The sequence below is a fragment of the Eupeodes corollae genome, chromosome 3, assembly GCF_945859685.1.
Source record: "Eupeodes corollae chromosome 3, idEupCoro1.1, whole genome shotgun sequence".
NCBI classification, from domain to species: domain Eukaryota; kingdom Metazoa; phylum Arthropoda; class Insecta; order Diptera; family Syrphidae; genus Eupeodes; species Eupeodes corollae.
The window spans coordinates 104,182,184-105,322,983 of NC_079149.1; the positions used below are offsets into that span (position 1 = coordinate 104,182,184).

The 1,140,800-nt window shown below is 31.6% G+C and overlaps 36 protein-coding genes and 7 long non-coding RNA genes across 63 annotated transcripts; 19 read left to right on the forward strand and 24 right to left on the reverse strand.

The window, feature by feature from the left end:
- Positions 1-207: 207 nt before the first annotated feature.
- Positions 208-24,273, reverse strand: LOC129949364 (protein decapentaplegic). Its single transcript, XM_056060767.1, has 3 exons — positions 22,266-24,273; positions 10,535-11,371; positions 208-3,447 (listed from the first exon to the last, which is right to left on the reverse strand). Exons 2-3 carry the CDS (start codon positions 11,355-11,357, stop codon positions 2,579-2,581), a joined length of 1,692 nt encoding a protein of 563 aa, XP_055916742.1. The 5' UTR covers positions 11,358-11,371; positions 22,266-24,273; the 3' UTR covers positions 208-2,578.
- A 7-nt stretch (positions 24,274-24,280) lies between these two features.
- On the forward strand, positions 24,281-40,196 carry LOC129949365 (uncharacterized). The gene is made up of 3 exons (XR_008782032.1): positions 24,281-24,421; positions 39,314-39,554; positions 39,616-40,196. It is a non-coding gene; the product is annotated as an uncharacterized LOC129949365 (long non-coding RNA).
- A 29,496-nt stretch (positions 40,197-69,692) lies between these two features.
- LOC129951910 (glycerate kinase) lies at positions 69,693-71,283 on the reverse strand. The gene has a single exon (XM_056064268.1). The coding sequence runs from the start codon at positions 71,230-71,232 to the stop codon at positions 69,745-69,747; it is 1,488 nt and encodes a 495-aa protein (XP_055920243.1). The 5' UTR covers positions 71,233-71,283; the 3' UTR covers positions 69,693-69,744.
- Positions 71,284-79,926: 8,643 nt separating this feature from the next.
- On the forward strand, positions 79,927-88,494 carry LOC129950180 (pancreatic lipase-related protein 2). The gene is made up of 4 exons (XM_056062028.1): positions 79,927-80,490; positions 87,040-87,747; positions 87,823-87,991; positions 88,059-88,494. The coding sequence occupies exons 1-4, from the start codon at positions 80,424-80,426 to the stop codon at positions 88,168-88,170; spliced, it is 1,056 nt and encodes a 351-aa protein (XP_055918003.1). The 5' UTR covers positions 79,927-80,423; the 3' UTR covers positions 88,171-88,494.
- An 8,425-nt stretch (positions 88,495-96,919) lies between these two features.
- Positions 96,920-141,857, reverse strand: LOC129950963 (vesicular glutamate transporter 1). Its single transcript, XM_056062936.1, has 9 exons — positions 141,672-141,857; positions 133,714-134,279; positions 106,286-106,598; positions 100,303-100,539; positions 99,711-99,904; positions 99,188-99,647; positions 97,952-98,137; positions 97,710-97,898; positions 96,920-97,617 (listed from the first exon to the last, which is right to left on the reverse strand). The coding sequence occupies exons 2-9, from the start codon at positions 133,761-133,763 to the stop codon at positions 97,459-97,461; spliced, it is 1,788 nt and encodes a 595-aa protein (XP_055918911.1). The 5' UTR covers positions 133,764-134,279; positions 141,672-141,857; the 3' UTR covers positions 96,920-97,458.
- A 57,773-nt stretch (positions 141,858-199,630) lies between these two features.
- Positions 199,631-200,573, forward strand: LOC129952492 (uncharacterized). The gene is made up of 2 exons (XM_056065089.1): positions 199,631-200,092; positions 200,154-200,573. The coding sequence occupies exons 1-2, from the start codon at positions 199,876-199,878 to the stop codon at positions 200,546-200,548; spliced, it is 612 nt and encodes a 203-aa protein (XP_055921064.1). The 5' UTR covers positions 199,631-199,875; the 3' UTR covers positions 200,549-200,573.
- A 3,202-nt stretch (positions 200,574-203,775) lies between these two features.
- LOC129951205 (protein farnesyltransferase/geranylgeranyltransferase type-1 subunit alpha) lies at positions 203,776-207,703 on the forward strand. The gene is made up of 4 exons (XM_056063247.1): positions 203,776-204,054; positions 204,145-204,268; positions 206,666-206,896; positions 206,985-207,703. The coding sequence occupies exons 1-4, from the start codon at positions 203,919-203,921 to the stop codon at positions 207,472-207,474; spliced, it is 981 nt and encodes a 326-aa protein (XP_055919222.1). The 5' UTR covers positions 203,776-203,918; the 3' UTR covers positions 207,475-207,703.
- A 1,229-nt stretch (positions 207,704-208,932) lies between these two features.
- LOC129950722 (uncharacterized) lies at positions 208,933-218,861 on the reverse strand. Its single transcript, XM_056062645.1, has 10 exons — positions 218,500-218,861; positions 217,610-218,266; positions 217,367-217,544; positions 213,218-213,431; positions 211,831-212,034; positions 210,626-210,677; positions 210,241-210,567; positions 209,943-210,185; positions 209,686-209,860; positions 208,933-209,150 (listed from the first exon to the last, which is right to left on the reverse strand). The coding sequence occupies exons 2-10, from the start codon at positions 218,252-218,254 to the stop codon at positions 208,933-208,935; spliced, it is 2,256 nt and encodes a 751-aa protein (XP_055918620.1). The 5' UTR covers positions 218,255-218,266; positions 218,500-218,861.
- On the reverse strand, positions 210,000-210,966 carry LOC129951206 (uncharacterized). The gene is made up of 2 exons (XM_056063248.1): positions 210,835-210,966; positions 210,000-210,567 (listed from the first exon to the last, which is right to left on the reverse strand). Exons 1-2 carry the CDS (start codon positions 210,835-210,837, stop codon positions 210,097-210,099), a joined length of 474 nt encoding a protein of 157 aa, XP_055919223.1. The 5' UTR covers positions 210,838-210,966; the 3' UTR covers positions 210,000-210,096.
- Positions 218,862-222,678: 3,817 nt separating the features above from the next.
- On the reverse strand, positions 222,679-230,897 carry LOC129951204 (uncharacterized). Of its 4 annotated transcripts, XM_056063244.1 has the most exons (7): positions 230,768-230,867; positions 224,652-224,761; positions 224,445-224,499; positions 223,636-224,317; positions 223,406-223,583; positions 223,023-223,236; positions 222,679-222,965 (listed from the first exon to the last, which is right to left on the reverse strand). In XM_056063244.1, the coding sequence occupies exons 2-7, from the start codon at positions 224,674-224,676 to the stop codon at positions 222,758-222,760; spliced, it is 1,362 nt and encodes a 453-aa protein (XP_055919219.1). In that variant the 5' UTR covers positions 224,677-224,761; positions 230,768-230,867; the 3' UTR covers positions 222,679-222,757. The 4 variants fall into 4 exon arrangements, with proteins under 4 accessions (XP_055919219.1, XP_055919220.1, XP_055919218.1 ...); XM_056063245.1 differs by lacking the exon at positions 224,652-224,761 and having other exon boundaries at positions 230,768-230,869; XM_056063243.1 differs by lacking the exon at positions 230,768-230,867 and having other exon boundaries at positions 224,652-224,778.
- Positions 230,898-231,024: 127 nt separating this feature from the next.
- Positions 231,025-232,944, forward strand: LOC129951207 (uncharacterized). 2 transcript variants are annotated; one of them, XR_008782146.1, is made up of 3 exons: positions 231,025-231,293; positions 231,354-231,415; positions 231,857-232,944. It is a non-coding gene; the product is annotated as an uncharacterized LOC129951207 (long non-coding RNA). The 2 variants fall into 2 exon arrangements; XR_008782147.1 differs by having other exon boundaries at positions 231,293-231,415.
- A 516-nt stretch (positions 232,945-233,460) lies between these two features.
- On the reverse strand, positions 233,461-273,652 carry LOC129951208 (uncharacterized). The gene is made up of 7 exons (XM_056063249.1): positions 271,868-273,652; positions 265,382-265,432; positions 249,996-250,099; positions 237,763-237,879; positions 237,437-237,678; positions 237,137-237,373; positions 233,461-237,033 (listed from the first exon to the last, which is right to left on the reverse strand). Exons 2-7 carry the CDS (start codon positions 265,395-265,397, stop codon positions 236,724-236,726), a joined length of 1,026 nt encoding a protein of 341 aa, XP_055919224.1. The 5' UTR covers positions 265,398-265,432; positions 271,868-273,652; the 3' UTR covers positions 233,461-236,723.
- A 43,545-nt stretch (positions 273,653-317,197) lies between these two features.
- On the forward strand, positions 317,198-390,803 carry LOC129949708 (ATP-binding cassette sub-family G member 1). 7 transcript variants are annotated; one of them, XM_056061332.1, is made up of 8 exons: positions 317,198-317,350; positions 321,897-322,200; positions 349,231-349,919; positions 378,919-379,221; positions 382,550-383,820; positions 383,892-383,992; positions 384,082-384,370; positions 384,435-390,803. In XM_056061332.1, the coding sequence occupies exons 3-8, from the start codon at positions 349,720-349,722 to the stop codon at positions 384,644-384,646; spliced, it is 2,376 nt and encodes a 791-aa protein (XP_055917307.1). In that variant the 5' UTR covers positions 317,198-317,350; positions 321,897-322,200; positions 349,231-349,719; the 3' UTR covers positions 384,647-390,803. The 7 variants fall into 7 exon arrangements, with proteins under 7 accessions (XP_055917307.1, XP_055917309.1, XP_055917308.1 ...); XM_056061333.1 differs by having other exon boundaries at positions 317,205-317,444; XM_056061331.1 differs by having other exon boundaries at positions 317,205-317,406.
- Positions 390,804-396,359: 5,556 nt separating this feature from the next.
- On the forward strand, positions 396,360-465,631 carry LOC129949715 (ATP-binding cassette subfamily G member 4). The gene is made up of 8 exons (XM_056061344.1): positions 396,360-397,173; positions 419,870-420,003; positions 447,502-447,619; positions 459,012-459,201; positions 459,857-460,702; positions 460,766-460,934; positions 464,282-464,382; positions 464,454-465,631. The coding sequence occupies exons 1-8, from the start codon at positions 397,127-397,129 to the stop codon at positions 464,952-464,954; spliced, it is 2,106 nt and encodes a 701-aa protein (XP_055917319.1). The 5' UTR covers positions 396,360-397,126; the 3' UTR covers positions 464,955-465,631.
- Positions 419,787-420,599, reverse strand: LOC129949735 (uncharacterized). Its single transcript, XR_008782055.1, has 2 exons — positions 420,105-420,599; positions 419,787-420,039 (listed from the first exon to the last, which is right to left on the reverse strand). It is a non-coding gene; the product is annotated as an uncharacterized LOC129949735 (long non-coding RNA).
- Positions 436,137-436,467, reverse strand: LOC129949734 (uncharacterized). Its single transcript, XR_008782054.1, has 2 exons — positions 436,338-436,467; positions 436,137-436,279 (listed from the first exon to the last, which is right to left on the reverse strand). It is a non-coding gene; the product is annotated as an uncharacterized LOC129949734 (long non-coding RNA).
- Positions 436,844-437,435, forward strand: LOC129949733 (uncharacterized). The gene is made up of 2 exons (XR_008782053.1): positions 436,844-436,998; positions 437,066-437,435. It is a non-coding gene; the product is annotated as an uncharacterized LOC129949733 (long non-coding RNA).
- Positions 440,538-440,894, reverse strand: LOC129949732 (uncharacterized). Its single transcript, XR_008782052.1, has 2 exons — positions 440,741-440,894; positions 440,538-440,679 (listed from the first exon to the last, which is right to left on the reverse strand). It is a non-coding gene; the product is annotated as an uncharacterized LOC129949732 (long non-coding RNA).
- LOC129949731 (uncharacterized) lies at positions 441,312-441,776 on the forward strand. The gene is made up of 2 exons (XR_008782051.1): positions 441,312-441,450; positions 441,507-441,776. It is a non-coding gene; the product is annotated as an uncharacterized LOC129949731 (long non-coding RNA).
- Positions 452,250-784,909, reverse strand: LOC129949726 (tetraspanin-6-like). 3 transcript variants are annotated; one of them, XM_056061358.1, is made up of 7 exons: positions 652,514-652,647; positions 652,194-652,292; positions 643,172-643,360; positions 642,930-643,103; positions 642,611-642,739; positions 642,375-642,539; positions 452,250-452,259 (listed from the first exon to the last, which is right to left on the reverse strand). In XM_056061358.1, exons 2-6 carry the CDS (start codon positions 652,266-652,268, stop codon positions 642,381-642,383), a joined length of 726 nt encoding a protein of 241 aa, XP_055917333.1. In that variant the 5' UTR covers positions 652,269-652,292; positions 652,514-652,647; the 3' UTR covers positions 452,250-452,259; positions 642,375-642,380. The 3 variants fall into 3 exon arrangements, with proteins under 3 accessions (XP_055917333.1, XP_055917334.1, XP_055917332.1); XM_056061359.1 differs by lacking the exons at positions 452,250-452,259; positions 652,514-652,647 and adding an exon at positions 784,904-784,909 and having other exon boundaries at positions 642,200-642,539; XM_056061357.1 differs by lacking the exon at positions 452,250-452,259 and having other exon boundaries at positions 642,200-642,539.
- Positions 473,566-515,464, forward strand: LOC129949716 (ATP-binding cassette sub-family G member 1). Of its 2 annotated transcripts, none has more exons than XM_056061345.1 (10): positions 473,566-474,335; positions 502,341-502,636; positions 510,242-510,359; positions 510,413-510,602; positions 510,703-510,848; positions 510,924-511,162; positions 513,788-514,047; positions 514,115-514,283; positions 514,486-514,742; positions 514,803-515,464. In XM_056061345.1, exons 2-10 carry the CDS (start codon positions 502,432-502,434, stop codon positions 515,232-515,234), a joined length of 2,016 nt encoding a protein of 671 aa, XP_055917320.1. In that variant the 5' UTR covers positions 473,566-474,335; positions 502,341-502,431; the 3' UTR covers positions 515,235-515,464. The 2 variants fall into 2 exon arrangements, with proteins under 2 accessions (XP_055917320.1, XP_055917321.1); XM_056061346.1 differs by lacking the exon at positions 473,566-474,335 and adding an exon at positions 490,264-490,410.
- LOC129949707 (poly [ADP-ribose] polymerase) lies at positions 521,174-529,196 on the reverse strand. The gene is made up of 8 exons (XM_056061327.1): positions 528,959-529,196; positions 528,530-528,795; positions 528,305-528,446; positions 523,829-524,180; positions 523,237-523,770; positions 522,603-523,172; positions 522,389-522,545; positions 521,174-522,324 (listed from the first exon to the last, which is right to left on the reverse strand). The coding sequence occupies exons 2-8, from the start codon at positions 528,644-528,646 to the stop codon at positions 521,191-521,193; spliced, it is 3,006 nt and encodes a 1,001-aa protein (XP_055917302.1). The 5' UTR covers positions 528,647-528,795; positions 528,959-529,196; the 3' UTR covers positions 521,174-521,190.
- On the forward strand, positions 533,159-540,113 carry LOC129949711 (microsomal triacylglycerol transfer protein). Of its 2 annotated transcripts, none has more exons than XM_056061336.1 (7): positions 533,159-533,476; positions 537,088-537,594; positions 537,653-537,954; positions 538,008-539,090; positions 539,149-539,528; positions 539,604-539,771; positions 539,837-540,113. In XM_056061336.1, exons 1-7 carry the CDS (start codon positions 533,410-533,412, stop codon positions 539,982-539,984), a joined length of 2,655 nt encoding a protein of 884 aa, XP_055917311.1. In that variant the 5' UTR covers positions 533,159-533,409; the 3' UTR covers positions 539,985-540,113. The 2 variants fall into 2 exon arrangements, with proteins under 2 accessions (XP_055917311.1, XP_055917312.1); XM_056061337.1 differs by having other exon boundaries at positions 533,161-533,476; positions 537,671-537,954.
- LOC129949712 (uncharacterized) lies at positions 547,907-564,425 on the forward strand. Of its 2 annotated transcripts, none has more exons than XM_056061338.1 (5): positions 547,907-548,602; positions 557,751-558,010; positions 558,184-558,381; positions 558,476-558,628; positions 562,098-564,425. In XM_056061338.1, the coding sequence occupies exons 2-5, from the start codon at positions 557,762-557,764 to the stop codon at positions 563,778-563,780; spliced, it is 2,283 nt and encodes a 760-aa protein (XP_055917313.1). In that variant the 5' UTR covers positions 547,907-548,602; positions 557,751-557,761; the 3' UTR covers positions 563,781-564,425. The 2 variants fall into 2 exon arrangements, with proteins under 2 accessions (XP_055917313.1, XP_055917315.1); XM_056061340.1 differs by having other exon boundaries at positions 547,907-548,584.
- LOC129949722 (RING finger and SPRY domain-containing protein 1-like) lies at positions 571,362-588,941 on the forward strand. The gene is made up of 8 exons (XM_056061352.1): positions 571,362-572,336; positions 581,041-581,464; positions 581,531-581,648; positions 581,714-581,877; positions 581,972-582,282; positions 582,344-582,485; positions 582,559-582,677; positions 587,520-588,941. The coding sequence occupies exons 1-8, from the start codon at positions 572,134-572,136 to the stop codon at positions 587,635-587,637; spliced, it is 1,599 nt and encodes a 532-aa protein (XP_055917327.1). The 5' UTR covers positions 571,362-572,133; the 3' UTR covers positions 587,638-588,941.
- LOC129949717 (sodium/hydrogen exchanger 8) lies at positions 592,484-594,879 on the forward strand. Its single transcript, XM_056061347.1, has one exon. It carries the CDS (start codon positions 592,644-592,646, stop codon positions 594,624-594,626), a length of 1,983 nt encoding a protein of 660 aa, XP_055917322.1. The 5' UTR covers positions 592,484-592,643; the 3' UTR covers positions 594,627-594,879.
- LOC129949713 (ATP-dependent RNA helicase DHX33) lies at positions 601,658-604,734 on the reverse strand. Its single transcript, XM_056061341.1, has 5 exons — positions 603,564-604,734; positions 603,422-603,497; positions 602,957-603,343; positions 602,482-602,877; positions 601,658-602,421 (listed from the first exon to the last, which is right to left on the reverse strand). Exons 1-5 carry the CDS (start codon positions 604,556-604,558, stop codon positions 602,020-602,022), a joined length of 2,256 nt encoding a protein of 751 aa, XP_055917316.1. The 5' UTR covers positions 604,559-604,734; the 3' UTR covers positions 601,658-602,019.
- LOC129949714 (G-protein coupled receptor Mth2) lies at positions 612,024-642,297 on the forward strand. 2 transcript variants are annotated; one of them, XM_056061342.1, is made up of 7 exons: positions 612,024-613,201; positions 623,487-623,674; positions 623,750-623,996; positions 624,100-624,178; positions 640,927-641,105; positions 641,174-641,557; positions 641,617-642,297. In XM_056061342.1, exons 1-7 carry the CDS (start codon positions 612,232-612,234, stop codon positions 641,766-641,768), a joined length of 2,199 nt encoding a protein of 732 aa, XP_055917317.1. In that variant the 5' UTR covers positions 612,024-612,231; the 3' UTR covers positions 641,769-642,297. The 2 variants fall into 2 exon arrangements, with proteins under 2 accessions (XP_055917317.1, XP_055917318.1); XM_056061343.1 differs by having other exon boundaries at positions 640,930-641,105.
- LOC129949725 (phenoloxidase-activating factor 2-like) lies at positions 624,228-630,353 on the reverse strand. The gene is made up of 2 exons (XM_056061356.1): positions 629,902-630,353; positions 624,228-625,405 (listed from the first exon to the last, which is right to left on the reverse strand). The coding sequence occupies exons 1-2, from the start codon at positions 630,094-630,096 to the stop codon at positions 624,548-624,550; spliced, it is 1,053 nt and encodes a 350-aa protein (XP_055917331.1). The 5' UTR covers positions 630,097-630,353; the 3' UTR covers positions 624,228-624,547.
- LOC129949706 (probable serine/threonine-protein kinase DDB_G0282963) lies at positions 660,058-739,155 on the reverse strand. Of its 4 annotated transcripts, XM_056061326.1 has the most exons (11): positions 738,874-739,155; positions 695,879-696,586; positions 691,620-692,073; positions 690,516-691,543; positions 687,881-688,088; positions 687,200-687,820; positions 686,987-687,084; positions 667,305-667,434; positions 661,415-661,779; positions 661,073-661,347; positions 660,058-661,003 (listed from the first exon to the last, which is right to left on the reverse strand). In XM_056061326.1, the coding sequence occupies exons 2-11, from the start codon at positions 696,575-696,577 to the stop codon at positions 660,973-660,975; spliced, it is 3,909 nt and encodes a 1,302-aa protein (XP_055917301.1). In that variant the 5' UTR covers positions 696,578-696,586; positions 738,874-739,155; the 3' UTR covers positions 660,058-660,972. The 4 variants fall into 4 exon arrangements, with proteins under 4 accessions (XP_055917301.1, XP_055917297.1, XP_055917299.1 ...); XM_056061322.1 differs by having other exon boundaries at positions 687,200-688,088; XM_056061324.1 differs by having other exon boundaries at positions 687,206-688,088; positions 738,874-739,154.
- LOC129949729 (uncharacterized) lies at positions 744,606-745,451 on the reverse strand. The gene is made up of 4 exons (XM_056061361.1): positions 745,283-745,451; positions 745,150-745,227; positions 744,962-745,086; positions 744,606-744,908 (listed from the first exon to the last, which is right to left on the reverse strand). The coding sequence occupies exons 1-4, from the start codon at positions 745,353-745,355 to the stop codon at positions 744,783-744,785; spliced, it is 402 nt and encodes a 133-aa protein (XP_055917336.1). The 5' UTR covers positions 745,356-745,451; the 3' UTR covers positions 744,606-744,782.
- LOC129949721 (serine/threonine-protein kinase hippo) lies at positions 746,218-749,101 on the forward strand. Its single transcript, XM_056061350.1, has one exon. It carries the CDS (start codon positions 747,046-747,048, stop codon positions 748,834-748,836), a length of 1,791 nt encoding a protein of 596 aa, XP_055917325.1. The 5' UTR covers positions 746,218-747,045; the 3' UTR covers positions 748,837-749,101.
- LOC129949720 (protein daughterless) lies at positions 756,370-780,133 on the reverse strand. The gene is made up of 2 exons (XM_056061349.1): positions 779,184-780,133; positions 756,370-764,729 (listed from the first exon to the last, which is right to left on the reverse strand). Exon 2 carries the CDS (start codon positions 764,610-764,612, stop codon positions 762,765-762,767), a length of 1,848 nt encoding a protein of 615 aa, XP_055917324.1. The 5' UTR covers positions 764,613-764,729; positions 779,184-780,133; the 3' UTR covers positions 756,370-762,764.
- A 153-nt stretch (positions 784,910-785,062) lies between the features above and the next one.
- Positions 785,063-788,642, reverse strand: LOC129949710 (coiled-coil domain-containing protein 40). Its single transcript, XM_056061335.1, has 6 exons — positions 787,699-788,642; positions 787,498-787,640; positions 786,446-787,005; positions 786,248-786,392; positions 785,974-786,182; positions 785,063-785,917 (listed from the first exon to the last, which is right to left on the reverse strand). Exons 1-6 carry the CDS (start codon positions 788,529-788,531, stop codon positions 785,123-785,125), a joined length of 2,685 nt encoding a protein of 894 aa, XP_055917310.1. The 5' UTR covers positions 788,532-788,642; the 3' UTR covers positions 785,063-785,122.
- Positions 788,643-806,970: 18,328 nt separating this feature from the next.
- LOC129949719 (4F2 cell-surface antigen heavy chain-like) lies at positions 806,971-813,532 on the forward strand. The gene is made up of 3 exons (XM_056061348.1): positions 806,971-807,904; positions 811,923-812,110; positions 812,180-813,532. Exons 1-3 carry the CDS (start codon positions 807,557-807,559, stop codon positions 813,498-813,500), a joined length of 1,857 nt encoding a protein of 618 aa, XP_055917323.1. The 5' UTR covers positions 806,971-807,556; the 3' UTR covers positions 813,501-813,532.
- A 1,065-nt stretch (positions 813,533-814,597) lies between these two features.
- LOC129949724 (phenoloxidase-activating factor 2-like) lies at positions 814,598-817,291 on the reverse strand. Its single transcript, XM_056061355.1, has 3 exons — positions 817,152-817,291; positions 815,627-815,995; positions 814,598-815,562 (listed from the first exon to the last, which is right to left on the reverse strand). Exons 2-3 carry the CDS (start codon positions 815,978-815,980, stop codon positions 814,684-814,686), a joined length of 1,233 nt encoding a protein of 410 aa, XP_055917330.1. The 5' UTR covers positions 815,981-815,995; positions 817,152-817,291; the 3' UTR covers positions 814,598-814,683.
- Positions 817,292-825,260: 7,969 nt separating this feature from the next.
- Positions 825,261-832,350, reverse strand: LOC129949723 (phenoloxidase-activating factor 2-like). 2 transcript variants are annotated; one of them, XM_056061354.1, is made up of 3 exons: positions 832,195-832,350; positions 826,265-826,642; positions 825,261-826,197 (listed from the first exon to the last, which is right to left on the reverse strand). In XM_056061354.1, exons 2-3 carry the CDS (start codon positions 826,634-826,636, stop codon positions 825,328-825,330), a joined length of 1,242 nt encoding a protein of 413 aa, XP_055917329.1. In that variant the 5' UTR covers positions 826,637-826,642; positions 832,195-832,350; the 3' UTR covers positions 825,261-825,327. The 2 variants fall into 2 exon arrangements, with proteins under 2 accessions (XP_055917329.1, XP_055917328.1); XM_056061353.1 differs by having other exon boundaries at positions 832,114-832,268.
- Positions 832,351-843,035: 10,685 nt separating this feature from the next.
- Positions 843,036-843,844, reverse strand: LOC129949730 (uncharacterized). The gene has a single exon (XM_056061362.1). It carries the CDS (start codon positions 843,608-843,610, stop codon positions 843,278-843,280), a length of 333 nt encoding a protein of 110 aa, XP_055917337.1. The 5' UTR covers positions 843,611-843,844; the 3' UTR covers positions 843,036-843,277.
- Positions 843,845-855,579: 11,735 nt separating this feature from the next.
- On the forward strand, positions 855,580-857,147 carry LOC129949728 (uncharacterized). The gene is made up of 4 exons (XM_056061360.1): positions 855,580-855,657; positions 855,795-855,910; positions 855,988-856,164; positions 856,539-857,147. Exons 2-4 carry the CDS (start codon positions 855,856-855,858, stop codon positions 856,736-856,738), a joined length of 432 nt encoding a protein of 143 aa, XP_055917335.1. The 5' UTR covers positions 855,580-855,657; positions 855,795-855,855; the 3' UTR covers positions 856,739-857,147.
- Positions 857,148-861,965: 4,818 nt separating this feature from the next.
- LOC129949981 (uncharacterized) lies at positions 861,966-863,097 on the reverse strand. The gene is made up of 3 exons (XM_056061735.1): positions 862,906-863,097; positions 862,685-862,846; positions 861,966-862,622 (listed from the first exon to the last, which is right to left on the reverse strand). Exons 1-3 carry the CDS (start codon positions 862,964-862,966, stop codon positions 862,390-862,392), a joined length of 456 nt encoding a protein of 151 aa, XP_055917710.1. The 5' UTR covers positions 862,967-863,097; the 3' UTR covers positions 861,966-862,389.
- Positions 863,098-866,672: 3,575 nt separating this feature from the next.
- On the forward strand, positions 866,673-867,677 carry LOC129950171 (uncharacterized). Its single transcript, XM_056062016.1, has 3 exons — positions 866,673-866,868; positions 866,993-867,175; positions 867,250-867,677. The coding sequence occupies exons 1-3, from the start codon at positions 866,808-866,810 to the stop codon at positions 867,453-867,455; spliced, it is 450 nt and encodes a 149-aa protein (XP_055917991.1). The 5' UTR covers positions 866,673-866,807; the 3' UTR covers positions 867,456-867,677.
- LOC129950172 (uncharacterized) lies at positions 867,677-868,444 on the reverse strand. Its single transcript, XM_056062017.1, has 3 exons — positions 868,256-868,444; positions 868,022-868,173; positions 867,677-867,871 (listed from the first exon to the last, which is right to left on the reverse strand). The coding sequence occupies exons 1-3, from the start codon at positions 868,362-868,364 to the stop codon at positions 867,692-867,694; spliced, it is 441 nt and encodes a 146-aa protein (XP_055917992.1). The 5' UTR covers positions 868,365-868,444; the 3' UTR covers positions 867,677-867,691.
- Positions 868,445-898,308: 29,864 nt separating this feature from the next.
- LOC129952292 (probable G-protein coupled receptor CG31760) lies at positions 898,309-1,063,741 on the reverse strand. The gene is made up of 13 exons (XM_056064806.1): positions 1,062,924-1,063,741; positions 1,002,161-1,002,356; positions 1,001,805-1,001,991; positions 993,908-994,109; positions 965,868-966,234; positions 965,456-965,742; positions 965,180-965,333; positions 946,653-946,762; positions 946,360-946,504; positions 927,724-927,932; positions 906,730-906,979; positions 906,243-906,562; positions 898,309-898,600 (listed from the first exon to the last, which is right to left on the reverse strand). The coding sequence occupies exons 2-13, from the start codon at positions 1,002,329-1,002,331 to the stop codon at positions 898,540-898,542; spliced, it is 2,463 nt and encodes an 820-aa protein (XP_055920781.1). The 5' UTR covers positions 1,002,332-1,002,356; positions 1,062,924-1,063,741; the 3' UTR covers positions 898,309-898,539.
- Between the last annotated feature and the right edge of the window lie 77,059 nt (positions 1,063,742-1,140,800).

Here is a 1,140,800-nt window from a genome sequence, read left to right on the forward strand (position 1 = left end):
CTCCAATAAAAATATCAAACTTAACTTAAAAGTCATATTTTTAGGATGTTGAGACATACTGGCTGAGCATATCTTTCAATATTTGAAAAAATATTTTTAATATTTTTGAATAACATCTCTTTTCAAAAGTTCATCTTCTACAACAATTATTTTCTTCAATAGGTGATTGAAAGCTTTTTCTCATTTTAAAAATAAAACAAAATTGAATATATTTTTTTCATATTTTTTGGAAAACATTTGATCCTTCGTTTCTTTTTTATTTAATTCTCCTTCGATTTCGCTTAACATTTAAAAATAATAATAATATATTAATAATTATAATTATAAAAATGCCTTAAAAGTATATTTTCAATATTTACAATTCCAGTTGGCAGTTGGCACTGCATTAATACATTTCTCAAAACAAACAAAAAATTACACATATTGTATTTAAAATATTGTTTTTTCTATAAATTAATTTTCACAAAATTTTTTAAAAATTTTATTCAATTTGGTTTTTAAATATTTTTTAAAAGATAATTTTAATTTTACTTTTATTCTTATTTTGTTTTTGCTTCACTTTATTATTGTTAAAATTATTTTAACAAATAACTTATATAACTTAAGAAAATTGCAAAAATACGTACAAATAAAAAAAAATAATAACAAATACAACAATCAAACAAAAAAATGCATATGAACTATAAACAAAATGTATGATGGAACATTATAGTATAATTAATTCTTTTTTTTTTTCTTTTTAATTTTAAATATATATTATTAACCTTCTTTTTGCTACTGCCAACTTTTTTATTTTTTGTTTTAAATATTTTAATTTATTTACTTTTCTGTATTACATATTTTTGTTTAAACATTATTTATTTTATGTATATAATAATATATTAAGTCTTAAAATTTATATATAATTTAACTAAATCACATTTTTTTAAATTTATAAACAATACACAAAGTTGATTACTCAATCAGGTTTTTCTTTTCTTGTTAATTTTTTTTTGTGAAGAGGAAAATTTACATATTTTTGAAAACACATTTAATTTTGATTTCTTATACATTTTATCGATATTGTTTTTTCGTTGTTTTTTTTTTATATTTTTTCTACTCAGGTAATTGGCAATGCATGAATTTGAAACTTGACAGAAGTCTAGTGTGGTATAAAATTTAAGAATTTCGTTTTTTAAATTACATGTAAACTTCATATATTGCCTGCGTAATAGGCGGTCAAAAATTAATATTTAAAAATTGCGAAATAATGTTTCCATATAATTTCATAGTCACGTAGCATATTTTTTTAAGGACTTTCGAGTCGAAATTACATTTTTCTGTACATATTGCACTTGTGTTTAATATAGCATACGGACAATATTCCGAAATGTTTAAAGGTTGTAATTTCTAAAATTCAAATTCGATTTGATTTATGGATCGATTTCGAACTAACAGACAAAGAATTTTTGACAGCTGATCAGTGGCAAATAAAATTGGCAGCACTTTTTATTCGTTTCTATATAAGGCTGGTGGCACACTACGAAAAATTTGTTTGTAATTATTGAAAGTGAAAATGAACATCTTTATTTTATGGAATAATGCATGTATTTTAATCATACAACATCCGGAAGATTTAAGGCATCAAGGAAGAAAGTTTATTTTGTTTGTATGTCAATTACTTCTACATATAACGCGCAAAGTGCGGGCAGCTTTATAACATACAATTAATATTTCAGATTAAGGGACAAGTTTAAATGACATATTTAAACTTGCTCTGATCTCAGAATCTGAAATAATATAATATATGTTGTAAATTATGAAGTTTCGACTTTTGAATTTTAAAAATTCAACTATGGAAAGTTTACATGAACAAATTTTAATTGATTACAAAGAAAAAACATTATCTTTTTAATTAGAAATTTTGAAATATACATTTTTATTTGTACATACATTATGTATGTATTTTAATATTTAACAAAACATTTATTTTTTAATCTAACACTGGTCAAGTTCAACGAAAGCTTCAGAAATTTGACATTACATAAGCATTTCTTCAATTGCTCCTGGTTGAACAACTATACAGAATCTTAGTTGACAGCCAGCCAATCAGAAGTAATCTAATGGTTACAGCAAAAATGGATAACTTGCGTTGACCAGGCTTTAAACTGATTTCAATTTGTTCGCAAACTGTATTGTATACAAAAATGATGCTTTTTACGACCCAGAGCTACATGCTGCTGGCCTTTTGACATAATACTTAAAGGTGAGTCGTCCGCCAAATGACCTCTCGCAATGTCAGTCCAGATCCAGACGTTACCAAAAAACGCGGCACCCGAAAGCTGCATCATCTGAATTTGATGTGTAAACATCCACATGTATTTTTCCCTCGATCACCATTTAGTTAGATTTATAGAACGTAATGGCACAGATGGAGAGTAGATTTACATTGTTACATAAAACATAAAACTATCTATCTCTTTTTATTTCGTGTCTGTAGGTAGGTATAGTTAGTTTTATTCTATCTCTATCTCCTTTTGTTGTTTTGTTGATTTTAGCAGTAGTTGGTGATGTGTAGTCAGTATTTTTCAGCTTACAATCATCGACATCCGCAACCAACAACTGTCATATCCTGATAACTTTTCAGGACAACAGATTTCTCGTCGTTAAGATACAGCATCGAAATGCTTGTCAATTGTGTTGGCACACAGCATGGCTTTGGTACTTTACCTGGATGGATATTATTGACTAACGTTTGTATCACCGCATGGTTGGTTGTGTTCAAATGCTCGGCCAGCGGAAACGGACACTTTCCATGACAATAGTAGGCGTCATAGCCAGGCGGCGCCACAATCCAATCGGCCCACCCCACATCAGCAAAGTCCACATACAACGAATGCCGTCGGCAAATTTCATCGTTGTTTTTCCTTCGATGTGATTTTCGCGGGTGATGCGCCCGTTTCGGTCGACTCATCTCACGTGCCGATCGCGATTTATGCCGACCATCGTCGGTGTAGGTGAAAAGCAATGGCTGTTTGTGAGACCATTCTTCAGGTGTTTCATTGGCACTGCGACGCAGGCGTACATGATTGTGTGGCGCCGGCTTAAGATGCTTTGCTGTCCGGACCTCAACTAATAGGCCGTAGTTATTTTTTGGTGTTGCTAGCCATCTATCGACAGCTGGTTGTACATCAAAACTGACAATTTCTGTGCTATTGAGGCGTATTTGTTTGCTATCGAGTAGCAAGTAGCTTGGTTCACGTTTGCCTTTTATGCCAACTTTTAAAATGTCATAAACTAGAACTTGATATGAACTTCGATGGGCTGCCGTTCGTCCAAGGCTGCTTATTAGATCTCGGTTTAGACTGAGTTCGGCAGCTTTAAGTTTTTCTTCGGCGGGTATTGTCCTCACGTCGAAGTGTAATCTAAATCGATGATGATGTGGAAATCGTTCGTCGATTTTACTGTCTGAAATTATATAAATAAAAAAAATATTGTTAAAAAAATTGTGTATATAATTAGAAAAATATCTTAAAATTAAACTTTAGATTAAATAAATGTTAATATTTAAACAAAAATAGTCATTAAGTCGCTCCTAAAACAATATCAATATAAATTTATTGAGAAAACTCTACGAAAAATTCTACTTTCAATAATTTCAAACCTTTCTATCAAATTAAAAAATAGTCAATCAATTTAAGATGGTCTATAATTTTCTAACGAAATCTAAAGCAAAAATTAAAATGGAGGAAGAAGTTTGTGTCGTTGAACGGGTATTTGTCATTAAACGATATTTTCAAGCCTAGCAAAGCTTTACAAAACAAGTAAAATGAACGTCACCATTAACGTGTCACTTATCAATAAGAAAGCTTAAAAGTCTGCTAAATGTTTCCATACATTTTCTCCAATTTCAAATCGTAGTTTTATTTTTTTTGTTCTAACCAAATTAAAAATTATGCATAGAAACAAAGTTATCAACATCATAAAAATTAATATTCTCAACCGAAACAGGTGTGGTTTTAAAAATGTTGAAAATAAAATAAAAAGTGACTCACATTATTCACATAAACCAAAGGAGGCCAAATTTTAAAATTTGTGTTACTCAAATGATATCACATAAAATGTGTGAATATATATTTTTTTTTTAAATTTTAATCTTAACTAATAATACTTTATTATTTTCTTTAATCAGATCGTATTGTGGTTAGAGTGCGGTTAAGTTATAACAATTAAGAAAGACTTTGATGGCTTCAAATCGGAACAATATATCTTTTGAATGATATTTTTATTAGACATCTTGTACCTCAACTTATAATAATTTAAAAATGTAGCTACTTCCGAATTTGGAGATGTTTTTTTTTTTTAAATAATTTTATTGTACTTATGCGTATATATATATGAAAATATCTATTTTGTGTGTTTCTAATCAACTGAATTACAAATTACTCACTTGACCGGATTTTTAATGAAGACTAAAACTACTTATTTTAATTTGATTTTGTTAGTCATTCTATTTTTTTTTGTTGTATTTAAGTACCACTCCCTGCCCTTCACAAAAAATATGTATTTTCTAAAATCTTGATAAGAGATAGTTAAATAATATTCCAAAATATACACAAATCAATACTTATTCAAATTATATTTATACTAGTATCTTGTTTTTTTTTTTTAACTTTAATGTTATTTTAAGCCGGTGAATAAACAACATATGGACAGAAAAGCAAAAACTGGAAAATAAAATTTATTCAAAATATAAATTTTGACTCAATATCTTTGAAATATGATTTTTTTGTTCGTATATTTTGTTTATTAATTACAAAAAAATAAGCGCGTGATATTTTGGATAGATTAATATGCCACAAAGGAGCTTCTGTATTTTAATGTCCTACTTTTTGTTTTTAATGAACATGACAAATCTTATGCATTCGCAACTTAATATAAGCTTTAAAGAATATAAATCTTTCGACTTTAACGTTTTTAAATTAAATAGAAATATTTTTGTTTTTTTAATTTATGACAGATTTTAAAAGTGTTATAAAAAAAGAAATGTCTTCTAATCCCATACATAATTCCCCAAAAAATATGATGATTGAGTTAAATTTTGAAAAGCTTTAAAGATTCGAATGTACAAATCTAATCGTTTCCAAAATGTTGTTTTTAAAATATTAAAAAGAATCAAACTTGTTTAAAATATTTGATTATTCGTAGAGACTTATGTGGAACTTTGTTCCAGATTTTCAGTATGAGGTTTAAGTTAAAACTCAGTTAACTCATCAATGTTTTTGGGCAGAATCCAAGTTTTTTGGGCTAAGACAGAATTTGTTAAATATAATAATTGATATTAATTTGATTTATTTGTAAACATAACGAATTCTGACTAAACTTACAACTCAAAAACTTTTCCTTAAAAACACTGTTATTGTTAACTTTGATGATATTTTGCAGCTGATACAAGTTCTTGTTTTAAACTTCAAAAAGAAGAATTCAAAATTTGATTATGGAATTCAATGAAAGATATAACCGGTCCCTAAAATGTCACAAAGTTTTTTTATGAATTAACAAAAATATTTAAAATTTTACGATCTTTGATCAGCCATCAAAGTCATAAGCAATAACAATCAATTAAGCATCATCACCCGCTTTAAATTTCTACTTCAATGAATTTTAATTTTATTTTTTTTGTTCATACATTTATTATCTGATATGCTTTATAAAATCTCAACCTATTTTTAAGGGATCTTTTCTTAATATTTGAGGCACAAGCCAAGCGAAAATGAGATTTGATCCTTTAAAAATCGATGTCACTCAGATTATTATTTGTCAAATCATGTGGAAATAATTATTAGTTGAAAACATCCGTTGAGTGCTTTGAAGTTGTGTAAAAAAACAAACACTTTTATTCAAAAAATGAAACACAAACTTAGAGTATTTACCTTCTCGCACTTCCAAGCGGAATTTTCTATTTTTGATTTGTCAGGTGGAAAAATGTGGAAAAAAAATAAAAATCAAAAAAATTTCCAATATTTTTGATAGTTTTATGTCGAAATTGTCATAATTGGGGCTTAAAGTCACAAATTGAATTCGAAATGGAAAAAATATAGTTCAACGTATCAGCAGAAGTTTAGAAATGTCAATTTTTTAAATTCAAATTTCTTCTGTTTTGTGCAACAATATTTTGAAACTCAAGATAAAACGTTTCACAATGGTACAATTTTATGTATAAACATCTTGTCGAAAAACGTGTCTGTCTATAGAAGCTAAGCCTCAAAAACGTATTTAGGTATTCTAAGTTTGGTGGAAAAAAGACATTATTTTGTTCGAACACAATCTCAGAAATGAAAATAAATAAAATTAAGTATTTGTTAATGCATTGCAAAATAAATTAATAAAGTAGTCTTAACCCTTCTTAGAATGAAAATCAATTCAAATAAAATATATCATCTGCTTAGACTAAAAACGCATTTTCCAACCAAGAAACTACAATTTTCAGGAAAACAAAATTTTAGATAAAATTCCGAATTTCGACGGCAACTTTCGGGTTAAAATCTAGCAAAACGTAATTTATTGGATAAATAAAATGCAATCTTCGAAATTAAACTATAAAATTTACCCAAATTTATTCATTGGAAAATTTTCAACCGTCTTTTCTTAAAAATTATCAATAATTTCTATCGTTTCTAACGTGCTCTTTAGCACGTATACACTAAAAACATTTTCAAATACACCAAAAAAGAAAAAAAACTGAACGAAAAACAAAATCAATTGATAAAGACAGCTTGCCGAAATGTGCTAATTTCATTATTACCATCCTAATTTGCACATCTTTATTATAACCCACCAAGTGAAGATAGATAAATTAAAACGAGTAAAAATAATAAACCAACCAAAGAAAAAAAAATAAATAATTAGATACAATAATTATTGTATACCTATCCAGCAGAGTAGCGCGCACTAGCACACACCTTACTTAAGTATATAATCATCTGTTATATTTCTCTCACAATTTTTGAATTTTTCTATTTCATATGAAAATCTAAGATTTCGTAGAATAATTTTATTTTTCAAAGAGGTATATTTATTTCAAAGAATGCCAGTATCGCATTTACTCGTAATTCACCTCGCTAAGGGCCCATAATCAGATAAATCATGTTAACTGAAAAAAACTCAAATATTTATTTTTCATTTAAAAAATAAACAATCAAAGTTTAAAAATAAAGATTTATGATGAACATTTTTTAGTTTTTCAACATAAGGCCCCGTGAATGAAGTTAATTTAGGCATCAAAGGAACTAAATCCGGTAATGTGTGTTTAGAGCAATCTAAACTGCAAAAATGTATAATGTACTTGTACAATGTAGAAGTACTTATATTTTCATCTTAAACATAAGCAAGATAGCAAACTGTGTTCTTCTTTTAAATTTTTTGTTTATTTAAAATTTAAGTGAGGTTTTTCTTTATAATTTTTTTGTGCAATTAAAATTTCTGCGCCACGCTTTCACAAAAACATAAATTAATTTACACAAAAAAAAAACAACATAATATTGTTTACATTAGATTGTTTAAATAAATGTCTATATTTGTGAAGCAAAGTATTTCTTTTTTTGTTTCTTAATTGCTTTTAAAGTTTTCTCACAATTAGTTTTCTAAATATTTTCTTAACGCACCTTTTAAACAATTTTTTTATTCCAATTTTGAAAATGAAATTAAAAAAAATTAAAATTCATCCTTGAGAGAGAACTTTTCTTAGGAAGATTTTTTTACCAATTCTATTAATTAGATATAAACAAATCTAAACCTAGACTGAATTGCAGACACGCTTTAGTTAGGTTTTTGAAAATGTGTTTTTTTCGATAATTAATTTAAATGTGTGAAAATGGTGCTTATTGTATATATTGAATTTCAATTTTCAAAATACGTATAATAAGAAGATACAAATTTTTGTTTGAAAATTTTAAGTAATTCGTGTGCAAAAATGTTATTTCAGCAATGTTCTTAAAATTTGTATTAAAAGCATTTAAAAACTGAATTTTTTGACATTTTTAGTTTTGTGAGAAATTGGTCTATAGTTTTGCAAACTAGCCTATTCGAAATATCAAGAAAACGTGAATTAGGGATATCTTTAGAAAGGAATGGAACAATACATAAAGCATATGTTTTAATTTTTAGGATTGGACTTCTGTATAATATTTTGGAAGAAACTTTACAATCACCAATATTAAACATCTGCCTCCTTGGTGAACATTCGCGTCAACCGCGTAGTTATCTCTTAATACTACAAAGCATTTGCTCTGCATTTTAAGTATATACTAGCTCGCATGTGTTACCTGCAAAAAATTAACCGGCTTAGCTTGTGCATTTTGATCGAGAGATTTGAGAAAAAACTGCATTACCGACGCAAATTATTTATTCCCTATTGAAAGTTAGTATGAAAATATTTGTCGATAACATTCTTCAAAAACAACCTGTTAAAGTTTAAATAATTAAAACATAACTACAATGTTATAGAAAAATTTAAATGCGTGGTATTTAAAAGAAAAAAACTAATAGGGATGCTGAAAATTAGTTTCTACAAAATGTATTGATTTAAAGTGTCGATAGCGCAGTTATCAAATGTTGGTGTTGCTAAGCTATAACATCGTCGTTTTTCAACTTATTTCATAATTGAATTTTCAATTTCAATTTAATTGAAACACTTTTTCTTAAATATTGGTTGCTGTTACTTTTCTGGTTAGTGAAATTTTAAAATTGGTAAACATTTTGCTATCTTGCCCAACTCCATTTTGCAATTAGCAACGTTCAAACTTTTAGTAAAGAAAATAAGAGAGTAACGATTGAGTCCCTAATTACCCGGGGCACTAAAAATGTATTTCATAAGAAAAGTTAAGACAGAGTATTTTAATGTAATTGCTCCAAAAGACGCAAGAACTTAACAAAAGTCATTAAGATCTGTTTATTTCACAATTGTCAAAGTGTGAAATTGACGTTTACTAAATTATACCATCTTGTAAATACGTAAAAAATTTTATGAAAGATGAGAAGTCTTGCGTCAACTTGTACTTTCAATTTTAGATACAATTTTTTAACAAAGTTGTACAACTAAATTTTCGTAGATCTGTTTATTTTACAAATGTCAAAATAGAATTGACGTTTGCTAAATGATACCATCTTGCGAACATGTGATGACTTTTACGCTAGATGAGAAGTCTTGCGTCATATTTTTACTTTCAATTTTAGACACAATCTTCTAACAAATTTATTCAGCTAAATTCTTGCAGATCTATTTATTCTACAAATGTCAAAGTGGAATTGACGTTTGCTAAATTATACCAACTTGCGAATGCATGACGACTTTAACGCCAGATGGGAAGTCTTGCGTCATCTTTTACTTTCAATTTTAGATACAATTTTCGTACAAAGTTATTCAGCTTAATCTTGTAGATCTGTTTATTTTACAAATGTCAAAATGGAATTGATATAAGCATTATTATCGATTCAAAAAATAGCTGGCAACCATAATTTTATTAATTTGTAACACTCCTTTCCATAAATTTTTTTCATAACCTTAATGAAAAATAATATACTTATATGATTATTATTATTATTAGTATGAATATGAATTACTTGGAATTACCCAAAACTTATTTCTTTGATTATTAAACAAAAAATTATTTTCATATTCTCAGAGTATAGAGTAGGTAACCCTAAAAGGGATGGATGGCGCCTTAATTTTTGTTTCCGAAAAATTCTCTTAATCCTAATCGGTATCTATAAAAAAGGTACACTTCAAAACTCAAGTGGGTATTATCTTTGAGTAACACCTTCAAAAATAAAAGAAGAAATAGTAATTTTTACAATCTTTATACAATTCTCATTATTTTTGTGGGAACCCTAACAATAATTCAAAACTATTTTCAAGGTCATTTTGGAAAAGGAAAAAGAAACCTAGCTCTACCAGGTAGAGCCAGTTCTTATGATTTTTTTTTTGCTTTCAAATGTTGTATAGAGGTTAACTCTCATATTATTAAATGTGTATGTAGTAGTAAAAGTGGTGTAAGTTCGTTTAAATTTATGTGACAGTTGTTCAATCATTATTTTTGATAGTATTAAGGTTAAATTCTGATAATTGAAACTAATGAAAACGTACACTATGAATCTATGAGATAGACTCCCCGGGAATTTAAGAAAGAATAACTAATATTAACTTGTCAACAAATGGAGAAAATTACAAGTAGCCATTACTAAAACTTCTTCGTATTTTTCGATTGACTCATAATTCGATTCACTCTAATTATATTCTTTGATCTTCTATTTGTCGATGAATTATAACTACGACGTCATTTGAAATTAGCAGCTGTTGCCTAGTTTCCGTCATTTTTATATTCTTTTCAATTAGACGTCATTTCAATAATTATTATTTCTACCCGACATGACATGACGATCGACATCGACGACAACAGATATCAGAATTCTTCGATTCACTTATAAAATGTAAATAACAAATACTACGCTTACATATACAAAATTAAATAATTAAATAAAAAGAAAAGAAACTCACCTTGATGTGTAAAACTTCTCACTGTATTCGCTGATTTCGTTAATAAGCCAGGCTTAGGAATATTTACAGAATCAAATTCTTCACCCATTATTTGTGCGTAAAGTTTTTTCATTGCTTCAGGTATTATAATTTTTGTTCGATCAATTTTCGGTGGCTTCTTCATGTTGAACAATGATAGAAGGCTATTTTCAATTTCGACTAGAGTATCAGGATCAGGCTTTTTAGCAATCACTTTGCTTTCTGTTGTTGTTGTTGTATCACTTAAACTATTATCATCCATCACATGATTTAATTTGTCAATATCATCACTATTATCACTGATATCATTATTTTCACTATTTTCATGATTTTCATCAATGATTGTTGATTGTTGATTTTCCAATGTTGTTTTTGATGAAGTTAAAAATGACGATGATGTTGATGACAATGATTCGATGACTTGTTCTGTTGTTTTTGTTGTTGAATCCATTTCGAGAATTATTGTCTTTTCTTTAACTAATTCGCTGCTGCTGCTTCTACTGCTGCTATTGTCTGAAAGACCACTTCGACTACTATCACTATCACTTAATTTATTATTAGAATTAATATTATCAATCACTGGAAATGGTAATGATGGAGATGACGACGAGGACGACGACGACGTTGATAACGTTGACGACGACGACGATAGCGATTTTGATGTTGATGTTGATGACGATAACGAATACGACAACGACAACGATGATGATGTTGATGTTAATGTTAATGCTTCCTCGGTGCTAGCAACTTGAACGATGGGTTTTATAGTCGCCAGCACTATAAGGAATAGAAGCCATGCGCCCATGGTCGCTTGCAACTCTGCAAAGGTAAAAAAGAAATTGGATTCAAATTTTATTTGCAATTATTTAGAAGGGAATTGTGTACAAAAATGTGTTCTGTGTGTCCTTTTAAGAGAACGAGACAGATATATTAACAAATAAAGATAGTTATATTAAAGGATTGCTAACCGCACACATCTAACCCACACACACTCTCAACAATCACGTAATATAGCAGCCCTACTCAGCCCATTATATATGGATGGTATAATCAAGCATCATCCTTAGGCCTCCTTTAGGAAAGGAAGATTTTACTTTTGACAATATTAGTTGTTGTTGTTGTCTTAGTCCTTTCGAGTATAGTCCTTTACATGAGAAAAAGATAGTATATGCCCTTTCTAAGTTCCCAGAATTGTTCACACAATTTAAATCATAACGAGTAACTCACTCACTCACTCACTGCGGATTCGGCTTCAGGTTCAATTTCAGTTTCGGCTTCATAAGCGGCTGGTTGGTGTGTAAGCGTATTAAAGTCATAAAATATCTTACAGGTAGGTAAGTGGTATAAGAGAGCGATGCGCTGCAGTGTATTCATACACTACCTGTTTGGAAATCCCGCAGTTTTCTCAAGTGCGGTGCTCTTATGCGCCTTTAGCCTTTTACCTGATAATTTTTCTATTTTATGTTTTTTTTTTATTATTATTTGTAAGGATAGTGCATACATTGTTATTATTACAATTTTGAACAATGAGCCCGTTTTGTCTACCTACAAAAGGAATGCGAAATTATATCTTTTATTGCTATTACTTATGTTTCAAGTGGGTATTTAAAGCATGTGCCAATAAATATACCAGAGGGTCGGTCTTTCTTGGTCTTGGTCTTGGTCCTCAATTCAACTCAACTTAAACTCAACTACTGAACGTTCAAAGTTGTTTTGGTTGTTTTTCAATACATTCCTCTTCTTTTGGTTTTTATTTTTCTCTTTATAAAAGATACACCATGCATATAGTATGTAGAAGAACGCACGTTCAAGTTTTCTAGTTCAACCTAGCTCTATGCATGTATATTTTTAAGAGGTTTGGAATGGAGACGGACGACGACGCATGGATAAGAAGAAAACTGCGGTAAATTAATTGCACCTGTTTTACAAGAGAGTGCATTTTCATTTATGGTGGTTCACTTTGGAACTAGTTTAATATTATTATTATTTTTTTTTGTATCTTTTTCTTTTCTGTTCACAAACTACTATGTATCTAATAAAAATAATAATAATATTTTATTTGCATTTCTGTTCTTAACAGACTGTTCTGGTTCTTGCACACGAAAAAGTTGTTTTTCTTTTTTTTCAAACGAAAGCCTTTAAATTTAATAAAATAACACTAATTTGTCTATTTTGAGAATTTTAAATATTTGGGAATCTCCTTGATTTAGATAAAGGAAATAAAAATGTCCAATAAAAACAGAAGCATTATGATCTAGTTGTGTCTTCTAGTTTGGAAATGAAAACCAGAAGCATATTTCCTTCTGCCAATAGAAAAAGCGATTTATACTTTTACTTATTATTTATAGCACAAAGATTTTTTGATTTTTTAAAAATTAACCTTAAACGAAGTTAGCTTAAGAAAAAAAACTTGTAAATTTTGTTATACAAGATGTACAAATTAGGAAATGAACAAATCTTGAACACTTTTCAATATCAGTCAACAAAAATTGTATAAATAAAAATTAATAACTTCAAAATCAAATAATAAAAATCAAAAGAAGATTTCAAACAATTCAAATAAATTATTATTTCACTTACTTTTACGAAAAAGAAATAATTATAAGAGAAACGAAACTAAAACTTGATGAGGAACTGAAAAATTACTTCTCAGTAGTGAAAAGGATGGCACAATACTAGTAACGAATTTTAAAAATTTTCGGATCTACAATTTTCTTCTTCTACTCTGGGAAAATCCTGAAGGTGTTTTCAATGAAAAGAAAAAACTTAACTTATTCGTGGGATTTTCCTATATTGTTTATGAAACATGGACTTTTGTTATAAATTGAAAGATTAGGAAACACCATCTAGGAAAGTGATTAAGTTCCTTTAGAAAATATTGAACATATGAATGTTTGCAACTGAAACCGTTGGAAAAACCCTTAAACATTGAATCAAACATTAAAAGTAGATTCTTTTCTACTTTGCAAGTTTATATTTTAAAAAAGTATTTGTGTTAACCTGGACATAAATTCAAAAGAGTATCGAAAGAACATTTTTAGAAGCAAATAAAAAACAGAAAATAATGAATGATTTTTAGACAAAGTTTAAAAATCATTTTATATTTTTTGTTTTAAGCTCTCGGTTTATGGAGCTTTGAAAATTGGAAATTCAATCATAATGTACTCTTTAACCGAGTCTTGTGTCTAGAATTCTGCTAAATCCGAAAGACTGTTTCTTTAATTACCGAAAAGTAATACCATATATCAATTTCATATTTTTTCAGTCTTACAAACAGTTTTGAGAATATAATGAATTATGGATATGCTAAAGAACATATCCATAATTTATCATTTCATTTCCTTATGAAATTCCTGAATTTGTATTTCTTGGGATGCTCATTTACTTGTACTTAGAAAAACCCACATAAAAGATCAATGCCTTCAAATATTTATTTATTTCACTTCCGTCGGAAAAGCCCATTTTTATTCAATGTTTTTGAATTTATTTAGCTCGTATAGCGGAAAATCCAAGTCATTGAAATGAAGGTCCTTTTTGATCACGGTAGCCAAATAATATTTAGGTAGGTTTATGCGCTTCCTTTGGGGGAAAACCAAATTAATGCTTAAGATCATTACTCAATGAAAAAGGAAGTGGAATTTCTTTTTTCATTTTTGCTTTTGTTGGGGAAAACCTAATCGAAGTGTTTATTTAGTAAAATACGTAATAAAGAAGACAATAAGTGATTTAAGATTTTGAAAAAAAGATTAAGGATAGGGGAGTGACTTTTGAAAATCGAATAAACAAATCTTAAGTTAAAAAAAAGAAATGAAAATAATAAAAAGCGTAAGACATAATTCTTTGGGGTTAGGAAAAAGGTCTTAAGTAAAAAAAATTGCATTTTAGGTTTTTGATTTGATGTCTTCGTTTAATACTAACAACTTAAGTCTAAAACAATTGCTAAATATCGTATTAATCTACTCTTTAGATAAAGAAACAGAAATATTCATATTTGTTTTGAGTTCAATGGATTGTTTTTTGTCTTTTTCGTTTTATTCTAACAACTTGAGTCGAGAACAATTGCTAAATAGGGCATTAATCTACTCTTTAGGCAAAGAAACAGAAATATTCATATTTATCTTCAGTTCATTGAGTCTTTGTGACCAGCTTCTGACTGCAGACCTATTTGCCTAACGCCAAAGAAATGCTTGTTGAGGGCTTTCGTATACTAACCTTAGCAAAAAACTTTAAGTTTGGAATCTTGTTAAGGTTAAAATTTCAAGATGGTTCTTCATTGTTTGATTTGACATTTAAAGAAAATGGTAGAAAATGTTTCATATGTCATGTAAATTCACAATATCTTAGTAAAAATCTTTCAAATTAGCAAATTGATATTTTTAGTATAGGTAACGCGAATTTCTTAAAATCCGTCAGTTGAAAATCTTTTATTAAAGTTTGTTTCGGCGCTTCTTCGGGGCATCAAACCTAAGCGTACTTTAATTTTTTTTTCAATGTTAATTGTCATCATGCGATATGACATTGATATTTGGTAGAATTCCACCCAAGATCGTGATGAGTGTAAAGGGGTTAAAAATTACATAAAAAGAATATTTCATAAGAACACATTCTTTAATGTGCTATTTCGGGAGCTACGCATTTATAGCGTACAAATCTCATAAATTCGTAAAATTTTGACTACGTTAAGGGGGATGAAGCATTTAGATATACTTTCTTGATAATTGCACTAGCTTTTAACTAATTTCACTAGCAATGTCTTCATCCACACAAAAGTCCTAGAATAACTTACATAGATATATAATGTGGGTCACACCTAACACATCTTGCATATTATAACAAATGTATATCAACTCAAACACCTGTCAAATAATCTACTAACATAACATTTATGTGAACAAGTCAAGAGTAACTTAGTAACTGACAAGTCTAAGAATTTAAATTGTGTAACATTAGCATTAATTTTGTATCTGACAAGCCTTGTTTTACAAGATACAATTTGACATTTTTTTGATAAGTCACGTTGTGTGTGTTGTTCATATTTTACATAAGATGATTTTTTTTTTAGATTCTTAATGCTTGTCACGTTTTGTTATAAAAAGATCAAAACCTAAGGATTTTTTAAACTTTCAATTTTTGTTTGGTGTTTTAGATTTGTGTCGCTCTGTGTCACAGAATTTTAGACAAACCTTCGCTATTTCTAACTTTTGTGACAAGTAATTGATTGTGAGTAAGAAAATTAGAGAATTAGGATTTAAAGTAAATGTCATCTTTCAAATTTGATTTGTCAAACTAAAGAGCTGTCAAAAAGTCCAAACACTTTAGATCAAGTAAGAAAAGTGAATAATTTGTTTGTTTTTCGGTTGAATTGACAATTTGCGAATTTACGGAAAAGTTTTAAATTTATTTATATTTTGTTTAAACAATTATTTCAAATAAAAAACTATTCTAGTAATCAACCGAACAATTTCTTCAATGGATAAAAAAATACAACTTTTACTTTTAGTTTTGCAATTTATGTTTTGTTTTTTTAATTTATTCGAAAATATTACTAATATTTATTTTTAAAAAAGAATTTAATCTACTAAAGTTCAGAAAGTTGTTCAGCCAAATTATACAAAACACTCAGAAAGTAGATAGAAAAACACATGTTGGTCATATTTCTCATTCAAAATTAAAATTCTAGTTTTATTTTATTCAATGTTATACATTTTAATTATAGAGCAAAAGGTTTAATTACTATTAAGCGTTGTTAAATCTTGTTTTATATTTAAAAAACGAAATAATCTAAAAATAAAAAAGCGGTTAGGTATGGATGTTGCTATTTTCTGTTTTTAATTAATTAATGTATTTATTAAAAGCTATACAAAAATAAACTCATGTCTATATTTATTGAATTAAAATCATGTGTGTTTTTTTTTTAAATTATTTGTTTAAAGGGAAAACAAATTATGCACATTATACATATTTTGTTTTAACTTAAAATATACTTAAAACCCTGATTATACTATGTGAATACGAGTTTCAATGGGTCAATGACATTTGAATATATAGGTATTTCTAGTATTTGCCCGTGTTACAAACAAGGTGTCAAAAGCCTATCAATCATAACGTCTGTCGTTGTTGGTTGGTTTTCGTTATACATTAGTTGGTTAGTCAAATTGAATACGCACTTTCAATTTGGGTTATTTAACTACATACATTTAATTACCAATGAACATTCTCGTCGTCGTCGTTACAATTTCATGGTTTGATTTTTTATTTAATTTTGACAGCGGAAAATTTTTTAAATGTTAATACTTTTATGTCTTTCGTTATGTTGCAGTTATTTACTTTAAGTCAATTGGAATGTAAGAAATTACAAAGTAGCATTTTGATATCTATACAATCTATAAACTATTTATTGAAAAAGTGAAAGAAACAAGTTAGCGAAACAAATTATCAAAAACATAATACAAAACTTTTGAATTCATACATTGCATGAAATTCGTAATTTAAAAAAACGGTATCATAATATAATGTGATTTGTCAATTAGAAAGGCTAAAAAATTGTTGTTTTAAAAGAATTGGAAACGGTGAGTAATTTTTATTTATGAAGATCAAAATGGAGTCTCATAAGCCATAAAGATTTAACAAAAATCTGAACAAATTGTATGAAGGAAAGGAAATAACAATTTCAGGTACTTAGTAAAATATTAACAAAATTAACACCAATGGTCAATTGCTAGCCTTTTAATTTTGAATGCAAAAAATTTTGTTCTGCTCTACAAATTGAATCAAAAGAATGATTCTAAATATCTAAATAATTCCCGTCGGCAGCTTCGTATTTTTTTTCATAAATTTAAACAAAATTTAAGATTCAATTTTTGAAATTCGTTAATTTAGTTCCTTTTTTTAGTTTTGATTAAAAAAACATTTACCTAATTTTGAATTTCTTTTAAAATTTTTATATGTGTCTTATTGTGAATTAAATTAATTAAAATTCTACTATTTCTGTTTTTTTTGTCCAATCAATTGTTTTCCAATTCTAAATCAATTCGAAAACTTAGATCATAAATCAATGACGAAAATAATTTTTTAAAAGATCTAGAATCTCATTAGCCTCAAAAAGTATTAAGTTTTGTACAAAAATAAGGCTTTTGTTTTGTTTCATTGAAACAATTAGGTTAAGTGTCTTCGAAAACCATAAATCTATTACTAATTACTTTCAAACTGGAAAACAATTGTCATTTTTGGGATAAGATTTTACCTAAATTGCGTACATAAAATTGGTTCCTAATTGGCACAACTTTTACGGTATCATAAGGATCGATGTAATTAGTTCTGTCTGGAGCAAGATGTAATTAATTATATATCGTTTTATCGTTCTTCTTTAACCTAGATCTGATTTTTTTAAGATAAACGACTACAAAAATAGTTAAGAATAAAGTAGATGCAAGTCAAATTTTCAAGTGTCATCAATTTTTGTTTGTTCAAAAAAAAAGTATATTGTGTTAAAAATATAAATCAACAAATTGCACAGATGTGATCAAAATTGGATAAATAGATATACAAAAAATACAAATGATGTGAAACGCTAGGTTTTTTAAGTATTCATCATGTTAAAAGATCAATTATTAATTTATGAATCTCAATTATTGTAGCAAAATCTTACTTATATTTGTTGAAATAAAATAAATTGAGAATCATTTTTAAGTTTGTAAAAAAACTAAGTTTTCATTTTTGATCAAACAAGATACGATGCAAATTCAAGGATTATAGAAATGGATTCCTATATAACATTTTAAATAAATTTGGTGTGTGAATAAAATAAAGAATTGGTTTTCTATTTAACAAAATAAATTGATTTGTTCACTTGAATTCCCGACGGGCAATGTCAGCATATAAAAAAGTGACCAATTATTTAATAACAATCTGATGAGAAGATAAGTCTCTACTGTTTGACTTAAACATATCCAAAAATTACAATAACTTTTAGTAAAAAGTTTAAAGAAAACAATGACAACATAAAAAAAATCTATAAAATTACGGAGGTTCTTCTGTGTCAATTTTTCCAGTAATTTTAATTGCTAGAAACTAAGTTCTAGTTAACGGCCACAGTTAGAATGGTTAGTTAATGGTGAAGTTGTTCTCATTTGCTAACCAATGAGATTTACATTTAAGGAACTTAATCTTAAGAAATGGCGAAAAGTTCAACTCTTATATATAAAGTTAAAAGGTTTAATTTAACTTCTTTCTGCAACATACAGAAAATGGTGGTAGTTTTAGCGTACAAAACCTTTAAGTTAGTAGGATTAAAGTTTCTCACTATTTGTTGTAAAGAGCTAATTTTAATTTGTATGTCCGATTTCATAACCAAACACTAAAAACACTTTTATCTAAAAGCTTTTTAAATTTTATCAGGCCTTTAAATTTTGTCAGTTTTACCAAGCTTAAAATGGGAATTTTCATGGATATTTTTGGTAAAAATAAAACCCCTTTTTTCTTTCTTTTAAGTGAATCGTGTGAGATAAAATAAGAAAGCATTATATCTTTAAATAAATGACAAGAATTGCAAAATACAATAATCTAGAAATCTAGCCAAGCCGTTGAATTTGTTTTGAACGTGTAATAATTTTCGGTTTCATTAATGGTAGGTTATTTTTCGTACGATTGATTTTTTTTAAATATATCCCCGACGCAGATTTGAAAAGATCCTGTGGCATGAAATCGTAAAGAAATAAACACTTGATTTCATGACGAGTTTATTTCGGTTAGTTTTATGCTCCAAATGATGACCAAACAATATCAACAGTTGAACTACAGATGCTTTGAAAAGTAGAAACCTCATTTTGAAGTCAATATCATCATAGTCTGAAAATGGATTCTTGTGAACGCGGAAAACTCTATAACAGCAAATAACTATATGGAGTTCTTCTTCGTCACATGAAGATGACCAATTTAATATTCTAATTAAGAACTAAAATAATAAAACCGATGTTACAAATAGTAATGTAATGTTGAATTTGTTTACCTATTCATTCGATATGTCCAAATATTGAGAATACAAATTTAAAAAAACAAAAGATTAGCTGTCAATCTGTTATATTCTTTTTTTAATGACACTTTTAAAATTTAATGAGCCAATAAAAGGCATTTAGTTTTAAAAGGTGTTTAAAAGCTTGTTTACTTTAAAAACGGTTAGTGAAACCAAAATATTCCATTTTACAGTTTAAAATCCTGTTAAATGTATAAAAGTTGTATATGAAATTGGGCATTAAAACACTCTTTTAACTTATATACCTATTTACACATCTTACTCAAGCGGTTAGTGAAACCAAAATATCCCATTTTACAGTTTAAAATCCTGTTAAATGTATAAAAGTTGTATATGAAATTGGGCATTAAAACACTCTTTTAACTTATATACCTATTTACACATCTTACTCAAAACGATGTTTTTGCGGGACTATATTAGAAAGGTCTTAAAAACATTTATAATACAATATCCATCTAAAACTTTAGTATAAAACCTTCTTGGCACTCAGTTTTTAGTTCAATTTTTATAATTGCATATACATAAAACATAAAAATAATGAAAATCAGTACTAAAAACTCTAAAGCAATGCCAAGAGCTTATGTAAAATTCTAGAAGAAAAATTCCAATTGAGTTCTTTCATAGAAAAATTTAAATAACGTTTTGCTATTATGCGTAACTTGAATTTAAGTGTCTTAGGAAACGAAATGGTCTCTCTCTCCCATAGAAGAATTTCAAAATGTTTCATAACAATGTTTAAGTATTTTAGAAAATTTCATTTTTCCCCATAACCATGCTCTCCTCAAACATAAGATTTTATTCCAATATATATCTTATCATTAACTTCAATTAATGTTACTACTATGTACACTCTTTTTTTAAAATATTTTTTACTTAAGAAAGTACTCTCAACTCATCATCATCATCATCATTATTAAACAAACAAAGCAACACTGACCCTTAACCATTGGGTCAAGTTTTATGTAAATTCATTTAAACTTCACCAAAGAAATTCCTACATTGTACAATGTTCAGTAAAAAAGACCAACAAAATCTTATGAATGATAAATGTCAGTATATGTATGTCTGACTAAAAGACTGAAACAAGCAAAAATAAAACAAAATCAATTGAAATATTGTATGTAATTGAAAATTATCTCATCTTTCAAACGAAATAAATATATCTCGATAATTATATTGTATCTCATCGGAGGAGTCTAGAAATAAATTTTAAACCACAAACTTAACTTAACCACTGACCGAATGGCGCCCAAAATATGTTATAACAAAAAAACATATATTATACGAGAAATTAATATCTATACGAGAACATATTGGGAAATCATTGTATTTTCTCTTTATAAACAACAAAAACAACAACTGAAAAAGAAAGAGATGGAAAAATATTGACATTTTTATTTATAATATTGATTTTATAATAATTTTATTTGTGTTGTTGTATTTTTTTATTTATTTTAAAAGAAAACAAAATATCTACCAAATGACTGATCTACGAGTGTCGGTCGAGTTGAGTGTGTATAAAAAAAAAACTATCTAAGGTATGAAGGTTTTTCTCAAGGCATCGATCGCTTATTGACAGATAGATAGAGTTTGGTATGTGTATATAGAGATTTATACATCATGAAACTTCTGTATACCTTAACAAAAAAATAATTAACATATCTCTCATAAGGAAAATGAGTTTTCTTAATTAATAATAATACCTACAAAAATAACAACAAATATAGGAATTTATAAGAACTGTAGTATTTAACGCTCGTGATTAAACCCCAACTTTACAACAACGACGACTTTATCGACATCAAACTTGAGGTAAAAATAGAATTTTTAATGCCCTATCATGTAATAACAATAATACTAATAGTATGTTCAGTTCAATAGAAAATATATAGATGAATCTATAGGTAAAAATATTTATTTATAATTAAAGCCACATTTAGAGCTTGTTTTGAGAGAAAAAAAAATAATACCTAGACGATAAAACAACAACAAACAAAACTAAGTCCACATTCTGGAAATATTCTGTAATAGTTCAACATCTGAAACAGCAACAGCAGCAGCAAAAATAACAACAATTTAACAATAAATAATAATAAATAAATATAAAAGAAAAAAAGAAGAAATATTGTAAACGAACAAAGCGCAAAAAGATATAGGTATCTCTCCTACTAACAACAATCTAGCCGAAACCAGTCTAAGGCTTCTTATTTTGCTGTTCTTATATTTTTCTTTTAGTTTATAGCCTTTTTTATTTTTTGTGGAATGAAGAAAAGAGCTCATTGCAACTTAAATACTTAAATAGAGGTTGGATTGCAACTCTTTCCTCTCCATCATCATATCACATCACAGAACACTCAGAATCACTCTACTCTAGACGATAGATATATAAATACAGATAGATAGATACACTATCTATCTATCTATTTGTCTATAAAATAAAGTAGCTAAGCTATATAGTTTTTACCCACATCAAGTTTGCATTTACCTATACTATATCGTGCAATTGGGTTTTTCTTTTATAATAATTTAAACAAAATAAATACAAACAAAAATATTAACATGAAAGTTGATAAAGTGCGTGTGTAAAATAAATAAACATTTGATATAGAAAAAGAATTAAACAAAAAAAAAGTATCTAAAGGCTAAGGAAAAATTAAATGACTTTAATCAAAACACACTCACCTCAGTCTTATGTTTTCTTGTTTTGTCCGCGTGCGCGTGTTAATTGTATATACTTGTAGATTTATATATATATTAAAAAATATACTAACAATTATAATATTAGTAAAAATAACAACAACTTCTTGTAATAGTTTTACACTTCATTTACACACAAAACTTGTTCTTTTATCCATTTAAATTATTTTTATTTTTGTTTTTATTTCTTTTTTTTTGAACTACTTTTTTAATTAAACTTTTTATTATATTAAAATATTTTACACTTTTTATTTAAAATATTTTTTAAATTACGTTTTCCGACGATAGTGATATATAAAAAATATATAGTTTTTAAAAACTTTTTTTTGACGTTGTATTATTACAAGAATAATTGTCACAAAAATGCCAAACAGCATCTATGAAATAATTATGATCACTAATTACTGTTACAATCATGTCAGTTATAGATACTTTTTTGTATTCGTTGTTGTTTGTGTTTTTATTGTTGATGGTGTTACTGTTACTGTTGTTGTTTTTGTTTTGTTTGAATTTTCTTTTCACTTTGATGATGGATGAAACTCTGCAATAATAATAATAATGCAGCAACAACCAAAGTGGCAAGAGCAACAGCAGGTGCATTAAAATATGTGACAGCCAGATAGAAAAGTTGTTTAGTTAATTGTATATTTTTTGTTTTTTTTTTTTAAATTCAAAAGAAGTTTTGTTTTTAATTTATTGTTAAAAACCTAAAATATCAGTTATTTCGTTTAAAATTTTCCACAGTTAAAAAATTTAGTTTATTTTTTCCGTTTTACGGTTAAATTTTAACACTTTCCTTTTATTATACACGGCGAAGATTGCGATGGTGATGATGACAAGAAAACAAAAACAAAATAACGAGAAAACAAAAAAATCAATAACTATAAAAATATTTTTCTTTTTTAATTCATGTGCTTATTTTGATTTCGTTTAACTTTTTCTTCTTCACAGTTGTTGTTGTATCTGATATGAGAGATGTTTTTTGTTGCATTTGTAGTTGTAGTAGACATTTAATATACAACACAAAAATGTAGAAATTTTCACTTTATACTGTTTTTGTTTTTGAAATTTAATTTAATTATATTTTATAATATTTAAAAGTGCACTTTTGAAGTTTAAATATTTGAAACAATTGATTCATTAAATTTAACGAAATAGTCATAAACATGGTTTCGATTTTCGTAGGATGATGATTGAATTTGTAGATGATGATGGATGCAAAAGTTATACAAATTGCGATGATAAACAATATGGCTTAAGCCTTATACGAAGAAGGCTCCTTTATAATAATCCAATTGTTGTAGTTGAATGTGCGAGAGATCGGAATTACACGGGTTATAGTAGATTAATTTGATAGTTTTGATATACGAAAAAATTAAAATAATTATCGTACGTATTTTTGCTTTCATTGGTGCGACTACTTGTTTTCCATATTACTTCTTGTCTTGTTTTTTATTTTCATCAATATTTCTGGTTATATGTACATAACGTATGTAGAGGAGATGCAAACACGATTATTAATCTTTTTTAACTTGCGCAACTTTTTTTTTGTTTTTTCTTTTCGTTTTTAAATGACACAGTAATTAATTTATATAAAAAATTGTTAAGACAGACGAACAAAATTAAAAGTTTTGTGTAGATACTTTTTGCGCTAGCAATGTATCTCTAAGCTGACTTTTCGGATTTTGGAAGGTTTTTTTTCTTGTTTTTAAAACTTTTTTTGTATTTCTTTTAATTTGTAGGTATAAGAGTATCTTTGAGTTCAGCTCAGAGTTTAGTTCGAAGAGTGTGTAGATAGTATTGGTGTATCTGTTTTGTATTTTAAAAACGAAAAAGTATCTCTCAACGGAATAGATTTAAACTCGATCAGGGCTGTAGAACGACTAACGCCTATCTGTCTACCTGATTCAATAATCCAAAGTGTATAGTCTCGTTTGGACGTTGTTGGTTGTCGTCGTTTTCGTCTTCGTCGTCGTCTATACAGACATCAGCGGCCAGCAGCCAGTGTACACAGCTACTGCTGCTGGATGATCACTTGTTCATGTTGTTTAACTTGCTGCTGGTGCTCTGGGGCTGCTTGATCGTTGGTTGGAGTGGAGTTCCGTGACTCCTGTTACTTATTTGTATAGATGCGACTAAGTGTATGTTTGTGTGTATCTATGTATCTATCTATGTGTTTTCTTTTTTTTTTGTGATGGTGTTTGGTGTGTGTGAAATATTTTCTCACAGTTCCTCAAGCTATTTGGAGGAATTTTTTCCATTTTTTGCTTTTCGATCTATATTAATAAGGTAGTATTAGTGAGCGAGTTGTTTTTGAGAATGTAGTTGTAGGGAGAGAGAGAGAGTGAGTGAGTAAGAGAGAGAAATCAATCGTGAGAGAAAACTAAATTTTCTCACTGATACAGATGAAAAAATATCAAAAAAGATACATTTTGTGCGATGTGATGTTGATGTTGATCGTGATGGTGATGATGATCATCATCAACATCAAGAGATGGTATTGTAGTGTGTTTTTTTTGTCTTCATTTCATTTGATGGTGATCTCGGCTCTGAGCTGAGACTGAGGCTAAGACTGAGACTGAGACCCATAAGATACTTTTTTTTCTGTGTTTTTTAATTTCCTTCAACTTCATCTTCTTGAGATATTTTGTTGTGTTGCTTTTTTTCTCATTTTTGTGCATGAGCAACAAGTAAACACATTCCATTGAGATGTGTTTCCTCTAAGAAGATATCTCTCGTGCAATATATAAATCATCAATCCTAAAGTTTATAAGTGGATGTGGTTGGATGATACAAAAAAAAGTTAAAGGTTTTGAGTGTCCTTTTTTTGTTTGTCTTAATGTATCAAAATGATTTTAATCGATGATGAGTTGTGTTTTTTTTACTTTGAAATTTAAAAAAAAATGAAATGCTTAGAAAGCTATATATTATTGGTTAAGAAAATCTTATTGATCAGGGACAATAATTTGAATTTGACAAAAAGGATACTAGTATAATTAAAATAATAATTTTGTTATATTATATTTAGTTTTGAAAATAAATATAATTATGTGAGAAAAATTTTAGTCAAAGGGCAATTCGGACTTAAAACTCACTTGAGATAGAAATTGCTAACATAATTAAATGTTTTGGATAAAATTTTAATAATTGCTCAAAGGAACGTCTTATTTTTAATTATAAGATTATGGAATTTCAATTTATGGAGGAACAAGAAATTAACTATTATTTTCATAACTCTCAAAAATCTGTTGTAAGAAATAATTTAAAATTAAAGTTAAAAAGGAGGCTCGGATACGACCTACACTAATAGCTTCCCATTCCGTCTGCCGATTTGTCTTGCTTTGAAGGCTTAGTCGAAAACCAATTTTAATAATATTTGCGTATATTTAAAAAAGAATAAATGACTTTTGGATTTTTATAAACAAATTTCTGAATGTAGAAAACAATATTTTCTGTGAGAAAAAATTAGTTTAATTTTTGAAAAGATATTTGAGTAAATTTTTACCAAGTAATATTGTTTTTTAGTTTGTATTTATTGTAAAAAAAACTATCGATTCTATTTTTCTCAAATTTTAACTGAATGTTGACAACAATATTCCTATAAAAATAATCTTAAATTTTTTTTAAATTTTTACCAACTTTTATTAATTTTTTGTTGAGTTTTTGTTTTTTGTAAAAAAAACTCATAATTTGATTTTTCTCAAAATTTTACCAGATGTCAAAAACGTTATTCTTCGTTGCATACAGTTATTTCGGAGAAAAAAAACATTTTTTGTTCCAAAAATAAATTAATTGACAATTATTTTTTTTTTTGATTTATAAAAAAACGTTTAATTGGATTTTTCCAAAAATATACTTCTTTGGTGTCACGTTACAATATATAATGTACAATTTTATTTAAGTCGCTAGCGCTATTGGTTCGTGAGATATTCTTTTATTAAGACCATAGAGACCTTGAAAAATTGATAAATGTCAACATTTTCAATTCAATAAATTGGACCGATTACAATAACTTCCTATGGGAAGTTAATAATGAATGAATCCAAATAATACAAAAATTCTGAAAACTCTGAACCTGACTTGAATTCAATGTCTACATGGATGATCAGGCTTTAATTTTTGTTTTATTAAATAAGATTGATAAGAGTAGTTTTCAACAAATATCCTAAAAGTTTTCAAAGCTAATTAATTTTAATAGTGATCAGATTACTTACTGTCGTATATTTCGACTTGAAAAATTTAGCTCGTCAAAATCTCGTTGAAATCATTACTAAACAAAAATTAAAATATACCATTTTTGTTTTCACTTTTTACGTGATAAAATAAAATAACAAAGAAAGTATAATAACTATATTTAAATACTTAAATGGTTTTTAGGTGTTATTACATTTTTTAAATATAAAAAAGTTCTTAAAAAAGGGTTTCCTTCATGTTCCTATAAGTGAAAAATCTTTTGAGTGACTTATTTTCTTTAAAAAAAACTTGATATTTTTTTTCAAATGTAGGTATTTTTTGAAGTTTTATTTTAAAATGTACTGTACTTCTTTATATCCACGTAGTCGTTTACCTAAGTCCTAAACTGCTGAATTCTATGATCGTATTTGGCATACTTCTCCGACCTCATGCTCAAAAATTTATTTTTTTTGCTGAGTTTTTTTTTAACGTTATATTGATAATTGTTTGCTGTCATTTCGTTGAAATATCGACTAAAACCATTTTTTTTGTATTCTTGTAGAAAAATTCATTGTTGACTTTCACTTTGTGTTGTTCTCGAAAACATTACATTTGATAGTAATAAAAAGAACAGTAAAAACTTCCATTTAGTAAATTTTTTTGTACAATTTAAATTTCCTTAGATTTAGAATTAATCTATTGATTTATAACTATCAATATATTTATGTTTTCTCTATAAAACTCTAAAATGCCTTAAGGTAGTAAGTAGATTAAACAACTTTTAGTTTTAATCAATAAAAAACACAAGCAAAACATAAAATTAATCTTAGTAGGTAATAAAATTTAAATTTACCATAGTAATATTTTTATTATTTTAGGCATTTTTAGCTTAATTACTTATTTATAAATATTTATTAAAAAGATAAGTAAGCTCTGTATTATCTTGAGTTATAAAACTTTTTGAATTGAAAGAAAAAATGTTTTGTGAAAAGAATAATAACTCCTTAATGTTTTATCAAATACTTTTGTTTCAACTTTCAATGTTTATTGGAAACTGTAACACCTAATTGTCGCATAATTTTACAATTAATTATATTTGAAAAATAATGAAAGTATGTACATATTTGAACTAACAAAATTTTGAAATATTAAAGTCAAAACCTTTCAAAAACATCCAGTAATTGGTTTCAATTAATTTTATAGTTTTATTCTAATCCAAATTTAATTTGCTGTTAAATGTATTGATTTCTAGAAGTAACATTGATTCAATAACAAATAGCTATGACACGTTAATAATAAAATATTTAATTCAGCTTTTATTTGTTTAATTAAATTGTTTTTGTAACGAAAAGAAAAAATCCTTTATCTATACAAATTATGGAATGAGCAACAAATTGTTTCGAATAAAACAATTTATTACAATACTTTGTCTAACCATCCGTATTGAAAGAGGCTAATAAAACATAAGAAATAATTTGTGTTTGGTTGATTTATTTAACAAATTTAATGAAACAGTTCTATCATTTTTACTCGATTGTTTTTTTTAAATAGTACTGAAACGAAAACATATTTTAAATTCAAGATTTATTTTGCAATAAATATGTGATCATCATTATTTATTTTCAAAGTTCAATTCAATTTTTATGATTTTGTATACTATGTCGTATACTTACTATTTTTGTCGGTAATTGTTTATGCATTAAATGCAAAATAATAATTGGACATTATTTTCTGGAACGCATGAATAAATTAGTACATATACAAAAATAGTCAAAATTAACCACTTAACATTCAGACTAGAAATTTTAGCAATGCTACATAACTCTGTAATGAATATGGTTTCATTTTCTACTTTTGCCAAATTATTGACCGACGCACGGCGACAGAAGGTCTGACCCATTATTTTGTACAACTTAATTTTTTACTGTTACTTTCAAAATTGTATGTTATGAAGTGGCAAACCAAATATTTATATTAAAAAAATTTTCGAGTTTAATTTAAAAAGAAGAACAGTTTATTTATCTGTTACAAACACAATATTTATTTAAATTATACAACAAATTTACCAAATAATAATCACATCAAGTAAGATTTTTATTAATATCAATTTACATTTACATCCCTCCTCAACCCCTTCCCGTTTGCTCTATCAACATAATATCAATATTGCTTATTTATTCTTTTTTTTATTTTTAGTTTATTTTTCAAAAACTATAGTATATAGTATAGTTTTGTAGTCAGAAAGTCTAGCATTGACGACTATCTAATATAAACGGTATACCGTATACGTGTACTACGTGCGTAGCAAAAATATATAAATTATAATTCAAATGAAACTTAAATAATTATGCAAAACAGATGATAAGTTGAATTATTGCTAATATTTTATAGCTTTTATATCTGTATTTCTTTAGTCGAAGCCATACCTTGTTTTTATGTGTTCTCTATAAAGTAGATAGATATATACCATATTTGTATAACTTAAATATAGTTAACCAGTTTGATTATAAATTTACTATTTTATTGCTAATTTTGGCAAAACAGACTTTTAGAGTTTTTTGGGCTTGTTGCTTGAGATGCAATTTATCTATCTAATGAAAAAGAGATATACATATGTTTATAAATATTAATCAAAAGCATGGGTTGGTTTTTTTAATGTTTTTATTTTTTTTGTTAACGAAATTGTTTATTTAATGTTTTTTTTTAAGCTTTATAAGTCATAATTTTTTAAGGTGTGTTTTAATTTGTGTGTTTAAAATAAAATTTCAAATAAGTATAGAATTGATTTGTTTAGAATTTAGAAAAAAAACACAAATATTTACTAACGTCATAACATAACATGCAAACCTTTCATTCAAGAACTTCCACTTTAAACTACGTTTTATTGACAAAACAATAAATTCATCTAACTGAACATTTATTTTACGTTTCTACATATTTCGTAGAAACTTAAGAAAGATAATAAATAAAGATTTTTCACATGTATCTATAATAAAGTGAATTATGTTTATTTTGAGCGTACTTTATTATTTACATTCTAAATATTTTGCGTGTTTTATTTATTTGTTTAACTTTATTAGCAAAAAGAGTGTTAACGTAATTGAAATTACAAAAAATTAAATAAATATATTAAGATAAGTCTTGAAAGCAAATACTTTTCTGTATTGTTGTATTGTTTTGTACAATTAACAGGTTCTTAAAAAGCAGTGATCTAAAAAAAATACTGATGAGGAAAAATTGTTGAAATTTTCCACGTAGCCTTAGAAAAATTCTAAAGATTTTAAATTACAAGATCTCTTGCACCAATTTTTTTTTTCCTCTTCGAGAAATAACATGGTAAAAATTGCAATAGTTATATTATGTATTACGTCCAGTCCTGTTACAAATTAATGGTAAGCGCGCGGCGTCGATATCAATATCTTCCAATTTCGGACATAAATCGTTGTTTAGTAGGGATTCATTCACCTCATCAGTTATATGTACATGCGGGAGGTGATTTGCATTATTATAAAAAAAAATTAAAGTCCTTATAGTCAAAATTGAATTTTTACCCAGTGGTGATAATTTTATGTCTGATCTTATTTTGAAAAAATATATTTTAAAATGCAGTTTTTAGTTGACAAACTGAAAGTTTGTAATTCTGTTGATACTGGGACTTCAAATATCTAATAATTTGATATGAAACAGATTGAATTTGAGATTTTATACAATTATTTGAAGTCACTGTTAAAGGCAATGAGGCAATATAAATACAAGTGATTTTTAATGAATGTAAAGACTTCAAAAGAATAGATGACGTTTGGCGGTGGGAGGTTATTTTTTAACCAAAGTTACTTAATAACGCCACTTAATTTATTAACTTCCCATACGGCATTTCTCGACGTTTCAAGGTCCTTAGAATCTAAATAAATTTAGTTTTAGAGGGATGCCTATGGGTGCGTACGTAAGTTCGGGAAGCTTTTTCTGCTTCCATATCTTAAGAAACAGAAATGATATAGACTTCAAATAAATTGTATTATACAGATAAAAATGCAGAAAGGACTCTCAAACAAATTAAGTGGGTGTTTTTTACCATAGAAATTTAAAAAAATAAGTGAAAATGTTGGGTAACCCAAAATATCTCACGAACTAGCAACGCTAGCGATTTGAATTAAATTTAATATTACATATTGTGACGGGATACCAAACTAAAAAAAAAATTTAACACAAATACATTTTACGGTTTTTTTATAAATAAAAAAACTGAACAACAATTGTCACCTCGAATGTTTTACACACAAAAACGATTTGTAGGTTTATGCCACGAAAATTAAAATTTTTGACATCTGGTAACAATTTCTGTGACAAAATCAGGAAATAAAATATTTTTAGAAAGTTGTCTGTGCGTGCGTGTGTACGTACGTTAGTACGTCCGTACGTTCGCTACGTTTTTTGTCGTCCATAACTCAAGAACCAGAAGAGATATCGACTTCAAATAAATTTTGCTATGCAGATAATAGAGCAGGAAAATGCAGAAAGGGCTCTCAAGAAAATTGCGTGGTTGGTTTTTATACCATAGCAGTTTCAAAAAATGTGAAAATGTTGGTTAACCCTAAATATCTCACGACCAATGACGTTACAGACTTGAATTAAATGTTATATTATATATTGTAACGCGATATCAAACCAGTATATTTTTGTTTTTTTTTTTCATATTAAAAAAACTGAAAAAAATTGTCACCTCGAAAATTCTACATATAAAATATGGTTTTATCTCCAAAACAATTTTATGCAAAGAAAAATAACGTTGTTAACATGTGGTAAAATTTTCAGAAAAATCAAATTGACAATTTTGTTTATAAAAATAGAACCCATAAAAAAATTACTCAAAGTTGGTAAAAATTGCTTTTCGACTTAAATATCTTTTCAAAAATTTGAAATTATGGGTTTATTTTGATGACAGTTTGTTTACAAAAAATAAAAACTTAAAAGAAAAAACTTAAAACTTCAAAGTTGATAAAAATTGATTTTCGACTCAAATACCTTTTCAAAACTTTGAGATATTGGCTTTAAACTACTTTTGTCTTTTGAAAAATATTATTGTCAACATTCAGTAAAATTTTAAGATAAATAGAATTGACAGTTTTCTTTATAAAAAATAAAATCCTAACAAAAAAACGTTACTCAAAGTTGGTAAAAATGTAATTTCGACTCTAATGTCTTTTCAAAAACTTGAGATTATGACTTGAAACTTATTTTATCTTATATAAAATATTATTTTTTACATTAGATACAATTTTGTGAAAAATCGAATTGACATCTTTTTTACAAAAAATAAAAACTTAAAAGAAAATTTAACTAAGTTTTTTAAAAATTGATTTTCGACACAAATATCTTTTAAAATTGACCGTTTTTTTTTACAAAAAATAAAAATCTTAACAAAAATATAATAAAATTGATTTTTGACTCAAATATCTTTTTAAAACTTTTAAATATTGGATTTAAACTACTTTAAATAAAAACCTAAACAAGAAACAATGCTAAAACTTAGTCAAAATTTACTTTCGACTCAACTATCTTTTCAAATATTTAAAATATTGGCTTCAAACTTATTTTTTTTCACTGAAAATATCGTTTTCGATATTCAGTAATTTTTTTTATTAAAACCCAACAGTCAGTTTTTTTCATAAGAAAACAAAATCAACAAAAATAAGACACAAATTTGGTAAAAATTGATGTTCGGTTCTTTATATCTCTCAAATTAATTTCATTCATCCAATTTGTACAAATTTAAGAAATGCCCCTAAAATTGGTAAAGATTTGTTTTCAACTAAATATCTATTTAACAAAACTAGATTTTTAAACTAAACTATTTCCCTAGATATGCACAGTTCTATCCGTCACATACTTAGTTTTTCATGTATGTATGTTCCTCTTATAAAAAACATATCTTATATCTTTTACAACTTCATTCACGTTGACAAAACATCCAAACATAACTTGAGTTAACGCCTTATAATAAAAATGTGTTCAATCTATTAATCTTCGATTACCAGTGTTAAATTTTTCTTGGAAAGAGTTTTTGTTGTCAGTATGAAGTGTCCCTTAGTACGATTTATCTCCTGGCTAAGCTCATCCTAAGACCGCACATGCCTTAAGAAAGAACATGTCTAAAAAAGTATGACCTACCGAAAAACTAACGTATCCAAAGAAATCGTTTGTTCATTCGATTAGTTCGTTGAAACATACAAACCAATTCTTTTGATATATGTACATATTTCTGTATTACTATTTTATATTTTTATTATTATAAAAAGTTAAATTTTTTAACAAAATAAAAATATAAAGTTTGTGAGAGCCGGATTAGGAAGACTTACTAGCAAAAAATGTAAATTTTGAAATGTCTATGCAGACGAAATTAGTTATGGAAACGAATTGTTTCATAATGTGTTTCAAAAGTTTTTCAGTCCCTTCAAATTGGACTTTTTTATGAACACGTGTTGAATATCTGCTTAAATTGACATTGATTTAAAAACCATTAAACCATAATGTAAAAATATGTCAAACAAATTAATTTCGTGTGACATTTGCACAATGTGACATATTGAAATATGTTTTCTAAGTCATGTTTGATAAAATTCATAAGTTCTTAAATTCCAGTGTCAAAAGCTTAACGCTTCATAAATTTATCAGTTCAATCAGCTCTAGGCTGTCCTCTTCAGCCTTCTTCTTCATTTCTAGAATCTTTAACTTAATAAATATCAAACACATTCTCTTTGACCTCAAAAATCAAATACAAAATTTCACACATATGTCATTTCCATTTGACTGCTGTTGGATAGAACCATGTTTTTTTTTGTCTACATATGATCCGATATGCCATGCTTTCAATTAAACTTGTCCTTCTTTATCTGACATCTGAGCATCAATTCATTTCATCTGTTTTTCTAGTTCAGAGCGTCAAAAAGTTTAAAAATATTCTTCCATATCAAATGACTAATCTGAACTTATCATATAAATGGAAAAAATGTTTCCGAAGAAGAGCATGAGTTTTGTTGTCTGCGATGCCACACGCCAGTATAGTATACAAATTTTAATTAATATTAATTTTTTCTTATTTTGGAAATGCTTAGGGATATGTGATTAAACCGTTAGCATTTTGCTGGTGATGTCATTCATACTATTATCATACATATGTATACTCATAGATACAATCTTATAGTGTATCTTTTAGTCTATTTTGTCTGTCAGTTTGTCTGTTTCTGTTTCAGTTTTAGTTTGAAAGATATTAGTTTAGGTCAGTTCCTATAATGTTGTCTAAAGAATTTCTATCGTACATTATATTGAGGTTTTTAATTAATTACGACGGATGAGGAAGACGATATATGATGTGATATGTCTTGTCGGATGTCAGTAAATTGATGTGTATGCCAAAGTGAAATTCCTTGCGTTGAACGACACTTAAATCGATATAAGAAGACCTTAAGATAAAAATCTGGCGATGGTAATTATTTTTTCTTGGTACTTTTTGTGATATTGTGTGATTATTATCAAATACAAAGTATGTATGAACAACAAAGAATGTTACTCAAGATATTATTTAATGTTATGATTTTAATTAATTAACGGCCAGCGACTGCTAATCAGATAAGTATCATTTCTTCGAAAACGTTTAAACTGTTGCTATGTGGTAAATTACAATTTATGAATAGTTTGGTTGATATTATTAAGGAAGTTATGAAATCTTAAGTAAGGAATACTGAAAAAGGAGCAAAATGTTTATAGGATTCCGATTGACTGCAAACTTAATTTTTCCAAGCTTTTAGGCGCTTGAAAGTAGATGAATCAATTTTATGAAAATTGGTACTCGAAATTGTTTTAAAGACTGTTTATAAGGATTTTGGAGTTCTATATAAAGAGATAAAAGAAGTCTCAAGAACTCCACAGACCACGACCAATGATACTAAATTGTAACTGATATTTTTTAGACGTATGGATATCAATCTGGTAATACATTTTTCAGAGTTGGTCTTTTTGACAGCTGTGACTAGTTTACTCTTGGACTCTATTTATTTGACGAGGATTACAATCTTTTAGGGAAATTTAATGAGGCCAAAATTATTTCAGTTAACTTATTTGCAAGGCAGTTCGCAGAAAATTCCACCTTATCTGATAGTGTCATGGCTCCCTAGTTCTTGAACGTGTTAATGATTCTATGGGAGTATTCTTTTTTCGTAGTCGAACTGTGGCGAGCGTCCTTTAAGATCTCAACATTCATAAATCCGCTGGCCCAGATAGTATTAACACTATTATTATTCAAAACCACTGCGCAAGCTTTTCCATCTATTCTAATCTTCTGAGCTCGTTCCGAGTAGTTGGAAAACTTCATTTTTTCTGCCAATCCCAAAAAAGTCTAATCTTTTTCTCCCACAAATTATCGACCAATAGCACTAACGTCCATTCTTTCCAAGGTCATGGAAACGCTGGTTTATTATCAGCTCTTTTGATCTTTTATCGAAAATGCGTGCTTTTGATATCTTCTTCTTTTGAATCTCTTCTTCGTTGGATTAGTAATTTTCTTTCGAACCGTTCAATACAAGTTGTTTTAGACGGATTCAAGTCTGAAGCCCATAATATAAATGCTGGTGTGCCTCAGGGCTCCGTTTTGTTTCCGACCCTTTTTGCTCATTTTTATAAATGATCTCCTGTCTGCTACTTCTAATCCATTACTTTCTTTCGTTGACGATAGCACTCTCAGCTTTTCATATTCGTTTCCAGACTCACAACCCTCCTCTTCGGATATGGAACTGCAACGGCAAAATACGATAAGTTCATTAAATCCTGATCTAAACAGAATTGTAGTACCCGTGGCATGTTGGTTAGTGAATTGGACTACCATGCAAGGGGTCTTGGGTTAAATCCTTGCCTGTGCTACCTTAATTTAAAAAAAAAATAATTTTCGCGGGTACTGCCTCTTGCGAGGAATTGACACCTTCAAGAGTAATTCTTGTCGTGAAAAAGTGCTTTCTCAAAAGCCGTTCGGATTCAGCCTAGAATTGTAGGTCCCTTCCATTATTGACAACAGTACTCGCACACAGAAATGGTTGAAAATTGTAAGTCACTAGGCCCTGGTTCACAACGGACTGTTGCGCCACCCAATTTAATTTTTAAACAGCATTGTACAATGGGGAATAAAAAACCGCGTGCAGTTTAATGCTTCGAAAACCTAATGTATCGTTAAAGCAGGATATACTCTCTTTGCCGCTATAAATGAGTCGCACTTGCATCAACAAAACGGAATGTGCATCAGCAACCACCTTTTGCAGAGCGATCACATACGCGATGTCGCCAAAAATGCCGCAAGATGTCTAGATTTTCTGAGAAGATGGAAGAAATTTTTCTCACCCTCTGATCTGGATACAATCTATAAAAACTATATAAGTGCAAAACTTGAATATAACTCCCATCTTTGGACTGGTGCTCCAGTAACTAATTTAAGCTCTTGGACAGTATTTAAAGAAGAGCTTCTAAAATGATTGGTGACATTAACATCATCAACTCGTTTACTTATTTCTTGTCTCACCCTTTCTTAGCGTTACTTTAATGGACCATGATCTAGTAAAGTAGCTAGTTGCATTCATCCCCTCAAACAATTTAACCGTAGTATCCGTGATTCTAGGAATGCTCATCAGTTTACCCTTGAGCCCAACTTCGGCCGTAATATTAAGTGCAGAGATTCATTTTTGAGCCGTACTACACGATGTGGAACGCCTTGCCGCGCTCTATCTTTACCTGTCATTGCAATGTTCAAGAATTAAAAATCAATGTACACCGACACCCCCTATCTAACCCTTCCCTCTTTTTTTCTAATGCTCAAACTGTGTCTTTGGCAAATTAAAGAAATACACCCTTTAAGTGTTGGCTAATTATAAAAAAAAGTTGGATTTCTGTTCTTTTTAGTATTTCAATTTTAATATCCCGAATTCTATTCCTATCGGAGACATAAATTGATGTAATTAACTTTTGTAATTAAAAAATAACTAGACAATGTGTTCTTAAATCTCATTCAAAACAATGAGACCTTAATAAAAGTGTTAATATTGAATTATGTCAAAAAATATTAAAATAAAGATATAAATTATTACTCTTTCATATAAATTTTCTTATATCTCTTCAATAAAAAAGATCAAGTGGTATTCTATGGATCAACTAAATTGGATTCAAAAAAATTACAATTGGTTTGCAAAAAAAAATTGACTTTTCAAAACTTCAGAGTGTTATATAGAATCCCAGTAAGAGTATACTAGAAATAAAATGATATCTCGAAAAAATTTAAATTTAAAAAAATAGTCCCAATGTAACTATCTTCAGAGAAAATACAAATGGAATAAATCACCAAGAAATGTATTTGCCAAAATACCTAGATTCCAGGTGCATCTACTGACACAGTCATTTCTTAACCATGATGACGATGAAATTGATGAACAAGGTCTTACAAGCGTCAGTTAAATCGTTAGTTTATTTCAAAACTACTTTATTATCTTAGTTTTTTTTATACTTAAAATTTTAAGCTTGGAAGAAAACAATTATATTAGTCTTCGATAATCCCTTTTTCAAATATTTAGATCAAATATTATACATATAAAATTATCATATATCAAGTCTTGAATATATGTTTCGGAAATTTGTTTGTGTGAGTTTATCTAGAAGATTAAGTCTCCTGATTCCTCTGAACTTATAGAATTATTGAATAACAAATTCCTTAATTTTTTTTAATTACAAATATTGTGTTTTTTTTTAATTTTCTAGTTGAACTCTTTTGAAGAATATAAATAATTCTACTACCAAATAAATGTTCCACATACGCCACAGTGAATATTGTTAATAAATGACTGTACACGTTACACTGCATAACCTTCATTTAAATTTTCAATTTCGACTTTCTTAGTGAATGGAGAAAAACAGAAGTAACAAAAAACTAGATACTAAAATGGAAAGTTTTTCATTTTTGTTTTTTTTTTGAGCTAGGAAAAAAGGTTAAAATTTTTTGAACATATTCAAATATTAAAATTAATAAAAAATACTGCTAAAAAATATAAAGCAAATTTCTCATGAAATTTGAAATAAAATTTAAAAAACAAATCTCACACGAGTTATTAAGGGGGTTATCCCATGTGATGGCTTCAAAAAATCGATTTTTTTTCATATATTGCTAGAATACGGTAGTAAAGGGATTTTTAAAATTTCGAAGTCGTTTTAAAGATACGACTTCGGCCTGTCAAAACAAATAAACGAATCGGTGGAAAAGGACCAGGTAAACTTACTGATAAAGTTATTCAGGAAATCTTTAATGAAGGTTTCAAAGGTAATTTGAAAGTAATGTCGGTTATGGGATGCCCTATAGGCCGCGAAGCCCATACTTATGTTGAGAAACGTGATGAAAAGCGAATCTCACTTTTTAAGCGGCGCGTAAGTGATGCCGTTAAACAACCCAGAATTGATTCAAGAGCTGAACAATCTATTTTGAAAGAGTTTCAAGAAAAAGAGGAAGGAATACTCTATGGACCAGTCATCGCCGATTAAGGTAAGTCGATATTTTCATAGTAAAGAGGACTTGAAACTTTAAACGAGTTTTTCTCAAAACTGTGCTTTTCAAACTTGCCTCCATCGTATCTCAGAAACAGCTGGACCAAGTGACTTGAAATTTGATGGGTTGGATTCAGCACATGTAAACGCATAATTCCAAAAATTTCGATTTTTTATAGCAAAAAACAAAAAGAAAAACGAACAATTCGCGATTTTTTTTTTAAATGCCTCCATGCATTTAGGTTCACAGATAAAAACGACGTTTACTTTTTTTGTCAGTCGGAATCGTGGAGGAAGTGCGAGCCATTTTTTCAAGGTTGAGTTGTTCACACCGATGTTACTCGTATTCCTTACAATATTTTTAATCAAAATTTTATATTTATACTTTCGAACTATGTAAATAAATAATAATAAACTTAATAAAGTTGTATCTTTTTACTGGTCGTAAAAAAAATCCTAAAAATTCCTTTAAATACAGGCCGTCACATGGGATGACCCCTTAACATAAACAGGTGCTTATTGAACAATTCAACAAATAGAAGAGGTCTTAAAACTTAACCTTGTGGAATAGCTCCATTCAAAATCATGTAATTTCATTACTTTGATTACATTTTGAGAAATAATTAAAATCTGTATTTAGAAATGTCATTACTTAGCTACTTAAGGTTTTTGAACTTAAAGTTATTAATAATTACATGCATTTCAGACTAACTAACTATAATACCAGAAGTACGAGTTATGATTCATAATCACAGAAGAAGGTTTATGTAATATTCGAAACCAAAAGTAGTTAACCTCCAATATTCTAATTTTTTTATTGTAGAACATTTTTAAAAATTCTGAAAACTTCTCGAATTCAATTTAAATTCAAAATCTATAAACATTATTATTTTTGAGAATAAAAATGCGTCCTTCGATTAGCACATTTCGACACACTAGCTTAGCTATAGCCAGCTCGTAAAATTGATTCAAAGCAATATACGAGACTCCGTTATGAATTTATTTAATTTGTTGTTTTTATTAATGTTTTTTTTTGGTAGTAATTATGACTTCTCATTCACTCACTCACTATAAACAGCTGCGTTTCTTCACATCTTCATATAGGATTAATTTTTAATACACAAAACCTGTGTATAGATAGCTACTAAACTCTTATACTTACATACCTATCTATACTAACACAAGAAAGTATCTACAGAAATACTTAATTATCTTTTTATTGAATTTAAATAGGATGCTAAGATGTTCACATTCCAATTTCCATTTCGTGAAATAAATAATAATTTTATGTGCAGGCACGGCCGGCAGAGGAACGTGGTGAGGTGGTGTGGTGGTGGTGTGACGACTGGCGCGGCGGCAGCGGCGCGGTGGAGCAGAGCGAAGATCGAGGTGAATGGTGGTACTGCTGTTATAGGTAGTAATGGTGATACTGGTGATGGTGGTGGTTGACGAGGAGCAAACATTGAGAGTACCTCTCTACCTACTACTTCATCCAGTTCTTCAGCATTGTGAAAGATTTATAAATTCGAGATTCAAGTAAGCAAAAGATCGATCGATCAGTGCGATTAATCTAATCAAAAGCACGGTGGTTATTTAGTATAGAGTTGCTGGTTAGGAGCATCAGCATCAGCATCATCATCATAAGAGATACAACACACATATCGGAGCTACTCAGGCTTTTTTTTTTATGTATGTAGGTATTTGTGTATAAAAGCAAATACCAACTAATTAAAAAAAATATACTCGGGTTCAAACTTAACTGACCACTTCAGATATTTTTCAGAGCTGCTTTAAGACGTTGAAAGCTGAAGAAGAAATACTTATTATATTTTAGACCTTTGAGTTCCAAGTGAGCTGTCATTGGTGCTCTTTGACTTAAGATGAAATGAGATAAATCATGATGAAAATATATTTGGAGAAAAAAAAACAAGTATACGCCACAGTGCTCCATTTTTATTTAAGGATCATTATGTCACCAAAATGGCAAAATGTTCTAAAATCCTTTTTGTTTGTTAATTAAATAATTTCATGAAATCATTTTTGATTCATTAGTCAAAGCTGTCGGAGGAAAATTATTGGATTTTTCAATTAAGTACTTGACCAAGCTTTAGCCAAAAATGGTTTATAATATAATATAATTACTTTTAGCCTCTCCTCGTTTCTAAACTCCTCTAAGATGAAAACGTTGTGTAGACTAAATATTTTGATAAAATAATATTATTTTCAATTGTTTAAGGGTTCGTTCACAGTGAAATTTCAAAGTTTTTAACTCTCAATAGTAAAAAATGAAGTTATAAGTTCACGTGACTGGTGATGGACAAGAACTGACATATTTATATCATTTTGACATTTAAAAACCGTTTTGACAGTCAAAAAATTTGGATTAATTATTCAAGGAAATAATGTATTGATCAGTATTTTATGCACTTTAGTATTTATAAAGATGAACAACTTGATGAACGTAACGACTACAACAAAAACAACAACGACGACAAAGATAAAAACGAATGCTCTCGTATAAAGTCGTATAGTTCGTATAACATGTTCCACGCTTTGCTGAATTTCTTTCAAAAGAATACAATTTTTTTTCAAAGAAGGAACCTGTTCCCCAGATGAAGGCGATTGCCATCTGTGCCGATAGTCAGAATGTCTGGCATTGCTAAAATGCGCCGAAGAGTATACAAATAACATGTAGCTGTAGCCTGCAATCCCGCCAAACCGAACGTCACCGCTCACCTCCAATCTGAAGACTGAACTGACAGAGCTTGTGTATAAAAGATACACTGTATAGTATTACTATAGCTTGAATTCGATATAAGACTACGACCAATAGTAGGTACATATGTACATATATATGTATATCTGCGAGATCAGAGAAATGTGTGAAAAAATATAAACGTGTATTTATTTATTTTGATTCGTGAGAGCGTGCTGATTTTCATTGTTAGTGTGGAAAAGTTGAAAAGTGGAAAAAATAATAAAGCAAATAAATCTACGACGACAACGAATACGACGACGAACTATGAAGACGACGAACGACAACAACTTTAAAACGGCTCTAAACTAAACTTATATACAGGAACGTAACGTGAACTAATTCAAAGTGGGGTCATTTTAGCACACTATAAGATCTTCAGATTAAGATCTTTAACTTCCATTTTGTTTTATTTCCTTGAACAGCTGTCACTTTTATAGCTGTCATCTTTTGACAGTTGGCAATTGAAATAAGCATTCTTTTATGAAATAATAGAAATTCACAAAAAAAAAGGAGAACATTTTGCTGGTTTTTCAAAACCAAATCACTTGTGGGTCGTCTTGGTTGCTAGTATTGATCTGTTGGTACAAGTAAGTGATATGTAGAAGCGATAGGATGTGAGTCGTAAAAAAACAACTGAGATAACCGTACCGCTAGGAATGCCCATCAGTTTACCCATAAGCCCAATTTCGGACCTAATGTTAAGTACAGAGATTCTTCCTTTAGCCGCATTACGCGAATGTGGAATAATTTACCTGACTTAATATTTTCCACTCATTACAATGTGCAGACATTCAAAACCAATGAACATCGGTTTTACCTTTCTAATCCTATCCTCCTTTCCTAATTGCTCATACTATGTTTAATCATTATAAGGGTATTCATAACCCCTTTAGTGCAAATATTTGTATGCAGCCAACGGATGTGACACAACCCAGGGGCCATACTTTATAATAAATTTCGAAACCCAATCCGATTTGAATCCGATATTCGATTCTTATGAATTCATACTCTGTAAAATGTTCGAATCGAACAAAACAATCGTCTAGTACTTTTTTAACTTCCCATAGGAAGTTATTGTAATGGGTCCGATTTGTCAAATTGAAAATTTTGACATTTCTCGACGTTTTAAGGTCCCTAGAGTCGAAATAAAAAATTTTTAGAAAGATGTCTGTGCGTGCGTGTGTACGTAAATATTTTGCAACAATGTTTTTCAACATTCTGAAAAATGGTGAGCAAAATCGAATTGACAGTTTTCTTACAAAAAATAAAAAACCTACAAAAAAAATTAACAAAAGGTGGTAAAAATTGGTTTTCGACTCAAATATCTTTTCAAAACTTTGAGATATTGGCTTTAATTTACTTTTATCTTTCAAAAAATATTGTTGTCAACATTCAGTAAAATTTGGAAAAAAATCGAATTGACAGTTTTTTTTACAAAAAATTAAAAACCGAAATAAATTAACAATAGTTGGTAAAAACTGATTTTCGACTCAAATATCTTTTCAAAAATTTATGATAATAGCTTTTAACTAATTTTTACTTATAAGAAATATTGTTTTTAACAGTAGAACAAATTTTGAGAAAAATGGAATTGACAGTTTTTTACAAAAAATAAAACTCTAAAAAAAAATTTACTTTCGACTCAAATATGCTTTTCAAAAATTAAAAATATTGGCTTCAAACTTATTTTATTTTACAGAAAATATTGTTTTCGATATTCAATAATTTTATATAAAAATCTAACAGTCCGTTTTTTTCATAAAAAATAATATCTACAAAAAATAGTACGCAAATTTGGTAAAAATTGATACGAGTACATATATACAAACTTTTAAGCAAGAAAAATCGACAGACGGGATGGGAAGTTATCAGTGTAGGTCGCATCCCAGCCTCTTTTTTATTTATAGAATAGATTTGCGAGTCTCGAAGTATTTCTATGAGATGTGTCAAAGCAAAAATAAAAAAAAAATAAAAACAATTGCAAACAAGACGAGGAAGTTGAAATTAATTTTTACAGAGAAATTATAAAATTCAATAAAAAGTTAATAAAATGGTTTAGGTTGCGCTGTGGATATATGAAGAAAATAGAGAAGAACGAGTTGAACGCAGAACAATGCGCTATAAATCAAATATGAGAACACATGAAGATTGGTATGCACATTTTTCGCTTATGATTCGGATTCCCTGTAATGAAATTTATATGCTTACATTTTGAATAAAATTATGATTCCCTTACTTACATTTTATCTTTTTCACACAACTTAACACAAATTTTCTTTTGTGTCCTTTAAAAACAACCTTAGAATTGCAATCCGTTACCTCTCTTTGTATAGAAGTAAAATTTCCGTTTTCGAACGCCAATGACGTTCGGAAACGCATAGAAATAGAGAGTGCAAAATATCCGTTTTCGCAAATATTTGCTTTCGAAACGCATTACAGAGTAGGGCCCAGGGCCTTTTATAATCCTCTGCGTTGTCGATTATTGGAATTTCTACAAATGACATAGCACTGTGTTTTGTGTAAGGACTTGGATCTTAAGTATTTTAAATTTTAGTTAACATATCAAATGAAGAGGGTCGATCACCCAGAAAAGTCGTATTTTCACTGATTCGGTCCTTTAAATATATCAAACTGAAGATTTCTTGATAGGGTTATGGTGCTTTAGTCGGAGCTGTGGTGGCCATGTTTTTTTTTTATTATTTCTGATTGTTAATGGGGTTCTTTTTTATTTAAAATGAAATACAAATATGTATTGTTTTATCATTTTTGGAATACTCGTTTTTATCAAAATTAAACCTCTTATTGAAAATTTGTCTTTGTTTTCCTACTCAAAATAATGAGCTGGGATCATATATTGCAAAGGAACACAAATCAATTTGAAAATATTGTAGGTTGAAATCAAAATTATAAAGAAGCAATTGACGACGATTTATCGAGGAATTATTCACCATGAATATTGTTTTGTTATCTTAACACTCAAAATGATCTTAATCAATATTGATACAAAACATGAATTAAAGCCTTGAAACATGTAATCGATGATTTTTAATTACTCGTATCTTATTTTTGATTATCAATTAAATTATTTAAATGAATTGTTGCAGAAACAACATAATTACATAATAATGTGAATGCAGCAAATAAAATAAAGCATTATTGACGATTTGCACCTTAAATCAAAATAAAAACCACAAAAACGTTTTCGTTTTGATTTTAATAGACAAACTTGCTTTACATGATTTGTTTCATTTATTTACTGTGGCAATATCCTTAAAGTCACTTAGTAATTCAAGCTAAGGCTTTTCCAAATTTTCTTTCCAATTCTTACTCAAGGTACGGACCTGTCACAAGACATATGTATGAGTATAGTTAAAACAGAAGTTACGGATATCTATATACTAAGTTAAAGCGAGCGTTTGTTCCTTGTGCTTTGGAACAAGTACGACGACGTGTACCAAGTTTTATTCTGTATCTGTTTCTGTTCTTAACTGAACTGAATCCAAATCTATATCTGGCGCTGGATGTTGTTTCTCTTGTACTTTGCTCTTTTGTGTGTGGAGTGGAATTAAAGTTTTCCACGATCATATAATTTGAAGCAGGTGAAAAAAAAGAAAACCTACAAAGATAGAGGAGGAGGCAAGACAGTGGTCTTTGACTGATGATCGTGGGGACCGAGAAAGAGACCGTACACGAAAAAAAAAATCAATATACACAGAATTTTTGTGAGAGGTGCTCTGGATGGTCGGTCTGGTGGATGATGGGTACCGATACCAAGTACCGACCGACAACGATGGACATACCGGGCACCAGGGTCTGGCGCTGCTGCTGACTCTGTCTCTGGGTTTGGTCTTTGGTGATGGTGATGTTGATGGTGATGGCGATGTTGCGTTGCGGTAGTGCGCCCTGCTCTTGTTCTTGCTTTTGCTCTGCGCCATCCAAGGAATTTCGGTTTTTGTGTATTTTGTTTGTGTTTTTTATACCAACCAATAGAATTATACTAATTCACCTTAATGGATGGCAAAGGATGGTTGCGGGTGGTCATTTTCTTGCTGGCGCTGCTGCTGATGCAAGCTTATGTCTTTCATATAGGTAAGGTACCTACCTATATTCCTCCTTCTTTTAAGAACCAGACATACCTACTTCCATACCCATACCCATATGCATACATACGTAGGAGCGAGGAACAGGGCCACAATCTTATGCAGAAATTCCTTCGGACATCCGAGATTTTAAGTAAAGATTGACGGAGGAAGAAAAGAAGAACAAGATGAAGAAGAAGACGAAGAATTATAAAGTGGGGTTAATCATCTCGTTACATACCTTGCATACCTGCATAAGAGCTTGACTTTGATTACTTTGTTGTTGTTGTTTTTTATTTTTGTAGAGTAAAATGAAAGTGGGGATATTTTTTCTTGACTTAAAATATATCGAAGATGTTAACTTATAACTGTGACACGTTTGTATAGTTACAAAGATATTTCTCTTAATAGATACTTTAACTAGATAGGTACTCGTACGTTATGTATACGAGTAGGTTGTATAGAGCTATTTTACTGATGCGAGAGTGCATCAGTGAATGTCAGTCGTCAATGTTGACTTTTACGATTTTACATTTTTATTTGCGTATCAATTACTTTTGTTGCGATATAGATAGGGTAAATACATTTTTGTGGATAGGGTAAATTGAAAGGAATTTTTTAACAGAAAAAGTCATTATTTTTAAAAGAAGTGCAAATATAGGTAAGGACAAATTTTTACAGGGAATATTCCACAGTTAATCATACAACTGGATATTGAGCATCGAAGTCTTTTAAAAAAAAATCAAAAACTTTATTTAATCGTTTGTATTGGTTTATGGTTTAGTCATTTGACTAAAAATAAAAATGTATTTAAGATTCAATTGAATTTAATTGACTATTAAAAAATACGATTGTTGTGTTTATTGGAAAACTTAGACACTGTACAAAAATCTAAAATTTTACAAACAAATATTCAAATTTAACTAAGGAGTTTATTACTATGAACTATCTCAATTAAAGCTTTAGCTCATTGTTATATAATATTTAAAAATTAAAAAAAAACAATGTTTTCCTTAATATGTTATGAGATGCCGTCAAATAAAACCAATTTAGGAAGGGCCAACTTTCAATAATTGGCCTCATTTCACTTTTTGAAATTTGTTGTCAGCAGTTGTTCTTATAACACTCAAATAAGATGTAATAAGGCTTAATTAGTTTTATTTCAATATTTTTGATTAGCGCAAAAAAAACTTTGCATACATTCAACCTCGCTCAACTCAACTTCAAGTCCTAAAATGTATACACTTGTTATACTCATCTTAAAAATAAGTTGATCTTATTTCTCAACATAATTTGGCCATATTTCATTTTATAAAAATGCAATAAGATAAACTGCTGAAAATTGTTCTTATTTCACTTTTGTAAAGTGTAATAATGCAGATTTTTAAATGTCTTGAATTTTACAACATACTAAGCTCGTTTAAGCAAGTCAGTCACATTCTTAGTTTTCAGTATTTTCGAATGGATATTTTAATGAGGAAACTGAAAACTAAGCTTTTAACTGATCGAGTTTAGATTCATTTCAGTACGTGTTTTAATTAGCACCACGAAACTGAAATTTTTCGTTTAAGAGGGATCTAGAAAATGAACTAATAATAACGAAAGGGACTGTTTTTCAATAAAAAAAAAATTTTTGATATTGAAAAAATTGTGAGAAATGAAAGAATGTTTATGCTGATGTAAATAAGAAGATTTGCAATTAACAGTGGCACCGACGAACTTTTACAGCAACAAACTGCTATTGTTTGCAGCACCACAATTTACGACCAAATCAGAGGCTGTATGGCTCAGTCAATAGCGCAGCGTACGCCAACGATCTAATTGCGTACAGAACGGCCCCAAAAATTGAGGTTATCAAGACACTTTTTCAGAGTGACTTTGACAAAATTCAGCAATATTGCGATTACTGGAAGTTGAAAATCAACATTCAGAAATGCGAATCTATTCTGTTCAGGACTCCGCTGTATGGAGCCTCAAGGGATACGAGAAAGAACGTTGGACCAAATCGAAAGCCACTGGCGAATAAAAGTTTAGTAAAGTACCTTGGCATGTGGTTCGATCAGTACAGACATATGAGTCTCTGCCCAGAGCTAGGGGAGCCTTTGCCCTGACAAAAATGTTGTTTTTTAGCAGCCAGCTTGACATCAGGGTGAAGGTGATTTGCTACATGGCCTTTATCCGGCCGATGATTGCCTATGGGTCCCGGTATGGTTCAACGTTGCCCCATCTCAAATTTAAAAGATTCGGGTATTTGAGAGACAATGTCTGTGACGTTGCATTGGACTACAAAGAACACCAGGGTCGGAGCACAAACATTACTATTCCAACCAGGTTCTATTCAACAGAGCCATCATAAACAGAATAGATAATTTCTTGCTAAAGCTTGGTAGGGGTAACATTGCGAGAACCATGTCGTCGGCTAACTGCTTAATTTTTGGGGCTTACTACCCCAACAAAGAGTACTACGAAAGTGCACGTTTAAGTGGCAACATTCCCAAGTTTTTCTCTATTTAGACAGGCGAGGGCTGATACATGATATGGAGGCGGTTCGGCTAATCTACCACGTTAGCCGTAAAACTGTAGATAGGCGACTTCCTTACAGTCGAGATGTCCTCGCAATGGAAGGAGCTTAGTACCTACCTTTGATTCAGTAGGACTGTTTCCGATAGGGACCGAAGAGATAAGAGATAATTCTTGTTATTTACTATTAAAATTGTTCTTAGTCAGAAAGGGAGTAGTTATAAGATAAAGGACTTTGAACACCAGCATAGGGCCAGTAAATCTTTTATCAGTTCAAAAACATAACCTCTCAAAACCAAAATGCGGTTCTCTAGTAAAAATACTGCAAGAGATTTTTCATTTAGAAATTACAATATTTCGTTGTTAAAATCGATGTATTTTAAATTTTTCCATTTGAAACTATTCGTTATTAAAATTTTTTCAATTGTCAAAAGATTACAGCATCAAAAATGACAGTCGCCCAAATACTTACTAATTACTCAAATAAAACTTATTATTGAAAAACTTTCTAATCTGACCTTTTTTCAATTATATTTCGATACAATTTATTTCTTCATAATTTTACAATTTTTTTAAGAACACCGTTAGACTTGCAACTGCCTCATTTATCATGTGAGGCATTATTTACAAAGATTATCATTATTACTGAAATATTGGTCAATTATTAAAGACACGTTGTTGACGTGTGTAGTAATTCAATTTTATTAATCCTAACATATCAGCTGTCAAATAGTGTTTTTTTTACAGTTTCTAATTCATATAAAGTGAAATGTTGACAACTGTTAAACAAATTAATTTTTCTCTGCCTTTTTAAACCCTTCATTTTGTTTTTCAAAAATACAACGATCACCACCAAGAGATTGTGAAGAAATATGTGTTTGTATTTGAAATAAATATTTTAATTTAGAAAACCAAGAAAAATGCGTATACGCCATAGTGCGCACTTTTTGAAATAAAATGAAAAAAGAAAATATTAAAATGTCTAATATCTAATGTATCCCATTTTTAAGTTAGCCAATTTTTACGGTCATTTTTTTTATGCATATTTTCATATTTAAAAATAATTTTCAACATTTCGTCTGTGAGTACAAACTTAACTTGTATTCTAGTGAGGTTTACTGACCCACAAAATATTTTCAAATTTAAATGATTTGATGAAGTTTAAATTGGTTTTTATTCGAAATCCGAAATACCAACGGTTTTTTGAAAATATTTTTATAAATTACGCTCAGAACTTCATTTTAGAATCTGGAAAAAAATATGATAATATTGGTGGAAAAATTGAGCAGAAAATCTTTCTGTCGAAATAAATTATTATAGTCCCCCTCACACATTTGACCTTTCGAAAATTCTATACAGAACTTTCAAAAGAATTGATCTTAAATTGACACAAATTGTATCATTTGATTGCATAAATCCAATATTTTTCTGTCCTGATTTCGTACAGTTCAAATAAATAGTTACAACTTATGGTATGTGTTTCAAGTTGAATCCACTTTTGCTCTTGGTTTCGTAAAAAGTCCAAAAGATACATTATACCAAATATACCTTACCTATATAAATACCTGGCTACCTATTGAATTTGAGAGTGGATCATTAAAAAAGAAAGAACACAAAATCAACAAAAAGAACTGAACAAAAATTCGCAGAAAACTTTTAAGTTTTATGTTCTTTAAATTCGGTCGGTAAATAAAGAAGTTATAAAGCAAATAAGGTCGTCCAGAGTCCAGAGAGTCCCAGAACCAGACAGCTCTCGTTATGAATGAATGCCACAGCGAATCTGAACCGAACCAAAATCCGAATGCATTGTGTTGTGTGCACCTAATCACCGAAAAACAATCCGTGGGGAATTCTTAAGTATCTGTTCGTGAGGCCCCCGGTGGTCTACTCGCTCTGCGGCATGCAGCGTGTGGGTTTGTAAGCCGTGCCGCACCGCACCGCACAACACCGGCCACACGGCCGTAGCCGCTCTATGTTGGTTGACTGTTGAGTGTTCGCACGACAACGTTGCTGATGCTGATGTTGAAGCTGAAGCTGATGTGATGATGCTGTATATATTTGCTCTTGGGTTTTTTGGTTTAGTTCGACGAAGCGCGTATCGTGCGCCCCACAGGTATTGAATTTGTTTTATTCTTTTTTTTATTTTAAAATTTTATTCGTTATACTTTCGGCCTTCGGGAAAGGAATTTTTATTTTCCAATTAATTTATACAATTTATGTTTAGTTTTGTATGTTATTTTGTATATAGATATATTGCTGTTTTTTTTTTTTTTTTTTTAAATAAGCATTAGGTCAATAATTTGGTTGAGATAGATAAGGTTGAGAGTATTCTGGTGATGGTATTCGAGCGGTTGATGATGTGTTTTTAAAATGGAATGAAATGCTTTCATCGTTTGCATACACAATAAATAACCTTTTTATTCACATACCTACCAGAGATAAGACAAAAATGTTTTGGAAATGAAAACGATGTTTTACGTTTTGACACTCATTAATACTAAAGGTTAAGGCCAAAAACGGTACTACATATGTTGGTACATATACCCTACCGATACATTTAACTATATGTGTTTAAAACAACAAAGAAACAAAATAAGTAATTTAGATACAAAATGTTTGAAGTTTTTTTTATATTGGAACTTCCATTTGAAAAATTAAGTGTTCCAGATTTAAAATAATAATATCTTAGTAAAAAAAAAGAACTTCTTAATGTTTTCTCCCAAACGTGTTTTTGTAAGGAATGTTTAAAAAATTTAATATTTTTTAAAAACTGGTGTCAAATTTGCGAACATAGATTGATAATCAGGAGGGCTTTTACATACTCACCCTTATAACAGAATTCAGTTAATAAACCAAAGTGAAATTTTTAATTTGTTTTCCAAACTTTTGCTATTACAAAATCCGACAAAAAAAGAAAGTTGAACGAATTTCGGTAACATATCTTGAACCACCGACATAATCTGTTATTTCCTCAAAATTTAAGACTAATCTGAAGTGATTTTTCTTTTAACTAAAACAAAACAAAAATAAATTAACGAAAAGTTTAATTAAGATTTAAGTCAAAAGTTTAAGTTTTTTTTCTTCAAAAATCAATAAAATCGAAAAAGGATATTAAGTGGCTCTGGTCAACTACAGAAATGTATGAAACCCTTCTGAAATCCCAGCTAAATGTTGTTAAATTTAGCATTAAAAAAAAATCTATGTTCCAATATGTGATTCAAAAAAATTGTTTTTAAAGCATCATTGACTGATTTTAAAAAGTTATATGACAATTCGAAACGATTTACCATTGGCATTTCTTCATGAAGGTAAAATTGATGAGATCCCAAAAAGGTATTTGTATCCATAAAACCGTTAATGTATACAAGTATAAGGATTCTTTACTTTCGATTCCTTGAATTGTATCTTAAAGGTCACAATAGAGTCATGGTTATAGCAACAGAATAAAGAAACAATTATTTATAGAGCATCTGAAATGTCGTAGGTGCTTTAGAGGCACATACGTCAGAAAATGAAAGCGTCGGTATGGAAGTTCAGAAATGATAATGTAATCTTCATAAATGTAATTTATCTAGCAAATTTAATAATTAAGTTTTACAACGAAATGTTAAAATTCAGAGGATCAATTTGACTTTCCATGTTTGACTTTTTTGTTTTATATTATTTTATCAGGTTTTGTAATAAAACGTGTCAATCGAATTTTTTCCAAAAAATCAAATAAACGTCAACAATATAACAATATTTTGCAGGATCAAATAATTTTGATGTAAATACTTTTATTTTTTCTCGAGATAATTGAGTTGAAAATCATTTTTTACCAAGCGTTATTAATATTTGTGAAAATCTTCTCTGAGTCTGTTTTAAGAAGTTCCTTGTGTTTTTTTTAATCGGAGTTAGAACTACAGAGATGCAGCAGTTCACCTTGGATTTGAATTTTTAAACTGTTTAAATATTTAGTCCCGAGAACAGAAATCTGTTTTGCATATAAAGTTAAAGGATTTTAATTCTTTTTTTTTTAATGTTTAAATCTTCCGTTTATCAGCTATAGTTTTGAACAATTTAAGGACTTTGCTTATCAAACTTAATGGGACTGTAAACTCTACAAGACAACAACAGTTTAAAATTCATTAAAAGACAATTTTTTGTAAAATCTTATTTTAAAAATCGGGATTGTTCCTTCCTCCTTCTTTAATATTGGGAACAAAATGGATACTTTTTGAGTTGTCTAGATAAGTCCATTATGTCATGTTACGTGATTTTTTAGCTACTTTTTTTTTGGCAACACTGGTTTAAACAGCTGACGCCAGGCTCGTGTTTTGTTTCACTGTCAAACATCTTCAGTTTGGTCCATAATTTAACCATTAATCGCCTTACAAATTAACAAGGCTTTCAAATTATTGAATTTTATTATCAAAATGCATGTTCTGCTAAGAAAGTTCATTGAGCGCTTCTTCCAGCGAGCGACGAAGTTCAGTTTTGACTCAATGGGTACGTTAATAGGCAGAATGGTCGATTTTGGAGTGAATATCAGGCAGAAACATTGCAAGAGCTACTAATGCATCCAGAAAAAGTCACAGTCTGGTGCGGTTTATGGGCTGGTGGCATTATTAGGCCGTACTTGTTCAAAGATGATGCGAATCGAAACGTAACTGTGAAGCGCTACCGTATACAACTTTGTTTTGCCCAAATTGCAAGAGGTTGACTTGCATGACATGTGGTTTCAACAAAACCGTGCCAGATACCACACAGCACGTGCAACAATGGACTTATTGAGAGGCGAGTTCGGTGAATATTTTATTTCACGTTCGGGACCGGTCAATTGGCCACCTAGATCGTGCGATTTAACGCCCTTAGACTTTTTTTATGGGGCTATGTTAAAGCTCATGCTAAAGAGACAAGCCCGCTTTAATTGACGCATTGGAAGACAAAATTGAAGCATTTATTCTTGAGATACCAACCAAATGTTGGAAAGAGTATGCCAAAATTTTACTAAACGGATGGACCATTTGAGGCGCAATCAAGGTCAACATTTGCATGAAATAACCGTCAAACATTAAATTAGATGGACCGTACTATCGATTTCAATAAGGAAGGATTTTATGCATTTTTTTTTGATTGAAAGTGATTTTTTTAAAAAAAACTTTCCGACAGCTTTTAAAAAATCACCTTTTTTAAGTATATTTAAAAATATAAAACTATGTTGAAAACGGGTATTTTTAAAGCTTTAGAAAATTGTTCCAATTAAAGTTTGGATTTTAAATAATTCCAAAGTGTATTTTTCAAAACTATTAAAGTAATAAGTTTAAGGTTTACTCAAAGCTTCATATAGAGTCAAGTAATAAATCATAACTAATGGGCATTTAAAAAACTAAGTTAGATAATAAAATGATTTAGTTTGTGCCTTGCAAAATAAAAACCTCATTTTTGGATGTTTTAAGTATGTTTAAAAAGGCATATTTTAATAACCTGATATGATAGACAAATTAAGAAGGCCAGATTCAAATTAAGGACATCTTAATCCTTAAAATAAGTGTTTTTTTGTTTGTGGGACAGAAAAAAGTGTAGTTTTGTTAACCAGTGTAGTCAAGGAAAGTAATTATTTCTTGGCAAAACCAAAAAGTCAAGATGTAAAAAACGATATTTTTCAACGTAAATATCTATTTTTTCTGGACTGAAGTGTCATTTGGGCATTCATTTTTTTTAAAGCATGCAAACTAATCTACAAAAATTGACTCTGAATTAAAAATTAAACTCGGTAGATTACAAGATAAGATAAGGTGGCGCTACAGTCCTGTGTGAACTAGAGCCTCGCCCAACAAACTTCTTCATCTAGCTCGGTTGGGTGAGGCCACTTTCCACTTATGCGCCACCTGATTCACGGTCTTCCTCTACTGCGCAGTCCTGTGGGTATGGATTCGAAGACTTTCCGGGCCGGAGCATTGGTTTCCATGCGCTCTACGTGACCCAGCCATCTTATTCGTTGGACTTTTTCCCTTCTGGCTAAGTCTATGTCGCTGTACAGCCCGTACAGCTCATCGTTCTATCTTCTCCTCTGCGACAAAGGTAGACGAAGTCCTTGACTACCTCAAAGTTACGTCTGTCGATGCTGACTATGTGACCAAGACGTCGGTGTTGCATGTCCTTAATTGTATTTTGTTTTGCAGTCACTAACCGTTAAACCCATTTTTGCCGCCTATGCGGTGGGTTTCGATTTGGTGTTCTTGGGTTTTTTCCAGGATCTGCCCTAATCTGAATATTTGATCAAAATTCAGTAAATACTTATTAGTTGGAAAGCTGTAAAAAACGAATTCTTAGCACTAGGTATAGTAACTTTTGACCAGTAGTTCTTACATTTCAAACTATCTCTCTCCATATAAAATTCTCCTTTTCCACACTCATCTGAATTTATACATCTTTCTATTTAAAGAAAAAAAATTGTTTAAATTTAAATAAAAGAGTTGCACCATAACAAAACACTTCCTTTTCTTGGATCTATACAAATAAGTATTATTGTAAAGTGTACATAAATGAAGAAACCTAATAAAAGTTAATTGCTATAATTATCATTAAATGAAACTAAAATCGGTGATCAAACAATAATAAATTTCTACCGAATTGAGTGTGAATTGCATTGAATTGTTAGTGTTAATTGAAATCACTTTGAAGAAATGAAATAACAACATCATAACATCACACAAAACAAATCCATGAAACTACATAATGTACATATTTATAAGCAACAACAAAATTTAATCCTGATTGATATTAATTGATTTCCTTTCAAAAACTCTTTCAATTCTTTTTTTTTTCTTTTTCAAAATGCAACCGCGCATCACTTCCAAACCAAATGCCTGATGTCTACTTCAATTCAAAACCGATGCCATGTTATATGCTATGCTCCCTTTAGGAACTGAGTTAAGAGTGTTTCTGATGTTTAGGAACAACAACGATCTCTATAAATGATGATGGGTTAAATAATGACCATGACGAAAGATTTACCAAATTTTATGATTTCATAAATACACACAAATTCGATTCGTCACAAATAAGGATCCAGAAATGCGTTGCTGGAATAATTGTTATGTAAACAATCCATAGCGCCCTGCGCCTGCATAAATACTCGAAGTTACTTTCGGTGAGCCTCAAAGTGATCTGATGGCATAAGTTATGCATTCTGAGGACGAAAATAATTAGACTTTCTTGTGTAACTTAAAGGTGATATTTAAATTTGTGATAATGTTGTGACGAAAAAATAGATGTGTGAAAATTGTTTCACTCCTCTACTCGTACGTTTGATTATCAAAATTGAATTCTTCTCATGTTTGTTTTTTTTTTTCTTTAATTCAACAATCAACAAATTTAAATCCAAACAAGAAATCAAAATATTTTTAACCTTTTTCTCGGCAGGAATCTTCATCCATTTAAGTTACGTATATTTACAAGAAAAATATAAATATTATTATTGATCAAAATCATCTCAGATTTCATCTGTGTGATAAACCGTTGATTTTGATTTGTCATAAGAATTATTATTATTATTAAAACCAAAGAACAAAAAGAATGTTGGTAATGAAGTTTTATTGTGGAACTATAGCATCTTGCCACATGCGGAGTGAGATAAAAGTTATATTAAAAATTATTAGGAATATGATCACGTGTATTTTATTTGATCTCAAAGTCATGAATTAAATGTTTTAGTAGGGCAAAAATGTAAAATGAGCCTTGATCAAACATAAATTTTGAAAACTGATTTTGAGTTATGAGATGTTAGGTTTTATTAACAAATTAATACCGATGGCAAAGTGTCATTATTAATTTTGTTTTGTAAGTAATACTTTTAGGAGATCTCTTCCGTTGAAGTTGTTAAATGTGATAGATATGGGGTTTTTTCAAAAAATGGATAGTTAAGAACAGAGGAGATTCAAGTAATATTTTTTGAAAGTCCATTTTTAGATTTTTCTATCATAAATTTAATTTTTGAAATTCAAGTGATAAGGAACCTTTTAAGAATAAAATCCTATTTTTGAAGAATTTAGTTTTGTGTTAAAAATGACAATGTTTTGAAATTTGATGTATAAAAATAAGAATCAGATGAATCAAATATACAAAATAGAACAATTTTGATTGATTGGGGTTTTCAAACAAAGAATACACGTTTTGTTTATTTGCGCTAGTTGCAGAAGTGACGTTTTTATAAGAATAAGCTGTTTTTTTAAAACGTAAAATCAATTTAATATTGTCTTCGTTTAATCTCAGATAGATAAAATATCCGGATAACTTTTCAATAGTGCTTATTTAAAATATAAAAGTTGTTAGTTGAAATTATATTTGAAGGAGTTTGATTAACTTTCCATAGGAAGTAAATGCAGTCGTACCGAATTCCCGAAACTAAAAAGAGAGATGTATGTGTGCGAATGTGTTTGTAAGTTTGTACGTCTAAATGAGGGGGACGTCTTTTTTCGTCGGCCATATTTCAAGACTACTAAAAAATATCGACTTCAAATAATTGTTTTTTTCTATATTATAACACCAAAAGATGCAAAAAAGGACTCATAATGAAATGGAGAGAATGAAAAAAAAGCTGGGATGCGACCCACACTGATAACTTCCCATTCCGTCTATAGATAAATCTTGTTTGAAAGGTTTGTAGGTTTTCGTGTTTTGTAAAAAAAGAATTATTCTAAAAAATTACCTAAAAATTTCCAACCATATTATGCATATGATGAAATGGTTTGATTTCAAATTCAATTTTTGCTAACGAGATTTTTAGTCGAAAACCAATTTTTACCAATTTTAGAAGCATTTCTTAAAAGTTTGTATTTATTTTATAAACAAATTAAGCTGGGATTTTTCTAAAAAAAGGATCACAGAATAGATCACTTTGAAGTCAATACCTTCAGTTTGTACTAATTTTACATATTTTAATTTTTATGAAAAAACAGACAGTCGGATTTTTATAAAAAAACTGACTTAATTTTGAAAATAATATTTTCTAATGATAAAAGTTTGAAGGTTTTGATTTTTAAAAGAGTAGAGTTAGAGAAAAGTTGTCTTTTATTTAGGCTCTAGAGACCTTGAAATGTCAACAGTTTTAATTTAAGAAGTTGGACAGATTAAAATAACTTCCTATGGGAAGATTAATACAATGAAAAAGTTGGTTCAATACTCTAAAACCAAAAACGCTTGAACGACTTTAATTTACATAATTTTAAATTATAACTATAACAAAAAACTTTATTGTATAAATCAAAAAACTGAAAGAAAAATGGTCACAAAGATTTTGAATTAAATATTTTGAGGAACAATATGACTGAGAATAACGTTTTTAACATCTGATTAAATTGTAAGAAAAACCGAAGTGACAATGTTCATTTTAGAAAACCTACAAAGTTACTGAGGAAACTTGTCAAAAATTGATGTTTGATTCGAAAATATTGGCTACATTTTGTTTTCAATACTTAAAACATTTTAAGAAAAGTATAATTTTCTGTTTTAAACTGAATATCTCGAGCATAAATGACAATTAGTTAATTTTATGCAAAAATGTTCTTAAAAAAATCTAATATATAAGTGTAGTTATCGACTACAAGTCTTGGAAAGAAAAATACAAACACGCTTTTTTTATCATATGCAACATTTTTTTGTTACAATTTATTTATTGTAAAAAAAAATTACATTTTTTCATCAAAACACTAAAACGTACAAAACCAACAAAAATCTTATAAGAAATAGTTTTCGACTCAAGTTTTATAAGAACAAAAAGATACTGACTTCAAACTTTTTGTTACCTGACACAAAATGTTTTTTGAAAATATTATGTTAAGCTTTAAGAAATATTGACACAAGGCCACGAATGGGTAGCTATCAATGTGGGTCGCATTCCAGCATATTTTTTAAATATGCACATTTTTGACAGTGAAAAATAAATCTGTCCCACAACATGAAAGAGAGTTTTAAACGTTTATATTTTGTGTAGCTCCACAACTATAGTTATGAGTTAGAAAATGTTCCAAAATTTTTGAAAGAGTTATCACCAAATAGATAACTTAAGCAATCTTTATTTCTCTAATTTGTAATGATTTTACCATATTTCTATTTCTTAAAATTGTGTTAAAGTCAAGTATTATAGTTGCTAGTAGTATATGACACTTCCACATTTTTGAATGGCGTAAAGGTAAATTTTGAATTGATGCTCATTATTAGAAAAATTGTTTTAGTTTGATTTTAACATATATATATATGTATAAGTAGGTATATTTTTTATAAATTAAGATAATTTTAGTAAATAAAGTTCTTTTGAAATAGAACATGTTTAAAATTATGTGTCAACTACGCTTTAAAAATGTACAGCAAAATGTAGTAGTATGATGTTTCTATTATTTTTATTTTTGAGTGATTCTACAATTTCTAACAGTTTTCAGAAAAAATCAGAATTTTCGGAAAAAATAACTTCGAGCTTGAGAATTAACAATTTTGTAAGAAATATTTTGAATTTTTATTTATCATGAATTTTAATTTTCTTTCTGTGCTGAATAAATTTAGTGTACGATCTTATTTAAGAACGAAATGAGAGTGAAATTGTTTCATATTTCTAGTGATACAATTTAAAAAATCTGATTATAATTATAGGCGGTTGTAGGATTTTTCTGACGGTTTTAGGATTTTTCTGAGGGGTAGGGCAGATGTTAAGAATTGATTTTATTTTCTACTCACTGGCAACTTTTGGAGTTTGACAAAATTTTTTCTTAAAATTCAGATTTTGGCCAAATATTATCTCTAAATAATATTTTTGTTTAATGACGATATAGACAGGAAATGTGCATAAGTATACATATTTAAAAAGTTTCTTTGAAGTTCCAATGTGAATGTTTGCAACTTCGAAAATTACAGCTAGGGCCCACTCTGTAATGCGTTTCGAAAGCCATTCCGATTCGAATCTGATATTCGATTTGTTAATGAATCGTACTCTGTAAACTATTCGAATAGAACAAAACAATCATCTAGTACTATTTCTATTTATAGAATAGATTTGCCGAGTCTCGAAGTATTTCTCATGAGAAGTGTCAAAGCAAAAATACAAAAAAAAAAATCAAAGTAAATCACAAACAAGACGAGGAAGTTGAAATTAATTTTTACAGAGAAATTATAAGATTCAATAAAAAGTTAATAACATGGATTCGATTGCGCTGTGGATGGATGAAGAAAATAGAGAAGAACGAGTTGAACGCAGAACAATACGCGATAAATCAAATATGAGCTCACCATAATTTTAAATTGCTTTTTCGCTGATCATTTAATGTAATGAAATTTATTTGCTTAAATTTTGAATACAATTATTATTTCCTTTCTTACATTTTATCTATTTCACACAACTTAACGCAATTTTCCTTTTGTGTCCTTTAAAAACAACCTTGGCATTGCAATCCGTTACCTCTTAGTGTAGAAACAAAATTTCAGTTTACGAATGCTAATGACGTTCGGAAACGCATTTTCAGGTACGAACATCCGAATGCGGAAAGATTTCTTATCCGCATTAGAAAAAGAGAGTACAAATATTTGTTTTCGAAAATATTTTCTTTCGAAACGCATTACAGAGTAGGGCCTCTGATCTGCTTTCATTAAACCATCTTTTAAAGAAAGTGTTTAATGGTAATGAGATCAAGCTTTCAGAATGATTGAATGGTGTATTTAATTTTTTAATTTAGCGTTATATTATCGGTGATAACAGGAGAGAAACCCACTTAATTTAAAGTTCAAACCGTTATCGTAATGTTAAAATTAATTGTTAAATAGTTTCAAAGACAAGCATCGATGGTTTTGCTTTGTTCTTTCCACCAACGAACAAGAAAACACTTAATTCGTGAAGCATGAGTCACCATCAAATAAACTCCGAATAAATAATTATGAATTTATAATTATATAGTTAAGTATACAAAATGAAAATCAAAGAAAAAAGAAACTAATTTCAATTCATAATTTCAAAAAACTATGCCTGATGTTGTGGTTGCATACGTATGTATGTAGGTACCTACGACGACCTCGCCTCCTTTCATCTTCTTTCAAACATTATTACGTTACGAGTATACGGATATATGTACAACAAGAACACAGATGGCAATATAATTTACTATAAGAACTCATTTCCTTCGGAACCATTTATAATACGATATACATTATGTATCTATATGCACATAGTTTAAGACACAAAATATAAATACAACACGTATGTTAAGAATAGTACCTGCTAGCAGCCATATCAAACAAAAGGATTTTCGGCTCCTCCCACGCAGCAGGTTTTAAGCCAATAGTCATTCAAAAACACACAAAAATTCCTTTCCCCTTTTTTTCCTTTTTTCTTTTTTTGAAGATGTATTTTTAAGTGTTTTGTTTGTTTGTTGGTTTTTTGTGTTCATTTGTGTGTAGTATGCTTCATCAGATTCGAAAAGACTTCAAATACCTTCACAGTCATAGCCACAATTATTCGGACAGCGAACGGAGTCATTAAGAAAGTCTTATATAAAATATGGAGGGAATTATAAGGCTACCATCGAATACAGGAAGAAAATTAAGTTCTCCTTTTAAGATCTACAGATCAATGTGAGTATTTTTATTTCCCTTTTTGAATCTTCTTAAACTTATTTCATACTTAGCAGATCATGAGGCGTATGAAATCTCCAACAAAACTTAATAGAAAACTAATTAGAAGAAATATCACAAAAATAAATTATAATTGCAATTAAAAAAGCAGTTCTTCGTGCACTTATCTCCAAAGAGAAAATCTACATGAAATAAATTTCCAATGAATCAATTTTTATAGCCAATATCCCGAACAAATCTCAAAACCCCAAATACTCAGATAAATCTACCGTTTCTATGGTGGAAATTACATGATATTTTTAATCCGTGATAACAATTACACTGGTAAACAAAATTTTTTGAGTAAGAGCCAAATTAAGATAAGATTTTGCGAAATGTTTATATGAAATATTTTAAGTTTATTGTTTGCTTTTCAAATTATTTTGAATTGAAATCTCATACTTGGTACAACCTTAACTTAATAAAACATTAACTACATCCACGGTAAATTTGGTCAAGGGCAAGAAATCAGATAAATTAATCACTACATGACAAAATTTTTTTGCAGATTTTGGAAATAGAAGTCACTTTGAAAGTTTTAGGTTTGGGGATTTGATTGGAGAAAATTACAGCAATACAAACATCAAAATTTGAATAGAATATACTTTCTTGAACTAAAATATAAACTTTTGCTGTAGCAGGTCATACAAGAAACCTGAGAAATTCATTGGTACATATTCTGTTACGTTCAAATTGGGACGCAAAAAAACAAAAAGCTTTAGATCGAACGAGAATTTTCGTGGGAATTTATTATTTTCGAAATATTTTCTGGTATCGTAAATCTGTCCAAAAATTGTACTTTGAACGAAAATGGCGAAAATTAATGAAAACCGAAGCTTTGTAAACAGTTTCATAGAAAACAAACTAACACTTAAGTTTGAGATGCTACTTTAACTCAAAAATAGATAATTATAATTTGATGTATGAAAATAGTATCATAAAACTATGCCTTGGTTTTTTTACCAAGTGATGTAATGGTTCACCCTAGCGTATACGCATTTTTTATAATAATAAATATCCATTGTTCTTCCAAGTTTTTTTTTGTTGAAAAAATCCTTGAAACTTTATAGAAAACGTATGAGAACTAAGAATTGATCGAGGTCAAACTTAATTGGTCCTTAGAAGTTGGGGAACATGTTGTCTTTTATTCCTGAAAACAAATTATTCAACTTCCTTTGGAAGGTATTGTAATTGGTATGTTTTGCTTGTTTGTTTATAAGTACGGAATAACACCTTTTTCGTCGGTAATATCTCAAGAACCAGTAAAGATATAAACTTTAAAGCAATTTGGTTTTACAGATAACAAGATCAAAATATGAAAAAGGACTCTTGAAAAATTGAATGGGAATTTTTTTTAAATCTATAGAAATTTAAAAAAAAAACGATGTCTAATAAAGCAGTTGAAGCTGGTGACATCACTGCGAATTATTTAAAGAAGCAGGTTAAAACTTTGTTGGGAGCATGCACCAACTCATTTTCAAAATATGGTGGGGAGAAAGTATGCCCGATGAGTGGAATCTCAGAATAGTTTGCCCAATACACAAGAAAAGAGACCCTTTGAATCGCACCAACTACAGAGACATCATTTTCCTGAACATCGCACATAAGACCCTTTCTGCCCTATTATGTGAAGATCTGATACGTCCATATCAGTGTGGTTTCAGGCTAGGAAAGTGCACTATCGATTAAATATTCACATTACGGCAGATCTTGGAAAAAAAACCCATGAACCTCAAAAATGTATACCCACTATCTCTTTATCGATTTGAAAGCCGCGCATGACAGCATCTTTGCGGAAGAGCTTTATAGAGCAATGCCTAGTTTTGGCATGCCTGTCACTCTTTTCCGTTTTGGAGAATGCACTCTGTTCTATCAAGGTCGGAAAAGATCTCACCGATGCATTTCATGTCAAAAAAGGTTTTAGAAAAGGCTATCATGCGACTTCTTAAAATCGGTTTGAAAAGAAATGTGCAAAACTCAACCCTCAACACAACAGGCACAGTCTTCCAAAGGTCCTACTAATCTGGATTACGCCAATGATATTGACAAAATTGGAAGATGAAAACGTGATGGCAGTGGAACGTTTTTGAGCATTGCGACAGAAGCGGAGACGATGAGTTTAGTGATCAATGAGGACAAGACCAACTATAGGGCTTTTTGGCGCGGGTAGATTTTGGCGCCCCGGCCATTTTGTTTTGTTGACATCTGTCAAACCTTTTTTTTATTATTCAGTTGTTTAAACCGAATCATTATGGAAAGTTACACAGTGGAATCGCATGTATAAATGATAAAACTTTATCATCAAAATGAGTGTTCTTTAACGCAAACATTTTACGGTAAACGTGGTGGCCCTTCACAGTCGACTCTTGAACGTTTAGTGGCCAAATTTTATACGACCGGTTAAGTAAATAATCAGCCTACACCCGTACAAGATTTAACTGACACAGGAGCTCAAAGTTCATGTCCTTATAGACAACGCCGTTTATTCGCTGACTGGGCTTCGATTCGTTTGGAAGAGCACCCCAATTTTGGACGAATAATCATCTTTAGTGACGGGGCGACCTAGACAACATTTAGTTCCAACAAAACGACGCTACGTGCCACACAGCAAACGTCACGACATCTACTCACATACATCTAACCGCCTTTATTGAAAAACCCTATATGCTGTCATCAAAAAAAAATCGCTGAAATCCAACAAAGAATAACTCTTGCAAATCCCTGCATCTTTGGACTTAGAAACAAATCTATAAGACACTCATCATCCCGGTTCTCGTTCATGGCATCGAAACCTATACCCTGCCATGATGAGAGTGTCTTACGATGCTTCGAGAAAAAAATTCATTGGATGATTTTTGGTCCCATCTGCATAGGTGGAGAGTGAAGGAGAAGATACAACGAAGAACTAAGCAGGCTATACAGCGACACTGCTCTGGTTTAAAAAATAAAAGTCCAACGCCTACGATGGCTGGGTCATGTAAAGCGAGTGCATATCAACGATCCACCCCGGAAGGTCTTCAAATAGAATCCCCAAGGGACGGTGCAGCAGAGAAAGACCGCTACTCAGGTTCCCCACGCAAGTGGGAGAGGACGTCAACCAACTTGGCGTGCGTAACCAGAGACAGCTAGCTAGGGACCGAGCTGGCTGGAGACGTATGTTGGTTGAGTCCCAAGTCCGTCAGGACTTTAGCGGTACCTTAAGTAAGTAAATAATTTTTAAAAAATTGTGAAAATGTGGTTGACAACAAATTTATCTCAAACCAATAACCCTAAGGACTTCAATTAAATTTTCTATTTTAACTGTGACGTGATACCAAATTGGTTTAAATTGAAGAAAATAATCAACAAAGGCTTTTGTCGAAAAACTGAAAACAGAAGTGTTTCTCATATCAAATATTTTAAGAAAAATAAACCTCTTAAAAAAATGTATGCAACAAAAAATAACATTTTTGAAATCCGGTATGATTTTAACAAAAATCGAAGTAATGTTTTTTTTTTCTAAAAATAAAAACCTACAAAATACTATTAAAAGTTGGTTAATATTTCAAACTCGAATATTATTGTAATACTTAAAAATATTGTCTTTAAACTTTTTTTTAAGTAAAATTTATGAAAAATCCTGTCACTTTTTTATATCAAATATAAATCTCCAAAAAATTGGTAAAACTTATGTTGGGCTCGAATACCTCGAAAATTATTGAGGGAATTTGCTTCAAAAAAACTGAAAACTGATAAGAAATGGTTTTTAACTCAAGTATTATGAGAACAAAAAAGAATATTGATATGTTCTTTTATCTTTTATTATTGTTAAGTTTTTAGAGTGTGGGTAGCCTCTTTTTTGACTGATTTTTATATAGTTATTGACAATATTTTCTCTGCTTTAAATCAATGTTCATCGCTGAATTGATCAAAAATTTAGGTTTTTATGTAATCGTTATTTTTCTTTTCAAGAACATATCGGAAATTTTATTCATTAAACCAACTCTAAACTTGGCTATGTAACACGCTTTGTCTAATGAATTTTCTAATCACTATGTGGTTATTTCTTTCTATAAATATAACCTTTTTTAAGTCTTTACCTGGATAAGATACTTTAATCCTTCCTCCATTAGAAAGGTTACGCCAAATATGTATTGAATTTTGAAACTAAAAATCCACCAAAATAGAATTAACATTTCATGTAGGCACGAGTAATTCAGTGAATGTTCATTTATTGCATCACCTCGATGTTTTTGTGTAAAACTGCAATTTAAAAACACAAAACTATTAACTTATGAAATGAGCAAAATAAACCAAATTTTTAAAGTCAATTCTAGGCACACACTTCAGAGAAGTGAAAGTTGTTGTTATTTCATCGTTAAAGGGTGCATATTTGTTTAACCTTTTTAAAACCTCAATCTTAAGATATTTTTAAACTCTTAACAAATTTAAGTTTCATTTTAAGACGTTAGATGATTTATTTAATAAAATTTAAAATAAGAAAATATTTTACTACAGACACCAACTTACGGTTTTGTTAGATTTTTTTTTTCATTATTTTTATCCTTAAAAATAGTTATTCCTTTTTTGTTACTATTTCTTAATAAACCTAAGTGACGGACGCATAATTTTATTAATATTCCAATTGGTATTTTTACACGATCTTACATCTATAAATTACTAATTTTTATTGTTTCTAATTTCTTAGAAGACGAAGAACGATATCATTGAGTTTATAGTTTGAAAAAAATAAAAATAAAAATGAAAAGGTAATGTCATGAATTGAACGCAACTAAAACAGAAGAAAGGTAAGAAGCAAACAAATACTTAAAGAAAAAAGGTCCATCCGTGCGTATATCGACAAAGAGATGTATCTTAAAGATAAGATTTTCGAAAAATGTTTGATTTGTTTCACTGTTGATAACATCTGATTAACCACGCCAAATACACTAAAATTATACACGCTGGCTGCTTATGGTCTACAACGATGAACGAAATCCTACTTGTTGCTGGACATATATGTAAGGCATAAGGCATAAAATATCTTTCGTTAAACTAACTTGTTATAATATCTTGTGCCATGAAAAGTTGGAAAGAAAAAAGAAGAAAAACAACGTATTTAGGGAAAATTCAGATATATGTTGTGTATTGGTAGCACCTCGAGCACATGATGGGAAAACAAAAGGCTCGAGCTCGTGTATACCTTTTTTTTGTATCGGAAAACCTATACTGATGGTCTGATAAGAGAGATGAAGAGATATCACGATGTAAATCATTTTTTAATTACTGTTAGAACATCGGTAGATCGGTATATCTAGCGCATTCTTTTGGAAAATTATGGAAGCTTGTTAGTTTAAGGTAATATCAAACATAACAAGAGCTGTAGATGTAGAGTGGATATCAATGAAACAGGAAATGCCACAGACAATTTGAAGGTTACTGGTTTTTCGATATAAATTAGAGAACTAGGTAGTTTTTTTTTTTAAAATAAATGGTAAATAATTGATGATTTAAATGAAAATCATAAACCTACAAAGAAATTGTCTGTCTTATTTTTGCTTTGAAGACATTTAAATAATATTTTAATTGTTTAAATTTGTATTTGCATTTTCTTTAATTTTTGCGATTTTTTTTCCAATCTTATTGTGAATTTTTTACCTATAAGAGTGCATTGTTGGAGCGTTTTTCGTTCGTTTTTAGGGCATAGTTTTCTATGTCACATATCAAAAGATGACAGTTTCAAAAGCCACAGGTGGTGTTGAAATTTAAGTTGGCAAGACTTACTTTTTTAACTTGTGGCTGACTGTCAGTTCTCAGTACTCAATACAAAGTTGGCTATTTTTTTTAGCGATGAAGCTAACTTTTCGTTCAATGGATAAGTCACTTAACAAAATTACGGTATTTTGATTGATTTAACCCTCAAGTGTATGTTGAGACACCGTAACACATCCACAAAAGTGATTGTTTGATGTGCATTTTACGTTTGGTGAAATAATTTTAATATTTTACTAATTTTTCCCGGAAATTAAACTCTTTAACCTGATAACCAATTGAAAAAAGTTTCTTGATTTTAACAAAGCCAGTGCTTAAGTAAAGACAAGAAAAGCTCAAAAATTTGTACACCACCATCAGCTTATAAAATGGATAGGCCTGATCGTCCTAAACAAATATAACTTAAACCTGAAAGACCTAAATAATATGTTCTAAGATGTAAAGAAACTTATCATACAAAAATAAACAACAAAATAATTGAAAAGAAAATATAGCAAAAAAACTGTTTGGGGTGGGGCTTGTAAATGTTAGATGAAACAGCTTTAATGACATTATTTGAATTTGCGAATTTTCGGAATTAAATAAACGAGATAGTTCTCTAAAATAGTAGTTGCACATGTTTTTTGAGAAATCATAAAATATTAAGCTTTGAATTTCGAAATAGCGTAATATGTGTATGCACACTTAGTCCAAAAAGTCTATATACACGATCAGCTGTTTTTTGTTATTATATTTATTATTCATACAGTATCAAAGTTCTAGTTACCCTTTTAACTTTAAAATCTTTCCGCGAATTTGTAAAATTTTTGACGAGATTGAATTCGTTTTTCCGGATCTTCTGTGAACGGTGCTTGAAGAAAGTTCTGGATTCAGTTACCGTTTCAAGGTTATTCTAAAATTGTTCTTATTATTAATAATTTATTAATTTTTTGGAAAAGTGGTTTTGGTTAACCCTAAAAAAAATGTTATATAATAAACTGTAATGTGATACCAAACAAGTATATTTTTTGGAAAAATTCCATTTAACGTTTTTTTTTATAAATCTGAATAAAAATTTGTCACCCCCAAAATTTTAAGACTAAAATATGATTTCATCTCCAAAACAATTTTGTGCAATGAAGAATAATGTTTTTGACATCTGATACACTTTTGAGAAAAATCGAAAAGATAGTTTTTTTTATAAAAAATAAAACTAAAAAAAAAACATTACTCAAAATTGGTAAAAATTGAATATCGATTCAAATATCTTATCAAAAACTTGAAATTTGGGCTTCAATCTTATTTTATTTTATATGAAATATTGTTTTTAACATTCAGTAAAATTTTGAGAAAAATCGAATTGACAGCTTTTTTACAAAAAATTAAAAACCTAAACAAAAATTAATAAAAGTTGGTAAACATTTTTTTCGACTCAAATATCTTTTCAAAACTTTGAGATATTAGCTTTAATTTACTTTTATCTTTCAAAAAATATAGTTGTCAACATTCAGTAACATTTTGAAAAAAATCGAATTGACAGTTTTTTTACAAAAAATAAGACTCCAAAAAAAACAATACTAAAACTTGGTAAAAATTTCCTTTCGTCTCAAATAGCTTTTCAAAAATTAAAAATATTGGCTTCAAACTTATTTTATTTCACAGAAAATATTGTTTTCGATACTCAGTAATTTTTATATAAAAATCCAACCGTCAAATCTACAAAAAATAGTACGCAAATTTGTTAAAAACTAATTCGAGTACTTATAGACAAACTTTTAAGCAAGATAAATCGACAGACGGGATGGGAAGTTATCAGTGTAGGTCGCATCCCAGCCTCTTTTTTGTATGCAAATTCGTAAGAAATGAGAGGGAGAGTACGATAACTCACGCGTCAAAGTTTAATGACGGATTTGTATAGAATAGTTAAAAACAAGCATTTTTTACTATAGCAGGGGGTCAATCCCCCCCTGTTTAAGCGGTAGGGGCAATTTAAAAAATATGTACGTTAAATATTAAAAAATAACGGTAATACTTGTTATTAGCTTGTTTTTAAATCAAGTCAAAACTATGTTCAGTTTTTGAAAAAATTGTTTTAAGCTCAAAATTTGGACAAAAAAAGTTAAAAATAAGGTTTAGAGTGTAATTTGTCAATCAAGATATACCTAGGATAAATTAATTTGTCTTAAATCCAGGTTATTTAAATGAAAAAAACTTTGCATGCACTCCATCTTGCACCAATTGCAAATTTCTCCCTCCCCTCCTTGCACCCACTCCACCTTGCATCCACCCCAAATCATCTAGTTTTCAGTTTTTGAACAAAAACAAATAAGAGCAATAAATTCTAAAATAGAAACAATAGTAGATAATCTTGAAGTATTGAAAAATTATACTTTAAACCTTTTTTACTCATATTTTGAGTATAAAATTAAATTTTTCAAAAACTATACATAGTCTTCACTTAATTTGAAAACTGACTAATAGAACAGAATGTTGGCTTAAAAAAAATGTATAAATACTTAGTTGTAAGTATTACCGTTATTTTTTAGATATTTTTTTTCATTTTATGTAATTTTTTTAAATTGCCCCTTCTGCCTAAACAGGGAGATAGACCCCCCTGCCATAGTAAAAATGCTTGTTTTTAACTCTTCTTAAAAAATCCGTTATGATATCTTGTCGCCTGAGTTATCGTACTCTTGCCGAAATGAGTATATTGCAAAGTTTTTTAGTAAATAAGATTTAAAAGTTAAACTTATAAATGAGGTAGCTAGGGCGGAGAGTTTAACATTTTCTTACAACACTGTTTTGAGATAGAAATACTTTTAATTTCAATTTAATTTAGCACTAATCGGTGCACAACATATATATAAATATTATATATGTATATAATTTTGGTTAACCTGTATTTCTCTAACACAAATAGTTTCTACGGTTTTCCTACACGTGAACATTCAACATATAGCTGTATATGCAAACTTGGAGTTGCCAAATCTAAACCACAAATTCACTTTTTTTGGCTTTGAGACTTATTTAATATTTATAGACATGGTAAAAGCGTAACGAATTGGAAACTGTAACCTTCTGAAGAATACAATACAATCTGAAGGTACAATTAGAATACGTGGTAACAGGACCAATTTTTCTTTTACTTGCCAGTTAAAATAGTTATTTCAAGTACTTGTGACCTTTTTGATGAAAACCTCTAAATTCTACAAACTACTGATAAGAAAAAGTTTTCGACTCAAGTGTTATGAAAACAAAGTAAGATATTGACCTCATTTTTTTTTATTTCACACAAAATGTTATTATTAATATTTTGTTAAAGTGTAAGACGGGCACCGATGGGAAGTAATCAGTGTGGGTCGCATCCCAGGCTCTTTTCATCAATAGGTATTCGCCCATCACTTCCAAAAAATTCATTGGTCTTTAAGAATCCATATACAATAATATACATTATGTACCTCCCTTGGCGCTCATATCTAAATACGTATATAATAATGTATAACACATACATACACGTTGATGATTGTTTAGTCCAATTGAATTTTGAAGTGCGCCTGCAACAGTTTGTTTTTTAAACAAATACACAAAAAAAAATACAAAAATTGAATCCTCACAGCATCAATATTGATAAAAAAAAAAACATAAGTTAGATGCATATCATTCATTGCTCTAATTTTTAAGGGCGGCACATCAATTGAACGTACAAAAGCAAAAACAAGCCAACATTAGGAAGGGTACAAAGAAATTGAATTAGACAATTTCAATATAAAAATAAAAACTGAATTGGTTTTAGAGGTAAGTGCTTTCGAAAATTTCTTCATAAGGTATTACTTTTCTATCATGCAGACACCTTCTTAGGCAAACATTGTTAATACAGAGAACATGTTAAGCCTACCTCGTCTTCACTGTTGACACCATTTCTATGAAACAAAAATATTACAAAATCATTAATAAAATGTTTCCATACAAATATTCCTTTATTGACTCTTAACACTGCTAAAAATTATGGAATTAAAATAAAATGCAAATCCATAACATTTGTCCCCGTATGGCCAGTTACCACATGGAACCCTCCACCGCAAAGATCCTTGTAAAAATTATATGAATCATTTTGTCCCAAGTAACTCTCGAAAGCCTGCATCTCTTTCGTCTTAAGGAACTCTTCCACAACTAAACTACAACCTAATGCCCCTGCTGCAGGACACGGACCATCTATTCCATCTGTCCCTGCACTGAGGAAACAAACATCGCGAAGAAGAGGGTTTGTGAAAAATTCCAGCGACATTCTCATGGCTAGTTCCTGATTTCGACCGCCCACTCCGGAGCCAGTCACATGAACTGTTGGTTCGCCAGCGAGGATCAACAACAAAGGCTTACCTGCTTTCATGCTCATCTGAACTGTTTTGATGAAATGTTTGAATATTCTACAATCGAAAGGAAAGAGCTCCTGGAAATCGTCTTCTGTTATTTCTTCTTTTTGGTATTTTCTAAGGGATTCTAGCAGAAGTTTGTAGAGTGCGATAACTTCTTCAATGGAACCCTGAATGGATGTACTCAGAATGAACGGATTATAGCCGAGTGACACACTCTCACTGACACTTTTCTCTGTCGCCACTTTGTTGTCGCCAACAATGTAGATTGTGTTGTTCAACCCAGGCGCCTCTGGATTCTCTTCGTTTTGAAGCAGATCTTGCACCTCATTGGGTACATCCTGCCAGAGGTGGTATTTCATGAGGATTTCATAGGCTCTGAACTTTCTAGTACGAATAGGGCTGGTGGGTCCACTGGCTATTAAGTCAACTGGATCATTGACAATGTCACTGATTACAAATGATATCACAGCGAAAGCGTTCTTGGCAGCTACAGCCAGGCGACCTCCTTTCACCTCCGAGAGCGCTATTCGCACGATATTCATCTCATCGATGGAAGCACCTTGTAGCGACAACCTTTTTATCAATGTTTGCTTTTGTTCCAGTTCAATGGGAGCCTTTGGCAACGGCAGGAGGGCTGATCCACCTCCAGATATGAGAACAAATAGAATGTCATTCTCACCCATTCGATGAGCCAGTTCTTTGATACTCTTAGCTGCCTCCAGAGCCACCTGGTCTGGCTGATTGTTCGGGGCTCCTTCGAAGACTTGTATCTTCGATTCACTTGCTAGCTGCATATTGGGGTCTTCTTTGAATTGCTCTTGTGTCCCAATGGGAATGCTCAATATTCCCGACACCAATCGTTTGTCCAGAGACTTCTCCAGTTGAACTGCCATCCCTAGGACTGCCTTGCCAAAGCCAACGACATGACATCGCTTCCGGGTTATATCGAATGTTTTGCTTTGGATTCGGATAACCACTCGTTTGTTGTCATCGAGTTTCGGCTGCAGAGCATATTTATTTCGATCGAAAAGATTAGCTGGACGCACAGATTCTACGGATTTAAAGAAAATTCTTTTTAGATTTTGTAAGTGCAGTGGAAGAGACTTTACAAGGTCCATTTGATAAGATAGTAAAAACAAAACAAATTAAATAAAAGAAAATAAGAAGACAAAAAAAAACAAACCTATTTACGTCAAGACTCAAAGGTCAGAGAATAAAAAGTCATATAGAAGAAAAATAAACTCACTTGGGAGGAAGGAATGTCAGTGTCAAAATGAAAACAGTCGAGTTTATCTTCTTGGCTACTTTTTAATTTGCTGCGTTTACACTTTGTGTTTGTTGTTCAGCATCGGTTTGAAATCAGTTTGGTTTGAATCGAAACAATACGAAGAACTGAGTCGAATTGCAATTGGATTGAATTGAAGTTTGTAGTTTGTTTTGCATGGAATGGATTTTGACACTATTGTATTCTATTTTTTATTGCAACACAATAGAATATACCGTTGTAATTCGATCCCTTGATAGATTTTTGAAATGGTGTAATATATTGTTCCACTTATATTATATTCACAACGAATATTTTTCAATAACTAAATTTGTCAGAAGAAGAGCAAGAAACAAACAGACATTTGACTAGTTTTAAAGCCATGCAGTTAAGATAACCGCGTTTAGAGGCTGCTGCTTTGATTTATTTTGTTGGAATATAAATTAAGAGAGCATTATCAAAGCTTTTAAACTAAGCAAATATTCTCTGGTTGTTTAATTTTTTTAAATTGATATTTAGTACAAAACAACTAATAGCCTTTTCACACCAAAGATGTTATGATGGGCTGCAAATTCTCCATGACTATCTCTTTGGCTTCTTCTTTTGAGGACTCGCCTGGTTTGTCCAATGCATTGAGGATCTTCTTGATGTTGGGAGGATGTTCACAAAGTTTCGATAACCCACTGTTATGGTTTTATTCACTGGAACAATGATTCTCACATTGTGGATTGTTTTGGCGCACCACCTCCACCAGAATTTTTGTTCCATATTTATTCTTCTCCACAAATGAACTTATCGCCTTTCTTATATTTCACAAATTCTTGTGATTGAATGGAGTTTCCGAAAAGTCTTTCTCCAGGTAGTAAGCGAAAGCGTCAAACATATTTGTGGTGGCGAGTTCGAAGACGCATCCCTTAGAAACGTCATTACAAACTATGAGCAAGTCTTCGTCATCCTTGGGGTCGTCACGCCAGTAGCCATAGTGAATTTTAGTTAATTACTTAACAAAGAGCGTTTGAAACTCTGAAGAACCGCCAGTGCCGCAAATAGTTACCAAATTTTCCAGCAAGTTTTTCTGTTGCCACGCAGCTGCCCCAAAGTTTCCTTTTTTCTCTTCAGAATAATACAGAATATGCTGTAAAGAAATAATTCTTATTTTGTAAGTAAATTGTATAAATAATATTACTTACCACGACCAAATTTATTTCAAAATGAAATATTTGTTTTGACAACAGCATCAGCTGTTTTTTTTACAATAATTTGAGCGCTGAATGCTTCGAAAGGTTTGTTTGTTTAGTTCAACTTTGAATTACTACTAGTTTTCGAAAGGTTTTATATAAAACCTGTGGTTTACCAAAAATTTTTGGAAAAACTTAAGTTAGGTTTTCGGCGAAAACCGATAATTTCACGAAAACCGGGTTTTGGACTTGGTGTGAAAAGCCTATAAGCAAATAAGAAAGGATCTCCTGAAGAAAGGACATTTCAAATAATTTGATGTCCCAATTAAGTTTTGTCTAATTGATTTTACTGTGGTTCAATTAAGGTAAAAATATGTGATTGTATAAACATTTATAACTTAATTGTGACAAAAATTTGAAATCTCATCTAATTTGACGAAACAGTTAATCGCTAAATACTTGTCTAAAATTAGTCATTTAACAAAGCTTTTGTTTGGTTTTGAAGGGATACGATAATTTATGCAGCCTTAGTGCCTCTTAAAACAGGAAGTAAGAGCGGATGAAGTAAACTTTTAATCAAATTATTAAAAAGGTAAAGTTTTTTTTTTTTTTAAATGAATACAGTTTGTATTTCATGTAGAATTAAACATTTAGTCCATTAAAACTATGCCAAAGAATGGAGTCAACCTCAGAATTTAAAACAAAAAACTGGAACTTTGGTTTTACTTTATTTTGACGTTTTTAACATTGTGTAGAATACTCATAATACCTCGTGTCTGAATTGCTAGTTATGGAACGATACAGTTAACAAAGACTTTTACAAAAATGTAAAGCATTACATTTGCTACAATTTTCGTTCGGTACATTTTCTTATACGCTCAACCGTTTCAGATTCAGAGTTAGTACCCGTGGCATGATGTTTAGTGCGTTGGACTGTCATACGAAAGGTTTTGGTTCGATCCCTGCCTGTGCCTGTGAAAAGTTTCATTTACGGATACTGCCTCTTGTGAGCAATTGACAAATTCTCTAAGAGTAATTCTTGTCATGAAAAAGTGTTTCTCAAATAAGACGTTCGGATTCGGCATATAAACTATAGATCCCCTCCATCCCTGCAATTAATCGGACACAGGAATGGTTGAGATTTGTAAGTCACTAGGCCCTGGTTCTGTACGGACTTTTGCGCCAACTTATTTATTTATTTAGTTATATCGGGTGATTTTTTTGAGGTTAGGATTTTCATGCATTAGTATTTGACAGATCACGCGGGATTTCAGACATGGTGTCAAAGAGAAAGATGCTCAGTATGCTTTGACATTTCATCATGAATAGACTTACTAACGAGCAACGCTTGCAAATCATTGAATTTTATTACCAAAATCAGTGTTCGGTTCGGTTTTATCGACAAATTTTGTTCAGTGATGAGATTCATTTCTGGTTGAATGGCTACGTAAATAAGCAAAATTGCCGCATTTGGAGTGAAGAGCAACCAGAAGCCGTTCAAGAACTGCCCATGCATCCCGAAAAATGCACTGTTTGGTGTGGTTTGTACGCTGGTGGAATCATTGGACCGTATTTTTTCAAAGATGCTGTTGGACGCAACGTTACGGTGAATGGCGATCGCTATCGTTCAATGCTAACAAACTTTTTGTTGCCAAAAATGGAAGAACTGAACTTGGTTGACATGTGGTTTCAACAAGATGGCGCTACATGCCACACAGCTCGCGATTCTATGGCCATTTTGAGGGAAAACTTCGGAGAACAATTCATCTCAAGGAATGGACCGGTAAGTTGGCCACCAAGATCATGCGATTTGACGCCTTTAGACTATTTTTTGTGGGGCTACGTCAAGTTTAAAGTCTACACAAATAAGCCAGCAACTATTCCAGCTTTGGAAGACAACATTTCCGAAGAAATTCGGGCTATTCCGGCCGAAATGCTCGAAAAAGTTACCCAAAATTGGACTTTCCGAATGGACCACGCAGCCGCGGTCATTGGTTTTCATCAATGAAAACTATCATAGGAATTTTTTGACAGGTCAATTATAGCTATAATTAAAAATTTTTGTCATTGCTAAAAGTTTCATTAAATTGTGTGAAATTGGAACAAAAATTAGTGGAACGTTTCGTTTCACTTTTGATCTTTGTGTGATTTCCGATAGATCAGTTTATAATTTTCATTCAATCAAAGGGAAACACCGTCCAATATTGATTCAAAAAATGTTCCAGATCGATTTCAATGATAGCTATAACTGTTCCCTTACTTAACTAATTTAATGGATTTTGATTAATCGGGAAACTTAGCGATACATTGTCCGATATTCATTGTAAAAATTCAGCTAGTATTTGAAAAAAAAAAAAAAACAAATAAAAAAATCATAAAAATTGATCGAAGTTACTAAGTGAGCAATAGAAGGCAAATGTATGAGCCTCTTTTGGTTGCCTGCAACTTAGGCCCATTTGCTGAAACAAAACTTAAATATTGATGATCAATCTACTTTTTTACTCTACGGGCTCATGGCTCATACTTAAGCTATTTAGGTTTTGGCAACTTTTGGGATGTTTTTGTAAATAGGGATACGAAACCACTCTTTTTGATATCAATTAAGAGTAATATAAAGCTCAATGAGCCCAATGTGAACCCCTTAAAAAATTAAAATAAATACAAATTATGTTATATCTAAATTAGGTGATTTATTTCTATTTAACAAATCATTCGCACTAATGAATTAAAAAAATTACATAATTACTGACGATTAAAGGTGCAAATAAAAAAGTATGCAGAAATTAAGAAGTCAGATAGGCAAACACATTGGCCTTGCCATAAATGACATCAAGAATGAGTTAACTATACCTTCACTAAGTTCAACTGCGATGAATGGATGAATAAAGAAAAAAAAACATAACAATGAAACAAATTATGAGATGTTAATTGTCAATTTGAACTTTAAGATCATTAACATTAAAATAACATAAAACTATTTTCTCAAGTTTAAAATTATTATGAAAGACATAATGAATTACTATCTAAAAAAATAGTTATCATCACTTGCTATAATTATTTGGACACATTTAGGTATTTTAAGTTTTAGTTTTTGGCAATAAACAAAAAAACCAAAGAGTTTATTTATTGAGGAATGTTAATTTAGCATAGGTATGATTGTAAAAATTAAATAAGGTCAGTGGTTATATAAGTGTTGACTACTTTTTCTTCAAAGATTCAATTGTTAAATGTTTGTTTTTTGTTTGATTTTATATTTTGAGTTAAAATTTCTTAAAATCTTTTCATCAGTTGAAGCTACAAAGTTAAAAACCCTTAATACGATAACAACTTCTGTACAATGTGAAAATTCGTTACATTGCCTACTGACTCACAAAAGACAGCCTGTCATACGATTTAAAGTGGACCAGGGTTTAAACCATAGGACTTACATACATTATCAACAGCAATCAAAATTCAATACCAACCTTTTCCGATTTCCTGGGTCGAAAAAATGACATAGAGTAGATTGTTATGTAATAATCAAAAACACGGAAATCAAAATGTTTGACCAGGTCTTCTATAATATTTCTTTCTTACTAAAATGTACTTTAAGTTTATATCTATAATTTATTTAATGTTAAGTTACATATAAAATGTATGTACAAATGTACATGTATCGCAAAATAAAAACATAAAATTGTTGCTCTCTGGGTAAGTAGGTAGGTATTGAAATATTAAATCACAAAATCACGTAATGATGTACCTATGATATGATATGACATTAGGTTAGGGTAGGACAGTAACACTAATGTCTGCGCTATGCTTCAATAACTTTGGGTCAATAAAACATAACATTTCTTTGGAATCTAAGATTTCATTTTAAAGGTTGAGTAATGATTCCTAAAAAAATCTATATTTAAGAAAATGTTTTGTACTCGAATATTTATACTAGAATCATTTGTATCGTTATTTCAAAAATATAAGCATTCTGCGTAGATATGGCATATAACTTATTTTTATCCAAAAAATATCTAAGAATAATTTTGATGCGTAAGATTCTACATAGACAATAAAGGCGTTTTTATTTTCAAGTTCAAGGCACTGAGCAGAGTTTGATCACATCGAGTACACTCTGAGCAGAATTTTATCAGAGCTCTCTGAACTGAATTGAAGTGTTAAAAGTTTTAGAATTTGCCATCTATGTCTTTCGTACCACACAATTCCAACCGCTTTTTTACTCCATTTGCTCGGTAATATTATTCAGAACTCATAGGCTGCGTTCAATCTCGTGTTGGATAGGGTATCTTGGATAGGTGGATTTTTAGATGCCTTGTTGAACGAGTGGGATAGCTGTATTAAGATAGCTGTCAAAAAATAAAAACAACTTTCAGCTGTTCACAAAAAGTAGAGGAACATTTAAGGTTGGAAGTCAAAATTGTTGTTAGATAAAACATTTAATATAATTCAACTGATTTGTCGGTCGATGATGAATTGATATTTTGGTGCGTAACAATTTAATAAATAAGAGATAAGATTAATCTGTAATCTATGTTAAATTTCCTCTTAGCTTAATTAGAATTCTATACGAACTTTAACTTACATTTAGTATCTTTTTGTTTACCAACAAATACAAAAAGCTGAAATAAATTTTCAAGTTTCTTGAAATTCAACCATATGTTGAATCAGCTGTTCTGTCAGATACCTACATACCCCAGAAATTCTTGGAAACCTTTGGATTCCTTTTTTGACATTTCAGCTGTTTTTGAAGAACTGTTAATTTACACGTAAAACACTAACAAAAAGGTATCCGGATACGCTATCTATCTGAGATTGAACGCACCCATAGAGAGCGCTCAGAACTAGCTCTGTTTAAAAAAAAAACACACCCCGAGTGCTCTGATATGCCTGAGCTAAAAAGAAACAAAGATCAATTATTCAAAGCTCGAAAAAACGACTTAGGAAAAACTGTCAAAGTCTAAGCACTTTTGAAAAAAGAATTAAGTTAGTTAATATAATTTGTACTAAATTAGCCAAAACATGGAACATAAAATGTCTTTTCAGATTGAGAGAAGAAATTTAAAAAAAAAATTAACTCTCAAATAAAAGAAGTCGCGGATTGAAGTTCACCTCTTAAAATAATTTGAGTTTGTTGTTGCTCAAGCTGTCACAAAATTTTGGTTAACCCTAAATATCTTACGAACCAAAAACGCTAGAGACTTGAATTAAATTTTATATAATATATTGTAACGTGATATCAAAGAAGTGTTTTTATAAAAAACAACTGTTATATGTTTTTTTTTAAAATACACTTCTTTGATATCACGTTACAGTTTTTTTTATAAATAAAAAAAAACTGAAAACAAAATTTATCACCTCCAAAATTTTACGACTGAAATATGATTTAATCTCCAAAACAATTTTGTGCAACGAATAACAATGTTTTTGATATCTGATAAAATTTTGAGAAAAATCGAATTGACAGCTTTTTGTATAAAAAATAAAAATCTAAAAAAAACATTACTCAAAGTTGGTAAAAATTTAATATCGATTCAAAAATCTTTTCAAGAACTTGAAATTTAGGCTTCAAACTTATTTTATCTTATAAGAAATATTGTTTTCAATATTCTGAAAAATGTTGAGAAAAATCAAATTTACAGTTTTTTTTACAAAAAATAAAAACCTAAAAACAAATTAATAAAAGTTGGTAAAAATTAATTTTTGGGCTCAAATATCTTTTCAAAACTCTGAGATATTGGCTTTAATTTACTTTTATCTTTCAAAAAATATTGTTGTCAATATTCAGTAAGAGATTGACAAAAATCGAATTGACAGTTTTCTTACAAAAAATTAAAAACCGAATAAAAAATTAACAAAAGTTGGAAAAAAATGATTTTCGACTCAAATATCTTTTCAAAACTTTGAGATATTTTCTTTAATTTACTTTTATCTTTCAAAAAATATTGGTGTTAACATTCAGTAAGATTTTGATAAAAATCGAATAGACAGTTTTTGTACAAAAAATTAAAAACCTAAAAAAAAATTTAACAAAAGTTGGTAAAAATTGATTTTCGACTCAAATACCTTTTCAAAATTTTGAAATATTGTCTTCAAACTAATTTTTTCTTTTAAACAGTCGATACAATTTTGAAAAAAAATCGAATTGACAGTTTTAAAAAAAAATAAAACTCTAAAAAACAAGACTAAAACTTGGTAAAAATTTACTTTCGGCTCAAATAGCTTTTCAAAAATTAAAAATATTGGCTTCAAACTTATTTTATTTCACAGAAAATATTGTTTTCGATATTCAGTAATTTTTATATAAAAATCCAACAGTCTGTTTTTTCATAAAAATAAAATCTACCAAAAATAGTACTCAAATTTGGTAAAAATTGATACGAGTACATACATATAGACAAACTTTTAAGCAAGACAAATCGACAGACGGGATGGGAAGTTATCAGTGTCGGTCGCATCCCAGCCTCTTTTTTATTTTTTTTAACTTCAAATGATGCGAATTAAAATTGATAATTTTCCTAACTTAAATTTTAACATTTCTGACACATTACAAATGTCGAAAATTCATTCCAAATCAATCCGCGAACTCTTCATCAGGTTTTGTAATTGGAATCAATAAGACGTAAAAAGAACTCACTATAAAAAAATTCAATGTTTTAAGTTTGAAACTATCATTGTAATAATGTATAATATTTTTGTAAAGTTTTTCAAAATCGAACAATTCTAAAATTATAAAGGTTAAATTAACAAATACATTTTGTATTAGTGGTAATGAAAGTAGAGCTTAATCTTAAAAATTTTCAATCTTCAATCTTGATATTTAAAATTAATAAATTTTGCTAGCCCAAAGGAACAAGAGTTTTGGAAAGAGAGGTTAAAAAGTTTGTATTTTTTTTAAGAGCAACTGTGTAAAACTCACAATTGAGAATTTTAATTATTTACGGTCTGTTGATGGTTGAGCCCATGGGCATCAACTTTATAATGCATATATCACAATCTTCTCTACAATCAAGAAAAAAGATTAGTTCTTTGAATTGAGTGATTGATATAAATGATGGTTAGGCCAGATACTAGGTACAACTTTGCTGTCATAACAAAATATAAATGTAATACTCATCATAAGTTTATTAAAATCGATCCAAAACACTTGAATCTTCGGAAATCCCAAACTTAAAAATAACATGCAACATAAATTTTCTTGGTTGATACAAGTTAAATATCTCAACAAGCTCTCATGAGAGTTATACAAATATAATTTGGTTTAAATATATTAAAATCCAAAAAGTGGGGATCCACTGACGATGACTACTCTCACTTTCGGCTAAAACCACTTGTGGCTATGGAATCTTGCAGTTTTTCATCGTCGCTGTGCCGCTGTTGTCGTCGTTTTGTCGTCGTCGTTGCCGTACTACGAACGAGTGTAGTGTGGATAGATACAAAATTTAATTTAAACCATCAAGACAGTACAGATCGATTTGTGTTAGATCTTAGAGTGGTTTGTAAAAAGGTAGTACCGTGAACGGAAATAAATTTGGATTTTTTTCATCAAAAAAATAAATAACAATAGATACCAATTAAATAAAGTGAATTAAAACAAACAATACAAAGAATAAGATTAACAATTCCTTGACCCTACACAATTTTCAATAAATGCGAACATTTGTTGGGCGCCATTTAATAGTTTGTTTATGATTACTCAATAAAAAGTGAAACGGTTTCCAATAATAGATATACAAGCTTAACTCTAAATGAGTGCTATTTGAAATAAAAATAAGAAAAGAGCGGTTAAAGAAGTTATGTAAGTTTTTGGGTGGAAAAACACATACTCGACTTGTCGCAGTTATAAATCGGAGTTTTGGAATGTTTCACGAATATGTTGCAAGCTTTGGCGAAATTTGGATTATTAACCATCTTCATCAGCGTTTATCTAAGATATGCAGGTTAGTAATAATTAATTTACATATGTATGTATAATTTAGTATCATCGTCATCTTCTGTGTTTACCCAAGAGATTTAAATTTAGTATATTTAGCAACAATGAAATTTATTAATTTAAACTTAACTTTGAAATAAAAACAAAACTAGACAACAAAAGTGAGAGGACTTTTGGGTTACGATATATGTATGAATTAAATAGCAAATATCTTGCCTACCCACGGATGCACACATAATACCGTACCGCGTCTTAGTCCGCTTGCCACCGCTATCAATCCATAGGTAGGTACCTAACGACTATATACGGATAGGTAATCGGATATGGAAAAAAACCGCCATAGATACAAATTATATAATGCAGCTCTTGGACTTAGTATTAGCAACGAACTTTAAAGAGTTCGTTACTTTATAGTATTTTGTTTTTTATTTTTATTTTTTAATTAAAAAACAAGTAAAACACCTGCATTTTTACAAGTAGGTACTTCATGTTATGTTCATGTGGATATGTTGATGCAGATTGCAGATACTTTTTCGACAAGAGTTTTTGTTGTTGTTAACTTATTCACCTTCCTTCCGCAATAATATTATCTTTCTGGGTTGGGTATAAAGTTTATATAGCTACAGTATGGTTTAACGTAAGAAAGGGGAAACCAAAACTCGTTCAAGGTGCAATAATAATAAGCTTGGTCTTTTTGTTAAGTGTTTTTATTTGTTGTTGTAATTATACTTAAGTCCTCTGATGGATGAATTTACAATTTTTTAAAGTGGTATTTATTTTTAATTCCTGAAATCCTGTGAAAATTAAATGAGGAGAAAATACTAAATGGGATGCAGCACTTACAATTAAACGTGTTTTTGTTGTCATTGTTGTAAAGTGTTATCGTTTAACCTCTTTTTTTTTCACAACAATATTATGGGCTTGGTTTGTGGTTTTGGTGACAACTTACCTTAGCAATATTCATTGTTGTTTTATATTTCATCTTTATGGTGACATAGTTAAAGTTGTGTTTCGGAGAGTTACATCAAATTAATGAGCTTTTGATGTATGATGCAAATTAAGTTCATAAGTTTTTCAGGTGTAATTCTGCAGAATTAAATTTAAATTTAGGGACTGGATATTATCGGATTTGTTCCTAGTTTTGAACGTTGAAGTTTCTCCACATAGGATAATATATATACTAAAAAAGGGCCCTAAGCAGAAATAATTTTGTTAAAATCAGGAATTAAGCTCTTAAGGAACTGTTCCGATATTAGTGTTTTCCACACACAAGTATACTTGATAGTTTTTTTTGTTAAAGCCTTTAAGCTAATATGTCGAAAATGTTATCACTGTCTTTCGTTTGGTATTGGTCTAGAGCTTCTAAATAGCATCGGTCATAACGATTGGCAGCTCCAAGCAGCATTTTATTAAAAAGATAACTTTGTAAAAGTACGTTACAACCTTGTAGTTAATTTTGTATAACCTGGTTTATTTTTACTACCTTAGTTTGATCATTAAAAGAAAATGTATGTAAATAACCCTGGTTGAGAAAAAACCATAGATACAAAAATGAACTAGCTTATAAGAATAACCCAGGGTAAAAAAGTGACCAGGTCACAAAAATTAACAAGTCTATAAAAATAACCCAGGTTTTTAAATTAACCCAAGTATCATGATGGTTAGTGCGTTGGATTCGGCTTAAAGCTATAAGTCCCCTGCATCCCTGAAAAAATTACTTGTACATAGAAATAGTTGAGAGTTGTAAATCATAGGGTCCGGGTTTCTTATGGAACCTAAACCTAACTCTTAGTTATAAAATAATGGATTAGAAATTTAATATTATACCGTTCGATAATAATAGTATTGGATAGATTGAAGTCTGAGAAACAAAAAAGGACTTCTGGTGTACTTCAGGGCTCTGTACTATCTCCGACACTCTTTCTCATTTTTATTAATAATCTCCAGTTTACCTGTTTTCCTAAAGATTCACAACCCTGCTTTCGAATGTGAATTTTTAACGGGAATATATGATAAGGTATTTAATTTTGTCCTAGGCAGTATTGAAATTGGAAATAAAAAATCTAATAGAATTTAGTGCGTTGGAAACTCAATGGAACGTACTATTTTTAAAACAAAACTTACTACTTTTGTCACTATTAATGAGTAAAAACTTCGAAATACTCGGGCTGTGTGTCTCCAATACCTCTTGTAAAAGGATCACATACGCAATGTCAATAAAAATGCCGGTGGATGTCTCTGATGTGACTATTACCTTTAAGACTTCTTTAGAAGTCCAAAACTTGAGTATAATTTTCACTACTGTTTTTAAAACACAATTTAATACCTTTGCCACTATACATGAGTAAAAACTTCGAAATACTCGGACTGTGTGTCTCCAATACCTCTTGTAAAAGGATCACATACGCAATGTCACCTAAAATGCCGGTGGATGTCTCTGATGTGGTTATTACCTTTAAGACTGTTATCTATAAGGCTTTTTTAAACGTCCAAAGCTTGAATATAATTTTCATTTCTCGGCTGGTGCTCCTGCATCTTACTTAAGTATCTTGGATATATCGTCAAAATTATTTACGTCGCTTGAACACTATCATAAAGTTTCTTTCCTCACACTTTTTAACGTTATTTTAAGGAATTATGCTCTAGTGAAATAGCCAGTTGCTCATCAGCATACCCTCGAGCTCAACTTCGGTCGTACTGTCAATTATAGAGATTTGTTCTTTAGCCGTACTTCGAGAATGTGGAATGCCTTACCACCTTTCAAATTTGACTGCAACATTTAAGAATTAAACCGCAGTGACACTTCTCTCCCTTTCCTAATGCTCACACATAAAAAGCGTAGTAATATCCCTTTCAGTGTGGGCTTATTATAAAAAGAAGTTATAAAATAACTGAAAACACGACGTTTTAAAAGTTTATAAAATGTGAAAAATTCCTCAGAATGTATTCCCGATTTTCAAAATGTTTATACAAGTTTCAATTGACTCAAAAACAGAATTAGTGTCAAAAGCATTTAATGATCTACTTAGTTCAATAATCATGGATCAATGTTAACCCCTAGTAAGAAATATTGACGCTAAATGTAGTAACCACCGACTTTTTTCCATGAACTTTCTTTCGTTTGTTAACTTCTGCACATATGTTTTCATTAAATGTTTTGACATTGACAGTATGGTTATAAAAGGTCCGTTCATAGTGGAAGTTCAAAGTTGTGTTGTTCCAATTAAACCCTTTAGATGAGTCAGAAAGTTATTGTAAACAAATGAAAAGAAAAAAAAAAAACAATTTCACTGTTAAAAAATTATTTATTAATTTGTTGAAGACCCAAAAACTATTTCTGATCCTATATGTTAGCTCTATTCTAACAACAACTTTAATTATTGTTATTTTTAATTCAATAACTCACTATAGCTTTTGTGAATCATATACATATTATTTTATTTAACACTCTTTGAATACTAATTTATATTTTAATGGTCTTGGGGTCTTCCAAATGGTTGCGATCTTCTACATTGAATGATAATAATAAAAAGTTTGTTGAATTTCTACGAAATGAGCCAATATTTTTGATCATACAATTGTTTATACCTTTATATATTCTTATAAAACAAATCGAAGGATGTACCACCACAAAACTAAACGTAAATATTTTATAATAATGAACACCTACCGCTACAATTTGAAGGTTATTGTAGGCCTTTGCTTGAACCAGTGGCCGGTGGCGGCCGGCGAGCGACGCTGCGCATTGAAATTTTTCAGTTTGACATGAGTTGAGTTTGTACTTGGTGTCGTGTTTATAAAAATTTATGAAATTTACTTATCCATCAATTATTTTAAGTATTTGGCCTGAGTGACTCTATAATTATTTTTATTCGATTTTTAATTTCAGTATTGCACTGTACATATTGGATGTACGGAGCTAATTAGTAGCTTTAATGGCAATGTTCTTTATTTGAGCCAAGGTAGATTTGGCTGGGCTTGAAAAAGACAATGAACTTGGAATACCTAAACCTTGGTATTTCTTACCAATTCATAGCAATTTATTCGAACTTTTTTCTTTAATACACGTCATCACGTAACAATAACCGACAAAATAAATAGTTTTAGGGAACACCATTATTTATTTCTTGGGTTTGAAGGTTTTTAAGTTTAACAGAATTACAAAGTCACAAATTACCACAAGATTTAAATGGCTAAAGAGAATGACTCAATTTGAGCTCGTTGAATAGTTTTGCTTGAAAAAAGAGATAAGTTGAAATAATTAAACCAAGATTTATATTTTTTAGGGTTATTCGGAGTGCCTTATAAAAAATACACATCCTATAATTAAAATAAATTTTTAATCAGTTTAAATTAAAAAATTATCTAGTTTAATATTTTGTAAGTGGATGGCAAAACTATTCTCTGAAAATTATCAATATAAATTAACGTTCCACTAAATTTGAACACATTGCACAAATGAAATGAAAGAAAATTTTCAATTCGTGCGATTAAGTAGTTTTTTAAATGTCATTATTTCTGATTATAAAACCTTTCTTCGAACACTTTTAATTAAATTTGAAGTTTGATTTGATTTGAGGTTTGATTTTTGAATTGTTAGCTTTTCGGGAAGCTATATCTTGTTAATCTATACTATATTGAAATCTGAAAAAAACTATGCTATTACTAAAAATAGAAGGATACTTCTATGCTTCAACAACAAATAAAAGTTGTTAAATTTCGTTCCAAAAATGACGAATATTTTGCAGTCACCTTAACGATTGCTCAAGAAGGGTTTTATGACTGTATTATTACTTCCAAAGGTCATAACAATTAGGCGCCACATTTATTTTATATAATAAAAATAAAATTTAAAAAAATAACTGTTTGTTTCTAAAATTAACGTCTAGGTTCTTAAACCATAATAAAATTAATTTGTATTTATTTTTAAAGTTTATTTAATTTATGCTAGATAATTGCAATTATGGTTTATAGTCCGGTCAATTTAGACATTTGACCCACCACAAATTCAGGGGAAGCGGAAAATTCTTAAAATTGTTTAAATTATAATTATAAACATTGTCTTAAAAGTCCCAACCGATCCCATGTAAGGAAAAAATTTTAGCGGGGTAATAAGGTCCAAAAAATGAGTTTTTGGCGATTTTCTTGAAAACGGTAAGTTTTATCGCAAAATTACCCCAGACATAATTTGTAGATCAGGGAATTTCCTATAAAAAAGGTATCAATAATTTTTTCCCTAAAAGCCACCGCTTCTGAGATATAACGATGCAAAAAGAAAATCGCGAAAAACTCATTTTTTGGACCTTATTACCCCGCTAAAATTTTTTCCTTACATGGGATCGGTTGGGACTTTTAAGACAATGTTTATAATTATAATTTAAACAATTTTAAGAATTTTCAGCTTCCCCTGAATTTGTCGTGGGTTTACTGATTTTTTGGTCTAATTTGACCGGACTATTAGTGTTTTTAGTTTTAATTTTCGTAAATTGTGTTAAGGCTAAAATAACTAATAAACTTTTAGCAGAAATAATTCTAAAGCCCTTTTTGGTGGAATATCTGACTAAATACATGAAAGTTCATAACTGAAACTAGTGGAGTGTTTCCGATTTTCAAAAGAAATAAGGAATTACTTTTGGATTTGGATTAGTTCAATGAAGGGTTATGAACTTCTTCTAGTGAAAAAATCGAATTGAAATTTTGCTACAGCTTCCATTAATATTATAGCTGAAACACAAACACACTTCAGCTTCATCTTCGCCTGACGTTTACGAGTTCAGCCATTGGAATTCAATGCGTGCTATCACAATGAAGCTTTGACGTTTCGTTTGACATTCGTAAGGAAAAGAACGTAATGTTATGTAATGCGACTACAAACTGAAGCTCTAGTTCACATTTGCTAAACATTAGCTTTGTCTGACAGCTCAACAGTTATAAAAAAGTCTACAAACAAAATACATTTGCAATTCGACGGATAATCATTTTTTTTAAGAAAAAGTTGAAAGGTATGTAAGTTATTCAAATATTTATAGCGTTTTATTTTTGTTGAACAGAAAATGAGTTTCGAAGAACTCCTCATAGATTGAAGAACTCCCGGAGATTGAGATTGGTCTCCCGGGCCCACCAAGGTCTCCTTGTCTGCGTTTCTTCTTGCTCTATGAGCTGAACATACTCACGATAGGCTGTATTCAATTTTTTCGATTAAAACATTTTTTCTCGAAAAATCAGAACAAACTTTTGAGAAAAAATAACAGCTGCTAAGGACAGAAGTGTCGTCTTAGAAATGTCATATTAGAAATGTCATTCAAAGCAACCTCGAAGCAGGCCCATCGTAACGCAGATGAAGCCGAAGCTGAAGCATGTTTGTGTTTCAGCCTTTATTCAATCTCCACGTATCTTTTTAACTTTATTGGAGGTTGAATAAATTTCCCCTTGATTAGTTATAAACATTTTGTTAAAATTTGTCGAAACTTTTTTGAAGATTCCAATAAACACTGCACTATTATCATAGAACAAAAAAGAAATTAATGTCAATTTTGTATTTTTTGAACTTTTCCAGCTGCTGCAGATGAAAATGATAAAAAACAAGTCTATGTCACTAGTTCTTGTTTAGAAAAACCATTTCGCTGTCCACATCCAAAGATCCAATTTTATCTCTATACCAGACGAACTCAAGACAATCCAGATCTTCTAAATGTCTTGGACGAAGAATCTTTGTTCTACAGTCATTTTAATCCGAAACATCCGACAAAAATCATCATTCATGGATTTGGTGGCGGGAGAAATAACTCACCCAGCCCTGATCTGCGTGAGGCGTACTTTAGCATTGGAGACTACAATATAATTATCGTAGACTATGGAAATGCCGTTAAAGAACCTTGTCTTAGCCAAATGGAATGGGCACCTCGCTTCGGAAGCTTATGCATTGCTCAGTTGGTCAAGTATTTAGCTCGACATCCGAGAGGCGTGCGTCCGGATGATCTGCATTTCATTGGCTATAGTGTGGGAGCACATATGGCAGGTCTTGTTGCCAATTATATAACTCCGGATGAGGGAAAACTTGGGCGTATCACTGGATTAGATCCGACTATCTTCTTTTATGCCGGAACGAATAATTCTCGAGATCTCGATCCGAGTGATGCTAATTTTGTTGATGTCTTACATACTGGAGCTGGAATTCTAGGCCAATGGCATAGCAGTGGACATGCTGATTTCTATGTGAATGGAGGAACCAGTCAGCCGGGATGTGCTTCGTCCACAATTTTTCGTAAGAATCCTTATTTTTTGTTCTCATTGAAAAATTATGCATTCTAAAGAACATTTTTCTTTTATAAATTTCTAGAAACTCTTGCATGTGACCACACAAAAGTGACGCCATATTTTATAGAATCAATAACATCGAAACGTGGTTTCTATGCCGGCCCATGCCCGAATTTACTAACATACCTAATTGGCTGGTGTGAACCGAAGGATGCTGACTTTGTCCTCATGGGTGAACATGTCTCACAAGAGTATGAATAAGTTTTTCTTCAAATAATTTATCTTGTAAAATTAATTTTGGTTATTTTATTATTTTAGAGCGAGGGGTGTATATTATGTGACGACAAACCCTAATCCACCTTATGCTCGTGGTTTTCCTAAAAAGGGAAGATCCTTATTTGGTCGCGACTATCACGGTGTAAGAAGATGAACAAAGTCTTGGATCAACATGAAAAACATATTTATAACTTATCTATTAAAATAATCATCCTTTGAAACTGAGATTAATGTTCATACCGAAAAATTCATCATTTTAAATTGATATAACCTTTAAAAATGATTTATACAAATAAGTTGGAGTCAATTTTTAATTTTTTGTATAGAAAAATGTTTTCCTTTATTTCAAGATCATGGATATTTTGGTTACCTGCATCTTAACAAAATTTGTCATTAAAAATTTTAAGTTAAGAAAATTATAATTCTCACTTTCATTTAAATCAAAATGGTCGTGAGTTGATGATTATCTTTATTTTCATTGTGTGAAAAAAATGTGTAGATATTTTATGTACAAAATTAACTATGTTATGTTAAAGTTTAAGAGTAGGTAGTATAAATATTTTATTCATATTCGTAAATTCATTATTAAAGAATAAAAGCAATGTTCTGAGTTAAAAAACAAAGAAACACATTATTAAATATTCTTATTATGGAAAAGGATCAATTATCTGTATATTTATTTCTCTTAAGTTTATTGGTTTAAATAAAAAAAACTACAGTCATGAAAATGAAGTGTTTTTATATATTCAAAATGTTTGTCCTTTAGGGCGGCTTGTGTTATATCAAAAATAATTGTATTTTTAAGACAAATCAATGGGTTTCATTGTTAAAACACAATCAGCTTTAATGGCCATCATTGGTTTTTACAATGAAATCGATAGATTTACTATAATATCACTTCCATGGAATTTTCCATGATCAATCTGCATAATGTCCGTTGTTTATCGTCGATAATTTCAAAAATTTCAAGTTGAAGGTATTAAATCTATGGTGACGCACTAGTCTTATCTTTTACGTGTGTCCTAAATAAAACGGTTAAATGAAAGCATATCCTCGGGTAATTAGTATTAAGAAGAATTGCTATTGTTTCGTTGTCTGTTAGGCTTTTAAAGACAACGATATCTTGCAAATTCCACAATACAAAGATACCGTACCCCAATACACCTTTTCAAATGATTAAGGTCCAATCACACAACCAACCGAAAAATCGCACAAAACATTGGCATATTGAGGACTGAGAGGCTATTTAATAACGATTCTTAAATTTTTTCTCGTAGCCTCGAGCTGAAAATCCTAAACTATAGATGGTTTTTCGATGACAAACTCAGTCATATTCGACGCATTTCGAAGAATTCATCTGAATTGATACGAAGTTGCTGGCGGTCGATGGCTCGAGTTTTACCTTTAAAGCGTAAGGCCCTAAGTCTTTCTGAAAGATACCGTTAAATAAATTGTATTGATTGTCTTATTGAAATAATTTATGAACAATTAACACAACACTATATATTGTTCTTGAGCGTTCCATACGCACGCGTTTCTGATTCTTCAAACTACTAACTTGTCCCAAAAGTTCAAATTTGCTAACAGTTTTGGATTTAGGATTCAATGTTTCAATTATTTTATATCTCAATGAAATAAAAAGTGCATTTGACTAAAAGGTAAGGAATTCTGTTTAAATTTTAGTATTTTGCTTTGTCAAACTGACCAAATCTTAAATCTGGATTTTTTTTTATTTTTTATAAGGAAATCTTTTTTGTAGATGATATTTTACCTTTACAAACTGAATGAACAATTTAACAATAGAAGATACCCATATTTCTCCAGCTTTCTGTTTAATTTTACTTGACTTTCCTAAAGCTTACAAAATAGTTTTTTAATTTTTTTGTCAAAAATTATCTTAATTATCTTAAACTTACCGTTCTTGCGATTTTCAATTTCACTATAGTGGTTTTCTAACAAACAAATTTTTTCACTCTGTAAGTGTCTACATACCGACCACATTGTGGAATTCTAACGCAAATTTCCAAAAAATTAAGATCTGCTTCACCTTAATTCACGTTGACGAAACATTTAAAAATAATTTGAATTAACCCCAAACAGAAGTCTGGAAGATAAAAAGGTGTTCGATTATGAGGGGTCTCTGAGTATGTGTTCAAATCGCCCAAAAAAAGATGATGTTCATCTTTTGGCTAAGGTCATTCCAAAATCATTGATAATGTTAGAAAGATTACTTGGAAGAAAAATTAAACACTGGGAAACAAACTTATCGAACGCCATGGTTTGTGCATTCGATTGGTTCTTTCAAATACACAAACCATTTCTTTCAGTATTTTGTGTTTGTATTAAAATAACGATTTATTTTTTTCAACAAATTATAAATGCGTATTCAATTAATATACAATTCACAATTTTTTTCTTTTTTTTGGCAGCTTATTTAAAAAAATTGTTTAGTGTCAGAGTGTCAGAGCCGAAAAAGAGAGACTTAGTAATAAAATAGAATATGATTGATTGTGTTAAGACAATAACACCCTAATAACAGTCTCTGTCTAGTCTTAAATGCTCTTAAGAGAATATAATTTGTTTCAATTTGTAATGAACAGTCATAATGAAGTTTGCTATTGAATATTTAGACAAGTGGCCCTAAAGCTTTGAAAATTAAAGTCGATAAAACTATAACCTAAACATTTACATCACTCGATAACTATAACTTTAACTATATTTTTAAAATCCAAACAATTCAGCCATAATAATTTTACTTTCTGGAATGCTCTTCAGTGTACCCTTAAACTTGATTTCAGACGTTCTGTCAAGTACAGAAATTCTTTTTATAACCGCTCATCGAGAATTGGAAGTGCTTTACCGAACTCTGTTTTCCCTCTCATTTTTATTTTCAAAACTCTAAGGCCAATGTTTACCTATTTTTCTAAAGCTCGCACTGTATTTAAGCTTTAAGCTATTAAGAGCATTAATAACATTTTGTGTGCCTGTAAATTAAAAAATGGAACTTAAAACACTTAAACCTGAAGTCCTTATACAAAATATAGTGTAATATCGGTTGTAAAATTCGGTTTAAAAAACGATGAAGAATCGACAAACCTGAGGTTTCGTCAACACTTTGGGCTATACTATAGTAGTAATATTATCTGTTGTTTTTAACGAGGCATACTCGTATGCACACTTGTCTCAACAGCTCAAATTTATTTGATTTAATAATTCAATTCTTCCATCTCCCAATTCAGAAAAGAAGAGAATTCTGTTTATATTTTAGTATCCTCCCTTTTAATTTTTTTTTTCAAAATTACCCGTGTTTTGTTGAAAAACCTATCAATAACAAAAACAATATCCATAATATGAATACTACGGATGGGTTTTTGACATTTATATGAGTCTCGAATAGATCTTATGTGATTTCGTTCTCTAAAGTTGGTACGATTGATATGGCATTTGTATCTCGATGGTTGTGTTCGTTGAGTAGTTGTGCATTTGGAACCATGTGTTTTTCATTGGGAAAAAAAATCAATCTGTTTTTGTTGATTTAGTTTTGTTAATGGAAATGGACTAACTGGGCTTATTTTGCAAGAAAAAACAATAGAAACATTAATTAAGTTTTGCTATGTTTCCACCAAAGGTTTATTTCAGTTTATATTAAATAAATCTTGTTGGTGTTTCCGCCGCAGAAGAAGATTTAAAATTGATTAAGTTTGACAGTACCTTCTAAAATGCAAATGGCGTTTCAATGTTTCTTATGAAGTGCAAGTGAGATTGTTTAATTCGTGTTTAACAATGAAAAAACACAAAAATGCAAATAAACAGGCCATAATGCATTATCTGTAAAACCAACTCCTCCATAGAGATTTTTCTTCGCCTATTTTGACTTGACTCCGATCCCGACCGTAATCGAGTAAAATCGAGCTCATTTCAACACAATTCAAGCTCGCTTCATCACCGCATGTTTAGGTATTGTCTATGAACAAACTCCCTTCTTGAACGGATGATTTTCCTTCTTTTGGCCTGTTCTTATCCTCATGTATAAATATTTCAAATTTTTAAATTAAAATAATTGTGCTCACCGGGCAAAAACATTTAAATCATCACTTCTGAACTTTGAACTGTCATAATGAAGTTTGCACCTCAGCTCTTTCATATTCATTATTTTTAGACAAAATAAAGATAAAAGTAATAAAACAATTATTGTAATTTTATTATTATTATCAATTTTGAACATATCATATTTTACTTTGTTGGTTTATTTTGCTATATTAAATTCATGTTACATTATTATATTTTATTTATTGTATAATATAATTATTGTATTTCCAGATGAAAACATTTTTTTTTTCATTTAAAACGAACACGCCCGGTCAAATAAATAAATACTTTATTATTCTTTTGTCTTTTTGTTTTGTAATTACTGACCTAACCAAAGAAGCAAGAATACTAAAATAAATTTTATAGTATTAATTGTTTTTTTGTTGATAAAACAAAACCTTTTAGGTTTGAACAGTCACGATATTAATTGTTATGATTTTTAATTTATAAATGAATGCCTATTAGAATACATTTAATACTATTATAATTTTATTTTTTTATATCATTATGTTTTTATTTAAACTAAGATGATTTTATATATTTGTGATAAATTTACACATAATTACTTAAATTTATACAAAATCCAAAATAATTTTAGTGAAAATTTGCACAGAGTTAAATTTTTTTGTTTTGCAAAGATTTTATTTAATTTAATTTCTGTTTGTGCTCTATTTTTGGTTGTTGTTCTATTTATTAACCCTGTTGGCTCTGGTTTGTTTTGATTTATTATTTTTTGAATGAATACTTTGTTAGTTTATGATTTTTCATTTATGAAATTTATAAATTTAATAAGATTTTAGGTATGATATCTATACTAGATGTTTTTGAAAATGAATAAATATGTTTTGTTGATTTTTAACTAAATTACTTTCGAAAATATATTTGGAAAAAAAAAATTAAGAAAATTATAATTTTTGTGAGTAAAATAAAAAATCGAATACAACTTTCTTTTTTAATTTTAATTTTAATTTTTATAAATTGATATTTTTAGATACAGTGCATAGTTATTATTTTTGTTTTGTTTATAAAAAAATCATGGGGACATATATAATATTTGTTTAAGCTATACACTACATACATCGAAAAAAAAAATATAATTTTTGTAAATGTCACATTTAAGATTTTTCTTTTTAAATACATCAGGAGGGGGTTAATAAGGGATATCTATATAATATGTTGGTATTTATTTAATTTTTTTTATAAACAACTTAAATATACATATAATGCAAAACAAGACAAAATTTAGCTTCATAATTAAGTTTGAATTAATTCATAATTCAGCAAAAAAGCTCTTACTTTTTGATAAAATACATTTAAATAGTTTCAAAATATTATTTTAAATTTTTAGGAGTATAATGATTGAAAAACATTTATACTCAACATATAGAAACTATTTGTATGTACATTCGAATAGCTTATAAATGCATTTGCTGTAGACGAAAAATATGAAATAATATTACAATAATTAAATTAGCAGCAGCTTTTGTAAAGAAAAAGTAAATATTTTGTTTAATTTTTTGTATTTAATATTTATTATTATTTGAAATATCTAGTACATAATATTGCTTTTATATTCTTATATAATTTTGAAACACAAAGTTTTCATATTCTATGTTTTAATTTTATTATCATTTTACCCTAAAATTATTCTTTTTAGCTTTTGGTACAAAATTAAAATTTAAGAATAGTAAAAAGAAAAATATAATTGATAAGTTAATAAAATGCAAATATTTATTTATGTATGTACAAAATATTTGCATATATTTATAATTTTAATAATTTTTTAACATTTTTTATTGAATATCTAACACTTAAATCTAGTTTTTTTTTATTATTCTAATATTGTCGCTCACAGCGTGGTTTTATTATTATTTATTATAACAATTTTTATTTAATATAGTAAACTTATTTAATAATTTTATACTGTAATGAAACTAAAACAAAAATTTATTATCAATTTATTACTAATTATTTACATCTTCAAAAACAAAATAAGCATTTAATTAATTAACTGTACTTAAAGTTATTATATTATTCATCCTATAATTATTTAATTTATACCTTTTCTTCTTAAATTATTATTATAAATTTATTATTGTCAACACAGCCTTGAGAGTGAGAACTCTCAATATTTTTTCTCTATAAATTTTAATATATTTTTTTATTTTTTTTTGTTTATACTAATTTAATATACATAATTTATTCAATAAAATAATTGTTTAAAAAAAAGAAAAATCTAGAAAATATATTATTTTTGGCTCTTATTTACATATATTCATATTAAGTACAAAAGTATGTTTTATTAATTAAAAATATACAATAAATAATTATAAGTAATTATTTTGAATAGTTATAAGCAATATTATGTACTACATCTTTTCCATTTTGTTTAAATAAATATTTTATAGAAACAAAATTTTAATATATTATTTAAGCTAAAATATTTTAACAAATATTTAACATATACTAATAAATACAGTTAAGTAAACATATTTATATATTTATGTTTTTAAGAATAATAATTATTATTAAGGGGAAATTGTTTAAAAACTACAATAATTCTATTTGTTTTATATGAGTATATTTATATTATATAAACACTTTAGAAATTTTCGAATATTTCACATTTACACTGTATATTTTTGTTTGTATTATACAAATTTTTCAATTTCTCTACATTTATAGAATAAGAATTGACTCTTTTAGTTTAGAAATTGCGTACATTTTTGAATGTAAACTTTTTATTTTTCGTTTATATATGAATATATTATTTATTAAATACATACATTTTTTTAATTTACTTTAGAAAACGAAAGAAATTTAAGCTGAGAATATGAATAATAATTGAGTATTGAATGTTAATGTCTGAAGATATATCATATGGATAACATTTTGAAAGAGAAAGTTGAAATGTAATTTGGGTAAGAAACTAAAATTTAATTTTTAAATTGAAAAAAAAAAAATGAAAAATAGGGCAGGCCTTTAAATAACTTCAGAACAAAGTGTTTTCGAATTTATTTTTTTTCTCTTAAAAGATTATAAATTTTGTTAAATATAAGTGAAATTAATAAACGTATTTAGCCTTACCCTGAATAGTTATAAAGTTAAAACAACTACATAATATTTTTTATATAAAATTCTAAACTTTACTTTAAAATAACTAAAAAATTGATTTACAATAAGTTATGCACAATAATAATAATTTATTAATTCTTATATCTAAAATCTAAGTTATGATATTTATTTAAATGCGTGAAGTGCGAATTTTAACAAATGCTTATTTTAATAATTAGTTTTATAATAATACGATATAGATACATAATATACAGCTCAATAATAACAGGGATAACAATTTGTATAATTTATTTTTTTCTATTTTTGTTTTGTTTTTTATTTAAATAAATTAATATATATTTTGTATTTCTTTGTAAGAATGTGAATTATTTTATTATACTTATTATTTTAAGCTATTTGCTGCTGAGTTTTATCAAATCTTTTGTAAAAAATAGAAATTAAAATTAAGAATAAATAAATATTTAAAATTAAAAAATAGAAAAAAATGGTGCAAAGACATTAATATAAAGAATAAATAAATATTTAAAATTAAAAAAATACACAAATAAGAACAGGAATAAAGGACAAATCTATTATGAATTCAAATCTTCTTGACAGACAAATTAGTTAAATAAAGAACTTACAATTCTGTGTTTTCTTAGCGTGAACTTTTATATCATAAACGTCACTAAAAACACTCTTCGTCATTGTATTTTTTTTTTTAAATATCTATCAAGAATTTTCAGGACACAAGAATATTCTGTAATAACTAAATTAGGCTTGTATTTATTGAAGCCAAACAAACTGGAACGAATTGATTCCAACCCTTAAAGGACTGAAATTAACAAAAGTCAACGACAAAAATTAACAATAAGTTATCGTTAAAACAAACAGTAACATACAATTATTGTTGTTAGTATAATTATTAAATATAAAACACAACAAACTCTTGATTTAAGGTATACAAAAAAATTAAATTAAATTTACCAATGGACCAAATTGGTAACTTCATAAAGTTCCTCTTTATTTAAAGAGAATGAAACTTAATTTAAATTTTGTTATTTTGTGAAACAAGAACTCAAGAACAGAATTATTAGATTTAGGGTTATTTTTTCGAAGACTATATTCTAAAAACCTACGAAATTAAAAAAAAATAATTTGTTTAAAATTATTGCAGAAAACAGAAACGAAAAATCAAAGAAGTGTATAATACAATTAAAATGTTAAAGTATTAATTTAAAAGCTTCATGCTAATTATTGTGTTATTTCAATGTAGTTATATTTTTAAATACTTTTTTTCACATTGTTATCTTAAGGTTTGTTATTATTGCTATACATCGTTATTATGTACAAAATTTAATTAAAATATTATTTTATTTTGATTGTATGACTAGATATATGTATGGGTTTATTTTATTTTTGTATAACATCTTAAATTAAACATATAGAGATATATGCAAGGTATATGTACGATGAAATTACATTAAAATTTATAATAATATAAATAAATATTTGTATTTGTTGAGTTTTTGTTTGTGTCATAATAATACAACATATATTTTATAATAATTAATTTAATATATATATTTTATATATAAATCTTTGAAAAATAACATATATATATATAATAATTATATAAGATATTAGTTAAAAATTGTCTTATTTTGCAATCTAGATAGGTACCATTTTTTTATTTCACTAAACAATATTATTCTATAGTATTTTTTATTTTAATTTTTTTCGTTTAATAAATGAATAACAATAAGTTTTTTTTAAAATAACATATTTTTCTTTTTAGTTCACCGAGTTTTTTAAATTATATTAGTTTTCATACATATAGAAGATAGGTGTATTCAATTTTGTTTGTTTAGTATTGTTTTTGATTTTTATAGTTTTTGTGTGATTTTTTTTATATTGAAATAAAATATTTAAAATTTATTTTTGTATAGTAATAGCTTTATTCGTCATTTAATTAACTTACACATGTTTTTTGTTAGGTACTTTATTATTTTTTTATCGATCGCTTTAACATCCGTATATTTTTATATCGTTACATTTTTGAACTCATATAATTATTTTTTTTTTAACTTTTAACTTATTTTACTGTAAATAAATTGTAAAACAATCCCATTTTTTGATATAGATAATATAAAATAAATAAATAAAATATTAATTATGAAAATATTTAAACTAGCTAAATTATAACTACGTGTTTTGATATTTCGATGGTAGAGGTAATGTATGGGAAATATTTTTGTTTGTTCTTTTAATAGTTTGTAGTATCACATTATTATTTATCTTATTGGGTATAGTCATATCCACCTGGTGTATCAGGTTGTACAGGTTCCTCTGCTATTGTGCTTGGAACAGCAAATGGATTATTGGGCACATGTCCTGTTGCACCATAATTTATTGGATTTGACTGTTGCATTTGTGTGTGTTCATTGTCTTCGTCACCCTGTTGATAAAAAAATGATTTTTTTTAATAAAAAATGATTACAAAAAATCAATAAATTTGCTTCTTATATTATTTGTGGTACATATACTCACGAAAGAGGTTTCACGAACATATCCGCCACCAGCTATCGCTCCTTGTGGTTCGGTCCAGACTTTTTGTTCTTCAACAACCGGTTCTGCCCATGGTTGTAATTCCCCAGATGCAAAACATCCATAAAATGAACATCCTATTAAATGTACAGTTGCTGCTATTGTGAAAACAGTTGTCCAACATCCCCGGGGCTAAAAATTAATTATAGAATCAATTTTAATCAAATTAATTCATCTCTTCTTACGTCTTGTTTGATTAATCCTTCAATTGCATAAGGGACAATGACACCAGCTAACGTTCCAATACCGTTGGAAAGACCCATCAGAATACTTGCATATCTTGGAGCAATATCCAAATGGTTAACATTGTATCCTGAAATAGCAAATCCACTGAAGGCTACACCACAAGTTAACGCAAACATTGCACCAGTCTGTCAAAAAAAGAAACATTCAAATTATTGTTTGCCTCATCAATATTTCTCGAATTTTTCTCCCAATACTATGGAAACACATTTTTGGATCATTCCGCTTTAAACTTTAGAATTTTTTATTTATTTCAAGGCCTTATTAATTGGGTTTTCCATTGCCGATGTAAATCAATTTATTTTTGATCTAGATCTGTCAAAAAACATTTTTCCCTGTTTTGCATTCCATTCCGAAAAATAAATTGATTTAATTTGAAATAAGATAAAATATTAAGATCTTGATTTTTCGGCAAATTACACCAATACTAACACAATATTTTAAAAAAATATTTAGCTGGGAGTTTGACAGCTCTACAGCACTTATTAATACGTACTCGAATAATAATACAATGACTAAAAAAGTCAATTCCAATCGGGTACTGTTAATTTTTGAAGGAAATCTGTATTTACCCATGGAAAACCACAAAAAAGAATATTAATAGTAAACTTTACAAATCAATAATGTGACAAGCTATAGTTCTAAGAACTGTCAGATAAAGCAAACAACATCAAGAATTCATAATTTGTCAATCTTTTAATTACTCTTTGATATACCACAATTATTTCTTTTACCAAGAAAACATTTACACAAGAGCTCTGATTCTTTACTTTTTAACCATGAATTCGTGATATCATTTGAATTCTGAAGAACTTATCTACTGTCAAGAAATGTCAAACATGGAAAAATGCAGCAACTTTTATAACTTTGAATGCTTTCCCGTAAATGCTTTTCTTTGTGAAAAAAGAAGTGTCAAAGATGTGTTCACAATTACAACTATAAATGTCATATTTGATTTATTGATTTTTATGTGTTTAAGAAAAAGAGACGGGTATACTTTTATTTAAAAGACGCGTTTTATATACTAAAAGTATTTTTTCTTACTGTTATATATGTACATAATAATATAAATGTCAAAGAAAAATACATCTTCCACCTTACACAAATTTTAAAGTCTCTTTAAAATTTTGTGACATTGTGACGCACCTGAAACAAAAGGAAAACAAAATCAAACTTACCGCGCTGTCAGAATGTGCCACGAACAAGAAGAACAATCCTTCCATTCCAAATCCACCGCAATTAAATAATTTCCTCACATTCGTCGTTGACATTATTCCATTTTTCCGTAAATAATCAGCCAACATTCCGCCAAAAGGTACAATTGTTGTCATAATCAAATGTGGCAATGAACCCACTAGACCAGCTTCTTCGATCTTAAAGTCAAATTTATGTTTTAAAAATGAACTCTGATACAAAACCAGCAAATAGAAATTCCACGATCGACAGAAGTTGGCAACTATAATTGCATAAACTGGCATCGAACGCATTATGTCATGCCAAGGTGTTGTTTTTAACGAAGGCATCGAAGGCTGGACAGAACTCTCGCCGAGAGACTTTTCAATGTACTTCAATTCTGGTATACTTATCGCCGGATGCTTCCGAGGATTCTCGAAACACAGCCAGAGCCAAAAAACGTACCTGAAAAAAAAGAAAAACATATAAAAAAAATTCCTCGACATCAACTCTTGTGACAAAAATTACCATGTTATCCCGAATATACCATACGCATAGAATGGCGCCTGATAGCCCACAACATCCGCCAATATGCCTGACAGCGGTAGACCAAACACGACTCCAGCATACGAACCACTGAACGCTAGAGTTGCTAAGCGTGAACGCTCCATTGGCGGTGCCCAAAATCTCCAGATTCCATGGCAGGCAGGATATGTTACACCCTAAAGTCAAAAACGGAACAAAATTGCTGATGTATGTGATGGAAGCTTATATGAGTTTTACAGAGGGATTATGTATTCCGCATATTGTGTTGTGTTGAGTTAAATCTTGATTCTTTTTTCTCAATCGAAAAAAAAGGTTTTCTAAAGATTAAGTCATGTTTTTGTATCTCACCACAGGGGAATTCATTTCAAATCCTTTGTGCAAAAATACGTTCTTTTTCGCTTCAATAATTTTTTGACTTCATCTTATGATAGAGCAAAATCGGAAAAGCTCCAGAGCCCTTGTATCTTATTACAGAGATGAATCCTTTTTTGCACAAACATAATGGTCCCTTTTTACACAAACGATGAAAGGGTGCGGGCAGGGGATTAAAGTATATTATTCTTCGTTTTCTTACCTCAAAAAGTCCTTGCAATACTCGAACACATATTACAACTTTTCCACGCATCAATGTCATCGCAAACGGTACAAATAAATGTAAAGATGCCGAACTGGCTATGGCCAGTCCAAATATTTTATTTGCCGGAAATTTTGAGGCAATGAAGCCACCAGGAATCTGTGTCACCAAATAGCCCCAGAAAAATGATGAATCGACATGACTCTCAATAGCCACTGTCCAGTTAAGAAAGGCAGTCTGTATAAAGAGAAAAACAAAATACATAAACAAGGGAAGGAGATGAGTTATTTAAACACAAAGATTTTGATAAATGGATTCAATCTAAATGATTACAATGATTTTTTTTTCGTTATGGATTTTCTTTAGAATGAGGGTTATTTAGAAAACTTCCACTCGAATAGAGTTCTGATTTATGGTTATGGTCCGTTTGAAGAAACTGTTAAGATAAAATCTAAAAATGGTTCAAATATAAACCGGAAATGAGTAAAAATTACTTTATATGGAGTGTTACTATCCAATACCTGCGAAAAAATTGCGTCATTATAAAAGATTATTATATAGTACCTACTTTTTTGGTAATTAAATGAATAAATGATAAAGTGTCTTATAAAAGGATACATATTTTCTATGATCTTTTTACTGAATTTCTGTTGAATTCTAAGGAATAGTTATTCATTTTTATAAACCCATCATCTGACGAACTTTATTGATCAAGTAATAATAATTAGGAAAAAATGAAAGATAAACATTACTTCGTAAGAATTATGTTATATTTAATTAAAGTTAAAGGTTAATGAATTAATAATCCTGAAATTCTATAATATTTGACATTCTCTACATCCAAATGATGATTTTTTATCCTGCACCACTTAACCAATGCCGTCAGGTCTTCTAGAAAAAATATATGCAGGACATCCTATGGTAGATCTTGAGATCGTAAGCAAAACTTTGACAATCAAAATTTTTCATTAATTTTAGAAAAAGTAAAGGTCCTCAATGGCTACCTTGTGGATCGCCCGATTGTTGCAATAAAAGTTTTTAATTTTGACAATTTGTACACTTCCAGTTAAGTAAGACTCAAACCATTTCAAAAGAGACGAACTTTGCGAAAAATTTGTGGATTAGAGTTTTTTTTAGATTGACTATGTCAAAAGCTTTTGCAATGTGGGCCACATTTATCTCAATATTCACCAAAACAGTTAAGTCAGTTACAATACTATAAAACTGTGTTGGAAAACTGATGTCTCAAAATTTTATTATACACTACTCTTAATATTATTTTTTTTTAAAATTTGGAATACATATAAAGGGTGATTTTTTAACATCTATAGGAAAGTTTTCCAAAAAAACACATACAGGTCAGAAAAATGCATAAGATCTTTATTTATTATTTACGCTCTACATAATTTAATGTTTGAAGATTATTTCATGCAAATATTGACCTTGACTGCGCCTCAAATGATCCAACCGCTTAGTCCAATTTTGACATAGTCTTTCTAACATAGCGGCCAGTATCTCACGAATAAATGCTTCAATGTTGTCTTCCAATACGTCAATTGAAGTGGGCTTATCTGTATAGACATGAGCTTTAACATAGCCCCACAAAAAATAGTCTAAAGGCGTTAAATCGCACGATCTAGCCAGTCAATTGACCGGTCCTGAACTCGCCTCTCAATATGTCCTTTGTTGCGCGTGCTGTGTGGCATGTGGCACTGTATTGTTGAAACCACATGTCATGAAAGTCAAGCTCTTGCATTTTGGGCAACCAAAAGTTGGATATTATCTCATCATTTCCGGTAACTTTAGGCTTTGCATCATTTTTGAAAAATTAGGGTCCAATGATGCCACCAGCCTATAAATCGCACCAAACTGTGACTTTTTCTGGATGCATCAGTAGCTCTTGCAATGTTTTTGGCTGATATTCGTTCTAAAATCGATATTTCAGCTTGTTTACGTACTCTTTGAACTTAAAATGAGCTTCGTCGGTGACCACAATTTTTCGATAAAAAGTGTATCTACAGATACGATATTTTCTGCATTCTACGTAAGCGGGTTGGTGGTTTTTTGTCAAACAATGTAAATTTGGTGCGAAATTTAGTTACAATAGTCCGAATAGCCGCTTTAGTGGGTCGATTAAACTGACCATCAAATGGAAGAAGCGCTCGATGAACTTTCTTAATAGGACACATTTTGATATTGCAATTCAATAATTTGCAAGCCTTGTTCGTTTGCAAGACGGTTCATGGTTAAGCTATAGACCAAACTAAAGATGTTTGACAGTGAAACAAAACACGAAACGTGCGTTAACTGTTTAAACTAGTGTTGCAGAAAAGTTAATAGCTATAAAAAGACGCTTTACAATCGGTTTAATTCCGCAGGTTTCTTTTCGTAAATATTGAAGTTCATACCAGACATAAGATGCAAGGAACCAATTTTTTCGGTTACTAATTTAAGAATAAACAGAAAATATTAACAAGAACTTCTGCTATCAAGATTCGACATAGCAATATGTTTTAGTCTGTGGTGATAAGGTGGAAGATCGTAGGAAATAGACCATCTCCACCCGCTCAGCGTAAATCTCATGCCCCTTTTTGCATCACTTCTAGTGTGAATTTTTGAGAGGTATGCTTTGGTACCCAGACCTGACAACCGTATTTGAGAATTGGCCTAACAAATACTTTGACAAGCGTCTTTATACCATTATAACACTGTTCCGATTCCTTCTTAATCCAAACATAAATTGAATTAGCCTTATTAGTTATTGATAAAATGTGTTGTAAATTTTTCAATTTTAATTCGATTTACAACTCAAGGGTAACCCTTTTATCAACACGAGAAAGTAATATTTCGTCAAACATAAAATAAAAAGAAATTACAGAAAGCTTTCAAGTAAAGCTCATAGTTTTTCATTTATCAAAGCGAAGAAGCAGTCAGTTATGAAGACACCATTCAAAAAACAATGTGCACTTTTTCACAATTACTAGCAATTTTGAAAATTTTAACATCATTTATAAATAAAATAAAAAGAATAGGGCCTAAATGACTACCTTGTGGAATTACAGAGTAAACTTTGAACTTGATTGGTTTGATACGTCTTCTTTTTTATGTAAGGGGATAATAAACGAACTTTTCTGAATAGAAGGCAACACACAAGAAAATATTGAGAAATTGAAAAAATGGATAAAGAAATGTATGAATGAACTGTGCATTTTTATAAAAGTTAAAACTTATTTAAAACTTACATAAGTCAAATAGGGACAAGAAAATCGTGCAGATGACATCGTTAAGCAGAATATATAAATCAACCAAAAGTAATTTTGTAGACAAAATTTATGGAAACACATGCAACTTAAGAGATTCGTATTTATAAAAAAATTTAATTTTAAAACTTAAGTCATATCAAATATTTTTTTTTAAACTAAAATAGGTCCAGTGGTGATCTCATGGTTTATCTCACCGAACAGTGGAACAAATCTTTACATCGTTTAGGAGAAAGTAAGATTATTACACTTGATATTTCAAAGGCATTTAAAAGAGCTTTGCACCAAGCTCTCTTATCAAAAATGCGTGCATTTGGTATTGATAAATCCCTTCTTCGTTGGGTTAGAAATTACCTTTTGGACCGTTTAAGTCAAGTGGTATTGAGCGGGTTCAAATCTGATATCCACAAAATAAACGGTGGTGTGCCCCAGGGCTCAGTTTTGTCTCTGACGGTCTTTCTTATTTTAAAAAATGATCTTTTGTCTGCGAAACCCATTAAATTGTTTCGCTGATGACAGTACCCTCAGCTTTTCATAATCGTTTTTGGATTCTCATCCTTGTTATTTGAATGTGGACTACCAACGGCAGCGTATGATAAGCTCATTAAATTTTGATCTTGACAGCATTGTACAATCGGGAATCAAAAACCGTGTAGAATTTAATGCTTCGAAAACTCAATATTGTCGCAAAAGCGATGCCCTCCCCAAATGCCACTAACCATGAGGAGTACTTGCATCGAGGACACTGGACAGCTTTCAGTGTTAGGTATGTGCATTACAAACCACTTGTTAAGTGATCACATATTTGATATCACCAAAAATGCTGTTAAGGTTTTCTCCGAAGATGCAAGAATTTTTTTACCCCTTCTGATGTGGCTACAATTTTTAAAGCCTAAAGCCTATATTCGTCCCAAACTTGAGTACAATTCCCATATTTGGGCAGATGCTTCTATAACCCGCTTAAGTCTGATGGACAGAATTCAAAAGAGAACTTTAAAAATAATATGTGAACGTTGTCTAACTGAAAATTTTGCATCTCTCGAGCACCGTCGTCGTAAGGTTTCATACCTCTCATTATTTTATCGCTGCTTCCATAAGCAATGCTCTAATGAAATAGCCAGTTTCAGTCCTAACCTCAAACAATTCAACCGTAATACTCGTTCTTTTAGGAATCCATATCAGTTTACCCTTGAGCCCGATTTCGGTCCTATTGTAAAGTACAGAGATTCATTTTTTAGTCGTACTACACGATTATGGAATAATTTACCAGACTCAATATTTCCCACTTATTACAATGTGCAAGCATTCAAAACCAATGAGCATAGGTATCGTCTTTCAAATCCTATTCTCCCTTTCTAATTACTCGCACTGTGTATAATCATTATAAGGGTATTCATATCTCCTTGAATGCGCGTACAATGAATAAAAAAAGAAATGTTTCTTCCAATTTAAATTTATTGGTAGAAATTTTGACACTGGTTATAGTCAAACTTTATTATCGAGCGAAACAGATATTTTTTCAACTCTGATTTAAATGGTAACAGAAAAACCAGTCTTATTAATGGGAAACAGATAAAACGTATTAAAAAATGAGAAAAACCATTGATAAGTATGTTTCTATGTTAATGTCATTAAGAAAAGTCCTCTATGCTAAAATGAGTCCAACAACTATTACTTCAAATTAAGGACTAAGGGCTTAGTCTTTGTGAAAAAGTTTAAGAACAAAGTAATCTCAAGTCCAAACCTACTTGTATTTTTATAGAGCAATACCTTCCATATGCAAGTATTTGCCAAACATACACATATGTACATAGTTATATCATAAGGATTCTTTCCTTTTAAAATATTTTTTTAACGCAGCTACTCCTTTTTTACTTTCCTCTTACACATTCGCAAACAATATGCATTATTATAGAGAGTACTCACTCAGTTTAATGCATTCCCATCCCAATCCTATTCCGCTTTAACAAAAATACTAACGAAACCCAAATCTATCCTACTTGCTGACGAGGACAACGATGACGATGAATGGATATAATACACATTTACGAAAAATAAAAAAAAAACTGTTTCTATTTTTGAGAAATAAGTTTATACGCCCGCCACATGCTTTTCAATTCATTTATTCAAAGGACGAGAAGGACTCGTTCTCTCGAGTTGTTGCATAAAAAGTCGGGTTTGTTTCAGCTTTCAGAATCACCCTAAACAAATTCATTGTAAAACATTTCAATGGTTTTGTGGGTTGATGATGGAAATGGAAATAAAAATGGAATGAGATTTGTGTTCACAGAACGATAAAAGGGCGGTCTAGAAAGAAGCCATCAGAGGAGAGTATTTTACAGCCACCCACGAGCACAAAACAGCGCCAGCACGAGCACCGAAAAGGAAAAGGAATCTATAGCGAGTTAGAGTGCCGGAATTAAAGGTTTTTCCATTCAATTCTGCATGGCTTTACACTCCCTCAGGGTATTATTAACGAGCGTGACACAACTCGAAACAAATATGATCTCTAATTTTATTTTATGAGACCAAAAAGTTGCTTCAGATTTATTCTATGATATTATTTCGTAGAGATGGGGTAGTAAGTCATTTCAAATTTAATTGACACAGACACGCTTATAATTTGATCAGATCAATGTTATAATGTATTGTATACATACATACATGGGTATATACGTAAAATATAAAATTAACAGAATTAAGCTTTCAAACATCAAACTTACCCCGTTGTGTTCTAGTTTCAATTTCGCTGCTGACATATTACAACGCATGCCAAAGGATATCATAAATCCAAAGCATGCCATCATTGCTATGGTATAACGTGCTGGTAGACATGGACATTCTGCTCTGCAATATTTGTCGACTTTTCGTAATGGCGGTCGTTCGATTTCTTCAAAGGAAGCCGGTGATTCAGGATAATCACCGCCGTCGAAGGATTTTCCTGGTAGACCGTCCCCTCCTCCTCCGCCCTCACCTCCGTCCATTTGTTCGTAGCCATGTTTGGAAATCTCGAAGTTTTCAAACTGGGGTTTCATCCTGAAATTTAAAAAAACATTGTTGTACATACGTTTATTCTTTAGGAAAAGAAGTCTTTCTTAAAAGACTCGATTATTTTAAACTTTTCAAACTGCTCGTGACAAAAGTTCTTTTTTTTTTTATTTACAAAGTTTTCGAGCATCGCATATATTTTCAAGAATTCATACAATTTTAACGATTTTAAGTATTGAAAACTTCCCTTCTTTAAACTTTAATGTCTTCAAATTTGTATCGAACTCTGAAAATCGTCTCCAAAATGCCCAAGACCAAACCTGCTCAACGTTTATTGATATACCTCCCATTTTTATTCCACCTAATAAGTCTGATTTATGAGCTTGTGTTATTATACCACCCTTAGACAAAGTTATTTTTTCTCTGTATTATTTTCGTCTCGCTAATAAGTCTAAAGCGTCTTGTCTTTCGAGTATATTTTATGTTACCAAATGGAATAAAATCATAATTTTTCAATATAAAATGCCATAATTTATTTTGATGTTTTTGTATATTTTCGATGTCGCTATGTGACGCCTTCTTTCTTTCTTTAAGAAAATTGATAAAGGATGTTAATTTTAGCGAACCAACTTATGTACAAAGAAGAAGACAATTAAATTGTAATGTTCCACCCGATATGGCTGAGATTGAGGATGACAACCCAAAAAGATTGTGGTGATGCTTGAGCAGCTGCACGCGACTTGAAGAGTACTCTATATGCTTGTGTCACAGTTATACTGAAAGAGGGTGAGAAAATTGTCGTTTAGAGAAGTTTCGAGTATAATTTCAATTCTTAAACTAATTAACGCGGGTTTTTGACGACGTATATTATAGCTTCTTCCTCTTCTTTTGGGGTTTTACGGAAATCATTTGCAATATTGTTTGATTAGAATACTTGAAGAAATGAGATCTTTAGTTGAATGGCAGATGTTTTTGCCGAAAATTCGAATGAGTTAAAATTCAAAAAGGTTTTTCTTTGACAAATTTAGTTCAGAAGTCTTTTGAGGGCTCTTGTAGTAACTTAAGTTTCAGAATGCGCGAGAAAATTAAAGTATCGTAGTTATATGGTATTGGTGGACGTACGTTCTAGTCTTGTCATGGCGATTGCTAGAAAAGAAAGTCTCCTCGTCAGCGTGAAAGAATGTTTTGATCTGTGAAATAGAAAGTAACGGAGAGCTTATTGGGGGAACGGAAAGTGTGCTTCCAGCTATCTAATCAGATTTTAACAATCTGGCAGACGTTAAATTATGTCTTGAATTCAACAGTCTATCTTATAATGTATTTATAGACTTAAATATACCGTTAAACAGGATGGAACGATATAGAGTCATAATAAAATTCGGAACCCCGAAATATTGCTCAGGACTTTGTAGGCCCCAAAACCATAGTTGGATTATTATCCATGCAACTCATCAACTTAAATATGGACTCTTTATGATGGCGTCTCGTTACTACTTTAACGTTAAATTTTTAGAATACAATACGTACCTTTGGTATCGGAACGTTCAACTGGTTCAGCCAGATACTAAATATCTTGGTAGGAACAGGTAGGGAACCTGTGCCACCTTAAGTTTTTTTTTCACGTGTACTACCTCTTGCGAGGAATTGATAAATCCTCCAAGAGCAATTCTTGAGAAGTGCTTTCTTCATATAGTTCCTGACACTCGCAGGTTTAGAGTAAGTCACTAGGCCCTAGTTCCCAATGGACTCTTGTTCTACCTAGTTAACTTCCCATAGGAAGTTATTGTAATGGGTCCGATTTGTCAAATCGAAAATTTTTACATTTCTCGACGTTTCAAGGCCCCTAGAGTCGAAATAACAAATTTTTAGAAAGATGTCTGTGCATGCGTGTGTACGGACGTTCGTAAGTCCGTACGTTCGTGACGTTTTTTCATCATCAATAGCTCAAGAACCAAAAAAGATATAGATTCAATTAAATTTTAATATAGAGATGATAAGGCAGAAAGATGCCGAAAGGACTCTCAACAAAATTGAGTGGGCGGTTTTTTACCATAGCAGCTTAAAAAAAAAGTTGAAAATGTTGGTTAACCCAAAATATCTTACAAACCAAAAACGGTAGAAACTTAAATTAAATTTAATATAATATATTGTAACGTGATACCAAACAAGTATATTTTTTGAAAAAAAAAACAATTAACGGGTTTTTTTTCTAAATCAAAAAAACTGAAACAAAAAAATTTGACACCTCGAAAATTTTAAGAATACGAAATAATTTTATCTCCAAAACAATTTTGTGCAACGAAAAATAACGTTTTTAACACTTGGGAAATGTTTGAGAAAAATCAAATTGACAATTTTTTTTATAAAAAAATTAAACCTAAAAAACATTACTCAAAGTTAGTAAAAATTGAATTTCGACTGAAATATCTTTTCAAAAATTTGTGATTCGAACTAATTTTAATTTATAAGAATTATCGTTTTCAACATATGAACAAATTTTGAGAAAAATCGAATTGCCTTTTTTTTATAAAAAATAAAAACCTAAACAAAAAATTAATAAAAATTGATTTTTGACTGAAATATCTTTTCAAAACCTTGTGATATTGGCTTAAAACTACTTTTAAAATATTGTTGTCAACATTCATTGATATTTTGAGAAAAATCGTATTGACCCTCAAGGCTTTTAAACTCTACTTTACTTTACTATTACACTCATATTGATTAGAAACATCATGCATCACTCAAGAAATAGGGACAACCATCAGGACATTTGGATAATTTAACTGAACTATGAATTGGATAACTTGGCTGATTTTTGGCTTTGCTTGATTGCGTAAATAGATTTGACAATTCCTAAGTCCAATATTTTAGAAGACAATAATGTACACATTTATGTTTTTGTGCTCCAAATCTTACTTGTTGATTTATTGGTTCCCAGAAAAAACATATTCCTACACCTACTTATGAGAAATAAATTAAATTTTGAAAACATCGTCTAAGGAGGCTATTTCAGTGTGACTAAATGCCCACAACTTTTACTCTATTGCTTCATCCCACCCTTTCAGCAACACTTCTTATTAATATTCATTTCACGTTTATTATGAAAGCTAAAACTCTCCCACAACAGACTCCATTGCGCCACACTTCAGCACAAAACATTTCTTCATTTCAAACTCATCAAGTGATGAAATGAAATTTTATATAAAGGAAGAGGAAACGATGCAGGCATGTCAATGTGATGCTGGCTGATGATGGGGCGCCAAACAGAAGTCAGTGAATGTGAATTGTACACTCGTATACAGTTATATGAACTTCTGTAGATGATATAGCACTTATCACGTTACGCCACAGTGGGTTTTTGAGGTGGTTTCATGAATGAAATGAAATTCTGCCATTTAAGTTACGACACCCACCCCTTTTCAAGCAAACAACTCTGACACCATCATTCGGTACGACGGCGGCGGCGGCGGCAGCGGTGGTTGTGGGCGCACCACACAGACTTTTCCACTCAGAACCGCTCGAGCGAAATCGATTAGGGTTAGAATGATGATGAATACTGATGATGAAAACACGAAAAGCATTCCGTCAAAAAAGGTGGAATCTTGACGTGTCGTAACCATCGCATCGCCTTTCCAGATGAGCAGTATTTCTTTTCAATCAATAGAATCTCAGAGATTCGTATTTCATACCTTATTTATTTCGATGGGTTGGAGTTAGTTCAAGTTGGTGGCAAAATTTCATTTCCATTAAATGATTCCTATTCATAAAAGTTAAAAGGCTTTGTTTTTTTGGAGAAGTGGTGGCAGAAGTTGAAGACAAAATTCAACTTACTAAAAAAAAGAAGAAAATAAATAAAATGAATTTCCAATTATCCTTAAGGAATTCCAGAGCACTAAAATCGAGAGTGTGATTTTTTGTTCTTCTACCACTACCGCCGTTAAGGGTGTGTTTTTCACACAATATGATCCCGAGGGACATATACGGGTTTTCGTAACACTTGTAATTCAAAGTTAACAAGCAGAGTCGATGACGATGACGGTGCATATGGAATGGATAGACCTGTTGATTTGATTTCCCTTATATACACCTTTAACACAGACCTTACCTATAAAATCATGCCCATATCGTAGACTAGAAGGCAAAGAATTCCCACGGGGGTAGTTTTTGGTAAAGCACCATCACATCTCCATCATCATGAGGTGGTAACGAAATACAAATAAAATTCAATTGGATTAAGTAGTAGTCGGATAGAGAGACCTGAGAGCCGTATAAAATTGTATATTTTTATTCGCCTATTGACACTGATTACACTGAATGAGATTTATTCTCACTGATTTCCTTTTATATTGATAGGAAGTATATTGAATTGATAGATGGTAGTTGATTTAGATGAAAAAGATATATTAAGAAGCATTTTCTTTTCAATGGGAATGAAAAAAAAGAGATTGAAGTAAATTCAATTTTTCAAATAGGAAAAGGTTAAACCCACTTTTTTTCTCGAATTTATCATCTTGTCTTAGAAAAAAAAAAAACATTTTTTGAGAAATAGGTCAACAAGGAAAAGAGGTGACATACTTCAAGGCTTTGCAAAGTTTGATTTATTAAAAAACTTGATAAAGGCAACCAGTAGTTCCTTAAGTTCTTTCAAAACAAGATATCAACATAAAAATGAATTGGCGCCCAACGTGAGACAAAATTATTGTTTATACCAAAAGGAATAGGAAAAATATAAATGAGTCTTAGTTTAAAACAAAATTTAAAACTTAGTGCGCTCAAAGTGATATTCCGTCAGTATAATAATTATGTGTAGAAGATTTCGGCAGAGATATAGAAGAACGTAGCAGCCGCTTTTAATAAACAAGTCAATGACATGGACTTTTCTAGATTTATTCTTAAAATCCTGTTTTGAGGAACAAGAGTTCCAAAATTGCAAATAAAAAACTACCATCAAAAGCGTGAATTATTTCGTAGGATTAGAAAATTTTGGACAAAATTAAAAGCTTGAAGTTCACAAGTGGGTCGCACAAACTTACTTTTGTACCCAAAGATTTGAAAAAACGCTGATAATTTCCCATCATAATTTAAGAGATATCGAGAACTGAACATCAATTTTTAACAAATGTGGGTACTATTTTTTGTAGGCTTTATTTTTTTTTTTAATAAAAAAAGATAATATTTTCTGTGAAATAAAAAAAGTGAAAACAATTTTTAATTTTTAAAAAGCTATTTGAGTCGAAAGTAAATTTTTATCAACTTTTAGTGTTGGTTTTTAGGTTTCTAAGAAAACTGTTAGTTAGATTTTTCTCAATATTTTACTAAATTTTGAAAACAATATTTTTTAAAACATAAAATTAGTTTAAAGCCAATATCGCAAAGTTTTGAAAAAATATATATATTTGAGTCAAAAATCAGTTTTTACCAAATTTTATTAATTTTTTTGTTTAGGTATATTTTGTAAAAAAACTGTCAATTTGATTTTTTTCAAAATTTTTCCGAATGTTGAAAACAATATTTCTTATAAGTTAAAATTAGCTGGAAACCATAATCTTAAGGTTTTGAAAAGATATTTGAATCGAAAATCAATTTTTACCAGCTTTTGTCAAATTTTCTTTTAAGATTTAATTTTTTGTAAAAAAAACTGTCAATTCGATTTTTCTTAAAATTTTACTGAATTATGACAACAACATATTTAAAAAGATAAAAGTAGTTTAAAGCCAATATCTCAAAGTTTTGAAAAGATATTTGAGTAGAAAATACATTTTTAACAACTTTGATTTTTCTCAAAATTTACCAGGTGTTAAAAACGTTATTCTTCGTCGCACAAAATTGTTTTGGAGAAGAAATCATTTCTTATTCGTAAAACTTTCGAGGTGGCAATTTGTTTTTCCAGTTTTTTTTTATTTATAAAAAAACCGTTCATTGTCTTTCAAAATATATTTGTTTATTATCACGTTATAATGTATAATATTAAATTTAATTCAAGTCTCTAGCGTTATTGGGTCGAGAGATATTTAGGGTTAACCAAAATGTCGACCTTTTTACTTGCGACATATAGGAACTATATGGCAAGTTTTGCATTCGTGCAATTTTTCGAACTCGAGATTTTAATCAAACATGATATTACGATAGTAGAGAAGTCGAAAAAAGTGGGTCCCGCGATTCTGTCCGGTCGGTTATGTCTGTCTGTCCACGCTTCTACAGCCTAAACCATTGGGTCGATTGAGTTCAAACTTGGAAGTTAAGGTTTTGAGCATATTCGCGTTAGGCGTTTTTTTTCATTTTTATTTAAGATCAAAACTAACAGTGGCTCCAATACAATTTATTTGGCCTAAAAACGAAAATTTGAATTTTCTCAAAAACAAACCGATAGATTTTCCTTAAATTTTCTCTAAAATTTTATTTTTTAAATTGGCTTATTCTACTAAGAAAAACAAGTTTTTGTATTGCTCAGGAAAGGTACCGCTCATAGAACCGTTATTTTGTATTTTTCTATTTTTTTTTAATTTTCTCAGCAACTTATTAGCTGATTTCAATAATTTTTTTTGTCTGAATAAGCTCTTATATTTCCTTTACAATATTTGATTATCAAAAATGAAAATTTTTAATTTTTTGGGTTTTTAAAAAATATTGATTTCGATATCTCAAAAACGCGTCAACATTTTTTTACAAAACTAAATATGTAGCGTATATTTTTTATTTCTAAGCAACTGCATACCAAAAATATTTTTAGAACAAAATTGAAAAATTTTACTTATAAAAAATTAATTAAAAAAAAACCGCTCTAACGATTTTCAAAAAAATATTTTTTAAATTATTTTAACTGTATTTAAAGTAAATTATTTTGACAAAATTTTAATTACATTTCTATCTTTTATCCAAATTAATGCATTTGGTACATATTTATTATAAATACCAACTATGGCCGTATAGCGCCACTGCATCGGATTAACGAATATGATATGTTCAATCAACAATCTATTTTAAAGTGTTTATCAAGAATTAATATCTTGGTACTTTTGTATATATGATTTTAAAATATTATTCTTTAAGAAGAGCACAAAAACCTTACTGTAACCAACACATGAATAGCAATTTCTTGTACTTTAACGAAAAAAAAAGAATAAACTGAACGTAAAACTCCATGTTTGCGTTGTAAACTTGTAGGAAAGAAGAAATATGATTGGATTGTATTAGGAACTTTCTACCTCTCAATAACTTTCCCTTACTATCATCATAAAAATGTCTTGATCTATCTATCTGAATGAAGCTGAGCACGCCAAGAGAACTATTCTATGTTCGTTTTAGACACCTACCTAACTACACAACCAATAGGCGATCGCTTTACAATTTAAACATACATATTCTTTCTCTCTCTTATCTTCAGATAATTTACTTTCCATCTTGGTTCTTCTAATATGAAATTAAAATAAGGCTATTCAAAGGAAAAAGCTTTGAACTAAATAGTTGAATACATAAATCATTGTTTTCGGTAAGTACGCTTACAGGTATGTATATTTCACTTCCGGGATGAAATGTCCTAGGATGAGTTGTGTCTTGGGATGAATTGCTAATTTTTTTTTTTGAAAAATCAAATGGCATTTATATCTTTGAAGATAAACTTATTTTACAGGTATATTTTAAAATCTTCTATAGGTACTTTTTTAAACAGAGCAAGTTCGTGCGACCCAGTCGTGCATTTTATTTTAAACTGCTATGGTAAAAAAACCACCCGCTCAATTTTATTGAGAGCCCTTTCTCTGTATAACGGAATTTATTAAGAGCTTATAAATATACGGTTTACATTTGATTTTGGTGAAAAACTAATCACCGGTTTTCGAGATATCGAATTCTGAAAAAAAAATTATATTTCTTAACAATCCAAAATATTTTTGATTTACAATAAAACATAAGTTTGTGAAAAAAACAAAAAATATTTTTTTTATTGAAAATTCTACCAAAATCCATGTGCTCGTTTTTAAGAAAATTCGAATGTTATGTTAATTAAAGAAAAAATGGAAAGAAACGCCTTAAGTGAATCAGCTAAGATCTTACTTTTCCAAGTTTGACTTCAATCGACTCAATGCTTTGGGTTCTCGGGGCGTGGACAGACAGAAGGATTTTGTGTGATTATAATCTCGAGTTCAAATTTTTTTTTGAATGCAATACTTGCCACATTGTTCTTATATATCGATGCAAAAATATGCTATTTTCCATTTTATAAACTTGTTGGCCTTTCACATTTTTACAATAATACTTTTTTTTTTATTTGAGGACTATAAAGTGTTTCTTTAATTAGCGATTATAATTTTGTATAAAATGTTGACTTTATTCTTCTTACTTCGCTTTATTAAAAAGCATATCACACTTTAAAAATGTTTGAACTAGCCAAAAAATTGTCTAGCACATATTTTTATATAGACTTATCTCAAGGTTGCTTCGCTTCCAATAGTAAAAATGTTCACAAAACCTTTATTATTTTTTTTCAAGTATATGGATGAAATACATTTGAAATGGGAAACAAAATTAAAATTAAGAACTTTATCGCTAACGGAGTTCTCAAGGTAGGCTGTCCTCTTAGTACAACAATATAAAATCTAAAAATGTGTCCAAAACTAAAGAAATTAAAGCCATAATAATTTGAAGACAACATTCTCACTCGAAACACCATCAAATAAATTGGAATCTAAAAACTTTATTTTTAAGTCCACAATAAATAAATTCACATCGAATAGCCATACAGATAGAACTCCGCCAAAAAAATAATAAAACGATGTCTCATTTTGACGATTGGATTGGCGCCACCGGCATAGATATAATGCCCATTTGTCGCCGCCACAAAGTCTATGAAAAAGCAAACTTAAGAGATAGAAAAAAACAACCCTAAATTACCCTGTTTGTATATTGTTTGCCAAAAACTTTTTTTGGGGGGGTTCTCATTTTCTTAAAGATGAGATAAAATCTATCGATTTATCTCTGAACTTTTAAAAATACATTTTTAAGAAAACTATTTAGGTCAATGTGAATTGAAAAACTGCGTCTATATATGAATTAAAGGCCTTGAAAAATAAGATCAAAAAATTAATGCTCTTACATGGTTTGCTATTATCTAATGCTCTTATATGACAAATTGTTCAAGCGTGTATATTGTATCCATGGATCCAGATTCACATCTCCCCCTTTTTCTAACAGAGTCATTGTTATCCTTGGCATATCGTCGTCACAGATGAACGCCAAGAAAGGAAGTTGAAAAATAACGTTCCGCAATTTTTTTTTTGTTTCTTTGTCTGCGATTTATAGTCAAAGAATCGCGACGCCCGACGAAGCCGCAATTTTATACAAAAACCTTTAGCCAATATTTTTTTATTCGGATGCGGATGCTGATGTTTTGTTTGATAGAGAGGGGTTGTTGATTCGGGATCTAGGAATTCATTTGAAAATGTTGTTATTGAGAGTATTTTTTTTTATTGAGATGGCTTCGTCGTCGTATTGTTGCTATAGACCAAGAACACAATATCGATAAAATCACTTACCCACTGATTTTCTTAAAACGATATTTTTACAAGGGTTGGAGCTCGAATACAAAAAAAGAGGAAACAGAATAAACCTATACGAGTTACATACCCTCAAAATTTAATCATTTCGATTTTGATTCTGGGCAGCTACCATAGCAACAACAACAACTCTCCCGTCACGTCGTTTAAGCTAATGGCTTTCTCTATTCACTGAGTGGGTTTCAATTCAATTTATAAGGACACAATTGTCAGGTAAACATGTGATGAATAGCACCAAAGGTTTGGCCGTTTTCGTTTTTGTATATAGTGTGTAGCTATGCTCTTAGAAGATATGTTGCTATCGATACGTCCTCTTCAATTTATCCACTTTATATAATCGAGAAACGGGAAGCACTTGAAATGTTTAACAATTTCTGTCATAATTAGGAAGCAAAATGGTCAGATGGAACAGGAGTTTATTTTTTGAAAGAGCAAATAAACTTTGGAAAACAAAATAATAAGGGAGGTATATTTATTACAAGGATGTGCCTTATAGGTTGAGGAATAATTCGTCCGTACTTTACAAAAATAAACTATGTTGATCCGAACTTCAGCAGTGCTTACTAACTTTTTTGTTTATAAATCGAAAAACCAAGTTTTCCAGGTGCTTTGGTTTCAACAAGACGGCCCGCAGCTACAAATTACCAACAATATTTTGCATATGATGAAATAGTTTGATTTTAAAATCTATTTTTGTAAACAAGATTTTTAGTCGAAACCCAATTTTTACCAATTATAGTAACATTTCTTAAAAGTTTTTATTTGCTATATAAACAAATAAAAATTAAAGCCTATACCTCAACTTTTTGACGAGATATTTGAGTCGAAAATCAATTTTTACGAACTTTAGGAATGCTTTTTTATGTTTTTATTTTTTGCTAAGAAACTGATGTTAAAATGGTAGACATGTGCTGTGCACTCAAGAGTACACAAGCGTCCACAGGTTTTTCTCAAAACTCACCTCTGTCTATGAACTCCTACTCTCACCTCCCCGTGGTGAACATCGGGTGCCTAGTACCTCAACTGGAGATTGGGTTCCAACCCCAGTGAGAGGGGGAAGAGGTGTTTCCACTAAGGCACCTCTCCTTATACAGATGGCAGCGGGGGAATTCCAGAGATGGAATCAACGATGGCGTCTACAGTTCCAGTAAGGTTGAACTACTTAGTGAAAACCTTATAGGGCTTCTACGACTTATTCGGAGCCCAGGCCTATAAGGATACCTCCAAACCTACGCAAACGAAATAAGGACAATGAACTTCGAAACATTTACAGTGGTGACTGCTACCGCGAAAACCAACAGCGGCTTTGTCATTGGATCCAGACTTAGGCAAAAAGTCTTGAATATTGGATATTGGATATATAATTGTCCTGGGCGATTTTAATGCCAAGCTAGGAAGGGTAGACATCTTTGGTGGAAAAACAGACTGCAACAGTGACAACACTTTCGACAACGGATTCAGTCTCATAGATTTTTCTGCCGTTCGAAACGTCATGGTAGACAGTAGGCGTTTTGCAGCCTTCAACATTCTAGAAGAAGGTACAACGTCTAATGGCTACAATCGACAAAGGTCGCCAAATCCTTTTCCGACAGAGTTACAAGTAACCTCTCTTGAAGTGCTCACCCGCCAACACAATGTATCGAAAATCAGTGTCAACATTGCCAAGATGCGATCAGAGAAGCCGCATCTGATGTGCTGGGTTTCAAGCAGCCACCAAAAAGAAACCCCTGGTTTGATGAGGAATGTCGGCAGGCAAATTCAGCCAAACAACAGGAACGCAAAGCAGTGCTGCACGAAAGCCAACAATCCCGTCCTCCCGAATTAGACGAAGTAAATATTGCCATATCTAAGCTGAAGTCTAAAAAGCCCCTGGAGCGGATGGCTTGAATGCCGAGCTCTTTAAAGCAGCTGGAGATAAATTGGTTAGGATCATGCACCAACTTATCTGTAAGATATGGTCGGAAGAAAGCATGCCCGATGAATTGAACCTCAGTATTGTTTGCACGATCCTGAAAAAAAGACCCTCTTAACAGCACCAACTATAGAGGAATCAGTCTTCTTAACAACTTATAAAATCTTCTCTGCCGTAATATGTGAACCTGATAGGTCCTTATCAAAGTGGTTTTAGACTAGGAAAGTCCACAGTCGATCAAATATTCACATTACCACAGATCCTGGAAAAAACCTAAAAACCCCAATCGACACCCACCATCTTTTCATCGATTTCAAGGCCGCATATGACAGCATCTACAGGGACGAGCTGTATAGAATCATGTCTAGTTTTGTCATCAATGGCAAACTCGTCCGTTTGTGCAGGATGACCATGGAGAAACAACTTAACAGAACCATCCGATGTCAAAAAAGGTTATAGACAAGAATAGTGCAGATCTCACACGTTAATACTAGAGGCACTATCTTTCAAAAGTCTGTCCAATTACTAGCATATGCTGATGACATTGACATAATCGGAAGAACTCAGTGTGATGTCAATGGGACTTTTGTGAGTATTGAGGCAGATGCGGAAAAAATGGGTGTAACGGTTAATGAGGGCAAAACAAAGTACATGCTGTCGTCAAGAAAAGACATACAACACCGACGTCTTGGTCAAAACGTCACCATCGACAGACGTAAGTCAAGGACTTCGTCTACCTAGAGAAAAATTGCGGATCAGTGGCGCGCATAAGTGGAAAGTGACATCAACCAAATTGGAGCGCGAAACTGGAGCCATCCAGCTAGGGACCGAGCTAGATGGAGAAGTTTGGTGGGTGAGGCCCTAAGTAAGTTTAGAAAAAAAAACCACTCACGCAATTTTTTTGAGAGTCTTTTGTGTATCTTTCTGTATTATTATCTGTATAACAACATTTATTTGAAGTAGATAGGTATCTAAACTGATTCTTGGATCTTAAAATCTTATATTTCGACTCTAGGTGCCCTGAAACGTTGAGAAATTTCAACATTTTCAATATGACAAATCGTACCCATTACAATGACTTCCTATGGGAATTTAATAATTTTTAAATTAAAAAATAATTGTCATCATAATTATGGATAATTGAGATCTCGCTTTAAACTTAAGGAAAAAGTTGCATCAACTTTAAAGTTAAATAAATAAAAGATTAAAATTAAGTTTTGTTGATGAACAAAAATATAAGAACAAAAAAATGCATGAAGATTTATTGGCCGCCCATCAATCATGTGAACACATGATTTTTGTATTAAAACAAATACAATACAAAACTCTTCCAGTGCATATTGCCATCTGAACAATTCCTTAGAGTAGCAGTAATTCTAATTCTAACACATTTAAAGTGCTCCACTTGAAACACTACTGTGTGTATATATATATATATTGATCCCTCCATTTCTCATCATTTCTCCCATCTCCCACATCACACTCGCACTGAGAAACGATTTGTTATCTTATCTCCCAACTCCCACCCAGCTCATACCTGTAAAAAATTCTCAACAGAGAGAGAGAGAGAAACAAGTGGATTAGCTTTAAGCTATCAGCAGTTTAACAAATGGAGTGATCGAAACAGGTTGATTTGTTCTAACAAGATTAAACAAGTTTCATATCAGTATTCATTCAGTTCAGTCTCTCGTTAGTTTGTTTCGTGATCGGTTGGTTTGCAGATAAATATTTTTTTTTTAATATTAATTTTTAATAATTCGGATAAAACTAAATTAATAATTTAAAAAAAAGTCATATAGTGTACAAATTATTATTTTTCTTATAAACTATTTGATTTAAAGTGCATTTTATAGTATTTTTGAGTAAGTGAAATTCTCATAATTTAATTCTTAGAGCATCGCTGGTCGTCGTCATAGTGAAGGTATTATAGCGGTAAAAAAATCGACAGAAATTATCAGCATACTTTTTGGAGGTAAGATTTAAACAGTTATTTTTGAGAGGGTGGTTAGTTTAGTTACTATATTATCAAATAATTTGTGCATTCGAAATTCAAACGCAAATCATAATTGTTTTTCATTTCAGTTTTATAATCACTCATCATAATTTAATTATTCAATTTGATGAAAAAAGATCTTTGGAATGAGCAAACAAAATACTGCTAATCGAGTACACGAACCACAGGGCACAAAGGTATGTACATACATATTGTAACTTTTTTGGCGGGAATTTTTGAAAATTATTTTCAGTATTTCGATTTATAAAATTTTCAGTTAAAATTTCGTGATTTTGTTTTTTAACTATTGTTTAAGTAGTGAAGGAAAATAAATGTTTAGTGAAATGTATTTTAAGTTTAGTTCTAGATAAGTTGAGTGATAACTTTGCCACACCAATTACAAAATTTTTTTGATGCAGCTATTAATTTTTGTAAACTTGTGTTATTATAATTAAAATTATTATTGCTATGTGCCGTAAAAGCTTACAACACATTATTTTTGTTGTTAATTGACGTTTTTGATTAGGCGGGCTAAGCTAAATTTTATACGACATGTCTAGCTAAAGATAAAGCTAGGCTAGAGGGCTGAAGATATTGTGTGTTATTTGTTTGTAAATTAATACAATTGAATTATTTTAAACCTTCAGTTCTAATTTCATTGATAAGCCTTTTGTAATTTGTATTCTTCGTCAGAAAACGGCAATTTGATTTAAGTTTTCAACAACTGTTCAAAAACATAATTTTGTTCGGGTGTATAATGATTTTTTTACTTCCGACATATAGGAACTATATGGCAAGTTTGAACTCGAGATTTTAATCAAACATGATATTACGATGGTAGAGAAGTCAAAAAAAGTGGGTCCCGCGATTCCATTCGGTCTGTTTTGTCTGTCTGTCCACCGTCCTACAGCCTAAGCCATTGGATCGATTGAGTTCAAACTTAGAAGTTAAGGTTTTGAGCAGATTCGCGTTAGGCGTTTTTTCATTTTTTTTAAGTTGAAAACTAACAGTGGCCCCACACAATTTTTTGGCCTAAGAACGAAAATAAGAATTTTCTCAAAAACAACCAATAGATTTTTTTAATTTTCTCTAAAATTTTATTTTTTAACTTGGCTTCTTTTGATAAGAAAAACATATTTTTGTATTGCTAAGGAAAGGTACCACTCATAGAACCGTTATTTTTTTCTTTAATTTTCTCATCAACTTGTGAACCGATTTCATTAATTCTTTTTTAATAAGCTTTTACATGCCTTAACAATATTTGATTATTAAAAGTGCAATTTTGTATTGTTTGGATTTTTAAGATCATATTGAATTTTTTTTTTTCAAAATTCAATTTCTCAAAACGGGTCAACATTTTTTTTACGAAATTCAAATGTAGAACGTATATTTACAATCACTAAACAACTGTATACCAGAAATATTTTTAGAACAAAATTAACAAATTTTAAATATAAAAAAAAAATTAAAAAGCGCTCAAACGATTTTCAACTTTTTTTGAAAAATAAATTAAAAAAACGCTCAAACTATTTTCAATTTTTTTTTTGAAAAATCAAGGTTTTTGATCTATAAAATGGATTTTTTGAAGACAAACTTATTTTTTAGGTGAAATTTTTAATCACTAAAAAGTTTTTTTTTGCAATTATTTTATTTGTGCATGAGCCCGAAATAGCGCATTATTTTGACAAAAGTTTACTTAAATTCCTATCTTTTATCCAAGTTAATGCATTTGGTACATATTTATGTATTTTTATAACAATAATTATTGTAAAAATCAACGATGGCCGTCCGTGTAGTGCCACTGTATCGGATTAACAAATATGATATATTTAATCAGCAATCTATTTTAAAGTGACTATTAAGATGTATTATCTTAGTACCTTTGTATATATGATTTTAAAATATTATTCTTTACGAATAAGGTTGTTTTCACACATATTCTACTTGCCTTCGCCTATAAAAGAATAAATACTAAGTACAAGGCTAAGAAAGGGGCCAGAAAGAGTATATGTATTTTCTATTAGAATCACTTTTCCAACGTATGGATAAACATTATATCTGTATAGGTGTTACGTACAACCTCTACAACTATTACTTACGTGTCACTTTAACGAACAAAAATAAACTGAACGTAATAACTCCATGTTTGCGTTGAAAACTTTGTAGGAAAGAATGAATGTGATTGGATTGTAGTAAGCACCTTCTACCACCAATAACGTTTCCTTATTATCATCATATACATCTCTTTATCTTTCTATCTGCATAAAGCTGAGAACGCCAATAAACTATTCTTTATCCGTTTAAGACACCTTCCTAACTACACAACTAATATGCGATCGCCTAACAATTTAAACATACATGTTCTAGCTCCTTTTTATCTTCAGATAATTTATTTTCCATTCTGGTTCTTCTCATATGAAATTAAAAAAAGAGGCTGGGATACGACCCACACTGATAACTTTCCATCCCGTCCGTCGATTTGTCTTGCTTAAAAGTTTTTCTATATGTACTCGTATCAATTTTTACCAAATTTGCGTACTATTTCTTGTAGATTTTATTTTTTATGAAAAAACTGATATTTTCTGTGAAATAAAATATGTTTGAAGCCAATATTTTTAATTTTTGAAAAGCTATTTGATTCGAAAGTAAATTTTTACCAAGTTTTAGTATTGTTTTTTTTTTTAGAGTTTTATTTTTTGTTCAATTCGATTTTTTTCAAAATTTTATAGAATGTTGAAAACAATATTTCTTATAAGATAAAATTAGTTTGAAGCCAATATTTCAAATTTTTGAAAAGATATTTGAATCGAAAATCATTTTTTACCAACTTTTGTTAATTTTTGTTTAGGTTTTTAATTTTTTGTCCAAAAACTGGCAGTTCGATTTTTTTCAAAAATTTACAGAATGTTATCAACAATATTTTTTGAAAGATAAAAGTAGTTTTAAGCCAATATCTACAATTTTTGAAAAGATATTTGAGTCGAAAATCAATTTTTACTTATTTTTATACCTTACCAACTTTTATTTTATCAGATGTCAAAAACATTATTCTCCGTTGCACAAAATTGTTTTGGAGATGAAATCATATTTAAGTCGTAAAATTTTAGAGGTGACACATTTTTGTTACACATTTTAAATGGATTTTTTAAAAATTACACTTCTTTGATATCACGTTACAATATAGTATATACAATTTAATTCAAGTCTCTAGCGTTTTTGGTTCGTAAGATATTTAGGCTTAACCAACATTTTCACCTTTTTTTTAAACTGCTATGGTAAAAAAGCCACCCACGCAATTGTCATGAGAGAGAGAACTATTTCCCTCCTATAAATCAGAATTTTATTAACAAATTTTAAATTATGTAATTTTTGCATTGATTAAAAAAACATTCACGAGTACTGACTAGTATAGTACAAATTTACAAAAGTACAGACATATACAAAAAAAGTAAGACCTAAATAATAAATATATTATACTAATTTTATAAATCAAATCACATATTCAACTGATAATAAGGCCATATTTCTTAGTTCCCTGAATTTAAATCATTGCTGGACAATCGCCTACTGTGCTCATAGTCCCTGCATCCTTCTTACGAAGCATCCTACACTCCCTGTGCTCAGCGCCTTTGATCCCAATGTTCCCTTAATTCAAAGCTGTCTCTTTTCATACAAATTTTATCAATTTTTATATTAAAAGACACTTTTTTCAAGTATTTGTCTTGCAATTTCTCTTGAGGTTCTTACCTCCGTTTTGATAAAATTAATACAGACAAAACTAACTAACTTTAAAACATTGAATGATAAATTGTAAATGCATGATTTGGCTTTCAACATAGTTTACTACTCTAAATCCACTTTCAATGATAAGATCCTCCCATGATCAAGGCAAGGATAACCATTCAAAAGGATAATAAGCTCGTTAACAAATTAAAAGAATTCGTTAAGGATTCTTCAGAAATAAGTTACACAATTAACAAACTCGTTCAGAGTTTCGATGAAAGGGGAAAATAATTCGTTAAGAATTTGCTACTAATGGGATCCTAAAACTTATACGAGCCTGGAAGATAACAGTTTCTAAGAAGCAAAAATAACAAAAAGCATTCGTTAAGAACTCGGCATCAGTCTGTGACATAATAAACTCGTTCAGAGTTTCGAGTTGTTCGGAACAAATAAAAATTAAAAACAAATTAAGAGTAGTAATTTTGTTGAAAGTTAATTTATGTTAAGCAATGCATCATTCCAATAAACCCGTTTCCTTAGAAGGCCATTTATAATATTTTCATTTTTATATTTGTTTCACTATTTCTGAAAACCAAGATTAAATAACAACGAAATCTACCTTCAAGGACTTTCCTTAATTTATATTCCCTACTAAGAGAAGTTTTAAAAATAAAGCCACATTCAATTTGTTATACACTATACAAAATCATTAAAAACTGACTTTTTGACAATAAATTGAACTGTTTACTGACTGAGGGAACAAACCAACATTGCAAGGGTTGCAACTTTTTAAAATAACTTAATTTAAAAAAGTCCATATTGTGCAAAAACATATAAAAATACTGCATTATAGAGGCTTCCCCGTCGAAAATTGGTTCTGGTTTCATATACATCCTTTTAACTCCAATACATCCAAAATGTTTCCATGTGTTTCCATATCGATTAGTTTTGAGAAAAATCTAAAACTTGATTTGCAGTATAGTTTGCAGGTTTAATTTAAAGATCAAAAAGATCGATCAATCTAAGGGTAGATACCTCTTCTTCTGAGTTTGTTTCCCTAACGAATTAGCCTTAAAATTAAAGAAATTAATTTTAATTGATATACAGTTGCTGCAAACATTTAAACAAAAATCAATGACAAGTACGAAATACTAACTTCTGAGTACATATACAGAAAGAAGACTTTTTTCAATAACGTTTTTTGATTTTATAAATCAAATCAGATATTCAAGTGATAATAAGGCCAGATTTTGTAAAGTTCCCTGAATTTAAATCATTGCTGGACAATCGCCTACTGTGCTCATAGTCCCTGCATCCTTCTTACGAAGCATCCTACACTCCCTGTGCTCAGCGCCTTTGATCCCAATGTTCCCTAAATTCAAAGCTGTCTCTTTTCATACAAATTTTATCAATTTTTATATTAAAAGACAACTTTTCAAGTATTTGTCTTGCAATTCCTCTTGAGGTTCTTACCTCCGTTTTGATAAAATCAATACAGACAAAACTTACTAACTTTAAAACATTGAATGATAAATTGTAAATGCATAGTTTGGCTTTCAACATAGTTTACTACTCTAAATCCACTTTCAATGATAAGATCCTCGCATGATCAAGGCAAGGATAACCATTCAAAAGAATAATAAGCTCGTTAACAAATTAAAAGAATTCGTTAAGGATTCTTCAAAAATATACAATATACAAACTCGTTCAGAGTTTTGATGAAAGGGGAACACAAATTCGTTAAGAATTTTCTATTGATGAGATCCTAATATTAATACGAGCCTGTCAGGAAGATAAAAGTCTTTAAGAAGCAAAATACAAGCCCGTTTAAAAATAACAAAAAAGCATTCGTTAAGAATCCTGCTGCAGTCTGTGACATACAATAAACTCATTCAGAGTTTAGAAATATTTGGAACAAATAAAAATTAAATACAAGTTATGAGTAGTAATTTTGTTGAAAGTTAATTTATGTTAAGCAATGCATCATTCCAATAAACCCGTTTCCCTAGAAGGCCATTTATAATATTTTCATTTTTATATTTTTTACACTTTTTCTGAAAACCAAGATTAAATAACAACGAAATCTACCTTTTTTCAAGGACTTTCCTTTGTTAGTATTCCCTACTAAGAGAAGTTTTAAAACTTAAGCCACATTCAATTTGTTCCACACTATACAAAATCATTAAAAACTGACTTTTTTGACAGAACACTGTACAGTTTACTGACTGGGCAGACAAGCCAACATTGCAAAGGTTGCAGCTTTTTAAAATAATTTACATTAAAAAAATCTATGTTGTGCCAAAAATCATAACACAATATTGCATTATAGAGGCTTTTCGTCGAAAATTGGTTTTGGTTTCATATCTATCCCTTTTACTCCAATGTATCCAAAATGTTTCTATGTGTTTCCATATCGATTAGTTTTGAGAGAAATCTAAAACTTGATTTGTAGTATAGTTTGCAGCTTAATTTAAAGAGCAAAAATAGCGATCAATCTATGATAGATACCTCTTCTTCTGAGTTTGTTTCGATAACGAATTAGCCTTAAAATTACAGACTGCAATAATTTGAAAAAAAAAAACTCTGACAAGTATACGAACTACTGACTTCTGAGTAAATGTACAGAAAGAAAACTTTTTTCAATAAATTCTATTGATTTTATAAATCAAATCATTTATTCAACTGAAAATAAGGCCTTCTTAAAGTTCCCTGAATTTAAATCATTGCTGGACAATCGCCTACTGTGCTCATAGTCCCTGCATCCTTCTTACGAAGCATCCTACACTCCCTGTGCTCAGCGCCTTTGATCCCAATGTTCCCTAAATTCAAAGCTGTCTCTTTTCATACAAATTTTATCAATTTTTATATTAAAATGCACCTTTTCAAGTATTTGTCTTGCAATTCCTCTTGAGGTCCTTACCTGCTTTTTGATAAAATTAATTCAGACAAAACTAACTAACTTTAAAACATTGAATGATAAATTGTAAATGCATGACTTGGCTTTCAACATATTTTACTACTCTAAATCCACTTTCAATGATAAGATCCTCGCATGATCAAGGCAAGGATAACCATTTAAAAGAATAATAAGCTCGTTAACAAATTAAAAGAATTCGTTAAGGATTCTTCAGAAATAAGTTACACAATTAACAAACTCGTTCAGAGTTTCGATGAAAGGGGAACAAAAATTCGTTAAGAATTTGCTACTAATAGGATCTTAGTACTTATACGAGCCTGGAAGATAACAGTTTCTAAGAAGCAAAACATAAATAAATTCGTTAAAAAATAACAAAAAGCATTCGTTAAGAACTCGGCATCAGTCTGTGACATATAATAAACTCGTTCAGAGTTTCGAGTTGTTCGGAACAAATAAAAATTCAAAACAAATTATGAGTAGTAATTTTGTTGAAAGTTAATTATGTTAAGCAATACATCATTCCAAAACCCGTTTCCTTGAAAGGCCATTTATAATTTTTTGATTTTTATATTTGTTACACTTTTTCTGAAAACCAAGATTAAATAACAACGATATTTACCTTTTTTCAAGGACTTTCCTTTGTTAGTATTCCCTACTAAGAGAAGTTTTAAAACTTAAGCAACATTCAATTTGTTCCACACTATACGAAATCATTAAAAACTGACTTTTTGGACAGAACACTGTACAGTTTACTGACTGGACAGACAAGCCAACATTGCAAAGGTTGCAGCTTTTTAAAATAATTTACATTAAAAAAATCTATGTTGTGCCAAAAATCATAACACAATATTGCATTATAGAGGCTTTTCGTCGAAAATTGGTTTTGGTTTCATATCTATCCCTTTTACTCCAATACATCCAAAATGTTTCTATGTGTTTCCATATCGATTAGTTTTGAGAGAAAACTAAAACTTGATTTGTAGTATAGTTTGCAGGTTAATTTAAAGAGCAAAAATAGCGATCAATCTATGATAGATACCTCTTCTTCTGAGTTTGTTTCGATAACGAATTAGCCTTAAAATTACAGACTGCAATAATTTGAAAAAAAAACACTGACAAGTATACGAACTACTGACTTCTGAGTAAATGTACAGAAAGAAAACTTTTTTCAATAAATTCTATTGATTTTATAAATCAAATCATATATTCAAGTGATAATAAGGCCTTCTTAAAGTTCCCTGAATTTAAATCATTGCTGGACAATCGCCTACTGTGCTCATAGTCCCTGCATCCTTCTTACGAAGCATCCTACACTCCCTGTGCTCAGCGCCTTTGATCCCAATGTTCCCTAAATTCAAAGCTGTCTCTTTTCATACAAATTTTATCAATTTTTATATTAAAATGCACCTTTTCAAGTATTTGTCTTGCAATTCCTCTTGAGGTCCTTACCTGCTTTTTGATAAAATTAATTCAGACAAAACTAACTAACTTTAAAACATTGAATGATAAATTGTAAATGCATGACTTGGCTTTCAACATATTTTACTACTCTAAATCCACTTTCAATGATAAGATCCTCGCATGATCAAGGCAAGGATAACCATTTAAAAGAATAATAAGCTCGTTAACAAATTAAAAGAATTCGTTAAGGATTCTTCAGAAATAAGTTACACAATTAACAAACTCGTTCAGGGTTTCTATGAAAAGGGAACAAAAATTCGTTAAGAATTTGCTACTAATAGGATCTTAGCACTTATACGAGCCTGGAAGATAACAGTTTCTAAGAAGCAAAACATAAATAAATTCGTTAAAAAATAACAAAAAGCATTCGTTAAGAACTCGGCATCAGTCTGTGACATATAATAAACTCGTTCAGAGTTTCGAGTTGTTCGGAACAAATAAAAATTCAAAACAAATTATGAGTAGTAATTTTGTTGAAAGTTAATTATGTTAAGCAATACATCATTCCGAAACCCGTTTCCTTGAAAGGCCATTTATAATTTTTTGATTTTTATATTTGTTACACTTTTTCTGAAAAACAAGATTAAATAACAACGAAATCTACCTTTTTTCAAGGACTTTCCTTTGTTAGTATTCCCTACTAAGAGAAGTTTTAAAAATAAAGCCACATTCAATTTGTTCCACACTATACAAAATCATTAAAAACTGACTTTTTGACAATAAATTGAACTGTTTACTGACTGAGGGAACAAACCAACATTGCATTAAAATAATTTACATTAAAAAAATCTATGTTGTGCAAAAACAAATAAAAATACTGCATTATAGAGGCTTCCCCGTCAAAAATTGGTTTTGGTTTCATATCTATCCTTTTTACTCCAATACATCCAAAATGTTTCCATGTGTTTCCATATCGATTAGTTTTGAGAGAAATCTAAAACTTGATTTGTAGTATAGTTTGCAGGTTAATTTAAAGAGCAAAAATAGCGATCAATCTATGATAGATACCTCTTCTTCTGAGTTTGTTTCGATAACGAATTAGCCTTAAAATTACAGACTGCAATAATTTGAAAAAAAACACTGACAAGTATACGAACTACTGACTTCTGAGTAAATGTACAGAAAGAAAACTTTTTTCAATAAATTCTATTGATTTTATAAATCAAATCATATATTCAAGTGATAATAAGGCCTTCTTAAAGTTCCCTGAATTTAAATCATTGCTGGACAATCGCCTACTGTGCTCATAGTCCCTGCATCCTTCTTACGAAGCATCCTACACTCCCTGTGCTCAGCGCCTTTGATCCCAATGTTCCCTAAATTCAAAGCTGTCTCTTTTCATACAAATTTTATCAATTTTTATATTAAAATGCACCTTTTCAAGTATTTGTCTTGCAATTCCTCTTGAGGTCCTTACCTGCTTTTTGATAAAATTAATTCAGACAAAACTAACTAACTTTAAAACATTGAATGATAAATTGTAAATGCATGACTTGGCTTTCAACATATTTTACTACTCTAAATCCACTTTCAATGATAAGATCCTCGCATGATCAAGGCAAGGATAACCATTTAAAAGAATAATAAGCTCGTTAACAAATTAAAAGAATTCGTTAAGGATTCTTCAGAAATAAGTTACACAATTAACAAACTCGTTCAGGGTTTCTATGAAAAGGGAACAAAAATTCGTTAAGAATTTGCTACTAATAGGATCTTAGTACTTATACGAGCCTGGAAGATAACAGTTTCTAAGAAGCAAAACATAAATAAATTCGTTAAAAAATAACAAAAAGCATTCGTTAAGAACTCGGCATCAGTCTGTGACATATAATAAACTCGTTCAGAGTTTCGAGTTGTTCGGAACAAATAAAAATTCAAAACAAATTATGAGTAGTAATTTTGTTGAAAGTTAATTATGTTAAGCAATACATCATTCCGAAACCCGTTTCCTTGAAAGGCCATTTATAATTTTTTGATTTTTATATTTGTTACACTTTTTCTGAAAAACAAGATTAAATAACAACGAAATCTACCTTTTTTCAAGGACTTTCCTTTGTTAGTATTCCCTACTAAGAGAAGTTTTAAAAATAAAGCCACATTCAATTTGTTCCACACTATACAAAATCATTAAAAACTGACTTTTTGACAATAAATTGAACTGTTTACTGACTGAGGGAACAAACCAACATTGCATTAAAATAATTTACATTAAAAAAATCTATGTTGTGCAAAAACAAATAAAAATACTGCATTATAGAGGCTTCCCCGTCAAAAATTGGTTTTGGTTTCATATCTATCCTTTTTACTCCAATACATCCAAAATGTTTCCATGTGTTTCCATATCGATTAGTTTTGAGAGAAATCTAAAACTTGATTTGTAGTATAGTTTGCAGGTTAATTTAAAGAGCAAAAATAGCGATCAATCTATGATAGATACCTCTTCTTCTGAGTTTGTTTCGATAACGAATTAGCCTTAAAATTACAGACTGCAATAATTTGAAAAAAAACACTGACAAGTATACGAACTACTGACTTCTGAGTAAATGTACAGAAAGAAAACTTTTTTCAATAAATTCTATTGATTTTATAAATCAAATCATATATTCAAGTGATAATAAGGCCTTCTTAAAGTTCCCTGAATTTAAATCATTGCTGGACAATCGCCTACTGTGCTCATAGTCCCTGCATCCTTCTTACGAAGCATCCTACACTCCCTGTGCTCAGCGCCTTTGATCCCAATGTTCCCTAAATTCAAAGCTGTGTCTTTTCATACAAATTTTATCAAATTTTATATTAAAAGGCACCTTTTCAAGTATTTGTCTTGCAACTCCTCTTGAGGTTCTTACCTCCGTTTTGATAAAATTAACACAGACAAAACTAACTAACTGTACAACATTGAATGATAAATTGTTAATGCATAACTTGGCTTTCAATTTGGTTAACTACTCTAAATCTACTTTCAATGATGAGATCTTCGCATGATCAAGGCAAGGACATTTTAAAGGAACATAAGCTAATGAACAAATTAAAAGAATTCGTTAAGGATTCTTCAGAAATTAGTTACACAATTTACAAACTCGTTCAGAGTTTCGATGAAAGGGGAACAAAAATTCGTTAAGAAATTCTATTGATGACATCCTAATATTAATATGAGCCTGTCAGGAAGATAAAAGTCTTTAAGAAGCAAAATTTAAGCCCGTTTAAAAATAACAAAAAGCATTCGTTAAGAATCCTGCTGCAGTCTGTGACATACAATAAACTCGTTCAGAGTTTCGAAATATTCGGAACAAATAAAAATTAAATACAAATTATGAGTAGTAATTTTGTTGAAAGTTACATTTGTTACATTTTTTTCTGAAAACCAAGATTAAATAATTATCAACAATATTTTGTTCAAGGATTTTCCTTAATTAATATTCCCTACTTAGAGAAGTTTTATAAATTAAGCCACATTCAATTTGTTATACACTATACAAAATCATTAAAAACTGAATTTTTTGACAAAAAAAACTGTACGGTTTACCTAACACTGCAACTTTTTAAAATAACTTAAATAAAAAAAATATCGATCTGCTGTATGTCACGCTTGGCCTCACGGATGTCAGACCGCTTAGTTGGGCGAATTTTGTACATTTAATTGCATTTTAATTTATACAAGATGATGGTTATCCCAGAATTGCAGAAAAACGACTATGACAGCAGGATAAGGCTTGCAGAAGCAGTATTGTAAATCTTGACGGATGGCCCTGTATTGATTATGATCAACTAAACCCAATTTCCTTTATCAGGAGTGGTTAATAAACAAAACATCCGTTAGTGGGCTTCTGAAAACCCAAAAGAGCTCCATTAACAACCTCTCCACAGTCCCAAGGTTTGGTGACATCAGGGGAAACTTCATTATTTTCCCGTACTAATTTCGTGAAAATGGTCAGACTATCACTGTCAACACAGATCGCTAGTTAAAGATGGTGCTTGATTTTGTTTGCTGAGTAAATTGTAATGGAAACATCTTAAGAACAAATTCATACATAAGTTTAAGTTTTTGTGAAAAAATGATTTTTTTAAATTGTCCATACCACGTTGCCGGACTCTGTACAGTTGCTCCGGAATAGCTCTTCGAAGTGAAGAATAAGGACATTTTTGGTTTTCGATTGTAATGGTGTTGATTTCCACAATTTTACTTTGTTTAATGTGTTGCGTAAAATAATTCTATAGCATATTTAAATAAGGTTTTACTATTGTCATTATTTTGCTGTCATTTAGTTTCCAGCGATTAACTTAAACTTAACTGTTAACTTTAAATTAAATCCAAAAATAACTTACAACTAGTTCCATAGTTGTATTAAGCGCAAACACTTAAAATGTTTAAATTTTCAACAACGTTCTCTCAGAAAAGAGAATTTAATCAAAATTTACAATCCGCACAATTTTCTGTCTCGGAGTGTGCCTGTATAGTTCTTCCTACAAAGAGTAAACAAAAGAAACGGTGTTCTATCAAGGTGCAAATCATCAATGGAATTTTCGGAATTTTCTTCTATATCTCACCTCAGACATTTTTATGAGCACCAAGGTCGTCCTACTTTGAATATAGATTCTATAGTAAAATACAAAACCCGCTGCCTATTATTCTCGTTTACATAAATTAAGTCCTTTCCTTGATGCATTCCATCCACCAAACGAGGAAGAAAGTTCATTGAAGCTGCCTTAACGCAACTTTATTATGATATCTAGAATTAAGTGAAAGTTGTGTACTATCGCTAGTATCTCTGACTGCATCCTGAATTCACTATTTGCACAGTATATAACTGACTGACTTTACGAGGTATTTAAGGAAAGCTTTTCACACATCTCCTAACGATTTATGCGTCTATCGCACTATTGGCACGTCCTTAGGACGTGCATAGCATCTTCAAGATAAAATAAATTCCTACAGAACCAAACTGAGTTGTATATATGTTCTTTTTCTGCATTTGCCTGCGTGAAGAGAAACGGGAAAGGAGAAGCGGAGTATACATTTTCCCTATACCTAACCTATACTTCGATTACAATTATTATCAAGGAGTTGAGAGTAAATAATATAAAAGAGGACGAACATAAAGCAATGAAAATTCTTCAAGAAGGAGCTCATTAAAGGCACTTCTGACACAAGATATGCGTTACTCATCTTATATATATTTATGTTCATCTACATATATGACAACTGGAAGAAATACCACAAGAAAAGGACTCTTGAAGAGTGTTCTCAATCTTGAATCTTCCAGATCGATATCTTCTATTGTATTTGTGTGGACTCAGGATTGAGGAGTGTTTTTTCGTTCAGGGTAAATGACTTTTGCAATTTTCAAAACCTATTTCACGATGATGACGACGACAACGTTAGGAGCGCGAACGTCCAGAATTTTCATAATTTTTTTTCCTATGTCAGCATTGAAACAAAAAGTCGATAAATCATAACGAATTTGTTGAGTGTAATGCGAAGCAGGAGAAAAGGATGCGCGCCAGTTGCCAGTCAGTCGCCCGTTAAATTAAATTTTCATTCACAATAATGCGGTTATATGATTTGATATGCTTTTCAGGAATGGAATCAGACACAAACAGAGACTTACCCTCCGAAAACTCCGGATGCCTTCTCTTTGAATGTTTGTAATCCCTTCATTTTGTTGCCGATAAGTTGGCGTGTCTATCTAGGGAAGTTACAAATTACGATGAAAGTGATACTGGACTTGATGGAGGATGAGTTTCTGCTCTGGCCCTCCGCAAGCTTCTGAGATGCGGTGTTATTTTGTTTGTGGAGTGATGGGAGTTGGTTTCCACTGAAGCTGATTACTGGTGTACAATTTTGTTTGCAGTGCTTTTCGATGATAACGTTTTAAGAGGGGATAATGCACAGGCTTCTGATGGCGGCATGGGGTCCTTTACAATCTCGTTTTGTATAAATATGACAGCTCTGCAGGCTTTAGCTTGATGCTATACGGTGTGGGTATACTTGTCTTGTCGTGTTGTTGGGTTGATAAACACCTTTTACCGATTAAATGCTCTATTATATAGGTATAGCACCACCTTTCAGCAATTTATAAGGATTTACAGTTTTTTATGATGATTATTGTTTTACTGAAATCCATTTTTATTTGGGGATTTGTTTCTGATGCGAGGGGTTAATGATGTGAGTTTTCTGAAATAAATAAAAGTATGTTTATTCGAGATAAGGAAATCACTATATTTTGGTTTCATACTTTTTTACAATTAAATTTAAGGTGTCAAGTTTGAATATAAAAGATCAATTTTAATTTATTATTTTCAGCACATTAATTACTAAGACGGAGGAAATGCAAACGCAATTTTTTTTGTTGGTTAAATGAAATCTATAAAATGTCCAGAAAATATATAAGAAATATTGCCAAATGTAGTTTTATTTCTTTTTTTTTTCAAAAAATATGGGGTAATTTCTCCAGATTCTATGTAATAAATACCTTTCAAAGATTTTAATGTAAATTTGAAAAGAAATATAAAATCTATATTTTAAGATTTAAAAATATACCTGCAAAATAAGTTTTTTTTCAAAACCTATGCCATTTGATTTCTCATAAATCAGAATTTTGTTTTTCAAAATCGTTGGATGATGGTTGTTTGTTTCTTTAAAAATATTTTTGGTATGCAGTTATTTAAAATGTATTAATATACATTTTGTATTTGATTTTTGTAAAAAAAAATGTTGACGAGCTTCGGAGATATCGTATTTTGAATAATCGAAACCAAAATTTACAATTTTCATCATTAAATTTTTTTAGTACAATACGCAGTGGTGGATACGAATTTCACACATTGAAAAGAGTACAAGTATTTTTCTACTTTCAATTATTTATTACTTGCAAAAACGGTTCATTTTTTTGTTGTTACTATGGCTACCTTATATGGTAATAAAAATGTGTAAATGATTGGAAACTAAAATACAGTTTGGCGAAAAATTAAGACTGTTTGTGGTTTGCGTTGTTCTTAGCTGGTCATAAATTTAGCCCATTTTGCAATCAAAGAGTGTATTTGTTAAAAGAAAATAATAATTTTTGAGGTAATTAAATATTCTGATCTATATTAAAAAATAAAAAAAAAATTAATTAGTCATGGCAAAAGGAAAATGGTGATCAAAGGAAAAAAGAAGTCTGATCTTGAAAATGAAGTCGAAAGTGCGGACGGTAACAGACATTTCTAAGTTGTTAGAATGCTACAGGAAGCTGTTTTCGTCATTTCAAAAAGTTTGGAGTGATTGAAAACGTTAAACAAAACCCCCGAGTCTGAAAAACAACAAAAAATGAAGATAGAATTATTTATAAGTTATCGACCAAGGATCCGTTTAAACCTCCAGTGCCATTCAAAGCGAACTTTCAACGAACTATGGAGTAAATGTTTCCTCAAGGACCATAAGACGCCGATTAAATGAAAACAATCTACGTGGGTGCGTTGCTCAGAGAAAACCGCTTATTTGAAAAAAAATCTGAAATCTAGGTTACAGTTTGCCAAAGCTCACCTGGACAAATCAATTAGATTTTGAATCGGATCGGATGGGAAAAAATATGTATGGCGTCCAAAAAATAGGGAATACGATCCAAGGTACACCATTAAGACGGTAAAACACTTCGGAGGCAACCATATGGTCTGGGCTGCTTTTTCATGGCACGGCAGCGGGCGTTGGCCCCATCGTAAAAATTGAGACCAAAATGGACCAGAACGTGTACAGAGGTATTCTGTTGGATCATATTATACTCTACGCAGAAGACAATTTACCGTTATTATGGCGCTTCATGCACGACAACGACCCTAAACACACTTCAAAGTTAGTGAAGTGTGCTTAGAGGTGAATAAACGTTTTGAAATGGCCAGAATAATCACCCCATCTTAACCCGATTGAGAATTTGTGGAATAATGTTGAACATCACATTGAGCAAAAAAACAACCAATTTAACACAATTGTGGCAATAAGAAAAAAAATTAAAATTTTTATTTTCTTTAACAAAGTGTGATAAATTCTTGTCCACCACTGTATGATCTTTTGATAAAAAAAATATTGAAATAAGTTTGTTAGTTCTTGAGATAACTTAAAAATAAATTAACGGTCCTTTTGGGGTACCCTACTGGAGCAATACAAACATTTGTTTTTTATTGAACAAAAGTTTAGAGAAAATTAAATAAAAATCTTTTTTTGAGGTTTTTTGCCAAATATTTGTCTATAGTTTACGGTTGTGTTTGATCTGCTGAAATCTTTAATTTCTAAGTTTGAACTCAAACCACCCAAAGGCTGTAAGAGCAAGGGCACACAGACAGACGGATGGCATCGGGGGACCCATTTTTTTCGAATTTTCTACAATCGTAATGTCATGTTTTATTATAATATCTAGTTTGGTTTTTTTACGAATGCAATACTTGCTATATACATAGTTCCTATATGTCACAAGTATAAAAATATGGGATCTGATCCGGATAACTTTTCATCAGTGCCATTTTATATTAAAGTATAAGTATTTTTCTCCAATTAACCACAAAGGACTTCAATTTTCATTCCATCTGAAGATTTTCGAGTCGAAAACCAATTTTAAGTAGTGTTTTTCAAAAGCTTTTTATTTTGGTTAAAAAAAAAAACTTTTAATCGGGTTTTTTTCTAAAACTTTATTCAGTGTTAAAAACAATGTTTATTATTAGATGAAATAATATTATTTGATGAAATAAATTTTGAGTCAATAGCTCAATGCACTTTCAAGATATTCAAATTGAAAATTAATTTAAATATCTTAAAAATGTTCAGTGCTAAACCTGAAAAAAGTTTTTATTTTTTCTTAGAGAAAGTGTTTTTTCTTTATAAAAAAATGTTTATTGATTATTTTCAAATTCATTCCAATTTTGGCATCAGAAAGCAAAGAATTTAATTGAAATTGATAGTAGTTATTTTATTCTTGAGCTTTCAAACCAACTACTAGATTCTCTACATTTTGATGTTATTACCTGTATACAAAAATATATGCTTAGTTTTGTTCTTGACCTATGACCGAAGAAATAAGGTATGCCTAACGCACAATTAAAAAAAAAAACTATTCTTGTCCAAAGTCTTAAACTTTTCTTCTGGTTTTACTAAATAGTTGATTGCTAATTGCCTTTTATCAAAAAGAATGAGCGCAAAAGGATTTAGCAAATTGTTCAAAGTTAAAGAACACATTCCGTGATTTTTGCCATTTTTGATTTATGAGAACTTAAAATGTCGAGAAATATTAACATAATAAATTTGACTATGCATACTTATTAAAATAGCTTTATATGTAATGTTTATATATTTTAAAACAACATTAAATTTAATTTAAAAAAATGTATACTTGTTCCTCGATAAATTAGGCATAAGGTAAGTTAAAGTAAAATGATCTTTGTAATTTTAATAATTACTAAAAAATCTTAGAATATGCGCTTAAGGAGAACATGACAATATTTTAACATTTTAAATAAATTTGTCAAGGTATTGTGTGTCAAAATGTTTGTTTTGATATAAAAATATATAGTTTTTCTCAGGTCTGTTAGAATATTTATGTACTTTTTTAATAAATATGTAACTCAAAACTATTCCCAAGTAATATTTCAGAAAAAACATACAATTTTCTATTAATTTAAAAGTTTTGGAAATATGATTTATATTGACGTCAAAAAAGAAGTACTACAAATTACGTTCCTTAAGAAAATATGTCCGAATATTTTAAAATCTCTTTAACGCAGGAGAATAATTAAACCTGTCGTTATTTGAAAGTAAAGAAGAATTTATTCGTTACGAAAACTATTTTGGTATCTTTTTTCGAAAATATTGCAGTCATATTACATTTGAAACCCAAATATTTCATTAAAGTCGTTTTCAAGGGTCCACAGTAAATTGTATATCCCCTTTTTGTTTAAAAGTTATATGCATAAAAATCATATTATTGACTCAAACTGATCCGTCAAAAGATTTAAGATCAGTTGAAAGTTTTGAACTCAAAAGTATAACTTCATTTATTTGACTTCATTGAAAGAGATATAGGAGAAGTTGTTTAAGTATTAATACACATAAACTTAACACATTTTCAGTTCTTCAAAAGATAGATGTTGAAAACATCAGCATTATCAACTCAGATACTCTTTGAGCATAATATTTGTATTTGCTTCCAAAAGAGACCTCAAATTGACTTTTCTTTTATTGAAATGTAACTTTTTTTTAAAATTTATTAGACAAACAACAGCTACTGGTTTATCTGTTTTTCTAGATTGTTCCTGGTTCCATGTCTCAAAATTATGTTATCACCTCTTTATCAATATCTAAAGGCCGTTGCTTTTATGAAATACGAAAATGGCTATTACTAAATCTTAAACGCGTTCCCTTTTGTATTTCTCAAATGGTTAAGCATTTGTGGTGGATCGTATACTTCACAAGTTTGATACTTCTTTTGGAAAAGTATTTAAAACAACATGTAGAGCCTGTTTTGATAATATTCTATATTTAACACAAAGCTTATACATAGAAACAAGACTTTTTCCATTTTAAAAATTTCACTTAACTTATTTTTTATTTGATGTTGAACTGTTATTATATAAGCCGGGTATTCGTGCTTAGTGAACAAATTTCCGACTTCACACGATTCGGAGTGTTTTGTTAGTAGGTTTTCTTACCAATGGTGATGGGAAAATTTAAGCAAGTAATACTAAGAAAATATTTATTTGAGTATTTTTATTTTTTGAATAAATCCTGAATTTATGTGCCAATTTAATTTAATTGCAAAAAAAACGAGTACTCAAAACTGCACCAAAAGGACACCAGAAGCCAACGGAATTTGTGTAGAATTGTTATTTCCTCGAATTTGTATGCAACTCGAACCTCCGACGGGCAGTGCGTTGCGAAAAATATTCATCTCCGGATGGATAAACTTTTAATCAACGATGACGGGACCATTATTTAGATGCATACAAAACATCCAACTAGGAATGGTTATTAGCAGATTGCACTATTAACTGAGATAACTTAGAATACTAAAAAGTAGTTATCGCAATTTTGAAATTCTATCCATGCTGAATTTAAGAATATTAACCCCTTAAACAAATTTTTTGAAAGCTCTGGTCTTTGGGTTTGAAAATGATACCGGTAGTAATCAAAAATACCTGTGAAGTTTTGAAAACTAAAATCTTGTGTTTTGAAAAAGAATGTTTGTTATTTAATTCACCCTCACCATCAAACATTCATTAAGTGCGTTTTTTTGGTATTCCATAAATAGTAGATTGCCAACAAAACGTAGCCAGATTTTTGTATTTAAAAATTGGTACAGCTGAAAGAAGATTTGTCGGAATAGTAATAAAAAAACACACAAATAAGAGAAAGTTTTGTGAAAACAAAGTTAAAATTAACTTAGCAAGAAAAAACTAACAAAAACCAATAAAAGGGACAATTTTCAAGAAGAAATGGGATTAAAACATCTGAAAATTGAGATTTTATAAACAAGTTCATTTAACAATTGCTTCAAGGAGGGGGTTTGTTCGTAGACTACTACATTAATATTTGGTGTTGAAGCTCATTACAATTCTTTATATACTTGAATCGAGTGCAAATGAGCTTGATTTGACTCGATTCTCATCGGAGATCGGAGTCGGGTCAAAATTTGAGAAGAAAAACCTGAGTTGAGGAGTTGGTTTAGAAGATTATTCATTATGGTCTCTTTATTTGCATGTTTGTGTACAAGATATACAGTTTTGTTTTAATCAAACAAAAAAAATGCACGTGAAGTAGGTAGCATATTCTTTTATGGTGCTGAACTATTTAGTTCTTCATTGTTTAACACGAATCAAACTATCTCACTTGCACTACATTAATTAAATAAAATAAAACTTTATTATTTCATATCAGCTTAAGGAAGTTTCTTACCAGAAAAATTCTTCAGTGCTTAGTTGTACATTATGTAGAAAAAAAAGCACTTTTTATACTTGTCGATATTCCAGAAACAATGATTTAAATATTGTATGTTATTATCATATTATTACACACACATTTTTTGAATTTGTAAAAGATCGATATTATGAAATTAATGAGCTCTTATTTTGATCCCTTTGACAACACACATTTGATTAAATCATCGATCCATTTTAAAACAACGCCGGCATTTTTTCGTTTTAATTATTATCATTGTGTTCAAATTTGAAAAGTAAAAACTAATTCGTTTGATTATAGTTGTATAAGAATACAATTGTATAAGAATACAATTGGAAATCTGCGAACTCTTCATTTCAGCAGGTCAATTTAGAAGGGAAGTTTTTTAAGGGGTGTTATACGAAAACTGAATGATGGTATAAATTAAATATATGTGAAAATAATAATATAATTTTCAAGAAATGTTTCAATATCTGCTATACTTTCGTATACATACAAAGAATTGTCTCCAACTTTCTTAAATATGAAAGCACCTATTTCCCTACTCAAGGAGATTGATAAATTTTGGTCTAGGGAACAACAAAAGTGTGTGGTCCGTACTAAAAATTAGATGTATTGTAAAGTCAAAGAAAGGAGCTAAAACACCAACACACAGACGAACCAAAGCTCAGACGAAACAACACGAACGCACAGGCAAGCCTGCGTTAAGGCAAATCAATACACAAACCAAGCTGCCCAGACCAACTACCAGTATAAGATAAAATTAATATTGTTACAATTTTGAAAAAAGTAGTGCCTAAACCGAATAAATCAAAAAAATGCTGAATTGGGAGAAATAGTCCGAAAACTACGCTTCAATAAGCCCCAGATTTTGTTGGTATAAAGAGCTTAAATCAGGAATGTACCTATAGTAAATTATTGGTACAAAGCTTTTTGTATCCAAGCATATAGATTTAAAGCTTTTAGGTGGTTTCGAAATACTAAGCTGGAATACAAAAACCCTATTTAAGTACATAAAGATCATACAAACAAAGAAATAATGTTTTCAATTTTACATATTTCTTAAAAAACAATCAAATACACTGAACTAAAATAACATAAATTAAAAAATAAAATAAAAAATAAATAAAATATAATAAAGTAAAATGGAATAAAATAAAATAAAATAAAATGAAATAAAACAAAATAATAAACTAGAATGAACAATTATTTATAAGATTATGTTGTTTTTTTTCTAGAATTGTATTGTGAAAAACATAACCAGTGGTGTAAGGTTAAATGTTACGTTTACTATATTTTAAAAAAGCTCATTTATGATTATCGACCAAACCCACATAAACGTCACAATTCTTGCTCAAAACCATAAGTTAGGTTTTTATTCATTAATGTATATTTCTCTTCAAATTATTCATCCTCAAAAACAATTATGTAAGACACCCTGTTGTGTGTTGTAACGGTTACGCAACGTTGCGTAACTGTTACCATCTACTGATATAATACCTTATACCTATTATAAATGACGAATTGTGTAGAAAATAATTTTGATTTATCTTAAATCTTAAAAGTAAGTATCACAACTTAAATCTGTAAGAATTTACTACCATAACTATTATTATCTTATATAAATGCAAAGTGAGTAAAATTTACCATGATAAGTTATAATCCAATAATTGTTATTCCAAAAATGTTAAGGGATGTGATGCGATGTTTCACAACAGTGTTATCCAATTATTCATACTTTTTTGTTTTAAATTTTTATTCAAATCAATTTTTTATCCATTTTTCACTTTTCATTTTCACAAACAGTCATTTTTACGGAATGTCATTTTTTTGTACGATCTAAAATATGATAGGAAATTTGTTTAAATTTATAACCCCGAAAATAGTAAATTTATTTAAAATTGAAACAAAAATAAATACATTTTTTATTTTAATTTTAATTACATTTTTATTAAAGTTCACTTTTGTAAAGTCAAATTTTTCCCGTTTCTCTATATTTAAATCTTTTGGTTTTGAGATAAAATAAAATACAAAAATAAAACAAATAATTTTTTGTTAAAATTATTAAAAATAAAAACTTAACATTTGTACAAATTCAACAAAAAAATTATCCACCGCTAACTCCATGCAGACAGAGTTTTGTTCCTTGTTCTAGTCGAACTCTGTCTGAGAGCTATAAGCGATGTTGCATTTTGCTTCAGCCAAAAAAAAATCCCGAAGTATATTATGTATTGTTAATTAATTTATATATACACGAGAGCTCAAGGCCCAAAAAGGAGCACACACAAGGAGTACAATTTCACTAATTTAAAAAACCCGGGTTTTCATAGATTTTTTCCCACAAACAAATAAAAAAAACAACAACAGCAACAACAAAAAAGAAGTTACATTACACGACACGAAGCACGAAGAGCTCCAGGACGACGGCACTCACTCACTCACTCATCCAGGACTAATCACAGAACAGAACACAAAACACAGGTACTAGAGTTACTGTAACATTTTCCATCTATCTATGTACAACACGTTTTCGGAACAATTTGAGGTACCTACTCATATATCTGTACACGAAGGATGTTGCGTTTCACTCCAACTCCCTTGAAGTGGGTCTTTCAAGGATATGAGCGGAATTGCCTAATATTCCATAGAGTGCACCACACTGGATGGCTAGGATCGAAGGACTAGGTAAAGTCCGTATATAGCAGCCTCAACGGAGAGGCGACTGCGAGCAGTTAAGCTTACAAGAAAAAAATCAACACTATCAGCAAGGAAATTTTCATCTATCGCAAGGACTAACGTTGTGGTGAAAAGCACCCGCATCATCGCGTTCCGGAATCCTGCGCACTCAAGGGGTATAGTAAAAAGCTTGTACGGCTGCATAAAACAAAATTCTTATACATAACGGGGGCCCCGAGATAGATACTTGTAACTGTATCCATCCATTGGACGTACGTATTGGTATGATGGGGGTTGAACGCCCGGCCAATCTCAGGCATGCTATAGGTGGAGCTCTAAATATTTACTTCAGGTTTGGAATGCTGCTATTTCACTTGCTCCAGCTGTGATTTCTGATATTTGGGGCGAGGATTTTAGCCGCCTGCTTGCACTGATTTTGGGAGCATTCTATGAAAATGTTAACGTTGCCATATTTGTATATATGTATTGAAGGAAGCAGCCATTTTGATTTTGCGAAATTATAAGAAGACCCAACATAACTAAAATGACGACGAGCTACCCACCGACGAACATATATAAGCTCCAGCTCCATTGAAAAGTTTTTCTATTGTTTTTTTGATTTTTCATCGTTTTGAATATAAATAACCGGATGTGTGGTTGCTTGGATACTTAGAGTCAGAGCAGAGCAGAGGAAGATCTTATCGCATTTATTTGAGTTATAAGCTTACTTGCAGCTTCAAGGATTCCTCGTTCTTTTTCCACGAAAAGAATTTTTCTATGGAATGAAATGTAAGAAAGTCTGGCAAATTAAAATGGAGGATGAGCTATTTCATTTGAATACAAATATTATTGCTTTCAGTTTGCTCATAGAATAAAAATTCAAATTGAAACCTTCGGAAAAAATTAAAAACTTGTGTTCAATTATAATTTGCTTAAATGGAAAATTATATGTTAACATAAGTCTAATGAGTTTTCCGGTACCCATCATTCAAAACAGAATAATTTGCATTCCATCATATCATTTTCGAGATTATTTAATCTAATTAACATATGCACGAAATATTTAAACAATTTTATTTCGTATACATTTCAATTAAGTGGAATTTACACTAAAAATCTTAATTAAAACGAAACACAATTAGTAAAGTAAAGTAAATTAAATTTCAGTTTCAGTCGTGCAAGTTTAAGGCGACAGCAACCTATTATTCAAATATTTAGCAGATCAAACTATGGTGTATGTAGCCCTCTCAATCAGTTAATAACAATTTATAACGAATTTCATTTTTGTTTAGAATCTGTAAATGATAATATAAAATGTAAACAATTTAAACTTATGTTTTTCAACGATATTGTATAATTAATATAAATTATGATATTAGATATTATTAGATTATAAGAATTTTTTTTTAAATATTGTTAACGTTAGATTTTAACGAATTAAATTAAATAAAATAAATAAAATTAAAGCTGTTAAATATGGCTTTAACGTTATACATTTGATGTAAATATATTTTTTGAAAAGGATTGATTTTTAAACCTCTACGTTAAAAAAAATATTTTTTAAGTTGATGCATCAGTTAAAACACAAAATGTTGATAGAAATATTTTGACTTTTGATAGAAATATTTTGACTTTTGATAGAGGCGAACACGATGGTAGAATTGAAAATTCAGACAAATTTAAAATACTAAATTTGACTACTTTAGGTTTTTACGACGGAATCAGTTTTATGAATAGGTTTATTTTTAAAAAATGATACTTTTTCACTTAAAATTCAAAGGAAATATTTATTGATCTTAAAAATAACTCAAATAAAACATTTAAATTGCATACAGAATTAATAGACATAACAATATAAATTGGCCGATAGGTCTTAAATCAAAAAGCTACACATTTTATTTTTTAACTCTAATATTTAATATTCATTTCACTAATTTACAATTGTTTGTGTTAAAAACTTGTCTAATTTTAAGAAACAATGTCCTGGTGATTTTGTTTTTTCAGAAAAATCACTGAAAACTATCAACAACTGATTGAAAGTTATTTGAATTCGAAAAGATTTTATTTTGAGATTCGATCGGTTTGAAAGTTTGCTGATTCAATCGAAAGTTCAATAAAAAAAAAAACATTCCAATGATTCGAAGCAAATGTCATTTTTGTGTCTTTCAGATATCTTTTGCTGAATAGCTAAAGAAACATGTAAGTTTTAACAATTTTTATACGATAATTAAACGAAATCCTTTATTTTGACGATTTTTTTTCAAGTTTATTTAAAACTATTTTAATACACTTGGATACCGATGATTGGGACAACTTAAGTGTCGCATCTTTTCCAACTGCAAATTGGTAGCCTCCTTGGGCAAAAAAGCGCAAGGTTGTAGCTAGCATTTAATATGCGGTATGGACAAAGAAGTTCCTCCTGTATCTCGATGGAAAGCTTATCCATGACATATTTAAATGCCCGTTTATTGAGAAAGAAACAGAACTATTGACATTGTTTACTTTGTCCAAAATTAAAAAAAGTGTGAACATGTGTGACGAATATACATAACATTTTGAACGGTATAAACACAACTTCGAAATTTAAACCAAAATGGTTACTTTAGTTGAACAGATGTTTAATTTCATGTCTTGAATGTTTTCTTTAAAATTTATTAAGTTCAATTAATTTTTCAATTCAGACACTGTTAAACTGTGACAAACTCTGAATTAAAAATAAGATTCTTCGACAAATAAAAATTTAGTGTGGTTACACTAAATCAAATCAAAATATCATATCATTTAGAACAGCTTATCTTCAAAATAAGGTATATTTCGGTTCATTTTCTGCAATGAATATGTTTCATTCGAATCTCAAAATTAACAAAATTCATTCGAACGAATAGACCTAGTCACTCGAATCAACGTTTCGTTCGAGACCCAAAATAAGCATGAGTATTATGCCTGACAACTTTTGAATAAAAAAAGCAAAGCCTAGATAAAAAGCTCTCACGAGTATTTAATTCTTTTTATTTTCTTACTAAGTACTATTTAAATTATTATCTGAAGGAAATGAAAATATGGTATCGTCCTTTAACTTTATATATTACTGCCTAGTTTTTGTAATTTGGCACCGATTATTCCTGCTAGATTTTATGTTTGAATTAGTTGAAAATGTAACAAAATGAGTTTCTGGAAAATCTCACTAATTTTATGAGTCTTTATTTCACTCTATATGCAGTTTTGAGAAAACCTTGAGTTTGATCTGATTTTTAATCCAAAATTTAATTTTTAAATTCCTGTTTTCAATATTATATTTTAATTTTTTAATGTATTTCAAAAACCTTCATTTAACCTAATACAATGAAGCATTGAGGATCTTTGCGTTATCATTGCCAACTAACCATTCAGCCTTTTCGGTATACATTCACCGAATGGAAATGCATCTGATTTAATAGACACTGATTTGATTCGTGGACTACAATACAATATTGTAGAAATGGAAGCGATTGTTGCTTGCAATGTCTCAATAATGAATGGAGAACAAAGAACCATTTATAACCACATCATGCTCGCAGTTCCGGCGGGACAAGATGGATGCTTTTTTGTTCAGGTTCAGGTGGAACTGACAAAACATTCCTTATTTCGATAATTCTTGCTAAAATACGATCAAATTATGGTATCGTATTGGCTGTAGCATCTTCTGGGATTGCGGAAACTTTATTGAATGGAGGCAGAACAGCTCATTCAGTACTTAAACTGCCACAAAATATTCCAAATAGCCAAGATGCGGTGTGCAATATAGAAAAACAGTCATCCATTGTCACAGTGCAGAAACAGTATTAAATTATCAAATGGGATGAATGTACTATGGCCCACAATCATTCGCTTCAGGCGTTGAACAGGACATTGAAAGGTGATTTCAGACAAAGACTTCCCGGATGTCAACGAATTAAATTTCAAGATGCAACATTTGTTATCAGGAGACTTTGTGTCATACAAATCTATTGATACAATTTGTGATGCTACCGAAGTTGTAAATTATTCAAATGAGTTTTTGAACTTAATGCCACCAACTGAAAGTTGGATCTTCAGCAATTTTGTTTCGTAATTTGAACCCACCACGGTTGTGCAAAGGCACGCGATTATTAATTAAAAAATTAATGAAAAATCTACTCCATGATTTAAAATAGCAATTTCCGAGGTGAAAATATATTACTATCCCGAATCCCTATTTTACCCACAGATGAGCCAATTCAATTCAAATGCCTCCAATGTTCAATAACATTGGTATTTGTAATGATTATCAATAAGTCTCAACGCCAAACGATGTATTTCAGCGGCTTAGATTTGAGCAGTTCATATTTTCACACGGATAATTAGTTTGTATTGGCGAAAGATGGAATCACCAAAAATATTGTTCACTCTGTAGTGTTAAGGGATTGATATTATATGATATATTGCGATATGGATATAATTTTAAAGTACTAATTTTAATAAATTAAAAAAAATTTTGTGGTTTTCGTTATTTTAATATTTTGTTTGTATTAAATTATTTATTACTAGCAAAATATTCTTTAGAAATTTTTTATATGACGAAGCAACGTTTGTCGGGTCAGCTAGTAAAATTATATAGACAAACCGTTTTTCCTTTTTATGTTGAAAACTGTTTTAGCACAAAAAGCTAAGCGTTTCTTTCAGATTTTTAAAAGACAGTTCAAATCTAACAACTTTTGAAGACTTTTTGAATGTCTTTTCAATATACGAGTACATATGTAAGTGATGGGAATCTTTAAATAAAACGGCGTTTTTATCTGTCTGTCGAAACTTCCCTTAGTGTCGCACATCCAAAATGTCAACAATTTAATAAATAAAGCACATAAATCACCCTGGCCTTAAACGAAGACAAGTGTTTTTAGGCTTCAGTGCTACTGTTTCTAGCCTCAACACAGACTCCTGATTTTTAAAATGCAAACTAGAAAAATTCTTATTGACTTAAACCGTGCGATATTAGTTTCCAGACCACATCACCTTCATAAGATTTCGAATTTATGTGCTATGTATGTTGTCCCGTTTAAACCTAGAATCGTTGGATGTCTTATTCAATCAAATAAGGTAGAAATTAGTTAAGATAGTAAATGTCGATGATGGTTTAACCAACATAACTTTGAAAGAAATATAGACAGCCCAAAAGTCATACAAAAAATATGATTAGATCCTAGTTTTAGATTAATAATATCATTCTTAATTTTTGTTGTATTGATTGTGGTAAATATAGTGGCTTAATGATAAAATTTAATTTTATACTAAAATATTTGCAGAGTTTAATTTGATCTTTAAAAAATCTTTCAAGAAAATGTCTACTAAGAATTCAGCTATGGCTATCATTCCTTTTTATCGGGTTGTGTACCCAAGCCCCAAAGCAAAAATCCCCAAAATAAAATCCTCAGAACAAAATCCCAAAATCTAAAATCTTAAAAACCAAAATCCCCAAAACCAAAATCTAAAAAATCAAAATCCTTGAGTACAGATCCGCCATGTTCGAGTTCTAAAAAATTAAGTTTGGTGCCAAACGTCATTTATTAGATAAATTCGAAATATGGTGAATCCGTCTTTAAGACTTATGATGAGTAGAACTATGACCAGGGTTCAGACTTCTGATTAAAAATTTAAAAAAAAAACTAAACAGATCATTTTAGAAAAAGTAGGTTTATAAGAAAATGTTTTTTAGCTTAAATAAGTTTTTCCAAAAGGAGCAAATCATTATTCAATTATTTACTTAAAAACGAAAAAAAGTTTGTTGGAAACAATAGTGCTATCTTTTACTCATACGCTGTAGTTTGACTGTTGTATTTAAATGTATTGATTGACTATTTTGTTCAATACAAGAATTAGACCTTGAAAAGTGAAGTAGATTCTATACAGAAGTAAAGTTACTTCCTTAAAATTAAATTTTTTTAGGAAAATTCACCACACAATATCAAGGCCTTCACACAAATGATGAAAACCAACAGTTATGACGGCGGCGGTTGAAAATTTTAGATTTGGGGATTTTTTCTGTGGAATATGTGCATGAGGATTTAGATCCTGAGGATTTTGTTTTTGGGGATTTTACCCTTGGGGATAACGGATTCGTGGATTTCTTAAAGTATGGGGATTTTGGTTTTGGAAATTTTGAACTTGGGTATTATGTCGGTATCCCGTTTTTATCATTGAAACCAATCATTGTTTTTCTTCCTGATTAAAATCAAGTGTTTCCTGATTTGTATATTTTTTATTAGAACAAATCTACAAATGATCAGCTACATTTTGACAATATAACAAATTTTAATCTTGAAACAAAATGTTCAATGATAAAAACCAATGATATCTATAACTATTACCTGTGTGATACGTTTGCATTCGGATATACATAAACATAAATTAAAATAAAGGCATATGAAAATTATGGTCATTTCTGTAACATATTCTTAGTTTTAAAAAGGCGGACAAATTCAGCTTCTTCGGTGTTAACGTGGAAAATATGAGCTTTTCTTCCGTGCTATTATGTTTCATTCACGACATGTTGCATTTGTTCAGGAATTTATGTATTATTTTATGAACTATTAAAATAAAATTTATCGATTTTAATGCATGTAAAATGGACGAAGAACACCGAACCTTTCCCGAACAAAATGAAAAATTTTGATTGAATTAAAGACCGTAAGTTTGAGTCAGAAGTCCAATAAATATGTCCATTGTCTTCTAATTGTATGCATGTATAATTTATATTAATAATTCTTTCGTTATTAATTATTGTTAAATTGAAATAAGGCCAACTTTCTAGAGATAAGGCCAACTTTTGAGAATTGGCCTTGTTTCGCTTTTGTTAAGTGCAAAAGGCCAATTGGTCTAATCCCTCAAGTATCTCACAGTTTATCAAAGGGCAATACTACCATCTGCTGAAATTTGTACTTATTGCTTTGTCAAGTGCAATAAGGCCAGTTTTTGAAAGCTGGTCTTGTTTCACATGGCTTTATTTCACGGCACCCTCTATATCTTGACAGATTGATTTGTCAAAACAGTCCGAATGAATCCATTATCAAAGTTCTGAAGTTAGTTCTTATTTTGAAGCTAAATATTTTCTTAAATATTTTAACATTATTTTAATATTCTGTATGTTTAATTTAAAAATTGTAAAACTAATATTTTTATAAGTACTAATTAAAAACAAACAAATATAAAAAAATGTCAAGCAAAATCACTATTATATTTTGTCTTTTCAAATTATATCTACATTCAATTAATAATCTATCAATTTTTAAACCATTCCATTATAATAAGAAACTTAAAATAAAATGAGACCGAAATAAATATAACTTTGTTTGCATCCCATTTACTAAACCTTAGCAAATGTAATTATTTTTTGATCTTAAAATATTCTAAAATTATTACAATGGAATTTTGTTTGAAGCTTCATGAAATAATGATCTTTGTTTCATTCAGTGAAATGACATATATCTGCTTAGGTTCGTCATAATTTAACACTGCCAAGGCAAGCTTAGAATACATTTTGAAGCTCTTCTGTATTTTTCAAATTTTGCATATCAGCTTCTCAAATTCGTATGCAATAATAAAGTTAACAATTTAATTACACAATGTTCATATTTCATTTTTCAAATGATAATTCTTCTTATTCTTGTCAAAACTGAGTTATTAAATTTAGCCTTATCAAAATTGGTCATCGATATCTAGAAAATCTAGACAAATATTCTCAATAGTTTATAAAAATTGTTCCTCAATTTGCACATTCTTGTTCTCTTAATGTACATAATTCCGAAAAACTCCCAAAAATGTTATCCTTTTTCATATACCTACCTATGCTTTCGAACCCTTTTGTAATTTTGACAATAAACTTATTATTAGTCATAAAGAAATCCTCATATCTATTCTAGCAGCAGCATAGGTAAATATGACCATGAGCTATCCTCCCCTACAAATATTGTATATTTCAAGAACTTTAAGGATCTCATTTAGATTCCATAGAAATTCTGATAAGCATTGTGAACAGCCTTGTGCCGAAGGAGGAACGATGGTTATAGTCGCCCTACGCAACCAAAAAGTCAAAAGCATATCTCTTCTCATTCGATTTAATTTCAGGAATTGAAATTCATTTGTGCTGACTCAAGATAAAAATCAAGGGCATTACATTAACGCTGTCCTTAAACGATTCTATTAGATGATATAACGGGGATGATACAGAAATACAACAACAACAAAAAAACAGAAAACACTTTCTAAAGGGTGCGTTTGGCAATATCCTTAAATTCAAATGAGAAAATATCTCGGAGTTAATTTAGCGCTACGAAGTTGAAGATAATATTTAGTATAGTTAACTTGGCAACAGTTACCAAAGTGATTTTCAATGAATTCCGAAATCAAATGGAATTTATTGTGTGGAGACGTTGATATGTCAAAATTCCAACTTAAGTGAAAGCAATTGAGACTAGTCTATTTAGTAACGGTTCTGTAAATGCTTAATTGGACGTTTTCAACATCAATTGTATTGGTTTTTGATGAAGATATTGCTACCGTCAAATACAAAATTCTTTTGTTTCCAGAAATCTGCTTTACCAAATTATTGCATTTTCTTCGCTAGTGACGACTTCGAAAATATCCATATTTCCAAGTTTTTGAACTTGTCTCCATTTGTCAATTAATTGTCAGGAATAAAGTACATTTTCCAATATTGTGTACCCAAAAATTGTCACAAATCAAATTCGGCAAACCCTTAAAAAAATGTAAGGTATCGTATAGTCCCCGTTAGAAATCAACAGCCTTTTTATCATAATGGACTCTTCAATAACCAGACGAAAAAAATGACGAAAAGTACGTAAGTGGTGTTCTTTTTCGCAATTGCAGAATTATAAATTGAGCCTCGTTATCATTGGTCACACAGCAAAGAGAACCATTCCTTTGGCATAATATGAACATCAAGGGTTGATTTATGAATGTCCATTTGATAAGAACTGATGGGGATGTGTTTTAGATGTTAAGTGGAAATATCCAGAGCTACTTGTACAATAATAAATTTAAAACTGAGAATGTGACACTTTGCCCTTTCTTAAAAAAAAAATTGTCATTAATCTCCAGATGTGAACTTAAGGACAAGTGAAGTGAAATCTCACATCTCACCCGTACTCTCGATAAGAAAATTGATTTGAAGATAATAAATTTCCCTTAACAATGCGTTCCTTGTAAATTTCAAAGACGATAATGCTATGACGATGACAATATGGGGTTGGGGATATATAGGGACATTTAGTAAAGCCAAATGAAAAACAGAAAGCACTGTAATTAATTCCATTTACATAATTATAAGCGATTACCGTGATTCGTTTAATGGACTCCGTTAAAAAAAGGAAAAGACTACAACAACTATATGACGTTGTTACATAAAGACACAATGACAACGGACGAACGCCTGCTACAAGCAGCGCCAGCGGCGGCAATGCTGATGATATGATGGAAAGATAGACAATGCTATTGTCGAAATCCATAAAATGTTTAAAGGCTTCAATTAATACATATGGTGATGGTGGTGCGCTAGGACGACGACCATAGACCAACGACGACGCTGACGACGATGGCAATGTTCCATCAACATCAACCCTTTTAGTGTTTGAATCCATTATCACTCAGCCTACGTTACGCCTCAAACCTTTGCCGCAACAGAAGTCTATACTCTATATACATTCTAAGCATAAACGCTTTGTTCAGTTTTGTAAAACGAAAATGTGCACATCTAAATCAACCACCCACCACAACACCCTAGTAATTTCAGTATCCTCGCCGTTGCACAAGACTCTACAATGCTAGTTGTATAGAACATACATTTATGGGACTTAAAGATTCCACACTCAAATATCCTCACCTCACCTCGAAAAGATGTCCTTGGTATTTATTTTGTCATCAAGAAAAAAAAAACATCCCTGTGTTTTGTAATATGAGAAAACTCATGCAACATGCTAATAATTGAACTCAACAAAAATACCCAAAAAGGGGCTAGTGGTTTTCTCTATGGTTGCGGATGGTTAAGGGGTTTGAGATTTTTTCATATTTGGGAATTGAAGTAATATGCCGCAATAATAGTCTGGTGTATGAGAGTTAAGAATTTTTTAGAAGGGGACTATACATAATTCGTATTCGTTGTCGAGCGTCTTCATGTATGAAGGATTTTATAGAATTTCATACCTGGCGGGTGTTATTGATATTGTGTTTTTGAAAGTGGTTTTGGAATACTTTTAGCAAATAGAATTACTTAGTCGATTTATTGCATTTCTTTGAGGTATACATTGAACAATATTCCTAGGAACTTTTGATTATTGTTATGTCCATATTGAGATTCTTCAAAATTAGTTTTCAGTAAAAAGTTTTTCCGAAATTTGATTTAAATTTCAAACAAATTATGAGTATTCAAACACTTAATAGTATGCACGGAACGAAAAAAATCATCCTATTGCCTATTTTAGTAGTCAATATGACTATTTGGTAGTCAATCTTCAGCTGATAACCGCGATAGTCAATAGAACAATTTTCGCTTATCAATTTTGGGATCCGAAATTTGTTTACAATTTGGTAGTCAATATGACAACTTTGGTTAAAAGAAATTGAAAATACGGTTGTTGTTTTGACTAATGTAGATCAATATGACAATCGCGGTAGTCAACAGGACAATTGCCTAAGTCAATATGACAATTTGTTATTAAATCCGTAATGCGACCCACACTGATAACTTCCCATCCCGTCTGTGGATTTTTCCTGCTTAAAAGTTTGTAGTTTTTCACGTTGGGTTGAAAAATAGAAACAATATTTTTTCTTTCTAAAAATCAGCATCTCCTCTAATACTCCTTCTATAATCTAGTGCACTTTTTGTGTATCTGTATAGAACATCCCAACCACGGTCGACATTCAGCACACCCATCAAATCCTCTTTTTCAAGCGTCCTTTCCAAAAAGTACGATATACTCGTACGAATCGCATTTAAAACTGGCCACTTAACAATAAAATGGTAAACGTCCTCCCTCTCCTTACGGTTGCATAGATCGCACAATATATGCAGCTCATGACGGTGTGGCATGTAGTTAAGATTTGTAAGTTCACCTCTTACCATAAATATAGTTCTTATCAAAGTGTTTCCTTGTAAATAATATTTAACGCTGCTTTAATGAAGCCTGTGTAATGAAGACTGAGCTTTTTGGGATTCTAATTGTTTGTTTCTGTCTTGAATTTGCGAAACTTCAGCTGAAATTTCTGCATGTTTTGTTTTCAATGCTGTTATTTCTGTGAAAAGATGCTAGAAGTCGTTTTTGGTGGGAATTTCCCTGACAAGATCGGTGTCATTTTCACGGAGGAAATCTTTAAGTAAATCCCTATGAAAAACAATATTGTCATTTGCTTTGTTGTGGTAATAGCTCGATCCTCGTTTTTCTGTTACTATTTTTTCTGGAGAAGTGTTTGACAATCCCCTTTTATTCATTTGTTGAGGTTAGAGCTTAGGCTTTGATGCAGTTGTTTTCTTTTGCAAATTTAGTGTCTTATTCTCTAAAACTAACTCAGATTTTTGACGTTTTCGCTGAGCAGAGGTTTTAAACATTCAATTTCAGTGTAAAAATGTAAAAAGAAATTTAAATACTGAACTAATTTCACTTTCTATTACTTTTTCTGAGAACTCTTATTTTCACAACTTACTTGACAACAACAAATGTCGATGATTTTGTGTACATTTGTAGATTTTATTTTTTTATGAAAAAAAAACGGACTGTTGGATTTGTATAAAAAAAACTACTTAATATCGAAAATTTTTACATATTGAAAAGCTATTTAAGTCGTTAGTAAATTGTTACCAACTTTTATTAATTTTAGTGTTTAGGTTTTTATTTTTTGTAAGAAAACTGTCAATACGATTTTTCTCAAAACTGTTCAGAATGTTGACAACAATATTTTCTATGAGATGAAATTAGTTGGAAGCCATAATCTCAAATTTTTAAAAAGATATTTGAGTCGAAATTCAATTTTAACCAACTTTGAGTAATGTTTTTTTTAGGTTTTTATTTTTTATAAAAAAAACTGTCAATTCGATTTTTCTCAAAATTTTACCAGATGTTAAAAAAGTTATGTTTTGTTGCACACAATTGTTTGGGAGATAAAATCATTTTATTTTGTATTCGCAAAATTTTCGAGGTGACAATTTTTTTCAGTTTATTTCGTTTATATATATACTTGTTTGCTATTACGTTACAATATATTATAGAAAATTGTTTTCAAGTCTCTAGCGTTTATGTTTCGTAAGATATTTAGGGTTAACCAAAATTTTCTTGGGAGCCCTTTCTACATCTTTCTGCCTTATTATCTGTATAACAAAATTTATTTTAAGTCGATATCTCTTTTGGCTCTTGAGCTATGAAGGACGAAAAAAACGTCGCAAAAGTACGTACACACGCAAGTACATACATCTTTCTAAAAATCTTTTATTTTGACACAAGGGACCTTGAAACGTCCAGAAATGTAAAAAATTTATTTTGAAAAATCGGACCGATTACAATAACTTCCTGTGGGAAGTAAAACTGTCAATTTCATTTCTTTCACAATTTCACCAAAAACGTTATTTTTCGTTTGTATTGGAGATGAAATAGTTTTCGATTTTTTTATTTATAAAAGATTCAAAAAAATCTTTCTTCCTGTTCTGGGAATAGGGCAACCGAAATAAAAGACCGTTTTTATATTTAGTTAAAACACTTTATTATTCAAGCGTCAGATCCCTTACCGTTGGTTGGGGGAAATCATCGTAGTATGATAATCGAGAACTGAAACTACTGAGACTAGAAAGAGATCTGGAGATCCCCTTTATATTATTAATATGTTTACACAGCAAACCGTTGTTTGACTGCGGATGATGCAATGATTCAATATTGTGAAACACTTTTGATATCCATTTGATACTCTTGCACAAGGCTGAAGGTTAAGAATTTCTGATAAGCAATTTATGTCTATAATCGTTGTAGCATCTTTGAAGAATTATTACAAAGTATTTAATTGAATTTAAAGTCAAAATTTCGCGTGGGTTTATCTTTGTTTGTTGGGGCGCACAAGTGTGCTTGGATATAGCATATGTATGTTTAATATACAATTTAATTCAAGTCTGTAGCGTCATTAGTTTGTGAGATATTTAGGGTTAACCAAAATGTCTACCTTTTTTTAAAATGCTATGGTAAAAATACCACCCATGCAATTTTCTTGAGAGCCCTTTCTGCATCAACAAAATTTATTTGAAGTCGATATCTCTACTGGTTCTTGAGCTATCAACGATGAAAAAAAACTCGCGAACGTACGGGAGTACAAACGTATGTACACACACGCACAGACATCTTTTTAAAAATCTTTTATTTCTACTCTAGGGACCTTGAAACGTTGAGAAATGTCAAAATTTTCAATTCGTCAAATCGGACCCATTACAACAACTTCCTATGGGAAGTTAAAAATCTACCTGCAAAAAAAGATTTGTGTTTAAAAAATTAAACTCCACATGATATATCAAAAAAACCTTAATTTTTCAGTATTTGCATTTGAAAATCGTTAGTGTTTTTTTTTTTAAATTAATTTTGTGTATAAGACATTTTTATATTTTGGTTTAAAAACATTTTTGGTATGCAGTTGTTTAGAACTTATTACAATACGTTTTAAATTTAAATTTTGTAAAAAAAATGATGACTCATTTTAGAGATATAGAAATAAATTATTTAAAAATCAAAAATAAAAACAATGACATTTTTGAACAACAAATATTATTAAAACAGTGCAGTGAAAAAAATATATAAATCGGTTTTTTAGTTCTTTGGAAAACCTAGAAACAAAATAACGGTTCTGGAATAATACACAAATATTTTGTTTATATTAAAAGGAGCCAAATTAACACGCGAATTAGCACAAAACGTTAAATTAGTTTGGTCTTTAAGGGAGAGGACCGACAGACAAACGGACGGAATCGGGGTACCCACTCGAGAAATCTCGAGACTACTAGAGAAACATATCATATAATTCCTATATGTAACAAGTAAAAAAGTTAAAATTGGAAGAGTTAAACATATAGCATATTTAGTTTAAAAAAAAAATGGTTTGTATCCAACATATGCTTTTTTATGTTTTTAATTTTCAGTCTATAAGATTTCTATAGTTTGAATCTATAAACTTTACGGTCTTATTTTATATATTTTTGTAATTTCACGACTTAAGACAATATTAACTATCTCCTTGGTTAAAAAAATTACACATACGATACAGTCTATCTACAAAAAACTGGGTTTCAAAACAATTAATCAATTGTTTCGGGTTTCTTGACTAATACTTAAAATTTAAAAATTAAAGTTTATTATTCCTTATGTAGTTTTACTATTCTGAGGACGAAAATTAAGAAATAGTTTTTAAACAATATAAATGAGAAAATTATCATGGCAAAGTAATTTTTTAATTTATTTCCTGTTAGTTTCTCATTTTTCTTTTTCAAGAAATAATTAAATTTATTTTAATACAAAAATAATGATTACTTTAAAAATTCAAAATGAAAAATTAAATAAATAATTTACAGCAAAACGCATAAAAAACATTTAATCTGTAAAACTTTATTTCGTTTGAAATTTAAACAATAATAGCTGTTACTGTTCTCCGCTAGAAAAAGATTTTATTTTTTTTTTCAAAAATTTGAATTGAGATTTCAGGATCCAAAAAAAGTCGTAGCTCATTTCCTCCATTTTAAAAATAAGAATTTATATTATAAAATCATTGTATTTGCAAAACTGGGACATTCAAACTGTTTGCATTTAATTTGTTTTCGAAACACTACTAATAAAGAAAAGAGTAGAAATACCTAAAAATCAATTTATGCGCTCTCCATCTTGGAAAAAAGCAATATAACCTTCGGAAAAGTCTCCCATTTTCATCATTTACAAAAAGGGCACTTGCCTTTATGTTACATGGTTAATAACGCACATATAGATATAATGTATCCTTATTCAACAATAATTTTATAGATATGCATAAATATAACGATAGATACAAATATAAATTAAAATAAAAAAACAAGACTTTGTAAAAAGCTTTTTCATGCGCAAGCTTACATTAGAGCAATTAAAAAGCCAAATCCACCCTACAAAGACGTATACATTCTCACCACAGTGCACACACAAACATACACTATACTATTTCCATGAAAATCGGGGTCGTGTCCTATATATAAAGATCAGTTACAAATGTATCTTATACCTACCTACATATTTACCTGAAAATTGGATGTATGTAAAGTTGAATGTTGTTTGCGCAAATGGTAAAAATAGGATACCAAAAAAACAGGGCTTTCGAAGACTTTTCCATATAGGAGGAGTTTCCAGAATCAGAATCCAGGATAAATATTTTCGTAAGAATTTTTTTTTGTTAACTTTTTGCTATTGTTGTTATTTTGTAAGGGTTAAGAAAATTAATGTTTAAGTAGGAGTAGGTGTATGTGTGTGTACAGAATCCCTACAAAATTATGTAATATTTGAACGGAAAACATAAAGATTTTCCAAGAGCAATGATGTGATGATGATGGTGATGGTGGCGTTTGAAACGTGCGATAATAAAATAGGTACATATAAGCTACTTTGTATAGATTTTTATAACCTTTGAAAAAAATGTATTATGTAGGTGTTGCTTCATATGGATTTTATATTTGTGCAAGCTTTTTCCTTTTTTTACTGCACGATAGAACATAGTTTTTGAACTTTGGCATTAATTAACCTTTATGTTTACTTCCTATAAAAGAAATGTTTGCAAATGTTCGTAATTTTATTGACATTTAGCGTGTTAAAATTTTACACGAAAAATGTTGGTGTTAAATACTTGTGTTTATTGTAAAAAACAAGCTGCAAAATAATGTTATAGAGTTATTTTTAACAAAAAGATCTAAAAGTTTGAGGATATCGCCGATTTTGATATAAACAAAATTCTGTACTGTTTTAAAGTTAAATTATATATTTAACATCATAAGGAAGTTGACCAAATAATTTTAATAAACTGTATGAATTGCACAATAATCTTTCCTTTTCATATACATATATACAGAAAATACTAAATATTTATTCATAGAAGACCTTTAAATTAAATAATATTCAAAGAGCCCTTCAAATGTGTTGCTTTAAATTAAAAAATATAGGAAATATATGTATGTACCTGCTGTCCAAATTTTATTTTGAATTTTAAAATATTTTTAAAAACTTAAATCAGCTTCTTTTTTTTTTCAATACCGCAATTTTGATTAATTTAATTAGAATATATTTTAAGCCTTTCTGGAAAATAGGAATGCATTTTGATAAATTTTTTGTTTGGGTTATGTATAGGAAACAGTTTAGAGTGGCGCCGGAAAAGAAATATCACCTATTAAACAAAATTCTTGTCATCTGAATTTGAGCCGTAATACATGTACTTCTAGGAATTATTTTAAATTTAAACCTCAGCCAAGTTTCGGATTATTGTCGATTGTGAAATGCTTTTCCCGGGTCAATTTTTGCCATTCACTAATTTTTTTTTCAAAAGATCAGATATATGCTGATTTGTTGGCCTTAAAATACTTTTTGGCAGATTTGGATGTGTACTTAGGGTCGTTGTCCAAATTGGTATTAACTTTTTGTTGAATTAAAAAAAATAGTTGATTGTTGTTTTACACAAAAAGTAAAATTCTTCTGAAAATAGTACTAAATTGTCCTTATGCAGCTCAATCCTCAATCATTAAGGCATACTTTTCGAAGTTCCTTAAATTACATAATCATTTTTAAGGCACCCCATGGGAAGGTTAAAGTGTGGATCGCATTCTAACTCATATTTTTATTTTTATTTTAAAAACAAATGTCTTAAAAAGGTTTTTATTTGTATATGTTCCTTTATTTAAAGAAACGACTAAAGAGATTACTCATAATCAAAAGTTTCATATTATTTTTGGAAAAAGATGACCAAATTTAATAACACAATTGTTTGAAATTATAACAAGTTACTTAAATATTGAAACTGTTACTCACAGAATCTATCCGTTAAACCGTTTTCTTAACGTAGATGTTGAGATCTTTATTCTTACTTACTTACTTAAGGTGGCGCTAAAATCCGGGGTGGACCTGGGCCTCAACAAACATGCGTCTCCAGCGTCGCTGTACAGCCCGTACAGTTCGTCGTTATATATTCTCTCCATTCCATAAGCTTCTCTTCAACGATTTTTTTTTTTTTTTTAAATTTATAAATAAGTTCGATATTTTTGTTTTTCTTTTTGAAACTTTTATTGATAAGGGTATGGATAGATTCGAAAACTTCTTTATTAATCACAAACTATTATGGATACCAGCAACTAGGACGTCCTCACAAGGAAGAGCTAGCGGAGGAAGTCTTTTTGGAATAAAAAAGGATATAGGCATTGATTGTAGTTATGTCCAAATACTTCAAAGAGATTTGATAGAAATAACTGTCGAACAGACGAAAATATATATAATACCAGTCTATATAAACTGCAACAAATGGGCGCAAGACTTTAGCAGCTTATACAATTTTCTCTTAGAATTCGAAAAAGAAGACCTAATGATCATTGGCGATTTTAACGGGAGAGTTGGTAATTCACAAATACTGAATGAAGAGCCGGAATTTTTGCCTGATTCAATAAAAAATGTAAGAAGTGCAACAGATGAAGTTTTGGATGGCAATGGAAAGAAACTAGTTGAAATGTGTGAATCCATCGGCTTAACCTTACTAAATGGACGAACAAACGGCGATACAAATGGTAATTTCACATTTATCAGGGGTACTGCTTGCTCAACGATAGATTATTGTCTTGCAAAGGGAATATGGCTAAAATATATTGCTGACTTCATAGTGAATGAGCTTACCTACTCAGACCATTTACCCATATCTGTTCAAGTTGATATTAAGCTTCAGCAGGATTCTCAGCCTAAACAGCAGTATTTATTACCTAAACTACGGTGGTATGAAAGAGATTTACAGAAGTATACAGCGAATCTAAACCTCAATGTTAGCCTTATAAACGAAACTGACCTTCAGTCTATATGGGGCTCAGATATTCTTACTTCATGTATTATGGTATCAGCGAAGCCTTTGCAGAAAAAAACAGTTAAAATAGGCAAGCAACCATGGTATGATTGGGAATGCGAATCTGCAAAGAAAAAATCTTTTGCCTTTCTCCTCCTGTTAAGAAGATGCAATTCCAATTACGCTAAAATCATGTATCGCGAGGCTAACAAAAACTACAAAATTTTATGCGCTCAAAAACAAAAGCGTTATTCACAAAATTTATCTTCAGCCCTGGTTAACATCAAAGACAGTCGTTCCTTCTGGAAAACTGCCAAAGTGCTAAATGGAGCCCTGTTCTCGCAAAATATCAAAGTGGAAGCTGGAGAGTTAGCTACACATTTCAAAAAACTCCTAAATCCACCACCAAATCCAAACCCCATGGAATATGCACTCCCATATCAACAGGACATTTTCTTAGACCGATCTATACTGCTCGAAGAGGTTACAAGTGTCATACACCGATGTGGATTGAACAAAGCCCCTGGTGAAGATCGCATATCGTATGAGTTCTTCAAGAACGCTTCAACAGATTTTTTAGTAAAACTAACATCGACATTCAGTTTTATTTGGTCCACGGGAGAAGTCCCTGACAGTTTTAAGAAAAGTGTAACACTACCGATTTTAAAAAAAGGAGATCCAAGAAATCCCAGTAACTACAGAGGTATATCGTTTTTAAACACTGTCATGAAAATCTTCACAGGCATCTTAATTCAACGTTTAACAGACTGGATAAACGAAAATGACCGGTTAAGCGAATTTCAAGCCGGCTTCCGCAAGGGGTACTCAACAGTAGATAATATCTTCTCTCTAACAAGTATTGCTCGTATGTATGTGGAAAAAGGAAAAAAAATGTATGCGTTCTTCGTAGACTTCAAGGCAGCTTTCGATTGCATAGACAGAAGATCTCTATTTCTCAAACTAAGCAACCTTGGAGTTTCAACAAAAATGTTAAGAATCTTTCAAAAGCTCTACGAAGAAAATAAGTCGGCTGTTTGGGATGGAAATAGTCTTTCAAATTGGTTCGAACCAACAACTGGTGTAAAGCAGGGATGTCTCTTGAGTCCACTCCTCTTCTCAATTTATTTAGACGATCTAGTTACGGTTCTTCCGGGTGGAGTTCTTTTTGATGGAATGTCCTTAAAAATATTGCTCTACGCTGATGACATTGTAGTTCTCTCCGAATCTCCCAACGTGCTCCAGATCATGATAAATAAACTGTATTGTTACTGCAAACTGTGGAACCTAAAAATAAATACAGCTAAATCAAAAGTAATGGTGTTTCGAAACGGGGCGGGTCGTCTTGCAAGGAATGAAAGTTGGACTTGGGGAAATGAAAAACTGGAAACTGTTAAGGAATATAAATACCTCGGTGTTTGGATTACTCAAACGCTATCATTCAAAAAGCATTTACAAGAAAAACTTAAAGAATCCAAACGCGCGATAAACTGTAATTGGAAAACAGTATTCTGCAATCGAAATATAGCTTCAAGTGCAAAATACAGAATTTTTGAGGCAGTAGTCAGATCAATTATGTGTTATGCGGCACAAGTTTGGGGTATTCTCGAGTTTGAAGAAGTAGAAAAACTCTTACGTTTTTTCTAAAAAAGAATATTCAGACTTCCAGAAAATTCACCAACGTACATGTTGCACCTCGAAACTGGTCTACCTCCACTGTATTTGTACACTCTTGATTTACACTTTTCATATATAATAAAGACCTTGAAACACCCTAACCATCGCCTCACAAATAAAATTGCTTTGCATCTCAAAAACAGAAATGAACAATTTTTTTCGGAATGGAGAAGACTGAGCCTAGAGCATGATGTTCCACTCCAACTAGAAAATGAAGATTATTTAAGAATAAACCTGCAAACCCTTTTAAGTAAAATTGAAGACTCAGCTAGAAATGCTTTCATCGAACATTGCCATCAAAGTCAAACAAGAAGCTCGTATAAGCTTTTAAACCACTTCCTGGGAGAAAATAATTACTTTAATGACCAGAATAGTCTAGATGTTATAAGTACTATCTTTAAAGCGAGAGGCGAACTCCTTAGACTAAATTACGTACCCTACATAAGCGAGCAAAATACGGAATGCACCTTGTGCAATATGAGAACTAGAGAAGACATATGTCATTTCATTGGCATATGTCCTATTTTAAACTCAATCAGAAGATCAATCTGGAGAAAAAATACTCTAAATGAAGATGAAATTCAGGGTATTCTTAATGGCGAAAATTGGACACTTCTTTACTGCTACATAAAAACTGCCTATAAATATCGAAATCAAATCATAAACGAATCTTTTTGATCCTGCTTTTAATTTTATAATCAAAATATTAATTTTTATATTTATTGTATTAGTTTATCTATTTGTTATTAATGTAAACTTTGCGTTAAATTAACTCTTACTTTGTATTAAGAAATATTATTGCTCTCTTTTCGGCTGACGGCACATGCCAATGCTCTTTTGTGATAACTACCAAACTATGTAATTACTTCTTATAAATGTAAATAAAAATCACACTTACTACTACTACTACTACTATTCTCTCCATTCTCCATCCAATCAAACGGGACCAAAAACACCCGAAGAATTTTTCTCTCGAAGCATCCTAAGACGCTCTCATCTTTTTTGACAGGCTCCAGGTCTCAGCGCCATAAATGAGAACCGGGATAGTGAGTGTCTTATAGATGGTGATGTTAGATGCTCGAGACTAGACTTTACTATTCAATTGTCTTCTAAGTCCAAAGAAGAAACGATTTGCAAGAGTTATTCTTCGTTTGATTTCAGCGCTGGTGTCGTTGTCTTTGTTTGTAACGGTGCCTAAGCAGACAAAGTCCTTAGCTACGTCTAAGTCCAAGCTGTCCATGGTGAAGTTTTGTCCAAGACGTCGTTGTCCAATGTCCTTTTTAGATGACAGCATATATCCCATCTTCTTCGCTTTCGTAGCAATGCTCAATAACGCTCCACTGACATCAGGCTTTGATATTCCAATTCTTTCTTTTTTGCGTTAAATGCATCTTTGAGATCTTTTCTGACCCTGATAGAGTAGCGATCATTCTCCATCGCCATTCTGCACAAACGGACAAGTTTGACAGGGATGCCAAAACCAAACATTGCTCTGTAGAGCTCTTCCCTATAGATACTGTCATACGCGGCTTTAAAATCGATAAAGAGATGGTGGGTATCGATTTGAAATTCCTGGTTTCGTTTAAGGTCGTAAAGATGGTTTGGGCATTTGATACCATTCTTGCTGGCCCTTAAGTAGTGATTAGGGTATGCACCTCCAAATATGAACTTAAACGAAAGTCTGCATTTAATTTTATCTTATTTTTAAATTAAATGTGAGTTTGGATAAAATGTTTTTTTGGTTTATGTTTTTTTGATTTATTTCTACCGAATCGGTATTAGTGTAAATGTGAGTCGTTTTCAATTTGAAATCGAAAAAAGAGACTGGCATGCGACCCACACTGATAACTTCTCATTCCGTCTGTCGATTTATCTTGCTTAAAAGTTTGTAGGTTTTCGTGTTGGGTTAAAAAAGTTGTCAATTGAATGATTTTTAGAAATTTTAAAATTACCAACAATATTATTCATATCAAGTAATTATTTTAGTTTGAAAATCTAGTTTTTTTAAATACATTTTTTAATCGAAAACAAATTTTTACCAATTTTAGTAGTATTTCTTGAATTTTAACAAATTGGATGAATAAATTCAATTCGCGAGATATCAAGAACCGACATTAATTTTTACCAAATTTGCGTATTTATGAAAAAGCGGACTGTTGGATTTTTATACAAGAAACTACTGAATATCAAAAACAATATTTTCTGTGAAATAAAAAGTTTGAAAACAATATTTTCAATTTTTAAAAGCTTTTTGAGTCGTAAGTAAATTTTTCCCAATTTTTAGTATTGTTTTTTGTTTTTCTTTTTGTAAAAAAAAACTGTCAAATCGATTTTTCTCAAAATTTTACTGAGTGTCGACAATAGTATTTTAAAGGTAAAAGTAGTTTAAAGTCAATATCTTAAAGTTTTGAAAAGATATTTGAGTCGAAAATCAATTTGTACCAACTTTTATTAATATTTTTGTTTAGGTTTTTATTATTTTTTTTTTTTCAAAAAACTGTCAATTCGTTTTTTTTTCAAAATTTTTCAGAATATTGAAAACAATATTTCTTATAAGATTAAATTAGTTGGAAGCTTTAATCTCAAATTTTTGAAAAGATATTTGAGTCGAAATTTAATTTTTACTAACTTTGAGTATTGTTTTGTTAGGTTTTTATTTTTATAAAAATACTGTTAATTCCATTTTTCTCAAAATTTTACCAATTGTTAAAAACGTTACTCTTCGTTGCACAACATTGCTTTGGAGATAAAATCATTTTGTATTCGTAGAATTTTCGAGGTGACAAATTTTTTGTTATGTATAAAAAACCGTTATATTGATTTTTTTCAAAAAAAATATATTTTTTGGTATCACGTAACAATTGCTCGGGGGTTTTTTTACCATAACAGTTTAAAAAAAAGGTGAAAATTTTGGTTAACCCTAAATGTCTTACGAACCAAAAACGCTAGAGACTTGAATTAAATTTTATATAATATATTGTAACGTGATATCAAGGAAGTATATTATTTGAAAAAAAAAACATCGAACAGTTTTTTTTATAAATCAAAAAAACTGACAAAAAAAATTTGTCACCTCCAAAATTTTACGACTAAAATATGATTTCATCTCCAAACCAATTTTGGGCAATGAAGAATAATGTTTTTGAAATCTGATAAAATTTTGAGAAAAATCGAATTGACAGTTTTTTTTATAAAAAATAAAAATCTAAAAAACATTACTCAAAGTTGGTAAAAATTGATTTTCGACTCAAATATCTTTTCAAAACTTTGAGATATTCGCTTTAATTTAATTTTTTCTTTCAAAAAATATTGTTGTCAACATTTAGTAAAATTTTGAACAAAATGAAATTGACAGTTTTAAAAAAAAAAAAACGAAAATTAATTAACAAAAGTTGGTAAAAATTGAATATCGATTCAAATATCTTTTCAAAAAGTTGAAATTCAGACTTCAAACTTATTTTATCTCATAAGGAATATTGTTTTCAACATTCTGAAAAATGTTAAAAAAATCGAATTGACAGTTTCTTTACAAAAAATAAAACTCTAAAAAAAAACAATACTAAAACTTGGTAAAAATTTACTTTTGACTCAAATAACTTTTTAAAAATTAAAAATATTGCCTTCAAACTTATTTTATTTCACAGAAAATATTGTTTTCGATATTCAGTAATTTTTATATAAAAACCCAACAGTCCGTTTTTTCATACAAAATAAAATCTACAAAAAATAGTACGCCAATTTGGTAAAAATTGATACGAGTACATATAGACAAACTTTTAAGCAAGACAAATCGACAGACGGGTGGGAAGTTATCAGTGTGGGTCGCATCCCAGCCTCTTTTTGTTCTTATTTTTAAACCATTCTATCATAACGAAAGCAATTTGCTTAACTCGAAAGATACTGTTTAAATCCCAAATGATTTACAAAATATGTACACTGCTGGATGCAGAAAACTGAACGAAATGCTGTTCCAAAAAAAACGAAATCATCCGTTCTTCAACCCGTATATCCGTATCCAATTTTATCAATGATTTTCTTCTCTAAATTTTATACAATTTATCATTGTTTACTCCTGTGACTCGTGCTTTAGTTTATTTAACAATTCATTTGCATATTATTGAGATTCGAAATGTACCTAGTTCAAACATGTATTTTAAGTATTATTCCCATCAAGCTGAGATTCACTTGTTTGTTTGCCCAAACAAAAAAAAACTCAAATTGAAATGTTAATTACTCTTAGTGAACCGCATATTTTAGAGATATATATTTTATCCGCTTGCAATAGTATGTACTTAGAAGTATCTTTTGACAGCGAGTAATAGATACAAAACTGTAAATCCACGTTCTCCCTTCTTACCGGTAGTCCACTTTGAACTAGTGTCTGTGCGTGTTGGCAAACAAATTTTGAAATGTTTTTCCTTACGAACGCAATAATCCTAGTCGAAGTGGTGTGTATGGTCTGGAGGGGGGAAACGCTACTACGCTAAATTGCTGTTGAATTGTTTGCTGATCTCTTGATCGAAAAATTATATGCCTGGAAGATATTGGAAAACATCCCGAAGATAAACAAAAGGGGTGAAAGTGAACGTATACTTCTCGCTCATAGTATAAGCGCGGAGACGACAAGGACGACGATGACGAAGTCGGCGATAGAAGACACAAGGGTGTGCGCCGCAACCAACAAATGAAGTTATAACTTTTTTACGGGTCTTCGTCATCCTGATTCACTTCGACTTCGATTTTTTTTGTCCTCATCGTGTCGTAGCTAAAGGGGATGCTTTCTACTCGATATGAATCCTTGTGTTCTGCTTTCAACCAAAGAGCCAGAACCAGGACCAAGAATTATTTTCTATCGTCCTTGTCAACGTCCTTTTATTCCTGTAATTTGGTTTATCACTTGGTTTTTGTTGATGTTGTTGTTGTGTGCATCCCCTTTAAACGGCAGGTTAATAATGATGATGATGATATTCGTCCTGACGTGAGGGTGGTAAAGGTATATTGGCATGGGCGATAAAGTCGTTTTCAACCTCTAAAGAGGTCTACATAACATAGGTACATTATGTTTTACATATAGAAGGTACAGCAGTGTGGCATCTCCTTAAGGATTTCGACTCTCTCCGTCATAATATTCGAATCATCGTCGTTAATTGAATTTGAACCGAAACCAGCTACCGCGCTTACCTAGACTTACTACTTTACCTACTTTTATAGGTATAAAAAGATTTTATAAACTTAATAGGTACAAAGTCGAATTTTGTGATAAATTGGTTTCGACTTAATTAAATAAAAAAATTGTTCGTTTGAAAATGTATATACGTTAAAGAAGTTTTTTACGGTGGAGAATTAAAAGAGAGAGAGAGAGAGATTGAGAAGTTTTCAATTAGTTTTAAACAAAAGGTCGGCTTTTAACTCTTTATAAATATCAATTTGAAGGCGTTTGAATAGGTGATATGCCGTTGAAGGATTCAAGAACTCTAGCCAAGCATTAACAGAGCATACAAAGTCTGAATGTTTTCTTTTAAAAAAATTTAAATTAAAGCCTTTAAGTGGCTCCTATAGGAGTTTTAAGGGAATCATTTAGGAAAAGACCACAAAACTATGGACATTTTATTTTTTATACTCAATAAAAATATGTAGCTTTTCTTTGGGGACCATTTCTATTGATTGGCCTTAATAGTTTTTTTTCTATTTATTGCTAAAAAGTTTTAACTGCTTCGACTCGAAAGCATGCCAAAAGCTTAATCAATGTGTTCAATACAAAGCTACAAAATAATTTAATATAGCTCCTAAAATGTCATTTAGTATATCCCACACATACATATAAATTATATATGCATATAAAAATAGATAAATGTCCTTGATGTAGGGAAGCTTGAGTGCGTTATTTTTTTCTATCACAAGAGTGTTAACATAATATAATTCAGTGGCATTGTCCTAAAAATAGAAACTTTATTTGCATACATTTTGCAGCATCATGCATACGAGTATATAGCCATCAACCAACGTACAAAACTTAACCCACTTAGTTTCTTGGTGGAACATTTTGTAGACCACTTAATCATGAATAAACTTATAACTTTATTAAATGTAAAGTGGATTATATTAACTTGATATTAAAAAACAGCTAGACACATTTCGTTTTATCTTATTTTTTTTTTTTGAAATACGTGATGCACATTTTGAACCAGTTTTATGTCATCAGTTACCATTATGCGAAAAGTTTTTGAAAAATATATGTGATGCAATATTTTTATAACCAAAATGTCTTGGATAGGATTTATTTTCGAAAACTTCAAAAAAATGTATGTTTAAATTGACTTTAATCCACCCATCGATTGTGTTAAAACTAGAACGTGTATGAAATGATATTTCGTAAGAAAAACATGAATCAAAAGGATTTACGAGTATTTCAGAAAAATCGAAATCGAAAAAAAAGAGTAAATAATCGGAATTGAATATGGAATTATTTTTCAGCAAATAAACGGAGAATAAAGTATAACACATGAAAAAGCAATACATTTTGAAGAAAATCCTTTTCAAGGGTTTTATTTTTGTTTTGCTAAGCTTCATTTAAAAAAAAAGGTTCGATATTGGAATATGGCAGGGTATTTATAACAACGTAGATATTTTTGTTCAATATTTGGTTACCCTCTAGAGGTTATAGTACTACTAAAAAAAATGTTTTCCATTTTATTAAAGAAATCGCAGGCTTTATGCAGTATGTAGATATTTAATGGTAAAAATACACTAAATCTTGTTTTTTTAATTTTCACAGGAATTCCCTTGAAATTCAATCGTAACATAAAAATGTTGAAAGTGCTACTTTAAACTGGGGACTTAACGCAATAAAACAATGCCTATTCCAATAACGCAGTACAAATTGATCAACTTTTAACCAATTACCATCTTATTTTTGAAACACTTTTAAAAGTTTAAGGCTTTCTTAAAGTGTTTCTTTCTTTCAGAATTAATAAATCTATTAAATACAGAAACTTATAAGATCTTAATAAATAGAAAAAATTTCCAATTTGAAGCGAATTTGTTTTTGATTCTTTACTATTGAAGCATGAATTTCAAGAATATACGGGAATGTTCCAAAAACAGCAAAAATGACACTTTATTTAAAATTATGTACCTGAATTCACTTATTTCTTTAAATTCAATAAACACAACTTTTTCTCCAATATTTAAATTTTGTATTGTGTATATTTTCAAAAGGCTAACGCAAAATAGTACTTTTTTAAAATTGGTCTTCTAGCATGAAGCTAAGAGTAAAAAAAATAGGATAGTAATAGATTCCAGAAAATTGCTTCACAAGAAAATATGCCAAAAAAAAGCCAGAAATTCTTCACATTGAATTCTGTTTTATTTTCCTATTAAAAAGGATTAAATTATTCTGGCAAACTTTTTCATTTTCTGACGTTTTGTATCTTTTTTTGTCTGTGGTGTATTTATAGAAATATTAGCAAGAACAGAATAAATTATTTTCAGAAAAAGATTCAACAAATTTTCTAAATGCACCCCAAAACCTTTCTAAACTATTTTATATTAGCTTTTAAATAGAAAAGTTTTGGAATCTTGCAATACTTTTACAGATAGACCATCCCTTGCTGGGAGACAGTGTTGAGTGACGAAGTTGTCACTTTTGCTCTTGAAATGTGAGCACGTTGTGCTCCGCGAATAATATCCAATTTTCTGGAGTCTATTACTATCCTGCCCTTTTTATCCAAGTGCTCCGTGGAAATTATTATAAAGTAAAAATATTCTAAGATGGACTAGTAACTAGTTAATTTTAAGCTTCAGATTTTGTAATTTAGATAATTGATAAAATGATAAATTGACATACAATACCACGAAGGATAGTGAGAGTGCCGATTGAAATAGAAACAGTTTTTTTTTTTCAATTCATGAAAACTTTGAACGAATCCGATCTGGATCATTGAAAAAGCAAGTGAATGCTCCACAAAAACCCGAAGCTACCGAAGAATCTCTAACTGACCTGTATGTCCAAACAAAATCATAATTTACGTAAAATAGTAATGCATTTAACCGCACAAAATGATGTTAATGATTAAAAGACGCAACAGAGACAGCAGTGGCGTAAGTGATTTCTGCAGGTTTTGAGTTTAGTAGTTTGTCTAGTATCCTACTAGTGCCATGGTGATCGATGCTATAGAAAAAAGATCAGTTAAAAAGATGTACCGCGAATCATTTATGAATTTTGGATTTGCTTAGACAAGTGGCAACAAACCTCAATGCGTAGTTTGCAGCAAAAATCAAACGTCACTTTGCAGGGATTCATCAAGATCACAAAAGCAAACTGACTGATTTCTTCAAAAGAAAGAATGCTAAACTTACTAAATCTCAAACCATTATTACTTATCACTCAAAATCAGTGAACGAAAATGTGTTGATGGCATTCTACTTGTTAAGTTAAGCGGATACCAATACTGAAAACTTAAAAAAGACATGTGTTAAAGAACATTGTTGAATGTTTGCCAAAAAATGTGTTGACACTATTCCTTTGCCGAATAACACAATATCAACACGAATCGGAGACTTAGCGGAGAATGTAAAAGTTACTTTACTTTTATGAATAAGTCACAAAATGTGCGTTGCAAATGTATAAGTCAAGGGATGTTGCAGGATTGGTTATTTTAATACCAATATCTACAATCCTTTTAAGAAGATCTGCGCTTCTGCAAGCCGCGCGCCGTTGCCAACTACTACAACTGGTGCTGACATTTTTAATTTGATTGGACATTTTTTGTATTGCAGATGACATACGTAACATGTGTTAACTGTGTGGATGTATGCACGGATTATGTCAAGGTCATGACTGGAATAACGTCCGGTGCCATCGCAAGAATAAGCAAATTGTTAAAGGATGCACTTGTAGCCATTGCGTTCTACACCGACATGCCTTCGCAATGAATAAAATTCCGATCTCCCTTAAAGACATGTTGGACGAAAGCGTGAAAATAATTAACTTTATTAAATCACGTCCAAAGAATACAAGGCTTTTACTTCTTCACGAAGAAGTAAGATGGCTTTTTTCGCGGAAAAACACTGACGCGGCTTTTCGAAAAGAGAGCTGAAGTTAGAACCTTCTTCATTGAAGACAACTTTGTTTTGGGGGACATGTTGTGTAATGAGCGTTGGTTATTGAAATTGGCGCATCTGTCAGATATATTTAAAAAAAAAGAGGCTGGGATGCGACCCACACTGATAACTTCCCATCCCGTCTGTCGATTTGTCTTGCTTAAAAGTTTGTCTATATGTACTAGTATCAATTTTACCAAATTTGCGTACTATTTTTTGTAGATTTTATTTTTTATGAAAAAACGGACTGTTGGATTTTTATATAAAAATCATTGAATATTGAAAACAATATTTTCTGTAAAATAAATAAGTTTGAAGCCAATATCTAAAATTTTTGAAAAGATATCTGAGTCGAAAATCAATTTTTACCAACTTTTGTTAAATTTTTTTAGGTTTTTAATTTTTTGTCATCAATTCGATTTTTTTCAAAATCTTACTGCACGTTGAAAACAATAGTTTTTAAAAGATAAAAGTAATTCAAGCCAATATGTTAAAGTTTTGAAAAGATATTTGAGTCGAAAAGGAATTTTTACCAACTTTTATTATTTTTTCTTTAGGTTTTTATTTTTTGTAAAAAAACTGTCAATTCGATTTTTTTCAAAACTTTATCGAGTGTTGAAAACAATATTTGTTATAAGATAAAATAAGTTTAAGGCCTAAATTAGATATTTGAATATTATATATTATAGATATTTGAATCGATATTCAATTTTTACCAACTTTGAGTAATGTTTTTTTTTTAAATTTTAATTTTTTATAAAAAAAAACTGTCAATTCGATTTTTCTCAAAATTTTATCAGATTTCAAAAACATTGTTCTCCGTTGCTCAAAATTGTTTTGGAGATGAAATTATATTTTAGTCGTTAAATATTGGAGGTGACAAATTTTTTTTTCAGTTTTTTTAATTTATAAAAAAAACCGTTAGATAGATTTTTTTCAAAAAATATACTTCTTTGAGATCACGTTACAATTTATTATATAAAATTTAATTCAAGTCTCTAGCGTTTTTTGTTCGTAAGATATTTAGGGTTAACCAAAATGTTCACCTTTTTTTTAAACTGCTATGGTAAAAAAACCACCCACGCAAATTTCTTGAGAGCCCTTTCTGCATCTTTCTGCCTCATTATCTGTATAACAAAATTTAGTTGGAGTCGATATCTCTTCTGGTTCTTGAGCTATAGACAACGAAAAAAACGTTGCGAACGTACGAACGTACGTACACACGCACGCACAGACATCTTTCTAAAAATCTTTTATTTCGACTCTATTGACCTTGAAACGTTGAGAAATGTCAAAATTTTCAATTTGACAAATCGGACCCATTACAATAACTTCCTATGGGAAGTTAACAAATTATTTGAGTGTATCACTCCAGGGACTGCGTGATATACATGAAACTGCGAAAAATGGCGTGTGCGCAACGATGTGCTCTGCGTGAAATTTCTGACGCAAAAAGTATTCCGCGACTAAAAAAGATTGTGAACCGCTTGTTGTATTCTATAAAACAGAGCATTTTTTCAAAACTACTTAGATTTGTTAGACATATTTTTTTTTGCAATAATCTAAAATCAGAAAATACCTGCCTTTTTCTAGGATTTTTTTATTTCAATAAGATATACAACCGAGTAAGCTTTTTAGTTTCCATACATTTTTAGTGGCTGTAATTTCAAAAAATTTGTATGGCCCTAAAAGTATCCGTGGTACTTACGTACACAATTATCAATAGCGTGTTCATCGATTTTTGTTCAGAGAGAATCTTTAATGTTTTGTATAAAAAATATGAAACATTATTATTATTCTAACATAAGTTTTATTTAAAACTATTTTACAAAGTATACAATTAAAAAAAAAATACTTTGAAGGTGCCATTTTTTCTGAAACTATCTCTGCAAAATTTTGTTTAGTCGAAAACTAATCTTTGCCAATTTTTAAAAGGTTTTTATTTCTTATAAAAGAATACAAATTTTTAGCAAATTACGTAATGTTAACAAAATATTTATTATTAAATAAAATAACTTTAAAGTTAATGCCTCCATTTTTTCTAGAGAAATTAGAATTGATCTTTAAATGTTGCGTCGAAAATCATTTTTTAACAACTTTCAGAAGTATTTTAACACCATTTTTTCTTCGCAATATATATTTATATTGTATTAATATCTTATTATAATAATATTCTCTAGGAAGTTAACGTCAATTTGAAAAGTTTTGAATGCAATTTTGTGTTAAATTACATAAAAAAGAGGTGTCAAAGTTGGCTTTTTTTAAATTTGAATATCAAACTATATTTGTGAGAGAATAATAATGTTTGAATCAATCATATTTTTTACCAATCTTACTTCTTACAATGTATGTTTCAGAGTTAAATTAGCAGCATTAGCAATATGAAATTAAATTTGTTCACAAACATAATTGCCAACATAATTTGCAAACCTTTAACTTTCTCATACAAGAATGAAACACAAATAAAATTTAATCGTAGCAAAATGTATCTCCATACATACATACATACTTAACCCATAAAACTTACGAAAACAAATTTCCATTAATATCCATCCACAATCTTAATCCTCTGCAAGCATCTTTACTCGCAACTCCATTGAGAATCCTAATAATCCCTTTTGGGGCAGAGACGTGCCAAACAAATTCACATTCAGCTTACAATAAAAGGACGATAAACACAAGAAAAAAAATGTAATAATATTTATTTTTTTCCCTTGTGATATGTCTCATGGATCTGAAGTAGGTAGTATTTGCTTACACCAAAATATTTAATTGAATTTCTCTTTTTACTTTTTATCAATTGTTTTGGTTTTATTTTTTCTGAAAGGGAGACAAAATTAAGATACCTTCACATTTATTTGTTTTAAAAAATTTTTAAGGTTACCAAAGACCTATAAAATTATCAAAATGAAAGTTGTATGTAAATAAAAATAAGTCTCAGTCTACATTTGGTTTTACGAGTGGACAATAACCCCAAAGTAGCTTCTCTACCAAACCAACAATTGAACAAGTAATAAAAAGATATGTTTTGAATCAAGACTCAGTAGAAGATATATGTAAGTGTGTGTCGTAATGGGATGACATTTTTCCCAAGTGCTATTCCCATGGCGATCATTTCAATTAGCTAAATGCATGTGCACTCCATTTCGATGATTATTTTCTGTGTTTTCTACTCTTACTAAAAGTCCATTGACCTAAGTAGGTTTTTATTTCTCAATGAAAAAAAAAGAAAACAAGTACTTTAACTGGAGTGAAAAATTCAATCCCATGTTGCATGCGGATTCGTTAACAGGGTGTTTTTTCAAATCAAAATTCTCCTCTTAAGGTTTTTGAACGTAAAAGGGTGTTCAAAAACTAAAACTATTCATGACAAATTTGACAGATGAAACTTCAAGGCAAACACAAATTTCCAAATGATAATTGAATTTTTTGTAGGGCCACCAACATTTTGTTGTACAATTAACATAAAGTTATATTTTGTATTTTAGCACCCTTTATAATTTATCTAACATATACATTTTATTTAAAGTAAGTGAAAAAAAATTCAACCTATAAAGTTGTTGACTTTCCTTTAAGTTTGTCTCTAAATAAAGTCCGAAAACAACCCAATATTTTACCTAAATTAAAAACTAAAGGGTTTATACAATTTGTTTGTTTCATTTTAATTTAAGGTCTTATTTTACAATCTCATTTAAGTAAAAAACTGTCCTCTCGTAAGTTATTCCTTAAAATCACATAAATATTATTGGGACATAAATAACAACCGAACAGCATGAAATCCGCCCACCGCATGTAGCGCTCCTGAATGTGGGTATAGAATATCAAAACGAGGAGAGAAAATGAAAAGTGCCATCTATAGTCTTCCTGGTGGGCCACCCTTAGCCTCTTCATCATCATCATAGACAACAAACAACAACAACAACAAACAAAAAAATATAAAACCAGAAAAAAAAACCTTCAGTAGAATGTTGAAATGTACAAATCGCTCTCCAGGGGTTCGTTGGCCGTTTCGGTTTTCAATGAGGAGATGCGAGATGCTGTTTCTGGATTAAGAATCAATAAACAGCGAAGTTGTCATCGGTTTTTCTCTGGTTGGTAGGTATTTTGCTAGATATCTTGAAATGTAAATGTAGAAATGTGTAGATTTATGCGAAATTTGCACTCCACCATCATAGAGCTATCTAGAAAGTCCCCTTGGAGCTTATCAAAGTATTATAAAGGGGACGACAACGACGACGACATAAAAGCCCAATAATCCAGTTCAAGTTAAAGACACGGTTTGAGTTCTTCGAAATGTTGTAAAACAATACAATATTTAAGTTGAGAACATTAATAGAGATTATACTGGGAATAAGTCCCCGCGAAAAAGGTATAGCAATAAAAATGTTTTAAGAAGGAAAAAAAAGCTTAGCAAGGATTTTTGGGGACTGTTTGGTTTATATAGAATACCTCAGCAAACTAAATCTGTTAAAAAAGGGTTTTCTTTTGAAATATTAGGTGAAATTTAGCTTAGGGGATCTTGATATATTTTGGAAGGTGTAATTTTCAATGCTTGCAGTAGTAAGATAAAACTCACAACAATATTGACAGCGAGAACGTTTAAAGACTTTCGAAAGATAAAAGCTCAATGTTAATACTTCTAATTCGTAACTTTGTTGCTTGGCTCTACTGAAAAAGTTGCACTAAATACATTTAGGTATTCGAGTTGATAAAAAATTCAAAAATATTTGTATGTTAAAATACGTTGAATATCTTAAGAATCATTTAAAGTCTGAAACAAATGTTCGATTGCTTTCACTGTCGACTCTCTGGAATATAGTGATAACTGAGAGTATTTTATAAGATTATGTCATGTCACCATTCCTGTAATATTACAATTTTTCAAAACTGAAAACTTTAAAATTGCCACCTATTTAGTAGCTATTCTACACCTAAAATCAAAACCTGGTTTTAATTATTTTAAATAAGTTAACTTGAATGTTTATAAAACGATGCTCCATAGTGCCTTAAAGAATATCAACGAGATTAAAGATGTCAGAAACGTCTTTTTCAAAAACTTCTTAAGACTTGGTCTCCTCATGAACAAATTCTCTTTTTTCTTCCCAAGGTCAGATATATTTTAGCCAATGGTATTTTAAAAATTAAATTATTAGTCTTAAAACTAGAAAATTAAAAAAAAGTTTGAAGCCAATATTTTTAAATTTTGAAGTTGAGCCAAAAGTAAATTGTTACCAAGTTTAAGTATTGTTTTTTTTTAGGTTTTTAATTTTTGTAAAATAAACTGTCAATTCGTTTTTCTGAAAATTTAAAACAATGTTGAAAACAATATTTGTTATAAGACAAAATTTGTTTGAAGCAATAATCTTTAATTTTTGAAAAGATATGCATTTGATTCGAAATTCAATTTTTACAAACTTTTCCTCAAAGTTTTACCAGATGTCAAAAACGTTATTCTTCGTTGCACAATATTGTTTTGGAGATAAAATCATTTTTTGTTCCTAAAATATGACAAATATTTTTTTTCAGGTTCTTTTTTGATTTGTAAAAAAAAAACGTTAATAAAATTTTTTTTTTCAAAAATATACTTGTTTGATATCACCTTACAATGTGTGTATAATATAAAATTTAATTAAAGTCGATAGTGTTATTGGTTCGTAAGATATTTTGGGTTAACCAAAATGATCGTTTTTTTTGAGAGTCCTTTTTGCATTATTATCTGCATAACAAAATTTTTTTTCAAATCGATATCTTTACTGGTTCTTGAGCTATGGACGATGGAAATAACTTAGTAACTTACGGAGGTAAGGACGTACGTACGTGGACCTTGAAACGTCGAGAAATGTCAACATTTTCCGTTCGACAAATCGGACCCATTACAAAAACTAAATATGAGAAGTTGAAAATCAAAATACTAAATAGACAATTTCGTTGACCTCAATATTATAATGAGGAAGTTTCTGCGATGCTTTTGAATCTATCAAAGTTCCATAAAATAAGTTGTTGGGAAAGTCAGACATGTGACCTACAATGATTTCCTTCCAATTGCAGCTTTTATATTTGTGTCTTTTTGTTTATTCGAAAAATTATTAATTAAATAACTTTAAACAATTCGAGACATTAAATTTTAAACTGTTTTCGAGAATTTATTCGTATTTTTTCGACCAAACTAAGAAAGCCTGACCCTATCTTTGGACTTCTTAACTCCGTTTCTATGTAGCCTAGCGGTATAATAGTCCACGAATTTGAAAATAAGAATATCTGAATAGTCAATAAACATATTTCTTAGCGTATTGTATACTACCAAGTCATTATCACAAGAATATCATCTTCTATCCATTTTCTCAATATCCAGACAATGCCACATCATCAAAGAAGCAGCTTTAAAAAATTCAAATCTATTATCAAAATGTCAAAGGACTACGCACAAAGATCAATTAGGTCTACAAAAATATAACCATTCTACCACACGACATAATCATTTTGACTTAAACTTGGCTAAATAATACATTCTTGGATACGGAACTCTTCCATTCGAATTATCAAGTGTACAGACGTAGAGACGTAATTGTTTAGATTCGTTTGCAAAAACGGAAACAAGTTGACTGTGTGTTCATAGACTTCAGTAAGGCCTTTGATAAATTGTGCCATAAAATATTAACTTCAATACTTAAATCCCATGGCTTAAACGATAAATTTGTTAGTTGGGTTTCATCGTACTTATATAATAGATCATGCAGCGAAGTTTTTAGGAATGAGTGGTCATCATATTTTTATACCAACTTTGGCGTACCACAAGGTAGCCACTTAGGACCTTTACTGTTTATTTTGTACGTTAACGACTTACCTTATATTATAAAATAATCATCTGTTTTAATTTACGCTGATTACTTTAAAATTTTCAAACGTATTGACTCACTTGACGACTGTTTACTTCTACAAGATGAACTAAATAGTTTTCGCGAATGGTGTTTTATAAATAAGCTTTTACTAAACATAGACAAATGTAAACTCTGTACTTTCTCTGGCCTAGGTATTATTCTTGACTCAAAATTAATTTTTACAAATAATTATGAACATATCGGATTTATAAAACGGTTTTTACATGATTTTCGCGATCCTTATATTCTTAAACTTATTGCATTTGTAAGACCAATATTGGAATATGGCTGCATAATATGGGCTCCCTAATTCAGTCCATATAAACAGAATAGAAGGAATACAAAGAAGATTCATGCGCTTCTGCCTCCGTTTCATCTCATGGTCCAAAAGGTTCGAACTTACACCTTATAACCATAGGCTCATGGTGATAAATCTTCCATCGCCTTCTAAGTACAGAGAGTACATTCAGCTGTGCTTTATTATAAAATTTATCAATGGCTCAATCATATCACAATCAATTTTGGAACAATTAAACTTTATTTATAGCCGTTCAAGTATTAGAAGAAAAGTTCCTTTACGTACAATATCAAGCAGATCGAACTATGGTAAAAACAGTCCCCTCAACCAATTGATTTTAGTTTTCAACAAGTATTACTTTTTGGTATATTTCGTAAGCGATGATTTTAGAAGTTAAACATTTAAAGCAAGTTTTTTCAATTCTACAGTTTTCTTGCAAATTGCTTAAAGCATTGTAAATCTATAAATCTAAGAATAAATGTAATGTAAGTCTTAAGTTATAACGTTAGTTTTTTTAACGAATTCAATAAATAAGTAATACTATATTTAAATAAAATAATATAACGTTAAACTTTAATGGTTTTCGTTTAAGCAATAAGGTCAAATCTAGTTAAAACTTTTTTATTAAAAAAATCTTGTTTAATTTTGTCCTAACTTTAAAATTTTTGAGTAAATAAAGTTTTTAAAGTGACTTATCGGATTTGTATGTATTTTTAGGGCTGCGGTAGAGCTTTAACTTGCAGATCGAGAGGTCCCCTTTGAAAATTCAACTGTTTCGAAATTCTTTGTATGGACTTTTTTATCCTTTTAGGCAATTCACATTTCTTAAAATGGCGAAAGATTTTGTGAGCAGAAAATGATTAACTTTGTTTAATGTTTATATTTTTAAGCGGAAAACTATTTTCTAAAAAAATGTTTGGAAAGTTCTTTCTTTTTTGTAAACAGTTTTTGTAAATGTTATTATTAATAAATTAATATGCTGATTCTTAGGACATGGGGAATAAAAATATCCCTTTTTGAGATATCTCGCTACGAATAATGGACTTTGATCCTAAGGACGTTAAGACGTGTTGTAATCTAAAATTCTAGCCAACAAAACTTTCTGAATGAAGTACTGAACAATGAACTTCATCTTACAGTCAAAATAGTTAAGTGGTAATATGCGGCATAAGATGACCTACATGACAACATTTTTTCTCGGATAGTCTCCAATTTTCGCGATTTCGCTTTGCTCATCGTTTTATTCATATCTATGACTACACTACAACTCATAGCAAAATAAAAGGACAAATTCATTTTGAGTATAGTGTGTTCTGAATAATTCATGAGTGAAGATATTTATATGTATAGTACATACGAATATAATGTTTATTACCCAGCAAAGAATAGAAAAGGATGTCACAAACACAAATACATAAACAATTAGGAATAAGTTTTCTCACACTTTAACCTCGATTTCCGATCTTATGACATCCTTGTTGTGTTGAGGAACATGAAGATAGTCGTTATATACAATTCTTAGAGGACAAGCAATACACATATAATATAATTTTGTTTTATTTCTTAAATCAGTTACACCCTTGTTAATTTTTTGAAATAAAAGGGGCTTTATTTATACATTTACATAATATATACAAATCAATAACTTTTTAAAACCTTACAAATTGAGTATTATATTTGTCTACGCTATCAAATCCTTTTATAATCCTTAAAGCTTTTTTGTGCGTGCTAATTAATATAATCTGATTTTAATTACTTCCGCTTGAGTGCATCAATTATGTACTGCCATTGAAAAAGACAACAAAAGCGTCCGTCCATCAAAAATTGTATAATATTTCATTGTCTAACATCATTTTTGACGTTGTACTCTAAAGTCTATATAGACAAAGATACTTAAATATGCACACAAAGATTCTCCTTTAAAACCAAACTCATGCGAGATGTGGTGGTGATTTTCATGGAACCGCATACAAAATTGTGGCTAAATAATTTTCTATACAACAAAGTCTCCCTTTCGAATTAATATTATGATGTCTAAAAGTCTGAGCTGACGAGTCGAGTCGAGTCGAGTACCTTCTCCAGCTTTCTAACTGATGTCTTTGTATCATAAAAGTGAAAATCTCTCTGTTCTTTCTGAAAATGAACACAAATGGGCAACTGATTGTAATCGATATACTGAAAAAGTCTACTTACACCGCACTTCATCATTTTTATCACCACATCACTTTCCATTCAAAAGATTTTATCTCAGCAGCAGGCATTTAAATATCCTTGAAGAAGATGAGACAAACACAACACAAAATCTATTCATTTATCTGGTATATAGGTAGAAAGCTGACTGTTGTTGGACTTGGAATTCATTAACTTTACATGATTTTCACTTTGTTGCTGTTGTTTATTGTTGGTGTATTTTGCAAGCTGCGTTGTAATGCTTGCCACGAGTCAAAGTATAATATGAGCTTAGCATAAAATCGGCAAAATTAAGGATATTTCCTCAGATGGCAACGACTGTAAAAATGTTGGGTTGTATTATTATGGTGATGAGTCAAACAGTAAAAATGCTTGTATCAGCAGATTAATTTTGAAAATAACAATTTTAATACTTCTTGACTTCAAAGGATACTTTAATACTATTTGAATATACCTGGGCCCCAAAAAAATACAGAGGTAAACAGAAACTGATGATTGAAAAAAAGAATTTACATTTTGTATTTCGCTTACAACAGCGCCCAAAGTTAAAAGTTTTTTTTTCGCTGGTCTTCTAAAAATTGAGTAAAGATGTTATGTTTAATAATAATTTACGGTAAAACATTCCCTAATTGCTAGTAGTAATTGTTTACTTTTGTCATGGAAAATTGTCGACATTTGTTTTGTTTCGGTACATCAGATTAATTTAGTTTGCGATATGTTTCGACATTTTTTAATAAATCCGTGATAAGTTTGCTAACCTCTTAAAAACTGTACTTTCACTATTAAAAACCTTTCATCTACATCATCATCTTATTGTAGTTTCTAAATCGATTTTGTTAGTTTTAAATCAAATCCGACTTCAAAATTATGTCATGAAGTAGCTTTTTTCATAATTTGTTTTATTTTACGTTTTTGAATCGAATATTTCTTGTAACAAATCTGTCGTCTAAACGTTTCTATAACAACAAGTTATTGAAATATATTTAAAAATGTATAAAAATAATGTTAGAACGGGTATAATATAAACTTGAGCCGAAAATTAAAGTTAAAGTTCGAAATCAAAATCAGCTCTAAAAATCAAAACTATGAAAGTATTAAATTCAAGACTTGTTAAAACTTTCTTCTCATATAAGTCAAATAAAGAAATAGAAAAATTTTAGAAAAAAAAGAAAAATGCTTTCTCAGATGAATTAAAAAAAAAAGGCTGGGATGCGACCCGCACTGATAACTTCCCATCCCGTCTGTCGATGTCTTGCTTAAAAGTTTGTCTAGATTTTATTTTCTATGAAAAAACGGACGGTTGGATTTGTATATAAAAATTACTGAATATCAAAAACAATATTTTCTGTGAAACAAAATAAGTTTGAAGCCAATATTTTTAGTTTTAGAAAACCTATTTGAGTCGAAAGTAAATTTTTAGAAAGTTTTAGTATTGTTTTTTTTTTTAGAGTTTTATTTTTTGTAAAAAAAACTGCCAATTCTATTTTTTAAAGAATTTTCTGTGAAATAAAATAAGTTTGAAGCCAATATTTCAAAGTTTTGAAAAGATATTTGAGTCGAAAATCAATTTTTACCAACTTTTGTTAAATTTTTTTTTAGGTATTTAATTTTTTGTACAAAAACTGTCAATTTGATTTTTTTCCAAATTTTACTGAATGTTAACAACAATATTTTTTGAAAGATTAAAGTAAATTAAAACCAATATCTCAAAGTTTTGAAAAGATATTTGAGTCGAAAATCAATTTTTACCAACTTTTATTAATTTTTCTTTAGGTTTTCATTTTTTATAAAAAAAAAACTGTCAATTCGATTTTTTAAAAATTTAATCAGATGTCAAAAACATTATTCTTCGTTGCAAAAAATTGGTTTGGAGATGAAATCATATTTTAGTCGTAAGATTTTTTAGGTGACAAATTTTTTTTCAGTTTTTTTGATTTATAAAAAAACCGTTAAATGGATTTTTTTCAAAAAAATATACTTCTTTGATATCACGTTACAATATATTACACACAATTTAATTGAAGTCTCTAGCAGTTTTGGTTCGTAAGATATTTAGGGTTAGCTAAAATGTTCACCTTTTTTCAAACTGCTATGGTAAAAAAAACCACCCACGCAATTTTCTTGAGAGCCCTTTCTGCATCTTTCTGCCTTATTATCTGTATAACAAAATTTATTTGAAATCTATATCTCTTCTGGTTCTTGAGCTATGGACCACGAAAAAAACGTCGCGAACGTATGTACACACACACGCACAGACAGTGATATCCTCTTCGATTCCTTCTTCGGGCAGAGACCATACTGAGGTGTCTAAGAGGTTCAAAGGCTGAACATCTTAGTTTGTCCTGTATTGATTTTCAGCCCCAGAAATTCTGCTTCCCTCTCTACCCTCGATCGATGATCCTATAGAAAGGAAGGATCATGGACATCTGCGTAGTCTTAATGTGTCAGATAAGTTAAGGCCACCTACAGGATAACACTGATATAATTTTACTCTCAAATTGCTATGACAAGCTCAGAATTGTTTAAATAAATTTAAAAATTTTGTAAAATGTCCTGTGAAATGTACTTTATGCATACATTTTACTACTAAGAAGAAAATGATGCTCAAGTCAAAGTTTTGTACATCCATAACTTGGTTATTGGGTTCACAATGAAAGTTCATATTTGTCAACACGTTGTAATTAAAAAGCTCCTTATTTTTCTTTAATCTTTATTTTGACTTTTTTAGCAAACGTCTTACTGTTACAGAATGTTTTTTTCTTGAACTCAATCTAACTTTATCTTCATATAACAGTCAACCCCACTCATTCCCCATAGAACGCAAAACCAATAAAAGAAATAAAATTCAAATAAATTGAAATGCAATTATTTGAAATTGAATATTTGCGGCTCGAGTTACTCTTGAACAAAATAAAACTTAAACGCCTTTGAAGAAAAAAAGGAGAAAATAAAATTAAAGAAACCAACTGGCAGCGCAACGCGGGCGTGACATGGCGTGGAGTGTCCTATCGCCTAAGATATTCATCTTAATTTTTATAGATACGTGATCTTCTAACATGAAACCTACCCAAAAAATAAAATCGATATCAAGGACATTTTTTTTTGTCTTTTGTTGTCCTTGTTGTTGTTCTTTTAATTTAAAGATACATTACGATGAGAATGTTCTTTGAATTCCAAAACGTTCAGCCTTCAAATATTATTATTTGAATATATTACATCATCGGTATACAATTTACAGACATACTGACAAAAAAATGACAAGGAACTTAATTCCATTCCCCTTCAACTTTCAGCCTCCCTTTCCATTATTTAAGGATTTGTTCGAAAAGAAGTTGGTGTTGTAGAAGGCAGAAGCTCAGCATCAGCATTCTTTTTTCAATTAACTTCAACGAGAGCTCTCAATGAACATCCTATTAACGGTATCATGATGCTTCTGATGTTTGTTAGCTTTTTTTTCATCTTCTTTTTAGCAAATATGAATGTTAAATAAAACAACAAAAACTAAAAATAAAGCGAGTATATTGATGGGTAAGGATGATTTTAATCGATTCAGATTTGGAATTCGACCATCGATTTTTAATAATAGAAGGATTAAAGTTGAGATAGAACCTTCGATAGTGATTAAATATTGTATAATCTTGATAAAAACACTTAGGATACCTCCCTATAGATCAAGTAAACCGCAGTATATTTTTTTGCATGTTGAGGGAAAATGATACTTTTGTTTTTTAAATGAAATTATCGCAGTCTGCGTAATTTCATGTAAGAGCTCAATATACATCGTGTTTTTTAGCTGCATCAGAAGCTTCGCTGGTTATTGTCTATGGTTGGGCATTTTCCGTTCTATAAGGTTTTACTGAATCTCAGAAATTTCTGCGTGCGAGTAATTTCAGAGATAGAGGGGACCTATAGTTTTTACGCCGAATCCGAACGGCTTGTTTGAGAAAGAACTTTTTATGACAAGAATTACTCTTGGAAGATTTGTCAATTCCTCGTCAGAGTCAAAACTCGTGATATTAAATCCAAGACTTCTTGGCAATTCCTTATAAATCGTTTAACAAGGGAACAACGCTTCTTTATTGGTTAAATGCTGTCGCCAATAATCACAATCAAGTCAATCCAAAAGCAACTATAACCGAACTAATATTACATCCATCAAAATTGACTGTTTGTTGTGGTTTATATCCTGTCGGAATCATTGGTCTCTATTTCTTAAGAAATTAAAAAAAAAAAGCGGCTACGACATATGTCAAGCTCGTCGAGCCATTCTGGCAGATTTATGTTTGTAATTAATCAGCTAATGTTTTCAACTTGTCACGCAGCGCACTAAACTATAACTCTGTTGCAAAATCAATTTAGTGACAATCTTATTCAATTTTATACCGATAAACCACCATTGGCGTAATATGAATAAAAATATTGGAGAAAGTAGTCTACCGGACTATAATAATCAATAGTTAATCTCAATAATATTTCTGTCTGGTATTATTACTCAAAGTTTTTAAGCTCTTAACAAATTTGAAATGCTATAATAATTAGTATTTTTCAACAAAGTCTCCCAAATAAAAGACCAAGTCTTCAATTTACGTTGAAAATAAATTTTGAATACTTTTCATTTTTATTTATATCCATTCATTTCAACTTTAAGAACACTTGAACTTTTATTTATTCTCATTTCAAAATCTTAAATTCTGCAAAATCATTTCCGTAGTTTTTGATATTAGCCCTCAAGAAAAATATAGGAAATCCAATACCATTTTGATGTTTGCAAAAGCTGCCTGAGCAAACACCGAACGTTCGCCGCCGCCGTCGCTCTTTCAGTTCGAAAACGGAAGGCGCCGTTCTTTTCCTTCTTACTTATATCGCTCAAAGTTTGATCTATTACTTTTGTTTATTTACGCTCCATGAGAATATATACAATACAATATATGCTTGCCTCCATACATACGTATCCATCCGTACGTTCCTGCTGTCTTATTGTATCAAAGTTTTTATCTGTCATTCATTCCCTGAAATGGGAAGAATGAGAAGCAATAATAAGAACTCACCCCCCTTATAACATATATAAACAGTGATGAACTGTGAACACTTCGTAACGAGGAATATCTGACAATTCGAAGATTTTCACTTTGATTTTGACCTAAGGGCATCTTAGTGAACTCAACAATAACAAAAACAACAACAAGCAAAAACGAAACATTTTCAGTATTAAATTGTATAAAATAAATATTATAGTCTGGGATGAAAAGTTTTGAAGAAAAAGAATTTGTAGCGACGATGAGAAATGCTTCATTTTCGCTTTGTGGAAGGCTTAGATTTCTCTACTCTCTTATTATTATAAACAGATTTTAATTAAGAGTTCATTTTGGGATACCTTTTAAAAAGTGGAAGTTTTCTTTAAACTTAAATACTGTTTTCAGTCAAATCAAAATAGAAATAATTCAAAATCGATGAAAATGTGTACAAAAACACTGAAGACATCATTTTACTAAAAGTGTCTAAACATCCCAAATGAATATAAAATGTTATAAAGTTTTTAGACCAATGTTTTTTTTTAACCTTAAATCATAAAATACTCTATGGCAAGTTTTGCATGAGCACACAATTTTCAATTTTTTATTTTAATCAAACATGAAGTCGAAAAAAGTGGGTCTCCCGATTTCGTCCATCTGCCAATCTATCTGTCCTCACTCCTAAGGCCCGAACCATTGAGTCGATTGAGTTGAAACTTGCAAATTAAGGTTTTAAGCAAAAATGTTTGTATTGCTTCAGAAGTACTGTTATTTTTTTAAGTTCTCTCAAGAACAAATTAACCGATTTCAATACGTAATGTTTTCTTTACACAAGCACTTATATTGTGCAAATAGTATTTGATGATCAAAAAAATCAACATTTTTGTTTTAGATTTTTAAATAAATATTTTTTTTTTTTTGAAAATTCGATATCTCCAAAACATTCCAAAACAACATTTTTTCACTAAAATCAGATATAAAATATATATTCTTAATAACTGTACACCAAAAATATTTTCAAACAAAAATTTCTCAGCAATTGGTACTGTCTTACAGCACATTATGGCGTATTTTGAATTTGGATATACACCTACAATCTATAAAGTCCAGCTCAAACAACAACTTTAGCCAGCTGAACATTCACAGCGTTGTTGATACGTCGAATGGGTGATTGACAACAGGCGGTGGACGCCGATTTTTAGAACAAAATTTTCTTCAGCGACGAAGCACATTTCTCCCTCGGTGGGTTTGTTCATAAACATAATTGAAAAGTGGCCTTTAAATCCATAAATGTCACTTTTTGGGGCGCTTCGGTCCGGAGGTGTTATTGGACCTTACTTCTTCGAAAAGGACAATGGAACGACTGTCACCGTCAATTCAGAGCGTTATTATCATATGATAACTTGCTATTAAAGAATACGACTAGGAGAATATGTCAACATGACGGTGATACATGCTACACAACTCGAGCGGATATGACTTCGTAATTTCTCGTCTCGTCGTCGTGACGATATAAACTAGCCAATAAGATAAGCGATTTGATATCGCTAGACATGTTTATGCAGATAAACATTTAACTCTTGAGTATTTAAAAACTCACATTCCTTAAGCTATGGCTGAGATACCAAATCGATGCTTGCAACAATGAGCGTGGTATTTATTTAAATGATATAGTATTTCACACATAATGTCAACATTCAAACTTTATAATAAATAAGGTTTAATTTTGTAAATTTCACTCTGTACATAAAAAATGAATTAAAAAAAACATGCTCTAACGATTTTCAAAAAAAAAAAGAAAATTAAGTTTTTTGGAGAAATCTATTGGCATTTTTGAAGATAAACTCATTTTGCAGATATATTTTTTTATCTTAAATTATAGAAATTATTTTATATATATTCTAGTCCGACATTTTATTTCCTACGCGAGAGCGTTCAGAAGTTACGGTTGTTTCAAGAAATATCAAATTTGATAATTTCGTATATTGCTCCAAAAGTCTTATCGTTTCTCTTTCGTAAAACATACATTTTTGTAATTGTTTTTTTTTTTTAAGGTTTGTATTTTTTCATAAAATGGGAGATCTCAAATGGCAATGCTGTTTAAAAACATTTTATAGTTTCGGTTATATAGCCGAAAATGATTCTGTAATTTATAATTTTGAACTTACATTTTTAGGCATTTTGGTATCATGATACCTTACATTTTTATTTTTGAAAAAAAAATTCATACAAGCTCTTGGAATAATTTTAAAATATCGCCTTTGATACGAAAATTTGTCGCTTTAGTTTTTCGACCTTGTGTGGTGACTTCAATGTCAGGTTCTTAGAATATAGGGCAGAAAAGCAACCCCACTTTATAGACTATTTATATAAGAAAGTATACAGAATGGTTGTTAATAGAATGGTTTGTGTTTTTCTCAAAATTAAAATTTTCTACTTTTTAAATCCAAGACTATAGAATAAGCAAAAACAAAATCATTCATTAAAATATCCTATGATAAAAATAATTGCTTTTTTAATTTCACAAGTATACAGCTGCTAATAAACAAATTTTACGTTGAAAATAAACAGCTCCCATTCTTCAGCTTAATTCCTTTTCTGTTTCATTGTGGTCATTATAAAAGACTTGCATAGAGTTTTGAAAACTGATGACATAAAACCACAAAAAAAATATCACATGGGCATTATCCTATACATATATATTTTTTTCTATATTGTGATTATTTTTTGTTGTGTTGTTGTTGTTGCGTACAATAATTCCTTTCATTATAAACGGCTTAGCATATTTCCCCAGGGACATCAAAGCTCTCTCTTCCTCATTTCCATGACATATGTTTGTCGTCATAGTCATCATCATAGAAGCATCAAAACGAGATATGTGCGTTCGTATATGATGATGGTTTTTGCAAATCCTTTATTTTGTATTTTTGTTCGTTATCCTTTTGCAGATTGAAATCTCTCAATCGATTACGATTTGGTGTATTACAAAAACACAAAGGTTGGAGCCCCACAGATTGAGGATCGAAATCCGATTGAAAAGAGGCTCAATTTTATCAAAGAGTTTTAATTAAGATTTTTAACAAGTTTGGATTCTAAATCTTATTGCGTGAAACATCATCATCAGGACTCGAGAACTTGAGACTAAAGCAATATCTACATTTAAAAACCATTAAAGTGACGCAAAGATACACAACTGAGGGAGATAAAGTTAAATGAAAAAAATTACACGATTCTCTTGAGAATCTTTCCTTTCCTCAGGAAACTTATTTTTCTGTCCATGAAGAGTATTATTGTCCTTTCTTTTTATAAATATATATATTTTCTTATGTCAGTTGATTTATATAGGACAATGGGCGAGCGACGAAGTAATTTTCCTTCATTTCCTTAATAGAATTTCTTATCTGTGATTATCACCTTAACGGCTTAAGCTGTCTTCATTGGCACTTCATTCTTTGAATTTCATTGTTTAGTCAAAGAAATTGGAGGGTAGAAGATTGGGAGAAGGTCCTGGTGAGGGAGACATTAAGGTGATTACCGGATAGGATGTATTTTTTGTCATCTCACCTTTTTCTTTATTTCAACAGTTTGACCCTCATTTTACTTACTTTTTACTTACCGTTATTGCAAAATATTTACTTTTTTCTGCTAAATGATTGTTAAATAGTGCCTCAAGCGATTTTTTTGTTGGAAAAGATTAAATGGTTTAACTTTTGGTTTTAAAACAATGTGGAGACAATTCAAACAACAGATTTTTACATTAATACTATAATATGAATTTTATTTATTCCAAATAACTATTCAACAAGTACAAGTGTTCGAAAAATATAACACATACGCCAGGAGTAAATATTGGAACTCTAGTTTTGAGACCGGTTTTTAATACTGTTTGAACAGATTAAAAAAAAAATGAGTTATAGATTTTAAAGAAGGAGGAATCAAGTCAAATTTAAACCAAAGGAATGAATGTAGTACCCGTGGCATGATGGTTAGTGCGTTGGACTGTCTATGTCATCTAAAGTCTTTTCACGGGTACTGCCTCTTGCGAGGAATTGATAAACTCTCCAAGAGCAACTTTTGTCATGAAAAAGTGCTTTCTCAAATTATTCGTTCGGATTCGGCATATAAAACTGTAGGTCCCCTCCATTCCTGACAACATTACTCGCACACAGGAATGGTTGAGAGTTGTAAGTCACTAGGCCCTAGTTCTCAAACTGACATTGAAACAGTCACTTTTTGAGAATTGAAAAGTAAAACCTACTTCATTTCTATAATATGGATATCGCGATGTTGGCAAGGACGTGTAACCGCAATGTGGGAATCCATCATGGAGAACTTTATGTTGAGGATTTATGGCTGAAACACAAACACGCTTCAGCTTCTGCTTCGCCTGACGTTTACGAGTTCAGCCATAGGAATTCAATGCATGCTATCACAATGGAGCTTCGACCTCACGTTTCGTTTGACAATCGTAAGGAAAAGAACGTAATGTAACGTAATGTGACTCCAAACGGAAGCTCTAGTTCAATTATCTGAACATTTGCTTTGTCTGACAGCTCATCAGCTGTAAAAAAATGTCAACAAACAAAATATTTGATCTTTGGAGGGATGAAATAATAGAAATTTCATTCAAAGCAACCTCGAAACAGGCCTAACGTAAGGCAGACGAAGCCGAAGCTGAAGCGTGTATGTGTTTTAGCCATTAATGCTGAACCGTAGCCGAGGTGGCCATTTGGCTGGTATTGATTTTTGTTGTTCTTTTTCTTATCAAAAAATACTCGATTCTTAACACAAAAACGAAACCTCTTATTGAAAAACCCTGAATATTAGCAAAACATGCTAAAAAAAAACCAAAAGGTATAAAAACACACAATTTAATTGGTGAAACCACATAAGAGTTTATCGTTTATAAATCGGTTGTTCAACCTGCTGTATGGGCTTCTGGCTGCGGCATAACCTTGCAGCATGTCTCATTAGTGATTTCCGTTTACGTGACTGTAACTTCCAGAAAAACCATAATACATATTTATTTTGTATTAATTTAGTTGTGTTTCTTGTGATGCTTTAAAAAAGTTTTCATGTGCTCTGATAACCCGCGTTTTATTTGTTAAATAAGTTTTTAACCAAAAACTGCATTTAATACAAATTTGCTCTTGGATCGGAATTTTATCGGCCATATTTTTAAAGGTGCATAATGTCAAGTTAGCTGTCATTTATATCTATTTTGCCAAAATTTCAATATACGATAAGATTGGTTGCATTCATAAAGCTAGTGACTACGTAGTTAAAATTCAACAAGCTTTGTGAATGTAAATATATAAAATAAGAATCAATTTTGATTTGATAACTTTAACATATCTTTTGTGTTTTTAAATTCAATAACATCAAATTTAAGATACTATTGAAATGATTTATTTTTGTATTTTAATACTGAACGATTTATAAACTTCCCATAGGAAGTTATTGTAATGGGTCCGATTTGTCAATCGGATGGGCACCTCTTTAAAAGAGAATCCTAAAAAATTTTGGAATTTTGTAAACTCAAAGAAAAAATCAGATGGCTTTCCAGTTATCTTCAATTACAAGAACCTTTCGTAAGATAAAACTTTTGATATCTGTAACGCTTTCGCGACGAATTTCCGTGAGTCATTTGTTAATAGCCCTCAAGAAGTTGATGAAGTATATTTTCATAATAATCAAACTTTTTCGCAAACTAGCTGTAGCCACATACCTGTGCTACAGAGTACGGTCCTTGATCTTTTATCTACGTTGAATGATGACTGCTCAGCCGGTCCTGATGGTATTCCCCCGATAGTACTAAAAAAGTGTAGTAATGTTTTAGTTGAACCCCTTACGTTTTTATTCAAACTTTCCCTAAAAACAGGCAAATTTCCCAGTATATGGAAGAAGTCATTTCTTAAACCAATTTTCAAGAAAGGTAACAAGTCAGATATAAGCAACTACAGGCCCATTGCAAAGCTTTCTTGCATTCCTAAAGTATTTGAACAAGTTGTTTGTGAAAGCGTAGCATATTTTAGTAAAAATATCATTTGCGAACAGCAACATGGTTTTGTGAAAAAAAGATCAACCGTTACTAATCTCCTCACATTCTCAAACATATGTTCAAACGCTTTAGAACAAGGTTATGAAGTTGATTGTGTATACACCGACTTTTCTAAAGCTTTTGACCAACTAAGCCACGAAATTATTTTATTTAAATTTAAGGCTCTTGGTTTTCCACCATTTTTCTTAGCTTGGATTAAGTCATACCTTGAAAACAGATCCTACGAGGTAAAATTTAGAAATTGTCATTCTGAACCTTTTGTTGCTCAATCTGGTGTTCCCCAGGGAAGCCATCTTGGCCCTTTTCTGTTCATCCTGTCTATTAACGATGCATCATCATGTCTACGCTCAAGTGAACTTCTTATTTTTGCTGACGATATGAAGATTTTCAAAATAATAAAGTCAAACCATGATCGTATTCTTTTACAAACCGACATTGATAGTTTCACATTTTGGTGTGGGAAAAATAGCCTTTTACTCAACCCTTTAAAATGCCAGACTATAACTTTCACTAAAAAACTAATCAGTAACGTATTTGACTACTGTATATCACAGCAAAAACTCTGTCGTGTCTCCACATTTAAAGATTTAGGTGTACATTTCTGTTTCAACTTAGAGTTTACACATCACATTAATGTTATTGTAAGGCAAGTTCTATGCTTGGTTTTATAAAACGCTGGGCAAAGGAGTTCAATGATCCCTATGTTACCCTTTCTTTGTATAATTGCCATGTTCGTCCTCATCTTGAATATGCTTCGCAGGTATGGACTCCCTATTACGAAATTCATAGAAAACGTATTGAATCAATTCAACATAATTTCATTCGCTTTGCTCTAAAAGGTCTTCCTTGGGAAGATCCCTATGATCTGCCTCCCTATGAACATCGTATTCTACTTCTTCAAATGCAATCTCTCCATCAAAGGCGTGTTAATAATGACTTAGTATTTTTTCATCAACTCATTAATGGTGAAATTGATGCACCTTATTTGCTATCTTGTGTACATTTGAATTACCGGGGCGGAACTCATCACCTGCGCACGTTTGATTTTATACATATTGACTTCCATAGAACTAACTATGGCAAGAATGAAGCTTTAAGTCGAATGAGCATTTTATATAACTTAAACTGTTCATCGATAGATTTAAATTTAAATAAGGTGGGATTAAGATCATTGTTTAGAACCAGTGCTCCACTATCGTAAACGTTCTCATTTTATTTTTTGTTCTGTAATAGTTAAATGCTAATTTTGTTTTGTATTTTGTGCGTGTGTTAGGCTATATTTGTATTATTTTTTACTAACAACTAACACATGCACTTATGATGAGCCTCTGATCGTAGTTTGACGCTTGCTATATAAGCTTACTACTTTCTGAAATTCTGAAGTGTAAGATACTATTGAAATGATTTATTTTTGTATTTTAATACTGAACGATTTATTAACTTCCCATAGGAAGTTATTGTAATGGGTCCGATTTGTCAAATTGAAAATTTTGACATTTCTTAACGTTTCAAGGTCCCTAGAGTCAAAATAAAATTTTTTTTAGAAAGATGACTGTGCGTGCGTGTGTACGTACGTTCGTACGTCCGTACGTCCGTACGTTCGCGACGTTTTTTTCGTCGTCCACAGCTCAAGAACCAGAAGAGATATCGACTTTAAATAAATTTTGTTATACAGATAATAAGGCAGAAAGATGCAGAAAGGGCTCTCAAGAAAATTGCGTAGGTGTTTTTTTTATCATAACAATTTAAAAAATAGGTGAACATATTGGTTAACCCTAAATATCTTACGAACCAAAAACGCTAGAGACTTGAATTAAATTTTATATAATATATTAGAACGTGATATCAAAGAAATATATATTTTTTTTAAATCCATTTAACAGTTTTTTTACAAATCAAAAAAACTGAAAAAAAATTTGTCACCTCCAAAATTTTATGACTAAAATATGATTTTATCTCCAAAACAATTTTGTGTAACGAAGAATAACAACTCATACAATTTTGAGAAAAATCCAATTGACAGGGTTTTTTTTATAAAAAATAAAAATCTAATAAAAGCATTACTCAAAGTTGGTAAAAATTGAATATCTATTCAAAAACTTTAAATTTAGGCTTAAATTTTATTTTATCTTGTAAGAAATACTGTTTTCAACATTCTGAAAAATGTTGAGAAAAATCAAATTACAGTTTTTTTACAAAAAATAAAAACCTAAAAAAAAAATTAATAAGGTAAAAATTTATTTTCGACTCAAATATCTTTTCCAAACTTTGAGATATTGGCTTTAATTTACTTTTATCTTACAAAAAATATTTTTGTCAACATTCAGTAAAATTTTTAAAAAAATCGAATTGGCATTTTTTTTTTACAAAAAATTAAAAATCAAAAAAAATTAACAAAAGTTGGTAAAAAATGATTTTCGATTCAAATATCTTTTCAAAAATTTGAGATAATAGCTTTTAACTAATATTTACTTATAAGAAATATTGTTTTCCACATACAAAAAATTTTGAGAAAAATAGAAGTTACAGTTTTCTTACAAAAAATAAAAACCTAAAAAAAATGTATAAAAGTTGGTAAAAATTGATTTTCGACTCAAATATCTTTTCAAAAATTGTAGATATTGGCTTTAAACTAATTTCATCTTATAGAAAATATTGTTGTTAACATTCAGTAAAATTTTTAAAAAAATCGCATTGACAGTTTTTTTACAAAAAATAAAAACCTAAAAAAAATGTATAATAGTTGTTAAAAATTGATTTTCGACTCAAATATCTTTTCAAAAATTAAAAATATTGGCTTCAAACTTATTTTATTTCACAGAAAATATTGTTTTCAATATTCAGTAATTTTTATATAAAAATCCAACAGTCCGTTTCTTCATAAAAAATAAAATCTACAAAAAATAGTACGCAAATTTGGTAAAAATTGATACGAGTACATATAGACAAACTTTTAAGCAGTGTTGGTCGCATCCTAGCCTCATTTTTCATTTTGAAATCGTGTGTCTTTACCGAGCAGCTGATTGTAAAACTTCAAAATCATTCTCCACTAACTTTGTAGCCGAATTTTTGACACTAGGTCGGAGTCGAAATTTATACTACTTTTATAGTTAGATTTAGCCAACAATCAAAATCCCTTGACTACGTAGCCACTAGCTTTGTGAATGCGACCATTGTCACGATTTTTAACTCATTCTTTATCGATGCACAACTCAGCTGGGAAGTTGAATGAAAAGTCTTGCACTGTCAAAGTGAATGATTTGTTTTCAAACAAATAGTAATTGTTATGGTAATTTAACTGTTAAAAAATGTCTACTAATGGTCGTTCCTAAATGATTCAAACAAATTTCAAAAATTCGTAACAATAACACTTGACCATTTTTATTTTGTACTTATAAGGGACTTGAAAGTAAGGCATCAAATTACCTTCCCATAAAGGTAACTTAAATGGAATGCTGACTTGAAAGTTATTAAAAAAAAAAATTACCTTACTATCACGTCAAGTCTACTTCTGTCAAAATGACAGTTGATCATGTTTTATTATTCAACTGTATGCTGAACTGGATTACTTTTTAATTTTTTTATTTTCTGTACAACTTCGTTTAATGTTTTCTGTAAAAGGGGTTCCTGGTCAATTTGGAAAAGAAATAGGTAATATTTCTTTAAAATACGAAATACAAATCGTGATGGTCTTGTAGCTTACCTGAGAAGTGTTTTGTAGACAATAATGTTTTTGGTACTTTACTATGAAGTCAAAGTCGAGGTTTGTGGAGTAAAGTTCTGAATTTAAAATTCACGCAAACTCACTAGTTGCCTCGGTAAAAACTTATGTTCAAAGAATGAAGTTCACAGCAAATGAAGTCCCTTATGTTGCCTGAACCTACTCAATAGTTTAAAAAAGAACAGACCGCAAGGAAGGCTGACACCATATTGGAAATTCTATACGAACGATTTGAGAGGAAGATCAGATCACCTCACGTCAATGTGATAGATTCTGGGCATCAAGATTGTGATTTGATACAGTTTTTCTTTTGAGGCTATTCGAACTCGCAAAATTATACGAATATGTTTAAAACCACAGTTTGGTATTGACAACTAGTTTGAAATAGTGTTCATATAGTTTAAGTTCAACACATGCAAACAATTGTTTAAAAATGGAAAATCATTAATTTTCGAAGGATTTTCATGCATTTTCGTTGCCAAGAGCAAGATTCCGCTTTGTTTTCATCATTAATCTAAATGCAGTTTGCGTTCAAAAATGTTTGCAGGGAAATTGCATAGAAACATCAGATTTTTTTCACAATAGACTTCATCATCTGATAATCACTGATGAAAATAAAGATGCCATATCTCTGCAGAAGGGGAAACTCCATCGAATTTTTTTATTGTCCTCAACAAGATTATGAGGATGACGATGATGATGATTATGATTGTGTATCGTGTGTCTCCATGGTTATAATGTCAGGGCAACATAATCATATCGCCTTCCACACGATTTAACATTAAAAGCTTTTAACTTGTTTCTTGATGTTCCGATTTATGAGTTTTGTTGGGTTCAGTTTTTCTTACTTTTTTTGTTGTTGTCTACCCCTAACTTAACGTTAAAGAGGGTATAAATCGACTACGAAGAAGATTTAGTTATAAGGAAGATAATAATAATCTCTTGTCTAAGTTTGGTAATATTTTTTTTTACGTTGAGACCGAATTATTTTTTAAGAAATTCGTTAACACGAATTTAAGGTAATTTTAATTTAAGGATTTTCTTAGAGTAGTCTTTGTTTTCTATGTTTTAAATCAAGATATAAAAACACCCCAACAAATCTCTTAAACATCTTATATTGAGTGACTTACTGTTTAATTTTGACGCTAGTAAGTCGTGGATAAGTAGTTATAAGTCCAAATTCATCATGCAATGTTTTCTATGTTTTTTAATATTCTTCCTACATTTATGCCAACTTAACATCCTGCATGAAAATATGTAAAGGCTTTTATCTCGAAACAGTTGGTTATGTTTTTCGTATATGCTGTTAACTAACTGTGATATTTTCTATGCATTTTCTCGGCTTCAAAAGGGTACTTCGATCATGCTCTAAATATCCTCTAAAAAAGTGTGTTTTCAGCACTGATAATTATTTTTGAGGCACAACTGAACAATAAGCTGCCACTACTTGGCATTTGTCAATTTGCTTGTCACTTTATTCTATTGAAACAAGAAGTAAGACTTAAAACATAAATTAAAATAGAAAAACGAATTATAATGAAACAAGCATTCAATTTATTTTTTGAAGGAATTTAGGATGAAGATTCTGAAGTTGTGCTCAGTATCAACTCGACGTGCTCAATAACTTAATTTTTAGCGCGCTCTGTACAAGTTCAGAACTAAAAAAGAAACACAATTGTTTCACAGTTCGGCTCTGTTCTGAACAAAAAAGAAAACCTGCCTTATGTAGCCCACACACTATTAAATACTCACTTTAGTGTAGACTGCGGATAAGCTGCGGCATCAGATGCACCTTTGATCTAATTATTATAGCTCTCTGTAAAGAGTGTATTTAATTGATTTCCAGCTGTCATTGTCATTCGCTTACGTCAGTGCAAAGCATGTAACGGATTCTACTAATGGTTTAATGTTCCCTTTAAACCTGAAAACCAGAACATTAGATAAGGATGTCAATCATCACTACTGATAAATCACTTAACAAAAAGTAAAGTCGTGAGACAAAACTAATGTTGATAGCAAAAGGCAGTTCCTTACTTAGTAGTAAAAGATTTTTCCACTTTTTGATTGACAATAATGAAGAATAATCGAGTGTATCTTCTGGTTAAAAGTTCTCCAAATTTCCGTGAAAACAATAAGTGTGTGGCGTCTTTTACCACACAAACCCCATCACCCACCATTATTTGATTTTCTACTTCTTCTTCGTTAACACAGCATAAAGTAATTAGTGAATTACTACCCCTACCATCACCAAACCTTTAATTTTTCGGCACTTTGTGCTGCAAACACAAAATAATATGAAGCTAAATTGTGAATCCATAAAAGGGACACTTTTCCGCCACTAATTACATTTCAACAAAACTCTGGATTAATGATGGTTTCATGTTTCAGTATTTAATTTCATAAAATATGATGACAAAGCTTAAAGCCAGAGATAGACGAAGAAGTTGGGTAATGATTTGACAGATCTGAAGATGAAATTAGAAAGTTTTTTTTTTAACTTTGTTGATGGATAAGAAAAGTTATGAAACATCTAGCAAATATAGGTATGTATATAGGTTTACTTTTTGTAAAGGGAAATGCAGGTATTATTTTTTTTTAGATAGTGAGGGAATCCTGTGAAAAGAACTGATTGACGTCATGGTGATGCATTTTTATATGCTCTACTGCATCTTATGATTTTCATTCTCAATTTTTTCACCCTTATATTTATAACAAAGTGCGAAACTGCTAAAATCAAAATTTCATCCCCTCTGAAGCTTTTAAAATATTATAGCTATATCCCTTAAGTGCATGTGTATTGACGCGAATTACAAATTAGAAATGACAAAATTTAACTTCAGAATTAAAGAGGGTGGAATAAAAAAAAAATCCAGAAATGAGTACAATATTTTGTACATTGTAGATGATAATAATAAATGTGGCTGGACGCATCATTTAACTTAAAAAAAAACACATTAAATTCTGAAGTCAATAAACAACCACATTGTTAACAACAAGGAGAATGATATTTACGCCAAGCATAGAAAAGACGCGAATTAAGCCAGCGTTAAATTGGTTTTTTAACGTCATTTAGGCAAATGAGCGAAACCAGTGAAAACTCCAATTGGAAATACTCTAAAAAAATCCGTTGGACAAACTGTCAAACTGTCATTTCTTCATTTTAAGGTACTTTAGCCATATTCAGTTTATTAAAAAAAATTGTTAGATCACTGAATGATCCGACAATCGCATAATCATTTTTATGATTTATTACCAAGAAACAAAGACCGGAAGATGCTCTCCCTTAAGCCTGAGGTTATACGAGCAAGTTATTGCCCGAAAGCTACTAGCCCTTTAAAACTTTCTATTTCCTTAGTCTTATTTGCAGCAGGGATTCATTTAATATTTTACAAGTATAAGTCTCATTTTCGGTCAAATAACAGCAACCAGTAGCTTCTTAGAAAGTAATGACGATCATTTAAGTTCTAGGAAAATTCAGTTTCTGTTAAAAGTCACTTTTTATTTAACACCTCAAAGAAAATGTGGTTGTAAGTTCAATTACTACGCTCTTCAAAATAACTTCATCTTTTTAATTTTAAAAATGTATCCGAGTTTTGAAAAAGAAACATGTGTTTCTTATTTTGTTCTGATACTTGCATTGCATGTTAAGAGTTTTCCAATCAGAGGTTGTTTGGGCGCTGTAACTTTAAAAACTGCCGGCTTCTGACATTTGACAAGTTAAAACTATGTATGTCATAACAAAAAGTTGAACAATAGTCATTCAAATGTTGGAATTCGCTACAAAAATGGTGATATTTGTTTTAATATACTTCACTGTTTGTTAGAATTGAAAATGCAAAAAAATAGAAAATGACAGTTGACAAAAATCAATAAATATACAACGCTCCTCGTATATTTAGAGCACTCTCGGAATATTCAAGGTTTAAATAGGAACTTAAAAAAAGCTTTTCAAAAATATTTGTAAGAAATTATTAATTAACTGTGTCCTATTGTACTTAAGAAGTAAGAGCTGAGAACGAACAATAATGCCCTTTTTATTTAGACCCATATATAAACCCAATTTACTGACATCATGTATTGTATACACATATGTATGTATTTAATTTTGTAAAACTCGTTACCAAAATTTCAAAATTCAAGATCAAGTAAAAAAAAAATTATATTATGTCAAAAATTTCTTTAACTTCATCATCTGAAAAACAAAAAAGTCAACGTTCCAACTCTCAAAATGAACAAAATATAAACATGGGTCTAACATACGCACTTGGTCCATTTCCTGATGAACCTCTTCTTTCAATTATTGACAAAACTCTTCTTCTATCATCAAGATTTAGAAGAAATTCAACTTACACAAAACCTTTGAGTTTGTCATTTGAGATAGGTTTGTTAAAACAAAAATTATGTTTTAAACTTTTTACCCTATGTTAAAATTTTGTTTGCAGATCGTCCTAAGCCAAGCCTTACAAAACTAAAAAATCGTTCAACATCCTGTCCCAATTTGGAAATTCTTCCATGTAAACCAATTTTGAAGGAAACAATTAATTCTCCTTCTAAATGTTCAAGTTATAGTCATATAGGAAAACAATCCTTGGACACCAGTCAGACTGACTCAGTAAAAAAATGCCTCAGGTCAAGTAATCTCATCAATAACATACTAAAACAATGTCCAGTGTCGGTGAGCAATCACAGTTTAAAAAGAACGAGGGTCGATACTCAAAATGGTATCAAAAGTTACGAAATATGGTGTGGAGATGTTTGTAATGATTCACCATCAATGGTTTTTATTCTCTCTCCGAGAGGAGATGTTATCCCTTTTGAGTATTTAAACAAAGAATAAAATTTTACATAAGGATTTTTTAAAACCTGCATTTCCATGTATGTAAATTCCAATCTTTTTAGGCGACTTTAGTAACTTCTGCAATCGTGAAGAAAAAAGCACAAGCCCCACGAAACGTCAATTGTACCTTAACGAGTTACTAAAAGTAGGAACTTAAAATAGAAACATTTGCGATCTATTAAGGATAGCAGTCAATTGGTCGGCAAGGTGACCACCAACTTCGAAATTTGAAAAATAGATTTGATGTTATAAATTCCGAAAAGTTCCGTAGCTTTTATAAATTGTTCTCTTCGATTAATTCCCAAAAATGTCAAATTCTAACAATAATTTGATCGTAGTTGTTATTCAAAAGTACACTTTATCACTTTAATATTTATTTAACAGTGCAAATTAAAATACTATAATGCAACACAGGTTGTCAAAATTGAATGTGTCGGAAATTATGACTGGCAGCTCCTTTAATTTCGAATTGACAGCTGAACAAAAACAAATTATTTTCATTTTGAATAGTTTTTCTTAATATTTGTAAGTGTCATCTAATGAAATTTGACACTTAAGAACTAAGCCATTACTTAAAATTGAACATACATGGTTCATACACACATTGAAATTGCGAAAATTCATTAAAAAAATTTAACATTCTGGGCCAAAAATAGTGAAAGTGGTAGATAAATTTAAGTTAGTGATTTGAACCGGGTTTGTTGATTTTGTGACGTGACCCATGTTACACAGTATTTTGCATAAGGACATAGGTTTTAAGGCTTTAAAAATGTAGTTAAAACAAGGAGCATAAGCTGTTTTATCTATGAACGTCGTTTCTTCGCTTATAAAGTCTTTGACATGCATCAAAACAATACGGGTTTTCATGTATTGTGGCCAAGAACTTAGCTTTATATTAAAAATAAGGGTTATTTCAAAATTTTAAAAACTATTTCGGACAAGTAGCCTAGCCACCGCAAATAAATTGGTAATTGGGGTAGTATGCTATCAATTACTTTTTTAAGGCACCAATCGGCTTGGGCTTATCTACGTCAACAAGCTTCTTTACATAGGTATTAAATGGCAAGATATTTGCGGTATCTTCCCATGCAGGCCCACGACGCGAGATAATGCGCTCATCAACAATTTCCTTCAATAAAGTGATTGTTTCGTTTGCCTTGGCCTGCATAGAAGATCGTTTGTTCGGGTTTTATTATAGGTGGGCCATATCTTCCTAGATATAATGCAGTTGGGTAAATTGCTCCACCTTCGGTTTGATTCAGTTTGGTAGATAGAACAGATTTTACCCTTCATAGCACAAGCAGGCAAGAGGAATGTTAACCATTTCCGCAAGTGAGCTATGAAGGGCCGATCCTTGCCTGGATAGCTTGTCAGCCCGTTCATTTCCCACGATACCACAATGGCCCGGAACCCAGATTAGGGTGATACCGAGGTTAATATTAAGGCTCGAAAGCTCATCACGACATTGCTGGACCGATTTAGATGAGGATATGGCCGAGTTAATGGCTTTGACAGCTGCCTGACTGTCTGTAAAGATAGCCGCATTTCGGTTTTGGTTTGGGCTTTGTTTAAGTATCTTACATGTCTCCCTTATTGCCAGCAGTTCAGCCTGAAAAACGCTAGCAAAGTCAGGAAGCCTAAAGGATTTAGCTACATTTAGCAACTCCACACTCCATCGGTCAGTAAAGGTGGTTGTGTCGAAACCTATCGACACGATGTCATCCTCTTCTCTGGATGAGAAAATTACCTTAAAACCCTTACTAAGGCTTAACTTCATCATAACTCCCTTCCGTTCCGTTAAAGTCATACTTTCTTAAATTTTGTTTTGACTTTGAAAATCCTGAAATATAAGTTTTTTGTTTGCATACGAAAATATACCTATAGCAACTGAATTAAACATCGCCAATAAAAAGTAATTTTTAAAATAAAATGCATACAATCGCTGTTTCTTTATATTTATAGTTTTTTCTTTGAAGAAAATGAAAACAACGTACCTTTTATAATTAGGTATTATTCTAAATTAAAAAGTATCTGAGACGTATCAAACAAGAATTTTTGGTTGATATGAAAATTGATGTGTATTTATTGTTTTTTTTTTTTTTTTTTTGATATCCGTAATACCAACTATATCAAAAAATCATTCACAATAATGATAAAATTCACAGTTCGTCAACAAAGTTGATAGCCATAATACCAATGCATCAAAAATATTGTTATGTATCAAGTAGCTAGTTGATAATTGATAGCTAAAATAGAGCTATACATTTATTATGAAATGACTAGCTTAACTGAACATAAATCAAGTGACAGCTGTCAAAAAACTTCCGATAAAAGTATTGCCAGATTGAAAATTAGTATGTGGTTTTGAATTTTAGCATGTTGGGGCTTAAAAAATTTAACAATAATTGTTTAAAAGCCTTTTCATCCTTAGCGTATCCCTTCATGGTACGATTTTTGGGACGACGATGTAATTCGGCCTTACTTATTTGAAATACAGCTCAAACAGAACGTTTTCAGAAAGCAAAGCTACCCTCCGGTCAGCTTTCGGCGTACTATTAACCCAGTTCTATAAGTGAAGGCAACTCTTTTTTTAAGCAACTTTCAACAAAATGAGCAGTAGCAGTGGATGGCGTTAATAAAAACAGCTTTGTTTGTTTATTTTCTATTCTGTTTTGACGTTTGGCCGTCGAGTTCCTTGTACAAATCTACAACTTAAATTTGACAGTCACGTTCTATTTTTACAACTGGCATTAATCGCTTCCTGTTTGAACTACAACGCATAATTATATAGAACCCAGAGAACGTGAATTGCAAAATTGTTACCAGGCCTTTAATAATGATTGCTTCTTATTGCATTGTGGATAGCATTTATTTCAAAAGCAATGAAAACATAACAATGGGTGTAAATACCATATAATAATCAATTGCAGTCGTTTGGAATTTTTATGTCAGAGTAGATTTCTACTATTTATTTTTACTAATAATTCGATTAACATACATTCAGTAACTTAAAATTTCAACTCTAGAAAAATTATTGTTCAATTAATGTTTGATCGTATTATTCCGAATTCAATTTAAAACCTAACGCCACCGTCTATCACATTGTACATTCGCCTTAATAAATTAACATTTGCGAACACATCCCTCAATGGAACTTCCATTTTCCAATGAATAAAACATCAAAATCAGCTGTTGTGTCGTGCGTCAAATTTGACACATCCAATTGTGAAGGTTTTCTTCTTGGTTCTCGCACTCCCTGCTTCCGAAACCGAAACGAACAAGAAAAGAAATCACAAGTTCAAAATCAAGATTAAAAGTTGTTTTTAGAGAATCATCTTTTTCCATTAATAAAATATAATAAATATTAAAAATGAGTGATAGCTCAGATGATGATCTTTATCCCGAATGGGTTCCATATAGCAAAAGAAAAGAATGGGCCGATGTAACACCACTCGCCCAAGACGATGGAGACTATCCTGTCGTTGCCATTGCCTACAGTCCAAAATGTAACTTTTAGCTTTTTATTTTTCTCTATGTTTCTTCATTTAATTGAATTCAATTAATAAAAACATTCATATTTTTGTGTTTGTTTTCAGTTCGAGAAGTTTATGATTATTTCCGTGCCATTCTTGCTAAAAAAGAGAAATCACTGAGGGCTCTCGGACTCATAAAAGATGCCCTTCGACTCAATCCGGCTAATTACACAGTTTGGCAGTACAGGTACATAAATAATTTGCATTTCTTTCTCTTTATTAAGTCTTAATTTATGATAACGTCGTGGTTTTATTTATTAACAAACAAAATAAGACTTGGCAAAGATTGTGATATATTTTGTTCATTTAAATTTGCTGGCACCGCACCGAACCACAACGCAATGCTTCATCAGGTGTTTTAGATTGATTTAAAATTTAAATAAGAAAACTTGTTTTGCAGCACCCAAAACGCAAGTGGTGCGGAAGAGATGACTAAGAAAGGGAAACAAAATAAACATTATTTTCTGCGGCATTCCATTTGATTCTTAAGCAAATATAGGTTTATGCTCTAAATTTCATATTACAGGGGCTCTAGTTGTTTTGTTTTTTTTTTTTTTTTTGTAGTTCAGTAGCTTGGTTAATGGTTTTCTTAAAAACTCATGAAATATGATGAGAGTGAGTCATGTTTACTTTATCTGCTTTCAGTTATAAAAATTCAATTGTTATCAAAATGGTTCCAAAATTAAACTGACTCAAAACAGATAAAATTGTTCAAACTTAAATTAAAGAAATTAAAGGATTTTGATGTTTTGCAAAGATTTGATACATACCCAATTCTTTAAATCTTGAAATCCTTATAACATCTTAAAAACAAAATCATTTGCTTAGAGTTTCAGACTTTACATCAAAGCACGTGAAAGTCCGTTTTTAAATTAAAAAACCAACACAAATTCTTGGTTGGTTATATTTGGTATTAATTTAATTTTAATATTCTAGTCTCGTGGTAAATAATTGTATATGATGATATGAATATTATAGTCTCATGGTAAATAATTTTATATGATGCTCAATTTAAACAATTTAATAACTTTGAAGATTTTATTCAATCTTTTTTTTAATATATCTGAGAAAAACCCGCATGTACATGTTTTTAAAGAGGTAGCATTATCTCGAATCTCGATGCAAGATTCAATTAAAGACGAATAACATAGCAAAGACCTCATTTAAACCACTGGTTGTAAATGTTTATTGTGGAATTAGGGTGTCGATAACAATACAATTTAAAACAAGCAAGATTATTAGAAATAATTTGAGCGCGAAAACAATTTGTTTATTTGATTTAATAGATTCCAGCTGTTGAGCTGTTGAGAACATAAATCTACCAATTAAATATTAAGTTTTCTCAAAAAGAATTTGTTTACAAATTTTATATTTGTACTATTTTAGTTAGTATTGTTGCAATATTAGATAAGGTCACTGATATATGTGTTTACCTGCACAAACAGTCTTTTGAACCACTACAGAACCTACAAAAGGCACTGATCACAATCAAAAGGCTATTGAGGTATCTTTTTCACCTTACAGTGGGCACTTAAGAGATCTAAACATTTCTTAAGAAGGATATGATGATCCATTCCATCAACTGTAGATTGACAATGAAGGCCCTTTTTACCGACTAGCACGAAGTTACAATTGCTATATCGAAGGGAAAGTACTTTGGTTAGTAGCATACACAAACTTATATGAAAAATATGGTCAAAAGAAAGCATAACCGATTAATGGAAACCCAGTGCTGTTTGCCCGATACTTAAAAAAGGAGACAAACTGCACAAACAATTAAGTATACAAAATCTTCTCTGCAGTAATATGAGAACTTCTTTAGCGGATCCTCAACAACCTGCTAGGTCCTTATCACAGTGGCTTAGACCAAAAAATCCGCAGTGGGTAAAATATTCAGATTACGACAAATCTTGGAAAAACTCGTCTGTATGTTTGTGCAGAATGATCAGGGAAAATTTGCGCTACTCTGTAAAGTTTGGAAATAATTTACTGAACTTTTCCATGTCAAAAAATGCTTTAGCCAAGGTTATGTGTTTTCCTTATCATCGTCCTTTAAAAAGTCTGTCCAATTGGTTTTAAATTCTATTGACATTGAAATAATCGGAGGAACTCAGCGTCGGAGGAAACGTCTCAGGTGTAACTTTGAGGTAAAGACTTTAAAGATTTTGTCTGCTTGGTCTAAATGGCGTTCTAGCTAGTTCAAGTCTAATAAAAAGAAGAAGTAAGTTGTAAAATTTTAAGATGATCGGCTTGGTTCTTGTTTTGTCTCCGTATTTTCCTCGTACATTCAGACCATTTCAAGGTTGATACCATGTTATTTTCGCTGATTTTAGAATGCAGACTGTTTTAGACCACTCCCGAAACATTTCTACACATTTACAGTTTACAATTTAGATTTCTTTTTCTTCTGCCATTGTAATGTTTCTCCTGCTTTGCAATTTATTTAAAATTTTAACCAATGATTTTTTTTGATAATATCATTAAAAATATTTAATTTTGTACTATTTTTAAATGAAATAAAAATATGATCTTGTGAATAAAATACAAATTCTCACTTTAATAAATCTCTTCTTTTTTTTGGCAGAAGAGAATGCCTAAAAGATTTAAATATAAATCTGTACGATGAACTGGATTACATTGAGTTTGTGATTCGCGACAACCCTAAAAACTATCAAGTATGGCATCATCGTCGAGTAATCGTTGAGATTCTCATGGACCCCTCCAATGAACTCGGTCTTACCGAGGCTGTTCTTAATATGGATGCAAAGAACTACCATGCATGGCAACATCGTCAATGGGTTATCCGAACATATGAGTAAGTACTAACATCCTTTTGTATTTTTAATAAGTACCTATTCCTTACTTTTTATTCCATATCTAAAACTTAATTTTTCTATTCATAGCTTATATGAAAATGAACTCACCTACGTTGATAAGCTTATTGCTGAAGATATTCGCAACAATTCCGCCTGGAACCAACGATTCTTCGTTCTCCGTCATTTCGGATTTACTCCCGAAGTTATTCAACGTGAATTACAATACACTATGAATCGCATAAGAGTCGTTAAAAATAACGAAAGTGCATGGAACTTTTTGCGTGGCCTCTTAAAACAGAGCGATGGAACTTTAGGTCAACACTCAGAAGTTGTTGATTTTATTGTTGAACTCTATGCCAATGGTTCAAGATCTCCATATTTGGTTGCCTTCCTAATTGAGTTGTACGAAGAAAAATGCCTTCAAAGTGTCGATGATACTAGCGAACAAGAAACCTATGCAAAGAAAGTTTATTCTTTGTGTGACGATATGTCGAAGAAACACGATATCATACGTCGAAAATACTGGCAATACATTGCAGAGAGACTACATGCTAAATTAGAAGGAAGGACGCCTTAAAAGTCATTCGATTTGTATTCAGAGAGAAAAGAAAATTGCTTGTCTTTTTTGTCTTCATTTTTTTTATTAAATTTTTGAATGGATTAAATAGCATTTAAGATTACAAATAATATTAATATCTATATACACAGTTATTTCTACAAAAATAAAGATGTTTTTTTTAGTTTTAAACAAACAGAAAAACTAATGGACTAAATAAAAATCTTGTTGTCATTTAGTAAATAATTAATTGAATTTGGTTTTGTATTCAAGATTAAAGATAACAGGAGTTGAATTTTTTCAATATGCTGGCAACTCAAATTTTGTATAGATGTTGTCCGTTAAAGATGTTTTAAGAGTTTATTGATTTAAAGTTGTACGTAGGATGGTTCTTTGGATGGACAAAGTTATTATACGACTAAATTAGGCGATTAAAAAAGGTTATTAAGGACGATTTCGGCCTTTAAATTTTACGGTTTTAATAAACTTCAAAATTTTAATATTTGAATACAGTTTTTCAGTTGTAAGCTTAACTTCATTAAAAAATCAATCATCACACTTGGTCATTTAACATAAAGTTAAACTTTTAACCTAAATCGAACAAATTATTTTTTTTTCATCGTTTGATTATTTAACTTTACAAAAATCCAAACTTTTGAGATAATCTTATTATATCCCGTATTCTTGTCAGCAACCTTGGTGATGAAGGAAAATGCAGAGCTTTTATATCCATTTCATCAGATAAATTTGTATCTTCGATAAAAATTACTTTCGATATAAATATTGCACGAGGAATTTGTACTAGAGCAGCATTTTTAACTTCTTCAAGAAATCTGAGAAAAATAAAGAATTACAAACATACATAATTGCAATAGACCAGAAGTGCGAAGTATAACTTGTAAACCGAATTTTGTACATAAATGTCATATAGAAAACAATAATATTCAAGTACACCGGCACTTTTATGAGACGTGTTAATAATAAAGTTCCAAAAGAGTTAAATCCCACTGGACAAAATGTTCTAATCCACATTACATTTTTAAGTGGGATTTAGTTCGAAGATAAGGAGTTAAATAAGTCGGTTATTGGTACATTCAACGAAATCCCAGCTTAAATTCTACAATGAAATATTGGGAGTTCATTTTTGTTTCACTTTATATTATTTATGTTTCCAGTTTTCGAACGTGAACACAATTTTAAAGGAAATTTTACTCAAGATCAATCGTTTTGGAATTTATTCATAACGAATTGAAATCCAGCCTATTTTACCTTTTACGTTTTTATTTTGAGATTTTTGTACATACATGGTTCGGATTGGCACTGAGTAACGTAAAATTATGGATTTAAGTTTATGTACAAACAATTTTTTTAATGTTTTTGGGAGCAAGTTAACTGAGAGTTAAGTCTTTTGGAAGTTGGTTTTTATGACCATTTAATAAGTTGGTGGTTTATAAATCAATTATAAAAACACCTTTATACTTACTTCTCATAAGAATATTCTTTGATGTCACACGACATATTTTCCAAACACGTAATAAATTTATCGTAGTAATACTTTAGAAGTGAGTGAAAGTTTTCTTCCAGAATATTGGTTTTTACACTGCTTAGTAATAGAAAAACCACATCGTGTGCCAGCGATGCGTACTGGCTTGTTTGGAAATCGATTATTTTTAACTTGTCCGGAGTTCCAGTGCTATCTAGAAACGAAATTTAAAACAAAAGCTTAAAGAGGCTGACGATTTACAGTGATGGAATACATATTTTATCAATGAAATACAAATCAAGATTCATTTATCCAACCCTTACCCCAAAACCAAAGGTGTTTCCAGCTTGAAGTCAAGCAGTAGTTTTGGAGTGAAGACTGGAGAAAGTAGTTTTTGGCAACATTTTTAATTCGATAAATCAGAACGATTACAATAACTTTCTTTTGGAAGTTGAAAATATTTTGAAAGACTGAATTTATGGCTAACAAAATATGTTTGGGCCAAATGTTGTTAACACTTACTTCTGCATTTAATATTTTTCACTTTTCCATTGTTTGATAATGAAATAAAATAAAATGTAACTGATCTTCATCAATATTTTCATTTTTTAAATTTAAAGCAGAATCCAATACATAAAAATTCTTATCCAATCGTTTTCTACCGAACTACGAAAACGTTTATCAAAATAGGTACATTTTGTGCATCAATTTAATAAATTATCAAGGTTAAGTGAGTTCTTTTTACATACCATAACGTATCATTATGTTATTGATCCACAAGTCAAAATGAGCAATTGTTGTAAAAAGATTCCTTTCTTTTCCTACACTAGAAATATGGTCATGAAAAGATTTGTCCAACTTTTCATATTGTGTTATTGCTTCTAAATCTTTATCTAAGGCCAATTTCACTTCTTTACACATTTGCTATAGATTTGTAAGGAAAGAAAGTTTTCAAAAATACTCATTAATTCATAATTGGTCAACATTTTTATGTTATCATTCTTACTCTTATTTCATATTGAACTTCTTCAAACAACAGAGACGATTCAAATTTTGGTAAAATATCTTTTTCAAAACCTTCCGGTTGCTTATTCCTTAGCGCTATGGGATAAGCATGATAACTTGCAAGATATTCCAACACAAGTCTTATGTGATCCAAATCAAATATATTCTTCCTGTTTCCAGTGGTTATAAGCACTGCATCGGAGATCCTCCAGCACCAAAACAGCATTACGATCGAGTTTTGTAGCTATTGGGTCCAATGATATTCGACAACCATAGAACTTGGCATATAGATCAATAACTTCATTTTCAGCTATTCCAGAATCGATTTGAAGTTGACGTATACTTGGTGATAAATCCAAATAAATTGCATTTTCTCTCAAAGATGTAACTTCCGGTTTAAATAAATTCCAAAGTTCCTTACTCGATAAAGGAGGTAATTTTGCTATCAGAGGTAATTTTTTGTATGAGCCATCAGAATTCTGAAGTTTAGCGCAAATTGCCAACATTATACTGCCGTAGTTTTCACCGGGTTTTGTAAGATATTTACTTGTAAACGATATCAATTTCTGGCCTCTTAAAAAAGGCTCAACAACTTGAGCCAGATTTAAAATTTCCGGTATTTTATCCTAAAAAAGCAAAAATATGTCAAAGGGGATCGTGAATTCACTCTATTTTTCCACCAACTGCAACTGATAATTTCTTTTTTTTTTTTAAAACCCGGCAATGAAGTGTATGGCTTTAATAAATATTTTTTTGTTTCAATTTTTAATTTTTAATGACTTAGAAATATGGAATCATGTCGTTTTCTAACTTCCTTTGCACAAATTTCAAAAAGAGTTAGGAACAAAGAGTAAGCATTTTTTATAGGAAATAAGTTTATTTTTTCAATTTACCATATTGGATTGAAATTAAGTTTTTATCATAGGAATGGAAAAACAAAAGTGCTTCCTTAAGAAATTACTAAATACTTATGAACCACTCGTAGCTAACTGAAATTGCTATTTTCAACAACAAACATTTTATTAATTTTTTATAACCTCTATTCACATATTAAAGTTTAAAAATAATAGACATACAAAACAAAGTATATCAATTGAACCTTAACATGCAATATTTATAATATTAGGAATTTTAATTGATTATGGAGGTAAATTGTTATTTTTTATTAGAAAAATGTGTTAAAACGATTTAATATTACAATAATAATAAGACCACGTAAATACTTCAGCAATAAAATGTAATTTATTTAAAACATTTTTTTTTTGGTAATTTTCAATTTTCTCAAGAACTAGAAGTTATAAAATCATCTAGTTTTCAGTTTTTGATCATAAACAAATAAGAGCAATAAATTTTAAATCAAAAACAATAGTAGAAAATCTTGAAGTATTGAAAAATTACACTTTAAACCTTTTTAACTTTTTTTACTTAAATTTTGAGTTTAAAATTATTTTTCTTTAAAAACTACACATAGTTTTGACTTGATTTAAGAACTGGCTAATAGAACAGAATGTTGGCTTTAAACTATTTTTTTTTAAATTTTAAGTAATAATTTTTTTAAATTGCTCCTCCCTCCTAAACGGGAGGAGATATGCTTATTTTAACTGTTCTAAAAAATTCCGTTATAATATCTTGTCGCCTAAGTTATCGTATTCTTGCCAGACTTCAAATTTTAAATTTATTATTCAAGCCGTTTACAAGTTTTATTTAAAATTTCTTATTGGTTCCTGAATGGGTGGTTTTTGGATTTTTAGCTCCCAAAAGTTAAAAATAATGCACACGGAGAATGGAAAATAGTTTTTTTTATTTTATGATTGTAAAAATATTAACATTTAGTTTTTGTAAAATAAATAGGTTTAAGTTATTGTTTATGTTGGTACAGAAAAAACTACCAAAAAAAGCCAAACTTTTGTGAAATCTTCACGATGTCTCGTAGTTTTTGTAGCAAGGCTTCAGATGCTGGTGAATTAAATGTATCCGTGTCACAATCCTTTATATCTGATGGAAGATTTTTGTCGTCAGCAAGTAATACTCTTGACATATGCAATGCATGAGGGATTTGTATTGGAGCAATTTGATGCAGTTCTTCTATGAATCTGTAAAAGTTTAAATTCATAAGTGTATGTTAATAAAAGGTAGAACGTAGATATTTTTCATGATTCGTATAAAAATAATATAATTTTGAAATTCTGATAATATTTTTGCCCATAATTTATTTTTTCGTTTGCTTCGAAGTTGAATTAACAATTGTGAATTTCAATAAAACTGAATATGATTTTTCGGTCAAAATTCAACAATTTCCGAACGAATTTTAGTGCCGAATTGGAATTATATGTTGCTGAAACTTTGAGTTACTACATAGTATCCAATTGGCCAGCTGTCAAGTTATTGGAAATTTTCTGGAAAGTCGATCAAGTCTTGGACCTTCTACACGTATAGTATAGTGAAATAAAGTTACCAAGAATTCAGTCAAATTTGAACCTGTCCAATATCAATATTAATTGACAGTTGTATACATTAAAATGACAGCCTAAGGTTAAATAGTATTGGGCAGTTTTAGCCAGCATAAGAGACTTCAGTTGCAATCAACTGCATTTGAATGTTCGTTTTTAAGTACACTTCATTTGAGAGTTAGGTAGATTTTGTATGCCTATAGCTTTCCAGGCTTCTTTCCAATAAAGTTGCCTTAATTGGAAGCCAATTTTTTGACAGCTGGCCACTCTGATAATAGAAACTTGACTTGCTTACAACTTTCTTATTGGGCAGGTTCAGACAACATAAGGGACTTTATTTGCAGTAAACTGCATTCTTTGAGCGTACATTTTGACCAAGTCAACTAGTTAGAAACCCTTTTACACAAAATATTAAAATAATATTATTATTATTATTACAAAACATGATCGATTGTCAATCTGACATAAGTTGACTTGACTTGATAGTTACGAGTAGGGAGATTTTTCTTGACTAACTTTCCAGTCAAGTTTCCAATAAAGTTGCCTTAATTGGAAGGCAATTAGTTTTTGGCAGCTGGGCAATCAGATGCTTAAAACTTGCATTTCTTTCAAGTCCCTTATGTTATCTGAATTCTGAATTTATAAGTATGTTTTTTTTTTTCATTTTCTATTGGTATTCATAATAATTTTGATGTTTCTACTCATAGGAAAACTGTAATCCATAATGCAAAATTTTAAACTGTCAAATAGGTTATTTTAATTCATATCAGAAACGGCCTTAATGTAATAAGAAGCTAAGGCTATATTTATTGAGTAAGATACTTACTTGCAATAACTGTAGTCTTCTGTGTTCACCGATAGTTTTTCTAGACATTCAATAAATTCAGCATAGTAATATTTTAGTAAATTATCAAAATGTTCAAATATAACATTCGTTTCAACACTAGTTAATAACAAAAATACTATATCATGCATCAATGATTCATACTGTGCTATTTGGAAGTCAACAATTTTCAATTTGCTCGGTTTACCATCTTCATCTATAAAGAAATCAATATACAAATTTTTAGTATTTTGGAAATCACAAAACAAGAATGATACAAAAATTTAGAAACATTTCTACTAAAGATTTTATTCCAACTATTCTTAAAATGTTGGTACCTTCCGAAAAAGTCACTAAGCCAAAAATGTAAGTTAATAATGTTTTTGAACGAAAAACAATTCTTAAAACCTTAATGAGAATTAAAGTAAAAAAGTTGTCTTTAAAAATAAAATATAAAAAATACTTACTTACTTACTTACTTAAGGTGGCGCTACAGTCCTGTGTGAACTAGGGCCTCACCGAACAAACTTCTCCATCTAGCTCGGTCCCTAGCTAGATGTCTCCAGTTTCGCGCTCCAAGTTGGGTGAGGTCACCTTCCACTTGTGCGCGCCACCTGATTCGCGGTCTTCCTCTACTGCGCTGTCCTGTGGGTGCGGATTCGAAGACTTTCCGGGCCGGAGCATTGGTTTCCATGCGCTCTACGTGACCCAGCCATCTTAGTCGTTGGACTTTTACTCTTCTTGCTAAGTCTACGTCGCTGTACAGCCCGTACAGTTCGTCGTTCCATCTTCTCCTCCACTCCCCTTCGATGCATACGGGACCGTAGATCACACGAAGAACTTTTCTCTCGAAGCGACCCAAGGTGCTTTCATCCGCTTTTGTCATGGTCCATGCTTCTGCACCGTATAGCAGGACGGGGATGATAAGGGTCTTATATAGCAACACTTTGGTCCCTCGAGAGAGGACATTACTACTCAATTGCTTTCTTAGTCCAAAGAAACAGCGGTTAGCAAGAGTTATTCTGCGTTTGATCTCAGCGCTGGTGTTGTTTTCTGCGTTTATAGCGGAGCCTAGGTAGACGAAGTCCTTGACTACCTCAAAGGTACGTCTGTCGATTGTGACGTTTTGACGAAAACGTCGGTGTTGTATGTCCTTTCTAGACGACAGCATGTACTTTGTTTTGCCCTCATTAACCGTTAAACCCATTTTTGCCGCCTCTGCCTCAATACTCACAAAAGCCCCATTGACATCACGCTGAGTTCTTCCGATTATGTCAATGTCATCAGCATATGCCAGTAATTGGACAGACTTTTGAAAGATAGTGCCTCTAGTGTTGACGTGTGAGCTCTGCACTATTCTTTCAAGCACGATGTTAAAAAAATCGCATGACAGCGCATCACCTTGTCTAAAACCTTTTTTGACATCAAAAGGTTCTGTTAAGTTGTTTCCAACCTTTATGGAGCAGCGTGAATTCTCCATGGTCATCCTGCACAAACGGACGAGTTTGGCAGGGATGCCAAAACTAGACATGGCTCTATACAGCTCGTCCCTGTAGATGCTGTCATATGCGGCCTTGAAATCGATGAAAAGATGGTGGGTGTCGATTTGGTGCTCTTGAGTTTTTTCCAGGATCTGCCGTAATGTGAATATTTGATCAACTGTGGACTTTCCTGGTCTAAAACCACACTGATAAGGACCTATCAGGTTGTTGACGATGGGCTTTAGACGTTCACATATTATGGCAGAGAAGATTTTATAGGCGATGTTAAGTAGACTTATTCCTCTATAGTTGGTGCAGTTTAGAGGGTCTCCTTTTTTCAGGATCGGGCAAACAATACTGAGGTTCCATTCATCGGGCATGTTTTCTTCCGACCATATCTTACAGATAAGTTGGTGCATGCTCCTAACCAACTTATCTCCAGCTGCTTTAAAGAGCTCGGCATTCAAGCCATCTGCTCCAGCGGCTTTATTAGACTTCAACTTAGATATGGCAATCTTTACTTCGTCTAAGTCGGGAGGACGGGATTGTTGGCTTTCGTCGTCTATATCGAATGGGTCATCCTGCCTGACAGCGGGATTCAGTTCTTCGTCTCCGTTATACAGTCTGCAGAAGTGGTCCTTCCATATCCTCAGCATTGACTGCGGTTCCACTATGATGTTTCCACTTTCGTCTTTGCAGCCTTCGGTTCTAGGTTTATGTACCTGTGAATTTCGTTTCACCTGTTCATAAAACTTTCGAACCTCATTCCTGCTTTTATACCTCTCAACATCTTCGACCGCACGCTTTTCATGCCCTCTCTTTTTCCTTCTGAAAAGTCGGCGTTCCTCTCGCCTCTTCTGCTCATAGAGCTCACGAGCAGCTCTCGTCCTTCTATGCAGCGCCGCTTTGCGTGCCTGTTGTTTGGCTGCATTTGCCTGCCGACATTCCTCATCAAACCAGGGGTTCCTTGTTGGTGGCTGTTTGAAACCCAGCACATCAGAGGCGGCTTCTCTGATTGCATCTTGGCAATGTTGCCACTGGTTTTCGATACATTGTGTTGGCGGCAGAGAACTTCGAGAGAGGTTACTTGTCACTCGGTCGGAAAAGGATTTGGCGATCTCTGGCGATTGTAGCCGTTCGACGTTGTATCTTCTCCCAGCACCTCCCTGTTTTGCCTTGGGTCTGGAAATCCGAAGTGCTACCTTGGCTACAACGAGGTAGTGGTCCGAGTCGATGTTAGCTCCTCGGAAAGTTCGTACATCCATAATGCTGGAAGCGTGTCTGGCGTCGATCGCAATATGGTCAATCTGGTTGACGGTAGATTGATCTGGAGAAGTCCAAGTTCCTTTGTGGATGTTGAGGTGTGGAAAACGCGTACTGGCTACCATGACGTTTCGCCCCGCAGCAAAATCTATGAGCCTGAATCCATTATCGGAAGTGTTGTCGTGCAGGCTGTTCTTCCCTATTATTCCACCAAAGATGTCTTCCCTTCCTAGCTTGGCATTAAAATCGCCCAGGACTATTTTAATATCGTAGCTAGGGCACTGCTCATATGTTTTGTCTAAGAGCTCGAAGAACATATCTTTGGTGTTGTCGTCTTTCTCTTCTGTGGGGGCGTGCGCGCATATCAGGCTAATGTTGCCGAATTTAGCCTTGATGCGTATGGTCATGAGGCGCTCATTGATGCACCTATAGCTCAAGACTTCTTGCCTAAGTCTGGCTCCAATGACGAATCCGCATCCAAATAAGCGCTGTTGGTTTTCGTGGTAGCAGTCACCATAGTAAATATCGCAGTTTTTCATCCTCTTTTTGCCCGGCCCATCCCATCGTATTTCCTGGATGGCGGTGATATCTGCTTTATATCGTTCTAGGGCCTCCGCTAATTCTTCGGCCGCACGTGGTCTGTTAAGGGACCTAACATTCCACGTGCATATCCGAAGTTCGTTGTCCTTTATTCGTTTGCGTTGGTTGTCAACAGTAAATCCGTCCGTATCCGAGGCTTGTTGGTGCTTCGCAACTTTGAAAGCTTTTACGTGGCCAGGAAGTCACCCCGACGCACAACCTCCAACCTGGAGGGCCAGATCCTAAGTATAACTCCAAGGATGGGGAGCCGGATAAAACCGCTCCTTACAGGCCTGGGCTCCGAATAAGTCGAAGAAGCCCTATAAGGTGTTCACTAAGTAGTTCAACCTTACTGGAACTGTAGACGCCACCGTTGATTCCATCTCGGGAATTCCTCCGCTGCCGTCTGGATAAGGAGAGGTGCCTTAGTGGAAACACCTCTCCCCACCTCTCTCGTTTGCTGCCCCCAACAACTTTCCACTGGGGTTGGAACCCAATCTCCAGTTGAGGTACTAGGCACCCGATGTTCACCACGTGGAGGTGAGAGTAGGAGTTGATAGACAGAGGTTGGTTTTAAGAAAAAACCTATGGACGCTTGTGTCCTCTTGAATGCACATGTCTACCATTTGAACATCAAAAAAAATACATATTAAAAAAATACAATTAAAAATATTGCTTAAGGTCGTCGAAAAGTTCAATGTCGCAGTTTGTGTGTTTAAAAACATTTCTTTCTAACCAAAATAAAGTCTTTTAAATCGATCTATTTCCAATAACCTTGATGAATCAATATATGTAAATATCAACTTTAAGCATGTACTCGGATACGTACCATATAAAATCATGACGTTGTTAATCCACAAATCGTAATGAGCTATTGTTGTAAAGAGACCATCTTCACATGCCTCAGACTGACTCATATATTTTCGATAAAGTAAATCTAGTTCATTAACTTGGTCAAACGCTTTTACATCACCATTTAATGCAATACCAACTTCTTCCATCATTTGCTAAAAAAAATGTTCAATATAGTAAAACATTTAATTGGCAAACAATACTGAAGTGCAAATCTTACCTTTTTGAAAATATCACAAATTTGTGGATCCATATGTCCATTGATATCGTAACGAGCAAATTTATGTCGTATGATATCATCAAATTCACCAGGTCGTAATTTTCTCAGAGCAATTGGTAAAGCATGATATTTTGCGACATATTTCAAAACCATCCTAATACGATTATAATCAAACATAACTTGCCGTTTTCCTGCCCGATATCCATTGTTCTGAAGATTTTCCAACACCAAGACTGCATCACGATCGAGAGTGGTTGCATTTGGATTCAACGATATTCGACACCCATAAGATTTAGCGAAAATATCAACTATTTCGGATTCTGGAATTCCTTTATCGAACTGAAGTTGCAGCAAACTTTGTGATACATTTTCGTAAATTGCATTCTCTCTCAATGATGTTACTTCGGGATTGAAAATATTCCAAAAAATCTCACTCGTGAGTGGTGGCAATTTTGCCACCAGAGGGAGTTCTTCGATGGTTCCATCGATTCGGCGGATATTTGCTGAAATTGATAGCATCAAACTTCCATAATTATCCCCAGGCTTGGTGAGATAGCGGCTTGAATAGGATATCAATTGTCCACCATTCAAATGTGGATCAACCACTTTGGCAAGATTCTTGATTTCTGGCGGAGGATCACCCATGATATCTGATTTCTGGAACGAAAATCTTACTAGTTATAAAATTTAATTGATCAGGAAAATAAATGTCATCATTTTGTCTAAAATAATCGTAGATTTTGCTCATCATAATTATCATAACATACAAAACCGCTTAATGGCACGCAATGTCTTTTAATTACAAGTTTGATATACATGTGTGAAAAAATCTATTTAAAGATTTTAAATATTTTTGTTTGGCGAAATAAAGTATTATTACGGGTACTTACATAATTATTATATCTAAGCGTAAACAAATAATAACATCAAAATATACACGGCAAGTATCATAATATTGTATACAATCATAAACAACAACTAATAACATTATCCCGGAAACAAAAAATTAACAATAACCTAATACTTAATTAATTTCTATACTATTTTCTTTTCTAGCTATGTGAATGATATTTTAAGTACGAATTAAATTTCGGAAAAAAATTGATTGATGTCTGTCTTTTTATTTTTTAAATGTTCGTGTTACTCCAAAACAAATTAGATTTTGATGCCGTGACATCTCTACCAACATGTGCTGTTCATAAAACAATAATTATATCATTATTCTTTCATCATCAACGCAAATAATAAATTGGAATCGTAATATTTCTTTTGGTATAGTTTTCATTTATATTGAAGTGGGTTTGAGTTAAGTAAATAAAATATAATGTTTTGTATAAATAATTCCATATTTTATTACACTTTGTAACAAATTATATAATAAAAATAGTAAATACAAAAATTTGGTAGAGCAAATAAAAGTAATTCTATCTTTAGGAATATCAGGAAATACATGACCGAATCAAATGAAAATACTTTTAAATGTACTTATTTATATTAAAATTAAATTACAAATGAATTACTGAAATTCAGAAACTAGTTTTCTTTAAGTAATTTTAGGTTGAGAACCGTACCAATTATTATATACATAGTTAAAAAATTCCTACTTTAAATGACCCAAAGACTGATTTTACATTTTATTAAACTATGGCAATCTATAATTATGTTGTTTAAAGACAAATGACACACATCATCCAATGAAACGTATTTAATTGTATTGTATGGCCAAGAACTTAGCTTTATTATAAATTTAGGGTTTTCTATTATGTTTTACAATGGATAGCCTGCGCGGCTGGTTCCATTAAATTACAGCCGAGAGGCCCAATTTTGGACCACTTCTTGCAGAAATTGGGGCCGTAAGACAGCAATAACGCTCTGCGCCGAGCCGTCTCAAGGCGACAATCGTCTTGGACTTATCTGCATAAAACAAATGACTTCATTTAACCCCACAAAAAATAGCGGTGTTAAATAGCCACAGGCCCTCGACGCGAGATAATACGATCACCAAAAGATTCCTTCAAAACATTGATTGTTTTGTTATAAATTTACACGATTTGAAAACATTGTTTAAAAGTTTGTCTGTTAATTATAATAGTGCGAACCACAGTTACAGCCTATTAAAAAGACCAACTACGAAAAAAGTTTTACCGGTTCGAAAAGCACACGCTTAGAAAAAAAAAATAAAAGTCATGTCGCCTATGAATTCGAGGTTAAAAACAAAGCTTATTTATAAGACCAACATCATAACGCTACGGAAAAAATTCATCAGCCATATTTAAATCCCTTTTTTTCCAAAGACACAGCTGTTTGGCTTTTAAGTAGTGAACATTGAAAGTACTTCGCTGTGTACCATTAAACAAATGTTTGATTCTTTTACTAAAGTTTACTCAATAGCATCATTGAAAGAAAAGAATTGTTTGCATCTTATTTGGTTGGATGATATATTTTGTTTTAATTAATGAAAACTATTAGGTTCAGCAAAATTTAGACTTTCCTGTTGTTTTTTTAAATTTTTATAGTTTACCTTAGACAAACTTTCAATTTTCTTATTTTCAATCTCTAGTTCTAAATATTTATTCAGAACTATTACACAGGCCAACATCATCATTTAAAATTTAAGCACAAAGTTACTGTATACTTTCAGTTACTTTAAAAAGTTTACGTATATGCATATTTCCTGTTTAATTTGTATCTTTCAACATTAATGTAAAAATAATAAGCAAATTAACGGCATAAAGAAAAAAATTAATTCTCCATTTATTAAATCCAAAATCAAAATGCCTGGGCTTAGTTCTAAGCACATTGTAGAACCCGTTTATGTACTCTTGGCTGTCGGCATTGAATTATAAATAAGCGCACAGACTCACAAATGCACCGGCAAAAGTCGACGATGACGAAAAAGCGACTATTTTCTTACAAGAAAACTAAGAACAAGTCATTGCATGATGGTGAAATATATATGAAAAACTTACCAATTTTAGCTAGTTTTCCTTATATTTACACTAAATACTGAACGGTACAAAATAGTTATATAAATCCACTCATTCAAATCACACAGATAAATGAAACTGATTCATTATATTTCACACAATTTGGCTTTGATTAAATTGCAACAATACCGTATAATCTAATGCTTAAATGGAAAATTATCTGCCTAATCAAAGTCTTCATATCAATTTATTTATATTCAAATAAAATAGTATTTGCACATACGTCTACACTTTATCACTAACGTCGAGTCGTCGTCGATGAGAACCAAAATTCAATATGTATGTCAGCAATGCCAAATTTCATGGACACCTAATCTACATATAACTTTGCATTAAATCATAACATGGAGATTAAGAAATAAACTTTTAGAGACATGAACAGATAAATTCAATTATTTTCATTGTTCTTTTATTTGTATTCAATCAATCTTATTATGTTAAAATTTTTTGTCAATTTCCATTTTGTTCCAAAACTTAAATTGAATATCACAATCGGATTTTGTTTCTTGTAAAATACACTACTCACTTACTTAATTTAGCTAAAGTTAAACACTCCGATCGGTTTGATCTTTTCGCCTCAACTAAATAGGTAGCTATTAAATTTTCATATTCACAAAAGATTGAAACAGATGTTGGTTTGGTATGTTAAAGTCTCCCTATGCATTTTTATTTGATTTATTCATCTATGTACGTACCAACAACAACTACTCGTGCTAAATTCAATTGATTGTTATTATTATGGTGTAGCTTAAATGTTTAAACAAATAAAATGTGTCAAAGCATTTGGTTTAAGGAATTTTAATATACAATACAAAAAAATGCAAATTTTTTTTCATTTGAAGTTTTTGCAATGTCATTTCTTACGTACCCAGTTGCTATTTTCTTTTTACGATCTTACAAGAGCAAACATTTTAAACTGATAGTAAAGTTGTTTCAAGAGATAATAAAGTATAGTTGATTAAATTCAAAACACACAACAACAAAATTAGTTATTTAATGAGAGACTCGGTGGTAGCGTTGCAAAATTTGCACATTTAAAATTCTATCACATACTATCAGGACCGGGTTCACAAAGGGTTCAATAACAAGTTCAAAAATAAATAAATTGACTTGGGCAACAGTCCATTGAGAACTAGGGCCTAGTGACTTACAACTCACAACCATTCCTGTGAGTGAGTACTGTTGTCAGAGATGGAAGGGACCTACAGTTTTAAGCCAAAGTTAATTTGAGAAAGTACTTTTCATGGCAAGAGTTACTCTTAGAGAATTGGTCAATTCCTCCCAAGAAGCAGTACCCGTGAAAAAAATTTTAGATGGCACAGGCAGGGATCGAACCCAAGACCTCTGGCATGACAATCCAACGCACTTACCATCATGCCACGGGAACAAATTAACTTATGAGATTTAAATAAATTGTTTTAAAATTTAAAATGTGAAAACCCTTAACTCCATTTAACTAATTTATTTAAAATTTCAGTCCAAAGATATGAGTTAAGCTTTAATACATCAACAAAGCGCCATTTATAAATAAGATCTTGATTAAAATGGTCTAAACGTAAGATTGATTGATTAAATGAAGAAAATAGTAGATAAGGTATTTCAGTGTAGTGAATTCAGCATTTTTCAAAAACAGGCTCACTTTAAATTTTTATTATTATTATTTCTTTGCAACTAATCACCGCAAACTATTGAATGATAAACATATTCTATTATGTAGGTCGTTCATTGCACTCCTCAATATCTCTCTTGAACACATTTGTTAACATACACTTACAAGGTACGTATATTGTTTTCCTTATACACAATTTTGAATAGGTATAAATTAATCAAAAATAATCCAACAATCTACACTTTGTTGTTATTAATATCTCATGTATAATAATTTGCATAACATCTAAGGCTTTGACATGAGTTATGACAATAAGCTAAAATAGTTTCACTTTGGAAAAAAATATTGTTGACTGAGATTTCGGGAAAAAATATTAAATTTAACTTCACTTTGTTCTTCAATTAAAAACTATACTCTTTCAATCGTTCAGAATAATTATTAAACCAAATTTGTTATAGAAGAAAAAATCACTATTATGTGTTAGACACAATTCAATTTTTATTTGCTATTCATCTTAATGTTAATATCACATATATCATTATTAATACTGTTCTACCAAAAGAATTCAAATTTTTGGGCCAATCTCACTATATCACGTAATTTTTGCAAAAGAGCTGTAGATGGAGGTTTTTTAAGCATTGCCAAGTCGATATCTTTGAAATCTTCAGGTAAACTTGTTTCCTCTGCTAATAGAACTCTTGCCATAAAAACTGCATGATGTATTTGCACAGGAGCAATACGTTCCATTTCTGCCAAAAACCTATAAAATATCAATTTTTTTTGTTGATAATTTATATGATTCATTGATGCAACTTACTTCTCAAAACTATATTCATCTGTTTTACATTTGGTTCTTTCAAGACATTTTATAAACTCAGAATAGTAACAACTCAGCAGAACGTAAAAGTGATCTTCGACAAGTGATGTCTCAACGCTCGTTAGAAGGAAGAATATTAGATCGTGCATTAAGGACTCGTATTGTGTTATTTGAAAATCAACAATTTTCAACTTGTCTGGTGCTCCAAATTGATCTGAAATAATAATAAATATGTTGTTAACATTGAAAGTAAATGAAAAAAAGACCCGTAGGTGAATGAGAATCAACAAGAACGAACATTTAGATACAAACAATTGAATGATTGAATTGATTGTAGTTTAACATATATGCATTACTAATTTAAAACTGACAACTTAACTTACCGTACTTTATCATAATGTTGTTAGTCCATAGATCGTAGTGCGCAATAGTTGTAAACAACCCATCTTCACATTCTTCAGGATTACCCATAAATTCATGATACATCTTAACCAACTCTAAGTACCTGAAATAAGCTTTTATATCATCTCCTAACGCTTGCCGGACTTCTTCAAAAACTTGCTAAAATGAAGAAATATAGTATTAGGAATTTTTTGTGTAATGTGAATCAAACCTCCTTAAAATCCGTCTCCACTTCTGGCGTCATTTCCTTGCTTATGTCGTATCGTCGAAAATTCGAGAAAATATCATTGTGAAATTTTGTCGGTTGTTTTTGTCGTAGTGCAATTGGTAAGGCATGAAAGTTAGCAAGGTATTTCAAAACCAACATTGTATGATCGTAATCAAACATTATTCGTCGATTTCCAGGTCGATAGCCACTTATTTGTAAATTCTCCAAGACCAGTACTGCATTTCGATCGAGAATTGTTGCATTTTCATCTAGAGATATTCGACAACCATAATGCTTGGCAAAAACATCAATAATCTCAGATTCTGGTATTTCACTATCAAGCTGAAGTTGACGAAGACTAGGTGAAACTTTTTCATAAATTGCATTCTCTCTCAGCGCTGTTACTACGGGATTGAAAAGAGTCCAAAACATTTCATTGGTAAGTGGTGGTAGTTTGGCAACTAATGGTAGTTTTTCGGTATGTCCATCGTTGGTGTGTTTGATTTCTGCAGTGATGGAAAGCATAACACTGCCATAGTTATCACCAGGTTTGGTTAAGTAGCGACTTGAATAAGATATCAGCTTTCCATCGTTTTCAAGGTGGGGTTCAACAATTTTGGCTAGATCGATTATTTCTGGTGGCTTATCCATGATGGGGTCTAAGCACAAGTTTGTAAACACAAAGCTGAAAGTTTCATTTTATTTATTCCTTTTATATTGAACCGATTAATACACATAAACAGAATACAATAAGAAGATATTGGCTAAATATTAAAAAAAAAGAACTGAAGGCGAAAAAAACTAATACTTACTGTGGAAATAGAAAGGTAATTTCTAATCTCATAAACGGGTTGAATTTCATAAAATCTTAATAAAAGGTACCCAAATTTATTTTAGCTCTCACTTTTCTAATCAACAGTAATGTTGATATAAGACTTTTTGTATATTTTTTAAACAAAGGTTTTTAAATTTTTGGTTTTCACAAAAATAATCAAAATGAAGCTAATCTGTGTACTCACCTTGAACTTTGTTTTTATTTTGCATACATTTTGCATGAAATAAGTGTAACCAATAAGCTTTACAAATAATGGAATTATAAAAATAATTCTCTGAGATATTTTTGGGACATCTGTTAAATACATAATAGAGGACCTAGCAAAATTCTTTGTGTGGATAAATAGTTTACTATATTACATTAAAAAAAATCACTTAATAAAATCTTAAAATAATTTATGAAAAACAATTTAGCGCACCACAATTTATGAAACTCAAAGTAAAAGTTCCAAACTAAAAAAATTATTCAAAAACAAAAGTATGACCAGTAATTTTAACCATTATATTTTAGTTTTTTAACTAACGACTTCTTCCATTAAAGCGTTGTCAAAAATTATTGTTCGTAATTAAATTTTTATAAAAATGTTTTTTGCATATTTTTTTTTAAATAATTGATTAATATTCTGTTTCAAATTCAGTGCTCCATTTGTAGTAAATTTAATTGACAGAAATGATAAATAGTTTTTTATTTAAATACAAAGTCATTAATTTCTTTAACGAGTTAACTAATTCAAATAAACATTATAACTAGAAAATCAGGCCTTAGGGTCCAAGGATAAATACATTTTAAGATTCTACAGCTACTGAATCATAAAAAGGAAATTAATTGATGCTTGTTCATTAATAACAAAACAAATGACAATACAAAATACTGTTTCAGTCATACTGTGACTTACTTAATTTGATAGATATTTGCATTAATATTAATAAGAGTAGTAGTACCCGTGGCATGATGGTTAGTGCGTTGGACTGCCAATGCCAACTGCAATATGCAGTTGCGTTGTGTGAGGTGCGGAGAAACCCACAAAGAAGGAGAGTGCAAGCTGGGGAATGAGCGGGTTGAGGATTTGACCCTGCTCAAGTGTGTCCTTTGTGGAAACCAAGGGCACCCGGCTAACTATAGGGGTTGCCCTAAGGTCCAACAAATGAAGCAAAAACAGGCCAGTCTAAAAGCCGAAAAAAGTCGAACAGTTCGACAGGCTCCAACACAAAAATTCGTGGATCCCAAATTCTCTTACGCCCAAATGGTGTCAGGGAGTGGAAACACGAGACAGGCTCCACCAACGGTTGCCCCAAAGGCCCCTATGCCTAAGGCACCAGAGGTGCAGCCTGACATTGTAGCCTTGGACTGCAAAGTCAGATAAAGGAGCAAGGCAAAAGGGTAGATCATCTCTACTCTTTGTTGCCTGGCCTGGCGCAACTAAGACCATAATGGGCGCGCTGCCGGAGACGCGCCTAAAAGTCCTAGCTGTGAATGTAAATTCACTGATTAGGATTGAACGAAGAGCCAATATGTTCCAATTGTTGAAAGACTACAGTCCCGATGTGTTTATGGCTAGCGAAACTAAGCTAAACCACAACCACAAATTGACTCATAAAAATTACAATATCGTAAGAAGAGACCGGCCCGACTCCACTCAAGGGGGCGGTGTCGCTCTCTTTATACGAAAAGGCATTAATTATAAAGTCATATACAACAATGAATTGCGAAAGCTCAAGACGCTAGAAGTTTGCGTCGTATGCATCTCTCTCTCTCAAGGGAAGCGGATGTATATGATTGCGGCTTATGCGGCTGGAGCTCCGCAGGTTACTTACTTTGCTTCAGAACTCGAGATTCTTTTTAGGGAACTTAAACTGAGCTTGGAAGAAAACTATTTTATCTTGGCCGGTGATTTGAACGCAAAACATGAAGATTGGGGAAATCAACATAGTAATCCGAGAGGTAATCATCTTTTTAATTTGATGAATCTTTACAGCGTTGAATATGGCGTCGACCTGCTGGCTACCGAAAAGCCATCGTATCCAAGAAGCGGCTCCTTTCTGGATCTTTTGCTATACGACACTAGACTGACAGTAACAGACAAAGTGGGTAATCACCCTCGAAACTGCTTACGGACAGTCGAGTACGACAGTGATCACTGCGGACTGGCTGCTGTAATGCAGATTCCGAACGAACGCGTAGAGTTGGAGGAATACGTTGCAACGCACTCTTACAATTACAGTAAGATGCGTTGTCCTCGTTTCACTAACGCCTTAGCGAGAGAACTTCGTTCGAGTGACATAGCCCCACCAAACAACAGAAACCTGACAAATACAGAGATTGACCAACATTTACAACAGATGGACGAAACAATAAAACGAACGATGGAACGGACAATTCTAAAGTACAGAGAACGGGACCAAATGGACGCTTACAGAAACGCGACAATTGACGCACTGCGAAAGCACAAGAGTGGCTTACTGACAAGACTCAAAAACTTGTACAGACGACTTACAGACCCACACGACTTGGAGGTTAGGACACTGAAGTCGTCAATAAAAAATGTCAATCTGTTGATTAAGGAGAACTACAGGCTATCAATTAACAAGTACTGGGACTGCAAGATCCGGGCAGTTAATTCGAGCGACCCTAGTATGTTCCCTAAAATCAACAAGATATTCAGAAAAAAGAACGACAATGACCTTCCGAGTCTGAAACTCCAAAGAACCGAAGAAAACAGAGACGTACTCATGACAGCGCAAATAGATCCAGAGGAAGCCATCCTTGACGATGACTTTTATATAATTGAAGATCCGAAGGAAAAAGTGGAGGCGGTGGGAGCTGCTTTTCAGCAAGTGTACAAGGTGAATGTTAGCATTCGCCCCAACCACGACCTGGAAAACAGAGCCCTACTTAATCACTTTTACCTCCGTAATGATATCACACATTGGCGATCTGAGAACCGCGGTTTTATGCGGTTCAATGACGATTCCTTGGCAAATGCCATAATCGCCGATCAAATGGGACCAAGTCCCTTGTTAGTGACGAAGGTTGAGCTTCAGCTCATCTTCAACTCAATAAAAAATAAAAAGTCAGCAGGTGTCGATGGTATATCCAACGTTGTACTAAGACATTTACCGACGGAAGCAATTGACATTTACACCACACTCTTCAACAATGCACTGAATAATGCATATTATCCAGTGCATTGGAAGACCGCTGTGGTTCATCCTCTCCCGAAAAAGGGAAAGGACAACTCCAACCCGTCAAATCTTCGGTCGATAAGTCTTCTTCCGAGCATCAGCAAAGTTTTCGAAAAGATCATTAATAGGGCTCTGACTAAGTGGGCTGCGGACAACAAAATAATTCCGGATAAACAGTTCGGGTTCAAGGCGGGTCATGACACAATTCATGCTGCGTCTAAACTCGTTTCTGATATCCAATGGAATAAATCAAAACAACAATGCACAGGTGCTGTCCTGGTTGATTTGGAAAAGGCCTTTGACACCGTATGGTTAGAGGGTCTTTACCTAAAATTGAGCAGGTTTGGCATTAGCAAGCCATTGTTGTATATACTTTATGATATGCTTAACGGTAGAAAGTTTGTTGTCAAAAGTGGCAATGTAACTTCTACCACAACGTTCTCAATTAAAAATGGTCTTCAACAGGGAGCGGTGAATTCGCCGATTCTCTTCAACATTTACACCAGCGATCTGATAGGTAGTCTTACAAAGGCAATTGCGTACGCCGACGATCTAATTGCGTACAGAACGGCCCGAAAGGTTGAGGTTATTAGAATTCTCTTGCAGCGTGATTTCGACAAGATTCAGCGATATTGCGACGACTGGAAACTGAAAATAAATGTCCAGAAGTCGGAGACAATTCTGTTCCGGACTCCGTTGGCTGGGGCCACGAGGGATACGTGTAAGAATTGGCGCAAGATGGTCATCGTTGATCTTCACGGGCAGCCATTGGCGAGCAAAAGTGTAGTGAAGTACCTCGGTATCTGGTTAGATCAGTATTTATATTTCGACAGACATATAAATGCTGCTCTGACCAGGGCCAGAGGAGCCTTCGCTCTGACGAAACGACTGTTTTTTAGCAGTCGGCTTGACCCCAGAGTGAAGGTAATTTGCTACATGGCCCTCATACGGCCAATGATCGTTTATGGTTGTCCTGTGTGGTTCAACGTTGCCCATTCCCAGATGGAGAAGTTTCGGGTGTTCGAGCGGCAGTGTTTACGACGCTGTACCGGCTTATATCGAACAGCCGAATCTTCTTATGTGCATTACTATTCCAACGAGGTCCTATACAACGGGGCTCGAATCAACAGAATTGACAATTTCGTGATAAAACTCGTTCGAGGTCACATTGCAAGAGCTATGTCTTCGACCAACAATTTAATTTTCGGGGCGTTCTATCCGAACGACGAGTATTTTGAAAGTGCACGCTTGAGCGGGTTCATTCCACCAGAGGCATTCCTCTTTTTAGACAAATGCGGTCTGATACAGGATAGATTGGCAGTTCCGTTAATCTACCACGTCAGACGAAGAACCGTGGATAGGCGACTCCTGTACAATCGGGACGTCATGGCACAAGGTGGAGCAGAGCTCCTTCGGTTCAGTAGGGCTGTGTCCGAACGGGACCGAACTGATAGGGTGAAGCAGGAGAACCAGTTCTGGTGGCTTCAATCGGCACTTGATAACGGGTAGTCGGGATGGGGTTTAAGCCTTGGCCGGCTTACATACTTGTTTTATAGTTTTAGGGTATAGTTTTAAGTAGAATAGGCATGGTGGCACAAAAAAAAATACAAAAAAAAATTAAAAAATAAAAAAAAAAACAAAACAAAAAAAAAAAAAAATATTAAAAAAAAAAAAAACAAAAAAAAATACATGGAATATAAAAAAAAGAACAAAAAAAAAAAATAAAAAAAAACATACAAAAAAAGACAGTAAAATATAAAAACAAAACACGTTAGATTTGCTGCTGTGGTTGTTCTAGTTTTAAGTAGTTTATAGGTAGAATAGGTAGTTTAAGTTAGCTTTAAGTTTTATTTAAGGACCTAATTTTAAGTAGTTTTTTAAGTAAAAATAAAAAAAGACCTTGATATTAGTTTTTCCTCATAATTTTCTAATAAATACAAAATAAATAAAATTAAAATGAAGTAAAATAGATCTTAGGGCCGAAAGGCATTAGTAGTTAGTGTTATAGTTTAACTTAGAGTGTCCGTATGGGACCATTAAGTTAGTTGTAAGTTATGGATAATTAGGCTAGTTTTATGAATTTTTGTCTAGCTTTAAGATAGGTTTAAGATTGAACTAATAAAAATGAATTTAAAAAAAAAAAAAAAAAAAAAAAAGTGCGTTGGACTGTCATGCAAGGGGCTTGGGTTCAATCCCTGCCTGTGCCACCTTAATTTAAAAAATTAATTTTCGCGGGTACTGCCTCTTGCGAGGAATTGACAATTTCTTCAAGAGTAATTCTTGTCATGAAAAAGTGCTTTCTCAAATTAGCCGTTCGGATTCGGCCTTAAATTGTAGGTCCCTTCCATTCCTGACAACAGTACTCGCACACAGGAATGGTTGAGAGTTGTAAGTCACTAGGCCCTGGTTCACAACGGACTGTTGCGCCACCCCATTTGATTATTTTGATTAATAAGAGTAGTAACAAGGACTATATGTATTTTTAAAATGTCCTAACTGATCGCAAATTTGTTTAGTTAAGATTTTTTTTTAGCTAATTTGAGACTTTTTACAGCGGGTTTTCACTAAAAATGTCTGTTTAATTCGCTTTATATTTTGCGACAATATTTTTTTGATCTGATACCAAGAAGAAAATTTAATATGGATTTAAGGTTGTGCAAGGAATTTCTATTTCAAATATTCCAAATTTAAATAATTTCGAAAGAAGTTTGCTATTTACCAATTTTTTTCTGTGCGAAATAAACAAAACAAAGTGGTCTTGGTTGCCTTGACTTGGTCTTTTTCATTTTTGAACAAAAATTTAAGATATTATGTTTTTTTTTTTGCAGCAGGTATTTAGTAAAATTCCATTGAATAGAACATTTTCTATTAAAAAAATAATTTGAACTGATCATATCGATTTGAAATTTATTCAGGACATATGTTGTTCAATATTAAGGAACTCAACATTAAATTCATGGTCAAACAAATCACTAAACTGTAGACGAAAAACATCTTTTTCTATAACAGCTTCAACAGATAAACTGTGTTGTTTATATAACAAATTGATTAAATAATTTAATAAAAACACGTTCAGAAATGTACTTGTTAAAAGTTACAAGTCTTACTTGTAACTTACTTTAGTATTCAAGTGCACAATTATTGAAACCGAAACAAGCAATGAGCTAGAATAGCAATCTACTAACTACTACGTCCGACTGTTATTGCGAAACTGTTTCTCCTATGCCATTTCAATCAGCAAAGACAAAAATTTAGTTTAAGTTTAACATCTGTAGATATAAATCTATATTTATTATGTACATCTTTTTCTACCTATTTGTAGGTACACACGTTTAACTATTTGTCTGAATTGTAATTAATGTTCAAGTCAATTAAATAATAGGTGACTGACTGTGAAACAAATATGTACTCAAATATTTTTTTTTGTTCTTGTGATGAGTTATTAGCAGTTATTGTGGTAGAAGGTTTTACCCGAAAGAAAATTAAGACAAAAATGATGTATTATTAATTTTTGAATGTAGGATCATTTCTAATGACACAAGGTAAGCCACCACTATTGGCTGGGTTATTGGAATTTGTATGACGATACAAATATCTGTGCAAATTGAGTCACTTTCTAATAAAAATATCAATTATAAACACATGTAAGTGCAAGTCACTTATAGAATTATTTTATTTTTCTAAATATTAATATTCTTTATTAGATAACTGTTTTTTTAATTTAACACTCCTATTAACATGGATTTTAAAAATTTCATTGACCTAGGTATGTTTATTATTTAATAAGCTACCCTAAGAGGAAAAACAGATATGTTATAATTGTATTCTCTTAATAGTCAATAACTTATAGTTTAATTATTGTAAACTAATTGCTAAGAGCAGTTTAATAATGACTGCTTAGTAAACTTTTATTTAAAAATAAGTAGGAATTATAAAATAAAACAAAAGATCTTATTCATTTGCTGCAAATAAAGAGAATAATTTCGGTTTTAAATATGTAAATAAAAAAGCTGTTATGGAAACCTTAAAAACTTGCGTCTTATATTTATATTTATACATGTATTGACAAATTGATAATTAAGAAATGTTTGACGTTTCAAAGTCCAAAGAATATAAGTCCATGGCTTTTTAAGAAATGTCTGCGTTTCCGTGCTAACGAGCTTTCGTTCATCAGAAATCTTAATTTTAAATAAACTTTGTTTTACAGATTCATGCCTATTACCGATGTCGTCTCGTTATTTCGACGATTCTTCTCTGTCGTGCTCGTGTCGTTTTTTAGTTAACATTCCACAAGTTCTTTGACGAGACGAATTTGCAGCAGATTTTTTAACGATGCAAAAGTAACAAACATCTGTCAAAATGAAACTAAAGCTAAATAAAAATCATTGTTCAATGTTTAACAAATGCCGCTTTATAAATAAATAAGTAATTAAAATAATAAGTTTAGAAATGTATTACAACACGAAAAGCTATAGTCATGATGATGAAAAAGGTGGAATGCGAAGTTTTGAAAAAGCACAATTAATAATAAAAAGAAAGCAGATAAGACAAACTTCAAATCCATTTGATTTGCCTGATTCAAAGTGATTTCACTTTTTATATTAAATTTAAGTGAAACTTTTGTACCCTTTAACAGATTCAAGCAGTGCTTTAGATTGTCCAAGGAAGCATTTAGATATGCGTTGGATGAAATAAATAACAAGGTACCGATTCGGCAACGTTCATCATCGATTCTAATAATATTGAGGCTCGCAGTCACCTTAGGAATTCTTTGACCCAAATGGATTCGATTTCAAATGACAGATGTAGAAAAATCTGAAGCTAAGCTTTGCTTCTTTAATAATACAGGATTTCCTGGTGTTGTTGGATGTGTAGTTCAAACAAAGAGACCAATAGAACCCATCTGCTCAACGATGTCCTTAAACTGATTCTGATTTGTTAATTTCAACTGCAAATGTGAATAAATATTTTGTTTTTATTTATCGCAAATAAAGTACTAATAAATTCCAAAAAATAAATTATTTAACAAGGAAACTTACAGTTTTTCGAACTTCCATTTCTTCGTCGTGAGAAAATTTTCAAACGAGAGATACTGTCTCCTTTTTTTTCATTGTCATCGTTTCCTTTCGTCTTACAAAATGCTGAATGAAGGCTTTCAACACACTTGACGTTTACACACGACAACAAAACGAGTGACAAAAGTTGAAAACGACTTATGGAATGCAGATTGTGTCGTGTAGTATATTTTGGTTTCGTTTACAACTTCGGTAATAGGGGTAATTATAACATCAAGATGAGATAAGCCTCCTAAGAACATCCTATAACCGGAAACTTATAAAAATTACTGAACGCGAGTTTTTTACTCAACCAGATTCGAAAAAGGTTAGCTAGTGACATATCCGCTTGACCCCAAATTATCAGATGAGCCGAAAATGCTATCGAACCAAAAAATTCAATAAATAAAAACTCATTTCGAAAGTAAGTGCTTTTTATCCGAAACAGTGAATTAAAAAAATAGTATTGTAGTCCAAGGGAAATACGTTTAAATTTGCTAGGGGACAACACTCAAGGTTTCCTTACAAAAACAAATTACCTTAACAATTCAAGGCACGCAACCATCAACTTTTCTTTCGATATTTATAGTTTCTTTGACTTTTTTTTTGAGAAACTGGATGGGGCCGATGTTGTGCCAGTAATCCGGTCGTAAGTAATTTAAATCCAATAAGTAGACCATAAAGTGTGTTCAGACCAAAGAAATCTTTTTTACACATTTCAGACAGATGAACTATATTATCAGACCCATTAAAACACTTTTTAATATTTTTTTGTTGTCAGAAGAAAATCTACAATGTTTTGTTTGTTTATTTGACAGTTTTTCAAAAATTTGTTTAATTCTAGCTAAATTAATTTCAACTTAATTTAAAAGCCAGTGATTTATTTATAGTTTATTTCCATTTGTTTGTCTTTTTCTTTTGAGTTTCTTCATTATACGACACGTTTTTTTTCTCTTTCTTTTACATATTTTTTTGTGTTAATCTGTAGTTTTGCTTACATTTTTTTGTATCCTTTTCTTTTTTTTTCTTTTTAATAAGTACATACATTATTATAAATGTTTCCATTTTGTTTTTGTTTTTCTTTTACATTTCCATTGTAAGTATATATAATATATAAATATATGTGATAGAAGTACATTGTAATTATTCTTATTTTTTGTTTTTTTTTTAATAATTTAATGATTACAATTTATGATGAAAAATAAAATAAAAATTTAGAATTGAAATAAAAATAAGTTCATATATATAAAACAAAATTTGTAATAATTAAAATAAAATCGACCTACTTGTATTTTCTTCTCAACATTGTTTTTGATTTTCAGTATAACTTTTTTTTATCTTCTTTGGTTAAAAAGAAATTGTGTTTCGTAAAGTAAAATTAATATTTTTTTCTTCTTCATGGTTTTTGGTTTAAATATATAATGTGCTACAAAAATAAAGTTTTTTGTTTTATTTGTATGTTTTCTTTTATAGTTTTATTTTATTTTTTGTTTGTTTTATTTTCTTCTCGATTTTTTGTTTGTCTTGTATTTTGCTATCCTTTCTTTTTGAGTACTAATTGTTTTTATTTTTTAGTTTTTAATCTTATTGTTTTGTTTTAATATTTAATTTTGTTTACAAAATGTTTGGTTAGATGGATAGAATCCATTCCAACACGTTTTCAGCAATTGATATTTCGATCAAGTTTATTTTTAATTAAACATATATACGTACATATTGGATTTAATTTGTTGAGTGAGTGACTGTTTTGAAATTGATTGTTATATTATATTAATATTATTTTTAAGTACTGTGCTGCAATTACTTTTATTTATTTTTTTCAACCGACTTGTTTAAATTGTTGTTTAACTTTTATTTTAATTGAATAAAACTTTATTTTTGAATATACTTTCCGTTTTTAAAATATTATTTGTATTGTGTTTTGTTAAAACAAAACTACAAATGTTGCACAAAACGCTATTGCACTTTTATAGAAAAAGCATAAGTCTTTGGAAAATGTTGTTAATACTTTGACAGACAGTCAAATTAGTTTATACTTATCTTTTAAACGTTTTTAAAGAGCTCACAAGTTATTTAAAAAATAGATCTAAGCAATGTATGCAAAAGTGATTTCAGTTTTTGGATGGTGTTAAAGAAATTTAAGTTTTCTTTGACACGATTTTGAAAGTACCCTTTCGAATCAAAAGATAGTGTTTCAACTAGAAACCGAAAAGATCGAAAAGCAAATTGCATAAGTATTAGCGCAAAAATTAAGGCTTTTCAAATGTGGAGTTATTACCCTCACAGACACATATTTGAGTGAACAAAATCTGATCTTTTTTCAGGAATGGGGAATTAGAAGCTTTTCGAATTTAATTATGTTGCTAGAAATATGAACTTTGGGCAGGGAATTTAGTCCATTTAACACAAAAGTGCCATTATTCTGTCCATCTTTTTTTTTTGAGGTGGAATAAAAAGCCTTGTTCATATTCTTTTGTCGATCTTTTAAATTATTCTTATTTCAGAATATCTTATAAATTTCTCCGAAACATTAATTTTTCAATAGCATTCATTTTTAATAATAGAAATTACCTCCAAATAATGCTAATCAATTAAAATCAAACTGAATTGAACAACTATATTTATTTTAAAAGTTAGCTAATTTTCGGCCAGCCGAAATAGCTATTGAATTGAGATTTTACCAAAAAAATACGTAATAAATCAATTTAACTGAAAAAAATAAAATTTATAAGGTATACTTTTGTAGATAAAGAGCTCAAACAGGTCGTTTGAAATAGTTGCATATGTGTTTGTAATAATAATTTAAAAAAATGTCGCCTTGCCAAGTTTTAAACAGTATCCAGTTAAGACACCAGAGATGTTTTAAGTTCGACAAATCCAAAAACATGATATTGTAAGTTAGACGGCAGACTAAATTTTATAAATACCACTCTTAGATTTAAGCTGGATTAAAATTTAAACTCTCTATATGCAAATCATGCCTAGTATTGCCATTTATACCATTTACAAGCTTTTCAATTTCATACAATTATCAATGTTAAATGTTAAACACTTGGTTTAAAAACTTTAAAAGCAGATTGAATAAAAAATAGCATTACAACAATTTTCTATATAAAACAGAATTGCACTGGTTTATCGAATTTTCCTCCCAAAAACTACAAATAAATAAGCAAAACACAAATAGATTAAAAAAGTTAAAGATAAATTAAGATGAATGTGAAGATTAAATAAGTATTTATGTATGACTGTAGTTTAGTTTAAACAAAGTACAAACTTAAATTAAAATCTAATATTAACTTTATATTAAATATCTAGAGAAAACAAAATGTATGAAGATTTTTGAATGTATAAAATTATAAAGCGAATGTCTGAGTGTTTACAGTAACTTCTATATACTTTTGTTTTTTTTTGGTTTGTTAAATTTTATAATTAATCTTAAAACTTTTAGAAAAAACTGGTTTAAATTTATTTTTGTTTTATGTTGTATTATTTATTTTTTTGGTTTTTCATGGCTGTAAGTGAGCCGCTTAAATTTTGATGGAAAGATTTTCTTTGTGCTCGTTGATTTTTTTATATAATTCAAAACTTAAGCGATATTTTTGTTTTTGTTGTTGTTCAACATTTTCTTATTTGGTTTTTGTTTTTCTTGTATTTAAGTAATTGTTTTTTTCTGTATATAAGTATGTATGTAAATTTATCTGGAAGGATTCACAAAAAAAGGTAGAGAAGATATTTTTTTTGTTTTTTTTTTTTCGTTTTCTTGTTGTTGTTTGGTTTTTGTAAAAGCAATTTTTAGCATATTAAAATATATATTTTCTTTTTTTTTTGGTTGTTTAAATAATCAAAAAAAGTGTTTTTTTGTTTTATTATTTTTTTTGTTCGAAAAGAGTTTTTTTTTGTTTATTAATTTATATTTGTCTTTTTGATAGCTTAAACAGTTTTTTTTATTTTTATTTATTTTATTTTTTTTATGAAAAAAAATCAAAAATAGAAAAAAAGAAAAATAAATAATAAAACAATTTATTTATCTTCTTCAATTCCTTCGTCAGTAACTTTCTCCTTTGATCCCTTTTCGTTGCTGATATCACACTTTTCAGCTAGCATATCTTCGATACCTTCGTCATCAACTTGATTTTCATCAGAGTCCAGGGCTTTGCCATTGGTTTCGTATGGTGTCATTTTGACACGGCACGTTTCGAAGGCTTTGACAAAACCAAGCTTTGTATAGAGATTGCGGGAAGCATCGTTTTCTGGACGAATGACTACAAAGGGTGTGTAGCCACGTTCGATGACAAGTTTTGTAAGAGTTCTAGCAAGACGGATGCCATAACTAAAAAAAAGGAATGGTATTAATAAATTGTAAGCAAATGTAGGCAATATTTATGAAAGAGAAGATTTATTTAATTGTTTGTTAATTTAAAATAAAATCTTACCCCTTCCGTCGATAATCTGGACGTGTCTGCATTGAAAACATTGCACCATAATAAGAATGAACCATCCAAGCAGCTAATTCATTTGTATCTTTTCTAAATATTCCTAATCCGGGTAGCACTCGCACTAATATCTCAAACACTTCAACACATTCAATCTCACTGGCCGGATATAGGTCATGTATACCTTTAACATCGTCCACTGTAAGTGGACGCATTTCAGCCTCATCAGACGGTAAGCTATAATTTTAAATAAAATACATTTGATAATTTTTTTTTTAAATTTTAAATAAAAAAACTTACTCTTCCAACTCCAAATCAGTATTTAATTCTTTACAAACATATATATCGCCTTCCAGTCGTTCCATTAAGCCAAATTTTGAATAAAAATCATCCAGGCGGTTCATAATAGCTATGTGCGTAAAATTCAGGTACAATGGCATTTGCCAATCTATTAGCACATCTTCGGTGCGCATCAAATCTACACATTCTATGTGGCTCGATGGACAAAAGATTCCAAAACTTTGATAAATATTGTTGTTGGGCTATTTTTGTTTAAATGAAAAAGAGAACAATATAAAATTTAATTTACAACACAAACAATATTAAAAATAGATTTTTAGACTTACCGTTAGCGTGCATCCTGGGAAATGTAAAATTATTGGTTTTTCTGGCCATTCTTTGGAAACGTAAAATTGGAAATCCCAAACTCGATCATTCAGGTACGTTTTAATTGTTTGATGAAACTGCAATGGAAAAAAATACATACAAAAGTTTAATAATTGTAGCTTTCTGGTATACAAATATAAAACTAGAGCCCATTCATGAATTCCAAAGCTTATAAGAAGAATGAGACAAAACGAAACAGGGTTTGCATTTGAGGCAATGGCGATCGGTAGTTTTCATAATGAAGAAATGAAAAAACTTTCTTCTCAAGAAAAATCTTAATCATGTGTTTACATGCATTTAAAAACTTTAATTTCAAGCAGTTCACAGAATCCTTCTCTACTTTTTGGATATTTTAATAAAAAAACGTTTAGTTCTGTACCTTATCATTTGAAGCCCGGCTTCACATACAAATGTCATACATATTTCAACATTGAAGCACAAGTTTGTTTTTCAAATAAAATTGATACAATTTTAAGCCCTTAGAATTTTATTATTTTGGTTTTGTTTTATATGATTTACAGTCAATCAAGGGGTTATTAGAGCCCCGAACAAGTTACAACCTTAAACACAGTACGAATCTTAGGAAAAAAAGAAAGGATTTAAGAGGATATCAAAGAAAGGAAAAAACAGAGCTGGATAAAATACACCATATTTACGATGCCGATGTGCGGTTAATAAAAGAATATCTTAACGTGCCAGTAGATCCGGAATGTAGATCAATTATAACTTGATGAGCATTTCTGGAAGTGCAAACATAACGGCTGAATTGTTTCAGGGGAGAATGCAGACAGAGCCTCGAAAAATTATAAAGTACCATTTCTACGACATGACGTTTTAAAAATTTGCCAACAATTGGTAGTGCCATAAACAATTTAATAACAAATAAAAAACTACCCTTTATAGCAAATGATTTAGAGGATAAGACGCCTAAAGGCAGTTGTCAATTTTTGCAATTGATAATACCTCCCTTACCAATAAAAAAAATATTTATTTGATAGTTGTAATCTCAAAGGAAGCAAGAGAGAACACACAAATCTAACTGAAGTGTCCTCCTCTGAGAAATAATTTGTATATAAGTATGTATACAAGGATATGCAATCCTTAAGGCTCCACTGGGTAATTGAGTTTCTTATTAGAGGTCTGTTATTGGCAATTCACACGCAAGCATTAATATTGAAATAGAGAGCACTAGAATAAATTAATAGCTATGAACTATACTATACAGCAGCAAGCTACATAGAAGAAGATAACCTCATATGGATAATTGGCCATAGTTGTTCCGTTTTTCCGGTAAAATATTCAAGTCGAGTAGTAGTTGTACTATATACTCGTAGCAATGATTTATCTGAACTTAGAGATTTTCTATCATGAATTAAAAAGTAAGTCAAAAAGTTTTTCTTTTTATTTGTTGTTGTTTTTGTTTTCTGAGCAATTAGGTCACGTGTTTATTCATTCATCCATAAATACAGAAATCGATCTAATCTAATTGATGAAGAAAATCAAAGACTTAAGTATTTAAGGATTTTAGTAACAGTTTTATTGGTTAGAAAATGAGTTCTTAGTTACGTTTCCTTTTTTCTATGATGCTCCATTATGAAATTGGGGACATTAAGTAGATAATTTATATTTGGCTGCTCCGTGATAATTTTGCTTAATTGCATTAAAGATACTACATATATGTATATATGAACAAAAGTTAAGTTTTGGAAGAAAACAATAAATTTTAGTAGGCCTTAACTTTAAGTTGATAAAGACTACGAAAAAGAAAGTGACACATTTTTTCTATTGACACAGTTTTCATTCCATTCCAATATTTTAAATCTAAGGCAGTTCTAAGGGACTGGTAATAAGATGTAATTTAAAAAAAGAGGCTGGGATGCGACCCACACTGATAACTTCCCGCCTGTCAAATTGTCTTGCTTAAAAGTTTGTAGGTTTTTGTGTTGGGTGAAAAAAGATGTCAGTTAAATTATTCTTAAAAGAACCAACAATATTTTTCATATCAAGAAAGTTTAAAAATCTAGTTTTGTTAAATAGATCTAAAGTCGAAAACAATTTTTTCACTTTTTTAGTAGCATTTCCTAAATTTTTACAAATTGGATGAATTTAATTAATTTGTAAGATATTAAGAAGCGATCATCAATTTTTATCGAATTTGCTTACTATTTTTGTATATTTCATTTTTTTTTATGAAAAAACGGACTGTTAGATTTTTATAAAAATAACTACTGAACATCGAAACCAATACATTCTGTAAATTAAAAAGAATTTAAAGAAAATATTTTTAATTTTTGAAAAGCTATTTGAGTCGTAAGTAAATTTTTACCAAGTTTTTGTATTGTTTTTTGTTAAGTTATTATTTTTTGTAAAAAACCTGTCAATTACGTTTTTCTCAAAATTTAAGTCAATGTATACAACAATATCTACTATACGATAAAAGTTGTTTAAAGCCAATATCTTAGAGTTTTAAAAAGATATTTGAGTCGAAAATTAATTTTTACGAGATGTTGTTAATTTTTTTGTTAAGGTTTTTATTTTTTGTTAGAAAACTGTCAATTAGATTTTTCTCAAAATTTCACCGGATGCTGACAACAATATTTTTTTAAGATAAAAGTTGTTTAAAGCGAGTATATCAAATTTTTGAAAAGATATTTGAGTCGAAAATCAATTTTTACGCACTTTTGTTAAATTTTCTTTTAAGATTTTATTTTTTATAAGAAAACTGTTAAATCGATTTTTCTCAAAACTTTACCAGGTGTTAAAAACGTTATTTTTTTTGCAAAAAATTGTTTTGGTGATAAAATCATTTTGTATTCGTAAAATTTTCGAGGTGACATTTTTTTTTGCATTTATAATAGGAAGTTTCATATAGGAAGTTATTGTAATGGGTCCAATTAATCAAATTGAAAATTGTGATATTTATCGACGTTTTAAGATCCCTAGAGTCGAAATACAAGATTTTTAGACAGATTGGTGATATTTTTTTTGATTTATAATAGGAAGTTTCATATAAGAAGTTTTTGTAATGGGTCCGATTAATCAAATTGAAAATTTTGATATTTCTCGAGTCGAAATACAAGATTTTTAGAAAGATGTCTGTGCGTGTGGTTTTTTTAAAATAGCAGTTTAAAAAAAAGGTGAAAATTTTAACTCTTCATATCTTACGAACCAAAAACGCTAAAAACTTGAATAAAATTTTACAGAAAAATTTAGTTTCGACGTTCTATAGTTTTTTTTTTATAAAAATCCAACAGTCTGTATTTTCATAAGAAAAAATTAAATCTACAAAAAATAGTACTCAAATTTGGTAAAAATTGATGTTCTTTCAAATTAATTCTATTCATCCAATTTGTAAACATTTAAGATATGCTACTAAAATTGGTAAACATTTGTTTTTCACTAAAAATCTGTTTTACAAAACTAGATTTTCAAACTAAACTATTTCTTTATATGAAAAACATTATTGGTAATTTTAATTTTTTTAAGAATAATTCAATAACAGATCGAAGTTATCAGTGTGGATCGCATCCCAAACAAAGAAAAACACGGCCAATATTTCCAATACTGTTCAAGCGTAAAGCGACTCTTTGACTTTCTGTCAAGATTTTACGTGAAAAAAGCTGTCAATTTCAAAATTACGTATGATCTTAATAGAAACCACTATATGACCTACCCTGTAAATGTTAGATTTGGTTTGTTATTTTATCTTGATTTTAGGATTGATTTATAGCAATTTTCCTACAACTTAAAAAAGTCTCATCATCATCATCATATTAGAGTCATCTTGGAGGTTAGGTTTAACCTCATACTTAGGATTAAATGTTAAAAAATAAATCTATCAAATATCGATAAACGTACAAAATATTAAACGTCATTGAATCGACGATGTTCTCACATTTTAAAGTACTGCTGCTGCTAAATTTATGGTTTTTGCTAGTTTATTGCATCATTTGAAAATCAGCAACACAAAAATGTGCAGATGGTTCAAAACATACGTTTTACCAGCAGTAACATTGAAAATTGCCAACCGATTTTACTATTTTTTTTTTTTGTTGGATTAAGCAAAGCTTATTGTGTGTGTATGTGTGTAAGATATGAATGTGTGTAATTTTATTGATTTTCCAATTAGTGACAACATCCACTTAAGCGGCAAACTTGATGACGAGGATTTATTATTTGTTGCTGTTGCTTTTGTTTTTAGAAAACTCTTCTAATTGTTTTTGTCTATCATTGGTATTATGAGCACTGGTCCGAACAAATTTAATTAAGAAACTGGATGTGTTTTAGTCGTATAGGCGTTTTCCGGATATATGTACATATAATTGAATTTGTAAATCGATGTTAGCTAAAAATTGATGGGTTTGGTTGGTCAGAATGTGAGCAGCAAGTCAATGGAAGTTTTTTGTTTGGTATTTGACTTTAGGAATGTTTTCTTAACTTTCCTCTATAGTCTTAAATGCTCGTGGTTCTTAAAATAGTTAAGTAATTTTAAGTATCTTCTTATCATAATTATTAAACTTTTATTAATCTGACAGTTTCTGGATACCTTAATTTGTTAATTATGAACTTTGACAATTATTTGTAGGAGAATTCTTAAAATAAAAGTTATAGAAAATACGAAAACAAAGTTCAATCATTTTGTAAAGTAAATTAATCAATCAAGCTTTATGCCACACAGATCTTAATCTTTCTATTTCTACATTAATCTGTATTTTACTAAACATTTTTTAGAGTACAATCTTTAACTCATATCATGTTTTTAAATACTTAAATAATAGTAAAATATCTTCGAAATCACAATTACATACTTATAGAAATATATAACTATTGGATAGTTACTAGAAAAACTGTACAAAACTTCAACATTTTTTTTGTTTTCAAACTACAAAACATAAATCTGAGTTCCTTTTTTTATTTTAAAAACTTTAAAAATAAGGTGTTTTCAAAATTCAATTTTATTTTATTACCTTAAATAAACTTCAATTAAATATAATCAGTTTTTTATTCAAGCCAAAAATAAAGAAGAAATCTTGGAGAAAAGCCTTTTTAATTTCCATAAAAATCCAATAAGCTTAAAAGGTATTGTGTGATTTAAGAACCAGATTTTGATACTAAAACTTTCCATTGTATCCCATATAATACTCTGTACCTACAAATATATATGTCATGAATTTTCTTGTATAAATTTATTCCCATGAAAAAGACACGCACAAGTTGAAAACTCATGTTGAATTGTTTTAATCCCAGCAGTTAAAATTTATATTTATATATATATAAAAAAAAACTTTATACTAAGAGGGCACACATTTATTCAAGTACCTACTATGTTTGTATACAGACACACTCAAACTCAATGAAATATCTGATTTGCATTTTCAGTGTTATCCTTAAATTACATTAATATTATATTAAAATGGATTTTATATTGCTTTTCATTTTGAGCATATAATAAAGTTTGTTTTAATTATTTTCTTCATTTAATTTTCATACTTAGGTATAATAAATTTCAAAAACAAAAAAAAATTAAAACGAAATTGCCTTAAAAATGCCATTCTTTAAATTTTAACACAGGAAAATAAGTAGTTGAGTCTGTTTTTTTATAGCATATCTGAAGTTTATGTCTTATAAAATACAACAAGAAGTCATACAATTTGTAACATCAAATGTTAGTGAAGAATTAACTAATATAAGTTAAAGGTAACTAACAAAGTACACTTGTTTTAAATTTTAGATTGAAACTAATATTTTAAAACTTTCAAGTCTTATTTTTACAATGTTCAGATTTAGTAAAAAGGTATGTATGGTATTTCAATACCTATACATGTCTTACAAAAAGCTACTTCTTGATACAAATGTATGAAAGTATTTTTGGCAACATTTAAAACAAAGCATATTTCAGGGCTTATCATTTTACAACTTATCAATTTTCTAAATGTTTAGAAATTCATTGCTATTTTTTTTAAATAAGTACACTTAAGGGGACTTTTGCTTTGCCCAACAGGGTTTGAAGGGGGTGTAGCAGCGCATTCTTGAATAAAGCAATAGCTGGTAAAGACACAGTATGATAAAGCATTTCACATTCGTACAGTACGGCTAAAGAACAATATCTGTACTTCATATTGCGACCGAAGTTGGGCTCGAGGGTATACTGATGGGAATTCCAATTGAAAGGAATACAACTGTCTATTTCTCTAGATTGTCATCCGCTATCAGTCAATCAGTTTTACTACTCTGCACTTAATACTGTAAGTTGTAGAAGCTACTGCCCAGAGATGGGAGCTATACTCAAACAATGGACTAATTCAGCATTACCAATCTTGATTTAAATATCGAAAATTCAAAAAATTGATTTAGAAAATTATTATAGCAGATATTTTAATGTTAACTTTAGTAAAATGAAATTGTAATTTGCCTAAATCAAAAAATATTAGCAAAGTTATCTATGTAATTTTGTACTTTTCTTAAATGGCTTTTACATTTTAACTTAACCGTTTAAAATTGTTGGACATGTTGTTAAGCGATTTCGATTTTGAAATTAAAATTTAAGTCGATTTTTATTTTGTTCATTTGCGGTTTGGACATACAAGTAAATGCAAAATAAAATCGACATTGTTTTTTTGAACAAGTATCTTTTAAATAACGTAGATGTTTTGATCAAAATTAGCTGGGCTGCGATCCCAACCGATAACTAATTCCCTTAAAAATGATTAAGCAACATTTTTATAATAGCTGAATTGCCTATTAAATTCAATACAAATCTGAAAAGTAAACTTTTTTCTGTCGAGAACAATTTTTTAGTATTTTTGGAAGCATTTTTTTTTGACATTTTGAAGGTAAAATCCTAAATCTTAAAATATTCGGACTGATAAATATTGTTTCAGCTGCTTATCTATGGAATACATATAAGTCAATGATTTTATTTTTTAATTTGCACATATTTTGTATGGCGTCAAATAAATATTTAATTGAGGTTTCCGACTTTCAAACGTCTAGAAATGTCAACATATGAAATTCGACAAATTCTACCGCATACAATTTTTTTCTAATGGGAATATGTTAAAATTACAAATGTTATTGCATGATCAATATGCAAGATTAAAATATTTACAGATTTCAAAAATTTAGTTTTAAGGAAACAGGTTGGGGTCAAAATACTGTATGGATCATAATAATATATTTAAAATACTGTATCTCAAAATAATGTATTTCAAAATACATTATGTACAAAATACTGTATGATCTTAATACTGCATTTTAAAATTCTGTATTTCAAAATTCTGTATATCAAAGTCCTGTATTTCAAAATGCCGTAAATAAGGCTTAAAAATAAAAATCATTTTGTCAACACGATTTTTATTTTTTAACCTTATTAACAACATTTTGAAATACTGAATTTTGAAAAAAGAAATACTTTTTTTAAAGAAAACATCATAATAATTTTTCATTAACATACCGATCTAATATACTATAAAAAATATATGGTATCTTCTTTTTATTTTCTCATTTTATTCTTCTTAGTTATTTGTATCTCTCTCACATTTTTACATGAATTGTTCCTATCATAATAAACAATTGCACTAAACTAATTGATCTAAGGTTGAAACTTTAGTAATTAAAATACTTTAGTTTCTTTGACAGCTACAACAAAACTATAGGACGTAGTTAAATATCTGAGGATATGGGGTATTTACATCAACATATGACAGTGATTAAATACATATTTTATTGATTCCATAAAACACTCCGGAAAAAAAGCAAAAGTCTTGAGTTAAACTAAAATATTTCTTATGCATTAACAATAATTATTATTTAAAGAGGTCTATGTTAATGCACCATATATTAAAGTTTAATGCTTTCAATAACCCTACTAGTTGGTTCAACATGCAACCGATATAGAGATTTTATATTTGATAGTGTTTCTAGATGTATGTCTAGTTAAATATTATGTGCATATGTACATTATATTAAAAGGAAAAAAGTATATTTAAATTTTTGTATATACACAAACATTCAGACAACTATTTCAATGTGAAATTATTGTTGGCGTGTCAAGGTTGACCAAATTGCTTCCATAATAATTATTACGGAAATCACTAAGTAGAATTTATGCATGTGCTGTACTATATGTACAGTACATCTATACTCTACGTAAATATATTTTATTTAATAAAACAATATACATTCTATAATGTTAGTATTTTAATTTTGGAAAGTACATAGTAGTTAGTTAGGTTATATGCTTTTGGGTTTGTATTTAAACAATATATTTTTTTTATTGAATAAATAAATAAAATTTGCATTCAAATGAAACTTTAAACGCAACAAGGTTTTCTAAGGTTTAAGGATATTTTTGTTTGTAAATTTCATGCAATGTTATTCAAGGCTATAAACTTCCCTACAACTATCCAATGCACGTGTTGGAAAACATTAAATTCAAAACGGAAGTAGTTGCTAATACCTAGTCCAGTAAAATTACCAGTTTATATTTTAAACATAGGAGGTGGAATTTTCATTTCTTTTACATAAAATCATCTTCAGAGAGAAGTTTAAATTTTGAAAGATTTGACAAATTTTGTATTAATTAAAAAAAACAAAGTTTGATAAAATTAATATAAAATTAATTTTGTATGCACACTTAAGGTGTATATACCTATCTAGCTCTTACATTTTCATAAGACTTTTGTCAATAACAGAAATCTAATATCAAAAAAAAAGATATCTTTGTCTATTTTTATTTGAAGCAGAAATGGAATACTTTTTTTAAGTTACAGTTAGTTAGTAAGTTAGTTGTATTTGACTTACATTTCGTGTCTCAAATATTAAAATAATTAAATTTCAATTAATTTTAGATCTCAGATTATTCCTAAAACACAGCGAAGCAACGATTTAGTATTTTGTTCTAAGATCTATCAATAGTATAGTAGGATTTTACACAAATAACAAAAACAATATCCGTAGTATGAATACTACCGATAAAAGTTAAAGTAGACTCTTACTTCGGATGGGTTTTTGACATTTATACTAGTGTCGGATGGATCTTATGTGATTTCGTTCTCAAATATTGGTACGATTGATATTGCATTTGTATCTCGATGGCTGTGTTCATTTTGAGTACTTGTGCATTTGGAATCATATGTTTTCAATTGTTATTGAAAATGTTCAAACTGGGCTTATTTTTCAAGAGAAAACAATTAAAAAGGCAATTAAGTTTTGTTTTATTTAAACCAAAAGCTTATCTCAGTTTAGATTAAATAAATCTTTTTGGTGTTTCCACCGCACAAGGAGATTTAAAAATGATTTAATTTGACAGCACTTTCTAATATGCAAATTATGTTTCGATGTTTCTTATGAAGTGCAAGTGAGATATTATATTGTTGAAAAATGAAGAACTGAATATAAGAATATGCTACCTATTCCATGTGCATTTTTTTTAATTTGATTAAAGTAAAACTATATTTTTTGTACACAATTTTGCAAACAGACCATAATACATTATCTGTAAAGCCAACTTCTCCACACAGGTTTTTTTTTCAAAAATTTTGCCTCAACACCGATCACCGACCGGAATCGAGTCAAATCGAGCTCATTTCAACTCGATTCAGGTATATAAAGAATTGAGGCTCGTTCAAGCTCGCTTTAACACCACATGCTGATGTAGTAGTCAACGAACAAACCCGCTTTTTGAAGTTTTTATTTTATATCAAAGCTGCAATTGTTAAATGAATTTTTTTCTTGAAAATTGTCTTTTTATTAGTTTTTTTTTGCTGGAGTTAATTTTAAACAATTTCACAAACATTTCTTCTATTTGTGTTTTTTCTTTAAATATTATACTGACAGGTCTTCTTTTAGTTGTACCAATTTTTAAATACAAAAATCTGGTTACTGCCGATGGGTTTTCTTGGGTATTTTCTACTTTACTATTTATAGAATGCCAAAAAAACACGGGTAATGATTTTAAAACTACTAAGCTTAAAAGATTATTTTTGTTGTTTGTAATTATTATATAAGTACATCGTATTATCTATTTTAAATTTCCCATAGGAAGATATTGTAATGGGTCCGATTTGTCAAATTGAAAATTTTGACAAGAAAATTGAGTGGGTGGTTTTTTTACCATAGCAGTTTGAAAAAAAGGTGAAAATTTTGGTTAACCCTAAATATCTTACGAACTAAAAACGCTAGAGGCTTGAATTAAATTTTATATAATATATTGTAACGTGATATCAAATAAGTATATTTTTTGAAAAAAAAATCAATATAACGGTTTTTTTTATAAATCAAAAAAACTGAACAAAAAAATGTTTCACCTCCAAAATTTTGCGACTAAAATATGATTTCATCTCCAAAACAATTTTGTGCAACGAAGAATAATGTTTTTGACATCTCATAAAATTTTAAGAAAAATCGAATTGACAGTTTTTTTTTACAAAAAATAAAAACCTAAAGAAAATGAATAAAAGTTGATAAAAATTGATTGTCGACTCAAATATTTTTTTAAAACTTTGAGACATTGGCTTCAAACTAATTTCATCTTTCAAAAAGTATTGTTGTCAACATTCAGTAACATTTTGAAAAAAATCGAATTGACAGTTTTTTTTACTAAAAAATGAAAATCGAAAAAAAACTAACAAAAGTTGGTAAAAAATGATTTTCGACTCAAATATCTTTTCAAAACTTTGGGATATTAGCTTTAATTTACTTTTATTTTTCAAAAGCTTCTTACTATTTTTTAATTATAAGAAATAATATTTTCAACATTAGGGCAAATTTTGAGAAAAATCGAATTGACAGTTTTTTTTACAAAAAATAAAAAAAAAAAATAAAAATTAACAAAAGTTGGTAAAAATTGATTTTCGACTCAAATATCTTTTTAAAAATTTGAAATATTGGCTTTAAACTTATTTTATTTCACAGAAATTATTGTTTTCGATTTTTAGTAATTTTTATATAAAAAATCAACAGTCCGCTTTTTCATCAAAAATAAAATCTACAAAAAATAGTACGCAATTTTGGTAAAAATTAATAGGAGTACATATAGACAAACTTTTAAGCAAGACAAATCAACAGACGGGATGGGAAGTTATCAGTGTGGGTCGCATCCCAGCCTCTTTTTTTTTGATTTCATATGAAATCCAAATTTTTAGCTCTATTTGTTTTCATAAACATTGTCACCGTTTAAATGTGGTGAAAAGCAACCTTTTTAATTAAGTTGGTTTCAAAAAAGAAATCATAAAATGTAAATTAAATAATTTACTGGGTGTGAAAAATTATGAGCTACAAAACTGTGTTTTTGAATTTTTTGCAATTATGGAACTTTTACTTCTAATTTAGCAGAAAAGCGAGATTATATTTTTATATTTCTAGAAATCATTTAAGTGGACTTAACCAAATTTTCATATAGACCCTGTTCAGGAATAGTTATTTTTGTTTTTGTTTGATATTATAATGTTAACATATTATTATTTTTCATTTAAAATCTTAATATCATAATTCCATCATTGTTAATTTCTTGTATAATGTTAAGTATTCAACTACCAAACATATCATACAATACCCTATAGTTTTATGATCTTGTTTTTCCCAAAAGTTAATCCCCTGTACCGGAGCATAATTGTTGTATCTTTTTTATCATGCAATGTACCTTTGTAATATGCAAATTAATACAATATTGTGAGCATTTTGTTAATTGTTAATCGACCACCAAGCTGAACACATCGTCCAGTTACACAATTTGTCTTGATCATTGCAATAGAGAATTAATAGTACTTGTAATAAAATTAATTATTATAACGTGTTGAAAGTACGTTTTTTAATTCATGTTTTCTTTTGCTATTGTTCTTGATCAGACCCTTTATTTAAAAAATTGCTAACTAGTAATATGTTAAGCCATTATCAAGGAATTATTTTTAATTTTCTATCAGTAATTCTTTTAATACACAGACGATTAAAATACAAATATTTCGTTCACAAAACTTTCTGCCCCTGCTTAAATCGCTCAAGTATTTCATAGGTCTAGAGACATTTTTAAAAATTAATTAGTTTAATTGTTTTAAATGAAAAGTACTCAACTACACTCATCAAATCAATGTAAAAAATAAAAAATCATTACACAAATTATTTTCATGTATAATTTTATTAAACATAATTAAGAAATGTTAATTAAAAAATTTTAAATAATAAAAGAATGTTGTACCTTTAATGATTCCGGTAGGAATCTTTCCAAATACTCCAAAATTTCTGGAAGCTCTGATTCTTGCACCAATCGGAAGTGTTTACCTTCAGGAATGATTTCCATTTCTGAAACAAAACAACAAAATTGATATGATTAAAAATACAAAATAAATTAATTTAAATCAAGTATTTTGGGCATCAGGACAACAATAGTTTTTATAGAATTTTAACTGTTTTGTTGATTTTTGTAACTACTTTTTGGTCTTTTTTGATCTTTTTGTCACGTTAAGGACTACAATTTTGAAAATTTACAACAGTTACCACTATTGTCAAAAATATGCTACATAGCTTATAATTTCTTGTCCAAAAAAAATCTTTTACCGAGTATATTGCAAATGGACACATGTGTGTTCTTCTCTTGGTTCCTACATCATTGGAAGTGATCTAGTCTATGCTAATTGAGCTACCATAATGAGTTTCACAAAAAATTGAAACTGCCAAAAAACATTACGATAGAAATAAACTATCGACTCCATTCGTATGTGCCATTCACTGTGTATGAAAGAAACAAAAATATCTTGTGTATAGAAAATAAACAGAGACAAGGAAACATCTGCAATATTTGTCCATAAAAAAGTACGTATATGACCTAGTGCTCTCCTATTTTTTCTCGTTATCTTTATAGAAAAAATGGAACTACGTCCCATTTAAAGTGTATTTATGACATAAAAAAGGAGGTTTAACTTTACATAAAGTAAGCTGCAAGACCATCGTTGGAAAAATTTTGCCTTCTAGGGCGATATTCGTTTTGTTTTTATTACAAAACCTCCTCCAAGCAATAATAAAGGAACTACTTCTCAGATAGATACTTACAAGATTTAGTATACCAGTAAAATAAATGTTTTAGGTGAATCGGACCTCATATTCAATACCAAAGAAAGCCACGGGCTTCTTCAAAGTTTGAAACATAAAGCTTTATTATTATTTATGTTTAACGACTTCAATTTGGAGGAGAACTCACCTTGAAAATATAAGCAAATAGAATTTTTGTTTTTGTCCATCTCTCGATTGCATTTCGATTTGTATATGATTTGTGCAAAATTGACCTTGACATTGGTATTGACATGGACACGGAAACGGACACGGTCCGCAGTGTTGAAGCTACCATCATTTATATTTGTCTATTCCATCCCCATAGGATACATATCGCAATATCACCAATGGCATAGAATATATACCGTCAGTCATTTTCGATGTTCTATATTGAAGAGAGGCTACTTGGGAATAATAAATGCAGTATCCAACACCATCATCATTTGTGTTTTTCTTTCTTTTTAGTTGAGCTCTCGAAGAAGCAATATTGGAAAACAAAAGTTATAGGACTTAAGGGTATCTACATGAGCGCAATGCAGTACCTATAGATATTGAATAAACATCTTTAGGAATTAAATACCACCATCTTTTTGTCTAATACCACCATTACGAAGTGAAGAACATAAAAGTTTTGTTTTCTTCTTTCAAATTACGAGAACATATTTGCGTGAAGTCCTTTGGTTTTATTTTTGCAAATTATTTGGAATTGTAAAAATAGGGGAGATTTTCTAAATAGATAGTTGCAAAAACCTTTGCATCTTCTTCTTAAACATATTGACTGTCATATTTAATGCATAGTTAAATGTATAGGGAAGGTTTATAATATATATATTTATAAATAAACTGAGAATCATGCATAATATAGAAGGTCAAGCGGACAATGAATTGATTCTTGTTGCTTCCCTGGATCGGATGACCTGATGCAAGAAGATACAGAAAATGGCCCTGAGGTATTATATAATCAATAGTTTCAACTACAAAATGCATACATAAATATATATTTAAGTATATATACTCGTGCTTTGATGTATCAAGGAGAAACCCAATCGAAAGATGGAGATGAGTTTTTGATTCAATAAAATATCATGGCCGTGTCGGGAAAATATTTCCATGAAAACTTTATGGCAAGGTACCTATAAGGAGTTTCTATTTCAGACATTCCCAAAAGTATTATTTTCATTGAATATCAATTAAGAAGTGATAGTTTTTAAAATGATATTAAGAAGACACTATTGATCACTGATTAAGTAAATCACTAATTCAAATTAAAACTCAGTAATAATTGTCGAAGAAATTGTTCCTCAAATTATATGAAAACACATTTTTTTAATTCAAAAAGTTTTGTTTTTTAAGACAGTCGTGTGGGTTTTGAAAAAAATATTCTAACTTTTTTTAAATCAGTTATTTTAAGGATTAAAAATGATTTTTTTGATATACGCTCCTAAACAAAGTTTTTTTTTAAATTCATTGTGAGCTTTAATTACGAACCGATTGAAACTACCCCTAGCTTCGAATTTCGGGCTACGGCCCAGAATTCCTTTACCTATTGTGTATATATTAAAGGGGTAGCCTTCAAATGATTAAGAGATTACATTCTTTCAATTAACTTGCCTTTGTTCTTATAATTTGAAATTTTTTGAAAGTTCCCCCAGAGCAAAGCAATAAGTAAATGAGTCAAGGTTTGTTAAAAAAAAGAAAAGGAAACCAATAATATTTTGTTAAATATAAATTAAGCTAAATAAAAGGTTTTTGAATAAGACTTTTCATTTTAAAGCTGCCATCTTTTAACATTTGAGAAGCAAATAAATAAATTAATAAGGTCGCGCGACAGTCCATGTAGAACCAGGGGCTAGTGACTTACAACTCTCAACCATCCCTGTGTGCGAGTACTGTTGGCAGACCTACAGTTTATATACCGAATCCAAACTGCTAATTTGAGAAAGCACTTTTTCATGACAAGAATTACCCTTGGAGGATTTGTCAATTCCTAGCAAGAGGCAGGTACCCGTGAAAAAAAAAAACATTTGACAAGTAAAAACTGAATTATTAATACAAATTAAATCGTGCACGCTTGAACAAAGCGTTGACATTTTATTAATTTACTACGAAAATAGCAAACATTTTGCAGGAACAGTTCGCAAAACTAAAGCACTTTTGGGATGTTAAACATTTTATCGGCTGGCAATAGAGAATTAAGTGTTAAACTTCAGCTATTTTTAAGGGAGTATATTCCCTTGACAGCTGAGAATATTCATCTTATAGTCTGTAGTTTCGATAAAAATATAGATTTATTGATTCTTGGTTGATCTTAGAAGTTTGCCACTCAACATACGACGTTAAACCGTATTTTGAATATTTACAAGATCTTAAGAATATGTAAATGGTCTGATGAATGTGAATTGAATACAAGAACTCACGCCCTACTAATTATGTTCTATAAATGCACAAAACTGAAGACGTTTCATTGAACCTCGGACTGTACGGTAATAAGGTATTTGTTGCTCGGAAAATAATGCAAAAAATGAACTTTGCAACACAAGTTTCCTTAGCCCTTTGATATCTTTTGACTTAATAAATTCAGTATTTTCTTTGAAGCCAGGTGAAGTATAAGTTCAATACGAGTACTTCAATCAATTAATGACCAAAAAAATAGAATTGATGTAGTTATCGCGGACATAAAAAGGATATGGTGCTGCAACCATAGCAGGAGCGACCATTTGTCTGATATTGATTTCCATTGTTAATAGCTATTCTTCCCCCTTTATGATTTTTTTAAAACATCAATTGATTCTTTAAAAATTCCTTATATTTTAATAACCAATTGAAAATCTCTGTACAAAAGTAATGACCAGACAACCAAATAAAACCCCAACGGTTTGCAAACAAAAATTATATGTTTGCTTTTTCCACCACCTTAACGTTAGTCTCGATTTAAGTTTTATACATGTTAATTTCATTCATTCATTTGAAAAATTTGTATTTCCTTTTTTATTTCTCTTAATTATTAAGTATCTTTTGGTTTCATAACAACCTTTCAGCATTCATACCAAAATCCAGACCAGACATAATAAAACTTTATAAACTCGGTAATGAGGCCAAATTAAATTGAGAAGGACTTTACTCTGCAATGCAAAATCTACCCCTACATTTTCAATTAACCCTGCATTCATAATTGATAACCATCATCTCCAATCATCATCGTTTTATTAATACTTACTCATACAGAAATATTAAAATTGAAGAAATATAAAACCTCAATTACAACAAAGCACTTAACAATTAGTCGACACACAAATAGAAATCAATTTCTATTCAATTTCTTTTCATTCATTTATTATAACCTTCAATGATGTATTATATAGGCAATAGGTAGGTCTAGGTAGAAGCTACATACCTAGGCATAAAAATAGTTACAGTACAAATGGCAATCTTTTAAATGGATGGATGTACATTGTATACATATCAAGTACTGGATGAAGTCCTTTTAAGTTCTATATAAGTATAGCCAACTAAGTATTCAGACGGTAATGCTTTTAATTGGCAACTGGTAAGTAATGGAATTCTGCAGCTGAAAAATTAACAATGCAGTTTTATGATAAAACATAATAATATTCATCACATTTAAACCATTATGTGTTAAAATTAAAATGGAGCATTAAAAGTGGAAGAAGCTTAATATTTTTAAGCTGATTAAATGCAACATCTAAGATGCAAATTATCAAAATTTTCAGCCATAAATTTTACTTTGGTGAGAGAAATATAACGAAATAATTATACCCTACTTCAATTATCACTCATAAATAGCATTTATTCTGATAGCGGAAATTTAAAGGATTTCTGAAACATGTAGTTGGAATTTAGGAACTGTGTATGTTTGTCATGTGTTACGTAGGTAGGTGTGAATAGAAATTCTTTGATACACAAAGCTATAGAATGCGCTTTTCACAATTTTATAATTCTTAACCAATCCCGCGATGTTAGAAAACTTTATTTTAATTGACATATAATTATCTAAAAAAAGCACCAATATTTACATTGAAACTTCTTAAGGTTCAACCCAATCCTTTAAGTTTCGTTAAAGTGTCAAAGCAATATTTATGATTATTGAGAAATGTTCGATGGAAATATTTTATTATTATAGAAAGTATGCGGTATAGTTAAATCAATAACTCCGAAACTGTGTATTTATTCTAATAGCCCAATTGAATACGTTCATAATATACATAAAGGTGTTGTCAAGCAGTAGAATACTAAACAAATTTTACATCGACACATGAATTTCGCACCACGAATTTAGAAATAAGATGGTGTCCTAAAAGACTTGAACAATACAATAGTCAGAAAGATTTTTGTGTTGGTAATAAAATTGCACTTTTCCAGTGATTTTTGTGGCCTTCAAAATTAATATGTCGCGTCAGGGTTTTGAGTTATTGCTTTAAGGTATTTTGAAACCATTTAAATTTATGAAGTAGTTTTTTTTGTTAGTAAATTCCGTCCCTTTCTTCAATATTCAGCATAAATGTTCAAATGATTTGATATTCGAAAATTTTTTATAAGTTATTAAATCTCACCTGCCTTACGAAAATCCGAAAGAAACGCTAAACCATTTATGCCAATATCATTTTGAACAAAAAAAGTCAAAACGGTTTAAAAACAAGAGGCTGGGATGCGACCCACACTCATAACTTCCCATCCCGTCGTTCTTTTTGTCTTCCTTTAAAGTTTGTAGGTTTAAGTTGTTAGGTTAAAAAAGTTTTCAGTTAAATTATTCTTAAAAATTTTAAAATTAACAACAATATTTTTCATATAAAAAAATAGTTTAGTTTGAAAATCTAGTTTTGTTAAATAGATTTTTAGTCGAAAACTAATTTTTAACAAGTTTAGTAGAATTTCTTAACTTTTTACAAAATGGATGAATGAAATTAATTTGAGAGATATCAAGGACCGAACATCAATGTTTACCAAATTAGCGTACTATTTCTTGTAGATTTAATTTTTTATAAAAAAAAACTGAATGTCGAAAACAATATTTTCTGTGAAATACAAAAAAAATTTAATACAATATTTTAAATTTTTCAAAAGCTATTTGAGTCGAAAGTAAATTTTTAAAAAGTTTTAGTATTGTTTTTTTTTAGGTTTTTATTTTTTGTAAAAAACTGTCAATTAGATTTTTTTTTAAATTTTGCTGAATGATGAAAACAATACTATCGATAAAATTAGTTTAAAGATAATAGCTCAAAGTTTTGAAAAAATATTTGTGTAGGAATTAAATTTTTACCAACTTTTCTTAATTTTTTTGTTTAGGTTTTTTTTTTGTAAAAAAGCTGTCTCTTAGATTTTTCTCAAAACATTTCCAAATGGTGCAAACAATATTCCTTACAAGTGAAAATCTGTTTTAAGCCATTATCTCAAAATTTTAAAGTGATATTTGTGTGGAAATTCAATTTTTACAAACTTATTTTAAATTTTATTTTAAATTTTTATTTTTTATAAAAAAAACTATCCATTCAATTTTTCTAAAAATTGTACAGTATGTTGAAAACAATATTTCTTATAAGATACAATATATTTAAAGCCAAAATCTCAAGTTTTTGAAAAAATATTTGAGTCGAAATTCCCTTTTACCAACTGTGACAACTTTTTTTCTTTTCGTTGTACAAAATTATTTTGGAGATGAAATCATTTTTTATTCGTAACATTTTCGAGGTGACAAATTTTTTTTACAGTTTTTCGATTTATAAAAAAAGCGTTAATTGGATTTTTTTTTAAATATGTTATTTTAGTTTCACGTTACAATATATAATATAAAATTTAATTCAAGTTTTTACCGTCATTGGTTCGTAAGATATTTAGAGTTAACCAAAATGTTCACCTTATGAACTGCTATGGTAAAAAAAACAACCACGCAATGTTCTTAAGAGCCCTTTCTGCATCTTTCCACATTGTTACCTGTATAACAGAATTTATTTGAAGTCGATATTTACACTGGTTCTTGAAATATGAACGACGAAAAAAGTCTCCCAAACGTACGGATGTGCGAACGTACGTACACACGAAGGAGCAGATATATCTCTAAGATTTTTTTATTTAGATTCTAGGCACCTTCAGAACCGTGGGGCAATGTCAAAAGTTTCATTTCGAAAAATCGGACTATCTTACTATGTGAAGGTAAAAGTTAAGTCAAAAACGTAAACAATTAAAGTAAGTTGAAGGTTTTATCAAAACTCCATAGCGAATCAAATAAAGACTAATAACTAATAAGAATTTTCAGTAACTAAGTAAGATAATTAAATGATTTAAATTGTATCTAAAAGATAAAGATTTTAAGTTTCATCTAACAAATAAAAATACCGTTTTTGGTTGTTTTTACCATTTTTAAAGGGGTATGTTTTGAAAACCTGATGTGATAGACAAATTTAAAATCAAGATTCGAATTAAGGACATCTTAATTATTAAAAAAAAAAAGTATTGTTTTGTTTGCGAGACCGAAAAAAATAACATAATTTTGTCGACCATTGTAATATGTCGATGCAATTTTTTTAACATTTTTCATTGAATTTGTAAAAGATAAAATTCATTAAAAACACTTTGTGGTTTTGAATTTGTTGTCTATTTAATTGATATTGATTTTGAGCATTGATGTACTCTTTGGAATTTTCTTCTTTCTTTTTTGAGTCTTTGCTTTATTTTTATTAAATATTTCCATTCTATTGTTGTCAACTTTTTTTCTGAATGCACCAAAAGCTTGTGAAGGTCAAAAGAATAAAAAAAAAATATTTTTAAGAATATATCAATTCCCAAAAGAAAAATGTATTCAGTTCTTTGGTTTAAAAAGTAAAGGTGATAATGATGACACAAGGATTCAATGAAATTTTAACAGATTGTTTTACAAAAAGAAATACTTAAAGTGAATTAAATTAATATCTACAATCTTTTGATTGGAGTCATTAAATGTTGAAATCAAAGCAAAATGCTGACATCTCTTAAGACTCTGTTAAATTCACTCGTTTGTGTAAGGTTACTATGCCAAATGTTTGATGTAAAGACTTTTGGGTGGCCGTGAGGCTCCATATTGGTGAAAGGTGTTAAAAATTTAAATCATGTGCAGGAATAACTAAAAATAATGCTACTGTAACCCTGGTATTGACAAACCGTCAGATTTGTATATTTCTCTTCGATTTTTGCAGTTATGCAGTTAAGAAAGAAAGTTAAACTGTATTTTGCATATTTGCATACACACTTAGGCCTTAACGCTTTTAAGGAATAGATAAATCAAGAAATCAAGTCAGTGGATCAACTACCGAAGTATGAAAAATTGTTGCGGGAATGTGCTATAAAGGAACGAAACAATAAGAACTTTGAAAGAAAATTTTCCTTTCCGTGTTAGAATTTAAAAAGGTGATCACAGTTGGCCACATAGATCTTTTGACTTAAAAGAGCTGGTCTTTTTTCTTTGGGGCCATTTGAAATTTAAGACGCTGTGTGGTCGTTCGAGCAGATTTCCCTGGGTTGAGATTGTGGTCAAGGTAAGGGTTGCTGGCTTATAAGGAGTTGGATAAGTTTTTTCTCTAAAAGCCAATGAGACATAATTATGCATTTCATGAGAAATAATTATGCATTGTAAGATCAAAGTCAATGCTTCATATTTATTTACGTATTCACTTTCTAGGTTTAAATTAAGAGCTATAGACTTCGTCCGCTAAGAACTATCTAAAGATTTTGGAAGAGGTTTTAATATTGTAAATTGTTTTTAATTTATAAAAAGAATAACGAAACATGACTTATAAGAATTATAAAAGCCTGATAGTTACTAGATTGTCAAAGTTATGATTTACTCTACGAATACAAAAGTATCTAGTAAAAACTACATTACGAAAGATTATAGAATATAAGGTCATCTCAGTCTGCACTTCTTAATAATCAAGCTCAAGATTCTGGTTTTATTTTTTTATTTGTTTCATACATCAATGAATCCGAAACGATTTCATTAGCATGATTAGGTAGGTATATGTATTTACGGTATACAAATGCTAAATGAAAAACTTGTGACCCGAAAGAAAAATAACAAACAGAAAAAAAATCAATTTCCTTCTTCTAAGAGTACCTATATACAATTGCACTAGTACCACATTGCAGCTCCTCCATCATCATAGAATCCTCAAGCTCACTCTGATTTTTTCTGTCTTTGGGCATAAGTTCCAAATGAATAAATTGCAGTTCAACAGGGTTAAACAAAATTTATACACAAGAGTGAGAGATAGCAAATTAATATGTCTACACTGAGGGAAAATATTAGAAATGAAAGTGAAATACAAAAATCAATTTTTTCGATATTAAAGATATTAGTGAACAAATTCCTGAAAAGGTAGGACTAAAACAAAAATGTGGCTATTTAGGTCAAATGTTGGGTTTTCGATAAAAAGATTAATTTTGAATATCGAGCTATATGGGCAGTTTCCACTTTTGAAGCTATAACTTTCTGGCAGTTGACAAGTAAGAACAACCTCATTGCTAAAAATTTAATGCAACACGCTTCAATAACGTATTCAAGTTGTAAAAATTTTCAAAAACGATAATTTGGGCCACAAAATCAATAAAACGATTGTAATATCAAAAAGAAAAGTTTGTTTATCGTTTTATTTCTCTAAAAGGTGATTAAAACTGGTAATGGAGGTTTTACATTCCTTTTGACTTTTTTTTCTTTATTGCCACATGAAAGATGATGTTCATGCCAATGCTCTATAATTCAATAACTTAAAAATGGAATTTTTGAAATAATCGTATTTTCTTAATATTTAAAAGAAACCTCTTAGTGGAATACTCTGTTGTACATAAAGACATATCTTTCAAACTTTCAAAAATTACAGAAACATTTTTGAAATGCATTTTTTTGAGTGTACTAAGAATTGTCTGTGCATTATAACTATACATCATATTATACCTTCCTTTGTGAAGAATATTTTTTCTATTCAAACATACAACCTGCATTAAACTAGACAAAAAAAATCTCATAGCTTTTAATTAGCCAACAACGTCTTCATTATCCTTTTATGCGTCTATCTTCCGCTTTTATAACTTCTTCATTTTTTTGTTAACGTATATCAGTATTGCAGGTATATATATGTATACCTGTACACACAAAAAGTTATTAGAATATTTAACCTGAACTCCTGGAACATTGAAACTTATTCCATGACACATAGAATTATTAAGAAGAGAAAGGAAGAAAGTGAGTTCATATACCGCACCGCATATGCTCCTCTATGTTCATGTTCAAACTTATACCCTTAAGGTATACAATGTACATATTATGTATGTATGTATACCATAAAGTAGAATAACATTTCTGTCTAATCGTTTGCAATCGAAATCCTTTTAAACCAAATCCTTTTGCTGTATACATAACTCTATAAATGTATATTAACATTGGTATGTACATAAAAGAGGTATTATGCAAAGAGGGCGGAGAGAGTCTTGTTTTTTGAGAAAAAAGGTGATTCATTTTGAAAATCTGGGCTGAAAATCGATATTTTAGCGTTTGGCAGTTTTATTTTCTTAGGTGCATGCATGTTAAGTTAAAGACTTAGAACTTGGAGAAATAAAATAATAAAAACAAGGTTCTAAGGTTTGTTCTTGTTTTCTTTCTTTTACATATATAATTTTTACTAGAAATATATAAATCTTCTAACACGCGATAGACTATGTTTTAATAATCAAGTAAAAGGTTGGCATAGAAATCTATGCAAATTAAATGAGATCACAATGAGGTCGGAAGGAGTACCTGTATATATGGTAAAAAAGGATTTTTATTCAGGAAGAAATTCCTAAAAACCCAAAATTAACCATTTAATTTGCATTCAGCTACTTAGTTTCATAACTGCTACCTATGTGTATAACAAGTGTCTTTACAGTAAAAGATCTAATAAGCGGATAGTTTAGTGGCATATTTTGCAACCATATATGAGATAACTTGGAACTTAAGAAATTTATATACAAATTAATATTTTACAGCAGAAATCATATTATACAAACTCAGCATAAGGCTTTATACCGAAGTTTTCACTTCGATGAAACTTGAAAACACTAAACTAATTTTTGAGTTGTTTTTTTTTTTTTTTAATGCTAGAATTCAAAATAAAATCTTAAATATCGAAGATATTGTTTCTAAAAGTGTAATGTAACTGTCCAATAATAAATGATAACAATTGAGATTCAGACTCTGCTGAAAATTTAGTTCCTTAAAATATTAAATTTCATTAAAAAAATGTTCTCAATTATTTATGTCCCGATTTTTGTAGACGCAACATCTTATTCACGATAATCCCATAATCAATCACAAAATCCTTGAATTAATTCCAATGTTAATACTCTTCTATGAAGTACTAGAGAAATTTGAAAAGAATAACTTTCAGATTTTGAAAACATGCTTCTGATGAAAGTAGAGATTTTACTGTAGAGATACGCATGGGAGGTATTCTAATTAATAGTTTAAGTGAATAAGACATGAAACTATGTGTTAATTAATAGAATAAATTACGGTTGCACATAACACGTAGAAAGGATCAGGAAGGATATATTATATATGTATGTACAATTTTGTTTTTGGAAAATACAGAAAATATTCCAAACATTAAAAATGAATGCAATAATGAAAATTATGAATTTTGTGGGATGATTTCTCGAAATTTGTGCGTACATACTTTGTATTTTAAATAGCAACATTTTTGAATCGGAATCTTATTTTTGTAAATTTCTTTTTTTGTTTTGGAATCAAGTGTTAATTTTGTTAGTTCTGAGTGTTTGTGTTCGAGTGTTCTGTTTTTTTTTTTTTTTTTTTTTTTAATAAAAGAATAGCAGAGGAAAAATATTGTTGAAAATCAATTTTTACCAACTTTTATTAATTTTTGTTAAGGTTTTTAATTGTAAGAAAACAGTCAATTCGATTTTTCTCAAAATTTTACTTTACGTTGAATATAATATTTTTTAAAAGATAAAATAAGTTTAAAGCCAATGTCTAAAACTTTTGAAAAGTTATTTGAGTCGAAATTAAAATTTAAACAACTTTGAGTAATGTTTTTTTTAGGTTTTAATTATTTATAAAAAAAACCTGTCTATTCGATTTTTCTCAAAGTTGTATCAGATGTCAAAAACATTATTCTTCGTTGCAAAAAATGGTTTTGGAGATAAAATCATATTTTGGTCGTAAAATTTTAGAGGTGACAATTTTGTTTTTAGTTTTTTTGATTTTAAAAAAACCGTTAAGGGGATTTTTAAAAAAATATACTTGTTTTGTATTACGTTACAATATATAATATACAATTTAATTCAAGTCTCTAGCGTCATTGGTTCATGAGATATTAAGGGTTAACCAAAATGTTCACCTTTTTTTCAAACTGCTGTGGTAAAAAAAAACACCCACGCAATTTTCTTGAGAGCCCTTTCTGCATCTTTCTGCCTTATTATCTATATAACAAAATTTATTTGAAGTCGATAGCTCTTCTGGTTCTTGAGCTATGGAGGAAAAAAACGTCGCGAACGTACGGACGTACAAACGTACGTACACACACACGCACAGACATCTTTCTAAAAATATTTTTTTTTCGACTCTAGGGACCTTGAAACATCGAGAAATGTCAAAAATCGGACCCATTACAATAACTTCCTACGGGAAGTTTAAAATCAAGGTCTAAGAGCGGATGTTGTTGTACATAAGTTTATCATATTCTGAAGAAAGAAAACAAATTTTGTGGAACAGAAATTTTCGAAGTAGGAATTTAACGACCAAAAAGGAATGTGTGTCGTTCATTTTTATAAGGATTGTCAAATTTTAACTTACAGTCGAAAATAACTGAACTACAAACCTTAATTAAAATTATGAACAACATCTAACATATATTAACAAATATTTCAATGAAATCAGCATTCCATTTTAAATAAAATGCAGGATTGGGCCACACGAACTTGCACATGTATCCAATGTGTATAATTAAAAATATTATCTGTATTTTGAGATTTAAAATTGTACCTTAACTTTATTGAAATCAGTTGATTAGTTCCTTACCACCCTTCTGGAGGGATTAAAAAATATTTTTTTTATTTGTATTATTTATTATTTGTATCGAGAATACTGTTATTTTTAGTCTTAATAAAATAGATAAAAAAACACTAGTTTTAATACGTGCTTTAGTAACCATCTTATTATATGAATGCCTCTTTCTTTCAATTGTTGTAATTTTTAACGTTTTTTCGAGAATTATTTTAAGTTATTGCGTCTCTAAATTTAGTTTATTTTATATTTGAATACAATTCATTTTTTGTTTAGTCAAGAAAATTATAAACAAAATTTTCGACTCAAATTTAAACTTAATTAATTTTATACAAATTATTATTTTTAACTCTTGATAACTTAAACTTTTGGCTGCTAAAAATAATATTAAATCAGTTTGAAGTCAGCAAAATACAGATTAATGAAATTGTTGATTGTTTCGTTCAATGATAGTTTGGCTGATTGGCTCTTTTTATTTTAACAGTTTTAAACTCAAAAATATCAGATATTATCAGTTTTAAGCTCAAAGATATAGTCCTTACAATATTTTTTTTACAGAACGGCCTTAATTGCATTATTATTCACTAACAAGTTTTAAAGTCATTTAAGAAAAAAGGGTTTTTAATGTTTATATAGGTTAAGTAAGGTTGATGAGCTGGCGATTGATCGATCATGCCACACTTAGATCAATGTAGATCAATTGTGAAACTCTGAAGTATTGAACTTCCCCAAGAGAAAAAGAAAAAAGAGGCCACACTGATAACTTCCCATCCCGTCTGTCGATTTGTCTTGCTTAAAAGTTTGTCTATATGTACTCGTATCAATTTTAACCAAATTTGCGCACTATTTTTTGTAGATTTTATTTTTTATGAAAAATAGGACTGTTGGATTTTTATATAAAAATTACTGAGTATCGAAAACAATATTTTCTGTGAAATAAAATAAGTTTCAAGCCAATATTTTTAAGTTTTGAAAAGCTATTTGAGTCGAAAGTAAATTTTTACGAAGTTTTAGTATTGTTTTTTTTAGAGTTTTATTTTTTGTAAAAAAAACTGTCAATTCGATTGTTTAAAAATTTTACCAAATGTTGAAAACAATATTTCTTATGAGATAAAATTACTTTGAAGCCAATATTTAAATTTTTGAAATGATACTTGAGTCGAAAATCAATTTTTACCAACTTTTATACATTTTTTTTAGGCTTTTATTTTTTGTGAAAAAACTGTCAATTCGATTTTTTTCAAACTTTAATTGTATGTTGACAACAAGATTTTTTGAAAGATAAAAGTAAATTAAAGCCAATATCTCAAAGTTTTGAAAAGATATTCGAGTCGAAAATCAATTTTTACCAACTTTTATAAATTTTTTGTAAAAAAACTGTCAATTCGATTTTTCTCAACATTTTTCAAAATGTTGAAAACAATATTTCTTATAAGATAAAATAAGCTTGAAACCTAAATTTCAAGTTTTTGAAAAGATATTTAAATCGATATTCAATTTTTACGAACTTTGAGTAATGTTTTTTTTTAGATTTTTATTTTTTATAAAAAAAACTGTCAATTAGATTTTTCTCAACATTTTATCAGATGTCAAAAACATTATTCTTCGTTGCAAAATTGTTTTAGAGATGAAATCATATTTCAGTCGTAAAATTTTGGAGGTGACAAATTTTTTTTTTCAGTTTTATTGATATTAAAAAAAACCGTTATATTGATTTTTTTTCAAAAAATATACTTGTTTGGTATTATGTTACAATATATTATATAAAATTTAATTCAAGTCTTTTTTGGTTCGTAAGATATTTAGGTTTAACCAAAATGTTCACCTTTTTTTCAAACTGCTATGGTAAAAAAACCACCCACGCAATTTTCTTGAGAGCCCTTTCTGCATCTTTCTGTTTTATTATCTATATAACAAAATTAATTTGAAGTCGATATCTCTTCTGGTTCTTGAGCTATGGACGACGAAAAAACGTCGCGAACTTATGGACGTACAAACGTACGTACACACGCACGCACAGACATCTTTCTAAAAATCTTTTATTTCGACTCTAGGGACCTTGAAACGTCGGGAAATGTCAAAATTTTCAATTTGACAAATCGGACCCATTACAATAACTTCCTATGGGAAGTTAATAATTCAAACCTATGGCTATGGCTGACTAATCTTTTAGAAGTTTTGATATAACCTAATGGGTTGTTTTCTGGAATGTCTTCCAGTTCTTTAAGATTTACGAAAAAGTGATTGCTTTTTTAATTACGTTAGAAGGGTAAAAGGTAATCTATAAAGCTTTTTACTAAGTTTAGTTAACTTTAGTTTGGATCTATATAATTTTTTTAAATACAATATTTTTTTAAAAGAGAAGATTTGGAATAAACTTAAATTAATCAAAGAAAAATAAAAGTGATTAGCTTTGTATTCCAAACAAATCGCCTGTAATAATTTGTGGTGTTTGAGTAGCAATTAAAAATAAAAAATGTTCTTCTTACCACGTTCAATAAGCATCTTGATGGATTTTTTAATGAGGTATGGATCAAAAACTGAAAAAAAAAACAAAAATAAAAAACAAAATGAATAAAACCAAAAATTAGATATGAAATCATAAAATGAAATACAAATTTTTGTTAAACATTATAAGCACTGTTAAAATAAATACAGTAAATAATCTTTTTTAGTAAAATGCAATTAGACAAAGAAACTTATGTTGCAGTGAAATAAATTATCTAATCTAATTTATACTCAACGAAATAATAGAAAATTAGAATAAAAATGCTTAAATTATTTGTTACTATAATAAATAATTTTTTTTATTTTCTGTGTTTTTCATAATATCTAAACAAACAAATATTGATAACACTTAAATTTACTACTTGAAAGTATATGATCATAATTATTAAAATGTTAAATGTAATAATTTGTAACACAGACAAATAAATATAAACAAAAATGTATAGAAATGCATATGATCGCCGAAAGCCTATGCTTTCCTATTCGGGCAAATATTTTGTTTCAAACAATTTTAATTAATGTTGTGATCTTGATCTTCTACACTCGACACAATCAAATGGCGTATGCAAATTTATAGGAACCAAAAAATGAAGAACAGAATGCCGGCTCGGCTAGATTATTTTATTAATTGTATTCACATATGTATGTACATAAGTAGACATTTTTTTTATAAATATCAGTTCTTCATATTTTCGAAAAAAATGTTCACAAATAAAATGTAAGTGCAGGGGAATTTTGAAAATAGTTTTTATATTTTAAAACTATGTACATATTAAGGTATTTTCATTATTCTTTAAAATAAATCGGGGGGAATCGGGGAAAATTACATTCGGGGAGTGCATTTGAGACTTAGGGAAATTGATGATCCTTCTTAGAACTTCAACTTCGAGTTAAATTGTCACATTCATGAACTCACTTTCGATATAAATCTGTCAAATAATTTCAACAATATCAGTTACATCATACAAAATCTATCAATTGCATGAAGTTTGTTGAAATTCAGATTGAGAGAAAGTATTTCGCCAGAAAATGTCTCAGATGATCCATCGAAATCCAAATACATTTTTTATTGAATAATTTCCTAGAATCGTTCAAGGTGTACCGTGATAAAAAAGATTTTCCATAAAAGAAAAAAAAAATTTGCTTACAACAAACTTTTCGGAAACTACATACATTATGTAGGTACCTACGCCTTTATCCTTTTACACACATTCATACATAAATTTGTATACGGGTATGTTTATGTAAATGAGTACGTACACGTACAGCAATTTAACTTGAACTATGCGCTTTACTACGAGTTATTTTCATCATCCCACAAAGAGCAAACTAAGCATTTTATCAATAGAATAGAGCAAGCAAAATGTGCTTGCGTTGCACATTACACATTGCACATGCACTTGCACCTGTCATCATTAAAACAACAACAAAGAACTGAAAGATAAAAACACCTTCAAATAAAAATAAACATCACACATCCTAAAAATATATAATACGAAATGAATAAAACAAAAATAAAAACAAACAACATACAACATACAATTCGTCCTATATTAGAACAATAGTAGAGTGTAAAACAAAAAGAGCAGGGGAAGTCCTTCAAAAAAAATAAATATATATATATTTGTACTAAACTTAACAAAACAATTGCTTATATTGTATAGAAAACGATTTGGCTAGAGGTCGAATCATCATCGCCTAATGCTATTCAAACTTATACACCTTTTATATCTTTTCTCCTCATAATGAAACAGATGGCCTAAAGGTACAAGTACCTACATATATACTTTTAACCATATGTTGCCTTTTTTAATTCTTTAGTGGTCTTTATTGAAATTACCTATTTCGAATATTTTGTGCGATGAAATGGAGATAAATACAATACATTACTTTATATGAAAGCCAATAACAATAATTGGATTAAGATTTTTCAAGAACCAGGGTTCGGATATAAATAAGGTTTTGATGTATAGATAGTTATGGTTTTCCCAAAACGAACCTCAAACGAGACAGAGAGTATATAGACGAAACCGAACCAATTCTTATGGTAGACCACAATCTTTTCACTAAAATTCCGCACAACCTCAAAGATAAGGGAAATTGAAAATTAAACTACAAAGTTAATTATGTAGACGAGAAGCAAACCGCAGCATTAAATTCGATGGCCAAATGAGACAACTGATATATTTTATTTGCTTTCTTGTTTTATATTTATTTTTTATAAAAAAATTACATTTTATTTTTATAAATATTTCGTAAGATTATGCCTTATTTTTTAAAAAGATAAACAGTAGGAACCCTAAAATTGCTTTTTTGTACTAAACCGAGTTTCTTGTTTGTATTTAATACCGTAAAAAAAGTATAAAGCTACTTAAAAAGTTTTTTTTTTTTTAGCTATGGTTATGTTACTGTGAAAAGTCTGATATATTTTTTCTTGTTTGTATTTAATACCGTAAAAAAGGTATAAAAGTAAATGTCTGATATTTAATTTTATGAAGGAAGTACAGTCGGTTATTATTTGGATGGTAAACTAAAGCTAACTAAATAGCTAAACTTTCAGAAATGTCTCCATTAAAAAATTACACTAGTCGACAAAATTATATTATTTTTCTTTTGCACAAACAAAATAATACTTTTTTAAAGGATTAGGACTAACATTTTTCTATCACATCAATTTTTTAAAATACGACTTTTTATAAACACTAGACACAACCAAAAACGGAGTGTTCAGGGCTATGTTAAAACACAACACATCCCGTATAGCAATAAAATGTATGATGATTTTGCAAAGTACAAATCTTTATCTTTAAAATACAGATTAAATCATTTTAGTATCTCATCACTCAGTTTTCATAATTTCTCATTAGTTATGAGATGATTTATGGGTCTTCATTTCACTCTATATGAAGTTTTGAAAAACATTGAATTTCATTAATTTATGTTTCTAAATAATTTGTTTTCGTAATACTGATTTCAACATAATTTGTATACTCGTTTTTTTTTCATTATACTCAAAAACTTGATGTTATATCCTAAAGATTGCGAATTTGTAATAAGACCTAATATTGATTTTATGCCGTTTTGCGTTTTTATGCTGAGAATTATTTTAGCATAATTGCTGTAGTGTACTCGAGACTTTCAATTAATGAGAATTTTTTGATAATCAGTAAGTTACTGAGCATCTCTAACGGAATATTGAAGCAGGGAGTTGTATATTTGGATATTCATCGCGAATTTTCTTGCAAATGAATTTACATAGCCTCAAAAACCCTGATAGGTATACGATTTTGTTTTCGAATAATTACTCGTAAAGGTTGTATCTTAAAAACCTGACGAGATAGATTGATTTTGAAGTCGGATTCAAACTGAAGGGAAAAATATAATTTGATTGCCAACTACATTACAATTGTCATTAAAAAAAGAAAATGTAGTATGTGTTAATAGGGAAGATAATAAATAAAGCACCAAAAATTCTTTTAATAATCATCAATTATTTTTCCTTCGGAAAATGAACCATAAATTTAATAATTTTAATTGTGTGTACGATTTTTTTAAATCTATCCTATTATATACATAAATGTTTCAAAATGAACGTTTTTCAGCATTTAAGTGTATCCATACATAAATAACTTTTTGTTTTAAAAGTAGATTTTTTAAATAAAAATTGTTTAAAAAAAAGAAATTGAAATAAAAATTAATTTTTGATATTGATAATGATTTTTTTGAGTAGGGTTTTTGATATGAAATTTAAAATCTTAAAAAGCTGATTTAAATAGAGGTTGGGATTAGAACCAACCTAATAAATTCTGATTGATGCCTTATAACTTGCACCAGATATTTTTTTAAATGAGCTTAATAGTTAAGTTAAGTTTTACCAGTAATCAGAATTATTATTTATTACAAGCCCATTTTGCCTTAATTGACCGAAAGAATTGTATGCTCTTTCTAAAATATTTTAGTTGAAAAATTATTTAAACCGAATATTTAGTAATACTTTTGTTTTTCAATTTTCTACAAAACTTTTTTCCACTTTTTTGAAATGTTTATGCGTTACATAGCTGAATTAGCCTTTAAAAATATTCGAGATGTAAGACATCTTTGTTCAGTTTGTTTCGTTAATACAATAGTTTTCGTACGATAAGGTTTATTTTTTATTTACCTATTCTGGCCAACACTGGATTTAAAACGTTCAAGGTGCTTGCTCTCTCTAAGCAGATCGCATATAAGCTCGATAATAGGTGTCATAACCGGACACTGTCTAATAGGAAAGCACGCCACAAGACTAGGCGTATTCTCAAATGACTTTTGCAGAAGCTGTATGGACGAGGAAGAGGAAGAAACGGTTATTCATCTTCTCTGCACATGTCCTGCTCTAGCTCGAAAACTCAAGAATTACCTAGGAGAATTCTTCTTTAACGATCTAAACGATCTATATCATATCGGTATAATCAGGCTCTCACGTTTCGAAAGGGACTCAAGCTGGTTCCATTGAGCTTAGGAGGAAGCCTCAAGATTCATGTGGTATCACAATGTGCCATTAAACTGGCCTCTGTGTATCCGTTTCCATCTTGGACAGCCACTATAAAATATCCTAACCTACCTTTTCTGCAATAAATGTTATTATTCATGAAATATTTACAAATAAGACAATATTAATTACAACTGGATATTTTGGCACGTAATTTCGTCACATTTTGATGGTATTTTTTGTAAAACAGAAAAATAATATTTAGAATTTTAATTCGCACCGATTACAATAACTTTAACGTGCATGTAAATAAATTAAACTATGAAGTAAGCTGATTGAAAGGTTCTATTTAAATAAAAAGAATTAATTTTACTTTGAAATTTGAAACTAAGATCAAAAAACGATTTATTTTAATAAGGCTTGATTTACCAGTTTTAAATTGATTAGTAATCTTTTAAAAACGAAAGAAATCACACATACATACTTATTTCTCTATAAAATAATAATTAAAATGTTGTTAAATAATATTTGAAATTTTATAATATAACAACTATCGATCTTTTTTTCTGGAAGCAGTAAGAATGATGCTCACAATCGGTTTAAAGATCTTAATAAAGAATTCTTGAAATTACGAAAAATCATAAGTCCTAGAAAATTTCATAAAAAGTATATGATGCTGATAGCTTCGAAGCCCATTTAGCCGATTTAGTTTTCCATTACCATAATAAAGGGCACAACTTTCTCTTAACAATATACATAATCTTCTCAAAATAAAACCTCTTATTGGGAAAACCTGTTTTAATTTTTAAACTACAGCAAAGTTAATTAAAAACAAAATATCGTACTATTCAAAATTCTCGTGCGAGTGGGTTTAAGAATTTGTCCATTTGAGACAGTTTTTTTTAAGTTAAGATTTTAGTATTTATAATAAAATGATTATTACCTAAGAACAAACATACAAGAAAAAGTGGCTATTAATTCAGTAAATTAAATGTGTGCCTACATAAATAAAGAATGTCACTTTATGAAAAACACTTATTTTAAAATAGAAAAATTCTCGTAAAACCGACAAAAAATAGAATCCATTGAAATACAATAATTATATAGGTACAATACCCAAATCACCAAAGTATTTTGTTTTATTAAACATTTTGTGGTCGTTCTTAAAATAAATAGGCACTTATAAGCTTCGGTAATAAAATGTTTATTAAAATCTCTAAATTCTTGTTGTATATGGTTACTTAAATTGACAATGAGTTTAAAAAGAATCACATACAACTTACAGCTGCTATTAAGTATCTTTTGACTAAATAGCTTTAAAGTTAAAAGGATCTATATCTTATAACGTGATATTTTGTATTAACTTTTTTCTGAATCATCAATACTAAAGAAATATAAAAAAAATGTACCAAAAGTGTGCCGAACCCTGTTAGTTACTCATATGTACCTACTTCAATCCCATCAGTAGAGAAACCCTCACCAAACAACGAAAAACGATATTTAAATAATAGATTCATTAAATCCTCCGTTAGCTGTGTAAAAATTCCAATAATAATAGATAGTTATCCCCTCACAATCCATCTCGTGTTGAGATACATGAATAATTCGAGTCGAGTTCAGATTCAGATTCAGATACACACAATAGATAGATAGGGTAGGTAGGTAGGCAACGAGTTATAGGTAGAAAATAAGGTATAGATTTCTTAGATACAATTTTTACACCAAAAGTATTATGACTATACTGGAGTGGAGTCCTTTTCTTTTTATTCATTCGACGTCGACATCGACATTATGAAATCCTTGTGGGTATGAATGGAAACACACAAATACTATTACACAGAACAAAAAACAACAAAAATCCCATGACAAATATACGAAGTATCTATGTACTGTACCAACAAACCTCCCTTTTACCAACATACCTATAGGAAAGTTCCAAAAAAAAAGAAAAGAAGATAAAATGAAATCAGTAATTTATTCAAAAAAGATAGATACTTACAAAAAAAATTAAATCCGCCGACGACCTTGAAGATGTGTGAATAAAGAACGCGGAACTTTTTGTTGTTTTACTTTAATTATTTTGTTTTTTTTTGCTTAAAACTTATTTATTTTTTATTTTTGTTTAATTATTAAAAATCACAGATAATTATATTTATTTTTATTTCATAAACTTCCGAATGTGTTGATGTTATATTTCTATTTCTTATTTTTCTTGTATATTGTTGATGATCACTTCTTGTAAAATATAAACATATTTGAAATTAAAATTAAATTTGAATAATTAATTAATATATATCTTTCGCAGTGGGTAGGCCTTTTGGAGGAGACGGGAGGCGGCGCGTGTAGTATTTTCGCAAAAAGTTAAATTTATAATTTTTTTTGTTAATATTTTTTTTTTTTAATTTAATTAAATTTTATTTAATTTTTTGTTTGTTTGTATGTTTCGTGTTGGTATTTTCGTTTTGGTTTTCTTAAGGCGAAATTACCGAACAACCGACACAACTCAAATCGGGGTTGACAGGATACAAGAGTGCTCCGGTTGAGTCAGCAAAAGTAGTTGTACGTACACGAGTAGTGGCAGATCAGAGCAGAACAACAGGGGTTGAGAGCCTCCAGGCTGGTGTTGATGATGATAATAATGATTATGATGAATTTGATGATAGTTGCGGGTTGTGTGATGCGGATTCGAACTTTAAGTTGGGGCCCCCCAGACCACCTCCACCGGCCGTCCCCAGGTGAAAATAACTTTTACTTTGAAATTTCTTTAACTTTTAATTTGGCGATGATTTTTGTTTTAAAAATAATTCACAATGATGAAGGAAGCGAAGGATTGGTTTTTTTTATATTTTCTCGCTTGTTGGTGGAAATGGAAAATCCTTCTAACGAGCAGTGTGCACTAATTTTGACTTATTTTATTTTTTCACCGATTGTATAAGAGAGTGTGTACTGGTGGTGAGCGGTGGCGGCGAAGACTTCAGCAGCCAGCAAAAGCAACAAAAGCTATATAAGTATGATGAAAAAGATACAGAAACAGAATTCAGATACCTTGATGGTGGGTTTCTGTTCTGGATTTCGAAATTGCAGCGCAGCAAACTATAGATATGAATCACACATACACACTGCGGGAAGTGTGTGTGAATGTGTGTGTTTTAATTTTTTGTTTGTGGTGTGTGTGCTGGACCAATTTTTTTTTTAAGCAAAAAAGGAAAATTGTTTTTTTTTTTCAATGAATAATTTTTGAAAGAACAAAAAGATATAAAATATAAATTTTTTAAAAAGTCGAGCGCGACGTTAAAAAAGTTGATTAAACGCTTTAATTGGTATCCGGAATTTTTCCTTCGTCTAGAGGAAGTCCTTAAAAAATCGGATTTTTTTTGGATTTTTCTATCGACGGTTTTGTTTTTTTCTGCGGTTTTGGATTTAAAGAGATTTTCGACGAACCGAATTAACGCGTTTTTTTTGTTATCTTGACAAATTTAAAAGAAAATTTAATAATATTTTACACTTCTTCTTCAAAGAATATTTTCTTTTTTATTTTAAGTTGATGTGGTCTGCCTGTGCCTATTTAAATTCTCTCTTTTAAGGATGAATTTAATGTTGGTAGACCTATTCGTTGACTTAAATTGAACTGACTGAATGTTTGGCAAGGAGCAGATGATACACGAAGCAGTTGGCCAAACCGTTTTCATGCGAAAGAAAGAATATTTTTTGTTCTTGGGCTCGGTATCGGTAGCGGTAGCGGTATCGGTATAGCCGTATCCGTATGTCGTCGTGTAGTCGAGTCGTATCTAGAAAGTACAAATTCAAAGTGTGTGTTTTATTTGTTGTTTCGTACCTTCTTTTATTTGCTTGCGCTCGAGATACACTCGGTTTGTTTCTCTTTAACATTCATGTTGAGTTGTTGGAATATTAGGGATATATTCATTTTCCATTTTATACCCCTACTTTTGCCTTCTGCTGCGCTGAAAAGTCTTCTGACTTCTGAGTATCTGAGTTTATGAGTTTCTGAGTCTGAGCTCTGCTGGCTGATGAGGAGAAAACTGTAACATGTGTGACAGTGACTGTGGCTGTAGGATGTAGCCTGTGCTCAGTGCTGTGCGGTGTTTTCATTTTCAGCTGTTTCACCGTTCAGTTCAGATATAAGCCAATGGAACTCGCTCGAACTACCTTAGAATTGAGTATAGTAAAAAGCAAAAGAGTATCTACAAGATACAAGATACAAATATAAATCGGAAAGGGCGGAAAAACTGCACAAGAAAAAATTGAGAATAAAACAACAACCACTGCTGTTATGCTATTTTGTGGGGCTGTCTGTGGCTTTGCTTTCATGGATGGATGTAGATACTCGTAGAAAAATATGACATCAAGTTAAGGGGTGAACATTGTTGTAATAAATAAAATTCAAGGGGAAAATAATGTGTGTACTCCGTGTAGTGTAGGTACTATTTGTACTTGTACTTGCTTTGCAAAATTTCGCAATATGTGAGCTGTGCGCTGGCTGTGGTACTATGATGAGATGGCCTCTCTTTAGGCTTTAGGGTAAATAACGATGAAATTGTCGGGAAAAGTGATTTTGGTTGCTTAGCGCATAACCTGTTACAAGGTCTGTCATGTGCGCCATGTGCATCATGGACAAGGTCGTTTGGGAATTCGTGTTAAAAGTTCATAGTACCTACTAAGTATAGGTATTCTAAGAGATCTAGGAAAGGTAGAGAAATGATCGGATATTGAAGGATATTTCCATGGTTGATATGACTAATTTTCATTCAAAAAACAAATTTGAATGTGGTAAAATAATTTTACGTGATTAGATTGTATATCTGATGGGATAGAGAGTAATATTTAATAATTTGAGATTAACTGATTATGCGAGCTTTCATAAGTAATTCGTAACATGAAAGTACTAGTATTTGTAAATGTTTTTATAAAATCTGTGTTTTTTGAAATTTGCATGTCATGTGGTTGGATTTGATTATTATTTTAATGATTTTTTTTGCATAATTGCTTAACTATGTACTTTCAAAATGGTATCAGTAACATGGTTGATATAATGGCAGCGATTGGAATTGAATCTTTAAAATGCTGTATTGTCTTCTATTTCGAATGTTCACTATACAACACTAAAATGTAATTATTCTTCATTATATTATTTCTGTGGTTAGATTGCAATTTCGGCAAAATTCGGGAGAACAGAATTATTTAGCATCAACTTTTCCGTCAAAATCAAAATTAGAATTTCTATAGGTTGATTATGGGATTCGCGGCGAATAGTTTTGCTAGAGAGTTTGACATTTTTCAATTATTGCTTTCGACTTCTTCGTTTTAAATTCAACCAATTAATGTCATAATGTTTGGTGGCGAGTTGAAATCCGACTGATTTTTTGTATTCACTGTTCGATTCCTTGGATTCTTTCTTGATTGCTTTCATGCGAGCTAGCTTTGTTTTAATTTTCTTACAATTTATGCACAATCCAAAATAAAATATAAAATTTTGAATAAATTACCGCATATTTCCTGAATTCAATCAAAACAAAACAAAATTTGTGAAAAGCTGTCAATTCACTGGAATATAGAAAGAAAAAGTCAAACCAAAAGTGTCAAATCACTGGAAAATAGAAAGAACTATTCTCGCTTCGCCGCGAATTCGTTAATAAGGAAATACGACGAGAGTTTTGAAAGGTTGAATTGAAAACGATCCGCCACAAACTTCATAATCAGGCCCCTGTTTTATCTCTGTCCTGTGTTTTTTTAGTCCAATTTTGTAGAATTTGATACACATGAACTCATAATGTGGGTTTCTACGATAGAAATATATTGCACAAGAATAATTGCTTCAATTGAAATAGATCCATTTTTTCGTTTTCATTTGCCTTCATTTAAACCAGAAGAAAAGGTAGTTATAATTCATTCCCTCCATTAGTATCGAGGTTTTATTCAAAAACTAGAACCATTTCTCTTTTGTGTAACTTAATAGTGCACACGTTGCATTGCTTCTATTTTTGATATACTTGTAATTAAACAAACTATTAGGATAGATATACTTTCCTGTCCTTTTTTTGAAGCTACCATAACTAGTCTAATAATCAAATCTACGTTCCTTGTTTCTATTGGATGCAGTAAATTAGTTAGGTTTTATCTTACACAAAACCGGCTTCTTTCTTGAAGCTGTCAAAACAAAACTATAATTTCTTAATTTTAATATTTTTATCTGACTCATTAAAGTGGGGAGATTTGTTGAAAAGGGGTATTGCAATTCCCGACTGCCGAAAAAGATATGTAGATCACTTTTTTATTTTCGACATTGTGCGTCTAAAAACCAATTATTTTTAATTACATTTTATATAATTGTCGGGTATAGATTTGGCTAAGCTTAAGAACCGTTTTAAGTTAGTTAAATTCATAAGAAACTTATCTTAGATTTGTTTAGTGGATTTTAACCCATTTATTTGTAAATATGTTCTTGACAATTTTCAAGATGTTCTTCACAGAACGAGAAAACTTAAATGTAATTGGGCTGGACACATATTTGGGACGTCAGATGGTCGATGGATCAAAATAACAACAGAGTGGAATCTAAAATTACAAGAAAAGGAGTTTAATGCAATTAAAGAGGTGTAGAGATGAACTACAATCTATCTGTCCAGATTACTGGAGAGAAGCGTTACATCGAAGAAAGTGTAAGACAAAGGAGGAGGCTCATTTAACAATAAATTGACAATTTTAACTGCCCGACAAATATTGTTCTGCTCTTTCATATTAATGCAGAGTGGGTCACTTAGTCATTTTCTAAATTATAAGCTTTTTGACTCAGACAGCTGTTTCCAGCTGTTGAAATGAAAAATCTAACAATTCCTTAAGCTTGTAGTAACATGAATTTGGACGTTATCTTCAATCCAATCCATCGTTTAAGAACGAAATTCCCCAGGCGTGAATGCGCTACTTTCTCAAAATAAAGGTTAAAAAGAAATTAATGTATTAAGAATGTTAGTTAAATAATAAAAGTATAAGTTATTGTAATGGGTCCGATTTGTCAAATTGAAAATTTTGACATTTCTCGACGTTTCAAGGTCCCTAGAGTCGAAATAAAAGATTTTTAGAAAGATGTCTGTGCGTGCGTGTGTACGTACGTTCGTTTTTTCGTCCTCCATAGCTCAAGAACCAGAAGAGATATCAACTTCAAATAAATTTTGTTATATAGATAATAAGGCAGAAAGATGCAGAAAGGGCTCTCAAGAAAATTGCGTGGGTGGTTTTTTTACCATAGCAGTTTGAAAAAAAGGTGAAAATTTTGGTTAACCCTAAATATCTTACGAACCAAAAACGCTAGAGACTTGAATTACATTTTATATAATATATTGTAACATGATACCAAACAGGTAAATTATTTGAAAAAAAATCAATATAACGGTTTTTTTCTAAATCAATAAAACTGAAAAAAAAAATTTGTCACCTCCAAAATTTTACAAATTTTACGACTGAAATATGATTTCATCTCTAAAACAATTCGGTGCAACGAAAAATAATGTTTTTGACATCTGATAGAATTTGAGAAAAATCGAATTGACAGTTTTTTTTTATAAAAAATAAAAATCTAAAAAAACATTACTCAAAGTTCGTAAAACTTGAATATCGATTGAAATATCTTTTCAAAAACTTGAAATTTAGGCTTCAAGCTTATTTTATCTTATAAGAAATATTGTTTTCAACATTTTGAAAAATGTTGAGAAAAATCGAATTGACAGTTTTCTTGCAAAAAATAAAAACCTAAAAACCAAATTAATAAAAGTTGGTAAAAATTGATTTCCGGCTCAAATATCTTTTCAAAACTTTGAGATAAGAGCTTCTTACTAGTTTTTTCTTATAAGAAATATTGTTTTCAACATTAGGACAATTTTATAAAAAAAATTGAATTGACAGTTTTTTTACAAAAAAATAAAAACCTAAAAATAAATGTATAAAAGTTGGTAAAAATTGATTTTCGACTCAAATATCACTTCAAAAATTTTAAAACTAATTTTATCTTAGGAGAAATATTGTTTTCAACATTTGGTAAAATTTTTAAAAAATTCGAATTGACAGTTTTTTTACCAAAAATAAAACTCTAAAAAAAAAAACAATACTAAAATTTGGTAAAAATTTACTTTCGGCTCAAACTTATTTTATTTCACAGAAAATATTGTTTTCAATATTCATTAATTTTTATATGAAAATCCAACAGTCCGTTTTTTCATAAAAAATAAAATCTACAAAAAATAGTACGCAAATTTGGTAAAAATTGATACGAGTACATATAGACAAACTTTTAAGCAAGACAAATCGACAGACGGGATAGAAAGTTATCAGTGTGGATCTCATCCCAGCCTCTTTTTAAATTTATCATCGGTCCAAAAATAATTTTAAAGTAAATGAAACCCTTAGCCAAAGGTTTCGCATTACGAGCAGTTAGTAGGTGTAATATCCAGCAACAGAATGTCTTTGCTTAAACTTAAGCACAGTTTAAAATAATAACCAACCTCTAATTATTTTTAATCGTAATTACCGGCCGTTAAAATCCCACATTACCTTATATGTTGCTAATGTTTAATGAGTCAAACTCACTTCGATCCCTATTTAAACCATCAGACAATCTCTTTTTCCTTCATACGTTTTGCACATCGCCCTTTTTTTGATTACAAAGAAAAACATATTCAAAAACCATAGATACAGATATACCTGTTTATATATTATTCTACCGTTCAGCAAAAATATATCTACATTCTACATGTGGGTAGGTACGTAATGTACATAGCTGTAGATATAAAATGAAAAGACGGAACTGACAAAATCAAAAGAAAGAAAAACTATACGAGTATAGCTATTGCAGAAAACACAACAATAAAAACGTCCTTCCTGTGATATTTTTCAACTCATGCGCACTGTTTTATAATGAAATCTGCATTGAAATTTCCAAGTACAGTTAGTGTGCAAAAACATTATTTTTACAACAACACCAGAATCAGTACCAGTCTACCGTTACAAGTTACAACACAACTCATTCTCTGGTTCCCATGCTACAGCTTCTCTCAATTTTACACTTGGTTTTGGTTTTATTGCTTGCTCCTTGTAATCGTTGGTCGTTTTTAACAGGATTGCCAGATTGTTATTTTTTTTTTGAAAACTGAGCAATATCTTTCAAAATAGCCAACATTTAATTGGGATATGTATATGAAGCTCAAATATAATATATGTATATCTTGGACGATACTTAACTCTGGGCAAAAAAATGAATTCAATTTTTAACAATTTATTTTTATTATTTTTAACAACTAAAAAAGCTAACAGTTCTAATATTCATACTCTCATTCTTTTTGTATGAACAATGAATGTAAGTATATAACAGTTGTTCTTAAGACGTGTGGTTTTCAATCAGACAGTAAGATTTTTGAGCGACAACGTTTCGAAATGCAGAAAATTTATTATAAAAATAAGGGTTATGCATGCGCGGCGAGAAAAAAAATCAATTGTTTGAAGGAATATTTATTCTTTTTCAACTTCGATTTTAGACTGCAAATATTTTTAAAACCTTCCGACCACAACAGGGGTGCTAAAACACCACCCAGGCATTTGATTTTAATGTAATCTTGATTTCGCTTCTTTATTCCTGGCTGGGGTGAAATACCACCCCTGTTGTTGTGTATGTACATTTTAAATGTGTTATGGTCGAAAGGTTGATTTTAACTAGTTCAGGACATGGCAACCCTGTTTTTTTTTCGTGCTTAGAAATCTTTGTAGCTGTCACTAAAATGTTCCTCGTTGCCTACCGATGACAGTTGTTCAGCAAATTGGCAAATTTGGCGCGGTATGGTGTTGTATGGATGATGTGGCGGCGTGCTGATTCTTGTGCTGCTAGCTGCTGTGCTTATGGTGGTAGCAGTGGCGACAACGAAAAACGATGGCGGCCTATTTTCCATTCCATTCCCTTGATGATGGAAGAAATGGCATGGTGTTTCCCCTCATATCAACATAGTATTCGTCACCATTTTCTGTGTCCATATCCATACTGTCCTTCCCGACTTCGACCTCCCCTCACCCCTTCCTCCGTGACGCTCTATGTTCGACATTCTCATTTTTTCGACATTCAGCTGTCAGCCCTTCGAACAACATTTATTTAAATGGTGTTGAAGTTGGAGGTGAATAATGTAATTTTCTCTTGTGAAATTTCGTCTGAAGTCAGGGGAAGAGAAAATCTATTTCAGCTATAGCGGTACTTGCGCCCTTATGATTTGATGGTGATGATATACTGCACCCTGCTTGCTCTGCAAAACACCAAGGCTATGTGCTGATATCTTGTTAGTTTGTTGTTGTTTTTGTTCTCCTTTATTTGATTTGATCGTATTTTTAGATTTTTACAGTTTTTGCGGCTGGTTTTATTGCCTTCTCACTGTTGGGCAAGGTGTTTTTGTAAGTCTACCTTAGTCCTTATGTTTCAGAGGTTCTCACAAACATACTTGTACGTACCCTCAATTTTACCACCTTCTTTCCTACTGTTAGAAAAGAATGGATGTGCAGTTTTTTTTTCATACCTACGCATAGAACCTGAGGTTCATTCTCTAATGGTTTGGTTTGGTGCTTCTAGTAGGTATACCTTACCTACCCAGAGAAGAAACTCACCTGTCATTTTCTCCTGGGCGCCTGTTTTCCTGTTAGAAATATGACACACATGTTGTTGAAATGTGCTTCTATTATTACACATATACCCATTACCTATATGTTGCTTCTCGTATAACTATTAACTTTCAAAAGAGGGAGTTAGGAAAACAAAATAAATCAACTTTTAGTCATATAACTCAGTTTTGTTCCAGAACTATTTTTGAAAATTTCGTGTTTTCGCCAACAAAAAATCAACAACAACAACAATAATGAGGGAAAACTGCGCCGATTTTTGTGCGCGTGTTTTGCAGGAAAAATTATCTACTCCATTATGGCTGCTCGAGTCAGCTATTTGCTTTGTGTGTTGTCAACCAACCTGTTGCTGGATTTATTTTTGTGACAGCTGTACCGACTTTATGAGTACCTAGTGTTGCCATGGACGATTTTTTTTTGTTTTGTTTTTTTTTTTTTTTTTTTGTACATTATGTGGGTAAATGTACCAACAATACACATACAAATCTGCAATTGATTACTTGGAAACAAAGCCAAAGTGATTTTTCGTTTTTTATTTTCATCGCAGAGATTAGATTTGGTTAAGATTGTTAAAGGTTTTTGAAGAAGATTGTTGACTTTGTTCTTTTAGCAATATCAATTTTGTAAAGCATCTTATGTGTTCGTAAGATGTTCTCTGAGCTTAACTAAGGGCTGATTACATTTACATTTAGATATGGTAGTTAAAAACCTTTATTACTTGTACAGAATGACAAGTAGCCGACATTAAAAGAATTTCTGTAAAACAAGCTGTCATTGAAATAGCTCACTTTTGTTAAAAAAATTCAGGGCAGCTACAAGAATCTTATATCACAAATAGCTAATTTAATTTTCCCGTCTCTCACAAGTAATCATCCTGTTACAGAGCACAACTTGGTGAATTTTTCGTTATGAAATGGATCTCCATCCTGTAAAATTCCACTGACACAGAAGCTAAAGGTAAAGTAGTATAAACCGACGCTTTTCCGCTTAATCAGGCCTGCGCCTAATACAAAAAGAAATTGAACATTATTACCAACGCAGGATAATTTTTGAAAGATAAGGTAAAAATAAAACAAAATTATTGATTTTGGTACAACACCAATCCCACATGAGATTCAAAAGCGTCTCATGTATTATCAGAAAGTTACTGTTGGAATTGACGATTTCAATATCAACAGTCTAAAATTCTTCACATAACGTTGGTCAGACCATGGAGGATAATTACAGCTTTTGGACTAATTTATATGATTAAGGGTGCCTCAATTTCCGCCTACTTTTTGCAGAGATTTAGGCCGTATGTAAGCAATAATGCTCAAATATTCTCTTGCAAGGCGTCTCGAACTTACCTGCGTAGGCAAGTGAATTCAGATAACCCTACAGAGAACAGTATAGCGGTGTAAAATCAAACGATCAAGGAGGCACCTCACAGGCCCTCTACGCACTCGAGATTATCCGGTTGTCCTCGTCAACTTCCTCCAATTTAAGCACGAAAAAGGTATTAATCATGACTCTAAGCGGGGTCTATTGACTGTAAAATTATTAGAGCCAATTTTTGAAGTGTTATGATCCTATAGAACACACCAAACAGTGACTTTTTGAGTACATAACGGCGGTGACAGCGTTTCAACAATGGCTTATGGATTATGATTACCTACTCCAATACGACAGATTTTATGACGTATCCGTATAAAAATGATGCTCAATGGCAATATTTTTTTCAGCCCATTCAACGAATTTGTGTAGTTTAGTTGGGTGTTGGCAAATCAAATTAAGCATAAAACAAGTGACAGCTTTCAAAAAGACACACTTCGAAAATTGTTGAAAAATTTAAAGACACAAAATTCTTAGCGTTTAATAAATTCAGTTCACGTCTGGATAGCTCAAACTTGCTCCTCAAAAATCTCTTTTTACAAAATTTAAAAATTAACCTATAAAATGCGTTTGTCTTCAAAAATGTGAATGGCTTAAGAACCTTGTCATATTTTTTTTTCACAAATCGTTAGGGCGTTTTTTTTTTCACTTTTGCAAACACCATGACCTTTTTTGAGGTATCAAATTTTTACAAAAAAAGAGGCTGGGATGCGGCCCACACTGATAAATTCCCATTTCGTCGTAGATTTGTCTTGCTTAAGAGTTTGTAGGTTTTCATTCTTTGTTAAAAAAGTTGTCAGTTGAATTATTCTTAAAAAAAATAAAATTACCAACATTATTTTGCATATAATGAAATAGTTTGATTTCGAAATAAATCAATATATCTTTGTGACAAGATTTTTAGTCGTTAACCAATTTTTACAAATTCTTAAATTTTTACAAATTCGATGCTTGAAATTAATTTGAGAGATATCAAGATACCTCAATTTTAACAAAATATGGGTACTAGTTTTTGTATACATTTTGTTTTTTTTTTATGAAAAAAAACGGACTGTTGGATTTTTATCAAAAAAACTACTGAATACGAAAACGAAAAAAAGCAGTTTGAGTCGAAAGTTTGGGTTTTTATTTTTTGTAAGAAAACTGTCAATTCGATTTTTCTCAAAATTTTACTGAATGTTGACAAAAATATTTTTTAAAAGATGAAAGTAGTTTAACGACAATATCTCAAAGTTTTGAAAAGATATTTATCTCGACAATCAATTTTTACCAACTTTTATTAATTTTCTTATTAAAATTTTTCCGAATGTTGAAAACAATATTTTTTATAAGATAAGATTAGTTGAAAGCTAAAATCTCAAATTTTTGAAAAAATATTTAAGTCGAAATTCAATTTTTAGCAACTTTAAGTAATGTACGATTTTCGAGGTGACACATTTTTTTCAGGTTTTTTTTTGATTTATAAGAAAACCGTATATTGTTTTTTTTTTTCAAAAAATATACTTGTTTGGTATCACGTTACAATATATAATATACAATTCAATCCAAGTCTCTAGCGTCATTGGTTCATGTTATATTTAGGGATACAAAAAATGTTCACCCTTTTTTTAAACTGCTATGGTAAAAAAAAACGCTGACTCAATTTTCTTGAGATCCCTTTCTGCATTGGAGGTTGAAACGTCGAGAAATGTCAAAATTATTAATTTGACAAATCGGACCCATTACTATAACTTCCTATGGGAAGTTAATAAATGTATATTTTTGTTTTTAAATTCAAAACATAATTGTTTACATGAAACATTATTCTTATGCAAAAAAAAAACTTATTGAAATAAGTTTATTATGTAGGTATTAAGAAGAAAAAGTAACAGATTTGCTTATGCAAAGAAACTAAGTAAACAAAACTTATTTTAGAAAACATTTAATAAAAATCTATCAGTTCGTTTTTGGAAATTCGAATGTTTATTTATGACCAACAAATTTGTAAAAAAAACGTTTAACACAAACTGCTTAAAACTTTAATTTCCAAATTTAACCTCAACCGGATTAATAGTTTGGGTGGTAGGGGAGAGGATTGACAAACTGAGAGACAGACGCAATTGGGGGATCCACTTTTTTACTTCTCTACAATCGTAATGTCATGTTTGATTAAAATCTCGAGTTTGAAATTTTTTACGAATGCAATACTTGTCATATAGGTCCTTTATTGTGCAAGTAAAGGGGAAACAATGATTTAAGGTATTTAAAAATAAATGTCTTCCAGGTCTGCAATGCCTCATTAAATAAATATGTCTATTTTGAAAAAAAAAAAAACGTTTTAACCAAAGAACATCCAAAAATATGTAGTATCCAAGTTTTATCAAAATCAATGTAAGTGATCATCACTTCAGTATTAAATGTAAATAAGTATCAAAATGTGTCGAAGTCACAAGCCACATTAAAGGGAATCGCAATGTTTCTTTACCTATTATTAACAATCTTAAATCGAAATTCCACTCACCCAACTGAATTCACCATTTGTCAATACGACAAACACTTTCTTATAACAAAATGCCCATAAACTTTCCTTATAAATATGATATTATATAAATTATTTATATTCTTGCGGAGGTTTCAATTTGAAGGATCATAAAAGGTTAGCTTTCTAATAGTCCTCTTACCCTTAAGTAACATGTAACATTTCAATCAGAATACTCTGCCTTTCAACTATTTATAAATTATATTCTCTATTCATATGCCGGCATCCAGGTAAAATATTTTATTTTTGCGAAATAATTCCGTTATAGATATATTTATAGAAAATCTCTATATTCGACTAAATCATCCCCTGCTTATAAACCTATAATAAGTCATAACTTTCATAAATTGTTTGTTGCTTTTGCTTACCCACGCAATAACGTCATTGTCGGCTGTTATAACAACAGACCGACAGGTAGCTTGATGTCCTTAATTATCACTTTTTCCTTTTTCATTTATATTATCTACTTTACAACAAACCAACAACAACTAACAGTAAAGAAAAATAAATAAAACAAGAAGCAGAAAACAAAAAACAACCATTAAAAGTTAACCTTTTGTTTTTTGATTTTGTTTTTAAAACGCGTTTTTATATTGAATTGCGTTTTGCGGTAAAACTAATGCACAATATGAGTGAGTAATCCAGCTCCATCAGCTATGGCCTGGCTTGGCTATATGTATGGCCTTGAGAATTTGGCCTTTTCATGGTTTGCCGACATGTAGAGCGTGTTTCACACAAAAGACTCACACGATAAATAACCTATACAAACACACGCACGCACACCATGGTGGCATCAGAAATGTTACTCGGAGGGGCAAATATAAAAAAGAACAGGAATATAGCTCGAAAACGGGTAGTTTTGAAATTCTAGTAAATGTCCAAAATCAATTATTAACTATAGTTTATAGGGATTTTTGGAAATGTAAGAAATTTAAAAAAATTATCAAATAAGCCAAAAGTTCACTTTACAAAATCACAGTAGTCTAGTTCGAAAGGGTGCGAAATGCCCTTTGGCTAATTTTTGATGGCCCTTTGAAACACACATAATATATCTAGCCTCCTAGTCAAAGTAATTAGAATTAAAGTTTGGCATTTTTGATTTATATGTTTTGTGAGTTTGTGACAACTTAATGAAAGTTCTTTATTACATAGGTATGTGATTACAGGCCCGTATTCTGTGTAGAATTATGGGGATTTTGACTCTTTATTTGCATGCAATTTTGTATTACTTAGTCCACAGGCTGGAAAAAAATGTTTCTTTAAAAATATAATATCTTTTGTGTGGCATAAGTCATTGAGACCTTTATTCTGAGCTTGAATTTTTTTGTGATTTCATAAAAGTGAAAATTAGTCTATAATAAAATTTTAGACAGAAATTTAAACCAAAAATGTCAGAAATTGAGAGTTTTGAAAAATACATACATAGATACATATTATTTAATTCTTACCAACTTTATCATATCAGACTTATTAGTTTCATGGTCTTAGTAATTGTCCATAAACTTTTATTCAGGAATGTCTATGCTAAAAAAAACTAAAGGCTGCAAAAGCGAAGCATATCGACACTTTCAAGCAATCAGCATTTTTTGACAAACGGCATTTTATGTTCACAAAATATTTGTGAATTGTAAAAATCTGATATTTTGACAGCTTTTATTATGTTACAAATATGATATATGTGACGTATGTGACAAAAACCTATAACAAAGAGCAATTTCTTACTGGTTCTTCAAGTGTTTTTGTTTTGAGCTCAAAAGTCCTAAAGCCGTATTGCAAAACCACATTTTTGTGCCTAAATAATGCAGATAAGGTTGTGTTTTGTAAAGTGGCTTGGTTACCACCCGCTTTCTCATAAAGGTTATAATTCAAAATGAGCTCTTCAATATGTTACAGACTATTGAATTAAACTAAATAATCGCTAGCACAATTTTTTAGAAACAAAATGTTGATGAACTCATACTGCAGTGTGTCAGGCGTAGTGGTTAAAATGACGCATCTAACAAAACAAAAATGACGCATTTGACGCTTACAAAACAAATCAAATAATTTTTGAGAAATAAAGAGTTTTGTGACGTATTTCTGCATCGAATCTTGATTTCCTTATGCGCCACAGCAAAAATAAAATTTTAAAAAATTCAACAGCAAAACCATCGATTCGAAAATCATATCATTTGCAATACTGTCTTAATTCAAAACCTGTTTCGAGAAAAGAAACAAAACACTTTTTTTAAAGGTATGTAATTAGGAGATTCCCTTTGTCTGATATAATTTTATTTGTTTATTCTTTGCGACTTTGTCTCAGCACTTTTTGCCATTCTTCCACTTAAAATGCATAAAATTGAAGAAATCAAAACAATAATTTCTGCTTAAATTATAAACAAAAACAATCAAATTCTAAATAAAAAAAAAAACAAATCAGAAATAAATTATTATACAATGAAATAATTTGGCCCATATAAAGTCGGTATAGTCACGTTTATTCCGCATAAATCGATACACCAAAAAAGAAAAGAACATGTGAGTATGTCCTTAATGTCCATTTAGTACCTTTTTATATTGTTTAATGTGTGTCACAATATTTCTTAAAGAAGTAGCTATAGAGTCTTGTATTTTATATGTATATTCAATGTTGCTTAAACTGAAATAAACGAAAAAACATACATTTTGTAAATCCTAAAAATAGGCAACCGCATTGACCTTACCCTTATACAATTTTGCAGAAAAATTGGCTGAATGGTCGGTGGTGTCGGTGGTGTTGGTGGTGGTTGTGGTAGATTTCATATTTTTTGTATTATTATAATTATTAATTTATTTATTTAAATTTATCTTATTTTGATTCGTTTTGAATTTTCTTTTTTCTTTGCAGAAAAACGTTTTTGCTCACCTGTTCTCTTTACAAGATGATGATACTGGCTAACGTCAGAGTGGCGGTGTGGAATATCGTTAGCTTGTATGAAGCGTTTGTAAGTACGACAATTTCAAAGTTGTTATATTTGCTTATAATAGTTTTGTATGTTTTTCTTTATCCCCGAAGACGCACATGTTGGAATGTAATTAATTATTATGCCAAAATACCGAAGCAAAATTAGAGATGTAATAATATTTTTTTTTTATTTTAATTAAAACTAAATTTATTGGTGCAGTTTATATGCGCCTACATGCTATGCCACGTGTACATGAAATGATGATGTTTTTCAATTGAAAAATGTGTGAAAATTCTTGATAGTAATCACACTTCAAAAAGAATCATTGTATAGCGATTTAACGTAGGTAAACATTTTAAGTCAAAACAAGCATTTTGTAGAAAATAAAATTTGAAATTTAGTCAACAGAAAATAGAAACTGTTTTACAAGTTTGTTTTTTGATATTTCTGTCTAAAATACATTATCGGAAGAATTCTGTTGTTAGTTGAATTATTCTTACAAATTTAAAAATTACCATTAATATTTTTTATATAAGGAAATAGTTTCTTTTGAAAATCTAGTTTTGTTAAATAGATTTTTAGTCGAAAAATTTTGTTTACTTAATTTTTTACAAATTGGATGAATGAAATTAATTTGAGATATATCAAGAACCTAAGATCAATTTTTACCAAATTTGCGTTCAATTTTTTTGTAGATTTTAAATTTTTGTGAAAAAAAACGGACTGTTGGATTTTTATGAAAAAAGTAGTATTGAAAACAATATTTTCTGTGAAATTTATTTTTTGTAAAGTTTAAAGCTTAATACTCAAAGTTTTAAGAGGATATTTGAGTGGAAAATCAATTTTCACTAACTTTTATTAATTTTTTTGGTTAAGGTTTTTATTTTTTGTAAAAAAAAATTTTAAATTCGATTTTTCTCAAAATTTTTCTAGATGTAAAAAACAATATTTCATATAAGTTAAAATTAGTTGGGAGACAAAGTCTCAAGTTTTCGAAAAGATATTTGAGTCGAAAATCATTTTTTACCAACTTTTGTTAATTTTTTTTCGGTTTTTAATTTTTTGTAAAAAAACTGTCAATTCGATTTTTTTCAAAATTTTACTGAATGTTGGCAACAATATTTTTTGAAAAATAAAAGTTAATTAAAGCCAATATCTCAATGTTTTGAAAAGATATTTGAGTCAAAAATCAATTTTTACCAACTTTTATTAATTTTTGTAGGTTTTTATTTTTTGTAAAGAAACTGTCAATTCGATTTTTATCAAAATTTTTCAGAATGTTGAAAACAATATTATAAGATAAAATAAGTTTGAAGCCTAAATTTCAAGTTTTTGAAAATATAATTGAATCGATATTAAATCTTTACTAACTTTAAGTAATGTTCTTTTAGATTTTTATTTTTATAAAAAAAACTGTCAATTCTATTTTTCTCAAAATTGTATCAAATGTCAAAAACATTATTCTTCGTTGCACAAAATTGTTTTGGAGATGAAATCATATTTTCGTCGTAAAATTTTGGAGGTGAATTTTTTTTTCAGTTTTTTTTGTTATTTATAAAAAAAAAACTGTTAGATGTTTTTTTTTTAAATAATATACTTCTTTGATATCACGTTACAATATATTATATAAAACTTAATTCAAGTCTCTAGCGTTTTTGGTTCGTAAGATATTTAGGGTTAACCAAAAGTTGTACCTTTTTTCAAACCACCCACGCAATTTTCCTGAGAGCCCTTTCTGCATCTTTCTGCCTTATTATCTGTATAACAAAATTTATTTGAAGTCGATATCTCTTCTGGTTCTTGAGCTATGGACGACGAAAAAAAGTCGCGAACGTGCGAACGTACGCACAACATCTTTCTAAAAATCTTTTATTTCGACTCTAGGGACCTTGAAACGTTGAGAAATGTCAAAATTTTCTATTTGATAATCGGACCCATTACAATAACTTCCTATGGGAAGTTGATAAAATCGTACTGCAAAACTCCAATGGTCTTCTGTTAAGGGGCGTGGTCACCACCTAGTTTCTCTTGCAAGTTAAAGTTTGAAATTAGCCATTCAAAATGTTATAAATGGTTTTTCAATAAGGGCGTGTGGTAAAATGGAAAAAAAACAAGCTGTGTGTGAGGTATTAACATGGAATATGAATATGACATCATTCAGATGCCCATCTCGTCTTCTTCCTTTGACACGGATCCCAGTGGTCCAATTTTGAATGGCTCTTTTGCGTATAAATTTTTGAGCGATGGCCTGTGTTATGTTCACCTTTAAGGCATCGGTCGATTGTGTTTTATTTGCATAGACCTGCGACTTCAAGAAAGTCTACAGGAAAAAGTCAAGCGGGGTAAAATTGACCTTGGTGGCCAATTCACATCACAACTGCGATAGATAAGCTTACCCTTAAATCGTTTATGCAAAATGTCAATCGTGGTCTTTGCTGTTTGGGACGTAGCGGCGGTCGGCGTTCTGCTGGAACCACATGTCGTCTATAGATTCATGTGATTAAATTTGGGCTGTAACAAATTAGTTTATTGTTGACGGTGGTTGCCTTACTAATCTTATTTTAAAAAAGTACGGATCAATTACACCACCGGCTAAAAAACCACTTGTCAAGACAAGAATTAATCTTGGAGAATTTGTCAATTCCTCGTGATAGATAAGCGGAACTGCCAATCTATCCTGTATGAGACCCATCTATTTAAGAAGAGGAATACCTCCATTTTGGAAAGCTGCTCGCTCAAGCGTGCATTCCCAAAATACCCGTCGTTCGGATAGAACGTCCCGAAAATTAAACTGTTGGTCAAAGACTTAGCTCTTGATTTGTGACCTCGAACAAAAGTTTCATCATGAGATTGTCAATACTGTTGATTCGAGCCCCGTTGTATAGGACCTTGTTGGAATAGTATTCCACGAAAGAAGATACAGCGTCGTAAAAACTGCGCTAGAACACTCGAAACTTTTCCATCTGGTAAGGGACAACGTTGAACCACACAGGATAACCATAAACGATGATCGGCCGTATGAGAGCCATGTACCAAATTACCTTCACTCTGGGGTCAAGCCGACTGCTGTAAAACAGCCGTTTTGTCAGAGCGAAGGCTCCTCTGACTGTGGTCAGAGCAGTTCAAAAAAATGATAACCTGATATCGATGGCACGTTGTTGTTCCTGAATTTGAGTCTTGTACTATCCACTATAGCAGACACATTTTGTCTGTGCGCACTGTTCGATACCAGTCTCACCAACTTTTTGCATAAACTTGTGTGCAAAAGGTACTTTGATTAATTTCTCCCAAAATATGTTTTCAAAAAACGCAGTGTTTGAGCTTCACAACACTCAGTTTGGACATAAGTTTTGTATACCTATTTCAAGATTAGTGAGAAACACTTCGAGAGATAAACCAACAATGGAAGTGTACAACTTCTGAAACACACAACTTCACAACTAGCTCTAATCCCACAGAGTGCCCAATGCATTATTTTTAATTAACATTATATATATGGATGTACCTACAAATTAAGTTGACATAAATATTATTTGATTCTCGGGCCTAGTTTCTTTTTTCAATTTGGTTTTAAGCAAACTGAGTCCCAACCAAATTAATTCCCAAAATTACGAACTAATTCTACAAAGGCTTCATAAGATTTATTTGTAATCTATGAAGTCAACAAAATAAATTAGTATAATAAATCTTCGATGTTTGAAGAAAAGTTGGGGTAAATCATTGAAAGTCTCGGTCGGAAAGAATAGCATAATCAACTTAAAAGTCGTTAAAACTTTGACAAACAAAAAATGTATCAATCTTAAAAAAATCATTGATGAAAGACAAAATTTAACATCTCAAGTATTTTCCTAAAACATTTTTGTTTTCTTTTAATATGTTGATTAAACATATAATGTACATACATATAAAAACTGAACCTTTTAGGCTATAATATTGGATAACAAAATAATGAATTGGGCAAATAATGACCTTGGAAAACTCTCTTGATGACATCAATCATTTAATATGCTATCGGCTATGTGTGCTTTTCATTTGAAAATTTCAATATTAAATCCAAAATGTCAAGCAACACGAGCCCGAGCACCATCATCAAACAAAGTTATTGGTATAAATTATATATAGAAATTGAGATATGCCTATATAAGTTCTTTAAGGATATGTCATTGAATGTATATCCAATTTTGCCAAAGGTTATATCCAAACTTTTTGATATAATACCAACAAATTTAGTCAATGAGGTCAAGGTGTCCTTTTGCTGCTTTGCACCTTATATCTTCAAAAATCAGACGAACACAATTTCGATGCATCATATCGTTTGAGTTCTTCAACAAATCCTTTGGTATTTCCAGCCCAAAAAAGAGTAGAATTAATATTCAAAATGCGCAAATTCAGCAATATCTTCTTTGTGATAGTCAAAAATTAAGGAAATCTCTGCCTCAATTTAGAAGTTTAAATTAAAACGTATCAAGGATTAGGCTCATATATGTTTGTGCATTTAACATACCATTATGGTCTTTGACTTGCAATAAACTATATCTGCACACATGACACATCACAAAACAACCGCAGACAACAATTCTTGTTCAGTAAACATAAAAGTGCCACACAAATGAATATGTAGGTAAGGCAGTGTGAAACAGAAATATACATGCAAAACAAAAAATCAGGATTGTTCCCTCTGGGGCAGCAAAAAAGTCAAGGTCAGCACAATGAGTCTAATAATAATAAAAATAAAACTAAAAACACTTTTGTTTAAATCTTGACTGTCACTGACAGCTAAGTTGCTACATACATAGTTTGGTGGCTATACCCACTTCACTTCACAAAACCATTGTTTTTAAGTCAGCTTGTTGTTGCTTTCCTTATGGCCGTGACATTGTTCCAATCCAAACCACACTTCCTTTTCCAGTCAGTCGGTGATTTGCAAGAACAAGAATTAAATGGTGGATTTTGCCAGGAATTCAAACATTTTTGTAATTAATAAATTCAATAGAAATTTAAAAATAAACCTTCTCTTACTTTTGACCTCTTCTAGCATCAAGTCTAAGCACTTACAATCTTGAACTTGTTTAAACTGCTTAAGCAGTTCACAGTTTCACACTCTTATAAAGTCTACACCAGTAGTAAATAATTCTATTTTATAAATAGAAAATGTAATACAAATCTGTTGGTACGTTTTTGAAAAAGTAGAATTTTCTATTTTTGACAGCAAACATTTGTGTATGGACTACTGTTACCTTTAGTCTTAAAAAAAGAAACAAATAACAAACACTTAACGCGAATCCGCTTTTTTTTCGTGATTGTTATCGTTAAGAAATAACTTAAATTTCTGTTTAAATAACATCTGTCCATTTTTATTATTCCATGATTTTTTGGAAATGTTTAAGATAAAGTTTTCAAAATGCAAGATACAAATTGAAAAAAAAAGATTTAGTACATCAATGCAGGCTTACTTAAAGTAGTTTTGTATTTTTTAAAAAGACTCACAAAGATGATTCAGCTTCAGCTTCAGAAATTAGCTTCAAATTAATTTTATTTAATGAAAAATATTGTATTGAAATTTCGATAAAATTTTGAGAAAAATCGAATTGACTGTTAAAAAAACTAAAAACAGCATTACTTTAAAAATTAAAAAGATTGTTTCGAAACTTATTTTATCTCACAGAAAATATCGTTTTTGACACCAAGCAAATTTTTAATAAAAATCCAATAGCCGTTTTTTTATCTAAAAATATAATCTCGTTAACGATAGAAGATATTGATTTCAAAATAATTTAATTCGTCCAATTTGTTTTTGTTTATATAAGAAATAAACACTTTTAAGAAATGCTACTAAAATTCGTAAAAATCGGTTAACGACTAAAATTCTCGTTCACAATAGTCGATAGCCAAAATATTGTTTACTATTTAAAAAAAAAAAGAATAATTTAATTAATACATTTTTTAACAAAACAAGAAAACCTACAAACTTTTAATCAAGACAAATCGGCAGACGATCAAAAATAAAAGTCAATCTCGTATCAGATTGTAGAGTAAGAAATTCTAGAAACAAAAATTCATGAAAAAAACTCTTTGGTAAAATTCACCCTAGTTATTGTCATCAATGGAAATGTGTTAAATACCCAGCCAAAGTAGAAATTTCTATATAGGTCCCTCAAGAGAATGGCCAAAGTGATTTACTTCTTTTGGGAATTTCGAGGCTAAATGATGACATACATTTACCTACTTAAGTGACATGGTACATACTGTTCGCCTTACTTATACGTTATATTCACAGTCACACTACACCGCACATATGTTTAGTCCTTTAATTTAATAAATTCAAAAGCTTTGCCGCAGACTTCCAAAGGCATCATACCTCTAGCTAAGTTACCTATATACAATACGAATATAGACTAACAAGGTAAGTGAGGTAAAAGCCTATTTTACATCAAAATCCGCAGGTTAAGGAAGGAGTCCACCTCACATTAGCTGATGATTTGCTATATGATGACGATGTTATGGTGTAGGGACTTCATAGGGAACCGAACAGTACGTGATGTGTTATTTTTCTGTCCTCAAATTTACTTTGCATATTTGTTCGTTTTTTTTTTTTTTTTTTGGTAGGATGTATCCATATGAGTACACTGTACATTATACAGGATATGTATACAAGTTTCTTTTTAATCTCAAGGACGTGTATACAACAGTGTTGTTTTGTGTGATCAACTTAATGTTGATTCTATATAAGTTAGCGTCATTGTGGCTTGTAGCCCAATTACAAAATGAGAAATGAAGGTTTTTGGTTGGTATGAGTCGCCGCTGCCTCAGAATGGTATAAGTTAGGTCTGGGTGATGTTCATTTTCAGTTTTGTCTTCTTTTTTTCTGCTGTTGGGTTAAGGATAAATAAGTAGAAGTTTTGTTTTTAAAACAATCAGGATAAATAAGAAAATCGATAGCCCCCAATGGGACAGGACACTGCAAATTGAGATGACAAAAGCTATATATGTACATAAGGGGCCAACATTGAAACGAGAAGAAATTTGTGTTTAAATGAAGCTCTTATACTCGAAAACATATTACTGTACACATGTAGTTTTTTTGGTGGCCGTTACTGATTGAATTTGGAAAGGCGCCAACAAAATAGTATATATTATGCGTCATAAATTTATAGTTTTTACTTGCCATGACCGTTGTTTTTTTCTATTAAAAAGATGATTTGTCTTCCTTTTTCTTTTTAGTTTTTTAAATTGTTTTTGTTGGTGATGATGAATCACTATGACGCGTGTTTTGTCGCTGATTTTAAATAAGATTTGTATGCTAATGAATTGAAAAAATGAAAAAGAGTGTCGTCACAGAATTAGGGTCAAAAGAAAAACAACGTAGATGTTTTATATGAATGCAAATAAATAAATTAGGGATTTTAGTCTAATTAAATTAGGGACAAGTTTTATAATGAAAACACATTTTCATAGGTTCACCCTGAATACTAGGACGAATTTTAATGCAGCTTCAGTTTATTAATTAAGATATAAAAATTATTTCTAATGCAAACATACACACAAACGAAAAATAAAAATTATTGATGTGTTGTTTTAAATGACATTTTCAAAATTTTAAGTTAAAATTTGTAAATGTAAATTATTTTCTTTATTATTATACTGTAAGTTTTCAAAATAAACATCACGTTATTTTTTTTTCTTGTTAAATATTTTATTTTTTTATTAACAATATTTAACTTTGGTCCATATAATTTATAGTTCGGCGTTTAACAGATCTTAATACCGGGTATTTTCTTAGACGTACACGTTTTCAATCTGGCAGTTTTTTTTTTAGCCACTTTCAAGATCGTGCTATTCAACACCGCAGAACTATTTTTTGTTGGGTTATGCGAAGTTTTTTGACTAAGAGGATAAGTCCGAGACTTCTTGGACGATAATACTGAGCTCGTTATTGCTCACATATGCCCCTAACTGCTGCACAAAGTGTTAGTAAATTGAACCTCTCTTTGAAATTTATTTGAGTCAGCAGTGTAAGCTACTCTGCTGAAATCATTTTTAAAATATATTGAAAAACTCTTGCCTATATAATAACGCTAAAATGTTGAACATAAAATTAAATTATATGGGTTTTATTTCTTCTTAAAAACACACATGTCTAAAAACACACACTTTCTTGAATTTGAAATATTTAGTCCATCAATTGCGCCTGTAATCAAGTTTTTGAAAATAATTTAAGTTTAGTAGCGACTAGTCAATACAATCGCAAACAAAAATACAGTGATTCTAAAACATGAAAAGTGTGTATGCGCCTAAGTGCACCATACAATTTCTGTAAACTTTGTTAGCATGAATTTACTTATAATTGAATGCTTAGCAGGGTAATCAATGTTTTCGTTAATGTAAAATAAGTTATAATATATTTTTGCATAGTAAATAGCATTCAGAAACTTTTCAGCCTGAAATTTGGTCTTAAAAAAAATTGGTAGCGCAATATAGTCCTTAGAGAACTAGGGCCTAATGATTAACAACTATCATCCAATTCCGTGTGTGTGAAATTTGGCCTACAAATATATTTTATATGCAACAATACGTATGTACATATATTTAGTCGTTGTATGGTCTTTATCCCAGTTGAAGTTACAATCAACTTCTTTATAATAAAGAAACTGAATTCTGATAAATGTTAAATATGAGAAAAATACTGAGGGTTAAGAAAAGAAATTAAAGACTATTGTCCCAAAAAAAAATCAAGATAAATAAAGTAGGTTTCATAATGAAATCAGTTTAAAATAACTGTTCTAACAATTTTCGCAAAATTGAAACACAGTGGCAACAATTCGTTTTGATTCTTAAATTTTAAATGTATATCAAACAAAGTACGTATTTAATCAATTTCTAGCAACAAGAGCAAGTATTCTGTTTAAATTATTATTTTTAATAAAATAAAAATGTATATAAAGGTTTTCATCTAACTGCCGAAAAAATGTACTGTACTGCATACGAGTAATATTTTGTCTATATATTCATACCAGCTCCTGGCAAATAGACTAAGATAGCTTTAAGTATAAAAGTCATAAGCATTGTAAATTCAAGTTTGTATTAATGACCATAAAAGCTGAAAAAATGAATTCGCAAACTTAAAAGCTTAAACCAAAAAAGTTTAACAACAACTTTTCTGTGCAAAGGCTATTTTTTCATATTAAGAAAGCTTAACTGTAAACTGTCAGTTAATATTCTTATGATTTTAAAATGGTGATGCTCATTTTTTCCTATTTGTATTGTGCCTTTAATTTTATTGGTAACAAGTAAAAGTTTCTGCAGCATACACGAAAAGTCAAATAAATGCATATGTTTATATGTGTATATTTATGTTCACCTCATTTGGGTGCCGGGCCACAGAGACATTCCGGGAAATTGCAAAGCCGATGAGCTCGCCAAAAACGGAACACTTCAGCCCAATGTTAGACAAAAACATAACATAGGAACACCACTTGCTACATGCAAATATCTTCTCAAACAAAATGCTCTAGAATCACGAAATGCTAGATGGTCACAGAGTACCACCTGCCTAGAAACCAAGCAAATATGGCCAAGCATAGACTTAAAACGGCCAAAAGGCTTGATATCCCTGAGCAGACAAAGTATAAGCTCCACAATTGGAGTAATAACTGGACACTGCCTTATAGGAAGACATACTCTGAGGCTGGGGGTCTACACAAATGACTTCTGTAGAAGCTGCATGGACGAGGAAGAAGAGGAAACAGTCCAACACCTTCTATGTACATATCCAGCACTCTCCATTAGAAGGAATAACCTTCTCGGTAATCCCTTCTTCGATAATACCAGTGAACTGGCAACGATTGACACAAAATGTCTCTCATTAAAAGTACAAAATGGTTTGTTTAAGTTCATTTCTCTCCCATGAGTAACCTCATTAGTGGTATCACAATGGACCCTTGAGGTCTAGGTGAGTCAATGACATCTGGACAGCCACTCCAAGCTAACCTAACCTATATGCGTAATTTCAGATTAAGTTGGCAAAATTTTAATTTCGTACTAAGCACATTGTAAATGTAATAAGATTCAATATTTAACACCGGAGTACACCAATGTACGCGTGGCCTATTATGGTAGTCCATTTAATAATGTTAATAATTTTTATTTTAAAACATATAAATGAAATAAATATTTTTGCGTAATGTTCAATAAGCCTTAAACATTTAATAAACATAATTAATGAATTTTAGGTTGTTGTGAAAAGTTTTTTAAATCTAATACTAATAAAAAAACTGTTAAGCTATTAAGAAAACTGTAACTGTGGTCTACTATAGTAGGCCACACGTGCACTAAAATGTTAGAGCTATTTTTCATATTTTAAAAGCGTATTGAATAATTTGTTTGTAAATCGATTTCAAGAAAAAAATATTAAAGTTTGAAAATTTAGCTTTATTTGAAAAAAAATCATATGAAAAGGGCTTAAAACTTCAAATTACAACTTTCAATTTAAATATTAAAAAAAATGTTAAATTGTAAATTTTTATCCGATTTTTAAATATAACAATCTTTATCACTATACATAAAATTAAGTCATCGCCTTTTTGCTGAGTTTATAATTAACATGGAAAAGTAATGGGATGTTAAAATGTGAAGAAATGTCCTTTAAACATTTAATTTTCACGAGCTTTAAATGGCTCATTTCATCATTTTCCAAATAAGTTCTACCTCTTCTGATACTTTCAAACTAACAGCTATTTTGAAGAAGTTTTTTTTTTAACTTCCCATAGGAAGTTATTATAATGGATCCGATTTGTCAAATCGCAAAATTTGGACATTTCTCGACGTTTCAAGGTTCCTAGAGTCGAAATAAAAGATTTTTAGAAAGATATGTCCGTACGTCTGTACGTTCGCCACGTTTTTTCGTCGTTTATTTTAAATAAATTTGTTATACAGATAATAAGGCAGAAAGATGCAGAAAGGGCTCTGAAGAAAATTGCGTGGGTCGTTTTTTTACCATAGCAGTTTGAAAAAAAGGTTAAAATTTTGGTTAACTCTAAATATCTTACGAACCAAAAATGCTAGAGACTTGAATTAAATTTTATACAGTATATTGTAGCGTGATATCAAAGAAGTACATTTTTTGAAAAAAATCCATTTAAATAGTAAATGAAAAAAAAAAAATGAAAAAAAAAAATTGTCACCTCCAAAATTTTAGGACTAAAATATGATTTCATCTATTTCATCTGATAAAATTTTTGTAAAAATCGAATTGACAGTTTTTTTTATAAAAAAAACATTACTTAAAGTTGGTAAAAATTGAACATCGATTCAAATAGCTTTGCAAAAACATTAAATTAAGGCTTCAAACTTATTTAATCTTATTAGAAATATTGTTTTCAACATTCTGAAAAATGTTGAGAAAAATCGAATTGACAGTTTTTTTACAAAAAATAAAATCCTAAAACAAATTAATAAAAGTTGCTAAAAATAGATTTTCGACTCAAATATCTTTTCAAAAATTGGATATATTGGATTTATTTAATTTTATCTTTCAAAAAATATTGTTGTCAACATTCAGTAAAATTTTGAAAGAAAATCGAATTGACAGTTTTTATACAAATAATCAACAACCGAAAAAATTAACAAAAGTTGGTAAAAAATGATTTTCGACTGAAATATCTTTTAAAAAATGTGAGATAATAGCCTCTAACTAATTTCAAAATTCAAACTTATTTCCTTTCACAGAAAATATTATTTTCAATATTTAGTAATTTTTATATAAAAATCCAACAGTCCGTTTTTTCATAAAAAATAAAATCTACAAAAAATAGTAAGCAAATTTGGTAAAAATTGATACGAGTACGTATAGACAAATCTACAGACAGGATGGGAAGTTATCAGTGTGGGTCGCATCCCAGCCTTTTTTTTAAATATTTGTTTGAGGTGTTTTTAATTCAAAATCGAAAAATGTACGTTTTTTAAAATATTGATAAATTATTCCTTTCATTGCCGAACATTTTTTTTTTCATTTTAAATTTTAAAAACAATTTTTTTATTTTAAAAATTCGACGTTTGATTTAAAGCTTTAAACAATTTTTAAATAAAAAGTTCAACTATCTGTAGTTTATGTGATATTATCCAAAAAAAAAAAAAAGAGTTTTTCTCAAGCATTATACAAATGTTGGTTTTTGAAATGTCAAGATTTCAAAACAAATACTTTCGACACTAGTACACACGTTAATGATAGTGATGAAAGGATAAATTTTAGTCTAGAATAAATTTAAAAAATAACTTTGAACACTTTTTAACTAGATGAAAGCTTAATGGGGTTCTTCACTTATGCATCCTTAATACTTTTTTAAAAGTAAATATGAAGCTAAAAGTCTTAGAAGAGAGTGAAAATATTTAAACTCACTTTTATCGAAACCATTTAAAAACTTTGTTTCTTAAACTTTTTCCAATGTTCATGATACAGTGTTAATTTAATTACAACAAAATTGTGATCATTTTACAATCATCAGTTTGTAAAAAGTTATCCTTTGATATCATAAAAATAAACTGATGTAAATGTGTCACTAGTATGTTATTTTGTACACAGTTTCTTTTGAGCTGTTCAAATAAAATAAAAATATGCTATACAAATAAATTAACAATTTATTTATTATTTTATCACATTTTCTGGCAAAATATACGGACCCCAATTGTTCATCAATTTTTTTCAAATCTATCTTTTTTTGTTTAGAAAAAAAAACTAAAAATCTGTTTTGGGTAGAATTTTATGAAATTGAATGAGTTAACCCAGTTTCTCTCTCCCTCCACTTTAATTTATTTGCTCCACTCTAATTCGAGAATACTTTGAAAATAATGTTAAGTACATTTATTGATCTAACCTCCAAACTTAGGCTTTACTAAAGTATCTAATTTCTTACAATCGAATTCTTCTAAGAATATGTTTAAAAAAAAAAATTCTGTACAATTTATTTTAAAATAAAATTTTCTTGAATGAACTCTTATTAGGGATGGCTATAAGGGTTAGACTTTACTTAATAAAATAATTTTTTGTTTCCTTATTAATTTTGGTTTTATGTTTCCTCATTTTATTAAACTAAGATTTTAAAATTTAAACAAATACGGATTTTATATGATTCTTTCGTAAGAAATGAAAAAGTTTAGCCTAAGAGGCTTTAGTAAGGATTAGAAAGAAAAATGGAATATGTTATTAATCGAAGTATTTATACAAGCGTCGATATTTCATTCCAATATTTCAATATTTAACTATTTATTTCTCAAGTACCTAAGGGACAGTTTCTGTAAATTTAACTTAAACCAAAGTGTCCAAAAAGTATGAATCATTACGACAATTTCTCCGCCAAATGCTTATAAATAAAAACCATAACAATATTATTAAATTAATTTATTTAAAGAAAAGGAAACAAAACTGTTATAATTTGGCAGCACTTCACGTACAAGAACACGTACCATCCACAAAATACCAAAAACAGAATAGACACACACCTGAAAATGAAAAATGCAATAAACAAAACATTTCCAATCAGCTTTCCACTAAAATGTTGCTGCAACATAGCTCTTTGATGCCATGCACTTATGAACATCGATGAATGAATAATCTAAATCAACATTGCATTACTGCATAATTACAGACTACAATCATTTTCTAATTTAATTATTCATAATATGCAACTGAATAATATAAAAAGGAAAAATTATCCAGATATCATCAGAGAATGATTCACTATTATTTAATAAAAACTAAAATGATTCCCTTTCCAGACCCTTCATTTTCCATTCATATTGAATATTCATTTCGTATTTGACACGTTCCGTTCATTTTAGGTACAGATGTACTTAAAATGCACTCGGCAGCGCGGTACACATCTGACGGATGTAGTTTTTCGTTTTCCTGCTACATTTTCTCAGTGCGCAAGCACTGGGAATGGGTAAAAGTGAATGAACTGTCGAATTGGTTTGGCAGCAGCTGCTATTTATTCAAAATCTGGTGCCTGCCGCTTGCTTCCTAGCCTGGCCTGGCCTGGCACAGCGACACAAGTAAATCTAATAAGAATTGAAGCTGATTACTTAACATTTTCGTGTAGAAAAACAAACTAAACAAAATTTTGTTTCTTTCTCTTCATGGTGACGTCTGGTGAGGCAGGTCAGGTTTTTTGTGTTTGCAGCGTTTTATCGAATTTTTTGTTTTGATATTTTTTTTATTTGATTTTTATTCATGATTGCTTTACTTTAGATATGCCAATACAAAATAATGAACATAGAGTTTGAAAATAAAAAGAAAATGGCTTCGCTTCGTTTTGGAACGGAAGCCCGACAGGCATATTCATTCGCATTTGAACTGGGAAATTGGGTCGTTGGCGGCGTTGGGTGTTTCGGTCGGGTGTTTGTGTTCTGAATCAAATTAGGGCATGTGCCAATCGATATCGATATTTATTTACATTTTGTATTGTTCATTCAAAGAAATGTTATTAATTTCTTTTTTATATTGTTTTGGGGATGACATATAAGCAACGAGGTGACATTTTGAATGAAAATTTAACAGTGACAGAGTGAGACCAATTAGCGAGGTGGCGTGAAATGTTTCCGTCTTTAGAATAATTAACAAGATGTCTAATGGGTTGTGTCCATAGAGGAAGGTGCAATAAAATGAAGAAATTGACGTATTAAGTTGGGTAAATTAAATATCTACTGATTTTTTTTATAATCAGCCCACATTCAAGGGGATATTACTACCCTTATTATGTACAGACATGGTGTGAGCACTAGGAAAGGGAGAGAGGGGGTTGAAAAGAGTAGTCAGTGCACATTGATTTTGAATTCCTGGATATTGTAACCACAGAGGGGGACAAGGTATTCCACATTCGTGTAGTACGGCTAAAGAAAATCTCCTTACTTTACAGTACGACCGAGGGCTCGAGAGTATACTGATGAGTATTCCTAGAAGCGCGAGTATTACGGTTGAACTGTTTAAGGGCAAGAACGCAGCTGGCTATTTAACTAGAGGACGTTCATATATACATACGTAAGTCATGTAGATAACAGCCAAGCCATAGGAGGAGAAAAACTTCTTGCTTTGCCTTAGAAAACCCAAACATCTTTTGGAATCTTTGAAGAGGTACCGAGAATATCGCGATGTTTAGTCTCCTCGGTGCAAGTGCCATCCATGGATAATGGCGAGGAGGCTATATCTCGCCTTAACGATACATGACAGCATTGGGTTTTCGAAGCATTAAATTGCACGCGATTTTTGATTTCCAATTGTACAATGCTGTGTAGGTCGGAATTTAATGAGCTTATCATATTTTGTCGTTGCAGTCCCACACCTGAAGAAGAGGGATGTTATTCTGAAAACGAATATGATTAGTGAAACAATGTATTGGATTAGAAGTTGCAGACAGGATATCATTAATAAAAATGAGAAAGAGTGTTGGAGATAAAACAGTGCCCTGGGGCACACCAGCATTTATTTTGTGGTTTTCAGACTTGAACCCATTCGATACTACTTGTATTGAACGATCCAAAAGATAATTATTTATTCAATGAAGAAGGAATTCATGAAAGTCAAAATCACGCATTTTCGATAAGAGAGCCTGATGACAAACTCTATCAAATGCTTTTGGAATATCAAGTGCAATAATCTTGCTTTCTCCAAAACGATGTAAAGATTTGCTCCACTGTTCTTTGGAATTTAATTAGCCTCTTTCGCAGTTTTATTTTTTTTTTCACCAAAATCACCAGCTAACAACCCATTAATACCAGAAACAAAGTGAAATGAGACCAACTTTCAAAAACTGCCCTTATTGAATTTACGAAAGTGAAATAAGACCAATTTTCAACAGTTGAACATATTGCACTTTGAGAAAGTAGAATTAGGATGAACTATCTTGAGAAGTCAGACCAATTTATATTTATGGTGAGCATAAACAATAAGGTATGTAAAAGACAACAACAACAAGTGAACGCAAAAATCGTGCATACTTTTGAAAGTTGAATTGAATTCTGAACTATTTTTGTTTTACGTATTTTTAAAACGTAGGTTCTAAAAGACCTTAAAAGTCGAAAACTTGAAATTTCGACCGAACCCCAGTAACTGTAAAAATTTGAAAAATTATCTACATATATTTATTTCTATATCAGCATTTGTTTTTGTACATTGTGAGTAAAGGGAAATTATTTAGAATTCCAAATAAATATATCTGTATGCAAAATACTGTGACAATCAACTGTTCAACAATTATTCTTGAATTTTCCAAGTGCCATCACTTCAAGAGATTTTTCGATTAACGAACGGATCAATTTGTCGCGTTTCAATGACCTAATCAGCAAAGATACAAATGGGTTGAGTTCGTTTGTGCAATGGAATTAAAAGCGTTAAGATCTTTTTGCAAAATGAGGTGTAATGCCATCAATAACGAATCAACAAACCTGGGTTTTCGCCAACGCTACCGTTGTTTTTTGAACAGCTCAATTTTGTGTACCTTTTTCAATATTTCTTCAAATAGACAACTTCAAAATTGTCAGCTGTTAAAAATTTAATTCTGTACAATTTTTGTATTGTCCATTTTTGGTCTTAGCATGAAACTTAAGAACTTTTTTAAAGAAACATTAAACGACTAAAATTGAAATACATGGCTTCAACAAGAGTTATTTATTTTCTTTAACCAAAATGGAAAGTCAAAATAATTAATCTGGTATCTTTTCACATTTTTGTCTTGTTAGAAATAAAATTTTAAATTGAAATCATAATTTTCTCAACAAAATAACTATAAATTTTTAAAAGTTGACTTGAAGCAGTACTTTAAGGGTAATTTAGGTAAATTATTTAATTTTTTAATTGTCTTTAATAAATGTATTCGGACACTTAAGAACAATGCTGGTCAAGACATTTTAAAAGTGCATTTTACAATTTAACGTTTTGTTTGTTTATTTCGATGAAAAATGTACCATGTTTCCACTCGTGGGTCATGTGTCAGAGTTAATTCTCGTATACTGACAGCCTCATCTGCATTTCATACCGTCAAATGACTTAATCATAAATTAGGTTGTCGCACCACATTATCCGGATTAAAATTAAACATCGGTCCCATTTTGCTATATGATACCACCATGTCTTCTCTATCCGCCTGTCGAGTGCAACGTTATGTATAATTTATCATTGGTTTTAGCAAGACTAAGTATACCTACAACCTAGCCCATAGCTATAATTTTATATTATATAGCTGCAGTTATAAAGAGTATTTATATATGTATATATGTATATTATAGAGAAATGACCATATAGACTATAATCCTATTGTTGCAATTCATTTAAATGCAGAATGAAAATTATTAAGTGAAGGGTGAAACCAAACTAGTGAGAGTATACATGGACTTATACTATATAGTATCTTGCCCCTAATAGGTGATTGCACTAAATTTGTTCATTCGTTCAAGTCAATATATTTTAAGCACCTACCCATCACAAGGGAAATTTGCATTCACACTATCTACATATATTTTGCATATAAATTTAGTTTAAGTCTGTCAACGGGAATTGATCGTTGACCCCATTAATGTAGTAGAATATGAGAAGCAAGAGTGCATTTGAAAGGAATGTTAGTTAGTGTATAAAGTCTACTGTATCTACTCTTTAGGTATATTTATTGGTTGGTTAGATGGTTGATACAAATCAGGAAGAAAATGTACTTTTAATTGTTAAAAAATTGAAGAATGTTCTATTTGATATATAAGTATGATTGTTAAAACTTTTTATGTGGTATTTATAATAATTTCTAAAACTAATTCTAAAGGGGTAACAAAGGCTGTTTGCAATTTTACCTTGACACGTTTTGTATTTATGGCTCGATTAAAAAAAACGTATAAAAGTTGTGTTTTAAATGTATATTTGCCATAAGTTTGAATTGGATTTAATTAAACTAAAGAGTGTAAAAAATTCCAAAATACCCAAAATATAAAAAAGATGATTCTGATGAGTAATTTCCTCAAAGAAACAATTATTTTTTGGGATTGACGTAAACAAATTATAAAATAATTTTTAAGAAACCAAAATATCTCTTACATTTCAAAATTCAGACAATTAAAATTGATATAATCATAAAGAAAATCAAAATTATTCAAACTACGTTTCTAACTAAAATATAAATGTAAAAAGATGACACGTATACGCCACAGTCATTGCTATTAACAATTACATTCCAGAATGCGTTTTCATATTATTTTGGTAGTTTTAAAGATTAAACACTCTTTCTTCTTTTATTGGTTCAATCGAAACACAATGTTTAAAACTTGGGAATAATCAATATATTTTCAATCGGTTCTTATTTTTATTTCTCCCAATAATAAAATACTTTTAAACTATGTTCTGAAAACAACAGTTTTTGGAGAAATCTGATGAATATTATTTTTATTTATTTTGTCAAATTTTCAAACAGAACATTTTTTAAAGAGGTTAAGACACAGTAAGTAAATGATTTGGGGCCAACATTTTCAAGAAATCTTATTAATTTAATGGAAGCCCATATTTTTTAACAGAATAGCTTCCAGGCTTATTGTTTTTAAAGCTTGTTTAAAAATAAAGTTTTTAAACTATTTCAACGGTTCTGATCTCTAAACATAGGAATAGTTATTTAATATACTAAGACACTAAAAATATATTTTTTCATTTGCGTCATAAAGGAACAATATGACAAGTTTTGCATTCGTAAAATATTTGGAACTCGGGATTTTATTCAAACTTGAAGTTACGATGATAGAGAAGTCTAAAAACACAGTCGATTCAGATCAAAAGATTTTTTTATTTTCTTAATACTAAAAATAACAGTAGCTCCTATACACATTTTTTCGGTACAAAATTGAAAATCCGAATTTCCTTAAAAAAACGAACTAAAAGATTTATATTAAATTTTATTAAAAAAAATTGTTTCTAGTTGGCTTTTTCAAAAAATAATAAGTATTTTTGATTTGCACCAGAAGCCTAATTTTACGTTTTAAAAAAAAATAGTAAGAATTAATGTAAAAACCAAAGTCGTCCAATTGAAAAAAAAGTTAGTTTCCGTTTGTACCAAATTTAAAAAAATTGTGATTGCGATTTTCAAAACCCTGATTTTAATGTATTGTAATAGTAAATATTTTATCTCGTATTATCAAAAAGAAAGCTGCTGTATAGAGACTTTTTGAACTTTGTGTACATACAAAATTAATTTGAGAAAAAGACGTTTTAAATATTTTCAAAAAAAAAAAATAGATACATAAATTATTTTCTTGTAGCGAATATTTAAATTAACAAAAAAATGTTATGACAAGCTACTAATAATTTTTTTACAAACAATTATATTCAGCCTTATCCACTGGGAAATATTTTCACTAGGATTTTTTTTCTTCCCGGGAGCAAGTTCCTATTATCGGGAATTCCTCACGGAATTTTTTTTCCTTAGGGACAATTTTGCCACATGAAAATAGTAAATTTATTTTCAAACATAGTTTTGGAATGATTTGACAGTCAGTCCTTAGTGAAAAAAAAATCTGTTTGGTTTCGTCCTAGACCTAATTCTTAATTAAAAATGCAAAGGATATCATTTTTATTATTAATCGATGAAATACAACGAGAACAAGTTTTTGTTGTGTAAACGTTTTTGGAATTCGAGCTTTGCTTTAACTTCCTGCATTCTCATCACTTCCATTTAAAAGTTGTGCCTTGGGGTTTCATCCAACATCTTCTTCTGAAACTCACTAATTTTGTCATTATACCTGTATGTTTTCTTGAAATGGTATTCCATTTCTTTTTGGTATCGCTTCATAGCCTCAACTGCCTCTTAAACCTTATTGCAGAGTTCTTTTTGGATTCCAATTTTTCGTTCCAAAGTTCTGTTTTCAATGTTCAGCTGCAAAACCAAATGTTTAAGCATCTGGGCATTCTTCCACTAATTCTTCTAGAGCACGAATTCGAATTATCGTTTCTTCCAACGCACTAAATTTATACTCCTTGTTTGTGCCTCCACCGGTTGTTTTTTTGTCTTCTGTTTTCAAACATTTACTTCCTCACGTACTTTTTTTTATTAAGTTTTTTTTTTTTTAAAAAACCATGGTTATCAACTTATCACCTACTTTTTCCATTCAGAAATAGATTTTGTTGGTGGGGCCCAAACTGTTAAGTTATTTTTCTACTTCTTTCCAAAATGTTGATACATCTTTCTTATCTTCGGTTTGTTGTGAAACCATTAGCAATATCCTGATTTTTTTTATATAAAACTAATTTAAACGTGAACTTGGTGAAAATTTGTTGAATTCGACCTTAAAAAGATAAATTTTTGTTAACATTTTCATTACTATTGTTGTGAATTGCTTACATTGTTGGCTCCGCTTTCAATCCCGACAACTTAATAACGGGGAAGTATTCAGAGAGAAAAACACAAGATTTTCCCATGAAAAAAAGTTGCCTTTAGGAATTTTTCCATAGGATTTTATTCCCATTTTCGAAAAGTTCCCGATACCAATTTTTCGAATGTGGGAACAAATCCATGGGAAAGGAAGTTCCCGATTACCCCAATTATGGGGGTTTCTTGAAACCGTATAAGATTGTTATTTCAGAATATTTTTAGGTACAGGCGGCCAGAATTGCATACCTAAGTATTTTAATATTCTGTATCGTTGTTACATTAGAATAATATTATATATACATATCATGGTTGCTTGACTCAATATTAATAAATAAAAAGAAGCTGAAGCGACCCACACTGATAACTTCCCATCCCGTCTGTCGATTTGTCTTGCTTAAAAGTTTGTAGGTTTTCGTGTTGTGTTAAAAAGTTGTCAGTTGAATTATTCTTAAAAATTTCAAAATTACCAACAATATTTTGCATATATTGAAATAGTTTTATTTCAAAAACTTGTTTTGTTAACGAAATTTTTAGTCGAAAACGTTATTCTTCGTTGCATACAATTATTTTGGAGATAAAATCAATTTTTGTTCGCAAACTATTCGAGATGAAAATTATTTGTTTTTAGTTTTTTGATGTATTAAACAACCATGTATTACTTTTTTTTTTAAATGCTTCGTTGTTACAACATACTTTATAACTTAAAATTTAATTCAAGGCGCTAGAGTTATTGGTTCGTGGGATATTTTGGGTAACCCAAAATTTTCACATTTTTTGAAACGTAAAGAAATGTCAACATTTTCCATTTGATAAATCGGACTGACTACAAAAATCTCCTATCTGAAATTAACAATAATAATTTAAAAATTGTTTTAATACAAATTTTGTTATTATTTTCATTTATTCAAATGTAATCATATTTATTAAAATGCTAAAAGTTAAAGTTAATTATTAAGTAAGTTTATCTTCATCAAAATTCTAAGGAATAGCAAGATGTGAAAACCGTTTAAAGTAAATTAAATTGTCTTTTAAGCTTAGTATATTTCTAAAAATAGCTTTAACATTTGGTTTATTTGGTTTAAAATAAAGTAAATTGACTTCTGCTATAAAACAATAAGATTAAAAAACAGTATCATGAACAACTCTGTATCTTAATCAATTTGGAGAAAGATTAAAATTTACCTGACTTGAAGCAAGGCCATAAAAAGTTATTTTCAACTAAGTTTAAAATGACCGATTAATTTTGTTTTGCTGATTTTCTTAAAAATTACATGTACATATGTATGCATATTCATTTATGTGTAAACTAATGTTCCTTGGATGTGACACATAAGGCCAAGATCTGCTAACATTGAAATTACTTGTTTAATTTTTTTTTTGAAAGATTTAATCTTGCTTGTTTACATTTTCATATCAAAATTACAAATAACGTCAATAAATCTAATTTACTAAATTGACTTATAAATTAATAACTTTACTTATAATACGTAAATATTAATCTATGAATTTTAACATTCAATAAGCTAATAATTTCAATATTGATTGTAAATTCGAAGCAAATATTTTAAGTACACAAGTACTTTAAGTATTGGGCCGTATCCAAAGGGGTTACTCTGGTACTTTTGCACATTAATACAAAAATGTAATGAAGATTAGATATTAATTGGGATATGTTGTTGATGGGTTTGAATATTTGAAAACAAAATAATTTCGATAGAAAAATCAGATTTGAGTTGACAAAAACCATATCAGTCAAACAATAAATTCTATAAAATACTACTTTAAAAAAACAACAAATATTTAAAAGTTTTAATTTTTAGCTACGGCCCAATCCTTTGCAATTATTAACTATTACCATTTTTACGAATTAAAGGGACACGTTTTCCATTCATTCAAAACAAAACAAAAATTAAATAAAAATATTTACAACTCGTGGCTTACAACTTCTGAACAAAACGTCTGTTGTAATGAAATCGTGGGAAGTGTACATTGAACTCATGATTTGAATTTGTTTTTCCCAATGAAACTTTTATTTGCAATTTACAATATACAGTTTCTGATAAAGCCCTACAATCAAAGTCCAAATGTTTCGAAATGCAATCATTTTGTCGTGTAACTGAGGAAAGAAAAGTGTTCTTTGTTTTGAAGCTGATGTTGAAGTTGTTTCTTTATGCGTTCAACGATTCACCCTTGATTATTAATGGAAGCAGTTTTAGGCGAAACACGATTACTTAGAACATAAAATACTTTGTTGCAAACAATTTAAATTTATTGTAAGTCACGATGTAATTTAGATTTTTTTATGACATATAGATTATAAGGCTTGGATACAAGTGAAGGTTGATTTGTGTGGTGATTAGATTAATAAATTGAAGTTTCCGCTTCATAATTCATTTACTATTAGCACCTGCATTTAATAATTTTGAAAACAATTGATAAAAGCTACTTAATAATACAATAATTATAAGATTAAAAATGTTACTAAAGAAGCTAAAGTTTCGAGTGTTTTACAAGTGTTGATATTTTGATAGCTTTTTTTTTTAGAAGAGTTTGATGTAAATGAAAATACCATTGACATAAAATTTTATCAACATTATTGACACGTGTTGTGCGTATTTTTTTGTAAAAACAAAACAGTGCCTTAACAATGCCTGCGGTCAATTCAAGAATAAAGATTTTATTTTATGTATTCTGAAACTAAGCGTTAAAAATTTCATCCTTAGATTGAATGTGTTGTTAAACTAAAAGAATAGGAATTCAAAAGTATGGAATAGGGTGCAGTTGGAATTCTCAATAATTAACGAAGTTATTCTAAAGAATTACAGATTTTTTTCCAATAAATGCAACTGACTAAAAGAGGATTGAAAATCTTAAGTTTTTGATTTTTATATATCGGTGTAACGAACTATTCTGCAATTTTTTTTAATTTAAAGAAAGATTAAAAATCGGCTGAGTTTGTTTCTAATGCTTACGAACATAAATTGGTCACTACCGTAAGATCACAATAACCCGCTTTAGGTAGTATTATCTATATTTTGGCAACATTGAACCTTAACTTCCGTTGCCTGACGTGGTGGCTTATTTTCAAAAATTTGTGTGGTTCAAAGGCCATAAGCCATAAGAAAAGGATGTGGCTAAAGATGTGGCTGAGTCTTAAGATAATAAATATATATTTAAGTCTATTAAGAAAGTGCTAAGTCTTTTCGCCTAAAACAATAGCGCACAAAAGCTAAAGTGTCGTAAGGTCAAAAGCTGACCACAAAGCCCAAAAAGTTAAAAAAAAAAACGTCACAAATCCAAAGGGATTTTTCAATAATAAAGTAAATCTTAAATAAATGAACGTCAAAATTGTAAGTTGTCATTTTGACCAAAAAAAAATATTTAATTTTGAATTTCTGACACAGGAATTGGGCTTAGTGACATTTAAATATTTTGGTCAATATGATGGTTTTGATTTTTTATTGTTTCTTATGTCTTCTCACACAACGACAACACAACAGAGAAACTTCATACAAATGTCAACAAGAAAACGTCACACAGCCTTAATAAATTGTCATATCACTCAAACCAATAATCAATGTCGTAACGCCAAATTTAGAAAAATTATAATGCCCAAAAACATTTTGGGTAGGTGCTATTTGGTACACGTATAAATAGTGAGGTATGTTTGGGTGGCATGCTAACCCTCTTCAACTCCCCAGCTTGGGCCCATCATAGGATTTGTTTGCAAAGTTTTCAAGACATCTTTTGGGCGCTATGTCAATTGGTAACTTGGGCGTTTTGATAATTTAAAATTTATTTGGGCAATATTACATTGGTTTGGGGCTTTGTGGCATTTTCTTCTGAAAAAGTTCTTGGTGATTATTTTTGGAGACATGACGTTTGTAATATTTTGGAACCTTTCTTTTTATTTCGAAAATTCTTAAGACCCAAAATCATACATCACAATGTTAATAAAATTGTTTTGGGAGCTATGACATTTTTAATTCGGGCGATATGGTTTGGGTCAAAAACACCTAAGGCTTATTTAGATGCGAAACCATTCAGAAATGGAAATATTTCATAGATAAACCTTAAATTTTAAATTCAGTTACTCAATTTCTTTAATAAATTGCAAAAGTTAAGTAATTATATAGTTGTAATTACATATTTTATAAATAAATAAAGTCTGTTTGATGACTTTGACCTTTGAAATATATACAAGCTAATATTTTATAGAATATCACTCATTAATTTAAATATTATATCAACAAAATATTAATAAATGTATTGACAGTATTATTTTTCAAAAGTAATAATTGTGATAAAATAATTATATGATGGACCCCCATAGAAAAAAAACTGCAAAACCACTTTATAATTGCTAGACTGTTTCAATTTTCTGATAAGTTGAAACAAATATTGTATAGTAATTAGTCAGCACCACATACAATTTGTACCCAAGTTTAAAGGCAGTTTTTTTTAAGTGCAAATTGAGTTCACGTGCACCTACAAGTCTATACATAATGTACATATGATCTCAGAAGTAATTACTTTATTGTGTTGTTGTTTTTTAATCTTGCTTATTTTTTCAAAGCTTGCTTTTTTAACATTTCAGTTTAGCACACTGCAATTAACCTTTTAGAAGGTGTAAGACGACACAGAATAAATGACGTATGCATTGTATATAGTGGATTTATCAATCGACTTGTACACGCGACATTGGAAAATAAATTGACAATCAATGTAATCCGAATTTAAAACTGTGTATATTTAAATGATATTGGTTTAATTAAGGAACTACGTATACATAAAACTACGTATAGATATGGTATGAAGACAAAGCTTGCAATTCATATGAAAACATTTTCTTTGTTGATCATTTTTATATGACTCTTTGATGATTGTTTATATGATCAATTAATTGCCTTTGAGGTTTTGAGTTTAATCCTTTGTTCAGTTTGATTTAAATGAAAACATCATTTTCATCGATTAGAAAGAATACAATGGACAATGGAGGACAATTTGATGAAATAACTGCACAATGTACATAAGGATTTTAGTTTAGTTGAACTAAACCGTAATAAATCAAGAAATTCATTGCACGTGTTTCCTGTATAAAAACCTTTTTTTTCCGTGTTTTTGTTTTGAAAATTGAAAGCATACACATAATTTCGCTGATAAGCAATTTCATGGTTGTTTTGAACGGAAATAATGAATAACACAATATATACATATGTACATATTTTTCTGCCAGTTTTGAAACATTTGTTTATAAATTGTTTATCATCTTTGTTCTTTTTATATCGTAGCATACACTTTGAATTGAAATTTTTCAAAACTAGAAAGAAAAACTTTTTCTAATAATGAAAATAATTATTCAACTTTCACTTGAAACATTTTGCTGGTTGCAACAAATTGCACATATGCACCAAGATCCTCAATTAAAATAAGTTAATAACATGGCTCCGGTACAAAAGATAAATGATAAAGATATTTTAAAAGAATAACCGGACATTTAAAATTATGAAACTAAATTTTGTATCCAAAACTTTAACAACAGAATTTTGAAGACGAGTAGAGTTATGTAGGTGGCCGAAAACTTTTTTGTTCATTTTGTTTAAAATAAAATAAATTGGGTGGCGCAACAGTCTGTTAAGAACTAGGGCCTAGTAACTTACAACTCTCAACCATTCATATGTGCGAGTACTGTTGTCAGGAATGTTTTAAGTTTTAAGCCTAATTCGAACGGCTAATTTGAGAAAGCTCTTATCATGACAAAAATTATTCTTGGAGAATTTGTCAATTCCTCGCAAGAGGCAGTACCCGCGAAAAAAGCTTCAGATGGCAGGGATCTCTGGCATGACAGTTCAAGGCACTAATTGAAAAAAAGTTAAATGGCAGACCTTTTATTACAACGGTCTTTGCCATTTTTAAAGAAGATAAATAAATTTTAAAAATATTTTCAAATTTTGCTCTTTAAGTAGAAAAATAAATGAAAAATGAATCAAGTTTTTGAATTTTGGCACTATAAAAAAATCGTATACGAATTTTAGGCCAGCTTGAATCAAGGTATACCAAAGTAAGGTCCCTAGAGTAGAAATAAAATATTTTTAGATTTTTGTGCGTGCGTGTGTACGAACAGACGTACGGCATCGTTTTTTTTTTTGGTTTCCATAGCTCGAGAACCAGAAGAGATATCGACTTCAAATAAATTTTGTTATACAAATAATAAGGCAAAAAGATACAGAAAGGGCTCTCCAGAAAATTGCGTGGGTGGTTTTTTTTACCATAGCTCGAAAAAAAGGTGAACATTTTGGTATCCCTAAATACCTTACGAACCAAAAATGTAAGAGACTTGGAATAAACTGTATGTAATATATTGTAACATGATACCAAACAAATATATTTTTTGAAAAAAAATATAATAAACGGTTTTTTTATAAACCTAAAAAACTGAAAAAAAAATTTGTCACCTCCAAAATTTTACGAATACAAAATGATTTTATCTCCAAAACAATTTTGTGCAACGAAAAATAACGTTTTTACCATCTGGCAAAATTTTGAAAACAATCGAATTGACAGTTTCTTTTTATAAAAAATAAGAACCTAAGACACTACTCAAAGTTGGTACAAATTGGATGTAAACTCAAATATTTTTATTTCAAAAATTTGAGATTGTGGATTTCAACCAATTTAAACTTGTAAGAAATATTGTTTTCAACATTCAGAAAAATTTTGAGAGAAATCGATTCGACAGTTTTTTGTTTTCAAAAAATAAAAACCTAAACCTAAATATTAATAAAAGTTGGTCAAAATTGATTTTCGAATCAAATATATTTTTTAAAACTCTGAGATATTGGCTTTAAATTACTTTTATTTATTAAAAAATATTTTTGTCAATATTCAGTTAAATTTTGAGAAAAATCAAATTCACAGTTTTCTTACAAAAAATAAAAACTTAAAAGAAAATTTAACAAAAGTTGGTAAAAATTGAATTTCCACTCAAATATCTTTTTAAAATTTTGACTAAACTAATTTGCACTTATAATAAATATTGTTTTCAACATTCGGTAAAATTTTTCACAGAAAAAATTGTTTTCGATATTCAGTAGTTTTATTTATAAAAATCCAACAGTCTGTTTATTTCATTAAAAACAAAATCTACAAAATCTAAAAATTGATGTTCGGTTCTTGATGTCTCTCGAATTAATTTCATTGATCCGATTTGTAAAAATTTAAGAAACTCTACTAAAATTTGTTTTCGACTAAAAATCTATTTATAAAAACCAGATTTTCAAACTAAACAATTTCCTTATATGAAAAACATTGTTGCTAATTTAAAAATTTATAAGAATAATTCAGCTAACAACTTTTTTAACCCAACATGAAACCTACAAACTTTTAAGCAAGACAAATAGACAGTGTGGGTCGCATTCCAGCCTATTTTTTTTAAATAACTTAAGATTACCAACAATGTTTTGAATAATGATAAAATGGTGTGATTTCAAAATCTATTATTGCTACCGAAATTTTTAGTCGAAAAACAATACTTACCAATCTTGAAAGTTTTTATTTAATACATAAACAAATACAGAATGGATTTTTGTAAGAAAATTTTAGAGTCGAAAATCAATATTTAACAAGTTTTAGTGCAATTTTGTTCAGGTTTTTATTTTTTTGTAAGAAAACAGCCCATTTGATTTTTCTCAATGTTTTACCGATGTCAACAACTTAATACTTCGTTGTATACAATTATTTTGGATATAAAATCATTTTTTGTACGAAAAATATTCGAGATGACAATTATCTCATAAAAATTGAGTCGAAAAATATTTCTTATCAGTTTTTTCTTTGTTGTTTTTTAAGTGTTCATATCTTGGAAGAAAATTGTCAATTGCATAGTTAGCAATATTTTAGATATAATGAAAATAAGTCTGTTTTTGTTTAAAAACAAATTTCAATTTTAGTATTTTATGTAAACAAGATACCGATTAGACTTTTCTAATACCATTTTTTCCTCAGCAACAAAATTTAGCCGAAATCTTCAATTTTTGAAAAGATAGTTGAGTCAAAAATCAATTTTTACCAACTTTTAATAATGTTACTTTTAGGTTTTTATTGTTGGTACAAGCATTTTTCAATTAAATTATTCTCAAAATTTGACCAGATGTCAAAATTGTTTAAGAATTAAAATCGTGTTTTGTTCTACATAACATATGTACGCGCACACGAACATCTCTCTAAAAATATTTTATTTAGATTTTATAGACCTTCAGAAAAATAGAGAAATGTTTATATTTTCAATTTGAAAATTACTTCCACGAGAAGTTAATTTAAATCTTATTGACAATAAAAATATTGTCTATCGGGTAAAAGAGCCATTAAACAAACTAACAAATAGTGCAATAAACCTAACATTCAAAAATCTATTTACGTATCGCAATCTCAAGATGTCATTAAAAAGAAAATGCAACTTATTCAAACAATACATCCATAGGTGATTCAAAATTTAAATATTTTGTCACTTAATAATGATTCAAACAATTTTGTAAACGTTAAAACTAACTACATACCTCTTACCTATGATGTGATTTCCGAACATTTCCATTCAATATCAACAAAGAAATTAATATCATGAGATCAAATAGAAAAATTACATACCTACCTAAGCTATCCCTTCCCAGTCTCCAGTCCCAAGTAATGTGAATGTGTCATTAACTGAGTTCAAAGTCCACAAGATAAATTCATCCAAGTTGCTTACCAATGCATCCATCGGTCCAATATACAAAAAATACCTAGCTACATCTTTTTATTAATTCTCAACTCTCTTATAGTATCTTTCTTAACAAAATATTTGCCTTCCTCATCCAATCATCAAAATCAAATTCACAATCAATTCTACATAATAAACAAACTATCAAACAAATTCATCTTGTATTTTTATTCAATGATTACTGGAAAAAATTCATTCCAATTTGAAAATTCAAAACAAAAACAAATTAAATTAAATTGTTGTTGTGGCTCGTGTCTGCTAGTAAACAAAAACATATTCATTCAATTGGAATGTTTAGCAACAACTTTATATAAAATTCATTCAAAATGAATTAAAATGTATCTATGGGAAATTGACGACACATTAAACAAAGATGGGAAAGGGGAAACAGCTGCTGCTCTGTTAAAAACACCGATGATGATGATACCTAGAAGCAGCCTATGTATATTGGAAATTGAACAGATGTAAAAAGAAGATACCTTTATCAATCGCAAATGTAAGGTGATAAGTTTTGTGTTATTACCTTAAGGAGCTATTAAATATTTATTCAAAGGCTTATTTATAACTTAGTTTAAAACATTTTTAAAGATAAGCCTGAAATACATTGAAATAAAATATAGTTAGGGAAAGAAAAAGAAAATTAACGCAAAAAACCAATCGAATTCATCCAAACAAAAGACTCAAATTTATTTCGAAACACAAAAGCGACGAACAGTCTCTCAGTTTACTTCTCCATTGACGGTTGACGCGACGAGCGACGACGCGACGGTTTAGCGTGTGCATATTTCTACAGAAATATACAAAATTTAAAATAACATTTTTCAGTAATTTTTACTGAATTTACGTCGTGTATCTTGATTTTTTCTCGGTAAATGTTTATAAATTGTTAAAATGTGTGTCGTGGTGTTCATAAAGTTATCATAGGTTTGAAATAGAAATAATAGATACTTTATGTTCGCCGAGTTAGTTTTTATTTTATTTTTTTTTTTACTCAGAAAAGAACCAATATCTTTTTTCTTTTCCTCTGCAAAAGATACATAGAGCCATAATAAATATTGGATATTTTTTTTTATACCGTTCTCTCTGTTAGATACATTTTTTCTCCCATCTCAATGATTGTTCTTGCAGAGTAGATTATGAATTTTATTCTTCCTTATCTCGTGTGTAGTGGTTTTTGTGCAATGAAATTTGTTTATATTTTTCTGAATATAATTTTATATAATTTTTGTACTGACAGTATCTGAGCAGTTTTATATATTTCATTAAAATATTTGTATATTTTCTTTTTAATTTGTCCGGATTTTTCAAGATAGATACGGATGCTGTATTATGCGCATTCGCATTGAATTTTTTTGTTTTTCTCCTTCGAATAATAACAATCGTAGAAAGAGCTCAATTTTTTACCTCCCGATGTTGTTATTGATATCTACCTTCAACTTACCTCTAGCTATAGATACTTTGTACGTCTGGATGTTTGTTGTTCTTGTTATTAAAAAAGTTGTTCTACAACAGCATCTAAGCAGTTGCAGAAAATACTACCTTTGAGTAGATAAACGGGCTGTTCGATTGCGTTGCAAAGATAGAAATGTCCAGTTAGATGGAAATTCAAAACAAAAAAGTGGTTGGATATCTTGGTATTATAGGTACATAGGTAACGTTACTCATAAGCATATCTATATAAACATTCATATTTATATGACAAGAAAAATTATGTTTTTGACTTAAGCTGATGCAGAATGATGTGTATTATGTGTTGTATCAGTGAACTATGCATTTTTCGGACAAAACATACAAATTTCTTTAATAAAATTAAGGTTTTGAGACTTCTTAATTTTTATTAAAAAGAAAGGACATTTTCAAATAGAATCATTTAAAAACAAAGAAGTCTACATAAAAACAAGTAGAATAATTGAATCAATGAATAATTTGGATATTGAAGCATTTAAAATAGATGCGTTTTCTTACAACTAGTTGCAAACATTTTGAGCAATTTTTTGTTGCATTTTTTAAGGCAATAGAAACTTCTTAATGGGGTTTTTATAATTTTTTGGCAATTTTTTAATAAAAAAGTGAACCACCCTGATAACTTACCATCTAGATAATTCTAAAAGTTTTACCAAATATTAGTAGAGTTTTGTGTAAGATAAAACAGTTTGAAGTCAATATCTTTATTTATTCTCATGATACTTGAGCCGAAAGACATTTCTTTGTTTTTGTAGGTTTTGGTTTTTTGCAAAGTTGCTTATTGATTTTTCTAAAAAAAATAATAGCTAAAAGTTAAGAACAGTATTTAATATACAATAAAACACATTTGATTTTAATATCTAATTTTTTCCGAGTTTTTAGTTGAAAAACAAATGGTTACCATCGTTAGTTGCATTTTTAGAAATGTTATCGTTCTATACCTTCATTTATTCTCGAGATATTCAAATCGAATACCAGTTTATTTGTATTTTTGTAAAAAAATAACTACATATTGGATTTTTCTACAAATTTGACTAAATGGTAAAAACAATGTTTTGTACAAGACACAATTAATTTGAAGGCCCCCTATCTTAAATTTTTGCTAAGTTATTTGAGTCAAAAATTTTGCCAACTTTTAGTGTTAGTTTTTTTTTTGTAACAATTACTTTGTTATTTCTTAAAATGTTATCATATGTCAAAAACGTTTTTATTTGACAGACAAAAATATTTTGAACCCAATATCTTCTTTTATACTTACTTTTTTTAAGTTTTTTTACTTACTTACTTGGGTCCTCAGACCTGTTAAGTCCGTTGGGAACCCCTTAGGGGCATAGGGCCTCAACTACGCCTACGCGCCATGGCGTACGGTTTCCGGAGATGTGTTTCAGCTCCCTCCAACTCTGGCCTAGTGACTCTAATTCCGCCTCGACTGTCCTGCGCCATGTGCTTCTCGGTCGTCTAGCTCATCTTCCTTCTTGTGTGAGCGGATTCCACTAAATTGCTTGGCCTGCAATGCAGTTGTTACCTTTTTAATCCGTATGTCCACCATTGCTACTTACGTCTTCGTATTATAGATTTTGTCCTGACCTGTCCTTCTATAAATAACCTCTTTGATATACGGTTTGGCCAGAAAATCCTTAAGATGCTACGAAGACTTCTGTTTACGAAGGTTTGCAGCTTTCTTGTTATGGCTGAAGTAACCTTCAAAGTGCTGCACCCATAAAGAAGCACAGATTCGACATTTGTGCGAAACAGTAATAGCTTTGTTCTTAATCTGATAAAGTTATTCCTCCACATTTTTGACAGCATACCGAATGCCGCTTTTGCTTTGTCGATGGGCAGATGACGTCTTGTTTGGTTCCACTTTCGATTTAAACGGTACTTCCAAAGTATTGAAAGCTCTCCACTTTTTCCACTGGTTGCGAGAAAATATTTATTTGAGATGGTCGGGTTCCTCTTAACCAATTTAGTATCTCAATGCCTCATATACAATTTAATTAGATTTGCTAACGTCATGGGTTTGAGAGCTATTCTCGGGTAAAATGTTTTTTTATTTTTTAATTTCTGTTTAAAAAAAATTCCCTCAAACATTCATACATCTTTCTTAAAACCTTTTATTAAGATTATAAGGACCTTAAAGACTAGAGAAATGTCAACATTTTTTTTGCATGGGAAATACTCCCACTTAATTGTTAGAAGAAAATTACAGATTCTATTTTTGATATTTAACTAAATTTGATTTGATATAATTCAAGGAATATTTATGAATTGTGAAGAAAAAACTTTTTTAAAGAATCTTCTAACTGTGCCCGAACATTTTGTTTACCAATTGTATAGTGAATCATAACAATTTCAATGAACTATTGACGCTCGTATATATAGATTCAAAATAGCGTTTATTTAAAATCAAATCTATTATTGAAAAATCATCTAGAATAATTCATACAAAATTCTTTAAAATATCAATTTCCTGCAGGATGATGAAGTAAGAACGATAGCAATACAATTCATGCAGGTTTTATTTTCAAGACACTTTAATGCCATTTTGTATGTGAGAGATTATTACTCTAATGGCTATCCCTGGTCCGTTGTTAGCGCAGTGTTTTAAGTGAGTAATTAGATACATTTTAAACCAAAATTCGTACTTCCAAGCAAAAATTTCAAAAGCTCAATAAGCAAACTTAAGTATCTGGCTTCAATTCTTAAATATGATACGAAACCTCTTTAAATCTCGATTTAAAAGTCCAATTCGGCAATTCCTATAGTACTTGCCACCAATATCTATCTTGTTGGTTACTAAAGGTTGTCCAAAAATGGTACTCACGCATTAACTCTTCGATAAAAGAAATTTTCTATACACATTAAAATCAAGCAATGACCTTTGATTCGTGTTTTTGGAAAACCGTTCAAATTTAAAAATTAAAAAATTAAATTAAAAATTATAAGATTGGCACCTCACAATTAAATTTTGCAGTTCCAATTTTGAAAAATATAATTAGAGAGTGTACATTAACGATACGTGTAACATGTATTAAACTTAATCTTCGATTGATTTACAAACAATACAAAGTTTTAAGGAAATCATAATCATGTTGTTTTCCAATTTTTCGCTCTTAATTAATTTTAATTTTAAAAGTTGTCAAAATAAGATTTTCATTGTTTCTGCACATTTTAAAACCTCGTTAACTTTTGATTAGTTTTCTCCAGAGAAACTTACTTTATTTCTGCAACGCAAACAAAATTAATCAACAAAATTTAACAAACCGTACATAATTTCATTGATTTTTCTTCTTATTTCGTTTTGTTGTTGTTGTACCTATTTGAAAATCTCCAAACTACAATACAACTATACACCGCCCTTTAAACAAGTATAAACTTTTTTCCCTACACATTACAATAGGTACCCATAGATGCTCGATATAAAAAAAAACAACATCCTTTATACAAACTGTGTTGTACATGTAGATACCTACATTTTTTAAAGTTTTTTCATTTTATTGCATTTTGAGGTCAAAGAGAATAAGAGAAAAATATAGAGAGCCAGCACACACTAATGAAAAAAAAATAAAAAAACAAAAAGTTTTTCACTAAAAACCCAGTTTTCATTTTCACAAGCATACCTCAATATCTAAAAGATCCTTGAGAATATTATTTTGCTCCTGCACACTCGCAATGAAAATGTTCATTTTCATTCATGAATTTTACCTTTCCGAATATAGCGCCAGAGAGAGGCTGTTGACTTTTTTCTGGTGGTGTAAACTAGGCCATCACTGAGTTAGTGCAGAGAGAGAGAGAGATATTGAATATCCTTAGAGAAATATCCATGACCAAACCTACTACGGCAACAACGTCCCGATTTCGAGTACACCAGTACCGAAATGGAGTCGTCTTGCATCTGAGGTGCGAAAACAATAGAGCTAAAGCATCCTTTTTTCATTCAATGCTTCTAGATTTAGAATTTTCTCCCAAAAACTTTAAAAGGGTGCGCTTTTTCTAATATTTTGTTCAAAATGAAAACCAAAAATTAAAAAGGTAAATAAAATAAAAGTGAAATATAAAAAGGAAGCTGGAAAAGTGTGTCCTGATTGTTAAGTGATGCTGATTGAAAACAAAAAAACTATAACACTTCACATCCCTGAATGGAATTCTTAAATTGTGTTCAATTGTGATTGGATACATCGTAGAAAACAAACAAAAGGATATTTATCGTCTCAGAAAAGTAAAGCACGTGTCAGCAGTTTACTTTCGTCCTTGGTAAGTAAACAAAAACTCAATATCTATCAATCAAAAGTTTACTAATATAAATTTATCGTTACGTTTTATTTTCTATCTACTTCAACTTGAACATACCATTTGATCCTTTGTGAAGGATTTATTGTACCTATAAGGATTTGTATCTTTCTTTTTTTCTTAAATGTAATGTTGCTATGTTATGTGGGTATTTTCTATCGGCACGTTTTTCTCGTTGTTCTGTTTGTGTCCATCTCAAATTGATCCCCCATCAGAAATGTCTGTTTTTAAACAAGAAAAAGAAAAAACAGCTTGAGGCTGTATCTCCATATCTTACCTATCTTATACTATTTTAATCCTAGATGATAAGTATCTATGTGTTTGTTTGTCTTTTTGTCCTTTAAATTTAATTATAAAACATAAGAAAAAGGTATGAGAGTTTATCTGTAAGTTTGTTTATGTGTATGAAGGCGAGGAAATGAGGATAGATGAGCTGTTGGCATGTCCGGTTTTGTTAATAGAAAGAAAATGCCTTTAGGGAGATAACACCACTTAACATATATATCTGAGGAAAAGTTTTTTTAAGCAAAAGCCAACTTATTGTCTTAATTTTTAATTTAACTTTTTGGACCCTAACCTATATCAATGTGGAATTAATTGAGTTAAAAAAATTAAAAAAAGTTATAAGTGCTTGTTGAGCATATTTTTGGAATTTCTTATTAAATAATGTTTAAAATTTAAATTGCCTTATTTATTGATCAATCCAGGATAATTGTTTGACATTCTTTTTAATGGTTTTTCGAAAAATTCAGTTTTGTAAGCACATAAACGATAATTTGTTGAGTATTATTTAGGAGAGAGGCGGTAAAAATGGACCACTTATGCTTTAAATATTCTTAAATTTGTGTCCATTCCAACAAGAGAAAACTTGCAATTGTTTTATTGCTTACAAGGCACGCAGTGCAGTATGAAAAATATACGTATCGTGCGCATCAATATCTTCAAAAACCGTTAGTAAAATATCATAGTCCAGTAGTATTAGTGGCTTTTTTCACAGTTACTGTTTCTTACGGTGAACTTGACATATCATCCAAGTGTTATCCTGTAGGTCTCCTCCATCCCTGACAATATTACTCGCAAACAGGAATGGTTGATATTTTTAAGACACTTGGCCCTTTTTCTGAACGAACGCCTCATTTTCGGAAAATAAAGATCTAATCACACAGTCAGAGCAATAGAACCAACCGGTAACACATTGTGGTTGTAGAGTCTTTTTAAAAAGGTTTTCGAAATTCTTGGAGTCCCAATTGCCGCAGATGGTGAAAATAAGCCTCAACAATAACGATGGTTCTTAGATGCAATCAAGGCCCCAGTAAAGATATGAAATTGATGGTAATACAACGGCTTGAGTTATTTTTTAACTAAAGTTCAGAATCCTTAATACCTAATCAAAGTAAAGTGTAATATCATTTGTGAAAAGATGACAGGTTCAAAAGTGACAGCTACGCAAATATCAGTCTCTTTTGTTTAAGCTAAGCCCAATTCATGATATTATTTTAAAAAATTGACGCTAAATTTCAACAACTATTGATATGGCTAAACATTCTACCAAGAAGCAATTTTCTAGATAAATGTCGATTTTTTAAAAGCTATAGGAAAGCTTTAAAAAAAAAAAATACAATTCAGAAAAATGCATAAAATCTTTATTTGAATAGTGCGGTCAATATACTTTAATATTTGAAGATTATTTCAAGCAAGTGTAGACCTTGACTGCGCCTCAAATGGTCCATCCGCTTAGTCAAACTTTGGCATACTCTCTTCAACATTTCGGCCGGTTTCTCAAGAATAAATACTTCAATGTTGTCTTTCAATACGTCAATTGAAGCTGGCTTGTCTGTATAGACATGAGCTTTAACAAAGCTCCACAAAAAATAGTCTTATAAAAGCGTTAAATGGTACGATCTAGGCGGCCAATTGACCTGTCCCAACCATTAAATAAATGCTCGCCTCTCAATAAGTCCATTGTTTCGCGTGCTGTGTCAAGCTCTTGCGTTTTGAGCACAAAAAATATGGATATCATCTCATTGTAGCGCTTGACATTCACAGTAACGTTACTTTGGATAAGTACGGTCCAATGATGCCATCAGCCCATAAACCATACCAAACTGTGAGTTTTTCTGGATGCATTGGTAGCTCTTGCAACGCTACTGGCTGATATTTACTCCAAAATTCACAATTCTGCTTATTTACGCTTTGAGCCTAAAATGAGATTCGTCGCTGAACACAATTTTTCGGTAAAAAAGTGGATCTTCGGCCAACTTTCCAAGAGCCCATTCACCAAAAATTTTACGTTGCAGGAGGTCGTTCGACTTGAATTCTGGCACCAGCTGTAATTTGAAAGGCATCACACCTCACTCCTTCCAAAAACATTTTCACGTTGTTGAATAACATAGGCCCAATTGCTGCGAACGGCAAAGAATCGATAATTGATGCTCATCATTAACACTGGCCGATACAGCTGCGATATTTTCTTCAGTTCGCACTCTACGTAAAAGTGTTGGCGGTTTAATGTAAAACAATGTAAAATTTGCAAAATTTAGTCACAATAGCCCGAATAGGTTCGATTAAACTGACCATAAAATGGAATGGATACAATTCAATAATTTGGAAGCGTTGTTCGCTTGTAAGTCGATTTATGGTTAAATTATAAACCAAACTGAAGATATTCGACAGTGAAACAAAACACGAAACGTGCGTCAGCTGTTCAAACCATTGTTTCCAAAAGATAGTAACTCTGAAATCACTCTATATTAAGCAATTTACTAGCAACTCCACGACTTTAAACCTTTTTTTTCATTTTGCCTACAAATAAATTGCTAATTCGTGAATTAAATTCCTTATTTTCTTTTATTAAAAACGGGTCATACAAACATGTCTAAAGGAAGCAAACTTAAACCTGCTAATTGGAATTAGGATCTGTAGACTGGACCATTCCTTTAACTTCTCTTACAACTTACAAACATCAGCCTAAACCATATTTTTCTACAAGCAAAAATTATGTGTTACGTTCTTCTAATTCCGGTGAAATCTTAAGTTGCTGATTTTTTAAATCCGCCTTTAGTGTTTAGATTTTCAACAAAGAAGCAAACTGCTAAATTCTAGTAAATTGTAAATAATTCCCTCGTCCAGGTTTTCGAAGAGACTTGTTTGTGACTTAAATTATTGAACTTTTCTGTACAAAGCCTAGTCCTCAAATATTTCGAAATATTTGTCTTTCGAAAAAATTTTCTTGGCTTAAGATTCCTTATGGACTCAGCAAAATGTTAAAAGTAAGTTGCTAAAAATGGATTTTTACTAAATCGGTTAAAATATTGAGCCATTGTTTTCTGATTATTTTACTCCTTGAATTGTGGTCCCGTAACAAATGTTGAGCTTTCATCTTTCGGAAACACATTTTTTTGTGGGGAAAAACAATTCATTGAATAAAAAAAAAAAATATTCCCGAGAACTGTTATTATGTTATTTTTTGACTTCTTCGACAAGTATCAAATATTAGTTCTTTAGAATTAAATTCCGTATTATCAATATTTCACCACATTTTTTTCATTGAAACTTCCTTTCTCCTAAGCGTGATATGGTGTATGTTTAGACTGAGCATATTAGAATTATCTTGTCGTCACTTTATTGACTTATCTATCCATCATTAGATAGGTAAGGTTATTCTTTCATAAATAAATAATTATGCCTGTATAACAACTTAGATTGTTAAGGGTGTCTAATAAATGGACATTATATACACATCCATCTATCATTAACTTTGAACTTGACTCTAATATCGAGGGACTGAAAAGATATAATTTTAAAAAAGAACGTAAAGTTGATTAATTAATTTTGATCCTGTCCGACCTATGGAATTTTTTTAAATTGTTGTTTTTTATAAAAATACTTTCTAACTTCAACACATATAATTAATAATATTATTTTGTGTTCCCTTTTTTGTTTTAATCTATAGTAATAAGCTATCCAACAACGTTTTCCTGTAAAATATATGGTTTTTGTAGAATAACACTGTAAACATTACACAAAATATAAAATAGCTAAAATATTGTTCTTAACCTAAAAAACATTGAAGTTTCGCTGGAAATGGAAACACGATTATGTACCTACTTGTGCTTTAATAAGTAAAATTTATTTATGTAGTTTTATTTTTCAAAAATTACGTAATTTCTTTCGAAAAATAAAATTTACTTTGCCTCGAATTGAAACCAAACAAATGCGAAAAATACATACAAAAGTAAATGCAGTAAATTATTATCCATGAAATAAGATACACAAAATACGTACATATAAATATTTTCTTCATTAAAATGCATTTATTTGCGTCCATGACACAAATTATTAATATTATTATTATTATGATTATTGCTCATACAAAGTTTATGAGGGGCGAGTTTTGTTTTATTTTGTTTCTAATTTGTTTTAATTTTTTTAGTTTTTGTTTTCTTTTGTGTTCTTTATGTTTTTTTTTTTTAAGGAAATAATATAAACAAAGTTGTCTGATGCCATTTTACGTCTGATTTTTGTTCTTTTGTTTCAAAAATGTGTCTAAGTTTATCGAGGGTTGAGATTATTTAGTTTTTCTTTTTCTTTTGATTTTTAAAAAAACTAAGACTGTCTACACGTGTTCTATCTAATATTTTTTTCTTTTTCAAATGATACCATGAGGACACTTCTTTCTTAGTATGTTGCTTAGTTTTGTCTCCTTTTTCTGTTTGTGTAAACATTAAGTCTTTCCCAAATCAGGACATAATTATTTCAATAAGAAACACGAAGAAGTTGGTCTTTTGATGATGAAGTGTATAGTATAATGCATACAGTCGAACACCAGTATGTGTTCATAGGTCACGTTCGTTTGCTTGAAATGTTTTTTACCAGCTTATCTTCAAAGTTTCCTTGTTAACTGATCTAAACTCAAATTGTCCTTAAATTATTTTCTCAGTTCTTAGAAAATGATATAAGATTTGAATTAATTTGAAAAAAAACATTGGTACTTTAAGACAATGTTTTGTTTTTCTTTTTATAATAATTAACATGCACTTAAGGGGTTAATAATACAATTGATATGTTTAAATTTTAAACACAGTGTGAGCCTTAGGAAAATAGGAAAGGATTAAAGGATACCGGTGCATATTGATCTTAAAGTTTCGAATATGAAAATAAGAGGGAAAAACAGAGTTGGGTAAAGCATTCCACATTCGTGATGTGCGGTTAAAAAAGAATATCTGTACTTAACAAGGGTAAAATGATGAGCATTCCTGGAAGTGCAAGAATGACGGCAGAATTGTTTGATGGGGGAATGCAACTGGCTAGTTTGACAGAACATTGTTTGAAACACATCGGTAAAACAACGAATGGCAAGAAGCATTCTGTTATAGTTTCATAGCCTATCATTTTGAAAGCTCTTTTTACTATCTTATCCAAAAGAATTGTCCAATAATGTGAGTTAAATTCAAGATTTAGACAAATGAAGGCTTTGTAAATTACAGCCAGATCAGAAAGGGTGACAAATTTCTTGCACCGCCGATCGGAGAAATCCTAAGCACCTTGCAGCATATTTTACAATATAAAATATATTATCATTCCATAAGAGGTTATGGTTATACGCATTCCGAGTTTGCGAGGAATTGACAAATCCTCCAAGAGTAATTCTCTTATGAAAAGTACTTTCTCAAATTAGCCGTTCGGATTCAGCATAAAAACTGTAGGTCCATCTCTGACAACATTACTCGCAGACATTAATGGTTGAAAGTTGTAAGTCACTAGGCCCTGTTCTGTTGTGCCACCTAATTTATTTTTATAAATAATTTGAAGGCAATACAACATCTTACGTTAAAAACACAATTTAGCACTGCATGAAATCATTTTAAAGTCAATACCTTCATTACGAGTTATCGAGAAACGAATATAAGTTTATTATTTTTTGTAGATTTTAATATTTATTTCAGTCGTACGAACATTCAAATGTACGTACACACGTACGTACTGACATATCTCTGATTTTGAATCTAAAAGCATTGAAACGTCTAGAAATGTCAACATTTTTAATTTGACAAATCGGACCGATTACAAGAGCTTTCTAAGAAGTGTTAATGAGTTTTAAAATTTTCGAAAATGGATCGAATCCATTTGTTTTTGTTTTCAAAAAAAATTGGATTGCTTAGTTGTTCATAGTTGAATTAAATTCATGTTATGAGTTTAACTTCTTGAAAACAACCTATTTTCTTGAATGGTCTAAGTTTAAGTGGCTTTTACTGTTTAGAAACCAACCCCTATCAGATATCCTTCGTAAGAGGGATGTTAATTAAATAAATTAAAAGGAAATCTGATTTTTGTAAGAAAATGTGTTTTCTTTTTTATTCTCCCATTTCTCTTCACAAAAAGAAATTATTCAAAATAAAAAAGCAAATTCTATGAAAAGCAATCTGGGTACTTGTCATGGAAATAGGCTGTCATGAATCTTAAATCCTTATTTAATACTCCGTCTTGTTTCATAATTTCCTTATAGGTACTTCCACCTACACTTCTTACTTCTGTGCCAATAGCAAAGATAGGTATATTCTTCTTATATATTTAGGAAGAAGACACAATTTTTATTTTTACTCTTTTTTTCGCTGAATTGCTTTTGAAAATCGTCTTCGTCGTCCTCGTTGTCATCACCGTCACCCTCACGCTTCACCGTCTTCATCGCCATCACTGATGAGAGGATTACTCTCAAGCAATACTTTTGCATAATCAAATAGGTTAAAATACGAAGGGTAGGGAGGGATTCCCTCTTTCTCATAATTTGAAACGGTGTGTTCTGCTTAAAAACATCTTCTTGTTGACATTTTCCATAATAACTCTTGATTTTTTATTCACCAAATAAAATGAAAAAAAACAGAAACCTTTTGCTTTTGAATACAAATAATTTTGTATGTAAGCATGAATTATGTATGTATGTATTTGTAAGGACATTTTGCTAAAAACGTTTCATTTTATTTAAAAGAATAGGTAAAGGATCTTTATTATGTGTTTAACTATGATAAATATAAAACGTAATTGGAATTATTGTTTGTTTTATTTTGGATATTTGTTTTAATTTTAATTGTTGTAAATTTTCTAATAATGAAGAAAAGGTTTTTTTTTAAATTAATTAAAAATTCATTATTCTTTAATTTAGGCTAGTTTAATTCGTATTTTAAAAGAGATTTATAGGGTGAATGGTCCTTCAGTGTAAAAGAGACTGTATCCATAAACTGTCAACAAGAAAAGGGTTTCAGGAAGAAAGGTGATCTCTTGAAATGAATCTTTAGTATACCGTTCGTTGGCCTCAGTCGTCCTTGCTAAGAGGGAGACTTCAGGTGAAAGAAGACACACTTAATTAAATTTCTCATTGTACCACTTGTCAGTCAAATGATAAAGGTACCTTACCTACCCTAAGATCTGAAGAATCTGCGAGTATATTGTTAATTTGTTATACTCAGTGGTGATGAAAATTGAGAAGGACAACAATTTATGATTGCTAAAAGTGTTTCAGGGTTTTTCAAAAAAATATTCCACATTTTACAATTAGATTTTTTTATTTTAAAGTAAATGGTTATAAGCAATGTACATCAATTAAAAATTATAAAAAACATTACCTTATTCAAACTATAGTACGCAGAAAATTGAAGTATTGAAAATATTTAATGCAAATTTAATAAAAATACATGATATTTTGCATTACAAAAGAAGATTGATAATTAAAGTTATTTTATATTTTTAATTGATTTCTTTTTCAACAATAGTTTCTTGAAGTATATTTATGTTGTATATCAATGTATTATTATTGAAAACGTACATTCCTTGGTCTAGTGAGCAGTGATCCCAAAACTGACTACTAGACCGTGAAAATTAAACATCAAAAAGTGTAGGCCATTTTACCAATGGAAAACTTATGATTCAATAAGTTTTGGAATACAAATGTTGTTATGTTTTGTATTTATTCCAAAATTTTGACATCCTTTATAAGCAAAGCAAATACATAAAAAAACCATTCGAAAATTATTCTTAAATCATAATTAAACGATTGAGCACCATTTACTGAGATACACGGATAAGTGTCATTAACTATAAGTTAAAAATTGTCTAAAATGTAAATAAGACTTTTTTAAATATTTATTAAGAACATAAATAAATAAGCCAACCTGTCATCTGAATATTGGTTATTTTTTCATCTTTCATTTCATAATGTGAAAGAACACTAAGTTACAAAAAAAAGTGGCACACCTTGAAATTTTGCAATAATGTCAAATATGTTAAAAAGACTTGTTTTGTATTGTTTATTTATTAACATTTAAATTAAATTAAAGGGAGAAGTTTTAAATAAAACATGAAATAAATACGTTTTTGTTCACTAAGTATTGGCTATTGCCACCCCTAACATCTTCCAAAGCTTTAATTCGCTTCGTCATGTCCGAATTATCCCAATCCTCAATCAGACTAGATATCAGCCCAATTATTGTCTCGGGGAGAACAGGGCGCTTTCTTACCATTTTTTCCAGCAGATCCCAAATATTATGTTCGATGGGATTTATGTCTGGAATTAAGCCATCACATCATTTTCTTCTTCATCCAAGTAGTCCGTAATGCATCTGGCAACATTGTCTTCCATCTGCAAGAAATGTTCACCAATAAATGGTTCGAAAGGAACTACATTATCTTCCAATATGTGTGATGTATAATAATTGTAGTTCACCGATCATTTCACTATGCACAGCCTAGTTAATCCTTACATGAAAATTCCTGCCCACACCATGACGTAAACTCCCCAAAAATGTTCCCCCTGGGCGACTGTTGTCAAATTGTATCTCCCATCTAATCTTCTCCACACTCGCTCGTGCTGTATCGTGAGTCTTGGTATACGACCATTAGCAGTTAAAGCATCAACAATAGTCCCTCTCACTGATTAAAGTCTGTGAGACACTTAACCCTCTGCAAAAGTGAATTCATATATAATTAAAATAAAAACGATTTAGTGTATACAAACGATATATACATTTTTTGGCTTTAGGTAAAAAGGTCTTGAGTCAAAAAATTTATTGGTGCCTGATTCGGTGCAATGGCCTATTATTTTTGTTCAACACTTTAAAAATAAAAATACAATAAAAACATCGTAATAAAATAATCTTTAGACAATATGACAAGAAAGTCCATATTTGTTTCGTTAACGTCTTAAGTTTATTGGGCTTGTGCGACCACTTTCTGAATTGACTGAATTACAAAACCATTAAAGTTTTTTCACTCACACTTTTTTCTGTGGCGGGCTTTTTGAGAAACATTGGATACACAGTGTTTTAATATTTTTGTTATCTGTTCAATTATTTGTACAAAATGTTGATTTTTAACTTAAAATTGGGCTCTGTATTTAATAGTTTCGAGGTTTAAAAAAAAAAACATCTTTTCAGAATTGTAACCGGTTAGAATATTGAACATCAAATAAAAAAGGATATATTTTCTATTAAGAGACTTTATCTTACCAATGAATTAGTCGTGCAGAAGATCTAGAGGCAGTTCCGTAAATATTAAAGATCCAATCAAAATGAATCCGCTTGGTTGTGAGAGACGATATCTCACCAATAAATTATTTGTTAATGAGGGAGGATCTACAAGAAATTTATGGAAAACTGAAAATCTCTTTGCACTTAATTCTTTTGCAACTCTGAAGAAAAGAGTATTATTTTTGAGCCACATCAATTCACAAAAATAATGTAATGTATATTTTTTCTAAATAATAAATAAATAAAATAAATAAATAAAGCGGACGACAACGTCACTCAATTGGTCAGTAAACATCTTAAGACTTTCTGGCCTACGACATTAAACAGAGATTTGAATGTCCTCTGATCTTAAATTGATTTCGATTGAGTTTCTTTTCACTAGGTTTACTTTTTCCCGAATTTAAAGAACTCACGATAAGAGTAATTACTGTTGCAATTGACATAATTTTTTAGATCCAAGCAGACCACTAAATTGTCGCAAAAAAATAATGTTTTCGTAACCTCAGATCTATCGAAGCAGAAAATTTGGATGTCGACACTAACTCAGAGCTTGATCAGTTTGCTAAAAACGAAATAAATGGAGGAAATCGCTTAAAAACTAACTTCATTTATTTACTCCAGGCAAACAAAAAATTGGACAATTGGATTGGAAACAAAATTTTGAAGTTCAAGCATGCTTCATAAATATATTAGAGTATCTACTACTTCTAATGATTTTCGAGACCAAAAATGAAATGATTTTTGCATCATTACCTCCTTGAAAAAAGAGGCATTACTTTCGGACTCTTTAGACGAAGACAATTGTTTTCGCTTATCAAACAAAATAAATTGTTTCCTACTTCTTTTTGTACACTTATGAAAACCTGGTAACTATGCAAAAGTTTCTTCCATTATTTTAACTGAACTATTTATTAATTCATTGAGAAATAAACCACCAGAGATTTGTTACTCTTCAAGTTCCTTGTAATATTCAAATGAATCGATGGAGTTGAAAAGGGGTTGTAAACAAAATCTGTTCACTCTCATTTCTCCTTCACCCCAAAACTATTTTTTTTTTTTTTTGTTGAAAAATTCAGTTTTTATTTTTCTTGTGAAATTCGATTAACATTACAATATTTTTCAAGGATTTTCCTTTCGTTCCTTGTATTGTAAACTGAGTATTTATACATTTTTTGAACATGATTCCTAGGAAAACACAACCCTTATTATTATATATTATGCTGATTTATTAGAAGTTTTCTTTCTCTGAGGAATTTTATTATTTTCTTAATTTTCTATGAACATTTTATCTTTAATTTAAAAGGAACTGTCATGAAATACAATATACAAGAATATTTAATTTTTTAACGCTCAAGGATATTTTTTCGAATGATAGGAAGATTTTTTGTTATCAGTACGTACATACAGGAAATGAGGTTATAGGCATTACAACTTATTTTTTAGTTTTCTCACATACACGGTTATTTTTTATAAGGGATACAAAAAATAGTGAAGGTTCTTTAAGGCTCTAAAATAAGAACAATAGGAATAGAAGAAAAATCAACATTTTGATCTCATAAATAAAACAGTTTTATTCTCATTTATTCAAAGATATAAAAAATGTGTTAATAAAATAATCACATTCCTTTTTTTCATTTTTCTCAGGAAAAACAAAAGATTTCACCCTTGTTTATCTTCACATCATATCGGTGTTATAAATATGTGATTTTCTTATATATGTATATCAAAGATAACATTTTAACGTTCTTATAATGTGCGAATTCCGGATAAAAGTTCACATATCTTTTTCCATGATTATTATAATTTCCTTATTTGCTTGATGGAAATTAGGTATAACAATTTTTGTCAGTACAAATTGTTTCTATCAAAAAACACAATCGCAAAAATTGTTTGGGGATGTTTTATTTAATAACAAAAGATACTCTCATACAGCTTTAAGGACACAAAGAAAATTATATACAACAGTAGAGAAAAACCAATTTTCTTACACGTTGAGTAAGCCAGCTTTTTTAGTTGTTTTATTTTATTGTCCTGCCAACTTCATTGTCCTTGCGTTTGTAGAGTTTTTTTTTTATTTTTTGCGTGAAGACCTTAACAACTATTGTTGTTAAATAACAAACGTAACGCTGTTGCTGATGATGACGCCCTTTATTTAAATTAACACAAGAAATATGTTAATACCACCCTTGTCTCCTTCGTCAACTACATCAGCAGTATTATAGGTCAAGGTTGAACTGTGTTTCCAGGATGAATATCAGGGAAAGTTGACAGACAAACAATGAAACGACCCTCTGCAAACAAAGTGGACTTTTTACCTTTTCCTTTTCTTATACCAGTCTATAAATAATGTGACCTTTACGGTTTCGTAATTTTTTTTGAGACACAAATTATTTTGTTTTTAATTTGAAATTATAGACATTGTTATACTTTGACTCTCACTAGTTCAGCATTAGCATCATCCGGGGAATAAGAATGCTTTGGAGGAGGATAACCAAACGACTCGACGCGTATCTTTTTGTATATTTCCTTAAATTAATAATCATTAACAGAATTTCGCACATAATGTAAACTTATTTTCTCCTAAAATACTTCCCACTCTAATGGGTCTTTTTTTTGTTGCTATTTTCATTTCCATCAAGGTAAAAATGTTTAGTCGAATGTCAAAATGATTGAGGGTGGTTTAGAAGTTGACAGAAATATTTTCTGACAAACACGATAAATTCATTGTTTTTTTCTTTTGATTTGGTTGAGACACTTTTATGTATCAAAAAAATAACATGCGATCCCACTTTTAAAAAATTTAGCAGGTAGAAAAATAATGACGAATTGAATTTAAGTGTCAATCATTCGGAGAATATACTTTCCACCCGAGCTCCCACACAGTAAATAGATTTAGCTAAATATGATCAATATGGGTGTGTGCCCTCTGAACTTTACAAAATGACAGTTATTTCTCTTCATGGATTTGGAAGAAGAATCGGAAAAACGTAAAAAATCACAAAATTGATATGTCAAATGTGGAAGCAGTTAAATCTGTTCGAAGCGTTCTATTGGTATTTTTTCTTCTACAGATTGCCCACCAAAAATCACAATTATTTTGTTGAATAAAACTTCACAAAGGACACGAATGACACGTGTCGAAACTCAATGTTAAACCGTTCAAAACCCACTTTTACCCAATAGAACTAGTGGGCAAATATTTGTTTGACGTTCTTTTACGTTTCTTTAAAATTTTCTTAGAGCTATTCTCACAAGAAATACAAATTGCCTGGAATTTCTTTTATTATCTTTTACGTTGACAACAATATTCTGTGAAATCCCATACCACCTCTTTTTTCCTGTTTCATACCATCAAAATTTGAAACCACTTTGTTTTTAATGTCGCACAACAATTGATATCTTCGGAATTCTAATGCGAATTAAATGTCAAAATGCCTTTCCCAATTCGCAATTTTTATTTAATAATATAAGGCACTTAACTCTTCCCAAAAGTCGTCGCATTTCAAAAATATACTCGTAAGTGGATATGTGTTAAACATCAAATCTCTGGTTTCAATGATCTTAAAATACTCATTCTTAGAAAATATATTTCTTTCAATCCATTTCTCATCTTAAAGGCGTTCATATGGAACACAAAGGAAAATTTCCAGTGTTCATAGAAGCGTTAAGACTAAAAACTCCCTTTGAATTTAGTAAGAATATTTTTCACCACAGTGTACAAAAAAAAACTAAGTATTGTAGTATGTTCATTTTTGTATTTCAAAAACTTCAAGAAAAACTTTTTATCATACACTCTGGTTTCTGGTCTATATTTTTACAAACTTAAACTAAATATTAAAAAACTTTTGAAATGTACAAGTATTTTTATATGAATTTAATAAGTTGCTTTTGCTTATCGATAACTAAAAGTTTTCACCACATATGGTGTATTAGTAGCATAAGAAAAAGTACAAACACTGCCTTAAGTTTTCATAAACCGAATAAAAATACAATCCCTGTACCTATGATACAATCTTTTTGTTGCAATAAACAGGTACAAAGATGGAATTATTACGAAAAATTAAACTTGAAGGATTCAATTTTATTTGCGGGGTTGGTTTTGAGAGTACGACGAGTATAGAAGGTAAAATTTATTCAAATGAGTTTGGAATTATTAAGTTGTTAGATATATTATAGGAAAAAGTTGTTTGGGAAAGATACATATTTTAGAGAAAAGCTTTTCTAAACTCTTCAAGCATATGGTTTTGTTTTTATATAGATTTCATCTTTCGGGGGAATACATTTTCTATGAGAGAAAGAATTAAGTACCTACTAACCGTATTGCAGAATTTTCTATACCTTCGTTATTTATTATAATTTATGCGCGTACGTGTAAACTGAAATGGATAAATATTTTATGTCAGAATTTATTATTAATAGCATTATACTTTGGGTTTATAATAAGGTTCGTTGGTTTAAATGAAATATCAAGACAAAAATAAAAAAAGGAACCTTTTTATAATGCGCAAAATGAACATCAGCTTATATGCATACTAAACTATTTTTACGTGCGACATACAGGATCTATGTGACGAGTAGTGCATACGCAAGAAATCTCAAACTCGAGATTTTAATCAAACACACGAGTAACTTTACGAACAAAAATTCTGTCCACCGAAAGACAAATCGACAGACGGAATGGGAAGTTATCAGTTGGGGTCGCATCCCAGCTTCTTTTTTTGTTTCAAAGTTTTCTCAAAAATTACTGAACCAATTAAACTAGCTACTATTTTATTGTCTTAATAATATTTGATGATCAAATTTGGCAAATTTAACTCTTCAAAGCCAATTTATTTATATTCAAGTCGAAAATCAATATTTACAAACTTTTGATATTATTTTTGTTTTTAGATTTTTATTAACTTCCCATAGGAAGTTATTGTAATGGGTCCGATTTGTCAAATTGAAAATTTTGACATTTCTCGACGTGTCAAGGTCAATAGAGTCGAAATAAAAGATTTTTAGAAAGATGTCTGTGCGTGCGTGTGTACGTACGTTCGTACGTCCGTACGTCCGTACGTTCGCGACGTTTTTTTCGTTGTCCATAGCTCAAGAACCAGAAGAGATATCGACTAAAAATAAATTTTGTTATACAGATAATAAGGCAGAAAGATGCAGAAAGGGTTCTCAAGAAAATTGCGTGGGTGGTTTTTTTACCATAGCAGTTTAAAAAAAGGGGAAAATTTTGGTTAACCCTAAATATCTTACGAACCAATAACGTTAGAGACTTGAATTAAATTCTATACAATAAACTGTAACGTGGTCTCAAAGGAGTATAAAAAAAACATTACTCAAAGTTCGTAAAAATTGAATATCGATTCAAATATCTTTTCAAAAACTTGAAATTTAGGCTTAAAACTTATTTTTTACTTTGAGATATTGGCTTAAATTCACTTTTATTTTTCAAAAACTATTGTTTTCAATGTGCAGTAAGATTCTGAAAAAAATCGAATTGATAGTTTTTTTTACAAAAAATTAAAAACCGAAAAAAATAACAGAAGTTCCTAAAAATTGAATATCGACTCAAATATCTTTTCAAAACTTTGAGATATTGGCTTTAATTTACTTTTATCTTTCAAAAAATATTGTTTTCAACATTCAGTAAAATTTTGAATAAAATCGAATTGACAGTTTTTTTAGAAAAAATTAAATTAATTAAAAGTTGGTAAAAATTGATTTTCGACTCAAATATCTTTTCAAAACTTTGAAATATTGGCTTTAAACTAATTTTATCTTATAAGAAATATTGTTTTCAACATTCGGTAAAATTTTGAGAAAAATCGAATTGACAGTTTTTTTTACAAAAAATAAAAACCTAAAAAAATTTATAAAAGTTGGTAAAAATTGATTTTCGACTCAAATATCTTTTCAAAAATTGTAGATATTGTCTTTTATATACTTTTATCTTTCAAAAAATATTGTTGTTAACATTCAGTAAAATTTTGAAAAAAATCGAATTGATAGTTTTTGTACAAAAAATTAAAAACCTAAAAAAATTTAACAAAAGTTGGTAAAAATTAATTTTCGACTCAAATAGCTTTTCAAAAATTTTAGATATTGGCTTCAAACTTATTTATTTTACAGAAAATATTGTTTTCAATATTTAATGATTTTTATATAAAAATCCAACAGTCCGTTTTTTCATAAAAAATAAAATCTTCAAAAAATAGTACGCAAATTTGGTAAAATTGATACTAGAACATATAGACAAACTTTTAAGCAAGACAAATCGACAGACGGGATGGGAAGTTATCAGTGTGGGTCGCATCCCAGCTTCTTTTTAGATTTTTATTTTTATAAAAACCAGTCCTTTTTTGCTCAAAATTTGTTTAAATGCCAAAATCTTTGTTGCAAATTTTTTTTTAGATGATAAACCAATCATTAGCTGTTCGTAAAATATTCGATGTGACATTTAAAAATACCACCCACTCAATTTTTTTGAAAATCCTTTCTGGATGTTTTGATGTTGTTATATGTATTTCAAATCGATATCTCTGACATTTTTTGTGATACGAAGTACGCTCAAATACGCACTTAGATATCTCACTAAAAAACTTTTATTTATGTTCTAGGGACCTAAAAGCGTCGATAAATGCTAAAATTTTGAATTCAACCAATTGGACCGATTAACATAAATTTCTATGGGAAGTTAAAAACACTTGTGTTTTCATATACCAAAATGATTTGTTTGAAGAGTCAACACTTATTAATTTATAAAATCATGAAGGACTTTTTATGATTTGTATAAAAGACCTTTTTTATTGATAAATCAATTGGTGAGTAATTTATCGTTAACCAACCTTCAGTTTAGGTTCATCCTGTTTCTCTATGTAAGTCCTTGCTAATTCACAAAACACAAAGCTTCTTTTATAAATTTAGTATAAGAAGTTTAAATGTTACAACATGTTTTTACTGACTCAATTAACCTTACCATCGTTCTTAAGGGATATAATCTCACAATAAAAATAGAATAGGTATGTATGGCATAGGTTATGCCTACTTTATTGAGTTCATAAAATTTAAAGATCTAAAAAATGGAAATCACGATTTTCGCCAATATTACGTGGGTGAAATAAAATGCACTGAATATTTTATAAGGAGCAAGAAAAAAAACAAAAACATTAAAGACAAAAAGCTTTGTATAGGCGTTTTGCGCTACCTTAGGTGTTTATAAATTATAGAACAATATTGGCATTTAATCTTAAAATCAGAGGTGTTATAAAATCTTGTTCTTTTTTTTATTTCATGATGCCATTTGGAATAAAAAGTTGAAAGTGAATATTAAAAAAACATATACATTATGTATCAACCCACAAAAAAAGGACTATATTCTTTTCTCTAGAACTTAAATTGATTTTCAAAAACACACCTATCCAAACTAAAGATTTTGCACAAAAAAGTCTATTAATTTCGTTTTGTTAGTTTTCGTTGCATAAAGTTATACCAAAAAACATTGTTTTCTTTTAATTGAATTTAAAAAAAACAATAACTTTTGCGATTAAAGTTAGATGAATTCTCAGAACAATGTCAGAAAAGTAATTTACCCTTCCAGGAATGAGCTGGAAATTAAAAGGAAATAAAAAGAGAATTTTTGAAAATATTTTAATTGTTAAGGAGGAAAAACAATATTTTTTATGTGTAGTAAAAAGTACTTTAGAATGAAAATATTCAAAGTGATGGTCTTAAAATGCACAGAATATAAATTACTTGCGTGAAAAACACACAAAAATTGCAATAAAAATATTGCATGTTAGTCATAATTGTATAATTTATGAGAATAAAAATCCAAACGCACAGTTCAACCACAAAGCTTGTATTTTTTTTTTTGAATACCTTCTTGAATCATAAACCTACCTCAATTTATATTTCCCTAATTTTTTTTAAACATAATAATTCCAAAGTAAAAAAAAAATATTCAAATTACTTTAATGAAATAGAAAAACTCATGGCCTGATGTGTGGCGTATAAAAATATGAAAAATTCATTATAAATTCAAGTATGTTTTTTATACGTACATCATGTTCGATGCATACATAATTTATTAAATGGTAGACTTGAATATAGCACATTTTTAGGTCGTTGATAACCGCAAATAGAATTCTAGCCAAATCCGGACACACATATCGTCTATCGTTGTTGTCGTCGCAGCCGTTTTATTTCGCATCGCCCACAAAAAAAAATAAAAAAGAAACTAAACCACACTACAAAAGTATCTAACTAGTGGCAAAAAAACTATAAAAGGCTTTGTTTAAATTAAGTTTGACCCTGACCAGCTGATTGTCTTAGAAAAGAAAACAAGATTATTGTATAAGTTGTTTGCAAAATTATATAAATACATAAGTATACATATGTACATATTTGTTTTCAAATGCAAAGCTATGAAAAAATAAATAATTGTATCTGTGGAAACTAAAACGATAGATAGAATTCTCTATACTCAAATAAGTGAATGAATATACAAAATTAAGACCGATGGACTTATTTGAACTATGAAACTGCTTATAAAATTCACAATTTGATTACATGTGAAACAGTTTCCATTAAGCTGAATTTTTTCATACAGTTTCCAAATTTTTCCATACAGATCTTTTTTGATATTACAAACACGAGAATTTGAAAGAAAAATAATTTGATTGTTTGTTTTGTGGATTTTTGCTAATGATTAGAAATTGGAAACGTTAACTTAGAACATTTCAAAAAGTTAAGCACAACTTTCTTGAAATAGTTTTTGATGCAATTTCTTCCTACACTGCTTCCTTCCACGTCTGAAAAACTTACTCAGTTATTATTGAATCATTTTCTGACTAACAGGATATCGAAAAATTTAAAATGTCTGTCACCACGGTGGATATACTTTCAAAAGTCATTTGTTAAATAAATTAAAATTTCACAAAAATAAAAAAAACAAGAAAAGTGTTTGTTTATTTTGTCGCATGTTACACTTTCTCTGAGAGAATTTTTCCCTCGTTTGAAAGGATTTATGTATATTTCGTGCTACAAAAGTAAGCAAACAGACATATTTATTTATATTGTTATATAAGTAATTTTAAAATTATGTCCAACAATATAACGGCTGTTTTTGTTTTGACAGCTGCATTTTTTTTTCAATAGATGCCTTTTGTTAAAATTATTTTTTTAAATCTAACAATCCCTTAAATCTATCAATTTGAACTCTAATTTTGTAACTATTTTTTAAGACAAAAAACACTTAAAATATGTAAGTATGGTTGGGCTTGCACAATTTATGTTTATTGCTTAATACAAATCTACATCAGTTACTTGATTTTCAGAATTGACATTAGAAAAATGTATAAGGGATGTGTTTCAAAATATTTACTTGTTATGGTGTTGCAACACTTTCATTCCTATGACATGACAGCATCTGAAGTATAATTCAGAGCCAGTTTTTGACATTTTTAATATGATAGAAATGTCAAAAGTGACATTTGACTCCCTTCTCAGCCTATACTCATCGGGTTCTGTAAATGAAAAAGTTGAATTTTATTTTCGAATTGTTTCAATAAAAATTTTGTGAACACAAAAAACATCAGTTGCATTATTCGTAATATACAAATTATTTCGAAGAGATACTTCGAATCTGTGACCAAACCAATTTATAAGTTGTAACTACGAACAGCACTTTTTGCAAACAAATTTTAACTTAGATATCTGCTTTTATAAAATCTAACATAGAATTGTTTAAGTACTTCACTTTGCAAGAAGCTCCTTTTTGCAACAAACTTTTAAGTTTCTATTTAAATTTAAAATCTGGAATATTACTCTTTTTTTAAGTTTATTATCGACGAATAGTTGAGCTGTAGGGATGAAATTAGCTATTGTAATATCTGGTTCTTGATATTCAAATGTAACTACCAAGTAATTTGATTATAAACTCAATTAACTAATATTCAAAAAGCATTTCATATAGAGGCCGCCAACGTAAAATGTGTTGTTTCAATAATATATTCAAATAGAAGTACTAAATCGCCTGACATCTGGTGATATTCATAAATTTTTTTGATCAAACGTTTCCCTTAAAGAAACCAAGATAACCAACAAACATCTGGTAGCTCAATTTATAGTACGACAGAAACGTCATATTGCCTGGAAAATCACATTGACATTTTTGCTGTGACAGCTATCAATGATTTCGTTAAAAGTCAATTTTTACGATCCAAAAAAATTAAGGATTTTTAAATTCGTTGTTCTCCTTTGTTTATTTTTTTAACACTGTTGAAAATTAATATTAGCATTTGCAGTTTGAAGTTTTGTTTCAGCTTGTAAGCAAACCAAAATGATAGCAATGTTTCCAATCTTCATATGGAGTTCCTTTGGTTCCAACATCATTATAGTTGTCATGAAATGTTTTATGTCCAACAAGCACATTTGTGGTTGTGTGCTTATGATAAAGCTTTAAAATAGACCTTATTTTCACGTATTCCCCAAAGAAAAGCGTTAAATCAGGCGCCCCTTTTTGAGGAACCTTTTCTTTGCCAAATTGCCACTATTTTCGTTGCTTGTATGGCACTTAACACACAAAAGTATTGTCAAAAATAAATGTGGTCCACATCAGTATGTTTCTACTTCGGCCGTTTAAAATTTTTAATCATAGCTCGACATAGCAATGCATTTAACGAAACGGTTCCAACAGCCTCATTTTCTTTGAAGTGATGTCCAGTAGTAGTACCCGTGGCATGATGGTTAGTGCGTTGGACTGTCAGGCAAGGGGTCTTGGGTTCAATCCCTGCCTGTGCCACCTTAATTTAAAAAAATTAATTTTCGCGGGTACTGCCTCTTGCGAGGAATTGACAAATCCTTCAAGAGTAATTCTTGTCATGAAAAAGTGCTTTCTCAAACTAGCCGTTCGGATTCGGCATAAAATTGTAGGTCCCCTCCATTCCTGACAACATTACTCGCACACAGGAATGGTTGGGAGTTGTAAGTCACTAGGCCCTGGTTCACAACGGACTGTTGCGCCACCCCATTTGATTTTTTTTTTTTTGATGTCCAATCACAACGCCCGCCATCCAAAAAAAAACTCAAACGATGACAAGTTAAGGCTTAAGAGTCTTATTCGCAAATTTGTTCATGTTCTTAATGCGACATTCTTATGAAAGTAGCCTCAAATAGGCCTCATTTTTGTGCATTTCAGAGACCCAATCAGCAAAAATACTACGTTGCTTTGAATATATGGCCTAGAGTTCTTATCTTAACTAAAATCGAAAAGCATTAAGGTAGAAACTTTGTGCAAATTAGGTTGTGATGTCGTTTGTAGAATGACTCATTCCAAAGATTGACGAGGATCGACGAAGCCTGGTTTTCGACAATATTTCGGGTAACAACAACAAAATTATCATTTCTACTACATACAGCAAAGTCTAAACGTCGAGTCAAAAATGCTTTAGTTTTGCAAACTGTGTTCAATATTTAGTAATAAAGTAGTTTTTACTTGTGAAATGGCATAAGATGTTAGTTTCGAAAATGATAGCGGTTTAAAATGCCATGGAAACTTTAAAAAAGTTATAGGATGCGAAATATAATTTTGGACATCAAACTCATATTTGAAAGTTCGATTTTTTTTAAATTCTTATTTTGAATCATTTGAGGCAAGATTTTTTAGAAATATACTAGATTTTCTAGAACAATAACACTTCAATTTCAATTGCTTAACCTCCTATTTAACTTGTATACACAGTGAAAATTCAAAATGGTTAAACTCTCATATTAAAAAACTTTTGAGTATAATTTTGAGTTTGATCAATAGATCAACATGATCAAAACTTCTCAAGCAACTAAAATCTCTATACAAAGGAAGCTAGATTTCTATAAGGATAAGAAATCAATTTTATTCAAATTTTGACCATTATATGTAAAGTAGTTTCTTACTTCAATTCATTTTTTTAAATTTGTTAAAATTGCATGGTCGAAACCATATTTTAAAAAGCTGGGTCTCTGAATGTTGTTATAGTCTATGAATCTCATATCTCAACAAATTGAACAACTTTTGGCTGTGAATATGTAATTTCAAGTGAATTCATATTAGGTAAAGGGGCTTCTGAACAAAATTCAAAAACCGGAGACCGGACACATATTATAACCCTCAGACCTTCGTTCGCTTTCAATTATTTCTTATATCTCCTTCCTCTGTGTGTAGTAGTCTAAAAATTGTTTATTTCTTTCATTTCCTTGGAGGCGAGAAAGAATACCTCATATAAATGCCAGCTAGCTATTCCCAAAAAAGTAAAAACAATCATCAATCTTGGTCGAGAATAGTGCAATTCAGCTCAACCAGACGTGACCCGAATTTATAGTCGTCGTAGAGTCGTCACATATACGACTACGAAACGGGTAGGCAAGGTATATCATGTATACAAAAAACTGCTCATATAAATTTTGAATATATGCCCAGAGCTCAGGTGTTTCCGCAATTTCTTCTCTCTACTGCAGAGACCTAAACTTTAACAAAAGCACGAACGAAGGTATGTCGTATGCAGATTCAAGAATACCCTTTAATTAAACCTAAACCACATGGAAACTTAATTTTACACATTCCGTAGCCTGACGTGTGCTGGGCTAACGATGCGATGTGGTGTCGACTGAAACATGTTGCAAATAATTCTGAAAACGACTTTTGAACAACAACAGAAAAAAGATGCAAACGTTGTTCTTTGTTATTGTTTTTTTCCTTTTATAGGTTGATACTTCAATTTTTACACGAGAACAACACCACATTTTAAAGTGGAACAAGCAAAAATTGTAAATTTCATTCCAGAGCACGGTTTTTCAAAAATTCTACCTCTGAAAGTTAAAAATAGAAACTAAAAATTAAATACCAATAAATGCCGACGACAATCTGTCTGATTTGGCAAATTTCCATCAAATATTTTGCTTTTGCAATAAATGAACGTACGTTTGCTAAAATTGAGTGCATTTGCACTTGAAAAAACATCCCCTTTTAGCCTGGCCTAGATTTTAGGCGTATGATAAATAAAATAGAAAAAAAAAACAAACAATACAAAGTAACTATAAAAATTTTGCATGACGTGCAATGTGCTCTGATGGGTGTACTACCAACCAACCGATAAAATGTTTAACAATTTTATGATACTTAGGGAGCTAATGGGAATTTCATAAAATGGCTGGTAAATTATCGAAGTGTTTTTTGTGAATATTAAGTTTTGAAATTTACTAAATTAGAAACTAAAGTTATTTTAAATAATTGAAATTTGTATGTTAAGAAATGGGAACAATTTTGATTCACGCAATTTTTCATTAAAATTCAACTAATTCTTAACTTTGCCTAAAAAATCATTCATAAATTAATGAATCAGTTCATTAAAAAACTTCAACTTTAACTTTAAGTTATTCAAAATATATGACTATTTTAAAGAAACAATTAAAGTGAAGTCGAACAATAACAATAAAATAATACATTAAGTCCATAAATTTGCTAATAAGGACTTGATCACATTTCTATTCAAATTTTATTTACATAATACTCATTTTCCTTTCAGTCAATTAATTCAAAGTCTACTTCCAAATTACAATATGAAGAAAAGTTTTTGGGATATTACTTTTTAAAATTTAATTTACTATTTAAATTTTTCCGATCAAAACTTGTGATGGTTCTCCATCTTAACTTTCTTCAATATTCAGTTTCATCAATTCAACAAAATTGAATTAAAAACGGTGAACCGATTATGCTAAAACAGGAAAAAGGCAAAACGGATTGCAAGAAACTTTTGTTCTTGCAACGATTCCGTTGTCTATATTAGGAAATATTAGAAATATAAAAACAATGTTGAAAATGGGTATTTATAAAAAGTGAAAAAAAACGTACAACGGATTGAACGTATTTTTTTAAACTGAACAATATTAAAAATAAAGTTCAAAACACATATTTTTAAAATTTGAGCAAATAGTTAAATCAAAGTGTGGTTTATAAATCAGCAACAAAATTAACTCAAAAAAGTATTATTCAAAACTGTGAATGTATTAAATTCGAACTTTATATAGAGCCAATTAAAGACTTCTAACTAATGAGAATTTTTAGAAACTAAGTAAGATACTAAAATGATTTAAACTGTATCTCAAATTGAAGGATTTGTGTGGTTTTCAAATTCAGTATACATTTTCTTATAAAGGAATACGCTGAGTTTTAACTTAGCCTCCAAAAACTGTTTTGTCCTGTCTTAAGCATTTTTAAAGGGGCATATTTTATCTGATCTTAGAGAAAAACTGAAAGGCAAGATTCGAATTTAGGACATTTTAATCCTTGAAAAATGTAATATCATCGACCAGTGAAATCATTCAACATTTCCTCGAGCCTATAAACATTAAAAAAACGGATTTGTTCCGTTTAATAGACATTGTTTATTAAAATAGTCGTTTTCTTATTCAAATTTTTTTACTGCGTTCATACAATTATTTGTCAATTCAACAAATTTGTTTCATTAAATTTTTAATTAATGCCAATTTAAGTAAAATATACTTAATACAAGTTGTTTACTGTTCTAAATTCCTATGACAGTTGTTTTGAAATATCAGACAAATTGTTTCCTCTTAATTTGTAATTACTGCCATTAGTTCGCTATACAGCTTTTAACTCTTTACCCCACGCTGCGCTATACTGCAGCCATAAACTCATACACACGTTTACCCTCCCTCCTTAGCAAGAAAAGTGAATGATGCACCTAGATTTTAAAAAATATTTCTAAATATATAAACCAGGACAATGACGTTGTCTATAAAAACGAGAGTTTGTTTATTTTTTTGTTGCTGTACGTTTGTTAATAAAAATAAAAGTCATTGTACCGTTTTACTTTAATCATAAAAAAGCATCTAAACGTAGGTTGGTAGGTATGGCTGTGTGTAAAATCAACAGAAGGTCGTTAAGTGATTTAATTAAAATAGTTAGTATTTTGTCACAGACTCAATGGCCGTGTGAGCATCAAGACAAAATTAAATAGATAGACAATAATACTAAATTATATAGCTGTGGTAGTAGTTGTAGTTTTTACTACTCGCACTCAAAGCAAAAGCTTTTAAATAGTTAAAGCAAACAAAAAGTGCATTTCATATTATTTTAAAAACAAACAGCTAAAAAATATTTTTCACGCAATTGAATCACTTTCAGTATTTTCTAGGGATAGGAAAAAAAGATGCGCCAGATTTTGTTGGTTTAGGGATTTTGTTTATTAAGAATCTTAACAATTTGTTTGCTAGTGTTTTTTATGTGCGGCTAAAGTACGAATCTCTGTACTTGACAGTACGACCGAAGTTGGGCTCGAGGGAACACTGATGAGCATTCCTAGAAGCGCGAGCATTACGGTTGAACTGTTTAAGGGGAGGAATGCAGTTGGCTATTTTACTAGAGTAAAACCCCTTAAAATAACGGTAAAAAAGAAAATTTACGGGGGACACATCTTAATTTAACGATACAAGACAGCATTGGGTTTTCTAAACATTAAATTCCACGCGGTTTTTTATTCCCCATCGTACAATGCTGTTAAGGTCCGAATTTAATGAGCTGATGATATTTTGTCGTTACAGTTCCACATCCGAAGAAGAGGGATGTGTCAGCGAAACAATGTATTGGATTTGAAGTTTGCAGACAGGAGATCATTAAAAAAATGAGAGTTTTGGAGAAAATACAGAGCCCTGGGGCACACCAGTATTTATTTTGTGGTTTTTAGACTTGAACCCATCCAATACTACTTGAACGATCCGAAAGATAATTACTTATCCAATGAAGAAGGCATTCATGAAAGCCGAAATCAAGCATTTTCGATAAGAGAGCCTGATGCCAAACCTTATCAAATGTCTTACTTTCTCCAAAACGATGTAAAGATTTGCTCCACTGTTCGGTGTGATGAACCATGAGATCACCAATGGACCTATTGCTTCGAAAGCCGTACTGACGATCATTAAGAAGCTTTTAATCTTCGAGAAATTTCTTGAGTTGATAATTAATCAGCGTTTGCATGACCTTGGGAAGGAGGGACGTAAGTGCAATCGTTCAGAATTAAGAGGAACAGGAGGAAGTAGGACAGTTGAAAAAGCTTACGCAGTGGTTTTGCCAGCTTTGAAGAATACCTCTTCAGAACAATAGCGGGCATACCATCCAGACCAGTGGATTTATGTATGTTAAGATCTTTTAGATCTCTCGCTATTGTACTCATTTTTAGGCTTCAATCAATTCGTAATAAAATGAATTATATAACTTAAGATAGTTCACATTTAAGATGACAAAATGGCAACCAATAAACAAAAGTGCTGCAACCACATTTTGAATAGCCTGATATTTGGGAAGATGTTACTTTTTGAAGCTTTCATGTTTTGACATTTAATAACAAATTTTCTGTAAAATTGAATAAATTAATAAAGACATTTTTCTCACTAAAACTTTATTATTAAATTGTGGTCAAACTTCGAGTAAAATATTAACACAAATTAAATGTTACGTTTTTAAAAGGATCTTAATTGTTTTTGAAGGTTCCAAAATCTAAATATGTATTACAAAAAAAATTATACAGAATTATTGCAGTGTCAATCAAAATGGCTGTCAGTTACATAAACTAAATATAATCAACTTATTCTATGGGTAATTGTTTACCCTAAGCTATTTTCAATTACCAATAATTTGTATTCGTATAAACTTCCGATAAATATCTGTAATATGTCGTTATCCAATCATCTCATAGAATTAAAGTGATCAACAATGTGTATGGAAACAATTATTACATGCGATGCTATAACACAACTCAAATTTAATTACAATTTACAATTTAAAACCTAACAACGTGCGTCTCATTATTGTTAGTATACGTAGATAGTATGTAATACAAAATAATTGCTCTGTCAACAACTGCAGTGTTATAATAATGTATCTGTGACTGAACTTGTAAATAAGAAGAGTTGAATTATTTGAAAAACAGAAAACACTGATTTGAACCTATATTCACATGGCAATGCATTTGTTTGCTTTGTGTTATTTATAATACAAGTAGATAAATAAAAGTTAGTATTTATTAAATGTTGTGTAGTGTGTTTTTGTGAAAACATTTAAGTTTTAATGACTGAAAACGATATCCATTTATCTAGAATTGCCAATAAAAAACAATATCGGTGACAGGATGCAGCCTTTATTGGCACCACTTTTTACTTTCAATCGATTGATTGCATTTCATTATATTGCTTTAAAAGTTATCTTTGCATTTGGGAAACATTATTATACTTTTACTGTCCTAGAGGTTGGCTTACAGACACAAAAATCAAATGCGAGAAGATTCAATACTTCCTATCCCAAATGACTTGAATTAAATGAAGTGAAAAAACAATTGTGTGTCACAAGGTGCCCTTTCTTTTTTTGTAGAATTAATAGTTTAATTTAAATTTAAACCATTCAAATGTTGATTTTCATTTCTTCTTATTACAGATCCAGCACTTGCAAGCCGCACTCTCACTCCCACTGCAATCAAATTGTATGGATTCTTTCAAAACAATGACAACGGAAGTAAAGTATTCAAAACATCAAAATATAACCTTATCATCAATTCAAATCAATTCATTCACCATTTAAATTCATCACATACAAAATAAATAAACCAAAACCAAAAGGTTCGCAAAGATAACATCTAACAATCTAAAAATTTATTCGGAAGTAAGCCTTTATGTGTGAATATATAGGCGCCTCTAAGCCCATATCCATTTCCATGTGATCAAAGGTTCGTTATTCATCGTAAAATACATAAAGTGTCAATTTAAAATGCGTTATCTCGCATAGAAAATAAAAATAATACCAAAGTTTACATATAGCTTTATGTATTTGTGTAAAGTGTTGTAAAAAATCAATATAAATTTAAAAAAATAACAAAAGAAAAATAAAACATTAATTTAAATAATACTCATTTAAATACGATAGACTATGGATGACACTCGGATAAATCTTCCACTCGTTAGTAAAGAAAATACAAATAGTGCAATGATTTTAGCAGCTGGTACGGTTAGCTTTCAAGCTACAACAAATTCAACACCCAATCAGCATAGTGTTATGGCAGCATCAGTGGCAAGAGTTCAAACTGAATTTGTTGGGAATAATTTAAAAAATGGACCCCTCAATCATGGGTAAGTTTTCTAAAAATGTATTTTGTTTTTTTATAAATGAGGAGTTTTGTACCTTTTTGCATATTTTGTACAATCATGAAAGCGTTTGGAATACTCAAGCACTGTTTTTTTATTTAATTTATTCCGGAGAAGCAAAACGAAAAACTTGTAATAATAACAGTAGTTTTTAAAAACTGCTCCGTCAGTGTGGTAAGTACCAACAAAAATGACGATCATTTTTAGAAAACCAGTACAAAAATAAAAATTATATAGTGGGCTCATAATCCTTTTGAATTTTAATTAGCGTTTAGCCAAACAGGGTGAAAACCCTACAATCTTCCAATTTTTAAACAATTTACTAACTGGCCCAAAGTGTTAGTTAGTTTTTTGGAAGAACAATCTGTAGTGCAGTAGAAATTCAAATGAATATCGAATACAACATCCGCAGCAGAATCACTAAGATTCTGATAAAGAGTAAAGTAAAATCCTGCTACGGATTGAGATTTGACTTTATTTCGAGTATCGAAATAAATTTAAATTGTTATATTTTAAGACGTAGATAAGTTTGATATAACTTTGAGGCTTGATGGGTATGTTCGTGGAGTAGTGTCCAGCATAAAAAATAATATGACGTCATTTTAACACTTAGATATTTTGAAAAATGTTTGCTAATTTTACTACTTGTGTGTTTTTTCAAGGTCTAAGAATCTACAAACGAACCTCTTTCCTTTAGTTCTTATTTCATTCAGCTTTAATTTACTAAATGGAAAATATGACAGCAAATTAGATTTAAAATATTTTGGTATTTTCTTAATATATCCTTGTTAATGTCCATTTTAACGGGCCTTATGCTAATATTTAATAGTATCAACTTTCAAATATAACAACCGGACTAAGAACTGTTGGAAACATCTATGTCGTTTTCAGTAAAATTTTGAATTATTTGTACAGAATTGATAAATTCTTCCAGTTATTTGTTTTTCTTATATTTGTTACAACATGTTTTTCAAAGTAACCAAAACTTCCCCTAGGTCAGAATGCGCTGTTAAGTTTTCGACTACTTTTTGACAAATATTGGACGGTATCTCATTTATAACTTAGCGAATGTTGGTTTTAAAGTGTTCAAGAGTTAAATCCCATTATCTTGGTGGCAAGTTGATGTCGCCCGACAAGAAATTACGCAGCCAGGAAATGTCTCTTGCAATAAATCCATATTCGCTCGAATTGTGTGGCGTGTTGCACAGTCTTATTGAAACCACACATTCTTCAAGTCGTATTTTTCAATAGCAGGCAAAAAAAAAGTCGTTTATCATGTTACCATAACGCTCTGGATTGACGGTGAAATTCGTTCCATGGTCGTTTTCGAAGAAGTAAGGTCCAATCACACCTCTGGACCAAACAGTGACTTTTTGTAGTTGTAATGGACACTTTTCGATTTATGGTGATTCTCAGGACCCCAAATACGACAATTTTGTTAATTAACATACCCACCGCCGCGCCGCCGCCGCCGGTCGTCCACCACCTGTTGTTCGAGCATCCATTCGACGTGTCTACGAGGTTGTGAATGGTCAGCTGGCTTCAGTTGTTGTGTGAGCTTGATTTTATATAGATGTAGATGTAGATCCAAATTCTAAATACGCCATAATATGCCATAGCACAGTCCTAATGCCTGAGAAAGACGAGGAATCGACACATTCAAGTCTTCGGCAACACTTTCATTTGCAGCAGCGATATTCTCAGTGGTACGAGCAAAACGATAATACACAGGCTTTACAATATCAGTAACCAATCTAGTGTCTTTAAATTTCTTTAAAATTTTGCCAATTGCTTGCGTAGTTGGACGATTATGTAAACCATAACCTCCTCTTAAAGTACGATATGTGGCTTTCAGCATCACCATTTTTATAGTAGGTTGGATCCGTTTCCGTCAATATTAAACTTTCAACTGGAAGAAAATTGATTAAACAACTTAGTTTGTCAGAAGTCGAGTTCCAGCCCTATACTTTTGAAACCGAATAAATTTATAACTCCTTATATTGTGATTCTGAATGTGAAATTGTAAATAATTCAAAAGAAAATAAGTGGAAAAGTTAAACAAAGCTTCAAGAATCATCCATAAACGTTTTATATATTTCTACCAAATGTTTGAGGAATACTTAAACATTTTTCAGAAAGCACAAAATTGTAAGATCATCTTTTAATTTGTACGGAGTCAATTTCCTCACAAATTCTAAACTTTAAGAATTTTTCTAATCGTAATATTAGTACTCGAATTTTACATTATCCTCTACCGCGAAATTGACAGTCTAGGGCGTTAATACTGCAGTACTAATATATTCCAATCAGTTTGGTAATTGCTGCTATGTTTTTCAGAGAGTAATAAGTGCATAGCCAGTAGCATTCCTCATCTTAAACAATTCAACCGTAATACCCGTACTGCTAGGAATGCTCATCAGTTTACCCAAGAGCCCAATTTTCAACGTACAGAGAGTACAGAGATTCTTTCTTTAGCAACACTACACGAATGTGGAATGCTTTACCAGGCTCAATATTTCCAACTCTTTACAATGTGCAGACATTCAAAACCAATGAGCATCGGTTTCTCCTTTTTAATCCTACCCTCTTTTTTTAATTGCTGGCATTGTGTTTAATCATTATAAGGACATTCTTAACCCTCTTAGTGCGCGCATAATATAAACAAAAATGTATTATTAATTTTTTTAAATTCTTTTTAATGTTTTTCATCTAAAATTTGGCCTTCTCTGCCACACTCAGTTTAAAATTTAATATTAAAATTAAAAACAGAAAAGTTTTAGACGTAATATTTTCTGGAAGTGGTTTCTTAAGTTCGATCGGGTACAAGTCGGAAACAAAAAAAATGTCTTTAAACATTTTTACTAGATGCACTCCATTACAAAAAAAAATATTTCTGAATTTGCGTGCTTGCTATTTTTAACTTCGACACAATTTTAGCAGAAAATTCTGTTACTCAAGTATATAGAATCTTATATCTTCTATCCTTCAGTTTTAAGGCGAATACATCCACAATGTATGCAGTAAATATTTGTGTATGCTAATTAAATTAATTAATTAATTTAAATCATTCAAATACTCTTATTCCATTGAATTTGTCGCTTCATTCAATTCACTCATAATACCTGTCTTTCTGTCAAAAAATGTTCATCTACGAAAAAAATGTTGACATTAATCTGTTTTGAATTAATTTAAAATTTTAATCTAGAATAATATCAAAAGCTCACTGATCTAAAAAAAATTGAAAAAAACAAATACATGACAAAATTTTATCTCAATGAGATATGTATCTTAAAAAAAATTCATCCAAAATATATTTGCATAGAATTTTCAGAGTATTAACTTTAATCGAAGTAAATCTAAATGGATATTGCATATCGATTTAATATCCTCAATTTTCTTGCTTATTTTGTATATGTACATATTTCTGTGGAATTCATATTTATGTCTGTCTCTAGAACTTGTGGGTCGTTGCATTTTATAATCCTGTAATATTCATAAATCTAGAAAGTAAGCAAGGAAAATATTGATTTTTTGTGTTACATTTTACATAGCCTATTTGGCAAGACTTCAATTTATCTGCTTGTTCTAAAAACACAAAAACAAAAATCATATAAAAATATCGAAACAAAAAATGCCTGAGGTATTGGTTAGGTTAGGTGATAGGCTTTGTACTGAAAAGTGTCCTTCTCATAGTTACTTCGTTTAAATAGCGCTATAGTGGAAAGCAAAAAAAAGTAGAAAATAAAACGGTTCGCTTCCGTTTATATCTTTTTCAGTCAAGCGACGTTCGTCGGCGTCGCGTCTGTCGCGAACGGGGACGATAAAATTAATTTATATACGGTTGTAGGATACGGAAAGGTTTAATCGTTACAAGAGGAAATTAATGTTTGTATTTTATACCCTTAAAGAAGGAAATAATGTTAAATCTTTTATTTTTCACCACGCCAGGATGCCTATGCGGTAAAAATTCATACTCATAATGATCATTCAGTTTTTCTTATTGAATTAGAAAATAAATTTTTTATGAAAAGAAAAATAGAAAAAGAAATCGCTGAAGTGAGTATAAAAAGAGGGTAACTATACTTCTGGAAAAAGGTTTAGGTATAAAACAGTGTCAAAAGAACGCTTTTGTACTAATTACTTTAATCAGAAAAGTCGCATCGAGATTTCTGGACTTTTTTATGAAATCAGACTTTAAACTTAGTAGAAAATCTCAAAGTCAAAAGGGAATCTTTGAATTTTAGTTTAATCTCTAATTGTTGTTTTTTTTTTGTAAAATATAGTTAATTCATCGTGCATATGTACCATGTTGAATCCTTTTTATTTCTTAACGACTAAGCCAGGGATATGACACTAACTTTTTCGTGGCACTTGAAACTCGATTAATATTTGTGCCTAGAGTTGTATTTTCCTTAATCATGATATTGACCCCTACTTCCCAGCATTTGGGTAATGCATTTAAAAATTGGAAAATTTAAATGGAGTCATTTTTAACAATACCAAATTAAAAAGAGGCTGGAATGCGACCCACACTGATAACTTCCCATCCCGTCTGTCGATTTGTCTTGCTTAAAAGTTTGTAGTTTTTCATGTTGGGGTAAAAAAGTTGTCAATTGAATTATTCTTAAGCATTTTAAAATTACTAGCAATATTTTTCATATAAAGAAATAGTTTAGTTTGAAAATCTAGTTTTGTTAAATAGAGTTTTAGTGGAAAACCAATTTTTACTATTTTAAGTAGCATTTCTTAATTTGAGTGCGTGCTTGTGTAAACTTTTTATTTTATTTTGTATAAAGAAGTGACCGTTGGATTTTCATAAAAAAAACTACTGAATATCGAAAACAATATTTTCTGTGAAATAAAAAAGTTTGAAGACAATATTTGAAATTTTTGAGAAGCTATTTAAATCGAAAGTACATTTTTAATAAGTTTGAGTATTTTTTTTTTTTTGAAAGTTTTTATTTTTTATAAAAAAACTCTCAATTCGATTTTTCTAAAATTTGACTGAATGTTGACAGCAATATTTTTTAAAGGATAAAAGTAGTTTAAATCGAATATCTCAAAGTTTTGAAAAGATATTTGAGTCGAAAATACATTTTTACGAACTTTTCCTAAATTTTTTTTAGGTTTTTAATTGATTTTTTTCAAAGTTTTACTGAATGTTAACAACCAGTTTTTTAATGATCAAAGTAGTTTAAAGACAATAAATCAAAGTTTTGAAAAGATATTTCAGGCGAAAATTAATTTTTACCAACTTTTATTCATTTTTTTTGTTAAGTTTTTATTTAAAAAAACTGTCAATTCGATTTTACTCAACATTTTTCTAAAACAATATTTTGTTACAAGATAAAATAAGTTTAAAGCCTAAATCTGAAGTTTTTGAAAAGATATTTGAGTCGAAATTCAATTTTTACCAACTTTGAGTAATGTTTTTTTAGGTTTTTATTTTTTATAAAAAAAAAACTATTAATTCGATTTTTCTCAATACTTTACTGAATGTTGACAAGGATATTTTTTACAAGATAAAAGTAGCTTAAAGCAAATATCTCAAAGTTTTGAAAAGATATTTAAGTCGAAAATCAATTTTTACCAACTTTTGTTAATTTTTTTTTAAAGTTTTTAGTTTTTATAAAAAAAACTGTCCATTCGATTTTTCTCAAAATTTGGACATACGAAAGTATGTACACAAATGAACATCTTTCTAAAATTATTTTATTTCGACTCTAGGTACCTTGAAACGTCGAGAAATGTCAAAATTTTCAATTCGACAAATCGGACCCATTACAATAACTTCATATGGGAAGCTAAAAAGATGCTGATAACTTCCCATTAGGGTCTTTAAATTTGTTTGTAATAAACCAAATGGTTACATTTGCAGCACCATATCTTTTTCACGAAATTTTAAATAAACAATTCGCACATTTGTAGTCTTAAATAACTTCAAAAATAAGGGTATTTAATCGAATGTATAGAAGGTTTGCATAGACCTCATCTTTCACGTAGTGTTAATGAAAAAAGTCAAAAAGCATAAGTTCTTGATGCCCAACTATGATTACCTTTTTGAGAAATAACACGGTCTTAAAACTTCTAAATTTGCGATTGAATTGAAACAAGTAAAATACGTTTCTGAAGAATACTTCAATCGATTTTTTTTAATGGCGTAGTTTTTGCTTTCAACAAATGACGTTTCAAATAGAGAGCTATTCATAACAAAAAATCAATTTAAATTTGCCTGAGAGATTGACTTGAATAACGCTTTACAATAAACGTTGAATTTTTCCTTAAAAAAAAAAGAACTTTAACCACGCAGCATTACAAAACTACTTATAGGCTTCAATAATTATATATTTCACATCAGAGTAAGAATAAGCTAAGTAAATCTAAAACTTGACACTTATTCTATCAAATTACCCCAAAAGTTCATAAGTAACAACATCAGTTTCCATCACTTTTATTTATTTTAATTTTATGTTAAGTCTTTTTAATAAAAACCAAATAATAAACTACCAGAACTCATGTGTAACACATCCAAAAGCTGATGACAAGCTCATTTAATCTCTTTCTTTATATACCTTTCATAGTTCAAAACCTCTTAAAACCTACGTTGTTCTAGGAACTACGACTACCTACAACATATAACTAACGGTATTATATCACCAAAAAAGACACTCTATAAGAAGAAGAAAAAAAGAAACACACTATAAATTCCTAAGTAGCATTAAAGCTTCTTAAAGATGTTTTTCTTTTAACACACTACCTCAACATGTAGCAGCAGAAAAAAACCTATAAAGATAAGTCAGTGTCCTTTAAATCTAAATCCAGAGTAACACTATCATTTCCTTATATTCGTATACCTATGTTTGTGTAGGTATGGATGTACTTTTATCGACTTCTTCTTAAGTAACTTTAACAGCAAAGAAAACAAACACAACTATAAGAAAAAGTAAACAGAAAATACTAATAAATTGAGAAGACAACAAAAATCTATGTTTTATACGAGTATTTTGTATGTAACGGACGAGTGACACGGATACTGGACAGTTTTTGTGTGTCCTTTAAAAGTTTCATGAACAAAAAACAACAACAACTATATGTACCTGTTTTCTATATTTAAGAAAAGAGAAGAAATACCTTGACAATGTGTCAATTACTCCGACAATGGCATTTAATTCTTCGCATCCTGTTTCCGCAGTTTCCATTTATAATAATACACATAGAACTACACTACACGAGGACGACATTAAAACCTTGAGCTTCAATGTTGTATATTGCCTGTGCCTGGACTGGATGTGGATTTCAATGTCACAGTTATAAAATGGTCTGTATGATAATGACACAAAACTCCAATGAGGCTTTTCTTTTCTATTCTTGGGCTTTAATATTTACGTATAAAACGAAACCTGCATAAATCCTTCTAGTTATGTACTCATATACATATATACATTTAGTATATTGATTATTTTTTTCATACACATTAATAGTATATAATAAAACAGCAACAGCAACAATGTATCAGGTGCTATATAGATGTGAGAAAAAGGATGTAGTTAAAGTTACAGCTTTTTGAAATATTGCTCTACGCTCAAGGGCGAATATTTTTACTTACGCAGTTGTGGTTTCTAGTTCATATATTAAAGTATACACCGCACTTCACTTGATTAGACTATTTTGTATTTTAAAATAATACACATACAAAAATTCAGAAATGTGCACATTTTTAATAATTTTGGAACCAACTCTTTAAGTACAATTTTATAATAATAAAAGAGTGATACGAGCTTTTATTTTGAAGAGTCTGCTTTTAGTAAAGCGTTACTTTTGAATCAGTCATATTTAGATAAATAAGAAGTGAAAACATTGAAAATTAAAAAACTCAACAACAAATTGAAATTGTAAAAATTGTCTACAGAAATGGAAATACTTAACACAAAAGCACCGAAACAAACGCAACTTTACAATATAATTATGCTGGCCGTGTTATTTCTTGATTTAAATGTTCAGTGATCTTTTGATTCAACAAATTTAGAATTTTTTGTAAGGCCACGTTAAAAATAAAGTCTATAAAATGGTTTTAAAATTAATTCCAGAAATTAAAGATGCAATTTGTACCGTTAATGCGCAAATTGTTCATTGAAATTTTAAAGAAAGGAATAGGATGCTGCAAATTTTGTGGACATTTTGCTGATATCCTACTTTTAACAGTGAAATTAATTTAATATCTCTTTAAGAAGACAGATTTTTTTTTAATAATAATGTAAAGCTTTAAACATTTGAGTAATAAAAGAAACAAAAAAACCTGAAGAATGAGCCTTATTACATTTAATTCAAGTTTAATACTATAATAATAACATAATAAAAATCTCACTAATGAAAATAAAGATTTTTCTAATCGATTCTAATCATTTGAATAGCAATGTTTTTTAAGGAGCATATTATTAAAAAGCTCTCATGTTTAAATATTTCTATTTATGTGTCTCTTGGGACTCCTGATCCAGAACATGGAACACACACGTGTAGGTTTTTGTTTTAATTTTAGTTTTGAAATATTTTTTTTTCTTTTGTTAAATAAACAGGAATAAATGAACGCATTGATTTTGTTTTCGTTGCTTTGGTTTATAATAAAACTTAAATAGAAACGTAACAAAATAGTTTACAGACTATTTAAAAAAAATGATATCTAAGAAAATGACTTATATTCTTAACGCTCTCAATCGATTTCAGGCATAATCAGAAGAATATGTAAATTTAGCCAAATTAAACCTGATTGATTCTTAAGACAATTAGAAATAATTGTTGTTTGCATTTGTCTTGACTTTTAATTAAAAACTTTAAAACTTTTTTTAAATATCAAGTGGGAAAAAAGTGCAGTTTTGAGCCGTCATCGTCATTTAAAACCATTTTAAAATGTTTGTGTGGTATTTGGTAAATCACATTTTTGACAAATTTCTTTCTATTCACTTATAAAGACATATATCGTGACTTTGGAAAATGTTGGTTTGAAAATGTTGCAAAATATCGAGAATTTGTGCACGAAATACGATGACGGTTCTATTCGATTCTTCAAAGTGTTAACTGCCTTTTTTCTTTGACAGAAATAAATAAAATCATGTCTTTTATGGACATTAATTTGAACAGCTTTGGGCTTAAAATAGAAAAAGAAAAATAGTACCATGGCCAAAAAGTATCCCATTTCATTGATTTTATAACAACAAATCAGTTTTTAAAATATCTTAAGCCTTTACCAGCCAAAATGTCAAATTGATGAGATTTTATCCTTATCTTTCCAAAAAGGGAATCAGATAAAACAAAGAATAAATAAAACAAAATCTTTTCTTTCTCATATTCTACGTTTATATGAGAAATAAAAGTGTTTTCTATTAATATGACTCCATTTCCATTCCGATTCATTGAAATTTAAATGAGTATCCACTTTTATAAAGGGGACCTTAGTATATTTATATGTACCTAATGGTAAATGTAATAAAGTCCAATTTAAAAAGACAAATGGTTATTAATAGAAGTAGATAAATATATTTTTTTTTGTTCTTGTAACTATTTTAACCTCCAACCTACGTGATAACGACAAAACGATACACAATACGGAGTGGTGCAAAACTAAAATTAATTAAAATTAAAATAGAATTAATATGTTTTAGACAAAAAAAGTATACATCAATACAGAATACCTAATCCAAAAGTGATTTTATTTTTGAAACACGTTTGATAAGCTAAAATAAAATTTCACAAAACTTCTCAACACACATATTACTCACAATCACAGTAATTTGCATATTTCTCTTACTACGATTGTTAACAAAGAGTTAGTTCAATCAACTTTACAACTTCAAGTTCTTAACAAAACAAAAACTAATATAAGAAAACACAATAAACGCAGACGGAGAAAGTAGCGCAAGAAATATGTAAATTATTTTAGTTCGCATGTAAGTTAACGAATTTTAATGGCTGTAACTTTATTTTTATCGATTTTATTCATTATAATAGTGAACAGAACGCTGGATATTTGCCAATACTAAACAGTATTGACAAAAAAAACTAACCTCTATTATAAAAAAAAATCATTAAAGGTGTACTAACTATACAGTATGTTATCTTACCCTTGATGTAAGCAAAAAAGTGTATTGGAAGACAAATTGACACCCACTGATACCGAAATGTCTTTTTAAAATTTTGAGAAAAGTTTGCATTGAGTTTTTAAAGCCAATTCTTAGGGTGGTTCAAATTCCTAAGAGATAATTTCATGTGACCAGCTTACTTCCCTGATTTAGGGCACTTGCTTTGGTTAGGAGCAATTCCTTCAGGGAATTGATATGATTTAATTTATTCTATTTACGAACTTTAAAAACTGCGATTTTTTCAAGCACTGTGTGTATAACATAATTTTAAGCTTCTTTAAAAAAAATGCTAGGGTCATATAGCCAAAGTTTAAGTTTTGTTTTATGTGAATAACAAAACAGATTAAGCGGAATAGTCTACAGAAACTAAAGTTTCATGTTTTATAGGTTTCTTTTGTTTATCCTATTTAGTTACGATTGAACAGAAATCAAAAATCGATTCAAGCATTTTACGTAATTTTGTTTGTCACGTGTTTAAAGTAAGTTTTATCACATTATAAAAAGTTTATTTTAGTGCTTTCCATTGCCGTATGTTATTCATATCTTATCCTAGAATTAAACTGAGATCCAGATCAGATCAGAAGTCAGTTTAGGTATACCACCTCTACGCTTTGATGAGTTTTCGAAAAAGTACATAAACATTTTACCAAGTGGTAACTTGGCTTTATGAGTAAGGAAGTTCTTAAGAAAAAACAAGTCTAAATATTTGAGACAAGGTTGAATGTTTTTATTTCTGTAACGTTGTCAACTACAATCTGTTAAACAGTTTTTTATTAACATAAAATAACGCTAAAAAAAAGATCAGTTATAGGTACCATTGATTTTCATCATTGAAGCTAATCACTGGAATTTTTTGATAGGTCATTTATTACTATCATCGAAAATGTATATCATTGAAAAAAATGTCCTGGATGAAATGCATCTTAAATTTTTGTCTGTCATTTTGTAAAATTGAAACACAAATCAGTTTAACAAAAATGATCCCAAAACTAAAATTTGTTCTTAAACATTCTTTGTGTGATTTTATATATTTTGTACTTCTAATCAAAAGTTAACACACTCAAAAATGCATTAAAAAAATGCTGGACTAATTTCAACGATACCTTTAACTGATCAATTAAGCTTAGTAAAACTAGCCCCCGCTTTTCTGAAAAACTTTGATTAGAAGATCGTTTCGGTTGGTAGAATACTTTTTATTGTAGAAACATTCAAAACATTGCTTTTACTTTAAAATCGAAGTTTTAGCTTTAGTAATGGAGCGTGTAAACCGCCATTTTTTCGTTTCTTAGACGCTAAAAAAATGCATCAACTTAAATTTAATTTTATTTACTCTGCATATATAAAATAAAAATTTTGGTTATTTTCGAATAACCTACAGTTTTTGATTCTTCAAAAGAGAAGTTTTTTTTAAAGAAATTTGAATGTTCTGGAAGAGTCTTAACTTTTGTAATACATTCCAGTATTTTGTTACTTAATGAGAACCGAGGATATTATTAAGTTAAGTATTTCAGCAGATCCAAATTATTTTAGTATTGCTCTATAAAAACTTATAGTTTTCTTGTAATTTGCATAAAATGTACCTTCCCTCTTTAAAATATTCGCATCGCAAATTTAAACAGTTTTAAGGGGTAGCGCTTAGGACGTGTTTAAGTGAAGCTCCTAATTAGCTTTGTCGAAATTTTAAGGAAGTGAATATGGGTCTATTTGGGCTATGAATATTTTCTTATTATTAAAGAAGCAATAATACTCCTTATATTCAAAATCTGATCTGTTTTACAGATTCCTCATACACCTCACCAAAAAATACTTTTTCGATCACTAGATTTCGTCAAAAGAGCTTTTAAATTTTGTTTAAAATAATTATTGCATCGGGTAACAACTTTAGCGCAACCTTGTATACTTTAAGGTCTTAATTCACCAAAACAAAGCTTTGCATGAATTTAATACAAATTAACATTTGCATCCATCTTAAGGATTGCCAAAACAAACTAATTTCATTAAAGTTAAAATTACAGATCAACTTTTCCATTTTAGCTGTGTTTACAGTGTATAACTTTTGACAAATGTCATTTTCTATTCAATCAAATCCTCTGAACTGTGATTATTTATAAAAACTAAAAGCTTAAATTGCAGGACTAGTAAAGAAAAGCTATCTACAAATATCGTCATTTAGCTTTGTAGAGCTAGTTTCTGTTGTGATATAAATACGTTTGTATTTAGGTACTTTAAGTTTATGTTCGAAAATGCAGACTAAAACTTAAAGAATAAGTCAACTTATAAAGATTTATAACAAATCCACGATTTAAACAAAGCTAACCTCGAAATAGCTACAAGTAAGGAGAGATACAATAATGTATCTACCATAAAGCTTCTACAATACAATACACCTTTTCTTCATTCTTTTGTTCAATTCCATCATATCTATAGAACTGACCCATTCATATACTGGCAAAGAAGGGTTTATGTAGGGGAAAGGGGTAGAGGGACGAGTGGGTCATTCATGATGGTTAGCTTGTCAGAGCGAGTGGAAACTAAATACATATAAGAAAATTAAAAAAAAAACTTTCATTCAGGGGTGGATTAAGCATAATAAAATTGGCATAGAAGCATAAACCGGTCATAAACCTTTCGCCTTTTATTGAATTTGTCCTTATAATAATTCATATAATGTCCCCCTTTTAATGTAAATCCAGAATTTCTAGCAACTTTTTGTTAAGAATTTTAAAAGAGAGCAAAAATATCGATTTGGCATAAGTGCTCTAACCCGGTTATAGATTGAAACCTTTAAATAAATAAATTAGGTAGGTGGCGCAACAGTCCATGAAGAACCAGGGCCTAGTGATTTACAACTCTCAACCATTCCTGCGTGCAAGGAATGTTGTCAAAGATGGATGGGACCTCACGCACTAACCATCACTCTACGGGTACTGCGATTTAAATCTATAAAGCTGCAAATATTGTTTTTCGTGTTAAGGGAGGAAAAAATGGGCTTTAAAGGTATGTTAAAACTAGATTGAAACCAGTCGTTCTATGTGACAAAAGGCCCAGGGGAAATTAACCCTTAAATCCTACCCCGTTCAGAGGCACTCCTCCAATCATAATAAAAGGTTTTTTTTTCATTCTCTCAAATACCAAAACAAAATATAAAAATCGATACTGTTATTATATCCTTTAACAGAATAAAGAAATAAAACAAAATGACTGCTAACTACAAACTTGCATGCATTTTATGTTTGACGTTGCTCTCTAGCCCTATAGCCGACCAACCGACGACGATTGTAGGCAGCACAGCACAGTATAGTGAACTGACAATAACGTCAGACTCAGGATTCATGCACTATTATGTCCTCATTTAAGCAACCATGGCCCATCCCACCATCAAAGACATCAACCCCAAACTCTCTATTATAAGCCCGATGATAACCCTATTTCGAAAAAAGAGACCCTTTTTGATTTGTTTGAACGTCAGTGTTGTCGTAACGACTACTCAAAAAGTTCAGTTCTAGCGGACTGGCTTTTCAGCTTCAAATGAAGGCGGCTAGTCGGTGGTGGCAGGCTTTGGAGGTGGAGGGCGGCTGAAGGCTGGTGGGCCAGGGAATGTTTTTTTTGTATATATTTTTGTTTTGTGGTTGAAACTTGGATAAACGATTTCGTTATGTTCAGTCCTCGGTCGGTTGTAGAACATTACTCGTTCAATTTACAAAAAAGCGGATTTCGCATATTTTCGTGCTGCCGGTTTTGTCGGCTAAGCTGGCTGACAAAAGCTGTCCATTTTCTCATACATATATCGGGTGGATAATACACGCGAGTATGTGCTGCGGTGTGCCGTCACAATCGATAGTAATTAAACAGAAAAAAAATCGCCACTCTTTCAAGTGAAATTAAGTTCGCAATCCGTGTAAGACTGTAAGGGTTCTATCTCCCTTACTTCTTGAATCGTTGAGTGTTACGTAAGTAAAATAACGTGAAGTGCGGCAATACGCGCCACCGAATGCGCCAGTGAATGCAAGCCTTGATAGTTGTTGCAGTCCTTTGCTCCTTATAGAAACCCCGGTTTCTTTGTTCATGATTGCATGATGTGCTTTTTCTTTATTCAGTGCATCAGCACCAAAATGTGTCCGTTCAAAAGTTGAATATCTTTGTTAGCAGTGAAAAATCGAAAGAAAATTTTTTGAAAAAAAAAACAACCAGTGCAATATAAATCGATATATGGAATGTGTAGTAATTCTTTTTTTTTTACAAAGAGAAGAAGTCTTCCTGAGGATTTGTGTGTTGCTTGTCTTTAATACCCTTATTCTGCTGATCCAAGATTTACGTCAAAAACATTGAGAAAACCTACCTAAGCTATAATGTGCCTAATGTTTTGGAATTTCCATGGAATGCATTTGATGTATATTTTCAATTTTGTTCATATATCGACTTTTGATGGAACGTGCCATTTTCAGGAATTAATGGAAATAAATCATAAGTTTTGTCTCTTTTTTTTGTATTCATTTTTTTTACTTTCTATAATAGTCAACATTTGCAAGGACGAACTTTCAAATATGAGTTCGGGTGTCCTTTTGTTTTGTGTATTGGTTTTTGGGGTGTTGGGGAGTTGATTTATAAATTGCATGCAATTTATGGATATAATTAATTTTGTTCCAGTCACGCGATTAAATTTGCTTTCGAATATTTAATTTTTTTGCAAACTATCAGCCAGGTTAAGAAAGAAAATGAGGACAATATAGTCTCATTATGTGAGTTGAAAATTCTTTGTTCTTGTTTTTATTTTATTTGGATTGAAAAAAGTTCACTTAATCATTTTTTGTTAAAGGCTTAACATTTGTAAAGAACTTTAATCGAAAAATAACACTCCTTTTTAAAAAAACTTTTTGATTCCCTGCGTCTGAAGAATGTAATGTAATGTTTAACTTGCAGATAAAAGTAATGAAGTTTTGATAATCAAAAATGGCTTTTGGGTGTACAAAATTGTGGAAAAATCAATTGACTTAATAAGATAAAAGTTTGCACAAGAAATATGTGATGATAGTTTTAATTTTTGAAATGGGCACATTAAAAAAATGTCTTGGCCAAAAATATTACCTTCTTCGGCATATATCGTTCTTTACGGTGTGGAACATATTATTACTTATTAAAGTAAGTGAAGTAGAGGAGAGGGGTCATCATTCAACTTAAAGAGGAGTTCTTGAACACCTCATACAAATATTTTTAATGTTCTCTAACGGAAGCTGACAAAATTTAAATAGCTTAATGTGTATCTTACCCTTAAAATTACATATTTCAAGGAGTGAAGAGATTATTTAATTAGTCTATTTAAGATTAGATTATTTTAGAACACTGTTGTCCAGCAAGATATGGTCTAAATATTTAATTTTGACGACTCCCTTCAAATGAAAACATTCCAAGATTCCAACAGGACTCTAAATATACAATATTAGATAGCTAAAAAACAATAGTTTTGAGGGTTAATTTCAATTGTATTGTAAGGTACCAAAAAATAATATTTTCTGTTCTTGTCAGCATTTCTATAAATGCGAAGTACGCTACAAAAATATAAATGAAGAAACCAAGCCAATAAAGTTCACCAGAAAATGTGCCTTTTTTCGCATGAAAATAAAACAGAACAATATGAAGAATTGTCTGGCTTTTTTTGACATATTTTTTTTGGGCTTAATTTTCGGGAGCCTATTATTACTATTACTATAGTTTTCTTTCTGCTTACTCGTAGGTTTAAGCTAATACTAGGAGACAAATTCTAAAAAAAATACAGTTTTTCGTGAACCTTTCGAAAATATTTTGATTTTAAAGAAGTCAACAAAACTTACAAACTGTAGAGAGAAAAATGTTTGGTTCTTGAATTTAAGGATATAGATGGTTTCAAGCACATAATTTCTATAAAAATTAAACAAAAATAAATTAAGGTAAAGAAATGGGTTCATAAGAAACTTAGGTGTGGCACTCACAAATTGCACATTGCAGAATCTTCACGAGAGATTCAAAGCTTTTATATTAAGTTAATAGATATGAAATGTTTATTGTTTTTGAATTAGCCATTAGTTTAACGAAAGTATCACTTTTGCTGTGTTTGGGATATTTATGTTCTTGAAATTCGTGTTAAAACCTCAGTTCTAGAGCATAAAAAAATCATTGCAAAAAGTATTTCAAAATTAATTTTGAAAGAAAAGAATACACTTTAAGAAAGCCTTACACTTTCTATTTATATGTGTTGAGTTATGACCCCTATACAAATCCCTCACCCCTGGGTCTGCCATTGCCCACGCTAGTCTATTTTTGAAGGTCTTAAAGTCTATATCTATATAATATAATATATCTGCATATTATATTATATATTAAATTCTAGACATTTTTCCATCACCTACCTGTGGTGATGATTTGCTTGATTGGTTGTTGATTTTCCTGGGACAAAGACACACTTATATTGTCCGACAACAGTTTAAGCGTATAGAGCGATCCGATCTTGTAGGAGAGAACAGTATCTTGCAGGCGGTACCCAACGACGCGGTATCTCTAGTTGAGACATTTTTTTTTTCTTGTGTATGGGACATGTAGTCTTCTAGTCTTCTGACATTTCTTCGATTCTAAACCTTGAACATTGAATTTATGAAATATTCGAATTGGTCATATAAAATATCATGAAAAAGATAAAATGCAGCAACTATAGTCATTGGAGACCGTTTTGGCTGATATTTTTTTCATTGTTTATGGCCATGACATTTCTTCTTCCTTACATTTGAATAAATAACAGTTGATATCTTTTTATAAATACTCCTTTTTTCCATCAAAATGAAACCTCTTATTCTACAACTGGTTATACACGCAATCAAGGATAACTTCAATCCAATTAATCTAAAGGAATAGGTTACTAATTAGATCTTAAATCGGATCCATCATCTTAAGATGAGCATTTCTTTATGGTTTTCTGATACATCAACATAGAAAATAACATGTTCCTTTAATGGTTTGCTTTTATCTTATAAATTGATTTTTCTTTTAAAATTTTCTAAAAGAAATAAATTACAATTTTAAACAAAAACGATCCAAGTTTCTCCAAAACTGTGAAGTTACTCAATAGTTATCTTCTTCCTTATCATCAACTTGTAAAAATGTTGATCGAAATCACTTTACCTTTTTTACCTTGAAGTCTATCTTTCTAACTTTCAGCAACTATAACAACCAATAAATAAGTCTGTAGATTTTTTTCGGGTATGGTTTAATTTTTCATACACGTATTGGTAAAATGTTTATTTTGATTATTTGTTTTGTGTTTTGAATTTTAATTTAAATCAGTCAGTAGGTTATTGGTATCATACATATTAACATATGTATAAAAAATGCATTACTTCACCTAGAAAATAAATGGTTCTTAATGATTTCGTTACCGATCAGTTCAAGGTCAATTTGTATAGATACTTATTTTATTTCAATGTCATTTTAATGCGTTTTTGTGTTCTTTAATATAAACAAGTCACGATCACGATCTTCTTCAAATTAAAAAATGTATACGTTTAGTGCCTTAGCTTTTATTATTCGCTCTTGCATATAATTATGCAAACAAGTAAAAAGAAAACTTCCTTGAATTTTGTGGGGGTTTGATATTTGAGAATCGTAAAATATCTACATCTGGTGACTTTTAAGCAATTTAAATGCAACAGAAATAAGTAAATAAATGCATATATTTTAACATTGATTTCAAGGATACAATATTGATGCCATATTATGGTGTTCCTCTTTGAATAGTTTATATTTAATCTTTCGTATTTCAAAAAGTCATTGAATAAACAGCACGAGAACCGTTAATAAATGAATAAAATCATGAAATTCAATTTTTCACTACTGTTTTTAATTTTAAAATTAAATAGTCAATAAAATCAAATTAAATTTTGAATTGCTTAAACATTAAATCCCGCAAAACGCTGTACTTTTCTTTTGTTTTTCAATTAAATTTAATATGCAATAGTTTAACGATACTAATATCTTATTCATTCTCATGAAGTTGTATATAGTATCTATGTACATACATACATAGGTGAGGGATTTCATGACAAAATTTTAATTGCTTCCCAATATCTTTGAATAACACGAATAAACCATTAAAAATTGACAAAAAATTTTAATTGCACAAGCAATAAACGGAAGAAATCAACAACAACAAAAACTGCAAACACCCACAATCGTTTTGATTTTTGTTTTAAGTTTCGTTGAAGTGATAAAAAAAAGAAAAAAACAATTTTGAATATCCTTTTTTAATTGATTTTGTTGCTCTGCTTTTGGTTTTGATATTGACCTACACAAAAATTAATAATAAATGTTTTGAAGTGATGGTCGTTAAAGGCGGTTGAATGGTTTTCAACTCTAATTATTTTAAGCATTCAAGTAGTTGCAATGAAATTATTGTTGCAAAACTAGAATTTCAAAAAAAACTCTGAGTTGTGATTTCTGATGAATGCTCAGATAAAGTCGAAAAAAAACGAATGTACATGAACTTCTCTTCTCTTCTTTAGGTAGTTGTATAGAATGTTTGAACTTCTTCTAAGTTTGCTGACTATAAAACAGATATTTTTCCCAAAATCCCATAAAGCTCAAAGGTTAGACCCTCACCTCTACCCATAGTGCTTGATTCTATGAACTTAATACTCGTATTAAGCTCCCAAAAAAACAGATAATGCTTTTATCTGATTTAAAACACGCTAATAGGTACATTTAAATCTTGTCCCTCCCTATTCATGTGACAAACAAGACAGGTACCTTTTATGAAATTCTTCGAAAATCTTCTATTTATCAATTTAATCCATAATTTTTTTGTTTGCAATATAAACCTAATACATACTTCCTTCATTCCACGTTTGGGGTTTTTCAAAAAACCTAAGGGTTTGGAAAATATCTTCAAATAAAAAACGAACAAATCTTGTCCCTATTCATATGACACGAAGTCTATGTCGAGTTCTAACTAAAACTTAAATTTTAATATAACAAATACCTGCTCATTTATGCACAGAATGGCGTGGTCTCCAAGATCTAGCGATTAAACACCATTGGATTATTTTTTGTTAGGTTCTGCTAAGTCGCTTGTCAACTCGGATAAGTCCGAAACGATTGGAGCCTTGGAAAATAATGTTGACGTTATTGCTGGCATTGTAACCTAGTTGCTGTAAAAAGTGGTCGAAAATTGGTCCTCTGGCTGGAATTCATTCAAGCCAGCCGAGGCATTGAATCAGTCAAAAAAGTGTTAAGTTTTGTTATATAATATAATATTTTTATCAGTAGAGATAAAGAACTAATTGCCTATAAATCCTACACTACTCTTAGCATCGTTACTCAACTCTAAGATCCTCTGCACCATGTGTAATAACGTATCCTTGTCAGGATTTATAACAAATTGAAACATTTTCACAAAAAAAAACAGCCGACCCCGCTTAGATTCACCTCATTTAAATAACACTTTCGATTACTTGCAACAAGAACTATATCCCGTTTTTTTCAAAGCTTATTTGAACATTCTTTTTAAATATCATATTTGGACATGTTTTTAAGATGTCATTCCATTTAAATAACACAGCTAAAAGATTGTTTGCTTTACTTTATTTATTTTTTTAAGATTTATGAAAGTAAGAATCACTTTCTCAGAGCAAGAAACTGAAATATCCAAACAAAGCTTTGTATTTCAAAACTACCTGTTAAATCTATGCTACTGAAAATAATAAAGAAAACAAATGGCAAACATTCTGTTCCCTATTGTCTTTCCATAAAAAGTAAAGGTTGCGTTAGAAATGTTGTTTATATTTCTAAAATACGGAAACCTATACGATCTTAGAATTATGAACTTGCTTATTTTGTTTGTGATTCAAGTTTTATTAACTTCCCATAGGAGGTTATTGTAATTGGTCCGATTTGTCAAATTGAAAATTTTGACATTTTTAAAAGGTTCCTAGAGTCGAAATAAAAGATTTTTAGAAAAATGACTGTGCATCCGTGTACGTACGTCTATACGTTCGCGATGTTTTTTTCATCTTTCATAGCTCAAGAACCAGATGAGATATCGACTTCAAATAAATTTTGTTATACAGATATTAATGCAGAAAGATGCAGAAAGGGCTCTCAAGAAAATTGTGTGGCTGTTTTTTTTAAAAATTTTGGTCAACCCTAAATATCTTACGAACCAAAATCGCTAGAGGCTTGTAATAAATTGTATATAGTAAACGTAATGCCAAACAAGTATATTTAAAGAAAAAATCTAATCAACACCTCAAAAAATTTTACAAACACAAAATGATTTTATCTCCAAAAAAAATTTTGTACAACGGAAAATAACGTTTTAAACATCTGGTAAACTAAACTATTTCCTTATATGAAAAATATAGTTGGTAATTTTAAAATGTTTAAGAATAATTCAACTAACAACTTTTCTAACCTTACATGAAAATTTACAAACTTTTAAGCAAGACAAAAGCAAGGATGGGAAGTTATCAGTGTGGGTCGCATCCCAGCCTCTTTTTTTGTGTGTGTTCCAAGTAGATTTTTGAATTCAAATTTGATTGAATACAAAATTATTTGGAATTACAAAATGTGGGAGGGAAATTAAAATACACAGTTTTTTAAGTTTCGTTCGATGTAACAAAATTCATTTTTCGTATATCAAAACCTCTACAAATTGCAACAAATGTTCCTACAACTTTTTTGTTATGATTAAGTGGTATTAACTGTGTTATTCTAACGGAATTACATGTCTTGTGCATTATCAAGTTACTTTATAAAAACAGAAACACGATGATTTATTTATTTCCATCCTAGGATTATGACTTAGGTCACTATACTATACATAAATAATTCACCTTGTCAAAACTTATAACAAGGGTAATCATTATGAAAAAGGAAAATCAAAAAGTATTTTCCAAAGATATATTTAACCAACTACAACCCAAAAGAGTGTACTTTTAACCCCTATTACAAAAAAAGATGTTTTCATACAAAAAGTTTTTCTTAGCCTTGAAAGGTATCTAGGCACAAGGTCAAAATCCGTCAAACCCGTTAAAAGTTACTACACAAATAACCTTGATCTTTTATGAATATCTATGTTATGTCTTACCTACTTGTGATGAAATATTCATCCGTCGCGTCGTGTTACTTTTTTGACACAAGCCACAAGATAGCTAAAGTTTCAATGTTCTTTAATAACCGAAGTGTGATAAATTTCGTTTGAGTTGATCTCTTCTTAAATTGGCGGAATTTTTCAAACACTGAAATAGGTTATGTACCAGTAGAAAATAGATAAATAAACAACTTTTCTAAAACCTATCAATTCAAAACTCAGTGCATATCTATTGTTTTAAATATTAATTGGTAGGTATATATAAGATTAACAGCTTAAGGTATACAAATCTATAATGCAAAAACGTATTTGCAGCACACCTGGCCATGTCCCAGAAAATTAATAGGTACAAAAAAAGTTCACTTGCTCATACATATACCTACATAGTACATACATACATATTTCAGTTCAAAGTCCAATAGTCTCGGAACTCATAAGTCAGAACAAAGTGGAATTACATTTCTAACCCTATGTTGTTAGGTTAATGTTGGACTTGGATTGCATTTTCGAGAGACGACTACGTATAAAGTCAAAGAACCATGAACAACACCTTACCATAGCCGTTTAAAACGGGTTTATCTTAAGAAATCTTTTATAAAAGATTCAGAACTAGCAGAACCATAGATATAAAACCTGTGAAGTTTGTATCTCGTGTCTCACCCGCTTTGCTTGCATGTTTCTCATCTCGGAAGTCACTAATTTATTCGTCTTGTTGATTTCGATGCTCTTTTTCCTTTCTTTAAAATCCACGGTTCTCAACATCAATCTATAGGTACATAGGTACATCCACTATACCACATCCATCCCTCCATCCATCCATAACTATGGACTTATGGATAAATTTAATGCATGTATGTTTGTACATATGTAAAACATAAAACGCGTGCGGGCGCAGGGTATTTTAGTTCTGCGTCAGCTCAGCTTCAGTAGAGCATGACCTCAAGAAAACTATGCAAGAAGAGTGTCAGTTCATTTTAGGTACATTTGCACCGAGATTGGAAGTAAGGTGTCATTCCAGGGCAACATGCTGATTTATCCATTTTTTGTTTGTATACAAAACTACCATAACCCTATCAACATGAGTATATGTTTATCTTTTTCGTTTTGTTTATATTTTTTATTTGTTTTTGTATACCTTTTCTGCGACTGCTTACAACAGCTGATTATTATTTTTATTTTGTTACTTCCTTTTATGCGCAAGACCTTCGTTGTTTTAATTCATTATTCGTTAGGAATATAATTCATTTTCAATGTTGATTCATTTTTATTGGAGATTTCTTTTGTTTACTTTGGAGAGTTGGCAATTGGTTTGGTAGTTGTCATTTATTGTTTTGTATGCGAAATAATAACAAAGAGCTTAGTATCTGAAGCCTACAGAAAATCATTTTATTAGTTCTTGTAGACTTTAAAAATGGAGCAAATTTTCATACCAGGATCCAAAGCAAGAAACTGTTAAAATATTTATTTGGAGACAGAGAATCAGAATGTGATAGTTTTTTTGAACATTTTCCTAAAGGAGCCAAAGCTTTCACTTTAATTAACTTTTGTTAATGTTTAACGTTACACAGAAGAATATGGTCATCTTTTTAGGATTAAATAACATGTTGCTTTTTTTATAAAGATAAAGTTTGCCTTTGGCGCATTCTACTTTATTATTAAATAATAAAAGAATTTCCTCCATTAACAGCTAATTTTTTGGACCGACGTCACTTTTGAAGCTGTCACTTTTTTGACAAGTAAAAACCAAACATCAAAAGAACGTTGAAATTGTTAACATTTACTACAAAAATTGTAAACATTTTTATGTCATAGTTGTCAAAACTTAACCTCTTCGTTGTTCGTGCGGCAACTTCTTTCTCTTGATTATAGTGAAATTGGGGTACAAATTGAGCTTTTTGGACAAATAAGTAATGTGAAGATTCGAAATCGTGTACGTCGCTTAAGAACAACTTTGAATATTCTTGCTACAGCCCCTAGTATTAACAAATACGTCGTTCGACAATCTTTGAAATAAGACATACCACAAGTTTTAAGTGTGGGCCGCTTCCCAGCCTCTTTTTATGGTTGTTAAATTGTCATTGACCATAAAAATACTGAATTTTTCTTAATGTTGACATCTTTTTCTTTGAATAATATTTTTTAAATGAAATCAACAGAAAGATATAAGCCAAGGGACCTAAATGCATTCTTCTAAATGTACAGATTCTTCAAAAGATTCAGTTCCTATAATTAAATAAAAATCGAGGTCATATTATATTTTTCTAAAATAAAAAAAAGAATTTTACGTTCACAAAGCTCATCTTGTATTGAGTGAAAGAGAGTTCCATTAAAAAGAAACCTGAAAATGCACAACTGCTATTACTTTTACAAGACTCTTGAGAATATACATTTTCAACACTTTTTTTTTAAACAAATATACATATATAGAAAAAACCCCAACGGATTTCCTTTGATATTGCTCATAGTTGCTCGTATTCCTTTTCGTATGAAGTATAGGTATGTTTTTCATATCGACAACATTCTGAAACTGAACGACATTCGAGGAAAACTATTTCAGTGTGCAGTGGGTATATGTTATTGAGCTTAATGTTTTACCAAGGTTTTTAAAAAAAAAGGTATAACCAAAGTGGATGTTATAGGAATTGCTAAAATGGTACACACTAAACCCACCTGTGTACATAGTAAAATTGAAGTACTAGAACTGTGTGAAATTTAAAGAACTGAAAAAGTTTCACGTTTTTTTTTTAAATATTTGTTCCATTTAATTGATTTATTGAACCAAATAGTAGAATGTTAGCATTTTACACCTGCATGTAAATAATAAAAATCAGGACTCAAAATGTTGTGCTGAATTTAAAGGGCAAATGTAATAGGCGGGATCTAGTTTTTCATAAGAAGAAAAACTCGTTTGGAATTTATCACACCTAATTATATTTAAGCTTTTAGCAAAAGGTAATCACAAACGTTGATTTGGAAGTAAATATCTCAACATTGAAGCTATATTATAACAGTTTCCTTTGGGCTAACACAGAGGTTTCTCTTTGATTCATCTTATTTTTGAATTACTGTTTCCCAAAATTCTAAAACCCTCTTACCACGGACCCCATTACATTTACTTACAGACTTTTAATTCCAAAAATGTTTTTTCAAGTAAATTAACATAAGTATGTATTTACATTTTAATATGAATTTATTAAAATGGCAGAATGTTAAAACAAATTTAGTTACAAACGTTTGTCAAAACTATGGGACTAATGGCTTACAACTGTGGAGCGGAACTACAGTTTCTATGCTGAATCCGAATTGCTTATTTAAGAAATCACTAACTATGACAAAAATTACTCTTACGTGATTTGTCAATTCTTCGCAGCACCCATAACAAAAAAACTTAAAATAGTACAAGCATGAAATGAACCCAAGACCTCTGGCATTACTTTTTTAACACCTGTGAACGCCATTTGATTTGATACAAAATAATTAAAACTTCAATCTCATTTTTGAAAAAAGACTGGGGCAAGAAAGAGTTATTTTAGCCCTTGTTACTTCTTTTTAAAAAATTACTCTTATCCTAGCAATTTTGGAAAAAAGTCGCATGAACTAATTTGGTATCAGAAAAATTAGTTTTCTAAATGCCTAATAGATGGCGCCTAAAAACAAGAAACGATTTTTGTTAAATTTGGCGCAAAGTATCAAAGCATATATTTGTGGAATGTTTAAATTTGTATTCCAGCTCATCAGCTACAATCAGTAAAACTTATACAACTAAGTTGTACTCTAATTATGTTTAAACAAAAAAAAAACCTGTTTGTCGTCTCAAATACGTATGGACCGGAGTTATTTGATGAAACTTATTTATCTATATTCTTTTAAATTGTATACAATTCTACTTCTAAGTGTAATTTAAAAGCAGTAAATTCTAGGGGCCTAAAAAAATCAATTAAGGGTCTTAGAGCACTATTTCAAATAAAAGTTCTTAATAACTGCCCTTTACTTCATTAACCTTTTAGTACCTTCGATCTAAATGAGGGATTTTAATTTTATTGAATGTTCGTACAAAAGATTTTCTTTTCATCTATAAAAATGAACTGTACAGATATAGATTCAACAAAACTCCTGAATCCAAAGACCCTGCTTACAAATAGGACGTATATTTAAAAATTACATTATTATTTTGTTTATCCTTAAAAACTTAAAAGCCTAAATGGCTTTAATGTAAATAACCTTGATTTAATAATTTTTTCTTACGAAAATTGTTAGAGCAGTTTTTTCTTTAATGGGTTTTATATATAACATTCTTCCACTTTAGTTTAAAACAAATTGTTGGAATGCAGTTATTTAGAGCTTATTAATGTACTTTTTACATTTCAATTTCGTAAAAGACTGATAAACCATTTTCGAAATATCGAATTTCGAAAATAAAAATTATGTTTAAAATAAAATTCAAAACAAAAATGTTGATATTTTTAATCAGCAAATATTATTGAGACAATATAAGAGCTGGTGCAAGAAAAATTATTTAAATAGGTTTCTTAGTTCTTGAGAAAGTTTAAAAACAAAATAACGGTTTTACGGTGTACCGTTTTGCAGGAACACAAACATTTGTTTGTATTGAATTCTTCTGCCAAGTTAAGACAAAAATTGTAGAGAAATGTAATATAAAACTATCACTTCGTTTTTGTGAAATTTTTAATTTAAACAAAATTATTTTTATTTATAAACAATTTATATTTGGACTACTGTTATTTTAAGTCTTAAAAAATGAAAAAAAAACCTAAACGTTAATCTGCTTGAAACCTTAATTTTCAAGTTTAGACTCAATCGACTCAATGGCTTGGATTGTAGGGGCGAGACTAACTGAATTGGACTTTTTTCGACTTTCTACCATTTCAATGCCACGCTTGATCAAAATCTCATGTACAACATTTTTTACGAATATACAGACGAAGTAAAACTAAGATGTCATAGATGGCGTGCTAGGGTTAAGCAAGAAAGACAAATTTCACCCCTCGAAACTAGTTACGTCGTCTTGTTTTTGTAACTTGTTTTAGGAATTTTGAACAAAAAATAATAAGCATTTGTTTGGTATCAAAAATATTGAACAGTTAGTTTTCTAAGTGTTTAATATAAACGCCTAAAAGTAAGGAACTATTTTTATAACATTTCTTACAAAGCATTTTGCACCCTTTCCGCCAAATTATCATAACCGCCAAAATAAATTGTATCGTAAACTACAAATCAAAAGCTTACTGGTGGTCCATGAAACCACTTATGCTTTAAGTCAGAATTGGAAATTAATAATCGCGCTTAAGCTAAGATATGACAATAGCTATAAAGGCAAATAGCAAATTTTAACAATTAAGTCTTCTGAAAATGGCGAAAAAGGCTCTATATACATATTGTGGGAAATATGATTTTTTTCTTTAAGCTCTTTTAGACTTGGAAGTATTTGTATTGTATTGTAATGATATTACATTAAAAAGGTTATTAAATTATTAGCAGCTCAAGTTGTTTGATAAAGCTGGAAAATATGTTCTTATATTTTGAAATGGTCTTCTATAGGTTAAATTAAAAGGAGTGCATTTTAGCAAACGGCACTATTCTAAAAATAAAAATTCTAAATAACTTTCAATAACATTTCGGAACATATGGATTTTAATAATTTTTGTTTGGCTGTAAGGCTTTGCTAGTTGAACGATTTTCATTTTATTAAATTTTCGTAAAACAGATTGATTGCTATTTTGTATTCTTGATTACAAAAACTTTACTATAAGAATGGCTTAGACTTCAAATGATGGAATAGTTTTAGGAGAGCTTTTAATTCCACTTCTGCCACCGATCGGTATGAAATATTGCTCGAAGTCGAGAAGAAGATTAAATGCATATTCATATCGTAAGCACAAAAAACCCAAAGTTTGTACCGTGTCAATTATCCAGAAGTCAAAATTTGCATACAATTAGATTTTACCTTAGATTATTCCATTTCATGGAAATAGCTTATTCTTCGCTATTTAAACCACCCAACAGACTTTCAATCAAGTATCATAATTTAAACTTCTATTTTAAATAAATTACCAACTTCCAACACTGACGTAAAATTGTTGCACTCATTACAAATATGCATCTACCCTATCTTATTTATTCTCAAACGTAAAGACGACAAAATTAGAATACCTAATTGGCCATCAATACTTAATTAAGTTGTACCTAGTTAAATACTTACTTCTATTATATGGAACAAATTACATTTACCCATCACCATATCAAAGCATTATCATCATCTTCACTCCTGATCATAAACTAAGTTAAATTACAAACAATTAAGTTCAATAATAATGTTTTAGTGAATTGTTGAGGTAGGTTCTTAAATAAAATGTACTCGCATCTCATTGATAATCTTTTCTGAGCAAGAATCAAGAAGCAAAGACCTCAACCCCAAAATACCCCAGACAAAATGCCATTTCTTTGAAACAAAAGCTATAATTCCAATTAAATTAAGTCATCTTTTGTTTTTTTTTTTAATTCGTATGAATAAAAAAGCATTGTCTTTATCAAAAATGTATATTTAAGAACATCAGATGTAATTTTGTTGATTGATTTTTATTCCATATCGTTTCGTTATCAGTTTCTCAATTATTGAATTCTGAAATATAAATTGAATCAATGGGCACACTGCCTGACAATATTTGTATGTCACACATTCCTCAGTTTCAAATTGGAATGGCATTTGTGTCATTGCTTCGTGCCCCCATCTCGCGTGTTTGAAAGTTCATTTCTCTTAATAAAGGAGATGCACTTGAAAAAAGCCTTGCCTCGTCGTCGGTTGGGAATAAGCTCGTGTGTTGAGAACGATTTGAAATTAGAACACCTGCAGCCATCTGATGGTGCCTCTGATATCTCGATTTAAATACATGTGGTTAGACCTGTCGTATAGCCGTTTAGTTTACATTTTCATTTGACCACAGGAAGACCTACACTTCTCTCTGTTACAGAACTATAAATACTATGCGTATTTTGTGTAGACTCGCATAAGGATGTTTAAAATTGAACATACAGTTTAACGGTAACACTGTTCTAGAATAAATCATAAATAATGAAAAACGTGTCAGACTGCAACAGCCTGGAGGACTTGTCGGGAGGGTCCTTAAATATTACCAAAGCATCAGTGATGCCAACCCAAACGCCAACAGCAACAGTAGTATCTATGTCATCGTCCTTGCGCTCGATGTCAATGCAAGTGTCCAACCATAATCTAAAACGCTCTGACAGCAGTTACAGCAGCGGCAGCAATTTAGTGGTTAATATTTACAAGAATCCTTTGGAGAGCTTTCACAGCAACACAACAGTGTGTGGCTTCAGGAATTCAGCCTACGAAGGAACAATTGTAAACGATGTAACTGAAAGTTGTGCTCCGAGCGGAGGAGGTGGTCGTTGCTGTGTTCGTGGAGGTAAAGATGGTATTGGGAGTTGTTGTAACAGTGACATTTGTGAGGATTGCAACGGCAGCGGTGTTGTCGTCGTCGGCAGCAGCAGCAACAGTAATTGTTCGAAGAATGTGTCCTTAATGAATGCAAGGCTGGCAAAAAGTGGATATTTAAGCACAGGAAATCCGCTTTCATGTTGTACAACAAAGTATGCAAACCAAACACTTACAAAATATTGCATTTATTTTGCTCTCTTTTATTTTTAGTAAAATCTTTCTTTGCATACATACATTCTATAATTTGTTTTTCTTTCATTGCAGCTCCCAAAATAACCTTTGTAATGGCAGCATTTCCGGAAATCACATACTCGCTCCCAAGGTTCAAAACAATAGTCCGAATGGCCAGAAGAAGGGTACTGTCACCCTGACACATCTGCCACAAAGGCCTCCGGTGGACATTGAATTTGTTGATATCTCATATTCTGTATCGGAGGGAAGGCGGCGTGGTTTCAAAACAATTCTCAAAGGAGTTAGTGGAAAATTCAGAAATGGTGAATTGACAGCAATTATGGGACCATCGGGAGCGGGCAAGAGTACACTGATGAATATCTTGGCTGGATACAAGTAAGTGAACTTAATTGAGTTTTTGACCTTTTACCTACCTCCACGGGTTTCACCTTCAAGGACGTAGAATCTCTCTGTTATACACCTACATGTTGGTGTCAAATTTCTCCCAAAGTTCATAATTGTCCAAAGCAATTGCTTAACGCCAACATCAATTCTCCTTTTTATTTTTAATATTATTTTCATTTTAACAGAGGACAACATTTCTGCGAAACCTCATTAAACATCTTTTCTTCTTCGTCTTCTTCGTTACTGCTAATTAGAATCTTCTTCTTTGAAAAATAAACAATATGAAACCAAAACAAAAATTGCATCAAAAATATACGTAAAACAGCGAGAAAGGGATCTTCAAAAGTAATTTCATTTGAATTCATTATAGAGATATAGGAGATCCTTTTGAATTCATTTCCATTGCCTTCGTCAGTTAATTGAATTGGATGTTTGTGTTTAATGGTGAAGGTGTCTCTAGTTCTTGATATAACAGTTTCTGTGAAAATAATAATTAGTGTCTAGTACAACAACGTTATTATGATGAAAACAGACATTGTGAAAAAGGAAGAATTAAAAACATCCATAATGAATATATTAAATCAATTGCACAACTTGGTTGCATGTTCTTGCCGCTTAAGTTCAAGAACATTCGAGATTATAAAAATTAAAGAAAACGAGATTTTTTAAAGAACTCTTGAAATTATTTAACTAAATACATTTCAATTTATGTACTGAACATTTTAAAGACATTCAAAAGTTTTTGATAAAAAATAATCAGTTAAAATAGTTAATTTTTATTAAATTTAATATGACACTAAAAAACGAAAGATTACCTAATTATAACTCTGTCGTTTTCAAGAGTTTTTTTTAATTTATCAATCCAAACACAAAATATCAAGAACAGTGCAAATTTTGAACATTGATCTTGTTAAAGTTGCATTAAGAATTTTCAAAAAAAAAAATCATTTTTTACATAAAATTATTCTAAAAGTGAATGAGAAAATGGAGATATTTGATATGAATATTGAATTTTTGAGATGATTTTCTTGGTAATTTGGACAAGAGAAAAAACTTTCTTCTAGAGTTTTTCTTTGGATTTTTCTTTTAGAGATTTTGACCAACAATGTTTTTTTTTTTTGAGATTTTGTATGCATCCCAGTTTTGTCGAATAGAATGGAGAAATTAGCCTAGTATTGCTAGAAGCACCGCTTTAATAGAAATCTTCTTTAAGATTATTTCGATTTTTGAACTCCTACTTCCGATTCACTTAATGTTTAAAAAGTGTCATGCAACATACATAAGTACCCGTGGAGTAATGATTAGTAGATATTTCTCTTGCCTGTGATATAGTTGCTTTTCTTATAACATTTAAAATGGCACTAAAATAAAAATATATAAAAGATTTAATAGAATTGTGTAGTTTTAAAGAATTTCGAATTTATTTTTCTATACAGAATTCTTAATCGAATAATGAGAAACATAAGGCGCATATTGGGATAGTTAAGAAAAACTACCGAAAAAATAAAATTTAAAGTCAAAATATTAAGAACAGTGCAAGTTTTGTTTAACAATGCTTTTATCATATTCACTATTTTAACGTGATTTGGGCGTATTATTTCATTACTTTAAAATAAAAGATGAATTTTCGAAAAATAATAAATCATTTTAACACTAAATAATTCTACATAAAAGGGAATGAGAAACTGTAATATTTGATTAAGTATTAAGTATTATAAATTTCGAAAATCATCTCAAATTTTACAAAAAACAAAATTACTGCATTAATTTGTAAAGGCTCAAAAGGCCTAACATAATGGTTTATTTTTCAAACGGCTGATTTCTCAAATCTTAATACCCGTAGCGTGATGGTTAGTACGTATAGGGCTGTCATGCCAAAGGCCTTGGGTTCAATCCGTTCGTTTGCCATTTAAAGTTTTTCTTACGGCTACTGCCTCTCACGAGGAATCGACAAATTCTCCAATAGTAATTTTTGTCATATAAAGTGCTTCCTCAAATTAGCCGAATCAGAAAAATTAAGGATTTGGATATTTCTTGACGATTTTGGCAACGCAAATGAATTCTTTGAAGATTTATTAATTTAATTTCTTTTTGAAAATTTAATTTTTTTAGAAATGTTTTCTCATGATAAGTTGTTTTGTGGAAATTTCATACTCCTCGCCATTTTATTTAATAGTATTTAAAAATAAGCCTAGTATTGATAAAAGTACCGATTCATCAAAAATCTTTATTTCAAGAAGCTATTTTTGTTGAACGATTTGTAATTTCCTCGATTTTAAAGCTCCTATTTCCGATTCACCAAATGTTAAACGTAAAAAGACAATTTCTCTTTCTTTCTAATGTTTCACTCTAGTAAAGCTTTTCAAATTTCTCATTTTATATAAGGAAAATATATTTTTCAATATTAATAATATTGTTTAAGAATATAATTATGAACAGTTTGCAAACCTAGAACTTTGAATAGGAATGAGCCGTAGAAGATGGGGTTAAGCTTCTATGTTTAAAAAATAAACACGATAAGATATCTACTTTTAACTTTCTTAACATAATCATAATTTAAAGTTCTGAAAATGAGTTTTAAAAAAGTAAATTTTCTTAACATTTGAGGAACTCCTACAAATTAAAAAATAAAAATTAAAAATTATTTGACAAACTAAAAATTCCTTAAAATCTAATCTGGTATGTAAGTTTTTTAGTTCACCTGTTTCCAAAGTTAACCAAAAAAATGTTTACCATTTTAACTGTATAGCTCAAAGTATGTACACGCATAGACGCTATCACGGGTCTTACTTTTTCACATTACGGATTGCAGGAGCAAAATCTTTCTTTAGAATAATAACATTTTAAAGTTTAAGAGGAATGTTTAGGTTTAGAAGCAGAAATATTTCTTCGTCTTTCCTTATTAGTCTTCTGAACTTTTGTTTGCGTTTCCAATGCTTCAGCCTTATATTTCCTACTTTTTATTGCAATAAAAAAAGTAGTTGTGTAAAACTGCAGTCTGATGTCTGCTGTCTGGTTTAATTTGTGTTCTATTCAGAATTTTCAAGTTAAAACAAATCATTAAGAGTGAACCTGAAAACTGGTGCTAAAGAGGACAAATAATCATCCTTCAGCACAGGGTGAAAAAATGTAAGAAATAATTATCTCTTCTTTCATTGGGAAAAAAGATACAAGTTCAAATATTGATTTTTATCCCGGAAAAAGAATCAAGGTCAATAGTCTCAGGAATGAAATAGACATTTTAAATTTAAAACATTTTCTAAAAATATAACATTATTTTTCCTCTTAATAAATTTTTTTTCTCGTTTTATTTTTCTAGAACATCACAATTGAGCGGTTCTGTGCTCATCAATGGCAAAGATCGTAATCTACGAAGATTCCGAAAATTGTCGTGCTACATTATGCAAGATGACATACTGATAGCCAATTTGACAGTTGGCGAAGCTATGATGGTATCGGCCAATCTCAAACTAGGCAAAGACATGAATCGTGATGCTAAGAAAGTTGTTGTCAAAGAAATTTTAGATACAATCGGTCTCACCGAATCGATTAATACCAAAACTTACAATCTTTCCGGCGGCCAACGGAAAAGACTATCTATTGCTCTTGAATTGGTCAATAATCCGCCAGTTATGTTCTTCGATGAGCCCACATCGGGACTCGATAGCTCAACGTGCTTCCAATTAATATCACTGCTCAAATCACTGGCCCGCGGGGGACGTACAATAGTTTGTACTATACATCAGCCCAGTGCTAGGCTCTTCGAGAAATTTGACCATTTGTATATGCTCGCTGAGGGCCAGAGCATCTACGAGGGTAAAGTAAGAGGTTTGGTTCCGTTTTTGAGTTCATTAAGCTTCGATTGCCCCAGCTACCACAATCCTGCCGATTATGTGATGGAAGTGGCGTGCGGCGAGTACGGCGAAGCTGTGCACAAACTTGTGTGTGCCGTTAAGAACGGCAAGTGCAAAAAGTACAGCCAGAAGGAATACGCCATTGATTTGGTTAATAATAAGAATATTTCAAATGATCTTATCAAGGGCAATGCCCTTCCACCGTCATTGCCGACACAAACGCAGCCGCCAGCAATCGGAAATGACGCCCTTTGCGAACTTAAACCACCGAAGCTGATGGACTCCCAGCAGCAGCAACAGCAGCCCCAACAACAACAGCAACAATGTGATTCAAAGTCTGAGAGCACTGTTATCAACATGCCACCAACCACTAACACCACCGCCAACGCAGATGACACCAGCAGTATGTCATCAAAAACACCAACCGGTCCTGGCTGCACCACATCACTGCTGGACTCTCACGAGAGTGTCATAACCCTGCCCAATAAATCAGGCTTCCCGACCAGTGGCTGGACACAATTTTGGATTCTCCTCAAGCGATCCTTTGTCACCATAATTCGGGACAAGATGTTGACACACATGCGACTAGCATCACATATTATTGTGGGTGCAATCATTGGAATGATCTACTACGATGTGGGCAATGAGGCCTCCAAGGTTATGAGCAATGCAGGGTGCATATTTTTCACAACCTTATTCACAATGTTCACTGCAATGATGCCAACTATTCTAACATGTAAGATTGAAAATTTAGTTTAAATGATGGAATGATATTTAATAGTTAACTTTTTCTTTTATTATCTAAAGTTCCAACTGAGATGTCGGTTTTCGTGAGGGAGCATCTCAACTATTGGTATTCCTTGAAGGCTTTCTACTTTGCCAAGACACTTGCTGATCTACCGTTTCAGGTACTTAATATTTAATTAATAGGCCTTAAGAGCTTTTTCAAGACTTCTTTAAGTAAATTCCCTTAATTTGGCTTAATCCTTTATTCCAGATCGTTTTCTCGAGCGTGTACGTAATAGTGGTCTACTATCTTACATCTCAACCCATGGAATTGCATCGTATATACATGTTTGTGTTCATTTGTGTGCTAACATCTCTGGTTGCGCAAAGTCTGGGCCTACTTATAGGCGCTGGCATGAATATCGAGGCTGGTGTATTTCTGGGACCAGTCACTACAATACCAACGATCCTATTTTCGGGTTTCTTTGTTAATTTCGATACAATACCTGGATATCTGCAATGGGTGACTTATGTCAGTTATGTTCGTTATGGATTTGAAGGTACAATTTTTTTAAATATCCCAAAAACAACCTTATTAACTGAGTTTCTTCTTTTTTCTTCAAGGTGCAATGGTATCAATTTATGGCATGGATCGTGCTAAATTAGAATGTTCCGAAATCTATTGTCATTTTCGTAGTCCTAAAAAATTCCTTGAAGAAATGTCAATGGACAAAGCTGAATTTTGGATTGATAGTTGTGCATTAATTGGTATATTTATAGCTTTGCGCATTATTGCCTATTTTGTATTAAGATGGAAATTACATTCTATTCGTTAAATTAAATATAAACAAATTATAGATGTCAGTGTTAAATGTGTATACAAAAACAAAAGAACAATTAATATTAAATTTATTATTAAACAAAAAATATATACATCATTATAAATATAAATTAAATATTATAGGGGATTTCAATTATTTTTCTATATTAAAAAACATAAAAACATTTTTGACACACTTTGAAGAGAAATGTGCACTTTAGATTAAAAATTATTAGGTGCATTTTTTTCTTTTATATTCTTTCCTTTTTTAAGTTGATAAAATTGTTAAGCTAACGAAAATATTTTTTAAACATTACATACATACCTAGTTATAAATATTTTCGATATTAATAAAAACAAATCATCACATATTAGAATATAAGTTTAAAGAACAAAATAGAAGAAATATTAAATTAAATTAAAAAGACTGTCATACACATTTTGTAACTATTAAGGCATTTAAAAAAAATTATAAAAGAAAAATATTTATAAAAATACTGAAAACGAAAAATTTTAAGAAATGCGGTTGGGTATTAAGATAAAACAAATACGGATCAAATATCGATTCGAAATTATTTTTGTCAAAAAGAAATCAAAAAAGATATATTCTGTAGAAGGGCGGTTAAGATTATAGTTTGTCAGTCGTTGACTAAATTTGAGAAAATGTTGGGTAAGAATTTTAAAAGTACGCTTTGCAAAGCTAAGTTGTTTTTGTTTCTGTCTCATAACTAAAACAATATGTTCTTGAGGAATTAAATTGTTGTCAAACAGAATTCCCATCACATTATATTTTTGAAAGAAGACTCTTTAATATTGTTAAAAAAAAAACAACAAAAAAAGTTGTTTATAAGGCTAAGTTTAAAAAGAACATAGTTTATATTATAAATTGAATCTTTTTTTTTTACATCTGATTTAGTTTCCGAATTTTTGAGGATTCTTCGAAAGGTGTGTGTAACACTAAAAATACCTAAACAAAATATTCAATATAGGGACTAGAGATTTTACGTAGAATGGTTTTTAAGTCAAAAGCAGACTAAGGTCATAAAACGCTTTGAAATTATACAATTGTATTGCCAGGATATCTATCAATGAGTTTTGTAACTGATATTTTTAAATTTGCATAACTTGAAAACTAAAATTGTAGAAATTACAAACTATTAAAAGCATTTTCAGCTTGAGCTACTTAGAGACACAGACCAAAACTTGTGTTTGAGTGAACGATATGAAATAGGAAAGCGTTAAGTCTAATTTTTCCAAAGCCAATGTTTTTTCTCAATTAAAATGAAGCACAGATCATTTCCAAGGTCTTTTCGCAAAAACTTTAAATGGTATGTTTTTTCCTAGTCAAAAATGTTTGCATGCTTGAGAAGAATTATTCTAGATAAGGAGCCAGTTATAGCTATCATTGGTTTTCATCATTGAAAACAAACATTTGAATTTTTTGAATGATTGATATCCATCGACAAATTTTTACTGACAGAATTCTGTAATTGGAATTGTGTGAAATTGGAGCAGAAATCAGTGGAACGATTTGTTTCACTTTTGAACATAAAAGTATCAGCTGTTCATGAAAATGAAAATTGTTTGTGGTATTCCTGATCAATCAGTATATAATTTTGATATCTAATGAATGACAAATACCATCATATATCAATATAGATATAGATTTTTATGAAAGCTATAACTTGGCCTTAAGGACCGTAAATTAACATAGTATTCAAAATATGCAAACAAATTAAACTTTATTAAAAAGTGAATGGTATTAGCTTCAACTTTAATCAGTTTACAATCATCAGTTTACTTAAAGGTTATGAATTAGAATTATTTCCAAACTATAGATTTGGCTCTATATCAGGCTGATTGATTTGGTTGCACTTTAGAAAAAGTATAGTTCAGGCCAGCTATTTACTCGTAGGTTTTAAACATGTTACAAAACCATCGATTCCAAATTCAATTTTGCTTTTTAAGCTATTTAGTTTAAAATTTTGACCAACGATCTACTATTGATTGACATCGAAAAAAGGTAAATTTTGCAACACTTTGATGAAACTTAAAGTTGATGATCTCCTGATATTTTCTCTATTTCGTTGGTTGAACATGTTTATCATAATTGATTTTTTAGTTTCTACGGCGGTGTTGTAATAAGTTCTTTTGTTTATAGATCTCACGATTTATCCACTTTCTTTATCTCCTAGTTTAATACCTGAAGAATTGCTCAATGGTTAAATAATTTAAAATCCTTACCCGTTATAATGCAGAGGAGAGTTTTTAAAAATGCTAACACAAATCTTCGGTTCACAAATATATTTTCATCGTTATTTGAAATAACGATGGACCTTCACAATGATTGCAATCAATAGAAACTGTGTCCCTTTAGTTTCGTCCTTTTTACAAACATAATTTATGTAATATCGAAATACCCAACTTATTTGTTTTATTTTTTAAAATCATCTTGCCATTCATTTCATATAATGAAATTAAATATCGTACACAAAATTGTATTTATCAACGATATTTGAACAAAAATTATGTTTCATTTAAATCAGGAAGCAAACACAACAAAAAAAACACACAAAACAATGAAACACTCATAATTATTTGATTTATAGATATTATGACTTTATTTTATATAAAAAAAAAAACTTTAAAAAAACATAATGAAACACACAAATAAAAGAACCAATAAAAACATTTATATAAATAAATAAAAACAAACTGGCTTCCGTCCTTTTGTCATCATCACAACATTTACGTTTTTAAACACCTCAAAATATTTGAACAATGGAATAGATGTGTTATCTGTAGCAAAATGTATTCAAAATATCGATTTTATACAAACAATTAAAAACAACTTTAAAATGGGATCTAAGCTGTATAAGAAATATGATATATACATACAATTCAAGTATAGAGAATTAGGATTAAAATCATAATAAAATTGTAACTTTTTTAATAAAAGATAACATTTATTTATGAATTTTTCTATTCTTTTTGAAATGGGGTTTAAGTTTCATAATTGCTAATTTTAAATGCAATTATATATTTTATTTGATTTATTTTGTATCTATAAATAATAACAAATTATTTAATTTATTTTCTTATGTGATATAATAGTTTTCATATAAAAGTTTTTATTTTCAAATTATTATGTGGAATTCTTTTTGTTCATTTTGAATTTAGAAAATTTAATTAATTTTATAAAATGAACCTATATATTTATACATGTTTTTAATCTTATATTTTTTTTATTAAAAAGATTGGTACATACACACATACATACAATATTTAATTATTATTTGGTGATATTTTCAAACGATATTAAAACAATAAAAATTCACATTTATATCTCAAACACTATTGTTTTTTTTTATGTTTTTATTAGTTGCTAAACTTGGACTTAGTATATAAAATATATCATATATATTGGTTCGAATTTGGGAACTGTTACAAAAAAATGCAGATTAGTTGAGGATTTATCAAAAGGACTCTTAAGTTATGATGGTTTTGATTTTAGACGTTTGCTGCTATTTTTTGCATATTCCAGATGGTCGATAAATTTTGTTAATTTTGAAATAAATAAATTTTGTTAATTTTGAAAGACATAAGATGAACAATGTATGACGCTAAAAGTTGGTACGTTTATTAGTTACACATAAAGTAATTTGGCAGCAATTTAAATCACTGTTTATTTTATAGTCCACGCAAGCCTGCAGTCATTAAAAAAATATTCGAAATAGCCAAAGTGAAATCAAGTTTTACTTTTTCGTGATAGATTCATGGAACAAAATGATTTGTATTTATATCTCTGATGAAAATATCGTTTTAAAAATGCGCAATGTTAGGAAACAGATATTTGGAAGGTTGTAGTTTCTATTTTGAAAACAAAATTTCTTTAAGTTTTTTGGAATTTTTAGTTTAATTTATTACTACAAGAGAAGTCAACAATGGACAATGGAGACTTTAGGCTCTGTAACGATATTTTGAACTGTTGTCTCAAAGGCCGTAAGTTGTTCAGGGAAAAAGATTGTTTTTAAATAAAAGTAAACCAAGAACAAAAAAATGTTGATTGGGAAGTCACAGTTTTGTTCGTCCGTTCTAAAATTTGTTCACCTAAAATTGAAATAGTCAGGAAAAAGTTATGTTGTCTAACTCTTACACAGCATCTCAAATTGTGATTTGAAAAAACGGCTTCTAGGTGGACGCTCACGTTATGTAGGTGATAATTGCTTTCAGATTCAAGAGAAATCAATAAAATAAAAAAGTACGTATGCACCTGAGTGTTTTAATTTTTGTTTTCTTGAAAACACCGATTATAAATTACAAATCTATTGTTTTCAAAAAATGATGAAAAAACTACGAAATACAAATGGGTTTCCTTTTTTATGGCCATAAGGTCCTAAGAGACTTTTCCTTCTCATTTTGTTGTCGACACAAAATTTCAACCTCGGCTAGGCACTATCTCATCTCGTTGCCAACCCTCAAACTTGTGATTACTTTACAAGGATATTGATCAGAAAAGTTAATGACACTTACTCGTATATTTGTTCACTTCCTATAAATGACAACATAAGTCATTCAACTCGTAAAATATAAATTGTGTCAAAAAATGTTAAATAGAAGTGAACATTTTAAGAGTTTGTACTATAATTTATTTAAATACAGTTTTTTATTTCAAATAATTACTTTTTGCTTAAACTTAATAAGGATTTATTTCATTTCATTTTATTTAAAATATTTTTAGTTTTTTGTTTTATTTTATTTGATTTTATAAAATTTTATTCGAGATTTTTAATTCGAATTTTAAATAAAATCAATTTAATTGAATAAAATTATCTACAACCTTTTCCCTCTGACCTGCATATTTACTTAAGCAAAACAATAAAAAATTAAAAATGATTGTTGTTTATTAATGAGACCTTTTAGAATGAATGTTATTAAAAATCTTTAATACAGATATTCTCTACAAATATATAGCAAACATTTTCTTACGAACCCTAATTGTCATTATATCATTAGTAAAACGAATATTATTAAAAGCAATTTTAAAATCATATAAAAAGTACATTTAAAATGTATTAAAACATTTAATTACATTTTATGATGATGCTACATTTACAAATATAGTATAAGCTACAATCATATATATATATACTCTATTTGTACAACAATTTCTAGAAATCGTTATATCCATAAAAGTTCAGAAAACAAAATATGTATGTAATTGTAAGAAAATAAGTTTAAACAAATTTGATATCATAATATTCTAATAATATAAGAGCATATTATTACATAGAAGGTGTTTACATTTATATTATGTATGTATAATGTATTTTGTCAAGAACATCAAACAAAATTATTATTGCATATATATTATATTCGATGTCATTTAATAAAGTTCATTAATGTTAAATCTTATAAAGTTTATCAACATTATTAGAGAGAACATTTTATAAACCGAGTATAGTTGTTAATAGCTATAAGGAAATTATTAATAATAATTTATTAATACAGATACAGACAGACATTCATTATTTCCAGTTTTTCAAAATACAAAACATACAAAATAATTAAAAATAGAAAAAAAAACGCAATCGAAAACTCCATCTGTTGTAGAAATTTATATATTTATTCATATTTATATAAATGTATAAAAGAAAAAACAAAACAAAAATTTTGTGATACGTGATAATATTAAATTTATCAAAAAAAAAGAACAACTACATATTTTATTTTCAAAATATTTCATCAGCTCTTTCTTAAATAAAACTGCAAAAAGCAAAACACTTCTAATTATTATATTTTTTATATTGCTTTTTTAAGAAAAACATTTTAAAAATTTTACCATCAAAATAAAATCCCTTCCAACAACATATAATCAATAAATTAAAATAAAATACTTAAATTTTTATTTTTGTACTTGGTTAATTTATTTAAAAAATAATATTATATCCGCATTACAATCTATTTAATTTAAGAAAAAAAAGTGTGTTACTTGAATATTGGTGATTTTAAATTTTAGGAATATAATTAGATTTAAAAATAAAACAAATAGAACATAATATGTTAAATTACTTTTAATTAATTATATATATATATGTATGTTATAAGACACAATGATATTATTTAATCAAAATAAAATGTAAATATAATACATAACTAATTTATAAAAGATATCAACCTTGCATTTTTATTTAAAAACAATTTTTAGCTTCCCATTGGATTGGAAGTTATTGGAATCAGTGCGAGTTTTTTAATTGGAAATTTTAAAATTTCTCGATATTTTTAGGTCCCTAAAATCACATTTAACTCGGCTATAATTTTAAGTTTTTAATACAAATTTAGTTACTTTTGGCATTCGAAATGATTATGGTCGTCTCAATCGAACAGTTACTCAAGCAATTGGCCAAAATTGTGGAAACATTATGAAAAAAGTGCAAACGGTACTGAGTCGTAAGGCATCACATCTCATCGTCTTGTAAGAAAATTAAATGCAAACTTTGTGGATCAAAGTTTTTCGATTTCCACCTTTTTGCTGGCACTTCCAATATGGCAATATGGTTCCAACAAGACTGTATAACAAAACCACAAAATATTACCAATTGTTGATTACCCGTGGCATGATTTTTAGTGCATTGGACCGTTCCCTGGCAATCATACGGCCCATGCTCGTTTATGATTGTCCTGTGTGGTTCAATGTTTACAGATGGAGAAGTATCAAGTGTTCGAGCGGCAGTGTTTACGACGCTCGCTAAACCGGCTTATATCAAACAGCTGAATCTTCTTTCGTGCTTTACTTTTCCAACAAGGTTCTATACAACGGAGCTAGAGTCAACAGAATTGACAATTTCGTGATAAAACTCGTTCGAGGTCACATTGCAAGATCTATGTCTTCGATCAACAATTTAATTTTCGGTGCGTTCTATCCAAACGACTAGTATGTAGAGAGTGCACGCTTGAGCGGCTTCATTCCACCAGAGGCATTCCTCTTCGCATAGATTCGCAGTTCCGCTAATCTACCACTTCAGACGACGAACCGTGGCGACTTTTGTACATTTGGGACGTCATGGCACAAGGTGTAGCAAACCATCGGTTCAGAAGGGCTGTGTCCGAACGGAACCGAACTGATAGGGTGAGGCAGGAGAGCCAGTTTTGGTGGCTTTATTCGGCAACTAATAGTGTGTAGTCGGGTGTTTTAAGCCTTGACCGGCTGAAATACTTGTTTTATAGTTTAAGGGCTTAGTTTTAGGCAGAACAGGCATGGTGTCACAAAAACAAAACAGTAATAATAAAAAAAAACATGAAATAAGGATAAAAAGGAAAACAAAAACTGTTAGATAGTTAGATTTGCTGCTGTGGTTGTTCTAGTTTTAAGTAATCTATAGATAGAATAGGTAGTTTCGGTAGGGCCGAAAGGCATTAGTCTTAAGTGTTATAGTTTAACTTAGAGTGTCCGTATGGGACCAGTAAGTTCGTTGTAAGTCATGGTTAATTAGGCCAGTTTTATAAATTTTTGGCTAGCTGAAGTAATAAAAATTAATTAAAAAAGAGGCTGGGATGCGACCCACACTGATAACTTCCCATCCCGTCTGTCGATTTGTCTTGCTTAAAAGTTTGTCTATATGTACTTGTATCAATTTTTACCAAATTTGCGTAGGTACTATTTTTTGTAGGTTTTATTTTTCATGAAAAAACGGACTGTTGGATTTTTATATAAAAATTACTGAATATCGAAAACAATATTTTCTGTGAAATAAAATAAGTTTGAAGCCAATATTTTTATTTTTTGAAAAGCTATTTGAGTCGAAAGTAAATTTTTACCAAGTTTTAGTATTTTTTTTTTAGAGTTTTATTTTTTGTAAACAAACTGTCGATTCGATTTTTTTCACAATTTTACCGAATGTTGAAAACAACATTTCTTATAAGATAAAATTAGTTTGAAGCCAATATTTCAAATTTTTGAAAAGATATTTGAGTCGAAAATCAAATTTTACAAACTTTTGTTAATTTTTTTTAGGTTTTTATTTTTTGTAAAAAAACTGTCAATTCGGTTTTTCTCAACATTTTTCAGAATGTTGAAAAAATATTTCTTATAAATTAAAATTAGTTATAAGCTATTATCTCAATTTTTTGAAAAAATATTTGAGTCGAAAATCATTTTGTACCAACTTTTGTTAATTTTTTTTTCGGTTTTTAATTTTTTGTAAAAAAACTGTCAATTCGATTTTTTTCAAAATTTTACTGAACAACAATATTTCTTATAAGATCAAATAAGCTTGAAGACTAAATTTTAAGTTTTTGAAAAGATATTTGAATCGATATTCAATTTTTACCAACTTTTTTTAGATTTTTATTTTTTATAAAAAAAATGTCAATTAGATTCTTCTCAAAATTTTATCAGATGTCAAAAACATTATTCTTCGTTGCACAAAATTGTTTTGGAGATGAAATCATATTTTTTTCAATTTTGGAGTTGACACATTTTTTTCAGTTTTTTTGATTTATAAAAAAAACCGTTGGATGGATTTTCGTCAAAAAATAAACTTGTTTGATATCACGTTACAATATATTATAAAAAATTTAATTCGAGTCTCTAGCGTTTTTGGTTCTTAAGATATTTAGGGTTAACCAAAATGTTCACCTTTTTTTAAACAGCTATGGTAAAAAAACCACCCACGCAATTTTTTTGAGAGCCCTTTCTGCATCTTTCTGCCTTATTATCTGTACAACAAAATTTATTTGAAATCGATATCTCTTCTGGTTCTTAGCTATGGAAGACGAAAAAACGTCGCGAACGTACGGACGTACGAACGTATACGCACACACGCACGCACAGACATCTTTCTAAAAATCTTTTATTTCGACTCTAGGGACCTTGAAACATCGAGAAATGTCAAAATTTTACAATTACTTCCTATGGGAAGTTAAAAAAAGTGTGTTGAACCCTCGTTGTCATACCAGAGGTCTTGGTGTCGATCCCTGCCTGTGCCATCTAAATTTTTTTTTTCACGGGTACTGCCTCTTGCGAGGAATTGACAAATTCTCCAAGACTTATTCTCGAAATGAAAAGTGGTTTCTCAAATTAGCCACTCGCGAGATACCCCGTTAAATGTGGTTATTGGTTACCAAAAATTAATCTCGTATTACGATTTTTTTCATAGATATTGTTTTTTATATTGAAGGGCAAATTGCAAAAGTTATAATGACACACAATTTCCATCAAAACCGTACCACTGGGACTGCTTTACTTTGGAATTTAACATTGGTTTTTTAGGTGCTTTTATTTACAAAATTGGAAATATATACTTAAAAAGGAATTTTATACAGAAAGAAAGTACACTAAGCAGGTGAAGGGACACAATGTCTATTAGTTTTATATTTCGAAACTCTTAAGGCACAACAAACAAGGGCTATACTTTGAGTTTGATATTATTATTTCCTGTTTAGAATCACCCTTTACAAAAATTATAACTCTTTGTTTTGTATATCTTCCCGTTATTGTGGCGGTGACCTGCGCAATAGTTCAGCTAAAATCAAACTTTGATAAGGAATCAAACTCCAACAAGCTTTTTGTCTCTTGTTCGATTACAACCCGTCCATCATATCATGTCATATCTGAAATGACAAAATAAAGCTTAATATTATTATTTATGTATGTGGAAGGCATGTCTACAAAACAAAAAATGATTAATATTATAATGAGGGAAGGTACCAACTGAAAATTAAAGGTTTGTTATTTGGTTAATGATAACAATGAAAAAATATATTTTACCCTATTCAGGATTGAAGACCTAGATATTATGTATAATTAAACATAAATAAAAGTTATCTTACAATCATGTTTTTTTTAAACCTTTGTTATATTTCAAAATATTGTTTGTTTAAAACTTTGATTACACTGTTCTACAAACTTTTTCCGGAGCAATTGCACTTTTCCAATCGGTTTTGACAGCCTCAATTCAAATCCGACTTCAAAATTACTCGCATAGAGTTTTTGAGATTTTCTTTTATTATTCAAAATCGACAAAAAAACATATACTCGTAACCAATGTTATATTGAGGCTATTTTAATGAAGTAACATTTTCGATAAAATTCGTGATGGTTTCCTAAATTTAAAATCTCCTTCTCCTATATTAAAATATTTATAGAATACCTTAAACTTTTCGAAAAATCTTCGTAAGTTGGTAGATTTAGAAAATAACTAATTATAATACTAAATTGATAAAATAATGACCAAATATTTTCATTTTGCAAAATCATCATTAGCCTTAAAAACCCCCTTTTCCGTATTTTTTATAATTTTTAAAGAAGTATTTTTAAAAACCTAATATGATTCGAATTCAGGACATCTTCATTCCTTAGAAAAGTATTATTTCATTCGTGCATCGGAAAAAAAACCTAATTTTTTCGACCAGTGTTATTTTACAAACTTGGTTATTCTATAAAATGAGTTATTTTGTGACTTGGAATATTTTATATACTTGGTTATTTTTAAACCTCGGTTATATTAAAACATCGGGAATTTTTAATACCTTGGTTATATTAACAGATTATTATATAATCAGGTACAAACCGGTTTTTATTATATAAGTTATATTTAAAAAATTCCTTGTAGCCGTCTTATATTACAATCGCTAATTATAACCGGTAGGTTAGGTTAGAGTGGTTGTCCGTGATGTAGTAGGACACACTAAGGTTCGTTTTATGGTGCATTGTGATACCACATGAATCTTGAGGCTTTCTTTTAAGATCAAATGAAACCAGTTTGAGTCCCTTACGAAACGTAAAGCACTGATTATGTTAATATGATTGAGATCGTTATAAAAGAATTTTTGCGTTTTTGAGCACTTTTATAATCGATGATGATAGTACTGGTAACATATGTATATACGGCTTATTTTAAATGTTGCATGCTTTAAAGTATAATTCATTCTTCTCCACATTGTTACCAGCCCAAATGAAATACATCTAATCGATAATTCTATTGTAAAAATCGATTATCCTTTTTGCAACAGCTTAAGTTTTCAGATCTTATTTTATCGCAGACAACATTTTAAACTTGGTTGATTATTTAAACGAAAGTAAAAAATATTCTGTGCTCATTAATAGACATTGTTTTTATAAAATTAGGTTTTACTTTCGGATAAGATCTTAGTTACATATTTTTGCAGAGATTCTGTCAAGATGGGAGAAAAGCAGCTAACTAGAGTCAACTGTAAAATCAAATTTCGGATACAAAAATAATCAAAAGGACTAATATTTGTTGTGCTTGTGTCTTTTTTTGTAAATAAAAGTTAATAACATCAAATTGGATCACCTTGTGCTAGAAATTTTCTTCAATAGTTGCTGTGCATGTTGCATGCAATGATGTTTGTTTTTGTTTTGCTATACATCTTTTTCACCCATCATCGTGCGTCGCCTTACCATTTGCCATCGCCATTACCTACCGTCACGTCATACCATGAAAAGAAAAACCAAACTTGTTCGTATTTAAATTTTTCTTTTAACCAAATACAGAATCTATGTTGCATGCAACCAATCATTTTTGTCGGTATGTATTTACATTGCAACTGCAACGAATCTGTTTTTGTGGTTAAAGCGCTTTTATGTTTGCTTCTGAGATGAGTGGACTTGGACAAAATGTACATAGTTTAGTTTGGTAACGGTGCTTGAAGCTTGAGGCAGGTTGTATCGTCTTTGCTTAGGTTCAGTTTAGTTGAGTAGATAGATATACCACCAGAGGATAATAATTTTCAATTCGTTAGTTGGCGTGCGTTAAAACCGCAAGAACGGTATTTTCTCTTTTTTCCCTTCTTTATTTTCTTTGTTATGATTTTATTTCGCGGGTTTTATTAGATGAGATAAAAAGGCTTTCAGTTTTTTATTAAATAAACGTCTACATCTACAAATTTCCGTCATTTTTGCATAAACAAAATTAAGTATTAAATAATTTGTTTTTCTTTTTGTTCGGTTCTCCGTTGTTTTCGTTTCATACGTCTGTGATTGCTTTTGCTAAATCATACAGTTCTTTTTTCTTTTCTCTTAACTACCTTACCGACACCAAGCTACGAGCGACAACTACGAAGCATCATCCGTTAAGTATTGGTCGGTTGTAAAAAAGTGATGATAACAAAAACGCGGTAGGGTTGCGGGGCGGGTGGTATAACGACGAGCGACGCGACAAACGGGAGTAGAAAAACGAAACGAATGCGGAAACAAAGAAAAGGCGTGCAGCAGCTGTAAATATTCGTGTGTGTATGTGTGTGTGATTTAATTTGTGGATTAGGCTGACTAAAAGGGGGGCTTGTCCATTCAATTGTTGTACTTTACTTTCCACTTTCGAGATTGCGTTGTTTATCTTTTTTGTTACCGGATATCCTTCTTTTGTGTTTATTTGTCACGGTCATCTGAACAACGACTAACTATCGTATATCGATATAGGTAATTGTAATCGTATCGTAATACCAACCAGCACGTGAAAACAACGTTCAGTGAAACATGGAAAGTGATAATTATGTTGAATATTTGTTGGATCCATATGACAGGTGAGGCACGAAATATTAGATAAGCCTTAAAGTTTTCCTTTTGTGTATACCTAGGTAGGTATTGTTTTTTGTTTTATAGGTAGTTTTGAGATAACATCCCACATGTTGCGCCAGGAGGCAATAACAATAATAAATGTTGATACCTTCAAATGTGGGTACATATTTTGTTGTTCTATGAAAGGTTATGTATGCAATATTTTTTTTATAGAGAACTTTCGTGTGTGTCCTTGATTTTAATGCCTTTGCCAAGAGCAACAGGATTCAAAGTTCACGTTTGAACATTGTATGTACGTATGAACCTTAAAGCAATTTTTATTCGCACATGAAGGAGGAAATTTGTTTCTTTTTTACTCTCGTTTTATGTTTGTTATTTCAATTATTTCGACTTCGAGGGCTCTCTGACAGCTATTGAACACGCAAAGCAATATAATTGACACACCAAAGAACGGTGGGGAATTGAATATCTGAACTAAAAAAAATGAAGTTAAACGACAAATATTGCAGGGTATTTCAGGAGAAAAGATCTGACAAAGCTGTCAGATTTCAGAGCAAGGGCAGTAGTTTAAAGCTACATATGTACATATGTGTAAACGAACCTTACATATTTTTTTTTTTTTTCAAATTCATAGCTATTTGCTTACTTGTCATCTTTTGACATTAAATAAATTTTGAAACGTGCATCAACAGCCTCAACAATAAAATTGTCAAGAAATTTAAAAAACAATTCCTGGTCGTTTTATTTCCCGAAAAAGTAATCGATGTATTTAAATTAAACTCCTTTAGACTTTTAACTTTGTGGCTATGTGAAAGACAAAGTATATAAAATTATGTATACTGTTTAATAATAAATTCAAGATCGTAAGGATGAAGTTCGTGAAGTTTTCAAGACCATACCTTCAGCCTAAAAGTCTGTATTGGTCATTAAAATTCTACGAAAAGGCTGCTAGGACCATTTTACTGATAGCGTTTTTCAATTTTAATGGCATCCCTTTCGCTTTTTAACTTAATACACACTCATTAAATACTCTAAAAGTATACTCACATGGTATTTTTTTAAATAGATATCAAAATGAAGTCTCTTATTAGAAAACCCAGTAAAGAAATCTAAAATCATATAAGCGGGTTTTTAACATAAAGCTGCTAACTAACAAGTTATTATTAAAAAACTATTTTCCACGTCCGTTTTATTTTTTTTTTTGTGACTAAAGGGTTTCCAATAAAGGCTTAGTAACTTTGAATTTAGTTTATGAACACACCCTTTTACTAATTATGGAGCTCTTGAAGTTTTCTTTTTTAGTTCAGAGCAAAAAAACAATGATGTTTCCTTTTGACCTCTGATCGTTCAGAGCTTCAAATTCGTGTTCTTTCTTTCTGTGAGCTCAGAATAAGATAAAGAGTAAACGGAGTAAAATTCTGAACAAAAAAAATCATCGTCGAAACAATAAAAATGGCGGAAGAAGCTGGTTCTGCGCAGATGTTCTGGCAGCCTCATCTGAATTGGGCCATATTATAAATCTCTTCGTCCTATAAAATTGAATGAGATTATCACAATTACTGGTGATAATTCGGAATACGTTTGCAATGCAAACGACGAATCTAAATTCTTCTCTTAAAAAAATTGCTTTATCCATTTTTGTTGAACAATAAACTAGTCTTACTTTTCTTGATTAACAAATATTTAAGTTTGACAGTCTGACATTTCAAATCATGACAGTTTAGTGCTCAAGTTGTTTCATAATTAAATCAGAGAGCTCTGAACATAGTATGCTCAGAACTCTACTCTACTCTGCTCAGTGCTCATCTCTAAACTAAAAAAGAAAAATGCCAATTGTCAATTTGTTCAGTGAATTTGACATTTTCAAAATAGTGAAGAACAAGAACGGGCAGTGTCTGACTATTCTACAAAATTTCTATCGAATTTCGGAATCAGTCATCACAACCAACTTTAAGAGTCTAAACTCCAATTATTGACCTACTTCAAGCCTTATCTAAATAGCTCGTCAATGAGCAAAATATGCGTTATTGGTTGGGTGAACATTCAAAATTGGCTCCATGAATCACCACTTCACTCAACAAAAATAACTCTTTGGTGCTAGTGGCATTGTTAGGCCATCCTTTTTCGTCGACGATTATTTGTGAATGTGCAGCATTATAGTGCCATGATTACCGACTATTTTTGACCTGAATTGGCATTGGCATTTGGTTTCAACAGGATGGTGCTACAAAGTCGAGTTCTATTCATTAATGTTTTGATTGTACTTCAAGTCTGTAATAAACACCCCGTTTACAAGAGTAGATTGAAGAATCGATTAGAATTCAAATCGATATTTCGATTCAGGAATATGGCGGCACTGAATCGAAAGACCGCATTTAAATAGAATTATGTATACAAACCTATTTTCGATTCAATTCATTTAGTGGGATCGGGTTGAGAATTTTGATCCGATTCAGGTAATCACGAAGCTTAATCCTGATTGAATATAGATTCAATTCGCCTTGCAGGGGTAAAAGTTTTTCAAACATCTCAAATGGTTTCCGTTTCTTTTAAAAAAAAAAGTTGTCAAGTCCTTTTTACAAAACCCTTTATATGAATCAAAACGATAACAACACAAATGTATGTAAATATAATTAACAGCCTAGGTATGCCTCTTTTATTCTTTAAATTGTTGAAAAACGCCTTTGACCTTGTGCTTCTTTTATTTTTTAGAGTTTTTTTTTGTATTTTATTAACTTTCCTGCGCTATGAATCCACCTCTTTTTTTTTACTCTTAATCCGTTTTATTAAGCTCTCACCTTAATATAATTACGATGGAAATTATTTTGCTTCCTAGTTTTCATTTTCATTTTATTTTCACTTTTAATGGCAAAATGGATATACGATATTACATCACCAAGTGGTATTACTTTTTATGTGGATTAATTTGATAAAGTATTAAAGTACAAAAGCGGAAGATGATGTTATGTTCGGTTCATTCAGTGGTTAGGTATTTTAATGGTTTATTACAAAATCTCTTATCGACCGCACTAACACAAAATTAATCGGTGAGGCTTGACTCCAGTATGTTCGATTCCTTAAGTCGTTGGTATATAATGTGCGACAAGATTGTATTAGTTTGCTCTTGTTGATTAATATAGACAGAAAAACATAATGCAAATCTAAATAAAAAAAAGAGGCTGGGATGCGACCCACACTGATAACTTCCCATTCCGTCTGTCGATTTTTCCTGCTTAAAAGTTTGTCTATATGTACTGGTATCAATTTTTACCAAATTTGCGTACTATTTTTTGTAGATTTTATTTTTTATGAAAAAACGGACTGTTGGATTTTATTATATACAAATTACTGAATATGGAAAACAATATTTTCTGTGAAATAAAATAAGTTTGAAGCCAATAATTCAAATTTTTGAAAATATATTTGAGTCGAAAATCTATTTTTACCAACTTTCATAAATTTTTTTTTTAGGTTTTTATTTTTTGTAATTAACTGTCAATTTAATTTTTCTCAAAATTTGTCCAAATGTTGGAACAATATTTCTTATAAGAAAAAATTAGTTAGAAGCTATTATCTCAAAGTTTTTAAAAGATATTTGAGTCGAAAATCATTTTTTACCAACTTTTGTTAATTTTGTTTTCGGTTTTTAATTTTTTGTAAAAAAACGGTCAATTCGATTTTTTCAAACTTTAACTGAATGTTGACAACAATGTTTTTTTTTAAAAAGATAAAAGTACATTTAAGCCAATATCTCAAAGTTTTAAAAAGATATTTAAGTCGAAAATCAATTTTTACCAACTTTTATACATTTTTTTAAGGTTTTTATTTTTTGTAAAAAAACTGTCACTTCGATTTTTTTCAAAATTTTATCGAATGTTAAAAATAATATTTCTTATAAGATAAAATAAGTTTGAAGCCTAAATTTTAAGTTTTTGCAAAGATATTTGAATCGATATTCAATTGTTACCACCTTTAAGTAATGTTTTTTTTTAGATTTTTATTTTTTATAAAAAAAACTGTCAATTCGATTTTTCTCAAAATTGTATCAGATTTCAAAAACATTACACTCCGTTGCTCAAAATTGTTTTGGAGATAAAATCATATTTTAGTCGTTAAATTTTGGAGGTGACAATTTTTTTTTCAGTTTTTTTTGATTTATAAAAAACCGTTAGATAGATTGTTTTCAAAAAATATATTCCTTTGAGATCACATTACAGTTTATTATATAAAATTTAATTCAAGTCTCTAGCGTTTTTGGTTCGTAAGATATTTAGGGTTAACCAAAATTTTCACCTTTTTTTTTCTTCTTGAGAGCCCTTTCTGCATGTTTCTGCCATATTATCTGTATAACAAAATTTATTTTAAGTCGATATCTCTTCTGGTTCTTGAGCAATGGAAGACGAAAAAAACGTACGGACGTACGAACGTACGTACACACGCACGCACAGACATCTTTCTCAAAATCTTTTATTTCGACTCTAGGGACCTTGAAACGTCGAGAAATGTCAAAATTTTCAATTTGACAAATCGGACCCATTACAATAACTTCCTATGGGAAGTTAAAAAAGAGGCTAGGATGTGACCCACACTGATAACTTCCCATCCCGTCTGTCGATTTGTCTTGCTTAAAAGTTTGTCTATATGTACTCGTATCAATTTTTACCAAATTTGCGTACTATTTTTTTATGAAAAAGCAGATTGTTGGATTTTTATATAAAAATTACTGAATATCGAAAACAATATTTTCTGTGAAATAAAATAAGTTTGAAGCCAATATTTTTAATTTTTGAAAAGATATTTGAGTCGAAAATCAATTTTTACAAACTTTTGTTAATTTTTTGTAGGTTTATAGTTTTTTTTACAAAAACTCTCAATTCGATTTTTTCAAAATTTTTCAATATTTTTTGAAAGATAAAAGTAAATTAAAGCCAATATCTCAAAGTTTTGAAAAGATATTTCAATCGATATTCAATTTTTAAAATCTTGAGAAATGTTTTTATTGGATTTTTACTTTTTATACAAAAAACTGTCAATTCGATTTTTCTCAAAATTTTATCAGATGTTAAAAACATTATTCTTCGTTGCACAAAATTGTTTTAGAGATGAAATCATATGTCAGTCGTAAAATTTTGGAGGTGACAATTTTTTTTTCAGTTTTATTGATTTATTAAAAAACCGTTATATTGATTTTTTTCAAAAAATATACCTGTTTGGTATCACGTTACAATATACTATATAATATTTAATTCAAGTCTCTAGCGTTTTTGGTTCGTAAGATATTTGGGGTTAACCAACATTTTCACCTTTTTTTCGAACTGCTATGGTAAAAAAACCACCCACGCAATTTTCTTGAGAGCCCTTTTTGCATCTTTCTGTCATATTATCTGTATAACAAAATTTATTTGAAGTTGATATCTCTTCTGGTTCTTGAGCTATGGAGGACGAAAATAACTTCGCGAACGTACGGACGTACAAACGTACGTACACACGCACGCACAGACATCTTTCTAAAAATCTTTTATTTCGACTCTACTGACCTTGAAACGTCGAGAAATGTCAAAATTTTCAATTTGACAAATCGGACCCATTACAATAATTTCCTATGGGAAGTTAATAAACCTTTTGAATTACAACTCTTAACTATTCCTGTGTGAGAGTCATGTCAGGGATAACACAAAACTATGAAGAATAAAATTGGTTTACAATTGTTTCTGAGTCATAGTCGAACATTGTTAACTTAATATTTATGATTTCGGAAAACTTTCACTACTTTTGATAATTTAGAGGCAAATTAATATAAACCATGACTTATTTTCAAAATAAAGTAAGTCCATCCCAAAAACATTACTTCTTGCAGTTTAAATTAAATTGAAATGAATTCTTGTTTTGTGAGAAAAGTTATTCTATTATGATTGTACTATAAGGAATTTCTTTATAGGGTAAAGTTGAGCTATTTAACGATGTACTTTTTATATCTACATTTATCTAAGCAGTTACCTACCTATACTTTATACTTTTCTTTTTAACTTCGTATTACCGCTTAAATCAATTAACCTGGCAATTAGTAATCATTAAAAAAACATAGTAATCCCAAAGTCATTCGCGACAAGATGGCAAAGTTCAAGTACTAAGTCCACTTGTTATACTTGACAGTTTCTATATAGATATTATACGAATACGATCAGTATGACACCATAATGTGAGCTATAAACTTATTGCAAAAATAAATTATTATTGAACTGTTTACAATGTTGTCAACCCTGTAAAAATTGAAACTTGTGATAAATTTAAACTTAAACATGTGATAAACAATAAATAAGACAATTTTTAGATTACGGTTGAAGTTGCTTAGAAATTTAAATTGAAGATCACATTTGGCAACACTTTATTTATGTAATCTGATGGAAATTCTATTTGCTTAAGTCACTTTTGAACCTAAGCTGGAATTTTTTACTATTTATCATCTAATTATTACAACTCTTATTAATGACAACAATTTTATTTGTCATAATTTTAAACAAGACAACTTTTCAAGCACAAAATAGATCATATTTTCTCATTTATTTAATTAGCTTATTAAATTTAATTAATTGAGAATTAATTTTAGTTAGTATAAAAAACATATGAAATGCATGCACTTCTTTATTCAGACACCTAACAATTAAATTATAAATAATAACTGTTATTTCGATATTTAGTGTTCTTAATAGTTTTTTTTTGTTAATGAAGATGGATAGGAAATGTCCTTGAAAATATCCAGCGTTGCATTTAAACGAGATTTATTTATATTTCACATTTTAAAAATCAAAAAACAGTGTTTCTTTATTGAACATTAAGCCGCTAAGTTTGGGTTCAAAACCAGTCTATTCCCCTTAGAATGTTTGTCTTTTGCTGTCCGAATATCTTTACCCTTTTCCTACCACTCTTTCTAAGTTAAATTTTGTTACTAAATTTCCAGTACTCAACAAGCGGTTCCAAACAATTGCAGTTGTCAACGTGAAAATCGGTAATATTCCTTCCTATAAAATTATCTACTTTTTATTAAAAGTTTGTATATAAATAAAATCCCAACTAAGCCAAGGTTTTAAAGAGTACATAATATAAAACATTTAAATTGCACATCCATAAATGTGTCACGCCTAATGACTTATGTGACATTATTTGGCTTAAAAAAAACATAATTTGCATCGCTATTCAATGCCGACCAACCATCACATAATAGTTCAGAAATATTATAATAACTAAAGAAAAGACGCGTATTTGCAATTTGTACGCGTACATTCGCATATGCACAACACAATTTTATCTTCAAACTTAGCACATGTATACAATAAATATATATATGTAAAAACATAGCTATGCATACTGCGAATATACATATATCTCTTTTTGCATCTCGTTAAGATTATTTGAATTCATCTCTTAGACTAGCTATATGTCTTTTCTCTACGCAGCCAAGAAAATTGCTTATAGAGTGAAGAAAAGTGTAGGTATTTATTTATTTTTATGGGGATTTTTTTAGTGGGAGATATTTTATAAAAATAAAAACTAAATAATGTTTATAGAGAACATAGCTACGAGGATAATATTATGAATGACCTTGACAAAGTTTTAAGAGACAAAAAGAAAAAGATAAATGTATGATTTTACTGACTTCCTTAATTGCAGTTGGTCAATATTTCGCAAAGAATGCCATAATTTAAAGGAATTCCTTTCTTTCAATTTTAAACCATAACAAAGAGTCAAGTGAATACCTAAAATTTAAATATTATTCCCTTAAATACTGATTATATATTACTAATAATATAAATTTGGCTAGAATTGTTGTCAAACCTTATAGTCAGGGCCCCACAATAGAGAAGAAAAATTATTTATCGACGTTCGAACCTTTTTGTGGTTATTCTCTAAATTTAATGCTAAAAGCAGTTGCTAACTTTTATCCATCGGCTGTGCAATTCTTTGATTTCGTGCAGAATTTATACGGCCAATGCAGAGCGGCAACGAATTTTGATTGAGAAATTATGGGAGAAGAAAAGCAACCAGTTTCTAGTCTTGAAAAAGCTCAGCGACACTCGTTGGTGTTCTCGAGCTGAAGCTACGAACTACGAAAGAGTTAGTCAACGGCTATTCGGAAATCGAAGAAGTTCTAACCAGCATATCTTCCATAAAAAGACATCGTGAGAAATGAAGCAAGGCCACCTTCTACAGAAGATGAGTGGTCTTAAAACTGCTTTATTTGCCCACATTTTGGAACTATATCTTGGAGCGATTCAATGCTACAAATACGAGGAAGCAGCCAAAAAACTATCCCATATTGATAGATATGTAAAGGAAAAGGACTATGGAACAGATCTATTTTACTACCAAATTTCCAAACCTCGAAATTGCATTGCAAATGTATTTGGTTTTGATGGTAACAAATTCCACTGGAGAGTGCTCATTTTCAAAAATGAAAATTATAAAAGTAGACTACGAACCAAGATGGGACAAAACCGTCTATAGAAGCTTTCTCTCCTGAGTATTGAAAGCGATTAACTCCGAGAACTGGATTTCATTTAAATCATCAACGAATTTTTGGCGATAAAAGCTCGTAAGGCCGCTCGTTAATCGTTCCGTTCAATACTGAACAAATATACACGGTTTCACAGAAAATTATTTATTGAAAAACTCGAGTGAAAAAAAAATGGTTTACTTTATTTTCAAAAATAATTTTTGGCGAAGGGGCCTCCGCTCCTGGACCTCTAAATCCGGCCCTGGTTATAGTTAAAGTTTTTTAATTAATAAAAGTTAATTTAAAATGACGAACGTAAAACCAACAAGAACAGATGTCATGAGTTCAATCCCTGCCTGTGCCACCTAAAGTTTTTTCTCACGAGTACTGCATCTTCCGATGAAATGAAAAGTGCTTCGTCAAATTACCGTTCGGATTCGGCTTAAAACTGTAGGTTCCCTCCATCCCACAACATTACTCGCAAATAGTAATGGTTGAGAGTTTGTGAGTCACTAGGCCCTAGTTCTTACCGGACTATTGCGCCACCTTATTTATTAAGTTTTTTAAAAATCGAAATTGAATATTCTATCATATATCTTAACGTAATACCAAACAAATATATTTAAACAAATCCAATGAACGGTTTTTTTTATAAATCAAAAAAACTAAACAAATAAATGTGTCACCTCGAAAATTTTACGAATACAAAATGATTTTATCTCCAAAACAATTTTGTGCAATGAAAAATAAAGTTTTTAACATCTGGTAAAAGTTTGAGAAAAATCGAATTGACAATATTTTTACAAAAAAAATAAAAATCTAAACAAAAAAAATAAAAGTTGGTAAGAATTGATTTTTGACTCAAATATCTTTTCAAAACTTTGAGACATTGGCTTTAAAGTACTTGGTAAAGAGTTGGTAAAAATTGATTTATGACTCAAATATCTTTTTAAAACTTTGAGACATTGGCTTTAAAGTACTTTTATGTTCTAAAAAATATTGTTGTCAAAATTCAGTAAAATTTTGAGAATAATCTAATCAATAGTTTTTTTTACAAAAAATAAAACCTAAAAAAGAATACAATACTAAAAAATGGTAAAAATTTACTTTCGACTTAGCTTTTCAAAAATTAAAAGTATTGTCTTCAAACTATTTATTTCACAGAAAATATTGTTTTCGATAATCAATTGGATACAAATCCGACTGCCCGTTTTTTATAAAAAGTTCTACAAAAAATAATACGCAAATTTGGTAAACTTGATGTTCGGTTCTTGACATCTCTCAAATTAATGTCATTCATCCTATTTGTAAAAATTGAATAATACTAAAATTGGAACACATTTGTTTTCGACTAAAAATCTATTTAACAAAACTAGATTTTCAAACTTAATCATTCCTTATATGAAAAATATAAAAATGGGAGCTGATATTCAGTTTCAGTTAAAATATTTATAAAGCTTACACAGTAAGATAACAGATATCTTATAAATTTGTGAGAGACTATGACTTAATTTTATTTTATATGTATCTGCCTTATCGTTTATATTTAAAAATGATAAATACGCAATATTAGCAAATGTTTTTAAAACTTCGTAGAATCTTTTTAAAAATGATGCCTTTTACTTAAGCTATGAAATATTAGATGCAATATTATTTCAACCACTTCTATAACCTCTTTGTCCCTCAATGTTTTGAATGTTGTTTAAAACATAGATATGACCAACCTTTACAGAAAGCAGTCCATAAAAGGTGTTAAATTACAAATACAAAAAACCATTTCACATGTTTTCTTCTTCACCAAGCACATAAGCCGCTGAAGTTGATTTCATGAGAAAAGTTAGGTGAACAGAAGACTAATTCATAAAATATTAGGTCACTATTTGTTGACTATGTTCTAGAGTATCAGTCTTAGTCTGCATTGGGATTTTCCAAATTTCTATTTATTAATACAACCAATTTCCAGCTTTTTAATAAGGAAATAAATTAAGTTCTTATTCTGCAGTATTTAAATAAAATAAATCTCATCTGAATAATCTGAGGTTTGATTGATTTTACTTCAAGGTTCAAGGTCTCTACATATACATACATCCCTAAGTTCTTAACTTTTTTGGACCTCCATTTCTCAAGAACCAGTAGAGAAAGCGACTTTAAACAAATGTTGTTATACAGATAATAACACAGAAAATGCAGAATCAACTTTCATAAAAATTGAATTACGTGTTTATTTTTAACTTTAGCAAGTTTTTTAAAAAAACAATTTAAATCTACAAAAATATTATTAAAAGTTGGCAAAAAATTAAGATATTGGCCTCAAACTAATATTATCTTACAGAAAATATTATTTTTAGCATTCACCAAAATTTTTACAAAAATCCAATGTAAAATTGGTAACAAAATATATATTCGATTCTCAATATCTCGTGAATAAAAGTATTGACTTCAAAATGATTTTGTGCCGTGTTAAATTTGGATGTTAACGTGAGATAATATTGTCTTAGAAAAATCCAGTCTGTATTTTGGTATATATGAAATAAAAACTTTCAATTCATGTAACTAAAATTGGTACAAAATTAGTATTCCACTAAAAATTTCGGTAACGAACAATATATTGTTCCTAACTTTTAGTTTAGGTAATTTTATTTTGAAATTAAAATGAAAACTTTAACTACAAAACAAACAAAAAATGGTTTTTGACTCATGTATTATAAGACCATAGAAAGGTATTACAGACGACTTACAGACCCACACGACTTGGAGGTTAGGACACTGAAGTCGTCAATAAAAAATGTCAATCTGTTGATTAAGGAGAACTACAGGCTATCAATTAACAAGTACTGGGACCGCAAGATCCGGTCAGTTAATTGGAGTGACCCTGATATGTTCCCCAAAATCCGTGTCTTAAACTCCAAAGAACCGAAGAGAACAGAGACGTACTCAGGACAGCGTAAATAGATCCAGAGGAAGCCATCTTTGACGATGACTTTTACATAATTGAAGATCCGAAGGAAAAAGTTGAGGCGGTGGGAGCTGCCTTCCAGCAAGTGTACAAGGTGAATGTTAGCATTCGCCCCAACCACGACCTGGAAAACAGAGCCCTACTTAATCACTTTTAATTCCGTAATGATATCACACATTGGCAATCTGAGAACCGCGGTTTCATGCGGTTCAATGACGATTCCTTGGCAAATGCCGTAATCGCCGAGCAAACGGGACCAAGTCCCTTGTTAGTGACGAAGGTTGAGCTTCAACTCATCTTCAATTCAATAAAAAAAAAAAGAGGCTGGGATGCGACCCACACTGATAACTTCCCATCCCGTCTGTCGATTTGCTTAAAAGTTTGGTTTATGTACTCGTATCAATTTTTACCAAATTTGGGTACTCTTTTTGTAGATTTTATTTTTTATATGAAAAAACGGACTGTTGGATTTTTATATAAAAATTACTGAATATCGAAAACAATATTTTCTGTGAAATAAAATAAATTTCATGCCAATATTTTTAAGTTTTGAAAAGCTATTTGAGTCGAAAGTAAATTTTTACGAAGTTTTAGTATTGTTTTTTTTTTTAGTTTTATTTTTTGTAACAAAAACTGTCAATTCGATTTTTTTAAATTTTACCAACAATATTTCTTATGAGATAAAATTACTTCAAAGCCAATACTTAAAATTTTTAAAGAGATATTTGAGTCAAAAATCAATTTTTACCAACTTTTATACATTTTTTTTAGGTTTTTATTTTTTGTAAAAAAACTGTAAATTCGATTTTTTTCAAATTTTAATTGAATGTTGACAGCAAGATTTTTTGAAAGATAAAAGTAAATTAAAGCCAATATCTCAAAGTTTTGAAAAGATATTTGAGTCGAAAATCAATTTTTACCAACTTTTATACATTTTTTTTTAGGTTTTTATTTTTTGTAAAAAAACTGTCAATTTGATTTTTTTCAAACTTTAATTGTATGTTGACAACAAGATTCTTTGAAAGATAAAAGTCAATTAAAGCCAATATCTCAAAGTTTTGAAAAGATATTTGAGTCGAAAATCAATTTTTACCAACTTTTATAATTTTTTTTTTAGGTTTTTATTTTTTGTAAAAAAACTGTCAATTCGATTTTTTTCAAACTTTAACTGAATGTTGACAACAATATTTTTTGAAAGATAAAAGTAAATAAAAGCCAATATCTCTAAGTTTTGAAAATATATTTGAGTCGAAAATCAATTTTTACCAACTTTTATAATTTTTTTTTTAGGTTTTTATTTTTTGTAAAAAAAAATGTCAATTTGATTTTTTTCAAACTTTGATTGTATGTTGACAACAAAATTTTTTGAAAGATAAAAGTAAATGAAAGCCAATATCTCAAAGTTTTGAAAAGATATTCGAGTCGAAAATCAATTTTTACCAACTTTTATAAATTTTTTTTTAGGTTTTTATTTTTTGTAAAAAAAACTGTCAATTCGATTTTTCTCAAAATTTTTCAGAATGTTGAAAACAATATTTCTTATAAGATAAAATAAGTTTGAAGCCTAAATTTAATGTTTTTGAAAAGATATTTGAATCGATATTCAATTTTTACGAACTTTGAGTAATGTTTTTTTTAGATTTTTATTTTTTATAAAAAAAACTGTCAATTAGATTTTTCTCAAAATTTGATCAGATGTCAGAAATATTATTCTTCGTTGCACAAAATTGTTTTAGAGATAAAATCATATTTCAGTCGTAAAATTTTGGAGGTTACATTTTTTTTTTTTTTTTCAGTTTTATTGATTTAAAAAAAAAAACCGTTAAATTGATTTTTTTCAAAAAATATACCTGTTTGGTATCACGTTACAATCTATTATATAAAATTTAATTCAAGTCTCTAGCGTTTTTGGTTCGTAAGATATTTAGGGTTAACCAAAATTTTCACCTTTTTTTCAAACTGCTATGGTAAAAAAACCACCCACGCAATTTTCTTGAGAGCCCTTTCTGCATCTTTCTGCCTTTTTATCTGTATAACAAAATTTATTTGAAGTCGATATCTCTTCTGGTTCTTGAGCTATGGACATCTTTCTAAAAATCTTTTATTTCGACTCTAGGGACCTTGAAAATGTCAAAATTTTCAATTTGACAAATCGGACCCATTACAATAACTTCCTATGGGAAGTTAATAAAAAGTCAGCAGGTGTCGATGGTATATCCAACGTTGTACTGAGACATTTACCGGCGGAAGCAATTGACATTTACACCACACTCTTCAACAATTCACTGAATAATGCATACTATCCAGTGCATTGGAAGACCGCTGTGGTTCATCCTCTCCCGAAAAGGGAAAGGACAACTCCAACCCGTCAAATCTTCGGTCGATAAGTCTTCTTCCGAGCATCAGCAAAGTTTTCGAAAAAATCATTTATAGGGCTCTGACTAAGTGGGCTGCGGACAACAAAATAATTCCGGATAAACAGTTCGGGTTCAAGGCGGGTCATGACACAATTCATGCTGCGTCTGAACTCGTTTCTGATATCCAATGGAATAAATCAAAACAACAATGCACAGGTGCTGTTCTGGTTGATTTGGAAAAGGCCTTTGACACCGTATCACCGTATCTGATAGGTAGTCTTACAAAGGCAATTGCGTACGCCGACGATCTAATTGCGTACAGAACAGCCCGAAAGGTTGAGGTTATTAGAATTCTCTTGCAGCGTGATTTCGACAAGATTCAGCGATATTGCGACGACTGGAAACTGAAAATAAATGTAGAGAAGTCAGAGACAATTCTGTTCCGGACTCCGTTGTCTAGGGCCACGAGGGATACGTGTAAGAATTGGCGCAAGATGGTCATCGTTGATCTTCACGGGCAGCCATTAGCGAGCAAAAGTGTAGTGAAGTACCTCGGTATCTGGTTAGATCAGTATTTATATTTCGACAGACATATAAATGCTGCTCTGACCAGGGCCAGAGGAGCCTTCGCTCTGACGAAACGGCTGTTTTTTAGCAGTCGGCTTGACCCCAGAGTGAAAGTAATTTGCTACATGGTCCTCATACGGCCAATGATCGTGTATGGTTGTCCTGTGTGGTTCAACGTTGCCCCTTCCCAGATGGAGAAGTTTCGGGTGTTCGAGCGGCAGTGTTTACGACGCTGTACCGGCTTATATCGAACAGCCGAATCTTCTTATGTGCATTACTATTCCAACGAGGTCCTATACAACGAGGCTCGAATAAATAGAATTGACAATTTCGTGATAAAACTGGTTCGAGGTCAGATTGCAAGAGCTATGTATGTCTTCGACCAACAATTTAATTTTCGGGGCGTTCTATCCAAACGACGAGTATTTTGAGAATGAACGCTTGAGCGGCTTCATTCCCCCAGTGGCATTCCTCTTTTTAGACAAATGCGGTCTGATACAGGATAGATTGGCAGTTCCGTTAATCTACCACGTCAGACGAAGAACCGTGGATAGGCGACTCCTGTACAATCGGGATGTCATGGCACAAGGCGGAGCAGAGCTCCTTCGGTTCAGTAGGGCGGTGTCTGAACGGGACCGAACCGATAGGGTGAAGCAGGAGAACCAGTTTTGGTGGCTTCAATCGGCACTTGATAGTGGGTAGTCGGGATGGGGTTTTAAGCCTTGGCCGGCTTACATACTTGTTTTATAGTTTTAGGGTTTAGTTTTAAATAGAATAGGCATGGTGGCACACAAAAAAAAAATAAAAAAAAATGAAAATTAAAAAAAAAACATGGAATATAAAAAAATAAAAAAAAAAAAAAATGAAAAAAAAAACATAAAAAAGACTATAAAAACAAAAAACGTTAGATTTGCTGCTGTGGTTGTTCTAGATTTAAGTAGTTTGTTGGTAGAATAGGTAGTTTAAGTTAGCTTTAAGTTTTATATTAAGGACCTTATTTTAAGTAGTTTTTCAGTAAAAATAAAAAAGGACCTTGATATTAGTTTTTTCTCATAACTTTCTAATAAATACAAAATAAATAAAATTTAAATTGAAGTAAAATAGATCTTAGGGCCGAAAGGCATTAGTAGTTAGTGTCATAGTTTAACTTAGAGTGTCCGTATGGGACCATTAAGTTAGTTGTAAGTTATGGATAATTAGGCTAGTTTTATGAATTTTTGTCTAGCTTTAAGATAGGTTTAAGATTGAATGAATAAAAATGAATTATAAAAAAAAAAACCATAGAAAGGTATCGACTCAAGTATTTTGTATCTCACAGAAAAGTAAATCGCTGAGTAATGATTCGAGTTACAGAGTCCTCAAATGTTGTTCACTTACGTACATACGTAAAATTTACAAAAAATATTTACATTACAACATTAGACTAAATCAATTCTTACACGTAAATAAATTTCACTACGCAAATGTTAATGTTTACCTACTAATTATTTTGAAAACTTTGTTTCAAAAATTAACACTATTATTCTATTTTCATAAAAAAATTACTCAAAACTGAATCATACATAATAACAAGTATCAGATTGAAACTCAATTTAAATAATACAAACAAAACAATGAAGTAAAAGCACGCACATTTTAAATATTTATGTATATTCAAGTACAAGTAGTGTAATATTTCTGGCATTGCGTGATGTACAAAAAAAATAACCAAGCCACTCCTATTATCCTTTTTTTGAAAAGAGGGTTTCAATATAATTGTTTTGACATCATTGCCACGAGGAATTAAGGAAAAACAAAGAATGGTGCAAATTAAAAGAACAAAATGATTTTAAAATAAAATCAATAAACTGCAATCAGTATTATTTACATTTTTATTGCACGAATACTTGCTACGTACGTCCATATTTTGTACGAAACATTTAATTTATGAATTGAAATAAAAACGGGATAATATTAATTGATATTTAATTGGTTAATTAAATATAATGAAAGTGAAGGATAAAATATTGATTTCATTTTAAACGAATACTGTACAACTTTTGCGTTTATGAGATACACGCACTTGCTATATTATAATTGCTTTAATTTTTTGTATTCAATTTAAATGTTCAATTCGATTTAATTTACGATTCAATTTTTTTACTATCAGATTAAATGGTTTTGAGCTTATTTCGAACATAACGAATTAAAAAATAAGGAAAATAGTTTGTGACTCAAAACCCATTTTCAATTATACAAAATATTGGTACACTTGGGCGTATACATGTTTATTATTAATTTATTGTAATTGTGAATTCAATAAGAACATTAGTTTGTCTTCAACATTAAAATAAGGTTTAATGATTTAGGCGTTTATTGGTTCCTTTAAATGCTAAACTTCGAGCGTATTAAAATTTAATATCTTGTCCAGAAATAAAATGCAAAACAAATTAATTTCCCTTGATACTTTACCATCCCATGTTAGGAAAAAACGTTTATTGTTTTTCCTCTTAACTTTATTTTATTTTATGGTATCCTTAAATCCATAAACACAACTACGCTTTCATTACAATTTTTCAAGGCCTCTTGCAGCACAGAAATCACAATCACTTCCAAAAGAACTTGTTTCAAGCCTCGTAGTTATTTAATGTACATTTTTCTTTTAACATCCAAGGACGATACAATATTACGCCATTCTTCACTTACTTACATTGCAACAAGCAAGCTAGTCAGCCACCAGTTAGTAGTTAATTTGAAGAAGAGGTCATGCATAAACTTAACAGGCCATAGAAAAAATAAAGAAACCGCCATGAATTCATATTCGGCTTGGCCAACATCAGTTTAGCGAACTATTGCAACATCTCTACAACAACTTAGATATATACGCGATAGTAGTAACTTGCTTTTCTAACAAACGTTGCTAACAAGACAACTTAGTCACGATATATAATATAGAAAATCAAGACTCAACAGCAGCAACAACTTGTTTTCATTCTATGTACAATATTTATTAGCAATTTTGTAACTTAACTTTATTTGTTGTTGACCGAGATCTTTGTTGTGCCTATATGCTGAAGTATTTTTTTCTTGTTGCACATTATATTAACACGTGTTATAAAGAATAACCAATAGAAGTTAATAGGCAAAAGTTTGTTTTGTTAAAAATTAACGAATCAGAAAAAAATAACAACTCATGGAAGGTATTTGATTCAATTAGGGGAACATTTTTGATGCATAAAACATGGTTCTCAATAAACTTAGTTAGTTTAAATTGTTTCAATAGTTTTTCTTTAATTTTCATTCATTTTTTGTATAAACTTTAATCCCTCTCCGCACGTGGTAAAAAAATGTGCCAAGATTGTATATTCTTATCAATATTTGAAATAATTGACTACTTAAATATGTTACTTTACTTTTTAAATATAAAATACAAATATGAAAAAAATGTTAATACAAATATATAATACAAATAGTGAAACTGCTTGAATAATTTTAATCGTTATCAGAAATCCCTATATGATTTGAAATGGCGTAAAAGGTGTGCCAATGGCATTCAAATAACTCACTATTATCAGAACTGATAAGTGTATATTAATCGACATATCACAAAAATATATGGAATTGATGATAATTACTTTTTAACTGTAAACTATTTTATAAATAAATGTAAATACGTACGTATATTTGACCTTGATAGTTTGGACTTCCCTAAACGTAATTGCTTAAATCAATAAACTGAATGTTATTGAAAACAAATCAAAGACCAAATAGCAATCATTAAAAATGAAAACTTTTGAATTATTATAGCGTCATAGGTGTTAATCTCGTTGGGTATGATGGTTACCTTTAAATTGTAGGCCTCTTCAACTCACGGGTACGTATGCCTTTTTTAAATTGGTTATAGCTTCAGACCTAAATATTCTGTCTATAACAATACAATTTGAACAAAATTTCTAAAAACTTAGCAATTTCATATAGTTATATGTTTTTGCTCTTTGAATAATAGGTACACAACAGTTAATTAAACCAAGACAGCGTCCTATTGAATCAGTTAAAAAATTTCAAAAAACGCTCGGTTAAAATCGGAACCAAGGAATGTGGGACTATAACCGAACTAAAACATATGAAAAAATCGACTCTTTATCATTCCATTCAAGCTCAGCATAACAATTCATTCCAATGTGTTTGAAAGTATTTTAATTGAATAGAACAATATTGTACTTTCTATTAAAATTGGAATATTGGTTTCATAGTTTATATGCATCGATTTAGTTTTATTTAATTTAATACCACATTTGTATTCATTGCAATTATCAAAATTTGAGTAAATAACTGCAATTTCTATGTATCACCAACATTGCAGTATCATGAGCAAAGGAAGTCTTGGAAGCATAGATGTTCACTGGGAGATCCCTAGAACGTAACAGATAGAACGTAACATGATAGACTCAATTACACTACGTTATTGTACACCGACTTTAATCTTCCGGGTCATATTGGCCGTACTGTCGCATCATAACGTAGGATTTCAGTATTTCGAAGAACTGCCTTAAGGTCCCTACTTCCCTATTTTCCTAAGTACTAAGTGTGAAATCCTATCAAAACCTTTGTGTTTTTTTTTCAAGTGGAATGTTTTTTCGGAAATCGAACTGATATGTATCTCCGAAATATTAATAAGATATTTCAACTTCAAGAAAATGCCTCTATACACACAACTTAAAATTCAAAGACAATATTGTTGTACTTCTTCTTCTACTTTCGGTGGTATTTTGAATCTGTATGTTTATTATTTGCGCTACATTTGTTGAGTATGATTTTATTTTTAATAAACTTAAAACATTTCAGCAGCATTGGCAGAGTTATTAAATGTTAAGTTTTCTTAAGACAAAAGTTACCACATAAGACCAATTTTTATAATTTCTAATAAGAACATAGTTCTAAGACGAAAAAATCTTAACCGTGTCTGCATTTCCAGATTCCAAATTGGAACTTTTCCTCTTTCTTTATTAACTGGGTCTTAATCATAGCCTTGAAAAATATATAACTTCATTAACGTAAAATATCAACATTTTAAAGTTTTATACTATTGTGACCCAAGTTGATTACAGTAATTATATTGTTAACATTGTAATTTAATAATAAATTGACTCATCGTTGTTTGTTTTTGATAACAAATGTTTTAAATTCAAATAACATTTAGTTTGTTATTTATATTGTTAAAAAAATAGTGATTTCTGACGTTAGAAAAGATATTATTGAATTTAAAGTAGAATTGTTTTTTTGTGAAGAGATTTAACTAACAGCATCGACATTTTACATTGAATTAATACAAACATTTGTCACAGTAGCTTCGTCATTCTTAGGATAAAGAATTTACATACAAATTTAATAACTTCTAAATAATCTTAAATGCTTCTTTTATAACAACAGGAAATTCGAAGTACTTCAAACACTTTTTTTATGACCCTTTTTAACTAATTGCATTGTAGTAAATTCCATTTTACTATAATTGTCACTATACTATAAAACACAAGGAAATAGTCCGTTTGTTTGAATTGTATTACTCCATAATGAATGTTAAAGTATATACGTATGTATATTATTACATTATTGATTATAAAATAGTAAAAAAAACTTTTATCAATAATTTGTCATATCTTAATATTACAAAAAGTTCCCCATGAAGTTATTATTTTCTAACTCTATTCAAGGTTAAAGTTTATTGTTCTGGACAATCATAATGACCCAATAACAACTACAACCCCTAGAGTTTTACAAATTAACCAACGAAACAACAATTAATAATTTAATAACTCCATCAAGTGTATTTTAAGTAAATAAAAACTGATTATCAATAATATAGTGTGATATCTCAACTTAAGATTATATGTGTTTATTTATAAATAGTTTCATAAGTAACTGTTGTATTTTGCCCTTGAATTTATTACAGTTGTTTGTTTTAAATGAGATTGAACACATTTATTAAGGAAGCAAACTAATAAAATGCGTTAAATGCAGAACTATAAACATTTTTAAACTCATATAATTGTTGCATATTTGTTATTGGGGTCAGCACATTTAAAATAAAAGTAACATATGTTGAGAGCTAATAGGATAGAATGAATAGAAATGGATATTTTATCATTATGCTCTTCAATTTAAAATTTTATATTTTTGAAATAAATTGCTAAGACAAAAGTATTAGTTTTGGCACCGTAGAAAATCATCCTTCCAATTTTAATGAGGCAAAACATAAAGATAATAGAGAAAATACACTCCAAAAACAGTTAATTATTGTTGTTTATATGTACATACATATAAAATCAATTAAGCATAATATGTATTTAAATACATATGCGAATTTGCTTCTAAATCCTCAAATCTTCATTTTTTCTATGAAGTTTACTTCATCTTGACGAATCTAGTCATCAATAGTGGTACAATTCAATACAACTAACTACTGCACTTATGACAACGATTTCTTTCCGCTTTTCCTTTTCCACCATATCCTTAAATTCATTCTTCGTTTTCGTGTATATCTTTTATATCAATTCAAACAGTGTCCTTAGAGCGGTCTCTTAAATTAAACGAATTCTAAACAAAATAATATTTAACTTCCATTAATTTGATGCCCACAGTATAATATAGGGAAATAACACAAATAATAAAAACCCGTCTTATCAGAAAACGAAAAATATTAAATCTTACATAATCTTTGTTCTTAAAGATTCAAACTACGACCATTTGAAATTAAGAAATGATAATAAGCTTTGTTCTTGTTGATTCTCATCAAAAAATATGCCTTAATATAAAGAAAAAAATATTAAATAGAAAAAAAAATACAATATGAAAGAATTTTGTAATATGAGATTTTGATGATCGGTATTCCATTTTTGGGGACAGTATTATTCATAAGGTTCTTATTTGACATCTTGAAACCAATCAACGTCGGTCGATGCTATTTTCCGGTTCTATCAGTTTTTAACATAAACGAATGAATCTGTTTTATAAGCAACATTTTTATTTTTTTGGAACTATAGATTTTAAATTAACTCCATCAAAAACTTGAAACTACCCAAAAGAGTTAAAACAATTTGTATAAAATTATAAGTTATTGAGAACCACCTTAAGTTCACGAATTTGTTTAGGAAACAGAAATAGAGCAAAAAGTATAATTTTTCTTATTTCGAAAGCCTAATATTTGTTCACACCATTTTCAATTTCAGTTCTATTTTAATACAAACCCCAATCTGGTCACCCTTAACTCATTCACAAACCACAAATTTCCCCTCTTAGGTTAACATCATTTTTAAAATAGATTTCTAGTATGTTCATTTACGATCAGAGCTATTGCTAATTAAAATATCTTATTTGAATTTCCCCTTTTCTTTCATTTATGTTTTTAGACCCAAGCATAAAATGATTCTGTGTATGAGATGTATTTATCAGCTGTTTAATTTTTAGTACTCCTTTCATTACAGTTATCTCATTCACACACCAAGATTATGGTATGTCATTTGATTTGACCGTTGATCGTATACGATCTTAAAAAGCAAAAAATAAAATCCGAAATAATTAAAAGAAAAAACAAAACTGCTGTCAGTGCACTGTTGCTTTGCGCTCGCTGTTAACATTTATTTTTTACTATTTTAGAAGGCACTGACGCTCATGCTAGTCTGACTCGAAATACAAATTTTAAATTTAGTTGCGATCGTACTTTTGCTCCGTAAGCGTTCGAGCGCGGAAACGAAAAAAAATTGTGTAGATATTTAATTTTTTTTACTTTCGTACAGAACGCAATTCGATAAGAATAATATTTTTTAAAGCGCTGGAGTTCGCTTTGTTAAAACGAAAAAACTTCTTTAATCGTTTTAAATTGATCTCTCTAAGAAAAAACATATTTTAGAAAACAGAATTTGCATGAAATTAAAATAAATAAATAAAAACAGCAAAGTGGTTTTCGGGAATTTAATCTGTTCTTCTTTTTTGTTTTTAATTTGAGTTTCAACATTTCTCCTCCCAGTGGTGTTTCATTTTCGATTAGAGCAACATTATATTATTCTAATTGAGAAGAAAAAAAAAATATAATTAAACGATCGTCATACCTATCTTAACGACAAAAAAGATAGAAAGAGAGATACATGCAAGATCGTAAACAATTTCTCCTCCGTATCAACTATGATCTGACATCTCGGATGTTCTGATTCAAAAGATTGTTTTTTTTTTTGATTCTCTTATTTATGTGATTTCTTTGAAAGAATTTTTATATTTTTAAAAACAATTTTATAATAAAAATCAATCAAAATGGTGCAAAACGATAGTGCAACTAATGTTCTATTAAACGATAATAGGAATTCCGGTGCTGTGGTTAAGGCGCAAATTGTTCCAGCTCAACCAAAAACATTACAGCATCTGCCTAAACGTCCTGCTGTTGATTTGGGATTCCATAATGTGTCTTATGCCGTGAAGGAAGGAGGATCCAGCAGTAAGTACATAATTTTATTTCCTGTTCTTATTTAATCTATAAATAAATTAAATTTTTTGATGTCTTCTGAAAATTAAGGCTAATTGTTTTGTTGTACTTACGAGTGTGTATCAGTGACAGTTTGACATTATTGAGAAATTGATTTTTTTTGTTTTCTTTCTTTTTGTATTTTTATTTTGATAAGACAGCGATTTCGATTTCGATGGTTAAAGCATATTTTTTTTTGCAAAGTAAAATCAGAGGAGTGCTGAACAAATAAAAATATAAATATAAATAATCAACATCAGGAACACTCAGCAAAATAAAAGTGGTGATCGCGTTTTTTAATGAGCAGCAGCGGTGTTAAGTAGGCAACAACCGGTATTACCAGATTGTTATTTTGAACGTAAATCGATTGTTTAGTAAAAACATCAGTTAAGTTAAATTTAAAAAAAATTCCAAAGAATGAAAGATTTATTTTTTTTCTTTAATTTCTAGAAAAACTGGTTAGCCCGGTAAATAAAGAACCAAAATATATACAAACATCTTTTTGCTTAAATATCCAATTGGAATTAATTGATTAAACCTGTCATTTTACATTTGAAAAAAAAAAATGTTGCCGCCACCGAATTTTTCTAGAATTTAATTCTAAGGGAATTTTTAAAAGCAGATTTCCTATTGAAATTCCCTTAGAATTAAATTCTAGAAGAATTTAGTGGCGGCAACATTTTTAAAACAAAAAAACAACTAAACATTTATATTCGGCACATTTTGTGTATTAATCACAATTTTAAAAGTAAAACAGATAAATTGGTTTGATAAAATCAAATCACCCGGAAGAAAAGTATGTTTAATTTAAAGAAAAATATCCAGTTTTTCATTTGTGTTTGAGTAAAAACTAAATGTTGCTCTATTAAATTAAAAACAGAAGACCAACAAAAGTACAAGGAAATAAATACAAATAATTATCGATTTTGTTATTTAAAAAATGTAATTATTTGCAAAAAAGTATATTTTAACATGGTTTTTGGTGTTTCTGGTGTGGCAGACAAATAATTCACACAAAACAAAAATGCATCAACTATTAGAAGTCCATTTTTAATCAATTACTATATTTTTTAACAAAATCAGTAGTGATACAAATAAAGCTTTGATTTCGGAACTTGGAACAGTAAGAAAGGGTGTTTTTCAGGAAGAAATTGAACCTATATAGTTTAATGTTATGGTCAAGAATTTGAACTTAATTATGAGGATGCAGTGTCAAACCGTACAATCTTGGAAGCCACTTCACAGGGTCACGAGCCAAGAATAAAAGTTACCCTCAATAAATTGATTATTTCGTTGCATTGCGGGAACCGAACCATTACTTTTGTAGTAAATTTAAACTATTTGCAAACGCTGTTCAGAAGTAAATCTATTTAATGGGAAACGACAAATAGCATAAATCAAAGCTGTCACAACAGCTAAATCCGAAAAAGTATTGCCAGAATAAAACCACACGTCTTAAAAAAAACCCCGTTAGTTGAAATCAACTAGCATCTGCTTTAATATTCTCTTTTAAATTGTTTCTAAAGAATTTCCATTGGGAAGCTTTGAATTGATCCATATTTTGTTTGCAATATTATATTATTCAGCTTAAACTAAGACCATCTTTTAATATCGGTGCTCCGTTAAATTTATAATGATAATAACCGCAATAACAATATTGTAGTCGTTTTTTCAATATTTGTATTCTTAATTAACTTCAAGCTATGACTTTTTGCTAACCTCTTTATGGACCACATGTGGATTTCTTAGTGACGATCTCAGTCATTCAAATATATACATCACCGTCATCCAAGAAATTGTGGTCCTAATTGATTCAGGGTGTATGCTTCATACGTTCTCATTATATTTTGTCTTCATGATTTTTGTAGATGAAAAATTAAAGTAAATACAATTAACAAACTTACAAACTTTCAGCTCGACGTTTCAAGGTCCCTAGAGTCGATATAAAAGATTTTTAGAAAGATGTCTGTGCGTGCGTGTGTACGTACGTTCGTATGTCCGTACGTCCGTACGTTCGCGACGTTTTTTTCGTCGTCCATAGCTCAAGAACCAGAAGAGATATCGACTTCAAATAAATTTTGTTATATAGATAATAAGGCAGAAAGATGCAGAAAGGGCTCTCAAGAGAATTGCGTGGGTGGTTTTTTTACCATAGCAGTTTAAAAAAAAGGTGAAAATTTTGGTTAACCCTTACGAACCAAAAACGCTAGAGACTTGAATTAAATTTTATATAATATATTGTAACGTGATACAAAACAAGTATATTTTTTGAAAAAAATCAATATAACGGTTTTTTTTATAAATCAAAAAAACTAAATACGATTTCATCTCTAAAACAATTTTGTGCACCGACGAATAATGTTTTTGACATCTGATAAAATTTTGAGGAAAATCTTATTGACAGTTTTTTTTACAAAAAATAAAAACCTAAAAAAAAAAGTATAAAAGTTGGTAAAAACTGTGAGATATTGGCTTTAATTTACTTTTATCTTTTAAAAACTATTGTTGTTAATATTCAGTAAAATTTTGAAAAAATCGAATTGACAGTTTCTTTTACAAAAAAATAAAAACCGAAAAAAAATTAATAAAAGTTGGTAAAAAATGATTTTCGACTCAAATATCTTTTAAACACTTTGAGATAATAGCTTCTTACTAATTTGTTTTTATAAAAACTATTGTTTTCAACATTAGGACAAATTTTGAGAAAAATCGAATTGACAGTTTTTTTTACAAAAAAATAAAAACCTAAAAACAAATGTATAAAAGTTGGTAAAAATTGATTTTCGACTCAAATATCTTTTCAAAACTCTGAGATATTGGCTTTAATTTACTTTTATCTTTCAAAAAATCTTTTTGTCAACATTCAGTTAAATTTTGAAAAAAATCGAATTGACAGTTTTTGTACAAAAAAATAAAAACCGAAAAAAATTAACAAAAGTTGGTAAAAAAATGATTTTCGACTAAAATATCTTTTCAAAAATTTTAAATATTGGCTTCGAACGAATTTTATCTTATAAAAAATATTGTTTTCAACATTTGGTAAAATTTTTAAAAAATTCGAATCGACAGTTTTTTTACAAAAAATAAAACTCTAAAAAAACAATACTAAAACTTGGTAAAAATTTACTTTCAGCTCAAATAGCTTTTCAAAAATTAAAAATATTGGCTTCAAACTTATTTTATTTCACAGAAAATATTGTTTTCAATATTCAGTAATTTTTATATAAAAATCCAACAGTCCGTTTTTCATAAAAAAAATAAAATCTACAAAAAATAGTACGCAAATTTGGTTAAAATTGATACGAGTACATATAGACAAACTTTTAAGCAAGACAAATCGACAGACGGGATGTGAAGTTATCAGTGTGGGTCGCATCCCAGCCTCTTTTTTTTTACTATTGTCCTCGTGACTTACGTCTGCTAAAATTATTGGTTTTACGCTTAAATCTTTGGTTACAAAACTATAAAAAATTGCAAACTTAAAAACTGTTTAAGCCAAAACATAAACTTCGCCAAATATGTTTGTTTTGGAAAAGTGTTGGTAGATACTTACATAAAATATCAAAAGACCCAAATTTAAAGTTCTCTAAGAATAGCTTAGTTAGACATTATAAACTTTACCCAATGATAATTTTATAATATGATTAAAATACAACTTCTAGATGGAATAGAAAGAAGAAATAACTTTGTGTTAACAATAAAAATGAAAAAATAGCCTTAGTCTTAAATCGACTTAGAACGTTTTAAAAGAATGCAGTAAATTCTTTGAATTTATCTCAATGCATCCACTTTTTTACAATGATGTCACTTCAATAATACAATAAACCAATAAAATATCTTTTATTGCATTATAGGGTAGCATGTTAAATTTACCGGAATCTTTAAGAAAGAAAGCAGAAAACATCGCCAACATTGTTTTTCTGAGTCATTCAATTTTTGTATCAGCCTTGTTTCCTTTTAAAAAATTTATTTTTTAGAAAGTGGCCCAACCATTGTTCTAGTTTAATTGAATGATATCGCTGGGTTATGTGCTGTGATAATAAAGGCTTTTATGATCGTTTTGACACGCAACAATTACTCTGCTTGCTGAAGAGCACATACTCATAAAAACAATCAAATGAAAAATCTTTAATATAAAGCTATACATATACCATATTTTAGCACGTTATATTTATTTTTACCTTGAAATTCATACCCTAAGTATTTTCATTTAAAAAAGTCATACAAGCAATCAAAACACGTATGTGTATAATATATATATGTATGTATACTTGTTTAGAATATAATATTTAATTTTCCATCAGACACACGTCTCTCATCCGAACATCAGTTTTTCAATTAATCCAACCGGTTCTGGAATTCGTTTAACCTTGAAGAATCAGGAAGATATTTCTTGGATTTGTATTAATATCCCAGCATTCTATTACAAACCAGAAACTTACTTCAAAATAATCTCTAAACTGGAATTCCAGTCCATTTTCGTTTTACTATTTGTTTGTATTTATATTTTATTTTAAGGCAAATTAAATCTTTAAATGACAACTTTCAACAAGGAACACTTTTGAACCCCTTTAAGACACATTTGTTCGATAAAGTGTAAACAGTAAAATCTAGCCTAGAAAATTCTAGAAAAAATAACACTTATTCTGTGTGAAGTAAATTCAAAATTTTCTAGGTATTATAAGATATTCTAACTTCAATTTAAATAATCATTCTATGAATGCACGTTGAGATTGGAACTTGCAATCAGTATTTTTTAACAGATGAAAGAGTGCAATCCTTTTATTCATTGATTTGATTGCAGTCAATATTTATAATTATATGAGACTCTTCATGGATAAATTTTAAATCCTTTGAATTTTGACATTTTCCTAACGAGTAAATTGAAAAATTAAATAATTGAATAATTACCAATGAAAATTTCAAAAGTCAGTTCGAAATTATTCCAAATTAGTTGTCTAAAGTCAAGCGTTTTATATCGAAAAACTTTTACTTTGATTGAAAAATAAATTTGTATAAATTGACATCTAATTTGACACCTGTCTTGTTTTGAAAATAACAACTTTATAACAATGAATACGTCAAAAAAATAAGAACGTACATAGTTAAATTGTTTGTCTAACTTAACTTAACAACTATGAATCATCTTTACCTGAGACCTGGTCAGAGGCACTTTGTGAGTGCCAATTGTTTTTCGTAAACAAGTCGTGTGCATTGCAATTTTGTGTCAAACAAAAACAAAAACTTTTTTGATAAGAAAAGTGTAAAAACAAGTTTAAACATAACTGTAGAAAGCAAAATAATATCAAAATGTTTAAAAATAAACTTATGTATTTATATACACGGTACCCGTGGCATGATGGTTAGTGCGTTGGACTGTCATGCTAGAGGTCTTGGGTTCGATCCCTGCCTATGCCATCTAAAGTCTTTTCACGGGTACTACCTCTTGCGAGGAATTGACAAATTCTCCAAGAGTAACTATTGTCATGAAAAAGTGCTTTCTCAAAAATTAGCCGTTCGGAGTCGGCATATAAACTGTAGGTCCCCTCCATTCCTGACAACATTACTCGCACACAGGAATGGTTGAGAGTTGTAAGTCACTAGGCCTTGGTTCTCAACGGACTGTCGCGCCACCCAATTTATTTATTTTTTTATTTGTTTATATACATATGCATACAGTTGAAGTATATTTGTTTATAAATCTAATTATTTTATACAAAGAAATAACAACAAGTGCATAAATGTACTGTTTTGTATTTATTTTACGATTATTAAAGAGAACTTTTGATATCTTCCTTAGCTATAAGTAATTTATAGCAGCAATTTAATATGACACCTAATACATTGTAAAAGTACTCCAAGTTCAATTATTAATGACACTTTAATACATTAAAATTTATGAATCATTTATTTCTCTATTCTTAAGTACTTGCTATTTCTGAATCAACTTTTCATCTCAAAAAGATTGTTTTATTTTTTAAATTGTAATTCAATTAACGTTTAAATTATAAAACGGAACTTTGATTTTGAATCATCAATATAAGTAAAAAAAAAAAACAAATTCAATTCAACCCTTTATTTATTATTTCACATAGCAAAATGCACATATAGAAAATACGAGTACATAGACAAATTTTCTTAATAAAAGCAATCATCATCTGTAGTCATATTGATAAATTCTTTTATAATTATTATTCATATCACATTTGGGTTATTCATTTAATGGCTTTTCGAATAACTGATTTAGAGGGATAATAGTTGATATTGACGTCAACCGATAAGATCAACATTTCAAAGAAAACAAAAAAAAAGCACGCACTTATTATAATTTTATTGTAACTTATCTGATTAGATTTAAATTTTCAAATTATTTATTGAGGAAAACACGAAAATGATATTTTATCACAGAATTGTTTAAATTAGAATATATTGTTAAAAAAATATGCATAATTACTTTGAACGTTTGAATCCATTCATCAGGCTTTTAAAAGTTGTTTTCTACAGTGGAACATCCATAAGTCGAACTCTCAAAATGAAATAAAAAAATTCGAGTTATAGCTACATCGATTTAAAGAAATGAGACAAAAGTAAGTAAAATGCTACTTTTCCAAAACTAAAAAGGATTTAGAATGTATCTACTGAACAAACGCCTAAAATAGTTATAGTAGCCTAAGTAAATTTCGAAAAATAGGTTAAATAAAATGGGTTTGCCCAATAGGATAAAAAGTTCGAGTTAAAGAGACTATTTGGCATCAAACAGAATCTAAAAAAAAAACGATTTATAGAGACATTCGACTTTCAGAAATTCGAATTATGGAGGGCAAGGTTGAAAAATAAAAGTTCTCAATAAAATTTTGAGTTATAGAGAAATTCGACTTAAGGAAGTTAGAGTTATGGAAGTTCGACTGTATACCAAATATATTGAATTGTAATACTCATGTGTTCTATAAGAATTTTGATTTACGATTTATGTATAAATCATTTTATTCGGAATTTCTTCCATTGATCAACCTTCAAATAGATTTACGATGTATGAGTTGCTTCAGATTCCACCTGTTTCGTATTATATGCTGGCTCTTATGATGCCTCGATAGTGTCGTTGACGCCAGCGCTGATATGATCACAAGTTTGATTCTCCTGGGAATGAGAACTTTTATCCCGAATAGGGTTAAAAGCATCAGACTCAAGGAAAAAGCATGGTTCAATGCGAGCTGCAAAGAGGTTATTAGGGCCAAGAACGTAAGCTTCCGTTGTTGTAAAGCCAATCAAACTGAGGAAAAACGGAATAAGTTCAAGCAAGCCAGGAAGGCCTGCAACGCCCCTATTCGACGGACCAAATTTTTACATGACCATAAATTACGGCAAAAATTACTGCAATGTCCCAAAGGCAGTACATTTGGTCATTTGTAAAAAACTTGATGAATTCTTCCTATTCCTAGGTCCCTACGCTCAAAGTGAATGACAATCCATTTATTAGTTCTTTAGAGAAATCTAATCTCTTTGTTAGGTAGTTCGCCGCCAATTTAACGCTGCCAGTGAGTGTTCTCATGGTTCATCTCACCGAATAGTGGAGCAAATCTTTACATCTTTTTCAAGAAAGTTAGATTATTGCACTTGATATTTCAAAAGCATTTGATAAGGTTTGGCATCAGGCCCTCTTATCGAAAATGCGTGCTTTCGGTTTTTACGAATCCCTGCTTCATTGGATTAGTAATTACCTTTCGGATCGTTCAATACAAGTAGCATTGGATAGGTTCAAGTCTGAAAACCACAAAATAAATGCTGTTGTGCCACAGAACTCTGTTCTATCTCCAACACTCCTTAATTAAAAAACCGCGTGGAATTTAATGCGTCGAAACCCCAATGCTGTCCTGTATCGTTAAAGCGAGATACACCCCCCTTGCCATTATCCACGGATGGCACTTGCATCGAGGAGACTGAACATCTCGTTATTCCCGGTATGTGTATCACTTGTACTAAAATAAAATTGTCATTATCATTCCTTATTTTAATTCTAGCCCATCTAAGTCAAATTGTTAATTTCATACTCCTTGAAAACTTGAGACTCTGGAGAAAAACTTGTTTTATTGTCAAACGGTTATAACTTTTTTAGGAGTCACTTAATTCCTTGGAAATGTTTAGGACTTAAGCTTAAATCTTCCATATCTCTTCGGGTAGGATTTTTTTTTGCTGTCCATAACAAATTTCAATCAATTTGTACGTTTTAACTATTTTTTTAAAAATTTGCCAAGAAGTGACGCATAACGCAATGAATTTTTATTCATAATAATGCTTGTAAACAAAAAACTAGACAAATAACCATCGTTTTCAAACACATCACAATGATCATAATTTTGCTTGCTTAAGCGAAAAAATTAAAACAATTAAATTTAATTTCATTGCTTTGATGTTGCGGAAGTTTTATTCGTTTTTTAATTGTGATTATTTTTTACAAACCAGTTTTATTTATTAAAATAATAGGGCTTGTAATTTGTTGTTTTAATTTTCTTTTAATTACTCTTATACAAATAAAAACAAATAATTTCAAACAAGTTTACTCGTAATTTGTATGTTTATTTTTTAGAAGACATGTGTCGTGTATTAACATTCGAAATGTTTTCAATTTAACTTGTCGCAAAAACAATATTCGTTAAAAATAAAAAGTTTTACTCAAAGTTAAACAATTATTATATAAGTAAAAAAATGATGAACACAGAAACGTGAGACACGCAAGAAAATCACGACTTATTCAATCAATGCAATTTTGATGCGGACACCTTTAAGACAACATTCAATCCATTCCTGTGACTTTTAATTACAAGCATTTATAGATTGAAAACAAAAATAGTCTATTTATACTAAAGGGAGAAGAAGCCACATAACACAATTATATTTCACTTTGTGTTTGGTCATTTGAAAACTTAAAAAGCCTCTTTTTGCTACCCTTATATAAACACTTTTATACAGAAAGGCAAATTGTTTGTGGTTTGACAGTGAAACGAAACTATTTTCATTTAATCACTTTCTATTAGGGTTGTTAAGTTAAGATATGGTATAAGGTCTATGTTTGTAGAATGTGTCAATGTTAAACACGAATGCGTTGACATGACACGATAAGTAATTTAAAAGTGATAGATAAGTGATTTTAATTCAAAGTTATAAAAACAAAATTACAAAATTTGCGAATAAGATTAGATGTCTATAGTTGATTTATTTTAACCCTCGTTCTTGATAAGATAGCAGAGAAATGTATGAGCTTGTGGAAGGGTTGTCCCAAAATTTTTCGTTTGCCATACGATGGAAAACCCTAAATGTACAACTTTTTGATAGTTTACTGTATGTACTTGGTCAAAATTTATCATAAAATAAAATGCTTTAAAATGTTGTGAAAAATGTACGGAAAACACTTCTTCTCAGGCCGCTATATCTTAAAAGGTTAAACTTATAAAAATATGTTTGATTCAAAAACTGTTGAAAATCCTACGGTAAAAAAAAGTATAATAGGTCTCAATATCATAAGAACTTACTATGGAGATGAAATGAATTGCGAGAAAAAAATTGTCTTGGTCTTCGAAATTCCAAAACCTACCTATATTTAGCGCACCAAAACGAAAGTATCAACAAATTTTCCAGCTCACTTTCTGTCATCCCGAGGAAAAACCCCTATTTCACTGTACTTCAAGAATGTCCACAATCAAAAAAAACTGTCACTTTGAGATTGAGCGAACTTGTTTTTAAGTGTCAAACCAAATGTCACTGTCAAATGATTGACTTCCAATTGGATGTATTAACTTTAAATTGGATGTCTTCCAATTTTTGTTTAAGTTCAAGTACTTATTGAGTTATTGAATTCAATTAAATCAGACCGGAAACAAATCAAAATGGTAACACTAATGACCTAGTACTTTCCAGTTCCTTCCTCCTACAATAAGCGTATCTCGTCGCTAGACGATTTCATTAACAAATAATAAAATTTCAGGTCAATGAAAATGAACAACATAATGAACTACATAGCCTGCAGCCGTAAATCATGTATCAATTAATACTAAATATACATAATGATTGAATGACCTATAAAACTTGTGAAATGCATCCAAAAAAACAACAACACAAATATACAATTCATATTTTTAGTGTAATTATATTTTTTTGTATCTTTATTTATCGAATACAAAATTTTATTTTTGCCGGTGTAAACCAATTTCAAGTTTATTCACCTTATACACACTCCAAAAATATAACACTTGTGTTGGCATATTTTTTTTTATTTTTGCAAAAGTAAATACATTCAATAATACAACTTTGTATAAAGGTGCTGAAGTGATTTCAAAAATGTTTCCGGAGAAATAAGAAAGCGCTGCTATAACCTTTAAGTAGTCATATTGTCTGATGAAAAGATATAATGATTCGAATGTATTGATTACACGGATTTTATATTGTTAAGTACATATGGTTTGTGTTTGTATACAGTAAAACCTGCTTAATAAAACATTTCATCTATATAATTTGTCTTAGTGACCAACTGACGTTTCCTAAATGTGATATTACGTTCTCACACAAACCTATGCGTCTTGGTGAAATAAAATATAGTCCAGGAACGACACGTTCAATTGCTATAAGTTGTAGTAATTGCTACAAAATTTTACGGCTGTAAGACGCGAAAAGCGTGTAGTTAATTTAATAAACACTATTGTATTGAGGTTTGTTGTAATTTTAAAACGTTGTTAAGCGATATTTTATCGTAAATGTTTTGAAACTTCAAATGTCAACTTAGTTTCACAGGTATCAAATGCAAGTATTACCAACTTCAAACTTTCCTTTTAATAATACTGCTTTAATGTTTTTTTCATATGCCAATTTTTTGTTATTTTATTTTCCATAACATTCCTAAAATCTATTAAATTTAATCCAGTCATTTTTACGTGCCTCGAATGGATCTTATGTGATTTCGTTCTCAAATGTTGGTACTATTGATATTGCATTTATATCTCGATCGCTGTGTTCGTTGAGTAGTTGTGTATTTGGAATCATGTGTTTTCCATTGGGGAAAAAATCAATTTGTTACTGTTGATATTACTTAGTTTTGTTGCTGAAAATGGACTAACTGGGCTTATTTTGCAAGAGAAAACATTTGAAAAGATCATTAAGTTTTGTTATGTTTTAACCAAACGTTTATCTCAGTTTAAATTAAATAAATCTTTTTGGTGTTTTCGCACAAGAAGATTTAAAAATTATTAAGTATGACAGCAATTTCTAACATACAAATGGTGTTTCGATGTTTTTGATATGTGAAGTGCAAGTGAGATAGTTTGATTCGTGTTAAACAATAAAGAACTGAATAGTTCAGCACGTTAAAAGAATATGGTACCAACTCCATGTGCATTTTTTTAAATTTGATTAAAGTAAAACTATATTTTTTGTAAACAAACATGCAAATAAACAGACCATAATGCATTATCTGTAAAAGCACCTCCTCCACACAGATTTTTCTTCACAAATTTTGACTTGATTCTGGACGGGAAATCAAGCTCATTTCAACTCGATTCAGGTACATAAAGAATTAAGTCGAGCTACAACACCACATGTTAATGTAGTAGTCTACGAACAAACCCCCTTCTTGAAGTTTATATTTTATGTCAAAGCTGCAATTGTTTAATAAACTTTTTTTATAGATTTTCAATTTCCAGATGTTTTCTTACCATTTCTTCTTGAAAATTGTCTATTTTATTACTTTTACTTAGTTTTTTTCTAAGTTAATTTAAACTTTTGATTTTCAGAAAACTTTCTCTTATTTGTGTGTTTTTTTTTTATTATTATTCTGACAAATCAATAATAGATGGTGTTTTTTTAGACGTCTGGTTTTCAAAAAAAAATAAAACCTAAATTTGTTTTTGTTATGGCCAAAAATTTCGGTTAATTACAAAGATAAGGGCTTGCCATTATATTTTAAAAATTATTTTGGTCAAGTGGCCATTTCATATTTAAAAAAACTTCAACTAACTTATTTTATAACTTTTTTTGGCTCCTAATTAATTAATTATTATAACTTGTAAGATTTTTAATAATAGAAGAAACCAACTCTAGGTTTTGTACTATTCTCTGTTTTAAATGAGCACACACCAATTCAAAAATGTACAAAAAGTCATAAAGATGTAGAATAAGCCAAGTAGTATATTCATAAAAAATTAGTTTATCTTTAAATTGCAACAAAGAATGCCAGTGCCAGACCAGAAATGGCTTCTTCCCACTCGCAGTATCTTCTTGAAAAAATAGTCATAACTACATATAAGTATGATTTCCTGTTTAAGCCTACTTATCATGTTTGTTTTATTTTTTCTATTTATGTGTCACATTTATATGATTTCTTCTTTTCTTTTGTTTTGACAAAAAATAGAAAATGTAATCGCTTTAGGTATACAAGTATTTAACCATATATAAATGGATATGGAAGTGATCTTAAAGTAAGATGAAATAGCTCAGGTTTTTGTTGAACTTTTGTATAATTGTAATAAGATGAACTTTCAGAATCCTAAATGTTCTAAATTCTTGATGTTTATAAATTTGGCATGAATCACATTCGAACGAGCTCCCAACAGCTTAGCACACAGATACATACGTATGTAAAATTTAAAGCTTGAATAACATTTATGTGTTTCTGAGGTACAAGTTTTGTTTTTGTAATTTGCAAGTAATATTTCAATACAAAGTTCAAAATGACGAACTTGACCTCTAGGCTAACTTATATACGAATGGCTTCTATTTTACCTGACTTAAATTGAGGAACTATTTTAATTAATGAGATTCATTATTTAAAGTATCCTAAACAACAACAAAAAAATACACATCGAGGTTTTGAAAAAAAAATTCTCACTTAGATAACAGTGGGACAAAACAAAAGCAGAAGTTGTATAAAATCTTAGATTTTTAAAGCAAGTTCAGGAAAAGAAGTCGCTATGTTTTCCCTGAATTTTGTGACGGAACTAAAGAACCCGAAAAACTTGTTAGCAATAAGTTATATTTGACAGTAATAATTGTGGAGGTAAAAAAATACCAAATGACAGATATGTCAAATTTATCTGTCTGTCCCAATGCTTTAATTGTCCAGTTTTGTTTAGAAGATTATAACATTGCCCAGTCTAAATCAACACATAATCTTTCGTTAAGAAAACAACTTCATTAAATGGACACTTTTTACAAATCCTAAAATTATTACTCCAAGTCTTCTAAATAAAATGTACTAATGTGTCCACTTGTGATTAGCGGAAAGTAAAATTTAAGACAGACTTCTGCTTCTGTTTGTTGCGTAGTGAATTAAATTTTGTTTTATACAAGTCTTAATGGCTAGAGTCATGCGATGTTTCAGTTTGTTGTTATTGTTGCATAATGAATAAAAACAAATTAAGGTCTCACCGATGATGATATTATGATAGTCTTTTTTTTTTTTGTGTTATTAGATAGTAAGGGTTTTTATTTTGTGAATTGTAAAGTCATTATGAGTATGTAGTTAATGATTTGTTTTTAACTTAAAAAAACGGATCAAACAGCGAAGAATTATGAACAAAAAAAATTATATAGAGCATAAATAGTTTTTGCAGAAAAATTCCAATAATTTGTTTGAATTTATTATGTGATCAGCGTTATAGTAAAAAATAAACACAAATTAAGAGTAACTTCCAATCAGGGTTATTTACGACTTTCAAAAAGTAAACAAAATTAAACTGAAATTAAATTTTCTCTTATTAGGCTAAAATAATTCCTTGAGTAAGGCGTAAAGGACTAACATACGTCCCAAACTATTCACAAAGGCGCAATTGACTTAAGAGGTTAATATCAAAACAAATATGAATTTGGCTGTCTTGTTGTCTTAAGACTCAATTAATACCACATTTAGCAATTTTCCTAGATTCTATAAATACAAAGGCCTTTACACCAAATTGAAACATAAAACGCAATTTTCACTAAAGATCTTTTATCTAACTACAAATAATTATTCATAAACATGGAAATAGAAGTTTTCTTTTTTTAATTTTTCTATGATGTCTAATTAAAACCAGAAGATAAAATTGCTGCAACGGAAACGGTTGCAGCTCTATATGCATATCTCTTCTTCTTATCTTAAGGTGGCGCTACAGTTTCGGGCGGACCTGGGACTTAACCAACATGTGTTTCTAGCCAGCTTGGTCCCTAGCTAGCTGTCTCTAGTTTCCTGCATGCACCACCTGAGTCGCGGTCTGCTTCTGCTGCGCCAAACCTTTGTTATTAGATTCGAAGACATTCCATGCTGGAGCGTTGTTATCCATTCGGTCTACATGACCCAGCCATCTAAGTCATTGGACTTTTATTTTATTCTTTCAACCAGGTCAGTGTCGCTGTACAGTTCGTCGTTGTATCTTTTCCTCCATTCTCTATCTATGCAGGTGGGACCAAAAATCGCACTAAGAATTTTTCTCCCAAAGGATCAAAGTCAATAACTACCTCAAACTTATAGCTGTCATGGTGACATTTTGTTCAAGACGTCATCGTTAAATAAAATAAATTAGGTTGCGCAACAGTCCGTAGAGAATCAGAGCCTTGTGACTTACTACTCTCAAACATTCCTGTGTGCGAGTAATTGCAGGGATGGAGGGGATCTACAGTTTATTTCATGACAAGAATTTCTCTTGAAGAATTTGTCAATTCCTCGCAAGAGGCAGTACCCGTGAAAAAAATTGTAGGTGGCACAGGCAGGAATCAAAACCAAGACCTCTCTCATAACAGTCCAATTATTAACCATCATGCTACGGGTAATACGTCGTCGTTCAATATTCTTTTTTGGATGACAGTATATGCTAAGTCTTGTCCTCATTGTAAGTAATGCTCAAAAACGGACCACTGACCTCGAGCTTTGATCTTCCAAATATGTCAATATCATCTGCGTATCCGAGTAATTGGATGGATCTTTGGAAGATTGTGCTTCTAGTATTAACGGTTGAATTTTGCATAATTCTTTTGCAGAACGATGTTGAAGAAGTCGCATGAGAGTGCATCGCCTTGTCTTAAACCTTTTTGACATCAAATGCATCGGTGAGATCTTTTCCGATCTTGATAGAGCAGCGTGCATTCTCCATCGTCATTCTGCACAAACGGATGAGTTTGACAGGGATGCCAAGTCTAGACATTGCTCTGTAAACTTTTTCCCTATAGATGCTGTCATACGCGGCTTTAAAATCGATAAAAAGATGGTGGGTATCGATTTGAAGTTCCTGGGATTTTCCAAGATTTGCGCGTAATGTGAATATTTAGTCAATGGTGGACTTTCCTGGTATGAAGCCACACTGATAAGGACTTATCAGGTTGTTGACGAACGGCTTCAGATGTTCACATAATACATAATATAACAAGAAGGATCCTATATACAATGATCAGGAGATTGATGCTACTTTAGCTGGCGCAATTTAGAGGGTCTCCTTATTTGTATATTCGGCAAAATATGCTGAGATTCCACTCATCGGGCATGCTTTCTTCCAGCCTTATTTTGCAGATGAATTGGTGCAAGCTCCCTACCAAGTCAACGCTTGCAGCTTTGAATAAATGCGCAGCGATGCCATCAGCTTTGTTGGACTTCAGTTAAGATAAAGCTATCTTCACAATGCTAAATGCAGGCAGCATAGGATTTCGTAATAGGTTTTTAGAGACTCAATCGGTGTATCCTTTCATAAAATTTATCATGACTAATTTTCACATTTGTGGCTCCAACTTTTGGAATGATCTTAAATCGACTGTAAAGCATTTGAATATCGACTCAAAAACAAATGATGTTGAATCAGAACATCACTGTGGCTAACTATGAATTCTTAAAAAAATAATTATAACACGGTAAAAAAAAAACTTTTCTTGCGAAATGCGAACTGCAAATTGTTAACTATTTTTGTTGTGAATTCTTACGATTTCATTCCATTGTTGACATGTGAGAGGTTATATTTTAAACAGAAGTGTAGATTTTACTTGTGAAATATCAAGAGACTACAGCTTCAAAAGTGCGAGATGATTCAAAATAAAACCTCTTATATTCTCACTCAAAATGCACAAAATTTCAGTTCGAAGAATATAAAATAAAACAACCGATATTCAGAACATAATTGTTAATAATTTTTCAATTTTAACTACATATTTCGATTTACTACATTAATTATTTTCCTACTCCTGATGGTAAAACAGTTGCATTGACAACACCTGGGAGATTTAAGTTAACCTGACAATATGCAGCATTCTGAAAATTTCAAAGCACAAATTAAAAAAAAAAAAAAAGATTATTACTATATTCTTACCACCAGGAATGCCAGGACACCAAAAACAACTGTTGCAAAAATCGACATTTTACCCATGTTCTTACTTTGGATTTACTAAATTGAAAATGCATTGAAATTGCTTGCTTAAATACTTAAAATTTCTTGCGTTTAACAAAAATATAAATATTTATAAAAGATTAAATTCCTACTAAACAAATATTATAAACACTTAAAACACGCTAAAGTTTTAAATTGTATACACATTTTAATATTGATAGCTAATTAGAATTAATAATTAACGTTAAATATATTATAATTTAGATTTGTTTAAGGGGACTTTTCACCTGAAAACTCAAAGTTTTTTTTAAATTAATGGTCACTTGTCAATTATACACGTTTTCTTGTACAACAAAAGTAGTAACTAATTTTGATGATTTTACAAAATGTTAAAATTATAATAATTTAAGCTTAATTCCAATTTAAGCGTTCGCGTGCTCACTTAAAACAAATAAAGTCCTACTTATTTGGTAGTAAAAAGTTCACTGTTCCCTTAGTTTATTCTTAATCTGCTACAAAAATTGAGTATTTAAGTAAGGGTACCAGTGTTCTTCTAGGTCAGTCAATCTAAGGTAACAACATCAACATGGGTAAAGTTTCAATTATTACAACTATCGTTATTGTTGCCCTGGTAATTCTGGTGGTAAGGATATTAACTTGTGTTATATTTATTTTATTAAATTATAATGAAAACTTTCGAAATTTTGTAGGACAAAGCAGTTTCTCAAATTGAAATCCTCGTACCAGGTGTAATTGGAGTAACTCTTTTACCAAGAGAAGGGAATTAAATTTAAAAAGAGGCTGGGATGCGACCCACACTGATAACTTCCCATCCCGTCTGTCGATTTGTCTTGCTTTATAAGTTTGTCTATATGTACTCGTATCAATTTTTACCAAATTTGCGTACCATTTTTTGTAGATTTTATTTTTTATGAAAAAACGGACTGTTGGATTTTTATATAAAAATTACTGAATATCGAAAACAATATTTTCTGTGAAATGAAAAAAGTTTGAAGCCAATATTTTTAATTTTTGAAAAGCTATTTGAGTCGAAAGTAAATTTTTACCAACTTTTATACATTTTTTTAGATTTTTATTTTTTGTAAAAAAAACTGCCAATTCGATTTTTCTCAAAATTTTATCAGATGTCAAAAACATTATTCTTCGTTGCGCAAAATTGTTTTGGAGATGAAATCATATTTAAGTCGTAAAATTTTGGATACGACAATTTTTTTTTTCAAATTTTTTGATTTATAAAAAAACCGTTAAATGGATTTTTTTTTTCAAAAAATGCACATCTTTGATATCACGTTACAATATATTATATACAATTTAATTTAAGTCTCTAACGTTTTTGGTTCGTAATATATTTAGGGTTAACCAAAATGTTCCCCTTTTTTTAAACTGCTTTGGTAAAAAAACCACACACGCAATTTTCTAGAAAGCCCTTTCTGCATCTTTCTGCCTTATTATCTGTATAACACAATTTATTTGACTTCGATATCTCTTCTGGTTCTTGAGCTATGGACGAAAACGTCGCGAACGTACGAACATAAGAACGTACGTACGCATGCATGCACAGACATCTTTCTAAAAATCTTTTATTTCGAATCTAGGGACCTAGAAACGTCGAGAAATGTCAAAATTTTCAATTTGACAATTCGGACCCATTACAATAACTTCCTATGGGAAGTTAAAAATTGGTAAAACATAAAGATGAAATTAAACCAAAGTAAACGACCCAGATGTTTTTCTGTTCCAAACAAAGCTAAATTAATTTTTTGAAAAATAAGTCAGGAAGGTTAGAAACTGTGCTAGACGAAAGTGGAAAGATACACGTAAGCAAAATGTATTCTAGGCTGATTTCAAATTAAAAAAATCGACAGAATATAACCAGTTTACACAGAGTCCGTTAAAAGACAAAAACTTCATAAATTGTGCTTGAAGTTTTTATTATTCCAAACAATTTAAAAGAAAATTTACAGAAAAACTGAAATCTTTACAGAAAAGTTTGTGTCTTTTTGGAAAAAGGACTGAATTTGTTTGTGAAAAACATACTTTTTTTTTAAACAATGGAGTAATTTCTTCTCACGCATTTTAGGGATCTGAGCTAAATGAGTTAAAAGAAATTATCACACATTGAGATGTATGAACATTTTTATTTTTTCTGAGAAGTGTAGAGCCGGAGAAAGTGTTTTGTAGTTTGAAGGATAAAATCCCTGTACTTGGCAAGTACCTTCGAAAGTGGGTTCAAAGATATGTATTCTGATTCTTAGAAGTACGGATATTAAAAACAAGGGTCTAGTGACTCACAACTCTCAACCATTCCTGTGTGCGAGTAATGTTATCAAGGATAAAAGGGAGCTACAGTTTTAAGCCGAATCCAAACGGCTGATTTCAGAACTTTATATGGCAAGAATTACTCTTCTGTCAATTCCTCGCAAGAGGCAGTACCGGTGCAAAAAAACCTTAGATGGCACAAGCAGAGTTTGAACCCAAGACCTCCGGCATGAAAGTCCAACACACTCAACATCACTCCACGGGTACTAATATTAAACTATTTTGGGGGAGAAGCTAAAGTAATGATAAACGTAAAACATTGTTAGTGTACTCAACCAATAAAAATGTTTCAGTAAGACAACGTTCCGTCCGCCTAACATTACAAAGCTTTTTTAAAGCTTGTTAAATTGGTTAAAAACCACTTGCCTATAATTGAAAATTGTACTCGTGATCTGAACGTATAAAAGCTTTTTAATTAAATCAGAACACAAGGGATACAAAACTTTAGCAGCATTCGATTGTTGGTTCTTAATACGACAGTATAGTGATTAAGTTATTTTAATAGCTCCGATTTGTCGAATTGAAAATGTTGACCTTACTTGACGTTTCAGTCCCTAGACTCGAAATAGAAGATTTTTAGAGAGGAATTTGTGAGTGCGTAAATTTTTAGGAACAAAAAATGATTTTATCTCCAAAATAATTTTGTGCAACGAAAACTTACGTTTTTAACATGTGGTAAAGTTTTGAAAAAATCGAATTGACAGTTTTTTTTTATAAAAATAAAAACCTAAAAAAAACATTACTCAATGTTTGTACAAATTGATTTTCGACTCAAAAACCTTTTCAAAAATTTGAGATTAGGCTTCCAACTAATTTTATCTTATAAAAAATATTGTTTTTAACATTCTGAACAAATTTGAGAAAAATCGAATTGACAGTTTTTTAACAAAAAATAAAAACCTAAACAAAATAATTAATAAAAGTTGGTAAACATTGATTTTCGACTCAAATATCTTTATAAAACTTTGAAATATTAGCCTTAAACTGATTTTACCTTAACAAAAATATTATTTTCAACATTCAGTAAAATTTTGAGAAAAATCGAATTGATAGTTTTTTTTACAAAAAAATAAAAACCTGAAAAAAATAATAAAAGTTGGTAAAAATTGATTTACGGCACAAATATCTTTTCAAAACTTTGAGATTCTGCCTTCAAACCAATTTTATCTTTTAAAAAATATTGTTGTCAACATTCACTAAAATTTTGAGAAAAAAAATTAAAACAATACTCAAACTTGGTAAAAATTTACTTTCGGCTCAAATAGCTTTTCAAAAATTAAAAATGTTGTCTTCAAACTTTTTTTATTTTACAGAAAATATTGTTTTCGATATTAACTAGTTTTTTTTATAAAAATCCAACAGTCCCTTTTTCATAACAAAATCCAATTTGTAAAAGAAATGCTACTAAAATTGTAAAAAATTGTTTTCGACAAAAAATCTATCTAACAAAACTAGATTTTGAAACTTAACTATTTCTTTATATGAAAAATATTGTTGGTAATTTTTGAATTTCTAAGAATAATTCAACTGACAGCATTTTGAACCCAACACGAAAACCTACAAACTTTAAAGCAAGACTAAACGACAGTCGGGATGGGAAGTTGAGAACCGAAAAACTTATAATTCTTTTGTCAGCGAAACAATTTTGTAAAATAAAAGTTTCGGAGAAAAGATCATTTGTGAACAACACGAAGAAATTCGGAAAAAACGGTCAGAAAAACATTTATGTTTTATGAGGGGTAATTTCTTTCACAACGAAGAATAGTTCCTTTCGTTTCTTAGGATATTTCATGAATTGGGTTTCTCACTTTTGTGTTCCACAAACTTTATAAATAAAACAAATTTAATTTAACAAACAAACATAACGGTTAACTTTTTATTATTTACTTTAATTTTCACAATGAAATGTATTTTACTTTTATGGTAATATAGTTGCTGCAATTACACCAGGGACATGTGCGTTAACTTGGCAAAATGCCTTGTCCTAAAAATACCAAAGAGTAAATGTGAATTAGAAATACCAGAAATAATAATTCTATTCTTACCACTAGGATTACTAGGACACCAATAACGACAGTTAAGAAAATTGACATTTTACTCATGTTGATGGTTTAGATTGACTGAATTGAAAATATACTGAATTTTGTTGTTTAAATACTAAAAAATGTGTTGTGGTTAACAGGAATATAAAACAAATTATTTATATAAACAATGAAAGTACTACTAAATATAATCATTACAGTTTTTTATTATAATAATTTTGAGTTAACTACCAAAACACACTCCTAAGGCACGCGAAATTTTAAGCTATTTTTATTTTTGTTTGAAGTATATTATTACCTGTTATAAAATAACCAATTTAAACTATAAGTTTTAAGCAGAAACTTAGGGGGAACTTTTTGTTCAATATTTTATAAATTTAGTAATTTCCTGGCCAGGTGTCAGTTGAAAAAATTAATTCAACTAATTTGGATTTTATCAACAAAAATTGCTCAAAAATTTATTTTAACATATAATTTAAACCTTATTAGAAATCAAACGTTCGCGTGCTTAAGTATATTCAAATATTAATTTTTTTATTTGATTTAAATTATTATTTGACCTTGTGTATTTTTTTATTTGGCTTAACGATAAAAAAAATAGTATTTAAAAAAGAAATTTCAGTGCATTTTCAATTCATTCAATCCAAATTATCAATATGGGTAAAATGTCAATTTTCGTTACTGTCGTTATTGGTGTCCTAGTACTCCTTGTGGTAAGGATAAAAATAATATTAAATTTGATATTTCTAACTTACATTTATATTTTTAGGACACAGCTCTTTGTCAAGTTAACGCAAATGTCCCTGGTGTAATTGCAGCAACGGTATTACCAAGAGAAGGAAACTAAACTCAAATTAAAGTTGACTTAACAAATTTGTATACGAAAATTAAACTAATTATATTAATTCAATTTTTTTGATTATTATTCTGCAGTTATATATTAATACCTCGAAAGAAAAAATAAGTTAATAAATATGTACAATGCTAAACAAAACTAAATCCATGCAATGCTAAATAAAAACTTCGCCAACAGATTAAACCATTGGGCTTAATTTAACTTAAGGGCTTAAATCTTTGTTAACCTATCGAAATACCTCTAAGCTAATGTGTTTTGACTTTTTGCACTCACTATTTCCAATGAATGGTTTCATTTTGAAATTTTAAATTTAATTATTTTAGTAACATGGTTAAAAACATAGAGCAAACGGTTCCAAGGCTACACATATTTATAATGCTAGTTTGATCATATCTTTCATATATTTATATTTAGGTTTTTCAATTTAATAGAATTCTATTCTTAATAACAATTTATACTAAATATCTTTCAAAAATTTACTTAGGTAATGCTAGTCTCTTTCAAAATAAGAGTATTTTTCCAAAAAAATTAGCGTCTTTGAGTTTTGAATATTAGACACAGAATTAGTAAAAACTACCATTTAAAGGACTTCCATTTAAGTTGAGATTTTAACATGTTGCTTTAAAGATTAGAGATATCTCTTCATAACACAGTGAGTCCATGAAATAATTTCTGGGACGTAGATTATAGTTGAGCTGGCTTTATATTATTCTAATGAATGAACCTTGAGCTTCTTCTATGTACTGTTTTTCTTATTGATGCTGTATATTTGTTCTTTCACGTGGTCTACATTGCTAACATCATCATCCAATCTCACTCCACACTCATTGCCAACAGATTGCAATCTTGCAAACCACCAGTCCTTATTTTTCATCTCATATAAAAGAAGTTTTTTCAAAAGTCCTGAGGGTTGCTGCAGACTTTGATGATGTAGTTAGCTTAAGATTTCAAGGCACTTGTTATAAGTTTTGGAAGTCCTGTTTTTAAATATATGGCATAACTAGGTGTATTCAGAGGTAGGTTAAAAAGTTTCTTTATAAAATTTCTATAACATTTTTTGATTTCTTCATATTCTTCTGATTCCCAAACCTAAGCAACATACAAGAGAGTAGATTTCACTACCGAATTAAATGTGTTGTATGTTGTAGACAAAGTTATTTGTTTGTTGGAAAAGATATTTCTCCATATTAAATTGATAAATTCTTATTTGCGAGCTGTGGGCTTTCTCTGATAAATGAATTTTGAAATTTAATGTGTTTCAGTTTCAGTTTGATCTCTTTTTTTTCAACTTTCAGTTGCGTATCATTATTTTTCCAGCTTCTTCCATTGTAAGCGCTTTGTGTACGGGCAAATATATTTATTTTGGATTTTGTTGTGTTGATAAATACTACTCATCTGTTACTAGATAACCCATTGATCATAAGATGTAAACATTCGAGTGATTCTGACAATAGGTCATCAATAATACATTCACGGTGCAGCTAGCTATTCTTATTCCTCCAGAAAGTTTTTCAGCAACACCATTTATAAATATCGATATTAAAAGAGCGCTTAGTGGGCCTCCTTGTTTGAGTCCTGTGATGGTGCTAAACCATTCTAAAATGTTCATTCCATCCCAAACAGCAGCCTTCGTACCCGTGTACAACTCTCTAATTATTTTTAGGAACGTTGTAGATATACCAAGATGTGTCAGCTTATAAATAAGAACATTCCTATTGATTAAGTCCTATTGCTTTAAAGTCAACGAAAAATGCGAAGACCTTTTTGTTTCGTGCTTAAAACTCTTTAACTATAGATGAAAGTGTACACATTTTTTTCTGAAGGTGGCCTGGTAGAACAGACAAAATATTGTTCTGTTCGATCCATTTTTCAAGCCTTACAGCTGAAATACTAAAAAATATTTCAATGTGAATATTTAGCAATACAAAATTGAAATGACCACTAAACGAAATGTCTATACAAATTTACATTACACACGATATACCCGCGAATGACTCTGCATATATTTAAAAAAAAAAATGGAACTATATTAACCTCTTAAAAAACTAATTAATTCACATAGGTGCGTTTTTTATGACGTCCCATAGGTGCATACGTGTAGCCGGTAACTTATAAAAAAAAAAAAGAAATAAAAACTTCAACAGGGCATTAACCTTTTTCAAAGCTTTGAAGCATTTTTTGTTTTTGTTATGGCTGAAAATAATAATGATTAGCTCAGCTGTAGCGCGTCTATGTTTTACTATATTGCATATTGTATGTATTACCTTACCTACCTTACCTACCTCTATGTATCTACCTACAACTTATTTTGGTTATAAGCTCGTGTATGATGTATACAACATTCACCTTGAATGAAATGTTTATAAATATACTAAAACTACACAAGACCAGTTATTGTTGTACATTATAGTCAAATCTATGAATTTTTGCATTTCTGAAGACTTCCATGTTGTTTCAAAAAAAAATAGCAAGGCAAGACAGGAAATATATTAAAAAATAATCGACTTATGATAAGCACAGGTGCGGAGTAGGATTTAAAATAAGACAAAACAGGTAACAAAAAATGGGCCAAAAAAGTTAAGAGCGTACATTCTAAAATAAATTGAACTAAACCAGTAGATAGCTAAAAGTTGAAATGAAAAAAAAATGGGAAGCTTTCATAAGTTCTTAAAAAAAACGACAACTTACTTTTGAGAGAAACAATATTTTACTTGTAAAATTAAGGCAAGGTATCAAACATCGTTTTTCATTTTAAAGTGTTTCTAACTTTACAACTCTTACTTATGTAATATTTTCTATATTTTTGAACAAATAAATCAGCGATATCTTTCAATATTTTATAATTTAGACACTGACAGATATTATTCACGTTAAACTCGACTTAATAAAGACAAAATTATTGAATAAACTCCAAGTTTACTCATCAAACTATTCCTTTACTGCAAAAAGCCTCTTCTATAGATAAATATCTTTTATTGTGACCTATTTCCGTCGATAGCTCAGTCTTGATTAACTTAACTAGACCAACGATAAGCATTGTGTATTTCTTCATTAATTTTTATGAAAAAAGAGGCCCTCTTTTGTTAGATAAAACCAACCCTGGATAGAGTAGACTATTACGCTTGACATCTTAAGTAGTATCGATTACCTCACTTGTCGTATCGTATACATATAATTTATAACCATGCGTATCTTTAATTACAATGATGATATGCGGATTGTGGCACTGATGCTGATGTGAACGACAAACATTTTGACACTCGTAGGTTTTGTCTGATGCAAAAAAATTGATTTGAATACAAATCAGATCATATTTACTACGTACTCTGCACAAACGGAAAACCATTACTCATAGATATATAAAAATGTGATATACAATAGACGGTAGGTTAAAGATCGTTATAATAATCTCATAAGCCTTGAAATCAGCTCTAGATAGACTCTATCAATGAAGTAGCTACAAATATGTATTTATGTGCGAATGCGAATCACGGAAATTTATTTTAAACGGTATTTATTGTAAAATAACAACATTCAAATACTGAATATAAAAAGTTTCAATCTTGATTCAAGACGCATATAAATGGGTCTTAAAAAGCAACAATAGGCATTTTTTTAATGGGATTGATTGTTTATTAGTTTTTGGCGATTGTTAGTAGAAGAAGCCAATGAACTGTCTTTGTTTTTGTTTTCTGCAAAACATAAAAAGCAATTTTTCAACACCTGTTGATGCTATTTATTTAAAAGACCATCAATATTATTATTTTTTCTCAAAATAAATACCAATAACACGGAAACTATTCAGATTTCAGAGATACTTTTCAAGAATAAAAATACTCCAATAACAAAGTATCAAGGCTTTTTTTCTGGGGTTTTGCTTTATTCTGATAGATTTGTTTTTTGTTTTGCATTTAAACAAAATATTTGCATAATTCTTCCTTCAGAAATAAAATTGCAAAATTATTTTTAAATAACCACAGAAAAAAAGTAAATAAGATTTAAATACAATTTGCATCCTTGTGTGTTGTGCTATACAATCAAATAAAATAAATAAAAATATAATAAATAAATACGAAACTGAGAACTTAAAATAAAATGAAAAAAGAGGCTGCGATGCGACCCACACTGATAACTTCCCATCCCGTCTGTCGATTTTTCTTGCTTAAAAGTTTGTAGGTTTTCGTGTATGTCAATTAAATTATTCTTAAAAATTTTAAAACGTTTTTCATATAATGAAATAGTTTAGCTTGAAAGTCTAGTTTTGTTAAATAGAATTTTATTCGAAAACAATTTCTTACCAATGAATGGATGAAATTCATTTGAGAGATGTCAAGAACTGAACATCAATTTTTACCAAATTTGCGTAGTATTTTTTTTGTAAATTTTAACGGACCGTTGGATTTTTATAAAAAAAACTACTAAATATCGAAAACAATATTTTCTGTGAAATAAAAAAAAAGTTTGAAAATAATATTATTAATTTTTGAAAAGCTATTTGAGTCGGAAGTAAAATTTAACCAAGTTTTAGTATTGTTTTTTGTTAGGTTTTTAGTTTTCGTAAGAAACCCGTCAATTCGATTTTTCTCAAACTTTTTCCGAATATTGAAAACAATATTTCTTATAAGTAAAAAGAAGCCATAATCTCAAATTTTTGAAAAGATATTTGAATCGAAAATCAATTTTTATAAACTTTTGTTAAAATTTCTTTTAAGTCTTTATTTTTTGTAAAAAAAACCTATCAATTCGATTGTTCTCAAAAATGTACTGAATGTTGACAGCAATATTTTTTAAAAGATAAAATAAGCTTGAAGCCAATATCTCAAAGTTTTGACAAGATATTTGAGTGGAAAATAAATTTTTACAAACTTTTATCAAGCTTTTTGTTCAAGTTTTTATTTTTTGTACATATAAGTATTGTCAATTCGTATTCGTAAAATTTTCGAGGTGACAAGTTTTGTTTTAAGTTTTTTGGATTTATAAAAAAACCGTTAATTGGATTTTTTTTCCAAAAATATACATGTACTTAATGGTATCACGTTACTATATTTTATAAAAAAGTCTCTAGCGTTTTGGGTTCATGAGATATTTAGGGTAAATCCTAATGTTCACCTTTTTTTTAAATTCTATGGTAAAAAAAAACACCCACGCAATTTTCTTGAGATCCCTTTCTGCATCTTTCTGCCTTTTCATCTGTATTACAAAATTTATTTGAAGTCGATATCTCTTCTGGTTCTTGAGCTATGGACGACGAAAAAACGTCGCGGACGTACGTACACACGCATGCACAGACATCTTTCTAAAATCTTTTATTTCGACTCTAGGGACCTTGAAACGTCGAGAAATGTCAAAATTTTCAATTTGGCAAATCAGACCCATTACAATAACTTCCTATGGGAAGTTAAAAATATCTCTGATGCCCAAAAAAGTCTTAACATCTTTTTCCGACTTCTCATGAAAATCACACAATTTTTAGTTATTAATATATAACCATATTTTCTTTATTACGCAATTGTTAAGATTTATGATCGCATGTTAAAAGCGCAAAATAATTACCTACCTAATCAAAACCATAGTATAAGTTACGTCTTATATCCTATTATTATTTATTCATTGAGAAATGTCACCATTAAAAGTACGTTATTTGACATAGTCTTCTAAGATTAATCGAATATGCCGCAATAATTGATGCTTGAGAAAAAATTCATGAATGACTGCGTGTAGTAAAGTCAAGAAGTTGGCACGTGGCCACGCGATCTATTTGTATTCATTCATATACTCGTAATATACAAACTAAAACATATTAAGAAAAAAAAAAGACATTTTCAAATAAAATCAAATTTCTACTGACGCTAAACACATTTTTTTAAGACTCATTAATTAACTTTGTTATTTTTTTCTTTTATTTCAGAAGTGAAAAAAATTCTCAAAGATGTCAGTGGAAGACTACGATCCGGCGAACTTACCGCCATTATGGGACCATCGGGTGCTGGAAAAAGTACCCTCCTTAATATTTTATCTGGCTACAAGTAAGTTTTTAGCTTAAACAAAATATTATATAAAAGTCTTAAGACTTTTTTGTTGGCCTTAAATATTTAGTTTCAATCTTAATTGGTTGAAAATTGTAGATACTTTGTAAGTCAAGTAAATTTAACCTTTGAACTAAACCCTTTAACACAAGACTGGCGACGAGACGTGTCAATTTAAAGTTGAAACAAAATAATGCAACAAAATATACAATTAACAATGATTATAAAATATATAATTATAGGCCACTTGAAATTGTTTTAACATGAAAAGAAAATGTAAGTACAAAAGTTTCATTTGAATTGCATAGGTACTGAATTGTAGGTAAATTTGTTCGTTATGTTATAACTTCTACGTTTTTTAATTTCTATGTAATTATAAATATTACACTCGTCTTACCTTCTGAAGAGGTTTAAAAAAAAGGAAATTTAACCTTCTCTATGTACTTTATGTGTAATCATACCAAAGCAACCGCATTTATTGGTTTCATAATGATAATAATATAACTACGAGGTAGTTATAGTCTTATATAGTGAATATTAGATTGCAAACGTTAACATTGACTAAGGTTATCATTAAAAATGAAATTAATTTTTTTTGTTTTACTATAAAATAATGAAACCCGGCCAAAGTCTAATTTTTTTTATTACATTTATTTAGTTTTTAATGTTAAAACGTGCTTTGGATGAGAATAAACTAAAAACATGTTATATGACTAATGAAATAGTGAATAACAAGTTTTTAATTAAAATACATTTTAATTTTTTTTATTTTACTTAAAAAAGAACTGTTGCAAAATTGACTTAGAGTAGATTAAATTGTTATAAGCTTATTCCTTAATCAGAACATTTTCAATTGAATGATGAAATTCGTATGTGCAAATTTTTAACATGCATTTAGATACTATTGTATTTGTATAAAGTATTTTTTTAATATTTAAAATGAAAATATAATAGACAACCTAAGATTTAGCCTTGAGGCATCTCAATCTTATTAGATCCATATGGTCCTTAAAATTGACCAAATTAAATAACCTTACAACGTGCCTTATAAAGCGATGTTTTTTATGGTTCTAATGTAATATTTATTTTAATTAACGAAAAAAAACGACCTAATGAAACCACTCGCATGAAAACCACCTCATTAAACCGTTTTTTCTTGATGAGGAATTCTATTTTTTAAAGAAAGAAAAATATAATATATATCGATATTTCCAAAAAAATTAACATCATAACAAAGTTATTAGGTTAAATCAGTTTTGAAAGTTCCCTTCACTCACTGATCCTAAATTTTAAGAGTTTGTATTCTGCTGCGTGGAAATCAAAACGCTGGTTATGATTTTCCAGCTTAAGCAATGTGTTGATGTAAGGTAGTATGGCTTTCTTAGCAATGATCTCACGGTCTTTTTAACCCAAAAGAAACAAATCTTTACGTCGTCGTTTGAGGGAAAAGTAAGATTGCACTTAATTTTTTCAAGACGTTTTATAGCAATCTAATGCAAAATTAAAATAAATAACTGTCAGACCGTTCAGTACTAAAAATTGTAATAGACGGAAATTCCACATCTGCAAATAAAACTAATGTGCCACAGGGCACCGTTTTATCTCCGATACTCTTCTGTCTGAAACTTCTAATCCACTACATTATTGCTGACGACATCACCCTCACAAGTTTATATTTGTTTTTAGATTCACACCCTTGTCCTTCAGATCCCAACAGCACTTTTGTTAAAATTTCTTTTAAGTCTTTATTTTTTGTAAAAAACCTATCAATTCGATTTTTCTCAAAATTTTACTGAATGTTGACAGCAATATTTTTTTAAAGATAAAATTAACTTAAAGTTTTGACAAGATATTTGAGTCGAAAATACGTTTTTACAAACTTTTATCAAGCTTTTTGTTCAAGTTTTTATTTTTTGTAAAAATACTGTCAATCCGATTTTTTTCAAAACTTGACCAGCTGTTAAAAACGTTACTTTTCGTTGCACAAAATTGTTTTAGAGATAAATCATTTTGTATTCGTAAAATTTTCGAGGCAACCCGTTTTGTTTTTAGTTTTTTTTTTATTTATAAAAAAAACGTTATATGGATTTTTTTTCAAAAATATTCTTGTACTAAATGGTATCACGCTACAATATATTTTTTAAAATTTAATTCAAGTCTCTAGCGTTTTGGGTTCATGAGATATTTAGAGTGAATCCAAATGTTCACCTTTTTTTTAAATTCTATGGTAAAAAAAAACCACCCACTCAATTTTCTTGAGAGCCTTTTGTGCATCTTTCTGCTTTTTTATCTGTATAACAAAATTATCTCTTCTGGTTCTTGAGCTATGGATGACGAAAAAACGTCAGACGTACGGACATGCGAACGTACGTACACACGTATGCACAGGCATCTTTCTAAAAGTCTTTTATTTCGACTCTAGGGACCAATTTGGAATGATAAACTCCATTCATGCTTCAATAACTCTATATTGTCTGATGTCGCAAAGGCGCAACCCTCAACCAATATCACTTTTCTTATGTGGCACTAGCATTTAGGAAACTGAACTTTCAATTCTGAGTATGTGAAGTGAGCACCTATTTGAAGTCAATAAAACTTTCCTAATTTCTTGGGTTTTTTCCAAGTTTTTTACTCCTTGTGATTCCATGTTTCATGCCTTTCACTTTTCTACCGATATTTTTACAAACAGTGTTCTATCGAATAAGCCAGTTGCATTCCTCTCCTCAAACAATTCAGCTGTAATATTCGTACTTCTAGGAATGCTCATTAGTTTACCCTTGAGCTCAGTTTCGGATGTACAGTCAAGTATAGAGTTTCTTTTTTTTACCGCACATTGAGAATGTGGAATGGTTTACCAAACTCTGTTTTTCCCTATCATTTTAACATTCAAAACTTTAAGACCAATGTGCATCGGTATCTCCTCTTTCATCCTTTCCTATTTTCCTAAAGCTCGTACTGTGTTTAAACTTTAAACATGTTAGGGGATTAATAACCCCTTGAGTGACGTCAAATATAAACAAAGCTCAAAAAATGTCAGTTGACCGTTATCTAACTAAATTATATTTATTTCTATTGAACCGGCGGCGCTAGGTTTCATGCGCATCGTTATTCCATCGCTATAATAAATAATGCTCTTTTAAAATAGCCAGTTAAACTCATCTTTAACAATTCAAATGAATACCCGTTCTTCTAGGAATGCTCATCAGTTTACTCTTAAGCCCAATTTTGAACGAACTGTAGAGTACAGATATTCTTTTTTAAGTTGCGTTTTTAGGTATGTGAAATGATTTATATGACTCGATATTTCCAACTCAATGCAATGGTGCATCGGTATCTCCTCCCCTTTAATCCTCTTTTTTCTAACTATCCGGATATTCATAATACCTTGAGTAAAAGTAAAATATATTCAAAAAATAGACGTCTTAAAAACACTATACTTTAAAATTTGCTCCTTATTTTAAATTTGTTCAACAAAACAAGTTATTTTTTCGTAACTTTTTGTACTTCTTTATCAACTGGCCCATTTGTTTAAGGGTTGACATCAACCCTAAGAATAATTTCTGACGGAGAAAATATTTGCCCATTTTAAAACACAAGTTCATGTTTTCTTAAACTTATTTTCTTGGATCCAACAATATATTCTATTTTTTAAAATATTTGTTTTAATTTAAAAATCTAAACAAATGAAACCTTCAGTCAAGGTTCGATTTTAATTTAAAATACAAAGACTCATCCATTTATAATACATATATCCATAAAAGATTTCAACCTAGTTCATATTGATGACAATCTACCTACAATTTAATTTAAGCTCAATCTAAAATTCGACTTTATTCGCCTTTGTTTCAATAAACAAAAATCACGACCTTTGTCATTGTGCAAATAACTGACTTAATCTATAAACACACTCTCTTAGTTGTTTTGTCATATTAAAATTTTGTGCACAAAGAATATAACAATAAAAACTTTAAAATACTTAAGGTTCTCTCTACAAAGTACAATCTTTGTAGCTTAGAAATACATAATACACTTACTGTACAATGTACATTTTGTCTTTTATTTTTTTGCGGTTAGCTATAATCTCTACGTTGCGTTTTGTGCACTTTGTTCAAGACTTACAATACATTCGAGTATAAAAAAATATACTCTATTTGGTATTATTCATTCTTATTGTTTGATTGAGATATGAAAAATTGAATAAAATCCACACAAAGAAAATAACAGTGACGCTTGATTTCGTTGTTGCAGTTTGCATATAATGAAGTTAAGTTGATCAAAATAATATTATTTATATATATGTATATTGTAGTTCTCGATTGACCTTTATACTTTGCCTTTAAATTTTATTGTGTGTTGTTTTTCTGTGGAATATTTTTTTCCCTTCTTATTAAATTGATAAGAATTGAGAAAAGATTAGGAAAAGGATGAATATATTTGCTTTAGTTGCATTTGTCATATCATATTTGTTTTTCTGTTCACTATGGCGTATGAGTGATTTGTATCCTCCTTCAAAAAATCAAAATTTCATTTTATACCTAACCTACATTCATAGAATAAGGAAATGATAAGAACAACCACTGACCTTCCCTCTCACTAGATGATGATATTTTTCCATCTTAAGACGTATCATCTCAACTTTGGCAAATCTTCGAGTATGTAGAGCTTAAAATAGCAAAAGCTTATTCTAGAGAATCGCGAATCTTGTTTCATATTTTGTTTCTTCGAAAAACCAGTCTCACAGCTTAATCGTAAATTTCTTTTGCCATTAAGTCTGACAGAATAACCTTGTTAGAGTTCAGTCAAGTCGAGTTATTTTTAATAATTATACTTGTTTTAATTAAACAAAAAAATGACTAACTATAACTTAGTCTCTGTCTCTTTGTGTTGGATGCAAAAATGCTAAGATTGTGTAAAGTTACGGGGGTAGTCCCGGAGAATAAGGTTTATAACTATAAATAGGAATATGAGGTAGATCCTTGATACTTCATGGCTACTTCTGGTCAATAGTATAAAGATAAGTAAGATTCTAGAAAAATGTATTTTCTTATACCTTCAACGACCGCAAGCGTCGTCGGTCGTCGCGTTCGTAGGGCAATAAACTTTACATTGCCTTTTACGAGATATAGTAAATATTTTAATAGTAAAAAAGTTGATAAGTTTGCATATATTTAAAAATATTGGTTTTAAATACTTTAAGACTATAACCTACCATCGCAAAAATAAAAGCTCGTCAATTTATTAACCTAAGAGGAAACCAGCTTTCTTATGTGGGAAAGTTGATAATAATTAAATGAAGTTAATAAAATTAAAAAAAAAAAACAAATCAAACAAAACACAATAAACTTAAAATTTGTTGTCGTTGTGCTTAGTATAGAATTAAATAAAGCAAATTTTATCAATTCATTATGGAATTGGAGAAGTTTAAAGTCCAAGGCTATTTGGCTAACAAAACAAATTTTTCTATAGGAAGGTTTATATGATATACATAGTTGTTGTATGAATATGAGGAAAGTTATAAACGCCTGCTGCGATTAGTTTAAAACAATGAATTTGAAATAATTGGGGTTTGTTTCAATGAAATGAAAAAAGGGTTAACATTTTTTTTTTGGCAATTTGAAAAGCATTTACCATACAACATTGAAGTGTAATTATATTTTATTATGAGATTATTTCTTTTGGCAATGACGGTACCGTGAATACGAAGAGTTTGATAGTAAACGTAGGAATTTTGGTGTTGGTTTGAGACTTCTACGCCAACCAAATTGATTTTAATCACTTTTCTCGTAATTCAATTGGCTTTTGCTTTTTTAATTATATCTGATATAAATATGAGTGAATTGGAGATGAGTCAGAATTATGTAAATTAGTATTACATATTATTATTTCCAATTTGTTTGTAATTTATATTCCTTACTCAGGTACTCGTAGGTTCTTACATTAAGATAAGATATTTCTAATAATTTATTCAAGGGCAACAATTACCTAACCTAATAATGAAAAAATAAAGTAGGAACCTAATAAGGAATATTTAATTAATCAGTAATTCATCACACAAATTCACATTACACACAACAATTTATTATGTATACTCGTACTCATGAGTACGAATAAGCCTACGACAATAAAATATTTTTTTGTATCGAATTATTTGTATGACCCAAAGAGCAAAGTACAAAAGTATTAAATTAACCTCAGCCTTTTGTTCATGAAATGATAAATAAATTTAATGATTATTGTTGTTGTTTTTTTTCAAATTTACTGCCAACATAGAAACAGAACATTGAACCAGAAAATTTTTGCTGATATCAATATCAGAATATATATGTATAAAATTACAATCATAAAAATTATAATGATTTTTTCTTAATCAATCAATCAAAAGAGCAGAGAGGTAGTTTACTTTTATTTTCGATAAATTGATTCTCGAGGGAAATCAATTTACTAGAAAATAAAAAAATAAAAAATTAAAAAAACTTTTAAAGTTCAAGTTAATGTTTGTGGATTTGAATTAAAGATTGTTGTTATTTTTCAGATATAATAGTAAAAAAAATATGTTACGTAGAAATAAGCAAACAAAATTGTTTTATTATTTCAGAGAGAATTTTATAGTTAACACATAAAATGAGTAAGCAAGATAATATTGTGTCCAAAGTACAATTTATATTTTATAGATTTGATTAAAAATCTTCGAACAGTTACCAGTAACATATTTGACACGTTATAATCAAATTTTTTGCTTGAGAAATGTATAGATACAATTTTTCTGTGACTTTATTAGATTAATAGAAATGTAGAACGAGATTTAAATAAAATCTTAAAACAACAGAATTGGATTATTTAGTCAAATTTAAAGGGAATGTTTTTGCGTTTTATCATATAAATGACTATTTCATTATATTTTACATAAATTTACATACATTTGTTGTACTATTTTTCCCTGCATAATAAAACATTATTAAAGGCCCGCCATTTATTCGATATCCATTAAATTTCAAATTGCAAAAAAAAAAGAGAATGAAAAGAAAATTCGTAGACTCATTTCATACTTCCAATTTTTAATTAGGAATTTTAATTTAATGAAGAGTGGATACATTACGACTTATATTAGATACGATTGTTTTACTTAAATATAAAAATAATAAGACTAGTTTAAAGTTCGTTGAAAGAAGCTTAATAAGCCTAAAATAATAATTAGAATTGATATTGCGATTTTAGTGTGTAAGAAAAAGATAAAGCCGATGAAGCAATTTTTATAAAGCTTATGGTTGAGGGCGCACTCAAGAACGTTTTTGGTAACCTTTGTAATGCCATTGATTTTGAATTCCTGAATATTGCAATTACTGTGAAAGACAAAGTATTCCACATTCGTGTAATACGGCTAAAGAAAGAAAGATTCTCTGTATTTGTCAGTACGATCGAATTTGGTCTAGAGATTTTTTTTATTTTATCAAAATCTTAAAGCTGGACAAAAATTCTTAAAAAAACTAGCGTAAATTTCAAAAACTTATAAAAAAATATCTTACTGGACCTATGCGGGTGCTCTAAATTAATCCATTATATTATATCTACTGCCTTTCGGCCTAAGAACAATTTGAATACTAAATAACAACAACTTTATCTAAAACCAAGACAATTTAAAAAAATCCGAAAACCATTATAATACTTAAGCTACTTAAAACTAACCAAAACCAATAATACTACTTAAAAATACTTAAAACTACTTTTAACTACTTAAAAACTAGAACAGCCACAGGAAACTTTTTTTTTATTTTACATATTTTTTTTTTGGTGCCACCCTGACTGTCCTTAACCTAATCCTTAAACCTATGTAAGCCGGCCAAGACCAAACGCCGAAGGCTACTTTAAATGACATTCTCAATCCAATCCAGTGCGAGGGCGTCTCGACTGTAAAGGAGTCGCCCATCTGCAGTTTTACGGCTGACGTGGTAGATTGGCAGATTGTCTAAATAGAGAAAATCTTCGGGAGTAATGCTGCCACTTAAACGTGCATTTTCGTAGTACCTACTCATTGTTGGGGTAGTAAGTCCCAAAAATTAAGCTGTTAGTCGATGACATCGCTCTCGCAATGTGACCCCTACCAAGCTTCAACAAGAAATTATCTATTCTGTTTATGTTATCGACTCTGGTGTTCTGTGTAGTCCAAGGCAACGTAGCAGACATTGTCTCTCAAACACCCGAATCTTTTCCATTTATTCGCCAGTGGCTGTCGATTTAGTCCAACGATCACTAGATTTTTCCAGTTCTTTCTCGTATCCATGGGGGCTCCATACAGCGGAGTCCTGAACAGAATAGTTTCCCATTTCTGAATGTTGATTTTAAACTTCAGTCATCGCAATTTTGACAATAAACCGTCTACCATTAAGCATGTCATAAAGCATATACAACAGTGGTTTACGTATACCTAGTTTGTTTAACTTTAGATACAGACCCTTTAACCATACGGTGTCGAAGGCCTTCTCCAAGTCAACCAGACAAGCACCCGTACATTGTCTTTTAGATTTGTTCCACTGGATATCAGAAACAAGCTTAGATGCAGCATGAATAGTGTCATGTCCCGCTTTAAAGCCGTACTGATTATCCGGAATTATTTTGTTGTTCTCAGCCCACTTAGACAGAGCTCTATTTATAACCTTCTCGAATACCTTACTGATACTAGGCAGAAGACTTATCGACCGGAGATTCACCGGAATGGAGTTGTCCCCTTTCGGGAGAGGATGTATCACAGCGGTTTTCAACGGACCGGATAATATGCATTTTTCAGAACGTTGTTAAACAGAGTGGTTAACTTTTTCGGGAGAGGATGTACCACAGCTGTTTTCAAACGGACCGGATAATATGCATTATTCAGAACGTTGTTAAACCGAGTGGTATAAATGTCCACAGCTTCCTGAGGTATATGTCGTAGTGCAATATTGAGTGTACCATCGACACCTACTGACTTCTTTTTCTTTAATGAATCGAAGATGTGCTGGAGCTCTATCTTCGTGACTTGGGCTAGAGGGTATACTGATGAGCATTCCTGAAGGCGCGAGTAATACGGTTGCATTGCTTGAGGGGCATGCAAATGGCTATTTCTCTAGACCATAATCCGTTAAAGTAAATGATTCAACAATGATATCAAAATTCTACTTGATCAATACTATCAAAAGGATTTAAGTAAGTTGCAAGAACACACACCTAGATATTCAAATTTTATTCAATATTAGGACGTACGTATATGTATCTAATAGATATTAGCTAGATCAGAATAATGGAAGTGTTTTTGAAGTGTTTAAAGCATTGATAAAATTCAAAATACTAATGTTAATTTTTATCGATTTAAATCTTAGTTTAGAGAGAGATTCCTTTGAAATGAGAAAAAGTTATTTTATAATTTTTATTTTTGTTTTCTTTTATAAAATGTAACTAAATTACTTCTTTTTCTTCTGCGCAAAACAAAAAACAATACTTATTGAAAGGATTTAGATGTCCTGAATTCTTCTCTTAAAATGATTCTATCACATCGGGTTTTTAAAATATACCCCTTCAAAAATGCTAAGAACAATCAAAAACATGACTTTAAGGCTAAGTTAAAACTCAACGCATCCCTTAACAAATAATTGCATTGCAGTTTTTCGTCTGCTAAAAAAATGTTTACTATCTTACTTAGTTTCTGGAAGTTTTTATTAGTTATTAGTCTTTTTTTCACTCTATATGAAGTTTTGAACAAACCTTGAGTTTCAAACATTTATAGTGTTGATTTAGATTTAAAACTTTAATTTTAAATATCTGCTCAAGTTTTATAAATATTCTTTTGTAACAGTAGTTTTTATATTTTTAAATATAATTGTTTGCCCTTTTCTGTTGCAAACTATTTTAGCACAAATAGTTCAACGTTTCCTTAAGATTATTTTAAGACACATGAAATCTAACAATTTATGAAGATTTTCCGAACATTTTTTTTTAAAGCTATAGAAAAGTTTTTTCAAAAAAATGCATAAAAACTCTATTTGAATCGATAGTACGGTCCATACAATTTAATATTTAAAGATTATTTCATGCAAATGTTGCCCTTGACTGTGTCTCAAATGGTTCATCCGCTTAGTCCAATTTTGGCATACTATTTCCAACATTTCAGCCGGTATCTCACAAATAAATGCTTTAATGTTGTCTTCCATTGATTCAATTGAAGCGGGCTTGTCTGTATAGACATAAGCTTTGATATATCCCCAAATAGTCTAAAGGCGTTAAATAGCACGATCTAGGTGGGCAATTGATCGGCCCCGAACGTGAAATAAAATGCCAATAAGTCCATTTTTGCGCGTGCTGTGTGGCATGAAGCACCGTCTTGTTGAAACCACTTTCAAGTCAAGCTCTTGCATTTTGGGAAAAAAAAAGTTGGATATCATCTCACGGTAGAGCTCACCATTCACAGTAACGTTACAATTTGCATCATCTTAGAAGAAATACGGTCCAATGATGGCGCCAGCCCATAAACCGCACCAAACTGTGACTTTTTCTGGCTGATAGTCATTCCAAAATCGATAATTCTGCTTATTTGCTTACCCATTGAGCCAAAAATGAGCTTCGTCGCTGAACACAGTTTTTCGGTAAAAAAGTGGATCTTCGGTCAAGTTTCCAAGATAGATTGATTTGATTGTAAGACGATTCATAGTTATAGACCAAACTCAAGATGTTTGACAGTGAAGCAAAACACGAAACGAGGGTCAGCTGTTTAAACCGTTGTTGCCAATAATAGCTAAAAATTACCCTTTATAATTAACTGAATATCGAAGAAATGGATTATAGCTTTGGAAAAACATTACGATTTTAATGAAACAAAAGTTACTTCCTGAATTTGTATAGCCTCAAATAGCATTGCTATTTAAAAAAGTACTATCTCAAAAACTTTACACATGTGATAGAGTAGTTTTGAAGTTAAATTTTAATTAAGACTTTAATTTCCAGGAACAAAAACTTGCCGAACAGTTTTATTTAATCTTCAAAATGTGTAGGACTATCAAACTAGTATCAAAAGAAAGAATGAATTTTTACATCTAAGAAAATTTGTAAAAATGGAGAATTTATAACAAGGAAATGTCCAATGAACAAATAGAAGTTGCTTGATTTTTTCATAAATGAAGATTTAAAAGTCGAATATATATCGAAAATCATGACTAAAAAGGGGTTTTCACTCAATTTTATTTGTTTGTCTGTAAAAATCTATGGATTGTTCCATTCAAAATAAAACTTACTTATTTGTTTTTTTTTTTTAAATATTATTATTATCCTTCAACTAAGCTTTTACACCCGATAACCATATTTTAAAGTATACACAAATATACACAAAATTGAAACTTACATTTTGTCTTTCTTTTGTTTAACCTTGCAGAACGAATGTCACTGAGGGTACAATAACAATAAATGGACGTGAACGTAACCTGAGTACATTTCGCAAGCTTTCGGCGTACATCATGCAAGACAACCAATTGCATACGAATTTAACCGTCCAAGAAGCAATGACTGTGGCCACGAACTTGAAGCTTAGTAAAAAATTCAGTAAAGCAGAAAAAAATGCTGTGGTAAGATTGTGATTTTTTGTTTCTATTCCCTTATTTAAGGAAAATAAAAATGTTACTTTGAATTAAGAATTATTTTAATCTTCTTAAAACTCAAAAAGTTAAAACTGAAATAATTGTGAAAATAAGTAACTGCTCATAGGGAAATTGCAGCATGGATTTATTCAAAGAACTCCTTTGATTCCGGTTGACAGCTTAAAAACTGGAAAGATTTTAAGAAGATATTATCATTCATTAACTTAATGAACAAATGTGTATAAGAATTATACTAAAAGCAACTACTCTATAATATAAGTTGAATATTCATGTTTCATAATTCATAAGCAATCTTAGAACTACAACTACTTTGGAAGAATTTGTATTAAAAGTTTTTTGCTTGTTTTAATTATCAGCCGAGTTGATTATATGTATATTAAAAACCATTGAACACATTATAAGCCGTTTTAAAATAACTTAACATACCCAAAATTCAAACCCACCGTTTTAAAAAATGTCTAAAAATGCTTCATTCTATTTCTTACTTACGATTATTATTTTAGCGAATTCTCAAAAATTGTGTTCGTAGTCTTGAAAGTCCTGAAATCATCGAAAAGACTTACTCTCATTTTTAAACTTATAAACTCGGTATTAACATATTTTCCCATCATTTCTCTTCCAGATAGATGACATTCTTTTAACACTCAGCTTGAGTGAACATCGCAACACATTCACTCGAAATTTATCTGGTGGCCAAAAGAAACGTCTCTCTATTGCCCTCGAATTGGTCAGTAATCCACCGATTATGTTCTTTGACGAACCTACCTCTGGTCTGGACAGTTCTACATGTTTCCAATGCATTCACTTGCTTAAGATGTTGGCCGCAGGCGGACGCACAATCATATGCACCATTCATCAGCCTTCAGCTCGTCTTTTTGAAATGTTTGATCAGCTTTATACTCTTGCCGATGGCCAATGTGTCTATCAGGGTAGCACAAAACAACTCGTACCATTCCTGGGAACACTTGGACTCGATTGTCCAAGCTATCACAATCCAGCCAGTTATGTTATTGAAGTTGCATGTGGTGAACATGGTGATAATCAAGGAAGCCTAGTGAATGCCATTGACAATGGTCGACGTGATATTCGAACTGCCGCCGATTTTGCTGGCATTAAGGCGCGCAACGATTTGGTGAAAGTGCATAATTTGAAGGCAATGCTCGATAAGAACGATGCACAAAATGCAACCTGCTCTAAGTTTGGTGACAATCTAGCGCTCAACAATCAACTGTTAACTGCTAATTTGGTCAATGATTTGGCCAAGGATTCAGAAACTGTGACTGCAGCACAAACCAATGAGAAGGGAGATTTGGTGATTGATGTTGAAAAGAATGACAACGTAAAGACCGCACTTCTTGCCGAGAACACAATGGCGGAAATAACGTCACCTGAAAGATATCCAACTTCACAGACTCATCAATTCTTTGTGGTGCTGAAACGAACTCTACTCTTTAACTATCGTGATTGGGTAAGAACTGATAAAATACGAAATAGATAGAATAACATTGATATGGGAATTTCTTCTTTCTAGACTCTTATGTACCTTCGGCTGTTTGCTCACTTGCTTGTGGGCTTCCTTATTGGTGCTCTCTACTATGACATTGGCAATGATGGTGCCAAAGTCTTAAGTAATTTGGGATTCCTATTCTTCAATATGCTCTTCTTGATGTACACTTCAATGACAATAACCATTCTATCATGTAAGAATAAATCAATGATACCTATACTAGTTTTTGAAAGTTAAAAAATCGCATCAGTAAAAGTAGATACTAGTTTCCCCAAAAGAGACTGCATATCTCATTAAATACAAAAGAAAGACAAAATTAGTTCATTTCAAAAATAAACAAAAGACAAAGTATGATTGCATTTTATAAATTGATTTGTTTCAAGTCAAATCTGCCACCGAGGAAAATTTGATAAGAACAAAGCAAAATATGTGTGTTAAAACAGTTGGAAGAAGAAATCACAGTTATTTAATTTCAAGTTATGGGAAAGTGACAGCAGTAAATTATTAAAGAAAAAGGTTCCCAGTTGTCCCTATTTTAAATGAAATATCTGTTTTTTAACTTCAGTGTGTTTCATACTACAAATTTAAGAAATAGTGTTTTTCATTTTCTTTCAAATCTCTGCCTAAATTTTTATTCCGAAGTAAGACAAAACACAAATTATAATATTCACGATATCACAAATCAAACACAATTGACAAACTGCTAAAATAATATGTTTGTTTTGTCAATTAAATAAAATATCAAAGCAAATACATACACAAAATTTAGAACCGCAAAAATATTAAGGACAATTTCAATATATGTATGTTATTTCAGTAAATTATAGTTTTGTTGTTTCGGTACAAAAAAAAATAGCAAACACTGAAGGCTTATTACACTGTGTAATGATTTACAATGATAACCTTAGTTAGCATATTAAATCACATCAATTTGTTGATCTTAACACAAAAATTGCTTTAACATTTTACATACATATTAATACATTTGTAGCAAACTAAACTCTCTACAAAACAGTTCTTGTAAAATTTTTCTCTTGCTAAAATGTTACATTACGATTTGAACAGAACATACATACATATGTATTTTAAGTTTTGTAAGATATCAAGGCGAAATTACTGCTCAGAATTCGGGCTGTTTTTATCTTTTTAGGGCATAATGATAGTTTAATAAGACAGAGACTTTTTTCAAATTATGTAACTTTTTTTTACTTCTGTGTTTTAGAAAAACGAAAATATAACGCTTTTTTGCAAAGCAATAAAATGAAAGTATTTTTGCTCAAATTTGGCTATTTTACTCTAGACTAATCAAATAGTTCTTAAAACAAGTTCTTAGTTCCGATAAACACTAACATCAAACTTGACTGAATCATTTTTTCCAAGGAAAACTAAATCTCAATCATTCTGAACTTTTACTTGCATTTGTCAGAAATAATTGTTGAATTAATGAGAATTTACATGAAGGATTAAACTGTAGCAAATCAGTACAATAACTGACTTTCAAAGTGTTGAACAATATTCTGACTCTTTTATTAAGATCCTGAAAATCAGTATTACAAACAGTCATCAATTTTCTTAAATTTGTTTTAATACAGAAATAAATCTCCATTCGGCTTGAAAAATATCCATTGCTTTAATCTAAATGTAAGAGTTTAATATTTAACTTCCCATAGGAAGCAATCGTTTCGATTTGTTGAATTGAAAATGTAACATATTTCACCGTTTCAAGGTTATTATGATCTAAATCAACGCATGATACACTTTGTTCTTTGTTATTTACGTAAGATAATAATTTTAGAAAAATCCAATACGTATTTTTTTGACAAGAAACCTTCAAAAGATTCTGCTTTAATTACCTTGCACAAAATATTGTTAATGAAGTTTTAAGAAAACTGTCAGACAGGCATGGATGGAATGATTTCAGAGTGTTTCACATCCCAGCCTTTAGGAATTATATACAAAGTCTTACATTCGTAAAAATTTGTAACTGATTTTATTCAAACATGACATAACGATGGCAAAGAAATTTGATTCAGTCCGTCAGTCTGCCAGTCGTGGCCCCTACACCCAAAAGCATTTGGTCGATTGACTTCAAATTTGGAAATTATGGTTTTGAGCCAATTCGCGCTCTTTTAAGTCCAAAACAACAGTAATCCCCATACAAATTGTTCAGTCATAAATCGACAATTTGACTATTCTTAAAAAACAAAGCCATAGGTTTTTTAAAATGTTTTTTTATTTTCTTAATTTGGCTTCTTTCAATATAAAACAAAATATTTCTGTATTGCTTCAGAAGGGTACCCCTCAAGAACCTTCAAGCTCTTATGCTGCTCCTATAATATTTGATGATCAAAAATGTAATTAATTTTGTTCTTAAATAATATTATATTTTTTTTGTTTAATTCGATATCTTAAACATTTTATTTACGAAATTAAAATGTAAAACATTTATAAATATGCTCTAAACAACTGCGTATTAAAAATATTTTTAAACCAAAATTGAAAAATTTTGAAAACAAGAAATTAGTTTTAAAAAATAACGGTTCTAATGATTTTCAAATAAACATTTTCAAAAATAAAGTTTTTTTTTTGTAAAATGAAGTGAGATTTAAATGATTGAAAACAAAGTTCTTACAAGATACATTTTTAAATCTTAAAATACAGGATATATTTATAAACACACTCCTTGGATAAATGCGCAAATTTTTGCGAACGAGTCGGGCATTTTATTTTGTTACTACAATTAGTTAATTTTGTCTGGTTCAATTTCATAACCATAAAATTGTAATTAGATTTCCTTTTTTAAAACAAAGCTCGTTTTCATTTCTTAAGCACTTTATTGTACTTTTATTTAGATATTCATTTATCTTCACTTTGAAGATTTAAAAATGCAAACAAAAAGAGGCTAATATGTTACTGAGACTTTCAATTCGTGTCCTTTAAAACATCCACCTTATATTTTTTTGTCAAAGCAACATTTTTATTTAAAAAAATGCAATCAATCTTAAGTTTAATTTTTACTTGTTTTTGAATTATGGACGTTAAACAAATCTATTTGTATTTTATTTGTAAAATAATGTGAATTGAATGTTCGATGTGATTTCATGTTATAAAACTGTTCTTAAGGTTTTGCAATATTTTAAAGATATTTGCACTAAAAGGTATTAATCTTAAAGAAGCAAATTTGTTTATTTCAACATGATTTTTAAATAAAAAGTATATTTTAAACAATTTTTTTTAAAAGGTTTTGCACACATCTTTGTCAAAATTGTTAAGTCTTTTTTCTTTTTAAAATAAATGCCCTTTGGAGTTAGAACCTAGAATTGGGCTTAGTTTTTAAGTTATGTAAAAAAAGTTGAAATTAGTGGAATTTCCAAGCTAACTTATGAATATGTATTCGTTTCAGACATTATGTTTTTTAATTTAAAGTCAGTTATTTTCTTTTTGAATATTAAAATTAGGTTTTAAGAATTTTCCTTCCCTAATTTCGTTTTTAATATTGCAAATTAAAATATTTAATACCAAATATCTTATCATTCACAGTCCCCCTTGAGATGCCGGTGCTGCTGAAAGAAAATTTCAATCGTTGGTACTCTCTAAAATCGTATTACTTGGCAATAACGGTTTCTGACATACCATTCCAGGTAAGACATCAATAATATAAATATTTGTTTTATTTTATAAAGACGAACTAATCTTAAATTTCTCTTTTTAGGCTGTATTTTGTATAATCTATGTATCATTAGTCTACTACTTCACCTCACAGCCATGGGAACTCTGGAGATTTACAATGTTCCTCTCTGCCTGCCTCTTGATATCGTTCGTAGCTCAAAGTGTCGGTTTGGTTGTGGGTGCAGCAATGAATGTCCAAAACGGAGTGTTCTTAGCTCCTGTCATGTCGGTGCCGTTCCTGCTTTTCTCTGGATTCTTCGTCTCATTCGATGCGATACCTGTGTATCTTCGATGGATGACATACCTATCCTACATCCGTTATGGTTTCGAAGGAACAGCGCTGGCTACCTATGGATACGGTCGGGAGAAACTCAAGTGCCACCAAACCTACTGTCACTTTAAGTCACCAATTACAACTCTCGAAGAGTTGGACATGCTCGATGCCGATTTCAAGCTCGATATTATTGCCCTAGTTATTATTTTCTTTGTATTGAGAGTTTCAGCATATCTGTTCCTCCGATGGAAGTTGAAGACAGCACGATAAGAAAAATGCAACTTCTTATTTAAAAGTTACTCCTTTTCGTTTGTGTAATTTTTTTTTAAATTAAATTTAGAATTTAAGAAATTTTCTGCGCAGAATTTGGTGCAAAAAAGCTGTACACAAAGACATACACACATTTTAATGTATATTTTTTTAAAACAGAAAAAAACTACATTTATGAATTCAAAATTTGTATTTAATATATAAGAATTTATATAAAACTAAATATTTATAAAATTTACTAAAAAAAAAAAAACAAGAAAAAAATAAACGGCTTAGATAAACAAAAGTTATATAAATTAAAATTTACTAAAACCAACAATAAATAAAAGGCTGGTTTTGTATACACGAACAAAAAATAAAGAAATTAACATTATAACTTATATATGTATACTTTATATAATAAATACTTTATAACTTATTAATAAAAAAAAATGTAAAATGATAAAAATTGATTTTAAAAATAAAAGAATTTTTTGAATGGTAAATTTACAAGCCACACACTCTGGATACACAAAATGTGTGCACACAAAATATGATATTTTTTTAAATGTAATAAAATAAGTGTGCAATATAAAGAATATATGTATGTGTCAAATTCTTTTTATTTTTATACATGTATATTGTAAAATGGAAAATGTTTTGTAGGTGAAATATAAAAAACAAAAACGAAATACAAATGTTTTTGAATTTGATTTGCATTTCAAACCAATCAGGATACTGATACTTTTTCTATTGTTTTGTAAGTTTTTATATAAAATAATCAGTTGCTTATTTATACTGCAAGCGAAGTATTCAACAATTGGAAATAGGAAAAGAATGTACTTGTACGACCAAGGCAATAATGATGTTTCACTGAAAATAAAGCTGCAGTCATGGACGGTTTAGAATTAACTCATTGACGTCTTTGAAAATTTCGATGATATAACCGGAACGCAATTAGATTAAACACTAACGACACGGTCACATATTATGACTCCAGTTGAGTGGTGTTCCACATAAAGACTTGATTTGTAATTTATGTCACCTGAATTTGAAGTAATTATAGCCAATGCATATACCTGACACGACTTGAATACATATTCATAGAACTATGACGCAAAATTGACATGTTATATGTTTCTTAACTTTAACACATTAATAATATCTACTAGAAGTGAGACGTTTAATTCAAATTATTCAAATCTAAGCTTATGCCAAGAACATGACACTTTAGACAAAATTAAGCTTTAGTAATTTAATATCAAAAACTAAATAATAAAATATAACCGATACTAGATATAAATAATTGAATCCAGAATTAGGCTTAAAACTATAGTTTTGTAAATACAAATATTTTGAACCTAGTCGCTTCCTCCAGAAGTTCTTAATAGTGAAGTCTTATTTTAGGGAGCGAAATCATATTTATAAATTAACTTAAACAAATGGCCGGAATGTTTAGACCACTTTTAGGGTGTTCTTCCAAAAAGATGGGCATAATAGCATTTTAAATGTAATTTCAAACAAAAAAAAAGAGGCTGGGATGTGACCCACACTGATAACTTTCCATACCGTCGAAAAATTTTGTTACCAATTTTAGTAGCATTTCTTAAATTTTTACAAATTGGATGAATGAAATTAATTTGATAGATTTCAAGAACAGAACATAAATTTTTACCAAATTTGCGTACTATTTTTTGTAGATTTTATTTTTTTATGAAAAAGCGGACATTTGGATTTAAAAAAAAAGAATCAATATTTTCTGTGAAATAAAAAAAGTTTGAAGACGATATTTTTTATTTTTTAAAAGCTATTTAGTCGAAAGTAAATGTTTACTAAGTTTAGTATTAGGTTTTTATTTTTTGTAAAAAACTGTCAATTCGATTTTTCTCAAAATTTTACTGAATGTTGACAACAATAGTTTTTAAAAGATAAAAGTAATTCAAAACCAATATCTCAAAGTTTTGAAAAGATATTAGAGTCGAAAATCAGTTTTTAAATACTTTTGTTAATTTTTTGGTTTGGGTTTTTATTTTTTGTAAGAAAACTGTCAATTTGATTTTTATCGAAACTTTATAGTCCGTTGCACAAACTTGTTTTGGAGATAAAACCATTTTTATTTGTAAAATAAAATGACAAATTTTTGTCTACAGTTTTTTTGATTTATAAAAAAACCGTTAATTGGATTTTTTCCGAAAATATATTGGTTTGGTATCACGTTACTGCTTATTAAATTAAATTTAATTCAAGTCTCTAGCGTCATTGGTTCGTGAGATATTTAGGGTTAACCAAAATTTTCACTTTTTTTTAAACTACTGTGATAAAAAAAAACCATCCACGCAATTTTCTTCAAAAAGGCCTTTCTGCCATATTATCTGTTTACAAAAATTAATTTCAAGTCGATATCTCTTCTTGTTCTTGAGCTATGGACAACGAAAAAAACTTCGCGAACGTAGGGAAGTACGAACGTACGTACACACGCATGCATAGATATCTTTCTTTTATTTCGACTCTAGGGACCTTGAAACTTCTATAAATGTCATAATTTTCAATTTGACAAATCGGACCCATTACAATAACTTCCTATTTGAAGTTAAAAATTGTGCGTACTATTTGTTGTATATTTTCAATTTTATGAAAAAACTAACAGTTGGAATTTTATAAAAATTTAAAAGAATATTTTCTATAAGATAAAATTAGTTTGAAGAAAATATTTCTAATTTAATTTAAAACAAAAATGAGCCGATAATTGAGTAAAAAAAATGTTTACCAAGTTTTAGTAATGTCTTTATAGATTTTTATTTTTCATAAGATGAAAATAATTTTAAGCCAATATTTTTAAAATGATATTTAAGTTGAAAACCAATTTTTAGTAATGTTTTTATTTTTTTGTAAAAAACAACTGTCAATTCGATTTTTCTCAAAACTCTACCACATGTCAAAAACAAACCACATTATATAATATAAATTTGAATTAAAGTCGCAATCGTTATTGCTTCTTTAGAACTTTTGGAGCAGCAAAAAATTGTACTCTTTTTTAAAATTGCTATAGTAAAAAAAAACACCCACCCAATTTTGTTTGAAAGTCCTTTCTGTATTTTTCTGTCTGTATAACAAAATTTATTCGAAGTCGATATCTCCACTGGTTCTTGAGATATGGACATCTCTCTGAAAAAAATTGTATTTATATTCCAGCGAAACGTCGAGAAACTTCAACATTTTCAATTCGACAATTTGGACCGATTACAATAATTTCCTGTTCCAAGTTAAAAAGATGTGATTATTATTTCGTAGCAATATTATATCTAAGAACGAAAAAAATATACGACGTTAGACTGGGACGTAAACTTATGTTTCTAATTTCTAATAATTGTATGACTTAAAATATTCTCTTGTTTTTGTTTCCGAAATACAAGAACTTGATCAAAACTTGAATTTTATTTTACACGTTCAAAACACCATCTTAAAAGTATACTAAATTTGGTTTGCGAGTAACTTTAGTGCAGTTTTTTTAAATGACTTAAAATGTAATATCACACAAGAAGCATTACAACTTTTTCACGACATTCATCGATTTGAAGAAAACCGACCACAATCTATACGATGTAGTAAATTGAGTAAAAAACATTTATAAAAACATATTTGTTTTTTATTGGTTATGTTCTGAAAATAATTTATGAGTTTTATTGAAATGCCACCATCTTAAAACAATTCTTATTTTTTGATAAATCTACAGATTAATGAACGAGCGCAGTGTTTAAGTTGGAGTCTATATAAATGATTGCATTAACATTCATTCTTTTACAAGTCCGTTATAAGTTATACCGAAAAAGCCTCTCAGGCCTGTCTCCTTTCAATGCGGCCCTGAATCTTCAATAGTTGTTTTGGTTTATTCTTGAAGTTCATTCCACTTATTTACGAGTGAAATGCATTTCCATTGGATATGCCCTTCTTTGTGGTTCTTTTTTCTCTTTAAGACATAACTAACCTGCACCAACGTTATACTTAAAGTGAGTGTTTTCTTCTTTTTTTTAAATTCGCATCATCAACCTCAAGAAAGAATGTTTGCGGATGAAAAATGCAAAGAAAGAAAGAATATTAGATCCAATTAACATTCAAGGTGACTGGACTGTCATTACACGTTTATTATTTTGTTTGTTCTGTTTTGAAATCGGTTAGCGTCATTTTCCAATAAAATAAGTTTTTTGTTATCTTATAACAGCGATGTACAGATGGTAAGAATATCATTCAATTCTGATGATTCAACTTTGCAAGGTATTTGTTTAAGTTTTATATTTTGTTTAGTTATAAAATGAAAATCTGCGTTTTGATAAAAAAAAAATAGGACGCCTCATATATTCGAAACAACATATATGGGGCGGATACAAAAGAAAATTAGTACATGAGAAAAGTTCACTATAGAAAACTTATTTACAATTTTCCAGCAGAAAAATATTGCGTGGCATTTTGTAATTCTAAGATTTTCTACATTAAGTGAGACTGACTTTATAGTTTATAAAAATTTAGCATTGATAATATATGAATAATAAGTCTATTGAATACACCAGTTAATGCAATTAAAAAGTACTTTTAAATCTAGACGATTCGTCAACACGAAGCCAAATTAATTATAGCCCTTAACCACAAGTCTTCTTTTTTATAACTTTTAAGGAATTTAAATTATTTAATTTTTTGTGTGTTTAATCGTATCAAATTGTTAAAATCTATTTTATTTTTTAAAGGGAAATGTTTGAAATTTTTCGACGTTTCAATATCCCTTGCTTTTAAATATCCATACGTTTCAGAGAGATATTGCTCATATGTCAGTAAGTTCGGAATATACCTTCGTTTTGACTTCAAGTAAACTTTGTTTTAAAGATAAAAACATAAAGATATGAATAATGATTTTTTTTTTAAATTATGACAAAAATACAAACCAAAAACAGGATAAGTACTATAATTCGGCAGACAAGATTTGATAAGTTTTTGTTTATGTAGATGGTTCCGAAACAACCATCTTATCTCCCCCGTTTACTAGGAAAGACGGTTTTTAGAAATGACTTACATTCACTAAATACAACGGCGGCACTAACAAAAAAAATAATATACTAGATTTAAAAAACCAGAAGTCTATTCCATAATCCTTCATTTACATTTACATAGTTTTTGGATCCAACTCATGCGAAAAAATGAAAAGACAAAGTTTAACCAATCTTTTTAAAAATTGTAAAACTTCACAAATATTTCAATTTAAAGTAATCTCCGCCAAAAAAAACTATTATGCTATATAGAAGTGTTTTTACTTAAAATAAAACCTACACAAAATATTCCTTAAAATTAAAAACAGAAATGATTTTCGACTCAAATATCTTGAGAAAAATTCAATTGATAGTTTAAAAAAATAATAAAGTCTTCTCAAAAATTTTAATTAAATTGTATTAAAGTCTTGAATATTTCGACTATCCCGAATTTCGAAGTCGTCTTAAAATCACTTTGTTTTATTAATAAAAATTTATTCTCGAAGACTATTAACTTCCCATAGGAAGTTATTGTAATCGGTCCGATTAGTCGAATTGAAAATTTTGACATTTCTCGACGTTTCAAAGTCACTTCGGACGTTTCAAAATTTTTAGATTTTTGCGTTTGTACTTACGTTCGTACGTCCATAGGTTCGCGAAGTTTTTTTCGTCGTCCATAACTCAAGAACCATTAGAGATATAATAGAAATAATAATGCAGAAAAGGGCTCTCAAGAAAATTGCGTTGGTGTTTTTTTTAATATAGCAGTTCAAAAAAAGGCGAAAATTTTGGTTAGCCCTAAATAAGTCACGAACCAATATCGCTAGAGACTTGAATTTAATTTATAAAATATATTGTAACGTGATACCAAACAAGTATATTTTTGGAACAAAATCCAATTAACGATTTTTTATTATAAACCAAAAATACTGAACAATTGAAACAGGATTTTATCTCCAAAATAACGCAACGAAAAATAACGTTTTTAACATCTGGTACAATTTTGAGAAAAATCAAATTGACAGTTTTTTTATAATAAATAAAAACATTTCTCAAAGTTGGTAAAAATTAAATTTCGACTCAAATATCTTTTTAAAAATTTGAGAGTATGGCTTTCAATTCATTTTAAAATATAAGAAATATTGTTTTCAACATTCTGTAAAATTTTGAGAAAAATCGAATTGACAGTTTTTTTACAAAAAAACTAAAAACCTGAACTAAATTTAACAAAAGTTCTTAAAAATTGATTTTCGATTCAAATATCTTTTTAAAAATTTGAGGTTATGGCTTTAAACTAATTTTATCTTATAAGAATAATTGTTCCTAAACATTCGGTAAAATTTTGAGAAGAATTTTGACCGTTTTTGTTTACAAAAAATAAAAACATAATAAAAAAACAGTACTAAAACTTGGTAAAAATTTACTTTAAAAAAAAAATTAGGTTTAAATTTTATTTCACAGAAAATTTTGTTTTCGGTATTCAATAAATTTTGTTTAAAAATCCAACAGTGTGTTTTTTTATAAAAAAATAGTACAAAAATTTGGTAAAAATTGATAATCGGTTCTCGACATCTCGTGAGCAATAGAAGATATTGACGTTAAATTAATTTCTTTCATCCAATGTGTCAACATTTAAGAAATGTTACTAAAATTAGTAAATATTGGGTTTCTACTAAGAACCTCGTTAACAAAAATAGATTTCGAAATAAAATTATTTCATTATATGCAAAATATTGTTGGTAATTTTTAAATTTTTAGCAATAATTAAACTGACAACTTTTTGAACAAAACACGATAACCTACAAATTTCTAAGGAAGAGAAATCAACAATCAAGTGGGAAATTTTCAATGTGGGTCGCATCCCAGCCTTTTTAACTTCCCATAGGAAGTTATTGTAATGGGTCCGATTTGTCAAATTGAAAATTTTGACATTTCTCGACGTTTCAAGGTCCCTAGAGTCGAAATAAAAGGTTTTTAGAAAGATGTCTGTGCGTGCGTGTGTACGTACGTTTGTACGTCCGTACGTCCGTACGTCCGTACGTTCGCGACGTTTTTTCGTCGTCCATAGCTCAAGAAGAGATATCGACTTTAAATAAATTTTGTTATACAGATAATAAGGCAGAAAGATGCAGAAAGGGCTCTCAAGAAAATTGCGTGCGGGTGGTTTTTTTACCATAGCAGTTTGAAAAAAGGTGAAAATTTTGGTTAACCTTAAATATCTTACGAACCAAAAACGCTAGAGACTTGAATTAAATTTTATATAATATATTGTAACGTGATACCAAACAGGTATATTTTTTAAAAAAAATCAATATAACGGTTTTTTTTATAAATCTATAAAACTGAAAAAAAATTTGTCACCTCCAAAATTTTACGACTCAAATATGATTTCATCTCTAAAACAATTTTGTGCAACGAAAAATAAAAATTTTGACATCTGATAAAATTTTGAGAAAAATCTAATTGACAGTTTTTTTTTACAAAAAATAAAAACCTAAAAAAAAATTTATAAAAGTTGGTAAAAATTGATTTGACAGTTTTTGTACAAAAAATTAAAAACCAAAAAAAAAATTAACAAAAGTTCGTAAAAAATGATTTTGGACTCAAATATCTTTTAAAAACTTTGAGATAATAGGTTCTAACTAATTTTTTCTTATAAGAAATATTGTTTTCAACATTAGGACAAATTTTGAAAAAAATCGAATTGACAGTTTTTTTACAAAAAATAAAAACCTGAAAAAAAAATGTATAAAAGCTGGTAAAAATTGATTTTCGACTCAAATATCTCTTCAAAAATTTTAAATATTGGCTTCCAACTACTTTTATCTTATAAGAAATATTGTTTTCAACATTTGGTAACATTTTTGAAAAATTCGAATTGACAGTTTTTTTACAAAAAATAAAACTCTAAAAAAAAACAATACCTACTAAAACTTGGTAAAAAATTACTTTCGGCTCAAATAGCTTTTCAAAAATTTAAAATATTGGCTTCAAACTTATTTTATTTCACAGAAAATATTGTTTTCAATATTCAGTAATTTTTATGTAAAAATCCAACAGTCCGTTTTTTTCATAAAAAATAAAATCTACAAAAAATAGTGGGCAAATTTGGTAAAAATACATATAGACAAACTTTTAAGCAAGACATATCGACAGACGGGATGGGAAGTTATCAGTGTGGGTCGCATCCCAGCCTCTTTTTTTAATTTGAATTTGAAATTCATTATTAGGCCTAATTTATCAGCAACAGTTGTGAATTTAACCAGAGTTAATTCATTCTTGGTTAAAATTGTAGTACTTAATTTAATTTATCGAAAAGATATATTTTAGAACAGTAGGTGCTTCCTTAGTTCTATAAGTTCTATACAATATTTATTCTATATAGTATTAGTTGAAAGATACAAAAAAAACTAAAGCAATTTTATTCTCCCCACTGTACTAATGCAATTGAGTGAAATTCATATCACAATTCACAACAATTCTACTCAACCAATATTATTGTTGTATTGAGTCTCAAAAGCAATGTGGTGCCCTTTTGTGGGGTGGCAGGCAAGCTCCAAGCTATATCGCGAGTGGTATCAGCTCACTGACGCTGTTTATAACGTTTCCATCGATACGAAAAATCCATCCAACCTAACAGAACTCTGTTCTAATGTAGTTATAGCTCAATGCAGACTGCAGACTGCTTTTGTTATTTTTGCTAAAATAAGAAAAACAAAATTATTTTAACACAACTTGTGCGCGTCGAACTTATAAGATATTTTGAATGAAATAACTCGCTCAGTCCTCAGTCTCAGTTCTCGACAATCGAGGCGGTTAGGTGCACCATTTTACTCGCGTATACTCTTCAAAATTGACGGAGACTAAATTTTATTTGGTTCGATAAGAAATTCGAAAAAACAAAGACGCGCGATTCGAATGAATGACGATCTATCTTCCTCCACGTTTTTGTGTATTTTGTATACTGTAAACTCAACTCGCATGTTGTTGTTTTTTTTAAATATTATTTTGTGTTTATTTAATTTAAATTATTTGTTTTGATTCAAAACCAGACATTTAGTCAGTCAGTCTTAAAAAAGATAAAAGATATAAAGTTCATATTATTTCCTGACCCACAACAACCCACCACTATATAGATACTATCCATTTGTGATAAAGAATAAAATAGTGCGTTTCTATAATTTGAATAAAGAGTGTGCTCATCGGCTCATGGGCTTTTTATATTATTCTTTCTTGGTTCAGTTCGTTTTAATTCAATTATATTCGTATATACCCTAAGTGCAATTGACTTTAATTTAATAATTTCTACAAAGAGCTGCCCATAATTTTTTCCTTAGAACACATTTGTGTTGCCCAAATTGAATTAAATCTTATATTTGAGTCATATGTAAGTACTTTATACATAAGTATGTCTATAAAATAAACCAAAAATAAATATAATTACAAATTGAAATTTTGTTAATTCATAGGTCACAGGTAAACGATCGAAACGTGTGAATTATATTTAAATTACAACCAAAAAAAAAAACAATTAATTCATTTTGTTCGAATATGTTATTGATTGAAAAGTGTTACTTTTACTTTTCTATTTTGTTTTTTTCTTTTTTGTTCCTATAATGATCCTTCTGGAGATTGTTTTTTTTTTGTTTATTTTTAAATTTTGTATTTATTCTATATAAACAGAAATTGGAAACAAGCTGAAACAATTTTTGGGAGCTCACATTCGGTTGGTTGGTTGTGTGAATGAAATTCTTTATTTTAATTTCTTTCGATGACCCTTTTAAATAAAAGTTCAAGTTTAGATTAGGTAAATGTTTTGTTTGGGATTTTTGTTTTTTCTTTTGTTAGTTGTATGCTTGCTTACCCGGATACTTAAAATAAAAATACAATAACCATTTTTGTAAAATAGCACGATTTTTTCGAAATAAAGTTCTGACAAATATGCACTTACAGTACTTGATTCAGCTCCTTCACTACCTAATTTTTACTTATTTTTAACTTCCAGTAGGAAGTTATTGTAAATTGAAAATGTTGGCATTTCTCGAAGTTTCAAGGAACCTGGAGTCGAAATAAAAGATTTTTAGAAAGATGTCTGTGCGTGCGTGTGTAAGAACGTTCGTACGTCCGTACGCTAAGTTTTTTTCGTCGTCCATAGCTCAAGAACCAGAAATGATATCGACCTCTCAAGAAAATTGCGTGGTGGTTCTTTTACTAAAGCAGTTTTGGTTTTTTTGTTAACCATAAATATCTCATGAACCAAGGACGCTAGAGACTTGAATTAAATTTTATATTATATATTGTACCGTGATACCAGTATAAATTGTCACCTCGAAAATTTTAGAAATAAAAAATGATTTCATTTCCAAAACGATTTTGTGCAACGAAAATTAAAATCAAATTGATAGTTTTTTTTTATAAAAAATAAGAACCTTAAAATCATTACTGCAAGATATTGGTTTTAAACTACTTTTACATTTTAAAAAATATTGTTGTCAACATTCGGTAAAATGTTGAGAAAAATTTAATTGACTTTTGTTTTACAAAAATAAAAACCTAAACAACAATTAACAAAAGTTAATAAAAATAGTTTTTCTACGTAAATATCTTTTCAATACTTGGAAATAATTTTATATTATAACAAATATTGTTTTGAACATTCAAGAAAATTTTGATAAACATCGATTAGACAGTTTTTTTTTACAAAAAAAATAAAAACCGAAAAAAAACAATACTAAAACTTTAAAAAAATATTCATTCGACTCAAATAGGTTTGCAAAAATTAACAATATTGGCTTTAAACTTATTTCATTTCACAGAAAATATTGTTTTCGATATTCAGTAATTTGTTTATAAAAATCTAACAGTCCGTTTTTTCATGAAAAAAAAAATAAAATCTACAAATAATAGTAATAAGCAAATTTGGTAAAAATTGATGTTCGAGTCTCGATATCTATTGCATAAAGGTATTGACTCCAAAATTATGTAATTCTATGCACAATTTGTTTGTTACCGTAAGAAAATGGCCTTTGAAAAATGTAATCTGTATTTACTTATATAAGAAACATTTGTTTCAAAACTTTTAAAATGTGCTACAAACATTTGGTCCAAATCGCTTTAAAACAAAAAATCTCGGGAACAAAAACGGATATTTTTCCTTACTTTTCGTTAATATTTTAGAAAATTCAATGGACAACTAAAGCTTCAAAAACAACAAAAAAAATTGTAAAGAAATGGTTTTCGACTCAAGTACTAGATGAACAAAGAAAGATATTGCTGTTAACATTTTGTTAAAATTTAAGACAAATGGACAGAAGAGATGGGAAGTTATCAGTTATCCTAGTTTCTTTTTATATACATTTTAATGAATTTAATATCTGTTTGTAGATATGCACATTCCACCTTCAATTTTTAATAATATATTTCTTATTCTTCTCTCTTGTGTCAATAATAATTACTAAACATTTGTTTCAATATTGGTCAATTGATTTATCATTGGAAAATACTTTTAGTCATGTGTTTTTAAGTACAATATTATATCATTATATATTGTCACAACTTTGTCTGTTCGATGAAACGCAGCTCTCTGCTTTCACTTTTTACCTGCTGGGTATTTTTTAGAAATGTATGTTTCTTTCTTCTTTTTAAATTATTGAATATTATAATAATTACTGAAAACACTCACAACATTTTTCGAAAATTATCTAATGCAATTAAAATAATGAATAATTTTGTACGTAGTTACTCCTATAACAAACATTTGTTTTTAAATTAAGAGTTTTAAGACTTAAAAGCCGTAAGTACGTCAAGTTTCTTTTTGTAAATGTGAGATAATATTTAGGTACTAACAAATTTCTTTACATCTCACTAAAAAGTAAACACCTTTTTAAATGTCTCAACCCATACAAAATTAATGCCACCTTTCGGGTTAAACATTTGTTCCTTTGTTTGCTAAGACAAACCATGACAAAACCAGGGCGGCCCTATTTAATAAACATTGACAAGTGACAATTCAATACTTCTGTAATAAGTTTTTATTTCATAACGAATTAATAAATGGCATAATTGTCAGTTCAAAGCCAATTTTGTCACTCTCAGACTATGACATATTTGTCGTGACAATTTCTTTTTCTGGGATGTGGGAGGTGTCGACTGATTTTTAACAAAGAATATTCCGTTGTACTTGCCAAAATGTCCGTTAAATTAAAGAAATATCACTGCTGCAAAACATTTTTTAATGTTTTCATAACATATTTTAGGATGGCGTACCTCGCAAGATTGCACATCTAATTATTCATCACTCTCATTTTAAAACATAACATCAGACATTTTTTATTGATAATGTCACTTCACGACTCAACCCTAATTACCTCTCACGATTGTCAAATTCATACTGACAAAAATTGTATTTTAGTTTTGTTTCTATTTCATACAGAAAATTGTCACTAAAAATTTGTCGGGGAATTTGTGACAATTTTCAAAAAATTACCTTGTCTTGACGATTTTTTGTATGATCTGATATCTTGATAACTGTTACAATTCTACCCATTGTGTCAATTGTTTAGTTATCATTCACAAATGTTTACTTGTTGCATTTGTCAATGTTTACGAAATAGGTTTCAGTTGACCAATTTGCTTCTAAAACTGTAGTTAAAAAGCTTTCATTCTTCGAGTCATTTCCTAAGCTCAAAGGGACAGCAGGTAAAATGGGAGAAAGATTAGCCTTATTTAGAATCAGGCTAAACAAAAGCTGTGCTATAAACATTTTATCTGACTATCTGACGATGGTGTTTCCAACATTTTTTACATATGAAAAAACATTTGTATTACTTTGGAGTATTATAGTATTTTGGCCATTTAGATCTAGGGATATAAATGTTAAGTCTTTTAAATTTGTTTGAATTCATTCGAGTTTTTTTGGCTTTACAACTAAACAAACTTACTCCTCTTGTCCTGATAATCTCTTGACATGAGTGTAAATAGATTTTACTTTATAGTTTTATAAAGTACTTCAATGTATATTTACTTAGAAGGCAGCCCTGATGAAAATCAACAGGCCTTTTTGTAGTTGCAGAAACTAGTGATAAAAGTATCAATGATTATACGACTATCGTTATCGTTTTGTAATCTCAAAATTCCTTAAAAAATGAAAACAAATTAATCTTAAATCAAAAGCCTACCATAATAATATTTATATTGGCACTAGGTAAAACAGTAGTTCCGTGAAAAATAAAAAGGAAACAACTTAGTACAAGTGGGTGTTTAATAATAATTATTAAGAATATTTATAAAAAAGTATTCTTCGTTTAAAATATATTTTTAATATTATATTCAGTTAATGTGTATTTTAAAAACCGAACTTCAGTGGGAGCGAACATCAATTAACTTAAAATTTGTCTTAATTTCTCGCACATAAAATGGAACATAATGAATTTTACAAATAAATAATGCAGTTAAAAATGTTATTTCAAATAGTTTTCTAAAAAAGCTTAAGCTTAAAAATCGCAATACTAATTACTTCCGAATAGGTTCACCTATACCTATATATACCTGCTCATAAAATTATATTTCTGAAACAAATAACAAACAAAAATTATCGCTAGGCAAAGTTCCCAATAGGGTTCTTGAAATAGATGTTGTTTACTTAGAATTGTTTCCATTCACATTATTTCCGGGTGGCTAGAGTTCAATTTTAATTTTAAAAAATAAATCCATATCTTAGGTGCTACTTTGAACTATTTTACGATAGGATACACGAGCAAGACCATATAAATTTGTGTATGACGATCATTATCTTAAAAATAAATTAAAATATTTGTTTGATAGATATTTAAGTGTATGCGCTTTGCAAGTATAAAAAAACTCAATTTAACATTTTATATTCCTTTAGCAACACAGTTTAAAAATACAAATAAACAAAAGTGTTTTTCCTTCCACACAAATGTTGATCTGATCTAAGAGTTTGTTCGATAAGAACGATATTTTATCATTTATATAAATCATGATTTATAAAATAATCGAAAGCTGTCAAAATATGGATCAAACATATTGCATTCTGTTATGCAATATTAATAACTGATAAAAAGGTACCAATTGATACGGTTTGTCATCTAAACACCATATTTTAGGAATATAAAATCTCTTTAAGAATTGCACATAAAAAGGAAGTTTAATCAATAAAGTTTAAGCAATCTATGTCTAATAAGACTCCTAAGTAAAATACAAACGTTACAACTCCCATGGTGTTAAATTTTCAAGCCTTAAATTTGCTGAAATGTTAATGTCAAAAATATTTGTATGCATCACTTTTCTAGAGTTTTTTTAAAACTTTCAATGCGTAATTCACTAATGGCGTAGTTTTTACTTTTAAAATGAAAGCCCCTAAACAATATTTTATCAGGAAATTGAATGTCTGCAAAAAAATACCTGAAGTACATCTGTTTAGTAGAACGGTTTAAAGTTGTAAAATAAAGGTTCTCAGAAGTCTTCGATGGTAAAATATGGTAAGAACGTCGAAAAATCTTTAGCGTCCGTTAATCGTAATGTCTTTTTTAGTTCAAGTGAAACAAAAGGTAATTTTCCATGAATGCATTCAGCGCTCTACGGTAATACTTTTACGTTAGTTTATTGCCTCAAAAGTAAAATTTTGTAAGCTGTCAAATAACAAAATGTCATATTCAATGTATAAAGGTATAAAGTGTGGAAGATTCCACTTTTTATTATAGTTAAAAAGATCATTCAAAGTTTCAAGGCTAATCACCATTTATCACACTAAATCTAAGGCCCTTCGAACTAAGTTCCAAAAGAGCGAACACTAGACTAAATTATTTAATCTTTTAATGGGATTTAGTTTATAGATTTTGAATTAATTCAGTTAAGTTTTGAATTAATTCAGTTAAATCAAATAGGATCTTATTTTATCAATAAACTTGAATCATAGCTTATTAAATGCACCTTTGATTTTGATTACTGTATTTGTAAATTCCTAAAAACACCACTTATCATAACATTTAAATATTGAGAAAAGTGTAAACTGTTTTTAAATTATATATGTAATTATAATTAGTTTTGAATTGCTATCTTGTCGATAATTTATTTTAATTGACATCTCGTAGTGAATTAAATACTTTTATAATGTGAAAATATGACATGACTTATACAAAGCAATTATTAATCATTAAGTGGGTGAATGTTGTTAGAACTATTACATATATTTATTGTTTGACATCTGTTACAAGTTACAAGTCATATAAGTCATGACCCCAAATATATTATATGAAAGGTTTTTTAAATGAACCACATTATATGAACTCTGCATTATGATTAAACAATGCTTCCACACGTGAATCATATTTAAATTAAAAAATTGAATTTGTAAAATAATTTGGTATAGTTTTTGTGTTCTCTATGATTTTTTAACAATACATTGTTTGAATCCTTCTTGAAAAATTATAGTAGAGAAGACAATCGACACTTAACTTAAAATCAAATATCGAAGGGAAGAAAATGTCGACACTACATTTTTTTTATAATCTTCTCTCTTTGTGATTTATTTTTCAACTGACATTAAATTTGAACTTTTAACTTTCTGAAATAATAATAAAGTTACACGAGTGAGTTTTTCGAAGTAAAGTTAAGCAGCGGGCGGACGTAGAACACTCGCTCGTGTAACCTGAGGGTAAGCTTGTTTTATTGTAGTAATAACTCATTCTTGTTAGAGAAAAAAATAATTAATATCTATAATTTCCTACTAACGCGAATAAAACTAAATTTAATAGTTAAAATATTATGGTCGCTTGGTACTTGAAATTTGCATGAAATTGCACCTGTAAACAACCACAGTTATAACGAAAAATAAAAAACAGTAAAGATTTTATTTTATATGGCCACCTTTTGAGCTGCAGGTATTTTTTGACATTTCAAAAGTTAGATTTAGGAACGCTACTTAAAAAAGAAGGATACACGTTTCCAAACCGAAATTTTAAAATTCACAACAGAATTGGTGAAAAATTTGCCAACATTTTTGGCTCGTTTTAAAGGACCCTCCAATCGGTAGCAATGAAAATTACTAAATTTGATTTTTCAAGACAAGTTAGGGATGGTAGATATAAGGTGACATTTGTTGGCCACTTAGATCGTGTGAGTTTCGAATTCTGCCTTAGTATTAAAATTATGGTTTAGGTCCTTAGTAATAAAAATGGAATTTGTGAAGATATCGATTACATATTATGCAATATCCTATGTGGTCATTTGGCTAATATTGTTTTCATGTTTTCAATGGCATACCTTTCCCTTTATAACAAAATAAACAAACATTGATTTTGTATTAAAAACATTCATTTCTTAACCCTTTACACACATTACTCATTTAAATTTAATCCTGTTGGATTTAACATAGAGATCGAATCTTCATTAAATCGAGTATATATAATAAGGCACAGTCATTATACAATTATATTTAATTATTAACAATTACTACATTCAACACGCGAATCTACAACAAATTAAAATAATAATTTGCATTAACTCACCACATAAAAAGACTACATTTCTGCTTTTCAGATTTAATCTTGATGGAAACGTTGCATTATTTTACTTTCCAAACAGTACCCTATTATTTCCGTTGTACAAAAACTCTAAAAAGCAGATTAAAATTGTCAAACTTTCCTCATCCAGCAACAGAATTTCTTGCAACTTTTTGTCCATAGCTTAAGCAAGAAGAGTGAAAAGAAAAACTGAAGAAGTATTATTTGTTTTTCAGTCTGAATCATTTCTTAATGAACGCATTCAGCGCTTTATAGAAATAGGTTAGTTCGAATTGTGAATCCGTATACATTATTGATTTTGACAAAATCAATTTGTTATCTGACATATTTAACGAAGATTAGTAGCCTTTTCCCAAAACCGGGTTTTCGCCAAAGGGTTTTCGGAAACCCGAAAATTGTTCACACCGACCATTTACACGTTTTCATTTGACATTTAAATTTATTTAACACCGGCTGTCAAATTTTGTATTGGTGGAAAAATTTGTGAGTAAAAAGTTTTGTTCTTCTCAAATTATTTGTGAAAATAAAATGAGGTCCAACCAATTCAAATTGATTTTGACATAACACTAGCTCGTCTAGAGTTTCAACTGAAGTTCTGGGAACTGGTGGATTATGCTCAATTGGTGGAAACAAGAACTACAAGTTGGCTTGGCTGCAGCTATCCTCTTTGTTTACTTCAACCGGTCCGAAAAATTCACTAAGGAAAAGCTAATTGTGTAGAAAATATATCATAGAATCAACAACAAACATAACTGTTACAAAAAAAATTATTTTATTTAAAACATTTTCCTCTTCTTTAACAACAAATTCAATCCAAAATACTGAGCTTATGACTATTGCTTCTGTTGGCCAAATATGCCTTCAGAATCGCCATATATTGTGGCCGTCGGGGCAACTTATAGGTGGGGTTGAGAAGATTCTGAAAGATTTCGTGTAAGTCCTTATGTCCGGAGCAGAAAAGGTCATTTCCTAGTTCCAGATTCGTACCAAAATCACACTCATCCAGAGCGATCACTGAAGCTGTTGTGATGGGCTGCAATTTCTCCATGACTATATCCCTGACTTTTTCCTTTGAGGACTCGCCCTGGCTTGTCCAAAGCAGTGAGAATCTTCTTGATGGTGGCATCGCTGTCCATCAAGGGCGATAGCCCACTGTTGTGGTTTTATTCACTGGAACAACGATTCCCACATTGTGGAATGTGTTGGAGCAAATTTTCTAGCTCGCTGCCACTTAGCCTCCACCAGAGATTTTCTTTCATACTTATTCCCCTCCACAAATAAACTTATCGCCTTTCTCATATCTTCCAAACCCTTGTTATTGAATGGAGTAACCGGAAAGTCTTTCTCCAGGTAGTAAGCGGAAGCGTCGAACATATTTGTGGCAACGAGTTCGAAGACACATCCTTTGGAAACGGTATTACGAACTATGAGCAAGTCTTCCCCGTCCTTGGGGTCGTTACGCCAGTAGCCATAGTACATTTCAGTTCCTCACTTAACAAAGAGCGTTTGAAACTCTGGAGGATCATAAAAGAACCGCCAGTGTCGCCAATAATCACCGGGATTTTATTCTTGCCGTTTTTTGTTGCCACGCAGCTTTTTTTTCTCTTCCAGGTTCTCTAAATAAAAAAGCAATGATTCTTATTTCTTAAGGAAATTGTATAGATAATATTACTTACCACGGCCAAATTTGTTTCAAAATAAAATATTTGTTTTGACAGCAGCCATCAGATGTTTTGTTTACATTAATTGGAGCGCTGAATGTTTCGAAAAGTTTGTTTGTTTAGTTCAATTTTGAATTGCTACTAGTTTTCGAGAGGTTTTTGTATAAAACTTTTGGTTTACGAAAACTTGTGGTTTACCAAAAATGTATGGGAAAACTTGAGTTTTCGATGTAGGTTTTCGGCCAAAACCGATAATTTCGCGAAATACGGGCTTTGGTCTTGGTGTGAAAAGTCTATTAAGCATTATTAATTTTGACTAGATAAATTTGTTATCTGATATATTTGACGAAGTTTAAACGTTAACCATCTTTTATCCATCTAAAATCTAGGTTTGTGGCTGCTAGCAAATATATCATGTGTTTCTTTCTCAAATATTGGATCGAAACGTGACAATGAGAGTATAAGAATTAATTTCTGCTATTCAAATGAAGTGATATATAAGGTTTAAAAATAGATTTGTTATTAAGTTCTAAAAAGTTCATCGCATTTCATTATAATGTATTACTTCAAAGAAAAAAGGGAGAACTTATTATTAATTGTTTTAACTATAAAAACACCAATTATCATACAATTTAAATAATAAGAAGAAAGTAAAATGTTTTTAAATTAGAAAATTATTTTCGAATTCTTCTGATGTCGATAATTTGTTATAATTGACACCTCGTATTTTGAATTAAACAATCTTAGAAACATTGTAAAATTATAACATGACTTATACAGAGCAGGGTGAATGTTGTTAGAATGATTTATTAATTGATTGACATCTGCTAAAACTTACAAGTCAAGAATCATGAACTTTAATACACTTGTGTATGGTACATACAAATATATATATAGACTATTATTTATTATTCTTAATAACAACTTTCATTTAACGTGTAGAATTTTTGAAGGAAATAAAATTCTATCTTTTAAATTTATTAGTCATTTGAACTATAGACATTTTTTCAGGTCAAAAGAGTCAATCTGAAAAACATTACAAGTAACAGAATATGACTCTGATTTTGATGTTCCCTTCCCTTTTTAAATTTATCCAGGCACTTAAATATATATTTACATGTATCAAACATTGTTAAGAATAGGGTTAAGAGATCTTAAATTATCTATATAATGCTTAACATGGAAAAACCTCTAAATGAGTCATAAATTAATGTTTGATTTAAACAAAGTTCAAACATCGATCTAAACTTGGTTGTGTCTTTATAAATTTTTTAATAATTTAAGCCTTAATAAAAATAATTAGCACTTATAATAATTCTACAAACAATAAATTTTAACAATCGACAATAGAAATTACACAATGAAGTTTAGTTTGTGAAAACAACCCTGTTTGAACTAACCACTCGATATCCTTTTTAAAGTCAGCTTATAAGTGAATAATTTAACATTTGTTTGACTGTGTGACTAGCTAACTTGTTTAAATATTTTTAACTTTTTGGAGAAATATATTTAATTAGTTTAATTACATTTAAAAAAAGAGGCTGGGGTGCGACCCACACTGATAACTTCCCATCTCGTCTGTCGATTTGTCTTGCTTAAAAGTTTGTCTATATGTTTTTTTACCAAATTTGCGCACTATTTTTTATAGATTTCATTTTTTTATTCCTGAATATTGAAAACAATATTTTCTGTGAAATAAAATAAGTTTCAAGCCAATATTTTTAATTTTTGAAAAGCTATTTGAGCCGAAAGTAAATTTTTACCAAGTTTTAGTATTGTTTTTCTTAGAGTTTTATTTTTTGTAAACAAACTGTCAATTCGATTTTTTTAAAAATTTTACCAAATGTTGAAAACAATATTTCTTATAAGATAAAATTAGTTTGAAGCCAATTTTTCAAATTTTTGAAGAGATATTTGAGTCGAAAATCAATTTTTACCAACTTTTATACATTTTTTTTTAGGTTTTTATTTTTTGTAAAAAAAAAACTGTCAATTCGATTTTTCTCAAAATTTGTTCTTATGTTGAAAACAATATTTTTTATAAGAAAAAATTAGTAAAAACCTATTATCTCAAATTTTTTAAAAGATATTTGAGTCGAAAATCATTTTTTACGAACTTTTTTTTAATATTTTTTTTTGGTTTTTAAATTTTTGTACAAAAACTGTCAAATTGATTTTTTTCAAACTTTAACTGAATGTTAACAACAATATTTTTTGAAAGACAAAAGTAAATTAAAGCCAAAATCTCAAAGTTTTGAAAAGATATTTGAGTCGAAAATCAATTTTTACCAACTTTTATACAATTTTTTTTAGGTTTTTATTTTTTGTAATAAAAACTGTCAATTCAATTTTTCTCAAAATTTTATAAGATGTCAAAAACATTATTCTTCGTTGCACACAATTGTTTTAGAGATGAAATCATATTTCAGTCGTAAAATTTTGGAGGTGACAAATTTTTGTTTTCAGTTTTATTGATTTATAAAAAAAACCCTTAGATAGACTTTTTTCAAAAAATATACTTCTTTGAGATCACGTTACAATATATTATATAAAATTTAATTCAAGTCTCTAGCGTTTTTGGTTCGTAAGATATTTAGGGTTAACTGAAATTTTCACCTTTTTTTCAAACTGCTATGGTGAAAAAACCACCCACGCAATTTTCTTGAGAGCCCTTTCTGCATCTTTCTGCCTTATTATCTGTATAACAAAATTTATTTGAAGTCGATATCTCTTCTGGTTCTTGAGCTATGGACGACGAAAATAAACGTCGCGAACGTACGGACGTACAAACGTACGTAAACACGCACGCACAGACATCTTTCTAAAAATCTTTTATTTCGACTCTAGGGACCTTGAAACGTCGAGAAATGTCAAAATTTTCAATTTGACAAATCGGACCCATTACAATAACTTCCTATGGGAAGTTAAAAAAAGGTTGGGATGCGACCAACACTGATAGCTTCCCATCCCGTCTGTTGATTTGTCTTGCTTAAAAGTTTGTAGGTTTTCGTGTTGAGTTAAAAAAGTTGGCAGTTGAATTATTCTTCAAAATTTTGCCAACAATATTTTTCATATAAGGAAATAGTTTAGTTTGTAAATTTGGTTTTGTTAAATATATTTTTAGTCAAAAACAAATGTTTACCAATTTTAGTAGCATTTCCTAAATTTTTACGAGTGGACGAGTGGAATTAATTTGAGAAACATCAAGAATCGAACATCGATTTTTACCAAATTTGCGTACTATTTCTTGTAGGTTTTGTTTTTTATGAAAAAACGGACTGTTGAATTTGTATGAAAAAAAACTTCTGAATATTGAAAAAAATATTTTCTGTGAAATAAATAAAGTTTGAAGACAATATTTTTAATTTTGGAAACGCTATTTGAGTTGAAAGTGTTAATGTTTTTGTTTAGGTTTTTATTTTTTGTAAGAAAACTATCAGTTAGATTTTTTTCAAAATTTTACTGAATATTGACAACAATATTTAAAAAATAAAAGTGGTTTAAAGCCAATATCCCAAAGTTTTAAAAAGATATTTGAGTCAAAATAAATTTTTAATAACTTGTATTAATGTTTTTGTTAAGGTTTTTATTTTTTGTAAAAAAATTTATCGATTCGATTTTTCGGAAAATTTATCAAAACGTAGAAAACAAGTTCTCATAAGTTAAAACTAAATGGAAGCCATAATCTTAAATTTTTGAAAAGATATTTGAGTCGAAAATCAATTTTTACCAACTTTTGTTAAATTTTCTTTTAAGTTTTTATTTTTGTAAAAAAAACTGTCTATTCGATTATTCTCAAAATTTGTCGGAATGTTGAAAAAAATATTTCTTATAAGATAAAATTAGTTAAAAGCCATTATCTCAAATTTTCGAAAAATTATTTGCGTAGAAATTCAATTTTTACCAACTTTAAGTAATGTTTGTAGGTTTTTATTTTTTTATAAAAAAAAACTGACGGACGTACTAACGCACGTACACACGGATGTACAGACATCTTTCTAAAAATCTTTTATTTCGACTCTAGGGACCTTGAAATGTCGAGAAATGTCAAAATTTTCAATTTGACAAACGGACCCGGACTTCGCAAAGGAAGTGTTTAAAAAATTAACTCTTTTTTAAAATAATCAATAAAATTATATGTGCTCAAAATATTTACTAAATAAAATATGTAAATAAATGGATTTTTTGTATTTTCTTTTTGAAAATGTTGAAAGTGCTATTTGTTAGACTTTGCTTGCAAGGTTAACCTTACAATGTTACAATTGTATGTAGATTCAGTAAAACTTCAATACTATTATGCAATAATATTGCTCATTTCTGACCAAGCAACATAAATATCAAATGAAAGGTGTGACTTAGTTTGTTATTTGTGGATGCAATATTTTCAAAAGCATCGCAGGTCTCGCGAGTCAAAAGCGGTGGATAAATAATTTAAAATCGGATAGAAGACATTTGTCTTAGATTCAGAACACAAGTTCAAATATTTTTGTATGTGATATATGATTTATGGTTTTAACTTTTTTCAAATGTCAGTTTAAAAGTAAAAACTGCCTGAATAGCAGTCTTTTCAAATTGAAACCTCTTATTGGAAATTCCTATTTTGCGGACAGCTCTTTATTAAGTGCACAAACCGTGCTAAAAGTCCGGATCTAGGGTTACATTTTCTTGCATTTTAAAAATCCATAAAAATAAAACAATTATAAAGAAAATGGAAAAAACGGCATGCTAGGAAATCACTCTGCTCTAATCATCTTTCGATGATTTGCATTTTACAGCCTTGAACCTTAAACCAATGAAAAATTTTCAAATCTCAGATTTTATTTCTTCAATGCTATTATGACAAGTGTTCACTAATATTTACATATATGCAATAAATTCAAATTGATTAACTATTAAATATCATGTATTTATGAGAAATTAAGAATTTACAGATAATACAAATGAATATATATTAAATTAAATCAGTACAAAGTCCGACTAGAATAATCTTATTTTGTATAAAAATGGAATGTTATTGCAATAAGATTATTTTTTTTTATTAGAAAGTGATTCAATATTAATTAAAAAAATGAAAACAAATTTGGCGATCCAAAAATATGGTATAGTGGTGCTTAAATAACCTTAATGGATGTTTTTAAAGATGTTTTTAAAAAGACAATAATACAAAAATCGATTTTAATCTCCAATTTGCTAAAATTTTGTAATTTATTGCTTTAAATTAAGAGCATCGCATAAGAGATATGAAAATATCAAATTTATACATGGATCGACACGTTACTCATCAATAAGACAGGAAGTCTTCTTTTTTTTAATATAAGAAAAGGGAGGACCAACAATTTTATGCAAAATTTAAATAGCTTTTTTGGGACCTAAATCTTTTGAAAAGAATATACATTTTAAAGTATGTGTACTCAATTCAAACGCACAAAATTTCAAAACATTAAAGACTTTAACTTTTAGTAATTTAATAAATCCTTATGTCAGCTGAGTTTTTGACATTTCAAATCAAAAGGCCAATTTCCCACGAATTCGAATTTAGCTAGGAAAGAATAAATACTTTAGAATGCCTCTTGAGTTGCTTAATATAAGTTTAATTTAAAAACTCTGTAACATGTACATATGTATGAGTATGTACATATTTAAAGTGTTATATTATCATTCATTAGTTATTGTAGTAACTATTCATCTATCTTGTATCAGCAACCTAGAACTTGACTCTTTCTAAGCCATATATAAAAGCAAAAAGGTTCACATTTTCAAGACATCATGCGAGTTTTATATTTTATACTTATCTGTTGCTTTTTGGACCCTCTTATACATTATACGTAATGATAAGAATTTTCAATATTTCAGAAGAAATAAGTGTTTGCTACATTTCATTTTAAAAAAAAAGTAATATAAACAGGTCCTCTTAATTAACACATAAATAAAGACAAGTTTACTTTGTTTAATCACAAGGTTTCATTTCAACTTTAAACTAGAAGTGTTTGGATGTTCAGCCTTATTGTTTTAAGTTCAATATGAACATTGCTGTAACGATGTGTCCAAGAAAATCATTGTTATAACTCTAATGCAGCTGCATTTCTATCGGATCAAGGTCTAAAATATATCAGAAATGCGTAGTTTTTTTTTTTTTTTTTTACACTTTACAACGCATTAATTATTAATAACTGAGACTTTGTTGGAAACAATCTAAAATAATAACTGCCACCATCTACCGCAATTCGGCTACCAATTTGCCACAATACTTAATGTACCTTTCGACTTTGAATTAATGAAAATACTTCTCAAAATTTATATTTTTCTGAAAAGGCCAAATAAAAGTTTCTTTCGCTGGCTTAACATTGTTTTTTACAGTTCTAAGGAAACAATATTGAAGGGGATTAAATGGCAGCTCCAAAGCGTCCAATCGACATCACCAAGACGACTGATAACATCCGCATTAGCCATCGCAACGGTTCGTTCACTGTTTCAATTTCAGTAAAGAAAAAAGTTTGTTAACAGGGCCGTTGACTTCAATGATTCTCTGTAGATGCAAAGGCTTCTCAACATTAGCCATTTCCGTGAATTGACTCCCACTCTCTAGGCTAAAACATTTTTTTAAATATTTTTTGAAAAATAAGTTTTTAATATATGATATTATAATAAATTCCCAATTTATTCTCTTTGAATTTCTGCTTTCTATTTTTATTTAATTACATGTTTTTCGAAGTTATAAAAAGATACATAAAGATGTATTTCAATTTATTACATATATCAAACCTTTGTACATTTTTGTTAATATCAATTTATAACTTAATTATACAAAGTAATACCTTTATTTCAGTTAAATGTCAAAGGTTTAAAAAAAAACTAAAATAATGTCATAAAACCCCTTATATAAATTCATCAATTTTATTTTATTCCAATATTTTAATGTTCCACAAAAATATATTCTGATGATTCACAGATCACTTAATCATTTCAAAGGGAGAATACATCAATTTAGAATCAAGCAACAAAAAAAAACTAATCTAACCCCAACAATGAGACATTTAAAATTACTTTAAACAAACTTGTTGTAATATACCTACTATTTCAAGATTGCACGAATCAGTCAGCATTTAAGTTCATTGCAATAAATTTTGTCTCGATTAACTTTGTTTGTTTTTGATTCTCACAAAGTGTAGACGTTTAAGAAAAAAAGATCGAAACAGAACAAAGCTAATCATTCGAAAGTGAATTTTTTAAAATAAATTTTATTAATTCTAATACATATGTGAGTTGGAATATGTTGCTTAGTAGTAATTTTTTTGTCAAGCCTTTGATTCGAAATTAAATATATATAAATTTGAGTAAATACAATAATTAATAACGAAAACAAAAAATTGTTTCAATAAGGTCGGCGTTTTTAAAAATCATTAACAACAAAATTTGTTTTTATTTAATTAAAAACCAGCGCATGTTTTTATGTATGTACTAACATAGCTTTACATAGAACCGATTGTTTGTAATTTAAGAAGATAAGAAACGTATGAGATCTTCAAATCATTTGAACCCACAAATGAATTAGAACATAATTTTTAAAATTCGTGTTTATTAAAATGGCCGCCGTAGCTGCAGTTTCAGCACTACTTTTTTTTCATAAACTTTCGAAAATTAATTTGAAGATTCGCTGCTTTATGAATTTCATACTTAGGGCCTTAAATCGATCGTAGAAAATTGACTTATTCAGATCTAATCAAATTGTGATCAACACTTCGTGATAAATTACCATTGTTTCGTCGATTGTTTGGCACGTTATCATTTATCAGCTCAGTTGCAGTGAAGATATTTTCAACAATCATTCTCGGATCTTCCGAGCTGCAAAAACGACAATTCGGATAGCCTCATCACTGACAAAGGGATCACGTTGCTTGTGCCTTCGTTTTTCGAACTGTGATTGAAAATTGGTATCATTTTTTTTACTAAATTTAGCAACTTCAATGCGTTGGTGAAGAGTTCATAGTTCTTTTTTTAAAGTAAATTTTAAATGTTAAAAAATGACCCCTTCAAAAGTGATAGCTGCCAAAGATTTGAAAGTATACAAAAACAACCAAGAAGTTTTTCATTTCACTTTCAAAATTTAGACTTTACAAAATAATAGGTTTCAGAACTGTGTTTTTGATTCAATGGTTTTACTCTTGACATATAAAATCTACATATGGCAAGTTTTGAGTTCATAACAAATTTCGAACTCGAGATTTTAACCAAACACGACACTATGGTGGCAGAGAAGTCGAAAAAAGTGGGGCCTTCGATTCCGTCCGTCTGCTGTCTATCCTGGCCCCTACAGACCAACCAAACCATTGGGACACCTGCAAATTTGGAAGCTAAGGTTTTTTTAGCCAACTTGTGCTAGGCGTTCTTTTTTTATTTGTGTAAGTCTAAAAATAACAGATTTGTCTTGCTTATAGTTTGTAGGTTTTCGTGTTGGGTTAAAAAAGTTGTCAGTTCAATTATTCTTAAAAATTTTAAAATTACCAACAATATTTTTCATATAAAGAAATAGTTAAGTTTCAAAATCTAGTTTTGTTAAATAGATTTTTAGTCGAAAACAATTCTTTACCAATTTTAGGAGCATTTCTAACATTTTTAAAAATTAGATGAATGAAATTATTTTGAGAGATATCAAGAACCGAACATCAATTTTTACCAAATTTGCGTACTATTTTTTGTAGATTTAATTTTTTTAATGAAAAAACGGAATGTTGGATTTTTATAAGAAAAGTACTGAATACCGAAAACAATATTTTCTGTAAAAAAAAGTTTCAAGACAATATTTTTAATTTTTGATTGATTTTTTTTAATCTTTATTTTTTGTAAAAAAAAGTGTTAATTAGTTTTTCTCAAAATTTTACTGAATGTTATCAACCATATTTTTTATAAGATAAAAGCTGCCTAAAGCCAATATCTCAAAGTTTTGAAAAGATATTTGAGTCTAAAACGAATTTTTACCAACTTTTATTAATTTTCTGTTTATGTTATTATTTTTTGTAAGAAAAACTGTCATATAGATTTTTTTTTAAATTGTATTTAATGTTGAAAACATTATTTCTATAAGTCAAAATTAGTTAGAAGCCATAATCTCAAATTTTTAAAAAGGTATTTGTGTTGAAAATTATTTTTTACCAACTTTTGTTAAATTTTCTTTTAATTTTTTTTTTTTGAAAAATAAACTGTCAATTATATTTTTTTCAAAATTTTACTGAATGTTGACAACAATATTTTTTTAAATATAAAAGCTGCTTAAAGCCTGTATCTCAAAGTTTTGAAAAGATATTTGAGTTTAAAACCGTTTTTACTAACTTTTGTTAATTTTCTGTTTAGATTTTCTCTTCTGGTTCTTGAGCTATGGACGACGAAAAAAACGTCGCGAAAGTGCGTACACACGCACGTATAGACATGTTACTAAATAATCTATTTCGACTCTAAGGACGTTGAAACGTCGAGAAATGTCAAATTTTTCAATTCTATAAATCGGACCCATTAAAATTTTGACAATAATTTACGAAATTGACATGTAAAAATTAATACGCTGTTTATTATAGAGTATTCAAAATATTTTTAAACTCAAATTGGAAAATTTTATATATTCATGTTAAAAAAAAACTCTCTCTCTCTTCGAAACCACTTAATGAACATAATTAAACTTATAAATAGTACGAGTATAAAAGAATATTATTTAGTTTCGTTTTTCAACAAAAACAAAAAAGGAAACAAATCTTTTGTTGTCATCACGTATCTTCAAAAAAACACGAATATCTTTATTTTACCGTTTTTGTTTGAACTTCCATTATTCGAATCACGTATGTATATAGGATAGGTTAACGACAAAAAAAAATTAAATACTTGAATCAGCAGCACGCCAACATTAATAGTTCTAGTAAATGTAAAACAAAACCAATTCACAAAAACAAAAGATATTTATTACCATAGCAAAGTTCGACTAGACTTCGACTCGATACAGAAGATGAACAATCACGGTATCACGTTTGTGTATTAAACTAATTTTCTACAATAAATTGTCACTTTTGCTTTTATATCTTTATATACCCTCCCTGTGTACTGAACTTGTGTGAGAAGATGAACCATCACCATAGTAATATTTTATAAAAATGCTAATGAATGGGAATCGGATAATAAAACAAAAAGCCGGCCGGCTACCGATTGCCTCTTATCGGACTTTAAACGCAGATCTTATGACGTGAAACTCAAACATGTGTAATCGGTAAAGTGCGTTACGTTCAATGTCCGTTCAGAATTTTAATATTTAACTTCCATTACTGTGATTTTTATAGTTGTTGTTAATGTTGAATCTTTTTATGTTTACATAGTTCTTGACGGAAGTCATTTTCTTAATCATTTTGCTCGAGGAAAATTATTCAAAGGTGCATTCACATCTTTCAGATAGAACCTATAATGCGAATGTTATTACAGTTAACTGCTTATAATAGGTTTTTTTCTTCTGTGGATTTAACATGTTCTGAGTTCGATTAAGTACCTACAGGGCCGCATTTGACATCTAAGGTCAATGCAGGTTTTGTAATAAAAGTTTTCTTTTTGAATAGCGGGCTAATTGGGAAGCTGTCACTTTTAAACACAGTGCAAGCGTTAGGAAAATATGGAAGGATTTAAAAGGTGATACCGGTGCACATTGGTCTTAAAGTACTGAACATCAAAATGGGGGGGAAAAACAGAGTTAGCCAAAGCATTCCACATTCTCGATGTGCGATTTAAGAAAGAATCTCTATACTTGACAGTACGCCCGAAATTGAGCTCAAGGGTAAACTGATGAGCATTCCTAGAAGAGCGAGTATTACGGCTGAATTGTTTAAGGGGTGGAATGCAACTGGCTAATTCGACAGAACATTGTTTGTAAAAATATCTATAAAACAACGAAAGGCATGAAACATTGCGGCGGTGTTCTAGCGATGTAAATGTTTCGATTTTAGTTCTGTCGCCTATCATTTTTAAAGCCCTTTTTTGAATTCTATCCAAAAGAATTAAACTTGTTTTGGGCACCTGTCCAGATATTGAAATTAATCAAGCATTGGACGGATGAAAGCTTTGTAGATTATAGCCAGATCAGAAGGGTTGAAACAAAAATTTCTTGCATCGTCAGAGAAATTCTAAGCACCTGGCAGCATTTTTGGCGATATCGAATATGTGATCATTTTCATTCCCACTGATATTTGATTGGTTTCCTGGATGCAAGTGCCACTCATAGATAGTGGCATGGGGGGTGCGTTAAGCTTTAACGACATGAGACAGCATTGAGTTTTCGAACCATTAAATTCTACACGGTTTTTGATTTCACACATGCTGTCAAGATCAGAATTTAATGAGCTTATCATACGCTGCCGTTGAAGTTCCACATCTAGAAACAAATATGAAAAGCTGACGGTACTGTCGTCGGCGAAACAGTTTAATGGATTAGAAATGACTGACAAAATAGTTAATGAATATAAGAAAGAGAGTCGGAGACAAAACGGAGCCCTGGGGGACACCAGCATTTATTTTATGAATTTCAGACTTGTAACCATCTAATACAACTTGTATTGAACGGTTGGAAAGGTAATTTCTAATCCAACGAAAAAGAGATTCATAAATGCCAAAAGCACGCATTTTCGATAAGAGAGCTTGGTGCCAGACTCTATCAAATGCTTTTGAAATATCAAGTGGAATAATCTTACTTTCTCCAAAACGATGTAAAGATTTGTTCCACTGTTCGGTAAGATGAACCATGAGATCACCAGTGGACCTATTGCTACGAAAGGCATATTGTCGGTCATTAAGAAGCTTCCGTTCTTCAAGATATTTCTTAAGCTAAAAATTAATCACCGTTTCCATGACCTTAGTTTGAGGGGGAGGAGGATTCGCCTTTTTTAGGGACAGGCTGGTCCTATCGAATAGGACAGATGGAAAAGCTTACGCAGTGGTTTTGCCAGCGTTGAAGAACACCTCTTTAGAACAATAGGGGGAATACTATCCGGGCCAGCGGATTTGTGTATGTCAAGGTCTTTCAGTACTCTTTACATTTAACAACTAAAAACTACACCTTTAATAAAAATTCATATGCAACGAAACAATAGTAGGTAACCGTTGCGTGATATTGGCATGATAGTTAATGACAAGGACTGTAATGCTAGAAGTCTTGGGCTTAATCCCTGCCTGTGCCACCTAAAGTTTTTTTTCGCTGGTAGGTACTGCCCCTTGCAAGGAATTCTGTCATGAAAAGTGCTTTCTAATATCACCCATTAGGTCCCTCCATCCTTGACATGACTCAACCTCAGGAAAGGTTGAGAGTTGTAAGTCACTAGGCCCTTATTCTCAACAGACTGTTGCTCCACCTTATTTATTTGTTTTTTACGAAACGATAGCAATTTTTCAAGATATTTTTTCTTACCCTGTTATTTCTCAAACAACTCCGAGATCCTATGATTCAACACAGTTAGACTGTTTTCTTTGGAATGACGTGAAAAAAGGGTTATTTCAATGCTCCACAATCTTTTTAAGACCTTTAATAAAATTCGTGAAATTTACGAAGATATTTATTTATTTAAATTTGGCCATGAATCTATTTGGCTGTAATTGTTTATCATTGTTGCCATTAACAACCTTTCTCTTTATAATAAAATCATCATTCATTGAAGCCTCGTTTTTTAACATCAAAATAAAACATTTAGTTAGTTTTCTAATTACTAATTACTTTAAAATTAAGTGTTAAACATCGTATGACTTTAAGTATCAACAAAGTTAAAAAGTTTCTATCTAGGAAGTTTGACTACAAATTTAAAATATGTAAAATAAGGTTCCAGGTTCCTCTTATAAAGTACACAATCAAATATAAAGAAGTCATGTGATCTTTGAATGCACCAAGTTCTAAGTTAAGCCTTCATGTAGCATCTCGTGATAGAATTTGAAGCTGCAAACAAAGTAACATTAACGCGTTCCTGTTTCATAAATTCTTTATGGTCATAGAGAAAATACAACATTTTATGCTGATGATTAACAAAACAACAACAACAACTAGGAAAGGCCGGCTCTGACATAGAATTGCTTTTATGCATCTCAAGATCAAAAAATCAAACAACTTTAGCCTTGAGAGTTCCATAAATGGTTCACGATTGAAATAATATGAAACCAGTTCAAACAACAGCATCCAGTTTCAACGTCATTTCCATTGAAACATTAGATGGTGGAAGTTTTTTGTTTTAAAATAATTATACATATATGTAACTTACCTACAGATGTTTAGTTCTATAGTATAGCAAATTTTTTTTAGCTAGAAACTTTGTTATTTCTAATAATTATTAAATATTCACTTATTATAATGAAAACGTATTTACTTTAATTAATTTATTGTTGAAAAAAATCTGAAAAAATAACAATACTTTTTAATATTGTAATTAACTGATTTATGATAAATTAAGCTATAGTAAACATAAAAAGCATAATATAATTAATATCTTTATTAAGTACCTGAATAAGTTGTCTATCTAAATTTAATCAAGCTTCTCATTTAATTAAATGTCTTGTTTATGTTTTTTTTTTTTGTTTATCATAAACTTACTTAAACTATAAACATATACATTTATTATTAATACTCAACTTTTATTTAAAAACACATTATTTTGGAATATTCAAATTATTATTAATGAACGAAAGTTTGTGTGATAACAATTATTTAAAAAAAAAGTGATGATGTTTCTGACGTACAATGACTAATAATATTGACTTTTTTAGGAAAAAAAAAGTGATTAAGACAACAAAATTTAAACTTTAGAGTAGTGTTTATCTACATATATGATGTTAAGGCAAAGTTGTCAGGAATAGATCTTTCTCGTAAAAAGTTGATTTTTTTAAAATAAAAAAATAAATCGGAATCTTAGTTAGTTTCATTATTTGTGTGTTCTTAGTAAGGTTTATCTCTTTTGTTCTTACTTAAAATAATAAAATTGTGGTGTTTAATTAGAAACCTTTTATTTATTTCAAAATTTTTTTTTGTGGTTATTAATATCTGCAAACAATTTATACACATTCATTCCTTTTTTAACTTCCCATAGGAAGTTATTGTAATGGGTCCGATTTGTCAAATTGAAAATTTTGACAGTTCTCGACGTTTCAAGGTACTAGGGTCGAAATAAAAGATTTTTAGGAAGATGTTTATGAGTGCGTGTTTACGTATGTACGTTCGTACGTCCGTACTTTCGCGAAGTTTTCGTTATCCATAGCTTAAGAACAAAATGAAATATCGACTTCAAATAAATGTTGTTATACAGATAATAAGGCAGAAACATGCAGAAAGGGCTCTCATGAAAATTGCGTGGGTGTTTTTTTCTACCATAGCAGTTAAAAAAAGGGACAATTTTAAATATCTTACAAACCAACAACACTAGAGACTTAAATATTAAATGGTAATGCATTGTAACATGATACCAAACAAATATATTTTTTGAAAAAAATTAAATAAAGCATTTTTTTTTAAACCAAAAAACTGAAAAAAATGTGTCACTTCTAAAATTTTACGAATGCAAAATGATTTTAACTCCAAAACTATTTTGTGCAATGAAAAATAACGTTTTAACATCTGGTAAAGTTTTATAAAAACCTAAAAAAAAAACATTACTTGGTAAAAATTTATTTTCGACTCAAATATCTTTTCAAAACTTTGAGATATGGGCTTTAAAATACTTTTATCTTTTAAGAAATATTGCTATCAAAATTCAGTAAAATTTTGAGAAAAATCGAACTGTCAGTTTTTTTACGAAAAATCAAAACTTTATAAAAAAAAAAACAATACTAAAACTTGGTAAAAATTTACTTTTGACTGAAATAGCTTTTCAAAAATTAAAAATATTGTCTTGAAACTTTTTTTCCACAGAAAATAATGTTTTTAATATTAAGTATTATTTTATAAAAATGCAACAGTCCGTACGCAAATTTCGTAAAAATTGATTTTCGGTTCTTGATATCTCTCAAATTAATTTCATTCATCCAATGTGTAAAAAATTAAGAAATGCTACTTAAATTAGTAAGAATTTGATTTCGACTAAAAAACAATTTAACAAAACTATATTTTAAAACTAAACTATTTCTTTATATTAAAAATATTGTTGGTAATTTCAAAATTTTTAAGAATAATTCAACTGAAAACTTTTTTAATCCATCACGAAAACCTACAAACTTTGAAGCAAGACAAGTCTACTGACGCAATGGGAAGTTTTCAGTGCGGCCCACATCTCAGCCTCTTTATTTTTGCATTAAAAGAAATGCTGGGATACTGTCCACACTGATAACCCGCCTGTTGATTTCTCTAAAACTTTAACAAAATATTCATAATTTTGTGTGAGATTCAAAATTTTAAGACAATGTTTTTATTTGTTCTCCTAATACTTGCTTCGAAATCCGTTTCTTATCAATTTTTTTTGTTTTTCACTTCTTTTAAATTTGTTTTCTTTTTTTTTCTAAGAAATTTACTTAAAGTAAACAACAATGTTTTACATAAATTAAGTTAGATTTCCAAATCTGTTTTTGTTAATGAGATTCTTAGTCAAAAACCAAATTCTACCAATTTTAGAAGCATTTTTTAAAGTTTTTATTTCTATGGTAAAACAAAATAGATTGGATTTTTCTAAGACCATTTATCTTCCGTAAACATTACTAACTTTTGGATTTTTATAAAATTAATTAATGAATGCTGAAAACAATATTTTTTTCAAAATAAAATTTGTTTGAAGCCAAAACTTTTATTTTTAAAAAGATATTTGAGTCGAAAATCATGCTTTACCAAATTTTGAGAATTTTTTTTTCTTTTATTTTTGTAAAAAAAATTGTCTATAAGATTTTTCTCAAAATTTTAACAGATGGCGAAAAACGTCATTCTTCGTTGCATAAAATTTATTTTTAAGGTAAAATCATTATTTTTTCATCAAATATTCTATTCGACTCATGATTTTTTCCATTTTTTTTTACAAAAAACACAGTTAATTGATTTTTTTTTTCAAAATCATGCTTGTTTGGTATCAGAACCAACATATTTTTTTAATTGCTATAGTAAGTAATAAATATTAAACTCAAAGTTCTTTTTTCATCTTTCTGAGTTATTATCTGTGAAACAAAATTTATTTGAATTTAAGGGGTCTTAAACTGTCAAAATTTTCAATTTGAGAAATCGGAAAATTACAATAACTTTCTATTTGATGTTAAAATACAGTTTGTTAATTTCTTTTAAATTATACCAATTATGTATGATTTAATTCCAGTCGATAACATTATTGGTTCGTGCGATTTTTCGGCCTTTATTTATTCAATCGAGGAAAAATGCCGTCTTTTCATTAGTGTCTTCATCTTTGGAAACAGGTAAAAGTCACACGTAGCCATATCTGGAGAATATGGTGGTTGGGGCATGACTACATTATTGTTTTTAGTAAAAAAATAACGAACAAGCAACACCAGATTGTGGTGCAATCTGAGCGTTTTTTTTTTTCAAATTGCTTCACGCAAACGTCTCATAACTTCAAGGTATTACTCCTTATTAACCTTACGATCTTGTGGTAAGAACTCTTAATGCACTGTGCCATTATAATCGAAGAAAACAGTAAGCAAAACCTTCACATTTGGTAGAAATTGACGTGCTTTTTTCGCTTCCAGGTGGACGATACACCCAATTTTTATCACCAGTTATGACCCTTTCAAGCAAACTTGGATAGTCGTTCAACATGATCCTGAGCGATGTCCATGCGAATGTTTTTTGGTCTCTTGAATTCTTTCATTGTTTAAACAAGCAAAAATCGCCGAGCTCAAAGAATTACGTCGAAACTTACCAACTACCACAGACAAAGTAAACAGTGAATATATCTGAAAATTGCATCATACTTTAGGGGCATGTATACCAACACAATAAAAAAAAATCGACTTTTGGACTCTCCAGACCCACGAAATTTACTTTTTAAACACAACTCGTATATTGAAAAGAACGGATATTCCTGAATTTGAGCTTGAATCAGAGTTTGAATTGGAATCAACATTTAGATTAACTCTAAAACGAATTATTCAAAACCATAGAGGATTTTTACTTTATTATAATATAATTTATTTGTAAGGGATATGTTGTGTTTGTGGTAGAAACATTTTAATTCTGAAATCAGAACATTTATTTGTTTGTACAGCAGAACAAAACAATGTAATTTTGTCGAACAGTACTATAGGTGCTACACAGACTTATAAATTAGTAAACAAAAAATTAAATTAATTTCTTTCGTTCTTAATTCCTAAACTATGGTAGTAGTAAAAATGTTCTTATACAAAAAATAAATTAGGTAGCACAACAGTCCGTAGAGAACAAGGGCCTAGTGACTAACAACTCTCAACCATTCCTGTGTGCGAGTAATTGCAGGGATGGAGGGGACCTACAGTTAACATGCCCAATCCGAACGGCTAATCTGAGAAAGCACTTTTTCATGACAAGAATTACTCTTGGAGAATTTGTCAATTCCTTGCAAAAGGCAGAAGCCGTAAATAAAAACTTTAGGTGGCACAGGGATCGAACCCAAGACCTCTGACATGACAGTCGAACTCCGTTTTTTTAAATTCTTTTTTATTAATTTATTCTAAAAACTATCTTAAAGCTAGACAAATATTTATAAAACTACGCTTATTAACCATAACTTAGAACTAACTTACTGGTCCCATTCGGAGACTTTGAGTTAAAATATAACACTTAATACTAATGCTTTTCGGCCCTAAGATCTCTTTTACTGTAATTCATTTAATTTATTTTTGTTTATTAGAAAATAAAAAAAAAACTAATTTGAATATCTTTTTTTATTTTTACTTAAAAACTACTTAAAATTAGGTTCTTAAAATAAAACTTAAAACTAACTTAAACTACCTATTCTACCTATAAACTACTTAAAACTTGTTGTCCTTTTTTTTCTTTTTCCATGTTTTTTTCTTAACCCTCATTCCACGGGTACTTCTGTTCTAATTACAGTTATCTTCTTGACATTGGCAGTTTGGTCATTCATTTGACAAGTTCGTAGAGAGTTTTTGGTATTACTCATAAATTCATTCTAAAAAAATTATTTCAAACCCTCGGAAATTTCATAAATTGAGTGTTAAGATTGAAATTTGTCACTCTGCTATTTTTGTGCTTATAGAAAGGTCTTAATTGTCAGTATTCATATCATGAGTCAACTCTGTAGAATTGCTACAATTTGTTTGGTGGTGTCGAACCACAGATTAACTTACAATGACTAATGGAATATTTGCGGTAATCTATGAACTATGGCAAACGATAAGTTTGAACCTAAAGTGAAGCATTTTATTTCATAAAAGGCATACAAATAAGGCTACTGCAACTTTCATCTATACCCATGGAAATTCAACTTCATTTTAATACACTGTACAAAAAGTCTTCTCAAATCACCAAATAGTTATAAGAAACTGTGTGTTTTGTTTTTATTATTAGGAATCGAATCTGGCTGACTTTAAAATGATATTTCAAACAACTTTCTATGATGATATGATGTTGTATTTTCTTGATCGCATCTCTGTCGAATATTGTTTTGGCCTTTTTTTCTTGTCGAAATTGTGCCGGTGTAAGATTGCTCAATCAAATTTGCCTAAATTGATGTTTCAATAAAAAAAACCTATTGGTGGTTTCAAATTTTAATAAAACATTCGCATCCTATAAAACTATTGTTGTCTTATGTTAATAAATCATTATACACGACAATATTTACCACTTTTATGATTTTTTTTCTCGAAGTGCATTGTGTGGGTACCACACAATAATTTATCTCCATAATATCCATTGTGTTGCGGTTCTTGCTCTCGTAAGTAGCACACCAAGAAGATAAATCTCATATCGCATAAAGATACTTGGGTTAATGCACTTTTTGCTGCTACCCTGATGAATATAGGGCCTTATAACAACTCAACTAAAAATGAATATACCTAGATTGTTGCTGCATGATGAATATATCGGATATTGCAATCTTATTTTTTCTCAAAGTCTAAGCTTCACAAAAAATCTTAGACATAATTCAAGATATCTGATTATGATGTCGTGTCTAAGTCGAAGACAATGTTGAAAATTATGTTTATGCACATTTTGTAAGGAAATAATTAACTTTTATTATTTTTTAAATTTTCTTTTTCCAGATGAAGTAAAATGGAAAATCAATGCTGATAAAATAAAACACCTACTGTTTTAACAAAACCAACTTCTAATTAATACAAAAATTGATACAATATGATTAAAACTATGACAACAAATAAGAAAACTGCAACAAGTAGTTGCTGTTCTCATCAAAATACGTCAAACTCGGATATAAATGAGATCAGTGTAGAATCACAAGAACTCAAAGAGAAAGTTGGTTTGAAGTATCTTCCTAGCTGGCCACCCGTTAATTTGGAGTTTCGTGATTTGAATTATTCAGTTCCAGATTTAACTAAAGGTAAATATAGAATAAATCATATAATTCAAACAGTTTTATTTTAGCTAGAATCAAGTTGAGCAAAAATCAAAATATTAAAGCAATGTTCTTGGGGAAATAGAGAATTTAACAAGTGACAGCCATGTTTTCGGGGATGTTAGATATAAAATTTGTTTCATCAGTATATAATAAAATAAAAAGTGCACATACGCCCTAGTGCTCCCATATTTTGTAGTGGTTTATTTTTGTCAATATTGTGTGGTTCTACTTTGCATGAAGTTGATAGTTGGCATAACTAAGTTTGAGTGGAGTATGTTTAAAAGAAGGCATTTACAATTCTTAGGCACTTCGAAAACATTACTCACAAATATTATTTTTGTGCAAAATTCCTTTCATCGTCCTTTGTATATCCCATAAAGTAAATCCTAAATTTGGATTGCAACAAAAACTTTCAGCAGATGTTTGAAATTAAATGATTTTTAAATTTTTCCCAAAATACTTGAAAGGTGATAGTTTGTTTAGAGAAATATCGATATGGTCACACATTGCGTTTTTATTTCTACTCAAAAATTACATTTACAAGTAAATAAACAACTTAAAAGTAACCTGGAAAAAATATCTAAAAAATCATTTGTCAAATGTAAGTTAATGCAACGCTATACTCAATTTCTGCGATTTTTACAGAAATATTGTTTCATTCTTGGACGAAATCATGAAATTTTGTATTCCTGGAAGTTCAATGAAACATTTCTAATTTAATTATTTGTTTCTTAATTCTGATGTCCACATTTGCATATAAATCTAATAAATCAACCACCTAACACAAACCTTTCAATAACAATTAAAACAAAAAGTGTCTTTAAGAATCTGGTTCTAAGTTTTGTTACGATGCAAGGACAAGTTCTATTGTCGTGTCACAGCACTATGGAATTATATTTAATTGAAAACAATACTAATCCAACTTCATAAATCCAGTTTTTTTGCATTGTTTATTAAAATACAATATAATATAATGTTTAAGAATTTATTGAGGTCTAGACTCGGAATCCCACACTGACTTCACAACAAGAGTAATGTAAAACACAAAAATGTGATAATATTTTATGCAAATGCAGTTTTTGTTTAAAAGGTTAAAGACCTAGTCGTTCGTATTGCATCTTATAAATTTACTTTAATTTGACATATCAATGACACTTATTGTAAATAAGATATAGATGGACCCAAACCGCTTTTGTATTAACTTTCTTTTAAATAATTTTGTCTTCGAAATTATAATTATACCTTGCTGAAAGTTTTTGGTTGCCTTAATTCAAAATCACTGTAAATTTTTAAGGACAATTATTTTACCAGACATTTTAAGGCTATGTACAGTGACTAATAAAAGTCTACGTAAGACCACTTTTCTTACTGTTTGGTCGCTTTCAAACAAAGGTAAATAAGATTGATACTGCAGTTACATTTACACTGTTTTTTTTTTTTTTGATAATACAAAAAGAAGCATAACTTTTTAAGACCATTAACTTAAAAAAGTATAGTGGCAAAAGTATGCACACTAAATGTGCATTTTACTAAATTTTTGACTTCAGCAGAAGCAATATGCTGCCATTTCTCTTCAAGTATAGTAGCAACAATAAAGTCAGTTTTTCGCATCTGCCATTTAAAATTCTCCCATCCATTCTCAATGGCATTTAAGTTTACGAATTGTTCAAATGCGGCTTTCCAGAATGAGTAGCAATAATAATTTAATTAAGTCTAACAAATCCAAACCTAATTCCAAACCTATTCCCAAACCTAATCCCAAATCTAATCCGAAACCTAATCCCAAAAAAAATATTGAAACTGACTGGACTCTTAAAATACAAATCTTTCCAAACTTTTCTCTCTCTAACCAACTTTCGTCCCTTAAACGGAAAACTTCTCCTACATCTGTAAAGCCTCCATCCAAACGAGTTTCTTTTAAAACTAAGTTAATTAAACATAAACATTGATCTGAGGCCAATACTAATGATCGGTATGTTATGTCCCGTCTTAGAGACCACAAAATCTACAATAATGTTAGTCTTTACCTAGCTTTCCTGCACAACAAACCAGATTCTGTTTGCTTTGAAGGTAAAACAAATACAACAATTAAGGTTTTAATCTCCCAAGAAGGCCTCCCTACCAAACGTGATGCACTTATGGAAATATTCTTGAAATTTCATGATGGCCTTGAAATTTCTCCTTAAAAAGTGAGAGAAGACCTAACCTCTTTTGCGTCGTTTATCTCTTCAAAACGACTATCTCATATACAAAAATCCCGTGCAGATATGAAGAAATACTATCGCTCCTAACCCAAAGACCACTAAACCTAAATGTCTTAGCCTTTACTATCAAAATGTAAGAGGGTTAAGGTCAAAAACTTCTGCCGTCTTTAATAACTCCCAAAACCTTCCTTATGACATCTTTGCCCTTACCGAAACCAACCTCACACCTGATATCCTTAGTACTGAACTTTTCACTAACGACTATTCCATCTATCGAATGGATGTCGTTGAATATGCGAGTAATACACACGGTCGTGGTGTGCTTTTAGCTATCACTAGTAATTTTGAAAGTTCATTACTCCGTATTCCCACTTCAATCGAATTTGAAGGTGTATCAGCTAAGGTTACACTCCCTAAGTTTTGTCTTCTTGTCCTTTGTTGTTATATTCGACCAGCCCAACAAATTAAAGCATACCAAGCCGCTGTTAATGTCATTGATTATCTGCTTGAACTAGTGCAACCTAATGATTTAATCATCGTTCTTGGAGACTTTAATCTTCCCCATCTCAATTGGTCCACCTCAGATGATCAGACATCCTCCTTTCCTACTAACATATCTTCTGAATCTGAATCGCTGTTCATTGATCGTCTGTCTGATTGTGGTCTTTTTCAACTAAATGGAGTAGCAAACTTTATGGGGAGACACCTCGATCTCATATTCTCATCTGATTGTGCTAACTGTGTTGTCTCCCCGAGCCCTCACCTTCTCTCAACCTTGGATCGCTATCATCCTCCCCTTAATCTCTCCTTCCCCTTTGAAATTAAAAACAACTTTTTTGAAATGGAAAATTACTGTTATGATTTTCGTAAGGCTGATTTCTCCAAACTTAACAATCTTCTAAGCTCAGCCGACTTTGAATTAAGTTCCCTCCACTTAACAGTTGAGTCCCTTACAAATTGGTTTTATTTGATTCTTTCGTACTGTATTGAAGAATCAGTACCGTTCTCTCGTAGAAAAGATTTCACCACTGCTCCCCCTTGGTACAACAGAGAGCTCCGTAGCCTAAGAAATACCCGTAACAAGCTTTTTAAGATCTTTTTACAGTCCAAATCTGTTACTGATCACAACAACTATCTTCTCGCCCATAATTCTTTTTCTGAATTAAGGGAATCCCTTTATAACCAATACCTTAACCAAATGGAAAATAACCCTCTTTCTGATGCAAGGAAATTTTTCAAGTTTATAAATGTCAAACGAAAATCTGATGGGTTTCCACCTTCAATGAGTTTCTCCAACATAATCTCCTCTGATCCAACAACCATATCAAATCTATTTGCTTATTACTTTAGCAAATCGTATACTGAACATCTGCATGATCCTGATCCACACTACTTTAGTTATTTAGATGGTTGTACTCAAACCTCCCTTTCATCGTTTACAATAATTGAAGAAATGGTACTTGCCAAAATCGTAAGCCTCAAAGAAAACTTTAGCTCTGGTCCTGATGGCGTTCCATCAGTTGTTCTAAAAAAATGTATGCATTCTCTGTCAAAGCCTCTTACTGCACTCTTTGAACTCTCTCTTTCCCAAGGTATGTTTCCTCATATATGGAAAGATTCATTTATATTTCCCATTCATAAACAAGGCAATAAAACTGAAATTAACAATTATAGACCTATTGCTAAACTTTCATGCATTCCAAAACTTTTTGAAAGCTTAGTTTATGATTCCGTTTATTTCCATTGCAAGCCTTTATTCTCCCCCGCTCAACATGGTTTTCTTAAAGGTAGATCCACTACGACTAACTTAATTGAATTTATATCCAAAGTTTTGTCAGCCCTTGAGAATGGCAAAGAAGTTGATGTTGTATACACTGATTACAGCAAAGCCTTTGACAAAAAATCCCATAACATAATTTATCTCAAACTAAGAGCTCTAGGCTTTCCATCTATATTTATAAACTGGATAAGCTCCTATCTTGCGAATAGAACTTATAGAGTCCTTTTCCGTAATTCAGTCTCCAGTCCTATACATGAACTTTAGGAGTCCCACAAGGTAGTCACCTTGGCCCCCTTCTCTTCGTCTTATCTGTTAACGATGTCTGTCTTAAATTAAAAAAACTCAGATATCCTAATGTTTGCGGATGATAAGAAAATTGTTAAGAGTATCTCTACTCCATCTGATTCCTTACTTTTACAAAATGATCTTAATATCTTTTTTGTATGGTGCATGCATAATTTCCTAGAGTTAAATGTAGGTAAATGTAAACAAATGACCTTTTCGCGCAAACAAATCCCATCTCATAGAGTATACTACTTCCTTAATGACGCCGTCAACGTAGTCGATTCTATTAGAGATCTTGGTATTATGTGTGACACGCACCTAAATTTGCATTCCCATTTTGACCAAATTATTAATAAAGCTAATAGATCTCTCGGTTTTATTAAAGATGGTTAAAAGAATTTTCTAACCCCTATGTAACTAAAGCGCTTTACATTTCCCTTGTCCGTCCTCATCTTGAATATGCATGCCAAGTATGGTCTCCATTTTATGAAAACCATTCACTTAGAATTGAAAATGTTCAAAGACGTTTCGTTCGATTTGCCTTACGTGGCCTCCCTTGGGATGATACATCCAACTTGCCTCCTTATGCCGATCGACTTAAACTGATAGGTTTGCAGCGCTTATATATTAGACGCAAAAACGCTCACCAATTGTTAATGGGCAATATAGATTCCCCGGCACTCCTGAGTAATATTCATCTTAACACCAACCCTCGAAATCTACGATCTGTTTCCCTTTTCTATATCCCTCATCACCGCACTAATTACGGGCACTTTGAACCAATGGCCAGAATTCTTCGTCACTGCAACGCTGCTACCCTTTACTTTTTCCCCTTTTGAGTCCGAATTCCCCGTCCCTTGTAATTTTAAGTCAAATAACTTCCTATGGGAAGTTAATAAAATCAAAATTGTTAGTTCTTGTACATTAAAGAGCTTTTATGTGGGCCTTAGGGCCCACATGAATTAAGGTTGAAAACTGATAACAAGAACTGCAAAAAAAAAAAAAAAATGTTAAGCTAGCGTTAAGTTAAAAAAAAAAAGTCGAAGAGTGAAGCTTAATATCGAAGCCAATCTGTCAAAATATTAGCCCTTAGTTTTGTACCCTTATAAGGCTGAAAAATACAACTAGGACCAAGATTTGAGTTTTTGGTCAGCACAGGTTGAACTTCTTAAAAAAACTGGTGTCGTACGTAGACTTTTTTTCGGTAATTGTAAATTCACGAAGTTATTTTTTTTTTGTCAATACATTTCGCTATCATTTTACAATATTGAATTCCTTTTTTTTAAATTAAGTTTAAATATTTTTAGTATCTCGATTTCCTGTAATTTTTAAATGTTCATCGTTAATGTTAAAGTTAATGATTCGACATCACCACCAAAAATGCTTAGTGTTATGACCAAGAATATATTTGTATAAAAAAAGATTTGCCATTATGTTTAAAAAACGATTTTGGCCATGGCTAGCTCGAATGAATTCCAACCAAGTGGTACAATTTTTGACCATTTTTCGCCGTATGCGAACAAACACTGATAACTTCCGTTTCTGCCTGCTAATACTAAAACCTAATAAATTAAATTATAACCAATATAAAATGAATTACAATTCTCATTAAAAAAATAATGATAATAATAATGAACTCTTGAGTTAAAAACGTTTTCAAAAGGATTAAAAATAACATGTTTAATTAAAACTGCGCCTTAATTGACTGTTATAATAAATAGATTCATAAAACTCATTTGAAGTTAATAAGAAAATTGAATACAATTTAAAATCATCTAAAAAATATGACCTATCTACAAATGTCAGATCATGATATTTCTGTCAGGTGTTGTTTTAAAGAAAATACAAATTGTTACGATGACACATTTAATTGCAATTCGGTTAATCATAAACTTTATAATTATTTAAAAGTCGTTTTTTCTTCAAAGTTAAGTTAATTACTTATATAGAAACATTCTCCATCATGTAGTTTTATTATTATTCTAGAATAAAGTTTTTTTTTTCCTATGAGAAGGTACAAAATTAGGTCGTATTTGCATTAATTAAATTAAATAAAAAAAAGGCATAACATTCTAAAATTGTTTCAGTGACAGCCAAGGTAGTTATATTCAATTGATTTTAATTAGTCACAATAATGTTGCGTTACACCTATAGGGTTTTCCAATAAGAGGTTTAATTTTAAAATTGCATTTTTTTTAACAGGAGTCAATGGATGTTTATTTTATTGTAAAGAAGGGGATGTGGTATTTAAGAAACTAGCAATGACAAACCATAGTATCCAAATAAAAAAAAATGGCTAGAGCAACAGCAACATTAAATTTTTAATCCATCCATTTTCGGCTGTATTTTCTCGATAATTTCAAAAGTTCCATCCTTTAGTTCTTAAATCGATTGTTTTAACTTTTCCATAAAAGTACTTAACTTTTGCAAAATGTGACTGTTTTTTAGTAATGGCTTATGTTTTACTTTTCATATTTCATATGTCAGCTGCCCAAATATCGGGGCATTCAAAATGAAAAATATTATTGGAAAACCTTTTCTGTGTTCAAAAGTTTTAAGTCTTAAGTCTATTATTATAGTTTTTCAGAAAGTGGATTTTTAATTTTCAAACTTTGTTTACAAAAATTAAGAAGGATATGAAGATACAGTTTTCAGTAGTTTTGTCTTTATATAAACAATAATTTAAATAGTAAAATTAAATTTTGATAAGTGGAGTATGCATCACATTTATTAATGTTTTTTTTTTTAATTAAGTGCTTTTTCCAAAACAACTTTTACAGTTTTTAATTTACTAAGGTATCCTAAGATATTCTTAGAGTCGGTTAAACCGTAATTGTGTTTTTATTTTTATTCTTTTTTTCCAATATTAGATATGGTAAAACATCTTAAGTCAATATAAGAAATGACAAGAAAAGCTTTGTCGTAAAATATTTTAAGTTGACATACTTTTTTCATTATTATCGAACATAGAAACAAATTAAGGTATTTTACCAAAATCATTTATACCTATATTATCTGATATATAAAATAAAATTGATATATACGACGAATCACCCTCTACTTAAGTTGTTCTACCTTTTACAAAACCCTACAGAATAAACTTAAGATTGTTTACAAAAGTTCATAACTTTCTTGTTTTAAAAGATTAATCAACAGGGATAAAAAAAGAAAAATAGTTTCTAGAGAGAATATATAAAAAAAGAATAAATGACTAAAACCACTTAAGTCAACTTAAGAGCATTTACCTTTTGAGCACGGTATTAATACTTGCATTTACCATAAACAAGTTATTTAACTTTTGTTTTTATCTTTTTTAAGGAAGTAAATTAATTCTTCGTGGAATCAATGGCGAATTTAGATCAAATGAGCTAACAGCTGTCCTGGGTCCATCAGGTTGTGGCAAAACAACACTTCTAAATGTTTTAGCTGGTTACAAGTAAGTCAACCAATCAATAATAATTTATTGATCTAAACAATTTTCTTTTGCAGTGCTTCAACAGCAACTGGTCAAATCAATGTCAATCGTCGGCCCCGACAAGCAAAGCTTTTTCGACGAATGTCTCGTTATATTATGCAAAACGAAGTCCTCGACCCACATTGTACAGTACAAGAAGCTATGATATTAGCAGCACACCTTAAGCTTGGCAATGAGTTACCCATATCACAAAAAATGGAAATGGTAATTAAAAAGATTGAAATTGAATTCTAAACAATTCTTAAAAAATGCATTTCATAAATTAACAAATCGACTATAAACTTATACAACATTTCTTCACCAGATCGATGAGATTCTCTGCATGTTGCGATTAAATAAGTCAGGACGCACAATGTGTGAGGGTCTATCGGGAGGAGAAAAAAAACGTCTATCGATAGCTCTAGAACTCGTCAACAATCCACCTGTTATATTTCTAGATGAACCAACAACGTAAGTATACATACATTATAAATAATTCAAACATCATTGTATCTTCTAATCTTCATTTTAATTTTACTCTTGTAGCGGTCTTGATGATTTATCAAGTTCCCAATGCATCTCACTTTTGAGACGAATAGCACACTCTGGACGAACAATTATCTGTACAATTCATACACCATCTGCTAAACTTTTTCAAATGTTTGACAAGGTGTACGTCCTTGCAGACGGTCAGTGTGCTTATCAGGGTACAACACATAATATAGTGCCATTTATGAATGCTATTGGACTTTCTTGCCCGCTAACTTATAATCCAGCTGATTTTAGTAAGTATAGTCTCAATCTTTATAAGAAAAAAAATAATAATAAACTAGTAAAGTAACATTTTTAACTGATGTAAAAAAAAGTTTGTATCGTGAGATCGTGTGAAACTTGATCGAAACGTTGATATGTTGAAATGCATTTAAAAAGCAATAATTTATTGATAACCTATAAAAGAACTTTGATACAACTTTTTCTGTATAGTTAACTCAAAATAGAGAACCTTATGACCGGAATTGGTTTATGTGCAGTAAATGTAAGAAATATATCTTGATTATTTTGTTAATGCAGTTTAATTGTTGCATCTCATTACTCAATTAGATAAATGTTAGGAAGGACGTACTTTGCGTTTTGGTATACTTACATGATTTATGTAGACTATAGGGTAAAAACTTCGACTAGAGTTTTTAGACAAGGTAAACTTGCAATAGTCCAAGAAAATAAGTTATTAGGCAACACTTTTAAGTTTTAAACGAACAAGTCTCCATCAGGAAATAATTCATTTTAATTTGTATTTACTGTAAGCTTGATTTCTGTAAGTTTTATTTCTTATAGTATCATTTCTACAGGTTACTCTTTCGTTAGAAATTTAACCCTTCTTCAAGACTGAAATGTTTAAATATTTTTCTAAAGGCCTTCCGGAATCCGATTTTTTATCGGAAGCAAAATTTCGTTTAGGTGAAATTATAAAAAATTGAAATTCGAGCGAAATAACATTTTTTCGGTGGAACTCATAACAGTTCTGATTCTCTACATTTTTGATATAAGTTCTATAATTTAATTCGTTCTTGTGCTCTTGGGCCTCAAGTAGTAACTTTCGCCAGCTTACTCGATCTCTAGCTTGCTGCCTCCAGTTTCGAATACCAAGTTGACGTGAGTTGGCTTCAACTTGATCACACCACCGGAGATGAGGCCTGCCTCTGCTTCTTGTTCCCTCAGGCTTGGCGTTGAATACCTTACGGGCTGGAGCTCCGATGTTCATTCGCTCGACATGCTCTGGTTATCTTAAGCGTTGTACACGCATTTTTAAAAAATCTTCTCCGTCAGATGTTATTTTGCCTGTCGATACAAACCGGACCATAGATCGTACGCAGAGCCTTCCTCTCGAAAATACCAAGACATTATTCATCCGCCCATGGGGTTGGGTATATGCACCATACCGCAAGACTGGGATGATTAATGTTTTGTACAATGTCTCTTTGGTACTTTGCGATAAGACCTTATTCCTCAACTGCTGCGCACCACTCTTTCAAGAACAATATTGAAGCAGCTACATGACAGCGCATCGCCTTGTCGAAGTCCTCTGGTGGTTTCGAAGGTTTCGGTCGAGTCTCTTCCAATTTTGACGCATCAACGAGCATTTTCAAGCGTCAACCTGATAAGTCGTATCAGTTTGGTGGGGATACTAAAACTCAACATGGCACTGTATAGTTCGTTCTTGTCTAAAGATGGTGTGTTTCGATGTTAATTTCTTGGATCTTTTCCAGGATTTGGCGTAGAGTGAAGATTTGGTCGATTGTAGATTTTTCAGCTGATCGTTCTTAAGTTATACAAATTAAATTTGTTGTCAAAATAGAAGTTCAAAAATTGAGCATTTTTCTGTGGTATGGCAAGTACAATCTGTCCAATTTTCAAAATTAATAAATCCATACAAATGTAGGTGAAAAGGAAATCTGAATAACTTTTTTTCAATTTTAGGTAATTTTCTTGAAAAATAAGTTTTTGGTGAATTATTATAAAGCGTTTTTCAATAAGGAGTTTTATATTAAATAGCCATCTATTTGCACAGCTCTTATTTTTCAAGTTATACATTGAAAGGCACAAAAAAAGTTGAAGTGTTTCAGTCACAGTTCGCAAGACTAATGGCACTGTTTTGTTTGTGGTAAAGCACTTTCTCGGCCAGCAGTTATTAGGATAAAGTTCGATTTAAAGGATCGAAATTGTGAGTGTTAATCTGTAATGTTAACGAAAACCCAGGAGCTCTACTCTGTAATGCGTTTCGAAAGCCAATCCGATTCGAATCTGATATTCGATTCGTTTATGAATTCGTACTCTGTACAATGTTCAATACACAACTTAATTTCCCGAGTTATTGCTGACGATTATAGTAGAAGCTCTTTTTGCAATTGAAGTTACCGGTAAAACTTCGAAAGTTTTAATTGGAAATATGGTAGAGCTCTTCATCTTCTTTAGGTTTAAGGGTAGGTGTGTGGTGTTCCCTATGTCATCGATGTTTTGAAATCTGACTCAGTTTAAAGTACATATATTTTCTGAATTTCAATATCTTTCTATTAAATTTAATCCATCTACAAAAGCGGATTTCCAAGGCAGCGTCGTCCATGAAACTGCCGTTATCCAACCTACGGATCCAGTTTTTTTCGGGCGCTATCCCCTTTCAAAGGAAAATTTGTTACTATTTTTGCTGCACTATAAGAAAACTAGATTTGCCTTTATATTTTAAAAATTAAAACTTGTCTTGTCAAAAGAAAGCCAAGTTCATTTAATTCGTATTTGATTGAACAAAAAATTAACTTATAACTTAAATTAGTACACTATGGCGTATACGTTACATCATCAATAGTTTTTCATTAATTACTAACTACCAATTTGATCTTAACAAATCTTTACAGTAATTGAAGTAGCTGGTCGAGAATATGGCAATGATTATTATGAGAAAATGGTTGCAGCTGTTGAAAATGGCAAATGTTCAAAATGGACACCAGATTTTGATTATAATACAACATCTATCACAGATTCCCATGACCAAATCAAGTCTGTGGAAGAATTTGAAGAAGAAATTAATCCGAAACTTCTTAAGTCCAAATGTTCGTGGATATTACAATTTAGATTGCTCTTACACCGAATGCTTATACAAATGTGGCGAGATAAAGTAAGACATTTGTATATTTCCAAATTTCAGAAATCATCATTATTTTCGTTAATTTCTTTTCTTTCAGTCTTACATTAAGCTTAAATTTATTGTAACTATCGCATTGGGTATCGTTGTTGGAGGAATTTATGATGGAGTTGGAAATGATGCTACAAAAGCTTTGTTTAATTTTGGATTTGCATTCACGATTATCATTGCTTATTTGTACTTGCCAATGATGCCAGTTTTATTGCAATGTAAGTAAAATAGAAGTAGTAAAGTCGCTGTAAATAACATCTTCTTTGTAACACTGCTTTCCAACGAAATTCGGAAAGGTTTTGAAAGCTTAAATTATTGATACTGCCGGAAGATTTGAAAAATTCCGATGGAAATTTTATTCACGATAACTCTTAATAATATTTCTTCTCAATCGCTTGTTTATAACTTTGAATATTTTAGTTCCCACGGAAGTTCGACTACTTAAGCGGGAGTATTTCAACCAGTGGTATCAGCTAAGCTCCTACTATCTCGCTATGGTTTGTTCAAAAATACCGTTTATGTTAATATTGGCCTTGATCTACATCTCGATGATCTATCTGATGTCCAACCAGCCGCTTGAACTTAATCGATTTTCGATGATCTTCCTTATTTCAATTTTGACGGGAATGACTTCGGACAGCCTTGGAGTTCTTATTTCCTCCCGATTTAGCATAGTTGTAAGTTGTATGGTATTTTTTGAATGATTTGGAGAGTTATAAAACCTTTGTTTTTTTCAGAACTCAATGTTTGTGGGTCCAGTGATATCAGTTCCATTGATTCTTCTCTCCTGCTATGGCATTGGCTATGGAAAAGAAACCTACATACCATCTTACTTAAAGTTTTTCATGTCCCTTAGCTATCTCCGTCATGGTCTGGAGGGTCTAGTTGCTGCTCTGTATGGAAGTGATCGTTCCGACACTATTTGTCCAGATACTGAAATATTTTGTATGTTCAAGAAGTCGAAATTTCTACTTGTAATGTTGGGTTTCGATGGAGTTGATTATTCTTATTCGGTTTCATGTTTGGCAATATTTTATGTAGTGTTTACATTTGCAGCATTTTTAATGATTAAACAGCGTTTGACATTTAATTCGTCCAATTATATAGCTGTACAATATATTGGACAATTTGTTAAATCACATTTAAATTTTACATCTTTAAAGTACTAACAAACAAAAACGTTTTTAGGTTTGTTGAAAAACATTAATACAAAATCATTGTTTTAGGATCCAGTGATAAAATTATTGTTATTTAGATTGAGTAGATATGTAAAAATATATGTATGTATAATGTATGAAATTAGATTTAAGTGGTTTTACAGTGATACTAGGATTTAAGTTTTGTTTTCAATTGAAATCTCTTTTTAAATACATATACTTATGGTCTTGCCAAAATTGAAGTTTTGTCTTTTTTCTTTGTGATTTTGGCAGCTTAATTCAAATGCAGTAAAAATAAATGTATGTCTATTAATTCGGATTATGGAAACATCAACAAATTCAAATAACAAGGTTCAGGATTTTGCTATTTCCAATACCTTATAAATGTTACTTGAGATTCTGAACTACTTTGACTGTCTTCCGACGGCAACGGATAATGACTTTTTTAAATGTGTATTTTAGTTGTATTATTAAAATTAAATTTGGGGATTTGTTATTCAATTTTTTGTTTAAAGTTTAAGTTTGTTTCATAATTTTCCCAACAATTTGTAGACTTAACCACCTCTTCAGTTTTGTTTTAATTTCACACTTGCAAATAATTAGTTTCCTTCAAAATTTTGTCCATGATGTTAAAAAATTGAAAACTTGAATAGTTTCGAAAGTCACGTATGCTTGACTATTTTGTCCGCAGATTACTCTTATAGCACGTAACATCAACAAAAGGAAAACACATCCTTTTTCGATCAAACATGCACATGCTACAGGTAAATTGTCGTGCGGCCCTATGATCTTAGTAAAAAATTTCGCTCAATTTTAAAAGGATGGACATACAATTTTCAGTGAATATTTTAAAATGTCATACTTTAAGAATGCATTCAAGGAGAAAATTTAAATTACTTGAAAATTAACTATAGTTTATGTCTTGAAAATAAATGTACAGATTTTCTCAACTAAAAGCTTCGACGAGTTTTTCGGTGACCTTGCCAAGTTTCATCTAATTTCTTCAGCATTATGTTTCCCAGGGCGAGATAGTGTCGACGATTTTCTTCGTATATTTGTTTTTGTCTGTCTTTGGTCTTCTGCAGGTTTCTATTCATACGATGGAACTCGTATTTCATGTCGCCCAGCTTGGAACACAAATCAGCTAAAAAAATGTCCATTTTAAAGCAGTTGAACCGGAGTGTCCTTCGTTGTTCGTTCAGATCGCAATTTCTCCACCAAATGTTCTTCATCTTCATTAATAGAGCTCATTGATATGTTATTGTATGATGTTGATGCCGTTTCTGCCACATCAGACTCCTGAATATGAGTTTGATTTAGTCCAAATACATTGGCTTTGATTCCACTCCCAGTCTGGCTTAGCGAGGTAATTCTAACGATAGCTTCTTCAAATTCTGATAATAGAATTAAATTAAAATCGTTGAAACCGGACTGCTTCCTTTTTGTGTCGTTTTCAACCAACTTCTTTTTGGTTTTATTTTTTTATTTAGCCCAGACCTTGAACACAAACATTTTTTGCTTTTACTTCATTTATTTTATTTACAAACCTTTTTCCATGCACCAGCACCGCCTTTAGATGGAGGACCAAAACCGGCAGCATCTCTCCAAAACCGGTCAGCATCTACACGGTTTACAGAAAAACCCTTTGCTACCTTCGGATTCTCCTCCATCAACCTTATCAGGACTTCTTTTTGCTCCCTATTGGTCCAATTAGAATGACACTGTGTCCTTTATAAAATTACAAAAAAACTCGTTAATAATAATACTTATTGTATAAAAATTGTTAAAACTCACGTCATGTTTCCTTAGCTATTTACAAGAAAATATCTGAACGACACCAAAATGACTAATTTTTTTTTTAAATGAACTTTCCATTGATTCAGCAAACTTTCGAATCGATCATCTCGAATTCGAATAACTTTCTATCGAAAACGAATCACAAAATAGGGCTGATTATGAAGTTGCGGGCGAAGATTGTTTATATTATTTTTTTCAAAACTTTAGGTTTATTAGATTTGCAATGAAAAATTCTTTTCAATAAATATGTAAATGTTTTTTTAGCCAATGTGTTTCGACGTCGCCAACAGAATCAGTTTGTCGATCTTACTTGCCACTTCTACGGCCAAGTTTTAAACACTCATTTAGGGATTTTTGTCCACTTCTTTCAGAATTCCTATCAGATAAAATACGGGGTCGGCCTATTCTTTTCTTGTTATCGGTTGAACTGCATTTTCGAATTTGTTGATAATTTCACTATACGGTAATCGATTTTGGGGCATAAAAACAGCTTTATTTTTAAGAGATGTTGATTATAAAGTCAAAGCACTTTAAAACACTTAATTTGATCTTCTGAAATCTTACGGTACTTTAAGAACCATACAAATCAAAAGATCAATAGGTATAGCCAATAGTTTTTGATCCACTGTAAGTTTTGTTAAATTACTATGAATCAGTCAAATCCATTGGATTAGCTGTACAACTAAATACTTTTTTCCTTTCTACCTTGTCATCATCACTACTGCTTCATGAAAAATATCTGGCCACACTAAATTTTTCATGGAATTGTATATGTTTAATATCGATACCCTCCCGTAAAAATATATTAAGTGACATTTTTAAAATTGTTCAGGAAACAAAGAAAACCTCCCATTTAGTTATTTTTTGTATATTGTAATGGAAGGAACAGATTTTAAGAGGGATTGCAAAACCAAAATTTTAATCAGATAAGAAGTTCTTTTCGCTTAGTACATTTTCGTGTTCAAGACATTGGCGCTTGATAGAATGGTAAATGGCGCTTAAGACACTGTAATGGTCACAAAAATAAAGGTTTCAAATATATTATGTCGTTTAATTCACGTTTTATTTTATTTTCACTAACAATAAAATAAATAAAAATCTATATAAAAAGTAACATAACATTGATTTCAAAAAAAAGTTCAAAAGGGATTACTAAATTAGTTTCAGGGAAATTAAGAAATTTTAAGATTAATGATTATAATTTTGATTTTCAGACAAATCATCTTCTTCGTCTGTCTCTGCTAACTCGTCTTGTTTCTCACGGACTGTATTTATTATATCCTCGTATTCTTGAATGTATCGTACAGGAATAAACTTTTTTTTGAGCAGACTCTAAATCCTTTCGTTTCGGGCCTGATATTGACAGTTTGGAAGAATATAGAATTTCAGGTTCAATCAGTTCTTCTAAGCATTTCATTTGGTTGCGCGTGCGACAAAAATCCAGGGTTTATAAAGGAGAATGTGTTTGAAATTGTGAATATATTATTTCAGGGGATGATTTAGAAAAAATGAAAATATTAGATTCCGTAATCTTGAAATTAGTTTGCTTCTTTTTTCCGATCACGGAAATCTTTGTATGTCAACACTACCACCTCATAAGGTTTGGGATTTATCCTTATTCGAAATCAGAGTAACACATTCTGATGGTGTCCAAATTGTCTTTTCTTTAACAAATCGTTATATAGTAGCATGACAGATTTAAGAGGCATGTAGGCCATATGGCCAGGAAGTAGAAATTGTTGAGCTTGTTTTTGTAAAAACAAAAAAACCGAGGAGTGAACAAATTTCATTTGCTCCTCGCATTCCATCAACTTCGCCCCAAACAAAACATACGCATTATAAGTTCCACTCTTATAAACTGACTCGTTATAAAACGAATATTTTCTCGAATAAAAAAATAGCATACTCTGCGTATGTGGAACGTTTAGAACTTTTTGCAGGTCAAAACTCGCACAAACAAATGAATGTGAATTTTTGGCTTTTTGCTGGTCTTCTTTAAACAGTTTATGGCTCGTTTTTTTCTGTTGCGAATGTTTTAACACTTTATTTTCTCGGTCTCATCCAACTCACGGTACTTAAAGGATTCGCAAAAGGTAAACTGATCTTTTTTGGTAACATGGATGCCAATATTGTTCGTTTTAAAAATTCTTCGAAATATTTTTTCGGAGACAAAATTCCAACCCTGTTTCTTGGTTTTCTTTGAATTGTCTGTAAAGATTAGAAACACTAAAATACTCGGTGGGCAAGTAAGTTCTATTGGTCCTACAACGGCAATAATGGTATGGAACCCTTGGTACCTTGGATTACCTTGGTAATCATTAGATGTAGCATTTGACGTAGGTGCTGCACCGCTCTTGTCTGTTTCCGATGTATTTAAAACTGTTGTTTTTTCAAGGGCATATGTAACAACTCTGCTGGAAATGTTAAGAGTTTTTAGCAAAAACTGCAACTGCATACATACTTGTATTCTCTTTCCTTCAAAATTTATAAAATAATTCCTTGTTTCTGTCTTCTTTTTAATTTCTTTGCTTTGTCGCCCTTTGATAGGAACACGATCAACACAAGATAATTAGCCAATCTATTTTCTGTGTATGTGGCAGTTTCCAATAAAAGTCAAAAACGGCTTGCCTTTGTGACTTACTTAATCTAGTAAAACATTTGTTTCTTTGCACAGATTTATGTATAAGAAAATAAGATTTTTAAAAATATCGCTTAGCATAATTTCAATGGCGGATAATACAAATTTCAGGGAGCAACATTAATCCAGCGAGAAAACTTGGCGGTTGTTGCAATTTTATTTCCTCTTTAGTTCCTTTTGTATTCATGATAGGACAGCGAAACCCAGGCCAAAATGTGGCGCTTAACTTCTAGTATAGTTTCACATTAGAAAGTCAAAAAGAAAGAAACAAGTGGCGCTTAATACATTCTTGCGGGAGGGTATCGATAAAATGTACATTTTAAATTAGGGGCGGGTATATTTTGTGCATAGATGTCGTGGCATTTGCTGTGTCGCACGTCTAGGTCCATCGTTTTAAAAAAAGTGAGGACCAATTGGGCGCTGGCCCAAAATCCACACCAAAAGGTAACTTTTTGAAGATGCATTATCACCTGGTGTGATGGTAACACAGCTATTCATCCAAAAACGCGCCTCGTCACTAAAGATGATTTTTCAGCCAAAATTGGGGTCCTCTTTCAAACGATTCGAAGCCCTGTCAGCGAACAAACGGCGTTGTCTACGGTCATAAACTTTGAGCTTCTCGGTAGGTTGGATCTTGTGCGGGTGTACGCCCAAGTCCGGATATTAAATTCTCCAAGTTGAAGTCTGCGAAAGGCGGAGTTCTTGTGCACGGCGAGGAATAGACTGCCTTAGGTTCTGCTGTACACTTTCACGTACCACGGCAATGTTCTCTGCCGATCTTACGTTCCTTGAACGATCGGGTGTTGGCTGATTGTTGACCGAACCGGTCGTCTCAAATTTGGCCACCAAACTTTGAATAGTCGACTGTGAAGGGCCACCACGTCTACCGTAAAATAAGCGCAACGTTTGTGTTAACTAACTCTCATTTTGATACTAAATTTTATAATTTCAACTAGCTGTTCAATCGTGTAACTTGCCATGATGATTTGGAATAAACAACTGAATAATAAACAAAAGATTTGACAGATGTCACCAAAACAAATTAGCAGGCACGGGGGGCCAAAATCTACCCGCGCCAATTTAAAAACTCTATAGTTGTCAATATTTTCAACATTTTTGTAGTGATTTTAATGCGTTGTTGAGCCCTATCACTTTTGGGAATGGTAAAGTTTCAATTTTACAAATGTAAAAAGATTTGGAATTTGGAAAGCTACACAAAAATTTCGGACTATTTAAAATGAAACCGTTTACTGGAAGCCTTTTCAAAATGAAACCTCTTACTGGACAGCTTTTTATATACATAAACACATTTTTTAGTAATAATATTTATTGATAATAAAAATATATTTATAGGAATTGTAATGTAACGATACGTATTATTAACTTCCAACAGAAATGAAGTATGTACGTAGAAGTACATGGAAACAAAAAAAAAACTTTTTCGAACTTTAACATAAACAAAACAGAAAAAAAAATAATTTCTTATTGATAAAGACACAAAAATAAACCTGAGATAATGAATGTAATTAATATTTAATATTTGTACTTAAAGTTCATTCGAAGCAAATACTGAATATTAACCTGAGCAATGTCATAAACGATAAATTCATTGTATAACAACGAAGACTTCATCTTATCGTCTGTCTTAGCTTTGCCCAGTGGAATTTCAACACCGTCCTCTCTGGTGATGGATTCCTCCGGATTGGGCATAGTTCGACCCTTACCAAAAGTACTATGCTTGTCCTTTGGCAATTTGGTAACGTAATTAGCACTCGTACACTCGAACATATCGCCCAAAGCAACTTCGGAAAGTAACATCAAACCAGTAGAATTCTGCTTACTGGTGCAACAATAGTTCGCCGACTTACTCACCATATCGGCAAAGTAAATACCCTTACCGAACATATAACCTGTGACAGGAGCCTCTGGTGGCGCGATCTTAAGCCCATGCGATAAGATACCAGCGTAATTTGTAAGTCGAGAACCGTGCCACAAAAGACGACGGTTGTGCAACTTTTTGAAAGGCTTGTACCGCCTAGCCTCGCCTTGACGGGCAACTTTGAACACATCGACAATTTCCAACTCGTACATTTTGTGAGTGTCGGCGTGAGTATTCTTGACATATTTCTTCAGCAGCTCGAACTCTTCGCTCTTCTTGTCCAGCGGCTCAATCACGGTCTTCAATTGTTCGTAGTGCTTGTCTATTGGATTGACATCTTCACCCGATTCCTCGCTCTTAATGAGAGAGTAGGCGCATTCGATTTCCATCAATGAGTCCAACATTGCTGAGAGATCTTCAACTTGTTTGATGGTATCCAACAATGGAGGACTTCGTACACCAAAGTTATGAGGAATCAAAGTGTAAAAACGATTTGTGGCATCAATAAATTGACTATTGGTACCGGCGTTTTGAATAAGACCATGGATCTCGGTGAGGACTTTGTAGGCGCTTTGGAGTTGTTTCTGACTCAACTTTCCCAGTGGCATCTTTTCCATGTCCAAGTCGAATTCCAACATAGTCTGCTTCATGGTATTAATGTCGAATATGAGTTTTATCAGATCTTGTACGGGTTGTTCCAATTTGGATTTGACCTTGTGCTCGGCATTGAGATCGATCTTGACATCCTCAGGAAAATCAACATCAATGGGATAATACTTTCCAGGATACTGTTTAATGAATAGAATTAAATAAATAAATTGAATTTCGTTTGGAACGGTTTCAAAAGCTTACCTTAACAAAGTTATCCCTGTCCTCGAAGGAGTTTCCAGTTTTGTCAAGGTATTGCTCCTTAAACAATTCCTTAGCACTATTAGCAGTATCGCATGATACCAACGCGTTTTTTCCGATGGTAGTTCCAATACGACCCCACGCTCTAAATACCCAGTATCTAAAAAAAAAAATTCCTTATAACTTTGGCTTTCCTTAAGCAAAACAAAACTCTTACTTATTTTTCGTATCTGATTGCAACAACTGCAACTTGTAATATGAATTCTTATTCCGCTGTATGTCAGTTTGTCCCAGAACGACGCTATACTTGTCCTTTCCATCGACATAAACATGAGCCTCTGAATCCAGACCACTTTCTGGATCTACGGCAAGACCATCTTTGACAGTTAGTTTCATTGACTTTGGTACAGATTTGGTGTAGATGCTCTTTGATTTGGAACTCTTTGTCTCTTCTTGGGGCAGTCGAGCAGACGGATCTGTTCCCCAATCACATAAACTTGAACTCGATATAAAACGAACTGCTCCAGTGGGATCGGTTTCGACTTGTTTCAAATAACCTATCGGGATCACATGAATTCCTAATTCTTTTGCTTTGAGCATTCGGGAACCCATTTTATCGACTTCTTTTTTGGTCGAGAAGATGGCAATTGTTTGCTCATTGATTTTCGTATCAAGCTTTCCACCAAGCTTCGTGATTTTATGTTTCAAACTAGCTTCTTCGTCTTTCAAGTTTATGTGGGCGAATTGGAAGAGATAAAGTGGAGGTCGTTCACGTTTTACTTTTGGCCTATATAGGAACGATAAAAATGTAATTTCTTAATTTAAACAACATTTTTGTTCGCATAACTTACCCATCAAGTTCATCTTCCTTCTTCATGGCTGCATTTTTGGCAATTGTTGCTGCACTGGGTGCAATATATTGAATGGCACGAACTTCTACCTTCTTTTTGACGTCCTTCAAAAACGAGAACGTCGACTTTAAACCCGATGGAACACGAACTGGTTTCCTAGCTGGCTCCTTGATCACATTCATACACTTTGTCCATTCGGTCAAGTCTCCATTGCAAATGTAGCCCGACTTTTGGAAAAGCATTTGGTTGCCTTTGCAAACTGGACACTCTGCAATGGCACCAAATGTCAACATATCAGCGAGTTGATCGTATAATTTCTCCGAATCAGATACTGGCTCCTGATTGTTAGCTTCAAGGAGTTCAACTATTTCCGGCTTTTTCATTTGTTCTTTTATGTAATCACGGAATTTAAAAAGTCTTTTGGTTTGGGCTTTGACTTTTTCCACCAGCTCTTTCTCTTCGGCAAGTTCGGCTTCATCTTTTTTCTCAAGTTTGGCTTTCTTTGCATCGGGGACGTCTTCAGATTTTATTGCACTAAGAAGAAAATTGAAATTCTTGGAAATTCTTTCAAAAATAAATTAATTCTGCTTACGGTAGAGCAACTTTAACAGCTTTTTGATCTTCTTTCGATAGACTCTTGAATCCTGGAAGAAGTTCTCCTTCTGCCAACCAACCGAGCTCACCACGCAGTTCAGCGAAGCAGGTGGTATGATGCCAAAGTGGTTGGCCGCCATATTTCATACCGACTTCGGTATCAAAGACTGTTTTACGAATACGAACTTGATCTTTTAAGATTTTCTGTTCGCATCCCCTGCATGCTGCCCGTCCCGATTTTGCATATTCAATACCAAAATCTTTAACAGCTGCACTTTCTCCCTTGGAGCGTTTTTTCCCTTTACCCTTTGCATCGCCACTAACAACGACAGAGCCGGATCCAAGATCAACTATTATTAAAATTAAATCATTTTTATTGAAATACATAAACAGTACATAAGTAAATTGGCATGTTCCTACTGAAGAGCAAGTTCCTCTTGTTCCCGGAAATAATCCCCAAACTCTTGACGTATTAAAAACCAATATTAGTCAACGTAGTGTCCGAAGTATACCCGATATGTGCGAAAAAGTGGTTAAAAATATTTCAAAAGAAACGTAACCTATTAATATTCTCGGGGGGTTATTGGAATGATATAATTTTTCACACTTTATGATGAAATAAATTTTTCATCAAGAATTTGAGGTCATTATAAAAGAATTCTTCTGGGTTTAGGTCTTATGTTTTTTAGTTGAAGCAGGACAGGTACAAAGGAGTTGAAGAATTGTTTCCTCCTCTTCCTCGTCCATACAGCTTCTGCTAATCATTCGAGAATTTACTATTAGGCAGTGGCCGGCTATGACACCACTGATATGAAAGAACTTATGTGAAATCTGTTGACGAGTTGAGTTATCAAGCACTTTGAGCACTTTAAACCTAGAGAAAGCCAAATGTTCTTTTTTTATATTGTACGCGCACTCAAGGGGATATGAATACCCTTAAATGACTGCACATTGCAATGAGTGTGAAAAATTGAGTCTGGTAAAGCAATCTCTGTACTTTACAATACTACCGAAATTGGGCTCAAGGGTAAACTGATGAGCATTCCTAAAAAAACGAGAATTACGGTTGAATTGTTTGAAGCGAGGAATGCAACTGGCTATTTCATTGCTTATGGAAGTAGCGATAAAATAATGAGAGAAATGAAACCTTCCGAGTGCTCGAGAGATGCAAAAGTTTCAGTAAGACGGTCACCTATCATTTTTAGAGCTCTCTTTTGGATTCTGTCCAAGAGATATGGGAATTGGACTCAAGTTTTGGACGAATATAGGCTTTATAAATTATAGCCAGATCAGAAGGAGTACAAAACTTCTTGTATCGTCGATGATTACTCCACAACAAGTGGTTTGTAATGCACAAAAACTGATAGCTGTACAGTCTTCTCGATGCAAGTACCACTCATGGATAGTGGCATTGGGGGAGGGTTACGTTTTTGCGACAGTAGACAGCATTGAGATTTCGAAGCATTAAATTCTACACGGTTTTTGATTCCCCATTGCTGTCAAGATCAGAATTTAATGAGCTTATCATACGTTGCCGTTGGTAGTCCACATCCAAAAAACAAGGATGAGAATCTAAAAACGAATATGAAGATCCGAGGTAAAAAGTTTCAGACAAAAGATCATTTATAAAAATAAGGAAGAGCGTCCGAGACAAAACGGAGCCCTGGGGCACAACAGCGTTTATTTTGTGCATATCACATTTGAACCCGTCCAATACCACTTGAATTGAACGGTACGAAAGGTAATTTCTAACCCAACGAAGATTCATCAATACCAAATGCACGCATTTTCGATAAGAGGTTGGTGCCAAACTCTATCAAATGCCTTTGAAATATCGAGTGCAATAATCTCACTTTCTCCAAGACGATGTAAAGATTTGTTCCACTGTTCGGTGAGATGAACCATGAGATCACCAGTGGACCTATTGCAACGAAAGCCTTACTGCCTGTCATTAAGAAGCTTCCCTTCTTCAAGATATTTCTTAAGCTGAAAATTTATCAGCGTTTACATGACCTTGGAAAGAAGGGATGTAAGTACAATTTTTAGGGACAGGCTGGACAAATGCAGTTTTCCAACCACTCGGAAAGAGACCTGTAGAATAGGACATATGGAAAAGCTTAATCAGTGGTTTTGCCAGCGTTGAAGAACACATTTTCAGAACAATAGGGGGGATACTATCTGGGCCACTGACGATGTGGTAGTGCTGAACACATTTTTTACAAACTGCCAGACATTTTTACAGCCATTGGGACATTGTAGTATTTTTTGCTATAATTTCTAGTCATGCAAAAATTTAATGCGTCGTAAACGTCCTGGACAATCCTGAATTCAGGATGTATTGTCTTGCCTTTTTTGGACATTTGCAGAGAATCTGAAAGGCATTATTTTTAGCGTAGAAAGTATAGTGTATAAACCATTTATAAAATTCAGTTGTGAGCATTCTAAAAAACACGAAAATCAACTCTTGCAGTCAACTTATTTTAATCTTATTTAACTTTTTAACTTGAAAGCTTAATAATTTTTTTCCTATGAGGTATAACCAAAAGAATAACGTACCGCAATATCGGAAAACATCTGATTAAAAAGACGTGTGTTAAAGACGCATTATCAGACGAATTTCAATAATTTTTCAAATAACTTTTTCAACTTAAAACCCTGATAACTTTTTCCCATAATGTATAATGTAAACATAACCATAAAAACAATGACCCTGATTAACCCTACCCAGGCTGCTGTATCACAATTTTGTAACAAGTACAAAAGTACCATCTGTGAAGACCATCAAATTAAAATGCGTGGCAAATATGTTAAAAAGGCTTTTTAATAAAAAGTTGTGTTTTTCTATTTAAAAAAAAAAATATATTAATAATTTAATAATTTAGTTTAAAAAAAACATACAATTCTGAAAAATGCCTGAAATTTTTATTTGAATCGATAGTACGGTCCAATTCATTCAATGTTTGAAGATTATGTCACGTAAATGTTGACATTGAATGCGCCTCAAACAACAGTAGGCGTTAAATCGCACACGATCTAGGCGGCCAATTGACCGGTCCGGAACGTGAAATAAAATGTTCACCGAACTCGCCTCTCAATAAGTCCATTTTTGCGTGTGCTGTGGGCCATTTGGCAAGGTCTTGTTGAAACCACAGTCAAGGTCTTGCATTTTGGGGAAAAAAAAGTTGGATATCATCTCACGGTAGAACTCACCATTCACATTACGTTACAATTCGCATCATCTTTAAAGAAGTACGGTCAAATGATACCAGCAGAACATAAACCGCACCAAACTGTGACCCATTGAGCCAAAAACGAGCTTCGCCGCTGAACACAATTTTTTGGTAAAAAAGTGGATCTTCGGCCAAGAGACCATTTTACGTACCAGTAGGTCGTTCGACTTCAATTCTTGCACCAGCTGTATTTTGAAAGGCATCACAACTAAATTCGTCCACAAAATTTTCCTCGTTGTTGAGTAACAGAGGCCCAATTGCTGCTAACGGCTACGAATCGATAATTGATGGTCATCATTAACATTGGCCGATACAATTGTGATATTTTCTTCAGTTCGCACTCTACGTAAGCGTGTTGGTGGTTAAATGTTCAACAATGTTAATTTGGTGTGAAATTTAGTCACAATTGCCTGAAAAGCCGCTTCAGTGGGTCGATTAAACTGACCATAAAATGAAAGAAGCGCGCGATGAACTTTCTTAACAGAGCACGCATTTTGATAATAAAATTCAATAATTTCCAAACGTTGCTCGTTTGCAAGACGATTCATGGATAAATTATAGACCAAACTGAAGATGTATGATAGTGAAACAAAACACGAAACGTGCGTCAGCTTTATATCTTGTAGTAAACACAGGGCCATAGATTTTTTGGAACCCAACATGTTTCGAGGAAACTCATATGCTCATTATCAATTATCATCAATACTACAACCGTGAAGCGTTTTTGGGCAATTGGTCTACACTTTCATTCAACGGAGTGTAGCACTGTTGATTTTGCTATAACAATAACAGAGATGGCTTGGACAGATATCACTTTAATAATGTGGGTTTTATAAACTGCTTGGAAGACAATGCAATGATCTGGAAGTTTGATTCAACTTTCCAGGGGAGATTAAGATAAAAGAATACCAAAATCTATACCCTCCTTCGATACATGATTTGATATTATGACTCTGTTCTCTACCCATTCCTCAAAAGTTGAGAATTCTCTTATGGATTCTTGGTTTAAATCTTTGTGTCGCGCCAAATTGTCTTTTTGACTGTCAACATAACCTAAGGTATTTATAGAAGTAAAGCAAATAAGATCCTACCCGCCTAAACTTAACTCTTTTCTTGTCTAATATAATAATTTATCGATGAACGTTGTTTATTTGCTATAAATTACCTAATTTCGAATTTAAACAAATTGATTTAGAGACAAATAAATGGATGTTGACAATTTCATAATATTACTTTATACTTACTTATAGCTTGTTTGATCCTTTCTTGGTCAGCATAACGCAAATTCTCAAAATTCTGAATATCACCAGCTGAAGCAGGACGTTGTTTTTTGAAGAAACACTGCTCATGAAACCAATTAGGAGTTCTACCATCGTGGAAAGCTGACTAAAAAAAAACGTTCAATAAAATAAACTTGTTTTCAAAACTACCTACGCATTAAAAATTAAAGCTCCCAATCATTCACATACCTGAACCATAGTTGCAATACGAAGACTATCCTTTTCGATGGTCATCTTACATCCTTTACACCCGGCACGACCACTCTTGGCGTATTCGCATTTATATGGTAACTCAATTATGTCCATTGTGAAATTCTAATTACTCTCTCGTTTTCTACGACACGCGACAGATATAAACAAATTTCAATATGACAACAAAAAAAACTGCGTTCTGATTTTCGAATTCTCAGAAAACTGAGGTTACGAAATTTTTGTGATGTTTTTGGTTTATTTTCCTGGAATTCCAAAAACAAAAAAACAACAACTTTAATAGTATCTCAGCCACTGACAGAATAAAAATCAATATAAATAATATGCAAACGAAAATTAGTTAAAGATAGTTCTTAACAACAAATTGCCGAAAAATCAAACATAAATTTTGCAAAATTATCTACTTACCGATGGAGGAGCTAAAGTAGATTCCCGGCTGTCGGCTAGAACAAGAATGAACACGATATTGTTAACAAATAGTGAAGCGAATTCTTAAAAACAAGATATATAGCTCAACAATTAATGAAATAATGAATAACAAATACAATTCCGAATTGCTTGCTGATTAATTTTTACGAGACAGAACAGAAACACCGGACGGTATGATGGTGGAGAGATGCGTTTTTCTACCTACCTCGCCTCGCAATTTTTTTTTGAAAATAAGAAAGCCAAACTGAAAATGTTGTTGACAGTTGCGAAAGCGGGAATTTCTTAAAATTCGATGTTTTTTTGAGATTACAAAAAGAGAACTGCCAGGTTTGAAGAGAAATATAGAAAAATTACTGATAGTCTCCACATGGAATTTTATGATTTTTGACCTTTCAAATATCTATTTTGAGTTTTTTTTGCTCAGAACATAATATGAGAATTAGCTATTAGGTGCATTTAAAAAACAAGGGATTACATAGTCTAAATTCAACTAGATAACTAACTTTTAAGCCGAGCGCGACTGAATTTTGATTAGAGAGATAGATTTCAAGTTCTAAATCCTTTGAAAGTTTAGTTCTTTAGTTAGTGTATTTCATAAATAAATTGGAGAGATCTGATTAAACATTAAGCCTAGTACATACTTCCACGTGAAGTGAACGTTCGCCAGTGGAGAAAGTGAACTTTTGACATTGCTCACTGGTACACACTTGTGAGTACACGTTGTGAACATGCGGAAACCAAATGTCAAAGCTTCACCAACAGTTCCCGTACATTTTGCACGTGAATTGCCCGTGAACGAAAACTCTCCACTTTGTTCTCCACTCAGCTTCACGAGCAAGTTCACGGGTGAACCAAAAACTGAAATTTGTATGGGTTCACGAGATGGTTCACAAGTATAGCCTAGTACATACTTCCTCGTGAAGTGAACGTTCGCCAGTGGAGAAAGTGAACTTTTGACATTGCTCACTGGTACACACTTGTGAGTACACGTTGTGAACATGAACAAACCAAATGTCAAAGCTTCACCAACAGTTCCCGTACATTTTGCACGTGAATTGCCCGTGAACGAAAACTCTCCACTTTGTTCTCCACTCAGCTTCACGAGCAAGTTCACGGGTGAACCAAAAACTGAAATTTGTATGGGTTCACGAGATGGTTCACAAGTATGTACTAGGCTTATGTACTAGGCTTATGTACTAGGCTTTACTCAGAGCGTACAAGTCACACAATTTTGGATGATTCTTAGTGAATAAAATTCTAATAAAGTGTCCTGATACCCACTGAAAAATTGCTATTGGAAATTGATCGGATTTGGCCCAAGTTGCGAGAAACTGAATGTAACAAAGTTTATTTTCATCACATTTGGAATTTTTAAGGCAGTCACACACGAACAGAGTAATTATTTCATGAAAAGTGCTTTCTCAAATTAGCCATTTGGATTCGGCCGCTTAAAACTATAGGTCCCCTTTATCCCTGACAACATTACTCACAGACGGGAATGTTCTCAACGGATTGTTGCGCCAAATAATTTAATTCTAACTTTTTAGAAATCATATTGGCTAGAGCTAGTCAGGTTTTTCATGGGTAAATTCAGATTTCGGTCAAAAATTAATTTTTTTGGGTGGCACAATTGGGATTGTTTTTCTTTTATAATTGTTTAAGTATAACTTCGTAGCATTTTAACGAGTACGATAGAGTGTTCTAAGTCACTAGGCTCTAGTTGTGAAAGGACTGTTGCGCCAACTTATTTAATTCTAACTTCTTAGATATCCAAATGGCTCGAGCTAGTCAGGTTTCCATGGGTAAATTCAGATTTCAGTCAAAAATTGATTTTTGGCGTGGCTCATGGAACACAATTCAAATTGTTTTATTTTGTATGATTGTAAAGTGTAACTTTTTTACAATTGCCTAAGTATTAGTACAAAGAGAGGTAAATCTGCAGAAAAATCCAGATCCGCATATTTGATCTTAAATTAAAAATAAATCAACTTATTTTTCCGTATGGAACGCCAAAAAAAGGGACGTTTGTGTTTTAACAGATTTAGTTCAAACTTAATGGATTTATTTTACAAATGGAAAACCCCATTGATTTAGTAAACAAAAATTAAAAAATGAAAGATTTCTTGATTTCTCCCATTTCTTTAAAATGAATCGTTTAAACTCATTTCTCATATTTTTTCTAAAAACAGCAAAAACCCACATATGAAAATATAATACAAAGTTTTCATTAAGAGGTTTCATTTCATTTGTAATTTTTTGACATTTGGCACATATATAATAACAGACAATTAGTTCGGAGCCATTTGGCCGCAGTTTTTCATAGAATAAATAAAAAATAACCATCCATTTGCTGAAACAATACCTTTATATATATACATTTATAGGCCACGTTAACGACTAATATCTTTTGCAATTCTTCACAATCGATTAAAGACCTTAATAGCTGAATCACAAACACGCTTCCGCTTCGACTTCACCTGACGTTTACGAGTTCAGCCATAGGAATTCAATGCATGGTATCACAATGGAGCTCGAGTTTAATTATCTGAACATTTGCTATGTCTGACAGCTCAACAGCTGTAAAATAGTCAATAAACAAAATACATTTGCATAAATTTAATTTTTTCGATTTCAAAACTCTATTTTTTTTTATTATGAGAAAAAATAACAGCTGCTAATGACAGAAGTGCCATTTTAGAAATGGCATATTGGAAGTGTCATTCAGAGAAGTGTGTTTGTGTTTCAGCCATAAAAAGGTAAGTTGTAAGGTAATGGAGGACAAAATATGTACAGTAACAAATAAACAAATTGGTTATGAAATATTTCTTGAAAAGGATATAGTGATGCAACCGTTGCCGTTCGGCTAATATTTTTTGCTGCTCATCTTTCCATTACTGTAGCACGAATTTCAACACACGGTTGTTTAATTTGATGGATATGTGCAATTAACTACTAATTTTAGTAATTTTATAGCGAGGAAACATTTATTTCTATTTTAAATTAATTTTCAAAGTTCACTTTTTCACATACAAAAGACGCAAAAATGGTGGAATTTGACATTTCTTCCCTGTTTTTTATTCAATTTTGCCATAAATGCAAAAAATACTTCGCATATACTCGCACCCACCCCAAATTCTATAGTGACCCTAGGCATAGAGGGCATAATACGCCGTACTATCAATTAAAAAAAAATAGTTTTAGCCTTAAAAAACGGAATACAAAAAAGTTGGGTTAGGTCCGAAAAAGAAAATATTTGTTTGTATGACTTAAAAGCCTAGTACATACTTGTGAACCATCTCGTGAACCCATACAAATTTCAGTTTTTGGTTCACCAGTGAACTTGCTCGTGAAGCTGAGTGGAGAACAAAGTGGAGAGTTTTCGTTCACGGGCAATTCACGTGCAAAATGTACGGGAACTGTTGGTGAAGCTTTGACATTTGGTTTGTTCATGTTCACAACGTGTACTCACAAGTGTGTACTAGTGAGCAATGTCGAAAGTTCACTTTCTCCACTGGCGAACGTTCACTTCACGAGGAAGTATGTACTAGGCTAAAGGTGTTTCCTCGCCTTAAAGCCTAGTACATACTTGTGAACCATCTCGTGAACCCATACAAATTTCAGTTTTTGGTTCACCCGTGAACTTGCTCGTGAAGCTGAGTGGAGAACAAAGTGGAGAGTTTTCGTTCACGGGCAATTCACGTGCAAAATGTACGGGAACTGTTGGTGAAGCTTCACAACGTGTACTCACAAGTGTGTACCAGTGAGCAATGTCAAAAGTTCACTTTCTCCACTGGCGAACGTTCACTTCACGAGGAAGTATGTACTAGGCTTAATATTTAACACATGTTCTATTGAGACCCCTACCTAACTGTAAAAAAAAAATCTGAAGGAAATTCTTGCTGTGGTAATGAAAAGTCGGTCCTTTTTTCCATTTTAAATTTGATAACTTCTTCTCAGCAATAAAATATTTTTGCTGGAAAATACTCACTTATTTTTAATTTATCAAAATAAAACATCTTAATAGAATACTGTACAAATACTTATTTCTGTTAAACTTTTTCAATACTAAATATCACCGACTCTACTGTCTGTGTAGACATTTCACATCAAAAGTGTGACCATCTTTTCTTAAAATTATTTTTGACAGCTTTCTGATAATTTTCTCCAGCTGTGGTGCGCGATAGCAAGAGCAAGAGCAACAAGTAGTGTCGGTCTCGGTCTTTCTATACTCTATACACCGTGATATATTGAATTGTGTTGTATCGCTACTGACTGTGACTGCCTTTCGTGTTTTTAATCAACCTTCTGCATTTTATAAGATTTAATAATGAGATTATTAGTTAATTATAACATATTCTAGTAAAAATATTAAAGCAAAATCTAGGCGAACAAAAACTACAGCACAACCACTGCCACCAGTCAACCTAAACATGGCACAATTCCATTGGAATTCTCGAGTTTTCTTGTTGATTTGTCTTCTTCAATTCGGATTTATTGGTAAGATGAATTAATTAAACATAAGTCATCCGCCCGGCCTAAAAAAAGATTGTTTATGTTAAATACTGGCTGCAGGTTATTGACCCGACCGGCTCTTTTGCATTTATATCGTTGATAATTATTGAAAAATAAATTATTTAATGTGAAACTTAAATTAAATTATTAATTCAAAGCTGTATTTTTGTGTGTTTCTTTTCTCTTTGATTTCGAAAATATCAAATGCCAACATGCACTATCGTCTTTGATTGTGATAACCTCGACAGTGACCCCCGGCTAGTTGAGATTTTGTTTTCTTAGTTATCTGAAATTAAATATACAAATTGAAAAGTTAAAACAACGTGTCATGTTGAATTGAGAATTGGATGCTTTTGGAAATCTGCAAACATAAGCAGAAAAAAAGAGATAAGAGTCATTTTAAAATGCATTTTCGTATAGTTTCTACTCCCTACCTATCTACCAAGCAGTATGATATCATAAAAGATAAGCTAAAGATAAACCCCTAGAAGAAAATTACCAAAACCAAAGTTTGAAACAATGCATGTCCAGAAACACCTCCCAGAAAGTATACATTTTATCACAAATGAGTTATACGTGTTCTTGAACAAATTAGCCTTAGGAAATAATTTGTCAGCATAAACTCAATGCTGTGAGCCTAGGATCTAGGCAGTATACGGTAACAAAATGATTTGCAACAATGTTTAATTTAAATTACAGTATTTTTTACCTTAAATAGACCTTAAAGTAAAGCTTTTTTATCGAATAACATTAATAGTACTAAAATTATCCCTTTTTTATTTGATTTAGCAAATTAATGGAACTGTCCACAAAATAGTTATAGGTACAAAGTTGGAAAGCTTAGTTTAAGAACATTATTTAAGATTATAAACATTGACTATTATTACAAACCAAATTATTCCTTTTAGCAGTATAAGACATAGTGTCCATTAGTAATAAATTAATCAGTTAAAGAAAAAAACCCTATGAGAACCGTTTGGCAATATGAGAAAGCCAACTGGGACGATATCAATGCATTCTTAAGCAGCTTTAACTGGTCACTATGCTTCCACGATAGTGACATAGATTGCAGAGCAGATATAGTTACAAATGTAATTCTTTGTGGAATGAGAAATTTTATACCGAATAGAGTAAAATTTATCAACACTAAAGAGAACTCATGGTTTGATTCGAGCTGTAAGGAGGTAATTAGGATCAGAGATGTAAGTTTCCGGATTTATAAAGCCAACCCCACTGAGGAAACAAGCTAGAAAGACTTGTTACGGCCATATTCGATAAACCAAATTTTTGCATGACCTGGTCATTTTTAAATAAACGTAGAAAACACCACGTCATCCTCGGTTCCAACGCTCGTCCACAATGACATTCCCTATGTAAGCTCGATTGATAAAGCCAATTTGCTTGCAGCTCAGTTTGCTGTTAATTCGACGTACCAGAGAGTGTCTTGAGTCCTCCTGTTCTTGAGAGCGTAAACGATTTTATGAGACAAATCTTCTTTCGCACTCGTGCAGTTGCAAGAGTACTGAAAGCGTAAGCTTTTCCATCTTTCCTACTTTACAGGTCTCTTTACGAGCGGATGGAAAACAGCATATGTACGGCCTGTAACTTTCGTCCAATACTTTCGTAGCAATAAGTCCACTGGTGAACTCACGGTATATCTCACCGAACAGTGGAACAAATCTTTACATAGTCTTGGAGAAAGTAAGATTATTGCAATTGGCATTTCAAATGCATTTGATAGAGTTTGGCATCAAGCTCTCTTATCGAAAATGCGTGCATTTGGTATTGATGAATCCCTTCTTGGTTGGGTTAGAAATTACCTTTCGGACCGTTCAATTCAAGTAGTATTGGACGTGTCCAAATCTGATATTCACACAATAAACGCTGCTGTGCCCCAGGGCTCCGTTCTGTCTCGGACGCTTTTCCTTATTTTTATAAATGATTTTTTGTCTGAAACTTCTAACCCACTAAATTGTTTTTCGGATGACAGTACTCTCAGCTTTTCATATTAGTTTTAAGATTCTCATCCTTGTCCTTCCGATGTGGAACTTCAACGGCAGCGTATGATAAGCTCATTAAATTCTGATCTCGACAGCATTGTACAATGGGGAACCAAAAAACTGTGTAGACTTTAATGCTTCAAAAACTCAATGCTGTCTCCTTTCGTTAAAACGTAACCCACTCCGATGCCGCTATCCATGAGCGGCACTTGCATCCAGGAAACTAATCAACTTTCAGTACTCGGTATGTATATCACATATCACCTCTTATGGAATGATCACATATTCGATATTGCGAAAATGCTGCTAGGTGCTTAGGATTTCTCCGACGGTGCAAGGAATTGTTCACCTCTTCTGATCTGGCTGTAATTTACAAAGCCTTCATTCGTCCAAAACTTGAATATAACCCTCATATTTGGGCAGGTGCCCCTAAAACAAGTTTAAGTATTTTGGACAGGATCCAAAAAAGAGCTTTGAAAATGATAGGCTAAAGAACTATAACCGAAACAATTACGTCACTTGAACACCGCGGCAATGTTTCATGCCTTTCGTTGTTCTACCGAAATTTTTATAAACAGTGTTCTGTCGAATTAGCCAGTTGCATTTCCCCCCTCAAACAATTCAGCCGTAATACTTGTACTTCTGGGAATAAACATCGGTTTAACCTTGAGCTCATTTTTGCACGTACTGTCAAGTATAGAGACTATTTTTTTAACCGCACATCGAGAATGTGGAATGCTTAACCCAGCTCTATTTTTTTCCATCATTTTGATATTCAAAACTTTAAGACCAATGTAAATCGGTATCTCCCTTTTATCCTTCCCTATTTTCCTTAAGTTCGCACTGTGTTTAAACATGTTAAGGGTATTAATAACGCCTTGAGTGCTCGTTTATTATAAAAAAAACTTTGTTTCTAGGTGCGTATGACGTTGAATAGATCAGATCTCAATTATTTTGCCCATTTTCAATCCTAGTTCATAATGATTTTAGTTCTTCACCCTTTTTATATTCGGCCTTCGTATAATTAAGTTAATCGTGGTTCATCCATATCCCTCGATGAAACATGTACATCAGATTGGCATATCTCTGGCGAAGTACAAAATTATTAGACAAAAGGATTGGAGACGTCCCTTAAACACGTTCGTAATGTCCCTTGTCTCACCCTTCTATAAAGGTTTATGTTTTTGTGGAATAGTCAGCAGCTTTCATTCCCTATAGCAATTCAAACGTAAAACTCGCGAAATGCTTAGCAGTTAACTATCTTACCACACTTTGATCGAATTGTCAAGTATAGAGATTCTTTCTTTAGCCGTACTACTCGAATGTGAAATAGTTTTCCATACTCTGTCTCTCCTTCTCATTACTATATTCTATCATTCAAAACTAATGCACCCGGATATTTCTTTTTTAACCCTCTTCTCCTTTCCTTATGTTTGCACAGTTTCTGAAATACAAATATTCGTTACTCACCTCCTTTCTTATGTGCCCTATATTTTTTTGTTTCCTATTATTTTGAATTCCTGTGTGAACTTTGGGGGAAACCACGTAGTTCTTGCTGGCAAAAATTTGTAATCAAACAATATGCTTTCATTTCAGCTCCGTCCCAACAACAACTCATTCCATATGGCACCCAACAGTTCTTCGAATATCAAAACCAAGTTTCTGTGACTGATCTGCGAAATCTCAATTCTAAAGAAACAATCTCCTATACACTCACTCTCACAGCTACCATTCGCTCAATATGGAATCGAGAAACAACACAATTGCTCCTTATAACACTACACAAACCGAAAATTCAAACTTCCGGTGAGAAGCAAGACGTTCCAAAAATTATCGACAAACCTTATTATGTTGTCGTCGAGGATGGTAAGGTCATTGAGTTGCTAGCCGATCGTAGTCGAGATGCATATCTGCTGAATCTTCGTCGAAGTATTGCTAGTTTTCTGAATTTCCACTATGAAAATGGTCCTGTGCCAGAAGTCGATGTGTCTGGTGAGTGCATTGCCTTCTATTTGGCCAAATCATCGACGAAATATGAGAAAATCAAATCCGACTGCAGCAATTGGGACCTTAAGGTCAGCTACCGATCTGAGGCACCATTAGGTAAGTGCAAACGAAATGCATGAGTGAGTTTTTTTTGTTTGCTTAAACGTAGATGTAGAACTTAGTCTCCCCTCAGGTGTTAGTATGAAGCCTTCATTGAAAGTGGAATATGAGCTAGCTCAAGATGGTAGCTTATTGAAGGTGCGATCTCATGAAACACATTCCTTAGCACTAAATGCTAAACCAGACGCTGGCAGTCAAGTGAAGTCGGAGGTTGTTCTTAAGCACGTTGCTGGATCGCCGGTGACACAGTTAACTTTTGAAACCCTAAACGATACCATTTCAAGTTTGGAAAACTTCCGAGCATTTGAATTACAAGCAGAGGTAGATGGTTCGACAAGTGAGATTAAAGGAGTGACGGTAAGTTAAAGACATCAAAACTAGTAACCATCTTCTTATGATCAATTTTACAGCTTTCTGAAAAAATATCCGCATATAAAAATGAATTGACCGATGAAAATATTGGCAAAGAGTCAACTGCCTTGCTTTTAGTTGAACTCTTGCCAATTGCAAGAATCACAAAGACCCAAGAAATCGTCGAAATCCTCGAGGCCAACAAACCTCTTAAAAGTCAATTAATAGATCTTTTAGGAGCCACTCAAACCATCGATGCCCACAATGCTTTTTTCAAAGTATTTGATATCAAAAGCGATGAAAATTTAGATATTATCGAGAAGTACCTTCAAGCCCTGGCCGTGGGTACTCATCCGGATAGAGCGATCATCGAAGATCTATTTGCTCGAATTATAAGTGAAACAGTTACGGAAGCCAAACTCATGGACACACTAATTCAAACCACAGCTTCGCTTGCACGGCAATCAACTTTTGCCCAGGGCGATGAGTTGCTGGCAAAGATAAGGACGTATCTAATCAATCAGTTAACAAAAGAATGCACATCCAGCGAATGTAAGACTCAGTTCATTCGTGCGCTCCAGAATCTTCAGGATATCACCACAATTCCTGAACTGCTTAAGCAAGCCACCGAGGGTGATGCTAAAGTTTCTGTTACATCGCTACAGGCATTGCGTAGTTTCCCCATTAGGTATTTCTCGAGTGAAGATAGTAAAACCTTCGAGGCGATATTCTTCCAAACCAAGAGAAAGTACGATTCGAGTTCGAGAACGTTGGCACTTGATATTATTTTGGATATGAAACCAAGCAAAGATCAACTCGGCGAGTTGCTTGACTATTTGGGCTCGAGCGATCGTTATTTCGAAGTTAAGACCTATCTTCTACAAAAACTTCGGATGTTCAGTGAAAAGTGTCCCAGATTTAGGGCACTTCTCAAGGCATGTTTAGCGGAAAAGCCTTCAATCAATAATTACCACGTTATGGGACAGAAGGGTCTTACAACTGCCCTGCATCGAGAGTTGACAAAAAGCCCTGCGTTCAATGAAAGTTTGCTGAGTATTCAGGAAATAAATCAGGGCGTATTGAAGAGAGGAAGTGTTGAGATGATTCTGGGAGCAGGACGTGATCAGATAAGCACTTTTAAGGTAAGTGATTTTTTTTGTGGATTCTGGAATTTTGTGGAAACGTTTCTTGTAATTTTAGCTGGGAATTTACACAAGTGGACTTAATTCTTTTGTTGGTGATTCAAACAACGATGTGGGAGATATTGTCGAGGAAGAGGAAGCAGAAGATAGTCCAGTGACGGCAGGTATGGAGATATCCGTCCAAGGTGTACTCCTCCGTCCACTGGTGTTTTTCAATGGTCAAACTGAGCTGATGGGTCACGTTTGGAGTGGTACAGCATCTGAACCAACTCCAGCTTACCTTGCAACGACTCTAGTCCAAGATCATGAGCATTATGTGATTTTGTCAAGTGGTTCAACTGCATATCTCCGAGTTTTCGGTGCCAAATCAATTGATCTCAATGGTCAGGTGCAGTTTAGTTTGTGGAATCGTAATGCGCACACCGAAATTAATCAGATGTAAGTTTTTCCCTCCCAAAAATACGTTCGAAAATGTAGAAAATTAAATGATTTCTTTCTTTCTTTCTTTCGAAGATCTGGTACCGGAGTAGTTGGATCAATGATTGTTGGAACATCATTCGCAAAGTTAGAAAATACATTTTCACTCACAACTGAACCAAAGATAAGTCTAATTGCTGATAGTGATTTCTATTACGATATGAAGTTGTGTATTCAACTCGGGAGACCAGAAACCACATTAAGGTAAGAGCTTTTGTTTGTTTTTGTTTACAAAAGTGTAAATATAACAATTTTCTTATTTATTGCAGGCATCGACATATAAAATCAATTATCCTCACAAATGAATCTCCATACAGTAAGAAAATGATTTCTAAAATTGAACATAAGTTGCCGGGCAGCACATTAGCTTTAAATCAGAAAAATAATGAAATGTGTAATATGATCTTCCCAGAGTAGAAGAAAGAACAAAGGTAAATGATTAGGAGCATTTAATATTTTTTATTCAAAAAAGCATTATTGAACAAATTTTTAATAGTTTATATTTTTATATGTATGTATATTGGAAATGAAATAATTAAAAAAAATATATAACTGACTTTTAATTTATTTTTTTACTGAGGTTGGTTTCTAAAGAACTCTTAAGACAGCACAAACATACAATATACAGACGAATTTATGAAATCAAGTATTTTTACCCTTCTTCTTTACTTTTTCCAAAATGTTTAAAAAGAACCAAAAACGGTTTTTTAAGTATAAAGGATTTTTATCTTCTTTATAAAGTTTGCATCATTTAAGCATTTAACTTTAAACATCTTTATTTGATATGAGATGACGAATTTTTAGGTATCTGCTTAAATATTATTTTTATATTTTTTTTAATGTATCAAAAAATACATTTCTAAATAAGCTCGCACTCAAAAATTCCATGTAAAACCAAATACAAATCATTTTTCATAATACACCAAATGGCATTTTCATTGGCCCCAAAAAGTTTAAGCACGGTGACAATGTGAAACACTTTGGACTTTGGGAAAACTTCTTATACTGGTTTAAAAAATTAATTGGAACACATTTGAATATTTGTTCAATAATTAAGAGACCTAAAAATCAAAAAAATTCCATTTAAAGCCCACAAGTATATGGTCCTTCAAATTTTTTATCGGATCTCATGCTCAAGAAATAAAGGCGTGCGGAGTCTAAAATAAGCCTAACGGTAAGTCGCAAATCTCTCAGTTTGAATTAAAAAAGAATGTTATAACGGAGACAATTGAGTTCTGTTTTATATAGTTGTTATTGGTCTTAAACATTGAAAATTTAGTTTCGATATTTAAAACTGATTAAGAGAGTCATAGAAACAACGGAAAATATCTCGGATGCCTTTCGGCTAGAGGTCTGGAAATATCAAGGGAAGTCTGGAAATATCAAGGAATGTCTAAAAAAAATCAAGGAAGATCTGGAGATTTCAAGGGAGGTCTGGAAATATCAAGGGATGTCTTGAGATTTCACGGGAGGTCTGGAAATATCAAGGGAGGTCTAGAAAAATCAAGGGAAGTCTGGAAATATCAAGGCAGGTCTTGACAAATTAAGGGAATGGAAATATCATGGTAGGTCTGGAGATTTCACGGGAGGTCTGGAAATATCAAGGGAGGCCTAGGCAAATCAGGGGAGGTCTAGAAAAATCAAGGGAGGTCTGGAAATATCAAGGGAGGTCTGAAGATTTCAAGGAAGGTCTAGAAATATCAAGGGAGGTCTGCAGATTTCAAGGGAGGTCTGGAAATATCAAGGGTGGTCTAGAAAATCAATTGGAGTCAAGAAGAAAATATCAAGGGAGGTCTAGAAAAATTAAGGGAGGTATTGAAATATCAAGGGAGGTCTGGAAATATCATGGGAGGTCTGGAGATTTCACGGGAGGTCTGGAAATATCAAGGGAGGCCTAGGAAAATCAGGGGAGGTCTAGAAAAATCAAGGCAGGTCTGGAAAAATATAGGGAAGTCTGAAGATTTCGAGGGAGGTCTAGAAAAATCAAGGGAGGTCTGGAGATTTCAAGGGAGGTCTGGAAATATCAAGGGTGGTCTAGAAAATCAATGAAAGTCTGGAAACATCAAGGGAGGTATGGAAATATCAAGGGAGGTCTGGAAATATCATGGGAGGTCTGGAGATTTCACGGGAGATTTGGAAATATCAAGGGAGGTGTAGAAAAATCAAGGGAGGTCTAGACAAATTATGGGAGGTCTGGAAATTTTACGGGAGGTCTGGAAATTTTACGGGAGGTCTGGAAATATCAAGGGAGGTCTGGATATTTTAACAAAAACCATAAATCTGGCTCATTCCGCTTCCCCAGCTGTCAAAAGTCATTTCTACATTATACAAAAATTTAAGTGGCACGACTTATGAAAGGTACGCACTTGGAATGTATGTAAATTCTAAAATCACGCCTTTGAAAAATAAAAGCGTCTTGTTATTATTTTTTGAACTCACGACAAACTCTACTTAAGCTCAAAGAGTTCCGTGAGCACTTTGAGTACCTATGCTCTGAGCAGAGTTTGATCAGAGCTCCTTATTCATGAAACACACTAGAGAGCTGAACTGTAAAAAGTGTTGGAATTTGCCATCTGTCACTTTCATAGTACACGAAAAAACGTGAAGTTTTCCACATTCAGCGTTTTACTCCATTAGCTTGGTCATTTTATTTTGAGTTCTTAAAACTCTATTTGTAAAACATTGTCTTACCCATTTTACAAACCATATATTAAACAATAAAAGAACCACAAAAATAAAACAATTCTTTTTTTCTACAACTGATACGATAACTTCAAACATTCTGAAAAATCGATGAAAGAATTGTTGGTCCACTTTTATACAAAATTATATCATTCTACGTTCGTCGTAGCCGCAATATTGTGTTAGATGTTGTTACAAGCTTAAGTTAAAAAATACTTCACGAACTTTTGACGTCGTAGCCAATTATTTCCATCGCATCCGCCGATAAAAGTTTTATATACAAAGCTTTGGAAAAGCATTCTTCAAAATTATGGTTTTTTAAGCTATTTTTTTCATGTTCTTATGTGCTCTTTGACGATGTTCCCATTTTTTTGATGCGACTTATTTTATCATCATCTCATCTCATTGCAACACTTCCTTGTCTCTTTCTAACCAAAAAGAAAAATGATAGAAAATGAATAAATTATTACCTAATTTTAAAACGAATTTTAAAGAATACTTATTTGCAACTTTTCACTTGTTAAAAAATAAGATGTAATTCGTAGATCAAATCTTTTGCAAAACTAAACGTGTATAATGAGAAAAGCAATTTAACTCATTAGCTCAAGCTCATCCTTAAAAATATAATAAAATATCAATTCGATGCAAATTTTCAATATGCATATCAAATACGCATTAATACGAGGAAACTAAGTTGCAGACAACTTTTTATTTGTGTTAAGTTAAAAAATAGCGAAAACAGTCAGGGATTAAAGATATTTTGTTTGCTATCTCTTTCACTTAAAATGCTTTGTTTCTTTTACAAGATCGTTTGCATAATACAAGAGATTTCATGAAAAATAAAAATAACAAAACGTCAAAAAACAACTCTAGTAACTAATATTTCGAATGAAAAGTGCAAAGTGGACGCAATATTTTGGAGGTTATTGACAGTTTCTCTAAATCGCCTTGAAAATATCTTGTACATTTTACATGAGAGAATAAATATGATTGAAATTTCTTATAATGTCTATTGCTATTATGATTGGTACAGAAAACTTACTTCAAAAGTGTCACGTTTCGGTTTTTTCTTGTGGCAAATGAAAGTTGCTTGAAAAATTGGGCCGAAAATTATTTTTTTTTCTCTCGCTCCCATTTACAGATTTACAAACTGTGACGTTCTATACTGCAACAGTTTACGATCTCGTACAAAATTAATGCATTTACAAACGCACCCTTTTACAAACATATGTACCAAATCTGTTCCTACTAAAAAAACACAAAAACTCTAAAAGTTTCACCAATTTTCATGAACCCACAACTAAATAAAGATACTAAATAAATGTTTCCATGCAAAACAAAAACAATGCAAATAATTTAATTCAAATTTATTTTCAAATTTCTAACAAAAAAACAAATATTTTCCAAGTTCTCCCTGGTAACAGTTTATTCAAAATATCTGTTCTCATTTTCACTACTGTTGAAAATCCGACGCCATTTTTATTTTCAACTTCAACAAAAAAAATATGTTCTGCTGCCTGGCTCTCTCTCGCCGCCGCAGTGTATTTTGTGTTGGGAAAATCAATTGTCCAGGAATATTTTTTGGATTTACTTTTTCCTCGCCTCAATAAAGCAAAATATATTCCGAACCGTACCGATACCCTCCAAGGAACCCAAATGCATAGTTTACGCCCGTCTAGCCCAACTCTGCCCTTAGAAAATAACCATTAAACCTGTGAAAATACATTTTGTTACGTGATACAAGTGTTGTTCTTTTTTCTATTTTCTGGTGTTGAAATTTAACTAACAAATAAAAAAGCCAAAGCGTTTGTCCGCGATACACTTGAAAAAAAAAAACACAAGTAAAAGTAAAAGAATCCTCCCCAGAAGTGGCATTTGATTTTACAAACAGCAGCCTAACCAGCGATCGTTTTTTTTTTCTTCGACTTCTAGCGCTCTTCTGCACCTTTGTGGTGTGTATTGTATTGTTGTGTAGAGAAACAGTAACAGTTTTTCTTTGATTTTCCACTTGAGGCGCACGTCTTGGACGCAACGGCGCCCGCGAGTCCAAATCGAATTGATCGAGGGCTTTCTGTTTCTGATTCTCTAGCAAGGAAGTGGTCTTTTTTGTATAGCTCCACAAATGCGGCGGCCGTAGCAGACTCGGAGAGAACAAAAAAGGTCAGCTGATTGTATAATGTAAGTTATCCTCTGAATTCGATGGAATTTCTATTTTTTCTTGTTTGTTTCTTTTCTTCTTTTTCAGTGGGAGTGAAAATGTTTTTTTTTTTTTAAAGTTGAAATGTGAACCCTAGTTTTTAATTTGAGATGAATTGGAAGCTTGATTTGCTAAAGTAATTCACACTTTCGTGATCACGATGGCGATTATTAGTTGCATAAATTTGCATATATTTTTTTCTATTAGCATTCCGATTCCGATGACCTCAAGGCGCATATCATTGGCCTCTCTAATGTTCTTTCTATGGGCTTTGATGATGACTTGATGATCATTTTTGTATTCATTTTTCTGGGAAGAGATTTGATTTGGGGTTATTTAGAAACAGTATTGATTTATTTCTAAAGTTATCGTAAATAAAATTTCCCTCGCTATTTTCCCATCGAAAAAATTTAGAAAAGCCAACATTTTTATAAAAATTCCTTTCTCAAATTTGACCCATTTAAAAAGCGGGCAAAGTCCCCAAGAATTTTTTTAATAAATTCTGGGGTATATTTTCTACACTGTTAAAATTTCCTATTTTCGAAAATGGGAACAAAATGCCAGGGATTTTGTTTGCAAATAGCCCATGAGCCATATTTCTTGGGGAATTTATATTCAACCAGTGGATATGGATATTAAGGTATTGATCTTGAAAAGCGTAAGGTGAAAAACCCTGCCCACTTTTTGAGGTGGAATACAAATTTAAAACCCAACAAAAATGTTTATGTAGAAATATCTACATATTGAAATTTTGTATCATGCTGTGTAAATCAATAACGAACATGGTTTAAGTTTTCTATGTTATATTCATGAGTAACAAATTGAACGATTTAGGCCACTAACCTTTTATCAAATTGTGGTAGTTAAAAAAAGGCGAGGTTCAAAGAGATACAAATGAATTGAGGGTGCTGATCACGTTGGTTGCATTAATTTTATTAGGTTAGCTCCTAGAAGAGGTATGATTTAATGCAAAACTTAGGACTGTTTTAAATCAATAAAAACAAATTTGACTTTCTTTTACAATAACGGTTATAAAATATATCTTGTGAAAGGCCTCTGGGTGGTCAATCCATAACGCAAGATTTGAATTGTAAATACAAGAAGTTTTTATAGAACTATCATAATTTTTTCATTATAATAAAAAGATGTATAAGAATTATGTGTTAAAAAAAATAGGCTTAATGCTGGCCACGACTTTAGGGGAATAACTTCTTTATTAAAAATATCCAAAACAAGAAATCCAATGGTGTCGAAGCAAATGATCGTGGAGACCCACTGCTAGGACGTGAAAAAATGTGGCCATTGAGATATTCATGCAAAAGACCAATTGTTTCGTTGGCGCCGATATATTAAATCACATATCGTCTATTTCAATGTGTTCAATTTTATTTTTCATTTCGTCATAACGAATCATTATCGGCAAATGCTTCGCCGGTTTAATTGGGGAAGAATTACGGGTCAGTGACGGCAAAAGCCCCTGGGCGATTCTGCTTTTATACAAATCCGAAATTTAAGCGTGTCTGATGTGGAATACCCATTTTTATAAAATTCTTAACAATATTAATAGTATTGTTTTTTTTTTTGTTTATTTTGCTTAAAGACGGTAACGACTAATCTCTTCTTCGTTGGATTATAAATATTCTTCTGAACCGTTCAATACAAGCTGTTTTGAGCGCATTTAAGTCTTAGACCCACCACATAAATGCTGGTCACTTTTTTAAATGATCTGTCTGCTTCTTCTAATCCGATTATACAAAATGTGGAATAAAAAACAGCTTAAAAAAGCATCGGTAAAGCGAGATATACCCTTCTACCACTATCAGCATAACTGAACCTCTCGATTTTTGGCATGTGAATCAGAAGTTTAGGTTTTCTGAAACCATTCTACATATTTTTCTTTCCTTCTGATCTGGCTTAAATCTTTAAAACGTATGCACTTAAAAATGTTTGAGTATAATTCCCATCTCTGGGCGTGTGCTCCAAACACTTTCTGAGGAATCTTGATTTTTCAAAGGAGAATTTTTAAAATGATTCGTGGAAATAAAATACTCGCGCTTTTCGGAATAAAATGTAATTATGTGTCGCAACAGCTCTTACAGAACTAGGCAATAGTGACTTACAACTCTGAAACATTCCTATGTGCGAGTAATGTCAGGGATGGAGAAGAACTACAGTTTCTAAAAATCTGAGAAATCACTTTTCAAGAGGCAGTAGCCTTGAAAAGCAAAAGAACTAGGTAGGACAGGCGGCCACACTATGAACTATAGAGATGTTCTTTAGCCACACTACGCGAATGTGAGATGCATTACCATTGCAATATTGGAGAATTCAAAATCCATGTAACGCACACCTCTTTTGCAACTCCGTTTGTTATCCAAACTCTTTAGAAAGACTTAAATATAGAAGTGTCACATAAATTTGAGCGTAACATGAATGCAAGGTGTGACTCAGAATTAAGATCATACATTATGGTTTGACTACCATTTCTAACAATTTGGTCAGTTCACTGTGAAAAAAGTTATATACGTGAATCTATACTAATATTATTAATACTGGTCAGATTTGAAAAAATCTTTCAGTGTTAGATAGATAGATAGATAACTTATATTTGTTTTTATCCACTTAAAAACTTCTTATTTTAAAAGATGCCAAAGCCAAATATGTTTGTTATATGATCCTATAAACAAAAAAAAAAAAAAACGAATTATTCCAAAAAATGTCATCACCATATATATTATATAAATTACGGATCAATGTATGTATATGCGCAGTCTGTGGCAAGAAAAAGTTATATTCTTAAGCACGATGGAATTGTAAACTATTAATTTGAGGTGGAAACCAAAACTTTTCAATGCTATTGAAAATTAAAAAGTTTATTCAGTTTTGAAGATGAACCTTAGTTCTCAAAAGGTCAAATTCGAGCTTGGTAGAATGGAAACGTACACACACAGCTCGTCTTTCTTTTTGGTTTTACAATCTCCGATCCTTCGCTTTAAAATGCCCCATAAGTGTTCAATTAAGTTTAGGCAGGGGATTATGATGGCCATTCCATAACATTGATTTTGTTTTGTTTTAAGTATTTGTTAGCCGATTTTAAGGGGTGCTTCGGGTCATTATTCTGCATGAAATTTTATCCCATCACCGTTCTTCACTGTCTTCTTTGTGTATTTTGAGTTGTCTTTTGGGCTTCCACATATATTTTTCCATCGGAAGTAAACAAATTGATCTTCGTTTCATCCAACCACAAAACCTTATTCCAAAAAGAACGATGTAAGTGTTTGTTTTCAAAGGGAAGTTTTTGTATAATGTTTTGCTTGGTTAAAAAATGCCACTTTTCGTGGACTTCTACCAGTTAGACTTGTTTTCTATAATATGGTTTCTTATTGTTCTAGCTGTCACTGAACGTTTAATTAATTTTTGAGTTTTCTTAAAGAAAGAAATGGTTTCTTCTCCATTTTTATTTTCAACTTCAACAAAAAAAATATGTTCTGCTGCCTGGCTCTCTCTCGCCGCCGCAGTGTATTTTGTGTTGGGAAAATCAATTGTCCAGGAATATTTTTTGGATTTACTTTTTCCTCGCCTCAATAAAGCAAAATATATTCCGAACCGTACCGATACCCTCCAAGGAACCCAAATGCATAGTTTACGCCCGTCTAGCCCAACTCTGCCCTTAGAAAATAACCATTAAACCTGTGAAAATACATTTTGTTACGTGATACAAGTGTTGTTCTTTTTTCTATTTTCTGGTGTTGAAATTTAACTAACAAATAAAAAAGCCAAAGCGTTTGTCCGCGATACACTTGAAAAAAAAAAACACAAGTAAAAGTAAAAGAATCCTCCCCAGAAGTGGCATTTGATTTTACAAACAGCAGCCTAACCAGCGATCGTTTTTTTTTTCTTCGACTTCTAGCGCTCTTCTGCACCTTTGTGGTGTGTATTGTATTGTTGTGTAGAGAAACAGTAACAGTTTTTCTTTGATTTTCCACTTGAGGCGCACGTCTTGGACGCAACGGCGCCCGCGAGTCCAAATCGAATTGATCGAGGGCTTTCTGTTTCTGATTCTCTAGCAAGGAAGTGGTCTTTTTTGTATAGCTCCACAAATGCGGCGGCCGTAGCAGACTCGGAGAGAACAAAAAAGGTCAGCTGATTGTATAATGTAAGTTATCCTCTGAATTCGATGGAATTTCTATTTTTTCTTGTTTGTTTCTTTTCTTCTTTTTCAGTGGGAGTGAAAATGTTTTTTTTTTTTTAAAGTTGAAATGTGAACCCTAGTTTTTAATTTGAGATGAATTGGAAGCTTGATTTGCTAAAGTAATTCACACTTTCGTGATCACGATGGCGATTATTAGTTGCATAAATTTGCATATATTTTTTTCTATTAGCATTCCGATTCCGATGACCTCAAGGCGCATATCATTGGCCTCTCTAATGTTCTTTCTATGGGCTTTGATGATGACTTGATGATCATTTTTGTATTCATTTTTCTGGGAAGAGATTTGATTTGGGGTTATTTAGAAACAGTATTGATTTATTTCTAAAGTTATCGTAAATAAAATTTCCCTCGCTATTTTCCCATCGAAAAAATTTAGAAAAGCCAACATTTTTATAAAAATTCCTTTCTCAAATTTGACCCATTTAAAAAGCGGGCAAAGTCCCCAAGAATTTTTTTAATAAATTCTGGGGTATATTTTCTACACTGTTAAAATTTCCTATTTTCGAAAATGGGAACAAAATGCCAGGGATTTTGTTTGCAAATAGCCCATGAGCCATATTTCTTGGGGAATTTATATTCAACCAGTGGATATGGATATTAAGGTATTGATCTTGAAAAGCGTAAGGTGAAAAACCCTGCCCACTTTTTGAGGTGGAATACAAATTTAAAACCCAACAAAAATGTTTATGTAGAAATATCTACATATTGAAATTTTGTATCATGCTGTGTAAATCAATAACGAACATGGTTTAAGTTTTCTATGTTATATTCATGAGTAACAAATTGAACGATTTAGGCCACTAACCTTTTATCAAATTGTGGTAGTTAAAAAAAGGCGAGGTTCAAAGAGATACAAATGAATTGAGGGTGCTGATCACGTTGGTTGCATTAATTTTATTAGGTTAGCTCCTAGAAGAGGTATGATTTAATGCAAAACTTAGGACTGTTTTAAATCAATAAAAACAAATTTGACTTTCTTTTACAATAACGGTTATAAAATATATCTTGTGAAAGGCCTCTGGGTGGTCAATCCATAACGCAAGATTTGAATTGTAAATACAAGAAGTTTTTATAGAACTATCATAATTTTTTCATTATAATAAAAAGATGTATAAGAATTATGTGTTAAAAAAAATAGGCTTAATGCTGGCCACGACTTTAGGGGAATAACTTCTTTATTAAAAATATCCAAAACAAGAAATCCAATGGTGTCGAAGCAAATGATCGTGGAGACCCACTGCTAGGACGTGAAAAAATGTGGCCATTGAGATATTCATGCAAAAGACCAATTGTTTCGTTGGCGCCGATATATTAAATCACATATCGTCTATTTCAATGTGTTCAATTTTATTTTTCATTTCGTCATAACGAATCATTATCGGCAAATGCTTCGCCGGTTTAATTGGGGAAGAATTACGGGTCAGTGACGGCAAAAGCCCCTGGGCGATTCTGCTTTTATACAAATCCGAAATTTAAGCGTGTCTGATGTGGAATACCCATTTTTATAAAATTCTTAACAATATTAATAGTATTGTTTTTTTTTTTGTTTATTTTGCTTAAAGACGGTAACGACTAATCTCTTCTTCGTTGGATTATAAATATTCTTCTGAACCGTTCAATACAAGCTGTTTTGAGCGCATTTAAGTCTTAGACCCACCACATAAATGCTGGTCACTTTTTTAAATGATCTGTCTGCTTCTTCTAATCCGATTATACAAAATGTGGAATAAAAAACAGCTTAAAAAAGCATCGGTAAAGCGAGATATACCCTTCTACCACTATCAGCATAACTGAACCTCTCGATTTTTGGCATGTGAATCAGAAGTTTAGGTTTTCTGAAACCATTCTACATATTTTTCTTTCCTTCTGATCTGGCTTAAATCTTTAAAACGTATGCACTTAAAAATGTTTGAGTATAATTCCCATCTCTGGGCGTGTGCTCCAAACACTTTCTGAGGAATCTTGATTTTTCAAAGGAGAATTTTTAAAATGATTCGTGGAAATAAAATACTCGCGCTTTTCGGAATAAAATGTAATTATGTGCCGCAACAGCTCTTACAGAACTAGGCAATAGTGACTTACAACTCTGAAACATTCCTATGTGCGAGTAATGTCAGGGATGGAGAAGAACTACAGTTTCTAAAAATCTGAGAAATCACTTTTCAAGAGGCAGTAGCCTTGAAAAGCAAAAGAACTAGGTAGGACAGGCGGCCACACTATGAACTATAGAGATGTTCTTTAGCCACACTACGCGAATGTGAGATGCATTACCATTGCAATATTGGAGAATTCAAAATCCATGTAACGCACACCTCTTTTGCAACTCCGTTTGTTATCCAAACTCTTTAGAAAGACTTAAATATAGAAGTGTCACATAAATTTGAGCGTAACATGAATGCAAGGTGTGACTCAGAATTAAGATCATACATTATGGTTTGACTACCATTTCTAACAATTTGGTCAGTTCACTGTGAAAAAAGTTATATACGTGAATCTATACTAATATTATTAATACTGGTCAGATTTGAAAAAATCTTTCAGTGTTAGATAGATAGATAGATAACTTATATTTGTTTTTATCCACTTAAAAACTTCTTATTTTAAAAGATGCCAAAGCCAAATATGTTTGTTATATGATCCTATAAACAAAAAAAAAAAAACGAATTATTCCAAAAAATGTCATCACCATATATATTATATAAATTACGGATCAATGTATGTATATGCGCAGTCTGTGGCAAGAAAAAGTTATATTCTTAAGCACGATGGAATTGTAAACTATTAATTTGAGGTGGAAACCAAAACTTTTCAATGCTATTGAAAATTAAAAAGTTTATTCAGTTTTGAAGATGAACCTTAGTTCTCAAAAGGTCAAATTCGAGCTTGGTAGAATGGAAACGTACACACACAGCTCGTCTTTCTTTTTGGTTTTACAATCTCCGATCCTTCGCTTTAAAATGCCCCATAAGTGTTCAATTAAGTTTAGGCAGGGGATTATGATGGCCATTCCATAACATTGATTTTGTTTTGTTTTAAGTATTTGTTAGCCGATTTTAAGGGGTGCTTCGGGTCATTATTCTGCATGAAATTTTATCCCATCACCGTTCTTCACTGTCTTCTTTGTGTATTTTGAGTTGTCTTTTGGGCTTCCACATATATTTTTCCATCGGAAGTAAACAAATTGATCTTCGTTTCATCCAACCACAAAACCTTATTCCAAAAAGAACGATGTAAGTGTTTGTTTTCAAAGGGAAGTTTTTGTATAATGTTTTGCTTGGTTAAAAAATGCCACTTTTCGTGGACTTCTACCAGTTAGACTTGTTTTCTATAATATGGTTTCTTATTGTTCTAGCTGTCACTGAACGTTTAATTAATTTTTGAGTTTTCTTAAAGAAAGAAATGGTTTCTTCTTACATGTTTTACCAATTATGTATCAAAACGCGAAGAAGTTTATCCTCTTCTTCATCTTTTTTCTTCTTTACGCGTGAATGTAAAGTTTTAAATAATTTTTTATTCAAAAACTTAAGGTTTTTGCGATTTCAATCATCGTTTTGTCAACTTGTCTTAGTTTTTTCATCACTTCGCTTTAAAAGGGAGTATAATCTAATCCACGAATTAACTTCTAAAAAATATTGTGTTTCGAAAATGATGAAGACGCTTGTTTGTATTATTTTTTCCAACACTGTAATTTCCCCAGTTATGGCGGGAGGGACAATTTTTTAAAATATTGACTTAAAACCCAGAAAATAAATAAAATTTAAAATTTATTTAAATAAAATTTTTTTTTTTTTTTTTTTATTTAAAATTTATTTAAATAAAATTTTTTTAGTGAATAGTTTTTTAAAAAAACGTTAGACGATCAACTGATTTTTATCAAGAAAATAAAATCAAATGTTATCTTAAATAGGATTTTCTTAAAATGTTACCCATCCTTGAAAACTAGGAAAGCAAATAATGTCTCCAATTTCTGAAATGTGTTTCTGTCGAAAATAAGGGACTTTGGCTTCATTTTAAATTGAGTGAGTTTTATTGAGTTCACTTCGACTTAAAGATCTATTGCTTTAAGCTTGAGCTTCAAAGCTACAAAGGGAAATTCGCATACCAAACTTTCTCGTGAATAATATTAAAATCAGAGTTGGGAAGTAATGTTAACTTTGCGTAAAGTCAACTTTTATTCCAATTCAGCACTTACCAATTACATGTAATTAAAAATTGTCTTAATGGCAATAACATTTTAAAGTAATTGAAAAAGTATAAAGAGATTTAAATTACAACTAATTATAATTTGTTTGTAATAATTTTTTCCAAACTATGATTAAAATTAATAGTATTACAAAATTTAAGTGAATCCCGCTTTTTAAAAATCTCAACAAAAAAATGTTTAAATCCTCTCAATTTAAATCATTTTTTTTAAAATCCCATCTTCTAAAATCCCGCTTTTCAAAAATCTCAACAAAAGCATTTTTAAATCTCCTCAATTTAAATATTTTTTTTTATCCCGTCTTCTAAAATCCCGCTTGTTCATAATCCCCTAAATTTTTACAAATTATTCTTATCAAACTAAATGAAAATAGACGTTGATTAAATTAGTTTTATTATAATAAAATTTCCAAAAACTTGCACTATTAAAGAAAAAAGGTGTCTGTAAAAAGCGGGATTTCAATAGTGTAATATTTAACCCAACCCTTTTGATGAAAAATATATATTGAAATCAAAATGTAGAGGATCTGTCCCCCACCCAGTTTATCAAATCATTGTTTGTAGTTTTCGAATTCGAGATTTCGGTACAAAACTCAAAATCAGGAAATACAAAATCGCAAGTTTCTTATATTTTTGGGCGGTTGACCTTGTTGTATCAGTTGCACACCGTGCTTACTCCTGGATCTGGTATGTGTTTTATTTTCCTTGCCTTTTACATTTTCCGTTCGGGATCGACATAGAAAGGTTCTTTTCGATCTTTGTCCTACAATGTAATTTTTGTACATGTGTTTGAAAAAAATTGTTTGTGTTATTTTTATTGCTTCCGCCAGGTAGGTGCTCCTCATTCATTCGGTGTTTGTAGGTATCTACCTTTTTTTCCAAATCATTTGTTTTATTTTACTGGAGTGTCATCTGTTTTATTTCAATACAAGTATCATTCTATGCTTCAATACCAAAATGAAAATTTCAAACCATGCTTACAAATCACACCCGCACACCATTGATGCCACATAAAACTATGTAGAAAGTCTTTTGTTGTGGAGTTAATTAAACAAACAAAAGGTTGTTAACTTCACGTTGGTCGGTCGTAAGAAAAAAGTCGAACGTTTATTATTTTTGGCTTACTATACATATGCAGGAGGAAGTTTTGTTTTTAATACCTAAGCATTGAAAATTCGAACTTTGGTGGTAGTTCCCACTTTTCTTTTCACTGGAATTTTAAGTAATATTTGTCTTCATTAAAATAAACATTTTGATTGAAATATGTAGCTCTGTGTTTAGTTGGAAAAATTCAATTCAAATTGTTATTCGAGGGAAAATAAAATATTTACAATATGTACAAGTAGTATATCTATCACCTCGAACTAAATTTCTATAATGTGCTAAAAAGTGATTCATGGTTTCAGCAGGTGACTAATAAAAATAAAAGAAAGCTGACTTAATTTTATAAATATTGATTATTACAAAGTAAAAACTTGAATATTTTGTAAAATAGCCGTCTACAACCAAACTAATAATATGAAATATAATTGAAAATAAAATTTTGGAGCAAGTTTTAATATTCACCCCAATTCTAAATGGCAATTCTAGGGGAAATATTTCCCTTTTCCCTACTCTCTCATTCTAAATAAAATATTCACGGGGATTTTGTTCCCTTTTCAATTTCCCTTATTCCCGAAAATGGGAAAAAATACTCCGGGAAAAAAAGTAGCTATTCTATTACCCTGGTTACAAGAGGAGATCGAGGAATCGAATCGAATCGAATTGAGATTTCGATCCAGGTATATGGTGGCACTGAATCGAGGAATCGAATTCAAATGGAATCGAAATGACAATTGGGTTGTATTTGTGTGCGTACTGCTACGTGTATAACTTTCACATTTTATAACAATGCTCTCAACACAGACGACCGCCAAATTAAATTCAGCTTAGAACCAAAAATACTCCATTTGAATGGAGTATTTTTGCTTAGAACAAGCAAGATGGAAAAAACATATCGCACGCACACAATCAAGACCTCACACACCAATAACTCGATTCCCCGATTCAGGTTTACAAACAAATTTTCGATTCGATTCACCTCTTTCAGTGGGATCGGATCGAGTAATCCTATTTCGATCCGATCCAGGTCTATACGGCGCTAAATCCTGATTCAATTCGGATTCAATTCTCCTTGTAAACGCGGTATATATGTCGAAAAAAGGGAAAATACGAATTCATTTGGCACGAGTTTGTTCCCGACAATTAAGCTGGAGAGTTACAAAATAAAATGTAAGTTTTTCTTTTTTTTTTGCAATAATAATTGATAACATTTAAAATATGTTAAGGTCAAAAACAACAAACAAGGGTCAGCTTGAAATGCCGCTGTCATGTACTCGGAATTTTCTAATGAAGTGGGCTCATTAGAAATTTCTGAGGTTCTAAAGAAGGCACTTCACTATTTGAAAGATCTGCTTTGTAATAAATGCATATATTATGTAATGCACAGCATATATTAATAATTTTTGCTGCCTTTGTTGGGCTGTAGTGCAACTCTCTCGCACCACGAAGACATCTCCATCTATTTTTGAGCACTCCATTGGTGCGTTCAATAATGTTTCGTAAGCTTGTGTGAACCTCATTAAATTTACTTTCAGTTGACCCTGTTGCAGGTGTCCTATGAGGAGTCAAAAGCCACGGTGCCAAAGGATATCGGGCGTCGCCTAAAAAGATTACCAAGTAAATTAAGAAGGGATACGTGACATACATAGTACTAAAAATAACTTACCACCAGTAGAAGGCCAGCGCTTCTTTTCTGCGGCCGTATGCCGTTTGGCATACTTTTATCCATTCTGGACATAGTTGCTCCTCCAAAACGTTTAAGACTTCGGCAAGCACTTTGCTAAAACTAGGTTGGGCCAGTCCAACATTGTAGTTTTCCCGGGAATATTAAGAATTGGGCTGATTATGTTTTATATTTCGTATTAAGCATGGGACATAGCTTTGTTCAAGGGGCTGCCTCCGTTGGCTTCTTTTCACTTTTCATGACAAGAATTACTTTTGGAGAATTTGTCAATCCCTCACAAGAGGCAGTACGCGTGAAAGAAACTTTAGATGACATAGGCAGGGATTAAACCCAAGACCCCTTGCATGACAGTCCAACCCACTTACCATCACGCTACGGGTACTAGCTCACTAAATACCTATGATAAATATAGATTTTTTTTTAAAAAATCCGTCCTTCACAACACCTTACAAAAAAATCCAAATAATTCAAATCCCAGCTTCGAGAAAGCCAATTGATATCCGTAAGTCGGCTTATAACGCGATATCTGAAATTCGATGCGCAATAGATCGTTTGATTGCGTCCTTCATGAAATTCGATGCGTAATAGATCGTTTGGTTGCGCTATTCTGCATAAGTAAGAGGTCGTCCATATCCAATATCCTTAATTCGGGTCTTTGCATGACGCACCTTTCCCCGATACGTTGTTCCACGCTACATTTTGGAAGAAGAATATCCCAATAATACTCAAAAATTACACTTGAGAATAACTTCCAGGTTTTTCGAACCCTATGTGTCGAGATATTGTTTTTTAACGCAGAAATGAAAATGCGCTAGTTGATTTTCTGCCCAAAATGCGAAGCGATAACAGAATAATGAAGTGAACGGTCGTGTCGTTTTAGTTGCTGATTCATACCAATAATCCAAGACCTTTACTCAGAATTGTCTAGTGCGTGAAATTCTGAGCAGTCAAGTCTCTGGAACAACAGCAGTACCATTATCAAATTCTTGCATTGCAAAATATCAAAAATTCAGATACATAATGGTGTGGCCCACCAATTGCCAATAGGCTATCTATTTATATATACACAGAGTTTTCCAAAGTAAGCAAGAAATACATAAATTAATAAACTAATGTTTAGTATACAATGTTTCAAAGATGGATCGAAATTAAATCTCACAAAAATATTTAACCCAAAACGCAGGTTAAATTATAAGAAAATACTCCCACAGTTCATTTAAAAACATAAACTATATGAATCTTTTTCTAAATTAAAAACAGATGTTAAAAGTTACCACGTTGTCCCTTCATTTATGTTTATAGAAATCGATATATTTATGTATGCATAGTATGTTTTCCCAATCGACTAATTCGATTTTGATGATGTTTGAAAAGAGAAAGCAAAACAACGTTTGCTGAGTCAGCTAGTTAAAGATAAAATGGAACTTACTTCTTCGGCCTACTTGATGGCTCCGCCATCGCTACCATAACCGGTATCCGGTCCGGGTCTTGTTCAGCATGTTTCTACATCTTTCTCTTTTGTTGGAGAACAACGACGCAATCTAGTTTTGCACCCCAAGGCTCCGGGTGACCTGATCTACACCGTTCTTCTAGCGTAGGCATGGCCTTCAACTTTGACTTCTTAAGAATACAAATTTAACACCCAAATAAATATTTAATCATAAATAAAGTAATATAAATTAATTTAATTTATGCTTAGAACAGGGAATTATTTTTGAATTTAATGTTTGTTCTGCTGATTTTTTGTAATGTCTCCTAATGACAGGAAAACCGAGGAAAACACCTTGTGGTATTTTTAGATCGCTCTAAAAATAGAAGAAAATGATACATAGAACAAAAACGATCATCAATTTTTCGAGTGAATATGAAATTATGCTTTATAATGACTGAAAACTGACAATTAGAACTCCTCTCCTAAGTCAAATTCCTTTTTCGCGATTTTAAGACTTAACAAAAAAGTTTTTATAATAACGATGTCTTTAATAAAATTAAACTTATTTTTTTTTTGCATCTTACATGCATTTTTCAATAGTATTTACATTAGTTTCATACATATTTATTCGTACATTACAATTTTGTAACAGTGAATTTAATTTAATTTTACAGATTCCTTTAAAATGGACGAAATTGAAGAGGTTCAACAGCACAATATGATCTCAAACTTACCTCTCCTATTTGCCAATGGCTATCCAACTGCACTTGAAAAGATCACTGAAAGTCAATTAGAGAACTTCATACCATTTATGGTTCAATGTTCCCTTGGTCATATCAATTTACAAGGAAAAATCGACTACAGTGAACCAGAATGGTGGCCTGAAAATGTTGCCTACACGATACCATTCACAAAACCAAAAAAATTCACTGGGGTAAGATTGGTTTAGTTAAAAAAAAATGTAATATTTATTTTATAATTGTTAAATATGTATAAACAAAAATAAACTATTAAATTGATAAAAATCTAAAAATACTCCTGTCTATATTATTTTACTATAAAATCGTTATCTTAACATTTGATTTGATTTGATTTTTACTCACACAGAATTGGCTGGAAAAAATGAAAGAGATTGTCGTAATTTGTTATCAATTTCATAAAAGTGTATTTCTGTTGAGATTCTGCAACGATTTAGCTGCCTATGAACATGCTAGTTTGCGATTTATCAATAATTATAATTCAACGACGTCATTGTTCGATAGGAGGAGCAATAAGTTGTTGGTTACGTTTCGAAACGAAAATATGGTATGCATTAAAAATTCTGCATTCATAAGATGCATTGATTTATTAAACTTTTATATTCCTTATTTATTTATTTTTTTACTTTTGAATATTTTAGTCTTATGATCAGCCACAACGAATTCGAAAATGTCTGCTACAACAAAAATCAAAGCTCAATTCACAACAACAACAAATGGTTGAGCCAGCGCCCTTTGATATTTATCTCTGTGATAATTGTGATGCTGAATTATATTCGGAGGAAGCCATTGTGGTAAGTTTAATATTAATGATAAAAATACATTTTTGTCACATGTTTTCCACCTAACCAACTAAACTACCTGGCGGTTGGTTCTGGTCTACAACAACGAAGTCTTTCTCTCTTTATTGATCGAATATAATTATTTATGTCACAAATTTATTAAAGTGTGACGTGGGCAAAACTATACACAGCCAATTTTATTACACTCACTTGATAGTATATAATATGTTTGTTATTTTTGTTATTTTTTTCATTTTAAGTATTATCAACCATTTGGAGGAGTTTAGTTTTCAATTATGTTTTGTTTATCATTTGGATTTGGAGTAGGAAATGAAAATAAACAATTTTTTATCAGAAAAAGGTTCTTGACTGTAGAGCAAAATGTGTGTAGCCATAACGAAAAACATAAGCAATACACTTAAATCATTTGTTCACATAATAGACATAGAGAAGTAGTTGTCGAAAAAGTTTTATTTTTAATAAAAATATGACATAATCGCAGTTTTTTTTATGGCTTGCATAAGTTTATAAAACCTACAAAGTCCACTTTTGTTGATACGATTTGCGTCGATCTTACGTCCGGTTTTAAAATGTGTAGACGATTTCTGCTTTGAAAGTTCTTACAGCGACTAAAGATCCTTAACAAATCTCTACAAACCTAAATCAATCCACTCGGAGGACCTAAGGAGATCATGTGTTTGCATTTGGCTCTTGGAAATATCTGTTTTTTTTTGTATCTCCGTAACCCCTTTAATTCCTTAGCTCGTATAATTCATACAGTTCACACCGCAGTACTTTTGTTCGCAGGAACATACAGTAGTGGACAAGAATTTAGAACACTTGTTAAAGAAAATAAAAACCATTTAATTTTCAATTTGTTCTTTTATTATGAAATTAGTTATATTTGTTTTACATTACATATACATAGCACTATGTTTTCATAGTACTTCATCAAATATGTTTAACATCTGCAAAAAGAAAAAAAAATTGAATTTAGACACGAATGTAGCACATTCAACAGTTTTTTGATAAAATGTTACTTACAGTTATCAATTCTAAGTTTTTCTTAGTATTTGGCAGGGAACCCTTTATTTTGCAGTACAGAAGCAATTCTTGGCAAACTTTCAACCAAAGCCTCACATCGTGACTTTGGAATTGCATACCAAGCATTTTGAATCTCCTACCACAATTGAGTTAAACTGTTTTTTTTTTTTTTTGCTCAATGTGATGTTCAACATTATTTTACAAATTCTCGATCAGGTTAAGATCGGGTGATTGTACTAGCCACTTCAAAACATCGATTTTAACGTCTAAAGCACACTTCACTAACTTTGAAGTGTGTTTAGGGTCGTGCATGAAGCGCCATAATAACGGCAAATTGTCTTCTGCGTAGGGTATCATATGATCCAACAGGATATCTCTGTACACGTTCTGGTCCATTTTGGTGTCAATTTTTACAATGGGGCGAACGCCGGCCGCGCCGTGCCATGAAAAAGCAGCCCAGACCATAACATTGCCTCCGTCTTAATGGTGTACCTTGGGGTTATATCCCGTATTTTTTTGGACGCCTTACATATTTTTTCCCATTCGATCCGAACCGGCAGAATTTGAAGTCTTCGCTCCAGAACACGTTTTTCCAAAATCTAATTGGTTTGTCTAGGTGAGCTTTGGCAAACTGTAACCTAGATTTCAGATTTTTTTGATACAAGTGGTTTTCTCTGAGCAACGCACCCACGTAGATTGTTTTCATTTAATCGGCGTCTTATGGTCTCCATAGTTCGTTGAAAGTTCGCTTCGAATTGCACTGGAGGTGCCTTGGTCGATAACCTATAAATAATTCTATCGTCATTTGCAGTTGTCTTTCTGGCCGAGGGTTTTGTTTAACGTTTTCAATCACTCCAAACTTTTTGAAAAGACGAAGGGCATTATAAACCAGATTCCTGGAGTCTGTATTCATGGTATCTTTTAAAGCATCTTTTTAAAAGAAGTACGGATCAATTATTCCACCAACCCATAAGCCGCACACAAAAGTTAGTTTTTGTCCATATAACGGTGTCCAAACATACACTTCAAAATTTACATCACTCCAAATATGGCAGTTTTATTTATTGACTTTTCCCTTAAACCAAAAGTGAGGATCAAAACCATATTGATTTTGGATAAATTGGAATAGTTGTTCAGGCGTCAGTATAACCATTAGGAAATGCCAAATCAAACTAAAAATTAATTACATGACAGCTGACAAAATGGCCGCCAATTAAAAAAGTGTTGCCAAGTTAAAGTTCTATATTAAAAAAAAAACTTTTATTTCAGTGTTAAACTTAGGTTAGGGCAGGAAAGTCAATGTACTTCGACCAGTAATTTGTCCGTTGTATTATCACGTGGGTCTACTTGTCAAACAATTTTGAGATCTTTTTGAAGCGTGAAAGAAAATGCTAGTCAGAATTTGTTAGATCTCTAGGCTTCTAGATGGAGGCTTCGTCTTTGCATTATCCTACAACATAATTCTTCTCCTCTTCATCTATATATCACTTTTGTAAAAATCAGTTCCTAGTCCTGATGCATGTTTTCCTAAGCTGTGTCTACTTAACCCTATAACGGTGCTTATAAGCTACATAAATACGTTGTTTTGAACGCTTAGCAACAGGTTCTGCTTTGTTCATTGACACGTGGTGTTTAAGGTTAATCTAGGATTTGTTTTGTCTGTGCTATCCTGTCTAAGCGTGAGCTTATATTAAACTAAGGATATATCCACGCCGGATTTAAAGCAAGAATTAACTTACAATTTTGGTGAACAGGCGCGTTATATGTTTAATCCCCCAAGCTTAAAAGGTCGTTATACATGCGGACTCAACTCAAAGGCATCTTTTTGAATTAAGTGTATGTTAGTTCAATTCTGTAGCTAAGTAAGTTAATCTTGTAACTTAAAAAAAACTGTACCAAAAGATATGACAAGCAATTAGTGAGTCATTTGTTTTTCTTAGAAAATGTTTTTGTTTTTCTCTTTGTGTTGTTTTTGATTTTGATTTGAAATTCATAGAAATGGCATCATAAAAAGGATACACGACCACACAACAAAATCAGTATATATTTAGTCTTCTTGAAAAATGGTAAACGAGTTAAAACTTTAATCATTAAATTATCCTGTATTAGAATTAGATTTTTTTAAGGTTCTATTTTCAAAATACCATTCTTAAAAAAATGGAATACAATTTTTTTCTCATTTAATAATATTTTTTTTAAATTAAAAACAACAATAATAAAGCATTTGTTTTTGCTATTAAAAATTAAAAATAAATAGGGACAAATTAAATTTACTTGCTTAATAAATGAATTTATATCAATAATTTGTAAGTTTTACATTTAAAAAAAATTAAAACAAGAGTAAAAAAGAACCAACTTCTAAACTACTACCACTATGAATCAACTAAGTTTTCCTTAATTAATACTAATTTTTAAAATTGTTTGTTTTATTTTTTAGGAGCATGAGAAAACTTGTAATTTGGACGATGACGTCATTATATGTGACTCACCGGAACCAATTGAAGAAGACAATCAAATTAATTTATCATCATCAAACACGACTGAAAACAATGAACTACGTATAGGGTTTTTATTAAATTTTAATTTACAATGTCGGGAAAGTGGCCATACATCAACAACATCAACAACAACACCATCAAAAGATCCATCATCATCGTTAAATGTTGGTAGCAGTAAAAATGCAACCAAAGAAGTCGCCCCATCAACTCCAGGCGCTGCCATGGAAAAACTTAAACGTCTACCAAGACGTAATCGTGCTGTTCATTCACTATCACGGTGTCCAACAATAGCCCTATCATCGCCGGCAGGACAACTTCTCATCAAAACCTCAAAAACCCTCATGACACAAGACTACCTCATGGAACGACTGGATCGAATGGAGCGTTTCTGTTATGCACCCACCCTGGCCAAGGGGGCTAATAAGCCGAAATTTTTCGATAAAAAATACATCGCCCCCATTACGCATTGCACGTTTAAAAAACCTCCAGATTATACAATACACACGTACATGTTCCCGCGACGGCAGTTTTCCCAACGACAACGCACAGAGAATTTCATGTTCCTAAATTCGTTGCTTATCAAGCGATGTCGTCCGATCTCTGTGCGCCTGCGAAAGATCACCCATAAAGAAATGATCAAGCGGAAGCGTGCAAATTACTCGAATAAGCTGAACATCAAATTAACCCGCGACACATCTAGATCTTCGAATTGGAAGATATCCTCACCATCGGCTCAAATTATTGTCGACACAATTGACTTGTGCTCTTCTGGTGATGAAGGAGAACAACACCCGGCGAAAATAATGCGCGGGAACACACCTGACAGCAGCAGTAGTAGTAGTGGTCGATCTCATTTCAAACCACAAGTGCTATCACTGACACAACAGGTTATCAAAACGTTCCCACATCGCCTTAATTCTGAGATCACTCTCACACCTATTCCACGGGAGCCCTTGAAAGGCTATAGTCTGGTTGGCCCGTCGGTTCGACAGAGTTTGCCTGCAGTGGTTGCCGCAGCAACGTCCACAACTCACCCCATTAACAAAAGTGGCTATCCCATGCATAGATTAACGAAGAAAGAAGAAGACAAACCCCTCACACCGTCACCCTCTCCATCGCCCATCAAACGCTACGAAGGCAATATTCTCCTATCTCCAACAACACAAAACGGTGGAGGAGGTGGCGGCGTCCAAACAGGAATTATCGCCACAAAGCCCCTTCAACCGTCAGTTTTTATATTTTCCAACTACACAACAACACCTATTTCCATTAATTCCTTCCTAACACCGCCAGCGGCGCAAAATACTGGAGCAACAACAGTTGCGACGATCAATAATAATAATAACAATAATGACCTGGTAGTGAGTAGTAGCTATCAAAACGAAGAGAACCACCATGAGACCAGTTCAAGAACGAAAAATAAAAACTCCGACTGGTATCCAGCGTCAATAGCGGCAAATAATCTAACAATAAGTAGTACGTTGAATAGTAGTAGTAATAGTGTTAGTAAAGCGGTAAGCGGCGGAGGTAGTAGTAGCGGTAGTGAACGAAGCTCAAGAAGTTTACCATTATTGCCATTCGGTACAGCTAGCCGTGTTATATCGATAGACTTGACGTCATAAATTAAATTGATGTAATGATTTGCTTTAGAAGCAAAGTATACACAAACACACACAAAATATGTATGTCAATATATATTATATATAGGTTTGCTTTTGTTATGCGTGCTAAAAGGAAAGCTCCTATATAAATGGATGAGAGGAACAACCAACTTCAAGAATTATCACTTGAAATACACTAGACAATATTATATTTTTTTTTGCAGAGTTGTTATGTTGATAGCTTTATTTTCAATATGAAATGAAGGTAACCAGAATCTGAATCGAGCTTTAAAAAACTATGTTTTTTCAGAACTTAAATCATTTAACACAACAACAAATAACGGCCTTTGGTAGCTGTCTTAAAATTCTAGATAAAACTTCATCATAAATTAACTCACCACTAGTATTTATTTCATTTTAAAATGTAATTTAAATAAAAAGAGGAAGTTATGAGTCTAGAATTCATCATGAATCAAAAGGTATGCCAATGTAAATTATCAAGTGAAACCTTTTACGGGCATATAGACAATAATTTTGATTAATGCTCTAGAACACTTCCGAAAATCAGCTATTTTGTTATAACTTGAATATGTAAATTGTAAGTATTCAAGGCATGTACGTTGCTTTCTATCAAAAAAGTACCTTTCAATATTCTTAACAAAATCGTTTGTTGTGAAAAGAATTTCCCATCTTTGAATATTGGGACCATTAAAAATGAATATGGAAGTTGTTGATATTTAAAATTCAGTTTTTACGATTAATTGGCTCTCATTTTAATGAGCCTTATTTAAGTGCAAGCGTAGCGTTTCTAAATTTATTCCCTGAAGCAAGTTCCGAAGGGCCTCTATGATTTTTTTTCGAAAGTATCATTTATTTAAATAAATCATTTTCGGTATTAATGTAAACTTATTTAAAATCACAACTCATTTATATTAAGCTTCAAAATTTCTTTTAATTTGAAAGATTTTCAAATTTTGTATTAAGGTTAAAATTGTTTAAGGTTACATAAAAGATTTAGCGTTCCCATTGAATCATAATTATCGACATTGGTGCTGAAAATTAAAGTTAAGCTTTTATCAGAGCAATAAGTACATTCAATTTAAATTATTTAATTAAATCATTGTAATTACAACTATTCACTTTTGCATGCGTTGATTTCGCTTGAAAAGTTCTCTATGCGAACGTTTTTTTGTTAATGTTGATTTATCTATAATGATCATTTTTTTGTGGCCTCGAACGGATTATAAGTATGGATCAGAAATGTCGTTCTTCTTGGTATTTTTTTATTTACCAATTTTAGAATTTTCACTTGTTTTCGACATTTATCCAATATCTGATTCTTTATGTATCAATAACAAAACAAACTCAAACAAATATATTAATACAGCTTCTCACATCCGTAGGACAGGCTTTTAATCTTTCCTGGAGGCATATAATCTGCAATAACATAAATATAGCTCTTATACCACTTCTACTACGTATTACTACTAAACTAAATAAAAGCAATTTATTTTATTTTCTAATTATTATTATCCTTCATCATATTATTATTTTTTTTTAAATCATTTATCTATAGATAGGCGGCATTTTATTGAAATGCAAAATTGTTAAAAGTAACAAAAAATGTAAAAAGAAATTTAATACTTTTAAACATAAGCAGGGAATTCATAAAAAAGAAAGATGAACAATGAAAACGCTGTTTTCGTTAATGTTGTTGTTAGGAATTTTTTTATATAGTGAACAAAAAAAAACAAAATATCTTATATATAAATATGTATATGTATAACTTTAATTTATTTATAAATGTATTTAAAAATAAAAATTAGTTAAAACTTATAAAACAAACAAACAAAAACACAACAACAAGCAGAAGCAGTATGTTGTTGTTTTATTGATTTCATTCTTATTTGACGTGTATATATAAAAGAAAAGAACAAAAACAAAAAAAAAAACAATAAATAAATGAAATTAATTATTAAACAAAAAGAAACTGAATTTAGTTTTAGTTAGACACAAATACAAATTTAACAAACAAAAGTAAATGAAAAAGAGGAGTTACAATATTTCTAACATTCCTTCCTTTGTACATTTTTTTCTTTTTTAAATTGAGTTACTTTTAATTTGTTTCTAAATTGTTTGTGAATTCTAGATGAGAAAAAGAAATAACATATATTCAACCTGTTATATAACAAACGAATATAAAGGCAAAAAAAAAAATAAAATAAAAATAAAACAAATTAAAATACATACTGCCAAATCTTATTTTGTATTAATTTCAAAATTTATTTCACTTAAGTTGATAATTTTGTTTATTTATTATTTTTCCTTGAACTGTAAATATATATTAATTGTATACAAGGAAAAATCTACCTATAGCATAGATTTTTTTTTATTTTATTCAATAAACCAAGAAACAAAATTTATTTGTGTTTTTTTAGATTAAAACAAAAAAAAAAACATGTATATTTATATCATTAAAACAAAAACCTAATAAGATAGAAGTAAAACTGCAATGCGTGAACCTATTTACAAGGAATGAAATAAAATACATGAATTATATTTGTTTTGTTTAAATTACCTTGTATTCTATTTTCCAAAAACTTAACTTTTTCTTTGTTTTATAAAATTACAAAAAAGACTAGATAAATATAATATGTAATTGGTATTGAAATAAAAATGTCAAATGTAAACTATTTCGTAATGAAAAAAACAAAAATATAGATTAAAATTGATAATTTAAAAGTAATAACATTTTTATAAATGTGTTTTTTATTTATTTGCAATAATTGGATAGTCGGTTCCCATTTGAGGCCTTGGGCTGTTTTCATTTGACTGCTTGTGCATTCTTCTCCAACTCCAACCCTATGTCTTGTGGATTGTAGAGGATGATAGCTGAAGTAGCTTAAAAAAAGTGTTTTCATAAACATCATAAATCTGCTTGAGTACGATCGTTCTTTTGGTTTGTGTCATTAATGAACACACCAATTTTTCATAATGCATGCAAGCCTGATTATATATGTTGTCCGGTTGCAAGTACAGCAGCGCTTTAACTCCTCCTGGAGCATAGAACAGCAACAAGATCCTTCCACCTATCCCGATTCACCGCAACTGACCTCAGCTGAGGCTACGATTGAATACCTTGAGACCGGGCCTCCTACAAAACTGATTACCTCCAAGTTGTCTTTGGTCTTCCAACGCGTCTATTACCCTGGGGATTCCAAAGCCATTTTTGTTGCATGATGTCTACGTCCAATTTTTTCTGTCCGGCCCTATTCCACAGCTCAACGTTAAAAATGGTTTGAGGCCACCGGATCTTCAGAATAGACCGCAGACAACGGTTAACGAAAGCTTGTAGTCTGCTAGAGATGTTAGCAGAGCATTTCCATGTTTCAGAAGCATATAACAGCACTGATTTCACGTTGGATTCGAAGAGTTTCAATTTGGTGCATAGCGATATTTTGCTAGAGTTCCACACAGGAGAAAGGATTCCAAATGCACTACGGGCTTTGTTTACTCTACTGTTAACATCCAGGTCCGTTCCGCCATCGAGAGCTATAAAACCTCCCAGATATTTAAACTGCTCGACCTCCTCTATGGTCCCCTGCCTTAGAATAACTTGTGTGCTTTGGCCTGTGGTTATTACTTTGGTCTTATTTGTGTTAATCCTTAAGCCAGCCACCTCTCCATGATGTATGCCATGTGACATATATCGCCAGCATAATCTATGTGGCTAAGCTTGTCAAAAAGACTCCATTGGATACCGTGTCTTTCATTTTTACCCACCGTGGCAGTCATCACATCGTCAATCGCCAGCAGAAACAGAATCGGTGACAAGACATCTCCTTGTCTCACTCAGAAAGCTGTCCATTGTGCAACACAAAACACCTTGCAAGGCTGTACGATTCTTTAATAACAGCGACAGTTTTCTCAGGGATTCCTAGCGCAATAAGCGATCTCTAGATGCATTCACGATTGACCCGATCAAACGCCTTCTCAAAATCTACAAACATTAGCTACAGCGGTGATTGATACTCAGATGATTGTTCGAGTATGATTCGCAAGGTGTTGATGTGGTCGACGCACGATCGGCCACTGCGAAACCCCGCTTGGTGCCTATTGAGAGTAGACTCGATCCTAGACTTAATCCTGTGGAGAATAATAGTTGCCATTAACTTCGGAAAAACGGACAGAACTGTGATACCGCGCCAGTTATTACAGTTTTTGAGGCCTGATTATGGTAAGCACAAATTTAAATATCGACTAAACGACAGACAAAAATCAGAAAACACCACCGCGAGAAATTTTTCAAAACATAGAAGGTAGAATGAACACACTTTCTTAATTTCAAAAAGCACAAACTTCCACAATGAGTTTTTTTTTATCAGAATTGCATTCTTCTTTATATTAAAAGTTCAATTTTAACCACATTCCACCCTGCAGAGTACTGAAAGACTTTTACATACACAAATCAGCTGGCCTGGATAGTCTCCCCCTATTGTTCTGAAGAGGTGTTCTTGAACGCTGGCAAAAACACTGCGTAAGCTTTTCCATCTTTCCTTCTCTTTCGAGTGGATGTAAAATAGCCTTTTTTCCAACCTGCTCCTTAGAAAGGCGAATAATCCTCTCCCCCTAACTATCGGCCAATAGCACTCACGTCTGTTCTTTCCAAGGCCATGGAAACGGTGCTTAAAAAGCATCTTGAAGAACGAAAGCTTTTTAATGACAGACAATATGGGTTTTGTAGCAATAGGTCCACTGGTGATCTCATAGTTTATCTCTCCGAACATTGGAACAAATCATTACCTCGTTTTGGAGAAAGTAAGATGATTGCACCTGATATTTCAAAGGCATTTGATAGAGCTTAGCATACAAGCTCTTATATCGAAAATGCGTATTTTTGGTATTGAATACTCTTTTCTTCTTTGGATTAGAAACTACCTTTCGAACCGTTCAATACAAGTTTTATCGGATGATTTTAACTCTAGAACTTATAAAATAATTGCTGGTGTCCCCCTGGGCTCCGTGCTATCCATTAGCGGCATCCACGAACTAATCAACTTTCAGTCCTTGATATGTGTATTACAGATCACCTCTTATTAAATGATCACATATTCGATATTGCCACAATGATGCTTAAGATTCCTCCGACTGTGCAAGAAATTTTTCACTCCTTTTGATCTGGCTGTAATTTACAAAGCCTTCATTCGTCCAAAACTTGAATATAATTAACTTATTTGGGCAGGTGCCCCTAAAAGAAGTTTAAGTATTTTTGACAGGATCCAAAAAAATAGCTTTGGAAATGATAGGCGATAGAACTATAACTGAAACAATTACGTCACTACCGATATTTTCATAAACATTGTTCTGTGGAATTAGACAGTTGCATCCCCCATCAAACAATTCAGCCATAATACTCATACTGCTAGGAATGCACATCGGTTTAATCTTGAGCTCAATTTCGGACGTTCTGTCCGACATATCTGTATAGATATTCGTTTTTTAACCGCACATCGAGAATGTATAATGCTTAACGCAGCTCTATTTTTCCCTATCATTTTAATATTCAAAACTTAAAGACCAATGTTCATCGTTATCTCCTCTTTTATTCTTTCCTAAAGCTCGCACTATGTTTAAACTTGACCCCTTGATTGCTCGTTAATTCTAAAGAAATAAAAAATTCCACCCTGCAGCTTATTCCCTTGGAAAAATATGCATATAATTGCAAACGGTTGTTTTCAAGCTTGAGTTATTTTTTTACCTCGGTTATTTGTAAACATAATTTATTGTTTAACCTCAATAATTTTTAACATAAGTTATTGCTCAACATATCTTAAATTGTAACCACGTCATTTCTTAACCCAGGTTATCTTCTAACCATGTTTTTTAAACTATAGGTTGTTTTTAACCTAGGGTATAATTAACCTGAGTTAATTTTTACCGTAGGTTTCTTTTTTAATTTCGTTTATTTTAAAACCTCAGTTATTTTCTATCAACGATTATTTTTTTACTTAGGTTATTTGGTAACCTTGATTATTTTTTAATCTGAGACATTTTAAAACTGGGATATTTTGTATCCTCGTTTATTTTATGGTTATTTTGTAACTTGTATCTTTAGTTTCGTTTTTTTTATCCACGTTTATCGTTTAGCTTGAAATTATGTAATCAAATGGCTTGCCAAAGAAAAATACGTTGGGATGCCATACTGTAATTTTCGGCTTTCACATGAACAAAATATTGTTCATTTCCTATTCCACGGGGTCCACACCGTGGCTTGATGGTTAGAGAGTAGGACTGTCATGCCAAAAAGTATAAGGCAAGTTTTTAGTATCTAATTGGCCAGCTGCGAAAAAATTACTTTAAAATTAAGGCAACTTTAATGGAAAGTTGACTGGAAAAATAATCAAGAAAAGTCTCCCTAACTGTCAAGTCAAGTCTACTGCAGTCAAAATGACAGTTTATCATGTTTTTTCATTCAGCTGAAATTTGAGCTTTATCACGCTATGATTTATTCATTTTCTGCACAATTTCATTTAATGTTTTCTATAAAATGGTTCCTTGTCGATTTGGAGGAGAAATAAGTAATATTTCTTAACAATACAGAATATTAATCGTGATGGACTTGAAGATTGTCTGAGAAGTATTTTGCAGACAATAATGTGTTTAGTTGTTTTTATACTATGAAGTTGGAGTAGAAGTAAAGTTCTGAATTTGAAATGCATGACCCTTGGAAAACTAACTAGTTGTTCTGGTCAAAATTTACCTTAAAACAATGAAGTTGATGGCAAATGAAGTCCCTTATATTGCCTGAACCTGCCCATTAACAATCCAAAACGATATCAGCGATAACTTCAGTATTGACGTAGTTTTAACTTGTCAAATTTCAAAAGATAACAGTTTTCAAAGTGATAACTTTCCAAGACCATTAAAAATAAAGCAAACCTCTCAATCTTACCAATTTTACTAATTACTTATTGGGTTTTCCATTGATACAAATAATTAATTTATTTTTGATCAAAATGAGAAGCTCATTCTGACAACTTTTATGTGTTCCATTAAGTCAAATATGGAACACTTTTTAATAATAAATTATACAAAGTTGAAATTGTATTTATTCATGCATTGTTCTTTTTATTTAAGACAATTCAAGTAATTCCGAATTTTGCTTAGGTTAAAAATGTATATCATCGTAAATAATTGTGTGCAACTTATTGATTTTATGATTTTAAAAATTAAGCAACAATGTCTTCAATTCGAATTTAGATACAAATGCAATTATTATTGAACAATCAACAATAAGTTAGATTAACTCTATAAATCCCAAGTTTCCGAAACTTAGTGAACATTTAAATCTATAAAACAAGTGAATTATGGTAAACGCATCTTTTATACTAATTGTTTTTATTATTGGTAAATGTGTAGCTTAATTTTGTATATTTAAAATATCGTCCATGGAACAATATTTCTTCATTGATAAGACTTCAAGAATTTCACATTGAAAATCCACATTCACCCCTAGATCCCAACTGTCAGAATTTCCCATGTGTTCATACCGCAATCAACCAGTTGCCATATTTTTATTTATCTTCGAATTTCACAACAACAACTAAATTCGCACTACGATCTGTCAAAACCAAATTCGAATTCGGACATTCCACCAACCAAAAGAAATACCCCCAAAAAATTGTGCAGTGCTGTGCAAATGCAAAGAAAATCAAGAAAAAAAAAGAAAGAACAATAAAAAGAACAACACAATTCGATTAAATCCAACTTTAAGAATTATCCGTATCCCCCCGCACTCTATAACTTACCCCTCAAACTCTTTTTAATCTCTTATCACGCACTCAAAAAAATAATTAAACCAACAAAAAAAAATATTCCATCGATCAAGTACAATGTTCACTGACTTATTCCAAAATGTACAAATCTAGAGGAAGACGACGACGAAGTCCACGAAATAGGTAGTTCTGCTTAAGCTCATCCAGATCTGCTCCCAACAGCAGACGACAGAAACAAACCCAGAATCAGCAGCACAAATAATTATGGTGATGCAGCTGCATGTCAAAAAACCTATGACGTCCTCCAAAAAAGTTTTAATTTATAATTTATAACAAAAAACAAAAATATTATTTCCTTATAATTTTTATACAACAAAAAAGAATTATTAAATATTCCTTCTTGACTGTGTTTGGGCTGTTGTAGTACAAAACCTTCTGTTGTCGGTTTAATTTGATATTTTTGTATCCAAAAAGAAACAAGAACTTTTTAATTAAAGAGAGTGAGAGTGGCTAGAAGGACAACGACAACGAGACGTAGTTCCTTGCATCCTTGAAGCCATTTAGTTAAATTTTTTATTTTTGGTTCGGTTTGGGGGAAAATGGGAGTTTGCTTGTGCAAGGATAAAGTCGAAGATGGACAAACAGATGTTGCGCCAGCAGAACCTAGAGAACCATCGCCTCGAGCGAGTGGACAATGGAGCACATGTGGTTTGGAATCCTATAACAACATGAAATCACTGTCAGAGACGGTGGACAAACTGGTCAATGAGACATTGGATGTCATCGTTACTGTAATTGACAAGTGAGTATTTAAGTAAGAACGTAATTGCCATCTGGAAGTGGTTGGAATTGTGTGAACGAACGTATGTTACCTTTAATTAGTTTAAAAATGTTAAGACTTATGAGATTATTTGTGGAAACTCTTGAATTCTTTTACACAAAACACGATTTCATTGAGTGTCAAAACATGGTTGAGTACAAAGTGGGTAAAGTTAAGAAAAATCAACCTTGCAAGGTCGTTTTGGCTATCAGTGAAAGGTGTTGATCTCAATGATAATGATTAATCTATTATGTGGTTACAATAGTGTCATTTTTAGTGTTGAACGTTAGCCGAGCTAGTTACGCATCTTCCTCGTTTATAGAAAACTGATTTTTATGTCTAATCTAGAGATAAGAAAATAAATCTCAGTAGGTATCATTTATGAATCACGCACACTTAAAGTTTACTTATGTACCAATCTAAAATGCTTATTTCAACATCCGCGATGATTCATAATTTACATTTGTGTATCTCTCTCTATTGAAACTTGAACCCTTCCAGCCAAATAATTGCAAGTTACAAAATTGGCCAGCTAAAATTGTTTTGATCTTCAGAGTTAGATAAGTATCTCAGGTTTACTTTGAATAAGTTAAGATGGAAATGTTTTATTGTAGTTGAGCAACGCATAAAATGGCATGGAAAATATTTAAACTTCTTGTGGAGAGAAATATTCAAGGTTTCTTCTTCTGAGATCCCGGAAACTTTATAACTGATTAAATGCAAATTTTTAAGATAATTAACTAATTTTGAAGCTCTTTTTAGCCTTCAATTAAGTAATTGCTAACAATTTTCAATGATCAAATGCCTAGTTAGTTCTGAACCTTGAACAGAATGAGAAGAAGGTGTAGCTAAAAGAATCGCTGTGGCACAAGTTATCACTGATATAGCAAAAGTTTACCACAATGGACACAGTTCTCAGTAAAAATGAAAAAAAAAAAAAATGAAAAGGATTGAACGATACCATCTTGTATTTTAAATGCAGCAAGTTCAGAGAACTTTTTTTGCGATAACTTTTTTTGCTGAAGCTACAGTTTAACATTGCTGCACTCTATACTATTTTGCACAATGCTTTCGATACACTCTGTAGCTGAAGTTACACCATTATGTTAATCCAGCAAATCCATAACTCAAAACATTTAAGCTAGCGACAAGCCATCTCATCTCATGGTTTTTCTATTTCAATTTTTTTTTCAAAGAAATCAATGAATGTTTATTATATTGCAAAGAGGAAAGTTTGCCGTTTAAAATAAAAAGATTTAACCCAAATGACCACCAAAGGTATACGCTTTTAGCATTGTTTCATTTTCATGAAATCGGGCAGGTTCAGGTGATATAAGGGACTTGAAAGTAAGACAAGTTTTTAGTATCTGATTGCCAAAAAATTACCTTCCAATTAAGGCAACTTTAATGAAAAGTTGACTGGAAACTTAGTCAAGAAAAATCTCCCTAACTATCAAGGCAAGTGCACTTCTATCAAAATGACAGTTGATAATGTCTTTTAATTCAATTGAAATGTGAACTTTATTACTCTATGATTTATTTATTTTCTGCAACTTTATTCAATGCTATCTGTAAAAGGATTCCTTGTCAATTTGGAAAAGAAATAACTACTATTTCTTTACAATACAAAATTCAAATCGTGGTGGACTTGTAGCTTGCCTGAAAAGTGTTTTGAAGACAGTAATTTTGTTGGTACTTTTTGTACTATAAACATAAAGTAGAGATTTGAGAAGTAAAGTTCTAAATCTGAAATTCATGACGCTTGAAAAAATAACTAGTAAGCTTGCTCAAAATGTTCGTTCAAAGAATAAAAAAGTGTTTAATCAAAAGGTTTTGGTAACAAAATAACACTGTTAGAAGACTTTTCTTGCAAAAATGATTATTTCATTGCTTGTGTGGCACGAGACAACATTTTTGTAGTCACGTTTAATAATTTCAATGCGTTGTTTGAGCTTGTATCGTTCTGTTTCTTATAATGGTGTGATTTTAACTTAATAAATATCAGAAGGTTATAGCATAAAAGTCTAAGGTAGCTATTTTAAATTAAACCTCTTATTGGAAAAGCCTGTTTTGGACCCTATTTTTAAGTCCATTAAAAGAGTAATGTTGCCAAAAGCAATGTTCTGACAACACACATACATTTTTAATCAGGTTTGTTTTGGTGATATTATTTAACAAAAGAAATTAAGAGTACGATTTCAGAAATTGTATCAAACTTATGTACAGATATTTACTTTCATCTTTCTTTCTTTCATCTGAGAAGATTACATGGTCCCAATAGTCCGTTTCCTTATTAACGTAATGGTTTGCAAATTCTAAACGTCTAACTTTATTCACTTTGCTGATAAAGGGTTTAAGTCTTGGAATCCGAGAAAAGTAACCAGCCTTTTGTATGATATTTCCAACGGTTTTAGTTAAGACGGTCTTACCAAATTCTTCACATATCCCTGCTGCAAGTTCTGAAGAAGTGGTTCTTGGATTTTGTTTGATACAATTTACAACTGACCGCTCTTCTTTGTTTGTCAACTTCTTAGGACGACCGCTTCTTCTGTAATTTGTTAAATATTTTGAATCTTTAAATCGGTTTATTATGCTGCGAACCGTATAACGGCTTCTGCTGAGAATTTCTACGATTTCAGATAATGATTTCCCTTTCGAATGAAGATCTAGAATTATTTTTCTTTCAATTGTGGTAGTTTCTTTTCCAGCCATTTTTTGATGTTTAAATTTAATACAAACTTAAAACAACCTTTCTTCACCTATGTCTCAATTGAAATGAGTCATCATGACAACGACTGTAGTTATATGAGCTGCTGTGAGAGTAAAATTTTGATGATGCTACTAAAAAAACGATAAATTTCCTGAGAAATTATAGTGTGTGCCAATAGTTTTTTCCTTGTGAAACTGAAGTTTTTTTTTAAAACTATTAAAGTTTTTTGTTTAAAACCTCATGAGGGTTATTTTTTGTTGCACATTAGTAGAAAATAAATAAATACAAAATATTTTTTTGTTTTTATGTCATATTCATAAACATTTGAAAAATGCTAGTGTGCCAATAATTTTGTCCATGTGTGTACAAAATTGAAACACCAAACAGAGTTTTAAATATCCAATTTTTTATTGACATAAAAAGATTTTTTTTTAAAGTTTGGTCTTCATTTTCTTATTTTTATTTTCCTTTCAAACTAAAATTAACCATTGTTTGTAGGTAAATTATACCATAAAATATTTTAAATTCGTTAATGTAAAAAAGGAACAAATTTCGTGGACATTAAAATTTATACTTACTTACTTACTTACTTAAGGTGGCGCTACAGTCCTGTGTGAACTAGGGCCTCACCCAACAAACTTCTCCATCTAGCTCGGTCCCTAGCTAGATGTCTCCAGTTTCGCGCTCCAAGTTGGGTGAGGTCACCTTCCACTTGTGCGCGCCACCTGATCCGCGGTCTTCCTCTACTGCGCTGTCCTGTGGGTGCGGATTCGAAGACTTTCCGGGCCGGAGCATTGGTTTCCATGCGCTCTACGTGACCCAGCCATCTTAGTCGTTGAACTTTTACTTTTCTTGCTAAGTCTACGTCGCTGTACAGCCCGTACAGTTCGTCGTTCCATCTTCTCCTCCACTCCCCTTCGATGCATACGGGACCGTAGATCACACGAAGAACTTTTCTCTCGAAGCGACCCAAGGTGCTTTCATCCGCTTTTGTCATGGTCCATGCTTCTGCACCGTATAGCAGGACGGGGATGATAAGGGTCTTATATAGCAACACTTTGGTCCCTCGAGAGAGGACATTACTACTCAATTGCTTTCTTAGTCCAAAGAAACAGCGGTTAGCAAGAGTTATTCTGCGTTTGATCTCAGCGCTGGTGTTGTTTTCTGCGTTTACAGCGGAGCCTAGGTAGACGAAGTCCTTGACTACCTCAAAGGTACGTCTGTCGATTGTGACGTTTTGACCAAAACGTCGGTGTTGTATGTCCTTTCTAGACGACAGCATGTACTTTGTTTTGCCCTCATTAACCGTTAAACCCATTTTTGCCGCCTCTGCCTCAATACTCACAAAAGCCCCATTGACATCACGCTGAGTTCTTCCGATTATGTCAATGTCATCAGCATATGCCAGTAATTGGACAGACTTTTGAAAGATAGTGCCTCTAGTGTTGACGTGTGAGCTCTGCACTATTCTTTCAAGCACGATGTTAAAAAAATCGCATGACAGCGCATCACCTTGTCTAAAACCTTTTTTGACATCAAAAGGTTCTGTTAAGTTGTTTCCAACCTTTATGGAGCAGCGTGAATTCTCCATGGTCATCCTGCACAAACGGACGAGTTTGGCAGGGATGCCAAAACTAGACATGGCTCTATACAGCTCGTCGCTGTAGATGCTGTCATATGCGGCCTTGAAATCGATGAAAAGATGGTGAGTGTCGATTTGGTGCTCTTGAGTTTTTTCCAGGATCTGCCGTAATGTAAATATTTGATCAACTGTGGACTTTCCTGGTCTAAAACCACACTGATAAGGACCTATCAGGTTGTTGACGATGGGCTTTAGACGTTCACATATTATGGCAGAGAAGATTTTATAGGCGAGTTAAGTAGACTTATTCCTCTATAGTTGGTGCAGTTTAGAGGGTCTCCTTTTTTCAGGATCGGGCAAACAATACTGAGGTTCCATTCATCGGGCATGCTTTCTTCCGACCATATCTTACAGATAAGTTGGTGCATGCTCCTAACCAACTTATCTCCAGCTGCTTTAAAGAGCTCGGCATTCAAGCCATCTGCTCCAGCGGCTTTATTAGACTTCAACTTAGATATGGCAATCTTTACTTCGTCTAAGTCGGGAGGACGGGATTGTTGGCTTTCGTCGTCTATATCGAATGGGTCATCCTGCCTGACAGCGGGATTCAGTTCTTCATCGCCGTTATACAGTCTGCAGAAGTGGTCCTTCCATATCCTCAGCATTGACTGCGGTTCCACTATGATGTTTCCACTTTCGTCTTTGCAGCCTTCGGTTCTAGGTTTATGTACCTGTGAATTTCGTTTCACCTGTTCATAAAACTTTCGAACCTCATTCCTGCTTTTATACCTCTCAACATCTTCGACCGCACGCTTCTCATGCCCTCTCTTTTTCCTTCTGAAAAGTCGGCGTTCCTCTCGCCTCTTCTGCTCATAGAGCTCACGAGCAGCTCTCGTCCTTTTATGCAGCGCCGCTTTGCGTGCCTGTTGTTTGGCTGCATTTGCCTGCCGACATTCCTCATCAAACCAGGGGTTCCTTGTTGGTGGCTGTTTGAAACCCAGCACATCAGAGGCGGCTTCTCTGATTGCATCTTGGCAATGTTGCCACTGGTTTTCGATACATTGTGTTGGCGGCAGAGAACTTCGAGAGAGGTTACTTGTCACTCGGTCGGAAAAGGATTTGGCGATCTCTGGCGATTGTAGCCGTTCGACGTTGTATCTTCTGCCAGCACCTCCCTGTTTTGCCTTGGGTCTGGAAATCCGAAGTGCTACCCTGGCTACAACGAGGTAGTGGTCCGAGTCGATGTTAGCTCCTCGGAAAGTTCGTACATCCATGATGCTGGAAGCGTGTCTGGCGTCGATCGCAATATGGTCAATCTGGTTGACGATAGATTGATCTGGAGAAGTCCAGATCAATCTACCGTCATCCTTTGTGGATGTTGAGGTGTGGAAAACGCGTACTGGCTACCATTACGTTTCGCCCCGCAGCAAAATCTATGAGCCTGAATCCATTGTCGGAAGTGTTGTCGTGCAGGCTGTTCATCCCGATTATTCCACCAAAGATGTCTTCCCTTCCTAGCTTGGCATTAAAATCGCCCAGGACTATTTTAATATCGTAGCTAGGGCACTGCTCATATGTTTTGTCTAAGAGCTCGAAGAACATATCTTTGGTGTTGTCGTCTTTCTCTTCTGTGGGGGCGTGCGCGCATATCAGGCTAATGTTGCCGAATTTAGCCTTGATGCGTATAGTCATGAGGCGCTCATTGATGCACCTATAGCTCAAGACTTCTTGCCTAAGTCTGGCTCCAATGACGAATCCGCATCCAAATAAGCGCTGTTGGTTTTCGTGGTAGCAGTCACCATAGTAAATATCGCAGTTTTTCATCCTCTTTTTGCCCGGCCCATCCCATCGTATTTCCTGGATGGCGGTGATATCTGCTTTATATCGTTCTAGGGCCTCCGCTAATTCTTCGGCCGCACGTGGTCTGTTAAGGGACCTAACATTCCACGTGCATATCCGAAGTTCGTTGTCCTTTATTCGTTTGCGTTGGTTGTCAACAGTAAATCCGTCCGTATCCGAGGCTTGTTGGTGCTTCGCAACTTTGAAAGCTTTTACGTGGCCAGGAAGTCACCCCGACGCACAACCTCCAACCTGGAGGGCCAGATCCTAAGTATAACTCCAAGGATGGGGAGCCGGATAAAACCGCTCCTTACAGGCCTGGGCTCCGAATAAGTCGAAGAAGCCCTATAAGGTGTTCACTAAGTAGTTCAACCTTACTGGAACTGTAGACGCCACCGTTGATTCCATCTCGGGAATTCCTCCGCTGCCGTCTGGATAAGGAGAGGTGCCTTAGTGGAAACACCTCTCCCCACCTCTCTCGTTTGCTGCCCCCAACAACTTTCCACTGGGGTTGGAACCCAATCTCCAGTTGAGGTACTAGGCACCCGATGTTCACCACGTGGAGGTGAGAGTAGGAGTTGATAGACAGAGGTTGGTTTTAAGAAAAAAACCTATGGACGCTTGTGTCCTCTTGAATGCACATGTCTACCATTTGAACATCATTAAAATTTAAAATTTATACAAAGATTTAAAAAAATTAAATTAAATGCAAAGCTATTCTGGAATAAAAAAATATTTTATTCTGTTGGACATTGAGTCAAATAATCGGCAGCATTTGTCAATTGAAATATTGTACCACTCCTGTTGAACCATTCTCCACAGTTCGGTTTAAATTTTTGTTAAATGTTTCCAAACCACGCATTTTGAATCTCTCCAAAATGTTCCATGGGATTTAAGTCAAGCAATTAGTTTGGCCAATCCAATACGCTGTTTTTTGGTCCTTAAAATACTTTTGAGCAGATTTGGATGTGTGCCAAGGGTCGTTGTCCTGCTGTAGAACACATTTGAGTGGCAGGTTCTCGCCCGCATAAGACAGCATCGTATCCTTCACGATATTCATCTTCATATTATGATCTATTTTACCCGCTATCTAATGTATTGGTCCAACGCCATACCAAGAAAATTAACTAGAAAGTATGATACTGCCGCCACCATTCTTGACCGTTTTCTGGATGTGTTTGGGATTCAGTTCTTTCAAATTAAGCCTTCTAACGATTTGTCTCCCATCACTTCCGAACAGATTTATCTTTGTTTCGTCCATCCACAAAAAATTGCTCCACTTTTTGCCTCCTTTGTTGTAATATTCTGTTTTGCTTAGAAAGGGCACCATTCAGTCTTTTATGAACAGTTCTGGAAGTTATTGGAAGCTGTAGTTTGTTTTTTATTTCCCTTGACGACTTGTAAGGATCTTTTTTTGATGCGCAAATTATCTTTTAGTCTTCTCTTGAAGACAGTAGTCAAATTCCTTTTGCTATCAACTTAAGAGATCTGCTCATTATTCTGGCTATTTTCCTCAAAGATTTTCCCTCACTTCGTAGAACTAAAATGACAGCTTTTTTTTCTAGAGAACAATGCTTACCGCGACCCATGTTTTCCTAAGAATTAATTGTAATATTATTAAAATAATTTGAATTTACTTCCTAAAGTGAAGTTATTGTTTTATAAAAGTAAAACAAATATTTAAAACTAATACTTTTGATACTAGTTAAATATTAAGTTCTGTGTTTCTATTTTAATGTCCACCAAAAACGCATTCTTACCTAAAGAAGGGTTTATTTCCACACAATCAACAAGCAAAACAAAATAAAATCCATTTTATTTTGCATAGGAAAGTCTAACTTTTGTTTTGATAAAGGTTAAAACTACTTCTAATGAATGTTGATGTTTTAATTTGCTTTTGCTCTTAGCAACTGTGTCTCTTTTAATGTCCATGTCTGTATATATTGATGTAAATCTTGAAATTGTTTATAATATCACTCCAGTTATAACTTTAGGTTTCCAATAGATAAAAAGTTTTTGTGTGTTTCAGTTCAAAGTTTTCATGTAGTCAAATTCTACTTTTGGACTTATCTTAGATCGCAAATTTTTCCCTGAATCACCTGAACAAGTAAAGTAACTAGTTACCTAGTTCTGAGCTTGCCAATTTTTATTCAGAGCCAGGTAGAGATAAATCTTAGAACCCAAATAAATAAGGAAAACAAACGAAAAGGGACACCTTTGTGTTTCTCAGATAAAAAGTAAAGTAAAAAAAGTCCTTATTTGTTATTTAATTTATACTACGAATTGAAAAATACAAACTGAAACTGAAGATGCAATTTTTCACTTAAAATTTAGTGATGTTTTATTCAAATGAAAGTTTTTCCATTTTTTGTTGTTATCTGTAGTACCAAAATACGAATTTCCTCCAAAGGAACCTTTGCTATGTCCGATTAATTTCAAGTTTCCCTCACAACTTGATATTTCAAAAAATATGTTCAAGCGATCACTTAATAAGTTTCGATTTACCTTATTCAATTTCTATTTATGTATAAATAATTGTGCCTATTTTTTTACAGCGAACCCGAACCACCCAGTTCCATGGTTTTGCTTCATGTTATAACCGACAAACCATCTGGTTGGATTGAATTAGTTAAATCACTAATTCGAGTTGTACCCGTTAAACATCCAATGGGTGCAAGTGTTATTGCCCTACTCCTCGATGATAGTCCATTACCAACAAAAGATTCCGTACTGAAAGTTGCTGATATGATCACACATTCCCTACGAAGGACGCCACGGCGCGAGAGGAATTTATGCGTTATACTTGGTTGTTTGGCTGAAAAATTAGCCGGACCGAGTAGTATTGCAATGTTAAATGAAACAACACTTCAGTACCTGATTGATAATTTAGAAGATGGTGTTAATCATGATGTGACATTATTATCGTTAATTGCTTTAGAGAAATTTGCTCAAACAAGTGAAAATAAAGCTACAATTAAGGTACATACTTAGAAATTACAAAAATCTATGAGTGCAATGTAATCTGGTGGTTTATTTTTTTTACAGAAAAAACTTGCAGAACATCCTAACAATCCTTTGATTAGATTAGAAAAATATGCCACGGATAGTGACTATGTGTTGCGACAGATTGGATTCTGTGCACGATGGTGTCTGGATAATTATTGTAATTTTACAAGTTTTCATGGTAACCAAGAACACTTCAGTGGAATGTATTTTGTTTAATTTCAGTTACTGTTGAAGGAAGAAATTACTCGTTTGAGACTGTAGATTTAAGCAATATAAATGTTATGCTTAATACAAAAGATGTCAGCGAATATCTGAAAATTTCGCCAGATGGCTTAGAAGCAAGATGTGATGCTTACACGTTTGAGAGTGTGCGGTGCACATATCAGGTAAATAAAATTACCTTTCTTCAATTTCTTCAAACCACATATTTAACTTCCATTCATTAAATTTATATCCTCTTAATGTATATCCTCTTTCTAGACTGCCGTTGATTGCTGGTATTACGAAGTGTTAATAATAACACCGGGCGTAATGCAAATCGGATGGGCAACCAAGGATTCTAATTTCCTAAGTGACGATGGCTATGGCATCGGTGATGATAAATACTCAATTGCATTTGATGGATGTAGAAAATTGATTTGGCATAATGCCCAATCAGTAGCGCATAATTTATCTGCTTGGCAACATGGTTCTATTTTAGGTTGTTTGTTAGATCTCAAACAGCAAGAAGCAGTTTTTAGTTTAGACGGTCAAGAAACTGAATCATATAAAAATGTATTTAGTAATGCAAAGTAAGTTTATAAATAAATTATATAACATTATTTTAAATTAAAGATTAATTAATAAATTTAGAGAGGGATTTTTTGCTGCAGCAAGTTTTATGTCCTTTCAACAATGTCGATTTAATTTTGGCTTAGAACCATTTAAATATCCACCCAAAAATCGAGTGTATCGCAGTTTTAATAATTGTGCAACCCTCAAGTCCCAAGATAAAGTAAGTTTTTAAAAAACAAACAAACAAACAAAAATTTAATTTGATAATGTTATCAATTTTATTTTATTTGCAGATTGTTCTTCCTAGGCATATATTTTTAGAGAAACTACGAAGGCTAAGTGTGCGTGATGATTCATGTACGCTATGCTTTGATAAAAAAGCTACAATTCGGCTTTCACCTTGCAACCACAGGTAAGATTAAATTCAGAATAAGATATAGATTTAGTTTAGTTGAGAAATTATTTGAATTAACATAACCAGCTGAGTTCCGTGATTCATTCCATTAAAAAAAAGTAAATGAATTTGATTATCGTCCTTTAAACCTGATGAAAGCCTATAGCATAGGTCATAGCTCAAGCAAGAAATGATATTTCGACGGTTTAAAAACTGTAACTATTCTATTTCACAAAATTTCTATTTCTGGTGGCCTTACTACTCGACACAACGTCATTAATGAAGAGAGCCTTTTTTGGTCACAGGGTCATAATGAAATTTACTGAATAGATGCAGACATATAAACAGACTATGAAGAAACGCATAGATTTTTTCTTATAACCACACTGTATGAATCTTAAAAAGAGCCCAGCTGCAAGAAGCAATATTATTAGTTATTTATCTAACAATAAATTAAATGTTTACATTAATAATAATAATTATGTAGAATTACTTAAGCTTTAGTTTTAAGTAAAATCGATTATGGTTTTTATATTTATGGCAAATGTCCAAGCTCAACTCTACATGTTCATTGAGTGGTAACCCTGGCTAGTGACAAAAGGTGATAAATTTGTCTTCCCAAGTTAAAAGTTAATAAAAAACGATAACAGTATTTAAATTTTAAAAAGTACATGCAAACAACGGCATACACTTGCTTTATAAATTTCCATTAAAAAAACGTTAATGGCATTTAATTTGTTTTAACTGAGAACATAAAAAAGGCATAGCTAAAACTTAACCTTAACGTCATTATACTATAATGAACAAAAACAAAAGAAAAGCACACGAAATATCACCAGAAAAGTCGAATATAAACAAAAAGAGTTCAACCAACAACACAATGAATTCAAATGATATCCGTGCTGCAATGTAAAAAGCCCTTAATGAGAATCTTAACGATATAAGAGAAACATTAAAATGTATAGTCAAACTATCAGACTTAGAAAATTTACATGTCGAATTAAGACAACTTCAAAGTTGCAATCAAACCCTGTGGGAAAAAGTTACTGCTCTAGAAAATAGATGTGAGTTTTTAGGAAGAAAAATGAGGCTGAGTAGATGCGAAGTACCGAAGCCAATCTTACATTTCATATGCAACATCGAAATGCCGTTCAGCCAAAACATCAAATACAAACATAAATAAATCCAAAACGATGGTGTTTAGAAAAGAAGGTGGGTGCTACGCTAGGAATGAGAAGTGTTTTTTTGTAGACAGGAATTAGAAACAGAAAAGTCATATAAATACTTGGGAATAGATATCTGCTGCAACATGAACATGGAACAACACTTTCAAGAGAAGTTATGCCGCATGGAAAAACTGTCTGGAAGATAAACATATATCGATGAGAATCAAATACCAATTATTTCAGGCAGTTTCCAAATCAATAATGCTATATGGAGCTCAAGTGTGGGGATACAAATCATACGATACAGTAGAAAAACTGCTCCGATTTTTCTTAAAGCGAATTTTTAAGCTTCTTATATATACATATGCTATTTGTTGAAACAGTAATCTCACCACTATTCATAGAAACATTGCAACTTCATATCAACTTCATTGCGAAAACTATGGTACTGGACGGATAAAGGTTGACCAAACGAAAAGCAAGTTACGTGATAGAGAAGAAAATATTGTTTTATGAACATTGGAAAGCACTCGCAGAGTTCGCTGGTCAGACTTTAAGGATTACTATGGATAATATCCATCAATGAGAGGAAGAGTTCGATAATAAAGCGGCGGAGGAAAAAATGCGAGCGGAAAGCATTGAAAAAGCACTTACATCAACCCATCGCGAAATACATGCCAGCTTAAAGCATAATCTTTGCAAAAACAACTATTTTAATGAAAAATAATCAACTGACACAATATCTACTGTTTTTAAGGCCAGAGGAGAAATTATGGATCTTAACTTTGTAGCCCACAGAGAAGTATTGCAAATTTTCTGCACTATTTGTAATATGCGTGGAAGGGAAACATTTATCACTTTCTGGGAAGATGTCCTGTCTTAAGGGAGTTCAGGCTTAATTTTTTTGGGAAACTAGAACTGGGGGAACCAGAAATGAAAATGATTTTAAATGGCGCTGAATGGGAAAAATTGCACAAGCTATAATTAAAGACAATTTTTAACATACCTCTTACAATACTTTATTATGTACATTTTGTTTGTTTACCATTTAAACGTGTCGAAGGAAACACCACTTCAACCTTCCCACCGTGGAACATTAATACAAACTCGTTTGAACTAACTCTATCAGTATCCAATAAAGACAACACAAACAACGGAATCTATCATTCCACTTTCGCCAAAATCATGGAAAATCTAAAACAAGAAGGCTGGATTCTTGTCTTCACGGATGGGTCTAAATCAACTTAAACCACTTTGTTTGCAGTAACTCAAGAAGACGGAACTCTGTTAAGAGCTGGAATTTTATAGATATTCCATCAATCTTCACTTCTGAAGCACTAGACAATTTTGAAGCTGCTAAAACTGTCCTGCAATCTACTTCTAAAGCAGTAATTTGCTCCGACAGTCTATTGGTGCTCAAACCAATCCTTAATACGTACAACAACAACAACATAATTAACAATATAAGAGATTTGCTCATAAAACACACACCATAATTAAAATTAATATGGGTATCCTACTCAGCCATATCGGTATACCAGGCAATGAATATGCCGACAAAGCTGCAAAGAAGCACCTGTTTTTACTTTCAATACATTTTCAAAGAACGACATTCAAAGATATATCGATCAATTACCTTAAAAGAACAAAATTCTCTTCTGGAATATGCTAAGATAAACACTGACCGATCCGCTCCAATTTACCCATCATCACTCTCCAGAACAACTATATCAAACTTTATTCGCCTTTGCTAGGACGCAGTATCTTAACTCACCTTTTAAGGAAACAAAGTCCACCTCTCTGCCCATCATGCAACAACAACTTGAACATGTCACATATACTTGGCTTATCATCATGTGGAATTTCCAAAAAAATGAATGCTGTTTAAAAACCGATCAAAATATATATTCGTTTCTTAATACAATTAATGTCGAACATATATTAAAAATTGACAAATGCCTTCATATGAATAATTTGAAAACATAAGGGGCTTCTTTTGCAGTCAACTTCATTCTTTGAACGTAAATTTTGACCAAGGCAACTAGTTAATTCTTAAAATGTCATAAGTTTTTATGACACTTAAAAGGTAGATTTTTCTTGACTAACTTTCGAGTCAACTTTCCCTTATTTGGAAGGCAGTTTTTTGACACCTGGCCAATCCTTTATGTCGTCTGAACCAGCCCAATATAATTAACTAATAATTTATATTAGAGTGGAAAGCTTTTGTAGCTAGAACTCTTTTCTATTAGCATAGGATTTGTAATTTTATGTTAACAAATAATAATAATTTTCTTATTGACCCTTACGGACATCCTTAGAAGAGAGAAATAGACAGCGTCATAAAAGCAAATCATGTATCAGTCCTTTAAATATCATCCAGATCTGTAAAGCTCTCAAAATGTCATTCAAGGAGATGTAGTTTCAGTTTTTATATATTTTAGTAGACATCAATAGACAAATGCTTTTTAGCACTCTACACGTCTAAAGCAAAAAATATCTGCAATTGTCTAAAATATCAAGATGATACAGGAAGGCACCATCAACCTTCATCCACATCAATTTTCCTACATTTTTCCTAATCCTTATTACATTCTGTGGGGCACAAGGGATCCACGGACATCCGAGTAAGATGTTTGTCGGCCATTGCTGGTGCATCACACTGTAAGACCTAACCTTACCTCATTCGTCACAATAGTTTTCCAAAAGGAGATATTACTACCCTTATTATGCAGAGACACAGTGTGAGCAGTAGGAAGAAGAGAGAGGGTTTAAAAGGAGATTTCGACGCACATTGGTTTTGAATTCCTGAATATTGCAATGACTAGGAAAGACAGAGTGTGGTAAGGAATTCTACATTCGCGTAGTACGTCTAAAGAACGAATCTCTGTATTTGATAGTACGGCCGAGTGATGATGAGCATTCCTAGAAGCGGCAGGAATGCATCTGGCTATTTCACTAGAGCATAAGCCGTTAAAATAACGGTAAAAAAAGGTCAGACAAGAGACCTTACGACGATTTTCAATCGAAGTAAATGAACTTGATGATATTATCATGTATCAATTTAAATGCTCTACGTTCAATACTATCCAAGAGGCTTAAGTAAGTTGCGGGAGCATCAGCCCAAAGATGGGAGTTATACTCAAGCTTTGGACGTATATAAGTCTTATAAATAACAGCCAGATCAGTAGGGGTAAAATATTTCTTGCGTCGCATAAGGAAACCCTGTTCCTAAAAACTTGGAATTCGTCTCTTTCTCGTCACTTGAAATTCTCATAAAGTTTATGATAGCATAATGATCCATGGTGATTTTATCCGAATGGCTAATACCACTACATCACCCTTTCTAACCTTACTCTTACTTAACCTAGCCTACATGATAATAATAAAACCTGCTAAATAATAAGACTATTTATTTACTCCCAATTCCTATGATTGAATCACAAAAAAATTACAGAAGAAAAAGTTGATCCCAAAAGCTATCGATAAAAATTCATTCTCATTCTTTAGTAGTCATAGTTTCGCTTAAAAGTCTTCACAAAGGCAAGTCTTGTAGTGCAAACAAAATATCACTGTTTTCCTTAAGAGGTCTTGGTTTCTATCCACTTCTTCATAATAAGTATCAATTAAAATGAGCGGCTCTAGTTCTTCTACAGTAATTAAATAATTTTGAACCATTAATTTTTCCTTTTTTCAGAGGATTCTGCTCAACGTGTGTTAAACAACTTCTATACTGTCCAATGTGTCGAGCTGATATTGAGTCAAAAGTACAAGAAGACATCGACAGCCCGATCGTTGAAGACATATCGACGTGATGTCGCCAATAACAACCACTTTACATACTACAACAATCGCCAATGCAAACTTTAGAGTGAACTAACAACATTTAATACCATCCTGGGGGATTATTAAAAATATTCCTTCAACAAAAATTTACATTCTATATAATTTGTGTTGAATAAAAGATTAAAAAAAAAAGAAAAAACTAAACTAAAGGCAAACGAATCAGCAATAATTAATAAAATATGAAAAATACAGTAACAACAACAATAAACGCATGAAAATGTAAAATTAAATTTTGTAGGTATTTATTAATATTATTTTTTTTTCTTTAAATTATAATTATTATTTATTTATTAAGAGGCCCTTCTTATGGTTCGGATGTGATTGACAAAAAAATTGTTTTTATTTTTGAGCAAACTACATTTCATTTCGTCGTCGTTTGAAGCTGTGCTTTCGTTCGTTTGGTTAACGAATTAAGTAATTAGCTTTGGTAACGAACGTTGTGGAATGACGAACCAAAATAAGGATCTAAAGTATATTTTTCACGGGTATACAAAATCAAAGCAGTTACATATTTAAAATATATATATTTATATTTGTATAATTACTACGAACAAACTGTAATACACCCCACACCACTCAGCGAAGGTTAAAACAAAAAGAATTGAAGAGATTTATATTAAAAAAAAAAAAAACAAATAAAATAAATTAAAAAAAAACTAAAATAAAATAGATATATTTATATAAGAACAAACGTAAAATCATGAGTAATATATATAGTATATATATTTTTTATCACTTATCGTTATCACACGCACATTCTTATCGAGTTTTCATCAAAATAAAAACAAAAATATTCTTGAAAATTAAAAAAAAACAACAAAAACAAAACTAAGAAATAATAACGAAACGAAATAACTTGAAAAGTCTGTTAAAATATAGGAGAATAATTTGCGGGTAGAATTACTATGTTACACTATTAAAATATAGTTTTAACCATAAATTAGATACTTTATTTTTTTTTTTAATCTTATTTTTGTTTATTATTTATAAAAGAGAAAAATAAAAACGGCTTTTGTCATTGGAAGACTAAAAAAATCAAAATATTTAAAAAAAATGTATCCTGTTTGTTTTTCTTTCTTTTGTTTCATTAAATAAATGTGAGTTTATCTGGAGATAAAATAAAAAACTAAAACAGACAACGTATGATTTTTAAAAAAATAAATATAATGTACCTAAAATTAAATCTAAAAACAACAAAACATTAAAAAATAAGTTAAAATATATACACATTTATTTTCTTTTTGAAGAAAATTGTGTCTACTGTTAAACCTCTATTATAATTATATTTTTTTATCATTATTATTTACTTACTTATAATTTATAAATAATGCATTGTTTTGAAAACATTTAAGAGAAAAAAAAATATAATATAAAATAAAATCATCATCTTTATTTTATAGTCTCTATTATATATTTCGATAATAAATAGTGATTTCGTATTACTAAAAAGTATTTCTTATTCAAAATTTATTTTTTTGGAAATAATATAGCAGTAATAAAACATATGCAGTGTAAAATATATTGCAAATGGAATTGAGCGTCGTGAAAAAATGCTAAGGGACAGTTGTTCATCCTTAACCCTAGAAAGATAACCATATTTCATAGACCATAAGTGATACACATGATTTATACGTCAATTCAACGTAGGTCATCTTTCTAGGGTTGAACAAGAATATACTGAACTAAAAAAAAATTGGGAAATTTTTATCTAATCTAGCTCCTCCTAGTTGCGAACCAACAACAAGCCTCGGTTACGGACGGATTTATTGACAACCCATGCAACCGAATTAAGGATATGCACGAGGAATGTAAGGTCCCTTAACAGACCCTAGAGGATGAAAAAACTGCGATATTTACTATGGTGACTGCTAACGAGAAATCCTACAGCGCTTATTTTGATGCGATTTTGTAATTGGGGCCAGACTTAGGCAACTAGTCTTGAGCTAGGTGCATCAACGAGCGCCTCATGACCATCCGCATCAAGGCTAAATTCGGCAACATTAGCCTGATATGCGAAACATGCCCCCAACAGAAGAGAAGGATGAGAACACCAAATATATGTTCTTCGAGCTCTTAGACAAAACATATGAGCAGTGTCCTAGCTACGATATTAAAATTGTTCTGGGCGATTTTAATGCCAAGCTAGGAAGACATCTTTGGTGGAACAATCGGAAAAAACAGCCTGCACGGCAACACTTCCGACAACGGATTCAGGCTTATGGATTTTGTTTTGCGGCGAAACGTCATGGTAGCGCAAATGAACAGGGAGATGCTGGGAGAAGAAGTAACGTTAAACGGTTACGATCGCAAAATTCTTTTCCGACCGAGTTACAAGTAACCTTTCTCGAAGTTTTCTGCCGCCAACACAATGTATCAAAAACCAGTGGTGACATTGCCAAGATGCAATCAGAGAAGCCGCCTATGACGTGCTGGGTTTCAAGCAACCACAAACAAGGAACCCCTACTACTTTAAGAAGGAATTTCAGCAGGCAAAAGCAGCCAAACAACAGGCACCCAAAGTGGCGCTGCATAAAAGGACGAGAGCTGCTCATGAGGTCTATGAGCAGAAGAGACAAGAGAAACACCGAGAGCAGGAGAAGCGTGCGTTCGAAGATGTTGAGAGGTTTTAAAGCAGTAATGAACTTCGAAAGTTTTATGAAAAGGTGAAACAAAATTCACTAGTACATAAACCTTGAACCAAAGACGAAAGTGGAAACATCATAGTGGTACCGCAGTCAAGGCTGAGGATATGGAAGGACCACTTCTGCAGACTGTATAACGGCGACGACTAACCGAATTCCGATGTCAGGCAGGATGATCCTTTCATCATAGACGACGAAAGCCAACAATCCCGTCCTCCCGACTTAGACGAAGTAAAGATTTCCATATCTAAGCTGAAGTCTAATAAAGCCGCTGGAGCGGATGGCTTGAATGCCGTGCTTTTTAAAGCAGCTGGAGATAAGTTGGTTAGGAGCATGCACCAACTTATCTGTAAGATATGGTCTGAAGAAAGTATGCCCGATGAATGGAACTTCAGTATTGTTAACCCAATCCTGAAAAAAGGAGACCCTCTTAACTGCACCAACTAAAGAGGAATCAGTCTACATAACATCGCTTACAAAATATTCTCTGCCGTAATATGTGAAAGCCCATCGTCAACAACCGAATCAGTGTGGTTTTAGATCAGGAAAGTCCACTGTCGATCAAATATTCACATTACGGCAAATCCTAGAAAAAACCCAAGAACACCAAATCGACATCCACCATACTTTCATCAATTTTGAGGCCGCATATGACAGCATCTAAAGAGACAAGCTGTATAGACAGAGAGCCATGTTTAGTTTTGACATCACTGCCAAACTCGTCCGTTTGTGGAGGAAACAGCATAATTATAAAATAGAAATAATTTCCAGACATGTGAATTTTTATTTGAATTTTCACATAGTTTGACAAAAGTAACTAAAGAAACTTGAAGTGATATTGGACATTAGTTATGGTGGCTCCAAAACTGTTTCCATTTAGCGCTATGAGTGTATAATAAACATAAGTTTGGGAGATCTATTGACATTGTTAGCAAAAATTACCCTCGGAATCAAGAAGAATGAAGGATTAAATCCTTTAAAAATAATTGGTATGCAAATTTAATTTTAAATAAAAAATAAAGGAAATCCGTAGGTTCAGGCTACATAGGGGACTTGAAGGAAAGCCAAGTTCCTAGTATCTAATTGGCCAGGTATCAACAAATTGGTATTAAATTAAAGTAAGTTTATTCGAAAGTTGACTGGAAACTCTACTCTACTTTTTTCAAAATGCCGGCTGATCACAATTTTGTATTCAACTTGAAGCTGAACTTCATACCTTTGTGAATTATTTATTTATTGCACAATTCTAAAGTTTAGTTTAAAAAAGATTTTTTGTCATATGGACAAATGAGAGAAATAATCGTTCGTGACAATAGAAAACACAAATTACTTTGGACTTAATAATGGTACTTTTTTGATAATGTCAATGATCAACTGAAGGCAAGTGAAGCAAAGTTCTAAGTTTGAAAACAATGTGAATGAAGCCCCTTATGTTGCATGAATTTACCCATTTATTTAAACTATTGAAAGGGAAAAATGTAAACATTATCAATATCAAAGATTTCTTCAAATAATGTAGGTTATTCCAATAAAAGGTTTGCATTGTTATTAAAGTTTAAATAGAGCACTGTTGTGCAGCTGATGCTTTTAAAGCTATCATCGTTAAAGTGGAAAGATTACGAAATTACTAAAACAAAAGTTAAAATTCACTACAAAAATGAGCTACAACCTGTCACACAAAGAACGAACAAAGCTTCTTGACTGATTTATTTCTTGTAGAAGACATTTCAGTTGGCCATTGACATTTTGTAATTTAATACTTTAGACTGTGGTTACGTGAAAGATAAAATGTATGCCAATTTTTCACAATCGTTCAAGACCTCAAAGACATAATTAATAAATATCCATGTATTTTCTGCTATGTCAAAATGATACCATTGTTGAGTTTGCAAGACTCGATAGAATAAACAAAAACATACAACAATGAAAACAAATGGTTTTTCTAAGTGAAAAAGAAAAAACATTTCTTTTTATGCTTGAAGGAGAGTTTAAATCAAAAAACAACAAGTCAGTCAGTTCATAAGTGTTAACAAAGTTTTACATGCAATTCTCACTACGCATACGAATCCAAAATGGACTCACATTCCCAGTAGGTACCCAACCTTATAAATTTCCAAAACAAACATCCCCATTCACAGACCACAACTATCCAAATGACATTTATCTGACAATGACCGATGACGTTTCCATTTAAAAGAAAAAAACATTCAAGAAAAACTTGCGTGTCTTTAAAATTTGTACGCACATTACAAAATTTTCCAAAATAAATGGAATTCTTTCTAGAAACGAATTTATTTTATTGTTGTGACATAATTGGCTGAAATCGTGTCAAGATGACAAGAAAAATTCTTATCCTTTTGTGTTTCCTTGGCGTTTTTATTGTTTTTGCAATCGCCCAAAATAATAAAAATGAATCACATATCGTGAACGTATCACCTTCAGCGCCCACGACGTCAACGACAACGACGACATCGAACAAAAATGTAACCCTCGCTTCGTCGAGTACACCTGCACCTGGAAATTCTTCAAATGTTTCATCATCCACCCCAGAAATTCCCAAGGATCCTCAAAAAATAGACGAGAATGATGCGAAAAGTTCCAACACAACACCGACGGCAGAGCCTCCTCTGCCTGACCGTAAGGCTGTGGAGCAAGAACACAACAGTTCTCTGTCGATATTTTTCGTGCTCTGCATAATCATCATGGGCATCCTCCTGATTCACTTCATGCTGCACACAGGCTTCCAGTATCTTCCCGAGAGCATTGTTATTGTTTTCCTGGGGGCTCTGATTGGACTGTTCCTGAATATCATGAGTGGCGAGAAGACCAGCTGGAAGCGGGAGGAAGTTTTCTCGCCCACCGGATTCTTCCTTGTCCTTTTGCCACCAATCATCTTTGAGTCCGGTTACAATTTGCACAAGGGTAACTTCTTTCAGAACATCGGGTCCATTCTAGTGTTTGCCATATTCGGAACAACCATCTCTGCACTGGTCATTGGCTCTGGGATATATTTGTTGGGTTTGGCAGAGGTCGCATACAGGCTGAACTTCTCGGAATCTTTTGCATTTGGATCGTTAATCTCGGCTGTCGATCCAGTGGCAACTGTGGCCATATTTCACGCCCTCGAAGTCGACCCTGTCCTTAACATGTTGGTGTTCGGAGAGAGTATCTTAAATGATGCCATATCCATCGTCCTGACGACAAGCATTTCAGCAGCAGCTCACGGTCCAGCCTCGTCAAACACCAACGCTGGAGAGACGATATTGAAAGCCCTTAAAACCTTCTGTGAAATGTTCTTCGCTTCGGCAGGCATTGGGGTAATCTTTGCTTTGATCAGCGCCCTTCTGCTTAAACACATCGATCTGAGGAAGCATCCGTCTCTGGAATTCGCTATGATGCTGATGTTCACCTATGCTCCCTACGTCCTCGCCGAGGGAATCCATCTGTCGGGAATCATGGCTATACTATTTTGTGGAATTGTAATGTCCCATTACACTCATTTCAACCTGTCCACAGTGACTCAAATCACGATGCAGCAAACAATGAGGACCCTTGCGTTCATCGCCGAGACGTGCGTCTTTGCTTACCTCGGTCTGGCCATCTTCTCGTTCAAGCACCAAGTGGAACTGTCCTTTGTCATATGGGCCATCATCTTGTGCCTGATAGGACGGGCTTGCAACATCTTTCCACTGGCTTTTCTAGTCAACAAGTTCCGCGAGCACAAAATCAACAGCAAAATGCAGTTCATCATGTGGTTCTCAGGGTTGCGCGGAGCCATTTCCTACGCCCTGTCGCTGCATTTGGAACTGTCCAGCGACGAAACACGTCATGTGATAATCACTGCAACACTAATCATAGTATTATTCACAACTCTGGTGTTGGGTGGGTCCACCATGCCTCTGATGAAGTACCTGAAACCGGGCAAGAAACTTAGGCGCAGCCAACGCGTCAGCACTTCCGAGGGGCGACGTTCTAGCGGTAGGAAAAAATCAAAGTCAGTATCGTTGAGTAAGACTCGTGAATGGGGCCAAGCTATCGATTCGGAACACTTGTCCGAGCTGACGGAAGAAGAAGAAATTGGATTCGCCACAACGAGAATCGCCGGATTTGGGCGTCTGGACAGAAAGTATTTCATTCCGTTCTTTACACGACGTTTTACAACGCAAGAATTGCACGATTGCAAGAGTCAGATGGCCGACTTGACCAATAAATGGTATCAGGCCATAAGGATATCACCTCAGGACTCTGATAGCGAAGACGAAGAGATCGGAATCGGATCCACATCTAGCCAAACAAATTTGCATCCTAGGTCGTAGGCGCTAATTTTTTTTGTTTAAAAAGGGAACAAACCAACGCTACTACTGGCTTTTAGTGTGCGCTTATTTTTTCGTATTAGAACTTGTATTATATTTTGTAAATGTTTTTTTCTATTCCTTTCTTTTGATTCCTTTATTTATTTATGGGTTTATTTAATAAGATGGTGGAATGGATCGCTTTTGATTGTTTTTTATTTTTTTTGTATTTGTTCTTTGTTGCTTAGGTAAATATAAATGTGATATAAAAACCAAAGTTAAGAAAAATGGTAGTTTTATTTAATCTTGGAATATAGACCATCTATTTGTAGGTTGTGTAAGTAATGAGTTCAAAGAATATGACATAATTTAGGAAGCACATTATAGTTCTTGAACAAGAGAAGAATTGTCTGGATAAAGAATCGCCTTTGAATCGACTAAACTCGACAGTATCAGGTTACATCTTGTTGTCTTTTCAGGTCTCAGAGCGCTCATTTGGCTCAGGTGAGATTTCTTCTATTATTCCAATGTGGTTTCTTTAAATTTCTTTCTTATAATTATTTTTTTGGAAACATAACAGAGTTTGAATGGAAAGGATAACATACAGGTGATGAGGCCAGAGAGGTGTCGCTCTTACGTTGCGTGGTTACTACCAGCGCTTTCATGTGATTTCCATGATTGTCTGCAAGGAATATTTTCTTTAGTCTGAATCTGGTGTTCCGCACAGATCGGCAGGTAATTCCTCTCAATATAGTTTAAGTTTTCTCATAGAAGTATTGAAATGGTAAACCTCTTAGTACACGTGGTGTGATGCTTCTACATTTTTTTCACAGGTACTGAATCTTGCGAGGAATTGACAAATCCTCTAAAAGTAATTCTTGTCATGAAAAGTGCTTTCTGAAATTAGCCGTTCGGATTCGGATTAAAACACGCACACAGGAATAATTGAGAGTTGTAAGTCACTAAGCCCTAGTTCTCAACGGACTGTTGTTTAAAGCACTTAGAAGCTCAGCTAACTTTAGGAGTTTTAAACATGTTATGGAAAACAAAACCAGCGTAGTTGTTGTTGATATAATGCAACTCAAGATGGTTTGATTTTCAGTTGAGAGTGGTTAGGCAAATTAACTAGCTAATTCGATTTTGACTAAATTGACTTCTATGTCCCATTTGTTATGTTCTTTGGGCTCTAATAATTATACTAGTCTGAAAAACTAAAATTCTCCTGTACTGTGTTTTACACATTACTTTTCAAAGGAATTCGTTAATTTGAATTGGAATCCGACCTCATAATTTTTCTATAAGACAACGTTTTTAAAATGCACCCGCTGTTTTTAAGACTAACGTAATTCTTAAAACAATATTTTACTATGTTTTCAAAAACTCTAGATAAAGTTTAAATCATTTTAGTAGCTAACTTAAGGTTCCTAATTTCTCATTAGTTATGAGATGATTTATGGGTCTTCATTTGTCTATATCTTAAGTTTTGAAAACCCCTGAATGTAATGTTTGTATGTTATTGAATAATCGCTTAGAAAACAAAATTAAAGTCAATTTTTAGTGCTGATTCTGAATCCAAACTTCGATTCAACTGAAACTTAGTAATACCCGTTTTCATCATAGATATATTTTTATTTCAATATATTTTTTATTTTTAAATAAATATAAATAAGAAATAAATTAAACAAAATATTGAAGATAGCGATTATAATTTTAAATAATCATCACGAATTTTATTAATAGAGACTTCGTCATGAATTACAATTATGTAGCTTCAAAAACCAAACTATATATTTTTCCGAATTTTAAAAGTTTATATCTCCAGGGCCGGATTGAGGAGACGGCAATTTGGGCGGAATCCTCGGAGCCTCCACAAACGGGTTGCCCCCACAATAGAGACTTTTTGTTTCAAATTTCAACGAGTAAACACTAGTAAGCATCTTTCACTCTGATATGTATTTTTTTGTTGCTTACCGCCTATATTACTTTGTACATACATGATTATTTAATTATATTAATATTGAATCAGCAATACATGCACTACAACCATTTAAATCATTTTTGAAATCCAAACGAAATGATTTTGATAAATACGAGGAAGCAGACAAAAAAATATCCCATGCTGATGAATATGTACAATCACGCACCTGCACCAGAACGAGAAATGTGAGGTTGAATCCTCTCGATTACGGGAAAGCACAAGAGCACAAGTCTGTCACCCAAGGATAAATACAAAGTATCCGCCTTCATCCCAGTCATTGACCAGCTATCCGTTTCTCTTACTGAAAGATCGTATGCCTATGAAGCTGTACCTTCGAGATTTGGATTCCTGAATTACATCGAGAAGATGGATGCTGAAAATTTGCATGTGCAGCAGAAGCATTGGTGAAAGTGTATTCGGGTGATTTAGAGTTTAGTCTTGGTAATGAGTTGGTTCAATTTGTGTCTTTGATTGACTCAAACAAAAAGGAAAAGAACTATGGAACAGATCAATCGCCGAAACTATTTTACTACCAAATTCTCGAAAATCAAAATTTCAGAGCTACATTCCCAAACCTCAAAATTGCATTGTGAAATTATGTATTTGGTTTTGGTGGTAAGAAATGGCAATGGAGAGCGCTCATTTTCAAAAATGAAAATTGAAAAAAATATGCTTCAAACCACGCGATTGGACAAAACCTTCTATAGAAGCTTTCTCTCCAGAACATTGAAAGCGATTTACTCTGAGAACTGGATTTCAACGAAACCATCAACGATTTTTCGGCGAAAAAAAGCTCGAAAGGTTCCATTCGTTAACCCTAAAATTCAAATTCAGATAAGTCTTTTTACCGTTTATATTTATATGTGTTTGTATAATACTAAATATATCTACTTGGTTTCACAATAAATTATTTATTGAAAAATTCGAGTGAAAAAAAAGTTTTACTTTATTTTGAAAATAATTTTGGGCGAGAGCCCTCCACTCCTTTATTGCTCCGAGGCATCTGGACCTCTAAATGCGGCCCTTTCAAACTCAGACATACCCGTTTTCAAAATTGTTATATACATATTTATTTCAATTTAAAACCTTAAAACTAAGAATTGGTAATAAGAACAAAATTGTTTTTATATCGTTTTGCATTTTTCTATTAAGAACAATTTAAGCATTAATGCTTCAGCTTTCTTTAAGTGGCAGTGGTGAAGTCTAACAACTTATGAATATTTTTTAAAAAAGTAAATAAGATACTCAAAGCTTCTAAAAAAAATATTAAAGAAAGCGATTATAATTTCGCAGAATGCTCACAAATTTTATAGATAAAAACTTCGTCAATGCAAGAAAAAAAATGTTTTCGAATTTTAAAAGGATATATCTCAAAAAACTGATGCGATTAAATGATTTTGAAGTCGATAATTTTGAAAACTTGTGACCCCTGAAGAAAGGAGAATCATAATGTACTTTTATCCAAGAAAATTGTTGTTGCCTACTTGTTGTCTTTTTATTCCGTGTTTTAATTTTAAGATCAAGTTTTGAAAAGTAAAAGTGTAGTAGTTTGTTCTGCTTTTGAATTTATTTTTTGTTTAGTTTTAATTAGGAAAAAAACGCTCTCTTTTTACTGGGAACATGAATGGTGTTCGAATGTTTCCCTTTTTATTTATTGGGTCTTAAATTTTAAAACGCTTATACTTTTGCACTATTCTTGATTAAGCTTGGCACAATGAAAAGAGAGCTGAAGCCAATTTCATTTTACTCTCAATATCAATACATTTCATGGGGTACTTTAGATAATGGGTCCATCTTCAATCTCCAGTGGAATTTTTTTCTTCTTCGATTTTTTAAATGTCGTTATATTCTTTCTCAAACTCAAACTAAAATTAAAAGCAAATGATCTAATATTTTTTGTACGTTCCTTAATAATTCCGAGAGAAACTTTCGACTTTCATTTATGTTCGAGGGAGAGAATCATTTACCGTTGGGCACAATGTTCAAGTTTCTAAATTTAGAATATGGTCGAAATACCGATGAAAATTTCTTTCTGAATAACTAAAATTTGTCTCGAAAAAATAAGAGGCTATTGGCGAAAAATACCGACTTCTCGGTCAAAACATCATCCTCGACAGACGTAATATTAAAGAATACAGAAAATAACACAGCGTTGAGATCAAAAGAAGAATTACTCTTTCTAACCGATGTTTTTTTGGGATCTAAGAAAGCAATTTAGTAGTAAAGCCCTCTCTCGAGCGACCAAAGTGTTGCTATATAGGACCCTCATCATTTCCGTCGTGCTTTACGGTGCAGAAGCATGAATGAAAACACAATAGTTTAGAGGGTTATTGGTGTTTTTGAAACGTAGCTTTTTTTCTTAATAATATAAACTTTACTAGATTCCATTTCTAATATTGCGAAGGACGCTACAAAAATTCAAAAACCCAGATAATGAGAGAGGATCTGATATGAAGAATTGTCTTGATTTTTTGACATAGTTTTTTCAAATTCAATTTTCGAGAGTCTATTATTACTATCGCTATCAGTCTGCCATGTCTAGTTTTGGCATCCCTGCCAAACTCGTCCGTTTGTGCAGGATGACCATGGAGAATTCACGCTGCTCCATAAAGGTTGGAAACAACTTAACAGAACCTTTCGATGTCAAAAAGAAAGAATAGTGCAGAGCTCACACGTCAACACTAGAGGCACTATCTTTCAAAAGTCTGTCTAATTACTGGCATATGCTGATGACATTGACATAATCGGAAGAACTCAGCGTGATGTCAATGGGGATTTTGTGAGTATTGAGGCAGAGGAGGCAAAAATGGGTTTAACGGTTAATGAGGGCAAAACAAAGTACATGCTGTCGTCTAGAAAGGACATACAACATCGACGTTTTGGTCAAAACGTCACAATCGACAGACGTAACTTTGAGGTAGTCAAGGACTTCGTCTGCCTAGCCTCCGCTGTAAACGCAGAAAACAACACCGGCGCTGAGATCAAACGCAGAATAACTCTTGCTAACCGCTGTTTCTTTGGACTGAGCAAGCAATGGAGTGGTAAAATCTTCTCTTAAGGGACCAAAGTGTTGCTATATAAGACCCTTATCATCCCCGTCCTGCTATACGGTGCAGAAGCATGGACCATGACAAAAGCGGATGAAAGCACCTTGGGTCGCTTCGAGAGAAAAGTTCTTCGTGTGATCTACGGTCCGAAGGGGAGTGGAGGAGAAGATGGAACGACGAACTTTACGGGCTGTACAGCGACGTAGACTTAGCCAGAAGAGTAAAAGTCCAACGACTAAGATGGCTCGGTCACGTAGAGCGCATGGAAACCAATGCTCCGGCCCGAAAAGTCTTCGAATCAGCACCCACAGGACAGCGCAGTAGAGGAAGACCGCGGATCAGGTGGCGCGCACAAGTGGAAGGTGACCTCACCCAACTTGGAGCGCGAAACTGGAGACATCTAGCTAGGGACCGAGCTAGATGGAGAAGTTTGTTGGGTGAGGCCCTAGTTCACACAGGACTGTAGCGCCACCTTAAGTAAGTAAGTAAGTATCAGTCTGCTTACTCGTAGAACAAAACTTAGGAATTGTAGAGAAAAATAAACTAGATTAACTTATTTCTTTTTTTTTGAAAATTAATAGAGCGTTTTTTTTTTAAATTGATTTTTACATATACAATTTTTAAATTTTGTGTGCAGTTATTGAGTGCTTATAAATTTACATTTAACATAGTAAACCTTTCTGAGATATTGATACGCTTAGTTTTGTTAACAAAAATTTATATTTTTTTAAAGATTCTTAAAAAACTTAAAAAATAACTGTTTTATGATACTCTTCAATACCGAAAAATGTTTTTCTTGTGGAAAGAAGCCAACTTTTCCGACTTATTTACTATAGCAATGTCATGTTTAACTAAAAGCTCGAGTTCGAAATTTTTTACGAATTACGAATTTTTGAGACGTATTTGAATTGAAGGCGACGTTGAGGATTTAAAGAAACTTATTATCAATTGGACGAGCTCTTATTCAAGGTTTCTTTTTAAGAACCTTAATATTTGCTCTATTCCTTAAAAACAAATTTTATGAAAATAATTGAAAGCATTACTAAAGTTTTTCCAAATTCTAAATTGAGTGAAACAAAAATTTAAGTTGTTCTGACAGCAAACCACTTTTTGGAAAATGTCGTTCAATTACTAACAAATCTTTAGATAAAACCTTTATTTATACAACTCCATAAGCTTGTTGGCTCATATGGCTCCCCCCTGGATCGTCCATTTGTCAATAGTTTGTGCTGCGTTACTGGAAAAGGTCTGAATTTCAGATTGATATTATGTTCTTGGTCCAGTCCTCCGTTAAAAGTAGTACTTGTGGAAAAACAAAGCTCAACGAAGAAAAATATAAATTTTGTTTTCATTCATAAGAAAAAAAAAAATTAAAATAATCCATTAATACAATACGATAGTTTTGAATTCAAGGGAGTTCGTAGGAAAATACAAACAAATTATCTCCCACGGGAGGGAGGGGTATGGGAATTATGGCCTCTACGAGCCCCCCTCTGGATCCACCATTGGTTTCGACAGAAAAGTTCTTCGCGTGATCTACGGTCCCGTGTGTATGAAGAGCAGATTGAACGACGAGTTGTACGGGCTGTACAGCGATGCGGACGTAGGCCTAGCCAGAAGCGTAAAAGTCTAACGACTAAGATGGCTGAGTCACGTAGAGCGCATGGAAATTAATATTCCAGTCCGGAAAGTCTTCGACCATGCCCACAGGATAGCGCACTAGAGGAAGACCGCGGATCAGGCACAAATAGAAAGTGACCTCACCCAACTTGGAGTGCGCAACTGAAGATATCTACCTACACCTAGGGACCTAGTTCACACAGGAATGAAGCATCACCTTTACAAAGTAAGTAAGTTGTCAATAAAATGTATCATCTTGGGAATTTAAAACGAATAAAATTTGACTTAAATTCGCTCCTACCGATGTCTGCCTTTTGTTTACCATTCAAAAAAATTAAAATAAAACGTTTTTTAGATGTTGATACATTTTTAATGATGTCAATGCATTTTTTTATTAGTTTATTTTGTTGTTTGTTTCATTATTTTTTATAATTAATTTGAATCTAAAAAGGTACGCTAGGTAGTGTGCGATATGATCTACCATCAAATCGTTCACGCTTGACTATTGTTTATGCAATAATAAATTGTTTTCATTTTTGTTTTTCTTTAGTTCTTTTTTTAAATTCTTAAATTAACATAAAAACAAACTTGTAAAATTTTTGTAAAATTTACACGAAAAATGCTTTAAAATATTCATTTAAATTATACAAATAACATATTTTGTATGCAAATCATCAACTTTAAATAAAAAAAGTTTATTTAAAAATAAAATGAAATAAGAAAAAAGAAGTTGAAAAGACTCAAATAAATATTCATAATTATGGGTCTTGTGTTACTTTAAGGGATTTCTTATTCTACTTAAATGCGGATAATTAGGAACAACTTCTTGAATCCATTCGGCTTCGATTTCTGTTACTTGTCGAAGGAAATTACGTTCGGTTAAGACAATTTCTGTAAATATTATGTAGGCGGGACGATATTTTCCATGTAATATACTTGAGGGATGAATTTTGGCACGTTGGCGTCCAGAGACTGTTAGATAGAAATTGTCACGTTGTAATTCGGCTATATTATCAAATAGCCCAGCTAAAATGCACTTTCGAACTTGGTCCATGTCTGAGCCACAACTTTTAACTTCCAATGATAAACGTTGTGAGATCTCGAGTAATTGATTTCGAACATCACGGGCATAGAGGAGATTTCTTGTATTGAGGAAATTATCGTGGCACCAGAGCTAAAAAGAGAATTCCAGATTAAGTACTTGGAGAATTTTGTTTGCTGTTCTGCTTCTTACCTTGATTTTTTCTGTCTTCTCAAAAGCTTTATATACATTGAGCAGCATCAAATGATCACCTTGCTTTGATTCGAATTTAGAGTGCGCCAGGGCAGTCTGTTCTCTTTTTTCTATGCTCGACACGAATATATTCTCACCAGAGAGAATAGCTACTAAACTGAGCATTTCCTCCAGACAACCAAATGATGGCGCAGTCAAAAGAAGCTTACTGAATTTGGGATCAAGGGGAAATTGTGACATTTGCTTGCCTAATGTTGTCAATTCAGTTTTGGCCTCAGGTTTTATTGCTCCTAACAGCAGAAGTTGTTTATAAGCTTTATCTACTGCTTCTGGTGCGGGTTTATCTAAGAAATCGAATGTCTTACAATCTATTCCAAGGGCTAGTAATTGAAGAACCTTTAAAGAAAGGAAAACGAGAAAACAGGAAAACATTTAGTCTAAAGCCAAAAGATAAGATCATTTTTTATTCTCTTACCGTAGCTGAAATATTACTTCTTAGAATCTCAGGTTTCGGCATTGCTTCAAATCCTTCCATTTCTTCTTTTGTATAAGTCCGATAGCATGTACCTTCAGCATCACGACCTGCACGCCCACAGCGTTGCCAACATTGCGCCTGTGATATTCTCACTACTCTCAGGATATCCAAACCACTATCGGGATTATATATGCGACGCTTGACAAAACCACAATCAATGACAAAACGTATGCCAGGAATTGTAATCGACGTCTCAGCGATATTTGTGGCTAGAATAACTTTTCTTGAGTTGGGTGGCGAGGGTATGAAGCATTCGAGTTGTTTGTTTTGAGGTAGTTGTGAGTAGAGAGGAAACACACGAATGTTTGGTGCGTTCAATGTGTTGTTCTTAAATTAAAAACAAAAAGATACAGAAAGGTATAAAATATAGGTACTTAAGAAAAGGACTGATCCACTGGGACTTACCTTGGCAATCATTCGAATTTGTTGTGCCATGGCTTCGATTTCCTCCTGCCCCGTTAGGAACACCAGCACATCATGACTGAAACAAAAAATGTTCATTTAACTCTCATTCACTTAGCTCAACATTCAAATACTACCAACTCACTTTGCCGGCGCACTCCTATGAATCTCAAATAAAGTCACCAATGTTGCGTGTAAATAATCACTCTGAGTCTCCTTGGTGTGCATTACTTTAACCGGGAAAGTTTTACCCTCCAGATACATGCCCTTAACACCAAAGTACTTGGCAAAATGGTCAATGTCCATAGTGGCAGAGGTAACGAGCACCTTGAGAGGCATCATAGAACGCAGCTTCCGTTGCCGCTGAGCCTCCTTGACAATACCAAAGAGCACATCGGTGTTAATTGTCCGTTCGTGAGCCTCATCCAACATGATGACCGAATAGTTCTTTAACAGCCTATCGGATAGGGCTTCTCGCAACAACGACCCGTCTGTGACGAACTTGATTTTTGTGGAACTTGAAGTGCAGTCTTCAAAACGCACTGTGAATCCCACAGTGTCACCTAACTTTGTGTTCAATTCTTGGGCTACTCGCTTGGCCACTGTTATCGCGGCGACTCGACGTGGCTGGGTGATTGCTATCATTGCCTTATTTCCAAAGCCTGCGGTCATTAGGAACTGTGGTATTTGTGTTGTCTTACCTGACCCAGTTTCGCCCATCAGCACAATCGTGTCGGACTTCCATACTTCTTGGATTATTTTCGCTCGACATCCATAGACGGGAAGACTCTTTTGTTGCTTCTCAATTGAGATCTTCTGAGTGTGTTGTTGTTGATTGCTATTGTGCTGTTGCTGCTGATGGTGTTTGCCATTGCCGTTCGGAGATGTTCCTCCATTTGTTGCTGCTGAGGTGTTCTTATCATTCCCATTAGTCTTTTGTTTTTTCACTTTACTCTCGCCATTGCCACGACTTTCGAGGCCGCCAGCACCATTTCCGCCTCTGCCACCAGCACCACCGCCACCGTTTATTTGGGGGATTTTTCTTTTCACGGCAAACGAGTTGTGTGAATTGGCGGAGCTGGCATTGCCTCCATTCAATTTAAATGGAGATTTTCCCATGAGTGCGTATTTTGAATCCATTTCGTTTTTGTTTTGTTTTTGTATTGAATCTTTTAGTTATTTACATTTCAATCAATAAAAAGTGGATTTTATTGTTGTTTTTGTTGAAAAAAAATGTGTTAAAAAATAACCCGACACGAATAAAAATAAAACTCTTTTATTTTTTTTATTATCAGCTTTTTGGGTTCTTTTAAGGTTATGTTTTGAAAATTAGATTTTTGACACACACGGGCGGTGGGTCTACACATGGGAAATGTATAAAATTATACGAGTTTTGTTTCTGAACTGGCCAATAGATGGCGTAGTTTTTAAGAATGCCGTTGGAATTGAATTGAACATTTAAAATCAGTGAGATTCAAATTTTGTTTTTACAGGAAACGGAAATAAAATAAATATTTGTGGTTAAACGAACGGAAAGTAGGATTGCGACCATATCTAATAGTTTTTTAAATCACGAAATATGGAAAAAACAATAACTACATACAAGAAGAAAATAAGTAAACAAAGAATTACATATAACATGTTTCGAATGTTTTTCGTGAAAAAAAATTGTTTGGGTTTCTTTATTGTCTGTGGAACTGGCCTTTTGGAAAATTTAAATACAAAATTAAATGAATTACTCAACCATAATGGGAGACAACCTAGAACCTACTCTATCTACTCAATCTCGCTTGGAACTAAAATAAAACCAAGAACTAGTTTCAGGAATTGTGTTTCTTTATAAGGATTTATAGAAATCTATATGAAGTGAAAATAAAATAATATTGGGGATTTTTGGAAGATTAGGAGCAAATAAGATTCAGTTGTTGTTTGGAAAAGAGCAGTAAGACTACTAGATTCTAATTATTTTAAACACATACGCTATCACTTCAGTTTTTAATTGAAAATTAATTTAAGAAGATGAAATAAAAGGAAATTCTTTCATAACAAAAAAATTGCACTTTTCATAGTAATCAGCGTTGTTGTGAACGAAAATGCAGTGCGTACATTTTTTTTCGAAGCTTTCGGACATAAAATTGAGCCTTAAATTTCACTTACAAAAATGTTCTTAACAAACAAATTTCAATTGATTAATATATTTAATTTTAGAAAGTTATTGCAATGAGTCCGATTTGTCAAATTGAAAATTTTGGCATTTCTCAACGTTTCAAGGTCCTAGAATAGAAATAAAAGATTTTGTAGAAATATGTAAGTGCGTGCGTGTGTTTTTCGCGACGTTTTTTCGTCGTCCATAGCTCAAGAACCAGTAGAGATATCGACTTCAAATAAATTTTGTTATACAGATAATAATGCAGAAAGATGCAAAAAAGGGCCTTCGCTCTGACGAAACGGCTGTTTTACAGCAGTCGGCTTGACTCCAGAGTGAAGTTTCGGGTGTTCGAGCGGCAGTGTTTACGGCGCTGTACCGGATTATATCGAACAGCCGAATCTTCTTTCGTGCACTACTATTCCAACGAGGTCCTATACAACGGGGCTCGCATCAACAGAATTGACAATTTCTTGATAAAACTAGTTCGAGGTCACATTTGCAACACCTATGTCTTCGATCAACAATTTAATTTTCAGGGCGTTCTATCCGAACGACGATTATGTAGGAAGTGCACGCTTGAGCGGATTCATTCCACTAGAGGCATTCTTCTTTTTAGATAGATGCTGTCCGATACAGGATAAATTGGCAATTCCGCTAATCTACCACGTCAGACGACGAAGCTTGGATAGGCGACTTCTGTACAATCGGGACGTCATGGCACAAGGCGGAGCAGAGCTCCTTCGGTTCATTAGGGCTGTGTCCGAACGGGACCGAATTGATAGGGTGAAGCAGGAGAACCAGTTTTGGTGGCTTCAATCGGCACTTGATAGTGGGTAGTCGGGATGGGGTTTTAAGCCTTGGCCGGCTTACATTCTTGTTTTATAGGTTTAGGGTTTGGTTTTAAGTAGATTAGGAATGGTGGCACAAAAAAAAAACACACACAAAAAATAATAAAAATATACACAAAAAAATACAAACAAAAAAAGACAAAAAAATAACATGGAATACAAAAAAAATAAAAGAAATCAAAATCTGAAAAACAAAAAGCGATAGAAAGTTAGATTTGCTGCTGTCGTTGTTCTAGCTTTAAGTAGTTAATAGGTAGAATAGTTAGTTTTAGTTAGCTTTAAGTTTTATATTATGGACCTTATTTTAAGTACTTTTAAGTAAACATAAAAAAGGATCTTGATATTAGTTTTTTTTTCAAATTTTCTAATAAATACAAAAATAAATAAAATTTAAATTGAAAATAAATAGATCTTAGGGCAGAAAGCCATTAGTATTAAGTGTTATAGTTTGAATTAGAGTGTCTGTATGGGACCAGAAAGTTAGTTGTAAGTTATGGTTAATTAGGCTAGTCTTATGAATTTTTGTATAGCTTTAAGATGGGCTTAAGAAAAAATAATACAAATTAATTAAAAAAAAGGTTCTCAAGAAACCAGGGTTTTTTTTACCATAGCAGTTTATAAAGATCAGCATTTTGGTTAACCCTAGACAAACAATTATATTTAAAAAATATCCAATTAATAGTTTTTTTTTTATAAATTTAAAAAAAACTGAAGAAAAAAGATATGTCGACTTAAATATCCTTTCAAAACTTTGACTTAAATCTAATTTTTTCTTATGATAAATATTGCTTTGAATATTCGATACATTTTTTGAAAAACCGAATTGACAGATTTCTTAAAAAAAATAAAAACCTACAAATAAATAAATAAATGTTCGTAAAAATTGATTTTCGACTCAAATGTTTTTTCAAATATTAAAAATATTAGTTTGAAACTTATTTTATCTGACATGAAATATTGTTTTCGACATTCAGTGAATTTTTGACAAAAATTAAACAGTTAATTTTTTTGTAAAAAAAAAAATAGAATCTACAAAAACAGTACGAGCAATTGGAAAAAAATTATGTTCGATTCTCGATATCACGAGAACAATAGAAGGTATTGACTTCAAATCAATTTCATTCATCCTTTTAATTTTTTTAAAAATAATTCAATTGACAACTTTTTTAACAAAACAAGAAAATCTACAAACCTTCTAAGCAAGACAAATCGACAGACAGGAAAAGTACCATGTCTAACAAATACTTATTTACTAAATATTTTACGCCATCCTTATGTAAAATATTTTACTAAAAAAAATACCGATCTTAAACTCTGGTTACAATATAAATGTAAGCAACCCCGGCTGATTTGTACAGTTAAATAAAAATAAATTAGGACTAGTGACTTACAAATTTCACCCATTCCTGTGTGCAGGTAATTGCAGGGATAAAGGGGACCTACAGTTTATATGCCGAATCCGAACGGCTAATTTGAGAAAGTACTTTTTCATGACAAGAATTACTCTTGGAGAATTTGTCAATTTCTCGCTAAAGTCAGTCAGCAGGGATCGAAATCAAGACCTCTCGCCTGACAGTCCAACGAACTAACCATCATGCCACGGACACTAAACTTAATGCATTATAATTAAAAAAAAGGAGAAATGAAAAAAAAAAAAACAAAAATGTCGATAATTGTCAAATGGTAAGTCAGTATATATTATTGCATTTTACAACTTATAAATGTTAATACATGCGATGCGTGACAAACAACTTGATTGTTTAACGATGAAGTCCACATACATATGTATGCCAAAAAACATGTTAGTGTCTTGTATCTGTGCAAAAATTGTTATTGAAATTTTAGTATAATCAGCCCCTTTGACGCAAGGAGTGGGCTTGCTAAATCCATTGTTCATCGCCTTGAATTTTTAAATAAAGGAAGGTTTCACAAAAAAATAGAGATGTACCCCAAAATCTTCATCTCTTGCAAATCGATTGGATTATACCCTCCTATTAAATCTTCTCTTAGTAAAGGCTGAGCTCTATTTGTCATAGGTTTTTCATATTTTCTTTCAAACATCCATATTTCAACCGGAAATCGTCATCCTTCATGTTCAAAGGATAAAACCGAGTTTTATACTGCTTTGGCATTTTTCTTCTCGTAGTTTAGTTTTATATAAAACTAATCATCATAAAAAATCATTCACAAATTCATAAAACCATCCATATTTTATGAAAATTGTGCAAATATTTCTTTTAATCTCCTTTTTTGAAATATCAAAATGTCATTAAGGTGGCAAAACGGCTTTTGCTCCTAAACCATGTTTTATCTTAATCTAATACTTATTTATTTTCTTAATAAATAAACTTTTCAATATTACAAATTTCGGAAAAACTTTACGCCGTAAATAAAATTCGAGTTAATAAATAAGGATGTCAAGATATGTGTAAAGCTCTATTTAATAGTTTTGCGCAGATTTCAAGAAACATTGATTTTTGAATTAATAATTTAAGGATTTGACAATTACTTGGGCTCAAGGCCAAAATACAGAAATAGAACCCCAATTGCTCTTTGGAACCGATTAAATCTATTTAAAGTGATTTTTTGTTAATGGCGGATAGCATATTGAAACTTCATTATTGACAATTACTAGAGCGGGATATTTAATGCTATACAAAGCAAATTTTGTGAAGGGTTGCATTAAAAATTGTGAAAGGGTTGTTGAATTTAATAAAAAAAATCGTTAAAGATTTATACATACAACTTATCAACCGTTGTTGAATCCTAATTGTTATGTCTTTTAACGGATTCGCACGAATGCATTTAAATTCCTACCTTAACACAAATCATAAGAAATAAAAATACATCTTGCAGATTTTGAAAGGAAATACCTCAAAAAGTTCACCTGTTTTTTTTTTTTTAATTTTCAATCAATGTATATGTTTTGTATAAAGATGTGTGGGAAACATTAAAAAAATTGTATACATATTATTTGTATGTCGGCCTAGACCTAGAATTTCATTTCAATTAATTGATCAATTAAAAGTCAATGTAAAATGCCTTTTAACTTTGTGTAACACTTTCTTTCGCTTTTCGTATACATGAAGATAATTCATACCTTTAAAAAACCGACCTACATTTGTACACAATATTTACATAGTTTTCAGTAAGCAAATTAATCTTTATAATTTAAACAAAGCTACTCGTATGTGTATCACATTATATTCTATATCATTACAATATGATTGAAAAATTTCTTAGATATTCACCTTTAAGAAATATGAATCACCTGTTCGAAATTAAATAATATTATAAACAAATTTTAATAGAAAGATACAAACAATTATATAAATGATATAAACAATATTACCAGCTGACCCAACAAACTTTGTGTTGTCATATAAATAGATTAATATCGAGTAATTTAATCCTACAAAAACTACGACCCATTCATTCATTCGCTAATTTTTCCTCAATAAAAGGAATTCCAAAACTGCCTACTGAAACACTCTTTCCATGTGTCGCAGAACCCAAAGAACTTACATTGTGCAAAGATAATTTCATGATTTTATCTCTTATCAAAATGATTTAATTCTAAGAATGCAATATTTTATATTATTGTCTTATCTTATCAATTGACCATGGGTCTTCAACGTAAAGTACACATCACTTAGATCAGGGTTGCATTACAGAAATCTAATCGTAAAATAGATAGTCTGAGTAGTCAAAATAGTTCTACAAAGTGTGACTAATGTACCCTTCTTCTAAATATTTTGTAGATAAACTTCAAACTATTAAATTACACAATTTTATTAATAAAATTCATAATAACGGGTCAAACGTCTTTGCTCTTATAATTTATAAAGGGTGTTTTTTTAGACGTGTGGTTTTCAAGAAGAAATTAAACGCATATAATCCATTGTTATGACAAACAATATATGTTTATTACAAAGATAAGTATTTATCATTTAGTTTTAAAAATGACCAAAATAAATTCCAGTGGAGAAGTCCCTTTTTTGCAATTCTAAAGAAGTAGCTCAAATCAAAACGAAACTGAGTATACATCAAGTGACAACTGTCAAAAAGACGAACTCCGAAAAAAATATTGCTATATTGAAAGCTCACGTCTAAAAAACCGGGTTAAGTACCCTAGTCACAAAGAAAAAATCCCCAAATCTAAAATCTCCGAAACCAAAATACCCAAATCCAGAAATCCCAAATGTTTGGCGCAAAACATAATTTCTTAGATATACTCAAAATATGGTGGATCTGTGCTTAAGGTTTTTGATTTTGGGAATAATTCAGTACAAAGTAAAGTTGTGTTTATCTTTTTATTCAACAAAAACATTAGAAATTGATATTATCTATGTTTTTTTAAAATAAGAAATACATTTTGAATTCATGGTATTTAATAAACAAATGAAACAAATAATTTAGCATAATACATAGCATGATATAATTTTAAAAATTCAATTTTTTCAACTTTTAAACGCCTTTTTTATTTTTAACTTCTTTTATGTTTTCACGCTCGATTTTTCCAATTGAATTTTTCACCGCTGCTTATTTTCTGACTTGTGGTAAACACATCCATCATTTCCGATTGTAGGACAAAATTCCCAATCCGTGTGTCCCAATGTCCATGCTTTCAAAAATATAAAGTCCCGATTTTCGAAACTGATTTTTATTCGGGTTCATGTTTTCTTTTTTTCCGCATCCAGAAAACTGGTTTTGAACCAGAAGTAAAGGTTTGAAAAGTCGTAATCTTCTGACCTTTTCCTTAGCTCCGAAAAGTACACTTAAATGATGAAAACAAACATGCATTGACGGAGTTTGAAAAAATTAGATTTGGGGATTTCGTTTGTGGATTAACGGCATAGGGATGTCTGGCATTTAATAATGATTTTGGGACTTTTTAAAAGTTTGGGAATTAAATTAAAATTTGGCTAATCATATGAATTTGGCAACTCTGAAAAAGTATTTGACAGCGGAAAGTCAAAACAATGTTTTTTGGTGGGTTGGTTGTGATTTTAGTCTCATTAATTATTTTCGATAGTTAAACAAAAAATGATATAAAACCTGACAAATTTTATCATATGCGGCCAATTTTGTTTGTCTTTTTTCGAATCATTTATGATACTTGGCAAAATGATCCAAAATTGTAGAAAATTAAAAACATTTTTATCTTTTGCCAGTAATAAACAAAATTTGACAGCAACTGAAATGACAGCTGTCAAATTAGTGACCAATTGAAGTTTTGCATTAATTTAGTAATACGCGAAAAAGATTCCATAGCTGTTTTTTAAATATTTTAGAAATTTTTCTTGTATTTTTCTTGTCCAGAAAATATATTTAAACTCTTTTTGAGCCATTATGCATAAAATGTCAAAATAGAGAAAACAACCCTTTTATTTATTCGGCCTTTTTATAATAACTCACCTCACACCGACCATTCAATTTATCTTTGATATTTCAATTACAAATAACAATTGTTGTTCAATATTAGAGGTGGAATATTCTGTGTGTGGTGTGCTTTCCTAAAGTCATTACCTTACCACATGAAATACGAAAATGAGCCATCTTACTTATCCTGAGCTTTTGTCGATTTTAGTTAATCAAAAGAGCTGCAACAGTTCGGACGTTTCAAGTAAAATACCTAATGTTAAATTCACGGAGTAATACATTCAAAATATTTTGATTTTCCGACTGCGTTAAAAAAATTGATTAGATAAAAAAATAAGTCATCACTTTTTCGTATCTTTAAGAAACACACACCGCGCGCCGTTGTGCTCTTAAGAAGCGCATAGAACTCTGTGATATCTAATTTAGTGTAAATCATGTTTTTATTTTCGCAACGGTTGTCTATGTTATCATTTGACCGATTATTATTTTTAAATTATCAATTTTTTGTTATCGGAATTCTTTCACTTCTGTTTTGTCTTGGCATGCGTTTCGTTAGTGCAGAACCATTAGAAATACCGATCTGCTGTCCCGTCGGCTATGTTTTGGTTGACATAAACCAAGGAATATTTCGATCCGAGAAATACGAATGTATGCCTGCGAAAAACGCATCCCACATTGATTTCCGATGGGAATTTTTCGAATCCGAGATAATTCATGGCTTCCGAATAAAAACGGTTAACAAATCAAGTGTGCCTCAGTGTGATAATCAAATTCTCGTCAAGTTCTCCGAAGAGGTTAACCTCCAGCCAAGAAGTTGTTTAGTTAAATTATACGGAGCCATGTATGCCATTTCATGTCCCTATAAAGATGACAAATTCATCTATAAAGTGAGTGTGATGAGGAAGTGCTGTCCTGTCGACTATATTTATGAATCTGCATTGAAACGATGCATCAAAAAGAATATCCCCCTCAATTACTACGAAATCTTCTTCGATCATCCCGTAGTTTTGAATGACAATCAATTACAGTGTAAATCGAGTCAAGCTATTGTCGAATATAATCTTCGTTATAATGATTTTAAATTCTATAATGGTTATCTTTTGATTAAGTTGCTAAATCAAAGATTCGATATTGATGAATTTTGTGTGGAAGGTGTTGTGGATAGTAGTGAAGTGGCACAGAAGACAAGTGTTGCGAGTTTTCGAAATTCATTGAGATTTCTGGTACGGGTTTGTGATCGAGAATCGATTTGTGATCGAATACCTTGTATTCGAAAATGCTGTGAAGACGGTCAGATTCTGACGAAAGTAAACAGAACGACGATGTGTAAACGAGATTCAACTGACGTTAGTTATCACAGCTTTGAAAGTTTCGATTTAAGTGGGCATTTTGATAAGCCATCGGGTAAGTTGTTTATAGAATGTACGCAAGTATATGACATAAGTGCATTATCTTTTTTTAATTATTAAAACAGTGAGTGTAGCCTTGCAGTTAGATATGGCTAGAAAAATGAATGAAAGCAAAATAAACAAGCAAACAATGTCGTTAAGTTCTTGTTTATTAATTTTTGGTTTTAAAAAAACACAAATATTTTTGTTTATTTTTTTGATAAAATATAATTTGTAAGTTTGACAAAAAAATAATTAACGATTTTATCTATAAAAAGACCTATTTCTTAACCTTTCATTTGTCAAAAGACCTTTTTAACCTTTTCAGTTGTCACAGAGAATTCCCTCAAGGATTAAATTTAATTAAAAGAAATATAGAAAAGTTGAAGTATATGCCTATTGGTGGTTATAAGCGAAGAACCAGGGTGATTAGTATTTGATGAGAACTTTTTATTAATTAATAGAACGCAACTTGTCACAAAAGTTTCTGAAGGCAATTTAATTTGAGGGCAAAAATATGAAATCATTTTCCTATGTGACAAATAAATGAATGAATGACGTTTCATAAAATTATAAAAATTAATTGAAAGGAAGGCTAAAAATAAAGTTGAATATTTAAGATGCAATTTTTTCATTTACTGGGGTTATGAGAATTAAAGAAAAAGAAAAGGATTTAAGTGAGGAAATATGATACAGTTGACAATTCTGTAAACATAGGAACGTGTTAAACAATATGTGTGTTTTCTATTTTTTCACAAACATTAATCCCAAATTATAACCTGTAAGATTATAATTTCTTCTCAAAAATTTTCGAATTCAAAATAGAAAAGAAGAAAAAATTTTCTACGAAATTAAAATCACATTTTTATTTTAACAAATATGATTAAAAAATCATTAAAAATCAAACCAGCATAAAAGTGTCCGTACGTCCGTACGTTGGCGACGTTTTTTTCGTTGTCCATATCTCAAGAACCAGAAGAGATATTAGTTTCAAATAAATGTTGTTATACAGATTAAAAGGCAGAAAGATGCAGAAGGGCTCTCTAGAATATTGCGTAGGTGTTTTTTACCATGGCAGTTTTAAAAAAAGATGAACATTTTGGTTAATTCTAATATCTCATGAGCCGAAAACGCTAGAGACTTGAATTAAATTTTATATAATATGTTCTAACGTGATACCAAACAAAAATATTTAAAAAAAATCAATTCACGGTTTTTTTATAACTCAAAAAACTGAAAAAAAAAATAAGCTGGGATGTGACCCACCCTGATAACTTCCCATCCCGTCTGTTGAATTGTCTTGCTTTAAAGTTTGTTGGTTTTCGTGTTGTCTTAAAAAAGTTGTCAATTGAATTATTCTTACAAATTTTAAAATTACCAACAATACTTTTCATATAAAGAAATGTATTTTAAAATTACCAACAATATTTTTTTTTCATATACAGAAATAGTTTAGTTTGAAAATCTAGTTTTGTTAAATAGATTTTTAGTCAAAAACGAAAAATAACGTTTGAACATCTGGTAAGATTTTGAGAAAAAATCGAATTGACAATTTTTTTTTACAAAAAATAAAAACCTAAAACATAGTTAATGATGTTCAAATGGTAGACATGTGCATTCAAGAGGACACAAGCGTCCATAGGTTTTTTCCTAAAACCAACCTCTGTCTATCAACTCCTACTCTCACCTCCACGTGGTGAACATCGGGTGCCTAGTACCTCAACTGGAGATTGGGTTCCAACCCCAGTGGAAAGTTGTTGGGGGCAGCAAACGAGAGAGGTGGGGAGAGGTGTTTCCACTAAGGCACCTCTCCCTATCCAGACGGCAGCGGAGGAATTCCCGAGATGGAATCAACGGTGGCGTCTACAGTTCCAGTAAGGTTGAACTACTTAGTGAACACCTTATAGGGCTTCTTCGACTTATTCGGAGCCCAGGCCTGTAAGGAGCGGTTTTATCCGGCTCCCCATCCTTGGAGTTATACTTAGGATCTGGCCCTCCAGGTTGGAGGTTGTGCGTCGGGGTGACTTCCTGGCCACGTAATAGCTTTCAAAGTTGCGAAGCACCAACAAGCCTCGGATACGGACGGATTTACTGTTGACAACCAACGCAAACGAATAAAGGACAACGAACTTCGGATATGCACGTGGAATGTTAGGTCCCTTAACAGACCACGTGCGGCCGAAGAATTAGCGGAGGCCCTAGAACGATATAAAGCAGATATCACCGCCATCCAGGAAATACGATGGGATGGGCCGGGCAAAAAGAGGATGAAAAACTGCGATATTTACTATGGTGACTGCTACCACGAAAACCAACAGCGCTTATTTGGATGCGGATTTGTCATTGGAGCCAGACTTAGGCAAAAAGTCTTGAGCTATAGGTGTATCAATGAGCGCCTCATGACCATACGCATCAAGGCTAAATCCGGCAACATTAGCCTGATATGCGCGCACGCCCCCACAGAAGAGAAAGACGACAACACCAAAGATATGTTCTTCGAGCTCTTAGACAAAACATATGAGCAGTGCCCTAGCTACGATATTAAAATAGTCCTGGGCGATTTTAATGCCAAGCTAGGAAGGGAAGACATCTTTGGTGGAATAATCGGGAAGAACAGCCTGCACGACAACACTTCCGACAATGGATTCAGGCTCATAGATTTTGCTGCGGGGCAAAACGTAATGGTAGCCAGTACGCGTTTTCCACACCTCAACATCCACAAAGGAACTTGGACTTCTCCAGATCAATCTACCGTCAACCAGATTGACCATATTGCGATCGACGCCAGACACGCTTCCAGCATCATGGATGTACGAACTTTCCGGGGAGCTAACATCGACTCGGACCACTACCTCGTTGTAGCCAGGGTAGCACTTCGGATTTCCAGACCCAAGGCAAAACAGGGAGGTGCTGGGAGAAGATACAACGTCGAACGGCTACAATCGCCAGAGATCGCCAAATCCTTTTCCGACCGAGTGACAAGTAACCTCTCTCGAAGTTCTCTGCCGCCAACACAATGTATCGAAAACCAGTGGCAACATTGCCAAGATGCAATCAGAGAAGCCGCCTCTGATGTGCTGGGTTTCAAACAGCCACCAACAAGGAACCCCTGGTTTGATGAAGAATGTCGGCAGGCAAATGCAGCCAAACAACAGGCACGCAAAGCGGCGCTGCATAAAAGGACGAGAGCTGCTCGTGAGCTCTATGAGCAGAAGAGGCGAGAGGAACGCCGACTTTTCAGAAGGAAAAAGAGAGGGCATGAGAAGCGTGCGGTCGAAGATGTTGAGAGGTATAAAAGTAGGAATGAGGTTCGAAAGTTTTATGAACAGGTGAAACGAAATTCACAGGTACATAAACCTAGAACCGAAGGCTGCAAAGACGAAAGTGGAAACATCATAGTGGAACCGCAGTCAATGCTGAGGATATGGAAGGACCACTTCTGCAGACTGTATAACGGCGACGAAGAAGTGAATCCCGCTGTCAGGCAGGATGACCCATTCGATATAGACGACGAAAGCCAACAATCCCGTCCTCCCGACTTAGACGAAGTAAAGATTGCCATATCTAAGTTGAAGTCTAATAAAGCCGCTGGAGCAGATGGCTTGAATGCCGAGCTCTTTAAAGCAGCTGGAGATAAGTTGGTTAGGAGCATGCACCAACTTATCTGTAAGATATGGTCGGAAGAAAGCATGCCCGATGAATGGAACCTCAGTATTGTTTGCCCGATCCTGAAAAAAGGAGACCCTCTAAACTGCACCAACTATAGAGGAATAAGTCTACTTAACATCGCCTATAAAATCTTCTCTGCCATAATATGTGAACGTCTAAAGCCCATCGTCAACAACCTGATAGGTCCTTATCAGTGTGGTTTTAGACCAGGAAAGTCCACAGTTGATCAAATATTCACATTACGGCAGATCCTGGAAAAAACTCAAGAGCACCAAATCGACACCCACCATCTTTTCATCGATTTCAAGGCCGCATATGACAGCATCTACAGGGACGAGCTGTATAGAGCCATGTCTAGTTTTGGCATCCCTGCCAAACTCGTCCGTTTGTGCAGGATGACCATGGAGAATTCACGCTGCTCCATAAAGGTTGGAAACAACTTAACAGAACCTTTTGATGTCAAAAAAGGTTTTAGACAAGGTGATGCGCTGTCATGCGATTTTTTTAACATCGTGCTTGAAAGAATAGTGCAGAGCTCACACGTCAACACTAGAGGCACTATCTTTCAAAAGTCTGTCCAATTACTGGCATATGCTGATGACATTGACATAATCGGAAGAACTCAGCGTGATGTCAATGGGGCTTTTGTGAGTATTGAGGCAGAGGCGGCAAAAATGGGTTTAACGGTTAATGAGGGCAAAACAAAGTACATGCTGTCGTCTAGAAAGGACATACAACACCGACGTTTTGGTCAAAACGTCACAATCGACAGACGTACCTTTGAGGTAGTCAAGGACTTCGTCTACCTAGGCTCCGCTGTAAACGCAGAAAACAACACCAGCGCTGAGATCAAACGCAGAATAACTCTTGCTAACCGCTGTTTCTTTGGACTAAGAAAGCAATTGAGTAGTAATGTCCTCTCTCGAGGGACCAAAGTGTTGCTATATAAGACCCTTATCATCCCCGTCCTGCTATACGGTGCAGAAGCATGGACCATGACAAAAGCGGATGAAAGCACCTTGGGTCGCTTCGAGAGAAAAGTTCTTCGTGTGATCTACGGTCCCGTATGCATCGAAGGGGAGTGGAGGAGAAGATGGAACGACGAACTATACGGGCTGTACAGCGACGTAGACTTAGCAAGAAAAGTAAAAGTCCAACGACTAAGATGGCTGGGTCACGTAGAGCGCATGGAAACCAATGCTCCGGCCCGGAAAGTCTTCGAATCCGCACCCACAGGACAGCGCAGTAGAGGAAGACCGCGGATCAGGTGGCGCGCACAAGTGGAAGGTGACCTCACCCAACTTGGAGCGCGAAACTGGAGACATCTAGCTAGGGACCGAGCTAGATGGAGAAGTTTGTTGGGTGAGGCCCTAGTTCACACAGGACTGTAGCGCCACCTTAAGTAAGTAAGTAAACATATTTAATAAAAGGTGGTAAAAATTGATTTTCGACTTAAATATCTTTTCAAAACTTAAAGATATTGGCTTTTAACTACTTTTATCCTTAAGAAAATGTTGTTGTCAACATTCAGTAAAATTTTGAAAAAAAAATCGAATTGACAGTTTATTTTACCAAAAAATAAAAACAATAGTAAAACTTGGTAAAAATTTACTTTCAATATAAAAATATTGCCTTTATTCGTTACCTGAGTTATTTTACTCTCCCTACACAACTCAATTTAACAGAAATGTAACAATCATAAAAATTACTTTTTTCCCAACAAAATGGTCAAATTATTTATTTGAACATTTTCAATCATTTACCTACAACTTTCCAGTAAAATATCGTAAATTTATATAGTCTTAGTGTTTTTAATTAAATTATAAAATTGCTCTTCTTCAAATTCTGGGAATTTTTATAAAAATTAAAAGGATCTTGCCTTTCATGATTTTCACTGTATACCAACATAAACAACATTATGTTAAATTCATTAAAACTTAATCTAAACTCTTAAGCTATGTAATAAACAAAAAATACTTTTACCATTTTTAGAGTACTTTACATTTGAGTATAGAACCGTTTTCGAGTTAATAAACATATGTACAATTTTCAGGTGCAACAAGAGAATTAATTTAGTGTTTCCATAAATATTTAATAATTTGTATTAAGTTTTCTAAGAAAACTGAACATTGATTTGTTATTAAAACCTTTCTAGATGTTTATGTCATTATTTAAAAGAATTTAAGCCATCCAAGGCATTAAAGTAATAAAATAATTGTTTCCAGTTTCTTTTGTATGAAAAAAGGAAAAGCAGTTGATGTTTTAAGGAGTTTTCAATTGGCTATTTTAACTCAAAACGCTTTTTTAACAACTTATATAGTTCTTAACAAATTTAGGACTGTAGTGGGACCATTGAATTCTTGAAAGGCATTCTATAGTGTCAATAATTTGTTTTATTTAAAGATAATGTTATTAATTTCTACAAAGTTAACTGTCTGATTTTTTAAGCTTCAATTGATTTTAATTATTCTTAAAAACCCTAGCTTTTAAACGCATCAAAGGGAAGTTACAATTTACCCGATGAGTTCTTCTCAAAACATCCACGTGTAGAAATTACAAATAATGTTCATACATTATTTTTGGAGCGATTTATTTTTTTCAAAATTAAGTTATCATTAACCTAATACATTTGTTCGGAGAATAACGCATTTAGCTTTTTCTTCAAAATGTTTAACTATAACTCGAGTAGCAAATATTTTGAATATCTAGGTCTTATCTTTTTAGATATAGATAACCATGCTTCCAAGAAGTAAACAATAAAATATTGTTATACCTGATGGCAAACATAAATCAATGTTTAATATTAATTAATGAATAAATTCAAATACAAATATTAAATGTAGGAGTTATAGGTAATCTGAAGTTTCATACTTTTTCGAAACAAAATCTCAGCTACTATAAGTTCAAAAGTACAAACAAAAAAACAGTTGTTCCTGAAAAATCATCACTTGTTAGTCATTTTCAAATAGAGAAGCATTATTTGATTAACGATTATGCCAATTTAATTATTATAATATACTATACATACGAATATCTAAATTTATTCATAAATATTGTTAAAAAAATAACAAATATTTATAAATTTCGTTACCCATAGAAGATTCCATTTTAATTTGTTTACTTTCGCTAAGTTTGCTGTAAGCAAGCAAATCGGTAGACATGTGAGTTCGTCTTGTCGTGTTATATGTATATTTTTTTCCCTTGAAAAACAATGCAAAAATTATTCAAATATTTTTGAATACGAACATCGGGAAAACGGAACAAAAACATCTAATTTGATTGTTTTGGTTTGGCTATTTTTATTTTATCTATAAACATTATTCCATACATACGAATACCTAGGATTTTATGAATTTACTTTTCATTTCTGATGCTTAGCTCAACGAAGATCAATATGAGAAAATGTCTAACAAATGACGTTATAAGTTTAGAGTAATTGATTTTTAAGGTTGGATTGTCTAGATTTTTTTCATATGATTTTATAAGTCTTAAGCTCTTTTTCTGTTTTATTCATATTTTGTTGATTAATTTTGAAGATGTTTGTAAATAAAATTTTCTTTTTTTTAAACATTTTTATTGATTGTTGAATATGCATATCTTCAAAAAATGTGGTACTCTGAAAGTGAAACAAAAATTTCTCTTTTGAATAAGATTATTTGTATTCAATTGTAAACTGAAAAAAATTCCTGAAAGTATCGTGGGTAATTTTGTTTAATAATCAATGTATAACCAATCTTAAATTTATGAGGCTCATAATTTTAATTTAACGACAATGCTTTTAACACCAATGGAAATATCGTCAAAACATTGTTTATATTTTCTATCGTTTTTACTTTACTTGCGACATATAGAAACTATATGGCAAGTATTGCAATCGTAAATAATTTCGAATTCGAGTTTTTAAGCAAACATGATATTACGATGGTAGAGAAGTCGAAAAAAGTGGATCCCTTGATTCAGTCCGTCAATTTGTCTTTTTTTTTTTTACACTTCAGAATTTCAGAAAGTAGTAAGCTTATAGTAATAGATTTTATTAATGTGCCTCTGAACTTTTTTTCTTAACTTGGCTTCTTTCAATGAAAACAAACATTTTTGTATTGTTCCAGAAGGGTACTACCACATAACCTATTTGTTTTTGCTTTTAAGTTTATTCTAGAACTAATAAATCGATTTCAATAATTTTTTCTGCACAAACTCGTAAATTGTCTTAATACCACTTCATGATCGAAACTAGTTGCTGGTTTTTGGAATTTAAAAAAAAAATATTTTTTTTTCCAAATTCGATTTCCCGAAAATGGATTAGCATTTTTTAACAAAATTTTAATTTAAAACGTTAGTTAATAAACACTATAAAACTGCGTACTAAAAATAGTTTTAAAACCAAATTAAAAAAAAGTTTATACAAGTTTTTTGAAAAAAAAATTATAAATTTATATCCAAGTTCTTTTGATTAATTAAATGGCTTTTAAATCTTTCAAGACAAATTTATTTTACAGGCAAATTTTAAAATTTTGAAACATACGTTTAATTTGTAAACATAGTTTTTAGATTTAGGAAGAAGTTCGTGTGACGCAGTTTAGGTCTTACTTCACTTTTGTAAAGTGTAATGAAGATATTTTTCAAAAGTTGGGCTTATTACACTTAAGCAAAGTAAAATAAATCCAAATTGGTATTTAAGGGGACGGCATACTCCTCTTAAATATATCACCGTAAAAATAAGTTTGTCTTATTTCTCAAAATAATTTGGTCTTATTTCATTTTGTAGTTTTGTAGTTCACGTCACCATAAGCATAAGTGATATAAAACTAACATTGCTTGGCCTGCAATGCAGTCGTTACCTTTTCGAAGCGTTATGTCCAATCCATTGCCACTTACGTCTTCGTATTATAGATTCTACAAATTCCTGACCTGTTCTTCTATGAAGGTCATCATTTGGTATATGTATGGTTTGGCCAGAAGATCCTTAGGATGTTACGAAGACATCTATTCACGAAGGTCTGCAGCTTTCTTGTTATGGCTGAAGTAACCTTCCAAGCGCTGCACCCATTAAGAAGCACAGATTCGACATTTGTGCGAAAGAGTCGTAGCTTTGTTCTTAAGCTGATAGAGTTATTCCTCCAAATTTTTGACAGCATACCGAACGTCGCTTTTGCTTTGCCGATACGGCAGATGACGTCTTGCTACCATGCTATTGAAAGCTCTCCACTTTTTCCACCTGTTGCGAGAAAATATTTATTTGAGAGGATGGTCGGGTTCCGAGGCTGATCATTTTTGTTTTGCCAGAATTAATTTTCAGCCCCACAACTTCTGTTTCTCTCTCCACACTTTTTGTCATTTGATGGAGATCCATGATTCTATTAGAGAGTAAGCAAACTTCGTCCGCGTAATCCAAGTGCTTTTAATAGTCCATTGGATCCCGTCGCTACCTTACAGTGCTTAGCGCAGTACATCGCTTATCACCAACAAAAACAATATTGGCGACAGAATACAGCCCTGTCTGACTCCGCTTTGGATTTCAAAATCATCTGATAACCTACCATCGTGCAGAACGTGACACTAAGATCCATCATATGGTGCATGAAAGCACCTATTATGAAAAATAGCAGTTATTTTGGCAATGCCAATGCGTTGATGTAGTTACGCTTGTCGCGGCGCACACTGCGGTGAACCTCTTTCTTTTTCATGCGATACGAGGACTCTAGCTCGTTTCTTTCTTCCTCTTGTGCAGCAGTTCGATGGTCTTTGCCCAAGATTCTTCTGAAAGCTAAGTGTTGTTGCTTCCTTTTTTCCGACCGACTATTCTGTCAGCACCTGAATTGAAAACATTTTTCACAGCATTCCAATGGTGTTTGATTTCGTCATGCACTGTGCTGCTGATTGTTCTCATTTCGTGTGACAGGTGGTCCCTAAATTGTTGACGGGTCGTGGGATCCTTTAGTCTGGCGATGTTGAATTTGGGGGCTCGTGTTGTTCCGTTGAATCTTCGAACTGTAGCTGTACGCAATCTTAGGGTAGCTATCATTGAGTGGTTGTCAGGTGCAAGTCCCATATCGGCGCCTCTTCTGTTAAGTACATCCAGTTGCTTTTGCATACCATAAAGTTGAATGTTTTTTCAGCATTTGATCTTATTTCCCTTAAACAAGATGAAATAAAACCATATTGCTCGAAATTGATTGCACTTTACAAAAGTAAAATAAGGCCAATTCGTAAAGGTTTGCCTTATTTCACTGTATTGTACAGAGTTCCGTTTATGGTGCCTTGATATAAGACACAATTTAAAATATTTAACCTATTTCACTTTTCTTAAGTGTAATAAAGCCAATTTCCAACAATGAGTCCCAGCAAAAAAAAGTTGGTCTTATTACTCAAAATAATTTGGCTTTATTTCACTTGCAATATAAAATTCTACTGAAAATTGGCCTTATTTCACTTTTGTAAAGCTCAATAAGCCAATTTTTGGAAGTTGGTCTAATTTCACGGCAACCCTGAAAACTTCTGAAAAAGTAGTATAAATTTATAGTGGCTCAAACAAATTTTAGTTTTAAGTTTTATTCAAAATACTCGTAAACCAAATTTTATTTTTTGTCCCGCATTTTTGAATGTGTAACATATTGTTCACTTATAATTTTCAGTCTTTGGAGTTGTTCGTGGCTTGGAATGCAAAAAATTCCGACTAGAAGCAGATCCCGATAACACTGAAGACATCCACAGTATAAGCGATGATGACGGCTCGATTTACATCCCCTTTCTCAAAATGAGACTTAAAAACACCAATTATTGTGTTGAGAAAATTCGCAATGCATCTTCAGGACCTCAAAAGGTAAAACCTCATCATCACATTTTCCTTGTTGTCAAATCATTCCTAATAAATCTCATATATTCAACTTGTACATAGTTATTTACTTTTGTCTGCTTCGAAGATATAGGAAAGGACAATCTAAAATTTAGTTTATATTCAGTTGGTTGTCTGATATCGTGCTTTTTCTATGCCATAACATTAATAGTCTATCTGTCTATATCGAAGTTGAGGAATTTACCAGGAAAAATTTTGATATGCTTGGTGATATGTCTTTTTGTTGCATATCTGGGAATAGCTGCAACACAGATAAGACAACCCGATGATAATATATGCTTTGCTTCCGGTAAGTACAATTTAAATATTGGTAATGGTTTTTTTCTTGATAAGAATTCAGAGTTTTACCTTTTATTGTTATTTTTGTTGAACATATTTTTGTTTACTTTCAGCATTTTGTATATATTTTAGCTTAATGGCAGCCTTCGCATGGACGAATGTTATGTGCTTTGATATTTGGCAGACATTTGGGTAAGTTGATATCGAGATTAGACCATTTTTCAGATACGAAAATTAAATATTTGCTTAAGTTTAGTTTTGAGTATGTCTTTTTTTATTTGTATATGTAACTTCCATGCAATCGTTTACATACATTTCATTGAAGCAGATGGAACTTTAATAAGCTTTAAGTTTTAGTGAAACATTCAAAAGATTTCATAACATATTATAGCTATGTTTTTAGGGCTTTGGAATTTCTGTTGTTTGTTTAAGTTCTCTACTTTTAGAATTTTATATAGAAAATACCAATCTTTTTTATTTAATTACAATTTTTCTTTACAGATTATAAAATGAAACAGATCTAAAGCTACTTTTTTTTAATGCTAATGCGTGTGGATCACATCAAGGCTCAACGCCATCTTGATTCCATTTGATTCCACAATTTGGTAGTTTCAATTTCTTTTCCTGCAATTCCTCCATAATCCAATGCCGTGCACTGCTTACAGCCGTGAATACTTCTGGTAGTGGCGACGCCTTAAATCCCCACGACATGACTCCAACTTGCACCTGCATCTTTCCACTAGAGCCGCATACTGGACACACCAAAGGCGCCCCACCATTACCTTCCAGGGCGCTCTTTTCAAGTTCTCCACCTGCGCACATAAAACTTTTGTGTAAATTGAATTCTTCACCCAATCCCGTCAGTCTCAAGACTTTTTGACATCTATAATTTGGAATAATTGGTAGATCGATTTTTTTGAAATTCGCATGTCCAAGTTTGACATGATGAGATTTTTTCTCCCATCCGGTTACAAAACATCTCACATATGTGGCATTGACAGGAAAGCGTGTCGGCGGTAAACAAACAGTTTTAATATGAGTCGAAGAAGAAACATTGAATGGAGTCTTTAGGAAGACCAAAGCGATATCCCTTTTGGGTTTTGTTGGGTCATAGGACTTTTGATAGGCGATACTTTCAATGTGACGTTCTTGATGATGGAATGTTGTGGTATTTTTGTCTGGTCTCCTGTTTATTTCTCCAGCACGAACTTTTAATTCAGCTATTGGTTTATTGTGTAAACAATGAGCTGCGGTTAGAACGACTTGAGGATGAATCAGAGAACCAGTACATTGTTGAATGTTTAATGTTTTATCCTTTTGGATAATTTCTTCTCGGAGGATAACAACTGTCCATAGCGGTTTATCGGGTTTGGTGTCGTTTTTCTTGACTTCTGGTGTTTTTCGACGCAATGTGACATTCTGAAAATATACAAAATTAAACATTTTTATAAACTTGCATTACATATGTGTGAAAATTTTCTTAGTTTCTCTACTTTTACATCTACCATTTTCTAGGGCTGGTTTGGAATTATAGGGATTCGAGGAAAGACGTTTCATTTAAAAAGGAGATATATTTCAATTTCATAATTAAAGCCATTTAACTTTTAACTTTGCAACAATACAAGCAAAGAAAAACTTGTACTCAATAAAAACTAAGGTTTCAGAACTTGATTCGCCTAGCAAATAAAACATGTGTAGTTTGAGGGGGAGGGGGGGGTAGGAATACGTGATACGACTTTTTTAATTTTTAAGAAATAGGAAGAATTCCCCATGGTCTTAGACTTGTTTGTAGATTTTTATGAATCCAATCAATCCGTATTTTTAATCAGGTACTATTTTTTTAAGGTTTAAAAGACCAACCCGAATATTTTCATTGGTTTTTATTAGTTTCAAAAATTGGGAAACGCAGTCTATGATTAAAGAGGAACCTGATTAATTAAGTCATTAATGTTTAACTTTAATAATAAACACTCTTCTTCATGTACAAAGAGACCAAGAGATTGTAAGATCAAATTTTTTCCTGACCTTCTCAAACTCGATTTTCTTCTAAACAAAAATAAAACTTGTTCTTTTAAAAGCTGAATTCGAGTGCAAACAAAAAGCTTCAAATGTAGGTTCCTAAGATTTTGATTTCATTACCAATCGTTAAATCACTCAGCTTATGATGTGTGATATTTGGATGTAGCTCAGTCGATTGATATTATTTTGGTCTCAAGGGCAATTTTGTGAACATTTACATTTTACTTAGCTTAAAGATTTTAAGTCAACGAATGCCTTAAAAAAATTTACTAGGGTTCCCACCTTTGAAATTTAATTGCAAGTACTAAGAAAAAATTTTTTCGTCATAATTTTTGTTTTACGAATTAAATTTAAAATATTTTTAAAATTACTTAAATCAAACGTATTAAGGAAGATCGACTGTAGTAATGGCATTGAAAGAAACATATTTTAAGTTAAAAAAGAAAATACCAATGTCTGATTACTTAATAATTTATTTCGTTGCTTAAAAATTGGTTATAATTATTTTTACGAGCAAAACCATAAAAAGCTCTTCAAATCGCATCTCTGATGATGCAATGTATTATTATATTTAATTAAATATAAAGACAAAAGAAGTGTTTCAGAAAGTTGTTCGTAATTTCAGTGATTGATATTTCTTTTTCTTTCATTTGTGAATAAAAATTCAACTAATTTATAAATAAATAGTTCTTAAATGAACCAGATTTCTTAAAATTAATTATTAAAAATGGTAGAGACATTTTGAAAAGTTTAAAAATAAATTAGGAGGCGGGATAATCCGTTGAAAACTAAGGCCCAGGCAGGGATTGAAACAAACTACAAGCACGGGTACTATACTTTTTTTTTTAATAATAAGCGAACGCTTAAAGGGTTTTGTATACCTTTAATATACCAAAGACACTGTGTAAGCATTAGGAAAAGATGGAAGAATTGGATAGGATGTGTCGGTGTACATTGATTTTAAATTTCTGAACATTGCAATGACAGGGAAAAATAGAGCGTGGCAAGGCGTTACATTAGTACGGCTAAAAAAGAATCTTTGTACTTCATAGTACAGCCGAAGTTGGGCTCAAGAGTAGACTGATGGGCATTAATAAAAGCGCGGGTATTACGGTTAAATTGTTTAAGGGGAGTAATGCAACTGGCTATTTCACTAGAGCATAGCCCGTTAAAATAACGGTACAAAAGGGTGAGGCAAGAACCCTTGCGTCGATGTTCGAGTGACGTAAACGAGTTGATGATGTTAATGTCACTAATCATTTTAAAAGTTTTTTTCTGAATACTGTCCAAGAGGCTTAAATAAGTTTCTGGAGTACCAGCCCAGATATGAGAGTTATATTCAAGTTTCGGACGTATATAGGTTTTGTAGATTGTAGCCAGATCAGACGGGGAGACAAATATTTTGCAACGTCTCAAAAAACCTAGACATCTTTGGCAACATTGCGTATGTGATCGCTCCACAAAAGGTGGTTGCTGATGCACATTCTGAGGATGTCGAGATTTTGCGTTTCGTTGATGCAAGTGCCACTTATAAATAGTAGCAAAGAGGGTTTATCTCGATTTTTTATTCCCCATTGTACAATGCTGTGTAGGTCGGAATTTAATGAGCTAATCATATTTTGCGGTTGGAGTTCCACATCCGAAGAGGAGGGCTGTGAGTCTGGAAACGAATATGAAAAGCTAAGAGTGCAATGTATTTGATTAGAAGAGGCAGACAGGAGATCATTTATAAAAATGAGGAAGAGGTTCGGAGACAAAACGGAGCCCTGGGGCACACCAGCATTTATTTTATGAGTTCCAGACTTAAATCCGTTTAAAACAACTTGTATTCAACGTTTCGAAAGAAAATTTATAATCCAACGAAGAAGAGATTCGTCGATACCAAAAGCACGCATTTTTGATAACACAGCAAGATGCCAGACTTTATCAAATGCCTTTGAAATATCAAGTGCAATAATCTTACTTTCTCCAAAACGATGTAAAGATTTGTTCCACTATTCGGTGAGATGAACCATGAGATGAGTGGACCTATTGCTACGAAAGCCGTATTGCCGGCCATTAAGAAGCTTCCGTTCCTTAATATATTTCTTAAGCTGATAATTAATCAGCGTTTCTATGACCTTAGAAAGAAGGGACGTTAGTGCTATTGGTCGATAATTTGTGGGAGAAGAAGATTAGCTTCTGTTTGAGATTGGCTGAAAAATTCAGTTTTCCAACTACTCGGAACCAGCCCAGAGGAATAGAATAGATTTAAAAGCTTACGCAGTGGTTTGCTAGTGTGGAAGAACACCTCTTCAGAATAATGAATGTTGAGATTTTTAAGAACTCTCGCCACAGTTCATTTGCGTGTTCAAGATCTGGGAGACACTATCTGGTAAGGTGGAAATTTTGGCAAACTACCTTGCAAATGAGTTGGCTTTATCAACAGAGCTAACTTAAGGAGTGTCATTGACAACAAGCGTAGGAACTGAGGAAGAGAAAGAATTCCCCATTTTTTTTATAAATGACCAAAAATTCTTACTGCCTTTGGGATATTGCAGTATTTTTCGCCGTAATTGTTAGTCATGTAAAAATTTGGTCCTTCGACCTTTGCAGGCTTTCCTTGTCTTGCTTAAACTTTTTCCTTTACTTTTAAAAAGGTTATAGCCCTTTTTTTGAAATAATTGTAATTTTGATGGCAGCATTTAAATATTATTGAACTTTAAGTTAATGAAAATGGGAAGTTTAGCTAAATTTGTAGAATAAAATATTAAAGTATCAAACGAGTCTCTAAAAATATTTGATGTGTAATGGGTGTTTTTGTGTGCGATAAGGGAACCTTTAGAATTTCTATTAATGCAAGACCCCCTCCCAAAAATGTTATCTGCTTGAAAATTATTTAAAATACGTGATTCAGATTTAACATAAGAGCCAAATGAAGTCACAGAGATATTGAAGGTTTAAGCTTTGTATTAACTTAATTCACCTGTTAAGTGCTGAGAATAGAGTTTTTCATCTCTTAAAGGGAGGTTATTTTTAATAACGCTGATTTTACATTTTTAAAATGTTATTTCATTAATTACAGAATTTTAATATATAGAATTTTGAAGAACAGAATTTCGAAAAAAAAAACGAATTTAAAAAGGCTAAACTTACGCAAAAAATTTTGAGTTATTAAAAACTTCAACTGCACTTTTATTAGTCATATATTTATTAGACTTTAAGTAAAAAAAAACGTAATTAACGAAGCAAGTAAGAACAAACATTTGTAGAAAGTTGGCCAAATTCTCGTCTTCGTCTTAATTTTTATTAAAGATTTTTATGAAATAGCAATTTGTTTCATTAACTAATTTTTTTAAAGATTCTGTCAATGTATGTACGAGCATGTATGTATACAAAAACCGTTCTAGTTATAAGCTTACAAAATTAAAGTTAATATTTTTTGTAAGGTCTCATAAAATATATGTAAGTTACGTTAGCTTGACCATTTTTAATGCAACAAAAAAATGAAAATTAAGCTTTTGAACTTAACTACGAGATAATGTTGTTCAATAAACAAAAAATTAAAAACTAAAACGATCATTATTTATGAAAAAATAAAATGTTGTCAAATTATACCTATCCGAATCAAGATGTCATCGGTTTTTGATTTTTTTTTGTCCAATGTTTGAAATAATTTTTAAACAAATGAAATGTTGAAATTGAATTTGATTTCATTTTGGATTTCTTGAATGGTTTCACTTTAGATACAAAGATTCAAATCGTTAAAAAAAACTTAACTATTTTTACCACTATAATTCAAACATTCTTAAATCTATAGTTAGTGATGCTTGATCATGAAGTACATACTCGTATATGTACAACAAATTTTACTAAGTTTCCCAAAGTATATCAAATTATAAATTTCTGCAACTCACCAAACATTCTTGAATACTTTGATTGTCTTCAAAAAGTATCTTATGGATCTCTGCATCTTGTTTTTGTTTCTCTGCCGCTTCTGCCAATGATACTGAATTCGCCTTAGCTGCTCGTGTTAAATCAAAACAAGAACTCACAAAAAATAATGTAACAACAAAAACAAACAAATTCACTTTTTTGTTCGAAGGCGACATAATTATATTGTCAATATGAGTACTGCTGGTATACTCAGACTTTTCTTAAATTAGAAATTCAATTCTAAAACTACTTGTTTACTTCAAAGCCGTGTTATAAATATTTGATTATTTTTGTTCTTATCAGTTATCACAAAAAGGGCAACTTGATGTATTTTAAACAGCGCACATTGGAGCACAATAGCACAACTTAATCTGTTTTGCGAGCGTGTGTCCGTAGTTTTTAAGCGCGTCGTACAACCAAGTCGAATAATTTCAAACTGAAAATGATAGTATAGATTTGAAGTTGATAATAATACATTTGTTTCTCACAACTGAATCCGGTGACGACGCTCCGACTATCTGAGATCGACCGACCGACCGTTTATGTATAAAGAAATCGTTTGTCATTTGGTCTTGACTGAAATTTCCATAATATGAAGCTTGGTAAAGGTATGCGGATTACGGAGATTATAGTTTTTCCATCTCAGATTTTTTTTTTCTTTTTTCTTAATGAGTAATTTGTTTGATTTTAGATTATTAATTTATTCGAAGAAGCCGGCACATGCTTGTGGACAAAAACAAAAATACCAATATAAATACATACCAGGTATCTCTGGTGGTGTTTAATATTAATTTAAGTATATGGCATACCATCTTTGTAAATGTTTTTACTCCAGGTATGCAGAAGAAAAAATTTAAATGATCTTTTGCAAACAAACCAAATGGCAAAAATATATAAACACATGATATTTGGTGTGCAAAATAAAATTGAAATTGTTTACATTTTTTCAGGGCCGCACCTTATTGTGAAGGGCCCCAACAGCATCGACGAAAACCATTTGGGCTTTACCCTTAGGAGTAGAATTCTTACATAACTAGATTAAGTCCTAAAAAAAGAAAATGAAGCTAATATACAAATTGAAATTAAATAAAAAAATAAAACTAAAGATTTTATCGAAATCAAATTAAAAAAAGAATTAAGTTCAATCATTTAAATTAAAATAGAATAAAAAAGTTAAGCAACAAATAAATCAAAATTCTAAATATTTTTGAAGTAAAAAGACGAAAAATATCACGGACTAAAATTAGACAAAAAATAAAATTAAATAAAATAAAGTTCAATTAAAATGAATCCAAAATTATGAATTCAATGTAAAGTAAAATAAATTCTTTTTTTTAAATCATAACTACTTCAAATAAAAATTGACCTAGGTAATGCTCGAATTTACAGAATATTGCTTTTAATGTTTATGTATAAATATCTTTTAACAGATATTTTAATACTTTGTTCATGATTTGCATTTTTTAGAATAATTTTCTATACAAAACAATGAATAAAACTAATTTACGTAACATTCCATTTAATAATATATAAATAAATATCTAAGATCTTAAGAGACAGGAAATTCTTGTTCTTATTCTTCGATTTATAAAAATAAACATATCTTTATAAACTTACTCTTAAATGTTAGCGATGACTAATTGAATGATACTGACGAGTTTATGTTAATAAATTATTAGCATGGAAAATTTGGAGTTTTATAATTTACCTCATCTTTAGGATGAGTAACTTTTGTAATGGTGATTGGAAAATTGCTATCGGAAGTAGTTGATCGTATCTAGTCATTTTCTGTATCCGATTTTAAATGATTTAGACTCTAGTGGGCAGTTGGGTTTTCTTTATCGTCCGCACAGTAGAACAGTTTTAGAAATTTTGATAAATGTTTTGTAATTTTGTATAATTTATACATACATTTATTTAAATATATGAGTTCAAACTGAGTATTAACATTTTTATTTGCGACATATAGGACCTACATTATATGGCAAGTATTTCATTCGTAAACAAATCGAAGTCGATGTTTTAATCAAAGACATTACGATGGTAGTGAAGTCGAAAAAAAGTGAGTTCCCCGATTCCGTCAGTCTGTCTGTCTGTCCTCGCCCCTACAACAAAAACTGTTGTGTTGATTGAGTTCAAACTTGGAAATTTAAGTCTTAAGCCGATTCGAGTTACGTTTTTATTTTATTTTTAAGACTTAAAATAACTGTAGTTTCCATACAAAATTTATGGCCAAAAATCAAAAATTGTAATTTTCTCAAAAATTAACCGATAGATTTTTGTAGCTTTTATACTGGCTTAATAATATTTGATGATCAAAAATATTCGTGTTTTTTGGCATTCTATAAATAATATAGCAGAAAATTCCTTAGAAAAGCCATCGGCAGCAGCCAGAAGAAAAAAAAAATTCAAAAAGAAGAAAGGTTTGTGAAAATCAAAAGTCAAAATTAACTTTAGCAAAAAAATTAACTTAAAACTAATAAAATGGACAATTTCCAAGAAGAAATGGTAAGAAAACATCTGGAAATTGAGATTCTATAAAAAAATGTTAATTTAAGAATTGCAGCTTTGAGATAAAATCAAAACTTCAAGAGGGGGGTTTGTTCGTAGACTACTACATTAACATGTGGCGTTGAAGAGAGCTTAAATTCTTTATATACTCGTAACTGAATCATTGAAAGCTGAAATGAGCTTGATTTGACTCGATTCCGGTGGAGGATCGGAGTTGATTCAAAATTTTTTTTGTGTACAAAAAATATAGTTTTGTTTTAATCAAATAAAAAAAATGCTCATGGAATAGCTGGCATATTCTTATATGGTGCTAAGCTATTCAGTTCTTCATTGTTTAACACGAATCAAACTATTTCATTTGCACTTCATAAGAAACATCGAAACGCCATTTGCAATATAGGAAGTGCTGTCAAACTTAACATGTTTAACTTCCCATAGGAAGTTATTGTAATGGGTCCGATTTGTCAAATTGAAAATGTTGACATATCTCTACGTTTCAAGGTCCCTAAAGTCGAAATAAAAGATTGTTAGAAAGATATCTGTGTGTGCGTGTGTACGTACGTTCGTACGTCCGTACTTTCGCGACGTTTTTTTCGTCTACCATAGCTCAAGAACTAGCAGAGACATCGACTTCAAATAGAGGGGGGGGGGGTAACTTGCCTAATAGATAGACGATTTTTAATTTACCTCTTAAAAATATTCTTTAAAGAAGGTTAACAAAATTTAAATAACATAATGTGTATCTTAACCTTAAATGTACACATTTCAAGGGCTAAAGTGACAAGTTTAGTTATTAAATTATTTAAGAACGCTATTGTCCAGCAGGGTATAGTCTAACTATTTAATTTAGTAGAAAGCATTCCAAGATTCTAACAGTTTTCTAAATATGCCATATTTTAAAACACAATATTTTTATTGCTTTCATGGAGAAATGTACGAAATTGTTTTGAAACTTTGCTTTCTTCCAAAAAGAATATATTCTTTTTTGTTGCCATTTATATTAATGCAAAAAAGCTACAAAAATTCAAAAACCGAGAAAATGAGAAAGAATCTGATATCAAGAATTTTCTGTCTATTATTTCTATAGCTATAAGTCTGCTTACTCGTAGATTGGAGCTAATGCTTTAAAATATTTTGATATTAAAGAAGTCAACAGAACTTATTTTCACTTCAGTTTTTTAGAGATTCAAAGCTTTTATATTAATAGATATGAAACGTTTATGGTGTTTTTCAATTAGCTTTAGTATAACAAAAGTGTCACTTTTGATGTTTTTGGGACATGTATATTCTTGAAAATCGTGTTTAAATTTCAGTTCTAGAACATCTAAAACAAATTCACTTCAAAATGTAGATTTCCTTAAGAGGGGTACCTTATGAGATGTGCCCTTCAGGAACAATACCAAAATATGTTTTTCTTATAGAAAGAAGCCAAAATAAGAACAAATTTAGAGAAAGTTCAAAAAAATCTATCTGATCATTTGTGAAAAAATTCGAATTTTCGAATTTACACCAACAAATTTTTATAGGGACTTATGTTATTTTTAGTATTAAAAAATGAAAAATAAACGCCTTTAGATAATCGGTTTAGTTTCAATAGGCACAGTGGCATTTAAAGGCATCTTAATGTAAAATTAAAGATCTCTTATTCAAAGTTTCTTCTTATAAACCTTGAAAACAAATTGTATGAAAATAATTTAAAGCATTACTTAAGTTACAAAACTTTTAAATGTTTTTGACGGCAAATCACTTTTTGGTGAATGTCGTTGAGTTACTAACAAATCTTTGCTTATACAACTTAACTGTATAAGCTTTATGGCTTTTATGACCCTCCCTGGATCTTCCATTGGTCAAAATTTGATAAATTTGTGCTAAGTTTTTGGAATAGGGCTTAATGTTAGATTTTTACTATGTTCTGGGTCCAGCCCTCAGTTTACTACTACTTTTTGCAACAAAGTTTAAAAGCTAAAATGCAAATTTCGCTCTCATATACAAAAAATAAATAATTCAAAATATAATAGTGGTCATACCCATTAACTCAGTACGATTAGTTTTGAATTGAAGGACATTTCTACAAAAATAAAGGCCATGACCCCTACGACCCCCTCTGAATCCGCCATTGTATCTTACGAACCAAAAACGCTAGAGACTTGAAATAAATTTTATATAATGTATTCTAAAGTGTACCACGTTAAAAGAAATATATTTATTGAAAAAATTTAATTAACGGATTTTTATAATTAAAAAAAAACTGAAAAAAAAACAAATTTGTCACCTCGAAAATTCTACATTTTTAACATCTGGTAAAGTTTTGAGAAAAATCGAATTGACAGTTTTTTTATAATAAATAAAAAGTTGTTAAAAATTGTTTTTTGACTCAAATATCTTTTTGAAAATTTGAGATTATGACTTTCAACTTATAAAAAATATTGTTTTTAACATCCGGAAAATTTTTGAGTAAAAATCGAATTGACAGTTTTTTGTACAAAAATAAAAAACCTAAAAGGTTAATTAAAATTTGTTTTTTTAAAAACTGTGAGTTAACTACTTTAGTCTTTAAAAAAATATTGTTTTGAAAATTCAGTAATATTTTGAGAAAAATCTAATTGACAGTTTTTTTTACAAAAAAGTAAAAAAACGAAAAGAAAACAATACTCAAACTTGGTAAAAATTTACTTTCGACTCAAATAGCTTTTCAAAAATTAAAAATATTGTCTTCAAACTTTTTTATGTTTTATTTTTTTTTTGTATAAAAACAATTTTCCTTATATGAAAAACATTATTGGTAATTTTAAAATGTTTATGAATAATTTAACTGACAACTTTTTTAGCTCAACATGAAAACCTTCAAACTTTTAAGCAAGACAGACGGGATGGGAAGTTATCGGTGTGGGTTGCATCCCAGCCTCTTTTTTCAGATACTTTTGGAAAGCCGGCAACTTGAAACCTATAAAAACATTCATACAAAAAATGTTTAGTGTTCCCTCGTGTTAGACCTTCTTTTATAGCTGAGGTGAAACAATCATCTTCGGTATTTAAAGAACTAAAATAAACTTATTGATGTTATTTATAAACAAAAATTAAACTCTATCTATCTCTGTCTGAAGTTTTGTTTATTATTTTTACAAAATTTCTTAAACATTAATATTTTGTTCCATATCAGTCTTTTGTTCTTTCGTTTTGAAATATTAGGTATAGTTGAGATAATAATTTGTTTACCTACGCACTATTAATAAAGAGTAAAGACTAAAGAATTATTTTGGCAAGCAATCTATTTTCTTTATTCCTTCATTTGTTTATACTTATAACAAAATATTATGCGAAATGATAATGAAAGAAAGTGTTTATGTCTATAATTTCAAAGAACAATTAATTCCTCTCAGTTTAACTGATTTTTATTTTTCGATTATAAAATAAATTACTGAATTAATCTTTATTTATACGCGGCACTTACGTACAATCTTATTCTATAATTTTTATTCTATAAGTTTTATTATACCATATTATACGAAATATTCATACCATATTGATGCTATCATTCACATTCACTTCACTTGATTTGTTTTACACTTTGCAAATGTGTTCTGACATCCATAAAAATATAAACAAAACAAAAATGTTTTATATTCTTTAGAGTGGCAGATTAATTTTAATGCGACCCAAATAAATAAAATCACCAGGGTGCAGCAAACGGTTTCATAAATATCCATTCATCCTTAACTAAAAAAGCATAAGGAAACCATTTTTGTTGCTTCCGATTGTGGTCATAGTCAAGTTTTATGACTGGAAAAATGTTGGCGCCCAAAATCATATTTGTTTTATATCTTTGGATAAATTGTTATGTCTCACATGGAGGGTTGGGATCAGCGTTGCCACCAGGTCAAAATTAAACGTGCCACATTTTTTTTTAATTGTGTTATTTAAAAACTAAAACTATATAACACAACAGGAGAACAATACAAATCATTAAGAAGAAACTAAAGTTATTATATTTTTAATATTATTTATTGCAATATAAAATAACATAAATTATTTAAATATTAATAACATTCAAATTGTTGTTAACTGTGTATATGCTTTTTGTTTTTGTATTATTGGAAAATAGGATTTAAAAAAAACTTTTGCGGTCTTTATTTTTCATTTTTTCTTAAAAATACTTAAAAACTAACTAACCTAGAAGGTGTGCTGGTATATGACTCTAACCTTTCGAGCAATTGACACTACACTATAGGGACTACGCGCCTGCAACGACACAGTCAAGCCACCAATATCTTTCGCGATTATAACGATCGAAATTTTTTTCATCCTTTTGAGGTATGCCTACGAAGGATCTTATGTCCGTATTTCCACTTACTGATTCCGAAGGTTCATATAATATTCTTTTATCTGTAGCTCTTCTTGCCATATGGTATATTTTCGGTACGTTCATCCAGAAACAAGAAAGCCTCGGGAGGTATAAATCCACTCGTAAGTGTGTTTTTGAAATATTCGAGTTTAAACTAGATATACCCCGAAACAAGATCGTTCTCAACAACGTTTGCCGGCCTCTCAAAATGATTTCTTACAAATTTCAGAATGACATCGGAAATTAAGGACACACAGAATTTGAGCTTCTGTACATTTGCATGCAAGTTCTAAGACATTTTGAAAATAAGTTATAATTTGTCACTAGTATTTTCAAATTTGAAATTTGTCAAAAAACACAATTGCATTACATTGGCAACTCTGCTGTATGAAACTTGTTGAATGTTTGCTGTTAAAATACTTTCTAAGTTTTTCCTTGTGTGTCCCAGTTCAAGGACGAATAAACGATAGTGTATATCTTTTGTTTATAATAATCGTTGATTGATTGTTTTTTATTGCGAAGTAGGGTTGAGGTAGTGGTGGTGTTTCCATCCATAATAGAATCAAGAAACCTTCTTAAATGAATTAATATCTATCTAATTGAAGCAATAAAATGTCCCACCCTTGCATTGTTAGAAAATTTTGATTCAAGAGAAAATAACATGCAATATTGTAGGAGTCTTTCGCAGTATTTTTAATTTTATTACCGGATGAACTTAGCACGAAAACTAATTTTAGAAAAAAAAAATCATTAGCGAATCATACATTTTTCTTGGAAACAATAAGTAATATGGGTGGGAAGTGAGATTTTCATTTATAATTATGAATTCGAAAATATAACATCTCAGGTGATGAATCAATAATTTTAGAAATTACGATGAAAAGGACGAATTTTAATAACACTAGAAAAGTTGGTCTTGTTTGAATTTAACTTCAAAATAATTCTTTCACGCTAAGTTTTTCCCATTGAACTGTTTTTTAATTCGATAATGGCTTTTTGAAGCAATGTTAATACCATGAAGAAGTTTTTTTTTTCAAAAACAAATTTGAAATGATTTTTCAAATATTAAGTTAAAATACTATCAGTATTTTATTCAATTTATGAAAAATTCTACTTAGTTTTTGGTCTGCACTTACATAAACTTAATAAATGCTGAACTATTTAATCGAAAAAGATTTTGTACAGAGAATATTGCTTTTAATAACGAATCCATTGTCGAAATGAGGCTTTCAAAAAAAGTTTTAAAATACATGTAAAAATAATATACAATATTCAAGGTTTCTAAAAATTTCATATAAAGTTAAATGAAGACTCATAACTAATGAGAGTTTCCAGAAACTGATTGGGATAGTACAATGATTTGAACTACATATATCCAAAAGTTATAAAGTGCGTAGCCAGATTTTTGTTTTTAAAAATTGGTTTAAATGAAAGAATATCTGTCAGAATAATAATTAAAAAAAAAAACACACAAATAGAAGAAAGTTTTGTGAAAATCAAAAGTTAAAATTAACTTCAGCAAAAAAAACTAATTAAAACTAATAAAATGGACAATTTCAAAGAAGAAATGTTAAGAAAACATCTGGAAATTGAGATTCTATAAAAAAAGTAAATTTAACAATTGCCTCAAGGAGGAGATTGGTTCGTATACTTCTACATTAACATGTGGTGTTGAAGCGAGCTTGAAGCTCATTTTAATTCTTTATAAACCTGAATCGAGTTGAAATGAGCTTGATTCGCCTCGAATCCGGTCGGAAATCGGCATATTCTTATATGGTGCTATACTATTCAGTTTTTCATTGTTTAGCACGAAATAAATTAAATTATCGCACCTTGGACTTCATAAGAAACATAATCATTTTTAAATCTTCTTGTGCGGTGGAAATAACATTCTTTTTATAAAAAAGTTAGTTTATTAAAACTATGATAATTTCTTTTACCTAAGTGGAATAAACCTAGAGATGTGTGTGGCACCAATACCGGACCTACTGTGGTTAACGGGTTTGTATGTGAAGGGGAATTCTCTCAATTGGTCCAATTATTAACTTCCCATAGGAAGTTACTGTAATGTCAGTAAAAACATTCAAATTAAACATTTTGACAATTTGCGACGTTGTTTTCGTAGTCCATAGCTCAAGGTACGGAAGAGATATCGACTTCAAATAAATTTTGTTATACAGATAATAAAGCAGAAAGATGCAGAAAGGGCTCTCAAGAAAATTGCGTGGTTGGTTTTTTACCATAGCAGTTTAAAAAAAATGTGAACATTTTAGCTAACCCTAAGTATCTCACGAACCAATGACTTTAGAGACTTGAATTAAATGGTATATAATATATCGTAACGTGATAAAAAAAACAACATTTTTAGAAAAAAAATCCAATTAACGGTTTTTTTTTTATAAATCAAAACCACTGAAAAAAATATGTCATCTCGAAAATCTAACGACTTAAATATGATTTTATCTCCAAAACAATTTTGTGCAAAGAAAAATAATGTTTTTGATATCTGATAAAATTTTGAGAAAAATCGAATTGACAGTTTTTTTTTATAAAAAATAAAAACCTATAAAACATTACTCAAAGTTGGTAAAAATTGAATATCGATTCAAATATCTTTTCAAAAACTTGAGATTAGGGCTTCAAACTTATTTTGTCTCATAAAAAATATTGTTGTTAATATTCAGTAAAATTTTGAGAAAAATCGAATGGACAGTTTTTTTTACAAAAAATTAAAAACCTAAACAATAATGTAACAAAAGTTGGTAAAAATTTACTTTCGACTCAAATAGCTTTTTAAAAATTACAAATATTGGCTTCAAAGTTATTTTATTTCACAGAAAATATTAATTTCAATATTCAGTAGTTTTTTTTATAAAAATCCAACAGTCAGTTTTTTTCATAAAAAATAAGATCTACAAAAAAGTACGCAAATTTGGTAAAAATTGATACATATAGGACAAACTTTTAAGCAAGACAAATCGATAGAAAGGATGGGAAGTTATCAGTGTGGGTCATATCCCAGCATCTTTTTTTTGTAAAAAATATTGTTATTAATATTCACTAATATTTTTAGAAAAATCCAAATGTTTTCCTACAAAAATATTTCTGGAACAGGGGAAGAAGGTATTGACTTCAATTTTTTTGTATTTTGTGCTAAATTTTGTTGTTAACGTTAGATAATGGTCTTAGAAATCAATTCAAAACTTTTTTTTTAGAAAACACAAAAACCCACAAAAACAACAAAGATCTGATAAGAAATGGTTTTCGGTTTAAGTGTTATGAGAACATAGAAAGATATTGACTTCAAATTTGCTTTTCCGATTAAAAACTTTGATAATAATAGTTAGTTAAAGTTTTAAAAAAATCGACAGACGGGCACAGATCGCTGATGTTTTAATACTAGCTCAGTCTTTTATAAGTGCAAGTGCTGCTGACCAACCTAATTTTCGATTTCCCGATGTTAGCAATAAATTAATATATCAAAAAAGGGTTTTTCTATTAGTTGCAAGCGTAATTTTCAATACAGCCCCCGAGTCATACAATCTTTGATTTCAAAAATGTACCCCAACTAGCGAAGATGTGACGTCTCATCAGAATTGTTAGGTCAAAAATAAGCCAAACTTACAAATTTCTTACTGTACTCATTCATTTTTAAGGCTCATCATTTTATCTCGCTCTAAATGGGCGACAAGAAACAGAAAGATAAGTGAGACAGGAAGATAAATAAATAAGAAAATGTCAGCGTCATTTAGGAATGGAAAAGAAGTCGACTCCATTCAGTAATTATTGTTCTTAATATTTCGATGACTGCATTCAGCAAACAGTAATGGAAATAAAATGTTAATGTTTAAATGTAAATCTGAAAAATGAAGAATTAATAACAATAACCATTTCATGTTCCACAAGTTATAATATCCACAAAATCTGATATTATTGTTATTGTTTATTTACTTTTCAAAAGTCTAACTCTTATGTTTTAATAAACGGTGTTCAAAATCTTATTTGAATTATTTTAAAGCTCATGTTTTTCAAAAACAATTTTGTTGTTATTCTAGAAGATCATCTGTTAAGAATAAATAACTAGGAATTTAGATGAATTCTTTTATTAATTTATATAATTTTAAAGATATTTGTTTGTTCTTTTAATTTCCAGAAGTTCTCAACGTTCCAATGGAATGAATCAGAAGCACAATAAGAAGTTCATATTTTACTCCTTGTACGGATGGGGGTTGCCAAGTCTAGCAACCACAATAACTATTTGTTTGACTAAATTTGACATTCTCAGTGAACATCTGCGGCCAAAATTTGGAAAAGGACGTTGTTGGTTTGAACGTTGGTTAAAAATACATATCTCTCACCATTAATGTACAAATAATTTATAAATATTCGTTTTCTTTCAGATACACTAGCAAAATCACAACTAATATTTTTCTCCTGCCCCATTGGAGTTCTATTTATGGTGAACTTAGTACTTTTCACCTTAACACTGCGCTATTGTAATAAAGTTAAGCGTGAAATATTTCGCATGCAAAGTTCTAATACCGAAAAACCCGTTCTACGCAAGCGTTTCTTTATGGATCGAGCTCGTTTTGTAATGAATACAAAACTCTTCATGGTTATGGGAATAACTTGGTTTTTGGAATTCGTCAGTATAATATTTTATGATCGTCGGAAAACATTTTTCTGGTATCTAAGTGATTCGGTTAATGTTTTGCTTGGAGTTATAGTTTTTTTCATTTTTGTCTTCAAAAAGAGAGTATGGCTGACGATTTTAATAAAATTAGGTGAGCATAATATATTTTAAGAACAATTTTTTAAATAAAATTAAATTGCAATAAAATAGGTTTTGCCAGCAGAGACTCTCTTAAGAGCAACCCTGCAACGACTTATTCCACCTGTGGTACACCGAACTTAAATATGAATCGAATGCGAGGCGCTGAAAGTCATTCATCACTTTTAAGTCCAGCTTCGGCAGCTATGCGGAGACCTTCTTAAATTTAATAATAATTTATCAAATTATTTTTTAATACATGTACTTTAATATTTAAAAATAGTTTTTAAAAAATAAATTCTTGTTAATGTATTTTATTGAATTTAAGCAGCTTTCGTATGAATGTATTTAGTTTTAAGTTTTTTTGCAGGCTCATTATTTCTATACACATTGTAAAAGTGTTTCAAAATCTCATTAAAAACTTGCTTAAATTATAAATTAAAAAAAATATAAATTTTATTTTCACGATTTACTTCGAATAGTAAGGTTTTGAAAATGTGAACTGATGGAATTATTTTTTTTGGGAAAGTAATGAAATTTGTACCAAAAATGCAGTCAAATCACTTCGAACAATTTTTTTTTCACTTTCTATTTTGTAGGGACTAGTTTGTTTTATTTTGAAAAAAGTAGAAGATAGTAGTAAATACAAAATGTATATAAAAACAATACATATATATAAATTAAAGCTATATAATAAATTGGATCCAAATTATACATAATTATTCATAAAAAGAATAAAACTTAAAAACATAATCCAACTCAGTCAAATGCTTTTCCATACATTTTCGAAATACATAATGTATGGTGTATGGTTATTGTGGCTCAATTGTGGGCCGCTACTGTATAATTGGCTCATAACCATGTTTCCTTGTCGTCGCTGCTAAACAAAATGTCAACATTGTTCCAAATAATGGAAACATTGCTATCGCTGATGCTGAAGCTCCAATCAATGATAAATTGTTATTTATCAAAGTTTGTAATTTTGGCATGCAACCCTGAAAGTAAAGGATTTAAGGATAAATTTAGTATTCCAATTAAAAAAAGGATGCATCTTAAATCCTCTTACAATTGTGTAAAGGTAATATGGATCGACAACATTGCATTCAGATAATGGTGCCCTGCAACAAGATTCAGGAGCAGTTATATGTTTACTTTCTTCCCAGTCCATATAGCTTTCTCTGCCACAACATTCAAGCTGGAAATAAAGAAGAAAAATTGATAAAATCACAAAAATAGTTTCTAACAAAATAAAGCTAGTAATTTCAAAACACATTTAGTTCTTTAAAATTATGTAAACTCAAAACGTGAGTTCTTAAAAACTTTCAAAGTTTTGTAAACTTTTCTTTAGCAATAATTTGTAGGCATTTTTTAAGATTTATTCATACATTTTTCTGGATGTAATCAATAAGCTTTGTTTTATTTGCTCCAGGAATTCCATAGTAGTCGATATCAAATTGTATGCCTTCGGCAAGTCCTCCAATCACATTATCTTTATAAGTGTAAATATACGCTGATACTGTAATAACTGTGAAAAGGATCACAATCAGGAATCCACCGTACTGAAATAAAAAAGAACAAGAAATTTGAATATAAGAACTATTAGTTGATGAAGAATTTTGATACTTACAATTACAAGTAAGGTTTGTTGAACTTTAACAATGCAAGTACAAGCTAGAGTTGCTACTAAAATGATAATTGTTCCAATAGTGACCAAAACCATCGGTGGAGCTGTTGAATACTCTGGACTGATTTTTAAGTAATTTTGCAAGTCAGTGTGAAGCCAGATACCAGCCCATACTATTGCCAGTCCACAAAACTGAAAAAAGAAAACAATACAAATTCCAATTAGTAGAGAAGAAGTATTATTTTTGCGGAAATACATGAGATCTAAGAAATATATTGTTTTTTCAATAAGAGGTTTTAAAGCTGTCACTTTCTAAGCTGCCATCTTTTGATATTTGAATAGTAAAAACTATATCAACATTAACATTAATGGAACGATATACAAAAATGGTGTTCATGATAAAGACACATTAAAAAGAAATCTAGTTTTTTAATTGAAACTACATCTAGAAAAGACAATTAAAGTCTTATTTCATAAATATTGAGAATTGAAACAGGTAACAAGTGCAAGTGTCACAATAAAAGCCAAATCAGACAGCTGTCAGATGTATAAATGAAAGGTTCTTTTGGTGAAATAAATTGATTTATTTTTTGTGATTTAAACTTTGTAGATCTTTTTTTTTCCAGAAATCTATAGGTAGCTCACTTTTCATTCAAGCTTTTCTAACTATTTCGATGGCTGCATTCAGCAAGCAGTAATGGAAATAATATGTTAAAGTTTAAATGAACATCTGAAATCTATAGGTAGTCCACTTTGCATTAAAGCTTTTCCTATTTTTATAAGCCACCTAGTCGAGTACAACGGGATTTCGATGTTCCAACCTATTTTCTGAATTAAAAACCTTGTACATTTTTTTTGGATCATTTCAATTTTATTTGAATAAATATTGTAGTAAGGATTCCAAATCACGCAACAGTATTCTGAGTTTGATCTAACAAAGGAGTTAAATAAAGATTTAAGGACAAAAGGGTCCTTGAATTCTTTTGAGTTACATTTAATAAAACCTAGCATTGAAAATTGTATATGCTTGCTAAAGTTTTTAATCAAACAATACACCAAGGTCCCTTTTCTCCAAAACTCTTTCAAGAACAAAGTTATTAACTTTGTAATCAAAAGAAATTTTGTGTTAACTCTTGGAGATCATTTTGCAAAACAATACAATCATTTAAAGAATTTATGCATCTTAAAACCTTTAAATCTACTAAATAAATTGTACTAGAATTTAAGAAGATATCAGCCAGGTCGTTGATAAATATTAAAAAAAAGTAGGGGACCAAGATGGCTTCCTTGCGGGACACCCGAGGTAACAATAATTGGAGTAGAGAGCACTTGACCAATACAAACGAATTGTATACGATCCCTTAGATAGGACTCTAACCATTTCATTTTCATATTTGAGTGAAAACCAAATTGTTTCAGTTTTTCAATCAAAATAGTATGACTAACTCTATCAAAAGCCTTCGCAAAATTAGTATAGATACCTAGTTTACTTTTAATTCATAATTTACTTTTAATTCAATCAAACAATAAAAATTAGAGTAGTTATTACTTTTAGTTTAAACTAAAAAAATAAAATTTGCTTACTTTAAGATTATTTACAAAAGCCTTGGAAAAACATGACTTTTAGTAGACAAAAAAAATACAAAATAAAGGTAGTTTACAAATGTTCATCCATGATTCTTCTTCTATAGATCATCGCTTTGGTGGTATATTTTTGGATCAGCAACCAATCTTCTCCATTAACTTATTGTTTCATTGTCGCTTAGATAGCTTTTTCCAAAAAAGAGTCTTCTAAGCTCCTTTAATATTGGACATACACCGATGAAGTGGATAGTGTTTTCGTTCACTCCCAAATTGCATAAGGAGCTAATATTAACTAAATCGTTTCTGTGTGGTATACAATTTAGGTTAAGAAGTTCACCTCTTAATTTAAAAATAGTTCCAATAGTTTTTCTTGAATAATCGAGCCTAAAGTAATTATGTTCATTTAGATTATAGTTAAGTTTCTCGCCAATTTCTATAAATGTGTTCCTTTCATTTTCATCGATCGATTGGATAACCTCGTACAGTGCTTTTTTCATCTAGAGACCAGTACATCCATTCAGTTCTAGAATAATACCACAACTTGCAGCAAGATCAATCCAATCCTTGTAGAATCCAATTTTTCGACGCATGCCACTTCTCAACATAATATTTGGCAATCGGGTTCGGTCCATATTAATCACCTTTATCAAATAGCTTGCGCTCAGCTTCAATGTCGAAAGTCCTGTTTCCAAATTATACATGTACTTAGGCGTACTTAGAGGGAGGAGAAATACTTTTCAAAGGAACAATCGAAGAAAATTTTCAACAATTTCGTATTTCCAAACATCCCAGATCTGTGCTCCATAAAACAGAACTGCTTTTGCAGTTGCGTTAAAAACTTCATATTTGGTGTTTGTTGATACGATATCTTCCAGTTCGAGCAAATAGCCGTTATAGCAGCATCAGGCGTGGCTTTGAGGTGTTTGTCCATATTCAAATTAAACGTGAGAGTCATTCCCAGATAAACATAATCCTTGACTACTTCCAATACTACTCCATCGTATCTCCAGTTTTCTCCTCTTACGGTCCGTCCAGCACAATTTTAGAATAAAGGGTGTTTAACTTTAAAGAGCCGATGTTGAATGTGAAACACACATAAACGTCAAGTTTATTTCTTTATTTTATTTGACATTTCTCAATTTCAGACTAACTCAATCTGAACCATAGAAAGATACACAATCGAGCAACGCGTTAAAGTTTTTCAGACTTAACAACAGTTGAACCTTTTACGCACGTCATTGATGAATATAGCATTCCAAAAAGAATCCGGTCAGGCAATTACTGTGAATCTCGCTATTGTGAGATGATAACGAACTTTTTGTTGCTCGAATTGAAAAATATGAGTGAACTATACCAATATTATCATAACAAAATGTTGTTTTTTAAGTCAAAATCAAGATCGGCTCTTAAAATTTAACAACCCTTTATAGGGAAGTAGTTTAATTTTGATTTTGAATTTTGGACTTTGAGATAGAAAACATTCAAATAATTCATCAGATACCTTTACGAAAAATACTCTTAAGACTATTGCGTGAAATGTTGAACTGTTGACATCGATGGCGAGTTTAGGTTATTGCACTGAGCCCCACAATTCCGGGTACTGCAGCACAAACTAGCAAACAGCTGTCACGGAGAGTGCTTGATATCAGTCAAAACTACCTTTAAAAAACACATTGTTTTGAAAACACAGCACCCACTTTGAAAATAAGTTTTCATTATAGATTCATCCCAAAAGTTGAATGATAATCACCTTCTGACCAGATTTTTTATGTTTATGTACTTAAACTAAACTTTTAAGTTGTAATATTAAAAAATGTTTGTATCAAACTCAGGACTTCAAGGACAAAATTCAGCTTTACCGTGACATACAATAAGGTCTTTACTAATCGCAGGATGAAATAAACTTATTCAAAGATATTCAAATATTCCCTTTTCTAACCTATATTTACAAAACACAATAAAACATACAAATTTTGTATGTATAGCCTTGAATCTATTTATATTTGTTTTGTCGCGTCGCTCGTTTGACATTTTATTTCAATACAAAATGCAACAGAGATAAGATTATGTTTTTAATAATTTAAATTTAATCTTATTGGTCCATATTTCAGTTATTTAACTAAACTATTTCACCATTATTTCAACTTATTGGGTAATTCACATAGAAAGTTAGGTGAGTAAATTCATCTGGGACTTTCAGACACTAAGCAGGGTTGGCTGTTTTGAAAATTGGGAGTATTTCAACTCAAAAAAATGTATTTTTAAATTTGTAATCAAGTTCATTTAAGTTGATTGACTTGTTATGAGAAAAATACTAATTCTCAGTTAAATTAGTAATTTTTGAAGAATTAGTCAAATTCGCACACTCCTTCTTTCAGTTAAACGCAAGATTTGATAAGTTTAAATTGGCTTTCTCTTAACTACATAGATATTATAGCTCCTTCAAAAACCTAATACAAAATGTTGCTTTAAAATAAAAAGCATTTTAATTATAAGGTTGTTTATATTAATTAAGCATAACAATTTAAAATTTGTGGATATTTTCTAAGGGAGTGCAATAAAAGGATAAATTTGGGACTAAAGTATGGGAAAATAATCCCATGGTACTGAAATCGACAACCCAGTCGATGAGTTTTATTTTTGTTTATATTTAAATACAATTCTGAGATATGACAAAAACCAATATTAGATATTTGTTATATGTTATAGAAATAGAAGTAGAAGGCGCTTAACACTATACGCAAACTATGCATGTTTACCTACCTATATTCAGCTTAGTCAATTATTGATTAATCAACATTTAATAAGCATTTTCTAAATTTAGAAATATCATTTATTACGTTGTGATTCATCTTTTTTTCGAATGGTTTCAATTACAAAATATAAAATCCAATCTCTCTTTCTCTTAATGAAATGATGTGACAAGAATCGAATGCCAAGACCTTATACTGATAGTATAGTTTAAAAGCTGATGCGATGGACGTTCGTAAACATTGATATAATTTATATACCTACACTTGCGTTTCTTATCGGTTAGCATTAACAATAATTGAGTTCATTAATTCTTTGATTGAACTTTTGCTTAACTTTTAAAATAAAATACATATATGTATGCTTAATGTACCTACAGATGTATATATTTTTTTAAATACAAAATAAAACAAAATTAGTAATCTATAAATGATGAACCATTATATTGTCAAAGATAGTAAAGGACACATTTAGCTTAATGGGAGGCACACTTGGTAACTCGGAATATTTTGGGGCCATCAGTGCGTCATTGCGTCTGATGTTTACAAATCTGCAAGATCATAACCCTGGGGGCTTGTTGGCACCATCATACCATTTATATTGTTTTGAAAAACATGTTTTTTCAAATCTCACATCTTTGAAATGTTACTAAGAATGACTGTACAGGGTTTAAACAGTCATTGTGGTTTAACATAAATATTTTGCAAGAGAACTGAAAATAAAAATTGACCCTTGTTTACTATTTTTGATACAGCATTAATCGTAGAGTATTTGGTATTCAATTGTGCGCATTTATTAACCTTCAAAACATACAATTTTTTATACAAAATATTAATAAAATTTAAATTCAAAGGAGTGGATCTCTTGAGTTAAAATGTCCATATTTAGAACAATAACTGAACTATAGTGGTTCTTAGGTCTTAGGTATTAACTGAAAATGTATAAAACTGTTAAAATCAGCTTTATATATTAATAACAGTTTTGAAAAAAATAGATATTAAACGAAGATCTGAACGGGGTATTCATACATCTATTTTTAGAAAAGAGTTCTAATTCATGGAATCCCACTCAAATTATTAAACTAAGCGAAATGCATGGAAGTAATCCTGGATAAAAAAGTTGTATTGAGGACTTAATACACTAGAGAGATCCAAAAAAGCTCAGATCATATTCTTCTCATGTAAAAGGATCTTCAGTAGGAACTGGGGTCCTAATTTTAAAATTATGATGTGGATGTACATTGCAACCATCAAACACGTACCTACTTATGGTGACATGGTATGGTGGAATGCGTTAGAGAAAGCTACAAACCTAAAAATTCTCACTCTAGGCATGACAGTAGCGATGAGGACCACTTTTATTTCAGTCTTTTACCAGTGTACCTATATATACAAGAAAATACTGCAAATAGTGACGTGCGGCTCAGCCAGACCAGTTGATGCAAAAACAGTCACATAGGACATGCACAGACAGCACAGACTACATGACACCGTCTGAACTTCAAAAAACGTTTCTTTATTGATAGGAACGAAAGGGTGAACAATGTTCCACACATAAGTGAGTCGACAATATCAATGTATACTGATGGTTTGAAAACGGATGCTGGAGTAGTTGCAGATTTTTTTTCTGAAACATCCCAATCTTGGAAACTCCTTCAGATTTCAGGGAGAAAAAGAAGACACAGTCCTCTTCTTATGGTACTAAGAGAAATAAATTGGGTGGCGCAACAGTCCATTGAGAACTACTGCCCAGTGACTTACAACTCTCAACCATTCCTGTGTGCGAGTAATGTTGTCAGGAATGGAGGTTTATATGCCAAATCCGAACGGCCAATTTGAGAAAGCACTTTTTCATGACAAGAGTTATTTTTGGAGAATTTGTCAATTCCTCGCAAGAGGCAGTACCCGTGAAAAGTCTTTAGATAGCATAGGCATGGATCGAACCCAAGACCTCTGGCATCACAGTCCAACGCACTAACCATCTTACGGTACTGTGCAACTAAAAACAAATTCTTAGACAGATACTTCTTCAACAAACTTAAAAAACGGGAAGACATTTCAGAAAACAGCCTATTAGGTTCTATCAAGGCCTTAGAATATCTAGAGCAACATAATCCCTAGATATCACAGGTTTATATTTCAGGTTTAGGGAAGTTCAATACTTAATTTTTTTACAGTCAACCAATATTAATCTATAAGTGTGTCGACGATCAAACAGAAGGGAAATTTTTCTATAATGAACGTATCGTCTAGATCCCACTTTTCTTTGTTAAGTTTATGCTAATTTCAAAACTGTAGGGCTAGAATTTGACATCCGTCAAACAAAGTCGTTAAACCAATTTTTTTCCAGTTGAAAGTCTTAAATTAACGAAAATGAATCGCTTAACTATCGCACAACTCATACAAAATATAAAAACTACTACAAATATGTTGATTCTGCCACAGCCACATATCGTGTTTTAAGAGGAGATCATAGTTTACATAATCGTCCAACTACCCAAGCAATTGGAAAATTGTACCACTGAAAATATCGCTGTAGTAAATGAAATGAAGACCCGAATGTGTCGATTCCTCGTCGTTTTCAGGAATTAGGTTGGTCTTACGACACATTATGTCGTATTAAGCATTATTAAGTCCATATTAAGTCCAGCTCACACAACAACTGAAGCCAGCTGACCTTTCACAGTATAGAAGATATGTCAAATGGATGCTTGAACAACACACGGTGGACAGCGATTTTTCGAACAAATTTTTTTTAGCGACGAAGCACATTTCTCACTCGGTGGGTTTGTTAATAAACAACATTCGTGCTTGGGGCTTTAAGAACCCTCAAGTAATTGAAAAGATGCCATTATATGCACAAAAAGTCACTGTTTGGTGCGCTCTTTGGTCCGGAGGTGCAATTGGACCCTACTTCTTCGAAAACGGCTGTCACCGTCAATTCAGATCGTTATAAACATATGAAAACCGATTTATTTTTGCCTGCTATTAAAGAATACGGCTTAAAAAAAATATGTGGTTTCAAGAAGACAGTGCCACATGCTACACAACGAATATGACTTTATTGCAAGAGACATTTTCTGGCCGCGTATTTTCTGGTCGTAGCGATATTAAATGACTACAAACATGATTTGATTTGACACCGCCGGCCTTTCTTTTTTGAGGCTATGCGAAAGACCGTGTTTATGGAGATAACCCTTTAACTTTTGAGCACTTAACAACCAACATTAGTTAAATTATGGCTGAAAAAATTGATGCTTGTAACAATTCGAGTCGTGGTAATTTAAATTATTTATTTTATTTATTTCCGCAAAATGGATAACCCTGTATAATTTGAGGATTTGCCCTCTGAATTCTTCACATCATAAAAGTTATTAAATGCGCCTGTAATCGAAGTCACCAAGACGAAATAAACGATCACCATCCGAAAAATTCTTATTACTTGCTACCATGAAGAATAAAAAAAACCTTTTTATAATTTAAGATAACCTTGTTTTTGAACAAGAAGTAAACATTGAGTTAGAAACAGAATCACATCAAATATAACAAACCAGCTGGCTCTCTCGGCGGCACTTAATTGTTTTGCTCTTTTATGTAGGTGGTCGCGATAAACTTTGATTTGTAAAGACATTGCCTTGTTCGAGATTGATAAAATTTGAATTAGATGTGAATTTAAATTTGACATATAAAATAACAACAAATATGTACAACGTAGCCATAATTATAACAATTCATCATGTAACCGTCTTTAAAAGCCCTGATAAGCTGTTTCTGGTTAAAAGAAGAAGATTCTTTTTAAATGGATGACATGGAAGTTAGAAAACTGGGTTTTTGACAACGTAGAAGGTACATTACCTTTACCACTTGCCTTTTTTAAATGTTGCGTTTGTCATACAAAAAACTATATAATAAAGTTTAAATCGTCGTCGTTCTATTAAAACTCCCTAAGTCCATTTTTTGTGTTTAAAAGTTTGAAATCACCATGCAAATTAATAGATTTTGAGAGTTTTAATTCTTTATAATTTAAAAATGGTGCATAGTTAAGCTTAGGGAGTTTTTAAAAAAATATAAATTTTGTCATTTGCATGAACTTAGTGTATTTATTTCATTTTAGCGGAATATGGACTTAGGGAGTTTTCATAGAACGACGACGAAATATTTGTTCAATAAAATAAACTGATGCATTCATTGGTTTTAACCGTCAATTCTCCTTCGTTAAAAATAACACATACCAAATGAGAAAAATGCGTATACGCCAGAGTGTACATAATTATTTTATAGTGTTTTTTAGCAAGCAGTATGCATTTAAGATACAAATTAGTGTTTCAACTTAACAGAACAGATTGTGTTAATTGCTTAAAAATTTTGACAGTAAATTAATTCGAGTGTGGGGAATTTTTTGTTCTTAAAAATTTGGATACACATTCGATTTTGGAGTTCAAAGTTCAAAACTTTTTTATGAACAACTTCGAAAGGCACGCCAGAAAATGCTTCTAACATTTTCACACTATACATTTTTTTTATATTAAATATGGATTGAACTTGATTTTAGAACTCTAATTTGATAAAACAACTTATGGAAAAGGTTAAGACACAATGATTTTTCAAAAAAATCTATATTTTTTTACTTTGAATTATTATTTTTTATTAATATAATAATTATAAAGAGAAACATTTTTAAAAAAACTTACCCAGAAAACAATGTTGAAAAGAAACAGGAGAGCTCGGACACATGGAAAAGTCACATAAGTATCGTGGATAGACATTTTTGTGTAGATAAATGTTTTTGTCTAATGAATTTATTAACAAAAAACCAAATAAATACAAAAATTACTATTTTATTGACAAGAATTACAAACAAAAACATAAAACAAAACAAACTAACACTTTAACACGCATTGTGGTTTTTCAAAACAAATTAAAAGTGGTTTTAGTATAAAATACTAGTATTTCATGCAAGACACCGTTTATACACATAAGTTAGGTATACAACTTATAAGTTATAACTTACAACTTTTTAGAGAGATGATGCTTTCAGAAACACAAATGACAGATGAATGCAATCGAAAACAAACTAAATTATTGTATTACTCGATTGTCTCAATGAATTAATTTTAATCCAAATCAACAACAACTCAAAACTCATATTAACAAATGAAATAAATGTGATTTTTTGTTGATAAGAAAAGTAACAATATGAATTAGTCATAAAATGTAGCTCAAACAACACATTTTCATTGAGTTGAGTGAGAAGTTCTTTTTTTTTGACTCAGTGTCAGGCAGATTCGTTTTGAGGTCGGGAATTTTTTCTTTCTTAAACATAGATATTGAATTGTAAACAAAAACCCCCTACTGTTAGTAATACTATGTGAGGTTTATCATACTGATATCGTTACGGTTTTAAAAATGTATCTACCTAAGTATGAAAGCACATAATATATGTACATAGATCAATATCGTATTGTTAATAATAGTTTTGTAGTGATTTTATTGAGGTAGGTTTATTTTCTTTGTTTTTGATATAAATTACAATATTGTTTCTAATAAAGGAAAAGAAATGGATATTCGTGTGAAAATTGAACCATTTAGAGTTTTGAGTAGATTTTAACTTGACAATTTTTTAAATAGTATGATTGAGGGAAGCTTTTGAGCTTTTGTTTAAATATATGAAGAGACCTTCGAAAAAAATAGCCACGGTTGGCTTCCATTCCTAATAGAGCTATGAGCAGTACAAAGTTTAAATCAAACAGATAATTTCTATTTTATTGAGTCACTGATAGATGTTTCTTCAAAATAATTTATTTTGGCATTAGGAACCTATACTAAAAGTATAAAGTATATTTTTGAGGCGGCGCTTTGATAATTTTACTCGGGCTGTATAAATGTTTTGCATGTGGCTAATTACATACTACAGTAAAATTTTATAACATGGGAAATACAATAATATTATTTTCTTAACTACAATGTTATCTCATAGTATCTGGCCTAATTTTGTTGTAACCTAAACCACAATCTTAATATTTCGAAAAATGATTTCCATTTATAAATGGACAATGTCAAGTTCTTACAATGATATAACAAACACAATCAATAACTGAATTGGTAAATTAAATGTCACGATATTCAGCAAAAACAATGGTGCTTAATTTGAAACAAACTTTTAATTTAGAATAATAATATAATAAATAAAAATAAACTGTTTCGCTGACGCCAGTACCCTCAGCTTTTCATATTCGTTTCTAGATGATGCTAGGTGCTAAGGATTTCGCCGACGGTGCAAGAAATGTTTCACCACTATTGATCTGGCTGTAATTTACAAAGCCTTCATCCGTCCAAAGCTTGAATATAATTCGCATATCTGACAGGTGCCCCTCGCACTTCCAGGATTGTTCTTCAGTTTGCCCTTGAGCTTAAGTTCGGACGTACTGTCAAATATGGAGATTCTTTCTTAAATCGCGCATCGAGAATGTGGAATGCTTTGGCCAACTCTTTTTTTTCCTCCCATTTTAATGTTCAAACCTTAAACACCAATGTGCACCGGTAACTCCTCTTAAATCTTTCCCTATTTTCCTAACACTCGCAATGTGTTTAAATATAAACATGGAAAGGGTACTAATAACCTCTTGAGTGACTGTAAATTATAAAAAAAATACTAATTACAATATTTTAGACCTATATTTTTTTCAAATACTAAATTTCAAATTTCCTTTTATTGAAAAATTGACACCCGAAAATGTCTAAACAGTAAACAGTGAAAATTTGTGAAAATAAACAATTTAAAAAAGTTTCAACAGACCTATTTATTGAAAATCCTAATTGACTGGGCCATTCCTGCTTTTATAAGATTAATTGTACATACATAGGTACAACCTCTTATTTCAATATGAAGTTAACCAATTATCATTTTCCACAAAAAATAAAAATATAGTGCTACAAGTAGTTGTTTTAAAAAAACTAGGATATAATTTTCGAAATGAGTACACAAAATCGATCGATTGCCTAGATTATTTGCTTTCACTCCTGTGTATGTTCCGTATAAGGCTTTGTTAAATTTTCTTTGGCGCTACAATGAAGCATTAAAACGATGTTAGAAGATCACAGAGGCAGGATTGAATGATATTTAGTAGCCATGGAAAACTAAATTGAATTAAAATTATAAAAGCAATGATAATATTTTTAACGTATCTACATTCTTCATTAACTTTAAATATCAGGTTATTGCAATCGGTCCCATTTGGCGAATTTAAAATGTTGACATTTCTCGACGTTTCAAGGTCCCTAGAGTAGAAATAAAAGAGTTTTAGAGAGATGTCCGTGCGTGCGTGTGCACGTAGGTTCGTACGTCCGTATTTTCACGACATTCTATTCGTCGTCCATAGCTCAAGGATCATTATAGATATCAACTTCAAATAAATTTTATTATACAGATAAAAATGCAGAAAGGTGAAGAAAATTGCGTGGGTGGTTTTTTTACCATAGCAGTTTGAAAAAAAAGGTGAAAATGTTGGTTAACCCTAAATATTTTAGGAACCAAAAACGCTAGAGACTTGAATCAAATTTAATATAATATATTGTAACGTGATATCAAAGAAATATATTTTTTGAAAAAAATTTTATAAATGAAAAAAAACTGAAAAAAAAATTTGTCACCTCCAAAGTTTTACGACTAAAATATGATTTCATCTCCAAAACAATTTTGTGCAACGAAAAATAATGTTTTTGACATTGACATCGAATTGACAGTTTTTTTATAAAAAATAAAACTGGAAAAAAAAATTACTCAAAGTTGTTAAAAATTGAATATCGATTTAAATATCTTTTCAAAAACTTGAAATTTAGGCTTCAAACTTAATTTATCTTATAAGAAATATTGTTTTTAACATTTTGAAAAATGTTGAGAAAAATCGAATTGACAGTTTTTTTACAAAAAATAAAATAATAAAAGTTGGTAAAAATTGATTTTCGACTCAAATATCTTTTTAAAAATTTGAGATATTGGCTTTAATTTACTTTTATCTTTCAAAAAATATTGTTGTCAACATTCAATCAAATTTTGAAAAATATCGAATTGACAGTTGTTTTTACAAAAAAATAAAAACCTAAAAAAAATTTAACAAAAGTTGGTAAAAATTGATTTTCTATTCAAATATCTTTTTAAGAAATATTGTTTTCAACAGTCGATTAAATTTTGAAAAAAATGGAATTGACAGTTTTTTTACAAAAAATAAAACTTTAAACAAAAACAGTACTAAAACTTGGTAAAAATTTACTTTCGACTCAAATAGCTTTTCAAAAATTAAAAATATTGGCTTCAAACTTATTTTATTTCACAGAAAATATTGTTTTCGATATTCAGTAGTTTTTATAAAAAATCCAACAGTCCGTTTTTTCATAAAAAATAAAATCTACAAAAAAATAGTACGCAAATTTGCTAAAAATTGATACGAGTACCTATAGACAAACTCTTAAGCAAGTCTAATCGACAGACGGGATGGGAAGTTATCAGTGTGGGTCGCATCCCAGCCTCTTTTTTAAGTTTTATTTTTAACTAAAAACACGCATTGAATATTGGATTACAAATTATAATAATTCAAATATAATTTATAAAAGCCAAATTAAAATTTTATTCAATGGAACACATTAAAGTGAGTTTACCTATATTTAATTTAAATTATTTACAAAAAAATATTAAACTGGTTGTTGTGATCTTTTTAAATTAAAGCCAATACAAAATTAAGTGCAAGGTCATTTGAAGGTCATTACAAAAATGTAAAACTATAAAAATGTAAAGCAGTTGTTTTAAATATATTTTCCGATTTATTTGTTCATTAAGTTTTTAAACTGTCGCGGTTTATAATTTAATAGTTTTGAGTCTTTTAAATGTATTCCATTATTCATAAATAAAAGGGCTTGATTTCAAGAATCACTAACATTAAAGAAATGTACTTGATTATATAGATTTGCTCTTGCTCTGTTAGGTTCTATCGACTTAAAAATTGAACCATTTTTAAATATAAAAATTCAAATTTTTGAAATTAAGTTGGGTCAAAAATTTGAACCCAAGTTTTTTTTTTAGTTTCAGATATTTTAAAAACTAATAATTTTTTTAAGCTATCTTTCCATGAATTTGTTGCTTGTACAGTTATAAACGAATTTTAACCGTTAAATTTATTTAAAACTTTGGTGGCATTACTTTTTTTTGTTTTTGGGTCTTTTTTTATATTGGGTCGTTTTCGACCAGTCATATTATGTTTACGTATTGTGTGCGGAAATTTCTTTTCGATTACATTGAAAAAAAGGATTGATTTTTATTCTTTATTTATTATACTTTATGTCAATTTCGGGCGGCCCATTTTCAGAGATATTATGTCTAAAGAGACCTTCCAAAGCATTAAGAAAGTTCTACGTTTTGACAATCCAACCAGCCGCAGACAAATGACAGCAATTGATAAAGTTGCACCGATTCACAATCTATGGGACAAATGGATTGAATTGCTTTCTTTATTTTATAACCCATCAAAATGTGTTACGTTGGATGAACAGCTACTAGGTTTCATTTAGGCAGCATATGTACATGCCTAACAAGATAACAAAAATCAAGGTGAGCGCTTGGTTCTGGATCTAGTGGAAGGATTAAAGGGCCACAATATTACCATTGATAACTTTTTTTTTCATACCAACTTGGGCAAAAATTGCTCCAGACGAATCTGATCATGGTCGGCACGATGCGAAAAAAGAAGTACCAATACCACCGAAAAACGCCCACTATATCAATCCACTTTCGCATTATCGGATTCCACTACACTTGTTTCGTAGATGAGTAAGAAAAATAAATGCATAGTCGTACAAAGCTCTATGCACCAGTCTTGAACTAGGACCTGAAACCAAAATGATGCCGGAAATTATACAATTTTATAACAAAAAAAGAGGGTGGGATGCGACCCACTCTGATAACTTCCCATCCCGTCTGTCGATTTGTCTTGCTTAAAAGTTTGTCTATGTGTACTCGCATCAATTTTTACCAAAGGGGATTGCTCATTTTATAAGGGACATCCGGCCCGGAGTGTACACCAATGAATTTGGTATCAAATTAAAGGTTGTTCTAAGCCGGATATATCTGCAAAAATATTTTGTCGATAACTCATGGGAGATCCGAGATAATTGAGATTGAAGTTCGAAATGTCCAACCAATAAAAATCAGCACTTTTTCGACATACATATATGCTAATATCTTTGGATACAGAAAAGGCAGAAAAATCAAAAAGGTATTAAAATAAAGGTGTCAAAAATACCCTTTAAATGAAACTAAAATTACATTTCTATGATTTATATATTTTGAGTTATTTTTAACCAAACCTTTGAATAATAGCATTTTTTAGGCAAACTTTTGTACAATAATATCTTTTAAAATTCAATGATGATATTCATTTTTTTTTAACACCAAAAATATATCAATTTTTACCAACTTTTATACATTTTTTTAGGTTTTTATTTTTTGTAAAAAAAACTGTCAATTCGATTTTTCTCAAAATTTTATCAGATGTCAAAAACATTATTCTTCGTTGCACAAAATTGTTTTAGAGATGAAATCATATTTCAGTCGTAAGATTTTGGAGGTGAAATTTTTTTTTCCAGTTTTATTGATTTATAAAAAAAACCGTTATATTGATTTTTTTCAAAAAATATACCTGTTTGTTATCACATTACAATATATTATATAAAATTTAATTCAAGTCTCTAGCGTTTTTGGTTCGTAAGATATTTAGGGTTAACCAAAATTTTCACCTTTTTTTTAAACTGCTATGGTAAAAAAACCACCCAAGCAATTTTCTTGGGAGCCCTTTCTGCATCTTTCTGCCTTATTATCTGTATAACAAAATTTATTTGAAGTCGATATCTCTTCTGGTTCTTGAGCTATGGATGACGAAAAAAACTTCGCGAACGTACGGACGTACGGACGTACAAACGTACGTACACACGCACGCACAGACATCTTTCTAAAAATCTTTCATTTCGAGGGACCTTGAAACGTCGAGAAATGTCAAAATTTTCAATTTGACAAATCGGACCCATTACAATAACTTTCTATGGGAAGTTAACAAAAGGTAGTGTTGATAATGCCGATAAAATGCTATCCGGCTTTAGTACGAAACGAAAAACTAATCGTTGGCCAAAGTGCATATTTGAGAACATTATAGACTTATTAGCATTGAATACTTTTATAACTTTTACTTTAATGGCTCCCGAGTGTCAGATTCTCATGGTAAGCAAGGCCGGAAAAAGTTTTTGCACGACTTAGGTGTTGAGTTGATGAAAAGCTATATACTCAACAGATCAAGACCACTTCGTGCTTCATGTTCCCATACTCTTCAGGCAACTATGAACAATGAAAGTGAAAATTTCAATCCAGTAGCCAAAAAGCAAAGATTTTCTTCTCCAAAGCAAAAAAAATGTGGTAGATGTTTCATTTGTGTTGAAGAAATTTCAAAATCTAAGGACAACAAAACGGAGCATGTTTGCTGTGGATGCAGCATGTTTGTAAAAGCAAACACAATTGTAATGTGTGTGTTAAATGTGTGGAAAGTGCTTAAACAATATTTGTTAAAACTTCTATATATATATAACTCTAATAAAATATCATTAAAAACGTTTCCGTTTAACGAAATATTAATTTTTTGTGCAAATACCTTATTATAATCTAGAAGTGTCGAAAATGACCCGTCAACGTAGAATCAGTCGTTTTTTTAAACGTAGGTCTACGGTTAAAAAAAGAATAATACCCTTTTCGTCTAACTTTTGATGCAAAAAATAATGGATGTATTCCGTTGAAAAGTAGTTATAGCTATCATTGGTTTTCATCATTGAACTTTTCGTGTTGAGAATTAAAAAAAAATATACGAGTATAAGTTGTGGAAAATGAGTATGAGTTTAAAAAAATACTTTAATTAACTCTTTTTTCCAAAGAACAGCTGATTTTAAATTTCACAATTAGGAACAAAATCGTTCCACTGAAAGTGTTATATTTTCTTAATGTTCCCAACTGTCAGCATTGTTTATAAACTCTTATATATAAAAACAAAGCTGTCGGTGTTTCTTTCAATGATCAAATCTAACCCCAAATGCTGGATTACAATCAGGAATTAATCGATTTGAATCAGAAAATGTACGTCCAGTTACAGAAATCTTTAATTAAAGCTATAAGAAACCTGGTTGGTTTCAATGACTTCTGGATGATAATTGTTAAACTAAAAGAGTTCCTTTTTCTTTTTATTTTCATTTGTCAGTTTTGGTTTAAAGAAATCTACAACTCATCAACTCTAACCTCGATTGTTTGTTTATAATTATTAAATATTTATCCAATACCAGAAATTTTCAAAGAAAAATATAATAAACCTGTGAAAAAATCTTATAATTGATTTCAATGCTGAAAACCAACAATTTTTATAAACGGGACCTTAAAACCTTGACTTTAAATTTTTCTTCAGAATGCTTGAATAAAACATATGTATAAAGTCGTTTAATATATTTTTAAGCTCAATAAAAAAACGCAAATGCTAGATTTTAATATTTTTTTTATTATATTTTATTCAAATTATCGAATGTTTAAGGAATTTAAAAATTTTGTTAACATTATTTGATTATTTGCAATAATATGATTACAATATCTTCTTGGTTTTTTATTTTTTGTTTAAATACATATTTAATATTATATAGGCTTTCGCTTTTTCATTACGAATGATATATTTTATTTATCCACGCAAGTTTATATATTCTTGCTTAAACAATGGCTCAAAACTCACTTCTCAAGGCCATTTTATGATTTATTTTTTTGAAATGTTTTTTTTTTTTGTATTTATAGTAATTTAATTGTTTAATTTTTCTGGAATATTATTTTCATCAACCGAATTATTGTAAAGAACAAACTTTGTTTATATAAATATTACCTACATTTTAAGAATTTTGGTTTTAGTTATTTTTTTGTGAAATTATGTATGAATGTGTTGTGTGTATTGAGTGTGTGTGTATGTGTATAATACAATAAAATTTTAAATATATAGAATTGTGAAATATTTTTAATGTAGGTAACATTATATATGATAATTGTAGAAAAAGAGAGAGATAACAATATTGTTATTGTTTTTTTTTTTAAATTTGTTGACTAGATTTTTTTTTATTTTTTGAGTAAAATGTTATCTATTTTTATTTTGTTTAATTATTTGTTTGAGTGTATATATTTCAGGAGGAAAAAAAATTGTTAACAGATCTTTATCATTGCTTCTTTGAATTATTCTCAATTAACAATATTTTTTTTTTTAAATATTTTTGTTTTAGATATAATATATCATTCTTACGGTGTTTAAATTTTAACATTTTATTTTACTGATAAGATTTTTTAGTGATGATTTCGAAATATATATATATAAATATCTTGCTGGTTTTCACAGTTTATTTTTTAACACCAAAGAGATCCTAACGCTCATCTTCCAGTTCCTTTGCGCTTCTATTTTAAAAGTAAGGAAAAAAAAACATAAATTAATTTATGGAAATTCAAATAAATTTTTAATCTTACAGAAATCTTGAAATGTCTTCAATATCAACTAACATTGAATCTTGTCCCATATGGAGCTCGTCGCGTTCCATTAAATAATGTACAAGAGAATCATTTAGATCCTCGATTTGTGTGTGCAGTTCATTGACAATAATTTGCAATTGAGCGATATTCATGTCGGTCAGCATTTGTCGAGAGACTCGGCGTTTTTCTGGCGCCATTATTACACCGACTTTCTCTAGAGATCCACGAATGATTCCAGTGATTGGTGACAGGCGTTGTTTTTGTCGATCCAACTTTAAGAAAATTTTAAAACATTTTAAACTTCCAGGTAAAACTTACGGATAGTATGTTTTAACTTACCTCCATTTGCATATGAGCCATATCTTTAGCCTGTGACAAGGCCATACGAGCCTCAATTTGAAGACGCGCCTGCCTTGTAAAGAAATCACATTCTTTGTCTGCAGCATCGGTTTGTGGCACATTGGCTGATTTTTGTGTTGTTGATTTTTTTGTATTATTATTAATATTATTTGTACAACTAACAGAAAGGGTATTTGAATTATAGGGATGATCGGGAACATCTATTGACGAGAAGAATTTTGGAGCTTCAGTCCTGGTGTTGCGGGCAACCATGCGAGAAAGCTTAGGGCATGTCTCTGAATCGGAACTATGACTTTCTGTGTCCGATGATGCTTCGTTTGTGAAGCAGATTTGTAGATTTTTACCTAAAAAACAAAAACAAAAAAACATTTTACTTACAAAATTTATCATGTCCATTGTTTATAAGTATGATTTTAAATTTAACAAATTTTGTAGGTATATAAGTAGTTTAGAGGCTTAGAGATTTATTTCTTAGTATTATTATTAATTGTCGCACTTTGAAAAGAAAAAAATGTATTTCCCTCCAAAATCCATTTGTTTACATTGTTGTTTTTGTAATTTGATGTGATGTTTATGAATAAATGAGAGATGTTGCAACAACAATAACGACGAGGTGGAATTGATTGTTTTCACAAATAAATTCCGAATTCACCTCGGAATAATTTCGGAATTATGGATATGTTCTAAAAATTGTTACTTCGGCTAACAACACATCTTTTTGATGACTTAAGAAGTTCGCAATTAAAATGTCTCAAAATTAAAATGTTTGGACGTAATAAGAATCCGATTATAAACCTTGAATTGTAAGTTATTGTAATAGGTCCAAACTGCCTGCTGTTTTAACATTTTGCGAAGTTTCAAGAACCATTGTTTTCATAGAGATTTCGGAATATTTTGTTTTCAAAATTTTGTTTTATTATATCAAAATGTGCAGGAAGAACTTTCAAGAAATGTTAACAAAATAAATTACGTAACAGCCAATAGAGAATCAGGGCCTAGTGGCTTAAAATTCTCAGCTATTACATTATCTTACGCTCACTGATGCTTGATTTCGGTGATCGATGGGAACCGAAGCTTTATCAGTGACTAGGCCGTTGCCCAAATTCTAAACTATTCCTGTGCAGGAGTCATGATGTTTGTGGAAGGAACGTAGAGTTATATGCCGAAGCCGAACCTCTTATTTGAAAAAGCACTTTTTATGATAGAAATTACTCTTGTAGGATTTGTCGATTCCTCAAAAGAGGACGTATACCCGAAAAGGTGGCACAAGCAGGGATTCATCCCAGGATCTCTGGTATGACGGTTCTACGCACTAACTATCGCGCCAAGGGTACTGAAAAAGCTAGTCTTAAGGTAAGGTTTGTTTGCTATAAGTTTTCTTTTACGAACTGTTATTTTTTAGAAGAGCTGAGATGCGCCGTTTTTAATAGAAGTTAATTGTTATGATAATTCGGAATTATCGGTATTATTGTTGTGTTAGAGCCTGTTTAAAACATGACGGTTTCGGTCGTACGTTAAAAACTTTGCTGGACGGATTCTTAAGGACAGATTTTCCCGCTCCGAATTTAAAATAACCGTGAGGTCAAGACCTCATGTGTGAAAGAGGCCTAAGAGTTATATAAAACTAACGGCATGGTAGAGCATCGGTTGCCTCCCTAGACCCGTGTACTTTTCAAATCACTTTAAACATATGGTTTACTCTTTACTGTTCCAATTTGATACACCTATAACGCAATTTGTAATGTTTAGAAATTCACAAAGAGACTTTTGAATAGTTTGAGTTGTTATTGGTGACAAAATAAGACTGGAAGAAAAACATGTCGAAATCGCATTTTTGGGCATTTAGTGTTCGATAGAAAAGCTGCAAAAAGTTTGAAACTTCGAGTATGGACAGGTTGTTTTCACTTACGTATTACAAGACGTCGGCTGTATTAATTTTATCACCGCTACTTTGAGTTTGAATGCAATTACTTTTTACAGTCAGAGTCCTCTAACTCACACTTCATTGTAAAAAAAATATACAAGAACTAAAGGAGATTTTAGCAAAGTTGCAAATATAATGATTCTGAAGCATGATCATTTTCTTTCAGGAAAAGCATTAGAAAGTTCTGAAAACAATTGAACAAGGAAAGTTCTAATCACAAAGCTTTCGTGTTGCAGGATATCGACTGTTTTCGTTCTGTAATACTTTCACTATTTTGTTTTACATTTTACACCGGTAAATATTAGTTTGTTCACACAAGTGATTTCAGTGCGATATCATTGCTTTATTGTAAATATCAAGTGAATTTTTGAAATTTTTATTTGTTTATCAACTAAAGTAAGTAAATCTTTCCTTGTAATTTGTGTCTATAATTTGTTATTATGGATCGCGTTTTGTGTCTCCTTTCGGGATTTGACTGTGGCCGACCAAGAATTCTTTGTTTTCGAGAAAGGCTGAGGTTTTCAAGTCTTTAGTTATACTAAATATTGTTCAAAATATAGTTCTTAAAATGACATACGAGTTGAGTTGAGTTTTACGAACCATCAAAAGAGCTTACAGTTGATGAACAATTGGTCGGATCAAGGGGAAGATGCCCTTTCGAAATGTTTAGGCCAAACGAGGCTGGACAAATTGGCCAACCTTAATTTAAAAAAAAATTAATTATCGCGATTACTGGCTCTTGCGAGGTATTGGCAAATCCTTCAAGAGTAATTCTTGTCATGAAAAAGTGCTTTCTCAAAACTAGCCGTTTGGATTCGGCCTAAAATTGTAGTTCCCTTCCATTCCATGGTTGAGAGTTGTAAGCCACTAGTCCCTGGTTCACAACGGACTGTTGCGCCACCCCATTTGATTTTTATAACATAACAACAGATAACTATTTTCCATCAGTAACATTAGCCTTGGAACTGATGAACAAAAATACAACAACTATTGGTACTATAAAAGTCCAATAAGCCGCCATTGCCAAAGCAGTTTACACTTTCGTACAAAATTGATGAGAACCGGCTGTCATTGTGGACTATATATCAGCGAAAGGTTGAGTTGATACTTTCGACCGTATGGCGACAGTTTACACCTGCAAGAGAAAGAGTAATCGGTGGCCATTTACAACCTTATTTACAACCTTTTGGATTGTGCAGGAGTTGCATCTTACAGGATGTTTGATGTCTGTCAGCCCAATTGGTAAAATATCAAGAATAGATCAGAAAAGAGGAAAAAGTTTTTGAAGAAGTTGGCTTTAGAGCTTCCTGATAGCCATATAAGAAATCGGATAGCTAAGCCAACTCTTCAAACAAATGTTAAAACTGCTATGAAACTAATAGGTTAAGAAATCAAAACCGTACCGAAAATACGAATAAATAATAAAAGGTAACGCTGTGATTCCTGCAAAAAAGAAAAAATCTGAAACCATTCTGTTGTTTTGTTCTTCCATCTTGGCCTCATTATCTTAAGTTAAAATGTCATTAGTGAAGTTTCTTTACTAAGTAGTTTTGTGTGCGAAGAAGGCATCTTGAGTTTATAGTAAATTTAAAAAAAAACTTAAATAAAATGAAGACTATGAACTCAGAGCCAAACTATTAATCGTCATTTTTATCATAATTTTCTTAATTTTTCGAACTAATCAATTGATCTTAAATTAATAAATGTACTATTTTTAACCTATTAACATATATTTCTTATACTTATATGTATATTCAAACCACTTAAAAAAAAATATAGAACAATGTCATGGACATAGCGCGATTAAGTATTAAGTTTAATCTATCCACCATATTTATAAGTGCTCCTTTGATAACATTTCAAACGTGTGTAATTTATTGATTTATGTACATTACACTTCCTTTAATCTTCCCTTATTTTAATAACCACAAATTGTTTAAGTACCAATTGAATTAAATAACAATAGGTGTACAGTACAGTATATAACTACCCCCTATAGGAATAACTGATATTAAATCAGAACAGGAAATCCAATATCACCCTCATTATGATTGTACAAACCCTTATTTTGAAGTACGTTAACTTTAATTAGGGTTGCCAGTCCATAGTTTTAAGACTATTCTATTGCATAATTGCTTAATACTTTTTCGTCTGTATTTTTTGCCACGATCTTTAAAAGTAGAATTTGTGTACATTCGGAGAGTTTATTTTATTAAAAAACAAGAGGCTGGGATGCGACCCACACTGATAACTTCCCATCCCGTCTGTCGATTTGTGTTGCTTAAAAGTTTGTCTTTATGTACTCGTATCAATTTTCACCAAATTTGGGTACTCTTTTTGTAGATTTTATTTTTATATGAAAAAACGGACTGTTGGATTTTTATATAAAAATTACTGAATATCGAAAACAATATTTTCTGTGAAATAAAATAAATTTCAAGCCAATATTTTTAAGTTTTGAAAAGCTATTTGAGTCGAAAGTAAATTTTTACGAAGTTTTAGTATTGTTTTTTTGTTTAGTTTTATTTTTTGTAACAAAAACTGTCAATTCGATTTTTTTTAATTTTACCAACAATATTTCTTATGAGATAAAATTAGTTTAAAGCCAATACTTAAAATTTTTAAAGAGATATTTGAGTCAAAAATCAATTTTTACCAACTTTTATACATTTTTTTTAGGTTTTTATTTTTTTTTTTAAAAATATCAATTCGATTTTTTTCAAACTTTAATTGAATGTTGACAGCAAGATTTTTTGAAAGATAAAAGTAAATTAAAGCCAATATCTCAAAGTTTTAAAAGATATTTGAGACGAAAATCAATTTTTACCAACTTTTATAAATTTTTTTTTTAGGTTGTTATTTTTTGTAAAAAAAACTGTCAATTCGATTTTTTTCAAACTTTAACTGAATGTTGACAACAATATTTTTTGAAAGATAAAGGTAAATAAAAGCCAATATCTCTAAGTTTTGAAAAGATATTCGAGTCGAAAATCAATTTTTACCAACTTTTTTAATTTTTTTTTTAGGTTTTTATTTTTTGTAAAAAAAACTGTCAATTCGATTTTTCTCAAAATTTTTCAGAATGTTGAAAACAATATTTCTTATAAGATAAATTAAGTTTGAAGCCTAAATTTAATGTTTTTGAATCCATATTCAATTTTTACGAACTTTGAGTAATGTTTTTTTTTTTTTATAAAAAAAACTGTCAATTAGATTTTTCTCAAAATTTTATCAGATGTCAAAATCATTATTCTTCGTTGCACAAAATTGTTTTAGAGATAAAATCATATTTCAGTAGTAAAATTTTGGAGGTGACAAATTTTTTTTTTTCAGTTTTATTGATTTAAAAAAAATACCGTTATATTGATTTTTTTCAAAAAATATACCTGTTTGGTATCACGTTACAATCTATTATATAAAATTTAATTCAAGTCTCTAGCGTTTTTGGTTCGTAAGATATTTAAGGTTAACCAAAATTTTCACCTTTTTTTCAAACTGCTATGGTAAAAAAACCACCCACGCAATTTTCTTGAGAGCCCTTTCTGCATTTTTCTGCCTTTTTGTCTGTATAACAAAATTTATTTGAAGTCGATATCTCTTCTGGTTCTTGAGCTATGGACGACGAAAAAAACGTCGTGAACGTACGGACGTACGGACATACAAACGTACGTACACACGCACGCACAGACATCTTTCTAAAAATCTTTTATTTCGACTCTAGGGACCTTGAAACGTCGAGAAATGTCAAAATTTTCAATTTGACAAATCGGACCCATTACAATAACTTCCTATGGGAAGTTAATAATGCTAAACTTTTTGAATTATTCGTTATGTTTAAGAAGTGTTTGAAAATGAATTTATAATTTTTTAAAGAAAGTTAATTGAAAAAAAAAATATTACACTTGGTATCCCTGTCGTTTCAACGACAATCTATTAAGTACTTACCATTTTTCAAACGTGATTGTAGACTTGGCTTTCTTCCTGGTCTTACATTATTACTGACTAATTTACTAAAATAATCATCTTCAGCACCCATAGCAAGTCGTCGACGAATTTCCTCACGATCATTTCGTCTCTGTAAGGAAAATATTGAACACAAATTATAAGAATGTTAATTAATACAAATTTATGTAAGCACATCGATTTAAGTGCATCAAATTAAAAGATATTTTAAAAATTATTGTGTATGGTTTTTTAAAAAAAAAAGTTGAAGTAAAAGACGTTTGAAATTATACAAGCAAGCAAACAGTTACTTCCTTATTGAATTTCCAAGAATTTTTCTTAGTTTTAAACATATTTAAAGTACATTTACGCCAAAGTCTGTTTATTTACAGAGCTTGAAACTGGGTACTAGGTTTTCCAGGGAGGCTCTAGTTTAAGGGTACTAATCAATACAAATTTACTGAATAGGCATAACATTGGGGAGCTAAACTTCTAGATTCTTTATTTTTTTTGACAGTTGACAGCTGACAGCTAATTTAATTTTTGTTCTTGATTTAGTCCTATTTAATACAATGACAGTTGATCCAAGATGTTGAATTTACTGAATAACTACAACTGTTGAAAACTAGATTTATGGATTTTACATATTTTTTGACAGGTGACAGCTCGCATCTACTACTTGTTTTAGTCTTGTCAAATATAATGACAGTTGATCCGAAATGTTGAATTTACGGAATAAATACACAGAACTAGGCTCATGCATATTTTTTAACAGGTGACAGCTAATTTTTGAACTTGCTTTAGTTATGTTCAATATAATGACAGTTGATCCGAAATTAAGAAGCGTTTAAATATTTGGTTTTTCATTGGCTAGTTTGTTGGGTATTCTATTGGTATAATAAATTAATTACATTTTAATTTAAATTGTTCAAAACACTTTTCATTAGATCTAAATCATTTGGATTGATGCTACTTGTTTTATTCAATTAAAAATTGACAGTAGGCCAACATAAAAAATATATAACATATTTTTAATCAACGAAACGAAATAAATCTAATTTATGTTTATCACTTATACATTAATTAGTTGAGTTGCTGTCATTATTACATTATAATTGAAATCAGAAAATCACATTTATAAAACATACATTTTGTGTTCTAAAGCAGTAAACTAGTTTAAAAATCAACAAAACCACCTCTTTTTTTTTTAAACATTTGACACTATAAAAACTTAAACATCTCTAAATTTCAACTAAAATTGCGCAATTTTTGTTAAATACATTATGTAGAAAAAATTTAGTTTGGAAAGGATTAGTGATTTTTTTTGATAAACAAAACCATAAAACTCACACTATATCTTTTGGTATCGTGAATATTGACATTTATAACTCTATCAAATTTATCAACAATATCACTTAAAAATTCTGGTTCTATCAAATGCACATCACTATTAAACATAGTCATTTCAACAGTTGGTATTTTTTGTCGATAAACCCTCGGAAACATTCCGTCAATGCAATCATATTCTGATTTTGCACATCTATCATAATTGAAAAATAAACTAGTATTTATATTCGTAAGAAATTTCGATTTGAAACCAAAAAATAAACGATCAAACATTTTGTATGTTTTGTTTGAATATTTGAATAACAAAAAAAAAACGAAAAACCCGGTCTTTGAACTTATTCCTGTGACGTACGTCGTTCAACTGAGGTACCGCCGCCGACTATACTGAGCTGCATTGTCACGTTCTCGTATAGAAAATTCAATCCATGTCCTTTTCGAATTTCTTCTTTTTTTTGAATGCGTATTACAGTCGTTATCAATATTTTAGTAAATATAACATGAACAAGAACATTGTACCTAACCTTCTACTTCTTTAAAAAAAAACATCACAACGTTCCGTCATGATCGTTTTCAAGTCTACTGTGAGTTCTTCATACATATATTGCCTACCGATTCCACCACCAAAATCCATTCAACAAATCGACACATGTGGCAGAGTTTTTTTATTTTGTTAGTTCAGCTTCAGATGCAAGATAAGGTTGTGTTATAAAGCAGACGAACTAAGCAAGGAAGAGGGCTTCGTCCCCTAGGTAGTTTTTTTTTTTTCTTTGATAATTCTTCCAAGAAGTGGTGTTCAATTACAACATTGTGATTGTGATGAAGGTACGTAGCGTAGGTACTTGGGAAATGTTGAACATCAGGCAGCTGATCCTTTTTTTCTAAGGTAAGGTAAGGTGAATTTTAGTTGTTCTATTTCAGAAGTATGTAGATCAAAATCCAGAAAATCCAGGTTTCAACTCCAAAATACAGAATACCAAGCTTAAAAATGGGGGCTCCTGTAATATTTTTAGTGGTTTCAATAAAATATATTATATTAAAAATCCAAGGATACAAATATGCAAAATTTTTATTTGAGATATTAAAGTTATTTAAAATTCCGAAATGTTTATTTGTACTATCAAAATATTTGAGCTTTTGTTTGACATCGTTTCTCTTCGAAACCAGGTTCTTAGAGTAAAAAATTTGTGGGAAAAATCCTAATTAAGAGGTATAAATGTCTTATTTTATAAAAAATTTGCAACAACAATTTTAAGAATATCATTTTGTGCAAAACTATGGAATTTCGAATTTCTCGTGCAGTATACAAAATATTCTATTTTTAAAAAATCTTTATTACTGTGTTGTCATTTTAAAATACTATTTTTTCTCGGTGAAATTCTCATTCAATCTAACACACAATCATCAAAGAAAAAGAACGATAAGATGCACTGATATGTAAAAATAGAATCAGGCAGACTTTTTATGTTTGAAATATTGGTTAAATATGAAGTTAATATTCTCTTTCTTTAAAATTTATTTGAAAGATCAGCTGATGAAAGTTGACCTGACTTGATGTCAACGAAGATCTTGAATAATATATTTTTCTTTTAATTTAAATCTGTAGGTTCTCTGTTATATTAAGGATCAGAAAATTTTAAGGATTTCCGGAAAATCTTCAAGATGCAGGTACCTATATATGTATCTATATGTAGGTACATAGATTAGTAGTCCATGGAAATAATCAATTATATAGATTTATGGTGGAGGAGTTTCCTTGCAACAGATGTTTTCAGAACATCTATAGAAAAAGGTAGGTAAGGAAACAACTAGGTTACAGGGCCGTCGAGAGGAATTCCGGGCCCGATAAAATTATTTTGAAGTCAATATCGCAGTTTTGTAAAGATATTTAACTCGAAAATCAATTTTTACCAACTTTTATTAATTTTTGTTTAGGTTTTTATTTTTAGTAAGAAAACCGTCAATTTTATCCCAAAATTTTCTCAAATTCAATTCAATTCAAATTTTTCTTACTAATTAAAATTAGTTGAAAGCTTATAATCTCAAATTTTCGAAAAGATATTTAAGTCAAAAATACATTTTTACCAACTTTTTTTAAATTTTTGTTTAGGTTTTTATTTTTTGTAAGAAAACTGTCAATTGAAAAGGGCAGGAACATTTTGACTCAAATAAAATTAAGATTTCCGAACTTTTGTTTAGAAGTATGTTAGTAAGAAAAAGGTTAGTACAAATTATAATCGATATTATATACTGATAAATATATTTTTATATATTAGTAATTTGATTTAAATTTTTTTATACAGATAATAAGGCAGAAAGATGCAGAAAGGGCTCTCAACAAAATTGCGTGGGTGGTTTTTTTACCATAGCAATTTGAAAAAAAGGTGAAAATTTTGGTTGACCCTAAATATCTTACGAACCAAAAACGCTAGAGACTTGAAATAAATTTTATAAAATATATTGTAGCGTGATACCAAACAGGTATATTTAAAAAAAATCAATACAACGGTTTTTTTTATAAATCAATAAAACTGAAAAAAAAAAAAAAAAATTGTCACCTACAAAATTTTACGACTGAAATATAATTTCATCTCTAAAACAATTTTGTGCAACGAAGAATAATCTTTTTGACACCTGATTTGAAATTTTGAGAAAAATGAAATTGACAGTTTTTTTTATAAAAAATAAAAATCTAAAAAAAACATTACTCAAAGTTCTTAAAAATTGAATATCGATTCAAATATCTTTTCAAAAACTTGAAATTTAGGCTTTAAGCTTAATTTATATTATAAGAAATATATTTTTTTAACATTTTGAAAAATGTTGAGAAAAATCGAATTGACAGTTTTTTTTACAAAAAATAAAAACCTAAACAAAATTTATAAAAGTTTGTAAAAATTGATTTTCGACTCAAATATCTTTTAAAAACTTAGATATAATAGCTTCTAACTAATTTTTTCTTATAAGAAATATTGTTTTCAACTTTAGGACACATTTTGAGAAAAACCGAATTGACAGTTTTTTTTTTTTTTTAAATAAAAACCTAAACAAAAAATGTAGTTGCTAAAAATAGATTTTCGACTCAAATGTCTCTTCAAAAATTTTAAATATTGGCTTCAAACTAATTTTTTCTTATAAGAAATATTGCTTTAAAAATTTGGTAAAATTTTTCAAAATTCAAATTGACAGTTTTCTTAAAAAAAATAAATCTCTTAAAAAAAAAAACAATACTAAAACTTGGTAAAAATTTACTTTCAGCTTAAATAGCTTTTCAAAAATTAAAAATATTGGCTTCAAACTTATTTTATTTCACAGAAAATATTGTTTTCAATATTCAGTAATTTTAATATAAAAATCCAACAAACCGTTTTTTCATAAAAAAATTAAATCTACAAGACAGTTTTTTTACAAAAAATAAATATCTCTTCAAAAACTTTAAATATTGGCTTTAAACTAATTTTTTCTTATAAGAAATATTGTTTTCAACATTTGGTAAAATTTTTAAACAATTCGAATTGACAGTTTTTTTACAAAAAATAAAACTCTAAAAAAAACAATAATAAAACATAGTAAAAATTGATTTTCGACTCAAATATTAAAAATATTGGCTTCAAACTTATTTTATTTCACAGAAAATATTGTTTTCAATATTCAGTAATTTTTATATAAAAATTCAATAGTCCGTTTTTTCATAAAAATAAAATCTACAAAAAATAGTGCGCAAATTTGGTAAAAATTGATACTAATACATAAAGACAAACTTTTAAGCCAGACAAATCGACAGACGGGATGGGAAGTTATCAGTGTGGGTCGCATCAAAGCCTCTTTTTATATATTAGTAATTGGATAGTAAGAATTAACAAATTGTTAAATAAATGAATATTAAAAATAAAAAAGAGGCTGGGATGCAACACACACTGATAACTTCCCATCCCGTCTTTCGATTTGTCTTGCCTAAAAGTTTGTCTATATGTACTTGTATCAATTTTTACCAAATTTGCGTACTATTTCTTGTAGATTTAATTTTTTTATGAAAAAACGGTTTGTTGGATTTTTATATTAAAATTACTGAATATTGAAAACAATATTTTCTGTGAAATAAAATAAGTTTGAAGCCAATATTTTTAATTTTTGAAAAGCTATTTAAGCTGAAAGTAAATTTTTACCAAGTTTTAGTATTGTTTTTTTTTTTTTTAAGAGATTTATTTTTTTTAAGAAAACTGTCAATTTGAATTTTGAAAAATTTTACCAAATTTTTAAAGCAATATTTCTTATAAGAAAAAATTAGTTTGAAGCCAATATTTAAAATTTTTGAAGAGACATTTGAGTCGAAAATCTATTTTTAGCAACTACATTTTTTGTTTAGGTTTTTATTTAAAAAAAAAAAAAACTGTCAATTCGGTTTTTCTCAAAATGTGTCCTAAAGTTGAAAACAATATTTCTTATAAGAAAAAATTAGTTAGAAGCTATTATATCCAAGTTTTTAAAAGATATTTGAGTCGAAAATCAATTTTTACAAACTTTTATAAATTTTGTTTAGGTTTTTATTTTTTGTAAGAAAACCTGTCAATTCGATTTTTCTCAACATTTTTCAAAATGTTGAAAACTATATTTCTTTGAATCGATATTCAATTTTTACTAACTTTGAGTAATGTTTTTTTTAGATTTTTATTTTTTATAAAAAAAAACTGTCAATTCGATTTTTCTCAACATTTTATCAGATGTCAAAAACATTATTTTTCGGTGCACAAAATTGTTTTAGAGATGAAATCATTTTTCAGTCATATTTGGAGGTGACAAATTTTAGGGTAGATATTTAGGGTTAACCAAAATGTTCACCTTTTTTTCAAACTGCTATGGTAAAAAATTCACGCAATTTTCTTGAGAGCCCTTCTGCATCTTTCTGCCTTATTATCTGTATAACAAAATTTATTTGAAGTTGATATCTTCTCTGGCCGAAAAAAACGTAGCGAACGTACAGGGCTTTCTATTTATGAAATTTTATAAAATATTTATAGCAATGCTAACTTTTTGCAGAGTTCTGGCAATATGTTCTCTAACGCTCATATTCTGCATTTCACTTATTGTGAATATACTTTGCGAAAGTGAATTTGGGTTTCCCACAATATGTGAATTGGATTATCGAACATGCAAATGGATGTTCTGTATCTTGGTTTGTACCATTTTTTGAACTCATAATCACATAGGGTTGCAGCAAGTTTTTGCTTAATCTAAAATTATAAATGAAAGCTTAAAAGAGGAAACCAAGAATTTACTCTATTTATTAGAACAACTCTATACAATTTTTACGATCTTACATTGTGTCAGGTAAATCCAATCCAATCTCTTGAATTCTGTTTCCTTTTTTCACTTAAAATGGCCAATAATATTGCATCCATCTTCAAAAATGGAAGATCCTTCAGTTCTGACAGTTTGAAGCAATTTCGAAGTTTTCAAAATCGATAGAATTGAAGAACATGCAATTTCATTTCACGTGAAATTAAAAAGTGATTTCAGAACATAGGCGTAAAAGTCATTTTTCAAATGTGTCTCAATTGTAAGACTAAATTCATGCGATGAAAAGATGTCTGTATCATCCGCAAAAATGGCTATCTGACAGCCTAGTAATCTAGGAATATCAGAAGCATAAATACTGTACAGTAAATGACCTAGTACTGATCCTTGCGGGAAACCAAAGTTGACTTGGTAATAGTTAGATGAACAGTTGTTGAAGAAAACACTAAAGTAACGATTGGACAAAAAACTTTGTGTACAACACCATCGTGCCAAACTGAGTCAAATGCCTTTTCTATATCAAGTAGAATAAGCCCAGTCAATTTGCAAAGGGATAGATTTTTCTTAATATGAAGCTCATCATTATCAACGATGCGTAGTATTTAACATTTCAATTTTTTTTTCGAAAACTTTGCTTATACAACTAAGCAAAATTATTGGTCGATAAGTTGTTGGGAGTTTTGACAGTTTTCCAGGTTTTTGCAAATTTCCAATTCAATGGTTTAGCATTCTTTTTCAACTTACTAAGCTTCTCATTCCAATTCTTATTTCTAAATTTACTTATATCCTTCGCAATCTTTTTGGTTTAAAATTTAACTTCATTGCGGTGCTCGTCTAAGCGATAACATTGCCATTGTCTTTTAAAAGAATTCCTTATACAAATGTAAGCTAAAATATCCGACATTTTAATAACAAATGGTTTCTTGATTTTTTTTAGTACACATATCTGCGCTGCTTCTAAAACTTAGTTTTAGTTTCTTTTGAAGATACTCCATTCAAATCAGTTGGAATTGGCCTAAACTTATGCCTTACTTCTGTGAAACGACACGAATTAGCATTTTTAAAATCCCGAAAGTATAATCGTTACACTGAGAGCGTTCCATTTTCTTTGTGTTTCCATCTGTCAGCATTGTATATAAAATGAAAAAGTGCATATATAAAGCTGACAGTTTTGCTTTTAATGATTAAAGGGACAATTAAAGCTATCATTGGTTTTCATCATTGAAGCATTGGAATTTTGTTGGCAGGACGCTTATGGCAATCATTTAACATATCTGTCATTGAAAAAAATGTCTGATTGAAATCCACAGATACATTTTTACTGACTCTTTCTTTGAAATTGTGTGAAATTAGAACACAAATCAGAAGAACGATTCGTTTCACTTTTGAACATAAAGGTATCAGTTGATCAGGAAAATAATTTTTCGTCCGGAAAATAAAAAAAAATGCCCAATTAAATCTCTTATTTTTCTCAAGAAAAACGCTTAGTGTGATTTCCGATCGATCAGTATATAATTTTCAATATCCATTTTACTAACTCTAACCTCCAATGCTTGATTCTAATCAGGAAATGCTTGATTCCGATCAGGAAATATTTACCTTTACCCAATGACAGAAATTTTAAACAAATTATATAACCAACCTGTCACATTCCAAAAATTAGTTTCAATGACAGCCGTAACTATAAATAAAATATGTTGAAATAAAACCATTTTTGTGTGCGACTGTGCGAGTAATGTTATCAGGAATGGAAGGAACCTACAGTTTTAAGCCGAATCGGAATGGCTCATTTGAGAAAGCAGGATTTTTCAACTCCTTTCAAGAGGCAATACCAGTGTACAAAAAGTTAGATTGTACAGGCAGGGATCAAACCCAAGACCTCTGGTATGACAGCCCTACGCACTCACCATCTCGCCAAAGGTTTTGTTTGCTATTGGAACAAACTTAATTCCTATCAAATCTCTAAACTTTTTTAATATGTGTCCTGAGATAAATTCTAATATTGCAACTGAATTACATTTTTCACTTAATTTCTTTAACCTTTTGTGTAAAGAATTCTGTTATTTCACCTTTACGATTACTGATGCTGAATGTAAATTTATTTTTAACTTTAAATAACCATTTAAAAAGTCCATTTACCGAACTTAATACTAAATACAAATATTGCAAATTTCCCAATGAACATGCGAATATTTACATAAAACTTATGTATATGTGAATTAAGAAAAAGTAAGTAAATACAATTTTTCAACTGTTAATTCAAAAAAAAGTTTTGCGTCTTTATTATCAAAATTAAGTTTATGTATGTTTATTGTTTATTTATGTAAATTATTGTTTTATTTTTATTTTCTTCTTTGTTAATTTGCAAAACAAGTTAACTAAAAATTATTTCGTGTTTAGTTAAAAAGTTAAATAACGAGGTTACTTATATTCTTCAAAGTCTACATAAATTAATGTTAAGTACCTAAAACAAAAATATAATATAATTTCTTTGAACTCTGGGCAAGTCTGTTAAACCTAGATTTTCAATTTATGGCTGGGAATTTTAAGACTTGGCTAAATTTTACTTCATTTTAAACTGTATTTACAAGTGGGCGTATAAGAACTTAAAAACTCCAACGAAAAAAAAACTGCACCCGTCTAACAAAACCCACTCTTCTTGCTTCATTCATACTGTCTTGTTGCAGTCTTTAATTTCGTCTTAAATTCTGCTAAAAATGATTGCAACAGAGAAAAGTTAAAGGTACATCGTAAAAAGCTATACATGTGTGTTGTACCCATAAAAATTGTCGTATACGTATTCTTAAACCAAATTGCATTCAACAAGTTATTGTCCCATAAAAACAAATATGAGTGTTTATCTAACATACAGGGTTTTCCAATAAGAGATTTCATTTTTATATTTAAGTAACTAATGTTTTTAAAAGAGAATTTAGTTGATGTTTTGACTGTATTAAAAAAAACCAATGAAGTCTTCTGTATGACGGTAATTTTGTACAACGATATCAAACCTTGATAACTTCATGAATGACACTTTTGAGGGCTTCAATGGAGTGTGGCGCGTGTGCCTAACAAAAGTCAAAACGTTTGTTAAATCACCAGAGACTTTTTTAATAGAAGCATATGTTTTCCTTATAATATGTAAAATGATGTTAGTTTCAAAAGTTACAGCTGTCCAAATAGCAGTCTCTTTAAAGTGAAACCTCTTGTTGGAAAACCCTATTTACATTTGTACTATGTACGTCTGCAACTTGTTTTTTGACTCGTTGCTTTTTTATCTTCTAGTTGTACCACATCCATATGACTCATTCAATTTGTATCTCCAATACAATATTTTAATACACACTTTCACTCATTTAAAGTTTGATATGAACAACAACAAAAAGACACAATAATAGTAACAATAAAGTTAACAACTTTACCGTAATTATTGCAATCAAAACATTCCAAACGCAAACCACATTTGTTCATTGAGAAACAATAATTGTACCATACTCCGTACCAAAATAAAATATAAAATAAAAAACCGGTTCAATCTTTTGTTTTGGCCTTAAGAAAAAAAAGGTTTATAGGTACATATGAGATAGATAGGTTTTTAATCAAATTTTGTATATCTACTATGTACGAGTATATAGATATTTTTATTCTAACCTGTTCACTCCAATTGCCAGCAGCGGTATTATTGACGATCGATGTAAATAGCTCCACAGTGTCTACACTTTCGTGTTCATCATAGCACAAGGTATACAAATCAAGGACGAAGCGTGAGTCCTTTTTATAATGACGTTTATCAAATTGAGTTATTAAGCTAAGTGGTTCGACTTCCATCGTTCTATATTTTGTTACTTCACTTTCAAGGGAATAGCTGTACGTATAATTTAATATTGCGTGCGTGATGTATTTTGAGGCACAATATGACACTATTTTTAAAGTAGGTTTTCAGTAGGTTAGGTACGCAAGTTGTAGGGTTTTGTTTAGAAAAACCATTAAGACTTTTGACCGCAAAAAAAAAATGAGGTAATCTGTCAAATTCAACTGAAGCTTAACTAATAAACACACAACACAAACACGTCAAGAGTTGGCTCTCCGTTGCAGTTGACTGATTTTTTGAATCAGGCAAAAATTGATGAACCAATCCACGGCAAAGTGAGCCTGAGCCTCGTGATTCAAAAGTTACCACAGCTTTTGTACTTCAAGTTACAAGGTTTTGTTCTTTGTTTTTTCTTTTTTTTCATTCGGTAAAGTTAAATTGAATTTAAAAATATAAAAAAGAAAAACTGGTATAAAATCAAAACAACGGTAATAAATTGAAAGTACATTTACTGCGGAGGCAATATATGGCGGGAAATATAATATAGATAAATAAACATGCACTGGTATGGAGCGCGGCGGAGGAGGTCCGGATGCAAACTCCGTTCGTGGATCGTGGTTCGTGGCGCACACCTGTAGACAGACTGGAGTTGGGTTGAAGTTTTAGTGAATCGTGAGTCTCTATCTCTGTACAGAGTAGACAACAGTGGGCTTGTGAAAAATCTTTAACCGACAAAAAAAAAAACAAAAACCTGTACCTAGTTCGGAAGTATAGTATAGTGTAGTATTATAGCTTATTTTAACTTGGCTATAGTCTGTGGTGTTAAGTTGTTATATTTGTTGCTATTCAACATACAAAATTATTTGAAATGAAAAACTATAGGTGTAGTTCTGATCCGACGCTTTTTAAAATCACTAGATTCTTAAAAATGTTTAAAAAAAAGTTAAGGTCAATTACACCGACAGACCATGTATGTACATTTTTTAGTTGGTTTTTGAGCCCCATCAACAGCCACTATAACCTAACCATAACATCACAATGGGCCATTAAACTGGCCTAAGTGTGTCCGTTTCCATCTTGGACAGCCACTATAACCTGAGCCCCATGTGCTATAATTTTTCTTAAAATAGTCGACAAGGTTTTGCTCCTGGCAATCAAATTGCACCCGTGTATTGATGGTTAGTGCGTTTTTTTTTTATAATAAGCGCACACTTAAGGGGATATATTACCCTTGGTTTTGAATTCCTGAATATTGCAATAGCTGGGAAAGACAGAGAGTGGCAAGGCATTCCACATTCGCATAGTACGGCTAAAGAACGAATCTCTGTACTTGACAGTACGACCGAAGATGGACTCGAGGGTATATTGATGAGCATTCCTAGAAGCGCGAGTATTACGGTTGAACTGTTTAAGGGGAGGAATGCAACTGGCTATTTCTCTAGAGCATAAACCATTAAAATAACGGTAAGACAGGGTGAGACAAGAAACAGTTCGACGATGTTCAAGAGACGATAATGATCTTATGATGGTAATATCACCAATCAATCTAAATGCTCTACGTTCAATACTTTCAAGAGGCTTAAGTAAGTTGCAGGGGCACCAGCCCAGATATGGGAGTTATACTCAAGCTTTGGACGTATATAAGTCTTGTAAATAACAGCCAGATCAGAGGGGGAGAAAAACTTCTTGCATCGCCTTAGAAAACCTAAACATCTTGCGGCATTTTTGGCGACATCGCGTATGTGATCGTTCTACAAAAGATGGTTGGTGATACACATACCAAGAATATCCAGATGTTCAGTTTCCTCGATGCAAGTGCCATTTATGGATAATGACAGGGAGGTATATTTCGCTTTAACGATACAAGACAGCATTGCGTTTTCGAAGCATTAAATTCCACGCGGTTTCTTATTCCCCATTGTACAATGCTGTATAGGTCGGAATTTAATTAGCTTATCATATTTTGTCGTTGCAGTTCCACATCCGAAGAAGAGAGGTGTGAATCTGAAAACGAATATGAAAAGTTAAGAGTACTATCGTCAGCGAAACAATGTATTGGATTAGATGTTGCAGACAGGAGATCATTAATAAAAATGAGAAAGAATGTTGGAGATAGAACAGAGCCCTGGGGCACACTAGCATTTATTTTGTGGTTTTCACGATTCGAAAGGTAATTACTAATCCAATGAAGGAGGGATTCATGCGTTGGACTTAAGTTCATCTTAAGTCTTTGTCACGGGTTCTGCCTACTGCGAGGAATTGAAAAATCCTCTAAGAGTAATTTTTATTATGAAAAATACTTTCTTAAATTAGCCGTTCGGATTCGGCTTCGAACTGTAGTTCCCCTTCACTACTGACAACATTACTCGCACACAGAAATGGGGGAGAGTTTTACGTCCTAGGACCTAGCTCTCAAAGGACTTCTGCGCTATCTAATATTTTTTTTATTTTTAATCAAATTTAACTTTTTTAATCAGTTTTAACAGCCTCAATTCAAATCCAACTACAAAATTATCTAAGGTTTTTGATATTTTAATTTTCTTAATTAAAAAAACACAAACACAAGGCTTTTTGAGGCTATCTAAATCCATGAAGCAGCTTGTTTCTAATACAATATTCGTTGGATTTCACTTGCCTAAAATTAATCTTAATGAAAAGCTTAATCATTTGTACAAAAAGGGTTTTCAACAGATAAAGGAAAACGGATTGAAAGTAATTTTCATTTTTGTAACGAATCCTTCGTTTAAACAATTCTTTCCAATCAAGTTTTTAAAATATATTTTGCAATATGAAAGTAGTGTTGAAAAATGGTATTTTTAAAACATGAGCAAATAAAAAGAAAGATTTGAACTTTTGCAAAATCATCATTGATTTTTAAGGAAAATGTTGAATTTTAACTTACTCTTAGAAACCCCGGTGTTGGTTGTCTTAAGCATTTTCAAAGGAGCATCTTATTAAAAACCTGCGACCGTACTACAAAACTCAATTCTACTCTTGATTCTATTCGAAACTCATTTCCGATTCTACTTTTAAATTGTACTACGTATGAAAGTAGAATTGGATGCCGGTTATACCAACTTGTTTTCAAAAAAATTTTTACTTTCGAACGAGTATCAAGTTGTTTGACATTTTTAAAAACAAAAATAAAATATCAAATTTTTGGAAAAGAATAATTATAACAACAATGGACACCGTTGGAATTTGGTTCAAATTGCAAAGAAATGAAGAATGGTTAAATAATGGAGCTGAGTGAGAAAAGGTTTGTACAAATATATACGGTAGAATATTTGAATGAATTCTTAATGAAAAATACATACATACTTTTGTTTTAGTTTTGTTAAGAGCTTTCTAAAGATGGATTTATGTTCTTACTTAACAACATATCATCTGACATGACTACTCGCAAAATACGAAATGCTGTTCCGATTATCATTTAATTATCAGCAGCATTTAATTTTTCGACAACAGGAGGTTACCAAAACCAAATCGGTAGTGACAAGAACGCTGGAATTGAACAGCAAACCATGTCAAAAATACCAGGCGAAGTTTTGACATCATTCGAAAGAGCCATGTGAACTCTGATGATGAATTTTGAAATGAATAAGGAAAAGAAACGAAAGTCCATGAATTCCCTTTGTAATTGGGGACAAAAAAAACTTCGCTCGCTAATACATTTGATGTAGAGTGATTATTTTCGATTTTGCCTTGTTTTGAATTCTTCTTTCGAGTTACGTAGTTCCTCGTTTATTCGAAAGTTCATAAGAATATAGTTGGTTCGAAAGTAGTCAAATCCATACATAGTACTAATCTTTCGAGTTCGAGCAATTTCATTATAGAAGCGAGTTACATAGTAGGCCCCTGATTTGATAGACAAATTTGAGGTTGATATTAAAATTCGGGATACTTAGTCAATTAAAAAATAATTGCTTTGTTCTTGCAACAGAAAATAAAATCCGCGAATGGATCCTGTATGAAAAGTGTCCGTTTAAAAGGGCTTTAAGCTTTAAAAATATATCTGCAAAATAAGTTTGTCTTTCAAAAGTTTTGTTTGAAAATCGTAAGAGCAATTTTTTAAAAAGTTAACTTTGAGTAAATAAAATCATTACATTTTTTTAATATTGTTGGTATGAAGTTACTTAGACCTTACTAATAAAACTTTTAGATTTGATTATCATAAAAAGGTATTGACTCGATTTCGAGATATCGAATTTTGAAAAAAAGATTTAAGTAGTTTTTTTAAATGCGATATTACAATGTTGGCATTTTTGATAATCAAATATTATTAAGACAAAATAATCGCTTGTGCATAAGAAAAATTATATAAACCGGCTTATAAGTTCCTGAGAGAATTTAAAAACCAAATAACGGTTCTATGGGGGGTTCCCTTCTAAATGTTATAAGATAGTGACTCAAAAACTGTTTGTTTTCTCATATAAGTATCTTGATTTCGGATACCCAACATTATCCAGTTGTATAGATTCAAAACATTCCGAGTTTTTTTATCTGCTACATCAAATGTTTTGAATTTTGCAAAAGTGCTTTAAAGTAATTAAATACATCTCATATAGGATATTTCAAGGGTATTGGATATCCAATGAGGTTCGACCTTATCCGAATACAATCTTTCCTTATAAACTATAGGTATATAGAAATTTCATTTCGATTATCTAAAGTATTCAAATGCGAATACAAATTTAAATTTTTAATTCAAAAGCAATTGAACTAAGAAAACTCCATTTAAAAATGTAACTTTACATCCCAAACTGTGTTTCGACTTTGGGGAGTTGAAAAAGGTGGATTGTGAAAACAAAATTAACAAAAAAAAACAGAATTTAATCAAGAGATGATGAATATGACTTGTGGAAAAGCCACAGCTATAGCTTAAGGGAATTATATCTAAATACATTCATACACATATACGACTACGAACACCGTAATCATAATAACGAAGTTAGTTATATATACAATTACCAGGTCTGCTATTCAAATAGAAGACATTTATTACTGCGACTTGTATATCTATCTATGTACAAATTCAAGTTGAATCGAGGTAAATATACGAGTATCCACTGTGGGACGACGACGATGAATTCACATAAACTTCGTAATAGTATGATGATGAAAGTGTATGGTTGGGATCAAAAAAAGACAATTTTGAGGCTTTTAAGTTTGTTAGTTACTCTAGCTTAACTCTATAAAGGTACACCATCATCAACATTATCAGTCCTCCTCCGGATGCGGAGGATGAATGAATTTTTGTACTCGGAAAAAAAAGATAAACTAACATGAAGTGTGCAGATTAATGCGGTTACTGACGGTCGACTATACGAATACGAGTCGAGTTCATAAAAGTATGAAATTTAGAAAAAAAAAAATCAACTAAGATGCAATTCAATTTTTAAATTATATAGCTTGAAATTTGACGCCAACTTATTGGTTTGTTAAATCTTGAATGAAAGTTTATAATTAAATTTAATGAATTTTTGTTTTTTTGCTTGAATGATGCATCCGTGATTTGATATACGAAGTTGTAAATTCGATATAAATGCAATTTTAACTAAAGTTGGTGTTAAAAGCCAATTATGATTTATATTGCTTTGTTTTTTTTGAGAGAGAATTAAAAAGAAAAAGTTGAGGAAACTTGCTTGTCAAGAAAATACTAGCAAAGATTATAGTCGGATAAGTTTAAGACCAGTAGCAATAATTAATGAAACTTTTTTCGAACAATAAATTAATAGCTTCTTGTTTCATAAATTACCCCAAAATTTTCGTATGAACTTAAACTATTTTTTCTATTTTTTTGTATCTAAATAATTTTGACTTAATTCGATCTTTAAAACAGAACAAAGTTGAAAGTCAAAATTTATGATAAAAGTAGTGTAGATGTGGAGATAAACGGGCTCAACATGAAGAAGCATTCAATCCTTTATTTCCTGAGGACACTTTTTGAAAGGTTTCGTACGTGATCTAAACAATTCATTTCGAATTTTCTTGGGGGTATATTTACCCACTTAAAAGTAAAGACAAAATAAGAGACGAATGTAGTAGCATTCAATCCTTTATTTAATAAGAACACTTTTAAAGGTTTCAAACGTTTTCCAAACAATTCAGTTCGAATTTTCTTGGGTGTATATTTACCCACTTTAAACTATAGACAAAATAAGAGACAAATCAATAAGAATTTAATCTTTTATTTAGTGAGGACACTTTTAAAAGGATTCAAACGTTTTCCAACCAATTTATTTCGAATTTTATGGGTTAAAATTATAGACAAAATAAGAGGCATCGATTTTTGAAATTATACAAAGAATTCTCCGATTTCATCAATCAAAAATTTTATTTGATAAATCCGGTACTGTAGTTCTGTTGGTAATTTGTATAAAAACTACAACTGAGAGTTTCCCAGAATTATTAAAGCATTGAAATAAAATTCAAAAATATGTATCTCCTAGAGGATATTTGAATGGTTGTAGAGCATTTTTTAAAAGCCATGTTTCAAGAATTTGCTATCCCATTTCACTGACGACTCGCAGTAATTTGAGCTTGACTAACGACTACCCAATTTTAATTTATAAGAACTTTAATTCTGAATATTTCCGTACGGTCATGCTTATTGATAAAATAAATCAAATTCTTTTTTATTAAAAACTGTAAACACAGATCTCTAAGGATACATTTATTTACATACTTTTAATTTTTGTTTGTTATAAACGCGGACACTCAAGAGCATATTAATTTTATTATATGTGAGAATTAGGAATGGGAGAGAGGGTTTAAAAAGAGGTGTGTCAGTGCACATCATTAATTTTGAAATTCCTGAATATTGAAATGACTGGAAAAGGCAGAGAGTAACGAGTACTTGACAGTTTGAGCGAAGTTGGGCTAAAAGGTTTTCTGATAAGAATTTAAGATTTTAAGCGACGACGTAAATAATCCAATGATGATATTATTACCGATTAATTTAAATTCTCTACGTTCTATTCTGTCGAAGAGGCTAAGGCATGATTTGGACTTATTTGGACATTCCTTGCATCATCATTAAAAACCCAAACATGGTGGTTGATGATACACATACCTAGACTAACGAGGTGTTCAGTCTCTTAAAAGCAAGTGCCATCCATTGATAATTGTAACACAGGTATATCACGCTTTAACGATAGAAGACAGCATTGAGCTTTCGAAGCATTAATGGCTGAAACACAAACACGCTTCAGTTTCGGCTTCGCCTGACGTTTACGAGTTCAGCCATAGAAATTCAATTCAATCTATCACAATGAAGCTTTGATCTCACGTTTCATTTCACAATCGTAGGGAAATAACTTAAGGTTACGTAATGTTGCTCCAAAAGGAAGCTCTAGTTCAAATTTGCTGAACATTTGCTTTGTCTGACAGCTCAACAGCTGTATAAAAGTCAACAAACAGAATACATATGCTTTTGGAGGAATTCCCATTGGTTATTATAGGCTGTGTAAGCTACCTTCGATATAAACGTAAGTTTTTCGATTTCAAAACTTATATTTTTTATTTGAGAAAAAATAACAGCTACTAATGACAGAAGTGTCATTTTAGAAATGTCATATTGAAAGCACGGTTACTAACCTGAAGAAAGTTTGTGTCCAATTTTGAAAATAAAAATGACCACTTGTAGGTAAAAATGAAGAACATAATTAATTCAAGTCCGAAAAATTTGTAAACACACATTAATAAATTCCTCACATTTTTCGTTACATATTTTTCGTATTAGGCATATGACATTTATTTTTTAATTACATACAAATAAACTTACGAAATCCCTAACAAACTTAATTAAATTAGATTCTTCCATTCCATTACTTCATCTTTGGGATGACCCTTAACCAAGTTAACAAAAAATCAATTAAATTGAAATTTCGAAATCCGACAAAAAACTTTTTGGAGTTATTTTGGATACATTTCTCAAATTATTATTACTAAGGTTTAATTTAAATAACTAATAGCAGTCGTTTTAAAAATTCTATAAATATAAATAAAACTGTAAAGCGTTTCTTTTTACAATAATTGTATTAAAAGTGGTAAGGTATTATGATAATTTTTACGGCTTATATAATAAGTCTAAATCAGATCAAGAGTTTATAAAGTTTCTATGACACAAAGTTGCTTCAATGAGTTTAACCGTTGTTTCTGTTTAGCCAAGTGAGTATGTTAAAGGAACTTTTTCGTTACTCAAATTGTCGAACTTTCTTTTTCGTTTCCGCAAAATATGACCAAGTGGAATAAAAAATTACCATTTGAACAAGTGAACAAATAATGACCAGAGTTGGTCACAGATTACCAATGCTTTAAGTGAAAACATATTAAAATTATGTCCATTTGCCTAGAAAAAAGTCTATTAATTTATTAAAAAAGTGTCTCTATTGAAAAATGTCAACATACTTTGACATTTGTGGCGTAGTTGGATAACAACCTTGATCGTAATAGATGAGTATGAAGTAGAGTTTTTGTTAAAATAAAATATATATATAAAATTGAACATAATGGAAATGATCCGTGCCTTGATAGTAATTGTGTAAGAGTATATACATCAGAGAGGTGGGTTCCAACCCTTTTATTAAAAGCCTCTTATTAGTGACTTACAGCTCTCAACTATTCCTATGTGCGAGTAGTGTTGTTAGGGATGGAAAGGACCTTCAGTTTTAAGCCGTTCGGTAATTTGAGAAAGAATTTTTCATGACAAGAATTACTCTTGGAGGATTTTTCAATTCCTCGTAAGAGCCAGTATCAGTAAAAAAAGTAGATGGCACAGGCAGGGATCAACTACAAGACCTCTAGCATGACAGTCATATACCACTTCCTTTTAATGATTTTATAATTATCCGTTTGAATTGAGACAAATTTTAGGTTATTTCTGAGGTTACCCGATCAAAACTTTTTATTCAGCAACTTTTTGTTTGTAAAAATAAAAAAAAATCAGTTTTTCTTATGAAAAACGAAAATGTATGTTGACCTTAGGTTCATGTCCTTACCCTCGATTAAAAACAGGTTGATGGAGAAATTTTCAAGAACTTGAATATGTAGTTCTTTTTAAAGATGGTAGATTTCTATATAGTTTCAAAGGTTGATCGAAAAAAATAAGATTTAAAGAAAAATAATTTACAGAACCATATCACTAATAGTCTCAAATTACATATTACAATAATTACAATAAAAGTAAAATACAATAGAATCTACAATTTTTGTTTAAATTAACAAAACTTACCCGTCTCTCTTCCTCGTTGGCCCTCTTTAAATGTGTTTCAATTGCATCTAAATCAATTTCCGGCAAGGCCGTCTCAATATTGTAAACATCAAAGCATGCTATAGTTTTATAGTATTTTTTGTTTGGTTTTTCAAAAGAACAGAAAGGAAAAAAAACAAAGGAATCTTTAATTTAAAACAAACACTTTTCATCTAAAAGATACTATTTTATTACTTTTACCTGAAGAATCTGCACCTGCTTCGTCAGTTCTGTGATTCGATCGCTTCGAATCCCGAAGACTGGCCGCCCACGAAGCGAAACTATATCGAGTACAATGCGGTTCTACTGGTTTAATGTCAATTACTTGCTCCTCCCCAATCTCGTCGTATTCATCGTCCTCGCCATTGTCATCCATATGATGTTCTTCGGGATCCTTTAACATAGGCTGAACGACGGCAATTTTTCCTTTGTTATTATTGCCCATGCGTCGACCTGGTAAACCAAATCGACTTGCCGCCGATGACGACGATGCCGATACTGACGTTGAATTACTACTCGAGCTATTGCGAGCGAATTTCGCTGACTTGTAAATTTTACTATTACGATCGTTTTGAGATTTCTTTGTGCTACGCGTATTATTACTACTGCTGCCGCTCGGACAATCGAACCAAGCACGCGATTTGATACTAAAGTCAAGACCGATCGGAGGCAACTGACGCTCGTCGTAGGACGATTTCTGGTATTTGGGCTTCACAATAGCTGTTGGGATGATCTTTTGCTCCGGACTAAGTGATGCATTTTGATCTTCTTCTTCTTCATCCAGATTTTGATCACAAGTGGCTGGTTTTTGAGTGGCTGGAATAATGGAATTCAAACAACTATTTTGGGATATTGGACCACTTTGTGATATCATACAATCTGAAGTTCTATGATCTTCATTTTCTGATGGTGTTTCCCCTTCCATTCGAGTGTCTTGATCTTTATTTAGAATAAAAGCATCGCCTTCGGTAGTCTCACTAGGCAATCGATGGTAGGTCTGATGTAGATCCACTAGGTCTACATCTGTTGTATATTTGCCAATTGGTATCTCTTCGGTGCCGTTCGAGAGTAATGCATCAGACATCTATATACAGTAGGTTTATTATCATATAAAATGTTGTAATTTTTGTTTTGTAATGAAAGATGATCAGAATGTTTTGGAGAAATGATGATGAGTGTGGAGCAATTTTTCAACAATTTACAAAATTTTTGTCGATATTGATTTTAAATTTTATGTATTTTCTCGGTTATAGTAACAAAATTAAAACATAATGTAAACTCTAATAATAATTTAACTATTGAACTTCAAAACTACAAAAAGTTTATAATTTTTACAAACATTTTGAATAGAAAAATACGTAATATTACATATTATAGAAAGTATCATGCAAGATTTTATTTTTTGTACACAAAGTTTTAGAGAAATTATAAATAGTTTTTTAAATCACTGCAAACACCATTTTGGGAGTTTGTTAGTTGGTAAAGAAGTATTTCAATCAATAAAAAATAGTTATATGTTCTATAATTGAAGACAGTGGCAAGTTTGTAGAGTGCAAGTACAATTCTTTTAGTTTCATGTTTATTTTTAAGTATCTTCAATTTTTTGTCTCAATGTATGTATATTACTTTAGAAGTACATCGGGTCCCAGTTACCTTTATATTCATATATTCTATTATATATTACATTGATTCATTTTGGAAACAAGTATCTGTTTTTTGACAAATTTATGTTACATTACTTCTCTAGTTCAAACCACTTTATTAGTGGTTTGATCAGTTTACCAACAAATATATTAACAACATTTGCTAATTGAAAGTTAACTGCGAAGGCTCTGAGGCCAATAAACAAGGCTAAACCGACTTTTTAAAGCTACAATCGTAGTGGTCTCCCTTGTATAAAAATGATAAATTACTTTCATTGAATATTATAAATTTTGATTCTATTGAAACATTTTTGGAACAATATTATACAAATTTTGAAAAGCTAATGGAGACGCTATTGAGACTTCGCGAAACGGTGTTGATACGGAATAGAAATACTATTCAAACACTATCTGGAGGCATGCTTTTGAAAACTCTTTGGGGAAAACTATTTTCATGGGCGTATGGGGCAGTTATAGCTATCATTGGTTGTTATCATTGAAATGAGGTATTGGTTTTTTTTGACAGGTTGGTTAAAGCGATCATTTCAAATTTCTGTCCTTGAAAAAAATTCTTGATTGGCTGCGTTCAATCTCGTATTGGATACCTTATTTTTAAAAATTGACTGCTGGATAGTCAATAGAACAATTTTCAATTGTCAATTTTGAGTAGTGAATATGACAACAAAAGTAGTCAATAGATCAACTTCGGTAATCAATATGACAATTTGGTTGACTACCATAGTTGTCATATTGACTACCGCAGTTTTCATATTGACTATCGCAGTTGCTATATTGACTACCGCGATTGTCATATTAACTGCAGCAGTTGTCATATTGACTATCGCAGTTGTCATATTAACTACAGCAGCTGTTCTATTGACTATCGCGGTTATTGGCTGAAAATTGACTACTAAATAGTCCTATTGACTACCAAAATAGTCAATAGGATGACTTTTATTGATCTGTGCAGAGAAACATTAAAGCCTCGAAGTCAAAATTGTTGTAATTGTTGTTGTTTGTATCTTTTTGTTTACCAACAAATACAAAATGCTGAAATCAATTTTCAAGTTTATTGAAATTCAACCATGTTTTGAACCAGCTGTTCTGTCAGATACCTATGTACATACCCAAGAAATTCTTGGATACCTTTGGATTCCTTTTTTGACATCTCAGCTGTTTTTGATCAGCTGTTATTTTACACGTAAGACACTTACAAGGTATCCGGATACCCTATCTGTCTGAGATTGAACACAGCCATTCAAATCCACCAAAAAACTTTTACTGACAGAAATCATAGTCATTGGAATTGTTTGAAATTGGATCTCAAATCAGTGAACAGATTCGTTTCATTTTTGAATATAAAAGTATCAGCTGTTTATTAAAATTATTTTTCGTCCGAAAAAAATGGTTTCTACCTAAAAAATTGCATTACTAATCGAAAGGAAACACAACCAAATATCGATTCCAAAAATGTTTCCGGATTGGTTCCAATGATAGCTATAACTGGCCTCCAAGAGTCTTCCTGATATTGATATACAAATAAAATTCGTCACGTAGAACTTCTAAAGTTGCTATAATTAACTAGAATTTCAATATGTGACAAAGGCTTTGTTCAATAAATGCATAGGCTTAGAGATTCTGATTAAAGCCCCTAATCAATAATATTTTCAGTGTAAAGAAAACCTGATAAAATCAAATCTTTTATAATCGAGTGCCGTGAGCTTAACTAAACTAACCATCTCTGAAAACTCTCAATAAACAATCTTTTTTCATAGTTTCACCTTGTAAACAAAATTCATATATGGCTTAAAGAAGCCTTCACTCCCAGGCTAAAGTAAGTTTAAAAATGGTTTTAAAATAAAAATTACCTTTTCGGCTTCTGCAACATTATACAAGTAAAATGCCCCCGTTGGATAGCTGTCAAACTCTAATCGGCTATTATATCCACTAACGATGAGTCCGAACTCTCGTTCCACCTCCTGACCAAAATCACCGACAATATCCACCGGAGTCAAGCCCAGTGAAATATCATCACGACCCATATCACTCTTGCTATCCGTACAAAGTGTATTAGGTGGGGAATCACGTTCTGATGTGATTCGTTGTTGTTGCTGTCGTTTGTCTTCGTCCTCCATGAAAGCTGCTTCGAAACGACATTTCATTGGTGGATTTGGACTTACGTTCCTTAGTAAATCTGGTCTATTTTCCGGTTTCACTCGACGACAATAACGCTCGCTGTCATAGTTCTTTATGAGAATATCTGGTGTTGGACAACCAAAGTTGCCATCATCTTGAGGAATTTCAATTTCCAAACTTTTGCTGCGTTCGTCGTGTTCCTGTTGTTGAGTTGTAGAATCGTAAAGCTTCAAATAGGTTTGTAGGTTATTAGGCTCTTTCTCATCGGTGGTGGTGGTGGTTGTGTTGTTGGTGGCGTTGTTACGATTTGTATCGCTGTAACTTTGAGTGACGTTTATCAAAGGAAGAACTGTCAAACCTCCACCATCAACATCATCTGTTCTTGATAGATGTCTGTTGAAATTATCTTCGCTGTCATCCATGGCAACTACAGTTTTATTGCTGTCAATAAGATTATTATTGATAACCATGACGGTATTGAGATTATTGTTATTGTTGTGCATTATATTGCTTCCCAAAGAACTACTTCCACCATCGAGGAACTCACATTCAAAACTGTCCACACTTAGTTCCATTTCATATTCCGAAAGATCACTGTCGTAGGGATCAGACGATTGATGACTGATATAGTGCTCAGACAAGGTGTGTGCTAAATGCTGGAAACCAGGGTAATTCGGATTTATAATACCACGAGGAAAGTGTGAACGCTGCGGTGTGCTTACCGATGTACACGATGATGCTTGAGAACTCAAATATTCTTCTAAAGAAATTCAAGAAACAAAAAAGGAAAAAAACTGAAATAGCTAATTAATAAAACAAATTTAAAATTTACTAACCATCTTCATCATCATCATCATCCATTAGACTATCTTCATCTGGATCCAACTCGGATATTCTCGTTATCGATTCTGCATTGTGATGTGGGTCCATTTGATCATCATCATAATCGTCATCATCATCGCCATCAATGCTAACATTGTCGTCATTTTTAGGCAAATTACTTTCCCGAATCAATTCGTATGATTTCAAGGACTCTTGTAAGCTCTTGCAATTACAACTGTTATCATCCTCACAGGCTTCGCTTATTGATGTGCCTCTTATTATTCGATTGAGTTCTCGTTCCAATGCAAAATTATCCAAATGAATTTCTTCAAAAGATGGTGAACTGTGACCGCTATGAAAAGACTGATTTTCTTCTTTTTGAACAGTGGCAGAATTGTTGATGCTTCTATCTAATAGTTGGCCGTTTAAAGAATCTTCAGTATTTTGCATAGAAGTTCTTCGGTAACTCTGAAATGTATAATAAAGTTTTCCTTTGAAATATGACTTTCGGACTGTGATAAAGTTTTTTTTTGAAATCCTTTATAAAATTCCTAAACTTTCACATTGTTTTCAAAGGTTTTTGGACGAAAAACCTAACTATCTAATATTGTTTTGAACTATTGAGTGGGTTGTTCTTCTGTTAAAAACTTATTATTCTAAAATACGTTGATTTTAAAATTGAAAAATCAAACTCTTTTTAGAATTTTATACTTAGCGACCTTTTCAATTAAAGCATAAAAGAAATTGTTTAATGTGTACGCACCACTTGAAGACATAATTTGGCATGTATTCAGTAAGTAACTGAAGAAACAAATATTTCTAGAATTTTTTGGTTATTTGATGACCCTTCTAATAACTTTATGTATGGGTACTTTTTACATGAACAAACACAAATAAAATATAATAAGAGCACGTATTATTGACGAAAACTCAGTTTGTTTGAATCATCTTCGATTTTTGGAAGTACACTTTCTGCAAATGGCATTTCATTGTATTTTGCATCAATTCTTAAGGCTTGAGGTTTACAATATTCTTCTTGGAGGCTACGTAAGTAAACTGAATTGTCACATTTTGGGCTTGAAGAACTATTGTTAAAAGCTTTTCCATCCTTACGTGTCACGCAAGAAAAGAAAATCACAATTTTGCAACAAAAGCTTCTTAACCGTGAATATTCTCGAAAAGAAAATAATTGACTATCGAGATCTTGTGTCTTAGACATTTTTTGAAGACCATGCCATTGGTCTTCGATCGATTCCAACTTAAAAAGGGAGTTTGTGAAATAATCGAGAATATGCACAAATGTTAATTGCTGTAAGCGTAGTCTATTTGGGTGATACCCGATGTTAGTAAATTGTGATTTTTTAGACATTTGGTTTTCAAGAAGGAATAAAACGCATATAATTTAATATTATGGTCAAGAATTTGGCTTTATTGTTAAGATAAAGGGTTAATCATTATGCTATTATTCTAAAAATTATTTCGGACATATGGCTGCCGCGGCTAGCTTGAACCGAGAGGCCCAATTTTCGTATGAATGCTTTGGGGTCGTCTGTCAGCTATAACGTGCCAAATATTTTCTTCCAAGGTGTCAATCGCCTCAAGCCTATTTGCATAGACAAACTACTTTACATGATCCCACAAAAAATAGTCCAGTAGTTTTTAGGCGCACGATCGCTTATAGACCACGCACCAGGCCCCCGACAAATTGATTGTTTCGATTCGTGTCCCAACCATTATTTGGGCTATACATTTTCCTAATGTTCAGGAGTTAGTCTATTTATTATGAAATGGCAAAATAAACAAAGCATAAATAAAGTGACAGATGTCAAAAACACCAATTCCGAAAAGAGTTTCGCCAGATTAAAATCCTCACAGAACATCCATTGATTCCCTTAAAAAACAGTCATTTTATTGATATCAATATGAAACGTTTAATCGAAAAATCATTGACCATTCCCTTGATTTGTACGAAACATTTTTTAGATCTCAAAAATTACGTATTACGGTGTCCTAAATTCGAATATCGCATTTAAATTATTCTATTTTTAAAATATTCCCCTTTAAAAATTTTCGAAACAACCAACAACGTCGTTTTTAAGGTTAGGTTTAAATTTAAATTATCTCTTAGTAATAAATTGAATGGTCATTTCGCAAAATACATTTTACATTAAATTAAATAATTGCTTAGTTTTAAACATTACCATTTTTCTTAAAATATAAACGTCTAAAAATACGGGAGGTTTTTTTGCCGGACCCTGTATATTCCAAAAACTTGATATGAAAGAACTGAGTAGACAACAGATTCGTTACAAGAACAAAACTTACTTTCAAATCGTTTTTACTTTTTTCAGTTAATAACCATTTTAGAATAAATCGTTTTTACTTTTTCAGTTGATAACCATTTTAGAATAAATGGTCTAGCGTGTCTTTCAGATTTTCATGACACAAGTAAAATTTAAAAACTTATGAAGATGTTTTTTGAAAAAAAAAAACAATCAAATAACCTTTTATACGTGTTTTCTTTTCCAATTTTAAAAAGTAATACTTCAAAAATCTACCGTATAACGTTTCTTATGTTGCTTTGGAATTCTATAAATAGTATAGTAGTAAATTCCCAAGAAAACGCATCGGCTGTAGCCAGATTTTTGTATTTAAAAATCGGTACAACTGAAAGAAGATCTGTCAGAATAATAATAAAAAAAAACACAAATAGAAGAAAGTTTTGTGAAAATCAAAAGTTAAAATTAACTTCAGCAAAAAACAAATCAAAACTAATAAAATGGACAATTTTCAAGAAAAAATGGTAAGAAAACTTCTGGAAATTGAGATTCTATACAAAAATTCATTTTACAATTGCAGCTTTGATATAAAATAAAAACTTCAAAAAGGGGGTTTGTTCGTAAACTACTATATTAACATGTGGTGTAGATGCGAGATTGAAGCTCGCCAAAATTCTTTATATACACGAATCGAGTTGAAATGAGCTTAACTCAAAATTTGTGAATAAAAACCTCTGTAGTGCTCCACACAGGTTTTTCAAATAATGCAGTATGGTCTGTTTATTTGCATGTTCGTGTACAAAAAATATAGTTTTGTTTTAATGAAATTAAAAAAATGCGCATGGAGTAGGTAGCACATTCTTATATGGTGCTGAACTATTCAGATCTTCATTGTTTAATAGGAATCAAACTATCTCACTTCCACTGCATAAGAAACATCGAAACGCCATTTGCATTTTAGAAAGTGCTGTCAAACTTAATCATTTTTAAATCTTCTTGTGCGGTGGAAACATTTGTTTGAACTAAACTGAGATAAACCTCTAGTGGAAACATAGCAAAACCTAATTATCTTTTCTAATGTTTTCTCTTGCAAAATTAGCCCAGTTTGTCCATTTTCATTAACAAAACTTATCTAGTAATATCAACAGTAATAGATTGATTTTTTCGTCAATGGAAAACACATGATTCCAAGTGCACAACTACTCAACGAACAAAGCCATCGAGATACAAATGTAATATCAATCGTACCAACATTTGAGAACGAAATCACATAAGATCCATTCGAGACTCGTATAAATGTGAAAAAACCATCGGTAGTAAGATTCTCCTTTAACTTTTATCGGTAATATCCATACTGCGGATATTGTTTTTGTTATTCGTGTAAAATCCTGCTATACTATTGATAGATTTTCCAAAAAACACGGGTATTTATTGTGAAGTCAGATTTTAATTAAGGCCATCAAAATCCATTAGAAAAGTTTATTCTTTTTCCAAGAAAAAATCCTTGCCATCAGTTTTAGTCACGGTCAAGCTAAAGTCCTTCAGTGCAAAATTCAAGGCTCTTGCCTTTGATGAAACTTAAACTTAGCAATCCAACCAAACATATACAAGGCACTAAGTGGACCTTTTCAACTTAGATCAATCAAAATCAGAGATAAGATGATGCAACTTTTCCCTTTTTCATTTGGCTTTGGTCAACAAATTTTATCTCTTGGTAATTAACCTTTGAAACTTACTCTATTTTAACTTTGTTGAATCAATTACCAAACATGGTAGTTAACATAAAACCTCTTCACAGCCTTTCAAAGACCAAGGTCATTTCTTCTGTTTAATTTGCATTCACATTATTCCTATCCAAAGATTCAATCGTCAATTAGTAGAAATTCAAATCTATGTATTTTAACTTTTAAATCTAGCTTTTTCTTAATTGACCTTTCTTTATAATTAATGAATTTAATTATTTTTGTTTTATAATAAATTTTTATATAACTCACCTCTAAATTCGCAAATTCATTGACGCAGTCTTCAAAAAATGAATAATTACTTGGGTTAACATTCTGCAAGCTATCGACAACGACGACACCGCGTCCAACAACTTCCCGTGGAGCACAACTTTTGTTTATCGAATTATTCTGATGCTCTTCCAGCAGCAGAGTTGTGTCATTATTTGAAGAATCAATCACTGATGAAGCTTCACAATGATTTTGTTCCAATAACGTCGTCGTCGTAGTTGGATTCGTTGTTGTAGTTGTTGTTCCTGTAGCTGATGTTGTTTTGCAATTGTGCGAATTTTGTAGTTGGTGGGTTGATAATGAAGCCGACGACGACGATGTCGTATTTGGGATTGTGCCTTTAACGATGCCAGTGGCCGAGGCTGAGATTGAGATTGAATTGGAGTTGGGATTGGAATTGGAATTGGAATTGAAGTTGGAGGTGGTAGTGGTTCTTGAGTTGTTGGTAAAATGCTCTAAATTGCTGTTCGGATTTGGATTCGGATTCGGATGGGTCCTGTCATTTTCGTTATTGTTCCCAAATGTTTCTGTCGATCTAGCTGATGATGGTGGTGGTGATGATGATGACGAGGATAATTCGGTCCTTAATGAAGATGATGATGATATTGTTGTTGCTGTTGTGCTTGTGTGATGTCTGTTCTCAGCAAAACCGTTCGTTGCTGAAGCTTGCAGTACACGCATAACTGTGGCCTGTTTAAACGAACAAGAAATAAAAAACATAATCATCCAGAAGTGAGTTAAATTTGCATTTATATTTATAAACTAGAACAAGCATTTGATATAAGGATGATAACTGCAGAGATAGAGGATGATATGATGCTCTTGCACATATATGACATCAAAAGTAGTTAATGTCATTCAAGAAACCGTGTTTATGCCTACTAAGCTTCACTACATATAAGCTGAGCGAGCTGAGCACACAGGGGGACTTCCAAGAAGAGAAAACAAAAAAATGCAACCCAAAGAGGATTGAGGACAGATTTAAAGGATATAAATGTATATCCATGTGTATGAAAGTATCTTATGGGGATAAAGGATGTGTCCTCAATTTCATTTTCGGCTTAGGATTCAATATGAATGGTGGAAAGTCACACAATGGCTTCATTTTTTTTTTAATGGATTGAGAGAGGCGGTGGTGGGGGAGGCATGTAATTTGGTCATTCCCAGCTAAGGAACTTCCTCCAATTAATGGCTTGTTTTTCTTCTTTTTTATTTCGTCTTCAAATACCAAGAAGGACAAATAATGGATTTTATTTTTAGCACCATTGTCGATGTGAAAGGAAGGAAGGAACTTGTTGGAAGTTGATAAATGGTTTTTCTGTGAAATTTTGCAAAGTTGCAATTTTAAAATTTTTAATTGGGTCAGGAGAGGCTACATCAGCCAGGCGAAGTGCGGAAGTATTTACTTATTTGATTGGACTTTAAATTCGTTTAAAGTTGAAAGATGGTGAATATGTTTAAGGAGTAATGAAATTGAAGTGACAGCTTAAGGATAATGTTTTCTTTAAAGATTTCTAAGAATATTATTGTCACACTTTCTTATACCACCAACATATTTGTATATTCATTGTTGTTTTTAATTAATTTCTTTTGTTGTTTGTTGTTGTTTCTTTTATTTTTCCATCCATATATTCATATAAAATTTTCTTATTGTGAAGGAGTTCAATGCGGAAAAAACAAAAAAAAATAAGGAACTGCCTTTGGTATAATAATTAAGGCCAGACAATAAAACGTAGAATTTAAGTTATCTTCTTCTAGTTTTCGCAGAATAATTGCAAATGCATGTGGTGATGATGAAGGCGGAGGGAGTGCTGTATGTAGGAGCTGTTGAGAAGAGTGTATAGAGATGAGTGCAAGTCTAAACCGAGAAAGTTTTAGTTTCCATGAACAAATGGCACAACACAAAACAAAACATATACAAGAGAAATCCTTCTATATAAACTTTACCATGCTTCCATGATGCTAAAAACTACCCTACACCTGGCTAAGAGCCAACACAATTATTTTAGATGGTGTTTTTTTTTTTCCACGAAAATAATAATAATAATTATTATTATTTTTATTTGTATGTGGGCTCATTTGGTGTATTGTTAAAAATTCTATTCATGTATATTTTGTTAGTGATTATGTAATTAAGACATTCTATACATTTACGTTTAACTTTTTCAAGAAAGAAAAAAAAATGTGACAAGTACTAAGGAAGGATTTTCTTCTACATATGAGGAACAAAATTTGTTCTAGGTTTAAATTAAGGAAGATTGTTTGTGCAACTCCGGAAGAGAAGGCGTTTGTAAAGTTTGTATACCTAAAGCTTTGAAACTAGGAAGTCGAAATTCAAAAGAATAAGTTTTCAGAGAATAAACTTTTTGTTTGGGTAGTTCTACAGTATTATAAGTATAGTAATCCAAAACTATACGCAGTGAGGATTCAAGCATATAGTTAAATTCAAGTGTTTATTTTAATGATCGACTTGGATTAAAATGTAGGGAAGTGTTTGACATATAAATGTTTAGATTTTAATATTGCGTAACGAGAATTGATTTTTGTGCTTAGGACAAAAACTGCTCAAAAACTGTAACAAAAATAATTTAATGTAACAAAGCCTTTAGATTTTAAATGATTCCAGAGTTAAATGCCTTGAAATTTGCCTCAAAAAACTGCGAAATAAAAATAGACATGAATTTCGACCATCCAGCAATTTTAGAGGTTTTAGAAGTTTGGTGTGATTAAATATAAGAACTTATGATTGTTTTTGAATTCATTTCAACATTTAAAAGAATTGTACTGTTTTTTTTTTAGATATTGTTGAGAAAATGACTTAGTCCACCATAAAAATAAAAAACACAAACAGATCTTTTTTTCTGAACTAATCAGAAACACCGTTGCTGCGAAGTGTCAGATGAAGGAGATTAAATGAGATAGAAGGAGACACCTGTTTATTGCAAAGAACACGACTACAGGATTCAAAAGGGAATTTTCGTGGAGACTTCGGAAGGTATAAAAGGCGCGCGTTAATTAAGACTGCTCTCTTTTTTTCCTGGCAGATCCATAAGCAGCTAGCACACTTCCGTAACATCAATCCTACAAAGCAATATCACAATTTATCCATTAAAAAATATACTTCTCGGGAACTAGAGGCTTTGAAATAAAATTTGTCTTGAAGCTACAATTTTCAAGGGTTCATCCTTTCCTCGATTCTTACGTTCTCGCTCTCGGCGATTTTTGCTACAATATTATAGATTTACAGAAATAAATTCATCCATTTTAACAGTCAAACTGAGTTGAATTTTAAAACGAACAAGGTAGGTCTGTTCCTGACATTTCTCGCATTAAAAGATTGCCAAATGTCAAATTTTAGGCATGGGGATGAAATGCTCTCAAAGAGAAAGCAAACTGCCAAAATGTTTGGAACGGTTTTTGAACCAATTTGCACGAGTTTGGAATACCTTTTAATGTCAAAAAATATACTCGAGCAGAGTTACCGAAGACCGTTGATAGATTTTAATCAATTTAATCAAAAATAAGAATCCAAAAAATAAATATCAACAAAAGTAAAATTATGTTTATTTAAAATATAAATTCAATTATTCCTTAATTTATCAAACTTAAATAAGTTTTTTTTTTTCAAAAAATCACTACAATTTTCAATAAATATTGACAATTATATTTATATTTTTTGTACTACAAATTTCTTCTTCAGTAACAGTTTTGTAAAAAGACATACATTTTATGAAAATTATATGATTATTAAAGGAAATAAAAAATATGAACAATATTCAAATTTACCAAAAATAAAAGAATTACATGGGCAACCCTTAGTCAATCATTTTTTTGCTTCTGTCATAAGTTGCCGTGAACGTCAAATAGAATTTGATATCCAGCCCAGAAATCGCCAGAAAACATTTCTCGGACTAAATCTGGCAAAAAGGGGAAAGTTTTACTATCTCGGGTGTAAGATTCAGCACAACTTTTGAAGGTTGGAACGACTTTGGACTAAAAATGACTAAAACTTTCTTCTTAAAAAAATGTTGAAAGTCGATTCTTAAAAGCGTCAATGTGAACACCGTTTTGAATGCCATTTTCGTATACCGTACTCAATTTTCGATTTAAAAAATTGTGAAGTAAAACTCAATAGGTAATTTAAAACTTATCTTTTATCGTTTCAAACAAACAAGAGAATGAGATAAAAGAATTAAGTAAGCGATTTATAGAATTAAGTTAAGTTTTGTGCACCTTTTTTTGTTTTATTATAAATTAATTAAAAAATTTGAACTATTTCTTAAGGACTAATTCAAAGTGAAAAAATATAAAACAGCGGAAAAATGTCGAAATGGGGAAGTTTATATTTCTAAGATTTATTAAATAAAAAGCTTTGTCTTTTTGTTTAAACTAGATTAAGTTAATTGTGTTAGAGAATGTATAAGGTATGCACATTATCAAATACAAAATATTACATTTATATGGTATTGACATTTTATAGAAATTGTAGGAAATGTGTATTTGTGAGAAAGAAATTATTTCTGAATTCTGAGAAACATAAACCGATGGTCAACTGAAACTATAAAATTATCTTGAAATTGTATTCCCAGTCCATCACAGAGCTTATGTACAAATTGCTTCACAGAACATACATATGTGCACAAGTTTCCGATATTGCAGATATACATTCTCAGAATCTATTAAATTAAAACAGACACCAGATTTCCTTGGTTCTAAAATTGTAGACATATACAGTGAAAAGCCATTCTAAGTATTTGGACGTTAGTATATGTAGTTACATAAATTTCAAACGACCAATAGAAATTTTTCAATCTTAGGCTTTTTGAATGTTGATATCGATTTAAGCTTAAAATAATAGTCAAGTTATTCTAGTTAAAGTTGGATTAGACTACATGACTACATGTAGATCCAAACAGCTGATATTGCAACGCAAATTGGGACACGTGATTTTTAAGAAATGCTTTTCTAATGCAGAAGTCATATATTTTTAATTATAATACGAACAAGTACGTTATCATTTCGGAAAAGCGAGCACCGTTTACGGTTAGTGGTTCGCCAGCCTCATTTTTAAAGAGGGAATGAAGCCGACAAGGATCTGTTCTTTTTTTTAACAATAGTTAACTATTTTTGTTATGTCAAAAATCGTCCAATTGTCATTTTTACAAATTGTTGGAATTTGTTAGAATCATTCACCAACGACATTTATTAGTAATTGTTGATATTTCAAACTTCTAATATCAGAAATTAAAGAAATTGCTTTAATAAACTTAAATCGTTAATTGAATAATGAAAGAAAAATTGAATCAACTTTTAAAACAAAAATAACAAAAATTTATGAGATTAATATATTTTATTTCATCAAAATGATAAAACGGATTTTAGGAACCATGTATAGTGATGTTATATTGTTAAAAACTGTTATAATCTTAAAGTAGGAACGACGACAGTTAACGATTTTAAGCACTAGTTAATAATAGTTAGAAAAAGAAAACAAACAATTTTTGTGGATGCCTCGTCGTTGTTTCAACAATCACTTGGGTATTCTAATGTCTCAATGCGAATACCCGCCAAGGTGAATGTTTGCCTCATCGCTAACCAAATGATCAAAAGTGCAGGAAATACATTTTAATAATACTTTTTAACAATGTTCACGCCCTACGCAGTTCTATACCCCTTAATTGTTGAATTTTTTCAAATATTGAAACTTGACTTTAAGGTGACAATTACAATTATGATTGTTGGTTATGGTTGGACCATCATTTTTATAGATCAGAAAAGAAAAAACTAGCTTATAACAATGTGAACTTATCCATAACCTAAACATCTGACCCCTAATTGATTTAAAACTTACTTAAGAACTGATTTGTTGCTTTCATTTACAATCGATATTCTCAGGTTGAAACTAACATATTGTTACACCTAATTGACACTTTGTCAAAGAGCTCTGTCATTTCCCATGTTGAACTTAGTAAATGTCATTTATTGACAGCCCTCATCAATCCACACACAATTAAATTTATTAATCTTTAATAGGGTGTAAATATGTTGTCCCATAATAGGTTCTATATCCGGATTGAACTTTTCTGTGACCTATTGTAAGCTCATTGATTGGATTTACAGAAAGAACAAACTTTTTTCCCATCCTAACTACATACATAAATAAACCATTCAAAAACTACAAACGCGACAACTATGTCAAAACAAATTACATACATATATATCTCCGTCGCGTCCGTCCTCCGCACTTTACAAAACAAATTCCATCAGTAAACAATTAATTAAATTCCGTCCATCTTTATTGCTTAAGTTTTTGTTTACCTAAAGTATGTCTAAAAGATTTATACAAGGAAATGCTTGTCTATTTAACCCACACGAATTGAAGTTATTTACAAGCCCTGCATTTCAATCGCCTCCTATAATACTATATATGTATGTCGGTAAGGAAGGTATCCCCTTTAAGTACCACTACTCTACCTACAAAACTCACACTTTATCCCTTGTGAACTACTCTAATCCCCTTTGGACTTCAGTTTGATAAAATGTAAGTTAGCATGACGTGAATATGGGGTTTTTATTTCATTTATAGAACCAAATATAGTATTGAAGTTAGGGTTTTAAAAAACTGCTTCGTGGAAATAATGGTTTTCAATTCTATGATATTTTACTTTTATCATCATGTCACACATCTGGCTGTTGGCTCAGATAAAATATTAATCCTTTTTTGTTTTAAAAAATCCTTTTTGGAATTTATATGACTACATATTAAAAATGTATGCAGTCCTGGAAATAACAATAGCCCCCCCCCCCCCATACGTCCATTAGAGGAAGAAAACACAGGGTTGTCTTCCAATACTAGAGTTGAAAGTACGCTATAACACTACCTCCCTAGACTATAACTTTCCGACCAGTAAAATATTACGCATTAATGGAAATGATATGTGTATAAACTTTATTCTGTAGGTAAGTATGTACCATGTATATGTATAGGTAAGTGTAAGTATAAGTAAATTTGAACAAACACATGCATAACATCATACTTATTTTTTCATATAAAAGCATATAGTGGGTGCTTCATCATATTTTGCCATCAACATAATTTTATATGACGAGAAGCGCGGTGCGCTGATGGAGTGAGGATAGGTACTCGTTGCATGCATAAGTACTATGTACTTAAGTGCAATCGGAAAGGATTGATATTGGGTCAAAATTTAATTTATTCCATTTATGAATAGAGTAAGTATATATCATGAGTATGAGTGTAATCAGATGTGCTATCGCATGATATGAGTGGAATTATAATATTATGGATCGATTTAATTGAAAAACGTGATGACATTAAAATTGTATAAAAGAGGCTCTTAGTAAAGTTTAAGTATTGTTTTGTTTGTTTTTGAAAAGAGTTGTAATTTCCCACGGCAGTATACAACTTTGCAAATATACTTTTGAATGAAATGAATTAATGACTTATATAGGAAGAGATGTTAATAACATATTTACAAGAGGAAGTTGTGATTTTATCATAAAGGATCAAATAGAAAACTCTGAATGTAAACCATTGAAGAGAACTAACTAATCAAGACAGGTTTTAATGAAGAGTTTATGTGAAAAAACTTAGCAAACTATGGAAACAAATCATTAAAATTTCGTGCTCCGATATAGGGATATCAATTAGTTTAAGATTACATTTGAGGTTCGCTGAACTTATTAGTTCCTGATTTATTAATCATAAGTTGTTTCGTTGTTGAATTTGGTGGAATGGTGTTTTGGAAAAAACTCTCAACGGTCATCTAACTCAACTTTTGACTTTCAATTTTTATTTGCAACAAGTTTTACATTCGTTTAAGAAAATCGAGATATTAATGAAACATAACATAACGATGTTAGTGAAGCCGAAAAAAGTCCGTCCGTCGCTCGGTCTGTCTGTACTTGCCCGTACAGCCCAAAGCATTGGGTCGATTGACTTCAAATTTGGAAATTAAGGTTTTGATGCATTCAAGTTAGGTCTTTATTAACTTCCCATAGGAAGTTATTGTAATGTAATGTGTGTATTGTAATTTGTCAAATTGAAAATTTTGACATTTCTCGACGTTTCAAGGTCCCTAGAGTCGAAATAAAAGATTTTTAGAAAGATGTCTGTGCGTGCGTGTGTACGTACGTTTGTACGTCCGTACGTCCGTAAGTTCGCGACGTTTTTTTCGTCGTCCATAGCTCAAGAACCAGAAGAGATATCGACTTCAAATAAATTTTGTTATACAGATAATAAGGTAAAAATTGATTTTCGACTCAAATATCTTTTCAAAATTTTGAGATTTTGGCTTTAATTTACTTTTATCTTCCAAAAAATCTTGTTTTCAACATTCAGTTGAAGTTTGAAAAAAATCAATTTGACAGTTTTTGTACAAAAATTTAAAAACCAAAAAAAAATATTAACAAAAGTAAAAAATGATTTTTGACTAAAATATCTCTTAAAAAATTTGAGATAATAGGTTCTTACTAATTTTTTTTGTAAGAAATATTGTTTTCAACATTTGGTAAAATTTTTAAAAAATTCGAATTGAAAGATTTTTTACAAAAAATAAAACTCCAAAAAAAAAAAACAATACTAAAACTTGGTAAAAATTTACTTTCGGCTCAAATAGCTTTTCAAAAATTTTAAATATTGGCTTCAAACTTATTTTATTTCACAGAAAAGATTGTTTTCAATATTAAGTAATTTTTGTATAAAAATCCAACAGTCCGTTTTTTCATAAAAAAATACAATCTACAAAAATTTGGTTAAAATTGATACGAGTACATATAGGCAAACTTTTAAGCAAGATAAATCGACAGACGGGATGGGAAGTTATCAGTGTGGGTTGCATCCCAGCCTCTTTTTTCATTTTTATTTTCAAGATTAAAAATACCAGTGGCCCCCACAAAAATTATTTGGTCAAAAAACGTGTATTCTAATTTTCTCAAAAACAACCGATATTTTGTTTTATAATTTTCGCTTATGTTTTTTTCTTACTGAGGCTTTTTTAATATGAAACAAATATTTTTGTATTGCTCCACTAAATGTAACTTCATAGAATCCTTAATTTGTTTTTAAGTTTTTCTCAAGAACTAATCAGCCGATATCTGTATTTTTTTGTGTACAAGCTCTTATTCTGTGCAAATAATATTTGATGATCAAAAATTATTTTTTTCCGAAACTCGATGTCTTAAAATGGAAATGTAAATCGTAAATTAATAAGCTCTAAATAGTAGGATACCAAAAATATTTTATTTATGTACATATACAAAAATAATATAAAACAAACTTTAACGATTTTCAAATAAAAGATGGCGTTTAAATTTTTGAAATCTTAAAATACAGGAAATATTTCTAAAAACACTCTTTGGATACATAGGCACATTCGTACGACGTTAAAGTTATATTTTTTAAAGCTTTTATTTTGATATTCAATTAACATGTAAGTGGTACCCGTGGCATGATGGTTAGTGCGTTGGACTGTTTTTTTTTTTTTTTTTTTTTTATACATACAAAAAAAGACAGTAAAATATAAAAACAAAAAACGTTAGATTTGATGCTGTGGTTGTTCTAGTTTTAAGTAGTTTATAGGTAGAATAGGTAGTTTAAGTTAGTTTAAAGTTTTATATTAGGGACCTTATTTAAGTAGTTTTTAAGCAAAAATAAAAAGGATATTGATATTAGTTTTTTTTTTTTAATTTTCTAATTAATACAATAATAAATAAAATTGAATTGAAGTTAAAATAGATCTTAGGGCCGAAAGGCATAGTAATTAGTGTTATAGTTTAACTTAATGGGACCATTAAGTTAGTTGTAAGTTATGGATAATTAGGCTAGTTTTATGAATTTTTGTCTAGCTTTAAGATAGGTTAAGAATGAAGTAATAAAAATGAATTAAAAACAAAAAGTGCGTTGGACTGTCATGCTAGAGGTCTTGGGTTCGATCCCTGCCTATGCCATCTAAAGTCTTTTCACGGGTACTGCCTCTTGCGAGGAATTGACAAATTCTCCAAGAGTAACGATTGTCATGAAAAAGTGCTTTCTCAAAATTAGCCGTTCGGAGTCGGTATATAAACTGTAGGTCTCCTCCATTCCTGACAACATTACTCGAAAACAGGAATGGTTGAGAGTTGTAAGTCACTAGGCCTTGGTTCTCAACGGACTGTCGCGCCACCCAATTTATTTTTTTTTTTTTTTAATTAACATGTATATTTTTTTGAAGAATTTAAAAGATAGGTATTTGATTTGAAGCTATGTCATTAGAAATGAAAAACGGTATCAGCCAAATAAACGCCATGAACTGAACATGTCCTTTTTATAATTTTTTTTGACGAATTTGCACAGGTGCGTCCTCAAAATCTAAAAGAGTTCCAATGCAATTACATTAACATTCAAAGTAAGGACATAATTGAAAAAAATACAGCTTCAAAGGTGAAATGTGCCAAAATACAAGAGTAATTAAAATGAATCTTCTTCGATTTTTTCATTATAGGAATTCTTTTGGAAGAACACACAACAACTTTTGAAATTAAAGGTGTATGGGGCCAATTAAAGCTAAAATTGGTTTTCATCATTGAAGCCAATCGTTGGAATATTTTAAGCAGGTCGTTTATAAGCATTAAACATTTCTGTAAGGTTGGAAGAAAACCTGATTAAAATCCACTGACAAAATATTAGTGACAGAAATCTGTCATTGGAATTGTGTGAAATTGGAACATAAATCAGATTTTAAATTTGTATGAAAAACAGACTGTTACAATTTTATAAAAAAATTACTGAATGTTGAAAACAATGTTTCTTGTAAAATAAAATTGATTTTGAAGCCTACATATATCTAAAACTTTTCAGTCGAAATTCAATTTTTACCAACTTTGAGCAATGTTTTTTTTTTAAGTTTCTATTTTGTATAAAAAAGCTGTCAATTCGATTTTCCTCAAAATTTCACCAGATGCCAAAATTGTTCTTCTTCGTTGCACAATTGTGTTGGGAATATAATAATTTGTATTCATACAATTTTCGAAGTGATAAATATTTTTTTTTCAGTTTTTTTGATTTATTGAAAAAAAACTTTAGTTGGATTTTTTTTCAAAAATATACTTGTTTCGTTATCACATTACAATACATAATATAAAATCTAATTCAAATCTCTAGGATTATTGGTTCGTGAGATATTTAGGGTTAACCAAAATGTCCACCCCTTTTTTAACTGTAAAAAAACATCACACTCAATTTTCTTAAAAGCCCTTTCTGCATATTTTTGCACTATTATCTGAATAACAGAATTTATTTTAAGTCGATATCTCTTCTGGTTCTTGAGCTATGGACAGCAAAAAAAACGTCGCAAACGTACGGACTGAAATGTCAACATTTTCAATTCGACAAATCGGACCCATTACAATAACTTCCTATGGAGTGTTCAAAATGTCCCGATTGATTTAAATAATAGCTTCAACTGGCCCCAATTAAAACTGTTTTAACCGTTTTAATAGAATTTGAACGCTAAGACGTTTTTAATTGCCATATGTTTTTAAAGTTACATCTGTCAAATTTACTGTAATTCATTTAAACTGTTTTTCTTTAGTATTTAATGATGAATATCCTCTCGCAACATTTCAAGCACTGCGCTATTTTTACTGCTTCACTGGTTTAGAACACGATCAACCAACACTCGTACCTTGACAAAATTTTAAATCTAGCCAAAATATCGCTGATGTCCGTGGTATCGGCGTGTGTTTGCTAAATAGGCGCTGTAGTAATTGTAAGCTCACTCTAATTTGTACCAAACAAATCTATAGCGATAATGCCTATTTCTGGATGACGAATTTGGAATCCAAGAGAGTTTAATTCATCATCAAATTAATTAATTGCTGATTATGAGCTTAGCCAAGTAGAGGTGTAGAGAGCCTTGTTTTCGAAACTTCAATTTTATTACATGACACATAAGCTTACAAAATTATTCAAGGTCTGATTCCAAGAATTTTTTTGAGAAACGCATCGAAACAATCCAAACATTTTAATATACCAAATAACCAATCTTAGGCTTTTTTCAAAACTCATCAATTAGACTTCAAGCTGAATAATTGTCCCAAATTACTTTTATGTAATTTGATCATAAAAATACATGACGTTAGTCTTTGAACTAATGAAATAATTAATATCATCAGACCATTACTTTCACCAACTTGAGGTGGACTTGATTTTATAGACGAATGACTTAAAATAGCTGATTAACCTTTTCGTTCATGAACTTCGCCGTTCACCATGATGTTAATCTTGGATTTATTGAATGTTTTGACATTGACAGTTTGGTCATCATGTTTTAAGGGTGCGTCTGTATTGTAAAAGCTCAAAGTTGTCAAGTTCCTATTGAAAAACCGTTTATTTAACCCTTGAGTCATTTAATCCCAATCCCAACTTGCACACCACACATATATGACCTAGAAGTCCAACAGCCTAACAGAACAAGTAACTTTTTTGTACTACCTTTACCATATTAAAACACATGTGGTTTTAGGCTTATTTTTTTGTAATGGCTTTAAGGTTTAAAAATAGTGACAATAAAATTAACTCAAAAGTTCATATATCCAATTCATTTGCTGTCTCAGTTTATTGCATGCATGTTCCTTACTAAATTATATGGTTTTAAACTTTTCATGGCTAATTGAAGCCGGTATGTACCTAGATTTATTTTACTTCTGAAATAAATTTTCATCACCATTTTAAATGTTTTTATGTACAATTTAAAAATAAAGAGAGAACAAATTATTATTGTTATAAATTCAATAGCAACACGTTTTTTGTTGGTTAGAATTTTGTTGTGTGTGTGTTTTCTTGCGGCTTATAAAACAAGTGATTTACTAAAATAAAACACGCTTTTAAACGTCACGTCGCTTCGTCGTCGTTGTCGTCGTTGGTCACTCGTCACAATCAACACCACAACACCACTTCTACCGTCATTGTTGTTTTATTATATGTTCATTAAATAGTAATTAAGAATTTTATTCAAAAAATTGGAACGGCACCAAAAACATCGTTAATTTTACGCTTTTTTTCAGACACAACCAAAGAGCAAGGTCATAGTTTATAAAAAAGACATTGCTTTGAACTTACCGCAAACTATATAAAAAAGATGATAAATATCTACAAAGTGACATTTTGTATAGCTTGATGTGTCAAAATGTTTTTATATATGTCAAAAAAAAAAACAATGTTGTAATGTCAAAGGGAATATTTTATCCATGCTGTGGTGTGTCCTTAGAGCTCTGATGCCTCTGAAGCTGATTTCATCAGTTATTTGCATGAAAGGATAACACGTACATAACATAGTCGCGTAGAAAAAATGAAAATATATACTCATCCACCCACAAAAACGTTTTGAAAGAAAACTATGTATGTCAATTTATTACATACGTATGTATATTAGACAGCGAGTATGCACAGACAAACTGACATACCATATGCATAGGTATGAACTTACACTGTGCATTATGTCAGCTTAGATAGAAATGTAATATTTCTATAGAGTGAATGTTGTTTATTTTTTTATTTGAAGATTGTAAATATTTGCATTGCGGTTGATGCGTCTGATAAAAATTGCTCATTCATGTAAGTAACTTTTGAAAAGAAACAATAATTAAAACATCGTATATACTTCATAAACTTGTACTATAAGCTTTGATTTTTATTTTATTTCGTATATATGTAAAAGAAGGTCAAGACTGTTAGAATTGCAAATGTAACATTTTTACATATTTCATAAACGGGGATATGACTGTGACAGTGACATACATTATAATATTGTTTTGATGTTGGGTAGGTATGGTTATTCATGAGACTTTTCTGTCAGCTCTTGTTTGTGCTTTTATGTGGAAAAATAAAAGAAATCGTCAAAAAGTAGGATTTATAGTCGTGAGAAAATGAAAACCTGGACACGCTGTTGTATCTTAAAATTCTATAACAAGCATAAGACTTTTGCATTATTATAATTGGAGCCTTACAATTTTTAAGAATAGGTTGGAAGAGAGCATGTTGGAATTTTTGTTTGTTATAGGCCATCAGTGTGATTGCATTCGCACTAGCCAAAAAGTTATGTGAATGTTCAATTATTTATTTAAAATTGAAATATATTAAATAAGCTTAATGTGTAAGTAAAATAAATTAAAATCGTATTTTATTTTAATAAGATCAGGCCATTAGCTTAATGCTTTCTTAACCTCTATAAAAATTCATAGTACTCGTTATAGTCTTCTTCAATACGTTAAGTTTTATGAGAGTTATCCTTAGGTATTAGTTCTGAAATATTAATCGAAAGTTGGTTAATAAGACAGATATAAGTTTTTCTTAAAAAATTTCTTCAGAATGATAAAAATAGTACGTCTACGCCTTAGTGTCCTATAATTAGGTTTTTTTCACAATGAGGCCTGACTGATGGAGAGATATCTGTAAAGGTGTTATTATTTTCAGCTGCCAAATCACCATGGCAAGTTATAAAACTGACAAAGACCTCTAAGTGACAAAACTTTACCATTCGCATTTTTTTGCGAGAAGGGTTTTTTGTAAAGCATCAGGGATGCTTTACTCAAACTCTATTTTTCCATTACATTTGAATATTTTAAACTTTAAGACCTCGTAAATCGAAGCAATTTTAAATTAAAAAAAGTTTTAAAAGGTTCTCGTTGAGCATGACAGTCCCATACTTAAAAAATTCCAATGCAATTCAATTCACACCAGCTTCTTTCTCATCTTTAAGCGCCTCAAGATGGTGCGAAGCACCACTTAGTCAGTGTTGAAGTAAAACTATCCCATTCTTAATTTTTCGTTTGTAATTTTCGTTTGTAATTTTTCGTTTGTAAATTGTTTAACGGTTCTGCCAATTCCAGTTGTGTTTTTTCACATCAAACCCAAACCTTTTAAAAGAGGCTGGGATGCAACCCACACTGATAACTTCCCATCCCGTCTGTCAATTTGTCTTGCTTGAAAGTTTGCGATTTTCGTGTTGGGTTAAAAAAGTTGTCAGATTTTTAGTCGAAAAAAAATGTTTACCAATTTTAGTAGCATTTCTTAAATTTTTATAATTTGGATGAATGCAACTAATTTGAGAGATATCAAAAACAAAACATCAATTTTTACCAAATTTGCGTACTATTTCTTGTAGATTTTATTTTCTTATGAAAAACGGACTGTTGGATTTTTATAAAAAAAAACTACTGAATATCGAAAACAATATTTTCTGTGAAATAAAAAAGTTTGAAGACAACATTTTTAATTTTTGAAAAGATATTTGAGTCGAAAGTAAATTTTTATTTAGTTTTAGTGTTTTTTGTAAAAAAATAGATTTTCATCAAAGTCTTACTGAATGTTGACAACTATATTTTTAAAAGATAAAAGTAATTTAAGCCTTAAGTAATTTAATGTCTTAAACTTTTGAAAAGTTATTTTAGTGGAAAATCAATTTTTATTCATTTTTTTAGGTTTCTTATGTTTTTGTAAAAAAAACTGTTAATTCAAAATTTCTTAAATTTGAATTTTGAAACAGAAATATTGTTTATATAAGATAAAATACGTGGGAAGCCATAATCTCAACTTTTTAAAAAGATGTTTTAGTCGCAGTTCAATTTTTACCAACCTTTGTCACAAAATTTAAAAACGTTATTTTTCATTGCACAAAATTGTAGTGTAGATAAAATCATTTTTTATTCGTAAAATTTTCGAGATGACATATTTGTTTTGAGTGTTTTTGGTTTATACAAAATCGTTTATTGGATTTTTTTCAAAAAATATACTTGTTTCGTGTCACGTTACAATATATTATATAAAATTTAATTCAAGTCTCTAGCCTTTTTGGTTCATGAGGTATTTAAAGTTAACCAAAATGTTCACCTTTTTTTAAACTGCTATGGTAAAAAAAGCACCCACGAAATTTTCTTGAGAGCCCTTTCTACATCTTTCTGCAATATTATCTGTATAATAAAATTTATTTGAAGTCGGTACCTCAACTGGTTCTTGAGCTATGGACGACAAAAAAAACATCACGAACGTACGAACGTACGTACACACGCACGCACAGCCATCTTTCCAAAAATCTTTTATTTCGACTCTAGGGACCTTGAAACGTCGAGAAATGTCAAAATTTTCAATTTGACAAATCGGACCAAATACAATAACTTCCTATGTGAAGTTAAAAATGATAAGGTAGTTGGTGAGTTTTCCACAATAAAAAAAAACGTAACTAAGGCCGTTGCCCACTAAGATATTAGCCTTAATAATATTTCGCAGATGTTATTTGACCGGAAGTCTTGTACCGTCACATAATCGGCGGTCAACTAAATTTCTCAGAAGCTTTTATGGCACTCCTATTTTCAATACCATAATAAGAAACTCCTAATAATAGACAACGATTATACTGGTATGTCCAAAAGAAAGAAGCACCTAATGATATGCTACTAATTAGTGTTATAATAAAGAATATATCGAATATCTTTGTTTAAGTGCTACCAATAGATCTGCTCGAATTATCTGTCAATTTAAATCGCGTTAAAAAGAAGCTTAAGACACTCTTCAGAGTCTTAATTATAGCTACACAAAAAATCATGTCATAATATTGTTCCGTTAGAACGTGAAGGACGGACAAACAAGCAAACAAACAAATTGACTTTGTCATTTATAATAAAAGTATATATAGACAAAATTAATGACGAAGTAATTGCATAAAATACAACAATGTGTACGTAAAAAAACTACATGAAAGGTTAAAGAAATTAAATTAAAAATAAAAGTTCTCTTGGATATACAAATATTATATTGTATATAAATTCTTGGCTGCCAAAACAAAATTATTTTGAATGGTAGGATAACAGATTGGTTATTGATTGATAATAAAAATCATATCTTTTGGCAACATTTCTACCAATTATTTTGACTTGACTTATATAAAATAAATTATTTCTTTTTAAATAGTTTGGTATTCTTTTAAATTGGTTTTCATTAAAAATATCTTGAATGAAAAAGGCTCACGAAAAGTGACGTGGTTTTGTTGCATGTAATCATTTGAAGGTTTCTATACTATACTTATTCCATGAATATTTAACGTTATTAGAACTCCAAAAACAATTTAAACTTAATTCATCATTTATTATGGCGTGAACTTTAAACATTTTGTTGACCAATTGATTTTAAAAGTAATTAAACACTTAAAAATTCTTACAGAACTAGCATCGTCTAAAATTCATGTATTATTAACCTACTCAATTTTACAAAGCAAAAAGTGTATTTAAACAAATTAAAAGAGACCTTTTCAATAAAATTCAATATGACCTTTTTTATGGTATTATTTAGTAAAATAATACTTTTGATGATGTAACTCAGTGTTAATCTAAATTCCAATTTCAAATTCAACTACAAATTTTGTTTTGTATAAAAGAAGAAAAATAATATACTGACCCCATAGTGCTAATTCTAAGCCTTAGGTATTAGCTTTTAGACTAATTTCAAATATATTTTTTTCTCCACAAAGTGGCGGCGGAGTTAGCAGTAGCGTGGTGGCCAAGCCAAATAAATTCCCTGTTGATTCCACATAATTACGCCCATCCCCATTATTCCTCATTGATCCTATTTTGTGTGAATGTCCAAGTTTTCATTATACAACAAAAAAAAATATTTTACATAATGTTTTATTTCCTTTATATATAACAACAAAAAACAACAACAAATACCTAATATATACCAACAACATCCCCTTAGAAAAGAACAAATTCATAATTCCCATGAAACCATTTAGCTGTGTTGTTATCAAAGCTTCAACAAAAATAAAACCGGTGTGGCGGTCTTCCTCAAAAAAAATGAAAAAAGGAAGAAAAATAAAATTAAAAAAAAACAAGCAAACCATAAACCCAACCCAGATCGGAAGGAAGTATGATGGATACGTTTTATTCAAAAAGTATCCCTCAGAAGGCAACACCAACAAAAAATAAAATAAACAAACACAAGAAAATAATCCATGTTAAGCCGCCACACTGCGGGGCAGCGCCCTATAGCAAGGACGACATAGAGAGAAACAAAATACATATTTTAAGGGAAACACGACATTCTTTTTTTCATTCGGCACTTTCGGCACACTGGTTTGGGCCGCCCTCAACTTCATCCTCAAACTACCATCTTGAGCCGAAAATAGTTGCCTTTATTTAAAGCACCACCGACCGACCGCCTGCTTCTCCCTACCACCCCCTCTATAACATAAAAACAATTTCACAAAAGAAAACGGATGCTCAGTTGCTTTTGTGTTGGGGGGAAAAATCAATGGTAATTTTGTACTTGCTCAAAAGTATATGTACCCAAATGCAAAAAAGGAAGCTTATAAATTTTGAAACTGACTTTCGCGGTCTCCCTTATACTCCCCCTCATTCTGATCAGATGTTATGTTGCAACGTTGCAATTAAAATAAAAACAAAGTACTTATACGAAACATAGATACATTTTCACCAGAACTGTGTCACAAAGGGGCTTTAAGCCATAACCACCATATCCTACTTCACTTCCTAAGGACGAAACGAGAAGACAAACAAATTTCTACTTTCACTCTCCTTTATCACAGCACAGAACATTTATCAAATAAAAAAGAAAAGCATTTTCCACTTTATACCCGATTACACAGAAAATTGCCAAAAACTCACCGTTATCCATTTCGTTCTTCAGCACAAAAAGGACTTTTAAGAGGCAAGAATAGAGGTACCTACTCGAGTACAGGGATGAACACAATGAACGTGGGTAAATCTTTTATACTATGGTATATGTTTCTGTATTCCAACACTTATTTATCTCCTTCTTTATACATATAGAAACAGAAGTGCACTGAATTTATATTTAAAAATAAAAAATAAAAACCAATAATCGTCTGGCGAAGGCAGTTTCTTTTTATAGCCTTTTCAGGAGATAAAATTGGCTCGTTTCCGGGGTAATTTTCAAGCGCGACATCGATGTTTTGTGTTGCGGTTAAATGAACCAATAAACGTGAATGCACTAAACCACAACACACCACCCAACTAACTGCTATCGATAACGTGCAAGGATTTTTCAATTTATCGAAAATGTCCTTTTGCTCTATGGAAAACTCAATTATGTATGTGCCCTTTCTGCAACGTTGGAAATTCTATGTGGTGTATTGGAATTTTGGAATTAATTTTTTTTTTCGGTTCCCTTCACTATTTCCAGAACAGATTCCGGTGAAAGCTAAGAATATACTGAAAATTTTACGTTGACAGGACTGACGTGAGAGTATACCGTCGAAAATTGTATAAGACATCCCGAAAAAACGAAAAAATACTCGGAGTAGGAAGCAAGTACTCAAATCAACGTTCGTCGTAGTCGTGGTTGTTTGTATCCTTGAAATGGGGAGCATCCAGCAGTAGTGTTTCAATTCACATACTCTTCGTCGTACAACACGCAGAAACTTTATAAGGAATTTAGCCCTATTTTGCATGGCTATGGATGATGATGGGGGTCTCTCAAAAAACTATATTTTCATCAGGATCTAAGTGCGCATGGCTCATGAGTTGGCTTTAAAAAAGCTTTGATTTGATAGTTGATAGAAAATAAAAGCATGGTATGGGTATATTATGTACAAGAATGTACACAGAGGAATTAATTTAATGCCGGTATAGGACGAATATAGAAGTAGATTTTGTTCGTCCTTTTTTTGTATAAGAGAAGAGAACAAGTATCGATTCACAAAATAAATATCTTTGAGGTTTTGATGTGAATTAATTTTGAATCATAATAATATTTACGTTCAATTTTCCCTCTTGTATGCTTAGGCAGATTTTTGTTTGTTTTTGTGATCACTTCGTTTAATAGTTGTTTGAGGTTTATTAGATTGTATTTAAATATATAATTTTTCTATACGATTTTTGAGGTAATGACTTGCTGGAATTTGTAGTGAAGGATTTTCCAATAAGAAGTTTCTTTTTGAATAGTCTGCTATTTTGACAATTGCTTAATCTTTTCTGGACATTGATATATACAAATTAGTTCTCACTGTCCATTAAGTGTATGATGGGATTCAATTAGAAAGTGTGGTCCCTCAAGGAATTTGATGGAGCACACAGACCCAATTAGTAGAACATTCACGTTGGTGTCAAAATATCAGAAAATAACATGACATAATACATTTTTCACTCGCTTTTGAGAGTCTGTTTTCCAAATAAATTAAATTTCAATTTCGAATCAAATATAAAACCCAATTTTTTAAAACATTCAACGACTTGTAACGGAAAGTTATTTAAAGAATAGTTTGAAATAACAAAGTTCAAGCACACTTGTTAAATTCTCAACATTTGGTCCTTCGAGCCGGATTTGCAGATCTCCCATGTTTGGGGACAGACAACAGACTACTGCTGGGCAGAGACAGAGGCCCGTGTAAGCATTTACGAGTCAGTGTTGCAGGTTCATGAGGGGTTAGATAAGTTCCTAGTCTAGAATGACAATGAGACATACTTAAGCACTGAAATATTCATACACTTGTCAACATTTAACAACAAATCATTTGATATGCAACAATCGACAAAAGATTTACGATCATTCTGAAGCGATAGAAATTTGAATTACAAATCCTAGACTAAAATTTTATATCACCCGCATACATGAATCAATCCGAATTATTTATAACGTTTGGAAGATAATTAATAAAAAGTATGAATAATAAGGGACACAAGTGACCACATTATGAAACACCAGAAGTTACCTTGATAATGTTCAAATGGTAGACATGTGCATTCAATAGGACGCAAGGGTCCAAAGGTTTTTCTCAAACCTCACCTCTATCTATCAACTTCTACTTTAAAAAAACTGTGATGTATACTACGGCAACTGCTACCGAGAAGAAAGACAGAGTCTATTTGGGTGTGGATTTGTTGCTGGAACTAGACTCAAGTGAAATGCCTTGAGTTTCAACAGTGTGAGCGAGCGCATCACAACAATCCACATCTAGGCTAAATTCACCAACATAAGCCTAATATGCGCACATACCCCAACTAAAGAGAAAGATGAAGACACCAAAGATATATTCTTTGAGCTCTTGGCCAAGACATATGAGCAGTGCCCTGGCTATGACATTAAAATTGTTTTAGGGGATTTTAACGCCAAGCTAAGAAGAGATGACATCTTTGGTGGTACAATCGGCAGATACAGCCTGCACGAAACTACATCCGGCAACGGAATGAGGCTGATCGATTTGGCGGCAGGGCGAGACGTTCTGGTAGCTAGTACACAGTTCACATACCTTGATACACGGGGACATGGAAATCTCCTGATCAATCAACTGTCAACCAGATTTAACACATCGCGATCGACGCATGACACTTCTCCAGTATACAGGATGTTCAAGCATTCCGAGGGTCAAACATTGACTCGGACAACTACCTCGTTATATGATTACGGATATCCCGATCCAAGCCAAAACACGGAAGTACTGTGAGAAGATTCGACGTTAGAAGCCTACAATTACAAGAAACTGCCATGTCCATTTCCGATCGAGTCTCTAATAACCACTTACGAAATCCTACATTAAGCATTGGAAACCAGTGGCAACATTGACTTGCAGCCATCAGAGATGCCGCCTTTGAAGTTCTAGCTTTTACAAGGCCACCACAGTGGAACCCCTGTTTTGACGACGATCGCCGGCAAGCTCAAGCAGCTAAACAACAGGCATACATATCGGCACTATGCACAAAAGGATCAGAGCTACTCGCGAGCTCTACGAGCAGAAGAGGAGATAGGAACACTGGCTTCTTAGATGAAAAAAAAAACGGCGAAGACGGACCGTTTTCATTGTAAGGGAGGTAGAACCACTCAACCAAGGCGACGCAGATCAACAATTCCGCCTACCCGACTTCGATGAAGTAATAGCTATATCTAAATTGTAGTCAAACAAAGCTGCTATGGCTGACGGCGGCGGCGGCGCGGTGTCGCTGCCGAACTATTCAAAGCAGCAGGCGATGACTTGGTAGTGAGATCTTCTCTGCTGTATTATGTAAACGTCTGAAGCCGTTCGTCAATAACCTGATTGGTCCTTATCAGTGTGACTTCAGACCAGGTAAGTCCACTATCAACCAAATATTCACACTACGGCAGATCTTGGAAAAAGCCCAGGAGCTTCAAATCGATACCCACCATCACTTTATCGATTTTAAAGCCGCGTATGACAGCATCTATAGGGAAGAGCTCTACAGAGCAATGTCTAGTTTTGGCATCCCCGTCAAACTTATCCGTTAGTGCAGAATGACGATGAAGAATGCACGCTGTGCTATCAAGGTCGAAAAAGATCTCACTGATGCATTTGATGTCAAAAAAGGTTTTAGAGAATGTGATGCACTGTCATGCGAATTCTTCAACATCGTTGCAAAACTCAACCGTCAACACTTAAGGCACAATCTTCCAAAGGTCCATCCAATTACTGCGATACGCCGATTGTGTTGACATAATTGGAAGATCAAAGCGTGATGTCAGTGGAGCGTTTTTGAGCATTGCGACGGAAGCAAAGAAGATGGGTTTAGTGGTCAATGAGGGCAAGACCAAGAATATTAGTTGTCATCAAACAGAACATTGAACAACGACGTCCTGGACAAAACGTCACCATGGACAGCTATAACTTCGAGGTAGTTAAGAATTTCGTCTACCTAGGCATCGCTATTAACACAGACAACGACACCAGCGCTGAAATCAAACGAAGAATAACTCTTGCAAATCGCTTAGTCCAACGACTAAGATGGCTAGGTCACGTAGATGGAAACCAATGCTCCGTCTTCGAATCCACACCCATAGGACATCGAGGTAGAGGAAGACCGCGGAAGTGGAAAGTGACCTTACCCAACTTGGAGCGTGAAACTGGACCGAGCTAGATGGAGGAGTTTGTTTGGTGAGGCCCTAGTTCACACAGGACTATAGCGCTACCTTAAGAAATAGTATAAAAGAATTTTTGAAAAATTGTACTTTATATTTTTTAAACGATTAATTTTTCAAATTAAGTATTCTTTTATTATACAAAATCGAATGAGAGCCAACTTTTGATAGGTATACAATCATTTTAAATGTTGTTAAATAAGAATTTAAAACAGTAACACTTTTCATTGTAATTTTTGTAGCTCTCTTTTTTTTATATTTGACATGTTCAAATTACACAGTTATTAAAAATGGATTGATACCAGCTTCAAAAAGAACTAAAATATTATTTAAATCACATAAAATATAGTGAACATTGTGCAATCACAATTTGAAACACTTAAAAACATTTTTGACAATAGTAAAACTGTTGTGTGTCGCTCAGAATTTGAGGACATACAGCCATAAATGTGTGTATTTTCAACGGAAAATTTCATATAATGGAAGCCATGGTGGTCATTTTGCTGACAGTAGAAAACATTCCTCTACATTCACAGATTTCTCTTATCACGTTAGTTTTATTCAAACCAAAACTTTACAATATTTTTTTAAGTGTGCCAGTATTTTTCCTGTCTGAAAACAATAGAAATTTTTTTTTTTTTTTTATTTTATTTTATTATTAATTAACATATAATAAATTACATATTAACTTAATTATTATAAAGCCATAGCCACCAGGCTTTCAGCTAGTTTAAAAAAAAAAATTAAATAAATGTATCTAGTTGAAGAGAAGTTAGTAGGTTATATGTATGTTTAATGTTTAACTCTGAAGGAGATGATAGTATATCACATAAGTTAGTGTCATTGAAAAAGGTTCTTGAAGTTTGTTTAATTTTTGGGCAATCATAAATAAAATGTTGAATTGTAAAAGGCGAGTTGTTATGGCAAAATTTGCAGTTAATATGGTACACCTGGGAGTATACGCACTTTTTTCTTTTGAATTTTATGTTCGTTTTACTAAATGTTTTTTCTTCGGTTTTAACAGTGGACATTGGCTTATGGAAATTATGTTTAACAAATGGTTTATGGGTTAAATATTTATAAGTATTTTTTTTGTCGATAATTAAAAAATATGCGTCAAGACAAGGTGTAATTGTCATCTAGTGATGAGCCCAACCATTACATCGGGGCGAAACGCATATAAGAACACCTATGCTGGTATATTTTTATTTTCATTTTCATGATTTTAAATTAAAATTTCATTTTCATGATTTTAAATCATATTTATTAAAGATAATCAAAGGATTATGTAGGAAAATAATTTATTTTATATATGCAGCTATAAATATGGTTCATTTTTCTAAGAGTTTAACATTATAGTCATTATTTATAGTGTTAGTAAACTAATTTTATATTTTCTCTGTCTCAATGAACTCTTTATAATGTAATTAATAAATTTAAAATTCTAAGTGCTCCCACTTCAATAAAGAAGAACAACTTTTTCCAAATTGCTGTTTTTTCATTATTTCATGAAAAAATCAATCATGTAATTGATTCAATTTAAAATATAAATACATAAATGCAGTCCCACGACATTTGTTTATTTATAGTTTTCTTCATATGTGGAGCAAACTCTTGTAGGAAAAACACTTAAATTACTTAAATATTGACATTTAATAAACTTAATTTGTTGCCGTGAAGTTGCAATATACACTCGCCTCCTGTCATTCAAAATTCTCCTTAAATCAAATAAAATCCATATTTTGTATCAACTTTTTACTTTGTTTCTAGACTTTTTACCTTTGAGATAACGTATTGTTGTGGCTCATACATATCAGCCGTGTTTTTTTTCTTTTGATAAAAAACTTGATTTAAGAAAAGCATTTGCATATGTTTATGCCGTCTGGATAAATTATAGAAACCCAAAGACCACCACGGGTGGAGCATAAGAAGACAGAAAGAAAATAAAACAACAAATTAGCATTTTTCTGGTCCCAACCTTGGCCTTATCACAATAAAGTTATCAAGTCTACATTAAAGTGAATTAAAGAAAAGATATCCAGTCTTCTGTATGAAACGGAGGCACTTAGGTATTTTAAAAGGTCAATGGTAGTACAAAGTACCAGGGAAAAAAAACTGATATAAAAAACAAACCAGCATAGCTCACCAGGGAATGGGTTTTATCCTTAAGTTGATACGTACATATATGTATATATAAATCTTTCTTAGGGTGATATGGTTTACCTATTCTCAGCTATAACAGTCACTGACTTTTATTTACTTGTATAGAGTAAAAAAAGAAGGTACAAAAACTGGTAGAGCAGGAAGCTTTAGGGTTAACTATGAAGTTCGTTTTTTCCGCAGTAGTACTCAATTCATATAAGAGTTCATTCGTAAGGAAATTTGTAGCAAATGTGTGTGGTTGTTGAATTAAGGGTTTATGAACCAATAAGTCATAACTCATATAGCCAAATCAATAGCATCGTCGTCGTCGCTCATGTGTCACTTACCAAACCTTTCATTCGTTTCTTTATATGCTATAAAAATGATTAGCCATAAACTTGAAAAATCCGTTTTTATAGACTGTGCATTTTGTAAGGAAACTTTCATAAGTTTTTTTTTATCAGATCCATTCAATTTATAGTTTTCAAATCGTTGGTTTCTAGTTTGATCAAAATGAATCCTAGAAAGACTATTTTTCAATAATTTTAAGGACGTAGGTAACCTTGTTGGTATTTTTCCTTGAACATAATGGAGTGAAATGAAAAACGATGTAAGAAGTGATGCAAAAATCGTTCGCATCGAACAGTCAAGTTAAAGATTGTAATCGTTTGAGAATACAATCTTTTATGATTTCATTCATTGAAGTTATTTTGAGAGTGATGAGATTTCAAATTCAATGCTAATTTGACTTTCATATTACCATTCTTTTTAAATTTAAATTCATTCTTTTGAATTTAAAAAAGTGAAGAAATACCAAAGAAATCAAAGGGTGAAGAGAATGTGAATGCAGAGAATGAATGAAGTTCAAATGATTGCAATCAATTGATTGGAGATATGTGATAAAAAAAAACATATTTTAAATAATTTATAGGCTAATAAACATTAATTCCAAGCTTTTAATTTTGTAATGTCTAGAAGAAGCCAGTTAATGAAGTATTCGAATTGTAATTATAAAAGATTACATTCCCAAATGATTGCACTCTTTTATGTGACTGTTCGTTGATGTTGCTCCGTTTGTGATATTTTTTTTTCAATGCAATTTATTAAATTCAGAAATGTACGTATGCACTATGCAGTGTCATCCATTTTTCAGTTTAGCAAGTAAATTTAATATTTTATTTCGTTCTAAAGTTTATCTTTGCCATTGTGTCTGATTCTTTTGAATCTGCTCATTTTAGGCTGTAAGTCGGCTATAACTTTAAAAAATATTGGCTTTAAATGCGTTCAAAGTTTTCCGTATGATTTTCGCATGATCTTGGTAGCCAGTAAAAGTTTCCCGAATGTAAAATTACTACTCATGCAACAAAGCCATAATTACAAGTCATGTTTTTGTGGCTTTTTGGCTAGTCTTGTTAGAACCACGTATTTTTTATGTCAAGATAGAACCACGTATTGTCCAACTTATTTTCTTCAATCACCGGCCAAAATGGAGGTGTACGACACGTTCATTTGTTGCGTACGCTGGGAAATCGATACACATATATATATGAAGCCGAAGAAAAGTTTAAACTTATGTAAAACAGAAATATTGTCAACAGAGCGTGCATTACGATGATACACAGGATACACAGGGTTTTAGTGATTATTTCCTCAGGCGGTCGATAGGTTTTAAACACCAGGGCTAACTTTGAAAATCGAAATGAATAACCTGGCCTTACATGTTTCCTAAAATTCGATTTAATTTAGTAACTAAGATAAAGTGTGGAGTGATATGAAATGTAATCTAATGAGTTTTAAAAGATTGCATTCATAAAAGTTTATTCTTAAATAACTAATTGCTTAAACACAATTTCAGGGGCAGAGTAATGCAATCGTAAGAAATTTCAAACTCGAGATTTCAACCAAACATGGCATTACGATGGTGGAGAGGTGGAAAGAAATGGGTCCTCCGATTCCGTCCGTCTGTCTGTCTGTACTCGCCCCTACAGCCCAAACCATTGGGTTGATTAGGTTTAAACTTGGTAATTAAGATTTTAAAAAGATTCGTGTTAGGAATTTTTATTGTTTTGTAAGACTAAAAATAAAAGTAATTCCGATACAAATTTTTCGGTCAAAACTCGAAAATTCGATTTTTTTTCAAATTGTTCTTATTTTTTGTTTATAACTAATCTTCTTTAAAATACACCAATATATTTTTGTATCGCTCCAAAAGGGTACACCTAATAGAACCGTTATTTTTTTAACTTTTCTCAAGAACTAAATAATAATAACTCGAAAAAACCGGTCATTGTGTTAATCAAATGTAAAACGTATGTTTATGAGCTCTAAATAACAGCATACTAACATTTTTGTTTAAACTCAAATAAAAAAAAGAGGCTGGGATGCGACCCACACTAATAACTTCCCATCCCGTCTGTCGATTTGTCTTGCTTAAAAGTTTGTCTATATGTACTCGTATCAATTTTTACCAAATTTGCGTACTATTTTTTGTAGATTTTATTTTTAATGAAAAAACGGACTGTTAGATTCTTATATAAAAATAACTGAATATCGAAAACAATATTTTCTGTAAAATAAAATAAGTTTGAAGCCAATATTTTTAATTTTTGAAAAGCTATTTGAGTCGAAAGTAAATTTTTACCAAGTTTTAGTATTGTTTTTTTAGAGTTTTATTTTTTGTAAAAAAACCGTCAATTCGATTTTCTTCAAATTCTATCGAATGTTGAAGACAATATTTTCTATAAGATAAAATTAGTTTGAAGCCAATATTTTATAGTTTTGAAAAGATATTTGAGTTGAAAATTAATTTTTACCAACTTTTGTTAAATTTTATTTTAGGTATTTAATTTTTTGTACAAAAACTATCAATTCGATTTTTTTCAAAATTTTACTAAATGTAAAAAACAAGATAAAAGATAAAAGCCAATTGAAAGATAAAAGTAGTTAAAAGCCAATATCTACAATTTTTGAAAAGTTATTTGAGTCGAAAATCAATTTTTACCAACTTTTATAAATTTTTTTTTAAGGTTTTTATTTTTTGTAAAAAAAACTGTCAATTCGATTTTTCTCAACATCTTTCAGAATGCTTAAAACAATATTTCTTATAAGATAAAATAAGTTTGAAGTCTAACTTTCAAGTTTTTGAAAAGATATTTGAATCCATATTCAATTTTTACCAACTTTTGTTAATTTTTGTTTGGTTTTTAATTTTTTATAAAAAAAACTGTCAATTCGATTTTGTTCAAAATTTTACTGAATGTTGACAACTATATTTTTTGAAAGATAAAAGCAAATTAAAGCCAATATTTCAAAGTTTTGAAAAGATATTTGAGTCGTAAATCAATTTTTACCAACTCTTATTAATTTTTTTTTTAGGTTTTTATTTTTTGTACAAAAACTATCAATTCGATTTTTCTCAAAATTTTACTGAATGTTGAAAACAATATTTCTAATAACATAAAATGAGCTTAAAGCCTTAATTTTAAGTTTTTGAAAAGATATTTGAATCGATATTTAATTTTTACGAACTTTGAGTAATGTTTTTTTTAGATTTTTATTTTTTATAAAAAAACTGTCAATTCGATTTTTCTCAAAATTTTATCAGATATCAAAAACATTATTCTCCGTTGCTCAAAATTATTTTGGAGATGAAATCATATGTTAGTCGTTAAATTTAGGAGGTGACAAATTTTTTTTTCAGTTTTTTTGATTTAGAAAAAAAACCGTTAGATAGATTTTTTTCAAAAAATATACTTCTTTGAGATCACGTTACAGTTTATTATATAAAATTTAATTCAAGTCTCTAGCGTTTTTGGTTCGGAAGATATTTAGGGTTAACCAAAATGTTCACCTTTTTTTTAAACTGCTATGGTAAAAAAACCACCCACGCAATTTTCTTGAGAGCCCTTTCTGCATCTTTCTGCCTTATTATCTGTATAACAAAATTTATTTGAAGTCGATATCTCTTCTGGTTCTTGAGCTATGGACGACGAAAAAAACGTCGCGAACGTACGTACGTACGTACACACGCACGCGCAGACATCTTTCTAAAAATCTTTTATTTCGACCCTAGGGACCTTGAAACGTCGAGAAATGTCAAAATTTTCAATTTGACAAATCGGACCCATTACAATAACTTCCTATGGGAAGTTAATAATAATAAAAACATTTATTTTAGTTTTATCAATATTCCAAAAGTGGTTTAAACAAATGCCGATTGATTTTTTCTTGTTAAAAAAATCCAGTGGCTTCATTAGTATCCTCTGTCTGTAATGACACTCTAAGATTCTTTGACATTTTAACCTTGACTTTTAATATTGACCGAACTCACCAAATTTTAGTATATCAATTTCATCTTCACATAATCTTCTCCTATGATGTCATTAGTTTTCTCATAATATGTATAACATATAATTAACAAAATAATCTATCTAATAGTGTTAAAAAGAGGATGAACTAAAATTCAAAGTCAACATACATCAAGACACATCCATAGATAGACTACACAGCACATAGTCCCTGACAAATAATAAGAGGGACTTATTCATCTAAAGCCTACAGTTCTGTTCTTATAATAATGGTGATGCGATGATGGTGACCATGGGGTCAGGTAACCTCCCACACGTAATATACGTCATATGTATATCTAGGACATTATAAGTGCTTGTATATTGTATGCAAAGGTTCTGTTGAATACAAGAGTTTACATATATAGTTTATATGTGATGTTGAACTCTTTACAACAAACAATAGTTAAACTATACTACATTAAACAACAGTGAAACAAAGTATGTGAAAAGGAAGAAAAAAAGGAAAAATAGAAGAAAAACAAAAAAATCAACCACAATTCTTTCAACACACAATATAACCCATTCATAAGAATGAAGGCTGTTTCGTCAACGTCAACGTCAACGTCGTCGTTGGTCTTCGTAGGTTTTGAGTGCGGCATCACATCGAATGTCAATAGCAGTGTGACTACTACTTAAGGCTATGTATATGAAGCATTTAAGTTGAGGCCAGCTTCAACATAATGAAAATGAAAAAATCGTGTTGTACATTCATCTATTGATTTTGCGGCAAGAGCACATCACATTTATAGCCTTTTATGTTAAAGCTGTACAAAAAATATATTGAACATACCGAACAGAGCTTTAATGTGATGTAAGCTTCTCTATATTGCAAAACTTGTTTTGTCGTATAGAAAAAACAATGGCGTCGTCAATGATTTTGGTTTCAATACACTTACATACATCGATATTGCCTTGATATAGGAAAAGGAATTCCTTTACAATATACAAACATATACATCCTCCTGCTGTATTGTTAGTACTGCTGTACTTTATATATAAGCTTTAATGTCAGTGCTACGTGTTGAGGTTATAAAAGACCTTTTTGAGACTTTAGAGTAAAAGATGTCGTAAAAGATAAGGAAAAAGTAACAGTTCTTAAAAACAAAAGACGCCTATGTACACTCTTTGAATTGTTAATTTTAATATACAGGTTGTGAGTAAAATAATTTGACTTGACAAAACAAACAAAAAACAAACATTGAAGATGGACAAAGTTTTGAAAATTGTTAGTAAGTAAAATAAACTTAGTAATTAAAGGTAATCGAACCATTGGAATCATCAATCATAAGGACTTATTTAACATTGACAGTTTATGAATCTATATAAAAATGGATCTTAAGGAACCAGCCTTCTTTCTAACTCTCAACTTAATACATTTCTATGAGCGATGATTATTCCAAGAATACAAGTGGTGACCTCCAATATTGTAAATTGTTCATGCCAAAAGTTAAGGTTACGGCACACAGAACGTGACGTGTTATAGGCCGCATTATAATCTACAGGAATCATTTTATTCGGTATATTCAAATAATTGGACTTTGTGTACTTAAAAATTAAGATGGGAACAATTATCAAATTTGTAAAAATTAATCCATCTTTCTACTAAGCGTAAAATTAGTTTTTTTGTCCATCTGAAATTGTTTGAAACCCGTTTAATTAAAAGAATCGTACAAACGCATTTTACACATTCTTTCACAAATTCTTCATTAAGCAATTAGCATTAAAATTGTAGATTATAAAAGTGATTAACAAAACTGTCCCAATTACCAATAATTGAAAAAACGTTCAATTCGAGTAGTATTGGACGGGTTCAAATCTGATATTTACAAAAATAAACGCTGGTGTGCCCTAGGTCTTCGTTTTGTCTCCGACACTTTTCCTTATTTTCATAAATGATCTTTTGTTTGAATCTTCTAACGCACTTATTTTTTTCGCTGATGAATGTACCCTCAGCTTCTCATATCATTTTTTAGATTCGCATTCTTCAGATGTGGACTAACAACGGCAGCGTATGATAAGTTCATTAAATTCAAATCAAAAACCGTGTAGAATTTAATACTTCGAAAATTCAATGCTGCTTACACAAAAGCGTAACCATCCCCCAATGCCACTATCCATGAGTGGTACTTGCATTGGGGAGACTGAACAGCTTTCAGTCCTAGGTATGTGCATTACAAACCACTTGTTGTTAAGTGATCACATATTTGACATCGCCAAAAATGATGCTAAGCGTTTAGGTTTTCTCCGAAGATGCAATAAGTTTTTTACCCCTTTTGATCTGGCTACAATCTATAAAGCTTATATTCGTCCGAAATTCTAGTACAATTCCCAAATCTGGGCAGGTGCTGCAATAACACATTTAAGTCTCTTGGACAGAATTAAAAAAAGAGCTCTAAGATTGATAGGTGACCGTTGTTTAACTAAAACTTTTCTATCTCTGCCGTAAGGTTTTATGTCTGTCATTATTGTATCGCTATTTTCATAAACAATGTTCTAGTGAAATAGCCAGTTGCATTTCTCCCCTCAAACAACTTAACCGTAATAACTGTTTTTTAGGAATGCCAATTAGTTTACCCTTGATCCCGATTTCAATGTACAGTGAAGTACAGAGATTTTTTTTTAATCGTACTATACGAATGTGGAATGCGTTACCAGACTCAATATTTCCCACAACTTTTAAAAGCTCATAGTTTTGATCAATCAGTTAAAGTTTGTATGTCATTCCGAAAATGGTACCACCGAGAACCAATAGTTTTTAAATCACAAAATCTAAGTGACTAATGATCATCTCTTCAAGATAACATAAAATGCACGACTGAGTCACACCAACTTCCTCATGTATCCAAATGAACGGTTTAAAAATATTTCCTGTCTTTTAAGACCAAAAAATGTACCTGCCGGAAAAATGTTTGTTCTGAAAAATTGCAATGTAATTTAATTTCTCAAAAAAAACTTATTTTTCAAAATGTTTTATTGAAAATGGTTAGAGCGGTTTTTTTTTTTTAATTCATTTCTATATATAAAATTTTTCAAATTGAGTTTAAAAATATTCTAAGAATGCAGTTATTAATATACGTTCGTGCAAAAATGATGACCCGTTTTCGAGAAAAAAATGTATTTCTAAAAATAAAAAAAAAAAAACAAAGACATTTTTGATCATAAAATATTATAAAGAAAGTATAAGGACTTGTGCGGTCATTAGTTCTTGAGATACCTTAAAAACAAAATAACAGTTATATTGTGGTACCCTTTTATTGAAAGAAGCCAAGTTCTGAAAATAGAAAATTTAATAAAAACCTATCAGTTCGTTTTTAACACAATTCAAACTCTCGATTGTTAACCAACAAATTTGTATACTTTTTGTCTTAACAAAAGCATGAGCAAATTACCTACCACTAATCGGTTTAAAACCTTAATTTCCAAGTTTAAACTCAATCGTCCCAATAATGGTTCGACTGTAGGGGCGAGGACAGGCAGAATGGGTCCCTTCTGCCTACAGTCGAACCATTATTGGGACGATTGAGTTTAAACTTGGAAATTAAGGTTTTAAACCGATTAGTGGTAGGTAATTTGCTCATGCTTTTGTTAAGACAAAAAGTATACAAATTTGTTGGTTAACAATCGAGAGTTTCGACTCCGTAATGTCATGTTTTATGAAAATCTGGAGTTCGAAGAGAATGCAATACTTCCAATATAGTTTCTCTATGTCATTAGCATCAGTATCTTCTGATTTCAACTATAAAACCGTTACCTATTTTTGAATACGTATAAGCTCCAACCACTTGAACAATGACACTTTTCTGCTGCTACGTTCTGAGACTACGTTTCGAAGCGAAAAAGGGCCTCATCACTGAATCATTTTGATTCAATTTAAGGACACATTCAGCTAAGATGGTGATCGACTGGCTTAAGTTTTTGTGCTATCCGAACTTTAACAACTTTGAGCTAATTGCAATTATAGATGAGGCATCGAAAAACATGGGTTTTCGTACAAACTACCGCCTGCAGCAACAATATTCTCAGTTTTTCGATGAATACGGTTTCGATTCTTGACTTCACTCTCTCTTCCCAATAGCTCAAATTTTTCCAACAGTTTGCCAGTTTATATTTCTAAGATCCCTGAAAAGGATTTCAGGCATTCTCAGACCTAATTTACTACTCATTACTAATAGAATTGTGCGATAGTGAATTCTTAAAAACAAAACGATTCATAAAAATTATATCCCCATTTTTCTTACAGTGATATATAAGTATGTATGCGAAAATTCGTTTACATTTCTGAGAATAAACTGATGAATAAGTATGAAAAAATCGTTTACATTTCTGGGAATACAGAAATCTCGGAAATAGTATAAATACAAATTTTTCAAGTTCGTATATCGTTCCTTATTTGGTAATGGCGTAGTTTTTTCTTGTCAAAAGATTATAGCTTCAAGAGTGACAGCCACCTTAATAGCAGGATATTCAATATGGAACCTTTATTTGAAAAAAAAACCTTTTATAAAGATAAACTAAATAAATAATATCATTTTAAAAAAGCCTACCACAAAAATTGTGCCATTAAACTTTTGTCTATTTCCATTAAAAGAAGTGTTAGAAATTTCTTGTATGATTAAAATAGTATAACATTATAAGTATGAATATATAGTTTTGTAATTTCCTCGGGACATACATAAAACTTCAATAGTCAGAAAAATAAAACAAAACGCACTTTATTCATAATCTTCGCTAAGGTTAACCAACTGCGAATATTTTCAAATGTACAATGTAGGTACCTGGATTTTCCTTAGGTATCCTCGAATGAAAAATACAATCTTAAAACGAAAACAAAACTAAATAATAAAACATGTATGAGAAATGCCGTTTGACAAGCACTTTAATTAACGTCCTAGAGCCTTTTGGTACAACACCCTCTTAAGAGGCAACGTCGAATATTTACAGTTCACTCAAGGATATTCCACGACAGAATATTATTATTATTCGTCTTCTTTTATTTTTTTTAAATCTGAATTTCTCCGAGTTCATCTGTCTGTAAATGAGTGTTCATCATCCTTGCCTCGTTGTGCCTCTGCCTCGTCCTGTGAACCACCAAACACGGTGCTACATAAATTTCGCTCGCTGCTACCTTACACAAAACCCAAACCCAAATCCAAACATGTATACAAGATGTGGGAGGAAGGCAAACTATATGCTAAAGAGAACGAAATGTCAACATACAATATGCTTCAATAAACCATATGTGTATGGTGTATGCAGTTAAGCAGGATCCACCTGAATCCTGTACCTGATTTATGTGGAGGTGAGTGTGTTTTGTGTTGTTATTTTTTTTTTTGATTTTTGCAAACGAGCAGATGTGTCGAGGACGAGTGCAATTCACAATTTTACGTATAGTTGCATTCTGCTGTCAGTTGTGTATTTGTGGCACTTGACATTGTGTGCAGACAAAACAAAAAAAAAACAGCTGAACTATGAACTTTGTGGAAGACAAACGCCAAAAGTTGTTCCTTATAAGTTTGAGGCTTTGCTGCCTATGCACAAAGATCAATCTGCAGTCAAGAAAAGGTCCGAAAAGGAGGAGGCATGAACTGACAAAAGACTTGAAACCAATGTACTTCGGAATTCTGCTCTACGGAGAATTAAATTCACTTTTTTTGGGATTCTATTCCCTTTTTAAAAATCGGGCCTCTAAAAGTGAATTTATTATCCCTCTTAATGGTTTTAATTGCAAAATCAAACTGATACTTATTTGAATAAGATATTTTACTTAAAACATAATTTTTGACAATGAAAACATCATATGGAATTATTTCCCTGCACAAGAGATGCATACATATTGAGTATGGTGTAATATTTGGTTCTAGCTTAGAATTGAAGTTTTTTTTATGAACCAATCTTCGTCAAGACTTTTATTTGATTTTTGAGGCCTGCAAAGTAACTTCCAACAAAAATGTTAAATTAAGAAGGACGAAATGTCTGTTTGGGAGTTATTTCTTATTTGAGTTGGAATTAATTACAAACAAATCATCGAATACTTATGAAATTATTTAAAATATTATTGCTATTTCAATTCAATTTTTATAGGAATTTATTAAGAGGGTCTTACTACAAATAAAGCTTAATATCTGCAAGTATCTAAATAGTCAGGCTCAGGCGACATAAGGGACTTAAAAGTAAGTCAAGTTTCTATTATCTGATTGGCCAGCTGCCAAAAAATTGCCTTCCAATTAAGTAAAGAAGAAAAATCTCCCTAACTATCAAGTCAAGCCTACTTATGTCAAGATGACAGTTGATCTTGTCATTCAACTGAAAGCCGAACTTTATTAGTATGTGATTTGTTTATATACTGCACAATTCCATTTTATGTTTTATGTACAAATTTTTCTTATTAAATTGAAATTGATAAAGGAATAAGTAATATTTATTTAATATACAAAATAAGAGTCGAGGTGGACTTGTACTTTGCCTGAGAAGTTTTATTTAAGTTTGAATTACTTTCTGCACGATCAACTAAAAGTAGATATTGGTGAAATAAAGTTCCGAATTTTAAGTTTATGACACTTTACCAACTAACTACTTGCCTTGATCAAAATGTATGTTCATATAGAAAGTAGTTGACTGCAAATGAAGTCCCTTATGTTGTCAGAACCTACCCAATATTTTGTTGGCCTTACAGCTTTCACATTTTTGACTTTTGACTTTCAAATTAAAGTTGGACTGCCAATTGTCCTTTGACAATAATATCCATTTTATTTTAAATAAAGCTTAGATTCTCATAAATAAAAAAATAAAGAAATAGGAAATAACAAAACTTAATGAAATATGAAAACTTTATCCATGATGACGTGCATTAAGCAACAGCAATTATCATCGCCGTTGAAATTATTACATAAATGAAAAAATTGAAAATTGAATACATTTAAACTGAAAAAACTTATGCAGGAAGATTAAAAATATGAATATAAATATATAACTCAGACACTTAAAAGAGTATATCCTATGTCCGTTTTTCCAGTTCAGCAGATGGTTAAGTTGTATATGAATAGTTAAATATTGTGTTGTTTTATTTTATATAGTTATGTACATATATATTTCTTAATAGTACTTTGTTTGGTTGTTTTATTTTCTATATAGGGTCTGTGAGGTTTAATTGCGAAAATTTTGAGGGTTGAAAATATTTTAATCTTTTATATAGAAATATAATACAACAACCGCACGGACACAGGATGCTGAAAAATAAAATACAAAAATAATAAAAATAATGAAGTGATACTTCTCAAGGTTACCAAGACTTTCTATGTTTAATGTACATCAGCTTGATTTTAAGACTTTATGAAAATTGAAAATAATTATTTTTCTAAATGGCCACGAGGACATAAAAACGAAACTACCATAAAATGTAAAAATACTTCAGATCATTTAAGAGCTATAAATTAATATCCTACTTAGGAAATACCTGGGTTCCACAAGGAGGTATACCATATATAATTTGAATTTATTCAATTTTCATTTAAAAGTATTTATTTTTCAAGGAATTTTTGCTATAACTATTAATTAAAAGTAATAATCCTTAATTTATATTACAGAGAATATTATTATTTGATTCCTTATAAAGGTTTTTTTTTATTTAGCGTGGGTAGATTTTGGCAAACTCGGGTTTGTCATTTTATTCGGATGACATCTGTCAAATTGTTTTTTGTATTATTTAATTATTACTTATGCCAAATTATTAAGGCAAGCTACAGGTTCAAATAATAAAACTTTATGGTCGAAAATGAGCTTGGAAGCAAAATTCATAAGTTAATAATTTCCTATAGGCAGTTAATTTTAAGAATTGAAAATTTTGACATTTGTCGACGTTTCAACCCTAAAATCTTAATAAAATGTTTTAAGAAAGATTTTGGTGTGTGAAAAAGAGATATGGACTTTAAATGATTGTTGGCTCAACTTTCCTTTACCGCATCACTAATTTTGATACCTTGTTGTTTTTATTTAATAGATATGTGTACATAAATAATAATTAAGAAAAATGGTTAATTTTGATATGCCTCCCTTTTTTTTGTTTCAGTGTTACCATACTTCAAGTTTTTTGGAGATTTTATTCTCATATTATTCATACATTTTGAGAAAAATTAATTGCATTCTAGGAAGATGATTTTAAAATAGCAGCATGCCCCCCTTACATAGTTCTTTGTTAAAAAGCCGCCGTAGTATCCATTCAAAAAACTTGTTTGTGGCTCAAATAACAAAATTACTTAACGGTGTTAACACCTTTATTTTTTAAACCTGTTCTATTGAGACTACTACCTAACTGTAAAAAAAATCAAAAGGATAGTCGTGCTCCGGTTTACAGATAATAACAAAAAAATATGCAGAAAAGTCTTTCAAAAAATTGAGTGTTTTTTTTTACTATAAGGCTCGTATCACACTACACGGTTTTGATCGTACGGCAAAAAACCCGACGGCGACGTTTTGTTAGAGGCATAAAGAAGAGCATATACGCTTTCATATTATACGGTCACCGCAAATTGCCGGCGCCGCGCCGGGTAGCAACCGTCTACAGCCACTACAGTATACGGCAGCTGGACAGTGCGATAAGCTTAGTAGCGTACGGGACGAAATGCTGTTTTTACATCATACGTTTTTATTCGTGCGGTAGAGTTCGATCAGCCAATTTAAGACACGATTACTTGTTTATTCTAAGCACAGGAACTCTGCATATATCGTGTTTTACCGTACGGTTAAAACCGTATAATGTGTAATTAGCCATTGATCCTGTTTATGTCGTCCGGTTTTTTGCCTTACGGTCAAAACCGTGTAGTGTGAAACTAGCCTAACGTTAAATATAGCATGCCTTAAAAAATAACGTTGACATTTGGTAAAATTTTTAGAATAATCGAAGTGACAGTTTTTTTACAAAAATATAAAAGCGAAAAAATATTGCTAAGAGTTGATAAAACATGATTCTTTTATCAAAAACATTGTTTTTTGTTTATTAAAAATAAAAGTCTATTAAAAAATACTTAACAAATAATATTATTCTACCTATGTTTATACATAATATTCTTATTAACATAATGGTATTTCCTAGAAAAATCCAATCGGCAATTTGTTTATTAGAAATAAAAACTTACAAAAGATTCTACTTAAAATTGGTTTTTGACTGAAATATCTCTGGAACAAAGAATGATATTGACATTTTACTTATTTTAACATTATGTTAGCATTTTGTTAATTTTTTATAAATATCCAATTAAGACTTTTTTTACAAACAAAACTAAAGCCCTCTGATAAGAAATGTTTTTCGACTCAAGCATGTATCCTGAGAACAAAGCAAGATGTTGATTTCACATTTTTATAACTGACACAAATTGTTTTAATATTTTGCAAAGCTTTTAGAAATATTTACAAAAGGGCAAGAATTGTTAGTTATCTGTGTAGTTCACGTCTCAGCGTCTTGTTTTTTTTTTTGTATTAGATAGTACTAAAAAGTGTAGTAATGCGTTAGTTAAACCCCTTACGTTCTTATTTAAACTTTCTCTAAAAACAGACAAATTTCCCAGTATATGGAAGAAGTCATTTCTAATGCCAATTTTCAAGAGAGGTAACAAGTCGGATATAAGCAACTACAGGCCCATTGCAAAGCATTCTTGCATTCCTAAAATGTTTGAACAAGCTGTTTGTGAAGGTGTAGCATTTTTTAGTAAGAATCTGATTTGCGAACAGCAACATGGTTTGTGAAAAAAAGATCTACCGTTACAAATCTCCTTACATTCTCAAACATATGTTCAAACGCTTTAGATCAAGGTTATGAAGTGAACTGTGTTTAAACTGACTTTCCTAAAGCTTTTGACCAACTTTGCCACGGAATTATTTTATTTAAACTTAAAGCTCTTGGTTTTCCACCATTTTTCTTAGCTTGGATTAAATCATACCTTGAAAACAAATACTACGAGGTAAAATTTAGAAATTGTCATTCTGAATCTTTTGTTGCTCAATCTGGTGTTCCCCAGGGAACCCATTTTGGCCTTTTTCTGTTATTTCTGTCTATTATCGATGTATTGTCATGTCTACGCTCAATTGAAGTTCAATTTTTTGCTGACGACATGAAAATTTTTAAAATAATGAAGTCCACCCATGATCATATCCTCTTAGAAGCCGACATTGATTGTTTCACATTTTGGTGTGGCAAAAATAGCCTTTCACTCAACCCTTTAAAATTCCAGACGATAACTTTTACTAAAAAACTAAACAGTAACGTATTTGACTACTGTATATCACAGCAAAAACTATGTCGTGTCTCCACATTTAAAGATTTAGGTGTACATTTCCAACTTAGAGTTTAAACATCACATTAATTTTATTTTTAATAAGGCAAGTTAGATGCTTGGTTTTATAAAACCCTGGGCAAATAAGTTCAATTATCCCTATGTTACCCTTATTTTGTATAATTGCCATGTTCATCCTCATCTTGAATATGCTTTGCAGATATGGACTCCCTATTACGAAATTCATAGAAAACGTATTGAATGAATTTAACATAATTTCATTCGTTTTGCACTAAAGCGTCTTACTTGGGATATTTCTTATGATCTGCCACCCTATGAACATCGTATTCTGCTTCTTCAAATGCAATCGCTCCATCAAAGGCGTGTTAATAATGATTAATGCGAAATTAATGCACCTTATTTGCTATCTTGTGTACATTTGAATTACCGAAGCGGAACTCATCAACTGCGTACATTGGATTTTATGCATATTGACTTCCATAGAACTAACTATGGGAAGAATGAAGCTTTAAGTCGAATGAGCATTTTATATAACTTAAACTGCTCATCGATGCACATGCACTTATGATGAGCCTATGATCGTAGTTTGACACTTGCTATAAGCTTACTACTTTTTGAAATTCTGAAGAGTAAAAAATAAGATCTTGGTTCGTCACAAAGGTTTCTTAGTCCTAAACAAATTGAAAATGAAATTGGACCGACCACATAAACTAAAATAAACTAACAAACAAAATAGAATTTTCCAGAAAAGGTTTCACTTTCAACAACTTTTTTTTTAAGCAGTTATCACTTTTGAAACTGTAGTTATGCTTCAAAAACACAAAAAAGTTTTTAAAATTCACTCCCTCACAAAAATAAATCACCGACTTTCTGGATAAGAAATAGTGGAACTATAAGTTAGGGAATTAAAGTTCTGAAACCATTCTTAAACAACTGCGAATATTGCTTCTCTAGCCAGTACACTCCACTTTTGATGAAAATCTCGTAGATCTATGGAACTGTATTAGTGCCTTTAAAGGTTTCTAGCACAAGAATTTAACCCAGTCAATCTCTAGCAACGCCCTTGAAATGTATCAAAATGATCTGGACTTTCTTCAACAAATCATTTTCCCATTTTCACCGCAAACAAGTTAATAAAAACAATTGTCAGTTTTGTAGCTCAATGATTATTGAAAATCCTCTTACCGTGTAAGAAATGTTCTTGCGGGTGGTAATGGCGGTGGGATTAGACCTTACTTATTCGAACAATCAGACAATCGAAATCAAAATTTATGGAGGACGCACGGTGGCAAATGTGCGAATCGGTCTTGAAAAAGTTGATCAGGCCGTAGATATGGCTGTCATTTGGCTCAAATCGTTTTAAATGGCTTGCATGCCTCTCAATATTTATTGTGAACTAAACATCCACTTATCTCCTTTTTGTTTTGATAATATCAAAATAAAACCTCTTACTGGAAAACCATGTATAGCATGACACAAATGTATTATTGGTCAATTTATTACATTTTTAAAACGAAACATGAAATAGCCCCAGCCTGAACATATATTAAAAATAAAATACTTAATCATATTCAAAATACACAGATCGATTCTTGTATTAATTCAAAATATATTTTTGTAAATATGTATTCTTAATCCCTTCTCTGCCTCTTCTGTTAATAAATCATTGAGATACAGAAAAATAAAATGATAACTATGTATTTCCATGTGTGTATACCTAACAAAACCCGGTAGCTTCAATATCCGGCTTTTGAAGCTTATACAATATAATCATCGCATCATAGAATATCATTCCAACCTGGACCTACCTCATCGTCGGTTGACGTTGTCGTCATCATACGTATAAAACTTAATATTTTATGTACAATTGTTCTAATTTCAATTTTCATTTGTAGATAAATGAAAGGAGCTTTCACAATGAATTAGGTTAACTTCCGTTTTGCTTTTTACCTATCCTATATTTATATACCAGTGCACCTATCGTATACTAACACTCTGTAAAGACTTAGTTCTCAACTCAATTTAATTTTACAGGAGTGAACTTCCTTTGTAATCTTATTGATTGGATCATTAATATTTTCTATCAATCATTCAAGACTAATGATGACCAGCGATATATGTGTTTTAGTTAAATTAATGATGATTGATGTTTTCCCGACACATCGAATTCTCATTTTATCACAACGGTGAGTTAGAAATACCTTTTTGTGAATGTAATAGCTTTTTTCTATTGTCTTAAATTAAAAAAATAAAACACCTGAAGAAGCTTATACACAAATACAATATATAGTATATACTTCCCTAACTTACAAAGAAAAGTAACTCAATTTAAATTGATCCTAGACCGCCTCCTTCTTCGAAATTTCTACATTGTGGGGGTGGATGAGGAGGAGTTGCAAAAAATGAAAATCATCTTTGTTTGTCGGACTTATAAAATCATTTATCTACATCCCATTCATTGTAGGAGGATAGAAAAGCATTTTTCAAAAACTCGAATAAAAAAGTTAGAAAGTCTCGTAAGACTCTTAGAGGCAATATTTTCTGGAAAAAAGTTCTGCTTCAATTTCTGTAAATGCAGGTACCTACATATTTGCTCAGCAATATAGAAAAACAAACATAAATTTGAAACCCACAAACTAATGCACTCTCGTTTCTCGCTTCTCGTTCCTCGTTCAAAGCGGTTACGATTACGATTGTGTCCTGACGCACTCACTGAATGACTCAAAGAAGAGAGTCCTTACAAAGTATTTCATTCTTTTCTTTTTGGTTGTTGTTGTGTTTATTTCAAAAGTAAAAACACACGTTTTTAGTTTTTTTTTGTATTTCTAAGAATGAAAAATAATTCTTTGGTTAAATAAGGAATCGCATTTCGCATCAGGATCAGGACTCTCCCTGCCTTTGTTGACTTTCATTTTACAATACCACCATCACCCGAGACCTGAGAACCGAGACCGGATGATGATGATGGGGGTGGTGAGGTGGAAGCAATGTGTGCGTTTGCATGAGAATAATGACGATGACGAACAAAATGTTCAAAAAAAAAAACAAAACAAAATCGATAAACGAACTGCCTTCGTTCCGTCGTCTCAAATGGGAGAGGACATTTTTGAAGGTTTTTTTTATTGAAGTCTTTATAACTTTTGGGTACTAACTGATTTCTTAAAGCTTCTTTTTTTTTTTGATTGTACAATAAATTATATTTCAATATAGAAAGATAGTTTCATAAAATTAATCTTCGACATTATATTAATTCCACATTTTATGTAGGTACGTGTTTCTTTTTTTTTAAATAATTTTTACCTTTAAGTTTTACGGCTTGGGATGAAGATGGAAGTTATTTGGTTGAGTTATTTTATTTTAAAATGAACACCGGATGTTTGTATTTTGTTCGTAAGGGTTTTAGTATTTGGACCCAAAATTATTTATTAATTCCAAAACACTGCGGGGTATCTATTTTTGAGTTTAGAGAAAGGTTTTAGAGCAATTTCTCTTTTTTTTTTAAACACGGTCTGTATATGTTTAATTCGACACACTATATGTGATTTTAACAACTATACTGTCAAGTGGTGGAAACGGACTGACCATCACTATTTAGTCAAAGAACCTTTATGTGTTGAGTTATTTTTGTCTATTGGATGGACTGTGTTCTGGATTTCGATTAAAATAATGGATTGTTATGATAGTGCGCAGGATTTTCAATGCAGAAGATGTGTTTGTTCAAGGAAAGTTTGACACTAAGAAAAGGACTGTTAGATTTTGTTTAAAAATGCGATTTGGGCAGAGAGATGAATTTCAGTAACAATTTTCTGTTTTTACTTATCTTTCCTGAAATGCGACATTAACTGATGACTTGCCATTCGTGTTCGGGTTTCATAACAATATTTTGCACAGAATGCAATAATTTTTAAGTCGAGATATTCGGGCGAAGTATTTTTGGTAGACTTTTAGTTTTTGTAAAAAACTAACTATCTGATTTTTCTAAAAATTATACTTAAGCTAAGTGTTGACAATTGGAAGCATCCAATTAGGTGATAATTACCAATTTTCTATTAAGTGAATACGGTTGCTTAATTTTATAAAAATATTAGACAATTTTTTGGTAAGAAATTACTTAACTAACTTCTTCATGGCTTTCATCGTACAAAAACTACTACAAGCTACAAGCCCAGCTCGATTTGTATTTTGTATTGCAAAGGAATATTACTCATTTCATTTCCAATTTGACAAGGAACCCTATCACATAAAATATTGTATGGAATTGTGCAGAACATAAATAAGTTATAGAGTAATAAAGTTCAGCTTTCAGTTGAATGAAAAAAAAATTGATCAACTGTCATTTTGACATACGTATTTAACTTCATATTGAGGGAGATTTTCTTGACTAACTTTTCAGTCAACTTTCCAATAAAATTGCCTTAATTGGAAGGCAATTTATTGGCAGCTGGCCAATTATATACCAGAAACTTGCCTTACACGCTTTGAAAAGCTTAGAAAACAAACAAATCGGTATTCTCTTTGGAAGACAATTTTCTCGACAGATGACAGAGAATATGAAAAATTATTTTGAAAATTATAAAAAAGTGGAACAAAATAAAAAAACGAATATCTTGCAATTTTTGTTCGGTGACTTTTTATTTCTTTCAATTTTCGTAGTTTTTAAATTGTTTCAAAATCCTATAAACTATTGTTATTGTTTGCTACTTGAAAAAACTGTTTGCCAATTGAAAATTGGCCGATGTTGTTCGGAAACAACGACAAATAATGTTTTTGACATCTGATAAAATTTTGAGAAAAATCGAATTTGTAGTTTTTTTTATAAAAAATAAAAATCTAAAAAAAACATTACTCAAAGTTCGTAAAAATTAAATATTGATTCAAATATATTTTCAAAAACTTGAGATTTAGGCTTCAAACTTATTTTATCTTTTGTTTTCAATATTTTGAAAAATGTTGAGCAAAATCGAATTGAGAGTTTTTTTTACAAAAAATAAAAACCTAAAAAAAATGTATAGAGGTTGGTAAAAATTGATTTTCTACTCAAATATCTGCAAAAATTTGAAATATTGGCTTCAAACTAATTTTATCTTATTAGAAATATTGTTTCCAACATTCGATAGAATTTTGTAAAAAATTGAATTGACAGTTTTTTTTACAAAAAATAAAACTTAAAAAAAAAAAAAAACAATACTAAAACTTAAAATTTACTTTCGAGTCAAATAGGTTTTCAAAAATTGAAAATATTGACAGAGAATATTGTTTTCGACATTCAGTAATTTTTACTTAAAAATCCAACAGTCCGTTTTTTCTAAAAAATAAAATCTACAAAAAATAATACGCAAATTTGCTAAAAATTGATAAGAGTACATATAGACAAACTTTTAAGCAAGACAAATCAACACTTATTTTTTTCAAAGTTTCTTCTGTTTCTCTTAATGTTATTATATTTAAAAAAAATTTATTTGAAGTCAATAAGTTTAGATTTTATCTGTCCACAATAAAACAAATACAAAAAAATCACCAGTCTAGTCATACAAAACTGTCAGGAATAAAGAAACATTTTTTTTACATTTAAGAAGCTTTCAGTTTTACATACAAATATAAAAATAAATTAGTCGTTATACAAATTTATAAAGCCTTTAAAAAATTAAAAAGGTTCAAAATGATCGAGTTGTCGCTAAGTTTTGGAGCCATGATCACTAAGTAATCTGACCAGAGCGACCTTTTGGGTTAAATTTTGTGACTAGTATTTCTTGTCAAAATTTTTCAATGTCTGCTCTTTTCTTTAAGATTTTTCATTTTTATCATTAGAATCATCATATATTAGGTGTTTTCTAAGATAACACATGTTTATGTGTTTTTATGTTAAAGATTAAATTTTAAAAAAATACGTCAGGTTGCGACACGACTAACTAAAAGCTTACATTATTTTATATATGATAAAGAGGGATTTTTAGTTGAAAACTAATTTTTATCAGTTTTAGTTTTGGTTTTTTTTTTATTTTTTGTAAAAAAAACCGTACCTATAATTTTTTTAAATGTAATCAGATGTCAAAAAAGTTATTTTTTAATACAAACAATTATTTGGAATGTCAATTTTTGTTCACAAAATATTTGAGGTGACAAATATCCGTTTTAGTTTGTTAACTTTATAAACAAAACTGTTCGTTGAAGTTTTTTTTTCGAATTTATACTTATCTGGAATTATGTACGTAATTGAAGTCGCTAGTGTAATTAGTTTTTAAGATGTTTAAATAAATAAATTGGGTGGTGAAATTGTCAATTCTGTTGGTTCGAGTCACGTTGTATAGGACCTCGTTGGAATAGTAATGCACCAAAGAAGATTTGACTGTTCGATATAAACCGGTACATCGTCGTTAACACTGCCGCTCGAACACCCGAAACTTCTCCATCTGGGAAGGGGTAACGTTAAACCACAAAGGACAACCATAAACGATCATCGGCCATATGAGGGCCATGTAGCAAATTACCTTCACTTTGGGGTCAAGCCAACTGCTGTAAAACAACCGTTTCGTCAGAGCGAATGCTCCTCTGGTCCTGGTCAGAGCAGCATTTATATGTCTGTCGAAATATAAATACTGATCTAACCAGATACAGAGGTACTTCACTAAACTTTTGCTCGCTAATGGGTGCCCGTGAAGATCATCTTGCGCCAATTCTTACACGTATCCCTCCTGGCCCTAGCCAACGGAGTTCGGAACAGAATTGTCTCTGACTTCTGGATATTTATTTTCAGTTTCCAGTCGTCGCAATATCGCTGAATCTTGTCGAAATCACGCTGCAAGAGAATTCTAATAACCTCAACCTGTTCTGTACGCAATTAGATCGTCGTCGCACGCAATTGCCTTTGTAAGACTACCTTTCAGATCGCTGGTGTAAATGCTGAAGAGAATCGGCGAATTCACCGCTCCCTGTTGAAGACCATTTTTAATTAAGAATGTTAACTTTCTACCGTTAAGCATATCATGCGAAGCCTGCTCAGTTTTAGGTAAAGACCCTCTAACCATACGGTGTCAAAGGCGCTTTCCATCAAATCAACCAGAACAGTACCTGTACATTGGTGTTTTTATTTATTTATTCCATTGGATATCAGAAACGAGTTTAGACGCAGCATGAATTGTGTCATGACCCGCCTTGAGCCCGAATTGTTTATCCGGAATCATTTTGTTGTCCGCACTTAGTGAGAGCCCTATTGATGATTTTTTCGAAAACTTTGCTGATACCCACAAGAAGACTTATCGACCGAAGATTTGATGGGTTGGAGTTGTCCTTTCCCTTTTTCGGGAGAGGATGAACCACAGCGGTCTGCACTGGATAATATGCATTATTCGGTGGATTATTGAATGTGTGGTATAAAATGGCAATTGCCTCCATCGGTAAATGTCTTAGTACAACGTTGGATATACCATCGACACCTGCTGACTTTTTATTTTTTATTAAATTGAAGATGAGCTGAAGCTCAACCTTCATCACTAACAAGGGACTTGGTCCCGTTTGCACGTTTGCATTATGGCATTTTCCAAGGAATCTTCATTGAATCGCATAAAACCTCGGCTCCCAGATCGCCACTTTGTGATATCATTACGGAGGTAAAAGTGACTAAGTAGGGCTCTGTTTTCCAGGTCGTGGTTGGGGCGAATGCTAACATTCACCTTCTACACTTGCTGGAAACCAGCTTTTACCGCCTCCAGTTTTTCCTTCGGATCTTCAATTATGTAAAAGTCATCATAGTCCAACGCGCTTACCATCATGCCACGGTACTTTGAGATGATTGGGGTTGGTAAAAAAGAACACCCATTTAATTCAACAAATATAAAGTAAATTCCTATTTGGAGTATATATTATTTATATTTTAGGAAATAAAGGACGTGACTTTGGGAAAACAAAACATCGAATGTGCTTGCTATGTGCCTTTAAAATTAAACTTGGAACATTTTTAACCTCATCATTTTAAGCCATTAGACGCTTTGATTTTTCAAAAAAAAATTAAGAACGAAAATTAAAGTGTTTCAAAATTATTTTTTTTTATAATTTCAAAATTAAAACTTATCAATTTGAATCGAAAAAATAAACCCTGTAAATCTTGTTTGGTTTTAGAGAATTTTTAGAAAAGGAAATAAGGTTCTTACAAAAAAAGGGTTTAATGGTAAATAGTAGTTTTTTTCGTATTACGTCCTTTCTTTGAAAAAATGTTTTAATACATTTAGTTTATTCATTAAAAAATATGTTTTTTTTAATTTGTTTTGAAATATTTGTATCTAGTATTTATCTACTTTATTTAATAACGAATATTCCGAAGGTATTTATACGGTATTTATATTTTAGGGTACCCCTACTCTACAATTGTGAAATCACCAAAGTTGCGTTCCCTTGCGATATGACGAAAAACATTTAAGTTAAAGTTAAAAGTTTTGTTAGAACGTATCCCTTTTACAAGTTCCAACCAACAAATATTTTACCAGGAAATATTTTATTTCAATTCCTCAATGTGAGTTTCATCGGAATGATGATAAATTCCTATTAACGACACATATACGTTTAACTCTGTTTTTTTTTCAAGAGTGCAATGTCTGCTATTTTTTTGGGATCGTTTTATTATCTTATTTCTAATTAGGAGCGCTTTTTGTTCAGTTGATACCTACAAATGTATACAAATTAAAAGGCCATCGTTTTCTCAAAGAAGATGTTGATTGAATATTATACGAATGACAAAAAAATGGATAGCTTCAGTTGTAACTTGAGTACCTACTGTCACAGAATTCAGAAAATGGAGGTTCTACTTTTTACGACCTCAATTAAATTCTGTGATAAACTACTTTGTTTCAAAATCCGCTAAGCTGCTTCTGTTTTTGCAAGGCGTACGAATAGTCTTCGACCGGGCCTGTATAAAACCCCTGACGGACCCGTTATTAACGAGTAACATAAATAAACAGGTACATAAAACCATTGGACAAGTTTTTTACGAAGCAAGAACCTTTTAAGTATTGCCAGAAAACATTGTATAAATGAAATAGTTGTTGTTAAACTTTAAATTTGTGTATATTTTGTACTAAAATATAAAAGAAATATAAAAAATGATAAACTATACATTTTTACATTATTTATATTACTTTTCAAAAGTTTGTTTGTTTAATTTAAACTGTAAACAGTATTGTCTGCTTAAATTAAATAATTATAATACATATTTATGCTTAAATAGTATTAGCGAGTTCCTTTTCAAAGTTAGCGAAATCTTCTTCAGTGAAGATAGATTCTTGTTCCACGACAGGTTCTTCTTTCTTCACAACATATTTTCCATTATGAATTCGTTGAAGAATCTATTAAAACAATGCCATAATATTAATAGTTTAAAACAGAATTCTGAATTTACCTTTTCTGCATTTTTGATTTTGACTGAATGTTTTGTGAAGGTAAGAAGTTTATTAACATTATCCTCAGCTCTTTGACTACTTGATTCCATTTCTTGTCGAATTTCTTTAATAGTTTTCTTAACAGCTAAAAAGGTAAATGAAGTATTTAAATAAACAATTCAATTTTAGAGAATTGAGTATTACTTACAAGGCTTTTTGATTGCAGGTTCTTCATATCTAAATTTATTTGGTTTAAATCCTTTTTTCTTCACAGTGGTTTCTTTTTCTAGAATCATAATAAAATTAGTTAAATTTAAAAGTTTAAGTGTAGAAAGTTGTACGTTTGTTTTTCTTAGATGATTCCATATCCTCTTCGACAATTGCCATACTTTTTTTCAGCATTGACATGGACATATTTATTGAATTTCTTGTGGACTTTATCTAAAAAAAGGAGATTTTAAGTTTATTTTTGATTTTATTTCAAAATGACAATACACGAGCTCGAGCCAAATAAACGTGAAGATAGCGTTGATTCAGAATGTCAAATTTTGCGAAATGGTCTAAATCTTAATTAATTAATGGTGTTAACGCAATTAATTAAGGTTGGGCTACATTTATGTATTTCGTAAAAAATATATTAGATACTAAGGAATTTTTTGGTGTTGTACTTTTTTAATTACTTTTTTGGACGGTTTCTTTGTCATAACTTGAGTAATGTTTTTTTACAATGATTCTAGAATTAATTATTCACATGTAGTATTTATTATCAGATTATCGAAGTCTTGAACTTTAATAATCTGTTGCTGAAACGCAGGGAAATCAATGCATTGAGATCGTCAGCATAACTTACACTTGCTGAAGAAATATTTTCAACTTATCATACTTTACGTCGTGGATGCTCATATCTTTTGACTTCAGTAATGCTTCAAGCTTTGAGTCCCTTCAAATTTCTTCATAACTGTACGTATTGCTTCATAGGCGTTTGGTGATGATGATTTGACGCGAAATTTTCAAAAAGTGGTCACATTTGAATCAAGATTCTTGTAGAAAATAGTAAGCATTCGAGAATTACGCTTCAAATGACAGCTAAAAACTCTAAAATTCTAGCGTTACAAACTTTAAACAACGAAATATATAGATTATCCTTATTAATAAGGTTCTTATTTTAACTACAGACGTGTAAGCATAACCTCAATCCCAAAGTACCTCCCACAAAGCTAAGCCCATCTAAATGCCCAATCAAATACACTTTTATACCATTCATTAACCCACAGATCTGTCAGAAGGAAAATTCTCCCGACCGATGGAAGTTTTCTCACACACAGTAGTTGTTCTTCTTCGATTAAATTCTTAATTTTTATCATTATATTTTTTGTTTCCTGTGCGTTTGCGTTTTTATTAAAAAACAAATATAAGTTTATCATATTCTAAAAACGAACACAAGTTAAACAAGACAACTAAAGTGCTATTTCTTTCATCACAAATATATATTTCCATCAATTCTAAAACACAGAGATTATTTTTGTTCTCACGAAATAAAAAGAAAATAATAAAATACCAAAATGAAGTAAAAAGCAAAAACAACAAAAAAAAGAAAAATAAAGAAAAGAGATTGAGATTTTGACGTTCATTGTTTCACTGAACTTCCATCAGAGACCAGACCGATACCGAGACCGAGACCACAAAAAGAATCAACCAAGAACCAAGAACAAAAAAAAAGAAGAAGAAGAGAAGAAAACACCGCCACCGTCGTCGTTGTCGTCGTCGTCGCCGCCGCTCGTTGTTACCACCGCATTCGGAATCAGAATTCAGATTTTAGAATTGCAGAATTTTTAAAAAATCGGAATCTTTCTCTCACCTCAAAATCATCTCGATCACATTTTACTCTAAAAATAATTAAAATAAAATACATTTCTTACATCTTCTGCTTCTCTCTTAGTTTATTCTATACATCTTCTATACTATAACACACACTGACTGCACTATGTTCTATATATAGTCCATTTGACCATTAATAATAAATTAATTATCAAAAAATCATACTCTCACTTGTACATCGCCTCTCGAAACACATAAAAAAACAAAAAGAAAACCATAATCCATTATGTCTTCCAAGAGCGAACTAAAGAAGCTGTCCGAGGAGAGTCTCCTCCAGCCGCCCGAGAAAGTGTTTGATATTATTTGCAAGCTGGGCGAGGGAAGCTACGGTTCGGTTTACAAGGCTCTCCACAAGGAGAGCAGCTCAATTGTGGCCATCAAATTGGTGCCAGTGGAGTCGGATCTCCACGAAATCATAAAAGAAATCTCAATCATGCAACAATGTGATTCACCCTATGTGGTGCGATATTACGGAAGCTATTTCAAGCAATACGATCTTTGGATCTGCATGGAGTACTGCGGCGCGGGTAGTGTGTCGGACATCATGCGTCTGAGGAAGAAGACTCTGTCGGAGGACGAGATTGCGACGATCCTGAGTGACACGCTCAAGGGACTCGAGTATCTTCATCTGAGGAGGAAGATCCATCGGGATATCAAGGCAGGGAATATATTGCTCAATACAGAAGGCTACGCCAAGCTGGCTGACTTCGGGGTCGCCGGCCAACTCACAGACACAATGGCCAAGCGGAACACAGTGATTGGCACGCCCTTTTGGATGGCTCCCGAGGTCATCGAGGAGATTGGCTACGATTGTGTGGCCGATATTTGGTCGCTGGGCATAACAGCCCTCGAAATGGCTGAAGGAAAGCCTCCATACGGGGATATCCATCCGATGAGGGCGATTTTCATGATTCCCCAGAAGCCGCCACCATCGTTCAGGGAGCCAGATCGCTGGAGTACCGAGTTCATTGACTTTGCCACGGTGTGTCTGGTAAAGAATCCCGAGGAGAGAGCCACAGCGACAGATCTGCTCAAGCACGAGTACATCCAAAATGCCAAAAACCGTTCCATCCTCAAGCAAATGATCGAGGAGGCGTGCGATGTTAGAGAAAATCAGAGAATAAGCCGGCCGGCAGGCATGAGCCAGGCCAAGAGTCTACTGACCCAACAGGACGAGGAGGATGAGGAACAAGCTGCCATCAATTCGGCAACTATCAAAGAGTTCCCCGAGGATGCTGGCACTCTGGTGCCTGGTGGGAAGAATGACCCGCGTCCACGTGGTCCACGGGCCGATGGCAGCACATTGGTGCCAGATTCCGGCACTCTCGTCGAGTTGGAATCGAATCTGGGAACGATGGTCATAAACAGCGACTCGGAGGATTCGACAATGAAGAAACACGACACGAATCCCGAGATTCCCAAGTACAGGCCTCAGTTCTTGGAGCACTTCGACCGCAAGAGCACAGACGTCGCAGGTAAGCCGGCTGCCAAGAAGGCCGACGCCGAGATAGAAGCTCAACACGACCAACCTCCACATCAGCAGCAACAACAGCCATGGCCGCCGCAGGCGCAACAACACCAACAGCAGCAACAAGCCATGGAAATGCAATTGAACCAAATCTCAGCCATCAATCAGTTCGGAATGCAACAACACATGTATCATGCTGCAGCAGCTGCTGCCGCAGCCGCGGCCGCCGCCGTACCCTCAGCACCCCCTCATCCTATGCTCGACGCTGTCCACCATCAACGGCAACAGCAACAACAGCAGAACAACAACAACAAAATGAATCATCATCATCATCATTACAACAACTTCGTCGATGGAGAATTCGAGTTTTTGAAGTTCTTAACATTTGACGATCTGAATCAACGATTGAACAACATTGACTCAGAAATGGAGAGAGAAATTGAAGAGTTGAATCGGAAATACAATGCCAAACGGCAGCCGATAGTCGATGCCATGAATGCGAAACGGAAACGCCAACAGAACATAAATAATAATCTGATTAAGATTTGAAAAATTAAATTTAAAAAAACATTACATAACTGTATTATGTCCGACTCTAGGGTTTTTTTTTTGAATAAGAATTTTATAATATAGAAGAGTGGGAATTTATAAACCAAGTTTTTTCTGTTTTCTTTTGTAATAATATTAAAAGATTGGTTATGAATTACGATATACAAAAAATATTGATAACTGACAAACAAAATAAAAAATATAACACTAAGATGAGAGCGATTAAGTTAAATAAATAAAAAACAGAATGCACTTATATACACTATTTTTGGTTGGTTTTATTTATTTTAATTGTTATTATTTTAGGGCTGGTTGATGGAAGGACACTTGCTGCACCCCCATCGACATTTTTGGTTGGGACTTTTGACAAGTGAGACTTTTTGTGTTACTCTCTTTTTATGTTGTTTATGTGTAATATTGCATTTCCAGTTTCACTTCATTGCTTTCAACTGCCCTCTTAGAGTCGAAAAAAATTATTGTCGCCGTTCTATTTTCTTTCTAACGCCCCAAAACCATTTGTTATGTTATGATATGTATGTATATTTGAAGTTTAAAATTAATATACAAATATTCAGATTTCTTTCTATACTTTAGAATTTACCTTAAGGCTTAAGAAGTTTAAAATCTTAAAGTTTCGATAGAACGACGACGATGAGCATAAGTAGTTAGCAGTTGGAGACTTATGTTTACTTTAGTTGGCTAAGATTGTCTATAATTACGATTCTAATAACAAAAGCAAACGAAGGTGAATAAAACTGCAATTAAATTATGTATTTTAAATGCATTTGAGATTATCCTGCTGAATTTTTAATAGGTAACTAATTTAGAAAAAACCAACAAACAGGCGCGTATTAAAAAGTCATTAGTAATAGCATAGCTATTTAGAAAAAACAAACAATTAGGGTTTTGATTAATACTTTTGGTTGAATACATAGACTGAACAAATTGGAACTTAATGAGTTAAATCTAAGCGTTTTCGTCTTGAGACAGAAATATTTTGGTGACTACGAATATTTTCTGATTTGGGTTAAATATGTGTAGCATTTTATATTTTTTTAGCATTTTTTTTTTAATTCTTCAGTTAATAATTTAAATGTACATATAAAAATGCTAATTTGGATCGAACTTGCTTCTTTACTTAAAGTGACTGGTATTTCAAAAGATTATCAGTTTATTATTGAATATCACCTTTAACAACTAAACAAAAAAACAGACAGTTCGGAAGTTGTAAGAGCAGTTTTCTTTCATATACTTTTTGTATTGGATCGAAATGGGTAATTCTAAGCCATTTCGTATTTGTTGGCTTTTTATACCAATCAGTTTTAACGAAAAATCTTAAAAATTTTGATTTAGTAGGTGTATGAAAAAATGGTAGGAATGGCTAGTTTTTTTCTAATATCTCAGTCAAGTCTTTCAAAAATTCTGTAATCGTAAAGCGTGATCTACATTTGTAGATTTGTAGCCATATTATATCTATCAACTATCAATTAGATACTTGATACCTAACAATATTTTTGATGCATTGGTATTATGGCTATCAACTATCAACTTTGTCGATGAACTGGGGATTTTACCATTATTGTGAATGATTTTTTGACATACTTGGTATTACGGATATCAGAAAATAGATACACATCAATTTTCATATCCAATACAAATTCTTGGTTGATACTTCTCAAAAACGTTTTCATTTTGAAAAATAATTATAAAGGTAAGTTTTGTTCATTCTCTTCATAGAATAGAATATAAATAAAAAGAAACAGCGATTTTTATGCATTTTATTTTTAAAATTCCTTTTTATTGACGATGTTTAATTAGGTTGCTAAAGGTATATTTTCGTATGCAAACATATTTCAATATGTTCAAAGGCAAACAAAAATTGAAGCAATTATGACTTCGACGGAATTATTTTTTGAAGGAAGTTATGATGAAGTTAACGCAAGTCAGAAATTCAAAATATGCAGAAAATTATGTGATTCTTCCAACCCAATGGATTTGGGCGAACACATGTAATAAGATACTTTTCTTTAATTCTTGCATTTTCTGTTGAAACTTCATTGCAGATTTATTCAAAACTTCAGGCTTTCCAACCTTCATTAGTCAAATTTGGCAATTCAACACCCGGCGTTTCAACACAGGCATTAAAATGCGTTAGACGATTTACTGCTTCTTCCTAATCAGTCAATCGGATTATGTTATTAGGCCCTCCGCCAGTTCTAATTGTTTGTAATTTATTTTTTGTAACTTTTATTTTTAATTTTTTGATCAATTTATCCAGAAAAGTAACAAAATAATTGAAACGTCAAACTAGATCGAAAATACTAATTCACAATAAACTATTCACAATCGGTTCAAAAATTAAAAGTTGATTCATAATACTGGTTAGTTGATAGATTTATCAACTATCAAATTGATACTCCTAAGAGGGCTGATAGTAGTACATTTTTAATATGTTGGAAGGAGCAGTTGAAATCGAGATGTTGAATGTAAAGAACTGTGATTATTCTCAAATGTATTGTATACAATATATATAAATATCTGATATTGGAAATTTGATCAAATGTTTAATTTGTGAGAATTTTTTTTTGTTTCTTGGGTTTTGATGATCAATCAGTTGGATGCGATGAATAATAAAATAAAACTAATCCATCTTGGTTTTACCCTACGTTTCGCCAGTTGTCCTTCAGCTTCTACAAGGGATTTATTTAGTATTTTATATTTAAAAAAAAACATGATAAAAAGTTGTGCATCCAACTGATTGATCATCAAAGCCCAAGAAACAAAAAAAAAATTCTCATAAATATTTTAATTTTAATGACTTGATTTAAAAACAAGCTAATAGACAAAAGTTTTGGATTTAAAAAAATGTATAAAACTTAGTTGTAGGTATTACCAATATTATTTAATATTTTTTTCCATTTAACGTACATATTTTTTGTTAAATTGCCCCTACCACCTAAAAGGGGGAAGATAAACTCCCCTCTCATAGTAAAAAAAAATGCTTGTTTTTAACTGTTCTATACAAATCCGTTTTTAAACTTTGTCGCCTGAATTGTCGTACTCTTGCCTTTTAATGGATTTTACTAAAATAAACTACATTGGGATTGTTGATTTGTAATATTTTTCTAATTTAACAGCTCTATTATGGCTATCAATTATTTGATAACTTCTATCAATTTATTGATAATTTGGTATTATGAGTATCAAATGATAATTTTTCAACCATTGTGAATACTAATCAATATACGATTGTGAATAAGTTTTGTTTGGTGTTTGACGTTTGTCATATGTCATTTGTGTTGAGTTCTTGTGTTTTGGTATAATATAAATAATTTCGGCGGAATAATGTAAGTTGTTTTCATTAAATACATTTTTTTTTCTTAATAATATTTTGTTTATCTAGAAGAAGAATTCAATTTGTATATTCAATAAAAACTACAAAAAAAATTTATAAATCGTATATAAATTACAATTCCTTGCCATTTACGAATATTTGATACATTACATTTGTCAACGAAGATTTTGTAGCTGATAGAATATTTGATGGGTGTCAATATGTTTGATAGCCGTAATACCGAGTTTATCAATAAAGCTATTCACAATAGATCTTTTATTTCAATATTTATCAAAAATATTGATAATTGATCACTATAATACCGATTCATGAATTTTGTTGATAATTATCAACTATTATCAAATACCGTGTTGATATTTGATAACCATAATAGGGCTGCAAGTTGTTGGTCTAGTGCAGTTTTTCAAAAGGTGAAAATTGGAGTAAACTATAAAGCGTACGTAGAAGTACATTACACGATTAAAATTCTTTTTTATAAGATTTAACACGAGAAAATTTTAAATGTGAAAATAAAAAGAAATTTCATTCAAATGCAGGTTTTTTAAAACTAAAAACAAAAAAGTAGCATTGAAATAGTAATGCTATGTAGTATAAGTTGCAATCATAACAATTTATTTCAATAATTAATGAACGCTTAAAATTTGGTAGATCTTCTGTTTTGTTCTTCAAAGAAAATTTTTGAAAAGAAATAACTAATATTTCTTTAGAATACAACATATACTCGTAAATCGTGATGGAGTTGTAGCCTGCCTGAGGAGTGTATTGTAGACAGTAATTTGGTTGGCACTTTTTGTACTATGAACTTAAAGTAGAAGTTTTGAATTTGAAATTTATGACACTTGAAAAACTTAGTAGTTGCCTTGTTCAAAATGTACGTTCAAAAAATGAAGTCCCTTATGTTGTCTGAACCTGCCCAATTACCTTCCAATTCAGGCAACTTATGTCAAAATGGCGTCGAACCATAATTTCTCATTCAACTGAAAGCTGAACTTTATTACTCTATGGTTTATTATTTTTTGCACAATTCCATTTAATCTTTTGTATAAAAGGGTACCTTGTCAAATTGGAAATTGGAATTTTTTAGACAATAATTTTTTTAATAGTTTTTGTAGATGAACTGAAGGTAGAGGTTAGTGAAGTAAAGTTCTATGTTTGAAATGTGTGACACTTGAAAAACTAACTAGCTGCCTTACTTAAAATCTACTTTTAAAGAATGTAGTTGACTGCAAATGAAGTCTGTTTTGTTGCTTGAACCTGTCCAATATCTTTGATACGAAAAAATCAATTGTTTTAATTTATTTAAAAAAAATTAAATTAAACAATCAAAATGCATAAAATCTGAATTTGCATTAGGAGAATGGACATTTTGGCTTACCCACAAATGATGTATACATATGTATATCGTTGAAAAGTTTAGCCCTAGTGTATAATTTTTACTTCCGACATATACATAGGAACTACATACATATATGGCAACTATTGTATTTATAAAAAAATCGAACTAGCGATTTTAACCAAGCATGACATTACGATCGTGGAGAATTAAAAAGTGGGCCCTGTTGCTGTCCTACCCGGAAATTAAGGTTTTAAGCTAATTCGCGTAAGGCGTTTTTTAAGACTAAAAATAACAGCAGTTAATTCGAATTTTCTCAAAAATTAACAGAGGGATTTTTAGTTAATTTTCCTAACTTGGCTTATTTCAATATAAAAAATATATTTTGGTATTTCTCTATAGAACAGTAATTTATGTTTTCTCAAGAACTAATGCACTATTTTCAATAATTTCTTGCACTATCCTTATACTTCACAATATTTGATGATCGAAAATGTCAAATTTTACTTTTTAGATTTTTAAAAAAATATTGATTTTTTTTTTTAAATTTGATGTCTTGAAAATGGGTCATAATAATTTTTTACGAAGATAAATTGTAATATGTATACATTTAAGTACTACGAAACTGCATATCAGAAATATTTTTAAGAAAAAAATCGAAGAATTTTATATAGGTTTTGCTAATTTTACTAAACTACATATTTTACTGACTTGTTAGTTTTCAATTTTAATTTTACGATCTTTAAAGATAAAAAAGAAAATTAAACAAAAATTGTTTACACTTTAATAAGAAAGCCATTATGATGCTTGGTGTTTTGTTTATATCAAATTAATTAAAAAAAAGAAAGTTTTTTGAATAATTAAATTATATTTAAATTTTTGATGAACAACTTATTTCATAGGTAAAATTTTAAAATGTAAATACTGTTTTAAACCTTTGGATCCAGGAGTAATTTCGTAAGATCAAGTCGTGCATTTTATTTTAAATTGACATAAAGCTGTATACCATTAAATTTTGACAGGATATGGTATCAAAGATTGCAATAAGAGCAACATTTAATTGCAATAGTTTACCATTGAAATAAAAATGTTGGTTACTTTTAATGAACTGTATCGACCCGACAATAAATTATTGAATACAAATATTAGCGAATAACATCATGGTTGACGAATAATTTCTTAACAGTATTGGAATTCAATTTTTTTAAAATTTGTATAATTGAGCTGTAGAGAAATTTAGTTTAAATAATTTTCTCATTTTTTACATTTAAAAGTTGTCCACTCTAGTATATCACCAACAGCCTTAATTCTAGTTCTAGGATAATAAAACAACAATAGTTAAGGATGTCGACCAAGGTACATACATATATAAAAACAGCCAAAATACGGATATCACTCTTTCTGGGTTCTTAACTACTTACATAAGCCTGATTTATCTCGAGTTTATTTTGGTTCGGAATCTTTATAGTACCAGTTTTAAACGTCCTCCAACGAAAAAAAGCCTCCTGTTGCACCACCAATGCAATTTATTTATTTATTCGTATTGAAGTCTTTCTAGAATGTCCTATTAAGGGCAAGAGTTTTTTTTCCAAGAGTCAAACATTTCATTGATCAAAACATGTAGCATTTTTAAGTTCAACTCTAAAAACGTTCACCTTTTAAACAGATTACTTTTCAACTCATTCTATTAAAATTTTACTTACTTTATTTTCTAGATCCCAAAAATATCTTAAATCAAAACCCATCGTTGATTCATCAAACCAAGACCACACTACGCCACTCCACCGCAACAAATAAAAAATGCACCACGTTATAAAATTAAGTACATATAATATACATATGTGATATATTATACCTTTTTTTTATATAATTATTATATTTATAATCATTTTTTTTTGTTTTTTTGTGTGATTTAGTTTTTTTTTTTGCTTTTTATGTCGTTTTCTTCTTCGTCTTCTTCTTGCAATGAATAAGAACAAAAAAAAGGATAAACTAAAAACAATATTATCATCTACATAATTATGATAGAAAAAAATTTAATCATAAAAAGCAAAATTTAAATTAAGTTATGTAAAAAAAATATGACAATAAAAATTAATTAAAAATAACTGTTTTACGAATCATCGAAAAGCGAAAAAAATAAAAATAAAACAAAGTCTCCCCGATCTTCATCAAACATCATACGTCTCTATCATCAATCAAATTTGTATATATAAAAAAATTAAAATATTTATAAAAAAAAATAATAAAATATTTATATTTTTTGTTTGTTTGTTAAGAATATAAATTAACTATTTTTTCTTTTAGTTTCTTGTTTTGTTTATTTCTTTCAATTTAAAATACAATATGAATCCAGAAGTAAAAGAAACATATTTGATTTTTTTTTAAACGCTTAACGTTTTCACGGTATTTTTGAAAGAAAACAATTAAAAAAAATTAGAAAAAATACTGTTTTTGTTGATGTGGTTTCAAAATCACTAAATCAATCAATTTTTATATACATAATCATTTCTTTTTTTTTCTTTCTTTCTTTAATATATATATATTTTTAATAATATTCAATTACATGATAAAATAACATTCTGCGCACTTCTTTCGGTTTTTTTGTTTAGTTTTTTTATTTGTTTTTCTTAAAATTTATTTATTTAGTGTTCATTTTTATATTTTGTCATATTCCATAATATATTTATATATTTTTAAAATTTGAATTAAAATTAATTTAAAAAAAGTTTTTTATTTCTTTTTAATTTGGCCATAATTTTTGTTTGTAGTTGTTGTCGTTTATTTTATTTTATTTGTTATTTATCCGATTGTTTTATTCCAATGAGTTTATTTTTTGTCTTACTCGTATCTGTGTTTTCAACGTTTTTTATCATCTCCCTATCTATAAATTAATTTCTGTCTTATTTTATAAGTTTTGTAAAAAAAATAATAATAATAACTACAAAATAATTGAACAAAAGCGCAACTTAATGGGAACAATTTAAAAATATAAACGGCAAATTAAACAATGTTTTTTTTTAAATATAAATGGACGTTGAGAAAGAACAGAGAAGAGTGTAATAGGAAAGTTTTTTTCTTTTTTTAATTATAAATTTTATTTGAAGCAGTTTACCTATAATTTTCAAAAGTTAACAGCATGGGTTTTGGATAGCTTCAGAGATCTTAGTTGAAAATAAATTATTTGAGAGCCACAAACGTTACCCTACGGGTGAAGTAAAATTTCTCTTTTGATTTCCTCATGCCGGGCTTTGTATGCTTGGAACACATTAGATATCTGCTTTAGAACCAGGACCTAGTGACTTTAAAACCTCGACTTTATCTAGGTGCGTCTTCTCGATAAGCGAGCCGATCTACATTTTATAAACCAAATTGGAACTTCTATAGAGTGTCATTTTTTGTCAGTACTTAAGGTACTCTTGGCCAATGTCGTCTTCTTTCTTCATGAACCATTTTGTGCAATGTTTGTTTTTAAATAAATTGAATTTTAAAAACCATATAAACTGAAGCAAGTCAACTTTTTTTCAAAAAAAACGTTAAAAAATGGGAGGACTTGTAAAAAAAACTATAATTTTGTCGTAAGCTGAAAGTTAGAAGAAGTTCACTTGAACTTTTAACAGAATAGAGCTTCATGCAAGTTTTAAAGCATAACTAATTTTAAAGGGGTTTCGAGTTTTAGGTATTTTTCAGAAATTTAATTTAAATGTTAATAAAATTATTACTTTTTTGAATTTATTGACATCTGAATCAAATTTGTAAAAAAAAATCCGTAAAGTCAGTTTTGAAGAAGCTCAGTAATTTAGATGTGAGTAAATTAAGGTTATAAAACTATTCCTTTTGAATTTTGTATTAATTTGTTAAATTATATTTTCTAAATTAAAATTTCGTAGTAATTTTTCTATTTTCATATCCAAAAATAGTTGAGATTTAATTTTGAAAAATCAGAAACATGTATATCTTAATTTTATTAAAGTATTTATTTTATTAGCGATAAATACCGTAACAAAGGAGAGGTATAACCATGTTGCTTTCTCTTTTCATAATTTTTTTGTTTAATGCCGCGGTATAAACAATTATAATGCTTCCGTTTTTAAGACGACCACAAAATTGAATAAGAATTTTCTGAATTCAAACTACAGCAACTGCTACATTTGAGTACAGAAATTTCAAATTTATGGGGAATGTTCCTAAGCACGGGAGTTGGAAAAACTATAGTTTGTTAACAAATATGGAAGTGGCACTTTAAACTATAATATATCGAAACATAGCTCAAATTTTTGAGAACAATTCAAAATAATGTAATTTCTGACTAAGAATCAAAATTCTAGAAATCAATTTGCTTTTTGGACATTTGTCATCAATGCATATTAGGAGATTTTGGATTTATAAATTTATAAAGCTATGTTGCAAAATATTATAAATAAATATCTAAAACAATTGTTAAACTTTAAAAAGCAGAAAAGCATTTTTTGTTTGTTTTCTTTATCTGTAAATGATCTAGGAGAGCGAATTTTTGTATACGTGGCTGTTGGAAATATGGAAGAAGAAATACAAGTTGAACGTTTTAATATGCACTTAAAAATTAAAGTTGTTTTCGATAGCAATCACGATAAAAAATGAATGTCCAATTAAAATTGAATAAGAACTTTCGTTTGGAATCGCGATCGGTACATAAAATATTGTTGTAAGTTGTAATTTTTCTATTTTTGGGGACATGCAGTTTTAGTGGCTCAAAAACTAAAAATATAAACTAAACATATAATTCAATGACTCATATTTTTTTGAAAAACTTTGAACAAAATATGATGGTTTAAATTATTTTATGACAAGTTAGAAAAAAATAAAAATGCTTACATATGGGATGGAAGAGATAGAGGGTCTGGTTTATCTATTAAATTGTCTCTATAACCGTATTTATTTCTGAGTTTTTTTTTTTTTTTTTTTTTCTGATATTAGTTTTTTGTTCAAATTTTCTAATAAATACAAAAATAAATGAAATAAAATTTAAATGAAGTAAAATAGATCTTAGGGCCGAAAGGCATTAGTTTTAAGTGTTATAGTTTAACTTAGAGTGTCCGTATGGGACCATTAAGTTAGTTGTTAGTTATGGATAATTAGGCTAGTTTTATGAATTTTTGTCTAGCTTTAAGATAGGTTTAAGATTGAATAAATAAAAATGAATTAGAAAAAAAAAAAAAATTTCTGAGTTTTCATTTTCACTTTGTATCATAACTTAATTACGCCGAAACATTTTTATTTCAATTTGCTTAGTTAGTACGATGTGTGGCAATTAAGATCCGGGAATTTAGTTATAATTTAAAAAGTGGCAAACATTTTTCATTTGTTACCATTGGGGATCTTCCTTTTGGTTAGGGTTCAAAGTTTAAGTATAAGCACGTTTGGTTTACGTTTTATGCGTATTTTTTGCAAGTAGATTTTTTAGTGGCGTAGTGAAAATGTGTGATCCAATTTTTAGTAAAATCTGGCGAAAAACCCTCGGAAATCCTCCGAATATTGCAGGTTGTCTATGGAGACGATAGCATGTCAAAAACGCGTGTGTTTGAATGGGCGAAGCGGTTCAAGGATGGGCGTGAATCGGTGGAAGACGATCCAGAAGGAGCTCCCGTCACCTCTTGTACCGACGCGAATGTTGATCGTTTGCGCATGTTGATCACGTCTGACCGTCGCCTTGGCACTCGTGCATTGTCTTACGAGTTAAACATCAACACAGAAACGGTTCGGGAAGATGTTACACGAGAATTTGAACAAAAGATTTGCGCAAAGATGGTTCCTAGGGTTCTCACTTATTCTCGTTGGTTGTGCAAGAGTTTTTGCAAAAAAAAGAGGCATCCCAACGTGGTGGGTGAGGCACACCCTATAGCCCCGATATTACTCCCTGCGACTTTTTTCTATTCCCCAAGATGAAGTCGCACCTCCAGGGAACTCATCATGACGGCGTACAGAAGGTTCAAGAAGCTCTGACCGTGGTGCTAAACGGGCTAACTTTGGAGGACTATCAAGGGTGCTTCCAATCATGGGAGAAACGTTGGAATCATTGTGTAGAGTTAAAGGGAGATTATTGTGAAGGTCTATTTATATTGACAAATTCCCGGAAATTGCCACACCTCGTATTTGGAAATTAATGACAGACAGACGATACCTATTTAGCTATCGTGCAAACTGTATCGTTTTGACGATATCACTTTGATGATTATCGTCAAAACGCTATCGTTTGACGATAGTCGTTTTACGGAATGACCCACCAGTTTTTCGATATCGATACAATTTTTCGTACGTGAACTGTCGTAGTGTGTGATTTTAAATTTGAATCAAAAAGTATTCACTCTTTTGGATGATTTTTTTTTCGGGTTCAGTTCATGCAATGCCAACACTTAAAAGTTCTCTGAAAAGGTTATGGAACGTTGAATAGAGCCATCTTAAGCTTAACTCCTTTCAAGGTTGCTTAAATTCTAGCTAAAAAGTACTTTATCTAACACAAAGGCACTCAGCCCTATCATGAATTCCATCGTAATCAGAAATTTTTACGAGTGCCGAAAAACTTTTGTTATGAAATCATTTCGTAGTGCAAAATCTCATACAATTTTGCATTACGAACGGATTTTATGGTACAGTTTTTCGGGATTCGTAAACATTTCCGATTACGATGGAATTAATGAAGGGCTGACTGTGTCCATAACTGATCTGAAAATGTTTTTTTTTTTTAAACATGGAATTAGGCACCTTGAATTAAGTTTTAATAAGGCATTCTAAAATACGTGAGCAGGGAAAAGTTCCAAAGTTGAAATAAGTAATTTATGAAATTTTCTGATTGGTGTTTTTTAAATTTAATTTCGATCGGAAGCATTTCTCAATTTTAAAAGAACTTTTTAAAACAAATTTTAAAACATATTTTGCAAACTAAAAAAGTGAAGATTAGAAGGTTCATAAATAATTTAGATGGAAAATTGATTCTTGAAATCAAGAATCCATTCGAAATTTCTACAAACCTTGCAAGCTTCTCAATGGCTTCTTTTATTCTAGTTTTGCATTATTTTAGTAAATATCAAATTCTTTTAAAGGAGAGAAATGTAAGTTACTAAAAAAATACGATCATAAAGGTTACTCAGATTTTTGTTTAAATAAGCGAACACTTAAGGGGATATTACTACCCTTATTATAAAGAGGCACAGTGTGGGCACTAGGAAAGGGAAAGAGGTTTGACTCCAAAAGAATTCTCTATTTTAGTTCTACAAAGTATTCATCAGATTAAATTAACGAACTTGTTGCAAGAATTCTTAAATAACTACGAACTTCTGACCTACTGATTACGATTATACTTATGTTTGTTTTTTTTTTTAACAAAGGAGAGTTTAGTCAATAATATTGGTCAAAATAATTTTCTGTTTAACGTCAGTCATCACTTTCACTTTCGAAATTAATTTGAAAATATAGTGGGATATTTTAACTCGACGCTATCAAGTCCACATATTGTGAAAGATCCTATTGACAAAGCTTGAATGATTTAGAAAAGTTTTTGTTTTAAAATCAATCGAAATTTGGAAGCATGCAAAACAAATATAATAGTTTCTTAAATATGATTTCAGACAATTTCTTGAACAAAGCTGAATACTTGGCTCTATATCGACTGCATGGACTGCAATCAATTATATTAAATACCTAACAGAGTTTCAGAATTAAAAGATCCTACAATGTTTAGAAATCACACGTTAGCAAATCTGGCCTATGATTTACAAAACAAAAATTGGCGGTCGTCCAAAAGAAAAAATGAATTTGATAAAAGGCTGATGATGATTTCAGGAGCGCTCGCAAACGCCAAGGATTTCCACCAAAATATCAGAAGCGACAAACAAAGGTTTACTGCGGGTCCATGGAACCACTTATTCAACACTATTAACAGCACTTTAAAATAACTTAGGTGGCCCAACAGTCCGTTGAAAACTAGGGCCTAGTGACTTACAACTCTCAACTATTCCTGTGTGCGAGTAATGTTGTCGGGGATGGAGCACTTAACCTGAGATTTAAAAGTAGGTTTTATGGCGCTAATTGTTTCAGAATGAAAATTGGAATTATTTATGTTATTTTTTTTCTCGAAAATGTCGCTTAGAATAAAATGGCTCCAAGGGGTCAATATTTGATTCGTTACAGACAGGTTTTTTCTTGTTTAATATCCCACACACCCACATATTGTCATGATAAATTTGGAATTCGAGTTCACTAGGTGGTTATTTATAAACAAGACTTTATTTAGAACCGATTGTTTTGTTTTCAAAGCTCTTTTTAACGTATCCTATAAGCTTTAAGGTTTATAACAACCTTAGCAACACTTAAGCCCGATAGAAGTTCATCTCAATGTCCATCACTACCTCGCTCTCTATTTCTTTTCTTGGTATTTTTTTTTAATCTCAATTTCTTCCATCTCTTTACTATCCAAAGCTGAGCTTTAAATTATAGGATTTAGGATTTTGATTCTGCGTTTTTTCTTTTGTTTTTCGTGTTTTTTTAGATTTGCTTAACTCACTTAATTATAATTGTTATTTTAATATTATTATATTTTTTTCATTTCATTTTAAATAGAATTAATGTTTTGAGCCATTTTTGAGTCGCTCACAGATACATTTTCTTTTCTTTTTTTTTGTATGTATATAATTATTTTATATAAATATGGCTGCCTTTTGATAACTTTGAACTAAAATGTTTTCTTTTTCTTTTTGTTTTTGTTTTGTTTTTCTCTCTTTTGTAATTTTTTGTATATATAATCTATATATATATATGTATATATTTATATATTTTTAAGTTTTATACATAATCTAATGCTGTACTTTTGTCTGGCGAACGATTTTTACTTAATATAATATTTTTTTTTGTTTTGTAAGTAGTTTAGTTAAACTTTTGATTTAATTACTCTACGGTGTAGTTATGTGTTTGTTTTTTTTTTGTGTGTGTGTGTTGTTTTGGTAAGTCTCTCGTTTTGGGAGAAAAATAGTTTGATAGGCTTTTGGGGGATAGAGGAAAAAGATATAAAGAGACTTACATTCTTGGGATAGGAGAGGGTTAGATAATATTTTTGTTGTTGTTTGTGTGGAAGAAATCTAGATCTACTAAATGTCTTTAAATAATAAAATTTTGCAGATTATTTACAGTTAAACTATAAAAAAAGTCTAAAATTTAAAAACAATATTAAAAAAAAAATTAAAGATGATGGCGAAATAAACTCAACTGCTATTGAGGATGCTGCACCGGATTGTGTGGTGGTAGATTCGTTGGCGGTGCCCCAGGCATTGGTGGATATGGTGGCGGCTGCGGCAGCATATGATGCTGCGACATCTTGGGGCCGTCTTCGGCCTTCTCCTCTTCGCGCCGTTTTAAACAAGCTGCCTTGGGATTAAGATTGCGTTCACGTACCTGTTGTTCGAGTGTCATGATCACTTCCACTGCCATATTCAGGATGCCGAGCTTCGTTTGCGGTTTGTCGGATTTTAGGTGTGTCATGCACATCCGGCCGAGTTCTTTGAGAGCCTCATTTATATCCCGAATGCGTATCCGTTCGCGAGCGTTGTTTGCTTGTCGACGTTCCTTTTCGCGCAGTGCCTTTACAACGGGCTCACCATCATCTTCGTCGGCACTGGAGCAATAGCGTCGAGGACGTTTGCCTTTGCTGCCGGGTCCATTCGAATTGGCCTCCATTGAACTAGTGGGTTTGGAGTCAGCGTCTGAGGGCTCTTTTCGTTTTTTCGCCGCCTTTGTCGAGGTGGCGGAGGGTGGCACAACGGGAAGGTTTCTCTCCATTTTAATATTGGCTGCAGACACATCTGAACCAAGGCCTCCGCCAATAACATCGCCTGGCGATGTCAACGTGCTGGGGCCGATGTGAGATGAGGGAGAAGTTGGCACAAATGTGGATAAAGCCGCAGCAGCTGCGCTGGCATCCAAACCATCTACCATTGGGAGACATCCCAGCTGCGGTTCGCAGTGGTTGCGTAACACATTGAGGGCGTCATCCAGTCGCTCTTCCATTCGAGCTCCTTGAAAGGACATATGAAGATTGGGTGGCACAATATCATTCGCGTATGCACTGCTAGAGCTGTTGCCCACAGACGAGACTGGGCCAGCACCAGAGCCGTTCAGAACCGGATTGGCGGCAGCTGCCAAGTGCTGCCATGATGCACTGCCTGTTGCTGCAACAACTGCTTTATCCGATAGAAGAAGATGTGCAGCAGCGGCGGCTTGTTGAGCGTTGGGAGCCGTTGTTAGTGGCGGTGGAGAGTTGACCGGTGTCGATGGGTTCGAACTGAAACTACTAATACTTTGATCTGGCGCGATGTACATGGCGTTGGTTCGAAGTGCTGCCGAAGCAGCCGCTGCTACTGCAACTGAACTCTGTAGAGCAGGACTGTGCTGCTGCTGGTGGTGGAGGGTGTGCTGAGTGTGGGGGATACTGTGTGGATGTTGTTGTTGGTGTGTTGGCGGTCCCAAATGGGGTGGCGAACTGTATAGAGCCGCCGGCGAACCGGTGGCAGCACCTTGAGAACCACCAGGGGTGCCCATCTGTTGGACCGTGGGATTGCCGCGAAATGAACTCATTGGTGGTAGAGACGTGGCGGCCGGATTATGCTGTTGTTGAGTTCCATCCATGTGCACCATACTACTGGTGAGAGTGTGCTGCTGCTGTTGTTGCTGTTGCTGATGGTGGAGGTTATGATGGTGATCTTGGTCAGTGTGTTGGGGATGGCCTATCGTATTCTGGTACGGAGTTTGAGGAGCATAGCCGCCAACAGGCGAGGCATACCAATGGTTGCCGGTGGCATCAAAATACTGTTCGGTTTGGTGGTATAGTCCCCCGCTTGTGTCCTTAGTTACTGAGAATCTTCCGCTGCCGCCTGGATTGTCGTGCACAAATTCATCCGCCGAATACATGCCATTATCTAGACCGCCACCTCCGCCTCCACCGCCATAGGGCGACTGATAGCCATTTCGGTCATTCGCAACGGGTTGTTTGTTGGCTATTTTATTAAAACAATTTTGAAATACCTCATACAGGTGCATAGGTTCATCGTCACTCGTTGCCATTTTGTTTTATATCTATTATAATTTTCCAAGGATTCCACTAATTAAAAAAAATAGCCTCTGAAAATGCGGCTTTTGGTCTTTTTTTTACCCAAGTTATTCTTGTGCGTCGAAGTTTATCTGAAAAATAAAAAGAAAGTCAATTTTATTAAATCATGTTTTGTGACAGTATTTTGTGGGTATATCAAAATAATATGAAAAAAGAAATGTCGTTGAATAAGGTTTTAAGAATAAACTTAAATCTGCGGCTAGCTCAAAAACTGCCCCAAAGCAAACAGTTCCATTTTTCTACATTTTTGCACTACTGCTTTTATAAAATTAGACTCTAGATAAATTACAAAAAACATTCAGAAATAAGATCAAAGCATACAAAAACCAACCAACACAAATCCTGGGTTGCACATTAGTGGAAAAAGTACTTGGATGCGTCAAGTCAACCTTAGCATTACTTTTAAGCTGCTGCTGTACAGGACGATGGTTTCGCCATATGGACCCGAGGTCTGAGAGCCTTCCTCAGGCGCACTGGAGAGGAGAGTCTTACGAAGAATTGTTGGCCCATTATGTAAGGAAGTACGATTCCGGAGACGCTACAATCATGAGCTGTAAGCAATCTAACTGGAAGCAGATATCGTGCCAAAAATTGAGCTTGGTGTGCTGGACATTAAGTCCTTTTTAGTACATTTTATAGTAGGTGACAGCGTTGCAGACCATGCTTACGCTGGAGAGATGGCGTAGACTAGGACACTCGAAGCCTTGGGATGCTCAAGTAGATGGCGACGGCTCGGATAAATGGAGAGTCTTTCGTCAATGAGTTAGACAAAAATAACTATTATTATTTGGTTTATTCTTTATGAGCTACCATAATGTCGTTTTCGAATACAATGATAGATCTCGAGAATTCTGATATAAAATATAACACACTTAGTAGGTATGCATATCAAAGCTTTCGGAAACTGTTAGAATATCAATTTTTGTATTTAACTGCAACGACAACCGACAGCCAAGATGCATTGTTAATGACTCAACAAACATCTTCATCTGAAATATAATCTATTTGACATTTGTATAGACTTTTTCTTTTTTTATTTCATATTCCCTTTCATAATAATTTATCGAAATGCAAAAAAAAAATATATAAATTATTTATCACCTCTACTCGTATTTAGCTAATTAAACATAGAAAAATATTTATTTGTATTTATTTGTGATATGTGCAACTAAACGCACAGGAAGATCACATATTTCATAATCTTATCTTCCAATCAAGTACAAGTGAACTTCAGAAAATTATGTTTTACAACACTGTCGATCGAATGATACGGTCCTGTGTTTTTAGTTGTACAAATAAATAAGTCAAAAGAATCAATAATATCGAAGCGTTCGACATGCTGTATTATTATTATTGTAGTTTGCAGATTAGACATTTAAAAAGATGTTAATCATTTGTTTAGTTGTTTTATTTTTGTTTGTCTTGTTTAGCTTTTTGCATAAAGAATGACTATCGAGGTAAAAATGTTTTGTGCAAACTAATAAGAGATTTGATTTGATATCGCGCTTAATCTTTGAATCAGTGCAGTATTCTTTGTGTACAAAAATAAATGCCAAACTTCTTGATTTATAATTCTTCTCTGTTTTTTGTTGGTGAAGGATAAACCAACTTTTGAAAAGTAATATGTAGTTAATAATAGGTTTTAAATGTTAGATTATTGTTGTCTTAAAAAAATTTGTGTTAAAAATTTTAGAACAATCTTCGAATCCACACCCACAGGACAGCGCAATAGAGGAAGACCGCGAACAGGTGGCGCGCACAAGTGGAAAGTGACCTCTCACAACTTGGATCGCGAATCTGGAGACATCTAGCTAGAGACCGAGCTAAATGGAAAGGTTTGTTGGGTTCTGGCCTTAGTTCTCACAGGACTGTAGCACCACCTTAAGTAAGTAAGTGAGTTAGAATAACGCCTAAGAAAATATATGTACTTAACAATTTGTTTCTTCCACTTGTAAAGTAAATTGTACCTATTTTCATAAATAATGTTAAATTTTTTCAACATTAACTTTTAAAAACCCAGTTAAAGCCTTCTTAAAATCAATATAACTGCTTCGAATGAGGTATTTTTACTAACATGTGACAGGAACGAACTGAAAAGAGGTATGTCTTAGTTTTGGTGTCTCTGTAAAACTCGTCCATTTCTTCAGGATGATTATGGAGAATTCACGCTGCTCTTTAAAGGTTGGAAGTAACATAACTTAAAGTATGTCCAATTATTCGTATATGCTGATGCCATTGATATTACAAAAGAATTCAGCGCCATATCAACGGGGGTTTTGTAACTATTTAGACAGAGGGTACAAATTGGTTTAGAGGTTAATGATACAAAACAAAGAACATGATGTCTTCAAGAAAGGACCTACAACACAAACGTCTCAATCGACAGACGTAAGGGGCCGGTTGTACAGTACAGCCAATTCTACAACGTTTGGCAAATGCTGGCATACCAATCGCTACTTGTAAACTATTGCTAATGCAAGACGCTATGAAGAAGGCAAACGCCAGGTGGAACAACATCACCTTGCTATCTTTTAGCAGATCGTATACAAGCTCGATAATAGGAAAGCACGCCACGCAGCTAGGCGTATTCTCAAATGACTTTTGAAGAAGCTGTTTGGACGAGGAAGAGGAGGAAACAGTTCTTCACCTTCTCTGTACATGCCCTGATAACTCAAAAACGCAATAATTACCTAAGAGAATTCTTATTTAACGATCTAAATCATATTAGCATAATGATTTTCACGTTTCGTAAGGGGCTCAAACGGGTTCCATTGAGCTTAGGAGGAAGTTTCAAGATTCATGTGGTATCAAAATGGGCCATCAAACTGCCCTAAGTGTGTCCGTTACCATCATAGACAGCCACTTCAACCTAACCTAAACTAAGAGGCCGGTTACAGGTATCAGTAAAATTTGTAACAGGACAAATCTGAAATGTTTTAGTGATAATTTACAAAGCTTTTATTCGCCAAAAATTTGAGTATAACTCTCATATTTGGGCTGGTGCTCCAATAAAGTACTTGAGTCTTTTGGATAGAATTGAAAAGAGCTCTAAAAATGATTGGAGATTGGTTTCTTATCGAGAAATTTGCTTCTTTTGAACATCGCCTTAAGGTCTCATGCCTGTATTTGTTTTATGTTACTTTTATAGACAATGGTCTATTGAAAAAGCCAGTTGCATTCCTCCCCTTAAACAATTCAACCGTAATACCCGTTCTGTTAGGAATGCCCATCAGTTTATCCCAGAGCCTAATTTCGAACGTACTGTTAAGTATAGAGATTCTTTCTTTAACCACACTACACGAATGTGGAATGCTTTACCAATCTCAATATTTCACACTCTTATGATGTCCCTTCCTAATTGCTCGCACTATGTTTAATCATTATAAGGGTATTTATAACCCTTTTAGTGAGCGCATAATATAAAAATAGCGTTTATAGCAATCAATAAATTTACGTCATTAAATGTTGTATTCTTTCGATCATAACATTGAGCTTCGCGCCTCAGACAATTTGTTTACTGTTGCTTTCATCAGTAAAATTTGTAATGATGTGATAGGAACAGTAAAAATTGGAACACCAACAGTAAAACGAAATGGAGTATTTGTTGGCTTCTTTTAAAAAATGGATTTATAAATTAAATACAAAAAAATACTTGAATATAGGATTCATCTTATTGTATCAATCTTTCGCTAGAAATAAATCTGTAACATGTTCAAAAACTAAAAAGAAACATTTTACTGATGGATTTTACTAATAGTTATAACCCGCCCTTAACTGTGAGGAAAAAACAACACCAGCGCTAAGATCAAACGAAGAATTTCTCTGGCTAACCATTGATTGTTAGGCTAAGAAAGCAATTGAGTAGTTAAGCCCACTCTCAAGCCATAATACCATAACTATTCCCGTTCTAAGTTTATCACGCCAGATTTTTTAGTTATTCGTTGTTTTAAACAAAACTTTCACAATAAGTTTTCCAAGTACATGGTCAAAAATAATATTGAAAACCGGTTACTTAAGCTCGTATTCAAAATCAGCATCAACAATTACTCTAAGGCCGCTACCTCGCTACCTTACTTGTCGGTTTAGTATCTGTAATCTGTATTAAGAGATAGAATCATTTGGTTTCTGAAAGGAACAAATCACTTAGTTTTTTTCATATATCCACATGCATATATTCCTTTGACTTGAAAGTCGAGAATTGAGGTAAGAATTTTTAATTAAAAAAGAAAAATTCGCATTGTTATAAAATTATTTCCTAATCAGTTTCCATGTTACGTTTTATTTCGAACGATCAGTGTTTGAAAATGTTGATCTGTCAAAAACTAAATTGATTGAAAAATGCGTAATCTAAAAAATATTATGTCTGCTTCAATAAATAAGAAAACATTTTAGCTCAAAACAAAATGTTTGCTTTGTTCTCGTTCATATGAACAAAATTCGTTTTTTATACAATTTTTATTCAGGTTAACACTTACAATTTATTTAAAAGAGATAAATTGAAAAACTTAAGTAGTTTTATAATCTTTCCGTCTGAACATTAACTAAATGTATTGGAAGGGCAGGATTTAAAAAACTTTCGAATTTAGGAAAAATCAAAAACATTTTTTACAATATTAAAAAATGTGATTCTTTTCTGTTATCATTTTGAAACACCTTTTTCGAACAATTGGGCAGGTCCAGGCGACATAAGGGTCTTGAATGTTAGTCAAGAAAATAACCTTCCAATTAAGGCAACTTTAATGCAAAGTTGACTGGAAAGTTAGTCAAGACAAATCTCCCTAACTATTGTCTATTAAAATGCCAATTGATCATGTTTTTCCATTCAACTGAAAGGTGATCTTTATTACTCTATGATTTATCTGTTTACTTTTTGGACAACTTCATTTATTGCTTCCTGTAAAAGGGTTCCTTGTAATTTGGAAAAAAAGTAATATTTCCTTAAAATACAAATCGTGATGGAATTGTAGCCTGCCTGGAGAGTGTTTTGTAGACAGTAGGTAGCGATTTTTGTACTATAATCTTAAAGTAGAGGTTTGCGAAGTTAATGGTTGAATCACAAACACGCTTCAGCTTCGGCTTCGTCTGCGTTACTTGGAGGTTGCTTTGAATGACGTTTCTTTTATTTCATCACTCCAAAGGGCAAATATTTTGTTTGTTGACATTTTTTTACAGCTGTTCAGCTGTCAGACAAAGCAAATGTTCAGATAATTGAACTAGAGCTTCCGTTTGGAGTCACATTACGTTACATTACGTTCTTTTCCTTACGATTGTCAAACGAAACGTGAGGTCGAAGCTCAATTGTGATATCATGCATTGAATTCCTTTGGCTGAAACGTCAGGAGAAGCCGAAGCTGAAGGGTGTTTGTGTTTCAGCCATAAGTTCAAAAAAATTCAAATTCAATTCAATTCAAAAAAAAAAATATATGACACTTATTGAGGTTATGTTGCGCGCGAACGATTTATTTGTTGCAGTGTGGATGGTATGTGGAACGCGAATAGAGTTTGAGAGTTCGTAGCAACCATACTGCAATTTGTTACTACCAAACTGTTTTTACAAAATTTTCCTATTTTAAAGAACAAAATGCATATTTCAATATCCTAACAATAGTGTCGATTGGTTTCTTAGGATTTAAATATGTTTTTGTTTGAAATGACTTTTTGAAATATGTACAATATGTTTATTCGTTGTTCGCTCTCATGTTCAAGGCCCTTAAGTCCCTTATGTTGTCTAAACCTGTCCATTGTTATGTAAACAAAATTGTTGAAATTTTATTGAAACAAATTGTTGGAATATGTTAGAATCATTTTAAAACTTGTTAAAAATTGTTGATATGTTAAAATACCAATATCAACAACTTCAAATCGCAAATTTTATAGCACAGAAAAACTTAAAGCTGCACTTAAATTGTTTGAAAAATTTAATAATAATTGATGATTGTAAAAGGGCCCATAGACACCACAGTTGTTTTCACACTTGTCAGTTTGTGTATAAATTTGTGCTGTGTAGGGCTAGAGCAAACACCGATTTTCGGTGTCAGACACGAAGCGAGTAAAATCAAAAGTTTTTGATCTCCTTGTCTAAATCGGTGTGCTGTGTGTATGGGGATGCGTGCGCACATTTGGTCTTCAGTTCCGTCTGAATCGTTGTTGGTGCGTAGCAAGTTGTTTTAATAAAAGCTTCAAACTTTAACGTTACTCTTTCTGATCTTTCCTCTTTGAGATTTCTTTTACAACTAATGTGTCTACGATGTAGTGTTTATCGGAAAGCCATATCGGTTTGTAGATATACCGATGTGCACACAAGTGTGGTTTCTATTGGCCGCTTAATGTATGTTTTAAAACATTTTGGGAACCAAATATATCAATTTATCTGCTTAGCTGAGTTTTGGATATTTTTTAAGATCGTAACTGTTTGGCACTTCTACAACGAGTTTATGAACGATGTGATTACGTCATATTTATAACAAAACGTAATAATATCAACGTTTAGGAACGACAATAGAGATTTGGGTTAAATTCTTGTCTGTGCCACCTAAAGTTTTTTCCACAGGTACTGCCTCTTGCGAGGAATTGACAAATCTTGCTAGAGTAATTCTTGTCATTAAAAAGAAGTGCTTTCTTCAATTAGCCGTTCGGATTCGGCATACAAATTGTAGGCCCCCTCCATCTCTGAAATCACTCGCACACCTAAATAGTTGTGAGTTGTATGTTACTAGGCCCTTGTTCTCGACGGACTATTGGTTATTTATTTATTTAAAAAAAAATAATACACGAAAGCTAACCTGTTTTTTCATACTAAATTTATTTGAAAAATTCATAGATATGAGTATTTATTGAACACATATTTTGAAGTGTTATTTTTTGTTTATTAAAATTACTATGTTTTTTTTAAACATTATTTAAACTCGAACACAGAAAGATCTTAGAAGATTCTGATTTGATCAAATAATAGTTCTGTATCTCCATTTAAAAAACGTAGAGGACAACATTTACATACTGTGTTCAAAATAATAGGAGTGCTTTTACGAAATTTGCTCAAGTGTTTTTTTACAATGTGTATACTGGTAATTAGCCTATTTCTCTACCGGTAAGTATAACAGGACATTAAAGATGATAAAACAATGAACTGGTTTGCAATTCATAACCGTTTACATTTGTATCCAGAGATCAAATGATCTTTACTCTCAATCAGGCTATTCAAAATAATAGGAGTGTGAGTTATATTGTATAATCTAAAACTTAAAAAAATAAACAGTAAGTAACTAAATTAAAATAGGAATATTAAATAGTTAGAATATCGAAAATCTAAACAAGTTTGGTTATTTAGTGGGCCGAGGAAAGCACTGCACCGACGAAAAACGGGAAATCATAAACAAGTTGCGAAATGAAGGAAAAACGTATAAGGATATAAAGTTGATGTTGGGGTGCTCTGACCAAATGATCGCCAATGCTGTAAAATATGAAAAAAAAAGTCGAAACCCGGGGACGGAAACGAGAAACGAGTGAAAATGAGGATCGTTGTATTGTTCGCTACAGCCGAAAGGATCCTTTTGCGTCCACTAAGATGATCCAGGAAGATCTAGGACTGGCAGGAAGTAGCGTAACAATAAGAAGGCGATTGTTGGAACACAATCTTTCCGCTCGCAGTCCACGAAAAGTGCCGATGCTTACAAAAAAACATGTAGCTGCTCGTTTCAAATTTGCAAGAAGCCATTCTTATTGGCCTGAAGAGAAATGGCGAAACATTTTGTGGACTGACGAGACCAAAATTGTTTTATTCGGTGGAACTGGCTCTAGGCAATACGTCCGACGTCCAGAAAATTCCGAGTTTAAGCCTCGGTACACCATTAAAACGGTAAAGCATGGAGGTGCTAAAGTGATGGCATGGGGCAGTTTCTCATATGCTGGTGTTGGCCCCATACATCAAATCATTGGCATGATGGACCAGCGAGTTTATGTGGATATAATGTCCAGTGTGATGCTGCCTTATGCGAGTTGTAATATGCCGGTTAAATAGGTATTTCAACAAGACAACGACCCGAAACACACCAGTAAGTCTTCCCAGGAACGGTTTCGGGTCACTAGGGTTGAGGTCATGGAACCAGCTCAGTCGCCTGACCTCAATCAAATAGAAAATTTATGGGCAGATGTGAAAAAGGGCGTTTCTCGACGAGGACCCTTGAATTCGAGGCAGTTGTGGGACGCAGTCGAGGAAACATGGAACCAAATTTCAGTTAAGCGTTGTCAGGCCGTTGTGAACTCTATGCCATGCAGATGTGCAGCAATTATTAAAAAAAAGGATTTTCCACAAAATACTGACAAAAAAATCTTAATATTGAATATTTTTTTTTTAGTTTTTTATACTTTATTTTGTTTACTCCTATTATTTTGAAAAATTCGTTTTGGCTTTATTTTGATAAAATTCATGTTTTTACTACCTTATTTGCTTTAAACAAAGTAGTCTTTAACCATAATAATAAAAGACTGGATTACCTATTTTGTACAAAAGAAAAAATAAATTTAAAAAAATTATACATCTTTTGAGTCACGATTTAATCTAAAAAGGACACGTACTCCTATTTTTTTGAACACAACTGTATGTCGCCTGTGAAGTTTCGTTTAAAAGAGACCAATGCCAAGCAATATTATTCTGCGCTTTGACAATCTCTTTTTAAAATATATTTTTATTATTAGTAAGATATTATTTAAGATTAATAACACAGCGATTTAAAAAACATTAGAGGAAACCGGTAACATAAAAATATTGTCTAGCTAAGCGATTGTTATCCTTACAATGTTTTTTAAGATAAGTACCATAACAGGAAATATTAAATTGATACATAATAATATTTAAATGATGAAATATGTAGTTTTTTGTAGTAATATGCCAATAAATTTCAATTGATAACATTTCTACGTTTATGCTTGTTCGATTGATATTGAAATAGCATTTGATACACAAAATTTTTATATTCAAATTTTGAATTAAGGCTTTTTACATTATAGCCAGATCTGAAAGGGGGCAAAATCTCTTGCAGAGAAATCGTAATCATTCCATAAGAGGCAATCTGTGATAGACATGCCAAGCACTTGAAGTTAGTTAGTTTCTCTTGTAATTGGGTTGAGTTAAGGTTTAATGTCAGGTGGTAAGTTTAGGATAGGTTAAAGTGGCTGTCCATGATGGAATCAGATACACTAAGGCCAGTTTAATGGCCCATTGGGATACAACATGACTCTTGAGGCTTCCTCCTAAGCTTGAGTCAGTTTAGAAACGTGAGAGGCTGATTATGCTTAACATGATTTAGACTCTTAAAGAAGAATTCTCCTAGACAATTCTTGCGTTTTTGAGCTAGTGCAAGGCATGTACAGAGAAGATGAAGAACTGTTTCCTCCTCTTCTTCGTCCATACAGCTTCTGCAAAAGTCATTTGAGAATACGCCGTACCGCGGTGGCGTGCACCGCGATCGCTTTAAATCTATTGTTGGCCAAAAGTTTTTTTTTTGACTTGACACGTGGTGGTGTTGTTCCACTTGGTTCCTGCACTCCCCACAGCGTCTTGCATTAGCATCAGTTTTCAAGTAGCGGTTGGTATGCCAGTATGAGCCAAACGTGGTAGGATTGGTTGCACTGTACCGTTGTATTAAATTAAACGATCGACAGTTATGGACTGTTATAGAGTTTGTAGAGAAAATACGGATATTAGATGTTGATATAAGGTTTTCTTTAAGCCGTTTCTTTTCCAAACGCAATTAATGGGCATGTGTACGAATGAATAAGGCTCCATGACATTCTCCAGTATGCCTTTATAAACGTGTTGATATATTCGACCGTTTATCCTTACTAAAAGGCCAACACCACTTCAAAAAAAAAAATGAACCCATCCCATTATGTTTCCTCCTCTATGTTTCACGGTCTTCAGTGTGTATTTTGGGTTTAATTCTTTTTTCTGAGGACGTCTAACCTACACTTTACCGTCTGCCCCAAACAAATTGAACTTAGATTCATCACTCCAGAGTATTTTTTTCCAAAATTGTAAGATTTTATTTGAGTGCAGTCTAGCGAAAGTCAATCGTGCCTTAAGGTTTTTTTTTGACACATGTGGTTTTCTCCGTGCATAACATTCGTGTAAACCATGTTCTAAGAGGCGACGCCTTATGGTTCTAGCTGACAGTTCCCGACTGATTTGGGCGTAACAATATCTTTTCTCTTACCAGACGTCAAGAAAGGATCACCCTTGCTGATTCTGCAGATCAGCCTGTCTTCTATTGGCGTTGTAAAAATAATGAAAATATAATGAAAACAATCAACTCACATCGATAAAAAAGCCAAATTTAAAACAAATTCACTGATTCAAGTTATCGTTTCTACTGTTCTGTCCAGCAAAAATATCGACTTTAAATGAATTTCCTAAAATAACCACGTTTTGACAACTTCCTGCCTTCAGGAAAACACATGATTGGAACACACGTGTTAGCCATTATCGACTAACGGTACTAACCAAACACAGTGGTGCTTAGAAGAAAAATCGTATTGATGAAAATATTAACAATATCTCGTTTCTAATTGTGTGGCCACAACTGTAGGTATCACACTTTCGAAAAAGTGTCTTTAATGTACTGGTAAGTTTAGGAAGACCTGTTTCTATGTATAAAGCATAGCATAGTTTTCAGAGGCAGGTTAAAAAGTTTTTTAAAACAAATTTCGGTGGAATTTTTCAATTGCTTCGTATTCTTCCAAACCCCATACTTAAGCAGCATAGCAAAGTGTAGTCTTCACAATAGCGTTATTTTGATACCTATTGGTTTTCTCAACTAAATGTTCGTTGAAGTCCATCTTCGTATTAAGTTTCACTCCTAAGTATTTATATTCGTTAACCACTTTCAGGAAGTACCAATTATAACGAATCTGACTCCTAGAAGATCTGGAAAATACCATGATCTTGGATTTATCAGTGTTTATAAGAAGATCCCATTTGCGGCAATATTCTAATAGACGATTTATCATCAATTGTAAAACATCGGGTGACTCTGAAAGTAAAACCAAATCGTCTGCATACAACAGTACATTTATTGACATTCCAGCGATCCGAATTCCACCAGGAAGGAAATTCACTATGTCATTGATGAAATGTGAAAACAAAAGGGCACTGAGGAGATATCCTTGTTTGACACCATTGTCTGTTGGAAACCATTTTGAATAAACTGACCCATCCCAGATAGATGCTTGAGAATCAAAATACATTTCTTTTATAACATGGATAAATTTAGTTGAAATACCTATTTGCGAGAGCTTATAGAAGAGAGCATTACGATTCGCCAAGTCAAAAGCTGATTTGAAATCTACAAAGAATGCGTAGATTGTATTACAGCTTTATAATAAAGATAAACTATCTCGAGCAAGTGGCGGGCTTCGATAAATTCCAGTCGAGAAGTCCCAACATTCCATCAGCAATACCGAATATTCTCTTCCATAGAGTCAATCATCTCGGGCGTAGAAAATCAACTTCGCATAGGTTAGGTTGGAGTGGCTGTCCAGATGTCATTGACACACGTAGACCTCAAGGGTAAATTGTGATACCACTAATGAGGTTACTCATGGGAGAGTAATGAATTTAAACAAACCATTTTGTACTTTTAATAAAGTTAGAGAGACGTTTTGTGTCAATCGTTGCCAGTTCACTGTTGTTATCGAAGAAGGGATTACCGAGAAAGAAATTTCTTCTAATGGAGAGTGCTGGACATGTACATAGAAGGTGTTGGACTGTTCCCTCTTCCTCCTCGTCCATGCAGCTTCTACAGAAGTCATTTGTGTAGACCCCTAGCCTCAGAGCATGTCTTCCTATGAGGCAGTGTCCCGTTATTACTCCAATTGTAGAGCTTAAACTTTGTCTGCTCAGTGATATCAAGCCTTTTGACCGTTTTAAGTCAATACTTGGCCATATTTGCCAAGGCAGGTGGTACTTTGTGACCATCTAGAATTTGTTGTTTCTAGAGCGTGTGGTGTTCCTATGTTATGTTTTTGTCTAACATTAGGCAGAAGTGTTCCGTTTTTGGCGAGCTCATCGGCTTTGCAATTTCCCGGAATGTCTCTGTGGCCCGGCACCCAAATGAGGTGAATGTTAAACTGTTCCGTCATCTCATTCAGAGATGATCGACATTCGTGGACTGTTTGAGAGTTTGTGGAGACAGACGCGAGAGATTTAAGAGCGGCTTGGCTGTCTGAGAAGATTCGTATATCCTTACAAGATATAAAGTTTTCTTTGAGCCAGGATAGTGCTTCTTTAATCGTCATTACTTCTGCCTGGAATACACTACATTGATTGGGAAGTCTATAGGATAGACTGAGATTCAGTTGTTCTGAAAAGATACCACTTCCAAATCCGTGATCGGTCTTTGAACCGTCAGTATAGAAGTGTACCGCATCGTCTAACAGCGGTCTCTCTTCTTCCCAGGAGGATCTTGAAGGGATGGACACATGGAATCTTTTACCAAATACCATTTTTGGGGTGGTATAGTCTAAGCGATTGGGATAGATCTGAAATTGTCTAGAATAGTAGTATGTCCAGTATTGTTACTGGTCCATTGAGAGGTGGCTCTAAGCCTTACACATGAGTTGGCAGCCACCATTTTAGAGAAGATGTCAAGTGGTGTTAGGTTTAAAACCACTTCCAGTGCTGCGGTTAGTGTTGAGCGAAGTGCTCCTGTGATGCACATACCTGCTGAATGCTCGACTTTGATGAGCTTATTTAGATTTACCATGTTGTCCAGTGCGGTCCACCATACGACGGCTCCATAAATGAGTATCGGCCTGATTACCGAAGTGTATAGCCAGTGGGTTATTTTTGGGGAGAAGCCCCATTTTGATAGTATGGCCTTTTTACAAGTAAAAAGAACTTCGCATAACCCGATACAAAATATTTCAGAACTGTTAAATCCCACAATTTTGGAGGCTAAGACACAGCCATAGGACGACGCGACATGAGATAATACGTTCACTAAAAGTTTTCTTTTCAGTAGATTTAATTGAAAAATAAATTTGCAGACATTGTCATTCATAATAAAATGGCAAACCAAAGAGAGCATGACTCAAGTAACCTGTCAAAAAGACAAACTCCGAAAAAAGATTACACGTCTAATAACACCCGTTTTAAACACCAATAACTATGGATAGAACAAGAATATACCAATGATATATCATTGATTGCTTTACAAGAGCCTTAATAAAAATAAACACAATTTATGGTTCAATAAAACCAACCTAGGTATTTTGAATAAGTGTCTAAATTAAGAATACACCATTATTTGAACTTGTGTCAAAAAAGACAACTCATAAACAATGAATTCAATAAATGTCCAGATGGACAAAAATACAGTGAGTACCTCGATATACAAGATAATAACATCTTCACCTTAATCGAGATGCCATATAAATTCCGATTACCGTGCTTTGCCTTCGCATGCAAATAAAATCAACACTTCATACCTTCAAAAAAGAAGCAACAACCAACAACATTCAATAAAAAACGCATCAATCAACACCAAATAACAATTTAAAACACAAAAATTACACAATCAACAAGTGATATCATTTTTTTTTCCTTTTTGATATTTTTGCCGAGAGAGACAGGTGGCCAAAAAGTTTGGATAAGAAATTTGATATCATTTAAAAACAAAAAAACAGTCCACGATAGATGGATAAATGGATAGACGGACAAAGTGACAAGGATGACGAAGACGAGGACGAGGTTGACTTTGTTCGTTCTACAGGTAGTTTTTTTTTTTTGTCGGAAAGAAGATTTTTCGCAGAACCAAATAAATTGACTCATGTGAATTTTCAAGCTCAACACAAATCTTTATTTAGGTATGCAAATTGAATTTGATATCAAAAACGAGAAAAACTTATCTAAAATGCATAAAATAAGCTTCATTTTCTAATCAACGTGTTACACTGAAGAATTTGCAACATTTTAAACTCCCCTCTTCCCTAACACCACTGCACCTTCTTCCTCTATTGATAACATGATTTTCGTCGATATGAACGAAAAACAAAAAATATCAAAAGAGATAAACCAAACATTTTATATTTTTATCAATTCACTCGTGTTGTGTGTTGTGTGTGGTGGCAGCAGCGATGGACAGAAATATAAAAATTAACACAAAATACAAAAATTAATACACTGGCACTGCTCTAGTATGACAACAAAAGAATATTCACTTCACAATTCCACTTTGCAAAACCGAAACACAACACAACACAACGAATGTGCAGCAAAAACAACAACAAGAACAACATTCCCTCTCTTCTTGCCTCCTTAATTTTGGTTCTCGTCGAACCCACAAACTATCGTTTCGCTCGCAGGTATCGAGGAGGAGGACGAGATGTATCTTTTTTTTCTTTTTTTTAATTTGCAATAAGAAAATGAGAAAAAAAAGCGATGGCTTCTTCTTTTTTGTCGAGATCAAGAAGTAAATTAACTAAAATTACATAAATAATTAAAAACAATGCACAAAACTAAAACTACTCACCACCTCTTGCTTCTCGCTCGCGGGGAAAACAATGTTGCTACTGCTGCTTAATGTGGAACTGCTTTTGCTTTTGCCTTTACTTTTGCGGCAGCAGTGGCTCTGAATCTCTGAATCTCAACTACTGCCTACTTCTACTTATTTCTACTACGACAACGACGACGACGACAGCGATATCGACAGCGACAGCGACGGACGACGACGAACGACGACGATTATGATGATGATGATGATGAATGTTGCTGAAGCTGAATGTTGTCGTCGATTTTCCACACGAAAAAGTTTATAACTAATTTACAACAAACTAAAAATGCCAAAACTCAAAGAAATAACAAAAAATCAAAATCAAACTAAAAAATCAAAAAAAGGAAAAAAGAACACAAATTTTTCACAAATTGTAAAATCTTTTGTTGAATTTTTGGAGTTTTTGTCGTTGTTGCGTGGAAAACATTTAGAGTTAAGAGAGAAAGGGAAACTCTGTGAGATTTTCTTTTGATTGGAGGTCGTCACTTGGTTTTTATTTTTCTGTTTTTTCTTCTTATTTTTTGTGTGTAGTTAATTTTTAATTCCTTCTTTCGTTTCTTCGTCGTCGTAGTCGTGCTAGTGCTAGCGCTAGTGCTACTCTACTCGAACTCGATTCGATTGCTGAAACTGAAATGTTCTGTGTTGCACTTTTTTTTTCTTCTTCTTTTCTTGTGATTTTTTGGGATTTGGATTTTGGGAAAAGCACTTTGAGATAATTGTTTTTATTTTTGATTGGGACGATGGTTATTTGATTAAATTACATAATGCCGATGATTGTTGCACATTTTATGAATTGTTTTTTATTAAACAAAACATAATTTATTAAGAGAGAATGGTTTAAAATTGTGGGAAAATATATTTGGTAAACTATTGACATAAAATGCACAAGAGAGAAAATGGCGGCGTACATGTTTTCGTTTAGTTCGTTGAGTTTATCCCACGAAATATAAATTTGTTGTTGTTTTTGGTATAGGTATTGTCGTTGTTCTTGTTGTTGGATTGGATGGCCAGTGTTTCCATTTTGTCTAAAAAAATAATGTCGATAGGTGGCTCATGTAGATGATTCGATGAGTTTTATCGTTGGGATTTGATGTTGAGGGATGTGTTCGATGGTTGAAAGATGTAAGAGTTTTTCTTAAGGCAATATTCACATGGACATATTTTTTTACTGTAGGGGGATTTTAGTGGTGGAACATTTTAAAACATAAGTCTGATTAGAGTCCGCTTAAATTATGAGGGTTTGCCATTATGTTTTAAAAATGATTTAGGGTAAATGGCTGTTCCGGCTGGCTCGGACATGAGATGCCTAGTTTTCGACAACTTTTAGCAGCGATTGGGGCCGTGTGTCACCAAAAGTTTTCTTCAATAAATTGTTTTTTTTTTCGTTTTGTTACATGAACTGAACCATTATTTTGCATATTTTGCAAACGTTTTTTAAGGGTTAGTTGATTTTTTAATAAAATGTTCCATAAAATGAAAAACCAAATAAATCAAGTGACAGCTGTCAGAAATACAAAAACACCCGTTCGATAAGAATGTGTAAGAGAGTGTTTTTTTAAGGAACGATGAAACTATGGAGTCAAAAGGAAAAATGCATGAAAACCCGGTTTCGTTTAACAAAAACATTAAACAATGTGGGGATTTATTTGTTTCCATTTCCACTTCAAAAAAGTTTAATACTTACTCACTTACTTAAGGTGGCGCTGCAGTCTTGTGTGAACTAGGGCTTCACCCAACAAACTTCTCCATCTAGCTCGGTCCCTAGCTAGATGTCTCCAGTTTCACGCTCCAAGTTGGGTGAGGTCTCTTTCCACTTGTGATCCGCGGTCTTCCTCTACGGCGCTGTAATGTGGGTGTGGTTTCGAAGACTTTCTGAGCCGGAGCATTGGTTTCCATGCGCTCTACGTGAGTCAGAAATCTTAGTCGTTGGACTTAAACCCTTCTAAGTCTTCGTCACTGTATAGCCCGTATAGCCCGTACAGCTCGTAGTTCCATCTTCTTCTCCACTCCCTTTCGATGCATACGGGACCGAAGATCACAGGAAGAAGTTTTGTCTCGACCCGACCCAAGATGCTTTTATCCGCATTTGTCATAGTCCATGCTTCTGCACCGCATAGCGGGGATGATAAGGGTCTTATATAGCAACACTTTGGTCCCTTGAGAGAGGACTTTAACACTCAAAAGCTTTCTTAGTCCAAAGAAACAGCGGTAAGCAAGAGTTATTCTGCGTTTGATCTCAGCGCTGGTATTGTTTTCTGCGTTTACAGCGGAGGCTAGGCAGACGAAGTCCTTGACTACCTCAAAGTTAGGTCTGTCGATAGTGACGTTTTGACCAAGACGTCGGTGTTGTATGTCTTTTCTTGACGACATCATGTACTTTGTTTTGCCCTCATTAACCGTTAAACCCATTTTTTCCGCTTCTACCTCAATACTCACAGAAGCCCCATTGACATCACGCTGAGGTCATCCGATTATGTCAATGTCATCAGCATATGCTAGTAATTGCACAGACTTTTAAAAGGTAGTGCCTCAAGTGTTGACTTGTACGCTCTGCGCTATTCTTTCAAACACGATGTTAAAAAAATCACATGACAGCGCATCACCTTGTCTTAAACCTTTTTTGACATCGAAAGGTTCTGTTAAGTTGTTTTCAACCTTTATGGAGCAGCGTGAATTCTCCATGGTCATCCTGCACAAACGGACGAGTTTGGCAGGTATGCCAAAACGAGACAGGCTCTATACAGCTCGTCGCTGTAGGTGCTGTCATTTGGTGTTCTAGGGTTTTTTTCCAGGATCTGTCGTAATGTGAATATTTGATCAACTGTGGACTTTCCTGGTCTAAAACCACACTGATAAGGACCTATCAGGTTGTTGACGATGGGCTTTAGACGTTAACATATTACGGCAGAGAAGATTTTATAGGCGATGTTAAGTAGACTTATTCCTCTATAGTTGGTGCAGTTTAGAGGGTCTCATTTTTTCAGGATCGGGCAAACAATACTGAGGTTCCATTCTTCGGGCATGTTTTCTTCCGACCATATCATACAGATAAGTTGGTGCATGCCCCTAACCAACTTATCTGCTGCTGCTTTAAATAGCTCGGCATTCAAGCCATCCGCTCCAGATGCTTTATTAGACTTCAGCTTAGATATGGCAATCTCTACTTCGTCTAAGTCGGGAGGACGGATTGTTGGCTTTCATCGTCTATTGTTGAATAGATCATCCTGTCTGACAGAGGAATTCAGTTCGTCGTCGCCGTTATACAGTCTGCGGAAGTGTTCCTTCCATATCCTCAGCATTGACTGCGGTTCCACTATGATGTTTCCACTTTCGTCTTTGCAGCCTTCGGTTCTAGGTTTATATACCTGTGAATTTTGTTTCACCTGTTCATAAGACTTTCGAACTTCATTCCTGCTTTTAAACCTTTCCACATCTTCGACCGCACGCTTCTCATGCCCTCTCTTTTACCTTCTGCGAACTCGGCGTTCCCCTCGCTACTTCTGCTCATAGTGCTCATGAGCAGCTTTCGTTCTTTTATGCAGCGCCACTTTGTGTGCCTGTTGTTTGGCTGATGCATTTGCCTGCCTGCTACCTTGGCTACAACGAGGTAGTGGTCCGAGTCGATGTTAGCTCGTTGGAAAGTTCGTACATCCATGATGCTGGAAGCGTGTCTGGCGTCGATCGCAATGTGGTCAATCTGGTTGACGGTAGATTGATCTGGAGAAGTCCAAGTTCCTTTGTGGATGTTGAGGTGTGGAAAACGCTTACTGGCTACCGTGACGTTTCACCCCGCAGCAAAATCTATGAGCCTGAATCCGTTGTCGTAAGTGTTGTCGTAAAGGCTGTTCTTCCCGATTATTCCACCAAAGATGTCTTCCCTTCCTAGCTTGGCATTAAAATCGCCCAGAACTATTTTAATATCGTAGCTAGGGCCCTGCTCATGTGTTTTGTCTAAGAGCTCGAAGAACATATCTTTGGTGTTGTCGTCTTTCTCTTATGTGGGGTCGTGCGCGCATATCAGGCTAATGTTGCCTCGATGCGTATGGTCATGAGGCGCTCATTGATGCACCTATAGCTCAAGACTTTTTGCCTAAGTCTGGCGCCAATCACGAAGCCGCATCCAAATAAGCACTGTTGGTGTTCGTGGTTTTCCAACCTGGAGAGCCAGATCCTTAGTACAACTCCAAGTATGGGGAGCCAGATAAAACTGCTCCTTATAGGCCTGGGCTCCGAATAAGTCGAAGAAGCCCTATAAGGTGTTCACTAAGTAGTTCAACCTTACTGAAACTGTAGACGCCACCGTTGATTCCATCTCGGGAATTCCTCCGCTGACGTCTGGATAAGGAGAGGTGCCTCAGTGGAAACACTTCTCCTCCCTCTCTCGTTTGCTGCCCCCAACAACTTTCCACTGGGGTTGGAACCCAATCTCAAGTTGAGGTACTATAGGCACCCGATGTTCACTACAGGGAGGTGAGAGTAGGAGTTGATAGACAGAGGTGGGTTTTGAGAAAAACATGTGGACGCTTGTGTCCTCTTGAATGCACATGTCTATCATTTGAACATCAAAAAAGTTTAATATTTCATATAATAACATTAAAATGTATAGATTCGGTGGGTGGTCTTTTTATAAAATGCATAAGAATTTATGTAGTCTGTATGTAACGTTGCGAAAATTCCCATTTATAAAAAATCCTGCTAAAAAATTTAGTTTTACAATGCTTATGTCAAAAAAAGTACAAAAATGGAACAATCTATTCCATTTATCTGTCTATCAAATCAGCTGTTTGTCATAACAAATTAAATGTATGTTGTGGGTGGAAGAACATCATGGAAATCAATTGCTAAGTTATGAAGATCTGCTAAGGCTATAATAGTTATTTTGGCATTTTCTAAGGAGCACCTAATAACTGATAACAAAATGCGGAATCTTTGCTTCCAGACGCCAAAGCATCTTTCCACCGTGTTACGAGTAGCTATATAAGATATATTGTATTTTATTTCAGCATCCGTTTGAGGATTCAAAACGGCGGTAAAGAGGATACTAGTGCAAGGGTATCCACTATCCCCAAGCAAACGACCATTACACTCCCCATCATCAAAACTTTGGTTAATTCTGCTTTCCCTAAAATTTCGTGAGTCATGAGTGCTGCCTCTCGAGCGGCAAACAATGTCATTAAATTTTAGGGATGCGTCGCATTCTACTTGGGTATTCAGCGAGTAGTACCCTTTCCTTTTACCTTTTCACCTATCTTTGCGATCCTACCTACTTTTGGGATCAATAGCCCCAACCACATTTGGAAAATTCCATATTTGAGACAACTTCTTCATAGTACTTAGCCGGTACGAAAAAGAAGAAGGCATTTTAATGAACAAAGTTATTTTAATAGCTAATGCTCTTGCCACTCGCTTACAAATTTGGCAAGGTGTAGGTTGGCTAAATAAGTGAATGTCTACTCCATCGTCTTGAATCTATAAACAAATCATAAAAGGTACGAATTTCGAATTGGTGTGACCATTTACTACAAACTTACGTCGTTCCATTCCGAATATCTTATTGCAACCATTACTTCAATATGGCCTCCTCTATTTTCCGAACGGATAATTCAAATTATTCTTATGATATTCTCTTTCGAAAATCTATATATATTTTTTTTATTTCTTCGTTTCTTAGGCTCATGGGGTTGAACCTTTTTTATACCAACTTTTCAGAGTTGTTATAACGCGACTAAAATTATTAAATATAAATAAATATTTCTACAAATTGAAAAAAGAAAACTTTCTTGTTTACGATTTTCCTAAATGTATGCTTTAAATCGGTTCGAAACACTGGATCATAGTTCATACATATATCAAACATGTCCAAAATGTACTAGTATTATTTATATTTCCACAAAATTATTACAAAAAAAAAATATAATTCAATCTTTAAGGGTCTGTGCCAATCGAGTCAAAACAAACTTCTTATCCGGAAATTCAGTCATAAGTCCCTCTACTACTTCCGTCAAATGATTATTTATTTCAACTTGTTTCTGCATACTCAACTCAATAGAAGTCTCTGATTTTGAAATCTTTGGTTGCGAACTTGCTCCGGTCAGTCTTTTATACTCCTTTGCTCGATTTTGTTTCCGAACAATACTCTCCAAATTTTGATGTTTCAAAAGAATTCCCTGTTCAATTTCATTATTAATCAATCTATCCTGTTTGATTTCCACATCGATATCTTTTTCCATGCACATTTTAGATTGTTCCAATTCATCATGTTCCTTCGAAAGTTCATTTAACTTCTTTTCGGCCATTCCTATTTCACTGTGCACTTGCTTCGATTTCGTTCTTAAGTCATTTATTTTTTGTTGAATATTTGTTCTTGAGCGGAAATGTGATCCTTCCATTTTTTGTTTTGTTGATGCCACAACGAAAATTCTCTCCCTATGCATAACACAATGATCCAGGTCTTGAATAAGTTTCTCTTGGGCTCGTTTCAATTCCTTGTGACGGATTTCCATGCGATGAATTTCAGCTCGCATATTACCGATTTCACTTTCAACAGCTGATTCACTTCTTCGCCAGCGTAGAGTCTCATCGAGTAGTTTGTATTTAGTTTCCCAAGATAGGGCTTCGCGATGACGCTCTAAAACAATATTTTTGTGGTGTTCTATATCGTTTGAAAGGTCAATTGTTTCTTGTTCCAATTGCAGAACTCTCATTTCACTATCCTAAAAATATGATTATTTAAATATTTTTGATTTAATGGAAAATGTATGGTAAAAACCTTTAATTTTTCCAACAATTCGAAATGTTCCATTTCACATTCGGATTCTGTGGTCTCATGTTGCTTCTTTTTTTCATAGCCCTTGGCACTCAAAAGCTCCAGTTTTTTGGCAAATACTCGAATTTCACGAGCTAATTCACGTCCAGTGTTTTCAGTATTTTCCATCTCAAGGTCAATTTTGAGAGATTTTTGTTTTATTATCATAAGCTCTGAAAATTAAAAAAAAAAAATAAAAAATTGAAAAAAGATGTTCTTTCAAACCCTAAAAACTTACGTTTCCGTGCGACTTGTATTTCATTTAGTTGATTATTTCGCTTTTGTGATAAGGTCACAATATGTCCTTGCAAAATCAACCAGCCCTCCTGTTGATCCTGAACTCTTTGCTCTGCTTCTTGTACAGATATCTCCAAAGTCTTAATCTACACTCACACAAAATTAGCCTACCTAAAATAAGCTCATTCAAAATACAAACCTTATATTCCGTTGGACTTATTTCTAAACCTTGAGAGTCTTTAAGTAAATCATCCAAAACCTTTGATAATTTATCAATTTGTTTCAATTTCAAAGCAATTTGATTTTCCATCGTTTTAATTTCCGATTGGATTCCATCAGATTCATCGTTGAGTTCTTTTAGTTGTGCACCCAATGAATCACCTTCTTCGTGAAGAAGAAGTATTGCTCCTTTTTGACGTTCTAGCTGAAGAAGCAAATTAGAAAGTTGTGTTTCAATTTTATGTAGATTTTCTTCCATTGATCGACGATGCTCTTGATGTTCAGATAAAACTTTTAGACGAAACTTTGATGCTTTGTCGCACATGAGTTGATCTTGAGCTATTTTGAAAATTGATTCTTCCATACCACTTTTAATGGAATATTGTTTTTCTAATTTGAATTGAAGAGCATTTAGTGAAATATTTAATTGATGTCCCTCTTGTTTGGCTTCTTGGTAGTCTTTTTCAGTTTGTTCGAGAATTTTAGGTAATTCTTCCATTTTCATCTCGAGTTTTGCTAGAAGTTTTGATTGCTTATCGGCTAAAAAAAAATTAATAGATACTCATTAATAAATGTATTTATTTAGGGTTTTTTTTTTCAACTATACAGGCTTAATTTTAAAATGTTCAACAATTTCATAGTACTAACTCTGACAGTCCTTTGAAGCTACTGATTTTGACATCTCATAATTTGTATCTCCCTCACACTTAATAGTTATAAAGAGAGGTACAAACCGAAATGTCAAAATAAGTCACCTTAAAAGACTTTAATATGTTAACATGTTGTGGAAGTTCTCAAAATGAATAGTGTCAGAAAAAAAATGGCTGTTCTATCCTACCTAGCAAAATATTTTGGATTAGGTCATGTGATGGGTGAATTCATGTTAAAAAAAGCTGTATTTGTCGACTCATAAATGAATACGAATAAATCCTTTTAAGAACAATTTTTCGCAGTAAGCGTTTTTGAACGGCACATTTCGTGATACTAAGTGGCTGCTTGAATGAGCTCAAGTTAAGTTCAATTGTTACTTACTATCTCTTTGTAGCGTCATTAGATCTCTAGTCAAGCGTGACTTGAATGCTTCCAACTTTTCATTGTTCTCCCTTTCCTTAGCTGTTTGTTTTTTTGTTGCTTCGACACTTGAAGAAGTTAGTTTTAACAATTCCTGTTGTTTTCTGAAAGAAAAAACAAATTAAAAAATAACCATACGCTTTTAAAAATAAATAAACTTACTGTAAAGTCTGCCTTGCTTGAAATAGAACCTTATCCCGATGCTGAATAGCAACTATAACTTCACCCCAAGATTGTGTCAATCGCTTATGTTCGTCCTGCAAAATTTCCAAATCCGCATTTGCATCCGATAAACTCGTTTGAAGAACATTATTAAGCTGAGTTTGATCAGCTATCTGTTGTGAAAGTCCTTCTAATTCTTCTTCACGTTTCTTCACTTCAACTTGTAAATTATAAAACATCAAATCAGATTTTTGTTTCTCTTCAGCCATAGCTTTTTGCATCTGAAAATCTTTGCTAACAACTCGCTTGGAACTTGTCAATTGAGTTTCGAAATCATCTGTCCATTTTCGAATGTTATTTTCAAGATTTTGCAAATGTCCAAGTTCAAGAAGTCGTTGGTTGTATTGAAGCTTTCTTTGCTTAGTCAAATTATATTTTTCATCGTATTCTTTCTGAAGTAATTCTTTCTGTCGTTCATCTTCGATTCGCTTCGAAACGGATTCGTGAATATTCTTCGAATACTCCTCGAGAATGTCATTTTGTTTCTCGATTTCATTCTGTCTATCGTACAACTTTACACCGAATTCTTCACGTTCTTGTTCTTTGATTTTTATTTTGTGCTTCAGTTCATCAATTTCTTCGGTGAGTTGATTTTTTACACGAAGAAGGTGTTCCTTGAGGGATTGCTGAAACTTACTCAAAAGTGGATGGTCTGGAGGCAAAAGATTTTTCAGCTCGTAATCAGTTGATTCTGGTTGTGATGGTTTTGGTTGAGAAATTTCAACTAATTCTAATGGTTTTATTGGTTCACAATTATCCATATTAGCAGACATCCTGTTTGTAAATTATTCGAATTCAAGACTAGTTTAGTTGGTTTAGAAACAAATTCGACAGAGGAATTAATAAGCTCCCAGTTGTTTTGTTTGATCGATTTAATTGATACAAATAACTATGAAGTTTCTATAGAAAATGTAAACAAAATATTGTTTCTGGAAAGTAGATAAATATGAGTACGAGCAAAAAAACAACAACTGTCGTTAAGGTGTCTTAAAATAACTAACGAGTAATGTTGAGGAAGCAATTAAGAACCAAACACAATACGAACATCGCAACCATGTACATTGTAGTTTTCGAAATCCATTTGTGCATTTTTACAAAAGGAAACTAATCACCTCAATTTAATTCTGGGTTGTTTGAGTTTTTAACAGAAAAACTTTCTAGTTTTCTCGGTCTTAACAAGAATGCAGTAGGCTTTTTCAGTAATTTTGTGCCCCAAGTTTCTTAAGCTAATTTTTTTCCAATGCGGGATACAAAAATAAGAAAAACAACTTGGCATGCAACCCACACTGATAAGTTGTCATTCGCGACCGTCTGTTGATTTTTTTAAGACTTTAACAAAATATTAATAACGATATTTTGTGTAAGATACAACAGTTTGAAGTCAAACCATTTCTTAGCAGTTTTTGTTGTCTTTTTAGGTATTCGTGTTTTATAAAAAAAGTTGTCGATTGAATTTTTATAAAACATAAACTAAATGTACATAAGCAACAATATTTTGCATATGAAAAAATAAGTTTGATTTCAGTTTTCTGTTTTTCCCCCGATATTTTCAGTTGAAAACCAATTTTTATAATTTTTAGTAGTAACTTTTGAAAGTTGTTACTTCTTATAAGGAAGAAAAAAGAATTGTATATTTCGAATAACATAACGTTAACAGCAAAATTTTTGAAAAGAATGAAATAATTTTAAAATCGACATCTTCATACATATAATGAACATCATTTTTTACAAATTTTGTATATTTTTGTTTGCAGACTCTTATTCTTTTTATGTCAAAACTGCCCGTTCGAATTTTGTTAAAGTTTTAATAAATTAAAAAAAAAAAAATTGTATAAGATTAAAGTAGTTTAAAGGTAATATCTCTATATTTTGAAAAGATTTGATCGTATTTTTTAGGTTTTATTAACTTCCCATAGGAAGTTATTGTAATGGGTCCGATTTGTCAAATTGAAAATTTTGACATTTCTCGACGTTTCAAGGTCCGTAGAGTCGAAATAAAAGATTTTTAGAAAGATGTCTGTGCGTGCGTGTGTACGTACGTTCGTACGTCCGTACGTCTGTACGTCCGTACGTCCGTACGTTCGCGACGTTTTTTTCGTCGTCCATAGCTCAAGAACCAGAAGAGATATCGACTTCAAATAAATTTTGTTATACAGATAATAAGGCAGAAAGATGCAGAAAGGGCTCTCAAGAAAATTGCGTGGGTGGTTTTTTTACCATAGCAGTTTAAAAAAAAGGTGAAAATTTTGGTTAACCCTAAATATCTTACGAACCAAAAACGCTAGAGACTTGAATTAAATTTTATATAATATATTGTAACGTGATCTCAAAGAAGTATATTTTTTGAAAAAAATCTGTCTAACGGTTTTTTTTCCAATTCAAAGAAACTGAAAAAAAAATTTTTTCACCTCCTAAATTTAAAGATTTACATATGATTTCATCTCCAAAACAATTTTGAGCAACGGAGAATAATGTTTTTGAAATCTGATAAAATTTTGAGAAAAATCGAATTGACAGTTTTTTTATAAAAAATAAAAATCTAAAAAAAACATTACTCAAAGTTCGTAAAAATTAAATATCGATTCAAATATCTTTTCAAAAATTTGAAATTTAGGCTTCAAGCTTATTTTGTCTTATAAGAAATATTGTTTTCAACATTGAATAAAATTTTGAGATAAATCGAATTGACAGTTTTTTTTACAAAAAATAAAAACCTAAAAAAAAAATTAATAAAAGTTGGTAAAAATTGATTTTCGACTCAAATATCTTTTCAAAACTTTGAGATATTTGCTTTAATTTATTTTTATCTTTCAAAAAATATTGTTGTCAACATTCAGTTAAATTTTGAACAAAATCTAATTGACAGTTTTTGTACAAAAAATTAAATACCTAAAAAAAAATTAACAAAAGTTGGTAAAAATTGATTTTCGACTCAAATATCTTTTCAAAACTATAAAATATTGGCTTCAAACTAATTTATCTTATAGAAAATATTGTTTTCAACATTCGATAGAATTTTGAAGAAAATCGAATTGACAGTTTTTTTTCAAAAAATAAAACTCTAAAAAAAAACAATACTAAAACTTGGTAAATATTTACTTTCGACTCAAATAGCTTTTCAAAAATTAAAAATATTGGCTTCAAACTTATTTTATTTTACAGAAAATATTGTTTTCGATATTCAGTGATTTTTATATAAAAATCTAACAGTCCGTTTTTTCATAAAAAGTAAAATCTATAAAAAATAGTACGCAAATTTGATAAAATTGATACGAGTACATATAGACGAACTTTTAAGCAAGACAAATCGACAGACGGGATGGGAAGTTATCAGTGTGGGTCGCATCCCAGCCTCTTTTTTTTTTTCTTTTTGTAAAAAAAACATTACTTCGATTTTTCTCAAAATGTTGCCTGATGTCAAAAACGATATTTTTCAGAGCATACAATTACAAACAATTATTCTGGAGATCATACCATTTTTGGTTTGTAAAATATTTGAGGTGGTAAATCTTTGGCGCAAGATAAAAAGTCATAAGTCAAAAAATTGGTTTTAGGTTTTTTAATTCGGTCTAACAGCCTTTTGTAACTTTCGTTTAGTACTAATAACTTGAATTTTGAACAACTGCTTAATATCGAATTAATTTAGTCTTTAGACAATAAGACAGAAGAAAATCACATTTGTTTTGATATTACCATCTTCCGTTCATTGAGTCTGTGTGACTAGTGTCTTCCTTAAGCCCTTTTTGTTTAATATCGTTCGTTTGTTCGTACCTCCGTACGTCACGTCCGTACGATCGCGACGTTTTTTCGTCGCCCATATCTCAAGAACCAGAAGAGATATCGACTTCAAATAAATTTTGTTATACAGATAATAAGGTAGAAAAATGCAGAAAGGGCACTCAAGAAAATGGCGTGGGATGCTTTTAAACATAGCAGAGAAAAATCAAATTGACAGTTTTTTACAAAAAAATAACAACTTAAAAGAAAATTTTACAAAAGTTGGTAAAAGTTGGTTTTCGACTCAAATATCTTTTCAAACATATGAGATTATGGTTTCCAACTAATTTTAACTTATAACAAATATTGTTTTCAACATTCCAAAAAATTTTGCGAAAAATCGAATTGACGGTTTGCTTACAAAAAATAAAAACCTAAACAAAAAAAGAGGCTGGGATGCGACCCACACTGATAACTTCCCATCCCGTCTGTCGATTTGTCTTGCTTAAAAGTTTGTCTATATGTACTTGTATCAATTTTAACCAAATTTGCGTACTATTTTTTGTAGATTTTATTTTTTATTAAAAAACGGACTGTTGGATTTTTATATAAAAATTACTGAATATCGAAAACAATATTTTCTGTGAAATAAAATAAGTTTGAAGCCAATATTTTTAATTTTTGAAAAGCTATTTGAGTCGAAAGTAAATTTTTACCAAGTTTTAGTATTGTTTTTTTTACAGTTTTATTTTTTGTAAAAAAAACTGTCAATTCAATTTTGTTCAAAATTTTACTGAATGTTGACAACAATAATTTTTGAAAGATAAAAGTAGTTTAAAACCAACATCTACAATTTTTGAAAAGATATTTGAGTCGAAAATCAATTTTTACCAACTTTTGTTAATTTTTTTCGGTTTTTAATTTAAAAAAAAAAAAACTGTCAATTTAATTTTGTTCAAAATTTTACTGAATGTTGAAAACAAAAATTTTTGAAAGATAAAAGTAAATTAAAGCCAATATCTCAAAATTTTAAAAAGATATTTGAGTCGAAAATCAATTTTTACCAACTTTTATTAATTTTTTTTAGGTTTTTATTTTTTGTAGAAAAACTGTCAATTAATATTTCTTTAATATCACGTCACAATATATTAAATAAAATTTAATTCAAGTCTCTAGCGTTCTTGGTTCGTCAGATATTTAGGGTTAACTTTTTTTTTAAATTGCTAATGGTAAAAAAAACCACCAACGCAATTTTCTTGAGAGCCCTTTCTGCATGTTTCTGCCTTATTATCTGTATAACAAAATTTATTTGAACTCGATATCTCTTCTGGTTCTTGAGCAATGGACGACGAAAAAAACGTCGCGAACGTACGGACGTACAAACGTACGTACACACGCACGCACAGACATCTTTCTAAAAATCTTTTATTTCGACTCTAGGGACCTTGAAACGTCGGGAAATGTAAAAATTTTCAATTTGACAAATCGGACCCATTATGGGAAAATGGGAAAATTAATAAAAATTGATTTTCGACTCAAATATCTTTTCAAAACTTTAAGATATTGTCTTTATACTACTTTTATCTTTTAAAAAATATTGTTGTCAAAATTCAGTAAAATTTTGAGAAAAATCCTATTTTTTTACAAAAAATAAAACCTAATACTAAAACTTGGTAAAAATATACTTTTGACTCAAATCGCTTTTCAAAAATTAAAAATATTGTCTTCAAACTTTGTTTTATTTCACAGAAAGTATTGTTTTCGATATTCAGTAATTTTTTTCTTAATCCAACAGTCCGTTTTTTTATAAAATAATTAAATCTACAAAAAATAGTACGCAAATTTGGTAAAAATTGATACCTCTCAAATTAAATCATCCACTTTAAAAAAATTTAAGAAATCTTTCTAAAATTGGTAAAAATTTGTTTTCGACTAAAAATCTATTTAACAAAACAAGATTTTCAAACCAAACTATTTCGTTAAATGAAAAATATTGTTGGTAATTTAAATTTTTTTAAGAATAATTCAACTGACAAATTTTTGAACCCAACACGAAAACCTTCAAACTTTTAAGCAAGACAAATAGACAGATGGGATGGGAAGCTATCAGTGTGGGTCGCATCCCAGCCTCTTTTTTTTTATTTATAAAATAAAATCAGTTGTTTGAATTTATTTCTAATTTAGTATCACGTGTCACAATGTTTAACTTATGATTTAATTGGCAAAGCAACTATTACATTCGTTGAAATTCGGAACTCGAGATATTAAACAAACATCACATTGCGATAGTAGAACGGGCTAAAGAAGTGGGTCCAGCGATTCTGTGCGCATCTGTCTGCACTCGCCCTTAAAACCCAAATCATTGGGTTTGATTGACTTCAAACTTGGAATTAGTGGTTTTAAGCCGATTCGCGGTAGGCATTTTTTAAGACTAAATATAACAATAGTTCCATATAATTTTTTTGGTTAAAAATCGAAAATTCCAATTTTCTCAAAAACGAACTGATACATTTTTTTAATTTTCCCTAAAAAATGTTCTCTTCATTTGACTTTAGTAAAAAATGATATTGCTCCAGAAGGGTACCCCTATAGAACTGTTATTTTGTTTTAAAAATTTCACAAGAACTAATTTAATTTCAATCATTGAATGTAACACGCCACAACTTCAAAAATTAACAATCATTTTTAAAACTTAAAATACAACAAAATTTTTTTTAAACAGAACCAATCGTGTATTTTATTTAAATATTTCCTTTCTGCATATTTTGATGTTATATTATGAAAATAAAGTTAGTTTTAATTCGATATCTTTAACGGTTTTTGAGATATTGCCGAGGACGATTGTACGTACGTTCACATCCACACACATACATCTTTCTAAAATTTATTTAGATTCTAGGGACCTTGAAAAGTTGAGAAATGTCAAAATTTTCAATTTCGACAAATCGGGTCGATTATAATAGCCAATGTTCTAAGTATTGGCTTAAATCCATTTGATTTTAATAAAAAAAATATTAATTCAAGTTGAACGTATCTCTAAGAAAGAAGTTTAACAACTGGTAACACTTTTGCTGTCTAAACACACATAAATTTAAAGTGGACCCCATTCTTTAAGCTTTTGTTCCACAAATCCAATACAAAACTTTGCATCCACAAGACCGGCTGTAGACTCGTAATGTCGTAGTTGATCTGTTTTTGACTTTTTGTTATAATTTTCAACTTTTCATTGCTGCTCTCATAAAATAGTCACTATTCACTTTAGTCAGTACTCATTTTCTTTGTTTGTTGTTGGACGTTAATTTGTTTATCGCTTATCGTCGTCCGTCGTCGTCGTCGTCTGACTGAAAAATTTATTCATCCAGGTTAAATTAAATTTTGAATATTATTACTTTGTAAAAAATACGTTTATTTTAGTTTGTCAGAATATTTGTTTTTCTTTTGTTTTGATGTGACTGCAAGTTGAAATTTTCAACTTTGAGATTATTATTAATCTATATTTGTGTTTATTAATATTTTTAAGTTTTGGAATTTTATTTATATGTAATCATTAGAGGAATTTTGTAAAAGGTATTACATAGGAGGTATATCAAATTTATTGATATATTTTCTAGTTACAAAAAAGGAAATATATTTTTTGGTGTGTTCGTGGGAAAATTGTATATAAAGTAACCTTGGGTGGGTTTTTACACAGTTTGTTGGTGTATAAAAATTTATTGAAAATGGTGCGTAAGCAAGCGTGCAACGAAAAAGACAAAAATAGTCATAAGCTATATCTTTAGATAATCTTTATTTTTTGTCTTACTTTGGAATACAAATTAAAAGATTAAAACACGAAGAAGGTGTCACTAAGTTATTGTCTGACTAATTTAATTAAATACTTCATAAAATTCAATCTAAGTAAACGTATGATTTCATATCGCACTAACATTGAAAACAGCTGCCACTATATTCCACCCTCGCCCACCCAACTTTGTTTGTAAACAATCAACAGGTGTTTTATAAAAAACAACCCACCACCGGCAAATAAACCCTTAATTATACCCCACCTGTGAATGAGTCGTATGGGATTTAGTTTTATTTATTTTTTATTGCCATATTTTAGATTCACATAGATTTTTCATTACATCATATTAGGTTAAAGCAGTTGAAAAGTTGTTATGAAATTCTATTTGAATACTTCCTGGTTGGGATTTGCTTTTTAATTTTTTAAGCATGATGAAAAGTGAACTTGAAAATGTCTAATGACAGACTGTTTTGGTCTGCTTACATTACAAAGTGACATCATAATATGTCGTAGTTTGCGAAGATTTCTTAGAGAATTCATCGATTTTTCAAACTTATGGCATGCAACTTTTCAAGATTAGGAACTATTTAGTAATATGAAAAAGAGTGTGTTGAGTGAATATCTGATTTTCTGGTAGGTTTCGCAGATATGTATGGTAAGGTTTGACAATGTTGAGTAAGTTTGTATTATGTGTTTAAAGTACGATAGTTTCAAAGTGTTGAAGCTGGATCAGATGAAATAGAGGCAAGAGAAACGACATTTGGATTGTCATTCCATTTAAAAACATATCAATGTTAAAGTGATAAAGTGATAAGGAAATGACAATTTTGAAATTATATTTATCATGAGTTTATATGAATGATAGTAGAAATTTGTGAAGATGAAATAAATAAATTATGGTGGTAATAGGCAAAATTTAAATTGTATAAAGGGAGATATACATTATAACTTTCTGACACTGTTAGTTGCTCAAGTGAAAGCTTAACAGTATCAAATTTAAAATAGAGGGTGACCAGTGTTATACATTTCTAAAGTTGCAATTTAAGTTGCGACATTACAACTTAGTGAAGATGATTATAAGATTTTTGGTATTTTGTTTAAGTCTTAAATAAAAAGCGACAAAGATGAGAAAGTGACAGTTTAAAAGGGTAACATGTAACGCAGTGAGAGAAGGAAGAAAGTGTGACAGTTTCACTGATATTGAAATAATGTGACTATTTAAAAGAGTGTACATTTTAAGAAAAAATTAAAAGAGGATTTGATGCGACCCACACTGATAACTTTCAATCTCGTCTGTCGATTTGTATTGCTTAAAAGTTTATAGGTTTTCGAGTTGGGTTAAAAAAGTTGTTAGTTGAATTATTCTGAAAACTGAAAAAACTACTGAATATCGAAAACAATACTTTCTGTGAAATAAAAAAAGTTTGAAGACAATATTTTTAATTTTTTAAGAGCTATTTGAGTCGAAAATATATTTTAACAAGTTTTAGTATTAGGTTTTTATTTTCTGTAAAAAAACTGTCAATTAACTTTTTTTCAAAATTGTACTGAATGTTAACAACAATATGTTTTAAAAGAAAAAAGTAGTTTAAAGCCAATATCTCAAAGTTTTGAAAAGATTTTTGAGTCGAAAATCTATTTTTAAAAACTTTACTTCATTTGTTTGTTTAGGTTTTTATTTTTTGTTAAAAAACTGTCAATTCCATTTTTCTCAAAATGTTTACGAATATTGAAAACAATTTTTATTATAAGTTAAAATTAGTTCCAAGAAATAATTTCAAATTTTTGAAAAGATATTTGTGTCGAAAAACAATTTTTACCAACTTTTATTCAATTTTCTTTTAAGTTTTTATTATTTGTAAAAAAACTGTAATTTCGATTTTTCTCAAAATTTGTCCTAATGTTGAAAACAATATTTCCTATAAGTTAAAATTAGTTAGAAGTCATAATGTTAATTTTTTGAAAAGATATTTGAATCAAAATTCTATTTTTACCAACTTTTATTATTTTTTTTGTTTAGGTTTTTATTTTTTGTAAAAAAATGTCAATTAGATTTGTCTCAAATTTTTTCCGAATGTTGGAAATAACATTTCTTATAAGTAAAAATTAGTTCCAAGCCATAATTTCAAATTTTTGAAAAGATATTTGTGTCGAAAAACAATTTTTACCAACTTTTGTTTAATTTTCTTTTAAGTTTTTATTATTTGTAAAAAATCTGTAAATTCGATTTTTCTTAAAATTTTTACGAATGTTGAAAACAATATTTCCTAATTTTTAAAAATATATTTGAGTCAAAATTCTATTTTTACCAACTTTTATTAATTTGTTTGTTTAGGTTTTTATTTTTTGTAAAAAAATGTCAATTCGATTTGTCTCAAAATTGTACTGAATGTTGACAACAATTTTTTTTAGGGGATAAAAGTAGTTTAAAGCCAATATCTCAAGGTTTTGAAAAGATATTTCAGTCGAAAATCAATTTTTACCAACTTTTATTAATTTTTTTGTTTAGGTTTTTATTTTTTGTAAAAAAAAACTGTCAACTCGATTTTTCTCAAAATTTTTCAGAATGTTGAAAACAATATTTCTTATAAGTGAAAATTAGTTGGAAGCCATAATCTCAAATTTTGGAAAAGATATTTGAGTCGAAATTCAATTTTTACCAACTTTGAGTACTGTTGTTTAGGTTTTTATTTTTTATACAAAAAACTGCCAATTTGATTTTTCTCAAAATTTTACCAGATGTTAAAAACATTATTTTTCGTTGCCCAAAATTGTTTTGGAGAAAAAATCATTTTATGTTCGTAATATTTTCGAGGTGGCAATTTTTTTTCAGTTTTTTTGATTTATAAAAAAACCGTTGTTTGGTATCACACAACGTACTATACAAAATTTAATTCAAGGTTTTAGCGTTTTTGGTTAGTATGATATTAAAGGTTAGCCAAAATGTTCACCATTTTTTTAAATTGCTATGGTAAAAAAACCGCCCACGCAGTTTTCCATAATTACAACATAACTTACAACTAAATTAATGTTCCCATACGGACACTCTAAGTTAAACTATAACACTAACTATTAATGCCTTTCGGCCCTAAGATCTATTTTAACTTCAATTCAATTTTATTTATTTTGTATTTATTAGAAAATTGTGAGAAAAAACTAATATCAAGGTCCTTTTTTATTTTTACTTAAAAACTACTTAAAATAAGGTCCTTAATATAAAACTTAAAGCTAACTTAAACTACCTATTCTACCTATAAACTACTTAAAACTAGAACAACCACAGCAGCAAATCTAACGTTTTTTGTTTTTATATTTTATTGTCTTTTTTATGTTTTTTAAAATTTTTTTTTATTTAAAAAAATTTTTTTTTTAATATTTTTTTTTATATTCCATGTTTTTTTTTTTATTTTAATTTTTTTTGTATTTTTTTTGTGTGCCACCATGCCTATTCTACTTAAAACTAACCCCTAAAACTATAAAACAAGTATGTAAGCCGGCCAAGGCTTAAAACCCCATCCCGACTACCCACTATCAAGTGCCGATTGAAGCCACCAAAACTGGTTCTCCTGCTTCATCCTATCATTTCGGTCCCGTTCGGACACAGCCCTACTGAACCGAAGGAGCTCTGCTCCGCCTTGTGCCATGACGTCCTGATTGTACAGGAGTCGTCTATCCACGGTTCTTCGTCTAACGTGGTAGATTAACGGAACTGCCAATCTATCCTGTATCAGACCGCATTTGTCTAAAAATAGGAATGCCTCTGGTGGAATAAAGCCGCTCAAGCGTGCACTTTCAAAATCCTCGTCGTTCGGATAGAACGCCCCGAAAATTAAATTGTTGGTCGAAGACATAGCTCTTGCAATGTGACCTCGGACGAGTTTTATCACGAAATTGTCAATTCTGTTGATTCGAGCCCCGTTGTATAGGACCTCGTTAGAATAGTAATGCACATAAGAAGATTCGGCTGTTCGATATAAGCCGGTACAGCGTCTTAAACACTGCCGCTCGAACACCCGAAACTTCTCCATCTGGGAAGGGGCAACGTTGAACCACACAGGACAACCATAAATGATCATTGGCCGTATGAGGGCCATGTAGCAAATTACCTTCACTCTGGGGTCAAGCCGACTGTTAAAAAACAGCCGTTTCGACAGAGCGAAGGCTCCTCAGGCTCTGGTCAGAGCAGCATTTATATGTCTGTCGAAATATAAATACTGATATAACCATATACCGAGGTACTTCACTACACTTTTGCTCGCTAATGGCTGCCCGTGAAGATCAACGATGACCATCTTGCGCCAATTCTTACATGTATCCTTCGTGGCTCCAGCCAACGGGGTCCGGAACAGAATTGTCTCCGACTTCTGGACATTTATTTTCAGTTTCCAGTCGACGCAATATCGCTGAATCTTGTCGAAATCACTCTGCAAGAGAATTCTAATAACCTCAACCTTTCGGGCCGTTCTGTACGCAATTAGATCGTCGGCGTACGCAATTGCCTTTGTAAGACTACCTATCAGATCGCTGGTGTAAATGCTGAAGAGAATCGGCGAATTCACCGCTCCCTGTTGAAGACCATTTTTAAAAGTGATTAAGTAGGGCTCTGTTTTCCAGGTCGTGGTTGGGGCGAATGCTAACATTCACCTTGTACACTTGCTGGAAAGCAGCTCCAACCACCTCCACTTTTTCCTTCGGATCTTCAATTGTGTAAAAGTCATCGTCAAAGATGGCTTCTTCTCGATCTATTTGCGCTGTCCTGAGTACGTCTTTGTTCTCTTCGGTTCTTTGGAGTTTCAGACTGGGAAGGTCATAGTCGTTCTTTTTCCTGAATATTTTGTTGATTTTAGGGAACATACTAGGGTCACTTGAATTAACTGACCGAATCTTGAGGTCCCAGTACTTGTTAATTGATAACCTGTAGTTCTCCTTAATCAACAGATTGACATTTTTTATTGACGACTTTAGTGTCCTAACCTCCAAGTCGTGTGGGTCTGTAAGTCGTCTATACAAGTTTTTGAGTCTTTTCAGTAAGCCACTCTTGTGCTTTCGCAGTGCGTCAATAGTCGCGTTTCTGTATGCGTCTATTTGGTCCCGTTCTTTGTATCGCGAACGTACATGCGTACACATGCATGCACAGACATCTTTCTAAATATCTTTTATTTTGACTCTAGAGACCTTGAAACGTCGGAAAGTATCAATATTTTCAATTTGACCGAACGGACCGATTACAATAACTTCCTACGGGAAGTAAATAAGTTTGAAGTTACTCCCTTTTTTGTTCTTAAAATATTTGAGAAAAATCAGTTTTTAGCAAATTTTTTGTTAATTTTTTATACAGTTTCAATTTTCTTAAAACTTATCCCGAACGTATAGTCGTACGTACACAGGCACATATAGACATCAAATGTTTAAGATTCTATGGCCCTTTAAATCTAATCAATATTTTAATATAATAATATTATTTTGAACTTAATCAAAAAAGTATTCATATAAATATCTGTTTTTTGTTACAGATGTCCAGCACAGATAACAATTCACAGCCAAATCCTGATGCCTTAAACGTCCTGCAGTTAAATGACGATTGCCTTATAAAGATCTTCAGCTATCTTAACAATTATGAACTTTGTGACTTACTCGGAACCTGCCGCAAATTGGACCAAATAATTCACATTAATTTAAGAAAATGCAAAGATCTTAGTTTTAATTTTAGACATTTTAATTCTGATGATAAAAAGTTACTAAAAGTTGTTAGTCCATATCTCACTACCATCGAACTCTCTGTGGGTTATTCTATAAGTTCTGAAATAGTTTCATCTGCCCTCGAATTAATATCAAATTGCAAGAAATTAAGAAAATTTCGCTTACACTATGTTGTTATGCGTGAAAAATATCTTAAACTTATTGGAAATATTTCGAATAATTTAGAAAAGATTGATTTAAGTTTTTGCCAACTTACCGATGAACTTATGATGGAATTTTTTAAATGGAAATGTAATTCATTGAAGGAGATAATATTAATTGGAAATTATACATTTTGGGGTGTATCGTTGATTTATTTGAGAAATTTAAAATCTCTTACAATTGAATCTCATGAAAATTTGAAAATAAATTTAGAACAATTGAAAGGAAATAATCCAAAGGCAGAGATTATTATTTATGGAAAAGGTCGATTGAAAAAAATTATGGATGTGAACTTGTGAATAAAAGTTGTGTTTGCGCATTTAAAATTTTCTATATATGGGTTATTGGATTGAGATATATGAAACCAAAAGTAAGTATTTAGGTTAAGACCAAATACAGTTTCCTAATATCACCGATTATAAATTTGTTATCTGTGCTAATAGTTATAAAAATTCTACAGTGCGTCTAATAATATGGTCAGGGACTGTATATTAATATTTTTAATACAAAATTTTAAGAAACTTTCAATGCAGAGCAGGTGATATGTTAATTTGATGAACTTGCCTCAATGCATTTAAAGTCGCACTGTAATTTAAAATGTTTAACTCAAAAATTCCATTAGAACAAAATTTCCAATTATTAAACATCATACAAAAATATTCATCAAAATAATAAACAAAAACAAAAAAATCCTTAAAACTAACTGATGTTAAAGTGACTATTGGAAAAATTGGTTTAAACGAATTTGTAAGAATATTAAAGACTCTTAAAACATCGATCACATTTTTTGAAAACAATTCAATCAATCTGTGGTGTTGGTTAAATTGCATCGTTTTCACAACCAAGCATACTTATAGGATGATACGGAGGTAAAAGCTTAGTTGATTTTATGTGATTTTAAAGTGATTTTTAAATTTTAAGCTTCTTGCAAATTAAATATGCCTTGATTATCAAGTAAAAATGATCTTGTGTGACACTACTTGGTGTATAATATAACAATTAAAAAGGACTTTAAAAAAAATTAAGTGAGTGGTTTTTTCCTATGCCAATTTTTAAAAAAGAATAACAAAGTTGTCTGACCCCAAATTTGTTGTGTGCATTAACTTAGATAAAATTTAAAAAAAGAATGTGTGTCCCCCGATTCTATCCGTCAGTGTGTTTGTCTGCCTATTCTCGTACCTACAGCCAAAACCATTTTGTCGATTAAGTTCAAACTTGGAAAGTAAGGTTTTAGGAAGATTTGCATTTGTGTTTTTTTTTCAGGAAACACAACAATACAAACAATTTTTTTGGACAACAATCGCAAATTCAAATTTTCTAAAAACGAATCAGTAGATTTTCATAAAATGTTCTAAATATTCTTCTTTTAATTAAAAAAAATTTATTGCTCCAGAAGTTAACTTTCCTTAAAACCGTTTTTTTTTTTTCAAGAACTAATGAACCGATTTGAATCATTTTTACTTGCGACATATAGAAACTATATGGCAAGTTTTGCATTCGTAAAAAATTTCGAACATGATATTACGATGGTAGAGAAGTCGAAAAAAATGGGTCCCGCGATTCCGTCCGGTCTTTTTTGTCTGTCTGTCCACGCTCCTACAGCCTAAACCATTGGGTCGATTGAGTTCAAACTTGGAAGTTAAGGTTTTGAGCAGATTCGCGTTAGGTGTTTTTTTTTCATTTTTGTTTGAAGATCAAAACTAATAGTGGCCCTCATACGGTCCCCATTGGTATTACGTACAACAGCTTTACAACTACTGCTTGTGTGTCACTTCATAATTAAAATCCAAAACGCATAAGAGCCTGGCTGTAAAAAACACATGAATAGCAATTTCTTATACCTGTTGCTTGTTTTTTTTTTAACTTTAACGAAAAAAAAATAAACTGAACGGAATAACTCCATGTTTGCGATGAAAACTTGTACGAAAGAAGGAATATGATTGCATTGTAGTAAGTAACTTCTACCTACCAATAACATTCCTTCATTATCATCAAAAACATGTCTTTATCTATCTATCTGCATAAAGCTAAGCACGCCAACTATTATTTATTCGTTTTAGACACCTACGTAACTACACAACCAACAGGCGATCGCTTAACAATTTAAACACACATGTTTTTCCTCTTTCTATTCTTCAGATAATTTATTTTCTACCCTGGTTCTTCTAATATGATATTTAAATAAAGCTATCCAAAGGCAAAAGCTTTGAACTTACTAGTTAAATGCACAAAAAATTGTTTTCGTTAAGTATGCTTAGAAGTATTTTTCATTTCCGGGATGAGTTGTCCTAGGATTAGTTATGTCTTGGAATGAATCACAAGTTTTTTGACAAATCAAATGGCATTTATCAGCTTTTCATATTTGTTTCTAGATTCACATCCTTGTCCTTCGGATGTGGAACTTCAACGGCAGCGTATGATAAGCTCATTAACTTCTGATCTTAACAGCATTGTCCAATGGGGAATCAAAAAACGTGTAGAATGTAATGCTTCGAAAACTTAATGTTTTCTCTTATCTTTAAAGCGTAATGCACCCCCGATGCCACTATCTATGAGTGGCACTTGCATCCAGGAAACCAATCAAGTATCAGTATTATGGAATGATCACATATTCGATATCGCCAAATATGCTGCCAGGTGCTTAGGATTTCTCTGACGATGCAAAAATATTTTCACCCCTTCTGATCTGGCTATAATCTACAAAGCTTTCATCCGTCCAAAGCTTGAATATAATTCGCATATCTGGGCAGGTGCCCGTAAAACAAGTTTAAATCTCTTGGAAAGATTTCAAAATGATAGGCGACATAACTGTAATCGAAACATTTAGGTACATCGCCAGAACACCGCCGCAATGTTTCATGCCTTTCGTTGTTTTATCGATATTTTTACAAACAATGTTCTGTCGAACTAGCCATCTGCATTCCACCTATTAAACTATAATAATACCCGTACTTCTAAAAATGTTCATCAGTTTACCCTTGAGTTCAATTTCGGGCATGCTCTCAAGTATAGAGATTCTTTCTTAAATCGCACATCGAGAATGTGAAATGCTTTGGCCAACTCTGTTTTTCCCTCCCTATTTGATGTTTAGAACTTTAAGACCAATGACCTATTTTCATAACGCTCGCACTGAGTTTAGATATAAACATATAAAGGGTACTAATAACCCCTTGAGTGCTTGTGAATTATAAAAAAACTTATTTTACAGATATATTTTTAAATCTTACATAGGTACTTTTTTAAACAAACTCTTGCGACCCAGTCGTGCATTCTATTTTTCTCTGCACAAGTTCTTCTATTATTTCAATAATATTTGATGATAAGAAATGTTTCATTGTTTTGGTTTTGGATTTTTTAAAAGCGAACTAGTCGTTCATTTCATTAACTTCCCATAGGAAGTTATTGTAATGGGTCCGATTTGTCAAATAGAAAATTTTGACATTTCTCTACGTTTCAAGGTCCCTAGAACGTCCGTACGTTCGCGACGTTTTTTCTTCGTCCATAGCTCAAGAACCAGAAGAGATATTGACTTCAAATACATTTTGTTATACCGATAATAAGGAAAAAAATGCAGAAAGGGCTCTCAAAAAAAATGCGTGGGTGGTTTTCTTTTACCATAGCAGTTTAAAAAAAGGTGCACATTTTGGTTTACCCTAAATATTTCATGAACCAATAGCGCTAGAGACTTGAATTAAATTTTTGGAAAAAATCCAATTGACGTTTTTTTTAAATGAAACAACTAAAAAAAAATTTGTCACCTCGAAAATCTTACGAATACAAAATGACTTTACCTCCAAAACAATTTTATGCAACGAAAAATAACGTTTTTAACATCTGGTAAGATTGTAAGAGAAAAACGAATTGACGGATTTGTTTATAAAAAATAGAAACCTAAACAAAAAAATTAATAAAAGATGGTAAAAATTGATTTTCGACTCAAATATCATTTCAAAAGTTTGAGATTATGGCTTCCAATTAACATTTACTTATAAGAAATGATGTTTTCAGCATTCCGAAAAAAATTTGAGAAAAATCGAATTGACAGTTTTTTGTACAAAAAATAAGAACCTAAACAAGAAAATTAATAAAAGTTGGTAAAAATTGATTTGCGACTCAAATATCTTTCTAAATCTTTGAGATATTGACTTTAAACTACAATTTAAAAAAATATCGAGTTGACAATTTTCTTACAAAAAATAAAAACTTAACAAATAAACAATACTAAAACTTGTTAAAAATTTACTTTTGAATCAAATAGCTTTTCAAAAATTAAAAATATTGTCTTCAAACTTATTTTTCACAGAAAGTATTGTTTTCGATATTCAATATTTTTTTTATAAAAATCTAACAGTCCGTTTTTTCATAAAAAGAAATCTACAAAAAATAGTACGCAAATTTGGTAAAAATTGATTTTCGGTTCTTGATATCTCTCAAATTAATTTCATCCATCCAATTTGTAAAAATTTAAGAAATGCAACTAAAATTGGTAAACATTTGTTTTTGCCTAAAAATCTATTTAACAAAACTAGATTTTCAAACTTAACTATTTCTGTATATGAAAAATATTGTTGGTAATTTAAAAATTTGTAGGAATAATTCAACTAAGAACTTTTTAACAGAACACGAAAACCTACAAACTTTTAAGAAAGACAAATAGACAGACGAGATGTAAAGTTATCAGTGTGGGTCGCATACCAGCCTCTTTTTCTTTTAGGAAATTGTTCCAAAAGTAAAAAAAACCTGTGAAGTAAAAATGAAAGAATCTATAGATGTCTTAAGACTAAGTCTAAATATCAAATTTACTTAAACGTAATAAGAAAGGCTGGTATTTAAAAACACATTTTAAAGCCTAAACTAAGTTTCTTTCGTTAGGGTAGAAAAATCGCAATAATGAATATACCATTGATTCATGGATCTTAAGTCCTCTATAAAAATTGTTTATTAAATTCTTAAAATATACCCAAGGACCATCCAGTAAAAATAAGGGGACACCCTGTATTAAGCTGAAAACTCAGGTTTTCTACGGTGAAATGGGGTAAATAAACGGATGTTACTTTAGATGTTATTCTAGAAAACATTTTTACTTTGAAGTGTTAAGTGTTAATTAAAAACTAAAATATAGTATCAATTTCTTAAAGTTTCCTTGAATACTTTACAAACTTGTATTATTATAAAAAAGTCAACAAACAAGATTAATTAACTTTTTTACTGCACTTAGTGCATTACTTATGTCAACCACGAATTGATCCATCTCAGCAAGTTAAAATCAATTTTTGAGTGCAAGAGTGTATTATGATTTAAAAACAAACAAACCGATGGTCTTCCCTCTATTAATGACTCATAAGTCATAAGTAATAAATTCTGTAATATTTGCATTCCGTACATGAAACTGATATCCAACTTAAATAACATTAAAGACAATACTTATGGCAACTCGAAAGCTTCATATTGCAGTTTGTCATTTTGTTTTCATTTTTGTCTTGTTTACTATGTTTTTATGGTGTTATATTTCTTATTAAAATATGTTTTGAAATACAAATAAAACAAAACCTCCGTAACCCGGAGTCAAAAGAAAACAAAGCAGTTTCATTTTAACACTTTGATTTTTATAAATCTCAGCAAATATTGATTGTTTCTTATTGACACTAGTTTGCCATCTCTACCTGGCAATGTTTTTTCGCTTAGCCACAAACTTTTTGCTTACCTAAACTTCTAACGAAAAAAAAATGTAGCTCATTCAGTAAACATTCTTTTGGCTATAAAAGATACATTTTTTTCTCGATTCGGCGCACAAAGTTCAACTTTTAGCTGAACTATCCATTTGTACGAAAAGTATTTGTTAAAAGGGAGACTTATTTTTGTATTCATTCATTTTCATTTTATATTGTTGTAAACGTCAGTCTGTCATGCTGCTCATTTTCGAAAGTTCATACATTTTTCATAGACTTTTTTATCGAGTTCATTTATTGAAAATTATACGGTGAATATACGGTTTCGATTGAATGGCCCTTAAAAACAAAAATCCCATTTAACAATTAAAATTAATCAATTTAAATTGAATGCAAACATATCAATAAACTCGCTTATGGATAAAAATCATATTTAAATTGTTTCATCAGCAAACGCGTTTCAATTCAATTCGAAAACGAAAAAGTGAAGAAGAATAAAAAAACCGCACGCAATTCAGTTCCATTCTTTTTTTACTTTGCTGAAATAAACTATTAATAAACTTTTGGACGTTCTGTTTCATTTTCATCTCAATAAACTCTTCTTTTCATCATTCGAGTGAGATCTTTAAAGAGTGTGTTTTGTATCGAAGTGAAAAAAAATTGTGAAAAAAAAGTTATCCAATAGATAATAATTGATTGATTGATTGAACAATAATAAAATTGAAATATGGGCATATCAACGGATCCTCCTTTGTTAGATGTGGAATTGCCATCTGCCCTCCTCGAATCGCCTTCTGTGTCAACATTTCTACCCGAAGAGGAGGCTTCAATGTGTCCCCTCCTGTCGACAAATTCTTCCACCCCACTAGCCTTCTCGCATCCCCTAACCCCAAGCGCCGACAATGACAGTAATAATTCCAATTCGGGAATTTGTGAAGATACTAAGGCCGAAACAAGTTCGTCGTCGGGCAGTAGTTCGGGCATCGGAATGGATGTCACAGATACCGCAGCAGCAAGTCTCTTCAATCATAACTCCTATCATCACCTTCGGAAGAACAACAATGAAGTGATGCAGGTCAGTCAGTCAAATAAATAAATAATTATCTTCATTTTTCAACTAAATATTTTCAAGTGTTTTTGACAGTTTTGAGATTTTACATTCGATGTGTATAAAAATGGCAAATGAAGGTCAATTGTGAAATTAATTATAATTCAAACCACTTTTGTTTTGGTTGAGAAAGATATAAAAGTGTGATGTATATAAATGCATTTTACGTCGTTTTGTATATTTTATAATATAATAATTGCAAAAACAGTTGAAACATGATATAAAGACGAACGACGCATTCATTTTTGATGGAAACTTTTTTTCTATTAAAGAATCATCATGTTTAGTGATTTTTGTGTTACTTAATACAAAAATTATATCTCCATTCGAATCAAAACAAACAGTAAAATTATAGTTTGGTTTCAGTTTCAGCGTTTAAACATTTTATTTTCCCCACGCGTGTTTTTATGACAAATTTGAAATAAGCTATGCATGAGAATTTCAATTTTATTGCTGTGTTAAAAAAATTTAAAAAACACGTCATGCTTTAAACGTCTTGTGATGTTTTTTTTGTTGTTTTAATGTTCTACCTCTTGAAAGAGGAACGTTGGTTGTAGTCCTAAAAACATTTTAAGTTCGGAGAAGGAACAAATGACTCTTATGTGAATCCTGGGGACTTGCCCATATATCGATTGTTTGAATTTAACAGATCTGTTAAAGAAGATATTGAGTTTTAAGAAGATACATTGTATTATGTTAATATCCCAATTTACATACACACATATGTATGTACATTTGTTTTTGTATGTAGCAAAAACATGCTTTTGTTTAATTGAATTAGTTTGAAACTTAAAGGTTTTGAACATAAAAACCTTAAATTTATTGGTGTTTTATATTTTTAAAAATCGTTTATTTTTTGTAGAGAAGATTTTTTGCGACATAATATATGTAAATATTTTTAAAATCTAAATACATATAAAATGATTTTTTGAGTTTTTGGTACAACTTGAGTAGGTTTTCACATTTCGACGGAAATTATCCCTTATGATAAAATTGTATGAAAATCAAATTTTGAATGCAATAACTCCCTAAAAGCGATGTTAAATATAGGAGCAGAAAATCAAAATATTTCTTTTATAAAACGGTGATCGAATTGAGAACATAGTTTTTACGTTCATGTGGCACCATCTCGTTGAAACTACATTTGATTTTTTAATGTCGATAAAAAAGCGACATGCAACATGTGTCTTAAGCAATCTTTATTGACACTAGCTTGACGTTTACATTCATGAAATGAAGTCAAGTCCGCAGAGAACCAGAGTCTATTGACTTACAGTTCAATCTTTCCTGTGTGCTAGTCATGGATGGAAGGGACCTACAGTTTTTATGCCGAATCCGAACGGCTAATTTAAGAGAGCATTTTTCATGACAAGAATTGTTCTTAAATAGTTTTTCCGATTCCTCTCAAGAGGCACAGGAAGGGATTGATCCAAAGACCTCAGGCATGACAGTCGTAGGCAACTAACTATCACGCACTACAAAACAGTGAAAAGTGAAATAACTAGTGTTTATTACTTTCTTTTTATTTTCTTGATTTTCAATCGTTCTTTATTCTTGATATTTTTGTATGACCAACCACGCCAATCTTTTTCAAATGGGATTACATCAATTTAACTTTTTGGTCTTTGTAGTCAAGCTATTGTCTTCATATCTAAGGAGAAATCAGAAATGTTTTACTGATGAGCGTTTATACTTACTTACTTACCTAAGGTGGCGCTACAGTCCGGGCCGGACCTGGGCCTCAACCAACATCTCGGTCCATAGCTAGCTATCTCCAGTTTCGCCCGCCAAGTTGGTAGAGGTCTTCACCCACCTGAGTGCTCCACCTGAGTCCCGGTCGTCCTCTACTGCGCCGCGCCGTCCCTCGGGATTGGATCCGAAGACCTTCCGGGCTTAAGCGTTGATGTCCATTCGCTCTACGTGACCCAGCCATCTAAGCCGTTAGAGTTTAGTTCTGCTAACTAGGTCAGTGTCGCTGTACAGATCGTCGTTATATCTTCTCCTCAATTCTCCATCTATGCGTACGGGACCAAACATCACCCGAAGAATTTTTCTCTCGGAGCTTCCTAAGACGCTCTCATCTTTCTTTGACAGGGTCCAGGCCTCAGTGCCATAAATGAGGACAGGGATGATGAGTGTTTTATACTTCTCAATTGCCTTCTGAGTCCAAAAAAGCAGCGATTTGCAAGAGTTATTCTTCGTTTAATTTCAGCGCTGGTGTAGTTGTCTGTGTTAATAGAGGTGCCTAGCTAGACAAAGTCCTTAACTACCTCGAAGTAATAGCTGTCCATGGTGACGTTTTGTCCAAGACGTCGTTGTTCAATGTCCTTTTTTGATGACAGCCTTCACTTGGTCTTGCCCTTATTGAACACTTAACCCATCTTCTTCGCTTACGTAGCAACGCTCAAAAACACTCCACTGACATTACGTTTTGATCTTCCAATTATGTCAATATCATCTGCGTATCCGAGTAATTGGATGGACCTTTGGAAGATTGTGCCTCTAGTGTTGACGGTTAAGTTTTGCACAATTCTTTCCAGAACAATATTTAAGAAATCTCATGACAGTGCATCGCCTTGTCTAAAACCTTTTTTGACATCAAATGCATCGGGGAGATCTTTTCCGAACTTGATAGAGCAGCGTGCATTCTCCATCATCATTCAGCACAAACGAATAAGTTTGACAGGAATGCCAAAACTAGACATTGCTCTGTAGAGCTCTTCCCTATAGATGCTGTCATACGCGGCTTTAAAATCGATAAAGTGATGGTGGGTACCAATTTGAAGTTTCTGGTTTTTTTCCAAGATCTGCCGTAGTGTGAATATTTGGCCAGTAGTGGACTTTAGTGGTCTGAAGCCACACTGATAAAGACCAATGTGGTTGTTGACGAACGGCTTCAGACGTTCACATAATACAGCAGAGAAGATCTCACTATCAAGTCATCGCCTGCTGCTTTGAATAGTTCCGCAGCGATGCCGTCAGCCCTAGTAGCTTTGTTTGACTTCAGTTTAGATATAGCTATCTTTACTTCATCGAGGTCGGGTAGGCGGAATTGTTGATCTGCGTCACCTTGGTTGAGTGGTTCTATCTCCCTTACAGCGAAATTCGGTTTTTCATCGCCACTATATAACTTGGAGAAGTGGTCTCTCCATATTCTCAACATAGACTGCAGTTCTACTGCAATGTTCCCTGATCTACTTTATAGGCTTCGGTTCGTGGCTGATACCCTTGGGAAGTTTTTTTTACCTTTTGGTAAAATTTACGAACGTTGTGACATCCCTCTATCTCCTCGATATTATTGCATCAATCTTTGGCTAGAAATAAATCTGTAACATGTTAAAAAACTAAAAATACAAATTTTACTGATGGATTTTACTGGTACCTATAACCGGCACCGAATTCGAAAACAAGCTGTTGAATTCAACAAACAAAGTTCATAATTTTTTCTGTTAAATAGTGGTGTGCCACAAGGTAATATATCTGAGCACAAAACTAAAATAAATGTATTATTGCAATTTTACTTCGAATTGCATTGGCTACTTGACAATAAAGTGCAAGATTTTCGAGTAATAGAAGCGGCTGTCCACACAAAAGTTAATTTCGTGCCAAAAATCGTTGTAACATAGATAAAGCTTTCGCTTTATATTGCTGACTTTATGAACTTTTGAGCGAACAATCATATGGTTTTGTGCAGAATTTACCTCAGACTATAGCGCGAGAAGTGAAATTAAGATTTTTTTTCCCTTTTCGGGCGCAAAAGTTAAAAAAGGTAAAATTCATAACACAGCATTTTTGATAATTTTCTTGTGTGATGCCTGACAAAAATCATAAACCAAACTTTTATTTTTATGCCCTCTAGATAATGAATTACAACGATTTGAAGGCTTCTTGTGTTAAAACAAAATTCTTTGTCATTAGCTTTCACAGAAATGCTTATTATTTTTTCAGTTTACGATTTTTTAATTTCAAATCCTTTTTCCCATAGGACTCTAATGGATTAGGCGTTAAAGGACACTTGGTCATGAAATCACCAAACGATACACCATCATTCGTCTCTTGGAATTGGCCACTCATACGAAAATGTACATTTTTCATATTCATGTCCAGTTTACTGGCAATGTGTGCTGTTGTTGTTGCAATGATTATTACACTGCCAAAAACTTGTAATCCAAAGTAAGTTCTATCAAAATAAAATTTAAATCCTTTTTAAATTAACAACAATCTTTAATTTAATTATTCTAGAACTGCTTGGTTCCGAGGCAGCGTTTTCTATGAAATCTTTCCAGCAAGCTATCAAGACTCCAACAACGATGGGCTTGGTGATCTTAGAGGCATAACAAAACGTATTGATTACTTAGCTGCTCTTGGAGTTGGAGCTGTTCGGTTGAATTCTATTTTCCCAACTGAACACTATCCTGATGATTTTAACAATGTAACATCATTGGTTAGCATTGCAACAGTCATTGGAAGCACAACTGATTTGCTGCAGTTATCGCGAGCATTGCATGCTCGGAATATATCGCTTATCCTCGATTTACCTATATTTCCATATCTCAAGCACTTGGAAGAAGCTAATGAAGCCAATTACACGGCTAATAGCAATGTAACTGAATCAGCGCCAATTGAAACCGATAACTTGATTTCGGTAGCGATTCAGAAGTGGATTGGACTTGGTGTTGATGGGTTCTACATTAAGGGATTGGAAATGTATACGAATGATGATAACCTTCTCAACAATATTGCCGAATGGAAGCACATCATGGGGCCCCAAAGAGCCCTGATTATTGATAATGAAGTTATTCAAAAACTCAGCACCGCCAAAGCGACTCATATCTTAACCCACGTCGATTTGGTCGATGTCCATCTGGATGTTGCAAATGGTACTCAGCAAGTAATGCAGCAGATTCAGTCAGCTTTAAAGGGAATTCTGGCTCCCAGAGAAGACGGGCCTTGGATTCAATGGTCAATCGGAGGAGTTGGGGAACAACGCGTTTCACGCCACCTAAATGGAAATGCTTCTCTCACTGCTACAATGATGCAGTTAATGCTACCAGGATCACCGAATATTTTCTACGGTGACGAAATCGCTTTGGAGAACGTCCATGATCCTCATAATGAACACTCAGAAACAAAACACTTGCATCATCTTTCAACTATGGAATGGTCAGATGCTCTAAAATTCACCAGCAGGGAAACCCTACCCTGGCTACCGAAGAGTTCATCATTTAATTTAGAAAATTTCGAGCAGGTATCTCGGATGATCCATCTGCGTGATCGATCTCCATCCATCTATAAAAATGTCATATGCAAAGCTTCGCAAAATATACCCAATACTCAAGTTCGAAATAGTCGAGATGATATTATAATAATCGAACGGATCTATCCGCGACGAAATTCATTTGTTTCGATTTCGAATTTCGGCGAAAAAATGGTGCAAATGGATATGACATCGATGTATTACAGTGGACATGTGATGCTCGGAAATACTCAAAGTGATAAAATCTACTTTGGGGAGTTTCAAATTGGTGGCATGGAAACTATTGTTGTTAGACTTGATAAATAAACTTTTCTGTTTAATAGTTATTTTTTTGCAAATTGTTGATGTTTTATTTTTGGTATTTTAAACATAAAAGATTCGAGTTTCGAGATGTAAGGTTTGGCACATCATGTTAGAAAAACTTCAAGCTTCTGTTTATATTAACGTCAGTAGTTTAATTCTTCTAAATTGATACTTAGAAAGAAGCAGTCAAGTAAGGGAGATATGTATATGTTATTTTGCTAAGGGTGGACATGAAATGTATAGACATTTCACAATAAGATCTTATATTCATTAACAAGATTTACGCTAATCTAAATTTGTTCCCTAGGACAAACAGGACAAACTTCAAATAAATCGTGTTAAGGAATCTGAGATCTTATTTCTCCGAATATGCTTGATATTTGTAGATATTTATTAAATCACTGAAGTTAAATCTGTCTACATGCGTACTTCGTCTATAGGTATTGTTATAAATCATTTTATTATACGCGTAAACAACGGGTCAAGCTCGGAACTATCTACCTGTGGGGTTTGACTTTGAGAAATACTCATGTCTTCAATTTTGGTTAGGTTTTTAATCGCTTAATTTAATTAACGAGGAATAAAATAAGAACCAAATCTTGAAATCGCTTAAGTGCAATAGACTAACTTGTATTTTGAAGAAAATTTGACGTACCCACCTCTAGTTTTAACTGTTAATTTGGACTCTTCGTTTGCTGATGAAATTTATTTGCGTAAAAAAGCACTTAAGGCCCAACTATAATAGACTTAACCGAGCCTTAGCCAGCTAATGTCACTTACCATAATAGACGTTCTGCTCAGTTTCGTTAAATTTCGCTAACTTTCGCGCAATTACGCAAAAGCCGTTTAAATGGCTCGAGCTTAAGCAAATGTAAAATTTGTTTAAGTCACTTGAATCCATTATGGTTACTTTTTGTTTTGACGATAACTTCTGATAACTTTTCTTTCGGTTTTGACATTAGCTTAATTTTGGTTATCTTTAATCTTTTGTCGATTTTGTAGGTCAGTTGGCCAATAATTTTAATTCGATATGGTTTTGGCAAACCAAATGTACTATTGTCATTGTGTTTTTAACTTTGCAACAGAAATAGACAGACATTTTATATTAGGTTTATCTTAATTATTTATTATAAATCATGCTTAATGTACTTTAGTGTACTGCCACATAAGACTGCTCAAAGACTCTCTATCGTGGGAGTGGCACATATTCAGAAACTCCCAAATGTTTCTTTTCAAGTTCTTCATCTATCCATTCACGGAATAGCGCAACATTAACATAAACCCCCGGAACATTTTCTTTTCCACATTCGATACCCCATGCCACAATTCCAGATTGATAAAATCGATTTTCAGCAGTTTCTATTGGACAAACCAAAGGTGAACCACCATCGCCTTCACATGTGTCCTTACCACGTTCACCACCGGCACATATAAAGCTTGGGTTAAGTTTGAAATAATTCCCCAAACGGGTTTTTCTCAAATTATCCTGACACACGTAACTCGGAACAATTGGAAGCTCAATTTTCTTTAAAATATTCTGATACTTTCCATTTTCAAATTGATCTTTTCCCCAACCAGTGGCAAAGCATTTTGAAAAATCAAAAACAAAACCAGGTGGTGGAAGACAAACGGTATTTATGTGTTGAGCCAAATCAAAGGGAGATTTCAGAAACAACAGGGCTACATCATTGAATAAGTTGTTCTTGTTGTACTTTGGATGAATAACCATTTCTATGACATCTCTGTTTTGATGGGGTTCTAACTCATTTTGTGTGTTCGTTTCCCATTCTCCAGCTCGTACAGCAAAATCTGTTGCTTTTCTACCAAATACACAATGCGCCGCGGTTAAGGCCACTTCAGGATGAATCAGCGATCCACCACATTGATAGATTTCACGTGTTGTGTCCGTATCGTCTCTTGCTCGTAATATCGCCAACATCCATGGAAATTCACCAAATTGAGATTCGTTAATTTGTGGTGATTCAATTCTATAACCAACACCATCTATATTTCGATTACCACATCCAAGTGAAACTGTTCTTGGTCGAACAATTGGATCTTCAGTCTAAAATGTTAATAAATTTCGTTTATTGTTGGTTGATAAAATGAGTAAAATAATGAAAACTTACAATACTCCCGGTGGAACAGCACTTTTCAAGAAATGGACATACAGGTTCATTCTTTTCGTTCAAAAAACGAGGATTGAAAATAGAAACATCACCATCTTCGTCTACTGTGCCTTCTTTACAGAGATATTCCTTTACGCACTTTTCACCCTTTTGACAAGATGTAGGAGTAGTTTGTGGTTTAGTTGCATTTGTGTTTAGTGTTGGAGAAATTGGTACTACAAATTCGGCGGGGTCTTTTTCTTCTAAATCACCAAAGACATCTTTAAGAACTGTTGTCAAATAGTCATTGTCTTCCGTACAAATACATGTTCCAATCAGGAGAACTGATAATGCAAGAATAAATTGTGCATTCATTGCTCGGGATATGTTCTGAAAACATTGTAAACTATATAGAATAAAACTTCATATGCAGTAAGCTTTATTAAATTTTGATTTTTAAATGTACTTGGATGTCTAAATCTTGATGACAATAATGGCTAGCCCAAAACCTAGAGTTATATTTGTATTTCTTTTCGATTGAAACTGATTTTTTGTCATTTTGTTGTTGAAAAAGTTGGTCTAGCTGTCGAATTGCTTCCACTTTTAAAACAATTTTTTCGAAATCGAATTAAAATAGAAAAGTCTTCCATGAGTTGGCAGGAAAGTGCAATACAAAAATTAGTATTTTTAATAAAAAATAAATAAATTTGCAATTTGACTTGTTATCAATATTGCACAAATAGAAAGCTTACAGTATTAATATTGAAATGGATCCAAATTGTAGTATGACTAATTTTACGAATTACTTTTTAGACACTTAAGGTACGTTAAAGATTCTGAAGTTTTGTACCTTGTATGTACATTTAAATTAAATTTGAGGCAATTTATTAGATTCGTGTTTTTCGTAATAAAAATATGAGCATTTATTAAATGATTGTTCTTAACTTTAAAAATAAACAAACAAGGTAATTATACGAATGGCTAATTTCTATTTTTTTTTAAAGCAAGAATAAAAACGACTTACTCACATTACAAATAGTCTAAATGGAAATGTTATTATTGGATTAACAAGAATTAGTTATAATTTTAATTACAAAAGTAAACAAAGATGATGTCAAACTGTAGGTCAAATATAGATTTATTATAGTTCTGGATTTTTGGGAGAAATATACAAGGAATTGAACTGATGGGTCTCGGAAAGAAACTGATAAGTACGGAAATCTAGTATTAAAGTTCTTTACAAAAATAATCGAAATTTGTCGTTAATTTGATAAATAGACACACTTTTCTTGTTGATCAAAAAAGCAACACTACAATGTAAACTATTAAACGACACATGGAATTTGATGGAAATAATGTATATTTAAATCGAGATTTTTTTTTACATATGGATTAAAAATCTTAAACATTTAACAGTTGTTGTTCTGTAATATGATAATGTTATTTAAATTCAAAATGTCAACTATTTACCTTGAAGCTCTGATTCGGTGAATTAATCGAGTAACTTGGTACAATTAGTTGTTTAGATGAAAAACAAATAACTTACCTATGAGAAGATTATCTATGATCCGATCGTTGCTAAGATTAATTTCAAACTGAAACCGCCTTTTTTATTTCCTAACTTCAGAACTGTGATATGATCGGAGTCAAGAGAGTAAAACAACTAAGTGCTGATGTTGATGAAGAGAGTACCTATATATCTAATTAAAATATGAAATTTTAATGTATACATAAATCTCGGGAATTTCCTTTATCTACAACTAGATATCCAAAGCAGTTTTTTTCATACCTGGGTTTTTATTAGGTATAGTACAATTAGTACAATGAAACATTGAAGGAACGTTTAATTTTGTGGAATGCATTTTTGAAGATAAAATGGTTTTTACCTATTGTCTATTTTTCAATTTTTGGGATTACTTAAAGTAAATATTTAAGTAAAGAAGTATTTAAAAAATTTTAAAATAGTAATATAAGTTATTGTAATGTCAATTTTTGTTTATGAAATACAAGAAGAAGAACGTAATACGATTCTGGTCGATTATGACAATCGACCGAGCGACTACTGTCTCAAGGCATGTGGATTTTGTGGAACCAATCGAGATTTTGTCAAAACATTTTAATTTTGTTGATAACCTACGCGAAATTAATAGCTCAACGAATTAAAATACTTGCAAAGAGATGCTCAATTCAGTAAACTTAAATGGTTCCATACATTTTATAAAATACAATCTGGTAATAAGAGTAACCATTATTACAGAAATCAATATATTTATTCTTGATTTTTGAATTCTTGATATGATAATGGTTTTCCCGATTTTTTGGTAGTCCCTTGTTTTCAAGAATTATATAAATAAGTGATAAATAGGAGAGGTTATTACTTCATATTTCATATTTACAATTAACATTGTTCTAGAAATTCCTAAAGCAATTATGCTACATCTTCAATTCAACCAAAAAAAAAATATTGGAGTGTAAAACCCTCTTGTTACTCCAATTCATATTCAACCTGAATGATATTTTTTATTTGCTTATGCAATTGGACGTTCCCGTAGTAGTACCCGTAGCATGATGGTTAGTGCGTTGGACTGTCATGCCAGAGGTCTTGGGTTTGATCCCTGCCTATGCCATCTAAAGTCTTTTCACGGGTACTGCCTCTTGCGAGGAATTGACAAATTCTCCAAGAGTAACTCTTGTAATGAAAAAGTGCTTTCTCAAATTAGCCGTTCGGATTCGGCATATAAACTGTTGGTCCCCTCCATTCCTGACAACATTACTCGCACACAGGAATGGTTGAGAGTTGTAAGTCACTAGGCCCTAGTTCTCAACGGACTGTTGCGCCACCCAATTTATTTATTTATTTTGATTTGACGTTCTATTCCCAATAAACTTGGGGGAGTAATTGCTTTAGAAATATCTATTCGAAAGAGAGGGGAATATGCTCCTCTTATATAATATTATCTTTATGCTGATGTTTAATTTCCTATTATTTTATTATTCTATATGTTCTGCATTTTAATTTTCTCGGTCTATTTAATTAACGTAGGATTACTATTTTACATGCTTTTTAGTTTACCCTTCACCTCGATTTCGAACGTTCTCTAAAGTACAGAGATTCTTTTTTAGTTGCATTTTACCTGCCTTAATATTTCCAACTCATTGCAATGTGCAGACATTCAAAATCAATGTTTATCGGTAACTTCTTTTAAAACCTATCCACCTTTTCTAATTACTCGTACTGTGTTTAAAGATTATAACTATATAAACAAAAATATTTTAATAGGCCTTGAATTATTTCCAAATAAACATAAATCTCACAATGTACCGATGCGCATGTAGAGTACACCTGTACGATCAGTCCGGGCATGGAACAAACTTATTACTCATATTTACTGTAAATATAGCGCAACGAAGTTCGTCTGATTAGTTAATTCCTATAAACAAAAAAAAACAAGTTATCCTTGTATGTAAATATTGTCTAATTTGTTGGAATTTACATGACAAGATTTTTCCAATATAATTTTTTTTCCAATACAATACGATTAAATACGATGTTTAAACTCATAACCTAAAGCTCGGATTAACAAAAGCTGTATTAAACTTACAGTTTTATATCTACTTTTATTTATTTTTTTACAATTATTTTTTTTATTATTTGACTCATTTAATTGCACAAGGAACCGTGACCTATTAATTTAAAAACTTCTTGGGTTCGGAAAAATATTGTTTTTTTTTTAATGACTTTTATTTTATTTTTAAATAAAGTCCCGTCGCAGGTGGATTTTACAATTTTTTGGGGCTGTTCAAACATAAATTTAGAAGCAAAACCTTCCTTATAAAATTAATTTCTGCAAAGATCGTGAGAAAAAACTTAATGGTTCTGAGAATTTGTATGCATTGAATAAAAAAAACAACAAACAAGTCCCCACACCTAATTAAAGTTCGACAATTTTGGCACCTATTTAAAAGTGCAACCCTGTGTTTTTTGGCCAAGCTTCTTCATTCCTTATTTCCAATAGATTATCATGAGAAACACTTTTTATGACAAAAAGACGTGATATTTTTCATCACACAATTGTTTTAATTTTTTAGGTAAATACAAAACTAAAAAAGAGGCTGGGATGCGACAACTGACAACTTCCCATCCCCTCTGTCAATTTGTCTTGCTTAAAAGTTTGTAGGTTTTCGCGTTGTGTTAAAAAAGTTGTGAGTTGAATTATTCTTAAAAATTTCAAAATTACCAACAATATTTTTCATATAAAGAAATAGTTTAGTTGGAAAATCTAGTTTTGTTAAATAGATTTTTAGTCGAAAACAAATGTTTACCAATTTCATTAGGATTTCTTAATTTTTTACTAATTGGATGAATAAAATTAATTTGAGAGATATCAAGAACCGAACATCAATTCTTACCAAATTTGGTTCCTATTTTTTGTAGATTTAATTTTTTTATGAAAAAACGGACCGTTGGATTTTTATAAAAAAAAAAACTACTGAATATCGAAAACAATATTCTCTGTAAAATAAAAAAAGTTTGAAGACAATATATTTAATTTTTGAAAAGCTATTTGAATCGAAAGTAAATTTTTCCAAGTTTTAGGTAGGTAGGGATGGCGATCTCAAGGCAACCTAGCCTGAGATATAATTAGCGCTGTAGTGCGCCGTTTTGATACCAAAAACTCGTTTGACCTTTGATTGAAAGGGATAGATTGATAGAGAAGCTTCATAGCGATTATGCTAAAACCATTTTGTCGCATTGAGAAAAAAGATTAGGTCTCTAATCTTTGTCTCAGATAGTTCATCGAGTTCTTGAAAAAATGCTTTTCCAAAGCATTTCATTCTGGTGTTTGCCAAAGCAGGTCATTTGCAGAGGAAATGGATTATGGTTTCACTTTCTTTTTGGTCACTACAGCTACGGCAAAAGGTGTTGTAAGAGATACCCAACTTCTCTGCATGAACTCCTATAGGCCAAAGTCCGGTACAAACCGCAACGATCCTGGCTATGTCTTGCCTTGACCTGCATAGAAGATCGTTTGTACGGGTTTTGTTATAGGTGGGCCATATCTTCCTAGATATAATGCAGTTGGGTAAATTGCTCCACCTTCGGTTTGATTCAGATTGGTAGATAGAAAAGATTTTACTCTTCATAGCACCAAGAGGAATGTTAACCATTTCCGCAAGTGAGCTATGAAGGGCCGATCCTTGCCTGGCTAGCTCGTCCGGTCAGCCCGTTCATTTCCCACGATACCACTATGGCCCGGAACCCAGATCAGGGTGACACCGAGGTTAATATTCACGTTCGCAAGCTCATCGCGACATTGCTGGAAAAATTTAGATGAGGGTATGGCCAAGTTAATGGCTTTGACAGCTGCCTGACTGTCTGTAAAGATAGCCACATTTCGGTTTTGGTTTGGGTTCTGTTTAAGTATCTTACATGCCTCCCTTATTGCCAGCAGTTCAGCCTGAAAACGCTAGCAAAGTCAGGAAACCTAAAGGATTTGGCTACATTTAGGGACTCAGAAAAGATCCCAGAACCAACTCCGCAACAACATCTTTGAGCCGTCAGTAAAGATGGTTGTGTCGAAACCTATCGACACGATGCCATCCTCCCATAATCTTCTCTCGATGGGAGAATAACCTTAAAACCCTTACTAAGGTTAAAAGTAGGAGTGCAGTAGTCAGTGTCTACCGAGATAATATCTAAGGGAATTAATTTCGTAGTGTTGCTGTGACCATAAGGTTTTGACAACCAGCTATTTGATTCTTTCAGCCTAATAGCGCTGAAGGAAACTATGTATTTAATAAAAAGGTCGATTGGTAGAAGATCCAAAATAACGTTTAAGGCGTCCGTTGGGCAAGTACGCATGGCCGCTGTGGTGCCCACGCAAGCTGTTCTCTGAACCTTCTTTAGCTTATTAATGTTATAGGCTTTGCTAAGAGCAGGCCACCACACAATCGAACCATATGTTAAGATAGGGAGTACTACGGCTGTGTACGTCCATAAAATCATCTTCGACTGAAGTCCCCACTTTTTGCCGAAAGTTTTGCTGCAGGCGTAGAAGGCAACACAGGCCTTCTTAACCCGTACTTCAATATTTAGTTTCCAGTTTAGTTTAGGGTCGAGTATAACTCCCAAATATTTTGCACTGGAAGACAATGATAAGATTTGACCATTGAGTCGACGTAGCGTGAAGGGCGGTACTTTAGTTTTGGTGGTAAAGAGCAACAGTTCAGTTTTACTTTGGTTAACTCCTAGTCCACAACTAGTGGCCCAGTTGCTAACTTTCTTCAAAGCTGACTCCGTGATTTCACTAATCACAGAGGTGTACTTTAATGACACCAATAGCACCAAATCATCCGCGTAGGCTACCGCCTTCACTCCACATCTCTCTAATTTAACGAGAATTGTATCCATGACCAGAAGCCATAGAAGAGCCGAAAGAACACCACCCTGGGGTGTTCCCCTACTCACGTGTTTTGTTGCGATTGTATTGCCTAGAGAGGCTCGAATCTTCCTACCACTGAGCTTGGAAATAATCCATTCTCGAATGAAAAGTTTTAGTATACTAATTTTTTGTTGGTTTTTATTTTTTGTAAAAAAACTGCCAATACAATTTTTCTCCAAATTTTACTGAATGTTGAAAACAATATTTTCTAAAAGATAAAAGTAGCTAAAAGCCAATATCTCAAGGTTTTGAAAAGATATTTGAGTCGAAAGTAAATTTTTACCAACTTTAATTAATTTTTTGTTTAGATTTTTATTTTTTGTAAAAAAAACTGTCAATTTGATTTTTCTCAAAATTTAACAAAATGTTAAACGTTATTTTTCGTTGCACAAAGTGGTTTTGGCGATAAAATCATTTTGTATTTGTGAAATTTTCGAGGTGACACATTTTTTTTCAGGTTTTTTTTATTTATAAAAAAAACCGTTTATTGGATTTTTTCAAAAATATACTAGTTTGGTATTACGTTACAGTTTGTTATTTACAATTTAATTCAAGTCTTTCGCGTTTTTGGTTCCTGAGATATTTAGGCTTAACCAAAATGTTCACCTTTTTTTACTGCTATAATAAAAAAACAACACAAACGCAATTTTCTTGAGAGCCCTTTCTGCCTTATTATCTGTATAACAAAATTTATTTGAAGTCGATATCTTTTCCGGTTCTTGAGCTATGGACGACAAAAAAAAACGTCGCGATCGTATGGACGTGAAGTACGGAGGTACGAACGTACGTACACAGGCACGCACAGACATCTTTCAAAAAATCTTTTATTTCGACTCGAGTTAACAATTTAACAGATCCATTTGTGTATTTAAATCAAATAAGTTTTTTTTTCTGAACTTTGCTAATCGAGACATATAAGATTAATTTACGACATCAATAACTTTCGTCAAATGCTTTCGACATTATTCATGTTTTTATCAAAGGTTCGCATTATCATTTATGAAAGGCAGTTTGTTTTAACAGCTACATTAGAAAATTTAATTTATTAATTTTCTTGTGTTTTTCTAAAAGTTCTTTTTATTTTAAAGCTATTTCATTCGACATTGTTCAGACAGGACGTAAGATAATGTCAGATGAAATAAGAAAAATGATATGAAATCTATATAAATATAAGTTTTTACTTTAAAACGATATGTACCCTCACTATGAAAAAGTTTTTTTTACAAACATCTTTATTTTCCAGTTTTTATAACTATTTTTTTTTTATTAAATAGAAATAAATGTGGAATAGCAATGTGCATGCTGTGTGCTAAGATATTGATATTCTTTGATGCACCTACTTATGTATTAATATAATTATATTAAAAAATAAACATAATATTAAGTACTAATTTCATTTTTCAAGTAAGTATGTCTCGTGGTAGGTAATAAACTTTGACCGTATTTAAACACAAATTTCTTTATGCCGGTGCTCGCTTGTGGATAAATACACCCTTAGACTCAGCACACGCCAAGTACTCGTACATATGTTTTTCCAATTGAAAATCGATTTGGAAATTCATTATTTTATTTAGAATTATAGTATATGACACACGGTTATATAGGGTCATTCATTTCGTAGTTTCAAGTTGGTATCGTTGTATTATGACACCTGTTAAACTAAGCTCTCATTCAAACCCGAAGTGCCATAATACAACCGTCAAACTGAAGTTTCACTCTATGTTTCATGAAATAAGTTATAAGAGTGATTTTTAAAACCTATAGGAAAGTTTAAAAAAAAAACACATACAATTCAGAAAAATTCATGACATCCATCCGCTTAGTCCTGTTTTGGCATACTATTTCCAACATTTCGACCGGTATCTCACTTAAAATGCTTCAATGTTGTCTTCCAATGCGTCAATTGAAGCGGGCTTTAACATAGTCCCACAAAAAATAGTCTAAAGGCGTTAAATCGCACGATATAGGCAGCGAACTGGCCGATCCCGAACGTGAAATAAAAAGTTCACCGAACTCGTCTCTCAATAAGTCCACCAAACTGTGACTTTTTCTGGATGCATTGGTATCCCTTGCAATGCTTCTGCCTGATTCACTCCAAAATCGACAATTCTGCCTATTTACGTATCCAATGAGCCAAAAATGAGCTTCGTCGCTGAACACAATTTGTCGATAAAGAAATGGATCTTCAAACAACTTTCCAAGAGCCCATTCACCAATAATTGTGCGTTTTAGTATGTCTTGGTCTTCCATTCTTGCACCAGCTGTATTTTGAAAGCCATCACACCTAAATCCTTCAGGCCCAATTGCTGCGAACGGCTACGAATCGATAATTGATAGTCATCATTAACACTGGCCGATAAAGCTGCTATATGTACTTCAGTTCGCACTCTACGTAAGCGTGTTGGTGGTTTAATGTCCAACAAATATAAATTTGGTGCAAAACTTAGTCACAATAGCCCGAATAGCCGCTTCAGTGGGTCGATTAAACTGTCCATAAAATGTAAGAAGCGCTCGATGAACTTTCTTAACAGAACACGCATTTTGATAATAAAATTTAATAATTTGCAAGCATTGTTCGTTTTTAAGAGGATTTATGGTTAAATTATAGATCAAACTGAAGATGTTTGACAGGAAAAAAAAACACGAAACGTGTGTCACCTGTTTGAACCAGTGTTGACAAAAAGATAATAGCTACAAAATCACTCTTTATGTTTGCCATTTAAGATAATGGATCGCTATAAATCGAACAAAGTATTATTGTAATGTGTGTCAAATGTGAGCTAGTAAATGCGTTGACAGCATTTTTCGTTGACGTTCACACGCCGAAACACCTTGGGACAGATTATAACCTCTTTTTTATGTTACAGAACAACGCGTTGACCGTTGAACTTCTTTTGCTTATTTGTTTCTACATTCCACAAATATTTACAGATGGTGTGTGCATTATCGCAATGCATGCTTAAAGTTAAGTATTTCTACTGCTCCCACAAATATTGCTGACTGACGATTCGAATTTATCGATTTCTCGACGGTTCCAACATGACGGGATCACAAGCCACACAACATGCCTATCACAAATCCTTATCACTCTGTAAAGTTTTATTTGCTATCCAAACTCGACCCAGACTCAAAACTTAGTTTAGTACTTTAATAACCTGATCTAAAAAACTCAAAAATTGGAAATAAGGTTTCATAAATTATGAAAAAAGATATTTAGGGACAAAGTTTATTTTTATTTTGTTCATAAAATCACATGTATTTGATTGAGTATAATGACTTTTATGGCGTAAAAGTAGCTGGATCGATTCTCTTATAAGCCAATTGTTCATCAATCCATGAACGCAATTTTGGAACATTAGCATACACCCCTGGAACATTTTCATCACCACATCCAATACCCCAAGCTACAATACCAGCCTGGAAGTAACGATTGGGTTCGTTGGGCATTGGACAAACCAATGGTGAACCACCATCGCCCTTACAAGTATCCTTGCCCTTTTCACCACCGGCACACATAAAGCTCGAATGAAGTTCAAAGAATTTTCCCAAACGGGTATTTCTTAGGTTTTCCTGACACTTGGCATTTGGCACGACTGGCAATTCGATTTTCTTCAAAATGTTCTGGTATTGTCCGTTTTGGAATTGATCCTTACCCCAGCCTGTTGCGAAACAACGTGACATATCGAAGTTTTGGGTAGCTGGTGGCAAGCACACGTTACCAACATTTGGTGCTGCATCGAAGGGTTTGTCGAGGAAGAGTAGTGCTACATCGTTGTACAAACTTCCCTTATTGTAATGTTCATGAACAATCATTTCAACGACTTGTCTGTCCTGATCGGGATAGACTTCGGTTTTTGTGTTAGTTTCCCATTCTCCAGCTCGCACTTTGAAGTTATTGGCTTGACGGGCTTGCACACAGTGAGCTCCTGTCAAAACAACCTGAGGGGTAATCAAAGAACCTCCACATTGATAGACGTTTAGAATTTTATCAAGAGCAGCTTCTTCACGTAAAACTGCCACCATCCATGGGAATTCACCGAATTCAGCCTCACTATCGGCAGCTCCCTCGATTTTGAAACCAATTCCCTCAATATTTCTATAACCGCAACCAGATGGTGGTTCGGCTGGTCTGATAATTGGATTATCAACCTTGAATAGAATAAACAGCAATATGAGAAATTGACATCCGAATTAGAGGTCAACAATTTGTACATACCTTATCACCAGTAGCACAGCAGGTTTCCAAGAAGGGACAAGATTGATCATCAATACGAATATCAATCAAAGTTGCACCATCTTTGTTGACTTTTCCATTAGAACAAAGATATTCACGAACACATTCCATGCCGGGTCCACATGGTTTGTACGAATGGCCACCGACAGGTGTCAGTGGAATCGGAGCAAGCGTAACTGGCCTTTGTGTAGCTGGATTTGGTGTAGGACTGATCACCAAGGGTGGCAGCTTGTCTCTGGTGTCGGGTGTGCCTGCACTTGTGTTAAATATTGAAGAAATGAGATCGTTCAAATCTGTTTGGGCCGCACATGATCCAATCAGAAGGATCGGGATGAGAATCAATTTAGCATACATCTCGATCTGAAACATTGATATAAATGGAGAAAACATTGGATTTAATTTAAATTGTGTTTTTTTTATTTGAAATTAAATTCTTAAATCACTTAATATAACCATAAAACAAACTAATATAATTTCTGCCTCTAACTACTATATAAATCGTAGATCACCTTGGAAATTCACTTTGACCTTTAATTATAAATTAATTCACATGCTTTATTTATATATCGTTTATGTTGAGCTAATGCATAGTATTTAGATTATCATGTATAGTTATTATAACTTTGCTCAAAAAAGCTAGAAAATGTTAAAAAACGATTGGGAACATTTCTCTAATTGTTTATAAATAATTCAGTTCAAAAATCTGTTTATATCAGTTTTATTGCGACTCTTATTTATTCCTTTTACTAAAAGCTAAAAAATTATAAGGAAAAATCATATCCGGTTACTATTGTTTATAACTGTAATTGCATGTAATCAAAAGCAATAATAAAATTGTAAAATAACGTGAAAATTAGTAGAGATACTCTCAGAGCTTACAAATATTCAAATACTGAATTGTTTTTCTAATTAATTATCAACTACGAATCTATAAATTTTTATCTAACAAATTTTATGAGTTTTTTTGTATTAATATGTCTATAAATATTGAAATATATAAATTAAAAAATTGATGAATTTTTTAATAGTGTTTTGTATGCATCATTCACGAAGCAAAAATTAATGGATCGATTATTGTATTGTTTTCTTTCAATCGTTAGAATATTTTTCAGACTCGTTGGAACTTCTTACGAGTTAAATTTTTTCAAGCTGAATAAATTCATTAGAAAACTTGAAACAAAATGTAATACAGACAGATCATGTTTATAACATTTAATAATTGTATTGATTAACACTTTGTGTTTATGTATATAACCAGAGTGCTAATTACTTTCGGTTCATAGAATTAAACAAAAAAACACCAGGTTTGTCGATTTCTTCTCGATTATTTAAAAATGGCCTACAATTTACTATCATAAATGTGGACTTAATTGAGAAAAAAATTGATAAAATACTAAAACTATAAACTATATAATTTATTAATAAAGTTAATTTTAAATGAAATCCATGAACAAGCACAGAAAATCATTTTGGGAACGTGTCCTAATGTACAATCTTCAACAACAAGTCCAAAATATGATTGGAAAATTTAGGGTATTTAACCACTGTTATTACAAAATCAAGTTTTAGAAACGATACTAAAATATTATTTATTTTTAACTATAAAAATGCAAAAATAATTTGTCCGATATCGCACAAGTCATTTGGAGAACATATATCGATCAAAAATAATTTTAAGTAAACGCAGTCATTCAGTGTCAAACGTCAGTCGAGGAAGACAACAATAAGAACGCCGGCTGTCAAAGTATTTATCGTAAAATAAATTATACCTAAATGGTAAATATACCCCTTTATTCTTTATTCGTAGAGCGTACATCAATAGTCCGTCATTCTGTAAACGTATTTATTACATTTAATTATTGATGAAATTCTTTTTCACGAATACAAAATAACAAAGTAACCTCGAATATTTTATTATTGACAAAGTCAGATCGAATTTAAGATGCCCGTCGTATAATCAAATTATTCGCTTATTTGAAATCGTCATTTCGTGAACGGTTTTTTTGGGAACGTTCCCGGATATGATTTGACGTATTTTCCTAGTAGTACATTTTGTATGTATTGTTTTCATTATTGCTTATTTTATATAGATACATAGTAAACCCATGTTATTAAACAAAGCTTAAATTATGTGCTTTCTTTCGTTCTTGTTGATTTATCAAACTTAGAAAAAAGTTCCCAAATTGATGGTTTCTGTAAGATATTCAATACTAAAAAATATGGCTAAAAAAGTATAGAACTCTGTCAAAGTTTATTAATATATAAATTATAAAACAGTATAAGCTAAAAGCCATTATTATAGCTTTAAATTTTTTGTCATAAAACCATTTTTGAAAATTGCAATCTTGGGGATTTTGAACTCAATACACCGTACTTTAAATAAAAAAAGGAAACCTTAAGATTTAACTAAGGCAATTAAAGTTCAATTAACACAAGAATTTAAGCCGATATATTAAACTCCATCAACTACATCGTACCATAATACCGAATTTCACCTGAGAGGCTACTTTAATAAGCAGGTTTTTCGCATTAGGGTCCAAAAAAAAAGAGGCTAGGATGCGACCCACACTGATATACTTCCCATCCCGTCTGTCTATTTGTTTTGCTTAAAAGTTAATAGGTTTTCGTGTTGGGTTAAAAAAGTTGTCAGTTGAACAACAATTTTGTTTCATATAATGAAATAGATTACTTTCAAAATCTAGTTTTGTTAAATAGATTTTTAGTCGAAAACAAATTTTTACCAATTTTAGTAGCATTCCTTAAATTTTTACAAATTGGATGAAAGAAATTAATTTGAGAGATATCAAGAACCGAACATCAATTTTAACAAAACGTGTGTACTAATGTTGTTGGAATGTTGGATTTTTATAAAAAAAAAAAAATACTGAATATCGAAAACAATACTTTCTGTGAAATAAAAAGTTTGAAGCCATTGGTTTAAATTTTTGAAAAGCTATTTGAGTCGAATGTAAATTTTTACTAACTTTTATTAATTTTTTTTGTTTAGGTTTTCATTTTTTTTAAACCGTCAAATCGATTTTTCCCAAAATTTAACCATATGTTGACAACAATATTTTTTAAAAGGATACAAGTAGTTTAAAGCCAATATCTGAAAGTTTTGAAAAGATATTTGAGCCGAAATTTGATTTTTACCAACTTTTATTTATTTTTTGTTTAGGTTTTATTTTTTGTAAGAAAACTGTCTATTCGATTTTTCTCAAAATGTTTCAAAATATTGAAAACAATAATTCTTTAGAGTCAAAATTACTTGGAAGCCATAATTTCAAATTTTTGAAAAGATATTTGAGTCAAAAATCAATTTTTACCCAACTTTTATTAATTTTTTTTAGGTTTTAATTTTTTGTAAAAATAAAAACTGTCAATTCGATTTTTCGCAACATATTTCAGAATGTTGAAAAAATTATTTCTTGTAAGTTGAAAAAGATATTTGTGTCGAAAATCAATTTTTACCAACTTTGAGTAATGTTTTTATTTTAGGTTTTTATTTTTTTTAAATTCGATTTTCCTCAAAATTTTAGCAGATGTTGAAACATTATATTTCTTTGCACAAAATTGTTTTAGTGATAAAATCATTTTGTATTCGTAAAATCTTTGAGAGACAAATTTTTTTTGAATTATAAAAAAAACTTTAAATTGGATTTTTTTTTAAATATACTTGTTTGGTATCACGTTGTTAGCGTTGTTGGTTCGTGAGATATTTAGGGGTAACCAAAATGTTCACGCTTTTTTTTTAAACTGCTATGGTAAAAAAAAACCACCCACGCAATTTGTTTGGAAGTCCTTTTTGCATCTTGCTGCTTATTGTCTGTATAACAAAAGTCGATATCTTTTCCGGTTCTTGAGCTATGGACGACGAAAAAAACGTAGCGAACTTCCGGAGCACGGACGTACGAACGTACGTACACATGCATACACAGACATTTCTCTAAAAAACTTTTATTTCGACTTTAGGGACCTTGAAACAACGAACACAAATTTAGCGCTCAATTAAATGTAAACAAAACAGCTAATGGCTGCTGTTAAAAGAAATATTTCACTTTTCCAGGTTTTAAGTTCGATTATTTGCAAAAAAAGGAGCCGGCAGTTTTGTGCAATGATAGATACTTGAGATTATATTTTTCGAAAATAATAATTAAAGGACTTTTATTTTAATTAAAATGTTGTATCAATACAGTACATAACAGTCGATGTTGCAAACATTGAAATGTCAAACGAAAACGTGTAAATGTTCAGTGTGAACGATTTTCGGATTTGAGCTTGATGTGAAAAGGCTTTAAGACTGATCTTTAAAAAGCCTCTCTATCTCCGCAGCGTCACTGTTTGGTGCGTTTCTAGATCTGGAGATGATCCAAATTAATCACAAACACTTTTTTCTTTCAGGGCACGTTAAAATTCTCCCACGATCTTAATCATGAAGTTAAAGATCGATGTTGTTAAGGTATTGAAGATATACAGCCGCAATGTGTAAATATTAAATTATGTATGCCAATGAAATAAACATGAATTTCTTACTATTAATTACTATTTTTTGTTTTAATTATTAAATTAAAATTCAACCTCTTATTGGTTAAACCTTGTAGAGTAGGAGCGTTAAAATTTAATAACTCAATTAAATCCTTGTATTCCTTAGCTTAGATTGTTCTTTCTTGGCAAAACTTGTTGTCTAAAAATAAAAAAAAACTACTTTATCCCAACACAAGCATGTCAAGTAAGATTATCTCAATAAAAATAAAAACCCGATTGAAGATGTTATTTTATTTGTGGTTTTACCACGCCTTTAACTTTAAATACACAAAAGTTATTAAACCAAATTATTTAATAAATAAAAAACTTAAATGATTGATTCTTTCTTGATAATAATATAAGGTACAGAAAAACCGGTCAGAAAATAAAGTACATATTCTGACGCTATAAATAGTCACACTCCGCCTCATTTAATTGAAGATCAGTTAACATAATTAAGAGTTTGATCATTTTAAATCAAAATGATACAACAAGTTTAAACTTAATTGACGCTTAAGATACAATGTTTGTATCAAAGAACACGCGTCCTTGAAAATCCATGAATGTGGTGTGACCATGAAAAGCCGCAGAAATATTATATTGTATTATTTTACAAAATATTGATTTTGTAAAATAATACCAAAAATTATGTAGATTAACTTGTTTTTCAAAAGATTTTTGATTTTACCAACCGATCGATCTTAAGACAATTTTCTTAATTTTTCATTGCAATTGAACTTTACTTTCAATTGATGGTAATTTGAGAGCGAAGAGCATTTGCTTTAATTTTTCTGCTAGAAAACTAAAAACCGACAGCAGTTAAGGAATGCGGAGTGTATTTTGAAACTAAATAATTGTTTTATGGACTGAGCTACTTTTCTATAGATAAGCTGTTCTGATTCTTTATTTTCAAATCAATAATATTTAAAAGTTCAAAAGGTTATTTAAGATCAGTGTTTTTTTTTAAATCGTTTAAAATTGTTAATTCACTTTTGGGTTTTGATTACAAAACACTGATTTTTTAAATAAATGTATTTAATTTTATGTCATGAGATCTGTATTCACTAAAATTCATGTATCAAAATACTTCACAATAAATAATTCACTTTAACAAAACAATTGTTTATTTGTTGCTAATATAATCAACTTTTTTTAAGAACAATTAAAATGCAATTCGATGTGATAATTTCAAAATTACGTAATTCACAAAATATCAGGTTTTAATTAACAATGATTATTAAATTATTTTTCTTTCCAAAATTTTTAACTATGTATAAAATTTTAAAAATATTTTAAACAAAAATTACCGCTATATAGAGCTAGGGTTGGTTTCTTTCAGATTCTCACTTAAAACTAAACGAATTGTTAAGAAATCAAGTTCAAGTTACCTTCTATATACGAAAGCTGCTGAAGGAGAATTAAAATAGATTTAAAAAAATGTTCAATGCGTACTGACCGGTTTAACGTTCATATTAAAACTGTTGCTGTTTAGTTATGAAGCTACACCGCATATTGAAGACGCCTTCGATCATTTCTTGTCTCTGTCCGGCTATTTTGCCGGGGGTTTTTTGTTCAAAAAAATATTGACTTAAAATAAAATTCATCTTTTCTTATGTTCGAGGGAGTATCTACTCGTGTCTATGATGGTGTACTTTAAAACAATGAAGTTCAGATTAGGGATGGGTTTTTTTCACATTCACATGTATGTGAAAAATCACTTAGAACATGTGTGAACTGTTTGCGTTTTTTTTTAACAATATGTTGATTTTATTGTGTTCGTTGCGTGAGATGAAAAATTTAAATAGGTTTAGGTAGTTTTTCATACATAATAGATAGGGTTTTTTAGTGAATTTTCCAAACATTACTATACATATGGTTATTCATTTGGTGGATTGAAGTAGATTGACACCTGTCAAACTCAGCTGTTATGTGAAATGTTATAATATTAGTTGAAAGATTGACATTTTTGATGATTTATTGGTTCTCAGTCGAACAATGCGTTGGGTCTTTTCGCCCAAAACCATATCCCCCAAATTAAAAATGTAATAGAGCCCAAAACAATGTTATCAACGTTTTGTTGTTGTACGATGTAGGCAATATTACCAAACCTTTGGGCGTTAATACTTTTTTTTGTTTTATGAAATTTCAAATTAAAAAGTCTGGTCTTATTGCCCAATAAAATAACGCAAAGATATTAAAAATGACATGTCTCCCAAAACTGGTTCTATCGCCCAAAAACTTTTTTAGAAGAAAATTCACAGAGCCCAAAACTAATGTCATATTGCCCAAATCAGTTTTAAAATATTACCCCTGTTTTGTTGGAAAATCTACCAATAGTATAATAAGATTTTACACAAATAACAAAAATAATATCCGCACTATGAATACTACCGATAAAAGTTAAAGTAGAATCTTACGAGTCTTGAATGGATCTTTTTTGATTTCGTTCTCAAATGTTGGTACGATTGATATTGCATTTGTATCTCGATGGCTTTGTTCGTTGAGTAGTTGTGCAATTGGAATTATTCGTTTTCCGTTGGGGAAAAAATCAATCTGTTACTGTTGATATTATTTAGTATTTTTAATGAAAATGGACTTCTTTTGCAAGAGAAAACAATAGAAAAGTTAATTAAGTTTTGCCATGTTTCCACCAAAGTTTGTGGGGGATTTTCGTTTGAAGGATATTTATTTAATAATTTGACAAAGCTGTACATCGATAACGAGAACAAAAAAAGAATAACTTTCGGTTGAATCATTCGATCATAAGGCCCAATCATAATTTTAAACAACAATTTCTATGTACATTGACACAAGTAAATAACGAGTGCTTGCAATTAGGCATAGTGCGATACAAAAGTTTACTGACTACTTTGGAATAGTATGCTACAGGTTTATCTCAGTTTAGATTAAATAAATCTTTTTGGTGTTTTCACCGCAAAAGAAGATTTAAAAATGATTAAGTTTGACAGAAAAACTGAATAGTTCAGCACCATATAAGATTTTTTTTTAAAAATTAGTTTAAAACAAAACTATATGTTTTGTACACAAACCTGCAAATAAACGGACAATAATGCATTATCTGGAAAACCAACTCCTCCACACGGGTTTTTCTTCACAAATTTTGACAGGACTCCGATCCCCGACTGGAATCGAGTGGAATAAAGCTCTTTTCAACTCGATTCAGGTATATAAAGAATTTAGGCGAGATTCAAGCTTGCTTCAACACCACATTTGTTAATGTAGTAGTGTACACCCAAATTCTCTTATTGCAGTTTTTATTTTATGTCAAATTGTTTGGTTAAAACTTTGAAATCAACTATCACATTACACAGGCGTATTTTCTTGATTATAATAGTCAACTATCAAAAACCAGCTTACTCGATTTCGCCCTTGTCTGAATTTCGCTATTTTTTTTTTGGAATTTTTTGATAAGTTATTCTGGCAAATATTTAATTGTATCAACTTTCAAGTATAAAAATCGGACTACACCGGATCGTTTTTTTGGCAATTTCTCACTGTACTATACATGGAATACCAAAAAAGCACGGCTATTATATCACTCGAATTACTAAGTAATAAATCACTCAAAGAATGTCAAAATTTGAACATTCAGATTTTTTTTTTATTTTGAGCGCTACAAAATTTTTAGTTTTAAATTTTGAAACACAAGGAAATAATACGTATCTCAAAGACCCAAAAACTTTTGGCATTATGACATTTCTAAATTTGGGCTATACGACACCGAAATTTGGTTTATTTGGGCTTTGTGAAGTTTTCTTGGTGAATATTTGTTATGACGTTTTTCTTTTTGGGATTTATGTCATTTTATGGTTTGGGTTATGTGTCGTTGGGTGATTAGATATAAAAATTATAATCGTCGTTATGCCAAAAATAAATGTCACAAGGACCAATAAAGTTCGAAATAAAACAATTATTTAGGCAAACCGACAACTATCAATTTGGCCTTTCTTTTATTTAAAATATATTTGAGAATTACGACTTTCGCTTTGATTTTTTTGAAATTAATTTTTATTTTTTAGGTTTTGCGAATAATTTTGAGTTTTATGGCTTCCAAAAAGCGATTCAAAATTACTGCAGAAGAATCGCACACTGCGAATAATACCAAGACAAAACTTAATGGCAATATTTTGTGCTGTAAGTGTCTTATGATAGCTTTAGTTTTTAATGTTATAAAAGAATCACTTTGAATTTTAATAATTCTTATAACTTTTCTTGCTTATGTTTTGAATTGATTGATTACAAACAAACCAAACTAATTTTTTTATGAGTCATTGTGAAGTTTTCTATTCGGAGGCTGATGTTTAATGACTCGATATATCAAAAAAACGAATCGTTTTGTTTATTATTCAACTGATCAATCTTTTTGTATCGACTTAATTTTTCGATCCATGGAAAACCTCAGATATCTTTAATGTATAAGTAGCAAAAGATTTTTTTAAACCTTTTACTGCAATAAATTGAAATGTGCTAATTTTATTTGCTGAATAAAACTACACAGAACTACAATTCTCGTAATCAAAATCAAAAATAAACAAATAATTAAAAGTTTCCGAATTAATTTCGGTACCTGTATTACAATGTCATATATATCAAAATTCATACACAAGTCTTCAATAAAACCACTATAAACATAAACAAAAATACAAGCCCAACCTTCAACCTGGCATTTAAAATATTCATACATCCATAAACATAAATATTCTACCAAAGTGTTTTAAGTACCAACTTAAAACGAAGCAAGATTGCGAATATTGGAATTCTTTGAATTCAATAATTATTTTTATAATTTATTTAAAACATGGTGTCCAAAAAAGTTTTGGTGTTGCCAATGTAACCCAATCAAGTTAAGTTTGTTCGATTGGTGCGTGCTATCTTTAAATATCGCATAAGAATTATTGATTTCAGAATTCATATAAACCAATTAAAATTATTTTCTAAAACATTTTCCTATGTTTGATGGAACATCTTTCAAAAGAAACTTGAAAACATTCTTTAAAAAATACATGATAGTTTTCAAATTATACCACAATTCGGATAAGGCTTGTTTTATTGTAAAATTTCATTTTAATAAAACTTCCCTTCATAAGCGAACACAGACTTAAAAGAGTATTGATAAGTTAGCTAGGTATGAAGTGCTGTTTTCGTGATTTTTATTAAGAACAAGTTTCGGTTGAATGGTAACACTTTAGTCTGATAAGTTGATACACGATTCACATAACAAGTTGTGCTGAATTTTTAAACCAGCTGATCCAGATCCTGATATAGCACAGAAATATAACGAAGGTAAGAAATCTCATCCATTGAACTTTTAAACTCTTAAAAGTCTCAGAGCTGCGTATTTATTGTGCCTATACATAATCGTTCAATATGCGTAATTTCACGGTATAGGTTCATATTGATGATCTGCAAGTTTTTAGAAGTATATTGATGACGTATGTATATAAAACCCAATTCTGAGAAGCCGGTTAATGGTAAGTTATTTTAAAACGTGCCAAGAATAAGGTTAAGCTAATTGATAGTCTTCTGATTGAAACTTGTTAAAGAAAAATGATTCATATTTTGGTTTTTATTTAAAAAAAAATTAAACAATCAATTCATGTTGTACTCTTAAGTTAAGTATAGGTAAAAAGGTATGTACTCTTATTTAACGACGTTTTTAGTAAATTGGATTTACCCGATTTAAAATTGAATGGTTGTTGATTGTTAAATTGAAGGTTAATTTTCTTCGAATTTGAGTGCCTTATTATTTTTGTACTTCCGATTAGAGTTAATTTTCAAGGTGTGCACGTTAATCGTTCAATAACAATTGCTTTCTTAATATTTTCCTGTGATATTATGATTTGTATTCATAATTTAGTCAAGTTATTACTTGAGACGGAGAATAATATTTCAAAATATACTAACAGCACTTTTCGATACAAAATGATAAAATTTATGAAACATTATTGAATTATAAAGTGCATACTTTAAATTTTCAAAAAAAGGTTATCAGAACTGAACAAGTTACATGAATGTACAGGATCACTTATTTGAAATTTGAGATATCGACTTCAAATAAATTTTGTTATACAGATAATAAGGCAGAAAGATGCAGAAGGGCTCTCAAGAAAATTGCGTGGGTGGTTTTTTTACTATAGCAGTTTGAAAAAAAGGTGAAAATTTTGGTTAACCCTAAATATCTTACGAACCAAAAATGCTAGAGACTTGAATTAAATTTTATATAATATATTGTAACATGATACCAAACAGGTATATTTTTTGAAAAAAAATCAATATAACTGTTTTTTTTTTTTTTAAATCAATAAAACTGAAAAAAAAATTTGTTACCTCCAAAATTTTACGACTGAAATATGATTTCATCTCTAAAACAATTTTGTGCAACGAAGAATAATGTTTTTGACATCTGACAAAATTTTGAGAAAAATCTAATGACAGTTTTTTTTATAAAAAATAAAAATCTAAAAAAAATTATTACTCAAAGTTCGTAAAAATTTAATATCGATTCAAATATCTTTTCAAAAACTTGAGATTTAGGCTTCAAGCTTATTTTATCTTGTAAAAAATATTGTTTTCAACATTTTGAAAAATGTTGAGAAAAATCGAATTGACAATTTTTTTACGAAAAATAAAAACCTAAACAAAAATTTATAAAAGTTAGTAAAAATTGATTTTCGACTCGAATATCTTTTCAAAACTTTAAGATATTGGCTTTAATTTTCTTTTATCTTTCAAAAAATCTTGTTGTCAACATACGATTAAAGTTTGAAAAAAATCGAATTGACAGTTTTTTTACAAAAAATAAAAACCTAAAGAAAAATGTATAAAAGTTGGTAAAAATTGATTTTCGACTTAAATGTATCTTCAAAAATTTTAAATATTGGCTTCAAACTAATTTTATCTTATAAGAAATATTGTTTTCAACATTTGGTAAAATATTTATAAAATTCGAATTGACAGTTTTTTTTACAAAAAATAAAACTCTAAAAAAAACAATACCTACTAAAACTTGGTAAAAATTCACTTTCGGCTCAAATAGCTTTTCAAAAATTAAAAATATTGGCTTCAAACTTATTTTATTTCAGAGAAAATATTGTTTTCAATATTCAGTAATTTGTATATAAAAATCCAACAGTCCTTTTATTTCATAAAAAATAAAATCTACAAAAAATAGTGCGCAAATTTGGTAAAAATACATATAGACAAACTTTTAAGCAAGACAAATCGACAGACGGGATGGGAAGTTATCAGTGTGGGTCGCATCCCAGCCTCTTTTACTTTATAATAAAGTTTGGGCTTTGCTATTAAATTTGAAAAATTAAATTATAAAGGGTGTTTTTGAGACGTTTGGTTTTCAAAGCATATAATTTATTGTGACGGCGAAGAATTTAGCTTTACTATAAAAGTGGTTTCAGAATATGTTTAAAAAATGATTTCGGGCAAGTTTCCCGGAAGCCTAATTTTCGAAAATGCACTTACCAAAAGAAACTATTACGTTACCCCGCGCGAAACGAACTATTGTGTTGGTAATAAATGTTCACGATTTACAAACGTTGTTCAGAAATAAGTCTTTTTATTATGAATTAGATATCAAATTGATCATCAATCAAGTGATAGCTGTCAAAAAGATTAACTCCGAAAGAAGTATTGTCAGATTGAAAACCTCACATATAAAAAACCACCCGTCAGAATACATTATTCACGATTTGCATTGCGATTCTTTTAGGTTATTTTTAATAACTTTTCGCACATATCGTGTACATCCTGAGTCCTGACTATATCTTGATCTTGAGTAAATTTGTTTTTAATGCATTTAAAGTTCAGTGTAGCAGTCTCATACTATCATTTCGCATGATCTGATGGTATTCAATTGATTTCGCCAAAACGTGAAATTACGCGACCAGCCATAAGTAGAAGTGTGTTGTGGTTTTTTAATTCAACTTGTTGGAATCATATATCGTTCAAGTCATGTTTAATTTCTTCTAACGCCGGTAAGTTTGTAAGTTTGGATCATCAGCAATGCTCGCACTTCTAATTCTGTCAATTCTATCTACTTTTCGTCTTGTTAATTAGAAAGTTTTAATGTTTAATATATTAGATGTCCGGTTATATATTGTTGTGTTCTTTAAAGTGAAAAATAATACTATTCAAAAAAGTATGTAACCTCCACAAATAAAGCGAGTGTACGCCAAATGTTCCCATCCTTATAGTGACGCAACAATTCTATAGAATGATTTGATGGTACACATTTTATTCAATTTTGGAGTTCTTGAAAATAATTTCGCATTATTAGCCGTGCTTTCTTAGGATTCCATATATAGAGTAGTAATGTTACAACTTATGTTTATTTCCGTATGTAAAACAATATTACACATTTATTTAGAATAGAAACGAAGAAGACAGAGTTCATTTTGAGTTTTAAAATGTCTTTAGAGTGTTTTGTATGTTGGACAATTGCAAATTAGAAATTTTAACTAAAACGTTTCTTTTTTGAATTATTCACTATACAAGATTTTGATGGAAACCGACAATTTTATAAAATGTTTTTTTTTTTTTAATATTAACTATTTCACAGCAAATAAATAAACTTAACATCTTGAAAAATTCAAAAACATTTGGTATACGTTTTATTATGTTGAATATGATTTTATAAATGATATTCTTTCTGTTAATGAATATGTAGTTATGAATACCTTTGGATTAAATTTGAAATTCATATAAACTTCCTTTTTCCCTAAAGAGAAACAGGAACTCAAAACTTAAGGCTGGCAACTACTTAAAAAATAAAATGCACGACTGGCTTCTGTATGCAAAGAGTATGTTTAAAAAAGTACCTATTTTTTAATTTATTTTAAAATATACCTGTAAAATAAGTTTGTCTTCAAAGATATAAATGCTATTTAATTTGTCAAAAAAACCGCGTGATTCATCCCAAGACATAACTCATCCTAGGACATTTCATCCCGGAAATGAACGAAAACAATTGTTTTTGTAATCAACTAGTTCGTTCAAATCTTTTTCCTTTGAATAGCTTTAATTTAAATTCATATAAGAAGAACCAGGATGGAAAATAAATTATCTGAAGATAAGAAAGAGGCAGAACATGTATGTTTAAATTGTAAAGCGATCGCCTATTGGTAGTGTAGTTAGGTAGGTGTTTAAAGCGAATAAATAATAGTTCATTGGCGTCTCAGCTTTATGGAGATATATAGTTCAGTTTATTTTTTTTTCTATAAATTTTAAAAGAAACAAGCATACGAAGAAATTGCTATTCATGTGTTGTTTACAGTCAGGCTCTTGTGTTAGTTAGTGACACGTAAGCAGTAGTTGTTGAAAAAGTGATTCTAATAGAAAATACATATACTCTTTCTGGCCCTTTTCTTTAACTCGTGCTAAGTATTTATTCTTTTATATAGGCGAAGGCAAGTAAAAGAATAATATTTTAATTTCATATGTACAAATGTACTAAGATAATACTTCTTGATAGACACTTTAATATAGATTGTTGATTAAATATATTACATTCGTTAATCCGATACAGTGACGGCCATCGTTGGTATTTACAATATTTATTGTTATAAAAATACATACATATGTACCAAAAGCATTAATTTGGATAAAAGATAAGAATGTAATAACAATTTTGTCAAAATAATGCGCTCATGCACAGTTAAAAGAATTTAAACTATTTTAAGACTAAAAATTTGACCGGAAAAATTAGTTTTTCTTAAAAAATGTAAAGGCCATTTTATAAATCAAAAAACCCTTGATTTTCAATTTTTTTTCAACAATTGTTGGAGCGTTTTTTTTTTTTTTTTTAATTAATTTGTATATATACAATTTTTCAATGTTGTTCTAAAAATATTTTTGGTATGCAGTTGTTTAGTGATTGTAAATATATGCTATACATTAGAATTTTGTAAGAAAATGTTGACCCATTTTTGAGATATAGAATTTTGAAAAACAAAATTCAATATTTTTTTTTTAAATCCAAACAATAAAAAATTGCACTTTTGATAATTAAATATTCCTTATTCCAAAAAAAAACTTATTGAAATCAGTTAATAAGTTACTGAGAAAATTAAAAAACAAAACAATGGTTCTATGAGCGGGACAGACAGACAAAACAAATCGGACGGAATCGCGGGACCCACTTTTTTCGACTTCTCTACCATTGTAATATCATGTTTGATTAAAATCTCGAGTTCGAAATTTTGCACGAATGCAAAACTTGCCATATAGTTCCTGTATGTTTCAAGTAAAAAGAAGACAGAGTTCATTTTGAGTTTTAAAATGTCTGCAGAGTGTTTTGTATGTTGGACGCTAAAAATACAATTCAAATCTCTATCCACAGCAGAATTTCACTTTACCATTTATCAGAAGGATGTTAAATTTTTTATATTCATAAAAATGTCTATTGTACTTTTCTACTTACACAAAAGAAGGCATGCACCGTAAGACTCGATTCAAGTATATTTACCATGATTTAATATCTTTCCGACAGTCAAACTTATTTTTTAAATGTATCTTAAGTATTCTTTTTTCAATGTTGTTTAAAAATTTGAACTAAAACATGAATATTTATTTTTTTGAATTATTCACTATACAAGATTTAGATAGAAACCGACAATTTTGTAAAATGTTTTTACAACAAATAAACAAACTTAACATTTTGAAGAATTCGAAATAAATTGTTATATGTTAGGTTATGTTAAATATATCTTTTCGAAAAGATAACCTCTCTGTTTATGAATGTGATAAATGAAAAATGGAACTATAATAGATAATATAATATAGATATTATCAAATACCTTGGAGCGATTTTGACAAAAAAATTAAATATGGAAACGCATCTGAGAGATAAGAGAGTGCAAAAGCCGCCATCAGCGGAAAAACGCCTTAATAAAGCAACTGGGTCTCTGCACAGAGCAATTTATCAACTCAATCACAATTTGGAGGTGAAGAACTATTTCCGGGATAAATACAGCGTAGAGGAGATTTCGATGATAGTAAAGCTGCGTGGTGAACTCTTACCTCTTAACTTCATTCCACATAGGGAGGATTTACCAATATTATGCTCCTTATGTAATCCACAAGTTAGAGAAGATGTATTTCACTTTATCTGTAAATATCCAATTCTTAAAGACATCAGGAAAAATGTTCTTCGAACGGGTTTTTTGAATGAAAATAAATTTGTATCATTGTTGAACGAAGAAAGAATTGTTAATGAGAGTTTCTGAAGATAATATTTAATAATTTCAATAGTATACTATTAAAACAAATTTAAATCGTGTACCTAATTTGTTTATTTATATGTAAATTATTATAACTTTTCAATTTATGTCATGCCAGCTTTTTTTGATTTTTAAGACGAGCAATAAAAAATACATCTAATCTATAAACTCATTTTAACCAATTAAATTAAGAGTTTAAGACTTCCTTTTTCCCTAAAGAAAAACGGGGACTCAAAACTTAAAGTTGGCAACTAGCCAACTTTTTACAAATTGTATTCTACAAATGACTCGATAGTCAAATAAAAAACTTAACAAATTATGTTTTAGTTGCAACCAGAAACTCATGTAAAAACCAGCGTACTTCAAATCATCAATTGATAGATCTGAGAATAGATAGGCACTGTCTAACTAATTTTAATAAGTAATTCTCTGAAATTTGATTCCTATATTTTGAATCGAAAAATTATAAAAACTCTTCAAACTACCACTTTTATCAAAAGAATTTTAAATTTTAAATTAATACCCACTTTGAAGTCCACGATTTCTTATATTTCAAATAACTTAACTCACCTTAAATGTCTCCGTTTTCACTTAATTGGATCTATGCCCATATGATTATAATATATTTTTTTATATTTTTATTTTGTTTGTTCAGCCCACCATATTTTACTAATGAATCACTTAACGGAATTTAAATTTCACCGGTTAAAAAAATCTTTCTTTTTTTCACATATTTGCTTATACCTATACCAATATGTAGTTCAAAGAAAAAGTAAAAGTGAAAATAAAAAATAAAATATCACACATCCAGTTTTTTTCGATAATTATGATTAAGCATAATTTTTGACAAAACCACACCAAAAAATAAAAGAAAGTTTTCAAGGCATCTTTATACTACATACCTTTTATCTATATCTAAGCCATTGTGAAGAAATATCAATCAATTTCTCTGCCCTGTGGCGACAGACAAACAAAATTAAATAAACAAATAAAAATATTTGCATATATGTAAATCATGTAACGATGTTCTTATGTGTAAAATTCACATTACTGTGTTTTTGTTTTTATTTAAAAAGAGATTTCTTAATTTCTACAAATAAATAATTTACAATTCTAAGTTTTTTTTTTCTTAAATTTTAAAGCTATTTGCACCAGATTCTTGTAAAACAAATATACAATCTTACTTTTGCACCAACTTATTTCCGGATAAAGTGAAGATCTATCTATCATCGAAGATTCCATCAATTCCTCCAAAGTCAAGTCCAAAATCACCATCATCCTCACCCGGAGGCACAAAGGCTCCATTGAATACGTCCGCAAGTCGTTCCTCCATACCCATTGTCGATGCAATTCCGTAAATTATCCGCATCACTACCAGTCGAACAAAATTTGGCGTTGAAGTCTCCTTTCCTTGGGCTCCCAGGAAAAGCTGCTTAGGATCGGCTTCAGCGGTAACTACAACACTTTTCGGAGTGGTAGCTTTTGGAATACAAGCGACGAAGGCCAATAAACCGAATGCAATTGCACAGATAAAAAGATACTTTGATACCATTTTTAAGATTAAGATTAAATTGCAAAGGAAAAAAATAATATTGTTTTTGTTTGCACCACGATCACCGTTAATATGAAGTATGCGTCTGCGTTCTCGTCGTGGTCTTTAGTCGGTGGTAGAGTGTTCTTCCGGTCTCGTATAACAACAAGTAATACTATCTATCTGCGCAGACACCTGCTTTGCAATTGTCTTCAGCACCAAGTCGTCGCTATCATAAAACTGACCATCATGGGACTTTGTTTTGCCCCTTTAAAGAATATAGGAGAAAGTCGGGTCAAAACGAACATAATATAGACTGTTATAAATTCAAAATTAATTGTTTTTCTAAGCTTCTAACCGGATTCCAAGAATAAACAACATGGCGGGTGGCAAATGTTACAGCTTTGAATCTATTCAATAGCAGCTTGATCTTCCGTTTAGATCTTAACGATGGGGTAATAGTGTAAACTTTGGTTGGAAAGAAGAAGCAGCTGCCGCTGTTTGTTTACTTTGCAAAGCTTTTAATCTCTGACTTAGTTTATATAAAAAGAGATTTAACATCAAAATCAAGACAGTGTAGTAAGTGGAGCAAAAATCGCTTGGTCGATGGAAAAGTTTTTATATGATAGTTAAGAATTTGGTGATCAATGTTTTCTATGTTTTTTTGATAATTAATTGAGTGGAACAGTTGTTTTTCTAAATTGTTGTCAATTCAGCGAATCAATTTCAAAATTTCAAACAAACTTTAAGTCTTCTTTAAAACAAATTGTTTTTGGTAAAAAAAATCCTTGCAATGTTTTCTATGTTTTTTGTGTGTGACTAATACAAATCAATTAAAAGAAAAGCTATTTTGGAAAATGTTTGAAAATTGTTTAATTAAATGTTTTTTAGTTACCCAATTCGCCATTTATTGTTTGTGGCTTTAGTTTTGATTAATTTATGTGTCATGCTATGTTTTCTATGTTTGCATATTCTTTCCTGAAATATTAATACATTTTTACCATTAAAGAAAAAATAGCATTCACCAGAAGTCACAATTTTTATTTCGCCATTCATTGCTTTCTTACAAATGGGCTAAGACTTATTTTGTAAAATTTTATTTAGTTTAAGATTGCTTGTTTCTGTTTTTTTATTTCTAAATTCTACACTATTTCATATTAATTTTCAAGCAAAGACGCACCGTTGAAGGTCAATCGAACTGATTTTGAAAACATGAATGTTATGTTATGTTATGTCAAGCACTTTACAAAATTTCACTTTTCATTGAATTTATTTGCTCGATTTCTGGTGAAAAATATTTTTTTTAATTTATTAAAAACTCAGTGAAAAAATTCATCACTATAAAAAGAAACTTTTTGCCCAATTATTCCTTACCCCAATATCCCCTACCGAAATTCTTTCTTGAAATAAACATATGATACCTACGGGGAGAAGATTATAAATGGTATAAAGAAAGGGAAATGGTTTTTTCTTTCTTTTCCTTTTAGACATCATTATCAGTGTGTATGTTAGCGGTAGGTACCTATAGGTATTAAAGACCTCTTGCTTTTGAGTTGGATTCAAAGAATTAAAATTGGAAGTGTGTCTTTCTCTTTGTTTAACACAAAACTAAAGCTCAATAGTCTTAAAGTCTCTATCTAAATTGAAACTGAAGACATTTTTTGGTCGACCAAGTCCAAGGTGCAATGCAAAAGTCAGCACACTCTTGATTGAAATTCTTTTGTTTTGATCATGATCATGATCGTCATTATCATGATGGTGGAGTCGGAGTTGTTCATTTAACTTTTTTGACCCAAATAGCTCCATTTTTTTAAAGCTGACGATGACGATGAGGATTAAGACTGTGACGATCGAAGGAGAAGTTTGTGGGCATTATTTTTTTAACGTAATGTAGTTAAGTAACTATTATAATGTGTTTGTTTTTTGATGTAATTTATCAGATGCAATTGATGTAAGAAGAAAATAGAAATATGGTAACGAGTATGTAAGAAATTTGATCATTTACTCGTAGATAAAGAGAGTAGATTTGCTGAAGAAAAAATAATATATCATTCTTAATATGATACTTTTGCGTGCTCCATGCACATTTGTAAATATTATGTACTTCTATGATTTAACCTGTGTTCTAGGCGGTAGATCCAGTATATAGCCTTTTAAAAAATACTGTTTCCGGTCAAAATAGTGGCCGAAGAAGTAACAACATTAAATAAAGGGTCTTTCATTCGCCATTTCCTGTCTTTAGATTCCAAAAAAAAATTGAGTGTGAAATATCATCGAAAGTTCTTCTTGGTTTTGAAATTCCTACCGATACTATTGTGTATGTTGAGGTGTCCGTCGCGACTTCTCCTGGTGGCAGGCATCCACTTAGGCCGCTAAGGTCTTTAGGTTATTAGAATAGGCCTTCGTTTTCAGAAGACCCAAACAAAATTCTAACCAATCCAATTGCACGATCTTGGTGGGCACTTTACATCACCTTCACATGCCCTTGAATCGTTCGGAAAGAATTTCTAATATGGCGTGAGCTTTGTGGCACGTGGTACCATCGTGCTATTGAAACCAAAGGCAGAAAGAAGTTGGCCGAACTACAGTGGTCGTCCTATGTGGTTATATTGTGGTAAACTACGTTGTAAAGTTCTCTAGCAACTATTGATCTATGATATAGATTTACCAAAAATAACAACAAACTTGTCACTTTTTTGGGATGTATTTAACGGTTTAGGATCTCATGTCAAGATCTCGTCCTAAGTTGGCTAATTTAGTTTAAGAATTGAGGTCAGTTTCTAGTTTTTCAGGAGCTATTTGGATGTCTATAGTTGTTGACTTGTAGCTCATGAGTTAGTTGGTTTCATTGAATAATAAGCCCAAGTCATGAAACAAAATTCGTCAAGTTTTGATCTGAGAAAGTAAAAGACCTAGTACTTGTTATCTAAGTTAAATCGAAAGTTTTTGATTATGCAGCTTCATCTCATTGTATGTAGTAATGGTTTCGGTGGAAATTGTGGTGTCAACAAGGTGTTGGTTGAATGATCTTATGACAATCACTGAACGAGCGAATTGCGCTGAAAAGTGGCCACATAGAACAACCACAATAAAATAGACAAATTATTTTGCAATTTGTCTTAGGATACTATCTAATTGAAATATCACTATTTTGCAAAGGGTGCCCCAAAATTAACGCAATATTTGAATTTGCCGCCATTTGTGCAGTGAAGTGTTGGCAACCCTGAAAAAAAAGCAATTTGACAGCTAACAGTATAGGGTTATTAAAAATGGAGCGTTACACGATAGAACAACGTGTCTTCATTATTAAAGAATATTTCAAAAATAGTGAAAGCTTGGCGGCTGCAGTTCGAAAATTTCATACAAAATATGGTCGGAATAGTGTTTTAACTTCGTCAACTGTGAAAAGATTAATTGAAAAATTCATGGAGACTGGATCCGTTGGAGACGCCAAAAACTGGGCGTCCAAAAACAAGCCATTCAAATGTGAATGTCGAAGCAGTTGCGTGAGAGTGTTGCTGACAATTCAGGAACCTCAATTTGACGTCGTGGACAAGAATTGCAAATTTCAAGAACCTCTCTACAGCGTATACTCACCAAAGATCTGTGTGTTCATGCTTAAAAAAATCAATTAACACAACAATTGAAGCCTAATGACCATGGACAGAGAAGAGAGTTCGTTGAATGGATTATTGAACATCAACAAATGGACCCTGATTTTTTGAGCAAAATCATCCTAAGCGATGAAGCACATTTTCATCTTGATGGCTTTGTCAATCGCCAAAATTGCAGCATTTGGGGTTCGGGGAACCCACATGTGATTGTCGAAAAACAAATGCATCCACAACGCGTGACTGTATGGTGTGGATTTTGGGCTGGAGGCATAATTGGGCCATATTTTTTTGAAAATGATGCTGGTCAAGCAGTGACTGTTACTGGGGCTCGATATCGCGACATGATTACACTGTTCTTTCTGCCAAAATAGGATGGTATTGATGTGTCCAATATGTGGTTTCAACAAGACTGTGAAACAATTCAATTACTGCATGAGACATTTCCAGGTCGTGTACTCTCTCGTTTCGGTGATCAAAATTGGCCTCCTAGATCGTGTTATTTAACACCATTAGACTTTTTTTATGGGGTTATTTGAAATCACAAGTCTATGTCAACAATCCCACAACCACCCGTGCATTAAAGGAGGAGATTCAACGCTGCATCAACGAAATTCAGCCACATTTATGCAGAATGGTCATGGAAAATTTCAACAAAAGAGTACGCATGTGCATGCAAAGCCGTGGAGGCCATAACCCTATCCTATGTACTTTACGAGTCCATAAAAATATAACTATCAAAAGACTAAAAACAGTGTTTTCTATTTAATTCAAATCTTGCGTTAATTTTGGGACACCCTTTATAACTTTGAATGATCATTTTTTATCGACCAATTTTGACAAACTAAAAACTGAAAGAAAATTAACTTCGATGCTTAGATACTCTGATAAGAAGTTGCTTAAAATGTGTGATTCTCATCAAACTTAATAAAAATAAGTCCCACAAACAATAGCAAGATGACAAACAAACTAGATTAGTACCTATATAGGAATTATGGTAATTTGTATTTAACTTAAATTTCATTCATTTTTAAAAAGAAAAGCTTATTAATATTCAAGAGCTTAATTTAATTAAATTCTAAGCTTAAGGTTTTTAATTATTATCTTCATCAGGGCTGCTTCAGCATAAATAAAAAGAAAGTAAATGCATTTTAACATCTGTGATACAAACTATGTAAATATGTAAGCAAAAGTTCAGCTGCACTCACGCACCATGTCTGTCTGTAGCTTTTACACGCGTGACAATTTTAACATAAAGAAATGTGAATTTTAATTAGTTGGCAATGTTAATTTAGATAGCGTTTTGTAAATGATGATAGACAGGCATTAGGCACTGACTATTTAAGTTTGAATCTTCAGGGAAAAAATATAAAGTTCATGAATGTTAATTAAAGTTAACGTCTTCGAAAGCATAAAGTCTTATGTTCCTTTTGTGACAACGGTTAAGGGAAACAATTTTTCTGTTTTAAAATTTCATTTTATTCTGCATGTTTTAATATCTCGCCTTTTTATTAACTTTTTGAACTTGGTTAATTTTTATATGTTTGAATTTAATTTATTTGCGAGGAAATGATTAATAAAATTTTAATGTAAATAATTTTTTACATTAGGTATGTCAACCAAAATGTATTAATCATTGTATTAATTTATCATATTTAAAAAATGTATTTTGTTAATAAAAGGTCTTTGTTTTGAATAATCTACGACCAAAGTTTGGTGTAGAAATCAGATTTTATTTGGTTCCAAAAGATTTTTTTAATTAATACAAACATCTTAACGTGTTTTTTTGTAACTCTCTCTTATCCATAGATTGGAAGTGCCTACATTTTTGGCAAACCGAAGTACTTATTTTCATGACATTGGGTAATTTAATGAGAATTAAAAGAGTTAATAAATTTGCTTGCAAAAAATATTTTTTTTTTAAATTTGTATTACATTGACTTACAAAATTGTATACAACGTTTTTTTTACTTGTAATTTTTTCAGTTATTGTTTTTGACAGCTGTCACTTGATTTATGCTCAGTTTGGTTTTCCATTCTGTAATAAATAGACATACAACTTTTGTAATTGTTACAATAAATCGGGCACATTTTTACTAGAGGAAACTTTCGAAATATCTTTCTAAATATCGCACCGTGGGCCAGTACTCGTGTATTGTTGGAAAATTTATCAAAAGTTTAGTAGGATTTTCCACGAATAACAAAAACAATATCCGTAGTATGGCTACTACCGATAAAAGTTAAAGTAGAATCTTACTACGGATGGGTTTTTGACATTTATACGAGTCTCGAATAAATTTTATGTGATTTCGTTCTCAAATGTTGGTATGATTGACATTGCATTTGTATCTTGATGGTTGTGTTCGTTCAGTATTTGTGTATTTAAAACCATGTGTTTTCATTGGCAAAAAAAAAATCTGTTACTATTGATATTATTTAGTTTTCTTAATGAAAAAATACTAACTGGGATTATTTTGCAAAAATAGGAAAGATAATTAAGTTTTGCTATCTTTCCACTAAGGGTTCATCTCAGTTTAGTTTAAATAAATCTTTTTGGTGTCTACACCGCACAAGAACATTTAAAAATTATTCAGTTTGACAGCACTTTCTAATATGCAAAAGATGTTTTGATGTTTCTTATGAAGTGACAAGTGAGATAGTTTAATTCAAGTTAAAAAATGAAGAACTGAATAGTTCAGCAACATATAAGAATACGCTGTCCACATCATGTGCAATTTTTTTAATTTGATAAAAACAAAACTATATTTTTTGTACACAAACATGCAAATAAACAGACCATAATGCATTATCTGCAAAACCAACTCCAAAACCGGAATCGATTCAAATCAAGCTCATTTCAACTCGATTCAGTTATATAAAGAATTGAGACGAGCTTCAAGCTCGCTTCAATACCACATGTTAATGTAGTAGTCTACGAACAAACCCCCTTCTTGAAGTTTTTATTTTATATCAAAGCTGCAAATGTTAAATGAACTATTTTTATAGAATCTTAATTTTCTTAACATTTCTTCTTGAAAATTGTCCATTTTATTAGTTTTAGTTAGTTTTTTTGCTGAAGTTAATTTTAACTTTTGATTTTCACAAAACTTTCTTCTATTTGTGTGTTTTTTTGTATTATTGTGACAGATATTCTTTCAGTTGTACCTATTTTTTTATACAAAAATCTGGCTACAGCCGATGGGTTTTCTTGGGAATTTTCTACTATACTATTTATAGAATGCCGAAAAAACACGGGTAATAAATCGTGCACATTATATCGCGCCGCGGGCCAGTGGATGGCGTGGCGTCTAACTTCGGTTATGTAACGTCACTGGACTGTTTTGTTGTAGGGTTATGTGAAGTCGCTTGCCTATTACTGATATACGGCCATAAACTTATTCGGGCAATATGAGGCGGCCGTACTAACATAATGGCAACCACTTATCTTTATAATTCTTGGCATTAACACTAAGTTATGAAAAACTACAAAACCATAAGTCTAAAAAATTTCCTTTACAATTGGTTTAGTTTTAAAATTACACCAAAAATGTTTACGACACACACATTTTCAAAATTATGTGATTAGATTTTCTTCGAAATATAATATTGATATTTTTGAACTTATGTATTTCCGCAAATAAATTTCGATAATTTTATATTACATATTTATTGGTTAGCCTTGTTAATGGGTATTTAAACATGAATTAATTTATTTTATTAGATATAGTATTATTTAATTTGAATGCAAGTTTTCGAAAGTCTATAAGTTTGCTTTGTAGAACCCGTGGCATGATGGTTAGTGCGTTGGACTGTCATGTGAGAGGTCTTGGTTTCGATCCCTGCCTGTGCCACCTAAAGTTTTATTCACGGGTACTGCCTCTTGCGAGGAATTGATAAATTCTCCAAGAGTAAAACTTGTCATGAAAAAGTGCTTTCTCAAATTAGCCGTTCGGATCCGGCATATATAATCTGTAGGTCGCCTCCATTCCTGCAATCATCGGCACACAGGAATGTTTGAAAGTTGTAAGTCACTAGATCCTGGTTCTCTACGGATTGTTGCGAAACTTAATTTGGACGCTTTGGACGCCATTACGATATTTGTTCAGCTTTTTAAAAACAATTATTCAATTGGTTTAAAACGTTTGCTGTGGTTTTTTATTTAGTTTAAATGTTGTAGGGAAATTTGTAAATAAAAATACATTAAAATACATTTCTACAAATTATTCACCAAAAATAAAATCAACCAATGAAGTTGCTTTAGTTTTGACCAACACTGTATATGATAAATACTGCCACCTCCTCGTATTAAGTGCCTATAATATTTAAACCAAGCAAACCAATTTCTGTTTTTTAATTTAATCTAAAAATTTCAATGTCCGATTCCACTATAGCTGCAACTATCACCCTGGCCCCTAGTAAGTTCCTATACTTATGAGAAATAACTACCTACATTGATAACATGCATACATACTCAAATGTTAGGTATGTACCTGAATACATTTATTATTAAACTTTTAAATAATTTGTTTATTTAATAAGCTTCATATTCGTATATTATACTCGGTGCAGTTCACACATCAATTAAATAACTAATATGTTAATTTTGATCTTGGTGCATGACATCAGAGATATGATGTTAATTTTACTTAATCCATTAAGATATTGTTGATGATCAATAGCTATAAGTTAATTGTAATGATCTTGGCTTAAGAGAAATTTGATTATCGGCGCGTCGGGCGGTGTCTCTGGTGCAAGGCCTGGGAGGCTTTTTTCAATTAGGTAGATATAAGTCAAGTCTTGAATTTTATCCCTTGGAACTGAAAAATTATAAGAAACATATGAAACACACAACGCTATAAAATTAAAAATGGGTTTACCCTTAAAAATGGCTTTATTTTCATTGTTCACGTATTTTTATCACCTTCAAAATTCAATTACCTCCCACAACTTGAAATCCTCCCATGTTCACTGGACAATAAAATTACAATTATTATAAGTAATTGACTTACAATAAAAATACAAACATTGAAGCTACATTGTTCAATAAGCGTGTCTACAACAAAACAAACATTAAACAATCTTCCAACGCATTCACAAACAAATATTACGAAGAAGCTTTTTTCTTGCCTTGGAGTTTTCTTACATCATTATTTTTGTCATGATGTAAAGGTACCTATATAGACTTTTCTAAACTGGTTTTTGTGTAAAGTAAAGAGCTAGATGAAAATCAACTTAAAAGTAAGCTTTTCATAAAGATTTTAAATTCAACGTATGTACGTTAAGATCGTTAGATCAGCGGCAGCGTGAGATTTAAAAACATATTCATATAATAGCTCAACTTTATCTTTATTTTGGAAACATTTGTTATTCTTAAAGAAGGTAAAGTGAATCTTCTTCTTAGAAAAGAAGTTACACCTATCAACAATGTTTTCTAATTGAAGTCAAATGGATTTAGTTAAAATCTGCTTTTTAAATCGCACAAATACGTTAGGTTAGAATATATCAAATTTTTCAAAACAACATTCGTTAAAGCATTGAACATAAATGATGCTTTCCTTAAAAATTAAGGTTAACATTTTTACATTTCAAAGTTAAAAGGAATGCTGAACTAAAGGGTTATTAATTTTCGGTTTTTAATGTAAACCTTAAAAAAAATAGAGCGAGACAATTTTGACTAACATTTTATTTTATTGTAAAAATTTCTGAGACACTTATTCGGAAATTTGTTTTTGTAACACACTGATTGACAAATGTATCAATCGGTGGATATTTTTTGTTTAATATGTGGAGAAGCATTGTAAATGGTCAAAACTGCCGGGAGACCCATAAATGTGGATCATCAGCAGCATGTAAAGCGGACAGAGCGCGCGAATACAATGATAAACATTACAAGGCCGGATGACATCAGTAACACTTCCATGATCTTAAAATGTCATTGAAGTTTGCCTACGTAATCCGTCGATTATAACGACCATATAATTATAATGTTTTATGCAAAAAATGGATACTTTTGAATCCCGCAGAAAGCATTCTATTTTACGAGATATTGAGCTTCAAACCCGGCTTCGCCAATCGTGTTTAATTGTAACATTTATCCTTAAAAGGTTTTTCCCTAAAGTAGTTTTTTAAAAACTGTTGGCACGATTTCGACGAAACTTTAGAAGATATCCTTAATCTTTAAAGCGTTAATTATTCACAAAACATATCGCTAGGTCTAGACACAACCTTTTTTCGATTTTGTACAATCTTTTTTAGATTGAAACACATAGTCAAAAAATGCAATTTCTTTTTTTAAATCGCTGCCATTTTGTGAAATTTTCAAATATTAAAATAAGCTTGTGTCTTGACCTAATCAACGTTCTAAAAATTGAGTTAAACATTTTTTTTGTTTTTTTGTTCAAATATTATGTGTAGTGTTTTTTTGCAATCCATCCTTGAATATTAGATCCGAAATTCTAGGGCAAAGGTATACGAGCCTCTTAAAAGTTGATAACATTTGCACAGGGACTTCGAATTTAAGGTTTAGGTCTAATGATTGATATCAACATTCGATGTTTCTGTGTTAATGTATTCAAAGCCATATAAAACCAGTGGCTCTAAGGAGTTTAAAATGTTTGTCAAAGTTTCTGTTGGAGTAGTATTGTCAATCTATTTGTAGCTTTAGTTTTTCAGGTTTCATTAATTTCAAGTTTGGAACTTTCCTTATGAAACTAATCTTTACCTTTATTATTTTTTTTGGTTATGAATGAAACAATTTAACAGCTGATATTTTGGCACAACTAATAGAGATTTTATTTTTACCAACTTTCAAGTTAACATTCTAATAAAGGTGCCTTAGTTGGCAGACAAATGATACGAGAATCTTTTCTAACCTTCAAAAGGTCTTTATTTCGTCTAAACGTGGCCTTCTTTAAGGAATATAAATACCAACATTCTCAATCATTAATTTAAACAGGCCTCAATGATTTGATTTTAAAATAGTAGGTTAGTATGTATAGCTTTATTGAAAGCTCAGATTGAAGCTTAAACCAAAGGCTTTGACTTTTGACATAGAATAATCTTCGGGATGCATTCATTCAATCTTTCGAGAACACAAATTGATTGAAAAAAGAACGTTTTCTAAAAAGTAAGTATGCAAAAAAGTTTTAAATTGTTGTTTGATTTTATTTTATTTCATTAGAAGTTTATCTACGAGCTAAGACCTTATATGTTATCCAAAATGTAATTAAAATTTGTCAAAACGTTTATAATTCATAATGCACCTTAATATTTAAATTATACACTTATGTTAAGTTTTAGAGACATTCTGTCTCTCATGAAGAGTTGTTTTTAAGGAGGGAGTACCGGAATCTCGCTTTTTTAAATGCAGTTTTTAAAAAATACCGAAAAAAAAGTTTTAAATCCAGTCTTCTAAAATACCGATTTTTTAAAATCCCTACTTATAAAATACCTCTTATTAAAAATCCCGATCAATTAGAGTTCCGCTATTTACAAGCCTGCAGAATCTCGACAACCTTTTTTTTTTACAAAATACGTGCATTAAACTAAATAACAATAGGCGCGATTTTTTTTTTAGAATAAGCAACAAGTTTTTATTGCAAAATTGGGATAATAAAAACGGGACTATAAGAAATGTGATTGAAAAAAGCGGGATTATAAAAAATCGGGATTATAAAAACCGGGATTTTTAAATCGTGATTTTAAGAAACGGGGATATTGAATCCAACCCGTTTTTAAGACGTGTGGTTTCAAGGAACATATAAAACACATACATACATATATTGAAATAATTTAATGTAATGATCAAGGAACAAGAATGGTTATGACATTATTTGTTCAAAAAATGGTTTTTGATAGGTAACCGCCACAATTAGCTCAAATTTAGTCCTTCATCGCACGATCTTGGAGACCAGGCCACAGGCCCCTGACACAATAACTGGGCATAAATTTAGTAAAAGCTGTTAAAAAGGCCGATTCAGAAAAATGCTAGATTAAAAGCCACGTGTCTAAAAAAAACACCCGTTTCTACCAATAATCGTAAAGTAATAGTCTTGCAAAAAGTTTACAAAATTTAAATAAAAATGACTCGATATTGAGAAATTTCAAGTGCAAAACATTATTAAATAATTAGTTGTCTTTCTCCGCTCTGAATAAAGCTAATGTATGCAAATTAAGAGACCCATAAAAGGCAACTCAATGAAATTCCCATTCGAATTGGCAAACTTTACGTGCTGCAAGTGCCCAATACCAATCTCCAAGTAAAACAAACAAGTAAATATGATCTCATACTGCTTTTTGTGGGACTGTGATGTAGCGTTGTATAGGCTCCCGAAAACTTAATATCTACCTACCCAAAGCAATTTTATTTTTACATTTTATTTTTCAGTTATTACTTCATATCATCGCCGAGCAGACACGGAGGTTCCAAAGAGAAAAATACAAAAACAAAAAATAAAAGTTAGTGCTTGTTTTAATTTATGTCACAAAAATAAATTTAAATAATACAAACCTGCATATAATTATTGATCTTTTCAACAAACTAAATTTACTGATGACTGTATCTTTAACTTTTTGTTATAAAAATTGCTTTCTAGATTCAGTATCTAACTTTCCTCCGAGAACAACTGAAGTATATTTTCTCTCCGTCTCATCATAATGATGAAGCAATTGATCGTTGCCCTAATTGTGGCCTTATGTTTGGTGAACACCTGTGAGTATACAGAAAAAACACGCATTTGGAATTTATTTGAACATTTATAATTTAAAAATAAAATTTTGGAATTATAGGCTCTGCCATTAAGTGTTATTCATGCCGATCTACAACCGATCCAAGATGTGCTGAAGAAAAACCCGATGAGGCTCTGCTCAAGCAATTGAGGCAAGTGGACTGTGACACCGCCCCCAGGCCAGTCAGCCTTTCCACTCCATTGCCAGTGACCAAGTGCAACAAGGTCATCACAAAAGGTGAGCTCTATCAAATTAACGTTTCCATGATCTTATTAATCGATCTTGCGTCCAAAAGATGGATGATGTCACTTTCTTCAAATTGAACTTGTGTAGCTTTTCAAAAAAAAAAAAAACAATATCGTGTTGGTGTAAATATGTTAATTTATATAACCAGGGCTGTGGCAGCTAAACCGCAGCGAGCTTTTATATTTGTAAACAAATTAATTTTGTTTCTTGTTTAATGTAACGACGCATTAGAAAACCAGTTTTGAAAAAGCTCTCATGTTTGTTTTCTTTTTTAAATTATTATTTTTATTTTTTTTTTCTCACCAACGATTTTGATAATTTAAAAATAATGATTATTTAATTTATTTTTCATTTTTTTTTCTCAGATCGTGCTGGAGTGATTGTTTCTCGAGACTGTCAATTCGAGGAATACGGTGAGGATCCAAACAAGTGCTCAGTAAGCCACAGTTTACAAGTCGAAAGTTGTCAAATTTGTAAGGGAGACTTGTGTAACTCTGCAACTGGTTACACTGCAATGGGCGTTATGGCATTATTGGGTTTCTATTTCATGACCCTGATAATGTAAGGTTTACAGTACTTGGAGTTACCTGATAGTTTTGCTTTTAATTTAATATGCGCAGCAAATAGGTGCATCGTAAAATTTTTAAATTTCTATCTTTAACAGTTTTGAAATAATATGTTGTGAAGTATAAGAGCATTTATTTTGTCATTTATTGTAAATTAAGAACAAAAGTGTTAATTGTCTTTTTTCTTAATGGTGTTATGTGTTAATTTTAATTGTTATTTACAATTATTGTCACAATGTTCGAGCTGAATAGTTAAAGTAAATTTATTGCTATAATGATGCATGAAACAAAACACTGGTAGTTTAAAAAAAAAGCTTTGTACATATTTTTGAGTATGACACACACGTTCTTAATATTTGTCCATTTTAAATTATTAAACCGAGAAGATAAATAAAAATTAAAACGAAATATTTTAGTTTTACTTTTAAGTTCTTTTATAATATGTCAAAGTATTTTATTTGATGTTTTTGCACTACATTTTAAATTTAGTATGTGATCGGTGGGAGCTTTAAAACTATTGAAACATTTACATTGTTTTTGTTTCAATTCTATCAAAATCACCATTTAAATTACAGTCTCCATTATACTAAGTAACTATGACTTTTATAATTTAAACCTTGTTGTCAAATTCAACATTAAATTTTTCGGCTGCAGAAAAAATTTAGCATTTTATTACCTCCAAACCTATAAGTGCTTAAGGGAAATTCAAAATTGCTGTTTTAAATGAAATTAGAGGCACTTTTTGAAGCTTAAGTCTATGCTCACATTAATTTCCCTGGTTTCAATGAAATTGATTACAAAAAATGTAATGCTAATAAAACAGTAGTTTCCAAATATAATTTACCGTCTTGAATTGGAATTATAACTCATAAATTCGTATTTAAAAAACTTGGTTAAAAGACTTGACAGAATCTTTTGCGGGTTCTTTTTGTAATCTATTTAAAATTTTATTATTTTTGTTTCTTATTTATAACCAATTTAGTTAATATTTTTACAACTTGGGCTTTGGCTCAAAGTATTCTTAACATTGATATTTGTATATGTAATGGTAAACACATAGAACAACGTAAATTGCTTTTGCAAAATTATATATTTTTCTAAATACCGGAAAAAATATACAATTCTAAAATATTAATTTGTTTAGGAAATTTTTAATCGCCATACGATTTTCTTACAAAAAAATACTTAAAATTTATATTTTCTTAAATTGTTGTAATTAAAAACAAATTAAAATACTTATTAACAAAGAAAACACTATAAAAGTTAAGTTTTCTACCAAATTTCTTTTGGCATCAACAGAAAATTGGTGCATAAGAAAATTCGATCCATTTGTAGTCGTGCTATTAAAAAAAGTAAAGAAAGTGTACAAAAAATTGATATTTTAAATATTTCTTCAGCTAATTTCTTTTTGTTTCCGGTTTCAGAACAGATATAAATTGGCTTATACGACATTTCCGTCTTTACCAGGCAAGTTTAAACAGTTGACATAGTTTTAAAATATACGTTGCAGAGGTAATTTAAGGTATTGCTTTTGAATTCGAACATCGAAACTGGCTATATCTTAAATCTTACAAATATTCCCATTTGCAGTATTATTTTTTTACTTTGCTTTAAAACTACAGATTCCGGCAGAAAGAATAATTACTTAGTTTTCAACATTATATCCGTTAAATACTATCCTCTATTATTAATACATTTACGAAGCCTTTCCCGGAAGTTTTCCATTCCTTAAACTTCTAAAGATGTTGGGCGATGAGGGTAGACTTGGGCAGTGTAGACTTATAGTACCCGATAAATGGAAATGGGCCTCGTCAGACGAAATTAAAACAGTATCAACGGGAATGTTTTAAAGAATGTCTTCACAAACAGCTCTGCGAGTTTCAAAATCTCTCTCACTTAATTCTTATGCGATCATTATTTTGTGGGGATGCATATGAAGATGTGTGTGCAAAATTCGTCTTACACTCCTATCAGGCAATATAAGGGCAGTTGCATGTTTAAGTAGTGAACGCCTAGGAGATTGCTAATTAGACGCAATTACACGTGCCATATTATCCGACGTTGTTGCTGTTTAAGGTCGGCCAGACAATTTCCTCATTAGCGCAGAACCCGTCGCTTTGAAGTTTGATAACCAAACTTGAATTGTTTTTCTATCCGGAGCAGGATCATGTCTTCCAAGTTGAAATCTAATACGAAATATTGGCTGAATAAATAAATAGCTTTAAATATAAACGGCTAAAAATACGGGAGGTTTTTTTGCCGGACGTTGTATTTTAAAACGTTGATGTAATAGCTTAATCTGGTTCCTTGAAATGGTTTTCCTTGGTTCGTTTTATTTGAGAGCAGCATTTTTCGTAATTCCTTGTATATTTGAAGATCTTCCATTCTGAGATTGATTTCGAAGAAAAGTACTTTAAATATGCAAAATTATCAAATGTTTTATTAAAAAAAAAACTTCTTCGCAAATTAACAAAAAAAAACAATCTTCAATCGAATTTTAAATACTTAAAAACCTTACCATAAACCATAGACTATCAAAAGGGTAAAAGATACTTTTTCTAGACGTGTGGTTTTCAAGAAGTAAAAAAATACATATAATTACAGGCTATTAACAAGGATTTAGCTAAATAATGGTTTGCAATCATGCCATTGGCCGACTTCTTGCAATCGTTTGTAATCTTCTAAACACATATTTTTTGTATTTTTGCAAATAATTGGACGATTACAGTATTTTTTAACTTAGCAATTGTCACCTGATTGGATGGAAGACTTAAGACAAATCGGTGAACATTAGAAGATCTCCCAATCAGGCCCGGATTAATAGGGAGCTAGGGAAACTGCAGCCCCGGGCCCCCCGGAAACGAGGGCCCCATCCCATTAAGAAATTTAAAACTTAGAACCGCGATATTCACACTTTACAATCTAGTAAACCCCAAAAATAAAAACAAAATTAGTTGACCATATAGCTATATACCCCAAACACGTTAAACCCATATAGCCCAATTCGATATTAATCCCATCACTTATTTTCAGCATTTTGGAAATGTCGTGAGTAATGTAAAGAAAATAAACAACGGAACACACAAATAAAATAGGAATGGAAAAAAGAGATGAGTGTATACAAATATTTTCAATGTTCCTGAGTTGTTTTATTTTTACGACAAATGTTTACATTCTGTAACTCTCGTTTTCAATGTTCCTGCAAAATTAAGTCGATAAACACTGAAAATTAAAATAAATCTGAGTTTTTTTTAGCATTTTTCAACGGCCTGAGCGAAAATTACTACATAAGAAATGGTCTGACGGTTTTGAGTTCATGGTTTTTGGATTAATTACAAATTGGGTTATGTGGGCTCAACGCTTTTGGGTTTACGATTTTTTATTTGCGATTGCAAAATAAACACATTTCATTTTTCAAAAATTTTGAAAAGAGCCCCGGGTGTCAAACATTCTTTATCTTATCAGGGGTTGGAGCACTTGGGGGATAGCTTCTTGGATTTTTGATGCGTCAACTCTTCGGCGGGCGCATCGTCTCTGAGAGCGTGGACTCCTAGCGCCCCGGTTTATTGGGTTGGTTCGCTTGGGGTTTAGGACGCTTTGGGTTATTGGGTTGGCTCGCTTCGGGTTAAGGACGCTCTATGTTGTGAGGTGTTGTCTTGCTTGAGTTTAATATCTTTTTAGGGGGCCCTGATTTTTGGGATGAAAATAGCTTCTTCATCATCTATTATGTACAGGACATCCTCAAATACATTTCAACTAACATGTATCTTTTTGTTTACCAACAAATACAAAAAGCTGAAATCAATTTTCAAGTTTCTTGAAATTCGACCATGTGTTGAATCACCTGTTCTATCAGATACCTACATACCCCAGACATTCTTGGATACCTTTGCATACCTCCTCAGCTGTTTTTGATCAGCTGATATTTTACACGTAAGACACTAACAAAAAGGTATCCGGATACCCTATCTTTGTGAGATTGAACGCAGCCAATTTTGACCAAGGCAACTAGTTGATTTTTAAGTGTCATAAGTTTCAAATTTAGAACCTTACTTCACAAAAACTAAACCCCCCCCCCCCCCCCCCCAAAAAAAACAAAAACATTACTGTCTACAAAACATTCCTCAAGTAAGCTACAAGTCCATCACGATTTGTATTTTGCATTGTAAAGCAATTTGACTTAAATAATAGGTCCGTTCGTGTACCTTCCTAAAACAGTCTAATTTTGCGATAAATTACGAAATTTAACTAAATCCTGAGGGCCGATTCCAGAAAGCGCGGCGGATCGCATTGAAAGCGAAAATTCAATTTCGACCGTCTTCGCTTTGAGTTAATTTCAAAAGCAACATGGAAGAAAGCGATCCTTCCATTTTTCCAGCTTGAATGTCACATATTTTCAATCCATTTCCATGATATTTTCCAATTTTGCATTTATTTGTCAGCTGTTTCCAAAAATATGACATTTCCTTCCACCAAAACTAATTGTTTTTCCTCAGATCATCGCCCTGTTCACGTACTCAAAAATTTCGTAGTTATTCGTAAAAGGGAGCGCTCACGAGAGAGTAAAATATTTCCATAACCTAGGAATTTTAGAACAAGAAATTTCTTTGGGCTGATTTGTGAAAAGTGTCAAATTTGATAAAACTTCAAATAAATTAAGTTTAAGCAGAAAATAAATATATTACATAGTAATAAAGTTCAGCTTTTAGTTGAATAAAAAAAACATGATCAACTGTCAATTTGACAGAAGTAGACATCACTTGAGAGCTAGGGAGATTCTTAAATAACTTTCCATTAAAGTTGCCTTAACTGGAAGGTAATTTTTTGGCTGCTGGCCAATCAGATACTAAAAACTTGGCTAACTTTCAAATTAAAAAAGGAAACGGTAAATCTTGTGTAAAGTCAGAGACAGAGGCAGCACCAGCATTTATGGTGTAAACTAATTAAGATGAAATTAAAATACCAGCAATGTTATTACAATGCTTTTACCAATAGTTGCAGATTTTTAACAGACAAAACAAAACGTATTTGGACACCCATGAATTCTTTTTCTATTTTCTAAATTCTTACTATCCCAAAAATGCGAAGAAAAAATTGGAACATCCTTAAGAAACATTTTACTCTCGATCGATAACTTTATTAAATTCCACCCAAAAAACTCCAATTTCTGTTAAAATCATCGACCTCCTATACCTGCATTAATCTATGTAAATATCAAAACTATGCTTATTTTTCAACTTAAAAAAAGTTCAATGACTTTATTGTGTACAAAAAATATATATGGACGTGTTTTTGTATTTGTTTATAATTAATGTATGTATGTATATTCATTTAACATTAAAATATAATTAAGACTAAAGTCAAAAGAGCACTTGAGCACTAGAATTATTTTAATTTGTTTAAAATTGTCAGTTTTATTTAGTTTATAAAAAAAAATTAAGAATGCAAATCTGGAAAGATTTAATATTTGGACGGAATTGATTCTTGTATGTTTTCATTTTTGTACAAAAACAAGAACACAGGCACTTTTATAAATACAAAACTATGTACGACGAAATGTTTTTAAAATATAAACGGAGATTCTCTTATCATCTAATTTGCTAATCAGCAAAGGCGAAAATGCCAAATGCCAAGGAGTCATCTGTTCTAATTAAACATGCAACAACCACGCCACGAGACACACAAAGCCGGATGTGATCGCCACAGCCAGCGAATTGGGTCCTAGGAAGCCCGATGAATTGCAACCGTCTTTGCTGTTGCAGGTGCAGTATTCCATGAAAATGTTGTACGTTCCAGTGCGCATCAGACAGAAACGTTCGTCGCCACCAATACCGGGTTCTCCCATCCAGGCACAGCTTCGGAAGTATCTCCATTCGCCACCAACTAATCAAAAAATAATTAATTTATTTTCTTGATTTGAGGCGAATCCAATTATTAGAACTTACCTTTTTGACGAATTTTGCGGCACATGGTAGCTTGCACACCTGGCAAATGTGGCAATTCCTTTTCTTGTGAACAATCTGTTATAGCTAGGGTCCTGTTATCGAAGGGATCTCCACACTTGGGATCGTTGTCAGAGCGACAATCCCAGCATTTTATGGCCAAACCTGGGCGTAGACCAAAAGTTTATTAAAAACGCACAAACAATAATGAGAGGAAGACTTACCTGTTTGAATTAAACATAATACGGATAATACAACACAAATGGTTATATTTTGTGCGTTCATTGTAGCGGAATTTGTTTTTATTTATGTTGTTTGAATGAATACAACGAAAAGGAAAACATAAATTAAAATTAAAATATAAATTAAAAAAAGCCTCCGCCCAAAACAGAACAGAAACTACCAAGCTATGATGAATTTTTTGACATTTAGAAATCGAGACTCGTTGTAGATGTTTTTTTTTCTAAAGAAACTGCATTAACGACTTAAGAACACCATACAGCGGGTATCTCGTGTTAGATTTGTTCGATTTTGTTTGTTAATTAAGTCTTTTTTACTGCAAAGTTATCAATAAATTGAAGGAACTTTAAATTAAAAGTTAAAGAATAAAAGAGAACTTGAATAACTATTGAGACTAAAGTTAGGTGCAATATTGTTAAAAGTGGTTCAATATTTCGCGGTTCATCTTTTTGAACTCATCAAGTGGTTCAGTATTTTTCGATTCTGATATTTATGGATTAATTTGCCTTAGTTCAGTATTTTGAAGTCCTAAAAATCAAACAAAATCAGTTTAAACAAATTTAAAATAAAAACAAGTAATTGAAATAACAATGCATTACGTTTTGAAAATTGGAAAGAAATCTATGAAGAAGATAATGCTTCTATAGCGTATGATCTATTTTTGTCATTATTACTTAAGCACATACGAAAGTTTAGCCATAATTTTGTACTGACAAAGTCTGAAGTAAAGCTCAAGCCTTGGATTGATCGCAATTTACTAAAGAAAATTAGATTAAAAAATCAATTAGGAAAAAAATGTAGTAAACATCCACTTAATCATCAACTTAAAAGACGTTTCAAAATATTAAGTAAAACAGTTAATAAAGATATAAGGTTGGCTAGAGAAAGATACTATTACTCCAAAGTACACGGAGCTCTCGGTGATCCTAGAAAAGAATGGAAAGCAATAAGTAGTATCATTGATGGCAAGTCTCAAAGTTCTCCTAAATCTATAATTCTTAGAAATGAAAGTGTTGTTATTGATGATCCTACAATTATATCGAATGTATTCAATGATTTCTTTTCTACGGTCGGTCAAATATCCCATGAGAATGAGTATCTCCAACATTGTAGGCATTGTACAAGGACTCAACTAATGGCAGACAGTATGAGTAATGTAAGTTTTTTCTTTGAACAGATTTCTGGCCTTGAACTTTATAAAATTATAAATTCGTTGGATAATTCCCATTCCTGCGGTTGTGATGGTATCTCAAATCTTACACTTAAAAAAATAGCACTAAATATTGTAGATATACTAGCACACATTTTTAACTTGAGTATTCTCACTGGTAATTTTCCTGACAAATTAAAGTGTGCTTATGTAATACCTCTTTTCAAAAAGGGTAGTAAATCTGACAAAAATAATTATAGACCTATTTCGCTATTGTCTTCAATTTATAAAATTTTTGAAAAAGCAATTAAGTGTAGGGTAATGGGCTACCTAACAAAAATAAAGTTTTTAAGTCCAGCTCAGTTTGGGTTTAGAGAGGGGCTTTCTACTGAAGATGCCCTTTTGGAATTCTGTTCTTCCATATATAAGGCGTTGGATGACAAAAAAATCGGTGCTGGCCTCTTTGTGGACATAACCAAGGCGTTTGACATGGTAAACCATAGTGTCCTATTAGAAAAATTGTATTGCGTAGGTTTCCTTGGTTTTATTTATGATTGGTTTAAGTCTTACCTAAAGGATAGAAATCAAAAAGTTAAAGTCGGAGATATACTTAGTAACTCAAAGATTATAAATCAAGGTGTGCCCCAAGGTTCAGTCCTGGGGCCTATATTGTTCCTAATTTACATTAACTCTCTTTTTAATCAACTGTTTAAAGGTAAGGTTACAGCCTTTGCTGATGATCTTGGGATTGCTTACCGTTCAGATAGTGCTTTAAACCTTAGTGCTGAAATCAATCACGATGTTCATCTTCTTCGAATTTGGTTTTCTGAACACAAATTATTTGTGAGCAGGAAAACAAAACTAATGTTCTTCAGCCATAGTAGTCCGGAAAGCTCTGGTGGCGAAATTTATTTTCATGCCAACAACTGTATCAGGCAAAACTTGTTGAGTTGTTTGTGTACTTCTGATGCACCTGATAAAATGTTTAATGAACATGCAACTTGTGACATTAATTGCTTTAAAATTGAAATAGTATCAGAGTTTAAATACTTGGGTATAACTATTGATAATAATATGAGATGGCTCGAACATGTTTCAAATCTAAAAAAATATTTACGTTATTGTATTCGTAGTTTTTTTCGACTCAGAAATTTCTGTGACAGTAAAACACTTAGAATGGTTTATTATAGAATATTTCAATCAAGATTACAGTATGGATTGAGTTGTTGGGGGGGTGCTTACGATACAATTCTCCAACCACTCCTTGTTTTACAAAAGTGCGCTATAAGAAAAATACTCAGAGCAAATCGTTTGGCTCATTCTATGGTTCTGTTTAGGACATTGGGAATTCTGCCACTAAAACACTTATATTATTTCAAAGTCTTAAAAACATTTTTCTTGAGAGGTGGTTATATGCAGAGTCCAATTTCTGGCACTAGGTATTTGCGTAGCAATTCGGTTAATTCTGTTCTCACACCATCATTTCAAACTACACATTTCAGAAACTTTTTCTCCGTTGTATCATTTAAATTGTTCAATCGTCTACCTATGAACTTTCGGTTTATTAGATCTCTAACTATTTTCTTAAATAGAATAAAAAGTTGGCTTCTAGATTTCAATCACCGTGAAATCAAAACTCTGCTGCTGTATATCACTTAATTATGTTTTTCATTTATGTATATTCTTATGCACATTATCAAGTATAGATTTAATACTTTTTTTCCTTTTTTGTTCTAAGCCTTCTGCTCATTAATAAAATTCTTTGCCTTTTATTTAATTTTGTATTTTAAATTGGTAATAAATTGTTGTACACGCCACATTTTGAAGGTAATTTTCAATGATGTGACATTAACACTATTTTATTTTCAAATACAAATGTCACTAGTTATTCTTTCTATATTTTTGAATTTGTTATATTATTATATAAGCACAAAGTTTGTAAGATAAGAATAATGAAATAAAGAAAAATAACAATTAAGAAATATTTCTGTACATTTTTAAAATGAAATTCTCATTTCTTATTAATAAAAATCCTTTCTACTCAAAGTGTGTAGCTATAATAATTTACAATTTTTAAAAGTTAAACGTGTTTTTCTAAAAACTGCTTTTCTAAATTGAGGGACTGATAACAAAAAGTTCTTAACCGATTCCTATTATATAAAGCTAACATGTTTTATAATGCATTCGCTTTTAAAAGAATTAAAAAAGATCCCAAACTACCATTTGTTGACCTAAGAACCATAAAAAAATTGGTAAGCAATCAATTTTGTTCATACCGTTCCAAATTGTCTATTTTTAAATTTGTGTTGCTCTGTTTTTTTCTATTTGCTGCTGTAACAAAAATTAAAAACTCCTCAGGAGATAAGTAACGACGACTACTCTATTTTGGAAAACCAAATTCAAGTGATTGTATTTTAATAAGATAAATATACAATAATTTAATTTTAATTTTTAAATAACCTTCTTAAATACAGTAAAATTCAAGCGGTTAAATGTATTATCCCCCTTTAAAGTAATTCTAGACTACCATATCGACATTAATTCAAAATGCAACAGGTCGAGACTCTAGCGTCTATCATTCACTTGACGTTTGTCTGACTCAGTTGTCATTTAGTGTGTCAGTCAACTCAAACGAAACAATAAAACAAATACGAAACAAGTGCCTTTATTTTTGTTTTAATTTAATAGTAAATTACTAATTAATTACATTAATTGACAAAATAGAACTCTTCGAAAATGACGAATAACAAATACACACTGTTATTTATTACTCTACTCTCCATTTTAATAATCCCATGTGAGTTGAATTTTGTTCATTTGGTTTAACAAATTAAAATTACAAGTAAACAATTGGGTGTGGTTGTCTTTTCATGGTTTTTTAAAGTTTCCAACTTTTCTTTACTATTTTAAAATTTTTACAGCTCTAGCAATAAGATGCTATCAATGTTCATCGGATCAAGATGCCAAGGGTCATGATAGTTGTGGAGCTTACAAGCAATTCAATAAAACCGAACACATTCCAATTGAGTGCAATAGCGATGAATCTCACATGCCTGGATCGTTTTGCATGAAAGTCGTTCAACAAGGTCCAAGAGGATTCATATGTAAGTTTATCAAGAAAACCCTAAGAATTAAAGAGAGATTTTTGTGTGTGTTTGTCCGTCTTTTTTGATTATAGGGGATGGCAGATGGCGTCAAGTAATTCGACGCTGTGCATCCGTATCGGACACAGGAGTCACAGGAGTTTGCAACTGGGGTGTCCACGAAAATGGTGACTACTGGGAGGAGTGTTATTGTGGCGGTGACAGCTGCAATGGAGCTGCAACTCTGAGAATATCCATGATGGGATTTGTAATTTTCATAGGATACCTTCTGATGAGATAGAATCGTGAGAAGAAACCAGACAGCGATTCTCAATCCGTCCAAAATTTGTATTTAATCTAAGAACAAGTTCAACAAATTGATTAAGAAAAAAACAATGTAACAAGTGCCGTCCAACACTTTTTTATTTAGAATTAATTTTTACTTTTTATTAACAAAATAAAAATACAAAAACTACTTTTTGCCTCATTTTGAGTCAAAAGTAGAAAATATAAAGAAATCAAAGGCTAAGCATTTTGTTAATTCATAAAGTCATAAGATAGAAAACCGTAGTCCTGCCAACCTAACTCGGGTTCGTGAGTTACGGCCATGTAGACAAGCATACCAAAGCCTGGAATAGTTTTTGTTGCTATAAAAGTGCGACGATCAGGCGACCATAAAGCATTTTCTGTAGGTTCTTTTGTTTCTCGTGGCTTAAACTAAAGAAGACAAAAACTGAATTAGCTTCAACAGAAAAAGTTTCATATCTCCCTTCGTAACAAACATATTTGTTCGAAAGGATTTAATTTCAATATTTTTGGTATAACTTGGGCTATGATATTTTGTCGGCAATTCTATTCAATTCTTACCCAAATGTCATATTCCTTTGGTTGAGTATCGCTGTTCTTTTGAAGAACTTTTAGAAAATATCTTGTGAATTTATTTCGATTGGATTTAACTTCTAAACTATTCGAATTAAGTAATTGTACACGTTCAATCAAACTTAAAGCAATTTCACGGTCTGTAAGTGAAATTCAAAAGTTAAATACTCATATTTCAAAAGAACTTTGTATGAGAAGATGAAAGCAGAAGTCTATGATTACCTTTTGGTCTTTTAAATGTTTTCAGAATTGTTTTGGCACTTTTTATGTCGGAATGGAATTCTGCATCGAGATATTCATCAAAATCTTCGGTGATTGTTGATTTTGACATTTTACCTAAAGAATATGTTAAATAAAAACAGAACTCACAAAAATATGATAGAAAAAGCACAAAAAATTGAGGATGAAAAATCGAAATTTTTTTTAAAAAAATTGTTTGCAAAGTACGACGGGATTAGTTGGATTACGAGGCAAGTTGGACCAAGCGAATCACTCAGAAACCGTAAGTGCTGCTGGTAATTTGTGAACAAGATGCATTGTGCTACACAGAAGAAAGACGACATAGAGATTTGTCTTTAATGGGTCTGGAGTGAAATTTTTCTAATTGAAAATTCATAAAAATGGATTTATGTGAAGTTTTCTTGAAGAAAAATGTCAACGGCCTTAGAAGATATAAATTTAGAAACTCGTACTGCCAAATTGAGAATTTTTAAAACTAGTTTTATAATCAAACTGGTTTAACAGGGCTCTCGAGTTATAGATTCATCATGTTTGTGTGTTTGTTTCAAATGGATATTGGGTTTAATTGGAGGAGAGGTAGATTCAGCAAGATACTCCTAATTTTCTTTGTTCCTTTTTTTAACTTGAAGTAAGGACTTTCATTGTTGCCATTTTTTGTTAACAGACATATTTTTTAAGTGAAGATCATTTTGTAATTTTTATTTAAGTTTGTTTAAAATGAATTCTGTATCTTTTGAAAATGTGTTTTTCTTTGAAATTATTATTTATAAACGTTGTTTTATAAACTTTTTAGGACATGATCCAATGAACAACACACACTTGTAAAACTTGCTCTGCTATTTGGACTATTTGTGGACAAATTGGGCGTGTTCCATAAAAGGAAGCATTATTTTTTACGGGTAAGATATTTTAAATTTTTTTTAACTGTATTTAAAAATTATGTACCGTTATTCTTTATAGATGAGCTACATATGTAAACTTGGTCCTTTAAGAAAAAAGTGATCCAAAAAAATGTCATCCATGAAGTAATTTATTATATAGGCCTTAACGTAATGACGATGCCAAGCATGAAGGTAATTGAGAAAAAAGCTTATTAGAAAAACTCAAAAGCATGCACTGAAATTTTTTATAGGAATGTGGGGGTGTGTGCAAACGCCTAAATTCACTAGTACACAAAATTACGCTTTTTTCTGTTGCACAAAAATCACATACATATGTAAACACAACTTTTTCAATGGATTAAGATATCCTGAATCTGGCCTTTAATTTTTCTATCAAATCAGGTTTTTTAAATATTCTCCATTAAAAGTGTTAAAGTTAACCGCAAACAGGCTTTTTTTTAAAAAAAAAGGCCAACTTAAAAAGATATTGTGGGACGATTTAGATCTTTGTATTCTTAATACAGTTTAAATTATTTTAATATCTTACTTAATTGCTGAAAATTCTCATAAGTTATGAGGGTTTGTTTGAAGTTTTGAGCAAATCTTAATTAGTTTTGTTTTGAAAAATAGTCTTTGGAGTAAATTTTAAGTGATTTAGATTTAGATTCATTTCTGGCAAGTGAAATCTAACAACAAACGTAAATGTTATGAACATTTTAAATTCGTAGCCGTGTGTCGATTTGTCTAAAACTTTAACAAAATATTAGTTACTACATGTTTTAAAAGATGAAATAATTCGAAGTCGTCTTTGTTCAGTTTTGTGTTGTATTTGTTGGTTTTCGTGTTTTGTAAAAAAATTGTCAATTGCATTTTTTCCAAAAAATATGTAAAAGTTACCAACAATATTTTGAATATGATAAAATAAGTTTGTTTTCAAAATCTGTTTATGTCGTCCATAGCTCAAGAACCAGAAGAGATATCGACTTCAAATAAATTTTGTTATAAAGATAATAATGCAGAAAGATGCAGAAAGGGCTCTCGGTAAAATTACGTTGGTGTTTTTTTTTTACCATAGTAGTTTAAAAAAAGGTGAAAATTTTAGTTAACCCCAAATATCTTACGAACTAAAAACGTTAGAGACATGAATTAAATTTTATATAATATATTGTATAGTGATATCAAAGAAGTATATTTTTTGGAAAAAATCCATTTAACGGTTTTTTTATAAATCAAAAAAACTGGAAAAAAAATGTGTTACCTCCAAAATTTACGACTAAATCTGATTTCATCTCCAAAACAATTTTGTGCAACGATAAATAATGTTTTTGACATCTGATAAAATTTTGAAGAAAATCGAATTGACAGTGTTTTTTATAAAAAATAAAAATCTACAAAAAACATTACTCAACGTTGGTAAAAATTGAATATCGATTCAAATATCTTTTCAAAAACTTGAAATTTAGGCTTCAAACTTATTTTATCCTATAAGAAATATTGTATTCAACATTTTGAAAAATGTTGAGAAAAATCGAATTTACAGATTTACAAAAAATAAAAACCTAAAAAAAAATTAATAAAAGTTGGTAAAATTGATTTTCGGCTCAAATATCTTTTCAAAACTTTGAGATATTGGCTTTAATTTACTTTTATCTTTCAAAAAATATTGTTGTTAACATTCAGTAAAATTTTGAAAAAAATAGAATTTGACGGTTTTTGTACAAACAATTAAAAACCTAAACAAAATTTAACAAAAGTTGGTAAAAATTGATATTCGACTCAAATATCTTTTCAAAAATTAAAAATATTGGATTGAAACTAATTTTGTCTTATAAGAAATATTGTTTTCAACATTCGATAAAATTTTGAAAAAAATCGAATTGACAGTTTTTTTTACAAAAAATAAAACTCTAAAAAAAACGATACTGAAACTTGGTAAAAAATTACTTTCGACTCAAATAGCTTTTCAAAAATTGAAAATATTGGTTTCAAACTTATTTTATTTCACAGAAAATATTGTTTTCGATTTTCAGTAATTTTTATATAAAATACAAACCTACAAAATCACAAATCGACAGACAGGATGGGAAGTTATCAGTGTGGGTCGCATTCCAACCTCTTTTTTTTCAGTTTTATTTGATTTTTTAAAAATTATATTAGTTTGGTTACACTGTAATTTAATTGAAGTCTCTAGCGTTATTAGTTCATGAAATATTTTGGTTCAACCTAAATTTTCACTTTTTTTTAAATTAGTATAGTAAAAAAACACCCACTCAATTCTTTCAAAAGGTCCTTATTTTCCGATATTTCTACTGGTTTTTGAAATATGGACGACGAAAAAAGCTTCTTGAACGTACAGACGTACGTACACACCTGATTTAGATTCTAGGGACCTTGAAACGTCTTGATTGGTCAAAATTTTCAATCGGACCGTTTACAATAACTTTCTATGGGAAGTTAAATAGCTACTTCATGAATTTAGATAGCATTAAAAAATTACAAATATATGTAAAAAAGTAATACCTCAAAAACCTTATATGAAATGGTAATTTTGAAGTTGTATTTGAATATAGGGTTTTAAGTGCAGATGTTATTAAAAAAAATTGCGTTTCGGTGTAATAAAAAGTCGTCTATCTCGACTCTGCGTTAGAAAAACCCAGTTATGGAGTTAACTTTACCTTTTTAATGGGGCAAGAATAAGACAACTCCTGGAGTTGTATTGTTTTGGCACCGTACTATAAAAAGCTTTTCATAGACAGTTAAACAGTTCTTTTAAGATTAGAGTGTGTCATGCGTTTTTTTGTTTAGTTTATTGAAATGGAACAGTTGTTTGCCTTCACTGTGAGCTGTGATTTCGTTTGATTAAGCATTGGAGATTGAAAATGATTGAAATTGAATCTGATTTTTGATATCAGGTTCTGATTACGTAAATTAATCTAGTGAAGAAGACACATCAAGTGGCGAAACTTTACCCGTTCAGAAAGGTAAGAACCTATTTTTTTTTTTATTTTCATCCAGCCACTGTTTGTTTGTCCTTAATACGGGAAAAAGGCCCGTGCAAAACATGAAAATATGGAAAAAAGTCGGATCAAAAAGGAGAAGAGCAGAAGGCAAGAAATATAAAAACCGCAAAGGTGATATTGTTGCAGCAAAAACAATGGTCCAGGCCTGCAATTGCAAACAAAAGTGTTTTGACAGGACGCCTTGATTTATATGCGTAAGTTTTTAGGGAGTTTTATGAATTGGCAACAAAGAAAAAAAAGAGGCTGGGATGCAACCCACACTGATAACTTCCCATCCCGTCTGTCGATTTGTCTTGCTTAAAAGTTTGTCTATTATGTACTCGTATCAATTTTTACCAAATTTGCGTACTATTTTTTGTAGATTTTATGAAAAAACGGACTGTTTGATTTTTATATAAAAATTACTGAATATCGAAAACAATATTTTCTGTGAAATAAAAAAAGCCAATATTTTTAATTTTTGAAAAGCTATTTGAGTCGAAAGTAAATTTTTACCAAACTTTAGTATTGTTTTTTTTTTGGAGTTATTTTTGTAAAAAAAACTGTCAATTCGAATTTTTTTAAAAATTTTACCAAATGTTGAAAACAATATTTCTTATAAGATAAAATTAGTTTGAAGCCAATATTTAAAATTTTTGAAGAGATATTTGAGTCGAAAATCAATATGAGATGTCAAAAACATTATTCTTCGTTGCACAAAATTGTTTTGGAGATGAAATCATATTTTAGTCGTAAAATTTTGGAGGTGACAAATTTTTTTTTCAGTTTTTTTGATTGATAAAAAAAACCGTTTAATGGAATTATTTCAAAAAATATACTTCTCTGATATCACGTTACAATATATTATATAAAATTTATTCAAGTCTCTAGAGTTTTTGGTTCGTAAGATATTTAGGGTTAACCAAAATGTTCACCTTTTTTTCAAACTGCTATGGTAAAATAAACCACCCACGCAATTTCCTTGAGAGCTCTTTCTGCATCTTCTGCCTTATTATCTGTATAACAAAATTTATTTGAAGTAAATACCTCTACTGGTTCTTGAGCTATGGACGTCGAAAAAAAACGTCGAGAACGTACGGACGTACGAACGTAATAACTTACACACGCACGCACAGACATCTTTCTAAAAATCTTTTATTTCGACTCTAGGGACCTTGAAACGTCGAGAAATGTTAAAATTTTCAATTTCACAAATCGGACCCATTAAAATAACTTCCTATGGGAAGTTAACAAGATGTATATTTGTGTAGAAGGCGTCGATCTGCGAATGGAAATGAGGTAAGGAAATACCAAAAGAAATATTTTTTAAGGGGCTTTCAGCATGAAAGAGAAGTTTGCAAAAAAGTATTTTGTTCAGTTCATGAAGTTGAACAAATTAGGGTTGAAACACTCTCTGGTTTATTGATTGGAAAAATAACAGCACCTTCGGACATGAAAGGTCGAAACGTCAACAGGGCTAAAACGATTCCAGAACATGTTATCCAAAACATTGACAATCACATTAAAAGTTTTCCAAAACTATCTTCGCACTATAGTTAAAATAAAGAATCGAGATACTTACCTTCCGATTTAAATGTAAAAAAATGTATGGCCTTTATTTAGAGATATTTGAACCTGCAGTTTTTGCATAGTTGAGTGAACAAAATGGTAACCATAATCCACACGTAACATACGATTTTTGCAGGGAATATTTCTAGAAAAATTTCAAGCTTTCGTTCGGATCACCTAGATCAGATACTTTCCAGACGTGTGATATTCATCAAAAAAAGTTGCGCAAAACCTTCATGAAAAGAAGGCTAAAGCGTTTTATGAAGATTTACGAAAAAAAACGCTTTGTGCTTGGTTGACTCAACAGTCGAGTGCATAACTTTCGATTTTCAACAAAATTTGCCTCTTCCTTTAATACCATCAGCTTCCTTTAATACCATCAGCTAATGTTTTTCTACAAAAGACATTAATGGGTTTTCAATTTTTGTATTTTCCAATGTAGTACAATAAAAGCCACATGTACATGTACGACGAAACGATAGGAAAAAAAGGTCCAAGTGAAGTTATCAGCTTTTTTCAAAATTTTATTGACAACTTCTTAAGAGAAAGTGTTACCAAAATATACTTATTTTCTAATAATTGCGGCGCTCAAAATAAAAACAACACTCTCGTCCAATACTTACATATAAGCTCGTGCAAAGCGCACAAATATCACCGTCATTTTACATCACTTACCAGAACCGGGTCATAGTTTCCCTGAGATCGCTGTTTTGGCGTTATTGAAAAACAAAAGAGACGAGTAGAACGTCTTTGTTTACCCAAAGATTGGTAAAACTTAGTTGAAAAATGTTCGAAAAGATTAAATGTGATATCAGTGACCAATCAGGATATATTTGATTGTAAGACCAGCTTAGGTCCGTACTACAAAAAAAAACAGTGACAAACAAAGATAAGATTAAATTGACCATTTCAAAATATCGAAGATTTTGTTATGCCAAAGAATGAAATATCAATATCAATTCATAAGTCACCATGGGCCATTAACGCTTTACGAGATCGAAATAAAATCAAACCCTGTAACCCAAACCCATTCAAACCGAAAATACTCTACATGAACAGCTTTCCCTTAAACAAGAAAAAGTAAGAGGATGTGAGGAATTTGGCAAACAAATATCCAGCGGATATGCCTTTTTATAATAGTTTCATGTCCCAGCAAATGATACAAGGAGCTGAAAGCTCAGAATATGATGATGAACCAAGCATTTAAATGATTTTTACCCAAAACGGTGCAAGAGCCAGACAAATCCAAAACTTAATATTTTGTTTTCTAATGAACAAATAATTAAAAAAAAATTCTTGAACTTGAAAAATTTGTTTTTATGTTTTCTTTCAAAAATAAATTAATATTTTGCCAAAGCTTTGTTTTTCTGTTCTTGAAGTAGTTTTTTTAATTTTCTCAAAACTTTAAAAAGTGGAGTTATATGTTTTGTTCCTCTTGATGCTTCGTTTCGGAAAAAGTGGAGTTATCTGGTTATTGAACTGGGTGTTTCAATTAAGTCTATCAAAATCAATTGAAAAAGTACAATTTGATTGGCGACCATTGATCCAGAAAGGTCATTTGCTCACCTTGTTTCTTCATTAGAAGCCTAAGATTCGTATACATATATGTAAGAATTTTTGTCAGCTTACTTACTTACTTAAGGTGGCACTACAGTCCGGGGCAGACCTGGGCCTCAACCAACAAGCGTCTCCAGCCAGCTCGGTCCCTAGCTAGCTGTCTCCAGTTTCGCACGCCAAGTTGGTTGAGGTCCTCTCCCACCTGCGTGCGCCACCTGAGTCGCGGTCTTCCTCTACTGCGCCGTCCCTCGGGATTGTATTCGAAGACCTTCCGGGCTGCAGCGTTGATGTCCATCCGCTCTACATGACCTAGCCATCTAAGCCGTTGGACTTTAATTCTGCTAACTAGGTCAGTGTCGCTGTACAGCCCGTACAGTTCGTCGTTATATCTTCTCCTCCATTCTCCATCTATGTGTACGGGACCAAAAATCACCCGAAGAATTTTTCTCTTGAAGCATCCTAAGACGCTCTCATCTTTCTTTGACAGGGTCCAGGCCTCAGCGCCATAAATGAGAACCGGGATGATGAGTGTCTTATAGATGGTGATTTTACATGCTCGAGAGAGGACTTTACTTCTCAATTGCCTTCTAAGTCCAAAGAAGCAGCGATTTGCAAGAGTTATTCTTCGTTTGATTTCAGCGCTGGTGTTGTTGTCTGCATTAACAGCGGTGCCTAGGTAGACAAAGTCCTTACCAACCTCAAAGTTACAGCTGTCCATGGTGACGTTTTGTCCAATACGTCGTCGTTCAGTGTCCTTTTTTGATGACAGCATATACTTGGTCTTGCCCTCATTGACCACTAAACCCATCTGCGTATCCGAGTAATTGGATGGATCTTTGGAAGATTGTGCCTCTAGTGTTGACGGTTGAGTTTTGCACAATTCTTTCCAGAACGATGTTGAAGAAGTCGCATGACAGTGCATCGCCTTGCCTAAAACCTTTTTTGACATCAAATGCATCGGTAAGATCTTTTCCGACCTTGATAGAGCAGCGTGCATTCTCCATCGTCATTCTGCACAAACGGATAAGTTTGACAGAGATGCCAAAACTAGACATTGCTCGGTAGAGCTCTTCCCTATAGATGCTGTCATACGCGGCTTTAAAATCGATAAAGAGATGGTGAGTATCGATTTAAAGCTCCTGGGTTTTTTCCAAGATCTGCTGTAGTGTGAATATTTGGTCGATAGTGGGCTTTCCTGGTCTGAAGCCACACTGATAAGAACCAATCAGGTTGTTGACGAATGGTTTCAGACGTTCACATAATACGGCAGAGAGGATCTTATACGCAATGTTAAGGAGACTGATGCCTCTGTAGTTGGCGCAGTTTAGAGGGTCTCCTTTCTTATGTATCGGGCACACTATGCTGAGATTCCACGCATCGGGCATGCTTTCTTCCGACCATATTTTGCAGATGAGTTGGTGAATGCTCCATAGCAAGTCATCGCCTGCTGCTTTGAATAGTTCGGCAGCGATGCCGTCAGCTCCAGCAGCTTTGTTTGACTTAAGTAAAGATATATCTATCTTCATTACGTCAAGGTCGGGTAGGCGGAATTGTTGATATGCGTCGCCGAGATTAAGTGGTTCTATCACCCTTACAGCGGAATTCGGTTCGTCATCCTGTTGTGACATCCCTCTATCTCCTCGATCGCGCGCTTCTCATGCTCTCTTTTTTTCTATCTTAGAAGCTGGTGTTCCTCTCTCCTCTTCTGCTCGTAGGGCTCAAGCAGCTGTAGTCCTTTTGTGCAGTGTCGTTTTGTATGCCTCTTGTTTCGCTGCGTTCGCTTGCCGGCATTCGTCGTCAAACCAGGAGACTCGATCGGGAAAGGACATGTAGCCGTCTAACGTCGAATCTTCTCACAGTACTTCCTTGTTTTGGCTTGGATCGGGATATCCGTAGCCTTACCTTGGTTACAACGAGGTAGTTGTCCGAGTCAATGTTGGCCTCTCGGAATGTTCGGATATCCTGGATACTGGAGAAGTGTCGTGCGTCGATCGCAATTTGGTCAATCAGGTTGACGGTTGATTGATCAGGAGATTTCCATGTCCCCTAGTGGATATTGAGATGCGTGAACTGCGTACTAGCTACCAGAACGTCTCGCCCCGCAGCGAAATCGACCAGCCTGAATCCGTTGTCGGAGGTAGTGTCGTGCAGGCTGTATCTCCCGATTATCCCACTAAAGATGTCTTCTCTTCCTAGCTTGGCATTAAAATCTCCTAAGACAATTTTAATGTCATAGCCAGGGCACTGCTCATATGTCTTGTCCAAGAGCTCGAAGAATATGTCTTTGGTGTCTTCATCTTTCTCCTCTGTTGGGGCATGCGCGCATATTAGGCTTATGTTGGCGAATTTAGCCTTGATGCGGATTGTCGTGATGCGCTCGCTCACACTGTTGAAACTCAAGACTTTTTGCCTGAGCCTAGTTCCAACAACAAATCCACACCCAAATAGACGCTGTCTATGTTCTCGGTAGCAGTCGCCGTAGTAGATATCGCAGTCTTTTAGTTTGCGTTTGCCCGGTCCATCCCATCGCACTTCTTGGATGGTTGTAATATCTGCCTTGCAGCAGTTTAGGGCTTCCGCTAATTGTTCGGCTGCACGTGGTCTGTTAAGGGACCTAACATTCCACGTACATATCCGAAGTTCGTTGTCCTTATTTCGTTTGCGTGGGTTGTCAACAGTGAATCCGTCCGTATCCGAGGCTTGTTGGTGCTTCGAAACTTAAGGTATTTTTACGTGGCCAGGAAGTCACCCCGACGGCACAACCCCCAACCTGTAGGGCCAGATCCTTAGTATAACTCCAAGGAAGGGGAGCCGGATAAACCGCTCCTTACAGGCCTGGGCTCCGAATATGTCGAAGAAGCCCAATAAGGTGTTCACTAAGTAGTTCAACCTTACTGGAACTGTAGACGCCACCGTTGATTCTATCTCGAGAATTCGTCCGTTGCCGCTTGGATAAGGAGAGGTGCCTTAGTGGAAACACCTCTCCCCCCCTCTCTCGTTTGCGGCCCCCAACAACTTTCCACTGGGGTTGGAACCCAATCTCCAGTTGAGGTATTAGGCACCCGATGTTCACCGCGGGGAGGTGAGAGTAGGAGTTGATAGGAGGAGTTTTTGTCAGCTATTTTTGAAAATATTGTAAACAGTTGCGTTACAATCAAAATTTAACCTTTTATTATTAATATGAAGAACTTCTGCATCACACTGTTGTATTTTTCACAGGATGAATATAGGAGCTTTCTTTGAATTTAACAATTTCGTTTACATATCCGATAACAACCGTTAAATTTTTATCTGTGAGAAGGATACTTTGTAGGGTTTCCTTAAGTTCTCTAAAATTTTAAAGTTAATTCTTGGTTGCCGAAGCTTAGAATCAAGAAAATTTAATATCAAGGACGATATGAAAATACGGCCAAAAACCGAATAGTTAAACTATTTAGTACAACATTCTTGTTTTTTGTTTAATGTTTAAAATAATTTAGGTTAAATAAAATGACATTTTCTTATATTCATTTTTAAATATTTCATTTATTTTTTTTTTATAAATAATTAACATTTATTTACCTCGTCTAATTTATCTCTCATCATTATACATTAAACATTCTTTTATTATTATTTTGTATTCATGTTTTTTTTTTTTATTTCATTTAACAAAAATGTACGTTTCCTTTAACCTAAACGTGTAGTAAACATATGTATAGGTACATAAAATAATAATAATAATATCAATAGAATACTCTTACTTTTTTAATGTTTTTAATTGTTACATTTTATTTGTTTTTTTTTTGTTTTAATTTATTTTAACACAAAATACTTCAATTTTTAATTTAATTGTTTGTTTGTTTTTTCTTTTTTTTGTTTGGTATAAAATAATACCTACATAATATATTTCTATATAATATTCTCTTACTTGTACCACATTGATTTTTGTTTTTATTATTTTTTTTTAAATATTATTTTATTCACATCTATCAAACATCGATGATATTTTTATATTGTGAAATATCTATTTGTGTTATAAATGTATGTACGAGTATGGTAGTAGGTAAGGTAGGTATATGATTAAGTGTTGTGAAATTTTTATTTAAAATATGGCGCTTTGGATTTTGGTAACGATTTTAATTATTTTATTTATGTGTAATTTATATTATTCTGTTAAATATCTATTGATTGACTTTGATAATTAGTATTTCTGTTTAATGTTTCTATTTTCTTCAAAAATAGATAAGTTGTACTTAAGTATTGACTGTTTGTATAATCACTTAACAAAATCCATCGTAAATATTCAAAATTCCAAACTACATTATGACTGAAACCATTCGTAGTGGACAAACTCAAGTTGATTTTTAATTGTTTGACATTTTTTAAACTAAACAAAGGAAATCCAAAAGTTTTGTTTGGTGATTTAAGTGGTTAGTGGAATTAGGAATCCAAACAAATGTACAGAATTTGAAAATTGAAGAATAGTTTTTAAAGATTATTTATGAATTGTATTAGCCAATTAAACTTTAATAACAATTGTGGGAATTCGAACCTAAGCATTCACTCTTTTTCTTTAGCTGCTATACCGATTTCATTAAAAGTTTTTTAAAATAACTTTCTTTTCAATCTGGCAATATTTTTTTTAGGAGTTGGTCTTTTTGACAGCTGTCACTTGATTTATGCTTTTCTTATTTTGGACTTACCAACATTTTGGTTCAACCAACAATCAATTTATTGAAGGAAGCTTTTAGTTAGTGCTATACCTCTTGTCGTGGCCTTGTGGCGTGGTCTGCAGAATCATGCGTTTTCACACCGCTTGAAATCACTTGTCATTTGTCTAAAAAGATAAGATTCAGATGATTGTCACCTTTTAAAGAGAATATTCGAATTGTTACGCTGACTACGGCTCTCAATTGCTGCAAAAAGTGGTCGAAAATTGGACCTCGCTTGGATAGCATTTGTCAAACCTATATCTTTATAATAAAGCTAGATTCTTGTCCGTTAAATTAAATTATAGGCTTCTTTTTTCGTTTTGAAAACGAAACGTCTTAAAAAAGACAATATATAATCAAGGATGATTGACATTTTCAAGTAAAGGTTGTAGAATATTCTCAAGGGACTTCCAATAAAAGGTTTCGTAGTAAATAGTTATCTAATTAGGTGTCACTTTTAAAGCTGTCCCCTTATGACATTTGGCAGCTAAGAACTACGTCACTACGAAAACTACACATAATGTGAAGTTTATGCAGTCACAATTTGTTAAAACAAAGCAGTTTTAAGTCGCTCGCCGCAAAAGATTTTCAAAATCCAAATCTTTATCTCTTAGATTAGTTTTAATATCTAACTTAGTTTTTGTAAATTCTTATCATTTATGACATAACTTAAGAGGCTTCCTTTGACTCTGAAGTCTTAATTTTGTATGTAATTTCTTTTAGAGCTACGAGTGAGTTATGGTGCTGCTTCCAAATCCGATTTTAGTTACGTATGCTCAAATTCAGAAATATCCGTGTTCAAAATTATTTTTATATTTTCTTCAAATTATTTTAAAAGCTTATGATTACGAATTTGTAATAATAACAAAATATTCATTTATATCGTCTTGGCGTTTTTATGTTAAGAACCGTTTTAGCAGTGTTACTTTAAGCTGTATGCAGGGCATGTAAAGACTTACAACAAATGTGTAGTTATTTTTTGAAATTAATAAGATACTGAACAAATTTGAAAGGAGTATTGAAATAAGAGATTGTGAAATTGGAAAAATTGGAAAGCATGCCCGACGAGTGGAACCTAAGCACCATCTGCCCGATCCATAAAAAAGGTGACTGCCTTCTCTGCGCCAACTACAATAAGGCGTTAGCCTTTCAAACATCTCATACAAGATCTTGTCAAGTGTATTATGTTAACGTCTGAAGCCATTTACTGAAGAACTAATTAGCCCTTATCAGTGTGGCTTTAGACCTGGAAATGTACCATGGACCACATTTTCACTCTACGCCAAATCCTGGAAAAGAACCAAGAACATAACATCGAAACACACTATCTTTCTTCGATTTTAAAGCAGCTTATGACAATCTAGATAGCAATGAACTATACCGTGCCATGTTGAGATGTAGTATCCCTACTAAACTGATACGCATACGACTTATCAGGGTGACGTTGGAAAATGCTCGTTGCTGCGTCAAAATTGGAAGAGATTCAACCGAAATCTTCGAAACCACCAGAGGACTTCAACAAGACGATGCGCTGTCATGTAGCTGCTTCAATATTGTTCTAGAAAGAGTGGTGCGCACCATCAACGCCAATACAAGTGGAACCATCTCTCAAAAATCCAAACAATATCTTGGATATGCAGATGACATCGACATTATGGAAAGAACCAAACGAGCAGTGACATGTGCGTTCTTTAATATCGACTTTGAGGCGAAGAAAATGGGTCTTCACATTTACGAGAACAACACGAAGTATTTACTGTCGTCAAATAGAGTCGATTCACACCGTAGACTTGGTCAAAACGTGACAATTGACTAGTATAACTTCGAGGTGGTAAACGAATTTGTTTATCTGGACACTGCTGTTAATTCTGCAAATGACATCAGCGCGAAGATCACACGTAGAATTACCCTTCCTAATCGCTGTTTCTTTGGCCTAAGCAAGAAGTTGAGGAATAATGCCTTATCGCGAAGTACCAAAGAGACACTGTATAGAACCTTAATCATCCCAGTCTTGCTGTATGGTGTAGAAGCATGGACCCTCTCCCAGGCGGAAGAAGGATCTCTTGGTATCTTCGAGAGGAAAGTCTGCGTACGATCAATGTTTCGTATTGTGTCGAAAGGCAAAGAAACATCTGGCAGAGAAGATATAATCATTAGTTATACGAGTTGTACAGCGACTTGCCACTGGTCAAAAAACTGCGTGTTCAACGCTTAAGATGGCAAGGGCATGTCGGGCGAATGAACATCGAAACTTCAGCCCGTAAGGTATTCAACGCCAAGCCTGAGGGAACAAGAAGCAGAGGCAGGGCTCATCTCCGTTGGAGTTATCAAGGTGAGAACGATGCACGTCTACTTGGTATTCGAAACTGGAGGCAGCAAGCTAGGGATCGAATAACCTGGCGAAAGTTATTACTTGAATCACAAAACTACTTTATGAATTTACAAGGGTTCAAAAAAACTAATAATATGTTTTTGTTTCGAATAATGAAAGGTTGTATTTCAAAAACCAGACGTCTTAGATTGGTTTTGATGTCGGATTCGAACTAAAAAGCCATCGACAGCTACATAATCTTGTTAATCAGTGTTGTTTATATTTGGACTAAGTATCTGGTTTTATATATAAGACTTTATTTAAGAATTATGTATACTTTCTATCGTTTCTCGAAACTAGAAAAACATTTTAAGAAATCCACATACGCACAGAAAGCCTGTATGTGCTTGACTCTACAAATTATAATCTTCACAAAACTAAGTACAGGTTGCCGCAAATAAAGCACTTAAGAACAACAAAGTGGTAGGACTTGATAGAATTCCCACAAAACTTTTACAAGCAGTATTAACGTCATCAAGCGAACTGCTTCATCCGCTCATAAAAGAAGCCTGGACCACCGAGCACTTCCCCTGTGAGTGGAAGAAGAGAATTATCGTCAAGCTCATAAAAAAGGAGATCTACCAAAGTGTGAAAACTGGAGAGTGGTTTTCGTTCTGCCTGCCGTCGCCAAAATAATAGCAAAAGCCAAACTGGAACGCATCAGAGAACACCTTGAGGCTATACTCTATGCCCAACAAGCAGGATTTCGCACTGGATCCTCCTGTATTGATCATATCAACACCCTGCGGATCATTATTGACCAGTGCGTTATATATCGAGCACCACTAAACGCTGTTCATCGACTTCGAGTAGGCTTTTGGTAGCGTTAACAGGGAGTATATCTGGTTAGCTTTACGAAGGAGAGGCATTCCAGAAAAACTAATTGCTATTATAAAGGCTACACATGATAGATCCAAGTGTCACGTTCTGCACGATGGTAGGTTGTCGATGATTGTTAAATCCGTAGAGGAATCAGACAGGGCTATATTTCTGTCGCCAATATTGTTTTTGTTGGTAATAAGCGATTTACTGTACGGAACTTTGTCAGGTAGTGGAGGCTTTGAAATCCAATTTTAAGCACTTGGATTACCGGACGATCAAATGACAACAATTGTGGAGAGAGAAGTAGAAGTTGTGGGGCTGAAAATTAATTCCAATAAAACAAAAATGATCAGCCTCGGAACCTGACCATCCTCTCAAATAAATATTTCCTCGTAACCGATGGAAAAAGTGAAGAGCTTTCAACACCTTGGAAGTATCGTCTCCATTGAAGGCGGGACCGTACTAGACGTTATCTGCCACATCGGTAAAGCAAAAGAGTCGTTCGGTATGTTGTCGAAATTTTGGAGGAGTAACTTTATCAGCTTAATAACAAGGCTACGACTATTTCGCACAAATCTCGAATCTGTGCTTCTTTATGGGTGCAGCACTTGGAAGGTTACTTTAGCCATTACAAGAAAGCTGCAAACCTTCGTGAATAGAAGTCTTCGTCACATCCTAAGGATTTTCTGGCCAAACCGTATATCAAATGAGGTCCTTCATAGAAGGACAGGCTAGGAACTTATAAACTCTATAATACGAAGACGCAATGGATTGAACATATGCAGTGGAATCCACTCACACTAGAAGGAAGAGGAGCTGGACGACCGAGAAGCACATGGCGCAGGGCAGTCGAGGCGGAATCAGCGTCACTAGGCAAAAGTTGGAGGGAACTAAAACACATCTCCGTACAGATGGCGCGTAGGTGTATTAGAGGCCCTATTCTACTTAAGGGGTTCTCAACGGACTTAACAGGCCTAAGGACCTAAGAAAAGTAAGTAAGTCTAGGTTACAAAATCAAGACCAAAACTATTTTGTCGCTCAATTTAAATAAAACATAATTTACACAAAACACTAAACCAAACCAATTCTTATTTAAAATGCTTTAAGCTCTTATAATAAATATATCTTTACTCCTTTCCACTTTCATTACTCATAAATAAATATTTTCATAAAATTAACATTTAAACATAAACAAAAAAAAACAAAACAAATAACTATTTAAATGTTTACAAAATTTTCTCTAAGCCCAATATATGATTTAATTATAATATAATAGTTTTATAATTAATAAATGTAAAAAATTGGTTATAAATGTTTTATGTCGGTGTGTATATGAAAACTCTAAATGTAATCGTGATTTTTATAAAAGTTGCAAAATAATTTAATTAATATGAGAGGTGCTGCACTTTATATAATGGTTATTACGAGTAGATATAAAATTTTCTTTTTCTTTTGTATAACAACGCTAAGGAAAATATTTAGTCAAAAATAAAAAAAATATAAAACTTAATAAATAAATTATACTAAATATATATATTTTTGTTTGTATTTTAAATTAAATTATTTTATAATATAAAAACTCTCTTTGTTTTTACGCTGGCTCCATAAATATTTAATTTTTTATTTAAATATAAAAATGTTTATGCATAATCGAGACATATGTAAATTTTATTTTATGGATATAAATCAAGAGAAGGATATTTTTGTGTGTAATACAGACTTTTACATATATATCCGGTCTCTGTTAACTTCAAAGCTTCAAACGAAGTGGAAGATATTGCTCAGAAAATTCAACGAATCGTTAACTATTTTTTATTTATTATCTTTTTTGTTTTTGTTTTATTTAATTTTGTTTTTTTATTTTTATTTAATTTTTGTATTTTTATACTATCATACATATACCGTACATTTCTGTTTCACGTGTGTGCTAATTATGTTCAACATGTGTGATGTTCATGTTTGTGTGTTTCTCGATGGATGGCGGTGGCGTTCATTTCCGGTCATATCATATGGCCTTGCAAAATTGACAGAAAAATAACAAAACGTTAAACTTTTGAAGGTTGTTTTGCATTTTGTTTTGTTTTGTATTTTTTTTGCAAAGTTAATGATGTTTGCCTCAAAAGGGAATGAATAAAATCAAATGAAATAAGAATCGTCTGAAAGGTTCACAATAATTGAGTTTGTAAATTAAATTTTTTAAATCCCATAAAAACAAAGTAGAGAAAACACAATGCATAGTGGTGAAGGTAGGTCTAGGTAGGTATAGGTTAGGAAGAATATAAAATGGAATAAAGTGCTCCGGAAAAGAAGAAAAATAATCTACCAGAAAGCCATTCGGTCGCTTGGTGTAGCTTAAGGTAGGTCTAGGTGGTATAGAGAACCTGTAGGTTGTGTACCTTTAATAGATGGTTCATATTCTTTAGCTAATAACAATAAAAGATGTGTAGTGATGTAGACAAAAGGGAGTTTTTTTTCCCTGCAAAAGCTTAAATTTATATATATTAAATATTGATTCGATTGATCAATATCTAAAGCCAAACGATGGGAAATGAAAGTTAAGAAGCTCAAAACATTTGGCATAATGTTGTATAAATGTTTCATTCTTATAAATGTTATCAAGGTTATCCTTGATTAACTTTTATTCCTTTTTACCTCAAAGTTATGTATAGGTAATTATGTACCACAAAGTTATGCATAGTATGTATTTGATTGAGCATTGAGGTGGATAAAGTTTTAATTTAACCCTTAAGGACTTCTGTGGAGTTTGGTTTTGTATTTTTGTTTTGTGAAAATTTCCTATTCAAAGTAATTTTGGAATATTGTTCATCAGTATGAGGGTAAGTTTTGTTTTGTTTTTTTTTTTTAAATCCTGATTTGGTTTAGAAGATTTAACCTGTTTAAATAATTAATAGCATTAATTATTCTTTGATTAACGTAAAACTTTATCAAAACACCTGTAGTGACTGGTCTATGCTTTATTTAATTAGCTAAGGAAGATAAAACCGATTAAGATTAGACTAGTTTAAAAAAATAGTGGAAAGAGTCAAGAGAATCAAGAGTCTTAAATATCACTTCTTCACACCAAACAAATTTTTAATCATCAAAACTGTTATTAAAAAAGTAAAGTAAAGGTGCATTATATTGAGATATTTTAGTTAGATAAAGTTTGAAGTATTTTTGGTTTGATTTTATATTGTTTTTAAAAAACTGTTTTTTTTTTCAGATTTTTCCTTAAATTTGTACCAAGTATCAAAAACATATTTCTTCAGTAAAAAATTAACATAGACATTTTGATTGACAGCCAGGCTTCAAACAAAACCATTTTCTCCTCTATTGTCACAAAGTCAAACTCGTAAAATATTGCATTATGGAGTTGCGCTCAGTGATTGAGAATTGATAAGACGCTTAAACTTTTGCAAGAACTGCAATACGAATCGGTGACTCATTTAAACTTTTTGTACTCTAAATACATTTTTAATATTAAGTGTGATTTAAAAATTAACCCTCCCCACTCCATAATCAATTTTGGGAATACGTTAATAGTAGACTTAAATTTGACGGATATGCACTATGCAGCTAGAATGACCTTTCATAATTCTTTAAGCCATCTTCCAGAGTTAATTTCTAACATTTTTGCAGATTACTTTGAGACTCCCTTCGAAGTTTTTTTCTTTTGCAAGCATCTCTTCTTTTATTTCCCCCATTAAACATTTGATAAAATAGCATAATTATTGTCGAAAAAATGTGTGTCTTTACTTGTTTCTTCTTTTCAACGCGTTTCTAAAGTGTTCTAAATCCCCAGATCCTAAGAAATATTTATACCTAACGTCGTTTTATAAAAAAGGTTCTAAGATATTATTTACAAATTATCGTCCTATAGCGAAATTCTCTGCTATTCAAATCAACAATTTCTTCCAAAAGCATTTTCAAACCGATAAAATCTTTAGAACGGCATTTGACAAATTAAGTCATGAAATTCTTCTTCATTAACTATGTGACATTCGACTTATAATAGATATTATAGCGTTAAGTTCAAAAGTAAGCCTTTATGTCAATTTTAAGTTAATTCTGGTGTACCTCAAGGGATACATCTTGGTCCATTACTGTTTATTTTTTTTTTAATGATTTGCCTTCTGTTTTAAATAAGTCTGTATTGCTAATCTATATGCAGATGATGCAAAACTATTTCGAATTATTAAGTCCTTCAAGGATTGTGAAGAGCTACAAGAAGATCTAAATCAGTTTTTTGAATAGTGCAATAAAAATGGTTTGTATTTAAATATTGACAAATGTAAAGCAATGTGTCATACTCACAAACGTAATATGATAAATTAATAATAGTAATAATTTAGCATATTAAACTAAACAAGATTTTTTTTATAATAACCACACACTCAAAGGGATAATACTACCCTTATTATGCAGACACAGTGTGAGCACTAGGAAAGGGAGAGAGGGGTTGAAAGGAGATGTCGGTGCACATTAGTTTTGAATTCCTGAATATTACAATGGCTGGAAAAGACAAAGTGTGACAAGGCATTCCACATTCGCATAGTACGGCTAAAGAACGAATCATCTATACTTGACAGAACGACCGAAGTTGGGCTCGAGGGTATATTGATTAGTATTCATAGAAGCGCGAGTATTAAGGTTGAAATGTTCAAGGGGAGCAATGCAACTGGCTCTTTCTCTAGAGCATAAACCAAGCTTGCAATGTATGGGCGCCATATAATTCCTTTTATATTGATATAATAAAAAGTATTCAACGTTGATTTTGAAGATTTTATCTTCGTTTCCTCCCCCTGGCTTGATAGACTTTTATTTCCACCATCTACAAAAAGGCTTCCCTTGATAAATCTTTCATCTGGTCAAAGAGAGTATGTGTTATTCTTATTTATAGCTTAAGTATTGAATGGAACAATCTAATGTCCATCGATTCTTTGTTGATTGAACTTCAACCTACGAGTCAGGCTAACTTCAGAAGAAATTTACCTCTTAAAACAATTTTTAGCAGATCGAACTACGGTACTAACATTCCTCTTGTCAATTTATTAGTAAGTTCAACAAATTCTCCATACTCATTGACTACAAATGCCAATCTCAAATTGTCAAATTTAAGTTCAAATTGTTCCTACACATTAATCTATAAGATACGAGTGAGTTTCTTGCCGTTTTCTAATCCATCTATATCTCTTCAGCAAGGCCATGGATTAGTTTTAAAAAAATAAAAAATTGTTATTGATATTTTTCAATTTAGCCATGACCATGAAATCGCAGCCTTCAACATTCTCATTAATTAAACACTCTTAAAACATCAGATTTTTTCTGAATCATTTACTGAAGTTAATGCAGTGTATGTTAGGTAGTTTATTTACTCGCTCTTCATGCATTTCAATCTATGAACCCTTCCACTATATAATTCTTTATAGAAAGCTTATACAATGGGCTTAATATAGCGATAAAATGAGTATCAAAAGTTTACATCTCGTTACGAAACTATTTCCCTCTTAGCTCGTTCCCTTTGTGAAACAAGTATTTGTAAAAATGTATTTGTAACGTTCCATTATTTATTTGGATTCTATATCTTGCACTTATGTTTATAAATATTAACTTAAACATGATATTTCAAACTGATAATAATAACGAAAGATTCATACTTCAATAATTCCAATACTTTTTTATTGTATACAGATAATAACTTCTAACTTTGACGAAACACAAGTATAAGTAATCTAGTAATCTGTAGCGAATCAACCCTTCGACTCAGATTATTTCGGAAAAGACTAACAAATGATCGAGAATAAAAAGAATCCAATCCTTGTGCATGCATTCTATACTGACTTCAATGTAAAGGTTCTATTCATTGAATTGAGTTCACTTTTAGACAAGTGCTTGGCATCAAAAAGATTAATACCCTATATTTTGTTGCCTCCAATCATTTAACTGCAATTACTTAAGACTTCATGCAGTCATTTCAAGCCTTTAAAATAAATTGGCAATAATATAAAGAAATATAATGAACCTTTTAAAAACGCATATACATACAAGTATGTGATTTGCCTGCTTCTTAAGGAACAGCTTATACCTTTTCAGTTTAAGGTAAGGAAAAACTTTTTGGAGCTACTATAAAATCCAAGGGCATATACTCGTACCTATTTTTGCAGAAGCTAATTCTGATATGAGCAAACTATGCATACATTTTTTTTTTATAATTTTCAGGCACTCAAGGGGTTCTAAGTACCCTTTATATGTTAAGATTTAAACACAGTGCAAGAGTTGGGAACATAGGGAAGGGAAGGAAGGAGATACCGGTGCACATTGGTCTTTAAATTATGATTTATAAACATCAAAATGGGAGGGAAAAACAGAGTTATCCAAGACATTCCACATTCTCGATGTGCGATTTAAGATGGAATCTTTATACTTGCTAGTAAGTCCGAAATCAAGCTCAAGAGAATTTTTTGGAAGTGTGAGTATTACGGTTGAATCGCTTAAGGGGTGGAATGCAACTGGCTAATTCGACAGAACAATGTTTGTACAAATATCGATAAAAAAAACGAAAGTCATGAAAGGCTGTGTTCTAGCGATGTAAATGTTTCGCCTATCATTTTAAACAACTGCCCAGATACATATGCAAATTATATTTTTGAGGGATGAAGGTTTTGTAAATTACAGCCAGATCGGAAGTGGTGTAAAATTTCTTGAACCGTCGAAGAAATCCTAAGCACTTGGATGCATTTTTGGCAATGTCAAATATGAAATCATAAGAGGTGATCTGTAATACACTTACTGAGTACTGACAGTTGATTAGTTTCCTGGATGCAAGTGCACCCCATAGATAGCGATATAGGGTGTGTGTTACGGTTTAACGACAGGAGAGAGCATTGAGTTTTTAAAGCATTAAATTCTACACGGTTTTTGATCAGAATTTAATAAGCTTATCATACGCTGCCATTGAAGTTCCACATCCGAAGAACATGGATGTGAATCTAAAAGCGAGTATAAAAAGCTGAGAGAACTGTCTTCGGCGAAACAGTTTAATGAATTAAAAGTGGCAGACAAAACATCATCAATACCAAAAGCACGCATTTTTGAAAAAAGAGCTTGGTGCCAAACTCTATCAAATGCCTTTGAAATATCAAGTACAATAATCTTACTTTTTTCAAAATGATGCTAAGATTTGTTCTACTGTTTGGTGAGATAAATCAGAAGATCACCAGTGGACCTATTGCAACGAAAACCATACTGCTAAGAAGCTTCCGTTCCTCGAGATATTTCTTAAGCTGATAATTAACCTTACCATGAAGAAGGGACGTGAGTGCTATTGGGCGATATTTGGAGACGGAAGAGGATTTGCCTTTTTTAGGGACAGGCTGGACAAATGCTATTTTCCAATCACTCGAAAAGAGACCTGAGGAGTAGAAAAGATGGAAAAGCTTGCGCAGTAGTTTTGCCAGCGTTGAACCACACCTCTTCAGAACAATAGGGAGGGCTACTATCCGGGCCAGCGGATGTGCGTATGTCAAGTTCTTTCAGTACTCTTGAAACTGCACAAGTGCGAAAGAAGGTTCTTCCCATAGAATCGTTTGCGCTCTCAAGAACAGAAGGACTCATGACACTTCCCGGTACCGTGGAATTAACAAAAAACTGTGCTGCAAGCAAATTGGCTTTATCAACCGAGATTACAAAAGGAGTGTCATTGTGGACTTGACTTGGTGTTTCGTACGTTTTTTTACAAATGACCAGATATGTTTACTAGCTTTGCGACATTGTAGTATTTTTTGCCATAATTTCTGATCATGCAAAAATTTGGTCCGTCGAATATGACCAGGTCATTCTAGCTTGTTTGAACTTATTCCGATTTTCCTCAGTCGGGTTGGCCTTAAAACTTACATCTCTAAACCTAATAACCTCTTTACAGTTAGAATACAACCATAAGTACTCTTTGGGTTTCATAGATTTTATCTTATTTAATTAGGTATTGATTTTTTTATTTTATTTGATTTCGTGAATGCTTTATAACAGTAAGGGATATTCGGGATGAAATGTATCATTCCACAAAGAATTAAATTTGTAACCATATTTGCTCTGGAATCCACGTCACTATCGAGAAAGCATAGTTAAAGTTCCTGAAGAATTCATTGAGACCTTCCCAGATAGCTTTCACATATTACCAAACAGTTCTCATAGGAGTTTTTTTTCTTTAAATGGGTTTTTAAGACATGAGAATTTTGCATCCAAAAGACGTGACCTGCAACGTCACGGAGATAAGTTGGCTCATCGACAAGCTGTGTCAATTGATTTAACTCAGCAAATAGCTCAACAAACCTTCCTTTGGGTGATGTCTGAAGAGAATAGCGAAGCTAAGAAGAAATTTGTACATAAAGAGGATAATAATATTCATAAGAATTATGTAATGTTCTTTAAAGATTTTATATTTCCAAGAAACCCCATGGAATAGAAAGTTAATACCATCAACAAATTAACTTTAAGTATATTTTTCAGCAAATATTTTAATTTAAATAATCTTCGGTAATAACGCAATATTTTTTTAATGATTTTTGATGAAAATTTCCGTAATTAGTTTTGCCAAAAAACCAAAACACTCACAAGCAGATATTTTATCAAAACCAAAAATTCCCTCCCTTTACTCATATATAGAACGAATTAGTGCAAAGTCTTCACTTTTTTAAGTGTTTTGATAATACAGCAGAAATAATAAGCCAACCTAGATTCCTACATATATTCTCTCAGCATTCAATTACAATATTCACATAGTCTTTTGCATATAGTTATGCATTTAGAATGAAGAAGTGATTTCAAGTATAAGCATTGCAAAATATTTGATTTGCATTTGCAAGCAAATATAGTTAATCGTTCTTCAAAGTTCACTTAACAAAACCAAAATAATTCATGAATTTGAAATTGGCTTATTGAATTATATATAAACATACATAAAACATACGTTGAATGGTTTAAGGTGCAAATCCTTTGAATATGCATATTTGCATATATTTACGACCAAAATACAAATTATACAAGTACACATACATGTACACCACAGCTAGAATTAGGAACCTATAACTAATTTTGAATTTCATGTTGGTAAAGATAAATTAATTTGAGTTATTCTATTTATTTTGGCTGATAAATATATGTGTACATATGTATTCTAATTGCATGCATATATGTATATGAAAATTCACACTAAAAAGTGAAACGAAGTCTGGCTATTAATTAATATTACGAGCGTGTCAATTTTATTGACTGATACCTAATTAACTTGAAATTCATTTTTGAACGACATTTTATGTGAATTTTTAAGCAGGTATGGTAAGCGCGCTAAATATTGCAATCTAACAGCTAAAACCATTAAAACTTTCCTATACCATATTTATTCAGGCATTTTAACTGTGAACCTAACTATATAAGGTGTTAAAAATAATATTGGGGGAATGTTAATTAGTTTGTAGTTAATAAAACAATTTGAGCTGAAAACGCGATTAGCTTATATCACCAAATAGTTAAATTTAGTTAAAAATTGAGAAATAAATGCAACCACTCAAATACATACACATGTTTACACAATTTTTGCTGGTTTATATTCTAAAAGCGATACTAGAATCATTTCTCTTTAATTTAGCGGGAGGAACTATTATATAAAAAAAAAAATAATGAATAAATAATAATAGAATAAAAGAATATTTTCAGAAATTTTATTCAAAAACACACATTTCAAAGGTTTCTGAATAATCATTTGATGTTTGCAACATTATAGAAAAAAAAAATTCCCAAATGTCTTGAAAATCAAGAGAATTTTAAATTCATCCGGCATGTTCGGACAATACCCGTGTTTTGTTGAAAAATCTATCAATAGTATAGTGGGATTTTACACGAACAATTAAAACAATGTCAGTATGAAAACTACCGATAAAAGTTAAAGTAAAATATTACTACGGATGGGTTTTTGACACTTATACGAGTCTCGAATGGTTGTTATGTGATTTCTCAAATGTTGGTACGATTGATATTGCATTTGTATCTCGATGGCTGTGTTCGTTGAGTAGTTGTGCATTTGGATTCATGTGCTTTCCATTGGGGAACAAATCAATCTGTTACTGTTGATATTATTTAGTTTTGTTAATGAAAATGGGCAAACTGTGCTTATTTTGAAAGAGAAAACAATAGAAAAGATAAATAACTTCTGCTATGTTTCTACCAAAGGTTTACACAAGAAGAATTAAAAATGATTAAGTTTGACAGCACTTTCTGAAATGCAAATGCTTCTTATGAAGTCCAAGTGAAATATTTTGATTCGTGTTAAGCAATGAAGAACTGAATAGTTCAGCACCATATAAGAATATGCAACCTACTCCATGTGCAAACAGAACAAATTCTCCACACAGGTTTTCCTTCACAAATTTTTAATCGATTTCGGTCGGGGATTCAAGCTCATTTCAACTCCTTATACAGACGTATTTTCTTGATTTTGATAGTGAACTATTAAAATCAGCTTTCCCGATTTCACCCCTGTTTTGAATTACCCTATTTTTTGTTTTTGGAATTTTTTGATAAACTATTCTGGAAAATATTCAATTGTATCAACTTTCAAATATAAAAACTGGACTGCTGCAGATGGATTTTTTTTGTCAGTTTCTCACTGTGCTATAAAAAAAGGAATGCCAAAAAAACATGGCTAATTAAAGCAATATGACGGCAAGGTAAGTACCTAGTATCAAATTGACCAGCTGCCCCAAAAATTGCCTTCCAATTAAGAAAACTTTATTGGATAATTGACTTGAAAGTTAGCCAAGACAAATATCTCTTACTATTGAGTCAAGTCTACTTATGTCAAAATGTCAACTGATCACGTTTTTTTCATTAAACCAAAAGTTAAGCTTCCTAATTCTGTGATTTATTTATTTAGTTCAAAATTTGATGTGTTAAAAGGTTTCTTTTTCCCTTCCTTAGAACATAAAACGCAACTTATGATAAACGTTCAAAAATTGAAAGGTTTTTTATATAAATAATGTTGGTACATTCTGCAAGTAAAAAATAGTGAAGTAAAGTTCCTAGTTTGATATAAATGACATCTTAAAAGTTAACTAGATGCCTTGGTCCTATTTGCGTTCAAAGAATGCTATTGACTACAAATAGAGCCCTTATACAGGTTCAGACAACATAAGGGACTTCATTTGAAGCCAACTGCACTTTTTAAACGTCAGTTAGTTTTTTTTTAAGTGTCATACATTTCAAACTCAGAAATTTACTTCGTTAACCTCATTACTGTATAACGGCGACGACGAACCGAATTCCGGTGTCAGGCAGGATGATAATTCATTCAACATAGACGACGAAAGCCAACAATCCCGTCCTCCCGACTTAGACGAAGTAAAGATTGCCATATCTAAGCTGAAATCTAATAAAGCCGCTGGAGCAGATGGCTTGAATGCCGAGCTCTTTAAAGCAGCTGGAGATAAGTTGGTTAGGAGCATGCACCAACTTATCTGTAAGATATGGTCGGAAGAAACCATGCTCGATGAATGGAACCTCAGTATTGTTTACCCGATCCTGAAAAAAGGAGACCCTATAAACTACACCAACTATAGAGGAATCAGTCTACTAAACTTCGCCTATAAAATCTTCTCTGCCGTAATATGTTAACGTCTAAAGCCCATTGTCAACAACCTGATAGGCCTTATCAGTGTGGTTTTAGACCAGGAAAGTCCACAGTCGATCAAATATTCACATTATGGCAGATCCTGGAAAAAACCCAAGAACACCAAATCGACACCCACCATCTTTTCAATCGATTTCAAGGCCGCATTTGACAGCATCTACATGGACGAGCTGTATAGAGCCATGTCTAGTTTTTGCATCCCTGCCAAACTCGTCCGTTTGTGCAGGATGACCATGGAGAATTCAAGCTGCTCCACAAGGGTTAGAAACAACTTAACAGAACCTTTCGATGTCAAAAAAGGTTTTAGACAAGTTGATGCGCTGTCATGTTATTTTTTAACATCGTGCTTGAAAGAATAGTGCAGAGCTCTCACGTCAACACTAGAGGCACTATCTTTCAAAAGTCTGTCCAATTACTAGCATATGTTGATGACATTGACATAGTCGGAAGAACTCAGCGTGATGTCAATGGGGCTTTTGTTAGTATTGAGGCAGAGGCGGCAAAAATGGGTTTAACGGTTAATGAGGGCAAAACAAAGTACATGCTGTTGTCAAGAAAGGACAAACAACACCGACATCTTGGTGGAAACGTCACCATCGACAGACGTAACTTTGAGGTAGTCAAGGACTTCGTCTACCTAGGCTCCGCTGTAAACGCATAAAACAACACCAGCGCTGAGATCAAATGCAGAATAACTCTTACTAACCACTGTTTCTTTGGACTAAAAAAACAATTGAGTGGTAAAGTCATCTCTCGAGGGACCAAAGTGTTTCTATATAAGACTCTAATATCATCCCCGTCCTGCTAAACGGTGCAGAAGCATGGACTGTAACAAAAGCGGATGAAAGCACCTTGGGTCTTTTCGAGAGAAAAGAAACTGGAGACATCTAGCTAGGGACCGAGTTAGATGTAGAAGTTTGTTGGGTGAGGCCCTAGTTCACAATAATAAGTAACCTTATTATTGTTTACAAAACGCTCCTTAGATTCTAAAATCGATCCCAACTTGTATTTTGTATTGTTAAGAAATATTTCTATTTTGAAAAGGAACCTTTTTCCAAAAAAACATTGAATTGAATTGTTCAGAAAATAAATAAATTACAGAGTAATAAAGTTCAGCTTTCAGTGAAATGAAACAACTTTATCAGCTGTCATTTTGACATAAATAGACTTGGCTTCAAATTTATGGAGATTTTTCTTGACTAACTTTCCCAGTTAACTTTTTTTGGCAGCTGGCCAAACCAACACTAGAAATTTGCCTTTCCTTCAAGTCCCCTAAGTCATCTGACTAAGCGTCATTGTTTGACAATGCACACAATGACATTTGATATTGTCAGATTTCGGCATCTCACAATAATTGACAATTTTCTAATTGTCGTAAATTTACACATGTCCGATAGTGAAAATGTAAGGCCCAGAACGAAATCTGCCAACCGTGTATAAAGCCAATTTTTCGTTGAAAGGCATTTTTTACAATGACTGGCTTATTTGTTAGTCTTTGAAAGATCTGACAATCGTTTCATTAAGTTTAAAATCATAGTATTTTTAGAAAAAAAGTTCTCTAAATCATTTTATGTTAACATATTCATGCTAATTATTCATGCTAATTATTATTATTCGGATAAATTTAAAGTGATAACTTGACATTTTTAGTATGGTATAAATGGCAAAATTGACATTTCTTTTGATACGTCATCTACTTATCGAAATGTATAGTTCCTGTGTTTATTTTGAATCACTCCTTCCAAAAGACATGTATTGGATAAATAAATGGTATAAAATAATTCACACAAAATTTGAGTTTATCGCAATTTAATAGTGCAGCTTTTTTCAATTTAAAAAAATATATAACAAAGTGACAGCTGACAGTTCGGATTTAGTAAAATAAAAAAAAAAAAACGAAAGAATTTAAAGTTAATCTTTGGCTGCGAAAGAATTAGTTAGTAAATTAAATTATTGGAAAACTTAAAAACGATTCAAAAAAGGAAAGATTGTAAGAGTTAACAGTCTGGTTCAGTTGATTAAATCCTACTTTTTTTTAAAAGAACATTTAAATCACTGAACAGAGGTTAAAAACTACATCCCTGGCAATGAATGAACAAAATTTGTTAAAAAAGAATAAAGCAACAGAGGAGTACTTAGGATTTAAATGTTTCTGAGGTTTTAAAATTTTTGGCATTTCTGTCTGTTTTCTCATATTTGTTTCAAATAGTTCCGTTTTTAGTATTTAATAAGTGATTTCTCTCTTCATCACTTTGATTATGACCACAAAAATATTGATCTTTGAATATTCACCGCAATCCCAAAAAAATGAATATAATTAGCATCACTTTACACACACTCAAACATTAAAAAACGACATTGAGCAACACTTATGCGGAATTTTTAGTTTTTGGTAAAATAATTTTTTGTTTATAAGGTCTTTCTATGTTCAGGAGGTAACGTTGCTTTCAGGATTACTGAGATGTTAACCTAAGTTTAAGATTTTTTATAAATTATTTCAATTTCAAAAAAGTTTTATGAAAAGGATTAAAAGGACAAGTTTTAAGTCTTAAAACTTAGGTTGATTGTATTGAATGTGTCTGATATTTTAACTTCTGATTTCTCGAATGTTTTTGACATAATTTTTAAATTGGAAAACGTTTTTTTGTATCCAACGTGAAATCATTAATTAATGGATTAAAGATTACTGACAAATTGAGCCTCTATTTTCTTTGATTCAAATTATTTAAGTACAAATTAAGAACAAAGATTTTTGTCATTTTGCATACATTTCTTCCAAGTAGTGAAATCCTTCAACGAATGATGAGATCATTTCGTCCTTTTGCAAGGTTACCTCTTAAACTTGTAGTTAATTTATGGTTATGGTTTTGTTATATTCTTTTTTTTTTGTAAAATCCTATCCTATTATTGGTTTTCCACAATTTTTGTATATAATTTTCTTTTTGACTTTATTTTGTTATATTCTTAACTATACACACATACATCTTAAAACTACAATCATTTTTGTTTGTCTAGGATAACACTTATACCAATTTAATTGTTAATTTTTGTTTGTTAAATCTTTTATAGCTATATTCCTGTTTAGCGCTTATCTCATTTTATTTGTTTTTTAATTTTTTAATTTAGTTTAAGTTGTTGCTGTGTTTAATGTCGTTTAATTTAACGGTAATTGGAAATATTATGTTGGTTGAAAAAGGATTTATTTGAATGGTAATTGTTGTTGTTGTTGTATACCTAAATATTTTGATTTTTAATTTGTTTTTTTTTTTTTTGTAAAGAAAAAGAATAGTTTCGATTAAAATGTTAGGTGGTTTTAGGTGGGAGAAGAAGTGAGTGGAAGAGTTTTTTTTTTCAAATTTTTTGATAGGTATAAGATAAGATGGTGGGATGAATTTATTTATTATTATTTTGTTTATATAGTTAAACGACAATTGGAGGTCTAATATCAATTGTCTTACTGTCAGTTATGGTTGATGATAATGATAGTGATGTCAGATTGTTGTAATTTTCGGTAAATGTTATGGCGGCATCACTAATAGTTGGTGGTGATGGGGTGCGCGTCGAGGCGTACACATCCGACGATGATATTGTAGACGCTGTTGATGCCATTTCTGTGATATTATGTATTGTTGACATTGAATACTGCATTCCTAGGTTAAATTCAATTGAGCAATCTTTTCCACTTCGGTCGTCTCGTCAAACTTTCTCCTTGACACTGTGTATTTGTGGCGTTTGTATACTTGGGGCGGCAGCAAATCTATACAAGGATGAGATAAATAAAAAGAAAACAAATACATATATAAATAGAACAGAATGTTTGAGGTTAAAGTTTTTACTTAGAGATAGATACTTCAGAATTCAACAAGGACATGGAAGATATATCATAAAATGATGCAGACAAGTTTAACATTTGCAAAGATGTTAATTTTTGGAGGGATGTTTAATAGAAATATACTCGTATGTGGTTATGCAGGTATAGGTTAATGTTTCAAATCTACTTAAATTGACAATATTTTGAACTGAAAACAGTAAGTTGATTGTGTATTTACAGATTTAATTTAATTTTTAATTTCATTTAATTTATTCGTGAATACTTAATAACTGTAAGATACAATATCTTATAAACTAGTTACAAGCTAATAATACAAATTGATAGAGCAAGCTAATAATTCAGTATCTAATATTATAATACACGATTGAAACTAAGTAATGCGAAAAAAGAAAAAAGAACAAGTTAGAGTATCAGGAATATACATTTGCAAAAAATAATTCAAGTATTTAAATTCTATGTGAAAAAATGATCTTTAAGAGCCTTTTTAATTCTTGTTGCGTTTTGGATTTCCGTAATAGCGCGAGGAAGAGAGTTCCAGAGTCGGATTGAGTTTATAAACAATTGACGTTCGGATGTTAAACATGTGAAGCGAGGATGAATCAATTGACGAGATCTACTAGAGGTAGGGAAATTTATCTTGTCAAAACAGTATAAGCAGTACATCAGCGAATAGCAACAAACTACGAAGTTTAAGGTAGTTATCAAAGGTCATATCATGCAGCAGGGTAGCAAAATTGTTAAAACAATATTGTTAAAAGTGACATTAAGTTAACGTTTACTTTCATAACAACAATAGCTATATAGTATAACAAGGTCTTGGCAAGCAGCATGCGTGTGTTTACTGGTGTAAAATACTATGGGTTACGCATAAAGTACGTAGGGCACCATAAACTGTGCCTATAATTCCATTTATATGGTTGTCCCAAGTTAAAGAGCGATTAAAGTTAACATCAAGATTTTTGGCAGTTTCAACATATTCAATGGGGGCATTACTTAACAAGATCGAAGGAAAGTAAGAGAGATCAAGAATCTTTTTGGAGATTACTATGGATTTAGGTTTCTTAGGATTCAAAAGAAGACCATTTAAGTGAGACCAGTTTGAAATAGTATCAAGATCCTCATTGATATTAGTGGCGTCATGCTCAATAAGTACCAGGGGACAACTGAAATAAAGTTGAAAGTCGTCGGGGTACAGATGACAGGAACAGTTTTTGATTAGACCTGGAAGTTCATTTACATAGATACAGAATAGTATATTACCCAAAATCGACCCTTGAGGAACACCGGACGAAATAGGTAAAAAACTAGACAGACAGTCAACAATTTGAACTGCTTGTTTTCTGTTAGACAAGTAAGAATAAACGAGCTTAGTAGAGCTTGCCGAAAAATTAAACTGCTGCATAAGTTTTTTACACGGAATTACGTGGTTGACAGTGTCAAAAGTCTTAGAAAAGTCAAGCAAGACTAAGAAAGTTACATCACCCTTATCCAGCGCTTGTCTTATTTCTTCGGTCACGCAAAGTAGTGCTGTTGTACAGCTGTGCTGCTTCCGAAAACCAGATTGTTTTGGAGTGTGCAAAGAGTTTGCTGTAAGGTAAGCGTTGATTTGTCGCTGTAAAATTCTCTCAAAGACTTTAGACAAATAGGTTAGAATTGAGATTCAGATCTCTTATCATTTTTAGGAAGTGGTATGATTTAAGCAAAGTATTTGACAAACTTAGTTATAAAGCAATAAATAAATAAATTTAGTGGCGCAACAGTCCGTTAAGAATTAGGGCCTAGTGACTTACAACTCTTTCTTAAATTCTTGTGTGCGAGTAATGTTGCCAGGGATAGAAGAGACTTACAGTTTTAAGCCGAATCCGAACGGATAATTTGAGAAAGCACTTCTTATGACAAGAATTACTCTTGGAGGAATTCAATTTCAGTATCCGTGAAAAAAAACTTTAGATGACACAGGCAGGGTTTGAAACCTAGACAACTGACATAACAGTCCAACGCCATAACCTAACCAAACCATCATAACATAAGTACTACTTACTTAGTCATAAAGTACCTTTAATTAATTTTAGTGAATTGGACTACATTTCTATAATTGCTTGGATAACATCTTTCCTTACTTATATACAGTATAGAGTTTTCTTAATTATTATTGTTATATTGTTAATTCTGGTCCACCCCAAGGTTGGCATTTTGGTCCGTTGTTATTTGTTCTTTTCAAAATGTCCTTCTTCTGTCTTTAAAAATTCCATGACATTAATATACGAAGATGACATCAAAATATTTTGAACAGGACCTCAACGGACTATGAATTATTACAAGGTGATATACTTTGCCTATTGGAATGGTGCAATACTGTAGTTGAATATTGACAAGTGTAAGACATGTAATGTACTTGACTATGAATACACGTTAGACTTTACGAACTTAAAAAAACTCTTTAACTTCTCAGACCGAGGTATCTTTTTCGACACTTGTAACTTTCCATCGCATCTGTGAGTTTGTCTTGCTTTAAAGGTTTTTAGATTTTCGTATTGTGTTAAAAAATTTTAATATTACCAACAATATTTTGTATATGAAAAAAGAGTTTTATTTCAAAATCTATTTTGGTTAGCGAGATTTTTATTCGAAAATCAATTCTTACCAATTTTAATAGCATTTCTTAAAAGTTTTTATTTTTAATATACAAAAATACAAAATAGATGAATGAAATTAATTTGAAGCCAATGTTTTCCATTATTCACGAGATATCGAGAACCGAACATCAATTTTTCCCAATTTTGCGTACTATTTTTTGAAGATTTTATTTTTTTATGAAAAAACTGACTGTTAGATTTAAAAAAAAAAATGATTGAATGTTGAAAACAATATTTTTTTTTATAAAATAAAATTAATTTGAAGCTAAATTTTTGAAAAGATATTTGAGTCGAAAATCTTTTTTTACCAACGTTTATTATTTTTTTTAGGTTTTTACTTTTTAAAATTAAAACTGTCAATTCGATTTTTCTCAAAGTTTTACTGAATGTTGAAAACAATATTTCTCATAATATAAAATTAGTTTAAAGGCAATCTTTCAAAGTTTTAAAAAGAGATATTTCAGTCGAAAAACAATTTTTACCAACTTTTGTTAATTTATTTTTAGGTTTTGAATTGTTTGTATTGTTTGAATGTTGACAATATTTAAAACAAAAATTAGTTTAAAGCCAAGTTTTTAAAAGTTTTTTTAATCGATAATCAATTTTTACTAACTTTCATAAATTTTTAACTTCCCATAGGAAGTTATTGCAATGGGTCCGATTTGTCAAACAGAAAATTTTGACATTTTTCGACATTTCATGCTCCCAGAGTCGAAATAAAAGATTTTTAAATAGACATTTGTGCGTGCGTGTGTACGTATGTACGTTCGTACGTCCGTGCGTTCACGACGTTTTTTCGTCGTCAATAGCTCAAGAAATAGAAGAGATATCGACGTCAATTAAATTTTGTTTTGTAGATAATAATGCAGAAAGATGCAGAAAGGGCTCTCAAGAAAATTGCGTGGCTGTTTTTTTTGTTACCACAGTAGTTTAAAAAAAAAAGGTGGACATTTTGGTTAGCCCTAAACATCGCACGAACCAATGACGCTATAGCGACTTGAATTAAATTTTATATTACATATCTTAACGTGATACCAAACCAATATATTTTTGAAAAAAAAAATGAATGGTTTTTTTATGAATCGAAACAACTGAAAACAAAAATTTGTCACCTCGAAAATTTTACGATAAAAAATGATTTCATCTTCAAAACAATTTTGTGCAACGATAAATAACGTTTTCAACAGTTTTTTTTTATATGAAATAAAAACCTAAAAAAAAACATTGCTTAAAGTTGGTAAAAATTTAATTTCGACTCAAATTTTTTCAAAAACTAAAGATAATGGCTTCTTAATTATTTTAGCTTACAAGAAATTCGGTAAAATTTTGAGAAAAATCAAATTGATAGTTTTTTTTACAAAAAATAAAAACCTAAACAAAAAAAATAATAAAAGCTGGTAAAAATTGTGTTTCGACTCAAATAACTTTTCAAAACTTTGAGAAATTGCCTTTAAACTTCTTTTATTTTTAAAAAAATATTGTTGTCAACATTCAGTAAAATGCTTTAGAAAAATCTTTTTGACATTTTTTTATATCGACTGAAAAGCTTTTCAAATATTTAAAATATTGTCTTCAAATTTTTTTTATTTTAAAGAAAATATTGTTTTCGATATTCAGTATTCCTTTTTATAAAAATCCAACAGTCTATTTTTTCATAAAAAAATAAAATCTACAAAAAAAATACGCAAATTTGCTAAAAGTTAATGTTCGGTGCTTGATATCTCTCAAATTAATTTCTTTCATCCAAATTGTAAAATTTTATGAAATGGTATCAAAGATGATTTTCAAATGGACAAAACTAGATTTTCAAACTAAACTACAAATCGACGGACGGGATGGGCACTTACCAGTGTGGGTTGCATCCCATCCTCTTTTTTATTTATAAGTTTTGTTTGTTAACCTAGCGTTAGTATTTAACGTTGTGAATACAAAAACTAAAGGTGCATACCATTTTTTTTAAATCAGTGAAAATATTAGTTAAAGGAATTAATTAAAGATCTTTAAACTATAAATTAATTTCAAGCTTTATAAAGACTCAGATTCTAAAGAGCGAAAATAATATCAAATTATGTATGATTAAGGTAATATTTGAATAATCAAATAACCTAGCAAATATCATACGTATCATAAATATGAAAAGCACCATGATTGTGACTTCCATAATTACAGTTTGTGCTCTAAAAAGTTCTAAAAAATAGAGTTTCCTTCATCATATTAAAAACAATTAGCTTTTGGATGAAAAATGAAAGAAATAGAAAATCCAAACTGAAGTAACTCTTATTCTTGAATTAAATTACATCACCTGTCAGTTTTCAAAAACTTTAGATATTGCTTGTATTTTTTACTGATGCGTTAGTTAAGAGGCAAAAATAACCTTACGGAAGCTGAAAACTAATTTTTTTTATAATACATTTTTGTTTCTAATTAAGGGCTTCAAGGAAAAATACGACGACAATATTTAAATTGACACTGCTTAGGAATAAATTGATTTTGTAAAACGGAAAGAATGTCGTTTAAATTGAAAAATGATAACAGCCAAAATGATGCAGTATCATATTGTTTTTATAGTGTTTTCCATGAATGAATTCCTACATTTGCTGCTGTAAATCTTCGATAACTTTATCACAAACTTCATTTTTAAGACTTTGAATACGAAACATGAAATATTTACATTATTTTCACGTGATCTTAAGAGAAAACCCTAAAAGTTTTGATTCACAATATCTCGGTGGGTAATTGTATACACCTCTTCAATAAACTTTACGTTCAAGAAGTACCCTCGGGTAATGTGGTTAATGCGTAGGACTGTCATGCCAAAAGTTTTGACTTCAATATTTAATTGTGTCTCGTAAGGTTTTTTCACGAGTACTGCCTCTTGCGAGGAATTAATAAATCTACAAGTAGCAAAAGAAACTGGTGTTATGAAAATTGTTTTCTAAAGTTAGCCGTTCGAATTCCGCAACTAAATTGTAGGTCACTTGCGTCCCTGTCAATTATCTTACACACGAATGGCTGAGAGTTGTAAGTTACTAGGCCCTGGCTCTCTTCCAGCTACCAACTTATTTATTTTAATTTATTTTTAAAAAACTTTTAAAACAAAATTGCAATTGTTTTGTGTCTTGCGTCTTCTTTAAAAAAAACATCATTTTCTTATTTGAATTCTTTCGTTAACTGAACTTTCTTCAATTCACTTACTTGTCTCAATTTTAAGCTTTAGTATTTCTGGATGAGAAGATTTTTTTTCTATTTTTGAAAATTGTGAATTTTTACCATTTTTGTAATAAATTTGCACAACTCCAATTCGTTGTGTATAGTTATATTTTTATAAATGGCTTCTTTTTTACTTGTAGATTTCAAAATGTAACAGTTGTCCAAATACCGGGCTTTAAGAAGGAAAGGTCTTATTGAAAAACCCTTCAAAATGAATAACTCTTTTGTCTTAACCCTCACTTTGAAGGAATGACTTTAAAACTTTATCCAGTTTACTAACCATATGTTTGGTGTGGTTTTCAATCTTGCAATACTTTTTACGGAGTTGATTTTTTGACATCTGTTACTTGAATTATTCTCAGCTTTTTTGTCATTTTTTTAATTCATAGATTTATTTTTTAGCAACTTTTGCAAGTCGTGAAAATGTATTACCAAAATTGTGGTGCGATTCGTGCGACGACGCATCAAAACATTCAGTTTATTGAGGAGAACTTTTGGTGTGTGAATTATCTCGCGTCCCAATTGCTGCAAAAAGTAGTCGATGGTGACATTTTCCCAAAATCATTTTTTAAACAAATCTCTAAAATAAAGTTGAGTTCTTGGTCATAACATTAAATTATACGCGTTTTATTTTATTCTAGAAAACCCCAAGTTTCAAAAAAACAAAAAAAGCACTCGCTACACAACATTAGTCAATGAAAAAATAGTAAATATACTAGATTTCTAACACTTCTTCTAAGTATTACAATTTATTGGAAACTGACTAACGGTAAATTAAAAATCAATAAAACAATCGTTCTATGGAGCTTTTTTTTGCAGTTATTTTTTTTATTAAACAAAAATCATTAAATGAAATTATTAAGAAATCATTAAATGAAAAAATTGAAATTTTCACTTTTCCGTGTTTAAGATGTTTCACTTACTTAAATTTTGACTTACATTTTTTCATTTAACGCGTTTTATACCTTCAAATTCATTTTCTGTCAATTATTGTCCCAAATTCTAATTAAGTTTATTTAAATTCCTGCCATTTAGAATCTAATCTTGCTTAATCAAGTTATTATTTACTCGTATTCCAACTTTTACCGCCCTATAATTTGTAACTTATATTGTAAGCCTTATTTGTTTCAAAACTGAATTTTTCAGGTCCCAAACCCTTAACGCTCAACTATTATTCAATCCAGCATAATTAATTTACCATTTTTTCTTTTCTAGTATATTCCATTCATCTGATGATACATGAACTTGAACAACCTCTTCCGAAGGAAAAGTAACAAAACTAACATCCGATTTTCTTTTATATGTAGTATTAAGAAGGTTCTTGAACTTTTTGATGATAGAAAATCAATACTCTGTTTGTTGCTCTATTGTGTACCTAACCTACTCGTATACATTATTTATACAAGTTTTAGTGTACACATTCTTCATTTCAAGAACTTTGGCTAAATAGGAAAAAAATTAATCTCATCAGTTTAATAGCCCCTTTCGCTGATACTCTAGATACTCTTGTTCGAAACTATTGTTTTTGTTTACGTTTCCAACTTCGAGTTGGTTTGGTCTTTAATTCATTATTTATTGATCCTGAAATGGAGAGAGGCAGGATATTCTCTAGGCTCTAGGCGGGCAAATTGCTTTAACTTTTATTAAGTAGGTTGTAATTGAAGTTTCTACAATTTACGAGACTACACCAAAATCAAACAAATCTATTTCTACTTACTTACCCAATTGAATTGGCGCCTATACTGCTATTTGTGCCACTAATGCCATCATCACTTATGCAGCTACTAATTGGTGGCTGGACTGGAGACTGATGATGTTGCTGGTGGCGCTGTTGTTGATGCTGATGTTGGTGGTGGCTTGATGAACTTTTTGACGTTTGTGTCTGAGCTGTCAGAACTGGTGTTTTTGTAAATGGTGCTTGAAATGATGTTGACGTGATTGTAAAATAGCCACCGGGCTTTGGTTTCAAGTGACGGTTATTCATTTGCATGTGGACAGTCTTCATAAATTCTATTTGGTGGGCAAGCTTTTGGATTTGTTCCTTTTGTTTCGTTTTATTTGAAAATATAAAAAGAAAAAACAAACAAGACAAATAAGAATGATGAAAGGTAAGGAAAAAAAACGTCCCCCTCCAAACCCATGTGAATAAATAACTTCTATACAACACTTAGGGATATTTTGGTATGCAATATGTACTTCTACACGTACCTTAAGCTCCTCGTTCTCCTGATATAAGTCGGGTGATTCCTCAGGCACTAAACCAACACCATTGAGTGAAAATGATGCTGTTATACTACGAACTCGTGCCTTATTGTCCCATTGGTCTCCTTGTCCTTTAAAAACACGAGATATTTTCGGTCCGAAAACCAAGACAACAGTGACAGTTGTGGACAATTGTGTACGAATGAATCCCAGAAGGTACTTTATGTCTGGACCAGCTTGGGGAAATATGAAGAGGCTATATATTGTACAAAAAGACAAAGAGACAAAAGAACACGATGAGTATCTATGTACGGTACGTATGAACTCTTGTGAAAATGTTATGCTTAAGATTTAAATTGTAATATTTTAGGTATTGATTGGCATTTAAATATGAAAAGATAAATTTAAGCTTGACCTAAAGTCCATGATGAAAAGAAGGTAAATTAAATTTAATTGTTGGATTAAGTTTAAACTACATTTAGCCTCTGTGATAGACACAACTATTATCCTGTGTGTATAAAGCTTAGATTATAGAAGATGTATTTTTACTTTGAAGCTATATGGGTGCTTTATACCTTTGCTATGTTAGTCTGTGAATCTTGACACCTCGAGTCATTTGATAGAAAAAATAGTTTTAACAGATTCTAATATTAAATTATAACTTTATAACATTATTATGAGCAAGGAGGAATGGAGCAGACCTACAATTTTATGACTAACCCCAGAAGCTTTTTAACAACATTACAAGTACAAGTAGTTATAAATGCCCATTAGGTAATTTAGATAGGATGTGAGAGGAGATGCTTGTTTTCATTGGTTTTTTATATCTGTTAATTAAAACGGATAAGAAATATTAACCTGGCAAAGTTTAAACTGAGGCTCTTATCAGAGCTCTCTGAAATTTTAATCCTTCGCATTTACCATCAAAACCAAGGTACTGTATATATTTTTAGAGGTGACATCAGTGTTTTTCAAGAAATTATTTCCAAAACTCGCGTTCAAGAGATTTTTAGAATCCTTTTTATGCCAAAGACACATTGCAAACAGTATCAAAGAAAGAGGGGCTTTAAATGAAGTGTCGGGCACATTGGTTTTGAATTCCTAAATATTGCAATGAAAACTTAAGATATAGTGTAAAAAATCAGGTCATATTCACGCAGTGCGGCTTAAGAGATAATCTCTCTTCTTCAAATTTCGTACGAAGTTGAATTCGAGTAGGTAAAATTAATAAGCATTGTTGAAAGTTACATTTCTTAAGAAGAGGAGTGCAAATGCTTATTTCACTAAGGCATAATCCTTTAAAAAGGCTTTCTAGATAATTAAGGGGGGTACATTTTAGAGGCAAATATTAATTTTGAATAAAACACACATTTTTAATCATTTCTTTTTATTGTGATAATGGTTGAATTATGTATAGAGAAAAATATAGCCAAATGACTTCGACGGCACACCACCATCCGAAGATCTGAAGTTTTCGAATTAATGTACCGAATTAGCTCATCTTTTAGGTCTTGAATTGTTGCCGGCTTATCGCCGAACATCTTTTTTTTTCAAATAATCACAAAAAAGAAGTCCGCACTTATTTACTTACAAGGTGGCGCAACAGTCCTGTGTGAACTATTTCTCCATCTAGATCGGTCCCTAGCTATATGCCTCCAGTTTCGTGCTCCAGGTTGTGTAAGGTCACTTTTGACCTAATCCAAGATCTTCCACTATTGCGCTTTCCCGTATGTGTGGATTCGAAGACTTTCCGGGCCGGAGCATTGGTTTCCAAGCTCTACGTAATCCAGCTATCTTATAGTCGTTGGACTTTTACCCTTCTGGCTAAGTCTACGCCGGCCCGTACAGCTCGTCGTTACATCTTCGCCTCCACTCCCCTTCGATGCATTTGGGACCGTAGATCACAGAAAGAACCTTTCTCTCGAAACGACCCAAAGTGCTTTCATCCGCTTTTGTCATGGTTCATGCTTCTGAACCGTATAGCAGGTCGTGGATGATAAGAGTCTTATATAGCGACACTTTGGTCCCTCAAAATAAGGCTTTGCTACTGAATTGCTTTCTAAGGCCAAATAAACAGTGGTTAGCAAGAGTTATTCTTCGTTTGATCTCAGCGCTGGTGTTTTTTTCTGCGTTCATAGCGGAGCCTAGGTAAACGAAGTACTTGACTCCCTCAAAGTTACGTCTGTCGATGGTGACGTTTTGAACAAGACGTCGTTGTTGAAAGTCCTTTCTTGACCACAGCATGTACTTTGGTTTGCCCTCATTAACCGTTAAACCCATTATTACCGCCTCGGCCTTAATACTAATAAAAACCCCATTGACATAACGCTGTGTTCTTTCAATTGTGTCAATGTCTTCAGCATATGCTAGTAATTGGACAGCCTTTTGAAAGATAGTGCCTCTAGTATTGACGGGGGAGATCTGGACTATTCTTTTAAGCGCAATGTCAAACAAATCGCATGACCGTGCATCACCTTGTCTAAGACCGTTTTTGACATCGAATGGTTTTGTTAAGTTGTTTCCAACCTTTATAAAGCAGCGTGAATTCTCCATTGTCATCCTGCACAAACGGATGAGACATGGCTCTTTAAAGCTCGTCCCTGTAGATGCTGTCAAATGCGGCCTTTAAATCGATGAAAAGATGGTGGATTTTAAATCTCTTACCATTTCCGATCAGACGCAAACAGAAACTTTAGTTCTTTAGTCTATTACACCTTGAAAGCGTGTAAATTCAAGTCTTTACTCATTAACGTGAGAGTAACAATTGTTGGGCACAACAACGAGTTAAGGTGAACGGCTCTTCAGGTACCATATGTCAAATGAAATGCATACAAAACTTGACCTTAAGGTGCCGTTCGCATTTTGGCATCGGCCCTTAAAACTTTATAACTCTTTACGAACGGTGTTTAAGTGATGATGTTAATGTCCTTAACCATTTCAAACACTAGTCTTTGTTCATTGTTCCAGAGATGCTTGTAAGTAAGTTACTTAAACATCTTGCGGAATTTTTGGCAACATTGGTATGCAATCGTTACATAAAAGGTGGTTGTTGATACTCATACCGATAATTTAGAGATTTTCAGCTTCAGATGTGAGATTACTCGAAGAGTTATTAGCTTCACGTTGTGCCTTGATTTTTAACAATTACTTGTAATTGTTTTCTTATCATTTTGTTGTGCTTCTATAATTTGGCTTTAATTGGGTTTTTGAGTGAAGTGTAGTTTAACCTTATAGTTATTAAAAAATTGGCCCTCTTTAAGGATAAGGTTTGTGTTTTTTTTTCTGATTAAAAACACAAGTTCGTTCCCAAAATTTACATTATAATGATTCTCAACGCTTTGTTGGTAAATTAAATTCTTTAAAATATTATAAAGAAAAGATAAAAGGGGAAAATCATTAAGATCTAACCAATAGTTAAGAAATAAGATCTGATTTTTCTTGGTCCTTAATTATTATACATAACCGTAAAAAAAACGAAAAAAGAAAGAAAAAACGAAAAAGAAATTAGAAAATTTCATAAGAATCACTTGCGAAAAAGCACCCACAATATCCTCCGTTTTTCCCAAGGACAACAACAAAAACAAGAGTTCGAGATTCAAATGAAACAGCATAAAAACCTTAATTTTCTTCTAAACGCCCAACACTACCGCCACCACCTTACCGCCCCCATTACCCTCTACACCGCTATATGCTATGCTCCATGTTGTTTTTAAGGCGCCTATATAACATTGAAAGGTTTTTGTTATCACTCATTCATACAATCTTTATGGAAATTCCCTCGACATGCCATCAAAATGTTTACCATTAAAAGAATAAAAACAACAACAACAACAATATATAAAGAAACAACACAAGTTCAACACTACAATACAATATCTCTCTTTTTGAGATGATGTATAAAGTACATACAACAACAAAACATAACATCCTTGTCCCTCGTTTTTCATAAAAACACATATAAAAAAAAACAATATTAAAATAAAACCTCGTCGCCTTTCGTCTCACCGTCACTACTCCCACCCAAACCCCACCCTCTTTCACCCCCCTTTTCAGAAAACCGTCACATCATAAAAATAAAAAAGGGTTCAAGGCGAAACTGTGTTTCTGTTTAATTTATGCATGTTTTATATGAATTTCAAATGTTTCGCTGGAAAATTTGTTGTTTTGCAGCTTTATTTGCGGTGAGTGCTTTTTGTATGGGTTAAAACTGTTTGAAATAGTCTTAACTTAAAGGACGAAAAAGCTAGCTAATTAAATTTTTTTCTTTTCAAGTTTGGTTGTAACATAGAATGTAAACTTATATCAGGGAAAATATATTTAGTTAGGTAAAGCGTGAAAATGTTTTTAACTTGACCACAACAAAAGTTATGTGGTAAAGTAAAATATAACTTAACTTTTTTTGGCAAAGGCGTTTTTGACGTCATGAACGTGTTAATCATTGTTTTTTAGTTTCTCTTGAGAATTGGAGTACACTATCAACTTTTACTCGTATGATGTATTTAACAGAGTGTTTGCATTGTTTTAATTTAAAAAAAGTTCTAATGCCAGTTTTTGCTCTAGACATTAACTATTTGTTGAAGAAACTCGCGTCGGAGATTTACACAACAGTACATTGTTAGTTGATTGCCCTTGGCATATTTTAGTTTCGATATAGGCCTATGGCAGATGGGTCTGATGTTCTCTTATAACCCAAGGACCCTACCCATTTCACTTGGCAGGGAATTTTTTCTCCCTGCAAAAAATTCTACTTTTCCAGTGGATTTTGATGGTCACAATTCAATCCAACTTCAAATTTAATGTATCACGTCTGGTTTTTGAGATACTGTTTTTAAGAGTTCGAAAAATCATGTATATAAGACTTTTTAAAGGTACATAAGGCTTTTTATGAAGTACCTTTTTTCAATAATAATCCTTTTTTTCAATATTCAGTGGCAATATTTATATGTATAATATTCGAAAAATATTCACAAGGTGTTAGATTTTACAAAAATCTGAAAGAAACGCTTAACTATTTATGCTTAAATGGTTTTCAGAACAAAAAGATAAAACGGTTTGAAAATAAGTTTTGTACTTGTGACGAATTTATTGTCAAAACAATTCTAATATCATTAAGCAAGTTTTTGAAATATATAAAAATAACGTTGAAAACGGGAATTCTTAAGAAAATAGTTAACATCAAAAATTGGATTCGAAATCAGCAGTAAAAATTAAAACCAAAACGTATTTCAAACTTCCCATAGGAAGTAATTGTAATGTGTCCGATTTTTCGAATTGAAAATTTTCAAGTTTCAAGGTCCCTAGAGTCGAAATAAAATATTTTTGGAAAGATGTCTGTGCGTGCATGTGCACGTACGTTCGTATATAGTTCAAGAACCAGAAGGAAATCGACTGTAAATAATTTTTTTTATACAGATTATAATGCAGGAAGATGCAAAAAGGGCTCTCAAGAAAATTGCGCAGGTGGTTTTTTTTTATCATAGCAGTTTAAAAAAAAAAGTTTCAATTTTGGTAAGCCCTAAATATCTCACGAACCAATGACGCTAGCGTCATTAAATTATTTATTATATATTGTAACGTGATAAAAAAACATTATTTTTTTTGGATAAGATCCAATTAACGGATATTTTTTATAAATCCAAAAAACTGAAAACAAGTTTTTCACCTCTAAAATTTTACAATTAAATTGTGTGCAACGAAAAATAACGTTTTCAACATCTGCTAAAATTTTAAGAAAAATCCAGTTGATGGGTTTTCTTACAAAAAACAAAAACCAAAAAAAACATTATTCAAAGTTGGTAAAAATTGATTTTTGACTCAAATATCTTCTCAACACTTTGAGATATTTTCTGGGAACTTTTTTTGTCTTTTAAAAAATATAGTTGTTAACATTCACTAAAATTTTGAGAAAAATCGAAATGACAGTTTTGTACAAAAAAAATAAAAACCTAAACAAAATTTAACAAAAGTTGGTTAAAAATTGATTTTCCACACAAATATCTTTTCAAAAATTTGAGATTATGGCTTCGAACTAATTTTTACTTGTAAAAAATATTGTTTTCAACATTCGGACAAATTTTGAGAAAAATCGAATAGACAGTTTTTTTGTACAAAAAATAAAAACCTAAAAAAAATTACTAAAACTTGGTGAAAATTTACTTTTGACTCAAATAGCTTTTCAAAAATTAAAAATATTGTTTTCAAAATGTTTTTTTTTTCACAAAAATATTGTTTTCGATATTCAGTAGTTTTTTTTGTATATCTCTCAAATTAATTTCATTCATCCAATTTGTAAAAATTTAAAAATTCTACTAAAATTGGTAAAAATTTGTTTTCGACTAAAAATTTATTTATTCACACTAAATTATTCCTTAATATGAAAAATATTGCTGGTAATTTTAAATTTTTTAAGAATAATTGACATTTTTTTAACCCAACACAAAAACCTACAAACTTTTAAGCAAGACATATCTATAGACGGGATGGGAAGTTATTAGTGTGGGATGATAAGTTATCCCAGCCTCTTTTTCAAAAATATGAAAGTGTAAATCAAGGTTTTCTCAAAACTTCATCTAGAGTCCATTAAAGACTCATAATTAATGAGAATTCCCTGAAATAAAGTAAGATACTAAAATAATTTGTTTTGTATTTATAAGAAAAAGATTTGTGCTTTGCAAAATATTCAAACAATTTATTGTTAAGAGATATTGGAGTTTTAACTAAACCTTGCAAACCCCGTTTTTAGTTGTTTTTAGCCTTTTTGGGGCATATTTCAAAAAACTTATGTGATACAAAAATTTAATTTAAATCTTGGACATATGAACCATTTATTTTGGTTGTTGGACGGAAAAACACGTAACTTCGGAGTGGACTTCTTCTAACGTGGTTGCATTTATTTATTATTTCAATAAGATATTTAAATAATTTTTTCTACTTTATTTACTTTTCTTAATATTTTAAAATAATAACATACAACTTTTATTAAAATGTCTATTTAACACATTTGTCAAAAATTTTAGTTTTATGGTCTCCACAAATATTATCAATCAAATATCGCACAGGTTACAGCAACCTGGGTAGGTTTCTAGGGTTAACAGGGTATCAAATGTCCCTAAGACCTTATCCCATTTCGAAAATAACAAAATTGGAAATAATGAGAGTGAGGGCTGTTTGGAATATGAAATAACATTTTTCGAGGGAAATGACCATTTCGACTGTAACAAAGTTCTTTTTAAGGTTCCTGAAAGTCCTAAATTCAAAATTATTACTAAGAGTTTTTGAAAATGAAGTAAAATTTTATCATTCCGAAAAATTGCGAATAAACAAAATTTTATTAACAGAGTTCTGATCTAGAGCCCTTTCTTAAAGTAATTATTCCCACAAGAAATAAAGCACAATACTGGGTTGCATGAACTTAATACTGTATAAAAAAGTTTCTTACAAATTGTACTTTTACTTTATTTTTTTTAAGTAAAACAAGTTTTACTTCAAAAATTTAAATGCCATTCAATTGGTCAAAAAAAAAAATTGTAGCGTTTTTTTTTTTTATAAATTTTGTATAAATACAATTTTTTAATTTAATTTTAAAAATATTTTTAGTATGCAGTTATTTAAAGTGTTATACATTTTATATTTCATTTTCGAAAAAAATGTATTTATAAGCTAATGTGAATTTTGAAAAAAATTTATTTTTTTAATAAAAAAAAAAAACAAATTTTGTATTATTAAATATTATTAAAACAGTCAAGAGCTTGTGCTGAAAACAAATTATTGAAACAAAAAACTTAAAACAAAATAAAAACTATTATATATACATTTTTTTTTTTCATTAAAAGAAACCAAGTTAAGAAAAAATATTTTAGACAAAACTTAATGAAAATCTATCGGTACTCGGTTTTTCAATTTTTCCCCAACAAAATTGTATTGGGGCTACTGTTATTTTAAGTCTTAAACAAAAAATTACGTGAATGTACATAAAAGCTTAGCTTTCAATTTTGAACTCAATCGGCTCAATGGTTTTGGTTGTATTGACAAGGATATACAGTTAGACGAAAGGTATCGGGGACCCACTTTTTTCGACTTCTCTACCATTGTAATGTCATGTTTGACTAAAATCTACTTGCCATATATAAATTGGGAGAACGTTGAAGTGCGAATTTGAATCAGTAATATTTTGCGAGTTTTTAATGGCTGAACCACAAACACGCTTCAGCTTCGACTTCGTCTGCGTTCCGTTGGTCCTGCTTCGAGGTTGCTTTGAATGACACTTCCAATATGACATTTCTAAAATGGCACTTCTGTCACTAGCAGCTGTCAAAATCTTCTTGATTTTTCGCTCATAATAAAACTACAATTTTTTTTTCAAAACTTATAATCTTAACTTAAAGGTTTATCAGTCCGCTCTTTTTCCGATACTAATTGTCGCATAAATTCTTTTAGTGGATTTTGTTATCAGAAATTTTATAGTAGTAGCCCCAACTGGGAAGCTGTCATCTCTTGACACTTAAGTCACAAAAACTACGCCATTACTAAAAATGGAAATATACACGCTTCAAAAACTCATTGAAAAGGTTAAAGTTTATTACAAAAATGGTGAAATCGTCCTTTAATCGTACCCGTGGTGGCTATTTCCCCTGTGAAAATTAAATATCAGTTGATTTATCTTAGACAATACTAGTTTTTGTAAAACCTAAAAATGAAACTTCTTATAGGAAAATAGTATAGTATTAAATTTCGTTCCCAACAAATTTTCTTTCTATTTTCAATCTAAGGACAAGTTTGTAAGACTCATCAGTCTGCATTTTATTTCATTTATAACTTAATATCGACCTAATTCCACTAAAACGTTCATTTCCTATTCTGACAGTCCAAGGGTTTTTGTTTGACAGTTGTGGGAAAGTTTTAAGGTGAGGGCTGTAGGTGCCTTATGATTTATTACAAGACTTTGTAAATTAGTGTTAATTACTGTGATGGAAAGAAACATTTACAATAATGAGAGGTTGTTTAGATATTTCTCTATCTGCCCTCTGCCTTTAATTGTTCCACTTTATTAATATTTCAACACCTGTTGATATGGAGTGCCAGGAGACATGACGTTTATTGTTATTGTGGTAAAAAGACAAATAGTTCGTTTTTAATCATAACTTCAAAATTAGATAAGTTTATTAGAATCTGTAAGTTAGCTTAATTTTCTTTAAAACAAATTAAATTAAAGGCGCAACGACCATAATATTATCCCCCAATTGTTAAATTTAAATGGAATCTATAGCAGCTCCGTTTTTTTTCTTGGGCTTAAACCCAACAATAATAAATCAAATGACGCATCATTTATGTATGAACCATATAACACATACTTATACCATACGTTATACCCTTTGGACACAAAATAAAGAAAATAAAAAATCTATCCTGATTTCTCATCGAACATTGTTTATAGCTACCACAAAAGAAGATGGTCAGAGAAAATCAATAATCGTCCTTTTTTAGATGGTCGTTCGAATTTGGTAATCTAACTCTGATTCAGCGATTCAGCTTAATGTTTCTGAGTTTGGTGGCGCTTCATTTCTACCCAACGAACTAACCATCCAAACTATTGCTGATGCTGAATCACCCTCTAGTTTCTTTCAAAATTGAATCCTTTTTTGCCTTCTCGCCTCACCAAAAAAAAAGAAAAAGGTTTAGTTTTTCTTTTCAAATTGTCAATCGGTCAGCATTTAGATTAAACCTTTTGATATGCGAGGAAACATAATACATCCGCTGGCGTCGTCGTTGTTCGTCGCATAGCAAGTGAACTCTGTACATATGTACATTGTTTTGTTTCTTTACTCTGTCACAAGTAAAATGATACAATTCGACAGTCACAGGACATGAGCCCCGCAAGCTACATATGAGGATTTTATCCAAAATCCATTGGATTGATAACAGAGGACTCCTGATGTCAATATAAGTACAAAGTACATATATTCGAGCCGGAATGGAAATTGTATTGTTTGTATTTGATGGGAGAGTCTGTAGGCATATGCTTACTCATAGTATCCTGATTTTGAGTTTGAATTTGTGTTGATATAAGGACATCTCGTTCGTACGTTCATGCATCAGAATTACAGTTATCGTCTTATGAAAAAAACTGTACAGTGTAAAAACTGAAGGAGTGTTGTAAAAATGTTTTTCAACAACAACGACTTTCCTATATGCACAGGATATCCTTTTTGGATAAACCCAAAACTTATTGAATTGTTATTTTAGCCTTAAAAATTATGAAAAAGAACCTTCAACCATAATGCCATACAAATATGAAGGATATTTTATGTGTGAGAAAAAAAATTTTAGGACCTAATTTCCTGGTCTCAAATACTCAGGCTCTAAACTTGATTGAAAGAAGTTTAATTTTGGGGGTAGTATCCGAGTAGTTAAGTTCATTGCTTTTTAGAACTTATGTCTGCAAGGTCTAGAAAAGTTTTTTTTTTAATAAAACAAAAACGGTTTTTGATAGCAATGAAATATTGTGAAAGTACGTTTGATACCATTATGTATGGAAATTTATTTCTTTTGCATGGCCACCACGGGCACGCTTTCAGAAGTCCAGACGCTAAACCCAATTTTTGACGGTATTCAAGCATAAATCAGCCGATACTGCTGCTTTCGCGTTCGATATTCTTACGAAGTTCGTCAATCGTCGCTAGTTTGTTGGCATAAAGCATAGATTTGACGTAGCCTTAAAGGAAATATTCTAACCGAGTCAAATCATACCACGCACCGAAGTGGCCAAGCGAGTTGACCATTTCGTGAGATAACACGTTCTCCAAACTTGGTTTCCAATAAATGGATTGTGACATTCGCTGTGTAGCTTGTGGTGCCGCCGGCCGTCCTGTTGGAGCCACATGTCCTCCAAGTCCATATCATCCAATATCAACCCCATTCACAGTAACGTGCCGGTCTTGATCATCACGGAAGAAGTGCGGCCCAATGACACCGCCGGCCCATAAACCACACCAAACAGTCAGTTTTTCGGGAACCAATGACTCATGAAGAACGTAGGGATTGTTGCCTGACCAATACCACACATTTTGTTTATTGCCGAAGCCATTCATTCACAAATGAGCTTCATCGCTGAAGATGATTTTTCGATGAAAATCCGAATCATTTTCAAGTTGCTCAGCCCAATTCACGAACATACGACGCTTCTGGTGGCCAAGCGGCTTCAATTCTTGTGCCAATTTAATCTTTTAAGGATGTAGACCAAGATTTTTACGCAAAAATTCGTCACAACGACTTCACAGAGATGCCCAACGCTTCAGAACTACCCGTGAAAAGCTCTGTACTGTGACTGTGGATTCAAATTTGTCCACAAGACGCTTAACTGTTGATCTGTTAGAATGTTAATGTTATTTAATTTTAATAATTACGACTTGTTGTTGGCCGTATATCTTTCCATCATAAAATGGCAAAATTTACTGAAAAGAAATGTCAAAAGACCGGTAAGAAATATGGCGTCGTTTGCTGTCCCTGTGGCTCTACTTTTGTAGCTTCCCTGTAAAAAATCCAAAAATCCTTACAAAGACAGAAGTGGCAATAATTTTAAAGAATATACATTTTAAAATGTTTATACTTTACCATTTCAGTTGAAATAAAAACAACCTTATAGCAAAATAAGTTCTTGCAACTGTTCGTTTTCTATAGTTGTCAAAATTACACATTACTTTAAGATGATGAAATATTTAATAGATTTTGATATTTCATAATGCGTGCGTCGTACCGTTTCAAGTTTTCCAAACGTGTACAATTTCCAAAGAATCCTTTCTATAAAATTATGACTCCGTTGCATGGCAATTAAGTCCTGAGATTGATTATTGGTACAGAAAATTAAGCTCAAGGTGGAAAATATTGAAAATAAGTTAACTTTTTTGAATTTATAAAATTGGGGCTGATATCGCAGAAGACTCAAAAATTTCGATTAGGTTCTGATGATCAGCTTAATTAGGAGTGTATATTGCGAAAAAAACAACAACTTGGCTGATTTTATGATTAGATATGGACTTATTCTCAAGCGGCTGTTACTGAGATAAATCAAAGGCAACGGAAGGTATGAGTTCTTGGTTAGGTTAGGTAAGGTTAAAGAGGCTGTCCATGATGGAAACGCCAGTTTAATGCCTCATTGTGATACCACATGAATCTTGTGGCTTTATCCTAAGCTCAATGCAGTTTGAAACCCTTACGAAACGTGAGAGGCCGATTATGCTGATATGATTTAGATCGTTTCGATCGTTAAAGAAGAATTCTACTGGGTAATTCTTGCGTTTTTGAGTTAGAACAGGGCATTAACAGAGAATGTGAAGAACTGTTTCCTTCTCTTCATCGTCCATACAGCTTCTGCAGTTATTTGCTGTTATAGAGTTTGTAGAGACAGAGTCCAGGGATTTTATAGCGGCCTGAATATCTGAGAAAATACGGATATCAGATGTGGATATCACGTTTTCTTTAAGCCACGACGAGACTTCTTTTATCGCCAATAGTTCTACCTGGAACACGCTACAACAATTGGAAAGGCGGAATGAGAGACTTGACTTCAGTCGTTCAGAGTACACACCTCCACATAACCCTTCTTTTGTTTTTGAACTATTTGTATAAAAATGGATTGATCCGTCTTTCACGAATGAATCCTCCCAGGAAGATCTGAAAGGTATAGAAAACTAGAAGTTTCTGTCGAATTGCAGTTGGGGGATGGTGTAGTCTGTGTGCTTTGGAATTGATGAAATATTCGTCTCCTTGAAAAATATTTCTAGAGTTTTCCTTTTTTAAATTAAACAACTTCTTCGTACGTTGAACAAAAACAGAATAATACAAATTTTATTTCAAAGACAAAACATATTTTACAAAACATAAGTGATCATATATAATTAGAACAGTAGATTTTATATAAAGTATTTTTCATTTGCAACAGGAATTTATTCTAAATACCTAAGAATAAAGGAGTGGCCAATGTTGTTGTTGGTCCACTGTGCTATTTGTTTGCTATATCAAGAGGTGTTAGGTATAGAGTAAGTTCTTGTGAACTTAGATACAAAAACTTAGATAGCCGATCTTCTGACCGTCCCCCACTCAGTAACATAATAAACAAATTTATAATAACAAATATTATCCGACGATAAGAAAAAAATAATTCCTGAGATATAGCCCATAATTGCAGATAGCAAAACCTTAACTGCTTGACGTACTTGACATTGTAGAACCTTGAAATTTTATAAAAGTAAACGCATTTATCGGTTATAAGGTCCCAAGAGTCGAAATAAAAGGTTTTTAGAAAGATGTCTGTACAGGCGTGTGTACGTACTATCGTAGTCCATAGCTCAAGAACCGGAAGAGATAGCGACTTCAAATAATTTTTGTTATACAGACAATAATGCAGAAAAAAATTTGAAAATTTTGGTTAACCCTGAATATCTCATGAACCAACAACGCTAGAGACTTGAATCAAGTTTTGTATTATATATTGTTACATGATACCAAACAAATATATTTTTGAAAAAAAAAATACAATCAATGTTTTTTTTTATAAATACAAAAAATTTTCAAGTCGAACATTTTACGAATAAAAAATGATTTCATCTCCAAAACATTTTTGTGCAACGGAAAATAACGTTTTTAACATCTAGTAAAGTTTTGACATCAAATTGACATTTTTTTTTTATAAAAAATAAAAGCCTAAAAAAAACAATACTAAGAATTCATACAAATTTACTTTCGACTCAAATAGCTTTTCAAAAATTCTCTTGATGCCTCTTAAAATTATTTCATTCATCCAATTTGTAAAAAATTAAAAATGATACTAAAATTGGTAAAAACTTGTTTTCGACTAAAAATGTATTTAACAAAACTAGATTTTCAAGCTAAAGTATTTCTTTATATGAAAAATATTGTGGATGGTTTTAAAATTTGTTAAGAATAATTCAAGTGACAACTTTTTTAACCCAACACAAAAACCTACAAACTTTTAAGCAAGACAAATCGACAGACGGGATGGGAAGTTATCAGTGTGGGTCGCATCCCAGCCTCTTTTTTTTTGATTTTATTTTTCAATGGCGAAATAGTTTTCAATGAACAGCTGATTTTTTTCCAATTCTCAATTAATTTGCTGAGCCATTTCATATCCCCACCTGTCAGTTTAACTTTCAATGATCAACCTTAACTCCAATTTCAAATGCAAAGATTTTGGTCTAATGACAGAAATGTTTAACTATAGCTAAAAGGTGTCTCAAAATTAACGAAAGATTTGAATTAAATAGAAAACGCCGTTTTTAGTCTTTTGATAGTTATATTTTTATTGACTCGTAAAGTACATAGGATAGGGTTATGTATGGAATAACACATCGGACAAATGGCCTCCACGGCTTTGCATGCACATGCGCACTCTTTTGTTGATATTTTCCATGACCATTCTGCATAAATGTGGCTGAATTTCGTTGATGCAGCGTTGAATCTCCTCCTTTAATGCACAGGTATTTGTGGGCTTGTTGACATAGACTTGTGATTTCAAATAACCCCATAAAAAGAAGTCTAATGGTGTTAAATCACACGGTCTAGGAGGCCAATTTTGATCACCGAAACGAGAGAGTACACGACCTGGAAATGTCTCATTCGGTAATTGAATTGTTTCACGGGCTGTATGACATGTGGCACCGTCTTGTTGAGACCACATATTGGACACATCAATATCATCCAATTTTGGCAGAAAGAACTGTGTAATCATGTCGCGATATCGAGTACCAGTAACAGTCACTGCTTGACCAGCATCATTTTGAAAAAAATATGGCCCAATTATGCCTCCAGCCCAAAATCCACACCATACAGTCACGCGTTGTGGATGCATTTGTTTTTCGACAATCACATGTGGGTTCTCCAAACCCCAAATGCGGCAATTTTGGCCATTGACAAAGCCATCAAGATAAAAATGTGCTTCGTCGCTTAGGATGATTTTGCTCGAAAAATCAGGGTCCATTTGTTGATGTTCAATAATCCATTCAACGAACTCTCTTCTCTGTCCATGGTGATTAGGCTTCAATTGTTGTGTTAATTGAATTTTGTAAGCATGAAGACACAGATCGTTTACCACCAACATCTCAACAAAATTCTAGTGATTAGTTTCAATGATGAAAACGAATGATATAGCTACAACTGGTCCCTGAAGTAATTTTTTTCATGGCAGACTTGTTACTAAGTTTTTTATTAACATCCCTCCATTTTGTTTCATTTAGGAATTCATTCTACTCACCAAAACTAAAGAAAAATGTACAATAACTGAAGCTTTTTATATTTTATAAACCACTTTTCTCCTTAAAATATTGTTCCTCCCTAGCGATTTCAAAGCGACGCGACGTAACAGCCTTTATCCCAGCTCAAACAGGTAGATGGGTTCATAGGTATGTCCTTATCAATTTATTTCTCCTTCATCACATCACTATAATACGAGTATACCAAAAAGTGTGCCAACACGTGAACAATCTTCTTCTTGTTGTATTAAATTTCCATCTAAATTTAATTTCAAAAACAATTAGAATGTGTTGATAGGGTTATAACTTTCTAAACAAAGTCAAAGCCTAACCCAATTTAATTTTCTAACATCCGCATCGTGTAAAGCTGTAAGTCTATTACACATCCAGCCTTCAATATAACGTTATACACTACGTTTATACACAAACATAGTACATGCATTTGTGTTTGTCCTTTTTAAGTACACGGTGTATTCGAGATGAAAAACTGCATGTGTGCTTACTTACTTACATCCCTTCCAATAAAAGGATACCCCATATTATTCATGCTAGAACAACAGCAGTAACGTGGATAATAATAAATAAGGATAACGCTTATTGATTAAAATTGTAGATTGGAAATATATTAATTTGAATACTTATAGCTATGGTAGGAAATTATGTATTGGATCGAAGAAATATGCCTAAAATGCTGTTTTCCTATCAAATTAGTAAATATATACTTTTTCCCACTTTTGAAAGCATTTTAATTAACTGTGTACTAAATGAAAAAAATACCGAGTTAAAATATCCTTCAAAACTACACCTAAACAACTGGTCTACATATTTTGTTTGGCCCTTTAATAATGTGTAAGGGTTTAATATAGTGGACCTAGAAACATAACTCGTGACTTAGCTTCCCAATTAAATACATGTTAGCATCGGTGGTAGGATGCCAGTCTAGGCAGTTTTAAAATGTGTTATAGGCTGCGAAATAAAGTTGCAAATTGTTTCATGTTTTACAAAATGTAGATCATGTTTTAGAAATTGAAATTGAAATTATACTCTTAGCTTCTGAAATTCAAGTAGATTTTGCCAAGAAACAAACCAGATTTTTAAGAAAAAAGAAACATAAGTGGTATTGGGGTTAATGAGGAGTGAAGCTGTTCATGAACGGCAATAAATAAGACCAAAATCTGAAGCCAAGACTCTGAAATATTCTCAATTAACAATTCTTTTAATTTTGTAAAGGGTTTTTCAATAAAGGAGAGAAGATGTTGAAATTGAATAAAAAAAGAGGCTGGGATGTGACCCACACTGATAACTTGCCATCCCGTCTGTCGATTTGTCTTGCTTAAAAGTTTGTCTGTATGTACTCGTATCAATTTTTACCAAATTTGCGTACTATTTTTTGAAGATTTTATTTTTTATGAAAAAACGGCTGTTGGAATTTTATATTCAAATTACTGAATATCGAAAACAATATTTTCTGTAAAATAAAATAAGTTTGAAGTAAATATTTCAAATTTTTCAAAAGATATTTGAGTCGAAAATCAATTTTTACCAATTTTTGTTAAATTTTTTTTATATTTTTAATTTTTTGTACAAAAACTGTCAATTTGATTTTTTCAAAATTTTACTGAATGTTGACAACAGTATTTCTTATAGGAAAAAATTAGTTTGAAGCCAATATTTCAAATTTTTGAAAAGATATTTGAGTCGAAAGTCAATTTTACCAACTTTTGTAAATTTTTTTCAGTTTTTAATTTTTTGTACAAAACTGTCAATTCGATTTTTTTTAAAAATTTTACTGAATGTTGACAAAAATATTTTCTGAAAGATAAAAGTAAATTAAAGCCAATATATCAAAGTTCTGAAAAGATATTTGAGTTGAAAATCAATGTTTACCAACTTTTATTAATTTTTTTTAGGTTCTTATTTTTTGTAAGAAAATTTTCAACTTGATCTTTCTCAACATTTTTCAGAATGTTGAAAACAATATTTCTTATAAGATAAAATAAGTTTGAAGCCTTAATTTCAAGTTTTTGAAAAGATATTTGAATCTATATTCAATTTTTACGAACTTTGAGTAATGTTTTTTTAGATTTTTATTTTTTATAAAAAAAACTGTCAATTCGATTTTTCTCAAAATTTTATCCGATGTCAAAAACATAGTCTTTCGTTGCACAAAATTATTTTGGAGATGAAATCATATTTTAGTCTTAAAATTTTGGAGGTGACAATTTTTTTTTCGGTTTTTTTGATTTATAAATTGGATTTTTTTTTCAAAAAATATATTTCTTTGATATCAAGTCTCTAGCGTTTTTGGTTCGTAAGATATTAAGGGTTAACCAAAATTTTCACCTTTTTTCAAACTGCTATGGTAAAAAAACCGCCCACGCATTTTCCTTGAGAGCCCTTTCTGCATCTTTCTGCCATATTATTTGAGGTATTAACAAAATTAAACAGAATTTATTTGAACGGCAAATGTATGCCATTAAGTGTGGAATATGACATTATTGAAATTTGCCTTGGTTTCTTACGGTGGCACGGATCCGAGTGGTTCAATTTTCAATGACATCGGCAAAGATCCCGCTGAATTTGAGCAATTGTCTGTGTTATGTTCACCTTAAAGGCTTATCGGTCGATTGTGGTTTATTTGCATAGACCTGCGACTTAAAGAAACTCCACAGTAAAAAGTGTTGGTGGCCAATTCACATCACCCTTAGGAGAGATAACCTTACCCTCAAGTCGTTCAGGCAAAATGTCAATCGTAGCGTTTGTTGTGTGGCACGTACCGCTGTTGTCTAGGTCCATACGGTTCAATTTCGGCTATAAGAAATTATTTACCACTGTTATGTAGCGCTCGTTGTTGACGGTGGCCGCTTCAATAACGTCTTTTTCAAAAAAGTACGGGAGCCAGCCCAAAATCTACACCAAAGGGAAATTTTTTGACGATTAATTTTCACCTGATGAACCTCGCGTAGGTTGGTGACGTCCCATGTACAGCAATTTGGCTTGTTAACACAGCCATTCATCCAAAGATGCACCTCGTCACTAAATATGATTTTTCGGCTAAAATTGGGGCCCTCTTCCAAACGATTCGAAGACCAGTCAGCAAACAAACGTCTTTTTCTATGGTCATGAACTTTGAGATCTGGGTTAGTTTGATCTTGTACGGATGTAGGACCAAGTCCCGATGCAAAATTCAGCAAGTTGAAGTCTGCAAAAGGCCGAGTTCTTGTACATGGCGAGGAATAGACTGCCTGGGGTTCTGCTGTACACTTTCACGAACCACGGCCATGCTCTCAACTGATTTTGCGTTCTTTAACGTTCGGTTGTTAGCTTTTTGTTTACTGAATGGGGCGTCTCAAATTTCGTGTGGGGCGTCACACGAATGTTGAAGACTCGACTGTCAATGGCAATCACGTCTACCGTAAGATTTATTTATTGAATTCGTTAAACAAACTAACGTTAGAACTTAAGACTAATATTACATTTATTCTTAGTTTTATAGATTACAATGCTTTAAGCAATAAACTGAAGTATTGAACAAAATAAACAGTAAAGGACCTAAGTGGCTACCTTGTAGTACGCCAGAGTTGGTATAAAAATATGATGACCGCTCATTCTCAAAAACTACGCTGTATGATCTATTATATAAGTACGACGAAACCCAACTAACAAATTTATCGTTAAAGCCTTAAGATTTATGTTTGGAAATTAATCTTTTATGGCACAATTTATCAAAGGCCTTACTGAAGTCTGTTAAGACAAAGTCAACTTGTTTCCGTTTTTCAAATGAATCTAAACAAAAAGAACTGAACTGAAAGAGGTTAGTAACTGTTGACATACATATTTTGAACAAAACCATGTCGACTGTCACAAATTATAGACTTACAATTAAAAGATATGACTTTACAAATAATAGACTCAAATAACTTAGGAATAACGGACAGTTTTGCAATGGGACGATAATTTTGTATTTCATTTTTAGTACCCTTTTTTGTATCGGTGTTATGTACGAACCCTTCTAAATATCAGGAAAAACTGATGATTTGAACGATTCATTAAAAAGAATATGAAGAGGATAGGATGAATAGGATGCGCATTTTTTCATAATATAAGAAGGTACACCATCTGGACCAGGGCTATAACAAACATCAAGTTCTGCAGCTTTGCGTGCACTTTAATTTTCAGAGATCCAAAGACTAATTGAATTCAAATGAGGGATATTTTGTGAGAGGGTCAATGACTGAGGCGATTGACAGGAGTTCGCTACTTCGAAAGCATCTTTGAACAAATTTACAAACAAAATTTTTCTCCAAATTCGCCGTTCGGATTCGGCCTAAAATTGTAGGTCCCTTCCATTCCTGACAACAGTACTCGCACACAGGAATGGTTGAGAGTTGTTAGTCACTAGGCAATGGTCCACAACGGACTGTTGCGCCACCCTTATTTATTTAAATTTTTTTCAGAGTCATGGCTAAGTTCGTTGTTGAAAGACATGCAGTTTGGATACCTTGTTTATTTTATTTTTAAAGTTTCTTGGGCAGGATTCAAACCATGGAGGAGATTAAGAAATATTGCTCGGTATGGGGTGGTCTCATTTTTAATTAGGAATATTACATTTAAATTAAAAGATAGGTCTAATGCTGGGTGATGTCGGTCTTCTTCGACAAGTAGGGTATTGGCTGAATTTACAGCAATATCAGCATTGAGTGTGTCCGAGAAAAATATAAGGTCCAATATTTTGTGGAAAATGTTGGCAATCCCATTAAGTTGGTTAAGTCCAAGAGAGGAAATACCGTTAATTGTCAAGTAGAGGACATGTTTATAGGAGATAGATAGTTTCCTTGCGTCTTTCCAGATTAAGTTTGGAAGATTGAAATCTCCTAAGACTAGTAACTCGTCTTGTAGCTCATTTTGATCGTTTATTTTGTCTATGCAATTAATTAAGTTTTCATAAACGTTGTAAGAAGAGCTTAGAGGTATAGATGTGGTGATAATGTATAGCAGTCGTCCAAAGTGCATATAAAGCAATTTTTCCCGGCAAGCAAAAGTCCACCTCCTACAGAGCTGATGTCATTTAAGTAGTATCTATCACGTCTGTACACTTGATAACTCGAATCGAAGAGTTCCGTATCCAAGAATGTATTGTTTAGCCAAGTTTCAGTCAAAATGATTATGTCTTGTGGTAGGATGGTTAAATTTTTGTAGACCTTATTAATCTTTGTCCGTAGTCCGTTGACATTTTGATATTAGATTAGAATTTTTTGAATCTACTTCTTTGATGATGTAGCATTGTCTGGATATTGCGAAAATGGTTAGAAGATGATATTTTTGTGCTGATTTGCTTATTTTATTCGTGGACTATTATACCACTAGACCACATGATGAGTGCAATGCGCGCAACGTTTGCAGATTTGACAGATGCCACCAAAACAAAATGGCTACCATGGGGCGGCAAAATCTTCCCGCGCCAATTAAAAACTCATTTATAAAGCAATACAAAAGTTGAACATTTAAAAAAAAGGTACGAATGTATGATTCACGATTCAGACAAGCATTTTAAAAAGGCAGACGAAAGTGGTCCATTTATTTTATGTTATTTTCTTTAACTTTATTTATTAAATATTTGTCTAAATTTTTGTTTATGAGAAGCATATTTGCTCATATATGTTGTAAGTGATAAAAAGCCAATAAGGAAACTTCACATCCCTAAACTATTAAGTTATTGTATTTAAAGGATACTTACTGAAAAGCTATCATTGTTATATTGACAATAGCTATGTTGTAAATAGCATACGATATTAAACGGGCTTCATTGTATAAAGATTCAGCATTCCGTACATTATAACAAACTCGAATGCCCCAAGCTAAAAACAAAACTTCACCAATTGCCAAGCTGTGGTCCCACCAATTGTACGAACATTGTTTGAATTTTAATTTGTCCTGATCGTGAATCTGTGAAAATGAAAAAAAAAGTAATAATAAAAGAGTTATCTTTAAGCTATATATATATTTGTGTATGTATTTTAAACCCATAGAAGTTGTAAATACCTACACCGCATTTATATATAAATAGAAGGTTATTTTGAAAATTGTATAGGTACCAACAAAATAAAAACAAAAATAAAAATCATTCTACGAGACCAAGGAGTATATTGCTTCTGGATGCACGTGACCTACTTTAAGAATTTTTTAATATATGTATAGGTATATTTTATATATTTATATAAAAGTTGTTATAGGTAAGTATATACGAAAGGCAAAAAGATTGTACGATGAAAAAAAAAGTTTTATTTAATTAAAAAAACAGCTCACGGCCTTAAGGATAACAATTTATGCTCATGGTGAATTGCAAAAATTTTTGTTTATATTCGAATACCTACAAAAACTCGAGGTATTTACAAAAGGAATCGAACATATACCCATACCCACCCTAATGGTTGTTTTATTACTAAAGGAAGCTTACCTATTTATGCTCATATATATAAGTTTTGTATTTTTTATTTTACATTTAAAATCAAAGCCAAAATAGATTATGAAGTATTGCCCAAGAGAATTCGAAGGATTTTGTTTCGATTTCCTTGTAACGTTTTATTTTTTGAAACAAGAAACAAACTCAAGGTGTTTAAGATAAAAGAAGCATAAGTGGTAATGGGGTGAATGATGAGTAAAGCAATTCATTAACGGCAAGTAAATAAGACCACAATTTGAAACCAAAGGATTATCAAGAAATAGAATTCAATACAGCAAAATATTTTTGACGTTTTTATTCTTTTTTAATAATGAAAAAACTTACAAAAATTGTGAAAGGAATATCTCGATTTATTTTTCAATAGAAAGTAATTTTTTTAATGAATTTTACAGTTTTTATGTGGGCTTTAATAAATGATGTCAATGTCAAAAATACGAATTACAAATATGTAGTTGAATTTAGTATCAGAAATTCATAAATAATGCAAATGTTTTTTTTAATAATTTGTTATTCCTTGAAGAAGTGACCACAATTAGCAATCAATCGAGATGTGATTAATATCTTTAGGTTTTGTTCTTTGTAACCTTGATGGATTAAAAAACATTAAGTTATCAACGACAGTCGGAATCATGAATATTGGTAATGGAAAAGATACCTTAATATTTGAAATAAAATACATATTGTTTGATTTATCTTAAATAATACTCGGTTTTTTCTTAGTACCATCATGAAACTTCTTTTTGGAAAAACTTATTTAAGAAAATGTATTTTTATGCTAGATTATTTTTTATATTTGTCAAATGATTAGTGGAGAAGTCGTATTGATAAATGATAATTGATATTTTCTGAACGTCAGTTTTCCCTTAATTTGTGGAAAATAAGCTCCTATAATTTGAAATTAGGGCTGACAATGAGTAGATCCCAGTCTCGTGACGCCCACAAAATTTTAAATAAAAGAACGCCCAAATTTTAAGATGTCATTTTGACCAAAAGAATTATTAACTTCTCATAGGAAGTTATTGCAATCGGTCCGATTTGTCGGATTGATAATTTTGACATTTCTCTACGTTTCAAGGTATATAGGGTCGAAGTAAAAGATTTTTAGAAAGATGTCTGTGCGTGCGTGTGTACGTACGGTCGTGACGTTTTTTTTCGTCGTCCGTAGCTCAAGAACCAGAAGAGATATCGACTTCAAATATATTTTGTTATACAGATAAAAAGGCAAACAAATTCAAAAATAATAGCAGTTAAAAAAAAGGTGAACAATTTAGTTAACCCTTAATATCTCACGAAACAATGACTTTAGAGACTTGAATACATTTTTGTATTATATATTGTAACGTGATACCAAACCAGTATATTTTTGGAAAAAATCCAAGTAAAGGTTTTTTTTTTATAAATCTTATAAATTTGTCACCTCGAAAACTTAAAAAAAAAAATAAGGTTCTTAACATCTGGTAAAATTATGAGAAAAAGCAAATTGACAGTTTTTTTACAAAAAAAAAACCTAAGCAAAAAAATTAATAGAAGTTGGTAAAAATTTACTTTCGATTCAAACAGCTTTTCAAAAATTAAAAATATTGTCTACAAACTTTTTTATTTCACAGAAAATATTGTTTCCGATATTCACTAATTTTTGTTCTAAAAATGCAACAGTTTGTTTTTTTTTCCATAAAAGAATAAAATCTACAAAAAATAGTTCGCAAATTTGGTAAAAATTGATGTTCAGTTCTTGTTATCTCTCAAATTGATTTAATTCATCAAATTTGTAAAAATTTATGAAATGTTTCTAAAGTTGGTAAAAATTTTGTTTTCGACTAAAAATCTATTTAAAAAACTAGATTTTCAAACTAAACTATTTCTTTTTATGAAAAATATTGTTGGTCGAAATAATTCAACTGAAAACTTTTTAAGTCCAACATGAAATTCTACAAAATTGTAAGCAAGACAAATCGACATACGGGGTAGGAATTTATCAGTTTGGGTGTGCATCCCATCCTCTTTTTAATTTTGAACTTGGTTCTTATGTCATATTGGATAGACTTTGTGCTATTTATTCAGGGCATTACGAAGATTATGGTTTGTATCGTTTTTTATGTCTTATCACATTTTAAACCAACTTTCAATGCCTTAACTCCCAAATATAGAAATGTCATAACGCCCAAAACATTTAGAGTGGTTAGGTTTTGAGAAGTGTAGAGAGAGTGAGGTATGCATGCAACCATGTTACTTTTTTTGACATTCCGAGCTTGTGTGCGACCTGAATTTTGTTTGTTTAAAGTTTGCATTTGGGCGTAAAATTTTAAAACTTAAAATGTCGTAGTGACCAAAATAAACAAAAATTTTTTTAGAATGCCCAAATCTTGAAACACTTAACATCTTTTGGGCGATTTGACAATTAGTAATTCAGCCGTTATGATCCTTTAAAATTGATTTGGGCAATATGACATTGAATTTGGGCTTTGTGAAATTTTCTTCTAACAAATTTCTTGGGCGAGAGAGGCATTTCAAAACGATATGACATTTTTTACGTATTGATCTTATTTAATTGGGCAATAAAACCGAAAGCTTTTTTATTTGGACATTTCAGAAAACCCCAAAAAAGTCCCAATGTTTGGTAATATTGCCCAATTCTAGATGAGTGTTTAAAAACAGAATCTCTATATTTAAAAGTACGCCCGAAATTGAGTTCGAGGGTAAACTGGTGAGCATTCCTGAAAGTCTGAGAATTACGGCTGAATTGTTTGAGAGAGGATGGAATGCAACTAGCTAATTCAACAGAACATTGCTTGTAAAAATATCTGTAAAACAATGAAAGGAAGTAAATGTTTCGGTTAACGTTTTATCGCCTGTCATTTTCAAAGCTCTTTTTTGGATCCTATCTAAACGACTTAAACTTCTTATACATATTTCGCACCCGCCTAAATATGTGAGTTACATTCAAGTTTTGGACGATTGAAGGCTTGGTAAATTACAGCCAGATCAGAATGATTGAAAAATTTCGTGAATCGTCGTGTCGGAGGAATCCTAAGCACCTTTGTGGCTATACTGAATATGTGATAGTTTCATAACACGTTATCTGTGATACACATACCGAGTACTGAAAGTGGTATAGTTTCCTAGATGCTAGTACCGCTAATGGATAGCACGGAGCAGAAGAGATTCATCAATACCAAAAGCACGCATTTTCGATATAAGAGTTTGGTGCCAAACTCTATCAAATGCCTTTAAAATATCTAGTGCAATAATTTTAGTTTCTCCAAAACGATGTAAAGATTTGCTTCACTGTTCGGTGAGATGAACCATGAGATCACCACGACCTTGGAAAGAAGGGAGTGCTATTGGCCGATAGTTAGAGGGAAGAGAGGATTCACTTTTTTCAGTGATAAGTTGGTCAAATGCTGTTTTTCTTCCACTCGAAAGAGACCTATAGAGTAGGAAACATGGAAAAACTTACTCAGTGGTTTCACCAGCGTTGAAGAACACCTTTTCAGGGAAATAGGGTGGAGACTATCTGGCCAGCAGATTTGTGTATGTCAACGTCAAGTTGGATTTAAATTAAGACCCATCGGAAAACAGTTTTGACTATTGTTATCTTAGCAAAGCCCTAAGCTGGTGTTCTTATAACAGTAAAAATAATAGGTGTATTTATCAATCGAACAAGCCTTGAGTAGATATTGGAGTATTGGTATAAAATTATTTTTTTTCCACTTCAGAATTTCAGAAAGTAGTAGTAAGCTTATAGCGTCAAACTACTTTCAGAGGCTCATCATAAGTGAATGTGTTAGTTGTCAGTAAAAAAATAATACAATCATAGCCTAACACACGCACAAAATACCAAACATTATTAGCATTTAACTTTTACAGAACCAAAAATAAAGTGAGAACGTTTACTTATTTAAATTTAAATCTATCGATGAAAAGTTTAAGTTATATAAAATGCTCATTTGACTTAAAGCTTCAATCTTCTCATAGTTAGTTCTATGGAAGTCAATATGTATAAAATCAAATGTACGCAGGTGATGAGTTCCACTTCGGTAATTCAAATGTACACAAGATAGCAAATAAGGTGCATCAATTTCGCCATTAATGAGTTGATGAAAAAATACCAAGTCATTATTAACACTCCTTTGATGGAGAGATTGCATTTGAAAAAGTAGAATACGAGGCAGATCATAAGTATTATCGCAAACACGACCCTTTAGGGCAAAGCGAATGAAATTATGTTGAATTGATTTAATACGTTACGGTCCTGTAGTTGCTTATATCCGCCTTGTTACCTTTCTTGAAAATTGGTGTTAGAAATGACTTCTTCCATATACTGGGAAATTTGCCTGCTTTTAGAGAAGGTTTGAATAAGAACGTAAGGAATTCAACTAAAGCATTAGTACACTTTTTTAGTACTATCGGGGGAATACCATCGGGACCGGCTGAGCAGTCATAATTGAACGCAGATAAAAGATCAAGGACCGTACTCTGTAGCACAGGGATGTGACTACAGCTAGTTTGCGAAAAGAAGTGAAGATTATAAAAATATATTTCATCAACTTCTTGAGGGCCATAACAAATGATTCACGGAGATTGGTTGCGAAACCGTTACAGATATCAACAGTTTTATCTAATGAAAGGTTTCTGTAAGTGAAGTTAACTGGAAGGCCATCTGTTTTTTTCTTTGAGTTTACAAAATTCCAAATTTGTTTAAGATTTTCTTTCAAAGAGGTGCCAATATCATTAAAATAGCTAGCATATTGGTTAGAGTACAACATAAAAAAAGAAAAGTTGGTTGGAGGCAGAGTTTTGAGATACGTTTTCCATGCCTTATTTCTTTTGTTACGCAGTAAACGCAATTCTTTCGTGTACCAAGGATGGCTAAAGTTTGTATTTCTTGATTTCTTTATCGATACATTTTTTTTCAAAACAATAATTAAGGATCCTATAAAAAGTTGAAACTGCTTCGTCAATTTTAGAAAATGCTAGTGTATCAGCAATTCCAGAAATGGTTAAATCTACAGACAACTGCTAAAAATAAGCTCTTCTGAAATCAAAATTATATAAGCAATCAACAAAATTACTGTGATTAGTAAGGTGATTACTTAAGTCAAAAAAAAAATGTCCAAAGGGGGATGATATTTTTCAATATTAGTAATTCCTGATCTAGATTCTAGAACAAGAGTACTAATAGCGTCAGAAGAAAACACTAAATCGAGAATTCGATTTTTTGAGTTTTTAATACAGCTTGTTTGCTGTAAGTCAGTAAGAAGGACTTTATCGAGAAGAGAAAGTTCCATTTGTGAAGAAGAAGGAGAGGCTTCAAGGCAGGATTCGTCTTCGGATGGAATCCAGTCAATGTGTGGTAAATTAAAATCACCTAAAAGTAAGATATTGGTGTCAGAGCTGGACAAATTTATAAGATAGTCTAATGCCAAGGAGAGATCGTTATAAACAGACTCCAAACTTTTTGAAGGAATGTAAACCTTTAAAATGAAAAAAGTCTTAGTCTGTACGATTATCTTTGCACATACCAGTTCAATTGATAATACAAATGGAAAAGATACAGAAGAAGAGAAATATGTATTTTTTACCGCTATTAGAACACCTCCAATTAAATCCTTTGCATTACCAACATGACGATCGTTTCTGCAAACTTCGAACTCTTGACTAAAAAGTTCTGTGTCGGAAAAGCTTGAATTAAGCCACGTTTCTGTCAAAACGAATACGTCATGTTGAAATGATTGGCAGTTAAGAAAAATGTCAGTAGTCATGCTACGAAGTCCCCTTACGTTTTGGTAGAAGAGCGCAAGCCTGTTAAGTGTTTTGATTTGTTTTTCAAAGAAACACCCTGTTTTTGACTTTGAGTAAATTCTTTGACTAAAGTCTCTGCGGGCCATATATTTGGGTTGCAAATAGAATCAAAGTAAGTGGGATTCGTTATTAATTTAAAAGAGGGAACAAAATATAAGGAAGATAGTCGGAGACAAAACGGAACCCTGTAGAACACCATGAGATCACCAGTGAACCTATTGCTACAAAATCCATATTGTCGGTCATTAAGAAGCTTAAATGTTCAGCTGAACATTAATTAGCGTTTCCAAGAATTTGGATGTAAGTGTAATTGGACGAAAGTTAGAGGGGTAGGAAGATTCATCCTTTTTAGTGACAAATTGGACAAATACTGTTTTTTCCAGTCAAAAAGAGGCCTGTAGAGTAAAACAGATGAAAAGGCTTAGCGCCGAAGAACACCTCATCAGACAAATAATGGGGAACTATTCGGGCCAGCGGATTTGTGTATGTCAAGGTCAAGTTGGTTTAAATTAAGACCCTTCGGAAAACAGTTTCGACTTTCAAGAGTAAAAATAATAGTTGTATTTATCTATCGAAGAAATCTTGAGTAGATATTCGAGTATTGGTATATAAGTATAATCAAGACTTAAAAATTCTCAATAATAAATTGCTTCGCCTCAAGGACTGTATTTTATTGTGAATTCAAAATTCAATAGTCAAGAAGTAATAGAAAACAAATCCAAGATATAACTTCTTTCATACATGTACATATACAAATGTGTAGAAAGGTATGTTCAGGTAAATGCTTGGTTTTAATAGCTTTTAAGTAAACAAGAAAAAAAAACTGATAAAACAATAATTGAACTTATATTTACCTCAGAAATAATTCAAAGTAATACATAATTGGATAAAAGATAAAAGCCCAAAGCACAAATAAATAATATCAATTTTCATTTTCTTTATAGAAATATAATTCCGATTTCAAAACCAATTTATGTAACAATGAAATCCTTTGTACATATACAAACAAACATATATTAAAGGTACTTTACATTCATATACATTTTTATAAGTATTATTCTCAATTCGCCGCAAGCTTATTAAATTATCTAAGTAAACAACAAAATTTAATTTGAAAATTACCTCTTTATCTATATTGTTATTATTATTTAATTAAAATTTTATGTTTGATACATTTTATACACCTGTATGTTGTATAAAGAAGTCTTACCTTAAGGTAATATTAACACCTATGGGAATATCGAATGTTCCTAATGGCAAAAAGTCAAAAAGTTCACATCGTCCAATATATCAATATTTATACATATATGTATGTATATGTAGACAAAATAATCAAATTATTATTATTCTGTCAGACAGTGTAATCCATCAAATAACATATCTTTGGTTATATGAACATTATAAAGGATAATATAAATCCACACCCAAGTATAGTATTAAGATGAGAAAGATGCTACTCTAGGGCAATACATAGAAATACATACAGGAGCTAAGAAATGATTCCATCAGACTATAAGACAAAAATCTATATCATAAATTATAACTATGTGTTATATGAGATCCTCTTATACGCCTCCTCCATGTCTATTATATTAACAAAACAGCAAACACTTTATCTGAAATACAGTACTTACTACTTATACACAATCCTATATTCTTATATCAAACACTCTGAGTCGATTTATTAAACACTTATTACTTTCGGTAGAATTTCACTCGTCAATTGAATTAATCGAAGAACTTTGTATTACTTTTGTTGCATGTCCAAGCAAATTAGACACTTGAGAATAATTTTACAAGGACGTGCAATCCGTATTTTTATTGTGTTGATATGATAAGAACAAGGGAAATCAGTAGAAACAGCCTTGCACACTCTGCTGTAAGAACTATCGAATACTCCCTATAGCGAAAAAATAAACAATGGTGGCCTTCCTGGATATTGAGGGCGCTTTCACTTCTGCTATGACGACCCTAAACGTCGAATACTCAATCTGTTGATTAATATTATGCTAAAAGCAGGATTGCCAAGATGCAATCAGAGAGGCCGCCTCTGATGTACTGGGTTTGCTGGCCACCAACAAGGTACCCCTGGTTTGATGAGGAATGTCGGCAGGCAAATGCAGCCAAACAACAGGCACGCAAAGCAGCGCTGCATAAAAGGACGAGAGCTGCTCATGAGCTCTATGCGCAGAAAAGGCGATAGGAACGCCGACTTCTCAGAAGGAAAAAGAGATTGCATGAGAAGCGTGCGGTTGAAGATGTTGAAAGTTTTATGAACAGGTGAAACGAAATTCACAGGTACATAAACCTAGAACCGAAGGCTGCAAAGACGAAAGTGGAAACTTCATAGTGGATTCTCAGTCAATGCTGAGGCTATGGAAGGACCACTTCTGCAGACTGTATAACGGCGACGACGAACTAAATTCCGCTGTCAGGCAGGATGATCCATTCAACATAGACGACAAACGCCAACAATCATGTCCTCCCGACTTAGACGAAGTAAAGATTGCCATATCGAAGATGCAGCCTAATAAAGATGCTGGAGCGGATGGCTTGAATGCCGAGCTCTTTAAAGCAGCTGGAGATAAGTTGGTTAGGAGCATGCACCAACTTATCTGTAAGATATGGTCGGAAGAAAGCATGCCCGATGAATGTAACCTCAGTATTGTTTGCCAGATCCTGAAAAAAGGAGACCCTCTAAACTGCACCAACTATAGAGGAATCAGTCTACTTATCTTGAAGCCCATCGTCAAGAACCTGATAGGTCCTTATCAGTGGGGTTTTAGATCAGGAAAGTCCACAATTGATCAAATATTCACATTACGGCAGATCCTGGAAAAAACTCAAGAACACCAAATCGACACCCACCATCTTTTCGTCGATTTCAAGGCCGCATATGAAAGCATCTTCAGGGACGAGCTGTATAGAGCCATGTCTAGTTTTGGCATCCCTGCCAAACTCGTCCGTCTGTGCAGGATGACCATGAAGAATTCACGCTGCTCCATAAAGGTTAGAAACAACTTAACAGAACCTTTCGATGTCAAAAAAGGTTTTAGACAAGGTGATGCGCTGTCATGTGATTTTTTAACATCGTGCTTGAAAGAATAGTGCAGAGGTCACACGTTAACACCAGAGGCACTATCTTTCAAAAGTCGGTCCAATTACTGGCATATACTGATGACATTGACATAATCGGAAGAACTCAGCGTGATGTCAATAGGGCTTTTGTGAGTATTGAGGCAGAGGCGGCAAAAATGAGTTTAACGGTTAATGACGGCAAAACAAAGTACATGCTGTCGTCAAGTAAGGACATACAACACCGACGCCTTGGTCAAAACGTCACCATCGACAGACGTAACTTTGAGGTAGTCAAGGACTTCGTCTACCTAGGCTCTGCTGTAAACGCAGAAAACAACACCAGCGCTGAGATCAAACGCAGAATAACTCTTGCTAACCGCTGTTTCTTTGCACTAAGAAAGCAATTGAGTATTAAAGTCCTTTCTCGAGGAACCAAAGTGTTGCTATATAAGACCCTTATCATCCCCATCCTGCTATACGGTGCAGAAGCATGGACTATGACAAAAGCGAATGAAAAGTCCAACGACTAAGATGGCTGGGTCACGTAGAGCGCATGGAAACCAATGCTATGGCCCGGAAAGTCTTCGAATTCGCACCCACAGGACAGTGCAGAAGAAGAAGACCACGGATCAGATGGCGCGCACAAGTGGAAGGTGACCTCACCCAACTTAGAGCGCGAAACTGGAGAAGTTTGTTGGGTGAGGCCCTAGTTCACACAGGACTGTAGCGCCACCTTAAGTTAGTAAGTAAGTAAAGTAAAAGAAGGATCATCAGCTCTAAGTGGGGGGATTTTTGCCCAAAAAGGTCTGTCAGTAGAGGCAATCCGCAAGGTGGTGTTCTGTCCCCTCTCCCGTATAATATAGTCGTTAACGAACTACTAATATCCCTTGAGAGGGAAGGCTACAGAGTGGTTGCATATGCCGATGATGTTGCTATCGCCGTCACAGGGAACATCCTAATACACTTAGAGACCTCCTCCAAAACGCACTCATTATGCTCAATAGATGGACTGATAACTGCAGACTTAGTATTAATCTTCAAAAAACAGACCTCGTCCTTTTTACACGGAAATACAAGATCCCAGTAATTGTACCTCCTTGAATAAAATGTGTACCACTAATTTCTACCAATGGAGCCAAATATTTTGATCTGATATTGGATACAAAATTAAGTTGGAAACCTAATATTCAGGAAAGAGTTAAAAAAGCTTTTCCTTTGCAAGAAAACCATAGGAAGCATATGGGGTTTTCAACCTCGCAAAATCTATTGGCTAATGGCTATACACATCGGTCATCCGAGCAATACTTATGTACGGGGTTGCAGTATGGTGGACTTTAGAAAAACGAAAAACTCATCAGAGTCCATCGCACTGCATGTCTCTGCATAAGCGGGGCATTAAGAACCGCACCCTCAGCAGCGTTAGACACTCTCTTTCATCTGAAACCCGCCGACATCTTCAGCAAACAAGTGGCAGCGAGTACAGCTATAAGCAGCCACCAAACTCATATGGCCTTCACTGGACCTTAAGCGCTCTAAAGACTTGTTATCTCAAAGCAGACTTCTTATTAGCTTCCTAATAGGCAGACACGCAATAAGACTTGGTGTAGCCTCAAATGGCTTCTGCAGTAGCTGTGTGTACGAAGAAGAAGAGGAAACAATCTCTCACCTTCTCTGCACATGCCCTGCACTTTCACTAAGACGCAAACTTCATCTGGGAGACTACGTTTTTGATAATACCAGTGAACTAGCTAAAAATTATATCAAATAGCTATCTTCTTCTCTTTATAAAAAGCTCAAAATGATTCCACTAGTAAGAAGTATTTCTCTAGAATAGCCCCCTTATATTTGGTGGTTTCATTGAAAAATGAGTTTGAGATTTGCATTCTTCAACAATCGACCAAGTAAATTCAAAAAATTCCTTAGTTATTCAACTATCTTCCTTATTCATGGTATTTAGATCTTTAAAATCTTATGAACCTGACATTTTAATGACATTTTGTTTTCATACGTCATTTATAAACGTCAACATTTTGAAGTTTATAAATGTCATCTAAAATTAAATTTATAACTATTTTATATTAAGTCATTCGACTTATTAAGGATATCTATCCTAGATAAAGTTAAAAACTAGTTTGAACTAGCAATATATCCTAAAATATAGATTCTAAGGGCTGACGATCTAATTGCGATAAGGGGGGCCCGAAAGGTTGAGGTTATTAGAATTCTCTTGCAGCGTGATTTCGACAAAATTCGGCGATATTGCGACGACTGGAAACTGAAAATAAATGTCCTGAAGTCGGACACAATTCTGTTCCGGACTCCGTTGGCTTGGGCCACGAGGGATACGTGCAAGAATTGGAGCAAGATGGTGATCATTGATCTTCAATGGCAGCGATTAGCGAGCGAAAGTGTAGTGAAGTACCTCGGTATCTACTTAGATCAGTATTTATATTTCAACAGACATATAAATGCTGCACTGACCAGGGCCAGAGGAGCCTTCGCTCTGACGAAACGGCTGTTTTATAGCAGTCAGCTTGGCCTCAGATTGAAGGTAATTTCCCCAGCTCTTATAGGGCCGATAATCGTTTATGGTTGTCCTGTGTGGTTCAACGTTGCCCCTTCCCAGATGGAGAAGTTTCGGGTGCTCGAGCGGCAGTGCTTACGACGATGTACGGGCTTATATCGAACAGCCGAATCTTCTTATGTGCATTACTATTCCAACGAGGTCTTATACAATGGGGCTCGAATCAACAGGATTGACAACTTCGTGATAAAACTCGTTCGAGGTCACATTGCGGGGGCTATGTCTTCGAAAATTAATTAAATTTTTGGGGCTTTCTAACCGAACGACGAGTATTTTGAAAGTGCATGCTTGAGCGGCTTCATTCCACTAGAGGCATTCCTCTTTTTAGATAGATGATACAGGATAGATTGGCAGTTCCGCTAATTTACCACGTCAGACGACTTACCGTGGATAGGCGACTCCTGTACAATGGGGAAGTTATGGCAAAAGGCGGAGCAGAGCTCCTTCGGTTCAGTAGGGCTGTGTCCGAACGGGACCGAATTGATAGGGTGAACCAAAGAACCCGTTTTGGTGGCTTCAATCGGCACTTGATAGCAGGTAGTCGGGATGGGGTTTTAAGCCTTGGCCGGCTTACATACTGGTATTATAGTTTTAGGGTTTAGTTTTAAGTAGAATAGGCATGGAGGCACACAAAAAAAAATAATAACAAAAAATAATAAAAAAACTATAAAATAAACTTGAAATAAAAAAAAGGAAAACAATAAATTAAAAACTAAAAAGTAAGACAGAAAGATTTGCTGCTGTGGTTGTTCTAGGTTTATGTAGCTTATAGGTAGAATAGGTAGTTTAAGTTTGTTTAAATCTTTAATTTAAGGACCTTACTTAAGGTAGTTTTTCAGTAAAAATAAAAAAAGGTATTAAAATTAGTTTTTTTGTTTTTAATTTACAAATGAATAAAAAATAAATAAAATTGAATTGAAGTTAGATAGATCTTAGAGCCGAAAGGTATTAGAACTAAGTATTATTGTTTAACTTAGAGTGTCCGTATGGGACCAGTAGGTTAGTTTTAAGTTATGGTTAATTAGGCTATAGTTTTATGCATTTAAAAAAAAAAACGATGTTTTAATAGTTTATCTAATCGAACAGTGGAATAAATCTTTACATCTTACAATCTTTCAAAACCAATTGATAGAGCTCGGCACCAAGCTCTCTTATCGAAAATGCGTGTTTTATGAATCCCTTTTTTGTTGGATTAAAAACTATCTTTCTAACCGTTCAAGACAACTACATATGGAATGATCACATATTCGATAATGCCAAAAATCCTGCTACATACTCGGGATTTCTCCGATGGTGCAAGAAATTTACAAAGCCTTCTTATAAAACTTGAATATAACTCTCATAATTAGGCAGGTTCCCCTTAAACAACTTAAGCCTTTTATATAGTTTCCAAAAAAGAGCTTTGAAAATCATCGGCTGAATGATAAGTTGATAGGTCGTAGAACAATAACCGAAAATTTTACATCACTCAAACACCGCCGCAATGTTGCATGCCATTCTCGAGCTCAATTTCAACAACTGTTAAGAATATAGTTCCTTTTTTTAATCACTCATCGAGAATATGGAAAGCTTTACCGAACGCTGTTTTCCTCTCATTTAAAACTTCAACATTTTAAGAGCAATGTGTACCAGGTATTGTTAAATCTTTGTCTTGAGCATTTAATTACACACCGGTCGACAAAATGACGTTTTTTTTTGAGACCACAAACAAAACAGTTCTTAATTTTTTTAAAGAATTAAGTCATCCTAAATTCGAATCTTTCCTTTATATTTTTTCATCATATCATATTATTTTTTTTAATATATCCCTTTAAGATGTTAAAAAGAATCAATCAATTCAGTATTTCAACTGAATATTGAAGTAAGCGATTTTAGATTTGATGGTTATCTCGGATTTTATTGAAAAAAGCTTCTTCATAAATTTAAATATGGCCTCAAAAAGCCTTACAAAAGATTTTTTCTCGAATTTTAAAAAGTAAAATCTCAAAAACCTGACATGATACATGAATTTTGAAGTCAGATTTGAGCTAAGGTCATCAAAACCCATTGGTAAAGTAGATCTATGGAAAATAACGTCGATTCGTTATAAAACTGGCTCCGCCATATCGAATTCTGTTCTTCAAATTTGTAATTGGTTTGTTGATAGTTTCGGGCCATACAGGCTTACGGATTTGTTGTATGGTATTGACTTTAAGTGAGTTGAAAGTGTTTAAATGTCAAAGTGGATGCAGTTTAAATTTTTTTAAGAAAAAAAATAAAAAAATGTATTAGGAAATTTTTCAAAATATGTATCAACATTATTTACGTAATCACTTTGTATTCTTTAATTCGCTATTAATTCTGGGATTAGTAGTTGTACACAAATTTTTCTTTCCATTTTTGATTTTTTAAATTCGACAGATCAAATATTTCTAATAATAGTCTTTCCTGAAAGATTTTAACAAATTTAAACAATTTGCAATAATGAACATTTACTTTTGACATAACAAATCAAATCAAATTGGGTGGCGCTACAGTCCGTTGTGAACCAGGGCCTAGTGACTTACAACTCTCAACCATTCCTGTGTGCGAGTACTGTTGTCAGGAATGGAAGGAACCTACAATTTTGGGCCGAATCCGAACGGCTAGTTTGAGAAAGCACTTTTTCATGACAAGAATTACTCTTGAAGGATTTGTCAATTCCTCGCAAGAGGCAGTACCCGCGAAAATTATTTTTTTTTTGATTAAAGGTGGCACAGGCAGGGATTGAACCCAAGACCCCTTGCATGGCAGTCCAACGCACTAACCATCATGCCACGTTACTGACATAACAACAAAAGTTAATAATAGTTTGGAAAAGAACAGACAATTGATATATGATATTGATTTTCTGTCAAAATTGAACGGGACCCAGCTTTTAATATCCGTGTTCTGTTGGAAAATCTATCAATAGTATAGTAGGATTTTATACGAATAACAAAAACAATATCCGCAGTATCAATACTACCGATAAAAGTTAAAGTAGAATCTTACTACGGATGGGTTTTTGACATTTATACGAGTCTCGAATGGATCTTATGTGATTTCTTTCTTAAATGTTGGTACGATTGATATTGCATTTGTATCTCGATGGCTGTGTTCGTTGAGTAGTTGTGCATCATGTAATAAAAATAAATCTGTCACTGTTGATATTATTTAGTTTTGTTAGTGAAAATAGACTTAATGGGCTTATTTTACAAGAGAAAATAATAGAAAAGATAAATATGTTTTGCTATGTTTCCACCAAAGTCTTATCTCACTTTAGATTAAAAAAATCTTTTTGGTGTTTTCACCACACAAGAAGATTTAAAAATGATTAAGTTTAACAGCACTTTCTAAAATGCAAATGGTGTTTCGATGTTTATTATGAAATGAGATAGTTTGATTCGTGTTAAAAAATGAAGAACCGAGTAGTTCAGCACCATATAAGGATGTGCAGCCTACTCTATGTGCAAACTGACCATAAAGCATGATCTGTAAAACCAACTCCTCCACACAGGTGTTTCTTCACAATTTTTGATTGGACTCCAATCCCACATCGGAATCGAGTAGAAACAATTCCAAATTCAACTCGATTCAGGCATACAAAGAATTGAGGTGAACTTCAAGCTTGCTTCAACACCACATGTTGATGTAGTAGTCTACGAACAAACCCCTTTCTTGAAGGTTTTATTAACTTCCCATAGGAAGTTATTGTAATGGGTCCGATTTGTCAAATTGAAAATTTTGACATTTCTCGACGTTTCAAGGTCCCTAGAGTCGAAATAAAAGATTTTTAGAAAGATGTCTGTGCGTGCGTGTGTACGTACGTTCGTACGTCCGTACGTTCGTACGTCCGTACGTCCGTACGTCCGTACGTCCGTACGTCCGTACGTTCGCGACGTTTTTTTCGTCGTCCATAGCTCAAGAACCAGAAGAGATATCGAACTCAAATAAATTTTGTTATACAGATAATAAGGCAGAAAGATGCAGAAAGGGCTCTCAAGAAAATTGCGTGGGTGGTTTTTTTACCATAGCAGTTTAAAAAAAAGGTGAAAATTTTGGTTAACCCTTAATATCTTACGAACCAAAAACGCTAGAGACTTGAATTAAATTTTACATAATATATTGTAACATGATACCAAACAGATATATTTTTTGAAAAAAATCTATCTAACGGTTTTTTTTCTAAATCAAAAAAACTGAAAAAAAAAAATTTGTCACCTCCTAAATTTAACGACTAACATATGATTTCATCTCCAAAACAATTTTGAGCAACGGAGAATAATGTTTTAAAAATGTGATAAAATTTTGAGAAAAATCGAATAAACAGTTTTTTTATAAAAAATAAAAATCTAAAAAAAACATTACTCAAAGTTCGTAAAAATTAAATATCGATTCCAATATCTTTTCAAAAACTTGAAATTTAGGCTTCAAGCTTATTTTATCTTATAAGAAATATTGTTTTCAACATTCAGTAAAATTTTGAGAAAAATCGAATTGACAGTTTTTTTACAAAAAATAAAAACCTTAAAACAAAATTTATAAAAGTTCGTAAAAATTGATTTTCGACTCAAATATCTTTTCAAAAATTGTAGATATTGGCTTTTAACTACTTTTATCTTTCAAAAAATATTGTTGTTAGTTGTTAGTTTTTGTACAAAAAATTAAATACCTAAAAAAAAATGTAACAAAAGTTGGTAAAAATTGATTTTCGACTCAAATAATATCTTTTCAAATCTATAAAATATTGGCTTCAAACTAATTTTATCTTATAGAAAATATTGTTTTCAACATTCGATAGAATTTTGAAGAAAATCGAATTGACGGTTTTTTTACAAAAAAATAAAACTCTAAAAAAAAACAATACTAAAACTTGGTAAAAATTTACTTTACACTCAAATAGCTTTTCAAAAATTCAAAATATTGGCTTCAAACTTATTTTATTTTGCAGAAAATATTGTTTTCAATATTCAGTGATTTTTATATAAAAACCCAACAGTCCGTTTTTTCATAAAAAATAAAATCTATAAAAAATAGTGCGCAAATTTGGTAAAATCGATACTAGTACATATAGACAGACTTTTAAGCAAGACAAATCGACAGACGGGATGGGAAGTTATCAGTGTGGGTCACATCCCAGCCTCTTTTTTTATTACTATTCTGACAGTTCTTTTATCAGTTGTACCAATTTTTAAATACAAAAATATGTCTACTACCAATGGGGTTTCTTGGCAATTTTTTACCAAACTATTCAAAGAATGCCAAGAAACACGGGTAATGTCAAAATAACGCATTCACCTAACCCTGGCACTTTATTTGTTTCTATAGATACTATACAATCGACTTTTATTCATTTCATCGTTATATCATATTTGATTTTAGATATTTTCTACTTCACTTTTAACCTCTCATAAACACTCTAGAAATGGAATATTAAAATTGACAGTTTAATTACGGTATAACAAGTTTGTTTTCAATACCCATGTACATAGCATCATATTCATAAAGGTCTCTACAAAGTCACATGGAGGAAAATCTATACCTTCACCTATTTGTCATCGAAAATTACAGATTATTATGACAAAATAAATAATAAAAAAAAATTCAACCTCAATCAAGTCACCCGGTGTGTATTATGTACGAACCTCACATAAATTATACATCGAAGGCGAACCAGACCCAGAGCTAAAGCTAGAGCACATGCCTGGCCAAAAGACCACAATGTTGATTGCTATTGTTATCGATTTTTGTGAAAAGCAAAATCCCAAGGAAAAACTTGTTATCCTGAAAATTCATATTTATCGTATGCCATAATAACGTTTTTGGGGATTCTTTGATTCTATAACCATACATAGAAGACCATACACACTTCATCGATATAATACCCAAACCAACCCAACTCAAACCCTATTTGAAAATAAATATATTCAAGCATCAGCTCCACGTGAGGCGATTATACTACGTAGTATATGTAGGATCCAGGATACGCAACGCAAGTCCTTTAACTAAATTGAGCATAAAGTGTGCAAGTCAACGTGCCAGTTATAATTACGTGTTACTATGTTATGTCTTGTGTAGCTTCTATAGGTTTGTGTATAAATGTTTGTTGTGCTAATATCCTATTAAGAATGGTTATAAGTATACACCTGTGTGTGTGTATATTGACTTTTATTAACTTATTGTTATTATACCTTGCAAATTTGTAAACTTTGGCTTCAACTCCCATTCTCAAAGTTATAAGACCCCAACCCTTAAGAAAACCGCTCTCCCCTTAGAACAACTTCTTGTCATTGTTTTAATTGCAAAACGAATATTTTCTCAGAACTTTGATATTACTTTAGATACTTATACTTTTATTTGCTTAGAGTTAATGAGGGTATTTCAATTCTATCGCTCTTAAGAGCTCATATAAAAGTTTTTTTAAAATAACAAAACAAAATACTTACAACTTCAGCAAATGGAGTCGCAGAAATAGTCCAAGTTCCCAAATAAATCAACATCACCAAAAGTATCGGAACCATCCACTGGAGGAGCTGTTGATCGGTTAATTTGACTTTGTGAGCTGATTTAACTCGATATGTCAAGGACACTCTGATGGACAAAATAATAAAATGAAAAATGAAAAAGAAATAATAATGAAGACACATTTTTATTAATATGAATTTATACAAAGCATTTTTTATTTATTCTTTTTGAACTTTTGCTGACAACTGTCAACGCATGAATGTCTACTACGTACCTCCATGTTTTCATTAATAATGAAGTGTATGTTATACAGAAACCCATATGACGTGTCCATTTTGTAGCAACACACCAATAAGTATCTAGAATGGGAAATATTGCTGCCATCTGGAAAGGAAATTATAAGAAAGAATTCAATTTATTGCAGGATTTAGAAAGCTTAAGAATACGTAGAAAAAGGGTATTGTTGGATAGAATATAAAATTTATTTCTATTTTCTTTATGTGTAGACAAAAAAGATCTTGAGTAATTGTTTACCTAAGGTAGCTCCCTCTATACGACAATTCAATTTATTTATATAATTTTTGTATATGAACCAGTGTTCACAATTCTTTTGCAGGTGGGCTTCTACCCTTAAAGTCTATTGCGATCAAAAAAGTTGTATGTGAAGGGTTTTCTAATAAGAAATGTCTGAAACACAAACACACTCCAGCTTCGGCTTTGTCTGCGTTACGTTGGGCCTGATTCGAGGTTGCTTTTAATGACACTTCCAATATGACATTTCTAAAATGGCAGGTGAGTTTGTAGCGTTCAAAGGCTATTGCAGTCAAACAAGTTGTATGTAAAGGGTTTTCCAATAAGGAATGGATGAAACATAAACACGCTTTAGTTCCAGCTTCGTCTGCGTTACGTTGGGCCTGCTTCAAGGTTGCTTTGAATGACACATCCAATATGACATTTCTAAAATGGCACTTCAGACATTAGCAGCTGTTGAAATCGAAAAAATTATATTTATCGCGGAAGTAGCTATAATTATTTTGTTTATTGACTTTGTTACAGCTGTTGATCTGTCAGACAAAGCAAATGTTTAGCAAATTTCAACTAGAGCTTCTGTTTGGAATCACATTACGTAACATTGCGTTATTTCCTTACGATTGTCAATTGAAACGTGAGGTCGAAGCTTTATTTTGATAGCATGCATTGAATTCCTATGGCTGATGTCGTAAACGTCAGACCAAGCCAAAGATGAAGCGTGTGTGTGTTTTAGCCAGAAAGTCCATCAGTTTCAATTTTCGCGTAACTTTGATCTTGTATGGGTGTAAAAAAAAACCTTACGAAAATATGCTATGTGGCCTTGAAATTTTTGAAAATTTTGCTACGGATGCTTGAACGGCAGTGATATTTTCCACCAACCGGTTGTCTCACTGTTCTGGCAACATCACACAACGCCCATGCAGACTCAAATTTTTGCACTAAGCTTGTTAGTGTCTCTTGACTAGGTCGAGAATTACGACAGAAAGTCGTAAGTTTTAAAGTTGCAGTCGCCGACTTCGCATTTTGTATAACATACAAATATTTATAACTTAAAAATGTATAACTTGCTGGCATTACTCGTTCGTCTACTTTACCATTATGAAAATGCAGAGTCCACTTAATAAATAGACAATGACAGTTCGATGATTGGTGAAAGAGTGCGTTCACAAACTCAATCTAAAGTTCTTAAATCCATATTAGAAAACCCGATACAAGAATACAAAATATATATAGGAGACATATTTAGTTGCAGTAATCGTTTCTCATTGTGTTTAAGAGTGTCAAAGACTGTTACAGTTGGTAAAGAAAACTTTAAGCTATTATTTCACAGTTGGATTGACTCTCAACTCCCAAATCAAGTCTTTACTAGAAGAATAACTTCAACTTTTTGAATTCCAAAACGAATCGAAATTTTTAGAAAAAAGTCCACTCTACATAAGACTTCTGAGTTTGGTGTACAGGATTTTGGTTTGTTTGCTTTGCAATTGAGAAGTATTTAGGTGTAACTTATGTCAAAAAAAGTTTTTCGAAAAAATGTACGTAAAACTTAACAACAATATTGTGCATTTGATAATACCAGTTTGATTTCAATATCTGTTTTTATTCCTGAGATATTTTAGTCGTAAACCAATTTGTACATATTTTTAGTACAGCATATTTTGAAAATTTTCATTTCTTATGGAAAAGTGATAATTGAAAAACAACCTTCTATTTAAAACAATGTTTTGTATAGAATGAAATAATTTTGAAGTCTTTACCTTTATTAATTATCGGGATATTCTAGTCGAAAAAAAGTTTTTACAAAATTTGTGCAGTACATTTAGTGGATTTCTATGTTTTATAAGAAAACTAATGATATTTTATACAAATTTACCAAATGTTAAAAACAACTTCAAAGCCAATATCTTCAATTGTTGCCAAAACTTTTATTAGTTGGGAAGAACTTCCATATTTATCCAAAAAGTGTGTTTAAAATTTGTTCCTGTATTTTAAGATTTAAATACGTACCTGAAAAAAGGTATTTTTTTTAAAAAGCAACAATGTATTTAAAGTTTTATTTAATTTATAAATCTATCTTAAGTTTTTAATGATGAATTTTCATTTTACTGAACAGCTGACTGCCAAAAGCCAAGCAAAAATCCATTTCGTTTTACTGTTGTGTTCCACATCATTAAAAATTTGACTGATGAAAGTTTTAGCTATCATTGGTTTTCATCATTGAAAACAAACATTGGATTATTTTGGAAAATCCACCGAAGAATTTTTACTGACAGAAATTGTCATTGGAGTTGTGTGAAATTGGTACACAAATCAGTGGAACGATTCGTTTCACTTTTGAACATAAAAGTATCAGCTGTTCAGAGAAAAAAAAGGCCGTGCGGAAAATATAAAAAACATTTTTAGAGAAAAATAAATGCGTAATTATAGTTCTTTTTCTCAAAAAAAATTCTTTGTGTGTTTTCCGATCGATCGGTATATAATTTTCATTTTTAATCAAAGGGAAACACCGTCAAATATTAATTAAAAAAATATCTTCATCAATTTCCTTGATAACTATAACTGGCGCCTAAAACCCAAACTCTTCAAAATGACATTTAATTTAATGACGTAAATTTACTGTTTGCTATAAACGCTCATCAGTAAAACATTTCAGATTCCTCCTGTTTCAAATTTTACTGATGGATTTTGCTGATAGCTATAACCGGCCCCTTAGTGTCGAGCTCAAAATTTTTAACGAATGCAATACAGTTCCCATATTTCGCAAGTAAAAAACAAAGTAAAAAATATGGTATACCACAAATATATCAGGTATTAGACAAGGGCGGATCCAGAATTTTCACCAGGGGGGGTCACACACTAAGATGAGTTTTTACTCACCGCTTAAAAATGTTCTTAATGTTTTGTATAGGATGCTAACAAAATTTAATAATTGCTAAAATGATAACTTTATTTATCAAATTATTTAGAACACTGTTGTCAAGCAAGTTATGGTCTAACATTTTAAATTGGATGACTCATATGAAAGCATTCCAAGATTCGAACAGTTGTCTAAATATGCCATATTTAAGACCTAAAATACAATAGCTTAGAAGGTTTTTGGTGCATTTCGCGCACGTTTTTCCAAAAACAAAACACACTTTTCTTGGTTTCATTTCAAATTTAAAAATCCAGAAAATGAGAGAGGATATGAAATGTAAAAATGTCGGGCTTTTTTTTGACGTAGGTTTTTCGAACTCAATTTCCGGGAGTCTCTTATTACTATCGTTATCAATCTGCTTACTCGTATTTGGATCTTATAAAGTCGTCAATAAAACTTGAAAATTGTAGAGACAAAAAGGTTTGGTTCTTGAATTTAAGGAAATAGTTGCATTTAAGCACATAATTTCTCTAAAAGAAGAAAAAGAGTTTAGTAGTACTCACAAATTACAAGTTTCAAAGCTTTTTAATCCATAGATATAAAACGTTAATTATGTTTTTCACTTAGCCATTAGTTTAACTAAAGTGTCACTTGAATTCTTAGGACATTTGTCTCATTGAAATTCGTGTTTGAATCTCAGTTCTAGAGCATCCAAATCAAATTCACTTCAAAAGTAGATTTATTTAATTTTGTAAGATCTTTTGTATTCAACCGAAAACCAATTTTGAAAGAAATGAAATGCACGACTGGGTCGCAAGAACTTGATAATTTCTTCCAAAAAGTCTGTTTAAAAATATTACCTCAAAAATAAGTTTTTCTCAAAAATTTAAATGCCATTTTATTTGTCAAAAAATCTAGATTTACTTTTTTTTCGAAAATCATTTTAAATTTTGTCTTAAAAATATTTTTGGTAAAAGCACTAAATAAAGAGCTTATAAATATATGACCATTTTGCATTTAAATTTCGTAAAAAAATGTTGTAACCTTTATGAGATATCGAGTTTTGTGAACAAAATAAGTATTTTATTATAAATAAAAAAAATTATAAAAAATCATCATTAATTTGATCATTGACAAGAGCTTTCACAGAAAGAGAAGAATTTCGTAATCGTTCCATTAGTTCTTGAGAAAACTTAAAAACTAAATAAAGGTTTTTTGAGGGGTACCCTTCTTGTAGAAAAAAGCCAAATTAAGAACACAATATTTAGAGAAAGTTTTAGAAAAATTACATGTTTGCACCAAAAAATTTGTGTGGGGACTGCTGTTATTTTTCGTATTAATAAAATGATAAAAACTCCTTACACTTATCAGCTGAAAATCTTAATTTCAATCAACACAAATGTGTAGGGGCCAGGTAAGACAGACAGACGGAAGGAATCGAGGTACACACTTTTTTCGACTTCTCTACCGCCGTAATGTCATATTTGATTAAAAGCTCTACTTCGAAAATGATTACTTATGCAAAACTTGCCATATAGTTCCTATATGCCGCAAGTAATATTTGTGTCAAAAGAGTTTAATAATAAAATTGAAGGCTAGATTAAGGAATTTATAGGCAACTTAATATAAAATTGATGATCTCTTATTCAAGGTTTCTTCTTAAAATTCGCTCCTTTTCTGAGAAACAATTTTTAGCAAAATAATTTAAGGCATGACCAAAGTTTTTTTCTAAATTGAGCGAAAATCAAAATTTGAGTTGTTTTTGACAGCAAACCACTTTTTGATAAATGTCGTTTAATTACTAATAAATCTTTAAATGAAATCTTTATTTATACAACTTAACTGTATAAGCTTTTTGGCTTATATGACCCCCCCCCCCTGGATCGTCAATTGGTCAAAGGTTGATGAATGTGTGCTGTGTTTTTAGAATAGGGCTGAATTTTTGATTCATATTATGTTTTTGGCCCAATATTCAGTCAAAAGTAGTACTTTAAGCAACAAAGTTTAAGGAAGTAAAATACAAATGTTGTCTTCATATACAAAAAATAAATAATTCAAAATATAATGGGGGTCATATCCATTAACGCAATACGATTAGTTTTGAGTTGAAGGGAATTCATACGAAAAAGCAAACAAATTATCTCCCAGGGGGGATCCGCCATTGGTATCAGATTATACCAAATTAGTTACCTAAAAACAAAAATTATTAAATTAAATTATATTGGGTGGCGCAACAGTCCGTTGTGAATCAGGGACTAGTGCCTTACAACTCTCAGGAATGGAAGGGACCTACAATTTTAGGCCGAATCCGAACGGCTAGTTTGAGAAAGCACTTTTTCATGACAAGAATTACTCTTAAAGGATTTCTCAATTTCTCGCAAGAGGCAATTACCGCGAAAATTATTTTTTTAAATTAAGGTGGCACAGGCAGGGATTGAACCCAAGACCTCTTGCATGACAGCCCAGCTTACGCCACGGGTACAACAAAAAATTATATAACATCTTAATTTCATTAAAAAAGAATTATGCTTTTGAAATCAAGTGCAATCTAAGAAAAATCTAAGAGGCAGTTTTACAAACAACGCTGTCAAATGTCTTGAAAACAAATGTGGAAATAGACTTTTATCTTATCTTATATAATCCAAATTCTGTTGTTAATATTTTGTTTAACTTTCAATTTTGATTAAAAATAATAATCTAGCCAAATAGTGTCTTTATCAAAACCTAAATTCCGATTCGATTCTATTCAATCAGTCAATCTACTCTCGTTCACCATAATTCAAAATAATGCATGTGAACCCCACATAAAAAGTAGGTACAATGAACACGACCAAGCAAATCATCGTCGCCATGACACCTTCATATTATTCATTGAGCAACTTCATCTTTGTTATCTTTGCTCTTTGGTAATCAGCAGTAGTGGTGGTTTGTGAAATTCTCGCACTCGCGTTCGTCTCGAATAAAAAAATAAAAAACGTAATTTAAATATATATTTTTATCGTGCGGTAGAAAAAATTCAAACAAAATGTTAAGTGAGTGTTAAAGTTTAAGTTTATTTTAACGAAATATCAATTTATTCCGGAGTTAAGTGTTTTTATTTTGTATATTAATGTGAATTAGAATAGAATCCATTTTTGTTTCAGTTACTCAGAGCTCAGTCGGTTGGTAGGTATGTATGTATGTCGGTTCGGTATCGTGCGGTGATTGGTAGTTTCGATTGGCGCTTTAATTTGAAAATTTGAATTTGGTCTCTTTAGTGATAAATTCCTCTCGATAAAAAATAAAATTTATTTTAAATGAATTTATTTTCATTGTGTATAAAAAAGTGTGTATTAAAGTAAAATGTTAAAGAAAAAAGAGGTATTAATTAAGCTTGCAGTGATTGTTCGTATTTTTGTTTTAATTTTAACTTAATTCAATTTGTTTCACAAATCAATCCCGTCCCATGATCGGTCTCGTCGTCGGTCGTGTTGGCAGAGAAATGCTTTTTGATGTGGGTTGTGATTTGAATAATATTTATTTAACTGGGTAAGTAATTTTGTTTTGCTTTAAAAATCATAAAAAAATGTTTTTGAAAAATTTTAGCCAAGAAATTCAAAAATAGTAGTTTTGTAGTTTTTTGATTTGAAATAAACTTTGAAAATGCCAAAAAGTTCAAAACAATATTTAAATTTAACCAACTAGTAGTTCTTTTGAAATTTATAAGATACAAAAGGTTTTATTTTACTAAATTTGTCTATCTCTCCCCGTTCAGACGGGAGAGGCAATTTACAAAAATTATTACTTATTAAAATGAAAAATAAAATACCTAGTTACAAAATAACAGTAACACTTACAATTAAGTTTTAAACAATTTTATTAAAGCCAATATTCTCTTCTATTAGCCAATTTTTAAATCAAGTTAAAACTATGCATAGTTTTTGAAAATTTTCATATTAACTCAAAATTTGAGTAAAAAATCAATTCAATATTTCAAAACCATAAGTTTATACATATATAATTTTCTTTTTAATAATTTGTTGCTCGTATTAATTTCTAATAATAAACTGAAAAAAGATTATTTTATGTCTTTTAGTTTTTGAGAAAACTGAAAATGCTATTTTAATTTAATTATTTCTTTTTCTTGAGTGGTCATATTTTGACAGTAATAATGGTAGGTTCAAGTTTGGGTGTATGCCAAGCCAAGGTGTGTATGGTCGGGCATGATGCCCCTTGAAACTCCTCTGCTTGTGCTCACTATAGGAGTTAAAAAAAAAAAAAACAATTTAAAACTGCACCAACTATATAGTTGGCGCATCAGTCTTTTTTACATCGCCTACAAAATCTTCTCTGCCGTAATATGCTAACGTCGAAAGCCCATCGTCAACAACCTGATACATTGCATCATAAAATTACACGTTCAGCAAATGAAAATAAATGGGTTTCCCTTACACTATGAACTCCCTATTTGATTAAATTATAATGTATAATAGGAAATACAACAAAACTCCAACAAAATGTTCCAGTTTTTTCCAGGAATGTCAAAAGACTGCTCGTACATCAAACAAATGTTCGTACACTGCACTTTTCTCTAACAAAATTTAAATAACGGTTCTTTTTGAAATGTAAATTGTGTACTGAAATGATATTGAGAGATCTAGGCTCAGTATGCCGTAGTGTATTGATCTTTTCAATTGTTTTTTTTTTTTTTTAATTTTGCGAATTTTATTTTGAAAATGGAGGCTTCTCATAAAGTACCTCTTGAAGTAAGAAAACTGATTTTTGAACTAAGAAACGACGGAAAAAGTTATGCTGAGATATCGTCACGAAAAATTGAAAGAATGGTAAAGTGTGATCCCAAGTTAAGTGCTCCTAAAATAGCTTCTGACATTCTGTTGAATATCGCTTAACCCTCCAACTCTTCGGAACTTTCTGCATTCAAAGGGATATAATGATCGCACGGTACAAAAATAAACCCTATACATATAACAAAAGCATAGGTTTTAAAACGCTTGAACTATGCGAATGCATAAGTTTTGGATTCAGATGATTTTGACGAGAGAAAGTTTAATGTCTTTGGGTCGGACGGTCGCAGATTTGTGTGGAGGAAACCGCATTAGATGTAAAGAATTTGCAATCAATGAAGAAACATGGAGGCGGAAATGTTATGGTCTGGGGAGGAGCTATGGTTCCAATAGTGTGGGAAATTTAGTTTTTATAGGAACATTAATGGATAAAACAAATATTTACAAAATTTTAAAGAAAATTTGGGAGCCAGCGCTTTAAAAATTGGCCTTAAAGACGACTTTTTACTTGTGCAAAACAACGATCCTAAACATTCATCAAGGATTTTAAAAAAGTGGCTTCTCTATAATGTTAAATCGCAAGTGCCTTGCCTCATCCTCCCCAATCCCCAGACTTTAATTCCATTGAGCATCTTTGAGATTATTTAAGAAGAAATGCCCGAGAATCAAAAATAAGTAATAAAAAACCAGCTAAAAGCCGGTATATTGGAAGAATGGAACAAAATTTCGGCGGAAGTTACTACAAAACTTCAGGATGTTGTAAAAGCGAAAGGTTATCATAATCGCTACTAAAACTTACATATACGGGTATGTATGTACATAATTAAGTTTTTTATAACTGTACGTGCAAGTTTTAGACCTTTGATTTCCTACTTTGCCTAATTTTTTTTTTCTTCATAAAGTTTATATTACTAATTTATTTTGTTTTGTTTTTAATCCTTATATAATAAACAATACCAACATTAAAAAGAATAGCTATTATTTTGAAGAATCACCTCTACAAACAATTTTTTGATATAGCGTAGGTCTTTATCAATGTGGTCAATCAAATATTCACATAACGGCAGATACTGAAAAAAAAACCCAAGAACATCAAATTGACGCCCACCATCTTTTCATCAATTTCAAGGCCGCATATGACAGCATCTACAGGGACGAGCTGTATAGAGCCATGTCAAGTTTTGGCATCCCTGCCAGGTTGGAAACAACTTAACAAAACCTTTCGATGTCAAAAAAGGTCATGTGATTTTTTTAACATCGTGCTTGAAAGAATAGTGCAGAGCTCTCACGTCAACAACAGAGGCACTATCTTTTAAAAGTCTGTCCAACTACTACCATATGCTGATGACATTGAAATCAGGAGAACTTAGCGTTATGTCAATGGGGCTTTTGTGTGTATTGAGGCAGAGGCGGCAAAAATGGGTTTAACGGTTAATGAGGGCAAAACAAAGTACATGCTGTCGTCAAGAAAGGACATACAACACCGAAGTCTTGGTCAAAACGTCACAATTTGAGGTAGTCAAGGACTTTGTCTACATAGGCTCTGCTGTAAACGCAGAAAACAACACCAGCTGCAGCGCTGAGATCAAACGCAGAATAACTCTTGCTTAACGCTTTTTCTTTCGACTAAGAAAGCAATTGAGTAGTAAAGTCCTTTCTTGAGGGACCAAAGTGTTGCTATATAAGACCCTTAGCATCCCCGTCCTGCTATACGATGCAGAAGCATGGACTATGAAAAAAGCGGATGAAAGCACCTTGGGTCGGATCGAGAGAAAAGTTCTTCGTGTGGTCTACGGTCCCGTATGCATCGAAGCGGAGTGGAGGAGAAGGTGGAACGACGAGCTGTACGGGCTGTACAGCGACGTAGATATAGTCAGAAGGGTAAAAGTCCAACGACTAAGATGGCTGGGTCACGTAGAGCGCATGGAAACCAATGCTCCGGCCCGGAAAGTCTTCGAATCCGGGATCAGGTGGCGTGCAGAAGTGGAAAGCGACCTTACCCAACTTGGAGCGCGAAACTAGGGACCGAGCTAGATGAAGAAGTTTGTTGGGTGAGGCGCTAGTTCTCACTGGACTGTAGCGCTACCTAAGTAAGTAAAATATTAAAAATGAGTTATGACTGATTTTGTGCTTTTAACCAAAGTTATTTGTCGCCTTATTGTTCAATGTCTGAACATGTTTCACTTAAGCTTCAATTCATTTGTCATGTTCTCTTCAAATATGTGCCGTTTTCTTAAGTCTTACGGCTTTCCTGTAATTAGAAATAAGTTTCATACTTACTAAAATATTTAAAAAATGTACACTAAAGCGTCTCACATAAGAAACTTAAGTGCCACTAGCTCCAATCTTGAAAGTCAGAAAAAAGTGACATTAAGGGGGAACTTGAGTGCTACTCCATTTCTCTAAATATAAACTATAAAAACTTTCATAAATAATAACCATGCAACTAATTTCATTCTTTGCTTTTATTCTTCCCATAACTCTGACTCAGTCCGAATATCAAAACATATAAAAGCAAATAAATTGCACAAATGTGAAAGAAATGTCAAGAAAGAACGTCGTCGTGTGCTGTCGTCTCCAATTCCTTTGCCTATCATTCATTCAATCCCCAAAGAGTCACCACCGATAAAAGTAAACAAATTATTAATATTCACATAATAATTAAATTAGGTTAAGTCTTTTGCACTGGGGGAATCGTAAATTTACACCAGTATTCAGCCAGCAGTCAGCAGCAGGCTATAGGAGGTAGCAGCTCAGCAACGCCAGCCACTTGACAAATATATTGCCTCTGAGCTCTTTGAGCCATCTACAACAACAGCAAGACAGAATAACCGACTATTTGTCACGTTTACACTACGTTTAAGTTGTACAAAAAAAGTAACCGTATCATTATTGTGAAAAATGAGCCAATTCAATGGCATAGTGTTCCGGTCGGGGCTGAAACAAGTTGCTGAAAGAAGGGTGACAATATGACAGACAGTAGTAGCACCACACAACTATTTCTTATAACTCCTAACACTATACCCTTCTGCAGAAAACACAACAAACCTCCTTGAAAATAACTATGTCCTGTCCATACTACGAAACGAACCCTATACGAACGGAACGGTATGCCTTGAGTCCTATATAAGAATCCTGAGAGTGTTTTGTGTTACTGCTATAGGTGAAGGTATCCTGTGTTCATATAGTTCATAATGTCAATTGAAGGTGAGGTTTAAAGACACATAAAACAGAGCCCATGGGGGAAATAGAACCATAATAATGGGAAACACCTAAAGCCCTATATACTATGGGCACTTATATTATGAAGGGTTTGTGAAGAGGTGCTTTTAGCTCAAAGGTTTACAGTTTACACCAAAGGGTATAACCACACGTAAAGTATGATTAATTCACTAAAGCACTGACTTCGGGCGGACATGTTCTCTACTACAAAATGTATGAAACCAATTATTACGAAAGGACAACGTTTGGGGAAAGGAGAGGGAAGGATATAAAAACAAAGGAAATGGTATAATTAGGAGAGTCATAGATGTAGGCGTTTTTTGTATCTGTATTATTCTAAGAAGTCAATTAACAACAATGTGTGTTTTTTTTCATATCCTTCTTTAAGGGAAGTGAACTCATATCATAGACAGAAGTAAACACATAAAAAAGCTTTAAGTTGAAGGAAACGATCTAGTATAAGAAACACCATCACAATCGGCACCTCTTTCAGGCTTCATCAGGGTAGTTATTATAAATTTCCGAGTTCCAAGTATTAAGTAACTTTTGTTGAATGAGCAATCATCTCACCATCTTACCATCTCGCCATCATCATCGTACATAAATTATTTTATGATGTAAAGATTGGATGTAGCTTTCGAGTATAGCCAAACGTGACATGCGTCTCAAAGTTCTATACACACAAGTAGTAAACAAGGATATGGGATGTTTAAGATGCTTTTCAACAAGTGTATCCTTGAGATTGAATCTTGAGTTGAGAAAGAAACTGAAGACAGAGAGAGAGAGTATGGAGAAGCAACAAAAGAAAAAAAATAACGTATAACTAAAAAGTTATTTGTTGAATATGTAATGTTTTTTTTTCTTGTGTACATCTTTCTTTTCTTTTCGTTTCTTTTCTTATTTTTCTACCCCCACCCAACTCCAACGATTAAAATGAGGTTATCCTTGAAGACAGATTGTGTATATTATTCATATTTATACTCACACATATCTACATAGATTTATTTACTTGATGTGTATGTAATAAAGAAAGTCTTTAGGATAAGGGTTAATACATTTTATAATGACAAGATTGATGTTTGACTTCGAAAAAAGTGTTAAGAGTTTTGAAATTCGTTTTCAAGGATTACATTTTCTCTTGTTTTTTTTTTCAACTGAAGTACGATGATGACGAAGGTTTAGGACCAACTCCAACGACGCACGACGAAGACGGTGACAGTGAAGGCGACGGGTAGACTTATTTTGACATCTGTTTAAAGGATTTTTGGCAAACCCATATCATTAATACGTATAGAAAAGGACTGGTGTAAGTTATAAAATATTCAAGTGTGAATATTTAAATTTTGTTAGAAAACATAAATAGGATTCATTGTTGATTTCATTTAGGTATCAAACAAATATGGCTCCTCGAACAATGATTAGAGGAATGAGATTTACTTAACCTTTGTTAATATGTAATTTCAAATATATAGAAAAAGATTGAATTTATCTACACAGAAGTCTTTAATTTAGTTATGTTTAAATCACTTTGTGCTTTAAAATAATATTAATGTATTAGTAAAGTGGTGGCAACTTTTGGTAGTATTCATTTGACAGCTGAAAGCTTTGGGTTGTGGTAAAAAAGGAAAAGTAAAATATACAACGTGTTTACATTTCTTAACAATATTTAAAAAAAAACCGGAAAGTTTGTCATACGTAGCTCAGACGTACTTACATACTTACTCAGGGTGGCGCTACAGTCTGGGGTGCATGTGGGCCTTAACCAACATTCGTCTCCAGCCAGCTCGGTCCCTAGCTAGCTGTCTCCAGTTTCGCACGCCAAGTTGGTTGAGGTCTTTACCCACCTGAGTGCGCCACCTGAGTCGCGGTCTTCCTCTACTGCGTCGTCCCTCGGGATTGGATTCGAAGTCCTTCCGGGCTCTAGCGTTGATGCTTATTACCTCTACATGACCTAGCCAATAGCCACCCAAGCCGTTGGACTTTAATTCTGTTAGATAGGTCGGTGTCGCTGTACTGTTTGTCGTTATATCTTCTCCTCCATTCTCCATCTATGCATATTCTCTCGAAGCATTCCAAGACGCTCTCATCTTTCTTTGACAGGGTCCAGGCCTCATCGCCATAAATGACAACCGGGATGATGAGTGTCTTATAGATGCTGATTTTAGATGTTCAAGAGAGGACTTTACTACTCAATGGCCTTCTAAGTCCAGAGAAGTAGCGATTTGCAAGAGTTATTCTTCGCTTGATTTCGGAGCTGGTGACGCTCGTTGTCTGTGTTTATAGCGGTGGCTAGGTAGACAAAGTCCTCAAATACCTCAAACTTATAGCCGTCCATGGTGACGTTTTGTCCAAGACGTCGTTGTTCAATATCCTTTGATGACAGCATATACTTGGTCTTGTCCTCATTGACCACTAAACCCATCTTCTTCGCTTCGGTCGCAATGCTCAAAACGCTCCACTGACATCACGCCGCTTTGATCTTTCAATTAGGTCAATATCATCTGCAAATCAGAGTAATTGGATGGACCTTTGGAAGAATGCCCCTCTAGTGTTGACGGTTGAGTTTTGCACAATTATTTCCAAAACGATATTGAAGAAGTCGCATGACAGTACATCGCCTTCTCAAAACCTTTTTTGACATCAAATGCATCGATGAGATCTTTTCCGATCTTGATAGAGCAGCGTGCATTCTCCATCGTCAATCTGCACAAACGGATAAGTTTGACAGGGATGCCAAAACTAGAAATTGCTCTTTAGAGCTTTTCCCTATAGATGCTGTCATACGCGGCCTTAAAATCGATAAAGAGATGGCTAAGCTTTATCTGTTGAAACCTTTTCGCCCCAAATAAAAACGCTCAAATTCTAAAGTGTCATAAAGTCCAAAATTGGTCTAAGAGCTCAAAACTTAAAAAAAATCTACAACAAAATTATAAATAAAAGAACGGCCAAGTCATTATTCGATGTCATTTTGGTCAAACATTTTTTGCTGAGCCGCATCTCAGCCTTTTTTTACTTTTGAATTTGGGTTCTATGTAATAGGGGTGTGGGTTTTGTGACATTTATTTCGAGCATTACGATGATTATAATTTATATCGGTATTTATATCGTATCACCCAAAGGCATATAATCCAAATCATAAAATGACATAAAGCCCAAAAAGAGAAACGCGGTTAGAAATGTTTGGCTTTGAGACGCTTGTAAACAGTAAGGCCTGTGTGGGTCATGCCTCCCCCTACAACCCACCTTCTTGGGCTCACTTCAGGATTTGGGGTAAGTGCAAAGTTGAAGTTTGGTGTATACAAAGTTTCTACCTCTAATCCTATAGTCGGCCTAATCAGGGGTTGCTTATTTGACCGTTTTTACGCCATAATACTGGGTTTAATCAAACTATGTTGTTTTATTTCAATTTGAAAATTAGGCTTATTTCGTTTCTGAAAGTTAAGAGATGCTTTGTTAAGCTTTCTTGACGTTCCGAGTTTTTGGGCGAATTTAAATTTGTTTCGTTTAATTTTTGCTTTTGGACGATTAAATTTAAAACTCAAACTGTAGTAGTGCCCAAACAAACAAACATTTTGTCAGAATGCCCAAATGTTCAAGCACATGACATCTTTTGGGTGATATGTCAACTAGTATTATGGGTGTTTAAATGATAGACATGTGCATGTGCAAAGCCCACCTCTGTGTATCAACTCGTACTCTCACCTCCCCACGGTAAACATCGGGTGCCTAGTACCTCAACTGGAGATTGGGTTCCAACCCCAGTGGAAAGTTGTTGGGGGCAGCAAACGAGAGAGCTGGGGAGAGGTGTTTCCACTAAGGCACCTCTCCTTATCCAGGCGGCAGCGGACGAATTCTCGAGATGGAATCAACGGTGGCGTCTACAGTTCCAGTAAGGTTGAACTACTTAGTGCACACTTCATATAGGGCTTCTTTGACATATTCGGACCCCAGGCCTGTGAGGGGCGGTTTATCCGACTCAGATTGGGGGTTGTGCCGGGCTGACTTCCTGGCCACGTACAAAAATACCTCAGTTGCGAAGCACCAACAAGCCTCGGATACTGACGGATAAACCTTGCAGAATCAGAGATGCCGCCTCTGAAGTGCTAGGTTTAACACGGCCATCACAGCAAAACCCCAGGTTTGGCGACGAATGCCGACAAGCGCACGCAGCGAAACAACAGGCATACAAAACGGTGCTGCACAGGAGGACCAGAGCTGAGCTCTAGGAACAGAAGAAGAAAAAGGAACACCGGCTTCATAGATGGATAAAAAGATAGCATGAGAAGCGCGCGATCGAGGAGATAGAGTTATGTCACAAAAGGAATAAGCGCCAACTACAGAGGCATCAGTCTCCTTAACATTGCATATAAGATCCTCTCTGCCGTTTTATGTCAATGTCTGAAGCCGTTCGTCAACAACCTGATAGGTCGTTATCAGAATGGCTTCAAACCAGAAAAGTCCACTATCGACCAATATCACACTACGGCAGATATTGGAAAAAACTCAGGCGCTTCAAATCAATACCCATCATCTCTTTATCGATGGAAAATGCACGCTGCTCTATCAAGGTAGGAAAAGATCTCACAAATGCATTTGATGTCAAAGAAAGTTTTCAACAAGGCGATGCACAGTCATGTGACTTTTTCAATATTGTTCTGGAAAGAATTGTGCAAAACTCAACCGTCGACATAAGAGGCACAATCTTCGAAAGGTCCATCCAATTACTCGGATACGCAGATGATATTGACATAATTGGAAGATCAAAGCGTGATGTCAGTGGAGAGTTTTTGAGCATTGCGACGGAAGCAAAGAAGGTGGGTTTAGTAGTCAATGAGGGCAATACCAAGTATATGTTGTCATCAAAAAAGAACACTGAACAACGACGTCTTGGAAAGAACGTTAACAAGGACTTTGTCTACCTAAGCATCTAAAATCACCACCTATAAGACACTCATCATCCCTGTTCTCATTTATGGCGCTGAGGCCTGGACCCTGTCAAAGAAAGATGAGAGCGTCTTAGGATGCTTCGAGAGAAAAATTCTTTTGGAGGAGATGATATAACGACGAACTGTACGGGCTGTACAGCGACACTGACCTAGTTAGCAGAATTAAAGTCCAACGGCTTAGATGGCTGGGTCATGTAGAGCGGATGGACATCAACGCTTCAGCCCGGAAGGTCTTCGAATCCAATCCCGAGGGGCGGCGCAGTAGAGGAAGACCGCGAATCAGGTGGCGCACCCAGGTGGGAGAGGACCTCAACCAACTTGGCGTGCTAAACTGGAGACAGCTAGCTAGGGACCGAGCTGGCTGGAGACGCTTGTTGGTTGAGGCCCAGGTCCGCCCCGGACTGTAGCGCCACCTCAAGTAAGTCAGTAAGTGTGGGTGCTATGATATTCTAAAATTAATTTGGGAAATATGATATTGGTTTTGGCTTTGTGGCGTTTTCTTCTGAAAAAGTTTTTGAGCGATAAGGCCATTTTTGGGCGATATGAAATTTTTGTATCTTGATTATTTATTTCATAGGGCAATAACATCAAACTCTTCGTTTGATTTGGGCTATCATATAATCAAAAAAAGTCTTAACGCCCAAAGGTTCAATAATTTTGCTTAAATTCTAAGAATAAAATATTAATAATATTAATTTGGTCGCTGTGGAATTTTTAATTGGGGCGAACAGACCTGACGCTGAAAGTATCGTTGGAAATGATGTAAATCTCTACAGAAAATTTCTAGCTCACTTCACTCTTATGGGCACTTTATCCGTCTAAAAGAAAAGACTATTTACAATGTAAGGGTTCAATAAACAATTAATCAATACCAGTGCGTCTTCAACATAAAATCGCGATCTACTGAAAACATTGCAATTCTTATCCCGTAGCTTACGAAAACTCAGTCTTTCATAGACAACGACTTGGATGCGTTAGTGTCACGGTTTGAGCTTGAACCTTTTAAAAATTCAATTAACAGAGAAATAAAAGTGATTAATTATACCATACCCAAAATATTTGGAAAATGGTCCTTACAGTTCGAAAAATTAAAGCATTTTTAGTTTTAGAAGGCTTTCATCTCCCGAAGTAAGGAAGGATTGTATCGAAGCGTTACACTTTTTTTCGATAACTGAATCTGAGTCAACAAAACATAAAAGAACCAATGAAGTTGGCACGACCATTCCTTACACGTATACAAATGTCGAGGAAATATTTATTTATAAGGTTTGATATTCACGTGCTTTTAAATAACAGTGACTTTCCACAGGATATTTCACATACTGATTCGAAATTTCAACAAACATTGGTATTTTGCCTCTAGATAGTTTCGGTATCAATCACGAGTACGTTAAAGGAAATAAATCCCGACGGTCCAAAAGCTGTGTAGTCATTTTTGGCTTCCAAAATACAATTTTTCTTTCCTCTCTTCTAAATGGAACACAAACAAGGCTTAGGCCAACCAATTATTCTTTGAATTTTTATGTTTGCTGCAAGGGACAGGAAACGCAATCCCTAACGACTCGTCCCTTGTAGCCACTAAAAAGCACTGGTTGTCTTCGGGATCACTGCCAGGGGCACAAAAGAATTAAACCCTACTTATTCAGGGTCCCATTTGTTCAAAGTGTACAAAAAAGGCTTAGTACGACCGATCATTCTTTAGTTTGCTGCTAGGGTTAAGAATTCAACCTAATATTCCATATCGTGGCTGATGTTCCGTTTTCCATTCTCTAACCTCAGTCACAGATCCCACTGTCCAGTGTCCGTACAGCTTCAAGATATGTTTTATTACTTTAGATGAGCTACCGTGTTGAAATATAATCACAACCAATTCACAACCATACCATGAGAATTCGTGAAGTCTTGCAACTGAAACTGTGGCTGTTATTTTATGTTTTTCTCTACAATAAAATAAACACGGATCGATTTTTCTTTTAAAAAATATTCGTGTTTTAAATATCAAATTGAAACCTCTTATTGGAAAACCTTGTAGCTGCAACTAGTGGGAATAACTTGCGAATGTTAAACCAAAAGTGCTTAGCTTCAATTCACCAGAAAAAAAACTCTTCTCTGACAATTTTTTTTTAAAATAACAGGTGCATATTCCTATTTCCTGACATTTTGCACAGTTTAACAATAAGGCCATCGTTTTCCACCAATTCCCTCGGACTTAACTGTTCCACTTCGTAGAGCTTGGAACGGAAGTATGCAATTGTTGTTCACCAACAATGACGACGACGTCAAGGTTCAATGGTAAAAGCTGCAACACAGTGCCTAGTTTACCAGCTTATATGTATGTTGTCATGTTTCACCTTAAAATCGAACACTAAAACTTGCCGTGGGGTTTTAGCCTACTAGGTATTGGCTTTTCTAGTATACTATTTGTCAAACACACATAGAACTGAAACAAAACTCTACTCACCTCCATATACATAATGGCACATCCAATCAATGTTATCAGCAGGAATATGGGACTGGCAACTTTGAAAACCTTCACTTTCCGATGATGGAACAAATATCCGGCCAGGACAATAGTCGATAGAGCACAACCAACCGAAACGGTCAACAATGATATCCTGTGAATATAGAATTCAAAATGCATCACATTTAATTATTATATTATACGTAAGCGAGGATTACTGAAGCATAAATCCTATCCACCTTCAAATGCCCATACATAAAATCGTCTATAGCTTACCTAAATGGCCAATTATAGCTGGCTAAACAGGGTTCGGGCCCGTGGCAATCCCCACATCCGGGTGCACATTTATAGCATACGAAGACATCCGTATAATAATTGCTCATATTGTCACGTTGCTCTTGCCAGGCGATTTCCATGACAGTGCCATTAAAGCCGTCTGGGTGCCGCACCGAATAGAAGCCACGTCTGCACAGACACTGGTAAGAGCCACGCGTCCAACCATTTGGGGTGGCTATGATTTTATTTGTTATTGTCGGCGATTCCACTGGAATGCGATATTGGCACTGTTTCCGGAAAATGAAATAAAAATTCATCATAAAAATGGGACATCATATACAATAAAGCTTTAAGGACCAAAATAGTAAAAAAAAAAAAAACTTGACATTCTCTGTATTGCGGTATCTCTTACCTCCATTGTATCGGGATGGCATTTATGGGATCCGTGAAATGCTTGAATATCACTTATGGACTCAGTCATTTGGGTATCGACTAAATGGAAACGTCGCGATTGTATCTGCTGGTAGTTGAATCGATATTTAGGTGATTCGCATTGATTGACCCGCAGGCTTGTCACATCAATGTCAATGCTTATAAAACCTCTTAGTCCATGACGACCAATTGGTGGTGGTGGTATAGCTATGCTGTAGGACAATATCCATTTGCCTAGATTGCATGACAAATAGGGGAATGTCCACCAGCCTTTGTAGTAAATGTTTGGTGGGCTTTTAGCGAATTTTGGTGAATGTAAGGATATTGTTGATGTTTCATCATCGTACCTGAAAATTAGAAAATATAAATATATTACGTGCATAAATATATACAGATATCTTTTGTTAAGGTATATGTAAATTTAATGTCTTAATCGATTGCTAAATTTTTAAATGAAAATCAGGAACAATGCATCGAACTTCTTCTGAGAATAGTTTTAAAAGTACACAAAGTGACACAATTAAGGTTTTCTTTGGGTCCTTTAAAAACTAGTGCGTCAGTTTGTTTAAGGAAGTGGTCGAAAAATTCAATAGTGGTACTTCAAAAACCGTTAAGAATGTTGTCTTAAGTGATGAACCTATGCCAATGAGACTGAAACTAAACAACAGTCGAATGTATCGCTGTTTCCAAATGAACCGAAATTAAGAAAAATTATTCGTGCTCACATTTTTTTGTTGAAATATGGAAAATCATTAAAAGCCTTCATTTTATTCGTCCTCATTAAAGCGATAGTTCCCGAAAACAGTTGAAACAACTGAATTTTTGAAGACTCAAAAGCTCCTTCTAGCAAAATTTATTATAGATCTAATAACTTTTTTCTTATTTAAACCATCAGACGGACCATATATCAGTTTTAAAAGACACTCACGAAAAGTGGTTCAATATTTCGTATATATTGATGAAAAATGAAAATATTTAAGATGAAACAATATTTGAAAAGAGGCTGGGATGCGACCCACACTAAAACTTCACATTCCGTCTGTCGTTTGGCCTGGCTTAAAAGGTTTGTGGATTTTCTAAAAAATGAACTAAAAAATTACTAACAATATTTTGAATAAAATGAAAAAGTTTGGTTTAATTTTTTTAACGATATTTTTAGTCGAAAAACAGTTTTCATCAATTTTAGAAGCATTTTTTTTTAAAGTTTTTTTTATTTCTTCTATGAACATATAGAGATTGGATTTTTCTAAGAAAGTTTATCACAGTATTAAACCATTTTGAAGTCAAAACCTTGGTTTGTTCACGAGATATCAAGAACGTTTCATCAATTTTTACCGATTTTGCGAACTATTTTTGTAGTTTTTCTTTTTTGAAAAAAACTGACTGATCGAGTGTCTAACAATATTTTCTATAAGATAAAAAAGTTTGACTAAAATGCCTTAGATTTTAAAAAGATATATAAGTCGAAACTAAATTTTTAGCAACTTTTAGTAAGGTTTTATTTTTTATAAAAAAAAATTTTAATTCGATTTTTCACAAAATTTTATCAATCGTTGAAAACCTTTCCATAGGAAGTTATTGTAATGGGTCCGATTTGTCAAATTGAAAATTTTGACATTTCCCGACGTTTCAAGGTCCCTAGAGTCGATATAAAAGATTTTTAGAAAGATGTCTGTGCGTGCATGTGTACGTACGTTTGTACGTCCGTACGTCCGTACGTTCGCGACGTTTTTTCGTCCTCCATAGCTCAAGAACCAGAAAAGATATCGAATTCATATAAATTTTGTTATACAGATAATAAGGCAGAAAGATGCAGAAAGAGCTCTCAAGAAAATTGCGTGAGTGTTTTTTTTGCCATAGCAGATTGAAAAAAGGTGAATATTTTGGTTAACCCTAAATATCTTACGAACAAAACACGCTAGAGATTTGAATTAAATTTTTTATAATATATTCTAACGTGATACCAAACAGTCATATTTTTTGAAAAAAATCAATAAAACGGTTTTTTTTATAAATCAATAAAACTGAAAAAAAAAATTGTCACCTCCAAAATTTTACGACTGAAATATGATTTCATCTCCAAAATAATTTTGTGCAACGAAGAATAAGGTTTTCGACATCTGATAAAATTTTGAGAAAATCAAATTGACAGTTTTTTTTACAAAAAATAAAAATCTAAAAAAAACATTACTCAAAATTGGTAAAAATTGAATATATATTCAAATATCTTTTCAATAACTTGAAATTTAGGCTTTACGCTTATTTTATCTTATAAGAAATATTATTTTCAACATTTTGAAAAATGTTGAGAAAAATCGAATTGACAGTTTTTTTTACAAAAAATAAAAACCTAAAAAAAATTTATAAAAGTTGGTAAAAATTGATTTTCGACTCAAATATCTCTTAAAAACTCTGAGATATTGGCTTTAATTTACTTGCATCTTTCAAAAAATATTGTTGCTAAGATTCAGTTAAAGTTTGAAAAAAATCGAATTAACAGTTTTTTTACAAAAAAATTAAAAACCGAATAAAAAATTAACAAACAGTTGGTAAAAAATGATTTTTGACTCAAATATCTTTTAAAAACTTTGAGATTACAGCTTCTTATTGATTTTTTCTTATAAAAGATATTGTTTTTAACATTAGGACAAATTTTCAGAAAAATCTAATTGACAGTTTTTTTACAAAAAATAAAAACCTAAACAAAATGTATAAAAGTTGGTAAAAATTGATTTTCGACTCAAATATCTCTTCGAAATTTTTAAATATTGGCTTCAAACTAATTTTATCTTATGAAAAATATTGTTTTTAACATTTGGTAAAATTTTTAAAAAATTCGAATTCACAGTTTTTTTACAAAAAATAAAACTCTAAAAAAAAAACAATACTAAAACTTGGTAAAAATTTACTTTTGGCTCAAGTAGCTTTTCAAACATTAAAAATGTTGGCTTCAAACTTTTTTTATTTTACAGAAAATATTGTTTTTGATATTCACTAATTTTTATTTAAAATTACAACAGTCCGTTTTTCCATGAAACTTTTAAGCAAGACAAATCGACAGACGGGAGGGGAAATTATCAGTGTGATTCGCATCCCAGCCTCTTTTTTCTTAAGAGATAAAATTGTTTGGGAGGGTACGTGAACGGACCTAATACAATTTAACTCCGTAGCCATATTGGTTCGTCAGATATTGAGTTAACCAAAATGTTCACCTTTTTTTAAATTGCTATGGCAAAAAAACCACCCACATAATATTTTGAGAATCCTTTCTGCATTATTATCTGCATAAAGAAAATTCATTTGAAGTCGATATCTCTACTGGTTCTTGAGCGTTCATCTCACTAAAAATCTTTTATTCCGACTCCTAGAGAAATGACTGAGAAATGTTAATATTTTCAATTCGACAAATCGGACCGATAACACCAACTTCCTTATCATTTTTTATTCAAAAACGTTTTTGACGATAAAAAGAGGCGGGGATGCGACCCACACTAACAACTTGCCCGTCTTTCGATATTTCTTTAGTTTAATTTAACACTGTTCTTAAAAATGCCACAATTTCATAAATGTGCCTTCAACTTCAGGTATGTCACAATGTCTAAGGACAACAAAATAATTCAAAAAATGCCTACAGTAGAAGTGATGTCCTTTGATCAGTATTACAAAAGTTTTCTATCTTTTTAAATCCCATAGACTTGAAGTTGTGTTTCAGGTTTTTCCGAGTTTTAAATTTGGCTATTTCAATGTGTTTAATGTGTATTTTGTATTTTCGTCAAAATAATCTTGCTACTGTTTTGCATTCGATTGATATTTTTTTCTCTGTTTAAAGATATTCTTCAAATTTAAAATTGATTTCGGTGGCTTAACGCTTGCACAGTCAAGGAAGAATTTGTAAAGCCAATGAAAAAAGCTTAACAACTCGTTTTTATTCTTTGAACCTCCATTCGGTTCAGATAAAAATGTGGGTTTTGAAACTTCTTCTAAACGATCAAGATGGGTAAAAACACAGGATTTGAGAGATTTCTAACTTTGTTACATGTAAATGTCATTTGCTGAACTTAAGACCTTTCGTACAGATCCAAGCTTCCAAAGTTCTAACACAAGCAAATTTAAGCCTTAATAGAGCTGAAAAGCCAAACTATCATCAATCAATCAATATAATGTGATATAATTGAGTTCTCCTGAAAATACCTATCTTAAAAAAGTTGTGTAAAATGCAAAGAAAGATTGCTATCCCCATTAAAAACCCAATGAAATTTACAGGTACAAGTGTGTTCGTGAAACAATAAATAAATTGATTGGGTTGCTCAACAGTTCGTGGAAAAATAGGTTATAGTGACTTACAACACTCAACCATTTCTGTGTGCGAGTATTGTTGTTAGGAATGGAGGGGACCTACAGTTTTAAGCCGATTCTGAACGGCTAATTTGAGAAAGCACTTTTCATTACAATTATTACTCTTGGAGAATTTGTCAATTTCTCGCAAGAGGTAGTATTCGTGAAAATAGAAGATATAAAAATATGAAAAATGTTCCTTAATATCAAATTTGGATTTTGAAAATAGCTCGGTACGAAATTTCTATAACTAAGCTTTTTGAACAAGTCATAAACAGACAATTTTGCTGTTTTCGTAACTTGTTAAGTTTCTCTTTGACCTATAATCTGGCAAAACCCTCGTCTAGCTCCACAGTTCTTTTAAAATTGAGTATTTTAGAAAGTCATCTAAAGGGTTCGAAAGCTGACAAAGCTAGAATGAATAGACAAATTCAAGACCTTTGTAATAGAGGGTGATTATTTAAAAGCTATAAGAAAGTCTTCAAAAAAAAAAAACACATACAATTAAGAAAAATGCATGTAATCTTTATTTCAATCGATAGTACGGTCCATATAATTTATTGTTTGAAGACTATTTCATACAAATGTTGACCTTGACTGCTCCTCAAAAGGTCCATACGCATACATACTCTTTCCAACATTTCCGCCGGTATCTCACGAATAAATGCTTTAATTTTGTATTCCAATGCGTCAATTGAAATGGGCTTGTCTGTACAGACATGAGCTTTAACATAGTCCCACAAAAATAGTCTAAGGAAATTAAATCACAAACGATCTAGCCTCTCAATAAGTCCATTGAACACAATTTTTCGGTAAAAAAGATCTTCGGCCAACTTTCCAAGAGCCCATTCACCAAAAATTTTAGGTTACAGTAGGCCGTTCGGCTTCAATCCTTGCAGCAGCTGTATTTTGAAAGGCATCACATCTAAATTTGCCAAGTTGTTGAGTAACAGAGTCCGAATTGCTACAAGAGTTGTCGAATATTTTAAAATAGTATTCCCAAAAAGATAACAGCTAAAAAATCACCCTTTAGTAGATCATTCATTAATTTTAGTCCTGATTCATATGGAAAAGTATGACGTGCTTTGACTGAAACCATCTTAACCCTGAAAAATGTTTTTATGTGGAGCAACTTTTAACGAATTCAACAATCTAGAATTATTAACTTCCCATAGGAAGTTATTGTAATGGGTCCGATTTGTCAAATTGGAAATTTTGACATTTATCGACGTATCAAGGTCAATAGAGTCGAAATAAAAGATTTTAAGAAAGATGTCTGTGCGTGCGTGTGTACGTACGTTCGTACGTTCGCGACGTTTTTTTCGTTGTCCATAGCTCAAGAACCAGAAGAGATATCGACTCCAAAGAAAATTTTGTTATACAGATAATAAGGCAGAAAGATGCAGAAAGAGCTCTCAAGAAAATTGCGTGGGTGGTTTTTTTACCATAGCAGTTTAAAAAAAATTTGAAAATTTTGGTTAACCCTAAATATCTTACGAACCAAAAACGTTAGAGATTTGAATTAAATTTTATATAATAAACTTTAACGTAATCTCAAAGACGTATATATTTTGAAAAAAATCTATCCAACGGTTTTTTTTATAAATCAGAAAAACTGAAAAAAAAAATTTGTCACCTCCAAAATTTAACGACTAAAATACAATTTCATCTCCAAAACAATTTTGAGCAACGGAGAACAATGTTTTTGAAATCTGACAAAATTTTGAGAAAAATCAAATTGACAGTTTTTTTTATAAAAAATAAAAATCTAAAAAAAACATTACTCAAAGTTGGTAAAAATTGAATATCGATTCAAATATCTTTTCAAAAACTTGAAATTTAGGCTTAAAACTTATTTTATCTTATAACAAATATTGTTTTCAACATTCGATAAAATTTTGAAAAAAATAGAACAGTTTTTTTACAAAAAATAAAAACCTAAAAAAAAATGTACAAAAGTTGGTAAAAATTTACTTTCCACTCAAATAGCTTTTCAAAAATTAAAAATATTGGCTTCGAACTTACTTTATTTCACAGAAAATATTGTTTTCGATATTCAGTAATTTTTATATAAAAATCCAACAGTCCGTTTTTTTCATAAAAAATAAAATCTACACAAAATAGTGCTCAAATTTGGTAAAAATACATATAGACAAACTTTTAAGCAAGACAAATCGACAGACGGGATGGGAAGTTATCAGTGTGAGTCGCATCCCAGCCTCTTTTTTTTTTCGTAATTCTCTTTGACATCTGTCACTTGATTTATCCTCAGTTTATTTTGAAATTGTAGGTGTAGATCCAAATGCAAAATACGCCATAAGACAGTCCTAATTCTTGAGGACGAAGAAGAATCCCAACATTTTCACTTACAGCAGCGATATTTTCAGTGATACGAGCAAACGATGATGCTTTTTTCGTGTCAGAATTGGAAAAAGTTGGTGTCAACAATCATTGTATTGAGGTGGAGGCGGCAAAAATAGGTTTAACGGTTAATGAGGGCAAAACAAAGTACATGCTGTCATCAAGAAAGGACATACAACACCGACGTCTTGGTCAAAACGTCACCATCGACAGACGTAACTTTGAGGTAGTCAAGGACTTCGTCTACCTAGGCTCCGCTGTAAACGCAGAAAACAACACCAGCGCTGAGATCAAACGCAGAATAACTCTTGCAACCCGCTGTTTCTTTGGGATAAGAAAGCAAAGCTTTTTCTCGAAGAACCAAAATGTAGCTATATGAGACTTGTCCTGCAAAACGATGCAAAAGCATGGGCAAAAGCGGATGAAAGCATCTTGTGTCGTTTCGAGAGAAAAGTTCTTCGTGTGATCTACGGTGCACGGACTGTACAGCGACGTAGTCCTAGCCAGAAGGGTAAAAATATATCGAACTAGATATCTGGGTCACGTAGGGCGCGCGGAATCCAATGATCCTGCCCGGAAAGTTTACAAATCCACACCCATAGGACAGCGCAGTAGAGGAAGACCGCGAATCAGTTGCCGGGCACAAGTGGAAAGTGACTTCTCCCAACTTGAGGTGCGAAACTGGATACATTTAGCTAGGGACCGATCTAGATAGAGAAGTTTGTTGGGTTAGGCCCTAGTTCACACAGGACTGTAGCGCCACCTTAAGTAAGTTAGTGAAGGCTTTTAAGAAAGTGAATAGGATACTGACAAATATTTTAACATATTTCAAAAATAATCACTACTTTATGAAGCCTACTATCAAAAACCTTAGAAAAATTAAATTTTGAATGTAAGTTTATAAACAATATTGAATTTATACGACAGCGTCTAGATTTGAAGAGATATTTGATAAATTTTATTTTTATCTGCAGAGTCGACCCCTGCCTTAAGACTGCATTCAATAAAAATCTTAAAAAAAGAAAAGATACCCTTAAGAGTAATTAAAAGCCTATAAAATTGAAATTAAAAGGCCACAACAAGATTCAACCTTGATGGTCCAATGTTTAAGTATTTCAAATAATAAAACTCTTGTGGAAATCAATCTTAAGTCATTTCTAAGCTTCCTACCGAGCCAGACACATGAAGTAGAGGTAGAGGTGTTTTTGGTTTTTATTGTCGATTAAATGTTAAGCTTTTATTTATTAGAGCCTCGAATACAGCAAAACTGACAACAGCTTTTCTTCTTCATTTAATGTTTCATTCATCTGATGTTTGGTTGAATGAAGCATGAAGTGATTTTATGTTTGAAGCTGTACGCATTTTAAGACTTTTTGTTGTATTCCGATTTTTAATTCCTATTAAGCTTAAGTATGATTTACCCTCGTTAAATTCTTGGATTGAATGATTTTTCTACCAAAACAAGGATTTTCTAGAATTATTAACGACTGTCTATTAAATATTTATTGATTTTTTTTATTCACATAAAATTGTATGTGTGTATAGTGTAGATGTGGAAGGTATGTTGTTTGTCATGTTAAGTCAGAAAATTGTCGTTAATCACTTAAGAACCCCACATGAAAACAGATCAACCGAAAATAAGATGATTTATGTTGTTTTCACTTTGTAATATGTAATGTAGGTACAATTTATTCATCTATATACGTTAAATATTCTGCAAACCAAAAAAAAAGCTTGCGTGACTAATGACTCCTTCGTGACTATAATAATTTTATATTAAATACCCTGATAGATATAAAGATATATAATAGTTTAATGAACCTTTTCAACAAGGAGCAAATTAAATTAAAAAAAAGGCTTGTAAGATACTTAAAGTAATTAGCTATCAGAAGTGTTTACATTGTTTCCTGAAACGATAATATTTATGACTTACAAGTTTTATTATTATTATTATTAAATTTTGCTGCCTTGTGTGTACAGACAAAAAAAGAAAAATAATGTAATTAATAGTGCGTTGCGTATACGCCATAGTGAACCGGAAGATAAACGAACAAAATATGGAGTTCATGATAATAAATTCGATATAAGGATGTTTTTTTTTGTATTGTAAATCGACTATAAATAAGTAAGTTTGTAAATTAAAAGGGTTTTAGAAGCATGCCGTGGGGGTAAAATATACCCCCCTTCAAATTTATTTTTGGGATAAATTTCACATTCACATTTGTTTACTGATAATTTGATACAGATAAAGTTTGTCATACACAATACAAGTATTTTAAGGACTTTTTTAGGATATCAGAACTTTCAAGTTATTTCTCAAAAATGTAAATTTTTAAAATCATGTACCACGATTTATTATTGTTCAGTAATCTAACTACTTGTTAAATTGCATCACGTCTGGAACTAAGTAAAAACCCTACTATTACCCCAACTCAAGGTCTTTTTTTTTTCATTTCCAATTCGTATTCTTCTGTTTGTTGAGCACTGGGTTCTGTGTATCCTTCCTCTTGAAAAAAAACCCTTTTTTTCATACAATATCCAATCACAAGTTCAATGAAGGCACACAAGCATATGATCCAAAAAAATCAAAAAATGTTTTAAGTCCTTACTATGGCAACCGCAATAAATAATAAATGTTTCTCTTGTCGTTTCAATTAGTTATATTTTTATACAATGAACGCGTCCTGACTGCTGTCTCGTTTATTTTGCTTTCGTGTTTTTTAAAATCACACTTGATATTATGAAAGAATGAGAGAGAAAAGATTAAAAAATAAAAAAAAAACTTATTTTTTGTGTCTGAAGGATGTCATCTGCTTTTGGAACAAAAACTTTTAGACATTGTTTTTTATACTCCCATAGTAAAAATACATATTTATAAAATAAAAACAGAAAAAAAAACGTTCACATAAGGACACAAACATTGTTAGGAGTTTTATAAAAGTTATGACAAGCTATAAATATGTTTTGTTTGTTTTTTTTTCTTCTGTTCTATATTTTTAATGTTCGCATGTCCTTGAAAAAAAAGTTCTCCACATTGAACTTAATGAACAATCTAAAACTGTTTGAAAAGGAGGCTTTTATCGATTTGGATGTTTGAGTTTTTGCTCATTTTGGTTTTTTAAAAAAAAAGATTTAAAGCTATAATTCATCTTCATTGGTTAATTAAAGTCGTAGTTAGTTAAAATGAAAAATAAATTGTTAGAAAAGAAGGTTATAGTAATTTGTTATTTTAAAATTTATAAAAAAATGTTTGTTTTTATCAAAATTTTACACTTTTTTCCATTACTTTAAAATGTAATTGAAAGTTTTCAATTATAACATTTAATTGTTGCTGTTGTTGTTAAGGTGGAGCTACAGTCCGGGGCGGACCTGAGCCTCAACTAACATGCGTCTCCAGCCAGCTCGGTCCCTAGCTAGCTGTCTCCAGTTTCGCACGCCAAGTTGGTTGAGGTCCTCACCCACCTGGGTGCGCCACTTGAGTCGCGGTCTTCCTCTACTGCGCCGTCCCTCGGGATTGGATTCGAAGTCCTTCCGGGCTCTAGCGTTGATGCTTATTAGCTCTACATGACCGAGCCATCTAAGCCGTTGTACTTTTATTCTGTTAGGTTTGTGTCGCTGTACTGTTTGTCGTTATATCTTCTCCTCCATTCTCCATCTATGCATATTCTCTCGAAGCACTCCAAGACTCTCATCTTTCCATGCCTCAGCGCCATAAATGAGAACCGGGATGATGAGTGTCTTATAGATGGTGATTTTACATGCTCGAGAGAGGACTTTACTTCTCAATTGCCTTCTAAGTCCAAAGAAGCAGCGATTTGCAAGAGTTATTCTTCGTTTGATTTCAGCGCTGGTGTCGTTGTCTGCATTAATAGCGGTGCCTAGGTAGACAAAGTCCTTAACTACCTCAAAGTTATAGCTGTCCATGGTGATGTTTTGTCCAAGACGTCGTCGTTCAGTGTCCTTTTTTGATGACAGCATATACTTGGTCTTGCCCTCATTGACCACTTAACCCATCTTCTTCGCTTCCGTCGCAATGCTCAAAAACGCTCCACTGACATCACGCTTTGATCTTCCAATTATGTCAATATCATCTGCGTATCCGAGTAATTGGATGGATCTTTGGAAGATTGTGCCTCTAGTGTTGACGGTTGAGTTTTGCACAATTTTTTCCAGAACGATGTTGAAGAAGTCGCATGACAGTGCATCGCCTTGTCTTAAACCTTTTTTGACATCTAATGCATCGGTAAGATCTTTTCCGACCTTGATAGAGCAGCGTGCATTCTCCATCGTCATTCTGCACAAACGGATAAGTTTGACAGGGATGCCAAAACTAGACATTGCTCGGTAGAGCTCTTCCCTATAGATGCGCGGCTTTAAAATCGATAAAGAGATGGTGGGTATCGATTTGAAGTTACTGGGTTTTTTCCAAGATCTGCCGTAGTGTGAATATTTGGTCGATAGTGGACTTTCCTGGTCTGAAGCCACACTGATATGGACCAATCAGGTTGTTGACGAACGCCTTCAGACGTTCACATAATACGGCAGAGAGGATCTTATACGCAATGTTAAGGATTATGATGCCTCTGTAGTTGGCGCAGTTAAGAGAGTCTCCTTTCTTATGTATCGGGTAGACTATGCTGAGATTCCACTCATCGGGCATGCTTTCTTTCGACCATATTTCGCAGATGAGTTGGTACATGCTCCGTACCAAGTCATCGCCTGCTGCTTTGAATAGTTCGGCAGCGATGCCGTCAGCTCCAGCAGCTTTGTTTGACTTAAGTTTAGATATAGCTATCTTCACTTCGTCAAGGTCGGGTAGGCGGAATTGTTGATCTGCGTGCGTCGCCGAGGTTAAGTGGTTCTATCTCCCTTACAGCGGAATTCGGTTCATCATCGCCGTTATATAATTTGGAGAAGTGATCTTTCCATATTCTCAGCATCGACTGCGGTTCTACTACGATGTTTCCCTGATCGTCTTTACAGGCTTCGGTTCGTGGCTGGTACCCTTGGGAGGTTTTTTTTACCTTTTGGTAAAATTAACGAACCTCATTCCTGTTGTGACATCCCTCTATCTCCTCGATCGCTCGCTTCTCATGCTCTCTTTTTTCCTTCTAAGAAGCCGGTGTTCCTCTCTCCTCTTCTGCTCGTAGAGCTCGCGAGCAGCTCTAGTCCTTTTGTGCAGCGCCGTTTTGTATGCATCTTGTTTCGCTGCGTGCGCTGGCCGGCATTCGTCGTCAAACCAGGGGTTTCGCTGTGGTGGCCGTGTGAAACCTAGCACTTGAGAGGCGGCATCTCTGACGGCTGCAAGGTTATGTTGCCACTGGTTTTCAATGCTTAATGCAGGCGGCAAAGGACTCCTTAGGAGGTTATTAGAGACTTCTCACAGTACTTCCTTGTTTTGGTTTGGATCGGGATATCCGTAGATGTACCTTGGCTACAACGAGGTAGTGGTCCGAGTCAATGTTGGCCTCTCGGAAAGTTCGGATATCCTGGATACTGGAGAAGTGTCGTGCGTCGATCGCAATGTGGTCAATCTAGTTGACGGTTGATTGATCAGGAGATTTCCATGTCCCCTTGTGGATAGTAAGATGCGTGAACTGCGTACTAGCTACCAGAACGTCTTGCCCCGCAGCGAAATCGACCAGCCTGAATCCGTTGTCAGAGGTAGTGTCGTGCAGGCTGTATCTCCCGATTATGCCACAAAAGATGTCTTCTCTTCCTAACTTGACATTAAAATCTCCTAAGACAATTTTAATGTCATAGCTAGGGCACTGCTCATATGTCTTGTCCAAGAGCTTGAAGAATATGTCTTTGGTGTCTTTATCTTTCTCCTCTGTTGGGGCATGCGCGCATATTAGACTTATGTTGGCGAATTTAGCCTTGATGCGGATTGTCGTGATGCGCTCGGCCACACCGTTGAAACTCAAGACTTTTTGCCTGAGGCAACTACATTATATCTAGGAAGATATGGCCCACCTATAACAAAACCCGTACAATCGATCTTCTATGCAGGCCAAGGCAAGACATAGCCAGGATTGTTGCGGTTTGTACCGGACATTGGCCTATAAGAGTTCATGCGGAGAAGTTTAGTATCTCCTACAACACCTTTGCCGTAGTTGTATTTATTCTGCAAATGTCCTGCTTTGGCAAACACTAGAATTAAATACTTTGGAAAAGCATTCTTTCAAGAACTTGATGATCTATCTGAGACAAAGATTAGACACCTAATCTTTTTTCTTAATGCAACAAAATGGCTTTAACATAATCGCTATGAAGCTTCTCTATAAATCTATCCCTATCAATCAAAGTTCAAACGAGTTTTTGGTAACAAAACGGCGCACTACAGCGCTAATTGGATCTCAGGCTAGGTTGCCTTGAGATCGCCATTTCTACCTACCTTACCCATGTTCAACGATTAGTGTGCAACCTTTCTCTAATTTGCACACCAACCTTAAATAAGTATGGCTTAATGCCCACCTTAAAGTGTCGGAATACTAAGGAGGTCACCTTGCGATGTGTTTCCCCTTCCCCTAAAATGAACTGCACGAAAGTCTTTAGAGTCTAAATTACGAACTATCGGATACTGCCTCTCAAACTTCGTTGAAAAATGGCAAGGTTCTTAATTACAAGAACGCTTTCCTCAAGTTATTAAACTGGGCCGGGTTGGGCTGGGTAATTTTATTCGCAAACTCTCAAAAATATATAGTTTACTTTTTAGACCAATTGGATTCGACAGATAAGAACTGATCTCGTCCACTAAGCCAAGGTTGGTGTTCAAATCACCAATGTGAAAGAGACCACAAAGGTTTCACTGGTTTTTGAAATCGGCATGCATAAAAAAGAAACATACAATTTGTAAGGAAAGCTTTATTGAGAAGAGAAGTTAAGGAAGAGGCAGGATCGATTTTCTTAAACCCACAAAGCTAAGCACATTTTTTGTTGAGTGAGTTTTGTACTTTTTATTTTTGCTTGTAATTTGTGGTTGGCTATAAAGAACTAAACAAAAAAATTTAAACCGATAGACTTTCTGTCGATTCTTTGGCTCCCAAGATTGTGGGATCCGCGAACGTAAAATTCTTTGTTCTTCAGGAACTTTCCCAAGGTGGCCTTTCTTTGTGTCCTTTTTTGCACAACCAATTGTTTTCTTTCATTCTTTTTTCCTTTGTGTCAATTTAAATTGTACAAATATTTTTTGGGAAAATTATGGGTTTTCTCTCTTTTAAAAACTGTTTTCTTTTTTTAATTTTTTTTGTAAAAAATCTGTCAATTCGATTTTTCTAATATTTTTCGGAATGTTGAAAACAATATTTCTTATGTGATGAAATTAGTTTGACGCCAAAGTCTTAAATATTTGAAAGGATATTTGAGTGGAATATTAATTTTTACCATTTTTTGTTAATTTTTGTTTAGTTTTTTTATTTAAAAAACTGTCAATTAGATTTTTATCAACACTTTACCAGATGTTAAAAACGTTAATCTTCATTGCGCAAAATTGTTTTGGAGTTTAATTAATTTTCTTTTTAGTAAAATTTTCGAGGTGACAAGGATTTTTTTTCAGTTTTTCTGATTTATAAAAAAGCCGTTAATTGGATTTTTTTCGAAAAACATATTTGTTTAGTATGACGTTACAATATATAATATACAATTCAATTCAAGTCTCTTGCGTTATTGGTTCTTGAGATATTTAGGGTTAACCACAATTTTCAACTTTTTTTCAAATTGCTGTGGTAAAAAAACTACCGACTCAATTTTCTTGAGAACCATTTTTTCATCTTTCTGCCTTATTATTTGTAAAACAAAATCAATTTGAAGTCGATATTTGCCTGCTTTTAGAGAAAGTTTAAATAAGAACTTAAGGGGTTCAACTAAAGCATAACTACACTTTTTAATACTATCGGGGGAATACCATCGGGACTGGCTGAGCGGTCATCATTCAACGCAGATAAAATATCAATTTCTTCAGGGCTATTAACAAAGGTCTCACGGAAATTTGTTGCAAAAGCGTTACAGATATCAACAGTTTTATCTAACGAAAGGTTCTTGTAAGTGAAGTTAACTGGAAAGCCATCTGATTTTTTCTTTGAGTTTACAAAATTCCAACACTTTTTAGAATTCTCTTTCAAGGAGGTGCCCATATCAGTGACATAAGAAGCGTATAAAAATTAGAAAGGTACTTAAATTCATTAAATAATTCAACATAAACAGAGAAGTTGACTGCAGACAGAGTTTTGAGATAAGTTTTCCATGCCTTATTTCTTTTGTTTCGAAGTAAACGCAATTCTTTTTTGTACTAAGGTACACCTTTCTTAAAAGGTAGATTTTTTTCTAAACAATTAATAAGAATCTTATACAAAATTGAAACTGCTTCGTCAATATTAGAAAATGCTAAAGTATCAGCAATTCCTGACATTTTTAAATCTTCAGGCAACAACTGGAAATTAGCTCTTCTGAAGTCAAAATTATATAAGATAACAAAGGAATTACTGTGTTCAGTAAGGTGATTACTTAAGTCAAGAAAAATGTCCAAGGGGGGAGGGGTGATATTTATCAATATTAGTAATTCCTGATCTAGATTATAGAACAAGAGTACTAATAGCGTCACAAGAAAATACTAGATCGAGAATTCGATTTTTTGAGTTTTATTTTACAGCTTGTTTGCTGTAAGTCAGTAAGAAGGACTTTATCGGGAAGAGATAGTTCCATTATTTGTAAAGTAGAATTTCTCGCAAGTTCAGAATTTTCTCGGCTTCTTTTCTTAGACTTTTTCTTTTGTTTATCAGGTACACTTTCTGCTCTTATTAACACCAGAACCTGATTGCGCGAGAATATCTTCACCTGTAGAAGAGAAAGTAGTGGAAATAGGCTGTGCCAAATCATTAGTCGAAGTAGAACTATCGACCATGATGTTCGTTTCAGAGTATGCATTTAATGTTTAAACTGTGTTGAAAGACTTCAGTAGTTCTTCAAAATCTTTAGAAAGATTCAAAATTTCACCCTTAAAAGAAGAGTTGAGAGAGCTTACTGCAGTCGTGACAGTATCAGTAAGCAAATTTCGAATAGGTTATTTTTCAATGAAAGCGTTGGTTAAACCAACGCATTTTGCATGGTAAAAATTACCACATGGTCCGAAACAAGCAAATAGAGAATTATTATTAGCACCCTCTTGGCAGTTTTAATTGTAGTAGTCCATTTTTTGAAGGAGTGTTAAAATAAATAATAACAAAATATAGATGCAAATTTATAAAAAAAAAAACACGGGAAGCGCTACTCTTACCTGCGTGCTTTAACAAAAGTCTCAATGCTATTGTTCTGAACAGATGTTCTTCATTGCTGTCAAAACCACCGCGTTAGCTTTTTTCATCTGTTCTATTCTACAGGTCTCTTTCTGAGTGGATGGAAAACAGTATTTGTCCAACTTTTCCCTAAAAATGGAGAGTCCTTCTCCCCTCTAACTATCGTCTAATTGCTCGTACGTCCGTTCTTTCTAAGACCATGTAAACACTGATAGATTTTAAGCTTAAGAAATATCTTAAAGAACGAAAACTTTTTATTGACCAGCTTTATGGCTTTTGCTGCAATAGGTCCAATGGTAATTTTATGTTTTATCTCACTGAACAGTGGAAATAGCCTTTAAATAGTTTTAGAGAAAGTATGATTATTTCACTCGATATTTTACAGACATTTGATAGTGTTAGGCAACAAGCTCTCTTATCGAAAATGCGTGCGTATGGTATTTACAAATGTCTTTTTTGGTTAGTTAGAAATTAACTTTTGCACGGCTCAACAAAGTACTGTTGGATTTGTTCAAATCTGAAATAAACAAAATAAACGCTGGTGTGACTCAGGGCTGCGTCTTGTCTCCGACACTCTTTCTAATTTTTGTAAATGATCTTTTGTTTGAAACTTCTAACCCAATCAATTGTTCGACTTTAGTTTTTCAAATTCCTCATGGCCTCATTAAATTCTGATCTTGACAGCGTTGTCCAATGTGGAATCAAAAACTGTGTAGAATTTAATGCTTCCAAAACTCACTAAACGTAACTCTCCTCCAATGCCACTATCAATTGTTGGTGCTTGCATCAAGGAGAATGAACAACTTTCAGTTCTAGGAATGTGCATTACAAGCCATCTCTTGTAGAGTTATCACATGTTTAGGTTTTCTCCGACGACGATGTGAGAAGTTTTTTAAAGCTTCTGCTCCGACTACAATTTACGAAGGTTTTATTTGTAAGAAAGTCGAGCTCAATTCTCATATTTTGGCTAGTGATTTATTAACGTACTTGAGTATTTTGGATGGAATAAAAAAAAAGAGGTCTAAAATTTATAGGCGATCTTTCTATTACTCTTCAAACATTTTTAACGGAAATACACGTACTTCTAGGAGCTCTTGAGTTCAATTTCTGACTTTCCATTTAGTTCGGATGATTCTTTTTTTAGCCTTACTGCATGAAAGTGTAATGCCTTACCAGGCTTAATATTTTCAACTCATTAGACCCTCCTTCTCTGTTTGCTCGCAACTTTAGTAATCATAAGGGTATTTATGACCTCTTTAGAGAGCGCAGAATAGTTAAAAAAAATCTATAATTTTAAGGGAAACAGTTAGGTTACTAATTTCTTATAATTCAATTTCTGCTTTGGTGTTTACAGGTAAAGCCATCTGGTGGTTTCTTTTTATGTCATAAGTTATTAAGATACTGACAGCTCTTTTATGCTTGAAATCCTAACAGGAAGTCAGTATTAAACCTCTTTGAAAATAAATGACTTATTAAATGCTTGAAAATGCTGTTAAATATTAAAAACTGTTAAATATTAAAAACTTATTTTAGAAATGAGTTTATTGAAAAGAACGTTACAAAGCCGTGTCAAATGATTTATTTTTTACTTAAATTGAAAAAATGTCTTAAAATGATCTTTGGGTTATTCAGGTTGTTTTCTTCAATAACCGAAATTTCCTTTAAAAAACTGCCAGAGGCCAAATTCAGTCTTGTTGTATTGTATTTCCCTTGGATAAAAGTTAAAATCAAACGAAAACTCTAAAACGAGTAAAGAGTCAATCACAAAATTCTACTTCACACAATTCTTTGTATTTCTATTAGTTCGTCTCTCTTAAAATGGTTTGTGACATACCAAACTGAAAGACAACAAATTGTCAAAATTAAAAAAAGTATTTCAATGATATTTGTGCCACATAAGGCGTTCCACAAGGTAGCCATTAAGGACCTTTACTTTTATTTACTTTTAAATTTGTGAAGGATATTTCTGCTGTTTTTAAGAATACTTACTATTTCCTTTTTGCCCATGACCTCAAGACCTACCGTAGTATTACCTGCATATCGGATAGTAGTAGAGATAAGAAGATTGGTGAAGGATAAACAATCTTTATTTGCATGTAAAAAATGTCAAATTCTATGGTGTTTTAAAATTCTTTGATCTTAAAAAAGTCACTATTTGGTGTTTTCAATGAGCTATCAAAAGTTATTTTTAACGAATATTAGCCTCAATCTTTTTAAGGACTTGCTTTTTCTTATTCTTATTTAATAAAATATACATACAAAATACAATTAATTTAAAGTTGATATCAGTCACCTTCAGGCAAGTCGAAAAAGGGTAACGATTTTTTAGCTTTGGTATCGTTTTTGGTTTTTTTGCATTTGGGTTTTTTATATAAGTTAAAAATCTAAATTCACAGCAAGTGAATTGCACTATAGTTTACTTTTAATCCTTTAAGTAAATTTGTTTTGGTTTAGATTGGTATCGTATGATTACGAATAAGCACAAAACAGAACCAAGAATTAATGGATCCGTTTACTGCTTTATTTCTGTCTATGATCCAGGATCCAGCAACGCTACATAAAGTTCTTTCTTATGCTTGGCTTCTCTATAGTTTTAGACATTATACACAACACAATAAACTATAGAACTAGCAAGGAATCTGGAAACTTAGTCCTTTTTCCCATTAAGTACTCTCACGTGTCATTACTTCTCGTTTAAGCCCGAAGCAGGAAATAAAAATAAATAAATAAAATAATTCCCAACCAAACGCTTGCTGATATTCCAAGTTCCGGCGCTGCGTTGCCGCCCAACAAACGATAATTGCCACACCATAAACTTTTTTGTTATTTCTTATGTGAGTGTGTGTCAGATGTATGGTGGTGTAGTCTATGGTGTAAACCTACATCCTGTCGAAGGAAAAAGATTCAACTCCACAACACACAACTTGTTTTCCAAAATAAAATAAAATACAAAAATTTTAGTAGGTATAGGAAAATATTCAACTCGGAATTTCTATTAGTTCGTAGCCCTTCTACACAGAGTAAGCTGAGTAAGAGGGATTATTAAATTGTTATGGTATTATGGCTTACATTGAAAGCGTACTCAAAAGGGACTAAAACAAGTTGCACGTGTTTTTGTCTCCTATAAAACTATCTACACGTATAAGTAGTAGTAGTGTTCCATATAAAAGATGCGTTGTATAGAATAGTTGTAAAAATTTATAGCTATAACACTGTGTTGTAAGTTTCTTTGACAAAAGTTTCTTAAATTCATTAATTTTATTTCTATATGTGTACTATAAGTGTATGGACACTGGACAGAGGACATACTGCTAGAAGTATGTCATCCTCTTGTATAAAGTTTTTGAGAACAACAAAACCATTAAAAATTTTTGTTTTGATGACAAACTATTAGGAAAACAATGTTTAAAGGCTTAAATTAATTCCAAACATATCAATCTTATAAAATAGAACTACATGTAAAAGGATATACGACTATATCCTTTACATAAAGTCATATAGTAAAAACACAATTGAGGATGGAAGAGTTAACGATATTAATTCTGGGAAATGAAGACTAATGGTTTTAAAGTTAATAATATAATAAATAGTCAATTATATACGTAATGTTATCGGTTATATGATTTATCTGGTAAACGATGTAATTTAAGGAAATCTTATTGATTTTAAATCACAAAATTTAAGTGATATTTTATAGAACTCACTTGAAATTGTGTTTAAGGGAAATTACTTAATTTTTGCAGCCAAGGGCATTCATTAATAAAACTGCTGTCAAATGAAAGGTGACTCTTTCAAAATTGTTTAGTGGCTTCACGCTCAAGTTAATGCTATTGACTTAAATCATTTTTAAAAACATAGAGATATGGAAAAAGTAGAAGACATTTATTCTGGATCTAACGAACGAATAATATCTACTATTTACTTTAATTCAACTTTATAACAGGCGTTTTCTTAGACTTATGGTTGTTAATATTATGGCCAAGATTTAAGTATTATAATAAGCGAGTAAAATTAACTTAATAGTCCAGCGGCGATGAAGCACACGATCTTGTAGGCTATGTCACAGGCCCACAGCACGACGTGAGATAAAACGTTCTTGTTTCAAGTAATGTATTGTTTCGATACGTCGTGTGAACTGAACCATTTTTCGGTAATAAATTTGCACTATTTGAAAACGTGGTTTAGTTTTAAGTCTATTAACTATTAAAAAGATTGGGATGTGCCCTACACGTCTATCGAATTGTCTAAAAGTTCAACGAAACATTAATAATAACATTTTCTGTGAGTTGATTTTTTCTAATAAAACTAATTTCTAATAACTTTATTTTTAAAATCTGTTTTTGTTAACGAGATTTTAAGTCGAAAAACTCTTTAAGCAGAATTTTTAAAAGTTTTATTTTTAATAAAAAAATCAAATTGGATTTTTCTAAAACGATTTATCTTACTTTAACAACAAAATTTACCACAACATGAAGTCATTTTGAAGTCAATACCGTATTCACGGATTACAAAAAATTGAACAATTCTTATATGTATATGGATTTTTTATAAAAACAATTTTTATAGGATAAATTAGTCTAAACCAATATCTTCAATTTCTGCAAAAATATTCTGGTTTTTGTAAATAAACGCTGACTTCGATTTTCCTCAAAACCTTAACCTTGAATATGAAATTCATGAGGTGCCATGTGACCCGTCGGCGGCGGTGACAGTGATTTTCGTGTTTATTTTTCCCCTGTGAAGCTTCTTGTCAACAAGTTTATATTTATAATTCACAGATATTGATTGAAATAAAAAAAGAGGCTGGGATGCGACCCACACTGATAACTTCCCATCCCGTCTGTCGATTTGTCTTGCTTAAAAGTTTGTCTTTATGTACTCGTATCAATTTTTACCAAATTTGCGTACTATTTTTTGTAGATTTTATTTTTTATGAAAAAACGGACTGTTGGATTTTTATATAAAAATTACTGAATATCGAAAACAATATTTTCTGTGAAATAAAATAAGTTTCAAGCCAATATTTTTAAGTTTTGAAAAGCTATTTAAGTCGAAAGTAAATTTTTACCAAGTTTTAGTATTGTTTTTTTTTTAGAGTTTTATTTTTTGTAAAAAACTGTCAATTCGATTTTTTAAAAATTTTACCAAATGTTGAAAACAATATTTCTTATGAGATAAAATTACTTTGAAGCCAATATTTAAAATTTTTAAGGAGATATTTGAGTCGAAAATCAATTTTTAATAACTTTTATACATTTTTTTTAAGGTTTTTATTTTTTGTAAAAAAAACTGTCAATTCGATTTTTTTCAAACTTTAACTGAATGTTGACAACAAGATGTTTTGAAAGATAAAAGTAAATTAAAGCCAATATCTCAAAGTTTTGAAAAGATATTTGAGTCGAAAATCAATTTTTACCAACTTTTATAAAATTTTTTTTAGGTTTTTATTTTTTGTAAAAAAACTGTCAATTCGATTTTTCTTAACATTCTTCAAAATGTTGAAAACAATATTTCTTATAAGATAAAATAAGTTTGAAGCCTAAATTTCAAGTTTTTGAAAAGATATTTGAATCGATATTCAATTTTTACCAACTTTGAGTAATGATTTTTTTTAAATTTTTATTTTTTATAAAAAAACTGTCAATTATTTAAATTTTATCAGATGTCAAAAACATTATTCTTCGTTGCACAAAATTGTTTTAGAGATGAAATTATATTTCAGTCGTAAAACTTTGGAGGTGACAAATTTTTTTTTTTAGTTTTATTGATTTTAAAAAAAACCGTTATATTGATTTTTTTTTCAAAAAATATACCTGTGTGGTATCATGTTACAATATATTATATAAAATTTAATTCAAGTCTCTAGCGTTTTTGGTTCGTAAGATATTTAGGGTTAACCAAAATTTTCACCTTTTTTTCAAACTGCTATAGTAAAAAAACCACCCACGCAATATTCTTGAGAGCCCTTTCTGCATCTTTCTGCCTTTTTATCTGTATAACAAAATTTATTTAAAGTCGATATCTCTTCTGGTTCTTGAGCTATGGACGACGAAAAAAAACGTCGCGAACGTACGGACGTACGGACGTACAAACGTACGTACACACGCACGCACAGACATCTTTCTAAAAATCTTTTATTTCGACTCTAGGGACCTTGAAACGTCGAGAAATGTCAAAATTTTCAATTTGACAAATCGGACCCATTACAATAACTTCCTATGGGAAGTTAATAATTGTTCGACAAACTACAATTTCGCAATGAATCCCAACATGTTCTTTGGAAAACGCAACCGAAACGATGATTCCGATAATATTATATGGATTTGTAGCTTCGGATTCAGATGAATACATTCCATCAGAGGGAAATTCAAGCGATTCTAATTCCCTGGAGAACTTAGAATCGTCTTCTGAAGAAGAAAATGAACTTCCGGAACATGTTGTTATGGCAGGTTTATTTGATGGACCTCCAACTGAGTGAAAAATAGTTACAAGGGAAAGCCTAAAGAGTTTCACTTTTCAACCGAATGCTGTTATTCAACCACAACCACAGCCATCAGTAAAGCCTATAGATGTTTTCCATCTAATGGTTACAGAAGATGTTAATCAACTTATTGTAACCGGAAATATGCTAATGCAAACCATTTTTTGGGGTGCAGTTCTGTAAGGCGTACTTCGCGGTCAAGGCTATAGACAGACACCAAAAGTAGTTAAAATATTTTTTTAGTCGTAATGTATGTATATAGGAATAATGAGATACCCATCTATTGCCCACCACTGGAGTATTGACAGGTACTTCAAGAATTCATACGTGCCCCAAGTGATCTCGCGAAATAGATTCCAATTGATATTGAAGTTTATTCACTTTGCGGACAACTCTTCTTTAAGTGGTAATCGCTTAGGAAAAGTAAGTGTGCTTTTGGAACAGCTTGAAAAAAATGTTATGAACGTTGAAAGTTGATGAATCGATGGTCTCTTGGCGTGGTAGACTGCAATTTACGCAATATAACCCAAGCAAATCACACAAGTATGGTATAAATGTGTATAAACTTTATGATCCAGTCGGGTACACTTACACCAGTTCCGTATATGCAGGAAAAAACGACTCAGGTAATCAAATAGGAAAACCTACCCAAACTAGTTCACACTCAACCCGAATTGTCTTGGACGTGGCTGAAAAATATTTAGACAGTGGTAGAACGATTGCGACTAATAATTTCTACACATTTGTTTCCTTAGCCAAAGAACTCCTTGGATGTCAGACTCATATTATCGGTACAGACAAGGGAAATCTAGAGATGTTACAAATGCCAAGCTAAGAAGAAGCGAAATAAATGTTGCAACTGGAAAACGGGATAGAAATGGTTAGGAAACCAACAAATTCAAAATGATCGTTAATTACAATCATGCTAAACAAGGTATTGACATATCCTATCAAATGGCTTGCTTTTTTACGCCTCTGCAAAAAACCATAAGATGGTATCACAAAATAACTTTTGCGTTCCTTCTTTCCACATCAGTTGTAAATGCGTTGATACTTTATAAGGAAAATAAAAGCTTTCGATTTGCGAGGCTTTGTGTAACCCTGCCATTGAAATCAATGCATTGACATCTAAACCAAAGCATGTTTTGAAAGAAACCGATGTCAAGGATTCTAGAAACAGAAAAATTCAAAAACGATGTGCAGGTTGCTATACCAGTATATCCGCAAATGAAAGCAGAACCGCTGCAGTAGAGAATCCAAAGAAGGTGACCACATTTTGCACAACTTGGAAAGGAAGAAAATGGATACCATACTAGAAAATTTGCTAGTATGGTATCGCGTCACGTTATATGTTTAACACACAATTTACGAAATATTTTGGTTCAACCGAAATTTGAATTATTTGAAAATTTTTATAGTAAAAACAAAACCATCTCAATTGTTCAAAAGTCCTTTCTGTGTCTTTTGATGTAATTATCTGTATAACAAAATTTATTTGAAGTCGATATTCCATTTGAATCTTCTGATTTGGACCACAAAAAGTGGGTTCCCGCAATAAACACGCAAACACATATATTCCTAAACTTTTTGAATTTAGATTCTATGAACCTTGAAACTTGGAGATTATACATTTTCAATTCGTCAAATACGAACGATTACAATAACTTTATGTGAAGTAAAAAAAAATTAACTGAGCATAAACGAAGTGACACCTGACAAAAAGACCAACTCCGAAAGAAGTGTTACCAGATTGAAAACCACATGTTTTCATGCGTCAAATCGCATGATCTTGGTGGCCAACTTACCAGTCCATTCCTTGAGATGAATTGTACTCCGAAGTTTTCCCTCAAAATGGCCATAGAATCGCGAGCTGTGTGGCATGTAGCGCCATCTTGTTGAAACCACATGTCAACCAAGTTCAGTTCTTCCATTTCTGGCAACAAAAAGTTTGTTAGCATTGAACGATAGCGATCGCCATTCACCGTAACGTTGCGTCCAACAGCATCTTTGAAAAAATACGGTCCAATGATTCCACCAGCGTACAAACCACACCAAACAGTGCATTTTTGGGGATGCATGGGCAGTTCTTGAACGGCTTCTGGTTGCTCTTTACTCCAAATGCGGCAATATTGCTTATTTACATAGCCATTCAACCAGAAATGAGCCTCATCGCTGAACAAAATTTGTCGATAAAAAAGCGGATTTTCTGCCAACTTTTCTAGGGCCCATTCACTTCAGTTCTTGCACGAGCTGTATTTTATACGGTTTTACACCAAGATCTTTGCGTAAAATCTTCCATGTGGTCGAATAACACAAACCCAATTGCTGCGAACGGCGACGAATCGACATTTCACGGTCTTCAGCAACACTCTCAGAAACAGACGCAATATTCTCTTCTGTACGCACTGTACGCATTCGTGTGGTTGGTTTAATGTCCAATAAAGTAAACTGAGTGCGAAACTTGGTCACAATCGCATTAATTGTTTGCTCACTTGGTCGATTATGTAGACCATAAATCGGACGTAAGGCGCGAAACACATTTCGAACCGAACACCGATTTTGGTAATAAAATTCAATGATTTGCAAGCGTTGCTCGTTAGTAAGTCTATTCGTGATGAAATGTCAAAGCATACTGAGCATCTTTCTCCTTGACACCATGTCTGAAATCCCGCGTGATCTGTCAAATACTAATGCATGAAAATCCTAACCTCAAAAAAATCACCCTTTAAATAGGATACTGTTACATTGACGGTTAAGGGATTCAAAAGTCCTTTAACATTCGACATCTTATTAATAATGTTCTTGTATTCATTTAATAAAATGCAAACAGTTTGGAATTTTGAAAAAAAAAAAAAACAATTATTGTAAATGCTAAGTTATTAATCTGTATGTTGTATCCCAACCTTTTTTGAAATTGTATATGCTGTATTTTCTTTTGTCTGCGTCTTTTGTAAGTTTATTGAATATTTTGTATAATGTGTTTCACTACGATTACATTTAAATTTAATCTTTCATTAGTCTTTCGATCCAGCCAAATACTATTATAGAAATCAAAATGAAGGTTGGATTTGATTCGATCCGCATGTAACCAAGGTATTAGTTTAACATATTTCTAATCCATTCATTTGAACCCAAAAAAAGTAACCAGTTAAATCACCGTCGTCGCCATGACACATTCCTATTCATTCAACAAATTCATCTTTATCATCTTTGTTCTCTGGTAATTGACAGTAGAAGTTTGTGAAATTATTGCGCCACTGCAACGTCTCGAAATGAAAAAAAAGAGGCTGGGACGCGACCCACACTGATAACTTCCCATCCCGTCTGTCAATTTGTCTTGCTTAAAAGTTCATCAATATGTACTCGTATCAATTTTTACAAAATTTGAGTACTATTTTTTGTAGATTTTATTTTTTATGAGAAAACGAACTGTTGGATTTTTATATAAAAATTACGGAATATCGAAAACAATATTTTATGTGAAAAAAAATAAGTTTGAAGCCAATATTTTTAATTTTTGAAAAACTATTTGAGTCGAAAGTAAATTTTTACCAAGTTTTAGTATTGTTTTTTTAGAGTTTTTTTCTTTTTAAACTGTCAATTCGATTTGTTTCAAAATTTTATCGAATGTTGAAAACAATATTTCTTATGAGATAAAATAAGTTTGAAGAAATGATAAATGTGTATTAATCGATCGACGATCGATTTCGTCAGTCGTGTTGGCAAAGAAATACTATTTATATCGGTTAGGTTAGTTGACGGTTTAGCAAGAAAATTATGTATTTAAGTGGGTAAGTAACTTTTGTTTTGAAAATCTAGACAAAAGTGTTGAGCAATTGGAGCCAAGTTATTCTAAAATAATTTAGACATTGTCGAAATATTTTTGTAGTTTTAAAGTTTCTGCAAAAATCTTTTGATTAAATTTACGATACATTAGTATAAGTGTTTTTATGCCACGGTTAATGCAGTATACCCGTGGCATTATGATAAGTGCGTTGGCCAGAGCTCTTGGTTTCAATCCCTGTCAGTGGCATCTAAAGTTCTTTTTCAGGTACTGAGGAATTTACAAAGCCTCCAAGAGTAATTCTTGTCATGTTTTTTCTCAAAATTGTCCGTTCGGTTTCGGCTTAAAAACTATCGGTCCCTCCATCTCGACAACTGTACTAGCACAAAGGAATGGTTAAGAGTTGCAAGTCACTAGGCCTTAGTTCTAAACTTACTGTTGCGCCACCAAATTTATTTATTTTTAGTATTTAATCAGGCCACCGACGATATGATTTAATATTGGTGTATGTAGTACACTATGAGCCATGACGTTTTCGCTAAACTGTCTACACCCAATAGCTGTGATGATCTGTCTGACTCCATCCAAACAATTGTCTTCCTGTATCCTCACAATAAAATCGTTGTTATGGGTGATTTTAAAGTTCACAATTTTTCGTGGCTTGTCCTTTCAGACCAGACAATACCTGAAGGAATGTGTGCTGGGATTTTTGCCATTATTTGAAAGAAAGTTCTTTCCCGCAAAAAAAAACTGCGTAAGCTTTTCTATTTATTCTATTCTTATGTACTAGTTCATAGAAGTTAAAACAAAACATTTGTTGAGCCAATTCCAATTTTAATTGATATTTCAAAAGCTTTTGATAGAGTTTGGCATCAAGCTCCATTATCGACGTGCGTTCTCTCTTTCTTGACACATCCACCATTCGCTGATTTAAAAGTTACTTTTTAGACCGTTTAATTTAAGTAGTATTGAATGGGTTTAAGTCTGAGAAACACAAAAAAATGCTGGTGTGCCTCAGGGTATTGTGCTTTCTCCGATACTTTTAATCATTTTTTAATGATCTCCTATCTGAAGCTTTTTATCCTCTTACTTGCTTCACTGACGATAGTACTCTCAACTTTTTGTATTTGTTTTTAGATTAAGAACCCTAATTTTTGGATGAACATCCTCAATGGAAATTTACGATAAGCTCATTTAATTCTGACAAAGACAGAATTTTTCAATATCGAATCAAAAATCGAGTAGAATTTACCGCGTCAAAAATTCATTGTTACCTACACTTCAGTTAAAACATACTTTAACACCTTTGCCACTATAAATGAATAGAATGAAAGATAATATAGAAAATAATTGTTTGCATCAAAGAATGAAGTTTTTGATATCTGGTAAAAATTTATAAAAATTGAAGAAACAATTTTGAAAAAAAAAACTTTCAAAAATTCTACTAAAAGTTGGTAAAACTTGATTGTCGACTCCAATCTTACAAAAACAAATAAAGTGTTATCTGAGACTCAAGTATCTTGAAAACAAACAAATATTTTGACTTAAAATTTTCTCATTTCAAAAACAAAATGTTATTAAAATTTTATAAAACTGTAAGAAATATCGACAGACGGGAAGTTATCAGTGTTTGAAGCAAACCAACCTCTTAATTTTTGAATCTGTTATGTTGAAAAATTGTAATTAAAAAAATATCCAAATAAATCATGTCCAAAGAATTTAAAAATCTCTGAAAGAATATAAATTATTATCCTCGTTAAACTTACCATGGGTAACTTGAAACTGGTTTCTTTCCAATTTGCAGTCCATCTTCTTCATAACGAATATATTCTCCAGCATTATTGTCTACGTTCTTCGTCCACCACACGTATGACTGCACAGCTCCATTGGTCATATTTAAGGCGATAATTCTAGCTCCAGTTATATACTCATCAGTGAGTAAACCTTTCGCTAATGCATCTGACAGACCTTGAAATTAAAAAAAAAAAGAAAAATTTGAAATTCCAAGGAAGTGTATTAACTTGTCTTTTATTTCTATATCGATTCTTTATCATTTTAAACCTATCGACGACGTCAAAAATAAATTATACAGAAAATACCTGGTCTAAGCAGCGATGGCGGAAAAAATGTCAAAAGAAAATTCCAACCTTAAAGAATTTTTTAGGGACAAAAAAAGAAAAGAGAGGGCACCCGCCTATCATCAGCATCTGGCTTAAAGGTAACAACTATAGCAAATAAAGGCAAAATAACCGAAAAACAACCTTAAATAAAATAACAAAAACACAGCCTATCATTCGGTAGGTACTTTTCATTCAAGGTCCTTACACCATAGGACAAGGACAGGATGTCCTTATTTACAGTGCCAGCCGTACTATGTTAAACATTATTTTCTTTTTCTTTTTTCCACCTTTCTTGTGAATATAGAAAGCACCAATCCAATATCTCAAAATCTGTCTTCTTTCACCCCATTAAGCATCGAAAACTTGTAAGCTTCATTTGTTATTGCTTTAGCTTTGGTATATCAAAAGTTATACAACAATAGACACAGACACTTCCTTGTCAAGTTCGATAGATAGAAATGAGGGGATTTCGTAATTTTTATTTTAAATTAAGGTAAAGTTGAGTATTTCCAAAAAAAAATAAGGAGAGACTAAATAAATTACGATCTTGGGTTTATTGTGGATTTTGCCAAACGAAATAAAGGCTTCAAAAAGAATTATAAGGTAAAACTTTTTATCTTCTTGGATTTTGGTTGATTTCAATTTAAAAACCAAATCTAATAATGGAGATAATAGCTTCAAACATTAATATACCTTCGAAGAAAAAAAGGTTCAAGAAATAATCGAAGTGATTCGCTTATCCTGAGCAAGGACATCCAACAACCATTCGTTTTTTTTTCTTATTTATTTTGCTCGAAAAGACCATTTTTTTTTTGGAGCGAACCACTCCTCCCTCCTTTAACGCCTGTCAAGAATTTGTGTGTGACGATGAAAAGGGATGCGGATGATGGTTTGATGGATTGCCTTTTATTCGTTGTAGGTATATATCCAATATTGAAATGTTTGGGATTCATTTTAAATTCGTTCGGCCAAATTTAATGACATTTTTATAAGATTATAGGAATTTTTTGTTTACTCAATATAATCTTTGAGCTTCCAGAAATTGTTCCGTTCCCTTCATACTGTCGATGTTTTTATTTTTTGTTTGTAATTTTTTGTAGGTAGACCTTTGAAAAAAAAGTTTGACAAATTATATTTTCCGAAATTCAATTGTCAAGATAATTGCATCAAACGTAACGGTTTTGTATATGGAAATGGATGTTTGTAGTCGTTTTTTTTGAGTTATTGAAGACAAATATTTGTCTTATTAAATAATCTGGAGATGGCACTTTTTGTTTTGTGATTGAGAATTTAATTTTATCTTAGTTTTGGGTTAAGAATGGGTAATTTTTAATTTTTTGGAGTCTTGTATTAAGTTTGTCCACTTAAGTGGAACAATGAGAAATTAAATGATCGGGACCTTCTTTGTATTGTATCTAAGTAAAAGTCCAAGCTTGAATTTGAAGTTTAAGAACATATTTTTGAAAGGTAGAATCTCATGTGTTTCAAAATTGGGGAATTTTTACATATTTGTTTTCACCGTCAAATGCAAACCTAAAACGAAAAAAATGTCAGATCATCCAAAAAGTCAGAACGTCAAGAACGTGTAACAAATATGTTTGGCCTTATTTCTCTTTGAGAAAACGAAATAAGGCCAATTTTCAGAGTGAATTTAAAACATATGGTTTGCTTGTTCACAGAGTCCTTGAATCCAGAGTTTTGAGGGTTAGACGCATCTTATAGCCCAACCATCCTAACATTTCTAAATTTGGGCTTTACAAAATTGATTGTTGTTTTGGGTAATATGACATAGGATTTGGACTTTGTGACGTTTCCTTAGTTACAATTTTTACGACGTTTCTTCTTTTGGCATTTATGCCATTTTATGATTTGGGTTATATGTCGTTAAATGAAACAATTGACATCATAATCGTCGTAATATCCAAAATAAATGTAACAATGCCCATTTTTGTGCCATAAAACCCAAATTGAAAATTATAGGAAAGTGCTGACGAGATATACTTTCAGATTTAGAAAACCTCATTTATAAGGCCAATACGCAAAAATTACTCGAAAGGAGATGTTAGCAATTATCGAGCAATTTCCAAGACAGTATGATTTTCTTGAATGTAACCCAACAGCCACTTGACATTTGTGGCTTTTACATTCTTTGAATCGTTATTACGGGTGATTTCAACATTCAACATTCGGGCCAGATAACATCCGAAGGAGTGTGTGCTGAGATCTTCGCTGAGTTGAACCAACTAACTCATTTTGTCAACGAGCCCACCCGATTATTATCGTACGTACGTGGTAGGTCGAGCAGAAATTAGTGTTCTATCTTCTATCTCTTCTAGGCGCATCTGACCATTGTGTCATATCAGCAAATTTCTCATGTCAAAACTCTCCAGTTAAAGAAAGAGCTCCTAAGTGAACCATTTGGCAATACGAGAAAGCCAACTTGGACGGGCTCAATAATTATTTTATAATCTTTAAATGGTCACTATGCTTCCTTGATAGTGACGTTCACGCCAGCGCACATATCACAAGTTTTATTATCCTGGGAATGAGAACTTTTATCCCTAATAGGGTTATAAGCATCAGACCTAAAGAAAACGCATGGTTCGATGCGAGCTGTAAAGAGGTTATTAGGGTTAAGAAGGTAAGTTTCCGTTGTTTTAAAGCCAATACAGCTGAAGAAAACCGGAATAATTACAAGCAAGCCAGGAAGGCCTGTAACGATCATATTCGACGGACCAAATTTGTACATGACCAACAATTACGGCAAAAAATACTGCAATGTCCCAAAGGCAGTAAAAATGTTTGATCATTTGTAAAATAACGCTCGTTGTCAATGACAATCCTTTTGTTAGCTCTGAAAGTTAATCCCTTTGCTAGGCAGTTCGCCCTTTGCTAGGCAGTTCGCCACCAACCAGTGAGTGTTATGACTCCGCCTGAACTCGAACGCGTTAGTGATTCTACGGGGCAAATCTTTTTTCGCACTCGTACTGTGGCAAGAGTCCTTAGAGATCTAAAGACACATAAATCCGCTGTTCCGGATGGTATTCCCGCTATTGTTCTGAAGAGGTGTACTTTAACGCTTAAAAGACTACTGCATAAACTTTTTTATCTTCCTACTCCTCAGATCTCGTTCTGAGCGGATGGAAAACTGCATTTATCCAGCCTATTAACAAAAAAGGCGAATCTTCCTATCAGCCTAATTATCAAACATGTCATGTTGGTCATTTAAATCTGATTTATTTTCAGCTCAAGAAATATCTCGAAGATCGAAAGCTTCTAAGAGACCGACAGTACTGCTTTCGTAGCAATAGGTCCCCTGGTTGTCTCATGGTTTATCTCACCGAACAATGGAACAAATCTTAACATCGCTTTGGAGAAAGTAAGATTATTGCACTTGATATTTCAAAAGCATTTGACAGGGTTTGGCATCAGGGTCTCTTATCCAAAATGTAATAGTAATAACCTTTCAAATCGTTCAATACAAGTTTAAGATGGATTCAAGTCTGAAAATCACAAAATAAATGTTGATGTACCCTAGGGCTCTGTTCTATCTCCAACACTCTTTCTCATTTTTATAAATGATCTCCTGTCTGCAACTTCTAATCCAATACATTGTTTCGCTAACGATAGTACTTTAAGCTTTTTATACTCGTTTTCATTCACATCCCTCTTCTTCGGATGTGGAACTGCAACTATAAAACATGATAAGCTCATTAAATTCCGGCTTTAACTGGATTGTACAATGGGGAATAAAAAACCGAGTGGAATTTAATGCTTGAAAAACCTAATGCTGTCTTGTATCGTTAAATCGAGATATACCCCTTTTATCCATAGGTGGCACTTGCATCGAGGAGACTGAACATCTGCATATTCTCGGCATGTGTATCACCAACTACTTTTTGTGGAATGATCACATAAGCAATGTCACTAAAAATGCCGCAAGATGTTTGGCTTTTCTAAGGCGATGCAAGAAATTTGTCTCCCCCTCTGATCTGGTTGTTATCCACCAGACTTATAAACGTCTAAAGCTTGAGCATAACTCCCATATCTAGGGTGGTGCTTCTGAAACTTACTTGGACAGTATTGAACGTAAAGCATTTAGATTGATTGGTATTATTATTGATATTACCATCATAAGATCATTAACGTCGCTTGAACATCGTCGAAATATTTTTTGTCTCACCCTCTTTTATCGTTTTTTTAATGGTTTATGCTTTAGAGAAATAGCCAGCTGCATTTCTCCCCTTAAACAGTTCAACCATAATACTCGCGCATTTAGGAATGCTCACCAACATAGCTTTGAGCCCAACTTCGGTCGTATTGTCAAGTACAGAGATTCGTTGCTTAGCCGTACTACGAGAATGTGAAATGCCTTGCCACACACTGTCTTTTCCATCCATTGCAATATTCAGGAATTTAAAACCAACCCCGCTCTCCTTTTCCTACTGCTCACACTATGTCTTTACATAATAAAGGTATTATTACTTCTTTGAGGGTGCGTTCATTATTAAAAGAAAAAATTGGCTCCTCCCTTATTCAACATGATCTTCATTCTTTTTCAGCTTTGTGTCTTAAAAATTGCTTGGAACTTAATATTGCCAAGTGCCAATCAAGCACTTTTTCATTTAAACGATTAAAGAATCTTCCTTACTTTCGCACAATCAACCCATACTTGCTGTTATTAATATCCATGGCCTTGGCATTTTATTTGACCAAGAGTTTGATTTCCTCTCCCATATAGACGATATCATTTTCAGATCCAACCGAGCATTTGTTTTCGGTAAAAGAATTTTTTGACCTCTATATGTATCAGCTATGTTATTTGTCGCCGAATTTCTGCTAGAATCGGGGATCTTGCGATGAAATGCAGTACGTTTTCTCTTTCGTTGGTGTTGCATAAGGAGCAGCTTAGTAATAGGTCATTGCGATGTGGAATGAAATTGAGAGGCAAAAGTTCACCTCTAGCCCTGAAAATCAATGATATTATTTCAAAGTGGGGGGTAGAATTCCCTATGTAGTGATTTAGTAGCTTCCTCTATAATTTTCTCTCTAGATTTGAAGTATAGCTTTTCGCGTAAACTGTTAAGATATATCTTTCATCCTTGTAAATTATCTAAAGTTAAGTTAAAAGAGAGTTCACAAGAGTCCGCTAAGTTTTTCAATTCCTGAAACCATGAGCCTTGCGACTTTATAATCGAAACAGCAATCGTTTTTGTACCCTTTATACACATGGCTATACATTAACTTGGTAATGTAGTTGAAGTGCAGTTTAAGCGATGAGAGATGTAAGGGTGATGGACCGGTTTCAATGAGAAGCATGTAGTTAGGTGTTGTGTCGGGTAGTCGGAACTGCCTCTTTAGAAAGAACTTCAGAAATTTTCAGCGGTTTCAGACTGATTCCAGCCCCATGATTCCATACAGCATTATTGATTCGGACGTTGCAAGAAAAACTTTGTATTTTGCACTAAATGCTAGGTTCTTTTTACCATACACATTTTTCCACACCGTCCCAATCGCATTTTGGTCCGCTCCATAATACCATTTCTCGTTTGCAGCTAATCGCCCTGATCCTCTCCGAAACACCATTGTTTTTGATTTGTCAAGGTTTACTGTTAGATTCCACTTCAAACAGTAATTCCGTAATTTGTTGATCATTAACTGAAGAGATTCAGGAGATTCGGCTAACACGACAAGATCGTCTGCATACATTACAACTTTAATCCGGAACCCATCAATTGTTATGCCGCACGGAATGTCTTTTATTAGATCTTCGATATAAAGGCGGAAAGCTGAAGAGCTGAGATCGCAACCTTGTTTCAATCGTATTAAGGCAAGAAAAAAATCAGACAGATTTTGCCCATCCCATACTGCATACGTTTTACAATTTGAACATCAGAGCCTTTCTGTCGATGGAATCGAATGCGGCACGAAAGTCGATGAAACATGCGTATAGTTTTTTTGTCTATGGATATATACCTCTTCAATGTTGGTCAGGCTAAATATGTGATCCACTGTAGAGTATCCCTTTCTAAATCCAATTTGGAATTCACTCAGAATATGGTTACTTTCAATCCATGCTGTGAGTCGAATTCTTAAAATTTCCATGAAGATTTTGAGCGATGAGTTAAGAAAAGCAATACCTCGATAGTTGGATGGGTCCGTCTTATCTCCTTTTTTGAATATGGGAAAAAGTATTGGTTTTCTAAAGGCATCCGGTGTTTTGTCTGTAGTGAAAATATCATTGTACACTTTTGTGAGAAGTGTAAGAAACTCCAATGTTTCGTATTTCCAGAATTCATTTGGGATCCGGTCAATCCCGAGAGCTTTGCTGTCTTTAATTTTGGCTACAACTGCTTCGACTTCAGAGGTCTCTATCTCTCTATCTAGAATTTGATTTTCGACATTTGGTCTAGCGTATTGTATTGTCCTTCAAAATGATGTCGTAGTGTTTCTGCAGGCGGTAGTGAGTTTGTTACAAAAGGTCTTCCTTTTGTATTTTTTATTCCTTTCAAAATTCCGAGGAGTTTTTGCAGAACGATAGACTTTCAGCTTGTTTTTTGGAGAAGCTAAGTTTTTTTGCATCTACATGAAGCTTTGTATGTCCGATTTGCTGCAAGATAGTTTTCTTTCAAAGACTGTTCATTTAAATGTTGGTATAGATGAAGAAGCGCAAAAGATCTTTTCCGACCAGTCTCACATTCCCTATCATACCAGGCTGATTTTATTTTAAGGGACTTAGTGTTTGGGAGATATGAGACCGCTGTCGATGTTATCACACTGCAAAGCTTCCATAGTTGGCGAGTGCTCATGTAGACCATGTGCTGTAATACACAATTTGTCTGCCTTTTAAGTTTAGGGAGAAGCAAAATTTTTGTTTCGGGTTGACTATTTGAATATGTCAAGGTTAGAGTTGTAATTAATGGCATATGGTCAGAATAAATTTGACTATCCACTTCAAAATCAAATAAATTGCCGATCAAATCAGTGGACATCATGAGATAGTCGATAACAGATTGACCTGGGTTTCTGATAAAAGTAAGTTTACCTTCCTCGTCTCCTTTTTTAACTTCCCATTTCCAAGATTAATTTTCCCCTTGCGTTGGTTTCTGCGTCTTTTGATTTTCTTGGGACAGGACGGCTTCTAAAAGACACACATTCTTTTTGTCCGGTTTTCGCTTTAAAATCTCCCAACAGGTCGCAGTGCTTATCACCCAATACTTGCATTGTCTCATGTACTCGTAAATGGGTAAAGTTCGTTTGCCAATGAATTTTATATTTTTGGCCCACAATTATGTTTCTCTAGGATACCTTATTCTTATTCTAAAATTTGTCTTATTTTTGGTAGAATGTAAAACAAATTTCAAGGCTCCAAAGCTTCTCAAAATTTAAATAATATGTACATAGATACAAATAAATAAACACAAAAAAAAAACAGCTGTTGAAATCTTAAGGTACAAACATTTTGTGACACGAACAAAATTTTATTAGAAAAAGTATGAATTACAAATCAACTGTAATTTATACACCACATAATAATTCTTACCTCCATGTCGTATGATTCCCACTTCTTGAAGAATTGAAGCTGCTAAATCAGCTTTCTGTCTTGAGCTCTCATATCGCTCTGAGTTCAAGGGCACTTGCAATGGTCGGAATAGTGTTGATATGCAAAGTGTCCCTAGATTTTCTGTTGAAATATCATGTATTGTCACCAGTGATTGTTCAATGGCATCCTTCAAGGCATCCACAAATTTTGTAGTATTGTTGGCATATAAAGGAAAAAAAATATAAAAAGAAAAGAAAAACAAAAAAATTACTTATTCTGATGTTTTGAATTGAGTGGAAAATAATAATACATAATTAAAAAAAAAAAAGAAAAACCAAAGAAACAATATATCTTACCCTGCCCACTGAACTACCATCTGCAATACGAACAATATCCTTCAGAGCTACAACATTCTCAACTCGTATAATAAAAACAAGTAATTTGAAAATCCAAGCTAGATATATGAGAAAACATTTTCCAGCTGTAGAGCGACGGCACCTCCATGGCCATGTCATCAGCAATTTCATTGCTGATTTGCATTGGTAATTGATTCTGTAAAAAATGGAAAGAAAAGACAAACATTTATTCTTGAATTCAAAAAATACATGAATAAAATAAAAAAATACAAACAGTTGTATAACAAGTCATACATAGAGATATTCCACTGATTCGGGTTGTCAATAAAATTTTATTGCCTCAATAATTTATGTGGTACGCCGCCGCCGCGCCACCGCCGCCCGGAAATTACCTGTCTGTATTGTAATTTTGTTCCCTTCTGATTCTGATATGGAAATGTATCCAATCTGTCTATAGACAGAGAAACACGTTATCTCTAAAGGGAGTCAATTGTGAGTCTTTCAGTTCGATCACAAGGTCAGGGTTGTCATTTAGTGTATAAGGATATAAGCCAATATAGTCGAGTCCTATCAGAAAAAGGACATCAAAGTAACTTCAGAAGTTTTTCACATAAATAAAATCGAAATGGAGAAAGATTCAATTTTTTTTTTCTACATGAAGGTCTTCAGATTATTATGGCTATTGATATTATTATCACTCTTCTTATAGTCCCACTGGTTAGTTTTATGTTTCTTAATTTGGATGTCTTTAACTACTGGATGATAAATTATTATGAAACTTGATATTGTTTGGGAATCATAAAACTGATTTATCATCCCCTTTATCCTTTATATGAGGTCACTTTAGTTAATGGGTTTGTTTATGTAAAGTTAATGATAGAACTAATAATCCAGGATTTTATTCTTTTTGAGATTAAAGCCAAATTGTTTTTGAAATTGATGCGAGATGACTTTAATCACTTTTGAGATAATTTTTATTTAAGAAAATGTATTCGTAGTTTTATGAGGAAAAGTCGTATTGAACAGTTTTTCTTTTTAGAAATTATAGACAAATATCGACACATACATTCTAACCTAACATATACACACACAATATCGTGTAAACAAAAGTTTCTCTTTTCTCATTTTTAAAACTCAAGTATGAGGACAAGTTATAAATTGCTATTAACGAGCACTTTTCAACAACAAACTTGCGAAAAATCTATTGATTTTATTTTAGAAAAAATGTTTTTTTGTAGTTTTGTGAAACTTTTTTAAAACTACTTTTTCATCCCCTTTTTTCACACACGATTGTTTACGATTCTTTCAAGAAAATTTAAAATGTTGCTTATGAGAAAAAAATTAAAGACATTTTTAGAACTTAACTGATGTCTTCAGATTTGGTTCAATTCTGGAAGTTGAATTTCAAAAAGATATGGTTCCCGATATGTAAAAATACAGAAAAAAAAACCAAAAATCGGGGAATTAAAAAAAAGGGTGGTTAAGTTTTAAAATGTTCAAATAGTAGACATGTGCATTGAAGAGGACACAAGTGTCCACAAGTTTTTCCTCAAAACTACCTCTGTCTATCAACTAATATTGTCACCTCCCCGTGGTGAGCATCCGATGCCTAGTACCTCAACTTGAGATTGGGTTCCAACCCCAGTGGAAAGTTGTTGGGGGTGGCAATCGAGAGAGGGGCGAAGAGGTGGCACATCACCTTTTCCAGGCGGCAGCGGACGAATTCCAGAGATGGAATCAACGGTGGCGTCTACAGTTACAGTAAGGTTGAGGTACTTAGTGAACACCTTAAAGGGCTCCTATGACTTATTCGTAGCCCTGGCCTATAAAGAGGTTTTTCGGCTGCCGTCCTTGGAGTTATACTAACTATCTGGCCCTCCAGGTTGGGGGTTGTTCCGTCGTTGTGACTTCGTGACCACGTACAAATATATCAGTTGCGAAACACCAACAAGCTTCGGATAGAGACGGATTTTCTGTTGACAATTCACGCAAACGAATTAAAGACAATGAACTTCGGATATGCACGTGGATTGTTAGGTCCCTTAAAAGACCACAAAGAATGAGCAGAGGCCCTAGACTGTTATAAAGGAGACATCACTGCCATCCAAGAAATATGATGGGATGTCCGAGTAAAAAGAGGATGAAATACTGCAACTTTAACTGTGGTGACTGCTACCGAAAAAAAACCAACAGCCAGACTTGGGAAACAAGTTTTGAGCTATTTGGTGCATCAACGATTGCCTCATGACCATCAGCGTTAAGGCTAAATTCTAGCCTAATATGCACACACGCCCCCATAGAAGAGAAAGATGACAACACCAAAGATTGTGTTCTTCGAGCTCTTAGACAAAACATATGAGCAGTGTCCTAGCTACGATTTTGTCCTGGCGACTTTAATGCCAAGATAGGAAGGGAATACATCTTTGGTAGAATAATCGGAAAAAACAGCCTGCACTACAATACTTTCAACAACGGATTCAGGCTCATCGATTTTGGTGCGGGATGAAAAGTCATAGTAGCCAGTACGTGTTTTTCACACCTCAACATCCACAAAGGAACTTGGAGTTCTCCAGATCTATTTACCGTCAACCACGGTAACCATATTGCGTATATTGACCAAATACGCTTCCAGCATCATGAATGTTCTAACTTTCTGATGATCTAGCATCGTCTCGCACCACTACCTCGTTGTAGCCAAGGAAGCACTACGGGTTTTCAGACCTTAGGCAAAACAGGGAGGTGCTGGGAGAAGGTACAACGTCGAACGGCTACAATCGCCAGAGATCGCCAAATCCTTTCCGACCGAGTGACAAGTAACCTCTTTCGAAGTTCTCTGCCGCCAACACAATGTATCGAAAACCAGTGGCAACATTGCCAAGATGCAATCAGAGAAGCCGCCTCTGATGTGCTGGGTTTCAAACAGCCACCAACAAGGAACCCCTGGTTTGATGAGGAATGTCGGCAGGCAAATGCAGCCAAACAACAGGCACGCAAAGCGGCGCTGCATAAAAGGACGAGAGCTGCTCGTGAGCTCTATGAGCAGAAGAGGCGAGAGGAACGCCGACTTTTCAGAAGGAAAAAGAGAGGGCATGAGAAGCGTGCGGTCGAAGATGTTGAGAGGTTTAAAAGCAGGAATGAAGAATTCCGCTATCAGGCAGGATGATAGATTCAACATAGACGACGTAAGCCTACACATACCCGTCCTCCCGAATTATACGAAGTATAATATTTGAACGTCTAAAGCCCATCATCAACAACCTGAAAAGTCCTTATCAGTGTTGTTTAAGACCAGGAAAGTCCAAAGTCGATCGAACATTTACATTACGGCAGATCCTGGAAAAAAAAATTCAGGAACATCAAATAGACACTTACCATCTTTTCAACGATTTCAAGACCGCATATGACAGCATCTACAGGGACAAGCTGTATAGAGCCATATGTAGTTTTAATATCCCTGCCAAACTTGTCCCTTGTGCAGGATAACCATAGGGAATTCGCGCTGTTTCATAAAGGTTGAAAACAACTTAACAGAACCTTCCGATATCAAAAAAGGTTTTAGACGAGGTGGTGCGCTGTCATGCAATTTGTTTAACAACTTTAACACTAGAGGCAAAATCTTTCAAAAGTCTATCAAATTGCTAGCATATGTTGATGACATTGACATAATCGGAAAAACTCAGAGTGGGGCTTTGTGAGTATTGAGGCAGAGGCGGCAAAAATGGGTTTAACGGTTAATGAGACCAAAAGAAAGTATATGCTGTCGTCAAAAAAGGACCCACAACACCGACGTCTTGGTTAAAACGTCACTTTCGACACCAGCGCTGTTACCAAACGAAGAATAACTCTTGTTAACCGCTGTTTCTTTGCACTAAGAAAGCAATTGAGTAGCAAAGCCCTCTTTCGAGGGACAAAAGTGTCGCTATATAAGACCTTAAACATCGCCGTCCTGCTATACGATGCAGAAGGATGGACAATGACAAAAGCGGATGAAAGCACCTTGGGACGTTTCGAGAGAAAAGTTCTTCGTGTGATCTACGATCCCGTTTGCACAGAAGGAGAGTGGAGGAGAAGTGGGTCACGTGGGTCGCATGGAAAACAATACTCCGCCCGGAAAGCTAGACAGCACAGTAGAGGAAGACCGCGAATCAGGTGGAAAGGGACCTTACCCAACTTGGAGCGTGAAACTGAAGGCATCTAGCTAGGGACCGATCTAGATGGAGAATTTTGCTGGGTGAGGCCCTAGTTCAAACAGGACTGTAGCGCCACCTTAAGTAATAAGTAAGTAAGTAAGAACTTCAATTAATTTACAACTTGTGAAAAAAGCACAAAAGGGACATTTTAAGTTAAGGAAGAATTTCAATACTTTGGTGTTTGGATTAAAGGTATTGAATTCCAGTTTTAAAAACACCAGCCAGTTTATTTTCTCCTTTTTTTTTGTTATTTGAGTATTCTTATGGAAGAAGCTGTTTTTTTGTATTTTTTAAATCTTCCCTGTTTTCGTAGGATCTTCTTACCACACCTCTAGAGCTGGTCAAGCAATGACATTTTAATCTTGATTTGTTTTTCAATTAGAAACACACAAAAATTATCTAGAGCATGTTTGTATTTGATTTGTTTGTTTTCAAAAACAACACCATTACAGAGTAGTCCTTATCAAAAAATCAACACAACTTTTCGTTTTTATATACTTCCATCTCTGAAGAAATTCAATCAAATATACAACTTGCCTTAAGGTTATTTATCTTCTATTTATCCCAATCAAAAACGTCCAAAAAGGTTATATTATTTTCAAAACCGCAAGAAAAGAAAATTTAATTATTTCCATATCTTGAAAAAAAACACAAATCTAATTAAAATATACCTACATCTAAATTATTTAATAAACATAGATACATACGCCACCGCCGCCCGCGTATCAGATAAACAAGGAGAAAATAACATAATTCCAGTACCTTTTTGCCGGACAATTAATAAGGAACTTAAACCCTTCCTTCCTCGTCTTATTTTCATTGAGGTTAGAATTTATATATGTATGAACTATTTCTAAGCGAATTATTGCCACCAGACTGGCTGCCTTTAATTTAAATAGGAACCTATAAAGATTTCAGGCTTTTGTGTGTGTATGAATGAATGGCATGAATGAAACCAACAAACACTTAGACAAAAACAAAAAATGTATAACCCTTATGCTTTAAGTCTCGCGCTTTAGTCTTTCTGTGTGAAAATCGCCATCCTTTTTTTTGTGTGTTCTTTAACACAGTCCTCCTCTTTTTTCATCCCCTAGGCTAAACAGGGCACAAAAGTAAGAAGAAAAAAATATGGAGAAAAGAACAAACAAAAAGGACGAGGAAAATGTAAACAGACCAGGAAATCGATAAAAGTACACAGAGTGTCCTATAAAAATAAATAATATGCGATACCGGGTAAAGTACGTATCCTTATACAGAGCATCGGAGTATAAAGCTGTCTTCGCTTGTTTTTATGTCCTAAATTATATTGAATGAAGTTATTAAGTGTGATTGTGTGTTTGTATTGATGGAATTTTGTTGAGGTAAATGGAGAGAAAAAAAAAACACCACACCACCCACAAACACACAAGTTTTGTAGGCTCCTATTTTTGATGTACATATGTATGTTTATAAAAGATGAATGAGAAGTTTATTATTTTTACTTTTTCTTGACTGTTTTTTTTTTTTTTTTTTATTTTGACCGCATTGAAATTCAGGATGGCAACGTCAATCAAAAGTTTATAAATGAAAAATAAGGTACTTCAAAACAACAAGACAAGAGAGGTGATTTTTAAAAATTTTCGAAAAATACAAGCAAAAGAAAACTTAGGGAAACCAAAGCGTGACTCGAAGCCCTTCGTGACTGTGAATATTGAACAGTTCAGGTCTTTGAACCTTTTATCCCAAGAACACAAAATGATGTAAAAACTTAAATACCGTAAGAAAAAAAAAAAAAAACTTTGAGTAATTAGCGAGTCAAAAAAAGGAAATATTTTACACGAAAATTCGCCTATAAAACGTTAGAAACCGTTTCCTAAAGCGATTTTATACTTTTATGGGTTGGGATGGGAAAGGAAAAAAAAGTACGTATACGCCTGAGTGAACACTTAAAGTAATAAAAACGTAAATTCGTTCGAGAGGAGGCGCATATATTTTATTTGGAATGATTGTGTTTTTATTTTTTATTATTATTTTATTTCAATTTAAATGTGAAATGATGGTAATAATGATAAGTGTTAATATCATAGTCCAATAAATCATTAGAGACGTGTGATTTATATCTATTTGTGTGTTTGGTGTTCTATGCTACCTACGAATAGACAAAAGAATATTGTGCAATAATGATGATTGTTTTTTTATTTTTCAATTTAAAAGTATCTATAAATGTGATTAATGATATGGGCGATTAATTTTCATGAATTTTAAATTGCAATTTTTTGCCCTAAGGAAATAAAAGAATCCTGGAAATAGAATTAAAATTTGATTTAATTCTAATGGTTTTTGTAATTATTTATGTATGTTCTTTAAACAAAGAGAAGTATGCTGGTATTTGCAGCAATTACGAGCTATTTGTGTTTATTTATTTATTTATTCAAGTTATAACTCGTATATTTTAACTGGATTCGTTTGTCTTGAACTGCAACAGCTCAGTTAGTGAACATATAGTCCTAACATTAACTTAAAAATTAAAGCTATTTATGGTTTAATTAAGCTTAAAAATTTGGGGATTCAAGATAATGCTTAACCACCCGCCTTTAAATATAATTTTTTAGGACTTGCTACATTTAGATAGGTTGAATAGAAGTAAAACAAAAAAACTGTTTCCTATTCTTATTTAAACAAATTCCTAATAAAGTTTATATGGGTTGATAGAGGTCCGGTAAAAATTGCTTATATCCCACGTCGAAAACGATCAATGATAAGACCATATCCAAAAGAGTTCGTGTTTGTTCATGAATTGATCCTTCATCGAGCATCACTGAATTTTATTACAAAATCAACTTTTTCATTACATTAATGAAATATGCTTTTTTGATAAAATCAAAATTTTAAGTCAGTATTTCTAGCTCACTTTCTTACTTTCTTGAGGTGGTTCTACAGTCCAGTGTGAACAAGGGCCTCACCCAACAAACTTCTCCATCCAACTTGGTCCCCAGCAATATGTCTCCAGTTTCCGCTCGAAGTTAGGTGAGGTCACTTTCCACTTGTGCGCGCCACCTTATTAGTGGTCTTTCTCTATTGCTCTGTCCTGTCCTGGCCAGATCATTGGTTTCCGTGCACCATACGTAACCCAGCTATCTTATTCGTTGGATTTTTACCCTTCTGGCTAAGTCTACGCAGCTGTAAAGAACGTACAGCTTGTCGTTGCACAGAGTTCGTTTTTGTCAGAGCTGATCTTGTTTTCTGCGTACCTCAAAGTTACGTCTATCGATAGTAACGTTTTGACCCAAACGTCGGTGTTGTAGGTCCTTTTTTGACGACAGCATGTACTTTTTTTCCCCCCATTAACCGTTAAACCCATTTTTGCCATCAGGTTGTTGGCGATGAGCTTCAGACGTTCACATATTAGAATGATTCCTCTTTAGTTGGTGCCTTGAGTCTGGATTTCAGTATAGAGGGTCCCTTTTTCTCAGGATCGGGGAAACAATATTGAGGTTCCATTAATCGGGCATGCTTTCTTCTCATCATATCCTACATATAAGTTGGTGCATGCTCCTAACCAACTTATCTCCAGCTGCTTTGAAGAGCTTGGCATTCAAACAATATGCTCCATTGGCTTTGTTAGACTTCAGCTTTGATATGGCAATCTTTGCTTCGTCTAAGTCGGGGGGACGGTATTGTTGACTTTCGTCGTCTATGTTGAATAAATAATCCTGCCTGACAGAGGAATTCGGTTCGTCGTCACCTTTATACAGTCTGCAGAAGTTATCCTTCCATATCCTCTAGCTACCTTATCCGTTTGGCCAAAATATAACTATTTTTATACCCTCAAGATTAGGTTGGAAATAGCATGATCGCTTTTGATGTGTCGGTTTGATTCTTAACTTGGTTGTTGTTTGTTTTGCTCCATTAAAAGAATCTTGTTTTTTTCTTGAAACAATTGTTAATAACTTTAAATTACTTTAAAAGTGTGACAGTAAGTGATTCTGAGCCTTGAGTCTGTAGTTGACTTTGTGTATTTCTTTAAATTGTTAAAAATCTTGAAAAACAAACATTTTGTAACATTTGGTGATTTAGTTTTTCTGTGACACTTAACTTTTTTCTCCCACAAGTTTGTTTCTCAGAAAAAATAATAATAATAAAATATCGTAAACATTATCACTCAAAGTTTTAAAAGAATACATTCCTCCTAAATTCATTACTAGGAGTATGAAGAGTATTATCCAAACCAACAGAAAACACACGAACCATTCGCAATCCTCCAGCAACGTCGTCGCTACAAACACTCAATAAACTCATCTTAATGTCTTATTGCACCATATGCCATCAAACTACGGACTACCTGATTGATTAAATAATAGGTCATGGCAACTGTCGACGATCATATCATATGAAATGTAATGAGGCCCCCTCCCTCTGCATCTGAACTTCCTACTCAACATGTTCAATCAACTCTAACCTTATCAACATCTTCTGTCCCAATCAAAGAAAAAGCAACTTCACCATGATCAATAGAGCCATTACTCGCAAATGCAAACCCATCATCATCAACGTTAACAAGCTTATTGTTATTTTCATATCTTTCAAACAAAACTCATCTAAACTCACCTATCTCATGTGGATTGAAAGTAGTAGAAGGCCATCGAACTTTATTTTTAGCTAATTTTGACCCTTCAACAAAATCCCTCGATATTAAAAACTTTATTTCGAACAAGACTGATACGTCGCTATTAAAAGTTGAGAAAATTATTCATTGAAACCACTCGAAATATGCATCTTTAAAGATAAGAGTTCCAGACTCAATCTTCCACGTTCTAAACTCAACATCGCTTTGGCCTAAAGGGATCATACTACACGAATTCGAGAATAATCGAAATAATCATATAAAGTAGTCATCCTTTAACCCATTTCATGAGACCCGGACAATGCATTATTATCGAAGAGGCAGATTCAACAAGTTTTGATTTATTACCAAAACGTCAATGGCCTAAGGACAAAGATCAATACGATCTATAAAAATATTAACAATCTACAACATGACATAATTATTCTTACAGAAACATGGCTAAATAATTCCTTCATAGATACCAAACTCTTTGACTCAACTTACCAAGTTTTTAGACTAGATAGACACCAATCGAGCGACTCGAAGACAGTTGGTGGTAAAATACTATTCGCGGTAAAAAACTACCTTATATGCACTTTGGTTGATACTTTTGATCTTTCTGACGTCGAAATGCTATGTATTAAAATCAAATTATAAACAGGTTACCTCTTTATCATCATAGTATATATACCTCCAAGATCTACCAGTTTTGTCTATGAAAATTGCTTACATTTAACTGAGAAGATCCACGACCAAATGGAACCTAATGATGAACTGATGATCGTAGGTGATTTCAATCTTCCGAACCTCAACTGGACAAAATCATCAGATTTCAACTATTTTACACCTATCAGTCCAACGAGCACCAATGAATTCACAATTATTGATGGTTTAGCTTCTTGTGCACTTCTTCAATTTAATGGGATTGCCAATAAATACAACAAATATCTGAACCTAATATTTTTCTCCGACACGATAAATACTGACTGATCATTTAATTGTTATTCAATTGTATGTGAAAATCAACATGGTTTTGTCCAGAATAAATCAACAATTACAAACCTACTTCATTTCACTTCTTTCTGCCTTGACTCCTTCGAAGATCGTAAGCAAGTAGATTGCGTATTCACAGATTTCACAAGACTTTAGTCCATAAACTTAAGGCCTTAGGTTTTAACGACAAATTCTTGACGTGGATCTCGTCTTATCTCAAGAACAGAAGTTATAGCGTTATATTCAGAAATGAACTGTTCTACCAATTTTATGTCAACTCTGGTGTTCCACAGGGTAGCCATTTAGGTCCTTTATTATTTATCTTATATATAAATGACATAAAATCCGTTATAAAAAACTCCTCCGTTTTAATATACTCTGATGACATTAAAATTTTCAAATCTATTAGTTCACTTAATGACTGCTCACAGCTTCAAGAAGATCTTCATAGTTTTAGGAAATGGTGCAATACAAACCGACTTTTATTAAATATTGACTAACGTAAAACTATGTGTTTTACACGCAAAAAAAAACAACTATACATTATAACTATTTATTAGATTGTTCCTCCCTTTGTAAGCTTTCCGTTTTCTCTGATTTAGGTGTTATTCTTGACAGTAAATTAACGTTCTGTGACCATTATAACTTTATAGAGCAAAAAAGCTAACAAGATTCTAGATTTTATTAAACGTTTTTCTCGTGACTTTCGTGACCCCTACGTCTTAAAACTTCTTTATGTATAATTTATCAGGCCAATACTTGAGTACGGTTGTGTTATATGGGCACCATACTATTCAGTCCATATTGACAGACTTGAAAGTATCCAAAAAAGATTTATGCGTTTTTGTCTTCGTTTTTTTCCGTTTTCCCAAATATTCACACTACCTTCTTATTCTCAGAGACTTTTGCTAATAAACCTCCCAACACTTTCACAACATAGACAATATCTCCAATTTTGTTTTATTTTAAAATTAATTAATGGTTCTATTATAACCGCAACAGCTCTGAATCGTCTAAATTTTAGCTATAGTCAAACTGGCATAAGAAGACAGATACCTTTATGTCCGATCTTTAGCAGAACTAACTATGGTATGAATAGCCCTTTAAATCAATTGATTTCAGTCTTCAACAAATGTTATAATTTAATTTCTTAATATTGGAGTACCACAAGGCTCTGTGCTTGGTCCAATATTGTTCTTAATTTACATTAACTCTTTATTTAAATTACCATTCAAGTCGAAAATTACCGCTTTTGCAGATGATGTTGGTTGTGCCTATGGTGCTGATAGTCCCCTTGATCTTGTTGCAGATATAAATTGGGATTTGAATCTTTTTAAGTCGTGGTTTGCTGAACATAAATTATTAATAAGCTCTAAGACGAAAATTATGTTCTTCAGCCTTTCTTCTCATAATGTTTTCGAACCGGAAATCTTTTTTCATGAGCCTGAGTGCAAAAAGTTTAAACTACATAGTTGCTCTTGCTCTTCTGAAACAAGCACGATCACTTAGTGTGACCACCTATTTTGTAGTGATCTTTGTTTTCAAATTGAAAAAGTGGATGTTTTTCAATATCTAGGACTGCTAATCGACTCAAAGATGACCTTTAGTAATCAAACTGCGAATTCTTCTTTCTCCAAAAAGTTTGCTCACCCGACCTTCTTAAAAAAATTTATCATGGGATTTTCCACTCTAAACTACAATATGGAATTGCTTGTTGGGGCGGAACGCACTTTTGCAAAGTTAAACCAATTCTTACTCTCCAAAAGTATGTTATTAGAATAATAAGCAGAAAAAGGCGACTGCATCACAGTTTTCCATTATTTGTGAGACTAAAAATTCTTCCAATTCGTCACCTCTATTGTTTCAAAGTCCTAAAAACTTTTTATTGCGCTCAGGAAATCTAAATTTCAGAGTTTTAGACAGTCATAACCTACGAAACAACTTGCAATATCTTGTATCTATTCCTAACTTCCGGACTACTACTTTTCGAAATTTTTATACTGTTGCTTCTTCTTGATTATTTAATAAACTACCTTATATGTTAAGGTCACTTATTTTACCAAATCTTTTTATGAAACATCTTAAGAGTTGGTTGTTTGAATCTGATTTCGGTGATTTGGAAATAATTATGTTTTCATAAACTTAATGTTTTTTGTATTTTCCTTTTAATTTCTGGTGAATTTTTGGGAATTGTTTTTCTAATTTGTTGAAATTTTTGTATCTAGTCGTTCTTTTTGTAATTCCTTAATTAAGATTTTCTGGACTTTGCTTAATTATATTATTATTTTCCAACTGAACATATTATTTATATTTATACTTGAAGTTTAAAATTAAGGGTCACCCCACCCAATTTATTAATTTGATTTTTTGTTAATTATCGAAGTGGCATTTAATACTGTTTTATTTTCTAACAATAATGCCACTACTTATTTCAAATTTTTATTTACATTTAAGTCTTATTGAACTTGATGTATCCAAACTTATTATAAGAAATAAATTAATTTTTAAACCTTAAACCTAAACCTATATTTGTTCTTTACGACAACCCAAATGGGGTTTGATTTTGAATTCCAACATTTATAAGTTATGGAAGCCTGTAGGTTCGATTTTTAATATTGGTGTAATTTCTAGTTGCGAATTTTCAAAAACTACTGCTGCAATTTCTTTAAGTCTTCTAGCACTTCAATTTAACTTACACAAAGAGAATATGTCTTAAAATATTCAAACGAATAATATTATTTAAATTTGAGGCATCTAGCTGTTCTTATTGCTAAGAAATAAACCTAAATGTTAAGGTTGATTAGCTTCCATTATGGTAACAGTTTAATTATGATTTCCTAACCAATCCGTTTGAAGCTTTCAAATCAAAGAAAATAGTTAATAAGTCGTGGAAAAAGATTTATTCTAGAGTTGCTGATATTTAAGGGTTTAACTTGAAGAACAAGACGAAGAAACCCAATCTCTTTTTTTCCTTGTATTACATTTCTTATAGGATTCATTTGTTTTTTCCCATGCCCTTTGACTGAAGATTTCTAAATGACTGATAATTCTCTAGGAAGTACCCTGATTAATAAAAAATGACATAAGCTTCTACTGCAAATAAGTATAACCAAGTTATACAAAATTTATTAATTAGCACAAAAATAGGAATAAAATGATAAAGATTACAGAATACTATCAAAGGGTTTTTTCTTAATTGGGTAAACAATTTTTCTAGGGAAAGATTTCTGTGCTTCTTGAATATGTACAAACGTTTAATGAACATTTTTCATTCCAACCGAATCGAGATAAAAAAAAAACTATTATATTACTGAAACACACATAGTCAGCTCTTCTATACATAGTTATCCAAAAATGGATTTTACGACCAACGTTAATTTCTTAGAAAATAATAAAAAAAAACAAAAACGACCAATGACTAAACTGAGTTATCCACTCCAAAGGAATAGGACAATAGGGATTAGTTTGAAGTAAGGAAAGAAAAGTAATTGTGTGTGAGTCAGCAAGTGGAAGCACGACTCGACTGAAGGAAGTTAAGCATTTCAAGACTTTATGTTATACAATAAAACATAATTGGGATTGTAACTTTCTTTTCCTTTATATACATTTGGTCACATACAAGCACTAAGAAATATAAATGAACAATGAACATAAAAACAAACTTTCATTATTTTTGATATATTGTTATATGGTGAAAACACGTTGTTTTCTGGTGTAATACTCGATTTGAACTATAAGCCTGAACTATGTGAGTTGTAAAATTTGTGTTTAGGGTTGCGAATTTAGCTACAAAAATTAAAGCTTATCATGTCAAATCTTTGGTAAAGTTTGAAATGTCACTGAATTAAACAGCCAAAGAATTGAATTCCATGTTTTCTAAATCGCTATAAACTTTTGATTTGAATTTTTATACTTTAATCTTATTATATCTTCAGTTAAAAGCCTGGATTCTTAATTAGAGCAACAACAAATAAGATTAATACACGGTTTTTCAACAGTCACGCTACAAAAGTAGAGCGACAGGTACAGCAAACGACGCCATGTTTTTTACCGCTCTTTTGACATTTCTTTTCAGTATGGTTTGCCATTTCACGATTACTGAAATTTACTACCGAAATTTGGAGTCAGTGGCCTCAACGTTAAGAATGCTACGTTCAATTTATGGTCGTCATAATCATCCTAGCAGATCAACGATTGAGCGTCTAGTGGACAAATTTCAATCCACAGGAACAGTATAAAATGTTTTCGTGGCAGTGAGACAAAGAAGTGCCCGTAGTATCGAGCATATTGCTGAGGCTGAGTCTTCAGTTGCAGAAATGCCAAAATTTGTCTCTCACACATCCTTCTCAAGCGTTGGTCATATCTCTCTAACGTCGGTGTGGCAAAGATGTCCATACTTGGGCTGAGTATTTAAAACGATTAAGGGCCAAAGTGCTATAAGGAGCGAGAGTAACATTAGGATCTTGAAATTCTTTAGACCAACGTTTATCAAATCCTATAACATTGAGTTGCTTTTACCAACGATGTAATTAATATGCTCCTTGCAATCAAGATTAGAATCAAAAAGAACTTTAAAATCTTTAAAACTATGAACGTGATGTAGTCAAAGCCTGAAATTGTATCGGGTTAAGGTTTTCTCCATTCTTTTTCTGCCAAATTACGAAACTGTTAATAACTGTTAAATTTAGATTTTATACTTTTGAAATTTTTTATATTATCCGCATAGATTGAAATGTAACTGCATTGTACACAAGTTACATCAATGACAGCTAAGATAAAAAGTAGCGGTCCTAAATGACAACCCTGAGGAACTATTGAAATATCAATACAAAAGTGGAAGAAAGAACTTCTCAATTCAACTTGATCTATGTTATCTTGACCAAAGATAAAAAGTTATTCATGTGATGAATTGAGGAGGAAATCCAATGGCCTTCAGTATAAATGTAGTTATATCATGATAAAGTTTTTTGAAAACTTTAGACTTTTGAGTACACTTAAAAGATTGGTCAGTAATTACAAATGTGGGACTTCATACCCTTTTTAAAGATTAATGTAAGGCCTTCTTCCATATAGTTGGAAATTTTCAATAGACTTACATTTTTTTTCAAGGCAGTTGGAGGAAGTCAATCTGGTCCAGGGGAAGAATCATGTTCAAGTAAGATGCAAGATTCGTTACGTCATTTGAACATTATTAAAGGTAGTTTAAAACTCTTCGAGTATCCAGTAAAATAACCTTTTTCTCAAATTACTACAAAAAAAGGAGAACCTCTAAACTGCACCTACTATAGAGGCATCCGTTTTCTTAACATCACTTACAAAATCTTCTCTGAACGTCTAAGGCCCATCGTCAAGCAATGTGGTCTTAGACCAGAAAGGTCTTCAGTCGATCAAATATTCACATTGCGGCAGATCCAAGAAAAAAATCCAAAAACTTCAAATTGACACCCACCATCTTTTCATTGATGTCAAGGCCGAATATGACAGCATCTACAGGGACGAGCTGTAAAGACACATTTATAGTTTTGGCATCCCTGCCAAACTTGTCCGTTTGTGCAGAATGACCATGTAGAATTCGCCTTGCACCATAAAGGTTGAAAACAACTTAACAGAATCTTCCGATGTCAAAAAAGGTTTTAGACGAGGTGATGCGCTGTCATGCGATTTTTTAACAACTTCAACACTAGTGGGACCATAAATGTCCGCTTTACGATGCAGAAGCATGGACTTTGACAAAAGCGGATGAAACACACCTTGGGTCGTTTCGAGAGAAAAGTTTTTCGTGTGATCTACAATCCCGTATGCATCGAAGGGAAGTGGAAGAGAAGATGGAACGACGAGCTGTACGGGCTGTACAGCAACGTAGACTTAGCCAGAAGGGTAAAAGTAGAACGATTTATATGGCTGGGTTACGTAGCGCGCATTGAAATCAGTGCTCCGGCCTGAAAAGTCAGACAGCGCAGTTGAGGAAGACCGCGATTCATGTGGCACGCACAAGTGGAAATAGACCTCATCCACCTTGGAGCGCGAAACTGGGCACATCTAGCTGGGGACCGAGATAGATGAAGAAGTTTGTTGGGTGAAGCCCTAGTTCACACCGGACTGTAGTGCCACCTTAAGTAAGTATGTAAAGCTTATGATAAAAACACCATTTAAACATTTATTTTAAAGATTTTCAATACTGTTTTACATCACTGGAAGAAGGGTTAAACTTATGATAACGTAGAACATCAAAGTTTTTTTTCCGTGTGGTCAAAAATTCGAAATTAAAAAACTGTTTTGAAAATCTTTTCTTATGGAGTAGTCCCTAAATTCTTTATTCTTGTTAAACAAGAAAACTTGAATTTATTATCAATTTCTACCAAAAAGCATGTTTCTTTATTATAAATTCTTCTATAAAGATTTCAAAACTCATTAAAGTCAACTTTCTCTATTAAAATATTAAAACATTTTTTTTCTTATGCACTTTTTCGCCTTAAGAATGATTCCCCACAATGACGACGACAACGTAAAGCCACCTCAAGCTGCTAGAAAGTTTTTAAGTTGTTAATTTTTCTTCCATCGTTTTTGGTAGGTTAGATAGGTACCATCATCATAATCATCCCTGGCTCCAGAATCACCAGAACTAAAAAAAAAAAAACGATGCAAAAAGTCATTCGTTCCTTCAGAAGATGACCCAATAGGAAGAAAAAAAAACACAACATCCAACAGAGCTGATGTCTTTGGATATACAACGGTAAAAAAATGTTTTTGATTGCACAACCTATCTTTGTTTTTTTACCTTTGAACGTAAGGCAAAAAAAAGTAAAAGGGGAAGAGATTTTTTTATGTTTGAAATGATGGGAAAAAACATTCATTTTTTTTAAGGAACCATTTCAGGGAATATTTATATAAATGCAACAGATTGCCCCACTAACCGGGTTCGTAAAAGCCAACAGTTTTTGCTCACATATTTTTGTATTTAAAAAATATAGCACAAATAAAAATGAACGAGTTCTTGCGTTATGCCTGTATTTTGTCTGACGATTTAAAAGGGAGTTTTTATATGTATGTATAGGTATGCAGCTTTGGAAGTGTTTCTGCTGTTTTCACATATTTTTTTTAATTTATTATTTTTTTGATCCTTTTGAAAAAAAAGTTCTATTCAAAGGATTTGCATTTATCAAGGATTTTGGAGTGGGGGTGATTTAAGAAGTTTTTTAAAGTGTGTATTTAACTCACGAACTTTGAAAAGACATATTTTATTAATACTCCTATTGATAAAGATAAAAAAAATCTCCCATTAAATAAAAAAGGGTATCTTGAGACATTTAATGTTAATTACTTGAAATCAATTAAAGAAGTTTTGAAGTAAAAAATGAAGAGAAATGCTGGGTTGTGACACACACAGACAACTTCCCATGCATGAAGATTATGCAATCGATAATTGAAGTTAAGGTGGTTTCCTGTGGATATACTCGAGATGTTAAATTAATTCGGTAATATTTGTGGTAGAATCATATTTTTTGGAAAAGAAAATAGTCAATTGATTTCTTTTCACCAACATTTCTTCTTTCTAATCCTTTTCCCCTTTTCTAAATGATCGCACTGCATTCAATTTATTGTATCGTTATTTATATTCCCTCCAGTCAGACCAAACTATAAAAAGAATACTCGGATGCTACTCACACTTATAAATTTCCATCCCGTCTGTCGATTTGTCTTGCTTAAAAGTTTGTACGTTTTCGTGTTTTATTAGAAAAGTTGTCAGTTCAATTATTTTAACAAAATTTAAAATTACCAACATTATTTTGCATATGACGAATATGTTTTTTTTTCAAAATCTAATTTTGTTAACTAGATTTTTAGTCAAAACCCAATTTTTACCAATTTTAGTAGCATTTCTTATATTATTACAAATTTAATGAAAGAAATTAATTTGAGAGATATCAAGAAATGAACATCAATTTTTACCAAATTTGCGCACCATTTTTTGTAGATTTTGCTTTTTTATGAAAAAATGGACTATTCGATTTTAATAAAAAAAACTACTGAATATCGAAAACTATATTTTCTGTGAAATAAAATAAGTGTGAAGACAATAATTTTAATTTTTGAAAAGCTATTTGAGTCGAAAGTAAATTTTGACCATGTTTTAGTATTGTTTTTTTTAGGTTTTTATTTTTGTTAAAAAAACTATCAAGTTTATTTTTCTCAAAATTGTATGGAATGTTGAAAACAATATTTGTTATTAGTAAAAATTATTTGAAAGCCATAGTACAAAATTTTTGAAAAGATATTTATGTCGAAAATCAATGTTTACCCACTTTTAGTAATGTTTATCTGAGATTTTTATTTTTATAAAAAAAAAAACTTTCAATTACATTGTCATTCGTTGCACACAATTTTTTTGGAGATGAAATCATATTTAAGTCGTAGAATTTTCGAAGTGACAAATTTTTGTTCCCTTTTATTTTGATTTATAAAAAAAACCGTTAATTGGATTTTTTCCAAAAAGTATAATTGTTTTGTATCACGTATTAGTATTTTATATAAGATTTAATTCAAGTCTCTAGCGTCATTAGTTCATGAGATATTTAGGTTTAACCAAAATTTCCACCTTTTTTTAAACTGGTATGGTAAAAAAAACACCCACGCAATTCTGTTGAGAGCCCTTTTTGCATCTTTCTGCCTTATAACATAATTTATTTGAAATCGATATCTCTTCTGGAAGTCGAAAAAACGTCGCGAACATACGGAGGTACGAACGTACGTACACACGCACGCACAGATATATTTCAAAAAATCTTTTATATCAACTTTAGGGACCTTGAAACGTCAAGAAATGACAAAATTTTCAATTTGACAAATCGGACCCATTACAATAACTTCCTTTGGGACGTTTAAAGATATTGAACAATCCAAAAACTTTGTTCGAAACTAAAGGTACACATTTTTCATTACCGGCGTCTAATTTGCGCAATTTTAAATATTGTTTATTTTATAAAGTATTTTCTACTCTTTGTTTTTAGAAAATCCTAATTCTTAACACCTGATTAAATATATTAGCTGTCAAAATGACAGTGTCAGTCAGGGTGTTTTAACTGTGACAAAAATATTAAAATAGGTCTGGATATTCCAACGGTGGTCTTAAAAAAATCAGAGAAGCTTTTGAAATATTAAGGCATGTCTTTAAATATCAAGGTAGGTCTTAAAATATTAAGACAGGTCTTGTAATTTCAAGGGAGTCATTGAACAACCAAGAGCAAATAAATAAAGAACCCAGGGAATAATATCTTACAATTCTCAACCATTCCTGTGTTCGAGAATTTGCAGGGATGGAGAGGACCTAAAGTTTGTATGCCGAATCCGAATGGCTAATTTGAAAAATCATTTTTTCTTGACAAGAATTACTCGCGGAGAATTTGTCGTTTCCTCGCAAGAGGCAGTACCCGTAAAAAAAACTTTAGGTGGCACAGGCAGGGATAGAACCGAAGACCTCTCGCATGACAGTCCAACGCACTAGCCATCATGCCACGGGTACAATAAAAAATCAGGCGTAGTCGCTTTAAAATATTAATTGAAGTCCTTAAATTCCAATTCTAAAAATTTGTTGATTAGAAACAGGTTCTCTAATAACTTCAATAGTAACAAGATTCTAGCTTCTGTTGAGTAGTTACTTAAGAACGAGATCTAGCTAGTACATTGATAAGATAAGGAGCTTGAACTTGTATCAAGAAATGAGTTGAAACCTATTCCAGTACTTGTTCTAAGACTAGTAACGGTCTTAACGTTAATACTCTGTGAAAAGTTGAATTTAGTTCATTTGCTTCTTCTAAAAAAATTAATTTCTCCTTGGAAGCTTGGAATTACATTTTCAATTTTAATTAGATAAATAGATAGATAGATAGATAATTGCCTTTTATTGATTTAAAGATTAATTTTACAATTATTACAAAAATAATTTTTCACAAAAACCATAGCATTTGCCATCTGCCAGTTTGACAATTTAAATAAATTAAATTACTGTAATTAAAAAACAATTTAAAAAAAACACATTTCAAAAAGGCAAATTTAATAACAGAGAAAAAAAAAATTACTTTGCAAGTTTAAAGCGTCAGAAGTCTTCATCCATAATTCCGGATCTATATCCAGACACATCCATCTTATTAAGCATACTAAGAACGTATCTCTCTGATAAAAAGTCACTTCCAAAACATTTATGATGTTCTCTCTTTCTGCTAAATTGCAAATAGTACACTCCTGTGGTAAGTCGGGTCTGTATGAAGTTCAGGTTGAGTAGTTCGCTTCTTTACTTGACCATTGTAGCAATGACGTTTACATTATTTGCATCATGGAAGTAGTTCCTTTCTGCGAGATTATGGTTAAGCCTACTGTAAGTTGTTCTGAATAAGACCCAACTGCTTCAGCTATATATTCTGCTCTACACTTCTCATATACCGCTGCTATAACCTTGTTCATAAGAGGTTTACTATGCGAAACATCTTCCGCATTTAAATTGCATCCTTCTGCGAGACTCGATCACTCACTGTACCAGTGATTTTGGTCTTCTAAAGTTTTTTCTACTATTTTTCTAATAAAGTGCAGGAGATAATCCACTTGCAACCTTAGGGTCTTTATAAAGAGGATGATAGACCGGTTCCAGCATAATCACGTAATTTATCGTATTTTTTGTCAGACGAAATAGTGTCTTTACATAATGTGTAAAGAGTTTCTCCACACTGTGAAACTTTTTGCATCCTTATACTTGAGAGCCTTACTTGCAAGCCTTCTGCAACTGCTTCAAATACCTTTTATTTACTACTGTAAGCTATGTTTCCGTTCATAAAGCAGTTCATTGCAGTTTTTGCCTTTTGTAGTTTCTTGCTAAAATGTTTCTACAAATTCAGGTTTCGTGGGAAAATAACTCCTAGGTATTTATATTTGTTAACACATCCTATATCTTCTCCGTTGTAATTCCAGTTTTCATTCGATGCATTTCGTTCACAACCCTTCTTAAATAGCATCACCTTATTCTATTTATCATAAGTTGTAATGTTTTTGGGGAATACCATCAGCAAACATTAATGTCTTAATACGAAATCCTGCTAAATCAACACCACCTGAAAGGTAATCTACAAGGTCATCTATGAAGAGCGAAAACAAGATGGGACTCAATGTATACCCCTGTTTTTTCTCCCGAGGTGGTTGTGAACCAATCAGAAAGCTCAGCTTCGTTCCACACTGCAGCTTCTGTTCCTCTACACAACTCTTCGAGAACGCGTCCGAACTTCAGAGAAAAGCCGAAACCATATAGCTGATGAAATAAAGAACCTCGGTTGATTGAGTCGAATGCTGCTTTAAAGTCAATAAAAAATGCATACAACTTTTTCCCTGCTTCATAAGGCTATCAGCTAGCCTCCTGACAATGAAAATGTTATCTGTTGTAGAGTACCCTGATCTTACCCCCACTTGAGTCTCATTTAACAGGTTCTGATCTGCAAACGTTGTGAGTCTCTTCTGCAACAGCGTTGTTAAAAGCTTATAAGTCGAATTAAGGAAAGAAATTCCACGATAGCTCGATGAATCCAACAAAGATCCTACTTGTGTGTATCGGAAAGATTATAGCGTCTCGAAATTCATTTACGGAAATATGCCGCACAAATACTTCATTATAAAGTATTACCAGACATTCTTTAAACATGACTGTTGCCTATTTATAGAACTCAACTGGAATACCATTTGCACACGCCGCGGCCGCTTTTCCATCTTTAAGAGATCCTACAGTTGATTCCATTTCTTTAAGGTTAATTTCCGTATCTAGGATTTCGTTGTTTTCTGCTTACTTAATAAAAGGCGATTCGTTAAGACAATAACATGATTTAGAGAAATGTTGTAACAAAAATTAACTTTGAGTTACTTATCTTGGAAACAAAAGTTTGTATGCTAGTAAAGGGTATTTCCTTTGGCGAGGGTAGATTTTGGCGTCTCTTGACGGCCATTGAAATCTGTCAAATCTTTTGTTTATTGTTCAGTTTTTTATGCTAAATCATCATAACAAGTAAACCGATTTAACAGCGAAATTTAAAACGACCGGAGCAGTAAACAATCATCCAAAACCCGTTAGTTCAAGGAAGGCAAGATCGTCCGAGGTCATCGCCGCAGTCCGTGAAAGTGTGTAGCAGAACCCGCAATTTATTCCATGTCGTACACAAGAACTCGACCTTTCGCAGACTTCAACTTGGTGCATTTCGTGTCGGGACTTCGACACCTATACAAGATCCAACTGACTCAGGAGCTTAAAGTTCATGACCATTAACAACGCCGTTTTTTTTCTAAATGGACTTCGAATCGTTTAGAAGAGGACGCCAATTATGGCCGACAAATCGTCTTTGGTGACGAGGCGCATCTTTGGATGAATGGCTTTGTGAAGAAGCAAAATTGCAGAATATGGAACAACACCAAACCACTCAAGGTTCACCAGATGATAATGCATCCTCAAAAAGTTACCGTTTGGTATAGATTTTGGGCCGGTGGCGTAATTGGTCCGTATTTTTTTGAAAACGACGTTAATGAGGCAGTCACCGTCAACAGCGAATGCTACATAACAATGATAACAAATTTCTTGTGGCCCAAATTGAACCATATTAACCTAGATGTTATGTGGTTCCAGCAGGACGGTGCTGCGAGCCACACAGCAAACGCCACGATTGACATTTTGCATGAACGACTTGAGGTTAACGTTATCTCTCGCGGGAGTGATAGGAATTGGCCACCAAGGTCATGTGATTTGACCCTGTTAGACTTTTTCCTGCAGGGTTTTTTGAAGTCACAGGTCCATGCATAAACCATAATCGACCGATGCCCTAAGTGAACTAAAAACAGGCCACCGTTCAAATTCAGCCTGATCTATGCGAAAGAGTCATTGAAAATTGGACCACTTCGATTCATGCCACCTTAAGAAGCCAAAGCGGACATTTGAATGTTCTCATATTCCACACTTAATGGCACACATGCGCCTTTCAACTCCATTTGTTTTATTCCATTTAAATATCTACCCTTTATGTTATTTCATTGGTAGGTCTCCCTTTCCAGGACCTCACACTGAACTGATTAAAACAAATAAGGTTTCAAGAGAAAGATAATTTTCAAAATACTATGTGTGTTGTGTTTTTCAAAAAATAAACTGGGTTATAAAATAAAAATGCCCAAGGTTATGTTATAAAATAAGGAATGTTCAAAAATAACTTTAGTTTTAAAATAACATTTGCTGCAAAATAACCGGGGTTATGAAATAATTTATTTTAAAAACTAACCTGTGTTATAACCTTTTAAAACCTTTAAGAAAAATTCCTTAATGCTAAACATAACTGTAAAGCATTTATATAACATATATAGCCACTATATTGAATCATTTGTATGAAATAAAATTTAAGTATATCGTTAAAATTTTAACACACAAAAACCTTTAACCCTTCCCTCAGTTTTTGGTCGGTTACACGTATTTTGTATGCTCATCTCTGCAGATCGTGGTTGACGCCAAGGACACCCGCGAAAGCCTACGCGATTTACATTGAAGCCAACATTACTTTATTATCTTCTTTTGGGAAAAGGCTTAAAACATTACGGACTTTTATTACCTTTAAAATTCTTCACCAGAGGATTTATTTTTATGGTTTCGTCATCATGGTTAACATCATAAGAGTACTTATAAATATTATGTGTATATATAATAATAAATATGACAATTCTTCGAAACAGGATTTTACTCTTATGATGTGACACGACACCGCATTTCAAAATGAATAATAACATTATTTTCTTACGTGAAACGTGGGAAATTAAAAAGCCATGTATTTTTAAAAGGATTCATCATTTATAAAACATAATAATTGCTTCATGATGTAAAGGTTATATAATGTTGAAAGTGTATCTATATAATGTGGATTATGGGTATATCTGAATTTTGTATTAGACTTTCTAACTTATTTCTTTTTGAATATCTTTTTGGGTAAACAGCATAATCCTGTTAGTGATATGGTTAATTAATTTACACATTATAAGGCGCGGTCGTGTCAGGATATTATCAATGATTTCATGTTGTCATCATAAAAGAACATTTTTTTCTATTACAAAAAAGATAAAAAAAGATGCAACAAGTTCTTTAAGCATCCAACACAAATGACCAACAAAAAAGGAAACGTAAATGAAGTCCTTCTTGTTTTCTAGGTAGTAATCTCCGACACAAAAAAACAACCTTCTTAAAAAACATATTTTTCCGCATTAAGTCTTGTTTCTCTTTATTTTGGTGTAAATCCTTCATCCTGTTAAACTGTTTTTGTCCACCTTAATTATGAAGGTAAGTAAATAAATTATGTTAAAGGAAACAAAAAACACTTCCTGTTTGCATTTCTATGTGACTCACTTAGAAACAAGGACAATAAAAAAAAAAACAAAATGTCCTTGATTTAATTCAGTCTTATATTTCTTTTTTTTTTGTTGCTGTTGTTGTATTACAAAAAAAAAGTAAAGCATAAAGAATAAATCCATTCATCAAAAGTCACCTATTTTATCTCATCCAACAACCACAAGATGGATGATTTCGTTAAGCCAATAGGAAACCATTCACATTTCGATTACTGACAAAAACGTGTATAGCAATAGGTTGTGCAGTACTTCCGTTGAAAATTCTTATTTCCGCATTCAAGAACTAAGGAAATTTATGCAATTTGTTATATCTATAGATGTATAGCTTTATATACTCGTAGCTACTTCCTTTTGACTGAATCTGAATATACACACATACATCCATTCATAATATAGATGTATTGAGATTGACAAAATAAACGAATTATGAAGTTAATGCGATGGAAAAAGAAATATGATTTTTTGATTTCTTTCAATATTTTAAATTTATAGAGATTTTAAAATTTATTCGAAAAAAATTAAACTTTTACTGTGAATGATGATTGATGAGATGTTAAAATTGTTAACGTTGCATTTAATATCGAATAAAAGATTCTAATGGATGGTTTAAAAGTCTTAAGATTGGCAAAGGATTTATTTGGGTATTTTATGGGTAGTTTTCTAAAATGAAAAGAATCGCAATGCAGTTCTGAGAATGGAGGCAATAAAGACAAAGCAAATGCAGCATCAAATCCGCTTAATCGAATTGAGAATTTGGACACTTCTGGACGTTTTAAGGTCTTTAGAATATTAATAAAAGGTTTTTAGAGGGATTTATGTATGTGAAAAATATACACTCTTAAAAATCAACTAATGGTTGAAGAAGAAAACAAATTTTTTAAAACGATAATATAAAATAATATTGTCAGCAAAATAATTGTATCCTGTAAAGAACATCGTTTTTGACAGTTTTTCTTACAAAATAAAAAAAATACTACTAATAATTCGTAAAAATTGATTTTCGACTCAAAAATCTTGGTATTTTATAGTAATCTTATTCTATATGGCAATTAGCTATAGCGACTTCAAAATTTTATTTTTTTGTTTTGCTTACTAGTAAATTGATACGTTAACAATTTTCTGTTTCAAGGTTTTCTACTTTTTTGATATCTTTACTTTTGAGAATATTTTTCTTAAGGTACATTTTTAGCTCAATTATAATTAAATAGTAGTACCCGTGATGGTTAGTGCATTGGACTGTCATGCAAGGGGTCTTGGGTTCAATCCCTGCCTGTGCCACCTTAATAAAAAAAAACTGAATTTTCGCGGGTACTGCCTCTTGCGAGGAATTGACAAATCCTTCAAAAGTAATTCTTGTCATGTCAAGTGCATTCTCAAACTAGCCGTTCTGATTCGGCCTAAAATTGTAGGTCCCCTCCATTCCTGACAACAGTACTCGCACACAGGAATGGTTGAGAGTTGTAAGTCACTGGGCCCTAGTTCTCAACGGACTGTTGCGCCACGATGATTGAAATTAATTTGAAGTCAACATCTTCTATTGTTCACGAAATATCGAGAACCGAACATCAATTTTTACCTAATTTTCGAAGGAACTTTTTTTGTAGACCCCCACTGATAACTTTCCATCTCGTCTATCGATTTGTCTTGCATAAAAGTGTGTCTACAGGTACTCGTATCAATTTTCACCAAATGTTCGTACTATTTTTTGTAGATTTTATGAAAAAATGGACAGTTGGATTTTTATATAAAAATTACTGGATATCCAAAAAAATATTTTCTGTGAAATAAAATAAGTTTGAAACCAATATTTTTTACTTTTGAAAAGTTATTTGAGTCGAAAATCAATTTTTACCAACTTTTGTCAATTTTATTTTAGGTTTTTAATTTTTTGTACAAAAACTGTCAATTCGATTGTTTTCAAAATTTTACTGAATGTTAACAACAATATTTTTTAAAAGATAAAAGTAAATTAAAGCTAATATCTCAAAGTTTTGAAAAGATATTTGGGTCGAAAATCAATTTTTATCAACTTTTATTAATTTTTTTAGGTTTTAATGTTATGAATGTTAAAAATAATATTTCTTATAAGAAAAAATAGAATTGAAGCCCAAATTTCGATTCAATTTTTACCAATTTTGAGTAATGTTTTTCTTGATTTTTATTTTTTATAAAAAAAAACTGTCAATTCTTTTTTTCTCAAAATTGTATCAGATGTCAAAAAAATTATTCTTCGTTGCACAAAATTGTTTTGGAGATGAAATCATATTTTAGTCTTAAAATTTTGGAGGTGACAAATTTTTTTTCAGTTTTTTCGATTTATAAAAAAAAACCGTTAAATGGAATTTTTCTAAAAAATATACTTGTTTGGTATCACATTACAGTTTATTATATAAAATTTAATTCAAGTCTAGCGTTTTTGGTTCGTAAGATATTTAGGGTTAACCAAAATTTTCACCTTTTTTCAAACTGCTATGGTAAAAAAACCACCCACTCAATTTTCTTGAGAGCCCTTTCTGCATCTTTCTGCCTTATTATCTATATAACAAAATTTATTTGAGGTTGATATCTCTTCTGGTTCTTGAGCTATGGAGGACGAAAAAAACGTCGCGAACGTACGGACGTAACGGACGTACGAATGTACGTACACACGCACGCACAGACATCTTTCTAAAAATCTTATATTTCGACTCTAGGCACCTTGAAACGTCGAGAAATGTCAAAATTTTCAATTTGACAAATCGGACCCATTACAATAACTTCCTATGGGAAGTTAAAAAAGAGGCTGGGATGCGACCCACACTGATAACTTCCTATCCCGCCTGTCGATTTGTCTTACTTAAAAGTTTTGTAGGTTTTCAAATCAAATCAAATGGGGTGGCGCAACAGTCCGTTGTGAACCAGGGCCTAGTGACTTACAACTCTCAGCCATTCCTGTGTGCGAGTACTCTTGTCAGGAATGGAAGTGACCTACAATTTTAGGCCGAATCCGAACGGCTAGTTTTGAGAAAGCACTTTTTCATGACAAGAGTTACTCTTGAAGGGTTTGTCAATTCCTCGCAGTACCCGCGAAAATTATTTTTTTATTTTTTTTTTTTTAAATTAAGGTGGCACAGGCAGGGATTGAACCCTTGCATGACAGTCCAACGCACTAACCATCATGCCACGGTTACTACAGGTTGTAGGTTTTCGTGAGTTATACCAAAAATTTTAAAAATTAATAACAATATTCTGAATATGATAAAATAGTTTGATTTCAAAATCTATTTGGGTTAACGATATTCTTAGTCGAAAACTAATTTTAACCAGTTTTAGTAGCATTTTTTTAAAGATTTAATTTCTTATATAAATAAATACAAACTTAGATGAATGAAATTAATTTGACGTCATAATCTTCTATTGTTCAAGAAATATAGAGAACCGAACATCAATTTTTACCAAATTTTAGTAGGCACTACTTTTTTTTTGTAGATTTAATTTTTTTTTTAAAACTAACTGTTATATTTTTATAAAAAAATGAATAAATGACGAAAACAATATTCTTTATGAAATAAAACTAGTTTGAAGTTAATATTTTTAAATTTTGAAAAGATATTTGAGTCGAAAGTAAATATGTTACAAGTTTTAATATTATTTTTTGTAAAAAAAAAAAACTGACAATACAATTTTTCTCAAAAGTTTACCGAATGTTGAAAACAATATTTCATATAAGTTTAAATAAGCTTAAGGCTAATATCTCAAAGTCGAAAATTACTTAAGCCTCAATTCTTACTAACTTTTAGTAATATTTTGTTTAATTTCTTATTTTTTGTAATAAAAACTATTAATTCGATTATTCTCAAAATTTTACTGAATGACGGAAACAATGTTTTTTTTTTTTTAAATAAAGTTAGCTTAAGGCCGATACCTCGAAGTTTTAAAAAGATATTTGAATCTGAAATCAATTTTTACCAAATTTGATTAATTTTGTTAGGTTTTTATTTATGTCAAAAAACTGGCAATTCGATTTTTCCTAAAATTTTACCAGGTTTAACATCTTGTTTTTGACATACAATTATTTTTTGTTCATAAAATTTTCGATTTGACAAATATTTTTTTTTCAGTTTTTCTGATTAATAGAAAAATCGTTGGTTGAAATTTTTTCCAAAAAAAAAATTACGTGGGGTATCGCGTTACAAAATATAATATAAAATTTAGTTCAAGTCTCTAGCGTAATTGCTTCGTGAGATATTTAGGGTTAACCAAAATTGTGTTTAATTTTTTAAATTGCTATTGTAAAAAAATCACCTACTCAATTTTTTTGAGAGTCTTCTCTGCACTTTTATCTGTATAACAAAATTTATTTGAAGTCGATATCTCTACTGGTTCTTAAAAACATCGCGAACGTACCGATTTACGGACGTATGTATCTTTTGTTTCAACTCAGGGACCTTGAAACGTTGAGAAATGTCGAAATTTTCAATTCGACAAATCGGTCCGATTGCACTATTTTCCTATGAGAAGTTAAAAAACAAAAAAAACTTTTTCAAGTAAAATTACCAAGACCTTGCATCTACAATAATGACAGATCCCAGTCAAATTTACAATATTAAAGTATTATGTTAGATGATCAATTCGTTTAAAATAAAGTAAAGCATCTTTGAATTTTAGTAAGTTGCTAAAAAATAAATTAACAATTTACTAAATCTTGCGAAATTGTTGTTAATATTTTATTTTGTAAAATTCTTTGGAAAATGCAATTGACAGTTTAAAGAAAAAGAAAATGTATAGAAAATACTACATACAATTTAAAAAACTGATTTTCGACTCGGATGTCTAGAGAAAAAATAAAAGAATTGGTTTCATAAATATACAGTTTTTCTTACAAAATTCCAATCAGTGTTTTTTGCATAAAGACATTTTTTCTTAAAAAAATCCAATAATAATTTTTTTGTAAGAACTAAAAAATTTAAAAAAATGTTGCTAAGAATGTTTTTACAATAAAAATAAATCGGGAACAAAACCGATTTGAAATCAAACTTATTTAATTGTATGTAGAATGTTCTTAAAAAAACCTTATTCACAATTTTTTAACAAAAAAAAACAAAACCTTACAAAAACAACTAATAACTCAATAAGATGGGTTGTATTTAGTATCTTGTGAATAAGAAACAAAGAAAGATATTGACTTCAAGCTTTTGTTTTGACTTTAAACTTTTTTTATCTTATACAAAATTGTGTTATTAATTATTTTTTAAAACTCTTAGTAATATCTACAGACGTGCAGGAATAGTAAGTTATCTGTGTGGGTTACATCTAAGCTTTTTATTTTAATAGTTTTTGATTTATAAAAATTGTTTTAACTATTGAATACCTACGAAATGTAGTTTATTTTAATTCCGATATTTTAACATGTTCTAAAGATATGGTCGTTGAAAGACTAACGTCTGTCAATAAATGTCAAAATTACAATTTGACAGCAGCATTGACTTTTTTAATGCATTTACATTTTTTGTAGAAAAATGCATTTAATAGTTTCATAGACGAATAATAAAAACCTTCAAAAATAGTGTTTTTATTCAAATACAAATTTTGAATTTATATTTATTTTTACTAACATATATGGCAAGTATTGCAATCGTAAAAATTTTGAATAAAAGATTTTAATCAAACATGACACGATGGTACGATGGTAGGGAAGTCGGAAAAAATTGATCCCCATTTCTGTCCGTCTGTCCTTGCCCTTGCAGCCCAAACCATTGGGTCGAATGAGTTCAAACTTAAAAATTAAAGTTTTCAGAAGATTCGCGTAAGGCGATTTTTTAATTTTTTTTTAACTAAAAATACCAGTTGTCTCTATAAAAAATTTGTCGGTCAAAAATCGAATATTTGAAGTTTTTCAAAAACGAAGCAATAGATTTTTATTAAACTTTCTCTGTTTTTTGTTTTTTTAGAACCTAAGTTTTTTTATTTTTTAAGTTTTCTTAAGAACTAATTGATGACCAAAAATGGCATTGTTTGTTTTTTGGGTCACAACAAAATATTAATTTTCAAGATTCGATATCTCGAAAATGGTTTATCATTTTTTATACTAACATACAATGTATAACGCATATTAATAAGCTGTTAATAAATGCATGCCAAAAATATTTTTGAACTAAAATTGAAAAATTTAAACATATCACAGTTTTTCTATTATTGAAATGGCAAATGGTTTTGTACAGGTAGATTTAAAAATATATATTCTATTTGGAAACAGAGCCTTTGGATACGCCGTGCACTTTATTTCTAATACAAAATAGTGTTCTTAACATTATACTACAAAACTGGTTTAGTGCCTCGAATATCCCCACACAAAATACCTTCCATTTTTGATTGATTACTATTTCATACTCCTTTAACGACAATTTTGATTATTAGAAAAATTATAAATTGTCCAACATTAAGTTATCAGTGTGGGTCACATTCCAGTCTAATGTTTGTCTTTAGAAAATACTAATAACTAAACTAAAATTGTTGGATGACTTTTACCGAGAAGCTTGCAGAGTTTCGGGATATTCGTTCAATCGTGGTAAGTTTGAACTTGCCCTTAATAACACAAATGCCTACTTGAGACGGTTTCGGAGAATTAAGTTTGCTTTCAGAAAAATAATGCCCAATTTTATGTAACTCACTAAAGTTTAAATTCTCTCGAAATTAGTGAATCACTAATTGAGTAATCAAAATGGATATAAAATTCATAAAAACTAGAAATAATTCGCATGTCGATGAATATAGGGACATAGACTCCAAAAAAAACCCAAAGTGAGCATAAAAAATGATTTTTCTGTTTTTAGACTGTAACTCGTGAACGGTAAATTCTACAAAAAAAAGTTTATATAGACTTTGTAATTCGTAATTTACTACAAAATTATAAATGGCTTCTTTTATCTGCAAACAAGCGTTTGGAAGTTACAGAGGTTTCAAAAAAATATTAAATGTCGAAAATATCGATTTTTCGCAAATTGTGGTGTTTTGTATAACAAAACGTTTTAGGTAATAAATGTAGTTTTATTTAATTAAATTTTATATTAAAATAGCTCTCAGTAAACAAAATAACTTTTGACTTAACTTTATTAACACGAGTATTTTTCGAATTAGTAACAATATATAAAATCAAAACACGTAGATTTGCACAAATAAATAATATGGTCTTAAACAGCCGCATGCACAAAATTTCTATGAAAAGAACATTTAAAAAGAACGAAAAAGCAATATTTCGTTTTGAGTTTTGTCAATTCTTATGACTTTTTGTCACTTGCTGCTGAAGATGTCCTCAGTGAATTCATAGAGGTCTATTTTTATTGAATTATAAGGCAGATATTGAAAAAAGAAATTCACTAAAGATAAAAGAAATAAAGTAAAAATATTGTCAGAACATGTTAAAATCTTAGACGGCTAACTAAAAAATGTAAGCACTTGTTTTAAGTTTAAAATAAAAATATGAGTTGCTTAATTTAAAACAATTTGTTCATGTTTCTATCAACTTATTACCAAATTTCACAAAGTGGGTCCTTCAAATTTAACTTTAATTTTTGTTCAATCCATATGACTTCTGAATTTCTGACATTTTAAATTAATAGGTTCTTGTTGTTTTTTCATAAACTGTCACTTTTAAGATGCTTTTGCAGGTACCTTGAAATAGTGCCAAGTAAAACCTTTTTTCAAATATTAGACATGTGCATTCAAGAGAACACAATCGTCAACAGGTTTTTCTCAAAACCAACCTCTGTCTATCAACTCCTACTCTCATCTCCCCTTGGTGAACATCGGGTGCCTAGTACCTCAACTGGAGATTCGGATCCAACCCCAGTGGAAAGTTGTTGGGGGCAGAAAACGAGAGAGGGGGGGAGAGGTGTTTCCACTAAGGCACCTCTCCTTATCCAGACGACAGCCAGTGGAGGAATTCCCGAGATGGAATCAACGGTGGTGTCAACAGTTCCAGTAAGGTTGAACTACTTAGTGAACACCTTATAGGGCTTCTTCGACTTATTCGGAGCCCAGGTCTATAAGGAGCGGTTTTATCCGGCTCAACATCCTTGGAGTTATACTAAGGATCTGGCCCTCCAGGTTGGGGGTTGTGCATCGGGGTGACTTCCTGGCCACGTAAAAGCTTTCATAGTTGCGAAGCGCCAACAAGCCTCGGATACGGACGGATTTACTGTTAACAACCAACGAAAACGAATAAAGGACAAGGAACTTCGTATATGCACGTGGAATGTTAGGTCCCTTAACAGACCACGTGCGCCCGAAGAATTAGTGGGGGCCGTAGACCGCTATTAAGCAGATATGACCGCCATCCAGGAAATACGATCGGATGGGCCGGGCAAAAAGAGGATGAAAAACTGCGATATTTACTATGGTTACCGCTACCACGAAAACCAACAGCGCTTATTTGGATGCGGCTTCGTCATTGGAGCCAGACTTAGGCAAGAAGTTTTGAGCTATAGGTGCATCAATGAGCGCCTCATGACCAAATGCATCAAGGCTAAATATGGAAAAATTAGCCTGATATGCTCGCACGCCCCCACAGAAGAGAAAGACGACAACACCAAAGATATGTTCTTCGAGCTCCTAGAAAAAACATATAAGCAGTGCCCTAGCTACGATATTAAAATAGTCCTTGACGATTTTAATGCCAAGCTAGGAAGGGAAGACATATTTGGTGGAATAATCGAGAAGAACAGCCTGCACGACAACACTTCCGACAATGGATTCTGGCTCATAGATTTTGCTGCGGGGCGAAACGTCATGGTAGCCAGTAAGCGTTTTCCACACCTCAACATCCACAAAGTAACTTGGACTTCTCCAGATCAATCTACCGTCAACCAGATTGGCCAAAGGTGAAAGTGGAAACATCATAGTGGAACCGCAGTCAATGCTGAGTATATGGAAGGACCACTTCTGCAGACTGTATAACGGCGACGAAGAACTGAATTCCGCTGTCAGGCAGGATGATCCATTCAATATAGACGACGAAAGCCAACAATCCCGTCCTCCCGACTGAGACGAAGTAAACATTGCCAAATCTAGGCTGAAGTCTAATAAAGCCGCTGGAGCGGATGGCTTGAATGCCGAGCTCTTAAAAGCAGCTATAGATAAGTTGGTTAGGGGCATGCACCAACTTATCTGTAAGATATGGTCGGAAGAAAGCATGCCCGATGAATGAAACCTCAGTATTTTTTGCCCGATCCTAAAAAAAAAAGGAGACCCTCTAAACTGCACCAACTATAGAGGAATCAGTCTACATAACATCGCCTATAAAATCTTCTCTGCCCTAATATGTGAACGTCTAAAGCCCATCGTCAACAACCTGATAGGTCCTTATCAGTGTATTTTTAGACCAGGAAAGTCCACAGTTGATCAAATATTCACATTACGGCAGATCCTGGAAGAAACCCAAGAACACCAAATCGACACCCACCATCTTTTCATCGATTTCAAGGCCGCATATGACAGCATCTACAGGGACGAGCTGTATAGAGCCATGTCTAGTTTTGGCATCCCTGCCAAACTCGTCCGTTTGTGCAGGATGTCCATGGAGAATTCACGGTGCTCCATAAAGGTTGGAAACAACTTAAAATAACCTTTCGATGTCAAAAAAGGTTTTAGAAAAGGTGATGTGATTTTTTTAACATCGCGCTTGAAAAAATAGTGCAGAGCTCACACGTCAACAATAGAGGCACTATCTTTCAAAAGTCTTTCCAATTACTGGCATATGATGATGACATTGACATAATCGGAAGAACTCAGCATGATGTCAATGGGGCTTTTGTGAGTATTGAGGCAGAGGCGGCAAAAATGGGTTTGGCGGTTAATGAGGGCAAAACAAAGCACATGCTGTAGTCTAGAAAGGACATACCAAACCGACGTCTTGGTCAAAACGTCACAATCGACAGACGTAACTTTGAGGTAGTTAAGGACTTCGTCTACCTAGGCTCCACTGTAAACATACCAGCGCTGAGATCAAACGCAGAATAACTCTTGCTAACCGCTGTTTCTTTGGACTAAGAAAGCAATTGAGTGGTAAAGTCCTCTCTCGAGGGACCAAAGTGTTGCTTTATAAGACCCTTATCATCCCCGTCCTGCTATACGGTGCAGAAGCATGGACCATGACAAAAGCGGATGAAAGCACCTTGGGTTGCTTCGAGAAAAAAGTTCTTCGTGTGATTCACGGTCACGTATGCATCGAAGGGGAGTAGAGGAGAAGATGGAACGACGAGCCAGAAGGGTAAAAGTCCAACGATTAAGATGGCTGTGTCACGTAAAGCACATGGAAACCAATGCTCCGGCCCGGAAAGTCTTCGAATCCGCACTCACAGGACAGCGCAGTAGAGGAAGACCGCGGATCAGGTGGCGCGCACAAGTGGAAGGTGACCTCACCCAACTTGGAGCGCGAAACTGGAGACATTTAGCTAGGGACCAAGCTAGATGGAGAAGTTTGTTGGTTGAGGCCCTAGTTCACACAGGACTGTAGCACCACCTTAAGTAAGTAAGTAAGTAAAAACGACCATGTAACTGCTAGAAATTGGCTCTATTACACTTAACAAAAGTAAAATGAGGCCATTTGACATTTTTTCTATGCACCTCATTTACATGAATAGTTTTAAGTAAAAGAAAGTTTATATTTCTATCAATAGTTAGCAAATAACTATAATTTAAGTATTACCAATAAATTCCATAATAATTAGAAAATTGTAGGATACTAAGCTCTGAATAAAAAAACACATACAATTCTTTAGATTGAATGACTGGCAGTCTTTGGATAAAGCTTACTTTTGTTCTTAACTATGCATAGGCCACTTCAATCTTGCTACCCAAATAATAAATACCAAACATCATGGCATATAAAGCTAATTCTCAGTTTCCAACGAATATTAAAATTAAGACCAAGTCAATTCTCCGAACTCACATTTTTTGTGTTTTAAGTCGAAAAAGCAAGTTTAACTCTGATCTTGTAAACTACGCCTTCATTGGTTTTCGTGTTAAAAAGAAAATTTAAAATAAAACCAAAACAAAAAAAATTCCTTTTTCCATTCCATTTAAGTATAATTCTACATACATACTGATTTGTCGGTTTTATTTCTTGAAGCCAAATTGATGTTGGAAAAACCAGAAAAATGTCTTTACAACAGATTTTCCATTTCTTTCCCGAATTACATTGAAAACGACAGTTTTGATTCTGATATAAATCAATACGTATACAAACGCATATATGATCATATATTTGATTTGAAAATAGAGTAAAAACCCCATTTATTTCTTATCCTTCTTATCCTTGCAACAAAGATAAACCAAAAAAATGCAAACGTTGTCGTCTTCGTCGTCACTAAGTCGTTTACTTGTGGCTAATAAAAACAATAAAAAAAAGAAAGAAAACTCCACCACACCATCACCACCACACATACCATATATTATTATTCATCCTTACTCTCTCAGCAACCGTTAGATATTGTTAAATACATATTCGCATCAATACTATACGACCATCATACCATACAATCATTGACACATGATCAAGCTTTAACTGCGGTTGAAAATGGCTTTATATCTTATAGATTTTTGGTGTTCGAATCAAAGTTTCGTTCGTTGTCGTCCTGTCACCCTCCATGTGTTTCATTGAATTTTTAGTTTCCTGTCATATCCTCGAGGAGCTCCTACACACCAAAATACACACTATGCACATTCAAAATCCAATGGCAACGATAAGGACAAGAGAGTATTTTGATTGTAAGGACGGGTTGTTCGGGTGGTGCGGCGACCGGTGGAGGAAGAGATTGTCGGAACAAGTGCGAAGAGCATAAAGACATTACTGATGGGATATCATTTGGTAACTTTGACAACATGAACCATCAATGGCTACCTAATAAGAAAACATTCAACATCCTGGAACCTGACTAACCAAGCAAATGTTTCGTGTCGTTGTGTCTTCTTCCATACTAAAAAAGACTTCATTATAATCAATATCAGGAGCGGATTCATATGAAGATGTTAAATATCAAAAAGCAAGTTTTAAGAAAAACATAAATCCTCCACTTTTACAGCATCAAACGATTGCATTCTTTTGTTGAGAATTCATGAATTCGTTTGTATTATTTGAATTTTTCATTCTATTTATTTGTTTGCATTCTTTAAAAAAAGATCACGAATAAATCAAAATAATGAATAATTTTTAGAAGAATTGCTTTGCTTATAATCTTATTGATTTCTAATTAATCCTGAATTTAAAAATTTAAAATCTCAGACTTAGAGTTAGGCCAATGAATTGATTGAATTATTTTGTTTAAGATTGCGTTCCCAAAAGATTGCATTCTTTTAGATCCTTTGGGGCGTAATTCCCTGGATGGGGAGAAAACGTAAAGCAGTTATCATTTTTCCTTGAAATACACAAATTTAAATAAATGTGTCCTTTTTTGAAATCAAAGTCATCGGTTTTTTTTTTTTTTTAAATTTTAATCCTTTTCTTATGTTTTGTTTGTTTAAACTTTAAAAATACAGTTTTTAAGCCCGTCCCTAAAATAAATTATTTGTATATGTCTTGATTATAAATCTTACACTCCTGGTAAACTCATTATTTACTATCATCACCCTACGGGTATCCATGGTAAATTCCTTCTTAATAGCAAAGTTCAACCTGACGAGTATACTTTTGGGATTAAGGAATTTTTCAAAGGACACAGTAATTTTCTTTTATACACTGTCATTTACCCTTAAGTTGGTTTACATTTTACAAAGCTCAACGTCCTAAAAATGCCCTCTGGATGTTGAATACTTTCCTATATACATATATACATACACATAAACCTATATATAAATTCATATAAGTTTGACTTTATATTTTTATCAAAAATAAAAAAAAAAAAAAAAACAAAAACTTTTATGATGTAGAAGGAATAGAGGAAATAAGTTGTAGATATGATGGTACCTATAGTGTAGGTGTAGTGTAAATGTGTTTTAGATAACTATGCTTTTGAAAATAATACATTAACTTGAATTTGCCATCATTAAAAATGATGTACGTCTATAAGTACTTTCCTTACAGTGTACATATGTATGTTCATATGTGAATAAGGTTATTACAGAAAACATATTGTGTTTGAAGGACCATTCTTTTATAGATGCATAACATAAGGACAACAGAAATAATGCAAAAGAGAGAATTTTATTTGACAATAAAGTATATTTAGTGGAATTTCAACTTGAATAAGATAAGATAGGAATATGAAGTAAAGTTATTTTAGGTAATACTTTCCTATATATATGTTTGTTTTCTATATTTAAATTTTCTAAGAATTAAAAAATAATGGCTTCCTAAAATTATTAAATCAATAAATAACTCTTAATTTGGATTTGTATTTTAAAGGTGAAAACATTTTGTGTGATTTTTTTTTAAAACAGTGAAACTTATATTGATGAAATTTTTATGCAGATGTTCCTAAATTGCTTTCTAAGTACCAAGGAGTTAAGTCTAGAATGAATGGTATTCGAAATAGTTATCAAACTTGCAATTATTATGATATAGTAGACCAGTTGCTTGGAGACACCTTGATCTCATCTTCTCATCTGATTGCGATAACTGTGTTGTCTCCGCAAGCCCTCTCCTTCTCTCAATTTTGTATCACTATCATCCTCTCCTGAATCCTTTTTTGTAATGGAGAATTACTGTTATGATTTTCGTACGGCTGATTTCTCCAAACTCAAATATTATCTTAGCTCAACCAACTATGAATTAAGTTCCCTCCACTCCCTCAACAGTAGATTTCTTAAAAAACTAGTTTTATTCGATTTTCTCATACTGTATTGAAGAATTAGTACCACTCTCTCGCAAAAAAGATTTCACCTCTTCTCCCCCTTGGTACAACAGAGACCTCTGTAGCCTAAGAAATACCCAAAACAAGCTTTGGAAGATCTTTTTATAGTCGAAATCCGTTACCGATCACAACATATATCTTCTCGGTTATTATTCTTTTTCTGAACTAAGGGATGCACGCATACCCCAACAGAGGAGAAAGATGAAGACACCAAAGACATTCTTTGAGCTCTTGGACAAGACATATGAGCAGTGCCCTGGCTATGACATTAAAATTGTCTTAGGAGATTTGAATGCCAAGCTAGGAAGAGAAGACATCTTTGGTGGCATAATACTTCTTCAGTATCCAGGATTACCGAACATTCCGAGAGGCCAATATTGACTCGGACTACTACCTCGTTGTAGCCAAGGTATGGCTACGGATATCCCGATCCAAGCCAAAACAAGGAAGTACTGTGAGAAAATTCGACGTTAGACGGCTACAATCGCAAGAGACTGCCATGTCCGATGGAGTCTCTAATAACCTCTTAAGGAGTCCTATGCTTCCTGCATTAAGCATTGAAAACCAGTGGCAACATTGCTTTGCAGCCATCAGAGATGCCGCCTCTGAAGTGCTAGGTTTCACACGGCCACCACAGTAAAACCCCTGGTTTGACGACGAATGCCGGCAAGCACACGCAGCGAAACAAGAGGCATACAAAACGGCGCTGCACAAAAGGACTAGAGCTGCTCGCGATCTCTACGAGCAGAAGAGGAGAGTGGAACACCGGCTTCTTTGATGGAAAAAAGAGAACATGAGAGCCGCGCGATCGAGGAGATAGAGGGATGTAACAACAGGAATGAGGTTCGTAAATTTTACCAAAAGGTATAATTAACCTCCCAAGGGTACCAGCCACGAACCGAAGCCTGTAAAGACTTCCTTGACGAAGTGAAGATAGCTATATCTAAACTTAAGTCAAACAAAGCTGCTGGAGCTGACGGCATCGCTGCCGAACTATTTAAAGCAGTAGGCGATATCTTTAAAGGGGAGCATGCACCAACTCATCTGCAAAATATGGTCTGAAGAAAGCATGCCCGATGAGTGGAATCTTAGCATAGTGTGCCCGATACATAAGAAAGGAGACCCTCTAAACTGCGCCAACTACAGAGGCATCAGTCTCCTTAACATTGCGTATAAGATCCTCTCTGTCGTATTATGTGAACGTCTGAAGCCATTCTTAAACAACCTGATTGGTCCTTATCAGTGTGGCGTCAGACCAGGAAAGTCCACTATCGACCAAATATTCACACTACGGCAGATCTTGGAAAAAACCCAGGAGCTTCAAATTGATACTCACCATCTCTTTATCGATTTAAAAGCCGCGTATGACAGCATTTATAGGGAAGAGCTCTACCGAGCAATGTCTAGTTTTGGCATCCCTGTCGAACTTATCCTTTTGTGCAGAATGACGATGGAGAATGCACGCTGCTCTATCAAGGTCGGAAAAGATCTTACCGATGCATTTGATGTCAAAAAATGTTTTAGACAAGGCGATGTACTGTCATGCGACTTCTTCAACATCGTTCTGGAAAGAATTGTGCAAAACTCAACCGTCAACACTAGAGGCACAATCTGCCAAAGGTCGATCCAATTACTCGGATCAGTGGAGCGTTTTTGAGCATTGCGTCGTAAGCGAAGAAGATGGGTTTAGTGGTCAATGAGGGCAAGACCAAGTATATGCTGTCATCAAAAAAGGACACTGAACAACGACGTCTTGGACAAAACGTCACCATGGACAGCTATAACTTTGAGGTAGTTAAGGACTTTGTCTACCTAGGCACCGCTGTTAATGCAGACAACAACACCAGCGCTGAAATCAAACGAAGAATAACTCTTGCAAATCGCTGCTTCTTTGGACTTAGAAGGCAATTGAGAAGTAAAGTCCTCTCTCGAGCATGTAAAATCACCATCTATAAGACACTCATTATCCCGGTTCTCATTTATGGCTCTGAGGCCTGGATACTGTCAAAGAAAAATGAGAGCGTGTTAGGATGCTTCGAGAGAAAAAATCTTCGGGTGATTTTTGGTCCCGTACGCATAGATGGAGAATGGAGGAGAAGATATAACGACGAACTGTACGGGCTGTACAGCGACACTGACCTAGTTAGCAGAATTAAAGTCCAACGGCTTAGACGGCTAGGTCATGTAGAGCGGATGGACATCAACGCTCCAGCCCGGAAGGTCTTCGAATCCAATCCCGAGGGACGGCGTAGTAGAGGAAGACCGTGACTCAGGTGGCGCACCCCCAGGTGGGAGAGGACCTCAACCAACTTGGCGTGTAAAACTGGAGACAGCTAGCTAGGGACCGAGCTGGCTGGAGACGCTTGTTGGTTGAGGCCCAGGTCCGCCCCAGACTGTAGCGCCACCTTAAGTAAGTAAGTAAGTAAGAGAAGCTGAAAATATCAACAAACGCAGGATATAGAAACCACCAAAGATAAACTTCTTTGGTTAAGATTATACCGAAATTATTTTGTGGAACAAATGTCAGGTTACATCACCCCCGGTTCTTGGACATATTTTTTTTGAAGACCTACACATTATGGCAAAAGATAAGACCTTGGAAATTGTTGAATTTCCCTGTCTTACCCAATCTGTGGAAAGATGTGTTAAACTGGTAACAGAGGCATCATAGAGTGTAACAGATCCTACTTCTAGAGATGGCTTTATTAAAAACAAGTTGAAATCTCGGGCAGAAATGCCAAATTTTGAACACAAAAATAAGTTTAAATTCTAAGATTATGTCATTAATTAAAAATTATTTCTTGCTTATTTTGGTTTTATGTGATTTGTTTGAATAATATTAATAATTAAATACGTTTAAAACTTAATTTGTTTTATAGTTTTATTTAAACGGTTAAAGTATGTAAAAAACATGAAATTTAAAAATCTTAAAAGCCGGGTACTACCCCCAAGATAACATGTTTTTTCAGTTGTTTTTTACGTTTTCTTTATCTCATACATCGACGGGACACATTAATAAACACCTTGTTTAATAAAGTAAAATTTGTTCTAGAAATTGTGAGCTACCATTTTTGTAGAGCAATATTTATTAAATAATAACTTTTAGGAATATAAAAAATTAATAAAAACCAATTCTCAGACCTTCCGAATGTATATTGAAAATTTCTGGAATTGGTTAACCCATTTCGGAGGAGCATTGCAACCAACACTGTGACGGGAGAATTTTATACATTAGATAAAGCTTATACAAATCGAACCAAACTATCTTGCAAACAAACCGTATATTTTGTATAAGTATTTCGTAAAGTAAAGTAAGTATTAGTTTCAAAAAATCAAAATAAAACGTTTTTAAAATTTAATTTTTGAAAGTTTCAAATACCATTTATTTTTTAATTTTTATTTTATTTCTTTTCATTGGTTGAATCGAAAGTTTTTTTCCAAAATCAATTATTTTTGTATTTCCAAGAATTTCTTCTTCCTTTTTACTTCTAAATCCAGTTCAAACTGTTTTCATTCCCTATAGTTTTCTTAAAATGCTTACTTCAAACAAACCATCATTGATTAAAACAGTACAAAGTATCTTCCTTAGCTATTCCATAAGTACCTTTTTAGGTACCTCTTTAAAAGCCAAAAACCACCTCCAATACCATGGAGGTTTCAATTGCAGCAGACATTTCGAATCAAAACTTTACCACTCCACCTACTTAATATTTCAACTTTTCTTAAACTTAATTTTCTGCTCCAGACGAAAAATAAGGTAAAACTTCTTCTTCCACAGAGATTCACCTTTAATTCTATATACATATATATTTTTTACATTATTATTTTATTATTATTGTGTGTATTGTGTTCCTTTCTCAATTTTCCTTATTAAATTTTACAATTATATTTTCATTATTAAATTGTTGAGTTTTATTATATACAGATTTTCTTCCCGCATCACCTCAAGGCTAAAGGCTACACGGCTCCTCCTGCTGCTTTTACTCGCTACTCTTACTGCTGCTGCTACTGATGCTGATGTTGATGATGCCGTATTGGAAAACAAAATCAATTTTCATATCAATAACGAGAGCACCAAGGTAATGAAAACAAAACTAATTTTCAAAATAGATAGACACAGAAAAAATAGAAATAGAAAACTTTGAAGAACGTTCGTTATTTTATTATTTTTATAGCCCCTGCCCCCTTCTTTTATATTTTACCAGATTCGTTGAACAAAAAGTATCAATCTTTTCTTTATAGATACAAGGGGTATATGGAATTAGTTGAGCCTTTATTATATTTTTATAATTTAGTATCAAGGCTCTGGGTGAAAGTTTTTCCAACTTTATTTTCAAACACCAGCCCTTTTCCGAGCTGGACTTTACATTTTATTTCATTAACACAGCTTGTTTTATGTTTTCTTGCTTTTTTCTATTTTGATTTCTATTTTTTTTGTCTTTCTTTGTTCTTTATACAAAACAAAATCATATAAATACAAAAACCCTCGACCAATGGACCCTTTTAGTGGTAGCAAAAAAAAAGGACATAACATTTTGTGTAAGGATATTTTTGTTTAAGGACAACGACAACGATGACGATGCTTAATTAAATTTCGAAAAGGACACTCTGTGCGGTGTGTGGCATCAAAAAGAAAAGAACAACTGATCGTCGTCGTTGTCCAACTTTTATCGCATACGAGTATATGCAAATGTTATAGTGTCCATAACAACCACCTTTTTCAAGTAAAACCCCAACTAAGAGCATGCAACCCACCCACAAATACATATAAAATTTCACATCTATCCACAAAAACACTTACGAGTATAATATATGTATATGTATGTGTAGGTATAAGATCCTCCTCCAAGTAAAAAAGTTAATATGAAAATTGTTTCCTTTTTGGCCATTTGCCGCATCCTCAAAATCATCATCAGAGAATATGGGTGGTTATTTAACAATGTTTTTCCTTTTTCCTTTTTCCATTTTTTTTTTTTCGTTTCTCTGTCAATTTTATGTCTTACCCTATACCACCTATACAATACAAACAACACCCTATGACTATATCTAGTTACATAAAATGGTAGATAATGATGAGAATGAGAAGTGTAAGCGAGGCCGGATTAATAATATCCTGGAAAAAGAGGATCAAAATAATAATAGGCCCAACGCCAACATGTTTCTTCTTTTGGGGGTGTTTGTTTGTTTGTTTTTATTTTATAGTCTTGTGGTCGTCGTCGTAGTTTAAGGCGGCTCGGCTTAGCATTGAAAATTTAAGGTAAAAGATGGTTAATTAATATACCTTCATCTTCATGACATCGTTTAGAAAGAAAAGTAAATGAACAAAGTCAAAAGTATTACCCAACTAATGAATTAATTATCTGCCATAGTATGAGACTGGGGGGAAGGAAATATCCCATTAGGTTCTTCAAAATTTCTAAATTTGCTTAACTGAAAGTTTCTTGAAATTACTATGGTATAGCAGAAGGGTTGGACTAGTGTGGTGATAGTTAATGGGTATCTATGGCTGTTCTACCAGAGATCTGAGTACAATTATTGCGTATGTTGGATAATTAAAGTTTAAGCCTTTCTTAGCTCTTGCGAGGAATTAAACTAAAAATGTACTTGAATGGTAAGGTAGGTAGGTAGGTAGAAATGGCGATCTCAAGGCAACCTAGCATGAGATCCAATTAGCGCTGTAGTGCGCCGTTTTGATACCAAAAACTCGTTTGACCTTTGATTGAAAGGAACAGATTTATAGAGAAACTTTATAGCGATTATGTTAGAGCCATTTTGTCACATTGAGAAAAAAGATTAGGTCTCTAATCTTTGTCTCAGATAGCTCATCGAGTTCTTGAAAGAATGCTTTTCCAAAGCATTTCATTCTGGTGTTTGCCAAAGCAAAATTGCAGAGGAAATGGATTATGGTTTCACTTTCTCTTTGGTCACTTCAACTACGGCAAAAGGTGTTATAAGAGATACCCAACTTCTCTGAATGAACTCCTATAGGCCAATGTCCGGTACAAACCGCAACAATCCTGGCTATGCCTTGCCTTGGCCTGCATAGAAGATCGTTTGTACGTTTTTTATTATAGGTGGGCCATATCTTCCTAGATATAATGCAGTTGGGTAAATTGCTCCACCTTCGGTTTGATTCAGTTTGGTAGATACAAAAGATTGCACCCTTCATAGCACCAAGAGGAATGTTAACCATTTTCGCAAGTGAGCTATGAAGGATCGATCCTTGCCTGGCTAGCTCGTCAGCCCGTTCATTTCCCACGATACCACTATGGCCCAGAACCCAGATCAGGGTGACACCGAGGTTGATATTCAGGCTCGAAAGCTCATCGCGACATTGCTGGACCAAATTGGATGAGGATATGGCCGAGTTAATGGCTTTGACAGCTACCTGACTGTCTGTAAAGATAGCTGCATTTAGGTTTTGGTTTGAGCTTTGTTTAAGTATCTTACATGCCTCTCTTATTGCCAGCAGTTCAGCCTGAAAAACTCTAGCAAAGTCAGGAAGCCTAAAAGATTTGGCTACATTTAGGGACTCAGTAAAGATCCCAGAATCAACTTCACACTCCATCTTTGAGCTGTCAGTAAAGATGGTTGTGTAGAAACCTATCGACACGATGTCATCCTCCCAATCTTCTCTGGATGGGAAAATAAATTTAAAACCCTTACTAAGGCTCAAAGTAGGAGTGCAGTAGTCAGTGTCAAACGAGATAATATCTGAGAGAATCAATTTCGTTGTGTTGCTGTGACCATAAGGTTTTGACAACCAGCTGTTTGATTCCTTCAGCCTAATAGCGCTGCAGGAAACTATGTATTTAATAAAAAGGTCGATTGGTAGAAGATCCAAAATAACGTTTAAGGCGTCCGTTGGGCAAGTACGCATTGCTCCTGTGGTGCCCACGCAAGCTGTTCTCTGAACCTTCTTTAGCTTATCAATATTATAGGCCTTGCTAGGAGCAGGCCACCACACAATCGAATCATATGTTAATATTGGACGTACTACAGCTGCGTACGTCCATAAAATCATCTTCGACTAAAGTCCCCACTTTTTGCCAAAAATTTTGCTGCAGGCGTAGAATGCAACACAGGCCTTCTTAACCCGTACTTCAATATTTAGTTTCCCGTTTAGTTTAGGGTCGAGTATAACTCCCAAATATTTTGCACTGGAAGACAATGATAGGATTTGACCGTTGAGTTGAAGAAGCGTGAAGGGCGGTACTTTAGTTTTAGTGGTAAGGAGCAACAGTTCAGTTTTACTTTGGTAAAACTCGTGGCCCAGCTGCTAACTTTCTTCAAAGCTGGCTCTGTGATTTCACTAATCACAGAGGTGTACTTTCCTGACTACTCACGTGTTTTGTAGCGATTGTATTGCCTAGAGTGGCTCGAATCTTCGTACAAGTGAGCATGGAAATAATCCATTCTCGAATGAAGTCTTCTACACCGAACTTAACGAGCGATTCCTCTATGAATTCGGTAAGGACGTTGTTAAAAGCATCTTCTACGTCTAGGAAGGTGGCAAGAGTAAATTCTTTATAATGGATTGTTTGTTCTACAGTACGGACTACCTCATGGAGGGCAGTTACCGTAGATTTGCCCCTAAGATAAGCATGCTAAGAGCTTTCGAGAGGTCGTCCAACTAGGATTTCTCTAATATGGTAATCAAGAATGCGCTCGAAGGTTTTAAGCACAAAAGATGTTAAGCTTATTGGTCTGAAATACTTCGCGGATTCGTGACCTCGCCTACCCACTTTCGGGAAAAAAACTACTTTGATCTGTCTCCACGACACATGGGCACATGTTTGAGAAGGAGACATCCTTTGAAAATTTGTTCCAGCCATGGAGCTGCCACATCATGCACCTTTTGAAGCATTTTGAGGATTTATATGGAGAAAAAATATTGATGGCCCACAAAATATTTTCTCTGGTTATAACGGAATTGACGTGCTCCACATGAGCTACGTTTAGCTCTGTGGTTTCAAGCGGTTCGGGCTATCACTCTCGCAACCCGGAAAGTGCGTCTTCATCAGTAGCTCAAGAGATTCGGCTGGAGAAGCTGTCCAGGTTCCATTAGGCTTTTTTAGAAATGAATTATTACAATGTTCCTTCGATAAAACTTTGCTGAGCCTTGCGGAGTCCTTTATGTCTTCAATTGATTGATAGTATTCTCTCCAGCCTTGTCTTTTGGGTTATGACAGGGCTTGCTTGTAAATTTTAAGAGAGTCTTTATACGGTTGGTGAAACTTATGTTTGTGGCTGATTCCGCCGCTAAGATTATCCTGCGCCATGTACTTCTCGGTCGTCCAGCTTTCTTCCTTCTTATGTGAGCGGAAGGTCCTCATTTGATATGTGGTTTGGACAGAAAATCCTTAGGATGTTACAAAGACATCTATTCACGAATTTTTGCAGCCTTCTTGTTTTGGCTGAAGTAACCTTCCAAGTGCTGCACCCATAAAGAAGAATAGATTCGATATTTATGAGAAACAGTCGTAGATTTGTTTTTAAGCTGATAGAGTTATTCCGGCAGATGACGTCTTGTTCGGTTCAGCCTTTAATAGAAACGATACTTCCACTTCACTTCTTCCACAGGTTGCGAAAAAATATTTATTTGACAGGATGGTCGGGTTTCGATGCTGATCATTTTTGTCTCACCGGAATTACTTTTCAGCCCCACGGCTTCTGCTTCTTTCTCCACACCTGTTGTCATTTGATGGAGATCCATGATCCTATGAGAGAGTTAGCAAACATCGTCCGCATAATCCAAGGATGTCAAAGTACTTTATATCCCTCCACTACCTGACAAAGCTGCACGCAGTACATCGCTTATCACGAATAGAAACAATATCGGCGACAGAATACAGCCCTGTCTGACTCCGCTACGGATTTCAAAATCATCTGACAATCTACCATCGTGCAGAACGTGACATTTGGGTCCATCATATGTTGCTTTAATAATAGCAATTAGTTTTTCTGGAATGTCTCTCCTTCGCGAAGCTAACCAAGTGTACTCCCTGTTAACGCTATAAAAGACCTTCTCGAAGTCAATGATTATCAGGTGTAGTGTAGATCGATATTCGCAGGGTGTTGATATGATCAATTCTATTTTTGCAACGGTAGGTAGAACGCAAATTCCTCTCCAGTTTTCGCACTTTGTTAGATGTCTTTTTTTTGGGGCTTGACGATAATTCCCTTCTTCCACCCATCGTTTAAGCTTTCGATGGTCCAGGCTTCTTTTGTGAACGGATGAAGCAGTTCGCTTTATCACGTTGGTGCTGCTTGTAAAAGCTCTGCTGGAATTCCATCAAGTAATACCGCTTTGTTGTTCTTAAGTGCTTTAACTGCGACAACGATCTCATCTTTACTGAGAGGTGCGGTACAGATTCAGGAATTAGTTTGTTCAGGCGCTTCAGAAGGCATCGGCTGCACGTTGGTTGTTTGCGAACACTTTGTTTAAAACCGAGGAAAAGTGTTTTTTTCCACCTTCTTACTTGCTCATCCACCGAACTTATCACAGTACCGTCTACTTCTTTCAACAGGTGTTGCTTTGAGCTGTGTGCACCGGTCAGCTCATTGTTGGCAGCATCTTCTGCTTCTTGCACTAATGCGTTGATGTAGTTACGCTTGTCACGGCGCCACTGCGGTGAACCTCTCTCTTTTTCACGTAGTAAGAGAATTCCAACTCATTTATTTTTTCCCCTTGTGCAGCAGTTATTCGAGCCCCTAACTGTTTGCGTTCCTTGATACTTGGCCAAGATTCTTCTGAAAGCCAGGTGTTGTTGCTTCCTTCTCTCCCACTGACTATTCTGTCAGCACCTGAAATGCAAACATTGTTGAATTTGGGGGCTCGAGTTATTCCTTTGGATCTTTTAACTGTAGCTGTACGCAATCTAAGGGTAGCTATCATTAAGTGGTGGTCACGGGCAAGGTCTATGTCGGTGCCTCTTCTGTTTCGGACATCTAAGAGACTGCTTCTAAAGCGTCGACTAATCTTGAAGTGGTCAATTCGGTTGGAACATGCTTGTCTTTTCGTCTATTTCTCATTAATTCACTACCAGATATTCATAATTTAAATATTTTAACTGACTGCGAACTATTTTGCTTTAATCCGTCTTGATATTTTTAAATCCATTGGAGAAAGTTAATTAATGAAAAAAGGTGTAAATTAATCATCTTTCTGTTAAAGATTGTAGCTTAAGTGAAGTTGAGTTACCGTTCAAAAAATCCAAGCAAAAGTCAGTTTCAAATAATGTGCTTATTCCTTTCTGTATAGAATATGTAACACATCGTAATAGGCGCCCCTGATGTTATCCACTGGCCCCAACTTTAGGCTTATTAATGATTTTCTATTGATCTGCCACTGGTATACAATCTATTAATATGTGAACAATAGCCTTTGGGTTAGGGGAGGTTCTGTTCTTATGGGATTTGGGTGAAACTATTATGGTTCTTTCCATTTTTTTTGTGAGTGCTTGGCTCCCTTAATATATTTAATGATGCTTTCACTTCAGTAAACTAAAATAAAAATCACAATTTGAGAATTAAATTCAGGGATTTGAATTTTTATTTTATTTTTATTCTGAAAGGAAAACTTTTCCTCTACACACAAACGATGAGTTGAGGGTATTTATATAAAAAATATTCCCAAGGAGATATAAATGATATAAATTTTATATTTATTACGTATACACAAATTATCAACAAAAAAAAAACAAAGGAAGTCAGCGATGAATTCAAAATACATTTTAATGAATCAAAATTCATCACTCATTTTTTTCGATTTCATCATCAGGATATACGAACGATTCGATGTGATGTTTGCATATTTTTAAGTGATTAATGTGTGCTGCCTGTCTGTTTGATGATTTGGATAAACTTTATAACAAAAACAATGATTAATTGGAAATAAGTCATTATTATAATATGCCTTAAGTCTGAGCGGAGCTCAATATTTCAAAAATTGAATCACCCCAGAGATTAGAATGATATAAAAAATGAATTATACCTTACATCACACCGTTTCGTTATGAGAGTTTTTAATCATAATATTTTCAACATTATAATCGTTGGTAATAATAATTTAACACCCATTAGTCAAATTAATTTTAATTAACTAATTAAATTTCCAACTAATTTCTTGTTTTGAGTTTTTAAATTTTTTAACAAACTGGGTGAGTTTTTGTTTGTTTTAATATAGAAGAAGATAATTCTATGCGTTTGAGCATTTTTAAGACAGGTATGATTGTGCACCTTATCAACCTTAATTTAATGATGTTTTATTTTGTATAACGAAATTCTCGAGGGTTCGGTTTTTATGGTTGGATATTTAATTATATCGCTTGAATGTTTAACTTTAATTGAATGCAGGCTTTTTGCATAAAAAATCGACTTTTTACTGAAAATTCAAATAATATCCATGGTTTAATTATGTTGAGTGAGTTGTTGGTTGTTAAAAAGGAAAAATATTGCTTTTGTTAGAAATGAAATAATTATTTGTTTATTGAATAAGACTTGAATTTTTCTTATACTACATATTGTCATTTTATGTTTTCAACTTAAGCATAGAGACAAACGATTTTTTCAAATTTCAACATGGTTTTCGAGGTCCTTGTTTCTTTCTCTTAGAAGCTCGAATTCGATTAGTACTCTAAAAATCTATCCAGAGTTGCAATCTTTTTTAATGCAATCATTGATGAATTCAAAAATGAGATTGCATTCATTGACATTAAATTATGCAATCTCCATTCACTTGTAGCAAAAAGATTGAAATCATTTTTTTGTCCCCTTCATTTTACATCAATCAATTGAATGCAATCTTTGGGAATTCATTCATTGTATGCATTCTTTTGAATTCTTTGCATTCTTTTAAATTCATTGCATTCTTTTGTATTCTTTGTTAAATTTTGTTTAAGGAATTGATTATTTCAACTTTAAATCCCTAAAATTTTTTTTAAAAGCATAATATGACAGCAATACAATGTAAAAGAATGCAAAAATGTATGTCTTTCTATGAGGCAGTGTCCCGTTATTACTCCAATTGTAGAGCTTATGCTTTGTCTGCTCAGGGATATCAAGCCTTTTGACCGATTTAAGTCTAGGCTTGGCCATATTTGTTTGGTTGCTAGACAGGTGGTACTCTGTGACCATACAGCATTTGTTGATTCTAGAGCATATTGCTTGAGAAGATATTTGCATGCAGCAAGTGGTGTTCCTATGTTATGAACATTAGGCAGAAGTGTTCCTTTTTCGGCGACCTCATCGGCTTCGCAATTTCCCGGAATGTCTCTATGGCCCGGCACCCAAATGAGGTGAATATTTAACTGTTCCGTCATCTCATTCAGAGATGATCGACAATCGTGGACTGTTTGAGAGTTTGTGAAGACAGACGCGAAAGATTTAAGAGCGGCTTGGCTGTCCGAGAAGATTCGTATATCCTTGCAAGATATAACGTTTTCTTTGACCCAGAATAGTGCTTCTTTGATCGCCATTACTTCTGAATAGATACCACTTCCAAAACCGTAATCTGTCTTTGAACCGTCTGTACAGAAGTGTACCGCATCGTCTTCCAGGGGTCTCTCTTCTGAAGGATCTTTAAGGGATGGACACATGGAAGCTTTTACCGAATACCATTTTTGGAGTGGTATAGTCTAAGCGATCTGGGATGTCGAGAATAGTAGTATGTCCAGTATTGCTACTTTTCCATTGAGAGGTGACTTTTCCTAAAAATACTTTTATTTTACTATCCCATAGAATGCTATTATATAATCGGTATAAATAAACATTTTGACATTTCTAGTTTTAGTAAGTTAGTCTTTCGAATAACATATGCCAACCGTGCCTGAAGAGCCAACTTTTGTTTAAAAGGTATTTGGCTATTGTCAGGTTATTGGAAGCTATTGTCAAAGCGCTGACTAGTCTAGTAATATTATTAATACAAATCTGTTCTTAGCTTAAGGCTAGTTATTATTCCAATGTTGTGTCGATGAGACGTTGCGAAAGATTTGGATGAAATAATGCGCCCTCTCGAACGACGGTATCTTAATCGAATCTTAAAAAAAATCGAAAACCCAGACTCAGTTGTGGACATGAAAACTACCCGTCAGAGGAAAATTTAATCAGAAGCAAAACGTGTACCAATAGTGCAGAACAGTGTTCAAGTCAATCTGAATGAGTCTTTTCGTTATTTTCAAAAAAACATGAGTATTCATTTGTCACAAAGTTCGAGTTATCACATTTTGGAAAACGAGTTTTATCTGTATCCAAATAAGATTTTGTTGGAGAATTGAATCCAACAGATTATGGAGATCAAGAAAAGATTATTGGCGGAATCGGCCGAATGAGAATAATTGGCAGAGAGTAGTGCAAGAAAGTTATCACCAAAGAAAGAACTTCTAAGAGAACCATTTGGCAATACTAGAAGGCCAACTGGGACGATCTCAATAATTAGTTCAAGATCTCTAACTGGATACTATGCTTCCCAGATAGTGAAGTTGACACCTGTGCTGATATGATCACAAGTTAAATTCTCCTGGAAATGAGAACTTCTATCGCGACAGGGTAAAAAGCATCAAACCTAAAGAAAATACATCATTCGATGCGAGCTCTTAAGATATTATTAGGGCCAAAGAAGAAAGTTTCCATTGCCATAAAGCCAAATTAAGATTATTGAACTTGACATTTCAAAAGCTTTTGATAGGGTTTGGCCTCAGGCTCTCTCTTATCGAAAATGCGTGCTTACGGTTTTCATTAATCCCGGCTTCATTGGATTAGTAATTACCTTTCGGATCGGTCAATACAAGTGATATTGGATGGATTCAAGTTTGAAAACCTCAAAATGAATGCTGGTGTGTCCCAGGGCTCTGTTCTATCTCCAACCCTTTTTTTCTTTTGTATTAATGATCTCCTGCCTGCAACTTCTAATCCAATACATTCTTTCGCTGACGATTGTACTATCAGCTTTTTATATTCATTTTCCGAATTTTTGAGAATTATCTCATTTTTCTTTGAATGTGGAACGACAAAATACGATAAGCTCATTAAATTCCGACCTAAACAGCATTTTTTAATGGGGATTAAAAAAACCAAGTGGAATTAAATGGTTCGAAAACCTAATGCTGTCTTGTATCGTTAAAGTGATATATACCCCCCTCGCCATTATCCTTGGAAGGCACTTGCATCAAGGAGACTGAACATCTCGATATTCTCGGTATGTGTATCACCTTTTGTGGAACGATCACATACGCGATTTGAGTTTCCTAAGGTTATCTTCAAGACTTATAAACAGTCCAAAGCTTGACTCCTATCTATGGGGTGGTGCTCCTGAAACTTACTTAAGCATCTTGAATAGTATTAATCCTAGAGCATTTAAATTAACAGTTGATAATATCATCATAAGTTGATTTACTTTGCTTGAACATCGTCGTAAGGTTTCTTGTCTGACACTTTTTTACTTAAACTGTCTGTGCTCTAGTGAAAGTAAAATAACCAGCTGCATTCCTCTCCTTAAACAGTTTAGCCGTAATACTCGCACTTCTAAGAATGCCCATCAGTATACCCTTGAGTCCACCTTCGGCCGTACAGACAAATACACAGATTCGTTCCGTAGCCGTACTACGAGAATGTGGAATGTCTTACCACACTCTGTTTTTCCCAGTCATTGCAATATTCAGAAATTTAAACCAATGTGCACTGACTTTACCTTTCAAACCTTTTCTCTTTTTCCTAATACTCACACTGTGTCTCTGCATAATAAGAATTGTAATATCCCCTTAAGTGTGTGCTTATTATACATAAAATTTAAAAAAAAATATTTTTTAATGTGATTTGATTGTCATAATTCAAATCCGACTTCAAATTTACTCTACACCCTAAGGTCTTTTAGATATTGCTATTTTTAATATATAACGCTTTTCGATTCTACCTTAATTCATAAAGTAGGATTTTTCAATAAAATTCGTACTGGTTTCTCAATCTAAAGTCTTTTTCTTCAATATTCAGTTCAAATATTCATATTTAGTTCATAGATTGTTTCAAAAATCTTCATAAGCTGTTAGAATTCACTTTTCTTTATGCTAAAACGGTTTCCAACAGAAAAATCAAAAAATGTTCGAAAGTAAGTCTGCTTTTGCAACGAATCGTTGTCTAAACGATTCTATTATGCCAAACTTTTGAATTATATTAAAAAATATAAAAGTAATGTTAAAAAATCGGGTATTTTTAAGAACTAAGCAAATTAAGTGTAAGTTTGTATTTGAAATCAGCGTGATGCTTAGTGCACTGGACTCTCATGCCAGAGATCATAGGCGCAATCACTGCCTCGGCCACTTAAAGTTTTTTTCACGGGTACTACCTCTTGCAAGGAATTGACAAATCTTTCAAGAGTAATCCTTGTCATAAAAATTGCTTTCTTAAATTAACCGTTCGGATTAGTAGACTCCTTCTACATCGCACACAGGAATGGTTGAAAATTGTTAGTCACTAGGCCTAAGTCCTCAACTGGCTTTTGAGCCACCCAAATTATTTATATTTTCGTAATCAGCACAAAAATTAACTCCAAAAACGTATTTTTGAATTTTTCAAAATTATGAAAGTATTAAATTTTAGGTTTTTTCAAAGCTTCTTATAGAGTTAAATAAAGACTCATAACATAACTAATTATTTAAATTTTATTTAGAAGAAAAAGTATTGTACTTTTGAAAATCATCATTTTCTTGTTAAGAGGTATTTCGAGTCTTAACTTAGTCCTAAGACCCCTTTTTAAATATACTTTTGCATTTAAAAAGAAGTATATTTTAAAAACTTGATGTGATATAAAAATTTAAAGGCTAGTTTTGAAAAAAAAACTTAATATAATCTATCAGTGTAATTTAAATATCGTGCAACTTAATTATAATAATTCAAATAGAAAAAACCTCACTAATTTGAAACACAGCAGTCAATTAACTATCAAAAATTAGGTCAATCGTGCTGAAATCATTAATATTTGAAAAGACGACATAATATATGATAAACACCTCGGGTAAAAATATGATGTATCGGACTTGAAAATCATATGAGTTTAAAGGGATTCACATGAGTCAACAACTTTATTATCACAAATACACTCTTTTTTTGAGTTAAACTTTTGACATTTATTGTTGCTGAATTTCTATCTACATATATTTCAATCTCTATTGCAAGGGATTTTTAATTAATCAAGTTTAGCCGAGAACTATATAATAACACCTTAATTTTTGTTATGTATGTTTCTGAATAAAAAACAATTCGATTATGGCATAGCAGTCAAAATTACAGTTTAATAGAAAAGTGATTAATCTGCCCTAAGCCTTACGTGATCCTAAGAAAAGTATTCACCTCAATATAATACAAAAAAAAATCCTCGCTAGAATCAGATGAAGTAAGTCCAAATCTTAGTACACAAAGGAAAAGCACTCTCCACGTTTTTCCATCAAGGTGTTTATGTCCTCTATTTCGTCATCATTTAGACATAAATGACATGTAATCATAAAATATAAGTTCGGAGAAATAATTCCCTATAATTTATTCCCAGGAGCATTTGACATTTACAAAAACATTTGTACTACCTCTTTCTATTAATGGGATTAAACAAAAAAGAAATTGCCTATGCCTCCATCATTACCAAGAATATTCCTTTTTCCAAAACGCATCAAACCTTTTCATTTCATCACTATGATGAATTAATCAATATTTCAGAGCACTAGGTTAAATATTCTAGGTAATCAAACTCTACTCAACAAACGTAAAGCCTTTGACGAGCATGAGATAAGCGTCACTCTTACTCTCGGGAATTACACAAAAGCCCTTATGAATAAAAGAGAAATTTCCAGTTCCAGGTAAATATCATGGCGGTTGTAAATCAAATATTCACCAGTATAGATGCGGATGTAACATCTATGATGATGATGAGGATGGTAAAGTGGAGCTCTTCATTAACTACGAACATAATGGTGCGATTGCGTTGCACAAAAGAACCAACTAATCAGTATCATAGCTATAGGAAATCACTAGAAAAAGTACAAAGGCTTACATCATGCTTATATGAGTACAGTTGTGCAAACAATTGTATGAAGCATCAAGGAAAGCTTGCCTTTGTTTGACCCTATTAGAAGTGGTCATAGAAAAATGCTTCTAAGGGATTCATGAAAAAAGATTTGCAAAGAAGGAGGTTGGGATTAAACTAGACAGATTAATTGAAGAAGCGCCCACCTTCTAAATAGTCAAAGAGGGACATGTGGAAAAGATTTAGCTATCAGAGACCGAAGCTGTAAAAGAATATGGATACCCTTATAATGATTATACACAGTGCGAGCAATCAGGAAAGGCGGGTAGGATTGGAAAGGAGATACCGATGCACATTGGTTTTGAATGTCTGCACATTGTAATGATTGGGAAACATTGAGTCTGGTAAAGCATTCCACATTTGTGTAGTGCGACTAAAGAATGAATTTCTGTACTTTACAGTACGTCCAAAACTCAAAACTCAAGTAGGGTATAGGAGCACCTGTCAAAATATGGGAATTGTACTCAAGTTTCAATTTAGAGGGTTAGAAGTTTCAGAAAAAAGATTATTTATAAAAATAAGGAAAATTATCAGAGACAAAAAAAAAATCCCTGGGGAAACGCAGCGTTTTAGATTTGAATCCGTTCGATACTACTTGAATTGAACGGTCCGAAAAGTAATTTCTAACCCAAAAAAGAAGAGATTCATCGATACCAAAATCACGTATATTCCATAAGAGAGTATATTGGAAGGCAAATATTGATGAAGGAGTAAAAAAGGCTACTGTAACGCTTTTTACTTGTTTAAAGGCCATAGGATCAAAATGGTGCTTCTCCCCAAAAATAACCCACTGGCTATACACTTCGGTAATCAGAACGATACTCATTTATAGAGTTGTCGTATGGTGGACAACACTGGACAAGATGGTAAATCTAAATAAGCTCATTAAAGTCCAGCGGTCAGCAGGTATGAGCATCACAGGTGCACTTCGCTTAACACCAACCGCAGCACTATAAGTGCTTTTAAACCTAACACCTCTTGACATCTTCTCCAAAATGATGGCAGTTAACTCATGTGTGAGGCTTAGAGCAACCTCTCAATGGAACAGTAACAATACTGGACATACTACTATTCTAGACAATTTCAGATCTATCCCAGATCGCTTAGACTATACCACTCCAAAAATAGTATTCAGTAAAAGCTTCCATGTGTCTATCCCTTCAAGACCCTCCTGGGAAGAAGAGAGACCCCTGGAAGACGATGCGGTACACTTCTATACAGACATTTCAAAGACAGATTACGGAGTTGCAAGTGGTATCTATTCGGCGTAACTGAATCTCAGTCTATCATACAGAATTCTCAATCAATATAGTGTATTCCAGGCAGAAGTAATGGCGATTAAAGAAGCACTATCTTGGCTCAAAGAAAACGTTATACATATCTTGCAAGAATATACGAATCTTCTCGGACAGCCAAGCCGTGGATCCTTGAGGTCTACGTGCGTCAATGACATCTGGACAGCCACTCCAACCTAACATAACCTAGGAAGTTATTGTAATTGTAATCGGTCCGATTTGACGAATTGAAAATGTTGACATTTTTCAACGATTCAAGGTCCCTAGAGTCTAAATAAATCATTTTTAAAGATATGTCTATGCGTACGTCTGTACGATAGCGAAGTTTTATTCGTCGTTTATAGCTCAAGAACCAGTTACTTTGACTTCAAGTAAATGTTGTTATACAGCTAATAATGCAGAAAAGACTGAAAAAGAAATGAGTGGGTGTATTTTTTTACCTATCAGTTTAAAAAACTGGTGAAAATTTTGGCTAACTCAAGACATCTAACGAATCCATAACGCCAGCGACTTGAATGTATTGTAACGTGATTCAAAATAAATATATTTTTGGAAAAAAATTCAAATAAATGGTTTTTTAATAAATCAAAAAAACTTACAAAAAATAAACAACATGATTTTATCTATAAATAATTGTATGCAACGAGAAATAACGTTTTTGATATTTGGTAACATTTTGATAAAAATCGAATTTAAAGTTTTTTTTTATAAAAAAGCTAGACAAATTAATAAAAGTTGGTAAAAATTGATTTTCGAATCAAATATCTTTTCAAAAAAGTGAGATTTAATTTTTAAACTAATTTAATCTTATAAAATTTTTTTTTCATTTTATTTAGCTTTATACAAGCTATCATAACTTAACTTAACTTAAAACTTTCTTAAACATTCAGTAAAATTTTGAGAAAAAGAAAAATTTTGAGAAAAAGGGAATTGACAGTTTTTTACAAAAAATAAGAACCTAAAAAAAAACAATACTTAAACTTGGTACAAATTAACTTTTGACTCAAATGTCTTGTCAAAAATTATTTTCAAACTTATTTTATATCACAGAAACAATTGTTTTCGACATTCAGTTTTTAAAACCAACACAGTCCGCTTTTTCATAAAAAAGTTAAATCTACAAAAAATAGTACGGAAATATGGTAAAAATTAATGTTCGTTTCTCAAAATCTCTTGAAAAATAGAAGATATTGACTTTAAATTAGATTCATTCATCCAATTTTTATTTGTTTGTGTAAGAAATAAGAACAACTTAAATTGGTAAAAATTGGTTCTCTTCTAAAAATCTCGTATACAAAAGTAGATTTTGAAATTTAACTATTTCATCAATGCAAAATATTGTTGGTAATTTTATTAACTTCCTATAGGAAGTTATTGTAATGGGTCCGATTTGTCAAATTGAAAACTTTGACATATCTCGTCGTTTCAAGGTTCCTAGAGTCGAAATAAAAGATTTTTAGAAAGATATCTGTGCGTGCGTTTTTTTCGTCTTTCATAGCTCAAGAACCAGAAGAGATAAAGATTTCAAGTAAATTTTGTTATACAGATAATAAAGCAGAAAGATGCAGAAAGGACTCTTAAGAAAATTGCGTGGGTGTTTTTTTTACCATAGCAGTTTGAAAAAAAGGTGAACATTTTGGTTAACCCTAAATATCTTATGAACCAAAAACGCTAGAGACTTGAATTAAATTTTATACCATATATTGTAACGTGATATCAAAGAAATATATTTTTTGAACAAAATCAATAAAACTGAAAAAAATTTGTCACATCCAAAATTTTACGACTGAAATAAGATTTCATCTCTAAAACAATTTTGTACAACGAAGAATAATGTTTTTGACATCTGATAAAATTTTGAGAAAAATCGAATTCACAGTTTTTTTACAAAAAATAAAAACCTAAACAAAAAATGTATTAAAGTTGGTAAAAATTAATTTTCTACTCAAATATCCCTTCAAAAATTGTAAATATTGGCTTCAAACTAATTTTTTCTTATAAGAAATATTGTTTTCAACATTTTGTAAAATTTTTAAAAATTCGAATTGACCGTTTTTTTACAAAAAATAAAACTCTAAAAAAAAAAACAATACTCAAACTTGGTGAAAATTTACTTTCGGCTCAAATAGCTTTTCAAAAATTAAAAATATTGGCTTCAAGTTTATATTATTTCACAGAAAATATTGTTTTTGATATTCATTAATTTTTATATAAAAATCCAATAGTCCAGTACAAAAAATAGTACTCAAATTTGGTAAAAAATTGATACGAGTACATAGAAAAACTTTTAAGCAAGACAAATCGACAGACGGGATGGGAAGTTATCAGTCTGGATCGCATGCCAGCCTCTTTTTTGCTTTAAAATCGTAAAATCTACTTCAGTGTTAAAAACACTAATGATCAAAAAAGCGGGATTTTTCGCGGTTTTTCTGATTTTCTGACATCTTACAATCGGCCCTTGGCACTCGAGTTCAGAAACTAAGATTATTAATCAGACCAACATTGTAAACAAATTACAAACAATCACAACTTCCATATTCGATTCCAAAAAATATTTTTATTCTATAACCAAAACATAAACCTAAAAAAAAAATGAAATAAAACCAAAAATCTTTTATGACATGAAAAACAAAACTTTTTTTGAAAGAAAACAAAATCACATTAAATTGAAATTGTTTTATTTGTTTCCCTTGATATTAACTATGTGTGTATATGGAAACCTATCTGAAAGATCTTACTGTAGCAATAAAAACTGCCAGAATTTCCCATTTCAAAATTGGATGTATATATATATTATATATATATATATACAATATATATAAACATATAAAAGATGAATAGGTGATAGCCCTGGCAATATAGTAATTTACGGCAAAAATTTTATATTGGCAACAAAAGGGTTATCAAAAGGAAGAATAATAGCCAAAGGGCAATAATAAGTTCCAATGCCTATATTTTATAGTAGTATTTCTTCATAGATATGAACATACACATGCATATAAAGACAAATGATTCTCATATCGTCTCATTAAAATATTTTTCATTTTTTTTCCAATAGTATCAACGTATCGAAAAAAAACGTTTAATAAAAAAAAACAAACAAAAGAACACGTCCTGAGGCCTAAGCTCTCTTTCATTTAAAATGTATTTGCGAGAAAAAAAATAACTACCATCATTAAAAGATGCCTTCGAGCTATAATAATTGTGATAAAACATAATGGCTTCCTGATACATAGAAAAAACATATAAAAAATCCATCTCAATAAAAATAAAATGAAAAATTCAAAATCTTATTTTGATACTACATATGTACATATGTATGTACATATATATGTACATATATCTACAAAAAAAGCTTTAAAAATAAATAGTAAAACAAAACATATCGAACAAGTACACATCAGACATACACGTAAAATAATGATTTAGAACGAGAGAACATATCCAACTTCAACTGAAATCAACTCCAATCAGGAATAATAATCCTCATAGGAATCATTAGGTTCACGAGAATGTCAAGGATATATATGTTCCTACATTCATTATATTGTTAAATTCCCGCCTGGAAAATCCCTTTAGGGCACACATGAGCTTATCCACATTCAGAGACTGAACATAATAATTTATTTAATCAATTAGTTCAAAATAAAAAAAAACACACGCATAATCCTTAAAAGGATACAATTCAGGTCTCTTTATGTACATGTACCTACTTAGACTTAGACGTTAGACCCGCACATTCCAATAATGAAACCCATATATAGATTTAGATATAATATCCTTTTTCCATGCCCCCCCCTTATCATGACACATTTGTAAATGATATAGATATAAAGCTTAGGTATATATTAATAGAAAACCCTTTTGGACATTCACCTGTGGATTTATCAATAATCAACACACAAACTTATACATGCATAAATAAACTAGAAGAAGATAAACCTACATACATATTTAGATATGCAAGGATATACAGAGGTATATTTTGCATCGTTACATGAGTATCTATTCAAACTGAAACACACAACAAAGAACAGGCAAAAGGCCAGAACTGGCAAAGCTGATAAAATGTGTCTGTATATATATTTCTATACATATGTATGTATGTAGAGGTGTGTGTGTGTGTTTAGTGTCTGTATGTGCAGGATGAGTGTCCTTGGGGCACGTTTTTGCGTATATACACAACGCCTAACCTATTATGTAAGTTAATTTTTCCACCTACATTCTTTTCTATCTAAATAAAATATTTTCGAATCAAATACAGAAAACACATCTGAAAAAAAAGGATACAAATCCGAGTCCTTAAAGAACACACACACACTCAATTTTTAGTTGCGTAACAAAAAATTCAAATACAATCGAAAAGACGAGAACTCAAAATAATACAAAAAAAAACTTACTCTTCTTAAATCATAATCCTTTTCAGTCCTTTTTTGATGACACTGTGATGACGATGATACTTTTTTTTTTGTAGAGATTATTCCAAAAATAAGACTCGCACTGAATTATATATTGGATTTCTCGTCGTCTTTTCTCTCAGGCGGCGCGGTGAAAGTGACGGTGAAGCTGGCAGACAACAAAGTATTTTTTTTCATTCAACAAAAATAAAAGCACATCACATAAAGAAAAAAAAAGGAAAATAAAACATAAATAAATGTCTTTTATTATTCGTTCAAGGATACAACGCACATTTTTCAATTATCACAAACGGAAAATTTGATTATTTTTCTTATGTACGTTTCTATGTTTATATGTGATGGCTATGCAAACAGAGAAAAGTCGCAAAATCAGCAAATATACACCACAACAAATAAGTCGACAAAAAAAAGAACGAATATCGGTATTTTTTTTTAAAAATACATAAAAAACATTACAAAAAATTGCGTAGGAAGGATGAATTTTATTTTTCGTCCTTATTATGATTATTTTATTTTTTTTTATTATACTACACTATATTCGGTTATCTTTTTTGAGCTTCCCATCATATAGATAACAGAGACACACGAAATTACTTCAATGAAATGTCCTTCGTAACACCTCCTGTTGTAGACTACACGAGCACCACACAGTTTGCTCTATGTACTTTCTTAAAATATAATCAGAGAATCCTGGATGATGAAAGGATAGATACTCCCGCGCGTTTGGAGTTTTTACTATTCTATTTTTTTGTTATTGTTTTTCGGTTTTTGAGACACGGTACAACCAACGATGATAAAAGTCCGATGAGAACTGGCTTATGGTGTCGTAAGCGAACAAAGATAAAAGCAGCAATTTTCAGCTGAGAGTACCTAACCTTAGGCTCATAGTCCTATATCCTTGATAAGTTGTTTTAAGGACTCACTGTATGGTGAATTCGCTCTTTTTTGCATAAAGAGAAAAAGAGAGAGATAGTGTGAGTTGAATAAGGACTTTCACTGATAGCAGAATACAAAACACACCTGTAGTTCCTTGATGAAGCCTTTAATTCTATACCTATGTATATATGAAGAGCTTTGCTTGATTAATTTGTCTATGGTTCATAAAGCTTTTGTGTTTTGTTTTTTATTTTATTTTTGAGTTGAATCCTTGACAAGGCGAGTTCAGACTGAAGGGGATACTTTTTCGTCGTCTTATCAATGAAATCATTTAAGAGTTTTATCAAAACTGCGCAGAGAGTATGATAACAGAGTGTCTATTAAAATAAATGCAAAAATAACAACAAAATCAAAATCCTGCGCTTTAAGGACTTTCAACACTTTTGGTTTTAATTTTTGTTTTGGTATTTTTTTTGTTGCATCTTGAAAAAAAAAACAAACTGTTGAAAGACACTTTGTTATGATGCAAGAATATGTACTTCATATATACGAGTATGTTCATGTACATATGTAATTATGTGTGTTGGTATATGCCTATGATTGTGATGCTCATTGGAATAGAATATTGGAATTGAAATGTTAAAGTTCATTGCACATTCTGTAATGCGTCAAACCTCAGACAACAATAAATTTATACTATTGTTATATTTTGTATAGAAATGAACCAGGAAAAAAATATTAAATAAATGTATCTTCACACATAAGTATGACAATATGTTTTTGTTTTTTTTGAAAACAAAAATAAAGGACTTTTTAAGGAGGCTTAGTGTGGTTATTATGTATTCATAGGGCCATTGGACGAGGCGCGTGTTCATTTTGATTTTTCTTATTTCTGTTTATATTATTATTATTATCATGGAGAGAATCAGGTTTTATTTTATTATTTTGAGGATAGTAAATTTCAACAAGGATATGTGAAACGTCATAAGGAATGCAGTGATGTTGGTAGACTGCAAATAGTAAAAACAAAAATTATATCGTTTTGATACAAATGTTGAGTTGACGGTGAAGGAATTTGGAATTTAGAATTTATTACATTTTAGAAAAAAAAAACAAACTTTATTTTACGACGGATACGTTTTACGGTTTGTCGAAGGATTCGTATGTATTAGGTAACATAAGGGTAGATATAAAATACACTATAGGAAGTTTTCTCTATCATAAAGTGCAGTTCTTAAATTATCTAACCAAACTGAATTTGTAAATGCAGATGCAATCTTATTATTTCATTTTTTCTATCGTTAGCCAAAAGAAAATGTCAGGTCCGCTTTATTTTTATTTCGAAAACTTACTAAAAAACCCTTATTCTCATTGAAATGCCAGTCGACTTTATTCAGGAATATCTTGTTTGTCAAACTCGTGTATCTTTCTTGAGAATATTGAGCATTTTCTGCCAAATTATAGGAAGTGAGATACATACAATTGTGTCAGTGATACCAGTATATTAGCTATTTTTCTATGACTTGGGGTAGGGATTGTCACAAGACGGGACTTTTACTAGTCTCAGAACTCGTATTTTGTATTTCGTACCGGAATCGTGTCCGTCTGATTTAACTGAGTCTCATGATGGTCTTTTCGTTTAACTGTCTCGTCTAAAGAATAAAACTTAAAGTTTTAACCTGTTTTTTTTTGTATATTATGCGCGCACTAAAGGGGTTATGAATACCCTTATAACGATTAAACACAATGCGAGCAATTAGGAAGGGAGGATAGGATTAGAAAGGAGATGCCGCTGCACATTGGTTTTGATTGTCTGCACATTGTAATAAGTGGGAAATATTGAGCTTGTTAAACCATTCCATATTCGTGTAGTGCGGCTAAAGAAATAATCTTTCTACACTACAGCACGACGAAATTGGGCTCAAGGGTTAAGTGATCGGCATTTCTAGTAGTACGGGTATTACGGGAGGAATGCAACTGGCAATTTCAATTGAGCATTGTTTATAAAAATAACGATTAAACAATGACAGGCATGGTACCTTGGGCCGTGTTAAGAGAAACAAATGTCTCGATAAGAGAACGATCTCAAATCAATTTTAGAGCTCTTTTTTCAATTATATTTAGAAGACTCAAGTATACGTTATTGGATGTCAAATATGTGATCACTCCACAACAAGTGGTTTGTGGTGCATATACCTAGGACTGATAGCTGTTCAGTCTCCCCGATGCAAGTACCACTCATGGATAGTGACATTGGGTGAAGGTTATGCTCTTGTGACAGTAGACAGAATTAAGTTTTCGAAGCATTAAATTCTACACGGTTATTGAATCCCAATTGTACGATGCTTCAAAGATCAGATTTTAATAAGCTCATCATACACTGCCGTTGATAGTCCGAACCCGAATAAGAAGATGAGAACCTTAAAACGAATATGAGAAGTTAAGGGTACTGTCATCAGCGAAATAATTTTGGGGGTTAGAATATTCAGAAAAAAGATCATTTATAAAAATAAGGAAGAGTGTCGGAGACAAAACAGAGCCCTGCGGCACACCATAATTTATTTTGTGAATATCAGATTTAAACCCGTTTTATACTACTGGAATTTAACGGTCCGAAAGGTTATTTCTAACCTAACGAAGAAAGGATTCATCAATACCAAATACACGCATTTTCGATAAGAGAGCTTGGTGCCAAACTCTATCAAATGCTTTTGAAATATCAAGTGCAATAATCTTACTTTCTCCAAAACGATGTAAATAGTTGATCCACTGTTCAGTGAGATAAACCATGGACGTTTTGCAACGAAAGCCATTTTGCCGGTTATTATGAAGATTGATGTTAAAAACCGCTTAGGAAATTTATAATCATCTTCCATATTTTACTATTAATATCATTTTTCATTTCAAAAATCATCTAAAAGCTGTAATAAACAAATAAAAGCTATAAGGCCTTCCCAAAGTAAAACGTGAATTGGGTAAAGTTTGATTTTTCGTTAAGAATGTTATAATACGTATTAAATTGGTTTTTCCAAAAGTAATTGAGTAAAATATTTTAACAATAAATTAAAAATAAAATGATTTTTGTGTGGAAAACAAGGAAAGATTGAATTGGCCAAGCAGACCGGCGAAAGTCTCGGAAATTCCGGTCAGTAGGTAACAGTCGGAACCTAATTCGTGTTTCATTATTAAAATGTGAAGTCCATAAAAAATAATAAAAATCGAGAGATTTAAAGTAAAATAACATTCTCAAAATAAAAAAATAGGTGTACTTAAGTTTCTTAAGAAAATACAAATAAAAAAATTAGTGAAACCTTCAGCTTAATAATGAATGTTAGAAAATAGAAGATTATCCCACAATAGGTCTCAACGCAATAGATTCAAGAAAGGACTAAAAGCATCTTCAAGAGATCATTTAACGATTCGAACATTATTCATTCTTTTTTTTTATTTCGAGGGAGCTGGCGATGCATTACACGGAGACCCAATTAAGAATCGTCATGACTTTCTTCACTGTCTACACTTGACTGTAACAAAAGTTCCTATCGCAATAGTTAATGAAACACTGAAAAATATGTACGCTGTAATATAAATTTTTAATTTCAAAAATGAATTGTCAGCACAACTTTAACTATTTATGAAATAGGCCCTGGTCTTGGGGTTGAAGATATGCTTGTAAACCATTCAATTTGTGGTTTCATCGTTGTATCATGTCAATTCTTTTGAATAAGTTAATATCCAATATTGAGCATTTTCTATTCAAATTTGCTCCTGAATTTTTGGAAATAAGATTGAACGAATAGATAAAATTTGCTTAAGTCTGATTTTGGTAAGTAAACTTTATACTGGAACACGAGATTGTACCTATGTTTGTACAATTATCGTATAATAGCATTGGATGAAATAGTCCCGTTTAGAGTTGTGAAATCCAATTAATCGGCCCATTTAAGTTTTTGCTTTAGACGTTTTTCTTTTAGCTCAAAAACGAGTTCTGAAAAGAGTCCGAGTATATCTTGTCCTGAGCGCTCAGGAAACACACCTGAACACTTAGCAATTTATTTTTATTTTTGTTCTACGGAAACAAGAAAAAGGATTCTTAACTTAAGTTTTAATGTAATAACTTAAAAAATAGGTTTTATCAGATATTTCTTAAATAAACTTACCATCTGAACCAGACTGACTACTGAAATATTGCTCCCATTTTAATTGTTTCCATTTCTTGCCCAAATGCTTGTGTTAAATATTTACTTGTTCTGCTCAGTTATTTATTTTGAGCGCAGAATAAGTTCAAAACAAAAAAAGAAACACAAATTTGAATTTCTGAAAGTTCATATGCAAAAAATGAAACACAATTTTTTGTTTGAAAGTTCCAGTTTTGTTCTGAATTACTGTTTTCACATGCTAAGCCCATCACATCCGAAAATTTTGGGTCAGTGTGTTTGAAATAATTTTAAATATTAAGTAAGGTGAAGCTTTCTGATCAAAAGTGTTCGGTACCGTTTCAGTAACATATTAAATATATCAATGTCTTAAGCATTGTCTCGTAATCTGCATATCAATTATATCCTTGTGCTGTTTTATTGGATATGGAAACATTTATTAGCCAATTGAATTCGTTTATTTTAAAATAATATAAATGTATGTATGTACATAAGTTCAAATGGTACCCATCTCTGTAAGTCTGGAAAACTCTACGTAGAATCAGAATCGGAAAGACAAAATTTGGTGCTGTTGAGGACATTGATGGCATGAAAAATTAAATTCTTTGCCACAGGTCCCACAAATTTGGCCTTCAATTTCTTCAGTTTAATTTACTGACCAACGTTACTATAATGAGCCTGATTTTGAATTTTTTGCAATAGATAGTGCTGATGTAGTTGAAAGTGTTCTTTCTATTAAAACCACAGCTGTTGGGCTTGATGATATACATCCTACCTTTTTGTGTATAATATTGTCAGTTGTATTGCCTTATATCACTTTTGCTTTCAATACTACATTGACGTCCTTGATATACCACTTCCACCACCCAAAAACGCTAAAAGAGATAAATTAAGACCTATTTCGGTGTTGCCATTTTTGTCAAAAGCTTTTAAAAGGATCCTTTAAAAGTAAATTAACGTCTTTATGTAAATCTACTAACTCACTGCTCAGCCCTTATCAATCTAGATTTCGGAAGAAACACAGCTGTGTTACCGTACTTTTCAACGTTACTGATAACATTAGAAAAGCATTAGATAAAGACGAGGTTAAGTTTCTAGTTTTGTTGGATTTCGATTCCGTTAATAATGTCAATCGATGTAGAAAGCTCATGCAAAATATATATTTTTTCATCTAGTGTAACTAAATTAATTTGATCTTATCTAACTGATAGGAAGCAAGTAGTGGAACTTGGTGCCACTTTGGCAAATTTTTTGCCGAATTCCACTGGTGTACCACAAGGTTCCATACTGTATCCCCTCTTGTTTTCTGGTTATTCAAATGAACTCCAATCTTCATTAGTTCATTACACCTCTCACTTGTATGCTGATTACGTTCAGCTTTACTTCAGCTGTCCACTTGATCTTATCGAACATGGAGCTTTCTGCGTCAATGAAGACCTGAACAGAGTAGCAAATTAGTCTTTCTTAACGGACTTATGTTGAACCCAACAAAATTTAAATATCTTGTAATTAAAGAATAATTTCTTGACCTTTCTTATTTTCCACCGATTGTTCTGAGCAATGCTTCAACTGAAAATTTGGTTACAGCAAAGAATCTTGGTGTGACTTTTAATCGTCTTTTGACTTGGGATAATCATAAAAATGGACTCGTTGGTAAGGTTTGTGGAGCACTTCGTACGTTATGGGTTAACAATATTTCATTCCGTTAAAAACGGGTTTGTTTCTCGATAAAATCTTGGTAATTCCTATCCTGGTTTAGTGTTGTGAAATTTATTGTTACTGCAGTTTCACGAGGAGGCAAAAACTTAATGTAGCTTTCAACTTAATCGTTCGTTATGTTTTTTGATTACTATTATATGATAAGATATCTGATTTGCTTACTAGACATGCCTTTCGAAAAATATATAGAACTTAGTAGTTTGATTTTGCTTTCCGACGATAAGTATGCACACCAATCACAATATTGTTTTGACTGAGTAAGAACGGCAACGTCAAACAGATCTTATCAGCTAATTATCCCTCCTTTTTTGTAAATTCGGATAAGCTTTGGAACACTTTGCCTCGTAGCATTAGACAAAATCTGAACGCAACAAGCATAAAAAGATTGCTGAGATCAAATTTTTCAATACGAACATTTTTAATAATCATTGAATTTTTGTATCTTATGAGAGTTTTAATAATTAAAGTAATTTTTTTTTTCATATCTTGGCTAAGCCTTTTTTGTAAAATAAGCTTACAGCTACTTTATTTTTAATATAACCGATTTTAAATATAACTGTTGTTAAGCAATTACGATATTTAAATAAAATAAATATAAAGTATTTATGAGTGAGTCTTGTCCCTGTATCCCCATTCCCGATGCTATTTATGTTTCTGTGAATTGCTACATTTTAACATTACAAGATTTTTTTTTAAATGCAGAACATTATTTTGTAAAATTGAACGAAAACATTAAATTTCATACACAAATACGAAGATAAAGCAAAATAGTACATTGGGGCGAATACTTACTTTTTTTGATTTACTTAACAAAAGTACGTATTCGCCACAGTGAACCCTTTTGCTGTGTTGATTTGTTGTTTGTTATGTTAACGAAGCAAGCAGTTGTTAAAGATGCCAGGTCCATATAATTTATAAATTTGATAGCTACTTTTAAGCAAATTCTTTCATAACACATCATGACATACTTTTCGATAACAAAACAATTAAGCAGAAAGAAGTTTAAAAATTCCAAAAATGGGTTTTATAATAAATGGTCAAAATTAGTTAAATTCAAAAACAGACTAAAAACCATTAGTATATGTATGGTTCAAAAAATTAACCGAAAATTAGAAATTGAACTTTTTCGACTGGAGTTTGCTGCAGAAAACCACAAAGTTTTGTTCTTATTAGAGACTGTCAGACACTCTTATTCAAAGACGACAACGTTTTATAGAAAATGCAAATGTAAGTGTCATGACGTTATAGCCTTAAATGTTAAATTTCTCATGATTGACAAATTTAACAAGAAATTTCACTTTAAATTATGTTAGTGACATTCTACATCATCTTAAATGTTCATAAACTGTATTAAAACTTTAATCTTAAAAGGTCATTTAAGTTGTGTGCAAGCTTTGTGCACTTTGAGGCATTAACGAAGAGCTATTGGTTCCTTTATTTTGACTGCTAAATCCCACAAGTTTCTATATGCAAACAAATTAATTACACCTCAAAATCAATATATCCTGCTGCTGTCTTACTTCGACACCTCTACAACTATATAAATATTGTTAACAAAGACCATCATTTCAGATGTACGTTTCTAACATCATCAACCACACAATTCCAATTTCTTCCTATTTAGATTATACCACACATCTATATTATTTGTTGAGTTGTATATTTATCATCATAAAGGTTCTCACTCTTGCGTTCTTCATCATTCCATATATGTATGTATAGAGCACATATCCCTTTTTGTCGAAATGATTCCCTACTTATCTATTATAAGACCTTCAGGATCACACTGCTATTTATCGAAGCATTTAATTTTCCCTTTCATTATCAAAAGAGATTTACTTTATTCTGGGATTCCAAGCCAACACTACGAGTATAGTTTTGTGGATTTATTTCTTCCTTGTACTTTTATACATTAACTTAACTCCCTTTTTGGAACAAGGATATTAAATGGGTATACATTTATGTGAGTCTTACTCCCCAACAATAAGAATTCAGTATAAATCGCAGCTCTTATACTCGGTATCCTCTTCATTTAAACGGTGATTTAATGACTAAGAAGAGACTGTGTCTGTTTCGTTTAATCGTTCCTTGGTCGTTCAAACGGGACGACCGGGCGGCGCGAGACATGGCGTATATCGTGCTAATTGTTCAATTGAAAAAAAGCATTCAGATGGTCGTAAATCTTTAAGGGAAACGCATGCGAGTGAGGAAAATATGTTCTTCCATAGCCAGAGTCAGCGTGTGCTGGAATGTAGTAACCGAAGGCGGAAAATTCTTCTTTCAAAGTCCTCAAGGGAAATTTATAGTTTCACTATACGGCGATACACTACACATGTAGGTTTTCACGAGACATGTGAGTGGCAAGTTTTGCATTCATAAAATAGCAACCAGAGATTGATATCGATGTTCAAAGGGAAGTTTTTAAAAAAATGAAATTCCATCTCGAAACATTTTATGTTTTCGTCTCTGTCTTGAGAGCATTTTATTTTTTCCCTAAGGCATACGGAATTTTAAAAACTAGCTTTCAGTTTTCAAAATCGACTATATGGAATTAATCTTTAATTCTCACCAGCAAATAATGAATTTAAAAAAAACTTAAAACATTTTTAACTTCCCATAGAATGTTATTAGAATCTCTCTGATTTATCGAATTCAAAAAGAGGCTGGGATGCGACCCACACTGATAACTTCCCATCCCGTTTTTTGTAGATTTTAATTTTTATGAAAAAAATTTTTTGTAAATGGATTTTTACAAAAACAAAATTACTGAGTATCGAAAACAATATTTTATGAGAAATAAAATAAGTTTGAAGCCAATATTCGAAATTTTTAAAAAGATATTTGAATCGAAAATCAATTTTTTTTTTCAAAATTTTACTGAATGTTAACAACAATATTTTTTGAAAGATAAAAGGAGTTTAAAACCAATATCTACAATTTTTGAAAAGATATTTGAGACGAAAATCAATTTTTACTAACTTTTATTATTTTTTTTAGGTTTTTATTTTTTGTAAAAAAATTGTCAATTCGATTTTTTTCAATATTTTTCAGAATGTTGAAAACAATATTTTATATAATATAAAATAAGTTTGAAGAATAAATTTCAAGTTTTTTAAAAGATATTTGAATCGATATTCAATTTTTACCAACTTTAAATAATGTTTTTTTTTAGATTTTTATTTCTTACAAAAAAAACTGTCAATTCGATTTTTCTCAAAATTTTATCAGATGTCAAAAAAATTATTTTTCGTTGCACAAAATTCTTTTGGAGATGAAATCATATTTAGTTGTAAAATTTTGGAGGTGACAAATTATTTTTCTTCAGTTTTTTTAATTTAAAAAAAAAAACCGTTAAATGGATTTTTTTCTAAAAACATATATGTATATCACGTTACATTGTGTTATATTAAATTTAATTCAAGTATCTAGCGTTTTTGGTTCGTAAGATATTTAAGGTTAACCAAAATGTTCACCTTTTTTTCAAACTGCTATGATAAAAAAACCACCTACGAAATTTTCTTGAGAGCCTTTTCTGAATCTTTCTGCCTTATTATCTGTATAACAAAATTTATTTGAAGTCGATATCTCTTCTGGTTCTTGAGCTATAGACGGCGAAAAAAACGCCGCGAACGCACGGCGAAAAAAACGCACGGTCGTACGGGCGTACGAACGTACTAACGTACGAACGTTCGTACACTCGCAGGCACAGACATCTTTCTAAAAATCTTTTATTTCGACTCTAGAGACCTTAAAACGACGAAATGTCAAAGTTTTCAGTTTGACAAATCGGAACAATTACAATAACTTCCTATGGCAAGTTAAAACTGTTGATATTCCTCGACGTTTCAAGGTCTCTAGTTTTTAATTTACGTAAGTATCCATTTTGAGAATGAATTATTTCTATGCTCAGTAGTAGAAAGATTCGAGCCACTCTAGGCAATACAATCGCAAGAAAACACGTGAACAGGGGAACACACCAGGGTGGTGGCCTTTCGCCTATTCTATCGCTTCTGGTCATGGATACAATTCTCGTTAAATTAGAGAGATATGGAGTGAAGGCGGTAGCCTATGCGCCCTTTACGCTACCTCGACTCAACGGTCAAATCCTATCATTGTCTTCCAGTGCAAAATATTTGGGAGTTATACTGGACCCTAAACTAAACTAAACTTTCGGCAAAAAGTTGGGACTTCAGTCGAAGAAGATTTTATGGCCCTACTCGTACACAGCCGTAGTACGGCCAATCTTAACATATGGTTCGATTGTGTGATGGCCTGCTCTTAGCAAAGCCTATAATATTGATAAGCTAAAGAAGGTTCAGAGAACAGCTTGCGAGAGCACCACAGGGGCCATGCGTACTTGCCCAACGGACGCCTAAAACGTTATTATGGATCTTCTACCAATCGACCTTTTTATTAAATACATAGTTTCCTGCAGCGCTATTAGCCTGAAGGAATCAAACAGCTGGTTGTCAAAACCTTATGGTCACAGCAACACAACGAAATTGATTCCCTCAGATATTATCTCGTTAGACACTGGCTACTACAGTTCTACTTTGAGCCTTAGTAAGGGTTTTAAGGTTATTTTCCCATCCAGAGAAGATTGGGAGGATGACATCGTGTCGATAGGTTCTGGGATCTTTTCTGAGTCCCTAAATCTAGTCAAATCCTTTAGGCTTCCTGAATTTGCTAGCGTTTTAAAGGCTGAACTGCTGGCAATAAGGGAGGCATGTAAGATACTTAAACAAAGCCCAAACCAAAACCTAAATGAGGTTATATTTGCAGACAGTCAGGCAGTCTTAATATTACCCTCGGTGTCACCCTGATCTGGGTTCCGGGCAATAGTGGTATCGTGGGAAATGAACGGGCTGACGAGCTAGCCAGGCAAGGATCGGCCCTTCGTAGCTAACTTGCGGAAATGGTTAACATTCCTCTTGGTGCTTTGAGAGGTAAAATCTTTTCTATCTACCAAACTGAATCAAACCGAAGGTGGAGAAATTTACCCAACTGCATTATATTTAGGCCCACCTATAATAAGACTCGTACAAACGATGCAGGCCAAGGCAAGACATAGCCAGGATTGTTGCGGTTTGTACCGGACATTGGCCTATAGGAGTTTATGCAGAGAAGTTGGGTATCTTTACAACACCTTTTGCCGTAGCTGTAGTGAACAAAGAGAAAGTGAAACCATAATCCATTTCCTCTGCAAATGTCCTACTTTGGCAAACACTAGAATGAAATACTTTGAAAAAGCATTCTTTCACGAACTTGATAAGCTATCTGAATTTAAAAAGAAAAAAGAAAGAAAATCAATTTTTACCAATTTTTGCGAAATTTTCTTTTAAGTTTTTATTTTTTTTTGTAAAAAACTGTGCACTCGATTGTTCTCAAAATTTCACTGAATGTTTAAAACAATATTTTTTATAAGTTAAAATTAGTTATAAGCCATACATTTTTTGAAAAAGATATGTGAGTACAACTTTATTAATTTTTTAGTTTTTTTGTTTAGGTTTTTATTTTTTTTAAAAAACTGTTCATTTGATTTTTGTCAAAATTTGTGTTAATATAAAAAACAATATTTCTTGTAAGCTAAAACTAGCTGGAAGCCATAATCTCAAATTTTTTGAAAAGATATTTGAGTCGAAAATCAATTTTTACCAATTTTTTTTAATTTTCTTTTAAGTTTTTACTTTTTGTAAAAAAACTGTAAATTCGATTTTTTTCAAAATCTTACCGGTTGTTCAAAACATTGTTTTTCCTTCCACAAAATTGTTTTGAAAATAAAATAATTTTTTATCCGTGAAATTTTCGAGGTGACACATTTTTTTTCAGTTTTTTTGATTTATAAAAAAAAAGTTAAAAAGTTTGGTATATAAAATTTAATTCAAGTCTCTATCGTTTTTGGTTCGTAAGATATTTAGGGTTAACCAAAATGTTCAGGTTTTTTTTTTAAACCGCTATGTTTAAAAAACCGGCCACGAAATTTTTCTTGAGAGCCCTTTCTGCATCTTGCTGCTCTTTTATGTGTATAACAAAATTTATTTGAAGCCGATAACTCTTCTGGTTCCTGAGCTAGGGACAACGAAAAAAACGCCGTGAACGTACGTGCACGCGTACGCACAGAAATCTTTCCAAAAAATCTATTTCAATTCTAGGGCCCTTAAAACGTCGAGAAATGTCAACATTTTCAATTTGAAAAATCGGACCCATTACAATAACTTCCAATGTGGAAATAAGAAACTCTAGCCTTCGTTATTATTTTCACTGAATCAAAATGAAGCTTCAATTTCAACCATATTTTAAAATTAACTTAACCCTAGTAAAATTTTCTAATTTAGGTTAAATAAAGATTGAAAGCATTTGAAGAGCGAAAAGCCACTGCTGGCAAAAATAAAGCCAGTAACTTAAACACGACTGTGTTTACAGAATTTGGGAAACCTGAAAAAAGTTAGCAGTCAAATAGTAGTCTTAGAAATTTTGGACAGAAAGTTTTTTAAGGTTAAAATCGTTTTGTTGATTTTTTAAAATTCGAACTTGAGGCAAGTCTTTTTTTCACGTCCAGAGAATTAATAATAACAAGGCTACCAAGTTCATAGCTTAATAAGCTTTCCTAACTATTTATGATATGAAACTATTGAGCTTTTAGAAATTTTTTGCAAAAGCTTACTGTGGTTAGCTTTTAAATCACAGGATTTTGAATTGAATGAAAGCATTTGTCAAGCTTTTGTGATTCCTTAAAAATTTAACTTATTCTACAACCCATTTATTTTGCTCTAAATTTTGTTAAAAGAGATGGAGCTGGGAGAAGTTTTTTGTAATATATATTTTTAAATTTTTTAGTCACTTATTTCGTGGACTTCTGGAAGTAAGAAACAGCTTTAAATTTGTTTATTAGAAATGCAGAGCCATTTAGATCTATATCAACTTACATCTCTATGTAGAAAATGCACGCTCTTAAAAAACCTAGCCCTGACTAACGTTACGCACTTTTTAACAACAAGTGGTTAGGAAAACTAGAACTAGCTTCAAGTTAGACAAAAAACGAACAGTAAAATCATTGATTTCATCTCTTGCAAAAAATTGAACAGGATATAGATTTTTATTTATCTAAAGATGGGTTATGTACTCCAAAACTATTTGGTGTAGTTGTTTTAGAGGGAATGAAAAGTTATGCTCCAACCAAAGGCGAAAGACTTGATCTCCGGTATCTACAGTAATTTATTTGAGATGTCATCATTTTGCTTTTGTTCTGGAAGATAAAGTTTAGAAAAGAAAAAAAGAACACATTATTTTAAAGAAATTGTCTGTACATTTTTGTATTTTATCAAACAATTAGATATCAATTTTGTCTCAAAGAATGAACGTCATTGTCGTGATAAGCGCAGTTGATTGACTACAACAAGTTACTTTGTTCGTTGCAATCAAAATAATGGTGAGAAAAATTTTGCAATCATTATTTATCTACAGACGTGCATTCCCTTCAAAGTGTTCATTTACTTTGTCAAATGAATTTATCAACTTTTGTTGCGGTAATGGTTAACAAGGAAGTTGTAATTTGTAAGTTTAAGAACGCGTTTCGGGGTATATATTTTTATTAATATTAACAAAGTAAGTCAACGTGTTTCTTCTCCATCAGAAACCAATTTGTCGTCATGTTAAGAATATAATTCTACTGTGAGCTTTTTCCTTAACATTAACTAATATTAAACTTTTATTAAAATCTAATAACTAAACAACAAAATCAATTATTACTCTTTTCTTCAAATTTCTTAATAATGCAAAATGAAAAATATCACATTTTAGAATCTAAAGAACTTGTCAATTAAATTAATAGAGGTACTAAAATTTTCAAGCGAATTTTCTTACTCTTATCACATACCAACAACAATTTGAATCTAAACATAGAAAGGAAATGCTATTCATCGAATTTCTAAAGATTTCCACATAAATGCCTTTTGGTATACCATATGCATCAGGTTTACCTTCCTATATACGACTGTACGTATTGTTAAGCCTAAAGTTCAATAAAACCGAAATAATTGCCCTTTCTGGGTTTCCTGCTAAACTCATACCTCAAAAATTGATTAATTTGCACTTATGGAAATTGAATATCTTTACCGATTCAGTTTTGATAATAAAATGAAATTCTATTCAACATGGATTTTATAAAAACGTAAAAGAACGTAGAAAGGGTGCTTAATTTATGTTAGGTAGGTATATAACTAATTTAAATATTTGTGTGCAGAAAACTGAAAACTCTTATCAGGAAAATAGTAACCTTAACAAAATCATTTTTATCTGCAATACCATTATAAACAGCAGCCAACATATTGAATACACTCCAACTCCTGCGATTCCCCCATATTATTGCCTCATCGAACAGATGCGGTTAAGCCAAGGCATGAAATTTGAATCTTCAATGACGCACGCATTGTGTGAGAGTGTAACTCACATCAGCACAGTCACAGCCTTTATCATCCTCATCATCCCAGAAGAAGTCCTCGAATTGACTACAGCACTCTTCCGCGTACTTAAAGCAACAACCACACCACACCTTACCACAATTCAATTCAGAACTCGCTCAGCTCTTTCAATCCATTCGAACCACTTTCTCAGGATCCACCGCACCTGCAACACCAGCACCCACCTGTGTAAAGAATAACTCTTCCCGCGTGTTGTCCTTGATCGTCATTCTCATCGCCATTCCTTTTCATCATCGTCATACAAATACAATTGTATACAGCATCACGCGTTTATTTAAATCGAAAATTGGCTTTCTCCCATCACCTCCCACATTATGTATACATATATTGTTGTGTTGTTTTGTATCTGAACTACTTATGGAGGCGAGTATACGAGACGAGTATGATTGAATACCTGAATGTGAATTCGAATTGAGAATGAATGAATGAAATGAAAAAAACATTCGATATAAATTCGATAAATTTGACGATTCATGGTGAATGCGCGTTAAGGAAGTCTCAATCCTACCAACTCATATAGCTTTATTCTGCTGTGCGGATATGGCATTCAACACGCAATATTGGATTCTCAAGAAAACAATGGTAATGATTTTTTTTCTTTTTTGAATCCAGGCAGAAGATAATGTTATTCCACCAGGAACAGGAACAAGCCCCATTCCTTTTGAATCTTCTCAACTTCCCGCATTGATATAGTATAAGAGATGAAAGGATGGATTAAAAGCAACTCATATATTTAATACAAATCCATGAACCTATATTTACTGGAGTTATGTGCATGTACTGACATTTAAATAATATACAATTTGAAAGGTTTATTATTGGTTTCTTAAGAAATTTTTTGTATTTATTTTATGTATGGATTTTATTCCCATGTAACCTTACATATGTACATGTTCAAGGTTCAGCTCTGGAGTTACTTGCCTTTGTAAAATTACACAATAGACCGACATTTCTATTGATACCATAATAATAATTGGGAGTTACAGAAACACTACTAGTCTATTTCTACATTTCCTTAAACAAAGCGATAGTTCAGTTTGAACATTAATTTTTTCACTTACAATTTGGATGAGAATCACGGAGAACGAAGTTTCCTTCTACTATGTGTATTTCTGTAATCATTGCTTTCTAACTTTAAATTTGAATAAAACAAATAGTGTATGAGATAAAATCGAAATTTTGAATTCGTTTGAAAGAGTAAATTATTCTTTGCAAGAATTGTATCAAATATTTTGAATTTAAAAGCTAATGCTATGCTTTTAGCCAAGTTGAAAAAAATAAGTGAGGATATTTATTTTTGTGTTTTTGAATTTAATAGAATTCTGTTATCTATACTTGTAAATATATCTCAAAATTTTACTTTATGTTTTGCAATCATGCTTGTTAAGTATATTTATATAGTCTCTTGCAAGGTTAGAGTATTTTTCCTGATAAGGAGCGTCTTTGAGTTTTGAATAAAGGACATATTATTCCAATGAAGTCCAGACAATCTTTCTTTGATTTTAATTTACATAGCGCACAGATTAAGTTAAAATTACCATTATAAGGACTTCCATTTAAATTAAGAGCTTCCTTATTGCTAAAGAGATAACTCTTTGAATCTTGGAAATTGTTTGCGGTACAAAAATGATAGTTGAGTTGACTGTAGATTTGTCTACTCAGTTAATCTTGAGCTTCTTCTATTAGTGGACGCCTCATTGTGTCCTCATTTTTCTTAGAAATGCTAAAATTATCGTTCAATTTTATGCCACCCTTATTGCCAATAGATTACCATCTTGAAAACCACCAGCCCATGTTTTTCAACTCATATGAAATAAGTTGTTCTTCGACAGTCTTGTGTTCTGATGGTTGCTTAAGACCTCAGCTTTAGACTTCACTGTACTTGTCAAAAATGTTGGAACTCCTGTTTCTAAATAAATGGCATATTAAGGTGTAAATGCATGTTGTTCTTGGGTTCAATCCCTGCCTGTGCCACCTAAAGCTTTATTCACGGGTACTGCCTCTTGCTAGGAATTGACAAATTCTGCAAGAGTAATTCTTGTCATAAAAAAGTGTTTTCTCAAATTAGCCATTCTGATTTGGCATATAAACTGTAGGTCCCCTCCATCCCTGCAATTAATCGCACACAGGAATAATTGAGAGTTGTAAGTCACTATGCCCTGGTTCTCTACGAACTGATTTATTTATTTAAATTTAATTTATTTATTAATGTAAATTTGTTTTTTAGGAAAAAATATTTTTCCATTTTAAATTTGTCAAGCTATGGAAGCTTTTGGATTTGTCTGAATTGAAAATCATTCAATTCTTGTTCTTTGATCTCTTTTGTCACCTCCATTTCCGTATCATTGTATTACGAGTTTCTTTCATTATAAACGCTTTGTGTACGGGCAGTTATCACTATTTTGAGTTCTGCTTTGCCGATTGATCATCAATTATAAAATTTAGGCTGATTCTGGAAGTATGATGAGGTCATCGCAGATGTATCCATATTTATACAATCTAGCAGTTCATTCACTTTGGAAATGAGTTCATAGAGCATGTCTTTTGGTTGACTTCCGTTGGATATCCTTAAATAATTTAAAACCATCCCACAGTAACTCGCAAGCTCCTCAAGTTTAATAAAGCATAAATTTCTTCTTTGAATAGCATTCATGGCAACAATTTTGGGAAGTCTTTCGTCTGGCATCTCAAGAACTTTCAGGATGTAATCTACGAGGAGCTTCAAAGTTTTAACAAATAATGGTGAAAGACCTGTTTCGATTTTCATCATATAATTGGTTGTTGTACTTACTTGGTAGTCCAAAAATTCTTTTAATATAGTATCTCAGGAGTTTTTCTAAGGTTTTATGTTGACGGTGTCCCCGAGATTTATTTGAAAAACATCTTTTCCATGCAGCACAAATTGCACTTTTTGCTTTTATAAGTTTATCCTTTACATGTAACTCCATCTTGAGATTACTAGTTATCGTCATACCAAGGTGTTTGTAGTTTTTTACAACTTCAATTGGTTCTCCATTGAAATGCCATTGCTCGTTTCTACATAATCTACTACCTCCTTTTTTAAAAATAATCACATTTGACTTCCCAAGGTTAACCGTTAAATTTCAAGTTTGACAGCACATATAAAGGCGGCTTATCAACAGCTGTAATGATTCGGGCGAGAACGCAAACAATACCAAGTCGTCTGCAAAAAGAAGTGCTTTAAATAAACTTTGATAAACAACGAAAACAGGTAAGGACTTAAGGAACAGCCTTGTCTTACTCCTGTATTTGTTGCAACCACTCCGAAGTCTCAGTTCCACACCTGCTCGGTTTTCTTCATACATGTTTTTGAATACCCTTCCGAAATTATTACTCATACGATGTTATCAAAGGCTGTCTTGATAACATTCTAGGAATGTGCCAGCAATGTTCTGCAGCACAAAAATGTTGTCTATGGTTGAGTAACCATTACGAAAACCAGCTTGATTTTCATGAATAAGTTTTTGACTCTCAATCCAATGTGCCATTCTATTATTCAAGAGTTTTGTAAATATTAAGAAGGGATATTCCTTGATAATTAGCTGGCTCGGCTATATTTCCTTTTTTATGTATGGGAAATATTAGTGCTTCTTTAAACTGTGGTGGTATAACTCCCGTATCCAGTATATTATTAAAAACAATTGTCAATTTTTCCTTTAGTTCATTTGTAGCGTATTTAAAAAGTTCAATGGGAATCTCATTTGGACCTGTTGACTTCAGCTCTTTAAGATTTTTCAGAACTTGGTTTACTTCATCGTAAGAAAAAGGTGAATCGAGTATTTCATTATAATAAAAGCATGCATTAATAATAGCATAATGAATGGGTAATGCGATTGTTATTGGGTTTAACAAAGCTTGAACGAACTTTGTTGATATATCAAGTTGTGCCAACTTATACAAAAGGGTATTCCTAATGACCAAGTCAAAAGCAGCTTTGAACTTGCGAAGACCTTTTTGTTGTGACCGATTGTTGGAAAGTTTTTTTTTTAAACCGGCCTGTAGATAAAATTAAATATTATTCTGTTCGATCTATTTGTCAAGAGTTACAACTAGAGAATATTTTTGTTATTATATTCATAAATGAAAAACTCTTTAATTTTCAAGAGAGTCTAGAGAGCCTTTTTCGTGAGTGTAGCGAAAATGACGGAGTTCTTACATTTAATATTTGGTCAGTAGTCTGCAGTGAAAGCTGTATAACTATAGAATCATTCGAGAGAAACCGCTTAAAGTGAGTTGCAAGCACTCGACGGAAATTCCAGCACCTTTCCTATAGCTGGTTTCGCTTATTTGTTTTGCATTTTTTCTAGCAGTCCTTCAGGTTTTTATTTGGTCCTAATTCAATTATTTTTTGTAATCATAACATACAAAACATTTTATAACTTGCGTTTGCGCTTCCAGATTCATTTGTGAAAGGAGTTTAACATTGCCCAAATTTGTTCCCAGTCTTCTCTAAATTGCGCTCAAAATGTGCAACATTCTTTCTTATGAGTTAGGCTACGAATTTTTTATCTCTCTTAAAAGACTCAAGAACAACTCATAATATTATTATTGATGTATCTTATACTATTCTCGAAAACCCAGGTTTATCAATTCCAACGCATTTTACTTACAAACTTGGGACTTTAAAGCTTTTAAAGTAAAGTAAAACCAACAAAGCAAACAATTCGGTTGATACTTGCAATGCGTCAACTTATTTCACATTTTCATCAACAAATCATATTCAGTGGTGAAACCTTTTTTAACTTTCAAGACTAAATTAATAAGCACAATTACTGTCGCATTTAACTTTCTAAAATCTAAGACTAAAAGGCTTCTGATATAATTGCACCAATCCTTGAGGCAATTTTTACCAGCTGTCCTTACCTGGTCCATGTTCCCTCGGCATGGAGAGCAGTTAAAGTTGTTTTTTATACCTAAAGTAGGTAAATGCTCCCAAGTCAATCCTAAAGATCTACGACCTATAAGTCTATCATCATTCCTTCTTAAGACCCTGGAAAGATTGATTGATATCCATTTAAAGGCACGTATCGATACAAGACTTCTATCTTCGTCTCAACATGACTACTTGAAAGGTAAATCGGTGGAAACAGCGTTACACACTTAAGTACGCCGCACCATCGAATATTCCCTCCATCATAAAGAGTTCACTATGGTTGCTTTCCTTGACATCGAAGGTGCCTTTAACAACGTGGACACATCTGCACTGACATGTCTAAATGTAGAGAGTTCGTTGCGGGAGTTAATTCATTTAATGCTTACTAGCAGAATAATTAACTCAAAACTGGGCAACTCTTCTAGCAGACGATTCGTTAGTAGAGGGACACCGCAAGGTGGTGTTCTATCCCCTCTCCTCTGGAACCTAGTGGTGAATGAAATCCTAACTAGTATGGATGCGGAGGGTTTCAGAGTGATAGCCTATGCGGACGACGTTGCTATAGCAGTTTCAGGAAAGCATCTTAATATCCTAAAAGATCTCTTACAAAATGCCTTGGACAGACTAATACTTTGGGCTGATCGGTGTGGACTGGGTGTAAGCCCACACAAAACCGATCTGGTCTTATTTTTGAGGAGATACAAAATTCCATTTGTCAATCTTCCTTATATTAAGGGAATCCAATTAAAATTCTCAGACGAGGCTTAATACCTAGGTCTTGTCTTAGACAAAAAACTAAATTGGAAACGCAACGTACAGGAAAGAGTCAAAAAAGCTACTGTAGCTCTCTTTTCTTGCAAAAAGCTATTGGTAATAAATGGGGTTTACAGCCCAGAATCACGCATTGGCTATACACATCGATAATCAGACCGATTTTAACGTACGGTGTAGAAGTATGGTGGACTGCTTTAGTGAAAAGTATAAACAGGGATAAGTTAAATAAAGTCCAACGTTCAGCCTGCCTATGTATAAGCGGATCGCTTCGCACGACCCCGTCTGCGGCACTGGACATCTTGCTCTACCTTACACCTCTTGATATATTTAGCAAATAAATAGCTGCAAGCTCTGCTATTCGCCTCAATGCTTCGTCGCAGTGGACTAACAACAACATTGGCCACTCCGTAATTCTAAGGTACTTAGAATCAATTCCAAAGCACACAGACTACACCATCCCCCAACTACAATTCGACAGGAATTTCCAGATTTCTATACCTACCAAATCTTTTTGGAAGAATAGGACATTCTTGGAGGATGAGTCAATCCATTTTTACACAGATGGCTCAAAAACCAATGAAGGGGTTGGTGGTGGTGTGTACTCTAAACGAATGAAATTAAGTCTCTCATTCCGCCTTCCCAATCATTGTAGCGTGTTCCAGGCGGAACTTTTGGCGATTAAGGAAGTCTTGTCTTGGCTCAAAGAAAACGTGATACCAACATCTGATATCCGTATTTTCTCTGACAGCCAGGCCGCTATCAAATCTCTGGACACTGTCTCTACAAACTCTATAACAGTCCATAACTGTCGATCATCTCTAATGGAGATGGCGCAACAGTTTAATATTCACCTTTGCTGGGTGCCGGGCCATAGAGACATTCCAGGTAACTGTAAGGCAGATGAACTCGCCAGGAACGGTACAGTACAGCCCATCCTACTAATGCAAGACGCTGCGAGGAGGGCAGGCACCAGGTGGAACAACATCACCACGTGTCAAGCCACAAAAAACATCTGAGCCAACACTGGATTTAAATCGTTCAAGGTGCTTGCTCTCTCTAAGCAGATCGCATATAAGCTCGATAATAGTTGTCATAATAGGAAAGCACACCACGAGACTAGGCGTATTCTCAAATGACTTTTTCAGAAGCTGTATGGACGAGGAAGAGGAAGAAACGGTTCTTCATCTTCTCTGCACATGCCCTGCTCTAGCTCGAAAACGCAAGAATTACCTAGGAGAATTCTTCTCTAACGATCTAAACGATCTAAATCATATCGGTATAATCAGCCTCTCACGTTTCGTAAGGGACTCAAGCTGGTTCCATTGAGCTTAGGAGAAAGCCTCAAAATTCATGTGGTATCACAATGAGCCATTAAACTGGCCTAAGTGTGTCCGTTTCCATCTTGGACAGCCACTATAACCTAACCTACCCTAAGACTTATTGTTGAAAAGTAAGAACTGGAATGCGTTGATGTGAACCTGTCAACGGGAGTTTTGCTATTACAAGAGTTCTAGTCGTGATTTTTTTCGTGAGTTTTTAGTTTAATAATTTTAGATTTTTTTTAATTCTTGCATAAAAGATAAGGTGTTTGCCAATGCTACAATCTTAGAAATTAAATTCGTGGTATTATGGGGGAAAGCCTGTTTTAAATGCCCGAACTGAACATGAAAGGGATATGTGGGCTGTAATCTTTTTCCATTTTCTTACAATGAAATAAATATTGTTTGAATTCTCTGAAAAATGTAGACGTGTAAAACACGTCATTAAAATATGTATTTTTGAAAAACCTTATATATAACATGAAAACCACACAAGTAAAATTGAAATCATCATGTTTTTTGTGTAAGGATATTAATAACATTCGGATTCGAAATTTCAATAAACACCTTAATACGACTTTTTGTAACAGAAACGTAGTTATTATAAACCTTCTCAATTTTACAAATCCGGGACAAACTCCATTATTTGAGTAAGTAAATGACTCATGAGATACTTAAACAAAAAATTTAAAAAAATAAGAAAACGAAAAATTGGATATCGTGAATCAAATAATTCAATTCCTTTAAAATCATCAATTACATATACGTTATACATCTGTATCTGTATGACTGTATGACAGTATAAGTGTGTGTTTTTCTTTTCAATTTTTAAACGTTTCCCAAGTCTGAGCATAATCGTGCGTCATAAAATAATATTTATTCTGAATTTCTTCGAAGTCGTTAAGAATTTTAATTTTCATATAAATGCAAAAGCATGCAGCAACGCACATATTATTTATATATCCATATAACTGCTTTTGCCTGCATTCAATTTTGGAATATAAAATGCAAACACATCAATGCCGAATGCGTCTCGCTCCGCCATTCTTCGCCACAGGCCGCCCCATCGTCAAGCCATCATCATCTCTTCGATTTCGTCCACAAACAGGAAGAAGAAAAATATACAACCCGAAATTCATATATTTATGTATATTTTATTGGAATTTTCAAAAGCTTAAAATAAAATCCGAAGCAGTAAAAATCCAATTACATTTTCCATGATTTTGCAGAGGATTTCCATTCCCAGGAAATCGAGTGTGTGTGCTGTATGATGCTATATTGGGAGCCTTGAACTAAACTGGACTGGACATCGCCAGGACATTCTACGCTTTACTATGTGCGGTTCATACGAAACCAGAATCACATTCAAAGCTATCAAAGTTTGTATAAACACAGGAGTTTTAGAGAAAAAGAGAGAACGAGTTAGGATAATATCTCCCTCGAGGTTGAGAGGTTTGGTCTTTCAACCGAAATATACTCGAAAGTATCCTCCTCGACGACATGGTCAATTCCACTTGAGGGTGCGGCAGGATTGTTTTGGCAAAACGCAAAACTAAAAAAATGCAATTCATATGCTAGCTGGTTGATGTCCTTGTGTCCTTTTTTCTCAACTTTCTTTTTTTTTTTGTGGCAAAGTGCATTGGGATTTTTATAGTTTGTATGTTTTGTATGACACTGAATGTACACTATAAACTTGAATAGGTACATTCGGATTATATTTGTATCCTTTATTGTTGTTGTTTTATTCTCGTGTAGGTTACTTCTTTCTTCTCAACATACATAATATTAATTTTTTGGAAATGTTATACTTTTAAGGATTTGATGTTTATTGCTGGTCGTTTCTTCGGAACATCAAACATTGGAAATATATGAGTTCTCAACTCGTATATTATTTCAGCTTTGAGCTTTTCCAATATAAACTTGTGTACCAATGCTATAACATCATCAGTAAAAGGTTTATTTTGTATAAAGAGGTTTTCCTAGAAAGGACCTACACTTTATAAGGAAGGTAAAGGTACGAAAGAACAAATTGAAAAGCGGACAAAAAAAAATACAAAATAAAATACTTTTTTATACGCAAGTCAATGAAAGGATGGGTGATGGTGGGAGGGAGAGAGTTAAGAATGATTTGATGTGGGTTAAAAGCAAGTTTATTCCTACCTACTGTTTACGTTTACTTTGAAGAATTTTATAGAAATGATTTTATTTATTTATATGTTGATGTTGCTATACAATACATACAAGTTAAGTTGTATAGGTAGATGAATGTTAAAGAAGTAATATATACCTACCTACTACTAAAGGTATATTGAGAAGGTCAAGTTGACAAGCAACAACTTGGTTAAGGAAGGTTAAACAACTTATACATTGAGTTGAAAACTTTATTTTCCGTCATTAACCTTACCCTAGTTCAAAAAAAAAAAAAAACAACAACTTTTGCACTCATATATTCAAGGGGATTTTGTTAAGGAGTTATGAACAAAAATGTTTTGCTTTATGATTATTATAATTAACAATTGCCTTGAGAGGTCCTTAAAACGAATGAATAAAATATAGTTTTTGAATTATAAGGTGAAAAGTAGATATTTATTTTTATTGAAAATGGGTAAAAGCTTTAATATTAAAGCCTTGTTGAAAGGATTGAGGTATAAGTATAAGTAGGGATGCCAGTAATTGGCTAGTACACGTTTTGAGATTATAATAATTAAAGTTGTTCAAGGTTATCTTCATTTACGGAATATTATCAAAGTACTCTGAATTTCAAAGGTTCTTTCATCGGAAATAAAGGTCACATTTTGTGTTAAAAATATTAATTGCCTTCAAGGGTCAAAGTAAATATTGCAACGGAAATGTGTAAAGTAAGAAGGGGTCAAGTGTAATTTGTTGATATTTTAAATTTTGTGGTTATTGCAGTTGGTGAACAATTTGTTATTGGTTTAAAAAAAGTATATTCATGAAAATAAAGAGTTTTTAATGGGATGTTTATAACGAATATTTTCAAGAGAAATAAATTCGTGTTTCGTTCAGTGTAAGTGTAATCTTTTGACATCTTAACATTGAAGATTTCATATGATTTGAGTTCTCTTTAACTTTAACAATTCTAATGTTTTATTGTTGTGTGTTTTGTTGAATTCATATTTTCATATTCATTTTTATATTTATTAATTTATATTTAAAATTAAGGTTACAATAGTATTATTTGTGAAGGCTTTTAAAAATGTGTTAGAGCGTTCGAGAATTTCAAATTTAGTAGTTTTCGCCTTGTGTTTGAGCCAACGCTGCAGTACACTTCACATCTATACAGCAGAATAGGTAATAGAAGAGATCTTACAAGCAACATCTTACTACTGACAGGAGCAAACTTTTAGGATGTCCACAGTAGAGGCAAAGCACTATTTATAAATAACTTCCCTATTGTAGTAGCTGCCTGGTGATCCGAAGTTAAAGTCTCTTTAAAAATGATACCTAGATTCCTAGCAGAAGTTATAAATTCAATAACTGATCCACCCAGCAGAATCGGTTAAAAGCTTGACTTATCAAGGGCGCGTTTGTAAATACACAAAATTTCTTGGATTCAGGGTGAGGTTATGCTTGAGGGCCCATTGTTATATAACTACTAGATCCTCATTAAAATAGTAAATAGCATTTCTTATGCTATCTACAGGAGTGTCCAAGTATAATTAGAAGTCATCAGCAAACATATGAACTTTACAAGATTTAACCAGTCGAGGAAGCTCCTTAACGTAAAGTGAAAATAAAAGAGGTCGAAGAATAGAATCGTGAGTTACCCCTGCTAGGACAATCATGAAGATGTCCGAATTCCTACTGCAACACGTATTGTGGTCGATTAGATTAGTATGAGTGCAAAAGTTTCACCACAAAACGAGACTATTTAAAATCATACTTAAGTTTTTGGCACAGCGCTAAGTGATCAACAGTGTTGAACGCTTTTGAAAAATCTAGTAACGTTAAGAAAATAGCACGATTCATATCTATCGCTATGCGTATATCATCAACAACAAGTAAAAGGGCCGGTGTACAGCTTCTTTTTTTTATTTGATGTTAGGTGTCCTTATTCTGGGTAAGCACAGTTTAAAGTCTTAGTAATAGGAGGTATCTTAGCATATTTTCATATTTTCGGGTACTCGGAACTGGTTAATATAGAATTAAATAAATGAGTTATGTATTTTAGAATATGAGAAAGTTCATTTTTCAAGAACCACATCTATGCCTACCGCGCCTGATTTTTAGCGAAGTGAGTTGCCGACGTAATATTAACAGGTACAAAACATAATTTTTTTTCAAAATTCAGCATCTCGTGGGCCACCAATTTTTTTCAAAAATAATTTTTAACTACAATTAAAAAAAAAATAAAAAAAAAGCTTTAACAATTTTCAAAAAAAAAAAATAAGAGAAACTTAGTTTGAAGGTACATTTTGAAATTTTAACAGTCTTGCACTTTATTTAATATTAATATTAAATGCTAAAAGATTAATGCTTTAAAAGTTACACTATCTTAATGAAACCTCTTTTAAATGTTTGCACATTCATTCCAACGTACGGACATTGGAAAAAATTGGTACTAAAAAGTCAGGAATGATACAAAATAATTTTTAAGCGAAGTTTTGATTTCCATGTACAATTTCATTCGATAATTTTAAAAATTGCTTGTGGGCGATAAAACTTAAAACCCAAAATGTCGTAGTGCCCAAAATAAATTAAATTTTGTCAGAATGTCCAAATGTTGAAACATATGTCCCCTCTTGAGCGTTTTGATATTTAAATACCCTCGTGTTTTTTTATTGGGTAATAACACCAAACGCTTTGTTGAAAATTAACTGGCAAAATCTTTATTTTCTATGTACACATATCATTTACAAAACTCTCTCTTTTTTTAATAGTTGAAATAAAGGTGAAAAAAGTTTACACTGAATTTAAATTATATTGTCTTTAAGTCAAAGAAAACACTTAGTGAATTCTTAACGAAGCTTAAGACCAAACCAGATGCGGATAAACAAATGGATGTAATTTACAAAATCTATTGTGATGAAAAAAAATAGTATACTAAAAATATCTCCGCTGTGTTTTGTTCTCTGACTGTCTTTTTAAATTATAATTTGAACTAAAAAAGACTAAGGGCGTTTTTTAGTGAAAGTTATCGTCTGCCAATTGTGAACTTTTAGGGTCGACTTGTTAAAGAATACGTTCATGAGTGGACTTTATTATTTTAAAAGAATTTCTTGTCATCAGCAAAAATGAGAACTTCAGTTTATAGTAGACATGACGATACGTCATAAATAGACAGCAGGATGAACAGAAAAGGACCAAGATGGCTTCCCTGGGGAACACCTGATTGAGCAAAAATATCAAATGATATCAAATGAATATTATTCAAAACATTAATTTGAAATAAATTGGTTATCTTATTTTTCAAATATCTACATTAGTCAGCAAAGAATAAATGCAAATTTGGTTTCAGTTTCGCTATTTTTACCCCATAAAGTGAATGCTAAAAAAAATAGAATTGCAATAAGTAAGTAAGTAATTCATTTCATTTACACATTAACTTACAATTAAATTACAAAAATGAATTTAAAAGCTATGGCTAAGCCGTCCGCCAGGTTAGCAAATTTTTAAATGTGTATTTGAATATAAAAATTAATTTTCAAAACAAAAATTTAGAAAAACAATAAATGTTTAAACGTATTCTGAAATTAATAACATTCTATATTTATAAATAGATTTTAAATAATTACTTATTTTTTTCCACTCGAAGGTGTTTAGTAGATCAATAGTCTCTTTTATGGATAATGAATGTTTTCCGAAGAAAATCAACCTTTGTGGTCTGAGTATTGGGCATATACTTATAAAGTGAAAGCAATCCTCTTTCGAGTGTAGATTACACATGGAACAATATTAGTTGAAGCTTCCATTGTAAGGGTTGCCATTTAAAGGAAGAACCTCACACCTTGCTTTAAATATCAATGATATCTTACTATAATTTAGTGAGTCATGAAAGAAGTTTCTTTTGTTCAAGTTGAAATTAAGTTGGCTGTATAGTATCCTGCTTTCAGACTCATGAGCCATTCTGATGAACGTAGCACAAGTGATGTCTTCATGTTTTTGAATAATGCGGTATAGTTGATCTTTCAGATTACCTGTGTTGTATAAGTCAATTTGAAAGGTTTCTCCACAAGTGTTACCAAGAGTTTGCCACTTGCATACCACCAGTCTTTATTTCTCATCTCATACAAAAAGAGTTTCTTTGAAAGTCTGGATTCACCATATTGATTGCATACCTTAATTATGAACTCATCTTGTGATTTAAGTGTATATGTTAAGATTTTTGGCAGTCCGGTTTCTAGGTAAATAGCGTAACTAGGTGTATTTTGGGGTAGGTTAAAAAGCTTTTTTATGAAGTTCCTATTAATTTTTTCAATTTCTTCATACTCATACGCTCCCCAAATTTGTGAAGCGTAACAAAAACTGATTTAACCACTGAATCAAATATTTTATATTTCGCAGATAAGCTTATTCTTTTGTTTGAAAACACATTTTTCCATGAAAAGTTGAGCAAACTTTGAGAGCCTTTGGCTTTTTCAGTTAGATGTTGTTTGAAATTTAAGTTTGAGTTCGGTTTAACTCCCAAGTATTTAACACTTTTAACTGATTCCAGAGCTGCCCATCATACTTTCATTGTCTTTCAGTGTGAACTCTTCCGGATGGTGCAAAAACCATTATCTTTGACTGTTCTGTATTGATTATTAGTCCCCATTTTTTGCAGTAACATGATAGGCGATTAATCATTAGTTGCATGTGTTCCGGCGATTCCGAGAGTATGACTAGGTCATCTGCATACAGCATCACATTTATTGTGGCATTCGCAATCCTTACACCTCCAGGCAGTTTATAAATAAGAAAAACAACAGTGCACTGAAAAGACATCCTTGCTTCACACCTGTATTTGCGCCAAACCATTCATAATAAGAGGTGCCATTCCAAACTGTTGCAGTTGTATCCGTGTACATATTTTTAACCAAATTAATAAATTTTGTGGATATGCCAATTTGAGAGAGCTTGTAGAAAAGCGCATTTCTATTAACAAGGTCAAAAATTACTTTGAAGTCGACAAAAATTAATATATTTTTTTCTTTCTTGCATGAAACGCTTTGACAATGGATGAAAGTGTAAAAATCTGATCAGTCGTTGAATAATTCTTTCTAAAGCCAGATTGTAGCTCTGTTAGAATACTTTTCATTTTTCCCACTTTTCGAGCCTTTTTACCAAAACACCGCAAAATATTTTTGATATCACATTCATGAAAGAAATCCTTCTATAATTTTCCGCAACGTCAAAAGAGCCCAGAATCGAAATAACTGCGTATAATCTAGGTAAGGAATGAGTGCTGGCAAAATCTTCTCATTTCAAAAACCACTGGGAACCAAAATATTTTTCAGAAATTGGGTTCTTATTCAGTTTCCTATATCTTCAAGAGAACATTATTAGCCTAAAAAGTAGTTGTCCTCGTGTTGCCACATTGGAACGCTTATGAAAGCAGTTCGAGAACGAATAGATACCATTACGGAAGAGAAAGATAATGTCCACAGAATTCGATATATTAACCAGATCAATTTCAAAACCAATATGAGAGCATCTACACATAAAGAATTCGACGCTCAATAGATTATATTTTAACACCTCCACACCAAACATTTATCATGGTAAGAGTCAAAAGGCTTTTACTGTGAAACGCAAAAAATCATCATATAATAATTCTTTTTTTTCGAATGAAAAGATTTTTTAACGTTGAAGGAGTTTAATACAAAGAAAATGATACAATTTATGCGACATCATCATATGAAACTAAAACTATCTTTCTAAGGGTAAAAATTAACCATCATCACCCTTCTGTAATGGTTTGATTGAAAGTCTCAGAAAAAAATGTGAAAACGGTTGACAAGTTATGCTATATACAGAAGTGGTAGAGGGTTTTGGTAAATTGTTTAACAAACACCCTTTATAATGGATATAGATGAATTCCTCTACAAGATTGTGACAACGTTTAGGGGCTTTCATTAAAACTGGGGTCAGACATTTCAAGTAAAACTATTTTCTTAGTTGAACTTATATTATGACCCAATAAATGAAACAACAAGTAATAGAAAATATTATATAATTCTTATCCTAAAAAATATGAGGTGGCGCAACAGTCCGTAGTAAACCAGGGCCTAGTGACTTACAATTCTCAACCATTCCTGTGTGCGAGTAATTGCAGAGATGGAGGGGACCTACAGTTTATGTGCCGTATCCGAACGGCTAATTTCAGAAAGCACTTTTTCAAGACAAGAATTATTCTTGAAGATTTCTCGCAAGACGTGACACAGGCAGGGATCTTATGGTATTTCATACTTGCAACAGAACTTATGCCACTACTACGTAGATGTATCAAACAGTTAAAAAAATAAAAAGCTAAAGGGTAAATAAAAGTTTAAAAATGTAGGTGTGTTCTTGCTTTTAAAATAACTTTCATGTGAACTAACCACGCCATCCAAAAGGCTTGAATACTATAAATACAAAAAACCTTGGAATTTCTGTTAACTTATTCTTTATGCACTCCACACTTTTAGATGGTTGTTCCTGTTTGAAGTTCAAACTTAATGAGAATCAAGTTCATTTTGTGCAAAGACCAACGAACAACAACGACAAAAAGAAAGAACATCTAAATATGCATATCATTCGATATTCGTTTGAACGACCTCACGAACAACAGGTAGAGCTCATTACCATATTTTCGTTCGTTCGTTTTGGCTCTGATGGGAAACCTTCAAATTGTCGTATATATAAAAGATCCCACCTAACTAGTACATATTTTCCCGTACATACATAAATGTGTGTCTGTCTGTGCATTAGTTTGCACAAATGCAATGGCATGTTCTCTAGCATTCACCTCTTGATTTGTGAATAGAATTTCAAAGAATACCTGACTTTCTCTCTCCTCCAAAAAAAAAACAGAAAAAGGACTAAAAAAAAAAATATCTGTATAACGAATTATGTCAATGTACGGATGCAATGTGCGATGTGCCTGGCCTACTAAAATATGCATAAATACGAATACGTAGGAATACGACAATCCGAATACGAATCCGAATCCGTAGTTATATCTTAACCCGCATAAATCCACAGTAAAACTCTGAAAATGTATAAGAACTCTCTGGGGTACTGTTGTAACACGGGCGCGTATTCATCGTCATCGTCCTTGTCAGTTAGAGTTGGAGTTGCATTTGGATTTTGGAGGTCGTGCGGCAGAGATGATGGTGATGGAACTTGGAGAATATCCTTCTTCCCGAATCCCGACCGACCAAAATGTAAAATGAAAAATGCACTCCAGAATTCTGATTTGTACATCATGGCTTAGTTTGGCTATCTTAGGAGGAAAAGGTCTCGTATATTTTTGGTATATACGGTATACGGAACGAATATACACATATTTATAAGTGTATGTATATAAAAGTAGATGATAATCTGCGGGTTGTAGTGTACCATCATGTGCAGCATGACTTTCGTGGGATTATACAACCACGCACGTATGCACATCAAAATGACTCAACCATTTCGCACTTCTTCTATAGATACTAACCCAAAAAAAATTGTAATCCGAAATAAGTTATAGTTAAGGGGCTTCAGTTTGAAAATTGGTAAACTGAAAAATTTGATATTTTTTTAAAGAGAAGTGGTTCTCGAAAATTAAAAAAATTGCCAGCTGACAAATTTGAGGGAAAAAATGGTTTTTTTTCTACTAAAATGTTTGAAGGCGAAACATATCTTTTTGTTTTGAAGAATAAACTATAACTTATGAAAATACAAATTAAATTGACAGTAAAGCTTCTATTTTCTAATTTTAAATAAATCTTCAAGAACGTATAACCATTTTGAAAATTTATAATTGTTTTTTATAATGGTTCATTTTTTAAATCTTGAAATACTTGAAAGCTTTGATAGCTCATAGTGGCCATTTGTATCGACAATTGGCTGTCGTTTATTCAGCATGTTTTGCTAAATTATACCATAGAATCCTTGGAATGATTGTTAGTGCGTCGGACTGTTGGGTAATCAGCCTCGAAACTGCTTGCAGACAGTCGCATTGCATATTATCCAGTGCATTGGAAGACCGCTGTGGTTCATACTCTCCCGAAAAAGGGAAAGGACAAGTCTTCTTCCGAGCATCAGCAAAGTTTTCGAAAAGATCATCAATAGTGTTTGACTAAGTGGGCTGCGGACAATAAATTCATTCCGGATAAACAGTTCGGGTTCAGGGCGGTCAGGACACAATTCCTTAGTGCTGCTAAACTCGGTTCTGATACCCAATGGAATAAATCAAAACAACAATGTACAGGTGCTGTTCTGGTTGATTTGGAAAAGGCCTTTGACACCGTATGGTTAGTGGGTCTTTGACTAAAACTAAGCAGACTTGGCAAACCATTGTTATATATAATTTACGATATGCTTAACGTTAGAAAGTTTGTTGTCAAAAGAAGCAACGTAACTTTTACTACAGCATTTATAGTTAAAAATGTTCTCCAATAGGGAACCGTGAATTCGGCAATTCTCTTCAGCATTTTCACCAGCGATCTGATAATTTAACAAAGGCAATTGAGTACGCTGAAGACCTAAATGCGTACAGAACGGCCCGAAAGGTTGAGGTTATTAGAATCCTCTTGCAGCGTGATTTCAACAAGATTCAGCGATATTGCAACGACTGGAAACTGAAAATAAATGTTCAGAAGTCGGAGACACTTGTTTTTCGGACTCCGTTGGATAGGGCCACTAGGGCCAATAAGTGCAAGAATTGGCGCAAGATGGTCTGTTCATCGTTGATCTTCACGGGCAGCGATTAACGACAGACATTAATGCTGCTCTGACCAGGAATGCTCCGACGAAATGACAGGTTTTAAAGCAGCCGACTTGACCCCAGAGTGAAGGTAATTTGCTACATGGTCCTCATACGGCCAATGATCGTTTATGGTTGTCATTTGTGGTTCAACGTTGCCCTTTCCCAGATGGAGAAGTTTCGGGTGTTCGAGCGTCAGTGTTTGCGACGCACGCTGTACCGCCTTACATTAAACAACCAAATCTTCTTTCGTGCATAACGATTCCAACGAGGTCCTATACAACGGGGCTCGAATCAACAGAATTGACAATTTCGTGATAAAACTCATTCGAGGTCACATTTCAAGAGCTATATTTTCGACCAACAATTAAATTTTCGGGGTGTTCTATCCTAATGACGAGTATTTTGAAAGTGCATTCTTGAGCGGCTTCATTCCACCAGAAGCATTTCTCTTCTTAGATAGATGCGGTCTGATACAAGACAAATTTTAATTTCCGCTAATCTAAAATTGTTTCTTTAAATTTGCTCAATTTTTGTCGTGCGATTCCATTTTTTTTTGGATAACCAATGTTTGCACATAATGTATTCCGAAAACATTACCTTTGCCAGTGCTAGTGTTCAGAAGAATCCAAGGCATTTGATTTCACGACGGATGCAAGAACATGATTTTTGCAATTTTGTTCGCTGCATAGGCTCTAATTTCCATAGACACATAGACATGAAACTAATTGACATAAGATCTGAGGCTCAGTTAATCATGTCAGTGAGTAGTGTCATACCTAGATTATTAACGATTTTTTTTGTCTCAAATGGATTACATGGAAACTAACGACTTCTAGGGTTTATTTAAATATTCATTAAGTAAATTTCTGAAAAGTCTAACGACAGAAGCTTTTACCGAATGCTCATAATAAAAAGACCCAACAACACACAACAGCTTAAAAGAAATGCCAGTGATAGCCTCGAAAAAAAACTGCCTTAAACTCTTATATGTAACACTTTGTTGTAGAATTACAAAAGTCATTGTTATACCTTTAAAGGATAAGCCACTGATATAAGTTAAATATTACATAAGATTTCCAAAAAAATTACTGAAAAGGTTCAGCAAAAAAATGGAATAAGGAGGACTAAAAGGACGAAAAAGGCATATATTCGGCTATATTCTTAGATGTTGCTAAAGCGTTGACAAGGTTTGGAACTTAGGACTTGAGTAAAAACTGAATATGGACCTACCAAGGCAGCACTATGAAATACTGAAATCTTATGTTACGACCCGACACTTTGGAGTACGTTATGGCCAAAATTATTACTCAAAAATAAGGAAAATAAAAGTTGGTGTATTACAAAGAAGAGTCCTAGGACCAACTCTATTAAAACCAATGTTTTCATGGCCAGCTTTGCTAATGATACTGTAATATTGGTGCCGAAAATGTTAGAGTTTGTATGCAAAAATTGAATATCAAACAATATAATAAAAAAATCAAAGCACATTAATTTTACTAACAAAAACATAAATGCTTTTCCAATTTCTATAAATAGTACAAAAGCACCTTGCTTCAATACTGCCAAATTTCTTGTAATGACTTTCGATACAAAGCTTTAAAGGCAACATCTCATCAAAATAAAAATAGGAAGAACTAAACTTGTAGAACAGAGGATAAAAAGAACTCGGACGTATCTATCCAGAAAAAAACTAAAGTTAAACAAGATACTAGTGCTAAGCCCGCTTGGACTTATGGCATTCAAAATATGGGAGTTAACAAAAGACATCAAATTCTAAACCTGTCGAAAAATTCTAAAACAAAGGCCTTTAATGAAATGGATATAGGAGTGGTTAAAAACGAGCTTTATTACATTATCAGCTACTGCAAAGTCAAGCCAAGCTTCATGAGCTTAATAATAAATTAAACAAGAAAAATCATACCTGTGTCGATCTCGCAAAGGTTTGTATTGATGAACTAATATTTTTAGTGTAGGAAGACTCCGAAACTAGTCGATATCGATTCTTACTACCTGTCTCTTGAAGATTTCAAACATAATATACAATTACATTTATGCCATCTGTCAAATTCAGATTAGAGGAGGTCTAACTTTGCATCAGCTTTTTGAGCTTTTATTCGGTCTTATATATTGAAAAGCTCGTTGAGGTTGAATATTGACTTCTAAACATTATAATTTGTTGCTAGATTATCAACATAGACTGAAAATTTGTTGTACCTACCCTCGACAAAAATTAGTGCAAAGGTTTCAAGTAACTCGAACTTGACCAATTCATAGGTTTATTTCATATGAAAATTTGGTGAATATTTGAAAATTTGGCTCCAAAAAAAGTACGCCATTTTTATGGAACTATTTCTTTACCAAGTTTTTTGAGATATTCTATGAAAACTTTATAACATTTTATACGATTGTCGAATAGATATCAAAACGTTGTTCTCGTGTTATTAAGCAAATAAAAAATGTCAATGATATTTCACAAAAATTTTATTATATTTCAATTTCAAAAAATTTAAATCAAATCTCTAAATATTATAAAGTTTAAAATGCAACCCCACCTGTCTGGCTATAACCCAACCATGTAAACAATTTCTTGCTATAAAAGTCGTGTCTTACCTATTCAAGAAAACTAATGGATGGATCAAAAGAAAAAAAACACGAAAATAGCTATAAACTTTGTAACGCAGATTACGTTGAGAATTTTGTGTTTTCTTTTAAGAATTCCACAGAATTGGAATTGAAAAGTTGGTTTGACAAGAAAAAAGGAAACTTCTTTAACATAATACCATACAACCATACCTAACTCACAAATGGAATACTTAACTTGTTGAAGTGAGAGATAAACATTTTTTTTTAAAGGAACTCAACTCTGATGCACAATTAAAGGATTATGTTGTTAATAAAAGAACTTTGATTTAGTAGATACGCTTAAATAAACAATTTAATTTCGTTCCAAGACCTACAATAATGACATTTTTTGTGGAACTCTGTAACGACTTATGTCTTTTGATGATTTTTTGGAAGCTTATAAAAGATTAAAGAAAGAACAAATGTTTTGAAGTCTCACTGTGGCTACATCCATAAATAAATAAATGACCTAAATTTCAATATCAAAACATTTGATAAAAATAACACTGTCATGAAGAACTTCACGAATACAGAAAGTTTTCTTAGTTCTAAAAATTTATTAGAAAAATCTTGACTTGGTGACAGCTAACTTGGAAAGCAACTTGAACTCAAAAAATATTCAACGGCTTTATCAACAAACAAAATATCCGTAATTGGTCAAAAGAAAAATCTCATGTTCTCCAGAAAACACTTATTTTTCAAAATGTTTGGTGCAGTGCTTGAACTTATATGGGGCTTTCTTTTCTGTTCCGAATGGCCGTCACTGAGAAGTTACTTTTTGTATTTCTATAAGCTGGAGAGAACTTTTGAAATAAATTTACTCATGCACCTCAATTTTCAACATTCAATAGTTCCTAATTTTTGAGTTTAGAATTCCAGATCCTTCTGCTGTAATCTTAATTCAAAACATTATTATGACATTGAATCATGCATCTTTATCGAAGAAAGTTACTCTGGAATCAGGCTTTTAAAAAATCCATGTATGTGGAAGAGTTTCCTGTAATTACATCTATTACTGTAAAAACAGATTGAATATTCATAAAGAAAATCCTAAAACCTAAAAAGACCATCAGTCTTGGTCCCGTAGTCGTTTGTGCGTCGATCTTAGTTTTCAAAGAATTCTCGTTCAATTCATTTCCAGAACTAGTGTCATCTTTGGTCAGGAGTGTATTTTTAGGAAATAGGATGCAAAACACTGAACATTTCATTTCACAATCAATAACAATGAGGCAACGAACAACATCCAACGAACGAACGAACACTAAGTCCGAAAACATAAGAATATTGAAGCCCGATTGCAGTTTGGACCTCTGATGCTTACTTGTCAAAAAATAAAACAAAAAATTGATGCCATTTTAGATTTCGTTCGTTTGTGTTTTCGTTGCCCGGGTGTCATTCGTTATTCCAGAATCGAGAGTATTTTCTAGGAAGAGTGAAAAAGGATCTATCAAAAAAATATTTTCCAGTCGATGTCGATGATTTACATACTTTACAGTTTACTTACACAATACCAATACGCTATGCTACGGAACGCATCTTTACCGCCTTTTGCTTTTTTTTGCTTCTGATGGGAATGGCCGCCGCCGCCGATGATATGTGTGGTATTCAAGTTCAAACATATTGATGTAGGTATCTACCTACCATGGGTCCTATGCAATGTCGTTTTAGGTTTTTTTTTTAAAACACTTTTCCGGAAAAGGACTTTCAATTCATCAGCTTAAAATCGGAAGCGATGCATAGAAGATTTTTTCAAGAAGAATTTAGGCAGAATGTAAATTCCTTGGTTTTGATTGTTTCACTTTTTCCAACTGAAATGGTTTAGTGATGCGTGTTGGACATGGGACTGGACAGAGTGCTTTGCTTTGTATGGAGTGCTTGAATGTAGACAGTGTTTTTGAAGGGTTGCATTGTAAATGAAAAGAATTTGTACGCAATCTCTATTAAAACTTTTTTGAATGTAAAAGCACCATCTGTTGTCAATCTTTCTATCTTTTTCTATCTTTTTTTTTTGTTTGGTTTTTACACTCATTGTGAATTTCAAAGCTTTTATACAAAAGGTTAAATGACGAAATCTTTATTGTCAATTGTGATTACCTCTTCCAGAAGTAATGTGGTCAACATTTGAAAATAAACGTCGTCCACATAAATGTCTTTTAATTCAAGCCATTAAAACGACTTAAATCACGATTAGGTTTTTCAAAAATAATTCTTGAATCCGAATCATATTAAAGCATTTCAAGGTCCCTATCATCTAAGATACAAAAACCTCGTGTTAACTGAAATGTAAAGACCTTATTGTCTTAATGGAAAATATAGTGTTGTGTCGTTTGTGGAATTAATTATTTCTAAGATAAGTGATCAATCCTGGAAGATTAAAAAACGATTGGTTTCGAAGCAATCTCGCAGAAATATTTATCCCAATTAGAACTAAAATTGGTGAACAATATGGTCTTGAAATATATCATGGATGAATATAGCCTCTGTGAACTTTCTACGAATGTTAAAAGGCATAATAGCACTTAATTTTCATCTTGTTTCATTGGGAGGAAGATCTATGTCCCATTGAAATCTTTTAACTATAACTCTCGTAAAACATTTTTTGATCTTTTCAATTCTATATAAATGAAGAAAATATAAAGGTTTCCAGATTACACTGATTTAAGGTTAGACCTTATCAAACGCAAAATATAAACATTTTAAGGTGTGAGGATCGGAAAACTCCTTTAAATTACGCAATATGAAACCTAACATTGAACTGCCTTTAGCAACTAAAAAATCTATATGCTTTACGAAGTCAAGTTTATTTTTGTCAAAAATCACACCAAGATATTTTTTTAAAAGCTTATAACGGACAATGGTATTTGACAGATTTTATAGATAAAATTAAATATACAACGGTTTCAAGAGAAAGTTGGGATTTGACATTTGAAAATGTTTAAATGTACACAGTTAGTTGAACACCAAGGTCTTGTTGCAGAAGAAAACAATCATTTTCAGATTTTATGCAACGAAATACTTTTAGATCATCCGCGTACATCAATCACTTTGAATTTAAAAATATATCAGGAACATTGTTTATAAATAATAAACAACAAACAAAGAAGAGGACCAAGATGGCTTCCTTGCGGGACACCTGACGTAACATATACCGTTGCAGAAAGAATGTTATTGAAACGAAGGTTTAAACCTACTTTACTTATCTTCATAAGTAAAGCATCATGATTAACTCTGTCAAAAGCCTTAGAACAGTCAGTAAAGAAAACATTTTACTAATAATCTTTGTCAAGTTCATTCAAGACTAAATTACTAAAAATAGTGAGCTTAGTTGAAGTAAATCTACTAGCTAAAAAACCAAATAGGTATGGTAAAGCTTTAAGAGAAGAAGTTAATTTGCAATGGACTAACATTTCAAGAAATTTGGGAATTGAAGCAATTTTAGAAATTGGTTGACAATTTGAAACATCTTGCCTACTTCCTGATTTGTAGGTGGGTGTGATTGTAAAACGTTTTCAAGTATTAAGAATCTCCCCATTTACAAGTGAACGATTACAAATTATTTCTAAAAGAACAGCCAATGCATTCGCAAACATTCGTAAAACGATTGCTGATGTTTCATCAACGTCATGTGGCTTATCACCTTTAAGCTAAGATAACTCTTACCCAATTACAGAAGTAGAAAAAGAGGCTGGGATGAGACCCACACTGATAACTTCCCATCCCGTCTGTCGATTTGTCTTGCTTAAAAGTTTGTCTATATGTACTCGTATCAATTTTTACCAAATTTGTGTACTTTTTTTTGTAGGTTTTATTTTTTATAAAAAACGGACTGTTAGATTTTTATATAAAAATTACTGAATATTGAAAACAATATTTTCTGTGAAATAAAATAAGTTTATAGCCAATTTTTTTAATTTTTGAAAGGCTATTTGAGTCGAAAGTAAATTTTTACCAACTTTCGTTAATTTTTTTTTATGTTTTTAATTTTTTGTACAAAAACTGTCAATTCGATTTTTTTCAAAATTTTACTGACTGTTAACAACAATAATTTTTGAAAGATAAAAGTAGTTTAAAGCCAATATCTACAATTTTTGAAAAGATATTTGAGTCGAAAATCATTTTTTACCAACTTTTGTTAATTTTTTGATTGGTTTTTAATTTTTTGTTAGAAAAATGTTAACTCAATTTTTTTCAAAATTTTACTGAATGTTGAAAACAATATTTTTTGAAAAATAAAAGTAAATTAAAGCCAATGTATCAAAGTTTTGAAAAGATATTTGAGTCGAAAATCAATTTCTACCAACTTTTATTAATTTTTTTTTTAAGGTTTTTATTTTTTGAAAAAAAAAACTGTCAATTCGATTTTTCACAACATTTTTCAGAATGTTGAAAACAATATTTCTTATAAGATAAAGTAAGTTTGAAGCCTAAATTTTAAGTTTTTGAAAAGATATTTGAATCGATATTCAATTTTTACCAACTTTGAGTAATGTTTTTTTTAGATTTTTATTTTTTATAAGAAAAAAACTGTCCATTCGATTTTTCTCAAAATGTTATCAGATGCCAAAAACATTATTTTTCGTTACCCAAAATTGTTTTGGAGATGAAATCATATTTTAGTCGTTAAATGTTGAAGGTGACAAAGTTTTTTTTCAGTTGTTTTTATTTTTTTCAAAAAATATACTTCTTTGATATCACGTTACGATATATTATATAAAACTTAATTCAAGTCTCTAGCGTTTTTGGTTCGTAAGATATTTAGGGTTAACCAAAATGTTCACCTTTTTTTCAAACTGCTATGGTAAAAGAACCACCCACGCAATTTTCTTGGGAGTCCTTTCTGCATCTTTCTGCCATTTTATCTGTATAACATGTCTCTTCTGGTTCTTGAACTATGGACAAAGAAAAAAACGTCGCGAACGTACGGACGTACGAACGTACGTACACACGTACGCACAGACATCTTTTTAAAAATCTTGAATTTCGACTCTAGGGACCTTGAAACGTCGAGAAATGTCAAAATTTTCAAATTGACAAATCGGACCCATTACAATAACTTCCTATGGGAAAGTATTAATTATAAGACATTACAGTGTGATTTTTGAAACATGCTTAAACCTAATAATGACTTTATTCTCCGAAAAATAAAAACAAAAGAGTAAACTCCAGAAATACAAAAATTAATGGATTATTTCTCAAAAGGAAAAAACAAACTTCTCTACATCCCTTCGTCTTAGAGCACAGAAACTGACCAGAATTAGAGTACTAACTTTGCAAGAAAAGAGCGTTTCTGCATCATTAAAGTTTGGTAATTCGATTGCGCTATTTCCAGCTTTACGGACTTCCGAAGATGACAGCTCTCTTTTATATCGGGCTATTCAAAATGATCCCTATTATTGGAAAGCACTTTGTGTTCCAGAAAAATAGTCAAATTTCCGCAGCCAAAATCCAAACGGATCCTACAAAATTCTTTATAGATCGTAGTAAATATTTTTCAGATGTAATCAAAGAAACAAATTCCACCAAATTTCAGCTTATAAAAAATGTTGACCAATTTAAGAGCCATGTTTCTTCAAACTATTTTTGATAAACTTGTAACATAATTGAAGAAGAAATCGATATCATAATCAAAACATACCTTCAAATATTTAATTTATTTATTTACATAAGTTAAATAAACAACTTCCTGTTTCCTTTGAGTGCTAATTACTTAAAATTAAAATATTTCCATAACTGTGCGTAGCTGAATACCTCTCTACACCATTCCAAACAATAAATTTCAAGAAATGTTCCCTCTGATTAAACTGAATAACTGAAAACATGATAAACATTTTAAGAAACTCATTCTATTTCAATTTTCCTTTCCATTAACCTAAACAACCAAAACCATCATCACTTATACACAACTATACAATACCCCGAAAGAGGAAGTCTTTTAAATTTAAGAAGGTTTATAGGTTTACATAAGGCAATGCTAATGAATAGTTATGTCTGCATCACGTAGTCTATATACCATTGACCATTAACAATCATGTCTGTTGGTTTAAGGAATCTCGACTCAAAGTTGGTAATAAGCTTAATTGTCACTGTCTATATTTTAGACATAAACTAAGATTAATTATCCAATGAAAAAAAATTATGTTTTAGCAGTTAGTTATTAAAGGACTTCTCATGTCTAAGCTTTCTAATCTGTTTAGATTGATATCAATTGTATCTAACACAAAATAAAAAAAACACAAAATATTTATTCAGCTTTATTTTCCTCAGCTTAATTCGATGGCAATTCATTTTTATGTATATGGCTATTATATATAAGTTAGATTTAATAAAAAAAACTATATGTATTCCCAGTTGATTAATTACCACACATCAGAGCTTCATATAAGCTAACATCAATTATTCTTGTTTAACAAAACAGTTTTAGTTCTTCAACATAAAAATAGATACCTATGCTAAAATATGGCGTCTACATATTTTGTTGGCATATTCCTAATTGGAAAATATTTCAGTTTTTTTTGCATCAATGATTATAAATATATTCTATTAAAATGTAAAGCATTTCAATAAAGTAGATTTAACTATTATTTGTATTTTTTAAAATTTTACATTTGGGGTTTTCCATTAAAATACGCACAAAAAACTAGACAACAAAAAAAAAAGAATATTAAATAAAACAATTTTATTGTTTTGAAGTCATTGAATTGAAATTTGTCAAATTAGAACAAATTGATGCTACAATTAAGGGAATTCAGATACATACACTCTCATTTAAACTCACACCAATACAAAAAAAATACCTTTTACCCTGAACAAAATATTTAAACAAAAAAAAAAAGGTTTTTTGTGGTTTTAAGTATGAAGACCACAGAAAACTGTTCAGTACAGTGCCATTAAATTTAAATTTTTATTTATTTGCGTTTGTGGTTTTGTGGATTTTAAAATACCACTCTAACACTACACCGACCGCCCTCACGCAATGCCTATGGCTGCCGCCAGATCCCCACCTATGCCATGTTATAATTTCGATTTAGTTTGAGGCAAAACGTTGACACCTTTATGAATAATATAACAAAAATATAAATTAAAGTTTTTAGTAAGCTGTCGTTTAAAAAAAATAATTTAAAGGTATGTACATATATATGTGATTATATCCAAGTTCAGTGGAAAGGAAATTGTTCTGAGTGGTGGTACAACCTTGTATACCCATAACGTATAAACAGAGTAAATGGGGTAGTTTATGGGTCAGTAAACAATTAAAACTTTTTACAATTCATCCTTGTTTGTATTTTTTTCATTTTTTGGTTAAAAACTTTTATCAAGTGCATTTCAACAAAAACAATTTTATGAATTTAATGTAGTTCAGCATAAATTGTTGGTTACTTTTAAATTTAAATTTAGTAGAAATAGGAATATGATTTGGCAACGTTTGAAGAGCTGAAACCTGACTATACTAAACCATCATAAGGATACCCCTTGGCTCTGGTAAAGTTTGAAAATGATTATGATTTATTGATATTTGTACGAGTATGTACCACATATCGAATAAGCCAAAAAATTATCATAATGAATATTTTAAATTCGTAAACGACAAAGATTGATATTCTTTTGATACCAAAAACTCGTTTGACCTGTGATAGAAAGAAAAAGATTTATAGAGAAGCTTTATAGAGATTATGTTAGAGCCATTTTGTCGCATTGAGAAAAAAGATTAGGTCTCTAATCTTTGTCTCAGATAGCTCATCAAAGTATTTCATTCTAGTGTTTGCCAAAGCAGGACATTTTCAGAATAAATGGATTATCGTTTCACTTTCTCTTTGGTCACTACAACTAAGGCAAAACGTGTTGTAGGAGATACCCAACTTCTCCAACAATCCTGGCTATGTTTTGCCTTGGCCTGCATAGAAGATCGTTTGTACGGTGGGACATATCTTTCTAGATATAATGAAGTTGGGTAAATTGCTCCACCTTCGGTTTGATTCAGTTTGGTAGATAGAAAAGATTTTACCCTTCATAGCACCAAAAGGAATGTTAACCGTGAGCTTTGAAGGGCCGATCCTTGCCTGGCTAGCTCGTTAGCCCGTTCATTTCCCACGATACCACTATTACCCGGAACCCAGATTAGGGTGACACCGAGGTTAATATTCAGGCTCGCAAGCTCATCGCGACATTGGGATAAGGATGTGGCTTTGACAGCTGCCTGACTGTCTGTCAGGATAAAGCCGCATTTCGGTTTTGGTTTGGGCTTTGTTTAAGTATGTTACATGCCTCCCGTATTGCCAGCAGTTCAGCCTGATAAACGCTAACAAATTCAGGAAGCCTAACATATTTAGCTACATTTAGGGACTAAGAAAAGATCCCAGAACCAACTCCGCACTCCATCTTTGAGCCGTCAGTAAAGATGGTTGTGTCGAAACCTATCGACACGATGTCATTTTCCCAATCTTTTCTGTATGGGAAACTAACCTTAAAACCCTTACTAAAGCTCAAAGTAGGAGTGCAGTAGTCAGTGTCTACCGAAATAATATCTGAGGGAATCAATTTCGTTGTGTTGCTGTGACCATAAGATTTTGACAACCAGCTGTTTGATTCCTTCAGCCTTATAGAGCTGCAGGAAACTGTGTATTTAATAAAAAGGTCGATTGGTAGAAGATCCAAAATAACGTTTAAGGCGTCCGTTGGGTAAGTACGCATAGCCCCTGTGGTGCCCACGCAAGCTGTTCTGTGAACCTTCTTTAGCTTATCAATATTATAGGCTTTGCTAAGAGAAGGCCACCACACAATCGAATCATATGTTAATATTGGACGTACTACGACTGTGTACGTCCATAAAATCATCTTCGACTGAAGTCCCCACTTTTTGCCGAAAGTTTTGCTGCAGGCGTAGAAGGCAACACAGGCTTTCTTAAACCGTACTTCAATATTTAGTTTCCAGTTTAGTTTAGAGTCGAGTATAACTCCAAAATATTTTTTAAAAATTTATGATCACTCTACAACAAGTGGTTTTGCAATGCAAATGCCTAGGACTAAAAGCTGTTCAGTCTTCTCGATGTAAGTACCATCCATGGATGGTGGCATTGAAGGAGGGTTACGTTTTTGCGACAGAAGACAGCATTGAATTTTCGAAGCATTAAATTCTACACGGTTTTTGATTAACTATTGGACAATGCTCAGAATTTAATAAGCTTCTCATACACTGCCGTTGATAGTCCAAATCCGAAGAACAAGGATGAGAATCTAAAAACGAATATGGAAAGTTGAAGGTACTGTCATCAGCGAAACAATTTAGTGGGTTTGAAGTTTTAGATAAAAGATATAATAAGGAAGAGTGCGTAAGATAAAACGGAGCCCTGGGGTACACCATCGTTTATTTTGTAAATATCAGAATTGAACACGTTCAATACTACTTCAATTGAACAGTCCGAAAAGTAATTTCTACCCCAACAAAGAAGAGATTCATCACTACGAAAAGCACGCATTTTCAATAAGAGAGCTTGATACCAAACTCTATCAAATGCCCTTGAAATATCAGGTGCAATAATCTTACTTTTTCCGAAACGATGTACAAATTTCATCCGCGATTTGGTGAAATAAACCATGAGACTACCAGTGGACCTAAGTTTTTGTTCTTCAAGGTATTTCTTAAAAATTAATCACCTTGAAAAGAGGAATTGGAGTGCAATTGGACGATAGTTGGAGAGAGAGTAGGATTTGTCTTTTTTAGAGACAGGCTGGACAAATGCAGTAGAATAGGACAGATGGAAAAGCTAACGCAGTGGTTAAGATAGCGTTGAAGAACACCTCTTCAGAACATGAGGGGGAATACCATCTCCACCAGCAGATTTGTGTTTGTAAAGATCTTTTAGTAGTCTTGCAACTTCACGAGTGTGATAGAAGATTCGTCCCATAAAACCGTTTACACTCTCAAGAACAGGAGGACTCATGACACTCATGGAGTCTACGTCAGTTTCAAAGAAGCATAGTGGCCAGTTTAAGTTCCTGAAAAAGTCATTGGGATAATTCCCAGTTAGCTTATTCATATTGCCATACGGTTCTCGTTGGGGTTTTCACTTTAACTGAGTTTTTTTGGCATGAGAAATTAGTAGAATTGATCCTAGAGGCGATAATACACTGATCGCATAATTATTAGGATCAGAGGTAAGAAATAAGCCAAGAGCTTTATCGGATTGACCTACAACGTCAGAAATCGGAATTGGCCAGTAAACTAACTTAGCCAGTTGGTTTAACTCAGAAAAATCTCGACATACCTTCCTTTGGGTGTTTTCTGACCAGAAAAGCACAGCCACTAAGAATTATGTCAATTGAAATTACAACGCCCGAAACAACGATCTCACTGTGCGCAAAATGGGATACAATTCTCTGGATAGAATCGGACAGTTCTCGGTGGTTTCACAAACCTAAGTTTCGCTTAATGCCAAAGCATCTGGCCTGTTAAAAACAGTATGAACGTAGCATTAAAATTTTCCCTAAGGTTTCGAATGCTGCTTTACTGAACGCAAAACTTACCAGCCATTACAATACACAGAAAAAAAACTGGATAGATTTGATAGAGTTTGGCACTTATCGACAACGCTTACTTTTGGTCTTGATGAATCTCTTCTTCCTAACCGTTCAATACAAATCATATCGAATGGTTTTAAGTATGAAATTTATCAGATAATTACTGGTGTACCCCAGGGCTCCACTTTGCCTCCAACACTCTTTCTTATTTTATAAACGATTTTTTGTCTGCCACTTATAATCCATTAAACTTTTTTGTTGGCTACAGTACCCTCAAACTTCGCCTGGCCAAACTTCGCTCAGCATGTCGACAGCAATTGTATAGAGATTGCTCGACCTCTGATCGTTACAAGCAATGAGTTTGACATGACCTTGATGCCAACCCCCATCGCTTGTTACCGGCGGTGGAACCGAATGCTCTCTCATGACTTTGAGAAAACCAGCCGAAAGCCCCAGTTTCACCATCTGCCAACGGTCAGAGGTAATCGTGCCAACAATATTGCTCCTACAATGACCGCGACTATGATCCTGTTGGGCTCCTTAAGTACATCACTAAAAGGTCTAGTGCGAGGTACTCTAGCCAAGCCATGTTGGGAGTGCTGAGTGCTTTAAGGGACCACGAGTAGGTGAAGGTAATTGGGAGGTCTATCTGTTTAGAGATTCGCTTACACAGATAAGGCTGGCTAATCCAGACGTCGCCTGGTATCCGGATACTCCGTTAATGACTGAGTTATTTTTAAAAATTGGGCCCTCAGTCTGGCTGATCATCGGCACGGGTCGTATGACACCTTAGATCCAGCCCAATTTGGAAGTTGAAGGAAAGGATATATTTTGGAAAAGGAAAGACGATCAGCGTCCCAGGAAGGAAACAAGGTATTGACAGACAGTGATACACTATACAGTCAGGGAATAAGGAGCCATCAGCCAGCATAATAGCTCAAAGCCGATGTAGGAGGGGGTAAGGATTGGGAAGAGGAAGTGCGAGCGGCCTTTATCAAACAAAGTTCTGTTGAATTAGACAGTTGCATTCTCCCCCTTCACCACTTCAGCCTTCTATTAATTCTTTTTACTTTTAACTTGAGCTCCATTTCAGATGAACTGTCAAGTATAGATAATCTTTTTTTAACTGCAAGTCCAGAAATGTGCTATTTAGCTAAAGTTACACTGAGCTTAAACTTAATCATGTTAAAGGTATTTATGACCCCTTGAATGCCTGTTAATAATAAAAATCTGTTTTCATTTTTGAAAAAGCTTCTTACTTTTTTAATCGAATTTCGTTGAAAGCTTCGGAATTAAATCAAAATATTTCGATATTGAAATGTGATCACCTCTTTAAGAAATAACCTCAAAGCTGTCAAATGTGACTGCAAAATTTAACATGTTTCTTTTGAACTTTAACAATTTCAATGCATTGTTAAAGTTTTTAACGTATAGTTTTTAACAATAACCTAATTTTTCCCTATCAAATGTCTGAAGATGAAAGCTTCTAATGTGACAGTTGCCCAAATAACGTATTGTTCGAAATAAAATCTTTAGTTAAGTTCAAATATCGTATTTGGATCCTTGAACTCTAGATCATTAAACTGAAAAAAATACTGATTTAAAAATTTGAGGAGTTTTGTAGAACTTGTTAAAGCGGTTTCAAAACAAATTTTACAATTTTGATTTCATGGTGTTTTTCGGTAATAACAAAACGTTGAACATTAAAAAATCGAAAATAGAAAAAAGCTTCTTCGCTAAGATCTTGATGACCATATTTTTTGGAAATGACACAAAAATGTATGAATAAAGGTGAACCTATAAAAATCTTATTACCCAAAGACAACTTATATCAGAAACGAAAATGAAAAAAGTGCTTGATGAAATGTAGGATTTTGGTGGGGATATAGAAGTGATGTAGGCGAAACTCTCACAGAGTAAAAATCTATAGATAAAAACAATTAAATGAGACTTTATGTGTCAAACAACTGCAAAATATAAGACATCACTTTTAAAAACCTTGATGAAAAACCCATATGTGTGATTCCTCGGGCATAAGATAAAATAGCTTTATAAGTCTCTTTTCAAAGTATCTAATTAAAACAAAGTGGTATTCAAAGTTTTTGTTTGTAGAAATTCAAAATTGTCCAATTAATAAAACTAACAACCGACATAAAACAACTTGTCAAGGTTAAAAACTCGACATAGTAACTGTTCAAACAACTTCTTTCTATTTGCCTCAATGTATTAGCAAACAAAACTTAAAAACTGCTCTCAAAACATTTAATTGACAACAAAAAATTCCAATTAAATCCAACTTCATCGTCAAGTTTAAAAAAAAAAGATCCAAAAAGATACGTACATAGGTTGAATAATTAACGCGCTTAACCATCTTTAACAACTGCATCATCCAACTGCATTGTTCTAAAGGAAGTGTTTGTTTTTTCCTTAAGCCCATCTCTCTCCTTAACAATTCTTATAAATCTCATTTCACTTAACCATGGACCATGATGATGATAATGATGATGATGCTGATGATGGTTGTTATGGTCTCTTTTCTAGGGTTGGTGCGGTACTGTGGTACGACGACGACGTACAACCAACGTTAAAACACACAATCATCAGCTAAATCAACAAATAAGCAAACAAACCCTTGTTGTTTTGCAAAACACAATATAAGCCTTCAAAGAACAACTACTATGGTGAGTTTATGTGACTTTCATTAAGGAGAATTAAATTTTAAATGGGACTAACGTAATTAGAATTGCAAGCAATAGACGTGGACGGGATGTTGTTGGATGTGAATGTAGACTTGGACGAAGCAAAAGCTAAGTACAAGAGTTGTTGTTTAGTTGAGGTGCATTTTCAAATTGACTATACACAGTCAAGGTCTTTAATAGTACCTTTACCTACTTTTATACCTCTTTATAGCTTCTGTTGTGTACCTTACCTACTCAAGTTAAATATTCCTGTATATTATTGTTTGTTGTAGAAAAAGTGTATAGTTTTGTACGTCCATCTGTATTAGACCTTTCCTTACCTGAACAACTTCTGTTCTACTGGCCTACTAATCTCTATTCTGTTGTTTTGGTCTACAGACACACTTACTTAAAAAGAGAACTTCTATAGGTTTTAAATAAGTTCCACAAAGAGGTATTTTCGAAAGAATGCGCATGAGTTCTCTTGAAAAAGTGTTGCTTTGCTAGTCTTTCCTTTTTTAAAAGGGAGTAGGTTCATACAAAAGTACTAGTAAGGAACGTTCTAAAAAAATAACATTGGAGGGAACAAGTTGAATTAATTTTTCAGGGCTTGAGGTAGGTAAGGATATTAGAACTGATTTGATTTTAAATGTTTGCTTCCACGATATTTAGTTTGTATATCATCCATTAATTCTTCGACCTTAGGTAAACACGTCTTCAGTCAAAAATTTCATTTTGGAATTTTTGTTTGGTGTAAAGGCCTTTTTTGTCACTTTTGTTTAATACTTACAAATTGAGTCTTGAGCAACTACTAAACATTGTATTAATGTAGGTTTAAAACAATAAGATACAAAAAATCACATTTGACTTAAGTTATTTTTGGCTAACGTCAAGAAATTTTACATTTCTAGAAATATTGATTATAAAGGAGTGAGTTCAGCTTTGCAAGTTTTTGGAAGATTTAAGAACAATTTTTGCTCCTTTTATAAAATTATATTTGTAATTAAATACAATTTTTTCTAGGTTCAAGAATATGGAGTTAAAATGTTCGAAGATTCTTACTATCACTTGTTATTTAAAATACTTTGTTTTAAAGGAATCTTTTGTAGACATATAAATATAATATGTTCTTAGTATTTGTATTTCAGTAGCCAAAAAATAGTGTTGATCTTTTTATGTAGTTCAGTTTTTTAAATATAAATAATATAGAAGTTCAAAATGGTTAAGGTATTAATGAAATCGACGCAGCAGTTATCACTGATTTGTGTGTTCAAAATCCCCTTTGTTTTACAATTAGGTTTGTTTATGAGTTATAGGGAGAAGTAAATATTTGTATATGTTTTTGAGAGTGGTTCAAAGTTCTTGATTATTCTTGAGAACTTATAACAAATCACTGGGATATTGAAGGTTTAAGGATATTTTTTTAGGAAAAAATTGGTTTACTTGTTTAATGCTGAGAAAAGTCAAGTTTTGTTAGTTTGATTTTTTGTGTTTATTGGAAAGTCGTGAAATATGAAGAAATATCAAGTTTTTAATTTGACACCGACTGCTGTTTTCATCTTGAGATATTGACACAAATTCATTAAAGAAAGGAGTATCTTTATACGCCTGAAAAAAAATTTGAAAATCATTAAAAACTTATGTATTTCCAAAGTGAAATCCAAGCAGAGAGTTTTAAAAAAACTTTATCCGAAATAAAGTCCCTCTCCAGATTGTGATGTACGCTAGTTTGTGAAAACAAATTTTGAAGACTGGCATTCTAGTGAAAAACACTTTATTGTTCCATGCACTATCATGAGAAGGATTTTAGAACAAAGTCTGGATTATTGGCTTATTCCAAAAACTAATTGACTCAAGGGTGGTTGGTTTTCGGATTCTTTATCGCTTGCCAGTTTTGTTTTAGGTCTTAGATAAGGTCTTGAGTTGGAAAACGATTTTGGGTGAAAAGTAATATTTTTTGAAGCCGTGGATTTTTATCTTGGTTCAAATTGTGGAATTGTGGTATCATTGGACAATTTTTCTTTGAATATGTGGCGTGATCAATGAAGATAGAGTTTGGAATACTTTTCTTCAAGAAAGTAGAACTGTTACTTACAAGACTCTATAGGCTTAAAATCTGAAAGACTATGACGGTAGTCACAATAAATATGGATCCAAAATTCAAAATATTTTGTAGTCTTTTTAAAATCTGTGCTGTACCCGTGGCATGATGGTTAGAGCGTCGGGCTGTCATGAACGTGGTCTTGGATTCAATCCCTGCTTGTGCCATTGAGGTTTCTTAAGTTTTTAAGTACTGCCTCTTTAGAGGAATTGCCAAATTCTCCAAGAGGAGTACTTGTCATGAAAAATGCTTTCTCAGGCTTAAAACTATAGGCCCCCCATTCCTGACAACATTACTCGCACACAGGAATGGTTGAGAGTTGTAAGTCACTTCACAATTCTTCTTCGGTTTGTTTCCAAGAAAAACTAAGCTAATATTTTCATTGAGTGTATCTTAACAAACACAAATCCAACATTTTTGTTTTTTAAATAGCACTTTAATGCCCGTTTCCTGATACGACTCATAACTATTAAAGTTCCACATAAGGTACTAAGTTCTCCTTAATGGTTTGCACAGAACTCAAAGTTTGACGTAAATGAACCTTAGTGAAACTTATTTTTTAAGAAAACTCTAGGTAATAGTTCTTTTGTCGACCGATGGTTTATTGCCATTGAACTTAGAACTAGACAGTTGGTTTCTTAGAAGGTAAATACATAAGATTAAGAAACATGTTATACATCTAATGTCGCATCGTGAGATCGTTGACGTGCGTTATTAATTTCTTGTCAATTTGTTGATATTTTACATAAACGAGCATGCTTAGTACAGACCTAGGAGATGATTGATGTGAGTTAATTTTGAATGATAAATGTCTTAAGATCCTTAAAATTGTATGGGAAAGAAATAGAAGGGCATAACACCTTAAGTCTCATTTAGGAGAATATGTTGTGTGATGACATTTCTTCAATAAATTGTTGTTCCGAAAAAACTAGTTCTTTGTTCAAACTAAAATAAAATATTAAAAATTAATTTTGAATTCGAAGATTTGATAGAAGATGATGTGGAGGTTCTTAAATTTATTGAAGTTGGTGTCCTCCGTCAGGTTTACGATAAGAATGAGTACTTTTTTATTTTTGATGGGTTGGACTACAAAAGATTTCGTTTGACTAAAAAGATGACTATTCATGTAGTAGAACAAATCGAGGAGGATTTAGAACGGCCTTATACTTATATACCAAATCGTTGAACAAAACTTTCCGTCTTCTAGAAATAATTCAATTGCACCCCTGAACCAGCTATTGGTAGCTCTACAATTCTTTGCTACAAGCAATCATCTTTTAAGTTTTGCTGATTTTAGAGGGATGCATGTTTCAACTGTTTCAAGAATAGTTTCAAGAGTTGCCACAGGAACTGGAAAACTGTATAGGAAATATATTTAAATTCCATCTACATCACCATCGCCCACCTTCTTAATTTCTTTTGTATATCCTTGGTAAAATTTTTTGAGTGCTTCCACAGTCCTGCTGCATGCTGAATCCGAATGGGAATTAAAATTCGATCTTATTTTCTCCCAAGTTGTTTGTTTTTCCTTCCACGTAACTCCAACTGTTTTTTTTATTTTCAATTACTGTTTTTTCTTGTTAAGCACATTCGAAATGTGTTCGATTTTGTTTTAAGAAAAAATTGGTATTTCTTGAACTTTTCTTCTTAGCCATTATTAATTAATTTTGAACAAACGCAAAACGCTTTGCAATCTTTTCATAAATTTATCTTTTATGAAATATTACAAATATTTTTACAAAATTTAAATTTTATATAATTTGAATTTTATAGAATATAAACGAAGTTAGTTACGTTCCATTACTACGTGTTACTTAGTAAAGTGAAACATACAAATTTTCTGACAACCAAAAATAAATAATGTTATAGTTAGAATTTAAGGTGTACTTAGTTATGGCAGAGATTAAAAAAAAAGTATCAGCAAACGGGCCTAAGTCTTTGTGTAGCTCACTTAAACCCGTTCCTGTATCCAAAAACACTGTTTCCAAATTTAAAAACTTAAAAAAAATTAATTTATTTAATCAAAAAACCCTAGTTTTCTTAATTTTGAAACAAAATATTTTTGCATTAATAAAATGTTAAAATTTGAGTTTAAAAATATTTTTAGTAGTTTTTTAGAAATTTGTAACAAACGGTGTACAATTAATTTTTGTTAAAAAATTATTGACCTGTTTTTGAGACATCGAATTACGAAAAAAGTGGCTGGGATGCGACCCACACTGATAACTTCAAATCCCGTCTGTCGATTTGTCTTGCTTAAAAGATTGTAGGTTTTCTTGTTGGGTTAAACAATTTGTCAGTTGAATTATTCTTAAAAATTTTAAATTACCAACAATAATTTCATATAAAGAAATAGTTTAGTTTGAAAATCTAATTTTGTAAATAGATTTTTAGCCGAAACAAATTTTTACCAATTTAAGTAGCATTTCTTAAATTTTTACAAATTGGATGAATGATATTAATTTGAAAGATATCAAGAACCGAACATCAATTTTTACCAAATATTCGTTCTATTTCTTGTAGATTTTATTTTTTTTATTAAAAAAATGACTGTTGAATTTTTATAAAAAAGCTACTAAATATATTATTTTCTGTTAAATAAAACAGTTTCAAGACAGTATTTAAAATTTTTAAAAAGCTATTTGAGTTGGACATCAATTTTTACCAAGTTTAATTATTGTGTTTTTGGTAGGTTTATTTTTTTTTTAAACCCTTTGTTGACCGATGGTACTTACAAGTACCACAATGTTTTGTTTCAAATAAAAACTCTATATGAGTAAAATATGCTACTGATGCCCAACGAGACGTTTAAGTACCGTTCAATCTCTATGTATTTTGTTGTTTATGAATTGTGTTCTTACTTTTAGCCGCTTTTATAAAGTTTTTTTTTTGACAAAATATTATAATTTGAAGAGATTTATTTCACTTGATTTTGGTGTTTGTAGATCTAATTGCCCTTAGCGAGTTTTTGTAATTTTTTTAAGTTTTTAGTTGATTTGAAATTATAAGGATTTTCTATATAGAACTAGATGAAGATGTGCTTCAAGAACATCTTGAACAGTTTTTAAGTGATGGCGAGGAAATTCCAGACAATCGTCCAGTATGCTGCCATTGGAAGAAAAAAATACCCGGGGAGAAGTCAAATCGCCAATGGAAAGCTACCGATTGCGTGTCAGAAATTTCTGAGTTTGTTTTACCTGAGGGTCCTGTTGAAGGTTTGTTTGAGAGCTGCATTCTTTTGTGAAGATTTGGGAGTTTCATTAGTAAGTTAAACGATGAGCCGAAATAGGTTTGATGCTATTTTGAGCAGCTTGCACGTAAATGACAACAGCCATATTCCTAGAGAAAACAAAGATAGACTTTTCAAGCTTCGTCCAATGATCGATTCCTTAAACGAAAAATTCGGCACTGCGTTCCATGGGACAAGACAGCTTTCTGTTGACGAGTCAATGATACTTTTCAATGGCGGAAACTCCATGAAGGAATATAATCCTATGAAACCTATAAAGAGAGGGTACAATTTATGGTGCTTAGCAGATCAACATGGATATGTAAAGAAATTTTCGATTTAACAAGGAAAGGACGAGCAGCTTGAAAATAAATACGATAACTACGGTCTCGGCGAAAGAGTTGTCCTTTTAATGACTGAAAAAGAGTGGGGAAGCAAAAATCATTTGTTTTAATAATTACTTTTCATCGGTGAGATTGCTTGAAAAATTAAAAACAGAAAAAACTCTAGCTTGTGGTACAATTCGAGCAAATGGAAAAGGCAACCCAAAAAATTTGAAAGACGACATAAAAATGACATGGGGAGATTTTGACTTTCGATCTTCGAAGGATGGGATCAGCTTTTACAAATGGAAAGACACCAGAACTGTACTGTTGGCTTCAAATTACCATGGAAACGACCTTTCAACGGTAGCTAAAAGGAATAAATCGGAAGTCCAGTATGATGTTAGCTGTCCAAAAGTTGTAAAAGACTATAACTCATTCATGGGAGGTGTGGACCATGCTGTTCAGCTTCGGGCTACAAATAGACCGCAGGTCAAAGAAGTGGTGGCATCGTTTGTTCTGGGGAATGCTAAAAATATCTTTTGTGAACTCGTACATCGTTCACTGCCAAATTAATGAAAAAACATCTCTTTTGGAGTACAAAAGATGTGTAACTCTTTAACTTCTGTCACAAAAGAATTTATATATTGATAAACGTGGCCTGGAAAGAAAATCACATAGTAAAGAATCTCCACAATGCAGCAAAAAACGAAGGGGCAAAGGAGAATCTGTTTCGAAAGACGTGTGACTGGGTAATCTGGGTGTCCATTGACCAAGGTTTGTTGAAGCAAAGGGAAGGTGTGAGGTTTGCAGTATAAACAAAATACAATCGAAGCCATATTCGAAATGTAGTCATTGCAACTTTTACCATTGCTGCAGCGATACAAAAAACTGTTTTTCCTTGTACCATGGAATACATTACGGTAACTAAAACATATGTACATCCTGAAATGGTGATCCTTTTTCAATAAAACGTATTTGTATTTATTATAACTATCATATTCAAATAAAAACGGAACTAAATTGAAATTTGTTCTTATGCTTTGTTGTGTACCCCATGGCCAATAGGTACTTTTGAGTAACACTATCACCACTAGTCCTTGGAAGTCCTTACAAAATCCAAAAATTATTTTTCCTTCTGAGACTCCCTAAAATCTGATAGTACCAAAAAAAAAAGTGTTTTTCAAAATCCTTAATAGCTTGGTCAACAAAAGTCGGAACTGTCAATTAGATTTTTCTTTAAATTTTACTGAATGATGGCAACAATATTTTTTAAAGTATCAAAGTAGTTATAAGCCAATATCTCAAAGTTTTGAAAAATATTTATAAGTCGAAAACCAATTTTTAAAAACTTTGTCTGTCAATTCGATTTTTCTTTTAATTTTACCAGATGTTGAAAACGTTATTTTTCTCTGCACGCAATTGTTTGGTGATAAAATCATTCTGTATTCGTAAAATTTTCTAAGTGACAAATTTTTTTGTTCAGTTTTTTGATTTATAAAAAAACCGTAAATTGCATTTTTTTCAAAAAGTATACTTAATTGGTATCACGTTACAATATATTATATACAATTTAGATCAAGTCTCTAGCTTAAACAAAATTGTTCACCTTTTTTATAAACTGTTATGTTAAAAAAACCACCCACGCAATTTGCTTGAGAGGCCTTTCTGTATCTTTCTCTTGACCTTGAAACGCCGAAAAATGTCAAAATTTTTAATTTGACAAATTAGACAATTTACATTAACTTCCTATGGAAAGTTAATAATAATATTTTTGAAATCGGTACACTAGTTCTCGAGGAAAAATTAAAACAAAATAGTGGTTCTATGGGGGTTATCCTTCCGGAGCGATACAAATATATTTTTTTTTACTGAAAGAAATGAATTTCAGAAGAAAAAAATCAGATAAAATTTAATAAAATTCTACTGGAATTCTAGATTTTTGACAGAAAAACTCTGTATGGGTAAAACTGTAAGAAAAATCTTCTTAAAACCTTAACTTATAAGTTTGAACTCAATAGACCCAATGGTTTGTTCAGTAGAAACGAGGACAGACTGACAGACAGACGGAATAGGGGGACCCACACTTCTTTCTACTTCTTTAAAATCTGTTGTTTAAAATTTCTTAAGAATTCAATATTTGCCACGTAGTTCTTACATGTCGTAAGTTCATAACAGAAACCGTAGATTGAAATAATCGTACAAAAGTTTGCATTTTCCGAAATCGTAGAGCTTTGAAATTTTTTGCAAATAGCAAACAAAGAAAATATATAAAACTCTGGTTCCTCCAATTTTTTTAAAACCTGCACTTTCAATTTAAAACAGCTTAAATAATTTAGGTGAGATTATACTTAACAAATTGTTTTATAAAATTTAAGTTACCAATTTTTATTTTCTAAAGAATATTTGTTGTTTTTTTTTTCTACACTTTTTTACGTTTGAACAAAATCGTCTATATTTTTCTTCAATAAAATTTAAGTTTTATGTTAAACAACATTTTTGTTTTACGTTACAGGATAAAGACCTTTTGGTATCCTTTTTTGGGCTATTTATTATTGAATTTCGAAAAACAAAACTTCCTTAAATGTTAAACATCTCATCTCATTTCATTCATTAATTTATATAACTTTTTGTAGTTTTTCACACATGAGTACATAAATAAATGTTTTCGACTAGAAATAAATAAATTTCAAACCTATAGAAATGGCTAATAGTCTTTTAACTTCAACCAACCAATTTCAACAAGCATAGAAGTTAGGTTCAAGTAGATTATTGAAGTGCGTACATAATATTCTAGACCCCAATTAAAGCTAATTTTAATTTTCAATCTTAATTTTATTTTATACATTCGTAAATATATCCAAATGATTAAAAATAAATGAAATTCCAAACCAATTAAGCGTGATTCAATATATGAAGTAGGAAATGCGCCATGTATAATATATAAAATATATCATTCCTTTACAATTTCTATAAAATGCCATTTCCATTTGCTTTTTGCTTGTTGTATTGTTTTTAATCATTTTTGATTAAAACGACATCAAATATTATCACCAAGAGGGACCAACCCAAAATATTCAAATGGAATCCTTCCGCACCATCAAGCATCAGCGCACTTTCATCCACCTACTCTTCGTATGTACACATTATATACGTACGTAGTTTACTTTTAAAATCCTCACTTATGTGTTCCGTACAAATATATAGATGCGGTCACAGGGTGGGTCAAAAGTTTATTCCTAATTTGAAAAAAAGTCATAACTCTTTTGCTTTTGTCTCCTCTTCGAGCATAATTACGATACTGGTGACAAGATTACGTCAACAATTAATTGAAGCTGACCTTCCTAGAACCAATAGACTCTACAATGACCAAATTGAAACAGATTTTGCAATTGTTGTGAAGAGGCCAAAAATATTGACACGAAGATGCTCTGGTCATTTTGGTGTGTCCCGCAATTCATTTCATAGAGTTCTAAGAACCGAATCTCATCTGTTTCCATACAAAATCCAATTTAGGCAAAAATTAAGTCCAGGAGATTACCAAAAACGTGAAGTTTCCCAGAAATATCAGGGCTGCAAAATAAGTTTATAGCAATTAGTAAAATAAATAAATTGGGTCGCGCAGATTCCATTGTGAACCAGGGCCTAGTGACTGACAACTCTCAACTATTCCTGCGTGCGAGTACTGTTGTAGGGGAAGGAAGGGACCTACAGTTTTAAGCCGAATCCGAACGGCAAATTTGAGAAAGCACTTTTCATGACAAGAATTACTCTTGGAGAATTTGTCAATTCCTCGCAAGAGGCAGTTCCCGTGAAAAAACTTTAGGTAACATAGGCAGGGATCGAACCCAAGACCTCTCGCATGACAGTCCATCGCACTAACCATCATCATACCACCGGTACTACTGGTGACTAGATTGCGCCAATAATTAATGGAAGTTGACTTTCCTAGAATCAAAAGACTGCACACTGCCCAAATTGAAACAGCTTTTGCAAGTGTTGTGAATAGTCCAAAAATATTAGCCCGAAGTTGCTCTGGTCATTTTGGGGTGTGTCCCGCAGTTCATTGCATAGAGTTCTAAGAACCGAATCACATCTGTTTCCATACAAAATCCAATTTACGCAAAATTTAAGGCCAGGATTACCAAATGGCAGGACTGCAAAATAGGTGGTAAAGCTAATTTCCACTTAATAAACAAAATTGGTACATATTACTGTACTGAGAACCGAGTTGGTCAATCAGTGGAAATTGCATACACTGTGGAGTGAAAATTACTGGGTCATTCGCCTTCAAAGACCATGCCACCAAAACTGTAGCTATTAATAGTACAATGAATCGGTTTCAAATCAAACATTTTTCAGAACAATGATTGCTGATACAGTCCTTCAATTCAATTGCAGCAGAATACAACCATACTGCACTCACTGCTGGCATCACAGAATTCCGAAAATTCACGATTTATATTGTCTCAACATTCTTAGGAATTGCCTGCAACATACTTTTTATGTGGAATTATTTAATGGGTAAAGTGAACCTTTATTTACCTTCTAGAAAAGGCCACTGTCTTCCATACTTATTCCACCAAAATTGACATAGCTAAATTTTTAAAATTTAAAGTCTAAAATCACTTTTAACTCACCCTGTATAAAATATCCTCTGTCGCCACCAGAGTTAAGCTTAAGCTTTTATCTTTGTGTGTTCAATTTTACATATTATCACCCATCTCGCTATTTTGTATGACATGTTATAGATCCCACATATACAACGCCTACTTGCCCCTCCACCCCCCACTTCAGCCCCACAGTTGCATTCAAAAATTCCACGCACTGTTGCATTCCATTCACATACATACATATACGACATACCAATGTACCCGCAACAATGCACCATCAAGTAATATTCTTATCGAAATGTGTTCTAGTTGCGTGTTATCACAGGCAACATGATTTTACTATCCCCACACCCCCCTCCCCAAACCCCATTCACACATTACACCCTTATCCGTATTTAATACAAAATCTACCCTATAGCCGAAATTTTTAAGCCGCACACAGAAATTTTGAAAATTAAAACCAAAAAGATTAAACAATCATTTCAGAGATCCACTTTGGTTTTGGTTGGGCTGTGAGTTGAGCGCTGCTCTGAGCCTGTTATATAAATGGTTAAAATGTATATGTGTGTAGTGATAAGCTGCTTACACCAACAACAGCGCCATCTAGTTAAATAAAATACAAAAAAAAAAATATATATTTGTATATCCTTAAACAATTGCTGCTCTATGATTGCAACAACTTTGTTGTTTACTCGGAAACTGTTTATTTTATGTTTGCCAGCCAATAAAAAAAAGAAGAATAGTTGCAGTAGAAATTAATATGGAATCTAGAATTTGTGTGTGTACGTGTGTGTGGTAAGACAGTATCCGTATCCTAATTCTACATCCGGCATCCGTTAACAATAACCCCCTAGGCGAACATTATGTGCATTGATTTTATCCTTATTGACTAAATATTTGTGTTTAGCAATCCATATATGTATGTATGTAGAGGTGTAGTAGTTTATGTTTTGAAAGTAGTATTTTTGTATTTGTTTGTTTGAAATTATGATTGAAACATTGGTTAAAATGATTGTTGGGTAGATTTTTGATGTTATTAAATTCAGCAAGTTGGTAAAATTTGTATTTTAATTTTAATTTGAAACTTTCTTATTTGCGACATTTGTCTTGAATGTTATAGAATGTATTTGTAAAGATGTATATAACTTCTGAAGAGGAGATCTGTCGAAATAGTATGACAACTTACTTAAATAAGGTGGCGCTACAATCCGCGGTAGAACTGAGCCTCAACCAACATACATCTCCAGCCAGCTCTGTCCCTAAATAGCTGTCTCCAGTTTTACACGCCAAGTTGGTTGAAGTCTTCACCCACCGGCGGCGGCGTCGCCACATGAGTCGCGGTCTTCCTCTACTGCACCGTTCTTCGGGATTAGATTCGAAGACCTTCCGGGATGGAGCGTTAATATCCATTCTCTCTACCTGACCCAGCCATCTAAGTCGTAGGACTTTTATTCTGTTAACTGGGTCAGTGCCCTTGTACAGACTGTTAAGTTTGTCGGTATACGAGTATCTTCTGCTCCATTCTCCATTTATGTAGACGGGACCACAAATCACCCGAAGAATTTTTCCCTTAGAGCATCCTTAGACGTTCTCATCTTTCTTTGAAAAGGTCAAGGCCTCAGTGCGATAAATGAATACCAGGATGATGAGTGTCTTATAGATGGTAATTTTAGATGATCTTTTATAGGTCCAAAGAAGCAGCGGTTTGCAAGAGTTATTCTTCGTTTGATTTCAAAGCTGGTGTAGTTGTCTGAGCTTACAGCGGTGCCTAGGTAGACAAAGTCCTTAAATATCTCAAAGTCATAGCAGTCTATGGTGACGTTTTATCTAAGACCTCGTTGGTCAATGTCCTTTTTTAATGACAGCATATACTTGGTCTTGCCCTCATTGACGCCTAAACCCATTTTCTTCGCTTCCGTCGCAATGCTCAATAACGCTCTATTAACATCACGCTTTGATCTTCCAATTATGTCAATATCATCTGCGTATTCGAGCAATTCCATGGACCTTTGGAAGATTGTTCCTCTAGTGTTGATGGTTGAGTTTTGCACAATTCTTTTTAGAAGAATGTTGAAGAGCCTCGCCTTGTCTAAAACCATTTTTGACATCAAATGCATCGGTGATACCTTTTCAGACCTTTTCAGACCTTGATATAGCAGCGTGCATTCTCCATCGTCATTCTGCGCAAACGGATAAGTTTGCAAGGGATGCAAAAACTAGACCTTGCTCTGTAGAGCTCTTCACTATAGATGCTGTCAAATGCGGCTTTTAAATCGATAAAGAGATGGCGGATATCGGTTTGAAGTTTTTGGGTTTTTTCCAAGATCTGCCGTAATGTGAATATTTGGTCAATAGTGGATTTTTATGGTCTGAAGCCGCACTGATAAGGACCTATCAGGTTGATGACGAATGGCTTTAGACGTTCACATAGTTGTAGCAATTAATAGGGTCTCTTTTTTATGTTTGTTTCGACCATATTTTGCAGATGAGTTGATGATGAGTTTCATACTCCCTACCAAGTCATCGCTTGCTGCTTTGACTAATTCGGAGCAGCTTTGTTTGACTTCAGTTTAGATGTTGCTATCTTCACGTCCTCGAGTTCGGATTGGCAGAATTGTTTATCTGGGTCGCCTAGGTTGAGTGGTTCTATCTCTTAACAAGCGGAATTCGGTTCGTTATCGCCGTTTATAATTTGGAGAAGTGGTCTTTCCATATTCTCAACATACGAGTAGACTGCGTTTCGTCTACGATGTTCGATGATGTGGATCGACCTTAAAGGCATCGGTTCGTTGCTATTGCGAGTTTTGATATTGATATTTTTATAACCTTTAATTAAAATATAACTCGATTTGTTATTTTATTAATCAATATATTTTATTTCAGAAATTGGAGTTCGGAGGCAACTATCTGTTGGTGAGTACTTCTTAAGACTAACTATCAAATAAAGGGTGATTTTTTTGAGGTTAGGATTTTCATGCATAAGTATTTGACAGATCACGCGGGATTTCAGACATGGTGTCAAAGAAAAAGATGCTCAGTATGCTTTGACATTTCATCATGAATAGACTTACTAACGAGCAACGCTTGCAAATCATTAAATTTTATTACCAAAATCAGTGTTCGGTTCGAAATGTGTTTCGCGCTTTACGTCCGATTTATGGTCTACATAATCGACCAAGTGAGCAAACAATTAATGCGATTGTGACCAAGTTTCGCACTCAGTTTACTTTATTGGACATTAAACCAACTACACGAATGCGTACAGTGCGTACAAAAGAGAATATTGCGTCTGTTTCTGAGAGTGTTGCTGAAGACCTTGAAATGTCGATTCGTCGCCGTTCGCAGCAATTGGGTTTGTGTTATTCGACCACATGGAAGATTTTACGCAAAAATCTTGGTGTAAAACCATATAAAATACAGCTCGTGCAAGAATTGAAGCCGAACGATCTGCCACAACGTCGAATTTTCAGTGAATGGGCCCTAGAAAAGTTGGCAGAAAATCCGATTTTTTATCGACAAATTTTGTTCAGCGATGAGGCTCATTTCTGGTTGAATGGCTACGTAAATAAGCAAAATTGCCGCATTTGGAGTGAAGAGCAACCAGAAGCCGTTCAAGAACTGCCCATGCATCCCGAAAAATGCACTGTTTGGTGTGGTTTGTACGCTGGTGGAATCATTGGACCGTATTTTTTCAAAGATGCTTTTGGACGCAACGTTACGGTGAATGGCGATCGCTATCGTTCAATGCTAACAAACTTTTTGTTGCCAAAATGAAAGAACTGAACTTGGTTGACATGTGGTTTCAACAAGATGGCGCTACATGCCACACAGCTCGCGATTCTATGGCCATTTTGAGGGAAAACTTCGGAGAACAATTCATCTCAAGGAATGGACCGGTAAGTTGGCCACCAAGATCATGCGATTTGACGCATTTAGACTATTTTTTGTGGGGCTACGTCAAGTCTAAAGTCTACACAAATAAGCCAGCAACTATTCCAGCTTTGGAAGACAACATTTCCGAAGAAATTCGGCCTATTCCGGCCGAAATGCTCGAAAAAGTTACCAAAAATTGAACTTTCCGAATGGACCACCTAAGACGCAGCCGCGGTCAACATTTAAATGAAATTATCTTCAAAAAGTAAATGTCATGGACCAATCTAACGTTTCAAATTAAGAATCGATGAGATTTTGCAAATTTTATGCGTTTTTTTTTTTTAAAGTTCTCAAGCTCTTAAAAAATCACCGTTTATAAGTAATTTCTGATTTTAGCATCGATCGTATTTGCATGCAACGATTGATGTTTAGATTTATATTTTGTATGTCACACATATTAATATATTCACGAGTCGTAAAAAGTTGATGGGATATGGTTTCAGTTGTTTATATATTTAATTTTGTTATTGTTGGTTTTTATGGAATGCAAAACTTTATTTTGTCTGTTTACATAAGATTATGATTGAGATTGATGGCAAAGGGAAATGATTTAATTATTCCAATGGATAGTTAACTACTGAATCAGCATTGAATGGTTTCGTTTTGGTCAAAACATACCCTTGGGAGTTTTTTTTACCTTTTGATAAAATTTACAAACCTCATTGCTGTCGTGACTTGCTCGCTTTTTTATCTAAGAAGACGTTGCTCTTCTTCTTCTCGCAAAACTCGCGAGCAGCTCTAATGCTTTTGTACAGCGTCGTTTTGTGTTTCTGGTTGTCGTCTTCGAACCATAGGTTTCACTTTGGTGGCTTTGTAAAACCTACCGCTTCAGAGGTGACATCTCTAATGGCTGCAAGGCAATGTTGCCACTAGTTTTCAATGGTTAATGCAGGCAGCATAGGACCTCTTAAGAGGTTTTAAGAGACTCGATCGGAAAAGGACATTGTAGCCGTCTAACGCCGAAACATCTTACAGTACTTGCTTGTCCCCTTGTGGATATCAAGATGTGTTAACTTCACACTAGCTTATAGAACGTCTTGCCCCGCCTCGGAATCGACCATCCTGAATCCGTTGTCGGAGGTGGTATCGTGCAGGCTGTATCTCCCGACTATGCCACCAAAGATGTCTTCTCTTCCTAGCTTGGCATTAAAATCTCCTAAGACAATTTTAATGTCGTAGCCAGTGCACTGCTTATATATCTTATATTTTTAACGATGTCGATGTCGAAAACATGTATTCTTTAAAAGATCAACGTCATTAACACCTAGAATATAATTGGATCTACCAAATTTACGGAAACGTTTTTTTGTCTCCCGAGAAAAAACTTCTTGACTTATAAATAGTGTTTAAGATCAAATGTTGATAAGCAAATTCATGACTGCAAAAAAGAATAGTCCTCAAGAATATACAAAATTGAAAAAAACACATTTTTTAAAAATAATTTTTTTATTGTTTTTACCTTTGAAACTTAAAATAAATTGTTTCTGATAATATGGACAAAAGCAACAAATTTTAAAATGTTACTACATGAATTTATTTCTGGCTTTAAGAAAAGTTATATCACAATAATGTTGGAGTTGCCGTTGTTTTCGAATTTTTAATTTTGTAGTACTTACTTTTATGAACAAAATTTACTTAACGCCTAATAGGGGGATATAAACCTTCTAAACCTTCCCAAACTCGGACCACTACCTCGTTGTAGCCAAGGTAGCACTTCGGGTTTCCAGACCCAAGGCAAAACAGGGAAATTCTGGGAGAAGGTACAACGTCGAACGGCTACAATCGCAAGAGATCGCCAAATCCTTTTCCGACAGGGTTACAAGTAACCTCTCTCGAAGTTCTCTGCCGCCAACATAATGTATGGAATACCAGTGGCAACATTACCAAGATGCTGGGTTTCAAGCAGAAACCAACAAGGAACCCTTTGGTTTGATAAAAAAAATGCAGCCAGACAACAGGCACGCAAAGCCAAGCTGCATAAAAGGAGGATAGCTGCTCATGAGGTCTATGAGCAGAAGAGGCGAAAGGAGCATCGACTTCTCAGGAAAAAAAGGAGACATGAGATACGTGCGGTCGAGAATGTTAAGGGGTTCAAAAGCAGGCATGAAGATCGAAAGTTCTATGAACAGGTGCAACGAAATTCGCAAGTACATAAACCTAGAACCGAAGGCTGCAAAGACGAAAGTGGAACCGCAGTCAATGCTGAGGATATGGATTGACTATATAATGGTGACAACGAACTGAATTCATGCTGTCAGGCAGGATGATCCATTCAACTTAGACGATAAATCCTGAGCTCTTCAAATCATCTGGAGATAATTTGGTTAGAAGCATGCACCAACTTATCTGTAAGATATGGTCGGAAGAAAAGAGACCATCTTAACTGCACCAACTATAGAGGAATCAGTCTACTTAACATCACTTACAAAATCTTCTCTGCCGTAATATGTGAACTTGTAAAGCCCATCATCAACAAACTGATAGGTCCTTAGCAGTGTGGTTTTAAACCAGTCGATCACATTACGGCAGATTCTGGTAAAACCCAAGAACATCAAATCGGCACCTATCATCTTTTAATCAATTTCAAGGCCTCGTTCGACAACATCTACAAGGACCAGTTGTATAGTGCCATGTCTTGTTTTGGCATCCCTGCGAAACTTATTGGTTTCTGCAGAATGACCATATAGAATTCACGCTGTTCCATAAAGGTTGGAAACAACTTAACAGAACCTTGAGAAAGATTTTAGAAGGTGATGCACTGCCCTATGATTTGTTTAACATCGTGCTTGAAAGAATAGTGCAGTGTGAGCTACACGTCAACACTAGAGGCACTATCTTTCAAAAGTCTGTCCAATTGCTAGCATATGCTGATGACATTGACATAATTGGAAGAACTCAGCGTGATGTTAATGGGGCTTTTGTGAGTATATTGAGGCAGAAGTGGCAAAAATGGGTTTATTGGTTAATGAGGACAAAACAAAGTACATGCTGTCGCCAAGAAAGGACTAACAACACCAAAGAAACGTCTCGGTCAAAACGTCATTATAGACAGACGTAGCTTTGAGGTATTCAAGGAGTCGTCTGCCTAGGCTCCGCTGTAAACGCAGAAAACAACACCAGCGCTGAGATCAAACGCAGAATAACTTTTGCTAACCGCTGTTTCTTTGGACTTAGTTGAATGTAAAAGCCCTCTCTCGAGGGACCAAAGTGTTGCTATATAAGACCCTTATCATCCCCGTTCTAAAATACGGTGCAGAAGCATAGACTATGACAAACGTGGATTAAAGAACCTTGGGTCGTTTCGAGAGAAAAGTTCTTCGTATGATCTACGGTCACGTATGCATCGAAAGGGAGTGGAGGAGAAGATGGAACGACGAGCTTTGCGGGCTGTACAGCGACGTAGACTTAGCCATAAGGGTAAAAGTCCAACGACTAAGATGGCTGGGTCACGTAGAGTGCATGGAAACCAATGCTCTGGCCCGGATAGTCTTCGAATCCACACCCACAGGACAGCGCAGTAGAGGAAGACTGCGGATCAGGTGGCGCGAACAAGTGGATGGTGACCTCACCCAACTTGGATCTCGAAACTGGAGACATCTAGCTAGGGACCGAGCTAGATGAAGAAGTTTGTTTAGTGAGGCCTTAGTTCACTTAGGACTGTAGCGCCACCTTTAGTAAGTTGTATACCTTCCCAATACTATTTTTTTTCTTTTGGCTAAATCTTCTCACTCCAGAGTTAAAATATTCCTTATGGCAAATTGTTTATTTTAACTTCCCATAGGAAGTTATTGTAATCGGTCCGATTTTTCTTATTGAAAATTTGTACATTTCTCTTCATTTCGATGTGCCTAGAGTCGAAATAAAAATTTTTGGAGAGATGTCTGTGCATGCGTGTTTACGTACTTCCGTTCGTTCGCTACATTTTTTTCGTCGTTTATAGTTCAAGAACCAGTAGAGATATCGCCTTTAAATAAATTTTTGTATACAGATAACAACGCAGAAAGATGGTTTGTGTTTTTTTGCGTTTGTGTTTTTTTACTTGCGACATATAGGAACTATATGGCAAGTTTTGCATTCGTGCAAAATTTCGAACTCGAGATTTTAATCAAACATGATATTACGATGGTAGAGAAGTCGAAAAAAGTGGGTCCCGCGATTCCGTCCGGTCGGTTTTGTCTGTCTGTCCACGCTCCTACAGCCTAAACCATTGGGTTGATTGAGTTCAAACTTGGAAGTTAAGGTTTTGAGCAGATTCGCGTTAGGCGTTTTTTTCATTTTTTTTTTTAAGATCAAAACTAGCAGTGGCCCCCATACAATTTTTTTGGTCAAAAACCGAAAATTCGAATTTTCTCAAAAACAAACCGATAGATTTTTTTAAATTTTCTCTAAAATTTTATTTTTAACTTGGCTTCTTTTTATAAGAAAACCATATTTTTGTATTGCTCAGGAAAGGTACCGCTCATAGAACTGTTATTTTGTTTTTTTAATTTTCTCAGCAACTTATGAACTGATTTTAATAATTTTTTTTCTGAATAAGCTCCTATATTTCATTAACAATATTTGATTAACAGAAATTCAATTTTTAATTGTTTGGATTTTTTAAAAAATATTGAATTTTTATTTTTCAAAACTCTATATCTCAAAAACGGGTCAACATTTTTTTACGAAATTCAAACGTAAGACGTATATTTACAATCACTAAATAACTGCATTCCAAAAATATTTTTAGGACAAAATTGGAAAATTTTATATATAAAAAATGAATTTAAAAAAAACCGCTGTAACGATTTTCAAAATAAAAATTTAAAAAATCAACGGTTTTTTTTATTTATAAAATGACATTTAAATTTTTGAAGACAAACTTATTTTTCAGGTAAAATTTTGAATCTTAAAATATTATTTTTTTAATTATTTTTAGTGTGCATGAGCCCGAAAGAGCGCATTATTTTGACAAAATTGTAATTACATTCCTAGCTTTCATCCAAATTAGTGCATTTGGTACACATTTATATGATATATTTAATCAACAATCTATTTTAAAGAGTCTGTCAAGGAGTATTATCTTGGTAACTTTGTATATAATGATTTAAAAATATTATTCTTTACGAATAAGGTTGTTTCACACATGATTTACTGGCCTTCGCCTAGGTATATAAAAAAATAAATACTTAGTACCTACAAGTTAAAGAAACTGGCCAAAGAGAGTATATGTATTTTCTATTAGAATCACTTTTTCAACGCATACACATTGTACCTATTTATAAAGGTATTACGTACAACTTCTACAACTACTGCTTACGTGTCACTTCTTAACTAAAATAAAAAACGCACAAGAGCCTGACTGTAAACAACACATGAACAGCAATTTCTTGTACTTGTTCGTATGCTTGTTTTTTAAAACTTTACTGAAAAAAATGGACTGAACTTAAAAACTCCATGTTTGCGCTGAAAACTTGTAGTAAAGAAGGAATGTAGTATGAACCTTCTAGCCACCAATAACATTCCTTCATTATCATCATAAACATGTCCTTATCTATATATCTGCATAAAGCTAAGCACGCCAAGTGAACTATTCTATGGTCGTTTTAGACATCTACCTGCTACCTAACTACACAACCAATAGGCGATCGTCTTACAATTTAAACATTCATGGTCTGCCTCTTTCTTATCTTATTTATTTCCCATCCTGGTTCTTCTAATATGAAATTACAATAAAGCTACCTAAAGGAAAAAAGCTTTAAAGGAACAAGTTGAATCTATATGAATCGCATTGTAGCTTTATAGATAATAGAAACCATTCTTCATATACAAAGATCGTACACAAGTAAAAGCAGACTTATGAATGTAAATAAAAACAAATATCGGTAAAAGATCCTAAACAGCTGACTTAAGCATGCAAAAGTTTGTTTTATCCCCTTATTTGATACAATATTAAGCCATTTTGTTTGTTATATAAAGTGCATTGATATTTGATATAAATAAAACATAAAACAAATTCATCAACCTTCATATGGAAGCTCTTTATGTGAAAACATATACGAGGATAGACTCAAATAAAATGAAGGAAATTGTGTTGACTTTTTGGGTCGAAAATCAATTATCTCTCTTATTCTGCTGGCTGCTTATGGGAATGGTAATAATATTTTTTTCTCGCTCCCGCTGAATTTCTAAACTTTCGATACTAACGCCACGCCAACGACTTATTTTACAGGTATATTTTTAAATCTCATATAAGTACTTTTTTAAACAGACTCTTTGCATACAGGAGCCAGTTCGTGGGACCCATTCGTGCATTTTATTTCAGTTGCAATACTTTCATAACATGGACAGAGTTCTGAGCTATCGATTTCCCTAAAGTATTTTATGTATCATATACCTGAACGAACCTAACGAATTTAAAAAGTCACAGTTTAAAGTTTAAATAAATTTTGCATTGAATAAAAAATTATGCAAAAGATAAATTGCATACCTTTTATTATAATTTTCATTTATCCGTTGGCTTAACTATCGAACATTTTTCGAGCACAAATGTGCATGTATCTAATCTAAACAGGCATAAAAACCCCAATCCTTCAATCAAACTTATGCGTATAGCTTTCTAAATCATGCCAGTATTAATTAAACAAAAATATTAATTATACAACTACACGATGCGATGTAACAGTATCACTATCAGTAGCAGTATAAAGTTTGTATACATAATATCCTCCCCTCTGGCCAATTATCATGAGAATTGAAAATTTGGAAAATTGATTGAAAACATCAATTTAAATGAAGTTAATTGATGATATTATGATTAGTTTGTTCATGTGCTTACACATTCTATATATATTAATGTGTGTGTATATGAAAGATAGATAAGGTGCCTTATCAACTTCAAGAAATTAACAACAACAAAAAGTATACATTACTGACATTGTTGCATATCAAGAATCTGTACAAAAGTCACCTATAGAAACTTATTGTAAGACTATATTGATGAAGAACTAACATCACTTCTAGATATATGCAACATTTATGAGACCTTTGAGGGTTTGATAATGTAGTTAAAAGGTAAAATAATTGATTTATGTTAAGTCCTTGAGCTTAATACGTACACCTACAAATATTCATCATATAACATAAATTGAAATTGTTAAAATAAAAACCAGCAGCAAAATATGATATTGAAATTTAAGTACATTTATTGAATAGAAGGGTTTAAGGCTCTAACTTGAGTTATACACTTTCATAAACAAAATTATACCTTTCTAAATCTAGTAAGATAGTTATGCAGGAAAGAGGTGTGTAATGTGAACCTTTTAGATGTTATGTTATCATGTCAAACATTGTACTTGTTTTGAAATTCAATAAAATTGAAATAAAATGAATACGAGCACTCCTCGAAGTGTGTACTTGTATCAATATTCAATATGCCTTGACAAAGCAAAATGCCTAATTTCTAACTCATACAAGCGAGAGAGTCCTCAAAACAAAGTAAAGAACTGAAACTGAATGCACATTATTGAATGGACATGGACAATATATATCCTAGCACAACATTAGATAAAATTCAAATTATTTCAAAAGTCCATAAAGATACAAACATTCTTGTACAATACCGATACAAACAACATACTACTCGTTGCTACAATATAATTAATCAAATACATTCATACAAGAATAGTTAGATGTATATGTGGAGGAACACTTTATTCAGTATACATCAATTTATATAGAACAAGGACTAATGGTGCATGATTTGTGATCTACTAGGACAATTGGGCAAATGAAAATCATTAGCTTCGTTATGAACAACGGACGTTTTGCAAAAAGGGAAACTTTACCAAATAAATCATAGTTTAGGAATATTTTCTCTGAATGAAAATGTTTCATCATACCATATACGAGTTTGAAACAATTCGAAACGATATATGTATTGAGATGAAACATTTGTTCTCGTATATGTATGTATATGGAAAGGATGCGGGAAAGAACTTACATACGTATAAATATATGGAAGCAACAAATACCGCAGCATGAAATTTACTGATGCAGATGATTGACATATTCCCTGGATGCCATCAGCTTCATCATAATCATCAACACTTGACATAGAAAGTTCGTAGACTATAGACTCATTTTTTTTTGTTGGTACGAATGGTAAATATTTATTAATCAGAATTCTCAGGCTCTCATTCAACATTGTCTCATTTTCGATAATTGCAAATTCTTGGAAATTTGTCTAATTTTGTTTTCGAAAATGCAGTTGACTTATTTCCTAAACGAGGTGCATTTTACTAAAATTATAGTAAAATATCCTGCGAAGCCTCCTACAGATAGGCACAAATACTGTTTTCATAGCTTTCACTTCAAATACAGAGCGAAAGTTTTATTTACGGAAAACAAATTTGGGCAATTTAAAGATCAATGGTTTTTTTGTGTTAATTTTGGTAACTTCCCATTTCGTCTGCGATTTGTCTTGCTTAAAAGTTTGTAGGTTTTGTGTTTTGATAAAACAGTTGTCAGTTGAATTTTTCTTAAAAGTTTTTAAATCATCAACAATATTTTGCATATAATGAAATAGTTTGAGTTCAAAATTTGTTTTTGTTAACGAGATTTTTAGTCGAAATCCAGTTTTTACCAATTTAAGTAGCATTTTTCAAGTGCTTTTATTTCTTAAATTAATTTTATTGAGATCAAACGCTGGACTCTTTTGGTTGATGGACGACGTCGGTTTAAATGCAACAAAGATGGCCTTGTAAGAGCCTTCAACGAAAAAGACACACAATCTCTGAGTGAGTTTTTGGGATAGGACTCAAATTACTCTGTCATCCCGGATACTCCTACAAACATACGACGCCCAAACGAAAATAACCCAAATAACCATTAGCTAACAAAAGTCTGTCAGGTCGTGTCTTATAATGTAGCTGGTCTTGTTAACTAAACTATTTTATGTAAATTTTTTAAATACGTTTGTAAAGTTGATATTTTCTTTTTGCTTGAAACTTTTATTTTATCAGAGCATATTCGTTATTATAAAATTTATTTTAAAGAATTTAAACTATACTGGATTGCGGCAACAAAAACATCTAACATTGGCACAGCTAGTGGAGGATGCTTATATGGATTCCGTAAAACTATTGAATCCACATACCAACTGAAATTCTTTAATGAACATGATACTGTCTTCTTGCAATGCAACTTTTTGGGATCTATTCTAAATTAAGTTCCAAGCTATTTAAACTGCAATCATTGGATGCGTGATTTCGTAAAATTAAAAAAAATCAGTGATGTATTTCAATCAAATCACTTTATTCTTGTGGGAGATCTTGACGTTAGAACAGGAGTCAAAGGAACAGTCGATTCACGGATATCACAACTTATAATTGAAGTGAGAATTTCAAAAGATACTGTAAGTGAAAGCAACAGCAATATGTTTTGTGAGCTCTTGGAGGACATAGGTGCATTTATTCTTAACGCGAGAAGCTTTTGGCGATAAAACTGGAGAGTTTACTTTTGTGGTAACTAGAGGATTCTCAGTTATTGACTATCGCTGCCCTTCACACAGTGCATTGGTAATGATTAAAAGTTTCTCAATTTAATGTACAACCTTTTCGGACAACATGCCGCTAGTTTTAGGTCTTCATTGTTGCTTCCAAGACTTAAATGGTTTACCAATACATGAACAGAATTGATGAAGTTGCTGTGCAAAAACTCTTGCCTTTGGATAGTGTTGAAACACGATGCAACTCCTTAAAAGAGTGTATCTATCCAGCATATGGGAAACCTATTAATACCAATGTCAAGTTTAAGCGAAAGAAACCATTTGATTTAAATGAAGTAAAGATTGCGATTGAATCTTCAAAAGAAAACAAAGTTCCTGGCATTCCATATAAGTTTTATAAAAATGCGAGTAATTCTTTTATTGGGGATGTTCATACTTGTCTAAAAAGAATCTACGAAACAGAAACAATACCAACATCCTTTAAAAAATCAATTATCAATTATCTTGTATCTAACTATCGTGGGCTTTTATTTTTAGATACCCTCTACAAATTATTCACCTCAGTTCTCCTAAACCGCCTTACTACTTGGATCGAAAACAACAATGTACTCAATGAATTCCAGGCTGTATATCGAAAAGATTATAGTACCATTGATCAGATTTTCAATCTTTCATGCCTTATTCAGCCAGAAAAAGAATCTTTATGCTTGGTTCGTAGACTTAAAAGCTGCGTTCGACAATATTAGCAGAAAAGCTCTTATTCCCAAACTTAAAACTTAAAATTATAAAAATTACCAATCTTTTATACTAAGATACAGTTGCCGCGCGCCGTATGGGATGGATACAGTACGAGTACCTCTAATTTTTTTAGAAAGAGCAAAGGCGTCAAATAAGGTTGCGTTCTGAGCGCTTTGCTTTTTGTTTTGTTCTTAAATGACCTACATTCTGAACTCCCCATCAGAAAGAATGGGTATAAATGTTCTTTTGTATGCTGATGATATTGTTATTTTTGCTGAGAGTCCAGCTTTACTTCAAACAATTTTAAACAAGTTCAGCAGCTTTTGCAATTAATGGAACCTTGAAGTTAATCTTGAGAAATCGGAAATTGTTATTTTTAGGAATGGAGGCCGAAGAGCATTGAGTGAAAAATGGAATTTAAAAGGTGTAGAAGTAAAAATAACAAACCAGTATAAATATCTTGGAGTCGTCCTTACATATAATATGTCTTGGTCTGAACATCTGAAAAAGAGGTTTGCAACATCAAAAAATGCAATTAACGTAACCTCTTCTAAGTGCCTGAAAAATAAGTTAGTGCCACATTCAGCAAAGTTTAAAGTTCATGACTCAGCCGCCAGATCAAGTATTAATTACTCAAGTATGGGGGTAAAAAGAGTTCATACAATGTGAAAAGCTCCAAAGGTTTTCTGTCAAAAAATGTTTCATGTTTAACCTACCAAACCAAACTACGTTATAAACACCGAAACCGGTCTTCCAAAAGCGTTTCTTACTACCCTTGAAATACATTTAAAATTTTAGTCTACCCAGCTCTAGATTATTAGATGCATACTTTCATCACAATACTTTGCCGAGCTTTTTCCGCTCGACTGGCATCGTTGTCCACTATAAAGCAACTAATTTTGATTGAAAACATGCCCACAACATGCTTTTGATTAAACTGAAAGAACAACAGTGGAAAGATTCTACTGAACGTGCTTTACAATCACAGTATCACAACTTATCATTTTTTACCGACTTTTAGTAAAGTTTTTGTTATTATTAAAAAAAAAAACTGACAAATTGGGGTTTTCTCAAATTTTGACTGATTGTTGGAAAGAATATTTCTTATAATATATAATGCCATAATCTAAAAAAACTATCCATTCGATTTGTCTCAACATTGTACCAGATGTCAAAAAGGTCATTCTTCGTTGCAAAAAATTATGTTAAAGATAAAATCATTTTTTGTTCGTAAAATATTCTAGGCGACAAATATTTTGATTTACACAGAAAACCGTTGATTGGATTTTTTCCAAAAAAATATTTGTTTGGTATCACGTTGCAATATATAATATAAAATTTAATTGAAAGTGGATAGCATTATAAGTTCGTTAAACCAAAATGTTCACCTTTTGTATTAAATTGTTATGGTAAAAAAACCACCCACTCAATTTTTTTGAGAGTCCTTTTTGCACTTTTCTGCATTATTTTCTGTATAAAAAAATGTATTTGAAGTCGATATCTCTATTAGTTCTTGAGCTTTGGACGACGGAAACAACTTGACGAACGTAAATACACACGCACGGACAGACAAATCTCTAAATATCTTTTATTTCGACTCTAGTTACCTTAAAACGTCCAGCAATTTCAAAATTTTCAATTCGACAAATCGGACTGATTACAATGACTTCCTATGGGAAATTAATAAAAATATAAACTAAAAAACACTTTTTTCAAAAAATGTACTTTAACTTTCTTATGACAGATGTAACTGAAACATTTTTTTTAGTCCAATTTTAAAATAAAATTTTTTGTTTAGAATTTAATAACAAATATATTTTTTTTTGCTCAAAGGGTAGTTAAATTTTAAGGGCCGATGTTGAATGTGAACCACACCTTAACTTCAAGTTCTTTTCTATATTTATTTTAAATTTCTTAATTTTAGACTAATTTAATATGAACCATGATTGAAAATACAAAATCCAGAAAAGCGTTCAAGTTAATCAGGCTTACGAAAATAGGTGTTTTAATCAAAATGCATAATCTTACGCTTTGTGATTTTATTGGTGAATTTAATCATCCAATCGGTAAAGATTTTCATTTACACGCTGACAAGATGCAAATATCTCAAGAATTAAAGTCCGTGACCATTGTAAGCATCGCGAGTAGTCAAAATGGTGGCAACAAATGGCATCTTTTCCAAGAAAATCATTTTTAGTCATGAGGTGCATTTTCGAAGTAGATTAGTCAATAAGCAGAAATGTCACATTTAGGCGAATGACAATTCAAGAGTGATTGCCGAAAAATCAATTAACCTGCATTGACTGTTGGTGCCGTTTATGGGCTGGCTGCACCATCGGGCTGTATTTTTTCCAAAATGTCGCCGATCAAACAGTTTCTGTGAATATTGTTCGCTATGATGAGATGATAACAAACTCTGTATGGCCTGACTTGGAAGCGATATGTGGTTTGGTTTTAACAGAACGGTGTCACTTGTTACACAGCTAATAAAAGAATGGCTCTTTTACGCAAAAAATTCAATCACAGTGTTGTTGTGTGATTTGACACCGTTGGACTTCTTTTATCAAGGTTATTTGAAACGAAAAATGTAAAGTACATGAATAAGCCCGCGAAAATTCAAGAGCCTAAAAATGAGATAATTTGCCACATTATGGCATACAACCGCAATTATGTCTCAGCGCCATCGAAAATTTGGAGCATTGGATGCAGGTGTGCCGTTTAGGTCGTCGTGGTAATTAAGTTGACTTATTATTATATGCATAATTAAACCATATCAATAATATAGTAATAAAAAGAAATAACAGAATTTCCTAAATATTAATTTGCGTTTCATTCAAAATTTACATCAGCCCCTAAAATTTGACCACACTTTCGAAAAAAATGATCTTTCTCGTCTTTTAAATGAACGACGGTCAAGAACTCTTTTAAAAGCTTTCAAGATAAAAAAATTAAAGCTCTTCGTATTTGCTTACATTTTTTTCACTTTTAGTCAAATAACACCTTTACAATAACAATTAGTCAAAGTGAATTTCTCAAATGTTTAATAAGATAAAACTTATGATGAACTCTTAAAAATACAAAATAATTTTTATTTGGAAGTTATTGAAATTATATTTATTTTGTTTTTGTGACACAAAGAATTAAAATGAATTGAAAAAATTGTTCAATAAATCGGATTCTCTAGTTCTTTCTTAAAACCAAAATGAAAATCTAAAAAAAATACTGCAAGACCTTGTTACAAATTTCTTTCCATCTAAACGGTTGCGAAAGAGTGAAGATTGATTGAATTACAAATTATCTCAAAATATAGATTATTGAGTGAATATAAATAAAGATCTTTAGAAACAATTTATTCACTAAAACAAATCCATGTCATATTATTTTCCTTTAAAATGAAAGAAGGAAAAACTAACAATTGGCAATAATTTTATTTTTAAACTATTCAAAATATCATGAATATTTTTTTATTTTAAAAATTATTCTTTACCAGTCAAATTAAAATTAATTTTCAAAACTTCGTTATTCAATATTTTTTCAATATTTAAATGGAAATCGAAAATTGGTAAAATGGCTAACTTATAACTTTAAATTGTCAAATAAATAAATAAATTAGGTAGAGCAACAATCCTTTGAGAACTAGGGCCTAATAGCTTACAACTCTCAACCATTTCTGTTTCCGAGTAATGTTGTCAGGGATGGAGGGGACGTATACAGTTTTAAGCCGATTACGAACGACTAATTTGAGAAAGCACTTTTCATGACAAGAATTACGGGCAGTACCGGTGAAAAAAACTTTAGAGGAACGGAAGGAATCGAAGACTTTTTAAGGTACTAATTTTAAATAAAATACCATAGAAAAATAAACTATTCAATGTTATTGTAAAAAGATACATTTTTAAGTTATTAGTTAAAAGCAAATCAAGTGGCTACAAAGCTGAGTTCTTCCAAATCTCTTAAACTTATATTTTGATTTATCTCAAGACACACAAATTAACATTTCGAGTGGAAATATTTCAATTCAGAGGCACAGAAAAGATAATTACTCACAACATCAACTCCTAGCGTAGAGCCCTATTTGATGGCACGTTTTTAAACTTGCTGCCCCTGGCATTGTTTTGACGCTTAGTTTTTGGAATTCTCTAAAAGTATTTCACAAGATTTACCCTCTCTCTTCTTTCGCAAAAGGTTTCGAGTGAGTTCCTCTTTCTAAGCTACCAACACTTAACAAACGCTGCCAGTTTGTTAACCTTTGGTCTTGGTTTTGCCCATCTAAATATTGATTTTTCTAGGGTTGAAGAAACCAATACCCTATGCATATAGGATAAACCACAGCCACCACGATACTCTCACAAGGAGGCCTTCTCATATATGTTCATGGAATACCATATCTTCAATGGTGTGATAATTTAGGTCTTTGATGTGGAGCCATTTAAGGAAGATAACCCTAGAAGTGGTCACCCAATTTCATGTGGGACTCAATCAAGGAAAGTGCTCGTAGAGTGAAGAATAT

Bases quoted from the DNA above. Each gene is read 5' to 3' on its own strand.
- LOC129949711 (XM_056061336.1), top strand. From the start codon at position 533,410: ATGGCACAATTCCATTGGAATTCTCGAGTTTTCTTGTTGATTTGTCTT. The intron at 537,955-538,007 runs GTAAGTTAAAGA...TCAATTTTACAG, and splicing joins GTGAGATTAAAGGAGTGACG to CTTTCTGAAAAAATATCCGC. The intron at 539,772-539,836 runs GTAAGAGCTTTT...TATTTATTGCAG, and splicing joins AGACCAGAAACCACATTAAG to GCATCGACATATAAAATCAA.
- LOC129949706 (XM_056061322.1), bottom strand. From the start codon at position 696,577: ATGCGTGTACTGCAAGCTTCAGCAACGAACGGTTTTGCTGAGAACAGA. The intron at 661,348-661,414 runs GTAAGTTAAAAC...ATTTTCTTAAAG, and splicing joins TGGCTCATATGCAAATGGAG to TTGGATCGACAAAAACAACG. The intron at 661,004-661,072 runs GTAAGATTAAAA...CTTTTAAAATAG, and splicing joins GAAGACATTTCAAGATTTCT to AAGCGCAAAGGAACTGGAAG.
- LOC129949724 (XM_056061355.1), bottom strand. From the start codon at position 815,980: ATGAATGCACAATTTATTCTTGCATTATCAGTTCTCCTGATTGGAACA. The intron at 815,563-815,626 runs GTAAGTTTTCAT...TTAACATTTTAG, and splicing joins GCTGTTCCACCGGGAGTATT to ACTGAAGATCCAATTGTTCG.
- LOC129949723 (XM_056061354.1), bottom strand. From the start codon at position 826,636: ATGTATGCTAAATTGATTCTCATCCCGATCCTTCTGATTGGATCATGT. The intron at 826,198-826,264 runs GTATGTACAAAT...ATTCTATTCAAG, and splicing joins GCTGTGCTACTGGTGATAAG to GTTGATAATCCAATTATCAG.
- LOC129951208 (XM_056063249.1), bottom strand. The intron at 237,880-249,995 runs GTACAACATTCT...TTTCCATTGCAG, and splicing joins TCCTACCGGAATCATTAAAG to TTTCATCAAACAATTAAAAC. The intron at 237,034-237,136 runs GTAAGATTTTAT...CCTTTTTTTTAG, and splicing joins CCAGATTATCGACGGAAGGG to TTATGGCATCCGTCTTGCTA.
- LOC129949729 (XM_056061361.1), bottom strand. From the start codon at position 745,355: ATGTCCATGTCAATGCTGAAAAAAAGTATGGCAATTGTCGAAGAGGAT. The intron at 745,087-745,149 runs GTAAGTAATACT...TTACCTTTTTAG, and splicing joins ACCTGCAATCAAAAAGCCTT to CTGTTAAGAAAACTATTAAA. The intron at 744,909-744,961 runs GTAAATTCAGAA...TTGTTTTAATAG, and splicing joins AAATCAAAAATGCAGAAAAG to ATTCTTCAACGAATTCATAA.
- LOC129949708 (XM_056061329.1), top strand. From the start codon at position 378,268: ATGAAAAACGTGTCAGACTGCAACAGCCTGGAGGACTTGTCGGGAGGG. The intron at 383,821-383,891 runs GTAAGATTGAAA...TATTATCTAAAG, and splicing joins GATGCCAACTATTCTAACAT to TTCCAACTGAGATGTCGGTT. The intron at 384,371-384,434 runs GTACAATTTTTT...TTTTTCTTCAAG, and splicing joins TGTTCGTTATGGATTTGAAG to GTGCAATGGTATCAATTTAT.
- LOC129950171 (XM_056062016.1), top strand. From the start codon at position 866,808: ATGACGAATAACAAATACACACTGTTATTTATTACTCTACTCTCCATT. The intron at 866,869-866,992 runs GTGAGTTGAATT...AAATTTTTACAG, and splicing joins CTCCATTTTAATAATCCCAT to CTCTAGCAATAAGATGCTAT. The intron at 867,176-867,249 runs GTAAGTTTATCA...TTTTGATTATAG, and splicing joins AGGTCCAAGAGGATTCATAT to GGGATGGCAGATGGCGTCAA.
- LOC129951204 (XM_056063244.1), bottom strand. From the start codon at position 224,676: ATGCAAAATAAAAACAAAGTTCAAG. The intron at 224,500-224,651 runs GTGAGTACACAG...CCTTTTATTAAG, and splicing joins AAATAAAAACAAAGTTCAAG to ATTTTATGAAATTCAACCCG. The intron at 224,318-224,444 runs GTAAGTATTAGT...TGAAACTTTCAG, and splicing joins ATTACCTTTCTATTTCCACA to CTTTGTGTTTACAAACTTGT.
- LOC129949725 (XM_056061356.1), bottom strand. From the start codon at position 630,096: ATGTCGCCTTCGAACAAAAAAGTGAATTTGTTTGTTTTTGTTGTTACA. The intron at 625,406-629,901 runs GTGAGTTGCAGA...GTATATTTTCAG, and splicing joins AAAGTATTCAAGAATGTTTG to AATGTCACATTGCGTCGAAA.
- LOC129949726 (XM_056061358.1), bottom strand. From the start codon at position 652,268: ATGTCTATCCACGATACTTATGTGACTTTTCCATGTGTCCGAGCTCTC. The intron at 643,361-652,193 runs GTAAGTTTTTTT...TTCTTTTTTCAG, and splicing joins TTTTCAACATTGTTTTCTGG to TTTTGTGGACTGGCAATAGT. The intron at 643,104-643,171 runs GTAAGTATCAAA...TTTTTATTTCAG, and splicing joins AACAAACCTTACTTGTAATT to TACGGTGGATTCCTGATTGT.
- LOC129949715 (XM_056061344.1), top strand. From the start codon at position 397,127: ATGGAAAGTGATAATTATGTTGAATATTTGTTGGATCCATATGACAG. The intron at 459,202-459,856 runs GTAAGATTGTGA...TTTCTCTTCCAG, and splicing joins AAGCAGAAAAAAATGCTGTG to ATAGATGACATTCTTTTAAC. The intron at 460,703-460,765 runs GTAAGAACTGAT...TCTTCTTTCTAG, and splicing joins TCTTTAACTATCGTGATTGG to ACTCTTATGTACCTTCGGCT.
- LOC129950722 (XM_056062645.1), bottom strand. From the start codon at position 218,254: ATGGGTGATCCTCCGCCAGAAATCAAGAATCTTGCCAAAGTGGTTGAT. The intron at 213,432-217,366 runs GTACGTATCCGA...ATTTCTTTATAG, and splicing joins CAACGTCATGATTTTATATG to ATGAAGATGGTAAACCGAGC. The intron at 210,568-210,625 runs GTTGGTGGAAAA...TTGCTTTTTTAG, and splicing joins AAAAGAAATTATCAGTTGCA to GATAAAATACCGGAAATTTT.
- LOC129949710 (XM_056061335.1), bottom strand. From the start codon at position 788,531: ATGTCTGCTAATATGGATAATTGTGAACCAATAAAACCATTAGAATTA. The intron at 787,006-787,497 runs GTAAGTAACAAT...ATTTTTTTTTAG, and splicing joins AATGACGCTACAAAGAGATA to CCGATAAGCAATCAAAACTT. The intron at 785,918-785,973 runs GTTTTTACCATA...TCATATTTTTAG, and splicing joins AATTGTTGGAAAAATTAAAG to GATAGTGAAATGAGAGTTCT.
- LOC129949364 (XM_056060767.1), bottom strand. From the start codon at position 11,357: ATGGGCGCATGGCTTCTATTCCTTATAGTGCTGGCGACTATAAAACCC. The intron at 3,448-10,534 runs GTGAGTTTCTTT...ATATAATTTCAG, and splicing joins GAGAAGTTTTACACATCAAG to ACAGTAAAATCGACGAACGA.
- LOC129951910 (XM_056064268.1), bottom strand. From the start codon at position 71,232: ATGGACCTTGTAAAGTCTCTTCCACTGCACTTACAAAATCTAAAAAGA.
- LOC129950963 (XM_056062936.1), bottom strand. From the start codon at position 133,763: ATGAAGGGATTACAAACATTCAAAGAGAAGGCATCCGGAGTTTTCGGA. The intron at 106,599-133,713 runs GTAAGTCTCTGT...TTTAAATTTCAG, and splicing joins GCATCCGGAGTTTTCGGAGG to GATGAAACCCCAGTTTGAAA. The intron at 100,540-106,285 runs GTAAGTTTGATG...CTCTTTATACAG, and splicing joins TGAAACTAGAACACAACGGG to ACTGCCTTTCTTAACTGGAC.
- LOC129952492 (XM_056065089.1), top strand. From the start codon at position 199,876: ATGTCAAAAATTTCTTTAACTTCATCATCTGAAAAACAAAAAAGTCAA. The intron at 200,093-200,153 runs GTTTGTTAAAAC...TTTTGTTTGCAG, and splicing joins GAGTTTGTCATTTGAGATAG to ATCGTCCTAAGCCAAGCCTT.
- LOC129952292 (XM_056064806.1), bottom strand. From the start codon at position 1,002,331: ATGAAATTGCTGATGACATGGCCATGGAGGTGCCGTCGCTCTACAGCT. The intron at 994,110-1,001,804 runs GTAAGAATTATT...TTTAATTTCAAG, and splicing joins GGGAATCATACGACATGGAG to GTCTGTCAGATGCATTAGCG. The intron at 946,763-965,179 runs GTGAGTAGAGTT...TTTCCTTTCCAG, and splicing joins GTGCCATTATGTATATGGAG to ATGGCAGCAATATTTCCCAT.
- LOC129950172 (XM_056062017.1), bottom strand. From the start codon at position 868,364: ATGTCAAAATCAACAATCACCGAAGATTTTGATGAATATCTCGATGCA. The intron at 868,174-868,255 runs GTAATCATAGAC...TTTCACTTACAG, and splicing joins AACATTTAAAAGACCAAAAG to ACCGTGAAATTGCTTTAAGT. The intron at 867,872-868,021 runs GTAAGAATTGAA...TGTCTTCTTTAG, and splicing joins CAAAGGAATATGACATTTGG to TTTAAGCCACGAGAAACAAA.
- LOC129949714 (XM_056061342.1), top strand. From the start codon at position 612,232: ATGTTTTTATTTTCGCAACGGTTGTCTATGTTATCATTTGACCGATTA. The intron at 613,202-623,486 runs GTAAGTTGTTTA...TATAATTTTCAG, and splicing joins GCATTTTGATAAGCCATCGG to TCTTTGGAGTTGTTCGTGGC. The intron at 623,675-623,749 runs GTAAAACCTCAT...ACTTGTACATAG, and splicing joins CATCTTCAGGACCTCAAAAG to TTATTTACTTTTGTCTGCTT.
- LOC129949981 (XM_056061735.1), bottom strand. From the start codon at position 862,966: ATGAACGCACAAAATATAACCATTTGTGTTGTATTATCCGTATTATGT. The intron at 862,847-862,905 runs GTAAGTCTTCCT...GTCTACGCCCAG, and splicing joins ATTATGTTTAATTCAAACAG to GTTTGGCCATAAAATGCTGG. The intron at 862,623-862,684 runs GTAAGTTCTAAT...TTTTTTGATTAG, and splicing joins CCGCAAAATTCGTCAAAAAG to TTGGTGGCGAATGGAGATAC.
- LOC129949719 (XM_056061348.1), top strand. From the start codon at position 807,557: ATGGGCATATCAACGGATCCTCCTTTGTTAGATGTGGAATTGCCATCT. The intron at 807,905-811,922 runs GTCAGTCAGTCA...TTTTTCCCATAG, and splicing joins ACAACAATGAAGTGATGCAG to GACTCTAATGGATTAGGCGT. The intron at 812,111-812,179 runs GTAAGTTCTATC...TAATTATTCTAG, and splicing joins CCAAAAACTTGTAATCCAAA to AACTGCTTGGTTCCGAGGCA.
- LOC129949720 (XM_056061349.1), bottom strand. From the start codon at position 764,612: ATGGCAACGAGTGACGATGAACCTATGCACCTGTATGAGGTATTTCAA.
- LOC129951205 (XM_056063247.1), top strand. From the start codon at position 203,919: ATGAGTGATAGCTCAGATGATGATCTTTATCCCGAATGGGTTCCATAT. The intron at 204,269-206,665 runs GTACATAAATAA...TTTTTTTGGCAG, and splicing joins TACACAGTTTGGCAGTACAG to AAGAGAATGCCTAAAAGATT. The intron at 206,897-206,984 runs GTAAGTACTAAC...TTCTATTCATAG, and splicing joins TGGGTTATCCGAACATATGA to CTTATATGAAAATGAACTCA.
- LOC129950180 (XM_056062028.1), top strand. From the start codon at position 80,424: ATGTTGCAAGCTTTGGCGAAATTTGGATTATTAACCATCTTCATCAGC. The intron at 80,491-87,039 runs GTTAGTAATAAT...GAACTTTTCCAG, and splicing joins CGTTTATCTAAGATATGCAG to CTGCTGCAGATGAAAATGAT. The intron at 87,748-87,822 runs GTAAGAATCCTT...ATAAATTTCTAG, and splicing joins TGCTTCGTCCACAATTTTTC to AAACTCTTGCATGTGACCAC.
- LOC129949721 (XM_056061350.1), top strand. From the start codon at position 747,046: ATGTCTTCCAAGAGCGAACTAAAGAAGCTGTCCGAGGAGAGTCTCCTC.
- LOC129949717 (XM_056061347.1), top strand. From the start codon at position 592,644: ATGACAAGAAAAATTCTTATCCTTTTGTGTTTCCTTGGCGTTTTTATT.
- LOC129949722 (XM_056061352.1), top strand. From the start codon at position 572,134: ATGGGAGTTTGCTTGTGCAAGGATAAAGTCGAAGATGGACAAACAGAT. The intron at 572,337-581,040 runs GTGAGTATTTAA...ATTTTTTTACAG, and splicing joins ATCGTTACTGTAATTGACAA to CGAACCCGAACCACCCAGTT. The intron at 581,649-581,713 runs GTAATTTTACAA...GTTTAATTTCAG, and splicing joins ATGGTGTCTGGATAATTATT to TTACTGTTGAAGGAAGAAAT.
- LOC129949713 (XM_056061341.1), bottom strand. From the start codon at position 604,558: ATGGATTCAAAATACGCACTCATGGGAAAATCTCCATTTAAATTGAAT. The intron at 603,498-603,563 runs GTGAGTTGGTAG...TTTTTGTTTCAG, and splicing joins CATAGGAGTGCGCCGGCAAA to TCATGATGTGCTGGTGTTCC. The intron at 603,344-603,421 runs GTAAGTCCCAGT...TTTTAATTTAAG, and splicing joins AAATTCGAATGATTGCCAAG to AACAACACATTGAACGCACC.
- LOC129949716 (XM_056061345.1), top strand. From the start codon at position 502,432: ATGATTAAAACTATGACAACAAATAAGAAAACTGCAACAAGTAGTTGC. The intron at 502,637-510,241 runs GTAAATATAGAA...ATCTTTTTTAAG, and splicing joins AGTTCCAGATTTAACTAAAG to GAAGTAAATTAATTCTTCGT. The intron at 510,603-510,702 runs GTAATTAAAAAG...TTTCTTCACCAG, and splicing joins TATCACAAAAAATGGAAATG to ATCGATGAGATTCTCTGCAT.
- LOC129949712 (XM_056061338.1), top strand. From the start codon at position 557,762: ATGGACGAAATTGAAGAGGTTCAACAGCACAATATGATCTCAAACTTA. The intron at 558,011-558,183 runs GTAAGATTGGTT...TTACTCACACAG, and splicing joins AACCAAAAAAATTCACTGGG to AATTGGCTGGAAAAAATGAA. The intron at 558,629-562,097 runs GTAAGTTTAATA...TTTATTTTTTAG, and splicing joins ATTCGGAGGAAGCCATTGTG to GAGCATGAGAAAACTTGTAA.
- LOC129949730 (XM_056061362.1), bottom strand. From the start codon at position 843,610: ATGGTATCAAAGTATCTTTTTATCTGTGCAATTGCATTCGGTTTATTG.
- LOC129949728 (XM_056061360.1), top strand. From the start codon at position 855,856: ATGATGAAGCAATTGATCGTTGCCCTAATTGTGGCCTTATGTTTGGTG. The intron at 855,911-855,987 runs GTGAGTATACAG...TTGGAATTATAG, and splicing joins CTTATGTTTGGTGAACACCT to GCTCTGCCATTAAGTGTTAT. The intron at 856,165-856,538 runs GTGAGCTCTATC...TTTTTTTCTCAG, and splicing joins CAACAAGGTCATCACAAAAG to ATCGTGCTGGAGTGATTGTT.
- LOC129949707 (XM_056061327.1), bottom strand. From the start codon at position 528,646: ATGGACATAATTGAGTTACCATATAAATGCGAATACGCCAAGAGTGGT. The intron at 524,181-528,304 runs GTAAGTATAAAG...TTTTAATAATAG, and splicing joins AAGGATCAAACAAGCTATAA to TTGATCTTGGATCCGGCTCT. The intron at 523,173-523,236 runs GTAAGTTATGCG...GTTCCTATATAG, and splicing joins AAGGAAGATGAACTTGATGG to GCCAAAAGTAAAACGTGAAC.